This window comes from Dama dama, chromosome 22 (assembly GCF_033118175.1).
Source record: "Dama dama isolate Ldn47 chromosome 22, ASM3311817v1, whole genome shotgun sequence".
Taxonomy (NCBI): domain Eukaryota; kingdom Metazoa; phylum Chordata; class Mammalia; order Artiodactyla; family Cervidae; genus Dama; species Dama dama.
Window position 1 is genome coordinate 34,666,003 of NC_083702.1, and position 920,306 is coordinate 35,586,308.

At 40.4% G+C, this 920,306-nt stretch overlaps 4 protein-coding genes and 1 pseudogene across 7 annotated transcripts; 3 read left to right on the forward strand and 2 right to left on the reverse strand.

Annotated features, from left to right (window-relative positions):
• Positions 1-36,356: 36,356 nt before the first annotated feature.
• Positions 36,357-519,723, reverse strand: LMNTD1 (lamin tail domain containing 1). 3 transcript variants are annotated; one of them, XM_061125158.1, is made up of 15 exons: positions 519,420-519,723; positions 510,503-510,575; positions 501,004-501,100; positions 394,568-394,650; positions 220,092-220,193; positions 113,012-113,072; positions 104,368-104,486; positions 98,020-98,255; positions 94,132-94,324; positions 71,867-72,053; positions 70,728-70,847; positions 56,806-57,020; positions 55,676-55,841; positions 44,271-44,334; positions 36,357-38,016 (listed from the first exon to the last, which is right to left on the reverse strand). In XM_061125158.1, the coding sequence occupies exons 7-14, from the start codon at positions 104,427-104,429 to the stop codon at positions 44,293-44,295; spliced, it is 1,221 nt and encodes a 406-aa protein (XP_060981141.1). In that variant the 5' UTR covers positions 104,430-104,486; positions 113,012-113,072; positions 220,092-220,193; positions 394,568-394,650; positions 501,004-501,100; positions 510,503-510,575; positions 519,420-519,723; the 3' UTR covers positions 36,357-38,016; positions 44,271-44,292. The 3 variants fall into 3 exon arrangements, with proteins under 3 accessions (XP_060981141.1, XP_060981139.1, XP_060981140.1); XM_061125156.1 differs by lacking the exons at positions 44,271-44,334; positions 501,004-501,100; positions 510,503-510,575; XM_061125157.1 differs by lacking the exons at positions 44,271-44,334; positions 394,568-394,650; positions 501,004-501,100.
• Positions 519,724-520,482: 759 nt separating this feature from the next.
• RASSF8 (Ras association domain family member 8) lies at positions 520,483-650,415 on the forward strand. 2 transcript variants are annotated; one of them, XM_061125155.1, is made up of 6 exons: positions 520,483-520,501; positions 560,455-560,550; positions 629,001-629,206; positions 642,047-642,936; positions 645,522-645,666; positions 646,291-650,415. In XM_061125155.1, exons 3-6 carry the CDS (start codon positions 629,104-629,106, stop codon positions 646,410-646,412), a joined length of 1,260 nt encoding a protein of 419 aa, XP_060981138.1. In that variant the 5' UTR covers positions 520,483-520,501; positions 560,455-560,550; positions 629,001-629,103; the 3' UTR covers positions 646,413-650,415. The 2 variants fall into 2 exon arrangements, with proteins under 2 accessions (XP_060981138.1, XP_060981137.1); XM_061125154.1 differs by lacking the exon at positions 520,483-520,501 and having other exon boundaries at positions 560,358-560,550.
• LOC133043307 (small ribosomal subunit protein uS13-like) lies at positions 607,315-607,904 on the forward strand (annotated as a pseudogene).
• A 44,828-nt stretch (positions 650,416-695,243) lies between the features above and the next one.
• On the reverse strand, positions 695,244-700,404 carry BHLHE41 (basic helix-loop-helix family member e41). Its single transcript, XM_061125160.1, has 5 exons — positions 699,544-700,404; positions 699,342-699,405; positions 698,910-699,017; positions 698,472-698,583; positions 695,244-698,000 (listed from the first exon to the last, which is right to left on the reverse strand). Exons 1-5 carry the CDS (start codon positions 699,930-699,932, stop codon positions 696,883-696,885), a joined length of 1,791 nt encoding a protein of 596 aa, XP_060981143.1. The 5' UTR covers positions 699,933-700,404; the 3' UTR covers positions 695,244-696,882.
• Positions 700,405-793,740: 93,336 nt separating this feature from the next.
• On the forward strand, positions 793,741-837,066 carry SSPN (sarcospan). The gene is made up of 3 exons (XM_061125161.1): positions 793,741-794,019; positions 826,239-826,325; positions 832,754-837,066. The coding sequence occupies exons 1-3, from the start codon at positions 793,741-793,743 to the stop codon at positions 833,117-833,119; spliced, it is 732 nt and encodes a 243-aa protein (XP_060981144.1). The 3' UTR covers positions 833,120-837,066.
• Positions 837,067-920,306: the final 83,240 nt, after the last annotated feature.

Below are 920,306 nucleotides of genomic sequence, written 5' to 3' on the forward strand. Positions count from 1 at the left end.
CAGAGGAACCTGGAGGGTCTCAGTACATGGAGTCTGAGACCCGGCTGAGAACTGAACATGCACGCAGAGCCAAGGTTTGGAACCTGAAGTCTAACCACTATGTGATAACAGATGACTCTGAGAGTAAACCTGCTGAAGTTTCGTTCTGAGTTCTAATTTCCATCACTGGAAAGGGCTGCCTGGAACGATGTGTTGAGAAGACTTCTGGGGCTGTGTCTGGGTTTAGAGGGGAAAAGGGCCATAATGTATGAACAATGGCTCCTTTCTGTGAAAGGAAAGAGTGATTGCCCATTTGCATCTTTGCCTAATGGGTTTTAGTTATGCTAGAATTATTTCCTTTCAAAGGAATAAAATTCTAGAGATAAAAATTCTGTAAATGACTAGAGTTTACTTACAACTGTTGCTTCCACTTCTGCAGGAGGGAGATGAGAGAGCAGTGGTTAGGGTGATTTCAGGCTTTTGAATTCACACTTTTGGTCTACCACTTTCCTAGCACTGATAAGCTCCCTCTCTCCGTTCAGATGAGTCATTTGAAGAACTCTCTCTTTATATTTGTTTTAAGAATTGCCTCTTTCATTCTGTCTGTCCTCAGTTTGAATAAAAACAGAAGTCAATGGAAAGCACAAAGAGTTTGGAGACAGGAGAGAAGGATGGGGGAAGGGATAGTTAGGGAATAGGGGATGGACGTGTACACACTTAAAATGGATAACCACCAAGGACCTACTGTTTCGCACCGGGAACTCTGCTCAATGTTCTGTGGCATCCTGGATGGAAGGGGAGCCTGGGGGAGAGTGGTTACATGTTTATGTATGTCTGAGTCACTCTGCTGTGCACCTAAAACTATCACAACATTGTTAATGGGCTATACTCCAATATAAAGTAGAAGTTTAAAAAGTATCCTTCTGAATATAATCTCTCTCACCCCTAAGAAAAGGAGTTTGAAGACAGAGTTATGGGCTTATATTTCTTGCTCCCATCTAATTAACTGTTTCCTGTGTAGTATTTACTAAACCCTCTTTAGCCTCTCCTTTCTCATCTATAAAATAATTCTTACTTAAATTGTTGTGACGATTAAGTCAGATCCTTATAGGATCCTTATACAAGTGCCTTTTAGGCAAACAATGAATGCTCTTCCTTCTATCAGTCTCTCGTATTCATCAATACATTGCATCCTTTTATATTCTTTTTCTCTTTATTTCTGACAGAGGCCATTTACTAAAATGTTTACTAGCTTAAAATTTTAGTTTTCTTGCTTTTTGGCTATGTAGAAATATCCTTATCAAGCTTCAGGTATGGATGTTTCAGCAATTAACACTCAGATAAAGACCTGACTAGTCCTTGGTGTCTACATAAAACTGTATAATGGGTTATCTTCGTGCTTGCTTGTTCAAGAGTTATAAGAATTATGGAATGCCTGCTCTCTTTTATGTTGCTAGTGCCACCATTTTTTTAGATTGCTCAAGGCAGAAATTTAAGGGTCATCACATTCATCTTCTTTATTATTACTCATCTATTTTTGGTTTCACTGGGTCTTTGCTGCACGTGGGCTTTCTCTAGTTGCAGAGAAAAGGGGCTGCTCTCTAGTTGTGGTGCTCGGGCTTCTCATTGCAGCGGCTTCTCTTGCTGCAGTGCATGGGCTCTAGGGCATGCAGGCTGCAGTAGTTGTGGCGTGTGTGCTCAGTAGTTGCAGCTCCTGGGCTCTAGAGCACAGGTTTATTAGTTGTGGCAAATGGGGTTGGTTGCTCCGAGGCATGTGAGATCTTCCCGTTCCAAGGATCACATCGGTGTCCCCTACATTACAAGGCAATTCTTAACCAGCAAAACCCTTTATCTGTTTTTGTTTGGGATGACTGCTACTGCTCAATAATCTCTCCTTCAGCAGTATCTGATCTGATGTTAATCTCATCTGGGCAGGAGAGAGTTTGGACACCTTTAAAAAGCACTACTTGAGGGGCTAGCTCTTGGCTGCCATCTTGGAACTTGACTTTGGAATGCTCCCTACACTGACAAGGCTGTTTTGCCCACCTGGGCTCTGACCCTGCTATACCAGCTTGCCTGGATTAACTGTACAGACGGTGTGTCCATGGTGAACACCTGCTTTCCTACTGGGAGTCTGGAATTTTGGTAGTTGTGGCTTGTCACACAGGCAGAGAGTGCCCACATGACCAGCTTCCAATGAAAACCCTGGACTTTGAGTCTTAAGCAGGTTTGTCTGGGAAGAAACACTGATTTCTGTTTAAGTGTTCTGTGTGACCCTCCAACTCTCCCCTCTTCAGCCCCAAAGGGAGAACTTTGGAAGCCTGTGTCTGAATTCCTCCAGACTCCACCTTCTGTGTCTTTCCCCCTTGCTGGGCCTGCTGTGTATTATTGTGCTGTAATAAGTGACAGCTATGATTACACCACCTCTCTGGTAATGAGCCCTTCTCCATGTGGGTGGTCCTGGGACACCGGAAATACCATCCATTGTATTTTTCGTGTCTTAAAAGTTTTGAGTCTTTTTCGTGCCATCCACATCTCCTTTTAACAAGCTAAATCTTTTCTCTACCTTCTTGAACATTTGGAATATATTTATTATAATTGTTTTAATGTTCATGTCTGCAAATTTTATTGTCTGTGTCATTTCTGGGACTCTTTCCCTTGGATGATTGTTTTTTCCTCCTCATCAGGGGCTGTATTTTCCCACCTTTTGGCATACTTATTGGGTTTTTATTGGATGCCGGATATGGCAAATTTTTCTTGTTGCTTATTGGATATTGCAGTACCACTTTAAATATTCTTAAAGGTCCCCCCTGCAGTTAGGTTGCTTGAAAATAGTTTGATACTTTTGAGGATCTTTTTGAGCCTTGTTAGGCAGAACCAGAGCAGCGTTTAGGCTCACTCCTAGGTGCTACTCTTCTGCTGTCTTCTCTGTCTGATGCCTTGCATATTAGGGCATTTGTCCACTCTGGCTGGTGGGAACACAAAGCCCTTCTAGTCCTGTGTGAGTCCCAGGGATGGTCCTGCCAGTTTCTTGAGGTGGTCCTTTCTTTTTTCAAAAAATTACTTATTTATTTCTGGCTCTGCTGGGTCTTCACTGCTGCACAGGCTTTTCTCTAGTTGTGGTGTGAGGGCTTCTCATTGCAGTGGCTTTTCTGGTTATGGTGCACAGGCTCTAAAGCCCTCAGGCTTCAGTATTTGTGGTACATGGGCTTAGTTGCTCTGAAGCCTGAGGGATCTTCCTGACCCAGGAATCAAACCTGGGTCTCCTGCATCTCAGGCGGATTCTTAACCATCTGAGCCACCAGGGAAGCCCCTACATTGATATAAGACTTTATAATTTATGTGCTTTCCATATGTGTCCGTATATAGTCCTAACATTTTTTATTCTCCCAAATCATTGCTTAGGTTTAATATAAAGCAAACAAAATTCCCAAGAATCTTACAAAAGAAGAAAAAGAGTAAAACAAGCATTTGGAGATTTGAGAGAAGAGCTTTGCTTTTATGGAAGGCTTTTGATCATCACACTCTATTTCTGGCTTTAAAGAAGTGCATCCAGGCTTGCATGATAGACTTTGTCTCTCAAGTTTTTAACCTGCTCTTCACCTAGTTGTGTATGCCAAAAGCTGTCTTCACAGACTCCTCTTTGTACTCACCTTCTGTGATGTAAGGCCTAAAATTAATATTATGTTGCTACTTTGACAGCTGATAAATTGGGGAGGGCCTTGAGTGGCCTAATGCATGTCCCCGTCTTCACTCTGCTCTCGTGGATAATGCCCCCTAGCCAAAAAACCTTCTTTATCAAGGGACCAGGCACAGTTTCTGCTTATTCTTGATGAGTTGTAATTTCCTGACAGCCTGTGGGATTATTAAACAACAAACCAATCGCATCCTCCTGTGGGAACCGGGGGGCTCCCTGTCCTCTTGATACTGCAAAGCCTGCCTCCCACAGCCCCTGATGGTGGTTCACTGTGCCCCCGACTGCAACATCCACGTGGCCTGTGTGGGTACTATCTTCTCCCTGGAGCTGTGAGTGTAGAAAGTGAAAGTGTTAGTCACTAAGTCTTGTCCGACTCTTTGCAAACACTGGGACTGTAGCTCGCCAGGATCCTCTGTCCTTGGAATTCTCCAGGCAAGAATACTGGAGTGGGTAGCCATGCTCTTCTCCAGGGGATCTTCCTGACACAGGGATCAAATCCGGGCCTCCTGCATTGCAGGCAGAATCTTTACTGTCTGAGCTGTATGTGACTAGTAAACTGCCATTCATCCCATCTGTCCAGGGTTGGTTGTCATGAGACTGGCTATCGTCTCAGAACCCTGGGACAGGAACCTCTCCCTGGACAGTGGGGTGGACGGGAGGTGACTAAAATGCTGTCCATTTGGCCATTTGTATTGTGTCTGCTCCCCTTCCAGTGCCCGTGGAGAAATGTGAGGGCTAGTGCTTCCAGGTTTACTTCATTGAACAAAGCGATGAGTTAAAGACTCAGAGGGGAGGAAAGGGCAGAGAGAAAGAAAGCATTTTGAGAGTGTGCTTGTTAATCCTTTGAAAACTCTGGGAGTTTAAAGACACAGGTTCCCAGAAGAGGTCAGGAGGGGGAACAAAGGAATCAACCATGGCTTCTTCTGCTCTGGCCCAGCATGAGCCCTCCCACCTGCTGGGAGAGGGTAACACAGAGTGTGGCAGAGCAGGGTGTTCTTTCTCTTTTCTTCCCTTCATCATCCTCACCCCTGATGGGAAGGAAGCTTTTAATCTGATTACATATACAAGTTATGCTGTGAGAAGTGGTCAGTACTAGGAAGAGGAAGGTTTGCCTGTCTAATAACCTCTTTGGTCAAGGATTCCATTGGAAAGTTGGGAAGCCAGTTACATCCCAATATGGAACCAGGAGCAATGGTTGAGTTGGCTCTGAAGATGTGGTGGATGGGAAAGAGTCAGAGCCTTTGAGTGGGAAAAGAGATAGAAAAGGAAAAGATCCCAATAAAGTGTCTGTTTTGTTGGAACTGACATATTTCAGGATATAAATTATAATTTCCACCAAATTTTTAAATAGCGAGAATATAATTAAATGATAAAAAGAGAAATATGTGATGTAGTCCTGACTATAGTTTATGTTTCCTGAAAATTCCTACTGTTACATTTATTAAATTGAGTAAGTTGGGGATCCAAAAGTTAATTTGAGTTAAAAGGGAAAATTTGTGGAATCTGGATATTCTTCATAAGCAGTTGATTTAAAAATCTTTATTCTAGCTGGTGACTGGTGTGGTTGTTTTAGTTGGTAAAGATCTCTTTCCACATTGACTGAGTCAGAATGGTCTCTCCTAAGAGAGTGAGACAAAGAACCCCACTAAAATGCATCAAACAGTCTGTGAACAGCACAAATGATAGGAAGGAGACTTTTAATCTGATTACATATCCAAGTTATGCTGTGAGAAGTGGTCAGTACTAGGAAGAGGAAGGTTTGCCTGTCTAATAACCTCTTTGGTCAAAGATTAGACCCACAGTTAGAATAGTGCTCTATTTTAAGTACTTGTTTACATGCGTTATCTCCTTTAATCCCCCAAACAGCCCTACAAGGTAGGTGCTAACACTGACTGTGTGGCTTCTGGCAAGTTACTTACCCTTTCTGGGTCCCATCTGTAAAATGAATGAGACCACAATACCTATTTCATAGAGCTGTTGTGAAGATGAAGATAGGATCAATGTAAAGCTGTCATGCATAGTCAGGGACATAAAAGTGGAAGTGTTACTCGCTTATTCATGTCCAACTCTTTGTGATCCCATGGACTGCAACCTGCCAGCCTCCTCTGTCCGTGGGAGTCTCCAGGCAGGAACTGGAGTGGGTTGCCATTTCCTCCCGACCCAGGGATCGAACCCGCCTCTCCCGTGTCTCCTGGTGGATTCTTAACCACTGTGCCACCTGGGAAGCCCCTCAATGTAAAGCACTCAGCCCGATTCCCAGAGTACGTTAACTGTGCAGGTGAGCAGACTGTGCCCCTCCAAAATAAGCCTCTTTGGTATAAGATTATTTTGAAAAACTGCAGACACAGGAGAAACTCTGAAAACAGAGGAGAAGGGAAATTTACATTAAAAGGGGGCCTGTGCCAGGAAGAGAGCTACCATCAGAGCATAACGGCACAGCCTTTGCTCAACAAACTTTCGCCCTCCTTCTCTTTGAAGTCCTAGTTCCCTATGCTTTTCCTAGCTCAGGATGGTATTTAAGCCTCAATTTCTGGCCACTTTTGGTATCTCACATCTACGTAGGGCTCTTGTATGTATATACTTAAAAATATTTTTTCTGTTGATCCGTCTTTTATTATGGAGGATGTCAACCAAAGATTGGAGAAAAGTAGAGACAAAATGATGTTGTCTCCCCATAACTGCTAACGAATCTGTTGTTTAAAAGCTATGCTATTTTTATTCCTGACTGTCCAAGGGAAATGTTTACAGACTGTGGGTGTTACACATACTTGAAATTTTCAAAGCACTCAGAACATTAAACATTCCATCACCGGGCCATCATTTGAGTGCAAGCCCTGGTTGGTGCAGGAGGCAGGCGTGCATAGCCAGACAGACGCTCACACCACCACGTGTCTGCAACACTAGCCAAGATGTGGACTGTGGGGCCAGAGTGCTTCGATTCGAATGTCAGTCCTGGCATTTAGCAGCCGCGCAAACTTGGACATTTAGTTACCCTCGGGGCACCTCAGTTTGTCATCTCTAAAATGGGGAGAACAGCAGCACTGGCCTCACAGGGTTGTCATGAGGAGTAAGGAAGATGGCACAGGTGAAGGGTGCTGGGCATGTAGTGAGCAGTCGTGAATGGAGCTATGACACGTTGGTGAACTGCATTTGAATAGAGGACTGCTTGATGCAGATCCTAATACAAAATGCTGTGTGCTTAGTCGCTCAGTCACGTCCGACTCTTTGCGACCCCATGGACTGTAGCCCACCAGGCTTCTCTGTCCATGGGGATTCTCCAGGCAGAACTATTGGAGTGGGTTGCCATGCTCCACCCCACCCCACCCCTGCCAGGGGATCTTTGCAACCCAGGGATCGAACCCAGTTCTCCTGCATTGCGGGCAGATTCTTTATTGTCTGAACCACCAGAGAAGCCCAAGAATACTGGAGTGGGTAGTCTATCCCTTCTCCAGGGGAGTCTTCCCAACCCAGGAATCAAACCAGAGTCTCTTGCATTGCAGGTGGATTCTTTACCAGCTGAGCTACTATGGAAGCCCAATACAAAATGCTAATCATGTGTTAATAAGGTGTTAACTAGGAGTTCCCACCCTTGTCCTGTGGACAGTCTCTGAAAAGAATGATTTTGGATGTTTTAACAACTAACATGTATTTAGTACTATTTGCAGGACACTGTGCTGAACATTTTGCCTGATTTAATTTGATTTTATCTCCAGTAATGCCATAAGATAGGCACTGTTGTTCTTCCCATTTTACAGATGAGGAAACAGAGGCCCAGAGAGGTAAAACACACATTGTTCCAAGCAGTTGGCAGGACTGATGTTGAAGGGCCACGTGGATGTGGCCTGAGATACTAATCTCGGTTCACCATTGCATTCACATGCTGAAGGCTAGGTTGTGGATCAGGCAGGAGGCAGCTGTCTGGTCTGGGAGGGGTGGGAGGCACCCTAAACCTTTGCAAATTCATGTACCTGCTCACAGAGCGGGGGAGGCTATGTCGTGGCGGAGAGAGTCATGGGGCACATTCCTTACGCTTCACGAAGAAGCCACCGGCACAAGAGGCCACCTCATTCCTGGGCCTGGTAGTGGGGGAGACGGGTTCCTGGCATCCCTGTGAACTATTCAAAGCAAGAGAGGGACTGAGCTGGCTTCATGCAGAGACATGCCTCTTAGGACAACACTGAGGTGAGGTGGAGATGGCTCCTTTCTGCCCAGAAATATCCATCCTGACCACCTATCTGAAAACCCCTCTGTTTCCAGAAGGCCCTGTTTACAAAGGGAAGGATATAGGGAACATGTTACCTGTCTTCAGGTAATACCAATCAGTTCACCCCTTTATGTGTATTTAATGTCCTCCAGTGGAGCAAAAGAGGGAAAAAGAATAGAAAACTGAATGGTGAGTGGCTGGGGTGGGAGAAGGGGTTGGGATAGGGAAGAGAGGGGTTCTGAGGGGAAAGTTGTTTGGGCACCAAAGCCAGTTCTGCCTGCTCCCAAATTCTGTTAAGCCAGCCTTCAATGTCATTCAGGAAGACCTCAGACGAGCCTTTGACATGGATGCTGGATCATGCTGACCCTTAGGAGAAAGCAGACAGGAACTTTGTCTCTTTCATCTCTAAGAACACTTTCCTTTCTATTCAGCAGCTGCCTTATTGCAATTTAAGTTCCCATCAGTCAAGTAGACATTAAGTGGCTTCTTATATAAATACTTACAGGGCTCTGACTTTGCAAAGGTCTCTGAAAAGCATTCTATTTCTTATAAGTTCTTTGAAGTTTTCTTTTGGCTCCAGCAAGTGTGTACAGATATATACAGAGATGAAAATCGTTCCTGTGCCAATGAACTCCGCAACCACGAAGTGATGTAAAAGGCAACATGCTCACCATTTCCTGCTGGAGCAGGCCCCAGAAGTCACCTCCAGGTAACACACTGGGGATGTTGCTTTTGCTGTTAACTATCGTCCACATTTAGAATAGAAATTTCAAGAATTAAAAAAACATTTAAGAGTTTATGATAGTCAATTTGAAGGATATGGATAAATGTGAAGGAAATAAAAATCACTTGTAATTAATTACAATACTGAGACAACTTCCACTGACAATTTTTTTTTTTTTTTTTGGCCTTGCTGGGTCTTTGTTGTAGCAAAGGGCTCTTAGTTGTAGCATGTGGGCTTTCTCTAGTTGCCACACACAGGCTCTAGAGTGCACAGACTCAATAGTTGCAGGGCACAGGTTTAGTTGTTTCACAGTAGATGGGATCTTAGTTCCCCAGCCAGGGATCTCACCCATTCCCCATACATTGGGAGTGTGGATTCTTAACCTCTGGACCACCAGGACAGTGTCTCCACTGATAATTTCTGTTTAGAATGTATCTGTATCTCTATCTTTGTCTCTACCGATCAACAATCTGTATTGGTTTTGAGGTACTAACCAATTTTTATTGTAAATTTAATAAAATTTATAACACATATAATAAAAGTGTAATACATTGTTGTTCAGTTGCCAAGTCGTGTCCAGCTCTTCGTGACCCCCTGAACTGCAGTATGCTAGACTTACCTGTCCCTCGCCATCTCTTGGAGTTTGCCCAAGTTCATGGCCACTGAATCAGTGATGCCATCCAACCATCTCATCCTCTATGGCCCTCTTCTCCATCTGCCTTCAGTCTTTCTCAGCATCAGGGTCTTTTCCAATGAGTCAGCTGTTTGTATCAGGTGGCCAAAGTATTGAAGCTTCAGCATCAGTCCTTCCAATGAGTATTCAGTGTTGATTTCCTTTAAGATTGACTGATTTGGTCTTGCTGTAATACAGACAGAAAAATGCACAAATTATAAGTGTACTTTTGTCCAAATCCATGTCTTTTTACAAGCTGAACATGTGAAAGTTGCTCAGTGGTCTGACTCTTTGCAACCCCATGAACTGTACAGTCTATGGAATTCTCCAGGCCAAAATACTGGAGTGGGTAGTCTTTTCCTTCTCCAGGCTCCCAATCCAGGGATCAAACCCAGGTCTCCCACACTGCAGGAGGATTCTTTACTAACTGAACTATCAGGGTAACCCAAGCTGAACATACCTGGTGCCTAACAGGCAGCTGAAGAAATGGATATTTCATGAACTGGTGTCCATGCCCTCTGCATTTACCTGTACCCCCTGAGGCCCTTTCTCTACCTCAAATAGCTGGAGTTTTCCAACTTCATGTCTTGGGAAAAGGAGGTCTCAGCAGATCACAGAGAAAAGGAACATGATTTTTTGGCAGAGATCCAAGAAGATGACAAGAGACTCAGAACTTGAATCAATTTGAGGTGACTTTTCTAACCATAAGCCTAGATAAAAGATTCTTGAATGGGGGAAGAAGAGAGAAGAAAGTAATCAAATTGAGCAAAGACATTGGTGGGTCTCTTAGAAGACACCTTGGTCTGAAGTGCAGAAACTCTATCAGAGAAACTGTGGGTAGAAACTTGGATCCACAAGGAAGGTTTCTGGATCTAAGAGTGTCTTGCTTTCAGTACAGTGAAAATGTGAACCCTCATTCAACTCAACTAAAGTAGTCCCCATGCTCCACCTGTCAGCCTAGCCTCACAAGTGCTAATGTGCACATCTCAGACATACAGGTGGTTCTGGTACTGATGGTCCTTGGTCCTCACTTCCAAAAACATGGGTGTAGGTTTTTGTCTAGGCCACGACCATGATTCCCAGATTGTCTGTGTATTAGAACCACCTATAGATCTTGTTAAATATACAGATTCCCAGGATCCACTACTGAATTTGATCAGGCCTGGGAATCTGAGTATTAATCAGCTCTCACAGGGATTATTATGCAATCAGTCTGGCATCCACTGGAGGATTAAATTTGAGAAATGTTCTTCCAGTGGCCTGAGAACTATACTTTATGAGGACAAAGATTCAGTGCAGTGGTACCCAGTGACCCAGTGGAGCCCATTTAGAGGCTGTTGATGGGAGGGGAGCAGCTCAGGGGGTAAGGCTCCTCTCTTGCCCTTCTTTCAAGCAGACAGGACCCTTCTACCTAAATGGACTTGCATAAAAGATTCCAAGGTCAAGAAGGGTTTGCAAACCACTCTCAATTCCATAGTATCAGCCATTATCAAAAATATCTTTGGCTCTGTCATTTATTTTATAAGCAGAGGAATTTATCTAAGGATAAGGGTACCACTGGGAAGAACTTTACAGGCCAAAATCCTCAGCCCCTGAAGAAGGGTTTTTGCAGCTGTGACACTGTTGCTCTCTGCCGTCTAGCATCATGCCTGCATTTGCAGGCCTCCTGAGGCTCCTGAGAGATGCTGCCACGGATTAGCTTATGCCCTTCTGACTTGAGAGTCCTCTGGGCCTGGCTTGGAGGTGTTTGGAGCTCTGTTCTCAATTATTAAAAGTATAGCGAAAGTGCAGAGAACATTTACAATAGTAATAAAGATAATAATAAAAGAACTTTAAAAGTCAGGGCTATAGCAGACAAATTAGTTTCACATGCTCATCCAATGATGAGCCATTGATCAGTCATATCTAGAATATGTACTACTGAAGCCATGCAAGTGACCTGGAAAATCTTTTGGTTTAGGACTGCGGCTCAGTTATTAATAGATGAAAGTTATTAATAGATGAATGGAAACTCCCTGTCTGCCACTGGAAGCAATGTAAAAAAAAAAAAAAATGGAAAAAGAACTATAATGGAAAGAAACCTAGAATTTTGAGTTTCCCCCCAATAATTCAAATACGATCCTGGAGGAGAAATTAGAGAAAATACAAAAGGAATGCATAGGACTGGGTGATTTCCATTCAAAAATGGAACTATCAAGGAGAAACAAAGATAGAGAAAAGATGATCCATCATGTCACTCAAAATCCTGATGCTGGCTGGAGGGTAAGATAGCGGACGTTCTGACTTCTCAGCTGGATTTGGGAAGCAAGGATGGGAAAATCAAATCAGGTGGTGTTTATTTCAACTTGGTTTTATCAAAGTAAACTTCTTATTGAAGTATATCTCGTTGTTGTTGTCAAGTCCGAATCTTCTTGACCCCGTGGACTGCAGCACGCCAGGCTTCCCTGTCCTTCACGTGAACATCTGCTGGAGCTTGCTCAAACTCACATCCGTTGAGTCAGTGATGCCATCCAACCATCTCCTCTGTCGTCCCCTTCTCCTCCTGCCTTCAAGCTTTCTTTTCTAATGAGTTGGCTCTTCGCATCAGATGGCAAAAGTATTGAGCTTCAGCATCAGTCCTGCCAATGAATATTCTGGGTTAATTTCCTTTAGGATTGACTGGTTTGATCTCCTTGCAGTCCAAGAGACTCTCAAGAGTCTTTTCCAGCGCCACAATTAAAAAACATCAGTTCTCTGGTGCTCAGCCTTGTTCATGCTCCAACTCTCACACTCACACATGACTACTGGAAAAACCATAGCCTTGACTAGATGGACATTTGTTGGCAAAGTAATGTCTCTGTTTGTAATATGCTGTCTAGGTTTGTCATAGCTTTTCTTCCAAGCAGCAGGCGCCTTTTAATTTCATGGCTGCAGTCACTATCTGAAGTGATTTTATTTTGCATACATGAAAGTAAAAGCTCATAAATTTATAGTTAGTTCAGTTTTACAAAGTGAACTTAGCCTTTACATAAGGTGTGTGTTCTAGATGAAGAGATAGAACGTTAGCAGTTTCACTGATACTCCATCCTACTTTCTCCCAATTACTGGCTCCCACAAAGGAAACCACTATCCTAACTACTAACTGGGGTGATTTGTTTTCCTTTTATTTGAACTTTCCGTAAATGGGCTCATACAGTCTTTATTCTTTTGTATCTGGCTTCTTTTGGGCTTCCATGGTGGCACAAACGGTAAAGAATCTGCCTGCAATGCAGGAGACCCGGGTTCATCCCTGAGTCGGGAAGATCTGGAGAAAGGGATGGCAACCCACTCCAGTATTCTTGCTTGGAGAATTCTGTGAACAGAGGAGCCTGGCGGGCTATAGTCCACAGGGTCGCAAAGAGTCAGATATGACTGAAGAACTAACTTTCTTTTCTTCTGCGCTGCACTTGTTTGTGAGTTCATCTACACTGTTTCTGTAGCTGCTCATTTTTATTACTATGTCGTGCATGTTTCACCCTAAGAACATACTGCAGACTCTCTGTTCTGCTGTCAGACCGTTTACATTATTTTCAACTCTTTGCTCTTATAAACAGTGCCTCTGTGAATTATTTGGGTGCTTTAAAAATACTTTTATCTTTTATATTACTACAAAAAGTTCAACTCCTTTTATTTCAGAAGAACGAAGTAGTCTCTGAGGACTAAGAGTTACACTTCAGCACTACCTTGTTATTTTCAAATAGCAATAAAATATTAATGTACATATTGTCAGTGGTACTCATTGAAATCATCTCTTTTACTTTTTTGAATGGTCAGAGAAAACTGTAAACACATGATTGAAAGATTGAGAAAGTGTTAAATATCAAGAAAATAACATTTATGGATGAGGTTCCCTTGGTTGCCTGGAGAAGGAAATGGCAACCCACTCCAGTATTCTTGCCAGGAAAATCCCCTGGACGGAAAAGCCAAGTGGGCTACAGTCCATGGGGTTGCAAAGAGTTGGACATGAGCACGCATGCATGCTCCTTTGGTTGAGAAGAGAACTTTCTTTATTTAAGGTTTTTTATTGTTAGTTTCAGGTATACAGTAAAGTTATTCAGTTATTCATATGTATAAAGTGTATATATATTCTTTTTTATATTCTCTTCCATTATGGGTGATTACAGGATACTAAGTATGGTTCCCTGAGCTATACAGTAGGTCCTTATTAGTTATCTATTTTATATAGAGTAGTATGTACATTTTAATCCCCAATTCCTAATGTATCCATCTCCTCCTTCCCTTTTGGTAATCATAAGTTTGTTTTCTATGTCTGTGAGTCTCTTTCTGTTTTGTAAATAAATTCATTTGTATCCTTTTTTCTAGATTCCACATATAAGTGTTTTCATATGACATTTGTCTTTGCCTGGCTTACTTCACTTAGTATGAAAATCTCTAGGTCCATTCATGTTGCTGCAAATGGTATTATTTCATTCTTTTTATGGCTGAGTAATAGTCCATCATATATATGTACCACATTTTCTTTATCCATTCATCTGTCAATGGACACTTAGGTTGAGAAGAGAAATCCATAATGTAGTTTTCTATATTTCCTGTATTTCATTATAGTCCATAATCAGGGTGATCTTTTTATGATAGAACATCCTTAAACCAATTCATGATATTTTGTAAACTTCAATTAAAGGTTCAACTTGAAACTGCTGTTTACCCATGTATGTGTTCTAATTCTGGTGTTGTCCTCGGGAAGGCATGGTGGGTGGGGTGGATGGGTACTACCTCACTGATGTTTTCTCTGCATTTTCTGAAACATCCATGTTATCTCCTGTTGTTGATGTTTAGTTGCTCAGTTGTGTCCGACTCTTTGCCACCCCATGGACTGCAGCACGCCAGGTTTCCTGTCCTTTACTATCTCCTGGAATTAGCTCAAATTCATGTCCATTGAGACAGTGATGCCATCCAACCATCTCATCCTCTGTTACCCCCTTCTCCTCCTGCCCTCAATCCTTCCCAGCATGAGGGTCTTTTCCAATGAGATGGCTCTTCATATCAGGCGGCCAAAGTATTGGAGCTTCAGTTCGGATCAAGTTCAGTTCCACATGACAAAATAACAGTATGAAACAAGACAAAATAACAGGGACTTAAATTCGATATGGTTTATTTCTGTCTTCAGCAGTCCAGGTTCATCAGTGATCCAAGATTTTGTTTCCTTTATCTGTCACCCTAAGCACATGACTTCCATTCTTATGCTCACTCCATGGTTCATTATGGTTGCTAGTGATCCAGCTGATAGCATGACTATGTTTATAACATAGAAGCAGGAGAGAAGGAAGAGAAGAGAAGGTAAGGAGGGGACACAGTGTGGGGAGGGGGAGAAAGAAAGAGATGAAAGGCATGCCCTCGGTCTAGAAATAGTTCCTGAAAGTCACAAGCACTTCTGTTACATTCTCAAAGCCAGAATGTTATTGGGAAGTACCACCCTTTAGATGGTCATATTGCTGCCTCGTATAAATTGGGGCTGTGATAAGGAAGAGGAGAAACAAGGATGTTGGGTAGAGGTAGCCATTTAAAGTGTTTGCCACAACTTTCAAGATCTTAGGCAAATGCTGGGTTTGCTGAAAGGTCATGCAGCAATGTGGTAGATGGCAGAGGAGGGCATGGGGACCCTAAAGATAAAACTGCAGCCCAGGAATGCTGGCATCTGACCTGCCTGATTCAGCATAGGTAACTCCAGCTTCCTCTCTTGGGAGCACTTTATTTAGCAGCATGTTTTTGCAAAATATAAAAGATGAAGAAAGGAAAAATAAGTCCTTGACATTCATTAAGAGCATGAAGAGAAAGTGTGTTTGGTTTGTTGGCTCATTTTATTTTTGCCAGAGAGGCAAAGAAAGGAAGATGACAGAGCCTCCTCTGGTGATCTTCATGGATAAAGGAAAGAAAGTCTGGTAAAGTTCTTCTAAGTGTGGTCCTGCCTGAAAAGTAGGAGGATGAACTGATTACATTTTAATAGATTAAAAAAATAAGTAATAATAGAAAATGAACAAAAGTGTAAATAGCTCTTATCGGATTTACTTTATATTTGTATGTGTGTGTGCATGCTCAGTGATGTCTGACTCTTTGCAACTCCATGGACTGTAGCCTGCCAGGCTCCATGGAGTGTTCCAGATAAGAATACTGGAGTGGGTTGCCATGCCATCCTCCAGGGGATCTTCCCAACCCAGGGATTGAACCCATGTGTCTTATGTCTTCTACATTGGGAGGAGGGTTCTATACCAGTGAGACACCTGGGAAGCCTCCTGCTTTATACTTACCAAATGACTGTTCTTTAACTATGGCATAGTTAATAACTTCAACTATTACAGCATATAGCGTTCTCACATTTTTAAAACTTAAAAAAGTTTTCAGAACATTCACATATTTTTGAAAGACAGTGCTCAGGTTCTAAGCCTTGTTTGTAAAGTAACTTGGATTCTGTGCTATTATCCTTTGAATCTCTTTGGTGTGTTTGTAATAATAATAATGGCAACAACAACAGTAATAAGAGTAATCTCAAAAACCAGGACAGATAATTACTCACCCAGCTTGTGGTTAGGCAGGATCCCATTCCATATCCCACTGAATTTTTAATGAAATGCACCATAGTTTTGAGGGAAGATACTCACTTCAGTGAAAAATGGCTAAACAGTTGCACGTGCTCTCCTTTTGTGAGGTTTGCACCCAAAATAAGTTGACTAAAAAGAGAAACCTAAGGCAAATAATTGTATTCATTTGACAACACTATCAGCTTGTCTTTCTCTGGAGTTTGGAAGGCCAATGTGGCCCAACTCTTCATTTCATCAAGTATCTATCACACATCAATTGTATACACTATTACAAAGTTTTGTATCCTTCCTACATATAAACGTAATACTTACACAAGCATGGTGTAGTGGGGAGGTTGCCGGAATAGGCCTTATGCACCTGAGTTTTCTCGCTTTGCTACTAACGAGTCGGGGGTGGACCAGATGAGTAAGAAGCATACGAAAAGCAGAGAAACCTCTCTACTGATCTCCATGTGTCAGACGCGGTGCTAAATTCTTCACATTCTTTCTCAAGTAATTTATTCCATTAGCTCGACAGCTCTGTGAGGTGGCTGTTTACTCCCTTCATTTTAGAGGTAAGGAGGCCAAGGAATAAAGAGGTTAAAGACTGGCCCAAGGTCACATGGGTGCTGGGGGCTGACCTGGTAGAACAGAGAGGTCCAGACCCAATATTTCTAGAGTTTCTCCTTGTTTCGACCCTCCTGGATTCTATATTTTACTTGACTTTGTTTTTGCGTGCATGCTCAGTCATTTCTGACTCTCTGCAACTCCATGGACTGTAGCTCACCAGGCTCCTCTATCCGTGGAACTTTCCAGGCAAGAATACTGGAGTGGGCTGCCGTTTCTTTCTCCAGGGGATCTTCCCAGCCCAGGGATTGAACCCACGTCTCCTGCATTGGCAGGCAGATTCTTTACAGCTGAGTCAATGGGAAAGCCCCATATATTTTACTTACATGAATATTAAAACCAAATTGGAAAGTCATCTGTGAGCATGGTGGGCCGCATTCCTGACTGAAAGCAGGAAACACACCCCTGGATGGCTGAGGAATGGAATATGATTGTCAGTGTCATTTATAGGACTGAGTCACAGAAATGATATTTTGGGGGAATCTCTCGGGATGCTCAGGGCTGATCTAACAAGTAGCTGAGATGTAGCTGCTACCAGCAGCCAGGCTTATTTGGTGTCATTGCTACTGTACCAGCCTGAGTGTCTGAGTCAGTGTAACTGATGAGTCCTCTGCCCAGACCCTTGGAGTCCATGGAAGGGCTTCAGAGGATTCATTAACCTCTTGAAATCAGGTGAAAATTTTGTATGTAGGTGATAGGAACATATTTTCTGAGGGGAAATTCATAGTTTTCCTATGGAGAAACACTACCTTTGGTTTTTTCCCAGAGGTTTGGCATCAAAGAGAAAGCTAGATGGTAAAGATATCTTGAAGGCAAAGAGGAGACAAAAGTTTACGTTAGTGCATGAAGGAGCCTGGCACGTTTTAGATCTCAGAGAAAGGAGGCAACAGAGGGGGAGAGACTGAGGAGGTAGGGAAGAGTGACTCATGGAGCTTTGTTCTAATGGGGATGGGCGAGGACAAAACTGTGACTACAGGTTATGGAAGAAAGCAGCGGGGGCAGCTCTTTGTCCAGAGTGGAGAGGGGCAGATGGGGAAGACAGAGAACAATGAGTTGGAAGGAAGAAAATTGAAAGATAAGTTACCTGTTAATTTGAGAGGTCAGGGATAAGACTAGGGGTGGGAGAAAAGTAGATTAATGCATCCTCAGTTACTAAGTCGTGTCTGACTCTTTTGTAGCTTCATTGACTGTAGCCCACAAGGCTCCTCTGTCCATGGGATTCTCCAGGCAAGAATACTGGAGTGGGTTGCCATTTCCTCCTCTGGGGGAATCTTCCTCACCCAGGGTTCAAACCTGCATCTCTTTTGTCTCCTGCATCGGCAGACAGGTCCTTTACCACTAGCGCCACCTGGGATGGGAGAAAAGTAGATTAAGTTTGGAAAATCTGCCTCAGGGGATGCAACCAGCAGGAGGCCCAGCTAGGATGGAAAAACATGGATTTGTTTTGGAGCCAATGAATATAGTCATGAGATTTCCCGTCCTTCTGGGCAGCACCAGATTAAAGAGTTGCTGCCCTGCCTTGTTCACAGCTAACTCTACCCACTCAGCCGCCATGTACAGTTGTATAGCTTGTGCACTGCACAACTGGCGAAGATGTGCTCCCACTGTGGATGCAGTGTGTGTGCTTTATCCTGGCATTCTGGCAGATGGCAGTAAAACATCTTGTTCTCACAAAATCAATGTGCTACAAGATTCTAGCAGATGAAAGCAAAGCGTCTAGAAGAAGGGGAGCCTTTTTCAAATTGGACAGAGAGATGCTGTCTGGTTTGCAACAGCTCTGAGTAGGGGTAGGAAATAATATGATGGGTGGTAAGATGTAAGTCGAAAAATGTCAGGCTTCTATGTGCCGAGCAGACCTGTGCTCTTCTGCCTCAGCTAATGCAGAATTGTCCCACTCTGCGCTGCTCTTTCCTAAATACTGTGGATTGCGGGAAACAAGTCTCATTCTCCCTTCCTCCTGAAATCCCCTCCTGTGTTCAATGCCTCATCTTCTCTGCTGAAGTCTGTTTCCAAGCACCTTGTCTTCAACTCACAAGGCACTATGTTTTATTACTATATTTTATTATTGTATTTTTTGTGTTACTATAGTATCAGATGCATTTTTCTTCATAGTCCCTAAATGATTTGAAATCCAAAAATAATGACTGCGTTACAGTTGAGCCACTAAGACACCATATCGGTCCGTCATGGGCTAGAGAGCAACCTGTCTTCCTTGTTGCCTGAAGCTATGAGGCTTGTGGCACTCTTTACTTTTTATTTTTATTTATTTATTTAAAAACAAAGTAGCTTTTATTCTTGATTTGCATTGGGTATTTATAACAAATGAGTTGTGTTTCCCAGGTATGCGTTATTAGACAGGAGAAAGTAACTGATATTAACCAACTTTCAGGCTTCAGTAGCTTTTTCTTGTTGCTTGTCAGTTTAATTTTTTTTTAAAGTGTAAGTAGTTCACGCCAAATGGAAAACAAGAGGAATAACACACAAAATCCCTTAAGCCTTCAAAACTAAGTGAAAAACAACTAACCCATTTATCCTAGATTCCTTTAGACATTTGCAATAAACATGGAAGAGTGTCCTTGTGACATTCTTTAAAATCAGGAATCCTTAAGCAAGGTCCCTTATTCAATAAGGCTCCCCCTTACCTCTCTGGTCTGACTTTCTTCTGCTCCCCTCCATGTTCTCCAGTCCAGTCGTGCTTCCCTCCCGTTGCTCACACACACCAGACCCACCCCCACCCCGAACCCTGCTCACTGTCCTCCTGATGCAATTCCTCCACGTCTCCACTTGGCTTGTTCCTCATCTTCCTCCGTATCAGCTGACATGTCACCTTCTTAGGGACTCCTTCCCTGTCTAAGCTATTTAAAATTTCAGTAAACCCACTCTAGCCTTCCCTTCTTACCCTCCCCTGTTCTGTTTCCCAGCATAGCAGCATCTTCTAACAGGCTGCATTGCTGTACTTACTTATTTCGTTCATTGTTCGTCTCCCATCACTGAAATATAAGCTCTGTGAAGGCAGATAACTTGTCTGTTTCTCACCCCTACCCCAGTCCAGGACACCCCGAAGCAAGGTGAACGGTCGGGGAGAGCAGAGCTGGCACTCAGTCATTGTTGAAAACATTGCTTGCAAATAGTTTCATATATTACTTTTTAAAGTTATACATACAGTGACCAAAGTATATTATAAATCAAAAATTGGTCTGGCATTTGTGAATCACTTCCAGACTTTTTTGCAACCTGGGATGTAGAGTTTGGGCACTGATGGTATATAAATATACATATATATATATATATATTTTTTTTTTTTTAGAAACGTTGATGATTCAAAGACAATAGAATAGTGATTTGAAATCAGGTTGGCTCTGTAAAATCTAGAACTTACCATGGCTAAATTGTGCCTGGATAGACAATAGATAAATTCCAGTAGAAATCCTTTAAACCCTCAAAGGGTACCTGGTATAACTGTTTTGACAGTACAGATATTCTTCAGCAGCCCAAGACTTCTTTCAATCCCAAACTTAAGTAACCACCTAGTTTACTTAACAAGTTAGGTCAGTGGATACGTTCTTCAGTCACCAGCATATACTAACACAATATTTCTTCTTCTGATATACATATATATATATATATTATATGTATGTTCTGATATATATGCTCTACTGTATAGATATGATTGAAAATAAATTCTTCTAGGTTCCATTTAAAGGCTTCGAGTCAAGCAATACTTTGTTTTTTTGAAACTCAAATCTTCAGCAGGAATTTCCTGGAGGTCCAGTGGTTAAGAGTTTGATGGATTCTTACTGCCAAGGATCTGGGTTCAATACCTGGTTGGGGAACTAAGATCCTACAAGCTGTGCAGTGCAGCCAAAAAACAAAACAAAAACAAACAAAAGAAACACCTCTTCTACAGTATTTTTCTTTGGGCTAATGGAACAAAACTAATTGTAAATGACTAGATGGAAGTGAAGTAATTTGAAAAACAGTTCAGAATAAGGTTAAGAGTAAAATGGAGGCAAAAACAAATAACAGCAATGAAGAATTCCACATTCTCTAAACTTCAAGTTATAAAATGGCTGTTGTCAGCAGTACACATTTGAATTATGAGTTAAAGTGATTAACTGGCTGAGTCTGATTAGAATCAAGAGGAGATAAGCATATTGGGACCTAATAACACTGCATATTGAGCCCAGAATCACTTCAGCCTCAACAGCCTCCACCATGTTTAATTGTACACTTCCCACTAATTATACTTTTTACAGTTGTTAGGGATCATTAATCTTGAATTTCTAACACAATCTACTTTCATGAAGAAAAAAAGTTACACCCCAGGACTTAACACAAATCTAACTACCTCAATAAGGAATTGTCATACTTAACCGTTGACTTGTTATGCTTTTTGAGAATGATCCAGGGTTGTCTCTTTTCCTATGGACAAAACCAGTTACATTTTGGATTGGTCATTTGCTAATGTTCCCAAGTGAGATTCAGTAATGAAATTCAAGAAGTGAAGACAAGGGGCTCCTCCTAAAATGAAGAAACAGGAAGTAAGGTGGAATCGATCATGTTTCCATGTTTTTCAGAAGATGTACTTTTCCGTGTCTCCAGAGCAAGGGCAACACGTTCTCTGAAGTCCTGTCCTCCCAGCGCTGGTGACTATGTTTGTGTTCAGCCCCCTCACTTGAAAAGGCACAGGCTTAGGAAACAGCTGCTCACAATTAAATTAATTATCATTTGTCAACAGTGTTCTGAGCTCAGAAATTCTGTGTTCACAGAAGAAAACGCTGCCAGGCCACGGTGCTCTTCTGAACGTGCTTGTGCCTACATCACCCATCTAGTCTGGGAAGGTAGCTTTAGGGTTTTCAAAGTAGTGACAATGTCTTTGCAAAATTATTGTCACACAATCCACTAATCTTTTTCTCTTAAATTTAGAGTGCTTGTTCATCGTTTGAGATTTTTTTTCCATTGGATTTTGACATACATTTGAAAATGAAAGACTAACAGCAGAGAATAAATGGGTATAAGAAATATCAGTGGTATATATATATGTCAATCCCAGTCTCTCAATTCATCTCACTCCCCCTTCCCTCCTTGGCATCCATACATTTATCCTCTATATCTGTGTTTTGCAAATAAGATCATCTGTGCCATTTTTCTAGATTTCACATGTGTGCATTAATATATATTTGTTTTTCTCTTTCTGACTTACTTCACTGTCTATGGCAGTCTCTGGGTCCATCCATGTCTCCACAAGTGACCCAGTTTTGTTTATTTTGGGGAGATTGACACATATACACTATCGATACTATGTATAAAATAGATAACTAGTGAGAATCTAACTGTATAGCTCAGGGAACCCTACTCAGGGCTCTGTGGTGACCTAAAGGAAATCCAAAAAAGAGGGAATATATCTATATGCATAGCTGGTTGACTTTGTCATACAGTAGAAACTAACATAGCATTGTAAAACAACCATACTCCAATAAGAATTTTAAAAAGAAATATCAGTATGGTTCTCTAAGAATGAACAGTTAATGAATAAAGCTGATATTCCTTGGTAGTAACCCCACAAAACATATGAATTAGAATTCTAACCATTCCACCCTTGGTTAAAACGTTTCTTTGCTGACATAAATAATTTGAAGCACTAAGACTTGGAGTACCCAGAGCTTTAATTGTACTGACTAACCTTAAGGATGGTGTCTGTTCATGTAAAGCAAAGTTCAGTCAGGAAGGGGATTAAATTCAAACTTGCCAGGTAATCATTGAGAAAAAAGCAAGTGTTTCTAAGTTACCTGGATAGTTACTTGTGAGCTTTTTCTTCCAGTTTTTTTTTCTTCCATTTTTGAATTTGAGAATGGGAGAGTCATTTAGAAAATGTTCATGTTTTATCCAATTAGAGTTTTCAATTAAACTCTTCTATTTTATTTTATTTTAGCATTTTTGGATACCCCCTCAAAACCCAATATGTAGAAAAGCAATATGCATGAATATGATCTTTCTTTCTTTTTTTTTTTTTTTAAGAAACACTTTATTTTATTTATTTACTTTTGGTTATGCTGGGTCTTTGTGCTACACGTAGGCTTTCTCCAGTTGCAGAGAGCACAGGCTACTCTCCACTGCGGTGCCCAGGCTCTAGGCTCACTGGCTTCAGTGGTTGTAGCCCTCGGGCTCTACAGTTGCCGGCTCAGTAGTTGTGGCGCATAAGCTTAGTTGCTCCGTGGCACGTGGCATCTCCCCAGACCGGGAATCGAACCCATGTCCCTGCATTGGCAGGCAGAGTCTTTACCACTGGACCACCAGGGAAGTCCCTGAGTATGTTTCTTGAAGCATTGTTTATAATAGGAAGCCTTTGGAAATAGTAAGTGAATAGGTAAATAAATCAGGAAATTTGACCCAATGATCATCTTAACTAGTTTTTGAAGACTATGAAGCAACATGTACCATGCCTATAATAAAATTACATAAGAAAGTCCAGTGATATTACTGAAAAACAAAAAGAAGAAAAAAAACCGGGATATAAAGATTGTATGTACTGACTTTAAGTGTACCTATTTCTATGGCTTTCAAAATCTTTATGATGTGGTTAAACATTTATTATTTTAATTCAAGTAATATATTAGGCTTATTTTCACACCAAAGAGAGCCTGTGAAAACTTTGCTGATAAAATCTAAAGGAAACTGAAAAGTTTAGTTTAAAAAAAAACTATGGATGCATGAGACAAGTGCTCGGGCCTGGTGCACTGGGAAGATCTAGAGGGATCGGGTAGAGAGGGAGGTGGGAGGGGGGATCTGGATGGGGAATACTTGTAAATCCATGGCTGATTCATGTCAATGTATGACAAAACCCACTACAATATTGTAAAGTAATTAGCCTCCAACTAATAAAAATAAATGAAAAAAAAAAAACAAAAATTATTTGAGTTTAAATAAAAACCAGCTGAGCATATCTCCTTTGAGCTTCCTGAACCCCTCCCCATTTGTTCAATATTTGAAGATTTTGAATAAGCCTGTAATGTGTAATTTATTCCTCTGTAACACAATCCCATATCTTTTCTAATCTCTCCTTCTTAAAAAGATAGCAAAAAATAAGCAAATAAACCCAAAGTTAGCAAAGAAACACCAGATAATGATGGACATCTATAGTGGTTTTTGTTAGTTGCAAAAGAGCTAGCAAAATCTCCATTTGGCAAATTCAAAGAGCATTTACGTATGTTCGTAAAATGTTCCTGATATAAGTGAAGTTTAAACTGTAATACTTCTTTCAGGGACATAATTTCTAAAACATGACAATTACAGTTCTTAACAAAGTGTATGTTCTTTAGTTGCTAATAAACAAAAGTAACACATTTATTATCTAGATGGAGTGGATAAATTCACAAAATTTAAAAATGAAGCATTTACAAAGGTATGCGGAAAAAAACCTTGTTTTATGGGGTTAAGGAAGGGAACTAGAAATCTGAAAATTATTTTTAAGTTTTTGTGAATAGCTTCAGTTTGGAAGTAAAGCCTTTCCTTTCTCGTTATTCTTGCCTTATTAAACTATTTGATTTTTTTGTACTTCTTAGGGGGTACAATGGATAAAAATCCACCTACCAATGCAGCGGACATGGGTTTGATCCCTGATCTGGGAAGATCGCACATGCCAGGGAGCAACTGAACCTATGTGCCATAATTCCTGAGCCTGCAAGCTGCAGCTACTGAAGCCCTTGCCCCCAGAGCCCAAGCACCACAAGAGAAGCCACCGCATCGAGGAGCCCGAGGGCTGCAATGAAGAGTAGCATCCACTCATCTCAACAAGAGAAAGTCGACATGCAGAACGAAGACTCAGCACAGCCAAAAATAATAAATAAATAAAAAGTTTTTTAAAAATTTGCCTTTTTCGGGGTGAGGTGATGAGGGGAGATATAGGGCATCCTCATACTCTGAGCCAGCAGTTCTAGTTGAATACAGAACTTAATGAACAAGCATTTGTGAAGTTTATATGATCATAGAAATGTATGGAGTTCTCTAATTTAGTACTTCTCTAAGTTCAATGTGCATACTAACCACCGAAGGATGGAATTGGAATGTCGATTCTAACCCAATTGGTCTAGGGTGGATTCTAAGGTGATGGATTTCTAATAAGCTCCCAGGTGATTCAGTGCAACTGCTCTAGAGATAAAGCTTTGACTAGCATTTTCAGTTGTGTCTGACTCTATGTGACCCTATGCACTGTGGCCCACCAGCCTCCTCTGTCCATGGTATTTCCCAGGCAAGAATACTGCAGTGGATTGCCATGCCCTCCTCCAGGGAATGTTCCTGACGCAGGGATTGAACCTGTGTCTCTTTTGTCTCCTGCACTGGCAGGTGGATTCTTCATCACTAGCGCCACCTGGAAAGCCCACGCACTACACAGCACGAGAAAGCAACATTGCATGCTGCTGTCAAAGTGAAGTAGACAGTTGTCAGAAGTAATCCCTCATGCACTCAGCCAGGTGTAAGGAAAGCAGCCGCAGCCAAACTCCAGCCCATTTTGGTGTGGGGAGCCCATGTTGCCTGAGGATAAAATGAAATCTTAAAGTATCTAGTTCAGTGGCTGGTAACCAAGTGTGTGCTCAATAGCTGTATTTTTCTCTTCTCTTTATAAAAATTATTACCAAATGAAACTGTTAGGGAGCACAACCAAATAACATTTCAGCATTTTATACTGATAAAATCCTATGCTGATTAGAGAACTGTGTGCAGAAGACTACATAATGAATTTGAAACTACTGTTGCTTTTGGAAGATGATTGGCTTTAACAAAACGAGCTGGAAAGGGTAACTTTCCATAAAAGGAGTAAGAATGACGTTAACTGTGGAGGTGGTAGGGTGGGTGGAGACTAGGAAACTAAGGACGTGGGGCTAAGAAGCGGGGCTGATGGAGCAGTATGCTTTTATGAGGGGAATGGCCTTGAGAAGTTCCCAGGGATGGTGCGACATTGTGATTTACAATAAGAAATGTATATTCGGTTTTCTGCCTGTTCGTGGTGGGGCTTCCCAGGTGGCTCAGTTGGTAAAGAAACTGCCTGTTAATGCAGGAGACATAAGAGATGAGGGTTCGATCCCTGGGTCAGGAAGATCCCTGGAGGAGGAAATGGCACCCTACTCCAGTAATCTTGCCTGGGAAATCCCATGGACAGAGGAGCCTGGTGGGCTATAGTCCATAGGGTTGCAAAGAGTCAGATATGACTGAAGTGAATTAGCACGCATAATAAACCAGTGAGTAAAATGAGATCCAGAGAGTAAAGTGTTTCTCTGAGTTCTGTGAGCCACTCTGGCAAATTAATCTATCCAAGGAGGAGAACCTACGATCTATAGCCGGTTCTTCAGGAGCCCATGTGACAACCTGGACTTGGGATGGGTGTCTGAAGTGGTAATGAGGGTGAGCATTGTATAGGACTGAGCCCTTAACCTGTGGCATCTGATGCTCCCTCCAGGTAGTCAGGTAGTCAGAACTGAGTTAAATTGTTGGACAACCAGCTGTTGTCTGAGAATTTCTTGGTGTAGGGGAAAAAATTCACATGTTGTAATTGGGTACAGAGTATAGGAATGCGCAAAAGACTTCAGAACAGAATGTTAGACATTCAGCTCTGTTATTTGCTTTGCAATAGGCTCACACAAACCCTCTGTACTGGTCTGATGCACTATATGCTGTATACATCATATAGCCCTGAGTAGGAAGCAATTTGGGATGGGAAGGATTCCGGTGGTGTCCAGCCTGATGGTTGTGTTCAGATTGTGGGAAAAAACAGCACATGCAGAAGGCAAGAGCAGAACAGCCCATGTTGAATTCAGAAGGAAGTCATTCGTGACCATGGGAAACTTAACCTCTTGACAACCCCAGCAATACAGGAGAGATGGGGGCTTCACATGATGATGGGGGGCAGAATAATGAATCTTTGAGAACATTTTTAGGGAGATGACTACATAAAAATAAGGTGCTAATTGAGACAGTAATGTGTACATAGACATAGAAGGGAGAGACTAGAAATCAACTAGAAGACTTCATACATTTTAGATTTCACTTGAGGTTTCAGACGATAGGTGAGTAAGAGCCAGTGTATCTCTTGAACTGTAATGAGTTTTATTTTCGCTGTGGATTTTCAGTTTGGCAAAATGAATAGGGCATGTTTAGAAAAGCTTATTGTGTGCGTGCTCAGTCGTATCTGACTCTTTCAGACCCTATGGACTGTGCCCACGAGGTTCCTCTGCCCATGGGATTTCCAAGGCTAGAATACTGGGGTGGGTTGCCATTTCTTCCTCCAGAGGGTCTTCCCAACCCAAAGATCAAACCTGTAGCTCCTGCATCTCCTGCACTGGCAGGCGGGTTCTTTACAGCCAAGCCACCTAGGAAGCCCCCAGGAAAGCATATTGATCAATCTTGATAGGACATTGTCAAAAGTCTTTTTAAAATTAGAGTATCTTCCCATCCCCCATGAAGTTTTTACCTGGAAATTTTATAAAACATTGGTAGAAGAGCTCAAGACAACTTTTCAATTTAGGCTCACACCTCCATTCTTTTCTCTTAATAAGATACCCTCCTCATTTCCTGAGACAGCTCTCTGAACATGGCAATTTGCCGATAGCATATTTTCATAAGGAAGGTTGGATCTATTAGCCAGGGAATATGAGCTACATTGTATAGACTGATATTGCCTTAACACCAAATTTCTAGGGTCGGGAAGGGGGAACGATCACACAGACCATGGCTGCCTCTGAGTATCTGTATGTTTTGTTCTAACAGCATATAATGGTGAAAAGCATTTTAAGAGGACCATGATGACTGTAAAGACAGACCTTTACTCTGAACCCAAAGTATTTGCACAAATTGTGTGCCTAACACACAGTGAGGCCAAACAAACTGAAATGCTGGAGTTTGGAGCAAAGAAAGGTTTAATGTAGGGCCACGCAGGGAGAAGGGCTTCCCTGGTAGCTCAGTCGGTAAAGAATCTGCCTACAGTGCGGGAGACCCAGGTTCGATTCCTGGGTTGGGAAGATCCCCTGGGGAAGGAAATGGAAAACCATTCAAGTATCCTTGCCTGGAGAATCCCATGGATCGAGAAGCCTTGTGGGCTGCAGTCTAATGGTTGCAAATCGGGCACAACTGAGCGACCAACACTGAGGAACTGAGGATGCACGGAGATAGGTGTGTGCGTGTGTTTTCAGTCGTGTCCAGCTCTTTGTGATCACACTGACTGTAGCCCACCAGACTCCTCTGTCTGTGGAATTTTCTAGACAAGAATTGCCATTTCCTTCTCTAGGGGATCTTCACAACCCAGGGATCGAACTGAAGTCTCCTGCATTGGCAGGCAGATTCTTTACCACCTGAGCCACGGGGGAAGCCTCATACCCTCAGAAGACCAAAGGGTTTCGGCGAAGCATTTTTAAAAGCCAGGTGATGGAAGTGGGAGGGGGTGGTCGCACCTTGTGATCAGTTTGTGCACAGTTCTCGGATTGGCTGATGGTTAGGTAACAGGGTAGTGTCACAGGGGTTAACTTTTTCAGTCCTTTGGTTCCTAGAGGCCTGGGGCCATGTGCTCATAGTCATCAAGTAATTAATGTAAGGCAAGCAGAAGTAATGCCATGGCAGGCAGCTTAGATTAGGAGTAGGCCTTCCTACTTCTGGGTGGTAAGATTATCAGGCCACCTGGATCAGCTTTCGCTTAACACTGACCGCTGTTTGCCAATTAGGAACGGAGCAGAAACCCCCGAGAAAGTCCCGCGCGTGTGAAAGTTTTGAGTGTGTTTGACCAATGAAATTGCTTTGCAAGCTTGTAACCAATCTGCTTAAACCAACTACCAATGGCATGTGCTCACCCTATAAATTTGTGTAACAGCTTGGGCTCGGGGCTCTCTGACCCCGCACCACTGTGTTGGATGCGGCAGGAGCCCTGACTCTAGTCAGCAATAAACTTCCCTTTTCGCGAGCTGCATTGTCTTGGAGGCCTTCTCTCTTCCCACTCGGGGATTCGGACATGGGGCATAACATGAACATCTTCCATTTGGTGGGGGATTTTCGCATCTGTAAAACAACTCAGGAAATGTGCATCATATACTGCCATCAAGGTACCTACCTCAGAGAGGAGCTAAAGCAGAGGGTATGGAGGAAGAGTCTGTCCCAGGAAGGCACCACGGGGTCCTGTGTGTATGTGTTAGTGGCTGAGTTGTGTCCAACTCTTTGTGACCCCATGGACTGTAGCTCCTCTGTCCATAGAATTCTCTAGGCAAGAATACTAGAGTAGGTTGCCATTTCCTTCTCCAGGAGATCTTCCCAGCCCAGGGATGGATCCTGGTCTCCTGCACTGCAGGCAGATTCTTTAGCGTCTGAGCCACCAGGAAAGTTTGGTGGGTCCTGCTCAGTCGTCAAAACTTGGAATAATCAATCACCATATTTGCGCTATGGTTTTTATCAACTGTGTATGTATAGCTAGAAATTCTCTGATCTATATTTTCTTTTAAAGCAACTCTTATAAAATCCAAATTTGGAAAAGTTGAGGTTTCTTTGAAAAATAACCACTGTATTATAGTGGGATAAATTCTCTGTCACTAGCCAGTGTACTGCCAGATTCTAAAGGAGAATCTGGAATTACTATTTCCCTTCTATAACACACGAGAGCAAGTTCAAACACTTGGCCCCAGAACACAACACTCATGATTTGGCTCAATCTACTTTTCTAGCCCCATTTCCTTGTTCCTTCTTTTATTCTGTCTTCTACGCACACACTAATATGAATGACCATTTCTCAGAGCCGCCCACCCAGTGACTTCTATTTATTTGCCACATGTGCTGATCAGCTTTTCTCCATTTGCTTGAAGCATCTTCGCTTGTTTCTTAAAATCAGCTCCATGGCACCTATTTGGAACTCTCCATGTTCCAGAAAGCACATGTAATTTTATATTTAGCTTTATTGTAGTATTTCTTTGATTCTTTATTCTAGGATTCTTTACTTTATTAAAAGTATCTTTCCCACTGGTCTATGACTCCCATAAAAGAATAAATCATGTATTTTGAAAAAATCCCAGTGCCTAGCATATAGTAGATGCTCAGAATAACTAGTGATTAAGAATGCATGACAGGGAAAAAACAAGCTTGCAAAATACAGACTCAACAGACAACTACAAGCCCTTTAAGATATATCTCCAGCTAATCCACCTAGATTTCAGGGATTAAAGGAAGAGGGGAAAACATTAAGGGATTCTTGAATGGTGGTGCAAGAAATTAAAGAGATAGTTTATAATCTCTGGAGCAATTATTGCTTCAGGACAATACTTCAAAGAGATTTCCCTTGTTTCAGTTAAATTGACAACATACCCCAGTAAAGGTATTGTTGTTGTTTAGTTGCTTAGCTGTGTCCAACTCTTTGCGACCCCATGGACTGTAGCCCACCAGGCTCCTCTGTCCATGCGGATTCTCCAAGCAAGAATACTAGAGTCGATTTCTTTCTCCTTCTCTAAGAGATCTTTCCCACCCAGGGACCAAACCTGCCTCCTGCATTGGCAGGTGGTTTCTTTACCACCGTGCCATCTGGGAAGCCCCTAAATAAAGGTAAGGTCACACAGTTTCTTGCCTATTTTGTGGTGATTCTTTGAAACATCAGGATTTGCTAGCTGAACTTGGGGATGTACTTAAGTTTCCAAGATTGGGATAGACCTGCCCAGGTAAGATTATAAGGGCAAGATCAAGTTAAGAAGAAGTATGCTTTTGTTTGGATGATTTATACATAGTGGTGATTTTAAAATAGGGTCTCCTATGGAGAAGTGGTGTCTATGTCTCCTCCCCTTGAGCATGGGCTCTGTAACTGCTTGACTGACAGTTGAACATGGCAAAGTGCATGTTCTGCATCCAGACCTTGAGGAATGGGGAGCTTTTACTTCCTGTTTCTGAGGACATTCACTCTTGGAACCTGAGTAAGTTGTGTGAGGGGAAGTCCAAACTGCCGTGGAGAGAACAGTCTGTACTAGTTTGCCTGCCACGTGAACGAACCATCTTGGGAGCAGGTGTCTTCCCCGGCTACACCCATCCTGAATGCCTTGTGGTTTCCCTGTTTTCAGCAGAGCAAGAAGTATGAGACTTGAGCTTAAAAAGCAGTTCCTATGGTACTTCTGCTCATGGTTACAATGTTCCTCCTTCTAGACCTAAAATTATTATTCATTGACTAATATAAAATCTAATGTGTAATGCAGGCAGAAAGTAGTATTACTCACCTTTGCAATCTGTTGATATCAAGGCAAAATTTGGCTGCCTGGCAATTCTATTGGCCTCTTACTTAGAGAAACCTTTCCCCCTCTTTCTAGGACCACAATGCGGACAGAAACTCAGCCCATTTAAAACAGATGATTATGTTTTCAGATAATCCCAAAGGTTTTACACTGTTCATACTGTGGTAAAACATAAGCAAAAGGCTTATATGAAATTTCATGGCATTCAACATGCTGAGGGCTTCCCACGTGGTGCAGTTGTAAAGAATCAGCCTGCCAATGCAGAAGACACAAGAGATGCAGGTTCTATCCTTGGGTCGGGAAGATCCCCTGGAGAAGGAAATAGCTACCTCCTCCAGTACTCTTCTCTGGAAAATTCCTTGGACAGAGAAGCCCGGCAGGTTACAGTTCGTGGGGTTTCAAAGAGTCGGACATGACTGAGCAACTGAGCACGCACAGCAGAGCATGCTGAAATTGTCTTTAGCCTAAGAAAAATAAAATCTCGGTATTAGGAAAATAAAACTCCTCTAAAAATAAAATTCTTTCTGGAGTTATTTCTCCACTGATCTCCAGTAGCATATTGGGCACCTACCGACCTGGGGAGTTCATCTTTCAGTGTCCTATCTTTTTGCCTTTTCATACTGTTCATGGGGTTCTCGAGGCAAGAATACTGAAGTGGTTTGCCATTCCCTTCTCCAGTGGACCACATTCTGTCAGACCTCTCCACCATGACCCGTCCGTCATGGGTGGACCCACACGGCATGGCTTAGTTTCATTGAGTTAGACAAGACTGTGGTCCTGTGATCAGATTGGCTAGTTGTCTGTGATTGTGGTTTCAGCCTGTCTGCCCCCTGATGCCCTCTCTTAGTGCCCACCATCTTACTTGGGTTCTTCACCTTGGACGTGGGGTATCTCCACTCCTGTGCCGGCTACTGGATCCAATATGCTACTGGAGATCAGTGGAGAAATAACTCCAGAAAGAATGAAGGGATGGAGCCAAAGCAAAAAGAACACCCAGTTGTGGATGTGACTGGTGATAGAAGCAAGGTCCGATACTGTAAAGACTAATATTGCATACGAACCTGCAATGTTAGGTCCATGAATCAAGGCAAATTGGAAGTGGTCAAACAGGAGATGGCAAGAGTGAATGTCGACATTCTAGCAATCAGTGAACTATAATGGACTGGAATGGGTGAATTTAACTCAGTTCAGTTCAGTTCAGTCCCTCAGTTGTGTCCGACTCTTCGCAAACCCATGAATCGCAGCATGCCAGTCCTCCCTGTCCAAATGACCATTATATCTACTACTGTGGGCAGGAATCCCCTAGAAGAAATGGAGTAGCTATCATAGTCAACAAAAGAGTATGAAATGCAGTACTTGGATACAATCTCAAAAATGACAGAATGATCTCTGTTCATTTCCAAGGCAAACCATTCAATATCACAGTAAGCAAGTAACCCTGACCAGTAACGCTGAAGAAGCTGATGTTGGATGCTTCTATGAAGACCTACCAGACCTTTTAGAACTAACACCGGAAAAAGATGTCTTTTTCTTTATAGGGGACTGGAATGCAAAAGTAGGAAGTCAAGAAATACCTGGAGTAACAGGCAAATTTGGCCTTGAAGTACAGGATGAAGCAGGGAAAAGGTTAATAAACTTTTGCCAAGAGAAAGCACTGGTCATAGAAAACACCCTCTTCCAACAACACAAGAGAAGACTCTATACATGGAAGTCACCAGATGGCCAACACTGAAATCAGATTGATTATATTCTTTGCAGCCAAATATGGAGAAGCTCTTAGAGTCAGCAAAAACAAGACTGGGAGCCGACTGTGGCTCAGATCATGAATTCCTTATTGCCAAATTCAGACTTAAACAGAAGAAAGTGGGGAAAACCACTAGGCCATTCAGGTATAACCTAAATAAAATCCCTTATGATTATACAGTGGAAGTGAGAAATAGATTTAAGGGACTAGATCTGATAGACAGAGTGCCTGATGAACTATGGACGGAGGTTCATGACATTGTACAGGAGACAGGGATCAAGACCATCTCCAAGAAAAAGAAATGTAAAAAAAGCAAAATGGTTGTCTGAGGAGGCCTTACAAATAGCTGTGAAAAGAAATGTGAAAAGCAAAGGCGAAAAGGGAAGATATACCCATTTGAATGCACAGTTCCAAAGAAGAGATAAGAAAGCCTTCTTTAGTGACCAATGCAAAGAAATAGAGGAAAACAACAGAATGAGAATGACTAGAGATCTCTTCAAGAAAATTAGAGATACCAAGGGAACATTTCATGCAAAGATGGGCTCGATAAAGGACAGAAATGGTATGGACCTAACAGAAGCAGAAGATACTAAGAGGTGGCAAGAATACACAGAAGAACTGTACAGAAAAGACACTCACACCCATAATCACAATGGTGTGATCACTCCCCTAGAGCAAGACATCCTGGAATGTGAAGTCAGGTGGGCCTTAGAAAGCATCACTATGAACAAAGCTAGTGAAGGTGATGGAATTCCAGTTGAGCTATTTCAGATCCTAAAAGATGATGCTGTGAAAGTGCTGCACTCAATATGCCAGCAAATTTGGAAAACTCAGCAGTGGCCACAGGACTGGAAAAGGTCAGTTTTCATTTCCATCCCTAAGAAAGGCAATGCCAAAGAATGCTCAAACTACTGCACAATTGCACTCATCTCACACACTAGTAATGTTCAAAATTCTCCAAGCCAGGCTTCAGCAATGTGTGAACCATGAACTTCCAGATGTTCAAGCTGGTTTTATAAAAGGCAGAGGAACCAGAGAACAAATTGCCAACATCCACTGGATCATTGAAAAAGCAAGAGAGTTACAGAAAAACATCTATTTCTGCTTTATTGACTATGCCAAAGCCTTTGACTGTGTGGATCACAATAAACTGTGGAAAATTCTTCAAGAGATGGGAATACCAGACCACCTGACCTGCCTCTTGAGAAACCTATATGCAGGTCAGGAAGCAACAGTTAGAAATGGACATGGAACAACAGACTGGTTCCAAATAGGAAAAGGAGTATGTTAAGGCTGTATATTGTCACCCTGCTTATTTAACTTATATGCAGAGTACATCATGAGAAACGCTGGGCTGGAAGAAGCACAAGCTGGAATTAACCTCAAATACGCAGATGACCTTTTGGCAGAAAGTGAAGAACTAAAGAACCTCTTGATGAAAGTGAAAGAGGAGAGTGAAAAAGTTGGCTTAAAGCTCAACATTCAGAAAACTAAGATTATGGCATCCAGTCCCATCACTTCATGGCAAATAGATGGGGAAACAGTGGAAACAGTGGCTGACTTTATTTTTTTGGGCTCCAAAATCACTGCAGATGGTGATTGCAGCCATGAAATTAAAAGACGCTTGCTCCTTGGAAAGAAAGTTACGAGCAACCTAGACAGCATATTAAAAAGCAGAGACATTAATTTGCCAACAAAGGTCCGTCTAGTCAAGGCTATGGTTTTTCCAGTAGTCATGTATGGATGTGAGAGTTGGACTATAAAGAAAGCTGAGCACCAAAGAATTGATGCTTTTGAACTGTGGTGTTGGAGAAGACACTTGAGAGTCCCTTGGACTACAAGGAGATCCAATCAGTCCATCCTAAAGGAGATCAGTTCTGGTTGTTCATTAGAAGGACTGATGCTGAAACTGAAACTCCAAAGTTTTGGCCACCTGATGCAAAGAGCTGACTCATTTGAAAAGACCCTGATGCTAGGAAAGATTGAGGGCAGGAGGAGAAGGGGACGACAGTGGATGAGATGGTTGGATGGCATCACTGTCTCAATGGACATGAGCTTGGGGAAATTCCGGGAGTTAGTGATGGACAGGGAGGTGGCAAAGAGTCAGACATGACTGAGCAACTGAACTGAACTGAAAAATAAAATTTCTATTTGCATCTGTTTTGTCTTATAATGTACTCAAAAAAAAATATGGCTATGTTCTGGATATGATATCTGGATATGTTAGATATATTTCAAGTGAGTATTTTTGTAAACATAATTGAGTGGTAACCATTTATATTATTTGAGCACAAAGTTGTATTGTTACCACGCATTTTAAAACTTAACTCAGATGGCTAGATTCTAACGAATGCCTTCTCTACTTGGATTTGGGATTAAGTGCCAAGAGTAGGAGTTTACCCCCCGAGAACTCTAGCCCTGATACTGATCTGAAAAATTGGATTCCTCTACAAGGCTCATTGGCAATTAACCAAAAACACTTCATCACAAGAACAATTTATCCTTTCATAATTTCTTTGACTATTTCGTGCCAAAATCATAAAGTGTGTGTGTGTGTATAACAGAGAGAGAGGAAAAGTACTGGGATAGGGCTTAAAATATTCACCTATTTTTGTGGCATATTCAGCAGAAGGTAAAGTTTGGGGTTTATTTTCATTGTAATTCATGTAGTTCATCCATCTGTAGGTAAATTTGTTTCCCTAAACAGTGAATATTATTTAACAATATTTATTATTCTGATACTTCATAAAATAATCCTCACACAACTATAAGATGGTTATAAGCAGAGTGCTGCACCCAACTCGCAGAAGCAACAATGAAGTGGCAAAGTTCTGGGACTGTAAGATAAAGCTTGCTGCTGAAGCCTAAAGGATCAGTCTTAAATCTTTCATTCAAGAAATGCAGGAAAACAAAATGCTCCAACCCCATATTCTTTCTTTGTAATCCCTGAATAGTCTTGCCTGAATAGTTTTAACATTTAGGCAGTTAATGATTTATATCAGCATAGGAGATTTATTTATATCACTCGATCTTCCTCTTTCTATACCATTTCTAGAGAGAGACTGACTGTCCTTGTGCAGGAAGATGGTTTAGGCTTGTGCTAGAAAACTCCGTGGGTGATGTCACTGACAAGAAATCTACCACACTGAGTATTTATTTCTCTTTTTTCTTGCAAGGGCAAAAGGTTATACACTTTCTGAGACTGTGCTTCGTAAAAATAATCAGTACTTAAATGCACTGTATTTTTGACCACCCAGAGAGGAAGTGCTCTTATAGAAGAGCTCAGAGGAGATGTTGTTATTGATGAAGTGTCAATGGATAGGATATGAATCAGATGAAATTCTCCTGAAGATACACAGTCTTCAAGTATAAGGAAGACTATTTGAGCTAAAATATGTTTCGAATTAGGAAACCTCTGCTCACATGAGGGATATAATTGGAAACACCTGAGGCTAACATGCTGTTTCTTTCATGTGTTTCTTTCACAAATCTTTGAGGGGAGGAGGTTGGGAGGGACGCCTGCACGGGTGAGATGGTTTCCTGGCTTCAGTTCCCAGAGTCCTTTGGGTTGGATGTTTATACTCCCAATGTGAACATGATAATCACACATGGAGTCAGCTGGAAGAGATTATGAACCATGAAACAAGTTAACTTTGATTGTACACCCTTAGATGCTCTTACTGTCTCCTCACAACACAATGGCTACCCCGTTTCTATGGTAACTATGAAAAAGATAGAAGAGCCTACACAATTCAGCCAACGTGTGATTCAAACATCACACTTCACGGTTCAAAGTGGCATAAAGTGTTACTGAGAGTTGTCTGAAAATGTACAAGTCTACTCCTAAGTGTCTAAAGACTAAGGAAATGATGTAATCGGTGTGGCCTAGTGACTAGAAAACATTTATGCTGCATCATTATGCTGGGGTTGATGTGAACTCCTTTTATCTCAAACCAAAAAGTTTATGACAGATTATTGTCAAGTGGTATAAGTCTTCTCAAATGCTTTAGAATTGGAATATGCCTTTTTTCCCATCTTGGAAATATTGATCAGATTTTATTAGAGTTTTATTTGTTTGTTTACCATTTTAACTATTTTAAGCATACAAATCAGCAGCATTAAGTACATTCACAATATTGTGCAACTATCATTACTGTTTCCAGAACTTTTTCATTATCTTGAACAGAGATTTTGTGCCGCTTAAACAACAACTCCTCATTCTCCCCTTGACCTGGCCCCTGGTAAGCACTATTGTACTTTCCATTTCTATGAATTTGCCTATTCTCAGTACCTCAGACAAATGCCCTTTTGTGTCTGGCTTATTTCATTTAGCATAATATTTTCAAGGTTTAACCATCTTGTAGCATATATTAACATTTATTTTTTTTAATGGATGAATAACATTCTGTTATGTGTAGATACCACATTTTAAGAATCCATTCATCTGTTGATGAATGCTTTGATTGTTTTCACCTTTTATTACTTATGGATAGTCTGCTATTAATACTGGTATACAAGTATATGTTTGAGTCCCTTGGCATGTGACTTTTAAAAAATAAAGTATTTTTAGCCCTTGATATTTGGATATAATAAGCAAAACTCAGTGGTCACCACTAATGAGTTTGGGGGTTATTTTACATTTCTTTATTTTTTTCAGAGTATATTTGGGGAAAATCTTCACTTTTCTTGCTCCTTCTCACATTTCAAGAGTGCATATGCCCCATCTTCTGCATGTGTTACATAAATAAACAAAAATTAAAATAAATTGAGCTGGGCTATGAGGCATAGATAGGATTTGTTCTCAGAAACAGAAGCAATCATACCTTCTGCCTGTCAACATTAAAAATGAACAAGTTCATTAGTTTTTCAACTTGTATACTCTTGATGAGTATAGAATAAGATTGCTAAAGAATAAGAAGTGAGAATTGTGTAAAAAAAAAAAAAAGTAGCTCCATCAGATTACTTAATAAAAACTCTCTTGGTATTTCCTATCTATGGAATTTTGTACCTAGTGTCACAAGGTGGAAGAGGTTATTTTGACTGAATCTGAGTTACATGCAGGCAGGTTTAAAAACTCCCAACTAGTTATCCCATAGAAACTTCCTCTATTACTTCTAGACATTAATTAGAAAGCCAGATTAACACATGCTTTAGGGAGACAGATTCCAAGTGTAGAGAATCAGACAGACCACAAGATTTGGAATTCCTAAAACATGTGTTTTTGGAAAATGCATCTGCAGAATTGGTAGAAGTGGTTGACCTAACATCTGGGCAGGGTATAAAAGACTGAAATTAATGAATGGGAAACTTCATGTTCATAAAATGAAGACTGTGATGGTTTTGCTTTTGACCAGTATTTTTCTTTGTAACAGGCTGGACAGCAAATGTTTCAACTTGTGCACAAACTCTTATCTCCCTTCTTTAACAAATGGTATCAGGAAAGTCCTGAGGAATTATCTTTTCTAAAAGAAACCATGTTCTTGCTTGCTGCTGGCTTCCTTTCCTTTCCTGTGTGGAAGGCAGGCTGCATCATGTCAGGCATCCTTGTGTTGTTCTCCAGACTAGAATATCATCGTCCTGAACAAAACATAAAATGGCAATGCATGGTGAAATAAAATACAGACTGTAAACATGTTGAAATTGTCAGAGCAATATAAAGTAGAAATGATCAAGTTCTTCACATTCCTCTTAAATGAAGACATAGAAATAGCAGATCTAGAACAGACTCATGGATGGGAGACAATAACAGGAAGAAGTTATTTGCTGATGCCTTACCTTTTGCCAGGGTAAAAGGATTATTCACTTTTCTCTCGTTCTAACTCAACTTGGTAATTTGTGTGCTTATTCAGGTTACAGTTCTTTTTTTTTTTTTTTTTTTTTTCAGGTTACAGTTCTTATGCTGAGTCATGACTCCTAAGCAGTGTGGCTATTTCACTACCTGATCATGGATACTATTTCCTTCTGGTCTTAACTATGAAGATCCCAATGATTCTGAGACAACCATCTTAATGACTCATTTCTAAACTTTCACCCCTCCATTTCCTTCTTAGTGGTACTTAAGTAGTATCTGATTAGCTTTTCAACCAAATAGCTAAGATATGCCCCAGATTTACAACATACCAGGTAACACACATAGAAAAGAAGAGAAAGTTTTGTTTCTCTGTTGTAACTGCTTGGGTCTACTCTAGGAGTCTTAGCAGGGGACTTCTCAGTCTGAGATGTTTATATTCTCCCTCCTCTGAGGAAATGGAGCTGAAGACATCTCACCTACATGTAGTTTCCTCTAACCTATGGAGCCTACCAGGCTCCTCCATCTATGGGATTTTCCAGGCAAGAATACCGGAGTGGGTTGCCATTTCCTTCTCCAGGAGATCTTCCCGACCCAGGGATTGAACCCGGGTCTCCCGCACTGCAGGCAGACGCTTTACCTCCTGAGCCACCAGGGAAGTCCCTAAAGGTTTACGTGGAGAAGAGTCTAAATTGTAGGTGGTTTTACTCCTGTCATACAACGTTGCTGTGGCACAGGAAGGTGTGGCTGGGAACACAGAGAACAGGGTAGCCGACAGACTTGAAAGAAAGGAGGTTATGAGAAACAAATATCATCGAAATTTCAACTGACTGAAGAATTTTGCAAACAGTCCACCTTGAGCACTGAGAGGAGAGAGACATAGATGGAAGAAATATACAACAAAATCTACACAGGAAACGCTGACATCAGAAAATTTAATCACTAGACTTTCAAAACTCCTTTCATAAATGGCAAGGACCTAATAGAATCAGAAGAGATTAAGACAAGGTGGAAAGAATACACAGAAGAACTGTACAAAAAAGCCCTTAATGACCCAGATAACCAGGATGTTGTGGTCACTCACCTAGAGCCAGATATCCTGGAGTGTGAAGTCAAGTGGGCCTTAGGAAGCATTACTATGAACAAAGATAGTGGAGGTGATACTATTCCAGCTGAGCTATTGCAAATCCTAAAAGATGATGCTATGAAAGTGCTGCACTCAACATGTCAGCAAATTTGGAAAACTCAGCAGTGGCCACAAGACTGGAAAAGGTCAGTTTTATTCCAATCCCAAAGAAAGGAAATGCCAAAGAATGTTCAAATTACTGTACAATTGCACTCATTTTACATGCTTCCAAGATTATGCTCAAAATCCTTCAAGCTGGGCTTCAGTGAGAACTTCCAGAGGTACAAGCTGGATTTAGAAAAGGCACAGGAAAAATAGATCAAATTGCCAACATATGGTGGATCATAGAAAAAGCAAGGGAATTCCAAAAAAATCTACTTCTGCTTCACTGACTACACTAAAGCCTTTGACTGCACGGATCACAACAAACTGTGAAATATTCTTAAAGAGATGGGAATATCAGATCACATTCCCTGCCTCCCTGCCTCCTTCTTATTTGTAGGGCAAGAAGCAAGAGTTAAAATTGGACATGAAACGATGGACTGATTCAACGTTGGGGAAGGAGTATGTCAAGGCTATACATTGTCACCCTGCTTATTTAACTTATACGCAGGGTACATTATATGAAATACTGGGCTGGATGACTCACAAGCTGGAATCAAGATTGCTGGGAGAAATATGAACAACCTCAGATATGCAGATGATACCACTTTAGTGGCAGAAAGTGAAGAAGAACTAAAGAGTTTCTTGATGACGGTCAAAGAGGAGAGTGGAAAAAGCTGACTTACAACTCAACATTCAAAAAATGAAGATCACAGCATCCAGTCCTATCGCTTCATGGCAAATAGATGGGAAAAAATTAGCAACAGTGTCAGATTTCATTTTCTTGGGCTCCAAAGTCTATGTGGACAGTGACTGCAACCACATAATTAAAACTCACTTGCTCCTTGGAAGAATAGCTATGACAAACCTAGACAATGCACAGTATAGTAAAAAAACAGAGATATCACTTTGCCAACAAAGGTCCGAATGGTCAAAGCTATGGTTTTTCCAGTAGTCAAGTATGGATGTGAGAGCTGGACCATAAAGAAGGTTGAGTGCCAAAGAATCGATGCTTTCAAACTGTGTTGCTGGAGAAGACTCTTGAGAGTCCCTCGGACAGCAAGTAGATCAAACCACTCAGTCCTAAAGGAAATAAACTCTGAATATTCATTGGAAGGACTGGTGCTGAAGCTAAAGCTCCAATACTTTGGCTACACGATGCAAAGAGCCAACTCATTGGAAAAGACCCTAATGCTGGGAAAGATTGAGTGTAGGAGGAGAAGGGGATGATAGAGGATGAGATGGTTGGATGGCATCACTGACTTAACGGACATGAATTTTAGTAAACTCCAGGAGATGGTGAAGGACAGGGAAACCTGGTGTGCTGCAGTTCATGGGGTCATAAAGAGTTGAACAGGATTGAGGGACTAACATACACATTCACAAGTTCTTGTCAGGGTCCCAAGGAAGATTCAGAGGAGGACAAGAAGGACATCCCATATTTGAGCTGTCCAGTTTGGGCCATTTAGAACAGTAAGTGGTGTGTGAACACAGACCCGTTCATGGAAGGGCTCTATCAGTACTACTTTTTAGGAGCCCTAATACAACAGCGCCTTACAAGTGTAAGAGCTTCAGCCAATTACGAACTTAGCATCCCATGTTTGCAATTTTGCTGCTCTCCTCCCAGGTCCTAAGCAATTGCATACTCTCTCCCTCTTTCTTTTTGCAATGGCGTACTCTTGAGGAACAGTACTGATGAAATGTAACAAGTTCCACTTCTGCCCTTGATCTGTCTTCCTTCTTCTTTCTCCATCCTAGATTCCTCAGTGTCTCATGGCAAGTCTGAGAGTTCATGGGGCAGGTGGCAGACAGAGACATGACTTGGTCTTGCCAAAGTTCTCTACTCTAACCTGTGAGGACTTCTATTTCTGCAGTCTTCTGTGGCATCATCCATCTGCCTGGCCCATTAGTCAGACAGTAGAACTCGCACACATTCCTTGCAAAGAACTGAGCAAAGAGCTTCTGGGAGCTGTGACTCCAAGTGCAAGGCATGGTTTTATTCAGTTGTAGCATAGAATTGTGGTTAGCGTAAAAATGTAATTAGCAGTCAGAGGTGCTGGAGATTGAACTTTGATTTTCTGTGTTTGTAACTGACACTCTTCAGTTAGCAGTTTTGGAAATAAGACTTGAATCTTTTTTGGTGTAAGGAGATGTCTTAAGAGCCCCATGGTAGCAAACTGCTTTTTTTCATGTGAATGAAGATGTCTTTTTCTAGCCCTACTTCTAAATGTGGGATGTTTTTGCCTTTCAGAGAAGTGGGTGGGGTGCAATCAGACAAAGACAATCTTCATGCTTGTTAGTAGAGTGATGTGGAAGAGCACTGGCATTAGGCTAAGATTTTAGTCTTCGCTCTGCCACTTACTATCTTAGTGACTTTAGGAAAGTCACTGAATCACTGAGCTGAAGTTTCTACAACCATAAAATGGAGATAATATCAGCCCTACATATATCTCATAGGTTCAAGCAAGATAATGTGAAAACCTTGAAATCCTATACAGATGTGTAACAATATAAGTCACCAAGGAATGATCATGAATACCAGTGGGAATTGAATGATGACTTTGAACAGTTTTCCAAGAACAGACACACCAGATATGACTGCAATACAGAAGACATTCACTGACAGATGAAGTAAAATTTTGCTCCCACTAAAAGCTTCAGAAAATATTCTGAGAGCACATTAATGATCCATCCTAAAGATGTCACCAGCTGGGGATGGAGGCTCTGAGAAAACAAAAGAAAGGCATCTCAAGAAAATTAGGACTTTTTAAAACAGAGTAGGTACAAAAAAACTCAGAACTACCAAAGAATTTCCCACAGAGAGGCTCAGAGAACAGATCTGTGACCATGGCAATTAAGCAGAATGACTGAAGAAGACCAACAAAGGTTAAAAACTTCTGCCAAAATTATGTTATTCAATATCCCTTGAGAGGATTTAGAACAGTTTTTTTCCAACCAAAACCGACTAGAACAAAGTCCTGTTTTTGTTTTTAATATAATGTCCCTATTCCAACTCATCTGCACTTTCAGTATCCAGTGCAATTCCCTTCTGGTTACAGAAAGTGAAGGGTAATTGAAGTATAGAAGTGCTGGTTGCTAATGTCTGTGGCAGATTTCAGATCCCATCCTCTGCATTTCAATGACCCCCCCCGCCCCTGCTCAGGGCTATGCCAACTGGAAGAAATGGATCCCAGTGTAGATAAAACTCTAGAAGACTTCTGGGAGCAGAGATTATATCAGTGGGGGCCAAGGCTGGATTCTCCAGTTCTTTGCAATGCAAAAAATCCTTAGTTTCGGCCTTGTGCTTGATTACTAGGTGAATTTTGGTAAACTTGTCTCCACAGACTTCCGTTTCTTTCACTCTAGAATGAAGTAGCTAAAATAAATTCTTTTACAGTCCTAATGTTTTACGAGACGTGTCTGAGAAGACAACTTCCCAGAAGAATAGGAAGAGGCAGCCATCATGTTTTCAAGAGGTTGGAAGCTCAAGGATAACGAGGCTATAGAAATGGAAAGAGTGGACTTGTGTAAGAATAAGTAACATTCAGAAAAATAAACGATCAGGAAAAACTGAGGCAGAGACAAACTGGAAGAAACTAGAATAGCTAAACAACAAGAGAAAACTTGACAGGTTGGTACATAGACGTGGGTGGCTAGTGGGACCATGAAAGGCCAGTAGGCTGTGTAGGGTAGTAATGTTAAGTCATTTTTGTCAGCAGAGTCTAGAATATTAGCAAGTTAGGGATCCAGTGCCTGTAGCTTTATTCTGGAATCAAGGAGTAAACCTAAAGCTTCATCAGAAAAATAGATCAATAAGACATATAAGTAGATCAGTCATGGACTAGGGCAACAAAGGATGTCAACTAAAGAAGGATACTGATCAAAAAGATTCCTTGACCCAAAACTGCCTTGTCATCAGCTCTTTGGACAAGAGTTTAAACACAACCACTTACAAAAAAGAAAGCCACTGTAGATATCACTTAGATGTAGATATCAGCATGAAAAAGATGAGGCAATGTAGGAAGTGACTGGTTAAACAATGCAAAGTCATTTATCAACTAAATAGCAGAGGCCAGAGCTCGTACTATTTCATCACCATTTAAAAGATACACAACTACACAGCTTCCACAGTCTCCTTAACCAGAATGACTTTGTTATACGATTAATACTTTGTTGCTCATAGGAATTAAAGTGTACTGGTATTGGTACAAAATGGTTTTTAAAGTTTGGAAAGAACTTTATTCTCTCTTTAGCAATGAATGAGAATGGAGGTTTCTCCTCATCTTTGCCAACATTGGCTGTTATTATTTTTTTTAATGTTTGCGTTTTTAAATTTTTTTGAATTTATTTTTATTTGGAGGACAATTGCTTTACAAGTGTTGGTTTCTTCCGTACAACATGGATCAGTCATAAGCATACATATATTCTCTCCCTCTTGAAGCTCCCTCCCACCCCCACCTCCATCCCACCCCTCTAGGTTGTCACAGAGCATTTCTGTAAGTACTCTAACTGACTGAATTTCAGTCACTCTTACTTACCCATCAACAAGGCTAGGATGAAGATATAAAAGGTAGGATATGAAGGCAAAAAGTAAAGATGTGCTATTTCTTTGTTTCCCATTCTTAGAAAGTTTATCATACAACAGAGATGACAAAAATTGATGGCCCCAAAAGCAGCATAAATATTTAACAGAAAATTAATCACTATAGGATATATGAAAAAATTCCATCATCCGATGGCTTCTAAAGATATATCTACAAATTATTTTAGTTTTTCTGCAAAGAAGGCAAATTTGCAATATCTCTATATACTCACCTTTAAATGTTGAATTTACTGCCTATTGCTTTTGTAACTCAGACATCCTGTTTTTTCTTGATCGCTGCAAACCCAAAAAAGGGGTGAAGGTTAGGCAGATGGGCAAGATCCTATATGCCGAGCATTATTTTTTCCACACTAAAATAAACCCTGGAATAAACTAACAACCAAAGGATTACCTTTCATTTGAAGAAAAAAATCTAAGGTATAAGGGCAATATTTAATAGTAACTTGAATCAAAGGGTTTAAGTACCACTGGAAAAGTATTATTTGATCGGTAAGTCCAAACTTTGAGTCATTTTAAAAGGGAACATGAATTTCAAGATATAATTAAAACTTTGAGAGAAGAAATATCTGGAAGATGTATTTTTAAAAACTGAGGTTGCAGAATAATTTTACCAGCCTGTAAAATTCCTCAAATGCTTTCTACAATTCCAGCAGCCACAATGATGCAGTAGCCAGTGAAGGGAGGTTCAGGAATAAGGTTGAATCAGGGGGGAGTTATTAATACAAGGAGATGTGTGGACAGAAGCAGACACTGCCTAGCTTGCCAATTTAGGTGGCTCTACTCTGGTAATGAATGAGTTGACTATTCATCACCAGGGTAGAGTGGTGGTCTCCCTCACTTCCATCTATTTGGGCAGGGACTGAAAGTCACTTTGCTGAAATATAATTCCTACATAGAAAAAACCAGGTGTATCAAACTGAAATAGTGCTGGATGGATGATCCCAAGTACAGATTACTTCTAGCCCAGAGATGGAATATTGTTTTATTCTTGTAAAACAAGAGAGGAAAGAAAAATAATATTTTAGGTGCAGATAACAATGCACTCCTCCAGAAAAGAACACTCTAGGGAAGCTCCTCAGTCATGCCTATCTCTTTTCTATCTCTGTGAGTTCAGAAGAACTGTCAAGTGAATTGCTAGTATTTGATAGCGCACGAGCGCGGCCGAGAGGAGCTACCCCACGTCCAAGGTAAGGAGCAGGGGCTGCGCTTTGCTGGAGCAGCCGTGAAGAGCTACCCCACGTCCAAGGTAAGAGAAACCCAAGTAAGATGGCAGGAGCTGAGAGAGGGCATCAGGGGGCAGACAGACTGAAACCACAATCACAGACAACTAGCCAATCTGATCACAGGAACACAGCCTCGTCTAACTCAATGAAACTAAGCCATGCCGTGTGGGTCCACCCATGACGGACGGGTCATGGTGGAGAGGTCTGATAGAATGTGGTCCACTGGAGAAGGGAATGGCAAACCACTTCAGTATTCTTGCCTTGAGAACCCCATGAACAGTATGAAAAGGCAAAAAGGTAGGACACTGAAAGATGAACTCCCCAGGTCGGTAGGTGCCCAATATGCTACTGGAGATCAGTGGAGAAATAACTCCAGAAAGAATGAAGGGATGGAGCCAAAGCAAAAACAACACCCAGTTGTGGATGCAACTGGTGATAGAAGCAAGGTTTGATGCTGTAAAGAGCAATATTGCATAGGAACCTGGAATGTTAGGTCTGTGAATCATGGCAAATTGGAAGTGGTCAAACAGGAGATGGCAAGAGTGAACATCGACAGTCTAGGCCAATACTTTGGCCACCTGATGCAGAGAGCTGACTCATTGGAAAAGACCCTGATGCTGGGAAAGATTGAGGGCAGGAGGAGAAGGGGACGACAGAGGATGAGATGGTTAGATGGCATCATAAACACAATGGACATGGGTTTAGGTGGACTCCAGGAGTTGGTGATGGACAGGGAGGCCTGGCATGCTGTGGTTCATGGGGCTGCAAAGAGTTGGACACGACTGAGTGACTGAACTGAACTAAACTGATTACAAAGTGTGAAAATGTGATGTGCAAGAAAGAGAACAAAAACGCAGGGTGTCGCTGGTTAACACAGTGATTCTCTTAGCCACTAATAGGTTTCTAAATCTAATGAATCAGGATGCTGTTTGGCACATCACAGTGTTAACTTTCTGAACAGTGAGTTATGGACCTGGAATATAAACAGGCTTCTAAGATATTTTCCTTACACAGGCAATGGTTTAGACAGAACAATCTAGCCATCACTTTTCATCTTCTGGAGCAATTTGTTGGCATGAAACACTCTTGTAAATATTTTGTGTGTCCTTCAAGAATAAGGAGCCTGAAGATTAAGGTTTTGAACTGCACCCCCAAAACTTGTTCTTCAGCAGAGTATTGTATTTTAAAGCTCCAAACACTCACAGAAAATTCCCATCTATAACTTCTTGAATTTTAATGATAGTATTATCACTGGTAGCGCTTCCCTTTCAGGGTGTGATGGTGGTAATTTCTTGGGTTATTTGAGCCTGAAATATTTAGCACCTAGTAACTTTAATCTGAATATTTTGACTTCCAAAAACAGTATTTTTACTTTTGTGAAGCAAGGGATCACTAATGATGTATTTTCATAAATTAGATTATAATCTTTCATAACTTTAAAATACTTCTGTTTTATAATGTTGAAATGTTTTGAAATAAAAGATCTAGTCATGAAGTTACCCAATCATTCTATCATTAGGGCTAATATCTTGGAATTCTTTATATGGTCATTAAAGAAACCTTTATTTCAGCTGTAAGAAGAGATGCATAAATGGTTCTCTCCTTTATATTTTTTAAAAGAAACTCCTACAGAAGACATAGTGATATTACAATCTGAATCTTCTGAAATCAAGCAACAGAAGAGAAAAATCATTACTTTGAAATATATGATTTAATATAATTTTCCTTATAAGAGTTCCTCCTTTTCTTGATGCTATTATTCAATAATAAAAAATGAACAGAAACCTTTGGCATTTTGTAATGTTCTTACAAGCAATTATTTTCTACTCAGTCTGACTGTAAAAGGTCCAACTAATTGGCCTTCTATATTCCACATGACAGTCAAGTTTTGTTTTAAAATTTCTGTGTATCAATTATAGTAATACTGTTGGCTAATACTGCCATCTGTCAATATGTATACACACACACATATATATATGTGTATATATTAAAATATATAAATACTTAATATAATATATAATAACATATAATAATATAATGTTTATTTAATATTTGATGTTTATATATCATATATAAAATATATATAAATATATTATCATATATATATGATATTAACTGAAAATATGGCCATTCATAGAAAAGTGACATTTGACATTCTAAATTCTTAATCTGATAAATGTAAATAATGCAATACAGGTCTAAACAGGAGTAAACAGAACAGACACTAATATGAAGGATGCATTTTTCCCTTTGTTACCATTATGGATTGGAAGTATATTCTTATGGGAGAAAAGCACTTTGATCTCAGGACAGATAAAGCTGAATTTATTGAACTGTAATGAGTCAGAAATGGCCCACAGTTGAAACTAAAGTATAGAGCTTACACTGATGAAAATTTAACTGTTTCATTCCTGCATAATCTATGTTCTGGTTTCATCTGTTTTTTAATAGATTGATTTTTAAAGTGTGGCTTTGCAAGCCTCAGAAATCAAGGAAGACTACTGTCATTCTTACTATAATAATGGGCTTCCTTGGTGGCTCAGTGGCAAAGAATCCACCTGCAATGCAGGAGACGAAAGTTCAGTCCCTGGGTTGGGAAGATCACCTGAGAAGGAAATGGCAACCCTCTCCAGTGTTCTCGCCTGGGAAACCCCATGGACAGAGGAGCCTGCTGGGCCACAGTCCATGGGGTTGCCAAAGAGTAGGGCACAACTTAGCAACAAAACAACACCATAACAACATTGGTATGGAAGATGGTAGCAGCCGTCGAGTCACCAATTAAAATGAATGCACTGCAAGGTGCAACATGGATCACAAATGGTAGGTAAATGTATTAGTGTGCAAATAAAGTGCCTCAGACAGTGCACACACCCACACTGTTAGCTTGCAGCAGTGTCTGCAGGATATTCTCTTCCAACTAGTTTCTGCCACTTGAGTCAACAGGAGAAAGTTGATAAAGTTGTCCATAGTGTGTTGGCTCTTCTCAGCAAGATGAACACACACACTTGGTCTGGGAACAATGCAGCAGCACGGTACAAACACATGTGCTTTGTTGAAGGGCCTTTAGCCTTTCCAAGAGTGACTCTTCTATGCTGTAGTCAGTGCTCCGACAGCTCCAAGTGCATACTACATGCTATCAAAACTGTTTTACTTGTTTTATTTTTTTCAAACTCTTATTGTGGATAATTCCACACATGCAGGAAATATGAAGGAATAACACAACCACATCTGCATACCTGTCACCCAGATTCAGTAATTAATAGTTTGGCACATTTGCATTAGCTATCCATGCTTAGGTCACACCAAACCATTAGGAATCTAGCAAAGATTTGGTATTTGATCTAAGAACAATCAATATGACTGCAACACAATAAACACACCTAAGGAAAGAACAAAGATTTGTCAAATCTAATATTCATTCTATATTCAAATTTACCTAATTGTCTTAAAACGTGTTGTCTAGCTGAGAATTTTGCTTTGCTTCCTTTCTGGCCAATAGTCTATTAAGTAAAACTAAATGGTAGTGACCCCATGTGGGCATCAGGTTCAGACGTAATAATGGCCTACACAAGATGGTCTCTCTCTCACTTCGTCTGGAGATGTGCCAACAGGCGTTTAGGATGGTGCTTCCATCCTCAGCACATGGCTTCATCCCTAGGTTGAAATAAGGCAGCTCCAGTCTGTAATCGTGGTACGGAGGTGACACAGAGGAGCCCACTGTCCAAGACCGTGATCCAGAGGCTGTGTACACAACTTCTGCTCACGTTCCATCATACAGAATGTAGACACATTGTCCTGCCTAGATGCAGAGACTGAGAAAAACAGGCTTTATTCTTGGTGACCATGAGTTTAGGTTTCCCTGGACCTATGGGTCTCGTGTCTAAAGGAACAATGGTTTAGGGGCAGTAATTAGCTGTCTCTGCCATGAGTGTTTCTGGAAATAACTGAGCTCTGATGAACTATCATAAGACTAATACATTGCAATACATTGATATGCTTAGATATGCTTCAGGTAAGACTATTTTTCTCTTACATTAAATATGCCTCATATTATTACTATTCAAAGTGAATATTGCTTTGAATATTTATTAATATTCATTTTGAATATTAATAAATGGTCTATAATTTTAGGTTTTCTTTCTCCTTCCTTGACAAGATATAAGCTGTCAGTGTTCGTTACTGTAACTATGCTTCCTTTCCTTTCTAATATTCCTTTTTTGGTTATCAAGCTTCTAAAAATAAAGTTTTATTTAAGGATAACTTACATGCAAAAAAGTTCACAAGTCATAACTGTACAGCATGATAAAAACAGTGATTCATGTAAACGCCACTCAGATCAAGAAATGGAACATTGTTAGTATTCTAGAAGCAGTTTTGTTTAAGTGCCAAGTACTATTTCCTTCTTTCTTCCAGAGATAATGTTATTATGAGCTTTAACACCATGGTTTAATTTTCACGTTTTTGAATTTTATATAAATGAAATCATATTATGTGTATTCCTTTCAGACTGGCATATTTTGTTCAATATCATGCTTATATGATTCATTGGTATTATTGCATATAACAATAGTTCATTTTCATTGCTGATGGGATTGTATTAATATATCCTAATTAATCCATGATATTGTTAATGAACAACTGTATTGCTTCTCAGTTCAGTTCAGTCACTCAGTCGTGTCCGATTCTTTGCGACCCCATGGACTGCAGCACGCCAAGCTTCCTTGTCCATCACCAACTCCCAGAGCTTGCTCCAACTCCTGTCCATTGAGTCCGTGATGCCATCCAACCATCTCATCCTCTGTTGTCCCCTTCTCCTCCTTCCTTCAATCTTTCCCAGCATTAGGGTCTTTTCCAATGATCCAGTTCTTCACATCAGGTGGCCAAAGTATGGGAGTTTCAGCTTCAGCATCAGTCATTCCAATGAATATTCATGACCGATTTCCTTTAGGATTGACTGGTTTGATCTCCAAGTATCACTCCTAATTTTTGGCTATTACAAAAAGAGTTGCTGTGATCATTATCGTCTTTGTCATTTGGTCCACATGTGTGTCTATTTGTTAGGCATATATGATTCCTGGGACTAAAACTGATGAATTATGGGATATTTGTTAATCAATTTTTCTTGCCTTATTTCACTCATACTTCTAGTACAATGCTGAGTGGGAATTGTCATAAACAGAATTCTTGTCTTGAGCTGGATCTCAAGGGGAAAACTTCAATTACTTTACCATTTAGTATGATAGCTTACATTAGGAATTTTGCAGACATAAAGGAAATTATAATTGAATTTCATCTATTGAGATGGTTATAATTTTCTTTTTTATTTTGTTAATTAATTTTCAAAGTTTGAATCAACTTTGCATTCTTGAAATAAACTTTGTTTGTGATATATTATCCCCACATAACCCACATATCAAAGATAATCACTTTGAAAATTAGGTTATATTTTGAACTGAATGATAATGAAAGTGTGGCATACGTCATTCCAGAAACACAAAATTTCATATACAATTCTTTCAGTGTTTATCCTAAATCCCAACATGCATAAATGGTTTACTAAAGTCTAATATAAATGGATATTTTTACAATTTATTGAACAAATCATGACATTTGGAGTACTTTAACTCCATTTTCTCCCCTCCTAATTTTTGTACTATTGATGTTGTTATTTGGGTTAAGTAGTATCCCTCCAAATGTATATGTATATGTATATGTCCTAACCTTTTGATTGAAGTCGTGAATGTAACTTAATTTGGAAATTGAGTCTTTGCAGATGTAATCAAGTTAAGATGAATTTCTAGTAGATTAGAGTGGGCCCGAATCCAATGACTGGTGTCCTTATAAGAAGAAGAAAATATGGATACAGATGCACAGATTGTGGAAAGATGGAGGCAGGGGTTAGAGTGATGCAATCCACGAGACAAGGAACACCAAGGAATGCTGACAACCAGCAGAAGGTAGGAAGAGGCAAGGAAGGATAACCCCTTAAGGCCTTCAGAGAGTGTGTGACCCTGCTGACAACCTGATTTCAGACTTTTAGGCTCCAGAACAGTGAGAGAATAGATTTGTTTTAGGCCACCAAGTTTGTAGTATTTTGTTACAGTAGCCTTGGGAAACTAAGACAGCTGTTATGTATTTAAGTTCTCCCTCTATTTTAACCCCTACAAGAAGACAATATTAGTATAATCCTGTGTAGTGAACATTCATTTATGTTGACCCATGTTTTGACTCTGTATTTTTTTCACTTCTTCCAACATCTCTGTGCATCCTTCTAGGATCATTCTCTTTCAAGCTGAAGTATTTTCTTAATGTCGTCTGTGGTTGATGAATTCTCTCAGTTTTTGTTGGCCTGAGAATGTCTTTGTTCCATCTCATATTTTGAGGTTGATTTTTAATTGGTATAGAACTCTAGGATAATGGTTCTTTAAAAATTTTTTTAACATTTTATATTGGAGTATAGAGATTAATAATGTTGTAATAGTTTCAGGTGCAGAGCAGAGTAACTCAGCCATACATTCACATGTATCTTTCTATTTGAGGACAGTAGTTCTTTTAGCACATTAGCACACTGAAGATATCATTCCCTAGTCTTCAGATTTCCTGTATTTGGTTTTCTAAAGTTTTATTATAATATAGAGCTACCTTTGAATTTGTGCTGCTTAGAAGTTATTTTTTTGTGATTCTGTGGCTTGATGTCTTTCATCAGGTTTTGAGACTTTTGTCATTATTTCTTTAAATACAACTCTTGCCCCAGTCTTACTCTCCTGTCCTTTTTGGACTCAAATGACAACTTTTGTCCCGTCTGTTTTTCAAACCTGCTTTGTTCTTCTTTTCCTTATTCTTCCTCCTCTATTCTTTCCTTCCTCCCTTCTTTCCTCCTAGATTTTGGAATATTTTCCACTCCACTTCATTTTCAACACTGCTTCTAAAACTCTCTTTTAAAATGCAGATAAAATTCTAAAAGGTGCGTCTTTAAAAACCTTCAGTGTCACCTGCTCTGTCCTTCATCAACATGCATTAAACAATTACTGTATGTCATGTGCTGTATTTAGTGCTATTTATGTAAATTAAAATATTTCAATTATACAATATAGTTTGTGAATTAATATATTTGCAATTTTCTCAACTGAAGTCAAAGAAAACCTCTTAAAATTCTGATGTATATCTGTTAATAGCGAAAATTTAATGAATAGAAAATTTTAAAGGTATGTAATGAACAGAGGCCCTGAAAGCACTAAAGCAATTGTCTTTTAAAATGATCATTACATGGGACTTCCCTGGGGGCCCAGTGGTTAAGAATCCACCTGCCAGCACAGGGGACACAGGTTTGAACCCTGATCTGGAAAGATCCCACATGTTGCAGAACAGCTAAGCCTGTACGCCACAACTACTTTGCCTCTGTTCTAGGGCCCGTGAGTTGCAACTGTTGAGCCTATGCACCCTAATGTCCATACTCTGCAACAAGAGACGCCACTGCAGGGAGAGAAGCCACACAATGAGACCTCACACTGCCACAAAAAGTAGCCTCCACTGGCCACAACTAGAAAACACCCCAGTGCAGCAACGAAGACCCAGCACAGTAAAAAATATAAGTATATAAATAAAACTTAAAAACTATCACTTTATAATATACAAATACAGTGCAATTTATGTTAAACAAAAAATTTACTGAATAATCAATGTAAGTTGCCATCACTATAGAAAGGTGTATCAAGAAAATCTGAAGTCAAATTTCTTTGGTAAACAAGTTGTTCAGAATAAGTGAAGGCTATCATTACTTGGAGAAAAACATGAAGGTACTTCTTAAAATCTCAAGTCTAAGTCATAAAGTACTAAATATGTGTGTCTATAAAATATATATGTATATTAAATGTGTGTGTGTGTGTGTATATATATATATATATATATATATATATATGTATATAAACTTATTGATGAAAGAGCTTTTTAAATTTCAGATCCAAGTCTCATACTTTATAGTTGAAGCAACTCAGGCACAAAGACATAGGATATTTACTTTTATGAAATGGAATATATTCAGGAATTTACAGAATTTCCATCATTCCACTTCTAAAAGGCATTATTTTGGGGGGGGGGGGATGCTATTTCAAATATGTGTTAGCACACTAGCATGGTGGTTTTCATACTGAGTGTACAGAATCCCGTGATTCCAAGTAAGTGCCTCAGAGGTCACACGGAAGGAGGAGAGAAGAAAATGGGTGGGACTTCCTGGTGGTCCAGAGGATAAGAATCCACCTGCCAATGCAGGGGACATGGGTTCAATCCCTGGTCCAGGAAGATCTGACATGCCACAGGGCAACTAAGCCCATGCGCCACAACTACTGAGCCCAAGCACCCTAGAGCCTGAGCTCTGCACCAAGAGAAGCCATTGCAATGACAAGCCCGAGCGCAACAATAAGAGAGTTGCCCCCATTCACTGAAACTAGAGAAAGCCCGTGCATGGCAGCTAAGACCCAGCACAGCCAAATATTAATATAAATAAATAAATAAAAGAAGAAGATAGCCGTAGTGGGTAGTGGGAATCACTCTTCTTCAACTTGGATGGGTTTGTTTTCATCCATTTCATATACTGGGATTCTGCCCAAGATTTCACTTAAAAAAGCACCTTTCTGCTTAAATATGTTTGTAAATGATTATAACTTCTCCAGGATTTAGTTGCTATATGAAAGCTTAGGATCTGGCACCTTATCTAATCAGTTCTTAATTATTTGGGAGCCTCTGGTGAACCTTGTGAACTTTCTTGCCAGAAAACATCACATTTGCTTACATTTTGTTTTGTTTTTTTCCCTCCAAGTTTAACAGATTCGTGGACTTCCTGAAGTCCATGAACAGATCCTGGGCTAATAACAGCAACTCTAAAAGCTTTACCTAAAGAACTTATATAAGAAATTTCTGGCTGAAAAAAGAGTAAGAATTTAGGACTAATATTAGAATGTGTTCAGAAAAACTGGATTTTTTTAGCACAGCTTAACTTATAGGACCCATTTATCCTGTCTCAGTCAGTTCAGTCGCTCAGGTGTGTCTGACTTTTTGCGACCCCATGAAGTGCAGCACGCCAGGCCTCTCTGTCCATCACCAACTCCCGGAGTCCACCCAAACCCATGTCCATCGAGTCGGTGATGCCATCCAACCATCTCTGTCATCCCCTTCTCCTCCTGCCCTCAATCTTTCCCAGCATCAGGGTCTTTTCAAATGAGTCAGCTCTTTGCATCAGGTGGCCAAAGTACTGGAGTTTCAGCTTCAGCATCAGTTCTTCCAATGAACACCCAGGACTGATCTCTTTTAGGATAGACTAGTTGGATCTCCTTGCAGTCCAAGGGACTCTCAAGAGTCTTCTCCAGCACCACAGTTCAAAAGCATCAATTCTTCTGCACTCAGCTTTCTTCACAGTCCAACTCTCACATCCATACATGACTCCTGGAAAAACCATAGCTTTGACTAGACGGACCTTTGTTGGCAAAGTAATGTCTCTGCTTTTTAATATGCTATCTAGGTTGGTCATAACTTTCCTTCCAAGGAGTAAGTGTTTTTTAATTTCATGGCTGCAATCACCATCTGCAGTGCTTTTGGAGCCCAGAAGAATAAAGTCAGCCACTGTTTCCACTGTTTCCCCATCTATTTGCCATGAAGTGATGGGACCGGATGCCATGATCTTAGTTTTCTGAATGTTGAGCTTTAAGCCAACTTTTTCACTCTCCTCTTTCACTTTCATCAAGAGGCTCTTTAGCTCTTCTTCACTTTCTGCCATAAGGGTGGTGTCTTCTGAATATCTGAGGTTATTGATATTTATCCTGTCTAATGAGAAACAAAATATACTTTCGACCACACTTAAATAATCCTATGTCCTCTTGTCGTTCATGATATTCTTTTGATGATGCATTCAGACACCTGAGGCAAAGAGCCAACTCAATGAAAAAGTCCCTGATGCTGGGAGAGATTGAAGGCCAAAGGAGAAGGGGTCAGCAGAAGATGAGATGGATAGATAGCACTACCCACTCATTGGACATGAATCTGAGCAAATTGCAGGAGATGATGAAGGAGAGGGAAGCCTGGCATGCTGCAGTCCATGAGGTCTCAAAGAGTCAGACACGACTTAGCAACTGAACAACAACAATGATGACTCAGAAACTGTGCTAGAGCAGAAGTATGAGGTTGGCAAAAGTTTGTTTGGGTTTTTCCACACCATCGCATGGAAAACCCGAATGGACGTAAGTCAACAAGCTCATGGTACTGACTTTAGAGGCCCTCTATTCTTGAGGATATGAATAGTTTTTAACACTTAAGAGACTTTTACTACTTGACCACATTTTTACTAGTTCTGCACACACACACACATCACTTACTCTCCACTGGAATATATCCCTTTGACCTACCTGGACTGGATCCGTCCGGGTTGACCTGGGCTGTCTGTTTAAGCAGTGTTCAGCCACGGAGGTGTTGTGAGCATTGGTCAGGGCACAGTAGGGGTGTGCAGGGACATTAGGACTGTGGCACCATGGGCTGCGAGTGGGGAAAAGGCTTGGTGGGATTTCTTTTTCTCTGTAAAAGAAAAATTGAGCCCAAATTGAACTCTAAAGCCACTTCATCCAGTGGTGTGAGTAATGAAGGCTCCATTAGAGTGAAAGCATGTTCCAAGACCAGAGAGCATGACTTTTCCAGTCTTGTGGGCAGCACTGTTATTACGTCAGCAGCATGTGACTACATATAAATAACATAAGTCCTGTACTTTCAGCCACAGCCAGCTCTTGATCCAAGATGAAAGTTCTAGATGATGCAAATCCTCCTCCACCTAAGCACTATGAAAAGCATGATGACTTCCTCTCTGCACTGCTCCTTGGCCTTACCGCTAACAGCAGGGCTGTTATGAAATGAAACAACCAGAGGGGGGTCTTAATATCAACTAGGAAATTGCCAGCCTTTATTTTCTCATGAGTGTGTCTCTGCTTGCTCTGTGTTTTTGTGTTTCAAAACATAAAAGCTATTCTGGTTTTTATGGTCCCATTCAAAATAGGAGGGTTTTTTTTTTTTTTCTTTATCGATTTATCTGTTCATCACATTGTCACCCAGTCATTCCCACCTGTTCAACCCTTAATTGTGAGAAGGACTCAATTTAAAAAACAAAAATCACGCAGACTTCCCTGGTGGCTCAGTGGTAATGAATCTGCCTCCCAATCCAAGAGACACGGATGCGATCCCTGATCTGGCAAGATGCCCCATGCCAAGGAGCAATTAAGCCTGTGTGCCACAACTATTGAGCCTGTGCTCTCGAGCCTGGGAACAGAAAATACTGAGGCCATGTGCTGCAGCTACTGAAGCCCACGTGCCCTAGAACCCGTGTTGCAGAACCCATGCTCTGCAACAAGAGCAGCCACCACCATGAGAAGCCTGCGCACCACCACTAAGGAGTAGCCCCCCTCCCCACAGCTAGAGAAAAGCCTGAACTGCAACAGTGACCCAGCACAGCCAAAAATGCAATAAAAAAAAAAAAAAGAGCAACTTTTACCTCTTAAGAGAAGCTTGAACTTGTTCCACCTGGCATTTTGAGGACTCTCTCTTACACTGATCTCGTTTTTCTTTAGTTGTAGTTGCAACTGCTGGCCAGCGAAACATGTGCCTTTGAGGTGTTGTACTTATTACTGAGCATCTGTCAAATTCGATGTCAGTCTCTAATTTCTCCCACGCTTGCTTCCAGTGAATGGGAGTGTACCAGGCAACAGCCTAACAAAAACGATTCATTAATATTAAATACTATTAGAGTTAGGTTTTTTAAATGACATAGGCTTATTGCGGGCTTCCCAGATAGCTCAGTTGGTAAAGAATCTGCCTGCAATGCAGGAGACCCTGGTTTGATTCCTGGGTTGGGAAGATCCCCTGGAGAAGGGAAAGGCTACCCACTCCAGTATTCTGGCCTGGAGAATTCCATGGACTGTATAGTACATGGGGTCGCAAAGAGGTGGATACGACTGAGCGACTTTCACTTCCCTTCAGACTTATTGCAATAAAATTTTAGTCAAACTGTAATGTCATTTATGTACTGTGAAATGATTAGTGAAACACACAATGAGGCTATAGTGAGACATCCTGCCTTAGTTTCCAACTCTGAAAATTTCAAGCTGCATCTCCTCAGGCAGGTTAGTCACTTACTCCTTTGGAATGTGTCCTCATACGTAAAATGGGGAAGGTGGTGGCTATATGTCGGCATTATGAGATTCAGTTAAGCTACTGAATTTCATAATTAAAAGGAACTGTGCAAAAATATTAATAAGTTAAATTTTAATAGTTAATATGTTTTGCATATTATATATTTATATGATTTATATATAAATTAAATATAATATAAATATTAAATATAAATATATATATTAAATATGGGGCTTCCCTGGTGGCTCAGTGGTAGAGAATCCATCTGCAAGGCAGGAGATACAGGTTCAGTCCCTGGGTTGGCAAGATCCCCTGGAGAAGGAAGTGGCAACCCACCCTAGCATTCTTGCCTGGAGAATCCCATGGACAGAGGAGCCAGGAAGGCTAGAGTCCATGGGGTCGTAAAAGCATCAGACATGACTCAGTGACTGAACCTCAACAATATTAAATATATTATATGTTAAATTAGTATAAATATAAAATACATATTAGAAAATATAAATATGGGCTTCCCTAGTGGCTCAGATGGTAAAGAATCCACCTTAGATGGTAAAGAATCTTCCTACAATTCAGGGTTTCATCTTCAAACCTGGATTTGACCCCTGGAGAAACTCCCTTGGAGAATGGAATGGCTACTCATTCTAGTATTCTTGCCTGGAGAATTCCATGAACAGAGGAGCCTGGAGGGCTATAGTCTATAGAGTCACAGAGAGTCAGATACAACTGAGTGACTAGCATATACACACACAAACATATATAAATATATACACACATTATTTGAGATGGGAAAATGGGTGTTAAAACTAAAGACATGAAGAGGAAACCACGTTCTCCAAGCTAGAATACTAGGTGGGCAGTTTGTTTCAGTTTCCTGACTATGTGGCATGTATACAACATATATGTGCAAAAATCATTCAGAAAAATCATGTGTAGGGACTGATAATTATGTCTTGTTCAACAGAGAAAGTTAAGCACTGCAGTGTACCCAAATGATCTACTTGTTCTTGTGATCTGTTTTTAGTTTATAAAATTATAGAGGCTTGGATTGATGTATCCATCAAAAAACCCTGTTTGCCTTGATAAGTTAAACACACATAAAGACAACATGGCAAGTTCAGCTAGGCAAAGAAAGAGAAAGATGAAAGATTTTTTTAAAAAATTTAATTTCATAGATCACAGCAGGAAACCCCACTTTTGGTTCAGGTCATCAGTTAGGGATTCTCCTCTTTTGCAGCTCAAATAGATATTTTTGTGGAAAATATGTTAATCATCTTTTGAGTGAAATCTCTCTCAATTAGATTGTACGCCTTTCCTAGCCAAGAGCAATATTTTATTTCTTCCTGTATTATAAGGGACTTAAAAATATCTACTGATAATGACAATGATAATTTGATCAAATAAATGATATATTTTGATCTCACTTCTGAAATGTTGACCATATGAACCTTGTGGGCTATTTTTAGTACCTAACAGAAAAATTTTTGGAGTTGGAATGTCTGGTTTTATTTTACTTTTGCCATTTTGCCAGTCATGTGACCTTGGGAAAGCCATTTAACCTTCCAAGCCCCATTTTCTTCCTTTGTAAAATGCTTAAATAATCTGAGAATCAAAGGAGATAATGCACATATAAACAGCCCTTCATGAGTTGCTACAGCACCGGAATTCGCTGCTCCATATTTTCTCTGAGAACAATGTATTGGGAAAATTCGAGGCATTCAGTCATATGAGATACCTATTAAATGTTTGACATGTAATGTAGAGGCTACAAATCATATAGGATAACAATGTGGTTGGTGAAAAAAATCTAGCCTTGTTTAAAAATCAATAGCCTCATAGAATCATAGTGATTGTACTATATAACCTTACATAAACTCATGACAGAGCAGGACTAAATCTACCTTTATATTACACCAGAATGGTTTGTATCTGATTGAATATTAACCATTGCCCAAGTTACTGATGAGACAAAAAGTAGTCTGTCATACTATATTTTAGGTTTCTATTTTTAGAGTTGGATAGGACTTAGTAACTGAACAATGATATAACCTCTCTTTGCCACACTTTTTAAAAAAAATTATTTTTCAAGTCCAGACTCAGGACCTATTCTAATCTATGTCATTGTCTACTATTGTTTTAGTCAGATTTTAGGTTCCGTAACTTTCCCCACAAGATATGAATTATTTTCAACACACAAGTTATATCAACAGAACGCAATTCCAGGATTGCAAAGAAAGCTTGGATCTGTCTGTTTTTCAGCATGTCTATGGGAATGTAGCAACCTATCATTTCAAGGAAAATTTGTCTGGCAACTGCAGATAGTGAGATCCAGTATCACTGGGGTGAGAACAGGAATTAATTGTTTAAAAAAAAAGGGGAGAATTTTGTGCTTATATTAGGGTTTTTAGATTGACAATGTCACACCTCAGTGTATTTAATGGAAATATTTTCTATTTGAATTAAACAATGCTGATTGCTTTACCATGGGGTAGAAATTCCAATAGGATGTGACCTTAAAAAAAGGCTGAGCTGAAGCCTGAAGGGTGAGTAGGAATTAATAGGTAAGTAGAGGAAGAAAGAAAGAGTCTATGGAGAGGCAAAAGCATGTGCAAAGGCCCCATGGCTTGAGGGAGCAATTAAGTACTGGAAAATAAGAGAGGTCACAGGGAGGTGTAAGTTAGGGAGGAGGAAAGGGGCAATACACTATGATTCAAGTCAACTGGGTGAACTTCTCTCATCTGCAGACTCAAAACAAGTGCTTTATGCTCCCTAATGTTTCTCTTGATGCTCTCCTTTACAGGGTTGAATCTCTAATCTGAGTTGCCACACTCTACACCAACTTCTACTAAAGCATTGCTTCACAGTAATGCAATTATTTATTGTTACATATCAATTTTTACTACCAGACTCATGAGTTTTCTGAGGACAAGAATCATGCAACAATTACGTTTGTTTCCCAGCTTCTAGCACAAAGCTTGGCAGATAATAAATACATGTAAACATTTCCTGTATGAATCCACCAGTTTCACTCTTACACTAGCAGACAAAATTACTTGTGTTTACATCACCCTGAAGAAATTGTCTGAACCTATATGTGCCAAGTAGATCAAACCAATCAGTAAAAGGAAAACTCAAAATGCCAAGTGTAATTCAGTGGCAAGGAGGGACAGTTCACTAAAATGTGCCTTCCAGGAGCTCAGGGACCTTGTCTGTCTGGTTCAATACCCAGTGCCTGGGATACTGTACACAGAAACTGTCTGACTCTTTGTGACCCCGTGGACTGTAGTCCGCCAGGCTTCTCTCTCCACGGGATTCTCCAGGCAAGAATACTGGAGTGGGTTGTCATGTCCTCCTCCAGGGGATCTTCCCGGCCCAGAGATCAAACCCACGTCTCCCGCATTGCAGGCAGATTCTTTACCGTCTTGAGCTACCAGGGAAGCCCAAAGTGTTTGCATAATGGCTAAATGGGTGGATAAATGCGGTGAAAGGTCTGAAACAAGAATGCCTTAATCCTAACCTGAGTTCTGCTAATGATTGCTTATGAGGCTAAGTAAATAACTTAGATTACATAACCTTATTTTCTCTGTCAGTGACAACTACTGGAAGTATTATAGAATTCACTTTGTGCCCATAGAAATATGAGACAATAAGTGAGTAAAGCCTGCAAATTACGTCTAAAGAGTGTTCACTCCATCTAACGCTAACTCTGTGTTCTCACAGAAAGACATTAAATGGCTCTTAATTAATTAGCAAGATCTACCCTGAAGGGATTTATTTAACTTATATGCAGAGTACATCATGAGAAACGCTGGGCTGGAAGAAGCACAAGCTGGAATCAAGATAGCTGGGAGAAATATCAATAACCTCAGATATGCAGATGACACCACACTTTTGGCAGAAAGTGAAGATGAACTAAAAAGCCTCTTGATGAAAGTAAAAGAGGAGAGTGAAAAAGTTGGCTTAAAATTCAACATTCAGAAAACTAAGATCATGGCATCTGGTCCCATCCCTTCATGGCAAATAGATGGGGAAACAGTGACTGACTTTATTTTTCTGGGCTCTAAAAGCACTGCAGATGGTGATTGCAGCCATGAAATTAAAAGGTGCTTACTCATTGGTAGAAAAGCTCTGACCAACCCAGACAGCATATTAAAAAGCAGAGACATTACTTTGCCAACAAAGGTCTGTCTAGTCAAAGCTCTGGTTTTTCCAGTGGTCATGTATGGATGTGAGAGTTGGACTGTGAAGAAAGCTGAGCACCAAAGAATTGATGCTTTTGAATTATGGTGTTGGAGAAGACTCTTGGGAGTCCCTTGGACTGCAAGGAGATCCAACCAGTCCATTCTAAAGGATATCAGTCCTGTTCATTGGAAGGACAGATGCTGAAGCTGAAACTCCAGTACTTTGGCCACCTCATGCGAAGAGTTGATTCATTGGAAAAGACCCTGATGCTGGGAGGGATTGGGGGCAGGAGGAGAAGGGGACAACAGAGGATGAGATAGCTGGATGGCATCACCGACTCGATGGGGATGAGTCTGAGTAAACTCCGGGAGTTGGTGATGGACAGGGAGGCCTGGCATGCTGCGATTCATGGGGTCTCAAAGAATCAGACACGACTGAGCGACTGAACTGAACCGAACTGAACCCTGAAGGGATAATCAGGTATAATGCAGCAAGAAAGAAACTCAGAAATAGGGGGGAGGAGCCAAGATGGCGGAGGAGTAGGACGGGGAGACCACTTTCTCTCCTACAAATTCATCAAAAGAATAACTGAACGCAGAGCAAACTTCGCAAAACAACTTCTGATCACTAGCTGAGGTCATCAGGCGCCCAGAAAAGCAGCCCATTGTCTTCGAAAGGAGGTAGGACAAAATATAAAAGATAAAAAGTGAGACAAAAGAGCTAAGGACGGAGATCCGTCCCGGGAGCTCTTAGGCGGCATAGCTTGGGGTAGGGTCCGGGCCTGAGTGCCCTGAGGACAATCGGAGGGAGCTTCTAGGAGTTGCCAACTTGAACTGTGGGAGACCAAAGGAGAGAGAGAAAATTAGCCGGCCCGAACACACTCCCGGCTGTTCGCAGAACAAAGAGACCAAGAGGGTCCAGAGAGGAGCTCGCAGGCTGCGGACCGGCCCAGCCCCGCCGGAGGCAGGAGGCAGGGGGGAGGGGAAGGTCGCGGCGAGACACAGGGCGCAGGCACCCGACCGGCGCGGGCGGGGACTGGGGCTGGGGACGCGGAGGGCAGAAGGCGCGCGCACCCGACTGGCGCCAGCGGAAACTGAGACTGGGTCCGCGGAGGGGAGGGGGCGCGCCACACCTGGGGAGAGTGCGCCCACCAAGCCCCTGGCTGCCTGGACCGCTCTGACGGGGAAGGCACAGAGAGCAGGCGCAGCTTTCCCCTCCGCGCTTTTGTGGAACACCCGAGGGCTGGAACCTCGCGCAGCGCGGGGCGCGCTCCATATAGAACAGTCGGGAGCCTGAGCAGCGCAGAGGAGAGAGCAGCGTCAGCCCCTCCTGGCAGCCCCAGCCCATCCCCGCGGCGCAAGCCCCGCGGCGCAAGCCCCTCCCCCAGAGCGACGGAACTAGCTACCTGAATAAGAGTCCACCTCCGCCCGCCTGTGTCACGGCGGAAATGAGGCTCTGAAGAGACCGGCAAACAGAAGCCAAATAAACAAAGGGAACCGCTTCAGAAGGGACTGGTGCAACAGATTAAAATCCCTCTAGGAAACATTGTCTACACCAGAGGAGCCTGTAGATATCGAGAAGCGTAAGCTGGAACGAGGAGCTATCTGAAACTGAGCCGAACCCACACTGACCGCAACAGCTCCAGAGAAACTCCTAGATATAATTTTACTTTTTTCTCTTTTTTTTATTTTTTTTTTATTTTTTTCTTTTTTTCTTTTTTATTTTTTCTCTTTTATTTTCCTTTAAAATCCCCTATTACTCCCCCATTACTCCTTAACTTTCATTTCCATAGACTTTTACGATTTTTTAATTAGGGGAAAAAAAAAAATATTTTTTTTTCCTTTTTTTTTTTTTTTCTTTTTTTTCTTTTTCTTTCTTTTTTTTCTTTCCTTTCTCTCTTCTATTTTCTATTTTTCTTTTTATCTTATTTCTTTTAAAGTCCTCTAGTACTCCTCTACTACTCCTTAATTTTCATTTTCAATACACTATAACCTTACAAAAAAAAAAAGAAGTAGAGAAGCCCTATTTTTAAACCGAAGATTATTCTCTCCCAATCTTGACTCTCTGTTTTCTACCTCAGAACACCTCTATTTCCTCCTTTCCCCTTCTCTTCCCAATCCAATTCTGTAAATCTTTGTAGGTGACTGGGCTACGGAGAACACTCTGGGAACAGACAGCTGTGTAGATCTGTCTCTCTCCTCTTGAGTCCCCCTTTTTCTCCTCCTGTTCATCTCTATCTCCCTCCTCCCTCTCCTCTTCTTCATGTGACTCTGTGAACCTCTCTGGGTGTCCCTAACGGGGGAGAATCTTTTAGCCATTAACCTAGAAGTTTTCTTATCAGGGCTACATAGTTGGAGAAGTCCTGAGACTACAGGAAGAATAAAACAGAAATCCAGAGGCAGGAGACTTAAGCCCAAAACCTGAGAACACCAGAAAACTCCTGACTACAAGGAACTTTAAGTAATAAGTGACTGTCCAAAAGCCTCCATACCTACACTGAAACCAACCACCACACAAGAGCCAATAAGTTTCAGAGCAAGACATACCACGCAAATTCTCCAGCAACGCAGGAACATAGCCCTGAACATCAACATACAGGCTGCCCAAGGTCACACCTAACACATAGACCCATCTCAAAACTCATTACTGGGCACTCCATTGCTCTCCAAAGAGTAGAAATCAAGTTCCACGCACCAGAACACTGATGCAAGCTTCCCTAACCAGGAAACCTTGACAAGCCAATCGTCTAACCCCACCCACTGGGTTAATCCTCCACAACAAAAAGGAACCACAGACCTCCAGAATACAGAAAGCCCACTCCAGATACAGCAATCTAAACAAGATGAAAAGGCAAAGAAATACCCAACAGGTAAAGGAACATGAAAAATGCCCACCAAGTCAAACAAAAGAGGAGGAGATAGGGAATCTACCTGAAAAAGAATTTAGAATAATGATAATAAAAATGATCCAAAATCTTGAAAACAAAATGGAATTACAGATAAATAGCCTGGAAACAAAGATTGAAAAGATTCAAGAACTGTTTAATAAAGACCTAGAAGAAATAAAAAAGAGTCAATTACAAATGAATAATGCAATGAATGAGATCAAAAACACTTTGGAGGGAACCAAGAGTAGAATAACGGAGGCAGAAGATAGGATAAGTGAGGTAGAAGATAAAATGGTGGAAATAAATGAAGCAGAGAGGAAAAAAGAAAAAAGGATCAAAAGAAATGAGGACAACCTCAGGGACCTCTGGGACACTGTGAAACGCCCCAACATTTGAATCATAGGAGTTCCAGAAGAAGAAGACAAAAAGAAGGGCCATGAGAAAATACTCGAGGAAATAATAGCTGAAAACTTCCCTAAAATGGGGAAGGAAATAGCCACCCAAATCCAAGAAACCCAGAGAGTCCCAAACAGGATAAACCCAAGGCGAAACACCCCAAGACACATATTAATCAAATTAACAAAGATCAAACACAAAGAACAAATATTAAAAGCAGCAAGGGAAAAACAACAAATAACACACAAAGGGATTCCCATAAGGATAACAGCTGATCTATCAATAGAAACCCTCCAGGCCAGAAGGGAATGGCAGGACGTACTGAAAGTAATGAAAGAGAATAACCTACAACCTAGATTACTGTATCCAGCAAGGATCTCATTCAGATATGAAGGAGAATTCAAAAGCTTTACAGATAAGCAAAAGCTGAGAGAATTCAGCACCACCAAACCAGCTCTTCAACAAATGCTAAAGGATCTTCTCTAGACAGGAAATGCAGAAAGGTTTTATAAATGTGAACCCAAAACAACAAAGTAAATGGCAACGGGACCACACCTATCAATAATTACCCTAAATGTAAATGGGTTGAATGCCCCAACCAAAAGACAAAGATTGGCTGAATGGATACAAAAACAAGACCCCTATATATGCTGTCTACAAGAGACCCACCTCAAAACAAGAGACACATACAGACTAAAAGTGAAGGGCTGGAAAAAAATATTTCATGCAAACGGAGACCAAAAGAAAGCAGGAGTCGCAATACTCATATCAGATAAAATAGACTTTCAAATAAAGGAAGTGAAAAGAGACAAAGAAGGACACTACATAATGATCAAAGGATCAATCAAAAAAGAAGATATAACAATTATAAATATATATGCACCCAACATAGGAGCACCGCAATATGTACGGCAAACGCTAACAAGTATGAAAGAGGAAATTAATAGTAACACAATAATAGTGGGAGACTTTAATACCCCACTCACAACTATGGATAGATCAACTAAACAGAAAATTAACAAGGAAACACAAACCTTAAATGACACAATGGACCAGCTAGACCTAATTGATATCTATAGGACATTTCACCCCAAAACAATCAACTTCACCTTTTTCTCAAGTGCACACGGAACATTCTCCAGAATAGATCACATCCTGGGCCATAAATCTGGTCTTGGAAAATTCAAAAAAATTGAAATCATTCCAGTCATCTTTTCTGACCACAGTGCAGTAAGATTAGATCTCAATTACAGGGAAAAAATTGTTAAAACTTCAAACATATGGAGGCTAAATAACACGCTTCTGAATAACCAACAAATCATAGAAGAAATCAAAAAAGAAATCAAAATATGTATAGAAATGAATGAAAATGAAAACACAACAACCCAAAACCTATGGGACACTGTAAAAGCAGCGCTAAGGGGAAGGTTCATAGCATTACAGGCTTACATCAAGAAACAGGAAAAAAACCAATTAAATAACCTAACTCTACACCTAAAGCAATTAGAGAAGGAAGAAATGAAGAACCCCAGAGTTAGCAGAAGGAAAGAAATCTTAAAAATCAGGGCAGAAATAAATGCAAAAGAAACTAAAGAGACCATAGCAAAAATCAAAAAAGCTAAAAGCTGGTTTTTTGAAAAAATAAACAAAATTGACAAACCATTAGCAAGACTCATTAAGAAACAAAGAGAGAAAAACCAAATTAACAAAATTAGAAATGAAAATGGAGAGATCACAACAGACAACACTGAAATACAAAGGATCATAAGAGACTACTACCAGCAGCTCTATGCCAATAAAATGGACAACTTGGATGAAATGGACAAATTCTTAGAAAAGTATAACTTTCCAAAACTGAACCAGGAAGAAATAGAAGATCTTAAGAGACCCATCACAAGCAAGGAAATTGAAACTGTAATCAAAAATCTTCCAGCAAACAAAAGCCCAGGACCAGATGGCTTCACAGCTGAATTCTACCAAAAATTTAGAGAAGAGCTAACACCTATCTTACTCAAACTCTTCCAGAAAATTACAGATGAAGGTAAGCTTCCAAACTCATTCTATGAGGCCACCATCACCCTAATTCCAAAACCAGACAAAGATGCCACAAAAAAAGAAAACTACAGGCCAATATCACTGATGAACATAGATGCAAAAATCCTTAACAAAATTCTAGCAAACAGAATCCAACAACATATTAAAAAAATCATACACCATGACCAAGTGGGCTTTATCCCAGGAATGCAAGGATTCTTTAATATCCGCAAATCAATCAATGTCATACACCACATTAACAAATTGAAAGATAAAAACCATATGATTATCTCAATAGATGCAGAGAAAGCCTTTGACAAAATTCAACACTCATTTATGATTAAAACTCTCCAAAAAGCAGGAATAGAAGGAACATACCTCAACATAATAAAAGCTATATATGACAAACCCACAGCAAGCATCACCCTCAATGGTGAAAAATTGAAGGCATTTCCCCTGAAATCAGGAACAAGACAAGGGTGCCCACTCTCACCACTACTATTCAACATAGTGTTGGAAGTGCTGGCCACAGCAATCAGAGCAGAAAAAGAAGTAAAAGGAATCCAGATAGGAAAAGAAGAAGTAAAACTCTCACTGTTTGCAGATGACATGATCCTCTACATAGAAAACCCTAAAGATTCTACCAGAAAATTACTAGAGCTAATCAATGAATATAGTAAAGTTGCAGGATATAAAATTAACACACAGAAATCCCTTGCATTCCTATATACTAACAATGAAAAAACAGACAGAGAAATTAAGGAAACAATACCATTCACCATTGCAACAAAAAGAATAAAATACTTAGGAGTATATCTACCTAAAGAAACAAAGGACCTATACATAGAAAACTATAAAACACTGATGAAAGAAATCAAAGAGGACACAAACAGATGGAGAAACATACCGTGCTCATGGATTGGAAGAATTAATATTGTCAAAATGGCTATTCTACCCAAAGCAGTCTATAGATTCAATGCAATCCCTATCAAGCTACCAACGGTATTTTTCACAGAACTAGACCAAAGAATTTCACAATTTGTATGGAAATACAAAAAACCTCGAATAGCCAAAGTAATCTTGAGAAAGAAGAATGGAGCTGGAGGAATCAACCTGCCTGACTTCAGACTCTACTACAAAGCCACAGTCATCAAGACAGTATGGTACTGGCACAAAGACAGAAATATAGATCAATGGAACAGAATAGAAAGCCCAGAGATAAATCCACGAACCTATGGACACCTTATCTTCGACAAAGGAGGCAAGGATATACAATGGAAAAAAGACAACCTCTTTAACAAGTGGTGCTGGGAAAACTGGTCAACCACTTGTAAAAGAATGAAACTAGAACACTTTCTAACACCATACACAAAAATAAACTCAAAATGGATTAAAGATCTAAATGTAAGACCAGAAACTATAAAACTCCTAGAGGAGAACATAGGCAAAACACTCTCCGACATAAATCAAAGCAAGATCCTCTATGACCCACCTCCCAGAATATTGGAAATAAAAGCAAAACTAAACAAATGGGACCTAATGAAACTTAAAAGCTTTTGCACTACAAAGGAAACTATAAGTAAGGTGAAAAGACAGCCCTCAGATTGGGAGAAAATAATAGCAAATGAAGAAACAGACAAAGGATTAATCTCAAAAATATACAAGCAACTCCTGCAGCTCAATTCCAGAAAAATAAATGACCCAATCAAAAAATGGGCCAAAGAACTAAACAGACATTTCTCCAAAGAAGACATACAGATGGCTAACAAACACATGAAAAGATGCTCAACATCACTCATTATTAGAGAAATGCAAATCAAAACCACAATGAGGTACCATTACACGCCAGTCAGGATGGCCGCTATCCAAAAGTCTACAAGCAATAAATGCTGGAGAGGGTGTGGAGAAAAGGGAACCCTCTTACACTGTTGGTGGGAATGCAAACTAGTACAGCCGCTATGGAAAACAGTGTGGAGATTTCTTAAAAAACTGGACATAGAACTGCCATATGACCCAGCAATCCCACTTCTGGGCATACACACTGAGGAAACCAGATCTGAAAGAGACACGTGCACCCCAATGTTCATCGCAGCACTGTTTATAATAGCCAGGACATGGAAGCAACCTAGATGCCCATCAGCAGATGAATGGATAAGGAAGCTGTGGTACATATACACCATGGAATATTACTCAGCCATTAAAAAGAATTCATTCGAACCAGTCCTAATGAGATGGATGAAGCTGGAGCCCATTATACAGAGTGAAGTAAGCCAGAAAGATAAAGAACATTACAGCATACTGACACATGTATATGGAATTTAGAAAGGTGATAACGATAACCCTATATGCAGAACAGAAAAAGAGACACAGAAATACAGAACAGACTTTTGAACTTTGTGGGAGAATGTGAGGGTGGGATATTTCAAAAGAACAGCATGTATACTATCTATGGTGAAACAGATCACCAGCCCAGGTGGGATGCACGAGACAAGTGCTCCGGCCTGGTGTACTGGGAAGACCCAGAGGAATCGGGTGGAGAGGGAGGTGGGAGGGGGGATCGGGATTGGGAATACATGTAAATCCATGGCTGATTCATATCAATGTATGACAAAACCCACTGGAAAAAAAAATAATAATAATAATAAAAATTTAAAAAAAAAAAAAAAAAAAAAAGAAACTCAGAAATAGACTTTGATCAATATATTGTGTGAACTAGTAATTATAGGACATAGTAACTTAGGCTTGGGGTAAGAAAAGGTAGAGATTAAAAAATCTAAAGAATGGCTTTGAGAAAGGAGTAAATTTTTTGTTCTGAAAAAGGATACCTTTATACTTTACTGGCATGTTTTGGGGTATATATTTAGGCTAATATTATACCAAAAAAGGCAGAGTGAAAGTATAAAATTGCAGAATATTGGTAATGAGTTATACAGAGTTATTTCTCTTTTTTTTATTTTTTAATTGAAGGATAATTGCTTTACAGAATTTTGCTTTCTGTCAAACCTCAACATGAATCAGCCATAGGTATACATATATCCCCTCCCTCCTAAATCATAAGAGTTATTTCTAGTAGACTTAATTTTACAGTGAATAAAGTATAATGTGTGTGGGCTTAGTCACTCAGGCATGACCAACTCCTTGCTACCCAGTGGTCTTCTGTGCCCATGGGATTTTCCAAGCAAGAATACTGGGAGTGGGTTGCCATTTCCTCCTCCAGCAGATCTTCTCCACCCAGGGACTGAATTAGCATCTCTTGCGTCTCCTGCATTGTCAGGCAGATCGTTTACCAATAGCGCCACCTGGGAAGCCCGAATAAAGTATATAGTCTCTACAAGTTAGAGCCTATAGTCCTCTGAGAATAGGAATCTTGACCTGTATTATATTCCCAACATTTATCACACTTATCACAGCCCTATTCCCAGGGCTCAACAAGCAATTGAGAAATGAAGAAACTAATAGAAAAAAGCCCACATGTAGTTCCTTCCTTTCTCATCCTTCTCTTCAGGAGAAGGCTAAATGTCATAAATAAAATCCATGCTTGATTCTGAAACTTGAAGTTGCTTCTAGAAATACAGGATATCAAAATTATCTTTGCCAAACTATAAGCACCTCTTTGGCACTGAAGAGAGGCTGCTACTGATTTGCCTGGCATGTTATGACAGTTAGTGATGGTTCTTTCCAAGCTTTTAAGGATGAAAAACTCATTGAGCGAGCTAAGAGGGGAAAGGGGGACACAAGCAGAGCTATCCGTTCTTATTAAAAACTATGATTAAGGACTGGACACTGACTTCACCATTAGGTTTGCACAGGATTGTTGTACAGTTTGGTGCTGTGTTAAACCTGTCTTGTTCCTTCCAAAGAAAATCAGATGGCGACTGATGCTTTACTTCAGATGCTGCTGTCCAGACCTGTAAGAAAAGATTTTGTTAATGACAATTGCCAGTGGAGTTCAATGTAGTTTTATAACTGTAAGAGTTATTGCAACACATCTTTTAAACAGGTGAGCCTTTTTTTTTTTAGGATTAAAAAAAATCTTTATTGAATTTGGCATGATGTTGCTTCTGTTTCATGTTTTGGTTTTTTGGCTTCAAGGTACGTGGGATCTTAGCTTCCCGATGAGGGATTGAACCCACACCCCCTGCATCGGAAGGTGAAGTCTTAACTACTAGACCTCCAGGGAAGTCTCAGAGGTCTTTAAAATATACTGACATCCAAATCAGTCAATTCTAAGGGAAATCAGCCCTGAGTACTTGTTGGAAAGAGTGATGCTGAAGCTGAATTTCCAATACTTTGGCCACCTGATGCGAAGAGCCGACTCATTGAAAAAGACCCTGATGCTGGGGGAAGACTGAAGGCGAAAGGAAAAGGGGCTGGCAGAGAATGAGATGGTTGGATGGCATCACTGATTCAATGGACACAAACTTGGGCGAACTCCGGGAAATAGTGAGGGGCAGGGAGGCCTGGTGTGCTGCAGTCCATGGGGTCACAAAGAGTCAGACATGACTTAAGACTGAACAACAACAATAATCTGTAATGTCAAGTTGTATAACTGCAAAGCTAGTGTATGTAGTTTAGAGGGATGCCTGAGAAAGAGGGAGGAGCTCTTTAGCATCACCTAAGCAAACCTTCTCTTTCCTTTCTTTTAAAGACTATGCTGCTTAGTTTTAAGAACTTAGATATTTCATTTTGATAGTTACAGCATAAAAATACAAAGTATTGCACACCAAATTGAAGAAAGCTACAGAAATTTAATTATGAGAATTTATTTTCAGAGATGGACAAAGTGACACAATTAACTAAAAACAACCCAAAAGTCATAGTTAACAGAGAGATCAAAGAAACCACCAGTGCTAAGCCACAGTCTGACTGGGGATATGAAGTTTTTCCTGCACAATTCTAGTTCATAGTATTTATATATTATACTCACTGTTACTGTGGAATTGGCCTGCATTATGATATCAGGAAGGAATCGGTAGAGAGAGACTGCTCGTCCATCCACATTTTGTCGGAGCGTATGATTTCCAATTTCCAGCTCTTTGTCAGGGGAAGAGTTAATGAGCTTCACGAATAAACCCTTGACATTCACCTCAGCTATTTTAATGTCTCCAAGAGCACTAGCAAATGAAATGCAAAGATTATAAATTGCATTCAGAGGAGCGGGTCTTGAGCTCACTTTAAGGACAGAAAAATAAATATGCTTTGGAAGTTGTTGCTGAGCGGTGTATTCTGTTGGACAAATTCCATGTAGAAATAGTGTATTCAGTGCCCTAAGCAAATGGTGTGATTTCTTAGTTCTCCACGTTTATCTGTGGAAAAGAATCATTTTTACATAAAATACTTAAAGAAAAGTTTAAAAACTACTTCAGGTATCAAGGTAAAGATGGCACTGTTGGTGTTTAGTTGCTAAGTCGTGTCCAACTCTTTCTGGACATGGATGGATGTAGCCCATGGGATTCTTCTGTCCCACCATCTTTGTCCATGGGATTTTTCAGGCAAGAATACTAGAGTGGGTTGCTATTTCCTTCTCCAAAGGATCTTCCTGACCCAGGGTCGAACCTGTGTCTCCTGCATTGCAAGGCAGATTCTTAACCACTGGACCACCAGGGAAGCCCTAAAGATGTCATGCTGTACCATGCTAAGTTGTGTCAGTCATGCCTGACTATGTGATGCTATGGACTGTAGCCCGCCAGGCTTCTCTGTCCATGGGACTCTCCAGGCAAGAATACTGAAGTGGGTTGCCATGTCCTCCTCCAGGAGATCTTCCTGACCCAGGGATCGAACCTGCATCTCATTAAGTCTCCTTCATTGGCAGATAGGTTCTTGATCATTAGCGCTACCTACGAAGTCCAAAGATGCCATAGGGAGGTGTAATTATTATTATTTAAATTTCTTACTGTTCTTCACAAAACCACTGAGACATAAAACTCTCAGGTAGGTCAAGAGGAAAGTTAAACTATTTTATTTCTGATAAAGTTACTGTGAACATGAATAGCAACTATGTGCTTAAAAGAATTCTGTAAACTTAAAACAATATATAAATATAAGATGGTATTTTTTCTAATACATGTTGAGATCTTAGCATGTACCAGGGACCAGGCTAACCATTTTTATATAAGCATTTTTCAAAAGTGTGGGTCACAGCCTATTAGTACATCATGAATTTCCTTTGGTGGGTGAGGGTCATCATTTTTAAAATGAAACCAATAATATGAACCATACTTATGACATTCCAGGGACTTTTAAAATATTATATTTCTATATAGCTATAATTTCATTCCCATAATTCCAAAATCCAAAGCTATCTGAAAAACCAAAAGCTTTCTTCAAAAAAAAAAAAGCCAAAAAAATATTTAAAGCAAAATTTGACTGAATTCCTTTAATGGCAGAATCTGATCTGAAACTGAGGCAAGGTTAGTTATAGTCTTCATTCATGGTTTGTGTGACTGCTCATCAGTTTGACTGTGGAAAGATTACTGCTTGATTTTGGATATTTCTCTCAGCCCTCTTGGGGGGTTATGTCATATGTGTTCTAGTCACTATATTACTTTCTTAAAGTCCTCCAAATTCTGACTTTGGAAACATGTAAGTCTCCAAGTATTTTGGTGAAGGTATTGTGGACTGGTACTTACTCATTTAATTGTCACAATAAGGCTACATATTTCTTATTGAAGATGACTGTCAAAAATTTGAGAAATACTGCAATCTCATTTAATTCTCACAACAACCCAGTGAGACAGGTGCTATTTTTAATGCCACTTTATGGATAAGGAAGGGACTTCCCAGGCGGCATTAGTGGTAAAGAACCTGCCTGCCAATGCAGGAGACATATAAGAGACGTGGGTTCAATCCATTGGTTGGGAAGATTCTCTGGAGGAGGAAATGGCAACCCACTCCAGTATTCTTGCCTGGAGAATCCCATGGACAGGGGAGCCTGGTGGGCTATATAGTCCAAAGGGTTGAAAAAAGTCGGACATGACTGAAGTGACTTAGCATGCACGCACATAGATAAGCAAACAGATTTAGAGACATCAATTACCATGTCTAAGGTCATTCAATAAATGTTAGTGCCCGTTCTTCTTTTTCAGCTAGTACATTCTCAGAGAGGTTTGGTCAAATCATTCAAAATTTTCAAATCTTGCATACAACGTGGTGGTTGAGTGCTGTTGGAACACACACACTCACACAGACACACACAGAGCACAGACGCTGACACCAGATGAATCAGTGGTCTCCAACCACACCTGGCTCCTTAGTCACTGGCAGCAAATTGTGATCGTGAACTGAGCCACTCATTCTGTCATTCCTTCAACAACGTTCAAATCCCGGCCTCTTGTCTCCAGCTTTACTGTCAGAAAATGATCTAAGAAGATAGGGCCGTCAGAGAGAAGTGTGTTTTCCCGCTTTCCCCTTAGAAACAGGTTCACTCCTGCCCACAGTGACCGCTTCCTCCCAGCCACCTCTTCAGTGCAGGAGGGACCCTTCTCCATCGGAAGTGAAACTTGGCTTGCTGTCTCCTCCGGCTGCTTTGGTGTTTCCGTCCCATTCCTTCTCTTCCTTTGACACTAACCTCTCCCTCAAACTGGCTCTCTCCCCCCAAATATGTACATATCTGCCAAGTGCTACACCATTCAACGCAGAAAAACACAATTCTCACCATCCTCTTCCACTTCACACTGCCATCACAACCCAGCTTTAGGAAAGACGACGTCACGAATTCATCTCTTATTCACTTCCTCAACCCACAACAGTGTATTTCTGCCTTAGAACAAGATGATCAATGCCTTCTCAGTTGGTGAACTAAGTGGTAACTTTTCAGTCTGTCTTTTTTAAAATTGAGGTATAATTCACATATAACATTATATTAGTTTTGGGTATACAACATGATGCAATATTTGTACATGAAGCAAAATGATCATGATAAGTCTAGTTAATGTTGATCATCATATATAGCTACAATTCTGTTTCTTGTGATGAAAACTTTTAAGATCTACTCTCTTAAAAACTTTTGATACAATACAGTGTTACTGAATATTGACTATTGTCACCATGCTGTACATTATATTCCCATGACTTGTTTTATGAATGGAAATTTGTGGCCCTCCTTTCCCCATTTTGTCACCCCCTACTCCTGCTTTTGGCAACCCATCTATTCTCTGTATCTATCAGTTCTTTTTTTTTTTTAGGTTTCATTGGTAAGTGAGATCATATGGTATTTGTCTTTCTCTGGCTTATTCTACTTAGCATAATGCCCACAAGACCCATCCATGTTGTTGCAAATGGCAAAATTTAATTTTTTAATAGCTGAATAATATTGCATTTTATATTTATACCACATTTTATTTACTCATTCATTTCATTTATTTTATTTACTACTACTACTACTGATTCATTTTATTCACTCATTTATTTACTCATCCATTGACGGAGACTTAAGTTGTTTCTAGTATCCTGGCTATTGTAAACAATGCTGCAATGAACATGGTGGTGCATATACCTTCTTGAATTAGAGGTTTTGCTTTCTTTGGATAAATATACAAAAGGGGAACCGTTGGATTATATGATAGTTCTGTTTTTAATTTTTTGAGGGACTTCCACACTGTTTCCTATGGTGGTTAAATTTACATTCCCACCAACTCAATCTCTGTCTTAATGTCTCTGTGCTATTTGCCTCTGCCAGATTGTCTCTATTCGCCATGTTTCCCCAAGGTCACTATTTTCCTTCTACCTGCCTGGTTGTTCCTTTTTAGTCTCTTTTTCAGATTTCTCTTCCTTCACCCATCTCTCAGATGTTAACCCCTGGTTAACATCTGATCCTCTTATTCCATCACACCCTATACAAGAGATATCACCCATGAACAGGGCTTTCAGTAATGGTAACACACTGATGACTGCTAAATCTAAATCTTCTGCTGAGCTTCATATCCACAGAAACAATTGACCCCAAAGAAGAGAAGACACCAAAGGAACCTCTGAACCAACATGCCCCAGACTGAACTCATCATTTTAGAAAAGTAGGAACCCTAATCCAGTGAGTTTCATCATTATTCATCCCATTGGCCATGCCTGAGACTTCTATTACTCCCCTGGTCTCTTATCCTCCTTGCCTTATCTGTGACAACATTCTGTTAGTATTATTCTTTAGTATCTTCTCTATATATTTCCTTTTTTCCATCCTCACTGCTGCTGTCCTTATTATGTTCTCATCACTTGCTGTGTCATATTGTAATGACGTCCTAACTGGTTTCTCCAGTCTTGCTCCCATCCCTCCTAACCATTCACATTTTGTTTCCAGAGCAATCTTTGTACAAGAATAAATCCTTCAAAGTCTGACCATTTCTTTCTAGGGAAAACACCAGTGTTACAGCATGGAAATAAGGTCCTAAGTAATCTATTAGCCTCTTTAATTTCTTTTTTCCTTATTTCCTATTTTGCTTAAACCGTAACCCCAAGAATTTCTCACAAGACTTGTAATAATTTATGTCATTGCATGCTTACCCATTGCCTATGCGTGTCTATTCCCTCTTCTTGTTCCCCAACACTTAAAATTTTCAGATTTCTTAATACTTTCAGTATCATGGGCACAAAATATCTCATTATTATTTTAAATTGATTTCCCCTGATGGAAATCAATTGAATTCAGTTGAATAAGCTACTTATTGGCTACTCAGTTTTCTTCTGAAAATTGTCTTTTCATAAAATTTTGTCCATTTCAATAGAGATGTTTTCTATTTTTATGATTGATTTATAGCACAGTGTTTAAGTATACACACATTTTCAGAAGAGCTGTGTGGTAATAATTGTGTATTATCCACGTTAAGTTGCTATGTTGGTAATAATTTGTTATGACAGCAAAAGAAAACTAACATACACTTACGAATTTTAAAATCATTGTGCTAAGGCTTGCAAGTTTTGGTCCCAAAACCCTCACTAGAGATTTATTTTAGTGTCTTCTGTTTTGTATTTTTCTGTTGATAAACCAACAATCAACTTTTTTTGTTACTCCTTTGAAGATAAGGGTCCTTTTCCTCTGACTCTCTAAGATTTTCCTTACTTCTTCTGAGAAGTTTTTATACAATATACCTAGGGTTAATCTACCCCCCACTGCCACCCTCCCCCCCCATCTTTTCTCTTGCTAGGAGTAGGCAGTGCTGCTTATATCTGTGGCTTGATGCTTTTCATTTCAGGGCAAATTCTCTGCTGTACTTCCACCAGTACTATTCTACCTCAATCTCTCCTTAATGACTTCAATTGCAAGAATTTAGATTTTTTAAAGTGTTGGCCTAACTTGTTATGCTTGGTTTTATTTTTTCTGTTTTTTTCCCCTAATCTCTTTGTTCTCTATAATTCAGTCTGGATGTTTTTTTCTGAGAATGTTTCAGTTCAATATTTCTGTTGCATCAAATATATGGTTAAACTCATATACTTTTAAAATAGTAATTTGTTATTGGATTTATTTTATTTCTAGAATTTCCTATTGATTCTTTAATTTTAGTTTCCAATTCTATGCTACAAATGTCTATCTTGCCACTTAATTTCTTGACTATTTTAGTCAATGTTATTTAAAAATCCCTATCAGATAACCATAGTATCTGGATCACCTAGGCCTGTTTTTTTCTGTTCATTTTTAATCTTAACTTTGGGTCAAGTTTTACCACTTGTATATCTTGTTATGTTTGACTTAGTGCCTAGTATCAATATAATACATTGAACTTTGCAGAGGTAATATAAAGCTATGTATAATGTTTTCTCAGTCCACAGAGGATTTACTTTAGCTTCTGGCAGCCATCGACATTGGGGGGAAATTGCTTTAACCCAATCAGGGTGTAAAATAATTTGACACTAAGCGTTGGCCCAAATTAGCAGTAATGTTAGTCGCTCAGTCCAATTCTTTGTGACCCCACGGACTGTAGCCTGCCAGGTTCCTCTGTCCATGGAATTCTCCAGGCAAGAATTCTGGAGTGGATTGCTATTTTCTTCTCCAGGGGATCTTCCTCACCCAGGGATCAAACCCGCATCTCTTGCATTGCAGGCAGACTCTTTACTGTCTAAGCCACCAGAGAAGTCCAAATATAATGTAAGCGCTACATAAATAGTTGAAGATGAACAGCAAATTCAAGTTTTGATTTTTGGAATTTCATGGAATTTTTTTCAAATATTTTCCATATGAAGGGTCAGCTATACTTTCTTCTCTCCAAATATCAAATTCCTAGCAAATATATAATACTATACACAGTTTCAAATTAAACTAAATTAGGGTGGGCTTTTTTTTGTTTGATTTTGCTTTAATCTGTGATGTAACATACTGCCATGAGTCTTTGGATGTGGCATTTAACCAAACAGGCTGAATATGGTCACTCTCTGTGTGAAAGGTGTAAATACATAAGGTGACAACATTTTTGTGTACTATTTTTAAAACATGATAAATGGCATTATCAACATTACTCATAATTTAAATATTATGTATACATTAGAGATCATCTACATATCAGCAATTATGTAAGAGGAACATTAGAAAATAAAAACTTTATAGTGTTCTTATGCAGTGCTTCAGCAATTGAATGTTTTATCTGAAGAGTCTATGATATAAAAATTAGAATCAAAGTTTAACTTTTTGAATGCATGGGTTGTAACCCATGGATATGAGGAGTATATTGTTTGGTCAGGGTCTTATTAGTTTAAGCAGCAAAAAATTTAAGAACCAAAATATGCCACCATTAAAAAATACTAAATCTGAAAATAATGTAGCTAAAAGTTAAATCATTCTGTCCAGTAAGTTCCAAAAAATTCACACATTTCAAACATTAAGGCAACTTTTCCCCAAACAAATAGTACTTTATAAAAATATATGTCACTTCAAAACATTATATACATAGTGACAATAAATTTAGCTAGTTGTAATCTTTAATGCATTAATAAAAAGTCACATATTACAAAGAATTTACACTAGGTGCTTGCATGTATGTGCAGGTGGAATTAGAGTTTTAAGGACAGGTTTCACTGAGTGAAGTGAACGTCCTTCTTTAGTGAGTTCTCGTGTCACACACATAACGTGGCAGTGGGATCGCTTCTTCCCGCTTCTCTACAACATTGGAACTGCACTTCTTCAGGTGGTCAGCCATGTCTTTTGAATATAACCTTACTATTGGATGTACTTTTGAAGTTATAACTGAAAATCTGGGATGAGCCTGCTTCTTGACGGGCCCTGAAATTCAGTTTTTAATTCATCCAGTCTTGTGAGACTGCCAAAGTCTCTGATTAAATCCTCAGCCTCTTGGTGGTGGTAAGTTAGTCACTAAGTTGTGTCCAACTCTTGCGACCCCAGGGACTGTAGCCTGCCAGATTCCTCTGTCTCTGGGTTTTCCCAGGCAAGAATACTGGAGTGGGTAGACATTTCCTTTTCCAGGGGATCTTCCGAACCCAGGGATTGAACCTGCGTCTCCTGCATTGCAGGTAAACTCTTTACTGCTGAACCACCAGGAAAGCTAGTGAGACTGCCAAAATCTGATTAAATTCTCAGCCTCTTAGCTGCTGCTTTCAAATCAACAATTGTTTTGAGGAGAAAAGTGGCTCCAAATGTCAGGCTATCACTCTGAGTTCCCTCTCCTAGAACAGGGCTTGTGAGAATAAAGGATGATTTATGTGAGAATAAATGAGAATAAATTAAGATCTATGAAATCTTAATCTACACTAACAAACTGCTTTCAGCAGTCTCATTGTATACGCATACTACATTGTACAAGGATGCCTATTTTGTAGAGGTTCATTTGTGAGCAATTTATATACCAGTTCTTTTCTTTTGCATTAGCATGATGGTTCTTACTAAGTTGTATATATAACATTTTTACGGTGCTTTGATAGCCCTTGAATTTCTCAATGTCATCCTCATTCTAGTGCTATTGAATTCTCTGTGGGATGTTTTCATTTCTTGACAGAATTCCTTTTTGTTTCTCATACTTGCCTTTTCTGCCTGGGACGATGAGCAGTAGGTTGAGTTTTTCTTTTAAACAGATGAGACCCTAGGATATCTCAGTTATCCCTTTGGTGTCTGTATGTATTTGGATATGTATAGTTGCTTTTCAAAAATGTTCTATTATCCAAGTGAAATGTTTATTCAGTGATGCTAAATTTTTATTTTATGTATATAAGTAGAATAGATTAGCTTGTCTGAAAGAAAAAATACTATTGTCCATATCAGGGCTAGTAATTTCATTTGCCTTCCTTTTGATATAATGCCAAAAGTTACAGAAAAATACTTCACACAATACAAGGAAATTCACAGAGCCAGGGCTGTTAATCTGCCTTCACACAGCCTTTTATAGTTATCTTTCTTCTTCCCTGTAAGCTCTCCCATTATTTCTTTAGTAGGAAAATTACTTGAAACCTCTGCTTATAAGTTGAGTGAGACGGGCTGAGTGTAGAGTGATATACTAAACATTTTGTCCATAGCCTTTGCATGGTCTTGATTTATAGATATTGAAAAGACAAATGGCCATTTTATGTTTTAAATGATATTTTAAATGTTAAATGTTTTCTTGTTTTATGTTTTAAATGATAATTTTCCATTACTTAAGCTCTTATGTTTTAAATGATAATTTTTCATTATTTAAGCTCTTATTTCTCTACTTGTAGGAGGAATTTCTCTAATTTCTCTACTTGTTCTCCATGCTACTTATCTGCCTCTAGGGTTTTGCTACTCTAAAGTTTACTAAACTTATCTTTGGCATTTCGGTTCCTCCAATATGCATGTATCTAACATTATCCAAGAAGATTGACACCTGTGTTTATAGCTGCCATTAACAAAAGGAAAGACGAAGACCGCATGATCACACTTTTTACGTCAGATGCAGAAAAAAAATTTTTGACAAAATTCAACATCTTTTCACTATAAAAACTCAAAATATAGGTAAAGAAGAAACATACCTCAGCATAATAAAGGTCATATTTGAAAACACCTCAGCTAACACAATCAAGGAGATAAAACTTACTTTAAGATCCAGAACAAAGCAAGGACACCCATTCTCAACACTGCTCTTCAAGATAGCACTGGGAGTCTTACCCAAAGCATTCAGGCAAGAAAAAGAAATAAAAGGTGTCAAATCATAAAGGAAAAAGTAAATCATCTCTGTTTGCAGATGACATGATTTTATAAGTAAAAAACCCTAAGAACATCACAAAACAAATTCATTAAATTTGTAGGATATAAAAATCAACATACAAAAATCAGTGATGATTCTGGACACTAACTAACCAAAAGGGAAATTAAGAAAACAATCCCATTTACTTGGGCCAAAGAATTAAACAGACATTTCTCCAAAGAAGACATACAGATGGCTAACAAACACATGAAAAGATGCTCAACATCACTCATTATCAGAGAAATGAAAATCAAAACCACAGTGAGGTACCATCTCACACCGGTCAGAGTGACTGCTATCAAAAAATGTCTACAAACAATAAATGCTGGAGAGGGTGCAGAGGAAAGGGAACCCTCTTACACTGTTAGTGGGAATGCAAACTAGTACAGTCACTATGGAAAACAGTGTGGAGATTCCTTAAAAAACTGGAAGAACTCCCATACAATCCAGCAATCCCACTGCTGGGCATACACACCAAGGAAACCAGAATTGAAAGAGACACGTGTACCCCAGTGTTCATCACAGCACTGTTTACAATAGCCAGGACATGGAAGCAACCTAGATGCCCATTGGCAGATGAATGGATAAGAAAGCTGTGGTACATATACACAATGGAATATTACTCAGCTATTAAAAAGAATGGCTTTGAATCAGTTTTAATGAGGTGGATGAAACTGGAGCCTATTATACAGAGCAAAGTAAGCCAGAAAGAAAACACCAATACAGTATATTAACGCATATATATGGAATTTAGAAAGATGGTAATGATGACCCTATATATGAGACAGTGAAAGAGACACAGATGTAAAGAACTCCGTGGAGAAGGTGAGCTGAACTCCATGGGAGAAGGTGAGGGTGGGATGATTTGAGAGAATAGCATTGAAACATGTATATTACCATATGTGAAATAGATCGCAGGCCCAGGTTCAATGCATAAGACAGGGCACTCAGGGCCAGTGTCCTGGGATGACCCTGAGGGATGGGATGTGGAGGGAGGTGGGAGGGGGGTTCTGGATGGGGGACACACATACACCCATGGCTGATTCATGTCAATGTATGGCAAAAACCACAGCAATATTGTAAAATAATTAGCCTCCAATTAAAATAATTAATTAAAAAAATCCCATGTACCTTAGCAATGAGAGAACAAAATACTTAGGTATTAAGTTAACCCAAAAATGAAAGACATATACCGAAAACCATAAAACACTGATGAAGGAAATTTAAAAAGACACAAGAAAATGGAAAAAATATTCTTCCATGTTCATGGATTAGAAGAAGTAATGTCAAAGTGCTCATACTAACCAAATCAATGCAGTCCCTATCAAAATATCAATGACATTTTTAAACAGAAGCTGTAAAAACAATCCTAAAATTTATGTGAAACTACAAAAGACTCCAAATAGCCAAAGTATCCTGGAGCAAGGACAAAGCTGGAGATATCACACTTCTTGACTTCAAATTATATTTTATAAAGCTTAAGTAACTAAAACAATATGGTACTAGAATAAAGAAAGACATATAGACCAGTGGAACAGAATAGAGAACCCAGAAATGAACCCATATATTTATGGTCAACTGCTGTTCAACAAGAGGGCCAAAAGCAAGGATAGTCTCTTCAAAAAATGCTGAAAAAGTGGATATCCACATGCAAAAGAATTAACTGCACCTCTATCCCACACTATACACAAAAGTCAACTCAAAATGGGTTAAAGACTTAATAAGACTTTAAACCATAAAACTTCTATAAGAAAAAATAGGGGAAAACCTTCTTGACATCAGTCTCGACAATAATTTCTTACTGTCAAGAACTCTGACATTCTTTGATGTCTTAGGTAAGATACCAAAGCACAGGCAACAAAAGCAATTACAGAAAAGTGGATTGCTGGGAGAAATACAAATAACCTCAGATATGCAGATGACCCCACTCTTATGGCAGAAAGTGAAGAGGAACTAAAGAGTCTCTTGATGAAAGTGAAAGAGGAGAGTGAAAAAGTTGGCTTAAAACTCAACATTTAGAAAACTAAGATCATGGCATCTGGTCCCATCACTTCATGGCAAATAGATGGGGAAACGATGGAAACAATGAGAGACTTTATTATCTTGGGCTCCAAAATCACTGCAGATGGTGAGTGTAGCCATGAAATTAAAAGACCCTTGCTCCTTGGAAGAAAAGCTATGAACAACCTAGATGGCACATTAAAAAGCAGAGACATTACTTTACCAACAAAGGTCCATCTAGTCAAATCTATGGTTTTTCCAGTAGTCATGTTTGAATGTGAGAGTTGAACTATAAAGAAAGCTGAATGCTGAAGAATTGATGCTTTTGAACTGTGGTGTTGGAGAAGACTCTTGAGAATCCCTTGGACTGAAAGGAGATCTAAGCAGTCAATCCTAAAGGAAATCAGTCCTGAATATTCATTGGAAGGACTGTTGCTGAAGCTGAAACTCCAATACTTTAGCCACCTGATGCAAAGAACCTTCTCATTTGAAAAGGCCCTAATGCTGGGAAAGATTGAAGGCAGGAGGAGAAGGGGATGACAGAGGAGGAGACAGTTGGATGGCATCACCGACTCAACGGACATGAGTTTGAGTAGGCTCCAGGAGTTGGTGATGGACAGGGAGGCCTGGCGTGCTGCAGTCCAATGGGTCGCAAAGAGTCGGACATGACTGAGCAACTGAACTGAATCTGAGGATTATTTCAAACTAAAAAGCTTCTGTATAGCAAAGGAAACAATCAACAAAATGAAAAGGCAACCTACAAAATGGGAAAAATATTTGCAAATCATATGTGTGATAAGGGGTTAATATCAAAACTACATAAGGAACTCACACAACTCAATAGCAAAAAATGAGATAATCCAATTAAAAAAATGAAAAATACCTGAATAGACATTTTTCCAAAGTAGATGTATGAGTGGTCAACAGGTACATGAAAATGTGCTCAACATCACTAATCGCCAGGGAAACACAAATCAAAACAACAAAGAGATATCACTTCATACCTGTAAGAATGGCTGTTATCAAAGAGACAACAAATAATAAGTGTTGGCAAAGATGTAGAGAAAAGGGAACCTTGTGGTCTGTTGCTGGGAATGTAAATTGATGCAAAGCTATGAAAGCACTATAGAGGTTCTTCAAAAAATGAAAAATAGAACTACCATATGATCTAGCAATCTCACCTTTAGGTATTTATTTGAAGGAAATAAAATGACCATTTGCTGAGTTATCTGCAACATCATGTTCATTACAGCATTATTCACAAATAGATAAGGCACAGTAACAAACAAATTGTCCATAGACAGATGAATGGATAAAGTGAATATGGTATACGTTTTATAAATGCAGTTGATCATGAACAGTGCAGGAGTTAGGGATGTTGACCCCCACAACAGTGGAAAGTCAGCATATAACTTTACAGTCAAGTCTCCATATCTGTGATTTCACATCCATAGATTCAACCAACCACGAATCATGTAGTAGTAGAGTATTAATTGAAAAAAATCCACCTATAAGTGAACCCATGTTGTTCAAGGGTCAATTGTTTGTATATGTATCTCTCTCTCTGTCTCTCTCTATATATATATTTTATGTATATACACACACACACATCTATATATGTGCTCAGTTGCTCAGTCATGTCTGACTCTGTGATCCCATGGACTGTAACCCACCAGGCTCTTCTGTCTATAAGATTTTCCAGGCAAGAATATTGGAATGGGTTGCCATTTCCTCCTCCACGGGATTGATCTTCATGACCCAGGGATCAAACCCACATCTCTTGCATACCATGCATTGGCAGGCAGATTCTTTACCACTTGACCCATCTGGGAAATCCATATCTATATGTATAAGGGAGCATTATTCAGCTATAATAAAAAGGACAACCTGCCATTTGTAATAACACAGATGGATATTAAACACATTTATGCCTAGTGAAATAAATCAGAGAAGGACAAACACGTATAGTCTCACTTATATGTGTAGTTTTAAAAAAATGAACTCATAGAAACAGAAATTAGAGCAGTGTTTGCCAGGGAATAGATGTTAAGGAAAATGGGGGGCAATATTGGTAATGGGAATCCAAACTTCGGTTACAAGATGAATAATTTCTGGGAATCTTATGTATAGCATGGTGACTATAGTTAAAAATATATTGCTATATACTTGAAGACAGTGGATCTTAAAAAAAAAAATGTTCTCACCAGAAAAAAAAGGTAATTGTGTGAACGATGTGTTAACTAATCTTTTTATGATAATTATTTCACAATACATATGGGTATCAAGTCATCATCGTGTAAGCTTACAAAATGCTATTTGTCAATTATTTCTCAATTAAAAAAACCCAAAAGATAAAAAAAAATCAAGCTGTAGATCTTAAATAATGCATTTTTGTGGAAAGTATCTCAATAAAACTGTTTTAAAAAACTGAAAGAAGAAATCATGACGAGCAGACCCATAATATAAAAAATATTAAAGGAAGTTCTTTTCAGGTACTAGGATAATTATAATGGATGGAAATATAATTTATAGAGCTCCTCCTGAAAAACTGTCAAGTAAACAAATAAAAAGAAATAAAAAGCAAAGAAAAGCAGTGAAAACACATAGGGGTAAATATATAAGATATTTTTCTTATCATTAAATTTCATTTAATAATTTAAGGATTTACAACATATGTAGAAGTAAAATATATGACAGCAAAAACACAATGACTGGGAGAAGACATGAAATTATAGTATTTCAAGGCTCTTAACTATTTGAGAAGTGGTAAAAGATAACATGAAAGTATTCTGCCATAGGCTCGAGATGTATCCTGTAAACCTGGAAGGAACTTCTAAATAACAGTTGTAGTAAATCAGTCAACAATGGAGACAAAATGGAATTAATAATAATAATTAATTCCGAAGAAAACAGAGAAAAAAAGAAAACGAGAACACAGAATAGTTGTAACAAATCAAAAACAAATAACTAATAACAGACATTATCAACTACATTAATAATTACTTTAAATGTGAATAGTTTAAAGGCCCAAATTAAAACACTGAGATTGTCAGAAGGTAAAAAAGCAAGCCTATTACATGCTACTTATAAAATGTAACATTAGATATAAAGAGACAAATAGACTAAAACTAAAAGGATAAAAAAATAACCATGTTAATACCAGTACTGGCATGGCTATATTTATATCAGACATAGCAGATTTCTGAGCAAAGAATAATGCCAGGGATAAAGGTTATTTCATAATGGACATCTGTTCATCAAGAGGAAGTAACAATCCTAAATGCTTATGCACCTAAAAACAGAGCTTCAAAATACATGAAGCTAAAATAGAGAGGACTGCAAAGAGAAATCAACAAATCCACAATTATAGTTGGAAATGTTAACACCTTTTTCTCAATAACTGATGGACATAAAATCAATAACATCCAAAAAAAAAGACAAAAAGCACCATCAGCCAATTGGACCTGATCAATATTTATGAAACACTTCACTGAACATCAGAATATACATTCTTTAGAACATTTATCAGTATAGACAATATCCTGCTAAAAAGTAAGTCTCAATACTTTTAAAACTGTATGACTCAAGTCATACAAATTATGTTCTTTGACCAGTATGAAACTGAAATAGAGATCAATAGCAAAAGATATCTGGGACTTCTCTGGTGATCCAGTGATTAAGGATCCGTCTCCCAATGTAGGGAATCCTTTGACCCCTGGTCTGGGAACAGTCCACACGCCATAGGGCAACTAGGCCGATGTGCCCCAACTGCTAAGCCTGCACTCCAGAGCCCGTGAGCTGCAACAAGAGCAGCCGCCACAATGAGAAGCCTGTGCACCACAGCAGAGTGTCCCCCGCTCACCACAGCTAGAGAAAGCCCGAGTGATGCAATGAAGACTGAGCGCAGCCAATAGTAATAATAATTAACCAATTAATTTTAAAGGCGATCTGGAAAATCATTAGAAATGGAAAATCTGTAAAATTATTGGGGAACTAAATAATGCACTTCTAAATACTCAAGGAACAGAGAAGACATAAAAATGGAAACTAGCAAGTATGTTGATGCCATCAGTAGGCACTGAATCTTGGGCAGACAGGCCCTGGAAGAGGACTCAATCTCGCTATGCAGAGACAATAAGGAGAGCCTGAAGTGTGGTCTGGGTGGAGTGGTGGGGGCCACCGTCAGCACAGTCAGGAGTATGCAGCAGCTCTCCTAGTGAGAGTGTCCTGGCTCTGCCTACCCCACACTGCAGCTTAGCACTAGATCTAGGGCAGACAGGTCCTGGAAGAAGATGCCACAGAAGCAGCCCAAATCTCAGCAGCTGAACCACCTCAACTTCAGTGGCTACAATACCTCAAGCCCCAAACCCAGGCAACTCCGCATCACAGCTTTGCACTGGATCTGGGACAAACAAAACAGAAAGGTACATGACCTTGGGGTTGCTTCTGAGCAGAACGGCAGACACCTACACAGGCAGTTCAAAGGTCCTCTGTGACTGCACAGACCTTACCTGCTTCAGCAATTACCTCCTTTGGGGCAGGGCATGCACTCAAGGGCAACAGAGGCTGACACTCAGGGCTTCTGCTCCAGCAACTGAGGAGTCTGCCTTGCTTCCGATAGAGTGTACCGCAACAGCCACGGAGCAGAGCAGCAAGCCCTGCTCCACAACCTGCACAGACTCTGGGCACTGTAACACCAACCACACGCCTATCACAGGGATAATGGCCAGCATACCCTTAGAAAACATACGCAGGTGTCCATGGCAAAAGCAGTCATCACACCGAGAACACTGGATGCAGTCTAAACAGGAATGTCCCCACACAAAAACACCTCTTCAAGACTACATTAGATAGCTATTTTTCCTGAATTCATAGAGACAGAGAAAGTTGAGTGAAATGAAAAGGCAGAAGAGTTAATCCCAGTTAAAAGAACAAAAAGCCTCTGCAAGAAGAATGAAACAGAGTTCACCAGTCTACTAGACTCCCAAGTTCAGAAAAGGTGATAATAAAAATGGTGAGTTAAGAAAGATTATTGATAGAAATGCAGATCACAGAAACAAGAAATTAGAAATGATAAAGATGAACTAATCAAAAATAGAGAATCCAATTGCTGAGATGAAAACCAATCTAGAAGCAATGAGTAGCCAATTAAATAACACAGAAGAACAAATAAGTGATCTGAAAAGTAGAATAATGGAAATCAACCAATCAGAACAACAGACAGAAACAAAAGAAAAAGAAGAAGAAGAAAAGAAAGCAACAGATCTATTGGATAATATAAAATAAAACATGTGAGCCTATATATAAGAGGGGTTCCAGAAGCAGGAGAGAGAGACAAGGGGATCAAAAAGGTATTTGAAGAAAATTTGGCTGAAAACTTCCCAAACTTAAAGCAAGAAGATCTCCAGGCACAGGAAGCACAGAGTCCCAAACAAGGTGAAACCAAACACTCACATCAAGACATGTCGTAATTAAAATGACAAAAGTTAACAATAAAGAGAGGATTCTAAAAGCAGCAAGAGAAAAACAAAAAGTCAGTTCACAAGGGAACCCCTAAAAGGCTATCAACTGGTTTCTCTGCAGAAAGTTTACAGACCAGAAATGAGTGGCACGCTATATTCAAAGTCCTGAAAGGAAAAAAAAACTTAAAATCTAGGATACTCTGCCCAGTATGATTATCATTTAGAATAGAAAGAGAGAGAAAAAATTTCTCAGACAAGCAAAAAGAATTCAGCAGTAGTTCAAAATTAGGAAAGGAGTATGTCAAGGCTTTATATTGTCATCTTGCTTATTTAACATATGCAGAGTATATCATGAGAAATGCCAGGCTGGATGAATCACAAGCTGGAATCAAAGTTGCTGGGACAAATATCAATAACCTCAGATATGCAGATGATACCACTCTAATGGCAGAAAGTGAAGAGAAACTAAAGAGTCTCTTAATGAGGGTGAAAGGGGAAAGTGAAAAAACTGGATTGAAACCCAACAATCAAAAAAACCAAGATCATAGCATCTGATCTCATAACTTCATGGCAAATTGATGAGGAAAAAATGGAAATAGTGACAGATTTTATTTTCTTGGACTCCAAATCACTGCAGACAGTGACTACAGCCATGAAATTAAAAGACTCTTGCCCCTTAAGGAAAGCTATGACATACCTAGATGGCATGTTAAAAAGCAGAGACATCACTTTGCTGACAAAGGTCCATATAGTCAAAGCTATGGTTTTCCCACCAGTCATGTACAGATGTGAGATCTGAACCACAAAGAAGTCTGAGTGCCAAAGAATTGATTATTTTGAATTGTGGTGCTGTAGAAGACTCTTGAGAGCAAGGAGATCAAACCAGTCACTTCTAAAGGAAATCGACCCTGAATATTCATTGGAAAAATTGATGCTGAAGCTGAAGCTCCAATACTTTGACCACCTGATGTTAAGTGCCAAATCATTGGAAATGACCCTGATGCTGGGAAAGATTGAGGGTAGGAGGAAAAGGGGGTGACAGAGAATGAGATGGTTGGATGGCATCATCAACACAATGGACATGAGTTTGAACAAACTCTAGGAGATAGTGAAGGGTAGGGAAGCCTGGTGTGGTGCAGTCCACAGGGTCGCAAAGAGTCAGATAAGACTTAGCGACTAAACAACAACAAACCTACCCTAAAAGAGGTACTGAAATCTCTTCTCTAAATTGAAAAGAAAGAATAATCTATAGGAAAGGGGAAAAAAAATCACAATAGGAAAGGCAAATATATAGAAGGATTGAAAATCACTTAAATAAGTTAGTATGTAGATTTTAAAAAATTGAAAAAATTGTAAAAGTGATTATAACCATAATAAACAATAAAAGGATAAGCAAGAAAATGTAAAATAGGACATTATCATCACAAAATGTCAAGACAACCTACAGACTGGGAGAAAATATTTGCAAACAATGCTACCAACAAAGGATTAATTTCCAAAATATACAAACAGTTTATACTGCTTAATAACAAAAAAAAACCCAACCCAATAAAAAAAATGGGCAGAAGATATAAATTGATATTTCTCCAAACAAGACATAGAAGGAACATGTCTCAACATAATTAAAGCTACCCATAGCCAAATAATATACAATGGTGAAAAGCTAAAAGCCTTCCTGCTAAATTCAGAAACAAGACAAGGATTCCAACTCTCACTACTTCTATTCAATATAGAATTAGAAGTCCTCGCCATAGCAATCAGAAAAGAAAAAGAAATAGAAGATATCCACATTGGAAGGGAAGAAGGTAAAACTGTCAGTTTTGCAGATGTTGTGATACTCTATATGGAGAGCCCTAAAGTCTCCACACAAAAACTATTAGAACTCATAACTGATTTCAGCAAGGTAGCAGGATGCAAGATTAATATATAGAAATTTCTTCAATTTTTATACACTAATAATGAAATATTAGAAAGAAAATTTTTTTTAAAATCCTCAAAAACAACCCTCAAATCTCATCAAAAAGAATAAAATACCTAGGAGTAAACTTAACCAAGGAGGTGAAAGATTTCTATGCTAAAAACAACACACTGACAAAGGAAAATAAAAATGATTCAAAGAAATGGAAAGATATCTCGTGCTATTGGATTAGAAGAATATTATTAAAATGGCCCTACTACCCAAAGCAAACTACAGATTTAATGCAATCTCTATCAAAATAGCCATGGCATTTTTTTCAGAACTAGAACAAATAATCCTAAAATTTATATGGAACTTCCAAAACAAGAGTAAGAAACCAAAACCAGAATTACCAAAGCAGACCTGAGGGAAAAAGAACAAAGTTGGCAGTTTCACTCTTCCAGACTTGGGCTATACTACAAAGCTACAGTGGGCTTCCCAGAAGGCAGAGTGGTAAAGAATCTGTCTGTCAGTGCAGGAGACACAGGAGATCTGGGTTTGATCCCTGGGTCTGGAAGATCCATTGGAGGAGGAAATGGCAACCCACTCCAGTATTCTTGCCTGGAGAATCCCATGGCCAGAGGAACCTGGCCGGCTACAGTCCATGGGGTTGCAAAGAGTTGGAATTGACTAAGCAACTGAGCATGCATGCACAAAGCTATAGTAATCAAAATAGTGTCGTATTGGCACAAAAACAGACATATGGATAGAGAGCCGAGAAATAAACCCATACACCTAACATCAATTGATGTATGACACAGGATGTAAGAATATACAATGGAGAAAATACCATTTCTTAAACGAATGATGTTTGGAAAGCTGGATAGCTAAAGCTGGGTGTAATCAATGAAATTAGAATATTTCCTCACATCGTATGCAAAAGTAAACTCAAAATTGTTTGAAGACCTAAATGTAAGATATGACACCATATAGCTCCTTCTTCTTGTTCAGTTGCTAAGTAATGTCTGACTCTTTGTGAACCCATGGACTGCAGCATGCCATGCTCCTCTGTCCTCCACTATCTCTTGGAGTTTGCTCAAATTCATGTCCTTTGAGTCAGTGATGCTATCTAACCCTTTCATCCTCTGCCACACCTCCTACTCTTAATTTTCCCTAGCATTAGGGTCTTTTCCAATGAGTCAGCTCTTTGCATCAGGTGACCAAAGTATTGGAACTGTGGCTTCAGCATCAATCTCTCTAATGACTATTCAGGGTAGACTTCCTTCAGGATTGACTGGTTTGATGTCCTTTTGGTCCAAGGGGCTCTTCAAGAGTCTTCTCCAGCACCAGAATTCAAAAGCATCAGTTCTTCAGGGCTCAGCTTTCTTTATGGTCCAACTCTCACATCTGTACATGGCTACTGGAAAAACCATAGTTTTGACTAGAGAGACATTTGTCGGCAAAGTGATGTTTCTGCTTTTAAATACATTGTCTAGGTTTGTCATAGCTTTCCTTCCAAGGAGTAAGCCTCTTTTAATTTAATGGCTACAGTCACCATGCAGTGATTTTGGAGCTCAAGAAAATAAAATCTGTCACTGCTTCCACTTTTTCTTTTCCCTTCTATTTGTCATGAAGTGATGGGACCAGAAGCCATAATCTTTGTTTCTTTAATGTTGAGTTTCAAGCCAGCTTTTTCACTCTCCTCTTTCACCCTCTTCAAAAGGTTCTTTAGTTCCTCTACACTTTCTGCCATTAGAGTGGTATCATCTGTATATTATCATCTGTATATCTGAGGTTACTGAGATTTCTCCTGGAAATCTTGATGCCAGCTTGTAAGTCATCCTGCCAGCATTTCACATGATGTACTGTGCATATAAGTTAAATAAACAGAGTGACAATATAGAGCCTTGACATACTCTTTTCCCAATCTGGAACAAGTCTGCTCCATGTCCAGTTCTAACTGTTGCTCCTTGACCTGCATACAGATTTTCTCAGGAGACAGGTAAGGTAGTCTCATATTCCCATATCTTTAAGAATTTTCCACAGTTTGTTATGATCCACACAGTCAAAGGCTTTAGTGTAGTCAATGAAGCAGAAATAGATGTTTTTCTAGAATTCCCTTGCTTTCCCTATGGTCCAACTAATGTTGGCAATTTGATCTCTGGTTCCTCCACCTTTTCTAAACCCAGCTTGCACATATCAAAGTTCACATACTGCTGAAGCCTAGCTTGAAGGATTTTGACCAAAACCTTACTAGCACATCATTCAGACAGATTTAGAATCTTTTTTTCATCTATCTTGAGTTGAAAAGAGGGAGAAAAGTGGACGTATAACTCACTTGTAAAAAATATCCACTTGTTGAAGAGTGTCTTTTCTTCACTGTATATTCTTACTTCCTGTGTCATAATATTAATTGGTAATAGGTGTGTGGATTTGTTTCTGAGCTCTCTATCCTGTTATATTGATCTTTATGTCTAGTTTTGGGCCAATACCACACCATTTTTTTTTACTGTAGCTTTGTGCATGCATGGTCAGTTGCTCAGTGATGTCTGACTGTTTGCAACCCTATGGCCCATAGTCTGTCAAACTTCTCTGTCCATGGGATTCTCCAGGCAAGAATACTGGAATGGATTGCCATTTCCTCCTAGAAGAGAACATAAGCACAACATAATTTAACATAAATTGTAGAAATATTTTTCTAAATCAATCTCCCAAGGCAAAAAGAAAAGGAAAAATTAAAAAACGGAACCTAATCAAACTTAAAAGCTCTTGCCCAGCAAAGGAAACTATCAACAAAATGAAAAGATATCTATGGAATAGGAGAAAACATTTTCAAATGATGCAAGCGGCAAGGGGTTAATATCCAAAATACACAAACAGCTCATACAACTTAATAGCAAAAAAAAAAAAAAAAGAAAAGTATCCAACATAGGTAAAGATCTAAATAGACGTTTCTCCAAAGAAGACACACAGTCACATGAAAAGATGCTTAACACTCCTAATTAATAGAGAAATGCAAATTCAGAACCACAATGAGGAATTACCTCATACCTATCAGAATGGCCGTTGTTAAAAAGTCCACAAATAATGTGATGTACACCGGAAACTAGCACAACACTGTAAATCAACTATTCTTCTATAAGTTTTTAAAAAATATATGTTTATTACTAAAAATTCACAATTTAATCTGTGGCTCATGCAACAAGAAAAATAGGGTGAAGTAAATGCATAAATGAGTCATCTTTTATTTTGATTCTAACATCAACTTTCTTTCTGACCAATTCTTTTTTCTGTAAATACTAACAATCATAAAAATGGATATTTTTATAAGTGAGTTATAGGTCCACCTTTCTCCCTCTGTCTTGAACTCAAAGCAGATTGAAAAAACATTCTAAATCCATCTGAATGATTTGCCAATAATAAAAAGGTTCTTATATAGAGTTAACTTTATTGGTAAGACTTATATAGTGCTGTTTTCTCTGGCATCTTAGAAGAATTAACATTCCTTGTTTGGTTCCCTAGAAAGTTGCATTTGTCCCTTGTAATTGCCCAGAATATTAAATAGCTATATTTTAATGGATTGCTTAGGGTTTGTAGAAGAGACCATGGATCTAACAACAGATTAGATCTTTATTGCCTGCTAATTTATTACTCCTACTCCAATAGAAGACATAAATAGTTCAAATAGAGTATATACCTGGATCTAGATTGTCCCACTTCTTCAAGAATCATAGAGAAGTGCTTCCAAGTTTTCTCGTGGAATGAGTGCACAAGTTTCCTTGTATCACCAAACAAAGACAGGAAATAATCTTCCCCTTCCCCAATCACAGCTGGCTCACCAGCAAGGACTGGAATAGTGTGTTTCTTTGGAATTTTGCCGATGTTGAGTCCTTTCAAAGAAAGCAAATATAGAGAAGTATATAAAAGAGTAAAAGGACCCAAAGCTACTATCTTTATTCCTTGCTTCTATACAAAACAATATTCTTTATACACTTTACTGTCACAGTCAAACTCAATGAGGATAGTTAGAAACTTTAAACCAAAGTCTGTAAAATAACCAGTAACTGATTATTTTTAGTGACACTCAGTTCCTAAAGATTATTTCAGTTATCTGAAAACTATCAATCACCAGCATAATTATAATTTAATTAAGTTGTAGTAGAAGCAATGTAAGTTTTTGAGTAGGTAAAACATTTGAGTCTCTCAAATTTGGATATGTACAGTTTATTCTATTTTATATTAGCTCTTCTCCCCATTGCTATGCATAAATTAAAGTCTCAAATGAGTTCTTTCTTACCAATGGTGTACCTTTTGCCAGGCAGACTTAAATTTCCTCTAATCAACTGAAATACTTTATTGGGAAGATAAAGTAATGCTTAATCAGATTCTAATGTTCTCTTGGAAATTTATTCTTTTAAAATTCTCAATACTAAGATTCATACATAAAATACGTTTCATTATTTTGCATAGAAGGAATCATGCTGGATAAATCTAGTTGTGTATCTGCAGAGAAAAACATTACAGAGAGACATCATGATGAAATAGAGCACTGTGTCTTAGATTTAGACACACTTGTATCCCAGCTTTGTCACTTACTGATTTAAACCAAATGATTTAAACCTTCTAATTCTCAGTTTTCCTGAAAATAAAATAAAGATAATACTACCTTGTGTGAGGCAATGTGAGGATTGCAGATAATATAGATGAGTGTCTAGCATTTAGCAAGTACTCAATAAATGATAGCTATTGTTGTAGCACAAGGACTTTGGCTAACGTGACCCTGGGTCCAAAATCATCAAAGGATTAAGACAATCTAGAGTGTGCTTTATCTTCTTGTGTCTTTAACAAAAGCAAACCAAGGCGAAATATGAAAAAAATAAAAACACATTCCTTAGAGGATTTTGCTTAGAAGAAATACTTGGAATAAATTAGTTCATTCCCATTCAAGTGATTATTTGCTAAATCTTTAAATTCCTTTGAAGAAAGAGACTATTTAGCATTGTTAACAGCTCATCTTGAGGGATGAAAATCTTTGTACTCTGGAAGGGAAGAAGACACATGGATCTTGGGTTCCAGTTATTATCTCATCTAGAAATGAAATGAACCAAATGCAAAACAAGTCTTGGGAGACTCAGATACCTATCTGCAGAATCAAGATCTACAGTAACTGAAGGAAAAGACTCTATCCCAGCACCACGCTCATCTTGCAAGGGGAAACCAGTTTATTTTTCCCTCCATACTAAGAGCTTCCACAGTTCAACCCAGATAGAGAACATACACAATGATATGGCGCCAAAGGATGAGCAATATTACCTCCTTAGATAAAAAATGTGTATTTTTACTTTTAAGCATATAGATACTGGTCATTGCTCAAGGTCAGTGTGAACTCAGGAGGCTGCTTTGAAAAATGTACCTTAAGCATACAAACAATGAAGCATAGGGAATACGGCAATAATGGCAGAAGGTCAAAATCTTGTATGACACTGTGTCAAAATCTTAGGAAGGTATCAGGAACACAGTGAAATATAGAGGTTGTAGATGTGCACAGAATGGGAGGGGGAAATGAAGACATCAAGTAGTCATGGGTGTATTTGTGCTAACAATTTTGAAATTTGTTAGTTGCGGTAATACAAACCTCAAATCTAGCCTATTCTATGAGAAGGTACAGGTACGTTCAGACGCACAACTAACTTTATTGAGCACACTTATTATGTGCTAGGTGATTTTCATAAATATCTCATTTAATACTTAGAATAGCCCTTGAAGTTGATATTTTAATCTACATTTTGTAGTTATGGAAAATGAGACTCAGAGATACCAAATATCTAAACTAATGTCTCATGTAAAGATTAAGCACATTCTCATTCAAGTGGGAATGAACTAATTTAATTCCAAAGGTTTCATGTTGTAGGCTTGAACCAAGGTTCTCTGTTTCCAAAGATAGTGGTCTTTCATTAAACAATGAAAACTCAAAGTTCTCCAAACACAGTGAGGAACATACACCTCATAGTGTGAACACTACTGAGTGCATTGTGGCAACTGTCAAAACTTTACTGTCATTTCCCTTGTTTCCAAATGATTGTTTCTCCCTTTCTCTCCACCATTTTATTATGTACTTTGTATTTCTCTTATCTGTCTTTCCTTCCATAAGCCATAGTCTAAGCACAATATGGACAATATTGTTAATCTTTCTGGTGGCATTCACAGGAAAGGCAGTTAATGTCATACTACAAAACTTTCAGTTAGCCAGCAATTCTGGATCATCTAATTGGTCAACTCATGAACCATTATGACAACATAAGATATTCTAATCATAGAGATGATGTATTTGGCCACATATATTTACGTGACCCGAACATGACTCCCAGTGCTAGACTCAATGGTGAGTATAGTTAAATTATTCTGCATATGGCATTAAGAAATGAGTATACTGGAGACATTCTGGAAAATTCTTAAAGAAATGGGAACACCAGACCACATGACCTGCCTCTTGAGAAATCTGTATGCAGGTCAGGAAGCAACAGTTAGAACTGGACATGGAACAACAGACTGGTTCCAAATAGGAAAAGGAGTACGTCAAGGCTGTATATTGTCACCCTGCTTATTTAACTTATATGCAGAGTACATCATGAGAAATGCTGGGCTGGAGAAAGCACAACTGGAATCAAGATTGCCAGGAGAAATATCGATAACCTCAGATATGCAGATGACACCACCCTTATAGCAGAAAGTGAAGAGGAACTGAACAGCCTCTTGATGAAAGTGAAAGAGGAGAGTGAAAAAGTTGGCTTAAAACTCAACATTCAGAAAACCAAGATCATGGCATCTGGTTCCATCACTTTATGGCAAATAGATGGGGAAACAGTGGAAACAGTGACAGACTTGATTTTGGGGGGCTCCAAAATCACTGCAGATGGTGACTACAGCCATGAAATTAAAAGATGCTTGCTCCTTGGGAGAAAAGCTATGAACAACCTAGACAGCATATTAAAAAGCAGAGACATTACTTTGTCAACAAAGGTCCGTCTAGTCAAAGCTACGGTTTTTCCAGTAGTCATGTATGGATGTGAGAGTAGGACTATAAAGAAAGCTGAGCACCAAATAATTGATGCTTTTGAACTGTGGTGTTGGACAAGACTCTTGAAAGTCCCTTGGACAGCAAGGTGATCCAACCAGTCCATCCTAAAGGAAATCAGTCCTGAATATTCATTGGAAGGACTGATGCTGAAGCTGAAACTCCAATCCTTTGACCATCTGATGGGAAGAACTGACTCATTTGCAAAGACCCTAATTCTGGGAAAGGTTGAAGGCAGGAAGAGAAGAGGACGACAGAGGATGAGATGGCTGGATGGCATCACTAACTCGATGGACATGAGTTTGAGTAAACTCCGGGAGTTGGTGATGGACAGGGAGGTCTGGCGTGTTGCAGTCCATTGGGTTGCAAAGAGTCAGACACGACTGATAGACTGAACTGAACTGACTGATACTGAAGACAAATAATAACACATCATTCTGATTTCGAGGCATATAATGACTCAAACTATATGCTTTAAAAATACTCTTAAAAAGTTTGTGTTTTGCTTACCCAAGCTGTTTTCTGAGCGGGAATGGGTCACTAGAGCAGGTTTAAGAGACTTTGGTCCAATTGTTGATATAGTTGCTCCACTAACTTGAGGGCTAGACAGACAGTAACTGAGAGGAATTTCATCAGATAATGACCGTGAATATGGCAGCGTCGTGCTATCTGAATCTGTCGGCGTTTGAAAGAAATGTACTAAAGACGGCAGTTTCTTTGGGAAATGGTCCTGTGAGTCTTCTATTCTGTGTACAAAAATGAGTATAACAAACAAAGTGAGACAGTCAAAATGATAGACTATGAACACAAGAAGCATTAACTGCCATTATTACTCAAGAGTTTGCTTTTCAAAGGTATTATGCATCTAACAGAAGAGCATTTTATATTTTTAGTTTTAACAGTCTGATTAAAACACTTCAGTATCAAGTCAAGCTTTTCTTTTTTCTATTTAAAAATCAATAAACTCCTATTTCAGATAGTTTTACAAAAGTGTAAAACCTGAAAGAAGACAATAAAAATTATTACAATCCCACCAACTAAAATTTTTACCATTTCCTTCCAGTCTTTTTATTTTTTTTTTTTAAAGTTTAAATTGAAATACAATTGATTTCCAATATTATATTAGTTTCAGATGTAAAACTTAGTGATTCAATATTTTTTTCCTTCCAGGACTTTTTTTTTCTTTCACTCAAAATTGAGACTCTACAAACCATTTATATCCCACTTTTCAGTTCAGATAAGTCGCTCAGTCGTGTCCAACTCTTTGCCACCCCATGGACTGCAGAACGCCAGGCTTCCCTCTCTATCACCAACTCCTAGAGATTGCTCAAACTCATGTCCATCAAGTCACTGATGCCATCCAACTGTCTTATCCTCTGTCGTCCTCTTCTCCTCATGACTACAATCTTTCCCAGCATCAGGGTCTTTTCCATTGAGTCAGTTCTTCCCATCAGGTGGCCAATATTGGAGCTTCTGCTTCAGCATCAGTCCTTCCAATGAATTCAGGACTGATTTCCTTTAGGATTGACTGCTTGGATCTCCTTGCAGTCCAAGGGACTTTCAAGAGTCTTCTCCAACACCACAGTTCAAAAGCATCAATTCTTCAGTGCTCATCTTTCTTTATAGTCCAACTGTCACATCTATACATGACTACTGGAAAAACCGTAGCTTTGACTAGACAGACCTTTGTTGGCAAAGTAATGTCTCTGCTTTTTAATATGCTGTCTAGGTTGTTCATAGCTTTTCTCCCAAGGAGTAAACATCTTTTAATTTCATGGCTGTAGTCACCATCTGCAGTGATTTTGGAGCCCCCCAAAATCAAGTCTGTCACTGTTTCCACTGTTTCCCCATCTATTTGCCATAAAGTGATGGAACCAGATGCCATGATCTTGGTTTTCTGAATGTTGAGTTTTAAGCCAACTTTTTCACTCTCCTCTTTCACTTTCATCAAGAGGCTGTTCAGTTCCTCTTCACTTTCTGCTATAAGGGTGGTGTCATCTGCATATCTGAGGTTTTGATATTTCTCCTGGCCATCTTGACTCCAGCTTGTGCTTTATCCAGCCTGGCACTTTGCATGATGTACTCTGCATAAAAGTTAAATAAGCAGGGTGACAATATACAGCCTTGACATACTACTCCTTTCCGAATGTAGAACCAGTCGGTTGTTCAATGTCCAGTTCTAGCTGTTGCTTCTTGACCTGCATACAGGTTTCTTAGGAGACAGGTAAGGTGGTATGGTATTGCCATCTCTTGAAGAATTTTCAGTTTGTGTGGTCCACACAGTCAAAGGTTTTGGCATAGCCAATAAAGCAGAAGTAGATATTTTTCTGGTTACTCTCTTGCTTTTTCGATGATCCAGTGGATATTGGCAATTTGATCTCTGGTTCCTCTGCCTTTTCTAAATCCAGCTTGAACATCTGGAATTTCTCAGTTCACATACTGTTGAAGCCTTGTTTGGAGACATTTGAGCATTACTTTCCTAGCATGTGACATGAGTGTAATTGTGTGGTAGTTTGAGCATTCTTTGGCATTGCCTTTCTTTGGGATTGGAATGAAAACTGATCTTTTCCAGTCCTTTGGCCACTGCTGCATTTTCCAAATTTGCCTGCATATTGAGTGCAGCACTTAAACAGCATCATCTTTTAGAATTAGAAACAGTTCAGCTGAAATTCCATTACCTCCACTAGCTTTCTTTGTAGTGATATTTCCTAAGGCCCACCTGACTGGACTCCAGGATGTCTGGCTGTAGGTGAGTGATCACACCATAGTGGTTGTCTGGGTCCTGAAGATCTTTTTTGTATAGTTCTTCTGTGTATTCCTACCACCTCTTCTTAATCTCTTCTGTTTCTATTAGGTCCATACAGTTTCTGTCCTTTATTGTGCCCATCTTGCATGAAATGTTCCCTTGGTAGCTCTAATTTTCTTGAAACTATCTCTAGTCTTTTCCATTCTATTGTTTTTCTTTGTTTCTTTGCATTGATCACTGAGGAAGGCTTTCTTATCTCTCCTTGCTATTCTCCGGAACTCTGCATTAAGATGGGTATATCTTTCCTTTTTTCCTCTGCCTTTAGCTTCTCTTCTTTTCTCAGCTATTTGTAAGGCCTCCTCAGACTACTATTTTGCCTTTTTGCATTTCTTTTTCTTGGGGATGGTCTTGATCACTGCCTTCTGTACAATGTCATGAACCTTCATCCATAGTTCTTCAGGCACTCTATCAGATCGAATCCCTTGAATCTATTTGTCACTTCCACTGTATAATCATAAGGGATTTGATTTAGGTCATACCTGAATGGTCTAGTGGCTTTCCCTACTTTTTTCAATTTAATTCTGAATTTGGCAATAAAGGGTTCATGATCTGAGCCACAGTCAACTCCCGGTCTTTTTTTTTTTTTTTGCTGACTATTAAGAGCTTCTCCATCTTTGGCTGCAAAGAATATAATCAATCTGATTTTGGTATTAACCATCTGGTGATGTTCATATGTAGAGTTGTCTCTTGTGTTGTTAGAAGAGGGTGTTTGCTATGCCAGGGCATTCTCTTGGTAAAACTCGATTAGCCTTTGCCCTGCTTATTTTGCACTCCAATGCCAAACTTGCCTGTTTTCAAGGTATCTCTTGACTTCCTACTTTTGCATTCTAGTCCCCTATGATGAAAAGGACATCTTTTTTCGGTGTTAGTTCTAGTAGGTCTTGTAGGTCATCATAGAACGGTTCAACTTCAGCTTCTTCGGCATTAGTGGTTTGGGCATAGACTTGGATTACTGTGATATGGAATGGTTTGTCTTGGAAACAAACAGAGATCATTCTGTCATTTCTGAGATTGCACCCAAGTACTGCATTTTGGACTCTTGTTGACTATGAGGGCTACTCCATTACTTCTAAGGGATTCCTGCCCACAGTGGTAGATATAATGGTCATCTGAATTAAATTCACCCATCCCACTTTCATCACCTATTATATCTACCCTTTCCATTAACATGAAAAAACAGGATTATAATTTCTGTTAATATATCATTGTTTACTATACCTTCTCCCTTTAATTTCTCCTGTTGTTCAATTGTCTTGCATTTATAAAGATTCTACAGTTAATGTATGCTTTCAAATACATGCTACAAATTAATAACTACAAATACAGCTCACATATGTACATGTGTGTGTATTTGTGTATGTGTGCATGTGGATGCTGAAGGGAATAGCACAAAAGAGAGAAGAAAGACTTACTTTTCAGGCATCATTTTTGTACATAAATCTTACTATGAATAAAGAGTTTTTTTCTTTTTTATAAATACAAAGGTATAGTATGCATTGATTTAAACAAAGTCCCTAAACCACAATACAGATATTTTATGAGTAAAACAATATTTTCATGGAGTAGGTCATGAAAAGGCTTATGACAACTACATTTTATGACTCACATTGAGGGTCTTCTCAGTAATCTCAGAGCAATCCATATGCCTGTGAATGTGTATGTTTTTAATGCAAGGTCCTGGAGTCTCATCCTTTAGCTCTGAAAAACCAGATTCATGGCCAGCCTAAGCACCCCCTTCCTGGGGGCTACATGTCTATAAGTTATGAGCCAAGTGTTTTGCCTCTACACACCATCTCTATTTTGATCTTGTATTCCAGTGTTCCCATAATGCTATTTGAGCCAGTCCTGTTTTGTTTTTGTTTTTTCCAAATCTTTCCGTAAGGGAAGAAAGGCCTGAAACTTCCTAATCTGCCATCTTTCTGGTGTTACTCTCAATCTCTTTGTTTACCAAGAGGTAGTCTCAACTGTTTTATTCCATAATTGGTAAGTTCCTTCATCAGAATATAAGTTCCTTATATATCTGGAGAGCTCTCTACTCAAAATCAGACTTCTCTAAGTGTCCCTCTCACAAGGCACAGATATCTCAGGCAACTTTAAAAAATAATTAAATGGCAGTGGCAGCTGCATTATTAAGTTGCTTCAGTTGTGTCCAACTCTGTGTGACCCTATGGACTGTAGCCTGCCAGGCTCCTCTGTCCACCAGATTGTCTATGCAGGAATACTGGAGTGGGTTGCCATGCCCTTCTCCAGGGGATCTTCCCAACCCAGGGATCGAACCCGTGTGTCTTGTGTCTCCTATATCGGCAGGTGGGTTCTTTACCACTAGTGACACCTGGAAAGCCTACATTATTATTCTGCAGTACTTAAAAAGCTTCAGTACATGCCACTCTACTGACTTCCCAACCACTCATCTTTCATCAAAGAAGCTCCAACCCATGAAGATACCCTCTTGAGTATGACAGGGGTGGTAATGAAAAGGAGACTACAGAGGTCTATTGTCAAATCGCAAACATTTCATCTCTGTCTAAAATGAGACAGATCATATGACATAATTTTTCCCTGACACTGTCTAGAATAAGCAGGAAAAGGACCTTTATCTTTCAAAGTTCCTTACATCTGGGTTTCATTAAAGACAACTGACTATATCTTTTCAGCATGTTCATTTTATAAGCTCCGATTTTTTTTTCCTTCCTTTGGTAAAACAATTGCATTTCCAAATAAATTTAATTCCATGAAAGATTCCCAATGAGCTTTTGCAAATATTGTGATCAAAGAAATCTATTTGGTCTAGGGCCACAGGGGGGTTCTTATTTTTGTAGCTGAACAAGAAGTCTCTAATGGCAGCATGCACTATTGGAAAAGCTAAAACATTTCAGGAAGAGATGAGCATGGGGCAGCCCACTGTTTGAACCCTGCCCTCACAGACCTATTAGACTCCTTTTGGAAGATGAGAGATTTTCTTCCTGGTGCTTGGTTAGGTTTCCCTTTCTCATGTGGAATTTTCCAAGCCCTTACTTGGTATATTGCTTCCTCTGTAACTAGTTAACACTAAAGCAGAGGTAGTTATAAATATTCAATTCCAGCATTTCAATGTTATTTCAATGCAGCATTGGTCATATTGACAAGTTATTAATATTTCTCAGATGACCTCTAAGAATAAATATTTTTAAAATGGACTTGAACTGATCAGTAAACATAGGATATCCAGGTCCAAAGTAACATTGGCTTTAAATTGTGTATAGTCAATATTAAAGATCATTTTAAAAATTTTAATTGGAGGATAATAGCTTTACAATATTATGTTAGTTTCTGCCATACATCATCCTGATTCAGCCATAGATATACATGTGTCCCCTCCCTCCCAGCTCTCCAGGTTGTCACAGAGCACCAGCTTTGAGCTCCCAGTGTCATGCAGCAAATTCCCACTGGCTATCTGTTTTACATATGGTAATCTACGTGTTTCCGTGTTACTCTTTCAATTCTTCCCTCCCTCTCCTTCCCCCACTGTGTCCACAAGACTGGTCTCTATGTCTGTGTCTCCATTGCTGCCCTGAAAATAGATTCATCAGTACCATCTTTCTAGATTCCATATATATGCATTAATATACGGTTGTTTTTCTTAAAGATAATTTTTTAACAAAACATTGGAAAACAAATGCTGATGCTTTAGAGGATAAAATGATTTACATTAGTAGTAAAAACAGAGTTGTCATTTTAACATCCTCCTAGACATTTCCTAAACCAAAATTCTCCAGCAGTTCTCTGTTAGTAAAGCAGTTTTAAAGAAACTGTCTGCCAATTACTTTAACATGTTTAGATATGAGTTTTGGAAACTCTACCAGGTCTGATATGATGGAGATCTGTCTAGGTGAATTTTTCTATTACTCAGGGACTAAACATTACAAAACAGTGGTTGAGGAAACTGTCATATGTTATCATTAATTTTAAGAAATTTGTAGACTCGATTCTAGTTCTATTTTATAAGCCGTTTTGAAAGAAATAGTTCAAATGTTCCATCCTTATCCTCTGAAATTCATGTGTGACTTTCTTACTGTGCTTGAGTCTCCTTCTTATCTTCTAGCTCATGGGCTCCACTCTGCAGGACTGCTGACATTTCCTGAATGGTTTCTGCGTCTCTCAAACTGGCTGGAAGACAAGAATCTTTTCTTTTCTGGAAAAATAAATTATGGCATTAGGCAATGAAGAGAACTGAGATTCAAGGCAGATTTTCTTTTTCAAGTGACCTCACTTGTTAATCTAAATACCTTAAAGCACTCTCCAGACATTGTGATTTCTTCACCAAGCTGATGCCAGGATTCTAATGTGAATGTGTAAGTACCGACACAGCCAATACTGATACTGGCTAAGATTGTTAAACAAATCACGATGAAGGTGCGTAGCACTCACTGGAAGCAACACAAGACACAGGGCGGTAACCCAGCAAAGCTACCTTTATGCTTACAACTTTCCCATCTGGCCGGCACTGCCTGTTGGAACACTATGAGGTAACGTCTCCATAGTTACAAAGTTCCAGCCTCTGAACAATTACTGTGTTGATACTGCACCTGCTATGCAGTTTGCACACATCGAATAACGTAACTTGCTTTTAAGAGAGCCATTTCTCCTACCAGGCACATTTTGTCATCAAAATGACTGTTATCCTATTTTGAATTTCTGAGGGTTAAAGCTAGTATGCAAATTTGGGGGCACTCACTCACTGTTCTGGGGGTGGGGGGCGTTGGTTCATTTGTTTTGACAAATGTTTTTTGAAGACATGGCAACGACTAGGCAGCACAAACAGAAAACTTGTATATTTTGAGGCAAAAAGAAACCTATTGGTAGAAATAATGAAACCAAAGCCAGGAGTTCTAAATTCTTCTCCTAGTTATTCCAGCAATATGACTTAGAAGAGATCACTTAGTTACGATTCTACCTTGAGTAAAAAGATACACATTTAATGTGTCATAATAATAATGGCATGGGGATACAATTAACACACATGAAAGTACATAATTGTGCATAATAATAAGATATATTAATGATGATTACTGGATGAGTAAGTTCATTCAATAGATATTTAAACAAGCATTTACTATTACCAGGAACCATCAAGGTACTATGAACAAACAATTCCTGCCTCAAGGAATAATGATAAAATATCTTCTAATTTAGATTAGAAAATGACTTCCATCTTGGAATGATGCACAGTATTTAAATATCAGTACAAAGGATAATGAGGAAAGTAACTTAATAAAAGAAAAAGGCAAGAAGTATATCACATAATGATACAAGTAAATTTGAGGAGAGCATACATTTGACTATATTTTCTTCATCTCAGAGATGAAGGGAAATTCCTTATTAGACTTATAGGCCAATTATATCAGCACAAAGAGATTTATAAATTTATGTTTATGTTCAGAAAAGAATTTAAATGAATTTATTATTTTTTGCCACCATCCCAGTTTCTTTACATCTTCCTATGGGGATGGTTTCCTAGCTATGAAACAATTTTATACTTGAACTACATATATTCCCAGGATGTCATTATGATATCATTTGTTTTATCAGAAAACATATTCACATTTTCCAATACTGTTTGGAGAAACAAAATTCTGCCAATGGAGAAAAATGTTGAAAAGCTTTAAAATTGTGAAGGAAAAATAATTTATAATTATCTGAGTCTAAAGCCCAACTCCATATTACATATAAGTGACAAATATTTGTACATTTTAATATATACCAAATTTTCCAGGAAGTAATTATGCACTATTTACATTGAGGGAAGATTATAGATTGGTTTGTTCAGACCTTTTCCAAAAGTTGTTCATCAGTTGGAAAAATTACATCCTCTAAAGCAATACCACTTGGTGTGTTCATGTGATATAACTTATCTGACATAGGTAATAATGGTAGCAACAACAATAACAAAATCAACATGAATCTGATGAATCTTCTAATTTACATAAAATACAGAGAACAGAAGAGCACGTTAGCTAATAGATCAAGATATTTAAAAAACAACCTGTGTAATTTGTGAATATAACTTTTATCTGAATTCAAGTAAACTAAAAAATGCAAAAGACATTGGAAATTTAAGTACACTGGATATTATTAAAATATTAAGGAGTAACTGTTAAATATTTAAGGTGTATTATGGTATTATGTAGAGAAGAAAAATGGCAAACCATTCTAGTATTTGCCTGGGGAATCCCATGGATAGAAGAGCCTGATGGGCTACATTCCATAGGGTTGCAAAAGAGTCAGACATGACAGCAACAAAACAACCAACAATGGTATTATGACTGTATTTTTTTTTAAAAATTCCTTGTTTAGAGATACATCCTGAAACATTGTAGATAAAATGATATGATGTCTAAATTTGCTTCAAAATAATGCAGAAAACTAAGATCATGGCATCTGGTCCCATCACTTCATGGCAAATAGATGGGGAAACAATGGAAACAGTGGCTGACTTTATTTTAGGGGGCTCCAAAATCACTGCAGATGGTGATTGCAGCCATGAAATTTAAAGACGCTTACTCCTTGGAAGGAAAGTTATGACCAGCCTGGGCAGCATACTAAAAAGCAGAGACATTACTTTGCCAACAAAGGTCCATCTAGTCAAGGCTATGGTTTTTCCAGTGGTCATGTATGGAGGTGAGAGTTGGACAATAAAGAAAGCTGAGCGAGGAAGAATTGATGCTTTTGAACTGTGGTGTTGGAGAAGACTCTTGAGAGTCCCTTGGACTGCAAGGAGATCCAACCAGTCCATCCTAAAAGAGATTAGTCCTAGGTGTTCATTGGAGGGACTGATGTTAAAGCTGAAACTCCAATACTTTTGTTGTCTACCTGATGCGAAGAGCTGACTCATTGGAGGGGACCCTGATGCTGGGAAAGACTGAGGGCAGGAGGAGAGGGGGATGAGAGAGGATGAGATGGTTGGATGGCATCACCGACTTGATGGACATGGGTTTGGGTGGACTCTGGGAGTTGGTGATGGACAGGGAGGCCTGGCGTGCTACGGTTCATGGGGTCTCAAAGAGTCGGACACGACTAAGCAACTGAACTGAACTGAACTGATCTGAATGCAGAAAGTAGGGAGTGGATGGAGTAGTGGATGAAAAAGATGGACAGTGACTTGTAATTGTTGAAGCTAGGTAATGGGTACACGGAGGTTTGTTATACATTTTGTTTATTTTTTCTATAAATTTTGAAATTCTCTGTAGTGAAAAGGGAGGGTCATTTGGGGATGTGTAGATGCTGCATTCATTGGAAGGACTGATACTGAAGCTTTGGTCACCTGATGTGAACAGCTGACTCATTGGGAAAGTCCCTGATGTTGGGAAAGATTGAGGGTGAAAGGAGAGGAGGGTGTCAGAGGATGAGATGGCTGGATAGCATCACCGATGCAATGGACATGAACTTGGGCAAACTTCGGGAGAGAGTGAAGGACAGGAAAGCTTGGCGTGCCGCAGTCCATGGAGTCGCAGAGTCGGACACGACTGGGCAACTGAACAATAACGACAGACTCTACACTGATAACATCATCATCATGGCTGTCTCTAATTCAGGAAGGACAGAGTGAAGTTAGAGCTGAAAGGGAAAAGCAAAAACACTGTTTATGAGGTTCACCAGCCCCACACAGGTCCTTTCACCACAGCTCTGGAAGATGGGAGTCTCCCCATTTGAGGAAATGGCAGTCCAGAGAGATGAAAACCTCTTCCAAGGTTATATGGCCACTGGATGGCTGAGTCAGGATTTGGTCTCACATCCATTTCTAACAAAATCCCCTTCACTCTACTCCCTGTTTCTCTGCTGTAATTACTCTCCAATAGCTTCCTAACTCCTTCCATGGTAACTGCCTAACTACTTCTCTGCCCCTGAACCAGCTCAGTCCTGATCTTTCTCTTTGCTATGGTCTCAGATCACTCTCTCCCATCGTCCAGACTCTGTGTCATTTCTGTTTGGCCATATCCTCTATTGGGAAGACACCAAAATTTTGCCTGAGAAATTGAAAGAGTATATATAGGGCAAAATAAGATGATGATAACTGAGTTTTATATTGTGAGCTTTTACCTTGATTAAGAAAAAAAATGCCATATCCTGTAATCTAAAAAAAAAAAATAGGCAAAACATTATATGTCCATAATTTTTTAAAAGTTGAAAGACACAAAGAACTGGCTTTATGCACTCTGGTCTTCTGTTTCCCCATATGGAGAACATTTGCACAGTAGGAGATTTTGATTAAATCAGTAATATAAATAAAATGTCTTGTGTGAATGAAGGTAGTATATATAAAGAGAATTTTCTTCCTCTCTCAGGCCATGGATGGAAATTTCTAAATTGAGTATCATATAATTGAAGATTACAATTTAAAACATGATTTTGCTCCACTATCTATGATTCAAAGAATTTGTATACATAGGGATACACTTTCACATTTGCACTCATGGTACAAATTCCTACTGTAAAGCATCCTGCTAGTCTAAGAATGTGCTGTGTTGCTTCATTTCCTTCACACAGATCCACACGTAAATAACACAGCCTTGAACAGAGATGCTATTATTTCACCTTGAAGTTAGGGTCATGTGAAGGTCCTCCTGGAGGTGTTCACAGGAGAGGACAGGCCAGTTACTGGGAGGTTCAAGTTGCAGATATTTTGCTCTGAATACCTTCATGGCCCTTCCCAATCACAGAATTCTATTGCCAAACAAAACTAAGAACTCAGATTTGTTTACACGATACTAAATGTCAAACAATGGCTTGAATCCTCAAACATTCATATCAGGTTCAGCAACAGTTCATAAATAGCTACATAGATACATGAAATTACATGTAAAATAAATAAGTACATGTACTGAGGCTCAGCCTTTATCCATGAATCATTTCTATCCATGTTCTTGGGAGGAATAAAATATCTATTCTGAGACAGAGCATCTCAGACTTGTTCAGAAGGGCAGAGATCCAGAACATATGTTCTTATTTGCAGAACAACATTTTCTTTGTTAAATATTTTCAAAAATACAAATCAATACATTTTTACTTCCTCTACACACTAGTTATATATATATTTTACTAGCAAAAAGAAATGCACCTATATTATTTAGATACCATATAAACTCACAACTACCAGCTCACACATCTTAAAATGTATCACCCAACAAAGTGTTCAGCCAAGAACAAATGATTGGTTTTGAGATTTCCTCTTCATAGGAATTTGCAATTTCATTTTCTTCTCTCATCTACTGGCAACCTTAAGCAGGAAAGTGGTGTCTGGAGACAAGGACTTGTAAAAAATGACTGGAGAAAAAATCTGAATTGAGAATATGTGATCCATTAACATTTTTCCTTTGCAAACAGGGTAAAGGCAATCATTCAGTATCACAGTCAAACGCTTGCTCTCTACAGCTATGGAAAACTAGTGCCCCTTGCGAACAAGTGTGAGTAGCCATGGATTAAAGGACTATGAAAGAGAGTTATCAGAAACCTGAATATGGGCTCTGCCCATGGTGTTAGGCACAAATATAAGATTGAATGGAGCCTCTCCCAACTCAGTGTGGAAGCACACCCAGGCAAGAAGGGGCTTCAATCCTGCCTCACCCCTTCCTGCTTGGTTAGGGCACACGTAACAAATTTTATCTGTGGTAGCTACTCTCAGCATTATTCATCATTGATGGTAATGATGGCAATAGGTGGCAATAAGGGGTACAGTTCACTAAGGATGGATAAGTTACTCTTGAGAAATCCCGTGAGAATCCTAGATACATAAATGAAGGTGCTTTCATTATTCTCCTGACAATCTGAAGTATTTTCATTGTCATTAAATTGCAAAGTTGTGTCCGACTCTTTGTGACCCCGTGGACTGCAGCATGCCAGGCTCCTCTGTCCTCTATCTCCCAGAGTTTGCTATTGAGCCGGTGATACTATCTAACCATTTAATTTGAAGTATAAACAAATGTAAAATTAAATGTAAGCTATTTAGCAGCTTTTCTCCTCATGTGCTAATGAGACAGGAGAAGAAATTGAGAGGCTCCTAAAGGATATAAGAACCCTGAGGTTTGCATTATGTCTTTTGCAAGAGAAGGACACTTCTGACCTTCACTACGAGCAGAAAAGAAATTACTGGGGTGGATAATACTGTGTTTGGAGCTATCCTGTGTCATTTGTTTGAGACCCCGTATATCAGAAAGAGGGAAGAAAGCAGACATCTGAGATGGAATGAGAAAATTCCTGCAGTGTTAGGAAACAGAACTCCCTGAAGACCTTTGGTAATGTGTAGATTAGTCTGCAGAAGAAAGACAAGCTGGACATTTTCACATGCTGGAAATTTTCTTTGGCTTTTCTATTATTCTCAGTTTTTTGGTTACTGGTCTGTGTTCATGTTTGTTTCTCTGTTAATTTTCGGAGTGAAAACTTTTACAAGTCAGAGCCATAATTAATACTGAATACTACTGCTAGCTATCATTTAACATGTATTTCCTATTTGTGTTACATATATTATAGGCTTACCAGGTGGCACAGTGGTAAAGAATCTGCCTGCCGATGAAGGAGACTCAGGAGATGGGGGTTTGATCCCTAGGTGAGGAAGATCCCCTGGAGGAGGAAATGGTAACCCACTCCAGTATTCTTGCCAGGAAAATCCCACGGACAGAGAAGCCTGGCAGGGCTATAGTCCATGGGATCACAAAGAGTCAGACAAAACTAAGCATGCACACATGCATGCACTCTAGGTATATTATTTCATTGCATCCTTTTAAGGATGTATTATTATCCATCTTTCACAGATGAGGAAACCGACAGTCAGAGCAGTCAGGTAACTGCCCAGAGCCACACAGCAGAACCAAGGCCAGAGTTCAGGTCTATCTGAATATAGGGACTGCATTTTTCATCATTACACTTCTTCTTTCCCTGAAAAATATTGAGCACCACTGTTTACAAGACAGTTGGACAGATACTTTATAATATAAATGGATGACAGACATGTTCCTTGCTCTTCTGGAATTTATTCTTTTGATGGGACAATAGTATCTGTGAATATGAAAAAAAATAATGCATTACAGACTGTGATAAAAATCAAAGGATAGTTCTGTTAAGAGCTAGAAGAACTCAGGGAAGAATTAGTAGGAAAGCCTTCACAGAAGAGATGGGATATGCAGTATGTGTGGACCTCAAAGGATAGATAGGATTTTGAAAATCGGAGAACAGGAAGGGAGATATTATTTTATTCTTTCATGCATGCATTCACTCAACAGAGACAGTAATTATTTGTTGTGACTCGACAGTATTGAATGTACTTTTCCTGCGAGCATTCAAATCCGGGATACGCATGGTTTAGGAATATTAATGGCTGAGGCTGAGAGATGACCTGAGTGTGCAGTGGTAGGTAGAGTCAGATGCATAGTGGAGACCAGATCAGAGAGGGCTGTGAACCCAGGCCAAGGAGAAGAATATACTCTCAGTATGCACTACATGGGCTTCCTTGGTGGCTCAGTGGTAAATAATCCACCTGCCAATGCAGGAGATGTAGGAGATGATGGTTTGCTCCCTGGGTCAGGAAGATCCCCCAGAGAAGGAAATGGCAACCCACTCCAGTATTCTTGCCTGGAGAATCCCATGGACAGAGGAGCCTGCTGGGCTACAGTCCAAGGGGGTCACAAAAGAGTTGGACATGCCTTAAGGACTAAACAACAACAAAGTCAATAATTAGATTGATTACAGAATATTTCCTTGGTTGACATCACTGACTCGATGGACATGAGTTTGGACAAGCTCTGGGAGTTGGTGATGGACAGGGAGGCCAGGCATGCTACAGCACACGAGGTCACAAAGAGTTGGACACAACTGAGGGACTGAACTGAACTGAACAGGATATTTCAGGAGTTTCTTGCTTCTATTTGTATGTAAGAGTATGAGTGTTTTTCTTTTTCTTTTTTGGATTCATAGACGTACTTTACTCCAGGTCAAATTTCTTTGCTGAATTTATGTATTACAAGTATATTCTCTCAGATTATAATTTATATTTTCACTCTCTGAAAGATGCATTTTATGAGTAGAATATATTTGTCTATCCTTGTGCCATTACCACACTGTCTTAATCAAGGTAACTTTGTAGTATACTTCGTGGTGTTGTTTTAGTCGCTAAGTTGTGTCCTACTCTTTGAGACCCCCAGGGACTGTAGCCTGCCAGGTTCCTCTGTCCATGGGATTTCCTAGGAAAGAACACTGGAGTGGGTTACCATTTCCTTCTCCAGGGGATCTCTCCTCATCCCCTGCATCAGCAGGCAGATTCTTTACCACTGAGCCACTTGCAAAGCCCCAGTATTGTACACAGGTCTTTAAAAAAAAAAAATTAATAGTATCATGACCATTCTAGATTCTTTGATTTCCATGTGAATTTTTAGAATAATCTTGTCAATTATGGGCTTCCCTTGTGGCTCAGCTGGTAAAGAATCCTCCTGCAATGCGGGAGACCTGGGTTTGTTCCCTGGGTTGGGAAGATCCCTGGAGAAGGGAAAGGCTCTCCACTCCAGTATTCTGGCCTGGAGAATTCCATGGACTGTATAGTCCATGGAGTCACAAAGAGTCGGACACAACTGAGTGACTTTCACTTTCACTTTGTCAATTGTGAAAATACCAGCTTAGACTTTGTTTGGGATTGCACTGACTGTACAGATCAATTTGGAAAGAATGGATTACCTGTAACTTTCCTTTCTGATAATAGTCTTGTCAGGTTTTGGTATGAAGATTATGCTGGTCTCTGAAATAAAAGCAAAAATAAACAAATGGAACTTAATTAAACTTTAAACTTTTACTCAGCAAAAGAAACCATGAACAAAATGAAAATACAACCTATAGAATGGGAGAAAATATTCACAAATGACAATGAACGAAGTGTTAATATCTGAAAATATATAAACAGCTCATACAACTCAAAATCAAAAAACAAGTAACCCAATAAAAATGGGCAGAAGACCTGAATAGATATTTTCCCAAAGAATACATACAGATGGCTAACAGGCACATGAAAAGATGCTCAATACTGCTGATTATTAGAGAGATGTAAATCAAATCAACAATGAGCTATTGTATCACACCTATCAGAATGACTATCATTAAAAAGTTTACAGACAACAAATGTTGGGAAGGTTGTGGGGGGAAAAGGGAACACCTGTACGCTGTTGGTGGGGAATGTAAATTGGTACAGTCACTGCGGAAAACCACATGGAGGGTTCTCAAAAAACTAAAACTAGAACTATCAGATGATCCAGCAATTCCACTCCTGGGTGTGTATCTGGAAAGGATGAAAACACTGGTTTTTAAGAATACATGCATCCCAATATTCCTAGCAGCACTATTTACAGTAGCCAATATATGGAAGTAACTCAAGTGTCCAAGAATGGATGAAAGGATAAAGAAGATGTATTTTATACACACACACACACACACACACACACACAATAGAATGTTACTCAGCCATAAATGAGCTTCCCTCATAGCTCAGTCAGTAAAGAATCCACCTGCAATGCAGAAGTCTGTGTGCAATGCAGGAAACCTGGGTTTGATCCCTGAGTTGGGAAACAATATTACCTATATGTGGAATCTAAAAAATAATACAAATGAATGTATGTAGCAAAACAGAAACAGACTCACTGATTCAGAAAACAAACTAATGGTTACCAGTGGGAAAGAGGGAGGGGCAAGTTAGGGGAATGGGGTTAAAAGATAAAATAAATAAGCATCAATAATACATTGTACTACACAGGGAATTATAGCCATTACCTTGTCCAAAAAAGAAAAGAAAGATTATGTTGGTCTCATAAAACAAGTTGGTAAATTTTTTCTCTTTTTCCAGTGCTCAGGATTGGCATTATGATTTCCTTATGTCCTGTGTGGAATGTATTTGTGAAATATTTTGGTTCTGGACTTTACTTTCTGGGCAGTAATAGTTATAGGGTTGATTATATTTTCTATTTCTTCTTCATTAATTTCTGGTAAGCTGTGTTTTTCTACAGTCTCTTTGATGTTGGTGGAATCCATGATGTTATCTCCTTTTCATTATTGATACTGGTTATTTGGCTCTTCTACTTATTTTTCCCTTCATTAATTTGCTCAGTCTTTTTAAAGAACCAAGCACTGGCTTTTGATCCTCTTTATTATACATTTTTAAACCTTCTTTGGGTTCAGTTTGCTACTATTTTTGTGAATACTTGAGATAGATAGTTAGATAATTACATCATATTTTTATTTTCTAATATAGGCAGAACTTTATTCCATAAATGTTACTACTCAGTCTTTTCATTATCACTTATTTAAATATGTATTTTTAATTTACATAGTTTTTTAGATAGCTCTTGCTTAATTTCCAAACATATAAAGATTTTCAAGTTATTTTTTTCTTAGTGATTTTTAATTAAATCCCTCTGTGGCCAGAGTTCATACTCTGAATAATTTATTTGAAATTTTATTACCTCATGACAAGCATATGGTCCATTTTTTAAACATTTTTTATTGCTTTTGAAGAGAGTGCATATTCTGAATTTGTTGAGTATAGGGTTTTATATGTCTCAACTAAAGTAACAGCAATATTTGTGTTATTTTTAGCCTCACTGATTTTTTTCCTACTTATAAAAATTACAGTGAAGAGTCATCATTTTTTGCACATTTTGTCTCTATTTTACATTCCTACCAACAATGTGAAAGGATTCCCTTTCCCCAACATCTTCACCAACACTTGTTATTGTTTGTCTTTTTGACAAAAACTGTGTCCAGGTGTGAAGTGATATCTCATTGTGGTTTTGATTTGCATTTCTCCGATGGATTAATGATGAGCATCTTTTCACATACCTCTTGGCCATCTGTATGTCTTCTTTGGGAAAATGTTTATTCAGGTCCTTTGCTCATTTTTAATTTTTTTTTACTAGATTATATCTATATATGTGTGTGTATGTATTGGAGAAAGAAAATTAGTCATTCAGTTGTGTCCGCCTCTTTGTGACCCCATGGACTATAGCCCGCCAGGTTCCTCTGTACATGGGATTCTCCAGACAAGAATACTGGAGTGGATAGCCATTCCTTTCTCCAGGGGATCTTCCTGACCAAGGGATTGAACCCAACTCTCCTGCATTGCAGGCAGACTCTTTACCAGGGAAGCAAACAGCAACCCACTCCAGTATTCTTGCTCGGAAAATCCCATGGAGAGAGGAGCCTGGTGGCCTACAGTCCATAGCGTCACAAAAGAGTCAGACACAAGTCAGCAAATAAATAACAATCATATATATCTTTCCCTACTGAGTAGCGTAAGTTCCTTATACCTATTATTTCTTAGTGTTAGGCACCTGTCTTGTTTCCTCATATTTCTGAGTACTCTTGATTAACAATTATAGTTTATGAAAAAATTATAGATCTAATTTAGGCCTAAGATGATATATTCCTTTAATGTGGCTGGGGACACAGAAAGTCCATATTAACTTAATTAATTCAATTAGGATTTAGGACAGTTTGGAGCTGGGTTTCTGTTTCAGTGAAGGCCAGTCTCTGTCTGGTCTGTTCTTACACCTAGGTTGGACCTTCAAGGTTCCAACAAGAATCTGGAGGGAGATGTTACTAGATATTCTCTTTGTTGGGCCTTGAACTCTAACTTCTGTCCTCTGTATCCATAAATCTGTAAAATCTCTGTTTATTCTCTCAACCATTTCTTCCTAAAATAACCTGACAAACTTAGGCCAAATCTGACTTTACAGATTGGTTATCCTTCTGGGTCTTTTCATTCTTCTGGATCTTAGAAACACAGCGCTTGACTGACTTGATAGCATTTTGGTGCCTTTAGTTCTATTACATTTCCCCAGCTTTTCTATTTGTTTTCAGTAGGAGAATTAGTCCAAATTACCTGGGCAGCCCTTACTAAATCCTGATTCTCATACTGTTTAAATAAAATATTTGTATATCTTTTGGCTCAACTCTTTACAATATATATTGGAGTCAACAAAAGATATATTCCCTTTGGTATTGTGCTTAGACAAAAGAACTGGTCTTATAGCTTATAGGTTCCATGACAAATTCAGGATGAGATTAAATTTACTTTGCCACTTGGAAATTTTTATTTGGCCTTATTATCTAGTTTTTTTTTTTAAGCTACTTCACTCTTTCTGCTTTCAGAGAGCATGTTATGCAAATTTAATTAGAAAATGCCTGTGAAAGTTCTTTGTAAATATTTAAAGAAAAATGCAAATCAAAACCACAATGAGGTACCATTACACACCAGTCAGGATGGCTGCTATCCAAAAGTCTACAAGCAATAAATGCTGGAGAGGGTGTGGAGAAAAGGGAACCCTCTTACACTGTTGGTGGAAATGCAAACTAGTACAGCCGCTATGGAAAACAGTGTGGAGATTTCTTAAAAAACTGGAAATAGAACTGCCATATGACCCAGCAATCCCACTTCTGGGCATACACACTGAGGAAACCAGATCTGAAAGAGACACGTGCACCCCAATGTTCATCGCAGCACTGTTTATAATAGCCAGGACATGGAAGCAACCTAGATGCCCATCAGCAGATGAATGGATAAGGAAGCTGTGGTACATATACACCATGGAATATTACTCAGCCATTAAAAAGAATTCATTTGAACCAGTCCTAATGAGATGGATGAAGCTGGAGCCCCTTATACAGAGTGAAGTAAGCCAGAAAGATAAAGAACATTACAGCATACTGACACATGTATATGGAATTTAGAAAGGTGATAACGATAACCCTATATGCAGAACAGAAAAAGAGACACAGAAATACAGAACAGACTTTTGAACTTTGTGGGAGAATGTGAGGGTGGGATATTTCAAAAGAACAGCATGTATACTATCTATGGTGAAACAGATCGCCAGCCCAGGTGGGATGCATGAGACAAGTGCTCGGGCCTGGTGCACTGGGAAGACCCAGAGGAATCGGGTGGAGAGGGAGGTGGGAGGGGGGATCGGGATTGGGAATACCTGTAAATCCATGGCTGATTCATGTCAATGTATGACAAAACCCACTGGAAAAAATAAAATAATAATAATAAAAATAAATAAATAAATAAATAAATAAAAAAGAAAAATGCATGTATAAGGTGGTATTACTATTCTAGAGTCATAATCATTTATCTTGTAAAAACCTTGTGCACATAGATTAGCAGCACATCTGAGAAGGTCTTGGTGAACTATTCTCTGCAGAAGTGTTGCGCTTCATTGAATGATGACAACTGATTCAATCAGACCTCCTCCTGGGAAGAAGGATCACAAAGTAAAAAAAGCATAATGTTCATCTGCATGTGAAACAAGTATGATTAAGTAACTTGTCAAAATCATACACGTTATGCTCCATGGGAAAGGTAAAGCTAGTACGCAGCAGCATAAACTGAACCCAGGACCCTATGACTCTGACCCCACGGCTGAAAATAGAAGCAATAAGACACTGAAGATTAGGGAAAATTCTTTTCAAAGACAACACTTCAAAGATTTGAAAATCAAAATGAAAAACTTCTCTCAACTCTTGAGTTTCTATGCTCAGAGTTCCTTTCCTGCCTCTCCTTCCCTCCTTCCTTCCTTCCACAGCCAAGTATCTCTGAGGGGAAAAAACTATATTGCTTTCATTTCCTTACTGCTCACTCATGTTACATCCACTGTGGTATGATTTGTTCACTCATGCATAAATCATGCTTGCTCTTAGGGGTCACAATGACCTCCAGGTAGACCATCTAATGGTTTTATTCCTTCTCTGTTTCTGTACGACATCTGTCATTCTCTCCTGTCCTCCTTCTCTCCAAATTCTTGTGCAACTCCCCTTCCTCCTCTTTTTCTCCACCTTCAGAGGATCCCTTTGCATCAGTCCTTGGATCCTCCCTCTGTTTGCTTTTTCCCTTTCCTATTTCCTTCAACAATTTCACTTAAAAAAAACAAACAAACAAACAAAAACTTGCAACCATTGTATCTGTTGAGGGGCTTCCCGGGTAGTGCAGTGGTAAAGAATCTGCCTGCCAATGCAGAAGATGCAAAAGACTCAGGCTCAATCCCTGGGTCAGGAAGATCCCCTGGAGGAGGAAATGGCAACCTGCTCCAGTATTCTTGCCTGGAAAAATTAGACAGAGGATCCTGGCAAGCTACAGCGCAGGGAGTCTCAAAGAGCTGGACACGACTGAGCACACACACACATTGTATCTTCACGACTTTAAAATCTCTTGTTTATGCTCTCCTCTTAAACTAATTGAGTGATTTCAACCGCCTACTGATGGTTTCAGATTTTTCCAACCCTACTCAAGCTACCCATAATTGTTCTAGAATTAATGAGGTCTTCCCTGGTGGTCCAGTGGTCAAGAATCTGCCTTGCAATGCAGGGGACACAGATTTGATCCCTAGTCTGGGAATACCCCACGTGCCATGGGACAACTAAGCCTAAGTGCCACAATTGCCAAGCCTGTGCTCTGGAGCCTGGGAGCCACAAGTATTGAAGCCACGCACCCAGAGCCCACACTGCAACAAAACAAGCCACCACGAGACGTCTGCACACCTTGACTAGAGAGTATCCCCCGCTCTCCACAACCAGAGAAGGCCCATGCACAGCAACAAAGACCCAAACAAAGCACAGTCAAAATATATATATATATATATATATATATATATTTAGAATAAACGAGAACTCAGGCTGGCAGTAGATATCAGTTACCTTCTCTGTAAACAAACATGGACTAGAAGTAATGTAATTCTTTGACTTCTTCATGCTTCATGTAAGGGTGCTTTGAAATTAACAGATCCCTAGAGCAGTGTAGAGCATACCATTTCAGTCTTCCACTGAAAGACCACAAAGCTCCAGCCAGAAAACTCTTTGGCTGATCCTTCCACCTAAGTCTCTGATGCCCAATTGTTATGCCAGTTTGTCCAATGATAGAATGGGGATTAAAAGTCAACTTCGCACCCTAGGAAACTGGTAACTAGCAGAGGGGGCAGAACTGGTTCCGATCAATGCTTTTAGCACGTTGTGCTGTACTGTGCTCAGTCGCTCAGCCGTGTCTGACTCTTTGCAACCCCACGGACTGTAGCCCACCAGGCTCCTCTGTCCATGGGGATTTGCCAGGTGAGAACACTGAAGTGGGTTGCCATGCCCTCCTCCAGGGGATCTTCCCAACCCAGGGATCAAACCCAGGTCTCCCACATTGCGGGTGGATTCTTTACCATCTGAGCTGCCAGGGAATCCCAAGAACACTGGAGTGGGTAGCCTATCCCTTCTCCAGGGGATCTTCCTGATCCAGGAATTGAACCAGGGCTTCCTGCATTACAGGCAGATTTTTTTTACCAGCTGAGCTACCAGAGAAGCCCCCTTTTGCATAAATCAGTCTTTTTCTTTGTGGTTCAGATTTGCTCTCAGTCTCTCTCATTGGGCACTGAAAGGTCTTCCTTGATGAGAATGAGTCTCCCTGTACTTCATGAGTCACCAAGGTCCACGTATGAGGACCACTTTTTGTATATTATGGTACCTCACTGAACCACATTTGAGTCTGAAGCACTCTGGTCTAAGATGATCCCTCCATGGGCACTAGCCTTACCATTGATTACATCCTACAATTGCTTGGCCCTTTCTCCTAACTCTTACTCTGCTGGCACAGACAGTATTGGGATACTTGTAATTAAGCTCATTAGGACAGGACCTTAATGTCCCATATTCTCTTGTGCTCACTATTTCTTCTAGTATTACTTTCTCCTAGACACTTAATCCCCGGATCACTGCCCCATGCTTGACAACTATTCCTCCACTGGTAGGGACTTCCCTGGTGACTCAGACGGTAAAGTGTCTGCCTACAATGCAGGAGAACCAGGTTCAATCCCTGGGTTGGGAAGATCTCCTGGAGAAGGAAATGGCTACCCATTCCAGTATTCTTGCCTGGAAAATCCCATCGATGGAGGAGCCTGGTAGGCTACAGTCCATGGGCTCGCAAAGAGTCAGACACAACTGAGCTACTTCACTTTCACTTTCCTCCTTTGTTAGAACTTCAGTAAACCAGGCTATTTTATTCTATCTCCATGACAACTCTCATTGATTCCTTCATTATCTAGCTAAAACAAAACACTCAGTTTTATCTCTCTTATCACTTGCCTTTACGCTTCCAATGATCTGTGTAGTATCTGTGCATGTGCCCCTGGCTTTCCCACATCCTTGCCTTCCTTCTGACTATTCCCACTGATAAGCATTAGCCTTCCCAACAAGGTTTATGCCTCTAAAAACCTATTCAGTTTTCAAAACCAGTTTTCTCAGCTGTAAAATGGAATTTACATTGATTTCATAGAGGACTACATAAAATAATGTAACTAAAGGAGGAGGCGGCATGGCAAAGAGGAGGGCTTGGCAACCCATTCCAGTATCCTTGCCTGGAAAATCCCATGGCCAGAGGAGCCTGGAGGGCTATAGTCCATGAGGTCACAAAGAGTCAGACACGACTGAGTGACTAAGTGCACAAAGCATTTTAAATGATAATCCTTATTACTTTCCCCCTTAATATTATAACTCATATCATCCATAAAGTATTTTTTGATTCTCCCAGACTAGAAATGATTTCTTTCTCTCCTGAATATCATGGGATAGCTTTTCCATTCCTTTCCCCTGGTTTTATCACTTTCTACATTACATTACATTACAGTTATTTAGCGCATGCCTTACCCAATCATAACAGACTCAAAGCTCCCTTAAGTCAGGGGCCATTTCTTGGGCATCTTTTTTCCTTCCCCAGTGCATAGAATAGATAACCTTATAAATATTTGCAAAAGCAAATGAACAGATTCACCATAGTGGTAATTATAGCATTACAACAATATTTACTCAAAAATTATATCTTGATGAAATTACAAATGAACAAATCCCATTATATCCACAAATTGCACAGTGAATCATTCATCTGGAGGGTGATTACCTGGCTCTTTTTGAGAAGTCTGGCAGGCTCTGAAAGACAAGTGAAGACCTGAAGAAGGCAGTGTTGCTACTCAGAAGTAAGAAACTGGGAAGAATGCTTGTCCCTAGAGACAATCATTTTCAATTCAAGTAAGAAACTGGGAAGAAATGCTTCTCCCTGGAGACAAGCATTTTTAATTCCATTATGGAATTTCTAAAATTCTTTTGGCTATAAGATAAGCCATTATTTTATCAACTACCAAGAAAAATGTCTAGGATAGGAAATCTAATAAGAGACCCTGGCATAAAGCTGGAATTCCCAAGGGACAATTTCATTTTTCAACCTCAGCCCTGGTAGGAGAGAGAAAGAAAACTCCTCCCTGAGATTCTGAACAATAACCTTTACTCACATAGGTATGAGATCTGCATTCACACCACCAGGGCATTGCAAACAACTCAGGGAGATAATCTAATTTAAAACGGTCTCAGGTCGGTAGTGACCCTAGTGGAAATACATGCTCATATAAGAAATTCAATCCAGGCAACATCAATCCTGTAAATTGCCATTGATCACAGGATGCATCTCAGTTTCAGAGGTGTTAAATTGTAAAAAAAATAATCTTAGAATTGCTGTAATACATTGTTTCCACTATGTATTGAGAAGCTCTGTAAAAAACTTAATGAGGGAGATAAAAAGTAAAAACAAACCTCTCTTTCTTTGACCTTTTGACTGGGACCAGTTGCTTCTCTTCCAGAGACCCGTTAGGAAGTACCCTTGCATTCAGAAAATAGATTCTAAGAGCGTAGGGCATTTGAGGGTCTGTGCTGGTCTCCCCATCCTGTCTTAATGGAGCCCATGTAGGAGACTATCTGGGATCAGAGAGGAGATGGCGAGAACCCATTCTCTAGTCCCAGTAGACTGACTCCTTCTACCTGCTAGTGCCTCAGCTTCACCCCCGAGAGGCTTCTTGCAGTGCTCACCTTCCTGATTATACACCTGCTTGGTTGTCTTCCTTTCCCACCTCACAGAGCACAGCAGGAAGCAGGTCATCCGTGCAACATATTACATCACAGAGCACGCCTTTGTATGTGTGTACACATATACACACACACAGACTGGGAAGATTAGCTGATCACTTTTACACTACTGTGGACAAACCTAAATTCCTAAAACATGACATTTCCTTCAATGGGAGTTTAAATGCCACCAGAGAGGAGGAGGAAAAGTGGTCCCGGTACATGGAAAGGCAGGTTTGAGTGAAACGCTACACTAGTGCCTTTGGGCAAGCAGATTTAGCTTGAGGACAGGTGCGCCATGGTTAGGAAGCCGTGACACTGGTAGGTGAGACTATGCCCAAAACAAACTACTCAACTCCGTAGTTTTTTTTCCCTTAGGGAAGCTCATGAGGATTGGTCACCAAATACAAATAGGATATGCTTTCAGTGCGACTTAAGATACCGATCATACAATGTATTACATGTGTATGTGAATCGCTTTAATGCAAAACCATATAAGCGAGAAAGTTGTTTAATATTCTAATGAAGACTCACCACCATTGGTGTAGACTAGAATCAATTCAGAGTATGCACCAATATTGAGGAGTCGCCCCAGCTGTCATTTGCTGAGTCAGTACTAAGGTTTTATGTGCAGCCTGTTACTATATGACAGCATGAAATCTTGGAATTCACTAGAGCAAAGTAATAAAAATGCTCTTCGAAGATTTGTCTCAGGAATATTTGCTAATCAAACTCACCCATAGTCAATCAAGATCTACCCTTGGGCTTATTAGCTCAATGAAATATCCAAATAAGCCAAACTTTGTTTTTGAGTATGTTTGATATTTATAAATTATATGTGATATATAAGTTGACTCAAACCATAAACTAACTAAAATAAATTTTTCTCTTAAAGAAGCAACAATGATATATCTTAGTTTCAAAGTGTCTCCTCTTTAGGAATTGTCTATGAAGTTATTGTCTATGAAGTTAAAAATGTACGTATGCATGAAAGTGAAGTGAAAGTGTTAGTCACTCAGTTGTGTCCAACTCTTCATGATCCCCATGGAGTGGATAATCATTCCCTTTTCTGGGAGATCTTCCCAACCCAGGGATCAAATCCGGGTCTCCCGCATTGCAGGCAGATTCTTTACCGTTTGAGGCACCAGGGAAACCCCATATATATGCATATGCAAACATATATTTGGATATCCATATATATGGTATAGAATAGGTACTGTTCATCATCCATAGGTTTGGTCCCTGGGTCAGGAAGATCCCCTGGAGAAGGAAATGGCAACCCACTCCAGTATTCTTGCCTTGAGAATCCCATGGACAGAGGAGCCTGGTGGGCTACAGTCCATGGAGTGGGAAAGAGTCAGACACGACTGAGTGACTGACACTTAATAGAGATAAACTAAAGGCCCAACACTTTTTCTCACCAAAATAGAAATTATTATTGTTTTACCCCTAAAGCATCTGGTTTTAAAACATCTTAATCCATTTTCTTTTAAACATTATTTTACGATTCTTATTATTATTTCATTTATTTTTATTTTTTGGCTGAGCTGTGCAGCATGTGGGCTTTTCATTCCCCAGCCAGGGATGGAACCTGCACCTCCTGCATTGGAAGGCAAAATCTTAACCACTGGCCCAGCAGGGAAGTCCCCTTAAGGGAGACATCTCTTTTGCTGATGAAATATGACGAGTAACTAGTTAATGCAGCTGATAAACAAACTGTCAAGATTGGTGATGTAATCATAGTTGTTTTATTTATCTGGCCCTCTGAACCTGTTAGAACTAGGAAAGGTGATTCTGAGACAAAGCAATGTTGAATACCTCTAAGTCACGAAATTTAATAGAAAAAAATAATTGTTTCAAACTCTTTTGATTAAACTCTTTTAATATTATCCTAGGAATTTACTTTTTAACATGGAAAATTGATGGATAGAAATAATTGATGTTAAAAGAGTTAAATCTAGGTTAGAAAATATATTTACTCTTATATCCGAAAACCTCTTTCCCTATTCTGCTTCTATCCCTCCTTGTCCATGTGAAAATATAAAAATCCTGGTACCATGGGGCCCATACCCAAGAAGTGTGAAATGCTTCCTTACTGAGGAATAAGAAGATTATGTGAAAATACTTATGATTATGCTACCAATCTTGACAGTTGACTAACCAACAGAACTATCTAATTGCTCCTCATATTTCATCAGCAAAAGAGATGCCACCATTGGAAATGGATTCAGATTTTTAAAACTAGATGCTTTAGGGGTTAAAAAAATAGTTCCTGTTTTGACTAAGAAAAAGCTGTCCTGGTCCTCTAATTTATCCCTAGTACATTAATAGCAGCCATATGATCAGCATAATCAGAAATGGCTTCTAAAACCCTTGGAATTGCCTGCCTAAGTGATGACAGTGATCAATGTCTTTTGTTATGTTAATTAGGTGACTTTTGGACCCATCTAAGGATGGGGGCTGGTTGCCAGGGGAATCAACCATGTTAATTATCAGGTTAGAACTTTCATTTCCACCCCACAGACCTCTGGGTAGGTGGGAGGGGCTGGAGATTGAGTTAAGGCCAATGATTTAATCAATTGTGCCTAGACAATGAAGGCTCTATAAAAACCCAAAAGGTGAGAGTTTGCAAATACTTGATTTTGCCTGTTTCCTCTATTAGACAGTAAGCTCTATAAGGGTAAGACTCTTTTTCTATTTTTTTTGAAAACGTATTTAATGGAGAAAACAGAAAACTTTCCCCTTAAGGTCAGATCTTCATACAAGAAGGATGTCCACTCTTTCCACTTCTATTCAACATTGTCGAAGGGCAATCAGGCAAGCAAAAGAAATAAAATCAAAAGCAACCAAACCGGAAATGAAATAAAACTATCTCTGTTAGCAAATGACATGATCTTTTATGTGGAAAATCCTAAAGAATCTGCTAAAAAAATTATTAGAGTAAACAAGTTCAGCAAGGTTGCAAAATACAAATCAATATACAAAAGTCATTCTTATTTTTATATACTTGTATAAGCAAAGAATAGCAAGGAGAGATAAGAAATCCTTCCTCAGCGATCAATGCAAAGAAGTAGAGGAAAACAACAGAATGGGAAAGACTAGAGATCTCTTCAAGAAAGTTAGAGATACCAAGGGAACATTTCAGGCAAAGATGGGTTCGATAAAGGAAAGAAATGGTATGGACCTAACAGAAGCAGAAGAGGTGGCAAGAATATTAAGAAGAGGTGGCAAGAATCCACAGAAGAACTGTACAAAAAGATCTCCATGACCCAGATAATCACGATGGTGTGATCACTCACCTAGAGCCAGACATCCTGGAATGTGAAGTTAAGTGGGCCTTAGGAAGTATCACTACGAACAAAGCTAGTGGAGGTGATGGACCAGTTGAGCTATTTCAAATCCTGAAAGATGATGCTGTGAAAGTGCTGCACTCAATATGCCAGCAAATTTGGAAAACTCAGAAGTGGCCACAGGACTGGAAAAGGTCAGTTTTCATTCCAATCCCAAAGAAAGGCAATGCCAAAGAATGCTGAAACTATTGCACAATTGCACTCATCTCACACACTAGTAAAGTAATGCTCAAAATTCTCCAAGCTAGGCTTCAGCAATACGTGAACTGTGAACTTCCAGATGTTCAAGCTGATTTTAGAAAAGGCAGAGGAACCAGAGATCAAATTGCCAACATCCGCTGGATCATTGAAAAAGCAAGAGAGTTCCAGAAAAAAACATCCATTTCTGCTTTATTGACTATGCCAAAGCCTTTGACTGTGTGGATCACAATAAACTGTGGAAAATTTGAAAGAGATGGAAATACCAGACCACCTTACCTGCCTCTTGAGAAACCTGTATGCAGGTCAAGAAGCAACAGTTAGAAATGGACATGGAACAAAAGACTGGTTCCAAATAGGAAAAGGAGTACGTCAAGGCTGTATATTGTCACCCTGCTTGTTTAACTTATATGCAGAGTACATCATGAGAAATGCTGGGCTGGAGGAAGCACAAGCTGGAATCAAGATTGCCAGGAGAGAAATATCAATAACCTCAGATATGCAGATGACACCACCCTTATGGCAGAAAGTGAAGAGGAACTAAAAAGCCTCTTGATGAAAGTGAAAGAGGAGAGTGAAAAAGTTGGCTTAAAGCTCAACATTCAGAAAACTAAGATCATGGCATGTGGTCCCAGCACTTCATGGGAAATAGATGGGTAGACAGTGGAAACAGTGGCTGACTTTATTTTTGGGGGCAGATGGTGATTGCAGCCATGAAATTAAAAGACACTTGCTCCTTGGAAGGAAAGTTATGACCATCATAGACAGCATATTGAAAAGCAGAGACATTACTTTGCCAACAAAGGTCTGTCTAGTCAAGGCTATGGTTTTTCCAGTGGTCATGTATGGATGTGAGAGTTGGAGTATAAAGAGAGCTGAGTGCCGAAGAATTGATGCTTTCGAAGTGTGGTGTTGGAAACGACTCTTGGGAGTCCCTTGGACTGCAAGGAGATCCAATCAGTCTATCCTAAAGGATATCAGTCCTGGGTGTTCATTGGAAGGACAGATGCTGAAGCTGAAACTCCAATCCTTTGGCCACCTGATGCGAAGAGCTGACTCATTGGAAAAGACCCTGATGCTAGGAAAGATTGAGCACAGGAGGAGAAAGGGACGACAGAGGATGAGATGGTTGGATGGCATCACCGACTCAATGGACATGGGTTTGGGTGGTCTCCATGATTTGGTAATGGATAGGGGCGCTGGCGTGCTGTGGTTCATGGGGTCACACAGAGTCATACATGACTGAGCTACTGAACTGAACTGAACAATAAGTAGAAAGACATTTTATGTTTATAGATTGGAAGACTTAACACTGTTATAATGACTTTACTTCTGTAACTGATCTAAAAATTAGTGAAATCTCTATCAGAATCCTATCAGACTTCTTTGTCGAAATTGACATGCTGATCCTAAAATTCATTTGGAAACCCAAAGGATCCAGAATAACTAAAACATCTTTTATTAATATAAGATGAACTAAGTTGAAGGACTCACACTTCCTGATTTTAAAAACTTATCATAAAGCCACAGTGGTCAAGGCAGTATGCTACTGGCATAAGGATGAATATATAATAGATCAATAATAGAATTGAGAGTCCAGAAATACACTCTCACATTTATGATCAACTGACTTTTTACAGGATGCTAAAACCATTCAAGGGCTTCCCTGTTATCTCAGTGGTAAAGAATCTGCCTGCCAATGCAGGAGACTCAGGTTTGATACCAGGGTCACGAAGATCCCTTGGAGAAGGAAACAGCAACCCACTCCAATATTCTTGCCTGGGAAATCCCATGGACAGAGAAGCCTGGAGGGCTATAGTCCACAGGGTTGCAAAAGAGTTGACACGACTTAGTGACTAAACAACAAAACCATTCAATGAGGGAAAGAATAATCTTTTCAACAAATAGTAATGGGACGACTGGACATGTGCATGCAGCTGGACCCCTACTTCACACCATATACAAAAATCAGTTCAAACTGATCAAAAGTCTAAATGTTAAGAGCTAAAACTATAACACTCTTGGAAGAAAACAAAAGAGTAAATCTGCGTGACTTTGAACTTGGAAACAAATTATTAGCTAGGACAAAAAAGATATGAGCAACAAGAGAAGAAATAAATGGGAATTCAATAAAATTAAAAACTTTTGTACAACAAAGGGCATCACCAAGAAAATGATAAAATCCATAGAATGGCAGGAAATATCTGCAAATCATCCATCTGATAAGGGACTATCTAGACTATGTGAAAGAACCCTTACAACTCAATAATAAAAAGATAAAAAAACTCATTAAAAAACTGGCAAAGGATCAGAATAGGCATTTCCCCAAAAAATATACACAAGAGGCCAATAAGCACATGAAATGATGCTTGACATAGTCATTAGGGAAATGCCAATCAATACCATTTGTCTAGAATGGCTATTATCAAAAAGATAGATAGTAAGTGTTGGTGAGAATGTAGACAAATCAGAATTCTCAAATATTTGGCAGGAATGTAAAATGGTACAGCTACTTTGGAAAACAGTTTGGCAGTTGCTCAAAAAGTTAAACATAGAGTTAAAATTAGACCCAGCAATTCCACTCAGTGTTAAAAGCCTAAGAGAATGAAAACATATGTTAACCCCAAAACTTGTACACAAATGTTCACCATATATCTATAGACACAGAAGCTAGGTTAGTGTTTGCCTCGGGCTGAGGAGAAAAGACGTTATAGCTAAGGGGTGTGGAGATTCTTTTGAGAATGATTCAAATGATCTAGAATTAATTATTAGGATTGTTGCACAACTCTATGATCATACTAAAAACCATTAAATAGCACACTCTGAATGAGTGATGTATATAAATTAGCTCTGAATAAAGCTGTTACTTAACAATAATACAATAACAACTGAATACCCAGAGCTCTTAATGCAGCCTAGTGGCTGACACAAAACACAACTGATAATGTTAAGCGAATGTTTTCAACATATTGACTTAGAATCCTCAAGCAATGCTCATTAGATTCTCATTTTCATACCGAACATGGAAAATACCTTCTTTGCAGTAATCTTCAAATTTTAACATATGCGGGTCAACTAAGGAGCAGATTCCTGCTTCAGCACTAGAAATAATTTTCAGAAGGTTTGGAACAAGGCTCAAAGACCCGCAGTTTTAATAATAGCTCTTCTAAAGTGCTATGCAAACACTACTTTTAAAAAACTGCAGCATTATCCAAAGGCAGAGGCTTTGTTGTCTGGATAAGCTATTAAGAAGTTAGAATTATTTAAACTTCTTTTCTCCTTGGCACTGGGTCAGGGGACAGGCACAGAAAACCTTTTTATATCTGATCCACGTGGGTTGAAATACATCACATAGGTTAAAAAACATCAGTCTTTATGCATGCAAGAAATAATAGGTAGCTTAGTTGCCCGAAATTGGTGATCCATTTTAATTTTTTGGCTTCTTCATGAACTAATGGATTCATTAAACACACATAACACACACACACACACACACACACACACACACACACACACACACACACACCCAGTCTAGCTAGAGAAAGGTGGAATACTCAAAATTAAAATTAAAATTTCACTGGTTCTTCGTAAATTATTTCTGAAAAGTAGAAAAATATTTCTCATAAAACCACATAGCTGAAAATAATTTTTTTTCTTGAATACAGTAACATAAATCTGGTATTTAAATAAGTGAATGTCGCTGAAATTTTTTTTTTTCTTAAATACAGTAACATAAATCTAGTAATCTATATAAATCTAGTGAATGTGAAAGTCGCTCAGTCATGTCCGAGAAATCTCCAGGCCAAAATACTGGAGTGGGTAGCCTTTCCCTTCTCCAGGGGTCTTCCCAACCCAGGGATCAAACTCAGGTCTCCTGTATTGCAGGCAGATTCTTTATCGGCTGAGCCACAAGGGAAGCCATATAAGACTGCATCAATATTCTATAAGCACAGTTATGTGAGAAAGCATATCTGTATTTGATTTACATAATTATTTTATAGTATTTGTTAATTATAGTATTTTAGAGTTAGAAGATACTTCGAAATGCTGAACTTGAAATGTATAACAATTCCACACCTGAAAAACTTTGGAACATAATATGTAATGTTATTTAAATAATATAACAAAATATTTAAAAATATCCTTGGTTCATATAGGAACACAGATCTATTTTTATCCTTTTTAATCCCTTTCTCCAATTTGTCACTGAGTCCTGTAAAGTTTGTGCCTTTGTTAGGAATGTGACTCAGACGATAAAGAATTCTCCTGCAATTCAGGAGATCCGGGTTCAATCCCTGGGTTGGGAAGATCCCCTGAAGAAGGAAATGGCAACCCACTCCAGTATTCTTTCCTGGAGAATTACATGGACAGAAGAGTCTGGCAGCCTACCGTCCATGGGGTTGCAAAGAGTTAGACATGACTGAGCAACTAACACTTATAAAGTTTCATTCTTACATTATAAGAATGTGCTCTAGATTTACTATATTTTTTTCATTCCCAATGATTGAATGCAAATATTTTGCCCACATTAACTCAAGTTTGGTTAGGTGAACCAGTCTCTGCCAGCAGAGGAAGCAGCAATGCAGAGATCTGAGGCAGCGGCATGTCTGGCAAGAGGCTGTTGAGGCTGGGACAGAGACAGCAGAGGCAGGAAAAGGGCTAGAGAGTGATGCGGGAGGTCAGATCCTCAGGGGCTGATCAGTCATTGAGCTGAGGACTGAGAGGATCTGACTTCTGTTTTTATTTTTCTTTTTTTATTTTTTTCAGTGGGTTTTGTCATACATTGATATGAATCAGCCATAGAGTTACACGTATTCCCCATCCCGATCCCCGCTCCCACCTCCCTCTCCACCCGATTCCCCCGAGTCCTCCCAGTGCACCAGGCTGGAGCACTTGTCTCATGCATCCCACCTGGGCTGGTGATCTGTTTCACCATAGATAGTATACATGCTATTCTTTTGAAATATCCCACCCTCACATTCTCCCACAGAGTTCAAAAGTCTGTTCTGTGTCTCTTTTTCTGTTTTGCATATAGGGTTATCGTTACCATCTTTCTAAATTCCATATATATGTGATAGTATGCTGTAATGTTCTTTATCTTTCTGGCTTACTTCACTCTGTGTAAGGGGCTCCAGCTTCATCCATCTCATTAGGACTGGTTCAAATGAATTCTTTTTAACGGCTGGGTAATATTCCATGGTGTATATGTACCACAGCTTCCTTATCCATTCATCTGTTTTTAAAAAGCCACTTTGGCTTCTGTATTGAAAATACCTTGAAGGAGAGCAAGAAGCAGAGAAATCAGGGGAGGTGATCAATGCCATCATCCAAAGAGAGCTGACAGGGCTGGGCACCACCATGGGCAAAGAAGGGCGATGAGAAGGGTCAGGTTCTGGGTATATTCTGAAGGAAATGCTGGTAGAATTTGATGGTAGATTAGAAGTGAGGAGTGAGAGGTGAGAAGACAAGATGACTTCAGGGATTTAGGAATTAAGCTACTAGTTTACTGATAGGTAGATGAATGAAACATAGATATATGGATGGATAGATAGATATTGGGTTGGCCAAAGCATTCATTTTGAAAACAAATCATAGGATGCTATGGAAAAACCCAAATGAACTCTTTGGCCAATCCAACAGGTAAGATAGATATAGACAGGATAGGTAACCTATCTCATATATGTGACATAGTGATGATTTTTCTCACTTAAAGAGTTACTGAAACAATTAGAAATTATTGGTGAGAGAGAGGCCAACTGGTTTACCCAAGATCACCTTGCTAGGTAGGGACAAACTTGGCCTTGAGTATGACTCAGTGGTTATACTGAGCCTATTCTCTTTGCCCTATAGCACTATGGTTCCTGCACACATCTCCAGTTCTTGGTCAGCAAAAGTCATAACACAGTGTTTTGGATTTTGAGAATTCACAGATTTTATATAATTCAAGATATTTTATAGACCTAATTAGGAGTGCAGTGTTTCAGTGGTATCAGCTGTAACTCCAGTTCCCACATTCTGCAAATGGATCTACATGGAATGCTCTGACAAAGAGTAAAGATATTTGCACTTTAAGGTCTGGTTTTCGAATGCAAAGAATAATTCATTAAAAAATACAAGAGACAGGGTTGAAGATTATTTGGTTACTAGAGGGATAGAAAACTGTGGCATCAAAGTTGATTATATCATCATAGTTTCATTATCATTTGTTTTCTTTCAGCTACTTAGAAAATGTATGTTTTCTTTGTAGACAGGGGTCTAATACTTATTCAGTAAAAAATATTTTTCTTTGGCTGTGGAATGTAAATTTGGTGTGAGAGATGAGTTCGAAAATATTATACTTATATCAGATTTCCAAACTTTTTTGTATCAAAAGAAATACTAGTTGAAACACTTTCCAAGTAAAAGGGATTATACCTGCTGAAAGCACCACTGGCTCTCATTTAAATTGCTGAGTTTTTAAAAAAACAGTCTGACCTTGAGGACAGCTGCCAGTTGGCATAGAACACAATGAAGATGAGAAGAGAAACACCAGCCAAAGCCAACACCTGAGTCTACCAGTTGTGTCCTGCGGACTCTTTCACATCTCCATAAAGAATTTGGGGTCTTGGATTTGAATATTCCTTTCAAAAGGCTCGTTCTCAGCAAACTCCCTGCTAGTCTAGATTCATTGGCATTTTACAAAGCTTCGTAGAGTCCTTCGATCCTGTTGTTAAGACTTGCAAAGCACTGTGGACTCAGGGTGCAATCTTCAGCTGAATTTGGATATAGGAAATTAGCAATTACAAAGTGTTCTTTCTGCCAAAAATCACATGCTGTGGCCATTATTTTGCTCTGTGATGAAACAAGTCATTTTAATCCTTTGTAGTAGGTGGAACAATGATACTTGACCAACCAAAAGGGGAAATTCTTAACTCAAGGGAGATATTTTCAACTACCACATGTAGATTTATGTACATAATAGGAAAAGTAATCTTGCTCTCACCAAGTAAAACCTTTTAAAATGATCTTGAAGTGAAATTTCACAAAACCACCCCCACTTTAATGAGAGACTTTGTAAATTTGCCAAAGTTTAATGCCATCTGACCACACAAAACTGGGTTTCCAACAGCCAAGTTGAAAAGAGATATGAAGCAATTACACAGGAAATTGTGTTTGCTTGGACTTAAAGATATAACCTCTTTACTTTTCTCCATTGGCACAGAATGCATGAGCTGAAGTGATGCAAAGTTTTGCATTTCATCCTAATGGTTAGCACAGGTGATTGGTCTGGTTGGTGAATCAAATAGTTCTACAGCTGATGAGAACTTAGACATTATCTGGTGGAAATTTCCTATTTTATCAAAGTGAAGTCGCTCAGTCATGTCTGACTCTTTGTGACCCCATGGACTGTAGCCCACCAGGCTCCTCCATCCATGGGATTTTCCAGGCAAGAGTACTGGAGTGGGTTGCCATTGCCTTCTCCAGGGATTCTTCCTGACTCAGGGATTGAACCCGGGTCTCCTGCATTGTGGGCAGATGCTTTACCATCTGAGCCACCAGGGAAGCCTTTTTATAGATGAGAAAATTAAGGTTCAGAGGATGAAATCACTTGCCCACAGTTGTTCTTCTAGTTGGTGACAGTCAGGTCTGGAAGTTTTCTATTCCACTGTCTTGGCTAGAAGGAAATGCCCAGCATCCTATGTTATTTGGATATTTGTATCTCTCCTTCTGCTTTTAAGTCAAATCCAAACTATTTTGCCTTTTCCCCTTCATTTTGTTTTTTCTTTCTATCTGCTTTGTGAGAGTGAAAATTCCCCATGGTGAGACTTCTATCTATTTAGTCCCTCAAGCCAGAAATCAAGAGCCATCAACCCACCCCCTAGATCACCATCTCTTAAGCCATCTGCTTCCCAGACGGCTCTTAGATCTTGCCTTCACACTTCATCCTCGCAAACATAATCCCTACTATTCCTTACTACAATACTGCAGTAGTCTGCAGTAGTTATTGCTCCCCTCTTGTTTCCAATATTTTGTTTCTCAGTGGCAAAAACTGCCAGTTGCCTGCACTTCCATTTTCTCTGCTACACTTCCCTGTTTTACCTTGCAGTGGTTACAACCATGTGACTAAGTTCTGGCCAATGGGAGGTAAGTAGAAGAGTCATGTGACAGTTCCTGGGAATCTTCTTAAAAGGACTGTTGATGGACATACTTTGGCCTCTTTTACTGTGTCCCTATTGAAGTTTACCGCCTGAAATGAGGATACTGCCATCTTGGGCATTAGATTGGGACCACTCATGAGAGCAGCAATGTAAGAAGACACTGAGTCTTTGACACCCGGAGCCTTTGATGCCATATTAGACCTTGGACTGGGTCTCTCTCTGGACATGACTTTTAAAAAAGATTTTACTGGAGTACAGTTGATTTATAATGTTGTGTTTGTTTCAGGTGGACAAAGCTTTTTAAAGTAGTGTTATTTTGGGTTACTATCAATCAAGTCAACCCTAATACTCACCATACAGCTGACCTCCTAAATTCCACAAAATCTTAAAGGTAATATTCCTGAAACATAGATTTGATCATGTCCCATACTTACACGGGCTCCCATATCTACTTTTAAAATGATAGTCATTTAAGTTCAAAGACATTCTAAAACATCTATGTTTTTACTCCCCTCCTCCATTTTTGTGTTTTTGACATCATATTTATCCCTATCCCTTAACTATTTATTGTAGTTATAATTGATATTACAATTTTTGCCTTTTAATCTTCATGTTAGCTTATTTAAGTGATTGATCCACAACCTTTAGTGTATATTTGCCTTTACTAGTGGGATTTTTCTCTTTCCTATAAATTCTTACTTCATATTGTAGCCTTTTCTTTTCCACTTAGACTTCCACTTTCAACACTTCTTGTAGGGTGGTGTAGTTTTCTTGAATTCTTTTAGTTTTTGCTTTTCTGAGAAGTTCCTTATCTCGTCTTCAATTCTGAATGATAATCTTGCTGGGTAAAGTATCCTAGATTGTAGGTTTTTCCCTTTGTACTTTAAATATATCATGCCACTCCTTTCTGGCCTGCAAATGTTTCTGTAGAAAAATCAGCTGATAGCATTATGGTGGTTCCCTTGTATGTGACCCTTTGTTTTTATCTTTCTGTCTTTAGAATTATGTGTCTTGGTAACTTTTGCTGTTTTACTTTTACATTGGTATAGGCTTCTGGGGGTTCATCTTGTTGGGACACTCTCTGCTTCCTGTACCTGCAGGTATATTTCCTTCTTCAGGTATGGGAAATTTTCAGCTACAATTTCATCAAATATATTTTCTACCCTTTTCTCTCTCTCTCTTCTTCTGAGATCTCTACAGTGTGAATGTTAGTATACTTGATATTGTCTCTGAAACTGTGTTCATTTAAAAGTTATTTTTCTTTTTGCTTTTCTGTTTGGGTGATTTCCATTAGTTCTATCTTCCAGATCACTTATGCATTCTTTTGTATCCCTTGCTGCTGCTGCTAAGTCGCTTCAGTCGTGTCCGACTCTGTGTGACCCCATAGACGGCCCTGCTGTTAATTCCTTCTTTTTCATTCAGTTATTGTATTCATCAGCTCTGAGTGGTTTTTTAATACCCTTTGGTTCCTTGTTAAAATTCTATGTTTATCTATTCTTTTCACAAGTTCAGTTAACATTTTTATTACTAATGCCTGGAACTCTTTATCTGGTAAATTATTTATCTTTGTTCTGTTAGGTTTTTTCCCAGAGGTTTTTCTTGTTCTTTCATTTGAAACAAATTCCTGTCTTATTTTGTTAACCTTGTCTCTATGTACATGCTCAGTTACTTTAGTCATGTCTGACTCTGCGACGCTATGGACTATAGCCTGCCAGGCTCCTCTGTCCATGGAATTCTCTAGGCAAGAATACTGGAGTGGTTGTCATGTCCTCCTCCAGGGGATCTTCCTGACACAGGAATTGAACTCCCATCTCCTGTATCTCCTGCATTGCAGGTGGATTCTTTAATGCTGAGCTACCAGGGGAGCCCCTTGTCTCTCTGAAATTGGATTAAATAGTTATCTATCCAGGTCTTGAAGGCGTTTCCTTGTATGGGAGCATCCTTATGCAGTCTTCATGTGCCCCGTGACTTTGGTGGAGCGCTGGATCTGAAGTGAGTATGAGCCCCGCCTTCCCTGAGGTGTGATGACAGCTCTTACCTTGGTCGTAGGTGGGGCTGAAAATGGAGAGGCTGGAGCCAGAGCCATGTGTGATCTGGGGCTTCTCCTATGCACAGCGCTGTCACCATCCTACCTGGGCTGCGCTTGGGTCCTAAGATGCTAGATCAGAAGCCTCGAGGTTCTGGTCTGAGCTGGTTTTGTTCCCTCTAAATGTGCACTCTCCCATCTCCTGGCAATAGCACCTTCAACTCAGTGGGGAACAGTGCTAGAAGAAGTGGGCCAGAGTGGGCACCCAGTGTCAGCCAGGGTACACACTGGGATGGTCCCAGAACGCCAGCCTGACCTGCAGACTGATCCAGATCCACTGCCTCCAAGAGCACCAGCAATGGCCACCCATACCCCACACAGATGCAGTACTGGGTCCCAGCTGCCTCTGTCCCCCCACCCTAAGTGTGAACTCTCTTTGGTACGGCAGCCTTCTTCCTGGTGAGGGTATGTGCTGGAGCTAGAGGGGCTGGGGCATGCATTGGAGGGTTGGGGGGTGGGAATTGGCCAGAGCCCTGGGCAGTTTCAATCTGCTTCTCCCACATTGCGCAGGGAAGTAAGCAAATGTGTGCACACTCTTCATGAATGGAGCCTTGGTTTCCTACAGCCCTCCTGTAAGTCCCAGTGGTTTTTAAACCAAATAAGGGGACTCATTTTCCTCGTGTTGGATCCCAGGGCAGGGCCCCCAATACGTGGTTTGGATCCCTCAATCCCTAGGGAGGATCTCTGAGCCTGTGTAATTCCACTCTTCTGTGTAGGCCCTGCCCTGGTGGTTGCTCCTTCCCTTCTTACCTGGCTCTGGGTAGATCTTTCTTTACAGTCTTAATTGTAGATGAGTCTTTCTGCCAGTCTCCAGTTTGTTTTCAGTGAGAATTGCTTCACATGTATGTTAGGGGAAACACATTGAAACTGCCCACTCTAGTCAGACACCATAGTAACCATTTGCATGAGTTATTTTATGACACAAGGTCCTGGTAAGGAATACAGAATTAATAGGCCACCACCAACCAGAAGAGTTTGGGAAAGGTCAAAAGATGATGCCACATGCCCTACCATCTCCCAGAATCCTTCTCACTGGCAACCATCTTGGTTGAGCAATGGGTGCGTCACTAGGAAGACCCCTGAGTCAGAATGACTGGCCTAAAACACCCGGAAACTAATCCCATCACCATAAAACTGAGACTGTGAGCCACATGATGGAGCAGTTCTCCTGGGTTCCCTGACCCTCCTGGCCTCTGCCCGGGTGCCCTTTCCCAATAAAGTCTCTTGCTTAGTCAGCACATGTGTCTCCTCGGACAATTCATTTCCCAGTGTTAGACAACAGCCCACTCTCAGGCCCTGGAAGGGGTCTTCCGTCCTGCAACATGTAGACGTAAATTTGATGTGTGCACTGGGGAAGGTGAGCTCAGCATCCCTCTCGTCCACCATCTTGATCTCCTCCCTGCATATCCTGGAGACATTTATTTCTTTTTCTCTTTTTTTTTATTAGTTGGAGGCTAATCACTTCACATCATTTCAGTGGGTTTTGTCATATATTGACATGAATCAGCCATGGATCTACACGTATTCCCCATCCCGATCCCCGCTCCCACCTCCCTCTCCACTTGATTCCTCTCGGTCCTCCCAGTGCACCAGGCCGGAGCACTTGTCTCATGCATCCCACCTGGGCTGGCGATCTGTTTCACCATAGATAGTATACATGCTGTTCTTTTGAAATATCCCACCCTCACATTCTCCCACAGAGTTCAAAAGTCTGTTCTGTATTTCTGTGTCTCTTTTTCTGTTTTGCATATAGGGTTATCGTTATCACCTTTCTAAATTCCATATATATGTGTTAGTATGCTGTAATGTTCTTTATCTTTCTGGCTTACTTCACTCTGTATAATGGGCTCCAGCTTCATCCATCTCATTAGGACTGGTTCAAATGAATTCTTTTTAATGGCTGAGTAATATTCCATGGTGTATATGTACCACAGCTTCCTTATCCATTCATCTGCTGATGGGCATCTAGGTTGCTTCCATGTCCTGGCTATTATAAACAGTGCTGCGATGAACATTGGGGTGCACGTGTCTCTTTCAGATCTGGTTTCCTCAGTGTGTATGCCCAGAAGTGGGAGTGCTGGGTCATATGGCAGTTCTATTTCCAGTTTTTAAGAAATCTCCACACTGTTTTCCATAGCGGCTGTACTAGTTTGCATTCCCACCAACAGTGTAAGAGGGTTCCCTTTTCTCCACACCCTCTCCAGCATTTATTGCTTGTAGACTTTTGGATAGCAGCCATCCTGACAGGCGTGTAATGGTACCTCATTGTGGTTTTGATTTGCATTTCTCTAATAATGAGTGATGTTGTGCATCTTTTCATGTGTTTGTTAGCCATCTGTATGTCTTCTTTGGAGAAATGTCTGTTTAGTTCTTTGGCCCATTTTTTGATCGGGTCATTTATTTTTCTGGAATTGAGCTGCAGGAGTTGCTTGTATATTTTTGAGATTAATCCTTTGTCTGTTTCTTCATTTGCTATTATTTTCTCCCAATCTGAGGGCTGTCTTTTCACCTTACTTATAGTTTCCTTTGTAGTGCAAAAGCTTTTAAGTTTCATTAGGTCCCATTTGTTTAGTTTTGCTTTTATTTCCAATATTCTGGGAGGTGGGTCATAGAGGATCTTGCTGCGATTTATGCCGGAGAGTGTTTTGCCTATGTTCTCCTCTAGGAGTTTTATAGTTTCTGGTCTTACATTTAGATCTTTAATCCATTTTGAGTTTATTTTGGTGTATGGTGTTAGAAAGTGTTCTAGTTTCATTCTTTTACAAGTGGTTGACCAGTTTTCCCAGCACCACTTGTTAAAGAGGTTGTCTTTTTCCCATTGTATATCCTTGCCTCCTTTGTCGAAGATAAGGTGTCCATAGGTTTGTGGATTTATCTCTGGGCTTTCTATTCTGTTCCATTGATCTATATTTCTGCCTTTGTGCCAGTACCATACTGTCTTGATGACTGTGGCTTTGTAGTAGAGTCTGAAGTCAGGCAGGTTGATTCCTCCAGTTCCATTCTTCTTTCTCAAGATTACTTTGGCTATTCGAGGTTTTTTGTATTTCCATACAAATTGTGAAATTCTTTGGTCTAGTTCTGTGAAAAATACCGTTGGTAGCTTGATAGGGATTGCATTGAATCTATAGATTGCTTTGGGTAGAATAGCCATTTTGACAATATTGATTCTTCCAGTCCATGAACACGGTATGTTTCTCCATCTGTTTGTGTCCTCTTTGATTTCTTTCATCAGTGTTTTATAGATTTCTATGTATAGGTCTTTTGTTTCTTTAGGTAGATATACTCCTAAGTATTTTATTCTTTTTGTTGCAATGGTGAATGGTATTGTTTCCTTAATTTCTCTTTCTGTTTTTTCATTGTTAGTATATAGGAATGCAAGGGATTTCTGTGTGTTAATTTTATATCCTGCAACTTTACTATATTCATTGATTAGCTCTAGTAATTTTCTGGTAGAGTCTTTAGGATTTTCTATGTAGAGGATCATGTCATCTGCAAACAGTGAGAGTTTCACTTCTTCTTTTCCTATCTGGATTCCTTTTACTTCTTTTTCTGCTCTGATTGCTGTGGCCAAAACTTCCAACACTATGTTGAATAGTAGTGGTGAGAGTGGGCACCCTTGTCTTGTTCCTGATTTCAGGGGAAATGCTTTCAATTTTTCACCATTGAGGGTGATGCTTGCTGTGGGTCTGTCATATATAGCTTTTATTATGTTGAGGTATGTTCCTTCTATTCCTGCTTTTTGGAGAGTTTTAACCATAAATGAGTGTTGAATTTTGTCAAAGGCTTTCTCTGCATCTACTGAGATAATCATATGGTTTTTATCTTTCAATTTGTTAATGTGGTGTATGACATTGATTGATTTGTGGATATTAAAGAATCCTTGCATTCCTGGGATAAAGCCCACTTGGTCATGGTGTATGATTTTTTTAATATGTTGTTGGATTCTGTTTGCTAGAATTTTGTTAAGGATTTTTGCATCTATGTTCATCAGTGATATTGGCCTGTAGTTTTCTTTTTTTGTGGCATCTTTGTCTGGTTTTGGAATTAGGGTGATGGTGGCCTCATAGAATGAGTTTGGAAGCTTACCTTCATCTGTAATTTTCTGGAAGAGTTTGAGTAAGATAGGTGTTAGCTCTTCTCTAAATTTTTGGTAGAATTCAGCTGTGAAGCCATCTGGTCCTGGGCTTTTGTTTGCTGGAAGATTTTTGATTACAGTTTCAATTTCCTTGCTTGTGATGGGTCTCTTAAGATCTTCTATTTCTTCCTGGTTCAGTTTTGGAAAGTTATACTTTTCTAAGAATTTGTCCATTTCATCCAAGTTGTCCATTTTATTGGCATAGAGCTGCTGGTAGTAGTCTCTTATGATCCTTTGTATTTCAGTGTTGTCTGTTGTGATCTCTCCATTTTCATTTCTAATTTTGTTAATTTGGTTCTTCTCTCTTTGTTTCTTAATGAGTCTTGCTAATGGTTTGTCAATTTTGTTTATTTTTTCAAAAAACCAGCTTTTAGCTTTTTTGATTTTTGCTATGGTCTCTTTAGTTTCTTTTGCATTTATTTCTGCCCTGATTTTTAAGATTTCTTTCCTTCTGCTAACCCTGGGGTTCTTCATTTCTTCCTTCTCTAATTGCTTTAGGTGTAGAGTTAGGTTATTTATTTGGTTTTTTTCTTGTTTCTTGATGTAAGCCTGTAATGCTATGAACCTTCCCCTTAGCACTGCTTTTACAGTGTCCCATAGGTTTTGGGTTGTTGTGTTTTCATTTTCATTCATTTCTATACATATTTTGATTTCTTTTTTGATTTCTTCTATGATTTGTTGGTTATTCAGAAACGTGTTATTTAGCCTCCATATGTTTGAAGTTTTAACAGTTTTTTTTCCTGTAATTGAGATCTAATCTTACTGCACTATGGTCAGAAAAGATGACTGGAATGATTTCAATTTTTTTGAATTTTCCAAGACCAGATTTATGGCCCAGGATGTGATCTATTCTGGAGAAGGTTCCGTGTGCACTTGAGAAAAAGGTGAAGTTGATTGTTTTGGGGTGAAATGTCCTATAGATATCAATTAGGTCTAGCTGGTCCATTGTGTCATTTAAGGTTTGTGTTTCCTTGTTAATTTTCTGTTTAGTTGATCTATCCATAGTTGTGAGTGGGGTATTAAAGTCTCCCACTATTATTGTGTTACTATTAATTTCCTCTTTCATACTCGTTAGTGTTTGCCGTACATATTGCGGTGCTCCTATGTTGGGTGCATATATATTTATAATTGTTATATCTTCTTCTTCGATTGATCCTTTGATCATTATGTAGTGTCCTTCTTTGTCTCTTTTCACATCCTTTATTTGAAAGTCTATTTTATCTGATATGAGTATTGCTACTCCTGCTTTCTTTTGGTCTCCGTTTGCATGAAATATTTTTTTCCAGCCCTTCACTTTTAGTCTGTATGTGTCTCTTGTTTTGAGGTGGGTCTCTTGTAGACAGCATATATAGGGGTCTTGTTTTTGTATTCATTCAGCTAATCTTTGTCTTTTGGTTGGGGCATTCAACCCATTTACATTTAGGGTAATTATTGATAGGTGTGGTCCTGTTGCCATTTACTTTGTTGTTTTGGGTTCACGTTTATACCGTACCTTTCTGCATTTCCTGTCTAGAGAAGATCCTTTAGCATTTGTTGAAGAGCTGGTTTGGTGGTGCTGAATTCTCTCAGCTTTTGCTTATCTGTAAAGCTTTTGAATTCTCCTTCATATTTGAATGAGATCCTTGCTGGATACAGTAATCTAGGTTGTAGGTTATTCTCTTTAATTACTTTCAGAACGTCCTGCCATTCCCTTCTGGCCTGGAGGGTTTCTATTGATAGATCAGCTGTTATCCTTATGGGAATCCCTTTGTGTGTTATTTGTTGTTTCTCCCTTGCTGCTTTTAAGATTTGTTCTTTGTGTTTGATCTCTGTTAATTTGATTAATATGTGTCTTGGGGTGTTTTGCCTTGGGTTTATCCTGTTTGGGACTCTCTGGGTTTCTTGGACTTGGGTGGCTATTTCCTTCCCCATTTTAGGGAAGTTTTCAGCTATTATCTCCTCGAGTATTTTCTCATGGCCTTTCTTTTTGTCTTCTTCTTCTGGAACTCCTATGATTCGAATGTTGGGGCGTTTCACAGTGTCCCAGAGGTCCCTGAGGTTGTCCTCATTTCTTTTGATCCTTTTTTCTTTTTTCCTCTCTGCTTCATTTATTTCCACCATTTTATCTTCTACCTCACTTATCCTATCTTCTGCCTCCGTTATTCTACTCTTGGTTCCCTCCAAAGTGTTTTTGATCTCATTCATTGCATTATTCATTTTTAATTGACTCTTTTTTATTTCTTCTAGGTCTTTATTAAACATTTCTTGTATCTTTTCAATCTTTGTTTCCAGGCTATTTATCTGTAACTCCATTTTGTTTTCAAGACTTTGGATCATTTTTATTATCATTATTCTAAATTCTTTTTCAGGTAGATTCCCTATCTCCTCCTCTTTTGTTTGACTTGGTGGGCATTTTTCATGTTCCTTTACCTGTTGGGTATTTCTTTGCCTTTTCATCTTGTTTAGATTGCTGTGTCTGGAGTGGGGTTTCTGTATTCTGGAGGTCTGTGGTTCCTTTTTATTGTGGAGGATTAACCCAGTGGGTGGGGTTAGACGATTGGCTTGTCAAGGTCATTTATTTCTTGACATAGGTTGTACTTAGATGAATATTTCCCTGAAATTGTTTATTAAATTGTCCATAAATGTTTTGTGGAGTTTTGTTTATGTATATTTCACAATTAAAAGGGGAGAAGGCCTGCATGTTAATAAATGAAAATGAAACATTCCAATAGGAAAGTGGGCAAAAAATCAGAACTGAGTAGTCATTAAACATTAAAAATATTCTCAACACCATTAGTAATCAGGGAGATACAAATTAAAAATGCAATGAGATACCACTTAAGACCCACCAAATATGTTTTAAAAGTATGATAATATCAACTCTTGGTGAGACTATGGAAGAACAGAAACTTCTATAAGCTATGGAAACCAAACTGAAAAAACAACTGGGGCATTATCTAGCAGAGCTAACACACGTATGCCCACAACCCAGCAGTTACTGTCCAGGCTACATACATAAAAAGAAAGTGAAAGTGAAAGTCGCTCAGTTGTGTCTGACTCTTTGCGACCCCATGGACTATACAGTCCATAGAATTCTCCAGGCCAGAATACTGGAGTAGGGAGCCTTTCCTGTCTCCAAGAGATCTTCCCAACCCAGAAATCAAACCAAGGTCGATCAGGGAAGCCCGGATACATACATAAGGATGTTCATAGCAACATCATTTATAACAGCAAAATTTTGGAAACAATTCAAGTATTGATCAATAGGAGAAAGAATAACATTTCTATTTATTTAACAGTCAGAAATAGATTAACATAGATGTGTACACATGCATGGCTTCCCAGGTGGTGCTAGTGGTAAAGAATCTGCCTACTAATGCAGGAGAGGCAAGAAATGCAGGTTCAATCCCTGGATGGGAAGATCACCTGGAGTAGGAAGCGGCAACCCACTCCAGGATTCTTGTCTGGGAAATCCCATGGACAGAGAAGCCTGGCAGGCTACGGTCCATGGGGCCACAAAGAGTTGGATGTGACTGAGCACACACACATCTACATGAATGAATCTTACAACCATGTTAAGGAAATCAAGTCAACAGAAAAAAAGTATTATATTTTTATTATAAAATTAAAAACTCACAAAATTACATACATTCATGTTAGAGATACATACATAAGGGGTCAAATTGCAAAGAAAAGCAAGGAACTGATAAACACCAAACTAGGGTAATGGTTGAGAGTGCCTATTGGGGGCTGGTATTAAAATTGGACACGCAGGTGACTATAAGACATTGTTAACACTATTTGTTCCTATTTCTCAAGCTGGGTGGTACAGAGAAGTTCATTCATTATACTTATTTTTAAATTACATCTATTTTACATATGTTTTTTATTATATTACATATTTCATTTTATAAGTTATTCACATTAAAAATAAAGAATCTTATTATTGTTTTGATGTCCCAGGTACCAGACAAGTTTCCAGGAAGGGATTATGAGGTTTACAATCTTTATGGCAAGACTATTTCACTTGGAATAATTATATTAAAAAAATGCTTTCTAGTTTACCAGTTAGACTTAGGAGAGTGTAGATTGCACAAAGAATTAATCAGTGTGCAGATAACCCACGCCCACGTACCCTATGAGTCCTTGCACTGGCAGAAGTGTTTTATACCAAAGCTGAGCCCAAATTGGCTAACCATTATCCTACACGCATTATTCCAGAGAACTCACACATTTGTGGGGATTAAAGCCCAAGAGAAGATTCAATTCCCCTGCAAAACAAGGCTAATGCTTTGGAAGCGCAAGATACAAGTTTATGAGAAAAGAAAATCAATACTTAATCATCAGCCCTCATGTTCTACTCTTGCTGAAAACCATTCTTTTCTGAATAGTCCATCAACACTTTAATGCCTATGCCATAATGTTAGAAAGCATGTTTTAGGCAATAATGTCAGAGTTTGATTATTTTTAACCATGTTTCTTTTATAACCTAGAAATGTAATTAATTAATAATATCAGAAAAAGCAGGGAGGGGGTCATATTAAATTTTAAAATCTTTTAGTCTCATTGTCAAGTTACCAGAAAAGTATGAGATCACATTTGTAACTGGGCAGCATGACTCTCATTGCAACTTGTTAATCCTTAATTTTTCTTTCTTTAGAGCATGTATCCAGGTGAAAAGAAAAAACTTGCAACCATCTTGTTGACTGTTTTTGGGCTGTATTATTCTGACTTTCTCCTGTTCAGGCTGAAAGGGAGGAGAAGTCAGAAGATGGAGGGGCAAGCAGCAGAAAGCATAAGCCATTGCTTCCATGTCCTGGCAATTGCAAACAGTGCTGCAACAAACACTGGGGTGCATGTATCCTTTGTGATCATATTTTTTTCTCTGGATATGGGCCCAGGCGTGGGATTGCAGGAATAATGTCATTTGCAGCAACACAGATGGACCTAGAGGGTGTCATACTGAATGAAGTAAATCAGAGAAATATCGTATGACATCCCTTACATGTGAAATCTAAACATAATGAATGAAATTATTTACAAAACAGAAAGAGACTCACAGACTTAAAAAATGACCTTATGGCTGCTGGGGAAAAGGGACAGTTAGGGACTTTGGGAAGGTCGTGTACACATTGCTATATTTCAAATGGATAACCAACAAGGACCCATTGTGTAGCACAGGGAACTCTGCTCAATTTCATGTGGCAGCCTGGATGCGGGGCTTTGGGGGAGAATGGATACATGTATGTATATAGTAAGCCCCTTCGCTGTTCATCTGAAACTACCACAACACTGTTAATTGGCTATACCCCAATACAAAGTCTGAAGAAATAAAAGAAAGTCTAGGCTGTGCTTTGAGGAAAACCTCTGAGTTTTGTGAATGCCAGAGGTGCCCTTGTGGTTAGGGAGTCACGGGACTTTCTCTTCTTTTCATCATCGCCTCTGCCGCAGACTTACATGGAAAAGCTTCCTCTCAAACTTTTCTAAGGGGCTTTTAATGACTGAGGGCGTCCCTCGTGGCTCAGATGGTAAAAGAGTGTGCCTGCACTGTGGGAGACCCAGGTTTGATCCCTGGGTTGGGAAGATCCCCTGGAGAAGGAAATGGCAACCCACTCCAGCATTCTTGCCTGGAAAATCCCACGGACATAGAAGCCTGGCAGGCTTCAGTTCATGCAGTCACAGAGTCGGACATGACAGAGAGACTTCACTTTAATGACTGACAGTCAAAAAAATGCTGAAGACTGTTTCCTGAGAAGGACTGAAAGTAAAAGAGACTTCTGACCTGATCAAACTACCTCACTAGACTTCCATATACTGGGATTTTCCTGGAGGTGGGAGTCATGCCTTCCAACTAATTTGGCTTTTAACCTCCCTAATTTGAGTCACTGAGAGGTGCACACAGATGGGAAGAGAAAAGAGGAGGAGAAGAGTTGAGACAAAAAAACCTCAGGCTTCATTTTCTAAGTTGCTCTGAGTTTTTTTTTTTCCTTGTTTTATCTAACCTAGTCTGAGAGCCCATCTTCTGAAATTTGGACAACACAAGTTTCCATAGATGTGCACTGAGAAACATCTGGGCTCTTGGCAGCAATTTGCCAAGCACAAGTCAGTAACAGTGGTTGCTGCCATAAAGAGCAGGAAGAAATGGTAGAGATAAATGAGTGGTAAATGTTTCTGATAGATCACAATAAGATGTTCCCTTTCTTAAGTCTTGCCAGAGTTCCCTGTTTACCTTTTGGATGTTCTTAATTATACAACCTTTAACTTTGTGGAGCTCTGATTTAGTGTCACTTAATTTCATAAAACTGTAACCAGATGTGCAGTTCTTTTAATGTTCACAGTTCTATCAGGAACATGTGTTGAATGTCTCAATAGAAAGGTTGCAAAAGTTCTTGAAAAATAAACTTACCTACTTTTCAAAATCAGATTTTATAAACTTTCTATAACACCAGCATGACATCAGCATATCTGACTCTTAACTCTCACAGTCAATATGGGCACAGAGAGGTCTTTTGTACATTTGTTATATAAGTCCTAAAACTAGATTCATACATTTTTTTTAAGTTGAAAGGCTCCTTAGAGATGATTTAGTCTAGTCTTTTAATTCTAAAGAAACAATAAATGTGTGTTGAATGACTAAGAAAGGAATTCTATTCCAGTAAGGTTTATAGAGGACATAAAGGTAATCCCTGCCCCATGAAATTGATATCCCAATAGGCAAAAGGAGAAATATACACAAATAACATGAGCAAGAATATTAAAGTGTCCCAAATGGATACATGAAGCACTGAAGTTTTGGAGTAGAAGAACAACTCAAAAATTCATGGTGGGGTCTGAGGTTGGAAGAGAGAAATTTTCTTTAAAAATATAAAATAAGATTTGGCCCTTGAGACCTAATCAAACTTACAAGCTTTTGCACAGCAAACAAAGCCAAAATAAATGAAAAGACAACCTACAAAATGGGAGAAAATATTTGCAAATGATGTGACAGATAAGGGCTTAATCTCTAAAATGCACAAACAGCTCATACAACTCAAAAACAACAAAACAACTCAATCCAAAAAATGCGCAGAGAAGACCTTAATAGACATTTCTCCAAAGAAGACATACAGATGGTCAGTAGGCAACATGAAAAGATGATCAATATCACTAATTATCAGACAAATGCAAATCAAAACTACAATGAGGTACCACCTCACACCAGTCAGAATGGCCATGATCAAAAGTCTACAGATAACAAATGCTGGAGAGGGTGTGGAGAAAAGGGAACCCTCCTACACTGTTAGTGGGAATGTAATTGGTGCAGCCAATGTGGAAAATAGCGTGGAGGTTCCTCAGAAAACTAAAAATAGAATTGCCATATGATCCATTAATTCTACTCTCAGGCATATATCCAGACAAAACTATAATTCAAAAATATATATGCACCTCTGTGTTAACAGCAGCATTATTCACAATAGCCAAAACATGGAAACAACCTAAATGTCCATCACAGATGAATGGATAAAGAAGATGTGATAGACAGATACAATGGACTATTACTCAGCCATAAAAAAGAATGGAATACTGGCATTTGCAGCAACATGGATGCAACCGGAAATTATACTAAGTGAAGTAAGTCAGAAAAAGACAAATACCATATGATATCAATAATATGTAGAATCTAAAATATTACACAAATGAGCCTATCTATGAACCAGCAACGGACTTATAGACAGAACAGACTTGTGGCTGGCAAGAATGAGGAAGGTTGGGGAGGTAAGAACTGCAAGTTGGGATTAGCAGATATAAACTATGATATATATATAGGATGGATAAACAGCAAGGTCCTACTGTATAGCACAGGGAACTATATTCAATATAATGTTGGCACAACACTATAAACCCTTCAGGGGTCACAACCATGTCATGGCGAAGGGTTTGCATAACTCAATGAAGCTCTATATGCCATGCTGTTCAGGGCCACCCAAGATGGACAGGCTCAGATCATGAGCTCCTTATTGCAAAATTCAGACTTAAAGCGAAGAAAGTAGGGAAAACCACTAGACCATTCAGTGTGTTAGTCACTCAGTCATGTCCAACTCTTTTTGACCCCATGGACTGTAGCCTTCCAGGCTCCTCTGTTCATGGAATTCTCCAGGCAAGAACACTGGAGTGGGTTGCCATTTCCTTCCCCAGGGGATCTTCCCACCCCAGGGATCAAACCCGGGTCTCCCACATTGCAGGCAGATTCTTTACCGTCTGAGCCAGGGAAGCCCTAAATCAAATACCTTAGGATTATACAGTAGAGGTGATGAATAGATTCAAGGGATTAGATCTGGTAGACACAGCACCTGCAGAACTATGGACAGAGGTTTGTAACATTGTACAGGAGGCACTGACCAAAATCATCCCAAAGAAAAAGAAATGCAAGAAGGCAAAGAGGTTGTCTGAGGAGGCTTTACAATTAGATGAGGAAAGAGAGAAGCGAAAGGCAAGAGAGATGGAGGAAGACACACTCAACCGAATGCCGAGTTTCAGAGAACAGCAAGGTGAGATAAGAGGATCCACTTAGATGATCAAGGCAAAGAAATAGAGGAAAACAACAAAACGGGAAACACTGAAGATCTCTTCAAGAAAATTGGAGGTATCAAGGGAACACCATGCAAGGATGGGTGCAATAAAAGACAGAAATGATAAGGACCTAACAGAAGCAGAAGAGACTATGAAGAGGTGGCACAGAATACAGAGAATTATACAAAAAGGATCTTAAAGACCCAGGTAACCATGATGGTGCAGTCACTCACCTAAAACCGGACATCCTGGAGTGTGAAGTCAAGTGGGCCTTAGAAAGCATTAGTATGAACAAAGCTAGAGGAGGTGACAGAATTCCAGCTGAGCTATTTAAACTCCTAAAAGATGATGCTGTTAAAGTGCTGCACTCAACATGTCAGCAAATTTGGAAAACTCAGCAGTGGCCACAGTAAAAGGTCACATTTCATTCCAATCCAAAAGAAGGGCAATGCCAAAAAAATGTTCAAACTACTGTAAAATTGCACTCATTTCACACGCTAGCAAGGTTATGCTCAAAATCCTTCATGCTGGGCTTCAGTAGTATATGAACTGAGAACTTCCAGATGTACAAGTTGGGTTTCAAAGAGGGAGAGGAACAAGAAATCAAATCGCCAACATTCCTTAGATTGTGGAGAAAGCAAAGGAGTTTCAGAAAAACATCTACTTCTGCTTCATTGACTACATTAAATCTCTGACTGTGTGGATCACAACAAGCTGTGGAAAATTCTTAAAGAGATGGAAATACTAGACCACCTTACCTGTCTCCTGAGAAACCTGTATGTGGGTCAAGAAGAAACAGTTAGAACTAGACATAGGACAATGGACTGGTTCAAAATTGGGAAAGGAGTATGACAAGGCCATATACTATCATCCTGCTAACTTAACATCTATGCAGAGTACATCATGCAAAATGCTAGGATGGATGAATCACAAGCTAGAATCAAGATTGAGGGAAAAAATATCAACAACCTCAGATATGCAGATGATATCACTTTAATGGCAGAAAGTGAAGAGGAACTAAAGAGCTTCTTGATGAAGGTGAAAGAGGAGAGCAGAAAAAGCTGGCTTATAACTCAACATTCAAAAAACTAAGATTATGGCATCCAGTCCCATCACTTCATGCTAAATAAAAGGGGAAAATGGAAGCAGTGACTGATTTTATATTCTTGGGCTCCAAAATCACTGTGGATGGTGACTGCAGCCATGAAGTTTAAAGACTCTTGCTCCTTGGAAGAAAAGCTATGACAAACCTAGACAGCAGAGATATCACTTTGTATAGTCAAAACTATGGATTTTCCAGTAGTCATGTACAGATGTGAGAGCTGGACCATAAAGAAGGTTGAGCACCAAAGAATTGATGCTTTTGATGCTTTTGAATTGTGCTGCTGGAGAAGACTCTTGAGAGTTCCTTGGACTGCAAAAAGATCAAACCAGTCAATCCTAAAGGAAGTCAACCCTGAATATTTATTGGAAGAACTGAAGCTCCAATACTTTGGCCACCTGATGTGAAGAGCCGACTCATTCGAAAAGACTCTGATGCTGGGAAATACTGAAGACAAAAGGAGGAGGCAGAGGATGAGATGGCAGCATCTCTGACTCAATAGACATGAATCTGCGCAAATGCTGGGAGACAGTGGAGGACAGAGGACCGTGTTGTGCTACAGTCCATTAGTTCACAGGAGCTGGACACAACTGAGCAACTCAACAACAACAGAAACATTATAAATCAACTATACTTTGATACCGAAATGGAAGATTTGGCCCTTCAAAAGTTGGTAAGATTTTGACAGGAAAAAGTATAAGTCAAGGAAATTGCAGCTAGGCAATAACAAAGACATGCATGAAAACTGAGAGAGAAAGCTCTGAAAATGAGTTGGTCTTTCTTACTAGACTAAGAAAGAGCTATGCAACCAAATAATTGCCTGACTGAAAAGAATTGCATTCTTGATTCAATTCTTTAACATTCTTGCAAATACATCGTTTAAATGGCAACCTCTGAGAGCAGAATCTGCTGCCTCTTGAGAGTTCCTACCCCAACTTTATTTACTTCTATTTTCCCTTTATTGAGCTAAAATCATTTTTCTTATGACTTGAATCTGTTTGCTCAAGTTCTATGTCTTATGGCCACACAGAACAAAAGCCCTTTTCCAACGTCTTTTTTTTTTTTCCCAATTGTGGTCCTTATGGCCAAAATACCTCCAATTTTTAAAACCATTCATTCTATGATATGGTCATTCATCATTCCCCATCCTGGTCACTGAATGCTGACTGAACTCAGTGCTCCTGATATCCCCTTTAGGGGAAACACTTCCGTAGGACACAATTCTGAAGACATTATGTGCAGAGAAGCAGTTTACTACCCCTCTTACTCTTTTCATAGACATCCTCATGTAACTGATGCAGATTAAGGCCCCCTTCATTTAGACTTAATGTAGGAGGCAATGCAAGGCCTCGATGGCTTTTGAGCACAGGCTGTCAGCGGCTACAGACGCATTAGTGAAAGACAGACTGGAGGCTAGAAAGAGGGAGATAATTAGGAAATAGGGTATTGGTCTGGGCTTTGTCAGTGGCTCAGCAGTAAAGAATCCACTTGCAATGCAGGAGCCATAGGAGATGTGGGTTTGATCCCTAGGTTGAGAAGATCCCCTGGAAGAGGGCATGGCCACCCACTCCAGTATTCTTGCTTGGAGAATCCCATGTACAGAGGAGCCTGGCAGGCTACAGTCAGTAGAGTTGCAAAGAGTCAGACACAAGTGAAGTGACATCACACACGCATGCAAAGTGATGTTCCAGGAAAAAGGCAGTGAGAGGCTGGTTTAGAGCGGTGATCGTGCAGATGGTGTGTGATGGGAAGGGCACAGAGATGCAGATGCCTCATTAGATGGCATCTCATTAGATGGGAGAAGGAGAAGCCACAGAATTTCCAAGGCTTTTCATTTGGACTGGGAAAATAGTGGTTTCATTCATCAGACATTCACGAGAAAATCTCAAGGCACAATCAACCGCAAGGGAAAATGTTGGGTTCGGTTTTGGACATGTAGAGTTTGAGGTGGCACCAGAGGCTAAGAATGAAGGAAAACTGGGGAGCTTTCTTCCCTTAACAGTTGAGACGGTGGGAGTGGGTAAGACCCTTAAAGCAGTGTCTTTAAAGAGAGAAGAGGACCTTGAGACACACCTACTTTCAGGGGTTTACAGGAATCAGAGGCTGCAGAGGAGAATGAAGAGAACTCGTACAATCCAGGGTAGGGATATAAAGGGAGGGATCAAGCTTTTGTTTGTTTTCAAATTTTTATTGGAGTAAGTTGATTTATAATGTGTTAGTTTCCGCTTTATAGCAAAGTGAATCAGTTATAAATATTCACTCTCTTTTAGATTTTTTTTCCCATATAGGCCATTATAGAATATTGAGTAGAGCTCCCTGTGTTATACAGTAGGTCCTTATTAGTCATTTATTTTATATATCATAGTGTGGCTATGTTAATCCCAATCTCCCAATTTATCCCTCCCCTTGCTCTTAGTCCCTGGTAACCATAAATTTGTTTTTAACATATAGGAAAAAGAGTACGTCAAGGCTGTATATTGTTACCCTGCTTATTTAAGTTATATGCAGAATACATCATGAGAAATGCTGGGCTGGATGAATTGCAAGCTGGAATCAAGATTGCCAGGAGAAATATCAATAACCTCAGATGCGCAGATGACACCACCCTTATGGCAGAGAGTGAAGAGGAACTAAAAAGTCTCTTGATGAAAGTGAAAGAGGAGAGTGGAAAAAGTTGCCTTAAAGCACAACATTCAGGAAACTAAGATCATGGCATCTGGTCCCATCACTTCATGGCAAATAGACGGGTAAACAGTGGAAACAGTGACAGACTTTATTTTGGGGGGCTCCAAAATCACTGCAGATGGTGGCTATAGCCATGAAATTAAAAGATGTTTACTCCTTGGAAGGAAAGTTATGACCAACCTAGACAGCATATTAAAAAACAGAGACATTACTTTGCCAACAAAGGTCTGTCTAGTCAAAGCTATGGTTTTTCCAGGAGTCATGTATGGATGTGAGAGTTGGACTATAAAGAAAACTGAGTGCTGAAGAATTGATGTTTTTGAACTGTGGTGTTGGAGAAGACTTTTGAGAGTCCCTTGGACAGCAAGGAGATCCAATTAGTCCATCCTAAAGGAAATCAGTTCTGAATGTTTAATGGAAGGACTGATGTTGAAGCTGAAACTCCAATACTTTGGCCACCTGATGCGAAGAGCTGACTCCTTAGAAAAGACCCTGATGCTGGGAAAGATTGAAGGTGGGAGGAGAAGGGGACGACAGAGGATGAGATGGTTGTATGGCATCACTGACTCAAAGGACATGAGATTCTTTAAACTCTGGGAGTTGGTGATGGACAAGGAGGCCTGGCGTGCTGCAGTCCATGGGGTCACAAAGAGTCAGACATGACTGAGCGACTGAACTGAACTGAACTAAAAAAAAAATCAAAGTTTTTTTAGAAAATCATCAAATGTCAGGGAAGTCAGGGAGAATAAATACTGAGAGAAAGCTATCCCACTTGGTGATTAAGAATACTTATTATTAAAGGGTAATTTTAGTGGCATATCAGAGAGCAATTACCTAAGATGTTGGGCTATGAGTAGGTCATGAGGAAAGGGAGACCACAAAAATTAATGACATAAAGAAAACTGCCACTCAAGTGAAGGAGAAGATTAATAAGATCAAAGGAACCTGTTTGATCATTATGATGGGGGTGGGAGGGGGGTGTTGGTTTTATTAAGGATGGGGACACCTGAGCACAGGCAGTTAAAGGACAGAGTAAAGAGGGAGGGGTGAGAAGAAGAGGGAAGCACACTGTGGAATCCTTGACTCTCTAGGTGAGTTGAGATAGTTAAGTACATCCTATCCATAGTCTAGTCAAATATAATGGTTTAGTGCTAGCATTCAAGTATTCAACTTAAGAACATTTGCAGTATATTACTGTAAAGAAAAAAAGTAAAAGTGAAGTCCTGTCCCATTCTTTGCGAGGCCGTGGACTGTAACCTACCAGGCACCTCTGTCCATGGGATTTTCCAGGCAAGAGTACTGGAGTGGGTTGCAATTTCCTTCTCCAAAAGAACAGAAGTTTAATTTAAAAAAAAACTCCCAAAATATGATTGTGAAATAGACCACTGCCTTTCCTGCCTCTCTTTCTGTGTCTTCCTGTCCATCTTGATCTATCTCCCAGACAAGTGATTTGACAAGCCAAGTTAACTTCATATTGACCATGAAATTATTTCATACAGGCAGGTAAGTTAAGTAAAATGAGAACATTTTCAGTGCTGAATCCTAGGTCCTGAGAGAGTAAGAGCTTTACATCAAATATGATACTAGAATGGGACTCATTTTGTGTTAAACTGGTTTCTTATTTAAATAGTTCTTTATAAATTTATGTTTCATTTGCTCACCATTTTGGCTGCGTCCCTTTATTGTGTGTGGCAGATTAAAGAGTAAAGGTTTATCAGTCAAAGATACTTTTCCTTGAAACAGCAAAACTTCAGGGGTAGAATGTGCCTATTAAACCTACTTTACCATTTAACCTTTAACATAATTGGACCTATTCAAAGGGTTTTTTGTGAGTTCAATGAGATAGAGCTTTTCTTTCTACTGCTAACTGCAGAAATAAGAAAAATGCCACAGCATTTGATAGAGATTCAGCAAAGTTAACATTTTTAAGGGAAACTCAAATGTTCCTTGTTAACATAAATGAATAAACTGTCTGAAAAAGCATGTCATTCCCTATAATTAATCACCTCTATCTGAGGTTGCTAACACACATGCACACATACACACACACACTTCATAATGTCAGGTAGTGGTAAGGACTATGAAGAAAATAAATAAGGCAGGTTAAAAAGATGACATCACTGATACTATTTTAGATAGTGTGGTTAGTGAAGGACTAAGAAAGAAATATTTAAGGAAAGACTTGGATGAATCAAGGCTTCCCTGCTAGCTCAGCTGGTAAAGAATCTGCCTGCATGTGTGGGAGACCTGAGTTCAATCCCTGGGTTGGGAAGTTCTCATGGAGAACGGAATGGCTACCCACTCCAATATTCTGGCCTGGAGAATTCCATGGACAGAGGAGCCTGGCAGGCTGCAGTCCATGGAGTCGCAAAAAGTCAAATACAACTGAGCGACTTTCACTTTTTGGATGAATCATACCCAGTATTTCTTGAGCACTTACTATGTGTCAGACATTTGTACTAGGCTCTATATCATTGAATGTTTATCATTATTTGCTTTACAAAAGAGGAAACTGAGGCTCAGGGAGGATAAATAACTTGCCCAGTAACTTACACATTCTAGTAAGACTCACAAGCTCTGGCTGAGACTTGCTTTCCCCCTTGCTGCTATTAATGTTACTATTAACTTTAATATTAACATTAATGTTAATGGATGAATAATGGCCTGAAATTAATATTAACATTACTATTAATATTAAAGAAGAGGCCCTGTTGGGTAGAGGGTTTTCCCTTATTTATTTTTAATGAGTAGTACCTAGGGAAGAAGTGAATTTTACAGAATTCCAGCGTCCCTGTGCAATCTTGGGTATCATCTGCCTCTTGATCGGAGGCAACATCAAGTCCAGACACTTCACTGATACTAGTCAAATCCAGAAGGCAGCATCTTAGTAGGCAAGAAAGGATGAGACCTCATGAACCAGTGGAGGGGATGGTCTTTATTAGGGGAGAGGATCATGCATCCATGGTAGTGAAGGAAGGTGGGTGGGTATATTGGCATGGATGCAGGCAGCGGGTAGAGGTGGTGTTGGGAGCCTGCAGATGTTTTCTTCTGGTGACGTTTACTTTCTCAAAGAGTTAAAATAGGAAGGGTGATTTTAAAGTATCAGTAAAGTATGAATTGATGTTTATTTCCTTTAGTGATAAGGTAATTCTTCCTAGTGTAAAACACTTCACTTAACAGAAAATTACTGTAAGGGGAGATAGACAAGAAGAACATCAACTGCAATGCCAAGTGATAAACAGCTAAGTAATACTAGTCTCAGTAGAGAAAGTGTGAGCCCAGAGAAGCAAGTAATATACTCTTCTTGAGTGACTGAAAGAAAATTTTAAAGAGTAAGGGACATCTGAAGCAGCACTGGAAGGATCTAATGGTAATAGACAGACTCTGGCCTAAGTATTGACTTAGCCAAAAAGTTTGTTCAGTTTTAAGTAAAAAATAAGACATTTTTTTTTCAATTTCACCAAGAACTTTATTGAACAATGCATTCACTAACCAAATGAACTTCTTGGCCAACCCAATATTTCTATTCAAACTGATCCTAGGAGAGGTAGGTATTATTCCTGCTCCCATGTTACAGGTCAAGGGATTGATGTACCCACGCACACAGCTTATGTGTGCAACATTGACACACACTTGCCTGGTCTGACTCCAGAGACTGCTCTCCCAATCATTTCCCCAATGTTAACTTTTCTAGACAAATTGTGCTCAGACGATCAGTCGTGTTTGACTCTTTATGATCACATGGACTGTAGCCCATCAGGTTCCTCTGCCAGTGGGATTCTCCTGGCAACAGTACTGGAGTGGGTTGCCATTTCCTCCTACTCCAGGGCAATCTTCCCAACACAGGGATCGAACCTGCATCTCTTGTGTCTCCTGCATTGGCAGGCAGATTCTTCATCACTAGTACCATAACAAGAACAGCCTTCTCAATCTCCTGTTTATCCCTCGGTGGTTGTTTATGCATTAGTTAACCATAGAATTTTACTGGAGATGAACATTTTGATTGATTTCAACCAAGTGTGCCTATTAGGGTTGCCAAGGGAGCTCCTAGAAAATTCCGGGTCCCAGGATGTACCTTTGGGAATTCTGACTTAATTGGTCTCTATTCGGGCTCAGGGATCAGTGTTTTTAAGACTCATTCCCCGGGCGACTCTAATGTGCAGCTGGGACTTAGAGTCACTGACATAAATGAATGAAAAGGGTTCTGAGGGGCAGATTAAAGAATTTGATACTTGCAGTACCGTCACTTTGGCTGGTTAAGAATTTTCTCCCTTCAAGTGGAAATGCTCTAAGAGGTTGGAGCACCCTGTTAAGTCTCTAAAAAGATCTTAGTAGGAGTGATTTTATCAACTTTCCTTTCTCCTTGTTGAGGAGATCTTCAGGAAGGGCCAACAGTAGAATCGAAGAAACCAAGGCTGACTAGAAAGTCAATGATTTGCTCTGTCAGTAAAATCATTTGATATCAATTTGAATATTTGTCAATGTAATTTAATAATTGACTCCAAGACCAAGTCAGCTGCTAAAATGATCAAAAGATACCTAAATAAATTGTAGGTTCATACTTTGGTCAGTAAAGTATAAAGATGGCCAGGTTATGAGTTTTGCGAAAGCAGGTGATCTGTCTTTCTATATCTACAGTACCTAGCATGGTATTATTACACTTAAAACCTAGCAGCCATTCATTACACACCTGTTGAATAAGTGAAATTCATCACCTATCTTCATCACTGTGAAATGATTTGCCCCAGAAGAGAGGTTTGATGATTGAGCCACAGTCTTTGCCACACTATTTTAAGAACATTCTATAACTTGCTCCAATTTATTGATCCATTTCTGTATTCAGTGACATTTGGATTGTTCCCAGTTTTTCCTCTTAAAAAGAATACAAAAAACACCTTTGCATATATTTGCCTGTAGTTCACACAGCTGTCTCTCCAGAATATATCCAAAAAAGTAGAATTGCTGGGTTGGTGATATGTGCTTAGTAACCTTTTATACATTATCAACTAGGTTTCCAACTATATACTACAATTAATACACAAAATGAAAAATATGAACAGAAGATTATCAATTTGACTTAAAGTATAAAAATTCTAAATTGTAAAATAAACACAGAACAAATCAATGGCTTTCTAGTCAGCCTTGGCTTCTTTGATTCTACTGCTGGCCTTACCTGAAGATCTACTCATGAGGTGAAAGGAAAGTTGATAAAATCACTCCCACTTAGATCTTTTTAGAGGCTTAACATGTGGCTCCAACCTCTTAAGAGCATTTCCATTTTAAGGGAGAAAATTCTTAACCCAAAGTAATTGCACTGCAAGTATTAAAATTCTTTTATCCCTCCTCAGAACTCTTCTTTCATTTAAGTTGGTAATTCTCAGCCCCATTTGCACATTAGAATCACCTTTTCACTTCTTTCCAGTGCAAGTAAAATATATAATAAATAAACTCAAAGTTCTGAGTCCCCCTTTTGTAATCAGCTTATAAAATAGCTAATGGAGACTACCACTCTGACTCCACCCCACCCCATTATGTCTGTCTTTGCCAGAGAAGCTGTTTAGGAGAATATTCCCATCTCCAGATGGTTCTTCCGGGCAGCCTGGCTGATGGTAGTCAGGCTGAGATCCAGGAAAGAATGATCTAAGGCTGCAGGTGCTCCTTCTGCTGTTTTTTCCAAAGCAAACTTCCAGCCCTCGGCGGGTGGGGCAGAGCCTTTTTGAAGCATTCACTGTAAGATTTTTCTACTAACATGTAAATTCTGGCAGTAATCGAATAACTCAAAGTGGAAGTCTCTGACCCTTCTCAGGGAATCCTTTGAACTCTCTATCTCCAAAAGTTTTAGCTTTTAAATACTCAAGAGATGTGAAATGCATATAGTGATGACCATGTGTAGTTTATGATGCAAACTCGACTTGAAATTTGGGTGTGCCATGTTGAGAAAAAGGAAGAAAAGCTTGGTTATTGCCATAGCTTACATTCAGGTTTTTTTTTCATTTATTTTTATTAGTTGGAGGCTAATCACTTTACAATATTGTAGTGGTTTTTGCCATACATTGACATGAATCAGCCATGGATTTACATGTGTTCCCCATCCCGATCCCTCCTCCCACCTCCCTCCCCATCCCATCCCTCTGGGTCTTCCCAGTGCACCAGGCCCGAGCACTTGTCTCATGCATCCAACCTGGGCTGGTGATCTGTTTCACCCTTGATAGTATACTTGCTTCAATGCTGTTCTCTCTGAACATCCCACCCTCACCTTCTCCCACAGAGTCCAAAAGTCTGTTCTGTGCATCTGTGTCTCTTTTTCTGTTTTGCATATAGGGTTATTGTTACCATCTTTTTAAATTCCATATATATGCGTTAGTATACTGTATTGGTCTTTATCTTTCTGGCTTACTTCACTCTGTATAATGGGCTCCAGTTTCATCCATCTCATTAGAACTGATTCAAATGAATTCTTTTTAATGGCTGAGTAATATTCCATTGTGTATATGTACCACAGCTTCCTTATCCATTCGTCTGCTGATGGGCATCTAGGTTGCTTCCATGTCCTGGCAATTATAAACAGTGCTGCAATGAACATTGGGGTGCACGTGTCTCTTTCAGATCTGGTTTCCTCGGTGTGTATGCCCAGAAGTGGGATTGCTGGGTCATATGGCAGTTCTATTTCCAGTTTTTTAAGGAATCTCCACACTGTTCTCCATAGCGGCTATACTAGTTTGCATTCCCACCAGTTTTGATGGAGTTTCCTTTCCAGAGGAAACTGTATGTTCTCATATATGATTGTATTTTAGATGGAATACCAATACCTATGGGCTTCCCTGGTGGCTCAAATGGTAGAATCTGCCTGCAATGCGGGAGACCGGGGTTCGATCCCTGGGTTAGGAAGATCCCCTGGAGTACAAAATGGCAAGCCACTCCAGTATGCTTAGCTGGAGATTCTGTGGACAGGGGAGCCTGTGGGTTTTCCTACTATTAAACTTCCGGCTGCACCAGGGCTTCTCCGCAGCATGCAGGCTTTTTCTAGTTGTGGAGCATGGGCTTTAGAGTGTGAGGGCTCAGTAGTTGGCATGTGAGGTCTTACTTCCCTGACCAGGGGTTGAACCTGCATCCTCTGCATTGCAGGGTAGATTCTTTTTTTTTTTTTTTCATTTATTTTTATTAGTTGGAGGCTAATTACTTCACAACATTGCAGTGGGTTTTGTCATACATTGACATGAATCAGCCATGGAGTTACATGTATTCCCCATCCCGATCCCCCCTCCCACCTCCCTCTCCACCCGATTCCTCTGGGTCTTCCCAGTGCACCAGGCCCGCAGGGTAGATTCTTAACCACTAGATCACAAAGGAAGTCACCCATTCAATTTTTTAAAAGGGCATTTCAGAAAAAACAAACAAACAAAAAACAGCAGACAGGCCTTTTTAATGTTAAGAAGAACTTTAACATCTTTTCTTCAATTCTATGAACTCAATTCCAACATTCACAGTTAGCAAAATAAATGCAATCGGTCTGTTTTGTTGTTGTTTCTCTAAAGCATAAGATACATGCTATCTTATACAATGCACCTTTTCCAAGTAAAAGTTTCTTTTTCTTCAACATGATAGGAGAAAAGCTCCTAGCTTTTCCTGCCACAGCAAAACAAAAACTGTTGAAACTGTTCCCCAACTTGTTCATCTTAATGGGCTCCGGGGACATGCCAGCTTCTCATAGAGCAGGTCATTAAATTTGACTTTTCTCTCCCTGTCTTTTCTCTGAACTGACATCTCTTCTTGTGTTGAACACAAAAGTCTAAAAGTCAGCATTGCAGCTTCAGGCACCAGGTCACCTTGTTCTTCGCACAAAACCCTGAGTGTATTGTATTCATCTGTAAAACCAGTACTGTCTGATGCCATGTCTTCATTTGTTCTCAGTTCAGTTCAGTCGCTCAGTCGTGTCTGACTCTTTGCGACCCCATGGACTGCAGCCAGGCCTCCCTGTCCAGCACCAACTCCTGGAGTTTACTCAAACCCATGTCCATTGAGTCAGTGATGCCATCCAACCATCGCATCCTCTGTCATCCCCTTCTCCTCCCGCCTTCAATCTTTCCCAGCATCAGGGTCTTTTCCAAGGAGTCAATTGTTCCCATCAGGTAGTTAAAGTACTGGAGTTTCAGCTTCAGCATCAGTACTTCCAATGAACACCCAGGACTGATCTCCTTTAGGATGGATGGGTTGGATCGCCTTACTCTCTAAGGGACTCTCAAGAGTCTTCTCCAACATCACAGTTCAGTAGTATCAATTCTGTGGCGCTCAGCTTTCTTTATAGTCCAACTCTCACATCCATATATGACTACTGGAAAAACCATAGCTTAGACTAGATGGACCTTTGTTGGCAAAGTAATGTCTCTGGTTTTTAATATGCTGCCTAGGTTTGTCATAACTTTTCTTCCAAGGAGCAAGTGTCTTTTAATTTCACGGCTGCAGTCACCATTTGCAGTGATTTTGGAGCTCAAAAAAATAAAGTCTCTTACTGTTTCCACTGTTTCCCCATCTATTTCTCATGAAGTGATGGGACCAGATGCCATGATCTTAGTTTTATGAATGTTGAACTTTAGGCCAACTTTTTCACTCTCCTCTTTCACTTTCATCAAGAGACTCTTTAGTTCTTCTTCACTCTCCTCTTTCACTTTCATCAAGAGGCTCTTTAGTTCTTATTCACTTTCTGCCATAAGGGTGGTGTCATCTGCATATCTGAGGTTATTGATATTTCTCCCAGCTATCTTGATTCCAGCTTGTGCTTCATCCAGGCTGGTATTTCTCATGATATGCTCTGCATATAACTTAAATAAGCAGGGTGACAATATACAGCCTTGACATACTCCTTTCCCAGTTTGGAACCAGTCCGTTGTTCCATGTCCAGGTCTAACTGTTGCTTCCTGACCTGCATACAGATTTCTCAGGAGGCAGGTCAGGTGGTCTGGTATTCCCATCTCTTGAAGAATTTTCCAGAGTTTGCTGTGGTCCACACAGTCAAAGGCTTTAGTGTAGTCAATGAAGCAGAACTTTTCCAGTCCTGTGGACTTTTCCAGTCCTGTGGCCACTGCTGAGTTTTCCAAATTTGCTTGCATATTGAGTGTAGCACTTTCACAGCATCATCTTTTAGGATCTGAAATAGCTCAACTGGAAAATTTACTGAATCCTTGCCTTGTGTTAAGTGTTTTATGTGCACCATGTCATGTGATTCTCCCCAGTGCTGTGCAATAGGTATTTCACCCCTGCTAGGCCACAGGACTGGAAAAGGTCACTTTTCATTCCAATCCCAAGAAAGACAATGCCAAAGAATGCGCACACTACCACACAATTGCACTCATCTCACACGCTAGCAAAGTAATGCTCAAAATTCTCCAAGCCAGGCTTCAACAGTACATGAACTTAGAACTTTCAGATATTCAAGCTGGATTTAGAAAAGGCAGAGGAACAAAAGAGCAAATTGCCAATATCCATTGGATCATCGAAAAAGCAAGAGAAAATTCCAGAAAAACATCTACTTCTGCTTCACTGACTACACTAAAGCCTTTGACTGTGTGGACCACAACAAACTCTGGAAAATTCTTCAAGAGATGGGAATACCAGACCACCTGACCTGCCTCCTGAGAAATCTGTATGCAGGTCAGGAAGCAACAGTTAGACCTGGACATGGAAAAACAGACTGGTTCCAAATTGGGAAAGCAGTACGTCAAGGCTGTATATTGTCACCCTGCTTATTTAACTTATATGCAGAGTACATCATGAGAAACGCTGGGCTGGATGAAGCACAAGCTGGAATCAAGATTGCAGGGAGAAATATCAATAACCTCAGATATGCAGATGACACCACCCTTATGGCAGAAAGCTGAAAACTAAAGAGCCTCTTGATGGAAGTGAAACAGGAGAGTGAAAAAGCTGACTTATAACTCAACAGTCAGAAAACTAAGGTCATGGCATCCTGTCTCATCACTTCAAGGCAAACAGATGGGGAAACAGTAAGAGACTTTATTTTTTTGAGCTCCAAAATCACTGCAGATGGTGACTGCAGCCATGAAATTAAAAGACGCTTGTTCCTTGGAAGAAAAGGTATGACAAAACTAGACAGCCTATTAAAAAGCAGAGACATTACTTTGCCTACAAAGGTCTGTACAGTCAAAGGTATGGTTTTACCAGTAGTCATGTTTGGATGTGAGAAATGGATAGTAAAAAAGGCTGAGCATCGAAGAATTGATGTTTTTGAACTGTGGTGTTGGAGAAGACTCTTGAGAGCCCCTTGGACTGCAAGGAGATCAGACCCGTCAATCCTAAAGGAAATCAACCCTGAATGTTCATTGGTAGGACTGATGCTAAAGCTGAAGCTCTAGTTCTTAGGCCACCTGATGCGAAGAGCTGAGTCATTAGAAAAGACCTTGATGCTGGGAAAGATTGAAGGCGGGAGAAAGGGATGACAGAGGATGAGATGGTTGGATGGCATCATTGACTTGATGGATTTGAGTTTGAGCAACCTCCAGGAGTTGTTGATGGACAGGGAAGCCTGGCATGCTGCAGTTCATGGGGTCGCAAAGAGTTGGACATGACTGAGGCACTGAACTGAAACTTGAAACTAAAGACAGATGGAGAGAAACTGAGGCAGGAGATAGACGGGCCCCAGGCTGAGCAGCTGGAGTTTGTACCCCATGGACACAAACTCCACAATAGCAGGAGTGAGAGAGGAGCTGAGCCCTGCTCAGAAAAAAGACCTCATATTCCTCATTCCCGAAGTCAAGGAGATCTTCCTGACTAAATATGTGCCGAAAGTTTCTTTGGAGGTCAAAAAGGGAGGGGCATCACCTCATAGTAAGTGATGTCAACCTACCCACAGGCCTCTACACTAGAATTCATCTTGGCTAAGAGCTGTGTGCACATATGGGAGGACCTTGAGATATACCAAATACAGACTCAGAACCAGGCAAAGCAAGATGACCAGTCAAAGGAAACCTGGAAAAAATGCCCCATAAAATGATTCAAACTGCCAGTAAGGCACGACTCTCTCTGAGCCTGCCCGTGTGTCTATCCTCACGTACTGTACTCTTTTTCCTTCTGGTTAACACTTTATTTATTTTACTACTTACCGTCTCTAAGTAGAAATTCACTTCTACACAGCTGACGGGCCAGGGCCTTATCACTGGCTCCTGGCCCCCGGCAGGGCAGGGATCCAGTGGTTAGGATTCAGCGCTGTCACTGCCTCTGCCTGACTTCAGTCTCTGGCTGGGAACTGAAACCCTGCCTCAAGCTGCTGCAGGCCAAGGTCCCCTGAGATCAAAACTGAAGTATCAGAGGCTTAAGTAACTTTTCAAGAGAGTCAGATAAGTGGCAGGGAGACTCAAAGCTGGGTGAGCTGGCATCAGAGTTGGGCTCCTAGCACTCCTGGGCTGCCACTGTCTGCATCTTCCATCCACGCCCTGCTGAACCCCACCTCCAGAAGAGCAGGTCTCCTCTGGCTTCTTCCCTGAAGTATTCCAAGGGCCTCGAGCAATGCGTGACACGTAATGAACACACAACGAATATTTCTTACCTGAATATATCTCCTTTGTTCATTTTCTCTTTCACTTACTCATTCATTTGTTCAATCAAAAAATGTTGATTGAGCCCCTAACTCCCAAGCACCCTAGAGCCGGTGTTCCACAACAAGAGAAGACACTGCAATGAGAAGCCAGTACACTGAGACTAGAGAGCAGCCTGGCTCTCCACAGCTAGAGAATGAAGACCCAGCACAGCCAAAAATAAACAAACAGATAAAATTATTGGAAAAAAAAGAGACGGCATTCTTTTTTTTTTTTTTTGGTCATTCTGGGTCTCCTGGTGGCGCATGGGCTTCTCTCTAGTCGCAAGACAGGGCTTAGTTGCTCCAAGGCATCTGGGATTTCAGTTTCCCAACCAGGGATCAAACCTGTGCCCCATGTATTAGAAGGTGGATTCTTAACCACTGGACCACCAGTCAAGTCCCAAGATTACATTCTTGACAGAGAAGACTGACTAATAAATAGTTACTATCAGGTAAGGAGTTGTTGTGATGGAAAAGAGCACGGGAGAGAGGCTAGAAAATGACAGAAGAGTGCTATTTTAGCAAAGGTAGGTGTGGAAGGCTTGTCTAAAAGGCAGACACTTGTGCAGACACCTGAAGGAGGGAAGGAAGTGAGTTATTTGCTTATCTAGGTAAAGAGGGCCAAAGAGAAGAAAGAGCAATTGCAAAGGCCATGGGGTGGAAGCATGTTGGGAGTGTTCCAGGGGCAACTGGGGGCTGGTGTGGATGGTTCTAGTGGACAAAGAGGAAGGGAGTAAGACAGTCAGAGAAGTGGAGAAGGAAGGGACAGACTTATAGGCCATGGAGAGAACTTTACCCTTTACACTGAGTGAGATGGGAAACTAATAGATGATTGTAACAGAGAATTGATGGGATTTACTTCTTTAGTAAAAGAATCTCCCTGTGGGAGAACTATAAGAGGGCACACATGGAAGCAGATGGACAGGTCAGGGGCTCTTCCAATAGTTCTGGCCAGAGGTGATGGTAGGTTAGACCAGCATAGCAGTGATGGGGGTGATGAGAAATACTTAAATTCTAAATATCTTTCAAAGATGGTATGATTTGTTGATGGAGTGAAATGGGAAATGAAAGGAAGAGGAACAGCCCCAAGGTTTTAGACATTTGAAGGAGGGCATTTACTGAATTGGGAAGGCTCTGCGAGAACTAGGCTTGGGATTGGAGGAAAATCAAGAACTTGGATTTTGAACATTTTTTTCTCGCCATCTGGGACTGCTTTGTACGGTGAGAGTATTCAAGAACAATTATATAAGACAGCAACCCTGAGAACCATGAGACCTGAGGCCCCTGAGGCCCCTGAGAATGTAAAGATGATTTATGTGAACTTCATCAGGCAAAGTGCCCCAGAGATTAAAAATTACGGAAATTAGATGGTGTATTTGAGATGAATCCTTCTCAATTAGTAGATTTGTTTTAACAAATCTAAACAAATCTAAGTAGTCAACAATAAGGAACAACAACAGAAGCAAGGGGATCCAAAATGGAATACAGCTTTTCTGGTAGCAGCTTTGAAAGTGAGGAAGGCTCACAGGCGGCTCAGTGGTAAAGAATCTGCCATCAATGTAGGAGACGGGGGTTCAGTCCCTAGGTCGGGAAGATCCTCTGGAGAAGGAAATGGCAACCCACTGCAGTATTCTTGCCTGGGAAATCCCATGGACAGAGGAGCCTGGCAGGCTACAGTTCGCAAAGGGGTCGCAAAGAGTCGGACATGACTGAGCATACAAGACAGCAACCCAGAGACCCGAAAATCGAAACACTCTTAGGGTCTGCCGAGCAGACACCTATCTATATGACATGGCCAAGTATAAAACAGCGAAGCAGGGGTGAGGCCAGTGAACTGGAGTGCATGCATGACCACAGGCAGTGACATAAAATAAAAAGTTGTGCTGGCCCATGTTGCCCTTGACCTTGAGTTTGCGAATCCCGCAAAATGATCAGACACCACTGGCTTTCATCCACATCTTTCTTAGTTAATACTGATATGTACCTTTTGTTAAACTGGGCACGTAGCTGAATTTGTATGATAGAAACTGCACATTCTGCTTTCATTCATCAACGAATGTTGTTATTCTTACAACAAATATTTGTTAAACCCTCACTCTGTCAGTCACAGTTCTAGAAAAGGCATGACAGCAAATGGGTAGTGCTAAATAACACTTAAACAGATTATGTTACTGCCTCAGATAATCAAAGATAACCACTGACAATCTCAGCTATGGAAAAAAAAAAAAACACTATACAACTGAAACAAACAGAGCATTACAAATCAACCATACTCCAATAAAAAATTTAAAAAGAAAACAAAAACCCAGAAGAAAACATAAAGACACTAAAAGTTATTCTGAGTAGTTAAATAGATGTTTGAAGTTGGGCATTTGTGCATTGAAGTTTATATGCTTAATTCAGAAGACTTTTTTTTCAGGACCCAATTCTTACTTTACACAAGATTTTAACAAACCTAAACATCTGTTTTTGTAGCCCCAAACAGACAAATCAGAAATAAGTTGCGACAAGGGAGGAGCAGTAACAGAGGTGGTCACACAGAGAAGGGTTAGATGTAGTAAGAAATACCACTGCACTGCTGAGGAGGAAAAAATACAAAATTTAAATAAACACGATTTTTTTTTAAAAGACTGTGTAAGTCTGGGTAGACTTCATATGTTTGGTATGGACAAGAAGTCTGTTAAAGCTTAACAAACCTAAAGGCCTCACTATTTTAAAGCACAATACAGTCAGAAATGGTCATTTAGTAAGGTTTATATTAAACTCATGAAATTAAAAGACACTTGTTCCTTGAAAGAAAAGCTATGACAGACCTAGAGAGCATATTAAAAAGCAGAGACATTACTTTGCCTACAAAGGTCTGTATAGTCAAAGGTATGGTTTTACCAGTAGTCATGAACAGATTAAGATTTGGACCATAAAGAAGGCTGAGTGCTGTAGAATTGATGCTTTTAAATTGTGGTGGTGCTGGAGAAGACTCGAGAGTCCCTTGAATTGCAAGGGTATCAAACTAGTCAATCCTAAAGGAAAACAACCCTTAATGTCCACAGGAAGGACTGATGCTGAAGCCCCAATACTTTGACCACATGATGCAAAGAGCTGACTCATTAGAAAAGACCCTGATGCTGGGAAAGATTGAAGGCAGAGGGAGAAGGGGATGACAGAGGATGAGATGGTTGGATGGCCTCATGGACTCAATGGACATGAGTTTGAGCAAACTCTGGGAGATGGTGAAGGACAGGGAGGACTGGCGTGCTGCAGTCTATGGGGTCACAAAGAATAAGACATGACTTAGCGACTGAATCACAACATTAAACTCATATGCTCTGCCTTAAAAAATTAGGAAACATACAATCCACATAAAAGATTTCTCTGGAAATATTGAATGTACACATTTAGAAGGATTTGTTTCAGGTATTTGGAAAATCTATCAAAGTGAAATGCCTCATTCTCTAATAATGCTGTGTTTCTGCTCTGACCCAGTCCTCTGGCCTGTGTGCCCCACACACACAACCACATACTTGGTGAACAGACACTAAAAACACACCCCAGACATGCTTTGCTATTTTTAGCAACTGCCCCAGACCCTCCCACATCACTTGCCCCTTTTCTCCCATCCAATTCCATTCCAGCGTGCAGCCAGTGTCTGTTCCAAAGCTCTGGCCTGCCTTTTGCTGCCTGCACTCACAAGTGGACCTGATGACAAAATTTAGCTTCCCTGAATCCAACCTTCGGAATTTCCTGGAAAATAGCTGCATGTATGCACATCAGCTATCCATGAGTTCTCATTAGGCCTTTGCACCTCAGAGCCCACGCTAGCTTTAGGCGGAACTTGACCTGGACTTGAATTGGCCGCCCTCAGAGCTCACCATGACTGTTCTTATATTCAACATGAACTGAAAAATACCTTTTTTATATAAAAAGGACACAACCAGCACAACATCAATAAGGATGCAATTTGAGTTGTTCCTGAGTCAGTGATTTTTCTTTTTAGAAGTGGTTAACTCACAGAATCATAAATCTTTGTTGTTGTTGTTCAGCCGCTAAGTTGTATCTGACCCTTTGTGATGTGACCCCGTGAACTGCAGCACACCAGGCTTCCCTGTCCTTCACTATCTCCTGGAGTTTCCTCAAACTCACATCTCAAACTCATAAATCTTAAGGCTTAAGTTATCCTTAAAGTCTGCTATCAATCTTAACCTGAATACTGTCTGCAAAACTACCAAACTCAGTTTACATGGGATTCCCTGGTTTTCAGAAATTTTCAGAAAACAAGGAAGAGGTACTCAGTCCATAGTTGTGACACAGATGAAAGCTAAGAGAAAAAAAAGGGTTAATGTAAGGATTAAACCAGTGACCTTGGCTTGTTTAAAGTAGAAAAAAGAGCTATCTAGCCACAGTTAGAGAGTCTGTGAAAAACCCAAACACATCCATTAAGTTTTACAAGTTTTTAATAATGTTAATTTTTGCATAAGGTAAAGGAGGATTAAATGACCATTATTTGCATTATTCAGATGTTCTTTAATTTAAAACTAAATTACATTTAACCACATGACCTGGGTTTCAAAACACATAAAGACCACAAACTCACTTTTATAAAACAAGTTGTGTATATAGCACAGGGAACTCTACTCAATACACTGTAGTAGCCTATATAGGAAAATAATCTAAAAATAAGAGTAGATATATGTATGTGTATAATGATTCACTTTGCTGTATATCTGACACTAACACAACACTGTAAATCAACTACACTATAATAAAAATTTAAAATAAAAATAAAAAATTAAAAAAAAAAAAACAAGTTATCTATAACCTCTGACTGAAGGCAAATAAAATGGCAAACATCCCGGCATCCACACATTGCCCTTGCAATTGAACCTTTTATTCTTCTATTAAAATTTTCAGGTGCTATGGAAAAACTGAGTTCTGTAGACCAAAAGTAAATATGTAATAGCATTACAATAGCCACAAAAGATCTGAGTGTTGGGCACATGCATATGCGCGTGCACACACACACACCCAGAACAAGAGTGCCAATGAACATATGCCTGCAGCTAAGTTTGTTTCATTTACACTGCTCCTCATTTTTTCCTAGCCAGTTGAGCATAATGTTAGCATGAGGAGCTCTTTGAATAATAGCATATCTGATTTCACAGTAACTCTCAACCAATAGCTTTCAAAGCTGCCTGGCTCCAATTTTCAACTTTTAGGCCCCTGAACCATTTTACCTTTGGGGCACAACTCAGTAATACAAAGTATCAAAATAATGAGACTTGAATAATAATAAAGAACAAAATGAGCTCTAGAGGCCTGGGAGAACGTTCTGGTTCAAGCATCACCAATCACATTCCTACTACTGGGAACCCCACTTAGGTCTCTGCTTCTCTACTGATAATATTAGGGAAGTCACTGAACAATTTCTGTGAAATGGACCCCATAGTCTGGTCTGCTGTCTCTGAGGGATTCTAGATCCTTCTCTGCCTCTTCCAGGTCGGGTCTCTTCAGCTCCTGTTATTCTTTTAAACCCACTCTTTTCAGACCTCTATGCTTACTCCTTACCTTCCCATCATCATCTGAGCAGTGAACTTGGTCCAGAAAGACTTTTTCTGCTGATGCCAGAGTGCGGCCTGATCCTTGCTCTCACCACCAAGACGGCCCAGGTGATGGCCCAGAGAAACTCGAGCCTGGGTAGTGATCCTGTCTCCCCCTAGTGGTGGCCTCCAACAGCTTGAGCTGTGTACAGAACTTGTTTCTAAAGTTACAGTCTTAAAGAGTCTGTGGATTTAAAACGAATAATTCAGTCCTCTTCACAAATTGGTTATTCTAAGTGCTGGTTATAGAGGTGTGTTAAATTTGTTAAAGTTAATAGACCTGAATACTCATGATATTTTTTGTACATATGCTTCAACAATTAAAAAAAAAATTTTTTTTATACAGTTTTTAAAGGTTACTTTCCATTTCCAGTCATTTCAAAGTATTGGCTATATACCCCATGTTGTACAATACATCCCTGAGCCTATCTTATACCTAAAGTTTGTACCTCCCTCTCCCTCACCCCTATATTACCCTTCCCCACTGGTGATCACTAGTTTGTTCTCTATGTCTATGAGTCTGCTTCTTTCTTGTTATATTCATTAGTTTGTTGTATTTTTTAGCTTCCATAGATAAATGATGTCATGTAGTATTTGTTTTTCTCTGTTTGACTTAATTCACTTAGTGTAAGGCTGTCCAAATCCAACCATTTTGCTGCAAATGGCAAAAGTTTGTTCTTTTTTTATTGCTGAGTAATATTCCTGTGTGTATGTGTGTGTGTGCACACACACGTGTGTGCACACACATGCATATCACATCTTTTTATCCATTCATCTGTTGATGGACACTTAGGTTGCTTCTGTATCTTGACCATTGTAAATAATGCTGCTATCAACACTGGGGTGCAGTCAACAAATATTTTTAAGTTAAGTGAACAGATGATGATTTTTAAAACTCTGCCATGTCAATAATATTTTCCCCTAATGTAAACAAGTAAAACTCTACTTCCAGAGGAGCAGAAATTGTAACAAGATTCATGTTCTGTGAACATGTATTAAGTACAATTTGATCAATATAGCTAGTGATTCTCCAGGCTGAATTTCCTAACAGCAGTTACTGGAACCTAAGAGCTTTGTCCTTTCCCACTAAAAGTGAACATACTGGTTAAAGGATAGAGCACAATAGAGATTAGAAACATTGTTCTATAGTTCTATACTCTTTAAACATGCATTGCACTGTCACTATTTCTCCCTGTTTGTTCCCAGGCTAAGAGTGTTAAGTAGATGGTAGAACTTCCAACAGAATATTCATAAAAAAATTGCTCCCACCCAACCCAAAACCTCAAAAATATTCTCAGTGAGCTTGAACATCCCTTGAGAATACATCAAACAATGGCTTTTCTTGATTAAAGAGATTTGTTTTATGATTCTTTTAAAGGAGGCCTTTAAATTCAGTCATTTGAGAAAAAGTTTGATGCAGTTTTGCACTCAATTTATAGATTAGCAGTAAATCTGTAAGTCTAGTAAAGAACATTTTACAATTAAAAAAAAAAGGATCTATTCTACAGAACCGAAATCCTGTGCCCAGAAAACACTCCCATGCTACCTTTTTTCCTTTCTCTGAACTGATACTACAAAGGGAATTTTACATGCTAATGAGAAGGTCAGATGAAATCTCTTTGGCAGTGGAATCTATCCCTTTCAAGGGCCAGATTCTTTCTCTGTAACTACTGCTTATAACTGACAATAGCTTATTGTTCAACTTCTTGTTGAGTGATGGAGATGTGCCTGAGAAAGGCATTCGGTGGAGGGAGGGAGGGATAGAGGGAAGGAGGTGTGTTCTTTTTTCTTTCTTTCTTTTTTTTAAAGTGAAATAGCTTTGAAAAACTCTAAGTGCAGACACTGTTGTTAAAAGGAACAGTTCCAACTCTCATGATGGCTTTTTCCCTCAAAGAACTGTGTGTAATCATTAATCAGTGCTTTCCACGGGTCATTATATGTCACAGAGAAATGTTAGTGCTTTGAACGTCCTTCAGGAGCTGGGGAGAAAAACAACCTAGAAAAAAGCATTGGAGAGAATCGCACTTTATAAATTTCAATTAGTGAAAATATTTTTTGGAAAGAGACCCTCTCATATCACACACAGTTCATTCAATCAAGTTTTCCAGATTCTTTCTGAAATTGTGGATAATTTCTCTCATTTGGAATCACAAAACGACAAATGCTTCATAAATTATCTAAATGTGTGTATGTTTATTCCACAGTGCATATGGTAATAACTATGTTTTGTTGCATATATTCATGAACATGAATTAAATTAACTTGGGGAAAACATCTTGCTTGCAGCCAATTCTTGTCTTTAAAAGGTAAAGGATGTTATAAAAGGTAAAATTCAAATATAACAATTGAATTGCTTATATTATTTTTGATAAAACTTGGACAGCAAGGAGATCAAACCAGTTAATCCTAAAGGAAATCAATCCTGAATATTCATTGGAAGGACTGATGTTGAAGCTGAAGCTTCAGTCCTTTGGTCACCTGGTGGGAAGAGCCGACTCATTGGAAAAGACCCTGATGCTGGGAAAGATTGAAGGCAGGAGGAGAAGGGGACAAGAGAGGATGAGATGGTTGGATGGCATCACTGACTCAATGGACATGAGTTTGAGCAAGCTCCAGGAGATGGTGGAGGACAGGGAAACCTGGTTTGCTGCAGTCCAGGGGGTCACAAAGAGTTGGACATGACTGAGCAACTGAACAACAACAAGTCAGTTTTGATAAAAACTAATTTTGAGTTTTCAAAATTCCCCAATTTAAAATTTTTATCTATGGCTTAGAATCCACAAATAATATTTTTATTTTTGTTTAGTCATTAAAGTCTAATGTTCTAAAACAGGAGTCTGGAGACCTGTTTCTAGCTCTGTCACACCATGGTCATAAGACCTTCATTATGATTTTACAATCCACGCCATAGGTTCTTCATGCACAAAGACTAAAGCTTCTTCCAAACACTAAAATTGTACGATTCTGAAAAGTTGCTCCTCTCCCCACATTCCCCTGCGCCAAGATGTTTATGCACCAATTGCCATAACCTGGGCAGTGTTACCTGTCAAGAGGAAAACTGCAGATGTGATAAAAGTTAAAAATCTTGAAATGAGATTATCCTAGGTTATCCAGGTGGGCCTAACATAATTGCAAAGTTCCTTTAAAAAAGGATACAGGAGAAGTCAGAGTCAGAGAGACGGCTTTGTGACAATGAAGGCAAAGATCTGATTTTGTGGACCCAAGCTAAGGAATGCCAGCCCCTTCCAGAACCTGGAAGAGGCAAGGAATGGATTTTTCCCTTGAGCCTCAAGAAGGAACCAGTCCTGCCAACACCTTGGCTTAGCTTAGTGAGACTGATTTCAGACATCTGGCCTCCAGAACTGTAGGAGAATATATTTGCATTGTTTCATGCTGCTAAGTTAGTGGTAATTTGTCACAGCAGCTATAGGAAATGAATGCTCCATATTAGGGAGAAGGACTTCTCACTGGTGCTGTGAGGAACTCTGTGAACCCTCTCCTCAGTGAAAAAATCATACCTAATGAAAATTATACAAACAACAATCATCTAAAGCCTCTGAAAACTGTCCCAAGGATATGCAGAAAATGGAGAGATAGTTATTTAAGAAAATAACTAGATACTAACTAGTTATTTATAGTATTATAGTTATTACTAGTTATAACTAGTATTTAAGAAAATACTAGATGTCATGAAGAATATCAAGACTTCAGCATTCAACTTACAACTTCCTACCTGTCCCCCAGTTCAATGTAATGGAAGATTTATTCTGAGTGGGTGTGGCCAAGAAGGACGTTGTCTTTCTTTCTTCAGACTGGGCCAGTCAGGAAAAATCAGGTAAGAGTATTTTAAAAAGGCATTCCAATTGTAAAGAAAGAAGTAAAACTACCTCTGTTTGAAAATAACATGATCCTGTATACAGAAGATGCTAAGGAATCTACTAAAAACCTGTTAGAACTAATAAATGAGTTTAGTGAAGTGGCAGGGTACATGCTCAATATATGTAAATCAATTGTATTTCTATCCAATAGTACTTAACAATTGTAATTCTATCCATCAGCAATATATAATCCAAAATCAAAATTAAGAAAAAAATTCTATTTACAGTGGTATCAAAAAGAATAAAATATTTACGAATAAATTTAGCAAAAGAAATGCAAAACGTGTACTCAGAAAACTAAACACTGTTGAAAGAAAGATCTAAATAAATGAAAGAGGAAGACATTTTATGCTCATGGATTGGAAGATTCAATTGTTAAGATGACAGTATACCCCAAATTGATCTACAGATTCAACGCAATCTTATGAAAATCTCATCTACCTTTCTTTTTTTTTGCAGAGATTGGGAAGTTGATCTTAAAATTTACATTAAATACAGCCTGTATTCATACAAAGAATACATAAAGAACTCTTGCAACTCAACAATGAAAAGACAAATAATCCAATTTTACAATGGGCAAAGTTTTTGAGCAGACATTTCTCTTTTAAACCTCTTTTTTGTTGGCTTTTGGCTGTGCTGTGTGGCATGAGGAATCTTAGTTCCCTGACCAGCGATCAAACCCATGCCCTCTGCAGTGGATGTGCAAAGCCTTAACCACTGGACCATCAGGGAAGCCCCTGAACAGACATTTATCCAAAGACAATATACAAATAGCCATCGAGCATATGAAAAGATGCTCAACATCATTAGTCATCAGAGAAATAAAAATCAAATCCATGATGAGATACTATTTCACACATTAGGATGGCTTTAATAAAAAGAGACAACAATAAATCTTGGTAAGTATGTGGGCAAATTGTAAGCCACATACATTTTTTGCGAGAATGTAAAATGGTGCTACTACTTTGGAAAAAGGCAGTTTCTGAAAGTGTTAAATATAGAGTTACCTTCTGACTCACCAATTCCATTCCTAGATATATACCCAAGAGATATAAAAACATATATCCACACAAAAACTTGTACATATATATCTATAGAAACATTGTTTGTAATAACCAAAAAATGGAAACAATCCAAGCGTCCATCAGCTGATGAATGAATAAACAGAATGTAGTACATCCATACAGTGGAATATTATTGAGCAGTACAAAGAAATTAAGAACTGATAATACTACAATATAGAGGAATCTTGAAAACATTATGCTAAGTGAAAGAAGTCAGCCACAAAGACCACAAATTATAAGCTTCCTCTATATGAAATAACCAGGATATGACAATCTATAGAGACAGAAGATAGGTTAGTGGTTGATCCAAGCTGGGGGACAAGGGAGGGGAATGAGAAGTGACTGCTAATGGGTATAGTGCTTCTTTTGGGGGTGATTGAATGTTTTTTTAAATTTAAAGTGTATTTTAGTTTTCTGTTCATTTACTCATACTGAAAACATTTATGAGACACCAGGAAGTGCTCAGTACTGAAAAGTTAAACAAAAAATACTTTCTGCACCTACTACTAAGCCTGGCATATACTATGTGCTTAAAAATAAGTTTTGAATGGATTAATAGATGCATAGAATAGGTCTGGCAAGTAGAAGTGTTCTATTTGTATTTATTTTTATAAAACTTTATTAAAGTATCAGAAATGGGATTTTACCAAGAACAGGTAACATTTATATCCTAATTTCCTTTCTTTTACAAGTTAGGTGTTATAAACTAGTAGGTGGACTGCAAAAACCAATAGCAATAACAAAATTATTGGCCGATGTAGTAAGCTAGGTACAACGAAAATGTTCTGGGGCTTATTGTCAGGAAAAAATGGGTTCAAATATTGTCTCTGGCACTCACTACCAATGTGACCTAACACAAATTATTTAAATCTTAATTACCTCATCAATTAAAGGGGAATAATAATAATATACTCCCTACCTGGTAAGGTTATTATTATAGGCATATTTCAGAGATACTGTGAGTTTGGTTCCAGACCACCACAATAAAGGGAATATCACAACAGAGTGACTCACAAGATGTTTGTTTTCCCAGTGCATATAAAAGTTCCATTTACCCTGAACTGTAATCTAGTAAGTGTTCAATAAACTTGAAAAAAGTATACACACCTCAATTTTTAAAATATTTTATTGTTAAAAAATGCTAACTATCATCTGAGCCTTCAGCAAATTGTAATCTTTTCCATGGTGGAGGATCTTGCCAGGATTTTGATGGCTCCTGATTTAATCAGAATGGTGTTTACAGAAGGCTGGGGTGACTGGCAATTTCCTCATGTAAGACAACAATGAAATTTGCTGCAGCAATTTTTGACTCAGCAATAATTGACTCTTCCTTTCCAGAACCATTTCTCTGTACCAGGCAATGCTGTTTGATAGCATTTTGCTCACAGTAGGACTTCTTTCAAAACTAAAATCAATCCTGTCAAACAGCCTTAGCAACTAGGTTTACTTAATATTCTAAATCCTTTGTTGCCATTTCAACAATCTTCACACCATCTTCACCAAGAATAAATTCTATGGCAAAAAAAAAAAAAAAAAAATACTTTCTTTGCTTATCAATTTAGAAGCAACTCCTCATCTGCTCAAGTTTTATCATAAAATTGCAGCAATTCAGTCACATCTTCAGGCTCCACTTCTAATTCTAGTTATTTTGCTGTTTCCATCACACTTGTAGTTACTTCCTCTACTGAAATCTTGAAACCAGCAGTCATTCATGAAGTTTAGAAACAACTTCTTTGAAACTCCTGCTAATATTGGCATTTTACTTCTTCCCATGAATCACAAATGTTCTTAATGGCATCTAGAATCTTTCCAGAAGGTTTCCAATTTACTTTGTTCAGATCCATCAGAGGACTCACTATCTATGGCAGCTATAGATTTATGAAATGCATTTTGTAAATCATAAGACTTGAAAGTAAAAATTACTCCTTAATCCATGGGCAGCAAAATGGGTATTATGTTATAAGGCAGGAAAATTACATGGATCCCATCACACATCTTTGTCAGATCTCCTGGGTGACCACATGTGCTGTCAGTGAGTGGTAATATTTTAAAAGGAATCTTTTTCTCCAGGCAGTAGGTCTCAACAGTGAGCTTAAAATATTCAGTAACCCATGTTGTGAACAGATGTGCCATAATCCAAGCTTTGTGGTTCCACTAATAGAGCACAGGAAAAGTAGAGGTCTCATAATTCGGAAGGGCCCTCAGATTTTCAAAATAGTGAACATTACCGAAGTTTGATCCTTGGGTCAGGAAGATTCCCTGGAGAAGGGAATGGCTACCCACTCCAGTATTCTTCACTTCAGTATTCCAGTATTCTTCTCAGTAATTCTCTACTTCTGGAGAATTCAATGGACAGAGGAGGCTGGTAGGCTATCGTCCATAGGGTTGCACAGAGTCTGAAAAGAATATAATCATCTGATTTCGGTCTTGATCATCCGGTGATGTCCATGTGTAGAGTCTTCTCTTGTGTTGCTGGAAGAGGGTGTTTGCTATGACCAGTGTGTTCCCTTGGCAAAACTCTGTTAGCCTTTGCCCTGCTTCATTTTGTTACTCCAGGTTTCTCTTGACTTCCTACTTTTGCATTCCAGTCCCCTATGATGAAAAGGACATCTTTTTTGGGTGTTAGTTCTAGAAGGTCTTAGGTCTTCATAGAACCAATCAACTTTAGCTTCTTCAGCATTACTGGTTGGGGCATAGTCTTGGATTACTGTGATACTGAATGGCTTGCCTTGGAAATGAACAGAGATCATTCTGTCATTTTTGAGACTGCACCCAAATATTGCATTTCAGACTCTTTTGTTGACTATGAGGGCTATTCCATTTCTCCTAAAGGATTCTTGCCCACAGTAGTAGATATAATGGTCATCTGAATTAAATTTGCCCATTCCAGTCCATTTTAGTTCACTGACTCCTAAAATGTCAGTGTTCACTCTTGCCACCTCCTGTTTGGCCACTTCCAATTTACCTTGATTCATGGACATAATGTTCCAAGTTCCTGCTCGATATTGTTCTTTAGAGCACTGGACTTTACTTCCATCACCAGTCACATCCACAACTGGGCATTGTTTTTGCTTTGGCTCCGTCTCTTCATTCTTTCTGGAGTTATTTCTCCATTGATCTCCAGTAGCATACTGGGGACCTACTGACCTGGGGAGTTCAACTATTTAGTGTCATTACTATTCACAATTACCTCCATGTTATAGGCTGAAAATCTGTGTCCTCCTCAAATTCTTACATTGAACACCCACCATGATCGTGTTGAAGGTGGTGCCTTTGGGAGGTAATTAGGGTTAGATCAGGTCTTGGAGCCCCCATGATGGAATTAGTGTCCCCAGAAAGGGATAAGGAGACCAAGGGTCTCTCACTCCACCACGTGAGGAAACAGGGAGAAGGCAGTTGTCTTGAATCAGGAGTAGGGCCCTAACCAAGAACTGATCACGCTGGCATCCTGATCCTGGACTTGCAGGCGTCCAGAACAGTAAGAAAATGTTTTGTTGTTTCAGCCACCCAAGCCATAACATTCTGTTATCACAGTCTAAATGGACTAAGACACCTCATCTCTTTTTGGCCATCTCTGCTGACAGGTGCCAGGGAATTCATATTAGCTCTATTTTCCAAATATAACTTTTTTCTTTAAAAAAATACATAAACAACAAAACTATCTTTTATCTCCTTTCCTCTCCTCACTTTGGAAAAGAAAAGCATTGAGGAACTGTTTCTCAGGAATTTCTATTTTGAGACAGAGCTCCCCTAGCTGGTGTTAATGGACTAATTTCACTCTGGTGCCATATCTGGATTAATTTCCATCTGAGCTCAATTACAGTCAATTGAAATTATATATATATACTGCCTGCAAATCAACCTCTCAGGACTGTATTTTCAAGTATACTATTTGGTCCGGTCATGTTTATCACATATTTTCAATATTGGAGGCCAGTAGACTTTCAGTGATTCAGCAAATATGCCAAGCACTTTTTTAGGGACTGGAAATATCACACAAAATAAGAGCCTTGAAGAATATTCTCTCAAGAATAAGTTTCTCAAGGATCTCATATTCTAAGATAAGTGGAAAAGACAGAAAATAAACAAGAATATAGACATATAAAAATAGCAGTTTTAGATTGTGATAAGAGATAAACAGTAAATGAGTCACAGTGAAATAAGCAAGGGAAGAGTTTTTAAAGCAGATGATATTTAAGTCACTCATGATAAGAAAAAGCAAGATATACAAAGAACTGGAGGAACCAGGCAGGGCTCAGACTCTGAAAGCTTGGTGTGCTGGAAAAATAGGAGCATGATGAATACACAAAGAATGGCATGAAATGAAAAACATAAGCAAGGGTCTGATTGTAGAGGGCCTTAGAGAACATGGGATAAACAGGGAAGAGATAGGACCTGATTTACATATTTATTTATTTCATAGCTAGGAAAATGTTCCTGAAGGCTCTGTAGCAACTTTCCTTTCAATTCATTGGCCAGAATTATATCACATGCACTTTTTGAAACTGAAGTATGGTTGAATGTGTTGACAATTTCCCTGGTAGCTCAGTTGGTAAAGAATCCATCTGCAACGCGGGAGAACTGGGTTTGATCCCTGGGTTGCAAAGATCCCCTGGAGAAGAAATGGTAATTCACTCCAGTATTCTTGCCTGGAGAACTCCATGGACAGAGGAGCCTAGTGGGCTACAGTCCATGGAGTCACAAAGAGCTGGACACAACTAAGTGACTAACTTTCACTTTGATTGTGTTAGTCTCTGTTATACAGCAAATAACTGAAAATATATATATATATATATATATATATATATATATATATATCGGATTCGTTTCCATTTTGTTGCTGTTCAATCGCTAAGTCATTTCTAACTCTTTACAACCCCATGAACGGCAGCATGCCAGGCTTCGCTGTCCTTCACTATCTCCGAGAGCTTGTTTAAGTGATTCACCATTGCATCAGTGATGTTATCTAGCCATCTTATCCCTCATCTCCTCCTGCCCTCAATCTTTCCCAGCATTAGGGTCTTTTCCAGTGAGCAGGTTCTTCCCATCAGGTGGCCAAAGCATTGGAGCTTCAGCTTCAGCATCAGTCCTTCCAATGAATATTCAAGACTGATTTCCTATAAGGATTGACTGCTTGGATCTCCTTGCAGTCCAACGGACTCTCAAGAGTCTTCTCCGACACCACAGTTCAAAAAGTATCAATTCTTCAGTGCTAAGCCTTCTTTACAGTCCAACTCTCACATCCGTACATGACTACTGGAAAAACGATAGCTTTGACTAGACGGACCTTTGTTGGCAAAGTGATGTCTCTGCTTTTTAATAGACTGTTCAGGTGTGTCATAATTTTTCTTCCAAGGAACAAGTGTCTTTTAAGTTTGTGGCTTCAGTCACCATCCACAGTGATTTGGAGCCCAAGAAAACAAAATCTGTCACTGTTTCCATTTTTTCCCCATTCATTTTAGTTTATAAGATATTAAAGATATAAAATATTTCCCTGTGCTATGTAGCAAATTCTTGTTGCTTATCTACTTTATGTATAGTTTGTATCTGTTAATCCCGTACTCCTATTTTTCCACCCTTCTTTCCCCTTTGGCAACTGTAAATTTGTTTTCTATGTCTGTGAGTTTGTTTCTGTTTTGTAAATAAGTTCATTTGTATTATTTTTTAGATGCTGCATAAGTGATACCGTACGATATTTGTCTTTTTCTGTTTGAGTTACTTCACTTCGTATAATCTCTAGGTCGATCTATGTTGCTGCAAATGGCAGTGTTTAATTTTTTATGGCTGAATAATATTTCTTATATATATATACATACATATGTATATGTATCTTCAACTGTTAATGGACACTTAGGTTGCTTCAGTGTCTTGATTATTGTAAATAGTGCTGCCAGGAACATAGAGGTGCATGTACCATTTTGAATTAGAGTTTTCTTCTGAAAGAAAACTTTGAAACTTTTTTTCTAAAGAAAAAAGTTATATTTGGAAAATAGAGCTAATATGAATTCCCTGGCACCTGTCAGCAGAGATAGCCAAAAAGAGATGAGGTGTCTTAGTCCATTTAGACTGTGATAACAGAATGTTATGGCTTGGGTGGCTGAAACAGCTAAACATTTTCTTACTGTTCTGGACGCCTGCAAGTCCAGGATCAGGATGCCAGCATGATCAGTTCTTGGTTAGGGCCCTACTCCTGATTCAAGACAACTGCCTTCTCCCTGTTTCCTGAATGTATGTTCTGAGTGTATGTTCAGGAGTGAGACTAGGCTGCAGCATTTGGTAGCTCTATAATAAGTTTCCCCTGGATGCCTAATCATCCCTGGGTATGGTCCACCTGGAAACCACATAAACTCGAGGTTTCTGATGGCAAGGAAGAAGGGATGAATGACTGTTGGATAGACTTTTGATGGAAAGTATCACACAAAACCTATGCTGTGCAAGTCAAGGTGACAAGTAGTCAGTTGGTTACACAAATCTGGATTTCAGGGAAGGGTGTTAGATGGTTGGCAGATGAAGTCTTCTACAAATGGCTGATATTTAATGTTATGGATTGGATGAGATCACCTGGGAAAAGTGTTTATATACTTAAAAGACAGTCCAGTATTATGTTCTGGCGTATCCCAATATTCAGGTAAAGGAGAAGAAGTGAAGAAAGGATAGGCCAGACCTAGTTGCAGGACAGTATTTGTCTTAAGAGCCAAAAGAGAAGTTTTCCAAAAAGGAGTTGGGCAGTTGGATCAGATGTTGCTGAGAGGAGAGTACATTGAGAGCATAAGAAGCACACACAGGATCTAGTAATAAGGAGATCGTTGGTGCCCCGACAAGAGCTGACTCAGTGACTGCTTAAGCAGAAGCTTGATAGAGTAACCAAAGAATGAATGAGAGCTGGGGAAGTATTTTGAGAAAATTTGCTGTGAAAAGCACAGAAAAATATGATGGAGGGAATCAACAAGGGAAGGTTTGGGTTATTATACTTTGGGATATTACAGAATTTGTTTGTATGCTGCCTAGAATGATCTGCTGCAGAGAAAGACATTGATGGTATGGAGTAGAACAAAATATAAGAGCAAAATCCTTGGAAAGGTGAGAGTGGTGGGATCAGAGTATTAGTGGAAGGATCAAACTCTGATAGGAAAAGATACTTTTATTAAAAAAAAAAAAAAAAGGAACACAGAAAGAATATGGGCACAGAGACTGAAAGGTGTGTAGATTTAATAAGATGCAGACATTCCTGTAACATGGCTTAGATTTTTTTCAGTTAAGCATGAGTCTAAGTCATCAGCTAAGAATGAGCTGGGAGACAGTGTGGGAGGTTTGAGGAGAGAGGAAATATGAAATAGTTATTTCAAAGACTCCAAAGGGAACTTTATTAGGGAAAGGTAGTGAGGCCCTTTGGCAGTAATGCGGGCACATCTGAGGTTTGGAATCACAAATTTAAAGTGCAAACAACAGACAACTGTGATACAATCTCCAGTAGGTAGAGGCATAGAGAAGATGGCTAGTAGACTCTTGTAGGATTGGGGTCTAGGCAGGCAAGTACAGGAAGAGTGGGGCCTATACTTGAATTTAGCAAGTTTTAAAGAAAATTATTTTGATAATAGGTTGTGAATTGTAAGTTGGATATACAGAGAAGCCAAGACAGTAGTGAAAACTGTGAAAAAGTGGCAGCATCAGTGGACTGGAAGCTTTGATAAAATTAAGGAATAAATTGCAATAAAACCTCTAGAGTAAGGGAGTTGAAGGACTAGGGGCTGTGACCATTAGAACAAGTTCCCACTTTCAAGAGCTAGACTGCTCATACATGATTACTTTGCATTTACTACAACTTTTTCAAAAAGACCAAGTACCTGCCGAGCCTGGCCTTTGCTAGTAAAGGGTACAATTATATGTGACTGAGAAGCAGCCATGTGATTAGGGAGCTGTAGTGTGCTAATTCAGCAATGACACAGTAAAATAGACCACATAGCATGAGATCTGAACAATAGGATACCATCACAGGATAATGCAAAGAGCTTGGGCTTGAAGTCAGAGCAACCTGATTCAGATCCTGATTGTGGCATTTATCTAGGAGCGTATTTCTTAACCACTTTGAATGCTAAATTATCCTTTTAAACTGGGGTATGGTTACCCAGGGGTTATTATGCACCTGAAGAAAGATAATGCATGTAAAGTGCCTAGACATAATAGGTTCTCAGTAAATATTAACTACTGGAAAATAAAGAGCCATGTTCCCACTGCTGCATGGGAGTCTGGGATCCATTTAGGAAGCTGGTGCTCTTAGAGTAGGCAGTGAAGGGATGTGTCAACCAGAAAAAAGGGAAAGGATTCTCCTTATAGGGTTATGAGTTAGAGTAAAATCTGGCTTTGTTATGTTGGGATTTTATATAATACTATAATACTTTTGATGACATGAATGAAGGTCTAATTCTTGGCTAGTCATATTTAGAGATCAGAAATGAAACCAAGGTACCTGGATTAATGTTTTTCTTTTTCAGTTCATTTCAGTTCTCTCACTGTCGTGTTTGACTCTTTGCGACCCCATGGACTGCAGCAGGCTAGGCCCCCCTGTCCATCACCAACTCCCAGAGATTACTCAAACTCATGTCCATTGAGTCGGTGATGCCATCCAACCATCTCATCCTTTGTAGTCCCCTTCTCCTCTTGCCTTCAGTCTTTCCCAGCATCAGGGTCTTTTCAAATGAGTCAGCTCTTCGCATCAGGTGGCCAAAGTATTGGAGTTTCAGCTTCAGCATCAGTCCTTCCAATGGACATTCAGGACTGATTTCCCTTAGGAGGGACTGGTTGGATCTCCTTGCAGTCCAAGGGACTCTCAAGAGTCTTCTCCAACACCACAGTTCAAAAGCATCAATTCTTCAGTGCTCAGCTTTCTTTATAGTCTAACTCTCACATCCATACATGACTACTGGAAAAACCATAGCCTTGACTAGACAGACCTTTGTTGGCAAAGCAATGTCTCTGCTTTTTAATATGCTAAGTTGGTCATAACTTTCCTTCCAAGGAGTAAATGTCTTTTAATTTCATGGCTGCAGCCACCATCTGCAATGATTTTGGAGCCCCTCCAAAAAAATACAGTCTGCCACTGTATCCATTGTTTCCCCATCTATTTGCCATGAAGTGACGGGACTAGATGCCATAATCTTAGTTTTCTGAATGTTGAGTTTTAAGTCAGCTTTTTCACTCTCCTCTTTCACTTTCATCAAGAGGCTCTTTAGTTCTTCTTCACTTTCTGCCATAAGGGTGGTGTCATCTGCATATCTGAGGTTATTGATATTTCTCCCAGCAATCTCAATTTCAGTGTGCTTCATCCAGCCCAGCATTTCTCATGATGTACTCTGCATATAAATTAAACAAGCAGGGTGACAATATACAGCTTTGATGTACTCCTTTTCCTATTTGGAACCAGTCTGTTGTTCCATGTCCAGTTCTAACGGGAACTGGGCATTTTTGTTTTAGTAAATGATAAATCCAAAACTAGGAGACATAGTGGTGGTTTTCTAGATGGTGCACGGTGGCAGACCTATCTCAGCCTAGCAGGAGCATGCAGTTATTCCCAGAGAGTCAATGGCAATTACAGGTCAGTATTTGTAAATCGGTCCCAAAACCATCCTAGCCTCTACCTCCCTCTCAATTCCCTCTGATTTCACAGCCCTTTTCTGATGCTCTGAATTCTACCTTCCCTAGTTCATCTTGTTTTATAGCATCTAATCTCCCTTTTAAATGGTCTTTTGCTTTTCTGTTAATGGACCACCAGTACTCGACTTGGCCCAGGATCTCTTTTTTTTTTGTTTTAACTTGAGATTTTCTCAAAGCTCTTTAGAGGGGCCTCCCAGGTAGCTCAAGTGGTAAAGAATCTGCCTGCAATGTAGGAGACTCTGGTTCAATCCCTGGGTTGGGAAGACTCCCTGGAGGAGGAAATGGCAGCCCACTCCAGTATTCCTGCCTGGAAAATCCCACAGACAGGAGAGCCTGGTGGGCTACAGTCCAAGGGGTCACAGAGAGTCAGGCACGATTTACCGACTGAGTACAGCTCCTTATGGAGGCAGCCGGGCTGGAACCGACAGTGTCTGCTACCCACTGTGTCAACCCAAAGTCCTGATTTTTCAATACTCTCTGGCTTTAACTATTACAGGAGGAAAAGTAGACTGGAAATATGCAGCAAGGAAGTGTCACCCATACATCAGAGAGAGAGAGAAATCACTTCTAACTGAACAGATGGCCAAAACAAAATTCCAATTGTAATGAGTTGAAAAATTTTTCAAATGTGATGTCCCAGTGGCCTTAGAAAATCTCTAAAAAGTAGGTGGGATCTACTGGGTCTCAGAAAGTTTACATGCAATCTAGCTTTTCTCTAGAAACTTTGCTTTCAGATTAAGTGTTTACATTTTGGTCTTTAAACTTCATAATTCATTAATATAAAAACTTCATACCATGTATATATCACATATGAGAGGTGGCTGATTCATACATATGCATGTATGTATGCTCAGTTGTGTCCGACTCTTTGTGACCCCATGGACTGTAGCCCACCAGGCTCCTCTGTCCATGGGATTCTCCAGGCCAGAATACTGGAGTGGGTTGCCATGCCCTTCTCCAGGGACCTTCCTGACCCAGGGATCAAACCTAGGTCTCCTGTCTGTCCTCAATTGTAGGCAAATTCTTTACTGCTTGAGCCATCTGGGAAGTCCCTTTAAAATGGTAGAATAGGGCTTCGATGCCTTTATGTTGAACAGATCGGCCATTCCATAATGTGGTGTTCCAAAAAACAATAATTTCTTGTAGAATTTTTTACAAACCAACACACCCAATTTTTAGAACAAGTAACTTTATTAGTAAAAAAACAAACAAACAAACAAAAAAAACTACCTGTGATTAAATCTATGACACAGGGGTTGTGTCTGTCTTGGTCACTCTTTTATCCCTAGTATGTTGCCTCATTTCCAGCACTAACCAGTTGAATAAATATTTCAGTCATTCAGTTTTATCATCCACTGAGTTCCCAGCATTAGCTACCCAAAAAAGCATTTATCATAATTTTTAAATGAATTTATTTCATTTAAAATCTTGAAACTGGGTTGACCGTCTCCAGTTGACCAAAATGGTTCCTCTTGACTAAGAGTCTGTGAAAACAGTCAATTTCATTGCAACTGACAGAAAAAAATTTGAAAATTGATAAAAGTAGAGTTTTTAATACAAATTTGAGTACATTTTTTTACCTTTCCTTTTTTTTTTTTTTTTTTGCCTATTCTGTTCCTGTTGTTGAGTCTTTAAGTCCTGTCTAATTCTACAGAACCTGGCTGATTCTAGCAGCCCACCAGGTTCCTCTGTCCATATAATTTCACAGCAACAATACTGGAGTGTGTTGCCATTTCCTTCTCGAGGGGATCTTCTTGACCCAGGCACTGAACTGGTTGCAGGTAGATTCGCATTGCAGGTAGATTCTTTACCGCTAAGCCACCAGGGAAGTCCATTACTATCATCACTAGCAAAGGATTGTTTAGTCATTCAAGATAGAAAATGTAGTTTTTAAAATACAGAGCTATTTTCACTATAAAAGTAACGTGTTTATGTTAGAGAAAATTTGCAGAATACTGATAAGCCAAAAGGAATGATCACCTAAAAGTCCACTCTGTGAGACACTTCCGTTCATGTTTTCCTGCGTCTTTCCTGTTTTTACTCTATGTGTGTGCTTAGTCGCTCAGTCGTGTCCGACTCTTTGCAACCCCATGAATTGCAGCCCGCTAGGCGCCTCTGCCCATGGGGATTCTCCAGACAAGAAGACTGGAGTGAGTTGCCGTGCCCTCCTCCAGGGGATCTTCCCAACCCAGGGATCGAACCCAGGTCTCCCATATTGCAGGCTGATTCTTTACCATCTGAGCCACCAGGGAAGCCCTTTTTACTTTATACATGCATGTTTATTTCCACAATCCTGGGATCATACTATGTATCTGTTAAATTTTTTTTCATCTCACAATAGAGTGCGTTATGTTTTGCTCAAAAATAGCCTTTTAATTCATGCCATTTTCATTATCTTAGAAGTTTCATTAACACATTTATGAATACTGTTCTTTCCTATCAGCGGTGATGACAAATATGACCATTTTCTAAAGTGTCAGGTGTTAATAGCATAGCAAGGCAATGAGGTAAGGCAGTTAACTGCCCAATGGAAAAAATCCAGCAGCCATTTCCCATTTAGTGTGGCGAGTCTGGACTCTGGAAACGCCAGTGCTGCCTGCTCTAGCTGACGGTTGAAAATACCTTCCCCCAGTCTTTCTCCTGTTTTACTCAGATCTAGCAGTCTGGCATACACAATCATAGGAACAGCTCGAGCAGCCAAATTTCCTTAGCTCCACATCAATGAAAGGACAGAATGGCTGGCCTGATGCGCCTGCTCTGGGAAGCAACGTGGAGCGCCCAGCATGAGTAGGACATTCTCCTAGCTCACCCGGAAAGGCAGTCACCTTAAAAGGAAGTCAGCCTGTGAGTTTATTGCTCTCATGCCCTGGCAAGACTCTAACAAGTTTTATAGGTTTTATGGGATCTTATCTGCTTGATAACCCAGTTTAATCATACAGAAAATTTATTTTTAAATATTTTACCTTATTTGAATTAGCCTGTAAACAAAGGACTTTTCACAATTATTTTCCTAAGTAAATTCTTTCCACATTACATATTAGTACAATGAGAACAATGGTCACTGTAATGATATGCATGCATGCCATGGGAATTATTCTTTTTCTCTAATAATGCGTGCTACATCTACTGATTTATCATTTCATATAACAAATATGTACCAGGCACTGTGCTGAGTGCTGGGGAAATCTTAGAAGGAACTCAGCAGCCTGTCTCAAGGACCTCATGTACTAGAACTGTGCTGTCCAGTAATGTAGGCATTACCCACATGTGGGTATTTAAATTAAAAATTTTAATTAATCAAAATTAAATCAAATTGAAACCTCGGTTTCTCAATCATACTAACCATACTTCAAGTATTTAATGGCAGCGTGTAGTTAGTGGTTACCATACTGACGGCACAGATATAGAAATTTCTCTTATTGTATAAAGTTCCATTGTACATAACAGTGGAGACACTAAGAGAATATCAAAGCTGTTTCTGAACCTATCACATTGGATCCATTTTTCAAAACATTTTGATGCCTCTTCATGTACTGGTTTTGTAATTACAGAAACAATCTGTAAGGAAGCTTAAAGAGAGATTTAGGAAGAGGGTGATGATGAGCATATATTCATTGTTCAGGCAATTTATAAAATAATTCATATGGACTACTTTCAGCTAACATTTCAAAGTACAGTATATACTTACAGCTTATTCATGATAGTGAATACAATTCATATTTCAAATAATCTTACTGATGATTTTGAACTTCAGGGGTTAATTTCTTATCATAAATAATTAAATCATCATTGTTGTAACTGCACAATGTAGCTGAAAATGAGTTTTTTTTTTTTAACCTAGGAGCAGGAGTGTCCACCCTGCAATTTTCTTGTTCACTTGCATTTGCATATTATCTCCTATCCACCATTTGTTTGCAGGTCTCTTTTTAAGCCATGTGTCTGTTTTGTGAGGGTAAGCTTTGTCATGCTAAATAATGTGATTTATAACTTCAATTAAGTAGGCACAGATCAGGTGCAACATTTTACAATCTGCCTTCATGGAAGAACCAGGGTGAGCACTGCAGTCAACCATCAACTCCTGCTCTTTCTCCGGCTGTCTCACACTTGACTGTCCTAACATGGATCACATGAGACTATGAGTGTAAACATTTAGCAAATGTTAGGAAAGCATATTCCCTTTCTTTTTTTGATAAATAAAAATATAAATACTAGCTCTAACATTTTCTTCCCCCAGCCCTCATCTCTTGGGGTGTAAAACCCTGTTTTGGAGGTCAATCATTTAGATTGTGGTAGGATATTATCAATCTTGTCCTGTGATTTATGGATGATATTTTATTGGGATCAGCCACATCTAAAATTATGTTTATTTCTAACTTAATTTACCCCCTCAAAAATTTACAGCAGCCAAATAAAAATTTATATGGTAGCAAAATCTTTTTAAACACACAAAATAGCATACCTGGGGTCTTGTATACTTGGGCTACAAATTTGGTCATTATCTTCCTAGTGGTCAGTGTGAGTCAGGAAGTATGAACCTCAGTGGGATGATCTCCATACAAATGGACAAATGTAGGCTTAGGAATGTTTAAACCATTTGTCCAGGTTTTTCTAGCTAGTCAGTGACAGACCAGAATGTGAATACAGTTTGATTTAATCCCAAAGCTATTTCTTTTGAAATAAAGGTAGTTATAAATATTTTCTCCCATTCTCTGGGTTATTTTTTCACTTTGTTTATGGTTTCTTCTGATGTGCAAAGGCTTTTGAGTTTAATTAGGTCTCATTTGTTTATTTTTGTTTTTATTTCCATTACTCTAGGAGACAGAATAAAAATGATATTGTGGTGATTTATGTCAAAGATTGTTCTTGTCTTCCTCTAAGAGTTTCATAGTATTAGGTCTTACATCTAGGTTTTTAATATATTTTGAGTTTATTTTTGTGTATGGTATTAAAGAATGTGCTTATTTCATTCTTTTTTTAAAATCTAGTTTTTAAGAGGGGCTAATACTACTTGGGTTTCCCACGTGGCACAGTGGTAAAGAATCTGTCTGCCAATGCAGGAGATGCACAAGAGACATGGGTTTGATTCCTAGGTTGGAAAGATCCCCTGGAGTAAGAAAGGGCAACCCACTCCAATATTCCTGCCTAAAAAATTCCATGGACAGAGGAGCCTGGCGGGCTATGGCGTCACAGAGTCAAGTGTTGGACATGACTGAGCACACACATACACTATATTATTACCATGCAAATTCTTAAAAAGATTAAATTAGATGGTGTATTAGTTTCTGAGTAGTTCACAGGCATACAATCTGCTGTGCTGTGGTGTCCAACTACTGTGACCCCATGGACTGTAGCCCACCAGGTTCCTCTGTCCATGGGATTTTTCAGACGAGAATACTGGAGTGGGTTGTCATTTTCTCCTCTTGGGGATATTCCCAACCCAGAGATCGAACCCACATCTCCTGTGTCTCCTGCATTGCAGGTGGATTCTTTACCCACTGAGCCTTACAATCTGAAAGCTAGATCAAAAATCAAGATGTCACCAGGGTTGCTTCCTTCTGAGTGTTCTGAGGGACAATCTGTTTGTTCTATGCCTGTCTTGGCTCCTGGTGACAGCCACAAGCCTTGGTGTTTTTGGCTGACAGATCATCCTTCTATTCCCTGCCTGTGTCCTCACACTGGGATCTTCCTGTGTATCTGTGTCTCTTCTCATCTTCTTATATTAATATAAACACTTATGCAGACACACGTTGAATTCATATATATATCTACTAGTCCAGTAACTAATGACACCTGGGACATCCAAATATGGTCACATTCTGAGGTACTGGGGTTGAAAGTGAAAGTTGCTCAGTCGTGTGCGATCCCATGGACTATACAATCCATGGAATTCTCCAGGCTTGAATGCTGGAGTGGGTAGCCGTTCCCTTTTCCAGGGGATCTTCCTGACCCAGGAATCAAACAGGGGTCTCCTGAACTGCAGGCAGATTCTTTACCAGCTGAGCTACAGGGATGCCCCAACTGGGGTTGGGACTTCATATCGCTTCAGAGATCACAATTCAACCCATCACAGTTGATGTATGTAAAATCCCTCCACGACAGCTGGCCAATAGTGAGTTTCTTTTACTCTCCATTAGACTGAACTTCTGAAGAATAACAATTTTGTCTTATTCCTCTTTGTGGTCTCAGTACCTTGCACACTCATACATAGTAGATGTTTATTAATGTTTTTGGTAAATGATCAGCCCCAAACTACATGGTGGTCTAGATGGTGCCTGATGGCAGACCTACTCCAGCCCAGCAGGTGGAGGGTAGCTATTCCCAGACAGTCTGTGGCAATTAGGGGTCAGTGTTTGTACAATAAATGGGTTCTGAAACCATCCTTGTCTTAATCTCCCTCTCAGCTCCCTCTGATCTCACAGCCCTCTCCTGTTGCTCTGAATTCTAATTTGCCTCTAACTTATCATTTGATTGTGCTACCTTCTTCAGTTAATCTTGTTTTACAGCATCTAAACTCCCTTTTAAATTGTCTTCTGCTCTCCCGTTGATGGACTGCCAGTACCTGACCTGGCCCTGGAATCTCTTTTGTTTTAACTTGAGATTTTCTCAAAGCTCCTTAGAAGAGCAGCTAGGCTGGGACTGACGGTGTTTGCTACTCACAAGTGTTAATCTGAAGGCCTGGCTTTTCAATACTCCCTGACTTTGACTATTACTGGAGGAAAAAGTAGACTGAACATATGCATCAGGGAAACATATTTCAGAGAAATATCACCATAAGCAAATCCTCTCAGTTTATATACTATAATACAAACTGATGTGAGTGAAAAGTTAGAATTAAAGAGTAGTCTATTCAATTCTACACTTCCATTATTTTTAGGTAAAAATAACCACCAAAGCCAGGTTAAACTAGTAGATAATATCTTACAATGAATAAAGATTGTTTGTAAATAGCAAAACTAACAGTCTCCTGGCTATATTTATCTATAAATGGATAATACTTACAGATGATTATATTATACAGGTAAAAAACTTCTCATTATAGCTTATCACACTTACCTAAAACACTTCTTTTCTATCCGTGTAACTAATTAAATCCTTAGTTTGTGAAAATGAAAATGAAAATAACTATTGAATTACTCATTTTCCTTTAAAAGAAATGTGAACAAATACAAAATTCAGTTGGAAAAGGATACTCTATATAGGCGGAAAAAAAATCAACTAATTAAAATGATGGTTTTCCAACATAAGTCTGTTTACTTCTGCACCATATTGTCATGATTTGGATGAAATGATTTTTAAATTCTTGAAAAATCCCTTCCTAAGTGTGTATGGCCTCCCCTTTTCCACGCAATCAAGTATCTCATAAACTAGGTTCTTATCCTAGTGTGGTAACAAATTTTCAGGGAGAAATAGACCTTGGCAAGTCACTTGGTCTTTCATGGATCTCTTTTTGCTTGCCAGTGTAGTAAGGATACTGGAATATATTACATTTTTAGGGGTCTTCCAGCTTTACAATTTTCAGATTCTATGGGTAGAGAAGTAGTTTTGAATTATACTATCCATCTTTTTACAGAAAGCTCTTTTTAAGCTTTATGATGCTTTGTTGTTCAGTTGCTCAGTCTTGCCCGACTCTTTACAATACCATGGACTACAGCACACCAGGCTCTCCTGTCCTTCAGCCTCCTGGAGCTTGTTCAAACTAATGTCCATTGAATCAGTGATGCCATCCAACCATCTCATCCTCTGTTGTCGTGTTCTCCTCCTGCCCTCAATCTTTCCCAGCATCAGGGTCTTTCCTAATTAGTTGGCTCTTCGTATCAGGTGGCCAAAGTATTGGAGCTTCAGCTTCAGCATCAGTCCTTCCAATGAATATTCTGGATCTATATCCTTTAGAACTGACTGGTTTGATCTCCTTGTAGTCCAATGGACTCTCAAGAGTCTTCTCCAACACCACAGTTCAAAAGCATCAATTCTTTGGCTCTCAGCCTTCTTTATGGTCCAACTCTCACACCCATACATGACTACTGGAAAAACCATAGCTTTGACTAGACGGACCTTTGTTGGCAAAGTAATGTCTCTGTTTTAATGTGCTATCTAGGTTTGTCATAGCTTTTCTTCCAAGGAGCAAGCGTCTTTTAATTTTATGGCTGCAGTCACCGTTTGCAGTAATTTTGGAGCCCAAGAAAATAAAGTCTGTCACTGTTTCCACTGTTTCCCCATCTATTTGCCATGAAGTGATGGGAACGAATGCCATGATCTTAGTTTTCTGAATGTTGAGCTTTAAGCCAACTTTTTCACTCTCCTCTTTCACTTTCATCAAGAGACTCTTTAGTTCCTCTTCGATTTCTGCCATGAGAGTGGTGTCATCTGCATTTCTGAGGTTATAGATATTTCTGCCGGCAAGATTCCAGCTTGTGCTTCATCCAGCCTGGCATTTTGCGTGATGTACTCTGCCTGTAAGTTAAATAAGCAGGGTAACAATATACAGCCTTGACTTAGTCCTTTCCCAATTTTGAAGTAGTTTGCTACTCTATGTTCAGTTCTAACTGTTGCTTCTTGACCTGCATACAGTTTCTCAGGAGGCAGGTAAGGTGGTCTGGTATTCCTATCTCTTTTAGAATTTTCCAGTTTGTTGTGATCTACACAAAGGCTTTGGCATAGTCAATAAAGCAGAAGTAGATGTTTCTCTGGAACTCTCTTTCTTTTTCAATGATCCAATGGATGCTGGCAATTTGATCTCTGGTTCCTCTGTGTTTTCTAAATCCAGCTTGAACATCTTTTATTTGCCAAGAAATCAAGTATTTATTCAAAAATAATAGAAAATCCAATCTACAAATCAACTTCTACAAATAACAGAAAAGCATGCTGGACATAGATCATGATAAGGTTTCTGCATGGTACTTATATAATCACACACAGATTTCTTAACTAAATGAGGTCACTCAGGTTATGCTGTGATTTTCAATATTAAGTGAGCAAAGGGCACATTCTGTGAATTTCCAGGGTTGATTCTGCACAAGTAGTCATTTTGCATATACAGCAAGCTGTATATGCAAAGGGCAAAAATCCATTCACCAAAGTCACCTTTACAAATTTTTAGAAATGTGTAAGTTTCAGCAATGCTTACAGTATACTAGATTGATTAGATTTTGTTAAAAGACACTTTGAAATTGCACTTAATTTTGAACTAAGTGCAAATCTACAAAGCAATGGATGAGGCTGAGCATACCTTTTCTGTGATTGTTAGGGGAAGCACACTGATTGAAACCGCCCACTCTGGCCAGGCACCATAGTAACCATTTGCATGAGCTGTTTTATGACAGCAGGTCCTGGTAAAGAACAGGGAACTAATAAGCCTCCACCAACCAGAAGAGTTAGGTAAAGTCAAAAGGAGACACCACCTGTCTGACCACCTCCCAGAATCCTTCTCTCTGGCATCATCTTGGCTGAACAAGACGTGCACTACCAGGAAGGAGTCTGAGCCAGAATGATTGGCTAAAGACAACCCAGAAACTAATCCCATCACCATAAAACCCGAGACTGAGAGCCATGTGGCAGAGCAGTTCTCCTGGGTTCCCTCACCCTCCTGCTCTCCACCCGGGCGCCCTTTCCCAATAAAATCCCTTGCTTTGTCAGTACATGTGTCTCCTTGGACAATTCACTTCCGAGTGTTAGACAAGAGCACAGTTTTGGGCCCTGGAAGGGGTCCCCCTTCCTGCAAGATGATGATTGCATCAGGTGTCTTAGACAAAGCTGCAAAGGGGGTCATTAGCTCCTAAAGGAGCAATTAGGTAAAAGTGTGGCAATATGCCAAATGTATAATGTATGATGCTTCTGGAAGGGTTTCACTCTGAAAAATGGGTCACAATAATAACAGATGTTTCTTAAAGGGACACTAACACAAGTCAATCTTTCTATTTTTCTTTGTTCGTGTATATCTAAAGCCCATTTCCTATTGGTTGTTATATTGACCAATTTAGAGATTATCATTAGATTATTAATTACATGTTATATCTTGCTTCAGAAACACAAATGTTTAGTGCTGATGGAAATATAAGATTACAGAATTTTCTAATTTTATGACCCGAATTCCCTGTATTGTCTTTTTCTTTAAGGCAGCCTTCCCAATACAATATAAAAAGTACTAAGGTCTTTAACTCTTTATACATACAAGAACACTCCTATCACCTGATAAGCATGGAGAACACTTCAAAGTTACTAGTCATCTCATCAAGCCAGAAAGACAGCATTCCAGACTGGAGATTGCCTTCTAGAGGGACTTAAAAGTGTGTGAGGCACAGGGAGCTCAACCCCGTGATCTGTGACAAGCTAGAGGGATGGGAGGGAGGTTCAAGAGGGAGGGGGACATATATATATGCTTGTGACTGATTTGTGTTGTTCTATGGCAGAAACCAACACAACATTGTAAAGCAATTATTCTCCAATTAAAAATAAAGTTAAAAATAAATCAATAAAATAATTAAGGAGATGACATGTGGTGAGAAAATTGGTAGTGAAAACTTGCAACTGATCTTAGAATATTATCTTTGAAAAAAAGAAGAAAATCATCAGAGACTAAGAAAAAAGCAGATATTCTCAAGATGCCATCACAAACAGAAGACAAAGTGCCTGGGGTGAGGGGAGCTACTGCGCCTGGAAGGGAGGGCAGGTGTGAGTGGAACCGGTTGTGGGAGAGCTGGGGCAACAGTTCAGCACAGGAGATGCTCTCGGTCATGCTCTTTTTCCTTCCTTTGGGAGAAAATATGAAAAGTGAAGAAAGAGGGGATAAGAAACTGCTATGTATTGAGCTGGACACCCTGTAAAATACTTTATAGAAATTTCATCATTTGGTCATCACAAGGCCCCAGAGATATGTGCGTGCTCAGTTGCATATTCATATCTGACTCTTATTGACTTCATGGACTGTAGCCCACCAGACTCCTCTTTTTCAGGCAATAATACTGGAGTGGGTTGCCATTTCCTTCTTAAGAAGATCTTTCCAATGGAGGGATCGAACCTGCATCTCCAGAGTCTCCTGCATTGGCAGGTGGATTTTTTACCACTGTGCCGCCTAAGCGATACGTGGTAGTCCTCATTTTACAAATGCCTTCGACAATTCATCTATTTATTTCATGTCTAGATAAGTAATTGATCTAGTTACATGCCAGTCTGTTAACAAGCGACACCTACAGACTCTTAGGCCCCAAGGCCACGTTCATTGTCCATTTCACCACACTGTCTCCCAGAGAAAAAGGCTGAGGAGTCTGTGTACAGACTCTGCAATGTTGTATGATATCACTGTTGAGCGTGTGTGTGTGTGTGTGTGCGTGTGTGTGTGTGCACACTTAGTCGCTCAGTCATGTCTGACTCTGCGACTCCATGGACTATAGCCCGCCAGGCTCCTTTGTTCATGGAATTCTCCAGGCAAAAATACCGAAGTGGGTTGACATTTCCTTCTCCAGGGGATCTTCCCCACCCAGAGAGTGAATCTTGGTTTCCTGCACTGAAGGTGGATTGTTTATCACTGAGCCACCAGGTAAGCCCTATCACTTTTATATAGACTCTAAAAAATAATACAAATGAATGTATATGCAAAACAGAAACAGTCTCACAGATATAGAAAACAAACTAGTGGTTACCAAATGGGAGAGAGAAGTGGGGAAGGGCAGTTTAGGGGTAGGGAATTTAGAGACACAAACTATTATATAAAATAGATAAGCGACAAAGATGTAGCACAGGGAATTACAGTTATTACCTTGTAGTAATTTTTAGTGGCGTATAAGCTGTAATCATACTGAATCACTATGCCTGAAACTAATATAATGCTGTAGACCAACTATACTTTAATTAAATTTCTTAAATTAAAAACAAAGAAATGGAGGATGAGATGGACAGTGGCTTACTTTTGTTCCAGCATTAAGAGGACATGAAGTTGTAGGTTTAAGAAGAATAGAGACAATTTCATCTGTGATATACAAATTAGCCTATAATGAAGCTTTATTTAATATAGCTCTTACTGACTAGCTGTGGCTGAATAAAATTTAGGTGATCAACTCTTACTGGCTTAAATATACTTTGTCTTTATGTCTGCTTAATTGTCTGCCAGTACCATTCCTGACACTGTTTCTCTATCCCTCTTTCTGTCAGTAGTTAGAAATGCACCATAACACTACATAAAGAAACTTTCTGTTGATATTTTTTGTAAGTCCATTTTAAAGCCATTGACTATCACCCATGGTGGCTCAGACAGTAAAGAGCCTTCCTGGAATGTGGGAGACCCAGATTCGATTCCCGGGTTAGGAAGATCCCCTGAGGAAGGAAATGGCTACCCACTCCAGTATTCTTGCCTGGAAAATTCCATGGACAGAGGAGCCTGGAGGTCTATAGTACATGGAGTTGCAAAGAGTCAGACACGACTAAGCGACTAACACCACCACCCAATTTGTTTGTCTTAGCTCAGTTCATTTTCATTGAGTTTCTTTGAGAGAACACAGTTTATAAGGCACACAATAATTGGGCAAATCAAATCAATGGCAACAAATATCTATCGAGCATGAATATCCTTGATGCAGTTTGAGCAGACTCACCTGGTTATGTGAAGATAATGGAGTAAACCAGGACGCTGATTGGTAAGTAAAGCATCACTAAGAACAGGAATGACCTGAAAAGACCGTCTGTCCTGCCAGGACCTAATTATTTACAGGAGAGGAGCACCAGGTCCAGGGAGCTGGACAAGCAGGAGAGAACTGGCAAGGACTCCAGCCAGCGAAGGGCAGCATAAGATCTAGACAGATTAGAGTTCTAACAGGCAGAAGGGTGTGTGCTCTTACCCTGCACACAGATGCGTGAATGTATGCTGGGACCTCGATGGCAAACGCCAGTAGGCAAGAAGAGGCAACAAGAACTCCAGCTCTGAAAACTGAACCAGCGATGGCTCTGACCTCCCAGAAAGTAGCCAATAGCCTGGATATGTTTGAAAAGTGAGTGTGAAAATGATACAGAGGAGCTTACTTGCAAAGTAGAAATAGATAGACATAGAAGACAAATACCAGACCACCTGAGAAATCTATATGCAGATCAAGAAGCACAGTTAGAACTGGACATGGAACAACAGACTGGTTCCAAATTGGGGAAGGAGTGCATCAAGGCTGCATTGTGTCACCCTGCTTATTTAACTTATATGCAAAGTACATCATGTACAATGCCAGGCTGGATGAAGCACAAGCTGGAATCAAGATTGCTGGGAGAAATATCAATAATCTCAGATATGCAGATAACATCACACTTATGGCAGAAAGCAAAGAAGAACTAAAGAGCCTCTTGATGAAAGTGAAAGAGGAGAGTGAAAAAGTTGACTTAAAACTCAACATTCAGAAAACCAAGATCATGGCTTCTGGCCCATCATTTCATGGCAAATAGATGGGGAAGAAATGGAAACAGTGACAGACTTTATTTTCTTGGGCTCCAAAATGAATGCAGATGGTAACTGCACCCATGAAATTAAAAGACACTTGCTCCTTGGAAGAAAACTTATGACCAACCTAGACAGCATATTAAAAAGCAGAGACAATATTTTGTTAACAAAGGTCCGTCTAGTCAAAGCAATTGTTTTTTCATTGGTCATGTATGGATGTGAGAGTTGGACTATGAAGAAAGCTGAGCGCCAAAGAATTGATGCTTTTGAACTGTGGTGTTGTAAAAGACTCTTGAGATTCTCTTGGACAGCAAGGAGATCCAATCAGTCCACCCTAAAGGAGATCAATCCTAAATATTCATTGGAAGGACTGATGCTGAAGCTGAAGCTCCAATACTTTGGCCACCTGATGAGAAGAACTCATTGGGAGTTCGTGATGGACAGGGAAGCCTGGCGTGCTGCAGTCCATGGGGTCACAAAGAGTTGGACATGACTGAGTGAACTGAACTGAGAGGACAAATGACCCTGGAGGAAGGCATAACAGCCCACTCCAGTATTCTTGCCTGGAGAATCCCCATGAACAGAGGAGCCTGGTGGGCTATAGTTCATGAGGTTGCAGAGTCTGACAAGACTGAGTGACTAGCCACAGCACAGCACAGAGGACAATGAGTGGATAGCAAGAGGGGAAGAGGAAGGATGGAATGAATTGGGAGATTGGTGCTGACATATATACACTGCTTCTGCTGCTAAGTCACTTCAGTCATGTCCGACCCTGTGCGAACCCATAGATGGCAGCCCACCAGTCTCCCCCGTCCCTGGGATTCTCAAGGCAAGAACACTGGAGTGGGTTGCCATTTCCTTCACCAATGTGTGAAAGTGAAAAGTGTAAGTGAAGTCGCTCAGTCATGTCCGACTCGTAGTGACCCTATGGACTGCACCCTACCAGGCTCCTCCATCCATGGGATTTTCCAGGCAAGAGTACTGGAGTGGGGTGCCATTGCCTGCTCCAATATATACACTACTATTTATAAAATAGATAACTAATGAGAATCTACTGTATAGTACAGAAACTCTAAAAAAAAAAAAGTGAGTGTGTCCCCACATCAAGTTCTAGTACAGCATAGGTAGATACCCACTGGAGCACAGAAGCAAGAAGAAGCAAGACTCCAGGGAGTGGGACTCCTGAATTCATGGCTCCACCATGAATTCAGTCTGTTGAATTCAGACTGTTGAAAGACTGGAGACAATGCAACAGGGTTGAGTAAAATCAGCTGAGCTGAGGGTAAGGAAGGATGTGCTGTGCGCTCAGTCATGTCCAACTCTTTGTGACCCCATGGACTGTGGACCTCCAGGCTCCTCTGTTCATGGAATTTTCCAGGCAAGAATACTGGAGTGGGTTGCCATTTCCTCCTTCCTGACCCAGGGATGGAAGGTGCATCTCTTGAGTCTCCTGCATTGGCAGGAGGATTCTTTACCACTAGCGCCACCTGGGGAGCCCTATTAGGGCATAAAGTGAAAAAGAAAGTGAAAGTGAAGTCGCTCAGCCTACCAGGCTCCTCTGTCCATGGGATTTTTCCAGGCAAGAATACTGGAGTGTGTTGCCATTTCCTTCTCCATGAGGTCTTCCCGACCCAGGTATTGAACCTGGGTCTCCTGCATTGTAGGCAGACGCTTTACTGTCTGAGTCACCAAGGAAGTCCCTATTAGGGCATAAATAGTCATCTAGAAGGGGCTGGAATGGCACAGGTCAAGTATTGACTATCCCCAGGTTTTGACATCTCTTGTCCAGCACATTTGCCGGACTGACTCAAGGCCTCATTGGCTGAGGTTGGGCTGGGAGGATCAGGAGAGAGCAAAATTCCCCAGCTTCTTTCTGTTCTGGCTTGATGGGCATTGGTCCTTGGCCAGACCACACCTCCGGGGGACATGCTTCCCTGGGAAACAGCGGAGGGGGTGCTGAGGAATGTGGAGGAGCACAGAGGCAAATAGCTTCTGCCTGATTTCACGCTTCCTGTTATGTGTGGGTCAGCAAGAACAACAGCCTGCGGGCAGATCCGACCAGGACAGGGACACCCACAGAGTTACCGGGATCGGGGAGTGTGAAAGCTTCCTTAGCTCCAGGGCCTACGCAGAGTTGGGAGAGGCCATGCCAGGTCAGTGACCATGGCACCTGGTGCTGAGATCACCTTTCAAGGTGACCCTTTAAAGCCTGGGGTCATGAAACCAAATTAGGGTGGGACACTGGTGATGCCAGCTCACCAGCCGGGTAGTGGCCCCTGAAGAACGTGCTAAGCAGGATTTTCCTGTATTCCTCATTCCAGCCCTTTCTTGGGGCTTGCTGAGCACTGGTTGGTCTATCTCTGCCTGATTGTTACTTACACAAGGTTCTGGAAGTTATTTTAAAACATTTTAGCTTACCTTGGGTTGGCCAAACAGTTTGTTTGGATGATGTTATAGGAAAACCCAAATGAACTTTTCAGTCGACTCAACATGTATTTTTATCGCTACCAAAAAGCTTTTTTGGTAAGCAATAACCATTAAATATTAAATATGTTTAAGTTAAATGTTTTCTGAGTGTCTACTGTGTACAGATCACTCACTGTCAAAGAAAAGAAAGACTTTAACCTGCTCACCCACATATATTTTCAATTAACCACATGTGAACGTCTATATCATCCCTCTCTCTGCCCATTATATCCCTTCTCCCCACATGAATAGGCTCCTGGGGAGATTTGAAAAAACTAGCCATTTTGACCAGCCTGAAATTTAAAACAAAATTTTTAATTAAAAAAAGAAAATCAATCTGGACAGGTGTGGGGCTTTTGCAAAGCAAATTCTTATTTTCAGAGATCTCTTTGCTTTTATTTGCCAAGTAGCCCTAAGAATGTCAGGATTTGGAGAGAAACCTAGGCTGGTCTGTAAGCATTTCAGGGAGTCTCTGTATTTTCTAGGAAATCTCAACAGGAGAATCCTTCCTCGGACTGAGAGGAGCTGCTATTATCATAGTCATATGAAGGTTTTTTCTCCCCAAATTTTCTTCTTCACCCCATCACCACCACTAGCCTTCACCACACACACACACACACACACACACCCCTGACAAGAGAGCAGATTTTATTCAAATATAAGGCCAAAGTGGGGGGTTTCCCTGGTGGCTCAGTGGTATAAAATTTGCCTGCCAATGCAGGAGACTTGGTTTTGATACCTGGGTTGGAAAGATTCCTTTGGGGAGGAAATGGCAACCCACTCCAGTATTCTTGCCTGCAGAATTCCATGGACAGAGGAGCCTGGTGGGCTACAGTTCACAGGACTGTAAGAATCAAACATGTCTTAGCAGCTAAACAACAACAGGCAAAATGACTCATCTACTTATATCTAATCAAATAGAATCGCAGGCAAGGATGTAAGAAAACAACTTAAGAAATGATGCAGCGTGTCATGATGACCCAACCAAAATAATCTAAACTGGTCAAGTGTGGAAGGCAGACAAGTATTTCAAAAGTCAAAGTAAAACCTTGATTTCTGAGGGCTGAATGGCAACTAAAGGAAACAGCTGAGCCTTGGTCTGGTTTGTGGAACGCGAATAAATAGAAAAGAAAGGCAAAAGAGCCCATATTCAGGCAAGGCTGTAAATTAAGAAAAAGAAAAAGAACTTGAAAGAGGCAGATCAATGCTGTGAACCTGTAGCAAGCACAGGGCAATGCTGAGATGGTGTAAGTTATAGTTTACACAATCTCCACAATCTGTGCATTTCAAAATAAATTAATGAATATAGAAAGGAAAATGAGAATGTGTTGATTTTATTGATATACTGCAATTAAAATCAGTCTCCAAATCTGAAAAAAAAAAATCATCATCAGGCTCATTAGCTTATTAACATTTTGACTTTGAGTAGAAATAATCTTTCAGAGGGAACATGTCATAATATCCCCTATGCACACGTGGGTTCTGCCATTAATTAACTGACTGTCAGCATCTTCCAAAGGATTGCTGCCGCGTGCCTCGGTACAGGCTGTTCTGTTGGAAGAAAGGGGCGGAACCACGGTGTTCCACCACCCAGAACATGTGCTAATGGCGCCCCTATTACAATATCCTCTGAATTGGAAAGGACCAAAAATGCCTCTTGTGAAGAGAATTAATGGGGGTACATGTAAGATTGCGAGTGAAAAAGAGAGGCCTGGGCACAAAGCCCAGAGACAGACAAGCTCCTACATAAATAGCTTTTCCCTAAGCTTTCATCAGAGGTGCAGCAGGTCTCAACTTTATCAACTGTTCACCTTGATAAGATTCTCAAAGGCCCCTCACACAACACAGTCGTGTTCCAGTTGGGAGAGCAAGATTCATCCTGATGGTCTGAAGACTAACAAGTGCTTGAAGCAAAACAAAGCAAACAAACAAAACCAATCAACCAAACAAACAAAAAACAAAACTTTAGAGGAGGAAGAGTACAGCTTTCAACACTCACAAATGCAACTGCAAGTTTCTAGACTCAGTATTTCCCAAGAGTTCTGTTGTGAATGCTCTGTTTTGCTCAACCCTGTCTACCGCTGTAAAACAAACATTTCTATGTTGCTGCATACAGGATATACTAAACATCTCAGAATTATTTACAAAGCATCTCAGAATATGGTCTTCAATCCAGGTAAAGAAAGCAAACAATTTTTTTTTCATTTATTTTTATTAGTTGGGGGCTAATTACTTTACAACATTGTAGTGGTTTTTGCCATACGTTGACATGAATCAGCCATGGATTTACATGTGTTCCCCATCCTGATCCCCTCTCCCGCCTCCCTCTCCATCCCATCCCTCTGCGTCTTCCCAGTGCACCAGCCCTGAGCACTTGTCTCATGCATCCAACCTGGGCTGGTGATCTGTTTCACCCTTGATAGTATACTTGTTTCAATGCTATTCTCTCAGAACATCCCACCCTCGCCTTCTCCCACAGAGTCCAAAATTCTGTTCTGTACATCTGTGTCTCTTTTTCTGTTTTGAATATAGGGTTATCGTTACCATCTTTTAAAATTCCATATATAGAAAGCAAGCAATTATAATCCATGCTGAGCACTGATCATCCAAAAAGCAGTTAAGTGTGCTTACTGCAATCACTGATGTTGTTTTATGGCCACATAAAAATACAGTGCCTACGTGTTATCTGGCAAAGTTGCCAAGTTGGTGAAAGGTCCTTTATGAGACAATAAAGAATAAATACAATCAGATAAGAACACAGCAATTGCCACACTGGGTGGTCCAGTATTCCTGAAGTTCTCTTATCTGTTGCCAGCACAACCTCAGCAGGAGAGGGAGGGCTTGGTTGTCCTTCCGCAACTGCATGGCTTGCCCAGTTCTTCATCCCAAGGCGCAAACTCTGTTTTTTATAGGCTCCTTAGCAGAGTGTAGACTCCAAACCTTTCAGCATTACTTTGTTGCTAGAAATGACTGCTTTTCGCAAAACTGTTCAAATTCTTTCAAAATCCAGGTATATTTTCTCCTGTTTGTTCAGTTGCTAAGTTGTGTCCAACTATTTGCCACCCCATGGACTGCAGCATGCCACATTTCCCTGTCCTTCACTATCTCCCAGAGTTTGCTCAAACTCATGTCCATTAAGTTGATGATGCTATCTAATCATCTCGTCCTCTGACATCTCCTTCTCCTCCTGCCCTCAATCTTTCCCAGCATCAGGGTCTTTTCCAAAGAGTCAGGTCTTCACATCAGGTGTCCAAAGTATCAGAACTTCGGCTTCAGCATCAGTCCTTTCAATGAATACTCGGGGTGGAATATTCAGGGTAAAATCTTTTAGGATTGACGGGTTTGATCTCCTTGCAGTCCAAGGGACTCTCAAGAATCTTGAGTTCCACAAAAAAACTTGCTATGTAAAATGGTAAGCCAGACAATGAAAAGTTTTAAGTCTTCTCTCTCTCTCTCTCTTTTTTTTTTTTTTGGTAAGAAACTACATAAAAATATCCTAAAAGGCATTTTTTAGAGCAATAAAGCATACTTGTGGGAGGGAGATTTAGGAGGGAGAGGACATACATATACCTATGGCCAATTCATGTTGCTATTAATACATCAACAGAAACCAACACAATATTGTAAAGCAATTATCTTCCAATTAAAAATAATTTCTTTTTTTTAAATCATACTTGGAAAACTTTAAAGGAATTTACTCAAGAGGGATAAAATATACAGTCCTAAGAGAATTGAAGATCTCAAATTTGGGGCTTTCACTAGCAGTATTTGAGCTTGAAATACTTTAAGCTCTAGAACTGAGTCTGTCTCACTTTTCTCAGCAATGATCCCAGTACCTAACAAACAGAGGGTCCTATTCAATCTGTATTTGCTTTTAAAAAATGACTGATACATTAGTACATTCATGTGTAATAGCTACATCTATCAGGCCTAGTTGTACATGCATTAAAATATTATGGTTTTCTGGAAGCTTTTAGTTTTTTTCAGTATTTCCCTCTTCCTTCAAAAATTTTCCTATTACTGTCTTAATATGCTTAATATTTCTTGGTGGTTTCTATTACTATCTGATATTATGTTTTGGTTTATCTGTTTGGTTTTGGCCTGTTTTCCCCCACAAGAAAGTGAGCCCATGGTGGGAATAATTTTGTCTGTTTGTTCAAACATCATGTCCAGTCCTGAAATGGTACCTGGTAGGTATTAGATTTGTGCAAACATAATTGCGATTTTGGACCATGACTTTTAAATCATTATATCTGGCTCAAACACATCTTTATTAATCAAAATAGGGACCATTACAATCAACACAGTTTTGCCAACAAGAAACAAGTTTGCTCATTCTTATAGTGTAAAAATCCATGCCTCAGGAACTCTCGGAAAGCATTTTCTGCCTCCTACTGGTTGTGGAAGCGTTTTCCCTGCCTAAAGTTGTTGAGATGCTTGAGGAAGTGGTAGTCAGTTGATGAGAAGTCAGGTGAATATGGAGGATGAGGCAAAACTTCGTAGCCCAATTCGTTCAACTTACGAAGTGTTGGTTGTACAACGTTCAGTTGGGCTTTGTCGTGGAGAAGAATTGGGCCCTTTCTGTTGATCAATGCTGGCTTCAGGTGTTGCAGTTTTCACTGCATCTCATCGATTTGCTGAGCATACTTCTCAGATGCATTGGTTTCACCGGGATTCAGAAAGCTATAGTGGATCAGATGGGCAGCAGACCACCAGACAATGACTATGTCCTTTTTTTCATGCAAGTTTGGCTTTAGGAAGTGCATTGGAGCTTCTTCTCAGCCCAACCACTGAGCTGAGTTGGTCACTGCCAGTTGTCATATAAGATCCATTTTCTTCACATCACAATCCAATAGAGAAATGGTTTGTTGTTGTTGCATAGAATAAGAGAAGATGACACTTCAAAATGACAATTTTTTTGATTTGTGGTCAACTCACAAGACACACACTTATGGAGCTTTTTCACCTTTCCAATTTGGTTCATGCCAAATGACTGTAGAATGGTTGATGTTGAGTTCTTCAGCAACGTCTTGTGTAGTTGTAAAAGGATCAGTTTCAATGATGGCTCTCAGATGGTTGTTGCCAACTTCCAATGACCAGCCACTGTGCTCCTCATCATCAAGGCTCTTGTCTCCTTTGCAAAACTTCTTGAACCACCATTGCACTGTATGTTTGTTAGCAGTCCCTGGGTCAAATGTGTTTTTGATGTTGTGAGTTGTCTTTGCTGCTTTACAACCCATTTTGAACTTGAATAAGAAAATCGCTTGAATTGCTTTTTGTCTAATATCATTTCCACAGTCTCAAATACATATAAAATACACAGCATGTAATAAGTCATTAGAAAAAAAAAAAACATAAAGCAAGAAATGTGCGTTAAAATTATATATAGTGAAAGTATTAGCCACTCAGTCATGTCTGACTTTTTATGATCCCACGGACTGCAGCTCACTAGGCTCCTCTAGTCCGTGGAATTCTCAATATTGGAGCGGGTAGCCATTCCCATCTCCAGGGGATCTTACCAACCCAGAGATCGAATCTGGGTCTCCCACATTGCAAGCAGATTCTTTACCACCTGAGCCACCAAGGAAGCCCATGATGTATAGCATAACCACATTTATTTAAGAATGTATTCCAATATCAAATGGCAAAGGTCAACAGTGAAAAACCTCAATTACTTTTGCACCAGCCTGATAGTATGCATTGAAAAAGCACTTGTTGACTGGTGAGAAAATGGATTTTCATACACATGTTGCCACTGACCCAGTATTTCCCACCAGAGACAGGGAAACAAGGCCAAGTGAAGGGACTCAGAGTCCAGTCAGGATAGCCAAGAGGTCACTGCCCAGCCACCAGCAGGTCGCAGATAGCAAATTCTGTGGCTTGAGCCTAGCTTCCTTAGTTAGTACCCCTGCCAAAATTCCTTTTGCAATGTGGCTCTTATTACTCTGTGTGTATTCTGACCATTCAAGAACATAAAGACATTAAATTCTAAATTTTACTCATTTATTTTGGGCTATACTGGGTCTTCTTTGCTATGTGAGGGCTTTCACTAGCTGTGGCAAGCTAGGGCTGCCCTCTAGTTGCTTCTCGTTAAGACGGCTTCTCTAGTTACTGCGCATGGGCTCTAGAGCACCCGGGCTTCAGTAGTTGTGACAAGTGGGCTCAGTTGCCCTGCAGCATGTGGAATCTTCCTGGACCTGATCAAATCCATGTCCCCTGAATTGGCAGGTGGATTCTTAACCACTGGACCAATAGGGAAGTTCAACACATTGATGATTTTTTATTTTAAAATAAAATAATACTAATAAAGTGTTCTATTTCCTTCTGCTCAATAAGCAGGCAGGCCAGAGAAACTCCAGTCTTTCGGACTGACAACTTGTTGCCATGGTAACAATAACAAGTTTGATTTCTTAGGGAAGGTGAAAAACAATTTTCAGTTGTTCTATTTAGAGAATAGCTTTTGTTTTTTATTTTTCCACTTATTTGGGTACAGAAAAAAAGAGGCTCTCTTACCCTTTAAAAATTTAGTGATCAATCATTATAATTGTTTGATGTTTAATTTTCCGACAAAGACTTCAGACAATGTAATATTTCTCAGCAAGTGGAAGATAGAGCATCACCTTTATTCTATGTGATCAGCTTTATTTCCATTTTACAGATGAGTAAAGAGAAGCATCACAATACAGGTAATCTATCTCAGCTCAAAATGAAAATGACTGACCCACATGATTAGAATTGTAAGCAAAGTAGATCCAGTTAGAATCCAAAGATGATATTAAAACTCTGAAAATGCTGTCCTTTTCTTCTTCTCCATTTGGTTTGGTTTTCCAGTGACTCTATAAAATAGGGAGATTTAACACAGACACCTATTGGTGAGATGAATGACAAATGGAGAGTTGGAAGTGATTAAAGAGAGGGTGAACATTCATCAGTGATTGAGGTAAACTGGATTATTTTAGATTAGATACTGTTTTGGGAAGCTACCTATAAACCTTTTATGGTGGGGAAAGGGTGGCGGGGGCAGTTTCTGGAACATATTCTGTACTCCAGGATGAAGAGGTATTCTAATGAGTGGGTTTTTTTCAATATATGTATGATGTAGGACATAGCACAAAAGAATACTAAAATTGCTTTTTAAAACTATTTATTTATTTGGCTGCATCAGGTCTTCGTTGCAGCAGGCAGGAATCTTTCCTTGAGGTGTGCAGGCGCAGTGGCTGCACCCCAGGATTTAGTTCCTCTGTGGCAAGTGAGATCTTAGTTCCCCAACCAGGGATCGAACCAGGGTCCCTTGTGCTGCAGAGCAGATTCTCTACCACCGGATGGTCAGGGGAGTCCCCATAAAACTGCTTTTTTAGTGAATGAATTTGAATAATACTGACTTTTATTATCACAACCTAACACTTATGATTTTTCTTCTTTCAGGTTCAATCTGCTTTTCCTGATATGTTTTACAGTTTTGGGGGGTATTGATCATGCCTTCTTCTTTATTTGTAGGAAATAGTCAAGAAATGCTTCTCACTTTATCACTTTCTCTAATAAATATGAAAGTAATCAAAATGTTTCATTTTTCTTGAAAAAGAATGTTTATTGAAAGACTATTAGTTCCACTGTGAAAATAATACATGTTCATTTTAGAGAAAGGGGAAATAACACAAAATAAAATTAAAATTTGTTATTTCCCAACCTGGAAATAGCTTACACTAATAATATTTAGTAAATTTAATTTACTTATTTCTTCTTGATGTATATAAAATATGCCTTTTAAAAAAACCTTAACCATAATTGCCATCTTGCTTTGTATCCAGCTTCACTCATTTGACAAAAGTTAAATGAGGTACATTTAGGTACAATTAGCACAGTATAAAAGCAAGGAAGGAAAGTAGAACACCTTATATTTTAGAATGAATCACAAACATGTGTGATGTTCTTTCTAAAATGTATTTTTAATACCACTCAGCTATTATTAAATTCTAATGCAATAATCAGAAATGCCTGAAGCCCTGCTCTGAAGCACAAAAAGGACCTTCAGGTGTTGGTAAGCATTTTCACATTCTATCCCGCTCTTCTTCCCACTTCAATTGCAGCTTGTCCTCTGTCAAGGAGGCCCACGTACAAGGAAGTGGCACAGAGCCGCTCAACTCCTGCCATCACTTCCTTTCATCCCAAGACACAGCTGTCTGCTGTATCTCCAATAAGACGCTGCTTCTCAGCTTCTTTCAGTCCTTCAACGCATCCCAGTACAGAACTCCCATCGGAATGACGAACATCGCCAATGCAACAGCTCTCTCTCATATAGCCACATCTTCTCTTTCACTGTATTAGTTTTCAGGACTCATTTCATTGCATGCTTTTTTGACTTGGTTTATTTATTTGTTCTATATTTACAGCAAAAGCTTTGATATGCTTTAATGTAATGAAATGATTGAATCATTCCATATAAGCTATTTTTAAAAATCTTCAGTTCATAATAGAAGGTAACATTTTATTGCATTACTTTATTTCTAAAAAAAAAAATTCAGTTTTCCAACAAATCAATAATAATAATAAATGAAATAGGGACTTCCCTGGTGGCCCAGTGGTTAAGAATCCACCTTCCAATTCCCTGGTTAGGGAACTAAGATACCACATGCTGTGGGGCAACTAAGCCTGTCGGCTGCAACTACTGAACCTCTGCACCACCACTAGGAAAGAAGCCTCCATGCTCAGCAAAGGATACTCTGTAGGCAGCTAAGACCCATTGCAGCCAAAATAAATAAATAAAAATTTTTAAAAAGGAATAGAAGTTAGTGGCTTAAAAATAAAAGAGCTGGTTTTTGTTGTTGTTGTTGTCGTCGTTCTTAGCACTTTTAAATTTCATATCAATTTAGCATATAAAACAGAAAGTGAAACATTTGATTTTATTGTTGGTTCACCAACCATCCATGCATGCCAGGTACTGCCCCAGGTGGTTTCAGAGGCACAGAAAGCCACACATCCTGGGGAAACTCTCCAGTCCCAGACAAACCAGGAAGGCTGGTCATCCTGAGTCTTGTTCCGTAAGATACATTATATTTATCAGCCTACATACGTTCATGATGCTGGAGGTATTTTCTAGGGAGTGAAAAATAGTTTAAACAAATCAAACTTTTACCCATATTATAGTCCAATTCCTGCCAAGCATAACAATAGACAATTGTGATCATTCTGGGAGATGTTTTCAGCCCTCTACATATCTTAACAAGAATATGTGATCTGGAAGGTGAAAGTTGCTCAGTCGAGTCCGACTCTTTGTGATCACCTGGACTATACAGTCCATGAACTTCTCCAGGCCAGAATACTGGAGTGGGTAGCCTTTCCCTTCTCCAGGGGATCTTCCCAACCCAGGGATCCAACCCAGGTCTCCGGCACGCCAGGCAAATTCTTTACCAGCTGAGCCACCAGGGACGCCCAAGAATACTGGAGTGGGTAGCCTATCCTTTCTCCAGCAGATCTTCCCCACCCAGAAATTCAACCGGGGTCTCCTTCATTGCAGGTGGATTCTTCACCAGCTGAGCTACCAGGGAAGCTCATACTGTTTGTTAATTGCCCAAAAGTTCATATGTTGATGCATGCATACAACAATGATTTGATAAAATTGCACCGATTCCATTTTCCACTGTTCTCTTGTTTCTGGTGACTGTTAGTTCTACTAAACAGAACCAAAACCCCAACAGTTCCAAATTTTATGTCTTTCAGATGTGACGTCTTCCCCCAAATCTTTAGCACTGGAGTCTCTAGTAAAGCTTTAACATTTCCTATAGTTCTCCAAAGCTGCTTCTCTGCACCATTGCGAGGCATCCAACGAGAAGCCTGAGAAAGAGCACTGTATTTGGTGGAGCCACACCTGTGAACATCTGCCATTCTTCTGCCTATTGGTGGAAAACAACGTACCCCTGGAAGGCTCCTTCTCTCTCACTTCTTTAGCAGATTTTGCTAGCAATCTGTCCTTAAGCTCACTGACCTGGGTTCTCTATTTCTAACAGAGTGCAATATGGAGGCTGCCCCTTAATTCATCCTGGTGTTGAAGACTTTGAGTCACATACTTGTCAACATCTTGATGTGCAATCATATTTTGTTAATATGAAAATTCATTACTGTTCTCACACAGGGCACAGAAACATTTCATAACAGCAGGGAAAAGGGGTTTTATGAATTATGAAAAAAAATACTGAGATTTCTTTCTCAGCTTGTACTAGTTTATAACTTGGACCCAGGAAACTCCAATGCTAATGCTCATTGCTTGAGCATCTGGAAAATGCACTCTCACTGATTTTGGTAACTTCACCCATATCCTATAAGGCATGGCAGTTTCAAAACTCCAAATTTAATTTCATTCGTAGGTTTGGAAGGCACTGTGACAGTTTTTATCCTGATAAAAATATCAAAGACCAAGCTTTTTTTTAAACTTACTAGATACAGTTTTGAATTTAAATAGAGACCATGATTTGAGTGGTGACTAACATAATTATTGTGGGACCATATTTATTTTTAGAAAATACTTCAAGAGAAAACCAAAGACACTTTGGAATTAATTAGGTACCACAGATTAAAGAGGTGTAATTTTAATGCATCAATCTAAAGAAGATAAACGGAACGTTGTTTTGAAATATTATTTTTTAAAATGTAGAACTCTCAAAAACCATCAGAGACACATTGTAAATAATTAGATTCCTTAAAATCTGTCAGTTTATAAATATTATGTGAGGATTATGTTGGCTTCATATGGTTCTTTGAGGATTTGAATTTTCTCTGTAATATTGGTGGTAGGTTCATAAATAAGGATTATATATCATATCAAGTTGTAATAAGAAAGGCAATGTGGCCTCATATTTCATCTTTTGGACTTTTCTAATCAGTTAAATACAGGTATAAGATTTAGTTCTGCCTCTTACTAACTGGGCCACTTTGGACAAATTACCAAATCTCTTTAAGCCTTGGTATTTCACATCTGTAAAACGGGGCTGCTCTCATGAGAATTAGATGAAATAATGTACAAAAAGCATATAACACAATGCCTGGCATCTATTAAGCACTCAGTAAATGATAGACACTGTTACTAGGTTCATTAATCATCAGAGATACTGGGATGCACAAGGAAAGCAACACTTTGTCTCTCCCAAGAATGTCCTCCCCAACTTATGATGGCGGACAGCCCAACCAGAGTTCCAGGAACATACCAAATGTATTTTTATCCAAGAAACCTTCCCTGATTCCCTCAGATATATATGAACATTAACTCTTTTATATATCCTTATCAGTAGCCTAAAGTAAAATCCCCAAATACACAGAGGCATTGATATTTATAGTTCTTTGTGTTCTTACCACTTTGTGGGTAGGGGTTCTGTTTTCCTCATCTTAGTGTTCCTCATCCTCTAAGCTCCTAATGTCTAAGAGAGATGAATGTAGACAACTAGAAGTCCAAGTAGCATAAATGTGCAGAGAAAGTAGCGTAAACAAAGCTGTCAATGTTCAGAGGAGGGAGGTGATAAGAAAATATCTGTCTGGAGGAAGTCACTTTTAAGTGGGACAAAAAGGCTTAAGAGAATTTCAAAGAAGAAAAATAGAGAGAAGGCAACTTGATGAAGAAACAAGTGAACCACAAAGAGTAAGTCAGTTTGATCAGAGCAAGTTGAGTATGTGATGGGCAGGAGGTCATCCCCAAAGAGAGATGCAGTCTGATTGCAGAAAACCCTAAAGGGCAAGCAAAGGAGGCTGCATTTTGTTTTGGGGTCAATGAGGAGTTGTCAAAGCTTGGGGACCAGGAAGTGACGGAGAAGAGATGCCAGCTGCTCACATTGTGACCTTCCAACTCTGTACTCATTAACACTTGCATAAACTTGCTAAGTATCTTCAAATTATCTGTCCCATTTCTGTGTCTTCAAGACACAGTTATGCTGCATACTAAGTCTTGAAAGTATGTAGAGCTAGCAGTCAACCACAGCTCTTGTTTCTGCAATAGAAAGTAAATTTCTGTTTTGTTTAAGAGCAGAGGTTTGGGAGGTAAAATGTCATGGATTCAAATCTTAGCTCTGTCAGTTATGAAAGAATGATGTCAAGAAATTACTTAACCACTCGAAGGCATAGTTTCCTCACCTCTAGATTAAATAGTTATATTAACTCACAGAAGTTAAATGCCACACAGGTAAAGAACTTAAGAGAGACTGCAGAAACTGCTCATATGACTCTACGATTCATCACTCCTCTATCTCATCTCTCTGGTTCTTTAAATCCCTGGTTTTCTTTGGCTCCAGCTTTTGATGCTATTTCCAGTTCCCCACCATGTTTGACAATACGATAGGGCTCCCTCCTCCAGTATCAGGGACATCGCAAGTATCCACTTCAAAGGGCTTAAGCCTAACAGTATAATAAAATGACTGTTAAAGAGATAAGGACTGGGTTAAGGAGCAAAGGATGGTGGGACACCAATGAAGGAGAAATCACAATCACTTTTAAAGTAGAAGAAAGACTAAAAAAACTAAAAATAGAGCTAACTTATGATCCAGCAATTCCACTCCTGGGCATATATCTGGAGAAAATCATAATTCAAAAAGATACATGCACCCCAGTGTTCACTGCAGCACTGTTTATAATAACCAGGCCATGGAAGCAACCCAAATATCCATCAACAGAAGGATGACAAAGAAGATTTGGCATATCTTTATATAAAGAAGATATATATATATATATATCAATATATATATCATATTATATTACATTGTATATTATAGATGGTGTGTGTGTATGTGTTAGTTGCTCAGTCGTGTCTGATTCTTCATGACTCCATGGACTGTAACCAACCAGGTTCCTCTGTCCATGGAAATCTCCAGGCAAGAATACTGGAGTGGGTTGCTACTCCCTTCCCAGGGGATCTTCCCAACCTAGGGATTGAACCCCAGTCTCCCGCATTGCAGGCAGATACTTTACTGTCTGAGCCACCAGGGAAACCCAAATACATACACCCATATAATGGAATATTAATAAAGGTCCATTTAGTCAAAGCTATGGTTTTTCTAATAGTCATGTACAGATGTGAGAGTTGGACTATAGAGAAAGCTGAGCACTGAAGAATTGATGCTTTTGAACTGTGTTGTTGGAGAAGACTCTTGAGAGTCTCTTGGACAGCAAGGAGATCCAATCAGTCCATCCTAAAGGAAATCAATCCTGAATATTCATTGGAAGGACTGACACTGAAGCTGAAACTCCAATCCTTTGGCCACCTGATGCTAAGAATTGACTCACTGGAAAAGACTCTGATGCTGGGAAAGATTGAAGGTGGGAGGAGAAGGGGACGAAAGAGGATGAGATGGTTGGATGGCATCACCAACTCAATAGACATGAGTTTGAGTAAGCTCCGGAAGTTTTTGATGGACAGGGCAGCCTGGTGTGCTGCAGTCCATGGTGTTGTAAAGAGTTGGACACAATTGAGCAACTGAACTGAACTGGATTTCCCAGGTGGTGCTAGGGGTAAAGAACCCACATGACAATGCAGGAGACATAAGAGATGTGGGTTCGAGCCTTGGGTCCAGAAGATTCCCTGGAGGGGGGCAGTGCCAACCCACTCCAGTATTCTTGCCTGGAGAATCCCACCGACAGAAGATCCTGGCGGTCACACAGAGACGGACAGGACTGAAGTGACTTAGCATACAATGGAATATTACTCGGGCATAAAAAAGAATGACATAATTCCATTTGCAGCAATATGGATGGATCTCGAGATTGTTAGTGAAGTAAGTCAGACAGAGAAAGATAAATATACAGTATCACTTATATGTGGAATCTAAAAAAAAAAAAAAACTTGGTACAAAAGAACATATTTACAAAACACAAATAGAGTCACAGACATGGAAAACAACTTTATGGTCAGCAGGGAGGGAGAGGACAGAATTGGGAGATCGGGATTGACACATAAACACTGCTATATATAAAATAAGGCCCTACTGTACAGCACAGGGACCTCTGATCAGTACTCTGTGATGACCTATATGGGAAGAGCATCTAAAAGGAGCGGATACATGTATATGTCAAACTGACTCACTCTGTCGCAAGGCAAAAACTACCACCACATTGTAAATCAGCTACTGTGTTCAGTCGCTCATTCGTGTCCGACTCTTTGTGACCCCATAGACTGCAGCATGCCCGGCTTCCCTGTCCTTCACCATCTCCTGGAGTTTGCACAAAATCAACTATACTCCAATAAAAAGCAATCAAAAAATAAAACACATGGCAAATCTTAAAACAATTTTTTAATTAAAAAAAAAAAAAAAAACCAAAGTAGAAGAGGGACAAAGGTGTTGTGGCCTGAGGGGACTCCAGAACAACAGTGGGGCAGGGAGGGAGCAGTGTGTGTGCAAGAGAATCACCCAACCTCTTTCCCTTCTTTCCCTCCAATGCCTTGCCAGTGCCTTCCACTGGCTGAACCCAGTTCAGAGCAAAACAGTAACAGAACCCGGTGATACAGTCGACAGAGGCCGGTTTTCTGGGACACAAGCAAGGCAGAGAAGATCAGAAAACAGATGGTGCAATGGGGCCGGGGCAAAATGTGTTGTTGTTTTCTGAATAAGGGGTATAAGTATGTAAGGAATGGAAACATCTGAATGGAACGGTATCACTGTCTCCATGACAGATTGAGGAACGGAAGCTCAGAGAGATAATCTTGCCGAGGTCGTCAGCCCGAAAAAGGAACCGATTTGGAGCCCTTAATGGAGCTTCTGGTCTACCTTGCTTCCCACTGCACTGCATGGCTCCACTCAGAGTGACGGTGAAATGATCCCAGTCTCCCCTAAGCAGTTTCTGCCCTGAGATAAACCAAGGGTGTGAAACCTTGTTCCTTACCCCTCCTGCATTTCCCTACATTCTTGGTCTGAATCCATTCACTGTGGTTTTCCAAACAATCTTTCAGAGAGGGGTTTCTTAAATTGCCAATAACTTTGAAAGGTATTGACAATAGGAAATTGGATTCTCTCCTTTTTGGGGAGAAGGAAGATTAGATCTAAGATATAAAGACATCTGAAAGAAAGAAAAACAAAGAGATAGAAAAGGAAGGAAGGAAAGAAAGGAAGGAAGGAAGGGAAGAAAAAGGGAGAGGGGGGCAGGAAGAGGGACTGGGAGAGAAAGAATCTCAGCATAAACAGTTTGGGTAGCATGACCGGTAACAACTAAAAACTGGAGACTAACCAAATGCCTGTCCACAACTGAAGAATGTAAAAACAAATTGTGGAAATCCACATAATGAAATATAACACAGGGAGGGAACTAAAACTGCACTCAACAAAGGGAATGAAATTCAAAGATGTAGTATTGAAAGGAGGAAGCCAGAGACCATTTGTACGATTTCAAAAGCAGGCAAAAATAACCTATGGTGTTAGAAGATAGGATCATGGTTATTTTAGCGTCTAGGAAATGCAAAGGGGTTTCTGTGTTGTTAATCATTTTCTGGGTTTTGTCTATTTGCTTGTTTTTGTATATTTGTTTGATCTGGGTGGTGGTTGTAGAGGTGTATTCATTTTGTGAAAGTTCACTGAGCTGCCCCTTAGATCTGTGTCCTTTTCTACATGCACAGACACACAATTTCAGGTAGCCAGTTGCATTAGTCAGTTATGAAGCAGTAAAAATCAATCTTTCAAAATTTCTGTGGCTTTCAACACAAACAGTTTTCTCTTTGTGGTATGCACAGTTCTAAGACTGTCGCCATGGTCTGTATCCCTTGGTGTTATTCCTGTGATGATGTTACCTTACATGGCAAAGGGATTCTGCAGGTCCCGCTGGGCCCCTTGCCCTCTGGTCCAGCCCGCATGTGTGCGCCTGTCTGCCTGTCCTGTCCTGGCACGGGCTCTTCCTGCCCAGCTCCTTCCCACGCTGCCTAGGGTCCCCAGGAGCGCCATGGGGACCCCCTTATGGAGCCAGCAGTGCACGGGCTCAAGTCCTGCTATCTTCCTCGGCACCTCCTCTTTATGAATCAGTTGACTTTAAGATAAGATTATCAAGGCAGACCTAATCTATTTGTTGCTCTTGTTCAGTTGCTCAGTCGTGTCCGACTCTTTGCAACATTATGGACTGCAGTGCGCCAGGCTTCCCTGTCCTTCACCATCTCCTGGAGCTTGCTCAAATCATGTCCATTGGGTCAGTGATGCCATCTAACCATTTTGTTCTCTGTCATCCCCTTCTCCTTCTGCCTTCAATCTTCCAAGGCATCAGGGTCTTTTCTAATCAGTCAGCTCTTCGCATCAGGTGGCCAAAGTATTGGAGCTTCAGCTTCAACATCAGTCCTTCCAATATATTCAGGGTTGATTTCCTTTAGGATTGACTGGTTTGATCCCCTTAACTACGTGAACCCTTTAAAAGCAGAGTGTTTTCTGGTCAGAGACTTGCCGGGGTGTAGATTCAATGTGCCATTACTGGCCCGAGGACGAAAGATGCCATACCAAAAAGGCCTGAGGAGAGCCCTTAGGAACTGAGGCCAAGCCCTGGCCCATAGCCAGTAAGAAAACAGAACCTAAGTCCTATGATCATAAGGAGACAAGTTTGCCAATAACCAGTGAGCTTTGAAGAGAACGACAAATCCTAAATGAGAATAGCAGCTGACGCCTTGATCTCAGCCCAGTGAGATGATGAGCAGGGTATCCAGGAGCACCGTGCCCACACATCTGACCTGTAGAAACTGGGAGATGATACATTGTGATTTTAGGGTGCTAAGTTTGTGTTAATTTGTTTGCAGCAACAGAAAACGAGTACACACTTACTCATATTTTGGCAGCTCTGTGCTGGCAGCTCCTAGAAACCGCTTGGCTCTGCTCCAGGTGCCTTCACATTCTGGGACCCATATTGAAGAAGGTTCTCTATTTGGAACATTCATAAGACAGAGGGAGAACAGCAAGCAAGGTAGACAGAAACCCACAACACCTCTTAAAGTATGTAGTGTTCATCTTATCTGTTCACATTCCAGTGGTCAAAGCAGGCCACATGGCCAGACCCAAAGGCAATGGGACAGGATGTATAATCTTCTTATAGGAAAGGTGAGATTGAATAATACTGAAAAACCATGCAATCTATCACCATGGAATGTTAGAACTGTGGCCTAATTGGAAACAGCAGAGTCTACGGGGTCAGAAAGGCCCCATGTGAATCTTGGTACTACCACCTTACTGACTGCGTGACCATGAAGTTAGGACATTTCTCTGAGCCTTGGTCTCTTAAATGGCAAACACCTATATCCTACAGGATTGTTGTGAATGCTAAATGTACCAGTATGTTTCCTGATATATACTCTAACACGTGTTGATAAATATTAGCCTCGGCCTCTTACCTTGGGGATTAACCAGAATATAATTCTTCCAAGGGGAGAAATCAGGGAAAGAAAACCATATCTAAACCCACCTCTTTTCCCACATTTTCCTAATAAACTAATTCAGAGTCCAAAATGTATAATTCCTTTATACACTGTATCTTTTGACTGTTGTAGTAACAAATGGCTTGGGCTTCCTTGATAGCTCAGATGGTAAAGAATCTGCCAGAAATGTGGGACACCTGGGTTCAATCCCTGGGTCAGGAAGATCCCCTGGAAAAGGGAATGGCTACCCACTGCATTTTGTATTTTCAAGAGTTGCCAGTATTCTTGCCTGGAGCATTCCATGGACAGAAGAGCTGGTGGCTAAATTCCATTTGAAAAGAGTTGGACACAACTGAGCGACTAATGCTTTCTTCACTTTTCATTTATTTTTTTAAGTAACAAATGGCTTAGAGTAAAGGGAATATAATATTGCTCTTCTGAATGGGATTGTTGAATGCAATCAACATGTGAGGTTGGATTACTTTATAATTACCTTTCTAAATCGATGATTCACTTTAACACCTAATTTTGGCTTATGAATATGTTGTTATAAAGCCATAGTTACTACTGTTGGAAAACTGGCAACTGAGTCAATAATATTTTGTCCTCAGAATGTTTAGATTTTTCTTTTTAATTTGTCTAGGTGGTTTTCAATATATTTCAAGTTTCTAGTTCACAAATACCTCTTTTAAAGTAACTATTATTAATTATTTTTAAGCCCCAATCCATTATTTAGGGTTTTAACTCTTTTTTAATCACATAAAAAATAACAATCTATCTCTTTCTTTCTTATACACACACACACACAAAGAAGTTAGTACACTTTCTTCAGCAGAAGGAAAGAGTCAAGTCACTCAAAAACTTTTCAGATGGGGATTTCCCTGATTGTCCAGTGGTTAGGAATCCACCTACAAATGCAGGGGACATGAGTTTGATCCCTGATCAGGGAACTAGATCCCACATGGGGTGAATCAACTGGGCCCATGTGCCACAGCTTCTGAGCTGCACTCTGAAGCCCACAAGCTGCAACTACTGAAGCCTGCATGCCCAAAAGCCAACACTCTGCAACAAAAGAGGCCACCACAAAGAGAAGCCTGTGACCTGCAACCAGAGAGGAGCCCCTGCTCACCACAACCAGAGGAAGTCAGTGCAGAGCAATGAAGATCCAGTGCAGCCAAAAATAAATAAATAAATAAACTTATCAGATGAAGATAACTACAGTCAATGTTTTGGTGTGTAGTCTTCCAATCTTTCTTCCTGAATAGATAATATAGGACTGCATGTGTGTGTGTATACACACACACACACACACACACACACACACATATAGCATATGTTTATATTTCTGTATGTTTACATATATTTTTCAAAAATGGAGCTATATATTATACTTATTTTTAACCTACTTTTTCATGTAGTTTTATACATATATACCATGGCTACAGTCCATAGGGTGGCAAAGAGTCAGACAAGACTGAAGCAACTTAGCGCGCGCACACACACACACACACACACACACACATAACATTACTTTAATAATTTCATTTAATGATTTTATGTGTATTTTTCAGCTAGTATCTTACGATTGAATATTTAGGTTATTTGTTAATTTTCTATTATTTACTCTGAAAGTGAGTTTCCACTAGCCCATATACATGAATTAGAGGAAGCCAGGGCAAAGGGTTGTTGACCAGAACACCCATCAATTTTAGCCCTGCTGATCGGAGCCCATATATGGCAAGTCTGCTCTTAAATTTACAAATATATACTGGAAATGTTTTTTAAAAAAATCAAAACAATAAACAGAATCCCCCTTAGATTGGATGAGGCTTTTCTTGAAATTTCAGCCATTTTGTATTATCAACAGTTGCCAGACAGAGACTTCCTTGGTGGTTGAATGGTTAAGAACCCACCTTGCAAAAAAAAAAACAAACCAAGAACCCACCTTCCAATGCAGGCGACACGGGTTTGATCCCTGGTCAGGGAACAGAGATCCCGTATGCCACAGAGCCACAGCCCACGAGCCACAACCAGAGAGTCCGTACACCACAGCAAAAGATCCTGAGTGATGCAACTACAATTTCCCATGCCACAACTAAGACCCAATGCAGCCAAATAAATAAATTAATAGAGTTGCCAGATGGCAGATAAGAGGACCAACATCTTGGTTTATTATCTGCATTTTCCATGAGTTGTCCTTATTGAGCTGTTAATTTCTCCATGAAAGGGAATCAAAAATGATTAAAGTGCTATGATTTTAGGTCAGAGATGAATTTAGTGCCCCACATCCACTGTCATCTCAAAGATGCCCATGATTAAAGCACTCAGGTGATGTCTTTCCTTATTTATTGAAAACAAAAATGGAAAAAGAGAGCCTTGTGTTCTGATTCTTTTTTTGCTTCAGATCAAGAAAATAATTGCTTTTAAGTCCCTAAAAGAACTTGTAGTAATGACTCTTGAAAGCCCTGAATGGAGCCATTGTTATAGAAACATGACTGCCTTTATGGGTGAAACAATTACATTTTTATACCACATGGAATTAAATGGAAGTTTCTACCCGCCTCTGTTAAGAGCCCCCTTTGGAGAGACTGGGAGCCAATAAGCCAGGAGCTGGTGGACACTGACCTCTAGCCAGCCCGCCTGGTCCCAGCCTTCCGTTGTCTCTTCCTGGGCTCCAACTAGAGCTCTTCTGATGAATGCACTATTGTTGGTCTCTTCAGAGAGGAGCTGTGAAAGGAAATGGAAGATTATTGGTAAGTGGGTAGGAGAATGTTCCAACAGAAGAATGAAATGAAGTAATTAGCTTCCTTCTCTATATAAGCACCAGCCTTGCTGCCAAATCTTCAGGCTGTAGCGAGTGAGGAAAACAATGACATTCCTGATGCAGGGAGAGTCACCTGCAGCCATTGGCCAATCACAGGTAAGGCCACTCTCTTCTTTACCCTAGGGACAAGGGCAGGTATGTTACTGTTAGTTGCTCAGTCAAGTCCAGCTCTTTGTGACCCCATGTACCTTAACCCGCCAGGCTCCTCTGTTCATGGGATTCTTGAGTCAAGAATACTGGAGTGGATTGCCATTTCCTTCTCCAAGAATGGCTCCCATTTTAAAAGGTTTTAATAAGATGAGAACTATCCTAGGATAAATTTGCAGCCATCCCACCCCAGGGTGACATATATATATATATGCTTTTTAATTCCATCACAGTTTATCACAGGATATTGAATATCGTTCCTTGTGCTATTCAGTAGGACCTTGAGGTTTATCCATTCTATTTATAATAGCTTACATCTGCTAACCCCAGCTTCCCAGTCCATCACTTTCCCTCCCCCCTCCCCTTTGGCAGCCACAAGTCTGTTCTCTATATCTACGAGTCTGTTTCTTTCTTGTGATAGATTTATTTGTGCCATGCTTTAGAATTAAAATGGGAACCATTCTTGAATGGAAGGACTATGTAAAATGACAAGCCCTAAAGGGAATAATTCTTTTTATCATGATATGACCTTTTAAAGGGCTTCTCTATGGCTCAGCTGGAAAGAACCCACCTGTCAATGCAGGAGACATCAGAGACGCAGGTTCCATCCCTGGGTCGAGAAGATACCGGGGAGAAGGGAATGGCTACCCACTTCAGTATTCTTGCCTGGAGAATTTCATGGACAGAGGAGCCTGGCAGGCTACAGTCCATGGGGTTGCAGAGTCAGACACAACTGAACAACTAACACTTACTTACTTGGTTTAACAGGCAAGGAATTTTAAAAAGTTATACACACTTATGTTAGATATTATATTTTAACCTAAGACATATATGAGCACTTCAGCAATTGTATAATAGAATAAAATGCCAAGGCCCTTCCTCTGAGTGCCTGCTAATTAGAGTTGTATCATTTTTCTTATAAGAGCAACATCAAACTTCTGTTTCTTTAAATTGCAGCAAAAAGTAATTTGAGCGCAGAATCTTAAAGATATGTTTACAAACTTTTCCCAATCATGTCTGGTTCACCTTTCCTATACTGATTTGGATTATAATATTTTCAGGCCACTCACTCTCACCAAGTCTTTCCAAAGAATCTCAACTTAATTTTCATAGGAACAACTCTCTTTTACACTCAAGGTTTCATTGGTTTACATAATATATAATTAAATGCTGTAACATAATGAACAGTACAAGTGCATTGATTGGCTTGCTGATAAAATACAACTGTTTCTTGGTAAAGATACAACGGAATTGATGGGACCAGGGCAATTCAATGTACCAGACCTCTACTAATCTCCAATGATGAGTGTGAATGAAGATTGGGAAATGTTGTTAATGAGGTGATTTGGCTATTTGGGAATTGGATAATGTGAGCTAGAGCAACAGTAGGGCTTTCCAGGAGGTGCTAACGGTAAAGAACCCGCCTGCCAATGCAGAAGCTGCAGGAGACTGGGTTCAGTCCCTGGGTTGAGAAGATCCTCTGGAGGAGAGCATGGCAACCCACTCCAGTATTCTTGCTTGGAGAATCCCATGGACAGAGCAGCCTGGCGGGCTACAGTCCATAGGGTCACAGAGTCGGACACAACTGAAGCGACTTAGCACTCGCCCAGAGCAAGAGTAGTGGAAAAAGACAGGAGAGGACAAATTGAAATGACAGAAACTTTGGAAATAAATAGGCTTGAGTTCAAATTCTGACTTCATTGCTTAGCTGTGAACCTCAAAGTTTCTGCTTACTTACACGTAAAACAAGAATAATGTGGTACAGTGAAAGATTGGGAAAACACAGCTAATGTACTTAGCAGTGTGCCTAACCCAAGTAAGTAATCAATATAATATTATCATTAGAATTTTATGTTGAATTGAGGAAATTGAAGATTCAAAGATGATTCCCTATTGTCTACCCTGCCTAAATAAATGATAATAAGATAAAAAAGATAACACCACTAACTGAAATAGGAAAACCAAGAGGAGAAATAAGAGAAGAACTGAACATATTTTCAGGCTGAGGGGAGGGAATCAGTAGCAAGAGAAATTTTTTTTTTTTTAATTAGAAATCAAATGTGGTTTTCTCTATTGTATGAGATTGTGGGTGGTTTTTGCACTCATCTTTGTTCCTTTCTGTATCTTCCAAATTTTCTACATTGAGTGTATAAATACTGGGCTCAAAAAAAGAAAAAGAAAAACATCATTTCCTTCAACATGAGATGTGAAATGGGGGTAGCCTATGAGACAATGCTCCAGGAAAAGTGGAATGGGGTGGGATGGGAACACAGAGGGAGAAAAAATGCTTGGAAAGGAGAGAGAGAGATTTCTTCCACCGAGGCAAGAAAGAAAAGAGAATGAATGAAGGTTCAGAGAAGTTCTAAACTGGGGGTAAGAAAATTTGAGGAAAATCACATCCTTTGGCTTTTATATTTTTAAGTAAATTAAGAGCCAAGGTAGTTTGCTAAAACTGAGGAGGGAAAAAAGAACCAGACATATGGAAAAAGTATCTGCTGCATATTTCAGGAAACCCTAACTCAGTGCTCTATAGTGACCTTAATGGGAAGGAAATCCAGAAAAAGGGTGGGGGGTATATGTTACATAAAGCTAGTTCACTTTGCTGTGCAGTAGAAACTAACACATTACAATGAGACAAAGCAACTATACTCCAATAAAAACTAAATGTAAGAAATAAATAAAAATACTGACAGCCATTGAACTTAAATAGGAAGGCAAGTGACAGGTGGGAAAGATATGTTGTAAGGAGGCTTGGGACCTAGGAGACCGAGGCGGCCAAGTTTGGGATTCTTGAAAAGCCTATTTTCAACAGGAACTAATATGTATCTTGTGGTTGCCATGGAGCTGAATAGAATAAGGAGGTCAAAAGATATTAATAATAATGTTTATAGTACATATTATTTATAGTATAATTAGGATAATATACTATTTATGCTATTGTATGCTTTTCCTTTAATACATTTATATTTCTAAAGGGCTTTTAATGACATTACTGAAACTACAATAAACTACAATAAAGAAATATGGAAAGAGTAAAAATGTTTTTAAAACTTAATATGAGGAACAGAAAAAGATTTAATTTGAAATTGATACAATATTCCCGAAGAGCCAGGAGGCCCAGCTGAGGTTGGAGAACATGCGTGCGTAGTGGTCAGTGGCTGAGTTATCTCTGTGGCTGCAGTTGACCATCTGGAAAGGGGAGTGGCAGGTAGAACTGGCCGGGCAGATGGGGCCAGAGAAGTGGGTGCGGACATTTAGGAGAACCCTTACCCTCCCCAGTCTGCCCTTCCTCCTCATCTGTCACAGACAATGACTACCATGTCTTCTGTTGCTCCTCTCAGAAACCCTGGAATCATGCTAGCCTTCTCCTTCAGGAACCCCCACCTAAACAGTCCCCAGGTTCCGCCCATTCTGTCTCCTAACACTTCACCCACCTTCACTGTCACCACGGGTGCAGAGGCTGCTGTCCTCTCGCCCCGTTGCCTCGGCCTCTAACTGCTTGGCCATGTCTGCTCCTGCTTCTGCTCAGTTCCATTCTTCACACTGTTCCGGTCTTTAAAAATCACGTCAGGAACTGTGTCACCCTTTCAAGACCCACAAAAAGCTTCTGGTTTCCCTTAGAATAAGGACCAAAGTTCCCAATATAGCTTGCCAGGTCCTCATGGTCTGGCTCTTATGATATCCCAGATTCACCTGGCAGAGACCGGCCCCCACAACCCTGCTCTCTATTCTCTGGGCACAGGGGCCTTCTCTTTGCTCCTCAAAGACACAGAGACAAAAAGTGACCCACAGAGATAGAGATGGGGGTGGAGTCTCATATGATCAGATGCTATGGACTTCCTAAGGAAGAGAGAAATAAATTGTGGAGCTTCCCAGGTGGCTCCGTGGTAAAGAATGTGCTTGCCAATGCTGGAGACACAAGAGACCCAGGTCAGTCCCCTGGTTGGGAAGATCCCTTGAAGTAGGAAGTGGCAACCCATTCCAGTATTTTTGCCTGGGAAATCCCATGGACAGAGGAGGCTGGTGGGCGACAGTCCATGGGGCCACAGAGTCAGACATGACTGAGTGACTAAGTACATAGCACAAATTAAAATTTAAAAACAAAGACTGAGCACTGACTCAAAGGGGTGAAATGATTTAAACTAGAGAGGAAATGGTGCTATATATTGATTGGCTTTCCCTTATACCCTCCACCCTGGATGCCCAGTGCTTAACGGGGCTTGTGGGGAAGCTTAGATCTGTTTTAGGGAATAACACCCATACCATTTACAGACACAAGTTCCTCCAAGACAGTTGTCCCTGAGCATGTTCCCTGGATGTCCCAAAGGCATTTCCACCCCAACAACCCCTTCTCTGCATCTACCCTCCACCCCATCCATCTCCAGAGGCTACACCTGTACCTAGTACTACTGACCTGACCCTCCAGTCCTCTTTCAACCAGGCTCTCAGCTCATCTGGATGTGGCATCTGCCCCCAGCCTAATTCCACCCCCCACCAGTCTGCCCTCCCATCCATTCTCCTCTCAGATACTGGGCTGGTCCTTCTAAAATATCAATTTGACCATGTTGCTCTCAGGATGAAAAAAGAAAAAAAAAACAAAGAAGAGGAAGTAGTAGAATGTAAGAAAAAATGTTGACATTGCTCCCAAAGAGTAGGGAGGGAAAAAGGGATGACCTCTGAAAGTACTGTGATTCCAGTAGGGTGATCAGAGGAAAGCCAAATTTTAGTTGGTTGTACTCTTAGTTTTTCGTTCATTTAATTAGATAATATCATAAGTTCAATATTTCTCTAAATACCTGTGAAAGGTCTGAGTCCCTGAAGATTATGCGTACCTGTTAGTACTAAAGGGCAGACTCTTTCTAAAATGAGCCACAGATTTCCGCAAAGCTTAATTTACCTTCCACAAAAAAAAAAAAAAAAAAATGTCAGAAAAGAAAAATCTCAGACCTTTTGTTTCACAAGAGTAGTATGACACTGAGGATGGTCACTGAAGGAAAAAAATCTCTTGAAAATTGGTTGAAACTCAGTAATGACTTCAAGTAAGATCACCAAATATGTGGAAGTGACATTCTCACATTTCCACACCTGGTGGGTGACTCAGCCCTTGTTTAGCAGGGCCATAGGGACAAATCACTGCAGACTCAATATCACAGTATACAAGCTGGATGATCAGAGTCCTCTTTTCTAGTGGGCGTGTGTGCATGCATACTCTGTTGCTTCAGGTGTGTCTCTTTGCAACCCTATGGATTTTAGCCCACCAGTCTCCTCTGTCCATGGGATTCTCCGGGCAAGAACACTAGAGTGGGTTGCCATGCCCTCTTCCAGGGGATCTTCCCAACCCAGGGATCGAAACCAGTCTCCTGTACTGCAGGAGGATTCTTTACTGCTGAGCCCCCTGCGAAGCCCTTTCTAGGGGGCAAAAGGCTTAAAAGAACTGTGCTTCAAACAGCATGTTTGTTTAGCAAAGAGCCTTATTTGCAGGGACCATAGGAAGGGAGCCTCTTTCTAATTTCTTCATGTAAATGCCAAAGCACTTTTCAAATGTTATGAGAGCATCCACTTGAACTGCTGTATTTGGACAAGTGAATGGTGGTTTTCAAGTAACTCCTCAAATCATGCCCCCAGACCTGGTCAATAAAGGCATTCAGGAATTGTCTAGAGCCTCAAGCTGCACATATCATTTGTCTAAGCGGATGCCTGACATTCTAGCCTGAGCCTAAACTAGGGTTCAGACGTTCTGGATGTGTAAAAAGTGATACCCAGAAGCATCCTTTGGAGAACTCAGACCTGTATTATTTTTAACAAAAAAATTTAATTGAAGTATAGTTGGCATACAATGTTATATTCGTTTCAAGTGCACATGTAGTGATTCAAGATTTATATACTTTACAAATTGATCACAATGGTAAGTGCAATCTGTCACCACACAAAGTTATTACAATAGTATTGACTATATTCCCTTTGCTGTATATTATATCCCTATGACTTACTTATTTTATAACTAGAAGTTTGTACCTCTTGATTCCCCTCACCTAATTCTGCCCAACCCCGGATCCCTTCCCCTCTGGTGATCACCAATTTGTTCTCTGTATATATGAGCCTGTTTCTAGTTTGCTGGTTGGTTTTGTTTCTTAGATTCTACCTTCTAGTGAAATCGTATGGTACTTGTCTTTCTCTGACTTATTTCATTTAGCATAATACCCTCTAGAACACTCATGTTATTGCAAATGGCAAGATTTCATTCTTCTTATGACTGAGTAACATTCATATATATATACTCAATCTTTTTTATCCATTCATCCACTGATGAATACTTCGGTTGCTTCCATACCTTGCTTGTTGCCAATAATGCTGCAGTGAACACAGAGATGTATGTATTAATATCTTTTTAATCAGTGTTTTCATTTTCTTTGGATAAATACCCAGTAGTGAAATTGCTGTATTATGTGCAAGTTTTATTTTTTAACTTTTTGGAGACTCCTCCATACTGTTTCCAGAAACACATCTGCAGGTAGAATATAGGAATGGTTCTCAGTGCAGTTCGGTAGCTGTCTTGTACTCACCATCACGAATCACAACTGGATGAAGGAGAGAGAGGAGCTGGACATGTGATTTGGCTTTTAAGACACGTGACCCAAAGAGTTGAGGGGACATCCCCTGTCCTCTCACTCCAGACCTCCATTCATCGTTAGTGCTGCAGGAGAACTTTAATGGCATCTTCCCGTGTGAGATGGATGACTAGAGCCATGAAAAGCCACACGTGATCGCAAGAGGGAACTTGCTCATGATAGACTGTGAGCAATCCTTATAGAGGGTCATTCTGCAGGGAGAATAAAATCTAAAATAATCCATAATTTCTGGCCTGGCTGGCTGATTGGTGGTATCACTTCCTAAAGTAGAGAATAAAAGAGAAGGAGATGATGGCCAACTCAGGGTTTAGAGATGTTGAGTTTAAGACAACTACGAAATTTCCAGGGAAAGGTGTAAAAACAGCTTTAGAGAGAGTCTCGGGTAGAACTATAAATTTAGTGTCATAAGTTTAGAGATGTCAGTTAAGGTAATGGTTGTTGAGGAGATGGTCTAGAGAAAGTACATGAGGAGAGCAAAAAAGGCCGCAAAACCCTAAGACTGTCCACATTAAAAGGAGCAGCAAAAAGTGAGCTTAATAGAGTGATAATTAAATAGCTGGGTAAGCCTACCTAGGGATGTAAGAAGATCTGGGAAAGTTGCTCCTCAAGAAAGTCAACTTATCATCTCAGTTCAGTCAGTTCAGTCGCTCAGTTGTGTCCGACTCTTTGCGACCCCATGAATTGCAGCACGCCAGGCCTCCCTGTCCATCACCAGCTCCCGACGTTTACTCAGACTCATGCCCATCGAGTCGGTGATGCCATCCAGCCATCTCATCCTCTGTCAACCCCTTCTCCTCCTGCCCCCAATCCCTCCCAGCATCAGGGTCTTTTCCAATGAGTGAACTACATAGTTGTTTTTGGAAAATTACACCACTTCTTTGTTTCTAGATCTTTCCTTTCAGACAAACTGACTATAGAGTATTAAATCTGAAACTGGACACTCAAGTCAAAGAATAGTTGTTAGGACTTTAAGGATATAAATAAGGATATAAACCTCAGCAGTAAAGACTCCACCTGCCAATGCAGGAGACAGTTTGATCTCTGGGTCAGGAAAATCCCCTGGAGAAGGAAATGGCAGCCCACTCCAGTATTATTGCCTGGGAAATCCCATGAACAGAGGAGCCTGGTGGGCTACTGTCCATGGTTGCAAAGAGTCAGACATGACTTAGCAACTGAAAAATGAATACAACAAATAAACCTTACATAAATTAGGATATATTTAAGGATATAAACCAGTTAAGCCAGGAAATAATAAACAGTCATTAGCAGAAGCATAGCAGTGTTAAGTCCTAGAAATTTTCTTTTAAAAAATTGATTGTCCAGAGCCACATTAATTGGTGCTTAAAAGTGATTAATCTCTTTATTTCCCCTCCAGTCATTTGAAACCTTCTATAAGATGCCCTAGTGGAAAAAGTGTAATATTTCAATGGAGACTTTACAAGGGCGTTACTTTTGCAAGGTTTTAGAGTGCGACGGCATAGGTCTCAGCATCATAATTCAACAACCAGCCTCCTGCAAATCAGACGTTTTTATGCAGGTTCAGAAGCTATGCAGGACCGTGAACTCCAATACTGAAATTTCAGAGAGCAACTCTTTCATTTTCTTTTAACTGGAAAATAAACAGACTGCTATCTTCTTTATAAAGGAAATGAGTCCTGCCGCTGCTTAGTTGCTCAGTCATGTCTGACTCTTTGTGACCCTATGGACTATAGCCCACCAGGCTCCTCTGTCCATGGGATTCTCCAGACAAAGATACTGGAGTGGGTTGCTATTCCCTCCTCCAGGGGAGCTTTCCAACCTAGGAACAGAACCCATGTCTCTTGTCTTCTGCAGTGGCAGACAGATTCTTTACCATTAGCGCCACCTGGGAAGCCCGCTAGAGGCTGCAGCAAGCCTGAAACTGCTTTCTGCCTCCCAGGTGGATTCTGACCGCCCTGGAATTGGCACAGGTCTCCCTGGGTCAGGCCGACATCACTAAAGGCGCCAGTATCAGATTAATTACACTGCCCTCTGATCTGACTTGCTAAGAATAAAAATTTGATGGGTCCCTGATGAATCTCAAACTATATGATTAATATCTAACGTGTGAGAACGCTTCACTCTACATCAAAACTGTATCATCAATTATCCATGTGAACCCTTGATGAAGAGAATGAACTTTTAAAACATGTTCAGATTGCATGGATGTGGTGCCTGAGTATTTACCTTTGCAAGTAATCATTTTTCAGTAAATGTAGCTTCACCACTTGTCCAGGTTTACCCAAGACTCTTCCAGTTTTAGACTGAGAACCCTGCAAATTGAGATGGTTGTTCACCCTAGGAAAATGAATCAATCTCTCTTGTTGGTCTTATTCTGAAAAGTGAGAAAGGACCCAATTATAACTATATATAAAAATACAACCTGATGATTCTATTTTTAATTGCAGCCTCTTCTTGCTTACTTAGCATACTGTGGCTATACTTCCAGCTAAATAGGATCCTTTCCACATAAATCTTTCCCCCTTTTAAAGGACTTTTTCCATGCCTTACGTGACACTTTCTGTTCCTAAGACCATAATTAATACCGCCTTCTAGATTGTAGCAGATCATTCTGACCCAGACAGTGACCCTAGCTCCACAGGAAGTCTTTTATTCAAGCCTAGCAGTTGTCCTGGTTTTCTCATTGCTTTGACTGCTGCATTGCAGAGTCACATTTCTCCATCCTACAGTGAGTGTTTTAAGTGTTTGAACCAGGAAGGGAATAGAAACTCAAATGTTAGGTTAAGCTACATAAATAGGTGTTTTTTTTTTCTATTTAGCAGTCCCTAGCATCTAAATTCGGAGAAGGCAATGGCACCCCACTCCAGTACTCTTGCCTGGAAAATCCCATGGCCGGAGGAGCCTGGTGGGCTGCAGTCCATGGGGTCACACAGAGTCGGACACGACTGAGTGACTTAGCAGCAGCAGCAGCATCTAAATTTGCTAAGTATACACTGTGAATCTCCAAAGAAATCAAATACATTCAGTGTTTCACAAACATATTTGATCACGGATGTCACTTGAATAGTTTGTAGAATTCATATCTGGCTGTAGAAAGTTTGAGAAGCACTAGTATATGTGGAAAAGCACAGACTTTGCTGCCATAGAGCTCTGGGTTCAAATCTTAGATCCAATGCTTTTTAGTTACATGCCTCATTCACTTAACCTATCAGTAAATTCTTTCTTTAATTAAGTTTCCAAGTTATTATAGAAAAAAAAAAAGGATGTAAAGGAGGGAGGACATTTAAAGGCAACTTCTGTTTCCTCTTTTGTATATCAGGTACCTACCTACTGGGGCTCCTGTAAGGAGTTATAAGCTTGTGTATGAAAGGCACCTGCCACACATACTACCTCAGAAGTTGATGGTGTAAATGTAACATGAATATCTTATCCCAGTGACTATAGGTTCATGAGACACTAATGGACCAAAGCTAAAACAAAGAGCAGAAGTGCTGCTTTTTCTGCTCTTTGAGAGCAGAATTCTGTCACTTCAGAATTCCATTCCTTTGAGGCTTGACATTTTTATCATCTTACTGTTAACAAATAACCCTTAGCAGACATTGCTTAAAAGATAATGGAAGCAAGTGCCATACTATTTTGATTAATGTAGCTTTATAGTATAGCCTGAATTCAGGGAGCCTGATTCCTCCAATTTTTTTTCTTTCTCAGGATTGCTTTGGTTATTTGGGTTTTTGACTTTCCATACAAATTAAAAAATTTTTTTGTTCCAGTTCTGTGAAAATAGGCATTTGTAATTTGGTAGAGATTGCACTGAATCTATAGATTACTTTGAGTATTGTCATTTTCACAATACTGATCCTTCCAATCCAAGAACATGGTATATCTCTCCATCTATTTGCATCAACTTTTATTTCTTTCATCAGTATCTTATAGCTTCTGAAGTACAGGTCTTTTGCCTCCTTAGGTAGGTTTATTCCTAGGTATTTTATTCTTATTGATGTGATGGTAAATGGGATTGTTTCCTTAATTTCTCTTTCTGACCTTTCATTGTTAGTGTATAGGAATGCAAGAGATTTCTGTGTATTAATTTTGTATCCAGTAATTTTACCAAACTTATTGATGAGTTCTAGCAGTTTTCTGGTAGCATCTTTAGGATTTTCCATGTATAGTATCATGTCATCTGCAAATAAAGTGACAGTTTTACATCTTCTTTTCCAATTTGAATTCTATTATTTCTTTTCTTCTCTGATTGCTGTGGCTGGGACTTCCAAAACTATGTTGAATAACAGCGGCAACAGCAGACATCCTTGTCTTGTTCCTGATCTTAGAGGAAATGCTTTCAGCCTTTCACTGTTGAGAATGATGTTAGCTGTGGGTTTGTAAAATATAGTCTTAATATGTTGAATAATTTCTCTCTATATAGATCAATGGAACCAGATAGAAAGCCCAGAAATAGACCCACACACTTATGGTCAATTAAGCTACAACAGAAGAGGCAAGAATATACAATGGAGAAAAGACAGTCTTCTCAATAAGTGGTGATGGGAAAACTGGACAGTTACATGTGAAAAAAATGAAATGAGAACATTCTCTAACACCATCCACAAAATAAACTCAAAATAGATGAAAAAGCTAAATGTAAGGCCAGACACTATAAAAACTCTTAGAGGAAAACACTGGAAGAACACTTTTGATATAAATTGCAGCAGTATCTTTTTCATTTTTTATTTTCTTTTGAATTTTTTCTTTTATATTGGGGCATAACCTATTAACAATGTTGTGATAGTTTCTGGTGAAGAGAAGGGACTCACCCATACACAAACATGTATCCATTCTCCCCCAAGTCCCTTCCCATCCAGGCTACTACATAACATTGAGCAGAGTTCCACGTGCTATACAATAGGTCCTTGTTGGTTATCCATTTTAAATATAGTGGTGTGTGTACATGACCATCCCAAACTCCCTAACTATCCCTTCCCCCAGCAACCATAAGTTCGTTTTCTAAGTTTGTGAGCCTTTCTGTTTTGTAAATAAGTTCATTTGTATCATTTCTTTTCAGATTCCACATATAAGGGATGTCATACAATATTTCTCCTCTGTCTGACTTACTTCACTCAGTATGACATTCTCTAGGTCCATCTATGTTGTTGCAAATGGCATTATTTCCTACTTTTTAATGGCTGAGTAATATTCCATATATGTACCACATCTTTTTTATCCATTCCTCTGTTGATGGACATTTAGGTTGCTTCCATGTCTTGGTTATTGTAAATAGTGCTGCAATGAATACTGGGGTGCATATATCCTTTCAGATCATGTTATTCTCCAGATATATGCCTAGAACTGGGAATGCAAGGTCATATGATAGCTCTGTGTTTAGTTTTTAAGGAGCCTCCATATATTCTCCATAGTGGCTGTACAAATTTTCATTCCCACCAACAATGTAGGAGGGTTCCCTTCTCTCCACACTCTCTCCACCATTTATTTTTTGTGGATTTTTTTTTTTTTTATGATAGCCATTCTGGCTGGTATGATGTGATATCTAATTGTAGTTTTGATTTGCATTTCTCTAATAATTAGTGATGTTGTACATGTTTTCATGTGCCTATTGGTCATCTGTACATCTTTGGAAAAATACCTATTCAAGTCTTCTGCCCATTTGTTGACTGGGTTGTTTGTTTTGATGCTGTTAAACATCATGAACTGTTTGTAAATTTTGGAGACTAATACCTTGTTGGTCATATCACTTGCAGATGTTTTCTCCCAATCTGTGGGTTGTCTTTTCATTTTGTTTATTGTTTCCTTTGCTGTGCAAAAGCTTTTGAGTTTAAGTAGGTCCCATTTATTTTTGTTTTTATTTCCATCATTCATAGCAGTATCTTTTTTGATCCACCTCCTAGAGTAATGAAAATAGAAACAAAAATAAACAAATGGGACCTAATTAAACTTAAAAGCTTTTACACAACAAAGGAAACCATAAACAAAATGAAAAGACAACCCACAGAATGGGAGAAAAATTTGCAAACAAGGGACTGACAAGGGATTACTCTCCAAAATATATAAACAGCTCATGGAGCTCTAGGTTATGAAAGCAAACAATCCAATCAAAAAATAGGCAGAAGATCTAAATAGACATTTCTCCAAAGAAGACATACAGATGGCCAAAAAGCACATGAAAAGATGCTCAACATCACTAATTATCAGAGAAATGCAAATCAAAACTACTGTGAGCTATGACCTCACACTGATCAGAATGACCATCCTCAAAAAATCTATAAACAATAAATGCTGGAGATGGTGTGGGAAAAAAGTAACCCTCCTACATTGTTGGTGGGAATGTAAATTGGTACAGCCAATATGGTAAACAGTATGGACTTAGTACGGAGTTTCCTTAAAAAAATAAAAATAGAGGTACCATATGATCCAGCATTCCTATTCCTGGGCATGTCTCTGGACAAAATCATAATTCAAAAAGATACACGCATTTCAAGGTTCATTGCAGGACTATTTACAATAGCTAATGAAAGGAAGCAACCTAAATGTCTATCAACAGAGGAACGGATAAAGAAGATGTGGTACATATATACAATAAAATATTACTCAGCCACTAGAAAATGAAATAATGCCACTTACAGCAACATGGATAGGCCTAGAGATTATCATACTGAAGTATGTCAGACAGAGAAAGAAAAATATCATATGATATCACTCATAATGAAATCTAATTTTAAAAATAATATAAATGAACTTACCTTTAAAACAGAAAGACTCAGAGATTTTGAAAACACACTTAAGGTTACCAAACAGGAAAAGTGTATGTAGGGTGGGGGGAAGGGAAGGGCTAAATTAGGAGCTTGGGATTAAAATATACACACTACTATATAAAAAGTAGATAACCAACAGGGACCTACTGTATAGCACAGGGAACTATACTCAATATTTTGTAATAACCTATATGGGAAAAGAATCTGAAAAAGAATGACTATATATGTACATGTATAATTGAATCACTTTGCTGTACCCTTGAAACTAACACAACATTGTAAATCAACTATACTCCAATAAAATTTTTTTAAAAAGATAATGCCATGGATTTACATGTATTCCCCATCCCGATCCCCCTCCCACCTCCCTCTCCACCCGATTAAAAAAAAAAAAAGAAAAGATAATGCCAGAAAAAACAATTAGGTGGAAAGAGAAGGGAAACAAAGAATGTTTTCTTCCCCTATTTGGTGCTCCATAAGGCATATTAGCATAGTAAAGTGTCCTCTTGGTGGACAGGAAAGACAAAAAGGTCACGAAGAAGGTGGAAAGAACAGGTCAGAAGGCATTAAAGATACAATTCACACCCTTCACATTCAACTAATAGTAAGATATGAGACAACTGGAAGCCCAATTGTTATATTTCAGAGACAAGTGTTCTACTAGAGAAAGAACAGTTTAATTTCACAGACTAGATGTGTTCCAGAAAAACTGAGCTTCAGACAAATTTATGAAGTACATTTCCCCACAGACTTCCCTTAAAAGAGCAGAGATACACTTCCTGGGAGAAGGACTAGACCAACACATAGCCTTGTTGTTGTTCAGTTGCTAGATCCAGTCTGACTCTGCAACTCCATGAACTATAGCACGCCAGGCTTCCCTGTCCTTCACTGTTTCCTGGAGTTTGCGCTAACTCGTGTCCATTGAGTCGGTGACACTATCTAAACATCTCATCCTTCTCCTTCTACTCTCAGTCTTTTCTAGCGGCAGGGTCTTTTCCAATGAGTCGGCTCTTTGCATCAGGTGGCCAAAGTACTGGAGCTTCAGCTTCAGCATCAGTCCTTCCAGTGAATATTCAAGGTTGATTTCCTTTAGGATTGACTGGTTTGATTTCCTTGCTATCCAAGGGACCTTCAGGAGTCTTCTCCGGCAGAATTCAAAAGCATCAGTTCTTTAGCACTCAGCCTTCTTTATGGTCCAACTTCCACATCCGTATATGACTACTGGAAAAATCACAGCTTTGACTATATGGACCTTGGTCCATAGAGTCCCACTAGCATGTCATTAAGTTATAATGAAAAGAATCCCCGATTTTCTTCTACTGTGCTATGTAAAGAATGACTTTCCACTCACCAAGTTTCAGTTTTCTCTTGAAAAGAGGGATAATAATAACATTATCCCTTCCTAAGTTGATTGTGAGAATCAAATTAAGCAAGTTATGTGAAAAATCTTGTAGACTTACCACCCTGAGGACAGGAGCCATGCCCGTCTTGCTCATCATGGTATTTCCAGCATGATCTCAGGGTCTGGCAGGTATATGGCTGGCACCCTATAGACTAATGCTGAATGAGTAAATTAATAGCTTATAACTCAAAAGCCCTGAGCAAATTCTTGTTTGATGTTTGTTCATTTCTTTGTATATCGTAGGAGCAGTTCATTGTAGTGTTCTAAGACTTTGATTTCATTGCATTTACTGTCAATTCCATCCTATGCAAGAAAGAATTTTCAGATAGAAAAAACTATATATAGTTTTCTCTGCCTATATATAGGCAGAGAAAAAACTAGAAATGATGTCATATAGGCAGTCCTTCCCAAGGAAGAGACATTAGCATCGTTAATCTTTCCAAAAATAATATCATCATTTATTGAGTACTTACTGTTCCATGTGCTTACATGTAATAACATCAGATCATCATAAGTCCCTTTGCTACAACTATTTCTATTACATGATACAGATGAAAAACCTGAGGTGTAGAATGGTTATATAACTTCCAGAAGATCATGCAGCCAGCACTGGAGCCAGGCTGACTGGTTCCACAGTCCCGACATTGTCTTTCTTTTTCACTAGAGAAAACATCATAAACCAGCACTGGTCTGAAGTCTGGAGAACCACTGACTGATTTTATTTGATGATTCTTTTTGCTATACTAGCCTTCCCTCTGAAGTCGCAGACCCCAGGAATTTCATCCACATCTTGGGATAAGAATGATGACTAATTCTGATCAGAAGATAATAATGTGGAAAAAGAAAAAATAAACACTGGTGGGCTTCTATTTGTAAAAAGAGGAGAAAATCAGAAAGACATACCATATGTGAGGAAAATCTATTCTATTACAGGGGCAATGTATCAGGAGCAGCTAGTAAAATTTTTAAAAGCTGAGTCAGCGAATTCAGATACTAAATAACTTGGGGTGGCGTGAATGTGTGCTCAGTCATATCTGACTCTTTGGATCCTGTAGACTGTAGCCGCCAGGCTCCTCTGTTGATGGGATTTTCCATGCAAGAATACTGGAGTGGGTTGCCATTTCCTCCTCCAGGGGATCTTCCTGACCCAGGGGTGGAACCCATGTCTCTTATGTCTCATGCATTACAGGCAAATTCTTTACCACTTGAGCTATCAGGGAAGCCCACAAAGTTGTGGACAACCCAACAAAGGTTACCTTCTTTCATCTCTAAGAGTGAATTGAGCCAAGATCATCAGTAGAGCCGCACTAAATAGAGCTGAGACTATAAAAGAGACTGAACACTGCATACTTGGGGCCCTGCCTCCAAGTTCATGAACCAATCAGTGCAGAAAGTGTGAAAGTGTTAGTCACTCAGTCATGTCCAACTTTTTGCGAACCCATGGATGGTGGCCTACCAGGCTCCTCTGTCCATGGAATTCTCCAGACAAGAATACTGGAGTGAGTAGCCATTCATTCCCTTCTCCAGGGGATCTTCCCAATCCAGGGATTGAACCCAGGTCTTCCACACTAGAGGCAGATTGTTTACCATCTGAGCCACCAGGGAAGCCCAATCTGTGCAGAGGTGGGTGTCACCAGTGAGGAGCAATGAGGGTTTCAGAAGCACACAGTTCCGCTCTGATGGCTGGGTCCTTGCTCGGCTCTGACCATAGCAGCATGAGCGGCAGACTACAAGGCTGAATGAGGACAAGGGAATTTGTTTCTCTGCTTCTGACATGGAGCAAGACCCTGTGGTTCTTCCCCCTCCCCATGCCCTCAGCCTGCCTTTCACCTGTGGAAAAACCTTAGCCAAAAAATAAGTTTAATCAGAGAAGTGAGAACATGCAGAAACAAAGGAAAACAATCCAAGGAGACTAAATAATAATAGTTTAGCCATTAAGCATAGTGCCTTTTGTTCCCTCTCAAGGGTTATAAATAACATTCTGAACAGTATCTTTTGAACTGTCTTATAGATACTGAAACTCCCACCAGGTGGAAGTGGTTAACTGCAAGATGACCAGACTATAGCCATGACATAAGCTGCCACAGTTCTGAGAATGAACTGGCCTCAAGGAAACAGGAACAAACCGACCCTAGAACTGAAGATCACTCCACTTAAAACAATCAAGATGACACTGATCAGACCACTGAGGACCAGATTGCAGATGACTGCCAGAGCTGACTGTGCTGCGCCTGCAAGGAGGCCCCTCCCTCCGCCTATAAAATCTCTTGCTCACTGATTGTCAGCGGGGGGAAAGTCAGTCTTTGCAGATGTCTGCCTCACCCCTCCCCACCCCTACTGCTGCCAGCATCCAAAATAAAGCAAACTTTCCTTTCCACCAACCGTGTCCCTTTATTGACTTTTAAGTGGTGAGCAGCTGGACTCTACTTTCCATTACACTTCCTCTGAGTGCCCACTGGCTGCTTCCTACTCCTCTGAGTGTCTCCCCAGCAATGCTTTTTTTTTTCTGTTTTTTCATCCAAAGCAGTTGCAGTCACAATTGGCTGCAGTTCTCAGATTCCATCCCCACCTCCCCAGGACCAACTTGAACACCACCCCTCAGAATTACCAGCACCAGCCAGTAGTGTTCCCTGCTCAGAGGACTGGTTCAACTGGCCAGGGCCTCTAGTCTGAGCTTTTATGTTCTGATAATGCCAACTCCCATCTTTGTTTCTGCAGTCTGGGAGTGGCGGCTGCTGCCTGCAGTTACCTCTGGCTTCTCCTTTGCATTTTCAGTCTTCCGATATCCATCTGGTCAAATTCTTCGTTAAAACATCTGGTGTGGCTTCTGGTTTCCTGGCTGGACCTTGGTAGAAGAGTATCCACATCCATCTCTTCTTCCTCTTCTTAGCCCTCACCTGTCACTTGATACTTGCATATTTACATTACTGTTGAGAGGGGGGTTTTTTGGTTTGCTTTGTTAATGTGTGTGTTCTGGTTTACCACTTAGATTTTAAAAAAAACTTTGGGAAGGATGGGAAAATTTTACAGAGTTTAGTTTCAGAAAGATGTAGATTTAAGATTTGGTTTTGCCACTTCCCAAAGAAGTGATTTTGAGCAAATTATTCCACAATTCTGTATGCCACTTTCTCATCTATCAAATAGTAACAACAATGACTGCCTCATTTAATGCTGAGAGGATAATAGTTATTATATATATATATATATATGTATACACATACATCAGTTCAGTTCAGTCGCTCAGTCGTGCCCGACTCTTTGCAGCCCCATGGACTGCAGCATATCAGGCCTCCCTGTCCATCACCAACTCCCGGAGTTTACTCAAACTCATGTCCATTGAGTCGGTGATGACATCCAGTCATCTCATCCTCTGTCATCCCCTTCTCCTCTTGACTTCAATCGTTCTCAGCATCAGTGTCTTTTCCAATGAGTCAGCTCTTCACATCAGGTGGCCAAAGGATTGGAGTTTCAGCTTCAACATCAGTCCTTCCAATGAACACCCAGGACTGACCTCCTTTAGGATGGACTGGTTGGATCTCCTTGCAGTCCAGGGGACTCTCAAGAGTCTTCTTCAACACCACACTTCAAAGCATCAATTTTTTGGAGCTCAGCTTTCTTTATAGTCCAACTCTCACATCCATGCATGACTACTGGAAGAACCATAGCTTTGACTAGATGGACCTTTGTTGGCAAAGTAATGTCTCTGCTTTTTAATATGTTGTCTAGGTTGGTGATAACTTTACTTCCAGTGAGTGTCTTTTAATTTCATGGCTGCAGTCACCATCTGCAGTGATTTTGGAGCCCCCCAAAATAAAATCTGACACTGTTTCCACTGTCTCCCCATCTATTTGCCATGAACTGATGGGACCACATGCCATGATCTTAGTTTTCTGAATGTTGAGCTTTAGGCCAACTTTTTCACTCTCCTCTTTCACTTTCATTGAGAAGCTCTTTAGTTCTTCTTAGCTTTCTGCCATAAGGGTGGTGTCATCTACATATCTGAGGTTATTGATATTTCTCCTGGCAATTTTGATTCCAGCTTGTGCTTCATACAGCCCAGCATTTCTCATGATGTACTGTGCATATAAGCTAAATAAGAAGGGTGACAAGATACAGCCTTGACATACTCCTTTTCCTATTTGGAACTACTCTGTTGTTCCATGTCCAGTTCTAACTGTAGCTTCCTGACCTGCATATGGATTTCTCAAGAGGCAGGTCAGGTGGTCTGGTATTCACATCTCTTTCAGAATTTTCCACAGTTTATTGTGATCTACACAGTCGAAGGCTTTGGCATAGTCAATAAAGCAGAAATAGATGTTTTTCTTGAACTCTCTTGCTTTTTCGATGACCAGCGGATGTTGGCAATTTGATCTCTGGTTCCTCTGCCTTTTCTAAATCCAGCTTGAACATCTGGAAGTTCATGGTTCAAGTATTGCTGAAGTCTGGCTTCGAGAATTTTGAGCATCACTTTACTAGTGTGCGAGATGAGTACAACTGTGCAGTAGTTTGAGCATTCTTTGGCATTGCCTTTCTTAGGGATGGGAATGAAAACTGACCTTTTCCAGACCTGTGGCCACTGCTGAGTTTTCCATATTTGCTGGCATATTGAGTGCAGCATGTTCACAGCATCATCTTTTAGGATTTGAAATAGCTCAACTGGAATTCCATCACCTTCACTAGCTTTGTTCATAGTGATGCTTCCTAAGGCCCACTTGATTTCACATTCCAGGATGTCTGGCTCTAGGCGAGTGATCATACCATCATGATTATCTGGGTCATGAAGATTTTTTTTTGTATAGGTCTGTGTATTCTTACCACCTCTTCTCAACATCTTCTGCTTCTGTTAGGTCCATACCATTTCTGTCCTTCATTGAGCCCATCTTTGCATGAAATATTCCCTTGGTATCTCTAATTTTCTTGAAGAGATCTCTAGTCTTCCCCATTCTATCTTTTTCCTCTATTTCTTTGCGCTGGTCACTGAGCAAGGCTTTCTTATCTCTCCTTGCTATTCTTTGGAATTCTGCATTCAAATGGATATATCTTTCCTTTTCTCCTTTGCTTTTCGCTTCTCTTCTTTTCACGGCTATTTGTAAGGCCTACTCAGACAGCCATTCTGCTTTTTTCCATTTCTTTTTCTTGGGGTTGGTCTTGCTCCCTGTCTTCTGTATTATGTCACTAATCTCCTCCATCCATAGTTCATCAGGCACTCTATCGGATCTAGTCCCTTAAATCTATTTCTCACTTCCACTGTATAATCATTAGAGATTTTATTTAGGTCATAGTGGTTTTCCACTATGAAAGGTCTAGTGGTTTTCCCTACTTTCTTCAATTTAAGTCTGAATTTGGCAATAAGGAGTTCATGATCTGAGCCACAGTCAGCTCCTGGTCTTGTTTTTGCTGGCTGTATAGAGCTTCTCCATCTTTGGCTGCAAAGAATATAATCAATTTGATTTCAGTATAGTTATTTTGTCCAACTCTTTGCCACCCCATGGACTATAGCCTGCCAGGCTCCTCTGTCCATGAGATTCTCTAGGCAAGAAAGCTGGAGTGGGTTGCCATGCCTGCCTCTAGGGGATCTTCCTGACCCAGGGATGGAACCCGCATCGCTTATGTCTCCTACATTAGCAGCCAGGTTGTTTACCACTAGTGCCACCTGGGAAGCCTGTGTATACATATGTGTATATGTGTGTGTACATGCATGTATACATATCTATATATGTGCATATGTATGTGTGCTTAGTCGCTCAGTCCTGTCCAACTCTTTGCAACTCTATGGACTGCAGCCCGTCAGGCTCCTCTGTCCATGGGGATTCTCCAGGCAAGAATACTGGAGTGGGTTGCCATGCCCTCCTCCAGGGGATCTTCCCAACCCAGGGATTGAGCCCAGGTGTCCTGCATTGCAGGCGGATTCTTTACTGACTGAGACACCAGGAAAGCCCAAGAATACTGGAGTGGGTAGCCTATCCTTTTTCCACAGGATCTTCCCAACCCAGGAATTGAACCTGGGTCTCCTACGTTGCAGGCGGATTCTTTACCTGCTGAGTTACCAGGGAAGCCCGTGTAAATGTATATATACATACACATATATGTATATACATGTGTATATATGTACACACACACAAGATGGGGTTTCTCTGATGATTCAGTGATAAACAATCCGCCTGCCAATACAGGAGATGCAGGAGACTCGGGTTTGCTCCCTGGGTTGCGAAGATCCCCTGGAGGAGGAAATGGCAACCCATTCAGTATTCCTGCCTGATAAAGGAACTGCAGACTATAATCCAAAGGGTCACAAGTTGGATATGACTGAGCGACTGGGCACGTGTATACACATAATGACTTAATAAAGGCACTTATATATAAAGACAGTCAACAAATCACTCTTTATTCTTGGGGTGTTTGTGCCTAATTACCTAGGACACTGGCTTTTACATGGTAGGCACTAATATATACTTGGTGGTGGTGATGATAATTTAAAGTTTGTGTGTATGTGTATTTGTATCACAGTATCTGACACTGCCTTGCACACAGTAGTTCTCAATGAATATTTGTAGTCAAATGATGTAAGACTGTACAAATAGGATTAACAGCCCATAACAGGTTACTATCTATTTGTTGTGTACATTTACTAAAAAATAGACTGCTGCTCTGTCTGCAAAGAATTCCAGAGCCCACTGTTTGGCAGAAGGTCTGTCTTACCTCTGTGGGTATATTATACATGTACCACATACTGATACAGTGTGTTTGACACAAGAAGTCTATTATCTGTTCAAATGCCCCTTCTATTAGGTAAGAAACAAAACTCTTCTGGATGATCTTCCTTGAACCAAAAAAAAAGCCTGTGACTTTCATTACGAACTCTTATTTTTCAATGAAAACGGCAAACGGACCCCACCAACAGTTCACAGGAACCTAGAATAGCCCAGGGGACAGAGCACATGATTTGCTAGTGATGCAGCAGAATGTGAATCCCTGCAGCACCTCTGACTGTCCTTGAACATTCAGAAGGTGTCTAATCACAAGGAAGGAATAATAGAGACCAGGGCACTCGGGAGGGAGCACCAGTGAACTCCGGCAGGTTCTGCTGGACTCTGGGGAGTGGAAAAATATTTTATCATCACTGCAGTGCACTCGCCTTAGATAAGGTCCATCACACATGAAAAATGAAAGCAGTTAGAATCCATGTGGGATTTGAGGAAAGCTTTCTTACCTGTTTCAGTCTTTAGAATATGTTTATACTAAACAACACCAACAACAAATATTGAACATATTTATTTGTGTTAATATACATTTATTTATCCAACTTGGGCTTCCAGGGTGGCTCAGCGGGTAAAGAATTTGCTTGTAATGCAGGAGACTCAGGAGACACTAGGTTCAATCCCTGGTTTGTGAAGATTCCCTGGGGGAGGAAATGGCAACCCACTCCAGTATTCTTGCCTGGAGAATTCAATGGACAGAGGAGCCTGGTGGGCTACAGTCCATGGGGTCCCAAAAGAGTCAGACACGACTGAAGATGCTTTCACTTTTCAAGCTCTTTAAGAGATATTGGACAATCAGGGCTTTCTGGTTGTTATTGAAGGAAAGGTATGCTGTCAAAATGGACCAATTCAGGGAAGCACTGTCCATTTGTGATATCTGAAAATAAGTAATGAATGAATCAGGAGGTTAACTCTGCTGGTGTCAGAATTCTGGCCTCCTGACTGGTCAGGTCAATCAGGGCTGTGTGCCTTGAGCAGAGCAGTTCTGAAGCTTTAGTACACATCAGAGTTACCTAGGGGGCTTGGCTAGACAAGATCAAGGGGCCCCACTCACAGATGGAGCCAGTAAGATTGATTGTTGATTGATTTAAAGGAATTGGCTGATGTGATCATGGAGGCTGAGTCCCAAGATCTGCAATCAGCAAGTTGGAGACCCAGGAGAACTGATGGTGTAAGTTCTAGCCCAAAGGCCAGCATAATTCAGATAGTTACATGCACCTCAATGTTCACTGCAGCACTATTTATAATAGTCAAGGCATGGAAGCAGCCTAAACATCCATCAACAGAGGAATGGATACAGGAGATGTGGTACACATATGCAGTGGAATACGACTCAGCCATTAAAAACAGTGAAATAACGCCATTCTCAGCAACATGGATGGCCCTAGAGATCATCATACTGAGTTCAGTAAGTCAGACAGAGAAGGGCCAATATTATACAATACTGCTTATATGTGGAATCTTTAAAATGGATACAAATGAACTTATTTACAAAACAAAATAGAGTCACAGAGGGAGAAAACAATCTTATAGTTATGAGGGGGGTGAAGAGGAGAGGGACAAACTGGGAGAATTTGGGATTGACATATATATACTACTATATATAAAATAAATAACTAAACGAGCCTACTGTATAGCACAGAGACTCTACTCAATACTCTGTAAGGACCTATATGGGAAAAGAGTCTAAAAAAGAGTGGATATGTGTACATTTAACTGATTCAGTTTGCTGTACAAAAGAAGGTAACACAACATTGTAAATCAACTATACTCCAATAAAATTTTTTTAAAAAGGCCAGCAAACTTGAGACCCAGGAAGAGCTGATTTTTAAGTTTAATTTCAAATTCAGGAGAAGCCCAATAATACCCCAGCTCACATAGTCGGGCAGGAGGAGCCCCTCTTACGCAGCCTTTTTGTCCTACTGATGTCTTCAATCCATGGCTCCAGGCCCACACACATCAAGGAGGGCTATCTCCTTTACTCCCTCCACTCATTCAAATGTTAATTTCATCCAGACACACCCTCACCGACACATCCAGAATACCGTTTGGCCAAACATTCAGGCTCCCAGTGGCCCAGTCAAGTTAACACATGAAATCAGTCATCACACCAAACGATGCTGCTGCTGATGGTCCACGGTCCACACTCCAAGGACCACTCCTATAACATAAACTGATTCAGGAATGATGAAGCCAGAGCTGGAACAAACTCAATAAAAAGTATATTGAGTGAGTTGAACAGTAAGTAATGAGTTTGTAAAAGAAGGAAAGAAAGGATGGAGGGAGGGAGCAAGGACCTCTCTGTATAAAAACCTCAACTGGACATTAAGTTCTTGTCTGATTGGACTTCACTTCTCAGCTCCAGGGTGTGGCTCAGATCCTCTCAGGTTTTTATAGCTTCATATTCCTAAATTCATTTCTAGTTTAAAGTGGAAGTAATGCTTAAGGGTTGTTTAAAACAAATTATCTACTCAAACAATGACAGCGTTTTTTTTGCAAGTTGGTCATGTGTCAGGTACCATATAGCATTCTCTCACTCAATCCTCACAATAACTTAATCCTCACTGTATTTCTAGTCTGCAGATGAAGGAAGTGAATTCATGAACTGAGGAAGTAGCTGAGCTGGGATTCCAATCCAGGTTCCTCTGACTTCACAAACCCTCCCCCTTACACTATACTGTACCACAAACATTGACGAGACATCCAATTTATACGCAAGTCACCACGCTATGGGGGAAATCTCAAAGCTAGTGAGAACCAGGATTTTAGTTTTTAAAAGTACTTAAAGAAATTTGGAATAGAGGACTGGTCAAAATGTTACTAGAATGTGGCATTAAAGATTAAGACACAATGGATCATGGTTTGGGGGCTCCCTGGTGGCTAAGTGGTAAAGAATCCAACTGCCAATGCAGGAGATGTGGGTTCAGTTCCTGGGCTGGAAAGATCCCCTGGAGGAGGGCAGGGCAACCCACTCCAGTATTCTTGCCCAGAAAATTCCATGGACAGAGGAGCTTGACAGGCTACAGTTCCTGGGGTCGCAAAAGAGTCAGATGTGACTTAGTGACTAAAACGACATCAATTGTGGTTTTAAAAGTGTCAAATTTGCAACGATTGTCTGGGTTTGGCACAGTTGGTAAAGAATCTGCCTGCCAATGCAGGAGACACAAGAAACGCGGGTTCGATTCCTGGGTCAGGAAGATTTTCTGGAGTAGGAAATGGCAACCCACTCCAGCTTTCTTGCCTAGAAAATTCCATGCACAGAGGAGCGTTGCAGGCTACAGTCCATGGGGTCACAAAGAGTGTTTACAACCTTACAGGACTGAATAAGTCAGTATAAGGAAAGCATTTACATAGTGTTCTTCATGGGGCACTTGGTGTATGAGAGCTTGTTAATATCACTGTTATCTCCAGCACCTAGCTCCATGCCTGACACATGGAAGACTACATAAGTTTAGAATGAATTCAAAGAACCCATGTTCTCTAGAGACTATAGCAGTTATCCATATAGCAATGATTTGATGTTGTTGTTTGGTCACGAAGTTATGTTCGACCTTCTGGAAACTCACCATCAGCCTTTGGACATCTCCTTCCTTTTCTCAAGGTACCAGTTTTAATAACATTTATTACCACCTCTCAAAGTGTCTGCCTATTGCTGGTTCACTGATATATTAATAAGGCTTTAATGTGCTACATAACACAGAATAAGAAAATCAGACAAAACCCTGAAATGCACCTTAAATGCCTGACAGTTTTTAGTTCTGACAACTGATGACAATTGAGACTTGACGAGATTTAAAATAAAAAAGAAAACCTTTAACCAAGAGGAACTTTTGAATTTGCCTTTTGGTTAATTTCCTATCTATAACTCACAGGCGATGACCTCCTGTTTTGTTTATCAAGTCAACTGAATAAAAAAATCCCTGAAAATGCAAACGACCCATACTTTACTTAAAAAAATGGAACGTGGCCAAAAGAACTCAGAACATGGTATAATGAGTGCTGTGGTTTGTTCTTTGACATTTAAAACTATACCTGAGCTCTTTAGCACGTGGATACTTAATATTCAACAACACTCTGAAATTTCCAGAGCTGCGGCCTGCTTCAGCACTTTAATTCCTAGGATATGCCAGGTTGCACATTAGCATTTAAATAGACATCCCAGTCCTGCAGAAACCTAAGATATATGCCACATTGTAATAAGGCTCAGTTAGTGCAGGGGCTGAGGAGTTTCTTCGCCTCTTTGAATGTTCCAAGTTCTTTTTCAACTTGTGCCTTTGTGGATTCCGGATGATCCTCTATCTGCAAGATTTATAACCAACCGCTTTGATGTTGAACAGATGTATGGTGTCAACATTCTGCAATTCAAGAAAATACTCTTTCTCCTTTAGGATGTAATGTTGTGTTTTTATCTCTGCTGAATGCTCACTATTATGTCACGAAGCAATTTTCACAGTTCCCTGGGTTTGTGTTCGAGAGGAAAAGTTTTAATCAGTCTTTATTCCAAGTTGAAACTTGATTCGGTATAATATCCCTTACTTCACTAAACCACCAAGCTGAGTCAAAACTGGTTCACTCTTCATACACACAACTGCTTTCATGTCACAGCAGGAAATCCACAAAGTTCTAACTATCAGAGTGCTTTTATTTGGATGTGATTTGTTGTTTAGCCACTAAGTCATGTCTGACTCTTTGTGACCCCATGGACTGTAGCCCACCAGGTTCCTCCGTCCATGGGATTTCCCAGGCAAGAATACTAGAGTGGGTTGACAGTTCCTTCTCCAGGGGATCTTTTTGACTCAAGTATCGAACCTATATCTCCTGCATTGGCAGGTGGCTTCTGTATCACACTGAGCCACCCAGGAAGCCCTTGGATATGACTCAGGTCAGTTCAGTTCAGTCACTCAGTCGTGTCCAACTCTTTGCGACTCCACGGACTGCAGCACGCAGGCCTCCCTGTCCATCACCAACTCCCAGAGATTACTCAAACTCATGTCCATTGAGTCAGCGATACCATCCAACCATCTCATCCTCTGTCATACCCTTCTCCACCCACCTTCAATCTTTCCCAGCATCACACTCTTTTCAAATGAGTCAGCTCTTTGCATCAGGTGGCCAAAGTACTGAAGTTTCAGCTTCAGCATCAGTCCTTCCAATGAATATTCAGGACTGATCAATTCTTTGGTGCTCAGCTTTCTTTAGAGTCCAACTGTCACATCCATACATGACCACTGGAAAAACCATATCCTTGACTAGACAGACCTTTCTTTATAGTCCAACTGTCACATCCATACATGACCACTGGAAAAACCATATCCTTGACTAGACAGACCTTTGTTGACAAAGTAATGTCTCTGCTTTTTAATATGTTGTCTAGGTTGGTCATAACTTTCCTTCCAAGGAGCAACCACCTTTTAATTTCATGGCTGCAATCACCATTTGCAGTGATTTTGGAGCCCCAAAAATAAAGTCTGCCACTGAATCCACTGTTTCCCCATCTATTTGCCGTGAAGTGATGGGATCAGATGTCTTGATCCTAGTTTTCTGAATGTTGAACTTTAAGCCAACTTTTTCATTCTCCTCTTTCACTTTCATCAAGAGGCTCTTTAGTTCTTCTTCACTTTCTTCCATAAGGGTGGTATCATCTGCATATCTGAGGTTATTGCTATTTCTGCCAGCAATCTTGTTCCAGCTTGTGCTTCTTCCAGTCCAGTGTTTCTCATGATGTACTCTGCATATAAGTTGGATATAACTACCCATCTACTAAAACTCAGACTGACTACACAACTTAAATCACATGTTTCTCTAAGAGTCAGTCAATCCTTTGACCTTGAGTGTGAGAAGCCTGGTAGGCTACAGTCCATAGGGTTGAAAAGAGCTGGACATGACTGAAGTGACTTAGCATGCACGCACTTGATAAAGGTAGGTCTTATCAATATTCCTGGACAAAGTTTTATACTGCCTTGTCAGTATAACAATGGATACAAGGCATAAAGCTGGGGGCTTGTGTCAGACAAGTGTGCAATTGTACCATTTTGCACTAAACATCTCACCAATGAGCATTTTCATGGCATCACCTAGGGCTGAGTTGTTCCATATAGTAGCCATCTGTCACATGTGGCCACTTAAATTAAGGTAATTTAATTAAAAATTCATTGCCTCAATGGCACTGACCACTTTTCTCATGCTCAACAGCCACACAAGCTATTGAATTGGACAGTGTAGCTATAGAATATTTCCATCACTGGAGAAACTTCTGTGGGATAGCACTTGATCTAGAATCTTAGGATTTAAAGAATCTCAAAAAGAGCAACCAACTATCCTGGTTTCCAGAGAATTTAGGGATTCCTGGGTTTGAGGACTTTTAGTGTTAAAACTTGGATAGTCCCTGGGAAATTGAGACAGCTCATCACCCTAAGAAGTCGGGTAGTCCAATCATATATCTACTGCACTTATTTCTTCTACAACATTCTTTTTTATTTTTATTTAGTTGTGCAGTCTCTTCATTGTGGCTCACATGCTTTCTCTACGTGCCCTGCAGCATGTGAGTTCTTAGTTCCCTGACCAGGGAGCCAACCAGTGTCCCCTGGATCAGCAGGCGGATTCTTAACCACTGGACCACTAGGAAGTCCCTTCTGCAACTTTCTTCACTCTGGACATTGCTGAGCCTGCCAGCTAAGTGATGTTAATCACTGATGTGGCTGAAGCAGGCAGTATTTGGGGAACTGGAGTAGATTAAGCTAAAAAAAAAAATAAATGAGAACTGTTTCAGATTTCCTCCAAGAGGTAGGAAGTTCACAAGAGCAAGGTAGACCGTTTAAGCAACTACATTGAAATGATCCCACCCACTGAAACAGCCCATTTCATAAGCAGCCTGCAAAATCAATGAGAAGTCTGTCATCAAAGGCACTTGTCAGAAATGACTGTGATATTTACCTGTAAATCAGGGTCCTGCGTCATTAACAGGACTCTGTTGAATTATTTTTACCCCAAACAAACATATATTTTGATGTCATTGAATTTAAAGAACTGAATGAAGCTGTAGAGATCTTCTAGTCCAGCTTCAGTTTTTCAGAGGAGAGAACTGATGCCCAAAGGACCTAAACGTGAGAGAAAACCTCTATTGCCTTCCAGAAAGCAAGGGCAAAGGCACATACCAGTTTAAATTCTTGCAAAAGAAATTAATGGCATTAAATTAATAACTGAGCATTACATTTTTCTTACTTCTCTATTATTTATTTTTGCTTTAGTTCAGTTCAGTCGCTCAGTCGTGTCTGACTCTTTGCGACCCCATGAACCACAGCATGCCAGGCCTCCCTGTCCATCACCAACTCCCAGAGAATACTCAAACCCATGTCCATTGAGTCAGTGATGCTATCCAACCATCTTATCCTCTGTCATCCCCTTCTCCTCCTGCCCTCAATCTTTCCCAGCATCAGAGTCTTTTCAAATGAATCCACTCTTCCCATCAGGTGGCCAAGTATTGGAGTTTCAGCTTCAACATCAGTCCTTCCAATGAACGCCCAGGACTGATCTCCTTTAGGATGGACTGGTTGGATCTCCTTGCAGTCCAAGGGACTCTTAAGAATCTTCTCCAACACCACAGTTCAAAAGCATCAATTTTTCGGCACTCAGCTTTCTTTATAGTCCAACTCTCACATCCATACATGACCATGGGAAAAGCCATAGCCTTGACTAGATGGACCTTTGTTGACAAAGTAATGTCTCTGCTTTTTAATATGTTGTCTAGGTCGGTCATAACTTTCCTTCCAAGGAGCAAGAATCTTTTAATTTCATGGCTGCAATCACCATCTGCAGTGCTTTTGGAGCCCAGAAAAATAAAGTCAGCCACTGTTTCCACTGTTTCCCCATCCATTTGCCATGAAGTGATGGAACCGGATGTCATGATCTTAGTTTTCTGAATGTTGAGCTTTAAGCCAACTTGTTCACTCTCCTCTTTCACTTTCGTCAAGAGGCTCTATAGTTCTTCACTTTCTGCCATAAGGGTGGTGTCATCTGCATATCTGAGGTTATTGATATTTCTCCCAGTAATCTTGATTCCAGGTTGTGCTTCCTCCAGCCCAGCATTTCTTATGATGTACTCTGCATATAAGTTTTTGCTTAGTACTGGTAAAAACTATTTTACTTGATATTATGTTTGAAGTATCTTCCTACTGAGAAAATTTTTAGTAAACACTGAATTAGTAAATATTGGGTGACAAGCATTCAGAATTGACAGAAGATATGGGTTGGGAATGGGTTAATGTCATCACATAGCAGAAGGAAGTTGGAACTATTCCAGTCTTACTTTGCTTTGTCTTCTGCAGCCAAGCTAGTGAGCCAACATTGTAGTGGGGGAGTGAAACCCAAGTTAGGCAAGAAAATTGGAAGAGAAATCCAGGGCCCCTTAAACTTGGTAAAAATCCAGGCTCCAGACAGAGATAGATCTATAGTTTCAAATCTGATTCCTAAACTGTGTGAACTTGAGAAAGTATTTCACCTCTTATTCCTCAGCAAGGTCATCTATAAAATGGGGATTAAAATAGAAACTATCCCATAATTTTAATAATATCCCATAGTTAGATAATATGTATAAACTTCTTAGAACAATGCCTGACCTGCTTAATACTCAATAACTGCTACTACTTATTATCATTATTATCACTAAATTATAAAAATGATTTTAGGTCTCCAGATCTAGATGAATTATATACCAGGGTAATGAACAGCTGGGCTTCCCCAGTAGCTCAGCTGGTGAAGAATCTTCCTGCAATGCAGGAGATCCTGGTTTGATTCCTGGGTCAGGAATATCCCCCTGGAGAAGGGATAGGATACCCACCCCAGTATTCTTGGCTTCCCTGGTGGCTCAGACTGTAAAGAATCTGCCTGCAATGTGGGAGACCTGGGTTCAATCCCTGGGTTGGGAAGATCCGCTGGAGGAGGGCATGGCAACCCACTCCATTATTCTTACCTGGAGAATCCCTATGGACAGAGGAGCCTGGGGGGCTACAGTCCATGGGGTCACAAAGAGTGACACGACTGAGCGACCAAGCACAGCACAGTGAACAACTTGCAGAAATATTTGGTGAATGATGAATACGCAAAATACACTGAAGCCTGGAATCTAGTTTATGACTATTGCCTTGATCAACATAACACACCTGCACTCAGACACTTACTAAAGCAATGTTGCACAGATGTCAGTCATTGGATTGTCAACTGTATTAGTTTCCTACTTCTGCTATCATAAATTGTCATAGACTTAATGGCTTAAAAGAAAAGGAATTTATTCTCTTACATTTCTGCAGGTCAGAAGTCTAAGTGAGTCTTATGGGATTAAAATCAGGGTGTTGGCTGGAATGATTCCCTCTTGGAGTTTCAGGGGAGAATTCACTCCTTGTCTTTCTTGGCTTCTAGAGGCCACCAGTGTTCCTTGGCTGCTGGCCCTTTCCTCCCATCACTCTAACCTCTTGCTGACCTTGCCACACCTATTTCTTTGTCTTTGACCTTTCTGCCTCCCTTTTAGAAAATCCTTGTGATTACAACATTAGACCCATCCAGATAATCCAGGATAATCTCTCCATCTCAAGATCTCTAACTTAATCATATCTGCAAAGTCCTTTTTACCACATAAGGTAACATTCAGATTCTGGGATTTGTATGTGGACATTTGGGGGGGCCCATTATCCAGCCTACCACATCATCTTTACCATTAGATTTTTTCCATGTCTGCTTACCAACATAATATTACTTGATATTTGTCTTAAAATTTTGTTTTACTTAACCTTATCAGTAAACTCAAGGCTTTGCTAGATTAGTTATACTTTTTCTAAAATATATTAGAATAACATTTCAATGATTAAAATAAAATTTTGTTTATTTTCTAATATTGTCTTGGGTTTTGAGTGATATACGTATTGTATTTCAGGAAACTGATTATAAATTCTGCCATAAATTGACCTCTATTAGGGATTGGCCAATGATCTTCCCACAGTCTCAGGTAATTGGGAACATCTAGCTTAGTCTAATAAGCAAGCTTATTATCATTTTTAAATTCTTTGAGTTCTGTCTCAATACTATTTTAGAATATATGAGTCATATTATTAAAGCCAGATATAGAAATTATTTGACTGAGATACAGTTAGTGTCCAGTCTTCTATGCTAGGGAAGGTCATTTTGTGAAAACATAATTGGGGATATGACCCATTAAAGTAGAGTGTTACGCATCCAGGGAACTTGGCAGAACATGTGCATGCTCAGTCATGTCTGACTCTTTGTGATCCTATGGACTGTAGCCCACCAGGCTCCTCTGTCCATGGGATTCTCCAGGCAAGAATGCTGGAGCGGGTTGCAATTTCCTCCTTCCAGGGATCTTCCTGACCCAGGGATCGAACCTCCATCTTCTGCATTGCAGGTGGTTTCTTCACCAACTGAGCCACCAATGAAAACAGATAACCAACAAGGACCTATCATATAGCACATGGAAGTGAAAATGCAAGTTGCTCAGTCATGTCTGACTCTTTGCAACCCCATGGACTGTAGCCTGCCAGGCTCTTCTGTCCATGGAATTCTCCAGGCCAGAATACTAGAGTGAGTAGCCATTCTCTTCTCCAGGAGATCTTCTCAATCCAGGATCGAACCCAGGTCTCCCTCATTGCAGGCAGATTCTTTACTGTCTGAGCCGCCAGAGAAGCTCATGGAACTCTGTTCAATGTTATGTGGCAGCCTTCACTGTTCACCTGTATCTATCACAACATTGTTAATTGACTATACTGCAATATAAAAGGCTGGAGGAGGAAACGGCAACCCACTCCAGTATTCTTGCCTGGAGAATCCCATGGCCAGAGGAATCTAGGAGGCTACAATCCATGGGGTCACAAAGAGTTGGACGTGATTGAGCAACTAACACACACAATATAAAAGAAAAAGTTCAAATTAAAAAAAAAACATATGTTAACAGAAAAAAATAAATAAAAATTAATTTTTCTTATAAAAATAGATTTTTTTAAAAAAGTGTAGCCTAATGTATTTTACTGCCTAAGCCATAACAATGTCAGCTTTAAGGAGTAAATGAAACAAGGTGAAATTCATCACTGGGACCTTGGCAGTAAGACTTCTTTGCTCTTGACTTACGAAGTATGTTGATTTGAGGACTATTTGTTTTACTTCATACTGTGTATCCAGTCTTGTTTCAGTAAAAATAAAAAAATACTGCTGTGACAGAAATTGTAATTAGGTGCATTTGAATAATTTATATGAAACTAATTCCTGAATCCTGGATTATATTTAAAATTTTTTAAATGTATTTATTTTTGGCTGTGTTGGGTTTTCACTGCTGCTCACAGGCTTTTCCTGGTGGTGGCAATTGGAGGCTACTCTCTAGCTGTGGTGTGCGCGTTTTTCACCATGGTGGCTCGTCTTGTTGCAGAACACGGTCTAGAGTGTGGGCTCAGTACTTGTGGTACATGGGCTTAGTTGCCCCACAGCATGCGGAATCTTCCCAAACCAGGAACTGAACCCAAGTTCCCTGAATTGGCAGGTAGATTCTTAACCACTGGATCACCAGGAATGTCCTATATTTAAAATTTTAAGAAAATATTGTAGTGGACATGAGAACATGCCTCACATACCTCTAACCAGAGAACTTGATCAAGGGCTCCAGCTATGACACTCTCAGATCCATCCCTGGGCTTGCACTGGGGCCAGGCTTCTCATGGGTTCCTTCCAATAAGGACTGAGCACTGCAGGACTTCTGAGACAGGCCATTCCTGGGAGGGCAGGACTCCTCTGGTGTCCAGTTATGGCTTCAAGACTCCCTGAGGACCTTGCTGAACCTTCTTAGATCACACGATAGTTTCAGATCTTTCCATCCAACCTTCCTTCCCTCTGTTTGTTCACTATCCTTGCACTGTGATCAAAAGAATCTCTCGGCCTTCTCTGTCTCCCTTTTCTCTCAAAGCCATTTCCCTAATTACATTTTGTGTGTGTGTGTGTTTAATCCCATCTTGGCATCTAAATTTGGGAGGACCTGTTTTAACAAGTATTTTGTAACTTTCCAACCACTAAAATAATCAGAACTTTTTTTCTGAAGGCTGATATGCATCTAATTTATCGAGTGGTTGTTTCATGTTGTTTGGCTGCATATTCAAAAGGAGAGGATTTTCAACCTGGGGTTGTTCTGCTTTTTGAAGTACTTAGTTAGAGGTTCCACGGTAGAACAAATAGTTAGGATCTATCAGCACATCAATGTGGTACAGGTAGATCCAAGCCATCAATAGACCACTGACTGATAGAATGATGAATGATGAAATAGACTTCAGTAGTTATTATGGGCTTTTGTGATGAGACAGAGTAGAGAGAAAGAGTTATAATAGTGCTCAGGTGTGAAGTAATTGAGACTAGATCTTGCTGACAATTCATTTAAGATAGTACATGGGAAAACCAAATGACTGCACTGGAAGGGTAAAACCTGGCAGAGAAATGGCATAATAGAATAGTTGGCCTGAGGTTTCCTTTTGAAAAGATGAAGCGTTTCTACATAACACCCAACTTCAAGAAGATACAATACAATTAAGGTTCAGTCAGTTCAGTTCAGTCACTCAGTCGTGTCCAACTCTCTGCAACCCCATGAATCGCAGCACACCAGGCCTTCCTGTCCATCACCAACTCCCGGAGTTTACTCAGACTCATGTCTATCGAGTCGGTGATGCCATCCAGCCATCTCATCCTCTGTCATCCCCTTCTCCTCCTGCCCCCAATCCCTCCCAGCATCAGAGTCTTTTCCAACGAGTCAACTCTTCGCCTGAGGTGGCCAAAGTATTGGAGTTTCAGCTTCAGCATCAGTCCTTCCAATGAACACCCAGGGCTGATCTCCTTTAGGATGGACTGGTTGGATCTCCTTGCATTCCAAGAGACTCTCAAGAGTCTTCTCCAACACCACACTTCAAAAGCATCAATTCTTCGGTGCTCAGCTTTCTTCACAGTCCAACTCTCACATCCATATAAGACCACTGGAAAAACCATAGCCTTGACTAGACAGATCTTTGTTGGCAAAGTAATGTCTCTGCTTTTTAATATGCTATCTAGGTTGGTCATAACTTTCCCTCCAAGGACTAAGCATCTTTTAATTTCATGGCTGCAATCACCATCTGCATGCTTCAGACCTTTAAGTAAGGATCACTTTCATGTGTTATCCCATTTTGAGTGACAGAAATTTCATCTCCATGCCTTAAACTCTGGTGGGGCTTTAGGTTGTGACAAGGGAGTATTCTCCCATGATATAAACCTTAAATTCATGCCGCCTTTTGAAATTCCAATTTTATAATTCTAATTTCAATCATGATTTTTAACATATACATACACATAAGCAGATGGCTGACAACTGTACAAAGTTTTAAGAAAAGATGAACACTGTCCACTGAACAACTTACCCTGGGGCACTCACCACTGAAGTGTAGCCGCAAACAAGGAAAGTGACTTGGTGGCCAGAGATGGCAGGATGTGGGATCCAGCTAATGGCAGTGCCCACTGCCCAACTTCAGCTACCAATTATCAGTCCAGATTGTCACCAGTGTTTCTGATTGACTGGCTATAAATTGGAGGTTCCACAAAACCAACCATGCCCTCTCCTCAACCCCACACTGATTTGATATGATAACTTGCTACAGTGCCTCACTGTCATCCTTCAGTTGTTCAGCGACTCTTTGCGACCCCATGAATTGCAGCACTTCAGGCTTCCCTGACCTTCACCATATCCCAGAGTTTGCTCAAACTCATGTCCATGCAGTGATGCTATCTAACCATCTCGTCCTCTGCTGTCCCCTTCTCCTCCTGCCTTCAATCTTTCCCAGCATCAGGGTCTTTTCAACAGTTTACGTACTAGATTACTAATTTATTACAAAAAGATACAAGGAAAGCATTCCAGGTTGGAGAGAACATGTGAAAAGGAACTGCTAAGAAGAAAAGGATGCCTTTGAGGAACTGCAAGAAGGGGAAAGTTATCAGCAGTTGAGGAGCATGAAATAGGACTTGAGAGGTGGGCAGAGGCCAGATTAGACAGGAGCTTGAAGGAAATAGTACACATTTGGTTTTTATCCTATGGGCAAGATTTAAAGCAGAGTAACAATGTAAAATAAGTTTTGCTTTAAAAAAACCATTGACTATTGTCTAGAGCAGCCCCATAGGGCACTCAGATTTTCTATTGGTTATGTTTTTAAGTAAAAAAAAATACATATCAAATTAATTTTATTGATATACTTTGTTTAACTCAACATATCCAAACTACCTGATCATTATCATGTTGTTGTTCAGTCACCCAGTCGTGTCTGACTCTTTGTGACCTCATGGACTGCAGCGCATCAGGTCTCCCTATCCCTCACCATCTCCTGAAGCTTGCCCAAGTTCATGTCCATTGCATAGGTATGCCATCCAGCCATCTCATCCTCTGACGCCCTCTTCTCCTTTTGCTTTCACGCTTTCCCAGTATCAGGGTCTTTTCCAATGAGTTGGCTCCTCACATCAGGTGACTAAAATACTGGAGCTTCAGCTTCAGCATAAGTCCCTCCAATGAGTATTCAGGGTTGACTTCCCTTAAGATTGACTGGTTTGATCTCCCTGCTGTTGAAAGGACTCTCAGAAGTCTTCTCCAGCACCACAATTCAAAGACATCAATTCTTTAGCACTCTGCCTTCTTTATGGTCCAGCTCTCACAACCATATGTGACCACTGGGAAGACCATAGCCTTGACTATATGTCTGGATAGGGATTTGATTCCTCTAGGGATTGAATATAAAAATCTGCATGTGCATGTCTACTGCTGCAGACCAGTCAACAGCTCTAGGGATAGATCTGAAGTTAGAGCAACTGTTAGTCACTCAGTCACTTCAGGATCTTTGTGACTCTGTGGACTGCAGCCCACCAGGCTCCTTTGTCCATGGGATTCTCCAGGCAAGAATATTGGAGTGGGTTGCTGTGCCCTCCTCCAGGGGATCTTCCCAACCCAAGGATCGAACCCAGGTCTCCTGCATTGCAGGTGAATTTTTTTACCGTCTGAGCCACCAAGGAAGCCCAATCATTATCATAAGCAATGTTTAAAAAAAAAACAAAACTGTTGACATCTCACATTTTTTCCCCATACTAAGTCTTTGAAATTCAGTGTGTGTTTTAAACTTACAAATATCTCGATTCAAACAAGCAGCATTTCCGGTGCTCTGTAGCCACACGTGGTTGGGTGGCCACCATACAGACAGTGCAGCACTAGAGAACAAATCAGAGGGGCTGCAGTGGAAGCAACAGCCCAGCTTGGAGGCTACTGCAAAAGTCCAGTGAGACAAGCACTGCTCAGATTAGGACAGAAACAACAGAGATGGCAGAAAATGATTTGAGATCAGTCTCAAACTTGAGACTGATTTGAGATCAGTCTGGAAGGAGTTAAGAGAAGTAGACATGAAAGAATGTGAGGGAAAGCCTTAGAAGGTGAAATACAACCAGAAATAAGCCCTAGGATAATTCTAAGACTGTTCCTAATTAATGCTTTGATGTTGAATTTCCTCTTGTAGAAGGGCCTTAGCAGGATATATTTTCACTGTCACTTTTGATTATATTATTTTCCTTTTTATATCTACTTTCATTTTTGATCAACTGCTTTGGTCTGCTTCAAAATTCCTATTGCATCTTCTGTTTACCTGTTTATTTAATTCAATTTGATTTAACAAATTATTTGAGTGACTAACTTGTGCAAGGCTTTGTGCTGAACATAGAGAAGATAAAGAAAACAAGGAAGGATGTCTATATAAAGAAGAGCTTCCCTGGTGGCTTAGACGGTAAAGAATCTGCCTGCAATGCAGGAGACCCTATCCCTGGGTCTGGAAGATTCTCCAGAGAAGGGAATGGCTACCCATTCCAGTATTCTTGCTGGAGAATTCCATGGACAGAGGAACATAGTCGACTTACAGTCCATGGGGTTGCAAAGAGTTGGACACGACTGAGCAACTAACACTCTCACTTTTCTATAGTAAGAAGCTAAGTATGATATATGAAACCTAAAGCATTTATTCTTGTTGTCCCAGTTGTCTTGGTTGTTTAACAACACAGCATATCCTAGTTTCATCCAGCACAGTCTCAGAGGGTTGTGTATACCCCTAAATTTGGCAGAGTGTCTGATCATTCAGTCAGGGTCAGTCAGAATGAAAAAACTCATTCTACGGATTTTGAATAAAACATGGTTTAACAGTTGGGAATTAAAGATTTACCAAACCATTCCAAAGGCTAAGAGAGCAAAGGTCAGGAAAGCCCCTGCAAGCTTTCAGGAAATTTACAAGTACAAAAATAATCAGGAAAGCTGCTTCCTGGATCTCAGCTGTTTCAGCAATAAAATGATTCTTAGGATGTCTTTTGAAAACCACTGGCAACACCCATTGTGACCCATCCACCAACCTTCACTTGCCTGTCTGTGGCTGCTGCTGTAGAATAATGGATTTCCTCTTTAGCTTGGGATTCTGGGAAATGTAGTTCCAGGGTTCCTCCCCTGGGATGCAAGGAAAATACAGGAAAGGGGTGGACATGAAGATGAGATATACAACCAGGCATGGGTAGAGTGTGCCTGTAGTTTGTTCTGGGGTAAAAATTGTACATCTGTAAACCTCAAATACTGTTTCAATTTTGTGCTGCCAAATACATTTTCAACTAAATTTCTAACATTTAAATCTTGAATTATATTTTTCTCCAAAATAAAAAAATACCTTAAGGTATTTTCAAATAACTAAACCCTTAAAAAAGTATTCAGAGATTAAATATACAAATAGGAAACAGCCAGAAAACCGTATATAAAAACAGAACTTTGGGCCACAATCTGCAGCAAGCTGCCTAGGAAACCAAACCCTTTATGTATAATAAACAACCCAAGAAGCCAGCCAGCTATAAGTTAGACGTGAGAAAATCAGATTGCTATCTCTAGTGGCAATTCAGAAAACGAAACAGTAACTTCTGTAACAGTCAGGCCACTTGGCCCCAAATGGCCAGGGTTTGATTAATAACTGACAGCTTCCCTCATTTTTGTGCCCATTCCCAACTTAGTACCAACCAGGGACAATTAAGGGTACACCCCTCCTCAATCACATAAGATGCCCCATTTCTAGCTAGCCTGCCTACAGTTTCTCCATGCCAATAGCACTCAATCATGGCATACCTGCAGCCTTTTCTTTTTTCCACTATGAAGCTTTCCCACTTTGGTTTTCTCATTTGATTGGTTTTTTTTTCCTCCCACAGTACTAATCAAGGTAGGATGTGATCTAAGAAGAAATGGTATTCTATGAGGTGAATACCATATAAATTTCTAGGCACCAATTCTCTCCTAAGTAGCAGGCAGTATTGTACAATGGATAAGTGGTTGAATTCTGGAATCAGAAAACCAGACTTTAAATCCTACCATTTTCACAGTCTAGGTGTGCTATCCAGATTAACTATTTGCTTAACCTTGATAGCTTCGGTTTTCTCATCAATTATGTGCTCAGTTGCTCAGCATGTGTTTGGCCCCATGAACTGTAGCCCACCGGGCTCTTCTGTCCATGGAATTTTTCAGGCAAGATTATTGGAGCAGGTTGTTTTTTCCTACTCCAGGGGATCTTTCTGAGCCAGGGATCAAACCAGCGTCTCTTATGTCTCCTGCATTGGCAGGAGGGTTCTTTACCACTAGTGCCAACTGGGAAGCCCTTTTCTTATCAACAAAGTGGCTGAAATAATGGTGTCTATTATTTAGGGTTGTTGGCTGGATTGAATCAGGTTATGGCTGTAAACTGCATTATTTAATTTAGTATTATCATTGTCTTCTCTTTCCAAGCTCATGACCTCCATTTTGGTCCACATATAAATTACCTCTTACTTCATCATCCTTCCTTCAGCTCACTGAACATAAGCAACCAAATAAATCTTCCTCAACTGTTACCATCTCATTCCCTTACTCAAAAATTCTCAGGGCCATTAAAGAAATCTATAACCTACCTCTCCACAAGTTCTCATACTCTCTTGTACAAGAATGACCTTCTGCTGTAGCCAAATGTGTATATCCATTTGTCTAGAGACATCCCCCAAAGCCCTCCACTCAAGACCATTTTCCCTCCCACTGTTCATATTTGGAGTATACCATACCTCCTTTCTCAATGTCTGAATCCTATATTTCATTTATGGTCTAGCTCAAATCCTCTCACCCCATTAAACCTTATCACACCACTGCATTCTACAGCAATTTCTTTCTCTCTAGAGTCCTAAAATTTTACTAAGCTCACTAAATTATATCCTGATTTGCAATAAATATGTCTTTTCATAAATTTGTATCAAAACCTAAGGGAGATGATAATATTCCTGAAGGCAGGGCCAATAGTTTATTCTTTCTGGTGTATTGCCATATACCCACACATAATAATAATAATTGCTATTCAAGACTAATTATGTTTCTGTTGCCTTGCCAAACACTTCATTTTATCTGATTTATTTCTCTCCAGAGCTCTTGAGGGAGGGGTTATAATTAGCCATTTATCAGGTGAGAGAATTTGAACATAGAGAAGTTGAATTATTTGCCCAAGGTCACAGAAATAGTAATGATGAATCTGAACCACCTAGGAATCTGTGACTCCACATCTTATGCAATTAATTAACATTCTGTGGATTGACTAAACATACTGCTTTATGAGATCCTGCCAGATAATGTATATAAATTTCCTCTCTTTATTGCCAGTGTCTCCTTGGGAAACCCAAATACAGGGTTCACTTTAGAGGTTGTGTATTTCTACAATGGAATCAATTTCCAGAGACATTTCTCTTAAACTTGTAAATAGAAGTCTTGAAATAATCAGAAAAATATAAGAGAGCACATTTACTTAGCCATGTAAGTTGTTCAGAATTAAGATGCTGGAGAAGACATCATGTCAGGTTTGTGATTTTTTCATGTATGCCATTCATTCCTATTTTGAGCAGGATGTCATTCATTGCTAGATTTTAGGATATAACTCTCAGGTTCCAGCTAAGAAGAGGAATAGCTTTTATTCACAGCATTTCAAAAATACATGAGTATCAAAACTAACATAAAATTTTTAGTATTGAATATACTATGACATTAGTGTGAAAGAGGGTGTTTTTGGCTTTTTGGTTTTTCACTTGTCTTTCTCAATAATCATTCATTTTCAAAATGGTTCGGGAAAGTAGGAAGATGGTAGAGTTAGAAAGAAAAAAAAAACCTTGTCCAGAGTATCTTACAGTATGAATTCTTCAATCAGAGAAGCACATGGACTCTCGAGAGTCTTACTGAATATTAAAAACACCACTTATATTTTAAAACTTGATCCTTCAAGGATGTTAAACTGACCTAGCTCTTTCTGCAATCCATGGTGAGGTAACTTGGGAAAATCCAATCCTGAAAAAAATTCTAACCCAAAGAGTGTAAAGTTAAACAAGGATCTTTCTCAAAATACACTTAAAGTATAAAGATGCCATGTCTTTATTCTTGTTTATTCTATAAAAATACAAATGTATAGGAAGGAAATGATAATTTCAATCAACATTCACTGGTAATTAAAAGCAACTGTAGTCCTTGGGCTGTTTCTTTCCAATCTGATCCAGTGATCAGAAGGAATTGGAAATGATTACATTTTAACTAGAAACACATTTCTGTCCAGAACTGAGCTCTGAAGCATGAAAAAGACACAGTGGTGGCCCCTGTTTGTGTTTCCATCTGGGGCTCTAATTTGAACTTCAGTGCTTATTCTCTCAGACTTCTGGCTGTGCAAAGATCCAGAAAGTCGAAGCCAGCATATTATTTTACCCTGTTTCATGCAAAAAATAAAATAAAATTCCACCAGTTACCATGTTTGCCTTTTGTGGAATGGCTCTATTTAAGTCGATTATAGGTTAAACAAGAGCATTTGTAAAATTCACAGCTCAGAGTTAATCTGGCTATATCCCAGGGCACCCAATCTGAAAAGTAAGTGATTGCAAGCCCTCTTGGGAAGGAAGTTAGCAAAGGCCTATAATGCAAAACAGTCTGGAACGATTACATTTAGCTTGGTTTTCAAATTAAGAAATTCATTCCATGGTTGGTTTTTCATTTGAAAGCCTTCTTCAAGTCCCATTAAAAATGCTCATCTATTTCTGATACTCAGTTAGTGCATCCAAATGATATCATCATTAGTGATAAGGGGAAAAACAGTGAACGCTGTAGTGCCTCTCGCCAGGAATTATTTGGTCATGGAAAGTACCTGAGGTGCTTGCAGTTGCTATGACATCACAACTCTGGACTGGGAATTCTGTTTTCTGTGGCCAGAAGGGACCAGTGGATTCACAGAAGTCTTGATGGGGGAAAAGAGGATGGCCTGTGGCCCTTAAAGAACTTGGCAACTTACTGTATTTGATATTAAATGTACATCCTTTTCTTTTCTTAGTTTAAATGCACCAAGGGCTTCCCTAGTAGCTTAGTGGGTAAAGAACCTGCCTGCAATGCAGGAGATACAGGAGAGGTGGGTTCGATCCCTGGGTTGGGACGATGCCCAGGAGGAGGAAATAGCAACCCACTCCAGTATTCTTGCCTGAAAAATCCCATGGACAGAGGAGCCTGATGGGCTACAGGCCATGGGGCTGTGAAGAGTCAAATAAGACTGAGTGACTAAGCATGCAAATACACAAGAGTCTTTTTGATCCATGAATCTCAGATCCTCATTCTTAAACTGAGACTCTAATAGCTATTTAGAATATTTTATAAAAAAAATTTCAAAGGATGTGATGTCACTCTCAGGGCATTTAAGATTTCTTCCTGAGGTATGAAAGCTTAATGCCTATTAAAATAATGAGTATGAAGCAATCCCACTCCTGGGCATACACACCGAGGAAACTAGATTTGAAAGAGACACATGCACCCCAATGTTCATCGCAGCACTGTTTATAATAGCCAGGACATGGAAGCAACCTAGATGCCCATCAGCAGACGAATGGATAAGGAAGACCATGGAATATTACTCAGCCATTAAAAAGAATTCATTTGAATCCGTTCTAATGAGATGGATGAAACTGGAGCCCATTATACAGAGTGAAGTAAGCCAGAAAGATAAAGACCAATACAGTGTACTAACGCATATATATGGAATTTTAAAAGATGGTAACGATAACCCAATATGCAAAATAGAAAAAGAGACACAGATGTACAGAACAGACTTTTGGACTCTGTGGGAGAAGGCGAGGGTGGGATGTTCTGAGAGAACAGCATCGAAACAAGTATACATCAAGGGTGAAACAGATCACCAGCCCAGGTTGGATGCATGAGACAAGTGCTCGGGGCTGGTGCACTGGGAAGACCCAGAGGGATGGGATGGGGAGGGAGGTGGGAGGGGGGATCAGGATGGGGAACACATGTAAATCCATGGCTGATTCATGTCAACGTATGGCAAAAACCACTACCATATTGTAAAGTAATTAGCCTCCAACTAATAAAAATAAATGAAAAAAATAAATAAATAAAATAAAATAATGAGTATGAGCCACCTAGCTCTATCCATGATCATCCGGTGTCTTTATTACCAAAACACTTTCCTCAGGAAGATAAAGGGGAGAAATGCTCTAACAGGAAAAGCAGATTATGATTCACGGGAACAAGCTGACGCTCTCTGATGGCATACTCTTGTCATTCATTTCATTTCACAAATGTCTGTATAATGTTTGCTTCCTATGTTCCATGTGCTGTTCTCAGCACTTGACAGATATTAATACATTTAATGTCATGTCTCATGTCAACACGATGTAGGTGGTGTAGGTATAGTTATTAACTCCACTTTACAGATAATGAGACTGACAGACAGGTTAAATAACTTGCCTACGATCAGACAATTGTGGAGCCAAGATTTTGAAGCCTTGCCGTTATGTTTATTCAAAACGCTCATGGTGTGAACAAGCACACAGCCCACACAGACCATCAATAAAAGCTGTTCTGTGCTATGGTCTTTGAGAGCGAGGAGTAAAGTCGTTTTGTATGTGGTTGTATAAATTTTATAGCTTAGAGGTGGTTTTTCATGTTTGTCATGTTAAAGGACAAAACTTTCTAATGCTGCCATAAAAAGATTGTAGCTACAAATGATAAGAAAAATGTACATAAGTCAGATGTTGTTTCTGTACAGCTTTTCTTATTGGCATGTAGAGGTTAGATCTTTAAAATATAGTGCTAAAATGAAAAATAGAAAAATAAGTTGTGTATATATTGTAATATATCACATTTATGCAAATTAAACATATGCAACATGAAACCATAATATGTGTTTACAAGTACACATGCAAAAAAAAAAAAGAAAAGATATCTGGCAAACATTAGAAGAGTTCAAAGAAAACAGGACCAGAGCTTTACAGGGACCATTAATCATGAACTGAGGCTGGTATTTAACTTAACCCTCTGATTCCAAGACTGAAGCTGAGAGAAAGAATCCATCTAAATATTTATCCATGCATATACAGAATTCATTTATCTAGGCAGTCATTCACGCCAACAAGGGAAAGTGAGAAAGTTTTCTGTGTTACTGATTAGATTATTAAATCATTTTATTATGTAACAATTATATAATTAAGGATCCTAAAGAGTTGATGGCCTAAGAAGATGTTTATATCAATTTGTGTCTATCGTTTGAGTTGCAAACTGAACAACATTCTAACTTAAAGGAAGAGCTACAAACCATCATTTTATCAAAAAATGAATAAAGTGGGCTCATCACTTCAAGGAAAATAACTGACATTTGGTAACAATGATAAAATTTAAGCTTTCAAATAATAATTTGAATAATATCAGTTACTTTCCTTGAAGTGACAGGTCCACTTTATTCATTTTTTGATTAAAAAAACAAATGGTTTGTAGATATTCCTTTAGGTAAAAAATGTTGTTCTGTCTGCAACTCAAACAACGGCTTTTCCTATAGACAACCATTATATTTTGGTATGCAGAAGTAGTGCTTAATGTGTACACTCTATTTGAAAGACATGCACTCAAGGGCTCAGATTTAATAAATTTTCACTGCTTCATCAAGGACATGGTAAGACTTGCACCTTTTTAAACTGAGTGCATGGCAATGAAGAACACGATGTCTGGGGCTCCCTACTTGATTTCTGCAAAGGCATCAGCAGACATCCCTACCACTGGAGCAGATGTTAACACAGTGAATAGAGAATGACATCTTAGCACCATTACAAAAAGAATTTCAATGTCACAGGGTCCCCAGAGGTCCACAGACCACACTAGTCAAACTTAGCCCCTCAAGAATTCACGTGCCAAACATTTCTTAAAATAACTAATGAAAAGTGAATCAGGCACTTCCTGAGCCTCAAATAAGAATAAATCGGGAGATTTCAGGGCCATCAGTCCCTTAATTAATCTTATGTGCCTAAGTGATATCTGGAGCATCAATTTTTTAAAAAGTCAAACACTTAAGGAAATTTTCAAACTTTCTTAATTTCCTATTCTTAAAGAAGTTCACAGCTTCCCCAATGAGACTGTCAGTTAAATCATGGAACAAGTCTTTTTCTTTATGGCTGAGTCAGAAGGCAGTTCTAAGGCTGTTTCAGACCTGAGGTGAGTCACTGATCAATACTTAATCAGCCCACAGACTACAATTTACTCAGTCAGTTTTGAGGGAGTCTTCCATCCAACTCTGGTTCCCAGATTGTCCCTACTACATTAAAATCCACAGAAACACTGCCAGAAGTGTTCTAGTTCTTGCCCTAGAGGCAGACTCTCAGGCTCCTGAAATTGATATTTGGAGGATAGTTTCAGTTTCTGCACCCGTCTCCCCACCACACCCCCCTTTATTTCTGTAGTTAAGGAGTGTGCTCTTTTAATATCAGCCAAGTAAGGGAACAAGTGCCTTACAATACATAATAATTCATCGAAAGCATGAGTAAATCATAAATCCCACTTCCTTCAGTTAGTGAACATTTCCTGACAGCCTCGTGGAGACACTGGACTGCATGCAGAAAATTAGAAGCAAGAATAGTAGTGACAATTATGGAGGAGTCCCTTGGACAGCAAGGAGATAAAACTAGTCAATCCTAAAGGCAATCAACCCTGAATATTCATTGGAAGTTCTTAGCCTCCATAAACCGAAAACATGTTTGAGAGGAACAGCTCAGACCCACATGAAAAGGGCAATGCTCCGATGCTTTGGCCACATGATGCGAACAGCTGACTCACTGGAAGAGACTCTGATGCTGAGAAAGATTGAAGGCAGAAGGAGAAGAGGGCAACAGAGGATGAGATAGTTGGATGGCATCACCGATTCAGTGGACATAAACTTTGGTAAACTCTGGGAGATGGTGAGGGACAGGGAAGGCTGGTATGCTGCAGTCCATGGAGTCATGAAGGGTTGAATACAACTTGGCAATTGAACAACAATAAGCCGCTGAAAAGTCAAATGACTGTTTCCAGGTCAGCACTGTTCCTATAACTCCACACACTCATGGCTGCATGGCTTTACACTCAATTGTCCTCCAGCCTGGAAACTTCTTCCCTCAGCTTTTTAAACTTAATGCATCTTTCTACTCAAATGTTACCTTAGCAGGGAGACTTCATTCTATCAAAAACCACTACAATATTGTAAAGTAATTAGCCTCCAACTAACAAAAATAAATGGAAAAAAAAGGAAAATAAAATAAAATAAAATAGCTCCTCCTCACCTTCTGTTTCTTATCATGTTTTATTTTTCTCCACAGGGACTACCACCACATGATATGTTACATGTTTGTCTAATACTATCTCTTTGCTCCATTTGAATATAAGTTCTCAAGATCAAGGACTTACTCATTATTTACTGCTGTATCTCAAAACTTAGAAGTTCCTGGTACCTACTAGGACATATTAAATATTTGCTGATTGAATGAACAAATAGATGAATACTATAGCAGCTCACTCCTTGGAAGGAAAGCTATGACAAACCTATACAGCATATTAAAAAGCAGAGACATCACTTTGCCAACAAATGTCTATACTGTCAAAGCTATGGGTTTTCCAGTAGTCATGTGCGGATGTGAGAGTTGGTCCATAAAGAAGGGTGAGTGCTGAAGAATTGATGCTTTTGAATTGTGGTGCTGGAGAAAACTCTTGAGGGTCCCTTGGACTGCAAGGGGATCAAACCAGTCAACCCTAAAGAAAATCAAACCTGGATATTCATTGGAAGGACTGTTGCTGAAGCTGAAGCTCCAATAGTTTGGCCACCTGATGTGAAGAGCTGACTCATTAGAAAAGACCCTGATGTTGGTAAAGACTGAAGGCAAAAGGAGAAGGGTGGGCAGACGATGAGTTGGTTAGATAGCATCACGGACTCAATAGACATGAATCTGAGCAAACTGCAGGAGATAATGGAGGACAGAGGAGACTTGTGCACTGCAGTCCGTGGGGTCATGTAGAGCCAGACACAACTTGGCGACTGAACAACAACAGCAGCTCAGAGCAGGAAGAGGAGATGAGAGGCACTAACCAGGTGGTAAGGTTATTTCATGGGTTGAAGTTTGAGCTGCATCTTGAAGGGCGTCTCTCGTCTGTTGGGTCAATGAACAAAGAGGCCTACTTGTCTTACAGGACTCAAGGGAGATGCCATCTCCTCAACAAGCCTTGTTGGGGCCTCCAGAACTGGATGAGCTGCTACTGCTTTTATATCCCCTAATTCTCCATGCTCTCACTGGAGTAGAATTCACTCCAGTGGATCTTATTTCCTCCCTACTTGTCTGGCTGCTCCAGTAGGATATTTGCTCTGGGGTGATAAAGGCAGTATCTTATCTTATTCCTAATTGCATATCCAGCCGTATCACAGATCCTGCTACCCCATAAATACTCATTGACTGTGTTATTTGATGAACTAGGCAGAAAGCTCACAGAGAGGAGTGAAAAGCAGGTATGGACCAAATCACAAGGATTTGTAGAGCTATGAAACGGAGTTTGGGTTTTGATCAGGGAGATGCTGTGATAATCTATCATCTTAGTTTAGCAAGGCCACAGGAACATGTGTGCATAGTGAAACAAGTGAAAAAAAAAATCCAGTCAGAGACAAATTGTAACCATACTGCAATGATCTAGGCACAAGATAATGAAGCCCTGGACCAGGCCTGGTGGCAGTGGGAATGGTCATGAAGAAATAGATGTAGCCAAGGTCCTGATGACTGATTTGATGTTCAGAGTAACCATAGGTGGTGGCATGTTCTAAGCTTGGGTGACTATGAAAGGGTGATGCAATCACTGTATCTTATATTTCAACTCTTAATCTTAAGGCTCTTAAGAAAAGAAAATTTGGCAAAGTTTTCCCTGTAATGGCACAATTTCTTTGTCTTAGGCATACTTAATACTAGAATCTGTCAGAATTCATTTATGTGGCCTATACCCTAATACTAAGCTTTTAGACAAAACTTTAAAATTCTAAGACTAAATTTCTCTCCTGATTGCTGTCAGTTATTTATCAAATGAAATTAACTCCGGGAGATGACAGAATTCAGGGCTTTAAGAAACCTCAGGCAGATAAAGCTAACAGGATCTTATCCCTCCTCATGACAATGACTAAGGCAGAATTTGGCCTCAGTGAGTCACAGGCCAGGAGGAGGTGGGTGAGTAGAGGAGATGGGAGCACGGGTACTAGTTTTTTTCCTCTTTCTGCCTTAGAGGTCAGCTCTGGTGCCTTCCCTTTTATAAATCAGAAAGTTGCAGTAAGGTGGAAAAGAATGACAAGCTACCTAAAAATCAGCTGCATCCAAATTTCATGGACTTGGGTGAGGAAGAAGAGTTTTCCTAGAGAAGAATGAGCCTGCTATTAGCCAGAGAAAGTAGATGCTGGGTACACTGAGATGGCAGCCATCCACTCAACCTCGTTCCAGTCAAAGTGGATTTTCTCTAAGGAAACATGCTGATTGAAGTTGAAATTGGGAGACTTGGATTGACACACACACACTATTTATACTATGTATAAAACAGATAAATAATGAGGACCTACTGTACAGCCCAGGGAGCTCTGCTGAATGCATTGTGATGTTCTGAATGGGGAGCAAGTCCAAAAGGGAGGGGAAAATAGCCATCCACTCCAGTATTCTTGCCTGGAGAATCCCATGGACAGAGGAGCCTGGCAGGCTACAAGTCCATGGGCTGCAAAGAGTCAGACACGACTGAGTGCATAATGTACATGTATGTGTATGGCTGATTCATTTTTCTGTGCGGTAGGAACTAACACAGTAGAAACTAATACAACATTGCAAAGCAACTATTGTTATTGTTGTTGAGTCACTCAGTCATGTCCAACTCTTTCTGACCTCATGGACTGCAGCATGCCAGGCTTCCCTGTCCATCACCATCCCCCAGAGCTTGTTCAAACTCATGTCCATTGAGTTCGTGATGCCATCCAACTATCTCATCCTCTGTCATCCCCTTCTCCTCCTGCCTTCAATCTTTCCCAGCATCAGGGTCTTTTCTAATCAGTCGACTCTTTCCATCAGGTGGCCAAATTATTGGAACTTCAGCTTCAGCATCAGCCCTTCCAATGAATATTCAGGATTGATTTCCTTTAGGATTGACCGGTTTGATCTCCTTGCTGTCCAAGGGACTCTCAAGAGTCTTCTCCGACACCACAATTCAAAAGCATCAATTCTTCGGGGCTCAGCTTTCTTTATAGGTCCAACTCTCACATCCAAACACAACTACTGGAAAAACCATAGCTTTGACTAGACAGACCTTTGTAGGCAAAGTAATGTCTCTGCTTTTTAATATGCTATCTAGGTTTGTCATAGATTTTCTTCCAAGGAGTAAGCGTCTTTTAATTTCATGGCTACAGTCACCATCTGCAGTGATTTTGGAGCCCAAGAAAATAAAGTCTGTCACTGTTTCATTGTTTCTCCATCTATTTGTCATGAAGTGATGGGACCAGATGTCATGATCTTAATTTTTTGAATGTTGAGTTTTAAGCCAGCTTTTGCACTTTCCGCCTGTTCCTAAATTGGAGAAACTATATTCCAATAAAAATTAATTTTAGAAAAAGAAAAAAAGAGACTGGACCTGGAATGTGCTCAGGAAATGAGGCAGTTAGAAAGACTCTGTTCCACCTCTCTTCTTTCTTTGCTTCTCTCTGCATATCCTTTCCGTTCTTTCTGAAAGATTTCTTCAGCTTCAGCATAGATTTTGCTTTGTCCTGACTTTAACTTGTCAGGACCCTGGCTCTGTGTAATACCATCTCTTACTATTCTCCTTCAGTTTCTGCTAATTGCCTCTTTCTCTTCAGTTCCTAGTTTCAAATTCCAAAGGAAGGAAACTTGCTAAGGTCATTCATGTCAAAGGTGATACACTGTACACTAGCCATTGCTATCTATGGATTTCCTACTAGTCCAGTGCTAATTCTTATTCCAACCAGCCTAGTGAGAGTAGGGGGAAATTTTTTTCTTAATCCCCTTGGCCACACCATAAGTAGCAAAATTTCCTTTAACAGAGGCTGTTGGAAGGACAGTTTTTGTTAAATAATCTCTCACAAGTAAAGAACCAAGTGTGATATCAAGTACATTCTCCTATTACCTTATACTTTCTCACTCTCCAAATTAATGACTTCACCCCTTCTAATACCCTCTCACCACCCACTCTCACTGCATTCTTCCCTAGAACATATGTGAAATAAAAAGGTACTACTTTATTTTCTTTTCCCTAAATCCACCAGCCTTTGGTCCTATCCAAGGCTGTACCCACCGCTTGTGCTTTGAATCCCACCCTACTTCCCTTCCCAAGAATTTCCCTCCCATTATTATCAGTTTTCTAAAATATATTGTATATGTCATTATGTATCTATTATCAGTGTTTTCCCACTTATGTCTCCCCACTAGAAAATAGGCTCCTTGAGACAAGAATGCCATCTACTATTTAACACTATTTCCAACACCTGAATTACTTAATCTCAATTAATTTTGTGGTTTGTTTGACTAATTTGAGTATAGTCATGATCAATAAATAGTACTACTCTTTCTTGTATTCCCTTTAACTTCATTCAGTGTTTACTAGGGAATAATTTCTGTTTATAGAAACTTTCCATAAACAAAATACAGAGACAAATCTATTCAGTAAAAAAGAATCGTTACGTTGTTGGTCTTGAAGATCAGTAACAAGCTGATGTGCACGTGTTTTCCAAAAAGATGAATGTGTTTTCCTGATGTATTTTTTGAGACTCATTTAGCTTAATCAATCACTACCTTCAAATTGATGTGCTTTGTATTATGCACATAGAAGAAATAAGCGCTTTACTCTCAGGGAGCTTATAATCTAGTAGGATGACCACAGTTTCATGTACAAGAATGCTTATCACACTTTGGTTTATAAAAAGAAATGTTTGAGATAATCCTTTCAAATGTCTGCATCAAAATATGGGTCAAATAAATTGTATTTGTAAAGAAGGCTATTTATTGCAACATTTCTGTAATAGGAAAAGATCAGGAAGAACCCAAACTGTGTTCTATTGTGCACTGGTTGAATGAACTAAGGTCACACCAACAAAATGAGTACTATGCAGTTGTGATCACAAAGATACATCGTTAAAGGAGAAAAGTGGTGTGTATAGTATATGCATACTATGCCATCTTATAGCTAAGAAAGAGAAGCAATACAAACACACACACATACACTTTTTTATTTTAGAAATGCTAAGATAAACCAAAAGCTAGTAACAATGTTTCCTGGAGAAGGAAATGGCAACCCACTCCAGTACTCTTGCCTAGAAAATTCCATGGAAGGAGGAGCCTGGTGGGCTGCAGTCCATGGAGTTGCAAAGAGTTGGACACAACTGAGCAACTTCACTTCACTTTAATAACAATGTTTACCTTTAGTGAGAATGGGAATTGGGTAAGGGAATACAGATGGAAGTTAGATTTTCAAAATGTTTTGCAGATTTTACTTTGGAAACATATAAATGCTTTATAACATTCTAAAAAATAAGAACTTAAAAAATCAACTCCCAAAGTTAGAAAGCTAAAAGAAAAAAATATTTTTTGAGTTTGTCACTTAACCACTCAGGGAAGAGTTATTTCAAAGTGACTTTAAAACAGTAATTTTGCTTTAAAACAGCAAAATGTATCTCCAGTGGGATATATTCTGTGTGCTTAGTCGCTCAGTTCATGTCCAGCTGTTTGTGATTCCCATGGATGATAGCCCACCAGGCTCCTCTGTCCATGGGATTCTCCAGGAAAGAATACTGGAGTGAGCTGCCATGCCCTCCTCCAGGGGCTCGTCCCAAACCAGGGATGGAACCCAGGTCTCCTGCATTGCAGGTGGATTCTTTACTGTCTGAGCCACCAGGGAAGTCCTAAGGACAAAATAAATGCCAAAAAAAAAAAAAAAAAAAATTCTCCCCAACAACCACAGCTCTTTTTAACAACCATACAGTTAGAATTAATATATTCTTCTTCTGAAATTTTTATTTTGTTGTTTAGTCGCTAAGTCGTGTCTGATTCTTTTGGGACCCCATGGACTGTACCCACCAGGCTCCTCTGTCCATGGATTTCCCAGGCAAGAATACTAGAGTGGGTTGCCATTTCCTTCTCCAGGGTATACTGCCAAACCAGGGATCGAACCCGTGTCTCAGCACTGGCAGACGGATTGTTTACCACGAGTCATCAGGGAAGCCCTCAAAATTTTTATAAGACAAAGCAAATACATCATTACATTATTCTTTTAGAAACCAAGTTTTTCAGTGAAAGAGAAAAAAAGATACAACTACAAATTGAATAGGTAAAAACTCAGTAATCAGAATTTGAATTGAAAATATTAGCATAAATTTCTCAACTCTTTTTCTAGCTTTGACCTACTGAAAAGGTCCAGGAACAAAAATGACCCAGTAACTACATTGGTATTCTAAATACCATTCTCTGTGAAAAGGCAAACTGAAGATGATCCGAGATCTAGGTCAGAAATGTTCAAAATGAACATGGATCACCTGGTTGAACCAGAAAGTCCTGAAAAACACCCAAGATCTAATTTGAAGATGTTCTCACTGCTCACAGACAGAATAATTTAAACAGAAATGAATAACAACAACAGTAGACTGAAACATAATAAATATGTTTTAAGACCATTTGTTTACAAGAATACTTAGAAGTCCACTGGTGAACATTGCCCAATGTTAAGGAATTAGCTTAGTATTCTGAAAACTGATGAAGGAAAGAACCAAGAATTTATATGTTTTTCCTATACTCTGGGGATGGGAAGATATCCTGGAGAAGGGAATGGCAACCCATTCCAGTATTCTTGCTTGAAAATCCCATGGACAGGAGCCTGGTAGGCTACAGCCCATAGGGTCACAAAGAGTTGGACATGACTGAGCAACTAATACACACACACATACTTTAAGGTAACCACATAGTTGATGTAGGAAAGCTATCTTTTATAGAAGAATTTTAGTTAATAAGTGAAGAATAAATTATAGAATTAGATTATCTCAATTTTGCAATCCTTAATGGAATAATTGGTTTAGGTGGTAATCATAAATGGCTATTAAGATTGTTAGGTGAAATGCTGATGTTAATTTGACATTCAATAGGACTAAGGTATATTTTTCAATTTGTCAAATATCTGTCACTGTATAATGAGGAAAATTTTGATTTTTGTCTACAATCATAACAATAGGACATCTTTTTCTAAACTAAAATCAACCCCCCTAAAATCTGCTAATCTTGTTTTCTACAGTGAGCCGGTCATCCATCCTGTGCCTGAGTTGACGAAGGTTTATAACAGTTTGGCCATTCCCCAATCAAACAGCCTGATGTCACCATCTTGAATCATGAGTATATCACAGTTATAGCTATAAGAATAAAATGCTGCAAAAGAATGAATGCATTGCATCAACTGGACTTAATTAACACAAACTTTAAATGGTTCCACATTTCTATGAAGCAGAAAATTAAAGACAACACTTAACAAATGAAAAATGAAGCAGCAGCGGTATGTCACCACTAACCAATTATAACAGTTCAGAGCATCTCCTGAAAATTGTATATCATGTCCAAATGAAGGCACAGATATAAATGTGTTTAAATAAGATAGAATATGCTTAAATATGTTCATGTGTGTTGTCATAATAAAGGCAGCATCACAGAGTCCCTGAAAGTTCTGCCACAGACTATGCTGAAAAACTCCTTCCTGGAAAGGCAATGCTCCTATGTTACTTTACAGACAACACAGTGATACAGTTAATAATACAGGTTCAAGGATCTGACTTTTGGGTTCAGTTACCAACTTCACCATGAACTGGGCAGTCCTCAGTCTTAGTATGACATTAAACAGCACTTTCTTTCCAGGTTTTCATGAAGAATTTTGGATGCAGTTCTTAAGGAATAAATTATGCATGGTGCCTCTTGCCTAGTTACCAAAGGGAAATATCCACATCACTCTGACATTTAAAATCACTGTACCTGGATTGAACCTCTTCTTGCTAATGCAACATTTGGGCTCTGGGGTAAAGACTGCTCACTGTCTACTTTGTCACCTCATTGATTCCTTTATACATGATAGTCAGGCACACTGTCACCTGGAGTAGAAAACTATACCTACCAACACACTTTGCTGCTGGGAGCAGCCATATGCCAATATTCTAGCCAATGAGAATCAACTAGAAGTGATGTGTGGACCTTCCAAGAAATTTTCTGGAAGGAAGTGAATTTGCTCTTCCTCCTTTTCCTCCATTCTACCTCCTGGAATGTGGGCGTGATGGCTGACACTATAGCAACTCACCTGAACAACAAGGCCATGCATGGAGGATGCCAGGATAGTTTATCAGAAGGAACCCAAAACTGGAAGGAACCCAAAACTGTAATGCTGGAGTTGCCTCAGCAGCCCTGGACTTCTTACTTCCAGATCTTTCCATGTGGGAGATAAATTTCCAGCTGATTTTAACAAAGCTTTTGTTTTGATTTGTTTCATTACTATTGTTGTTCTGTTCTGTTTGTTACATACAGACAATCAAGTCTTTTAGATATGGTCAGAGACAACAAACATTGGCTGAAAAATACATTCTTGTGTCAGTATCTGTGCCAATCCACATGCAGGTGAGAGGCATAATACAGATCTTGCAGATGCTTGAGATTGTGGACAGATTAAGAAAACATAGAGATCAGGTAAAGGAGCAAAGGTACACAATCATGTGCTCAGTACATGGATCATGTGAATCAATGTATGACTACAACCTGTAATTAACATATTATGGAATAAACAGTACACAAAAATTCTTAGGGAACTTGAGACAAAAGAATTAAATAAAATGAGAAGAAAAGACATTTAGAGATATTGTTGATGGCTCTGGGGCATGATGAGAGGAAAAATTTATGCAGTTCTTGGGGCTTGAGAATGAGCCAAAGTATTTTGGCAGCATAGCACTGTAGTCAGTAATCTGTAACAAGTGAGAGAGCCTCTACACCAAAATTGTTCCTAGAATGAATCCACTCTGAATTTAATAAGGAAAAAGCTCCTATCCATATGGAGAATTATTCATTTAACAGCAGCCTTTTAAGTTTTGTTTGTTTCACTGGTTATGGGTCAATGCATACACACTATTCTAAGAAATTGTTGGTTGCTCCTTTTGTAATAGCAAATGCAAATTCAATGCAATCCGCACTAAAAATGCGGTCAGTCTGGCTGACCTGGATTGCCTCTTAGCAGCTGACTGATGGGTCGCACGTTGTGCTCTGTGTAACAGCGAGAGCATGCTAAAACGCTTGCCTTTGCTTTGTGGCTGACCCACTTCTTCAATAGATAGATCTTTAATTGTGCAACATATCTTATATATGCAACCCCTTGCTATTTTCCAGTTATACTCCAAAGCTAGAAATAACCTTCAGCATTCATCTGGTGCAGCAACCTGGTTTAGGTAGATGCCAAATTGAAAATAACTAGGTCTGGTGATTATCTACAAAGCTTTAAGAGAAAATTCCCCTACTGCAGACCCTGTAACTAACTCAGCAGTCCACTGACTATGTTATCACCAAGTTTGCAATAAATTCTTCCTTACACAAAACAAAAAATACCAGTTATTTTAATGTACTCCTTTCCCCTTGTTTGGTCTTTTGTGGACAAAAGGAATAGCTGATCTGAATCTTTATGAAAAGCTCTTCCTATTCTTAAAAACAAACCAAGTCATTCTTGACCTTCTTAAAGCTAAACAGTTTCAAATCTCTCAATTTTTTTCATATAATATTTGCATATTTGTGATTCTCTTCTTTGCATCAGTTCCAGTTCCCCCGCATTCTTCCGAAGGTCTGATGACCCACACTGGACATATTGATCTGATAATGTCTGAGCAATATGAAGTATGAAGGAAACATAAATTTCCATATATAACTCATAAATTCATATATCCTGGTATCATTTTTTCAATCCTAGCACACACATATGCACACAAACACACACACACCATATGGCTGATGATGTAGTCAAATTCCTTCTCTATTATACTTCTATCTGAATGAGGCTCCCTGACCCATATCTTTGTGTCTTAGATCCTTATCAGGGATCTCAGCATACAACTGAGACATCATTCCCTTTAACCTCCATTCTTTTATATATGAGTATCTGGTCTGTTGTAACAAAGTTGTGAGCAGTAGCTATGGCTTAGAAGGAGTCATATCCAGTGTGGAAGTTATTTTCAGGGAAAGATAAGAAACACATACTGCAAAACTGACTCCAGGAAAGGTCTGGCAGAACTCTACATGATGATCTCCAGGTTTCGTGTACCAGGCACAGGGCTCACCTTGCTGGCAGATATTTTACTCCATGTTACAGATGAGGAAAATGAGTCACAAAGAAATAACTTCTTCAAACTATGTGACCTAGAACTACGTGAACTTCCATGACTACAGAAGACAGGATCTTAACCCATGATCGTCTCACTCCGAGACTTGTACTCTTGACCATTTCATTAAAGTTTCTACAAATAAGGATATGTCTAAAGAAAAGAGAACTTAGGTGAGACCTCTCATACTAAAGTAATTGAGAAAAGCTAGAAAATCCAGCAGAACCAAGCAGTGGTAATTCTTTAGTCAATACAAGAGCTTCTGTAGAGGGCTTACCCTTAGCTTAAAAACGGCTTTAGTATGAGTTCCAGAAGAATGATGTTCAGAGGCCACTTGATTACTGTTTCATTGGTGATAGAAACTGGTTTTTCAACATGAGAGTTGAAATGCTTTTGTAACTACATATGGATATGCACTAAAGGACTAGCCTAGGATTTAGGCAGGAGTAGGGTATTAGTGCTGTATAATAACAAATGGCAGATGCAGTTTCAAGCACTAGTTTCAAAAAAAGCCAATATGTGGAGAGCCATCAAGGACCTACTGTTTAGCACAGGGGACTCTGCTCAATGTTAGGAGGCAGCCTGGATGGGAGGGGAGCTTGGGGGAGAATGGATACATGTCTATGGATGGCTGAATCCCTCTGCTGTCCACCTGAAACTCACAATATTGTTAATCAGCTACACTTCAATACAAAATAAGAAGTTGTTTTTTTTTTTTTTTTTAAAAGCCAATGCAAATGAATTTTCTTCATATACCTATACAAAGCCTATCTGAGATTTTACCTTTTTAAAGATCCCCAGATGGTTTGGCAAAGGAGAAATTGTATAAGAAAAAGTATGCGAACAAGTGAGACCAGATGTTAACAGCAAGTTAGGGCTGTCAGACTTCCCAAGAAAACACAAGATGCCCAGTTAAATTTGAGTTTCAGATAGACAACAAATAAATTTTTAGCATAAGCATGTCCCAAATACCGCATGCATACACATATTAAAAATTATTCATCATTTATCTGAAACTCAGTTTTAACTTGGAGTCCTGCATTTTACCTGGTAACTCTATAGTAGATAAATCCAGACAGGGGTATATGAGTGTTCACTGTTCTTTATTCAACTTTTCTGTGAGGTTGAAATTTTTTAATTAAAAATACTGAGTGCTTTCCAAATACTTATTTATTTAATTATATGGTCAGGTTTCTTCATATTAGTTTAAAACTTGTTCTATAGAAGAGAGATTGACTTGCATTGTATAACTGTATTTACTGCCTAAAGACATCAGAAGAGGTGAACGAGGAATAAAATTGGCCAAAGGCACTCACTCAGTTACATAGCAAATGGTTTGAACTGGGAAGGCTCTTTGTCCCCAGGAGCTCAAGAGAACTCTCTTTCCTTGTCCAGAAACAGTAGGCAGCTTGGGGACACCAACGGGGAAGACGTCACCAAATCCCTCCCAGATTAAGAGACACCCATAGCCTGACTTGGGGACACCTCATCACCCCTTTAGGTGGCACCAACCGGGATGATTGAGAACACATTAGCACCAAGATAAACCAAGCAGATCAAAATAAGGCTCTGAAAATTAAACTGCATTATAATCACAAACATATAAAAGTAGACCAAGTGCTAAACCTAAATAAGCCTGCTAAAATAAAATATTTAAATAAGAATCCAGAGTCTCCTAACATAAAAGACAAAATGCCCAGGATACAACATAAAAAAAAAAACCCAACTGTCATACCAAGAACCAAGAATATCAGAACTTGGATGAGGAAAGACAATTGACTGACACCAACTTTGACAGGAATCAGATGTTAGAATTATGTGATAAGGCTTTAAAGCAGCCATAATAAAAATGCTTCAACAATCCAGTACATATCCTCTTGAAACAAATGAAAAAATAGAAAATCTCAACAAAGAGATAATGTCAGTTCTCTTCAGAAATGTGTTGAGTGTATTACTATATTGAATAGCATATTATTCAGTGGATAATGTAGATTTCTCCAAAGCAAAATCTTTGCAGTAAATGTAACAGTAAACATAGTCAAAGTAGGGGCTTCCCTGGTGGCTCAGTTGGTAGGAAATTTGCGCAATTCCTCCTGCAATGCAGGAGACCTGGGTTCAATCCCTGAGATGGGAAGATCCCCTAGGAAAGGGAATGGCAACCCACTCTAGTATTCTTGCCTGGAAAATTCCATGGACAGAGGAGCCCTGTCCATGAGGTCACAAAGAGGAGGACAAGACTGAGTGACTAACACACACACACACACACACACATACCACAGTCTAGGTAATGTGACATAGATAGCTTAATCAAGTACAATCAATGTCCAGAATAAAAGAAATAATGTTTGAAGGGTCAAGAAAGGCATACCAGCCATCTGTACTTTTTTAAAATTCCTGTTTTTAAAGTACCAGTGTTGGAAAAAGAGGAGTAACTTCAAAGTTATACTAATGTAAGCAACTTGATTCCTACTTGTCTTAAGGGCATTGTCAAGAATTTAGCAAAAAGATCAAATGTCCGGCAAGTCTCTAATAAACAGGAGCAAGGCTATCCAGCTACTGCTCTACAATGGAACTGAAGCATTGCAGAGGCATGTAAATGGTTCCCTGAGCTATTTTGTGCAGGCTTATGCCTACTGGAAGCAAAATGCTATAAAGACAGCATAGACACAGTGTCTAGGTCCCCATCCGGTAAGAAGACCTGTGCAAGGAGAGTTGTGCTCAGGCTCAGTCACTCAGCCATGTTCGACTCTTTGCGACCTCATGAACTATAGCCCACCAGGCTCCTCTGTCCATGGAACTTTTCAGGCAAGAATACTGGAGTAGGTTGTCATTTCGTCCTCCAGGGCATCTTCTCTGCCTAGGGATCAAACTCATGTCTCCTGTGGCTCCTGCATTGGCGGGCAGATTCTTTACCACTGAGCCACCTGGAAAGCCCCATTTGGTCATTATAGGAATAATTAAAACAGATATTTCCACTCTGGAAGTTTTCTGAGCCCTACTAGATGTTAGAATACCAATAATTATTATACAAGTTTATCATGTACTTATTATGTACCAGACACTGTGATAAACCTTTATTTATGTTATCTAATTAATGCATATAGCAACTCTCACGGTATTATTATCCCAATTTTATATATAAGGCCAGAAGGCTCGCTTAAGAAAACTCTCACGGTTGCATATAGCAACTCTCAAGTATTATTATTCCAAATTTTATATATGAGGCCAGAAAACTTGATTAAGAAAACCCTAACTTCTTACTGAATCCAACTTCCTATTACTGCATCTCTTCAGCTAAACACGATTCCATTTTAAATTCATGATAGTGAACTTTAAGGGATTTCTTGATGTGCCAGCATTCATATTACATTTCTTTAGGTCATTAACTTTTACACCAGTAGGCAACTATTCACAACTTCGCCTAAAATTGCCAATCCCTCTCTCATATCCTTTCTCTCAGTCGATTACTCTACCTTCTGTTCTACTGAGAAAACAGTCAGAAGAGAAATTCTGAACCTTCACACTCTACGTTCTCTCTTGTCACTACAGATGAACTGTGTGCTCTGTGTTCCTGTCTCAGGCAACCTTTCTTGTGCCTCAGACCCCACCCTCTCCTACTCCAGGGCATCCTTCATCAAGTCTCCCGTTTCTCGTCTGCATTATTACTTTTTCTTTTCACTGAAACATACCTATCAGCATGAAAACTTGCTGTTATTCTCCCACCTCAATAAAACAAAATAAATGATCACAAAAGTAAAATTTCTCTTCCCTCCCTAGCCACTAACTCTATATTGTTCCCTTTATAGCAAAATTCATTTGTCTAAATTCAAAATTCATTTGTCTCTCTGGGGCTTCCTAGGTGGCACTAGTGGTAAAGAATCCACCTGCCAATGCAAGAGATGGGTTGGGAAGATCTCCTGGAGTAGGACCTGGCAACCCACTCCAGTGGTCTTGCCTGGGAAATCCCATGGTCAGAGGAGACTGGCAGGCTACAGTCCATGGGACCACAAAGAGTCGGACACGGCTGAGCCACTGAGCACAGAGCTCTCTCAAGTTCTTCGCAGTCTCTTTAAAACACACTCTACACAGATCTTGCTACCCTGCCCCTAGGTAAGCTATTCTTGCCAAGGTCACCAATGACCTCCACATTGCTAAATTCAATGGTCAATTCTTAGTCCTGTTCGCACCTGACTTTTCAGCAGCATTTGACACAGTGAATCACTCTCCCTCGTTGGTATACATTCCTCCGTTGGCTTCCTGTGGATCTCCTCCTACCTCGCTAGCTGCTCCTTCTGCTTTTCTGGTTCCCCATCATCTGTCCAACTTCTTAACATTAGAGTGCCCGAGACTCAGGTCTCAGTCCTCTTTTCTCCATCTTCTTTCACTCCCTCAGCAATCTCATCTCCTGGTTCTAGCTATCTTTTTTCTGCTAATGACTTTCAAATTCTTATCTCTAGCCTATGTTACCCTCCTGAACTCCAGACTCAAATAACCAACTGCCTACTCTCTTTCTCCCTTTGAGATCTCCGAGTTAGTATGTACAAAATCAAATTTCTGATCTTCTTCCCATATCGGCCACAGTTCTGGCAAGAAACAGGTTCTTGTTTAGTTGGTAAGTTGTGTCTGACCCTTTTGCGACCCCATGGACTGTAGCCCGCCAGGCTCCTCTGTCCATAGAATTTCCCAGGCAAGAATACTGGAGTGGCTTGCCATTTCCTTCTCCAAGGGATCTTCCTTCCTCAGGGACTGAACCCACATCTGCTACATTGGCAGGCAGACTCATTACCATTGAGCTGCCAGGGAAACCCCAGAACAGGCAACACACTTAATTTTGGTAATTTGAGACCATTTTAATAAAGGAGCTGTTTACAGGATGTAGGGAAGCCACAAAATATAGCACAATACTCCAGTGCAACAAAGGCAGTATTGTCCCATCAACTCCAAAGGGTAAAGAAATGAAGGGAGGAAGCAGTGGTCACTGGGGTGCAGAGGGAGAGGAAGAGAGACAGAAATAGAGAGACAGGTAGAAGGTCAGCTGACAGGAGCTGTGACCCTCGGTGGAGGCGTATGTGTTTAAAGTAACTCCTCCGACCCTTAAATCTCTTAGTATTCCCAATTAACTGAACATACCTGGAAAGCCAGAGTGCAGTGCTGAGGAGCTCTGTAGAAGTCAGTCTCGTGGGGCACAGAACAAAATGAAGAAGGCTAGACAGTGAATCTAACAGGGGCAAATAAAAAGATATCCTGCCCGCTTCCAAAGCAACTCCACCTAGGGTCTTCCGCTCTATCAACTGATGGAAAAGCCCTCCTGCCTTTTGCTCCAAGAAAAAACAAGGAGTCATCTTTGATTCTCTCACTTTGAATCTACCAGGAGCCAATCTATCAGCCAATCTATCTCATTGGCTCTACTGTCCAAATGTATTCAGACTCTGACCACTTTTCACCACTTCCTCTGATAGTACTTTTGTAGAGTCAGCATCATCTGGTGCCATTTACAAGCAACAGCTCTACTTCCACCCTTGACTCTATATGAAAATTTTAAATACTTTATTGAGTAAGTTAATATATCTATCTAGGAATTTATCCACTTCATCTAAGTTGTCTAATTTATTTGAATATAATTGTCCACAGTATTCCTGTATAATTGTTCTACTATTTTAAGGTTGGTAGAAATATTCCCTTTTGTCATTTCTGATTCCAGTGATTTAAGTCTTCTCTCTCTACGTTTTTTCCCTCTTGGTCAATCTAGCAACAGGTTTGTTGATTTTATTAACCTTTTCAAAGAATTAGCTTTTGTTTTCATTGACTTTCTGCACTTTCTCCATTATTTACTTCATTAATTTTCTTGATTATTTCCTTTCTTCTGCTTTCTTTAGGTTTTGTTTGATCTTTTGCCAGTGTATTAGGTAGAAGTATAGGTTATTGATTTGAAATTTCTTTATTAAAAAATATAGACTTTATAGCTATAATTTTCCTTTAAGCACTGTTTTAGCTGCATAAAGTTTTGGTATGTTGTGTCTTCATTTTCATTTTCACTTCACTTTCACCCAAAGTATTTTATAATTTCTTCTTGATTTCTTCTTCAACCAGTTAGTTAGTTGGGAATGTGTTGTTTAATTTCCACATATTTGAGTATTTCCCAAATTTCTTTCTGTTATTGGTTTCTAGTTCCACTGTGGTCAGAGAACATATTTTGTGTTCTTTTATTATTTTTATCCTGTAAAATTTATTGAGGTTTGTTTTATGACTAGTATATGGTCTATCTTGGAGAATATTCCACGCACACTTGAGAAAAGTACATATTCTACTGCTGTTGAGTGAAATGTTCTATTTATGTCTGCTAGGTGCAGTCGGTTTATAATGTTGTTCAAGTCTTCTGTTTCCTTGTTCATCATTTTCCTTGTTGCTCTATCCATTATTGAAAGAGGGCTGTTGGAGTTTCCAACTAGTATTGTTGAATTGCCTTTTCAGCTTTTGCACTGCATGTATTTTAGCACTCTGTTGTTAAGTGCATACATGTTTATAATTGTTATATCTTCCTCACTGACTTTTACCATTACACAGTGTCCTTCTTTAATAACATTTTCTGTTTTGAAGTATATTTTGACTGACACTCCAGATTTCTTGTCATTGATGTTTGCGTGATTATCTTTTTTCACACTTTTACTTTCAATCTATTGTATTTTTTAATCTAAAATTTTTTAATCTATTCTTATAGACAGAATATAGCTGTATCTAGTTTGTTTTTACCAAATCTGACAATCTCTGCCTTTTGATAGGACTTTTAAATCCACTGCCATTTAATGTAATTACTACTATAGTCAGATTTACCTCTGCCACTTAACTTTTTGTTATCTATATTATGTCTTTTTGTTGTTGCCATTACTGTATTCCTACTTTACTGCTTTCATTTGTCTTAAGTGAATATTTTCTAAAATATCATTTTAATTTCTTTCATGATTTTTATTACTGTATTTTTTAGTTATTGACTTCGTGGTTGTTCTGGGACTTACCTTATTAGAACTAGTTTGAGATTTACACTAATTTAATTTCAATGAACTATGGAAACATTACTTCTATTAAATCTGTTCCCTTTCTCCCTTTTTGGTGATATTATTGTTATACTAATTGCACCTATAAATGTTACAAATCCAAAATTACATTGTCATAATTATTACCTTATGCAATTTAGTCTTTTAAAGAAGCTGAGAGGGAAAAATAAGAGTAGCAAATGTACACTTTTATCTTTAGTTTTATTAATCTTCTTATTTATTGTCACCAGATCACTCCATTTTTTCCTATAAATTTGAGTTAGCATATAAAGGCATTTCCTTAGCTCAATATATCTTTGCTGTGCGGTGCTATGCTGTGCTTAGTCACTCGGTCATGTCCAACTCTTTGCAACCCTACAGACTGTAGCCCGCCAGGCTCTTCTATCCATGAGATTTTCCAGGCAAGAATACTAGAGTGGGTTGCCATTCCCTTCTCCTGGGGATCTTCCCAACCCAGGGACTGAACTCAGGTATCCCAAGTGGCAGGCAGAATCTTTACCATCTAAGCCACCAGGGAAGCCCCAATACATCTTCGTTCCTACTCAATTCTTTTTTCTATTATTGGCAATTATATTCCATTTTCATATGTTACAGGGCCCCAAATACATTATGTACATATTATTTTACATGATTACTTTTAAAATCAGTTCATAGAAGGATAGAAATATGCACGTACACTGTTTTTTATAATTATATTAACTATCTTTCTCAGTGATCTTTGCTTTTTCATGTGGATTCCAATTAATATCTAGGGCCACTTGCTTTCTTCCTGAAGAACTTCCTTTAAATATTTCTTCTAAAGCAAAGCTGCTAGTAGTAAATTCACTCAGACTTTATCTGGGAATGTCTTTATGTCTTTATTTCACCTTCATTCCAAAAAATAGTTTTGCTAGATACAGGATTCTTGATTTTTTTTTCCCCCATTGAGTACTTGCCTCCATTGTTTCTAAGTTAGCTGTTAATCTCATTGCAATTCCTTTGTAAGTGACTAGTCACTTTTCTCTTGCTGATTTCAAGTTTTTCTCCTTGTCTTGGGATTTTAGACATGTGTTTACTTGTATATTTTTTGTGTTTATCCTACTTGGAAATCATTAAGCTTCTTGGATGTATAAATTCATGTTCTAAAATAAGTTTCACTAGTTTTCAGCTGTGATTTCTTCAAATGATTTCCTTCTTTCTCTCTCTCCTCTTCTACTGGTATTCCCATTACAACTCTGTTGGTGCAATGAATGCTGCCCCTCATTTCTCGGAGACCCACAGGTACTCCAAGATGACAGTGGTTTTGGCAGGGCTCTTTCTGATTGTCTTTCCTTGACCACACCTAGTTGTCAAGTGCCACTAATTGCAGACTGATTGCTTTACTGTTTTCAACAGTGCATTGGCACATAAATTACTACAGAGACTAAGCCAATCCAAATTTGACTCCTTGAAAGGCATAGTTCCCAAAGTCAACACGTGAGTTTTTAACTGACTCTAGGAAGGCTTTTCCTAGCCATGTCTTTCCCCATATCTTTCTGGAAAGCTACCTGGCCTATAGTTTAGCCTTTACTTCCAAAGAATCTGTCAATCTGACCTTTTACCGAGACTTCCACTGTTTTTGAGAGTGACCTTAGTCTTGAACGGTTGCAAATGAAGTCTTTGGGGAGGAATTTCAAACTCTCTGTTGTATGGCTTGCTCTTCCTCTTAGGCAAAAATCTCTTAGCCATGTCATTGATGTTATGGATGGGGACAATGGTACCCTTCTCTCTGAATGACATTCCACTTCAGGAGCTGAGCATTCAGTGGTTGGAAAATCAGCAGCCCCAGGTCTCATTGGCTTGCCTCCCTCAGCATAGAACTCCTACCCTCACAAGCCAAGGAAAGAGCAATTAGGGCTCTAGTATTCTCATTGGTGCCAAGGCCACATTATAGCCTCCATCCCATGAGTGGTGGTTAGACAGAAGGAGCCTCCAATTCCCAACCACACGCACCAAGAATTTAGCTTCACCAGTAGGTGACTAAAGGCAAGATGCACAGTATTTACATATTACCTTTCCCCAGAAGGTAGTCCTTCCAACCAGGGGCTTGGCAGAGAGAACCTATGTTCACGGCTGTACAATTTTGGAGCACAGTTTCCGTATCACTGAGCTGGGAGGGAACTCAGGGTTCTTGGCTCAAATACCACAACTTATAGGTTTTACCAAGTTTCAGTAGATTTCTTGAATAAATGTTTCTTTATCTGTTGTATGCTCTCTGGGCCATTTCCTGAGACCTTAAATGGTTGATTTTAAAAAGTAATTTTTCCGAGTCCAAAAAGCAATTTCTTTCTGTCTGGGTCTCCTTTTCTGCCCTACACATAGGATCAGTGGGAGAGAGAGAGAATGGGATGATTTGAGAGAATAACACTGAAACATATACATTACCACATGTGAAATAAATAGCCAATGGGAGTCTGATGTATGATGCAGGGCACCCAAAGCCTATGCTCTGTGACAACCTTGGAGGGATGGGGTAGAGAGGGAGGTGGAGGGAGGGTTCAGGAGGGTGGGGATTTATGCATGTCTATTCAATTCATGTTGATGGATGACAAAAACTATCACAATATTGCAAAGTAATTATCTGACAATTAAAAAAAAGAAAAAAACTATTAAAAGGTAATAGATCAAAAGTAACAATAATAATTTTTACCTGTTTCTGTGGGCAGGGGATCTGTGGAGCTCCTCCCACTGTCATGCCAGAAGTGGAACTCTCTTCCAGAGTAAGCTTTTAGAACAGAAGTCAGACCATACTATTCCTCTGAGAATCCTCCAAAGGCCTTCCATCCTCCCTTAGAAGAAAAGCCAAAGTCCCTACAATGGCCCATCAGACCCTGTGACCTGCCTCCCTCTTCCAAACTCTCTGACTTCATTTTGTACTTTGCTCTCCCCCTGTTCACATTGCTCTAGCTACTCTTGCCTCCTTGCTGTCATCGAACACATCAGCAAACTTCTGCTACCAGACTTCGCACTTGCTGTTCCATCTTCCCAGACACTCTCCCTCTAGATATCCACAAGGCCAATCCCCTCATTTCCTTCAGGCAATTACTCATATAATCACCTTCTCAATGAAAGCTACCTTGCTTACTCTATTTAATATTAAAAAAACACTCCTGATCCTTTCAGCATCCCCAAACCCCTTACTGAAAAAAATAGGTACATGTTTAACTTTTAATGTGTTATACAATATGCTAATAAATTAAGTTTATTGTATTGTTTTTATTGTTAGTCTCCTTCAGTAGCAGTGTTAGCATCAAGAAGGCACAGATATTTCTCTCTTTTATTCACTAGAACCTTCCAATCATCTAAAACATCTAGTGCCTATTACTAGCAAGTACGGAATAAATATTTGTTAAACAAGTGTTGATTTTATGAAATAGGAGAGTCAGGATTTGATCAAGAGATTACGCTTTTAATCACGAACCTACGCTAGGATCACTTTCAGCTATTTAAATAAAACTCATGGGCTGAAACAATATTACACAAATGTGCATCGGCCGAGTGAGTTCTTTACTGTTGATTTTAAAGATGCTTGGAGAGCTTCAGGTGACTGATGTCACTGGCAGGCATCTCTGCAGAAATACAAACCATACTGTCTAGGAAATAAAGAGGAGAGAAGTTGGGGGCAAACTTTAGATTCAACTAACAGAATGATCATCTATATAACCATGGAAGATGAGACTTTAATCTATTTTGCTTCTTAGTTGATTTTTACTTGGTGTTTGAATTTGTTCTCAAAGAACTTTTTAGTAATAAATTCAGATACCAAATTGTTAACAAGGCTTCCAGTTGATACGGATTCATTTGGACAGCTTTTTATAAACCATAGCCATTTGTTAGTTTAAAATTTCATGGCAGAGCTCATTATAAGAAAGCATAAACTGAGATCCAGTACTGGACCTGGGAATGGAAAGGAAGGTCGGCATTTGTTTTATGCAAGTGGACCTTACTCTGGATGTCTGCTAAAATAAAACTCATGAGTTGAACTCACATTTTTACAAATATTTGCCAGCATAATAAGTTCTTGCAGCAAAAAGAAGTATAATTTTCCAGGTCATCTCTGAAAAGAAAAATATAAACTCTGCCCTCAGGGTCTCTCCTTTTTGTTTCTCAAATATTATGATCTGTATTTCTGCAAAGATGCCTGCCAATGACTTCAGTCACCTGAAATTCTCTAAGCACTTTGAAAATGAGCACAAAAGAACTCATTTGGGGGCATATGACAATCCACTTTCTTCCTTCTTGGTTGGACAGCTTGTGTCTCTGTCTAAAGCTTCTCTGCCCATTTCCCTCTATCTCTGAAGCATAGACCTTTGTGAACCTCTGTGTCCTTGAGAATTCTACTTTCCTAGCGATTTGTACAAATTCTGATAGCTATTCTTCACATTGCCTAAAGATACCAGCCAGGTGCATTAACCTTTACTGTTTATAGCCTTTCAGCCTAGATCTGTGTTCCTCAACCCCGGCTGCATATTAGAATAACCTAGAGATTTTTTTTTTTTTAATGCTAATACCCAGATTCCACCCTTAGGTTCTGACTCAGCTGATTGTAATGGAGAGTGGTACTGTTACAGTTTAAAAACTTCTTGGCAGATTTTAAGTTCAGCCAGAAATGAAACCCATTAAGTCTAAGAAATTTAGCCTTCCTGGGTCCTAAGGGACTAAAATATTGGAAATTACCTTTATCTTTCATATTTATACCTTATCTTAGTATAACTTAAATTTTTAGTATAACTTGATTTAATAATTTTCATTTTGAAGTCATTAATGGCATGGCTGCAGTCTGCCAGACACTAAATTTTCCTAGTGATAAGGAGTTGAACATACCTCCCACCCACCCTCATGTAGCTTTGGGTATAATTATAATGTAAAGGACAAGATGGACTCCGAACAAGAAATCACAAGTGCAGTACATAGAGTGATCACAGTAGTCACCGACTCCTTAGGAAAGATGATTGCTCCTCACTCCATCCCTGGAAACTGGGTGTAACAAGAGATGTATTTGATAAGTGTATATTGGGTATCTGAGTGATGTTAAAACACAGAGCTATTGAGTGGAATATTTTAAAATGTATTTCATTTAATAAACTCCCTCTTTCAATGAAAATACATTAGCAAAGATTCTTGCACACCTTGGTGTGAATTGCTTTAATGAGACCTTCAGTTCTTCTCATCAGTCATCTACTTACTCAAGCGCTGACTTGTATAAAAGGGATGGTGGGACATCTGACTCCCTTAGAGATATTCGCCTTTAGGGATCTGTGGATTAATAGAGATCAAGAAATGTCTGGAAGGTAAAGTAAAAGAAGTAGAAGGTGAGAGGGGAGTTTTCTCCAGGCGTGTCCCTCTGTGCAGTCCTTGATTTGCCAAACTTAGAGTCTCTGCACTGTCACTTAGAATGTTCTCATCTCTATCCTTGTGTGACTGGTCCTACTTTTCATTCAGATCTCAGCTGAAGCTGTTGTTGTTTAGTCACTCAGTCATGCCTGACTCTTTGAGACCCTATCAACTGTAGCATGCCAATCTCCTCTGTCCATGGGATTTTCCAGGCAAGAATACTGCAGCGAGTTGCCATTTCCTTCTCTACTCAGCTTAAGTATCACTGTATAAAAATGTAGCTGGAATTTGTTTTGATTAGGCATGGTAAGAATTGCAGACATAGAAATGATTACTATGAGGAAAGAAGGTTTTTATACTCGGAGGACCCTAGAAACAATGCGTAGCACACAGGACCACATGGGGAAGCACTGAGATTGGTCAGGAAACAGAAAGGACAAGAGGAAAGCATGGTCCGGAGCCTTTACTGCGGTTTTCATGGGGAGGAATAAGCAAAGCAGTATAAGCCCCCGAGTAAGTTTAGGATAGGATAGTTTGAACAATTGTCCTAGTAGTCTGGTATCAGTCTTGGGTAATTTGGGGAAAGGAATAGTGTCCTGCACTGCAGAAGCCTGATGAGAGGAGGTGATGGAGGCATGAACTCAGGTTTTCACAACAAAGCATGCCCCCTGGGGAATCATCTGCTCTCTGCAGGATTAGCTCAGGATGGGGCAGCCTCTCCAGGATTAGCAAGGCCCCAAGAGCACATCATAAAACACAGAAAATGGAAACATGAATATCCTAATCACCTCCTCAAAGAGGCCTTCCCTGATCTCCCAAGGTAAAGCGATTAGCAGACACATTCTATCTCAGCACTCCACTTTAATTCCCCAAAATACTCCGTCTCTGATATTTTTCTATTTCGATAATGGCTTGTTTACTCTCTTCTCCCACTGTAAGGATAAAAACTTATCTTGCTTATTTATTTACCTTCAGTATTTAAATCAGGAATACATGTAACTATTCAATAAATATTTGTTGAATTAAATGCATGCTTTCCTTTCTTCTACTTCATCTCATTACAGGTGCTGTGAGAATCAGCACAAAGTTTAACGCTGTAACCATGGATTTTTCTCTTTCTAAAACCTTCAGAACGTTGTTCCTAGAAAACCACAAAGGTCAGTTGCGTAAGAACATGAGGAGAGGAAATGGGACAGAAAGGTTCTCAGCTCACAGAGTCCTATGAGTCCGCTGACGATAAAGGAAAAGAGGGCTGGTGACAGGAGGAAGGTAGGCAGCCTGTGCAGTATCACTTGAAATTTTTTATTTGGAGTTTAACTTCATCCATTCTTGTTTATGCAAAAACTCCATACTCCTTACCTACATGTCATGAAATAAAATATTCTCTAATTTCTCTAGAAAGGAACAACATTAAGTCTTTTCTCTATACACTCTGTGCCGAGTCTGGAAGAATACTGTTGGGGTCTCACATCTGAAGAAAGAAATGGAAGAGCTAAGGTAGTCCAAGGAAGCACAGAACGTATTCAAAGACATTTAGACACTTGTACATGTCAAAAGATGGAGCCTATTATATCGAGTGAAGTAAATCAGAAAGAGAAAAACAAATATGGTTTATTAATGCATATAAATGGAATCTAGAAAGATGGTACTGACGAACTTATTTGCAGGGTAGCAATGGAGATGGGGACATACAGAATAGATTTGTGGACACAGGAGGGGAAGGAGAGTATGGGACGAATGGAGAGAGTGGCATGGAAACATATACATTACCATGTGTAAAATACCCAATGGGAATCTGCTCTGTGACAATCTAGAGGGGTGGGATGGGGTGGGAGGTGGGAGGGAGGTTCAGAGAAATGAGACATACGTATACTTATGGCTGATTCATGATGATGTATGGCAGAAATCAACACAATATTGTAAAGCAATTATCCTTCAATTAAAAATAAAATAAATTTTTGAAAAAATGGTCAATAAATGGACTCAATATGAAAAATTTGAGGCTTCTGAGTTTTACTTCCTCCACATAGGACTTTCAACATATATATCTAATGAGTGATTATGAGAGAAGGAAAACAGATCTGACCAGCAGAAAATCCCTATGGAGTTAAATGCCTTCAACTTAGTTAAAGATTATTAGGATTAATGCCGTGAAACACACTGGTTCAGTTTCTCTTATTTGTTTTCAGTGGTAAAGAAGTTGATGATTAAGAAATCCCAGAACTTGTTTAAGGCTTTCAGCACATTCATGGTTAATCTTAGAATAACATAAAAAAAAATGATATTAATCAGTGACTTTACATTCTGCAGCTAGAGAAATAGGTTGAAATTCCCTGGGGACTGAAGGAAGTATAGTTATGGTTGATACGTTTAGCTCAGTTTAGATTTTCTTTTAAATGATTGGCTGCATAACAAATGTCCACAAAAATGAGAGCTAAACAATAGTTTTACAAACATCAGTAATACAAAGAGACTAAAGGGGAGAAAAAAGAGAAGCCTCAGTTTATAAACACAGCCAGCCCAGATGAATGGCCTCAAAGGGACTCACTCTAGTCAAGATATACAGATCTGCTCCTAACAGAACCCAGAGATGTCGGGCACAGGCCTCTGATGCATGAGCTGGCGCGTCTTTATTTGCATATAACATACATAAATAACCAGCAGTGCAGGGAAGAGATAGGGGGACAAATGGAAACACGACATTCAAAGGGCATATTCATCTAGTTAAAAACTAGTTGGATCACAACCAGATTCACAACACATACAAAGATTCATCTGTTTGTCCTGGGGCCTGAATCTAAAACAAAAGCCATGTACAGTCCTCAGCTGACTGATGCAGCCCACGGAAAACAACTTGCAGATCGCTTGTGTCACTTGTGTGACATTCTTTGATCACTTGTGTGGCTCTCAGAGAATAGAACTGATGCAGGTCAGGTTGATTCAGCTAACGTTAGGAAGCATACGTTATCATAACATTAACTGTGCCATAGTATATAAAGAATGAACTAGACATGGTATTGTTAAAAGACTTTACTTACCCTTTACAGGGGATGGGAGACAGATGGATAGTGAAATTCTATATAAAGTGACAAGTTAAGAGATTCAGGTTTGTACAAAATGCTGGGGAGCCCAGGAGTGAAACAGAGAAGCAGAGAGAAGGTTCCCTAGTAGTCAGCTGCAAGGAGCAGAAATTCAGTCCGAGACACCTTAATTTTCTGTGCCCACCTTGACGGTGGGGAAAGTGTGAGGAAATTGGTTAGTTCACTCTGTGCTTGGCTTTTTTGTTGGCATCTTGCTCAGTAACCTGGTGCTGGACAGCCTACTTAATGACTAACTCAGAAATTCCATGGAAAGTCACTCCTAGAAACTTCTCAGAACTCCATGCAGGATCTGCCATGGGGCTACACAGCACTTTTCCCCCATCCACATTTCAGGGGAGTCGTTGGTTGGGGCCCTGCCTCCAGCTGCTCTTAACAAGAGACTGGGCTCTGGCATTTCTTGCATTGTCAGGCAGATTCTTTACCACTGAGCCACCAGAGAAGCCACTGGCATTTCTATTAGGCAGGCAAGTGAGAAGTTTTCTTTGTTTATCAAAATCAAACAGGGTCAAGGTTTTTTGTTTTGTTTTTGAATATGTATGTATTCATTTATTTGGCTGTGCTGGATCTTAGTTGTGGCATGGAGTATCTAATTCTCTGACCAGGGATGGAACCTGGACCTCTTGCATTGGGAGCATGGAGTCTTAGCCACTGGACCACCAGGGAAGTCCCAGGGTCAAGGTTTCATAACAACATTTATTCACTCAAAGTTCAACTAACATTAATTGAGTCAAGTCTTGGGTGAGCCAATTCTGGCATGGTGGCGGGTGGTGGGGGGGGGCAAGTTTCCCCACAATAGACAAACAAGCAATTCTCAGTGAGTGTCTTACAATTCAACTCAATTCTGACACTGGCTTCTTGGAGGTAGTGTCAGATTCCCCAGCTTAAGGGTTCAATCCTATAAAACCGCTCCCCCCAAACAACTATAGAACAGGGCTCCCAATGACCCCCTTCTTCGAGTTCCATTGATTTGCTAGGGCAGATCACAGAACTCAGAGAAACATATTACTTCCTAGATTACGGTTTTATTATAAAAGCATACAACTCATGAACAATCCAGATGGGAGAGACCCCCAGGGCAAGGTATGTGGGAAGGAGTGTGGAGCGTCTACTCCCTTCTCCCAATTCTCTACATGTTCACCAACCCAGAAACTCTCAGAACTCTCTTCTTTTGGAGTTTCTTGGAGGCTTCAAGAAGGGGATGACAGGACTAGATGGTTGGATGGCATCACTGACTTGATGGACATGAGTCTGAGCAAGCTCTGGGAGTTGGTGATAAACAGGGAAGCCTGGCGTGCTGCAGTCTATGGGGTCGCAAAGAGTCGGACATGACTTAGTGACTGAACAGAACTGAATTGGAGGTTTCATTCCATAAGTCATGATTGATTAGATCATTGGCCATTGGTGATTGAACTCAAATCTCCAGTACTTCCTTCCTCCCCCATGATCAAGGGGTGGGGCTGAAAGGTCCAACCCTCTAATCACATGATTAGCTCCCCTGGCAACCAGCCCTCATCCTCAGGTGCTTTGCAGAGTTCACTCAGTACCATAACAAAAGATAATTGTTATTGCTCTCAACACTTAGGAAATTTCAATGGCTTTAGAAGCCCTATGCCAAAGCCTGGACAAAGACCAAATATGTATCTCTTATTATAAATCACAATATCACAGAGGTAGATACAGTGCACACAGGACACAAGTTCTGTCCTCTGGGGAGGACTTGGATGGAGGCAGTCTTGCTCGGTGGTTCAGGTTAGACACTGGAACCAGACTGTCTAGGCCTGAATTCCGGTTCCCTCTCTGTAACGTTAGTCCAGTTACTTTATTTCTCTTAATCTCAGTTTCTTTTTTAAAAAATTAGAAGTTTAATAAAATGGGAATGATAATAGTGCCTATCTCATAAGATGACTATAAAGATTTTTAAGTTAATCAAAGTAGAGCACTTAAAAGAAGGTTAAGCTGGACAAAGCCCACCGGGATCCCTGTGGAAAAATAAGATGGAATGTGGGTGATTAGACAAGGTCTTATCTCTTCTTCTGTGTTTTCCTGTAGGGGGCTGAGTGCAGAGATCTTGTACCTAACAGAGTGGATTGGAACAGCATAGAACTGCTGTCCCCAACACACTGACTTCAAGCCACATGGAGGCAGCAGGCCATGTGCAGAGATATTGCACCCAGTACTTGGATCTGGGGTGCCATGAGTAGTATGTCTGTGCAGGATGGGGGAGAATCCCACCCCTCCCTCTGCAGACAGGAACCCTATAAAGCAGCCTTGCCTATGGCCTTTCAGGGGGCATGTGGTCTAGAGCCTGAGCTTGAACCTCTCCATTTTTTGATTGAGGAATAAAGCTTTCCTTTGCTTCTGAACTGAAATCAGTCTGATTCTATTGGCGCCTGTGATACTGGGCACTGGGACCCTTACAGGGGACTGACTCCAGAGGATTGGTAACAATAGCAAGTCTATTGATTATTATTACTATTATCATGGAGTTTGAAAGAAAGGTTAGCAATCAAATCAGCAGAATAGTTTTAAATAGTGATAAGTACTGTGAAGGAAATAAAACAGGATTTTGACAAAGAAAGTGATGGTGAAAGTTAAGTCAGACTGTATCATCAAAGAAGATCTCTTAAAAAGGTGATGTTGAAGCTGAGTCAAGCAGACCTGGGGAACAGCATTCCAGTCAGAAGGATCTGCAAGAACAAAGACCTAACAACAGGGGCAGAATGGTGCTTGGGATATTCTACAAAGAGAATGTAAGAAGTGTGGCTAATCTAGAGAAAGATTGAAAGATGCTGAAGTCAAAGAAATAGGGTGAGGCCAGATCACAAAAGTCTGTTAACGACTAGAAATAGATTAGTTTCTCTCAGTGAACGGACCTTACACAGAGCATGGCTCCACAAGGCGTGCATATAGGTACTGCATAAGTGAGGTTAGAGGCTCTGTTCTGTTTTCCCAAATCCCAGGTGCAGGAGAGGAGGGATAATCCCCAGCCAATCCCCAGCATCCCCAATGGGTGCAGCTTCTCACCACTCTAGGTGAGATACAAGTGGACAGGGAGCAAAGAGAGGTTGTGATGGTAGTTGGAGATCAGATCCTCTCTTATTTGAAGAGTCAGAGTCCATATTCCCTGAGGGGGTCTATGTACAACAGCCTTGGAGAGTAACTGGTGGCCTCAGGCTGCGCTCCAGAGATGGCGGAGTCCCTCTGCAAAAAAGGCGGGGTTTGGACAGAGCTGCCTACCTACAAGTAACTCAAGGATTCTTTTTAAATACAGCAAAAAAGCTAATCAAACTAGATATTAACTTCAGTATTACAATCAAATTTCTTCAAGCTCTGTGTTTAAGGCTTATGAAATTTAATTAATTTAGGGGGTGACCTCATCACCAAAAGATTTATTACGAAGTAGTATTTGGGTGAAGATGCTCAGGTGCCATAGGTAGAATAATCATATAATTCATCATCTAAGGACACTTTTGAGAGAGAAAGGAGATGCTATTAATAAAAATCCTTGAACAATAGTTATAAGTCAAGATTTTCTTGAGCAAATTAGGACCTACTAAGAAAGTATGGGGGCTTCCCAGGTGGTGCTGGGCTTCCCTGGTGGCCAAGAAGGTAAAGCATCTCTGCCTGCAATGCGGGAGACCAGGGTTCGATCTCTGGGTGAGGAAGATCCCCTGAAGAAGGAAATGGCAACCCACTCCAGTACTATTGTCTGGAAAATCCCATGGATGGAGGAGCCTGGTAGGCTACAGTCCATGGGGTTGCAAAGAATTGGACATGACTAAGAGCAAAGAGTTGGACACGACTAAGGGACTTCACTTTCACTTTTCCTTTCCCAGGTGGTGCTAGTGGTAAAGAATCCACCTCCCAATGCAGAAGATGTAAGAGAAACAGGTTCAAACTCTGGGTCAGGAAGATCCTCTGGAAGAGGGCGTGGAAACCCGTTCCAGTATTCTTGCCTGGAGAATCCCATGGACAGAGGAGCCTGGTGGGCTACAGTCCATAGCATCACAATGACTCAGACATAGCTGAAGGAACTTAGCACCAGCACAAGAAATTATGTACCCCTTTCTGAGATAAAGACCCAGGGAAGAACTTGAGATTTATTTCAATGAGGTAGGAAGTCATCAGTGGGTTGAATCAGGAGAAATTACACAGTCTGATTTATATATATATATATTTTTAAAAGATCACTCTGGCTTCTGTGTGGCAACTGGATTGTAGGGGCATAAGAAAAAGCAGGAACTTCCTAAGTTTTCCCAGTGGTCTAGGTAAGAGGTAATAGAGGCTTGAACTGGGGTGAAGGAGGGAAGATGGAGAGAACTATAATAAATACATAGGAGGTGGCGCTGACAGAGTTGACTGATGGATTGCAGTTTGGGGATGGGGAAGGCCAGAGTCCAATAACCTGAGCCATTGAGCAGCTGAAGCTGCCATTTACTGAGATGAGAGTTTTCTTTATGGATCAGCAAAAAGGTATGCAATGCCTTTAGCTTGATCAGGTGCAAGTAAATAACAATAATAGCAGCAATAATAATGGAAACTTAATTGTTTATGATATGTCAAATACTGTTCTAGCACCTTACATGTACGAATTACCTAACAGTGTATAAGGTAGGTATTATTTCCAATATTTTAGAAATGAATGCACAGAGAGATTAAGTAACTTAAGTCACACAGCCAGCTGGTGGCAGAGTTTGGGTTGGATTTTTCTGATTTGGGAGCTCTGGTTCCAGACTCTGCCTCTTAACCCCATGTCATACTGCCTATCTGGCTGACTCCATGATCTTTAATTTTAATCATTTGTCTCCTTTGTTGCATGCTATTGGAAACAAGGGTCTCAGGTGATTGAATAAGTTGGCTCATGTTAAAATAGTCACTGCGTTTGGAACACACATCCCTCTTCCCTAAAGAAGCTCAGGAAAGGGAACCACTGAAATCAGAGGGTCCCCACTCATCCTATATGGATGTACTTCCATCCCATGTGGACTGTAATTCCAAGGGGTAAAGGAATATTAATCCTGTGTCAACTGCATTTTATCAACTAGGAGGAGGCATGTGATCCCTCTTCACCTTTTTTTTTTTTTTTTTTTTAACTTATTTGAAGTAATGGGAAGCATCATGCATTAATTATCTGGGAGGCAGCTCTGTAGTTTAGCAGGCCATTCTGGGGGCAGATTCCTGGGTTCAGATACTAGCTTACCACATGTCAGGTGACTCTGGTATATTTCTTGACCCCATTTATGTCTCAGCTTACTCATTAGCAGTAAAGTGGGTCACTATGCCAGAGGCCGGCCAGTTTCTCTCCAAACACAAATCCCTTTTCTCCTGGTCACAGAGTTAGGCTATATTCCCAGCCTCTCTTGCAGTTGAGTGTGACCAGATGGTGCTGACCACTAGGATAAAGACAGAAGTGCTGGATGCCACCTTCAGGTCTGGCCCACATAAACCATCCAAGTAACACTCCATGCTCTCTGTTTTTTTCTAGGTCCAACCACCAGATCTAACAGAGGATTCCCCAGCCACAGGCAATGACAGAACTACAGACTAGAAGGTTTCTGAGCCTCTGAATGACCTTGCAGAAGTTCTACTGCCAGGCAGGACCAATGACTTCGAACTTTGGGTAAACCAGAAATAGATGTTTATTGTGTTAAATCAGTGTTGGAGGTTGCTTATTAAAGCAGCTTGAATTATCCCAAGTAGGAGAAACACCTATCTCATGGGTTACTTCAAGCACTAAAATATCTATAAAGGGTTGATGCAAATGTGCTATCAGAAAATAAATAAATAAATGTGCTCTCAGAACACAGAAGAAAAACTATCTCCATGGGACTTTTTGGTCTAGTGGTTAAGACTTCCCCTTCCAAGCAGAGAGTGACAATTTGATCCCTGGCCTGGGAGTTAAGATCTCACATGCCTCATGGCCAAAAACATAATATGTAAGAAATATTGTAACAAATTCAATAAATGTTCTAAAAAATGGTCTATGTACCCCCACAAAATTCTTTTAAAAAAAAAAAAGACTATCCCCATTATTCTCTTTTTTAAAATCCTTTGTTATAGCTAAAGGGCAATGTGGACCTCACGGGAAATCACGGTTCTCCACGTCAAGCATTGTATTGTGATTGCCAACACAACCTATTTGTAAACAAAAATGGGTGTAAGTAGTTGATATAAAATGAGGAACATAGCATGAAGGAAGAGCAAACGTGACCTGGGGTCAAAACTCTGTGCTCCAACGCTCGTCTTGCCCTTCATCCTTCCCAGGGTCCCCACAATCTTGGCTGCAGTCATAGAAATAGGATCTCCCAAAGTGACTGAAGAGCCTTGCTGAAGATTTAAACCAAAGGGATTATTACAACCCACTGTCTTTCTTTGGGGTAGATTCAGGCTCATGGGTGGTACATTGTGACTCCTAAAACAAGAGGGCATAGAAAGGACTTTAAAAGTTAGAAAATTGATTACATTATATAGAATCAGAGATGCATGCTTAGAAATGGAAATTATTCTTGAGGGATGGATGCTTAGATTAGATTTGCCTTTGAAAATCTTTTATTATGGCTATAAAGTCCCAGAAAAATTTCAGAGATTCACGAGAACCTTCAGCAAGTGGTCAGTTAGAATTCTACCCAATAGAAAGATTTTGAATGAAAGGAAGACCAGTGACTTCATAGCAGACTTGTATACTTACTTCTTTCTATACACCCTGCCAAGTGTTCTCTAGACTAATGCTGCTAAATAAATCTCTTAAAACTTGATTTTATTTTTTTCAAGCTCACCTTCACGCTCTTAAGATGTTGTGCTCCGTCATCATCACTCACCAACTTGTATCTCTAATGGTATCACAAATCTTATTTTATGAGGTAGCAGTGTCAGCAGATATACTGCTTGGGTGACATAAAGAATACTTCATAGCCTTGTAGATAAATAAGCCTATAGGTTCACAGATAGATAATCATATACCACAGAAACCTCTCATCATTGGAAATTTTCCAATGTACCAAAATGTATCTAAAGTAGGAAACATCCAGAGGAAAAGCCCATTATAGAGGCTCAAAACTATTCTACAAATAGAATCCCAAGGAAGCCATGGTCATATGGCTCAGGCCCAGATGATTGTTACATTCAGAAAATTATATTTCAGATAGGACGTCCAATGTTTATACATACATTTTAACATCTTTAAAGAGGATAAAAATAAAACTCATTAAAATTCTCTCTTCCCTTAGGGTTTTTTTTTGGGGGGGGGGGTAAGTTTGGCCAAAATGTTTGCTCTGGTTTTTCATAACATGTTATGGGAAAACCTGAACTAATATTTTGGCCAACCCAATATAATACCTCAAGCCTCTGGAAGCCTTCCACTTTCCTTCTCCAGAAGAATTGATTATGTTTCTACACTATTCCTTCCAAAAGTTCATCATTTCTTCCCAGAGCCCTTAACAATGGATATGGCTTGTCTATAGACCCCTGGAGGCTTCCCAGGTGGCTCAGTGGGTGAAAGGATCCACCTGCAATGCAGAAGACCTCGGTTCAATCCCTGGGTTGGGAAGATCCCCTGGAGGAGGGCAGGGCAACCCACTCCAGTAATCTTGCCTGGAGAATCCCATGGACAGAAGAGCCTGGCAGGCTACAATCCATAGGGTCACAAAGAGTCAGACATAACTGAAAGGATTGAGCACACATGCACGCCTGCATGCACATAGAACCCAGGACATGAGAGCTCTTCTCTGCTTTTCTTTTCTGTCAAAAACCCATTGGCTTTGCTTTTGGCCTCATCTTCATTCCATCATGAAAGTCCAAAGATTGGCCTGGCATTGGTGGAGCCTTCCTTCATTTGCTGGAAGGATAAGGAACTGAGCTAACCAAGCCAGAGCCATCCTCCTAAGTTAACTCCTTTTGTCCCATCACACCCATCAGGTATAAAGCAGTCAAGCAATGCCCTAAATGTGTACATATTGCCTGGACAGGCTCCCTTGTAAAGAGCATCCTAATTCAAAATCAATGCTTTGTAGAAAATGCAGACAACCATTTGCCTCTGGTAAATAATTCAGGAAAGTCTGACTTGATAGCACCATCTCTCAAAAGGCTTTGCCCAGCTGAGCTTTACGTAACATAAAAAAAGTCCCCGTCTGTTGCCTAGTAAAAGAAGAATAGCTTATTCTCCTCCTGGGACTAAATTAAAAGATGAGGCCATTTCATCATATTTAGCAGCACTCCTATAATGCACAAAAGCTTCTGCAGCGCTGATTGAAAGGGGAAGCTATCATCTGGCTGGTAGAAAAGATCTTGTAACTAAAACAAAAACAGTCTCACCCTTGACTAAACATTTACTGTTAACAATCTGTCTTCTGTATGTGCCTGGGAAAACAACAGTCCCAAACACACACACAGAAACACAAATGTTCTATTCATAATAAATCTGCTCTAAGAACAACTACCTAAGATTTTTTTCCCCCACATTTTAAGCTAAATGCTTCATAAATGAACTTTGGGAGACAAATGCGTCTCCTCCAGTACTGGAGGTCCACAGGCCACTTACACTGCTGGCTTTCAAAGGGAGAAAAGAAAAAAGAAGGGTGATTTTCTTAGCCCTCATTATGCTCATTATGCTGTGTGTTATTTCCACAAGTAGGCTGCATAAATTCAAAACTATCTGTCTAGGATTTTCATCCTAGGCTTCAACTAAGAGAAGGACATTGGTCTGATGTGCCTTGCGTGTGTGTAAGAACCTTACTGTGGACAACGAATCTCTTTGTACCTTGATTTTTAAAAACTCAACCAAGTTCATCCAACAACTTCTCTTTGGATTTTAAGTCTTATTTATGTGAGATCCAAATGTTGGGTAACCATGGATAAAAAAAGACTTCTGTCTTCCTTGTGACAGTATAAAGAAATACTTCTTTGAACAACAGATAAAACATTTTTTGTTTACTTCTTAAGCTGTTAAAAGAAGAAATTCCATTCTAAACTACGCAAGGACCTCTTCTATAGCACAGGGAACTCTGCTCAATGTTATGTGGCAGCCTGGATGGGAGGGGAGTTTGGGGGAGAATGGATACATGTACATAGATGTACAGCTGAGTCCCTTCGCTGTCCACCTGAAACTATCATACGACATTGTTAATAGGCTATACCCCATTAAAAAATAAAAAGTCAACAAAAATGTTATTATTACTCACGTAATGTTATATGTCAACTGTATCTCAATAAAGCTGGAAAAATGTTAATACTTTTGCTATTTAAGAAATTGTGATTATAAATTATAATTATTTCACTTTAAATCTTTCTTACACATTGTTAAAGTGCTTTCTTTGTGAAACAAATTAGGAAAGAAACAGAAAAGACTGTGATAAACCCATTTTAAGAATATTGCTCTAATTTTCTTATTTTCCAGTAACTTAAGACAATATTCTATATCTCATTTCTCTTAATATTAACTATTTTTATATAAAATGGGGAAGTTGTTTGTTACAGGCATAAAAGAAAAATCTAATATTTTATACTTAATAATTTCATAATTTTGAGGTTTGCTATTCTGTAACCTTCTATTTCATGTACCATTTAAAATTTCTGGCCATTTTTTTGTGAGTCTTATAAATCACATTATCTGATTTATTTTTGCTTCTTAGAAAGGAGGGCTTTTCCCATTTAGCTTGTTATATATTGCCCTAGCATGGCAAAATCACACTCCCAGATATTTAATAAAATTATCTGAAGATAAATCACAAACCATATATGTTGCTCATGTTGAAATGAGAAGACTAGAGGAATAAAATTGGGTTATCCCTCCAGTCCTATATTTGGACTGAACTAGGCATCCAATAGAATAGTGGAGACAATCTGGAGCCTCGCACGCAAAGAAGAGAGAGGTTTGGAAGGAATCCCAAAGGGAAATGACAAACATGTTTAATTATTGGAAAATGAATCAGATAGGGAAAACAACTGCTCTTGCTTAAAGCAGAAAAGAGTTTGTTCACACATGGTTCCCAAGTAAACGAAGGGCAGTTATCAAGAGGAAGATAATGATTCATTCTCCTCTCCTCTCTCTCTCGAAAAGACTCAAGAAAATATTTACAGAAAATAACTGTATAGATAAATGTTATTCAAGTGTTTTCATGAAAGGCTGAGTCAGGTAAGATTTTTCATTAACTTTTTTTTTTCCAAGAAATGAAAAATTTTTTTTCACGCTTTAAAAAAAATTTTTATTTTATATTGGAGCATAGCTGATTAACAATGTTGGGTTACTTGTAGGTATACAGTAAAGTGATTCAGTTACACATATACAAGTATCTATTCTTTTTAAAGTCTTTCCCCACTTAGGTTATTACAGAATACTGAGTAGAATTCCCTGTGCTATACAGTAGTAGAACTACACAGTAGTTCTTGTTGGTGTGTACATGTCAACCTCAAACTACCAATTTATCCCTCCATCACCCAACCCCATCCTTTCCCTTTGGTAACCGTAAGTTCATTCTCTAAGTCTGTGAGTGTTTTTGTTTTGTAAATACGTTCATTTGTATCATTTTTCTTAGATTTTGCGTATAAGTGTCAGTCATGTGTCAGTCATGTCCCACTCTTTGTGACCCCATGGACTGTAGCCCACCAAGCTCCTCAGCCTATGAAATTCCCCAGGCAAGAATACCGGAGTGGGTGGCCATCTCCTTCTCCAGGCAATCTTCCCGATTTAGGGATCAGACCCAGGTCTCCTGCATTGCAGGCAGATTCTTTACCAACTGAGGTATGAGGAAAGCCCAACATTACTCCTCAATTCAACAGAAATACTGTTAGACCTCTCACTGAGACTTAGGCTTTGTTTTGTACCTACCATCCAAAAGTTTCCAGAATAAATGCTTAGTTTTTTAAAGCCATTTTTTAACTGAAATATAGTTAATGTACAATGTTGTACATTAGTTTCAGGTATAGCAAAGTGATTCATAGATCTTTTTCATATTCTTTTCCATTATAAGAGATTACAAGATATTAAATATAGTCCCCTGTACTGTACAGTAGGTCTTTGCTGGTTACCTATGTTAAATATAGTAGAGTGTCTAAGTTAAGTTAATATATATACAAACTTCCTATTGCCTGAGGAGCTCTGAGCCTGCATCATGTCCTCTGTGGAGTTAGGAGGACTATGGCTTCTACTCGTTTCCTTGATTTGGATGTGTTCTAGGCAAGACAGTGTTGATAGGATGTAGTTGTTTTAAATTTTTGTGCAGTGGCTAAAAGAACACTAAAGAGGAATTGGTAGGTACTGTGAATTATTTCTGGGGACTGAATGTTGGGCAATTCAAGTGCAAACAAATGAACTTGAAACTGATTGTTCTGTTCATTTGTGTGGAATTGAAATACAGCTTTTCTATGATGGGGCTGTCATTCATTCCTGGCTTATCTATAAACCAAAGCATCAGTTAATTTCTACTGAACTTCATTTGGAGTGTATGGTTCTCAGTGTCTAATCTGATGGGTCCTCTAACAACGGTGAAAGGCTTAATAGCTTAATCATATCCCCACCTACTCAACAGTGGTTCTTGATACTATACAGATACTGGGCTATGCCCACATCAGAGAATGCTGATCCATATCTTTTTATGGGTCACACAGTTACTCTCTTCCAAGGAATTTGACACTTCCTTTCCTCTGTGAACTTGAGAAGCTTATGCTCTTGGACGCCCAGCAGCAACACAGAAGTAACCCAGTTTAATGATGTCACATGGCATTTTGTTTTTATATATTTACATTATATTTAATTAATTTTAATCTATTGTAATCCCCTTCATGATGCCTTTCAAAAGAAGCCATTCATGTTTTTACTTTCAACATTGCTACAAATCCATGAATAAAATTTGACATATTTTATTAAGAAAAATGAGCTTGGTTTTTAAAGGCAAGTTTATCTATATTTGGAAAAAGAAAGAGAAAATTTTAAATCAAAGGAGAATAAACTTGGTCCATATCACTCTCTGTTCTCTTGTTCCTACTCATCTCTGATGTGACTTAATTAATTGGATTAAGGTACATGTATTTTCTGAGCCTTGGGCATTGAATATTATGTATAAGTTTAATAAAAATAAGCAGTCTTCACAGACTTAGAAAACAAAATCATGGTTACCAAGGTGAAAGGATGGGGGAAAGGACAAATTAGGAATTTGGGATTAACAAATAAACAATACTATTTATAAAATAGATAACCAATAAGGACCTTCTGTATAACACAGGGAAATATCTTGTCATAATCTATAATAGAAAAGAATCTGAAACTATATATATATATATATATATATATATATATATATATATATATATACACACACACACAGTATTTATATATAGATAAACATAAATGAGTCATTTTGTTGTACACCTGAAACTAATACAACATTGTAAATAAACTACACTTCAATTTTTAAAAAAGATTACTGTCTTTGAACTCCACCTAAAGCCAGACACCTTGGAGTGTGAAGTCAAGTGGGCCTTAGGAAGCATCACTGTGAACAAAGCTAGTGGAGGTGATGGAATTCCAGCTGAGCTATTTCAAATCCTGAAATATGATGCTGTTAAAGTGCTACACTCACTATGTCAGCAAATTTGGAAAACTCAGTAGTGGCCACAGGACTGGAAAAAGTCAGTTTTCATTGCAATCCAAAAGAAGGACAATGCCAAAGAATGTTCAAATTACTACACGATTGAACTCATCTCACACACTAACAAAACTCTCCAAGCTAGGCTTCAACAGTACATGAACCAAGAACTTCCAACACGTTATGAAGAAATCAAAAGGGAAATCAAAAAATTTCTAGAAACAAATGACAATGAAAACATGACAACTCAAAACCTATGGGATGCAGCAAAAGCAGTTCTAAGAGGGAAGTTTATAGCAACACAATCCTACCTCAAGAAACAAAAAAAAAAACATCGAATAGACAACCTAACTTTATGCCTAAAACAACTGGAAAAAGAAGAAAAACCCCCAAAACCAGTAGAAGGAAATAAATCACAATGATCCAAGCATAAATAAATGAAAAAGAAATGAAAGAAACAATAGTAAATATTAATAAAACTAAAAGCTGGTTCTTTGAGAAGATAAACAAAGTTGACAAAACTTTAGCCAGATTCATCAAGGAAAAAAGAGAGAATCAAATCAACAAAATTAGAAATGAAAAAGGAGAGGTTACAACAGACAATACAAAAATACAAAGGATTATAAGACACTATTATGAACAACTATATGGCAATAAAATAGATAACCTGGAAGAAATGGACAGATTCTTAGAAAAGTTCAATTTTCCAAGACAACCAGGAAGAAATAGAAATGACAAACAACCCAGTTACAAACACTGAAACTGAAGCTGTGATCAAAAATCTCCCAAAAAACAAAAGCCCAGGACCAGATGGCTTCACAAGAATTCTATCAAACATTTAGAGAAGAGCTAATGCCTCTGCTTCTAAAACTCTCAAAAAATTACAGAGGAATGCACACTTCCAAACTCATTCTACAAGGCCACCATCACCCTGATACCAAAACCAGACAAAGACAACACAAAGAAAAGAAAACTACAGGCTATTATCACTGATGAACATAGATGTAAAAACCCTCAACAAAATTTTAACAAACAAAATTCAGCAACACATCAAAAAGCTCACACACCATGATCAAGTTGGGTTTATTCCAGGGATGCAACGATTCTTCAATATATGCAAATCAATCAATGTGATACACCATATTAACAAATTGGAAGTTAAAAACCATATGATAATCTCAATAGATGCAGAAAAAGCCTTTGACAAAATTCAGCACCCATTTATGATTAAAACTCTTCAAAAAGTGGCCATAGAAGGAATCTGCCTCAACATAGTAAAGGCCATATAGGATAAGCCTCAGCAAACATTATTCTCAATGGAGAGAAAGCAAAAAAACTGAAAGTATCCCTTCTAAGATCAGGAACAAGACAAGGGTGTCCACTTTCACTACTATTATTCAACATAATTTTGGAAGTCTTAGCTACAGCAATCAGAGAAGAAAGAGAAATAAAAGGAATCCAGATCAGAAAACAAGTAAAGCTCTCACCATTTGCAGATGACATGATACTGTACATGGAAAACCCTACAGATACTATCAGAAAATTATTAGATCTAATCAGTGGATTTAGCAAAGTTGCAGGATACAATATCAATACACAGAAATCAATTGGATTTCTATATACCATACTAACAATGAAAAATCAGAAAGAGAAATTAAGGAATCAATCCCATTCACCATTGGAACAAAAAGAATTAAATATCTAGGAATAAATATCTAGGAATAAACTTACCTAAGGAGACAAAAGAACTGTACACAGAAAATTATAAGACACAAATGAAAGAAATCAAAGATGACATAAACAGATGGAGAGATATTCCTTGTTCCTGGGTAGGAAGAATCAATATTTTGAAAATAACTATACTACCAAATGCAATCTACAGATTCAATGTGATCCCTATCAAATTACCAATGGCATTTTTCACAGAATGAGAACAAAAAAATTTCATAATGCATATGGAAACACAAAAGGCCCCAAATAGCCAAAGCAGTCTTGAGAAAGAAGAATGGAGCTGGAGGAATCAACCTTCCTGACTTCAGATTATACTACAAAACTACAGTCATCAAGACAGTATGGTACTGGCACAAAAACAGAAATGTTGATCAATGGAACAAGATAGAAAGCCCAGAAGTAAACCTATGCACCTATGGGTACCTTATTCTTGACAAAGGAGGCAAGAATATACAATGGGGCAAAGACAGCCTCTTCAATCAATGGTGTTGGGCAAACTGGACAGCTACATGTAAAAGAATGAAGTTAGAACACTTCCTAACACCACACACAAGGATAAACTCAAAATGGATTAAAGACCTAGATGTAAGACCAGAAACCATAAAACTCTTAGAGGAAAACAAAGGCAGAACACTTGATGACATAAATCAAAGCAAGATCCTCTATAACCCACCTCCTAGAGGAATGGAAATAAAAACAGAATTAAACAAGTGGGACCTGATTAAACTTAAAAGCTTTTGCACAGTAAAGGTAACTATAAGCAAGGTGAAAACAGAACCCTCAGAATGGGAGAAAATAATAGCAAACGAAACAACTGACAAAGAATTAATTTCCAAAATATACAAGCAGCTCATACAACTCAATGCCAGAAAAGCAAACAACCCGATCAAAAAGTGGGAAAAGACCTAAGCAGACATTTCATCAAAGGAGACATACAGATGGCTAACAAACACATGAAAAGACGCTCGACATCACTCATTACCAAAATGAAATCAATGTAAATCAAAAGTACAATGAGATATCACCTCACACCAGTCAGAATCAGTTCAGTTTAGTTCAGTTCTTCAGTCGTGTCTGACTCTTTGTGACCCCATGGACTGCAGCACGCCAGGCCTCCCTGTCTATGACCAACTCCTGGAGTTTACTCACTCATGTCCATTGAGTTGGTGATGCCATCCAACCATCTCATCTTCTGTCATCCCCTTCTCCCACTTTCAATCTGTCCTGGCATCAGGGTCCTTTCAAATGAGTCAGTTCTTCCCACCAGGTGGCCAAAGTATTGGAGTTTCAGCTTCAGCATCAGTTCTTCCAATGAATATTCAGGACTGATTTCTTTTAGGATGGAATGGTTGGATCTCCTTGCAGTCCAAGGGACTCTCAAGAGTCTTCTCCAACACCGAACTTCAAAAGCATCAATTCTTCAGCGCTCAGCTTTCTTCACAGTCCAACTCTCACATCCATACATGACTCCTGGAAAAACCACAGCCTTGACTAGATGGACCTTTGTTGACAAAGTAATGTCTCTGCTTTTTAATATGCTGTCTAGGTTGGTCATAACTTTCCTTCCAAGGACTAAGCATCTTTTAATTTCATGGCTGCAGTCACCATCTGCAGTGATTTTGGGGCCCCCCAAAATCAAGTCTGTCACTGTTTCCACTGTTTCCCCATCTGTTTGCCATGAAGTAATGGGAGCAGATGACATGATCTTAGTTTTCTGAATGTTGAGCTCTAAGCCAACTTTTTCACTCTCCTCTTTCACTTTCATCAAGAGGCTCTTTAGTTCTTCTTCACTTTCTGCCATAAGGGTGGTGTCATCTGCATATCTGAGGTTATTGATATTTCTCCCGGCAATCTTGACTCCAGCTTGTGCTTTCTCCAGCCCAGGATTTCTCATGATGTACTCTGCATATAAGTTAAATAAGCAGAGTGACAATATATAGCCTTGACGTACTCCTTTTCCTATTTGGAACCAGTCTGTTGTTCCATGCCCAATTCTAACTAATTCTTCCTGACGTGCATACAGATTTCTCAAGAGGCAGATCAGGTGGTCTGGTATTCCCATCTATTTAGGAATTTTCCACAATTTGTGGTGATCCCCACAGTCAAAGGCTTTGTCATAGTCAATAAAGCAGAAATAGATGTTTTTTTGGAACTCTCTTGCTTTTTCAATAATCCAAAAGATGCTTGCAATTTCCTCTCTGGTCAGAAGGGCCATCATCAAAAAGTCTACAAACAATAAATGCTGGAGAGGGTGTGGAGAAAAGGGAGTACTCTTGCACTCTTGGTGGGAATATAAACTGATACAGCCACTATGGAAGATGGTATGGAGATTCTTTAAAAACTAGGAATAAAACCACCATATAATCCAGCAATCCTACTCCTACCCATTTACCCTGAGGAAACCAAAATTGAAAAAGACACATGTATCCCATTGTTCATTGCAGTGCTATTTACAATAGCTAGAACATAGAAGCAACCTAGATGTCCATTGACAGATGAAGGGATAAAGAAATTGTGGTACATATACACAAAGGAATATTACTCAACCATAAAAAGGAATGCATTTGGGTCACTTTTAATGAGGTGGCTGAACCTAGAACCTATAATACAGAATTAACTAAGTCAGAAAGAGAAAGATAAATATTATATTTTCGTGCATATATACAGAATCTAGAAAAATGGTACTGAAGAATTTATTTACAGGGCAACAGTGAAGAAACAGACATAGGGAACAGACTTATGGACAGGGGAGAGGGGAGGAGAGGGTGAGATGTATGGAAAGAGTAACACTGAAACTTACATTATGTTATATAAAATAGATAGCCACTAGGAATTTGCTGTATGGCTCAGGAAACTCAAACAGGGACTCTGTATCAACCTAGAGGAGTGGGATGGGGAGGGAGGTGGGAGGGAGGTTCAAGACGTAGGGGATATATGTATACCTATGGCTGAATCATGTTGAGGTTTGACAGAAAACAACAAAATTCTGTCAGGTAATTATCCTTCAATAAAAAAATAAATTTTTAAAAATTAAAAAACAAAAAGATAAAGATCATGGCATCTGGTCCCATCACTTCATGGCAAATAGACAGGTAAACAATGGAAACAGTGAGAGACTTTATGTTCTTGGGCTCTAAAATCACTGCAGATGGTGATTGCAGCCTTGAAATTAAAAAATGCTTGTGCCTCAGCACTGTTTATTATAGCCAGGACATGGAAGCAACCTAGATGCCCATCAGCAAATGAATGGATAAGGAAGCTATGGTACATATACACCATGGAATATTACTCAGCCGTTAAAAAGAATTCATTTGAATCAGTTCTAATGAGATGGATGAAACTGGAGCCCATTATACAGAGTGAAGTAAGCCAGAAAGATAAAGAACATTATAGCATACTAACACATATATATGGAATTTAGAAAGATGGTAATGATAACCCTATATGCAAAACAGAAAAAGAGACACAGAAGTACAGAACAGACTTTTGAACTCTGTGGGAGAAGGCGAGGGTGGGATGTTTCGAAAGAACAGCATGTATATTATCTATAATGAAACAGATCACCAGCCTAGGTGGGATGCATGAGACAAGTGCTCAGGCCTGGTGCACTGGGAAGACCCAGAGGAATCGGGTGGAGAGGGAGGTGGGAGGGGGGATTGGGATGGGGAATACATGTAACTCCAGGGCTGATAGATGTCAATGCATGACAAAACCCACTGAAAAAAATAAAATAAAATAAAAAATGCTTGCGCTTTAGAAGAAAAGCTATGACAAACCTAAACAGCTTATTAAAAAGCAGAGACATTACTCTGCTGACAAAGGTTTTTCCAATAGTCACATATGGATGTGAGAGTTGGACCACAAGATTGAGTATCGAAGAACTGATACTTTTGAACTGTGGTGTTGGAGAAGACTCCTGAGAGTCCCCTGGCCAGCAGTGAGATCAAACAAGTCAATCCTAAAGGAAATCAACCCTGAATATTCATTGGAGGTACTGATGATGAGGCTGAAGCTCTAATACTTTGATCACCTGATATGACGAGCTCACTCATTGGAAAAGACCCTGATGCTGGAAAAGATTGAAAGCAGGAGGAGAAGGGGATGACAGAGGATGAGGTGGTTGGATGGCATCACCGACTCAACATACACGAGTTTCAGCAAGCTCCAGGAAATGCTGACAGACAGGCAAGCTATTGTGACTTCATGGGGTCGCAAAGAGACTGACACAACTGAACAACTGAATAAAAACAACAATTTTACTAGGGTTTTTAACCACTAAACGCATTTTTTTTAGCTGAAATAAAGTGAGAATTGTTCAATCCGTTAAAAAATAAATATGCAGTCTGATTTTATTTATGTTGTCTCTTTGAGTACATAGCTATTTATTAATAATTTTTAAACAACTTGAACTTTATAGAAAAATTACAGAAATTGTATAAAAACTTTTCTTTTTTAAATTAAATTAAATTTATCTATTTTTGCTGTACCCCTCAACATGTGAGATCTTAGCTCCTCAACCTGGGATGAACTCATGCCCCCTGCTGTGGAATCATAGATCACCCTGGGAAGTCCCCAAAACTTTTATTTTTCTGAACTAATTCAACAGTTAGCTGCTGATATGATGTATGATAATCCCCAATACGTTATTGGGGATTTCCTCAAGTAAGGTTATTCTCGCATACATAGTCAAAATAAACCATCAAAGTAAGGAAATTAACACTGATGCATTCATTACTAACAATAAGTCCCCAGACCCCACTGGCGTTTTACAAATTGTTCCAATAATTTCTTTTAAAGAAGGATCCAGTCCAGAATTACATGCTGCATTTATTTGCTGTGGCATCTAGGAAGTTCCTCAGTCTTTCCTGGACTTTCATAATCTTGACAATTTTGAAGATTCTAGGTGGTCAGTTATTTTGTAGAATGCTCCTGTTTGGGTTTATTCAAGGCTTCCTCCTGGTTAGATTTTGATTCTTTGGCAGTAACATCAAGGAAGTGACGTGTTCTTCTCACTGCATCCCATCCATTTCTACTTGTCCCATCACTGGAGGGCTTCCATGGTAACTCAGCTGGTAAAGAATCTGCCTGCAAAGTAGGAGACCCCGGTTCAATTCCTGGGTCGGGGAGATCTGCTGGAGAAGGGATAGGCTACCCACTCCAGTTTTCTTGGGCTTCCTTGGTGGCTCAGCTGGTAAAGAATCTGCCTGCAATGTGGGAGACCTGGATTCAATCCCTGGGTTGGGAAGATCCCCTGGAGAAGGGAACAGCTACCCACTCCAGTATTCTGGCCTGGAAAATTCCATGGACTGAATAGTCCCTGTGGTTGCAAAGAGTTGGACACAACTGAGTGACTTTCACTTTCATCACTGATGATATGAAATCACTCCATTAAGGTGTCTGCTGGAATTCTCCTCTGTGAAGCTACTTTTTCCCTTTGAAATTAATAAGCAGTTTGTGGGAAAGTACTTTGAAACTCTATAAATATCACATTTGGCATCAAACTATCAACTTTTTCATTGATTTATATCGGTACAGACTCATGGATTCATATTTTATTCATCAGTTTTAATCCATTATTATAAATATTTATTCTGCTGCTCAAATTGTCAAGGTTTGGCCAGGGAGCCCCTTCAATCTGGTCTCTATGTCTTTTTTTATTTTTCAATATGATTTTTTTTTAAAGAGTTTCACAGCCAAATTGATGGAAAGGTATGGGAATTTCCCATAAACTCCCTGCGCCCACACATGCACAGTCTCCTCCATTTTCAACACCCCTCCCCCAGAGTACATGACCCTATTATTACTCATGTACATCTTTGTTTCTGGTACACAAACATGTGTTAGACTTATTTAACACTTTTCCTGCCCTGAACCCAGGATCAGGCATTTTTTTCAAGAAGTCCTGGTTCTTTTTAGCAGAGAATGGTACTTAGAAACAGAGATATCTGTGCTAGGCATGCTCCTTATTAATCCATACACATGTATTTACTCCTGTATCTAGCTCCATACTTTGAAAGGCTTGAGTTCAAACAGCTATTTCCAATTCCAGTCCAATACCACAGACTTCTTCTAGTTTTCTCTTTTCATCTTTATTCTCCTTCGCTGACAGTCTGGAACTTAGCTGCCATTATCTTTTGTACAGTTCTTCTTTCTTATTGGTACAAATAAATTTGCATATTTCTTATTGATCACCAGTGTGTAGCCAATCTGCCATGATTACCACTGCCTCCCTCTTCTACTGGCATAGATGTTCTTCACCCAAAAACTCCAGGCCAGGCTGCCACCCCATGTAGATCCCTCCTCTCCATTTGGGCTGTGACACCACGCTCTAGCCATTCTGGTACCACCTTCCCACCCCAACTCCCAGAAGGCTACTTTGCTCAGCCCAATTTAATGCGATGTGGACAGAACTGTTCAGGAAGAGGGAGAAAGTGAATGCACGGTCCCTGAACATTTGCATCAAGCTATGCAATTCTTTTTACTTGTGGGTTTATTGAAAAATAATTAGTTCTAAGATAATTCATCATAAACTACAATAATTTATATTAGGCTCAGAGAAAGAGAAACTGATATCATTCTCCATTTTCTAACTGCAACTGGTAAAAATGTCCACTGGCTCTCTTAACTTTTCCTATGAAAAGAATCCTTAAAACCACTCAGCAAGACAATTCATTCAGAATACCAGTGATTCTTAAACTTTGATCCTCTCAATAGCTTTACAAGTGAGGTACTGATATTTTAATTTGTAAAATGAGTAAACTCAGAAGGATTAAATGACTTTCCCATAGTCTTGGCATTCAAGAATCTAAATTCAAGTCTTTTGACTTCTCAATTCAGTGATTTACTGTCCAAGAAGACTGTTACCTTCCCAATGATAATTCTAGAATAATTGAAGGAGGGAAAGGATTTAAATTGTAATACTATAATAGAACCTCCAGAGTTTTTAAAATCTTCTGCACCATTGTATTTTCTTCTAATATAAATAACCTAAGTGACATTTACCAAGAACTATTTTATATTCCAATACCCTCATAAGCTCTAGCTATTTTTCTTAGTTCTCATATCCTTAGCTCGCATGTCCTATTTCCTAGAATGGGAAGCCCAGTCACATAGGTTAAATGATTTGCTCAAGTTCACAGAGAGTTCTCAGCAGTCATACCTTCTAACTGCCAGGTCCACGCCCTCATAATCTAAAGTGACTTTGCTTAGAAGTGAAAGAAAATTCCTACGTATTTCTTCATGTACACCTCAACCTCTAGGTTATTTATTTCACCCCACATGGCTTCCAGTACTTTGTTCTGTCAGCCTGAAGAAACTCTTAATCTCTGATGGCCATACAGTCAAGAGGACAGAAACCACATCTACTCCAGTGTGCTATTTTGGTTCCACTTGAGTGGTGAGATCTTGCAAAGGTTGTCACTGTTGCGATCCTTACTTTTTGATAACTCACTTTTAACACAAAATAATTCATGTAAAAAATAAAACAAACCTCACCCTGGTATTGAGGTCAAGCAGTGGGAATTACATTTTATTCTCTCTGAAACACTGATCACTTAAAAATCAGTAAACAATAAGAAAGTGACACTGGTCACTTCATGTCAGAGAAATGATAAGCTTTATAGGACATTTCAATTGGTGCTGTTGTCGTTGTTCAGTTGCTAAATTGTGTCTGACTCTTTGTGATCCCATGGACTGCAGCACACCAGGTTCCCTGTCCTTCACTATCTCCCAGAATTTGCTCAAACTCGTATCTATTGAGTTGGTGAGGTCATCCAATTATCTCTTCCTCTGTCACCCCCTACTCCTTCTGCCCTCAACCTTTCCCAGCATCCAATCAATCAGTGGTTCTCTTTTACTTGATTTGTACAAATTTTATTTAATTTGTTTAAATGTAGAGGAATTTAATATTTCCATAGCTCAAAGGAGCAAAAAGGGCATTTTGTGGGTTCTGAGGTATGGTGACGTATGAGATGGGAGATGCAAAAAGCTAATGATAATTTTTTATTTGATTGGGGGAATCAGGATGTAAACATCTTTTGGTTGATCTATCAATCAACTGTTTAGTTCACACAGATATACAAACATGCAAATATTCACATACAAGGGTTAGTTCCAGACATGTGCTGACATATAACAGTTGGAAAATGCAAAACAAATCTCTCATTTTTAACACTACAATTTAAAACTCAGTGAAGATGCTGTTTAAGTTGGTCTGTATCTAGTATCTACATTATGCTTTATTCCAAATGTCTAATATTAAGAGGTCTGTTATTCTAATGTTAATGATAGGAAAAGTTTTGAGACTGGGCACCAAGTGCTAAGTGCATTTTACATATGTTCTCTTTCATAGGAGATAACTTTCATAGGAGATAAGGACTGCTATTATCCTTGGCATTTATTCAGCAGGGGAAACTGAAGCTTGAAGAGATTAAAGACCCAAGGTCACAGAGCCAACATGTGTGTAACTTAGATTCAAATGCAAGTCCTCTGACCTCTCAGTTGATTTTTCTCTGCTGTGCCATGCTGCCCTAGCAGAACTGAGCTTCTGTTTTAACACCGAACAACCTGATTCCATTCTGGTTAGCCAAATGCCAAATGTCTTCCCGTTTCTAAGTGGAATAACTTTTACTCTGTATTTTCTAGGGAAGGAATGATGGTGTTGAGGAGAGGGAACTCTGCCTTCTGATAAACTGTTGAGAAATTTTCCAGATCATGTCATGGAAATACAACTTAACCTTAGACCCAAGACAAGTAGGTGAGTCAAGATGGATGTCCTCTAGAAGGAAAGTGTCAGACAAATATTTCGTCCCTTTAATATAGTCATTGTCCTTTATAGCTCCTCTGACATCAACAGCAGAACAATTATGTCAGCCAAACAGATACAATGGCAAAGCTCACCATGTGCTAGCTTTCTCTAGACACTAAAATGCACATCAAAGTCAGTTTTGAAGTTCAGAGGGGAGGAAGTCATAAAGACAGTCTGAGGGTCTCTAAACCTGTGAAGGGTGCTATTTCCTTGGCAGTATTACTAGGTTTTGAGAGGAGAGAATAAAGTGAGAAATTATTGAGAAAACTGAATACTTAAGCTTGACTGGATCATACCAAAAAATAGCAAACTCCATGAAGACAGCTAGGGTCTAGAACTTTGGTGTTTGTAATATCTGCCTAAAGCCTTGTTCATGAGGGAGACCTGGGTTCGATCACTGGGTTGGGAAGATCCCCTGGAGGAGGGCATGGCCACCCGCTCCAATATTCTTGCCTGGAGAATCCCATGGACAGAGGAGCCTGGCGGGCTGCAGTCCACGGTATCACAAAGAGTTGGACACGACTGAGTGACTAAACACAGCACAGCAAAGCCTTGTTCAGAGTAGGTACTGTATAAATGATAAATTATCCACATGCCAATCATATTTATTAATACTGATCTGCTGAACATTTGATGGAGCACCTACTACATGCTTCTATTCTAAGTGCTAGAGATATACAAGTAAATGAACCAGAATCCCAGCTTATACAAAATAGACAAATCAGTCTAAATATATGTTAGGTAGCATAAGTACTAACAAGAAAAATAAAACAGAGCAAGAAGGAAGATAAAGAAGAATAACACAATAAGGTGCTATATAAAGATTAAAGTATGATCAAAAAAGATCACAGTCTTGTGATCTCTCACAGACTTGTGATTGCCCTAGAGGTGGGTAGAGTGGAGAAGCATTGGATTGGGAGTTTGGGATTAGCAGATGCAAACTATTGTATATAGGATGGATAAACAACAAGGTCCTACTGATAACTATATTCATAATAAACCATAATGGAAAAGGAAAAAAAAAGAATTTCCAAAGAAAATTTAGTGTCCACATTAAGATATACTGTGTCAAATATACACTGGGTTTTGAAGATTCAGCACCAAAAGCTGAAATGTCTCATTAATAATTTTTAATGAGTACATGTTTAAATGATACTATTTTGGCTACATTGGGTCAATGAAATGTTATTAAAATTTTTTAAAAGACATCTCTACTAAGGGGCATTTAAATAAAGAAGTTTAAAGAAATTGAGGGAATCAAAGTGTAGATATGGAATAATAATCTAAACTAATCAGTTAATAATTTTAATTTTCTAATCCCAATGCTTCCAACTCCCACTTGCTTGAAAGTGCAGTCTCCCTCCTAGAAATATCTAAGAATCACCAGGTACATTGTCATGTCTTCTTGAATAAGACCTGGTAATTGGTTTAATAATGTGCTACATACGTGTAATCACATGTTATCATTTCTGATATTAACTAGTGAGTACACATCCTTTTCTGCCTGTTGGTCAATTTCCTGAGAGGTAAATGGGATGAGACTTTCCCATTTCCTACAAGAAAGGGAGTTTCTATACTATTGCACATAATTAAAATGAAATTTGAAGCTTATAGTTATAGTAATAACTGGAACTGTTTCAAGCTGCCCTTAATAAGGTACTATAGAAGTTATAAGCCATATATGTAAGCCTGTGGAAAATTCAAGTATGGGCAGCATTCATTGACTACCACTGACTAGACTAACTCACAATCAACTGTGCTGATTCTCACCACAACTTCACTCTGCGGGTCAGAAGTACAGTGCTGTAGGTGTAAGAGAAACAGCTGTTCACCCGGCCATCAAGGGAGTGGCTGACCTGAAGAATCAGTGAACAAGCAGTCAAAGTCTTCATAACTTTTCCAGTATTCATGGGTATGAGCAATCTATGACTCAAACCTAGCCAACATTTATTTAGCACTTTCTGCAAGACACCTAAACTAGTGATATAAAGGGTTTGTAATTTTAAAGTATAAAACTTCTTATCTCATTGGACCTCTAGCTGCAGCTACTGTCCTTTCACAGAGCTTATTCATGTCATGGATTTCAGAGTGCAAATGTAATGCAAGTGTTGTTTGAATTACGTAAACAGTTGTATTTATAAATCTGGAATGTGGTTGAGACACAGTTGGCCCTTAATAGACTAATTCCCAATTCTCTTCTTTACTCAAATGTCAAACGTTTCCACATTATACTCAATCTATATGAAATGTTATGTTCAACAGCTCCCCACCCCAAGTGGCTTGTTCTTAAGTGCCAGATGTAAATGCATTCAGCTATAAGAGGATATTTAAAAGTCAGTATAGAAATTAGCACCCGAGATAATTTTGTTCATTTATTTAACTGTTCCAGAAGGACTCTGATCATCTAGGAAGAATTTACTAGAATGTACTGGATTGGCACACATTATCAGCAATTCATCTCAATGTTTCTCATCTTCAGATGATGAACAGATGAGGACAACATTTAAATTTAAAAGCTCTCTCATTTCAATAGTGAGAGGACATGGTTTCCAGGCATTGCCTAGCTGTGGAAAGGTATTTCTGAAGACAAGAGAGCCTAGGTAATATTTCAAAGCATGGTGATAGAGAGCGGTTTCTGGAGAGGAAAAATGCCACAAGGAAGGCTCAGGTGAAGCAGAGACAACACTGCTCTGGTGGGTACATTCTATGTAACCCTGCTATGGCGGTTACACTAACATTCTATGGTTACTCATTGGCTCCGCCTTAATCATGGGTCATTCCAGGGGGTCAAAACCTTGCGTCTGCCTTGTGACAAAACAGGGATATTGTGATAAGAAAAATTCATTTTAAAAGTATCTTCTTAGGTGATTATAAATCCAGAAACATTGACTCCAGAAATTATTTTGCAACAGTCATAATTCAGATCCCCTTTCCCCTTAAATTGTAGCTAAAAGCATTTATCATGCCACTTTTAAAATTCTGACAAAGAAAAAGTGCACATTAACTATAGAGTAAAGATTTTCTAGCACACTAACATGTGAGGGTCTCAGCTTCAAGCAGCACATAAAAATGATATATCAAGACTTTGAATATATAGATGATGCTAGTAAACCATCAGTGGGAAACAGGTTTTGACTTATTTTTATTTGGTCACATTGAGATGCACTATGGTATCTTTCCCATCCTTTCTGTGGGACCAGTGTGACATATTGGGCTTAATTAGGAAAAGCATATATTATACTTGCTTCTATGAACCAAGCCTCATCACATACGCTCCAATGGAATGCTAGTGGTAGGCTGTTAAAATTCACTGGTAAGGAGGAAAATTTATTAGCAGACGTCTAATAAAGTGTCAAGGGTGATGATGTCTTTAAAATGAAAACAAATTGGGCTTTCTCAACATTTAAAATCTCAGCTCTACTATTTACTAGCTGTATGGGCTTGTACAAACTATTTCAAGTTCTGTTTTATCTACAATTTTAGTTCATGGTATTTATTTCTCATTGTGCTTGAGTTAATGTGAACTGAACACAGTGCCCCAAACAGGAAACCCTCAGTAAATGGTTAAGTTCCTCTTCCACTGAGGACCTAGTTGTTATAATATTTCTAGAAATTGTTAACTCAGAATTCCATGTCCAATCAAGACGGAGGGAAAGGATAAGGATTTACCCTCCGACTTAAAACAACTGTGAAGATGGGCAAAATATCTGAAACAACAGGACATCAGGCGACAAAGAACAATGACCTTGTAAGAAGGAAAGCAAGTCAAGTCAGGCAGTGTGCCTGCTACAGCCTACTGCTTGGAGAGCATCTTCTGACTAGTAGCACAGAGGAGAACGGAGGCCATCTGGCAGTTTCCCTGAATAAGCAGACAGAGCCAGGAACTTGGGAAAGTCAAGGTGGCTACCGTTCTCAGGGCACAGTACAGAAGAGGAGAGGGCTGCATAAAGACAGAACTCAAAAGAACTACAGTCCCTCTCAAGAATTCAGTTGAGTATTGATTAGGTGTAAGTCTGAGGAAAGTATCCACACTGGGTAAAGACCCAGTAGAAATTATTAGAAGAACAATAACTGAAGCTCAGATAGGGCCAGGAAACAGGCTCTAATCCCCAAAGCCAAAACGGAAAACCCATGAGACATAAATTAGAACATTAATATGAGTTTTCCCTCAACAGTGGGGGAAAATAATTAGCCCTAGATTAAAAACCAAACTGACTCAGAGATAACACAGGTGGTAGAACTGGTAGACAAAGGCAATAAACCAATAATTACTATTATATCTCAAATGTTCAAAAAGCTAGCAGAAAAATTGACATACTAAGTAAAGACAAGGAAAATATAAAAATGACAGAAATTGAACTTTTAGAGATGAAATCTATAATGCTGAAGTAAAAAATACACTGAGATTAAAAACAGCTTAGACATTTCAGAAGAAAAGTTCAGTGTCCTTGAAGTCATAGCCATAAATACCATCCAAAATGAAACACCGATAGAAAAATAAAGCCATCAATGAACTATGGCATTCTTTCAAGTAGCCAAATATATGTATAATTAGAGTCCTCAATGAAGTGGGAGACAAATATTTGAAGAAATAATTATCAAATTTTTCCAAAGATGATAAAAATGATCAACATACAAATTTAAAAGCTCCAAAAATCTCCTAGCATAATTAACAAGATTACCAAAGTACATCTTAACAAAATTCCTTAAGACAAAATTAAAGAGTAAAATTTAAAAGTCACATGGCGGGGAGGTGGAGTGGGTGATATGATACATACAGAGGAACAATGAGAAAAGTGACAGATTTCTCACTGAAACAATGCAAGCTATAAGGAACTGAAACAACATCTTTAAAGGACTAAATGAAAGAAAAAAAAACAGTTGTCACACATAACTTTTCACAATGAAAATATCTTAAAGATGAAATTCATACTTTTTCATACAAATAAAAGAAAAAATAATAATCAGATACCACCATAACTGTAAAATGTGTTAAACTAAGTCCTTCAAGCAGAATGAAATGATATTTGATAAAAACTTGGACCTGCAAAAAAGAATAAAGAAGACCAGAAATGGTAAGTAACTACCCTGATAAATATTTTTTAAAGGATATATTATTTAAATCATTTTAAAAGTTAACAGTTGAATCAGAAATATTAATAAGACATTGTGGTGATTATAACATATATAGAGTAAAATGTATGACAACAACACAACGACTGGGAGGGGACGGATGGAGGTATGTTTTAGAAGGATGTTATACTTGAAGTATTCAAGTCTTGGAGTTAAACTGTGATAAGTTAAAGATGAATGCTATAAATCCTAAAGCAGCAACTAAACTATTGCAAAAAGTTAGCTATAGCTAATACACTAACAAAGCAGATGATGTGAAATCACAAAACAAAACAGCTCAATCTAAAACTATTGGTGAGAAAGAGAGAAAATAGAATAAATATATAGGTTAAATAGAAAATAAATAGCATGATAGGTTAAAATAATCACATTGAATGTAAAAGATCTGAAGACATTAATTAAAGGCAGAGCTCGTTAGACTGGGTAAAATAAAGCCAAGTATATAGTTCGGTATGAAAGCTACAAATAAGTTAAATGTAAAGGATACAAAACTAGGTAGCCTGCCAGTGTGAATCAGAAAGCTGGAGTGACTGCATTAATATCAGAGCAAACAAGATTACCATGGATAGAGAAGCATTTCATAATGATAAAGGGGTCAATCCATCAAGAGGCCTAATAATCCTTAACATTTAGACACCTAGCAATGGAGCTTCAGCACCTGTGAAGCAAAATGGATATAACTTAAAGGAGAAATAAACAAATCTACAAGGACAGCCTGATATCATTTATTATCGCTTGAGTTTTCTGTGGGCTAAATAGGTGGGAAACTGATTTTTTAAATTAATTACTTGTTTATTAGTTTTGATTGCACGGGGTCTTCACTGCTGCACATGAGCTTTCTCGAGCTGCGTGAGCGGGGGCTACTCTGTCGTGGTGCGAGAGCCTCTCACTGCTGTGGCTTCTCTAGTTACGGAGCACAGGCCCCAGGCCCACAGACATCAGCAGTTACAGCACGCAGGCTCAGGAGCTGTGGTGTGCAAGCTTAACTGCTCCATGCTACGTGGATCTTCCCAGGCCCGGGATCAAACCCACGTCCCCTGCATCGGCAAGCAGATTCTCATTCACTGTACCACCAGGGAAGTCCTGGGCAACTGATTTTTAACAAATGTGTAAAGGCAATCCAGTGGAGAAAGGGGAGCATCTGAAATGAATGATGGGGACACAACTGAACACCCACATGTGAAACCCAAAATCAAACGAAAACTCCCATCCATTCCTTACAAGTCAATAAATACAAAACCAGAATCACAATTCATCAAAGGAAAAACAAGTTGATAGATAAGACATCACCAAAATTAAAAGCTTCCACTCTTTGAAAGACACTGTTAAGAGAGAATGAAAAGATAAATCACAGACTGAGTGAAAATATCTTTACTTCACGTATCTAACAAAAAACTCATATCCCAAATATATAAGGAACTTTCTAAACTCTATAGTAAGAAAACAACACAATTTTTTTCCAATGGGAAAAAGATTTGAAGCCTTTCATCAGAGATCTACAAAATGGCCAATAAGCACATGAAAAAATGCTCAGTGTCTTTATCCATTAAGGAATGTAAATATAAAAAAATCAGATACTACTACACATCTATTAAAATGGTTAAAATTAGCAAGTCTGAGCATCCCAAGTACTGACAAAGAATTTGTATACCTTGCTTATGGGACTATAACATGGTTCAATGACTTTGAGAAACAATTCAAGAATTAAGCATGAACCTACTATATAATTCAGGTTTTCCATTTCTATGCATTAAGGGAAAAGAAAATATATGTCTATACAAAGACTTGAACACAAATGTGCATAGCAACTTTACTATAATAGCCAAATACCAGAAATAATCCAAATGCTCACTAACTGATCAATGGATTAAAAAATACTGGAGTAGCCATGAAATAAAATACATTCAATAATGAACAAAACAAACTATACATGCAACAACATGGATGAATCTCAAAATATTTATGCTGGGTGAAAAAAGCCAGAAAAAAAGGAAGGGTAACATACTATGTCTGTCAGTTTGGACCACATAATGAATAGCCATGGTCCGTGTAGCTTAAGCAGCAAACATTTATTTTTCCCAGCTCTGGAGGCTACGAAGTCCAACATCAAGTCACAGGGATGGTTGCATTCTGGAGAGGTCCCTCTTCCTTCTTCACAGCAGAAGACTTCTCGCTTTGTACTCATATGGTAGAAGGAGTTAGGGATTTCTCTGTGGCCTCTTTTATAAGGCGCTAATATTCACCAGGGCTCTACCCACATGTCTAAATACCCGCCAAAGGTCTCATCTCCTAATGCCATCATCTTTGGGGGACAGGATTTCAAGATATAAACGTGGCATGGAGCTGGGGTGCATGAACATTCAATAGCATATTTTAAGTTTACTTTAATACAGCTGTAAAAATTAGTTGGGCCCAATTTATTTAAAATAAAGCATTCCATAAGTGCCTTATGAGGACTTTGGTTAAGTATGTTCTTCAGAACTAACACCCCTTGGATTTAATAGGTTTTACTATTAAATTGTGTGTGTGCTCAGTTACTCAGTCCTGTCCACTCTTTGGGACCCTCTGTACTCTAACCCACCAGGCTCCTCTGTTCATGGGATTTCCCAGGCAAGAATACTGGAGTGGGTTGCCATTTCTTCCTTCAGGGGATAGTACCAACCCAGGGATGAATTTCTGCTTTATTGACTATGCCAAAGCCATTGACTGTGTGAATCACAATAAACTGTGGAAAATTCTGAAAGAGATGGGCATACCAGACCACCTGACCTGCCTCCTGAGAAATCTGTATGCAGGTCAGGAAGAAACAGTTAGAATTGGACATGGAACAACAGACTGGTTCCAAATAGGAAAAGGAGTACGTCAAGGCTGTATATTGTCACTCTGCTTGTTTAACTTATATGCAGAGTACATCATGAGAAATGTTGGGCTGGATGAAGCACAAACTGGAATCAAGATTGCTGGGAGAAATATCAATAACCTCAGATATGCAGATGACACACGCTTATGGCAGAAAGTGAAGAGGAACTAAAGAGCCTCTTGAAAGTGAAAGAGAGAGTGAAAAAATTGGCTTAGAGCTCAACATTTAGAAAACTAAGATCATGGCATCTGGTCCCATCACTTCACGGCAAATAGATGGGGAAACAATGGAAACAGTGTCAGACTATTTTTGGGGGCTCCAAAATCACTGCAGATGGTGACTTCCGCCATGAAATTAAAAGATGCTTACTCCTTGGAAGGAAAGTTATGACCAACCTAGACAGCATATTAAAAAGCAGAGACATTACTTTGTGAACAAAGTTCTGTCTAGTCAAGGCTATGGTTTCTCCAGTGGTCATGTACGGATGTGAGATTTGGACTGTGAAGAAAGCTGAGCGCCGAAGAATTGATGCTTTTGAAGTGTGGTGTTGGAGAAGACTCTTGAGAGTCCCTTGGACTGCAAGGAGATCCAACCAGTCCATCCTAAAGGAGATCAGTCCTGGGTGTTCTTTGGAAGGACTGATGCTGAAGCTGAAACTCCAATACTTTGGCCACCTCATGCAAAGAGTTGACTCATTGGAAAAGACCCTGAGGCTGGGAGGGATTGGGGGCAGGAGGAGAAGGGGACAACAGAGGATGAGATGGTTGGATGGCATCACCGACTCGATGGACATGAGTTTGGGTAAACTCTGGGAGTTGGTGATCGACAGGGAGGCCTGGTGTGCTGCGATTCATGGGGTTGCAAACAGTCAGACACAACCGAGCGACTGAACTGAACTGAACAATTGAAAAAGTTTGAACTAAACACAGCTAATTGATTTCTTTTGGGTGGGATTTCTGGGAGATTTTATTATGTAAATATGCATTGTGACTTTCCAATAGAGGAAAGGATTTATTTTTCCAATGTTTCCCTTTCCAATTTACTTCCCTAAATAATTTGACCATAGAAACTTTCTTCCAAGACCATCTTGTAGGATTAACACTCTTTAGGCTTTTAATTCGGAAATGCTGGCATAAAAACATTGTGATGATTCAAATACAATTACTGTAGTAAGAACTCAAACTCTTTTCTCATGAACTATTACAATTTATGATTAGACAATATGACTCTCAATAAATTCAAACATTAGAGCAGATTTTAAAAAGACTCTTAAAAACTTGTTTGCTAATTGAACAGTTAATTGCCTCCAAGGGAGGCTATACATGAGATCCTTTTATTTATTTTTAATTAATACTTTATTTTTTAAAGCAGTTTTAGGTTTTTAGAAAATCTAGATGAAAAGTACAGAAAGTTTCCATATCTCCCCATCCTTTTTCAGACTTCCCCTGTTATTAACATATTGCATTGTGTGTTAATTTGTTATAACTCATGAACTAATACTAATACATTACTATCAACTAAAGTACATATATTATGTTAGGATTCACTCTTTGTGTTGTGACTTTCCCTGGTAGCTCAGCTGGTAAAGAATTTGCCTGCAATACAGGAGACCCTCATTCAATTCCTGGGATGGGAAGATCCACTGGAAAGGGGATAGGCTGCCCACTCCAGTATTCTTAGGCTTCCCTGGTGGCTCAGCTGGTAAAGAATCTGCCTGCAATGTGGGAGACCTGGATTCAATCCCTGGGCTGGGAATATCCCCTGGAGAAGGGAATGGCTACCCACTCCAGTATTCTTGCATGGAGAATTCCATGGACGTGGGAGCCTGGCGGGCTATAGTCCATGGGGTCACAAAGAGCTGGACATGATAAAGTGACTTTCACTTTGAGTTGTACATTCCACGTGTTTGGACAAATGTATAAGGACATGTGTCCACCATTTACAGTATCATATAGAAGAGTTTCACTGCCCTAAAAATCCCCTGTGTCCTACCTACTCATCTCACCCTTTCCCCATCCCTGCCAAGCATGCATTTTTTTCAGTCTGTAGAGTTTTGCCATTCCCAGAATGTCATGTTTAGAATCACACATTTAGTAAGCTTTTTCGATTGATTTCTTTCACTTAACAATATGCATTTAGGTTTCCTCCATGTCTTTTCATGACTTAATAGCTCTTTTCTTTTTACTGCTAATGGTATTCCATTGTATGGATGTGCTACAATTTGTTTATCCATCCATTTATTGAAGCTTATCTTGGTAACTTTCAAGTGTTAGCAATCATGGATAAAACTGTGATAGAACTGCTAGGTTTTTGTGTGTACAGGTCTTTAATTCATTTGGGTAATTACCAAGGAGTACGATTGCTAGATCTTATGATAAGAGTGCAAGTTCAGTTTTCTAAGAAACCGACATTTTGTCTTCCAAAGTGTCTGTACCATTTTGTATTCCCGTCAGCAATGAATGAGAGTTCTTACATCATGTCCTCATTAGCATTTGGTGCTGTCAGTATTCTGGATTTTGGCCATTCTAATAGGTGTATATACTAGTATCTCATTGTTATTTTAATTTGCATTTCCCTGATAACCTATGATGTGGGGCATATTTTCATAGGCTACTTTGCCATCTATATTTTCTTTGGTTTCTTCAGATCTTTTGCCCGTCTTTGAATCTGGTTGTTTTCTTATTTCTTATAATGAATTTTAAGATTTCTTTGCATATTTTGGATACCAGTCCTTTATCAGGCGTGTGTTTTGCCAATTTTTTTTAAGCTGTAATGACTTGTCTTTTCATTCTCAGTGTCTTTCACAAAATGGAAGTTTTTTTTTTTTTAATGAAGTCCAACTTGTCAATTTTTTTCTTTCACAAATTGTGCCTTTTGTGTTGTATCTAAAAGGTCATCGCCAGATCAAGGTCATCTATATTTTTTTTTCTATGCTATCTTCAAGGAGTTTTATAGTTTTGTGTTTTAACATTTAGGTCTAAGATCCATTTTGAGTCAGGTTTTGTGAAAGATGTAAGGTCTGTGTTGAGTTCCACTCCTTTGCACATAGATAGTCAGTTATTCCAGTACCATTTATTTAGAAAGCTATCTTTGTTATAATGTATTGTCTTTGCTCCTTTGTCAAAGAAAATTGAAAGTGTTAGTCACTCAGTTGTGTCTGCTCTTTTCGATCCCATGGACTGTAGCCCATCAGGTTCCTCTGTCCATGGAATTCTACAGGGAATAATACTGGAGTGGGTAGCCATTCCCTTCTCCAGGGGATCTTCCTGATCTAGGGACTGAATCAGGATATCCTACATTGCAGGCAGTTTCTTTATTTTCTGAGCCACCAGGGAAGCCCTTGTCAAAGGTCAGTTGGTGATATTTGTGTGGGTCTCTTTATAGGCTCTCTCCTCTGTTCCATTGGTCTATTTGTCTATGCTTTCATCAATACCATATTATCTTGATTATTATTCAGTTCAGTTCAGTCACTCAGTCATGTCCGACTCTTTGCAACCCCATGAACCGCAGCACACCAGGCCTCCCTGTCCATCACCAACTCCTGGAGTCCACCCAAACCCATGTCCATTGAGTCAGTGATGCCATTCACCCATCTCATCCTCTGTCATCCCCTTCTCCTCCTGCCTTCAATCTTTCCCAGCATCAGGGTCTTTTCAAATGAGTCAGCTCTTTGCATCAGGTAGCCAAAGTATTGGATGTTCAGCTTCAGCATCAGTCTTTCCAATGAACATTCAGGACTGATTTCTTTAGGATGGACTGGTTGGATCTCCTTGCAGTCCAAGGGACTCTCAAGAGCCTTCTCCAATGCCACAGTTCAAAAGCATCAATTCTTCAGCGCTCAGCTTTCTTTATAGTCCAACTCTCACATCCATACATGACTCCTGGAAAAACCATAGCCTTGACTAGACGGACCTTTGTTGACAAAGTAGTGTCTCTGCTTTTCAATACGCTGTCTAGGTTGGTCATAACTTTCCTTCTAAGGAGTAAGCGTCTTTTAATTTCATGGCTTGCAGTCACTATCTGCAGTGATTTTGGAGCCCAGAAAAATAAAGTCTGACACTGTTTCCACTGTTTCCCCATCTGTTTGCCATGAAGTGATGGGACCAGATGCCATGATCTTAGTTTTCTGAATGTTGAGCTCTAAGCCAACTTTTTCACTCTCCTCTTTCACTTTCATCAAGAGGCTCTTCAGTTCTTCTTCACTTTCTGCTATAAGGGTAGTGTCATGTGTATATCCGAGGTTATTGATATTTCTCCTGGCAATCTTGATTCCAGCTTGTGCTTCATCCAGTCCAGTGTTTCTCATGATGTACTCTGCATATAAGTTGAATAAGCAGGGTGACAATATACAGTCTTGACATACTCCTTTTCCTATTTGGAACCAGTCTGTTGTTCCATGTCCAGTTCTAACTGTTTTTTCCTGACCAGCATACAGGTTTCTCAAGAGGCAGGTCAGGTGATCTGGTATTCACATCTCTTTCAGAATTTTCCACAGTTTATTGTGATCCACACAGTCAAAGGCTTTGATTACTGTAACTTTATATTAAATTTTGAAGTCAGGTAGTGTCAGTCCCCTAACTCTGTTCCTCTCTAATATTCTGTTGGCTACTCTGGGTCTTTTGCCTTTCTGTATTAAATTTAGAGTAAGTTGGCCAATATTTACAAAGTAACCTTCTAAGATTTTGAGTGGGATTTCATTGAACTTATAGATCAAGTTGGAAAGCACTGATTACCTTACGATATTGAGTCTTTATTCATAAATTTCTTTAATTAATAAAACTAAAAGTCATAACTTCCTTCTTATAGCTTTTATCATCTTAGGTTCCCTCTTTCTTTCTCCTAAGACCATTTATTATGTCCTTTTTTCCCCCTAATTTGCCTTTCTGCACTATAAAACATGATTTCTGCCCAGAGCTTATAACCTAGAGAAATAAGAAACTCAGAGATAAGATGGAAAGGAATGTTGTGGAGTGAAAAACATGCCCTTCATCATCTATACAAAGTCTTAGCACCATGCACAGTGCTTTGCCAAGGCACTTCATCAATATTAGTTAAATATGACTTGCAAATATAGAATCTTAAACATCTATCAGTAGTAAAGTAGTAGAGTCAATTTTGACATGAATAGAACGTCTTTGAATTAGTCTTCTCTCTAGGTATGTTTAGATTATTGACAATTCCATATACATCTATTTCTGCAAGTATTAATACAAAGTATGCTATTATATGGGCTTTCCTGATGGCTCAACGATAAAGAACCAGCCTGCCAATGCAGGAGACATAAGAGACGCAGGTTCCATCCCTGGGTTGGGAAGATCTCCATCAGGAGGACACGGCAACCCACTCCAGTATTCTTGCCTGGAGAATCCCATGGACAGAGGAGCATGGCGGGTTACAGTTCACAGAGTTGCACAGAGTCAGACATGACTGAAGCGACTTAGCGCAAATGCTATTATATGGGCTTCCCTGGTAGCTCAAATGGTAAAGAGTCTGCCTGAAGTGCAGGAGAACCAGGTTCGATTCCTGGGTGAGAAGAACCCCTGGAGAAGGGAATGGCTACCCACTCTAGTATTCTTGCCTGGAAAATTCCATGGACAGAGGAGCTTGGTGGGCTACACTCCATGGGGTCACAAAGAGTCCGACATGACTGAGCAACTAACACTTTCACTTTTCATTTTTTTCATGCTATTGTATGTTCCATCAAAAATACAAATATTCTTTCTAAAATACATCTACCCTTAAACATAGCAATCAACAGCAAAAATATATTCCACGAGGCACATGTCTCCACATATTTCGATTCATGAGATTATCATTCACAACATGTATGATATTTTGACAACAGCACTACACTCTGATATCTGTCTGTGGATCTATGACTCAAAGATTAGATTTTCTTACCAAAGGAGTTTTTGATGAGATCTCTTAAAATAATTTTCTCATTTTGACTAATTATTTTTCTCTGTAGTGTACTGGGAATCCACTGTTTTCTCCAATTGTTAAAATTGGGCTGGCATTAATTATTTTTCTCTGTAATGTACTGGGAATACACTGTATTCTCCTACTGAGTCTTAAAATTGGGCTGGCCAAGAAAACAAACTTGCAAAAGATCTTGAAGAAAATTTGGAAGTAGGGAGGAAGGTGCAAAACAGAAAAGGGCTTGCCAGCACTGAAAAAATTATGCCAGCCTTTTAGCAGGCATATATATTGAGTTAATAACAATAGTACTATTTTACAATTATAAACTTCGTTTTCCAAAGCACTTTCACAGATGTAATCTTGCCTAATCATCACATGAAACCCATTAAGGAGAGAAAAAATGGCTTGCCCAAGATGAAAGCAGCAGGATGCTACCTCAAAACCAATTCTCATCGCTTTCTGTTTTGTTTTGTTTTGTTTTTACCATTTTTGAGCTTTCAAGTGATTTTGTCATCACAAAATTATACATCTAGTAGATGAGAAATATATTTTAAGGTTCTAGATGAAAATCTTAATTTTGAAATTTTTCTTGTATTATTTCATCTCCTCTGGCAAAAAGGAAAGCTATGCTTTTATTTTCTCAATTTTGTTAGCAACCAAACTTCTTACAACTTCAAAGCAACAAAGTTTCATTGGCCATTCTATGCAGTGAAATAGATGGGGACTTGCTTTTCCATTTTTGATAAAAATGAGACATATATATAAGAAATTTTATGGTCTCTAGAAGAAAACTTCTATTTTTCCTGTACTATCTGTGCTCTCATGACCCTCAACTCTATGCCAATCTTCAATGCTAGAATGAATTGGAATTCAAAATTATGGGAGATCCCAAATACAAGGAATGAAATGAGCTACTTCTCATCTAAAATACATATGTTTGTATGTGTGTGAGTGTATGACTGTGTAGTCCTTAAATTCTAATACAGAAAAACCTATGCTTTAATGCAGAGCAGAAAAAGCCTAGTTATATATCAACTCTTCAAAATTAAAGTGAATTATAAAAATAAAAAGATTGAGTAATTGAAGAAATAGTTAGATACCAGTTTTAAGATTTTGCAGTTGACTTGATTTATATATTCTAAATTATGTAACTTAAAAAATTGCTCTCTTTTGACAAAGTATTATAATAATAGCATACTAGTTTTTAGAGAATTGGGTGCTAGTCCTGGATCCATTGCTAATAATCCAGTATCTCGCAGTCTTGGCATCCTCACTGGCAAAATGGCAGGTTCATCTCTAATTTTTTGCCACTCTAAATTCCTTCCCAAGCTCCTCTGGCCACTGACAGAAGTGTGTCTGGTGCCCAAGGAACTTCATCAGTGTGGCGCTTATCCTTTAATACCACAATGAAATCGTGAGTTGTGTGTAAAATAACATCCTATGAAACAGAGAATACTTGGTCTTTTATGATTACATATCAACAGTACAAAAAAGTACAGAAAGGTAAGTGACATTTTCTTATGAAGAATGTTCGTTTCCATCTTTTTACAGTCATTAGAATGTCGAAATGCTTTCAATACATCTATGTGAATGGGCACATCCCATCTAGAGATTTATCTTACAGTTGATGTTTTCATTGAAGGATTTCAATTCTGGTTGCTTCTTTTAATCAATTTCTTAATGCTGCATATTTTACTGAGAAATGTTTTGAAATAATGAGACATATGATATCAAACATCTGAATTGCACTTAAGTTTATAATGCAGTTTTTACATAGTTCATCTTGTTTAATTCAATTATAGCAAAACTGAGTCAGGAGTCACATACAGAGCATCACTGCCTTCTCCTGCCTCTGCAGAGACTGAGAAAATACTATTCATGGACTTTGGGTATTTCTGGTAAACAGAAGTTATAAAATGAATGATCCTTTGTTTCTGGGAACTACATTTCAGACACACACAGAGAGGCAACTAACTCATGCATTGAAGAAAACAGGACATCAAATGTCCAGGATGAAGTTCAGTGTAAGAGGGAAAACTCATGAAACTTGAATCATAAATGTGTTGAATCGTTTAAGATTTTTCCGGGAAAAATGGTAACCAATTTTCATAATAATTTATATAGCATTATTTGGGGTGCCATCAGTTCAATATCTTAACTTTAACACTAGAGAATTTAAATATACTTTTAAGGGAAATATATAACACATGTTCAGAGAAGTACACGTCATAAGTACACAGCCTGATGAGCTTGACACCCCAGAAGAGCCCTCCATGCCCCGTCCTAGTCCCTAGCCCTCCAAGGCAATCAGTATTCTGGCTTTGTTTTTGAATTTTATGTAAATGGAATCATACTGCAAGTACTTCTTCTGCCCAACATAAGTTTCTGAACTTCAAGCATATGGTTTTGTGTAGCAGTGGTTTCTGAAATCTCACTGCTGTGTGGTATCCAATTACATAAATACATTTCAATTTACTTACCCATCCCAATGTTGGTAGACATTTGGATAGTTACTAGTTTCTAGCTATTATGAATAGTGCTGTTATGAACATGCTTATGCATGGTTTTTGATGAACACAGCTACATATTATGTAACCCTTGCTATGTCAGTGAGTATGCATATATTCAGCTTTGTATGCATACTAAGGTGCTTCATTTGTGTCCAATTCTGTGTGACCAAGTGGACTACAGCCCTCCAGGCTCCTCTGTCCAGAGGGATTCTCCAGGCAAGAATACTGGAGTAGGTTACCATGCCCTTGGATCTTCCTGACCCAGGATCAAACCCATGTCTCTTATGTCTCCTGCATTGGAAGACAGGTTCTTTACCACTAGTGCCACCTGGGAAGCCCATATTCAGCTTTAGCAGACACTGAAAAATGATTTTCGGAAGTGATCATGTCAATTTATACTCCCATCAGCAGCATACAAGAGTCCCAGTTATTCCTCACCCCAGCCTTCCCAGGTGGCGCTAGTGGTAAAGAATCTGCCTGCCAAAGCAGGAGACACAGGAGACTCGGGGTTCAGTCCCTGGGTGGAGAAGATCCCCTGGGGGAGGGCATGGCAACCAACTCCAATATTCTTGCCTGGAGAATCCCATGAACAGAGGAGCCTGGTGGACTTCAATCCATGGGGCCGCGAAGAGTCGGTTATGACTGAGCAACTGAACACACAGCCCAGCACCTGGTATTACTAAAGCACTTAATAACATGTTTATTTTTCTTGTACGCCTATAGTTAGAAAAGCAAGTGATTTTGAAACAGTGAGCTTTTATATATTAAGAAAGAAAAAAATTTGATTAACCTTTGCAATAAAGTTAGATATGCTCTATCTGCCTGAAAGTCTTGAGAAAACTTTAAGACACAAAACATATGGGCTTACTTTATGTTGTTTGTATAACAAAGCACTGAGTGACATAATTACTTTAATCTATGAGTCAGAATCAATTTGTGATTTTCAGTCGAAGAGACTTGATCGAGTTTGGAAGATGCGTGAGTTCAGTAACATGAGGAAAGTCTGGGTTTTTTGGAGCTGGTGGGGAGTTATGTAACTTCCTTGGACTAGCTGTATGGACCCTGGGGAGAATCCATTTTAAGACACTTAGGGTTTCTATGCAGTTTATAAGATGAAAATAAGTTGGGCAATATTAGCGTAAAGAACACTCAAACACCGATTGCTTGTAACCCCAGATGCCACAATTCTTTCGCACTTTCCTATCAATGAGCCAAACAATGTAAATTACAAGAGAAATCAGTAAAACCAAAGGTGCATTCACAACTCAAGTCATATTTTGGTTTAGAGGAAAAAAACGGAAAAATTATGGTTCATCTTCATGTTTTAAAGTTAGAAATGAGGAAAAGCTTTAGTTGATGTAAGAAATGTTTCTCCCTCAGCTGAAATGGAAGTCTCAGAGCTGTGAAAATCTAAAGCACTGTGTAACAGCGATGGTGGTAGGAAAACTCATTCCTGTAAGTACCTTCTAACAAACTGGCATCTCCAGTTTCCCCCCTTCCCTTACTGTCAGTTAATCTCTTATTGCCTTACATTTGGATTGTTACCAACATCAATGTTTCTCTCTTAGCTTTTACTATTAAATTTCTCTTCTAAAAAAAAAAAACAACGCAATGGCATGCCCATTTATTGTGCCATCTAGAAGTCACCAAACTTAATTTAGTCATGATTCCCTTTATTCAAAAATATTTGTTGATCCCTATATAGAAAGCTACCAGAAGGAGTCTGAGGATAATAATATATGGAATCACTAATGTAATCTGATGAATAAATATTTTAAAGACCTGGCATAAAATTTAAATGAAATTTAAATTTATAAGATAGTCCTTCCTAAATACCTCTAATTTTTAAACTGTATTTCTCTCTAGTGGAAAAAGTTGTGGAATACATATGATTTCTGAATTTCTTAATTCAGTGAAGATTCAGCGACACCATTAAGAAAATTTGTTTCCTCCCTGTGTTTAGGTGAAATGACTCATTCATATCAGGATTACCTTTAGAGGAGACTGTAAATTCCTAGTGGGAATGAAGCTTTCTTTTTACTAAGCATCTCACAATACCCAACAAAATACACATATAAAAAGTTACATGATGATAATCATCTGATTGTTAAGAAATAAACTTCAAAATATAATGATGGGGCTTCCCTGGTGGCTCGGTGATAAAGAACAAACCCACATGCCAATGCAGGAGACACAGGTTTTATCCCTGATTCGGGAAGATCCTGTATTGCCACAGAGCAACTAAGCGTGTGAGCCACAACCACTGAGCCTGTGCTCTAGAGCCCAGGAGCTTCAACTATTGAGACCATGCGCTGCAACTACTGAAGCCTGTATGCCCTAGAACCCATGTTCTGCAACAAGAGAAGCCACTGCAATGAGAAACAATTGCAACACAACTAGTGAGTAGCCCCTCACTCTCCGCAACTAGAGAAAGCCTGCAGGCAGCAACGAAGACCCAGCACAGCCAAAAATAAATAAATGAATATTTTTAAAATCTATCTTAAAAAAAAAAAGTTAGTCTTATAATTGGAGTTGAAACAAAACTTTGTGGAAGTTCAGAGAAGGGAACTACTGTTTGAGCAGATGTTCTTCAACCTTCCGACACTCTGCTTAGTGTTCCTCTGTGATACTGCACCCGTCAGCTCTGGTTTATCAGGGAAGAATGATTAAAATAAAGCTCCTTCCTGAAATTAGGGTCTGGGGACCACACAGAGGTCGTCTGTCCCATGGCAAAGACTGGGCCTTGAAGCCACAGCTCTTTTACCAAATTGTGCAATCAGGGTTATTTTAATGATTAATGACACTATTCCTATCTCCATCGAAGACAGATAAAAGGAAGTAGATTTTAAACTGCAAGAGGAATGATTAGGTGCACAAGTGAAAAAAAGAAAAAAGTCCTGATATTAGTAATGACAGAAGTAATCATAATTTATTGAGTACCTGCTGTTGCCCAGGTACCATTAAGCATTTTCTAAGACTTATTTTAATACCCATAAAACCCGACATGGGTATTTCCTCCATTTTTCAGATAAAGGCATGAAAGCTCGCCATGGTAACAAGCTCCTTTAAGCTCAAGCAATTAATCGGTGGCTTTAATCACACTTGCCGCCAAGCTGACATGACTCAAAAAGTCACATTCTTTTTATCACAGGACATTTCTCAAGCTGTGGATTTTGGAACACTAGCTTTATGAAAACAATGAGTTACAGTGTTTGAAATAAATGCTTGGGAAATACCGAGTTAAAGTTAAAGCAAGTTTCTTTACTACCAACTTGGTCAGTTGGTAAAGAATCTGCCTGCAGTGCAGGAGATCCCAGTTTGATTCCTGGGTCGGGAAAATGCGCTGGAGAAGGGATAGGCTACCCACTCCAGTATTCCTGGATTTCTCTTGTGACTCAGCTGGGAAAGAATCCGCCTGCAGTGGGGGAGACCTGAGTTCGATCCCTGGGTTGGGAAGATCCCCTGGAGAAGGGAAAGGCTACCCACTCCAGTATTCTGGCCTGGAGAATTCCATGGACTACAGTCCACTGTGTCAAAAGAGTTGGACACGATTGAGCGACTTTCACTTTCACTGGTCAAATGCACTGGTCATGCCCACCATGAATCCCCAGCAAAGGGATCTAGGGTCTAAGTGTCCAGCGGTTTCCAAACATGTTTTATCACAGAACTCCTTTATTTCTGGTATAACAGGAATCTCCAAGAATTCATATTGTATGGGACAGAACTAAGGAAAATCTGTACTACACTTATCTACTTCAAAGTCTCCAGTAGAGACTTTTAAAAGATGTCACAGAGACAGAAGAGTTTGAATCAAAAACTCGACTTCCTTCATCTCTAATGGTGGTCACGCAGTCCTGATCTGTCTGTGCTGTGAACACCGGGTGGGTGACCAATTCCACCTTCACACCGTTCCTAATGGGCTGAAAATTCTCCACTTTCTGACATATCTCCTTTCTCCTCCAAGTGACTCTGTGAGGTCAAGTCTCGCCACCAAAGAACAGTAAAACAAGTCTTTCACTGCAGCTGGGTGTGGTCACCATATATCTCTCATATTTATTATGTCGTTCATTGCCAGCATTCACGGACTGAAGGTTATAGTCTGTAGCGATCCAATTTCTGATGCGGTTTGGCATGAAGCATCTGGAAGCAGGTTAGAGCTTCCTCATCTGCACCTCATCCAAGGGTACCGCAAACGAGTCCAGTCCAGTTTTGCAGCACCCCAGGCCCTCCTGCCCTGTGATATTTCTCACGCTCCAGTCTTTGTATGGATGGCAGAAGACACACTGCAGTTGCTACAGAGATAGGAAGCAATGCTCACCACACCTACGCAAGGGTTCTCTGAAGCTGCTTCGTGATGCAAAACAGCAGCCTTCAAAGGAGTGCTGACAGGAACGTCAGGCACACCCTGATGCCTAAGGATTAGTGCAGCTTGTGTTTCAAAATGGACATGGTTTGTGCATGGTTTCAACCCTAGCATCACCAGGCTAAAGATGACTCCTCTCTGCACCAGAAAAACTTTCTCCCTGGTGATAAAGCATGACCCCCTATCAATATGGTCTTTTAAAAAAATTGCATATGTTTCTTCTCCCTGCATTGATATAAGTAGAAGAAGAAGAAAACAAGAAATATCGTATGGAAATAACTGACATATTCTATTAGTTCTTTGAATGTCTGAATCCTGTAAGCATATAAACTTAATCCTACACTGAGGGCAGGAATTGTGTCTCATTTATTTCTCTAATCCACAGAGGTCCTAGCAGTGATCTACACTTAGTCAGTAAGTCAGTTCAGTTGCTCAGTCATGTCTGACTCGTTGTGACCCCATGAATCACAGCACGCCAGGTCTCTCTGTCCATCACCAACTCCCGGAGTTTACTCAAACTCATGCCCATCGAGTCGGTGATGCCATCCAGCCATCTCATCCTCTGTCGTCCCCTTCTCCTCCTGCCCCCAATCCCTCCCAGCATCAGGGTCTTTTTCAGTGAGTCAACTCTTCACATGAGGTAGCCAAAGTACTGGAGTTTCAGCTTCAGCATCAGTCCTTCCAATGAACACCCAGGACTGATCTCCTTTACGATGGACTTGTTGAATCTCCTTGCAGTCCAAGGGAATCTCAAGAGTCTTCTCCAACACCACACTTCAAAAGCATCAATTTTTCGTCACTCAGCTTTCTTCACAGTCCAACTCTCACATCCATACATGACCACTGGAAAAACCATAGCCTTGACTAGACAGACCTTTGTTGGCAAAGTAATGTCTCTGCTTTTGAATATGCTGTCTAGGTTGGTCATAACTTTCCTTCCAAGGAGTAAGTATCTTTTAATTTCATGGCGGAAGTCACCATCTGCAGTGATTTTGGAGCCCCCAAAAATAAAGTCTGACACTGTTTCCACTGTCTCCCAATCTATTTCCCATGAGGTGATGGGACCAGATGCCATGATCTTAGTACACTTAGTAGACACTCAGAAATAGCAAAATGAATTAATGAATTAGTTTATTCTAATTACTTGATTAGAAAAAAAAAAAGTAGAAAAAATCATGGTTTAAGAAACAAACTCTCACCATTTCACTGAGACCTCTTCTTGGATAAAATTCAGGGATGCCTGTAGGATCATTAGTTCCTGGGAAATGTAAAATCCCATTGAGGATTTTCAGTAGGAATGTAGTAAAAGTGACTGTCCCTTAAATACAGAATCTGCCCAAATTATCCTACAACTATATTCTCCTTCTCAGAACTAAACACGTAATGAAACTACCTTATATTCACGATTACTTAGAAATAAGTAGAGAAAAAAATCACTTGTGCACACAGTGTATAATTCCAAATATACTTACATGAGAATCTGAAAGGTGTTTCCAATTACTGTTAAGCAGTATGTCTGACTTAGGTATTCACGCTAGTTCAAGTGTAGCTGAGACCATGGCATGTTAGGTTGGCAACGACCATAGTGATCTGCTAAAAAGCCTTACCTGTCATCTAATAAATAAGAGAATTGAAATCCAAGGGATACAATAACATTGCCTAACCTGGCCCAGCATGTTACTGGCAAAGTCCAGGATTAGAACCCAAGATTCCCAGTTCCCAGCCCAATACCCCAAATTGCTCCTCTCCAGAGTTGATCTTTTAGCTTTTCCATACTAAATCAATTCCAGGCCTGTGGATCAGGGAGTCTCTCCCAGTGGTTCAGAGAATCAGCCTCATCAGAAATAAGGTTGTTTGCTCGTTTCTTGAAAACACATTTTTTGGCATCATCTTTTCCTAGGGCTTTGGCTTAAAATTTTATTTTCCTAATGGAGATCTTATTTGTGTTAACATATTTTGAGAGCTAAGCAGTGTCATAGCTGTGCCTTGAGCAAGGCATTAAAAGGAAGATCTGTCTGATAACCACATGTGGACAAGATGCAGAGTAGTAGATTTAATAGTGGATTAATCCCTCAAGAATCTCACATGAAGTTCACCAGCCTTTTCTTCTGTTATTTAGTAAACTCATTCAATTAGCTATAATCACTTATAGGACATATCCTTTATTGTGTTAGCATCATGAAATTTCTCAAACAGGCAATCCTGGTGAAAGAACAATCCAATCCTATGGTTAACCAAATTAGACTTTCTGAAAATACAGAACAATGAAGTCATAGATAGAAGGAAAACAAAACAGGAAAAAAACAAAAAACAAGCACTTGGCCCAGGATCTGGACGTCAGCTATAACTCTCTCCTTAAAAATGGTTCACTTGGCAGCAACTTAACTAGTGCAATAACTTAGAAAGAATAGTAAATCGGTGCATAATGGGAACTTTAGGTATAAAATACCTTTTAGACAGGATTTGCTTATTTTATTTATGTGTATTTGCTTTGTTTATTTTTGTCACAAAATGTAGCAAGTATTTTTTTCAAGTTTTGTTGAATAAAAAAAGCCCTAAAACAATCTCAATAACATCCACTCCTTAGTGAAGAAAAAACCTTTTTCTTAAATTATAGCGTCTCCTGGCAGGACAGAGATGAGTTCTATTTCTCCAGGGATTTTTTCCCAGTTTTCCAGACTTGAAGGAATCAACAGATGGGGAAGGAAAAAGAAGTACATGGCAGAAGTCCCTGTGTCACACTGGGTCGGCGTGGACTGCCCTAGAGTCCCTTCTGTCTGGGACAGGAGGAGGGTGAGGCTGGCTGATGCAGAGGGACAGGTCTGCTCTCTGTCTGGCCACTTAATGTCAGCGGGCAGGGACAGGATTCCACCAGTCAGCAGCTTATCAGCCCCAGTACTCTCGGGAAAGTGCACCACTGAAGGATGGGCCCTATGGGGGCAGGACTTCATCAGCTCAACCATCTGAGTTCTGCTTCCTATTATAACTCCTTTTCACAGGAGAAATGATTTCCTAGTGGTCGGGCAGGTTCAAATTTATTGCTTTACTTGCTGGCTATTGGATTAAGGAGAAAAATTCACCACCAGAATTCCTTAGCAACGCTGAAAGGTCATTTGTCTCCTCAAATTCTGTCCTTTCATTGCACTCTTTCTATCTCAAATTTCTCTAATGGTTCCTTAATAATTCTAGCATTTGGTCTCAGCAGCCTTCTCTGCATGAAACACCTGTTTGGGCAAAGTTCAAAACGCCTCTGTATTCACTAAAAACTATCTGTTTGAGGGCGTGCATTTCTAATAATTCTAAAGTTCTTATTTCCATTGTCAGCATATCCACATTCAAGCTATTGTAAAACACACATACACATTTTAAGTATCTAGACACTCAAGGGCTATTTTGAGGAAATTCACCCACAGATCTACACAAATGTCACTGAAGCAGAAGAATACTGTTTCAGTAATAAAGGATATGCGTTACTGACATCAAGTTTTTCAAAGAATAATGCTTATTTTGATTACTATCCATAATAATTGGATAGTATTATGATTTTTAGCTACAAAAGGCTACATTAATTTAAAAATCTGGTTCTAAGCAAGTCAGTATTTTAGTTGCATAACAGATTATATGTATTCAGATAAATTTATTACTGTTTAATTTCTAGAAACTCCAGTACATATATGATATTCTTATTCTCCTTATTATTAATAATATGCCTAGTCTGACTTTTTGACTCAAATATACCTCTCATGATTTATGGCTATTCACACATTTTAACTCATTTTGAGGCACTGTGGTCAGTTCCATAATGTAGAGGATACCGGTCCTTTGAGTCACCATGGCATAAAGTGAACAGATTATGACCTGCAACTGGACAGGTTGGATGGACTTTAAGGCAAGGGTCCTCCTCTGGCCCCTACTCAGGCCCAGCACCCTGTGAGGGTCCTTGACCAGATGCCATCCGCCCAATAAACTGCAGATGCCAGCATGTGGCACAAGTATTTGGCAACATTGCAAATGAAAGGCAGCAAAGCACAGTGGAAGGTGGCTTTGGCTTCAGACAGATTGGGTTTAAATCCTGCTCTGACACTTAATCTGTGAAATAACCTTGGGCAGCTTATTTTACAGGTCTCTGACTTCCAGAGAGAAAATTAATCATAAAGAATTACAGTTGGGCTTTAATATGGTTGGCCGTCGAGAGTAGTGGTTAAAGGCATAGCTGTCTAAGTTTCATCCTGCACTGCCCATTTTCTAGTTGCTCAACCTTGGGCAAGCTCACATAAATCATGCTACGTCTTTGTCTCTTTACCTGCACATGGGGGTAATGATTGTAACTCTCATAGGGTTCTGGAAGGATTAAATTTTTTAAATAAATGAAAAAACATCTTTCACAATACTTGGCATGCGGTAAGCACTCAATATTAGCCATTTATTTTTATGAAGTGGATCTCAAATTCCTAGCATTAGTGGGTATGCCATCCTCTAGTCCAGTGTCTCTTGCACCCACGCTTCTGTCCGTGCCTTCTGTTCTCCGTGTTCTAAGACCACGAGGCCATAATTGGGAGAAGGAAAGTAACTGCAGAGCTAGTGAAAGGAGCTTACATTTAGAAAATTTCCTTGAAAATATAGTCTGTTGTTCAATTTAGTAGTTCTTAGTTTAAAGCTCTTAAAACAATATCTTTGAAATATCTAATCCTTAAGCCAGATATGATGAAGAAAAAGCATACATCACTTGTCCTCTTCGCTGAAACATCTATGTTTATTTTTTTAGTGAAATAGTTGTAGCTGATGTAAACACTTAGCAATCAAGACGCTTCTGAAGTGTTTTCCTATTTTCATTAAATATCATTTATCCCAAAAAGGAATGCTTTATGCTTTCAGCATTACTTTTAGAATGATACATATTTATGACATAACATACTACTTTTAGAACTTTTTTGCATTTAAGTTTCTAAAAAATATTTACATAAATTTTCCTCAAGCATTTGTGTAATTCTCTCAAGTATACTCTTTGATGATTTTACATATACATGTTCCTTTCATCTCTTAATAGCAGATTTGTTTATCTCCTCATTCAATCAGAATATTTTAGATGAATACTGAAATAATTATTGGCTTTTAAAAAATCATGTAATCATAGCTGGGTATGGATGTAAATGATATACATACTTTATTAGTTTTAAAATATACTCATTCTTTACACCAAATTTAAAACAGGTGGATTTTTAAATTACTCTTGATATATACTTTACATTTATAAATAAAGGTGGCTTAACCCTGCTACCATCTAAAGAAAGCTCATTTATAATTTATAAACTTTGTTTATAATTTATAAACTTTGAAAATGTAGAGGACTCTTCTATTTACTACTGGTACATAACTTATGTGTAGATTATCTGTGTATATGTGTACATATATGTCAAAATATTAAATATAAATATATAGTATTATGTGTTAAATTAGCAGCAGTATATGCTATTAATGTAGTCAAGTTACCACCTTGCATTCTCTAATCATTTTTTTCTATCCTATCCCTTCTCCTGCCATCACTACTGGTCATGATCGTTATACCATCCATACCAATAATTATGCAATAATTATGATGGAAGATGCAATAATTATGATGGAAGATGCCAAAGGATTCTGTTTCTGTGCTCTGCATCCCTTCTTTTTATTAAAAAAAAAAATATTTTACTTATTTGGCTGTGTCAGGCCTTAGCTTTGACACAAGGGATCTAGTTCCCTGATCAGGGATCGAACCCAGACCCCCTGCATTGGGAGAGTGGAGACTTAGCCACTGGACCACCATGAAGTGAAAGAAAGTGAAAGTCACTCAGTCATGTCCGACTCTTTGCAACCCCATGGACTTATACAATCCATGGAATTCTTCAGGCCAGAATACTGGAGTGGGAGGCCTTTCCCTTTTCCAGGGGGTCTTCCCAACCCAGGAATCGAACCCAGGTCTCCCATGTTGCAGGCGGATTCTTTACCAACTGAGCTATCAGGGAAGCCCCAGGACCATCAGCAAAGTCCCCTGTATTCCTTCTCATGGTATCTCCATCCTCCCCCAGCTTCCACCCCATCCCAACACACCCACATGGGCCATGCACTCTTGTGTGCACGCACACACACACGTACACACAAACACACGATGATACTTGATCATCAAGTCCATGCCTACAATGAAAGCTGCCTTATTTAAAATTTTATGTTATTTTCTTATGTTCACTTGGCTCATGGTACTTCTCAGGTCTACTATATCCTTCTGTTTTTCTATATATTCATTCTATTAATTTTTGGGAGTCTGATATTGAAACTCCAACTAAAAATTTTAATTTATCTACTTAAAAAAATAATTATATTAATAGTAAATAGTGGAGCTATATGTAACTTTATTCTGCATTTTCCAAGTCTCCTGTAAATGTATTATCATATTTTCATAACTTAAAAAATAACTTTTTAATATTATTTTCCATTGTATCAGTATTTGTACATAGGTAAATTATACATACATAATAAAAATAAACATTAATTTGCATATGCATCTATATCTTTTGGTATACCATATAAAATTCTGTAATTATATATATGACCACACATAGTTTGTTTTTTTCTTTTTGGTCAAAGAGTGATTCTTCCTTTCAGTTGTTAGTATGCTGCACAGAGGGAGCTAAATACTCTTTTCCCAGTGACTTCACAGCTTGGGAAGACAAATGATGCCTTTTACAGACATCTCCTTTCTGTATGCAGTATTTCTCGGCCGTGACTCGGAGCAGGTGAGAGTTGCAAACAGGGGGACGGCACATACTGTCTCGAGTATTTCTTTACGTGTGCAGCTGCAGCTGCAGATGTTAGGTTTGAAGAGGTTTTTCTACACTGCATTTAGATTGTCAAAAGAAGTCAGAGTTAATAAACACGGGCTGTGAGAAAAATAGTAATTTTTTTAAAACACAAGTACAAAGACCCTTTTAAGTTTCTGGCTCAGTACCTAGCACATATAGTGGGCACTCAAAATATATAGATTACATGACTGATTGAATGAATGAATATAGTACTATCTTGGTTCAAGTAAAAATGAAAACTGGGGAGGAAGAAACTTCTCTTCATTTCCAGAAATGCATCACTATGAATGTTGAAGACAGAGACGAGAACCTGGTGGCCCAGAACACATGTGCTGTTTCCCACTCATGCAAAGAAGAAACTTAACAAGTTTTCCATTAGAGAATCAGAGTCATCATCTGCTTACAGAATCCTAGACATGGATGGAGATCAAACAAAGAAGTTGAAGAGAGGTCAGTTAGTCAAACGTATTCATATTTCTAATCAATAAGCTTGTGAAACAATGAAAACCTTGTTCTCCCCTGTGGCCTCAGTTAACCCATGAATAAAGCTCCAGACTCAACAGAAAGTTTGTGAAAAACAGTCTCATAATGACCGTCTGGTATTACCTAGGTCTACTGATCATTGTAAGGGCTTCCCTGGTGGCTCAGTGGTAAAGAATTCACTGCCAACGCAGGAAACTCGGGTTCAATCCCTGAGTCAGGAAGAACCCTGGGAGAAGGAAATGACAACCCACTCCAGTGTTCTTGAAGGAGAAATCCCATGGACAGAGAAGCCTGGTGGGCTACAGTTCATGGGGTCTCAAAAGAGTCAGACATGACTGGGTGACTAAAGAGCAACTGATCATAGTGCAGCTACATTTTATTAATGGCTGCTTAGGGTAAATGACAGACTAAAGACCAATAAAAACGTCTTCCATGCACTGAGTCAACATTCTACACACTCCCTAAGATTTTAATGCTTGTACTGAAAATAAATGGGCTTGGAGGCTTGGCCACTGTCACCTTTGAAGAAAAAGTCACCAGCAATCTAACCTTCTTCACAGTCTTTCTGGACATGGGTGACCACTTTAGGAAGAGCCCTACAAAGGATGCTCAGTGTACAACTGACCAGGCTCTTCTTTGGAAAAGAGAAATCCAGCTGACCTTCCTGATCTCCCCTGACGCAGCATTTGCTCAGACCGATGCATCTGCATACAGTCCATGCTGCCTAATTCTTTCTAACTTAGTAACAAAAACATGGCAAGATGGGATATAGACCATGTTTCATGCATTTTAATGTCCTAATATTTGTGAACTTGGAATGAAATGTAAAATATACCCAATTTGAGCAGCCTAGCATGCTGCCTGCCTGGGCATCTGTTCATTTCTAGCTTTCTACTTCTTAGTCATTTCACTTCTGCTTTTAATTGTAACTGCCACTTTTATGCTGATGGCACAAATCCTCAGGCTCTTTTTAATGACACTTGCAGTCCTGCTCCTGACCGCTGTCTCATCTAAAGTGATGGCTTAATCTCAATTGCTTTTAAATTTATGTTTATACACAAGAAGTGTTTTCTTGGATAAGAGAGTTCCATTTTTTTAAAAAAAAAAGTTTTATTTCTTGTTTAATTTGTCACATTGGCTGACCAGGTCCAGAGGTTGGTCTCCAGGACTGAATAATTTTTCACTCATGTCTTATTCTCTCCACATTCCATCACAGCTAAAGCCTTCAATCACATTATCCTGTTGCACATCATGACTTTGCTTGCACATTGCCACCTACTCTACTTAATTAAATAATTTGTTGACACACTCAGATTTCTGTTTACTCTAGCCCAGGCATTCCAGCCAAGATAATTATATCTAGGGCTTCAGGATCTGCCTGTGGGAAAATGTTGAAGTAGGGAAAATTTTTCTTTGAACTTCCTCCCAAATGACTTATCAGCTCTATTTCCTTTTTTTTCTTTTCTCTATTTCATTTCCTTCCCCTCAGTTTGTGAAGTGATCATCTGTTCTGGATATTCTCATCCATTCTTGATTTTAAATATTCTTCCTCGTTGTCCTTAAGCCTAGTTATACGTTCATTATCCTGATCTGGTTAAAAAATATAAAGGAATTAGCTAAACTCCAATCCTACGATTCCCACTAAAATAATATTAAGTAAGAAGCCTGTTGGTTCTTGAGTTAAGAACCAACTTAACTTAAGTTAGTTCAAGACTGTTGAAGATAAAGTACTTATTGAGTGTCATGGGTACTCAATGCCCCATGGCAGGTGTTAGGGGTATGAACGGGAATAAAACACTAGTCCTTGAATTCCCAAGGCATGAAGTCTAGTAAAGAAAACAGACATAGACATAGAAAATCATAATGTCTTATGATGAGTTTCACAACAATTTTGGATCATATGGATCTAAGGAATACAGATAATGGGCAATGACTCTGAGCCACCCTCAGTTGATCTATATATTCTATGTTTTCTTTCTGAAATAGATGTTGTTTTTTTTCTGGTTTTTGATTAATGGTAATTCCTAGCAGTTATTGAGAAAATACCATGTGATATTTAAGGAAAGCTCTGAATATATTACATATATTAACGCATCTAATTTCTCATTAAGGCTTCCAGTAAGTTGACTCTTATATCCTCATTTTATAGATGATAAAAACAAGGCACAGAAAGATTAAATTACCTATGTAAAGCCCCACAGACAGTAAGTGTTAAAGGTATCATTTAAATCCAGTGATTTTGGTGGGTCATTTTGGCTCTAGAGCAGCATGGTCCAAAAGAAGTTTCTATGGTGATCAAAATGTTCTATAACCTGTGCTTTCCAACACAGCAGCCACTAGTCACATGTGGCTATTAATTTTTAATTTTAATAGGCACAGCTCATGACCACCAGACTCTGCTCCTTTACAAGGCAAGGTGATGGGGAAATGGAAAAGAGGGACCTGTCTGAACAAAGACATCTGGGGTGATCTTCCATCAGAGATGTTGATAGTTTAATAGGCTGCTCTAGAAAATACTTCAAGACCTGCAGGAATAAATGCTCTGAAGGTGGAATAATTAGTATGAACTTGCAATTTAAAGGGTAGTGCCTCCTACCAGTAACCTCTCATCAAGACACCTCCAACTACTAACAGAAGGTACCAGTTACCTTCAGCCTCGCTCCTTCTAACACTCAGGAGAAAGGATGGTGGACTTCAGAAGACCTTGAATGGAATATAAGGGCTGACTTTTGAGTACTGAATTCCCAGACAATCAAAGACAAACCAAAATATAAGTTTGACAAGGAGAGAGAGAAGAAAGGTTCCTGACATGGGAGTAATAATAATATTGACAACAACAATAGTAGCACTTATTGAATATATTCTATAAGTCTAGCAGGGAGCTTTGATGCATTTTATATCTGATATCATCCTTACAACATGGTAAGGTTGGAACTAATTTTTCTCTTTCTCATAGAACTATTTTTTTAAAATTTTATTGGAGTATATTTTATTTACAATGTTGTGTTATTATCAGGTATACTGCAAAGTGAATCAGTTAAACATATATATATATATATATATATATATATATATATATATATATATATATATATATATATATATATCCCCTTTTTTTAAAAAAGATTCCTTTCCCATATAGGTCATTACAGAGCGTGTGCGTATATATATATATATATACAAATATATATATATATGTCAATCCCAATTTGCCCCTCCCCTCCCCTTTTACCCCAGTAACTGTAGGCTTGTTTTCTATATCTGCAACTCTATTTCTGTTCTACAAATAAGTTCATCTGTCCCATTTTTTAGACCCTACATATAAGCCATATCATGTGATACTTGTCTTTCCTTTCTGACTTACTTCACTCAGTATGATAATCTCTGGGTCCATCCACGTTGCTGCAAATGGCATTATTTTGTCCTTTTTTTATGACTGAGTATTATTCCATTGTATATATGTATGACATCTCCTTTATTCATTCCTCTGTCAATGGATATTTTAGGTTGCTCCCATGTTTTGGTTATCATAAATAGCACTGCAATGAACACTGGAGTGCATGTATCTTTTTGAATTATTGTTTTCTCGTGATATATGCCCAGGAGTAAGATTGCTGTATTGTATAGTAGCTCTAGTTTTAGTTTTTTAAGGAACCTCCAGACTGTTCTCCCTAGTGGGTGCACCAGTTTACATTCCCACCAACAATCTAGGAAGGTTCTCTTCTTTCCACACCCTCTGCAGCATTTATTATCTGTAGAGTTTTTGATGATGGCCATTCTGACTAAGGTGGGACTTTGTTTTGCAAATGGAAACATAAACAGGGAGATTACAAAGTTTGTCCAAGATCATATATCATATAAGTTGCAGAATCAGGGTTTGAAGTCCTACTGTCTGGATCCAAAGCCTATGCTTTTTCCTCTAAATTACCTTCCTGCTAATACCTCCTCACAATGCAGGCCATGCTGCCTCTCTGCTGCCTCAAGAGCAAATGCCGGCATCTCAAGGTGTCTCCCCATCAGGGTTCATGATGCCCGGGGGTCTTTCCACCAGGCAGGGCAGCAGGAGTGGCCAATCTGTGGTGTTTGCTCAGGGGAACACACAGAGTGTGAGACCTCCAGATACTCTGGGATAGTGCGGCATGCCAGGTCCCTGACCACCTTGTAACTCTCCTTTGGAAATCACTGACATCACGCAGGCCTTATCTTTGAACCACTTATTAAAAATCCACAATTGGGACTCCCTGGTGGTCCAGTGGCTAAGACTCCAGGCTCCCTGTGCAGGGGGGCTGGGTTCGATCCCTGGTCAAGAAACTAGATCCCACATGCCACAACTAAAAGTCTCATGTCCCCCAGCTAAGACTCGGTGCAGACAAATAAACAAATAGCATTAAAAAAAAAAAACCCACAATTATTGAGCAACAGAAAAGAAGATTGAGGTGAGACTAATTAGAGGAGGAAAATCATTTTCTCTTGAGGATGGTAATCAGCTGTTTTCTGTTTAACATGACTAAACAGAGGCAATGACTATAAAGGTTCTCCTGCAGTGTCGAGGGTAAACACGAGAAACACCTTCCTGACAGTGAAGGCAGGTTGTCAGTGATTTCCGAGCATGACTGTCATTCTGGAGTCTCTTCTTCTTGAGAGAAAATAATAATAATCACAGAAGCCAATAAAATATTTGAGAGATAATGTGAATTATCAAGAGGCTACACTTAGGTTCTAGAACCTCGGCATGTGTAGAAAATTTCCTACTTTCCTTTAAGTTGTAGGATGACTGTATCTGGAGCACCTTGAAGAGTGTCTGGATTGATACCTTAGGTGGTTTCGGATGGTAAGGAATGGACCTATAACTTCTCAAGATAGTTGTGCCTCCAAGAAGAACTGACTCCTGTGGTTAGTTCAGATTGAAAAAAATTAAGGTATGAAAACAGGCCTCTCTTTTCCATGTCTTCATTTTTCAGTGTTTCCTAAGACTTCTGTTACTGTTTATGGGTAGGAAGGACACATTTAACTTAACCAAAGAAGTATTGAAATCTTACAGTAACAGAAGAAAAAGACAAAACCCCTGAAAAACATGAATGATTAAATATAAATTTTGTAGACTATTTTTCTGAGTTTGTATGTGTGTGTCTCTGTGTGTGTCAGAGAGAGAGAGAGAACTTTTTCTTAAAAGTATTTATTCTAGCCTAATAGTTTGATTTGAGATACACTCCAGTACAGTTCTGCAGTGGGTGGACAAAATACATACCTGACAGACACAGAAGATGGAAAAAGGTTGCCTTGCTTGAGTACCTGAGAAGAGGAAAGACAGCTAATTCCGAAGTCCCCACAGAACTAAGTTTTTATCCCCCAGTTTGTGTGCCCACTTTGAATTTATATAAATTTATTTAATATCATGTCTCTATTCTTCTTTTTCTTAAAACATTTCAAAACACTACAATAATTTTTTTTAGATTTCAGCCCACAAAGTAATTCAGGTATTTGTTTTCTTCCACATGAAATGCACTGTACTAAAGGGACACTTCACTCTAGATATGGCCTAAAAATATTAACCCTGGGGAAGCCATTTAACCTCTTTTCATCTCTGTATTCAGTTGGCCAAGAGAAGACTATGTCATGACTCTCAAATGGTTACAGGGCCAAGCAAATAACTTGAATAAATAAACTTGAGGCCAAGATGCTCATTTGCATATTAACCAAAAGGCACATTCTTCTCTTCCACAAAGAAACCTGTTTGTTTTTTTTAAACACAGTGCCCCCTCAGATTATATCCTATTTTCCTATTTTTGATAAAGACAGAAATATCTTTCTTCTTGACTCCACAACAAGAAAACAATAATACAAACACAATGATCAAGGTCAACAGACTGCTGTCTACAATATCGCCAGCCCGTCGGAGACTGCCAGATTCAGCCACATCTACAGAAGCATCTGCTACCCACTGTGGCTGGTAACTTCTATGCAGGAATGCAGGCCCAGTGATGCTTAATATTCCAATTTTTCAAGAGAAGCCTAACATTTACATTTTTTATTTGAAACACACTCAAAAATTTTGACGACCAATTCAAAAAATTAGAACTCAGGACTTCCCTGGTGGTCCAGTGGCTAAGAATCTGCCTTCCAATGCAGCAGAATGGGGTCTGATCCCTGGTTGGGGAACTAAGAGCCCACCTGCCACAGGGCAACAAAGCCTGCGCACTGTGACAAGAGAAAACCTGTGTGTCCCAAGGAAGACCCAGTATGTTCAAACATAAAAATAAATACATAAATAAAACAGAGACACCATTATTTAAAAAAAAAAAACTATAAGAACTCAACTAGGGTCATCACTTTGGAGAAAAAACAACACACAGTCAGGACCATCGGTGGCCTGGAAGCTGTCAGTTTAAGACTTTCAGACAAGTTGATTGCTAAGGTTTTCTCCCTACTCAAATAGTTTTGTGATATTCATTGGGAGATCCTGAAGTTTGGATCACAGTGGCATGAATCCAATTCAAATCACAGCTGCAGCTGCCAGAGAGAGTCTCAATGTTACCTGCAACCCGAAAAAAAGAATTGCCTAAGAGAAGCCATTCATTACATTTAATAGAGTACCTGGTAACAAGAAGCTCAGAGGCAGTTCATTAAACTGTAATAGAAATATGTATGTTTAGGTGCTAGTTATAATTCTCTTGAGACCTATGGAATAATAGACCATTGATATTTGATGGCATTCGGCTCCCCAGATGGTTCAACGGTAAAGAATCCACCCATCAATGCAGGAGACGCAGGTTCGTTCCCTGGATCAGGAAGATCCCCTGGCGGAGGAAATGGCAACCTGCTCCAGTATTCTTGCCTGGAGAATTCCATGGACAGAGAATCCTGGTGGGTTACAGTCCACGGGGTCGCAAAGAGTCAGACATGCCTGAGTGATTGAGTACACGACTGAGCACACATATTTGATATAATTAATATTGACCGCAAGTTATATAAGTTTCTGAAATGGAAATATCAATTTGGTATAGTATTGAACAAATTTTTACATCACCAGCACCCACAAAACCCAATGTCAGAAAGAAAGCACAAATTATGTCCTTGAGTGCACTCCCTGGGCCATATTGGTACTTCACTGAACCCATTACTAGTCCCAGCGGTCCTGAAAACACATGGTTTCCATTGTGATACATGCATCCACTATGTCAGCTTAAGGACCTCAAAGTGAGTAATGGTATCTAAGAACAGTAGTTCCAGAGAACATGAACTGACTTCTTGGTATGCCACTTCTTTGTTGTGTATGCTTGGACGAAATACTTAAAGTTTCTGGACTCATTTTTCCATCTGCAAATAGGGGTTTTTGTAAGGATTAATTAAAACATTATTTATAAAAGGCTGACATAAGGTAGATATACTCATTGAAGTAAAACAGTATGAGCAACCAATTGGTTTTACTGAGCAGATTCCAGAATATCTAGGACAAGGTTTCTCATGAGAATATCCTAACACACTGGGGAGTTGTGCCAGTAGTGGGAAAAGACAGGAGTTAGAGCGTGGGTGTTGGAAATAACATGTAGCCCAAAGCTTATCTTATTTCTATAGCAGCGGACTCACCCTAGGGGTGTTAGACATAGGAACATATACTCTAATAATAAAAGACACTGAGAAAATACAAGGATGCTTTTCACATTTTGAGAAACAAATTCCTTTATTATTTGAGCACTTTGTTGTATTTAGATCATTATCAGAGTTCAACTTAAAAAATGGCCCACTTTATCACATTATCAGAGCAGAAATTCAAGCAAAATTGATCAAGCAAAGGAGCAGGGCTGCAAACGCATGCTATCCAAGCTCAGAATGTGCCAAGAATTCAATTTGGTTTATGAAAACATCAGAGACTGTCTCTGTCACAGCCGCCCTGACCTCATGAGACACTCATCACACACAAGGCCATGAAATTACCCCAGGTGGCCAGCTTCTAGGCTTCCACAACCCTTTAAATTGTAGGTAAAACAAAACACAAGAGTATTTATCAAGAGTTGAATTGAAGGCTCAGGGAAAACTTTTGGTTGATGGATGCCTGTGATTTTTTTTTTTTTTTTTTTTTTTCTTTTTTTGGCAGCAGGAGGAGAGAGGGTCCTTTCAAAATAGGCAGTAATTTAAAACTTCTGATATTCCAACTTAGTGTTAATATCTTGGACTTTGGGTAGGTTCCCTCCCAGTACTTATTTTTTATTCTTCTAGGACTTGCATCTAACCTTTGGCCCAGTTTGCAATCTCTTCCACCTAAAAGATAGTGCACAGATTGCCTGAGATATAGAATAACAGCTGTGTTTTTTCTGGCAGTTCAAACACTTTGAATATAGGTCTTGGCAGTTGAAGTGCTAGCCTGAAAACTCTGCACTGAAGTTCTTTGAGAATTTATCAATTTGCGTTTAGGGACTTTTCAAATGGAAAAATGAAGTTCTTCATGTTTTCACAGGCAGTTCCAAATTCCAAATTGTGTCAAGGGTAAAATGTTTCTGTGTTTGAAAGGCCAAGGCAGACTTACGTAACCCAGAAGAGGACAATATAATGCTACCCCAGAAACAAATTATAGAGCTTTAAAAATGTGCTATTCCATAACTTGATGCAATAGGAAGTGGTTCTTTCTCATCCCTTAAGCGAACTGAATTTGGTTTTCATAATAAACCCATAAGGCCTAGAGAATTAGAAATTCAAATCATTTTCATAAATAAAGAAGGTTTTGTTTTATATTTTCCATATTTGGAAAGCCATCTCTCTGAGGAGTTTTGCCAGTGGCATGCTCTATGGGTTTTTCCAAGTTGCCACTGGTAATTGTGATCTTTGTACTTTTTTTCTTCTCTTTTTTAAAACAGTTGGGACTTCAGAGTCTTCATCTGGCTCCCACATAGGTTTGCAGAATTGGTTAGCAAGATATTTCTCCAGACCAGGTTCTTCTTACTAGTCCATCTTTCACTCATGGTTTAAGTTATGGAATGAGAGGTAGACTAACTACTTGACAGTAAAGGATATGTACAGAAAAGTGTAGGGTACATTATAATTGTTAAGAAGTATGTGGAAGGTTTTCTGTTCCACTAAGGGCTTATGTCCTGGAGTTTATGTGCAAGGAAGAGTTTCTGTTGTTGTTCAGTCTCTCAGACAGGGCTGACTCTTTGCAACCCCATGGGCTGCAGCATGCCAGGCTTCCCTGTCTTTCACCATTTCCCGGAGCTTCTACAAACCTTTGTAGAGTTTCTACAAAGACAATAGGCTGGCTAAACCAGCAACTCCAAGGACAACAACACCAAGTCCTTGACCGGTTTGGAACTAAGGGACTCAATAGGTAAATTTGACATAAAGAATTGAGGAGAGATGAAAATGGGGATGGCATGTATCACATAGCCCTGGCCCGGTGGCCTGTAACTCCAAAGCCCATGGTTCTTCCAAAACATCGTGCTGCATTCTGTCTGTGACTGTTTCCATTTGGGAACCCAGCAACTATGATTTCCAACCATAGATATACAGAATGGAATATCTGCAAGCTGTGAGCTTGGTGAGGAATGGTGGTGAGTGAAAAGCACTATTCATCTTTAAAAGAATTTGATAAGACAACTATTCTTGCAGTTTGTGTGCCAAGATATTTTTGAAAGCTAAAGTTTGTAATAGAAACTCTGGTACACACCCTAAACCACCACATAAAAAGCAGAGGATGTTATAAGAAAGAATTTAAGAGGAAAATAATAATGGACTGGCACTCAAAGTCTTCCAGAAGTTTCTTTCACCCATAGCAGGATAAAACAGTAAAAATGAGTAACCAAATACTTTGTTCTAAGGGTGGGACAAACTATTTTTTTTTTAAAAAAACATAAAAGAGTCTGAAGTCAGGCAGGTTGATTCCTCCAGTTCCATTCTTCTTTCTCAAGATTACTTTGGCTATTCGAGGTTTATTGTATTTCCATACAAATTGTGAAATTCTTTGGTCTAGTTCTGTGAAAAATACCGTTGGTAGCTTGATAGGGATTGCATTGAATCTATAGATTGCTTTGGGTAGAATAGCCATTTTGACAATATTGATTCTTCCAATCCATGAACACGGTATGTTTCTCCATCTGTTCGTGTCCTCTTTGATTTCTTTCATCAGTGTTTTATAGTTTTCTATGTATAGGTCTTTCATTTCTTTAGGTAGATATACTCCTAAGTATTCTATTCTTTTTGTTGCAATGGTGAATGGTATTGTTTCCTTAATTTCTCTTTCTGTTTTTTCATTGTTAGTATATAGGAATGCAAGGGATTTCTGTGTGTTAATTTTATATCCTGCAACTTTACTATATTCATTGATTAGCTCTAGTAATTTTCTGGTAGAGTCTTTAGGGTTTTCTATGTAGAGGATCATGTCATCTGCAAACAGAGAGAGTTTCACTTCTTCTTTTCCTATCTGGATTCCTTTTACTTCTTTTTCTGCTCTGATTGCTGTGGCCAGAACTTCCAACACTATGTTGAATAGTAGTGGTGAGAGTGGGCACCCTTGTCTTGTTCCTGATTTCAGGGGAAATGCTTTCAATTTTTCACCATTGAGGGTGATGCTTGCTGTGGGTTTGTCATATATAGCTTTTATTATGTTGAGGTATGTTCCTTCTATTCCTGCTTTCTGGAGAGTTTTAATCATAAATGAGTGTTGAATTTTGTTAAAGGCTTTCTCTGCATCTATTGAGATAATCATATGGTTTTTATCTTTCAATTTGTTAATGTGGTGTAATACATTGACTGATTTGTGGATATTAAAGAATCCTTGCATTCCTGGGATAAAGCCCACTTGGTCATGGTGTATGATTTTTTTAATATGTTGTTGGATTCTGTTTGCTAGAATTTTGTTAGGGATTTTTGCATCTATGTTCATCAGTGATATTGGCCTGTAGTTTTCTTTTTTTGTGGCATCTTTGTCTGGTTTTGGAATTAGGGTGATGGTGGTCTCATAGAATGAAGAATGGAACTGGAGGAATCAACCTGCCTGACTTCAGACTCTACTACAAAGCCACAGTCATCAAGACAGTATGGTACTGGCACAAAGACAGAAATATAGATCAATGGAACAGAATAGAAAGCCCAGAGATAAATCCACGAACCTATGGACACCTTATCTTCGACAAAGGAGGCAAGGATATACAGTGGAAAAAAGACAACCTCTTTAACAAGTGGTGCTGGGAAAACTGGTCAACCACTTGTAAAAGAATGAAACTAGAACACTTTCTAACACCATACACAAAAATAAACTCAAAATGGATTAAAGATCTAAATGTAAGACCAGAAACTATAAAACTCCTAGAGGAGAACATAGGCAAAACACTCTCCGGCATAAATCGCAGCAAGATCCTCTATGACCCACCTCCCAGAACATTGGAAACAAAAGCAAAAATAAACAAATGGGACCTAATGAAACTTAAAAGCTTTTGCACAACAAAGGAAACTATAAGTAAGGTGAAAAGACAGCCCTCAGATTGGGAGAAAATAATAGCAAATGAAGAAACAGACAAAGGATTAATCTCAAAAATATACAAGCAACTCCTGCAGCTCAATTCCAGAAAAATAAATGACCCAATCAAAAAATGGGCCAAAGAACTAAACAGACATTTCTCCAAAGAAGACATACAGGTGGCTAACAAACACATGAAAAGATGCTCAACATCACTCATTATTAGAGAAATGCAAATCAAAACCACAATGAGGTACCATTACACGCCAATTGGGATGGCTGCTATCCAAAAGTCTACAAGCAATAAATGCTGGAGAGGGTGTGGAGAAAAGGGAACCCTCTTACACTGTTGGTGGGAATGCAAACTAGTACAGCCGCTATGGAAAACAGTGTGGAGATTTCTTAAAAAGCTGGAAATAGAACTGCCATATGACCCAGCAATCCCACTTCTGGGCATACACACTGAGGAAACCAGATCTGAAAGAGACACGTGCACCCCAATGTTCACTGCAGCACTGTTTATAATAGCCAGGACATGGAAGCAACCTAGATGCCCATCAGCAGATGAATGGATAAGGAAGCTGTGGTACATATACACCATGGAATATTACTCAGCCATTAAAAAGAATTCATTTGAATCAGTCCTAATGAGATGGATGAAACTGGAGCCCATTATACAGAGTGAAGTAAGCCAGAAAGATAAAGAACATTACAGCATACTAACACATAAATATGGAATTTAGAAGGATAGTAATGATAACCCTATACGCAAAACAGAAAAAGAGACACAGAAGTACAGAACAGACTTTTGAACTCTGTTGGAGAAGGTGAGGGTGGGATGTTTCGAAAGAACAGCGTGTATATTATCTATAGTGAAACAGATCACCAGCCCAGGTGGGATGCATGAGACAAGTGCTCGGGCCTGGTGCACTGGGAAGACCCAGAGGAATCAGGTGGAGAGGGAGGCGGGAGGGGGGATCGGGATGGGGAATACATGTAAATCCATGGCTAATTCATGTCAATGTATGACAAAACCCACTGCAATGTTGTGAAGTAATTAGCCTCCAACTAATTAAAAAAATAGAAACAAATAAAGGTCCATCTAGTCAAAGCTATAGTTTTTCCAGTAGTCATGTATGGATGTGAGAGTTGGACCATAAAGAAAGCTGAGCACCGAAGAATTGATGCTTTTGAGCTGTGATGTTGGAGAAGACTCTTGACAGTCCCTTGGACAGCAAGGAGATCAAACCATTCAATTCTAAAAGAAATTAGTCCTTAATGCTCATTGGAAGGACTGATGCTGAAGCTGAAGCTCCAATACTTTGGCCACTTGATGCAAAGAACTGACTCACTGGAAAAGACCCTGACTCTGGGAAAGATTGAAGGCAGAAGGAGAAGGGGACAAAGAGGATGAGATGGTTGGATGGCATCACTGAATCGATGGACATGACTTTAAGCAAGCCCTGGGAGTTAGTGGTGGATAGGGAAACCTGGTGTGCTGCAGTCCATGGGACTGCAAAGAGTCGGACACGACTGAGTGACTGAACTGAACTGAACTGAATATATTAATAGGAAGCGCTGGAGCAAGCAGAGTTTTCTCCGGTAATATCTAGAACTCAGTTTTGAGGATAGGCATGTTGAGGTATTTGCATGATATCCAAGTAGAGATGCCCAGTAGATAATCAAATTCATGAGAACAAAATTTAGAAGAGTGCCTGGACTGGAGATAGAAGTTGAGCGTCTAACTCAACAGAGAAATTGGTTGCATCCCAAACATGTGAGGAGGCTATAATTGGAACAGAACATTTCTTTCTTTCCATTTCCATGACACTTGGTGTGCCACATTTGCTAAGCATTAGCTGATGATGATGACAACTTCCTGGTGTCAGACTAGTCCTCAAGTTGAAGCGCCGAACTGCACTGACAGGGCCTGGCCCCGTGCAATTTCCAAATTGCTTGGCAGCTGAAAGAGGTGAAAAACTCATTACCAAGCCATCTGTCCTGAGATTCTGCCCTGATTTCTAGGCCAGAAAAATCTGAATAATTTCAAGAAATTTAAATAGCACACACAGATCAGTAAATTCCTTCCCTATCAGCTCTATACCCTAGTTTCTTGGTCATTAGCAGAAACCTCAGAAAGCTGAGAAAGGTGGCAGTATTGGCAAGTAGATTGTTGTTGTTTGGTCGCTAAGTTGTGTCTGACTCTTTTGTGACCCTATGGACTGTAGCCCACCAGGCTCCTCTGTCCATAGGATTCTCCAGAAAAGAATACTGGAATGGATTGCCATTTCCTTCTCCAGGGGATCTTTCTGATCCAGGGACCGAACCCAAGTCTCCTGCTTGGCAGGAAGATTCTTTACCACTGAGCTACCTGGGAAGTCCATATTAACAAGCTGATACCCTAAATGCAAGACATTTTTCAATGAAAACATAATTGAACAGAGAATCAGGTATTTCCAATTGAGTACACTGCATTTTTATTGCTAATGTTGTTTTCTTCCCCTCTTTCTCTATGATGTTTAGGCCTATATTAAGGTGGATGTGTGTGTGTGCTCAGTCAATTCCGACTCTTTCTGACCCCACAGACTATAGCCCACCAGGCTGCTCTGTCCATGGGATTCTCCAGGCAAGAATGCTGGAGTGGGTTGCCATTTCCTCCTCCAGGGAGTCTTTCTGATCCAGAGGTCAAACCTGCAACTCCTGCATCTTCTGCATTGCAGGCAGATTCTTTATTGCTGAGCCAACAGGAAGCCCAATATTAAGGTATTCTTGTTCAGTTCAGTTCAGTTCAGTTGCTCAGTCATGTGCAACTCTTTGCAACCCGATGAACCGCGGCACGTCAGGCCTCCCTGTCTATCACCAACTCCCAGAGTTTACCCAAACTCAAGTCCATTAAGTCGGTGATGCAATCCAACCATCCCATCCTCTGTCATCCCCTTCTCCTCCCGCCTTCAATCTTTCCCAGCATCAGAGTCTTTTCCAATGAGTCAGCACTTTGCATCAGGTGGCCAAAGTACTGGAGTTTCAGCTTCAACATCAGTCCTTCCAATGAACACCCAGGACTCATCTCCTTTAGGATGGACTGGTTGGATCTCCTTGCAGTCCAAGAGACTCTCAACAGTCTTCTCCAACACCACACTTCAAAAGCATCAATTCTTTGGTGCTCAGCTTTCTTTATGGTCCAACTCTCACATCCATACATGACCACTGGAAAAACCATAGCCTTGACTAGACAGACCTTTGTCCATAAAATTGAAACACACTAGTAGCAATGAAACTAATGGAATGGTCACTGTGAATCTCTTCCCTGTTGCAGAGAAACTACCCTGAATCCAAATCTTTACCTCCAACTTGTCTACAGTCCTTTTCTCCTCTTTTCTTTCCATTCCTGATTTCTCTCCCTCTTCCCTTTCTTTCTTTCGTTCCTGGGGTAAAAAAAGAGCATGGCATATTGAGTCAGATAGAACTGGGTTTGGGTCAGATTTCTACCTTATTTTTATTGAAGGCTCTGAACCCATTTCTTACAGTGTTACTATCAGGGATAGATGAGAACATATATATAAAATTCACTGCATAAAGATGGCTTAGAATAGCTACTCCAAAAACATAGCTTATATTCTATTTCATTTTCCTCCATTAGAAAGAATGTTGGGCCTTAGTGTAATAAGACCCATTAAACAGGGTTACATTTGATTCAGTGAGTGATGAAAGAGAAAACTGAAGGGTAACAGGCTCAGAAATGAATGAAAAATAATGATTTATAGACAGTAAGTGATACAGCAATCACAACAAACTGTGGAAAATTCTTAAAGAGATGGGAATACCAGATCACCTTACCTGCCTCCTGAGAAACCTGTATGCAGGTCAGGAAGCAACAGTTAGAACTGGACATGGAACAATAGACTGGTTCCAAATCAGGAAAGAGGTATGTCAAGGCTGTATGTTGTCACCCTGCTTATTTAACTTATATGTAGAGTACACCATGTGAAATGCCAGATTGGATGAAGCAGAAGCTGGAATCAAGATTGCCAGGAGAAATATCAATAACCTCAGATATGCAGATGACACCACCCTTATGGCCGAAAGCAAACAAGAACTAAAGAGCCTCTTGATGAAAGTGAAAGAGGAGAGTGAAAGAGCTGGCTTAAAACTCAACATTTAAAAAACAAAGATCATGGCATCTGGTCCCATCACTTCATCGCATACAGATGGGGAAACAATGGAAACCGCGACAGACTTTAATTTCTTGGGCTCAAAATCACTGCAGATGGTGACTGTAGCCATGAAATTAAAAGATGCATGCTCCTTGGAAGAAAAGCATATTAACAAGCAGAGACATTACTTTGCCAACAAAGATCCCTCTATTCAAAGCTATGGTTTTTCCAGTAGTCAGGTATGGATATGAGAGTTGGACCATAAAGAAAGCTGAGCACCAAAGAATTGATGCTTTTGAAGTGTGGCACTGGAGAAGACTCTTGAGAGTCCCTTGGACTGCAAGAAGATCAAACCAGTCAATCCTAAGGAAAATAAACCCTGAATAAACCCTGAGTGAGTACTGAAAGGACTGATGCTAAAGCTGAAGCTCCAACACTTTGGCCACCTGATGCAAAGAACTGACTCACTGGAAAAGACCCTGATGCTGGGAAAGACTGAAGGCATGAGGAGAAGGGGAAGAAAAGGATGAGATGGTTGGATGCCATCACCGACTCAATGGACATGAGTTTGAGCACGTTCCAGGAGCTGGTGAAGGACAGAGAAGCCTGGCATGCTGCAGTCCATGGGGTTGCAAAAAGTCAGCCATGACTAAGCAACTGAACTGAACTCAACTGGTGATACAGCTGCTCTTTCAAGAAGTAAGAGGGTATAGGGATGTAGGAACAATAGTATGACTGAGAATCAGAGTCAAGGAAGCATGTCTGTGGGTAGTGGTTGGCTGTATTTTTAGGGTAGAAGCTTTTTATTATTATAATTTATTTATTTTTGGCTGTCCTGGGTCTTCATTGTTGCACACGAGCTTTCTCGAGTTGTGGCAAGTGGGGGCTACTCTTCATTGCAGTGCATGGGTTTCTCATTGTGGTGGTTTCTCCTATTGTAGAGCACAGGTTCAGTAGTTGTGTCACACAGGCTTAGTTGCCCCTCAGCATATGGGATCTTCCTCGACCAGGGATCAAACCTGTGTACCCTGCATTGGCAGATGGATTAACCACTGGATCACTAGGGAAGTCCTAGGGTGGAGGTTTAAGTGTCCCCATAACAATGAAAGAAAGAGACTGATGGAGAGGTAGAATATAGATGCTCAACATCACTCATTATCAGAGAAATGCAAATCAAAACCACAATGAGGTACCATTACACGCCAATTGGGATGGCTGCTATCCAAAAGCCTACAAGCAATAAATGCTGGAGAGGGTGTGGAGAAAAGGGAACCCTCTTACACTGTTGGTGGGAATGCAAACTAGTATAGCCGCTATGGAAAACAGTGTGGAGATTTCTTAAAAAGCTGGAAATAGAACGGCCATATGACCCAGCAATCCCACTTCTGGGCATACACACCGAGGAAACCAGATCTGAAAGAGACACGTGCACCCCAATGTTCACTGCAGCACTGTTTATAATAGCCAGGACATGGAAGCAACCTAGATGCCCATCAGCAGACGAATGGATAAGGAAGCTGTGGTACATATATACCATGGAATATTACTCAGCCATTAAAAAGAATTCATTTGAATCAGTTCTAATGAGATGGATGAAACTGGAGCCCATTATACAGAGTGAAGTAAGCCAGAAAGATGAAGACCATTACAGTATACTAACACATAAATATGGAATTTAGAAAGATGGTAATGATAACCCTATATGCAAAACAGAAAAAGAGACACAGATGTACAGAACAGACTTTTGGACTCTGTGGGAGAAGGCGAGGGTGGGATGTTTTGAGAGAACAGCATCGAAACATGTATATTATCTATAGTGAAACAGATCACCAGCCCAGGTTGGATGCATGAGACAAGTGCTCGGGGCTGGTGCACCGGGAAGACCCAGAGGGATCGGGTGGAGAGGGAGGTGGGAGAGGGGATCGGGATGGGGAATACATGTAAATCCATGGCTAATTCATGTCAATGTATGACAAAACCCACTACAATATTGTAAAGTAATTAGCCTCCAACTAATAAAAATAAATGAAAAAAAAAAGTGAGAAGGACTAATAATAGAGAAAATACCTCCAGGAAATAGAAGCATTGGTAAAAGCTACTGTAGTTATCAAAACAAATTACCAAGTGAACACAAATCCCTTATGCGCAGTTCAAGCCGGATCTTTGGAAACCTGGGCTCACTTCAACCTAGCATTTCAATAGACAGTTATTACAGGCCAGCAGTGCCAAGGACTCCATTGTGCATGACTGAGGAGTACTGCAGGAGGCTCCTAGCTGCAGCTGCCTCTCCCTTCTTTCTGAAATGGCAATTACTCATCATATGTCAAGTGATTAATAGCTATATAGCTTCTTAAGATCCAATCTGTGGGAAGGGCAGATTTCAGTTTGAGAACTCCATCATTTACTATCTGTATAAACTCGGGAAAGTTTTTAGATTTCTCTGAGCCTTAGTTTCTTGAACCCTAAGACCAAAACAATGGTTCCTATGTAATAGATTTGAAGATAATGTACACCAAGTAATTAACAGTAACTCAGCTGGTAAAGAATCTGCCTGCAATGAAGGAGACCCTAGTTTGATTCCTGGGTCAGGAAGATCCCCTGGAGAAGGGAAAGGCTACCCACTCCAGTATTCCTGGGCTTCCCTTGTGGCTCAGCTGGTAAAGAATCCGCCTGCAATGCAGGAGACCTGGGTTTGATCTCTGGGTCAGGAAGATCCCCTGGAGAAGGGAAAGGCTACCCACTCCAGTATTCTGGCCTGGAAAATCCCATAGACTGTATGGACATGTCCATGGACATGGGGTCACAAAGAGTTGGACACAACTGAGTGACCTTCACTTTCACTTTCAGCATGTCTGTTTGTGTGTGTGTGCATGCACGTGCACGTTCAGTCTTTGCAACCTCATGAGCTGTAGCCTGCCAGGCTTCTCTGTCCATGGGATTTTCCAGGCAAGAACACTGAGTGGGCTGCTACTTCCTCCTCCAGGGGATCTTTCTGACCCAGGGATTGAACCTGTGTGTCCTCCATTGTAGGCGGATTCTTTGCCACTGAGCCACCTGGGAAGCCCAGTAATTGGCTTACTGGAAACAATTTCCATTGTGGGGTGTTAGAATACTGTAATTTGCCTATTTGCTTACTTTTGAGCAATTTTTTTTTTTCTTTTCATAATCACTGATATGATCCTACAGTGGTCAAATGAAGAGACCATCACAAAATTCTGAATGACTTGAACCAGTAGAACTGTGACATTCCCCCAAAGAAGTCTAACCTCTTGTGACACAGACATGTGTGACACAAAAATTATCCATGGTGTCCAGCTTCAAGAAGAGAACGGAAGACACATTTTCACTTAAATTTTCAGATGCTGAAGACATTAGCTTCAGGAACCTTCTCTAAGACATTGGCATCTATTTACTTATTTTCTTCAGGTTTAAATCTGTTTGATCCTTTCCCAATGTGATGGCAATTATGATACTGACAAAACCATGAAATATGGAAATTTGGACGTTAAAAAAAGTTTCATTCTATTTCACCTATGATATTATTATAATTATCATTATAATGGTAAAGAACTCACCTGCTAATGCAGGAGCTATAAGAGATGTGGGTCTGATCCCTGGGTGGGGAAGATCCCCTGCAGAAGGGCATGGTAACCCACTCCAGTATTCTTGCTTGGAGAACTTCATGGACAGAGAAGCCTGGGGGGCTAAAGCCCAAGGGTTGCTCAGAGTCAGACGTGATTGAAACAATTTAGCACATAGCACAGTAAATACTGTATTTAGCCAGGGGGTTTTGACTAGACCAATACATTAAGAATACATTTTAAATTAATTTACTCATTTATTTATTTGGTTGCGTCAGGAATTTGTTGCAGCACGGAGGATCTTTGTGGGATCTTCTCAATGTGGTGCACAGACTCTCTAGTTGTGGTGTGCAGACTCAGCTGCTCCGCAGCAACGTGGGATTTTAGTTCACCAACCAGGGATTGAACCTGTGTCCCCTGCATTGCAAGGCCGATTCTCTACACTGGGCCACCAGGGAAGTCCCAAGGATACATTTTTCATGCAACATACTGAGAATGTCTAAGATTTAATTTATAAATGTCCCAGTTTTTGTACTGTCATTCCTTAATCCAGAATTCATATTCTACCAGAAAAGGCGGAACGTAACCTATAATCCCTATCTGTGGGTAATTAAATTGAATAGTAAAGAAATATGAGGTACCTTAAAGTAACAGGGCAAAGGGAGAGATCAGCAAAGTCCAAATAGGATGACTCTTTGATACAGCAGAGAAACACTTGTCAAACTTTCATGAGCCTAGAGGTCAACTGGAGACCTTGTTCAAATGCATATTCTGATTCAGTAAACCTAAAGAAGGGATCTGAGGTTTTGCATCTCTAACAGACCTCCAGGTACCAAGGATGCTACTGACTCCCACCACACTTAACGTAGGGAGGAAGAATCCAGAACTTAGTAATGAGCAGGGAGGGACCATGGCATTTACCCTCTAACTCAGCATCACAGAAAACATCTGAAAGCTCAATCACCAGCTACCTGCTGTTTGGAGCCCCTCACCTTCCAACAAAACAGCTCTCTGATACTTTGATGCTAAAAACCAACTTATACTTATCCATGAGCAGAAGGCATAAACTCTGGAAACATTTTTATTCTAGAAACCTGATGGACATTGATCAAGCAGCTAGAGAAGTAACCAAAAGAAAGTAATATCGCTTGTTGAGGTGAATTGAGCAAAGAAAAGACCAGGTACCTAACCAACTGTCTATCGGAACTTGGCCATTTCATACACCTGAAACTAATACAATGTCATGTGCCAATTATATCTCAGTAATAAACAGCTGGGCCATTCCTGCACATATGCCAATGGTGAGTCCCAAGATAAATCCTTTGGGAAAATGATAACAAATCTTTCTTTTGAAATTTTTTTCTGATGAGCCTATCTGTATGAAACAGTTCCTCTCTGCTTTCTCTAGTATAAAACAAATTCAGATTCACATTCAATTTCAATAGATTTTGATTCTGTAGTAAGCAATTATTTTAGAAGAAAGCACATGAGGAATATCTTTGACTATATGAACACCTTAAAGAGGTGGTATGCCCTAATTACTTGTAGAATTATTGGCTTCTCTGAACACAAGAATTATAGTGGAAACCAATACCCTGGTTTATCTCTTTTTAACAGTGTCTATTGTTCTCAGAATTTTTTCCTAAAAGCAGTCACCTCCCCGCCCCCCCCCCCCCCCCCCCACTTAGGCAATGAAGGCAGACTAGCAGCCCCCAACTGCATTCAGTGTGGTCAGAGGGAGCACACATCCTCTGATGACCTCAGGAAGGATTATCAAAGGTGTACTGTGAATGAAGATGTTTACTCAGCAGTGAGCTAGCACACATATTTAGGCATTTTATCTTTAACAGCTACAGAGAATGTCAGAAGCCTCATTTCCTGGCTAGACGATAAGCATCCTGTCCCAAGCGTGGACAAATACACAGCACATCATTTCAACTGCGGCATGAGCGATGGCTCTAAGTATGACAGCTGACAGCTTCACTAAACCATTATTCTTGGAAACAAGGCATGTATACACTCAGAGAAGAAAATTTTGCGAGCTAGGTGTTTACATCTGTATTTGCCACCTGGGGAGAAGAGCAGATTTACTTTCAGAACAAGTGTAAGTAGAGAAGTCTTTTCAATTTTACAATGGAGTGGCCGATGCTTTTGTTTCTTTCAAGTCATTTGTTTCGTTTTCTGGGTATCTTCATGTAAAACGAGACTCTCGAAAGGCTTTTGCAAATTTATCTTCTTAAACTGTAACCATCCTCTGGGCTAAAGAGTTGTTGCAACTGCTTCAGAAATGGAAGTCCTGACTTATATCCATGGGTGCTGTATTTTTGAAGGCACTGCAGCACAGTGGCACCTACGTCTACTTGTCTTCGTCCCGCTGATAAGCAGCAAAGCACCCGGGGGGAGAGGCAGGGTCCGGCTGTCTCTGAGAAGCTGGAGTTACGGTTCCCTGTGAGAGACATTCATCCTGTCACCAACGCGATGCCTTACTGAGACCTCCCAGGCAAAAATAAGATCTTTACTTGAGCTGGGAATGCAGGGAATGGAGAAGTATAGAGCGACGACTTTCAATATTCCAGCTCTGTCTGTGAAAACGACTCCCTGTCTGCAGGTAACCTTGGTCAGGCTCAGTCACTTAGGAATTGATCCACCTTCCCTGTCAATCAAGTGAACAACCACTTTTTAAGATACCGATGGACACAGACAAAGACAGCAAATTAACTTGAAACAGATATATCGGTTGAACCACCACTGATGACATTTGGATAGGGAACAAAATACTAAATTATAAGCACATTCTCCTTTATATTTTTATTTAAATACTATCCTTCTGATTTTTTTAAATTGGAGTACAATTTCTTTACAATGTTAAGTTTCTGTAGTAAAACAGCATGGATCAGCTATATGTATACATACATCCCCTCCCTCTTAAGCCTCCCTCCTACCCCCCATCTCACCCATCCCGGTCACCAGAGAACACCCAGCTAGCTGAACACCCCATGCATACAGCAAGTTCCCACTAGCTAGCTATTTTATACACAGCAGTGTATATATGTCAATGCTACTCTCCAGTTGGTCTCATCCTCTCCTTCTTTCACTGTGTTCACAATATACAAGCAGCTCATGCAGCTCAATATCAAAAAAACAAACAACTCAATCAAAAAAATGGGTAGAAGACCTAAACAGACACTTCTCCAAGGACAATATACAGATGACCATCAAACACATGAAAAGATGCTGAACCTTGCTCGTTATTACAGAAATGCAAATCCATACTACAAGGAGGTATCACCTCACACCAGTCACAATGGTCATCACCCAAAAATCTCCAAAAAAATAATTGCTGGAGAGGATGTGGCGAAAAGGGAACCCTTTTTCACTGTTGGTGGGAATGTAAATTGATACAAACACTATGGAGAACAGTAAGGAGGATCCTTAAAAAATTAAAAATAAAACTACCATATGACCCAGCAATCCTATTCCTGGGCATACATCCTGAGAAACCATAATACAAAAAGACACACCAATGTTCACTGCAGCACTGCTTACAAGACAGGACATGTCAATGTCCACTGACAGATGAATGGACAAAGAAGTTGTGGTACATATATACAATGGAACACTAATTGACCATAAAAAAGAATGAAATTGGGTCATTTGTAGTGATGCAGATGAACCTAGAGTCTGTCATACAAAGTAAAGTAAGTCAGAAAGAGAAAAATAAATATTGTATACTAGTGCATATATATGGAATCTAGGAAGATGGTACTGATGAACCTATTTGCAGGGAGGAACAAAGATGCAGATGTAGAGAACATCTGCCTTTAAAAAAAAAAAAAAGTGGCAAGTTTTGAAACAAATAGCCAATTTTAATTGATAATGATTTACTATATCATGTAGCTTTTCCTAGGATATGGCTATTAAATTAAAACTCACAGTTGCACAATCACCTTTTCTTCATTACTCTCCAATAGTCTTACAAGGATTTCTGACTTCCCAACTAGATTATATTTGGGCAGCAGTAATGTCATTTTGTTCATGACTTAGGGTTAATCACAAGCGCTCAGTGCTATCCATGAGCTCAACATGAATAGAGAGCTGGGGAAGGATTGTAGTCCAGCTTCCAAGAAATCCTCCTCGTGGTCTTGTGCCATTATCTAGCTCCCTAATCACTCTACTCCTTACTGCTCACCATGGCTCAGCTGGATCAAACTAGGAGCTTAATGGGGACTCGGGGTGAGAAGGAGAAGGTGAGGACACTTTGTACCCTTGCCTTACCTTATGGATGCTGGCCCTGGTGTTGTATCACCAACTCATTTGCCCTGCTGCTCTTAGCTCTGAGATCTAGGTTACAGTAACCTTCCCTGGAGTTTAAATTTCTGCTCCTTTATTTTCATAAAACTGAATTATCTCTGCATAGTGATTCTTGGTACAGCCATTTATTTTGTAATTATGGTATCACTAATCATTACTATTTACTGAGAATGTATTAAATAATTAGTGCTCTAAGTAGACTATCTAATTAAATCTACTCAAAACCCCTATGTGATAGGTATAGTCCCAAGAGGGACTTAAGGAAATTGAAGCCCAGAGATCTTATCTAACTTCATATAACTTCTAAGAGGAGGAGGGAGTATTTGAAACTGGGTATGTCTGACTACAAAGTCTGTGCTCTTGATGTGGGAGTCATGAATATCTGCCACTTATTCTCATCTTGGAAAATAGGGCATCTCTGTGTTTGTTAGATTGTATGCTTCTGAATAAACTGCAGACAAACTGAGGTAGAGGAATCAATAGAGCTGTCGTTTGTTCCAGGGACAGCTAAAATACTACTATTTAAAAAAAATTGTTCATAGATTCAGGGAGAAAAAAGGCTCATATATGTAATAACCAAAAAAGAAAAAAAGAGAGGCAACCGAATATCAATTAAGAGATAAATGAATAAGTAGATAGGGTAGAGCCATGTGATAGAATATTATATAAGAGTGAAAATTACTGAAGTATAACTACATGTAACAATGTGAATGAATCTCAGGGATTAAAGGATAAACCAAAAAAAAAAAAAAGCTACTGCATAAAAGCACGCAGTATGAGATTCCATTTATAAAGTGCTTTGACATGCAAGACTAAATGATGTAACATGACTTCCCTGGCGGTACACTGGGTAACAATTCACCTGCCAATACAAAGTACATGGATTCGATCCTTGATCTGGGAAGATTCCACATGCAGTGGAGCAATTAAGCCCTCGCGCTGCAACTCCTCAGCTCACATGACACAGATACTGAAGCCCAAGCACCCTAGAGCCTGTGCTCAGCAACAAGAGAAGCCACGGCAATAAGCCCATGCACCACAGCGAGAGTGGCCCCTGCTCACTGCAACTAGGGAAAGCCCACTGGCAGCAGAGAAGACCCAGTGCAACAAAAAATAAAAATGAATGAATGAATTAATGAATTAAAAATAAATAAATGCTATAACCAGAGAATAATAACACAAAATTCAAGTCAGGGCAGGGATGGACTGTGAAGACAGAAGTGGAAAAATGCGATCGTAGAAGGACTTTCAGAAAACGACAAAGTTCAATCAAGTGTTCTTAAACTTGGTGATGGGTATCCAGGGAACACTGCATAACTATACTTTTAAAATTTTTGTGTGTTTTTTTAATTTTAGCAAAATATATGAAATACAGAATTGGCTATTTTAACAATTTTTTAAGTATAGAGTTCAGTGGCATTAAGCATATTCACATTGTGTGACCATCATCACCAGATAAGAACTATTTTGTTAATAAAATATTAGATTAAAAGAGTTCGTAGCCATAGCTGCTGATACTTATATAAACTTCACATATACCTTTGGCAGATTTTACATGACTGTAAGAAAATGTCTCTTATTTTGCAGTGAGAAATTTGATTTTTGTTGCTGAGAAAATACTTTGGGTTAATCTGAAGGAAATTAATATATTAATAATATGTGGAGGAAGGTTGAAATGTTTTATCTGAAATAAATAAAAAGAAGCAACATATCTTCAATGGGATCCAAAGGCTCGGTTCTATCTGCTACGTGTTGGGTCGATCATAAAGCAAATTTTAAGTCAAATAGTCTTTTTATTGCATTAATTAACTTTCATCTCTCTTTCTAATTATTATATTGCCCAGTATTAAAAAAAAAAAAGTATGACAGTTGCATCAGTATACTTTCAAATACACAAAGTTAGAAATGGCAAGTCACTGTTTTATTAATGTTTTCCATAATTCCAGCTGTCCATGTGTTAAGTGAACAGCAAAGATAAATAGCAGTTATATCCCATTTCCCATGGAGCTATATCCTATTTTCTATCAGCTCACACTTTTGAGTACTATTGATTTCAAGTTTTTCTCCAATGCTAGCATTTCAGACTGAAGTTTAGCAATCTCTTGCTGCAGTTATTCATTTGCTCCCTGTGCCTGCTGCAGCATGACTTGATCATTGTTTAAATGCATTTGTAATTTCAGAAACTGAAAGCAGAAAAAAAAAAAAAAAGGGAGTGGGGCTGTTTTAGGCAAGAATTCTGTTTTATAATAAAAGAAGTCATTGAAAGCTGATTATGTAACAAATCCATCAAGGCTGCAAAATTCCACCAGAGAATGAAGCATGATGGGAATTTTCAAGTCAGATATAATTTCTTTTCTGCCTGCAGGAGTTCTTTGTTAAAAAGCAATATATTAACTCATTAAAAAAAAAAATCTGGCAAGACTTCAAAAAAAGTAGCTTAATCTGCTACATTTTATGACATTTTATAGCCAATTCGTGTTTTAACAAGTTCATTCATTTAATCATTACAATAGATTATCTGATACATTCCTCTTTCATAAACTAGATTTTCCCTCATGAAGTATAGTTTGTTTAGATTTTCTTTAGAGCTCAATTTCTTTATAGGATAATTCATAAATATTCACATTGTACAATTTTGTGTTACACATTTATTATAAAAGGCTTAGCCAACAATGTACCATGAATAATAATGACGGCACACTTTGCTGGTTCTGCTGCTTGAGGATTTTAATTAACAGCAAGCACATGGCACTTACAAGGCAGCATACAGATGATTTGTGAGGAACGACAGGGTGAAGTAAATTAAAATTGTAAATAACTGTTTCATCGTCTAAAGACCTGTTTCACTGAATTCTGAGAGGCAGAGGGGTCCAGTGGAATTATTTGGATGATACAGCCAGATTTCTGTTTTCTCAGTTGTAAGCCGTAAATGAAAATATCATCAACTAACTTAATTGCACAAAGAAATGAAACACCAGGTATACTATCTAAATCTAGTTATAATTTGTTGGGAGCATTCACTTAAGCATTTTCTGGAAATTCATTTGTAGGGAAACATATAGACCTGATTTGATAATGCTATACACATTGCTGATTGATTAAGTTTCTATAAATCTCTGAAATATTTTCTTTTAAAAAGTAACAGGTAATGGGAGTACATGTAATGCACATATCCATAGTATACATTACAATAAACTATGCATAGAGATGTCTCTCCTCCTCCCCACCCAAGTTCCTGATGCCTTCTCAGTCAGTGAGATCTAGCCAACAAACTGTATTGTTCACATATTCCTGGCTAAAGAGTATTAGTTCACCATACTGCAAATATCCTCAACCAAAGAGTACTCAACACCATTTTCCTGAGTTGCGTGGATTCTAAAACATGTATTGTTTGCTAGGCAATGGCTGTTCTTTCCTTTGCTTGTTTTCTTTGCAAAGGTTACTTGCAATATTTATTGAATATTTCCTGTAGTAGAATGAATACCACTCTGCTGCTACTAAGTCACGTCAGTCGTGTTCGACTCCGTGTGATCCCATAGACAGCAGCCCACCAGGCTCCCCCGTCCCTGGGATTCTCCAGGCAAGAACACTGGAGTGGGTTGCCATTTCCTTCTCCAATGTGCAAAAGTGAAAAGTGAAAGTGAAGTCGCTCAGTCGTGTCCAACTCTTAGCGACCCCATGGACCACAGCCTACCAGGCTCCTCCATCCATGGGATTTTCCAGGCAAGAGTACTGGAGTGGGGTGCCATTGCCTTCTCCCAGAATGAATACCACTCTAGACCAAAGCAAATGTTTCACTCAGTTCAGCACTTATGCTGCTATCAGAATACCTTGCTATTCCACTATTTATTGTGTGTTATGGTAAACACTGTTGACCCATAACATCTGACAAAAGTCAAAATGTGTGCAAGCAATACTTACATCTGAAAAGGGTGGTAAGGGGATAAGTGAACAATAAATGAACCATAAGGTATCTTAATAAAATGACTTAGGAATCAGAGAATAAAAATCATTAAGCACTTATTTATTGTTAAAGGTCCTATGACCTTCATAGGACTTCCCTGGTGGCTCAGACTGTTAAGAATCTGCCTGCAATGCAGGAGACCTGGGTTCGATCCCTGGGTCGGGAAGATCCCCTGGAGAAGGGAATGGAAATCCACTCCAGTATTCTTGCCTGGAGAATCCCATGGACAGAGGAACCTGGCAGGCTATAGTCCCTGGGGTCGCAAAGAGTTGGACATGACTGAGCAACTTTCACTTTCACTTGACTGTCATAAACATCACTGCAAGTGGGAGGGCTGATCAGCAAAGAGGGATTATTGATTGTCTGGAGAGCATCTCCTTAAGGCTACAGCCTGTGAGCACATGTAGAAATGATCCTGCCATTTCTGGGAACATCGCCTGAATTAAACCAGGTGTGCTATATCCCAAACTTTCTGGAGACATAGTCTCTCTCAGAAAGTAATTTAAAAGATATGTCTTTTTCATGCGACAAAATGTGTTCGGGAAACTGGCTGAATCACATGAGACGCCTCACTGGGTAAAAAGGTGAACCACATCAGGTGAAAGTACAAGAGTAAAAAGGGTGAACATATGTCAAGAGAGAGAAACCAAATGATAAGCTGATATAAGAAAAGGAAGTTTTGTATATCTACTTAGGGTAAAATTCTATGAAAAACCCAGAAGAGTCGCTTATGCCTTTTTTTCCAAATTCTTTTTTTATTGATTTATAATATTGTGTCAGTTTCAGGTATATAGTGAAGTGAATCTTTACACACACGCACGCACACACACACACACACATACATACATAAATATATATGTATATATTTGTCTCAGGGCTTTCCTGGTGGCTCAGCTATGAAGAATCTGCCTGAAATGCAGAAGACACAGGTTCAATTCCTGGGTCAGGAAGATGCCCTGGAGAAGGAAACGGCAACTCACTCCAGGATTCTTGTCTGGGAAATTTCAAGGACAGAGGAGCCTGGTGGACTACAGTCCATGGGTCATAAAGGAGTTGGAAACGACTTAGTGACTAAATAGGAAAAACAAAATGCCTCCACTTTTTTTTTTACTTAACAGATCCTTTTTCCACATTGGCCATTAAAGAGTATTCAGTAGAGTTCCTTGTGCTATACAGTAGGTCCTTATTACTTATTTTCCCCGAATTCTTAACAGTGATGTATCTTTTACTAGGTTCACTTTACATAAAATGGGTGCATGGCAATCAATCATGACCCTGCCTCCAAAGACATTTAATTTTCATACTTTCTACAAAAGATTTTCCCTTTTCATTTCTACCTCTCACAAGTTGGAAAGAAAATATGTGACTCTTCCACACTCTTCTTCCCTAATCACATCTTTCCTACATACACATATATTTGGGGGGAAGAAAAAGAAAAACTTAATAAATAAGAAAATCCTTTTGGCAGCAAATAAGACAGACTATTTAACTTCCCTCAATCATTTTACCTGCTTCTAGTGAATCTGCAGAGGCTTGAGGGCTGCAGTTGTGGAAGAGCCAGAGGAAGAGTGAAGGACCTCAGGGAAATGACACATTGATTCTATAAGCAGTGACCAGGCTCACTGACCAAAGCTGGACAGACTACACTCACTAAGATGCAGCCCCAGTGTCATGGAACTTTCATTCTAAAGGCAGAAAAGCTAACAAACAAACAAACAAACAGTAATAAAATAATTACAAAATTGAAAATGTTATGAAAGAAACAAACAAGGGCAGAAAGGTAATAATGGCTGATGTATATTGGGGGTGGACACCCACTTAAGTTAGAATATATGCATGATCAGTAGTGTCCAACTCTTTGTGACCCCATTGACTGTAGCCAGACAGGATCCTTCATCCATGGGATTCTCCAGGCAATAATACTGGAATGGGTTGCCATTTCCTTCTTCAGGGGATCTTTCTGACCCAGGGACCAAACCTGAAACTCCTGCATTGGCAGGTGGATTTTTATCACCAAGTCACCAGGGAAGACCCACTTGAGGTAGAATTGTTCAGTTGCTCAGTCATATCCGACTCTTTGCAATCGAATGGACAATAGCATGCCAGGCTTTCCTGTCCTTCACCATCTCCTGGAGTTTGCTCAAACTCATCTTCATTGAGTCAGTGATACCATCCAACCATCTCATCCTTTGACATCCCCTGCTTATCCTGCCCTCAATCTTTCCCAGCCTCAGGGTCTTTTCTAATGAGTCAGCTCTTCGCATCAGGTGGCCAAAGTATTGGAGCTTCCGCTTCAGCATCAGTCCTTCCAATGAATATTCAGGACTGACTTTCTTTAGGATTGACTAGTTTGATCTCCTTGGAGTTCAAGGGACTCTCAAGAGTCTCCTCCAACACCACAGTTCAAAGGCATCAATTCGTTGGTGCTCAGCCTTTTTTGTTGTCCAGCTCTCACATCTGTACATGACTACTGGAAAAACCAAAGCTTTGACTATACAGACCTTTGTTGGCAAAGTAATGTGTCTTCTCTTTAATATGCTTTCTAGGTTTGCCATTGCTTTTCTTTCAAGCAGCATACGTCTTTTAATTTCATGGCTGAAGTCACCATCCACAATGATTTTGGAGCCCACAAAAAATAAAGTCTATCATGATTTCCATTGTTTCCCCATCTGTTTGCCATGAAGTGATGGGACTGGATGCCATGAACTTTGTTTGTTGAATGTTGACTTTTAAGCCAGGTTTTTCACTCTCTTCTTTCACCTTCATCAAGAGGCTCTTTAATTCCTCTTCAGTTTCTTTAGTTTCTGACTCTTTCTGGTGTTATCTGCATATCTGAGGTTATTAGTATATCTCTTGGCAATCTTGATTCCAGCTTGTGATTCATCCAGCCAAGCATTTTGCATGATGTATTCTGCATAGCAATTAAAAAGTAGGGTGACAATATACAACTTTGATGTACTCCTTTCCCAATCTGGAACCAGTCCATTGTTCCATGTCCGGTTCTAACTGCTGCTTCTTGACCTGCATACAGGAGGCAGTTAAGGTGGTCTGGTATTCCCATCTCCTGAAGAATTTTCCACAGTTTGTTGTAATCCACACAGTCAAAGGGTTTAGTGTAGTCAATGAAACAGAAGTAGATATTTTTCTAGAATTCTCTAGCTTTTTTTTATGATCCAACAGATATTCGCAATTTGATCTCTGATTCCTCTGTCTTTTCTAAATCTAGATTGTACATCTGGAAGTTCTTTTCACATACTGTTGAAGACTAGGTTGAAGGATTTTGAGCATTATGTTGCTAGCATGTGAAATGAGTGTAACTGTGCAGTAGTTTGAACATTCTTTGGCATTGCCCTTCTTTGGGATTGGAATGAAAACTGACCTTTTCCAGTCCTGTGACCGCTGCTGAGTTTTCCAAAGTTGCTGGCATATTGAGTGCAGCACTTTCATAGCATCATCTTTTAGGATTTGAAATAGCTCCACTGGAATTCTATCACCTCCACTAGCTTTGTTCATAGTGATGCTTTCTAAGGCCCACTTGATTCACATTGCAGGATATCTGGCTCTAGGTAAGTGATCACACCATCGTGGTTATCTGGGTCATGAAGATCTTTTTTGAATAGTTCCTCTGTATATTCTTGCCACCTCTTCTTAATACCTTCTGCTTCTGCTAGGTCCATACTGTTTCTGTCCTTTATTGTGTCCATCTTTGCATGAAATGTTCCCTTGGTATCTCTAATTCTCTTAAAGAGACCTCTAGTCTTTCCCATTATATTGTTTTCCTCTATTTCTTGGCATTGTTCACTTAAAAAGGCTTTCTTATCTCTCCTTCCTTTCTCTGGAACTCTGCATTCAGAAAGGTATATCTTTCCTTTTCTCCTTTGCTTTTCACTTCTTTTCTCAGCTATTTGTAAGCCCTCCTCAGACAACCATTTTGCCTTTTTGAATTTCTTTTTCTTGGGGATGGTTTTGATCACTGCCTCCTGTACAATTTACAAACCTCCATTTGTATTATTTCAGGCACTCTGTCTATCAGATCTAATCCCTTGAATCTGTCACTTCCACCGTATAATCATAAAGGATTTAATTTAGGTCATACCTGAATGGCCCAGTGGTTTTCCCTACTTTCTTCAGTATACGTCTGAATTTGGCAATAAAAAGTTCATGATCTGACTAATCTTGTTTTTGCTGGCTGTATAGAGCTTCTCCATCTTTGGCTGCAAAGAATATAATCAGTCTGAACATGGTATTGATCATCTGGTGATGTCCACGTGTAGAGTCATCTCTTGTGTTGTTGGAAAAGGGTGTTTGCTATGACCAGTGTGTTTTCTTGGCAAAACTCTGATAGCCTTTGCCCTGCTTCATTTTTTACTCCAAGGTCAAACTTGCCTGTTACTCCAGGTATCTCTTAACTTCCTATTTTTGCATTCCAGTCCCCTATGATGAAAAGGACATTTTTTTGTGTGGGTTAGTTCTAGAGGGTCTTGTAGGTTATCACAGAACAATTCAACTGCAACATTCAACTTCAGCATTAGTGGTTGGGGCATAGACCCAGATTACCGTGATATTGAATGTTTTGCCTTGGAAATGAACCAAGATAATTCTGTCGTTTTTGAGACTTCACCAAGTACTACACTTCAGACTCTTTTGTTGACTATGATGGCCACTCCATTTCTTCTAAGGGATTCTTGCCCACAATAGTAAATATAATAGCCATCTGAATTTAATTCACCCATTCCTGTCTATTTTAGTTGACTGATTCCTAAAATGTCAGTGTTCACTCTTGCCATCTCCTGTTTGATCACTTCCAATTTACCTTGCTTTATGGACCTAACATCCCAGGTTCCTATGGAATGTTGTTCTTCTTTACAGCATCGGACTTTACTTTTACCACCGGACACATCCACAGCTGGGCGTTGTTTTCACTTTGACTCAGCCTGTTCACTCCTGGAGTTATTTCTCCGCTCTTCTCCAGTAGCATACTGGACACTTAACAACCTAGGGGTTCATCTTTCAGTGTCATATCTTTTTGCCTTTTCATATTGCTCATGGGGTTCTCAAGGTAAGAATTCTGAAGTGGTTTGCCATTCCCTTCTCCAGTGGACCACATTTTGTCAGAACTCTCCACTATGACCTGTCTGTCTTGGGTGGCACTGCATGGCATGGTTCATAGTTTCATTGAGTTAGGCAAGGCTGTGGTCCATGTGATCAGTTTGGTTAGTTTTTAGGTCGAAACCCCAGTGTCTGGCTCCACTTCTGCAAAGGTCACTCTGGTTGACTTACAGAGAACAGATTGAAGGAGGACTAGAGCAAAAGTGGAGCCCCAGTTGCAAGAGCCCTGGTAAGAGAAATGGGCAGCTGGACTAAGATGGGGCAGAGGAGATGGACAAAAGTGAAGAAATGCGGCTTGCTAGCAGAGGAGGTGCCGGAAGTCAAGAAAAAGGAAGAATCCACAATGAATCTCATGTTCCAATGCTGAATGTCTAGGTGGTCAATAATGGCATGCATTAACACGAATAAGACAAGAGACTGTGAACAGACTTGAGGGAAGAACAGAGTGGCTGAAATAAAAAAATGCCTGTTTAATGCACATTTTATGAATTGACTAGGATTTACTCTATCAGAAGTGGCAATGAGCCAAGATCTACCTACAAATAGCCTTATTGCTGATCCTGTTTGAACTATGAAACATCTGCTATATTAATTGAAGGGATTACAAAACTAAATGTTGTAATTATTCCTCCCAACCTGGTGTAACAGTAACCATGTGTGAACTATAATGAGTCTCACTTAATGCACAGCATATTCTGAGCTTCTCAGAGGCAAGTACTGAATATGTGTGGAAGACTTATTAATTTAGTATCCAGGAATGTGTTGTTAGATGTGGTAGTGTTAAACATAAGGGTATAAGTCTAAAATAGCAGCATATACTATTTACAACCACCAAGACATGGAAGCAACTTAAATGTCCCTTGACAGAGGAATGGATAAAGATGGATTTACCCATAAAGATGGATAAAGATGTAGTACTTAAATAAAGTGGAATATTATTCAGTCATTAAAAAGAATGAAACAATGCCATTTGCAGCCACTCTCTAGAGAGTGTCATACTGCGTGCAGTAAGTTAGACAGAGAAGGAGAAATATCATATTCCTTATATGTGGAATCTAAAAAGAAATGATACAAATGAACTTATTTACAAAACAGCAACAGAAAGAGACTGACAGACTTAGAAACTGAATGTACTGGTGGGAAGGGACAGTTAGGGAGTTTGGGATAGACATGCACAGACTGCTATATTTAAAATGGATAATCCTCAAGGAGCTACTGTATAGCACATGGAACTCTGTTCACTGTTATGTGGCAGCCTGGATGGGGGGAGAATGGATGCATGTATATGTATGGCTGCTTTCTTTCACTGTTCACCTGAAACTATCACAACACCATTAATGGGCTACACTGCAATACAAAATAAAACACTCAAAAAAAGAGAGAAACATGTTCATACTATGGGGAAAAAAATAGTAGCATATGAACATGTGTTCTTCCTACCCAGGAACATGGAAGATGTCTCCATCTGTTTATGTCATCTTTGATTTCTTTCACTCAGTTCAGTTCAGTCGCTCAGTCGTGTCCGACTCTGCGACCCCATGAACCGCAGCATGCCAGGCCTCGCTGTCCATCACCAACTCCCGGAGTCCACCCAAACCCATGTCCACTGAATCAGTGATGCCATCCAACCATCTCATCCTCTGTCGTCCCCTTCTCTTCCTGCCTTCAATCTTTCCCAGCATCAGGGTCTTTTCCAATGAGTCAGCTCTTTGCATCAGGTGGCCAAAGGATTGGAGCTTCAACTTCAAAATCAGTCCTTCCAATGAACACCCAGGACTCATCTACTTTAGGATGGACTGGTTGGATCTCCTTGCAGTCCAAGGGACTCTCAACAGTCTTCTCCAACATCACACTTCAAAAGCATCAATTCTTTGGTGCTCAGCTTTCTTTATGGTCCAACTCTCACATCCATACATGACCACTGGAAAAACCATAGCCTTGGCTAGACAGACCTTTGTTGACAAAGTAATGCCTCTGCTTTTCAATATGCTGTCTAGGTTGGTCATAACTTTCCTTCCATGGAGTAAGCATCTTTTAATCTCATGGCTGCAATCACCACCTGCAGTGATTTTGGAGCCCAAAAAAATAAAGTCTGCCACTGCTTCCACTGTTTCCCCACCTGTTTGCCATGAAGTGATGGGACTGGAAGCCATGATCTTAGTTTTCTGAATGTTGATCTTTAAGCCAACTTTTTCACTCTCCTCTTTCACTTTCATCAAGAGGTTTTCTAGTTCTTCTTCACTTTCTGCCATAAGGGTGGTGTCATCTGCATGTCTGAGGCTATTGATATTTCTCTCCTGGCAATCTTGATTCCAGCTTGTGCTTCTTCCAGCCCAGCGTTTCTCATGATGTACTCTGCATATAAGTTAAATAAGCAGGGTGACAATATACAACTTTGACATACTCCTTTTCCTATTTGGAACCAGTCTGTTGTTCCATGTCCAGTTCTAACTGTTGCTTCCTGACCTGCATACAGGTTTCTCAAGAGGCAGGTCAGTTGTTCTGGTATTCCCATCTCTTTCAGAATTTTCCACAGTTTATTGTGATCCACACAGTCAAAGGCTTTGGCATAGTCAATAAAACAGAAATAGATGTTTTTTGGAACTCTCTTGCTTTTTCAATGATCCAGCAGATGTTGGCAATTTGATCTCTGGTTCCTCTGCCTATTCTAAAACCAGCTTGAACATCTGGAAGTTCACAGTTCACATATTGCTGAAGCCTGTCTTGGAGAATTTTGAGCATGACTTTACTAGTGTGTGAGATGAGTGCAATTGTGCAGTAGTTTGAGCATTCTTTGGCATTGCCTTTCTTTGGGGTTGAAATGGAAACTGACCTTTTCCAGTCCTGTGGCCTAGCTGGGGTGAAATACCTGTTGCACAGTGCTGTAGAGAATCACATGACACGGTGCACATAAAACACTTAACACGAGGCAAAGATTCAGTAAACTTTCTGGTTGAGCTATTTCAAATCCTAGTTTGTCCCTTCATTTGCACAGTATTTCTCTGCCTTTTCATTATTTTTTTTTTAAACTTATTTGCTTGAGTTCTCCTTTTGCCAGGCTTCTAGGTTGAATTCTTTCTTCCTTTTGATTTCTGCCCTCCTAAGGTTGGTGTGGTGGTTTGTGTAAGCTTCACATAGGGTGAGATTGTGCTGAGTTTTTTTGTTTTGTTTTGTTTTTTCTCTGATGGGCAAAGCTGAATGAGGTGGTAATCCTGTCTGCTGATGATTGGGTTTGTATTTTTGTTTTTTTTTGTTATATGGATGAGGCGTCCTGCACAGGGTGCTACTGGTGGTTGGGTGATGCCACATCTTGTATTCAAGTGGTTTCCTTTGTGTGAGTTCTCACTATTTGATACTCACTAGGACTAGTTCTCTGGTTGTCTAGGGTCTTGGAGTCAGTGCTCCCACTCCAAAGGCTCAGGGCTTGATCTCGAGTTTTATGTGGTTCTGTATATTCTTTTTCGCTGATCAGGTACTCCTGTTCGCTCTCAGCTGGTGTTCTGCATGCACTTCTTTGTCTGAAGATGTATTCCTGATATATCCGAGGAGAAGGATGTCCTCCACATCTACCTACTCCTCTCTTGTTCACAACATGTAACTCTTTGTGTCTGGATTCTTTGATTTAGTGTAGTGTTTTAGGGGTTCATCAACACTGTAGCATGTATCAACACCTTGTTCTGTTTTTAAATTACTTTTTATTGGGGTACACTTGCTTTACAATGTTGTAATACTTTGTTCCTTTTAATGGCTGAATAATACTGTTCATGTATATCCTTAACTTATTTGATGAGAGTGGACAGAGAGTGAGTGTTTTTCACATTTTAGCTATTGTGAATGTGCTTCTATGCACATCCATTGTGTACAAGTGTTTTTTAGTACCTGTTTTTCAGTTATTTAGGGTATATACTCAGGAGTGTAATTGTTAGATCATATGATAATTCTGTGTTTAACTTTTTGAAAAACAACAAATTGCTTTCCACAGTGGCTGTACCCATTTTATACTGCCACCAGCAGTGTACAAGGTTTCCAATTTCCCCATATCCTTGCCAAGATTTGTTCTCTGTTTTTGTGGGTTTGGGAGGTGTGTTTTGGTTTTTCTTTTAGGCTATGAAGTGTGGTATGTGGGATCTTAATTCCCCAACCAGGGCCCAGACTCGTGCCCCTTGAATTCAGAGTATGGAGTCTTAACCACTAGCCACAAGGGTTTGTTTTCAAATAAATAATCATCCTACTGGGTGTAAAGTGGTATCTCTGTGGTTGAGTTTCATTTCCTTAATGCCTAATTATATTAAGCATCTGTCACGTACATATTAGCCATCCATCTTCATCAGAGTAATGTCTAGTCAAGTGCACAGTACATGCTTTAATTGGGTTGTCTCTTTGTTGTTGTTATGGGTTTTTTGGTATACTCTAAATACTATACTTTTATCACATATATGACTTGCAAATACTTTCTCTCACGGTGTAGGGTGTCTTATCACTTTCTTGATAATGTCCTTTGATGAACAAATGATTTAAATTTTGATGAAGTACAATTTACGTATCCTTCTTCTGCTTTTAGAATCATATCTCAGAATGCATTGCCAAATCCAAACTCACAAAGATTTAAGGGCTATATTTTCTTCTAAGAGTTTTGTGGATCTAAATCTTATATATTAAGTTGACATTTCATTTTACATCAATTTTTGTATATGGTGTGAGGTAGGGGTACAGCTTCATTCTTCTGCATGTGGATATCTAGTTTATCTCAACCCCAATTGTTGAAGACACTATTCTTTTCTCACTGGATTGTCTTGGACCCCTTGTCAAAAATAATTGACCATAGATGTGTATGTTTATTTCTAGATTCTCAATTCTAATCCATTGGTCTATAGAATGTCCATCCCTATGCCAAGACTCAAACTCTCACTTCTAGAAGTGGAGGTGGGTAAGGGCAGAGCAAAGTTCATACTAAAACTACACATAGATGAAAAACACAGTTGCTACCATTGAGGAGTTCACAACCTAAATCAGGGATGTCTAATTCCTTGAAATTATACCAAAAATTCCTGAAGGTACAGATCACATTTATCTATGGAGAAAGATAAGCCATCAGCTAAGTCCCTCCTGGGTTCCTGAACCTCAGACTGTATGAGATAATAGATGTTTGTTGTTCCAAGTGACAAGTATGGGAGTTCTTATGCAAGGACAGACAACAATATGGATGGTAAATAAATATTAAACAGCAATTATCCTCCAATTTAAAATAAATTTAAAGAATAATACAAGAAAAAAACCACATCACTAAAAATAAGCACCCTCTCCATGGGTGCTCCCATGTATAGAAGAAAGACAATGGTTGGCCTTGAGGTCAGGAACCTGGGTTCTAGGTGAGCCCCATCAATTTTTTTGTGAAATGGAAATAAAAATTCATGAAGGTGCAGATCATATTTATCCATAGTTTTCCTTAAATCCCCAAAAGTTTGTATAACATACACAAAAAATTAGAATTAATTATGAGGATAACTGTTCTCAATTCTAGATATTTATTAGAATCTCTTGGGAAGCTTTTAAAAGCTAATGACTTGGGGGACATATACCTAGAGATTCTGATTTAATTGGATGGGAGTGGGACCCATATATGAATATTTTGCAAAAGCACCTAAGTAATTATAATTTATGGCCAGTGTTGAAGACCCCTAGTCTAAAAGGAGAATCATCATTATATATAACAATGTAGGTTATTACATATTATGTAAATAACTGCAATATAGTATGATAAATGCTAAATACAGAAATTTACAGTAACTGTTCTCTTTTCCCCTAAGATCTCACAAATTACAATTGGGAAATTTCTGATACAAAGACTGTGAAAAAATTTAATAGAACTTTTAACCCAAATCCCTGTATCTTTATTTTTCTCTGTTTCTGCAAGTTGCCATCAAATGTCTTGGCACTGAGCCAAGTATGACTGCAACTATATGAGAAAGCCTGAGCCAAGGCCATCAGCTAAGCCCTTCCTGGGTGCCTGAACCTCAGAAACTGTGTGAGACAATAGATGTTTGTTGTTGCAAGTGACAAAGTTTGGAGATTGGTATGCAGCAATAGATATTACAGATGGTAAATAAACATTAAAGCACATTATTAAAAATACACATCCTCTCCCTGGGTGCTCCTGTGTGCAGAAGAAAGACAACAGCTGACCTTGGGGTCAGGAACACAATTTAGTTCCATCACTTATTCTGTGAAATGGGCAAAAAATGTTTGTGTCCTTGGCCAAAACTGCATCACACATCCATAGCTACATCAACCATGACTCATCCCTTTTGGTTCAGTTGGGGTTGCTCATGAAGTGCATGACTGACAAGAGGAAAGTTGAAACATACGCAACATCATACTTGAAGAAAAATTAAATGTTTGTGGAGTAAGTGACAGAAACCATCTCCTGACATCACAGGGTAACACAATGACCTTGAACAAACAGCCTCTCTAAACTTTCTCTGATGGGTCAGCAGTAAAAAAATATGCCTGCAATGCAGGAGATTCAGGAGACCTGGGTTGGGAAGATCCCCTGGAGGAGGAAATGGGAAAAACCATGGACAGAAGAACCTAGCGGATTACAGTCCATAGGATTGCAAAGAATCAGACATGACTGAGTGACTGGAAGGCTTTCCAAAACAGAAACAGCTGATGACTGGAGTACTTACATTGGTATAAGGAAAGCAAGGAAAATAATTTTTGTATTTACAAAAATTAAATTTTAAAAATGTTAACACCAGAAGACTTATTCATATGTTTCCTATGTTTTCACCAGTGGAATGTTCTTCTGATCATGTAGTAGAAAAGAATAGGTTGTCAAACCTCGAATGGTGTACAAAACTAAGTTTATAAAACAGAATTATACAACTTCCAAAAAAAAGTCATGTGACAAAGCAGGTACGGAAAGGTAATCCTAACAATGTACACTCCAAAATATTCTCTGTTTGTCATGTATAATTTAGACTAGAAGCTTTGGCCACCCCTAGTGTAACCATCTCGGAGAAGGCAATGACACCCCACTCCAGTACTCTTGCCTGGAAAATCCCACGGACGGAGGAGCCTGGTAGGCTGGTGTCCATGAGGTCACTAAGAGTCAGACACGACTGATCAACTTCACTTTCACTTTTCACTTTCATGCATTGGAGAAGGAAATGGCAACCCACTCCAGAGTTCTTGCCTGGAGAATCCCAGGGATGGGGGAGCCTGGTGGGCTGCCGTCTATAGGGGTGCACAGAGTCGGACACGACTGAAGCGACTTAGCAGCAGCAGCAGCAGCAGCAGTGTGACCATCTATGGCAACAGTAGGAATGAAACACAATATAAATGTGATGGCAGGTACTATGGTGGAAATTAATAGTATCCAAAATATCTTCTAATCAGCAAAAAATCAAGATATACTTTTCAGAAGTTGAAAAGTTGTAATTCAGAAGTTTAATTGGGAGCTTTTTGATTCCTATTCAATGGATAACATGATACAAATAGAGAATGATTTTCTTATGCCAACAAATAGGCACCAAAGAAAAGGAAACAGTGACAAAATTCTTATTTTCTTCAGCATATGAACAAATAGTGAACCAGCAGAGGAAAGTTCCCTATCGATAGGAAATTGAAACTGAAAGCAAATTATAGGAGAGTTTTATCAGACACTTAAAATCTTCCATTTCTATAGATTCCCACCGAAGTTTGCTGAATAAGTACTTGGGACCCATATTTTTAAAAATAGCATTTTTTTCTATACCACAAATGATTTTCCATCAATCTTTTTTCCAAAGGTAGTGAAAAGTTACTAGATTTCTCTGCCCCTTGATAACTACATTATATAAAATGGACTAAGAAAACAGCAATAACAATAACCATTTATGGGCTTTGTGTATAGCAATGGGAAAGAGATCACTGGGATGGTATTATTTTACAGCTCCTCTTAGATATTTGATAGTCCCACAGGCAATGTACAATGGAAGCAAGAGTTTGTTTTAACCTTTTATAAAAGCTTCTCCCCTGGGTCCCGGTTTGGATATTCAAATTAGTGTTCACACTTGAAATCACACAATATGGGCAGGGAGGGTTATGGGGAATACTCGTAGAGTAGGTGAAACTCTTCCAAGTATCAAGATATCACAGGACTAGATTGTGGAGGTTTTGATTTTTAATTTGGCTGTGGCACACAGCACATGCTATGTGGGATCTTAGTTCCCTGGCCAGGGATCAAACCTGCGGCCCCTCCATTGGAAGGCCAAAGTTTTAATCACTGCATTGCCAATGGGAGTCCCTCTGGAGGTTTTTAATTCTAAGTTCTATATTTTTAATTCTAAATTTTTTTAAATTATTTATTTATTTTGGGGTACACTGGGTCTTTGTTGCTGTGTGCGGGCTTTCTCTAGTTGCTGCAAGCAGGGGCTACTCTCTGCTGTGGTGAGCAGGTTTTCACTGCAGTGGCCTCTCTTGTAGCGGAGCACAGGCTCTAGGGTTCGAGGGCTTCAGTATTTGCAGCATGTGGGTGGGCTCAGTAGTTGTGACTCATGGGCTTAGTTGTTCTGCAGTATGTGGGATCTTCCCAGACCAGGGATGGGACTCACATTCCCTGCATTGGCAGGCAGATTCTTCCACTGTACCACCAGGGAAGTCCTAATTCCAAGTTTTTAATTCTATGGTGTCTTGGTAGGCAAAACTTGAATGATACACTTGGGTTAGTTTAGGATAAACTTTTCATGTAAAGACTACCAGGTTTTCTGTTGCACAATATGTCCTGATTGTTTCTCTGTCTAAATATAAGTATAAACATAAAGATATTTCATTTTACTTTTAGTTTTAAGACTGCTTGAGTTAGAATCCTCAACTTACCACCCATCACCCAACCATCTCATTCCTCACTGAAGTAGCATGGCTTTGCATGCTTGTTTGCCCTCTGTAAATGGGGGTGCTAACAATATCTATAGGTTTTTCTGGTGGCTCAGTGGTAAACAATTTGCCTGCTAATGAAGGAGACTTGGGTTTAATCCCTGAATCATTTTTGGGTATGACTCAGCAACAAAAAAAATAACAACAATAGCTCCCTTACACCTGAGGTTCCTGTGGGGATTAAATAATAGCATGTATGTGAAGCACCTAGGACAATGCCTGGCACAAATAGCATTCATATTTCTAAGAAAAAAAAATGAAAACATACTCATTATTTCCTCATCTCTCTTTTGGGCAAAAGCTACTGTTTTGGGGGGCTTTTTGGTTGTTTTTTTTTGGTTTTTTGTTTTGTTTTTACTGGATTGCTGCTATGATTCCTAACCTTGGCATGGACAGTTTATTTACCTGAACAGGGGGAGTTTATGGATTTACATGGCTCTGATCCTTTCATCCACAGGCTCTGGTTTACAGTTCAACTTACCATAAAAATGACTCAAAACCACTGCCATCCAATTGCCCTGGATGCTTCTACAAAATGGCTTAGTTTGCTGTGTCCAGCTCATGGAGAACAGATATGAAAGTGAAAAAGTAACACCATAACAGTTTCCTTTAATTAGCACCTTTGTGAGTAAACTGAAGAAGAGAGAACCATTCTAGAAAACCAAATTATCCTCCCATCTGCAGGCAAATCTTCCAGCTCCTCGGATGAGTCACCAGGAGTGGAGATGACTCCTTCCAGCCTCCTCTGTGAATAAATGGGGCCTTTAGTCTTGGGGCTATAAATCTGGCCATTTTTAAGAGCACTTTAACCATTCTCCATTTTCTAAAAGCTGATGTTTTCATACACTCTTTATCTTTCTTTTCCTCTTCCCCTTTGTCAACACAAAGTGAGACAACTCTGCTCTTCATGTTGTCACTGATTCAGCAATTCCTTTGTTTTTTATGAGCTCCTATCAGGAACTCATAAAAATATTACCAAATTAAGAACTAACTATGTAACCTCTAGGGAAAAAAAGAAAGGGAAGTGAGGGGAGGGAGAAAACCTTGTTTGATCATAAGGAATTACCAGCCAATATCAAATGCTACGAAACGATGACTTTTGTTGTTTTAACATGAAACCAAATATTCATTTGAGAATATGTTTTTCTGCTTCTCATTCAGCATTCCCTGCTAGGATTAATTTTAATATCATGAGAGCATGCCCCAGCATCTCAAGTACATCATCTGCATACTATAATTTCTATATGATAAAGATTTATAACAATTTGAATCCCAGGAGTTGAAAATAAATATAGCATTATCACTGAATTGCAGTATTTTTCTCTCTTTATAAAGATGAATTTATTCTTGAAATAAATTTATTCTAACCCAGTCTGACCTATTTAGGCACTCTTACAGAGATCAAATTGCCAACATCCAATGGATCACTGAAAAAGCAAGAAAGTTCCAGAAAAACATCTATTTCTGCTTTATTGACTATACCAAAGCCTTCAACTGTATGGATCACAATAAACTGTGGGAAATTCTGAAAGAGATGGGCATACCAGACCACCTGACCTGCCTCTTGAGAAACCTGTATGCAGGTCAGGAAGCAATAGTTAGAAGTGGACATGGAACAACAGACTGATTCCAAATAGGAAAAGGAGTACATCAAGGTTGTATATCGTCACCCTGCTTATTTAACTTATATGCAGAGTGCATGAGAAACACTGGGCTGGAGGAAGCACAAGCTGGAATCAAGATTGCCGGGAGAAATATCAATAACCTCAGATGTGCAGATGACACCACCCTTATGGCAGAAAGTGAAGAAGAACTAAAGAGCCTCTTGATGAAAGTGAAGGAGGAGAGTGAAAAAGTTGGCTTAAAGCTCAACATTCAGAAACCAAGATCATGGCATCCAGTCCCATCACTTCATGGAAGATAGATGGGGAAACAGTGGCTGACTTTATTGTTCTGGGCTCCAAAATCACTGCAGATGGTGATTGCAGCCATGAGATTAAAAGACTCTTACTCCTTGGAAGGAAAGTTATGACCAACCTAGACAACATATTGAAAAGCAGAGACATTACTTTGCCAACAAAGATCTGTCTAATCAAGGCTACGGTTTTTCAGGTAGTCATGTATGGATGAGAGAGTTGGACTGTAAAGAAAGCTGAGTGCCGAAAAATTGATGCTTTTGAAGTGTGGTGTTGGAGAAGATTCTTGAGAGTCCCTTGGACTGCAAGGAGATCCAACCAGTCCATCCTAAAGATCAGTCCTGGGTGTTCATTGGAAGGACTGACGTTGAAGCTGAAACTCCAATACTTTGGCCACCTGATTCGAAGAGCTGACTCATTGGAAAAGACCCTGATGCTGGGAAAGATTGAGGGCAGGAGGAGAAGGGGACGACAGAGGATGAGATGGTTGGATGGCATCACCGACTCAATGGACATGGGTTTGGGTAGACTCTGGCAGTTGGTGATGGACAGGAAGGCCTGGCATGCCGCGGTTCCTGGGGTCGAAAAGAGTCGGACACGATGGAGCGGCTGAACTGAACTGAACTGAACAGATTCTGAGAACTGAAGAAAACTCAAGGGGTTCTCTAGTCTAAGCCAGACCACTGGTGGAATCTATCAGGTAGAGTGGTTTTAAACCTCACCTTATGATTCCCCAAGGAAATAAATTTTGTAACACCTCCCACAAATTTCTTCCACAGCTTTGACTATACAGGGTGTGACCCTAGAGTAATGAAACAAAACATATTTCCATAAACCATTGAAAATTTTTCATTTCTTAGTCATATTTCACAAAGGGGATTTCTCACATCATGAGACTAACATTTTATTTTTTGCATAATTTTATTAGTACAAGTTGTTAGCAGGAAATTTTTAATTAGTTCACCATATTTTTTTAGCCTCTTTCTTATTTTCTTTTGCCTTTAGTGCCTTTTAACAAATGATGTGTTGCTGTTTGCTGCTGTTTAGTTGCTAAGTCATGTCCAACTCTTTATGACCCCATGGACTGTAGCCTGCCAGTCCTGCCACTCAAAAAAAAATTTGAGTTAAGTGATTAATAAACCAAACTGCCTTTATGATGATCTTGATCATCACAGATAACATTGCTGTCTACAGTGTCCTGTAAAAGGCATCCCTATTCATTATCTGATGAACAACAACAACAAAAGGCACACACAGACACACACAGGTGATTGGTTCAAGGTCGAACACTAACCAAATCAATCCTTTTAGAAATTAAGTACAAATGCTCGTTTATGAAAGCCTGTAAGTTTTTATAGCTTATAAGATGAACATTCACTTTCAAAAGGGCTCATAAATGTTTTTGTTTCACAAAGAATGTTTATCTTCCTGGGTTTCTTTCATATGCTCCCAAAGAGCAATGTGGTGTTGCACAGTGGTTACTTTTTAATACCTACTATTTACCATATACTGTGTTCAAGGATGAGAACACAAAGAGGCGAAAACCAGGCCCACACCTGGTGGAGCCTGCAGTCCTGCAGGAACTTCTAGCACAAAGCACAGCGTTTCCACATCAGCCTCTACTGGAGGACAGGAGGCCGGAGAGATGTGCGATCAGGGAGGACTTCCTGGAAGAGCTGCTGTACCTAGCACAGTTTCTAATTTAATTTTTAAGAAAAGAATCTGTATAAAAGAAAATTTAAAAATAGTGTTTATCACAGGGAATCTAGGAAGATAAATACTGGAGGATGCGAGTAAGGGGGAGGCAAGATATTATTCAACTGTGTGACAAAAGGGGAAGATTTCCTCTTTAAAATGCTTAAGCAGAGGGACTTCCTTGGTGGTCCAGTGGTTAATATGCCATGCTTCCAATACAGGGACTGCAGGTTCAATCCTACATGGGGAACTAAGATCCCACATGCCACGCAGTGAGGCCAAATTAAAATAATAACAATAATAAAATGCTTAAGCAGAGTTGGTGAACATCCACAGGCCTGCTTCTAAGATTCCGACAAAAATTCGAATGTGTGGGGCTTTTTCCTTACACCAAGCAATTCTCTGACACAAGCCAGGTGTCCCTACAACTCCACTCAATTCTGACACTATCTACCTGGAGGTAGTCCATCAGATTCTACAAGTTAAAGTCCCACAAGACAGCCCCACCCATCCCACCCCACACACTTAACATGCAAATTTCTAGTTCAAGTTGTCACTTGTGATTCAACTGACCAAATATATGTAGATTATAGGTTTCCACCACCCCCTCCAGGGGTTTGATTAATTTGCTGAAGTTGCTCATACATTTCAGAAAAAAAATTTTTCCTTCTGTTTATCAGTTGACCATAAAAAGATAAAACTCAGGGATAGCCAGATAGGAGAGGTGAGTAGGACAAAGTAAGTGGGGATGGGCACCAAGCTTCCATCCTCTCTGAGATAGCCACAGCTCTGGAGAAAGGGGGTCTAGAGGGCAACCCTGGGTCTATAGAATCTACAGATGGTTGTTCCATAACAAACTTCCCTCTTCCAGCATTTGGGAAATCAGCTTCTAAAGACTCTCAAATTTTGATGCATTAAAGAATAAGTGGGGCTGGGACTTCCCTGGTGGCCCACTGGTTAAGAATCCTCTTTCCAATGCAGTGGCTATGATTGCATCCCTGGTTGGGGAACTAAGATCCCACATGCTGCAAGCCATGGCCAAAAAAACAAAAACAAAACAGAATGAGTGGGGTCTCTGACTTTTGTGTTTGGAACTATTTTTCCCTATGAGATTCTCACAGAAATGTCCAACTAATGTAAGGAGCCTTGATCAACAGATTGATTTGATTTTGGTCTCTTTAGGTGCCATGCACACGCTGTATAAGAAACTGGAGATGCTTTATATATTTTATAATATATAAAATATATTTTACATATTATGTAAAATAATACTTATAAAGCACACCCATAATTGGTGTGTGTGCACTGTGTGTTCAATTGTATCTGACTCTTTGTGACTCCATGGAGTGTAACCCACCATGGTTCCTCTGTCCATGGGATTCTCCAGACAAGAATACTGGAGTGGGTTGCTATTTCCTTCTCCACCATAATTGGTAAAAGCTTCTAAACACAGCAGACATTGTCCTTGCCTGCCTTTACTCTTTGATTTCTCAACGTGCTTGGGCCTTTTCCAACTGCTGATATCTGCATCTCTGGCCTAAGGACTGAGGCCCAAGAGGCCCATATCCCTAGCAGAATGGAAGGACCAGAAATGAACAACCTCCAAAGCAGACCTCAACCATGTCCCAGCTCCCTGCCTCTCGGACAGGGTAATTCTGAAGCATGTGTTTTATACTACTCACTAGGATTTACCGAGAGAAGTAAGCAGTAGTCATTCACTCAGTAGCTGACTCAATAATATACCTTCGATGGGCTGCTTTACTTTCCCTGCATCATTTCTCTGCTCCCCTAGGGGTGTCTCCTGCACCTCACAAACTGCACTCAAATACTTATCTCAGGGTCTGCTTCCAAGAGACCAAATCAGGAGGACATGACTCAGTAAGTATGATGATATTTTCAAGTATTTTATAAATACACAAAATATACAACCAAAATTGCAAAGATAAGGAAATGAGTAAAAAAGGCCATTTTAACAACTGTGTTTTTTTTTTTTTAAACATATGAGCAAATAGACATTTGTTCAATTGCCTAATTTTGGTCCCAGAAGCATAATGTAGTTTTCACACGCTTGGAGGAAACCACAGTAGGCTGTCAACAAGGAAGGACAGGTCACTCATCAGTCTGTGTGCAAGGCCAGAGAATGGTACAGATGGAGAGGGAGGCGTCAGATGGAAGCCAGAAGAAAGGTGCTGCTTTCTTATAAATATATAAATGGAAAAGCATGCATACTGAAAAACTTAAAACTCCACATTCAAAAAACTGAGATTGTGGCATCTGGTCTCATCACTTCATGGCAAATACATGGGGAAAAAGTGGAAACAGTGACAGCTTTTATTTTCTTGGGCTCCAAAATCACTGTGGATGGTGAGTATAGCCATGAAATTAAAAGACTGTTGCTCCTTGGGAGAAAAGCTATGACAAACCTAGACAGAATATTAAAAAGCAGAGACAACCCTTTGCTGACCAAGGTCTGTATAGTCCAAGTTATGGTTTTTCCAGTAGTCATATACAGATGTGAGAGTTGGACCATAAAGAAGGCTGAGCGCCAAAGAATTAATTCTTTGAATTATGGTGCCGGAGAAGATTCTTGAAAGTCCCTTGGACTGCAAGGAGATCAAACCAGTCAATCCTAAGGAAAATCAACCCTGAATATTCATTGGAAGGACTGATGTTGAAGCTGAAGCTCTAATTCTTTGGCGACCTGATTCGAAGAGCTGACTTATTGGAAAAGACCTTAATGCTGGGAAAAATTGAGGACAGGAGAAGGGGGCGACAGAGGGTGAGATGGGTGGATGGCATCACTGACTCAATGGACATGAGTTTGAGCAAATTCTGGAAATGTTGAAGGACAGGGAAGCTTGGCATGCTGCAGTCCACGGGGTCACAAAGAGTCGGACATGACTTAGTGATTGAATAACAACGATACTGAAAAATACTGGGGGATTACAAACCTACTGACCTTCAAGCTGACTGATCAGAACAGAAGAGTGAATAAATCATGACATGCTGATGTGCTACAACTGGCTTGGACCAGCTCAGGAGAGCCTGAGAGCTGACTGTTAATTTCAGGAATTTTGCAAGGCAGATGACGTCATGCTGTAGCTTGAAATAGACCATGGTGGGAGTATTTACATCACAGAAATGGGCAAAAGCTATAAATCAGGCTTCCTTTTCCCCTCAAGAACCAGTTGTTAAACATTTACCAGCATGCCATTGAATCCTGACATTGTCACTATTCACATGTTTGTTTATTAGTCAGCCTGACTCCAATAAGGAAACCAAGGACTCAGAACAGAGTAAGAGTCACATCCTTGGTGCCCTGTAAAATCATAAGAGATCTGTAAGAGACAACGGAAGATACTGCCTAGATAATTGGTCTTTATATTGGACTTTGCAAATTCTTAAAGAGTTTTTATACACAAATAATTTTAAGTTCAATTCCTGGTCGGGGAGCTAAGATCCCGCATGCCACAGGGTGTGGCCAAAAATTTTAAAAATAAACACAACATTGTAAATCAACTATACTTCAATTAAAAATAAAAAAGGAAATAAAAAGAAACTTCTCTTTAAAAAAGGTGGTATTTTAGCCCATAATTTTTCTGAATTCAGAACAATTGAGGAAATGTATCAGAGACACTGATTCTTTTTATCATAGTTGGAGTGCTTTGCAGGACTACCAAAAATTTTAAGATACTTTGAAAAACCCCCATGGCTATAAATTTTACATGCCTTCTTTGCTGTTCAGTGTGCTTTATTTTGTAAAGTAATTAAAATATTAAAATGTATTTCATCAAACTATATTGTGAAATATTTATCCAACTACAATCAATCCTCATTTTGTTTTACAAGATGTTCAATACTTTCTATCTCCTAGTAACAAAAAAAAAATTTAAACATAATTAAAAAATTTATAGATCTCAATTATAAAATGACTGAAAGGTATATAGTTTTTGTTTTTTTTTTAACTTTCTTTAGTCAGGAGCAAAGAAGTCTGGCACTGTGGCCTGAGGTTACTCTCACAGTCCTTACCATTAGACTGGAGAGTGAATATTTCTGGACGAGGATTAGACACTAGTAAGCAAACCCATACAGAATATCCAAAAGTAAAGAAGAGAAAAAAGAATCCCTTTGAACAATTTAGTGACTCACTGCAAATGTGTCATTAAAGTTGTTGTTTAACAAAATACCTTCACTGAAAAGTCAAAGCATCCGTCGCTCAGCCGTGTCTCTTTGCGACCCCATGGACTGTAACCTGCCAGGCTCCTCTGTCCACGGGATTCTCCAGGCAACAATACTGGAGTGGGTTGCCATTCCCTCTCCAGAAGATCTTCCTGACCCAGGGATTGAACCTGGGTCTCCTGCACTGTAGGCAGGTTTTTTACCATCTGAGCCACTAGGGAAAGCTCTGATGTGTATGTGGGGGCGGGGGGGGGGGGGGGGGGGGGTAGGGGGGTGGAGGGGAAGTCTATGGAAAAGGAATCTAGAAAGCAATAGTTTTAAAACATGCTGAACTTCTCTGAAAATGATTATATATGTGTATATATATACACATATATAAAAGTCAAAAACTGACTTGTTTCATTTTGCTTAAGAAGATCTTGAGCAGAAAAAAAATAAAAACCTCTGATATCCATGAACAGTCATTAATCCGCAGCCTACAGCGTACCTCATGGCTTTGTTCTTTCAAGTATACCCCAAAGTCAGCTTTTCTTAGATCCTGTGATCTAAGTGTGCTTGATGTGAGCTCTCCTATGGAGTCATACCGGATAGTAAATGTCTGCATTATTAATAGTATCAAAGCAATAAATGTGTTCCTGACATCGGCTAAACCTGGATATTTACAAGGCACCTGCACGGCCTCTAAGGCTGCTGGCAGAATATGTCAAATTGTTTCTTCTAAAAGCATCCACTAAAAATAACCCTTTTTTTCTTCTTTATTAGGAATTCCAGAAGTTATGGTCTCCTATAAAATCAAAAGCATGTGGGAGTAAAATTTATACCCTTCCAGAAAGTTCCTTCGAGCATTCAAGGTGATGTATTTGTGACCCTTCATACAGGGATGGCAGCAGCCGTCTATGTTGATTGTTTCAATAAAACTCTCAATTTAAAGGTCACTTATTTGGCAACTTGACAATTACATTTAGCCAGGTTGGAAGTAGGAGGTGGGATAAAATTTCCTTGATTAAGAAAAGAGAAAAAGTATTTTTTTTAATAAAAAAAAGTAGGCAATCTCAGTGGCAACAGTTTGTCCAAATAACTACAGACATTGCCTTAGTCTCTTGGCATCAAACAGTATAAAGAATGGCAAGAAATAAACTCCTTCTGCTTTAGTGAAAAGAATCTATAACTATTCTGTTTTCTAGAAATGAGAGGAATAATCTATCCTACCAGTTCATCTATTTTCATGCCTAGGAAAACTTGTTTAAAAATTCTTTTCTCTTGCAAATGTATTCAGTAGTATTGATTTAGCCACTGCTTCTAACATCCAGGGCATGAAATCAACAGATAACTTATGTGCATGAAGGGAAATGAAAGACTTAGAAAATAATGCCTGTTAAAATACTTTTTTTAAAAAGTCAAAGGGAAGACATTTCTGAGAGCAAAGGAAGGGGAGTAAAAATGAAAGATTTTGCTGATGAAAGGAACTATGCATGTTCAATCTATGCACCAAACTATGCGTGTTCAAACTATGCATCAAACATGCATCAAACTATGCATGTTCAGTTCAAAGAAAAGACACTTAAATGGCAATTATGAAAGGGAGCAGCCACTGGTTTTGGTTATTAGGCAAGGATTAGACGTAGCACAACAGATTGAAGAACACCCTCTCCACTCAGATGCCATTAAGGGCAGCTTCTCAAATTCATTACTGAAGTTTCAACAACCCTCCACTTGGGAGAAGCCAAGAAAGAGCTATACTGCCTGCCTCCCTCCCGCCATCTATTTCTTCTCCTTTTCTTTCTCTCCCTCCCTTGTTGGAAGCACTCACTTTGCTTGATGCACCGTATTCTTGACGCTCCAGAGTCTGCCCAGTCAGATCAGCTCCAGTTTACTGAAGAACCTCCATTTGCTCTGTGTGGAAACAAAGAATTTCTTCCAATAAGCAACGGCCTCCAAACATTTCTGTCAATGCTCTCCTTTCCCCCTTGCTTATCAACTCCCTTAAAAATGCTTTCAGCTCTTTTACTTATTAGAATAGTCTAATCCCAGTGTTTAGGATGTAGTAGGGACTTCCGTGGTGGTCCAGTGGTTAGAAGCCCACTTGCCAACGCAGGGGACAAAGGTTTGATCCCTGGTTTGGAAAGATTCCACGTGTCGAGGAACAACTAAACTGAAGCATCTAACAACTAAACTGAAGCAGTAGAAGCATCGCAACTACTGAAGCCTGCGTGCTTTACAGCCCAAGCTCCTCAACAAGAGAAGCCACTGCAATGAGAAGCTCGTGTACCACAACTTGAGAGCAGCCCCCACTTGCCACAATTAAAGAAAGCCCGTGCACAGCAAGGAAGACCCAGGGAAGAAAGAAAGGAAGGAAGGAAAGCAAGGGGAAAAAAAGAAATAATGAAAGAAAGAAAGATGCAGTGCTACTGGTTTGAAAACCCCAGCGTTGCTGGATTCAAGTATTGCTCCTTTCGCCTCCTTAGCCCCGCTGGGCTGTCTGCACAGGACCGTTTGTGGTGGGAATGGTGGTGGGTCCCAGGGACATGGGAGTCTCTCACCTGAGCAGGACTCCCTGCCCTCCTCTTCTCCACGCTGTCTCCCCCAGAGACGGAGTCCCGAGAAAATGAAGAAGTGGGCCTCCGGACTTGCCCCCTGACTGAGTCAGACTGTTGTGGCTGCTGTTCCTCTGGCCCAGAATGACTGGCTTTGGCGTCACCTGTGTGTCAGGGAGTCAAACATTGACCTGGAAACACACGGGGTTTTCTGCAAGGCCAACCCTTCCATGGCAAGTTTTCTAGATTTGGAAGGAGACCACTCACTCACTCTCAGCTCCCTCCATGGGCCATCAGCGCCCCAGCCTCTTGCTTCAGAGAACTCCTCTTTCAGAAAAGAACCCAGCCGACTCTGACTCAGTTCACATCTCCTCCTCATCCCAGATGTTGGGAGCGCCAGTGTGTCTGGGAGACCTGCTGTCCCAGCCTCTCTTTGCTGACCTTTCTCCAGGTCCCCAGAGCGCTAAGCTCAGCAGGCCCAAAGGGTCTCAAATTTCAAAGGAGAGATCCTTACTCTTACTCCTCCCTGAGGAGGGGGTGGGGGGTGGAGGGGGTGCTGGAGAGAGCAGAAGAGTTCAGGTACCTCTTCCCCTCCCCTCCCCACCCCCACTCCACCACCCCACCCCACTCCACCACCCCCACCTTTACCCCATCCACCCCCACCTTCTCTCCACCCTCATTCCACCTACCCCTATCCCCACCTCTGCAAACTTTCTTGGCAACGATCTTGGGATCTCCCTTCCCTGTCTCTCGGGAGGTGATAATGTGTATTTGCAGAAATAATAACTTTTCTGCACAAGCATAACACCCTTTTTAAGACAGCATTTTATCTCCTCGTCCCCCCATGTTAACTTGGGGGTCTTAGCTGGGGGCAGGAGAGAGTAGGGAAGGTGGTTGGTTACCGGCTGCTTCTCAGCCCTGCCTCCTCTCACTCCACCCTGGAGGTGGTAGCTGGCCCTCCTGCTGCTGTCACTGTAAATGCAGAATGTGAAGTACCTGGTGCCTTTAATCCCCCCCATGATGCAACAGGAAAAATCCCATTTCACACCCTGCTCCATGTGAACTGATCTGGACCAGCCACTGAGGCAGCCCCCTGCCCTTCCATCCACTTAAGAGACAGTCCTGGCCACTTGCTCCTGCCTCGCTGGATGCTCAGTCCTCTTGACTGATATTTGGCAGCGGTCAGGCAATTCCCTGATCCTCATCAGCCCCAGACTAACACCTGGGACACAGTACATTTCCCTACGTCATCACAGGGACCAAAACTCCTCATTCACTCAGACGCTCTGATATCATCAAAATATACAACAACCTGAGTGAGAGGAACAGACCAAGGAGCAAAAGGTCTGCTGACAGCTCAGCGTCTCTGAGGATCCCTCCCCCACTGCACGTATCCCAGCTCCCCCACCCCAGCGACAGCCTCCTCTGTGGACCCATTTTCCTCCTGCAAATCAGAATGCTCTGAAACTATTCCCCATCCTTGCCCAACCTCAAGGGAAAGGGATCCCCCAGCTGATGACTATGCTCCTGCTAACTCACTTCAGTCGTGTCCGTCTCTGTGACCCCATGGACTGCAGCCCACCAGGCTCCTCTGTCCATGGGATTCTCCAGGCAAGAATACTCGAGTGGGGTGCCATGCCCTCCTCCAGGGGAGTCTCCCTGACCCAGGAATCCAATTTGTGTCTCCTGCGTTGCAGGTGGATTCTTTACCACTGAGCCAGCAAGGAAGCCCTGCCGATGGTTACTTCCACCTAAAAGGCATATGCTTTTCTCCAGGGGATAGATTTCTTTTGATTTTACTGTCAGATGATCTACATCTCATTTCCTCAAGGCAGAAGTCCACAGAATTCAGCAGCATCGTTCTAAACTGCACCAGAGTTATACATGTAGAACTACGGTTGTCATAGAAATAAGAACATGTGCATTAATGCCAAGCAACCTACGGCAAATTGCAGACAACTGCCCAAGGCCCTGTGTTTTGGGAACCACATAAAACACTGAGGCTTGGGTAATTATTGGAAGAAAAGCAACGGCTGGTTAGTTGGTGGGGGGCAAAATACAAACATCTTGATCACATAAGCAATCTGTCATTTCTAACAGTATCACCAAGGAAATGGGGTAAGGTTACCTCTTCCTCAAACATACTCTCCAGAGGGTCAGCCTGTGACTTCTTTTCCTGCAATGTTTATAGTAACATTGACTTTAGTGGTTTTATTACCGAGATTCCACCTGTTCCAAAATGTAGACAGAGGAAAGAAAGCAGATGAAGGGATAGATCTGTATGAAGTGATTTCACAAGGCTGAGTTTACGGAGCTGTTATAAACGAGCTTCTGAGTGGCTATGACTCCAGAATTTTTTTCAAATCTCTGAATTTACAGACAAGAAGTTTACTTTCCCAGGACCAGAGATATACAATTAGAAATGAAAGTAAATGACAAAACATTTTCTCAAAATTTATGTTGTGAATGAATAAAGGGAGAAATAGAACTGCCTGGGAAACGTATTGCATGGTTCTACCATCTTTTTAATTATCACAAATATAATATTACCCCATTTCTCAACTATATTCTTAGGTACAAGTACACTGAAGGTTTCTAACTTTGATTTCTTAATTTACCTGTCTTGATAGCCAATTGAGAATGTTATAAATCACTGTGTTATACAGAGATAATCTCTACTTTGGTTTCCTGGTGGCATAAACGAGTTAAAAGAGTCTTTTCATAATTGAGTATATCAATAACTTCTTGGAATAAGCTGCCCTTCAGAAAGACATTTAGAGAGAAAATAACAATCTTATTCCCTAGGAATTTAAAGAAAAACTTTGGGTGGGTCACTTTGCCTTCCTCAGTCTTAATGTTATCATTTGTATAATGGAGATAACCATGACAATGATGATACTTTATTGTAACCTAAAGGACTATTACAATAACTGCTACAGAACACTTTACAAACTATAAAATCTGATAACAGACATTAGTTATCTTCAAAATCCTGCTATAAGGCTCTATTCTCTCTATAAAGACCTATATTACAACTAATGATTATCGGCTAGGTGTGTATGTCCAAAGATATAACTTTGTGTACAGAATGCCATACATCTATCAGGATCATTTCTAAATGCAGCTCCTAAATCAGTGCTATATTTGAAAGTGCTTGGCACATTTTAACTAAGTTAATCACCATCCAGCATCAGAGGGCCCTGTAATTCTCCTGCTGCCTGGCCATTGCTAACTGGAAGCTAAAACTTAAAATGCTAAGCTGCAAGAGCCATCCCAGGAATTAACAATATGCTCCAGGCACACACTGCTGGTGCCTTTTCCAGAGAAGCAGGAAGTGAAAATAACAACAAAACCTGCTCCATGGGGAGCCTTTACCACTGCTGGGCAGAGTGCTGAAGTCTTTCCACACAGTTTATTTACCCTTAACTCTCATGACAGCCCTAGGAGGTAAGCATTGTGTTCCCTATTTTTGAGATGAGAAGAATCTAATTTTCTGATAAGATAAGGAACTCATGGCTCCACCTTGGTTCTTAGCCAGTAGAGGGGGGTTGTGTCCTTCCACGCACACTTAAGGGTAACACTGACATTAGCTTATCAGGCCCGAAGATTGCTGCTTGGACTCTTGCCTCTTTTCATACTCAGGACGAGGAGAGAAGGAAGATAAAACATAAAGCAGGTCATTTTGCTTCTGTTCATGTTTTTAAAAGGCTTTACAGTCCCAGTTCTGAAGGGAAGGTGGGACATCCTTCTAGAATTAGCTGGATTTGCCTCTCCTTGTACCCTGTGGCAGCTCCCTCATGAATATATACGCAGCACAAGCTCTCCAGAACATCTGTCCAAGAGGAACAGTAGCGAGCGCTGCACCCCAGGTACCTTTTCAGAATCTGCCTGATTTTAAGACTGAGAGTTTTTTTTTTTTTTTCCCCATCTGCAGCAGCCCAATCTTAACAACCTGTAATGAATCTGCTTTTTTTTTTTTTTTTTTTAACATTTTATCCCTGTATTAGAAAAGACCCTGATGCTGGGAAAGATTGAAGGTAGGAGGAGAAAGGTATGATAGAGGACAAGGTGGTTGGATGGCATCACCAACTCAATGGACATGAGTTTGAGCAAGCTCTGGGAGATGGTGAAGGACAGGGAAGCCTGGTGTTCTGCAGTCCATGGGGTCACAAAGAGTCGGATATGCCTGAGTGACCAAACCACAACCACAACAACAAAATGAAAGTTTCTAGGAGTGAGTGACAGTTGAGGCAAAGTTGTACCATCTGGGTGATTTCCCTGCACAGGGGAGCAGGTGAACCTGACTTCAGCAGCCAAATCCTACATCAGCTGATTCCCAATTAAGTGCAGCCTCATTCATTCCAGGCTGTCAGAGAGCTGCACACTGAAGCCGAATCATACTCCTGTGCCCAACTAAGTAGAATGAATGCTGATGAAGAAATGTCAGGGAGGATGAAGCCACAGGATCATGGAAATTTAGAATGAAAGCTTAGATGAGGTTCATTTATTCCATCATTCAGCCAGGAGTCCCATTTGTCTAGACATAACAGATAACACATTTATCTACTGCTGGGTGACAAATTGCCAAAAACTAGCAAAGTAAAGCAACATTCTTTTATCAGCATGCAGTTCTGTAAGGTGAAAGTCTCAAGGTTTTGGCTGGGTTCTCTGCTTAGGGTCCCACAAGGCCAAAGTCAAAGTGTCAGCTGGGAGGAGCTCTTATACAGATACTCCAGCGAGGACTCTGTTCACAAATACATTCAGACCATGGGCAGAACTCAGCACCTTGTTACCAAGTGCAGAGGCCTCCATCTTATGGCTGGCTGTTTAGCCCAGGCTGCTCTCAGCTTCTCGAGACCACCTACATTCCTCATCACATGACCCCTCCATTGTGGAGCCAGCATTAGTATATGAAATCCTTCTCCTGCCTTGAAACTCATCAGCAAGACAAAGCTCTCTGCTTTTAAGGGTTCCAGCGATTAGATTAGGCCTACCTGGATAACCTCTCTTTCTAAAGGTTAACTGCCATACAAAACACCACTTTCACAGGTTCCAGAGACTTGGGGGCATGGAATCTTGGGGGACCAATTTAAGCCTCTGTCCACCACACTTGAAAGTGAAAGTGTTAGTTGCTCAGTTGTGCCTGACTCTGCGACCCCATGGACTGTAGCTCCCCAAGTTCCTCTGTCAGTGGATTTCTCTAGGCAAGAATACTGGAGTAGATTGCCATTCCCTTCTCCAGGGGTTCTTCCCAACCTAGGGATCGAACCCAGGTCTCCTGCATTGGAGGCAGATTTTTTACCATCTGAACGACCAGGGCGGCCACAGTTAGCAAGTAGAATTAATAAAAATATTGTTAGGTTTATCATATTCTTGAAAGATAAACATATTGTAAGCACAGGGAGAAGCAGTTAGAAATAATATTGAGAACCAAGTCTAAATTTCTAGCCATGAAATTTTTCAAAGTTTAAATGGCATACTCTTAACACTCCAAGGAAGTATCTTAAAGAAACCAAGAAACCAAGCGATGCACATTGTTCTTCCATTGACATATGATAAAAATCAATCACTTATTATTTATTTTACTCAATTGCTTACTTGTGTCTGCTTTATGTTTGGGTCAATCTTATCTCTCCTAGATTCTGTACCCTTGCAGGTGATCAAAAAGGTACCAACAAGTGTTAAAGTGCTTTATAAACTATTTGCCCAGGGATGATGGTGATCATGGTATTGCGGTGTTCTAGACAGATATCCTAAACCAATTTAATTCCTATATGTTGCCCAAATGCCCAAACCTATGAAGTTATCAAAGATGAGCCCAGGTTTATGATTGGTAAATTGCCAGCCATGCTGTTAGAAGCTGAGAAGTTAACAGGAGAATTCTGAGGTGCCTTTTTCTGTATGACTGGAACAAAAGTTGTTTATAGCTAGCTTCCTGGTGAGTACAGTCCCTGGTTCCTGTAGATTCAAGCCCATTTCTGAAGCCAGTATCAGGAAGTGATTTTTTTTGTTTGTTTGTTTTTCTTTTCTGGTTAGTAAAAAAAACAGGTTTTGATTAGTAATTGCTAAATTCATGCAAGTATAATAAAGTTTTCTTCCTGTATTCAATTTTTTAAAACTGTTACCTATCTTGGTTTCCTAAGCTGAGACACAGACTTGTGAAATTCCATGCTTTTTTGTTTAATGTGGAATCTTTGCCAAAGCAGAAAACTTTGCTTCAGAAATAAATTTTGGGAATCTACATGAAAGCATGATCTTTTAATTTTAAAAAATAAAGAATATTCGAAGTATTCTTGGCCACAGGCTGAAAATCGTCTTATCACCATTTAAAATATTTTGTTTCTTTTCCATTTACATCATCAGGGAAGTTCTCCTTCATTCCAGATAACAAAAGTGAAGCAGTATGACAGTAGACAGAACCATTTCCTCCTAATATTTCCAAGATCATCAAAATAAACTTGGAGAGCAGGCAGGTGGAAGCCCTTCGGGGGGTGGAAGTGAAGGGTTTCATTCACCAGCAAAGTCATTACCAGACCTTTGCCCTGGACTTCACCCTGCAGAAGCCCTGTCAGATCTTTCTCTCACCTACTGGATCCAAAATAAAGCTTTGTAGCCAAAACATTCAGTGACAGATGGCTCATTTCATTGCTGTAATGCTAGCTACCCTTGGGGTCTCTGAGGGGATGATTTCAGGAATAGAAAGCATGGCAAATACAGGAGTGGATGTATAACAGAATCTAACACAAGCAGTGTTTCTCCAGTCACTGAGAGAATCAAGACCTTTCCTCCTAAATTCTTTACATCAAACAACAAGGCACGGTCCTTCTCTCTCTCCAAATTGTAATTAGTGCATAGTCTGAGGCATGGGTCCAATCCCCCCTCAGACCCTACCAACTTGGTGATTTTGCCAGCTATTTTATTTCCTCGTAACTAAAATGGGCATCATAAGAACATTTACCATTAGGACTTAACTAAGCGCCCAGGCTAAGTTAACTAAGCTTAGGTTTAGTTTAAGCCCAAGCACTCAGAAATGATAACTGTCCATATTTTCACTCCAGGATTTGATTAACTTGGTCTTTTCAGAAAGGAACAATACATAAGAAAACATAAAGCAAGCTGCATAACAAAGGAAACTACCAAAAGGAAGTGATCTTTTGTTAAAACTCCTAATTCAGATAGGACTTACACAAAGTTAGGTAAAAGCCAGCATTTTATCATGTTATTATGGAATCGGGGCAGCTTCTCACTGAAACAGGCCTTAAGAAGCAATTGCTTATCCTTTTCAGAGTTGAGATCTCTAAAGCTAAGGAAGATTGTGACTTACTCCGAGTTGAGCTCTCCTGATAAAATTTTCACATTATTATCAAAACTGCTTCTAAATTTCACTTTTTGTTTGCTTCTCTTTTTGAGAAAACATATGGATTTTTTTTTTTTTCTATCACATGCACTTACAAAGTTATAACTCATGACGATCCTGCAGTTTGTTTTGCTTTTCCTGATTTGGCACAGCCTAATCTTTTCCCAAGAGGCCTGCATGTGTGCTGCTGTTTTCCAGTTTGTCTTGGCATCACTGCTTCACCTTTTGGCAACAACTTCAATATAGTTTTATCACCATTATCTGAACAGTACCGCCCCATCTGCATATGCTTCACAACTGTCCCCCTCTGCTCCATCCTCTGCCTGGCTCAGCCTCCCACTACATTACCCATCCATCTGTTCCTAAAGAATGAGGGAGTGATGCTGCTTCACTCAGCGGGGCTTTTGAGAATCCTGACCTTCTTTAGGGGTTAGTCACTGTGTATCATTGGGTTCCTAACTTCCTTTCTTCAAAATTCTTTTCTGGGGGCTTCCCTGGTGGTCCAGTGGCTAAGACTCAGCACTCCCAAAGCAGGGGGCCTAGGTTTAAATGCTGTTTAGGGAACTAGATCCCACGGACCACAACTAAGAGTTCACACGCCGCAACTAAGAACCCATACAGCCGCATAAATAAATAAATATAAAATTGATTTTTAAAAAATTCTTTCCCAACTGAAAACCGCATGAAATTAACCAGGTTCTGAGAAATGCTGGACTGGATGCAAAACAAGTTGGAATCATGATTGCCGGGAGAAATATCAATAACCTCAGAATCAATACCTCAGATGATACCACCTTTATGGCAGAAAGTGAAAAAGAACTAAAGAGCCTCTTGATGAAAGTGAAAGTGATTTTAGGCTCCAAAATCACTGCAGATGGTGATTGCAGCCATGAAATTAAAAGACACTTACTCCTTGGAAGAAAAGTTATCAGCAACCTGGACAGCATATTAAAAAGCAGAGACATTGCTTTGCCAACAAAGGTCCGTCTAGTCAAAGCTATGGTTTTTCCAGTAGTCATGTACGAATCAAAGAGTTGGACTATAAAGAAAGCTGAGTGCCAAAGAATCCATGCTTTTGAACTGAGGTGCTGGAGAAGAGTCTTGAGAGTTCCTTGAACAGCAAGGAGATCCAACCAGTCCATCCTAAAGGAGATTGGTCCTGAATATTCATTGGAAGGACTGATGCTGAAGCTGAAACTCCAATCCTTTGGCCACCTGATGCGAAGAAGTGACTCATTTGAAAAGACCCCAGTGCTGGGAAAGATTGAAGGCAGGAGGAGAAGGGGACAACAGAAGATGAGATAGTTGGATGGCATCACCGACTCAATGGACGTGAGTTTGAGTAAACTCTGGGAGTTGGTGATGGACAGGGAGGCCTGGCGTGCTGCAGTCCATGGGGTTGCAAAGAGTCAGACACGACTGAGTGTCTGAACTGAACTGATGGTTTCTAGAATACCTTCAAAGAGGCTCTTACTAGGACTAATTTAGGCTGAATGGCATTTACTCTCTGGGTGCCAGAATCTTTATATACATTACTTTTAATTTAACAATAATCCTATGTGTTAATAAGCACTGTTACCCCCACCTTATCATTATGGGAATTTAAGTAACTCCCCAAGAGCCAGTAGTGGCAGTAAATGGCTGCCTTTCCCACCAAGCCAAGATGCCCAAAAGGGACTTTTGAAGGGCAGTTTTTCTCAAATATTTGTACGTATGAAAGTTATCTGGCATGTTTATTAAAAGTGTATACCACAGAGTCCATCCCCTAAATTCCAGGCTCCCTCAGCCAGATTTCTGATTCAGGGCGTGGACCCAGGCTCTGCCTTTCAACAGGCTCTCTGCGAGACGGATGCAGGCGATCAGCACAGCACACCCAGCTCAGGAGAGATGCGGCCTGGCTCTGCCTTCCCAGCTATGTCCCAGCTCCAGACCAAGCACCCCTTAAAGCCATTAATTAAAGAAGTACTGAGATTCACGTTTATAAGAAAACTTAAGCTGTGTGGGGTTTTCCAGAATTCAGATTTTATTGGGAGGCAGAATTCTAGCCTGGGGATCAACAGAACTGTTTCTTTGGTCTCTTTCCTTGGCTGACTTCTTGTATGTCATTGGATCAAATAACTTACCCTCATTGTGTCTCATTCAAGTCCTCTGCAGATGGAATGGGAAAGCAGATGTCCACTACTTATCACAGAAGACCACTAAAGAGGAAAACTGTGACCATGGCAGAAGCATGAAAAGTTCCAGGCACAGACTGTGGTGTGAGTCCTCAAGATAAATTACCCCATTACAAGAAGGGCATGTTGATTTTTATCATGGTTACCATTTACTTGACAAAACCACCATTTGGTTGGCATCTGTGAGACTGGAGTGTAGGGGCTTGTAATGCACAGGTTTTGTGTTCTTGGAAAAGTTATGTCTTAGTCTATGTACCTCATTTTCTTCATGTGTGAAATGGGAGTAAAAGTATTATTAATCTCAAGAAGTATTGAGTTCAGTCACTCCATGCTTCACATAAATGAGCTTTGACAAATTGCTCAGCCCAGATATTTTTATTCTCAAGAGCTTGGCTTCAAACTATTGATAATATCAGCATATTCATTCTCAAGTCCCTGCTGTATGCTATGAGATACAAGGTCTTACAGAAAACAAGTAGCTAAGACACACTTACATGATACCTGATGCAACTGACTTGGGGGGATTTTCACAATGTATTTCCGGGGTAAAGCCCCTTAATTAAAAAAAAAAAAAAAAGTGTCTATAATATGACCCTAGATTTTGAAAACAATGTCAAAGCAATGACTGACTCCTCCATATTTTGATATCATACATGACAAACACACAAATAAACATATTTACAAAATATTCAATATATGATTTACTAAGTGTATATATATAATTAACATAAGTTGTTTTGGAGAGAGAATAAAGAAATGATAAAAGAAGGAAGACATGGATAAAACACAAATAAATAATAAAAGTTTTAAAAAATATACAGATGATTTTAAAAAGGATATGTGATAGAACCTTATTTAAATAAATTTGCATCTATATGTGTATATGTGTGTATGTGTGAACTGCATAAAAACATAGTCAAAAATACTATCAGTGGCTATCTCAAGGTATTGAAATGCAAAATAAATTCTCTTCAGTGATCTTTTTCAGTATTGCAAGACTGTTTCTTATAATGGCAAAAGTTATTTATGATAACTGAAAACATGGGGCTGTGTCAAGATATTTATTACCGCATATGATTTACTGTTTTATTTTGCTTTTTTAAAATTGCCCCTAAAAGGTATGGATTACTTTGAAATGAAAAAAATTATATTCTTTAAAGCAGTGTTCTTAGTAATATTAAAATGTAGTGGAACAAAGATATTCTCAATAGAAACCGAAGTTGCTTCAATTACCCAAATAAAGCAGGCTGCACAATGAACTTGTTTTGCCAGAAGAAACTCAAGTTACTGAATTCTCCTTTCTTTCTTTTCCTTCTGTAAATGTTTTCAGTGAAGTAAATTTTGGATTTGTCGAATGAATCTAGGTTTTTTAAAAAAATTTTATTGTATGGTTTTACTTATGTTTCCCCAACTTACTATTCTTTTCTATGGCTCATCATGTCCAAAACTGAACTCATCAGTTTCTTCTGCCTCAGCTGACTTCTCTTCTTGTCTCTGTAGCAGGTAGCGACCCTGGATCTTCCCTGTAGTTCACAGGTCCTCTGCAGTCAATGAGTCAGTCATTTCTGTAGACACTACATCCTGATATCAGATCACTCCCTATCACATCTCTTGCCCTTAGCCATTATCCTCACTGGTCCTGCCTAAATTGCAGCTGTTAGCTTTAAATCAGTTCCTGGTCTCCACTTGGAAATTGTGATCAAGCAGGAGAATGTCTAAACTTCTCTACATGCTACCTAAAGAAAAGTAGACACTGTCCACCTATCTTCACTTCTTTCCAGGAAACCATCTTCCCAAAACATGCTGCCTTGGGGATTGTGGGTCACAATGCTCTCATTCCCCGTGATGTCACAAGCCAGGTGACAGCTTCATCCCCCTAAACTCAATGCCCGGTTCAGAGAGAGGCATCTGATAAGCAGAGAGTCATCCATTCTGTCCCAGAATTCTTCTGCTAGAGTGAGAAGAAAAACTCTCTCCTGCTTTTGGTGGGTCAGAGATTAATTTAGCAAACTCCTCTGAAGACTTATTTTCTTGAAACTTTCTAGGAGTTCAAATAGTGTAGACACAGTGTAAGTCATTTCTTTTGGTTGTCCTATAAATAGGCACATATTTTCACCCAGTTTGGGAACCAATTCTGATTTTAGAAAGGGCACCAGGTTAGTAGTGATTTATGATGATTTTTACTTTATTTTTAGTGTGGTGGTTCCAAAAAAGGGAAGCTATTAATTCTAATTTCTAATTTCAGCTGGGCTATAAATGTCTTCATTTTTTTCACATTCTGCATTGTAGGATTGCCATAGTAATTGTTTATTTTTGTTCTAACTTTTTATAGATAGATATCATGCATTAAAAGTACACAAAGTGCATATCTCAATAAATTTTCAAGACTGAAAACAACTTTGTAACTGTATATTTTACGCACATAAATAAAATTTAATGTGTCTAAAGTCAAGGTCATGTTCTCATTTTTCTCAACAGGCAACTCAAATCCCATGTGCAGAAGTAATGCCCAATGTTGATGTCACTGTCCTTCACCTATCAGACAAAAGATTTTATACTTAAAAGTCACCAGGTAGAAAGGCTACTCCAGCATATGTATTTAACAATGCTTACATCAATATGGAATGATTCTCCAATGCTTTGGGGTACTATTATTATCTCAGTTTTGTAGATCAGGAAACTGGTGGACAGAGACTTAACAAGTGACTGAGATCAAACAGTAAGTGGAAGAGAGCAGGACCACAAAACAAAGCTCAATTTCCCCAGAATTATTTAAATCATAATTCCTCCACTAGGATGATTACCACTTTCACTGAGACTGAGAAAAAACTTAACAATTTTTCTTAAGACCAAGAAAAAGAATCCACTTTCCTTCAGTAAATGTTAGCAGTGATTCAACCTTGGAGGAGGAAAACAGTTGAGGGAACTTGAATAGCATTTAAAATCCTTCAAAGAAGATACACAAGAGCGTGTGTTAGAAATTACAGACTTACTTTTCATTTGTGGGCATCTTTCTGCATTTCTGACTGCATCCAGATCCCTCTGTAGCACCAACTTCTTTCCTATTGTTGTTGGTATGGAATCTCAGAGATCCTTAACTTGGGAGCTCTTCCTGATTGGTAAGATGGTGATTCTGAGTGGACAGCCTGCTTCTCATCTCGCTAAATGCCTGACATTTAATCATAGAAGGATGGATGAGAAAGATCTTCCTTGAGGCCACTGAGAAAATCCCAGCCAAAAAGCCTACAAACTCCCATTTACTTCAACTGCTTAAGGTAAAGAAATTCTTCAGATTCCTTGGACATGTTAAAAAAAAAATTCCAAGACTATTTACTTTGATACATAGTTTGAAAAGCTATAGATACTGCTAAGACATCTATGCGAAACAGATTTATGTTCTGATTCTGATTTGATTGTGACTATTTCTGTTAAAAAACAAAAAGCAAACAGTAACCATCAGGGATTTAGTACCTGCCTTTCTTTGATTACGTTTTTACTCAATACAGCTAGGATGAAGACAAAAATTTGGTGAGACTTTAAATACAGATAAAGTGAAGAAAATAACATACACACTAAATTGCTGTCTCTGCCACAGAATATTCTAAGGCGTACAGTAGAATCAATCTATCTTGAGTCTGAACTAGTACAGACTATACATGAAGACTGAGTATATTATAGATCTATAGACAAGGGAGATAAGATAGAGTAAAAGAATGATTTTGAAGTTCCCTTTTAATTAGTTAATGCATCACTGTAACTTTAAAAGCAAAAATAAATCTAAACAACTTACCATCTTTCTAAAGTAACTTTTTCATGAGTAGCAATTGCAGTTGTAAAAGACTATGATATACAATTTGTATCAGGGAGAAACATGGTCTTAACCTTTAAGAAGTTATCTCTTGCTCTTTCTATGCCAAAATAACTCTCTTAATAAATGTCTTTCAAATCAAGTGGTAGCAACCACAGAAACTATGCCTGCCTGCATTTGCTTTATGAACTTGATCTGAAGAACGATGATGGTATAATTCCATTACCCTGTAAATCATCACTTTCTTCACTGATCTCCTCTTATTTTCATATATTGGTGGGATCTAGCTAGCTGAGAAGGGTCCTGGAGGCATCACCTTCACCCCTGCCTGCCCCAACTCTTTGCATCCTGCATCCTCATGACTTCATGATACTCCAGACCTCCTCTTGCTGGAATCACAAGATCATACTGATTGGTTTCTATGCAGTTACAAGCAAGAGGTGTCTTAAAATGCAGTTTATCCTCCCTCCTTCACTGATGGTGGGAATATAAGTTGGTACAACCACTATGAAGAACGTTATGGAGGTTCCTTAAGAAACAAAAAATAGAGCTACCACATGATCCAGCAATCCCACTTCTGGGCAATATCCAGGAAAAACCATGCTTCTAAAGGACACATGCATGCTGGTGTTCACTGTAGCACTGTTTATAGTAGCCAAGACATGGAAGCAACCTGAATGTCCATCAACAGATACACGGATAAAGTAGATGTGGTACAAATATATAATGGACTACTACTCAGCCATTAAAAAGAGTAAAATAATGCCATTTGCAGCAACATAGATGAACCTGGAGATTATCATACTAAGTGAAATAAGTCAGACAGAGAAAGACAAATATCATATGATATCACTTAATGTAGAATCTAAAAATCAATGATACAAGTAAACTTATTTACAAAACAGAAACAGACTCACAGATTTAGAGAATGAACTTGTGGTTACCAGGGATGAAGTGTGGGCAGGAGGGATAGACTGAGAGTTTGGGATTGACATGTACACACTGCTATTTTCAATATAACCAACAAGGACTTGCCATATAGCACAGGGTACTCTGTTTAATATTCTGTGATAACCTAAATGGGAAAAGAATTTGAAAAAGAACAGATACATGCATATGTGTAACTGAATCATGTTGCTGTATACTTGAAACTAACACAACATTGTCAATCAACTATACGCCAACATAAAATTTAAAATTTTTAAATAAAATCAATGTAGTTTTTCTTGATCTATAGTAAGTTTAATATTATCACAAATATACACTAACATCATCTTTCTAAACTAGCGCATCAGCTAAATTCCTCACCATGCCAAGAATTGAGTTAACATTTGGTTAGGCAGTGTGAACTATAATACAAAGTTACCATCATCAAAACATTATGGTACTGGCACAAAAACAGATACACGGATCAATGGAACAGAACAGAGAGCTGAGAAATGAATCCACACTTTTACAGTCAATTGATTTGTGACAAAGGAGCTAAGAATACCCACTGGGAAAAAATACAGTCTCTTCAAAACATGATGTTGTGAAAACTGGACAGCTACGTGCAAAAAAAAATGAAACTGGATTTCATTCTTAGACCACATACAAAAATAAACTCAAAATAGATTTAAGAGTGAAATGTTAGACCTGAAATCACAAAACTTCTAGCAAACGTAGGCACTAATCTCTCTGATACTGGACTTAGCAATTTTTTACTTTTTTTATGTCTCTTCAGGCAAGAGAAACAAAAGTGAAATTAAGCAAATGAGACTACATAAAACTAAAAGCTTTCACATCAGCAAAGAAACAAGCAACAAAACAAAAGGCAATCTACTGAACAGGAGAATATTTGCAAATGATGCATCCAGTAAGGGACTGATATCCAAAATATACAGAGGGCTCATATACCTCAATACTGAAAGAAAAAAAAAAATCTGATTTTTAAATGGTCACAGGGACTTTCCTGGTGATCCAGTGGTTGGGAATCCGTCTTCCAATGAAGGGGACATGGGTTCAATCCCTGGTCAGGGAACTAAGATCCCACGTGCTGCAGGGCAACTAAGCCCACAGGTCATAACTAGACAGCTTGTGTGCCACAACTAAGATCCAACAGAGTCACAAATAAATAAAAATGAGCACAGGACCTGAACAGACATTTTCCCAAGGAAAATACACCAATGGCCAAAAGACATATGAAAATGTGCTCAGTGTCACTAAACATTAGGGAAATGAAAATCAAAATGAGATACCACCTCACACCTATCATGGTGGCGATTATCAAAGAGACAAGAGACAAGGAGTGTTGGTGAAAGATGTAGAGAAAACGGACCTCTCACCCACTGTTGTTAGGAATGTAAATTGATGCAGTCACTATGGATCACCTGGGCCTCCTGCATTGGGAGCAGAGTCAGTTACTGTACCACCAGGGAAGTCCCCTCATTTCTGGTTTTAATAATACTTATACAATTAGGAATAGAAAAAAAAGGTGTTCTTAACTTGAAGTCTTGGTTAAGAATGCTCCAGGGACTTCTCTGGTTGGGGAATGAAGATCCCATATGCTGCAGGGCAGCTAAAGCCCATGCAGGTCAACTACTGAGCCCTTGTGCTGCAAGTAAGACTGGATGAAGCCAAAATAAATATTTTTTTAAAAAGAATACTCCAGTGGACACTAACAGAAAACTCTATGACTGGTGGCTCCTGTCAGTCAGTTCAGTCGCTCAGTCGTGTCCGACTCTTTGCGACCCCATGAACCACAGCACGCCAGGCCTCTCTGTCCATCACCAACTCCCGGAGTCTACCCAAACCCATGTCCGTTGAGTCGGTGACGCCATCCAACCATCTCATCCACTGTCGTCCCCTTCTCCTCCTGCCTTGACTCTTTCCCAGCATCAGGGTCTTTTCAAATGAGTCAGCTCTTCGCATCAGGTGGCCAAAGGACTGGAGTTTCAGCTTCAACATCAGTCCTTCCAATGAACACTCAGGACTCATCTCCTTTAGGATGGACTGGTTGGATCTCCTTGCAGTCCAAGGGACTCTCAAGAGTCTTCTCCAACACCACACTTCAAAAGCATCAATTCTTCGGCGCTCAGCTTTCTTTATAGTCCAACTCTCACATCCATACATGACTACTGGAAAAACCATAGCCTTGACTAGACGGACCCTTGTTGGCAAAGTAATGTTTCTGCTTTTTAATACGCTATCTAGGTTGGTCATAACTTTCCTTCCAAGGAGTAAGTCGTCTTTTAATTTCATGGGTGCAGTCACCATCTGCAGTGATTTTGGAGCCCAAAAAAATAAAGTCTGCCACTGTTTCCACTGTTTTCCCATCTATTTGCCATGAAGTGATGGGACCGGATGCCATGATCTTAGCTTTCTGAATGTTGAGCTTTAAGCCAACTTTTTCCACTCTCCTCTTTCACTTTCATCAACAGTCTCTTTAGTTCTTCTTCACTTTCTACCCAAAGGGTGGTGTCATCTGCATATCTGTGGTTATTGATATTTCTCCTAGCAATCTTGATTCCAGCTTGTGCTTCATCCAGCCCAGCATTTCTCATGAGGTACTCTGCATATAAGTTAAATAAGCAGGGTGACACTATACAGCCTTGACGTACTCCTTTTCCTATTTGGAAGCAGTCTGTTGTTCCATGCCCAGTTCTAACTGTTGCTTCCTGACCTGCATACAGATTTCTCGAGAGGCAGGTCAGGAGGTCTGGTATTCCCATTTCTTTCAGAATTTTCCACAGTTTATTGTGATCCACACAGTCAAAGGCTGTGGCATAGTCAATAAAGCAGAAATAGATGTTTTTCTGGAACTCTCTTGCTTTTTCGCTGATCCAGCGGATGTTGGCAATTTGATCTCTGGTTCCTCTGCCTTTTCTAAATCCAGCTTGAACACCTGAAAGTTCACAGTTCACATATTGCTGAAGCCTGGCTTGGAGAATTTTGAGCATTAATTTACTAGCATCTGAGATGAGTGCAATTGTGTGGTAGTTTGAGCATTATTTGCCATTGCCTTTCTTTGGGATTGGAATGAAAACTGACCTTTTCCAGGCCTGTGGCCATTGCTGAGTTTTCCAAATTTGCTGGCATTTTGAGTGCAGCATGTTCACAGCATCATCTTTTAGGATTTGAAATAGCTCAACTGGAATTCCATCACCTCCACTAGCTTTGTTCGTAGTGATGCTTCCTAAGGCCCATTTGACTTTACACTCCAGGATGCCTGGCTCTAGGGGAGTGATCACACCATCTTGATTATCTGGGTCATGAAGATCTTTTTTGTACAGTTCTTCTGTGTATTCTTGCCACCTATTCTTAATATCTTCTGCTTCTGTTAGGTCCATACCATTTCTGTCCTTCATTGAACTCATCTTTGCATGAAATGTTCCCTTGGTATCTCTAATTTTCTTGAAGAGATATCTAGCCTTTCCCATTCTATTATGTTCCTCTATTTCTTTGCACTGATCACTGAGGAAGGCTTTCTTATCTCTCCTTGCTATTCGTTGGAACTCTGCATTCAAATGGGTATATCTTTCCTTTTCTCCTTTGCTTTTTGCTTCTCTTCACAGCTATTTGCAAGGCCTCCTCAGACAGTCATTTTGCCTTTTTCTCATTTCTTTTTCTTGGGGATGGTCTTGATCCCTGACTCCTGTACAATGTCACGAACCTCCATCCATAGTTCATCAGGCACTCTGTCTATCAGATCTAGTCCCTTAAGTCTATTTCTCACTTCCACTGTATAATCATAAGGGATTTGATTTAGGTCATACCTGCATAGTCTAGTGGTTTTCCCCACTTTCTTCAATTTAAGTCTGCATTTGGCAATAACGAGTTCATGATCTGAGCCACCATCAGCTCCCGGTCCTATTTTTGCTGACCGTATGGAGCTACTCCATCTTTGGCTGCAAATAATGTAATCAATCTGATTTCAGTGTTGGCCATCTGGTGATGTCCATGGGTAGAGTCTTCTCTTGTGTTGTTGGAAGAGGGTGTTTGCTATGACCAATGCGTTCTCTTGGCAAAGCTCTATTAGGACTGTACAGTCCATGGAATTCTCCAGGCCAGAATACTGGAGTGGGTAGCCTTTCCCTTCTCCAGGGGATCTTCCCAACCGAGGGATCGAACCCAGGTCTCCTGCATTGTGGGCAGATTCTTTACCAGCTGAGCCACAAGGGAAGCCCAATGGTGGTTTAAGCTATATTAATTTTTTTGATTTATAAGAATTTCATAAGCACACAGTCTCAGAACTGGGCTAGTGAGTAAAAAATATAACCTGGGATTCATCTCATTCCATCCTTGTGTTCTGACCATGCTTCGCAGCCAGCTCTTCATTGTCATGCTGGTTGCCTATTATCAGGAGGGCTGCCACAGATTTAAGATTGGATGCAAGGCAAGGAGAATTCTTAACTAGCTCTGCACTCACATACGCACTGACACCTAACTGTTAAGAGCAGTGGTCCCCAAACTTTTAGGCATCAGGGACTGGTTTCGTGAGAGACAATTTTTCAACGGATTGTGGTGGCAGGGGATGGTTCAGATGGTAATGTGAGCTCTGGGGAGCAGAAGATGACTCTTCACACTCACCTGCCATTTACCTTCTGCCACGGAGCCCTCTTCCTAACAGGCCATAGACCAGGGGCTGGGGATCCCTGCTTAAGAGGATTCAAACGTTCTCTCTCTTAAGATGTCCACAGACTTCCCCTTAACAGAGGAAGTAACTGGCTCTCCCAGCACCCATAGTTAGAGGTCACAGAATCTCTGGGGTTAGCCCACTAGCAGTCTCTGTTACTCTGATGAAAACCATCTATCAGAAACCAACAACAAATGTCACAACATGGCGAGGCACATGAAGGATTCTAATTAAAGCTCAGAACATGAAAAGTCAGCTTGTTCACAGCTATGTTAGATGTTTTTACAGATGCCCTAGCCAATGATCATAAGCCAAGAAAGCCAAAGAGAGTCAATTAAAAATTTTAGATTTAAAATGGAATAAAATTTAAATTCAGTTCTTCAGTATCATTAGCAATATTCCAAGTGCCCAGTGACCTCATGTAGCTAGTGGCTACCATATTTGGACTATGCAGAGAACATTTCCATCATCTTCAAAAGTTTGATTTGACATTGCTGCAGTTTAGAGGTAAAGTTGTCAGTTCTCATCAACTTTTAAAATGTGAATATTAGTTGAACGTACAACTGTACTGCTGACAATAATCTATTCAGTCAAAATATACAAATGCACAAAACTGTATGTATATATAAAACTGCAATATGATGAGCAGGACTCCAAAACTGGAAGTGACACAAGCATCCATCAATAGAGGGGGAATTGAATACATTGTAATACATTCAAATTACAACATATTATGCAGATATTTGAATGAATGATACAGATCTATATATATTCACAAGGAAGGGTGCTTGGCATATATTGTTGAGTGAATCAAGCAAGTTATGCACATACACTATGATCCCATTTTGATTTTAAGTATATTATTTGTAAATTTGTACAAAATTGCATACATATATGTGCACATGTTTCAGGCCCAGGAGGAAGTGAGTGAGATGCCTACAGCACAAAACTCTCTGTATCTGTGTAAATTATACATCCTAGATGCCTCACTTGCCTACCCTAGTCCTGGCCCTGATATGTTCACATGTATATAGAAAAGTCTTTGAGAATAAACACACATGCACAAAGGGGTATTTTCATCTTAACCTGTTTTACTTCTATGTTATTTTTTAAAAGAAGGATGTGACCTGAAGCCAGCTGTTCATTGAAGCCTCTACCTAAGGGAACAGTGGGCATGACAACAGCAGCAAACAATCCGCTCTAACCTGGAGCCCCGTACAGACTGTGTGTGCCTGTCCAGTCGCTGTCATGCCCGACTCTTTGCAACCCCGTGGAAGGTAGCACACCAGGCTCCTCTGTCCTCCACTATTTCCTGGGGTTTGCTCAAATTCACGTTCATTGAGTCAGTGACGCTATCTAACCATCTCATCCTCTGCCACACCCTTCTCCTTTTGCCTTCAGACTAGCAACATGTTAATATTTGACTTGGTTTTCTTGATGAGTTTCACATAATTTCTGAAGATTTTCATTTGACCCCCTTAAACAGAGGAAATGCTACCAGCACTTTTAGTATATAAATAATCATATTTGCTTCTACTTGTATTATTTCATATCATATTCTCAATGCTTATTAGTAATAGCTCTTCCAGACCACAGTTTCTGTATAATTATCATGTAATCAGCTGAGCAAAATTTTAATGACTTTCTAACAACATGGAATGTGGTCAATCATTTGCCAAACTGTTACAGTAGCTCAAATCACTGGTTTATGAACAACAATGATGTTAATCATGGAGTTTACAATACGAATTGGGTAACTTCAGCCTTTTTGACTCAACATCTATCTATATGTTCTTCTGATCAGTGTTCATATCTCTGCTGTGTTTTTTCAGTTTTAGAACTTTCAATGATTATTTCAATGAGACTGGATAACTGTATATTTTTCAGGAGAGCTTACTTGCTATAACCCATTACCTTTTGTAATCAGAGCTAACAATGGGCTTAGCTTTGTTTTAGTATGTATACTTTTCACAAAAGATAGATGTGTAGGAAGTGTGCCTGGTCTTGATACAAATAATGACTTGATACAATCCTCTTGCTATTTATATATTATCATCATGTGATGTGAAATATTTCCACTGTGTTCTGTTGTTTTTTTCAAAGATGGGATGAATAGTTCCTTTTCTGTTTTGAAACTTTTCAAATATTCCCATAAAAAGTCCAACTCACATTCAGATTCACAATTATAAATCAGTTAGTGACTAAAATAAATTTTAAGACATATTTCAAAGTACTGATCATCTGGGTTTTATTATTCCCAAGTGTAATTTTTAAAGACAAACTCAGGGTCCTCAAATCCTCTGCCAGGCCAGCATGCCATGGCAGTCAATCTGCAAAAGAGTGAAGACTATCTAAGTCAGTCATCTGTTTAGGCTCCATGAGCCCCACTTTTCCCCAATGACTAGATCAACTTTGGTGATGGTGAAATACTGAGAGTTGCTTAGGAATTAAAGTTAATTTATAATTAAGTGTAATTTTAGCCAAAGTTTGACTTCAATAGGGTTAGCACTTATTATTTCTTTAAAGAGTAAACAAACTAAATATGTTAACATTACATAAAGTGACTCACGTTTTTGGATGCATACCTGTTTGTAAATTTTATCTACATTTCCTAGTTGAAGGAAGAGTGAAGTCGCTTTTAAGGAAAAGGAATTAACTGAGTTTTACATAGTAGACACATTCTATTTCACTCCTGAAGTTCCTTTTGGCCAGATTAGATTGCAATGAAAAATAGTATTGACTTGGTTCCTAATAGTCAAAGTTGCCCTTGAAAAACAGAAATCTTTTAAGATCAATACTCTGGCCACTGGATGTGAAGAGCTCACTCACTGGAAAACACCCTGATGATGGGAAAGATTGAGGGCAGGAAGAGAAGGGGGCAAAGGAGGATGAGGTGATTGGATGGCATCTTTGACTCAATAGACGTGAGTTTGAACAAACTCAGAGAGATAGTGGAGAGGGAACAGTCATGGGGTCACACGGACAGGACTGAGCGACTGAACAACTCCTTCAGCAACACAGTGCTCATTTTCATTTTTATAATCACAGGGAAGCACTTGCCAATAATCTTTATTGAATATTTTCGATGTTTCCTTCTGGACCTCAGTTTTATTACAAATTTAAAAATTAGAAAGTTGAAAGAAGTAATCAAGATAGTCCTAACATTCTATAAACCTACCTAAAACTTGAAATGGTCTAATAAAATATATTCTCACTTTGTGTGCTATTTGATGTGCATAGATTTTTTTCTTTTAAAATTTCTGCCTGGTTATTACATTTCTCTGACACTGTTAAACCACCGTTGTGGCAGAAAGTGAAGAGGAACTAAAAAGCCTCGTGATGAAAGTGAAAGAGGAGAGTGAAAAAGTTGGCTTAAAGCTCAACATTCAGAAAACTAAGATCATGGCATCCGGTCCCATCACTTCATGGAAAATAGATGGGGAAACAGTGAATTCAGTGGCAGACTTTATTTTTTGGGGCTCCAAAATCACTGCAGATGGTGATTGCAGCCATGAAATTAAAAGACGCTTACTTCTTGGAAGGAAAGTTATGACCAACCTAGATAGCATATTAAAAAGCAGAGACATTACTTTGCCAACAAAGATCTGTCTAGTCAAGGCTATGGTTTTTCCAGTGGTCATGTATGGATGTGAGAGTTGGACTGTGAAGAAAACTGAGCACCAAAGAATTGATGCTTTTGAAGTGTGGTGTTGGAGAAGACTCTTGAGAGTCCCTTGGACTGCAAGGAGATCCAACCAACCAATCCATCCTAAAGGAGATCAGTCCTGGGTGTTCATTGGAAGGACTGATGTTGAAGCTGAAACTCCAATACTTTGGCCACTACCTCATACAAAGAATTGACTCATTGGAAAAGACCCTGATGCTGGGAGGGACTGGGGGCAGGAGGAGAAGGGCACGACAGAGGATGAGATGGCTGGATGGCATCACCGACTCGATGGACATGAATTTGGGTAAACTCCGGGAGTTGGTGATGGACAGGGAGGCCTGGCGTGCTGCAATTCATGGGGTCGCAAAGAGTCGGACACGACTGAGCGACTGAACTGAACTGACACTATTAAAATAGCTACTTACTGTTACCACTATCTGAATTAGGTGTATTAGTAAGATAGCTTATTTGTAAGGAACAGAATATCGTATTAATTGGTTTAAGCAAAAGCAAAGATGATGATTCACATACCTAGGATATTCAAGGATTTTGGGTAGAGTAAGATTCAAACATCTTTAGGTATTGACCTCTCTCCACATCTAAGCTCTTCTTTGTTTTTGGATCAATTTTCTTTGTTCTTTGTTTTGCATTTATTTCATGTGTAACATTAACAATGATTATTAGTTTCACTCATCTTTACATCCTGTGAACTCAGCAACTCTACTCTTGTAGAAGTGTGTTCTTTCCTGTCAGCTCCTGAAGCCCTGAGATGGACTCTAACTGTCCTGAGTTGGGTCACATAGTCAACAGGAACCATTTCCAGTGGTCAAGAGGATTTGTATTCTCATTGACCAGATCTGGATCATGTACCCCATCCCTGATGTCAAATATATTGTTGTTGTTTTTGTTGCTCAGGGCCCAACTCTTCGTGACCCCATGGACTGCAGCACGCCAGGTTCCTCTGTCCTTCACCATGTCCCTGAGTCTGCTCATATTCATGTCCACTGAGTTGGTGATGCCATCTAACCATTTCATCCTCTGGTGCCCTCTTTTCTTTCTGCATTCAATCTTTCTCAGCATCAAGGTCTTTTCCAATGAGTCGGCTCTTCGCATCAGATGGCCAAAGTATTGGAACTTCAGCTTCAGCATCAGTCATTCCAATGAATATTCAGGGATGATTTCCTTTAGGATTGACTGGTTGGATCTCCTTGCTGTCTAGGAACATCCTCCAGTACCACAATTCAAAAGCATCAGTTCTTCGGCACTCAGCCTTCTTTAAAGTCCAACTCTCACATCTGTACAAACATATAGTCACCTGATTGAAACCATGTGGACTCCGAGTGGAGGGCTGACCCCCAAAAGGACAGGTGTGTTATATTTAAGGAGAAGTAATACTGAGCAAGCAAAATCACCAGGTGTCTACTGTGCTGACTCCTGATAGCATTCCATCAGCCTGAGTCTCTAAACAATACACTCCACGTTCAATCTATTTGTGCAGCTGTTAATGCAGTTGAGTCCAAAACATTGACTTCATGGCACTGACTTGATATTTTCCATAGTATAACACACTACATGCAGTGATGGAACATTAACAAAACAAGTAGAGAATTTAATATGATAATAAATAGATCAGCAAATGTGATTCTGTTGTTCACTTTCCAGGTTCTAAGATTCGAGGCCCAGTAAATTTTCTACTCATTCTCAACTTGCTTTATTACTAACTTTTTCAAAGGACAAAAACTATTTAATACTCTTGTTACCATATTCTCTTCAAGGATCTTCCTGGAATCCCCTGACACCATCTGTGTGTGGGCTCAGTCACTCAGTCATGCCTGCCTCTTTGTGACCCCATGGACTGTAGCCCACCAGGCTCCTCTGTCCATGGAATTATCCAGGCAAGAACACTGGAGTGGGTTGCCGTAGCATCTATATACTTATAAAAAACTCTTTACATTACTATCAACTAAAGAGCCTCATATAAGGCTCAAGACTCAGCAGGTAGAATTTCACGTGCTTTGCATTTCTTTACAGACTGATTTGGGGCAACTGGCCCTTCTACGTAAAGTGTTCCATCACTGCATGTAATGCTTTTAAAATATTTGAAATTCTCAATAAGAAAAACAAACTTAGCACCCGACTCAAAGGCATACTTTCCTAGGCATTTTAATTGTATATAACTGATCATCCTCATGATTTACCCAAAATATTTGTACTATAAGTTCTCTCTCTTTAGAGAACTCTTCACCTAAGTGGGTCTCCTCAGACAAGATCTACTGCACTTGAGGTGAACAGTATCATTTCAGATGTAAATGAGGACAGACTGGTGTCTAATGTGACTCACAGAGCCAGTTATTCTGAGCCTGCAAATAGTTTTGTGTTGATTAATTAATACTGGATACCTTTCTGCTGTTAGTGGACTAATTCACTAGGTTTTTCATCATAAACAACAATTAACACTTTTTTCCCCTTATTTTTCTAAAGAGCATGACTGATTTCTCCCGGCAGTGAACCAGGTTCTGAGCGGATGACTGTTTGCTTCTTAGGATAAGTCACGCAAAGGCTTTCAATAAGTCAATGATTCTGATTTGAAAAATCTATAGTGCTGGATAAAAGTCAGTTACCTGCTTTTAAGGGAACTATAAGGTACTTTTACGGGAGCAACAATAACAGCCACCACTTGGTTTTAAATACATATTTTTTAAAAAATATTTGGTTATAAAGACTGTAGGGAGACCTGATCTACAGATTAGGGAGAAGCCTCCTGGGGTCTTCTAAAGAGAGAAATCCTAGCAGAAGTGTTCAGCTCCACTGCAAGAGGTAAAGTCTAAAGGTAATAGCTGGAAAGCAGCCATGACCCTCTAGCCAGGGGGAACAGAAGGAAATGGTTGAGGGGGAGACTAAAGTACCGTTGGACTACTCTTTGAGCAAAACCACAGGCTGTGGGCAGCAGGGCAATGGTTTGATTTTTCCAGCCTATCTCTAGTTTTACCCTTTGGTGCAATTTTCCTAGATTCCACATATCCTGGGTGTGGTATCCAGGGTCAGAATGACCGATCCACGTAGTGAAGAGTAAGAAAGGGCAGAAGTGTTCCATGTTGCAGGCTGGATAGACAGGATCTAACTCCAGTGGATAGCAGCCCAGAGTGTGATCTGGGAATCCATCCACAGTGACACGATGCAGCAGCAAATATTAAGGTAATGCTTTTGAGATGGACAGAAGGGCCAGACCAACCTCAGCTCCAAGGATGGCTTTAAGACTCACTAGCTGAGTGATTAGGAAAGTGGCCTTACATTGCCATGCCCCTCTTTCCTCATGAAGAAAGCTGAGATATTAATAGTATCTATCAATATCTTGTAGCAGTATTGTGAGATCCTGGAGTATAACTGTCGGCAGGCAGATGGCTCAGATGGTAAAGATGCAATGCAGGAGACCCGGATTTGATCCCTGGGTTGGGAAAATCCCCTGAAAAAGGGAATGGCTACCCACTCCAGTATTCTTGCCTAGAAAATCCCAAGGACAGAGGAGCATGGCAGGCTACAGTCCATGGCGTTGTAAAGAGTTAAGTATTCAGTCTAGAGTAGGAGTAGAACAGTGGCCCAGAGGGCTGACTGTGATGTTGGGAAAGCTAACTGACGGCGGAGGGGAGGAGCAGGATAAGGAAATGGAGTGTCCCTTTACTGGAGTAAGCCACACTGTCACAATCGTCAGGGACCAGGCATCTGTCCACACCCACACTGGGCAGCCTGGTAGCCATCTTCCTAAAAATGGAATATGTGGTCGCAGTACCAGATACCACCAAACCGACTTCAAGAGTCCTTCAGCAAAATTTAACCATAGATTAAAACATAAAATAAGTAAGCTTTCTGGTTGGAAAATAATTTCCCTAAATCATCTGGTCTGTCTCTCTTTCACTAGGCAGAGTTCAATTCAAAGACCTCAAAATATATATAACACAAGTTTAATTTCAAGTATTTATAAAGAAATTATCTTCACAACCTCTCTTGACAAATTATTTCAGTGGACCACAACATTTACCTCAAAAAGATATTTTAAAAAATCAGATTGGGTATACAGTGACCAGGGTGGGCCTTCCCCAATGGCTCAGACAGTAAAGAATCTGCCTGCAGCGCAGGAAATCCGGGTTCAATCCATGGGTCAGGAAGATCCCCTGGAGAAAAGAATGGCAACCCACTCCAGTAATCTTGCCTGGAGAATTCCATGGACAAAGGAGCCTGGCAGGCTATAGTCCAAAGTGTTGCAAAGAGTCAGACATAAGAATAGTGACCATTTCCAGTGGGTCTGATCTTATCCTTTCCAGTTCTATCTTTTCTGAAGAGTTTACTTCCAGATCAGTGAACTGAATCCTCAGTGGGAAAAAAATGTATAGTAATATGAGAAGTTAAAGAGGTTCCATATAACACATATTTAGAGCATTCAGATTCAAAACCATGGACGTGAATTTGTTTCAACTTTCCACTACAGTTCAGACTTACTCTCATAAAAGACAGCCTCCAGTAATTCCCTTCATAGCAGGCTTCGTTTCCTTGTCCTCAGCCTGCTGCACATTGAACTCACCCAGAGAGCATGTTAAAAAATTCTGATGCTGAGGCCCCACCTTCAGAAATTCTGGGATGACAAGCCACTGTTTGCTCCCCAAAGTTCTCAGGTGATTCTAGCAGTGTTGAGAGCTCTGTGGAATGATCGATGCAAAAGCAGGAAGCACTTTTCTCTCTTTCCTTTGTTCTGAAGTTTCCCAACTTAGCCATTTTTTTAAAAGATTATCATATGAACATGATCTCTTTAATTAAGATGACTGCATAATCAATCTGTCTTTTCTTTTGAGTGATTTAGAGAGAAATGATACAGTAGCTCCTACAGTTACTATGAAACAGTCTCATAAATTGTATTTTTAAATTACTAAAACTATGTTCACCAGCCAATGAACTTTTTTCCCCCATAAACCAAGCAGATAAGAATTTCTATAAAAGTAATTAACAAGCCTTTTCACCTTCCATAGAGATATGTCTTCTCTATTTCTAACAATATTACCACCAGGCTCCTAGGCATTCATGCCTGGAACCTTGCATCTCTACTATAATGCCTTGTAGTGGGCAAAAGAAAAAAAAAAAAGGAGCTCTGTTTATTTTCAATTTATAAATAAAATATCCCATTTGGTGGTGGGGGTTTGGATTCACAATGACTTTCACCTGTGATCCTCTTTGTGAACCTCTGTCCCTGCTGTTTCTGGGACTGTCTGGGTTTCTGCTGCTCCACACTGGTCCCTGGCCCTTCATTTAATAAATATTCCTGAGGCACTTCATACGTGCCAGGCACTATTTAAGACTGTGGGCCTGTGGCAGTAAGCAAGGCAGGCCAGAAGAGCCAGTTCTCTTGCGATGATTACATTCCAGCAGGAGAAACGGAGAACAGAGAACAAATAACTAAGAAAATGATTAACCTATTTCCAGGGCAGGAGTAGAGACACAGATGTAGAGAATGGCCTGTGGACACGGCGGGGGGACGGGGGCGGGGGGCGGGGATGAATTGGGAGGTTGCAATTGACACATACATGCCACCATGTGTAAAACAGACAGCTAACGGGTAGCTGCCGTATACCACAGGGAGCTCACCTCGGTGCTCCGTGATGACCTAGAGGGGTGGGAAGCGGGTGGCGGGAAGTGGGAGGGAGATTCAAGAGGGAGGGGATACATGTATACACGTGTCTGATTCACTTCATGGTGCAGCGGAGACTAACACAACGTTGCAGAGCAACTATACTCCAATTAAAAAAGAAAGGAACGAAAATGTACTCCGCGCAGTCCAGAGAATGCAGCATATTGCAATCTCAGGCTCCATGGAACACATTTGGGAAATTCTGGTCTACTGTGTGCATCTAAGAAAAGTTTCCCCCTCCCTGGTTATCACACACTCTAGAATGATTGAGTTTTCTTCCAAGAAAACTCATTTCCTCTTACCACCAAACTCCTATAGAATTAGGTCTAGCTTAGCAATTAGCAATTTCCAGAATTTCATCTATTGAAAGCTCATTCTAAGTATTTTGTCTTGAAAGTCAGTAGAGGAATGTTGAAAAGGGCATGGCCATAAAATTTCAAATGAATTTACTCTTGCTATGTGACTCCTAATATGTTTATTTTTTTTCCCCCTCTGGTTTCTTTGTCATTTTCTATTGGCCTTGACTCTAAATTCGTATTTTAGTTCTTAGACTGACCAAAGATGAGATTTTCCAGCTCCTTGCAATAACCTGGTTATTCTTTCTCTTAACTCAGCTCCTGAATTCAGTTTCCCCCCAGGGCCAATTTCACTTCACCTTTTTAAAGTTGTTTTTGACAGGTCTGGTGATTCCTCAGTATCAGGACTAAGCCAAAATATATGCCACTTTTTTGCCAATGCAGGGGACATGGATTCAATTGCTGGTCCCGGAAGATTCCGCATGATGCAGAGCAACTAAGTCCGTGTGCCACAACTGCTGAGCCCATGCTCCACAAGAGAAACCACAGCAATGAGAAGTCTGCACCACAACGAAGGGTAGTCCCCACTTGCTACAACTAGAGAAAGCCCGCACGCAGCAATGAAGACCCAGTGCAGTCAAACATAAATTAATTAAGTTAAAATATATATAGGTATGCCACTTTCAACTCTTTTGGCATAGTAATTATTCATTTATTAACATTTAACAATTAACATTCATCAGTTAAACATTAACTGACCATATACTGGGATCTTAGATCCACATGATGCACAAGGGTTACAAAGATTAACAAGACATGGCTCCTCTTCTAAAGTTTTCCTAGGAAAAAGTCGGATATTTAAGCCAACAAAGGATAAGGTCTGTGGTCAGTTGGTTAAACAGAAACTATTAATCACAACACATAAAAATCACAACACATAGAAAAATGAAGTGCATAATTATAACTTAGACCTTTAAACTATATTCATTCACCAAACTTTAAGATAGAGCATCAAGTCCTTTCGTGTGACTGCTGAACGGAATTTTGCATTGTCTTTCCTGTGGAGCCATAACACATAATCTATCATTTCTAGTTTCAGTTTATTTAAAATAGAGTAAAAATATAACAATACTGTAGAAGTACTGGAGTCCCTAAAACCATGTAGAGTTTGTGATCTTTTTCCCCCAGTCTCTTACAGCTGTCTTGCTCATATCTATTCTAACAGCACTTGTTTTAGCATCTTATTTTTATAGTCTTTCCAAAGCATTCAGATAAGTTAACAAGAAATAATAACTCTTTTACTCCACACTTAATATCTCATCAGTTTAGTATTTAATTAAATTACATGTCTTAAAATATCAAGTACAATGGACATGATCAGGTTTGAATACACACACAACTGAGTCTTGGTAAGTACACACCCTACAAGGAGGGAGACAAAGGCATGAGGAAAGAAACAGGGATTCCCAGCTGGGAGCATCCACAGCCCCCTGCGGCACCTAACAGTGCATTTTACACAAAGCAGGAAATTCTCTGGTTAATATGGTAAACTGCTTAAGAGGCCTCCTCATATTACATTATTGCAATACAATATAAATGGTTTAATAAAGTCTTATGCAATATGTTGTTTTACCTTAAAAGAATCCTTCCCTGTTACCAAGCATAAATGATAATTTGTATTTTTTTTGTTTTCAGGGATGTCTTTTATTATTTTAACTTACCTTTGGAATAAGCACTTCAAAGTTTCTAACATAAAACAAACAGTGAAAATTATCTGTGCTATCCCTTTTCCTCAGTCACCAACCTCCAGGAAATGGAGGGAACGATGCCACCAGTTCCTCCTGTGTCCTCACAGAGGTTTTGGAAATAAGTATAAAAAGGCATCCAACACATAATCATGCAGTTTATTTTCTTCTTTATAAAAATACAAAATGCTAGCATATTAGTTCCGCCACTTCTGGGATGAGTTTTGACATTTTGCTTCATCCTCTGGGAGTCAGAATTTTCATCAAGCGGGTCAAGAACTTGTCAGATGCTCTGTATTCAGCACACCAAGGCTTCCAGCAGATGGCCAGAATATATTCCCATTACTACTATATATCTTGATTCTCTGCTAGTTGTGTAAAATATATTAAGAATACATCATCTGTTTCCTCTCTAAAGTCAGTTCAACATCATTTCTGTCCCTTTTATCCATTTAAAAGGCATGTATTTTATGGATTTCCTTAAAGTTGCATCTTCTTGACATACTGTACTATTATACTTTCCTTCCTATCAGATTTTTAGTAATTATTTATTCGGTGCATGAGATGAACTGTTTCATAAAAATACTTCCAACAAGTCTTAGTACTTCTCATTAGCTTATATATGTGTATACATTTTTCAATGGTGCATTCATTTCATTTACAACCTATATGCTTTACATATGCTTTGGTATTTGAATTTCTAAGTAATATTTCCAGTCTCCTCTCATTATTTTCCCATGTGAATCACTGAGAAACTCTTTCAGTCCTGTTTTTCTTTCTGTATACTATCTTTTCTCCTACAAAGAAATCAGCATCAAGGTTTTATCTGGGAGTTTATTCTGCTTTCTCTATATTTTCTACATAGAGCCCTCTTGAACAGGTCAGCTAACCTCTGGGAAAACATGTTTCTTCTTCCCCATTTTGCAATATGCACCTCACTCTAGCCAAGAGCCTATCTTTCCAGGATATTAAATCATGGTCCAAGTATCTAAGCCCATTTTATCAACAGTAATTGCATTGTCAGTAGTTCTCTTCCCAGAGATCCCTCTATCTTTCACATGTCCTACCCCAGTGAAAAAGAAACATTGGAAACATGACTTTTGCTCCACTAGTTTTCTGCCTAAAAATTCACAGTCCCTAAAAGTGTTTCCCACTTCTTTTGCTGGTATCTTTTTTCTCTTCTACGATGAATGATTTGCTAACTTGCCAGCTTTGTTAACTAACTCATTAATTTTTCCAACAGATACGTATTTAGGACCCAAGGGCTGAGTTGTTAAAATTTAACTTATTAAATTCTATAGTAATTTATTACTGCATGGCCATAGTATCTATAATTTTAATTGGTAAGTATTATATAAAAATCTGTTACAAAAGATACGGCCGACAGGCACAGGAAAAGTTGCTCAACATTACAAAAATGAAAATCAAATCAAAACTATAGACTGGTACCACCTCACACTGGGCAGGATGGTCATCATCAAAAAGTCTACGAGAAATAAACACTGCAGAGGGTATGGAGGAAAGGGAACCTGCTAACACTGTTGCTGGGAATGTGGATTGGTACAGCAGCTATGGAAAACAGTATGAAGATTACCCCAGAAAGCTAAAAATAGAGCTACCATATGATCCAGCAATCTCACTCCTGCGTATATATCTGGAAAAGATGAAAATTCTAATTCAAAAAGATACATACACCACAATGTTCGTGGCAGCACTCTTCATAATAGCTAAGACATAGAAGCAACCTAAGTAACAGATGAATAGATAAAGAAGATGTGATATCCATACACAGTGGAATATGACTCAGCATAAAAAAGAATGAAATCTTGTCATTTGCTGCAACATGGAGACCTAAAGATGATCACACTATGTGAAGCAGTCTGATAGAGAAAGAAGGACAAGTATCATGATATTGCTCATATCATCATCACATCATGTAGTCACTCAGTCATGTCTGACCCTTTATGGTCAGACCACAATGGTCTGCCAGGCTCCTCTGTCCATGGGATTCTCCAGGCAAGAATACTGGAGTGGGTTGCCAGTTCCTTCTCCAGGGGATCTTCCCAATGCAGGGGTCAAAGCCAGGTTTTCCACACTGCAGGCAGATTCTTTACCATCTGAGCTATCACTTACATGTGGAATGTAAAAAAAACAAAACAAAACAAAAAAGAACTTATTTACAAAACAGAAATAGACTCACAAATGTGGAAAACAAAATTATGGTTACCTAAGGGAAGGGAAAGGAGGGATAAATTAGGAATTGAGAGTTAACAGATACACACTGCAACATATAAAATAAACAACAAGGATTTACTGTATAGTATAGGTAATTACATTAAATATTTTATAATAACCTATAAGGGCTTTCCAGGTGGTACTAGTGGTAAAGAACCTGCCTGCCAATGCAGGAGACTCAAGAGATGTGGGTTCAATCCTTGGATCAGGAAGATCCCCTAGAGGGGGGCATGGCAACCCATTCTAGTAGTCTTGCCTAGAGAATCCCATGGACAGAGGGGCCTGGTGGGCTACAGTCTACAGGGTCACAAAGAGTCAGACAGGACTGAAGCAACTTAGCATGCACGCACACATATATATACAGAGAGAAAAACATTAGTGATAGAAACAGAGTAACAATAATAACAGAAAAATAATAGAGCAATAGAAAAAAACATATTGTAATGAAACACAAAGTTGTTTTTCAAGGCAAGAAGGCCAGCTCCAGAACACTTTGCCATTTATGACCCTAGTGTTCTTTCCAAGTTTGGTTTTTTTTTTTTTTTTTTTGGTCAATATCCCACCAGATTCTCCTTGGGAATAAGATAAAGACTAAAATAAAAAGTCATCTCCAACTGAGTTGACCAAATCTTTGTACCCATTCTCTAATTTAACATATGATCTACAACTTCCAATTGCTGCTATGATGATTACCTAGCAATCACCTACTTTAGCTGGATTTGTACACTGAATATTTATGAATGCCAAAGGAATAAGTGGGAAAACATGACAAATGATTTCTTATTGCTATAACACACTATGCATTTACCCTATAACTTAGCTGCAAAAGTTATTAGTTGTTTAGCATTAAGGAAGTTTACTGGGTCCCCAATATGTCACTCTACTATCTGGAAGTACTAATATTCTCTTTTCAAATATTTTAACACACGGACTTCCCTGCTGGTCCAGTGGTTAAGAATTCACCTTCCAATACAGGGGATGTGGGTTCAGTCCATGATTGGGGAGCTAAGACCCCACATGCTTCGGGGCAACTAAACTCGCAAGACACAACTACTGAGTCTGAATGCTGCAACTAGAGAAAGCCCATGCAACCAAAAATAAAGTAAATAAATTTAAAAATTTAATACAAATATGGAGTGTCCTAATTCATGAAGATGAAAAATTATAGAAAATGAAAGATAAGAAATTTTGGAAATTCCAACACAGATACCAAAAAACCATATACGGGAAAAGGAATTAAGGCCAAGCAGAATTGCAAAATGTTGTGTTGAAAGTAAACATTTCTCAGTTCCATGACAGAAACTTACCCATTGGTAAAGTGGTATGAACAAAGTTTCCTTTAGCTCAGTTCTGACTCTACAGAATTGCCAGGGGTATGACAGAAAGCTAAGTTTTCAGATTTCTTCCACTTCCCTCATTTTCAAGGCCAAACAAGACCTGTTGAATCTTTTGGTCTCACACCATTTCTCCCCCATGCTCATTTACAGAATGGAAATTAGAAAAGACATTTTAATACAAGTAGCATGGGCTTTAGAGTACCATGATTTTTAGTTTAAAATTTTATCTCCAGTACTTAGGTCAGCACCTGACCCACGGTAGCTGGTCAAATCTTTGTTAAATTAAATAAATGCATTCTGTTATCCGTACCCAGCTCCATTTAACTGTCACAGACTTTATCAGAAGAAGTACTTTCTCATATCTCCTTTGCAAATCTACTGAAAGATCTTCAATCAATGTAGCAATAGCTGTGAGAGGGGCAAATCTCCCTCTAGTCTGATCTATCAAGGGGCCACTATGATACCTTCATATTTGGAATTTTAAAGAAAAAAACTACATTCAAATGTAGATTAACAGATCTATCTATGAATTACAAAAATCTTCATTTGAAACACTAACAATGATGATATTAATAGTAAAAGCAGTCATAACTTGCAAGTTCTGCTTCAATATTCTGATTTATATTAAGTAGCTAATGAACTCTGGGCAAGGGAGAGTGCTTACACACTTTCTTTTGCCTCACATAACTTCGGTCAGTTATGGGCATCTCTATTCCATTTCTCTTTATAACTCAGGACAGAGGTCATTTCTAAATTACATACCAATTTTCCCTCTTTACTTTCTTCAAGGTAATTTCTTTGTCTCCTTCAGTGATCATTTATTTATCATTTGCTGTATGTTAGCTCTTGGAAATACAAAGGCAAATAAAACTTAGACTCTCCCTTCAAATAGTACATAAACCACTGGAGTAGATCAGCAGTTATATAATTACAAAATGTATTGTAGTTAGAGTTGGACTATAAAGAAAGCTGAGCACCGAAGAATTGATGCTTTTGAACTGTGGTGTTAGAGAAGACTCGAGAGTCCCTTGGACTGCAAGGAGATCCAACCAGTCCATCCTAAGGCAGATCAGTCCTGGGTGTTCATTGGAAGGACTGATGTTGAAGCTGAAACTCCAATACTGATGCAAAGAGCTGACTCATTGGAAAAGACCCTGATCCTGGGAAAGATTGAAGGCAGGAGGAGAAGGGGATGACAGAGGATGAGATGGTTGGATGGCATCACCGACTCAATGGACATGGGTTTGGGTGGACTCCGGCAGTCGGTGATGGGCAGAGAGGCCTGGCATGCTGTGGTTCATGGGGTCGCAAAGAGTCGGACACGACTGAGCGACTGAACTGAACTGAACTGTGGTTGCATACGGGAAAGGTAGGTAACCCCGACTTCCCAAAAAGAGACACCACATGGACTGAGTCTTAAATTACAAGTAGAAGTAAACGAAGGAAGTAGCATGTGAAAAGGTATGGGATGAAGGTAAACCATACCATATTCAGGAAGCTTTCGGTAGTTCTTTAAAGATAACATCGAGAGTGTGAGACTAGATAAGAGGTATGCAGGACTAGATAAGATCATTAAGCCTCTCTGCCATCCTAAAAAGTTTAACCTGAATCCTCTACATAGCTATTGAAAAATTTTAGTTGAGAATAACATTTCCATAATAGAAAAAGTTCTGTGGTGACACAGTTGAAAGTATACTAAGGCAGAGCAAGGATGCAGGCAGAAAGGCAGGTTAGGGGAAGCCATTGTCGTACTTTTAGAAAAGGAATGACATCTGAACTCTGGTATTGACAGAAGGGAAGTTTAGCCCAAAGTTCGCTAACCAGTTAGGAGGAGATTATCACAATCCTCCAGGGAAGAAATGATGTTGTCCTGAACCAAGTTGGGGCAGCAGAGATGAAAAAAATAAAGATGGACTTAAGAGATTTGATCTCTCTTAATTGAGACACAAGATGCCAATTGCTTTGAATTTCTCCTTAGAATCTAAGTATACATGAATAAAACATTTTGGCTTTCTTCTTTCATGGACTGGATAAAAATCGTCTGTTATTTTCATCTGAGGTTATTTGAGATTAAGATCTAAATATAAATACATTTCTAAAGATACCTTCTATCAGCTCTTCCCTGGAAGTACGGTGACATAAAGGAATTCAATAGTCAATCAGAACCCTAGTGAGTTGGCTTCTTAAATGGATGAAAGCAGCTGATAAAGGAAAGAGTTTAAAGAGTAATCCTATGAAAATGTAAGTTACATCATCTTACCCTCACTTAAGGTCTTTCAGTGTCTTTCTATCTGACTCTGAGTAAAAGTAAGCCTTTATGAGGACCCACAGGCCCTACAAGAGCAGGTTCCCAACTCTCTGACCTCAATTCTTCAAGTCCTTTTACCTCCTTCATTTCGGGGCAGTGATGCTGGCCTCCTCACTGTTCATAGGTCTTCAAACGCACTAGCAAATTGAGCCCTTGCTTCTCTTGTTTTCCAGTTTTCCTCCTAGCTTGCTCCCTCAGTTCCTTCAGGTCTTTTCCTTTCCTTACCACTTTATTTAAAAATAAAATATCCCTACTGTTCACTAAACTAATATCACTAAACACTGTTCAATTTACATGTCTGATAACACTCAACACAATCTAATACTTTTATTTTACTTATCACTTAATGTTTATCTTCCACTTACCCACAACTAGAAAGTTGGTTCCTTGTGGGCACGGATTTTTAATGTTTTCCTGTCTCTCCAGTGCTCAGACAGTACTAGGCACATGGTAAAAACTGAATGAATAATAAACTGTTGGTCCAGCATGACTGTCAACCATGCCATTCTGAAGACCTAAAAGACTGACCACCAAAATCATTACTGTGGAAGGAACCCTGCAATTATTGTTTTTTTCCATCAGGAAGTCACTAGCAAAGTCAGATACATTCTGAACTGTTTCCATCAACACAGAAGTTGGTATAAGGCACTATAATTAGGACTTCGATCACAACATTAATAATTAATTTATAGGCTGATTCAAATTGTTGTAGAGCAGAAACCAATATAATCTTGCAAAGCAATTATCCTCCAATTAAAAACAAAATTTTAAAAATACTTATACACAGTTTTCACTTGACATTTAATGACTATACAACTGTGTTAAATTCTTTAATATAAAATCTGCACTTTTTCATGATTGTACCTTTCTATTCTATCTGATAACAAAACATTCATTACTTATTACTACTGAGAAAGGGTTTATCTTAAAAATCATTTCATTGCCTTCAGTCTTGTAGTTAAGACATCTTAGGATCTTCAGTTTACTTCAGTTCAGTCGCTCAGTTGTGTCCGACTCTTTGAGACCCCATGGACTGCACCATGCCAGGCCTCCCTGTCCATCACCAACTCCTGAAGTTTACTCAAACTCATGTCCTTTGAATCGATGATGCCATCCAACTATCTCAACCTCTGTCATCCCCTTCTCCTCCTGCCTTCAATCTTTCCCAGCATCAGGGTCTTTTCAAATGAGTCAGCTTGTCGAATCAGGTGGCCAAAGTATTGGAGTTTCAGCTTCAATATCAGTCCTTCCAATGAATATTCAGGACTGATTTCCTTTAGGATGGACTAGTTGGATCTCCCTGCAGTCCAAGGGACTCTCAAGAGTCTTCTCCAACACCACAGTTCAAAAGCATCAATTCTTCTGCACTCAGCCTTCTTTATAGTTCAACTCACATCCATACATGACTACTGGAAAAACCATAGCCTTGACTAGATGGACCTTTGTTGGCAAGGTAATGTCTCTGCTTTTTAATATGCTATCTAGGTTAGTCATAACTTTTTTCCCAAGGAGTAAGCGTCTTTTTATTTCATGGCTGCAGTCACCATCTGCAGTGATTTTGGAGCCCCCAGAAATAAAGTCTGTCACTGTTTCCACTGTTTCTCCATCTATTTGCCATGAAGTGATGGGAGCAGATGCCATGATCTTTCTTTTCTGAATGTTCAGCTTTAAGCCAACTTTTTCACTCTCCACTTTCACCTTCATTAAGAGGCTCTTTAGTTCTTCTTCACTTTTTGCCATAAGGGTGGTGTCATCTGCATATCTGAGGTTATTGATATTTCTCCCAGCAATCTTGATTCCAGCTTACGCTTCATCCAGCCCAGCGTTTCTCATGATGTACTCTGCATTTAAGTTAAATAAGCAGGGTGAAAATATACAGCCTTGATGTACTCCTTTCTTGATTTGTAACCAATCTGTTGTTCCACGTCCAGTTCTAACTGTTGCTTCCTGACCTGCATACAGATTTCTCAAGAGGCAGGTCAGGTGGTCTGGCATCCCCATCTCTTTAAGAATTTTCCACAGTTTTTTGTGATCCACACAGTCAAAGGCTGTGGCATAGTCAATAAAGCAGAAATAGCTGTTTTTCAAAATGTGGTCCACTGCAGAAGGGAATGGTAAACCACTTCAGTATTCCTGCCCTGAGAACCCCATGAACAGTATAAAAAGTGTCTTGTCTTGGAGGTGACCAAATCAGTTGAAGCAATCATTACAATTAACAAAACTAAATTATTGGACTGGACTAAATTAAGACCATTCTTTAATGATCTTAATTTTTGGAAGGTTTTTATTGCTCTTTCATTTGGTAATCATAAATTACTGTCATTGTAAAAAGAAATATACATGTAGATAAGAGTTTAAAAGAAAAAGAATAAGTTTACCTTTACCTTTCTTCTTAATTCCATGGCCCACCCCAGAAGTTAATACATATTAGCAGTCTGGTGCGTATTTTTCTATGTTTCTTTCTATGCATTTATACAAATATTCACATCCACAGTTTTAGTTTTGGGAGATTCAAATATATATCTTTATTTCTCTCTCTTTCCTCCCTTCTTTTTCTTTCTCTTTCTCTCTTTCTTTGTTTCAAATGCTTTCTTTACCTAACAATGTGTTTTGGGCATTTTTCCACATCAGCGCATACTGAGTTCAGCAATCACATGTCTAGGTTTATCCCACTGTCCTGGGTTAACTATTAATAGTGCCCTTTTTCACTGTCAAAAGTAGCCTAGTTTGGATGATAAATTATATGGGCCTAATAAAAAGCTCCCTGGTTAATGAATTCATAGCAGTCTACAAAACCATCATTTTTGTCATTACTACCCTATAAATGAACATTTAAATATCACTCTTTATGGTATTATGAACAAGGTTGCAGTGAACACTCAGACACAGATATCTTAGTGCATGTATATGAACATTTCTATATGATAAATTGTTTTAAGTCCAATAGTGAGATTAAAGGGGATATACATTTGTTTTTTTTAATTGAGGTATAGCTGCTTTTGCTGTACAATGGAATTAATCAGCTACATGTATACATTTTTAATATACTGTCAAAAAGTATATTTTTAGAAATAAAAATATATACTATTTTATACTTCCATCAACAGCATCCATGTATCTATGCTGTCACCAACCAACTCTGAATATTTACCCTATTTTGGCCAATTCAGTGAGCAATATATCATATCTCATTCACTACAGTCGATTACAGTTGAGGTTCAATTTTTTTCAGGCTCTTTCATATTTTGCCAAATTTTCAATTGGGTTATTTTTTCTCTTATTAATTTATAAATTTTATTTTATATTAAGTGTGATATAAAATATAAGTTGTAAATATATTCATTTGTTTCCCAGTAGCCTGGATATATTCCTTATTTCCTATAGCTATAACCAACAATACTTTGATTCTCAAAAGTGGTTAAAACACATATAACAAAACATACTGTTAAACTTTCTTATCTCCCAAAGTTAAAAGTTTATATACATATATATAAAATATATATGGTGTGATCACCCACCTAGAGCCAAACATCCTGGAATGTGAAGTCAAGTGCTCACTATGAACAAAGTTAGTGGAGGTGATGGAATTCCAGTTGAGCTATTTCAAATTCTAAAAGCTGATGCTGTGAAAGTGCTGTGCTCAATATGCCAGCAAATTTGGAAATCTCAGCTGTGGCCACAGGACTGGAAAAGGTCAGTTTTCATTCCAATCCCAAAAAAAGGCAATGCAGAAGAATGTTCAAACGACCACACAATTGCACTTCATCTCACACACTAGCAAAGTAACGCTCAAACTTCTCCAAGCCAGGCTTCAACAGTCCCCTTGAACTTCCAGATGTTTAAGCTGGATTTAGAAAAGGCAGAGGAACCAGAGATCAAATTACCAACAACCACTGGATCGTAGGAAAAGCAAGAGTTCCAGAAAAACATCTACTTCTGCTTTATTGCCTACGCCAAAGCCTTTGACTGTGTAGACGGCAATAAACTGGAAAATTTTTAAAGAAATGGGAATACCAGACCACCTTACCTGCCTCCTGAGAAATCTGTATTCAGGTTAAGAAGCAACAGTTAGAACTAGACATGGAACAACAGACTGGTTTCAAATCGAGAAAGGAATACGTCAAGGCTGTATATTGTCACCCTATTTATTTAACTTATATGCAGAGTACATCATGCGAAATGCCAGACTACATGAAGCACAAGCTGGAATCAAGATTGCTGGGAGAAATATCAATAACCTCAGATAACGCAGATAACACCACACTTATGGCAGAAAGCGAGAAAAACTAAAGAGCCTCTTAATGAAAGTGAAAGAGGAGAGTGAAAAAGTTGACTTATAACTCAACATTCAGAAAACTAAGATCATGGCATCCGGTCCCACGACTTCATAGCAAATAGATGGGGAAACAATGGAAACAGTGACAGACTTTATTTTGGGGGGCTCCAAAATCACTGCAGGTGGTGACTGCAGCCATGAAATTAAAAGATGCTTGCTCCTTGGAAGAAAAGTTATGACCAACCTAGACAGCATATTAAAAAGCAGAGACATTATTTTGCCAACAAAGGGCCTTCTAGTCAAAGCTATGGTTTTTCCAGTAGTCATGTATGGATGTGAGAGCTGGACTACAAAGAAAGCTGAGCGCCGAAGAATTGATGCTTTTGAACTGTGGTGTTGGAGAAGACTCTTGAGAGTCCCTTGGACTGCAAGGAGATCAAACCAGTCAATCCTAAAGGAAATCGGCCTTGAATATTCATTGGAAGGACTGATGCTGAAGCTAAAACTCCAATACTTGGCCACCTGATGCAAAGAATTGACTCACTGGAAAAGACCCTGATGCTGGGAAAGATCGAAGGCAGGAAGAGAAGGGGACGACTGAGGATGAGATGGTTGGATGGCATCACTGACTTGACGGACATGAGTTTGAACAAGCTCCGGGAGCTGGTGATGGACAGGGAAGCCTGACGTGCTGCATCTATGGGGTCGCAAAGAGTCGGAGACAACTAAGCAACTGAACTGAACTGAACATAAAAGAATACTTAAATATATATATATATATATATATATACACACATATATACACACAAACACACATATGTACACTTTATGTATACCTAATGAGCTTCCTAGTGGCTCAGATGGTAAAGAATCTGCTTGCAATGCAGGGGACCCAGGTTCAATTCGTGGGTCAGGAAGATCCCCTGGAGAGAGAATTGCTACCCACTCCTGAAGAATTCCTTGGACAGAGGATCGTAGTGGGTTGCAAAGAGTTGGACACGACTGAGTGACTGACTCTTTTCATATATATCCAACCATATACAAGTATTGTGAACTATGGACAGGTGTGGTCTTCCACTGAATATGTCGTGAGTTATTTTATTTATATACATTATTTCTACAAATTTTATATTAATTCCTTGTTTTTATAAAAATAAATACCTTTTTTTACAACTGTGAATGCAATAAACACATATGTATTAAATGTAAATCACTCTAGCTTCTACATATAAAATCTCATCTCGTTGTAGGAAGCAAAACTTAATCAGATTCTTTTGCATTTTTCATGCTTTGACTACATCTCCTAATTTTATGTTCATCAAATTTCATCAGGGTTGAGTTAACCTTCATCTTTAGGTCACAATGGATTGCACTGTATGTCATCTTAGCACAGAATTGACAACTGAAGTGTTACGAATCAATTTTCTCAATAATTTATAAAGAAATGGAGGGTCTCCTCACCAGGAGAAAATGTTTGATTATCTTCAGAGAAACAGAAAAACAAGCATGCAAATAACAAGGATTTATATAAATAAATGAATAAATAAGCAAACAAATAGATAAATACATATATTTATGTATATAATATGTGAATAAATACTCTTAAAATTTTGCAGGCAAAAGATTTCCCTCAAACATTTTCTCAAATGAATACACACTGTTTGCATATTGGTTGTCAAATAACCTTTCATTTGTGTTTGTATGAAAAAGCTATTTAATAAGGTATTGTCTTCTCTCTAAATAAACACACTGTTAATTAATTAACAAAAATTAAATATAAATATAGATGTCAAAAGTAGCAGGCCTTCTGATTAACATAGTATTTAAACTTTATATATAATAGACTTTTTGTTTCATCAGAATCCCACTGCAAGTAACAACAGGCATTAAATGTGGATTTCAGTATTTTTATCATACTCTGATTTATGTCTAACAAGGCCTTATCATTTCCACACACACCACCCATTTTAACAAGTGACACAAAAGGAAAATCTGGGCTGTTCAAATGATACCACACCACAGCAACTGGAACAATTGATCTCTCCCTATTTAGGGTCAGTTTAATCAGCTGTGGTAAATAACTGAACTGGAACTTGGGGGCCTAATTTATCTCTGTATACAGGCACATTCTCTAGACTTCCAAATTATTAGATAAAAATTCTTTTTACAGTAATTCTGTCCCTTTGTCCACTCTGCATAAAAATCACCTGCACCAATTTGTGACATTTTTCATATTCTCCAGATTGTCCACAGGGTTTCACTAATGATGGTCAAATGTGAGGAATAAACCTTGGTTTTCCTGCCATTTGACTCTGTGCAATTGTTATAATTCCCTTGGCTCTGATTCAAATTATAATTGCTACATTAGACGAGATTGGAAAGGAAGTATCTTGTTGGCTCATTCCTCTGAGTATTTCAAAGCATTGTCATCATAGCAGAGCATTAATGGTAATCAAAGTTCACCTCTAAAGGGCTTGAGTGAAAATTTTTTAAAAGCAAAAGATCTCTTTTTCCATCCCTTAGCATATTGACACCTTAGTCACATCCAATTCCACCCAAACCCCATTTTGATAGACGTCAGCTTGTGTTTTCTTCCAGATTTGGTCATTATTTCCAGGACGCAGTTCTCACAAAATAAATCATTCACATAATTTAAAACTAGATATTGATTTGAAGGTTTTTTAATAGTCTGCAATTAAGGTGAAGATCTGGCATCTTTGATTGATTTTCTCCATCACCACTTATTAATAGTTGTATATTGAAATTGGAATCAGTAGATTGAATAAGGTTTTTCTTGTGCCATCTGCTGATACTCAATGAGGACATGTTCTAATGCTGCCCTCCATTTCTGACAGTGAATGGGCCTGTGAATCATTTAAACAAATCAGCTCACTATTGCTGCCCACAGTGAATCCACGAGAGAGATCTGGAGCTGGAGAACACTGAATTAAAGTTCAGTTCTACCACTTATTAATTATGTGACCTAGGCAAATTGTCTCTACTCGCCAAGTCTCATAAAATGAAGATCATAATACTTACCTCATTAAGTTGGTATGAGAATAAAATGTTAAAGGTTCAGCAGCATGACTGACACTTTTTAAGCATTCAAAAAGGTGATGTTATGATTGTTCTACCTTTCTTTTGGTGGATTATTTTATAATCAATGATGCTAATCCTTCATATTATTTAAAATCTTAGTAGATATTTAACTATTGTACCAATTTGCATCTTTAAAATGAGGAAATTTTAAAGATGTCTAGGGTATCTTTTGAAATGAGTATTTTTACATATTGCTAGTAAAAGTACATGTGGGTATGTTCCTTCTGGAAAATAATCTGGTAAAGACAGCAAAAATTTTAAATACGTTCACATATTTCAGGTTGGTTATTTCCTTTCCTGTTCATCTATCCTAAGGTTCTAGTCATAAAGATGTTCACTGGAAAATTATTTATAATACAAAAGTTATAATACATTTACATGTTCACCAGTTATGAGTTATGGCTCAAAGATAGGAACAAAAAGGAGGTCAACTAAAACTCCTGACATTATATGTAAAATAAATGTAAGAGATTCTAGGGGCTTCCCTGGTGGTCCAGAATTCACCTGCCAATGCAGAAAATACCAGTTTGATCCCTGGTCAGGGAAGACCCCACCTGCCGTGGAAAAACTAAGTCCATGAGCCACAAATACTGAAGCCATACTCCAGAGCCCTCAAGCCACAACTACTGAGCCTGCATATCCTAAAGCACACGCTCCACCAAAGAGAGTAGCCCCCACTCTCTGCAGTCCATGCACAGCAATGAAGAACCAGTGCAGCCAAAAATAAATAAACAATTAAAAAAAAAAAGAAGACTTTGACAGGTAGAGAGAAGGTAGAGAGCTCAGGACCTGGGGAAAGACACTGAACTGACTCCCCTGGATTTTCTTTTTGCGGGAGAAGCAGTCACCCATAAGAGCCAATGAGCACAGACAAGGGGAAAAACAGCCCCAAGGCAAGTGAATTCTCTCTAACCAAAGGACTGGGAAAGGACTAACCAAGGAAGACAGAGAACGTTTAGACAATAACTGCCCCTACCCCAATCCACTCTTAGCCTAAGGGAGAGGGGTACCTCATTCCTGCTCCCCACTTGGTCTCCGCCATTGGTGCTAAGCAGGGGGTGGCTTCCAAATGTCTCCACTGATACCACCCCAAAGATGAGAGAAAAATGTACAGCCCACTCACAGCACTGTCAGCAAAGGCCGAGAGGGGACTAGAGACCTTGCTGGCCCATAACAGGCCACCCTCTCCCTTAGTGCAGTCAGGAATTTCACTCCAGCCTGACAGTAACATCGCTTCTCACTCACAGTGTCAGTAGAGATCACAGGGGGAGCCTGAACTGTGAACCTCACCTGGTGGTAACGCAGCACCCCTTTATCTCCCCGTATGTATGATATGTGGACTGCCACCCTCACTTAGCGGTAGCAGGGCATTCTTCCCTCAAAGCTGTGCTGGTGGAGACCAGGCGGGGAGCAGCAATGAGGCACCCGACTCCCTCTGGCCAGGGTGATGTCACTGGTGGCCTCGTGGGGAGCCTGACTCCTCTGCCTGCTTATCAGCTATAGGACTGCTCCTGCCCACTCTGTCCCTCAGGGGTCAATAGAGGCCAAGTGGGCACCCAGACTTCTCCCACCACCTGGCAGTGAGGAGGCAGCCTCCCACCAACTTCCCCTCTGGAAAAGTGTCAGAGAAAGTCTCCTAAACCAGAAGATTTAAATGAGATCCAGAGTTTCATAACACAACACTGTAAATGTCTAGTATACAACTGAATATCACTCATCATACAAGAAGCAGCAAAATCAAAACTTGAAGGAGAAAAAACAATGTTCATCTGTTTAGATGCCAACACTGAAATAATACAGATGTTGGATAATCTGACAGAGACTTTCTGGCAGCCATCATAAAAATACTTTTAACAGTTGTGAACTCGCTTGAAACAAATGAAAACAGAAAGCTGTAGTTTTTATAAGGATGACATAAATTAGAAACAAATAGAAATTTCAGGATTGAGGAATACAGTAACCAAAAAAAGAAAAAAAAAACTTAATGGATATGCTCAACAAGAGAATGGGGAGGACAGAGAAAATAATCAGTAAACTTGAAGACAGAACAATAGAAATAAGCCAATCAGAACAGAGAGAAAATGGACTAGAAAAAAAAGGGTGCGGGGTGGGGGGAACAGAGTCTGTGGGACTATAGCGAAAGTCCTAACATTTGTGTCACTGGAGTTTCAGAAGAACAGGAGAAAGAAGCAGGGCTTAAAAAGCATCTTTAGATAATGGCTGAAAATTTCCCGAATTTGGAACAACGCATACATGTTGAAGACACTAAGCAAGCTCCAAATAGAAACTCAAAAGAATTCTACAGTAACACACATCACGGTCAAACTTCTGAAAACCAAAAGCGAAGAAAACATTCTTAAGAGCAGCAAGAGACAAATGATGCCTTACCTAGAGGGGAAAAACAATTAAACAACAGAGAATTTCTTATCAGAAGCCACGAGGGCTTGCAGAAGGTGACACAACATTTTTCAGGTGCTGAAGGTAAACATCTGGCAACCTAGAATTCTATATCCAGTGAAAGTATATCCCTTGGTAATGAAGAGGAAATCAACACATTACAAAACAAAGAGAACCTGTCATCAACAGATTTCCTCTAAAAGGATGACTAAAGGAAGTTCCCGAAACAGAAAGTAAATCATAAAAGAAGCAATCTTGAAATATCAGTGTATACTTTTGTGTTCTGTCTACATTTTCCCCATGAGTATGAATAATTTAACCAAAAAACTGTTAAAATGTTAATAACAAAAACTACAGCACTTGTTTTTCTTTTATTAATTCTGTTAGTAGCAAATTAATTTGTTTATTAAAGTACTCATTTGCACATTTTCTTCTGGTTTTTTTTTTTCTGTGTATTTATCTTCCATCTCTTTAACCTGGCAACAGGAGTCTCATGACCAATATTCAATTTTTTGTTTCTTTCTCATCTCTCATACAGCACCTGCTAAAGTCATTTGTACCCAGTAAATAATAAAAACGTTGCTAAATTATTAGATAGCTGACTCTAGTACATTGGGATTTTAGAGATAGGAATAAACACAGTCATTTCAGAATAGCAATTCAGGACTTCCTCGGGGGTCCAATGGTTAAGAATCCACCTGTCAATACAGGGGACACAGGTTTGATCCCTGGTCCGGGAAGATCGCACATGCAGCGGAGCAACTAAGTCTGCGCTCCAAAGCCTGTGAGCAGCAACCAGAGAGCAGCCCCTGCTTGTAGCAAATAGAGAAGCCCAAAACAGCAATAAAGACTGAGTGCAGCCAAAAATAAATTAAAAAAAAAAAAAAGGACAGCAATTCAATATTAATCTGGGAGAAGGAAAAATTAGACTGAAAATAATCATAATGGTAAAAATCACTAACATTATTGAGCATTTACTCTATGTCAGGCATGGTTCCAAGAACTTTATGTTTTTAACTTCATTAAATCATCCCCCAAATCCTAAGAGATAAGTTCTATTGTTACCCTCTTTTTATAGATTATTAAACAGAGGGTTACAGAGTTTAAGCAACTTGCCCAAATTCACAAAGCTAATAAAATATCAGACAAAGATTTAAATCCAGGTTTGTTTGACTCTAGAGACTGAACTTTAAACTGTAAAGCTATATATCTTCAATTGACCAAAAATATACTGTCTTTGTGGAGTAGGAAATGGCAACCCATTCCAGTATTCTTGCCTGGAAAATTCCCTGGACAGAGGAGCTTGACAGACTACAGTCCACGGGGTCGCAAAGAGCTGGACATGACTGAGCATGCATGCATACATGCATACTATCTCTGAAAATCATCCAGTTCAATCAATTCCCTCCTTCCTGGAATAAAGCTGATTAAAGACTTAGAGCAGTTGATGACTTACAAAACAAGAAGCATTTTGTTCCTCTTTTTTGCAAATGAAAAACAAAGTATTTTGGAGAGATGCTTTTCCTAAGCTTCATTACTTTGGTGACTTTGGACCAGGAAAGACAACTCCAACCATTCCAATCTTTTACATAAATTTAGCACCTCACTGAGTCACACTGGTCCCTCCTAAAGAGTGACTCCAATATTAGCATTACAGTTCTGGAACTTCTCAGATCAGCATGGACTATACTTAGAGTTCCACTCTGCTTTCTCTTTTTAAAAAATATTTATTTGGCTGCACAAGGCTTCCCTTGTGACTTAGCTGGTAAAGAATCCACCTCTAATGCGGGAGACATGGACTTGATCCCTGGGTTGGGAAGATCCCCTGGCGAAGGGAAAAGCTACCCACTCAAGTATTCTGGGCCTGGAGAATTCCATGGGCTGTATGGGGTCACAAAGAGTCAGCCATGACTAAGTGACCTACAAACAAAAATCCAGGTTTTAGTTGTGGTGCATGGGATCTTCAATCTTCATTGGGGCATGCGGGATCTTTCAGTTGCAGCAATCAAACTCTTAGTTGCAGCATCAGGGATCTAGTTCCCTGACCATGGATGGAACCTGGGCCCCTGTATTGACAGCACCAGGGAAGTCCCAATTCTCCTTTCTCTTAACGGAGTCTTTGACTTGGTGATTCAATTTAGATTCAAACACACAAGATATGTTGAGTCCTCTGGCCCTATATGCTAATACCTTTGATAAAAGACATTTCACCTGCCTGCCATCTCTCCTCCCTCTCTCTCTCTCTCTCTCTCTCTCTGTCACACACACACACATACACACACAGCCAGGGAGGAGGGTCTGACAAGAAAAGCAGGCTATGCCAAAGGAAGCAAGCAACATGTACTTCCCTCCAGGTCATATTCCTAGAGATTCAGGCCTTATTTAACAAGCAGAAGTCTTAGATGGGCTTCCCAGGTGGCTTAGCAGGAGTCTACCTGCAATGCAGGAGATGCAAGAGATGCAGGGTCGATCCCTGGGTCGGGAAGATCGCCTGGAGGAGGGCATGGCAACCTACTCCAGTAATCTTGCCTGGAGAATCCCATAGACAGGGGAGCTTGACAGGCTACAGTCCATGGGGTCGCAAAGAGTCCGACATGACTGAAGTGACTGAGCAGCCATCCAAATCTCAGAAGAACCTGAGAGAATTTCCAGACCTCTGCCAAGGGAGTTCAAGGAAATCGTGGAACAAAAAGGAGTCTTCAAAACTCCATGTTGATAAAATTCTGCATATTTATCTGAGAAAAGAATCTCCAGAGAAATTACTCTTAAACTTTTCTGTGTCACTCATTTCAAGGTCTGATAACGTATTTTGCAGAAATGAATAGTCCAAAGGAAGGCAGTTTCCAATCAACAAAATCAAACCAAGATACTGGGTGGGGTGGGGGTGGAATAAAATGTAGGATTTTGTTGACAGTGTTGAAGAAGGAAGAGGAGAAGGAGGAGACACAAGAAAGGAAAGGAGAGAGGAGAAAACTATTTAACCTGGTGAGGAGGACATGAATTTTTGTCAAAAATAATTTTATTGTTGAAATTTCATTAATTTCATTAATTCCATTCATGTCTGTAGCACACTAGAATAGTCTCCCTTTCCCTTTTTTGCTCAATTATTTTCTTCCAACTCTGAATCTCACGGCTTCCTTCAGACTTCAATGATCAGGGCTTTCCTTCACTGCGATATACATTTACACTCTATATGTATGGCCTTTGCCTCTTCTTGCCTAAACTCCAGTGGCTGCTCACTGCCCAGTCCATCCTCTGCCCCAGGCCCACCACGCTGCCCACCTGCTGAGCTTGGCTGCCTCTGGTGCGGCTCTTGTGGCTCCGCTCACCGGGCTCACACTCACACGTTATCGAGTCCAAATCTGCCTGGCAGATAAGGCCTTCCATCTGGCTTTATCACATGCTTCCAACCAACCTTATTTTTCAGTTCTTGGCTTATTAATAAAGCCCTGATGGCAAGCAAGTGATGATGCCCATTGAGTCCCAACGGCAAGTATGCATATCTTGCTATCAGGAGAGTTGTAAAGGAAACAGCAGACGCAGCCCCTCCCCTGAGCAACTCAAAGCCAAATGAAGACAAAATTAACTCCAGAAACGAACTTAGGAGTTATATTTAAGATGCACTTGCACTTATTCATACACTTGCTACAGAGGGTCTGAAGAAGAGCAGGAGCCAAAACACATAAAGCATTGATGCGGTGACATGAGAAGCATTTATATGTACACACTGCGTACAGGTAATACTTCATTAAGCTCTATAACTAAATGAATGGGGGATTGAGATTTTCCAAATATATCTTTATTCATTTATAAACTTCTTTTACTCAGGGCTGGACAAATTTACCCTCTTCTTTAAGGAACGGGTTTGGGTAGACAGGAGACATAAGGTTTTGATCATGCTGAAACAGGTTATTTGCTGTTACAGAGTTAGTCTGCAATTTCTAAACAGACTATCAACATTATGCGGTGGGGAGAGGCCAATTAAGCTGACACTGGCTTGAGTCTTGAGAGAACTCAGTCACCAAAGGCCTTGTCAGATCTGTTATTGACCGAGTCAGTCAAAGAAGTTCTCTCTGATGAACGAAAATAGGCACTTTTTCACAACAATCATTACTTAAAGATGCAAATGCTGTGTGAAATATAGTACCTAAACTCCTGTGATTTAATACTACCTATCTCCATAGTGAGTGTTCAAAAGGATGAATCAATAGATCCTCCAGTAGAACAAGCTTAATTGCCTTTAAAAATCTAGGGGCTTTTTTAACTATGTGAATTAAAATCAAAATTGAGAAATAAAAATTATAGCTTCTATCTCTGTAGGGTTAACAGTAAACCACCAAAGAATGTACTCATAGCCAACAAATTTTCATTGGTTTGTATAAACATTATCTCTGATACAAAAATGAATAATTCAAGAAAGGAAATATAGACTTGTTTCATATTCAAATGTTGATATATGCTTGTGACATTAAGAAACTGACTATAGGTTTGACTTATTTTGCACTGATAATGAAATTTTTAAATCCTGTGACAATATAACTTACCCTCTCCCATAAATATTAGACTCTTCTATTTTGGAGCTAAAGCAAGAAAGAATCTCTGCTTTTTATTTGCTTAGTTGTTTTCTACCTAACTTTAAACAAGTTTAAATATTTTTAAATTTAAAAAATATTTTTAAAGATTTAAATTTTTATTGTTATTTAGATTTTTTAAAAAAAACATTGAACATTATCTTCACATTATCTTATATTCATTTTTTAAAAGAAGGCATTTTCTACTCTTATAACATGAGCATATCTAACAAGTTAGCAAAGAGAGTTGTTCTTATAACTTAAGATAGCAATAGTGTTGACTGAATTTCATCTTTCTTATCACAAATACTTCTGACAGGTCGTGTGGTTTTAATTTATAGTTTGCTCTGTCTGGACCTACAGATCACTATGACTTAAAAGTATGGATACATGGAAATATTTTCTGGATGTTTCCAGGTATAATTACCAAGAGTAGTAGACAAAGCACATCAATCAGTAACATCACACAGTTTTAGTGACCATCTCTTGAGACACTGATCACATTCTTCTTGGTGTTGCCATTGTTTTGGTTAAACAAAGGCAGATTGTGCCCCTTTCATCTTTCTATCCTCCTCAGTGCCTAGCTATGTACACTGTAGATGCTCACTAAATATTTGTTAAATTTCTGGTCAAAGAAATAAATGACTGAAGCCATATTTCTATCCAGAAAAGAGTAGAACAAACCCACCAATATGCCCTTCCTGCATGAAATGAAGAAAAAGATTCTGAAGGAAGTAGTTTTTGTCTCGAATGGCTAACCAAAGTCCTTGTCAATTAACTTGATTCTCAAAATCACAAACTGAAAAGAGAAGAAAATCTGAGTGTGCCTCTTAAATTTCTTACAGCTTTCTATTGTCCTGGTGAAGAATGAATGACTTATAAAGTTTGGAGGATTTTCAGAGTTAAGAGTCTTTGGAAGAGTCGTTTTGTTTAAGCATTGAAGTACATTCTCTAATCCCTTCTTTACACACACACACACACACATACGCTTTATCTGAAGAAGTCTGGAAGTACCTCCTAATTTCAGTTCAGTTCACTCAGTTGTGTCTGACTCTTTGTGATCCCATGAACTGCAGCACACCAGGCTTCCCTGTCCATCACCAACTCCCAAAGCTTGCTCAAACTCATGTCCATTGAGTCAGTGATGCCATTCAACCATCTCATCTTCTGTCATCCCCTTTTCCTCCTGTCTTCAATCTTTCCCAGCATCGGGGTCTTTTCCAATGAGTCAGTTCTTAGCATCAGGTGGCCAAAGTATTGTAGCTTCAGCATCAGCAGCAGTCCTTCCAATGAATATTCAGTACTGATTTCCTTTAGGATTGACTGGTTTGATCTCCTTGCAGTCCAGGAGACTCTCAAGAGTCTTCTCCAACATCACAGTTCAAAAGCATCAATTCTTCGGTGCTCAGCTTTTTTTATAGTCCAATTCTCATATCCATACATGACTACTGGAAAAACCATAGCTTTGACTAGACAGACCTTTGTCAGCAAAGTAATGTCTCTGCTTTTTAATATGCTATCTAGGTTGGTCATAGCTTTTCTTCCAAGGAGCAAGTGTCTTTTAATTTCATGGCTGTAGTCACCATCTGCAGTGATTTTGGAGCCCCCCAAAATAAAGTCTGTCACCATTTCCATTGTTTCCCCATCTATTTGTCATGAAGTGATAGGACCGGATGCCATTAACTTAGTTTTCTGAATGTTGAGTTTTAAGCCAACTTTTTCACTCTCCTCTTTCACTTTCATCAAGAGGCTCTTCAGTTCTTTTTCGCTTTCTGCCATAAGGGTGGTTTCATCTGCATATCTGAGGTTATTGATATTTCTCCCAGCAATCCTGATTCCAGCTTGTGCTTCATGTAGTCTGGCATTTCGCATGATGCACTCCGCACATAAGTTAAATAAGCAGGGTGACAATATACAGCCTTGACGTACTCCTTTCCCAATCTGGAACCAGTCTATTGTTCCATGCCCTAATTTCAGCCTAGCCTTTAAATGTTAATGCTTCTTAGGGTCTGGTCTTTGACCCAACTCCCTCCATCCTCTTCATGTTCTCATTAAAGCCCTCAATGACCTGAGTGGTCAATGTCCCTCCAGCCTCATCCTCCACCATTCCCCTCCTCATAATATATACTCAGGGTTCATAGATATTCATAGCTCTCCAGTAAGCACATCCTATTCTGCATCTCTTCTCCTTTGTCCATGTTATTCTTTCCTCCTGAATTGCCTTCGAACCTTCCCAGACTCACCTCTTTTCCTTTTCCCCACTTTAAACTTCCTTAGCCTGCAATCCCCTTTTCACACTTTAAGCATAGTTAAGGCATTATCATCATTCAACAGCACCCATCTACCCATCACTGCAGTAACCACAGCATCCTCTTCTGGAGTCCTAGAGCATCCTGAGAACAACTCCATTATCGTCTTTGCCATATTTTTGAAAGTGTCCATTTTACGTTCCTGTCTCATCCATTAGACCTTGATTAACTTGGATGAAGAAACTGTATCTTCTTCTTGGTATCTCCAGCACCTCATTTGATGCCAGCTCCTATAGATCTTCGGTAACTATGTGCTGAACTGATCTGAACTGAAATAAACTAAACTGATGATGGGGAAAATTGGCTTTCTCTTTCCTTTTTAAACACTCTTTTCCCTTTTATAATCTGCTTCTTTAAGACTTAAGACCTTCCTGAAGAGGTAAGAATTAGATAAAATGTCCTATAGAGGTTTGATATCTCTCTAAATCTAGTTTTTTTAATTCTCAAAACCATTTTGGACTAGTCAAATGATTCTTGGTATCAGTAACTGGAAAAAAAAAAAAGCTTTCCAATTTTTTAACACTAAACACATGAGGAATATATTGGAAAACACCAGAGAATATGGGCTGGGTGGGTGGACTCAGCACGTCCTTAGTACTCTGACTCCTGGGGAAGCTTCCTAGTAAGGGCACTCACTATCCTATCAGTTCTAGAGAAAATATTTCTGAGCTTTTAGTTAACTGAATGGAACAAGGTGTCACATTATTGCGGGAAATGGGAGAATGCCACCACCAGATTTTTTCAGGACCATCTTATGTGAAATGTGTGATGAGAATTCATCTTTTGAAGCCCACAGATGCCTCTGCCATCATGACTTTTAGTGTTGTTTTTTTTTTTTAATATTTTTAATTCATTTATTTATTTGGCTGTGTCAGGCATGTAGGATCTTTTGATGTGGCACATGGACTCTCTGTGGCAGGGGGGCTCCAGAGCGTACTGGCTTCAATAGTTGTGACACATAAGCTTAGCTGCTCTGAAGCATGTGGGATCTCAGTTCCATGACCAGGGACAGAACCCATGGTGTGGTCTCCTGCATTGTAAGGCAGATTGTTTACCACTGGGCTACCAGGGAAGTTCCTGCCATCAAGCCTTTTTAGAACACCCCCAAATCCATTGCTGGTAACATCAAAGGAATTAATAAATGGTGGAGACTGTTTACCATTTACTTGATGGCTCCAGGGAAGGATTTCTGCTTTTTAAAAAAAAAATGAAAAGAAGAAAAGATAAAGAAGTTGTAGGAAGAAGAGATCATTGTTGGCACTCCAGGTTTTTAAAAGTTGCATATGGTCTCACTGATGCAAATAAAATAATTCCAGGCAAGGCAGTCTTTTATGTAGAGACCAGTGTTGGTCTTCTGAAGCTTCTAGATAATCCATGCAAACCCAAATGAACCCATGTACAAGGTAGCTGGTAAACTGAGCACTGTGCCATGCATTCCAAGCAAGGAATGTAATGTCTAATGAAACTTGGCTCAAATATTTCTACATGGAATATTTTATTGGGTATGATATTTATACACACACTGGTGAAAAATCTTCTCTTTCAGCTTTCCATTGACCTTTCCAGATAATATAATCTCTGAAAGATACTGATTTTTTTTTTAATATGGTGGTAGAAAAAAGGCATTCTGCTTTCACTTCAAGCTCCAGTGTGTGTGTGTGTGTGTGTGTGTGTGTGTGTGTTAGTTGTTTAGTTGTGTCCAACTCTTTGTGACCCCATGGACTGCCACCCACCAGGCTCCTCTGTCCATGGAATTCTCCAGGCAAGAATAGCGATTCCCTTCTCCAGAGGATCTTCCTGACCCAGGGATAGATCTCAAGTCTCCTGCACTGGCAGGCAGATTCTTTACCGTCTGAGCCACCAGGGAAGCCCATTACAAAACCAAAATTAACCTCCTCCCTAATTCAAAGGAAGAGCCCTAGACTAAGTACAAATCCATAGCTTGTCAACACAACCAGTTCACAAAATCAGCTCATCCTTTTCTGAATTCTTTTCTTACTGTCAGCGGAAAGTGTAATGCACTGAGCTATATAAATACGCTTCCACCAATGTGTTAATGAATTAATGACTTGAGAAATACATATTTAAGCTTCATATGAGTGGGAGTGATTCAGAGTTTGAAATATCTTATTGAAACATTTGGCTATAAAAATATAACAGAAAATATTTACTATGAGAACATATTTCTCATCATCTTGTGAATACTTTGGTATTAGAAAGTCTAAAAATTCCTAATCTCTTTTGCTTTCTCACCAAAACCTTATGGTTAGCAGACTTTTTAAGATAGCACAAAAAAAGCTTTCACTACACTTATGGCAAAAGTCAAACAGCTTATCTATTTCAAAAGATATTGGTGTAGTAACATACACACAAAACCTCTTTGTCTATTTCCAAAAATCAAAATTTTATGAAAGAAAAATTTCAGGATCTTGAAAATTAGTTAATGCACTTATTACAAAAATTCCAAGTGTACAAATGTTCAAAAGGGAAATATTTTCAATATAGCTAAGAAGTAGCTTTCCAATAATGTTGAAGATTCAAGATTATTGCCATATTTGCAATCCTGGCAACAAAAGAAGACTTGCATATTTAATCCACTAGCTTTCATGTCTCCCTGAATATCAAGGAGATTAAAGGAGATTAAATTCATTTACATCAGACTATGGCGTTAATGTTGAAGAATTTATTAGCCCCTTTCCAGCATTGTGTTAGAAGTACTTACTTTCTTTCTTCTTAGATGTTCTAGGATTTAACCTTATGAGTGCCAGGAAGATTCAACGGACTCTCAGTGTAAAATCACCAATCTCAGGCCTAGAACCTTGCAACAGGATTTGTTGTATGTTGTTCTGGGCACCGGCTATGCTGATAGTTGCAGGGGCAATGTCTTCTATTTACCTAGGAGTGGTGAACTGCATTAGGTCTGAGTAAATAACAGCTAAGGTCTAATAGCCACTGCATTCAAAACATTTATTGTATGAAGGTCTTGTATTGCATTGTATGTGCTTGACTGGCTCAGGTATGCTTATTATAACAAACCAAGAAAAAGATTTAGATGGTGTCTAGCACAAAACCACTATGGCAATTGAAAGATCTGCAGTCTTTCTGTATTCTAAAGATCACTACCCACCTCCTGGACCATCTTTTTTGTTCTAAGAAGGATGACCACGTTAAGATCAAAGTTCCAGGCCTATAAAATGGATAATGTAAAAGACAGGTTTCCATGTCTGTCTATCAGTTCTACTGTCTCAGAGAAATGATTTCATGACTGATTCTCTGACTCAGTGTAGCTTTCTATTTTTCCCTCTAAAGAATTCTACCAGATTGTACATTAAGTTTTCAGTATGTTTGTTTTTCACAGTTTCATTTCACAGATTCATTTTACATTTAAATTCCTATCATAGTTGCATCCCTTCGTTGCTGGTGGGCACTACGTAACACAGGCCTTTCATCACTCCACAGAACGGTCTTCTTTGAAGGGAGGTCCCACTCATTCTAAAGGAGGAGTTTTAATGACAAGGCTAATTCCAAAGCAAGGATTTAAAGACTTGCAAATGACCAGTAAGAATCTGAAAAACATATCCTATTTACAGTTAGGGCTGCAGAGATAGCAATTTGGTGTCTATTTCTATCTACTTTTTATGATAAAGAAAACACAAATATAAATCAGCCCTTTGTTTAAGAAAAACAGTAGCTGTCTACAATTAAGGACCACATGTTTTCATTCAAACCTGAAAAATCTAGATTTATAACTTCTTTATTAAAAATTCCAACTTTGGCTAACATCCCCTTTTTAAAAAAATTTCTTCACTTAACTGGTACAATTTTAGACCAGTTAGTTTTTGCGCAGTTTGCTGCAAATGTTCAAAAGCAGCAGTAACATCTTCTCTCTTAAAACAAAGGACTTGGTTCAGGTCTTTCATCAAATCTTTTTTTTTTTTTTTCCTTTATTTTTTATTAGTTGGAGGCTAATTACTTTACAATGTTGTAGTGGTTTTTGCCATACTTTGACATGAATCAGCCATGGATTTACATGTGTTCCCCATCCCGATCCCCCCTCCCACCTCCCTCTCCATCCCATCCCTCTGGATCATCCCAGTGCACCAGCCCTGAGCGCTTGTCTCATGCATCCAACCTGGACCGGCGATCTGTTTCACACTTGATAATATACATGTTTCAATGCTATTCTCTCAGATCATCCCACCCTCGCCTTCTCCCATAGAGTCCAAAAGTCTGTTCTATACACCTGTGTCTCTTTTTCTGTCTTGCATATAGGGTTATCGTTACCATCTTTCTAAATTCCATATATATGCGTTAGTATACTGTATTGGTGTTTATCTTTTTGAATCTATTTATCCAAATGTATCGGTCCATATTCTGGTCTCTAAATGCACTTGGTTCTAAGTCACTCATAGTTCTGACATATTAATGTTTGCATATTAGATCATTCTGCTGGGCTGTTAAAAATATATCTTCAGTGAAATGAAACTAGATGATTTCTAATCTTTTATGTTCAAACTTTTTATGTCTTAGAATTTTCCAAGGAAATTGGTATCATTTTCAATGGGAGTGCATTTCATGGCTTATGGGCCTAAAGATTTGGAGTTCTCTCTTAATGATTTCTGCAGGAATAACTGAGGCCTTTTGCTGTCATATACACAGGAAACACAGTTGGTTTTGGGGACAGGAGAGAGAACAAGTCGGAGGTACTCACCATCTGAAAGAGAAATACTAGCAATGTGGTAAGAAGCAGAAACTTTCTAGTTTTCTGTTGCTATTAAGCCAAAAGTGATATGAACTGATCAAGGCAGCAAATCTCGCTCAATACAGCATGAACATGGGGACTCAAGAAATAAAAAGCTGGAGAAAGAAGGAGTCTTCCTAACAAGGTTGCAGTGTGATGAGATATCACCATTTTCAAAAGAAGCTGAACTTCCAAAGAAACACATGGGCCCACCAGTGTTCTCATGGGACGTTTTGGGAAAGAAGGAAAAAGAAAAATGGCAATATTCTAGCAATGTTATATACTCAGGAGATTCAACTGAACAGAAGGATGATGGAGAGAGTAGAGGTTTTCATATCTACCTTTATTAGCTTAAGAAATTTAACTTTTAGATTCATTATCCATGGTTATGTATTTTCACCATAAATATAAATATATTTATGCTATTATAAATATGACATTATAAGTATATAAATATATGAGAGATACTTTATTATATATTACAAATATACAAGAGATACATTCTCCCAGATGTACATCATACTCTTAATGGTGACTACTTCTCAGGAGTGATATAGTGGTGAATTGGTTGGGGGAGGACTTCCACTTCTTAATTCGTATGCCGTGCCTGGCTCAGTAGCTCAGATATGTCAGACTCTTGGTGACCCCATGGACCACTGCCTGCCAGGCTCCTCTGTCCATAGGATTTCTCAGGCAAGAATACTGGAGTGGGTTACCATTTCCTACTTCAGAAAATTTTCCTGACCCAGAAATCGAACCCATGTCTCTTGCATCTCCTTCATTGGGAGGCAATATTCTTTACCACTGTGCCACCTGAGAAGCCTTTTACTTTGTATAATTCTGTACTATTTAATTTTTTATGTGTGTGTATTATGTGCAGTCAAATATATACCTGTTTCCCTTGTAATTCATACAAAAAACTATAATATACCCTGTAATTAAAAAAAAAAAAAAAAACAACCTGCCCTGATCATGCATGCTAAGAATTATTTTATGCTGAGCAAGATCCTTGTGGTAAGCTTAATAACTAAAACCTCTTAACATTTAGTTATGTAGTGAGTTTTTCTCTACCACAAATACTTTTAAAGGAAAATTCTAACATAATATGGACAGGTAACACATTGTTTTTAATGTTACTACCCTTTTTTTACGGAATAAAAATGCAAAAAAAAAAAAAAATGCAGCACGCCACTTGACCCAATCACTGCCTGCCAGGGACTACAAGATCACAACATTGGGTTTACCTGTTTCCCCAGGAGCGTGCCATGGGCAGGAACCTCAGGGACTTCTTTTTCACTTTCCACATTTGCATTTCCCAGTGGAACACGAGTGACAAAAACTACATTCAAGAGGGCACAGAGCCTAAAGGACTTACAACCTATCTTACTCAAAGTACAGCAAGAGCTGGGGATTAGAACTGGCATGACCAATCACTTCTATCTTGGCACCACCATCTAAATTCTAACACCCCAAAAAAATCATCATCATCATATCTTCCATTTTGGTGTCAGCCATACCGTAAGTCACTTCCTATACTTGTCATATACCTTGTGTCTAAAAGCAGGACTTCCTTGGCAGTCCAATGGTTAAGATGCGGGCGCTTTCAATGGGCCCCAGTTCAATCCCTGATCGGGGAACTAAGATCCTGCAAGCCTTGTAGTACAATCAACAAAAACAACACAAAATGTTGCAGATTAAATTCTCCTGGAGACAGACCCTAAAACAGAAGACTATGCATTGAGTGTTACGAGGTGTGTTCTTAGGGTTAATATTTGTACAACTGTTAAGGAAGAAGGATAGGGCAGAGGGAGCAGTTGAGCTGTAATGAAGTCCCAACAGAGCCTCACCCAGTGCTACAGCTGGGATGGCCCTGCAAAGCTGTGCCGAGGTGAAGCAAGGTCCCTCCTGCCAACCAGTATTTAGATGTAGGCAGGGGCAGCACCTTGAATAAAGTCGCTGTTTCTGGCCCAGCGCAGTGACCAGAGAGAGCTACTCACTCAGCTGTGAGAAGTCAGCATTACATTCCCAGCCATGGAAGAGTGAATGCTCCTACCCTGGAGGGTGGATGGAGCAGTTCTCCACCAGGGCACTAAATACCTAAATATCAGCCTCTTTCTACCATAGAATGTTGGTACTTAACCTGCGAGACTGATAAACTGGCACTTATTAACTGATATTTGTTCTGTCTGGCTCGCTTGTACACTCTTAATGTGCCACCATGCATAAATATTCTCCAGTTCATTCATTAATTAATTTAACTTCATTCAATTCAAAAACTATAGGGTGAGTACCTGCAATATGCCAAACACTGCTTAGATCTGGCGATAAGAACAGATAAGGCAAAGTGCAGAAGAATGATAATCATGTTATAAAACATTTACTGAGCATTTGCCTTGAGGCAGGCTCTGCGCATCTGTGTTTAATTTTCTAACAACTTTGTAAATTAGTTTCTATTTTGATTTCTGTTTTGCTAGTTGAGGAGACTCAAAAATGCAGGAGTTTAGTAAACTTTTCCAAGGTCACTCAGCTATTAATAATAAGGTGTGGCACAGGGTTTGAGCCCAAGCAGAATAATTCCAGAGTCCCTGGTCTTTCCCTGAGGGAAACAGTAACACAGAAAGACAGTCTCAGTATGAAGTGATAAGAGCTGAATGGTAACAGAGGAAGACAATCTCTGGTATAAAGTGATACCAGCTGAGGAAGAATGTCAGGCAAGAGTGTGCAGGAGAAAGCGGTCCAGCCTGAAGGGGTGGAGAAAACGTCCTGAAAGAAGATTTGAGTTATGATTAAGATCATCAGGGCGAATAAGAGTTAAAGAGCTTTCGAGGCAGACAGACTACCACAAACAAAACAAAGAGCTAAGGTGGAACTACAAGTAGTCCAAGGTTACTAGAGCATAAACAAGCAAAGCAGGGAGTGCCTGGAGGTGAAATGGAGAAGGAGCTGGGGCCGGGTCAAGGTGAGCCTGCTTGAGCTCTGCTCAGGAATGTCTGCTTAAGCCTAGAGGACAGAAAACCATTCAACAGCTTAAAATAAGGAAGGACAAGGTGGGGTCTGTGCTTCACAACAGAGGGGAGCACAACATCTGTGCCCCTCATAGGGGAGGGCTTAGGGTGCATGCCATACTGAGAACTCAAGAATTAGCTGCGGAGGAGGGAGGAGAGAGAAAGCACAGATGGCTGGAAGCTGACTGATTGCTTGGTGGTGCTGCTGACTCACAGGATGAATCTAGAAGGAGCCTTTGGTGTGGAGGGGGAGGGGTGCACAGTGATGAGGAAGGCTAGAGGGCAGATGTTTAACGCAGGTTAGCACTGGTGATTAAGGGAGTTATGCAACACATATATATGTCCCGTGGGCAGTTGTGAAATCATGCAACTTGGAAACTTAGATTGCATCTTGAACTCATGTTTTTTCTTTTTTTTTGGACTTCCCTGGTGGCTCAGATGGTAAAGTGTCTGCCTACAAATGCGGGGGACCTGGGTTTAATCCCTGGGTCAGGAAGATCCCCTGGAGAAGGAAATGGCAATCCACTCCAGTATTCTTGCCTGGAAAATCCCATAGACAGAAGAGCCTGGTAGGCTACAGTCCATGGGGTTGCAAAGAGTCAGACACAACTGAGCGACCTCACTTTCCTTCTTTCTATTTCAAATCCTAAAAGATGATGCTGTTAAAGTGCCACACTTGGTATGTCAGCAGATTTGGAAAACTCAGCAGTAGCCACAAGACTGGAAAAAGGTCAGTTTGCATTCCAATCCCAAAGAAGGGCAATGCCAAAGAATGTCCAAACTACAGTACAACTGTTCATTTCTCATGCTAGCATCTCATGCTCAAAATCCTTCATGCTAGGATTCAGCACTACATGAACCAAGAAATTCCACATGCACAAGCTGGATTTAGAAAAGGCAGAGGAACCAGAGATCAAATTGCCAACATCCGTTGGATCAAAGAGAAAGTAATAATTCCAGAAAAACATCTACCTCTGCTCAGGGACTACACTAAAGCCTTTGACTGTGTAGATCACAACAAACTATGAAAAATTCTTAAAGAGATGAATCTCTTAAAGAGATGGGAATATCAGACCATATTACCTGCCTCTTGAGAAACCTATATGAAGGTCAAGAAGCAACAGTTAGAAACAGACATGGAGCAAAAGACTGGTTCAAAACAGGGAAAGGAGTACATTAAGGCTATATATTGTCACCCTGCTTATTTAACTTATATGCAGAGGACATCATGGGAAATACTGGGTTGGATGAAGCACAAGCTGGAATCAAGATTGCTGGGAGAAACAACCTCGCAAATGCAGATGATATCACTCTAATGGCAGAAAGGGAAGAGGATCTGAAGAGCCTCTTGATGAAGGTGAAAGAGGAGAGTGAAAAAGCTGGCTTAAAATTCAACATTCAAAAAACTAAAATCATAGCATCTGGTCCCATCATTTCATGGCAAATAGATGGGGGTGAAAGTGGAAACAGTGACAAGTTTTACCTTCTTGGGCTCCAAAATCACTGTGGATAGTGACTGCAGCCATGAAATTAAGACGCTTGCTCCTTTGAAGAAAACCTACAACAAACCTAGACAGCATATTAAAAAGCAGAGACATCACTTTGCTGACAAAGATCTGTTTAGTCAAAACTATGGTTTTTCCAGTAATCATATATGGATATGAGAGCTGGACCATAAAGAAGGATGAGCACTGAAGAACTGATGTTTTCAAACTGTGTGCTGGAGAAGACTCTTGAGAGCCCCTTGGACAGCAAGGAGAGCAAACCAGTCAATCCTAAAGGAAATCAATTCTGGATATTCATTGGAGGACTGATGCTGAAGCTGAAACTCTAATACTTCCACCACCTGATGTGAAGAGCTGACTCACTGGAAAAGAGCCTGATGCTGGGAAAGACTGAGGGCAGGAGAAGGGGGTGACAGAGGATGAGATGGTTGGATGGCATTACCGACTCAGTGGACATGAGTTTGAGCAAGCTCTGGGAGATGCTGAAGGACAGGGAAGCCCGATGTGCTGCAATCCGTGGGGTTGCAGAGAGTTGCACACATCTGAGTGACTGAACAACAACAACGCTCAGGTTCTTCATGTCTCATTGCAGAAAGAAACTCAGTGAGACAAAGTGTTACGTAAGAAGTAGATTCATTTAGAGAGAAACACTCTACAGACTGAGTGGGGGCCGTCTCAGAAGGCGAGAACAGCACCATGGTGTCGGGTTGTCAGTTTTTATATGGCTGGGTAATTTCATAGGCTAATGAGTGGGAGGAATATTCCCGCTATTTTGGGCAAGGGCCAGGGAACTTCCAGGAATTGGACCACCACCCACCTTTCGGCCTCTGATGCTTGGTTTTGGAAGTGTCATGAAGCCTGTGGGTGTGTCATTTAGTAGGCTAATGTGTTACAGTAAGCAATAAGGGAGTGTATACTGAGGCTCAAGGTCTAGAAGAAGCTGACTTGTCTGCCATCTTGGACCTATTTGGTTCTAATCAGCTTACGTTGTGTCCTTGGGCTATGTCATTCTTTTAAAGGGTGTGTATGGCCCTTATGGCAGAAAGTGAAGAAGAACTAAAAAGCTTCTTGATGAAAGTGAAAGAGGAGAGTGAAAAAGTTGGCTTAAAGCTCAACATTCAGAAAACTAAGATCATGGCATCCAGTCCCATCACTTCATGGCAAATAGATGGGGAAACAGTGGAAACAGTGACTGACTTTATTTTTCTGGGCTCCAAAATCACTGCAGATGGTGATTGCAGCCATGAAATTAAAAGACACTTACTCCTTGGAAGGAAAGTTATGACCAACCTAGATAGCATATTAAAAAGCAGAGACATTACTTTGCCAACAAAGGTCCGTCTAGTCAAAGCTATGGTTTTTCCAGGAGTCATGTATGGATGTGAGAGTTGGACTGTGAAGAAAGCTGAGCGCCGAAGAATTGATGCTTTTGAAGTGTGGTGTTGGAGAAGACTCAATCTTGAGAGTCCTTTGGACCACAAGGAGATCCAACCAGTCCATCCTAAAGGAGATCAGTCCTGGGGGTTCATTGGAAGGACTGATGCTGAAGCTGAAACTCCAATACTTTGGCCACCTCATGCGAAGAGTTGACTCATTGGAAAAGACCCTGATGCTGGGAGAGATTGGGGGCAGGAGGAGAAGGGGACAACAGAGGATGAGATGGCTGGATGACATCACCGACTCGATGGACATGGGTTTGAGTAAACTCCGGGAGTTGGTGATGGACAGGGAGGCCTGGCGTGCTGCGATTCATGGGGTCACAAAGAGTCGGACACAACCAAGCGACTGAACTGAACTGAACTGATGGCCGCTACCCTGCTTCCCTCCTGTTTCAGGTGGATATTCAAGTCTGAAGTGCAGATGAGAGGTGGGGGCTGGGTGTGGTTGGGAGACATATTAGAAAGTCAGTGTGGTGAAAACTGCAATGGTAGGGGACTTCCTTGGGCTTCCCAGGTGGTGCTAGTGGTAAAGAACCCTACCTGCCAATGAAGGAGACATGAGACATAGGTTCGATCCCTGGAAAGAGCCCCTGGAAGAGGAAATGGCATCCCACTCCAGTATTCTTGCCTGGAGAATCCCATCGACAGAGGAGCCTGGTAGGCTAAAGTCCACAGGGTCTCAAAAAGTCAGACAGAACTGAAGCGACTTACCACAAGCATAGGGGACTTCCCTGGTGGTCCAGTGATTAAGACTCTGAGTTTCTGATGAAGGGGGTAAGGGTTTGACCCCTTGAGGAACTAAAATCCCACATGGCAAAACAAAACAAATCCTGCAGAGCTGAAATGACACTGTGGACGTTTTCTACACCAAGCATGGGAAAAAAAGGATAGAGGTGGACCAAGGTTCAAACGTTGGAGAAGGTCAAGCAGAGAAGAGTTTACAAAGGACAAAGAAGTAGAGATGGCAGAGGACTGCCCAGTGTCAGACAGAGAGGGAGAGAACACTTGGTTTGCAATCAAGAGAGTAGTCCCAGAGTCAAAGGCATTGGGGTAAATCAGGTAAGTCAAGTACTGCAAAGTGTGTATGGAGTCTGGCAATATGCCAGTCACACTGACTTTTCCAAAAGTGCCTGTAGGAAGCAGAGATGGTAGAACTGAATTGCGTACCCCCAAGCTGGGAAGGTGAATGGGAAGTAAAGGGTGGGGATAGCTACATGGTGTTGAAAACTCATTCAAGAAGGATGAAGGGAAATGAGTGCAAGATGGGAGCTACAGAGGACCCAGTGTAAGAAGGTTGGTACTTTTTTTTTTTTTTAAACATTTCCCAGAAAACTAATATATGTCAGACACTAGGAGGATATTTTATCTTGAGATCTGACCCCTGCCTTCAAGGGACTCATAATCCAGTGAAGGAGACAGAAACATGAACAGCCACAGTAAAATGTGATGACAGTGGTGACAGAAGTATGACTGAAGAACCAGGGGAAGAGGGAGGAGAAAGCCCCTGTCTTTGCTTAAAGGTAAGGAAGTAGGTGAATTAGCCGAAGCCCAGCAGATGATCAGCAGAAAACAGAACATCTGTGGGGCAGCAAACATGAGTGCATGCTCAGTCATGTTTGACTCTTTGGCGACCCTATGGGCCACAGCCTGCCAGAGTCCTCTGACCAGGTATTTCCCAGGCAAGAATACTGGAATGGTTTCCATTTCCTCCTCCAGGGGATCTTCCCAACTCAGGGATCGAATCCACATCTCTTGCATCTCCTGCAATAGCAGGCAGTTTCTTTACCACTGCACCACCTGGGGAAGGAAGGGACAGCATGGTACAATGCAAAAGAGGGGTGCATTTGCTGAAATGAATGTTTGGTGTGGCTGACTCCAGGAGAATGGTGGAGGCAAGAGATGACAGTAGGAACGTGACAGTGAGTTCCCCTTACCGAGGGCTTTGTTTGCTGTGTTAAAGAATTTGAACTTTTTCTAAGTAATGATGGAGAATTGATGCTTTCAAAGTATGGTGTTGGAAAAGACTCTTGAGAGTGCCTTGGACAGCAAGGAGATCCAACCAGTCCACCCTAAAGGAAATCAGTCCTGAATATTCATTGGAAGGACTGATACTGAAGCTGAAACTCTAATTCTTTGGCCACCTGATGCAAAGAACTGACTCATTGGAAAAGATCCTGATGCTGGGAAAGAATGAAGGCAGGAGGAGAAGGGGAAGACAGAGGATGAGAGGTTTGGATGGTATCACCGACTCGATAGACACGAGTTTGAGCAAGCTCCAGGGGTTGGTGATGGACAGGGAGGCCCGGCGTGCTGTGCAGTCCATGGGGTCTCAAAGAGTTGGACATGACTGAGGGACTGAACTGAACTGAGGACATACTTCTCCTTTTTTACAGTAACCGTCAGACTAATCCCGTTATCTTAAGATGTTGTGGGAGTCAGTCTGGTAAGACCTTTCTATTGTTAGTAACCAACTGAAAAATTATATAAGGCCTTGATAAGACTAGCAAGTGGGGCACTCTCTGCCCCCTTCTGATGACTATGTCAGAAGCTTTCTCTGTTCCTTTTTCACTGTAATAAAACTATGCTACATAAAAGCTCTAAGGAATCAAGCCTCATCTCTGGTCCAGAAGCTAAATTCTCTTCTTCAGAGGCCACAAATCTGACACCATTCACCATAAGCTATCACCATAAGAATACTTATGTGGGGTCAGGGAGAAGAAACAGTAAACAATCATTCAAGATTTCTGAATTGGTGGCTGAAGAGGTATAGAACCTGTAACAAGAAAGTTTTAACATTTATAAAATATAATGAGCTTAATTCTGAGATGCCTGTGTGATATCCAAAGAGCACAAATATCCAAGTACTGGGTGCCTTGTGCATGTGTTCAGTGTGGGATGAGGGTGGAGTTCAGAGACAGATCTTCAACAAATGGTAGTTACAGCAGGGGAATGAACAAAGAGAGAAGAGAAGGGACTCAGGGCAGAACCCTGAAGAATCCACATGTAAGAGGTTGCCACGGGAATGTTTGCATCAGCTTTTGTGGGGGAAATGGGGGGAGAAAAGGCCAGGGACAAGTATAAAGTTTACTAAGTGGCACTGAGCCTGGTCTACAATGGAAAACTTACTTTTGCAGGAGTTCTATCCACAGGGCCACATGAGTTTCTATAGCAACATAAGTTGACCCAAAAGAGTGGGTGAACCGAACCCTGATGGGGAGTCATCAGCCAGGAGCAAGCAACGTCAAGAGATTTGAGGGTCCTAGTGAGTAAACAGTTGAGTCTAAATTGCATAAAGAAGGATGTCAAAACTGGAGAAATTGAGTATTCTTTGAATTCAATAGCCAACACAGCGATAGTGTAAAATGAATTATTGCTCCACTAAATTATCATTTTTTTAGCAAATTTTTTTTTCTTTCTTTAGCAAATTTAAAGTAAATGTTTTGCAACTCAGGAGAAAACAAAAGATGCTCTTTGGTCCCAGGTAAAGAAATAAGAACCCAGTGAAATTTTATAACTTTCTTACCTTTACCAGGAATAAGAATATAGAACTAATCTTTTTTTGCTTTTTACTTAAAAAAAAATTTTTTTTTTCACTGCTCTGCGTCTTCGTTGCTGTGCATGAGATTTCTCTAGTTGCAGCGAGCGGAGGCTACTCTTCGCTGCAGTGTGCAGGTTTCTCCCCTGCGGTGGCTTCTCTTATTCTGCAACACGGGCTCTAGGCATACGGCATCAGTAGTCATGGTGCATGGGCTTACCTCTCTCCTGTGAGATCTTCCTGGACCAGGGAATGAACCCATGTCTCCTGCACTGGCAAGCAGATGTTCAACTACTGGACCATCAGGGAAGTCCAAGCCTATCTTCTTAGTGCCTTCTAAAAGAAAGCCTTGGAGTGGGGTTGGGATGCAGGAAGATCTATCTAATAAAATTCTTACATTCACTGCATACAGATCTTGGTTTGTACTCCACAGATTTATAACATCTCTAACTTCAAATGGTTGAGGAATGCAGTTGGCGAAAGAGTGATATTTGTAACATCAAGATAAGAGAAACCAGAAACCCATGAGTTTCAGAAAGACAAAAATGAGTCATGTCCCTCTTTACTTCTGATAATTTGTTTGAAATTTCACAATTTTTTTTTTTTTTTTTTTTTTGTTTCACAAGAAAGTGACATTAATGGGGGATCTGGAGTATCCCCAAGTTGTAATTTGAAATACTTATTTAGAACCCACCAATTAATTCTAATAACTATGTTACAACATGGAAAATGCTTATATTATCATGTTGAATTAAAAGGATAGGCAATCATCTGTAAGCTATAGTTGCAACTATGTAAACCATGTGGAACTAAAACATGAGTTGTGTAGACAGTGGAAATGTGAAGATTCTCCCCCTCTATTTTCTAATATGTAATTATTCTTTCAGCAGAAAACAAAATCCATATGTGCTTCACACAGCTAAGAAATACGTAAAGCACATTCAATAAAATAGAATGGGCTTCTCTGATAGCTCAGTTGGTAAAGAATCTGCCTGTAATGCAGGAGACTCTGGTTCGATTCCTGGGTCAAGAAGAACTGCTGGAGAAGGGATAGGCTATGCACTCCAGTATTCTTGGGCTTCCCTTGTGGTTCAGCTGGTTAAGAATCCGCCTGCAATGTGGGAGACCTGGGTTCAATCCCTGGGTTGGGAAGAACCCCTGGAGAAGGAAAAGTCTACCCACTACAGTATTCTGGCCTGGAGAATTCCAAAGGGGTTGCAAAAAGTCAGACATGACTGAGCAAATTTTGTTTTTTTCACTTTCTGCTCACTTTCGCTTTTCATTCAATAGATATGATTCTACTCCATGGGAGCCTATAAATCTTTTCCACTCTGAAGACCTTCAGCTCTGTGTATTTCGAAAACCAGGGCCTGAAGCTTTTCCCTCACTTGCTGGAACAGCTAAGCCTCTAGAGTCTTAAATCCTATGTTCAACATGCAGACCACAGCTGCCTCTCTTTCTAGCTCCTATATGCCTGTCATTCCCATGACACTTATTCTTTCAACTTCATCAAAATCTCCAGTTCCTTACAGTCTCAACATGACATCTTCAAATCCCTGACTCATCATTTCCATCTAGGATAACTGATATAAAACCTCTTTACATATCTCCTTGTCTAAATTCCAAAGTACTCTTATTCTCCCCTACCCCCAGATGCACTGGGAGAACATCTCATCTTGTAGACATACTAAGAGATTAAACCCTAATCAGGAGGCAACTTTGATCATTACTTAGAGATTAGTAACTGCCGATCTCATATCCGTCTTCCTTCCTAATATTAATAGAATCTAATTCTTTTCAGCATGACAATGTGCAGCACCAAAGATTACACTTCTCAGATTCCCTTACAAATAGAGGTCACCAATGAGAGATGTGCAGTAGTCATCTGGGGAGAGGTCCCAGAAATATTGTTAAATGGAGGCGAACTCATCTGGATGGTTTGTTTCCTATTGTCCTTTCTCCGCTTTTCCTCTTCATGACTGAGATATATAATGACTGGAACTTCAGCAGCAATTTTAACACCATGAGGAAACCTTTAAAAAGTCTCTGTATGCTAAAGATAATGGAACAGAAACCCAGCAAGAGCCTGAGGGCACTGACAATATTGAATATTTACTATATAGCCCTAGACTTCCTGCTTGCAGACTTTTTTTAGGTTTTTTTTTTTTTTTTGGTAAAGGAAAATAAACATTTGTCTTTTAAAAGTCATTATTATCACATAATTGCTACTAGTGATTTGGCAGTTTCTAATAGACACAACTGCTTCAGTCATTCATTTTCTACCATTTGTTTGCTGACTGCCTGTTCTGAGTTTAGCATCATTTAAGAAGTTTGGGTAAAAACATAAAAAGTATAAGAATAGTTTTAGAGTACAAATAAATTCCCTATTTCTTCTATTTAAGGGAAGACAGATCTTAAAAATCAAGATGAACTTCATGGCAAACTATATTTTTCAAACACTAAAAACTGTAGGCAATAAGCACTGTGCATTATCAAAGACAGCAGAGGGGGTGAGTGGAATACAGTGACTGAGAAAGAAGGTGATTAGGTGATAGTACTTGAAAGAAAGGGGAAGGTGGGGGTGATGGGATAGAGTCACACCGTTTCTTCTTAGGCAGGAAGGAAAATCATGAGCAATGGATCAGAAAGTGAAAGTCACTCAGTCGTGTCCAACTCTTGGCTATACAGTCCACAAATTCTCCAGGCCAGAATACTGGAGTGGATAGCCATTCCCTTCTCCAGGGGATCTTCCCAACCAAGGAATCGAACCAGGTCTCCTGTGCTGCAGGCAGATTCTTTACCAGCTGAGCCACCAGGAAAGCCCAAGAATACTGAAGTGGGTAGCCTATACCTTCTCCAGCGGGTCTTCTGGACCCAGGAATCAAACCACAGTCTCCTGCATTGCAGGCAGATTCTTTACCAGCTGAGCTACCAGGGAAGGGAAATAAGCATAATTTCAGGAGGTACTAAGGACCATAGTCTGGCTATATTCATTCTGCTGGGAGCCCTCAGATAAAACAGCCAGCCTCTCTGTTCTAGAGCATTCCCTTTTGCAAAACTACACATTGATAACATGCTTAGAAGCTGTGGGGCGAACTCCATATAACACCGTCAGTGCCACAGGGTTTTTATTATTGTACTACACTAACCTTTCTTCACAAGGTTGCTATAAAATTAACAACTCTATATGGAATTAATATTTCACAGTCCTGGGACTTCCCTGGTGGTCCAGTGGTAAAGAATCCACCTTTCAATGCCGGGCATGTGGGTTCAATTCCAGGTGAGGGAACTAAGACCCCACAGGTTGCAGGGCAACTAAGCCTGTGTGTGAGAAGACTGTGTGCCTCAACAAAGGGCCCCCAGGCCACAGTGAAGACCCAGAACAGTCCCCAAAAATTATTTTCAGAGCCCTCTGTCTTCATGACCTAAAGCTCTCTGCTAAGGCCTATGGGGGTCTGTGCTGAACAAAATCGCTCTTCAGGGTGTACTTTATGGGGTCTTCCCTGACATGGTGAGAACTGCCTATGGCATCCTTGCTCAGCGTGTGTGTCTTACTGTGTTTCTGTCCTGTTATGCTGTGCTGGCTAATATATCACGTTGTCACTAAAGATTTTGCTGTAATCTTTTACCAAACAACATCATAAGCCCAATGCACTCATCTTTCTCATGGTCACAATTCAGAAAGCTACACTACTTTTAAGTCATTCAAGTTACCTGTAGGCAGTATTTAACCATCTGTGTACCACTGATGTAAGACAGTACTAAAACTGACTACAGTAAGAACTGGTAAGAGTTCTGCTTCCTCCTTTTCCCTCTAGTACGGATCCTAACACATTTCTAAGTCTTCAGTCAACTGACCCTGCTCCTCAGTTCTTTCTTTTCTCATGACTCAGTTCCTGTCCCTTCAAGTTTTTAATAATATTAAATGGTATTTCTCAGATTTCTTCTACAGCCATTGAGTATTTCAGCATAAGGGCTAATCTTTCAGTAACTCAATGCGTTTAGTAAAAGCCTTAACCTGCACAAACACTTAACCTGCTCTAATTTGACAACCTTACTTCTTTCTCTAAAACCTGGTACTGTTTAAGGAAAAAGTATCACGGGTTAAGGGCTGAGCACGTAGGAGACCAGACTCCTGTGGAAGAGGCTCTTTGGAAGGCTCTTGGGAGATGGGAGATAACAGCTTTGTACCCATTCTGAGTCCAAGGTAAGGACTAAAGTGCATCACAGTGACTTTATCTTTCTTTTTTGGGGTGGGGGGGGCTCCTGACCTGGGAGCAAGTGGCAAAGATTAGGGCCCTTCTCTCTAACTGGAAGGCACTAAAGCCAATCATTTTCACCACGAGGCATAATCACTTAGGTAATGGCATTCTCTTCAGAAGGCTTCCCAAGTGACTCAGCAGTAAAGAATCCGCCTGCAATACAGGAGACATGGGTTCGATCCCTGAGTCAGGAAGATACCGTGGAGAAGGAAATGGAATCCTACTTCAGTATTTTTGCCTGGGAAATCCCATGGACAGAGAAGCCTGGCAGGCTATAGTCCATGGGGTCAAAAAAGAGCTGGACACTATAACAACAATTCTCTGCAGATGTCTGGCCCGATGGGTCTTAAGTCCTCGGATAAGTTTACCAGCTTCAGTATTAAATAGCATGGGAAAATGCTGTAAACAACATTTAAAGGCAAACTCTTTTGAGTTTGGATTACAACATTATACCATTGTATACTGTGTATTCCTATTCAAGTTCCTGCCACAGATGAACAGTTAACTATTCTATTGTAATGGAAGCCTGGACCAGCTGTGAGAGGAAAATTCACCACCTTCTACTAGGAAGATTAGAGGCTGTTACTAGCAAGGCAAAAACCAGTTATTAAAGTTTTCTGGGTAAATAAAGACTTTGTGTTACTGGGGATGGGTAAGCAATTAGCGCCTGCCATCACACACAGGATACAAAGAGTGGATTGGAGAAGGTGGGCAGGAGCCTAAGTACAGTCCTAGTCATTCATACCTAAACTTACTGCTTGCCTTTCATCTTGCTAACTACTCACCCAAGACACCCCAGATGAGACACAAGGAGAGCTGATGTGAGTTCAGGATTTGCACAACGTGCTTCTATCCCTTAATGGCTATGGATCATGAGCAATTCACATAAACTCTTTGGGCAACAATTTCTCAGTGTGGAAAACAGTGTGATTAACACCTACTGTGCAGGGTTATATGGGATAGTTAGCAATGTGGGTGTGCATGGGTTCAGTTGCGTCCGACTCTGAGTGACCCTTTGGATTGCAGCCCATCAGGATCCTCCACCCATGGGATTTTTCAGGTAAGATAATGGAATGGGTTGCCATGTCCTCCTCCAGGGGATCTTACTGACGCAGGGGTTGAATCCATGACTCCTTGCACTGCAGGTGGATTCTTTACCACTGAGCCACTTGGGAAGCCCTAGTTAGCAATAATATATGAATACACAAAGTGAAAATCACTCAGTTGTGTCCGACTCTTTGCGACCCCATGGACTATACAGTCCATGGAGTCCTCCAGGCCAGAATACTGGAGTGGGTAGCCTTTCCTTTCTCCAGAGGATCTTCCCAACCCAGGGATTGAACCCAGGTCTCCTACATTGCAGGCAGATTCTTTACCAGCTGAGCCCCGGGGAAGCCCTTAATTCACAAAGTATATGGCATGTAGGTGCCTTTCAATACATGATAAACATTGCTATAAATATATAACAAACCTCCATGTTTTCCCCAAAACACACACACACACACACACACATACACACACCCCAAGGGTAGGGAGAGAAGAGAAGGGAGAGAAGAGAGCAATAATTCTACACTGTTGCGAAAGGAGAAACCTATTGAAACATATTTTTGTTACTTTATCATTTCAGCATTTCAGGTTTAATATAGAACTTACCTGAGCTATGGCTTTTATACTGAGTCAGCTTCCACTTAGATGGATATATTACTTTAATTTCCCAGAGAACAGGCAAGAAATTTTCTTCCAGGGAAAGGAGTGGGAGAGACTGCCCATCAGTCATCCCCTTCCGGAGAGACTGACAAAGTCTGAGTCTTCCCGACCTCTTTTTCTGACCTTTGGTAATCCAGCCCAGCATGGAAAGAAATGGGAGTGGGAGATAGCATCATCTCCCTCATTCCTGCTCACCACCCCCCATCATAGACACACATCATTCTCCAGAACATGATCTACCTTCTGGAGGCAGAGGAACACTAGTAGAGAACTCCTTTCTACAAGTACTATAGTCAACACCTGCCATTTCGCTATGACTCATAGCATCAGAGTGGCTGCAGATGCCCCTGCAGGCTGCGTCCCTGTTCCCTCTGCTGCTGGGACTGCTATCTGCTGATGCCTCACAGTCGGCCTCCTCCCCAGGGACTGCTCTCAGTCAAAGAGGGCTGCCCTGCTCTCCCTGGGCAGCCTGCATTCAGGGAATCCTTGAGAGAGGGGTACGTACAAAGGCCCAGCACCATCACCTGAATTCAGAAAGAAGACTTCAGCTCCTGAACTTCACTGGAGATCTGCTGAGGCCTCGGTGACAACTGCCTCACAGCCCAGGTCTGTCCCTCTCAGGGATGTTGACTCTTCCCTGTTCCCTCAGCCCCTCACAGGGGCTCCTCAGAGCTCTCACCAATTACATAATTGCCTGCACGCAAATCTCCATCTCAGACCCTAAGTAAGATCAGTCTACAAACGGCCTACAAATGGTATACAGTCTACAAATCAGTCTACAAACGGCCTTTGACAGTGAAGGATAGAATCTTGTAGGACCATCCTGCTGGCTAGGCTCCTGACAAGCCACTAATCCTGTGCCCAGCCACTTAGTGAGAACCCGGGAGAGTGCAGAGAGGCAAGTTCAGAGTACCTGCCCACCACGGGCTGGCTGGAAACTGCAGACACACAGCCTGGGGGAGGAGATAAGCGCCTGGGTTCTAGAGCCAAATGCCTGGGTGGAGTCCTACCTCTTTGCCACTTGCTTGGTTGTATGACCTTGAGCAAATTCCTTAATCTTTGTGTGATTTAAATATATAATAGTACCTATAAATTGAATATATAATAGTATCTACCTCATACATATATATTTATTTATATTATACATAACTAACTGTGGTGCTGGAGAAGACTCTTGAGAGTCCCTTGGACAGCAAGGAGATCCAACCAGTCAATCCTAAAGGAAATCAGTCCTGAATATTCATTGGAAGGACTGATGCTGAAGCTAAAACTCCAATACTTTGGTCACCTGATGCAAAGCACTGACTCATTGGAAAAGACCCTGATGTTGGGAAAGACTGAAGGCAGGAGGAGAAGGGGGCAACAGAGGATGAGATGGTTGGATGGCATCGCTGACTCAATGGACATGAGTTTGAGCAAACTCCAGGAGATGGTGAAGGACAGGGAAGCCTGGAGTGCTGCAGTCCAAGGGGTCACAAAGAATCAAGACACGACTTAGTGACTAAACAAAATACATATATAGATATAGATATACATACATACAAACATACATATGTCAAATAGCACCTACCTTACAAAGTTGTTTAGAAGGATTAGCTGAGCCAACATGTGTAAAGAGCTTAAGTTAGTCCTGGAACGCGATATATATTCAGTAAATGCTAGTTGTCATAAAATATTTGGATAATCCATGTGTATATCTCTATTTAGGAACACCCAGGTTACCAAAGCACTTGCACATTTCTATCTCCATCCTTCAAAACAGTAAATTTCTTGAGAGCAAAGATAATGTATTTAAAGATTAATACTAATACACACATTCATACCTTTATACATGTTTATGTATATGTAAATGCACATGTTTATATGCAGAGTATGTGTAAGTATCAAACTACCTAAAACACTGCTTTTTTGGGGGTTTTTTTTTGCTTGTTTTTAATTTTATTTTGGCTGCTCTGGGTCTTCATCACAGCGTGTGGGCTCGGTAGTTGAAGCACCGGGGCTTAGCTGGCCCTGGTCTTAGCATCTGGATCTTAGTTCCCTGACCAGAGATTGAACCTGTGTCCCTAGCTTGGAGAGCAGATTTCTTAACTACTGGACCACCAAAGAAGTTCAGAACTCTACTAGTTTTATGCTTTGGATGCCACAGAGAGAGAATCTGAGATTGTAATGGCCCTGGGCAGAGAAACAGAAAGGAAGAAAGCACAGCTCCATCAAGCTCTCCAGGGGTCCACAGTGTCCTGCCAGGCTCTGATCCCTCACTTTGAGAAGGCTTCTCTCTAGTGAATAAAGAATCCATTAGAGGACAGCACCCTCGGGACAACACCCTTGGTCTTGGCCTGAACAGCTCTCACCCACATCTGAAGATGTACCATGGAGACAAAGGGTTTTTCTGCTTAGTTGGTGCCTGGAACTGTGATGGTTAATAACCCTTTGATTTGCAGGGTAGTGACTCTGACATGTTATATTCATGAAAAGATTGAAACAGAGATGATGATGCCCGTGGGTGTCAAGATTTAATCTTTCTTAATATTAAATTCACTTAGAAATACCCTGAAGTCAACAGGTTGGTGAGTGCGACCCTGAGTTCACAGAAAGTTCTTTAGCCAAAGAGTTTCTAAAAATGTTAATCCATTCTAAAAATAGGAAAACCCCACTAAACATGGCATCCTTATTTGGTGACATTTTCTAACCAGTTAGGGAAACATTACAGTAGCATCACAAAAATTCTAAGTTGGAGAAGACGGCAGAAGATAATGTAGTTTAACCTCTTTTATAAATGAAAAAAAAAAAGACTTGGAAAGATTACATGACTTGTTCGAGGTCACACAGATTTTTTTTAAATGTTTTATGAAGTTTTGAAGATCAAGCAAAAACTAGATAAATATTTAAATACTTAACCACCATGTGTATCTTAAGTGATGCAACTGAAGGTGGAGCCATAGAGTCCAAGGGGAATCTGAGTTTATATTGGTGCTGCAGCAGGCGAAAGCAAAACCCACTCCTGCTTTTGAGACAATGGTGGGCCACCTGCCAAGGGCTGCGTGCTGTGAGCCTCTGGACTACGCGTGCATAGCAAGCAGAGGGCAATAATCAATTGCCAGTCATTGTCCACTTCAAACAATTCAGAATCCAAGCAGAGGCTAGTCGAAAACTGGCTTAAGAAATAACAATGGTATAAGTGTTGTTATCAAATACAAGGAACAATAACAATAATGAACATTAGCAGGATGCTTTACAGATTACAAAGTATTTTCAAAAACAAGTCTTTCCATCTTCAGGATAGAAAAGCACCAGACAAGAAGCCTTGCTGCCGTTCTGTAAGGACCACATAAACTTAGGACACTGGACTAAATACAGCCTATCAGTCAGCTCCAAGTAAAACTATATTAAATTGAATCAAACACATGCGGGGAAAAAAGTAGCCTTGTTGTTGTTATTATTACTACTACTACCTACAAACCAAAAGACTTAGGTTGGTTTAGAGAACTCCTGCCACTCATCTGAACCAGGACTCAAGTGCAGTTGCCACTCCAAGCCCTGGAAACACACCCCTATTCAAAGATGCTGATCCTAGACAGTTTCATGCTCTCAGCGGAGCTCCTACATCGCAAACAACTGAGAATGAAGGTTAAAAGTGGAGTCAGAAACATGAACCACTTACTTCATTACAGAAGATTCTCTCTCTGCCCAGAGCAAGGATATTCAATATGTAAAGTGTGTTTGGGACTTCCCTGGTGGCACAGTGGGAAAGAATCTGCCTGCCAATGCAGGAGACACGGGTTCGATCCCTGCTCAGGAAGATTCCACATGCTGCAGAACTAAGCCCGTGTGCCATAACTACTGAGCCTGTGGGCTGCAACTACTGAAGCCTACGTGCCTACAGCCCATGCTCTACAACAAGAAAAGCCACTACTGTGAGAAGCCTGTGACCAGAACTAGAGAGCAGCCCCCACTCACCACAACCAGAGAAAAGCCCCTGCAGCACCGGCGGCCTAGTGCAGCCAAAAATATATAAATAAGTCATAAATAAATATAGCAGCATGTCATGTAAAAAAAATTTTTTTTTGTGAAAACACTTAATTCTTAACTAAAAAAATAAAACAAAATGTGTGTGAAGGACCAAATCTGTGATTCTTCGGTGACTATCTGATTTAAGCCACTGAACTATTAATAGAGCGCACTTAGTGTGGATCTACGGAAATGTTCTGCTCTTGTACTTAATAAATTCACCCTTTGTTTTCCATGAGACCAAAACCACTCAGACCCTTTTCTCAAGAGCTTTTCGGAACTAAGTGGCACACAGACTTCTTCAGTACATAGAAATGAAGGGATTCAGAGTAAGGGGTAGGGCAACTGAATAAAGATCCTCTTAGAATTCTGAGTAGGAAAATGGAGGAATTTTATCATCTGTAATTGCTTTCATGATTCAATCTCCTTCAGCCCTATCTAACCCCCTGAACATTCACTATTTTTACTGCCTGACCTAAGCACAGATGTATCTGAGGAAGCAGCCATAATGGCGTTGGTCGAGTGTTTTTTTAAAATAACCTCATAAATGGAGGCTGCTGGGAAGAAAGGGCTGAAATGAAGACCATTATGTTCACCCAAATGGTGTACTGAGGTGTATAAGGGCTAAACCGATGAAAAACGATGGCTGTCATACTCCGCAAGGAAAATGTGGTTAAATATTCTTCAATATTCTACTTCAGTTTTCGTGAACAAGCAAAGCCTTTCTTGTTTCTTAAATTGCGTTATTAGAGCCCAACCAAAAGTGAGGCTCAAACCTAAATTTGTTAATAGGACATACTCAGAGCTTAAATGTGTGTATATGATTTGGGAAAGCATATATTGGTTACTGCTAGGTGGATCTCACATTTGTTCCAGTTTGATTTGCGAGAAGCTATTCTTAAATTGTCCTACTTATTAGCTATTCTGATCTCGAGGGTGCCCATTTATGGAATGCCAGAGGGGAGCATAACACCAGGAGCAGATTTTTCTTAAAGCAAAGTGGGATATCTGCATGAACTTTTTAAACAGAACTTTGAATGCACGCCAATCTGGAACACATAATTATTTCATGCTGACTGACATCAAGAAGAAGTAAACATGTGACTACAGACACAGATGTAATTACAAATTACAACCTGTGCTTCTCACTGCCATCTACTCAAAGATACTCTGCTGGATTTCTTAAAACGATGACTCCTTTTTTTTCTGCAGTTTAATGAAATTTTGACTATAACGTAACACTATGCCATTTCTTGGAGAAAGGCATGGCCACCCACTCCAGTATTCTTACCTGGAGAATCCCACGGACAGAGGAGCCTGGCGGCCTATAGTCCATGGGGTTGCAAAGAGTCAGAAACGACTAAAGTGACTGAGCATACATGCAAGCCATTTCCAGGCAATTTAGGACGCCTGGTGACATTGGTTAGAACTTGAACATTTTTAATGACATTAAAATATTTTCACAAACACACCCATTTTTTTCTTCCCTTTTCTATTTATTTAATTTTCCTTTTAAAATCAGGGAAATAGGAATAGTTTACAGTAACTCCTGAATTCCTTTTTAGAAGTGTGGCTACATATTAAAGCTCATTGTTTGATAAATATAGTTTGAAACATTTTTATGTAAATGAATGATAATCTATGTTTGTTAGAAAGAAATTCATTTGCCACTTTCCTGTCCATTAACTCAGCCTCAGATATTGTTTTAGATTTTCCCTTTGCAGTTGGCATCTTTCCACCTAGAAAAATACCATATCATTTGTGAATCTGAAGTTTTCATTCATTTATAAAAATTTTAAATAAACTCAATTCTAGTACTGATCCCAGGTAACCTATTTTATTTAGAAAATAGTTACGCTTTTGTTTTAGGTCTCCAAGCTAGTCATTTATCCATGACAGAATTTGTTCTTCAATCAACTGATAACTTAAAAATCTCCTCGAAAAGCTTTGCCCTGACCAAATGCCTGTTGTCTTCTTAGAGGAAAATAAATCTTTCCCCTAACAAATTATGTTTCATGGCATTTAATCAATCTCTACTTAATCTTGGTTTCCAACTGTATTCCAGGTACAGAAACGAAACTGTAGTTTCAATTTCAGTAACCCTTCCAATGAATAGAGGCCATTTTGGAAATTCATCAAGAATGTCCTAGCATGGCACTACAATTGAGAAAACTTTTCTTACTTTTTTCCCATGTCCACTAATCCTTACACTTTAACACCCAAATTAAATTTTATCTCCTCTGTGAAGTCTTCCATGATTCATCCTATTCCTATTTGAGAATTAATTCATCCTGCTTGCATGACCAAAACCAAGTACATTTGAGAGTCAGTGACTAGAAACACTTTATTCTTAGACTCAAGAGGGATAGAAAATTGATTGGATGGGCTCATAGAGAAATTTTGTGAGGACAGGCAGAATAGCAAGAGAGTTTTTGTTGAACAGCCTCAACCACCTCATTTCAAAGTGGCTCTGGAATCAAACAAATCTAGGACAGGCTCAGCTAAATGAATACAAATTTCGTTACTTCTACACATACAGGAAAATTCACATACTCTATTCCTCCTTGAGTGAGCTTTGCTGGTTTGCATCTCTTTAGGAATTTGTCAATTTCATGTGTTGCTCATAATACACCCTTATCATCTGTTAAATGTTGGGGACTGATAAAAAACAAATTAAGGACAGACTCAATGAATGTGTAACAACACAATATAATTTGTTGGATTTGTAGTAAGGCTCCCTTCTTCACTTGTGATATTGGTCATTAGTGTTTTCTTTCTTCCTTTTCTCAAGTCTCAGTTCAGTTCAGTTCAGTTCGATCACTTAGTCATGTCTGACTCTTTGCGACCCCATGGACAGAGGCACACCAGCTTCCCGGTCCATCACCAACTCCCGGAGTTTACTCAAACTCATGTCCATTGAGTTGGTGATGCCATCCAACCATCTCATCCTCTGTCGTCCCCTTCTCCTCCTGCCTTCAATCTTTCTCAGCATCAGGGCCTTTTCCAAAGAGTCAGTTCTTTACCTTACTTCACTTTGCATCAGGTGGCCAAAGTACTGGAGATTCAGCTTCAGCATCAGTCCTTCCAATGAATATTCAGGATTGATCTCCTTTAGGATTGACTGTTTGGATCTCCTTGCAGCCCAAGGGACTCTCAAGAGTCTCAACACCCAACACCATAGTTCAAAAGCATCAGTTCTTCAGCTGTCAGCTTTCTTTTTAGTCCAGCTCTCACATCCATACAAGACTACTGGAAAAACCATAGCTTTGACTAGACAGACCTTTGTTGACAAAGTAATGTCTCTGCTTTTTAATATGCTGTCTAGGTTGGTCATAGCTTTTCTTCCAAGGAGCAAGTGTCTTTTAATTTCATGGCTGCAATCACCATCTGCAGTGATTTTGGAGCCCCCAAAAGTAAAGTCTATCACCGTTTCCACTGTTTTCCCATCTATTTGTCATGAAGTGATGGGACCGGATGCCATTATCTTAGTTTTCTGAATGTTGAGTTTTAAGCCAACTTTTTCACTCTCCTCTTTCACTTTCATCAAAAGGCCCTTTAGTTCTTTGCTTTCTGCCATAAGAGTGATGTCATCTGAGTATCTGAAGTTATTGATATTTCTCCTGACAATCTTGATTCCAGTTTGTGCTTCATCCAGCCTGGCGTTTTGCACGATGTGCTCTGCATATAAGTTAAATAAGCTGGGTGACGATATACAGCCCTGACATACTCCTTCGTCAATTTGGAACCAGTCTGTTGTTCCATGTCCAGTTCTACTGCTGCTTCTTGACCTGCATACAGATTTCTCAAGAGGCAGATAAGGTGGTCTGATATTCCCATCTCTTTCAGAATTCTCCAGAGTTTGTTGTGATCCACACAGTCAAAGGTTTTGGCATAGTCAATAAAGCAGAAGTAGATGTTTTTCTGCAATTCTCTTGCTTTTTTGATGATCCAGTCGATGTTGGCAATTTGATCTCTGGTTCCTCTGCCTTTCCTAAATCCAACTTGAACATCTGGAAGTTCATAGTTCACATATTGCTGAAGCCTGGCTTGGAGAATTTTGAGCATTACTTTACTAGCGTGTGAGATGAGTGCAATTATGCAGTAGTTTGAGCATTCTTTAGCATTGCCTTTTTTTGGGATTGGAATGAAAACTGACCTTTTCCAGTCCTGTGGCCACTGCTGAGTTTTCCAAATTTGCTGGCATATTGAGTGCAGCACTTTCACAGCATCATCTTTTAGGTTTTAAAATAGCTCAACTGTAATTCCATCACCTCCACTAGCTTTATAGTGATACTTCCTAAGGCCCACTTGACTTTGCATTCCAGGATGTCTGGTTCCAGGTGACTGATCACACCATCCTGGTTATCTGGGTCATGAAGATCTTTTTTGTATAGTTCTTCTATGTATGGCTACCACGTCTTCTTAATATCTTCTGCTTCTGTTAGGTCCATACCATTTCTGTCCTTTATTGTGCCCATCTTTGCAAGAAATGTTCCCTTGTTGCTCTAATTTTCTTGACGAGATCTCTAGTCTTTCCCAATCTATTGTATAAACTTGAAAACACTTTATCTAGACTTGCTGAAAAAACTTTCTCAAGTCTAGATAAAGTGTTTTCAAGTTTATTCATCTTTTCAAATAACCAGTTTTTAATTTAATTGATTTTCTCTATTGTCTTTCTGTTTACTTTTTCACTGATTTCTACTGAACACCATTATTCCCATCCTTCTGCTTATTTTGAGTTAAATTTGTTTCTCTTTTTCTAGTTCTTCTTTTTCTTCTGAGATCCTTCTTTTGAGACCTTTCTTCATGTCTAATCATTTAATGTTATAAATTTGTTTCTAAAACTACCTTAACTGTATCCCACAAGTTTTTGTACGTTGTACGTTCATTTTCTCTCTGTTCAAAATATTTTCTAAACTTTTTTTGTGATTTCTTCTTTTATCCATAGATTGAGAATGTATCATTTGAGGATATTTGGGGGTTTTCCAGATAACTTTGTAACTGATGCATTGTGCAGTTCCTGCTTGCTATCTGGTCCTGAGTTTGAAGACATGACTTATCTCACTCTCTAGTTTATCTCGATGACTTCCTGGTACCATTTGATCCCTGAAATGTGCCCCCCCCCCCAACCAGCTTTATGCCCCTCCCTCTTGCCCTTCTCTAGTCTCCATGGGGCTCATCTAGATGTGTCTGACTTCTTATCATCTACATAAATGTCACAGGAGATCAAATGTGGATCAATTAAAAGACTACCAAAGTGCAGTAAGGGTCTGGAAAAGATTAAATAATGCACAGAATAAATTTCTCAAGAAATATTCATTAACTGAGAAATAGGGCACTAAAAATGTATAATGGGGTTTTACTCAAACTTGAGAAATAACAGGGTTGACAAGATCAAAGTAAACAGGACTTTCAGTAGTTAATAAGACCCTCCTTGGACATAATTTCACAATTCTAAATTCTTCCAAAATTATCTTCCTATTTTTACCTTTCATTTCTTAGTACAGATATCAAATGATTCATGTGAATTATATATTCTATTTGATACCAGAGTCACAACAGAGAATATTATCAGTCTGTAAATACTGTTGGGAATCTCTTACACCTGGAGTATAATCCAGCCCTGGAAATATTAGATCAATGTTTCACCACGTATACTGGAAAATCTGGCCAAGGGACCTAAACTATAGATTGTAAGATTGTGTTGGTTTCCATTGCTATGACTAAGGTCAGTGCTCAGAGTCACAACAGAGAATATTGTCATTCTTCATCAACAATTATACTCACACCTGTGACTGGCAATTCCCCTAACTTCCAGATAATATCAATTTATCATTTACAATTATAACCAGTACAACCCAAACTATTTCCCAACTTTTCAAAACTTACATTCATGTTACAGATGTGAGAATTATAGCAAGGAGAGTTGTTTTTTTTTTTTTTTTAATTTAAAAAACTTATTATTTTTACAGATACATACTGAAATATCTGCCCACAAAATATCTTTATAAAAACATAAATTTAACTACTTTTTTATGAAAGAAAATATACTGAATATACTGGAAAAATTTCAATTAATCTCAAATGAAGAGTTGTTGTGCAATCAATCAGTTGTGTCTGATGCTTTGCAACCCCATTGGACTCTTTGCAACCCTATTGGACTGCAGCATGCCAGGCTTCCCTTTCCTTCACCATCTCCCAGAGCTTGCTCAAACTCATGTTCATCAAGTCAGTGATGCCATCCAACCATCTCACCCTCTGTCATTGCTTTCTTCTTCTGCCTTCAATCTTTCCCAGCATCAGGGTCTTTACCAATGAGTTGGTTCTTCACATCAGGTGGCCAAAGTACTGGAGTTTTAGCTTTAGTATCTGCCCTTCCACTGAATATTTAGAACTGATTTCCTTTAGGATTGACTGGTTTGGTCTCCTTGCTGTCCAAGGGACTCTCAAGAGTCTTCTCCAGCACCAAAGTTTGAAGTCATCAATTCTTCAGCGCTCAGTTTCTTTTTATTGTCCAGCTCTCACATCCATACATGACTACTGGAAAAACCATAGCTTTGACTAGATGGACCTTTGTAGGCAAAGTAACGTCTCTGCTTTTTAATACACTGTCTAGGTTTGTCATTGCTTTTCTTTCAAGGAGAAAGCATCTTTTAATTTCATGGCTTCAGTCACTGTCCACAGTGCTTTTGGAGCTCAAGAAAATAAAGTCTGTCACTGTTTCCACTGTTTCCCCATTTATTTGTCATGAAGTGATGGGACTGGATGCCATGATCTTCGTTTTTTGAATGGTGAGTTTGAAGTCGGCTTTTCCACTCTCCTCTTCCGCCATCTTGCTTCTCCATCTTTGGCTGCAAAGAATATAATCCATCTTATTTCGGTACTAATCATCTGGTGATGTCCATGTATACGGTCATCTCTTGTGTTGTTGGAAGAAGCTGTTTGCTATGACCAGCCATTCTCTTCACAAAACTCTGTTTTAGCCTGTGTCCTGCTTCATTTTGTAGCCAAGTGCCTGTTATTCCAGGTATCTCTTGACTTCCTACTTTTGCATTCCAGTTCCCTATGATGAAAAGGATATCTTTTTTGGTGTGAGTTATAGAAGGTCTTGCAGGTGTTCACTGAAGCATTCAACTTCAGCTTCTTCGGCTTTAGTGGTTGGGGCATAGACTTGGATTACTGTGATATTGAATTGTTTGCCCTGGGAATGAACCCAGATCATTCTGTCATTTTTGAGACTGCACCCAAGTACTGCATTTTGACTCTTTTGTTGACTATGAAGGTTATGTGATAGTATTTGTTAATATATCTGTACATGTGGAAGAACAGTTTAAACATATAGGATCTCATTTCTATGTCCTCTTTGTATAAAGTCTCCAGACAGACATCTCATACAATGATGAACAAACTAATGCATAAAAACTCCTCAGAATTTGAGGAAAGTCATGATTGATCTTCATGGAAGCCAGGCCCTATAAAATATATCCTTTTCATGGCATCTGGAGCAAATCACCAACAAACAAGGGAAATGTTTAAACAGGCAATTTAAAAACCCTGAGGATGTCCTTCATCCGATTATACACAAAGCTGGGGCTTGTAATCCTTAGGGTGGTCTCCTCAGTGCGTTCTAACTCATAATTCCCCTTCTAAGACAGCCTGTAAGAAGAAAAACTAGACCAGCCCTGATTAATAAGTTGCTTCTGTAAGCACAGATGGAAAGGGTAACTTCTGAGCTGAATTTTTTCTCTATTCAGAAAGTACAGGGCTTTATTCATTTATAAAAGTGATATCTATATTACTGTGTATCTATTAACATAAACACATCTCCAACTGTATTTATGGAGGTTAAACTAGCATAGTTCACTAGATGCAAAATTTGTTGAAAAGAACTACAAAGATGTCATGCTTCCATTAATACTTTTGTGGTAATTGATTTTTTAAATAGGCAACTTAATCTCTGAGGCTGCTACAGGTCACCAATATAATTTGCCTTTTTGGATTAGCACTGTGACACTATCTGGTCTCTGTAACGGAAAGAGGATAGATTACTCTAATGCTAAAAGTCTTTGGATATAAGATTTTTTAATGTTTTATAATCACAAAATAGGACTGAGAGATAAAATCAAGATTCCATTTTATAATCAAAATGACTTGGGAAACTTGGTCAAAACCAGAAAAAGTATGAGGCAAAGCAAAAGGAAAAAAGAAAACAAATGGAAGGCTAAGGACTGAGGTTTTATCATGCAGGAAGGAAAGAAGAAAAAGATAAAAAAGACAGTCCTATAATCAAAACTTGTACTTACTTATTATCACCATGTCAGAGAGATTGAATTTAAAAAAAAATATCTTGCCATCTGTCCCCACTCTGTGCTGCTGCTGCTCTGAGGAAAAAATAAATACTTTCTGGGTTGATCCCGAGACTACTGGGCTTACTATTAGTAATATCCTCACTAATGTGCCTTAATCAACCCTTCTGCAGTCTAAAAATATAAACAAAAATTTGATGATGGGTTGTGAATTGACCAGGAGCTTTGATCTCATGCCTACTAGCATTTGGCTTTCTTATTACTGCTGTTGCTTTGTTTGGTCTGGTCCCATTCTACAACTCTTAAAAGCTAGAACTCCAGTTCAATCTCAATAGCAACTAAATAATTCTGAACACTATGCTATCCCAGATTTTAAAGTGAAACCTGAAGTATCACTTAGAACAAATGGCTGGGGAAGAAAACAACTATAAAGTTTGTTTTGTTTGACAGTGACTGACAATATTATTGTCTACACGTGTATGTCTGCAAACACTGTTGTGCATCTCTTTCCTCTGGAGTATAATTCAGCCCTGGAAACAAGAGAATGATGTGTCACCATGGATACTGAAAAATCTGGCCAAGGGACCTAAACTGTAGATTGTAAGATAGTGTTGGTATCTACTGCTGTGGCTGAAGTCAGAGCTCTGTCTTTCTCGTTAGGAAGAGCATCCCAGGGAAGGTGCCCAGTGCTACTGGAGATCCCCATGCCTGTGGGTCCTGCTCTCACCCTTGACCTACCTTGGCTCCACAGGCTCTCCTGAGGTCTTGAGCCCACAGGCTCTGCTGTTCACCCACCCCGGAATTCCATGGTACCACCAAGAGCACCAACTATTTGTCTCTGGGATGCTTACACATGGCCTCTGGAGATTTACTAGTTTCTCTGATTCCCAGGTGAATCCACCTGCCAAAGCAGGAGACACAAGTTCAATCCCTGGGTCAGGAAGATGATCTGGAGAAGGGACTAGCAATCCACTCAAGTATTCTTGTCTGGGAAATTCCATGGACAGAGAAGCCTGGTGGGCTACAGTTCATGCGGTCGCAAGGAGTTGGACACAATTAGGTGACTGAGCAGGCTCGCATGCACCCTTTATCTCAACCAAGTGTGCAAAATCTCTTGTTTGTTTTAGCCGAAATAAAATGTATGATCCATAAAATTAAGAGGGAAACAATGAATTTTTTAAATTAAAACCAAAATTCAAGTTCTTGTTTTACCTTTAACACATTAGAGACCTTAAGTAGTTACCTGACTTTTCATTATTCATTCAACCAGCATTTGCTGAGGGTCTACTGTACCCAACATGCTTAGGCAACAGGCATGCAAAGAAAAAGGGGAAACAATTCTTGTTGTCAAGGAGCCCACAATGGAAGAGAGGAGATGGACACAGATGCCAGTGTTCACAATTCTGGGTGACAAAGATCATGGTAGGAAGAAACAAAGGAGAAGGAGGGTCATCTCACCCAGACTAGGAAGGTCAGAGTGGGCTTCCAAGAGGAGTCAATCTGAAGTGAGGCCTGGAGGATGAGTGGAAGACGTCCAGTCCAAGGGAGGAGGAGGGGAGAGGAGGATACAAACAGAGGAAAGAGTGATATGATAATGGACTTGAAAAGAAGAAAAGGTTATCTTGGCATGCTACTTGACTCAGCGTGAAAAACTGTCATAATAATATAAATGCCATTAGTTAGCTTTTAAAGCCAAACTGTAGATAAAAGTATTGTCAATGATTTCAACATAAAATAGTTAATAACATTTAAGTATTAGCACTATCTAGCCAAATAAAAGACAATTATTACATCTACCCTGGGTGTGTTAGTCACTCAGTCAAGTGACCCCATGGACTGTAGCCGACCAGGCTCCTCTGTCCATGGAATTCTCCTGGCAGGAACACTGGACTGGGTAGCCATTCCTTTCTCCAGGTGATCTTCCTGACCCAAGCATCGAACCTGGGTCTCCCACATTGCAGGCAGATTCTTTACCATCTGAGTCATCAGGGAAGCCCCAAGAATACTGGAGTGGATAGTCATTCCCTTCTTCAGGGGATCTTCCTGACCCAGGAATCGAACCTCCATGACCTAGTAATTCCACTGCTGGATATCTACCCAAGACAAAAGAAAATGCAGGTCCTCAGATTAAAATAAAGATGCTCTTAGCAGATTTATTCATATTAGCCCAAACTGGAAATAACACAGATGTCTACTAACAGTGCAACAGATAAACAGAGCGTATGCATGCATACTGAGTCGTTTCAGTTGTGTCCGACTCTCTGCAACCCCATGGACTGTAGCACGCCAGGCTCCTCTGTCCATGGGATTTTCCAGGCAAGAATAGGAATACTGGAGCGGGTTGTCATGCCCTTCTCCAGGGGATCTTACTAGCCCAGGACTGAAACCACGGCTCTTATGTCTCTTGCATTGCAGGCAGATTCTTTACCCACTGAGCTACCTGGGAAGCCCCCAAAACAGAGTGTATAAATTGTATATAGAAACAGAGTGTATATCTTTATACAATTCAGTGATTTTCAGTGGCTAAAAGAATAACTACTGATACATGCAACTACTAGATGAATTTCATAGACATTATACTAAGAGAAAGAAACCAGACACAGACACTAAAAACAGCAATGTGATTATATTTATGTAATTCCTAGAAGAGGAAAATCTACTCCATTATGGAAAAGGTCAGAAAAACTGTTGCCTCTGGAAGGGGCAGACGGCAGACTAGGAATGAGTGCAGAGATCATTTCTCAGGTGATGGAAAAGCTAGAGATGTAGGTTACACAGGTGTAGACACTGGCTAAAATTCACTGAATTGCACATATAAGGTTTATGGCTTTCACTGTATGCTTCTGATCTAAAAACGTAAAACAAACATTAATTAGTAGCTTTGCTTTTTTTCCAGTGGTATAAATTAGCCATTCTGAGACTTGTTCCTGCATATTCTAGGCTTGAGCAAAATGCTAGGCTTTTGGAAATAATGGGAGCCAGGTTTCTTGTTATCGAGGAATGGGATAACTAATACAGAAAGTAAGGAAATTAGAACTCGGCTGTGCAACAGAGCAGGGACTACCCACATATGGCTTTTGGACCCCTCACATGCGGCTGGATCAAATTGAGGACATGCTGTAAATATCAAATGCACACTTGTTTAGGAAGACTTACCACAAGAGGGAAAAAAATACAATATCTCACTAATAACTTTTTATACTGATTGTATGTTGCAAAGGATACATTGTGTTAAATAGATATATTATTAAAATAGATTTCAATTGTTTCCTTTTTTACTTTTTTAAACACGGCAACTATAAAGTTTAAAATTACATATCTACCTATCTTTTTCCCTCTGAAATGGCCTGGAAATAACAGCATACCAGTAGCAATAAGCACATTTAACACTCAGATCTTGGTGTCATTCTCTATTAAAAGGAAATATAGCTGCCTGGAGAAAGGGTTGATTTCACAACTGAGGCAGAGTAAGTGTAAGATGAGCTTAGAACATCTTATTTCACAAAAAAGTAAAGGATTGTTCAAAAAATAATGGGGTATAAAACTTCCCTGGTGGTACAGGGGATAAGAATCTGCCTTGCAATGCCGTGGACAACAGTTCAGTCTCTGGTCCATGAAGATGCCACATGCTGTGGGGCAACTAAGCCTGAGTACTGTAACTATTGAGCCCACACGCTAGGACCCGAGAGCCACAACTAACGCCCCCTGTGCCACAAATACTGAGCCTGCGCGCTGCGATTACTAAAACCCAGGTAACCAGAGAAGCAACCACAGTGAGAAACCTGTACACCACAGCTGGGAAGTGGCCCCTGTTCTCCACAACTAGAGAGACCCGGCACACAGGGACGAAGACCCAGCACAACCACAAATAAACAAATCAATAAAAAATAATGGGGTACGTCAAAGTGACACTGACGAATTACTGGAGGCTCCCCCAGCCAAATCTAGGATAATCTGAGCATCAGAATGCATGACGATAGTAGTAGATTATAACCTATTTAATAAAATAAGAATCTATGAGTCCATATCCAATGAAATAAATAAGAAGGGATCATGCTTCCTTATAGTAGAATATCAGCTAATAAAGGAAAACAATAATTGAGACAAAAGATCATCAATGGATACTAAAGCTAGTTGGGTAAAAGTTTTAGGAGAAATGGCACTATTTACCTATTTTCAAAGTGACTCGCCATATATAAATTACAAAAACTATATAGATATCTAGTTTAGAAGGATCAATTATAAACTTACAACTGAAAAAATTACCAAGGTAAGCCAGAATTAATTATGCAGTCTTGCTGCCTTTGAGTTTTTAAATATCACCAAGAGATGAACACTACCCCTCTACCCCAAATCTGACGAAGGAAAATTAACCTCATCTAAGTGTGGTTTACGAATCACTATCAGTGTCATCTGAATTCTTTTTACAAAACCTTTATAAGATATAAAAGGCAGAAAGCCTTCACAACCCAAGGAAGATGGCAACAACAGGAGCAATTAAAAATATTATTTACAGAACTAATTAGCAAATTTAATAAGGATGTAAGTGAGAAAAAGAATATATGAAATTACACTGTCATTTTTATAGTTATATTTGTTATTGTCATTCTTTAAAATGATATAATTTAAATAGTATCAGATATCTTTTATAAATCTTGCACTGACATTTTTAAAACACTTCATGTAATTTTAAAAACAAAAATAATTACAATGGTAAAAAACTTCAGTGACAGGTCAAACACTAGGAAATTACCTATAACATTAAATATTTTGGGGTTTCTTTTTTTTTTTTTTTTGGCTACGCACTGCGGCTTGTGGGATCTTAGTTCCCAAACCAGAACTTCAACCCAGGCACCAGCAGTGAAAGCGCCAAGTCCTAACGACTGGACAGCCAGGGAATTCCCCTAGATATTCTATTCTTAAACAGACTATTTAACAAAAAAGCGAAGTTTATTGCCCAGTTAAATAATTTTGATTGTTAAAAAAAACAATAATGTCTTAATTACACATGTTTCATAGTCAGAACAATTTAAATCAAGTAACGAGTAGGCACAAACCATGATGCTATGCTATGCTAAGCTGCTTGAGTCATGTTTGACTCTTTGCCGCCCTATGGACTGTAGTCTGCCAGGCTCCTCTGTCCATGGGATTCTCCAGGCAAGAATACTGGAGTGGGTTGTCATGGGGATCTTTCCTACTAGGAATCAAACTCGGGGCTCTTGCATTGCAAGCAGACTCTTTACTGCTGAGACATCATAGATGCCCACACAAAGGATATCTAGCCTCAAAATTAAAAATTCAATCATATGTCGACAGCTGTATAAACAGAAGAAGATAAGGTGACTTGTTAATCTGTTTCTTTGATTATTTATAACATCTTTGGGGCGTGGCCAAGATGGCAGAGTAGGAAGACCCTTGAGCCCAGCTCCGCTCATGGCACACCAAAATCACAACTACTTATAGAGAAACAGCCTATGAGAATGACCTAAAGACTAGCAAAAGACTTTCCACAGCTGAAGACAAAAAGAAGGGGCTACAACGAGACCGACAGGCATGGCCAAGGCACCACATGCTCAAGAACAACAAACACCCCCAGTGACCCTAAATGAAAGAATACCACAACTGCAGAGGTCTTCCCCAAAGGGTGAAGAGTCTGAGCCCCATATCGGGCTCCCAGACCCAGGGGTCTTGCACCAGGAAGATGAGCCCCCAGAACAACTGGCTTTGAAGATCAGTGGGGCCTTTAGGAAACAGGCTCCACTTTTAAAAGACCCAAAAAATTTTCACACGCTCTAAGTACAAGCAAAGAGGTAGTAGTTTGAAAGTAGCTGGGGTTAGACCCACTTGATGATCTTTGAGAGCCTGCCAGAGAGGGAGAAGGCAACTGGGATGCCTGCTGAGGACAGAAAGTCTGATGGCGGCCAATTCTGGAGTTCGATCTATCTTGATGACACCAGCACTGGCAGGCACCATTTTGGAATTGTCCCTCTGATCTAATTAGTATTGGAGCTCACCCTGCCAACCAGTGGGCCCACAGAAGTCAAGCAGCCAGCAGCCTGGGGACCCAGCTCTGCCTACCAGTGAGCCCACAGCCACAGCAAGAGACAGAACCTCAGATCTAACTGAGCCAAAGGCAAACCCACTGACCAGCATGCTCACGGAAACTGACCCCACACAACAGATAAGCCCTTGCAGCTCACACAGAGGACACTCCTGAAAGCTTATCATTACGGTGACCACAGGAAAGCATGCGGACGGGCCCCACAGGACACCTCCTACATAAGGCCACTCCTCCAATTATCAGGAGACATAACCACCCACCTAGAAATAAACACACAAAAATAAACACAAAGGATTACACAAGATGAGGAGACAGAAGAATATGTTCCAAACAAAGGAATAAGACAAAAACATCAGAAAAAGAACTAAACGAAGTGGAGATATGCAATCTATCTGCTTCATTAAAGATGGTCGTGATTAAAGATGCTCACCAAAGTCAGGAGAAGAATGGATGAACACAGTGTGAGAACTTAAACAAAGAGTTAGGAAACATAAACTAGCACCAAACAGAGCTGAAGATTACAATAACTGAAATAAAAAAATACACCAGAAGGAAGCCACAGTAGACACATGATACAGAAGAACGGGTCAACACACACACAGAAGAGTGGAAACCACCCAGGTGAGCCCCATTTAAGAGACCTCTGGAACAACCTCAAGCATACCAACATTCACATTATGGGGGTCCCAGAAGGTGGTGGGGTGGTAAAGAATCTGCCTGCCAATGCAGGAGACGCAAGAGACATGGGTTCAATCCCTGGGCTGGGAAGACCCCCTAGAGAAGGAAATGGCAACTCATTCCAGTATGCTTGTCTGGAAATTTCCACAGACCCAACATGGGAGGCTACAGTCCACGGAGTCACAAACAATCAGACATGGCTGAGCGACGAAGCACAAATGAGGCAGAAAACATACCTGAATAAATAATAGATGAAAACTTCCCTAACTTGGAAACAGATATTCAGGTTCAAGAAGGAGAGAGTCCCCAACAAGATAAATCCAAAGAGGTCTAATCCAAGACACATTAAAGTTAAAATGACAAAAATTAAATATAGAGAATCTTAAAAGTAGCAAGAGAAAAGAAATCAGTTATATACAAGGAAATTCCCATAAGGCTATTGGCTGATTTTTCAACAGAAACTGCAAGCCAGAGAGAGTGGCAGGATAGCTTCAAAGCAATGAAAGGAAAAACCTAAAACCAATAATATTTTACCTGGCAAGGTTATTATTCAGATGTAAAAGAGAAATAAATAATTTTATAGACAAGCAAAAGATAAAAGACTTCATCACTAAACTGTTCTTACCTGAAATGTTTAAAAGGACTTTTCTAAGCAGAAAAGAAAAGGTTAAAACTAGAAATATGGAAATTATGCAAGGCAAAATCTCACCAGTAAAGGTAAATATATAGTAAAGATAGCAAGTCAACCATGTATAGAGCTAGCATGAAGGTTCAAAAACAAAAATGTGTCTTAAATGACATTTTAGACTGAGATAAAATTAATATATACAGAATATTCCACCCCAAAACAGCAGAATACACATTTTTTTAGAGTACGTTGAACATTCCTCAGAATAGATGACATGGTAGCTACAAAAAAAAGTTTCAAGAACTATAAAACTGCCATCATATCAAGCATCTTTTCCACCACAAAGGCATGAAACTAAAAATCAACTATAAGGGAAAAAGCTGCAAAAAACATAAACACACAGAGTATAAACAATATGCTTACTAAACAGCCAAAAGGTAACCGACAAAGTCAAAAGGAAACAAAAAATACTTGGAGAAAAATGAAAATGGATACACACTGATCCAAAATCTGTGTGTGTGTGTGTGTGTGTGTGTGTGTGTGTTAGTTGCTTAGTCATGTCCAACTCTTTGCAACCCCATGGACTGTGGCCCACCAGGCTCCTCTGTCCATGGAATTCTCCAGGCAAGAATACTGGAATAGGTAGTCATTTCCTTCTCCAGGGGATCTTCCTGACCCAGGGATCAAACCCAGATCTCCTGCATTGCAGGCAGATTCATAACCGTACAAGCCACTATGGGATGGTGCAAAAACAGTTTTAAGAGGAAAGTTTACAATAATACAAGCCTACTTCAGGAAACAAGAAAAAATCTCATATAGACAATCTAACCTTAAACCTAAAGGAATTAGTAAAAGAAAAACAAAGAAACCCCAAATTTAGTAGAAGGAAAGAAATCATAAAGATCAGAGCAGAAATAAATGAAATAAGAGACTGAAAAAACAATATAAAAAAAAATCAATGAAACTAAGACCTGGTTCTTTGAAAAATAACCAAAGTTAATAAAATTTCAGTCAGACTCAATTAGAAAAAAAGTCAGAGGGTCCAAATAGATCAAATCAGAAATGAAAGAGAACTTACAGCTGACACCAGAGAAATACAAAGACTCATAAGAGATTATTATAAACAATTAAACACAACATACTGGACAACCTGGAAGAAATGGATAAATTCCTAGAAACATAATCTCCCAAGACTGACTTAGGAAAAAAAGAGAAAATATGAAAAGACCAATTACCAGCAACAAAACTGAATCAGTGATTAAAAAATAAAAACAAAAAAACTCCCCCCAAAACGTAAAGTTCGGGGCCAGATGGCTTTGCAGATGAGTTTACCAAGCATATAAAGATGAGCTCATACCTTTCCTTCTCAAACTATTCCAAAAGAAACTGGAGAGAAAGGATTATTTCCCAACTCATTCTATGAGGCCAGTGTTACCCTGAGGCCAAAACAAGACAAAGACACCACAGAAAGGAAAGAAAGAGAAAGAAAACTATAAGCCAGTATCACTGATGATCACAGAAGCAAAAATCCTCAACAAAATACTAGCAAAGAGAATTCAGCAGTATATTAAAATGATCATAAACCATGATCAAGTGGGATTTATCCCAGGGGTACTAGGATGCACAATATCCCACAAATCAATCTATAAAAATCATATGATTATCTCAATGCATGCATACTCAAGTCACTGCAGTTATGTCTGACTCTTTGCAACCCCATGGATTGTAGCCTGCCAGGCTCCCCCATCCAAGGGATTTTCTTAGCAAGAATCCTGGAGTAGGTTGCCATTTTCTTCTCCAGGGGATCTTCCTGACCTACGGATCGAACCTGTGTGTCTTGCATTACAGGCAGATTCTCTACCCATAGGTTGTCTATGACAAACCTACCACCACATTCAAAGATGAAAAGCTGAAAGCATTTCCTCTAAGATCAAGAATAAGACAGAGATGTCCATTCTCACCAAGTTTATTCAACATAACATTGGAAGTCCTAGCCAAAGCAATTATACAAGAAAAAGATATAAAGGGAATCCAAATTGGAAAGGAAGAAGTAAAACTGTCACTGTTTATAGATGACACGATACTATATACAGAAAATTCTCAAGATGCCACCAAAAAAACTAGAATTCATCAATGAGTTCAGTACAGTTACAGGATATAAAATTAATATTCAGTGTTTCTATACAATGATAATGAACTATTGAAAAGAGAAATTAAGAAATCAATCTCAGGCTTCCATGGTGGCTCAGTGGTAAAAAATCCGCCTGCCAATACAGGAGACACAGGTTCAATCCCTGATCCAGGAAGATTCCACGTGCCATGAAGTAACTAAGCTCATTCGCCATAACTATTGAGTCTGCACTTTATAGCCTGGGAGCTGCAATTATTGAGCCCACACGCTGCAGCTACTGAAGTCCATATGCCCTAGGGCCCATATGTGTTAGTCACTCAGTCGTGTCCAACTCTTTGTGACCCCGCCAAGCTCCTGCGTCTATGGAATTCTCCAGGCAAGAATACTGGAGTGGACTTCCATTTCCTTCTCCCTATGGGCCATGCTCTGCAATAAAAGTAGCCACCATAATGAGAAGCCCACACACCACAACTAGAGAGTAGCCCCCACTCATCATAACTAGAGAAAAGCCCACACAGCAGTGAAGACCCAGCACATATAAAAATAAATAAAATTATTAAAAAAGAAAACAATCTCATTTATTTACAATTTCATTGAAAAGAAATATACCTAGGAATAAATATACTTAGCAATAAATCTAACCAAGGATGTAAAAGACTTGTACGCTGATAACTATTAGACATTGATGAAAGTGATGAGAATACAAATGGAAAGACATACTGTGTTCGTGGACTGGAGGAATTAATATTGTTAAGATGACTATACTACCCAAGGTAACCTACAGAGTCAACGTAATCCCAACGGCATTTTTCACAGAACTAGGATGAATGATTCTGAAATTTGTGTGGAAACACAAAAGATCTCTAATGGCCAAAGCAACCTTGAGATCAAAAATGATGCTGGAGGCATCACAATCCTTGATTACACATTGATTTGTCTCCTCAGGCAAGCAAAATAAAAGCAAAACTAAACAAATGAGGTAACATCAAACTAAAACCTTCCAAATAGCGAAAAGAACTGTCAATAAAAAGAAAATGCAGCCTATTTGAATAGAAGAAGATAATTGCAACTGACATGTGATCACGGGTAATATCTGGAATATACAACAAACTTACACAACTCAACATCAAACAAACCTACAACTTGATTCAAAAATGGGCAGAGGACCTGAATAGACATTTCCCCAAAAAGTACATGCAGATGGCCAACAAAAACATGAAAAGATACTCAGCATCTCAAATTATCAGGGGAAGGCAAATGAAAACCACAGCGAGATACCACCTTACACCTCTAAGAATGGCTATTATCAAAAAGATAACAAGTAAGTGTTGGTGAGGATATGGTGAAAAAGGAACCCTGTGCATTGTTGGTGGGACTGTAAATGGACTCAGACACTATGAAAACAGTATGGTGCTTCTTCAAAAAAATTGAAAAGAGAACTACCATTTGATCAAGTAATTTCACTTCTGGGTATTTTTTACAAAACAAAAACATATATTCCAAAAGATATATGCACCCAATGTTCGTGGCAGAATTATTTAAAATAGCCAAAATATGGAAGCAACCTAAGTTTTCATTGATGGATGAATGAATAAAGATGTGATTTACATATACAAAGACACACACACACATATGTATACCGGAATATTGCTCAGCCATTAAAAATGAAATCTTGCCATGTACAACAACATAAATGAATCTAGAGGGCATTTAGCTAATTGAAACCAATCAGACAGGCAAAGACAAATGCTGCACGACCTCACTTACATGTAGATTCTAAAAAACAAAACAAACAAAATGAAATGAAAACAGGCTCATCAATACTGAGAACAAATGGATGGTTGCTAGATTAGAGGTGTGTAGAAGGTTGGGTGAAATAGGTAAAGGAAAGTAAAAGGCACAGATCTCTAATTACGAAGTTTATAACCCACAGGGATATTAACATACAACATAAGGTTATGGTCAACAATACTGTGGAAACTCTTAATTGGGACACAAGGTTACTAGACTTATTGTGGCGTTCATTTTGTAATATACATGCAAAAGCCAAGTAACAATATAATATACCTGAAACTAACACAACATCTTAAATCAACTTTATTTCAATATTTTTAAAAAGATAACTTCCCTTTCAAAAAAATTTAGCTGCTTACAATAGAAGGCATACAGAATCTGTGCTCAAAATGAAATACAAAAACTTTCCATGTTAAATCTGTGGCAGGTTCAGACATGAAGATGAAGATGCCTGCTTTCCAGAGTTTTCTGAAAAAGCAAAAGAATGTCCATGGAATTGAAAACCAAGTATCCACTGTAATAGTTGACTTCAAGGGAGCTTACGAAGACAAAAGGAAGCTTCTTTAAGAAAGGGTTAAGCGCTATTATCAGGAATGAGGATCAGGCTATAGGGATACAATTTTAATAAATAAATGGCAAGAAAAACTGGCAGAGACTATGCACCTCTGAACTTCAAATTAATATCTGCCATAAGCATCAAAAGAGTCCCAAATTCTTCACTGTCCAAAACCTCTTGGCCGTCACTAAAACACCTCATGGGGACTGTGAAGTAATATATGTCACAGATTCTGCAACCCTGAGAAGACCAAGAAACAATAGATCATCCTGATCTTTAGGCAAATATGGCATCATCTGAAAGAAGAACATAATCAGATTTATTTGGTTGTCAAACCCTTCAGAGCTGCAAATAATTTACTGTGCTTTATTAAATTTATTTCCTGCATATTTTGAAAAGAAGAGAATAGTACACTTTGTGTGTGCGTTTATGTGTGCACTCACACACTCACATCTGTGTCTTTGTGGAAAACAGCAAAGGTTGTTTGCTAAAGTAAGCATAAAAGACTTTTTAGCAAAATCAACTGAATACATCTAAGTGACTATTTTAAAAGTATGATCATCCTTTTAAAAATTGTTTTTAACAGTTTAAAACATTTTTGTAAAAGAAAGAAAATTCAGACCAAGTGGGGAAAAGATAATGTAAACAAGCCAACTCTGAGAACCATCAGAGTTGTCATGATTGTTTCAAATCTGCAATGAGTTTCCTCAAAGCGAGGACAAGGGGCACACTAAATTATAAAGCTTTGTTACTGGAATAAGGAAATATTCTAAGTCTTAAAAAAAGGGAAGGCTAAAAAAAAAAAATAAAATAAAAAAAAAATAAATAAAAGGGAAGGCTTTCCTTGATTGTAAATGGGAAAGATAGCCCTCATATGGAGCAGACGATGCTATATAATGTAATATGGTATAAACTATCTTCAACTGGATTTTTATTGCTAACATCAAATGACTATCTAAAGCAGGGGTCCCCAAACCCCAGGCCACAGACTGGTACCCATCTGCACAGCAGGAGGTGAGTGAGACAAGTGTCACCTGTATTTCCAGCTGCTCCTCAACACTCACATTATTGCCTGAGCTCATTATATATCACAATATAATAATAACAGAAATAAAGTACACAATAAATGTAATGCACTTGAGTCATCCCAAAACCATCAGCCTCCTCCCACACCCCCACATCCATGGAAAAATTGCCTCCCACGAAACTGGTCCCTGGTACCAAAAAGGTTGAGACTGCTGGTCTCAAGCAATGCTGCTTCATGAAGGCACTTCTGGAAGGGTTAAGGCCTCCTTACTAAGCACACTGCCCTCCCGTGCTCTGCAAATACCACTGTTCTCTGGAGAACACATATGATCACTATGGTATGCCTAAGTGAATGTATTTTCCCACCTGATTCTATCCTGTCATATAAACATAGTCAGTGGGATCAAATGACCACAAAATCCACTGATTCATTATCTGCATGGACATAGGAATAAAGGCTCTGAAAGTTGTCAAGGATTTTAGAGGACTCTTGGTCCAATGATAAATTACAGCAGTAAATGTCACAAAAGGCATCCCTGACAATCGGTATAGGAACTTGGCATGCATACCATCATGGACAGTTGGATCACTCTCTCATAAGGCCATCTGCTCATGGTTGCAGACAGTTGTTTTATTATGTTATGCTGAAAACTACTGGACTGTATTCCCACCAGCTTTTAAAGTCTGTCCTTCAGATCAACTGAGCAGCCCTCAAATATCAGAAGACACTTTGCTTTACCACTTCAATCTTGACTTCCCTAAGCCAGACATCTTCAGTTTATGCTGTTCATCTATTTAAAATGATGATGAGGATAATAAAATTACCTTTTTTCTTTTATTTTGGCCACGCCATGAGTGGCATTCAGGATCTCAGTTCCATGACTAGGGATTGAATCCGAGACCCTATGCAGTGAAAGCACAGAATCTTAGCCACTCTTATAGGGACCGCCAAGGAAGTCTCTAAAATTACTTTAAAAGTCACGTAACACTTCAAATTTTTTTCAGTGCTTTGTATACATGTTCTCATTTTATCTTTATGATATATCTCTGAACACTACAATAGGTATTTTAATCATGAGAAAACTAACCAGCCCCTAGATCATACCACTGGTTTATGGCAGAATGTAGACTAGAAGCTTGCTCTCTTCATTTTCTTCCTATCTCTGTTTTTAAATGAGCATTTATAAACTACAGTGAACACTTGCACTAACTTCAGTGAATATTTAGGAGAAGGAAATTTTGAAGTCATTTTACTAATATTAAGAAAATAATCAGGAAGACACATTTATGGTAATTAATGGTTTTTTCAGTAGTCACGTATGGATGTGATCTATAAAGAAGGCTGAGCACTAAAGAATTGATGCTTTCAAACTGTGGGCCTGGAGAAGACTCTTGAGAGCTCCTTGGACAAGGAGATCAAATCAGTCAATCCTAAAGAAAATCAACCCTGAATATTCATTGTAAGGACACATGCTGAAGCCGAAGCTCCACTACTCTGGCCACCTGATGTGAAGAGCCAACTCATCTGAAAACACCCTGATGCTGGGAGAGATTGAGGGCATGAGGAGAAGTGGGTAACAGAGGATGAGATGGTTGGATGGCATCACCGACTGTATAGTCGGTGTTTGAGCAAACTCTGAGAGATAGTGAAGGACAGGGAAGCCTGGCGTGCTGCAGTCCATGAAGTCGCAAAGAGTCAGACACAACTTAGCAACTGAACAACAATACTTGCAAATTTACAATTTTTCCAAGTGTTGAGAATTTTTATATAGGTGGTTGAAACTTCTAGAAGAGATATTAAAAGTTTTCTTTTGTTTTTAGCTAAAATTTTGATAAAACTATAGGTCTAACTTCAAGTTCACGTTTAAATTCTCTTATCCCCACTATAAGATAATAAACTAATAAAAACCTTCTGGCTTGTCAAATAAATCTAGACATCTGAGAGAACTTTAAAAAAAATGTGTGCAGGTTCTAGGACTATCTGTACTTCAGTTAGTTCAGACAACATTTTCCCACTGTTTTTCCCTACATCCATCTTCAGCCATTCAATTACTGAGTTCTTGCGCAGCTTCTGATTTCTCTTTTGTGTTCCTAGCAAGAACTGTCAAAATTCAAACATTTACCCTGAAACAGCAACAACAAAAATCCACCAAATACATAAAACTTCACCCACTGGGGTAAAATCCTTAAGGGTCTTAGAACTACATAAGGTACTCAATGAGATACACAGAAGCAGCAGCAGTTACTGGCATACAATTAATATATCAGCTTTAAAATGTGCCTCCAGGGGCACATTTCAACAAAGTCCAACTTAACTCTCACTGTGCCCAGGAAGTGCTCTACTGAGCAGGAAAAGTCAGGTGGTGAGAGCCCTCTCTGAGGGTCAGCCTGCCCTCATCCATTGGATGTGGACATGTGCACCACTGCAAGGACTTCTGGAGAGCAAGCTGACTCTGTAGTGAGGGGACAGAAGGGGACCGAAGGGGAACGAAGAGGTACTCCACTTCTCCAGGCAACAGAGCACACACCTCTGAAGATGTGATGAGCTGGGGCTTGCGGCAGATTGTACTACTGGAAATATTAGCCTGATTGCACTTTGTTTGAGTAGAGTAGGTCTGCTCTTTAGTTTCTTTTTTCCTTCCCAAATGTGTCCAAAAGTCAATTTGAGCCATTTTCCTAAGGAGCAAACTAATAGCCATCGGTATATTGAAAACAAAAATTAGTCAAAATGGCCACAATCAGAGAGGAGTAGATTAGGAAGATGTGCATGAAATTTAGATTAACCAGCCTCAGGATACTGACTCAGCCACCAGTCAGGTGTATTTCCAGTGTTCAGCCTTGCAGCCAGTCACCAGTGGTTGGGCAGCAGTAATTTAGGTTATCAAGCTACCAAAATATGGAATTGGTTCCTTCACCTTACATCTTCCTAGGATTCTTTACTAAGAATCCTAGCTTTTACTTCGGAGTAGGCAATGGCAACCCACTCCAATACTCTTGCCTGGAAAATCCCATGGACGGAGGAGCCTGGTAGGCTGCAGTCCATGGGGTCACTAAGAATCGGACACGACTGAGCGATTTCACGTTCACTTTTCACTTTCATGCATTGGAGAAGGGAACGGCAACCCACTCCAGTGTTCTTGCCTGGGGAATCTCAGGGACGGGGGAGCCTGGTAGGCTGCAGTCCATGGGGTCGCACAGAGTCGGACACAACTGATGTGACTTAGCAGCAGCAGCAGCTTTTATTTTCCTTAAAGTTTTTTTTATGTAGATCATTCTTAAAGTCCTTATTAAACATGTTAAAATATTGCTTCTGTTTAATATTTCACTTTTTTGGGCCATGAAGCATGTGAGATCTTAGCTCCCCAACCAGGAATCGAACCTGCACCCCCTACATTGGAAGGCAAAGTCTTAACCACTGGGCTGCCAGAGAAGTCCCAAGAATCCCAGCTTTTAAAAATATCATTCCTGACTCCCCAGTCTTTGCTGTGCTTTCTTTCTAGAGGCCAATAAAATCATTGAAATAGAGCAGGCTTTACAGGAAACAGTCTGCTTTTGTCCTAGATACTCCTACCTATAGGGAGAGGATGATTATTCCAGGCTCCTCATGTTTTTCCTTGCATCTAGAGAGACCTCAGTTCATGTAACATTTCTAGCTTCCTTACTCTTTTACCAATCTGTCTCAGAGAATGAACAACAAATTACTGAATGATAAATTTGAGAAAAGTATATAGGGCCTGCAAAAGCACGGCCACTGTCAAGCTCTCTTTCCTTGGGGAATGGCTCCAGTAATGCACATATATGCACATCTTGTCCTCCATGTTGGAAGTTTTACAAGGGGAGGCCCCCACGGGAGGAGACGTGTCCATCTGGCCTGGCCCAGTAGACTGGTCTGCCAATTTCTGAGCTATAGCATTAAGAAGCCCACAGTTGCTGCAGTTCTAACCCCACATTATCCCTCCCAGCCTTAATCAGTAATAAGTACGGTATTCTGATCTCCATCTGTCTTTCTCCTTGTCTATCTCTTAAGTGGCTTAGAACTCAGGACCACTTTTTAACTATGCTGACCTCACAAAGCTATTTTACTATCGTCATTCTTATCCACTCATGTGAACATCTTGTGCCTCTTCTGAATGTTACTATTTTGACTACCTGGCAGAAATGTGAAGGTAAAGAGTCTAGCACAGAGCCTGTCATTCAATTAAAGTTTACTTTGCTTTTAATTTTATTTTAGTCATCACCCCATTGTCTTAATTCCATCTTCCCTTTAATTTCCTCCAATAAATTGGCTTCTTCTTATCTCTCATCATAGTCATCGACACTTTTTTTATTAGTGTTGGTTTTTAATAAACGTTTGGCTACAAAAGGTCCTCATTGCTGCACGTGGGCTTTCTTTAGTGCAAGCGAGGCAAGTGGGGGTTACTCTAGTTGCGGAACATGGGCTTCTCATTGCCATGGTATCTCTTGTTGTGGAATACAGGCTCTAGGTGTGCAGGCTTCCACAGTCGTGGCGTGCAGGCCCAGTTGCCCTGTGGCATGTGGCATCTTCCCAGACCAGGGACAGAACCCATACATCAGCTCAGTTGGTAAAGAATCTGCCTGCAATGCAGGCGACTCAGGTTTGATCCCTGGGTCAGGAAGATCCCTGGGTCAGGAAGATCCCCTAGAGAAGGAAATGGCAACCCACACCAGTATTCTTGCATGGAGAATCTCATGGACAGAGAAGCCTAGCAGGCTACAGTCCATGGGGTCGTAAGAGTTGGACATGACTTAGCAACTAAACCACTACCACCCTATACTAGTGGGCAGATTCTTAACTACTTGACCACCAATGAAGTCCTTCAAAGCTTTCTTATTAAACCTTTCTGTCTCCAGACACTGCCCTAAATCAACCTAAATTTGGTTCTTAAAGTGAACGAGCAGCATCTACATCTTTGGAGAATTTGGTAGAAAGGAAACTCTCAGGCCAGATCAACTGAGTCAGAAACTCCTGGGGTGGGGCCTAGAGACTTGTGTTTTTATAAGCCCTCCAGGTAATTCTGATGCACGGTCAACCTTGAGAAACAAAGGCCTAAGTCATTCAGTTTCCCTTCAGTTCCATGATTTGTCTCTGCCCAGATACTTTTCTTTTTGTACTTTAGTCTCTTTATGATTACCATTTTGTTTGGTATCATTATCAATTGTTTCATACCTGAAAGCCTTAATTACCAACCCCTCATCTCCATCACAAAAAGGGTAAAAAAGTGTTTTTGGCCCTCAGATGGTTTATAATTAGTATCTACAGGTCTCTTTTATACAGATTTTTTTTTTTCCCACTCCAAATTATTATACATAACTCACTGAAAATTTGGGCAACTCAGTTTGTATTAATTTAGTTTACCAAGTATCCATTTTCAAAACCACTGGATAATATAAACCTACTCACAAATCTGCGAGTCTTTGCTCTGTGTTTTGTTTTTAATGTGTAAATAGAAAATCTCCTGCTAGAGGAAACTACAGGTAGCACTGAAAAATAAACTGGTTTTCACAGCACCAGTTTACCAACAACCTGAAAAGCACCAAGCAATTCAATTATCCCAAAATTGTCATCCAATTTGCTTCTCTGTGGGAGAGCTAGTATTCTCATGTCATGAAGACCAAGAAATTATTTGCTTTCTGGAATATGTGAATATTTTCCTTCCTACTACTGCTGAATTTCTGAAAAAATATCTGGGGATAAGGAGGATGGGATGGGGATTGGGACCAGGGGTAAGGGGAGAAGAGAGAAAACAGGAGCTGAGGAAAAAAAAAATAAAATGAAAGAAAGATTTTTTAAAATTTCTAATGAGGCCCAAATATCACTATTTAATGAATAAGCTTTAAAAGTATCCTTTAGTAACTTTTAGTTAAGTCTAGGTACTTCAAATAATTAAATGGTTCAGATATTTATTAAGTTCCTTCCTAACATTCCTCTACTATTTAGGCAAATTAATTTTCAATCAACAAAATCTGTAGACATTCATGAGTCTATAATAAATTAGTGTTAATGAGCAACATTTTGGGGAAATATCACTCTTTCTCTCATGCCTTTCATTTACAAGGCATTTCGAAGGGAAGCAAGTCATTCATTTAAATTGTAATGAAAAAGCATTTAGTATTTATTAGTGTGTAGGAGTCTTGTTCTCAAGAGAGTATTTCACAGCTATTATTCATTCAATCTCAGTTTCCCTAGGAGGGAGGGAGAGGGTGCCCAGTGAGCTAAAGTCCATGAGTTGAGTCATTGTTCAGCTCCATTCCAAAGGACTACTCAGTTTCAACCAAACCCCTGAGGTTCAAGTTAAGATTCTCTGGCTAAGGCTATTCTCTGTGATCTAGTCCCACTAGCAACAGCTCAGACATCACTTATCCATGGACAGAAAAACTGCCTGTGGAACAAATGCTTTCCAGGGTAAAGCAGACATTCCTAGAGTTGCATCTTCAGATTTCTTCTGAGATTCCCACAGTCCCCATAATAGCCAGATCTTACGCCTTAGTCTCAATATTACAAGATCTTTAATTTGGTTATGGTGAATGAGAGAAGTCCTTTCTGATTTCATCTTCGTTGATTTCTATCTTTTGTCCTTGCTTTATCCTATAGAAAAGACACCTTGGTCTCATTTCTTTCTTAAGCCTTCTTTCTAATCCTAGCTGATCAAGTTCGTTCTGGTTTCCCTTGCTTTACCAATCAATCTGGACACGAGACAAGTGACTTCAACACTGCCTTCTTGAACACCTATTCCACTCCTTTTCTTGAATCTTCCATGTTAATTTCGGCCTCTGATCCTTTCAACTCCATTTCTTACACTTAAGTACAAAACTTTTAGGAAAGACTTCAAAACCATTTCAAATATGGTCCAAAATAAAAAAGCAATAAATAAATTATCCACCTTGAAGAATATTAATGTTAACGTTAGTATTATTTTAAAAAAATAAAAATGGAAAAGTCATTCTTAGCTCTTAACAAAACAGGCAGCAGGCTGGACGTGGTTCTCTGGTTGGCTGACCCATCCCAGGGCCATCACCACAGTCACGTGTTCCTCAGCCCTTTATTCCTCCCTCCCCATTGTGATACTCTTTCCTCTTAAAAGCTGTCTTTATGTTTGTTTTAAATGAAGAGTTGTTTGCCACGTTATTTCCTGAAGATAGAGACTTCCTCTAGATGGGGCTTAGGAAAAAAAATATATTAATACAGTCTTCCCATTTGCAGATAAGGAAGTTGAGGCCCAGTTTGGATCTATCAAAGAGCTGAGTAGCATTAAAGCCAGCATTTGAAGATTCTTTACACTAAGACTCTAGAGGAACTGTCACACAGCAGTCAATTACTATAATATAGTTTATATTGTAATATATATGTAATATTTTTTATTTTTTATTTTTTTATAATATATATGTAACATTTTTAAGCACAGAAACCAAGACACAAAATTTAATCAAGGTTCTTTTCAGACCTGTGATCCATATTATACTGGCTCCCTCTGATATAAGCATGTTCTCTCATCAGTCTGATGGCCGGTTACGATACTTCCACTTTGCTTAGTCAGGCAGCTAGGGATTGGTAAAAGAAGGGAAACAATGTTTATTATAGCAAAGATCTACAGATGTTGGTATAAGGTTGAAGTAAAAATCTTCATATGTATAAAGAAGATCTAGATAATAGCTACCATGATCTTTTACTGGCAGACAGAGTTAAAATCCAGTACAGTAAGTCCCCCACACGAGAACCTTCAAGTTGTGAACTTTCAAGATGAGAACATGCATCTGGTTCCATCAACATCAGGCATGAGGAAAGCTGCAGCTGGCCCTCTGTCTCCTATTGGTGATGATCCTTCAGCTCTTCCATCTCCCACCCCTTCTCTCTCCTCCACCTTTTCACTTGATGTCAACCCTTGAATGCCATCTGTTGTACTGGACTACTGCACTTTTCAAGGTATTATACTGTAAGACTAACAATGTTTGATTTTTTGTGCTTCTTTTTTGTTTATTATTTGTGTGAAAAGTATTATAAACCTATTACAGGACAATACTGAGTAGCCAATTGTATTAGTTGGGTACTAGGCTAACTTTGCTGGACTTACAAATTGCCCTTAAAAACATACTCTCAGAATGAAATTCGTTCATATGTAGGGGACTTAATGGATTGTATTCTTTTTTAAGTAAGATGAATTTACTACTAGTTAAAATATGTCAGGAGAGAACGAAATATTTTCCTGACGCACCTTACCTGCCTCCTGAGAAATTTGTATGCAGGTCAAGAAGCAACAGTTAGAACCAGACATGGAACATTGGACTGGTTCCAAATCGGAAAAGGAGTACATCAAGTTTGCATATTGTCACCCTGCTTATTTAACTTATATTCAGAGTACATGATGAGAAACACTGGGCTGGATGAAGCACAAGCTGGAATCAAGATTGCTGGGAGAAATATCAATAACCTCAGATATGCAGATGACACCACCCTTATGGCAGAAAGCAAAAAGGAACTAAAGAGTTTTTTGATGAAGGCGAAAGCAGAGAGTGAAAAGCTGGCTTAAAACTCAACATTCAAAACTCAATATTCAAGGCATCCAGTCCCATCACTTCATGATAGACAGATGGGGAAACAATGGAAAAAGTGACAGACTTAATTTTCTTGGGCTCCAAAATCACTGCAAATGGTGACTGCAATCATGAAATTAAAAGATGCTTGCTCCTTGGAAGAAAAGTTATGACAAACCTAGACAGCATATTAAAAAGCAGAGACATTACTTTGCCAACAAAGGTCCATCTAGTCAAAGCTATGGTTTTTCCAGTAGTAATGCATGGATGTGAGAGTTGGACCATAAAGAAAGCTAAGCGCCAAAACATTGATGTTTTTGAACTGTGGTGTTGGAGAAGACTCTTGAGAGTCCCTTGGACTGCACGGAGATCAAACCAGTCAATTCTCAAGGAAATCAACCCTGAATATTCATTGGAAGGACTGATGCTGAAGCTGAAGCTCCAATACTTTGGCCACCTGATGCAAAGAACTAACTCACTGAAAAGACCCTGATGCTGGAAAAGACTGAAGACAGGAGGAGAAGGGGACAACAGAGGATGAGATGGTTGGATGGCATCACCAACTCGATGAACATGAGTTTGAGTAGGCTCCGGGAGCTGGTGATGGACAGGGAGGCCTGGATGCTGCAGTCCATGGGATCACAAAGAGTCAGACACGACTGAGTGACTGAACTGAACTGAATGCCTATTTCATCCTCTTAAAAGTTCTGTCTCAGAATTTACCCAGAGTTCTGAGTTCCATGAAAAATACAGTAATATTCACTAGTGCTTCCCTTGTGACTTGGTGATAAAGAATCTGCCCACCGATACCAGAGACATGGATTTGATCCCTGGGTTGGGAAGATCCCCTGAAGAAGGAAATTGCAACCCATTCCAGTACTCTTGCCTGGAGAATCCCATGGACAGAGAAGCCTGGTGAGCTATACAGTCCATGGGGTTGCAAAAGAGTTGGAGGTGACTTAGCGACTGAATAACAGCAACATTAATTTCATAGATTCTTCTGTAACCCCATTTCCTACTTCTCCAATTTTAAGATTTGAGGAATGAATTCATCCCTATTTCATTCAAGGCCTACATGTTTGCTCTTTAGCCATGGGCCAATCTGGCACTTTTTAACTTTCATACTTTATATTATTTTGTTAGTATCTATTCTAACGGATACTAAAGGAAGAAGCATACAAAAAGCCTTAATTATAAATGTTATTTTACTTTGCGAGGAAAACAAAGCAAATCAACAAATTATATAAACAAAAATATTCAGCGAAGAAGTACCATTAGATATGACACCAATGGTGGGATAAAAACAAACCATGAATATGTGTGTGATTCTGCCCTCATTCCAATTTGTAATTTTTCTTTTTTGAAATTCAATGATGTTAACCTTGCTTTATGCTTCTTTCATTATTGTGTTATAAAGTGACCCTTGAAGAATTTTGTTTCTTGAGACCGCATTTGATCATAAGCAGAATTTGGCCCTAATTAAAATAGGATTATCATGGGATACTATATCAAAGAAATGTGCTTCTGAGGTGGGTATTCTTTTACCTATTTTCCTTTAATGGATATAATGAAGGCCAGAACATATTACCCTTTTCAAATAACAACTCTTTGGAAAATATGTCTGGCCTTGGTAAACAGATTTTTATGTTCGAATGGAAGATTAAATGAGCCTTACTCTTTGGAAAATATGTCTGGCTTTGGCAAACAGATTTTTATGTTTGAATGGAAGATTAAATTAACCTTATCCATTTCTTAATGTATAGAGAAAACTCCTAAGAGAAACAAAGACGAATGTCTATAGAGTTTTGTTTTCTGAGGAAAATGACTCTGTGTTTATATAGTTTGATTATTCAGTATACTGAGGTTAAATACTTTACAATAGGACATCTTGTAAAATAATTTTTGTAGCAATTTTATGGAGTAGGCTAAACTGCTATTAAGAAAAGAGCCCCTAAGTACAGCGGCTCGAAGAACAATGAAGTTCATTTGTCTCCCAGTTAACGGGGCAAGATGCGTGCCCCAGCTTGGTGGCAGCTCTGCGTCAGTCACTGGAGACCCAGGCAGGCAACAATTCTGCCCTCCGCAGCTGGCGTGCAGGGCTGTTCAGGTCTAGCTGGTCAAGTAGGGGAAAGAGAGAGAGTCTCCGGCCAGGGAGATCCACTGAAGCAGATGAGGCAAAAGTTCTTCAAACCGCTTGGACTCACATTCCACTGGCAAGCATCCAGTCCCACGGCCACACCTGGCTCCATGGCACACTGGAAAATCATGGCAGTCTCTCTATGAGGCCCGGAAGGAAGAGAGGACAAACAGAAATAGCGGACAACTGCAGTCTCCACATTCTCTAATTATGAGAAATTCACAAATCACCAACCACATGCATTGCAAAGGTCTCTAGAATGCTACCTAAAACAATAAAATGTAAGAAACCAACAGGTTCAGTTTTTTCTACTAGGAAAATAGTCAACAAGGTAAAAACTAACGCAGGTCTCTTTGATTTTATGTCACCACATCAAAAAGATTTTTTTTTTTTTATACCAAACACATAAAGGAAATACCCCACTTAAAATAAATCATGTTCTAAAAGCTGGGAATTTGTTTTCCCATAGAAACAATGTTCTAGAAATGGCCAGGTTCCAAAATTATTTCAAAAGGGCTCATTTACCTCCTGTGGTACATCTGCAATGAAAAGTACTGGAACACAATACTGTACTGCAGCACTCAAGATGTGAGCCAGAAATAATTTTTAAAAATATTTTCAGTAAGGAAATTAAGTTTAATTAGAGAAGGATGTGGTGGGGGGAGTGGGAAATGAATATTAATACTTTTAATATAAAGTCAAAGTGAACTCTCAGAAGTATTCTGGTGGTGGTTCTTTAATTTAAAAACACACCAAAATGTGCAGTCCTCTTTCGAGATTAATCATAAGCAAAACAAATATGCTCACCAGCCATGCATTACAGGTAGATTTTTAGAATAACATGGGAGGGAGAATATAATGAACAGGGGTATACGAGGAGAGGAGTCAATAAGGTAACCAGAAAAGAGAACGGAAGGGAGGAAAAATCTCCTGTGCTCAAGCCTCTAGTGTACAAGGCGTGAATAAAGAGATGAGCAGAAGGAAAGTCACAGCTGAGTGTGGATGAAAGGAACCAAGATGGACACAGGCATCCATCTAGGGGGAAGCATGGGAACAATGAGGATTGAGTTTTCCCTGAACCCATCTCCAGGACATTGATTACTGCCTGCCATGAGGGTCTCAGACTGGTAAAGGCAGCATGCACGTGACCACAGGGAGAGAAAGAATGTTCACGATCTAAGAGGAATTTAGGGAGTGACTGACTTCTATTCCATTTCACTCTAATTGGCACAAGGAAAATTTGTGGTTTAAAATTAAGAAAAGGAAAACATATCAAAATCCAAATTAGAGGACTCCCCTGGTGGTTCAGTGGTTGAGAATCTGCCTTCCAGTGCAGGGGATGTGGATTCAATCCCTGGTCAGGGAACTAAAATCCCACACGCTACAACAAAGACTTTGCATGTCGCCAACTAAGCCCCTGTGCCATATGGAAGAGGTCCTTGAGACCCAACAAAGACCCAGCACAGCCAAAAAAAAAGTCAACCAGAAGAACCTTGATGGCAGAAAAGATACACCTGAACGGGGCCCCTATGAAGGTAATTCTTGGCATCTTTCAAGTACACATGTTTTTTTTCTTTCTAGCTGTTTTATTTCAGTACAACTTAATAGTTCCTTAATATGACAGGACTTCTGAAGATGCTTGATCTTGAGTAAAAAGGCAATTTTGAGCAGCCTGATCCAGAGTTAAGTCTTGTGTCTTAAATACAGTGGAAAGCTGTTCCCCACGAGTGTGGCTGACTGCTCACAGCCCATTGATTGCAGAACTCACCAAGGGATGTGGTTTCTCTCGCTTGACAACTGCACGTACTATAATGAGAAAGACATGACATTGGGCTCCTCCAAAATTGCCTCGAATTGCTTTCTGAGCAGTACTTGGTCTAACAGTGGCACTGGCCACAAAGAACCATCACCACGGGTATCACCAGCCTACCCAGCCTTTTTGAATACTGAACATGAAACAGAGATTTCTTTAACTTCTGAAAATGAAAGCACCTTTTGAAAATAAATATAAATTCTCAAATTGGCTGCAAACTATTGAATCAAAAGCTCTTTGTGGTTTCAGAGACTATTAAGACAACCCCAAACCTGTCAGCACAATTTCACTCACAAATTTCTCTTATCCTGGTTTATTGCTGCATTGACTATTTTGCAGAGAGATACAAGTTTATGACACAAGGAATAGAAATGGTGTGTAGCTTAATAAATACAAATGTTTGTCTGCATCCCATCTTGAGTCTTAACTCTGAGTCTAATTTGCTGCATTATTTTGAGCAGTCCCCAGACATCTCTGGCTCTGACTCCTCAACCAGCAATCAAAGATTCTGGATGAGATGAGCCTAAGACCCCATCCAGCTCAACTGACAGGCAGTAATTCAAGTTTTCTCAGCTTCAGTTTGGCCGTGACAGGGGACTTGACTGGTTTACAGAGAGATTCAGCAACCAGTTCAGCCAAATCACCTGGCTTACCAGTATTTTTTATTTGAAGTAATAACTTCTGAGTGAGGATGTTTATCAGCAGAATGGACCCAAAAAACCAAACAAACAGCTGTGTGAAGAAACTGTTCTGTCTCATATTTGCCCACCTGATACTAGTGCTCGTTTCTGAATCTTCACCAGGGCATTCCTCTCCCCGTTCCTAACTAAGAGGCTGGGTTTCTGTCTTACACTTGACTCAGTGTCCCACCATGAGATAGAAGGGAAAGCATCTCACTAAAACATCAGGCCTTTGATCTGAAACTTCTGATGTCTATAGTAAGAGTAAGGATAAAGGCTACCTTGAACTGGGGCCCACTCTAGGTCAGATCACATTATTTGGTAAATATTCATTATCATCATCTCTTTTTATACATGCAGATATGGAGACCCAGACGGATAAACAGCCTGAAGTCAGCCCTATCAGCCCTATTCTAGATGCTAATCCACTCACTTCAGGGTTGCCTGGAGGCATCTACAGGGCTCTGTTCTCAAGAGTGGGGCAAGAATGGCCAGGAGGGTGAAGAAAGGTTAAAAACTGACAACCAGCATTAGAAGACTTCAATATACTTCATTCTCAAATAGTCTATGGCTTTTGCTAATTGTCCCTGCTCAGGCTCAGGACTCTGAAGGGAGTTCTAAAAAAATGCATTAATTTGCTTTTCATTTACCTAACAAAAAGACTCACGCAAGCACCTCTTCTGTGCGTAGTAACTACTGAACTGGCTGCTGGAGAGCAGGTCTGAAAGAAGAGAACACTCCAAGATGCTGTCCACACCCTGGGAGGATTATATTCCAGTCCTAGAAACCTTTCAAACCTCCTTTAAACCTATGTTACTTCCCAATGCATCTTCTCTTCTGCCCATGTTACTTTCTGCCCATACTAAGAAGTTAGGGTATCACCACAGTGTACTTTCTCTCAGTTTTAGAAACTTGAATTTTATTTATTTATGTGAATTCTTCACTATCTCTAAAATATATCCTAAGGATGTCCTTTGAGTGCTCACATAAACTATTCGTTACATGTAAAGCAGTTCTTACCCCAGATCACTACCTCCCTTTTCTAACTCCAGACTACTGGAAAGGCAGAAGTTAAAATGACCTGCCATGGGGTCTCTATCAGTTTCCTTTTTCTGCAGAGCACCCAGGTCTAGGGATTGATTGCAAGGCCTGGAATTTTAGCTCCCATGTTTCAGTCTGTCTTGCTTGTCTTGCTTTTTTAAACTTAACTTGTTCCTAATAATTCCTTTATATCCCTTTATTTGAGGCTACAAAAAATGGCCAGAGAGGACTAGACTCCTTACCTACACAAGACCCCTAGAGTTACAGTCATGATTATTCTTTTATTATATTACAGGAGAAGGGAAATTGACATGCTATTCATCTCTGATTAATTCCTGACACTTGGTTCTAATAAACAGAGTTTCTGTTTTAACCAGCACTTCCCTAGGAAACAGCAGGTGCTAAAATTAAAACACAGAACCAAAAAATATCTCTGCCCTGAGGGAAATAAAAAGATCTCTTCTTGACTTACTCTCTGAAGCTGTCCAGGGCTGAATTGATTATCTACTTCCATCTAGAATCACTAGAGTATTATGCAGTTTTTCCTGCAGCTTGACATGCTGTCACGGACCCCTATTAGTACATGGATGTCCCAGTTTTGAGGGCAGCAAGAAACATGAGGCTATTTCTTCATAAGGTATCCAGTCTTTGTACACTTACTTGTTATAAAGCTCTGGTGGCCCATATTCCTTAGAGGATGATGACTGTTTTGGAAACCAATGCTCAGAAATCAATATACAAATTGAATGCTAGGAGTGAAGTCACAGAATAAGGTAAATAAATAAATAAATAACAGAGTTATTTTCACTGAGTATTACGTTCCTGGTGCAAATGAAGCTTAACTCATTTTTCTTTTTTCTGGATTTCTTTCTTTTTTTTTTTAATTGTAGTGGTTTTTGCCATACATTGACATGAATCAGCCTTTTTTCTGGATTTCTTAATCTGATTTCTGAGCTGCTCTTTGGGTCATTATTAGAAGCTGAAGCAAGCCTTCTAGGTCTCTTCTCTTTCAATGGCACTAATTATTTTAATTTCTGATTCATATGCTCAAAATGTTAGAGCTAGATATGACATTTAAGGTAATTCTATAAGCCCTTGCTGTGAAAAGAATGCGGACCCACCTGTATATCTGGTCCACTTGGAATAAACACAGGTGGAGGGTATTCAGGGAACAGTGGAAGAGGAAAGGGGATTCCCATCAGGCAGCCAGCTCTATCAGTCAATGCTGAAGTCAAAGAACCCCTGTCAGGCCACGCTGCCACCACACAGAGGTGCAGTAAGGCAAATGGGCATGCCCAGGGTCACGAAGCCAATTAAGCAGAAGAACTAGCACTCACTGGGTTATTTACCAGGATGGTCTCTTATCTGGTAAAAGACATGTAAGACCAGGAATGTCCTTGAAAATGCACATCATTGTCTTAGTCATAGTTCACTTGTGGGTTATATGCCTGATTTGCTTGTAAATTGACTTGGAAACTTATCAATCACTCTAAAACAGTAGGTTAATGTATTTTGCTGGGTGAGCAGTCCACGGTGAGAAAGCTTTGATGCTGCTGGGACTGCCCAATCCTCACTCTCTACCCCCTCAGCCTCAGCACACTTGGGGGACCGGGTGAAAGGGATCTACCTAACCCAGACCTCAATTTACAATTCTAGTCTAATCTCTGCACCCTGAACCCATGCCAACTGTATGCTTCATTCTCTCAGCACTTTTTAAGTCTTGCCTCACTCATTAACCACATATCATACTGGGAAAGAGTGTAGATTTTGAAACCAGACTTCCTGGATCTGAATCTCAGCTGTGCCACATCTAATGATGGACTATGATTTGGCTTCCTAATCTATAAAATGGGTATGATAATATGATACGGGTTGTTATATTTTAAAATTTATTATGTTAGAGGTATTTAGAAGAGTAATAAAACGTCAAGACATCACTTTGTTGACAAAGTTCCATCTAGTCAAAGCAATGGCTTTTCCAGTACTCATGTATGAATGTGAAAGCTGGACCATAAAGAAGACTGAGTGCCGAAGAACTGATGCTTTTGAACTGTGCTGTTGGAGAAGACTCTTGATAGTCCCTTGGACTGCAAGGAGATCAAACCAGTCAATCCAAAAGGAAATCAACCCTGAATATTCATTGGAAGGACTGATGCTGAAGCTGACTGGACTGGAGGACTGGAGCTGAAACCAATACTTTGGCCACCTGATGCAAAGAGCTGACTCATTTGAAAAGACCCTGATGCTGGGAAAGAGGGAGAGCAGGAGGAGAAGGGGACGACAGAGGATGAGATGCCTGGATGGCACACCCACTCAATGGACATGAGTCTGAGCAAACTCCAGGAGTTGGCAATGGTCAGAGAGGCCTGGCGTGCTGCAGCCCATGGGGTCGCAAAGAGTCGAACATGACTGAGCAGCTGAACTGAACCGAAAGTATATTCTCACCTATAAGCCTGCAGATGATAATCATAATAGCAACAACAACACTTACTTATCAAGCAATGTACTAAATGCTTTACACACATTATTCCAGTTAATCACAGTAACTCTTTACATGCTACCAATATTATCCTCTTCTCCCCTACCCCTTATTTTTTTGCAGATAAGAAACCTAAGGTCTCAAGTAGTAAGAAGCATAGTCAGGACCCGAACCAAGATCTGTCTCGATATCCTCCCAATCTTTCTGAGAAAAGAGCTTTAGAGTTCTCTTAAAGTTCTTTTATTTCAACAGACTGCCTTACCTCCCATGCAGGTCAGGAAGACTGGGATCCCCACCCAGGGTGATGAGCAGCAGCAGAAAGCGAAGGGTCTCTCCTGGAAAGTGTGAGGAATAAGACGATGACACCATTACTGTCTTAACCAGCCACCCCGCTGGGTCACATGGCACCTACATGGGCTGTACTGCTAAGGGCACCCCAACTCCTTACTCATTTGAGAACCATATCTGGAAATATTCTGGTTCCAGCCAGGGAGGTACTATTCGTAATCGCAACGTCAGTAGTTCTTGGAGTCATTTATTTCTATCCCAGCCTGTAGGGTAAAGGGAACATCTCTTTCATTCCCTGATTAGGGAAAAAATTATGGTTTTCCTCCCTTCCTTCATAGCCTATAATAGCCTGTATCTTACACTCTTGCCCCATACTCATCTATTCATCTGTGTCAAAAATGTACCTTCCTTTAGTCTAATATGGAGCCTTCAATGGAAGGCTTGGGGCTGAAGGGCCAGGGGAGGAAGAGAAGGGAAGTCTCTGTGTTTGCTAGAGGAACTCGTGAACTGCCTTGTAGCCGCCCCTGTACACCCACCCACACCTGTATCTCCTGGGGGGGGCGGGCTCTCCATCTGCCTCCCTCACTCCCCCCAGGACCACAGAGCCTTTCCTCAGCACCTCCCAGCATAGCCTTGGGGTGCTCCCCTGAAATGCAGCCTTACAGCACAGCCTCTGCTTTTCTCAAAGACCAACCATAGTACCCACACTGGGCGTGGCTCATGGAGCTAAACTGAGAAAGGGGAACAGCCTGGGATGGATAAATATTCAAACTACTGTACAATTGTGCTCATTTCACGTGCTAGCGAGGTAATGCTCAAAATCTTTCAAGTTAGGCTTCAACAGTATGTGAACTGAGAACTTCCAGATGTACAAGCTGGATTTAGAAAAGGCAGAGGAACCAAAAGGCAGAGTTCAAATTGGCAACATCCGTTGACTCATAGAAAAAGCAAGAGAATTTCATAAAAATATCTACTTCTGCTTCATTGACTATGTTAAAGCCTTTGACTGTGTGGATCATAACAGACTATGCAAGATTCTTCAAGAGATGGCAATACCAGACCACCTTACCTGCCTCCTGAGAAATCTGTATGCAGGTCAAGAAGCAACAGTTAGAAATGGACATGGAACAACAGACTGGTTCCAATTGGGAAAGGAGTATGTCAAGGCTGTATATTGTCACCCTGCTTATTTAACTTACATGCAGAGTACATTATGAGAAATGCTGGACTGGATGAAGCACAAGCCGAATCAAGAGCGCAAGAAGAAATATCAACAACCTCAGATATGCAGATAACACCACCCTAATGGCAGAAAGTGAAGAGGAACTAAAGAGTTTTTTTATAAAAGTGAAAGAGGAGAGTGAAAAAGCTGGCTTCAAACTCAACATTCAAAAAACGAAGATCATGGCATCCGGTCCCATCACTTCATGGCAAATAGATGGGGAAAATATGGAAACAGTGAGAGATTATTTTCTTGGGCTCCAAAATCACTGTTGACAGTGACTGTAGTCCTGAAATTAAAACACTTCCTCCTTGGAAGAAAAGTTCTGACAAATCTAGACAGTGTATTAAAAAGTAGAGACATCTCTTTGCCAATGAAAGTCCATCTAATCAAAGCTATAGTTTTTTCCAGTAGTCATGTACAGGTGTGAGAGCTGGACCATAAAGGAGGCGTAAAGCTGAAGAACAGATGCTTTCAAACTGTGGTGCTGAGAAGACTCTGGAGCGTCCCTTGGACTGCATGGGGATCAAACCAGTCAGCCCTAAAGGAAATCAATCCTGAATATTCACTGAAAGGACTGATGCTGAAGCTGAAGCTCCAATACTTTGGTCACCTGATGTGAAGAGCTGACTCACTGGAAAAGACTCTGATGCTGGGAAAGACTGAAGACAGGAGAAGGGGACGGCAGAGGATGAGATGGTTGGACATGAGTTTCAGCAAACTCTGGGAGACAGGGAAGGACAGAGGAGCCTGGCATGCTGCAATCCCTGGGGTCACAAAGAGTGGGACATGACTTAGTGACTGAGAAATTAAAAATCTCCCCATGTCCACCACCATATTTAGCTGACAAAGTATTACAGGATGTCAGAGAAGCTGAAGTTGAATGTTTATTATATCAAGAGTGGTGGGGGAAAAGGGATAAGAATCTGAAAAGGAACATATAACTGAATCACTTGGCTGTAAACCCATAACTAACACAAGACTACAAATCAACTATAATTTAAAAAAGAGCAGTGGGAAAGCCATTTGAAGAAAGGCAAGTACAGCTCCTGTGGCCAGGGAAGATAGAAACCCTGGTGTGCAGCTCAGGGATTGACAGAAGAAAGATAAATAGGCAAGTACCGTTTCTAGGGGCAGTGGAAGAAAGGGGGAGCTTGGCAAGTGGGCCTCAGACATAAGCCTTAACCCAAGGTGCCCTGTCCCATCCCAGCCTGTCTGGAGCTATCCTACATTTCCCTAACATCCTTTGCTCCTTTCCTTGCTGGGCACTTCACCTCAGTCCCTGCAGCTTCCACCACCCACCCCTGCTTAGCACGACATGCAGGCGAGGAGGGAGGGAGTTTCCAAGCCTGTGCTGGAAGAGGGGAGGGCTCCTCCCAACTCCAAGCTGTGCTCTGAACATACCTTCCTTTATTTTTCATTTTTTAATTTTTTATTAGTTGGAGGCTAATTCACAACATTTCAGTGGGTTTTGTCATACATTGATATGAATCAGCCATAGAGTTACACGCATTCCCCAGCCCGATCCCCCCTCCCACCTTCCTCTCCACCCGATTCCTCTGGGTCTTCCCAGTGCACCAGGCCCGAGCACTTGTCTCATGCATCCCACCTGGGCTGGTGATCTGTTTCACCATAGATAATATACATGCTGTTCTTTCGAAACATCCCACCCTCACCTTCTCCCACAGAGTTCAAAAGTCTGTTCTGTACTTCTGTGTCTCTTTTTCTGTTTTGCATATAGGGTTATCGTTACCATCTTTCTAAATTCCATATATATGTGTTAGTATGCTGTAATGTTCTTTATCTTTCTGGCTTACTTCACTCTGTATAATGGGCTCCAGTTTCATCCATCTCATTAGAACTGATTCAAATGAATTCTTTTTAACGGCTGAGTGATATTCCATGGTGTATATGTACCACAGCTTCCTTATCCATTCGTCTGCTGATGGGCATCTAGCATACCTTCCTTTAGAAACATGCTCACACGTGGGACTTGGCCTCTGAGGAACTTTTTAGTAGTATGCTTCAGTTGTTACACGATCAGTAAGGGTTGGTGTAGGGCTCTGATTTCTTAATGGGTACTGCTGGTACCGTTCTCAGATCCCTTTTTCGGGCTGTGAGTCGGTTACTAAACGCAGGTGCCTCCCTCTCAGAGAATCCTCTTTGCCCTTGGGGAATAGGAAGTGCCATGCCTTAGGTGTTACCACCAACCCACAGCCAATGAGTGACTGATAATAGGGGCGTAAAAGGCCAGTCTCTTTGCCCCAAGGGACCAACTCTGCAACCGAGTTCCTGCTCTAGACTTCCCCATAGGATCTTTATCCCCCTTGGCCCTATACTACATCCCTCCGTCCCCTTCTTCTGAAGCACAGAATCCCTGCTTCAGGCTCCACTTTCAGAGAACCTGACCTAAGATACATGCTCATCGCGTGTTTACTAGAGGTACTTTATTGTCACCATAGCAATACATCTCTGGGGAGACCAAGGGTGAGAAGAAGAACATATTGACAGGACCCTAACCAAACTGGGACATATAATCCAACTCAGTGTATAATATTCCAGTTGTCATTGGTCAGTTACTAAGTCCTGTCTGACTCTTTGCCACCCCATAGACTGCAGCACGCCAGGCTCCTCTGTCTTCCATTATCTCCCAGAGTTTGCTCAAATTCATGGCCATTGAGTCGGTGATGCCATCCAACCATCTCATCCTCTCTCTGCTGTTCCCTATTCCCGGGCCTACACCTAATATCTGCTAACATTAACAGTCCACCTTCTACCAAATTTGAAATGAAGATTTATTTTGTTCATATTCTAATTTTTCTCTTCTTACAGAAGATGGATTATTGTACTTGTTAAAAGAATTGGATGTGCAGCATTTATTATTAATCAATACATGTTACAGTTCTTTCAAATGTTGCTAAATGATTCTAAATTATTTTAAAATAATTATTCTTACTATGATCATATAAATCTCACATTTTAAATTTGTTGTTGGGTTGTTTCCTTTCCAGGAACTATAAACTCTATTATTGTCTATGACCGGGTCCTTGATAAGGAGGCTCTGGTTAAACCAGTAGTGTTATAAACAGATCAGATTTCCAGTTTGCAATTAATAAAAATATATAATTGAATACATGAAGGCAAAGCAGAAGATAATTTAATCTTTCTGCTATAGTTCAGAGTCATATGGGATCATCATTATAAATCCCAATTATAGCACTGGAGACATGGAGGGAGTTGGTGAGTGGCATTCAGGCTGAAAGAATGCTAGACAGTTCAGATTTTACTGCACATATTTACAAAGGTACAACTTCATAACATCAGGCACCGCATTCACTGTTTTTCCCCAATATTCTAATCCCAGTATAGGCTCTTGTTGAGCTATTCTCAGTTGACTAAATCCACTCTTCTAGCCTATAATTAAAAAATAAGAAAACTTTCATGGGATTATCCTCTCAAAAACTTCTACCTAAATAAGAAACCAATCACATTTAAAATCCTATTTCTAAATATATTTGCATTTATTCCTTTTGATATACCCTGTTATAATTTCCTTTTATAGTTTATGCTTTTTCTTTTCATACTGCTTTTCACTGTCTAATAAAATATATTGATCGTCATCCTTCTGCCCCAACAAATTATTAGAGGGTCTTTTAAGGAGCTGTTTATGATTTGGTATCTAAATGTTTTATTATTTTTTTAAACAAGAAACTATCATTAAATTCAAAATTCTTATAGATCTGAGAATTGTTGGTTGTTTCTAAAAAGGCCCTTTATGTTGATCAAATAAATCACAATAATTATAGACCTTTGCTGTGTTTCAGTATGTGTACAAGATTTTCATTAGGAATGGTAAAGAAAACCACATTTAATTGCTTTCGACACACATACTGAAGAGGAGAGATTTTTTTTTTTCCTTCTAAACTTGTCAGTAACAGTGACTAAATGCAGGCTTGGTAAGTGTCTGAAAAACTCTAAATGATCCCATTTATATAAATTTTAGTAGATGACCTCAGGCTTCTAGGTAGCCTTGATGTCACAAGACTGGAGTTGTAACTCCAGCTATTACATCTGTGTTTTAGGCAAGAATAGTGCTTGAGTCAGCCCTGCTCATAAATGAGGACACACAAATGAGTTTTCCTGGAAGGCCCATACAACACCTTCCGTCCACAGGGCCAAAACTTAGTAACCTCTATCTGCAAGGAAGGCTGTGAGAGAGAACTTCTCACTGAGCACAAAATCAGGTTTCTATTTCTAAGAAAAATGTGGAGAAAGAGAATAGGATAGTCAACAAGCATTATTTGCCTCTTTTCCTCTTTTAGCACCGCTTTTCTCAGAAGGACTATGAGCTCACAGAATGCTGAGATTATGTTATGCCAATTTGTATAAGCTCAGAACCTAGCACAATACCATATTTATTATGTTTTTGTTATGTTTATTAATTAAGGAAATGGAACTCTCTGCTCATTATGCATTAGAAAGATGATCCAAGGCAAATATAACATGAGCAGGTGACATGAGTTTACTGCATTTATACTGTCATTCATTCATTTCACTGTTATTTCAACTCATATTAATTGAGCTCCCAGTCTGAGCCAGGCCTGTGTCATGCACAGGGGATACACAGAAAAATACAAGACAGCCCCTGGCTTTAAGAAGGGGGTGGGGGAGCAAGGTTGGGGAGTAGAGGGAAGCTCCACTGGTAAACAAGCAACTTCAGGGTCACATGGTAAGAGAACCTAGTGGTCCTGAGCCACTGGTTGAGATTCAGTTCAGTTCAGTTCAGTCGCTCAGTCGTGTCCGACTCTTTCCGACCCCATGAATCGCAGCACGCCAGGCCCCCCCTGTCCATCACCAACTCCTGGAGTTTACTCAAACTCATGCCCATCAAGTTGGTGATGCCATCCAGCCATCTCATCCTCTGTCGTCCCCTTCTCCTCCTGCTCCCAACCCCTCCCAGCATCAGGGTCTTTTCCAATGAGTCAACTCTTCGAATGAGGTGGCCAAAGTACTGGAGTTTCAGCTTCAGCATCAGTCCTTCCAATGATTAGGCAGCTGTAAAGTACTCTGGGTAAAACACAGAGAGTGGAATGAAGGAGGGGAAAAGAAGGAAAAACAGTGGAGTTTGATAATAATGAAATGTCTAAGTTATATTCATAAGTCCACAATTTACTCCTTCCAGCACACTATACCTTCTTCTCGACAAAAATGTTTGTTTCTCCCTTGGGACTTCCTCCCGACACATGGCTCTTAATGGATCTGACCCACTGACACGCTTCTTCTGGCCTAAGCCATAGACACGACTGTGTTTCATGGGCCTTATCTGAGCACAGTACAACTGTCTTCCCAGCATCCCATCTTACAAGGTGGTGTTCCCTGGTGGGCCAGTTTAGGAAATGCTGGCCTAGATACATATTTCTCTAGCTTAGCCATATGATTCCATAGACATAATAAAAAGAGTTGCCAGGGATTTCCAGAGAAAGGAATTTGTTTCCCTGAACTGCACATGTGAACTTAGGGTGTTACTACCTTGGGTTTCAGTTACACGGGTCACCAGAAGCAAAGAGGTTTCACTGGACTAATGAGGCACCATTTTAGCAATCACACAGTCAAAAAAGTTATTCAGATGATAGCTTCACTAGTAATGAAGACAGTATCTTTTCTTTCTGCAAATAACTCAATTCAGTTCATGACATATATGGCTAGAAATGTACCTATATCAATTCCTACTTTCTTTGCTGAGCCCAGAGAAAGAGATGTCTTCCTAACCGTGAAGCAGAAGTCACAAAAGAGAGATTTGAAGATTCTATGCTGTGGCCTTGAAGATGGGGAAAGAGACCATAAGCCAAGAGATGGAGAAACTACAAGTGGCAAGTAAGTGGATTCTCCCCTAGAGCTTCCATGACAAACAGCAGCCCACATTTTGATTTTTGGATTTCAGGCCTCTGGAGCTGTAATAACACATTCTTATAGCCTCTAAGTTTGCAGTAACTTGTTTACAATTAGCAGCAGGAAACTAATAATACATACAACATATCTCTAGGTGCCGTCAACTATTTCATTCTCACTGATTCAGGAAAGAGGAGACATATGTCTCTCTCCCTTGGGACTCTCCTCTTTTCAGAATCCACCCTCTCAGATTCTTCTCTTGAAAATAAAATCTGACTGTGTCACGGGGCTTTAAGTGCATGAACACTCACTTATTCCAGTTAGGTTACTTTCAGGGAATATAATTAGAGACCAGAAATAAGGGTTGTTTACAAATCCTGCCAAGGACATTTGGTGTGATCTCAGGAAGGCTTAACAGGGATGTGATTTACAGCTAAGAAAGCTCAAAACAAATTATACTATAGGCTGAACAAAGAATGAATTAACCACATGGGGCTAAGGTAGGGAAGAGACGTCTAGGTTTATCCAGGCTGGACAGAGGTAAGTTCACTGGCATCTGTAGCCACCAAGAGGAAACATATGCACATGAGGACACCTCACCAGGTTCCTGGATCCTAGTAAGTGCTTCTCTTAAATAGTGGACACAGTTACTCCATCGTAATAAATTTCATCTTGATTTACATGCTGGTCCTATGAAAGGTGGTTGTCATGAGTCAGTCAACTTGTTCACCTCTGAACGAATGATAAAATCGAGGTCAGCACCCTCCTGGTAACCAACAGAAACAAGACTAAGGTTCTTCTGCTTGGAAAGATCTGGAGCCCAGGTTCAACAATAACCACACCCCATACTGTTATCACTCATCCCTGTTTCAGGACCTCCATAAAAGAAGGATGACTATTCCAGCAAAACAAGGGAGGCAGGTTCTACAAAAGGAGGTGGGGTCAACACCGGCAAATGCCACATGGGGGCTGAATTTTTCCATCACATTTGGCAATCAGGCGGTGACTGATGTCATTCAGCAGAGTGAAAGGTTGACAAGGGAATGAAAGCTTAAGAAATGTTAACATTAAGGCTGGAAAACTCCTCTGAGAAGAGGATCCAATGCCCTCCATCTTTTCAAAAGTTCCCCTGGGTTTTACACTTGAATCACAGAGAACTCTTCTTGTCCCCAAATCCTCCAACTGTTGACTAGCCAAATTTGAGTCTTACCATCTCTCTCCTTAGTTCACCTCCGAGGCAGAGGAACTAATGAGCTGTGCAAGAGCTAAAGGTCAAAAAAACAAGAGGAAGAAACAAAAAGTCTACCAACCCAAACTCCAAACAAGTCAAGCCCTGAGTAAGGTGAGCGGTCACAAGCTGTGCTTCAAATGTAATTATCCCGGTTTCAATGATTAAAAAACCAACAACAACAACCAAAAAAAAAAAAAACGAGTGTCTGGACAATCAAAAGGGACACTTTATCTTCGGAATGCTTCCTTGCGTCTCATTCATCTATCCTCATACCATCTCCCTCCAAACTGAAAGCCCTTCCTGAGTTGTGGGCTTGTGTGACTACAAGTCTAAACCAAAGACCGAATTTTGTCCGTGAGTAGAGTAACCGCATGCCAAAGAAAAGAGGTGGAACAGTGAAAACGATACACACATGTGCGTTTCCAAATAAAAGCACCGCTCTCCTTCCTCGAGGATGTGCTCTATTCAAAGGTAGATGTGTGCAGGGGCTGGGGTGGGGGAGCGGTTTTCTGAATCTGAGCGCAGCTCTTTCTAAACTTGGTTACTCACGTCTGATTCATTCGCTGTGTTTTTCGTCTCCTGTCTCTGTCATTGCCTGCTGCTGAGAAGGGGGTCGCTGAATCACTGCCACTCCAGATGAAAAGCAATTCAGACCATCAGTCCTGGGGGAATGGAAGGGCCCTTTTTTTTTTTCCTCCTTTCTTTTTTCTTTTTTTAACAGAGTCTGCAGAAAAAGCCTCCTACTTTCCGGGGTGACCGAAGAGGGCAGTTTTACAAGTCTCAGCCCCGGGCGATGGAATATTTTGCTCCGTGAGAGTCAGCGAGGCACCGTGTCTGGCTCTCGGGTCCACCGGGCCTCGGTGGGCGGGGGTGCGTCGCGGGCCGGGTGGCGCGGGGGCCGAGCCGGCGAAGGGGGCGGGGGCCCGAGCGGCCGGGCCGCGCTCCCCGCCGCTTTAAAAGATCCCACAATGCAGCGCTGGCGTCCCAGTTCCGTTACAATGTCTCTCCCGGCGCCGGCGAACCGGCGAGGCGCGGGCGGGGGGGCCGGGGAGCGGCGGCTGTAACCCGAGCGCCCGGCCGAGGGGGGCGCCCCCGCGCCGCCGCTCTCGCGCGCTCAGCCCGCGGCCCGGCGAAGGGGCGGAGCCGCCGGCCGCCCGGCCCGGCCCGGCCCCCAGCCCGGCCCCCCGCCCAGAGGCACCGGCCGCGGGAGCGAGCCGGCCGCCGAGTCCGCCGCCCGCGCTCGTCCGGCGCCCCGCTCCGCGCCCGGCGCCCAGCAGCTCGCCGATCCTCACCGGCCCGCCCGCTCGCGGCCATCTGCGCGGCGCTGGGAGCAGCTCCCGCCGGCGGCGCCGCGGCTGCCCGAGCGGTCGCACAGCCCGGCACCCCCGCCCGGGGCGTCCGCGCTCACCTAGCGCCGGCCCGGAGGTGCGCGGAGAGGGAGCGCCGCGGAGCCGGGGCCTCCCGCCGGTGCGGGGCGCGCGGCCGGCGGAGCGCCGGGGAGCGAGGCGCGCGGGGCTGCGCGGCCGGGGACCGGCGCTGGGCGGCCGCTGGGCTCCGGCCGCCGCCGCGTCCCCAGCGCCCCAGCCGGCCCCGCGGGGCGGCCTGCGGGGGCGGCGCAGTTGCGAAACTGAGTAAGTATTAACTTTACTGGGCGGCCGCGATCTCTGGGCAGCGTCCGGGGACCCCTCCCTCCTCCTCCCGGAGCCTCTGGGCTCTCCCTTCCCCGCCCCTCTCTCCTCACCTCGGGTTTCCTCGCCGGATCAGCTCCAGCCCCGCCGCCGCCGCGGGCTCCGGCTTCCTCCGGTTCACCTTTTGCCTGCTGCCTCCCCCTTTCCTCGTTCTCCCTGCCGCAGACCCGCGCCTTGACCAAGACAACGAGCTTGTTCCCAGCCTCTCTGTTTCCTCCCAGTGTCCTTGGCCGGGGAGTTTAGAGGCCACTTTTGTTGGGAAGGGAAACGTATGTCTGGCTTCTTTAATATTTTTCTCTCTGAATGGAAATCGGATGTTCGCTTGCCCAGCGTCGGCTTGATGAACGCTTATTTCTTTCCTCTGAAACGATGATTGGTTTACAGGTTTTTAAATGTTTGAACGATGAACCATCCTCTGTTCCTATTCCCGCTTGGCCGCCAACCCGTCTGGGGAGGGGAGTCCAGATGAGGGGACTTTCAGAGTAATTCCGTTTTTCAAGCTAGCAACTTTGAGAGGATTCGTCGCGGAAAGCTTAGTAAGATTGAACCTGAAGGGACGTGAGCCTTGAATGTGAGGTCCACGGGTGGCACAGCGTCTTACAAGCCGAGTAAGCACCGTGTTACTCCTAATCGAGTATTGCGTTGTTATTTAAGCATCCTAGAGCCGCCTGGGGTTGGTAGACCACTACTTTCTCAGCATCAAACGGCATCTTGAGCAGTGCAAGCGTCGGATGTAATTGTCCACTGATCTTTAGGCATTCAGACGGGAGGTAGATGCAGGGCACGTTTCATAGCTGACTTAAACCCGTCAGGTTAGCGCAGTCAGTAAATGGAAGCATTGCATTTTTGTTTTTTGGGTTTTTTTTTTTTTAATCCTCCAGCCTGGTCACAGCGAGGACGAACATTTATGGATTTTCCAGTATAATGTGGCTCAGCAGTTCTTCGTTAGATCTGTTTTGTCTGCAGGAAGCCCTTTTAAATATGTATAAATCTCTAAATTTTGTGTCGATTGGATTAACCACCCATTCTGGTAGGAGGCCCAGGTAGTCTTTTATTTTTGCTTTTTATTTTCTTTTTTCTTCAGTCTTTCATGTCTGGGCTGCCAGGAGTTGGCAGTCATGTTGTGAAGGAACAGAAAAATGGGAAGCTTTCTTGATGGATTTTCAGCATCCCATCCTTTGCCTGGGCGAGGCAGCAGTGAATGCCAGCTAGCCCTCTGCGGGGAAGTGCTGAATGGAACCGGGGTATCAGGAGGCAGGACAGAGCAGAGCTCTGTAGTTTAGGAGGGTGGTCTGTGTGAGATGTTAACTTCTCTCCGGCATATTAATTGGACTTTTAATCCTGTTTATCCCCATGGGGAACTGTCCCCAAACCATAAAGATTACATGTGACCATCCCCCACTTAAAGAAGACCAAATGGTAAAAACGTTCCCAAAATCTCCCCTTCCTCATTTTCTCTCCTTTTAAGAGTCTCAAACTGGTGCTCTCAATAAGAGACACAGTTGGCAGTAATGCTTTGAATTCTTTCCAGGTTCGTTGATGATGTCTAATTTGGGGGCTTCAGTAGCTAAGGGGGACATCCGAGAGGGAGGAAATCATGAGACTGTGCAGAGAGGCAAGGCATTACAGTTTGCTGAAGTGTCAGCATGCTGCAGGGAAAAGCAGTTAAAAAGAAGGGAAAATGTTTAGATGGCTTTTAGGGTGCATGTTTTCCTGAATTTGGCATTTGGTTGAGATATTTGGGAATTGCAGATTTTAGACTATAAGGTTGTGGTATCATTTCTTTTTGCCTAAAATTTTGTTTTTATTAAGGTTTCGATTTTTTAATGTGACTCTCAATGCTTAGCCTTTGTAGCCTCTGTACTGGGTGGCTTGTGTTAATTTTTGACTTGAATGCCTTGGCCATTTTGAGCTGTGATAAGGGTTTGAGAGTTTCTTCCTCATTAATTGGTCTCTTTTATGTTGATACAGGTAATGACTTGAGAGTAAAAATATTGTTTGTTATTGAATATTACTACTCTTTTCATTATGGTTGATTCCTAGGATAATGACTTGGCTTGTTTATTGTACGGCATTAAGATCCCAGATATCTTACTAGTGTTTTAAACATTGCAAAAATCTTTGCAGGTAGAAATGGAGCGGGGATGAGAGTGAGACAGGAGAGCATTGTGTCGCGTAACTCTGAGGATATGGATTTTAAAACTAACATATCACCTGTTTACTCTCCTTGAATGCTAGCTTGCTCCAACCCTAAATAGATTTCAAAATTCAGAGTGCAGAGGTAGTTTCCAAGAGCTCCCTATAGTGGAAAGAATGCTTATCCCACAGCCAGCCAGCCAGACTCAGGTGGTAAGTGTGAGTTTGTTACTCCCAGCTGAGTGAGCTTGGCCGAGCTGCTTCCACATTTGTGAGCTACAGTTTGCTTTCTGTAAAATGGGAATATTATTAGTAAAAGTGATGCCCGACACATCTTAGCCAATAAATGGCAGCATCTGCAACTTCTCAAAAACCAAACTCACGATTACTCCACTTTTCAGACTGTTCCTCCTGTTTTTCATCTCATCTACCTAATGAGTGGCTCAGGCTGGAGTCATCTTCCCCTAGGTCTTCTGTTCTGTCACCCCCACCTAGCCAGTTTGTCACAGAGTCCTGTCTACTTTTTCTGGCATAATCTCTTTGAAACCTGATTTTCAGTCTCCACTGGGCTCCCATCTTAGTTCAAGCCACCATCCTCATTCCCCACTTCAGAGACCTGCCACTCACGCTCTGCCCTCCTTCCAGCCCTTCTTACCACCAGCAGCCAGAAAGGGAAAAAAGAAGTCACTTGCTGTTTAAAGTCTTCAGAGCTCTTCTTCTTGGGATAAAATAGAAAATCTACAAGGTCCTGTATGGTTTGGCCGCGTCCCCAATCGTCATCTCTGGTCAGACACAGGATCCAATTCTACAGCCAACTCAGCTAGGGCTACTGCTGGTGGTCTGTTTCAGGATCACCCCCTCGAGGAATTTCTCATCCTCTGTGCTGGTTCTGATATCCTCTATAAAGGTCTTCTCTGAGAAGGCCACTCTTAAAGTCTTGCAACTTAGAACCTCTTGTCTCCCTCATAGAGTTAGCTTTTCCTCCTTAATGCTTACCACAATTTTTAATTATTATTTGTCTCATGCTTCTCTCATGCCTTTGAGAGCAGAAATAATGCCTGGTTTATTCACTAGTCTATAGATATCAGTGCTTCTTGTGTGTATAGTAAATGCTTAATAAATATTATTGTAATGAATAAGATAGTAATACAAGTTGTGATTTGTATATTGATTGCCTTCTTTATCATTGTTAAACCCACTTCTCCTAACACAAAAGCCAGGCTTGGTTATCTCCTACATTCCTTCTTTGCTGGTTTTATGTATATCATGAAATCACCTTTGCACATATCAGGTAAAATGAATACATTGAGGCTCTGTGGAAAATTCATAAATAAACTGAGACACCTTTTAATTAGCGTTACTCTTGTGATTTTCTGTAGATAATCCTTTTTTCTAAGTACATCATTAAAGGGATTAGGTTTTTTTTTCTCTCAGTAATCCTGTGCTGATGAAAAAAACCTTACCATGTCATATTACTTTGCATGTCATGTGATAACATGTTAGTCAGCAGCTGTGGATTGCACGGTGATCGAATTCAAAGGAAGGAAGGACAAATTGGTAGAAAAAGGAAAGTTATAGACCTGAAGATGGCCAGTACTGTCCAGCTGTAACTTGTATAAATAACTAGGTGTCGCTTGGCCATTTAGTTAAGGGAGAGAGGTAGTTGCTTAAAAATGGGAGCCACCTAGAGGTATGAAGTTCTTTCTCCCCTCTCTAAAGCATTCCTTATTCTAGCCAAAAAAGTCTCATGACTTTCCAAGGCCAAGGAGGGCTTAAAGCTTTGAGTGTTTTTGTCATGTGGTTGCTTTTTACAAAATATTCACTTGATGCCCTATGACTCTGAAGTATTTATGTCTTTATTAATGTTTCTGGCCTCTACTTCTTGCATAATCACCCCCATGTTCTTTTGACTTTAGTTTTCTAGGACTTTGATTTCCTTTTAGAACTTAGCCCTCACACCCTCAGCGTGTAGTAATTCCAGTTCTTTCCCAATTTTGTATCTGGTAGGTCACCAAGTTTGCAGGGGACTTAGGAGTTGATTGTATGATTTATTTCTTTGCTCTCAACCTCTAGTTTTCCCCCAAATATCCTGTGTCTTTGTGGTTTGAACCCTGAGCTTTTGCCACCTAAAAGCTGGATGCCCTCAGGTGGGGAGAGTAGAACAAGGGAGATTAAAGCATTTTGAGCCTCCTGTTATGTGCCAAGCTCTGGGTTAGGTGCTCTTACAGAAGAGGAATGGGTAGTTTACCTGGTCAACATCATGAAAAGAAATCTTCAGCTTTTCATACATGGGCTTCACTCAAGGAGATTGTTCCTGTCATTCCCTCATTTTCCCATCTTTTATTTCCTAGTCAGGAAGGCATGACAAGTAGAAATGCCCTCTCTAGCCAGACCCTTTTCCTCACCTTGATCCTTATTTAGACCTGCTTTTCCTTGTATAAAAATGCTGGGAGTGGGGCTGAAGAGGGGTGCACAATGTGACATGCCTTTGTGGGGAGGCTCTGTGCCCCAGGATGCTCGCACCCTGTGTGTGTGTGTGTCGTGTGCACACACTCTGTCGTGTCTGACTCTTTGCGACCCCATGGATTGGTAGCCTGCCAGGCTCCTCTGTCCATGACATTTTTCAGGCAAGAAGACCGGAGTGGGTTGCCATTCCCTTCCTCAGGGGATCTTCCTGACCCAGGGGTTGAACCTGCGGATCCTGCATTAGCGGAGGATTCTTCACCATTCACACCACCTGACCTACAGCCACCCTGTGCTGGAGAAGAAAGTTACTTGTTGAAGCCCTTGTGTATACATGTTTGCTGGCTACTCTGCATGACCTTGGAGCCCAGAAGAAGTCATGCAGAGTAGCCAGTAAACATGACTTTATTTTTCTGGGCTACAAAATCACTGCAGATGGTGATGCAGCCATGAAATTAAAAGACGCTTACTCCTTGGAAGGAAAGCTATGACCAACCTAGGCAGCATATTAAAAAGCAGAAACATTACTTTGCCAACAAAGGTCCATCTAGTCAAGGCTGTGGTTTTTCCAGTGGTCATGTATGGATGTGAGAGTTGGACTATAAAGAAAGCTGAGCACTGAAGAATTGATGCTTTTGAACTGTGGTGTTGGAGAAGACTCTTGAGAGTCCCTTGGACTGCAAGGAGATCCAACCAGTCCATTGTAAAGGAGATCAGTCCTGGGTGTTCATTGGAAGGACTGATGCTGAAGCTGAAACTCCAATCCTTTGGCCACCTCATGCGAAGAGTTGACTCGTTGGAAAAGACCCTGATACTGGGAAAGATTGAGGACAGGAGGAGAAGGGGATGACAGGATAAGAGGGTTGGGATGGCATCACTGTCTCAATGGACGTGGGTTTGGGTGGACTCCGGGAGTTGGTGATGGACAGGGAGTCCTGGTGTGCTGCGGTTCATGGTATCACAAAGAGGTGGACACGACTGAGCAACTGAACTGAACTGATCTGAACTGCATGACCTTGAAGTTGCCGAAGGTGTTTTAGCACCAAAGCATTTATTGCCTATTTATTTCACAGCCTTGCTATAGGATTTAGAAGACTTATTTTTGGCAATTTTATTTTTTTTTGGTCACATTCAGATATATCACAGATCTCACTACATTTAACTCCGGTGCTGTCCAAGTTTTATGCATGAAGAAAGGCATTTTCTCATTCAGAAGTATATGTTTTATTCTTTGTTTTGATAAGAAATCAGATAAAAATACAGGTTTTAACAAGAGGAGAGTTGTGATAGTTTTCCATGAGGTTTTATTCATGTGGGCAATATATTTTGTCACTCTCGTTTACTGTCATTGGCTTCTGAGTGCTAAATCATGTTCATCTTTTAATAATAGTAGTTTTAATATTGGAAAATCAAAAATCACTTAAGATTACATTATTCTTCTAGATATGTTTATACTTCGAAAAAGTTAGGGGGACTTCCCTGATGGGCGTGGTTAATGCACCTTCCAATACATAAGGGTTTGATCCGTGGTCAGGGAACTAAGTAAGATGCCATAGGGCAGCTCCTCATGTTACATTCTACTGAGTTATGACATACAGTGCATGTTGGAAAGAGTACGACTTCAGTTAAAAGCCAGGCTGGACCTGGGTAGCCTTAGAAAAGTTATGATGCTGGCCCAGCCTCATGTCTCCCAGTCTTTAAATAGGGCTGCTGATTTGTCACTCAGGGCTGGTTTGGAATAAGACCTATGTCTGTGTGTATGTGGAAGTGAGAGGATGTGAAGTGTCTCAGTGAGGAGTTGGCGCCTTTCTCTTCACCTCACTCTGCTGAACTCGAGGTCTGGACAGGCCTCGGGGCTCTTTGGAGAGGCCTAGTTCTAAGTCCTCTGCAGCCTGTCCAGATCGATGTCAGGGAGCACCCCAGTTAGAGAGAACACTGTCGGTGTCAGTCATCCAGGGTGGGAGTAGAAAGTTTGCTAGTTGATGTGGGCGGCCCTCCCCACCCCCACAGTCTGGAGGCAGCCATCCCCACAGCCTTCTCCTTTGGTAACCCTTCCTCTCATTGAATTTCTTTTTCTTTCTTTCTTTTTTTTTTTAATATTTATTTATTTGGCTGTGCCAGGTCTTAGTTGTGGTGTGTGGGATCTAGTTCCCTGACCTGGGATTGAACCCCGGCCCTGTATTGGGAGCGCAGAGTCTTAGCCGCTGGACCACCAGGGACGTCCCTCATTAAATTTCTATCTCACTTTTCCTCGGCTCCTTATCCTCAGCCTGGAAAGAACATGCCCAAGTCTCTCTTGACTTTCCTGCTTCTTCTGTCTCCTTTCACAGCCTGCTTCTTACAGGAGTTGTCTGTGCTTACTACTTCTGCTACATTACCTGCCAGCTCACTCTCCAAAGGTGCCGTTTCTTAGAAACATTTTTTGCCACAGGCACCAATATCCTAGTTGGCAGAATCAATGGGAGCTTTTCAATATGAAAACCCCAATATGACCAAAGCTCTCTGTAGCGTGTTTATACTATTGAACTCTCTCTCTGTGCTTCGAAATTTCTCCTTGGCTTCCTTATCACCGCTTGCTCTTTGTTCATTCAGGTATTCATTCATTCAAAAATAAACAGCATGCCCTTCCATGTGTGGAGCTGTGACAGAGCACAAAACACACGGACTCCTGTTTTCATGAAGAGCGTACTCTACTAGGGGGCATTAGATAATAAATGAATGAGTAATTGTACACTCATTTTTTATAATGATAAATGTTTTGGAGGAAAAAATATAGGAAGGTGGAGGAATTGAGAATACTAGGGTGGGAGCGGAGATGTAATCTGGTATTGGATGGGCAGGAAGTCCTTACTGAGGAGAGCACATTTGAGTAGAGACAGTAATGAAGTGGAGGTGCCAACCCTGTAGCTGTCTGGAGGAAGACACTCTCCAGGTTGCGGGGACAGTGAGTGCAGAGACCCTGGAGCAGGCACCTATGGGGTGTGCCCATCAGAGTAGCCAGACCAGTTGTAGGAGATGAAGGAAAAGAGGTAGTGGGGACCCCTGTTCTAGGGCTTTATTGGCTGTAACATGGATTTTGGTTTTTACTCTTGAGGGAGAAGACATTTGAGGTTCTTGAACAGAGGAATGAATGAATTGGAGAGTAACATGGAGTAGTCGGCAAGAGCATGAACTCTGGGGCTGGCTGTCTGGGTTGAAATCCCAGCCCTGCATGTACTGGCTCTGTGACCTTGGAGTAGTCCGGTAATTTCTGCACCTCACTGGTAGAGTTGGATTAGGAGTGATACCTATCTCCCAGTGTTCTAAGTATTCAGAGAGTTAATGCTTGTAAAGAACAGAGCATGGCAGATCGTAAACTTTGTAAAGGGTTAGTTGCTCAGTCGTGTCCGACTCTTTGTAACCCTGTGGATTGTATCCTCTGTCCATGGATTTCTCCAGACAAGAATACTGGAGTAGGTAGCCATTCCCTTCTCCAGGGCATTGTCCCAACCCAGGGATTGAACCCCCAGGTCTATTGCATTGCAGGCAGATTCTTTACCATCTGAGTCACCAGGGAAGCCCCAAACATTACAAAAGTACTTATTAAATAAAATATTAATACTGAAATAAGGTTCACTTTGCTGTCTTGTAAAAAGGGCTTGTCGAGGGAAATTAAGAACAGAAGCAGAACACAACTAGAGAGTCCGTACACTGCAGCAAAAGGTCCCACACAGCCAAATAAATGAGTAGATAAATATTCTTTAAAAAAGAGTAGAAGCGGGAAGCCAAAATGTGGAAACTGCCTAAGTGCTCATCAGTGGATGAATGGATAAAGGAAATGTGGTGTCCATATACAGTGAAATATTATTCTGCCAGGAAAAAGGAGATTCCATCATTTGCCACAACGTGCATGGACCTTGAGAGCATTATGCTAAGTGAAATAAGTTAGAGTGAGACAAATACTATATGATCTCAATCTCACTTATATGTGTAGTCTTTTACAATTGCACAAATCAGGGGTGGGAATGGGGGGGGCATGAAATGGGTGAAGGGGGTCACACAGTACAAACTTACAGTTCTAAGTCCCGAGGGAAGTCATATACAGCATGATGACTTAATAAAAAGGAGAAAAAAAGAATGGAAGCAGGAAGAGCAATGAGGAAATGACTGCAGTAATTCACGCAAGGGATGGAGTAGATGAGGTGCTAGTGGTGTCAATGGAGAGAAGGGTCACACAGTGGTGTGTTTGGAAATGGGGATGACCTGTTGGCTGGGGGGTGAGGTGAGATCTGCTTTTCCTTCCTCTGTAATCTTTCAGACTAAATGTTCTTTTCTTTTTCCTCTCCTTTTTGACCAGAAGCTCCTAAACACAGATACCATTTGGAGATACATGGGGCATCTTTTTCTTGTCCCAGAGTCCAGGTTACAGGTATTTCTGACGTGTAGTGGGCAGAACCTGGGCCAGGTGGTGAAGACATGTCCCTTGTATTTTGCTAGTAGCCTTCTGGTTGAGAAAGGCTGCTTGAGACCTCCTTCCTACCTTCCCTCCCTGCCCCCCACACCCATGATTTCTTGAACTTCAGTTCTGTGTGGACAGCAGGGGGCCTCTGAGTCACCTGGAATATTTTTTTCAAAATGCTGTTTGTTTCTGTACTGTGACTTGCAGACCCCTCTCCGCAAAACACACAGCAGCCCCTCGGGATCAGCATGCCGCTTGACTTCTTCCATGATGCTTGACCTGGGTTTGTGGCACCATCATCCACCTTGTTCCTAATCTTGCCTTTCCTTTACCGCCTCACCTTGACTAATTCATCTAGTCCTGATGCACCCTTCTGGATAGCTCAGGAAATCATTTCCATTTTTCCATCATTCACTACCCTAATTTAGCATCTCTCATTTGGACTGCTGCCACGTCACTGGTCTCCCTGCCTGAGACCCATTTTCTGCGTTTCACCAGAGCTTTTAGATACATGGATCTCACTGACTTGCTAAAAACCCCACTCCATCATTGCCTGCAGGCTTGAGTTCGGACTCTTTTGCAGCCCACAGGACCTGTGAAATCGCCGCTGGTCTCCCACCCTGCCTCCCGGCTTGGCTGCCCTCCAGCTTTACCCTGTCATCTGGACGAGCCAGAACTGAATTAACACGCTGTTTCATGCACTGATGCTGAAACATCTAAACGTGCTGTTTGATCACATGAAAAAACTGGTCCAACCTTTCCCTTCCCTACCAAAATACCCTTCAACCTGGCTAACCTCTGTTCCTGAAGGAGGTGCTCACTCCCTCAGGAGTCCGTCTTGCCTTCCTTCTCTACCACATGCATGTATATTTCTCTCCTTCCTTTGCATGGTAATTTCAGAGGCTCTCTACTTCAAACAGCTGAGCTTCTGAGGGGCTCATTTGTTCACAGGTTCAAAGTGACTAAGAAGACTCTAAGCTTGCAGTCTCCTGATCCGGTTCAAGGAGTGTAAGTTGGCTCTTTGAAGCTTTATAGCCCTCTCTGCCCTTGCTGCTGGATGTTCTGTGTGGCATCTCTTTCTGAAGTGGAGCGGCTTTGTCCACATTAAAACTCTCCTGAGGCAGGTGGCTCCTCCTTGGTCTCTTCGAAGCCCTTTAGTAGCCCTTGGATTCCAAGGTCACTCATCACCTCCTGATTTGCAAGAGCCTCAGTGGCTCAGCCGTGTGTGCTCAGCCTTTCTGTTCCCGAGCAATTTTCTGGCCTCTTGAACTAACATTGGGCCAAGTTTCCACCTTTGGTTCTGATCATCCTGTTGTGTTCAGGATGGAGAAGCTTCTGAAGTTCTTTGGTTAGTTATGACTGCTAGGTTATAATAGGTGTAAGTTAACTTTTTTCACCCTCGCCCCATTCATCCTTTGCTCTTCAGGCTTCTTCCCAATCTTCATTCCATTTTTTCCCTACTCAGCTATTTTTATTAGCTCTCCTTTTGTGTTTGTCGTATTTGCGTCTATTTTTTATTAGCACTTTAAAGTGTTGTACTTTTTACATTATCAGATATGATGGGATTAATAGTATCTGTAAAAGTATTTAAAGTGTATTTTAAACACAGCAAGCATCTTTGTTCACAAACAGGCATGAAGGTCCCCATCCAGGCCGAGTCGGAGCTTGGCTCTGGGGCCCGTATTTGTTCCCATTTGTACAGTTGTGATTTGGAAGCTCAGGAGGAGTTGGGGGTTTGTTTCATGTTACCTTTCCTACTAGACTACGGTTTCCTGAATGCAAGATCTATATTTAATGCTCCACCAACTGTAAACTCTTTGATGGGAGGAACTTGTTTGATTCTCATTAGATCCTTAGGACTTGGATCAACACACTAACAACAACACTGTTAGTTGTTGGATGAATTCTGGCTAACATTTATCCCCTCAAGACGAACGGTGTTAAAGTGCCTCTTAAGTATTTAGCTGTGCAGACTCAACGAAGAGTTGGAATATAGCTAACTGAATCATTCATTTTACATGAATGATTGAGATGATAACTGAAATCTAGGTTTGCAGGAATGAAGGTTTTCTTTGACTTATGGAAACACTTCAACAAATAGTAAGCACTTACTGTGTTCAGAGGGAAGGTTCCTATGGAGGTTGCAAGGAAGGGTAATGTGGGTCTGTTGTTTGGGGAAGCTTATTATGAACAATGAGGGTATGATAAGTGATTACATGTGGCAGAATATGCTGTAAGATAAATATTATAAATATATTCCTAAAGGAGAGCAGGAGAGTGCCTAAATGACTTAAAGGGTAAAGGTATTCACTACAGCAGTATCTGTAATAGTAAACATTGGAAACATCTAAATGGTTGATAGCAGGGCACTGATCCAGGCACCAGAGAGACTGTCACACAGCCATTAAAAGTGTTTATGAAGCATTTATAGTAATTGGGGTAAGTGCATATGCTTTTTGTTACTGAAATGACAGAATATAAAGTTTTATATACAGTGTGATCATAATTTAACAATGGAAAAAGAAGCACCAGGAAGAAAAACACCAAAATATAAACATTTTGTCTGATTTCAAGTATATTATACGTGTGTATGTATGTTTGTACATGTATAGTGGTGTATACATATGCATACATATCATAAATTAAGCTTCATTGAGTGTTCACACATGAACATACTCATGCAACAAGTGCCCAGAGGAAGAAATAGGATGTTACCCTCATTCCCACAAACCCCTGTGTGCTCCTGACTTCTAATGGCATTCTGTAGTTCTGAGTATTTTTTGTTGCTTATATAAATGGAATCGGACAACATGTACTCTTTAATGTCTGGTTTCTCACACTCAGCATTGTGTGATTCATCCACATTGGGTATGATTGTAGATTGTTTATTCTTATTATTAGGGATGACTTTTTAAAACTATTTATTTATTTTTGGTTTTGCTGGTCTTCATTGCTGCATGTGGGCTTTCAGTAGTGGCAGAGAACGGGGACTACTTCTCTTGTTGCAGAGCGCGGGCTCTAGTGCCTGGGCTTCAGTAGCTTCCACTTGCAGGCTCTAGAGCTCAGACTCAGTAGTTGCTCTGCAGCATGGGGAATCTTCCCGGCTCAGGGATCGAACCCGTGTCCCCTGCATTAGCAGGCAGATTCTTATCCATGGTACCACCAGGGAAGTCCTTTATGGGTGACTTTTAATCTTAACACTTTCATCTTTTATCTATGTTTTCCAGAATTTTCTATAATGAGCATGTATCTTACAATCAGAAAAAGCATTTTTTTTAATGAGCTGATTATAATGTGAATCCCATAAAGTCCATGGTGATTTGGTCTTCAGGTTATCTTTCTCCATGGTATTTACATTAAAAGGGAAGGCTAAGATTTTAGTCTCGCCCACAACACAGGCAGGGAACTTCTATTGGTATGTGTGCCTCAGGAATATTGCGGGTTTAGTTCCAGACCACTGCAGTAAAGCAAAGTCATATGAAGTTTTTGGTTTCCCAGTGCTTTTAAGGTTGTGTTTACACTATACCATAGTCTATTAAGTATGCAATAGCATATGTCTAAAATGGCAAATGTACATAATTTTAAAATATTTTATTGCTAAAAAATGTTAAGTATCATATGCACCCTCAACAAGTATATTTTTGCTAGTAGAGGGTCTTACTTCATTGTTGATGGCTACTGACTGATGAGTGTGATGATTATTGAGGTTAAGTTAGCTGTGGCAATTTGTTAAAATAAGACAACAGTGGAGTTTGCTTCATTCATTGACTGTTCCTTTCACAAACAAGTTTTCTGTAACATGCAGTGCTGTTTGTTAGCATTTTACCCACAGCAGAGCTTCTTTCGAAATTGGGGTCATTCCTCTCAAACCCTGCCACTGCTTTGTCTACTAAGTTGATACACTAATCTAAATCCTCTGTTGTCATTTCAACTGTCTTCACCAGGAGTAGATTGAGATTTAATTTCAAGAAGCCACTTTCTTTGCTGTCCTTAAGAAGCAACTCCTCACCCATTCAAGTTTGGTCATGAGATTGCAGCAGTTCAGTTACATTTTGGGCTCCACTTCTAATTTGAGTTCTCTTGCTGTTTCTACCACATCTGCAGTTATTTCTTCCACTGGAGTTTTGAATCCCTCTAAGTCATTTATGAGGATTGGAACCAACTGCTTCCAGACTCCTGTTTTGAATGGATGTTTTGACCTCTTGCCATGAATCATGAATGTTCGTAATGGCATCCAGAATTGTGATTCCTTTCCATAAAGTTTTCCGTTTATTTTTCCCAAGTTCATCAGAGGAGTCACTACCTGTGGGTGCCATAGCCATATGAAATGTATTTCTTAAATCATGGGACTTTGAAACCAAAATTAGCCCTTGATCCATGAGCTGCAGAATGGGTTGTATTAGCAGTCTTGAAAACAACATTAATCTCATTATACATCTTCATCAGAGGTCTTAGGTGACCATGTGCACTGTCAGTGAATAGTAATATTTTTAAAGTAATCTTTTTTCCCCCCTTGTGCTCAAGAATAGGCTGAAAATATTTAGCAGACCATGTTGTAAACAGATGTGCTATCATCCAAACTTTGTTGTTCCCTTTATAGAGCACAGGCAGAGTGGATTTAGTGTTAATTCTGAAGGGCCCTAGAATTTTCACAACACTGAAGGATCACTGTCTTCAGTATAAAGTCACCAGCTGTGTTAGCCCCTAACAGAATAGTCAGCTTGTCCTTCAAAGCTTTGAAGCCAGGCATTGACTTCTCCTCTCTAGCTATGAAAGTCCTAGGTGGTGTCTTTTTCTAACAGAAGGCTGCTTCATCCACGCTGAAAATCGGTTGTTTAGTGTACTCACTTTCATGAATCGTCTGAGCTAGATCTTCTGGATTACTTGCTGCAGCTTCTACATCAGCGCTTGCTGCTTCACCGTGTACTTTCATGTTACAGAGACGCCTTCTTCCCTTAAGCCTCATGAACCAACCTCTGCTAGCTTCAAACTTTTCTTCTGCAGATTCCTCACCTCTCTCAGCTTTTACTGAATTGGAGAGAGTGAGGGCTTTGACCTGGAATAGGCGTTGGCTTAAGGGAATGTTGTGGCTGGCTTGATCTTCTAAGCAGACTGTTAAAACTTCATATCAGCAATAAGGCTGTTTCACTTTCTTATTTCTCTGTTCACTGGAGTAGCACTTTTAATTTCGTTCAAGAACTCTTTGCATTCACAACTTGGCTTACCCTTTGGCCCAAGAGGCCTAGTTTTTGACCTGCCTCTGCTTTCAACATGCCTTCTTTACTGAGCTTAATCATTTCTAACTTTGGATTTAAAGTAAGAGACATGCAGTTCTTCCTTTCTTATAAACACTTCAGGGCCACTGTATAGTTATTAACTGACTTAATTTTAATATTGTTGTGTCCCAGGAAATAAGGAGGGCCAAGGAGAGAGAGGAGGAGGGCATGGCAGCCCACCCCAGTATTCTTGCCTGGAGAATCCCCATTGGCAGAGGAGCCTGGAGGGCTGCAGCCCATAGGGTCACACAGAGTCGGACACATCTGAGCAACTTAGCACGCACTCAAGGAGAGATAAATAAACAGGGAAAAGGCCAGTGCATGGAGCAGTCAGAACACACACGTTTATCGATTAGGTTCTCCTAAGAGCAGGGTTCATGGTGCCGCAAAGTAATTACAGTAGTAACATCAGAGATCACTAATCACAGATCACTGTGGCAAGTATAATGGTGAAAATGTTTGAAATATTGTGAAAAATACATAAAAATGACATAGAAACAATGCTGTGGAAAATGCTATTAGAAAAACGGTGCCCATAGGCTTGCTAAACACAGGATTGCCCCATGCCTTCAATTTGTAAAAAATGCACTATCTCTAGCTCAGTGAAGTGAAGGGCAATAAGATGAAGTGTGCCTGTATTATGTTTTCTAGCTCTGAGAGTCCTCAAATCACTAGCAATTTTAATTATTTGAGATCTTTTCAAATAGAATGGGGCTTCAAGGGCCAGCCTGGAACCCTATTCATGGGTAGTATGGTTCCTGTGGGCTCGTGCTAAGTCGCTTCAGTCATATCCAGCTCTTTGCGACGCTATGAACAGTAGCTTCCCAGGGCTCCTCTGTCCATGGGATTATCCAGGCAAGAATACTGAAGTGGGTTGCCATGCCCTCCTTTAGGGGATCTTATGACCCAAGGATGGAACATGCATCTCTGACATCTCCTGCATTGTCAGGCGGGTTCTTTACCATTAGCACCACCTGGGATTTCTATGGGTGTGGTACTTGGGTCTGGTAAAAACTGTTGGGGATGCAATCTAGCTTGTCAGCCTCTTCCAAGGAAAGCAGTGGCTGAGCAGCTCACCCTGAACCCGTTGTAGAGCTTAGGGGTGTGTGTGTGTGTGTGTGTGTGTGTGTGTGTCTGTGCGTGCACGCATGCGTGCACACACACTCAGTCACTCAGTCCTGTCTGACTGTTTGCGACCCTAAAGACTGTAGTCTGCCGGGCTCCTCTGTCCATGGGATTTCCCAGGCAAGAATAATGGAGTGGGCTGCCATTTCCTTCTCCAGGGCATCTTCCCGACCCAGGGATCAAACCCAAGTCTCCCATTTTGGCAGGCGGATTCTTTGCCACTGCCCCACCTAGTAAACACTGAAGATTAGCTATTTGTAGGTAAACGAGGTTTAGTTCAGTTCAGTTCAGTGGCTCAGTCATGTCCGACTCTTTGCGACCCCATGGGCTACAGCACACCAGGCCTCCCTGTCCACCAACTCCCACAGTCTACTCAAACTCATGTCCATTGAGTCGGTGATGCCATCCAACCATCTCATCCTCTGTCATCCGCTTCTCCTCCCGCCTTCAATCTTTACCAGTGTCAGGGTCTTTTCAAATGAGTCAGTTATTCGCATCAGGTGGCCAAAGGATTGGAGTTTCAGCTTCCGCATCGGTCCTTACAATGAATGTAAACAAGGTTGGTAGTTTGTAAAGCACCTTTACTCATTGTTGATCCCTTCAGACAGCATCTCTTGAGGGCCTGTGGGCTGGATATGCAAAAGTGAAAAAGAACCAGCCTTTGAGCTCCTTTTTAATCTGGGCTGGGTCTTTGAAGAAGTCATTTTTGGAAGGTGATAATGATGAAGTGGAGGTGTAGGATCCTGGGGGAGGGGCTGGAAGTGAGTACTACTGGAAAGGTGGTCCTTAGTCTATCTGAGGAAATCAGGGGGAGGTTTAAAAGGAAAGTTCACTCTCTGAGTGAACTGAGACTTGAGGATGAAAAGGCTTTTTCTCCAGTGTGTATTCCATACAGATAAAACAGTAGGTACAAAAGTACAGTGTGGGAGGGGGAATGTCGCCTGTTGGAGAACTGCAGCTAATCTTGGTGTCACTAAGGTTAAATGGGCATCGTGGAGTGGGGAATGGCAGGAGCTCAGCATGGGAGTCACTGATCCTCCCTAGGGGAAAGGATATCACCTTGTCCTGAAGTTTGCTTAGTTTTTTGTTGATGACAGTGTTAGTTATGAGAAACACAATTTTTCCAACTCTGTCCTGAATTAAGAGTTCTACCTCTTCAGATTTTATATTGGGAAATGTTACGATTGTTTCAGAATTAGCCAGGATTCTGTGCCTTCCAGTTCAGTGTATTGAGGTCACCTTTTATTCAGCCGACAAGCATTCATGAAACATACGTGAAGTCCAAGGAATTCTCTTTGCTGTGGATGGTAATACAGAGACAGGAAATGGCTTCTGCCTTTCAGGAAGCTTACAGTTAACAAAGCAAACTTGAACTTTCAAAAGCCTCCTTATGGAAATAAAGATAATAGCAAAAGCAAAGAGGAAGGGCTTGTTCCTTACAACCATGGAAAGCAGAGAAATCTATTTAGAAGACGGTTCACTCTGAGGATTGAAGGACCAAAAGAAATGTGACAGGTGGACAGTGGTGTTAGGTGGGCCCAGGGCTGGAAAGAGGAGCTCGGTGGAGGCCAGCCCGGGATCGTAGGTATGTAGAGTTCCTTTGGGACATAGCACAGTGTCTAGAATCACTCAGTCTGGGGGTGTTGTTGGAAGTAAAGAGAAACAGGGCTGAAATGTGGCTGAGCCCCGACAGTGAGTATCTTACCTGCTGCACTGAGGAATTTAGACTTTATTCCAAGCTTTTGTGAACAAGTTTTCTACGGGTCTCCTCGCCATCCCAGGCCATCACTGTCTCTAGTGTCCTCTCTGCTGTGTTGAAAACAATACACCTTGGGACTTCCCTGATGGTCCAGTGGTTTAAGACTCCCCGGGCTTCCACTAGAGAGGAAAGAGAAGTGAAAGTGTAGTCGCTAAGCTGTGTCCAACTTTCTGCTACTCCACGGATGGTAGCCGCCAGGCTCCTCTATCCATGGGATTTTCCAGACAAGAATACTGGAGTGGGTTGCCAAGCCCTCCTCTAAGGGATCTTCCCAACCCAGGGATCGAAGCCAGGTCTCCCACATCATAGGCAGATTCTTTACTGTCTGAGACACCAGGGGAGCCCCCCACTACAGGGGGACGTGGGTTCAATCACTGGTCAGGGAACTGAGATCCCACATGCTGCAGGCTGTGGCCAAAAGAGAGAGAAAAAAAAAAAAGAAAAACCAGTTCACCTTATCGTGACTCCACATGACCGGGACTCTCCTGGTTTTGCACAGATTAGCAGGAAAGTTTTGATTTGGGGTTTAGAATCTTAAGGATGTTTCCCTGGTCGAAGCTTAATCCCTCAGTGTTGATTCTCCTCACTTTAGATTGTTTTCAGAACACAATTCAGTTTTTCTCTTTCTGTTTTTTTCACCCATGACGCACTTGTCAGTCCCTTTAAGGGTCCTGGTTCTGGCAGTCATGTGTCTCTGGGGGATGTAATCTGCATCTCCCCTGTTGAGTGTGGCCTATTTTTCTCTTTTTTAAATAAAAAATTATTTATTTATTCTTGGCTGTGCTGGGTCTTCGTTTCGGCGCAGGCTTTCGCTAGCTGTTGCCAGCAGAGGCTACGCTTCGCTGTGGTGCGTGGGCTTCTCGTTGCGGTGGCTGATCTCAGGCACTAGCCAAGAGGGCTCAGTAGTTGTGGCGCACAGGCTTCGTTGTTCCACGGTGTGTGGAGTCTTCCCGGACCAGGGATTGATCCCGTGTCCCCTGCATTGGCAGGCGGATTCTTATCCACTGTGATCCACTGTACCACCAGGGAAGTCCCACAATTCAGTTTTTCAACCATTTTTGTGTTCATTATATAATCTGACTGTTAACAGTTACTGGAAATAGATCAGATAATTTACAGTCAGAGAAATCACTTCCAGAAGCCTAAATGAGTAGCCCAAGATGGTTCAGCTAGGAGAATTTGAGGACAGATTAGAAATAGCAACGTCAGGACCCTCTTTGGTCCAGGGTTCCTTCCATGAAGTCCTTATACCATGGCCTTCCATTCCACTGATTCCGACTGCTGATAAATGCATGCCTGCCCTGTTATGACATCGACAAGATGTTTACGTGGGTTCATCCCCGTTGGGTGTGACTTAAGTATTTTGAAATGGCTGAGATTATGGGTTACATCCATAATCATTACACAGATAGACATTGACTGGCTTATATGGGAGTTTGCCCATAGCCATCTTATTATTTTTTCTCTAAGGAACAGCCTAACTTCTTAGGAAGCATTTATCATTCAACTGACATTTTTTTTTTTCTGGAAATAATCAGCTCAAATCATCAGAATTTTTATTCTTAACTTCATACAGTTAGCAGGAAAATTGTCTTTCCATCTTCCAGATGTTTAGCAAGCTAAGACAGTTAAGTGTGTACTACTTTTGTGACTCATTTTTAAGCAATAGGACTTGCCAAGTTAAGTACACAATTTAAAATACTTGTAAGAAAAAAAAAACTGAGAAACTTGCTCTATAAATATGCTCTTTGATTTTGTCCAGAGCAAGAGTCGGCCCTTTGAAAGTCACTATTGAGAACAACTAGGCTATGAGGTGGCTATAAGTAAGGGAGAAGATACTGGCTTTTATAATTAAGAACTACTGACATCAAGTACTAACCTGTAGGATTCCTATAGAGGTGTGGTGGTGACTCTGGGAGAGGCTTGGGAGATCGTTTTACCATATTCTCTTTCAGAAGAGCAGCCCCTGGAGAATAGAAGGGAGGGGTCACATAGCGGTTGATGAGGGACTCGAATGAGCCACATTTCTCTGTTCAGATCCTCAAGTGCTCTCTCTCCCTGACTTGGTCCTTCTTGTCTCTGAAGGAAGTGTGGGAAATGGAGGCATTTCCTCGACTGATAACAAAGGCACCGAAGAGAGAATAGATAAAAGTAAGTACTTGTTTATCAGCACTGAGCGAATGCAGTTTGATGGCATTATACTAACGACAGTAAATTTTAGGCCTGTCTCGGAAATGAAGATGGAACTCTTCATAGGCTAATATACTATTTTAAAAAATAAAAGAGACTCTAGTCAAGTATGCAGAGGCTTCTGAGCCTCCAATAGAGGGAGCCGATCTGGAACACTTTGTAAAATTCTAAGGTCAAATCAAGTTATTTTTAAGCTCCTAAATGACTGGGGTAATACCTAAATATAATACTCATATATATCTGGAAGCCAGACTGGCCAGCCTCTCCTGTTTAGTAAGAATACCTGCAGTGGCAGTCACAAAACCTCCAAACTCCCTCATTCCTATCTTTATTTATTTAATATTACATTAATTACACACTACTATGTATATAATTTATTAATAATGATATTAGTTGTGTTAATAGATGATAAATATTGTTTCACTCGCAGTCCAGAATGTTTTAGATTTTAGACAGAAACCTGCACGTGTGCATGTATTTTGGTGGGGAGCCAATTCGAAAGCCGTGGGCTGAGAACCTTAAAAAACAGGCACGTGGATAAAATCCATATCCAGGAAAGAGGCAGGGCAACAGCTAGGCCCGCGTCCCTCAGTTTCCAAGGGCAGTCAGTGAAGTCATGACTACTGCACCAATGGTGGTGCCTTGCGGTTCTCAGGTCGCTCTCACACCTTTTAAATTATTTGATTATCACAGCAAACGTGTGCGAATGGTAGGCTTAAACATCACTTGACATTCTCCATGTCAAGTTCAGTCATAGAAAGACCACATCGTCTAATATAACAGGTATCCAGAACATTCTTCCACAGTCACATTGGTCTTGGCCAACTTCTGGGTGTCTTTTTGGAGAGAGTCAGTACATGAGGGTGTCTGCGAAAGAAGCCTGAAGCAGCAGGGCTTCTCTGTTCTCTTACAACCTCACAGTCAGGTTAAAAGCAAGTTTCAACTCAACTACTACACACGCAGACTTTTAAGCTTTGAGCTTTGTGTCTTTAGATGTTCTGGTATACCTTTTGAGAAATGCTTACTCAAAACAGACAACAGCGTGGCAGAGAAGGTTCTTGGTCTTTTAGTTACCACCAGAGATTTAGGCTTTATTAGATGATCTTACCCTGTTCATTCAAGGGTAGAAGTGTCTTTGAAACACTTTAGCAAGCTCACTTACTAGAATTATCTAATTTCACCAATGTGATCCTGTTTCTAACACTCATGATACTAATTAGCAAGCTGCTTCTTCCACCGAAGAAAATCCACCCAGTAGGTAATGAGCTAAGTGTCCCCAAAGCATTTGTCTGTTGTAACACCCTCTGGAGTGTGGGCCCCCCCGCCCGTGGACAATGCACTCCTTCTCCCATCAGCCTCAGCACTGTCACAGACTAGCACAGGCTGTTTCTGCTGAAATGCTTCCAAAAGTATATTACAGATGTTGAAACTCATCTCGGCTGTTGCGATATCTTGGAAGGTTACATTATTATTTGTGTATTCCGTTTAATAAAAAAGAGAGGTGTGCTTATTAGCAATCACATTAGTTTGATTAGAGAATAGTCTCAACAAAATGTGGAAAGTGGGTTTTGCCCAAAATAAGGTAACATAGGTAGGACATGTGTGTATTACCTGCTTAATGTCTGTTTGCATTATACCAACTTTAGACAGCCTAAAGACTGAGTGAGTCTCAGGTGTAATTTTCTAAGAAAAAATAAGGGCTAAAGAGTTAAACATTTCTAGCTGAGGTAAAGTTAAGGTTTTGACACCCACTCATACATACAAACACTTTAAACAAGCTACAGCCTGGTGAATGCTATGTGCAAATATTTACACATTCGAGTATGTGGTAGATGCAGTTTGGTAGTTAAACTTGATATACGTGATTTGGGGAGAGAGGTTGGATGCTTTACCTGTAGAATAGATGTGAGGCAATGGCATGCATACATTTTTTTTTCTAAGTCTTAATTTAAATTTAACCTATATGTCACTATATTCTATTGCTATCCCCCAAAGGAAAAATATATTGAATTTTCCACTCTACTTACCAACATGTGGCAGTAGTAGATGAAGAACAGTGACTAGATAAGCTTGTGCTGGAAGCTGGTGAAGAGGAGAGTCAGCTGCGGGGAGCACTCACACTGGTTCGGGCAGGAAGGTAAATTAGAGAGAAAGACTGAGAGAAGCGCCCTCCCAAACGTGAAGGAGACGGCCTCATGAACAAAGAACTAGCCAGCTGCATTGAGGCTGAAGGTGGAAGCCAAGTAGGGTATGGACTTCACTTCTGGCGATGAGGAGAGCCTTTGCGGTCGTCTCCAGAAGAGTGAGGTAGCACTGAGTTGAGGAGTCTGAGGAAATGTAGGCTGATTTGTAAATGATGAGAGTCATTTAATGTATAATGTATCTGAGCACTTGTAATGTGCCAGGTCCTAAGCACTTTGTATGCATTAATTCATTTAAATCTCAAAACCACCTCCGAGAGTCTCTACTTTTTCCCCTCACCTTTTACTCTATGCAAAAACTGATGCACAGAATAATTGGCCCAAATTTGCAGGGGTGGAAGAGTGGGGCAGAAGAGCTCAGGTTCTAACTCGGGCGTGGCTCCACCACTGTGGACTTCAGCTGCCATTTCATCCTGAAGCTTCACTGCAGATGAGAGGCTGGTGCTCCTGTATTCTTTGTCCTGAGTTGAGTGATGGCGACAGAGACAGCGCCTTGAGGAAATCTCACAAGGCTTGAGGATGGTTCAGCAGTTTCCACTGCTGAGGTGGAGTCAGGACTCTGGGAGGCAGGGGCCAGCTCTCATTGTAGGAGATGGGAGAGGAGAATCAGGAAAGGCCTCTTGGAGAAGACCCTTAAACTGAGGTTCACAGTGGCAAACCTCAGAGTGTTGATTTGAAACATCACATGTGAGAAACTGGGTTTCATCCTTAGGTCTACTTCTTTATGTTTTTATCAGATTTTCTAAGTACCCTTCTCTCATGGTTAAAAACTGACTCAAGCAAACATGCCATGTCTTTATAAAAGCCTGCAGTGAGTTTGTCCTAATGAGGTTTTGAACCCACAAATGTGGACATTTTGTTGTTATTTGTTTTGGCTAGGTGCGTCAGTGTGCCCTATTACTCATAATTACATGTGACTTTCTCTCTAGAGAAAGAAAAACCAAAGACTTCCCTCGCATGTTCTATTTGAAGAAAAAAGCACATACATACATGCAGTAAAGTGGTCAGTTTTTTTGGTTAAAAAGATGGAGTAACCATTATGCTTTCTATGGAGCCTTTACTCTTCTTCTGTAATCATTTCTGTGCTTTCCCTAAAAGCACCTTACAAGAAATATAATTGTTGCCTAAATGAGGAGAATGGGGAAATTAGCACAAAACAGTTCTGGAAATTTCTCCAGCCCTTCTGAGTGAATGTCCCTCTGGGTCATAGGTGCCTGCTCTCCACTATGTTTTTATGTGATGCAGCTGAATTTATTGTTTCTTATTTATGTAATAGTTTTGTTATCTAGTCTTTAAAAGCAAGCAAATTATAACTTTTTCAAACCCAATAAATTCCATAAAACAGGGTTTTTTGTGGGGTTTCTTTTTTTTTTTTTTTTAATTTTTTTTATTTTTTTACTAAAGTATAGTTGACTTATCCAAAAGTTATTTTATTCCAGTGGCTCACTCTTGGTTTTGCTTGAGGGTTTATTGACCTAAATAATAGTAAGACACATGAACTAAGTAGTTACCATATGTTCAGGGCTGTGGTAAGTTCTTCACTCACATTTTCATTTATCTTCACAATTTCTGTGAGGTAAATTTGCTCATTTAACAAATGAGAAAATAGCCTTGGAGAGATTTCTTCGACAGAAAGTTAAGTGCCCGCTGGGGAAGCTGGTCTGCTAGAATGAGGTTGGCGTGTGGAGAAGCAGAGAGCTGTGGAGGAGCCTGCGCGGAGCAAGGATGCGGCCTGGGGCGGTGCTGGAGGCTCTGGGCGCACGGTGCCCTGGTCTTGCATGAGTGAGCCTGCTCATCTGTGGGGGTGCGTGTTTATTTACAAGCCCTTTATGGCAGAGTTTGCACTCATTGCAGCAGGCAGGGAGATGGCATGAAGGGAAAAGTGGCTTTGGTATAAAGATGAGTGGTGAGGACTGTGGCAAATTAGAGAGCACGGAATCACCTAAGGGGGCGAGGGGGGCAGTCCCTGCTCAGCTCCAGCTGATCTCTGCCCTTGGGACACATGGGTGGACCAGGGTTTGACAAATCTTCAAGATTTTTTTTCAGAGAAGTCATATGTTTGGAATTTGGGGGTAACTTCCATTCTTAAAAAAGAAAACCGCTTTCTTTGGTCAAACAAAATCCCAGGTAATGGAAGGTGGGTTTGTGCTTTGAAAACTTTAACAGTGTCCCCCTGTTAGCTGGTGAGAGTGGAGCTGGGGCAGCACTAAGGTCCTAGGCTTGGGAGAGAGGACCTGAGGAGCCTCTGCTGGGGGATGGAAATGTTGGACTGTCAGGATAGTCTCATTTCAAGAATAATTAAAATCAAGCTAATTTTTTTTTTTCAAGTCATGGAATGAGATTTTAATTCAGTGATTTTTTTTTTTTTTTTTAAGATAAATTCCTTTAAAACCTTCATCTAACTCTGGGAGAAGGCGAGGGTGGGATGTTTCGAGAGAACAGCATCGAAACATGTATATTATCAAGTGTGCAACAGACCACCAGCCCAGGTTGGATGCATGAGACAAGTGCTCGGGGCTGGTGCACTGGGAAGACCCAGAGGGATCGGGTAGAGAGGTACGTGGGAGGGGGGAGCGGGATGGGGAATACATGTAAATCCATGGCTGATTCATGTCAATGTATGGCAAAAACCACTACAATATTGTAAAGTAATTAGCCTCCAACTGATAAAAATAAATGGAAAAAAAAAAATAACAAACAGAAACAGACTGACAGACTTAGAGAACAAACGTGTGGTTTCCAGCGAGGGAAGAATGGGGAAAGAGACAGTAAGGAAGCTTGGGATCAACACGTCCACACTACTGTATTTAAAATGGAAAACCAGCAAGACCCTACTGTATGGCACATGGAACTCTGCTCAGTGCTGTGTGTAGCCTGAATGTGGTGGGAGTTTGGGGGAGAATGAATGCATGTATATGTATGGCTGAACCCCTTTGCTGACCACCGGAAGCTATCATATCATTGGTAATCAGCTACACTCCAATATAAAATCAAAAGTTTTCTTTAAAAGAAAAAAAAAACTTTCATCTTAAGAATGAAGGATATCAAACTGCCAGCCTTAACAAACAATATATTAAATATAATATTGAGGAGTGTTAAAGGACATTGTTAGCATATTATCCTGCAAATTTAGATTTTGTCCAGTAGAAAATAAGCAATGGATGAGTGCTTTTTATGGGTTTATAGGCAGTATAAGGAAATACTGAGGCAATTGTTTTATTAAAAAAGGAAAGACATATATTGTTAGGGTGAATTCTCTCCTGATCTGCTGGGTCAGGCCTGCTTCACTTTTCTTACTTTGGCATAGAAGATGAACTTTTGTCCTGAATGATAAATTACATGGTCACCCTACGTAACATTAATGTGTTTTTTAGTTGCTGATCTCTTTCCCATAGAGGTGGAATGAGGCAGGCATGCTGGATGGCTGTGCTGCTTCTTGTAAAATTAATCATTGAAACAAAGGCGTGTTCACCTCAGAGTGACTCTCAGCCTTTCCTGAAGGATCTTGCTGTTACTGTCAGAGTTTTACTTGTCTGCACCACTTAAAAGGTGATTGATGATTTCTACCTTATAGTTTTCAAAGGCATCCTTCTTGTTAACTTTAACCTACTCTCCTACTTTCACGTCTGTATCACATTTAACTTGTGGTATGTGATGGACGCATAGCAATCCCCATGTCAAGGGTCTCTATTAAAACTTCTTTATAATCATCCTTAAATGGCACTGGGGTAAAGATAATAAAACACTGATTTCAATGATAGAAAAGCACATTTCTAGGCAAACATCTTGTATAATATTGGAGGTATTGGGTGCTACTTTCTGGATATATCAGTTGTTTTCAGAAATTATTTTCATAGTGAATTATATACTGAATGATATGATAGTCCACGTCTTTTTCAACTTGGGATTAATCTATAGGCATGTGTTAATCAAGTTTGTGAATGGAAAAGTCTGAGGACGTAGATAAAAATCTAAAAATGACAGATTGAGAATTTGACTGAAACACTAAAAGACACTAAGTTTAATGGGTCAGGATATGACTTTCTCCATTTAGATTCAAAATAATAACAGTTACGCAAGTACAGAAATGAGGAAACTCAACACTGTTCATGAAAAAGACCTGATGGTTTTAGTTGAACAAGTTTAGTACAAGCTGATAGGAAATACTGTTTGTTTAAGAAGTTAGCCCAAACTTGCATTTCTGTTTGTATTTGAGACTGTATACTCTATTCTTCCACCACAAACTAAAAATAAAAATGCTAGATAAATTTCATAAATATGGCTATAAAATTGTTGAGAAAGGAACATTGGACTGAAAGTGAAAGTGAGAACCCAGAGAGGTGAGTGGACATTCAGTGTGAGAGCGCTTGCCAAATCCAGCAAATGTATGCTTTGATTTCCTCGGCCTCCTGTTGCTTTGGAGACAGGAGACAAAGCCCAGAGTCTGTGCTAGGGGAAAGTGTTTGATATGAGATGTCTCCACAGAAATCTGGGACCACCTCCCTGAAGGCTACTTCCATAGTGCAGTGTTGAACAAGAAACACAGCTTTCCCCCTGACCTCCTCCCAGCCCCTTAGCAACTCGAAGGGAAACTGCCTATCTAATATTTTATAACCAGTAACCAGTATCCATGCAGATTTACAGTCCTAATTTGGATCTATTCAGGTGAGCCCCCAAAGAGGGAAATATAAACAGTTGTGAACAGTGGTTCCAGCATAGTAGCTCAAGGCAGAAGGCACAGGGTCTTTCTGGAGGAATCTTTCTTCAACCTAGGCTTCAAAGAGTTCAAAAAAATGTAACCACAAGAAACCTTAACTGACAGTCAAAAACTTTGAAACAGACAAGTAAAGCAAAGTGTCACCAATAGAACCAGCCAAAATAGCAGGAACAGAATTAGACATGTAGTGATTCCAGATATAGTTGTCAGACAGCGTAAAATAGCTTTGTACTGGAGAAAGGAGGTTAAAAATGCGAGTAAATAGCAAATGAATGTAACCATGACAGAGGAGGTCTGGAAATTAAATAAAGCTTTGAGAAATTAAATATATATTTGGAATTTAAAAATCAAACAGGCTTAAAGGTAAATTTGACATAGGCAAAGAGAGTTAATCAACTAGAAGGTGGTTCTGAGCCTTCTGACTGTGACCCATAGTAAGGCACTCATTTACTGACATGTGTGGACATAGATACATGTATGTCATTTAAGCCAACGTTTTGAGAAACTGATCATATCCTTCTAAGGGTAGTGTTCTTTGCTGTTTTCCTTTCTAATCTGCACTTTTCCATTAAAAAAAAAAAAGTTGGATTTTATCTAGGAAATTTTACAAATCACAATGGTCATTACCACAGTTTTGAGGAAAACTGATTTTAATGAAGTTGAAAACATGGATATTGCTATGGCCACCACTGTTCACAGCACTTTCCGTGGCCCACCACAGAACACCTGGAAGAAAACAAAAGATCGGTGTATCAAACATAGCTGTGGTGTAGTTTATCCAGTGAGCCGCTGTAGGATGGAGTGGTCCTGAAGCTGATGAACAGCCAGTAGAGCGTGGCCCCACTCAGTCAGAAGGGATGCTGCCCAGAAACAGCTAGCCTCAGCCCACACCTGTGCATGTCGGCTGCTTTCCCAGCTTTGAAAATGAATGGATCACTGATTCATGTATCAACATAATGTTGAGCAGAAAAAGCATATTGCAAAGATCATATGTGGTCTGATTCTACTTAGATGAGGTTCGGAGATTTGAGCACACCAAACAGTAGGTCTTAGGGATGCAGTAGTTTAGGGATACAGAGGTGTGATTTGACTATTTTTAAAAGACAAAAATAAACACAGAATTTAGGAGAGTTATTGCCTACTAGTGGAGGATAAGGGGAATGTATAAGGAAGAGTCAAGAGGAGCTTCAGAGGTTTTAGTACTCTACTTTTTCTTTGTAAAATTGGTTATGGGTACACAAATGTTTGCTCCCTTGAAATTCTTTGTTGTTGTTCAGTCGCTGAGTCATGTCTGACTCTGACCCCATGGGCTGCAGCACGCCAGGCTTCCCTGTCCTTCACTATCTCCTGAAGTTTGCTCAGATTCATGTCCATTGAGTCAGTGATGCTATCTAACCATCTCATTCTTTATATTTTGTACGTATTTAACATTTAATGAAAATAATTTAACTCGAAAAAGCCAAGGAGGGATCAACACAGGTAATAAATCTTCTGTGCAAATCAGGCCATTTGGGAGCCAAGTTTTCTGAACATTAACGAGCTGGAATGTGTCCAGAGGAAAACATCCAGGGTGGTGATGCCGGCCTGCTTGTGAGCCTTTCATTTTTCAGATGCACGTCATGTAGATTCTGAGTGTGGGGTGTTGATTTCCCCCAGTCTGTTGGCTGGTAGAAGTAGGAGCGAACTCTCAGGTAAACTCTGAGGGTAACGTGCCTTTGCTGCACTGTACAGAAAGATGTTCTAAAAAACATCCCACAGTTGTTCTGTGGTTTGCTAAAGGTTTTTTTTTTTTTTTTTTCTTTTTCTGTCCAATGCTATAACCGTGGGCCTGTGGCATGTTGTAATAGTATACCAGCCAACAGCTCAGAAACGAGGCATCTTTTGTTGCTGGCTTCAGACAAGTCCTCTGCTGTCCATAGCTCCCAGGGCATCTCTAGATTCAGGTTGTGTCCATCACAGGGGCGTACACATTGGGTAGTTTCATCTGGTGCTTTTGGAGGGAAAGGCAGTCTCCGTCCTATGATTGCTCTTTGGCTGTGCAGGGAGCCAGCATGACCAGGGCCTCAGCTAGATGTAAACATGGAGGGCTGGGCCGAGGGTGGCTTCCGTCTAGGTAGTGATTACATGAGGTGAAGAAGTGAATTAGCAATGATTGGGTATCTGCAGTGTGCCAGCTATTGTTGGGCATGACTTTGAAGACTTCATTTTTTAAAGCAGTTTTAGATTTACAGTAAGATCAAGGGGGAGGTACAGAGATTTCCTGTTTACCCCCACCCCCTCACACACATAGCTTATCCCATCATCCACATCCCTCTACCAGAGTGGCACATTTTGTTACAGCTGACTAGCCTACAGTAACACGTCTTTGTGGTCGAAAGCCCATAGTTTACATTACTGTTCACTCTTGGTTTTGTACATTCTGTGTGTTTGGACAAATGTATCCTAATGACATACGAATAATGATATGTATCCACCATTATAACCTCATGCTGAGTATTTTCACTGCCCTGAAAATCCTCTGTGCTCTGCCCATTCATCTCACCCTCTCTCCTAACCACTGGCAACCCCTAGTCTTTTTACTGTCTCCATGGTTTTGCCTATTCCTAAATGTCATATCATTGGAATTGTAGTGTGCAGCCTCTTCAGATTGGCTCTTTCACTTAGTAACAGGCGTTTATGTTTCCTCTATGTCTTTTCAGCGCTTGTTAGCTCATTTCTTTTTAATCCTAAGTAATATTCCATTGTGTGGATGTGGCACAGTTTATTTATCCATTCATCTGCTGGAGGACATCTTGGGTACTTTCAAGTTTTGGCAGTTATGAATAAAGCTGCTGCAAATACCCATGTGCAAGTGTTTTGTGCACATAGTTTTTAACTCGTTTGGGTCAGTACCAAGAACAGTTGCAGAATTGTATGGTAAGGGTTTGTTTAGTTTAATAAGAAAACCACCAAACCGCCTTCTGAAGTGACCGTGTCATCTTGCATTCCCACCAGCAGTGAATGAGTTCCTGTTGCTCCACAGTCTCACCAGCCTCTGGTGATGTCTGTTCCAGATTTGGGCCATTCTAGTAAGCGTATAGTTGATCTCATTGTGTTCATTTGCATTTCCCTGATGACATACAGTGTAGAGCAGAAGTCTCCAACCTTTTTGGCACCAGGGACTGGTTTTGTAAAAGATAGTTTTTCCACAGACTGGGACAGGTGTCGGGGGGATGGTTTCCAGATGATTCTCATAAGGAGTGGGCAACCTAGATCCCTCACACACAGAGTTCACAGAAAGATTCGAGCTCCTATGAGAATGTAATGCTGTGCAGAACCAGAGGCAGAGCTCAGGTGGTAATGCAGGTGATGGGGATTGGCTGGAAATACAGATGAAGCTTTGCTTGCTCAGTTCAGTTCACACAGTCATGTCTGACTCTTTGCAACCCCACAGACTGCAGCACACCAGGCTTCCCTGTCCATCGCCAACTTCTGGAGCCTACTCAAACTCTGCCCAAACTCAAACTCTGAGTCAGTGATGCCATCCAACCATCTCATCCTCTGTCGTCTCCTTCTTCTCCCACCTTCAATCTTTCCCAGCATCAGGGTCTTTTCAAATGAGTCAGTTCTTCGCATCAGATGGCCAGAGTATTGGAGTTTCAGCTTCAGCATCAGTCCTTCCAATGAATTCTTCAGGATTGATCTCCTTTAGGATTGACTGGTTGGATATCCTTGCCCAAGGGGCTCTCAAGAGTCTTCTCCAACACCACAGTTCAAGAGCATCAATTCTTCAGCATTCAGCTTTCTTTATAGTCCAACTCTCACATCCATACATGACTACTGGAAAAACCATAGTCTTGACTAGATGGACCTTTGTTGGCAAAGTAATGTCTCTGCTTCTTAATGTGCTGTCTAGCATATAACTTTTCTGCCAAGGAGCAAAGTGAAAGAAAGAAAGTGAAGTCGCTCAGTCGTGTCCAACTCTTTGCGACCCCGTGGACAGTAGCCTGCATCAGGCTCCTCCATCCGTGGGATTTTCTAGGCAAGAGTACTGTAGCAGTACTGCCATTTCCTTCTGCAGGGAATCTTCCCAACCCAGGGATCGAACCCAGGTCTCCGGCATTGTAGACAGACACTTTACCGTCTGAGCCACCAGGGAAGTCCAAGGAGCAAGCGTCTTTTAATTTCATGGCTGCAGTCACCATCTGCAGTGATTTTGGAGCCCCCCAAAATAAAGTCTCTCACTGTTTCCACTGTTTCCCTATCTATTTGCCATGAAGTGATGGGACCAGATGCCATGATCTTAATTTTTTCAATATTGAGTTTTAAGTCAAGTTTTCCACTCTCCTCTTTCACTTTCATCAAGAGGCTCTTTGGTTCTTCATCACTTTCTACCACTTACCTCCTGCTTTGCAACCCAGTTCCTAACAGACGATGAACTGGTACCAATCTAGGGGCTGGGGACCCCTGGTGTAGAGCATCTTTTCATATATTGGTTAGTCATTTTCACATGAAAATATTCTGTTTCAATGGGGAGAAAGTGGTGGTCTTACCTCATCTTACTGATGTGAAAGTTAGGGAGGGATGGCTGATATCAGTCATCTGGGGGAGAGAAGGCCTTCCAGTCAGGAGAGCCAGCTGCCGGGTTCCCTGCCAGAGGCTGTGTTTGGGGGAGCTTCAGAACACGGACTGCAGTAGCAGGACTGGGCACCTGCTGACTGCTGTTTGCTAGCGGGCGGCAGAGGTGGGGGTGTTGTTGTGCACGGCGGCAGGGGGCTGGGTTGTAAGCTATCTAACCACCCCATGTCTCTTACCTCATCAGAAAATCAGGGATTAGGAAAGGAAATGGCAACCCACTCCAGTATTCTTGTCTGGAGAATCCCATGGATAGAGGAGCCTGGTGGGCTACAGTCCATGGCATCGCAAAGAGTTGGACACAACTTAGCAACTGACCATCAGCATACAATCAGGCAGATTGTGATTTGGGGAAATAGTTCTGGATGGAAATGTGGCATAAAATGGAGAGTGAAGTGACCTAGCAATACAGAATATAGAGTTTTGTAAGAAATTAAAATTTGTGTATAGAATAATAGTTGCAAATATTCAAACAATAAAGTCTGTGGCTAAAGGAAAATAAAAGAAAATGAGATATTCTTATGAATTAATGAAAATAAATGAAGTAATATGCATAAAGTACTTAGAACAGTGGCTTCACACAGAAGAAAGAGGCTGTAAACTGCAATGTTGAGAGAAACCGCAGAAGAAGCAGACAGTTCTCCTGGTCTCTGGCCTGAGGCAAGCCTGCCCTCAGTCTGAAAGGGCTGAGATACTTGCATCTAGTCTGGTTTCCCCAGCATCCCAATCTGGGTTCTCCCTGCACCAGGAAGGTGGCATGGCCTTGATGATTGACATCCATCAGCTTCTCCTCCTCCAGGATCCTGTGGTCTTCCAGTGCCAGAGGGATGTTACCAGTGAACAGACACTCAGCTGCACTCATTCCCCAGAGCTGGCCCTGCAGATGAGACCCTGAGGCCCAGGGAGGTTCTGACTGTTCCAAAGTCACTTCAGCAGAGCTTAGGGGAGGGTGTGGGCTGTGCTGCCTCTAGGACGTGCAGAGGACAAGGCCAGTTTCCTCTTTGGAGCCCTGACTTCATATGGTGCATGTGACCTTGCGCTTCTTGGGTCAGCAGGGCCATCGGGACTCCTGGATTCCATGTGCCCTTTGGGGCCTTTGGAGATGCAGACTGCACAGCATACCAGGGCAGCTTGCCTTTTAGGGGAGCCCCTCTGCCCTCCTAACCCAGTTTCTTTCTAAAGTGTGTGGAGATGAGATATCCATTGGCTAATTCTCTGAGTTCCCCTCGTGTCTGACCTGTGGTCATTGGTTTCTCACAACTCTGATGAAGTTCTCTACGACTTGCTGCTGCTTCTGTTGGCTTTAATAATTTCCCCTTCTTTATCCTCGTTCCCCGCTTGTAGCCCTTGTGTGTTTCTGCCGTTTTCCCGCACCTGGGAGTTCATCACTACACAGTGAGTTGGTATGAACTGGAACAAGGTCTGAGTTGAATCCATCATAGGTGCTATGATCTGTGCAGTCTCCCCTCTCAGCTTTCTTTTAATTAGCCTGGAGCCAAAGTGGACATTATTAACACAGCACTATAGTCATTACCGTGTGCTCTCAGCAAGGGGAGAGAGTACGTCAGAGGTGGACCACAAACTGTGGGAGATGGTAATTCTAAAAGAGATCTAAGGATGTCCCTTCTTTAAGACATTCAGGCAAGAAATGATAAGGTTTCAGAAAGAGGTAAAGTGTAATCCACACAAGCGCCTGGCATAAGTAGTGTTTAAACATAAAGATATTCTCTTCTTCAGCCTAAGGTATCCTTATTGCTTATACTTTTCTTTGTATTGAAATGACATTTATTCAGGATTAATGTAATTTTGAAACAGTGCAATTTAGGAAATTAGGTAATTGTTTAAAGTGTACTTGAACATGCCAACACACTATAGTAATTTTCAATTTTAGTAGTAGAATATTCTTTGCTCTTTATTATTTTTGTTTTTTTTTAACACAGGCTAAAAATTTTCTACCGTCCCTTATTTTAAATGAAGAATGAAAATCATTGTCACTTGAAATTAATTCACATTATTTAAAAAAGAAATCCCTCCTATTTAGTCACTAAGTCATGTCCGACTCTTTGCGACCCCATAGACTGTAGCCCGCCAGGCTCCTCTGTCCATGGGATTCTCCAGGCAAGAATACTGGTATGGGGTTGCCATTTTCTCCTCCAGGAGATCTTTTCAAACCCACATCTCCTGTGGCTCCTCCATTGGCAGGCAAATTCTTTACCACTGAACCACCTAGGTAGGGGCTCTTTAAAATTAGTTCTCTTGAGACCATTAGGGAAAAAATTGGGAGAAAAGTTTAAAACATCCATGCAAACAACCTTCTAGTCAGAGCTGTCAGGTCTTTGAAAACAACCTTGGGGTTTTTCCTGTTGGCTGGTAGCAGAATTGAACAGATGGTTAATTGATAGCAATCCAGCTGAATAATGAAATCTGATAAGCTAAGAAGAGGTCAACTAGATCAATCTGTAGTATTTAGGAAAATTTCCAGGGTGATTGGGGAGTGGCAGTTGAAATCAGTATTTGAGCTTTCACTTATATTAATGCAAAAATAAAGCCACAAGTTTGTTAGTTAAAAATCATTTTCTTTCAGTTAAAAAAATTACCCTCCTACAGTCTCCCCCACCAGTCCTTCCTTGTAGGGAGAAAAGGAAAACAGAAATTTGTCAGCTGGCTGCCTGCATTTGCCACCTCAGGAAATAGCATGTCAAATTCCTGCTTTATCTAGACCCTCCTCCTGGCCTGCCCTCCATCCTCGTTTATTGAGTGTGCTAGATTTGGTGCTAGGTGCTGGAACTATAAAGAAGAAACGAGACAGAATTCCATGATGCAGGAGGGGCGGAGGTCTGACAAATAACACAACAGACTGTGGAAGCTGCCAAAGAATCTTTTCATTGTGTTCAGAGAAATTGTTATCTGCTGATAACAATTCACAACTTTATCAGGTGTTTGGTTTTTTTTTAACCTTTGTAGTTTACTTCATTTAAATTAAAGGCCAGTTAATTTCTTTGAGTTTGTCCCAGTCTTGGAGGAGTATAGGGGTTCAGAGGGGTATAGCAATTCCACCTAAATTATTCTGAAAATCACTGTGCCTTACCGGAGCCTTGCGCTTTCTAAGCAGTGGCAAAGACAGCTTTATGATATGTCCTTTGCCGAAGGAGCCTGTTTCTGCTTCCTTTTCTATTCTTCAGGTCTTTATCCTTCCTAAGTTTCTCTCCCATTTGTTTCCTGTTAAAACATTAACCCAGCCACACGTTCTGCCCTAATCACTGGGCCACACCAGCTGTCCTGCTGTTCTCAGCGCTTGCTTGATGTCTTCTTTGGTGTGTCGCAGTGTCACGTTTTTCTGGTAAGTGTTCTTTCAGGAAACACAGCTTCTATTAGCATGGTTATGTTCGTCCTTTCATCTGGATGCATTTAACAGTGTTCTTGGTTTGGGGCCAACTCAAGCTGGAGTAAAGGATCTTCAGGAAAGACACCTAGATAATTTGAGACTGCTTTCACCAAACTCTGCAATTGATCTTCTGAAAATAACTCTTCGACAGTACATGAGCTGTGAACTTCCAGATGTTCAACCTGAATTTAGAAAAGGCAGAGGAACCAGAGATTAAATTGCCAACATCCCTTGTGGGTGTGCCTTAGTCACTCAGTCTTGTCTGACTCTTTGCAACCCTATGGATCATTGAAAAAGCAAGAGAGTTCCAGAAAAACATCTACTTCTGCTTTATTGACTTCGCCAAAGCCTTTGTGTGGATCACAACAAACTGTGGAAAAATTCTTCAAGAAATGGGAATACCAGACCACCTTACCTGCCTCCTGAGAAATCTGTATACAGGTCAAGAAGCAACAGTTAGAACCGGACATAGAACAATGGACTGCTTCCAAATTGAGGAAGGAGTACGTCAAGGCTGTATATTGTCACCCTGCTTTTTTAATTTATATGCAGAGTACATCATGCGAAATGCCGCGCTGGAGGAAGCACAAGCTGGAATCAAGATTGCTGGGAGAAATATCAATAACCTCAGACATGCAGATGACACCACCCTCATGACAGAAAGCAAAAAAGAACCAAAGAGTCTCTTGATGAAAGTAAAAGAAGAGAGTGAAAAGGTTGGCTTGAAACTCAACATTCAAAAAACTAAGCTTGTGGCATCTGGTCTCATCACTTCATGGCAAATAGATGGGGGAACAGTGGAAACAGAGACTATATTATTGGGCTCCAAAATCACTGCAGATGGTGACTGCCACCATGAAATTAAAAGATGCTTGCTCCTTGGAAGAGAAGTTGCAACCAACCTAGACAGCATATTAAAAAGCAGAGGCATTACTTTGCCAACAAAGGTCCATCTAGTCAAAGCTATGGTTTTTCCAGTAGTCATGTATGGATATGAGAGTTAGACTGTAAAGAAAGCTAAGTGCCGAAGAATTGATGCTTTTGAACTGTGATGTTGGAGAAGGCTCTTGAGAGTCCCTTGGACTGCAAGGAGATCAAACAAGTCAATCATGAAGGAAATCAGTCCTGAATATTCATTGGAAAGACTGTTGCTGAAGCTGAAGCTTCAACCCTTTGGCCATGTGATGAAGAACTGACTCATTGGAAAATGAGAAATGCTGGGAAAGATTGAAGGCAGGAGGAGAAGGAGACAACAGAGGAAAAGGTGGTTGGATGGCATCACTGACTCAATGGACATGAGTTTGAGCAAGCTTCGGGAGTTGGTGATGGACAGGGAAGCCTGCCGTGCTACAGCCCGCGGGGTCACAAAGAGTCCGGCACAGCCGAGCAAACTGAACTATTACTTGGGCTTCCGGGTGGCCCAAGTGGTAAAGAACCCACCTACCAAGGCAGGAGCCACAGGATACATGGGCTCAACCACTTAAAAGGCATTAACTGGGTTCACATCAAGTTTTCTAATCTTTGTGAACCTCAGCTTTGTCATCTAGGGACTTCAAACATGTTAATATGAAAAAGCTAAGAAAATTTACATCCATAATACAAGTAAAAAGACTTATTTCACAAAAACTCCCTGAATATCTCCCTGGATATGAACTCTACTGTAGGCTTTTTTTTTTTTTTTTAGAAATCTCTTTAATGCTTCCAAAACATTTATTTGGTGGTATTATTACTACATATTGGGTTGGCCAACCCAGTATTACTTACATCTCACAGAACAGCACAGTTGATAGAATAAAATTCATTTGTTAATTTACCTTCATAATTTCTTTACTGTCTTTTTTTTTTTTTTTTTTTTCACCATCCGAGCCACCAAGGAAGCCCCAAGAATACTGGAGTGGGTTGTTAACCCCTTCTCCAGGGGATCTTCCCGACCCAGGGATTGAACCTGGGTCTCCTGCATTACAGGCAGATTCTTTACATCTGAGCCACCAGGAAAGCCCGTTCTACTGTTCTTTAAATATAGTAAGGAGTTAGTGAATGTTTATTAAAATTGAATAATTATTTTTGTTGTTACTACCATTGCCCTCTGCTTTACAAACTAATATAGCTGATGGCCTCATAATGGATTCATTTCTGTAGAAAATTTCTGTTACTGTTTCTGTAGTCATGTTATTGTTTTAATATTTCATATAGAATATGTAGAACCCAAGATATATTTCTTACTACCTTTGCATGTTGCTCTCAGCAGAGCTGATGATTCAGAGATGTGGGACATCTGTGAGTTTTGGTATCAAAAAAGGGAAAAAAAAAAACCCTGAATGTTCCTATCTTTCTTTTCTTAGAAATAATTAGGAATTTAGAATTTCTGATTTTCATATTTGTGGTTTTATTTTGTGAAAACAAAGGGATAGCACTTATGAAAATGTGCTGTCACATTTTATTTACAGTTGAATATTTACATTTGAATGTTTAGATAGTTTTTTCATTTCAATAAGAAGGAATGTGCTTTTTGAACTTTCTGGCATCTTGGAGAGTAGAGAGTAGCTTCCTTTAGGCTTTTTCTTATATCACCTGTGAGACTTGAATAGGCAGAGCAATAAGCTCTTTTCTGATCTCTACAGTGATAGAAATGCCCCTATTGTCCATTTATTATCCATCCTGGTGGACCTAGTTTGGAGGAAGAGAGTATATCCAACAATTAATCAGCAGTTGTGCAGAGACATCTATTAATACAAGTAAATGAAGGGCCTGCCTTCTTGAAAAAATTTAAAAAAAAATTTTCTTTTTTCATTTTCTGCATTCTAATGAAAAAAAAAAAAAGGCAACACCTCTTAGAAACTGGAATTTACTTTGCTCTTGAGTTATCCTTAATCATCCTGTTTTGCTTGGACTCAGTATATAAGAACTGCAATATTCTGATGCGTGCATGCACAGTCACTCAGTCGTGTCTGACTCTTTGCAACCCCATGGGCTGCAGCCCACCAGTCTTCTCTGTCCATGGCATTATCTTGGCAAGAAAACTGGAGTGGCTTGCCATTTACTACTGCAGGCAATCTTCCTGATCCAGGGGTTGCAGCTCATGTGACTTCTGCATTGACAGGCAGATTCTTTATGCTGAGCCACCTAGAAAGCCCATAATATCCTGATACTGTGTTCATTTACATCAACAACTTATGTTTGCATTCTTATGAGTAATTTAAATAAAGGCTGTTTGGGCAACAGTATCTATTGCTGCACAACAAGTTGCCACAAACTTAGGGACTTAAGCATTTTATCTCATCTAGTTTCTTTGTATTAGGAAGTCAGGAAAGTCCTAGATGGGCAGCTCTGGCTCAGGATGTTTCATGAGGTTGGAGCCCAGATTTCCTTCTGTGCTGTAAGTGGTCCACAGGAAGGCTTGACTGGAACTAGAAGATCTTCTGCCAAGGTGGTTTCCTCACAGGCCTGGCAAACTTCATCTGGTTTTTGGCAGGAAGCCAGTCATGTACAGATGTGAGAGTTGGACCATAAAGAAGGCTGAGCACAGAAGAACTGATGCTTTCGAACTCTGGTGCTGGAGAAGACTCTTGAGAGTCCCTTCAACTGCAAGGAGATCAAACCAGTCAATCCTAAAGGAAATCAACCCTGAGTGTTCATTAGAAGGACTGACAGAGAAGCTGAAGCTTCAACCATTTGGCCACCTGATGCGAAGAGCTGACTCATTGGAAGAGACCCTCATGCTGGGAAAGATTGAAGGCAGAAGGAGAAGGGAGAGCAGAGGGTGAGATGGTTAGATAGCATGATGGACTCAGTGGACATGGATCTGAGCAAACTCTGGGAGACAGTGAAGGACAGGGAAGGCTGGTGTGCTGCAGTCCATAGGGTCACAGAGTTGGACACTACTTAGCGACTAAACAACAACAAATGTCAATTTTAGAAACTACTTTTCAGGTACCCGCTTCCCAATTCCAAAAGACCTGCTTAAAAGCAAAGCTAAAAAGAGTGATGAGGCTTTAAAGAAAAGAAGATGGATGGGGAAAGAAATTCTGAATTAGATAAATAAGAGTCCCTTTGCCAGCCAAACTACATATAGATAGCTTCTAGGTCCAAGGTGGAAATCAGGGTGATTAGTCTATTTTACCTCTTCCGCGTGGCTCTGAATTCGCCACCCAGTTCTCTGCCAGCCCTTTCTCCCAGCAGGGTGGACCCTTCCTTGCTTTTTGGACAATGTCACACTCCGTGGACAGGCTCTTTTACCAAAGGGATGTTAGCTTCAAATCTGTGTCTGTTTTGTAGCTTCTTGAGGAGGTAGGTACATCTTGTTGAAGCCAGAAGGCTCTAACCTATCTGATAGAAGATGATGAAATAGGAATTCTATGGTATCTAGTTGGCTTAAAACCTGTTCATTTTCATTAGAAAATATTTTACTGTGAGTGCTACTCTTTCCTTTAAAACTTAGAAGCATGCAGTAATGCACCTCTGCGCTTGGAGCTGTAACCATGGAAAAAGTAACCTGAAAATGAAGGGCACTTTTACAGCGGCTATTGACTTATATGAAGTACTTGACTAGTAACCAGATTTGGAAGCAATGTCTCCACACAGGGGTGTAGAAGGTGAACAGGGAGAACCCAGTGCTCTCTGGAAGAGGGAGGTTTGGACTAATTTTCCCTTTCTCAGTTGCATTTGGAATATATATATTTTCTGATAGCTTGCCTCAGATTTGGGGTTTGCCAGATAGTTCTATACTGTTTCTGATTTGATACTTTATGTCATAGCTAAGACTAAGGACTATCCACTTTTGGGGCTGGTATTTCCTATTCATAATAAAAGTAGTTGGGTGTTTTGGTATATCTTTAAAAAAGTATCGTTAATGGAACATGTTCTTGTTACTAAAGTCAACCTTTCTATAAATAAACACAGAAGCGTCTGCAAAGGGCATAGTCTGAATGTGGCAGACATAAGAAGTGCGTCAATTCCCGTCTTGTGGCCAAGATTTCTTTCTTCGGCTTTCTTTATAACTAATGTCATGGCAGAGTTTCACATTCTCACAGTATTAGGCAAGTGAATGGTCAAAAAACTGATGCCAAGTTACCCTGTTTCTTAGGTTAGCCAATGGTTGTCATTTGTACTCACCAAGGAAGAATGCGGCATGTTTTTGTTTTTATTTTTTAAAGACTGAAAACCCCGAGTTCTCCCCTTCAGCTTCATTTTTAGACCCTGTCTTTAGGCAACTTTCCAAATGTCTAACTGCTAAAACTGCTTTCAAGAAATTATTGTGGTATTTCAGAGAACTTTGGTCAGGAGAAAAAGAAGGCACAACATCTTTCCTAGAACACCATGGGCCCATCAAATGACCTTTTAGGGAAACAACAACGCAAGTTCCTCTGTCAAAGGCACGCTAATTGAAACCAAACCAATCTACCCCACAAGCACTGCAGTCAGATGACCAGAGGGGAGGGCCCACGAGGGGAGGGAACATTCTCTTTGGAAAAAACCATTTGAAGCTAGAAGCTTGTGTATTTTTCTCTTTCATTAAAAGTTAAAACGGGAATGATTTAGCATGTCTGAGATAAAAGTTAGCCAGGATTGTAAGAACACCGTGTACCTTTTCAGGTGCCTGTGTGGCTCCTCCTGGAATACCTGCCTGGTGCTCCGCCCTCCTCAAGACTACCTCACTCTGCTCCCAGCTGCGGACTCCAGCCGGAGAAGGTGAGTCGGCCTGCTTGTACTCCATTCCTGCAGCCTACAAGGCTACTAGTTCTGGTGGCTTTTTAAAGAATAATTTTCAAAGTTTTGAGAGACTTTCAGGGCTTGTGTTCACTAGCAAATCATCATTTGTAAACCCTTTATTTATATAAGTACGAGGCGTGGTTAGCAATAGTATCTTTTGTCTCACTGCATTATAAATTCTAGATTCAAACTTGGAGTCTGAGGCATAATTTTGCAAACTGGTGTATCACCATTCTTGGGCTTCCTGAGCACTATTCTATTAATGCCTTAAACTTCGCAGTTTCTTTTAAAACAGAGAAGTAATTTCTAACAGCTGACGATTAGAAGATCTTGGTAAGTCTGAAATAGATCCTATAGTTTGAGTTTCCATCTGAATGTAGTAGTGTCAATAATTGGCTTCATTAAATAACGGGGCACAAAAGCCCCTGAGGTGGGAATATTCAACTCTTTCCCACTTGCTTTTTGTATGCTCAATGTGTATGGTCTCTTCTCTCTTGAACGTTAAGGTGACTTATTGGTCTCAAGAGGGGAAATAATTTGACCTTGTTTGTAGTCAGTGAATCACTTACAATAAACTGTTCGCATTTTACAGGTGAATAAACTCTTTAAGGGCACCAACCAGCATGGTGTCATATAAATTCCTTAGTCCCTCATTTACAAAAGTTATGTGCTTGCATTTTTGCCTAGATGATGAGTTTTGAAGGTCTCCTGTAAATTAATTTACCCTTAGAGCCCTCTAGTAATTGCTAGGCTGTGGAAGGAGTGGATTTCTAAAACCACAAGTTCACATCTGCACCGGTTCAGTTCTCTTGTGGACTCCACTGCATTGCTCTGGCATTAGCCAAAACCATGACTAGAAGGCTCCAAGTGTTGAGAATGAAGGATAGTCTGGTTGTAATAAGGTAAATTCATTATATTCATGTGAGCACTGAAAAATGTTGAGCCCTGCAATTTGTAATACAGTCTAAAGAAAAAAACCAAGAGACACAGATGTAAAGAACAGACTTTTGGACTCTGTGGGAGAAGGCGAGGGTGGGATGATTTGAGAGAATAGCATTGAAACATGTATATTATCATATGTGAAATAGATCGCCAGGCCAGGTTCGATGCATGAGACAGGGTGCTCAGGGCTGGTGCACTGGGATGACCCTGAGGGATGGGATGGGGAGGGAGGTGGGAGGGGGGTTCAGGATGGGGAATACATGTAAATCCATGGCTGATTCATGTCAATGTACGGCAAAAACCACTACAATATTGTAAAGTAATTAGCCTCCAATTAAAATTTAAAAAAATAAAAATAAAGCATATGCAGTGGGCATGATAAAAAAGTAAAAAAGAAAAAAATTTAAAAAGCATAAGGAAGAATTGTATTGTATTATGTAGCTCCATTGACTAAAGTTCTCTCCATGATTGTAGCATCACTTAAATTTTAGTTTTAGCTCCTATTATTGATGGAACTGTTCTACAGGTCTTTCTCTTACACATTCACTATTTTCTATACAGGAGGATTGATGGTTAAGTTACACCATGAAGGAACTGTGCTTCAGGTTTAACATTTAAGGATTGTATGTATACATTTGGATTTGAATGCTTCAATTATTTTGTTTCTCTTGAACACTAGTACTTATTTATTAATACAAATAGGACAGAGATGTCTGAGTTGCTTGGCATTTACTGCTGAAGTGTTCAGTTTTTACTGTTTCTTCTCAAATGCTCAGTAACAGTCTTTGATTCTTGACTTCAAGAGCAAAGAGACCCCTTTAGCATTTAGCATACTTCTCTGTTTTTCTTTTTTAAATGAAGTTTTGTTTGAATTAACAAAACATTTTTGCCCATGCCAAATACTGAGCCAGCTTACTCACACAAACAGAATATGTGAGTTTCCTAGCCTTCTCAAATGAAGCATGCCATTTTAGTCATGTTAACTTTGATGAGCAGCAAAATCAACTTTGAAATTCTTAGTATTGCTATATTGTAAAACTACCTCTTTATTTTTTTTTTAATGCAGCTACTTTAAATTTTTACTGACTTAAAAATCAGAATAACTCTACTAAATCACATTTCTCCATCACAATGCAATTTCTCCCAAGCCATTATTCTCTTAGAGAATAATTCACAGTGTTATTTATCAAAAGGCATCTTTGTTAGTTTTATAAAGTTGAGGCTGTGTGAGAGCTAACTATAAAGCCCATGTTTTGTGTAAAAGATTAGGTAAAACCAAGTTTAGATTTTACAGATTGCTTATTTATGCTTCTCTTTCTGTTCTAAATAGCACTGTAGTATTCCCCCACCCTCCTTTTCTGGTGCTTTCCTGTAAAAAGCATTAGTGAGGGGAAAATAATGGTAAACAAGGCTTAGCTCTATAATCTTCTTTCAAAACTGCCTTGCAAGTAATTTCCCATAGTTTCTGTAGTGAAGCATATGGTGGTAATACACCCTGTACCTCTGGTAATGGGGAGCAGTTTCAGAGTACTCTCTGCATTTTATGTTTGAAGCTTTGTATGTACGTTTTCAGGTTAGGTGTTCTATCCCCTGTAGATTTAATGGAATTTATTTTTATATGCTTAGTTTTAATGGTTTAGATGGGGGCATTTTTGTTAAAACTTGTAAAGAGATGTTTTTTGTTGTTATAGATTGATCCATGCAGGCTTCAGGAGGCTTGAAATGGTCTTGTGGTGAAATCAACTTGATAGAAGAAGGGGGAATATTTTCTGTAATTTAAGTTGTCATAGTAACCTGCATCAAGGCCTGGAATCCAGGCCTGAAGAATTTCAGTGACAATAAACATTCCAGTTGCATTCATCATCAATCTTTTTTCTCTAAGAGAAAGGAGCCGTCTATTGTGACCTAATTATTTCATTTCTGTTTTTAGAAAACTGGTTAGCAGCTTGCATTTTTTAGCACTTCGAAACTTCCCTGATAGGGTAAAAATGAAAAATGTAGCTGTTTGTATTGGAAGTTGATATTTTTCTTATAATGTATCTCAGGCTATTTCAGATGGCAAGACAGATTCAGTATAATGGTTACTTATTGAAATATGAAAGAAACAGGATTTGCTGAGGATTTGAAGAGGTTGCCACACACATTTATTAACATGCAAGTCTTAAACAGTATTAGAATCTGGTTTTCATGAGGCTGTGATTTGGGAATGTTATGAATTTCTTAATATCAGTTGTTAATATTTTATGGCATCTTGGACTGTGGTCTTAAGCATGAATATATTTTAATAAAGAGGATGAAGGTCATTTTTATTAGCAGATTAGGTTTACTTTGAGAAATTTGTATCTAGATATTATGTTTAGATCTGTTATCTTTTACAAGGAATAGTACGATATTTCCAATGAGAAAGTGTTTTTTAGGGTTTGCTTTTTTCTTGCCTTCTGCAAGATACTGATTGCTAACCAAGATTATTTGGAGTTAAAAGTATTCTGAAGCAAGAAATCTTAGAAATAGTGAGGTAAGGATGTGTGTGTCCATTCAACTTAGGAAACATGGAAAATAAATTGGAAGAGTTTATGGTTAGTCTGATTTCACAAATATATACACAATGAGCAGTTATGGGATGTAACTGTGTTATCTAAATGAAAAGTAGTAATGCTTTTTGTATGTACTTCTCCACATATGTTTGAGAATCTTAATCAAATGGATGATTGTTTAAAAAACATAAATCAATAAAATTGGAATTTTAAAATATAGAAAGGTAGATTGAGAAAACCTAGTCAATAATTTACTGGGAAAATGTGAAGCAAGATAAAATCACCCCTTATCTCACTGTTGAGAGATATTTCAGCTCTTTCTATTGTCTGGGAAGTAGCTATAATTTTATAAACAAAATTGGAATCAAGCTGTTAATAGCCAGAATACCAGTAATGGTGAAACACAGTGTTTTTCTCCTATTAGAATAAGCAGCAAACTAGCTGTCAACACTACTGCCTAAAATATCTTTGAAGTACCTAATCAATATATTAAGAAAAAAGAGAGAAAACGGTTGGAAAGGAGGATAAAATTATTTGTAGATAATGAAAAAAAATCACAATCAACTAAAATCAGTAGACTGTAGTAAAGTTCCAATGCAAATAATGGAAATATCATGATCTATATAGTAATAATAACCTGTTCCAAAATGTGAGAAAAAAGGAACCCATTCCTAGTAGCAACAAAAATTGTGCTGAGGATTAAACTTTGTGAGAACTGAAAGTGGCATGTAGGAAGGAAACCATTAACCTTCTTTCAGGTTGCAGAGACTCCCTATGGAAGACAATTCATTAATTATTTTCCATCTCTTTACATCGATTTGTAAGTTTAATATAATCTAATCAAAATATCAGCAGGAATTTTTTACAGGTCAGTGATTCCGAATTTCATATGTATAAAATCAATAAGAACCGAGAAATATTTATATAAAGAATAATGAAGGCAAACTCAGTTCAGTTCAGTTCAGTTCAGTTCAGTTCAGCCACTTAGTCATGTGCAACCCCGTGAACCGCAGCACGCCAGGCCTCCCTGTCCATCACCAACTCCCAGAGTCCACCCAAACCCATGTCCATCGAGTCGATGATGCCATCCAACCGTCTCATCCTCTGTCGTCCCCTTCCTCTCCTGCCCTCAGTCTGTCCCAGCATCAGGGTCTTTTCACATGAGTCAGCTCTTCGCATCAGGTGGCCAAAGGATTGGAGTTTCAGCTTCAACATCAGTCCTTCCAACGAACACCCAGGACTGAGCTGCTTTAGGATGGACTGGTTGGATCTCCCTACAGTCCAAGGGACTCAAGAGTCTTCTCCAGCAACACAGTTCAAAAGCATCAATTCTTTAGCGCTCAGCTTTCTTTATAGTCCAACTCTCACATCCATACATGGCTACTGGAAAAACCATAGCCTTGACTGGACGGACCTTTGTGGACAAAGTAATGTCTCTGCTTTTTAATAAATAGTGATTCAAAAATAGCGTAAAGTAGAACAATACTTGAAACAAAATAGACAATCCAGAAGAATGTTATATTGATTAAAAATAGCAACTAACAAATATAAAAATGTAGTGATGAATACACTAGAAGAGAATGTTCAGAAATAACTTACTTGGGATTTAGAGAAAGATAAACTAAAATACAGATATAAAGATTTTAAAAGAGAATGATTTATATATGTAGTTACATTAAAAATAATTAAAATTTGCATATGTCAACTCATAAAAAGTATTCTGTGTGTGTGTGTGTGTGTGTGTGAATATTATTACATATATATTTTTAGAGTTAATACCCATATGTAAAGAACTCCTTCAAGTCAGTAAGAAAATAAATGCCCAGTTAAAAATTAGTTCATAGGAACTTCCCTGGTGGTCCAGTAGTTAGGAGTTCACCTGCCGGTGCAGGGGACATGAGTTTGGGTTCATCCCTGGTCTGGGAACTGAGGTCGCACATATGCATCACAGCTGCTGAGCCAGCTCTGCTGGCACAAGAGCTCATGTGCCAAAACAAGGACCCAGCGCAGCCAAAAATAAATAGTTTTGAAAAAATTAGTTTGTAGCTCTGTTTTTAGTTTTTTAGGGAACCTCCATACTGTTCTCCATAGTCACTATGCAGTTTACATTCCCACAAACAGTGTAGGAGGGTTCCCTTTTCTCCACATCCTCTCAAGCATTTACTATAGACTTTCTGATGTTGGCCATTCAGACTGGGGTGAGGTAATATCTCATTGTAGTTTTGATTTGCATTTCTCTAATAATCAGCAATGTTGAGCATCTTTTCTTGTGCCTCTTGGCCCCCTGTATGTCTTTGGAGTTTGAGATTGACATGTACACGTTACTATATTTAAAATAGATAACCAGCAAGAACCTCTTGTATAATTCTGCTCAGTATTCTGTAACAACCTAAAGAAAACTTAAACTGTATTAAATAGTTCCTAGTGCACAGTTAAAACAAGAATACAAACAGGTATAGACCTAAAGGTTTGTTCAACTTTAATGTCATGTGGTATGAGCGACCTGTATGCAAAATGTAACATAAGCAGACACATGTAATTCCTAATGTTGGCACTGGGAGAAATAAGAAAGATCAAAGTGCTCATGTAATGCAGCTAGAAGATAGACTAGAATCTCTTTGTCTACCTACCTACCTTGTTTATCTGTAGATAGTTTATTACAGGTTCTCTAAAACAAATATATTTGTATTCAGAAATTTGAAAATAGAATTTTTTTTTTTAAAGTTTGACCATGACTGTGACCATGTCTGAGATTCACCCTATGCCTTATTGAAAAGAAAATTTTACCATAAAGACATATTTCTTAAGATGGACTCTACACGGAATCAGGCATTGAAGGGATCGTCAGTCTCTGGGCAGGGCTGAACAGTCTGCATTCCCAGGCTGCCATTTATGTTAGACTGTGGCATGTACCTGTGTATCTGGGATTGTGCTTCCCCGAAGTGGGACCCAGCATCCCTGGGAATGATAAAGAGCAGTGGGCCCCTGTGTTTAAATCTTCTCCCTTTCCCTGTGCCTGTGATATCAAGTGTCACGGCAGTCTAAATGGTACAGGATTGATTGCCAATGACATTGAATCAAACTTAGTAAAATCTATATAGATTGAGTGAGAGAATTTGGATGTTTATTTTAATTTCATAGATACTTTGATTTATGATGTATTTCTGCCCCACTGCCCATTGACTCCACTTTGTTTACAGTGACTATACCTGAGCAAGAAATGTAAGGAATTTTTAGGAAATATACCTATTCTAATCTAGTCTTCATAAACAAGGTTGTCCTAACCAGTCTCCCTTCTGGCCCCAGTTCCTCCTTTTCACAGAGATGCTGTCCCCTCTCAATGCTGAAGTATTAACCTTGTTAATTTACTTGTGCTATTTTTCCTGAATACAACTCTTAACGATGATATATTTTCCAGTAACGCTGATAGATTTGAGGGCACCACAGCCCCTTTGTGACTAAAGATTAACTTCTATATTGAAAGAAATTGCTAACTTACAGTAATTCAGTAAGTACAAAATGTATAGAAAGGGATAAAATGCAAAATAAGATTACCTCCTTTCATTTTTCATCTTTTAACTAAAAGTAACCACTGTTAACAGTTTCTTGGGTATCTTTGTATGCCAGGAACATGTATTTGTATCTTTTTTTAAATTATATAACAGTTGCTGCATCTGCACACACATGGACGTGTGTGTGTGTGTGTGTGTGTGTGTATTACACAAGATTCTTTAGAAGTTGACTCCTTTTATCACCAGAATAATCTTAAAGGCAAATATGATTATCAGATTACACATTGAATATTACAGTGAATATTGCTGGTTTGCATTCTTCCGTTTGGCTGAGTTTGTGAAAATGAGATTAGTATGTAATTATGTGAGACTGACCGCCTCTCCTCCTGATTGCACCAGTGACTTTAGTCTTAGTAGAGTCGTTGTCTGTGACCTGGTTTCTATCCCAGTGAATTGAGACAGTGCCTCCATCTACCTGAATCCACCATTCAGTCTAGGTACCATTCAGTTCGCTGTGTGATCTGGAATCCTCTAGCTGCAGTTTTCTCATTTGATGTTGGGTAAGAGTAAGTTACATATGTAAAGGAGTTTGTATGTGAAAAATTCAATAAATGATAAGTCATCATTTTTATCAAAATGGTGCTGTTCTCCCCAAATGCTTCAGTCTCGCTTCAGACAAGACTAGATATATTTTTATTTAGGTAGATTTTCTTTCTTTTATGCTTAAGGAGACTATATAATTGTTCAAACCAGACACTTTAGAGAGTGAAAGTGAAGTGAAAGTGTTAGTCGCTCAGTCCTGTCTGACTTTTTGTGATCCATAGACTCTAACCTGCTGGGCTCCTCTGTCCATGGAATTCTCCAGGCAAGAATGCTGGAGCGGGTAGCCATTCCCTTCTCCAGGGTATCTTCCTGACCCAGGGATTGAACCCCGGTCTCCTGCATTGTAGGTACATTCTTTACTCTCTGAACCATGGTGCTATTGATAATTATGCTGGGATACTAATGTAAACCCTGGCTATTCCAGGCAAACCTGGATGAGTGGTCCTCCCAGGTGGATATACGTCCCTCGTACCTGATTTGTGGTGCAGGATCAGAGAACTTGGGCCATTCATTGTCCATTGAGTGAGATGGGGGCACATGGGACAAGTGAGGTTGCTTTCACCTTCAGGGCTTATCAGAAATCATTAAACCATTAAATTGAGGTTAACAATAGCTGTTTTACATGGTGGCTATAAAGATGAGATGAAACTGTGATCTCATAAAGCATGGAGTGGACATCTGGTCATTGCACACCTCCGACATTCCCTCTCCATCTCTGTGGATTAGTTTAGTGGCTCTGGCGGCTAAGTTTTGTGCATAGATGTTTCTGCCTGTGCTATGTACTTACTTCTCCTACTTCCTTTCTGTACCTTTTGACCGGACATCGTAGGTGGTAATCCTAACTAACTGCACGCACGTTTCTACAGTTTACAGCGGGAGTTTAGTCTTGTTGTTGTTCAGTTGCCAAGTCGTGTCCGACCCTTTGTGACCCCATGGACCGCAGCACGCCAGGCCTCCCTGTGCCTCACTATCTCCTGGAGTTTGCCCAAGTTCAAGCACTTTTTGACCCCGAAAGGCATGAGTTGTAGTTTTCAGTAACCACACCCACTTTCCCTGTGAAGTGTCTGTGGTATTCTTTTGTGTGTGTGTGTACTTACTATTTTTTGGATGAATCATAATCTAAACAGGGGAATCTTTTTTTTTTTTTTTTGTAAATGTCTGGTAAGTATGAATGTTTATATGCATTTAATAGACTGTGTGAATCAAAGGCACTTGATTTAAATGTCAGTTGTAGAGATGTATCTCTTCCCTGGGAAAAAAAATCTGCTAGCTGAACCTTAAATTGATAGGATAATTGGTAGTATATATACCAAATTTGATTTTCTTTTTTTTTAATATTTATTTATTTATTTGGCTGTATCAGGTCTTAGTTGTGGCACGCGGAATCTTAGTTGTGATGTGCTGACTTCTCTGGTTGCAGCACATGGGCTTCTCTGATTGCAGTGAAAGGGCTGAGTTGCCCCTTGGTATGTGGGATCTCAGTTCCCCGACCAGCCATCAAACCTGCATTCCCTGCATTGGTGGTGAATTCTTAATCACTGAATCACCAGGGAAGTCCCAACACAAAACTGGAGGAAATAGTAGACTTCCAAGTTTGGATCTTTTGTAAAATGATCGAAGCCTTTCACCATTATCTTCCATAGCTGTTCTCTTCATCAGCAATTCTGTTGGACATGATACAGCCCAGTCTTTTGACTCACAGAGCGTCTGCTAGGGGTTAGATAGGTGAGTGGTTATGGTCATGTTATAAATTATGCATTAGTGAAATGAGAGGGAGAATGGATACATGCATATGTATGGCTGGGTCCCTTGGCTGCTCTCCTCAAACTGTCACAGCCTTGTCAATCAACCATGATAGTGATAGTGTTAGTCACTCAGCCGTGTCTGACTCTTTGCCACCCCATGAACTGTAGCCCACCAGGCTTCTCTGTCCTTGGAATTCTCCAGGCAAGAATACAGGAGTGGGTGGCCATTTCCTTCTCCAGGGGATCTTCCCAACCCATGGATCAAACCCAGGTCTCCTGCAGTGAAGGCAAATTCTTTACCATCTGAGCGACTGTCCATACCCCAATACAAAAAAGTTTAAGAAGAAAAATAGTGGAATGAAGGAGGTGTTGTGGATGCCCATGGGGAGCACTGCAGCTGCAGAGGTTAAGGGGGACTGATTGTGGAGGTCATTTGAGCTGACTGTTTAAAGGTGAGTTGGTCTGCAAGGAGGCAGGAGAAGGCCTTCTCGAATAGCCTGGCAAATAGCATATACAGAACCTAGAAAGGCACATAAGGAGCATGATGTGTTTGGGGATAAACAAGTACATCTTGGTGTGAAGATGAATATGGATGAGAAGCAGATGACTGATTTTTAAAAACAGTATTCTTTTTCTAGTTGGATAGAAACAAGCTTTCCTTTTAGAGGCTTTGGGCTTTATGGTAATTGAATGGATCAAAATGATATGTAAGTAAATAAAGTTCTAGTTGGAGGATAAGTAGAAATATTGATGGTTTGGAGTAACCTAAACTTCAGATATCTCTGTAAGGAAAAAATTTGTTCACGCTTTTCATTCTTGATAATTCATTATAGTCTCAAGAAATTAAATATTTAACATATGTTTGTTCTTCAGAAGGAGATTGCTACTTTAAAATGTTCTTACTTTAAAAAATAAGTATAAACAGATAACACTGAAAGCTATACTATTTCTCGCCAGTTGATTTAATGTTCCATTCACTTTAATACTTTCTCCTGTGAGCTGCTCCAGCCACTGGACAATGTTACTGTACAGATTCTTTGCAAATTTTGCCTTGTCAGAATGAGGACTGTGTGAGGGATGAAATCATTAAAGATTGCTTTTTTTTTTTTTTAAAGACAACAAATAATGCCTTTCAGAAAAATAAGCTGATATTAATTGCCATTTCTACTCTGTTTTGCTTCCAAGGGTCATTTGAATGTATACCCGCAATCTTTTCATTATATCAAGAAGTAGAAATATAAATAGTAACTTTTACTATTAACCTAGTAATAGTATTTCTTTAACATCTGAGCCACTAGAGAAGCCCCAATTAAGGGAAAACATATTTAATTAGAATTTGAAAAAAGTATTGTCCCAGTCTTAAAAAACCTGTGTCACAGACAGCAGTGCCTTTTACAGTATTTGAGTTTCCTATCAGCGTACCTGTTAGTAGCCTGTACTTCATCACTGCTGTAGTCGTGATATAGGTGTCAGTGTTACAGTTAGTCATAGTCATCCTTCAGTACCCATGGAGGGTTGGTTCCAGGACCCACCACAGATACCAAAATCTGAGGTTGCTGAAGTCCCATGGCTGTGTCTCTGCATCCACAGATTCAACCAGCCGTGGATCATGTAGTACTGTAGTATTTATTGAATAAAAATCCGTCTGTAAGTGGACCCACACAGTTCAAACTCAGGTTATTCAAGGGTCAGCTGTACTTCAGGTGTCTTGTTATTTACAAATTTAAGTTCATGTCTCATTTTTTTTCTTTTATTTCTCTTATTTCTGGCTTCTATGTTGAGAATTATCAGTTTGAAGGTGAAAGAAGTGCAGGGAGAAGCAGTGAGACTCATTAGGAGGCAGTTGGAGTAATTCAGGTGGAGAGTATGGTAGGGTGGATAGACTCATAGCCAACAGGACCTTCTGACAGATTGGGTAGTGGGTAATGAGAGAGAGGAATCAGTATTAACTGTAGGCATTTTGGCCTAAGCACCTAAAAGGATGCATTCTGGATGGTTTGAACTGAGGTGAAAGAGTGTGGGTGCAACAGATTAGGGAGGTAAGATCAAGAGTTCCTTTTGAACATGTGTCCCCGAGAGCTCACTGCAGCACTGTTTATAATAGCTAGGACATGGACGCGACCTCAATATCCATTGACAGACGAATGGATAAAGAAGCTATGGTATATATGTGTGTGCGCACACACATACACAATGGAATATTACTCAGTCATAAAAAGGAACACATTTGAGTCAGTACTAATGAAGTGGATGAACCTAGAGCCTATTATACAGAGTGAAGTAAGTCAGAAAGAGAAAAACAAATATTGTATGTTAACACATACACGTGGAATCTAGAAAGATGGTACTGATGAGGCTGTTTGCAGGGCAGCAGTAGAGATGCAGACACAGAGAGCAGACTTAGGGACATGGGGTGGGGGTGGGAAGGAGAGGGTGGAATTAATGGAGAGAGTAGCATGGAAACATATGCAGTAACCTCTGTAAAATAGACACCCAGTGGGAATATGCTGTGTGATTCAGGGAACCCACACCAGGGTTCTGTGACCACCTAGAGGGGTGGGATGGCGGAGGAGGTGGAGGGATGCTCAGGAGGGAGGGGGCACATGTGTACCTGTGACTGATCCATGTTGATGTATGGCAGAAACCAACACAGTATTGTGATTACCCTTCAATTAAAAATAAGAAAGAAAAAGAGTTCCTTTTGTGGGTGGTTGAGTTCAAGTTGTCTACACCCAAGTGCCAGTGTTGAGTTGGCATCTGAATTTGAGGCTGAAGTCAGAGAGAGATCTGAGCTAAAAATACAAATGTGGGAATTGTCAGGTATATGACATTTCAAGTTATAAGTTGAATGATATCATCAAAGGTATGAATATGGAGAGTAAAGAGGAGAGGACCAAGAGTAGATCTGGGACCCTCAGGCATTAAGAAAGCATCCTGGCAGCCAAAGGAGAAAGTGTGTCAGGAAGGCAGAGGGGTAAAGTGACTCCATATTTAGCAATATTAGAGTGGTTTGTGGCCTTGATGAAGGGGATTTGGTGGAGTGATGGGGGAAAGAGCCTGACAGGAATGAGCTCAATAGAGGGTGGGAGGGAACAAGAAATGAAGGATAACTGGTAGGGAAGGTGGGATCAGAAGAAAGCTCTGTGTCTGTGTGTGTGTGTGGCTGTGTTGGGTCTTGTGGCACACAGGCTCTTCACTGCGGCGTGCAGGCTCAGTAGTTGTGGCTCACAATCTTAGTTGCCCTGCAGCATGTGAGATTTGCCAACCAGGGATCAAACCCATGTCCCCTGCATTGGAAGGCAGATTCTTAACCACTGGACCACTAGGGAAGTCCCTGTTTATGTTTTTTGTTTTTGCTGTTTTTAAGATGACTAAGACAGCTACTGACTTATTTTATTCCCTGATCCAGTGTAAAAATCCGTGGACAGAGAGCAGTGATGTTGGAGCAGATGTGCATGGGCTGGCGTCCTGGTTCTCCACGGGGCTCCTGAGGCTGCAGCGCTCATTCTTTAGGCAGCTGATGTCCTGTAACCCAGGAAGAGCTAACCAATACCTAATAGGTTTTGAGGCCCTCAGGCCAGAGGCATTCTCACTCTAAATGCCTAAATACTCTGGTATTTCTTTTTTGTTTAGGAAAGTTGGTCAGCCACCAACCAAGAGCTTAGATTTTAGCCAGAAATTAAATTAGAAATCATTGGAAAAATTAGAAGTGAAGATAGAACCAGTTGGTTCCCCTTAGGCGATGACTTGAGAGCAGGTAAAGTTTTTCCTTCCTGTCCACTAGAACCATCTTAACCATTTTGACTTGCAGGCAGAATGGTGCAGGGCCTTTAGAATAAGAAAAGCAAGACACCTCGGAGTGCATGGAGTATGAGGAGGCACTCGCTCTGAGTCATGCAGGTAGTGTTGGCGCTTGACAGTGAAGCTCCCGTACATTTTGGGCTGTGCTTGCCACCCCCGACTTACCTGAAAAGGGGCTGTGATTTGTTTAGGGGCAGTAGGAAAGCTCTTCGGACTTCCCAGGTGGCTCAGCCATAAAGGATCTGCCTGCAACGCAGGAGACCCAGGTCCTAGGGAAGGAAATGTCAACTCACTCCAGTATTGTTGCTTTGGAAATTCCATAAACAAAGGAGCCTGTAAGGCTACAGTCAGTAGAGTCACAAGAGTCGGACACCACTGAGTGACTAAACAAGCTTTCTGTAAGGCAACTAAACAGCCACCCCCAGGAAGGCTCTTTGCCCTGTTCTCTCTTCTCATATCACCAACTGGAAATGAATTTAATGTACTTACTTTCTCTCTGTGTGCATGCTCAGTTGTGTGTTCTTTGCAACCCTGTGGACTGTAGCCCGCCAGGCTCCTCTGTCCATGGAATTTTCCAGACAAGAATACTGGAGTGGGTTGCCATTTCCTGCTTCAGGAGATCTTCCTGACCCAGGGATCATACCTGCATTGCCTGCATCAGCAGGCAGGTTCTTTACACTGGGCCATCTGGGAAGCTTTAGTGCTTTACCCTTTCTACCTTCATATATGGTTGACTTCAGCCACTGGAGCCAACTTGAAGAGGACTTGATGAAAAAGAGTGCTCTGGGCTGCAAAAGTTTATTGTGATGGCACAGCAGGAGTTGGTTGATCAGGGCTTTTGGACGAACAAAGGGCAACATGAGGAGCTGTTGGATCCCTACAAGGAGAGGGTATGGGGAACTGGGAGTAGAAGGGAGACTGGTTAGGATCAAACCTGTTTATGAAGACTAGATTAGTCAGGTGTTTCCCAGATGAGCAATATTATTTTTAATAGTGGTAATTACTTTTCTCAGCCCTTGCTTTCTCTTCACCTCCTATCCCTCAAGCACCTGAGTCAAATGTGATGACATGATTAATTAATTAATAAATGGAGATTGGCCCATGAACTTCCATTTAAATCTAGTATCTTTAAATCTTTTGTTTCATATGTGTAAGAATAGTAGGCCTTTAGGAGATGCTTTTTTAAAAAGTATATATTCTGCTTAATTATTTATTATTTTATTAGGCGGTAGAGTATTAGTTCAGGGTTTGATCTCTGGTTGCCGGCTGCCTGGATTCAGGTCTTGGCTTTTCCCCTAATAAGGTACGTGATCTTGGGCAAGTTTTATAACTTCTCTGTGCCATGGTTTCCTCTTCTAAAAAGTAGGGACAATAATAGTACTAGTCTCTTAAGATTATTATGAGAATTAAATTTTTACATCCAGAGCACTTAGAATAGTGCCTGGCATAAGGCAAATATTTAATAAATGTTAATACTGTAACAAAAGCTGTCAGGCATTTAATATTTTTAAAGTGAGAAAACCAAATCTCCACTTCTTCCCCAAATAGCATTATAACTGGCAATGAATGCTTGAGTGTTGGCTGTGTGAACTATAGTTATTTAGCCTTTTTTCAGTGGCTGTGAACAGCTTCTTGTATTTCTGAAGATGGAGGAATAGGAGTCATCTTCTCATCTGGCCTCATGTCTGTATATCACCTTTGACACCTAAACATAACTGTGCTCATGTGAGAGTGAGTTGGATTTTTAAAAACTGGTGGAGATTGTGATTAATATCTTGATTTTTTTTCTTAGGCCTTCAGTATCCATGATCTTTCATGTCATGTGAGTTTGTCCATCTTCCTGCTTTGCCCCTCCACCCAAATCTGTAGAATCAAAATAAAGGAAACTGTATCTCCAGAATTTTAAAAAAGATGAGATTTCCATGCAGTCAGTGGCCTGTTATCCACTGGGTCTGTGTTGGCATGGACTCGTCCTCAGGGAGCTTGGCAGTTCTGCCCAGTAATAAGGGCAGAGTTCTCCTTGTGTGGTGTGCCCAGGGACCACCCTCCCAGCTTCCAGATTTGTTCCCAGCAACCCAAGTCTGTTTTATAAATCCATGGTAAGATGTGGCTTCTCTAGCAATAGCCACCTGGCGTGTCAGCACTTCAGTGTTCATATAACACTTCTAAGTAGATGAGTCTAGTTTGACACTCAGAGCAAACAAAGGAGAGAAATAGTCTTATCAGTATTCTACAGAAGGAAAAATAAGAATCCATGGGTTTAAGGATGTTCAGGGTTAGACAGTAAAATAAGCAGTGAAGCCCCAGGTCTGCTGACTCTTTAAATCCTATGCCCTTCCATTTTCCTGCTGTCCAGTCAGATTCACTCGGGCTCAGTAAAATCATGTAATAGTACCAGATGTCAAAGCCAATCCTATTAATTAGAAATCATAATCATGGAGTTAGAATTTCAAGTAATGCTATTATATTTGATACTGTTTTTAACTGTTGAAAGCTGCTTTTTATAATAAAAGGACCTAGTTTCCTTTTAGCAATATTGTTCATTCACATATAGCATAAGAATTTTCTAACCAGCTTTAAATTTTTAGAAGTCCTTTTTTCATTTTATGTATATATATATGTATATAGATATATACTCTTTGTCTTTAAAGTGGATTTCATGTTGACTGAAGTTTGTTGTCTTTCACTGTAGCTGGTATTGAGCAGGCCTAGATTAAGACTCTGAAATTCTTAGAAAAGTGTAATTACCAGTTCTTATCCTCTACTGGTAGGTAGGTGAGTGGTCCCAAGAAGGGTGAAATGGTTCTATTTTTGTAACCATTATTTTCCTAAGCCTCATTCTGAGTAAAAGGCACATTTCTGTATTGCGTGGACAAACCACAGACCCGTAGTGTTGGTTTGAGGTATATAAAAGGGTGGCCCTGGCCGTTTACTGCTTCGTGGAGTTGTGCTTGTGTGCCTGGCATAAGCTGCCAGTGCCTCTGCTCAGCAGATCCAGCCGCAGCTGCCGGTGCCATAGGTCCAGTGACTTGCTGAGTGCGAGCTTAGTCACCTCTGCAGCAGATTTGGGCAGAGGCCTGCCTATTCCAAGATCACATTCACTGATCAGTCACTAGTGAGCTCTGAAAGACTCAAACTCCTCCAGTAATACTAATAGCAGCTATTTTTAAAGTCATTACTACATGCCAGGTTATATTTAAGTCTTCACAGTTATTGTAACTTAGCTCTGACAAATGTAAGGATTATTATTCCCATTTTGGAGAAGGAAATGGCAACCTACACCAGTATTCTTGCCTGGAAAATCCCATGGACAGAGGAACTTGGTGGGCTATAGTCCATTTGGTCACAAAATAGTCAGACACAACTTAGTGATGAAACAACAACAATTCCCATTTTAGAGCCAAGGAAGCTAGTAATTTGTCTAAGGTAATATACCTAATGAGTGGAGAGGTCAGCATTTGAACCCAGGGCTGTCTGAGCACTAAAATGTGTCCCTAACTAGCAGCTTCCATAGGAGGGATGGTGAAATATGTCGTGTGTATATGCTGTCTGTCCATGTGTGTGCTCAATCATGTCCTACTCTTTGTGGCCCCATGGACTGTAACCCACCAGGCTCCTTTCCCTGGAATTCAACACACCAGTGGGTGTGTTGAAATTGGGCTGATTTGCTTTGGGGAAGTAATATAGTAAATAATTGCTGTATTTTATCAGAAGAACAAACATGCAGTATTTTTCTATAGAAGTCTTGGTTTAAGTAGACAATTAAATTTCAGTTCAGTCGCTCTTTGCGACCCCATGGACTGCAGCACACCAGGCCTCCCTGTCCATCCCCAACTCCCGGAGCCTGCTCACACTCATGTCCATTGAGTCAGTGATGCCATCCAACCATCTCATCCTCTGTCGTCCCCTTCTCCTCCTGCCTTCAATCTTTCCCAGCATCAAGGTCTTTTCTAACGAATCAGTTCTTCGAATCAGGTGGCTAAAGCTTCAACTTTAGTCAGCTTCAGCATCAGTCCTTCCAGTGAATATTCAGGACTGATTTCCTTTACGATTGGCTAGTTTGATCTCTTTGCAGTCCAAGGGACTCTCAAGAGTCTTCTCCAACACCACAGTTCAAAAGCATCAATTCTTCGGTGCTCAGCTTTCTTTATAGTCCAACTCTCACATCCATACATGACTACTGGAAAAGCCATAGCTTTGACTAGATGGACCTTTGTTGGCAAAATAATGTCTCTGCTTTTTAATATGCTGTCTAGGTTGTTCATAGCTTTTCTTCCAAGGAGCAAGTGTCTTTTAATTTCATGGCGGCAGTCACCATCTACAGTGTTTTTGGAGCACAAAAATTAAAGTCTGTCAGTATTTCCACTGTTTCCCCATCTATTTGCCATGAAGTGATGAGACAGGATGCCATGATCTTAGTTTTTCGGATGCTGAGTTTCAAGCCAACTTTTCCACGCTCCTCTTTCACTTTCATCAAGAAGCTCTTCAGTTCCTCTTCAACAATTACATTTAATACAGGTTAAATTCCACTTAAATAACATAAAATGATCTCCATGTCAAAAAAAAATTGAAGACAAGTTGATTACTGATTTATGTATATTTATTTGAAATTTTTCTCATAGATACTTGAAATTAATGAACAAATTTTGACAATGCTCATGGACTTTTTAATGAAATTAGATTTTATTTTTTTATAATTAGATTTTTATTTTTTTATAATCAGCAGAAACTGGCTGTGGAATCCTTAATAAATTTTAATCATATATGAAAATACTAATCCTTTAAGAATTGAATTTAAAATTGTGTTACTGTTAAAACTGTGGAAATTATTAGGATTACAGCTTTTAGTCAGTCCTTTTTCCTTTTGACCGTAGCCACTACTTCAACTAAAGATAGTGGTTTTGGGTTTTTTTTAATTCCACAAATGGTCAGATAGACATTCTCCTGCTCCTCTCCCTTTTTAACTTTTTTTAAATTAATTTTTTTTTTTTTTTTTTTTTTTTTTTTGGCTGCTGGGTCTTCATTGCTGCGCTCAGGCTTTCTCTAGTTGTGGTGAGCTGGGGCTGTTCTTTAGTTGCAGTGGGCAGGCTTCTCATTGTGGCTTCTCTTGTTGCAGAGCTCTGATTCTAGGCACACAGGCTTCAATAGTTGTAGCTCATGGACTCTAGAACACAGACTCAGCGGGCTCAGTAGCTGTGGCACACAGGCTTAGTTGCTGCCAGGCATGTGGGATCTTCCCGATCCAGGGATCAAACCCATGTTCCCTGTATTGGCAGGTGGATTCTTAACCACTGGACCGCCTGGAAAGCCCCTCTTCTGACTCCTTGGTATAAAGGGGCTGCTTCCACTGCAGGATTATTGAAGAGCATCCTGGCACAGGATTCAGTGTCAGAATTCTTGAGCCAAAGATCAGTAACACCTGCAATATTCAATTGTCATTCCTGTCTGCTGCTTAGTGTTCAAATTTCTAGAAAATTCATTCTTTTCTCCTGAAATCTGAGATATAAACTGAGAAATAGAAAACATATCAAAATATGTTTTGATAGGTAGGCAATTCAATCAATAAAGAGATTGAGGGTGAGATTTAATCCAAATTAATGTGTAATGTAGGGCTTCCTCTAGCTCTGCTGGTAAAGAATCCGCCTGCAGTGCAGGAGACCCTGCTTTGATTCCTGGGTCGAGAAGTTCCCTGAAGAAGGTCATGGCAACCCACTCCAGTATTCTTGGGCCTACCTGATGGCTTAGATGGTAAAGTATCCACCTGCAATGCAGGAGACTTGGGTTTGATCCCTGGGTTCAGAAGATTCCCCTGGAAGAATGTGTAAGGTCATGGAAAATTGCTTGTCTTTTGTGGGTGTCTTTTACCCTAAGTAACTTTAAGTACTTTAAGTTACTTATCTCAATTTGCAAAGAAATGAAATAACTGGTTAGTAGTATTTCTTCAGTTACTCTGCTTGTTCTCAGTAATACCATTTCTATTTCTTCTTTATTGATAAGGTTCTAGCTATTCATACTTTTAAAACAGAAGATAATACTTCTCTGTAAAGACTGTGACCACAGACCCCACTAACTCTAACTAATGGTTACTTTGAAGTGCTGGTGGCCAGTTGAAGTTTATAATTTGTTACCAAATTACTATTATCTTTATTTTTATCCTGTATTTTGCCTGTCAGGCAGTCATGCTGTCCAAAATTGTAGAGTCAAAACCTTCAACTGAAGAGTTTGTTTAACTAGAGACAGGAAGAGCCTATTTACCCTTGAAACACATGGGAAATTCATTCATTTTCTTTTGTTTTAAACTCTTAAAAGCCTGGAAGTTATTACGGGCTATCTGGGGGTTTGGATAGTTGGTTGATTGGTATTTTTTGTTTTGTTTTTTGATTTTGTGACACCCTTTTTCTGATGTCTAACCAGTGCTTTTTCCTTGCTTGATTTATAGTGTTCCTTTAGATAAAGAATTAACTTCTCACTAGTTTTAACATCTTTCAATAACCTTGGACCATAGCTTGTGTGTCCAGGATTTTTCATGTAATGTTACTTCAATTAATTTGCATATTCTTGCTGCCTGTTTTACAATCACAGGGTGGGTGGGTGGTGACAAAGGAGGGCTTTTTTTTTTTTTTTTTCTTTTTGAGTAAAGCACTATTTATTACCTTTAGAAGAATATCCAACCTCAAAAACACAATCACCAAACCCTGGGGAGTGGATTCCGTGTGATTTTGTTCCTGAGCTGGTATGTCAGTAAGACTTACAGGGAGCACAGGGATGAACATGCACAAGGCAATGAAAGGATTCTGGGTATTCTGAGACAAAAAAGGCGATCAGTGAAAACCAATTTTAAAAGATTGGCATCACCGATCTTGCGTGGTGCATTGAGTATGGTACCTCCTTTGCTGACATAGTCAGTTTTGAAGCAAGGCTTGAAGTTTGGGATTTCTGATCATTGACTTCAGAGTTGCTTACTTGACTTAAAATCTCCTGATTCCTGTATCTTGGTGTTTTCACTGGTAAATCTTGCTCTTCTTCCATCAGGACCAATACTTCTTTGTTACGCTTATGTGACTGGATTGCAAATGTCTCTCATCAGTCTTCAGAGTCCAGAGGCTGCAGAGTAGAACATGGGAACCAGTTCAAACACATAGGAGTACCACGTGGCTCAGGGCTTTTTTAATGTATTAATATTTCATCGAGGTAGAAGTGATATATAACAAATTCGTTTTGGGTGTACAACATAAGGATTTGGTATTGTGAAGCAGTCACTGCAGTAAGTTAACACCATCTCCTTACAAGATGTGTTTTTTCTTAAAATGAGGACTTTGTGTGTGTGTGTGTTTTTCCTTGCAATAACAGTTTTTACGATTTCTCTTAGCAACTTTCAAATACAGTCTTACTAACTATAGTCACTGTGTGTGTGTGTATTAGTCACTCAGTTGTATCTGATTCTTTGTGACCCCATGAAATTGTAGCCCTCCAGGCTCCTCTGTTCATGGGATTCTCCAGGCAAGAATACTGGAATGGGTTGCCATGACCTTCTCAAGGGGATCTTCCCGACCCAGGGATCAAACCTGGGTCTCCTCCATTGCAGGCAGATTCTTTACCCTCTGAGCTACCAGTTATATCCCCGTGCTTACCTATTTTATAACTGGAAGCTTGTACCTTTTGACTCCCTTAACCCAGTTTGCCCACCCGGTCCATCCTGCCTCTGGCAACCACCACTCTGTATCTGTAAACTTGAGGTTTTGTTGTTGTTGTTTTAGATTCCACATAGAAATGAGATCACATGATATTTACATACTCTTTATTTATCCATAATGGACATTTAGATTGTTTCCATTTCTTAGCTATTGTAAGTAATGCTACCCTGAACATAAGGGTGCATGTATTATTTTCTTTTGAGAATCACAGTATTTAATACATGTGCATTATATATACAAATCAATTTGAGTATTTGTTTGTTTTGTTAAAGTTATGAATAAATATGATGTTGAACCTCTCTTGAAAATGAGAGAAAATTAGCTGGTGAGTTTATTTAATACATACTCTTAATATACCTGTTTTATAAACCCTTTAATTATTTTAAAGCATTTTCTAAATTAAAAATATCTGGAATAAAAACTGTTAGATTGTCCAAGTTTATCTTAATATATCTATAAGAGATATGTTTTCCAGCATAAATAAAATTGTTTCACATTAATCTAACAAACTACTGTTTTCACATTTGTTACACACTTACAAAAATGCATGAGTTTTTACTCCCAAAAGAATTTTCTCATTGCCAGAAATTATTGACAATTTTTAAAATTTATCTATTTTATTGAAGGATACTTGCTTTACCATATTGCATTGGTTTTTGCCATACATCAGCATGAATCGGCCGTGTGTACACATATGTCCCCTCCCTCTTGAACCCCCCTCCCACTCCATCCCACCCCTCTAGGTTGTCTCAGAGCATCAGATTTGAGTCCCTGCATTATACAGCAAATTTCCACTGACTATCTAAGATAGATATTTTTGAGTTAGTGTGTTATTTCTTTTTTTGGATAAATATCCAGAAGTGGAATTGCTGGATTGTATATACTTATATTTTTAATTTTCTAAGGGACTTCTGTTCTCCACCAAGTTCACATTTCCACCTGCAGTGTACCAGGGTTCCTTTTTCTCCATATCCTCTCCAACACTTGTTATTTGTTGCCCTTCTATAATATTCATTTTGACAAGTGTAAGGTGATACCTCATTGTGATTTCCATTTGTATTTTCCTAATGATTAGTGCTGTTGAGCATCTTTTCACATGCCTGTTGACCATCTGCATATCTTCTTTGGCAAAATGCTTATTCAGGTCCTCTGCCCATTTTTTAATCTGGTTGCTTGGCTTTGGGGGTTTTTTTGTTTATTTTTTATATTGAGTTGTATGAGTTCTTTATATACTTTGGGTATCAACACCTAATTGAACATAGAGATTGCAAATATTTTCTCACATTCAACATGTTGCCTTTTAATTTTCTTGAGTTTCCTTTGTTGTGCAGGAACTTTTTAGTTTGATGTAATCTCAAACTTGTTTATTTTTGCTATTATTGCTTCTGGTTTTTGGAGTCAGATTCAAAAAATCTTATCAAAACTACTCTCAGGGAACTTACTGCCTGTCTTTTCTTCTAGTAATTATTTGTCTTCAGGTCTTTCATTAAAGTCTTTAATCCACTTTTAGTTAATTTTTGTGTATAATATAAAATAGTAACTTAGTTTTATTCTTTCACATGTGTCTGTCCAGTTTCCCCAAAACTGTTTTTTGAAAAGCCTATCTTGTTTCCGTTATATCTTCTTGGCTCCTTCATCATAAATGAATTGACCATATATGCAAGGGTTTATTTCTGGGCTTTCCCTTCTGTTTCATTGACTTATGTTATCTGTTTTTAGTCGAGTAACACACTGTTTTGTTTACTATAGCTTTATAGTATAGTTTGAAATCAGGAAGTGTGACACCTCCAGCTTTGTTCTTTCTCAAGAATGCTTTGACTATATAAGGTGTTCTATGATTCCATACAAATTTTAGGATTGTGTAATTCTATTTCTATGAAAAATACCACTGAGATTTTGATAAGGATTGCATTGAATCTGTAAATCACTAGTAGTATGGAAATTTTAACAGTGCTAATTCTTCCAACCCAGGAGCACAGAATTTCTTTTCATTTAGTGTGTGTTCTTCATATTGCACCAGTGTCATATTACTGCCTTGGCAAAATTTATTTCTATTTTATTTTGATGTGGTTGTAATTGGATTGTTTTCTTAATTTATCATTTTGCAGGACACTGAGTTATTATTCTTTTAAAGAAATGTTTGGATTAGTTTTTAAAATGCACTATCTAGATTGTAATACCATATTTTAAATTGTGATCTTTTAGGTAATTCTCTCATGAAAAAGAATTTAATTTTCTGGATATCCATTGTTTGATGCTGATTTTTAGGTTGTGTCTCTAGGGGTTATAGTTTAAAAGTTATAACTTTATGGCATTTGTCTAAGAGGTAACAGGAAAAGTATAAAAATATCATTTGGTATATATCACAAGTATATTCATGTGGTAAAAGACTGAATATTACTTTATATGGAAAAAGAAATAAGTTAAGGATCTCAAAATGTTATCCTGGATTAACTAGATGAGCCCTCATGCAGTCATATCTATCCTCGAAAGAGAGAGGCAGAGAGAATTTTTGAGGCCAAAGATGATGAGTCAGTGGGAGGCAGAGACAATAGTGATGTGGTCACAAGCCAAGGAATGCCTGAGCCACTGGAGATTTGAAGAAGGAATCTTAGAACTTCTCTTAGTACCTTGGGAGGGACCTGGCTCTTCTGATACTTTGATTTTGGTTCAAAATCAAAACTGATTTTGGACTTCTGATCCCTAGAACTGTAAGAGAAAATTCTTTGTTTATCACTTTGTGCATGGACTGAATGTTTGTTTCCCCCTAAAATTCATGTGTTGTGGTCTTACCCCGTTGTGATGGTATTTGGAGGTGAGACCTTCAGGAGGTAATCAGGCTTAGACGAGGTCATGAGGTCATGAGGATACAGCTCCTGTGATGGATTTCATGCCCATATAAGAAGAGACTAGAGAGCTAGTTCTCTTTCCATCATGTGAGGATACAACAAGAAGGTAGCTGTCTAAAGGCCAGAAAGTGGGCTCTCATTAGACAGCAGATCTGCTGGCATCTTCATCTTGAACCTCTCAGCCTCCAGATCTGTGAGAGATAACTGTTGTTTAAGTTATCAAGTCTATATATTTTGTTCCAGCAGCCTGAACTAAGATACTCAGTAATGACACAAATACAATAATACAATGTAGATATAAGGTAAATCATAGGAGAAAATATTTTACAAAGAGAATGACAACTTTTTTTTTTTTGAGAATGACAATTACTTTTTAAAAGAGAGTATTGTATTTAGTGATAGTGAGGAGATAATAAGACAAGCATTTTCATACGCTTCAAAATAGAACAAGATTATAGAGCTATTAGAAACTGTTTTCAAAGAGTATTTCAGGTCAAAATATGACTACCACATAATCCTAAGTAAAAACAATTTTTTTTTTTTTTACATTATGAACCAAATTTTAAGTATCTAGTTAATTTATTCCATAGGAAAAGAAATGTGAAGTAAAAAGCAACCTATGGAGCAAATCTGCCTTTATTTAATCCTTGCATTTCCACTTCTTAGCTGTGCAGTCTGGGCAAAGTACTGCAGATTCCCGGGCTTCTGTTTCCATCTACATAAAGCATGATAAAACAGCCTATGCACCTTATAGAGGACTAAATGTGCTGGTATTTTCTCAGTGCTCAGAACAGTGACTAGCATACTCATAAGTGTGCAATGCAGTGTTTTCATTTGTGTATAATACAGATTGGAATAAAAAATTTTTAATCTAGGAGAGTTCTTTACCTGATTACTTCAAAATTCATTTCCTTCTTCCTGCATTTGAAACATAGATACTGAAGAAAAGCTCCACCTCCACAATAGCAGACCTGCCCCACAGCAGAATACAAACATAACTGATAGAAACTATTAAAAAAATTAAAAAGCCACTGGGTATTGCCCCACAGGTATGTACCAAATGAAGAAAGATTTATTCAAGAAAATCTGCTCACACATGGTAAAAACAACCAACATGGCAGCCGAGTCATGACCTACTCCTACCCTGATGCCCTCAACTCAGCATTACAATATCTCCACTCTCAACTGGTGTGGCCAAGAAGACAGACTTCCTCTTCTTTCATCTCCCATGAAAGGATACCATGTTTTACCAGGAGGGTAGGCTGCCAGCATTTCTCACCCCCTCCAATGTCAAGTTACAGAGGCTGGATTCCTGGTAAGTGCAGCCAAGAGGTCAGGAGCTCCCTTCCTTCACCCAGCTCCTACTGACAGAATGAAGACGCCACTGCAGGGGTGCAAGCCTAGAATACTAGGGCCCCACGTGCCCTCACTCGCTCTTGCTTGCTGGTCAGAAGTTCCACACTGGGAGAGGCAGGCCAAGGAGACCAGAGCTACTGCCTGCACTCAGCCCTTGGAGCAGTGGCTCAGAGATTTTGCCTAGGGGAAGAGACAGTCCATAAGAACAGAGAGCTTCAAAGCTCTTTCCACAGGAACTGATTTTATTTGAAACAGAGTGTGGGGAAGTTCAAGTTTCAGGATACTCTCAAAAACAATGGAAATCTCTAAAGTAAGCAAATGAAAGAAGGCTGGTAGACCCTTTTAGTAAGCAAAATGTTAAACCATAGGCCAGTTTCACAAAAGAGAACCTAGGAAAGAGCTAAGAAAAGCCTTCCTGAAGTCGGAACAAACCTCAAAGACTAGCTGAAAAAACTGCCACTGCCCACACTGAACTGCATCAGACTATGAAACAATTTATGCCCCTTGGCATTGTTTGCAACAATAGAGCAGTGAGTCAGCAATTCTGTAAGCCCAAAACCTAGGCAGACACCTTAAGTGAGGGTAGGGTGGGGGTGCAGGTCACTGGTAACAGAAATTGCTTGTGAGAGGACTCAGGTGTTGAATTTAACAGAAAAAACCTCAAAGCAGCTGTTGTAAAGATGTTCAAATAACCAAAGGAAACTATGCTTAATGAAGTAAAGGAAGCCATGATGACAGCTTCTCATCACATTGAGAGAATAAAGAAATTATCAATATGGAACCTGTAAAAGAGAGCCAAATAGAAATTCGAAAGTACAAGAAAAAGTACAGTAACCAAAATGAAAAAAAATTCATTAGAGGGGCTCAGCAGTTGGTTTGCACTGGCTAAAGAAACTAATGAACTCAAAGATGGATTGACAGGAGGCCATGCAATACAAAAAAAAAGAATAAAAAATGAAGAAAAATGGACAGCACCTCAGAGAATGGTACCACTAGGGCTACTGACATAGGTGTAATGGGAGTACTAGAAGGAGAGAAGAAAGAGAAAAGAGCAAGGGAAAAATGGAATAAATAATAGCTGAAAATATCCCAAATTTGATAAGAAACATTAATCTATACATCCAAAGAGCTTGATGAACTCCAACAAGGATATGGATATCTTTTTGTATGAACAAAAAGGTTCATACTCAGGCACATCATTATAAAATGCAGAAAAACAAAGAGAAAATCTATTATAAAAGCAGCAAAAAGAAGAAACAACCAGTCACTTAGAATGGAATCCCAATAAAATTAATAGCTGACTTCTCATCAGAAACAACAGGGGTCAGAAAGATGATAAAAAATTGTCAATTAACAGTCTTCTGTCCTATAAAACTGCCTTTCAGAAATAAAGTCAAAATGACATTTCCAGATTAACAAACTTTAAGAGAATTTTTGCTTACAGATTCACCTTGCAAGTAATCCTAAAGGAAGTTCTTTTTTTAAAAAATAGTAATAACATGGGATTTATACTCAACAAACTTAAATATACAATACAGTATTGCTAACTATACTGTTTTTTGCTAACTATATATATATTGCTAATATATAATATATATATAATATATATATATTGCTAACTATAATACATAACACACTGTTATATATTACATCACTAGATCTTTTTCATTTTGCTTGACTGAAATTTTATACCTATTAAACAGCAACTCCCCATTGCCCCACACCACATCCCCTGGCAGCCACCATTCTACTTTCTGCTTCTATTTGACTGCTTTGCATTCCTCATATAAGGAGAATCTTGCAGAATTTGTCCTTCTGTGACTGCCTCATTTCACTTAATAATGTGCTCCAGCTTCATATGTGTTGTAACTATGACAGGATTTCTTTCTTTTCTTTTTTGTGATCGAATATTTGGTTGCATGTGTATACAACATTTTCTTTATGCATCCATCCATTGATGGACATTTAGATTATTTCCAACTCTTAGCTACTGTGAATAATGTTGCAGTGGACGTAGGTGTATAAATCTCTCTTTGGGATCCTGATTTCCAGTTATTTTGTATAAATACTCAGAAGTGAGATTGCTGGTTCATATGGCAGTTCTATTTTTAATTTTTGAAGGAAATTCCATACTGTTTCAAAGAGCCTGCACCATTTCATGATCATGCACCTGCCAACAGTAGACAAAGGTTGCAGTTTCTCCACATCCTCACCAGCACTTTGTTTTTGTTTTAGTAATCACTGTCCTAACAGGTGTGAGCCAGTGTTTTACTCTGTTTTTGATATTTGTTTCCTTGATGATTAGTGATGAGCACCTGTGGACCATATGTTTGTCACCTTTGGAAAAATATTATCTATTCAAAGCTTTTGCCTAGTTTTAACTTAGGTTATTTGGTTGTTTTTGGTTTTGTTTGTTCATTTTTGCTGAGTTGTGGTCTAGGCTATGGTTTTTCCAGTGGTCATGTATGGATGGGAGAGTTGGACTATGAAGAAAGCTGAGTGCCGAAAAATTGATGCTTTTGAACTGTAGTGTTGGAGAAGACTCTTGAGAGTCCCTTGGACTGCAAGGAGATCCAACCAGTCCATCGTAAAGGAGATCAGTCCTGGGTGTTCATTGGAAGGACTGATGCTGAAGCGGAAACTCCAGTACTTTGGCCACCTCATGCAAAGAGTTGACTCATTGGAAAAAGCCCTGATGCTGGGAGGGATTGGGGGCAGGAGAAGGGGACGACAGAGGATGAGATGGTCGGATGGCATCACCGACTCGATGGCATGGGTTTGGGTAGACTCCGGGAGTTGGTGATGGACAGGGAGGCCTGGCGTGCTGAGATTCATGGGGTCGCAAAGAGTCGGACATGACTGAGCGACTGGACTGAACTGAACTGAAGAGCTCCTTGTAAATTATGGACATTAAAATCTTACCACATATGTTTTGCAAGTATTGCAAATGTTTTCCCATTTTGTAGGTTGCCTTTTCACTTTGTTAACTTCCTTTATTGTACAGAGCTTTTTAGTTTTTTGTCCTCCCACTAGTCTATTTTTGCTTTTGTTGCCTGTGATTTTGGTGCCATATCCAAGAAATTGTTGCCAAGCCTAATGTCATGAAGCTTCCAGTATGTTACCCTCTGAGAATTTTACAGTTTCAGGTCTTACATTTAAGTCTTTAATCCATTTTGAGTTGATTTTTGTGAATTTTGTGAGGTGAGAGTCCAATTTCATTTATTTACTTGTGGATATATTGTATATTTTTAAAATCACAAAGTGTGATGCCACCAGCTTTATTCTTTTTTCTCAAGGTTTTTTTTGAGGGGGGACTATTTGTGGTTATTTGCAATTCCATATGAATTTTAAAATTGTTTTCTCCATTTCTGTAAAAAATGTCATCGAAATTTTGATAGGGATTGCATTGAACCTACAGATTACTTTTGATAGATTGGACATTTCAACAGTACTAACCTATCTGTACCTGAGCATGGAGTCTTTCCATTTGTGTACTCTTTAATTTCTTTCATCCAAGTCTTGCTTTCAGTTTACAAGTCTTCCACCTGCTTGGTTAACTTAATTCCTAAGTATTTCATTCTTTAATGCTATTGTAAATGGGATTGTTTTCTTAATTTCTTTTAATGGATGTTTTGTCAATAGTGTATAAATATCTGATTTTTGTGTGTTGGTTTTGTATCCTGCTTTGCTGAATTTGTTAGTTGTAACATTTTGTGTGTGTGTGGATGCATTTCTACATATAAGGTAGTAACAAATGCAGACAGATAATTTTACTTCTTTCTTCCTCATTTGGATACCTTTTCTTTCTTTTTCTTGCCTAATTGCTCTGGCTAGGAATTCCAGTACTATGTTGAATAGAAGTGGCAGGAGTGAGAATCCTTGCCTTATTCTCAATCTTAGAACAAAAGCTTTCAACTTTTCACTTTTGAAGATGATGATAGTTGGTGGCTTTTCATATGTGGCCTTTATAAGTTGAGTTAATTTTCTGTATTCCTCATCTGTTGAGAGTATTTATTATGAAAAGGCATTGAATTTTGTCAGATGCTTTTTTACATTGATGAGATCATGTGATTTTTATCCTTCACTCGGATATGTGGGATGTTGTATTAATTGGTTTTTGTATTTTGAATCATCCTTGTATCCCAGGGGTAGATTGCACTTGGTCATAGTATATGATCCTTTTAATGTTTTTGAATTTAGATTGCCTGTATATTATTTAGGATTTTTGCATCTATATTCTTCAGGATATTGACCTATAATTTTCTTATACTATGCTTGTCTGGCTTTGGTATCAGAGTAATTCTGGCCTCAAAATATAGATATTTATTGCTGTAAACAATCCCCTTAGTACTAAGTTTGTTGGTCCATAAATTTTGATTCGTTGTGTTTTCTATTTTGTCTCAAGATATTTTCTAATTTCCCTTTTGCTTTTTGACCCACTGGTTGCTCAAGAATATTCTGTTTAACTCCTGCATATTTCAGCCTTAAATTTGATAAAACTTTTTGGTTATTTAATATTTGATCTATCCTGGACAGTGTTTTATGTACACTTGAGAAGAATATATATTCTACTGTTGTTGAGTGGAACGTTCTCTGTATATATATGTCTTTAGATCCATTTGGTCTGTGGTGTTGTCCAAATCCTTTGTTTCCTAGTCTACTCCGAATGATCCATCCATTGTTTAAAGTGGGGTATGGCTGTTCCCTGTCATTATTGTATTGCTGTTTGTGTTTCTCTTCAGTTCTGTCAGTGTTTGCTTCATATATTTAGATATTATGATTTTGAGTGCATGTATATTTATAATTGTTGTGTCTTCCTGGGGAATTTTACCCATTATCATTATCTCATGACACTGACTCTAAAAATATTGACAGATGATTAGACATGTAATATGTAAAATACTTGTCATATTTTATTATTTACTGCCTAACCCACGTTTACAATTAACCAGCCAATTACCATTCTCAAATATAGGTAAGAGGCTTCTGCTATGAAGCTCTGGCTTTGGAGCTAAGAACTTCCTGGAAACTGGGTTTGAAAGTTGTTAAGTCATTAATAAAATTAAACATCTTAAGCATCTATTGTGTGTTTGGCCTGTCAGTATGTAGCTAGTCATTGATACCATGACAATGACTTCGGTCACTCAGGGAGAGGGTATAAATGAGTGGCATAGAGGATAGAGCCAGAAATTCACTAGTTAGCATCAGCCTGAAAAAGAACAGCCCACAATGATGACTAGTGGAGAATGACCATATGGATAGAAGAAGCTATGAAAAGTAGGATATAAAAAATCAGGAAAGAGTGTTTGCAAAAGAATGGTCAGCAGCACCAATGCTGTAGAGGCACCAAAGAAGATACAAGAGTAACTTGAGCATGAAGATGTGGGCCACCGAGCATGAGATTCTTGGGAAACTTGTTGGGAATATTTCACTGGTAAATGGAGGACAGGTTATAATGAATTCTGTGAGATGGATGGAATGAATTATAATTGTAGAAACTTGAACCATGTATAAATTTGATATTTTGCATATTTGAAAATATGTTTCACTCATAACTTCATTCTCTTCTACCATATTCTGTGGGATTATAGGTGATTTTATTATCTGGAGCCTTCCTTCTGTTTTTGGAATTTTCTGTAATGAAGGTATTTTGCCTTTGTAGTTGAGAAAGAAAGTGTCTAAAAGATATAATGTATCCAGAATGTTTCCAAAGGATACAACAATGTGCAGTAGCCTTATCTATCAATATGTTGGAATACAAAAAAATGTTTTCTAAACAAGTATTTCACAAATTGCTAAAACTTTCTGGGCTACAAAAGAACCTTTTCTTTGGAATTTCCTTTAATTTTACATGGAATAAGAAAAATTGTGTTTTGGAAAGTTCTGAAGCCTTGAGTAATCATAAGGGTCTCTGCTGAATCGTCTTTTGGCTTCTATAACCCACACACATGGAATCACTAACCTGTTCTAACCCTTGAATTTTACTTCTCCTTGTAGTTGTAGCAGAGTGACAGCAAATAGAGAGAATAGGTCCCTCACTTACCTAATGGGATTGAAAAAAAGAGATTGAAACTTTTGATCATCACTTCCTTTCTTGCATTATATATGAGTGTGGTGAGTGGGAAAGTGTTTACCTACCATGTGTTTAGTGCAAGACACTGTGATGAAGTCAGGATCTTTTTCTCTCCAATTTGTTTGTAAATATATATGTATATGTATATGTGTGTGTGTGTGTATGCATATATATATATATATGTGTGTGTGTGTGTTTATAGACCCTGAAGGAGCCCTGGCTAATTTCCTTTTTCCTGAAAGCTAGATTTGGTAGATAAAATGTAGCTTTGACATGCAAAACTAAATTTTAAAAGCAACATAAATCTTTACGGCAGCCTCTGGTGGCTCAGATGGTAAAGCATCTGCCTACAATATGGGAGACCTGGGTTCAGTCCCTGGGTCAGGAAGATCCTCTGGAGAAGGAAGTGGCAGCCCACTCCAGTACTCTTGCCTGGAAAATCCCGTGGACTGAGGAGCCTAGTAGGCTATAGTTCATGGGGTCTCAAAGAGTCAGACATGACTGATTGACTAAACTTTAGTTGAAAATGTCCAGGAGTGGTCATTTTTATAATACAGAGTAGAAAGTCTTGAAGCCTGGTTCATCCAGTTCCCTCCATTCTCCCTCACTAGCATGGTAGCCATTCGACAAATATTACTTCTGCCAAGAAACTGCATCCCAGCATCCATCCGTCATCACTGCTTAACTCAGCTGTTTATCATGTCAGCCTCTGAGGCTGTTCTCACTTCTCTTCTCCAATACCTGCATTTCTGCATTAAGGAGTAAAGTGGTGGTAGGGTGCGGGGGAGTCATCCTCATATGGTTAGGCTAGGGAGAGAAGAATGTTGCAAACGTTTATTTTTTTAATTGTATCCTTACAACAATAAACTGTGGAAAATTCTGAAAGAGATGGGAATACCAGACCACCTGACCTGCCTCTTGAGAAACCTGTATGCAGGTCAGGAAGCAACAGTTAGAACTGGACATGGAGCAACAGACTGGTTCCAAATCAGGAAAGGAGTACGTCAAGGCTGTATATTGTCACCCTGCTTATTTAACTTATATGCAGATACATCATGAGAAACGCCGGGCTGGAAGAAGCACAAGCTGGAATCAAGATTGCCGGAAGAAATATCAATAACCTCAGATATGCAGATGACACCACCCTTATGGCAGAAAGTGAAGAGGAACTAAAAAGCCTCTTGATGAAAGTGAAAGAGGAGAGTGAAAAAGTTGACTTAAAGCTTAACATTCAGAAAGCTAAGATCATGGCATCCAGTCCCATCACTTCATGGCAAATAGATGGGGTGTTCAAACAGTGGAAACAGTGTCAGACTTTATTTTTTGGGTACTCCAAAATCACTGCAGATAGTGACTGGAGCCATGAAATTAAAAGACACTTACTCCTTGGAAGGAAAGTTATGATCAACCTAGATAGCATATTAAAAAGCAGAGACAATACTTGGCCAACAAAGGTCCGTCTGGTCAAGGCTATGGTTTTTCCAGTGGTCATGTATGGATGTGAGAGTTGGACTGTGAAGAAAGCTGAGCGCTGAAAAATTGATGCTTTTGAACTGTGGTGTTGGAGAAGACTCTTGAGAGTCCCTTGGACTGCAAGGAGATCCAACCAGTCCATCCTAAAGGAGATCAGTCCTGGGTGTTCATTGGAAGGACTAATGCTGAAGCTGAACCTCCAGTACTTTGGCCACCTCATGTGAAGAGTTGACTCATTGGAAAAGACCCTGAGGCTGGGAGGGATTGGGGGCAGGAGGAGAAGGGGACGACAGAGGATGAGATGGTTGGATTGCATCACCGACTCGATGGACATGGGTTTGGGTAAACTCCGGGAGTTGGTGATGGACAGGGAGGCCTGGCGTGCTGGGATTCATGGGGTCACAAAGAGTCAGACACGACTGAGCGACTGAACTGAACTGAACAAATACACAAGTGCTTATCTTTGTGTTTGTTTTTTATCTCTCTGGTGAAGGGTGACATCTGGTGGCTGAAACAATAAGCCCCAATTCAAGAGATATAAAGCTTGAGGTATCTCATTTCTGCTGAAATTGTGTGCATATGTTCATGGTTGTCTTTTTTTTTTTTTTTTTTTGCAATGTCCCATGTACTCATTCTAAGTAAACCAGTGTCTTTGCCACCATGTTTAAATGCTGCCTCTTTTGTTACTCATCACCTATGTTCTTTATTCATGCTTGGCCTTAATTCAAGATCCAAAATATTTCCTTAACAGAATGTTTCTTAACAAGACTGTCTTCTTGATAATCTTTTATGTAATTAAAACCTAAAATTTTTCTATTAGTTTTAAGTTCTTAATTGTTAGTGATCATTCTAATAGAAAAACAATTTTACCTAATGGTTAAAGAAACTATCCACTGAAATTATGCTGTATGATTTATACTCCTAGCTTCTATTTATCCTTGAATCAACTCTCTATCCAATATTTAATTGGGTTGCTTCCTCAGAGATACTTATCCTTAACTTGTTTAGTCCAACAGTAAATGGCAACCAGAATATCAGTTTTATTTTCCAGTAGTTTTCATTGGTTTGGTTATTTTGCCTCACTTTGTTTAAAAAAAAAAAGGATTTGGGGCAACAAAAGCATATAACTTAAATATAAAAATTATTTTAAAATAAAAATGTGGCCAAAAGAGATAAAGGTATCTTTTTCTTAGAGTACAGATTGTTCTATTGTATCCCTAAATTTTCTCATTTATTTTTTAATAGGCAGTTGATAAATGTTATAGTGATCAATATAGTTACAATTAATGATAAGATAATTTTTGGTAGTTTTTCCCCATGATGAAAAAGAATGCTTCATAATCACAAGAAAATAAAAGGCAGTTTTGTTCAGGAGCCATGGTTTTCAGAATTTAGACCTACGTTCTTTCTCATGCCTTATAATCCTGAGTAGTGGGATTTTAAGAAGCAGAAGTGAATCCATTCCACATAATTATGCTTGCTTTGAAAGAACTTTCTGTGAGGCGAGGCTCTGTAGGATGACTTTTTAAAGCTTCTTGTCTGGAGAAGATGGATTTTATAATCCAGTATTGAATTTTTGCCTGTCACACACAGAATTATCAGCCTGTTATGTTCAGCAGAACTGTTACTCACCCCACAGGCATTTTTGCCGAGGTGTTTGGGGCTTCCCTGGTGGCGCAGACAGTAAAGAATCTGACTGCAGTGCGGGAGACCTGGGTTTGATTCCTGGGTCAGAAAGATGCCCTGGAAAAGGAAATGGCAACCCACTCCAGTATTCTTGCCTGGAGAATTCCATGGACAGAGGATCCTGGCAGGTTACAGTCCATGGGGTTACAAAGAGTTGGACCCAACTGAGCAACTAACACTTGGTGTGATACAGTAATTTGCATATTACTCTAAATATAGTAGAAAAGTATATTCTAGTGGGTAATATTTAACCTCTTTTGTAAATCAAGTAGGTATCTTTGAACTTCTCTTTTTTCCCAGAATTAGATTTTTATAGATAAGCAACTTCAATGTAACATCTAAAACAGTTAAGACTCAAAAAGAGTTTTTTTAACATATAGTTTACCAACAACTAGTTTTCAAGGTCAGTTGTGTATCACAAAATATCAAAACTATGGCGCAAAGAAAGCAATTAAGTCAAAAGCCAGACAATGCTTAATTACTTACTACATTTCTTGAACCATTAACCACTATTCTATTGATAATCTGGGCTTCCCTCATAGCTAGCTCAGTTGGTAAAGAATCCGCCTGCAATGCAGGAGACCCTGATTTGATTCCTTGGTTGGGAAGATCCCCTGGAGAAGGGATAGGCTACACACTCCAGTATTCTTGGGCTTCCCTGGTGGCTCAGCTGGTAAAGAGTCTGCCCGCAGTGCGGGAGACCTGGGTTCAATCCGGGGGTTGGGAAGATCCCTGGAGAAGGGAAAGGCTACCCACTCTCGTATTCTGGCCTGGAAAATTCCATGGACTGTATAGTCCATGGGGTTGTGAAGAGTCGGACACAACTGAGCAACTTTCAGTTTCACTTTTATTGATAATCTAAGACATCTTAATCTCTCAGATACACATGATATACTATTTTAATATATTAGTTTCTAGAGAAACAGTATTTCAATGTCATATAGTAATAAAGCAATATAGAAACGGTGTAATTGTTACAGAAAGAATGTACTAATTACTCAATATCTGCAAATATGTTTTACAGAGTATCAGTACCATGAAGATGATCTGTAAAGTACAAACAAATATACTATAGCATATATAGAAACATACATCCAGTTACTGTGTTTACAGAATTTTAAAATGAAACATGATAATATTTTAATCAGTATTGTTTCCTATCCTTATCAAAAATATTCACAGTTGAAACATTATTAGAAAATAATGTAAATATAAAGAGGGGGAAAAGTAGTTTATTTGCTACCATACCTCTTATGGCTATACTTTACATCATCGAGGTTATTTATCTTCCTTTTTATCATCTAGTTGGAGCCTACAAACTCTTTCTGTGGAGTGCCAAGCAGTAACTATTTTAGGCTTTCCTGGCCATGTGGTAAAACCACTCAGTTCCTACCTTGTAGCACATGGCAGCCATAAACAGTAGTAGGTAAATTAATGAACATGACTCTGTTTCAGAAAAACTTTATTTACAGAAACAAGCAGCAGGCCATACATAGCTTACTAATAATCCCTTGCAATATGATCATAGAGATAGCAGGTTGAAGCAGTATAAATATCTGACTTCTGACCAGCTTGGCTACTGCTGCTTTTACCATCAGTAAAGATTCTTTACAGTGATACAGTGCCTGACAAATCAATGCAGTAGGGTTTCCCAAACAGTGGATTTACTTGCAGACTTTTTTCCTTCTATTTTTTGAGGTATTTGGAAGTTTACGATATTTTGCCACTCCATAAATGGAGCATTTTGCAATGGCAGGATCTCTTTCATATTATTTTGCCAGCATTATAATCTTCCTACCTCAGGTGTAGGTTTGGGGAGTTTCACTGTGCTAGATTTCTGGGTTACTTTGATTTTGCCAACTGCTAAACCTTTAAGATGTCAACACTACAGGGTGCTAGATTTGGTTAGGTTTTTTCCTTTTCAGTTGTATCACTTGAGTTTTCAGAGTATGCTTTGGCTCTGTGTTACCCTTGGGATCCATCCTTCCTCATCAAGATGCTATGAAGTTAATATAGAGTTCTTGAGCTGGATTACCCACCTTTTCTTAAACCTCTGTCATTGTGCTTAGGAGAGGTGTGCATGTGTGCTAGGTCTTGTCTGACTCTGTGACCCTGTGGGCTGCTCCACTGTCCATGGGATTTTCCGGGCAGGAATACTGGAGTTGGCGGCCATTTCCTTCCCCAGGGGATCTTCCCTTGACTCAGGAATCAAACCCTTGTCTCCTGTATTGACAGGCAGGTTCTTTACCACTGGGCCACCAGGGAAGCTTAATAGAGATACAGACCAGATTTGAGCCAGGCTGAGGGAAGTGTACAGTTTGGTAGCAGTGGGCCAGGTGGACAGTAGAAAGGCATAGCAGTTATAATAAACTGAGATAATAAAAGTTTTGAACTATTAGCAGTGAAAATGTCAATCAATTGATTGAGAAATTTCAAAATAAAGTATTGGAAAACAAATGTCTGCTTCTAAAGGTGCCTTTTAAGTCTGGATAATCAGAGTTCAGGTAGGAGAGCTTGAGAAAAGAGGGTTTAATAAATATTTCAGTAAAAATTTACATGTAAAATTACAGCTGTCCCCATCATTATTAAAAATATTTTTTATTTAAAGAAATTCAACAAATAAATGAAAAATGCTTTAATGGTTTGATCTGACCTATATTTTACTTATAAATATGTTACAGATAAATGTACCAAAATATCTTGTTTCTCATCATCATATACTATTTTGATGCAGTATATATCTGTGTGTGTTTAGTTTAAATTTATATGCATGATACAGCAGCCTACAGCACATAAAGGAAACTTCCCATATCCCAGGAGAGCAAGTAACTAAATTATGGCCTTGGGAAACTTGAAAATTTTATATCTGGAAAACTTTTGGATTAGGAATTTTTCCACTGAGCTTGCTTCACTGAAAATATCTTTCCTCTCCGTTTGTAGCACTTTCTTTTAGTTCACTTCATCCATTTTTTTCTTGTGATGATTTACTAATTTATTTTCACATATAAAACTTCTAAATGTCTTATGGAAAACGTGTGGAAATATTTTGCTTGTTGTTGCTGCATTTTTCCTAAAAGGAAGTGGGAGAAATTTGAGTCATTAGCATACAACAATTCTACTGTGTCTGCATGCTTTTAGATTCACAGCAGGTTGTTCAAAATCATCTAGGTAAGGAACCTTGGAATGTTTATTCAAAACAAACTTCTGGCACTGTTTGTATAGAGAAGTATATCCCAAAGTCAAGTCCAAGGACTCATGGGAAATCATCAGGGCTTAGTCAAAAGTTCCCTTGGGATAGATGACTTTTTAGAAAGACGAACGATAAAAAAGAATTTGGAAATTGCTTCACTGGTATGAAGCAAAGAATTTTGAAAATATTTTCTGGCAGTTTTTATATTTACCTGTGTTTTTAATCCATAAAACACATGAATTTTTAATCCAGAGGAATCTCCAAATCTATTAAAAGGGTCTACAAAGATTTCATTAGTATGTGCAATGCCAGTTTCTTTACCACTCTTTGATTATTTAAAACAGGATTAGTAATATGAATATCAGCTGAGAGATTCTGATGATGTTTGAAATGCCAAGATTGTCCACATAATTAAATGGCATATGTACACACTTTGGCTGTATTCCAAACCCAGGGATTACGTGCCTACATTAATCCCATGTGTCTACAAAAGCTGTTAGGGTAAACATCTGGAATCTTTTACTACCAAAACTAAAATGTTAAAACCTAGTCAGTCAAAAGAGCTTCTTACCCACAGATGTCCTACAGAGAGCAATTTTTGTGTGTAATCTTATTTTAAAGCAGATGTGTTAGGAACTAAATATATCAGATGCTTCAGCCACCCTTGAAACGTGACTTTTTCTTTAAGGTAAAAATAAGGACAGGTTAAATGTTGCTGAAGAGTTCAGTTCAACCCCAAATGTTCTATAATGAGACAGACGGGATCAGTTGGAGATCAAATTCTTACTAAAACTGTGTGGCTCAGTTCCCAGGTGGCTACAGAATCTATTGGAACTCCTTTGATCAAAAGAATTTGGTATCTACTCACATAAATACTGAAGCTTAAGTAAAACTTGTGATCTTTCAGGTTGCAACAGAAAAACCACAAATTATTTATATCACTTTTTGGTTTTACAACATAAAACAGCAAGAATAGTGAGCTTTCCCATATTTTTTCCACTATGTTCCTAAGGTATGCTTTTAGTAAGTTATTATCTCACTCTTTCATCCTAAAGCATATTAAAATTTTTCAGAATACGAATGGTTTCTCTAGAAAAATCACATTATCCAGATTCTTATTTTAGAGGGAAAATGAATGACATGAAGGGTTGTTGGTTTTCTTATGATAGATATAATATGAAAGTTAATATTCCCATCCTCACAGAAATAAACTTAAAGAGTCATTAAGTATTGTTTTGTTTAAGCATATTTCTTTGTGGAGGTGAAAACTGTTTCTTTGCCTTTAATATGCAAACCTGCCTGGCCCATGAGGTGTTTGCAACCGTCCAGGTAAAGATTAACCACAAGGACTAGAGTCAGACTCAGTTCAAGTCCCAGCTCCAGGTACTAGCTGTATTGTATCAAGTTAATTAACCTTTTGGAATGCAGAGTTCCAAAGAATAGCAAGGAGAGCTAAGAAAGCCTTCCTCAGTGATCAATGCAAAGAAATAGAGGAAGACAATAGACAGGGAAAGACTAGAGATCTCTTCAAGAAAATTAGAGATACCAAGGGAACATTTCATGGAAAGATGGGCTCTTTAAAGGACAGAAATGGTATGGACCTGACAGAAGCAGAAGATATTAAGAAGAGGTGGCAAGCTTACACAGAAGAACTGTACAAAGAAGATCTTCACGACCCAGTTAATCACGATGGTATGATCACTCACCTAGAGCCAGACATGCTGGAATGTGAAGTCAAGTGAGCCTTAGGAAGCATCACTACGAACAAAGCTAGTGGAGGTGATGGAATTCCAGTTGAGCTATTTTAAATCCTGAAAGATGCTGCTGTGAAAGTGCTGCACTCAATATGTCAGCAAATTTGGAAAACTCAGCAGTGGCCACAGGACAGGAAAAGGTCAGTTTTCATTCCAATGCCAAAGAAAGGCAATGCCGAAGAATGCTCAAATGATCAGACAGTTGCACTCATCTCACACACTAGTAAAGTAATGCTCAAAATTCTCCAAGCCAGGCTTCAGCAATACGTGAACTGTGAACTTCCAGATGTTCAAGCTGGTTTTAGAAAAGGCAGAGGAACCAAAGATCAAATTGCCAATATCTGCTGAATCATCAAAAAAGCAAGAGTGTTCCAGAAAAACATCTATTTCTGCTTTATTGACTATGCCACAGCCTTTGACTGTGTGGATCACAATCAACTGTGGAAAATTCTTAGAGATGGGAATACCAGACCACCTGACCTGCCTCTTGAGAAACCTGTATGCAGGTCAGAAAGCAACAGTTAGAACAGGACATGGAACAACAGACTGGTTCCAAATAGGAAAAGGAGTACATCAAGGCTGTATATTGTCACCCTGCTTATTTAACTTACATGCAGAGTACCTCATGAGAAACGCTGGGCTGGATGAAGCACAAGCTGGAATCAAGATTGCCGGGAGAAATATCAATAACCTCAGATAATGCAGATGACACCACCCTTATGGCAGAAAGTGAAGAGGAACTAAAGGGCCTCTTGATGAAAGTGAGAGGAGAGTGAAAAAGTTGGCTTAAAGCTCAACACTCAGAAAACTAAGATCATGGCATCCAGTCCCATCACTTCATAGCAAATAGATGGGAAACAGTGGAAACAGTGTCAGACTTTATTTTTGGGGGCTCCAATTTCACTGCAGATGGTGATTGCAGCCATGAAATTAAAAGACACTTACTCCTTGGAAGGAAAGTTATGACCAACCTAGACAGCATATTAAAAAGCAGAGACATTACTTTGCCAGCAAACGTCCATCTAGTCAAGGCTATGGTTTTTCGAGTGGTCATGAATGGAAGAGTTGGACTGTGAAGAAAGCTGAACACAGAAGAATTGATGCTTTTGAACTGTGGTGTTGGAGAAGACTCTTGAGAGTCCCTTGGACTGCAAGGAGATCCAATCAGTCCATCCTAAAGGAGATCAGTCCTGGGTGTTCTTTGGAAGGACTGATGCTGAAGCTGAACCTCCAATACTTTGGCCACCTGATGCAAAGAGCTGACTCATTTGAAAAGACCCTGATACTGGGAAAGATTGAGGACAGGAGGAGAAGGGGACGACAGAGGATGAGATGGTTGGATGGCATCACCAACTCAATGGACATGGGTTTGGGTAGGCTCCTGGAGTTGGTGATGGACAGGGAGGCCTGGCATGCTGCAGTTCATGGGATTGTAAAGAGTTGGACACAACTGAGCGACTGAGCTGAACTGAATTAACCTTTCAAAGCCTCTACATTCTCACTTGTAAAATGAGCACGATAATAGCATTTCCTCAGTGGTTCTGAGTTCACAAGTGTCCTGGCATAGAGCAAGCTCTTGCCATCTGCTGGTGCCTCCTTACTACCACCACCTCATCAAGCAGGACCAGTAGGTACCTGGGGCTCACCTGGTGAAGTAGATAGGAAGGAAGAAGATGTTCCAAGCAGAGAATATTATACATGGTGGGACAGGGAGATTTGGTTGCCTCACAAAGAGAAAGTGTAGTTGAGGAAGGGGCTGGAGTGACATGGACAATGGTAGGAACGTGGACTTTATCCTAAACGTCAGTGAGGAACATTCATGGATTTGAGCATAAGAGGCCTAGGTGTATATTAAGAGTGAATGAATGAAGGAATCAATGAGGAAATGAACTAGGATGCTTTGGGATGCATTTTTTCTGAGAAAAAGCTAAAACGAGCTTGTCATGGTATCTTTTTTTTTTTTTTTTTTTTTGGCTGCACTGCACAGCTGCAGGGTCTTACTTACCTGACCAGGGATCAAACCCAGGATAGTATGCACAGAGTCTTAACCATTGGACCACCAGGGGAGTCTAGTGTCTGCTAGTTAGGCTGAGTTTGAACACTTATGATTAGAGGAATGAGGCATAGATGGCTTTATATATTCATCTTTTCAGTATTTCCTGTTTTTTCCCCCCTTCAATGAACATTTCTTTTGTTGTTGTTGTTAAAGAAATGTTAAATGTATGAAAAAACCTCTTTTACAACCCAGGTGATTTATTCTTAGCCAACTGTGAAAATAGGATTGGACTGTCATTAAACCATACAATTTATTAAGCAAGAGTAAAACTGGCAGACAGTCATGCCCACGCAAGAAGGGTCATTGCTTTGGTACAGCCAAGAGAAGTTCATTAACCTTACCTCTGAGAGTTAATAATTTTTATCAGTGGTATTGAACAATTGGGAAAATTCCCATTAAAGTTTATAGGGAAACACTGGAGTTATGTTCATGAATCTCAAAGACAGGATGAAGTTCATAGCGACTAATACACATAGAAGTTAAAACCAAACTGTTTCAATACAGAGAAGGTAAGAACAGTCTACAACAGACCAATTAAAACAACTCTAGCTTCTTGGTGAATCTGCTGTGTGGTTTTTAGTTAGATGGACTTTTAAAACAGTTCTTAATCCAGTATCACAAATTTTAATGGGTGTATTACATAGAAAAGATGTAATAAGTAATTTGCTGTATTTGAACCATGTCTCACCCTTATTTGACTTCACCTCCCCTTCCCCTCTGCTTTTTAATAAAGTTACAGGAAGTTGTGCAAAGTTTTCTGAATTTGAAGTGCAGACAGTAAATGCTGGAGGACCTGGCATTAGTTAGCCTATCAGAAAAAAATCATGAGTAATCTTCTAAGAGGATTGTTTGATCATTCCCACTCAAAAGTTTTACTTTTTGAAGTGGTAAGAGTGATGAATCCTAGGTAAGCATAGGGCTATTCCTTCCTGCCTCAGTGGACACATCTCCCATCCCCCTGCCTCAGCCCTTGGCCACTGTATTCATGGAAGCTGAGTATCCTGTCCTCGTGGTGTCAGAGCTGGAAAACAGATAGAGAAACCCGGACCCAGATGATCTCCAGGTCCTTTCAAGTGCAAGAGGTCCACATCCTTTTAAATGTGTGTAATTACTGCTAAAGAACGACCATAGTAAGCGAGATGCGTGTGCATGCATACTTAGTTGTGTCCGACTCTTTGCGACCCCTTGGACTATAGCTCACCAGGCTCCCCTGTCCATAAGATTTCCAAGGCAAGAATACTGGAGTGAGTAGCCACTTCCTTCTGCAAGGGATCTTCCCGACCCAGGGATCGAACCTGCGGCCCTGCCTCGGCAAGTGGATTCTTTACCACAGAGCCACCTGGGAAGCCCCAGGTAGGTGGAGACTGCCTAAAACAGAAGGTGGAGAACAGTTGTGCCTGGTGATGTAGCGTGTGTGTTTCAGTGAGCTCTGAATATCACTCTGGAGTAGAGCATATTAAAACCGACTAGTCAGGGAATAATGAAAAACAGTAGCCTAGCACTGTTGGGCCACCAGGGAAGCCCGTGTTTTCCTCAGAGTTTGTTAAATTCTCTTCTTTTCATTGGCAGGAAGGAAAAATAGGAAGCAAAGAAAGGCGAGAAACCATCTCAGCCTCTCAATTTAATATGGAGACCAAAATGTTCAGACAGTTGGTGCTGCTTTGTATATCTACATTTAACTTGGGTTATGTGAGGTGTCTTCAAAGGTTTCTGTGGTTTCCATGATATTCCTTCTTGTTTGTGTACCCACATTTTGACAAGAGTTAGAAACAACTGTCTTAATGAATTTTTAGTTCATTGGTGATAGAAACCATCTGAATATTCTTTGTAAATCATACCTCTGTGCAGCGCATGTTGGGGCCATCTATGACTCACTGTATAGATTCATCTCAAACCTTTTGACAAGGACTTCTCTTTTCTGAAGTGGAAAATTGTAACTGGGGAATAAATAGAAAATTATTTAGCAAAGATTAATGTCTTATTTTTTTATTAGACAACCAGCAGTCAGGTTAGCGTTGAACTGATAAGTTTAGCACAGTAAATGCAGGTAATTATTTTCAAAAGCGAATCTGTTTCAGCATCGACAGCCTTGCATGGGCAGTGGACCGCCCTGACTACTTCAGTGGGCTTCTCTACAACTTGCGGTGGTTGGTGGGGGTGGGAGGGAGCAGGGAGGTGTGCATGTACATGTCCATGAACGCAGACTGAGAGAGGGAAGCTGCATGCAGAGAAAGAGCTTCAGAAGAGTGGTCGTGTCCTAAAATCAAAAGCTAGCTCTAAAGGTCACCACTTTCCCAAGAGTCAGAGACTAAAGGAAAGTAATGGCCCAGCCAACCTCAATGAAAATTAAACCAGGCCCAACTCAATTCTTGACCTGAACTTGAGTGCCTGTGATGTGTGTATACTTAGGATCTCACTTGCTCTTTGGGATATTGTCTTTCTAACCTACATGTCTCCACCGTCACTTAACATACCAAGCCTGTGATTGTCTGTAAACAAGCCATACATAGTATTATATATGTGCTTGAGATGAACTCATGCCACATAATAAAAGTTTGCTGTCTGAATAATGTCTTCTCTACTGTTACACTTTTAGAGTGAAGCTTTTTTTCAGGATCAAAGTCTCAAAGGAGAGCTTCCTAACCCTTTTGGAAAGAGACCATTTTTTAAAAAGCAATGAAGACCACAAAGACAAATAAGCTAAAATATGTGGTTTTGACAGTTTCCTGAAAGCATTTACATTCTCCTTCAATTTTGAGCAGCCCAGATGCTGCATAATTACTTATGTGTTTTTTATACTTTGTGTTTAGAACTCCAGCTTCTGAGGCATGTTGGAGAGCTCAAAACTATAGAACCAGATACTTTTTTAAATATGTCTTCAACATACACTTTCATCATTGTTACCCAGGGCATGTTGGGGGGGAGAAAAATTACTTGTATAACCTACTCTTTAATTCCCAAAATTAATTTGGGAAAATAATTTAAAATGCTTTCTTCTTCAAAAGTTTTTGCTTTTTTTTTTTTTTTCTTTAAGCCCATTTAACAGGGAACATATTTAATTTGCTTCATTTCCAAGCAGATATAATTAGTGCTCAGTGAAGCCTCATCTCCCAGCACACAAAACTAGGACATTGCTTTGTCTCTTGCTGGTTTTATTTAATTTGACTTCAGTGTCTTCACAATGAATTTATTGACCTGATAAATTACTCCTTTGTTTTCAGAGACAAACCTTTCCTATCACTCAGGTCTCTGTTAGTTTTTTCTACTTAGAGATTTGTGGAACATTCACAGATGTTCATTCTTCCTATATGATTGTAGGTCTTCTTTTTTTCCATAGAAAATATTTATATTCTTCCAGTGTGTTTTGAGTTGTCTTTTCTTTTAAAAACTACGTTAATGGCACTTGGAGCGTGATGTATTGGAATCACAGGACTGGGAGGAACATCATAGGATTTCCTCATGACTGAGCTAGAAACAGGATCCAAGGCTGTGGGTTACCTGTGAGGTTCCTCCGCCAGTGAAATTGAGCCTACTGCTCAGGATCAGGCTCCAAAGGTCAGGAAGGGGACTTTCATAGCCTTTTCCAGAAGAATTAGCTTTGCTAAGTAGGCAGGTCAATCTCTGTTCCTTGGTTTTGTAGGCAGGTGTAAGTGGCCTTTTGATTCATCTGCTTATAGTTCCCTTGTGATAAATTGGGGGAGATGATAGGGGTCTGAATGGCGAGTTTTATGGTACATTCTATTAGGGCTGGCAGTTAGAGAACTGAAGATTAGAAACCTGAGTTCTTACTAAAACTCTTGAGCAGTTTAGTTAACCAGCTGTTTTGATGTGTTTTGTTTTGTTTTTGGTGGTAGGAGGGGGTGTTAACAAAGTCATCGTGATAACTGCCTTGCCTAACTTTATAAATGATCTAACACTATCAACACTATTCGAATCTTTTCAGGGTAAAAAAAGTATTATCTTGAGGTTTAATGATTCCCACACTGTGGTCAGTCGTTTAAAACATCATGGTCTGTAAACAGCAGTAGTAATTAATGATTTCCATGTCATCTGCTCCCGATTTTTTCTACTAGTATGATTTCGTGTCAGTGCTCTTAGCCTGTTACCTTCAAAGTAATCTTCCTGTGGCCTGAGAATTGAAAGGGTGCCTTTTGCTTTTACTTGCTGTTTAGTTCTTGAGTGGATTTATTTAGATAAAAGATTATACGTGCTCAGTTGTGTCTGCCTGCACCCCTACGAACTGCAGCCCGCCAGGCCCCTCTGAGAGTGGGATCTTCCAGGCAAGAATACTGGAGTCGGTTGCCGTTTTCCTCCTTTCCTTCAGGGGACCTTCCTGCCCCAGGGAGCGAATCCGTGTCTCCTGCATCCCTTGCATTGGCAGGTGGATTCTTTACCACTAAACCACCTGGGAAAAAACTATAACTACTGGCTTAATTTAGAGAAATCAACTAATTTGCCTAGATTTAATGAGTAACTATAAAAAGAAAAAAGAATATTTGTTATTTGTGTCTTTTCTGTATAACCACATGTTGCTGAATGTCTGATCCCGATGGTACCATGATTAACAAAAAGCATGGGAATCACATTGTATGTTTAAAATAATTTTATTTCATTGACTTTGATTATTCTCTCCACAAATTTGTGTTGGATTCATTTAAACAGTGGCCTTTTTGTTTTGTTTTTGGTAATAGTCACATTGTTTTTGTGTTTTTAGTTAATTTTGAATAATAACTTTAAACATATTAGTATTCTTACCTTTTTTTCAGCATTAAATGACATTTATTGTTCCATACATCTTGAGACTCAAAAAGGAATGCTAAATAGACAAGCAAAACTCTAAAACAATGAAGAGAGAGCTCACTTCTTTCCTAAGTGATTGGTACAGAAAACATGTGGTCATACAAAAGCAAAGGGGAAAGGACAGAAAGGAAAGGTCTCCAGCTGAGGGTCTATACAAGTAAGGGATATTTTCAAGCCAAAGATGGAATATTTAAAGACAGTACATTTTTTTTAATGTCAAATAACCCCATTTATGAATAGTATTCTTACTTTTTAAAAAGGAATTTAGCACATTGTTTCTCTCCATAATGTAAGATTTATGGTTCAGTAGCTAAGCACACCGGAGAAGGCAGTGGCACCCCACTCCTGGAAATGGCAATGGCACCCCACACCTTGCCTGGAAAATCCCATGGACGGAGGAGCCTGGTGGGCTGCAGTCCATGGGGTCGCTAAGAGTCGGACACGACTGAGCGACTTCACTTTCACTTTTCACTTTCATGCATTGGAGAAGGAAATGGCAACCCACTCCAGTGTTCTTGCCTGGAGAATCCCAGGGACGGGGGAGCCTGGTGGGCTGCCGTCTGTGGGGTCGCACAGAGTCGGACACGACTGAAGCGACTTAGCAGCAGCAGCAGCTAAGCACAAATGATTGGATAAAAAATTAGCAGCGGCAGCTCTTCCACTGGAGGCCTACATGCCGCCTCTGGGGCCGCCGCCATGTCTCTAGTAATCCCTGAGAAGTTCCAGCACATCTTGCGAGTACTCAACACCAACATCGATGGGCGGCGGGAAATTGCCTTTGCCATCACTGCAATTAAGGGTGTGGGGCGAGGATACGCTCATGTGGTGTTGAGGAAGGCGGACATCGACCTCACCAAGAGGGCAGGAGAGCTCACCGAGGATGAGGTGGAACGTGTGGTCACCATTATGCAGAATCCACGCCAATACAAGATCCCAGACTGGTTCTTAAATAGACAGAAGGATGTGAAGGACGGAAAATACAGCCAGGTCCTGGCCAACGGTCTAGACAACAAACTCCGTGAAGACCTGGAGCGACTGAAGAAGATTCGGGCCCACAGGGGGCTGCGCCACTTCTGGGGACTTCGCCTCAGAGGCCAGCGCACCAAGACCATAGGCCGAGCGGTCGCACTGTGGGTGTGTCCAAGAAGAAACGATGTGTGGGCCTTGTGTTAATAGTTTATGCAGTTAAAAAAAAAAAACTTAGCAGCTTCATTCTCTTAATCATTTTGCCACTATTAGGTAAATTTTGAACAGTGGGAAAATTTTCAAAAGGAGTCCAAATTTAGACTTCTACTAGCGCTTCAGCACCTACTAGTGCTGAAGACACCTCTTGACAGTGAAATCATCTGTCCTGTGTTACAAGGCAGAAACCTCCTTAGTCCCCTCCCCACCCCCTCCCCCCCAACCCCCGCCATCTGAGAGGAAACTCCTTAGCTCTTGAATCAATCCTTGATGCCCCTTTTATTAATGAGGTAACTGCTGACTCTTTATTGGACTTTGACTTTTCATTGTTTTCTGAGCACCAAATATATAGAACTAACAAGTGTATTTTATTTCATTTTTTAGACCATGATTAGCATAGTTTTATTCTGTATGATTTTTTCATAGTTATTGAAATTCATAGTTATTTCATATATTATAGAAATTTCATATTATTGCAAAATTTAATAATCTATCTTCTCTCCTGAATATATTGTTATCCATCACATTGAACACAAGCCATGAGTTTTTTTACATTAGTTTTCATATATACAGCTTTTAGAATATTTCATTGTTTAATTTATTCTTTAGAGAGTCATACAGTTGCTTCTTTGGGAATTCAGATTAATATTATGGATTTGTGGAAATTTAAGTAATCAGAACTGCATAAATCTCCTGGCTTTGACTTTGGGTGATTATATAATTTGAACAGTTATCTACTGGGTAATTCATTAATTAATGAGCATGCAGTGTGTTTACAGGATTAATAGTTTTGAAGAAGGGGGTATCCTGACTTCTAGTTTAAGCTATAAACAGAGTGTGTATATGTGTACATGGGCACTTGTGTGAATGTATGTGCATATGAATAATATAGATACATGTATATATACATAAATATATACACATACATACGTGTGTGTATACACATGTATGAATTCTCCAGACAAGAATACTGGAGTGGGTTGCCATTTCCTTCTCCAGGGGATCTTCCCAACCCAGGGATCGATCCCAGGTCTCCCGCACTGCAGGCATACTCTTTACCAACTGAGCCACCAGGGAAAGCGTCATACACATACACATGTGTTAAAATATAAATTGCTAGATCTAAAATACTAATTGTCTAGGTCAGTCTTAAAGTGAAAGTATAGGACAACCCAATATAAATGTGTACAGTAATTCTAAAGAGAAGCTGTTTAAGGGATAATTAGCATATACATGAGTGAGTTTTATAGCCTTATGTCTCCTCTCTGATGCTTCAGTGTGTTGGATCTGTCTTCTCAGCATGAGGTACAAATTTGTAGTTTTGTTGGATGCTCTAGAAAATACTTATTGCTCTTACAAATTCAAAATACCTAAAACATAATTAACTTTTCAGTTATGGCAGAATCACACTAAGATAATGAATTGCTAACTTTGCGGGTGTTTTGGCATTTTTAGAGTCTAGTTTTAAAAATGAGTTGAGGTATATGTTAATTCTATCCTGAAATAATCTTAAGTCAGAAAGGTCTGTTTGTCTTTTCCCTACCTAAAGAAGCTAAACATAGAAATTCAAGAACTTGCTGACTGAGAAAACAAATAATGTATTTGAAGGAACAGTTGGGTAAAGAGCATGTGTTGTATTTACTCTCTATTTTCCAGACTATGAAATGGGAAAGGATATTAACCACAGCCTGTCTATGGGTTTATTTATCTCCATAATCTTAAGTTATTCAGATAGGTAGTTCATAAACCAGAATCTGAAAATGGCTTGAAAAGTCTGTGCTGTTTACTTTTATCAGTTCCTTTGTTTTGATTTCATTAGATTCCTTACATTCTTTTTCTTAAAAACCCTCTTAGTTTGTAGGGTGGTGCTTGTGTTTCTTCTTGACTGGTGACATTTGGCCTATTTTGATTAATTTGTTTTTAGAGAGGGAGAAGCTTTGCTTATGTGATAAGGTGTTGAGAAAGAGCCGTGTCAGGAGAATTTTATCCTACGTTGATTTTTTTTGCCATTTCTGAACAACATTAGACATTTTTTGCAATTATTTTTCTGTCTACTCTTTCATAAGTGTGATTTACTTGCACATTTTGTTTCACTAATTATTTTAAAATTAATATTGCTAAAATTATTTAAATGAAATGTTTTATTTGGGAGTTCCCTGGTGGCCTAGTGGTTAGGATTCTGGGCTTTGACTGCATGGACCAGATTCAATCCATGGTTAGGGAATTGAGATCCTGCAAGCCACATGGCACACTCCTGCCCCCCAAAATGTATATATATATGTTTTATTTGAGATCACATGGAAGCCACAAATTGTAGGATAAAACAATAGTTTTCCTTCTCTAGGTATTGACTTGGGATATATTTAAGAACTTTACAATATGGTGTAATATTCACAGTAGCATCTTTAATGATAAGATTTAACATTTATTCCATCAATAATGCAATGTTTTACTGTCCTTAAGATACTCGAATGCCAGTTTTGTCCCCTCTAGGTTCACACTGACACTTTCTCACTAGTACTGTGCTTTTTTCCCCTCAGTTAGCACCCATGTTACTCTGCAAACACATGGTGCGTCCTGTATGTGTCAGCCACTGTTCTGGAGTGTTCAGGAGGTAGAATGAGAATCAGAGGAGTAAGCAGATAAGCACTTTGAGAGCTGCCGTGGTAAAACCAAGACAGCACTTCGGAAGCACAGGGGAGAGTAGCCACCTCCAGTTCAGAACAGGAGCCAAAAGACTGGGGAATGATGCCCGGAAGGAGGTTGCAGTGAACTTGAAGGATGTGCAGGAATCAGAAGTGTTTTCCAGTGAAGGAGAACAGTAGATGCAGGGTAAAGATGCTTGAGAGAATGATATATTCAAAGAACTGGAATATCTTGGAGCTGGGAGAGTTGCAATGTAATTAAGTGGTGGTACATCAATGACCAGAGGGCAGCAGGAGCTATCAAAGGACTCTGAGCAGGAATATAGAATCAAATTTGTGTTTAAGAAAGACCTTCTGTAGCAATAATGTATAAAATGAATGTGTAGAGAGGGAGATGGGAGAGAGGGCAGAGGGATCAATTGGCAGGCCATCACAGGTTGGAGCAACTCCACTCCAAGCCAGGTGGCCTCGTTTGTAATAACCAAAAATTGTAAACAACCATGCTGTCCATCAACAGAAGATAGCTGAATAAATCGTGGTTTATTTGTACAATGGGAAATCCTACTGCAATGAGAAAGAATGAAGTACCTGCTATGAACAGCAATGTGGATGAAGCCCAGCAAACATACCATTACCAAAGAAACCAGGCACCACTTCATTAGATAGACCCCATTTATGCAGAATCCAAAACCAGGCAAAACTAGTCTGTGATAAGAGGCCCCTTCAGGGAGGGGTCAGGATTAGGAGAAGGCTTCTTCTTGATCTTGGAAGTGATTAGACATGAGTGTGTTTGCTGTGTGAAAATTTATCACACGCAAATTGCTGAATTTTTCTGTAGTATGTTTTACTTTAATTAAAATGTTTCTTCAAAAATCAGCTTTTCTCAACTGCTAGGCACGTACATTACCCCAGGACCATTCCCAACCCCCTTCTATCTAGTGAAAGTGAAAATGTTAGTTACCTAGTTGTGTCTGACTCTGTGACCCCATGGACTGTAGCCCACCACGCTCCTCTGTCCATGGAATTCTCCAGGAATTCTTCAATTTGTGTTTCTTACAAGTTGAATATTTATAGCAACCCTTCATCGAGTAAGTCTGTTGGCACTATTTTTCCAACAGCATCTGTGTCACATTTTGGTAATTCTCACAATATTTTAAACTTTCATACTATTATTGTATTTGTTATGGTGGTCAGTGATTTTTGATGTTGCTATTGCAAAGAGACTCAGATGGTGGTTAAAGTATTCTTTAAGGAAGGTATGTATGTACATTGTTTTTTTAGACAGAATGCTACCACACACTTAATAGACTTTGGCATAACATTTATATTTTCTGGGAAAGCAGAAAATAATTTGTGAGCCTCACTTAATCGCTGCTGCTGCTGCTAAGTCGCTTCAGTCGTGTCCGACTCTGTGTGACCCCATAGACAGCAGACCAGCAGGCTCCCCCGTCCCTGGGATTCTCCAGGCAAGAACACTGGAGTGGGTTGCCATTTCCTTCTCCAATGCAGGAAAGTGAAAAGTGAAAGTGAAGTCGCTCAGTTGTGTTCAACTCGTAGCGACCCCATGGACTGCAGCCCACCAGGCTCTTCCATCCATGGGATTTTCCAGGCAAGAGTACTGGAGTGGGGTGCCATTGCCTTGTCTATCACTTTACTGCTATAATCACTTTATTGCAGTGGTCTAGAACCAAACCTTCAATGTCTCCAAACTATGCCTGTACTTTAAAATATCCCCAAAAGATGTACCTATTTTTGTACATCATCTAGGGATTTTATTACTTAATCAACTTATATTTTCTTCAGGAAATACATAGAATAAGCAAAATAGTTTTTGCTTAAAAGTTAAACTTTTAACTTAAAGTTTAAACTTAAAGGTTAAACTACCTTTTCAAATTGTTTGAGTGGATACTTTTAAAATTTTCTTTCTGTGATTTGATATAGCTCTAGTTTAACAAAGATTCTTAGAGATCACGCCTGTTTAGTTTTGCAAAATATAATTTCTGCCTTCCATACTTTTAAAGCATTTGTACTTTTATCAACTGGTCCCGGGAGAAGAAGGCCTGGGAAGGCCAGGGAGCCATGGGTAGCATGAGACCGTGACCACCTGTGTGGTGTGAAGGGGTGTTGGAAACAGAGACCAATGCACAGAAGCAAACAAACCAGCCCAGGTCAGGGCCTCCAACGGCCTCTGCCACCGCCCTCTTTGTAAGCCAGTTCCTGCTGCCAGTGGAGCGCCACTGGGGGATCTGAGCGGGCGTGTAAAGTCAAATTTGTATTTAAGAAAGACAGTTGTTACCCTTGCTCTACTGTGTTAATTAAATCTTAAAATTGAAGTTGTAAAGTTTTATAGTCTAATAACCACTTTGACAGTCAGTCAAAGAAAGGTGCTCACCTTTTCCTTAATTTTATATGCTTATTTTATTACTATTTCCTCCTCAGGTTATCTTATTTTGGCCTGGAAATGTTCATATACTAATTTAGCTTAGAAATACATACCTGAAAGGAGCATGTTTGATATATAGTGGTAGTGATGGTGGTTTATTCACTAGGTTGTCTGACTCTAGCAACCCCATGGACTGTAGCCCACCAGGTTCCTCTGTCCATGGGAATTCCCAGGCAAGAATATTGAAATGAGTTGCCATTTCCTTCTAGGCAATCTTCTGACCCAGGGATGCAACCCCTGTCTCCTGCATTGCAGGTGGATTCTTTACCACTGAACCGGAAGGGAAGCCCATGTTCAGTATATAGAGTTTGTCTATTTAAGTCACCATTGTAACTGTGTAGGACTTCCCTGGTGGCTCAGAGGGGAAAGCGTCTGCCTGCAATCAGGAGACCTGGGTTCGATCTCTGGGCAGAGAAGATACCCTGGAGAAGGAAATGGCAACCTACTCCAGTATTCTTGCCTGGAAAAACCCCATGGATGGAGAAGCCTGGTGGGCTACAGTCCATGGAGTCGCAAAGAGTCGGGCATGACTGAGCGACTTCACTTTTGTAACTGTTAGTCAAAAAGTGTTTTGTCGAAAAGTTTATGCACTTAATTCATCATAGCTGTAAAAATGGGCTTGTTTGTCAGAATTAATGGACTCGATGTTTGTGATATTAAGAGAGAAATCTATAGATGAAAAATACATTAACTTTTATCTTATATTAAGTAAAACTATGGGTTTCATTGTGGAATGTCATTAATGCTAAATTCAGAAAACAGATTCCCTTTACTTGAGTGGAGGCTATAAAGTATTGAACATGATTTAATATCATGTAAATGGATGAAAACCAACAATGAAGTAGCCCATATCTCTTTGGGTATGGAGAAGAAAAATAACTCTTCCTTGCACATGGCTTGTTGTAGTGGAAAGAACATAGACTCCAGAAGTCTGAAAGCATTTGGATTCAGACACCGCTCTGTCCCTGCTTTACTGCGACGAGGGTGACTGGCAGGAACCTCAGGGATCACGTATTCCTTACTAAGTCTGATTGGATCATTGAACATCAGCTCCGTGCTTCTTCTCAATTCTGTGGCAGTAATTAGGCTGAGTATGTTATTCACCCTAGCGGTGTTAGTGGCGCAAGTCGTAAAGAACTTGCCTCCTTATGTGCAGGAGACATAAGAGATGGAGGTGTGTTCTTTGGGTCGGGAAGATCGCCTGGAGACAAAAATGGCAACCCACTCCAGTTTTCTTGCCTGGAGAATCCCATGGACAGAAGAGCCTGCCAAGCTACAGTCCATAGGTCATAAATAGTTGGACACAACTGAAGTGACTTAGCACACATACACTCAAGTCATTCAGCCTAGTGGTATTAGAATTAATAACTCCCATGGTCCTATCTACCTGAATGCTTTCTCTTCTGAGCCAGGACTGATGATTACAAATGTCCTGGCAAGCTTTACTAGTAACTTTATTTCATCAGTATGAATAGATTTTTTTTGTCTTTCAAAATACTTCAAGTAGAAACTGGGAAGACAATCACATGTAGAATAGTTAAGTAAAAAACCTTGACGAATACACTCATTTGGTCACCAAAATATAAAAAGCCGAAAATAATATTGCATTTGATACTTTGAAAACAGCAATATTCTATTCCAATGACAAACCCAAAGCAGATCCCAACTAAGAGTTAAAGCTCTTCTATTCATACAAGCAGCCCTTAGACAGGAATCATACATATTTTTATCCAGAATGGTCTCGCCTCCCCATCCTTACTTTTCTTTTTATTTTGTAACTTTTATGGAAATTATTCCATGTGTTTATGTGTTTTCCATAAATAAATTTTTGTTCAGAATGCCACTAAGCACCCACAATCAACCTCAGACAGTATCTAAATCATTTTTATACAAGTGGGAATAGCCCAATGAGGGGTCTCAGGTTAAGTGAGAGGCGTGGGTGGGTTACTAATCGACATGGAATGATTTTGTCGTTTGATCAGCACAGTGACATTACTGAAGGCACTTTGAAAGTTGGCCCCACCCAATAACCAACCCTTGGGATGCCAACCTCATGGTCCTAGAATCCTTTCTCGAAGGTGTGCATGAAGCACGAAGACTCACCAGAAGGGTGAGGAAAGGCCCTGTCCTTGACCTGGGTTGGGTGCCGACCAGAGACAGCTATGTCCTTGTACAGCCAGTGGGAACACAACGTGTCCGGGCATGGCCGTCCCCCACAGCTGTCCCCCAGGGCACACGGGAGGTGGTTGTGGTGGGAGATGGGTTTGGGAGAAACTGACTTGGATGAGGGGCGCACAGCACCCCCTGGAGGGACAGAGTCAGGGAGTTGACCCTTAACCACTGAGCCACCGCAGCCTCCAAATCACCACCCTGGGTCATCACCCTATCTCTGCTCTCCTCCTGGGCCTCCTCGCACTGGGGGTGGGAGGCCTGGGTGTCTTCCTGCTACTCATTGTTGTAGAAGTGCGTGGTGGCTCGCACTGGGAAACTGGCTGACGCCTTCTCCCCGGGACTCTGCAAATACTCTTGACACTTAGAAATGGGTAGCTGCAGTCTTTCAGGATGCTGAAACCCCAAGGCCCCTTCAACCCAAAGGTTTGTTCTTCACCCCCTGGCTCAGGCTCGCTTCCAGTTCTGGTGGGTTCAGCATCCTGAGGCGTCAGGATCCAGAGTCTCCATGCAGACGGCTCTCGGGCCCGCGCGGGGGCAGTGGTCCCCGGGCACCATCCCTGGCGCAGTGACAGAAACAGCCCTGTGCCTCCCGGGCGCTGACAGCCTCCTCAGATGGATCTCTTCTGACCTCTGAGCACGCACCCTTCCAGCAGCCGCAGTGATTGGCCATGCCTTTAACTGCCCAGCTGAGGGCGCTCCAGGATAAATAAATTTTTTAGTAGTTAGGAGTATTATCAGATAAGGATCTGCCACTTGCTGGTTTAGTGACTCTGGCCTAGTTACTGATTCCTCTATGCCTCAGTTTCCTCACTTGTTTCATAATAATTCATGTCACATAGATGAGTATCAAAAGGATTAAATAAAATTTTATATACACACGTTTATCACATATATGATACATGTAAATATATACACACTTAACTTTGCATCTCTCACATAGTAAGAGTTCGGTAAGTGTTAGCTGTTTATTATTGTTGCTAGACTAAGTAACAAGGACATGCTTTCATTTGAAGTGTTTGGTTTACAATTGAGGTACCTTGATATATATGCACTTTGGTATCTATTTAAGGAGAAACAGCATGAATCTGGGCTTCCCTGGTAGCTCAGCTGGTAAAGAATCCGCCTGCAATGCAGGAGACCCCGGTTTGATTCCTGGGTTGAGAAGTTCCCCTGGAGGAAGGGCATGGCAACCCACTCCAGTATTCTTGCCTGGAGAATCCCCATTGTCAGAGGAGCCTGGCGGGCTACAGTCCATGGGGTCACAAAAAGTCAGATACGGCTGAGCGGCTAAGCACAGCACACAGCACAAATCTATTTGTGCTTCAACCTGTCTTAAAATATCACCAACTTTTCAGTGACTGTTTTAGTAGAAATACATTATACCATTATTTCTCACTGCCTGTTTTCTAATGAAGTTAAAGGAGAGCCATGAAATAGCATATGTAATAAAAAGCATGATTTAACTGATGCCAGAATTCAGGGTTTTCATATTAAGACTTGGAGAGTGTGATATCTTTCCTGGTCCTGAGAGCTCCAACAGAAATTAAACTGTCACATGTGTAGAGGTGGCTCTACACACATCCCTGAAGCTATCTCTAAAGCATCACGGGGTAGACTGGGATATCTACAGAAGGTATAACTGTAAAACAGATGACTTTTTAAATTCTTTTAATTTTATTTTTAATTGGAGGATAATTACCATATTGTGATGGTTTCTGCTATACTTCAACATTAAACAGCCACAGACGTACACTTGTCCCTTCCCTCTTAAACCTTCCCCCACCTCCCCCCCTCCCACCCCTCTAGGTTGTCATCGAGCACTGGCTTGGGTTCCCTGCATCATACGGCAGATTCCCACTGACTGTCTCTTCTACATAGGGCAGTGCATATGTTTCAATATATTGATTCTTTACTGTCCGAGCCACCAGTCCTAGCTATTGTAAATAGCACTGCAGTGAACATTGGGGTGGGTACATTTGTCTTTTTCAATTACAGTTTCCTGAGGGTGTATGCCCAGTGGTGGAATTGCTAGGTCATATGGTAGTTTTATTCCTAGTTTTTTTAAGGAATCTCCATACTGTTCTCCATAGTGGCTGTACCAATTTGCATTCCCACCAACAGTGCAAGAGGGTTCCCTTTTCTCTATACCCTCTACAGCATTTGTTGTTTGTAGACTTTTTGATGATGGCCATTCTGACCGGTATGAGATGATACCTCATTGTATTTTTGATTTGCATTTCTCTAATGAGCGGTGTTCAGCATCTTTTCACGTTGTTTATTAGCCATCTCAAAACAGATGACTTTATGTTCCTTTTTTTCAATAATACGGCAGCACAAAGTGGAACCCAGTGGTATCTTATTTTTGTATTTTTAGATTTTTTAACCAGTAGAATCAAGTTGTAAGGTCACCCACTATCCCACCTTCCATGAACATTTAAGAAAATTGGCAAAAACAAGCCACATACAGTTTTTTCATGCTAATTTTCTTACGTCAGTGGCAACCCCCATTTTATGCTCCAACTGTTTTCATTAGAGTTCTTAACAGGAGCAGCTCCCTCAACATCTTCTATCCTGGGCACTTAATTTATCTCAATATGTGTTAAGTTTAATTATTTAATTTCAGTTTTCAGAATAATCTAAATTGATATTACTCCAGAGATTGGCTAATGCCTGTCCATGTGACCTTGATCAAATGATAAAGTTTGGCCAGACCTCAGCCTTCTGTGTTCAGTGAACTGATTATACTAGTTGTTGGACAGCAGATTGCTGGCTCTGAAAAGCAAGATATCTGTACATCTGGTTTCAGTGAACTATCTGAAGTGAGTGCCCTTATGTGTCTGGAGAAAGCACCATCATGTGGCCATCCCTCCCTGGCATGTCTAGGTGTACGAAATCTACAGCTTCCTTCCTCACCCTGTAGAGCCAGATTATTTTTGAGTGACATTGGTAGGCTTGTGACTTAAAAGGGGAAATATGGCAAGGCTGGGACAACAGAAAAAGAGAAGAAGGATGCATGTGTTGAGGTTAGTAGCATTCATGCAGAATGGTGGCGTCCAGATGAAGTTGGCTCAGGGTTACTACCACTTGGAAGATTTCAACCATCAGGAATTGGCTTACAGTCAGGGCTGTAGAGGGTCTTGGAGGCCCTGACCTAGACTGAATTGTCCATTTTTGTGTGTTGGTCTTGGTTCACTTCCATCACTTTGATGACATGCCTTCATACTAGCCAAGTGGCCTTTGTCTCATGCCACCCATAGCTCCCTGGCTTCTCCACGCCTTGTTCTCCTGTGACTTTTCTCAAGATACGAAGTTCCAGGTTAAATTCCAAAGCAGAACACTTCCCTTATGAGTATTCTGTTAGCCAGAAGTCAAAGAATTCAAGCTAATAAACATGTCTTTGTGTTTCCTTGGGGTATCAGAATGATTTTACAAATGGTAACCATTTTGAGAGGATTAGGGAATAAATTACTTTTTGGTGATGTCAGTATATTAGACTGATAAAAGGAGTTATTTAGAAGAGCTTGCTTTTGAGATGAACTTTGGTTACTGGAGAAACATCTGTTCTCGAAAATGGATAATTAAAGATTTTGCTTTTTCTTAAATTATAATTATTACATAGAAATCCTGTATTTCTCAATCAGAGCTTCAATTCACAGGTCAAAATCTACCCGAATTGTTAGTTCATATGTGAGTACTGTCCTGGCAAAGTACTGTACTCCTAAAAAATTTTTGGTAACTGCTATTGGTTTACACCTCTCTCTGTGGGAGAAGTCTCCGTTTCAAAATCATAGATGTGGGTTTAACCTTAAATTTGATTCAGAAAAATATAGTTGTCAATAAGGTATCTAGAAATGAGCTTTCAATAAGAAACTCAAAATTTCATGCTAAAGAAAAAACTTAAGTTGCTAGATACGTTTATTTTTAAAATTTATTTTTTAAAAAAGATAGTTCTTAGTAGAAGGATCAGTATTTTCATATCAATGACTTTAGTTTTTTTTAAGGCATTCTATTTCTCACAAATGTCACTTGAGAAATTATGCATCTTGGTTGAAGTGATATACTCAGGATTTAAATCTCAGTGTGCTATCACCCTGATCAATGTTCCCTTGAAAAAAGTGGCTTATTCCAGGAAGTAGTTTTTAATAGTGTGAATTTAAGGAAATGCCAGAAATATCTAAGAAGCTTTGCTTTATATTTAAAGCAAGGGTTAAAAATCATCACAAACAGGCAAGCATATTTTATTTAGGGACTCTGTAAAATAAATGTTAACATAATTTTCTAAAACTGGAGGAATAATTTGTTGGCACTGAAAAATAAATGTGATGAAACACTTATTTTGCTAAAATGCACATTTATTTATCATAGGTTCTCTGAACTAAAACTGTAGTCTCTTAGCATGGTTTATTAATAGTTGATTTGCCTCCTCTTTCTCTTGGAATGGCAGATTTGTACCTACTGTCCCATTGTTGTTTATTACTAGAAGTAAATTTCCAAGAGATGACAGATGAGATTTCTTAGTGTAATTTAGGATATTTTAAGAGCATTTATTTGGGTACAGTGAATCCTTTTAAAGAGACTAGCCTTATTCATTTCTGGGTTTCTTTATTCACCCCGGTTGTGAATATATGTCCCCAAATTACTAGGTTTATGACCTCAAGAGAGTTAGTTATTTAAGCTTTCTGAGACTCAGTTTTTTCACCTTTAAAATAAGGTGAGTGGTACTGATCTCGGTGAACTGTGCTGTGAGGAATAAATGAAGGATGATACACTGAGCCTGGAAGATGGTTAATACTCACGCCACTCCTTGCCATGGTTGCAGAGTGGTCACATGCACATGTCATGTTTGGGAAGTATTAGGTCATTGCATGTGTTTGAATGCTGTGACCTGAGGATGATGAGTAATAGAGGAAAGAGTATGGGTTTATTGGATTCAATAGTTAATGCACATGTAGTACTTAGCATTATGAACTTTTAAAAACATACTATTAAAGAAAAATTCTATGGTTTAGACAGATGTCTGAAAAGAAACAATATAAAGCCCATCTTTAGAAGAGATGGCTTCATTGTTGTGGCAATGAAGACTTTTTTTAATAAGCAGAAGAGAAAGCAAGGGTTCTATTCAATTTTCTCATTTGTCCTTTATTGTTCCTACAAGTAAAACTTCCAACAGTGTACCCATCACCACTTGTAAGTGCCTCAAAATACATTAAAGTGCAGGCAGAAATCTTATTCTTGTACATAGGCATAGTTTCTAAAAGCTAGTAGTTTGCATACTGTAGTATAGAGAAGACTTTTTACAGGCATTGTGGCCACTTCCACTGCTCACCTTCCCCCCATCCCCTATGCTAAGTCACTGAGTAAGTTTAAAAGGGTTTGACTAGTTTCTCTACCATGGGGTATCAGAATCTTTGTCTCCCACAGATGACATGTTATGAAAAGTTTCCCAAAATTACTGAACTGGAATACTTTATTTCCCATGGTGCTTCTCTCAGGACTGCCATTCTCAAGAATTCATTTTCAGTTCAGTTCAGTTCAGTTGCTCAGTCATGACCAACTCTTTGCGACCCCATGGACTGTAGCACACCAGGCTTCCCTGTCCATCACCAACTCCTGGAGCCTACTCAGAACTCCAGCTCTAACTCACACTCCTACTCAGATGTCCATCGCATTGGTGATGCCATCCAACCATCTCATCCTCTGTCGTCCCCTTCTTCTCCTGCCTTCAGTCTTGCCCAGCATCAGGGTCTTTTTCAGTGAGTAAGTTCTTTGCATCAGGTAGCCAAAGAATTGGAGTTTCAGCTTCAACATCAGTCCTTCCAATGAATATTCAGGACTGATTTCCTTTAGGATTTGACTGGTTGGTTCTCCTTGCAATCCAAGGGACTCTCAAGAGTCTTCTCCAACACCACAGTTAAAAGCATCAATTCTTCAGTGTTCAGCTTTTTTCATAGTCCAACTCTCACATCCATACATGACTACTGGAAAACCATAGCTTTGACTAGACAGACCTTTGCTGGTTAAGTAATGTCTCTGCTGCTTTTTTTTAACTGGGGGCTAATTACTTTACAATATTGTAGTGGTTTTGCCATACTCTGCTTTTTATTATTCTGTCTAGGTTGGTCATAGCTTTTCTTCCAAGGAGCAAGCATCTTTTAATTTCATGGCTGCAGTCACCATCTGCAATGATTTTGGAGCCCCCCAAAAATAAAGTCTGTCTCTGTATCCATTGTTTCCCCATCTATTTGCCATGAAGTAATAGGACCAGATGCCATGATCTTAGTTTTCTGAATGTTGAGTTTCAAGCCAACTTTTTCACTCTCTTCTTTCACTTTCATTAAGAGGCTCTTTAGTTCTTCTTTGCTTTCTTCCATAAGAGTGATGTCATCTGTGTATCTGAGGTTATTGATATTTCTCCTGGCAATCTTGATTCCAGCTTGTGCTTCATCCAGAATTCATTTTGGGAGACGCCTATTTATGTTATAAGATCATCTTCCTTAGCACCACTCTTGACCTTGTGCACCTTTTTATAACAACCCAGTTTCTGTGACACTATTTGCAGAACTGCCTTACAGTGAAGTAATGGTTTGATTAAGGTAGCCTTTGACTGGCACCTGAGGCAGCTCTCCAAAGACTGTTACCTCTGTCTGCCACATCTGGTTTCTCATCACCTTCCTTTTCTCTAATGTGTTTTCACTGTCTCTCTTCTCCTCTCACGTATGCTTCATCCTGTCTTACTCTCCAGGTTGTTTTTCTCTTCATTTCTTTTCCCATTTCTGCAGACAGTAGGTACCTATTGACATTTTTTACATCAGTAATATTTGAACATTAAGAAGTTAATACTTTTTTAGTTGGTAGCAGTTATTTTGTATGGTTTCATTGAATTCTCACATCAAATTAGTTTTAGAATGGGCTAATATGAACTCCTTTTAGTTATTTTTTTTTTTACACAAAGGAGAATTTTAGTATCTGGTTATTAGTAGTTTTTTTTTTTTTTTTTTTTTTTTTTTTAGTAGTAGTTCTTATAAGTACTATTCAGAATATATATTGTGTTCATTGTGCTGAATCTCTTTCTCTGTGATGCAGAAAGAGCTAGGGGCTAGCATCCAATTTGACTTAACTAAAGTAACTAGTTTGATCATGAAAATTGTGTTATAACCCAGTTTTATCTGTATACTATTTTTACACAGAATTCTTTGATACGCAGTAATGTCAGATCTTGAACAAAGCTAGCAACAAAAGAAATGTTAAAGTTGGCAGTAAGCTAGTGTATGCTTGTGTGCAGTGTCCAGCGAGTGATGAGATTTGCTCAACAGTTTGATGGTTGCTATCATCACAAGGAAGTTATACCATTTAGAGATACGCCATCAGTTCTCGTCATTTGCAAGAGCCTTTGGTCACAACAGTTTCATCAACTGATAGTATATCACATTGTTTTATGTGTTTTTCCATTTAAAGACACTTTATTTATTATATGTCATTGATTCACCAACATTGAATTCACAGTCAACCGCACTACAATACATGCCTGAACAAAGCTTACCTAACAACGTGTATTGTTCTCTAGGTCACGTCAGAGCCTTCGTGCCCTTAGGAGCCCTCTTAGACAGCACTTCAGCACAGTGCGTGGGGACTTTCTTAAACAGTGAAGTCACCACCAGAAACTACAAAAATGCAAAATATGACCCTATATAGACTGAGAAAAGGACATTTGTTGACAGAATGGAAGCTGAAATAAGACAGCACTGATTTTGCCCAACCTCAGTGGTGAACGCATAGGCCAGGCAACTCCAATTTTTCACCTCCTTATACGTGTCTGTGAGTGACCATGAAAGTACCACAAGTGTGGATTTGTGGGTTACAAATAAATTTTAGTGAGTGGGTGAATTCACAAATAAGGAATCCACAAATGAGGATTGAATGTAATTGCTTTATTGTAGCACTGGTCTTGGGGGAATATGTCTCCACAAATTTCGGTGCTTAATTCCAATAGACACTTTTAAAATTGAAGTATATTTGATGTACAATACTGTGTTTGTTTCAGGAGCACAGCAAAGTGATTCAGGTTTTTTTTCTTTTTTTTTTTTCAGATTATATTCCATTATAGATCTAGGTGGTGCTAGTGGTAAAGAACCTGCCTGCCAATGCAGGAGACATAAGAAACACAAGTTGGATCCCTGGGTTGGGAAGATCCCTTGGAGGAGGGCATGGCAACCCACTCCAGCATTCTTGCCTGGAGAATCCCATGCACAGAGGAGCCTGGTGGGCTACGGTCCATAGGGTCACATTGAAACGACTTAGCACACACACATAGGTCATTACAAAATACTGAATATAATTCCTTGTTCTATACAGTAAATCCTTGTTACTTATCTATTTTATTTATAGCAGTTTGTATCTGTTAATCCCTAATTCCTAATAAATAGTCCTAATTTCTCCCTCCCTCCCTCCCTTCTCTGGTAACCATAAGTTTGTTTTCTGTGTCTGTAAGTCAGTTCCTATTTTGTATGTAGATTTATTTGCATTATTTTTTAGATTCCACTATAAGTGATACCATACAATTATTTGTCTTTGTCTGACTTCACTGAGAATAATATTTTCTAGGTCCATCTATGTTGCTGCAAATGACAATATTTCACTCTTTTGTTTGTGGCTGAGTAATACGCTATTGTATATATGTATACCACATCTTCTTAAGCCAGTTGTCTGTTGATGGGCATTTGAGTTGTTTCTGTGTATTGGTTATTATAAATACTGCTGCTATGAACATTTGGGTGTATAAACATACAAAGAAAACATATGTATCTTTCCAGATTAGAGTGTTCATTTTTTTTCCAGATATATACCCAGGAGTGGAGTGGTAGCTCTAGTTTTTCTATGGAATCTCTATTATTTTCCATAGTAACTGCACCAATTTACATTCCCAACAGTGTTAGACTTCCCTGGAGGCTCAGATGGTAAAGAATCTGCCTGCAGTGCAGGAGACCCAGTAGGAACCCTGGGTCAGGAAGATCCCCTGGGGAAGAGACTGGCTACCCACTCCATTAATCCTGCCTGGAGTATTCCGTAGACAAAGAAGCCTGGCAGGCTACAGTCCATGGGGTCGCAAAAGAGTCGGACGTGACTGAGTGACTAACACTATTACTACATCTACTACACCAGCAGTGTAAGAGGGTTCCCTTTTTGCACACACTCTCCAGCATTTACTGTTTACAGAATTTTTGATGCTAGCTATTCTGACTGGTGTGAGGTGATACCCTGTTGTGATTTTTATTTGCATTTCTCTAATAATCAGCAGTGTTGAGCGTCTTCTGCTTGCCTGTTGGCCAACTGTTTGTCTTCTTTGGAGAAATGTCTGTTTAGGTCTTCTGCCCATTTTCTAATTGGGTTGATGTTTTTTATATTGAGTTGTACAAACTATTTGTACATTTTGGAAGTTAACGCCTTGTCTGTTGCATCGTTTGCAAGTATTTTCTACCAATCTGTAGGTTGTGTTTTTGTTTTGTTGATGGTTTCCTTTGCTGTGCAGAAACTTTAATTGTTGTTCAGTCACTAAGTTACATCCTACTCTTTGTCATCCCAGGGACTGTAGCCTACCAGGCTCCTCTGTCCATGGGGTTTTTCCAGGCAAGAATACTGAGTAGGGTTGCCATTGCAGTTTGCTTCTCCAGTGGTATCTTCCCAGACCAGGGATCAAACCCGCGGCTCCTGCATTGGCAGGCAAATTCTTTACGAGTGAGCCACCAACCTAGCCCATTAAGTTTGATTCAGTTCAGTTCAGTCACTCGGTCGTGTCTGTCCCACTTATTTTTGCTTTTATTTCTTTTGCCTTGGCAGACTGATCTAAGAAAACATTGCTACAATTTGTCCCAGAGAATGTTTTGCTTATGTTCTCTCCTAGGAATTTAATGGTGTCATGTCTTAAATTTATAATTAAACCAATTTGAGTGTAGTTTTGTATATGGTGTAAGGGAATGTTCTAATTTCTTTGATTAATATGTAGCTGTCTGGCTTTCCCAACACTACTTGTTGAAGAGACTGTCTTTTCTCCATTGTATATTCTTGCCTTCTTTGTCATAGATTAGTTGACTGTAAGTGCATGGGTTCAATCAACTTTTAAGATAATAAATGCTTCTTAGCCAAAAGAATACTTGCTCCCCCGTTGTAAGTTACTGAATAAACCTAGTTCTTCATTATAAAACTTATTTAAATAATAGTGGTTTGAATATAGAAGCCTCACAATGAAAACAGTAACAACTATGCAGTAGAACCTTACTTCTACCTACATCATTGTTTCCATGGAAAAAATGCATTCCAAATTCCAATTAAGATGCTATGGTCCTTCTGCTTCCTGAGTTTTTAGTTCCAATGATGACCAATCCACCACACGCACCTACAGTGTAGGACTTCCATTTTCCCCTCTAGTCTAGTTCTGGGAGCAGAGCTTAAGAGTTGAACTCAGAGGGTATAAAGGAAAGAACAGGGTTGCAGCTTTTAAAAGAGAGTACTTGGGGCTTCTGCTGGGAAGATATTTTTCAAATGACTCTCATGAGTAACCCTGATCATAAGGAAAGGAAGGGATGATTGTCAGTATAGCTCCAAACTTGACAAAAGCAAAGTGATCCCCCTGCAACAGAATTTTGGACCATGTGGTTCTTTGATCTGATCCACAAGGGCGTTTCCTACCCTTCTTAAGAATCTGAAAGATATTAGTGGTGTTAAAAACGCAGATGCTGATCTTCGCAATAATGAACTGTGGTAGGACGTCTCTGATCAAGAGGATCAATACCCTAAAGTTTATATTAACTAAGCAGTATTATGTATGCCCTGTGTTTTCCCACAGCATTACCATACTCTGTGATATTTAACAGATGTATATGTTTTATGTTCATTTGTATTCAGTTAATGATTAAAAATTCAAGGTGAAAAGGTAATAATGCAGATAGGAAAATATGTGATGGTATGCTAAAACCTTTATGGAACTTAATAATGAGCCTCAGAGGTTTCTTTTAAATGACAGGCTTCCTGGGGTGGGAGAGGAGGATTTTTAATGAGATCTGCTGTCTTTCTTGTTAGTGTTCCCAAGTTTACTCTTTTTAAAAATAATTGTTTGCTCTTATAATGTTTAAAATTTTAGTACTTTAAAGGTTTATTTCCATTTACAGTTATTGCAAAATATCGGCTATATTCCCAGTGTTGTACAATACATCCTTGAGCCCGTCTTACGTCCAATAGTTTGTACCAACCACTCCCCCCTCTGTATTGTCCCCCGCAACTAGTTCCCTAGTTTGTTCTCTGTGTCTTCCTTTTTTTTTATATTCACTAGTTTATTGTATTTTTTTTTTTAGATTCCACATGTAAGTGATATATAGTATTTGTCTTTCTCTGACTTACTTCACTTAGCATAGCAAGTTTGTCCATGTTGCTGCAAAAGGCAGAATTTCATTATTTTTAATGGCTGAGTAGTTTCCACTGGATATATATACCACATCTTCTTTATCCATTTATCTGTTGATGGACACTTAGGTTGCTTCCTTATCTTGGCTATTGTAAATAATGCTGCTGTATACATTGGGGTGCATATATCTTTCCAAATTAGCATTTTTGTTTTTTTCAGATATATACCCAGAAGTGGAATTGCTGGGTCATATAGTAGTTCTATGTTTAGTTTTTTTTGAGAAACCTCCATACTGTTTTTCCACAGTAGCTGCACCAGTTTACATTCCCACCAACAGTGTATGAGGGTTCCCTTTTCTCTGCATCCTGGCCAACATTTGCCATTTGTGTTCTTTTTAATAATAGCCATTCGGACAGGTATGAGGTGATATCTTCTTGTGATTTTTGATTAGCATTTTCCTGATGATTAGTGATGTTGAGCATCTTTTCATGTGCCTACTGGACATCTGCATTTCCTCTTTGGAAAAATGTGTATTCGATTCTTCTATTTTTTTAAATTGAAGTGTTTGTTTTTTTGATGTTGAGTTGTATGAACTATTTATATATGTTGGATATTAATCTTTTACCAGCCATATTATTTGTAAAGATTTTCTCCCATTCAGTAAGTTTTCTTTTTGTTTTGTTAATGGTTTCCTTTGCTGGGCAAAAGCTTTTAATTAGGTCCAAGCTTAATCTTTAAATGAAACATAAGGGACTAGGTATTAAATACATTTTATTTCAGCTTTAAAAATTAAGCTGTTTTTTATTTTTTAATAAAATAATTTAAATAGATTAATGTAATACAATATATTAGTGTTTGACTACTTTTCATCTTAATTTATCCCCAAAACAAATAGTACCTATTCTATTTTTAGGAAATAGAGTGCCTACCAGAGAAGGAAATCAATCTTATTTAAGTCAGAACTCTTAGGTTTCCTTTCTGTAAGTGGTCTCCAAATAGATTAGGGATAAGCTAAGCTAAGCTAAGTCACTTCAGTTGTGTCCGACCCTGTGCGACCCCACAGAAAACCTCTTGTTTGAAACCTGGTCTGTACAGCAGCCTGTATAATGCTCCAGAAAGTCTAGCTGCAGAGGAACTTTTCAGGCCTTATCTGCTGGATTCTTACATTCCCTTGGCTTTGGAACCCTATTTCCCCAGAAATTTCAACATCTTACATTCCTTTGTACGTGAGGGGACACAGCTATGGGAATCAGCTTGTTGTGGGCAAATGGCCCTTTCTCTGGGCAGGAAAGGGATTTGTGAAGCCACCTTGGCTGCAGTGGAGACACAGAGCTGAAGCAGCATCCTGGGAACCTCAGGTCTTTCTTCCCCTTGTTTTCAGGACAACAGAAAATATTTTGTACCTTCTCTAGAAAAAGCATAGGTTTATACTCCTTCATTTCACATGTGTTCTGACTCTACTCGGGTGACCAGGTGACCTAGAACTGTCTTAGGTCCTATAAGAGAATGTGCAAGGACTAAGTTAATATTTTGTAGGAAAAGTTTTATTGTTTTTTAAACAAGTTTTTTTGATAAGTAATTAATCCTGAAATGCCAGTGCCATTGTAAACCATTAAACAAATTTAAATGTTTTCTTTAATTAAATCAATCTTTATTACATCTCATAAACTTTAACATTCTTTTTTAAAAACAGCAAAGAAATAGGAAGATGACAGGACAGTGGGCAAACAAATTGTAGACTGACTAAGGATTTTTATTAAACACAGGGACAGTTGACTTTTTAAAAACCCATAGGAAAAAGAATTGCATGTGATTGATTTTTAGTAGGGTAGTAATAACTTTCTAATCAACAGAAGAAATCGAGGCATTTGATTTGACCGTATGAGAATGTAAATTTTTCTGTTTCACTTTATTTATGCAGCTAAATAAAATATCAAACACTGGGGAAACACAACAAGAAAAACAAGAAGAAGGTTGAGGTTTACATTATTGGAATAACTCTTTAATTTAAGGCAATTATCTAACTCTTATTAAATAAGTAGGAAGAGGACAAGTAGCTCATACAGGGTAAAGTTCAGTCAAAGAAGGATTACATAACCTTAGGAGGATATCTTTACAAATGTTGGCAAGGCTGCAGAAGCTGGTTCAGTTATTTATGATTTCTAAAATGACCAGAAAAAAACTTTTTTATTTTTCTTAACCTCAGAAATTATCCTAATGAAATATTTTTTTAAATTAATAGTTTGTAAGTTGAGCAAAAGGGCTTAGGCAAGGAAGTATGGTTTCTTATAGTCAATGGAGAGTGATGTTCTGAGTAATGTTCTAATTGTGAAGATAGCATGTCATGAAACGTGGCCATAGTTGTATTTACACTGCTCAATTCAGTTCAGTTCTGTGAATAAGTAAGCCCATGGTCATTAATGGTGGTAGGACTGTGCTGTATTAAAATTTGTTTTGGTAGCATTTACTGATTAGAAGAAATATTAAGATTTGTTTTCTTAACAGTGTTTTTTCCTCTTTTTAGCTGACTACACAGTCTCTGCCTTTTCCGTGTTTTCGTGGCCAGAGACATGACCTGACACCTTGATGACCAGTCTCAGGGCCCTCGGGTGACTGGCTGGGGCACCATGGAACTTAAAGTATGGGTGGACGGAGTTCAGAGGATTGTTTGTGGGGTCACCGAGGTCACAACTTGCCAGGAGGTTGTCATAGCCTTAGCTCAAGCAATAGGTAAGTGAACTCTCAGGGTGTCTGAGACAGACAGTTTATACCTGTGCTCTCTGGTGCTGTTTCTTTTCGTTTGTTTTAAGCATAGGAGTTGTGTGGGTTTTGTTCCTTTGGTTCCATAATACATCTCTTAGGTGCACTTTTAACTTATTGCTGTCCCCCACGCCCAGCTTAGGTCAATCTGTGAAGACACTTTTCTCTGCCTCTCCTAGATTTTACTGATCTGGAGTCTAGAGTCTGCACTGCCTTTTCTTCTCCTGATGTTTATCCTAAACAACAGTTTATGGAACTGAAAATGTTTTCTTGAGCCAAAACATGACTTTCAAGTTCCCAGACCCTTCATTAGGGAAAATCCAATTTACTTATTATTCTGAATACTTTTAGAAAAGAAAATACAACAAATTAAATGACATATTTCTTCCTGAAAAAAGTACAGAAAGATAGCATGCACTTTTTAAATTTTACACAGTGAAGGTGAAGTTGTCAAATCCATGCTTGCTGGGTCCATCTTATCCACTTTTCTTCTTATTTATTCTCAATTCATCTTTATCATATTTTATATATATTTTTTAGTTGCTGTAATTCCTTTTGGAACATGATGAGCAGATAAACACCTATACCAGTAAAGCCAGTGATGTGGGCTAAAGTTTGTATTTGTGTCTTAAATCCATCACTTAGCAAACATGTAGAGTTGACCCTTGAACAGCACAGGTTTTAACTGTGAGGTTCACTTACATGTGATTTTTTTCCCAATAGTAAATCCTGCTCACAATTCAAGGTTAGTTGAATCCATGAATGTGGAGGATCTGCAGATAGAGGGGCCAGCTGACTGTAAGTTACATGCAGATTTTCAGCTGCGTGAAGAGTTGGTGCCCCAACCCCTGCATTGTTCTCCTTGCTAAGTGTCATGCTAGTTTTTACTGGAAGCATGTCGCGCTAGCTCAGGCTGAAGACAAGTCACTGTTGCTCTCGCACCTTTGCATCTGGTAGAGGTCACTATAGCCCAGCATTGTGGCAGATGCACTTAGAAGTTGTCAGTGTCCCTGTGCAAAGACAGAGGCTTCCCTTTAATGCTGCCGCCTTTTGATTTTTCCTGAAACACTGTATAGCACACTCATATATTAAAACAATGCTGAGAGTGCTAGGCTTTCACATCCCTTGAAATTTTCTTATATTTGGCACTATTATTATGTTTGTGGACATAAATTTAGTTATTAGAGAGCAGGAAATTAAGGCATTTAATTTTATCTCATATTCTTTCAACTTAGTCATCACCCCCTTTAAAAGCCTCACATAATTTATTTGGAATAAATGTTTAGTATTATTGGTTTATTATCTTTCTTAGTGAAAACTAGAATTAGCAAGTATCAAATCTAACTTTTGTTATATTTGAGAATCAAGCCAGGGACAGTGGTTAAAAAACAAGGACAAGTAGTTTTTAGAAAAGTCAGAGTCGTTGAAGACTGTAATAAGCTGCCTTTGTTCAAATGGTAACCATGTTCTCTACACAGAATTTCAAGGGGAAACTGTCCAGATGTACCAGGTGTGTGTGTATCTGTTTGGACTAAAAGGATACTTGTTTGTGGACAAGCTAAAAAGAAGCTTTAATTGAACCTATCCCCCAGTTTTGCTTTCTCAGTAACTCAGTCCAGAACTGTTTTGAAAAGTTGACAACTTGAGTACAAGATGCTTTATGACATTTTTCCATACCTGGCTAAGCAACTCTTTTTCTGATTCATAAATACTTCATTAAATTTAGAATTCACCTGAGAAATGATTCAACTGTTGATCCCCGCTTCTGTTGTGCCATGAGATTTTCTCAGCCTCATGTTCAGTATGCTTCTGATACACACTTATATATTTATCTCCCTTGTCATGAGAGTTATTGATACTCCAAGTCTAAACATTAAATGAAAATGTTACTGTATTTTGACCTTATTTCTACTGTAAAAAATAATAGAGGACTTACTAATTAGGGAAATTTCAGCTATAACAAACACCTGGAGAAATCTCTGTGGCTTCACTTAGTAAAAGTTTAGTTACACTAATAGCAGCATATGGACTGAGCAATGTTTCTGAAAATGGACTGAGAGATGTTTCTAAAAAATTTACAGTGAAGCAACCTATAGAATAGCTTCTTGGGTTTAGGTCCACTTATTTGCCTCATATAGGGGCACTATACATATGATTAGGGATTATTGAGTTTTTCTGGATAGTTAAAATTGCTTTCAGGAAACCATCAGGATATAAAAACATGTACACAAGTTGGCAGTCTGCAAATATATATGACAGCTAACAGTTTCTGACTGAATGTTGTTAATACTGATCAATCAAATTAAGTTAGAAAAGAACTTAAGACAAATCATAATTTGATAAAAGATTTTTTTTAATATTTATTTGGCTGCATCAGGTCTTGGTTGCTGCAGGCAGGATCTTTCTTTGCAGCGTGCAGGCTCCAAGTGCAAGACTTCAATAGTTGGAATGCATTGGCTTAGTTGCCCCATAGCACATGGGCTTCTAGTTCCCTGACCAGGGATCGAACCCATGGCCCCTGCATTGGAAGGCAAACTCCCAACCACTGGACCACTAGAAAAGTCCCTTGATAAAAGATTTTTAAATGTTATCTACTAGTGTAGATGAAAATCTTTTCTACTCTGATATTTGACTGCTTGACATGTTATCCTTTGGGTGGTAGAAATCAAACACTTTCTAAAATTATAAGACAGTAACTAAAAGTAAAACCAGGATGATACACTTAATTGGCGTGAAGTGATTAAACTGCCCAGCAGGAGTGCACTGTGTTTGGTCACTGTACACCCTGGGCTTTCTGAAACATTCCCAGTTATAAATATTCAACCTTGGTTTTCCCATAAACTATCCCTGAAATGCCATTATTTCAGAGTTCAGACTGCTTCTCAAAATTACATGAAACAGAAAACTTTTGATGACTCATCTGTCTCAAGTTATAGTTGAGAAAATGCATTTGCTTTGATAAAATCACAAACAAAAAAATATGAAAAGAAGATACTTCTGCCCTCAAGTAGCTTAGAACTTAAAGTACAGCTTACAAAAGATTAGAGAGGAAGAGAAGAGGAAGAAACCAAGGAGACGAAGGGAAAGGTTTTCTGATTCATACTGCTTTGTTGCCTGGTGCCAGTGAAAGTACTGAAGATTCAGAGTTTTTCTCTGTTCCCACTTCTTGTCCTCATATCTTTTTCATCTGGGGACAGTGAAAGTGAAAGTTTGCTCAGTCATGTCTGACTCTGTGACCCCGTGGACGATACAGTCCATGGGATTCTCCAGGCCAGAGTACTGGAGTGGGTAGGCTTTCCCTTCTCCACGGGATCTTCCCAACTCAGGGATTGAACCCAGGTCTCCCACATTGCAGGCAGATTCTTTACCAGCTGAGCCACAAGAGAAGCCCTTGTGGGCTAGAGCTGGCATTTAATAGAAACAATTGATTGGAGCTGGGGCCCAAGGTGGCATGGACTGTTCTAAGAAGCCACGTTTCTTACAGTTTGCCCCAACAGAATCAGTTCTCAAACAAACACATGTTATACTGAACTCTGGTTTTACTATTTGTTAATATTTCTTTCTCTTCTCTGAAAGTTCCTTCATAGTGTGGAGGTCCTGCTTGTTTTTCTTATACCATTGCCTTTCCTGAAGCAGGTGCTCGATAAAGCAGTTTCTGGAACAGCAGTGCCCCATAGACCTTTCTGCAAGGATGGTGATGTTTGTGCCTGTGTGTCCAGTGTGGTAGCCTTGAGCCACGTGTAGCTGTTACGTACTTGAAGTATGGCTAGTGTAACTGAGGAATTGAATGTTTAATTAAAGTTTAAATGTGTCTAGTGGCTACTAGCTATTGTAGTAATATGTCTGATTGCTATCTAGACTTAAAATGTCAAAACCCAAGCTTTGTGTCCCAGCTATTGCCCATCCTCAGATTTCCTCCTTCTCATCTCCACAAATAAGGACACTTGCTTTTTTTTTCCTAACAAAAAATTTTAATTGTAATATTAAAGGAGGAGCAAGGGGAAGAAAGAAAAACAGGAAGAAGTAAAGATAAAATGTGCCTCAGCAGGCAGGCCCTTCTATATCCCATCCCACCTCAGACTGCAGGCCCAGCCCCAAAGACCAGCAAGGGGCTCTCTGTGGAACTCCAGACAAGGTCTCACAGACCTGCTGCCTCATGACCTCCACTTCTTCCCCTGCCTTGCAGGTCCTGCCTTCACTGTGATGGGGCCAAAGGAGCCCAGGGGCCTCCTCAGTTCAGTTCAGTTCAATCGCTCAGGCGTGTCTGACTCTTTACGACCCCATGAACCACAGCATGCCAGGCCTCCCTGTCCATCACCAACTCCCAGAGTTTACCCAAACTCTTGTCCATTGAGTCGATGATGCCATTCAACCATCTCATCTTCTGTCGTCCCCTTCTTCTCCTGCCTTCAATCTTTCCCATCATCAGGGTCTTTTCAAATAAGTCAGCTCTTCGCATCAGGTGGCCAAAGGACTGGAGTTTCAGCTTCAACATCAGTCCTTCCAATGAACACCCAGGACTGATCTCCTGTAGGATGGACTGGTTGGATCTCCTTGCAGTCCAAGGGACTCTCAAGAGTCTTCTCCAACACCACAGTTCAAAAGCATCAATTCTTTGGCGCTCATCTTTCTTTATAGTCCAACTCTCACATCCATACATGACTACTGGAAGAACTGTAGCCTTGACTAGACGGACCTCTGTTGACAAATGTCTCTGCTTTTTAATATGCTATCTAGGTTGGTCATAACTTTCCTTCCAAGGAGTAAGCCTCTTTTAATTTCATGGCTGCAATCACCTCTGCAGTGATTTTGGAGCCCAGAAAAATAAAGTCTGACACTGTTTCCACTGTTCCCCCACATATTTGCCATGAAGTGGTGGGACTGGATGCCATGATCTTCATTTTCTGAATGTTGAGCTTTAAGCCAACTTTTTCATTCTCCTCTTTCACTTTCATCAAGAGGCTCTTTAGTTCCTCTTCACTTTCTGCCATAAGGGTGGTGTCACCTGCACATCTGAGGTTATTGATATTTCTCCCGGCAGTGTTGATTCCAGCTTGTGCTTCTTCCAGCCCAGCGTTTCTCATGATGTACTCTGCATATAAGTTAAATAAGCAGGGTGACAACATACAGCCTTGACGTACTCCTTTTCCTGTTTGGAACCAGTCTGTTGTTCCATGTCCAGTTCTAACTTGCTTCCTGACCTGCATACAAATTTCTCAAGAGGCAGGTCAGGTGATTTGGTATTCCCATCTCTAAGAATTTTCCACAGTTTTTTGTGATCCATACAGTCAAAGACTGGCATAGTCAATAAAGCAGAAATAGATGTTTTTCTGGAAATTTCTTGCTTTTTTAATGATCCAGCGAATGTTGGCAATTTGATCTCTGGCTCCTCTGCCTTTTCTAAAACCATCTTGAACATCTGGAAGTTCACAGTTCATATATTGCTGAGGTCAAAATGACCCCACCCGCACCTCAGAGATGAGGGTCTGAGCCCAGAATTGCAGACCAGTAACACTTGCTTTTAATTGATTAGATCTAAAATCTTTGTGTTATCTTTGATTCTTTTCCTGCTCTAATACATTACAATTAATCCATCAACAAGTCCTGCCCTTACTACTTCAGTGTATATCCAGAATCGTGTTGCTCCTCCCCATAGCCACTAATGCTTGATATAAGCCACCATCACGACTCACTCAGATTTTTGCAGTGGCCTTCCAGCTCATTTCCCTGTATCATTCTGATCCCCTCCAGCCTATTCTCAACAGATTTATTTTAAAGTAATACTTTGAAGATGCATATTATCATCAGTGTTCTGCTCAAAACCCCTTAATAGACACCAGAGTCACTCAGAAAATTTTAAAGTCCATGCACTCGTCTTCAGGGCCCTAGATAAATCCCTACTCTACCCACAATCTCACTTACTGTTGATTGCATTCCTCTTAAATATATCAGAGACATTTTTGCCTTAGTCTTTGTATCTGTTCTTCTTTCTGCTGAGAATACTGTGCACCCAGATATCTTCCAAATTGACTTCCTTGGCTCACTGCTTAAATGTCATCTTTTTAAAAATATTTTTTAGTAATTTTATTTACTTGTTTATTTTTGGCCAGCACTGGGTCTTTTTCTTTTAACTTTTTATTTTGTATTGGAATATAGCTCAGTTGGTAAAGAATCCACCTGCAATGCTGGAGACACCCCAGTTTGATCCCTGGGTTGGGACGATCCCCTGGAGAAGGGAAAGGCTCCACGCTCCAGTATTCTGGCCTAGAGAATTCCATGGACTGTATAGTCCATGGGATTGCAAAGGGTCGGACACAACTGAACGACTTTCACTTTCACAACTGATTAACGATGTTATGATAGTTTCCGGTGGACAGCAAAGGAACTCAGCCAAACATAGACATGTATCCATTCTCCCCCAAGCTCCCCTCCCATCCAGGCTGCCTCATAACATTGAGCAGAGTTCCTGTGCTATACAGTAGGTCCTTGTTGGTTATTTTAAATATAACAGTGTGTACAATTGTATCATTTCTTTTTAGATTCCACATATAAGGGTTGTCATAGGATATTTCTCCTTCTCTGACTTACTTCTTTCAGTATGACGATCTCTAGTATATCCATGTTGCTGCAAGTGGCATTATTTCATTTTAATGGCTGAGTAATATTCCTTTATATGTACGTACCACATCTTCCTTACCCATTCCTCTATCAGTGGACATTTAGGTTGCTTCCTTGTCTTGTCTAATGGAAACAGTGCTGCAGTGAACACTGGGGTGCCTGTATCCTCTTAGATCATGTTTTTCTCCAGATACATGCCAAGGAGTGGGATTGCAAGGCCATATGGTAGCTCTATGTTTAGTTTTTTAAGGAACCTCCGTACTGTTCTCCATAATGTCAGTACCAATTTACATACCCACCACCAGGGTAGGAGGGTTCCCTTCTTTCTACACCCTCTCCATCTGTTATTGTTTGTGGATTTTTCGATGATAGTTATTCTGACTGGTGTGAAGTGATACCTCCTTGTAATTTTGATTTGCATTTCTCTAATCATTAGCCATATCAAACATCTTTCGTGTACCTGTTGGCCATTGGTTTGAGTTCTTTGGAGAAATGTCCGTTTAGATCTTCTGCCCACTTGTTGACTGGGTTGTTTGTTTTGATGCTGTTGAGCATCATGAGCTGTTCGTAAATTTTGGAGACTAATCCCTTCTTGGTCACGTCATGTGCAAATATATTCTCCCAATCTGTGGGTTGCTTTTCATTTTGTTTCTATTTCATTTGCTGTGCAAAAGCTTTTAAGTTAGGTCTCTTAAATGCCGTCTTATCCCAGAGCCCCTCCCTGGCTGGCCATCCATGCACACCTGCGCACACATATCCACACCCATGTGCATACTCCCCATCTGCCGCACTCCGTTTTTCTCTATTGTACCCCGATACATTACCTATAGGCCACAATCCATTATTCACATTTTTAAAACCTAAAAAATTCTGAAACCCTAAAGTTTAACCATAGTTAGTTTGTTAGCCATACCTGTGTATCTTGAACTCATTTGGGAGTAAAACCTGATCTGATTTGATACGAAGCTGAGGCTGTTTTTAATCTATATTTATTCAATTTGGCATGAAATTGATATATTTTACTTTAGAATTTTCAATATGTTTGACTGTGGACTTGCAGCATAGCACTCTGCTACCTTTCTGTCATCCAAAAAATTCTTAATTTTTGGCATATCTGACCTTAAAGCTGTTGGATAATGGACAGTAACCTACATTCATTCATCCACGTGCTGTGTATTGCCTGCCACTGGTTATTCCTTATTGCCGTAGCTTAAAACCGTGTCTAGCATGTAGTAGACGCTCACACGTACTTGTGAACAAATGAATGAATTTTTTAAAGTTTCTGTGAACTTGGTTGAAATTGGTGCAGGCTGACCTGTACAGTACAGACTGAACTTGGGGACCATCTAATGTCCTATTCATCTGTAAGATTATATGATCCGTTAGAAGATAAAGAAAATAATATATAATCACATTTAACTCTTAATTTCATATATAAATGATCAATTTTAGAAAATTATGAATTGGTTAATTTTATATCTGCTTACATATTATAGACTGTTCTGAAGTTTAGCAAAACACAGGGAAGGTAAAAGAATCACTGATGACCTTGCTTCTGAGAGTAAACGTCACAAGCAGTGCTTTGTATGCACCTACAGATGAGCTTTAAAAAAAAAAATTCACTCTCCATAAAGCTTCATAGTTAGTCTCACTTTTCACTACTGAATTGGGAATTAAATTTTCCACATCATTTAATCCTCACAACAGTCTTATGAGAAGAGCCCTGTTATGACCCCTATTTTGGAGGTGATGGAGCAAGGCACAGAGATGTTAAATGACTTGCCCAAACTCCTGTAGCTGGTAAGGAGCATCCTGGGATTCAAACCAGAAGTCTGGTTCAAGAACCCTGCTGTTAACTACTGTTATGCTGCATTCTTTATCTCCTCTATAATCCCAGTGGACAACTGTTAGAAAATATAGTTACCGACTGAATCACACTGGAGCGAAAACTAAAAATCCTTAGTAGTAAAATATATGGCTTTTTTATAACCAAGATCATCTTTTACAATTTTTATATTTATAGCAATAGTATAGTGTATCAGCCATAATTCTAAGTGTCTTCTATATTTTCCACATCCCTAAAAGATTTTAACAAATGTGAACACATGTGATTCACAACATGCATCAGTCAGGATGGGTAAGATTATGCTGCATTAAAAAACAATCCCCCAAAACTTAGTGGTTTATATTGATGTGTTAGCTATTATTTTGGTTAATACTATTTATGTAAAGTAACCAGCACAAAGCCTAGCATATAGGGGACATACTCAATGCTAATCATTATGAAATCAATAAATGTTCATTATTTTTAATGGTAGTAAATTTGTAATAAAATCCTAAGTAAGTGCTAAATTAATATGCAGTAATTCTGTGATTATGTGATAGTCTCATCAACACACTGGGAAGATATACTGTGAATGATTTAACAATGTGTTGAATGCACAGCTAGCTGATAGGTTATACCGTGTCACTGTCATCATGAGATAAATACTCTATGGTAAGTTATCTTAATAGCTACATGCAGGACCTACAGAAAATTCACTGACAAATTTGTAGAATACTTGTATATCATCAGGAAATGTATATAATTCACCTTCCAGTGCAGGAGACTCAGGTTTGATTCCTGGGTCAGGAAGATCCCCCTGAGAAGCAACCCACTCCAGTTTTCTTGCCTGGGAAATCCCATGGGGTTGCCATTCCCTTCTCCAGAGTATCTTCCCAACCCAGGGATTGAACCTAGGTCTCCGGCATTGCAGGCAGATTCTATACCAGCTGAGCCACCAGGGAAGAGACCTCTGTGTGTGTGTGTGTGTGTGTGTGTGTGTGTGTGTGTGTGTGTGTGTGTGTGTGTGTGTGTGTGTATTTATATATTATGATACAATGTAAGTTCTGTTACAGAGCAATGTTTATTGTAAGAATTCTAAGTCATTATGGAATGGATTAATTAGGTTCACTAACTAATTCCAAAATGTTTGTAACTCAAGGGGCAAAGTATTGTCAGAAAAACTGAGTCGGACAGGATATATTTTTCACCACAGATAAAGAATAATAAGTCAGATATTAACTGAAATTACTTATAATATGTCCAGAAACAGGAGGATATGTTAGCATTAAATTCATAAGAAATCAGTACCAGCTCTCTGTCATGTTCTTTTGAAGAACATACATTATTCATCTTTGGAGTAAGGAGAATTTGATACTGGAGGAAAAAATCAAATGTCAGTTAAAACTAAAATTTCTGCAGAGCATTCATAATCAGGGTGTTTAATTGAATATATTCTCATGGCCCGACACTATTTCTGATAAATGTTTGTTCAGTATATATTTGTTGAACAAATAATAAGATGTGACACACTTAAATGGTGATTTTACTTTTGGTCTCTAAAGAGAAATTGCCTAAAATTGTTTCTAAAACAACAGTTGCCACTCTTTTTAAATGGTTGAAATAAGGGCATAATGCTTCTGGATGACTCATACTTGAATGTTTTAGTATATATTTGGGTATATATTTCTAAAACTTCATATTACTCCATAAGTCATGTATTCCACTTTAAATTAGGTGAAAGTCATCTGTTACTTCATTTTAATGTCACTCATACAGTGAGATTCCAGTAATGCACTAAAATCTCTTTGTGATGTTCCTCATTATATGAAGTTAATGATTCTTGGGATTATACTCAATTGCCTCAACTCTTCTAAAGTGTAGCCAGTATTTTATTTATCATAACAGATTATGGCATTCAGACCCAGGTAGCCAAAAGTTTTAAACTACAAATGCCACAGATAGATATTCCTTTTTATTTGTCTTAGGCTACATCCAGATAGTATACAAGGTAGAACTAAATGTATCCATTTAATAAACTGCACTAAAAGGAGTTCGGCAGGAAGAACTGGAATCTGTCTAAATGAAGTATTCAGATTCTGTAAGACCTTGCCAAGTATAGGTATTAAAAACAATGATTATGGGATTTAACTCTTATGTAAACTATCTAAAACCCAATTTCTATAATAAAATCAAAGTATGAATTAATCAAAGTATAATTCATATACCTCTTAAAAAGCTTTTTTATGTTGCTGGATGTATTTTTTTTTTTTTTTTTTTTTTTTTTGCCTAAGTGCACTAAATACGTGTTATTTAACAAAAAGGAAAAGCTGGCAGTAAAAGCAATTCTAAATAATCTACCAAGGCATTCTCATGGAATAGCAGTACCATTAAGCATTGGAAGAACCAGCTTTATATATAATTACAACTCAGTTACAGGCCTTAAAAATTTTAATTTCATTCATACAGTGTAATTACTCAGTTTTCTTTTTAAAGACGCTTCATGGCCTGGTAGGATTAGGGAACATTCTACTGGCCTTGTCTAACCCTTCATATAAACTGGTGAGGACACGGGGTCCAGGTGGCAGGAGAGAAATCCTAAAAGTCGCTGATGGACACCAGAGCCAGGAACACAAAGTGCTGTGATCTTTGAAGCAGTGTATACATGTGGAACGAGTTTAACCTTGAAGATTGGTCATGTGTTTTTTCTGGGGGTAATTACAGTCATTTATAACCTGAAAATCTTAAGAACATTTTTATTCCAGAAAGCCAAATCCAGGGTGCTAAGACATTTCAGTCTCCTTGTTGGCCCAGGTATTTCCATAATAGTAACAACTAATGGCACTAGTGATAAAGAATCCACCTGCCAATGCAGGAGGCACAAGAGACTTGGGTTCCATCCCTGGGTTGGGGAGATCCCCTGGAGTAGGAAATGCAACCTGCTCCAGTATTCTTGCCTGGAAAGTCCCATGGATAGAGGAACCTGGCGGGCTACAGTCCGTGGGGTTGCAAAGAGTCAGACACGGCTGAGTGACTAACACACTGACTCAGAACCTGTGAGATGCTACTGCCCTCCCCCATTGTAGAAGTGGATGATGCTGCCCATCCACTCAGTAATCTACCCAAAATTAAAACTCCAGAAGACACAGAAAGTTAATCTGTAGCTGTATGTGCTAGTATTAGAATTGCTAGATGGCAGGGTGAGGTTTTTGGTAATGATATTAACTGTTGATGGATGCTTTTTTAAGTTGAGCCATCATTGATGTGTAGGGGCCTCCCTGGCGGCTCGGGGAGACCCGGGCTCGACCCCGGGTCGGGGAGATCCCCTGGAGGAGGGAAGGGCCACCCGCTCCAGTGTCTGGGCTGGGGAATCCCACGGACAGAGGGGCCTGGCGGGCTGCAGTCCATGGGGTCGCACAGAGTCAGACAGGACTGTGCAACTTTCACTTTCATTGACATATAACATTAGTTTCAGATGTCTAATGGACACTTCACAAATTAATATCTATCTGACCCTCACGTCTTAAATGGAAATATTTAGGAAGTGTACTCAAACTAATGACATAAAGTTTTCTGAATCTTTATCTTCCATAATTACTGTTATATTCAGTATATTTTAATATAAATATAATTTTATTCTATTTTTGTTCTTTAATAGTATTTTTGCCTTGTTAAATTTTTTTAAAGACTCTGTGAAGTTATTATTTATCAAAAGTGAACAGGACTTCTCTTCAGGTCCCACTTTTTATTTGAAATTGTTTTGAAGGGTTGTTTTCATTGAGGTGGTTTTTTAATTTGCCACAGGTGTGCAGGAAGGTGGGGCAGAGGAAGGCCTGTCCAGCGCCCGTTCGCTGAGCAGCAGGCCCTCCACGGGCTCCATGTCTCCCTTCAGGAGGAGAAACAGGGGCTCCAGCTTCCCAAGTCCTGACGTGCAGGGACACCAGCGGGATTCACCAAGTAGACGTTTGCTCGAGGTCTGAAGTCCTGCCTGGTTCCTGGGACCAGGTCCTGGCTTCCAGCAGGACTCTCTAGTGCCCCCCTTAGTCTCAGTGGGAGGTCTTGCCCCAAACGAGGTCTGGGCAGTCAGACATTTGGCAGGAAGATAGGTTAAGATTCTCATTGAGGTTTAAAGTCTAGAGATGATTTTCTAAAGCCAGTCTGAAGGGTATATACAACTCACATCCCATATTTTATGTGTTACATATCTTAAGGAGTTCAGTATCTTCAAGTGAAACTTTCAAAGGCATCATAGACTGGAATGAGATGCTTATTGAGAAGACACAGTTATCCAATAGGTCCTCTGTTTGGAGGCATTATTTTAGCTATTACATATCCCATCTTGAAAATTTATTTTTGTCTTTTTTATCTAGGTCGAACTGGAAGGTACACTCTTATAGAAAAATGGAGAGATACTGAAAGGCACTTAGCACCTCATGAAAATCCTATCATATCCTTAAACAAATGGGGGCAGTATGCTAGCGATGTACAGCTGATCTTACGTCGCACGGGGCCATCTCTCAGTGAGCGACCCACGTCGGATAGCGTGGCTCGAATTCCTGAAAGAACTTTGTACAGGCAGAGTTTGCCCCCCTTAGCTAAACTGAGGCCTCAGATTGACAAAACAATCAAAAGGAGAGAACCTAAAAGGAAATCATTAACATTTACAGGAGGTGCCAAAGGATTAATGGACATTTTTGGAAAAGGTAAAGAAACTGAATTTAAGCAAAAGGTGCTGAATAACTGCAAAACAACAGCAGATGAGTTGAAGAAGCTGATCCGTTTGCAGACAGAGAAGCTCCAATCCATTGAGAAAGAGCTAGAATCAAATGAAATAGAAATACGATTTTGGGAGCAAAAATATAATTCTAACCTTGAAGAGGAAATTGTCCGCCTGGAGCAAAAGATCAAAAGAAATGATGTAGAAATTGAAGAGGAAGAGTTTTGGGAAAATGAATTACAGATTGAACAGGAAAATGAAAAACAGCTGAAAGATCAACTTCAAGAAATAAGACAGAAAATAACAGAATGTGAAAGCAAGTTAAAGGACTATTTGGCTCAAATTCAGACTATGGAAAGTGGTCTTGAAGCAGAAAAATTGCAACGGGAAGTCCAAGAGGCACAAGTAAATGAAGAAGAGGTTAAAGGCAAGATCGGTAAGGTCAGAGGGGAAATTGACATCCAAGGCCAGCAGAGTCTAAGGCTTGAAAATGGTATTAAAGCTGTGGAGAGATCTCTTGGCCAAGCCACCAAACGATTACAGGTAAGAGCATTTTTATAAAAAGGATGTTTCCTCTGTTTAAAAGAATTAATATCTTTTGGCATCTTCTTTAATGATTATTCATTTCCCCTTACATTTAGAGTTAGAAACCTAACTTGGTTTATAAGTTTCTTAGAATTTCTATGACTTAGGACAACACTAAGTAAGGTAGGAGGCTAAAACAAAGATGAGAGCTGGAGCCATAGGTCCTTTTCCATGAAAGCAGCTTTCTTACTGCGGCAGCGGCAGCACTAGGTAATTGGAGACAGGTGATGAGAATCTCAGAGCAGGAGTGGACACTAATATGAGGCAGTGAATCTGACCTCCTTTTAACTGTAGGGAAACCAAAGCTGAAAGAGATCGCCGAGAAGGCATTCACAAAGGTTGTGTGGCTAGCTGACTGTAATCGCCTTCCTTTGTTGCTAACCACGTCCTCTCTCCTCTCCAGAGGGGCAGGTTCCTCCCTGACGTTTTCCCATCTCTAAACCACACACAGGAACATTTGTATTTCACACTCAGACCATGATCACTCAGCTTATATTTTATTTCTTGGATGCCCATTCTTGGAAAGACAATGTGGTAGTAAATGTTATGGGAGTTGCAAAGAGGTATCAGTTTCTAACAGCTGAAATGAGGAGACACAATTGATTATAAAATCGTTACTTAACATTTTTCTAATGATTTTTTGTTTTTGGATGTGGACCATTTTTTATGTCCTTATTGAGTTTGTTACACTATTGCTTCTGTTTTATTTATTTACTTGTTTTTAGTGTTTTGCTCACGAGGCATACCAGGGATAGAAATCACACTTAACCACTGCACCTCCAGGGAAGTCCCTGGCTACTTATGTTTAAACTGAAGTTAAATAATATTCAATAAAGGTGTTTACAAATATTAAATAAAGTTAAATTTCTGTTTTAGTCATATCTGGCCACATTTCAAGTGCTCAGTAGCACATATGTTCAGGGGCTAATATATTGGACAGTGCTGGTTTAGAAGCTCTGTAATGATGGATCAGAGAGTGAACCATGAGGCTTCACGGCACAGTGGTTAGAAATTCAGATTGTATGTAGTAATAGCATCTCCAAATAGCGTCCGTGCACATTGGAGTTTGAGAAGAGATGCTTTAGAGGAGGAACAGTTCCACAAGCAGAGAAAGCTGAGGTTTCAGGAAAAATTGGTAAGATTTCCTATCGCTGCCACTCATTACGGTGAGAGGTAGAACTACCAGCAAATATTGGAAAATGAGGAATTTCTCGGTAACAGGAGGTTGTTAACCTGTGACTGGTCAGTATTATATTGTTCTGTTCAGTTGCTCAGTCCTGTTTGACTCTTTCTCAACCCCCTGGGCTGCAGCACGCCAGGCTTCCCCGTCCTTCACCCTCTCCCGGCGTTTGCTCAAACTCACGTCCATTGAGTCAGTGATGCCTCTGTCAACCCTTTATTTAGACACTTAAGGGTACATTTAGAAATGATATTGCCTTGATATTACACCCTAACTTATGAAAATTGTTATTAGTAAACCCCACTTCCTGTGAAAAGTATCTGATAATCAAATTACTCAGATATCTCCAAGTACCCGCTACACTCAAAGTAGCAAAAAACAACCATTCCTTTCTCTTTTCTCTTCCCTACCCTTACCAGGCCCTTCAGACACACCCAGCTTAGATGAGGCCCTGCTGCCTTTTCTTACAGAGCCCTAAGAGAGAAAGAAGAAAGTTCATTTGAATAACAGGATGCTTCTCCTTGCTTTTGGAGCTTTCTGGCCATCCAAACTCGGCCTCCTTACTTTAGAGCTCTTCAGTTCACAGACCTGCTTGTCAAGGATTTAAAAACCCCATAGTGGGAATCTTGCTCTCCTCCTGCTCTAACATAAATCTCAGTAAAGCATTTCATGAAAACTTAAAAACAGTTTAAAAAAAAAGCAAGGAGCCCGAATCTCATGAACCAAATGACTATTAATTTTGCTGTGTATTATGAAGTAGTGGGTTCCCTGGTGGCTCAGTCGGTACAGAGTCTGCCTGCAATGCAGGACACCCGGGCTCAACCCCTGGGTCAGGAAGATCCCCTGGAGAAGGAAATGGCAACCCATTCTGGTATTCTTGCCTGGAGAATTCCATGGACAGAGGAGCCTGATGGGCTACAGACCATGGGGTCACAAAGAGTCAGACACAGCTGATTGACTAACACTTATTATGAAGTAGATAATGGGGAAGTATCGTTATGAAGAGCTTAGCAAGATTGCTGTAAACACCGGGATAGATGGAATCCAGTATTTTGTTCATGAAAGTCTATAGACATAGATTTATTTCATCAGGTACATAGTGTACTCCTAGCAGAGGAAGGCATGACATTTAAAAGCACAAACTGAAGAAGCTGTTGTCTTTTATTTGCCTATTTTTTGGCCCATGCCACTGAGTGAGCTTAACCTCCTCAGCCCAGTTGATATAAACCGGGTTTGTTGCAAGCACTCTTGAGAAAGTGAGCATCCCACATTTAACCCCACAGCAGGTGGGCAGTGACCAGGATGTCTGGAGCTGGCCAGTAGTGAATCCTCAAATTTTAGAAAAAATTTAACTTCTGTCTAGGACAAAGAACAAGAATTGGAGCAGTTGACCAAAGAGCTGCGGCAAGTCAACCTCCAGCAGTTTATCCAGCAGACAGGGACGAAAGTCACCGTTCTGCCAGCGGAACCCATTGAAGTGGAGGCCTTGCATGCAGACATAGAAAGGGGTAAGATTTGAGAAACCATTTTTAAAAAACTTTATTTTCACTGTTAACTTTGAATAAACTACTTACATTTGGTTGCAACATTCTCCTACTACTCAAAGCTGATTCTTGGGTCACTTAAAGAAATTTTTTCTGGGAAGAATCAATAATATTTACGTTATTTATTTGCTTAGATGGGCAGATATCCTATCATTAATTTTAAACTGTTTCCTTGCAAACTTTTCCTGAAATATGTGTGAATTATAGTCTATTAAATTGAGTGTTAACTTCTCTCTGTTCCTAAGGCCCCTTCTTCCGCTCCTAAAAGCCTTCGTTATTAATTTGTGCTAGTATTTAAAAGACAGTTCTAAATCTGCCTATGCATATGATATGAACAACCCAGAAGGAGAGGCACAGTGCTCACCTTTTTTAAAAGATCATGAACTCCTCAGATGACTGGAAACTATTTTATCAACTGAGAGGGTCAAGCAGACTCAGCCTGTCCTCTCACCCAGAACCTATGGGGGTACAGTCGTTACTCTGTATCATCTGGCTCTTGAGAACAGGGAAAGTTCTAATTTCTCATGTCAGTGAGTACTCCAGGTCACTGGTGCAAACATCAAACGACTTTCTCTGTTTCTTATTTAGAGGCACCATTCCAGTCCGGGTCTCTGAAGCGGCCTGGCTCCTCTCGGCAGCTCCCCAGTAACCTGCGTATTCTACAGAATCCTATCTCGTCCGGTTTTAATCCTGAAGGCATATATGTATAACGCTACCTGTCTTCAGGGTAGAGATCCAGTAAAGGTACCAAGGACAGTGAAGATTCCTTCCTTGATTTTGTGCCAATGATGAACGGAGGATCTGTTTCACAAGCCACCGTATCTTTTTTCTGTCCTAAGTTGCATACCACTTGGAGCCATACCCTCTGCACTGATGCTAAAGAACAAAGAAACTGTTTCCACACATCCACAGTGTTGACGTTTTTGTCCAGCAGCTGTCATGCCAAGCCTTCATTTTTATTTGTAGCATTTTGAGAGCATTAGGGAAGTATTATACAGTGTGCATACGTAAATAAAACCGTGACTTAAGAGTGAAGAGAAATATGTGACTGACTCAGTTTATTTATTCCATGTAATCAGTTAATGAGTGAATGTTGATGTGTTAATATTTTTTATTAATACTTATCCTGTGACTGAATTACATTACATATCGTGTGATAATGACTTCGTGTGCATGTCGCCAGACTCCACGCATTGCTGACTTACAGCTCCACAAGTCATAGGGCGCTCTGCCATTGTGAACCCATCCTAGCCACTGCTTAATTAGGTGAGAGAATTCAGGTTTTCTTTTTAATCTGAAGCTTAATCTTTCCTTTACAGTATTTCCAGCACAGGAATGACCACATACAAAAACGGAAATATTTTCATGAAGTCAATTTTATATATATGTTTAAAATGTTTGCAGTGCTTCAGACACTGTTGAACAAAAATACACTTGTTGAATATCTATCCAAACAGGCATGGGGTTTCCCGTAACATGATGTGTTTTGTTTCTGCCCTGCCTTTTATTTTAGTCTCATGGATCCTCAGTGTTGCCATAATAGACAAATTAGAGATGTCTGAGGATATTTTCAGGAAGGTTGCTTTAAGTGATATATTTTTTAAAATAACCCACTTTGTATGTATGGTTATTGCTGAAAGCACCCTGGATAAGCTATTGCTTGCACATAATTTACTGTGTACATTATAAACAATTGCAATTTCTCCAGTCATTTAGACAGAAAGTAGATTGGAGTTAGGTACTTTTTACTAAGGAAATAAAGTTAAATTCAGTTGTTTGTTTTCATTAATTTTCAGTTCAACTTTTACAGGACATGAAGCTCCCTCTGTGCATATATTTTCTTATTTATAAAACCAAAAATGAGTCAACACCCCTCCCATGAGTACTGACCTGAGATGCACCAGATTATCTGGATGGATGTGGTCAGATACCTAGCCATTTTTACATTCCCTCTGATCAGAATTTGGTACAATATAATTTAGACTTTATTCTAAAATTTAAAATAGTTTTTAATTCTGAGGAAAACATATTGTCTGTATTATTGACATGCAACAGAATAAAAGTGGGTTAGTATATTAATGCCATGGTAACAATAAAAAGATGTAAGTTATACGCTATGCATGAGGGCAACTTTGGATGTTTTAAACATATTTGACTTATTTTTGGTTTAATGAATGCTAAGAATGCTGCTATATTTAGGTTTCCAATGAAAATTTTTAAGAATGGCTATGACAATGTATAGAAGCTTCTAGAGAACTGAAAGTAATAATGCATAGTTGCCTTTTCTAGTCCAGCTAAATGGCAGACCTCAACTAAAGATATTTTCTTTGGGTTCTTAGAATTACCAAGTTGACCTTGCCATTATACTGTTTTGCAAAAAAAACTTGATAAATCAATGATTCTTACCTAATAACCACAACCTATACACATTTGCTCTCAGTTTGTAATAGTTATTTCATATCTATATATATTTAAAAATTAGAATTAAAAAATCAAAATAATTTGTAGATTTTTCTGATAATAATGGTTTATGTATGCCCGATATATGCCTTATTTTTAAAAGGTTCCATTCTATACTGGGTCATTTTGTTATTGTTGTTCAGAGAATTGAGATCTTATTCACAAAGAAAAACAATTTTTGTAAATTGATTACATTCTGTTTAAATCAAAACGTTAAACTGAAGACATATTAGATTTTGCAGTTTTTCATTGCAAAGATACCTGGGCATACCATGAAAAACACAAAGTCAGGATCCAACTCAATTGTTGTCAGTAATTATCAGTATTAACCTAATAACTTTTAAAAAAGGCTGGCCGGATCCTGACAGTTCATCTGAATTTTCAAGCTGCCAAATTATCTTCACAGACCTAATTACAGATAGAAATACTATTTCCTTGATAAGAAGATTATATAAATGTGAATTTGATTGATACAACGAGCAGCTGTACTTTTTAACCAGTTATATGACTTCTGGAAGTACATCTCTAAGAAATCTTTTCTAAGTCTTTTTTTAAAATAGAGGAAAGAAAACTCATCTCCCTAAAACATCTTAAAAATATCTTAGTCTGTTTCTGATCATTTTTATCTATTGTAAATACAATGAGTTAGATTAAGTACCACATCTTTGGATATATTTCAGAGTGGGGAAGTGGGCACTGGTATGCAAAAATACTAAATAGAAAATTTTGCATCTGGGGGAATATTCAGTTTCTGAATACTAAGTTAGATTATAAGTTGTTTAAATTATTGTTACACTGAAGGTTGTTTAATTGTGATTTTCTACAGGTATTAAATACATTAGAAGATTTTTTTTTTTCCTTACCAAGGGATGATTTGAAATAGTATTAGTATATTTGACCCTTTGGAGTGTTTGTCATCCTCAGAGAATGATCCGTAGTGTGTTGCCTCAGTCCTTTTTTTTTTTTTTTTCCTGATGAAATATTTTGGTTAGCTTTTTTTTTTTTTTTTTTACTGATGCATGGGGAATTTATATGTGAGATTTTGGTTGGTGTTAATAGGAGTTACCTAAATAATTAATTCCCTCAGCCATCACTGAGCTAGTCATCAATTTCTGTAGTTCAAATTAATTGTAGATGAAAGCTAAAACAAGACTAAGACAGTAAAAACATAGAACTTATGCTGTGAAATGTGAATATTAACAGTGTTTAAGAAGAACAAAAAAGCACTCGCTTCCAGAATATAAATACATTTTTTACCTGCACTAAGAGAATATTTTCTTTGTGAATAAGAGCAAAGTGGCCTTTCAAGAAAAGAAACTTCATTTAAATCCACTTCTGTGAACACCTTTCCAAGTTAGAACTATAATAACAGATTGAGGAAATAACATGGAAAAGGCAAAAAAAACCTCTTGACTTCAGGTGTGCAAAGGGCATGAGCAGATGGACGGTTCCCTGTGTACATTGCCTTTGAAAAATTGGGCCTTAATTTATATGTAAATAACAGTTCTGTGTTCACATCCCTCTTCTACCTAAAGTTGTCTTTATTAGTCCATATTGTATTAAAATTTAGCTCATTAAGTCTTACTTTTATATTATGTCAATTTTGGGGTTTTTTTTTAAGTTGCATGTTTATGCTATTTGCTACAGTGTTTTTCAGTTTGGGTTGAAGGCCATCAGCTGTATGGAGAAGACAAAACAATCACTATTTATTCAGTATTGCTGCTTTACATTTCCAGAATAAGCTTTCGATGCCAGGACAGTGACTGCTTGAAAGCTGCAGGAGCTCTATTCCAATGCATTTTATATATTTTTAGAAACCAAATAAATGCAGATAACTATTTAGTATACTAATTATATTAAACCAGCAGAAATATAAAGGCAATAAAGTATATACATATATATATGGGGGGAGGGGAAAGGTTAAAAAAATAGGTTTACAGCCAGACACAGTGATAAGCCCTAAATGTATTTCTCAATCTGTCTTTCTTTATTGACCCGAAGAGGATTTGAGTTGCTGCAGCTTTAAACAGAAAATTGCCATGTTCACCTACTATGAACCCCTAAGTATGCTTTTAGTACTGCTTTGCTTATGTACAAGTAAAATACCTGTAATCTGTATTATATGTAATTATTTCTTTTCTTTTGACTGTCATTTCAAAATGTATATTTTCTGATTATTATCATGAGCTGTAAAACAAAGGATCAATATCTGATATTCTCCCAAATAATAAATTTTCAGGATTCACTGGGGCATTACAATTGCTGGCTTGTTTCTTTAATATTTTAAAATATAATTTTATTTCCTTTAAAAAGATGCCCAAGAGAAAAGGTCTGCCTAGCAGTGACACAGAATTCCATTTTTCTAAAAGTAATGTTAATTATTATAGTTAAGGCATTACCTGTTGCTGCCAAGACAACTGCTTCATCTAAATGAAACTGAATTAAACTAATATGCCTCACTTTTATTTCAAAAGTAAAAGAAAAATTATTACTGTAGCTCTGTATTCCCAGGTCTCTTTAAAACCACCAGTGAAAGGAAGAGAAAGAACAATTCAGGACTTCCCACCTGGCCTGCCGGGCACAGTAGGAGGTGTGTTCCACCATCCCGGAACTTTACATAACTCATAAGTAGTTCACAGGGCTCTTGAATTTAGTCCTTCCAGATACCGAGGTACTTTCCTGTATTCCATGATAAAGCTGCGTAATCAGTTTACACAATAACCAGCTTCTACATCTTAACCACCTTTTTCTTTTGTTGACTGTGCTGCCTGGCCTGGGGGATCCTAGGTCACCCCTGCGTCCTGCTCAGCCGTATCTGATCCGTGTGTGCATGTGTGCTCAGCCGGGTCCGACCCCTGGTTTAGCACAGAGCCTTAACCATTGGGCTGCCAGGAAAGTCCCAGTCACTCACTTACTAATGTGCAAGTGATACCTGTGCGTGCTCAGTCGTGTTCACCTCTTTGTGGCCCCATGGACTGTAGGCCACCAGGCTCCTCTGTCCATGGGATTCTCCAGTTGCCATTTCCTCCTCCAGGAGATCTTCCCTACCCAGGGATTCAACATGCATCTGTTGCATCTCCTGCACTGGCAGGAAGATTCTTACTGGTGCCACCTGGGTAGTAATATGGAAGTATATAAATGATCTTTATTATTTTTTATAAGTAGAAGTTAGATCTTGATCATGAAATTATATGTATGAATAATGGTATGTTATAAAAGCAAAGAGAAACGAGACATAGTAATTCAAAGTGTAAATTATTCTATGTCTTAGTTTGGAGGGCTTTTAGAATTTTAATTTCCATCCTGTCTTCCTTACCTGCTGCCCACTCCACGTGTCTGTGCTGCCTCCCTAAGGAAGGACCAGCAGAGTTCAATAAAACGGACATAAACATGCTGGGCGCATGCATGCTTTCTGCAGACATTCAGAGAGCCTCTGCTGTTGGCCAGACACTGGACTGAAGTTAATATGATCTGTTTTGCACCTCAAGGAGGTTTATAGTCTAATGACCACCACTAAAGGAGGGCTTCACCCCAACCCAGGTTATTGGCAAGCCCCAGAGGGGAGAATGTAAACTGGAGAGGGCCACCCGCACAGACTAGAAGATATAACGAAGAAAAGGCTGGGAAGGCTAAGAGAGAAGGTAGGAATCCATCCTGAAGGGCCTGGGTTGCCCTGAAAGTTTAGACTTTATCCTTAGGGCCACGGAGGAGTCTTAAGCGTGGAAATGAAGTGATCGGATTAGCACATTAGAGAGATCTTTCTGACTGGCATCACGGAAAACTGCCACAAAGGTCAAGACTAGAGGCAAGAGGGACCACTTATGAGCTCTGCAGGTGTCCAGGATACTGAACTAAGAAGGCTGTTAGGGTGAATTCAGTAACAAGTTTTATTGAGCACCTACTATGCATCAAGAAAAGAGAACCAAACAGATCATAAACATCTGAAGTAGACAGTAGCAAAGGATATGATGTTTAAATGGTGGAGGAGGGGAAAAAGAATCCAAGAAACCCCAGGTGTTTGACAGCTGTTCACATCCTTTAATGAAAAGGTGGAAATGGTATTGTGGGTCTCAATGATGAGTAGTCCGGGTGCTCTGTTCTGTTTGCTGAAGGGGAAAGCTTGGGACAGGAGGAACGGAAGGGAGAGAATAAAGACAGAGAATATGTATTTGAGAGATGGGCTTTCAGTGAGCCCTTCCCAGTACACATCCCCTGCAGTCTTTCCCGTGAGAATGATGAGGTTTGGGGGAAAAGCTCCTTGCAGCACCAAATTTAACCATCCCAGTCTCTTCCTCTGGAATGTTGAAGTCCTGTTTTCCCAAATTTATACTTCACTTTGTGTTCTACATTCACCACTTTGATCTGCCATGAGTACATGCCCAAGATGATAGAAAGGTCTGACTGGTCTAGAATGAAAAGAAGCAAAGAGAAGATGGGCAATACAAACTCACCTCTGTTTGTGCGAAGTCAATATTTACAAGTTTCTTGCACCCGCTGGTGAAAAATAAGTGAATTGGGATTTTGTTGTTTGGTTGTCATGTCGTGTCCAGCTCTTGGCAACCCCAGGGATTGCAGCACACCAGCCTTCCCTGTCCCTTCACCATTTCCCAGTGTTTGCTCAAACTCATGTCCATTGAATCAGTGATGCCATCCAACCATCTCATCCTCTGTCTCCCTCTTCTGCCTTCAGTCTTTCCCAGCATCAGGGTGCTTCCCAATCAATCAGTTCTCATCAGGTGGCCAAAGTATTGGAGCTTCCACATCAGTCCTTCCAAAGACTATTCAGGGTTGATTTCCTTTAGGATTGACTGGTTTGATTGCTGCTGTCCAAGGGACACTCAAGAGTCTTCTCCAGCACCACAGTTCAAAAGCATCAATTCTGTGCTCTGCCTTCTTTATGGTCCAGCTCTAACATCCATACATGGCTACTGGAAAGACCATAGCCTTGACTAGACAGACCTTTGTCGGGAAAGTGATGTCTGCTTTTTAACACACTGTCTAGGTTTGTCGTAGCTTTCCTGCCAAGAAGCAATCATTCTCTAATTTCATGGCTGCAGTCACCATCCGCACTGATTTTAGAGCCCAAGGAGAGGAAACCTGTCGCTGCTTCCACCTTTTCCCCCTTCTATTTGCCGTGAAGTGATGGGACCGGATGCCATGATCTTAGTTCTTTTCATATTGAGTTTTAAGCCGGCTTTTTCACTCTCCTTCACCCTCATCAAGAGGCTCTTTAGTTCCTCTTTGCTTTCTGCCATTAGAGTGGTATCATCCACATATCTGAGGTTGTTGATACTTCTCCCGGCAATCTTAATTCCAGCTTCTAGTTCATCCAGCTCAGCATTTTGCATAATTTGCTCTGCGTATAGGTTAAATAAACAGGTTGACTGACAATAAACAGCCTTATCATACTCCTTTCTCAATCCTGAGCCAGTCAGTTGTTCCACACAGGGTTCTAACTGTTGCTTCTTGACCCGCATACCAGTTTCTCAGGAGACAGGTAAGATGGTCTGGTATTCCCACCTCTTTAAGAGTTTTCCACAGTTTGTTTTGATCCACACAGCCAAAGGCTTTAGCATAGTCAATGAAACAGGGGTAGATGTTTTTCTGGAATTCTCTTGCTTTCTCTGTGATCCTGTGGATGTTGGCAATTTGATCTCTGGTTCCTTTGCCTTTTCTAAACCCAGCTTGAACACCTGGAAGTTCTTGATTCACATAATGCTGAAGCCTAGCTTGGAGGATTTTGAATATAACCTTACTATAAGAGATCTCTAGTCTATTCTTGCATGGGAGATGAGTGCAACTGTCTGGTGTTTGAAACATTCTTTAGTACTACCCTTCCTGGGAACTGGGATGAGGACTGACCTTTTCAATCCTGTGGCCACTGCTGGGTTTTCCAAATTTGCAGACATATTGAGTGCAGCACTTTAATATCATCATCTTTTAGGGTTTGAAATAGCTCTGCTGGAATTCCATCACCTCCACTAGCTTTGTTGACAGGAATGCTTCCTAATGCCCACTTGACTTCACACTCCCGAATGTCTCGCTCTGAGTGAGCCACCATGGTTATCTGGGTCATTAAGATCTTTCTTGTACTAGTTCTGTGTATTCTTGCCATCTCTTCTTGATCTCTTCTATTAAGTCTTTACCATCTCTGTTTTTTATTGTGCCCGTCTTTAGATGAAATGTTCCTTTGATATTTCCAATTTTCTTGACGAGATCTCTCGTCTTACCCTTTCTGTTGTTTTCCTTGTTTCCTTGGAACTCTTAGTAATAAATGCTGGTTTTAAATAATAAAGCAAGTCATAGACACTTTAAGCAAAGAACACATGAGCTACATGCTGTACTGCCACAAACAGCACACAGGAGGCTGGGGAGAGCAGGGGTGAGCAGTATATACCAGGAACGCCCCACTCCGCCCAGAGGGGCAGTCACAGCACTGCCCGGCTGCTTCCACACTATCCCCACCAAACACAGCTTGCATCAGAACCCCCAAGGACTAGACCCACCCGGGCCATCTCGACAGGCTAAAAAGGTCTCCTTTTTATTGAGCCTAACTAGATTTCCTTGCTGTTTCCAACTTTCCTTAAGACCCAGACAGAAGAAACAATTTCTCACCAATATGACAGCATTTCAGATGTTTGAGGGCTTTGCAGTAGCAGTAGAGAATCCACCTGCCAACCATCACCTGCAGGAGATGTGGGTCTGATCCCCGGGCCAGGAAGGTCCTCAGAGAAGGAAATGTCAACCCATTCCAGTATCCTTGTCCTATGGACAGAGGAGCCTGGCGGGCTGTAAGTCAGGTTTGCACAGAGTCACACATGACTGAGCAACTGAGCACACACACGTATTTGAAGGCATCTCTTATGCCCTCAAGTGCTCTCTTTCCCAAACTTTAAGTAGTATGTTTTCCAGTCTCCACACTTGAAAGTGGCAGAGGACTGATCACAAAACTGTCTGTGATCTGACCAGGTCAGCATGGAGGAACTTGACTCATGGTTATGCAGCCTAAAACCCAACTGGGTGGGTGGTTAGGTTTTAGTGAACCTTGTCTCATTATTGAATCATGGAGCTGAAAGTTGGCTAAAATCCTGGTTTTTGGTTTTTTTACATTTTCTGCTGCTAGCCAAGGCTTTCCTGATTTGTATGTGTGTGGAATTGAATCTGGGGAAGCATGTGCAGAATCTTAATTTATCAGAATACTTATCATCCCTAAACACTCCGGAAAGTAATAAATCCCAGGAGGAATACGTGAACTTTTGTCAAATTAATAACAAGGTTACTTTTTTGGAGGGCAGAGTACTGCTGGAGCACATCGGAGGTGAGCAGAAAGCAGGAACAAACTCCATCAAGGAGGGAGCACAGGCTCTGGAAGAACTAGTAGGCTTTCATCAGTCATTTTTTTTTTTTTTTTTTGAAGGTTAATTATTTTACAATATTGCGTTTGTTTCTGCCATACATCAACATGAATTAGCCATAGGTATACATATGTCCCCTCCCTCTTGAACCTGCCTTCCACTTCCCACCCCATCCCACCCCTCTAGGTTGTCAAAGAGCACCAGTTTTACTTCCCTGAGTCACAGCAAATTCCCACTGGCTATCTATTTTACATATGGTAGTATACATGTTTCCATGCCACTCTCTCCATTTGTCCCACCCTTTCCTTCCTCCCCCTCCCCACCCTCCGTGTCCACACGCCTCTTTATGTCTGCATCTCCATTGCTGCCTTAAAATAGGTTCTTCAGTACCGTCTTTCTAGATTCCATAGGTCAGTTCAGTCGCTCAGTCATGTCTGACTCTGCAATTCCATGGACTGCAGCTTCCCTGACCTTCACCAACTCCCGGAGCTTGCTCAAATTCATGTCCATCGAGTCAGTGATGCCATCCAACCATCTCATCCTCTGTCGTCCCCTTCTCCTCCTGCCTTCAATCTTTCCCAGCATCAGGGTCTTTTCCAATGAGTCAGTTCTTCGCATCAGGTGGCCAAAGTATTGGAGTTTCAGCTTCAACGTCAGTCTTTCCAATGAATACTCAGGACTGATTTCCTTTAGGATTGACTGGTTTGATCTCCTTGCAGTCCAAGGGACTCTCAAGAGTCTTCTCTTCTTCATTCAGTCTTCTGAATGTTGAGTTTTAAGCTGGCTTTTTCACTTTCCTCTTTCACTTTCATCAAGAGGCTCTTTAGTTCTTCTTCACTTTCTGCCATAAGGGTGGTGTCATCTGTATATCTGAGGTTGTTGATATTTCTCCCAGCAATCTTGATTCCAGCTTGTACTTTATCCAGCCCAGCATTTTGCATGATGTACTCTGCATATAAGTTAAATAAGCAGAGTGACAATATACAGCCTTGATGTACTTCTTTGCCGATTTGGAACCAGTCTGTTGTTCTATGTCCAGTTCTAACAGTTGCTTCTTGAACTACATACAGATTTCTCAGGAGGCAGGTAAAGTGGTCTGGTTTTCCCATGTCTTTAAGAGTTTTCTGCAGTTTGTTGTGATCCACACATTGAAAGGCTTTGGCATAGTCAGTTAAGCAGAAGTAGATGTTTTTCTGGAACTCTCTTGCTTTTTCAATGATCCAACAGATGTTGGCAATTTGATCTCTGGTTCCTCTGCCTTTTCTAATCCAGCTTGAACATATGGAAGGTCACAGTTCACATACTATTGAAGTTTGGCTTGGAAAATTTTGAGCATTACTTTGCTAGTGTATGAGATGAGTACAATTGTGCAGTAGTTTGAGCACTCCTTGGCATTGCCTTTCTTTGGGATTGGAATGAAAATGTATTATGTCTGATATAGCCCATGATAAAACCCCAGGTGGATGTAAATGAAAAATCTATAGACTCTGCGGAGCAAGGACAGTTATGAAGAGATTGTCCAAATGATGGCACAGCAAAAATTTCAGGACCTGGCATTTGGGTTAAGATCAGGTTGACCCATAAAATTAACCATCAGAGTACATGTGTATATTTAGATTATAATACATATAATATCAGCCAAATAAAACCCTTTCTTCTTACTGAATACCAACATGTACAAACTCTCCAGTATGGGTCTCCAGTAAACCACTGGAATCAGTATTGCTATTTGACTATATTTCTCTTGCCAAGAGCTCTGGCATCAAATAAATGTATAGGATTTAAAGAAAACAGTGGATCAACCCTTTGCACAGTCCTTCCTAAGCAAACACTCATGAAACTTCATGTCGAGCAACCAAATGGATGTTTAGGCAAACTTGAAAATCTGCTGGCTAGAAACCAGTTCACATAAAACCATAAGTCTCTTGTTTCCTTGACTGTTTCTTATTTTATGACATACGCAAATGAAGAGAGAATGCTTCTAAACCAGATTTTCACTACTTTTCTTTTTTTCTTGCCTCAAAGTTATATCCTTGATTCTTCCAAATCAGCAAACATTGGCATGCCCTTCAGATCCATTCAGGGCACTTGTATGATGATGGACATCATTCTGGAATTCTACCACTTTGAGATATCTGTCATGGGGGTGGGATCCACCAGCAAAGGAGCTACTGAGACAATGGTGCGTCTACATTTGTACTTTTCCTGTTGAGATGCTGGTAGGATCTGCATTGACGTATCCAGACATGACGTATCAAGGCAAACAGATGGGGAAAAAACGGGAACAGTGACAGACTATTTTCTTGGGATTCAAATCACTGTGGACAGTGACTGCAGCCATGAAATTAAAAGACACTTGCTCCTTGGAAGAAAAGCTATGACAAACCTAGACAGCATATTAAAAAGCAGGGATATTACTTTGCCAGCAAAGGTCTGTATAGTCAAAACTATGGTTTTTCCAGTGGTCATGTAGAGATGTGAGAGTTGGACCATAAAGAAGGCTGAGTGCTGAAGAATTAATGCTTTTGAACTGTGGTGGTGGAGAAGACTCTTTTCCCTTGAACAGCAAGGAGATCAAATGAGTCAATCCTAAAGGAAATCAATCCTGAATATTCATTGGAAGGACTGGTGCTGAAGCTGAAGCTCCAATACTTTGGCCACCTGATGCAAAGAACCAACTCACTAAAGGAGAGCCGACTCTGAAAAAGACCCTGTTGCTGGGAAAGACTGAGGGCAGGAGAAGAGGGCAACAAAAGATGAGATGGTTGGATCGCATCATCAAGTCAACGGACATGAGTTTGAGCAAACTCCAGGAGATGGCGAAGGTCAGGGAGGCCTGGCGTGCTGCAGTCTATGGGGTCACAAAGAGTCAGACACAGCTGAGTGACTAAACAACAACAAAATCCAGCCAGCATTTGAATATGCAGGTCTGAAGCCTGAGCAGGAAACAAAGCTGAAGATGGACTTACAGAAACTATCCACACCAAGACAACAGTTGAAAATGCAAGAAAACACCCCTTCAAAAAAAAAAAAATACAAATATATGTTAATGAAAGAAGAGGTAAGTCTTCTTAGGGAGAAATATACATATTTGCTACTCAACATGATCAGAGGACCAAAAGTCTCGGGGACAGCCAGGAACTGTCTAGAAATGTAGTCTAACCACACTCCAGACTTCGTGAGTTAGAATTTGTATGTTAATGCAGATAACATGATATTCACATGCATGCTCACCTTGGGGGAGTCCTGGAATTCACCCAGGAGAGGGCCAAGGGCAGGAGTTGAGGAATCATCTGCATTTATGAAGCTGATGGACACCAGAGACTTGAAAGAGAGACCAGGAGGAATCGGAAGCTGAAAAGTCATCGTCTAAGGGCAGATGATAGAATGCAGGTCTAAACAAATTACCCCTGGGTAACAAGATGATAGGAGGACAAATTTTTTAAATTAATTTTATTGGAGTGTAGGTGCTTTCCAATGCTGTGTTAGCTTTACTGCATAGCAAAGTGAACCAGTTCTACGTGCACATATAGCCTCTTTTTTGGACTTCCTTGCCGTTTAGGTCGCACAGAGCCCTGAGTGGAGTTCTGGGCTGTACCGTCTGTTCTCATTAGTTATCTACTTTATACATAGAATCAATGGTGCTGATATGTCAGTCCCAACCGTGAGGATGCGTTTAACCAATGCCTTTTAGTTTTTAGTGTCTTTTGTCTGTAGCAACTCCAGATTTTCTAGAGAATACCAACAGTATCATCTTTCTCTGCTCTTCTGGCGTCCATGCTCAGTTAGTTAGTTAGTGTTAGTCAGTCGTGTCTGACTCTTCGCGACCCCATGGACAGTAGCCCACCAGGCTCCTCTGTCCATAGGATTCTCCAGGCAAGAGTCCATGTTCAGAAGGGATGGAAATATCACCAAGAATCCAAATATCTGAGCCCTTCTTACCTCCTAAGATGGCAAATTGCTTTTTGTATGCGGGTGAATTAGGGTAGGTGAAGTGAATTTTGAGATGGGAGTAAACTGCCCTACAAATAATCTTGATGATTTAAAGCTAACAGGCCAACCTAGATGTCCATTGACAGATGAATGGATAAAGAAGTTGTGGTACATATACACAATGGAATATTACTCAGCCATAAACAAGAATGAATTTGAGTCAGTTGTAGTGAGGTGGATGAATATACAGTGATGTAAGTCAGAAAGACAAAAATGTTGTATATTAATGCATATCTATGGAAAAGTGGTACTGCTGAACCTATTTGCAGGGAAGGAATGGAGATGCAGATGTAGAGAATGGACTTGTGGCCACAGAGGGAAGGAGAGAGTGGGATGAATGGAGAGTGGCACTGACTACTATCGTGTGTAAAATCCCATGTAAAATAGCTAGTGGGAAGTTGCTAAATAACACAGGGACTCTGGTACTCTGTGATGACTGAGTTGCGTTGTTGTATGGCAGAAACCAACAAACCCATTGTAATGCAATTTTCCTCCACTTAAAAAATAAAAATTAAAAAACTGAGATGCTTGACATTTTAAGATACATGATATGCTGACAAGTATTTGGAAAAGATTAAGAAATTGTTTTAAAAATACCTTCAAAATAATGTAGTATTTCATACATGAAAAAAAAAATGTGATTTGAACTGCAAGTTACTGCATCGCTTATAAAGTATTTTTTAATCATTAAAGAAATAAATAAAGCTAGCAGGACAACAAAAGGCAATAGACTGGATTGGGCCTGAGAAGTGAGGGTTGAACAGGGAGGAATAACCAACACATGGAGGGAAACAGGATCAGCCAAGTTGCAGAGGGTGTGAGGCCTGTGGGCTCTCGGGACACCCGCACAGGCTTCCGCAGGGCGGGGGATGCGCCAGACTGAGCCTGGCTGAAGCCGGAGGCGCGTGTGGCTCATGGGGAGACGGGGAGGGCAGAGCTGTGGGTTCAGTCTGCTGCCTTCCAGGGCTTCTCCCCCACTGGGGGCTGAGGACCAGGCCCCTCACCTCTTCTCTTCAACTCTATAGATCCCGGACTCCTTGTGCTATCCAGAGAGGTGGAGAAGCGGAGGGGAAGGAAAATACCAAAAACTGACCAATATAGCAAGAACAAATCTGATATTTATTTAACTTTTAGTGTTGTGAAGAAATTCATGCTGTTTCATTGCATTTACCCTCTATGCCACCAGGGGCTTCCCAGAGGGTGCTAATGGTAAAGAACCTGCCTGCAAAATACCGGAGACCTAAGAGATAACAGGTACGATCCTTGGGTCAGGAAGATCCCCTGAGGAAGGAAATGGCAAGCCACTCCAGTATTCTTGCCTGGAGAATCCCACGGATGGAGGAGCCTGGTGGGCTACAGTCCACGGGGTCACACAGAGTCAGACAAGACTAAAGTGATTTAGCATGCACTATTATCACCAGAGTTGCTTTTTTTTTTTTCTGATAGACTTTATTGGAAGCAGTTTCTCACCGGTTAAAAGTCATGAACTCCTAACACCTAGGATGAGGACCCCGTCTCCTCACTCAGTGTGGTTGGACAGACCCTCCTCTGGCTAAACTTTACCATTCCCAAATCCTCACTGCACGGTGTCCTTGGATATCAGGTTGGCCATTGTGCTTACAGAGTGACCCCGCAGGAAGAGGGCCCTCTGTCTCCAGGTCTTCAGTCCTCATACCTGCCTTCCTGGCTGTAGATAAAGAAGTTCACCTAACATACTTCCTTTCTTCTCACGTCATCAGTTAGGTTCATAAGCTAATAGCATCCTTTACTTCCAATCAGAGAAGTTATACTTAGATAGTGGTTTGTCTGATTATGTGATATCTCTCTCCTATGTATCATTTGGGCTTCTCTGGGGACTCAGCAGTAAAGAAGCTGCCTGCAAGGCAGGAGATGCAAGAGATTAGGGTTTGATCCCTGGGTCAGGAAGATCCCTTGGAAAAGGAAATGGCAACCCACTCCATTATTCTTGCCTGGGACATCCCATGGACAGAGGAACCTGACGGGCTAGAGTCCATGGGGTCACAGAGAGAGAGTCTAACACGACTAAGCACACACACATAGATCATTTAATGTCTATCTTACTACCCTGTAAGCACCAAAAGGGCAGGGACCGTGACCAGCACCAATCACAGTCACTGCCATTTGATATGCAATCAATATTAAAGAAATAGAGGAAAACAACAGAATGGGAAAGACTAGAGATGTCTTCAAGAAAATTAGAGATATCAAAGGAACATTTGATGCAAAGATGGGCATGATAAATGACAGAAATGGTATGGACCTAACAGAAGCAGAAGCTATTAAGAAGATGTGGCAAGAATAGACAGAAGAACTATATAAAAAAGATCTTAATGACCCAGATAACCATGATGTGTGATCACTTACCTAGAGCCAGACATCCTGAAGTGCAAAGTTAAGTGGGCCTTAGGAAGCATCACTACAGTTAGTGGAGATGATGGAATTCCAGTTGAGCTATTTCAAATCCTAAAAGATGACGCTGTGAAAGTGCTGCACTCAATATGCCAGCAGATTTGGAAAACTCAGCAGTGGCCACAGGACTGGAAAAGGTCAGTTCTCATTCCAGTCCTAAAAAAGTTCAGTTCAGTCGTGTCCTACTCTTTGCGACCCCATGAATCGCAGCACACCAGGCCTCCCTGTCCATCACCAACTCCCAGAGTCTACCCAAACCCATGTCCATCGAGTCAGTGATGCCATCCAGCCATCTCATCCTCTGTTGTCCCCTTCTCCTCCTGCCCCCAATCCCTCCCAGCCTCAGGGTCTTTTCCAATGAGTCAATTCTTCACATGAGGTGGCCAAAGTATTGGAGTTTATTCAACATCAGTCCTTCTAATGAACACCCAGGACTGACCTGCTTTAGGATGGACTGGTTGTATGTCTTTGCAGTCCAAGGGACTCTCAAGAGTCTTCTCCAACACCACAGTTCAAAAGCATCAGTTCTTCTGCCCTCAGCTTTCTTTATGGTCCAACTCTCCCATCCATACATGACTACTGGAAAAACCATAGCCTTGACTAGACGGACCTTTGTTGGCAAAGTAATGTCTCTGCTTTTTAATATGCTATCTAGGTTGGTCATAACTTTCCTTCCAAGGAGTAAGCTTCTTTTAATTTCATGGCTGCAATCACCATCTGCAGTGATTCTGGAACCCCCAAAAATAGTCTGACACTGTTTCCACTGTTTCCCCATCTATTTGCCATGAAGTGATGGGACCAGATGCCATGATCTTAGTTTTCTGAATATTGAGCTTTAAGCCAACTTTTTCACTCTCCTCTTTCACTTTCATCAAGAGGCTCTTTAGTTCTTCTTCACTTTCTGCCATAAGGGTGGTGTCATCTGCATATCTGAGGTTATTGGTATTTCTCCCGGCAATCTTGATTCTAGCTTGTACTTCATCCAGCCCAGCGTTTCTCATGATGTACTCTGCGTGTAAGTTAAATAAGCAGGGTGACACTATACAGCCTTGACGTACTGCTTTCCCAGTTTGGAACCAGTCTGTTGTTCCATGTCCAGTTCTAACTGTTGCTTCCTGACCTGCATACAGGTTTCTCAAGAGACAGGTCAGTTGTTCTGGTATTCCTATCTCTTTCAGAATTTTCCACAATTTATTGTGATCCACACAGTCAAAGGCTTTGACATAGTCAATAAAGCAGAAATAGATGTTTTCTGGAACTCTCTTGCTTTTGCTATGATCCAGCGGATGATGGAAAAATAAAAAAGAAATCCTAAAAAAAGGCAATGCCAAATAATGTTCAAAGTACCACACAGTTGCACTCACTTCACAAGCTAGCAAAATAATGCTGAAAATTCTCCAAGCTAGGTTTCAACAGTATGTGAACCATGTGAACTTCCAGATGTTCAAGCTGGATTTAGAAAAGGCAGAGGAACCAGAGGTCAAATTGCCAACATCCTTTGGATCATAGAAAAAGCGAGAGAATTCCAGAAGAACATCTACTTCTGCTTCATTAACTGCACTAAAGCCTTTGACTGTGTTGATCACAACAAACTGTGGAAAACTCTTAAAGAGATGGGAATACCAGATCACCTTATCTTCAGTTCAGTTCAGTTCAGTTCAGCTGCTCAGTCATGTCTGACTCTTTGCGACCCCATGAATCGAAGCATGCCAGGCCTCCCTGTCCATCACCAACTCCCGGAGTTTACCCAAACTCATGTCCATCGAGTCGGTGATGCCATCCAGCCATCTCATCCTTCACCTTATCTTACCTCCTGAGAAATCTGTATGCAGGTCAAGAAGCAACAGTTAGAACTGGACATGGAACAATAGACTGGTTCCAAATCGGGAAAGCAGTACGTCAAGGCTGTATATTGTCACCCTGCTTATTTAACTTATATGCAGAATACATCATGAGACATGATGGCTGGATGAAGTACAAGCTGGAATCAAGATTGCCGGGAGAAACATCAATAACCTCAGATATGCAGATGACACCACCCTTATGGCAGAAAGTGAAGAGGAATTAAAGAGCCTCATGATGAAAGTGAAAGAGGAGAGTGAAAAGCTGACTTAAAACTCAACATTCAAAAAACTAAGATCATAACATCTGGTCCATCACTTCAAGGCAAATAGATGGGGAAACAATGGAAACAGTGACAGACTTTATTTTATTGGGCTCCAAAATCACTGCAGGTGGTGACTGCAGCCATGAAATTAAAAGATGCTTGCTCCTTGGGAAAAGTTATGACTAACCTAGACAGCATATTAAAAAGCAGAGACATTACTTTGCCAACAAAGGTCCGTCTAGTCAAAGCCATGGTTTTTCCAATAGTCATATATGGATGTGAGAGTTGGACCATAAAGAAGGCTGAGAGCTGAAGAACTAATGCTTTTGAAGTGTGGTATTGGAGAAGACTCTTGAGAGTCCCCTGGACTGCAAGGAGATCAAACGAGTCAATCCAAAAGGAAATAAGTACTGAATATTCATTGGAAGAACTGATGCTGAAGCTCCAATACTTTGATCACCTGATCCGAAGAGCCAACTCATTATAAAAGACCCTGATGCTGGGAAAGATTGAAGGCAGGAGAAGGGGACAACGGAGGACAAGATGGTTGGATGGCATCACCGACTCGACAGACATGAGTCTGAGCAAGCTCCAGTAGATGGTAAAGACAGGGAAGCCTGTTGTGCTGCAGTCCATGGGGCTGCAAAGAGTTGGACATGACTGAGTGACTGAGCAACAACAACAATTTAATGGAATGAAAAGAATGAATTTCACCTTGCATATGAGAAGAAGACTTATTAGCCATGTCATATCACTAACAAGTGAGACCCAGAAATACGGATCTGTTCTCACTGGCTCCATCACCTACCTGTCCTCCATGCCAGGAGCCTCCTTGCCTTCCTCTAGACTTCAGTCTCCTGGTGGTCACACTGGTGCTAGACCAGGTGGTGAGGGGGATGCAGGTACAGAGGTGGTTCCGGACTGGTCCTTTCTCAGGTGCCTTTCCTCTGCTTGTTCACCCATGGTCAGTATATACTTTATGAATACTAACTTGACATCTACCCTAAGAAGTCTGTTTGCAGAAGGTCTTAGCATCTGGCCCAGTGGCCTTAACCCTCATGTAGAAGATCGTATTGAGGAATCCCAAACCGTGACCTCTCACCTCTCCTGCACCTTCAACTATATCATGGACTTGTCGACTCAGGGGCGGAAGGGAGCACAAGGGAAAGGTGAGAATTGTGTTTTATTCAGTGGACTTTCTGAGGACTAAAGCCCGAGAGGCAGCCTCTCAGATAGTTCTGAGGGACTGCTCCGAAGAGGTAAGGGAGGAGCTAGGATGTATAGTTTTTGCAACAAAAGCTCAGGCAGTTAGAACATCAAAAGATTACTGTTAATTAAAGAAAACCAGATACCTCAAGTTAGTGAATTTAGTACTTTTCTCTGTGTGGGAAGCTGCAAGAGTTTGAGAGCACTGAAATCACTTCTTTGATATGCACCTTAACTACTTAGGGCCAAACTCCTGGGTTTTCCCATTCTGAATCCCCTGGGGTACATAATTGTGGACAGCTGCAGTATGGCTTGATCTTCTGATATGGCAAGCAACATTCTTCAACTGCAGACTCCAGTACACAAACACTGGGGTAAACATATGGTACTTGTGTTTTTCCCAGTGAGCAGGATCACCTCTCATTCCTAATGCAGTAATTCCGTCTCTGTCCCAGATACCTGGGTTATGTAACCTGAGGCTAGTCCTTGATCCACCAAGCCAAGCTCGAGATCCATTCCCAAAGCCCAGGTGTCCGCTGCCTCAATTTTCTTTCTCTTGCCCAGAGCTACATTCCTCAACATGTCCACTCCATCTGCTACATCTGCTTACCTCCCTCTTTCTGTCTTCCATGCCCATGGCTCCCTCTTATTAAAGTATTTCTTGGGAGTTTGAGATTAGCAGATACAAATTATTACATATAGAATGGATAAACAACAAAGTCCTTCTGTAGAGCACAGGGAATTATATTCAATATCCTGGGGTAAACCACAGCAGAAAAAAATATAGGAAAAAATGTATACAGCTATATAACTGAATCACTTTGTGGTACAGCAGAAATTAACATTGTAAATCCTCTATATTTCAATAAATAAAATATTTCTCCAAAACTCCATTAGGCTTAATATCCCTATGAAAAATAAGATAAACACATTCTTGCCTAAATGGAAATTAGTTTAACTACCTTTTTTCATCATATAATGTCATTGAAGCAAATTCTCGAACTCTGAATGACTCGAAGTACTTTTCAATGATCCTGTTACTTGTTTGTTCTGTTTATCACAGCTCGGAGAAAATGCATTCTCTACAGACTTCCCTCTACCTCTGTTGACCATTTATTGGATTTTTTAAAAAGCCTGTCTTTCTCCAAACCAGCCTGTAGCACCGAGAACGTGTGAAGAAAGAGTGAGGACGTTTGCCCGCGTGGAGCACGAAGGTCAAGCCGGAAGTGCTTCAGTTGCCCCTGGAGCGTGATTATGAATCAAAGCCTGATTGAAGGCTCCCACCTTGACAGGGGATGCAGTGAGCTACAGCCACGCTCCCCCTGCCTGGTCCCCGGCGCCCTCTGCAGGAGGACTCTGTCTTGGCTTCATTGTAGCCAAAACTCCCTCTTAAGTTCAGTTCCTGGAGTCTTTACAAAGCCGGAAGCCTGATCTTGTGACGCTGTTACCTGCTAATTGCCCGCCCCCCCACCGCAAATTCCCATCTGTTTAAAACTGGTGATTTGTTTCCACGCTAGTAAACTTCACTAAAAAATTTCTGTCTACACAGAAACTCTGGTGTGTGGCCGACTTTCAAATATGGGTGGAAATTCTGACATGGATATCCATGTTCTGATTTTATTTTTAAAATCCCTTGGCATATAAAAATAATTACCTTGTTTTCCCTTTGTTCTAGATCTTTAACCTAAGTCTATATTTCATTTGATCTTCCATATTGGAGAGAAAGTATTTGGAGCAGGCTGAGCTGAAGAGTAGAAAGTGTTATGGTGAGAGAGAAATTAGGCTCTAAGCCTCATCTTCTGCAATTTACTGTGATGCCTTGAAAAGCCACCTCACTCCTGTGGGCTTTGGTGTTATCTTCTGTAAAATTAAAGGACATACCCACATGATTCCCTAAGATTCCTTCCAGCTCTGAGAATTAGTCACCTTATGCTTACTCCTGGGTCACCTTCTCTGTCAATATTTATCACTTTTTTAAAAGTCCTATAAAATCATTTTTATCGCCTACCTTGTGTTTTGTGCTATTTACTGGTCATATTTATGAATCTGTTGCATTTGCTGTACTCTCTTAAACAGAGGTCAATGATCATACATGTAAATTTCTCAAGAAAAAGCGATGACATAGTCATTTTGATCATGTTTTTAAATTTTTAAAAAAAAATTTCTTTCTTTCTCCATCCTCTTTCCAATTATGTATTACATAGATATTTCTTTACTCTGTAGATTCTTTAGCATCCAGCATCAGACTCTGAAGAGATAATAGTTAATGATCATTTATCAACCAACAATAAAAACATTTACTGAGCACCTACTATGAGTCAGATATTCTGCCAGGTCCTATGAATACAAAGACAGACTAACCCTGGACCCTGTAAACTAAGGCTAAGAAGAATTTTCCTGTACTGTTTAGAAGTTAATGTGTTGCTGCCTGCTCCTCATTATTCTTGCTTTATCCCCAAACTGATTTCAAAGGTAAGACACTGGATCTCCAGTCCCTAATATGGACAGATAATCTGAGGCAGAGGAATACGATCTTCATACATAAAATATGGCTTCTCCTATATACATGTGGCAAATGAAAATTCTTACATGATTGCCTCAGCTTCTTGATCTATAAAATGAAGTTTTGTGTGTGGACTTATGGCAGGTATTCTAAGATTCTACATGATTCTAAGATTCATTCTAATTCTTATAGATCTGTAGTTTGGACTTATAGGTCAGTATACAATGCTTTTAATAATTGATAAGAAACAAGACTTTACTTCTTCATAAAGTAGCAAAATGCTTTATAAACTAGAAGAAATGAAGCCAAATCTATAGACTTATTTTGTAGGAAAATCAAATACATATCTATAGCAGTTGACTAATTGGTCAAGATCACAATATCAGTGGAATAAAAGCTTCATTAAAACAGAGGCACGTGCATTCAAAAACAAATCTCATATCGGTCTGATTGTGAAGATCATCATCATTTTTTTTTAAAAAAGTAGAGATGAACAAAGTTGAAAGACTCCATGGCCAAAATGCCTAAAGTACAAGAGATGTTCAAGGAAGTCCTTCAGGCAGAAAGAAAATGATATCAGTTGGAAATATGGATCTACCCAAAGGAGTAAAGAGATCTGCATGGAACAAATTTCATTTGCTCATATTTCAGCCTCTACCAGATGAAAGGCAGCAAATGAAGAAATGGTAGAAACATATCAAAGGTCTGGTAAACACATAAGTTGATCATTTGCAGAAGAAACAGCTGATAACTCTACATCCAGGGAAGAAAAGAGGGAAAAAAATTTCTTGGAGGAGGAAAAGACAGAAGAAATAATTTTAAAATCCTAACAGGCTAACGCCAATTAGGGCTGGACATTAAGAAAAAAATCAAACCACATTCAAGATATGCTTGAAAAGGGTGGGAAACCAAGCTATGCCTTTAAGAGATTTTTTGTTTAAACTGAGTAAGCTAAAATTTCATTACGAGACTAGTAAAAAATTTAAAACTGGCCTTACACTGTTTCTTTGTAATTTTGTGGCTGCTGTTTTGATTTCCAAACCAGATGGGTCTTGGAAGGCAGGAATTCTGCCTTCTACCTCCAGACTCCCTCACTACCAGCACAGACTCTAAGCCTGGGACTCACAGAACAAGTGCACTGTGATTGAATCCTTGATAAATTAATTGCATAAATTTTCAACTAAAATTTGGTCCAGATACCAGGCCTATTTAGTCACACCTTGAAAGTTTAAGCTGAAGGAACACTAGTACTAGTCTCTTCTTAAATATTATGAAGTTGAAAATTTTAATTTAAGTTTGCCTCTTGTCACATAATTATGCTGAGGTGTCAGAAAATCTTTTCTGGTTTCTTTAAAGCAAATATCTTTCTAGTCTTTTAGACAGAGATCCCCCAACCTCCAGGATCTAACGCCTGATGATCTGAGGTGGAGCTGATGTAATAATCATACAAATAAAGTGCACAATAAATGTAATGCTCTTGAATCATCCCGAAACCATCCCCCACCCCCATTTCGAGGAAAAATTGTCTCCCACGAAACCGGTCCCTGTTGCTAAAAAGGTTGTGTGTGTGTTAGTCAGTCAGTCATGTCCAACTCTTTGTGACCCCATGGACTGTAGCCTGCCAGGCTCCTCTGTCCATGGGATTCTCCAGGCAAGAACACTGGAGTGGGTTGCCATTTCCTTCTTCAGGGGATCTTCCTGACCCAGGTCTCCTGCAATTCAGGCAGACTCTTTACTGTCTAAAGGTTGGGAACTGCTGTTTTAGAATATGCCCCATTAGATGTAGTAAACATGCCCTCACCATTCCTACAATAATGATCTTTATTCTCACCTCAAAATGATGGCGCTGAATGAAACCCCCCTCCCCCAGGTAGGACCCAAGCATGAGGCTCAAGTCACAGAATGTCACTTCAGCTGCCCCTGCCTGCAAGTAACTGTTGACTGGTGATTTTACATGAAGGAAAGTGCCTCCATATTCCCCCAAAGACCCTGAATTACACACTCCCATTCAGGACTGATGAAGTCCGAACATGCAAAATAGATTTGGCATGTACATTTGTGGAACCGATGAAACGTACACAAGGCCAGAGCCACGGGCCCTCAGTCTGTACAGGCCCTGAAATTGGGGGGCCTTCCCCGTGCGTGGACTGATGCTCTGCTGTAACTATCATGAAATTCTTGATAGTTTTATTTTTGACTTTGTGATTTTTAAGTGAAGTCAAGTGGGAGAGTGGAGTGAGCACGTGAGCAGAAGAGATACACAAGACACGCATGTCCATCGTTCCTTGGCTCCTCAGCTGCAAACGGCATTCTCCATGTCCCATGAGCGCAGAAACCCAGTGGGCCCACAATGCCAAGGAGTTCAGCAACATTTGAGGCTAATTTACAACCCAACTGTCTACATTGATGATTGAGTCAGTGGGAGCACTGAGAACATTCTCTCCTTTGGAATCATAACTTGCTTTCAACTCAAATAGAAGACAGTGGTGTTTTAAGAAACACAAAATGACTAAGAAACCCTATCATATTCTTTCCCCCTCCTGTTATCTATCCAAGCATTTATGCTGTATGTTTTGACATAGAAGAAAAGGGGAAAACATTGGGCAACTCACAGTCCCTTTTCCTTTCCACCCTTACTTACTCATCAGTAAGCCAAAGGTAGAGAATGTTGGTTGAATGCGCATGAATCAGGAAGTGAAATTAAAAAAAATAGTTGAAGTACTTTTATTTAGCATTTCCATTGTTCTGGGAAGAACAAAATACATAAGTGTGTATGAGCTACAAAATATGAATTGTGTAGTTTCAATAATTTCACAGTCTGAGTTACATTTGTGCTTAATAGAATTATATTTATTCTTATATTTGCACTTTTCTGTTCTTAAGGATTTGCACAGAGTGAAGTAGGCAAAACTTGTCCAGGGCCTGTAACACTTTAAATGTTGTCAGAGCTCATGTGGGGCACAAGATAAGGGGCATAATATATTGCACAATATAAGAATGAAAGACAAAATTCATTCAAGTAATAAAATTTTGTTTTTAATTTTTACATTATTTACATTAAAATAGCAAGTGAAATCACCATAACAAGTTAAGGGAGAGGTTGAAGTAGAAAAGAAAAAAGATTTTAATATATATTTTAGTACTTTTAATGGTACTCTTGTCCTGTTTTTTTAAACAAATGATCTCACATTTTCATTTAGCAGTGGACTTTGCACATTAGGTGTGCAGCCCTGAAATGGAAAAAGCAGAAAATGATATGAGAACATCGAATTTGAAGCAATGACAGGAAAACATTTATACGACTTTTTCTTCAAACAATTACAAGTAAGTGTTATAGCTACTCATTCTAAGAGAATGATACACTTTTAAAAGTTCTGAATTATCTGCATCACTTAAACACAGCACCTTTCTTTGTTTCCCATGCATCTGGCAGTGGGCTACTGGAGATGCCTGCAGTAACAAGAAGTCCTACACTAGGGGGCAGCAGCTACCCTTCATCAACCTTCTGGGGCTCCAACGCGGCAGGATTAAGAGTCCTTGAAGAGACCGGCAGAAAGTCTACCTAAGAAGTTTGCTGTTTATTTTAATTTGCCTTGCTGTATTGTTTTTGAAAGTATATGGGCCTCTTACCCCCAAAGACTTAAAGTGTTTCTTTGTCAGAAAAGAAATAAGTAGTAAACATATTTTATTTGCTCACACTCTGTGACTCATTTCTAAAGTGACAAAGTAATACAGTCTGAAAGATGGTTTTCAACTGTTTCTCTGTAAAACCTGGTAGCCATTGGTCATTTTTATCTCCCATGCATTTGATCAAAGGGAACAACTCATTTCACTGAGGCCACTTAGCAGCTGTCAGGCAATAATTTTGTAATTCACGAAGGGTGTGCAGATTTCAGACAGTACTGCCAAGACTGCCAAGGATTAGTAACCATTACAAAGTCCGCACTCAGTCACTCAACTTGGCTTGAAGCACTGAAGAATCAGAGTGTCCTAAAAAAAAAAAAAAAAGAAAAAAGAATCAGAGTGTCCTAAACAGAAACAAGAATCCACAAGTCCATATTTTTAAAGGAAATAGTTTACAAAACTGACTTTATTTGCCCAGATATGGAAAGCTATCCAGTTACCATGAAGTGGGCATAGCATTGCCCTACAGATGAGTTGGCTCAAACATAGCAGCATCATATTCAATTGCTCCAACAAGATTTCCCAAGTGAAAACTAGATTGAAAGTTCAGTGAAACAATATAATAAGAACCGTTGCTGGATATTCCACACTCTTTGGAAAGACTTTGTAAAAAAAAAAAAAAAAAAATCTCAGGTTATCACCAATGTCCAGGGAGGTGCTTCTCAACAAAGGCAGTTCTACCCACGAGGGGCATTGGGAGATCTGCAGGGTATTCCTGGTGGCATCAGTGATTAGAGGCACCACCACTACGTTACACAGTGGAGAGCAGGGATGGTAAACCTCCTACAATGTACAGGGGAGCCACAGACAATGAAAAAGTATCATCACGTGTGCCTCACAGCTTTTAATGCCCTGCCTTAAATTTACCAGGGCATCCCCGGTGGCTCAGATGGTAAAGACTCAAGGAGACCCAGGTTCAATCCCTGGGTTGGGAAGATCCCCTGGAGAAGGAAATGGCTACCCACTCCAGTACTCTTGCCTGGAGAATTCCAAGGACAGAGGAACTTGGTGGGCTATGGTCCATGGGATTGCAAAGAGGTGGACATGACTGAAGTGACTAACACTTAAGTTGACCAGTGGAAAGCTTGTGAATAATCTTTTGATCCTGGAAATGAAGTCTATTTTATGTATAAGCACAAATCATTTCTAGTGTGTTTTTAATAAAATTGAGCGTTCCAAGAATATAACTACTAGGTTCATCGAGGGAAACTTGTGCTTTAGTTTTTCCAAACTTTACCAGTCATGAAGTATCTCTGAAGATCATGTCACCAGCAGCATCTCCGCTTGTGGTACTGAGTTATCAGCAGAACACACTGGCAACAGTTTGTGTCAGTAACTTTTGATTTATGGTAATTCTGTGTGTACATTTAAATACAGTGAGTTCCCTATGTATGAACCTTCAAGTTGTAAACTTTCAAAAATGCGAGCATATTATAAACCTATTTACCTAGGCTAAATTTGTTGGACTTATGAACAAATTGGACCTATGAATATGTTTTTGGTATGGAACCTATTAGTATGTAGGAGACATACTGCCTCTCAGTCTTCATTCAAGATGTCAAATACAAGAGAATCAACTTGAAGATTTTCCTACATCTCTTAAATTCCACATATTATCAGTGTAAGCATATGACTACACTGTGTTTTATAGTAGAGTTATATCTATGTATTTTCATATATATTAATATATTTTTTCCAGTTATTTCTTCTTTATATTACAGGGAAAATATTACATATTTTTAGATTATGTGTATTATAAATTATATTTTCTATGGATTTTGTTTCAGGGTAGTAAGGGAAGATACCAAAATATTTATTATATAAAGGGGGCTTTTCGGAGAAGGCAATGGCACCCCACTCCAGTACTCTTGCCTGGAAAATCCCATGGACGGAGGAGCCTGGTAGGCTGCAGTCCACGGGGTTGCAAAGAGTCAGACATGACTGAGTGACTTCACTTTCACTTTTCACCTTTATGCATTGGAGAAGGAAATGGCAACCCACTCCAGTGTTCTTGCCTGGAGAATCCCAGGGATGGGGTCTCACAGAGTCGGACACGACTGAAGTGACTTAGCAGTAGCAGTAGTTGGGTCTGATAGGTTTGAGATCCAAGGTTCTAAGGGTGTAGCTACCTCACCCTCATCCCTGCCCCCTGCCCCACCATACTCTTGATGTTTGCATAGAAGGGAATAGTAATTAACAAGAAATGGTTAGTAGCTAGTCCATGAACAAATTTTTCTTCTGATTAATAGTTTTTTAAACAGTTATAAATTGAGCATTCTCATACTATATGGGTATAAATATAGAATTGTGAAAAGTACATAATAATTAATGTCATTCATTAAGTATTATTAAGTGCCTCCTCTTGAGAGTCCCTTGAACTGCAAGGAGATCCAACCAGTCCATCCTAAAGGAGACCAGTCTTGGGTGTTCATTGGAAGGACTGATGTTGAAGCTGAAGCTCCAATACTTTGGCCACCTGATGCGGAGAGCTGACTCATTTGAAAAGACCCTGATGCTGGGAAAGATTGAGGTCAGGAGAAGAAGGGGATGACAGAGGATGAGATGGTTGGATGGCATCACCGACTCGATGGACATGGGTTTGGGTAAACTCTGGGAGTTGGTGATGGACAGGGAGGCCTGGCGTGCTGCGGTTCATGGGGTCGCAAAGAGTCAGACATGACTGAGGGACTGAACTGAACTGAACTGAAGTGCCTACTAGGTGTAAGACATTTTGCAGTTAAACAGATAAGTGTCTAAATAGCAACAAAATTATTGTTACCATAAAGAAAATCTCATTCTGGAAAAATGAAATAAAAAAATATGGATTTAATTTAAGGCTATTTACTATACATGACAAAACAATTGACTGGGTGAAATTTTCATCTGGATATTTTGGGAGCATTTAATTTGTGAAAAAAGTGAAAGCATTAGTTGCTTAGTTGTGTCTGATTCTTTGTCTGTAGCCCTCTAAGCTCCTCTGTCCATGGAATTCTCCAGGCAAGAATACTGGAGTGGTTTGCCATTCCCTTCTCCAGAGGATCTTCCCGACCCAGGGACTGAACCCAGGTCTCCTGCATTGCTGGCAGACTCTTTCCATCTGAGCCACCAGGGAAGCCCTAGTGACTGCATAAAATTTTCGTCTGGATATTTTGGAAGCATGTAATTAGAATCCTATCCATATCAGGCAGGTTAGGTCCCAGTAAACCGAAAGCAGAGTAGATATGCAAAAAAATAAGATGAAAGTAAGATTTCACATTAGGGGGATAAAGCAATTTTTAAGAAAATAACTCAGTAATAAAATGATACATTTTCTTGGACACAAATACGTATTACTTAGAGTCAGAATTACATGACTGTAAAATTAGTCTAGTTTTTTAAGTTCTTTTATATGACTATTTGGAATCAAATTCTTTATAGTAAATTTGGTGATAGAAAGAAGCAGTCTTCAGCAATTATTAGGGACAAATTAAACATTACTATGGAAATTTGTTTTTCTTTCCTCTGACTGGTTGCTAAAATCAGGTATGGACTAGCAAAGGGCAAAACAAGCCTGGGGAGGGTGGCTGTGTGACTAAAGCAAGTTGCTTAATCTCTCAGTGCCTGGGTTTCCTTATCTGTTAGCTCCTACCTCATACATTTCATAAATTAGTACATGCCATGTGCTTAGCACAGTACCCAGCAGTATATATAGTAAGGGGCACGTAGCAAATAGCCACTGTCGTATCCCTTTTCCACGCCAGAAATACAAAGACTGTTCATGGGGACAATCACCTAACTCAGGAAGGGCCATCTTTTTTTTTTTTTTTTTTAAGCATTAACTATGCTACAAGGATATAGGGCATTACACATTCTATTTTTTTAACTTTTTAAGCTTTTTACTTTATATTGGAAAACAGCCAATTAACACCATTGTGATAGTTTCACCTGGACAGCAAAGGGACTCAACCACACATAAACATGTATCCATTCTCCCCCAAACTCTCCTCCATCCAGACTGAGAAAAGACCATCCTGACCCGACTGGACTCACGTGAGTTCCTTAGCAGTTCAGGGCTCCAGACATGAGATCTGTCTGGATGCACTTCAGGGTAGTTGACAGCCTGGGACTCCTGGGATGTTCTGACTAAGCAGATATTCAGTTTTGTGCTGGTTAGAAATATGGAAGGTTTGTGTGGATTTTAGATAAAGGAGTTTGTTACCCAGCAACAGACAGAAGTTCTTGAAGAAATTCTGAGTTATCTCGTATCTCATTCGTGAAGCAGCTTCCTGTTCAGTAGCTATTGACTCTGACCACAGTGAACCCAAGAGCTCACGGTCCTCTGACCTAGAAAAACCCCTCACATGAGAACTGATTAGATGGTGAGACACAAAGATAACTAGTTTTACAACCTACGGAGAGGTTGAAGATCAGTCTCATTGTCTGGGGAGCACGAGGAGCAGGGCCACCACCCCTCACTGCCCCCCACAGGGGCAAGCGTGGGAATAAGCTGCAGAGCCTCTGCAGCTCCGAGGCCCCAGAAAGCGCCGACCTAGCTGGGGTATGCTGATCCCTCATCCCAAGCAGAGACCACACCTATCTCCCTTCCTTCCTGAGCTTCCACAGCATGGCCAGGGGACTCACCCAGAAAGCAATGAAAATACAGCAAGTCTAAGATGACGTCGTTTAACCCTTATAGCTATTTTTAGCTCATTAAAATCTTCCTTTTTACAGGCAAGGAAACATAGATTTAAAGAAGTAACACGTAAGGTCATAAAGCAGATAAGTGAGACTGAAACTAGGCTGTCTCACTTCAGAGTCCATGCTCTTGACCTCTGTGCTAGACTGCCTCCTAAGAACCAACTACAGCTAACGTTTGTTTAGCATCTGAACATCCATGAAGCTCCAAACACTCAAGGATCTTATACCATCACCGTTTCTTTACATCGGTAAGGAAATGGACAGAAGGATGTGTGAGCAATTTCCCCAAGTTTATGCAATTAGACAGTGGAGCCAGGATCTGCACCCCAGGCGTTTTGAATCTCAGCAGAATTTACAATTGGAATGCTCAAATGGAACAGGGTGAGCTATGCTGAGCACCCAGCTTAAAGGGAAAGAGTGCTGAGGCCAAGACCTTCGCCTATTTTTGCCTTTGCTTTGCCTGTCCAGACAACACTTTTACACGGATAGAATTACCCGATGATAACCTGTATCCTGGTTACTGCATTTGTCCAGTCTAGATATACTACAGTGATATGTAGGATTTGTATAATCTAGAAATGTCTTGTCTATTGAAGATGGGTATTGCAGAGCACACCTTGAGATTTAAGCAATATCCTTAAAGTAATAGGTCAGGAGTATTCCACTCCACATGTAAATCCTTCCAGCTTTGGTGAGCAAGTACTGTCTGTCTAAGCCAAAGCCTTTGACTGTGTGGATCACAATAAACTGTGGAAGATTCTGAAAGAGATGGGAATACCAGACCACCTGACCTGTCTCCTGAGAAATCTGTATGCAGGTCAGGAAGCAACAGTTAGAACTGGACATGGAACAACAGACTGGTTCCAAATAGGAAAAGGAGTACATCAAGGCTGTATATTGTCACCCTGCTTATTTAACTTATATGCAGGGTACATCATGAGAAACGCTGGGCTGGATGAAGCACAAATTAGAATCAAGATTGCCGGGAGAAATATCAATAACCTCAGATATGCAGATGACACCACCCTTATGGCAGAAAGTGAAGAAGAACTAAAGAGCCTCTTGATGAAAGTGAAGGAGGAGAGTGAAAAAATTGGCTTAAAGCTCAACACTCAGAAAACGAAGATCATGGCATCTGGTCCCATCACTTCATAGCAAATAGATGGGGAAACAGTGGCTGACTTTATTTTGGGGGGGTTCCAAAATCACTGCAGATGGCGACTGCAGCAATGATATTAAAAGACGCTTACTCTTTGGGAGGAAAGTTATGACCAACCTAGATAGCATATTAAAAAGCAGAGACATTACTTTGTCAACAAAGGTCCATCTAGTCAAGGCTATAGTTTTTCCAATAGTCATGTACGGATGAGAGAGTTGGACCATAAAGAAAGCTGAGGGCAGAAGAACTGATGCTTTTGAACTGTGGTGTTGAAGAAGACTCTTGAGAGCCCCTTGGACTGCAAGGAGATCCAACCAGTCCATCCTAAAGGAGATCAGTCCTGGGTGTTCATTGGAAGGACTGATGTTGCAGCTGAAACTCCAATCCTTTGGCCACCTGATGGGAAGAACTGACTCATTTGAAAAGACCCTGATGCTGGGAAAGATTGAAGGTGGGAGGAGAAGGGGACAACAGAGGATGAGATGGTTGGACCACATCACTGACTCAATGGACATGAGTTTGAGTAAACTCTGGGAGTTGGTGATGGACAGGGAGGCCTGGTGTGCTGCAGTCCATGGGGTCACAAAGAGTCAGACATGACTGAGCAACTGAACTGAACTGAACTGAACTGTCTGTCTAAGATGCCAAGACTCAGAAAGAGATCACCAGATGACAACCTTCCAACCCCCTTGAAGACAAAAGCTCTCTAAAATTTTCAAGCTCATTCCACCACTGTGATCTAATAACCTATTACTTACTGTGGATTTCAGAAGACCTGACAAGGGAAGAGTAGTTAAATCTATAGGGGATTGCTGAGCATGAGAAAGGAAATAGAAATAACAATCTTGGTTATAGTTGAAGCCCCCAAGCTGGTCTTGAGCCTCTGTGGTGCCTGTCTCATAACACTGGCAAGCATTACCAGGAGGTTTTGTGAGCTCAGTGATGTCTGCGATCACAAGGACCTTAGCGTCTAAATGTAAAAGAGAGTTATGAACATCAGTAACCTCATACCCATTTCACGTTTCCCCTCCCTCCCCGGGAAAACTATGTTTTTCAGCTATAAAACATGATATAGTGTTTCGCCAGTTTATCTCTTTAGGCTCAGTTGTAAAGTTTACTTAATGTTATCTCAAGTAACATAGGTGCTCAGTTGTGTCTGTCTCTTTTGCAACCTCATGGACTGTAGCCCACCAGGCTCTTCTGTCAGTGGAATTTTCCAGGCAAGCATACTGATGTGGGTTGCCATTTCCTACTTCAGGGGATCTTCCTGACCCAGGGATCAAACTCATGTCTCCTATGGCTCCTGCACTGTCAAGGAGATTCTTTACCACTGAGCCACCTAGGAAGCCCTAGTTAATTTATCAATGATCAATTTATAATAAATGTAGAATATACTATTCTCACAAGATAAAACTTTCTCAAAAATATCTTCAGCCCATGAAGTAAAAAGTAATGCAATGCTTTTCTCAACTACATAATAAATTATCAATACTGCCAAATTTTACCTATTTCCAATATTAGAGATATTAAACTTTTAGAAGGTCCATTGATTTTATGGGTGAATGGATGCACTAACTAATTTTTAAAATATGTACTTAATGCTAGGCATGGTGTTAGGTACTGGGGCTATCCAAATTAATAATTAACCAAAACCCAACAGCCTACCTGGTCAATATAATCAGTATAACTTCATGAGCAGCAGCAAGAAAAGTAAGTCCACTGGAAGTATTCTAAGTGAGGACATTTGAGGAAAATTCCAAAATAGAATTTAGGAGACATTATTTTTGTCCTATTCTGGCTCAGTTACTTTGCTGTCTGTGTGAGCCAGAGAGCATGCATTCTCCCTCTGTGAGAGGAAAGGGGTGACAAGCACTTCAAATCAGCTACGTGTTTTTTGGGCAGAACCCATCAATGGTAAGACAAAACATTTACAGTTTACTGTAAACCTAGATCCAAACTGAAGGAAAAAGATTCCTGAAATATAACCTTGAATTCTTGATAACAGTACTTTGGAGCTTGATAGATGTAAAGATGAGCAATTCAGGAGTTTCTTAGCAGTCCAGTGGTTAGGATTCCACACTTTCATTGCCAAGGGAAGGGTTCAATCCCTAGTTGAGGAACTAAGATTCCCATAAGCCACGTGACACCATAAAAAAAAAAATTCCCAGGATTAAGAATCACTCACTACTATATATAAAATAGATAACCAACAAAGACCTACTGTAAAGCACAGAGAACTATGCTCAATATTCTGTAATGACCTACATGGGAAAAGAATCTAAAAAATAATGAATTTATGTATAACTGAATCATTTTGTTGTACACCTGAAACTAACACATATTGTAAATTAACTATGCCTGCGTGCTAAGTCACTTTAATTGCATCTGACTCTTTGCGACCCTATAGACTGTAGCCCACCAGGCTCCCCTTTCCACGGGATTCTCCAGGCAAGAATACTGGAGAGGTTTGCCATTCCCCCACCTCCAGGGGATCTTCCTGATCCAGAGACTGAACCCATGTCTATGGCTTTGCAGTCAGAGTCTTTACCACTGAGCCACCAGGGAAGCCCAAAACTGTGTGTGTGTGTGTATAGGCATGCACGCGCATGTGTCAGTCACTCAGCTGTGTCCAACTCTTTCCGACACATGGACTGTAGCCCGCCAAGCTCTTCTGCCCATGGGATTTCCCGGGCAAGAATACTGGAGTAGGTTTCCATTTCCTTCTCCAGGAGATCTTCCTGACCCAGGGATCGAACCTGGGTCTCCTGCTTTGCAGACAGACTCTTTACCATAAATCAACTATTTTCCAATAAAATTGAAAAAATAATAAAGATGGGCAATTCACCTTTACCTCTGCCGAAATATCTATTCCCAACAGCCAGAAAGAAAAATGACTAAAACCACAAATGTGGGGAGGGGAGCTGAGTATTAAACTTCCAGATGTCTTGCAGGCTGATGCTAAATCCTGTGGGGAGAGCCAGCGCATCTCGGTCCTTACCACAGCCAACTTTCCAGGAAAGGAGTCCTAGTCTCCACGGGCAGGTGGAGAGTTTACTGACATGACAAGCCGACTCAACAGCTTGACATCCAGTCCTTTGAAACTGGACAATCTGGGTGCAAGCCAGGTCAGCTGTAAGAAGGTAGTCCTTCATCGACAGGTAACACAGAGGTCTCACAGTGAGGGAGATCCAAACTACCATTCTGCAGAGTGGGGCTGGGTAGGAGGACTGTGGCCAGAGCACCTAATTTCTCAACGTCATGAATTTCTCAGGACTCTAGAACTAGGATGGGGTTGATAAACACAGATATATCATCCTTATTTCTCTGGAGACAGATGCTATTTAAATTAGGTAAACATAAATGATATGGCTAATATTTATCTATTTGAAAATGTATTTAAGGGAACGTGTATTTAAGCATCCCCTTTAGTTCTTAATTTGGGTTGTGAATTTTGAGTTAAGAAAATCTGCTCATCACATAGTGTCAGTGGGTACTTATTATCCACATGACTTACAGGTGGTGATGTCAACCCTGATCTCTGAGTGAAGGTGGTACTTCCCAGGGTTCTTCACTATAAATTTCTACTTATTCTTTCCATACTAACTTTGGATGTGAAGCCTGATCCCAGTCTACACTCATGCGGGATGTTTTGTTTACTATTTATTTTGAAAACACTTCAAACTTCCAGAAAAGTTAACAAAAACAGCATGATGAATTCCCATATATCTTCGTCTAGTTTCTCCCTGAGAGCATCTTCCATACATGCTTTATCAGTCTCTCTCACTTCCTCTACAAATCTGGTATTAATACTATTTGTATTGTTATTGTTTTGAGTAAACCGTTTCAGAGTAAGTTGTAGACAGCTTTGTCCCAAATACTTCCACATGTATATCCCAAGAATAAGGAGTTCTTTCATAGCCACACTACAGTGATCAATTCCAGGAAATTTTACATAAATACAATACTATCATCAAATACTATATATTTCAGCATTTCTGCTTTTGTCTATGGTGGAGGATCTGGTACTAACCTTCTCACCTTAACCATAAAATTAGACAAAAAGTCTAAGCAAGTGTTTTCAGACATTGGAGAAGCAACAACACAGGGTAGAGCGGGCAGAGAATCAATCCCTGAAGGCAGGGAAACCTAAGAGGGGAGCCTCATGACTCCCGGCTGTCTGCCTGGGGAAATTCACCTGCTCGCAGTGTAGCGATCAGGAATCTAAGCTGAGAGCAGCCGTCCCTCTGAGTTGAGGAGGAGGAGATGGGGCCTCGGGCAGCTGAAGCACTGGAATCTACAAGGCAGGGCCTCAGAGGCAGGAGCTGTGCAGTTTATATAAATGCCATCATGAGTTCACACTGATCCTTCTAACTCTAATCTAGTATCACAAGGCTTTCCCTAGTCTTCTAGTCCATACTTCCGGCACTCTTTTAGAAACCCAGAGCAGACTGGTAAGCTGGGTCACCATTCTCATTGTCAAGTCTTTCAGCTGAAGAAGAGCTTGTCAGGGATGACGTGACAAAAGGAGGGACCAGGAGCAGCCATCACTTGTGTGAACCCCTGAGGACAAATGATAGAAAACACAAAAAGTAATGGATTTGGGGACAGAGGGGGCCCCAAACATAAGTAGAAATTTAGAGGGTATACTCTACCTTCTAGAGTGCCAATTAGATATTATCTAACTGAAATTTCGAGTTATTTAGGGGTAGTGTATTTTTTATTTACCTCAATAATTATTTCACCGCAGCATCTTCATTTCTGAACTCTTTCTTTTGATTCATTTCTCTGTTCTCTAAGTGTCGATCTTTCAGTAATTTTTTGCTGAAAAAGGGGTTCATGGATTTGGTTTCCCTTTATTCAATGATTTTCAGTCTGAGTTGCGTTTTGTAATGACCTTGGCAGTTTCTTAAAAACTGTTGGCTTCTGGTCATCCTCTCAGACCAATTCAGTCAAGTTCTCTGAGCATATGATTCATGCAACAGAGGTTTTTAAGAAATTCCTCAAGTGGTTCTAATTTGCAAACAAATACTCCCAATTTCAAAAAAAATTTACATAAATAGGCTTTCTTAGGAAAAAGAAAAACAAAGGACCAAAGAAAATTGCAAGCAAAAACAAATAAAATAAAATAAAAAAAAAGAAAAAAAAAAAAAGAAAATTGCAAGCAAAGTTCAAAGAAACAGCCTAGGAGTAACCCGAAAATCTGGTCAAGCACAGATTCTGATTCAACAGCTATGGAATGGCAACTGAAATCCTGCTTCTCTAATAAGCTTCCCCCAAATGCCAATGCTGCTGGTTCATGCACCACACTTCTGGGTAACGAGGCTACTCCTCTGTCCTCTGCAGTGAATGTTGCTGTGGAAGAATCTGGAGCTACCTGAACTTTTCCTCTTTTTCCCCTTTTGGGTAGCTTGATTCTCATTCCTAGATATTGATAAGATTCTCTTCTTTGAAATTCAGGTTTAGTTAGGTTACGGGTATTAACAAAGAACAGAATGAAGATTCCCACTTTGATATGACATTTGCTTCTAAATTTTTTTTCTGGTGCCCAAATGCGTAACAGTTTTAGCTCTTGATGAAGACGGTCCATAGGATAGGCATGATACCTGGTCAGCAGAGTGGCTTAGACTCCTGTCTCCTCTTTTGTACATTCATTCTTAAAATAAAATGCCATCACTTGAGGGAATTGGAGTGAGTCTGTTCCTTGCAAACAAAAGAAATTAATTAAAACATTAGAAACCATAGATTAAAAAATACACAATATGAAAATCAAGATAAGACAGAAAGCTGTGTCAAAAAAACATGAATGCAAAAAAAAAAAAGTACTTACAGTGATGACTGGCAGATAGTAAGGGGCAGACATTTTCTTAATTTCAATGTGCTTCTTACAAATAATTATTTGAACTAGACTGATTGACAGATAATAAATAAGAGAAAATGTAGAAAATTACAGAGCCAAAAAGGAAGGGAAGAGAGAATACAGATTAAAATGTGATCCTAAAAGATTCTGGAAGACTTAAAACCAATTAAAAGCTGGAAACTGAGAAATAAGAAACTCTTCAAGGAAAAACAAGGTGAAATCTTAAACCAGGAGAATTATAAAAACTTACAAAACAGAAAGTACAACATGGACTATAAAATAAGCTGAATAAAGATGAGAACAAGAAAGTAAAATTTGCAAGGATACCAGAGGGTTAACTATTAAAATTAAAATAAGAATGAAAGTTAGTTAAGAAATAATCTTAAACAGATGAAAATCAAAATAAAAAAGGTTGAAGGTGAACAGGGTAATAAGGAAGATATAAAATAGAATATGAGAGTAGGATTAAAGATAAATATAATTAATTTATACAGACTTTAAAATACCATCAAAATATATTTTTTAAAGGTTTAAAAGTTGAAGGAAAAGAAATAGAAAAATGTCTCAAAACATACAAGAAGAAAGAAGGCTTAGTGCTTTTATAGTCTTTCTCCAGGGGACAATCTGGTAACTCAGCAGTGGTGTCCTTAGGTGGAACCCAAGGGGACAGAGAGCAATGTGACACCTTGGACATGGAGGCTTCCCCATTGCTCTCCTCAGCAAGTGCCAGAAGCCAGCCTCACCAGCAGTAATCAGAGAAGACAAATAGGAGGTATTAATACGGCAGACTCACAGCTGGACGGCACCGCCCTGACCCAGGAGGAACTCCCCAGCCTGCCAGCCACATTCATGCCTGGATTATCTCCTCCAAATTTAGCCCACACTCAAGAGTCAGGGGAAACTACTGTCTCTGCATCAATACCCACAAAGCATCAGGTGTCAACAGTTGTCTTACGTATCTAGACAATTTTTTTAGGAACTGGGTTATAGCTCCCAGATTTTAAAAAGAAAGGTGGAGGTGGGGGCGTTTTACTCTCCATTATTCTTGCCTGGAGAATTCCATGGACAGAGGGGCCTGGCAGGCTGCGGTCAATGGGGTTGCAAAGAGTCGGACACAACGGAGAGACTAACACTTTCACACTTTGATAAATGTTTATTAGGCTTCTTGCCTGTCCCTGACAGTGTACTAGACTCCAGGAATACAATGATGAATGAATAACAGAACTCCTTTAACAGAAATCTGGACTCACCGTGTGGGAAGCAGAGTGGTGGTTTACCAGTCATCAGTGACACAAATTGAAAGGGTGGCTCTGAACAGAAGGGTGACTTTTCCCTCTGTAGTGGAAGGAAGGAAAATGCAGGTGTGGGAGGAGGTAGGTAGGAAGGGTGAGAGCTGGGACAATGATGCCTTATGATTTGAAGTAGGAGTTTCCTGAGACTGGGAAGATTCGCAGAGGACTTGAGGTAAGTGGGACAGAGGTCTGAGACAGAGGAGGGTCATAAAGGAAATCTGAGAAGGGGCTAAGGACAAGTCAACAGTCATAGCAGCGAGGGCCAAGAGAGGCTGGAGATGGTGCCAATCTGAGCAGGAGCAATGTTTGGGTGCCAGGGTGTGGAAGACACACCCAGTTAATTACAACACAATGTGAACAATCCCAGGGTGACAGGGTAATTTATTGAGACATTATCAATGTCTGTTCTCACTGCATTTTTCCCTTCACCCATTTTCAAGAAAAACTTCAGGGCTACTTGTATCAGGGAAGTTTGGGGTTAAATGCTTGAAGAAAACCTCTCGTCATGCCTTCCTCCCACCCCACTCCCACCCTCCTTTAAAGCAGAGGTCTCAGAGTGACTTCCCCAGGCTAATACTTTTGACACACATGCTTCATTTATAAGGAATAGTGTTTTGAGGTTTTTAAAAATAGTTGCCAACATTCTAGGAGTAGATTTCACATTAAAATCTAGACTTCAGATTCTTCTGGAAAAGTCCAGTGACCTGGAAGTCCTGGGCGACCTTTTCACCTGGCTATGATTAGTTGGAGTCTTGTCTGCCTCTCTTACGGGGGTACAACCTCCAGTTCACCGTGGCCCCTGTCATTCTCCATGGTCTTATTCTCAGCCAACATCACTTACTGAGGTTAACTGCCTGGTTCCTATAACCCTCTCCAAAGTTGGAGATTACCTTAAGGGTAGAGGCAGAAGCAATAAGGCATTGGGGTCACAGGTCTACGGTTCTTCTGAAGTGGCAAAGGCCCAAGTAGGAATGGGGACTCAATGCCCCTAAGGTCTGGATTCCCAGCCTCAGCAAAGACTATACCAAAACTGACAGTCTTGGACACTGACAAGTATCTCAGACAGCATGAGGATGAAGAGGTCCTTTCCTTCTTATCCTGGAGTCCCAAGTACTTGTCAAGTCCTAAGGAGCGTGGAAGTGGGACGGCCCACAGTGACTGAGGTTTCTTCCCACCGGCCCTTGGGAAGGTGGCTTGAAGTTAGACTTAATGAGAGAAATAAGGACATCATTTCTTGCACCCACATGCTTCTGCAGTGAGTTTAAACAGCCAAGTGGAGATTTAAAGAAAGGGCTAGGAGAACACAAAGCAAAGGAATGAGTGAGGTTCCCTTTTGATTCAGATAGTTCTGGAAGTTTTGACAGAGGAGATGTAATTTGGGCTGAGTTTTGACGCATGAGTAGGAGACTTCCAAATAAGGTTATTTCACCCAGACAAACATTTGAGAGTATAAAGCATATTAAAGAACTTGTGGTAGTTCAGTGCAACTAGGGCAACTGATGCCCATCGTCTGGTTGGGGGCAATAGGAGAAGGGGCAGAGTCAAGGGAATTGAAACTAGAAGGGACATTGAAGTTTTCATGACATCTTCAAGTAATGGCTTGTCTCTATTCTTTCGTGCGCTGTTGATATTGAAAGAGTTAACAGCTGGCAGTGTGGTCAATGCATGGGAAAGAAAGACTGCGAAAAGGGCACTGAGCAGGTTCTTGCAATAATCCAGATGTGAGACGATAATACTTGGAACTAGGACAATGATTGTGGAAATGGAGAGGAGAGTTTGGATTTCATCAGCCATTTATTGAGTGCTTACTATATGCCAGGCATTGTGCTAGATGCTGAGCATACACTGACAAATACTGACTGACTCTCCCCATGAAGAAGCTCATTGCCTAAGGGACAAAGGTTATCACACCTGGCAGAGCCAATGAAGAATAGAAGCATTTGGGACCTTCAAGCCCTATGCACTGTAAATTCCATCATGGGTTGAAGTCTGAGGGTCCCACTCAGTTCCACACAGGCTCAGTAGCCATCTGAGAGCTGAGATAGAATCTTTGAAACCTACTTCTTCTACAGGTTACCTCAGGGGATGGGGAAATGATCAGTCTAATTTTTAATTTCAAAGCAGGTATTTCAGTTTAGTGAACAATTTCTTTTAACCATAACTTGTAATCATTTGGACTAAGATGGAAATGATATTAATTCGATTGTTAGGGGAAATCTATTAGTGCTTAAATATCATATCTATAATTTTATTGCAACAATAAAATTCAATCAGCCTCCAAATCACTCCCAAGTCGTTTCCCATTTGCAGGTATCGGGAGTTAACTGCCTTTGACTCCTTATCACTTACTGTGTCACCCAGGTGCTCAATAAGTATTAAGGAAATGAACTTTAACATGCAAGGGTTGCTTTGAGAGGTGTGTTCTGTTGTCTTTAGTGAGGTAATCAAGCTGAAATGCTTGTCAGAGATGTTCATTCATTCATCCAGCAAATGTTTATCGAAGATCAATACATGTTAAGTAAAAAAAAAAAAAATACATAAAAGGCAAATAGGACTTCTCTGGTGGCGCAGTGGATAAGAATCCACCTGCCAACGCAAGGGACTCTGGTAGATCCCTGGGGTCTGGGCGGATTCCACTTGCTGCCAAAGGGCAAAGCCCCTGCACTCCATAACTACTGAAGCCTGTGTGTCCTAGGGCCAGCAAGCCGCAACTACTGAGCCTATGTGCTCCAACTACTGAAGCCTGTGCACCTAGAGTCCAGTGATCTAGGAGAAGCCATCACAATAAGAAGGCCATGCACCACAATGACAAGTAGCCCCTGATCACTGCAACTAAAGAAAGCCGGCTTGCAGCATCAAACAACCAAAACAGATTTAAAAAAAAAAAAAAAAAGCAAATAAATATTTACTTATTGCCAGGTACCATTCCTGGCATTAGACAAAGAGCTGTGAACAAAATAAAGTCCACGTTCATCCCAATGAGACAAGCAATAAACCAATTATATGTCTGTGTATTCATACAAATCTGTGCATACATGATGTCTGGGTGATTCCTGCTATGAAGAAAAAAGAGCAAAAATAAAATGATAGAGAAGTGGCATTTTATATATTGCCTACAGGCTGCTCAGGGGGAACCTCTCTGAAGAAGCTGGCATTTGAGCAAAGACCTAAGAAATGGTGGGGGTGTGGTTGGAATCAGCTATCCCCCTTCTGGGGATTGAGTGTGGCAGGCAGATGGATGAGCAAGTGCACACATTCTAGGAAAGGATCAAGCTTGTCCTGTTGGAAGAGCAGCAGGGAGGCTAGTAGGCTCCAAGAGGTGAGCGAAGGGAGAGGGGAGGGGAACTGATGCCTTTTGCCTGGCATCTTCCTAAGCACCAACTGAAAAAAATCCAGTGCAGGGAGAGGTATGATCTCTAGAGGCCATAAATAATAATTGGTTGGCAAATGCCTGGGAACTTGCAAGGCTTTATTGCAAGTTTTGAGCACCATGATGGGTGATGAATACGTCTATATGGGTCACTGCTGTATAGCCAATGCTTGGCATATAGTAAGAGCTTGATAGATATTTGTTGACTGTTCAAAATCTACCTTTGCTTTTTCAACTTTCAGAGTATTACTGATAACTAAGCTGTCTCCTACAAACACTCTGGGTGGTACACAAGTGTTATTCAAACTCAACCTGCAAGACATTATGCATACATATTATTAGCAGGCAAACAACCATGAATTCGTTTTGTGCTTTGGGAATGTCTGTTTGCTCACAGCAGTCTGCCTCCAGGGTGGCACTCAGCGTGCCCTTTACTCTGGAGTTTACAACCACTCTAGCACGTCTTAGCAAATACTGGCACCTGACTTGTCCAAATATTATTGGCAACCCCCGAGCTCACTTTCCATCACATGACCCGAACCAAATCTGCAAAGGGGTAGTGAGGCTTCTCTATCTTTGTAACACTGCCGTGTGCACCCGCCTGGCCAAAAGGCCTCACGAACTCCACATTCCTTCAGAGGAATTACTCACTTTAGATCCTTTATAAACATGCACGTTTCCAGACGTGTTACAAAATCAAGTTACTGCGATCACTTCAAAAAGCCCAAGTGTGAGAGTTGCTCATTTTTCCTAACAGAAAGAGTTTCTAAATAATTTTTGAAAATATAAAACCCATCCCCCAGCCCCTGAATAATTTCCTCCACTTTACTGCACCCTGCAGAATCCTTTAGGGCCATAGACTCACTCCTTTTACCTTTACACCTTGCCTGGAAAGTCCCAATATATTTATCACAAATAAATCCCCTACTGATTAATTAGTGAGAATTCAATTTGCAAAACTGATACCAATGAGAGACGCTACCCCAAAAGCCGCCCCCCCTAACCTTGCCCCCGGCCACTGCCAGAGGTTTCTCCAGCAAGACGTGCTCAGGTCAGGCCAGGGTCTGGCCCGCGTCCCGGCGCCGCCGGGTGTGTCACAGGGTGTTACCCCCCACCCCCCAGCTTGTCACTTCCCCCGGCTGCGGCCAGCCTGGGCATGAAGTTCCCGCCCCCAGGCCCTCCAGGGCGGCTGTCGACCTTCCTCTAACCCGCGCCCGGCAGGGCTGCTCGGAAACTGCTGTGTCAGAATGGTTCGAGGAGCGCGGAGTCACAGCCAGCTTTAATTCGGGAGGAATGACTACCGCGGGCCGGCCCGCTAGGACTCGGAGAAGCAGGGTGCGGCGCAGCTGTCGGGAGGGTGCGTCCCAGTCCCCGCCCGACCGCCTCGCCCAACCCTCTGCTCGGCCCTCCGCCCGACCGCCCTCCAATCCGCCCCAACCCCCAGCCGGCTCCCTCGAGTCCGTTTCTTGGCGAGGGGGCGGGGGTCGGAGGGGGTCGGCGGGAACGGGGGGGGGGGGGGCAGCGCGCAGGCGCAGAAGGCAGCGCGCCGGAGTCTCCAGGTCCCCGCCCCGCCCCCTCTCACGTGCCGCGCAGCGTGCGCCGCGGCATGTGCGGGTGCACGTGACAGCGCCGCGTCCGGCCCGGGCTCCCTCACCCGGCTCGGCTGTACTTTGAACCCGGGCGTGGGAGGGGGGAGAGGAGGGGGAGGGGGCCCGGAGGAAGGAAAGCCGGGCGGGGACGGGAGGGGGAGGCCGGCCTCCGGGAGGATGATATCATCGGCCGATTTATCGCTAGGCAACCTAAGAATGCGTCTCTCTTTCCAATCCTAGAGCTCCTTGAAGATCTGCAGGCTGATGACGTTATTCCCCTCTTGCTTTAACTCCCCCCACCACGCCGCGCTCGAACGGCGATTTCGGAGCTAGGGTTGGTTTTCCAGTTTTTAAATGAGTACGTTTCAAACACAGGGCTCAGAAATAGATCCATTATCGCGCCCACTTGTGTCTGCAGAGCTTGCCAGGATGGCTAGTCGGGTTTCTTCACCAGTTTGGTCTCATGCGGACCGCACAGCTACGTTATAGCTGTGCAGATAAGCCCCGTAACACATATATACTCGAAAACAAAACTCCGCTTAAACCACCGAAAGAGAAGCCGGTGTCTTTAAAATCCCCTGTCAGAGGGATTTTTATAATTACTCGAAGTAACTGAGGTCTTTAAGAAATTTAATCCAAACTGCAGTCCCCCTGTCAAAACTAGCTTTTGAAACACTGCTTGAACCTGTAAAGCCGCATATGAAAGCGAAGTTTTACAGAGTTCCGTGGTGGATACTCAGCATGCATTCCCAAATGTAAGAGACTTCAAAATGAAACCGTAAAGTTGTGAAGTGAAGTGAAAGTCGCTCAGTCGTGTCTGACTCTTTGTGACCCCACGGACTATAAAGTCCATGGAATTCTCCAGGCCAGAATACTGGAGTGGGTAGCCTTTTCCTTCTCCAGGGGTTTTTCCCAACCCAGGGATCGATCTCAGGTCTCCCGCATTGCAGGTGGATTCTTTACCAGCTGAGCCACAAGGGAAGCCTTGTAAAGTTGACAACACCCTAAAAATACCCCATATAAAAACTGTAGCAAATCACCCTCTTTTCTACTTCCTCAATTCTAAAGGTTCTCTCGGTCCAGATGCTTGGCTTAGCTTGATCCCTTCTTTCATGGAGAAACTTTAGAATCACTAGGTACAGAGGGGTAGAGACAGAGGTGGTAAACTCACCAGATTATATGGGGACTTCCAAACCAAGGAGAAAACCTTTCTGGATGTCTCCAAAGTGAGTAGACAGCAAAATTGTATGGTTCTTTGTAGGGTACGTTGAAAATTGTTATTCCAGAATCTCGCCATCATAATTATTTCATGCTCTATGACATAATTTGAAAAGGCTATCTATCACTGCGCTAATCTTCCCTTGTTCACCAAAAACATACAGTCTGCTTCTTATGACCTCAGATGGACTGGCTTACCTCGTTTAAAGAGAAAACCTCAGCCTATCGCCCTCCTAATTACTATACTATAGGATAATGGTATAAAGAACAGTGGACTTAAAACCAAAAAATCTGGTTCTAGTCTTGGTTCTGCTACTTACTGAGCTACCTGACCTCGGATTAGTTGGCTGCTTCAGCTTTGTCCCAGAGGTTTGGAAAAACAGGCTTTAGGATTCTTGCTTCCCTCTAGGGTTCCTTTCTCTCATTTCCCCTTTGGGTACTGAGTGAGCACTTGGATAATCTTGCCCCTACCTGTAGGGGAAGAAGTCATCCTTAGTTTCTTTTGAAGACTGATGGGTGAGGTGAGACAGAGCTGCTTGCCAGGTACTATTTTTTCCCCCTTTACTTCATTAGATATTATCAAGTTATGAATACTATTCTTTGCAGTAGGAAATATCATGACCCTGCCTCAATCCCACCTTATGGCCCAGATCCTCAGGAGGAGAGGATGGGGAGAATCAGTATGGCAGTCAAGTTAGAAAGAGACTTGAGACATTAGGAATTACTTACTCAGACCTCAAGGCAAATACTCTTTGGAGACGGACTTAACTCTTCTATTCCTTCTGTAAAACAGAGCTACCTCTTAAGGTCTTCTCTGGTCCACCCAGATGAAGTTAGCAACCTTCACCCCCAAGTATTATAATCACAGCTACAGAGCACTTACTATGTTGCATTGTAATTTATTTTAGTGTAGGTCTGTCACCCCTAGTAGACTTTGAGATTCTGAGATCATTAATCTTTGATTTTCCAGCTCTTACTACAGCACCTCACACACGGTAGGAGAAAAACAAATGCCCATAACCCCTATTTCTTGAATATGTAGGCTCAAGGAAAAAGGAGTCTCTTGCAATCCACACACAAGAAGTCTGGAACCTCTCAGGGCTCTCCAATGGGCATGTCTAAATTCAGAGGCCGTATCAGGGCCTACATGTCTTCCCTGTCAGTTCCCAGGGTGCTTTATCTGGACCTGCCAACCAAGATATCCAAAACCCAGAGGCAGAGGAGATGGTACACCAGAAGCAGGGTCCAGAGTCATCCATGAATCAAGATGCAGGATCAGTTTTCACTGAAGGCCATTAGTCCCCTATTCCTATCAACCCAAGAGAAAGAGTATTCATCAAATCAAATAATTGCCTTCTGGCATTGGAATTTATTTTGTAGTAACTGTAAAATAAAACCATTTTTCTGTAATAAAATGATTAAATATAAAGTGTTTGAAGGCTTTTGCATAAGTGTTTCTGATATGGAATATTGCTGAGAATGTGAAAGTTAAAGGAAGAAAATAAGTTGGCAAGATCAACATGTCATTGATTCTACAAGCTCACAGAATTTAGAGAAGCGCCCCTCAGTACTCTGTTAGAACGTATTTATTCTCATTTTATAGGCGTTTCAAAATGTGGGGTTTTGGTTAAATGGTTTCCCAGGCTACAGTAATTCAGAAGTAGCAAATTAGATAAGATTTGGAGGCAAAGGCTCTGACACATCAAGAAGTGAAGTTGGTAGCCTGACCCTGAGTAAAGAGACTGAAATAAAAGCAGATATAAGGACTCAAAAAGGAATTTAGTACAGTTTCCAGTCTTCCCAGATGATATTTGTAGTGCAAAAGTGATGTCTGTAACGATGACCCTGAATTATTGAGAAAGGTTAACTACAGATAAGGTATTTCTTTCTAAGATACGTGTAACATATTTTACTAAGCTTTTCACTGAAATACTAAAGAAAAAATAAAGAAAAAATAGACAATGTTGGCACCTGAACATAGAAGCTTCTGTTTTCTCAACCATTGTTTCATGGGGCACATATCATTCCCTGAAGTCACATAAATGGACATCACTTAGTTCAAGATTTTAAAACATCAACTTTTACAAAGGTTTAGTTTTACATTTGTTCAGAGTTTTCAATATGGAATCACTGAACAAGTGCAAGAAACCTAATTTTAAGACAAATGTCCAATTCCTTTCCTGGAGCATTTTTTTAAAAATTATGTGCTGCACATTTTTTTTTAAGTATAAATCCCATCCTAATCATAGAAAATATATGATAATTTTCCATGTCACTCCCTTATTAAGTTCTATGAAAAACTGGAACTTACACTGGGCTTACGTATGCACTGTATGGGGAGTTACGCATCCTCATGGGGGCTTCCCAGGTGACCCCAGTGGTAAAGTATCTGCCTCCCAATGCAGGCAATGCAAGAGATGTGGGTTTGACCCCTGGGTCAAGAAGATCCTCTGGAAAAGGAAATGGCAACCCACTCCAGTATTCTTGCAGCGAGACTCCCATGGACAGAGGAGCCTGGTGGGCTACAGTCCATGGGGTCACAAAGAATCGGACATGACTGAAGTGACTTCACACACATATGCACTGTATACCCAGTTGGCCTTATTTAAAACAGCACAGTTAGAACAATGGGTAGGCCTAAATACTGATCTGCGGGTCTAATAGGTTAAGAATTTTTGTTGAATGAAAAGCATCAGATTGTTCTCTGAAGTAAAATACTATTATCACAATAATATAGCCAACTTTGGGCATTATAATGGGCTTAATTTGTTCATGAGGGCTCTGTTCATTTCTGTCTAAAGTAAAAAGTTCTACCTAGTCTGTACAGCCTTGTCTTCCCAGAATCTCTGCTGGAGTTCACCTCTCATGAAGAGGTTCAGAGTTGAACTGTGACGTGGGCAGGAACAGCCTGAGGCTCGACATACTTTTGAACAAACCTCAGGTAATGGGCAATAACAAATGTTGTGGACTGTATGGTTAGTAACAGAGAAGAAAAGGAGAAATAGTTTTCACAATGATAGAAACTAAAATTCCAGCCATACTTTAAAGAGCTATTAAACTGTAGTTCCTAGTGCCTAATAAATATGCCTAGTCCTTTGGGGTAGGAAAGGATTTTTATCAGTCCAATATGAACTTTGCTAAGAGCTCTGTGTATATAAAATTAATTGGTATAATACTATATGTGTAAAAACATTATTGACCTAAGATTCGTATTTGTGATACATTGAAAAATCACGTATACTACAAAGGATCTAGGCTAAACTTCACAGCAATAGGCATAGAATCCTCTTCAGCAAATTATAATGACTTGTCTTTTGGTTCATTAAAATAAATCAATGACTAAAATAAAAATTTTCAGATGCAGTATAGATAATATTATTTTGCAACTCTATCCTCAGCAACTTATTACCATGCTAGTATAAAGGCATTTGAACTAAAAAACTACTCTCTAAAATCTGACCCAACCCTAAGGTTTTTTATTACACCAAAACTATACAAATGCTAAAACATTTTATTATCCTGACTTACTTTGCATCTCTTTTGGCTATAAAATGTATTATTACAACATGTCATTAACATGTAGCTCAAAATATTCAAAATGCTATTTTTTCCTTTATTTTGGCTTTGAATATTTTTTTAAAGTTCAATAAGCTAAAATGCTCAAAAATCCTATGTACTTTTGCAATGTTAATATTTGTTTCCTTTGTTCCTGTGACTTATTTGAATGCTGCCCAATCAAATTTGGCTTATTTGGTTGAAGATGCTGCAGTGGGAAGTAGTTCACTGACTGGGAAATACAACACATCTGGCCTCTAGTGCTTGCTCTGGGTAGCTGTGTGACCTTGGGCAGATATCTGATCTCTCTGGGCTTCATTTCTATTTAAAATGCCGGGGGCTGGACAGCTGTTCTCTGAGCTTCCTTCCGGCTCCACTTTCTATGACTTGCAGTTTGGTTGCCATAAAGTCAGCAGAGGGAGCACTTTTTCTACATCTCATAAATTTTGACTATTATTTCAAAACCTCTAAGAAATAAAGAGGTTTGTGAACATTATTGAAACTAAATATTGACAATCCTTCACACATTTGGTATCAAATCACAAATCTGATTGTAAACTTGAGAAAAGTCTAGCATTATTTCTTACTTGAATTCCATAATAAAGTCCCACAAGAGACTTACTTTATAAAGCTTAAGAAGCTAAAATATACCGAGATATTAGTGGTACAGTATTTATATGGGACCCAGTGAAAGAGAAACACCACGCCATATATCAGAGGCTATCTGGTGTCAAAGATGAAAAGGGAAACACCCCTCAATCATGAAGGTATTAGAAAACTGGGCGTGACATAAACAAACTAGGTGAGTGATTGGTAGGTTTTTCTTTTGCACTTTCCTTGTAAATACATTGGGAACAAGCAAGTAGATACAGCTAGAACCTGGAGGCTTGCAAGACATTTGAAATGTGTGATAGCAAGCCAAAGACAAAGTTGGGTATTTGAGAACCTAAATGACCTTCATCCCTGTATTCTTAGATATCTTACAACTAATCAAGCATCCCTTATGCCTTTTTAATTATTAGACGATCTCATAACATACATATATTAAAGTTTTTATTCCTTAGTAAGAATTTTAAAATCACAAAATAGCGTGGCAATATTTATTTTCGGTAATAGAATTTATGGAGTGCTGAAAATACTAGAATATAAAGATGATTTCTAGTTTTATCTTCACATACTAAACTTTTCTAAACCAGCTGGTTTCTTGCAGACAGTATTTATTTTTTTTAATAATTTAAGACAGCATAAGCTTGTACCAAGCATAAGCATTGTAACAAAAGTGCAACTTTTCAGCAAGTCCTCCCCCAAAGATATTTTAACTCAAAATATCGTTAGCACGTATTTTCTCCCTACAAAAATAGCATGTCAGAACATCATTAATTGGATGTATTAACAACTATGTACATAAGAGCCACCTTGTAGGCTAAGAGTTTAACGTTGTTTAAACACAGCGTTTGAGGCAAACAGTAGCAACAGCAGCAGCAAATGCACCAAACGGACTGAACGACCCAGATATTTTCTTCACTCATAGTCAGACTGTTGTGTCTCACCCCTTACATAACATTCAAGTGAGATTTCTCACAGTGCTACCTTGGCAACACACTAAAAATATCTAGACAAGGTCTTGGTTTAAGCCTTATTAAAAAAGCTTTCTTTGTGATTATCTAGTATCTGGTTTGGTCTCCAGAAAATACATAGACTTGGAGACAGGAAGGCCTCACAGGGCTCCATTCCACATGTTTACAGCATTTCCAAAGGAAGCTGTCCATGCCTTCCTCCTCCACTTTTGTGAATTAACAGAATATACGATAAATCAGTTTGGACTTTTTAAAGTTCAGTGCACATTCTTTTTTGTTTTAACAGGAAGATGATACAAACTTAGAAACGATGGATTAAATAATGACAGGGTAAGAACAGAGGCACTCAATTCCACATATATATGTATATATATATGAAATTAAGATGAGTTAATTGATTCACGGTCAATTTCTCAATAAAGTGCTAGCAAATGTACTGAGAATGACTCTGGCCTTCCTCATCCATCTCTTTCCCTGACTTAGTTCCGACCATGGCCCAACTCCGCATCTCTTTTAAACGAGTGCAAGTACTAAGAGACACCACTCAGACCACTTCAGAATGGGTTGCAACGCGAGCGCCTGCACTCTCCCCTCTTCCTCTTTGACAAATGCACGCCTTTAAAAAAGCTGAACATTATAAAATACTGAAGAGTAAGTCGAATTCGAAAAGGTCCTCCTTCTGCCTGTGGAAAGCCTCCTAAAGCAGGCAGGACAGCTCTGAGACGCAGGCAGAGACCAGCTACCTGGGGTTCCACGTTACCTTCTCCTACCCTGGTTCAGAGAGCAGACCGTTCTCACTTCCTCGAGAATTCGGTTCTGTATTTTAAAAGAGAATGGAACGTGGCCTAAAAGAAGGCCAAACTTATTATGGGGAGTTCTTCAAAGAAAGAAAAGAATCGGTATCTATGAGGTTCTTTGACAGCTGTGGGGGGGGGGAAAAAGGGATGTAGGTGTGTGAGGATAGCGGGCGGTGAGGGGTGAGCAAAACAGGAACTCCACATGTACACAAAACACCTGTGTTGTTGTTTTTTTTTAAAGCCTGTCGTGCATCTCTTACACTTCCTCCCTTAAAAACGTTAAGGGTGTTTTAACTTATTAATATGATTATTCCGCGTGACCCCTGGTCCCCTCTTCAGTGGAGCACGGATTCAGAGGGTTTCCTTTGCAGGCTGCGAGGGATCTTCCTGAGCGGAGCTCTCCGGGTTCCCGGGCTCGCGAGCGCCGGCGAAGGGCAGGTGGGTGCGGCCGTGCGGGTGCGCGGGGTGCAGGGCCCCAGGGGGCGCCACTTCGTGCGGCAGGAGGGTCGCGGCTGCGGCGGCCGCCGCCGCCTTCTCGGGAGGGGGCGACAACACGGAGGACAGGCAGGGGAAGGCGGCGGCGGCGGCGGCGGCCGCGGCGGCAGCGGCGGCGGCGGCCGGAGCGGGGATGCCGGGGTACAGCAGTGGGAACGGGGCGGCGGCCGCCGCCGGGTACAGGTACTTCTCCAGGCCGCTCTTGTCCAGGAAGGGCTGCACGTAGGCGGCGGCCGCCGAAGGCGAGAGGAAGTAGAACGGCAGGCAGAAGGGGGCCGCGGCGGCCGCGGGCTGCGCGAAGGGCGCGCCCCCGCCTCCGCCGAACGCCACCAGCGAGCTGAGCAGGGCGGCGTCGGGTCTCAGCAGTGCGGCCGCGGCGGCCGGGTCGGGCCCCAGGAGCGCGGCCGCCGCCGCCGCCGCGCCGCCCCCCGGGCCGCCACCGCCGCCGCCGCCACGGGTATCCAGCCTCATCCTCTTGGGCGCCGGCGAGTCCTCCCCGAGGGGCTCCTGCTTGATGGTGACGCGGCTCGCCCCCGCGCCTTTGCCCTTCTCGCGGTCCGGCCGGGCCTCGGCCTCGCCACCGTAGCCGCTGTCGGTGTCCGTGTCGTTCTCGGCGGCGGCGATCTCGGCGCTGGGCTGAGTCCGCTGGATGACCGGCACGCAGTGGGCGAGGGGCTCCAGCTTCTGCCCCGCGCGCTCCAGGCAGGGGGCGGCCCCGGAGCCGGCGGGGGCGGCGGCCGTGGGCGCGCCGGTGCCTTTGCTCAGAGGAACCTGTTGAGTCAACAGCTGCGGGGTGGGCAAGAACTGGGTGGCCACGGCGTGCAAGTGGTTGATCAGCTGGACACACCGCGGCTCCCTGGGCGTCCAGCTCTCAAACCGGGCGAGGTATTGCAAGACTTCTTTGGCGCATGTTTGAAATCCCGAGTGGAACGCATCCAAGTCGGACTGAATGGGCGATTTCAGAGATCTCTCCCCTAGGATGAGGAAGGGGTGGGGGGCGGGGGAAGGGAACAGAGGAATGAAGGCAAGAAGAAAAATATCGACGTTGAAACATCTGCTTATCACGTGGGCCCTGCACTGACTAAAGTGATCTCGGTTTTTCCTCTGTATCCGAACGATATTATTCACCGGTTGCCGAGGGGTGGGAGGAGTAGGGGTGGCGGGGGTGGGGAAGCAGGGGGGCGCTCTAGTCCCAGCTGAGAAACCAAAGTGGAGAGGGCGCAACCACCACTTTATGTAAAAATTTGATTCCTCCGAATTCTGCTGGAAGCCTCTAGGATGCGTCGGGAAGTGGGCACTTTCCAATGAAGGGAAAGTGTAAGCAATTTAACAAATGAAAGTGAGCCCTGGGAAGGAGGTGGAGGTGGGGGAAGAATCCTAACACTGCTCTTCTGTGGGTTGCCCTGCTTCATCGGGGGTTGCCCTGCCTCCCTAAACTGACTTACCATTCTGTAAAGCAATTATCTTCTGATGTTGCTGCTCCGTTAAGGCTGTCAAAGCTTTTAAGTGTTTCAAAGTTAATTCCAGGACTACCGCTTTCTCCAGATGCCCCAGAGTCTGCAATGATGCAAAAAAGAAGGGGGCACTTGGTTACTTAAAAACATACATTTGGCTTGGCTTGCTCTCCATTCGGCACAGCAACTTAAGAAAATACTTGAAAGAAGTACTATTCCTATACTTCTTGAGTTTTCCACCATACAGGTTATAAATGATTTCTTGCCTTCAGTTGTGAACACCTACTCTTGAGTTTGCAGGAAACTCTACACTATAGCACAAGTTGTAAGGCATGTGATATTTACATTTATTCTTATATCTCTTGGGAGTGGAACCAGGCTATTAACACGACCCCGGAGAACAGCAAAGAATAAAAATGTGCGTCTTACTGTCAACTTTAGATGTTCAGGCAGTAAGTCTTTCAGCTGAGCAATGCATTCATTAATTCGGTCTCTTCTTTTCTTTTCTATTAATCTGTGCGGTAATTTGTAGGTATCCTACAAATATGAGTCATGGAGGAGAAAAAACGATAAGCTAAATATTCACTTACTGGATATAAAAATACTGCCGCCCCCCCCCCCAAATACTATGTGAGAAACTATGCCCAAGACACCTCTTTCCTCTGGGCTGTTCTGAAATGCAATTTAAATTCAGGTATGATGTTTAACCTCCCCCTGAGAATATCCAACAAACCACTTAAAATTCACAGTTAGGGAAGCTCAAAGGCTGGAATATATTTGCGGGCAGAGCTTCCCTGTGAAATCAATGGCCCTAATTAACTACCCAGGCAGGTTATGGGGAACATCGGAAACTACACTTACCTTGCTATCGTCTCGCTTCATGCTCCTTTTGGGCTTACACATATACAAAGAGGGATAATCCAGTCTGCAAAACAGAAATCAGCATCAGGCACCCATTCGGGGAGGGGCTCTGCCCTCGCCCGCTTCATACCACTTTCTGGAGGAGGGAAAAAATATCAAACTGAAGCCTAGACAGATATTCGCAAGGGTGCGTGCACCTTACCCTATAAAATCTCTATGTTCCAGTAACTGTCTCTCTTGCAAATGAGGAATTCCTTCGTCCATGTTCAACCGCTGTCCGTTTCCTCTGTTTCGATTTTTGGGGTTTATAATCTGTGGGACGGTAGCTTTGGGAGATCTTGGGGGATCTGTAGGTCTCCAGTCTCTCTCTTTCTCTCTCTCCCTCTTCAGTGCAGTGTTGAAAGTGTGAAGCAGTTGGTCCCCCCCCTCCCGCCGCGCTTGCTCTCTCGCACACACACGCACACACACGCACGCACACTCGCGCCGGCCCCACTGCGCTGGGAGTTTGCTCTCACTCCGGGCAGTGTTTGGCCACAGGGCACGCGCGTCGCCGGCCAGACCAGCACCCAGCTCACGTGCGGAACGTACCATCCGCGGTCCAGCCCGGAGGGGGGCGGGGGAGGAGGGGCCGGGCCGGGAGGGGGCGCAGGGAGCGGGCTGCGAGGGGAGGCGACCGGCGGGAGGGGGCGGGGACACCTGATCAGGGCCACCGGAAAGGCAAAACAACTCCAGCCAAGCTCTTCATCTTCCCGAGGGCGGTGCAGTCAGCTGGGGAGTGGGAGGGGGCGCCCGGGGTGCGGGGCCGCCGGGGCTTCCTCGCCTCGGAAGTGCGACTCCCTCCACCCGTCCGTCATGACGGTTCAGGAACGTGAACGTGGCTCTTTGCCTTTCCACCGACTGTGCTGTTGGTTTGGACCAGAGAAAGGAAAGAGAAAGAGAATTCGCGGTGGGTCAACTTCAGCCCCAGAGGACAATTTGGAAACTTGTTTGCTCACCGCTGGGCGGCCTGGGTGGGGGGGGAACCCCTTGTAGCCCTGATTGGAGGTTGTCCCGAAAAGGGACAATTTGAAATCCGCTCCCTGAAGGATATAAGATAAATGCAACTGGAGCCACTAGGACAGAATGTCGCAACCCCAGTGTCTTTCGGCCACACGGTGTCCCTGGGCCACCCAAACTTCCCGCAGCCGCCGGAATTGCGGTGCCACTAGTCACAGCCGCAGATGACGACGTTCGGGGCCTCAGGCGCTCCCGGAGGGACGCGGCGGGGAGGGAGGGGAGAGGATGGGGTGGCAAGAGAGGGGCGACGGCGGAGAAGCAATGCAGCAGTATCGTTCGCGGGCTCAACTCCGCCGCCCCTCCGCGTCTCGGGTGGCGCTGCGTGCTTTCCCCGCCCCATCCCCCCGCGTGTGATAAGCGACGCCGGGAGTGTGCAGAGCCCACGTTTACTACCGCTGGCACCTCCAAAGCCTCCCTCCTTAATCCTGTCTCCAACGGGTACCAGCACAGGGCCAGCAACGTGATCCGACCTGCCGCGGCTGCCACATCACTGCGCGGGGAACCCGTGCGCGCGCGCGCTCGCCCTGCAGCCGCGGCGCTCGGCGCGGGGAAAGCACAGGCGAGCGGAGCAGGGCTACCTTTCCCTAGAGCCATCCCGGGAGCATGACTCACTGCTAGTGAGAGTTACCCGGAGGTGCCCGCATTTGCGCAGCGGAGGGCTAGGGACCTTGGAGACCAAGCGTGGGGAAGAGCTTTCTGCGGGACCCCCAGGTCTCTGGCCCCGCTGCCGCCACTCGCGTCTGCCAGGGCAAGGATGGAGAGAAGATATGTTAATCTGTATCAAGTAGATCGATTTCAAACCCAACGTCTTTCCTTCCTTCATTCTCCCGGGTGATCCCCGAAACATTCGTTATTGCCAGTGGCACGTGAATCAAGGGGCGAAGTACGCCGAAATGCACGCGCACTCGGGCGCAGCAGGGACCGGGGCCGTCGCTACGTGTCCCCCGGCCCGCCCCGCCGAGCGCGGGTTCCGGGGACTAGTCTGGGTCGCGGGAAGCGGCGGCCGGGAGGAGGTCACGTGTCTGCGGGAGTCGCGTCTCCTCCCCGCCTCCGGGAACCGCCGGGGCTGCGGCCGTGTTGCTGCAGTCTCCCGGGTCCTGGGCGGAGACGCGCCGCGTCTGGCTTCGTGACTCCGGCGGCGGCGGCGGCGGCGGCGGCCCAGGTTCACCCCGGCGTGAGCAGACGCTCGCGGCCCGTCCGCTCCGTTTGCCCAGAGGGCCCTCTAAGGTCTCTCGACTTCCTCCAAGAGGGAGGCGTATTTTGCACCAAACAGGCAATTTAATGATGATAATACTTTAAAAGTATTTGTTAAATACTGATCGTATTTTTTATACCTAGAGCCAGCCTCTCGTTTCCAAGTGATTGGGTGATTAATTTCCTTTGGTGGGAAGGACAAATGGTAGGTCTAAAAGCGGCATACCCCTGCGGTACTGTATCGTTTTGTCCTCTTGTTCTAAATAACACCCCCCCCCCCCCAAAAAAAAAGAAGGAGGGGCGAGGAATGTTTCAAAGTGAATAATTTTAAAAGATGAAATACCACCACCCCTTATAGGTTTCTGACGGTTGGGAGAAGAAATAGGGTGTAAATATTTGCTCTAGAGCTAATTTTTCACTTGAAAAGAATGGTTGGAGTATTTAGGGAAAACGTAGTGAAGACTGCGTCTTGGCCTTAAGGGTAGAGCTTACCAGACGCAAGGCAGACGCCGACCAGGACAAACCTTAGGGAGCTAGTCCGGGGCAGACTCTAAGGCAATAGGAAGAATTGGGAAGGAACTCTGGCCGATCAGAGGTGTGTTAATTTTGGCTGTAAACTTCCCCTAATTCAAAGACAGAGAGGCCTTGCTGAAAAATGAAGCCTTCCTGTCACCACTTTCATCTCCCTCTCTTCCCTATCTCTTCTGTTCCAACATTTCTGTTTTCTCTTTCACTCCTTTATTTTTCTGATAGCTCAGGCTCTAAGTGGAGTCTTCTCATTTTTGGTCTCTTTTGTTACTCTCATTCCTCCATTTCTTCCTTTTTCATGCCCACCTTTTTACTCGTTTCCTTTTTACTTCTTTTTTTCCCCCCTCACCTTGTATTTTTCTCTTCTTACCTTTCCCCTCATTAAATGTCTGCTTTAGTCTTTCCCTGTAACTTTTGCTGTCTTATTTCCTTTTTGTCTTTTAAAATTTCTCACCTCACTCTTCTTGCTTTTTCACTCCCCTTAAACTCAAAATCCTGCTCCTTTTCTTTCACAGACTTTTGCCTATTGGAACATCAAGCATCATTTAATGCCTCTGAATGTCACTTTGCTGCAAGGAGGGTGTAACAATAGCTACAAATATATAGCACTTACAATTAGAGTACTGGGCACCATTCTAAAGGGCTTTTAATGTAGTAACTCATGTAAGGTAGATAGTATTATTGTCTCCTCTCCTCAGATGAGAAAACAGACACATAGGGAGATAACATATGCTCATGGTGCCGGAGCTAGGATTTAAGCACAGACATTGGGCTCCAATGTCTGCGTCCTTCACTGTTACCCCTCGATGTGAACAGTGAGGACAAGATCTAGATGTTAACTAGTGGTTTCAGGGATATTTCTTAATTTACATTAAGAGGGAGGGTGCACATTTGTTATTGTTGTGTGTGTGTAGAAGAGAGATGGGAAAGGGAGAGACATTAGTATTGGAGCCCATGGTAGAGAAAGTAAAAGGTATGAAAAAAAAAGGAAGGGTGGCAGTCTTTAATCAGTAAGTGATTTCATTGGCATCTAGCCCCAAACGTATTGATTTAAACCCAAATATCTTAATTAATTGTCATAATTTGTTATAATTTCATACCGATGGACAGAGTAAAAGTACAGTTTAGAAAAAGGCTAATTGTGTCCAGCTGTATACTTCTGCTGAGCAAACTAAGCCAAACTCTAATGTGATATCTCAGGTTAGTGATAGGGACTTACCTGTGGTGAAGTTAGAAAAGGAAAAAAACTCCCCTAACAAAGGAACAGAAGACTAGAATGCCCTCTTTGGATATGTTTAAAAATAGGTTGAGTCTTATCTTTTGAGGAAGGTTTAATACTGTCCTGCTGAAAGCCAAGAAGCTACAAGATGAGCTCAAAGCCCCTTTGAGCCTATAATTAAAGAGTTTTGTGCTGCTTTGCTTTCAATTAAAGATACCCATCTTTCTCCTTTTAATGGTGGAGGGAGGGGGTGCTGCTGCTATTGCTTTTTTTGGTTAAGTAGGGAAATCACTTAAAATCATTTGGGACTCTAATTAAAGAGAACACTACTGCAGGTCCCACCCCTCTCCTGTCACCCCGGCCTAATTATTCTAAGCCCAACACTCATTATAGTCACCTTGTGACTTTGGAAGGCCTTATGGTGTTTGCATGGAGAAGGCAATGGCACCCCACTCCAGTACTCTTGCCTGGAAAATCCCATGGATGGAAGAGCCTCGTGGTCTGCAGTCCATGGGGTCACTAAGAGTCAGACACGACTGAGTGACTTCATTTTCACTTTTCACTTTCATGCATTGGAGAAGGAAATGGCAACCCACTCCAGTGTTCTTGTCTGGAGAATCCCAGGGACGGGGGAGCCTGGTGGGCTGCCGTCTCTCGGGTCGCACAGAGTCGGACACGACTGAAGCGACTTAGCAGCAGCAGCAGCATGGTGTTTGCAAAGTCTTAAATTTCCAACAGAAAGTGAACTCTCCAGAGAGGGTTAGAGTTTCTGTGGAGAAGAGGTGTCCTATCTTTTCAGGATTCTACAAGCTTTGCCAGCCTCCTGGAGCGGTGACTGCGGTGTTTGGGACAAACTACCCCTGCATCTCTAATGGCCTTTAAGGCCCCAGATCTGCCCAGGGGTGTGGAGCCTCCTGCCTGTCCTGCCGTAGAGGTGTGCAGAGGCCTTTCTTAATCACCTCCTTTTGGGTAGTGGACAAGAATTTGGTCATTCTATATCATTTTACATCAAAAAATACCTTCATCAATCAGTTTAAGAAAATAGAAAAAGTTTAGGGTTGATGCTAAAATCAAAGTGGAGGCCACGAGGGCCATGGACTAGAGGGAGATGATCGATCAGGGATGTGTGAAGCCCCTGCTTCACATGCTCTGCATGCACACTGCTCTCAGGGGAGAAAGGTTAGTGTTGGCAGGCACATCACAGGAAGAAGACACACCACCTCACAGGAGCATCTTAGGAGGAAAAAACCCCACTGCTATTCACCAGAAGCCAAATATGACTTCACATCATTGATAACGCTCTTTGCTGAAGGCACCAGGTTTAAGATCCCAGAATAGAAGGCTGGGTTTTCTAGCTGCATCTTCAGCAGTTAGCACAAGTGTCTCTCTTTAATTCGTAAAAGAACTTCAGTCTTTCTGTAGGCTACAAATTAATGTGTCTTTGTGGTTGTAAACATACACATGAATCACATTTTATGTATGCAGCACCACTCAAGAAGTTTATATACTTACTAGACTTTGCTTAGCACCATGGAGCAGGTAATATTAAATATAGGAAATGAATTTTATTACTACTGAAATTATCTGCAGAATTAATGAAATTGTTGAAATGATTATATGAAATTATTTTGTGCTTCTCACAAACATTCATGCACGTGGGCCTGAATTTAACATATGCTCAATGTTCCTGGAGTTCTTACATACAAAAGACAACTAGAGGAGAGCCAAGCCTAAGACCACTGTGGGGGGATCCCCCTGGCTCTTCTCTCCTTAAGTATCTGCCTGGTTCCTCCCATGCCCAGGGGCTTCTCATACTAATAGAGACTGGAAAAGTAGAGTGAGAAGCAGATGACACATCCATAAGAATTTTCACAAAGTGATCACTGCCGTTTCTGGGTTCTCAGTCCAGCTAGGTAGTGCAAATAAGAAAAGCTGCATGAGGAGGGGACTTTTTAACTCCTGTGTTTCTTTTGTCACTGTTGGTGAAAATCCTTAGAAATTCTTAAAGAGATATATGTTTGTGCTATTGTGTGAAGCACAATAGGAATAAGATATACTAAATAGCCACTTATTTCACCTGTTCATTAAGAGCATGGTTCTTGACTCAGTCTTCACATGGTGTCCGCCCAATGCAGAGAGCTATCTATAATAGAATCTGGCACTTTTATAAACGCAACAAAAGACTAGATTTAACCTCCACTTAGAATTATTGGTATAAATTTTATTCAATAGTTAAAGCAAGAATTCATATATAATTATGAAAAAGATCATATGTTTCCGATATTAATTTATAGTTCTCATGCACAAGGAAAATAATGGCAACCTAAGCTAGGTGTGAGTACCAGTTAAGAACTGCATTTAAGCCAAAATAATAGCAGCTTAAACAAATGAGGAATTTCGTTCCCAATCCCTTAAAAGAAGTGTGGGAGAAAGGAGTCCAGGGGTAATGTGAAGTAGTAATGGTACCATCACTGTCACAGACTTATGTTCCATTCTACACCATCTTCAAGATTGCCTCATCGTCATAAGACGGATGCTGGAGCTCCTGCAGGAAAGGATGAAAGGGTGTTTACTAGCTGAGTCTCCTTTAAAGAGCTTTTCTTATAAGCTCCACCCATTGATTTCTGCTTTGTGCAATGCTATCACAAGGAACTAGAAATACAGTTTTCTATTTAAGGCTCCCTCCAAAATGTAGGGAGTTCTTTAGTAAAGAGGGAGTAGAGAAGATATTCAGTTGGCACTAGCCATCTCTGTGGTGCTAACAACGAAAGGAAGTGGCTTGCTCGGGTCCTTTTCATTTTTTCATCAGTGGGCCTTTTTTTCTCTCCACCATGCCATGTGTTGGCAATGTCCCTTTATTGTATAAGGTACGTAAAACCAATTTCAGAAAAATTTCAGTCTTTCCATATGCAGTTGCACATACTTAACTAACTCCTTAAGCACATGGTCTTTAACATCTGTATTTTTAAGTTCTATTAATTGCAGAACTCTGCTTTTCTAGGGAGGGAATTTAAAGTGTTTGCTCTACTTCCTTTAGAATGCAAATTGCAGCTGCAGTGTTTTCTGAAAAACAATTGTCTTCCTTTTAATGTAGTTGCATCTGTCCTCTTGCTCTGCCTTCTGCCCCAGGCATTTGAATTGAAGAGAGACTGAGTGACTGAACAAAAACTTCCAGCAGAAATTCACCTTCTGATAGTTCCCACCTGAAGGGAGCTAGGACTTTGCTCTTTCGTCTATTTGGAGCCAAGTTGATATAGGATACTTTATATCAGGAAATTAGGAGAAGAACTTTGTGACTGCATTGAGTTTTGGAGCAGATGAGGGAGGCAAGAAGAGGTAGGTGAATGTAATAAGACGGGAGCAAGCAGGGCTTGTCTCTGAGACTGGAATCGGGAGGTGAATTCTGGAAGAGAATGAAGCTTTGGAACATTTTAGTGGACAGTTATTAAGGCAGGTGTCTTACAAACATTATTTAGATCTCTCCATTTTTTGAATGAGGCACCACTAACTCCACTTTATAGCTGGACAAACTCAGATTTAGAGACTTTAGGTAACTTGCAAAGCCAGACAGCAGGGAACCCGGGTCCTGACGTGTGCTCCTGGTGGTGTCTCCAGCAGGGGTCTAGTGCTCTTAGGGAAACCTTCTCCCTTCAGCCCTCAGGGGAATCCCCAGTCAAGACTTTCGCCTCCTTTGGTAAAGCCAGCTACTCCAGGCTTTGGGAGCCATCCCCAGAGGCTGTTTCGAGGAGTTATTGAGAAACAAAGACGATGGTGAGAGGAGCCATTCTTGATCCCATTCTAATTGTGGAGTGATATTCCTGATATGGGTGTTCCTGAGTGGGAATTTTGAGTGTTTCCTCACAGATGGACACATGGATAAACATTGCGGTTAGCCCACTGGATGAAGCTGCCCAGCATCTTGAAATCTGCCATTCTATCTTCATCTGCTAAATTGATATTTATTGTGCACTGTGAGGAGCATTAGGGATTCAGTAAGGAACCTTGTCTCAACAACCTTACAATTTAATGGATCATAATTTCTCAAAGGGGAGCTGTCACTGAGGAAGCTGAGTAGTTATCCTAAAGCCTTCTCATGTTCCAAAGTCTATACTCAGACACCTCCTTTGCAGTGCATTTGAGATACATTTACAGCTATGCTTCTCCAGAAAGCACTTTAGAAGTCATTCCAGAAGGTGTAGTCAGTGATCTTTGTCTATGGGTAAGCCTTCTCCTCCTGTAAACAGAATATCCCTCAATGGGAAGATGGACAAGGAAAATACTATCTGCCCTGCTCCCACAAGCTGCCGAGACCATCATTACCCTCCCCTGGTGGACCCTGACTTCTTGATACTGGTGGGAATGCCCCCTTCAACACCCACCGTCTCCAAGCATCTACAACTTTATATGCTCTTCATCTGCTCTGTCTTTGATTCCGCCATCTCCGGTGACCTGTGTTGTGATCTTCTCATAGCTTAGTGTTTGAGCTTTCTCCCTTTGATATTTGAATCTAAACTTTGCCCTGTGGCTTATGAATCGGCTTGCCTCCTTAGTGCTCCGTATCCTTTGTAGTCTCCAGTACGAAGCTCCTGCTCATCCTTGTCACTCAGCCCTCACCCTGGCCCCACATGCTTGGTTGCTGCCCCTTCTTTTAGGGGGAGGTTTGGGCAGATCTTGGCTTAACTGGCTTCCTCTGCTCCGCAACAAGTTGGAGCAGTTTTGAAAAAGATGGTAAGCCATTACAATGGCCCTTAGCATCAGGGTGTAGATTTTCCCATCCTGTAAAAGGGCACATCTTCCTCACCACCTGTCTGTGGACTTCCTCACTTCTTTGGCTTCAGTCTGGAAAGGAGTCTGGGAAGGGCTGGCCACTTGGGGCAGCCTGCTGTCCGTACCCCTTTGGCTGCATGGACTAGATGGCAAATTTAACAAGATTGCTTGAACATAAAGCCAAAAACTTGGTGGTGATTTTCGACCGCTTCTTCTCCCCTAGTCCCCTCATTCAATTAATAACAATGTCCTGCAAATGCCACTTCTTAAATCCACGTTAAGTCCATCCTAATTTTTTTTTTTTTTTTTCCTATCCTCACTGCCTATACCGGAGATCAAGCCCTCATAATTTCTTACTCCCAGTACTGCAAATACTTCTTAACTGACTTTAACAGTTGACGTTGAGTGAGGAAAACAGAAACTCTATATATCTCAAGTAGGAAGGATTTAACGTAGGAGATTGGAAGCATACATAATTTTGGATATATAAGCTGGGACAATCGAGGTTAGGAATAATAGCTACCAACCTTAAGGGAATCTTGACCATTTGAAATTTCAGGAAAGCCTGAATGCCTTTGGGCTCAGCAGTCTGCCTTGCTGAAGAGGCTGACTTGCAGGGGCTTGCCTGGAAGCGAATATGAACCTCCTCTCTGCTGACGTGGCTGGAGAAACATAGTGTATCTCTTCCACTTTCCTCCTCTTGCACAAGGGCCTCTCATCAGTATCATCTAAACTGAAACCCTGTGGGCACGGGAGAGTGTAAAACATCATTCCCACCTGTCATGAGCGCCTGGGGAGAAGGCTGTGGATCTGGGGTAGAGTTGACAGCAGAGAGCTCACGCCCATATCCACCGTGTAGGACTGCCTTCTGCCTCCACCACACCCAATTCAGTTCTACACGATGACCAGAGCGATCTTTCTGTTCGTGTCAGTCCCTTGATTAAAACCTTTTGTTTCCCATTTCCACCAGATTAAAATAAAAATAAGAAATTCTTCAGTGGCCTGAGAAACACTGTCTATGACTTGGCCCCTGCCAGCGTCCTCCTCCGTGCAGCTCTCATTTCTCTCTCTCTCTTTCCAGCATGCCGGCTTCCCTTTAATCTTTCTTTTTTAAATGTACCCTGACCTTTCAGGTCCTTCACTAATATTGTCCCAACTTCCCCACAGATTGAAATGCCTTTTCCCCACATCCTGAACTCCCTTCAACTCTTGTTCTCCCTAGTCATCTTTCAGGGGTCATGTGAACTGAAGCCTTGTTCCAGGAAAAGTCATAACCCAGCCACCTAGCATTTGAAGGGGCCTCATAGGTACAGGTCTGGAGAAGGCAATGGCACCCCACTCCAGTACTCTTGCCTGGAAAATCCCAAGGATGGAGGAGCCTGGTAGGCTGCAGTCCACGGGGTCGTGAAGAGTCAGACACGACTGAGCGACTTCACTTTCACTTTTCACTTTCATGCATTGGAGAAGGAAATGGCAACCCACCCCAGTGTTCTTGCCTGGAGAATCCCAGGGACGGGGGAGCCTGGTGGGCTGCCGTCTATGGGGTCGCACAGAGTCGGACACAACTGAAGCGACTTAGCAGCAGCAGCAGCATAGGTACAGGAGGTAGGAGATGTAGCATTGGCTCCTACCCTCCCATCCTCCTCCTGGCACCTCCACATATGATCTGGCTCTGATGAGCAGAAGCACTGGGCACTTCTGCATGTTTCTTTCTTGGCCTCACCAGGTATATGAAGATCAGAATTGTAAATGCTTCTAAGATAGCAGGAACCACAGGAGCCCCGCAGGGTCTCTACTGGAGGCGTAGGCAATTTTGTTGGGACCTAGGGTCTGGGCCTCGGGAATGGCCATTGGTCACCGTGCCAGGGTGGACGTGTTCTGTGCCCAGAAGGCAGTCAACTCTGCCAGCATGCTTCTTACCAGTCTTGGTGAGTTGGTGTTCTCACTCACAGAATTGTACTTCCTTTTGCAGTGTGCATAGGCAAGGTGGAACCTTCAGGGTCTGAAACTAGCCCAACTGAATTCCACTGGTCCTCTAGAGACTGTGGGCTGGTGATGTGACATCCAGGGCCTGGCTCTCTGAGGCCAGCAGTGGGGTGGGGGTGCTGTGTTTGGAATGGAAGGCTGTGTTTACAGGTCTGCTGGGCAGAGTGGATCACAGGAGGGGGTCATAGGGCAGTGCCAGCGAGCTCGGTTACCAGGAGTGCAGCAAGAAACAAGCCCTGTGCCAGGGTGTAGGAGTCAGTCCTCGGGCTGCGGAACGAAGTGGGAGGGTTGGGAGCCAGTGAAGCCAGCCCATCAGAATGCCAAACTGGTCGGCATAGAGGAGACAAGGAGTGAGGCAACAGGGCACACAAAAGAGAGCTGGAGTGAGATTCGGGAGGCAGGAACCAGGCTGGCAGCTGACTGCTGCTTGCTGCGGGGCGTTTTCCAGTGGGGAGAACCACCTCCACCCTCACCCCCAAACCAACTTTGCATTCACTCCTGGCACTCACATTTGCAGAAACACAGAGGCCCTGTTTCCTAATATATTCAGACAGACAGCATTGATTTTCCTGATCATGAGGTTGCAAATTAAAGGCTACACATATCAAACCCAGGTCCTTGGTGATCCAGTTCATACAATTCTGAGCCTATTGTGATTTTAGACAGTAATGCTAATGATTTTTCTGGAACCTATTTTTTTTTTTTTTAATGTTTTAGAAATTCTGCCTCAGACATAGGTAATGAAAAAGACACATCGCATATTTCTCTCCTGTTTCATATTATTTCACATTCCTGCTTATGGTGGCAGAACGCTGTGGGCTCTGGCTTTAAGACCAAGAGACTTGCAGTCAAGTATTGTTTTCCCTTGTCCAGCTGACCTTGGGAAAGTTATTCATGTGTCAGTTTTCTCAAATGTAACACAGAGGTACTGGTGCCTCCTACCTCTACCTGGTTTTTGTGCAGGTTGGCGACAATGCGTGGAGAACCCTCAACCTACTGGGTAAGCAGTTATTCAGTCACTCAGTTGTGTCTGACTCTTTGTGACCCCATGGACTGCAGCACACCAGGCTTCCCTGTCCTTCACTATCTCCCAGAATTTGCGCAAACTCATGTCCATTGAGTCAGTGATGCCATCTCATCCTCCATCGTTTCCTTCTCATCCTGCCTTCAGCCTTTCCCAGCATCAGGGTCTTTTCCCGTGAGTTGGCTGTTCAAATCAGGTGACCAAAGAAGTGAGCAGTAAATGACAGCTATTATTGTCCTCCTTTAGCTGCCAGGTTAAAATTATGGGTATCATAGAGTATGGTTTGAAAATAATTGATAGATTTAAGTAACATATTTTAAGTTCAAGAGGTAAACCTATTGCTTTCAGTTATTCTTTCCTGTACTAATAAGTGAGTAACAGTAAAATAGAAGGCCAGACCTGTCTCTGTGATTTTCCACTAATGAGGTGTAATTCTATTTCATGTCCTGGTTGAAAATGGGCAGCACTCACCACAACCATATGATTTTGAATCATACTCTTCATCAGAAAGCTCTTCTGAGAAGTCACACAGCTCCACATTTTTGCATGAGTGTGGGGAGACACTGTCAGCCCATGCTTTGTCTTAATTAAAGTCTTCTTCAGGTCTTCAATGAATGACATGACTGAATTCAGTTTCAAGGTAGATTTTTTTTTAAAAATTATTTATTTATTTTGGCTGCTCTGGGTCTTTGTTGCCACACCAGGGCTTTCTCTAGTTGCGGCGGGCTGGGGCTACTCTCTCGTTGTGGTGCTCAGGCTTCTTATTCTGGTGGCTTTCTTGTTGTGGAGCATGGGCTCTAGGCACATGGACTTCAGGAGTTGCCACGCACGGGCTCAGTAGTTGTGGTATAGGGCTTGGTTACCCCGGGGCATGTGGGATTTTCCTGGACCAGGGACCGAACTGCAAAGTAAATTCTTAACCGCTGGACCACCAGGGAAGCCCCTCAGTATCAAGTCTTGTCACCTGGCCATAGAATATGCATGGGCTGATTTCTGCTTTATGCCGTCTACTCTGATAATCACAGCCAGCACTTTCATAGCGGTTATTTGGGGTCATGCCCTGTTTCAGGGTTTTACAAATGTTCATTTATTTGACTGCTAAGTGGTCCTTTGAGATGGAAACTGTGATGAAGCCATTCAGAAAAGAGGGAAACTGAGGCACAAGAAGCACTAATCTGCCCATGTCACACAGCCCGTAAGGGGCAGAGCCAGGGTTCCATAGTCAGTGCCCACAATCCCCTGTTTTATTGCCTCTCTGCACAATGGCCTCTCCAATATCCAGGGGAAAATGAAACATTTCTACTCACCATCCGTGACTTTTGTTTAGAGAAGAGAGGTTCATGGTGCCAGAAGGAACTTGGGCTTGGGAACCTGAAATTCTGAACACAAAGTTAAACTTTGCCTTGTTTGTCTGAAGTCAAGGTATTGAGCTTCTGCAAACCCCAGTATCCTCACTGTTTATATAGTAAAGATATTATATCCCTGTTATGAGGGTGACAAATACTTTGTGTGATACATAGAAGGATGCATGCCCAAGAAAAATGTCCTGACGTTGTTTACTAAATATCTAAATGTATCCAAATGCTGAATTATTGGTGGTTTCTTTCCTCCTGAATATTAAATTCTTGACTTCTTTTAACTTCTCAGCTTAGAAAAATAGGGGAAAACTTGATCACTCAGTTAATAATGAAGCGCGTCTATGTGGAAAGCATTTTCTTCATCAGTGCTTCAGCAGAACTTTCTGTGATGATGGAAATGTTCTATAATCTGTGCTGCCCAGAATGGTGGCCACTAGCCTCGTGTGGTTATTGAGCTTTTGGAATGTGATTAGTTTAACTAAGACACTAAGATTTAACTAAGATTTTCAAATTTTACTTAATTTTAATGAATTAAAATTTGAGTTTAAATAGCCACATGTGCTTAGTGGATAATTGTATTGCTCAGTGAAAGTGTAGATGGTTTAATCAGGTCCAAATGGCTCACAAGCAGATGATTCTTTCAAAAAAAGTCAAGTCAGTTTCTCAGTCTGTTCTTTTTCTAAGGTATCTAAGACCTCTGTGTGGGAAAGAAAAAATATCAATTATCAAGCACAAATTCAAGCAAATAAAGAGAAGCTATGGCCCTCAGCCTCTGGGTTTTATGATATTTGACAGATCCATTTTAATTTTACTGGAATCCAAATGACATGCTCATCAATATTTTGATCATGAATTTGCTGTGAATATTTTAGTTGCTTCCCATAAATAGATAGTAATGTAATAATTTTAATACTGCATGTAATACCATATGCCTATTGGATTTATATGTAAGAAGTAGGATGCTGGTAAACCATTAACTAGTTCTCTGGGGAAAATATGTGCATGTATGTTTGTGTGTATGTATATAGTTCAGTATACTTTTTACTATTTTAAAGGATATGTAGCAAAGTACACATTTACACATAACAATAAAATTACACTATCTTCTAAACTCCATGTAGTCAATGGATTCTCACTGAATGCTTTTATTGGTTTTTTTGCCAAACTCTTTATCCCTTGCCAACCTATGGTTGCAATTAATTTACAAGTGTAATTCCTACATCAATGTTGGTTTATTTTTTTATTTGTTACGTTATGAGTTGCTATGTTAATGTTCTGTAATATTACGTTCATAACTAAAGGTGAAAGTGAAGACATCTGTTAGAACCTCACTCACTCATCAACGATATGAGCAACTTCTTTATTAAACCAGATAATTTCCACATTCTGGAAAAAAATTTCCTGAATTTTTTGTGCTATTCACAATATGATGACTATAGGCATGACACATTTAGTCTGCATGATTAACATTTTCTCTATCACTTTTCTGAGTCTAAGAGTTAACAAAATAGTAAACCAAGCCCTAATCTGTAGTGCTTGCCAATTTCCACGGCATACACACTCCCACCATCACCGATTTTAAGCTACTGATGCAACATCACTGAACACGGAGTTGGGAAGCTACAATAGACATAATTAATCTCAAGAGCACAGAGAATAGAAAAATGTAGTAAACCAATTAGGATGTGATGAGTTTTGAGTATTTATTATTTTTGTTGTTAATATGATTTATTTAGTTTCTGTTTATATAATTTAATTTCTAATAATATCTAGCCCAGAATTAGTCTTGTATTCATCAGCATTTCATTGAGGGGCTGCTCTTTGCCAAGACTAAGTGCTAGGACTATAAATATGAACAGAGCCTGCCCAAAACACATGCTTGCTCTCTCTCTACCTACTTTTTCTCCCTGGATGATCTCATCTAGGCTTATGGCTTTAATATCGTCTTTACCTTGATGACTTCCAAATTTATGTTTCCACCTTCATTCTCACGGCAAGCTCCAGACTCATAAATCCAGCTGCCTAATTGATGACTCCCCTTGGATATCTTAAACTAGTTGTCTTAAACTTGATTGTTTCAGTCTGATACATCTTAATGTCCACCTTCTGCCCCAAAGCCACTCTTCTGTTTTTCACAATTCTCAAAGACACTACAGTACAAATTTACTATGCAAATTTGAACCCCAAATTTAAGACATATCCTTGGTCCTCCACTCTCATTGCTGTCTGCATCCAGTCCAATAGCAAGTTCTGTTCTAAAATGTTTCCTGAATGTGGACAGTTGTCACCATCTTCAGTGCTACCAGCCTGGTCTCATCCCTCGGGACTAGGAAGAGACTCTCATTTGATCTTCTTTCTCCACTTTTCCCTCATCTAAATTTACACAAAGTATGAAGAATTAACTCTTAAAATATAACCCAACTCATGTCACCTTTTTTTTTTTTTTTTTTGCATAAAATCTCTCCATTGGTTATTTATTATAATTCAAGTCCATAATTCTTTCTGTGTCTGTGGTAGGCAGAGTCATGGGTCCCCAAAGATGTCTGTGTCCTAGTCCTTGGAGACTGGGAATCCATATTTCCTTACATGACAAAAAGAACTCTGCAGATGTAACTAAATTAAGGACCTTGCAATAGGAAGATGATCCACATGGGCTCAGTGTAATCACAAGGGTCCTTAAAAGTGGGAAAAGGCAGTAGAAGAGAATCAAAGGAATTATGTGACTATGGATCGATCAGGGAGATGCAACATTGTTGGTTTTGAAGACGGGGGAAGGAGGGCAAGATCCAAGGAATACGGCAGCTTCTAGAAGCTGGAAACTGCAAGGTAATGGCTTTTTCTAGATCCTCCAGAAAAGAGTGCTGCCTGCCAACAGCTTTATGTTAACCCAGTGAAAATCCTGTCAGCCTTCTAAGTGACAGGACGGCAGATAAGTGTGCTTTACTTCAGCTGTTAAATTTGTGACAGTTGTTAGGTACAACAGCCACAGAAAAGTAACACGACGTCCTACAAGACCCTAAGAGATCTCTGTGATCGCACCTGGTCGCATCTTCTGCATGTGTTCACCATGCTCTATAGCCACCTGCACTTCCATCTTGTCGACATAACAAGCGGATCCTTCCTTAAGGCTTTTGTACAGACGTGACTTTGCCTGTGACTTTCTTCCCCAAATCTTCGCGCAGCTGGCTCTCCATCATTTGGATTTTCAAAACCTCCTCAAAAAGGCACCATCCCCCGGTTACTTTTCAATCTGTATTTTTTTTAACTTTTAGTTGGAGAATAATCGCCTTACAATGTTTTGTTGATTTCTGCCATACACAATGTGAATCAGCAGTAAGTGCACATATGTCCCCTCCTTCTTGACCCTCCCTCCCACTCCCACTTCATCCCACCCGTCTAAGTTGTCACAGAGTACCAGTTTGAGCTCCCTGTGTAATATAGCAACTTTCCACTAGCCGTCTATCTTACATACGGTAATGGATATGTTTCAAGGCTACTCTTTCTATTTGTCCCACCCTCTCCTTTCCCAAGTTCATCCACGTTTGTTCTCCACGTCTGCATCTGCATTTTATTTTCTCTATAGCCTTAATCAGGGTTCGAAATTGTCTTAATAATATGTTTGTTGTCTTTGTAACCCCTTACCAGACACATCATTAAAATAGAAACTTCACGAAATCAGAAATCTAAGGTAACATGTTCACACAGTAAGCACTCAGTGAATATTTGTTGAAAAATATGAATGAAAACAGGCATCTTGCCCCAGGATGCACACAATCGATGGACAAGATGAATGAAGCAGCATAATAAGTGCTATGAAAGGGGTTCATATGGGGTGTTCTAGGGATCTATAGGAAAAGTACCTTGGCAGGCTTTCCAGAGGAATGACTACTGGGAAGAATCTTGACACAAAATAGGAAAGTGAAGCCAGGTTAAAGAAAAAAAGAGCAGGTGGATTTTCAGGCAGAGGAGGTTGGTGGGGCAAGGGCACAGTCGTGTGAAATAGAAAGGTATTAATGGCATTGCAGGTGGTTTGGTTACCTGGGAGTCTAAAGTGAAATGTAAGAAAATGCCTCATCACGGATGACTTTGTATGACCTACAGAAGGATTTTAAATTTGTCCAGGTGGCAGTTAGGGGTCCTTGAAGGGCTATAAGCTGTGTCACTTTTGCATTGTAAAAAATTTATTTTGATGATATTCTGGAGAATAGATTGAAGGGGAGGGATGTTGAAGTAGGATATTAGTTGGGTGGATATGGCCATTGTCAAGATAAAAGACACTAAGGAAGTAGCAATGAAGATAGAGAATGAGAGAATGATAGGGAGAAATAGTTTAGAAGTAGATTTTGTGGGATTGAAGACCAATTTATTGCATTGAATAAGGGAGAAGAAGGATTAGGAATGACTCTCAGGGCTTTGGCTTGGGTGGCTGGGCAGAGTGATACCACCAACAAGAATAGAGAATACAGGAGGAGAATGTGAGACAGATTTCACTATGACATGTTTGAGGTGTCAAGAGAGTGGAGGAGACACCTGAGAGACCCTTGGGAAATTGGATCTGAAGCTTGTGGGAAGGACCGGGCGTGAGGTTTACATTTGAGAGTCAATGGCATACACGATGTGAGTGGCTGAGAGGGTTCCACAGACACAGAGACTAGAAGAGAAGTGGGTCAAGCGTGGAACGCTGTCAAATAGCAATTTTTATGCATTGGATGGAAGAAGATTAACCCAAAAATGGGGCCAACGTGGAATAGTCAGAGAGGAAGGAAAAGAATCAGGAATAAACTCTCTTGCCCAGAGGTACCTGGCTTCTTCAAAAGCACCTGTGATTTAGCACCTGTTTCAAACACTGCCTCTTTCAGGTCATCTCAGATAAATGCCATCACTTTTCATCGAATTATTACCACTCCTCACCTGTGCCAACTTTATGGTGATTGTTATACTGTATTTTTTTTTTTTTTTTGTACTTTGGTCTAATTATCTCCCTCCTAGCTTGTAAATTTCTTGAAAGCAGAGACAATGATTTACTTAGTTTTCATGTCTTGCAGTTCTCAGTAAAATATCTCACACATATCATGCTTATGACAAATATGACCACTGAATGTACCACATATTTTGGAGACCAACATTTATTCACATTTTACATAAACAGTAATCATTTGAGTAAATATAGGTGATACCAAACAGCTAAGCCAAGTATTTCTTCAAGATGACTGGAGTGTATCATGTTGAGATACTTGATCATTATGAGTTCCCATGTAGTCATAATAGAGAATTATTTACTGAATGCTTCCTGTCACAGATATTCTACAAGACCTTTATACATATGGTTTCTTTTAATCTTCACGATAACCTACAGGGTTGGTATTATTATTATTCCCATTCACAGGTGGAGGATAGGAATCTCAGAAAAGTTGAGTAACTTGCTCAGGACCACACAGTCAATGAAAGACTAAGATTTAAAGCTGGCAGCCTGTCTCCAGAGCTCCTATTTCTCTAGTGCCTTTCAGGGGACATTGTAGGCAATCTTGAGTCAAGGCAAGTAGAATCCAAAAGGGGGTATTCAGAGACCTACAAAAGGATTTTGTAATTAATTGCCCATTAGCAGATATGCATTTTGAATGGTTAGAAATAAAAATATGATACATTTGCATGTGAAACAAATAGTTGCATTTCTTTGGTGAAACAAAAGACTTGCTGATTGAAACAAATACTAGAATAAGATCAATTCGTTTAGTTAGAGATGTAGGATACAGAATTTTGGCATAGTATACAAGAGCACAAAAATCAAATCCTGGCCAAATACTCTAAGGTAGGAACAAGTGAATCTTATGGAGTGAAAGACCTAAAGAGAGTTTAATACCCAAAGTAGATGAGCTTTAAGAGAGATTGTTACTTCAGCCTTAGTAGTAGTAGCCAGTCCTCCTGGTTCTTTACTGTTTAACAGTAAGTTAACAGTTGGGGAATAGTCTTTGTTCCCACTGGCCTGTTGAAATTGTAATCTATAAGTTGTGCTTTCTCAGACTTTGAGCCTCTCAAGCAGAGCTCCTTTCCCCATTATTCTGTAACAAATACAAAAGAAGATCTGTCAATGGGCAGGACACAACCTGTAGCAATTTTGCAATGAGGCAGGTACAAACTATCGGAGGTAGGGGCTCTGCCATTTTTGTTCGCCACTGACCTTCAAGACAGATCCTGAAGTCAGCGAATATTTGTTGAAAGAATGGTTTTATAGAATGGGATAACTGTCTGACAGGTGAAACGGATTATATACTAAATCTTTCCATTTCAAAGTCTGTGATTATATTATTCACAGTCTAAAATCCTATTGAAAAATTAGGAGTTGGTCACCTTTTTTCTCTGCCAAACTAGTACAAACTATTATTTTCAGTTTACTTTTCCAGATTCTTCAACATAATGATAAATTTGCTAGTATGTAAGTACTTCTATAGCCCCATATAGTATATTTTCAACTATTATTTCAATTAATTCAACAACAGAGCAAATTTAAATGATTGACTCCTTTATTATATGTTGGAGCAAGAAAGAATTCTAATACTGTCAAACCCACCCACTCAAATCCATGGTCTATGAATTGTATATATCTGTGTTTTTGCCAGTTATTACGAAAAACTAGAATTGACATGTCTGTCAAACTCCTGTCACATCTATATTTGTGTAATCAGAATATCTCAGACTTCACTGGTCAGATAACACCATTGTATTCTTTAGGATTCATCCCACTGCAAGTGGCTGAAACCAGATTCAAACTTGCCAAAGCTGCGAGGGAGATGAATGGTGACTGGAACCAGCTGAGCAGAGGGCAAGGGTACAGAACTACAGATGCGAACATCACTAGGTGTCCTTCCCTGCAGCTCTCATCTGAGTTCTCTCGGCAAATTAGCTTTATCATCTCAAGCCAGTTTCTTCCCCAGGCTAAACCAGAGGTGGGGGTTGGGGGTTGGGGGTTGGGGTGGGGGCGGGGCTGCGGCTTTAAGACACATCTTCACAGATTTGTAATCAGAGAGAAGGATTAACCCTTCCAGTTTTAGCTCAAGGATTCTGACTGGCTCCTCTTGGAAGTTGATCATCTGTATGTCCTAGGAGGACTGGGAAGGGGCTCCGATCCTCAGTGACAGGTCTGCCCTTAGGTTGGGAGTGAGGTGGGATCTATATCAAAGGGGTGGGGGCACAGGGCAGCAAAAACAGTGGTGTCCCCTGCACCTGGGACATCAGCATTCATTCCCCAATGGCTGTGGGCTCCCACATTGGGGACAGCAGGGAATTCTGATGTGTACAGAGCCTCTGTCCACTAATACTTCTGGGACTCCTCAGAATGCCTTCAAGTATCCAAGACTCAATCTCAGCTTTCACTCCCTGTTGCTCCCACAGTCCTAGACATGTTCCTGACGCTCTTCATAGAGGCATGGGGCCAGAGCCTTGGGTTGGGTACTGGTGGAGATGACTGCCTACTCCACGGGATAGAATTGGAATGCTGCCCGGTGTCCTTCCACCGAGAGTCTGCAATTCTCATGCTTGCCTTGAGATAGTTGCTTCTAAATAATGTTCCTCTTCCAGAGATGTAATATACTTTGGTGTATGTGCTTGGGTGGACAGAGGTATGATTGCATTAGTTACCTTTGCTCTTAGGGTGAGTTTTGGAGCACCCTCAGTCTCATCCTCATTCTGACCTCTGTTGGGACCATTTCAGGTTAAGAGGTGTAAGGAAGCTTTATGCTGTTGAATTGTATCCCCCAGGAGTGATTCTTTGATATCAGTTGATTTAATTATCTGCATACTTTCTTAAAATGCAAATTCATCTTAACTTTAGTAGTAATAGGAACCCGACACCCTCCACACACAACTATTAACCTTTTAAACCATGCAGAGAGTGAGTTAAGGGAAACTTACTGTTAATAAATTTTTTAAATGACAGTTTTATTGAGGTATAATTCACATACTACAAAATCCACCTATTTAAAGTGCATAATGGGGCTCCCCAGGTAGCGCCAGTGGTGAAGAACCTGCCTGCCAATGCAGGAGACATAAAAGATGCGGGTTTGATCCCTGGATTGGGAAGATCCCCTAGAGGAGGAGGGCATGGCAACCCACTCCAGTATTCTTGCCTGGAGAATCCCATGGACAGAGGAGCCTGGCAGGGTCGTGCAGAGTCGGACATGACTGAAGCGGCTTAGCATATATGCACGCAAAATGTACTAGTTTTTAGTATATTCGCAGAGTTGTGCAGCCTTTATCACCATCAACCTGAGACCATTTTCATCACCCCCCAAATAACCCCTTATTCTTTATCAGTCACTCCCTATTCCCCCCCCCTCCCCCCCCGAGCCCTGTGCAACCATCCATGTACTTTGTCTTCATGGATTTGCCTGTTCTGGATCTCATACAAATGGAATCATATAACTTGTTGTCCTTTGTCACTGGCTTCTTTCACTTAGGCAATGTTTTCAAGGTTCCTTGATGTTGTACCACGTATCAGTTCTTTATTCCCTTTTATGGATGAATAACATTCCATCTTATGGATATGGGGCTTCCCTGGTAGCTCAGACAGTAAAGAATCCAATGCAGGAGACCTGGGTTCGATCCCTGTGTCTGGAAGATCCCCTGGAAAAGGAAATGGCAACCCACTCCAGTATTCTTGCCTGGAAATCCCATGGACAGAGGAAACTGGCAGGCTACAGTCCATGGGGTTGCAAAGATATACCACACTTTATTTATCAGTTGATGGACATTTAGGCTAGTTCCACTTTTAGTTATTATGAATAATCTGCTGTAAACACTCATGTACAGGTTTTTGTGGAGACACATGCTTTCAGTTCTCTTGGGTATGGAACTAGGAGTTGAATTGCTGGATCATACAGTAACTGAACAGGCAGACGGGTTTCCAAAGTGGCTGCATCGTTCACACCCACTAGAAGTATAGGAAGATATGAATTTCTCCACATTGTAAGTAATAGATGGCATGACAGATGTCAAAGTGAGGCATGTGAAATCATGATCTCCCTTACTTACTGGCAATAAGCGCAAATAGCTTAAAATTTTTAAGATTTGTTTTATTCAACCTAAGAAGTAGTGTTTAGAATACATATCTACTTTGTATCTAAGAGAACTTTTTGGAGTTTAGAATACATCTTAATGTTTATATAATGAAGTAAAAGCTTCATAAATAGAAATGGCCAAGAGATTATAAAATAATTAGTACATTTATTTTGTGATTTGGAATTCTATTATGTGAATTTCTGTTAAGGGAGGGACTCAGAGATCTTGCCTATGGATAAAGACCTGTGAATTAACACAGTCCACTTTTCAAGGACCTGTGTGATCCAGCCCTGGCTCCTTTTCCATTCTCCTACCACGCTTCTCCACGGCTTTGTGTATCTCAACCTTACTTTGAGGAGTCACCTAGCTTCTTCCTCAGATTCTAATAGGTGGCATGGCCCAAGTTAATGCTATTGTGGAGTAAATAAAGTAGGATACTGCCTAGTTTGTATTTTTGTTTTGGGCACTGCTGGTAGGAAACCCTAACTGATCTGAATAAAACCGAGGCAGTTGAACGCTCTAGTTCTATTTTGTAGGATAAATAAGTGAACACTGTAGGCTTGTGTGATGATAACATATAGACCAACTTGATGTGCAGCTTTGGGTGGATATAAGTAAAAATTTGAGGGGTTGGAACAAGTCAGAATTCCTCTGCTTCAGGTTTTATGATTTTTGCATCTTGTATTCTATAATATTTTCATTCAATTCCATCTTGTTTCATCATGCTTTCTAAAACTATGTCTACATTAAGTGAACACCATGAGCTCAAAGGATTGTAACATGGTGAATTTTTCTTTTTAAAAAAGCTTTCTTTATCTTATGAGATTCTCTCAGTGGTGCTCTTAAGCGACATTTCCATTCAGAAATGTCTTAAAAATAAATGAAGACTTTCCAGAATCATAGTGGACAAAACACTCTGTCTGCCCTATCACTACTGGCTAATCTTAGTGCAATTACCATTCTCATCTGTATTGTTACATACTCAGACCTACTGGGTGATCTAGGCAAATTCCCGGATTTTTTTTTAATCAAAAATTCCCTTTGTCCCCCATCAAGCATTATTCCTGTTTAAGGTTTGCAATTAGAAAAGCATCAAACGATCTTGTATTTTAAAGTAATGGTAGATTTTCCTTTTGAAACATTTATCTATTGTGGAGAAGCACTTAGTATAAATTGATGAATGTAGGGCTTACTCCCTTTACTTGGTGTATAAAAACTATTTTTAAATTGGCTTAGATGTGATGCAGTTTATAAATTCCACCTCAAAAGTGCTGTGTCTATTTGCTTGTGTTGCTGGATTTGTAAGCATCCATGAAAGTTTACTCATTTGTAGCTCTCAGGATTGGAAATCTTAATACTTACTACTTTTTATACATTTACCATATGTGGTAATTAGTGACCAAATTGGTGATTGAGAGGCACTGGGACAACAGGGATTTTTAAAAAATCATGAAAGAAAGAACAAATTTTGTCCCTAATGATTTCAATATTTAATTCATTTTATTTTAGCATAAAAAATTGGCCTCAGAGAAGCCAAACATCAGACTTGAAGCCCAGCTTCATCTTTGTCTAGCTCTGATCATGGCAAGGTATCTCACCTCTCACAGCCTCCTTTTCCTCATCTCTCTCTCATTGATAACACATATAGCTCATAAGTTTCTTGTGAGAATTAAGCAAACCAATGCATATACTTATCTGGCACATAATTTGTCTTCAGTACGTGTTGCCTCCTGCTATTGTCAACAACAGCAATGGCACCAATACTACTGCTTTGGAAATATGTGTTATTCTATGTGGGACCTGTGTTGTAATCTTTATTAATCAAGTAATGTCATACCCGATGACTCAATTACTACACATTTTATTATGTAGGTAATATATGTAGCTATGCACGCATGTATAAACATGTATGCTCACACACACACAAGTCCATACACACTGCACCTGACGTTTTTTTAATTTATTTTTAATTGGGGGAAATTGCTTCACAATGGTGTGTTGTTTTCCGCCATATGACAATACAAATCAACCATAACTGTACATATATGACCTCCCTCTTGAGCTTCCCTCTCGTCCCCCCATCCCGCCGCTCTAGGTCATCTCCCTGTGTTATATAGCAACTTCTCACCAGCCATCGATTTGACACATGATCGTCGACGCTACTTTCTCTGCTTGTCTCACTCTCTCCTTCCCCCATTGTGTCCACAAGTCTGCACCTGAAGTTTTTAAGGAGAGGTCCTAGAATTTAAATCCTCCTATGTTGGGATACATATATTCTCAAGGTCAATACTATCTCATGTCTTCTCAAATGCAGGAAGAAACATGGGCACATAACTATGCTATACGGTGCACTGTCTCAAATTTGAAGATAATTCCGGCTGACTGAACACCATCTTAACCTAGGGCACCCATGGTTTATAGCTCCCTCTTGATTGTGTCAGGAGGGCTCAAGGCCAGGCTTGCATTAGCCTGAATGAAGAAAGAAAGCACTGTGCAGAGATCAAAAAGTGGATTTGACACTGGGGCAGCACAAGGGTGCTGTGATTGTCCTACCCGTAGTCTCACACATTCCACTTCATACAAAGCGCTGTGGCAACATCTCACAGCTAAATATTCTAACCCCGAACAGCGCATTTCAGTGAAAGTTTTTTTTTTAATGTCTATGTGACAGTCGCCCCCAAAAGGCACCCTCACAGTTGAGTCTATTAACCAGTTATAGTTTTACTTATTAACGCTGTAAAACTGATTTTAAGCTAATTATTTTATCTTCCCAGGAATGACTAAGTTGTTTCTTTGTCCTATGCATAAAGTTTAAATATGCTTCATAAAGAGCTGTTTATAAGTGTTCTTGTTTAAAAAAAAAGTCAAGAGAAAAGCTACATATTTTCTTTTTGTGCAAATCCCTGTACATTTTTAATTTGGGGAGTCATCAAAATTATTATAACCTACTTACCTACTGAAAAAAAAGTCTCAAGGGAGATTCTTGAGACCCTGAGCCGAGGACATTTTGTAATAAATGAGCATAAGGCCCAGAGCTGTGAATGCGAGTGGATTTTGGAAGGAAGCATGGGCTTTGTGTCCTCAGACCCTTCTTAAAACCTGGAAAGAGAGGCATCGTTGGGATTTGTGATGTGTTCTGCATGGGGATAGTTTTGCCTCTGGGAAAGTCAGAGCCAGGCCAAAATCACCCCTGGGATTTGAAGTCTGAAGTCTCTTGTTTGGCTCTGTTACTAGAGGACTCAAGAATGCTATTCATCGGCCAGGGTGAACAGTGGTTAAGAAATGATTTGCTGTAGCAATCATTCCCACAATTTGTGAAGATACAGAAATTCATCTTCATTGTGTTTCAGGCCCTGGAAAGACAAATCTTGGTGGGGTTTTCGGGTGGGACTTAGAAATAAAGGGGCCAGTATATATTTTAAAATCTCCAGGACTGTTCTTTCTCTCAGAGAACTTTCAAGCGCCTGTTTGTTTTTTGAACAGGTCTGTTGAATAAAACAATTGTACTGTAATGCCAGCACGAGATCAGCTTTTGTTAGAATACCCAAATAAAACCATCAAACATTACCAAATCCTTTTGGAGGTGTTAGAAGAAAGCCCAGAGAGAAAGTGAAGGGAAAAAAAGTTCATTCTGGGATATTTAGATTTGTATTTACATTATTTTCCTATTTAGATCTCTTCTTGACTGTGAAAAAATAGTCACATTACATTGTGTTAATTTTTTTCTTGCTGTTACCCAGCGTGACTGCTTCTTAAAATCCTCAACTGAGTCTCTGAACTTCTGTTTGGAGAAGTTTATATTACTCCAGTATTCTTGCCTGGAGAATCCCAGGGATGGAGGAGCCTGGTGGGCTGCCATCTATGGGGTCACACAGAGTTGGACACAACTGAAGCGACTTAGCAGGAGCATATTATATATATATATAAAATAAAGTTTATACTTTTCATATAAGCTTTCACTGTCACATTTAGAAAAGTCAACACATATTTATTAAATGCCTGGTGTGTACTGGAGTTGTTCAAAGTTCTCAGGCTACATTGGTGAACAGACAAATCTCCCTGCTCTCATGGACCTGGCAATTTAGCTTACACAGAGCATCTAACATATCTATGAATAACAAGATCCAGACTTTAGCTTGCTTAAAGGGTCCATGTGGCCCAAAGGGGTTTATTACAAATTGCTTGCAGTGTGACTGCAAATTCATTAACATATTATACTCAAACATGAATAAAATACATATTTTTAAAAATTTTGTCCATATCTGATCTAATCTTCCTTATGTACCCTGCAGGGAAGAAAATAAAAACAAAACAGCTAGATGTTTTCTCATCCAAAGCAACAATGTATTGCTTTTGGGTAATACTTAGTCTCTGGATTGAAAGAAGTGCTGCATCAGGTACTTCTGTATGCTGAAAGACCATTTTCTCAATATTTTGTGCTATTCATAATTCAATGACTCTAGACACAACACACTCGTCTAATTGGCCTGGTTTACATTTCCCCTGTCATTTTTGTAAGACTAAACAATCAACAGAACAATAAGTCAAGCCTTGATTATAGCATTTACAGTTTCTATGGGGTAAATACTCTGATCGTGGCTGATTTCAACACCCAGGACTGATCTCCTTTAGGATGGAATGGTTGGATCTCCTTGCAGTCCAAGGGGCTCTCAAGAGTCTTCTCCAACACCACAGTTCAAAAGCATCAATTCTTCGGTGCTCAGCTTTCTTTATAGTCCAACTCTCACATCCATACATGACCACTGGAAAAACCATAGCCTTGACTAGATGGATCTTTGTTGACAAAGTAATGTCTCTGCTTTTTAATATGCTATCTAGGTTGGTCATAACTTTCCTCCCAAGGAGTAAGCGTCTTTTAATTTCATGGCTGCAATCACCATCTGCAGTGATTTTGGAGCCCAGAAAAATAAAGTCAACCATTGTTTCCACTGTTTCCCCATCTATTTTGCCATGAAGTGATGGGACTGGATGGCATGATCTTAATTTTCTGAATGTTGAGCTTTAAGCCAACTTTTTCATTCTCCTCTTTCACTTTCATCAAGAGGTTTTTTTAGTTCTTCGCTTTCTGCTATAAGCGTGGTGTCATCTGAATATCTGAGGTTATTGATATTTCTCCTGGAAATCTTGATTCCAGCTTGTGCTTCATCCAGCCCAGTGATTCTCATGATGTACTCTGCATATAAGTTAAATAAGCAGGGTGACAATATACAGCCTTGATGTACTCCTTTTCCTATTTGGAACCAGTCTGTTGTTCCATGTCCAGCTCTAACTGTTGCTTCCTGATCTGCATACAGGTTTCTCAAGAGGCAGGTCAGGTTGTCTGGTATTCCCATCTCTTTCAGAATTTTCCACAGTCTATCGTGATCCACACAGTCAAAGGCTTTGGCATAGTCAATAAAGCAGAAATAAATGTTTTTCTGGAACTCTCTTGCTTTTTCGATGATCCAATGGATGTTGGCAATTTGATCTCTGGCTCCTTTGCCTTTTCTAAAACCAGCTTGAACATCTGGAATTTCACGGTTCACATATTGCTGAAGTTGGCATGGAGAATTTTGAGCATTACTTTACTAGCGTGTGAGGCGAGTGCAATTGTGTGGTAGTTTGAGCATTCTTTGGCATTGCCTTTCTTAGGGATTGGAATGAAAACTGACCTTTTCCAGTCTTGTGGCCACTGCAGAGTTTTCCAAATGTGCTAGCATATTGAGTGCAGCACTTTCACAGCATCATCTTTCAGGGATTTGAAATAACTTAACTGGAATTTCATCACCTCCACTAGCTTTGTTTGTAGTGATGCTTCCTAAGGCCCATTTGACTTCACATTCCAGGATGTCTGGCTCTAGCTGAGTGATCACACCATCGTGATTATCTGGGTCATGAAGATCTTTTTTTGTACAGTTCTTCTGTATATTCTTGCCACCTCTTCTAATATCTTCTGCTTCGGTTAGGTCCCTACCGTTTCTGTCCTGTATCAAGCCCATCTTTGCGTGAAATGTTCCCTTGGTATCTCTAATTTTCTTGAAGAGATCTCTAGTTTTCCCATTCTGTTGTTTTCCTCTATTTCTTTGCATTGATCGCTGAGGAAGGCTTTCTTATGTCTCCTTGCTATTCTTTGGAACTCTGCATTCAAATGGGAATATCTTTCCTTTCCTCCTTTGCTTTTCACTTCTCTTCTTTTCACAGCTATTTGTAAGGCCTCCTCAGACAGCCATTTTGCTTTTTTGCATTTCTTTTCCATGGGGATGGTCTTGATTCCTGTCTCCTGTACAGTATCACAGAACCCCCATCCATAGTTCATCAGGTACTCTGTCTATCAGATCTAGTCCCTTAAATCTATTTCTCACTTCCACTGTAAATAGCAGGGTGGGAACACAGATCCACCCATCAATAGAAAATTGGACTAAAGATTTACTGAGCATGCCCCCACCCATCAGAACAAGACCCAGTTTCCCCCACAGTCAGTCTCTCCCATCAGGAAGCTTCCATAAGCCTCTTATCCTTCTCCATCTGAGGGCAGACAGACTGAAAACCATAATCACAGAAAACTAACCAATCTAATCATATGGACCACAGCCTTGTCTAACTCAATGAAACTATGAGCCATGCCCTGTAGGAACACCCAAGATGGATGCGTCATGGTGGAAAGTTCTGACAAAATGTGATCCACAGGAGAAGGAAATGGCAAACCACTTCATTATTCTTGCCTTGAGAACCCCGTGAACACTTTGAAAAGTTAACCCTGTATTTCCCAAGAATTTGTAGGCCCCTCCTGAAGCAGTTGCCGTGCAAGACAAAACCACTTCTCCTCAGGACTCACCCCTCCGTCCCCACTTTGCTTTTAGACAGACAACTAGACTCAAACCCCAGCAGACCCCAAGAAGTGAGTAGAGAGTTTACAGACCCACAAGGAAGCACACTGCAGTCCAAAAGATCTGCTTGAGTTTGCTAATTTACACAGATTAAAAAGACAAGCAATATGTGCTGGAATGGATACTAAGAATGTGGGATAAAGGAGAAAGGAACATAAGGTTGCATGAAACCAAATTGACTGATATGGATTGCTAAGCAGAGACTCTGCATTTAATGTTGTAGCTCAGAGACTTAGAAAGTTTGCTTGGTTGGCTGAAACATAGATCAAAGGTAGCCCAAGGGGATGAATTGAAAATGCCCAACTTGCCTTTGTTTAAAGTATAGGAAAGGATTGAATGGCTTAGGGAGACAGGAATGTTACCGTGGATTTGTCATTTAAGACCTTCTCACTTGTCCTGGGAGAATCCAGAGGACATACCTTTCACTAATGCTGTGAAAAATCAATTTGGGAGGGGGACCCTGACATCCTTAAAGAGTCCTTTGATTGCTCTCTGCAGGCCAGTCCTCACAGTGAGAACTGTAATCACTGAATTGGGAAACCTAAATGCAATCGGAGTTATTGGATCAAAGGCAGCTGGGGCCAATTGGTGGCACTCATCACCAATGGCAAGGTGAGCATGGTCACTGTGATGAGCAGTAGAATCAAAGCAGCAATCAGAATAGACTGACTCATGCAGACCTCTGGAGTTGGCTATGATGTTGATCATGGTGCTTCTAGAAATCAAGTAGATAGGATGCTTACTAAATTCTTTCCTTTATAAGCAGGAATGTTCTAGGCCAAGTGAAGTCTAACCTGAACAGGGTCATGGCCCTTTAACTAAATCCCAGACTTGAGCCAGTTTACAGACCCAAAGCCTCTTGAATGAAGGGGAGGCTGGGTTCCCTTGAGGAATGCTGTTAACTGGGTATTTCTGTCCCACTGAAATCTGTAGTTCAGTTCAGTTCAGTTGCTCAGTCGTGTCCGACTCTTTGCAACCCCAGAAACCGCAGCCTCCCTGTCCATCACCAACTCCTGGAATCTACCCAAAGTCATGTCCATTGACTCGGTATGCCATCCAGCCATCTCATCCTCTGTCGTCCCCTCCTCCTCCTGCCCCCAATCCCTCCCAACATCAGGGTCTTTGCCAATGAGTCAACTCTTCGCATGAGGTGACCAAAGTATTGGAGTTTCAGCTTCAGCATCAGAACTTCCAATGAACACCCAGGACTGATCTCCTTTAGGATGGAATGGTTGGATCTCCTTGCAGTCCAAGGGACTCTCAAGAGTCTTCTCCAACACCACAGTTCAAAAGCATCAATTCTTCAGCGCTCAGATTTCTTCACAGTCCAACTCTCACATCCATACATGACCACTGGAAAAACCATAGCCTTGACTAGTTGGACCTTTGTTGGCAAAGTAATGTCTCTGCTTTTTAATATGCTATCTAGGTTGGTCATAACTTTCCTCCCAAGGAGTAAGCGTCTTTTAATTTCATGGCTGCAATCACCATCTGCAGTGATTTTGGAGCCCAGGAAAATAAAGTCTGACACTGTTTCCACTGTTTCCCCATCTATTTCCCATGAAGTGATGGGACCAGATGCCATGATCTTAGTTTTCTGAATGTTGAGCTTTAAGCCAACCTTTTCACTCTGCTCTTTCACTTTCATCAAGAGGCTCTTTAGTTCTTCACTTTCTGCCATAACGGTGGTGTCATCTACATATCTGAGGTTATTGGTATTTCTCCCAGAAATCTTGATTCCAGCTTGTGCTTCATCCAGTCCAGCGTTTCTCATGATGTACTCTGCATATAAGTTAAATAAGCAGGGTGACAATATACAGCCTTGATGTACCCCTTTTCCTATTTGGAACCAGTCTGTTGTTCCATGTCCTGTTCTAACTGTTGCTTCCTGACCTGCATATAAGTTTCTCAAGAGGCAGATCAGGTGGTCTGGCATTCCCATGTCTTTTAGAATTTTCCACCATTTATGGTGATCCACACTGTCAAAGGCTTTGGCATAGTCAATAAAGCAGAAATAGATGTTTTTTCTGGAACTGTTTTGCTTTTTCAATGATCCAGCGGATGTTGGCAATTTGATCTCTGGTTCTTCTGCCTTTTCTAAAACCAGCTTGAACATCTGGAAGTTCTCGGTTCCCATATGTTGGTGCCTAATCTCTAACGTAATGGTATTTTGAGATGGGGCCTTTGGGAAATAATTAGCCTCCATGCATGGGATTCGTGTCCTTATAAGATGAGATATAAGATAGTTTATGTGGATCTGTATCACCTCTTTCTTCTACAAGGTATAACGTTGATCTATTAAATTGAGGACTTTATGTTGGTTGAACCTATTGAGAAAGAAGTAGCAACTACTCTGGACTTATCAGTAATGATGTTTGCATGCCAGAGGGTGGGAAATCTGACAAAATTTCAGACAAAAATAAATCTGACAAAAATTCAGACATCTTCTACCTCAGTGAGATTTCCAGGGATCTGGTGAGATGGGGCGTGTAGGGAGATTTTTTCTAAGGTGAAGGATAAATTGTTGCACCCAGGCCCTCCTACCATCAAGAAAGAGGCATTGCACTAGTGAGTCTCTCTGGATTTGGGGGGCAACATAGTCCTCATTTGGGGTGTGTTACTGTGGCCCATTTACTGAGTGATCTGAAAGAAAGTGAAAGTGAAAGTCACTCAGTCGTGTCCAACTCTTGGCGACCCCATGGACTATTCAGTCCATGGAATTCTCCAGGCCAGAATACTGGAGTGGGTAGCTTTCCCTTCTCCAGGGGATCTTCCCAATCCAGGGATCTAACAGCTGCGAGTTTTGACGGGACCCAGAACAAGAGAAGACTCTGCCACAGATCCGGGCTGTTGTGCAAGCTGCTCTGTCACTTGGGCCATGTGACCCAGGAGATCTAGTGGTCTTTCAGGTGTCAGAGGCAGAGAGGGATGCTGTTGGAGCATTTGGCAGCCTCTGTAGGAGTGGCTCAGATGGTAAAGAATCTGCCCACAATGTGGGAGACCCAGATTCAATCCCTCGGTCGGGAAGATCCACCGGAGAAGGGCATGGCAGCCCCCTCCAGTATTCTTGCCTGGAGAATTCCATGGATAGGAAAGCCTGGCAGCTACAGTCCATGGGATCACAACGGCTCATATGTGACTTTCGCTTTCACATAGGAGAATCACAGTGTGGGCCCTTACATCTTTAGAACAAAGCCTTTCCACTCTCTGTAGATAATTACTCTCCTTTTGAGAAACAGGTTTTGACCTGCTACTGGGTCTTAGTAGAGACTGAACAGTTAACCATGGGCCACCAAATTACCAGGCAACCTGAGCTGCCCATCATGAACTGGGTGCTGTCTGACCCACCAAGCCGTAAAATCAGACATGCACAGCAGCACTGCATCCCCATTTGGAAGGTTAGTATCTCTGATCAGGCCTGAGCAGGCTCTGGAGATATCAATAAGTTGCATGAAGAAGTGGCCCAACTGCCCGTGGTCCCCATTCCTGCTTCACTGGCTTCTCTTTCCCAGACTGTATGTGAGACCTGATGGGGCCTTCCTGAAAATCAGTTCATAGAGGAAGAGAGATGACGCAGGCCTGGTGTATAGATGGTTTTGCATGTTATGCAGCCAGAACCCAAAGGTGGGTAGCTGGGGCACTACAGCTCCTTTCTGGGCCATCCCTGAAGGAGAGTGGTGATGGGAAATCTTCTCAGGGAGCAGAACTTTGAGCAGTGCTCCTAGCTGTTCACTTTGCTTGGTGCTTACTGAAGGCAAGGGGAATATGGAGTGGGTAATGGAAGAAGGTAGTAGTTATAAATACCCTGTGGCCAGTCACAGAAATGAGGACTGTGTTATAAAGAGCATTTCCTCCTTAATTAGTTATGAATACGTGTGTGTATCAAATATCTTTATTTCCTTCTCATTTCCTTTTCATATAACATAAGATATATTGATTTTATATCATAGTCTTTTTAAGTGTTGTTAATTTATGTCATAGAATTTCACTTATGAGAAATCAAAGAGAAGAGTCAACAATACTCAGAACTTCACATCTTCGGAGGAGGAAGAGATTAGGATGTCATAGGTTGCATGCAGGATAAGTAGATCATGTTAGGTGGAGTTATGACTTCATTATTTTCTATATTTGGAGTTTAAGTATGGCTTAATGTGTATGTGTGTCCTTAGTTACACAGTTGTGTCCAACTCTTTGTGAACCCATTACTCTAGCCCGCCAGGTTCTTCTGTCCATGGGGATTCTCCAGGCAAGAATACTGGAGTGGATTGCCTTGCCCTCCTCCAGGGGATCTTCCCAAGCCAGGGATCGAACCCAGGTCTCCCACATTGCAGGTGGATTCTTTACCAGATGGCTCTTTACAGAGCCACCAGGGAAGCCCATACATGAATCAATACCTTGTAATAAATCTTTTTATCATCTGTCTGTTTGTCTATCTATCTATCTCCTATATTGTTCTTGTTTCTTTAGAGAACTCTAACTAATATAATGTCCTAGGAGAGTCTTCCCTGATGATTTTATCTAAAGTAGCCCCCACTCCCCATGTTACCACTGTCTGTCTTGTTACCTTATTCCCATGAACTCATGCAAATTACTTAGCCTTTTTTATGTCTCAACTTTGCAGTATGTTAAATGGGAGGACCTTGAGAACACCATGAATAGTATGAAAAAGCAAAATGATAGGATACTGAAAGAGGAACTCCCCAGGTCGGTAGGTGCCCAATATGCTACTGGAGATCAATGGAGAAATAACTCCAGAAAGAATGAAGAGATGTAGCCAAAGCAAAGACAATACCCAGTTGTGGATGGACTGGTGATAGAAGCAAGGTCCGATGCTGTAAAGAGCAATATTGCGTAGGAACCTGGAATGTTAGGTCCATGAATCAAGGCAAATTGGAAGTGGTCAAACAGGAGATGGCAAGAGTGAACATCAACATTCTAGGAATCAGCTAACTAAAATGGATTGGAATGGGTGAATTTAACTCAGATGACCATTATATCTACCAGTGTGGGCAGGAATCCCTTAGAAGAAATAGAGTAGCTATCATGGTCAACAAAACAGTCCGAAATGCAGTACTTGGATGCAATCTCAAAAATGACAGAATGATCTCTGTTCGTTTCCAAGGCAAACCATTCAACATCACGGTAATCCAAGCCTGTTCCCCAACCAGTAATGCTGAAGAAGCTGAAGTTGAACGGTTCTATGAAGACCTACAAGACCTTTTAGAACTAACACCCAAAAAGATGTCCTTTTCATTATAGGGGACTGGAATGCAAAAGTAGGAAGTCAAGAAACACCTGGAGTAACAGGCAAATTTGGCCTTGGAGTACGGAAAGAAGCAGGGCAAAGGCTAATAGAGATTTGCCAAGAGAACGCACTGGTCATAGCAAACATCCTCTTCCAACAACACAAGAGAAGACTCTACACATGGACATCACCAATGGTCAACACTGAAATCAGATTGATTATATTCTTTGCAGCCAAAGATGGAGAAACTATACAGTCAGCAAAAACAAGACTGGGAGCTGACTATGGCTCAGATCATGAACTCTTTATTGCCAAATTCAGGCTTAAATTGAAGAAAGTAGGGAAAACAACTAGACCATTCAGGTATGACCTAAATCAAGTCCCTTATGATTATCAATGGAAGTGAGAAATAGATTTAAGGGACTAGATCTGATAGACAGAGTGCCTGATGAACTATGGACAGAGGTTCGTAACATTGTACAAGAGATAGGGATCAAGACCATCCCCATGGAAAAGAAATGCAAAAAAGCAAAATGGCTGTCTGAGGAGGCCTTACAAATAGCTGTGAAAAGAAGAGAAGTGAAAAGCAAAGGAGGAAAGGAAAGATATTCCCATTTGAATGCAGAGTTCCAAAGAATAGCAAGGAGACATAAGAAAGCCTTCCTCAGCGATCAATGCAAAGAAATAGAGGAAAACAACAGAATGGGAAAACTAGAGATCTCTTCAAGAAAATTAGAGATACCAAGGGAACATTTCACGCAAAGATGGGCTTGATACAGGACAGAAATGGTAGGGACCTAACCGAAGCAGAAGATATTAGAAGAGGTGGCAAGAATATACAGAAGAACTGTACAAAAAAAGATCTTCATGACCCAGATAATCACGATGGTGTGATCACTCAGCTAGAGCCAGACATCCTGGAATGTGAAGTCAAATGGGCCTTAGGAAGCATCACTACAAACAAAGCTAGTGGAGGTGATGAAATTCCAGTTAAGTTATTTCAAATCCCTGAAAGATGATGCTGTGAAAGTGCTGCACTCAATATGCTAGCACATTTGGAAAACTCTGCAGTGGCCACAAGACTGGAAAAGGTCAGTTTTCATTCCAATCCCTAAGAAAGGCAATGCCAAAGAATGCTCAAACTACCACACAATTGCACTCGCCTCACACGCTAGTAAAGTAATGCTCAAAATTCTCCATGCCAACTTCAGCAATATGTGAACCGTGAAATTCCAGATGTTCAAGCTGGTTTTAGAAAAGGCAAAGGAGCCAGAGATCAAATTGCCAACATCCATTGGATCATCGAAAAAGCAAGAGAGTTCCAGAAAAACATTTATTTCTGCTTAATTGACTATGCCAAAGCCTCCAACTGTGTGGATCACGATAGACTGTGAAAAATTCTGAAAGAGATGGGAATACCAGACCACCTGACCTGCCTCTTGAGAAACCTGTATGCAGGTCAGGAAGCAATAGTTAGAACTGGACATGGAACAACAGACTGGTTCCAAATAGGAAAAGGAGTACATCAAGGCTGTATATTGTCACCCTGCTTATTTAACTTATATGTAGAGTACATCTTGAGAAGTGCTGGGTTGGAAGAAGCACAAGCTGGAATCAAGATTGCTGGGAGAAATATCAATAACCTCAGATATGTAGATAACACCACCCTTATGGCAGAAAGTGAAGAGGAACTAAAACACCTCTTGATGAAAGTGAAAGAGGAGAGTTAAAAGTTGGCTTGAAGTTCAACATTCAGAAAACGAAGATCATGGTATCTGGTCCCATCACTTCACGGGAAATAGATGGGGAAACAGTGGAAACAGTGTCAGACTTTATTTTCCTGGGCTCCAGAATCACTGCAGATGGTGATTGCAGCCATGAAATTAAAAGATGCTTACTCCTTGGGAGGAAAGTTATGACCAACCTAGATAGCATATTAAAAAGCAGAGACATTACTTTGCCAACAAAGGTCCGTCTAGTCAAGGCTATGGTTTTTCCAGTGGTCATGTATGGATGTGAGAGTTGGACTGTGAAGAAAGCTGAGCGCTGAAGAATTGATGCATTTGAACTGTGGTGTTGGAGAAGACTCTTGAGAGTCCCTTGGACTGCAAGGAGATCCAACCAGTCCATCCTAAAGGAGATCAGTCCTGGGTGTTCATTGGAAGGACTGATGCTGAAGCTGAAACTCTAGTACTTTGGTCACCTCATGTGAAGAGTTGACTCACTGGAAAAGACCCTGATGCTGGGAGGGATTGGGGGCAGGAGGAGGAGGGGACGACAGAGGATGAGATGGCTGGATGGCATCACTGACTCGATGGACATGAGTTTGGGTAAACTCCAGGAGTTGGTGATTGACAGGGAGGCCTGATGTGCTGCGATTCATGGGGTCGCAAACAGTCAGACACGACTGAGCGACTGAACTGAACTGAAATGGGAGGAACTGTAATGTTTTGCTCAGTGGGCATTAAACTCTGAGTTTTCTAATCTGTAAAATAAGAATAAAAATGGTACTTAGGAGAATTAATTGAGAAAGAGTAAGGAAACATTTTAGCTCAGAATGTGGTACCTAGTATGAGTTCAGTGACTAGATGCTAGAGTGTTGTTTGTTTGCATATTATCAGCAAGCAGATTAAAGAGCAGGAGAGTGTCTAGAGCACAGTAGAACTGGAACCAGTATCACAGAGTCATAGCAAGTCCTGGGCCTTAGGAAGAAGTGAAGTTTGGGCCTGGAGGTTGGGCACCATGATTGTAAGTGTGTAATGAGATGGTTGCTCATGACAGTAGAATGATAGAGGAATAAATCAGGAATAAATCAGTTTTCATAGATGGAAAATTTTATTAGGAATGATATCTGGATATTTATCAAAATATTGGAGAATCTCTGTTCTTCACTTCTGAATACCTGTTTTTTAGAGAAAAAAGCAAAACCATGTTCTAAGACCATTGAAGCAGAACAACTTGGCTGTGGGCTCATTTTTAACAAATAACGGTTCATCATAAGAGGCCAGGTCATTGGGTAACCTCTGTTCTTTCTTATATTGGGTAGGTCAAATAATAGAGAGAGAATCGTGAATTAAAGTTACCAGTTCAGATTGACCAGGGAGAGGTGAATCATCAGATAAGTGGAGAAAAAGGAGAAATAATTGTGAACGGGGAAGAGAGGGCCACAGATCTAGGGAATAGGAGCAGGTGTCTGAAATAGAAGGGGATGGTTTGGGGTAGAGAAAAAAATGAGAGATAAACAAGCCTTAACAATGTAAAAATGACCCAGACTTTATCCCTAAATGGCTATAGCATACAACTTTAAGACCTCAAAGGAAAAATACCTTAACGTTTAAGAAAGTATCTCCTGGCCCATCAGTAATAGACTGATGCCCCTTAAATGGCTTTGAAATAGGTGTGTAGGCGAGCGTGGTTTGGCAGAAAGGGGAAGAGTTAATCTATAAGAGGAAATCTGAGGTTAGGAGAACATGAAAGTGGATCATTCATGATGAATGTAAAGGAAAGAGCAAGATTTAATAATGAATCAGGGGGACAAAGATCTTCCCAAGCCAGGGATTGAACCCAGGTCTCCCAATTTGCAGGCAGATTCTTTACCAGCTGAGCCACCAGGGAAGCTGGACAGAGATTAGCACCAACAATAGGAACCATGTACTTAATGACATGTGAAGCCCACCATGGCAAGCTCTTTATATGTACCGCCACATTGATTGACAGCCACCCGTAAGATGAGTCCTTGGTTAACCCCACTTAACAGGATAACTTGGTAACTTTGTGGAGATGAGTCTTGGAGGCAGGAGATCTGAGTTTCACATCTAGGCTCTCTGAGACAATGACTCGGGTGCTTAACCATTCTGCCCAGCTGAGAGAAGATGATGAAGCTCCAGAAAGGACCTAGAAAGGGAAATACAAAGAACTTTGATGTTAAAGAGTTTTAAAATGAAAGTAAGACACAGCAAAGAGGAAAATGTTTCTAAAGGAGTAAAGGAATTCATATTTACTGATCATCTTGCAAACTCAGGAGCACGTATATAATGTCCCTTCATCACCCAAGAACTCTTGAAATAGACGTGATTTCCGTTCACACAGATGAGATCTAAGTGCAGAAGTCACCGTTGATCACTGAGTTCGTAAATACCAGAGCCAGGATTAGAACCGCTGTTGGCTGCATTAGAAAGCCCACAGTATTTCCATTTGAACAGCTGCCTTGGGAAAGGAAGTGCTGAGGCTGGGTGTGAGAGAGCAGAAATGGCATCTCCTTCGAATGGTGGGGCAAACATGCAAATAAAGCATGACTAGAAAGACAAAAAAAAAAGGAAATGAGAAAGGGAGGACCACAAGGTGATAATTAGGCTCACACCACCTGTTTTTTCCTTTGGCCAAAGAGGTCTCTCTTCAAGGCTCTGAGTGACAAACAAAGCAACCGAGTGGCTCAGAAAGGCCAACATGGGTCATCACATGAGATGTTCAGAGATGCTAAACATGTGATTTCAAGAACCCCCAAACGGCGACAAGAAAGAGATCTCAGACAATTGACATACTGCTGCTGACTGCAACAGATATGTCACAGAAAACAGTCATTTAAAAAATGGATAAACAGGAGCTCAGGAAGATGCATTCTCTAGAGGTGTTTGGCAGGAAGTGTGGTTACTGTGTAGATAGGATCAGGAGCCACATAGCTGTGGACGAAAAACAAGCGTGCAAAGCTGGTGGGTTAGGTTTAATTATCACCACTTTGCATAGAAGGAAACTGTGGCCCATAGAGTTTGTGGACTTGCCCGTAGTGCCTAAGTTTTAGACTCTAGGTGTCAGACCCTAAATCAAGTGTGATTAGTACATGAACCAGTTGTCATGTAAAGCAATGTGTTTCTAATGGTGAATTTGGAGATTCAGATTATGGGGGAAATATTTTTCAGCTGAGCTCTTTACTTTGTGCCGTACACATAGCACTTTTTAAAAACTTATCTAGTTTTTAATAAAAGCAACTTTGGTTTCTAGATGAAAATGACATTCAGTTCAGTCTTGTTCATGCTGTGTTTGGTTGGGGTAGTATTTCCCAGGTGCAGATGCATATAGAACCTTAACCCTGTATGGACTAATAATTAACAAAGGTGGACGCTGACTTCACAAAGTGATTGGAGATTTGACAGCAGATTGTTTTGTTTGCAGCCGTCCAGGATACAGTTATCCTCTGGAAAGCAATTCTTTGATGGCCAGCTAAAGGTCATTCACAGATGTAAACTGACAGCTGGGAAATGCACACCACAGCCACCCTCCAACCCCCACCCGTCGTCCTGACGCTGAAGTCTTTGTTTCACTCTTAAACTTGTCTGAGTACAATGGACTGAATTAACTCTGACCCATTCAGAATAGAATCAACTCATTTCAGCCCACAAAACTTTATGTTGGATATACTCACAATTACCAATGCATGCTGACACTCTTGGACTGTTCAGAGAACCAATTTTGTTCTTCTTTAAGGAAGTCAGAGAAAATGCCCATCTCTCTTTTCCCAATTCCTGTACTAGGATGAGTAGAAGACACTAGAAATTACGGTCCAAGTGATTTTAAAGTTTTCTGTTGAATGTCTTTAGACACTTTGTGGTTATATTCTGCATCCCTGCTTCATTCCATTTGGATAAAATAAATATTCCCTGGTATCAGTAAGACTAAGTGGCTCATTAACAGCATGGCAACCCCAAAGTAGAGGATGAAAATCAATGCCTTGGCCACTGTCCAGGCTCTTCATGAAGAATCAGCTATTTCCTGGGTCCAGATGGGTGATGTGCTTGATAATTCTCCTCTTGACATGGTTTGTTCAGGATTCAAAATATTTTTTACAAGAAGAAGCACACAGATCTCATTATCTACCTTCTGAGCTGTGATAAAGGGGTACTTTATCTTTTTTCTTTGCTCAAAATCTCAAATCCAAGGCAATTAGAATTGGAGAAGAAGTTTTGTCTTAGATGGTAGAAAACTTGTTTGTTTTAACATAACAGAAGACAGAAGTGGGATATTAATCATTGTAGCTTGATGAGAGAGATGATCGCTAGAATCTTAACTGCTAACCCCTGTTCGCTATTCAGTCTCATCCCCACCTCGCTGTATTTCCTCCTTCCCTCCCTCACTTTTGTCATTTCTTTTCTTCTTTCTTTTTTGCTCTTTCCCTCCTTTCCTTCCTCCCTCTCTCCTTCTTCCCATCTTCCCTCTTCCTTTCCTTCCTCAAACTCTTTCTTCCTTCCTTTTGTTTTTAATTATTCTGTATTTGTGGGGCTTCCCAGGTGGTGCTAGTGGTAAAGAATCTGTCTGCCAGTGCAGGAGATGCAGGAGATGTGAGTTTGATCCCTGGGTCAGGAAGATCCCCTGGAGGAGGAAATGACAACCCACTCCAATATTCTTGCCTGGAGAATCCCATGGAGAGAGGAGCCTGGTGGGCTATGGTCTATGGGGTCGCAAAGAGTTGGACATGACTGAGCGACTGAGCGTCTGTATTTGTACATCCTGACCTACTTCCTGTTCTAGACCTCCTCTTCCCCATATAGGAGCCTACCCTGTCCCGGTTGTCTAAACAGACACAGAACCTTTCTGGCCACATCTAACATCCCTGGGCAACTAACTGGCCGGGAATGGAGACAGCTTAATGGCTTAGTTGTAGCGCCTGTAAGCCCTGAATGACAGACACCTACACACAGACCGGCAGGAAGTCCCTCTGACAATGCTCATTGACTCTAACAGGCGCTAGCAATTCTTTCTGTAACCAGAAGAGGCAGATGAGGTCCTCGCCGAGAGAAGTTGGATGGTAGGTTGCTAAACATGTAGAGCAGAGAAGCCCAGAAGGAAGGGCTGCTCCCAAAGAAGACTACTAGGATCTCATTTAGTTGTTCTGTCTAGGACACTCTGATTTGCCCACTGTCACATAGTGGCCCTTTAAAGCCAGGTACTGTGAGTCCTAGTTGAATGCTGTTGAAAGATTGTTCTCCTACCATGGACCTGACATTGACTACCCTGTCCTCCCAATATAGTGTACACATGGACACTCGTTTTATATTTCTAATTCCCCCTGCCCCTTCATGTTTTTTTTTTATACTTTCAAGTTTATACTTTATTTTTATTTCCAATTTGAAGTCAATTTACTCTGTTTGCAGACCCAACTAATCACCGCCATCTAAACACAAATGACATCATTGTGTTAGGTGGTATGAGAAGTTACCCTGCTATTCCACAGTTACTGTCAGAGCAAGCCCATCTTTACATCAAGTGCTGTCAGTTGTTTTGAGAATTTATGCCAGCAGCAGCATTCAACATAAACATACCGTGGTTTGTCTCCTTGATAAGAGAAAAGGATGTGTGAGTTTTTTCTGTGTAAGTACAGCTTGTCAGTGGCAGCTCTTTCACCATTTTTCTTGCTTCTTTATAACCTGCTTGGTTCCTCCCCAGTTATTAGCGTTACTGTGGCCCTCCTGGTCAGAGCCACTGCAATCTCTGGTCTTTGTTTATTATTTTTGGGTGTGCTGGGTCTTCGTTGCTGTGAAGGCTGTTTAGTTGTGGAGCTGGGGGACTGCTCTCTAGCTGTGGTGCATGGGCTTCTCAATGCAGTGGCTTCTCTTGTGAGCAAGGGTCTAGGACACACAGGCTTCTACAGTTGCCTCACATGGGCTCAGTAGTGGCGGCTCCCAGGCTCAGGAGCACAGGCTCTGAAGTTGTGGCACACGGGCCTCGGTGCTGCACGGCCTGCAGGATCCTCCTGGATCAGGGATTGAACCCCATGTCTCCTGCACTGACAGGTAGACGCTCCACCACTGAGCCGCCAGGGAAGCCCCCCATCTGTAGTCTTACGGCAAGAGCCTCGGGAAGATCTCTCTGCTTCTGCTGTTCCCGTCTGCAGCCTATTCCCAACACAACAGTCTGAGAGAGCATTTTAAAATAAAGTCATATCCCATCACTCTTCTGCTTAAACCCTTGCTATGGCTCTTGTTTCATTCGCAGTAAAATTCAGAGTATTTTAGCAAGGTCTACAGAGCCCTTCATGTTCTGTTTTCACCCTTCTTAACTTCAGTCTCTTCCCTCACTCCCAACCACGTGGCTTCCACGCTGTTCCTGGAACCTATCAAGGGCTTTGGGCCTTAGAACCCTTGCATTTGCTCCCATCATCCTTGGAACAGTCTTCCCCAATGACCGCATCAGGCTCACTCCCTGTCTTCTGTAAGTCTTTGATCAAATCTTTGTTCTCAGTGAGGCCTGCCCTGACCACTCTCAATCTGCGGCTCATTGTGCACCCCTGTGCTCCTAATCCTGTACCCGAGCGGGTATGGGGCCTTCCTGGGACAGACTGCTCCCCCAAATCTTCTGCTTTAGCTTCTCTCTGAAGTATGTAGATAACAGTGTCTGATGCACATTTCCTGTGTTTTTCTACAAATGCTAAAACCACCACCAAATGGAAGAAATTAACTACTTGATGCCAATGTGAACATAGCCCCCAGACTGACTGGCACCTAGGGATGAATAATGTTAACCCCTGTGACACCACCTTGTTACCTCACTGTCAGCCAGTTAGAGAACCGTGCATGAGCTGATCACATGCCCTGGGACTCCCTCTCCCTCACCTGGCTTTTAAAAATATTTTGATGAAATCCATCAGGGAGTTTGAGAGTTTTGAGCACTAGGTATCTGGACTCTGGGCTTACCTGATGGCTCAGTGGTAAAGAATCTGCCTGCAATGCAGGACACCCCAGTTTGACCCCTGAATTGTGAAGATGCCCTGGAGAAGGGAATGGCTACCCACTCCAGTATTCTTGCCTGGAGAATTCCATGGACAGAGAAGCCCAGTGGGCTACAGTCCATAGAGTCGCAAAGAGTCAGACATGAGTGAGCAACTGTCACCTTCACCTTTGGACTTCTTCCTTGGTGCCCTATAATAAATGCTGCACTTTCTTTTACCACAACCTGGTGTCGGTAGACTGGCTTTATTGTGCACGGGCAAGTGAACCAAAATTTGGTTCTGCAACAGCTGCCCTTAACCTGCTCTATTTTTTCTTTTCTTTCTTGCCTTAAAATACTTTATGATTTACTTACATTTTATGTTTATTTATGGGGCTTCCCTGGTAGCTCAGACAGTAAAGAATCTGCCTACAATGAGGGAGACCCAGGTTCGACCCCTGGGTTGGGAAGATCCTGGAGAAGGGAATGGCAACCCACTCCACTATTCTTGCCTGGAGAATTCCATGGGCAGAGGAGTCTGGTGGGCTACAGTCCCATGGGGTTACAAAGAGTCAGACATGATTGAGTGACTAACACTTTCACTTATGTTTATTACTTGTTTTTACTGTCCCTCTAACAGCATGTAAACTCCACAAAGGCAAGGATCTGTATTTTGTTCAAGTACCTAAACAATATTTGGCATGTAGAAGGCAATGGCGACCCACTCCAGTACTCTTGCCTGGAAAATCCCATGGACAGAGGAGCCTGGTGGGCTGCAGTCCATGGGGTCATGAAGAGTCAGACACGACTGAGTGACTTTACTTTCACTTTTCACTTTCATGCTTTTGAGAAGGGAATGGCAACCCACTCCAGTGTTCTTGCCTGGAGTATCCCAGGGATGGGGGAGCCTGGTGGGCTGCTGTCTATGGGGGTCACACAGAGTCGGACACGACTGAAGTGACTTAGCAGCAGCAGTACCCCAGTACATATTGTTGAATGAGTGAGTGAACAAGCAAATATTTGTGGTACGTGTCAGTTTGTTTGAACCTTTATCCTTCTTTTGTGTGACATGTCACTGGTCAGTCCTTTTAGTCATCACCTCATTTGCCTTTTGGGTACCTGTTGCTATCTCATTTGATCATCTTGCATGCAATGGTATCAAATCCTCCCTTTTTTGTTTTAACTTGAGAAAAATCACTTCCACATTTACCCATGTAATTGTGCTCTCTGTTGTTCATCCAGGTCGGTAAGACTGCAAGAGAGCCTCTCAGCCAGTCCTACTTTTAGACAAATGAAAATCCAATGAGTTTGCTGTTATCAGTTGACTGTTGCAGCTGAGTTCTTCCTGCTGTTAAACTTATGGCTCTCTTGCTTTAACTGAAGCCCTGAATTTCTCCTTTATTCTCTTTAAACCTGGATAACTAGTCACCAGACATATCTTCCCACGAAGCCCTCCATGTAGCTGTAGAAAATAAATCTAACCCTCGGCCTTCTAGTCTATAAACCAATATCATTAATCTTTCTCCAAGAGACGTAATTTTTTTCTGAAAAGATGCCACTTTAAAAAATGTATTTCACAGCAATTTACTGATTGCATCAGTTGACTAAAGTTCAGACTTTAGTGGGGAGCAAGAATGGCCTTTATGAGGAAACCACATAAACTTGTCTTAAAAGAGTTTTGCTTGGTTTAAACACTAAAATGTTCATGATAGGAAAAATCCCATTAAGGTACAACTTCAAAATGACCTGAAAGCTTGGGAAGATGAGTTAGTATGTTATCTGATAACAAATTATATTTGTTATCACCCAAATGAAGTCGATAATTGGGTCGGAGGAAGTTTAACTAGAGTGGACAAGAAAGGTTAGATATAGAGGATTAATCAGAACCAAACATTGTATGTTTCAATATATGTGTGTGTGGGGGGGGGGCAGGGTGGAGTGACAGAGAGAGTGCTAACCAACAGAACAAAAAGCATGAGGCCTGGGACTTCAGAATGAAGAATACAAATATGGCCATGGCATCACAGCATGAAGAAATTGAAAGCAGTGTTTTCTTTCTCTCTTTCTTTCTTTTTTTAAAATTGAGGTATAATATTATAAATACAACATTATATTAGTTTCAGGTGTACAACATAACAATTTGTATACATTATGAAGTAATCATAAGTCTAATCTCCTGCTGTCACCATACAAAGTTACAAAATATATAATGCAATATTATTGACTATAGGCAGCATACTGTACATTATATCCTGACTTACTTTTTCTTTTTTTGACTTACTTTTTCTTAATGACTGAAAGTTTGTTTCTCTTGACCCCCTCCCCCAATTTTGCCCACCATCCAAACTTCCTCCCTCTGACAACTACCAATCTTTTCTCCATGCCTATGAGTCTGATTTTGACTGTTTTGTGTTTTTAGATTTCACATATAAGTGAAATCATACAGTATTTGTCTTTCATTGTCTGACAGTGTAATGCCCTCAAGGTCCATCATCCATGTTGTTGGAAATGTCAAGATTTCATTCTTTTTTTAGGACTGAGTAATATTTAATTGTATATTTTGTTACTGAGTTGTATGAGTTCTTTATATATTTTGGATATTCACCCCTTATCACATATATGATTTGTAATATTCTCTCTCTATGTGTGTGTTTATTTATAAAGTCCATTTGGTCTAATGTATTATTTAAGGCCAATTTTTCCTTACTGATTTTCTGTTTGGATGGTCTATCTATTGATGTAAGTGGAGTACTGAAGGCCCCTACTTTGTCTGGGAAATCCCACAGACAGAGGGGCCTGACAGGCTACAGTCCCTGGGGTCACAAAAGAGTCAGACGTGGCTTAGTGACTAAACAACAATGACAGCAACATATACTACTACTATATTTTTGTAAATCTCTTTTTAAAGGTCTGTTCATATTTCCTTTACATGTTTAGGTGATTTTATGTTGGGTGCATAAATATTTACAAATGTTATATCCATCTTGTTGGATTGACCTTTTATCATTTATATAGTGTTCATCTTTGTCTTTTATTATGATTTTTGTTTTAAAGTCTATTTTGTCAGATGTAAGTATAGCTACTCCAGCTTTATTTGGTTTCCTTTTGCATGAAACATGTCTTTCCATCTCTTCACTTTCCTCATGTGTGTTTTCTTACATTTGAACTGAAACTCTTTAGGCAGCATATTTTTATCCATACATCTATTCTATGTCTTTTGAGATGATCCTAAAAGATGATTCTGTGAAAGTGCTGCACTCAATATGCTAGCAAATTTGGAAAACGCAGCAGTGGTCACAGGAGTGGAAAAGGTCAGTTTTCATGCCAATCCCAAAGAAAGGCAATGCCAAAGAATGCTCAAAGTACCACACAGTTGCACTCCTCTCACATGCTAGTAAAGTAATGCTCAAAATTCTCCAAGCCAGGCTTCAGCAATATGTGAGCCGTGAATTTCTGGATGTTCAAGCTGGTTTTAGAAAAGGGAAAGGAGCCAGAGATCAAATTGCCAATATCCACTGAATCATCGAAAAAGCAAGAGAGTTCCAGAAAAACATCTATTTCTGCTTAATTGACTATGCCAAAGCTTTTGACTGTGTTGACCCAACAAACTGTGAAAATTCTGAAAGAGATGGGAATGCCAGACCACCTGACCTGCCTCTTGAGGACCTGCCTCTGTATGCAGGTCAGGAAGCAACAGTTAGAACTGGACATGGAACAACAGACTGGTTCCAAATCGGGAAATGAATATTTCAAGGCTGTATATTGTCACCCTGCTTATTTAACTTACATGCAGGGTACGTCATGTGAAATGCCAGTCTGGATGAAGCACAAGCTGGAATCAAGATTTCCAGGAGAAATATCAATAACCTCAGATATGCAGATGACACCACCCTTATGGCAGAAAGCAAAGAAGAACTAAAGAGCCTCTTGATGAAAGTGAAAGAAGAGAGTGAAAAAGTTGGCTAAAACTCAACATTCAGAAAACTAAGATTGTGGCATCTGGTCCCATCAGTTCATGGCAAATAGATGGGGAAACAATGGAAACAGTGAGAGATTTTATTTTTGGGGGCTCCAAAATCACTGCAGATGGTGACTGCAGCCATGAAATTAAAAGACACTTGCTCCTTGGAAGAAAAGCTATGACCAACCTAGAGAGCATATTAAAAAGCAGAGACATTACTTTACCAACAAAGGTCCTTCCAGTCAAATCTATGGTTGTTCCAATAATCATGTATGGATATGAGAGCTGGACCATAAAGAAAGCTGAGCACTGCAAATCAATCAATGTGATATACCACATTAACAAATTGAAAGATTAAAACCATACGATTATCTCAATAGATACAGAGAAAGCCTTTGACAAAATTCAACATCCATTTATGATAAAAACCCTCCAGAAATCAGGCATAGAAGGAACATACCTCAACATAATAAAAGCCATATATGATAAACCCACAGCAAATATTATCCTCAATGGTGAAAAATTGAAAGCCTTTCCCCTAAATTCAGGAACAAGATAAGGATGCCCACTCTCACCACTGCTATTCAACGTAGTTTTGGAAGTTTTAGCCACAGCAATCAGAGAAAAAAAGAAATAAAAGGAATCCAGATTAGAAAAGAAGATGTAAATCTCTCACTGTTTGCAGATGACATGATCCTCTACATAGAAAACCCTAAAGACTCCACCAGAAAATTACTAGAGCTAATCAATGAATATAGTAAAGTTGAAGGATATAAAATTAACCCACAGAAATCCCTTGCATTCCTATACACTAACAATGGGAAAACAGAAAGAGAATTTAAAGAAATAATTCCATTCACCATTGCAATGAAATGAATAAAATACTTAGGAATAAAGCTACCTAAAGAAACAAAAGACCTATATATAGAAAACTATAAAACACTGATGAAAGAAATCAAAGATGACACAAATAGATGGAGAAATATATCATGTTTATGGATCAGAAGAATCAATATTGTGAAAATGAGTATACTAGCCAAAGCAATCTATAGATTCAATGCAACCCCTGTCAAGCTACCAATGGTATTTTTCAGAGAACTAGAACAAATAATTTCACAATTTGTATGGAAATACAAAAAACCTCGAATAGCCAAAGCAATCTTGAGAAAGAAGACTGAACTGGAGGAATCAACCTGCCTGACTTCAGACTATACTACAAAGCTACAGTCATCAAGACAGTATGGTATGGTCACAAAAACAGACATATACACCACTGGAACAAGATCAAAAGCCCAGAGATAAATCCACGCATCTGTGGACATCTTATCTTTGACAAAGGAGGCAAGAATATACAATGGAGAAAGGACAACCTCTTTAACAAGTGGTGCTGGGAAAATTGGTCAACTATTTGTAAAAGAATGAAACTAGAACACTTTCTAACACCATACACAAAAATAAACTCAAAATAGATTAAAGATCTACATACAGATGACTAACAAACACATGAAAAGATGCTCAACATCACTCATTATCAGAGAAATGCAAATCAAAACCACAATGAGGTACCATCTCACGCCAGTCAGAATGGCTGCTATCAAAAAGTCTATAAACAATAAATGCTGGAGAGGGTGCAGAGAAAAAGGAACCCTCTTACACTGTTGGTGGGAATGCAAACTAGTACAGCCACTATGGAGAACAGTGTGGAGATTCCTTAAAAAACTGGGAATAGAACCTCCATACGACCCAGCAATCCCACTGCTGGGCATACGCACCAAGGAAACCAGAATTGAAAGAGACACATGTACTGCAATATTCATTGCAGCACTGTTTACAATAGCCAGGACATGGAAGCAACCTAGATGTACATCAGCAGACGAATGGATAAGAAAGCTGTGGTACATATACACAATGGAATATTACTCAGCTATTAAAAAGAATGCATTTGAATCAGTTCTAATGAGGTAGATGAAACTGGAGCCTATTATACAGAGCGAAGTAAGTCAGAAAGAAAAACACCAATATACAGTATATTAACGCATATATATGGAATTTAGAAAGATGATAATGAAGACCCTATATGCGAGACAGCAAAAAAGACACAGATGTATAGAACAGACTTTTGGACTCTGTGGGAGAAGGCGAGGGTGGGATGATTTGAGAGAATAGCACTGAAACATGTATATTATCATATGTGAAATAGATTGCCAGTGCAGGTTCAATGCATGAGACAGGGTGCCCAGGGCTGGTGCACTGGGATGACCCAGAGGAATGGGAAGGGAGGGGAGGTGGGAGGGGGATTCAGGATGGAGAACACATGTACACCCATGGCTGATTCATGTGAATGTATGGCAAAAACCACCACAATATTGTAAAGTAATTAGCCTCCAATTAAAATAAATAAATAAAAAAAAATAGAAAAGGAAAGCTGAGCACTGAAGAATTGATGCTTTTGAACTGTGGTGTTGGAGAAGACTCTTGAGAATATCCCTTGGACTGCAAGGAGATACAACCATTCCATTCTAAAGGAAATCAGTCCTGAATATTCACTGGAAGGACTGATGCTGAAGCTGAAACTCCAATCCTTTGGCCACCTGATGAGAAGAACCAGCTCATTGGAAAAGACCCTAATGTTGGGAAAGATTGAAGGCAGGAGGAGAAGGGGAGGACAGAGGATGAGATCATTGGATGGCACCACCGATGCAGTGGATGTGAGTTTGAGTAGGCTCTAAGAGTTGGTGGTGGACAGGGAAGCCTGGTGTGCTGCAGTCCATGGGGTTGCAAAGAGTCAGACATGACTGAGCGACTGAACTGACTGATTCTATGTCTTTTGAGAATTTAATCTGTTTACATTTAAAATAATTATAGGTAGGTGCATACTTATTACTGTTTACATAAAGTAACTATAGATAGTTATATATTTGTTACCATTTTGTTCATTGTTTTTGGGTTGTTTTACAGTTCCTCTATGTGTCTTTCTTCTTCTCTTGTTCTCTTTCCTTTGATTTGATGATTTTCTTTAGTGTTATGTTTAGATTCCATTCTCATTTTCTTTTTTTGTATCTTCTAGGTTTTTGCTTTATGATTATCAAAAGGTATATATGTGTGTGTGTGTGTGTATTATTTTAGTTTAAGTCGAAATTGTTACATGTGAATGCATTCTAAAACTACGTTTTTACTCCTTTTACCACATATTACAAGTTTTTGATGTCACATTTTGCATCTTTTTTATTTTGTGGATCCTTTAACTATTGTAATTATGGTTTTGTTTTGTTTTGTTTTGTTTTTTTTACTACTTTTGCCTTTTTAGTTCAGTTCATCCGCTCAGTCATGTCTGACTCTTTGCAACCCCATAAACTGCAGCACACCAGGCATCCCTGTCCATCACCAACTTCCGGAGCTTGCTCAAACTCATATACATTGAGTCTTTGATGCCATCCAACCATCTCATCCTCTGTCGTCCCCTTTTCCTCCTGCCTTCAATCTTTCCCAGCATCAGGGTCTTTTCCAGTGAGTCAGTTCTTTGAATCAGGTGGCCAAAGGATTGGAGTTTCAGCTTCAACATCAGTCCTTCCAATGAATATTCAGGACTGATTTCCTTTAGGGTGAACTGGTTGAATCTCCTTGCAGTCCAAGAGACTCTCAGGAGTCTTCTCCAACACCACAGTTCAAAAGCATCAGTTCTTTGGTACTCAGCTTTCTTTAGGGCCCAACTCTCATATCCATACATGACTACTGGAAAAGCCATAGCTTTGACTAGACAGACCTTTGTCAGCAAAGTAATGTCTCTGCTTTTTAATATGCTGTGTAGGTTGGTCACAGCTTTTCTTCCAAGGAGCAAACATCTTTTAATTTTATGGCTGCAGTCACCATCTCCAGTGATTTTGGAGCCCAAGAAAATAAAGTCTGACACTGTTTTCATTGTTTCCCCATCTATTTGCCATGTGGTGATGGGACCACATACCATGATCTTAGTTTTTTGAATGTTGAGTTTTAAGCCAGCTTTTTCACTCTCCTCTTTCAGTTTCATCAAGAAGCTCTTTAGTTCCTTTTCACTTTCTGCCCTAAGGTGATGTCATCTGCATATATGAGGTTATTGTATTTCTCCAAGCAATTTTGATTCCAGCTTGTGTTTCACCCAGCCCTGCATTTCACATGAGGTACTAAGCTTCCTGAATTTGATGTGAATATCTGTTTCCTTCTCCAGGTTAAGGAAGTTTATAGCCATTATTTCTTCAAATAGCTTTTCTGTCCCTTTTCTCTCTCTTCTCTTTCTGGGATCCTGTGATACAAATATTATTCCACTTGATGTTTCATATAAGTTAAATGAACAATATGACAATATACTTTTGTCTTTTAACCTTCATATTCTACAAGTGATTAGTCCACTACCTTTACCATACACTTACTTTTACTAATGAGATTTTTTCCTTTCATGTGTTTTCTTGTTACTAACTAGTGCCCTTTCTTTTCAGCTTAAGGAAGTTCCTTTAATATTTCTTGTAAGACCAGTTTAGTGCTGGTGATTTCCTTTAGTTTTTGCTTAACTGTACGACTCTTTTATTTCTCCTTCAGTTCTCAGTGATAACCTTGTTGCTAGGTAGAGTGTTCTTGGTTGGAAGTTTTTTGCTTTCAGCACTTTGAATATATCATGTCACTCCCTTCTGGTATGCAAAGTCTCTGCTGAAAAATCTGCCACTGGTCTTATAGGGGTTCCCTTGTATATAACAAGTTGTTTTTTCTTGCTGCTTTTAGGATACTCTCTTTTAACTTTTGGCATTTTAACTGTAATATGTCTTGATGAGGATCTCTTTGTGTTCAACTTATTCGGTACTCTGTGAGCTTTCTGAATCTGATCTGAATATCTGTTTCCTTCTCCAGGTTAAGGAAGTTTATAACCATTATTTCTTCAAATAGCTTTTCTGTCCCTTTTCTCTCTCTTCTCTTTATGAGATCCTGTAATACAAATATTATTCTGTTTGATGTTGTCCCATAGATCCCTTAAGCTATCTTAATTTTAATAAATCCTTTTTCTTCTTGGTGCTCTGTTTGGATGAGTTCCACTGCCCTGTCTTTCAGATCTCTAATCCTTTCTCCAATTTCATCTAGTCTTCTGTTGAGCCCTCACCTCTATTTTTCAGTTCAGTTATTATATTCGTTAGCTCTATGACTTCTGTTTGGTACTTTCTTATATTTCTGTCTCTTTATTGAAGTTCTGTGATCATCCACTCTTCTCCTGAGATTGGGAAGTTATCTTAGTGACCATTACTTTGAACCCTTTATGAGGTAAATTAGTTATCTCTGTTTCACTAAGCTTCTGGTTCCCCCCCCCCCCCCCGCCCTGGGATTTTGTCTTATTCTCTCCTTTGGTACACAGTCTCCTGCTACTTCATTTTTCTTGACTCTCTGTGTTTGTTTCTACGTATAACATGAAATAACTACCTCTTCCAGTCTTGAAGGAGTGGTCATAGGAACACTGGGGTTGCATTTTAGTCTACTGTCTGTGAAGTGCCCTGGGTGAGGCAGCCTGCCAAGACTTGTCTCTCTGATTGTTTCAGTCCCGTGGGGCCCTGAAATGCAAATTCCCTGACCACCAATGCCAAAATGTGTCCCCTATATGCACTGCACTCCTGCTGGGTTTGGCAGGGTGGGGTTGTGAGGGAGTATCAGCCTGGGCCAAGCCTACCTGCTAAGTTTGGTAGGACAAGAAAAGCAGTTTTTCTTGAGTGAGGGCAGATTTAGACTTGAATGTACTGACAGTAAAATGCAGGGAGTCTAGTGAGACACACTAGACTTAAAAAGGCAATCAATACCTTTTCTATGACATGATGTAATCAGTTGTTAAGATAATACGAAATGACTCTAAAGTCCTCAGCCAGCGCAAGAGAAGTAGGTGAATGTGGAACACAAGAATAAGTGAGAAAACTTTTCTATTCATAGTGATAAAGCTTGAATGTAAGTGGAAGGGCTTCGCTGGTGGCTCAGACAATAAAGAATCTGCCTGCAATGCAGGAGACCTGGGTTTGATCCCTGTGCTGGGAAGATCCCCTGGAGAAGGGAATGCAACCCACTCCAGTATTCTTGCATGGAGAATTCCACAGACAGAGGAGCCTGGAGGGCTACAGTCCATGGGGTCACAAAGAGTCAAACACAACTGAGTGACTAACACTTACTTACTTACAAGTGGGAACCTCTGTTACTCCAGGAAAGATTTATATTTCTTTAGGCACAGATACATTATGTATCATATGGCATATCTTAAAGCATTAAACATCAATACCATTGTGCCTAACATAGAGCAAAAAATATAATGGAACTCCAGTGTGCTAAGTACTAAGGCCACCAGGATGAACAAAAATAGTTCCTGCTTTCAAGAAGCTTAGAGGACAGAGGAAATTCTGTCCATACTGTGTATCTTTTGAGCAATTGTTTTAATGAAGTGTTGTTTCAAAAGAAATAAAAAGCAGAAGTGGATTGCCTGCATGAATGTATCATAGCTACTCTTAATTCTCAGGTCTGTACAAAGCCCAGTAAGCAGATCACTCAGCTGAAAGTTACAGCAGCACCACATACCAAGGGTAGATACCTGAAGTACAAACAGTGACTAAAAAAGAATTGATCACCCTCTAGAATAATGTTTTTCAAAGCCTTGTTCAGAGACAAACCTGCATATAAATTATGTTTCAAACTTGTTTAAAATACAGATTCTTGAGATTCCTTCTCAAGAGCTTACTATATCATATTTGCAGTGTTGAGTGCTGGAGTCTTTGTTTTAAAGAATCTCTAGGTAGTTCTCAGGCACTGTTTCAGAGTCATGCTGTTTGGGTTTAACACAGAATGATTTTTACGCATCTGAACCTATGACAGGATGACAAACATCAAAATATCCTAAATTTATATTAGCTTATCTCCTAATGAGACTCTATTATTGATTTTTCAATATGAGCTTCATTGTCAAATATGAGCCCAAGATTTTTTTCTATCATATGGAGACCTAACCAGTTCTTTTCCTATATTGCTTTTGTATTCTTGGTTCACTTTTATTTCCCTGATGGTATATCTTTTTATATTTGTTCCTATTAGAGTTCACCCTGTTAAATGTCCCTATTAAGTTTCATCATTTTGATATTTAAAAATCTAATCAAAGCTATTTTGAATTTATCTCTTTCTCTATAGTATTTTTCAACAGTTCAATATAAGTTAGAACTAGTGACATATTTACTAAGCCCACATTTGATTTCTTCTTTTATTTGTAAAGATGCAGATGGGCAAACCCCCTCCTAACTCTTCTCTTTAAACTGATTTTTGTGGAATATCACTTTACCCATTAGTGGTCCTCAACCATGAGCAACTTTGGCCTTAACTTTCATGTCATTCCCATAAAGATAAATGACTGTTTTCTTTGTACAGAGTTTATTGCCTGGTTTATACAAACATCCCATACAAAAATACTTAGAGAATGGTGGGGTTGGGGTGGGGGTAGTGGTGGTTATAGGAAGAAGAGTTCTTGAATGAGTATATTTATTTGAAAGGTTATTAACTTCTAGTTGGAATAAGAATAAAGGTTTATACCATCTTCATATTTTAAAATTAAGAATAACTGAGAAAAGCTCTAGAAGATAAGTCACCATAAATCTTGAGCCCCAAATAGCATCTATAGAAAGCTGGAGAGAGAAAGGATTTCCTCTTTGTAAAGAGTTCACTGTCTTTCTTGGTCTGACCCAGTCCTTTGGCCTTTAGGACATCTTATAAATCTGCCCCTTCTAGATTTTGAGAAGAGTGGCTGTCAAGCTGGTATTTTAATGCACCATGTTTTAACTACTGCTGCTTTGTTATATGCATTTAATTGAATATTTATAATTTTGTCCTTATGGCCTGAAGCAATCAACTGGGATACAACTTTAATAAATTGAAAGAATTTTTTTAAATGTACAGGAATGAATGGGACTAATTGCCGTTTTGCCTCACACAGTGTAATGTAAGCAGTAGATGGTTAATAAATATTAATTTATGACCACAACAGTTAGCCCTAGAGGCAGGGAACATGGTTTCCCTTTTCTCTGAGTCACCATGCAATCAGAGAAAAGGTACTTTTATACTTCAATTTCACAACCCACAAAAGGAAATAGTTCTTATTCATCATTATCAATGCAGGATAGAAAAAGAAATGCAAAGGGATTAAGTTAATAATTGCCTTTGTGTTTTAAGATGGCAGCTGGCCAGATGTTCTCAGACTCAACTGAAGAATTAGAATGAAATGTGTTGGAACTGGGAAGATTAAGGTTAAATGATTAAATTCTGTAATGCTCCTGCTGGACACCTTTTAACTGGGCTTTCTTGCTTCAGATGGCCACTGCAGAAGGTTGGATCAGATGATCTCATACAATCTCATTACTCTAAGTCAGTTTCAGGAAACTGTTATGTTTTAGAGGTAACAAACTGCAATAGGAGCTCTTTTGCACAGTCTCTTAATAATTATGTACTCTAGGATAAAAACATTGATTATTTAAATACCTAAACTTAGAAATTTAACGACCAAGAAATATGGTTGAAAGAAGCTGTCAAAATTACCAGCAAGGCCCTGGCTGATTGTGTATTCTTTGATTCAGGAATCCTTAGACTCTAGAGCAAACTATAGGCCATCTGGTCATAGGCCTGCCACCTATTTTTGTACAGCTTGTGAACTAAGAATGGTTTTCACTTGATTAGAGCAAATTTTTAAAAGACTAATATTTAAAGACCCATTAAAAGCTAAATATATTTAAATTTCATTGCACATGTATAAAGTTTTCTCTGAACACAGATATGCTAATTCATTTACATATTATTTGTGACTGCTTTTGCATTACATCAGCAGAGCTGAGTGGCTGAGACAGAGACCATATGGCCTGCAAAGCCAAACAGATTTATATCTGGCCCTTTACAAGAACAGTTTTCCTATTCCTGATCTAGTGAATCTATCCAGAAGAATAGAATATGCTTGTCATCATAGTGTTACACAGAAAAATTGGGAAAAATTGTAAAGGTTCCCCAAGTATGTAAGAATTATTAAGTAAGCTGTATCATATCCACTCAATGGAATGTTTCAAAGCCATGAAAAAAGAAGACAGTGACAATTTAACAATCAATTCAGTTCAGTCCAGTCGCTCAGTCATTTCCGACTCTTTGCAACCCCATGGACTGCAGCATGCCAGGCCTCCCTGTTCATCACCAACTCCCGGAGTTTACTCAAACCCATGTGCATTGAGTCGGTGATGCCATCCAACCATGTCATCCTCTGTTGTCCCCTTCTCCTCCCACCTTCAATCTTCCCCAGCATCAGGGGCTTTTCTAATAAGTCAATTCTTCGCATCAGGTGGCCAAAGTATTGGGAGTTTCAGCTTCAGCATCATTAACAATATTGAAAAATAAAATGGTTATATTAAGTAAAGTGGAAAAAATCAGACCACCAAGTTGTTTAATGACACAATTATAGCCTTTCATCATTCAATTAATTTGGTTATCCAACACCCCAAACTGGTGCTCTGTGACAATCTAGAGAGGTGGGATGGGGAGGGAGGTGGGAGGGATTCAAGAGGGAGGGGATATAAGTATACCTATGGCTGATTCATGTTGATGTATGACAGAAACTATCACAGTATTGTGAAGTAATTATCCTCTAATTAAAAAATTAGTTTAGTTATCCAGCAAACATTTATTGGAGTCTAGAATATTATTGATATACACATGAGAGGAAAAAAAACCTGGAAACATTTATACACAGTGACTCGGAAAACGTTTTGGATTTTGTTGATTTTTTTTCTCATCTCTTTTTACTTTTTTGTATGATGTTTATGTTACTTACATATTAAAAACCTGGTGGAAAAAGATTGGAAAAAGCATCAGAATGCACAAAAGGACAGTGAACAGCTCTCTATTAGACTGAAACTGCCTGGTGGGGTTTGCAGAGGACCCTTGACTTTGGTATCTGTGGCTTGTTCTGCTCCAGCAACTTCTCAGTCTTTATCTCCTCAGCATATTTCTCTCTATAAAAGGAAAAAAACAGACTTTCTTTTAAAAAATCTTCTCTGCTTTCCACCCACACCAACCCAAGGAGACAATAGGCATGAAAGACTTTCCCTCCATTCAGAAAAGATAGATAAGCTTATTTACCAATTGTTGTACCATGTGAGGAAACTTTGAGTTTTTCTCTGAAGATATTTAATGGTATTCTGTGTTCCCAGGAGGTGGTAGGTGTAAAGAACCTGCATGCTAGTTTTTGCAAAAGATGTAAGAGAAGCAGGTTTGATCCCTGGGTCAGCAAGATCCCCTGGAGGAGGGCATGGGTATCCATTCCAGTATTCTCTCCTGAAGAATCCCATGGACAGAGGAGCCTGGTGGGCTACAGTTCATAGGGTCTTAAAAAGTCGGACACGGCTGAAGTCATTTAGCACGCACCTTCACAATGATCTAAGGACTCACACAGGAGCAAGGTGAAGTGGGAGTTTTTCTGAAGTAAAAGTGGTTCTGGAGCTTAGATACCAAACACCTAGCTCCTTCTTCTCCTTCCCCAGTGAGGAAATGGCCATTAATTGCAGTCCTTAAGGTAATAGTATCATCACTCCTTAATATTGCTGGTTCAATATTTTGAGACAGTAAGAATGAAAATAAATAGCAAAGAAATCATTCATAGGATTAAATTTGTGACTGACACAAAACGCTGAAAGAAGGGGCACTAAGAAATTATTCTGCGCATAAGGCATCCACAGAAAGATGAAGAAAAGAAGCTCAAAAAGTGCCAGAATGACGCAAAGAAGGAAGGATCTATCTGACCCAGTATTTCGAGGCAGTTGTGGACCACCCAGTGGGAGTAGGTGGCAAGCACAGATGGTTCCTCCCCATGAATGAAATCATACTGACCTTGCAGTCGATCCTCTCTTTACCTCTGGATACAGTTCTTATGCTGGTCCGAGTCATCTATGGGGACTTTGGAAAGTGGAATTAAATCTAATCTAACCTCAGAGGAAGGTGGCATCAAACTGCCATGGCTGTGATTCAGACATGAGGACATGGTGACGGTAGCAAAGAAGAACAAAAGGAAACAGGAGACACATTTCAAAGGCTTAGTGATTGATTAGATATAGAGCTCTCCATAGAAGTTTCCTTGAGGACAGTGTTTGTGCCCTAGACAAGCCACAGTGGCTAACATGGGACCTGCCATTCAAATGTGGTTTGAATGAAATGGGCTGAAGATGATTGTCAGGCTGGGAGAAATGTGGTACCATTAACAAGATTAAAAGATAAAGAAAGAAAGCTAGATTTACTTTAAGGTTTATTTATTTATTTCTTTTTTAAAAATTATTTTTAGCTGCAGTGGGTCTTTGTTGCTGCTTGGGCTTTTCTCTAGGGGCTCCTCTCTAGTTGTGGTGCACAGGCTTCTCATTGCGGTGGCTTCTCTTGTTGCCCAGCACGGGCTTTAGAGCATGAGGGCTTCACTAGTTGTGGCTCTCAGGCTCTAGAGCACAGGCTCAGTAGTTGTGGTGAATGGGCTTAGTTGCTCCTCTGTGTGTGGGATCCTCCCGGACCAGGGATTGAACTCGCATCTCTTGCATTGGCAGGTGGATTCTTTATAACGGAGCCACCAAGGAAGCCCTAAATTTTTTAAAAAGAAAGATTCTGAGCATAGTTTTGGAAAAATAATATAATGGTGGATTATCCAACATGAAATATCTTGTTAGCTGGTTGGAATTATGGAATTCTAGGGGAACTTTTGAAAACTATTTCTATAGTCAGGAAGCATTTCTTTAGTATTGAAACTCCCAAAGAATTGATTCTGCTTTCTACTAACAATTTTGGCTCTTTTTTTTTCAGTCTTTCACAAGTAGTTGGAAGGGTTTCAGTTAATGTGCAAATTAATGTTGTCCAGTAATATTGCTTGAGGATGAGATGCTTAGATGGCATCACTGACTCAACGGACATAAGTTTGAGCAAGCTTGGGGAGTTGGTGATGGACAGGGAAGCCTGGCATGCTGAGGTCCATGGGGTCGCAATGAGTTGGACATGACTGAGTGACTGAATTGAACTGAACTGGATAATATTGCCTGGATTCTGAGTAATGACAATCAGTCATGATGGGGGATGTTTTTGAAATATATTTATTAGGTTTTCTCATATAGTTTTCTCTTTCTTCCAGAGCATCCATTTGCCTTGAGAGAATTTAGGAATGTTATAGAAGGAATGAATACAAAGGGCTTTTGTGGAGTTAGTATTTATCCTCAGACATTAAAATATGATTTTCAAAATGACGATAGTCATTTAGCTAGATTTCTCCCAGAAAGAAAGATTTTTCTAAATTTCTTTAACTATAAAGACTAAGCCATGATAATTTAAATAGTAGATTTTCTTCCATAATTCAGAGAGGAGAGCTCTTAGCCCTTAAGAGAGTTAAGATATGAAGGTGGCTGACTGAGGAGAAAAAGGGATATGACACAGAGGAAGCAGAAAAATTGAATCCTGTGCCTTCTGGTCCAAGGGAAGGAAGACAAGAATTTTGAGGAGGTCAGATAAACAACCCCTCACTCCTACCTCCCATGTGAAACTGAAAGCTCAGTTAGTAAGGTTTTAGAAACATCAGATAGGTATGTGGAAGCTGAGGGCATTTGGACTGATGTCTTACTTTTATGAGGCTAGTGTTGTAGGAGAAGTTGTGGCTCTGAGGAAAAGCTCCAGGCTTTGGCTTTATACACATCCAAGAAGGCATGGGAGAAGAAAATGGCAACCCACTGCAATAATCTTGCCTGGAGAATCTCATGGACAGAGGAGCCTGGTGGGCTACAATCCACGGGGTCGCAAAGAGTCAGACATGACTAAGCGACTTCAGATAAGTTAAGATGGCATGAAGAAGATGACATCAGGGTAGAGGACAACACAGTTCAAGAGGTGAGCAACTGGTTCCTCCTGCTCACATATGTGCCCTTAAAGGGGCCCCTCCCGGAAAGGTGCCAGGGGTGCAGAAAGAGTCTGTAGACCAGCAGAGGCTCAGGTATGGAGAAAGGAGACTGAAGAGTTGAAGACTTAGAGGCAAGTGACCTGAATCACAGATTCTAATGTTGGACATTAGGCTTTCAGTTTCAAAAGCTAGACAATAAGTGACAAGGTTCTACTATGTTGCACAGAGAACTATATTCAACATCCTATAATGGAAAAGAGTGTGTGTGTGTGTGTGTGTGTGTATAACAATCATTTTACTGTACATAAGAAATTAACACAACATTGTAAGTCAACTATTTTGTTGTTGTTCAGTCACTAAGTTGTGTCTGAGTCTTTGCAACTCCATGGGCTGCAGGACGCCAGGCTCCTCTGTCCTCCACTATCTCCCAGAGTTTGCTCAAATTCATCAGAGTAGGTGATGCTATCTAATCATCTCATTCTTTTCCGTCCCCTCTCCTCCTGCCCTCAGTCTTTCCCAGCATCAGTTCAGTTCAGTTCAGTTCAGTCGCTCAGTCGTGTCTGATTCTTTGCGACCCCATGGACTGCTGCACACCAGGCCTCTTCAAAATGTGCGGAATTATTTTCCAACTGCTCTGAGTAAGAACTGTTCTAAGCCATTATCAGACCATCTTCCTCCAGCGACATTAAAGCCGACTTCGAATATAGAGCTAATTTAAGAGTCTTTATGTATTTACTGAGATCCAAACAAGTGGATTGATTATCACTATTGAAATCCTTTCAAAGTAACAAAGCACTGTGAAAAATCTATATACCCATTTCTGAATTGTATGCTTCACCTCTTCTTCTCTAATTATCTATTGTCATTACTCTAATTTTTCCCTGTGATCTGTGATTTGCTAATTCCAAGTATGTTAGAGGAAATTTGCTTCGGTTCAGAATCTGACATTTTATATTTTGAAATTCATTGAATAAGTAGTTATTGAGCAAGTCCCTCTTCCGAGTGAGATATTACCTCCCATTTTGGTCTCACTTATTAGTCAAAGGTCAGAGATGGAGAGACACAGCTTTGTCCATTCGGTTACAAAAGTAATAGTAAATGTAAAAGTGCTCGTCATTTGTCAAGCATTATCAAAACTACAATGAGGTATCACCTCACATGGGTCAGAATGGCCATAATCACAAAATCTACAAATAATAACTGCTGGACTGGGTGTGGAGAAAAGGGAACCCTTTCGCACTGTTGATGGGAATGTAAATTGATACAGCCACTGAGGAGAACGGTATGGAGATTCCCTAAAAAACTAAAAATTGAACTACCACATGACCAAGCAATCCCACTACTGGGTGTATGTCATGAGAAAACCATAATTCAAAAGATACATGCACCTTAATGTTCATTGCAGCAGTATTTACAATAGGCAGGACAAGAAAACAACATAAATGTCCATCAACAGAGGAATAGATAAAGAAGACGTGGAACGTATATACAATGGAATATTAACTCAGACATAAAAGGAATGAAATTGGTTCATTTGTAGAGACTTGGATGGACCTAGAGATTGTCATGCAGAGTGAAATAAGTCAGAAAGAAAGAAACAAATATTGTATATTAACACGTATATGTGGAATCTGAAAAAATTGGTATAGACAATCTTATTTACAAAGCAGAAATAGGGATACAGACATAGAAAACAAGTGTATGGATACCAAGGGGGGAAAGCCAGTGGTATGAATTGAGAGATTGGGACTGATATATATACACTATTGATGCTATGTATAAAACAGATAACTAATGAAGTCCGACTGTATAGCACAGGGAACTCTATTCAATGCTCTATGAACTAAATGGAAAGGAAATCCAAAAAAGTAGGGATATACTGATTCACTTTGCTGTACAGTAGAAATTAGCATTGTGAAGCAACTATATTCTAATAGTAATAAAAAATAATTATCTTATATAAATTATCACATTTCACCATCCCAGTAACTTTACAAGTCTGGACTATCTTTATCCTTATTTTATAGATGAGGAAACTGAGATGTAGTATCTTGCTCTAGGCCTTTGACTGTGGTGACCACAACAAACTGTGGAAAATTCTTAAAGAGATAGGAATACCAGACCACCTTACCTGCCTCTTGAGAAATCTGTATGCAGGTCAAGAAGCAACCGTTAAAACTGGACATGAAACAACGGACTGGTTCCAAATTGGGAAAGGAGTACATCAAGGCTGTATATTGTCACCCTGCTTATTTAACTTCTATGCAGAGTAGTACATCATGCGAAATGCTGGACTGGAGGAAGCACAAGCTGGAATCAAGATTTCCAGGAGAGATATCAATAACCTCAGATACACAGATGATACCACCCATATGGCAGAAAACAAAAAGGAACTAAAGAGCCTCTTGATGAAAGTGAAAGAGGAGAGTGAAAAAGCTAGCTTAAAACTCAACATTAAAAAAATTAAGATCATGGCATCTGGTCCCATCACTTCATGGCAAATAGATGGGGAAACAATGGAAACAGTGACAGACTTTATTTTCTGGGTTCCAAAATCACTGCAGATGGTGATTGCAGCCATGAAATCAAAAGATGCTTGCTCCTTGGAAGAAAAGCTATGATCAACCTAGACAGCATATTAAAAAGCAGAGACACTACTTTGCTGTCCGTCTAGTCAAAGCTATGGTTTTTCCAGTAGTCATGTATGGATGTGAGAGTTGGATCATAAAGAAAACTGAGCACCAAAGAATTGATGCTTTTGAACTGTGGTGTTGGAGAAGACTCTTGAGAGTCCCTTGGACAGCAAGGAGATCCAACCAATCCATCCTAAAGGAAGTCAGTCCTGAACATTCATTGGGTGGACTGATGCTGATGCTGAAGCTCCAATCCTTTGGCCACCTGATTCAAAGAACTGACTCATTTGAAAAGACCCTGATGCTTGGAACGATTGAAGGCAAGAGGAGAAGGGGATGACAGAGGATGAGATAGTTGGATGGCATCACGGACTCTATGGATATGGATTTGAGCAAGCCCCGGGAGTTGGTGATAGACACGGAGGCCTGGTGTGCTACAGTCCATTTAGTCACAGAATCGGACACAACTGAACGACTGAACTGAACTAACTGATCTTGCTCAAAAGTCAGACTGCTAGTAAGTGGCAGAGGTGCAAACAAAACCCATTCATTTTTAACTTGCTAGCTTTTCTTAACAATGCCTCTATACTCTAGCTTGGTTGCCCCATTTCTATACTGGAGCTGTGTGTGTGTGTGTGTGTGTGTATATTCAGTCGTGTCCAACTCTTTGTGACCCCCTGGACTGTAGCCCACCAGGCTTCTCTGCCCATGGAATTTTCTAGGCCAGAATACTGTAGTGGGTTGCCATTTCCTATTCCAGGGAGTCTTCCTGACCCAGGGATCCAACCCGTGTCTCTTTCACTGGCAGATGGACTGTTTATCACTAGCGCCATCTGGGAAGCCCACTGGAGCACTGGAGCTCACTCTGTTGTATTGTGGTCCATTGTGTTGAGCTTTGTTTATTTGATGTATCCCACAGTGATTATTTCCTAGTATATATCCCTGTATTAGGCACTATGTTGGGGCTGAACCACAGAGGAGTTCACAGGTTAGTAGAGCACATGGATTTGTCAACAACTATTATACAAACATCAGGACTGAATTGAAGTTCAAGGAATGAACTGTGGGGGTGACAGTGACGGTGAGTGAATTCTTCCTGGGGAGACCATGGAAAGGTTCCTGAAAAAGTGGAATCTAAAGTAGAGTCTGGAGTCCCCTGGAGGTCCCTGATGCCCTTTCAGGGGAGTTATAAAGTCAAAACTATTTTCTTAATGATACTAAGATATTATTTGCCCTTCTTATGTGTACAGTGAAGGCTTCCCAGAGCTTACTTGATGTGTGCTCTCACAATACAAGGAGTACAGAGCAGTTATGAGAACCCAGCTGTCTTCCATCAACCCAGAGATTTACAAATGTTTAAAACAATGTCCCTGTTTTCACTCTTTTCTTGCTTTGGGAATTATACTTATTAAAATATTTAGGTTAGTACATGAATTTTTATTTTGTCTTTAAATGCATTTATGAATAAATATTTTTTTTATTTTTTTATTTTTTATTTTTTTTTAATTTTTATTATTATTATTTTTTTTTCCAGTGGGTTTTGTCATACATTGATATGAATCAGCCATGGATTTACATGTATTCCCAATCCCGATCCCCCCTCCCACCTCCCTCTCCACCCGATTCCTCTGGGTCTTCCCAGTGCACCAGGCCGGAGCACTTGTCTCGTGCATCCCACCTGGGCTGGTGATCTGTTTCACCATAGATAGTATACATGCTGTTCTTTTGAAATATCCCACCCTCACATTCTCCCACAAAGTTCAAAAGTCTGTTCTGTATTTCTGTGTCTCTTTTTCTGTTCTGCATATAGGGTTATCGTTATCACCTTTCTAAATTCCATATACATGTGTCAGTATGCTGTAATGTTCTTTATCTTTCTGGCTTACTTCACTCTGTATAATGGGCTCCAGCTTCATCCATCTCATTAGGACTGGTTCAAATGAATTCTTTTTAATGGCTGAGTAATATTCCATGGTGTATATGTACCACAGCTTCCTTATCCATTCATCTGCTGATGGGCATCTAGGTTGCTTCCATGTCCTGGCTATTATAAACAGTGCTGCGATGAACATTGGGGTGCACGTGTCTCTTTCAGATCTGGTTTCCTCAGTGTGTATGCCCAGAAGTGGGATTGCTGGGTCTATGGCAGTTCTATTTCCAGTTTTTTAAGAAATCTCCACACTGTTTTCCATAGCGGCTGTACTAGTTTGCATTCCCACCAACAGTGTAAGAGGGTTCCCTTTTCTCCACACCCTCTCCAGCATTTATTGCAAGATCCTCTATGACCCACCTCCCAGAATATTGGAAATAAAAGCAAAACTAAACAAATGGGACCTAATGAAACTTAAAAGCTTTTGCACTACAAAGGAAACTATAAGTAAGGTGAAAAGACAGCCCTCAGATTGGGAGAAAATAATAGCAAATGAAGAAACAGACAAAGGATTAATCTCAAAAATATACAAGCAACTCCTGCAGCTCAATTCCAGAAAAATAAATGACCCAATCAAAAAATGGGCCAAAGAACTAAACAGACATTTCTCCAAAGAAGACATACAGATGGCTAACAAACACATGAAAAGATGCTCAACATCACTCATTATTAGAGAAATGCAAATCAAAACCACAATGAGGTACCATTACACGCCAGTCAGGATGGCTGCTATCCAAAAGTCTACAAGCAATAAATGAATAAATATTTTTAAAGATCTCCGTTTGAACTGTTGATACAGTAAACATCCATAGGTGTGATCCACTTAAATAAAATGTCTTTGGGCTTCTTAATAATTTTTAAGAATATAAAAGAATCGGAAACCAAACTTCCGAGGACCGCTGGTACAGAAGAAAGAATACTGAAGTTGGCATCAGAGGGCTCCAGCTCAGGCTTTGCCTGTGCCAGCTCTCACCTCTGTGCATGGGGGAACCATCTAAAGGTACCAAATCTTGGTTCTCCCCAATATAAGAAAGCAGCACCTCCTTGCCCCCTAGGTGTAGATCAAACAAGATACTGCCCCAAGGTGTAGATCAAGTGAAATTGCTCCAAGTCACAAGAGTCATTCATAGTATTTGATGGGCAATAGATCCTGCTTATTTCAGTGCTTATTTTCGGTGCTTAATTCATATTACACTCACTTTAGAATTTTAAAAATTCTAAAATAACTCAAGAACATGGTAAGAAAATCCAAATATTCCAGAAGGCTTTTGGGTGGGAAAAATATCTCCTGGTCTTCAGTCCATCACTTCCACTCTCCAGAGGTAAATATCTTCTCTTATCCATAGCTTTTTTCAGTTCCAGGTGTAATTCCTATCACAGCTCTAAATAACAGGCTTACCCCTCTACTTTGACTGGAAATTTTACGCAGTGTCTAAAAGGTCCCTGCTGTGAAAGATGGGGAAACAGCTCAGTGTATTTATCCCTAAAGAGATGCTAATATATCTTTTTAAATAAGAAAATTAGAACTCTACTTGCTGCCCCACCACCTCTTTTACCTTTTTTATTACATTATGGTTTTAGACCATCTCTTGTCGCTACCCTAATGATGAAGAAGATTCAAAGCTGATAGCATTTTTATCCTGTATCAAGTTATTTTTCCTATATTATATCTACAGATTGATTGAAATATCACTGAATGGCTGAAGATCTGGAGAAAATTTCCAGCCTGAAAGTCAAATGTGTTTTCAGCATATACTCAAAAATACCCTGATTTTTGATCATTGATTACATTAATATTATCACTAAATACAAGGAATCTACTTCCTCTACAGAGATCTTTCTCATTTTCTCTCTGAATCATCTGACCTCTTGTTTCAATCCACTGTTTTGATGACTTCAACTTCTTATTTATGGATGCAGTCTTCATTGATAGCCTGAGAAGACTCATTAAAAATGTTAACTAGTTCTCTTCTGTATCCCCAATTCTCTATGTTCCTTTTGAGGGTCATTCGTTTTGATCGTTCTGTTTTGGGGAGGCAGGATAGAATGACTGGCAGGCTTCTAGTGTATTCTAACTTCCAGAATTGGGGAAGTTTACTCCGGGGCATGACCTGCTAGCTGGAAATCTCAGCTATTTCATTTAGAAAAAGTGTGGAGGTAAATGTCAGGGTGGTCTGGAAGGGTGGTCTGGAAGTTCAGCACTGAAAAGCAAAGGTGGGAGATGGGGATGACAGATGCCATTGTTCTCTAAAGAGCCTTTTAATTAAATCCTAAATTTTCAGGCCCACCTCTGACCTTTGCCCTCTGTTCCTGCAGATCTGGAACCCAGAGCCTCCCTAAGGCTCTCCTCAGGACCCTATCTCTGCACCCCTTCTTTTAGGGGATAATCAGGAATGCTTCTCCTGTCAACGTGCTCCCTTCCTCTTCCCAATGTCCAGATGGTTTTTGATTTCCTTTAAATGCTGATGACTTCTTCCCTTTCCTTTCTCTGTACTCTTGTAAGCTTATGCCATTCTTCTCCCCTCCCCTCTCCTTCCTCTTCTACCTTGTCTTTCTCTTCCTCCTCCTCCTTCTTTTCCTTCTTTATGGCCATTTAAATAGGGTCTTGGGAAAGAGGATAGGCAGATACACATGCTCAATCATTATCTTATATCCCAAGCCTATGGTATTTTTCTTAAAAAGCTATTTTAAGGATTGATGGACCAGTCATTATATCTTCAAATTTTATGTTTCAAGAAATTTGAAGGCTAAATCCCAGTACATTAAAATATATTGCCCTGATCATTTTTCTTATTTCTTTTTGTTATTCTGTTGACTGTGGCCCATGCATGTGGGTGATTAAGCTTAAATAATGTCTTTGAGGATGAATGAAGAAATGGAGATTTATTTAATATCATAAAACTGATAGACAAGGAAAGATTCATTTGCAACCATTTAAAAAACTCAGATGAAATATGTGGTACATGTGATTCCTGTATTAAATTCATAAATTTCTTTTAGTGGAATATCCTAAGACATGGAAAGCAGAGCTCTCATGGTTAAAAGTATCCTAGGGAGGAAGTGGCCAGTATTTCATTGGTCACCAAGAAAACAAATACACCTTGTTTACAACCTAGTAAAGATGAAGTAAAAATAAATCAGGAGACTTCCTCATCGTAGCCACAAAAAATGTTATACAGTTGAAGGCCAAATACACTTGCAGGGCATCATCACTAACTTATTTACATATCTGATCTTTAAATACTATCTTGGTTGAATATTGATTTTTCTTCAGGCTCAATTTGGACCACTAATACTGACCACATCTGAGTTTTTTCATTTTTAACAACTTTATTGAAGTTTAATCGACATGTAATAAATTACACATATTTAAAAAGTACAATTTAATAAATTTTGACCTATATATGCACCCATAAAATCATCACCACAATCAAGATAATGAACAAATCCATCACCCTCCAAAAGTTTTGTAATCCATCCCTCCTTGTCCTCCCCATCTCCCTTACCATGTCCAGGATACCACTGATTAGCTTTCTGTCACTGTAGATAAGTTTGGATTTTCTAGGTTTTCATAGCACTATATGTACTTTTTCTGTCTGGCTTTCTTCTCTTGGAATAATTATTTTTAATTCTTCAATGTGGTTGTTTACACATTAGGGCTACTACAAATATGGGTGCTGTGAACATTTGTGTACACATCTTTGTGTGGACATAAGCTTTCATTTTTCTTAGGCTGGTTCACATGTATACTTAACTTTTAAAGAAACTATCAAACTCTTTTCCATAGCGCTTGTACTATTTTGCATGCCTACCAGTAGTGAATGAAAGTTCCAGTTTCCCCACATTTCTATCAACACTTGGAATGTGCAGTCTTTTAAATTTAGCCATTCTAATGAGTGTGCAGTGATATCTGCATTTAATCTGCATTTCCATAATTATTAATGCTTTACATCTTTTCAGGTACTCATTAGCCATCCATATACTTCTTCTGTGAAGTGTCTATCCAAATCTTTTGCCCATTTTTTTATTGAATTATTTGTTTTTTGTTACTGAATTTGAGAGTTCTTTATTTATTTTGGGTATGTCTTTTGTCTGTGTGGTGTGCAAATATTTTCTCCCAATCTATGGTTTGTCTTCTCTTTCTCTTACCACCTAGAAATTTTTTTTGCAGTCTTTAAGGAAATTTTCATTTTTAAACAATGATGATAATCATATCTAGACAATCACACCTAGTTCACTTTCTTAGCTATACAGAAGATCCAAGGTGATACTTCATTCTTTCAAACCTACATTTCAGAGACAGTTTACTAGAGCTGTTAGTTACTATGGGTAGTATAATTTTATGTAATAAATAAATGTTGTTTCTTAAAATTAAAAAAATTACAAAGCCATATTTTCATGGTTTTAAAGGAGAGTATATTCTAAGTATAGAATTTTGAACTTCTTAAACTACAAAAAGTTTCAGATCTAAGAATTCTTTTTGCTTTGTTGGTCTCTTTCTCTGTTTTCATTTAGATATTTTAACTTGAATTGTTCCAATAAATAATTTATTCAGTCTCTCCATCTTTCATCCTTTTTATAGATAGAAGACTGATAATCATTAAATTGGCTATAGACTATGTGAATCACATTCAGTAACAAATAAAAGGGAGACCATGAATGATGGCCCTACCCCTTAATAATACAAGGCTTTCTGTATTCTTAAAGTGGTATAAAAATTTGGATATCTTTAATCCTGGAATTTAGACAAACTTTAGACAAGGATGTTAAAGCAGTATATTTTAAAGTCAGCCTCCTTAGACTTGGTTACATCCCTTTCTGTAGGCAATGGGAAGCTGAACATTACTGAAAAACTCTTCTCAGAAACTTCTATTAAAAAAATCTTCTTTATCACTTCTATTGTTATATTCTTGGTGCTTGTTCAGAGTAAAAGTACACATTCCTTCAAAAGTAATTGAAGTTGTTGGGCCTTCCCTGGTGGTCCAGTGGTTAAAACTCCAGACATCCTATGTGATGTGGTCAAAAAAACAGAGTAATTGAAGTTGCATGATCTGCATATTCTTTGGAAGTAACTTAATCCTCTACTATAGAAACATCATCCCCACCTTTCTTAAGCCAGATACTTGGGCACCATTTTCTTTCCACCCTCATCCCCAGTTCTCTACCATGTCCAAGTCCCTATTGTCTCTCATCTGGGTCCTTACAGCAGCCTCCCTTTTGATGTCCCTGCCTCCATTCTTTTCCTACCTTAGTCCATAATCCACGCTGCAGTCCAGTGATGCTTTCAAAATATAAATCTAAACATATTATTACTCTCCTGCTCAAATCTTGGCCATAGTTTTCTATTATCTTAAGCATAAAGTCCAATTTTTCTTAGTATGACTTTGCCAGGCTGTTCATGTTGAACTTTATTCTTGAGGAAATGAGAATAGAAGGACAGATGGAGATAGAATCACAAGAAGTTCAAAATATAAAATTAGCAAATCTCAGTGCCGAATAGATAGAGGGTCGTGGCAAGAATTCAATGAGGTGATTTAAGTAAAAGGGCTTTGTGAAACAGAAAACAGTATTTTAAGGCTGTTATCATATTAGTATTATTCCTTTCCATCTCTCAGTACACCGCTGGCATTACTGAATATCAGAATTTCACTGTTGAGTGGCTTGCTATTCCAGCCTAGACTTGTGAAACCCTGGCATAGGGGGTTGGTTGCTGCATGGCTCTGAACTCAGATAAAAACTGTACCACTGGGGACCTTTGTTTGCATGCACAGTCCTTAGAGGTGCTCGGCTTTGAGCAGTCAAGCTGCCTTGTGGCCACTCAGTCAGGATCATCCCGGGGAGGGACTGTGGAGGTAACGGAAGCCTGCCAGGGATCAGCACCACCTATTGCTTCACCTACCATAAAGAACACCTTTTTACTTCTTAGGCTCACCTGGAAGGACCAACTGGGTTCCTTGGGTGCCAGAAATCTTGAGGTCAGTTCAGTTCAGTTCAGTCGCTCAGTCGTGTCCGACTCTTTGCGACCCCATGAAGCGCACCATGTCAGGCCTCTCTGTCCATCACCAACTCCTGGAGTTTACCCAAACTCATGTCCATTGAGTCAGTGATGCCATCCAGCCATCTCATCCTCTGTCGTCCCCTTCTCCTCCCACCCCCAATCCCTCCCAGCATCAGGGTCTTTTCTAATGAGTGAACTCTTCGCATGAGGTGGCCAAAGTACTGGAGTTTCAGCTTCAGCATCAGTCCTTCCAATGAACACCCAGGACTGACCTGCTTTAGGATGGACTGGTTGGATCTCCTTGCAGTCCAAGGGACTCTCAAGAGTCTTCTCCAACACCACAGTTCAAAAGCATCAATTCTTCGGTGCTCAGCTTTCTTCACTGTCCAACTCTCACATCCATACATGACCACTGGAAAAACCATAGCCTTGACAAGACGGACATTTGTTGGCAAAGTAATGTCTCTGCTTTTCAATATGCTATCTAGGTTGGTCATAACTTTCCTTCCAAGGAGTAAGCGTCTTTTAATTTCATGGCTGCAATCACCATCTGCAGTGATTTTGAGGTAAATCTTGAGGTAATTGGGTTCTAATAATAAATCCTTTGGTTACTAGCAACAGAAATCCTAGAAACTGGAAACCAGAAAAATCAGGAACTGGAGTTAGTATCTCTCAGTCTTAAGTAATACATAGTCTCTCTCTCATTTGTTTCTGACTATATGCCCACTCTTCTGTGGCAACCAGCTCCTTACTTCAGTAAGTGTACAAGACCCAACATGACCTCATCCAATTCTCTATCTACCATGTGCATCAGGATTGGCTGTCTCTGACATCCACTAACAACAGGACTCGCTGCTCAGTTCCCAAGTCAAGACTGTTCAGAGGATTCTGATTAGTCCATATTGTCATTTGAATAAGGCCCCAAGTCTCAGTTCACTGTTGGCCTGTGGATCAAATCTCCTGTGTCAGCTATCTAACAGTTATCTAATTACTTGAGGCCATGAAGTGCAAGGTCACATTCTTTGATGTGGGTGGCTCAGACAGTATGAAGACATACAAGACCTTCTAGAACTCACACCCCCAAAAGATGGGCCTTTTCATTATAGGGGACTGGAATGCAAAAGTAGGAAGTCAAGAAATACCTGGAGTAACAGGCAAATATGTCCTTGGAGTACAGAATGAAGCAGGGCAAAGGCTAATAGAATTTTGCTAAGAGAACACACCGGTCACAGCAAACACCCTCTTCCAAAAACACAAGAGAGGACTCTACACATGGTCATCACCAGATGGTCAGTACCAAAATTAGATTGATTATATTCTTTGCAGCCAAAGATGGAGAAACTCTATACAGTCAGCAAAAAAAAAAAAAGATCGGGAGCTGACTGTGGCTCAGATCATGAACTCCTTATTGCCAAATTCAGATTTAAGTTGAAGAAAGTAGGGAAAACCACTAAACCATTCAGGTATGACCTAAATCCAGTTCCTTACGATTATACAGTGGAAGTGACAAATAGATTTAAGGGATTAGATCCTGAAGAACTATGGACAGAGGTTAATGACACTGTACAGGAGGCAGGGATCAAGGCCATCCCCAAGAAAAAGAAATGTGAAAAGGCAAAATGGTTGTCTGAGGAGGCCTTACAAATAGTTGTGAATAGAAGAGAAGTGAAAGGCAAAGGAGAAAAGGAAAGATATGCCCATTTGAATGCAGAATTCCAAAGAATAGCAAGGAGAGATAAGAAAGTCTTCCTCAGAGATCAGTGTGAAGAAATAGAGGAAAACAATAGAATGGGAAAGTCTAGAGATCTCTTCAAGAAAATTAGAGATACCAAGAGAACATTTCATGCAAAGATGGGCTCAATAAAGGACAGAAATGGTATGGACCTAAGAGAAGCAGAAAATATTAAGAAAAGGTGGCAAGAATACACAGAAGAACTATACAAAAAAGATCTTTACAATCCAGATAATCACGGTGGTCTGATCACAACCTAGAGCCAGACATCCTAGAATGTGAAGTCAAGTAGGCCTTAGGAAGCCTCACTATGCACAAAGCTAGTGGAGGTGATGGAATTCCAGTTGAGCTATTTCCAATCCTGAAAGATGATGCTGTGAAAGTGCTGCACTCAATATGCCAGCAAATTTGGAAAACTCAGCAGTGGTCACAGGACTGGAAAAGGTCAGTTTTCATTCCAATCCCAAAGAAAGGCAATCCTAAAGAATGCTCAAACTACTGCAAAATTGCACTCATCTCACACGCTAGTAAAGTAATGCTCAAAATTCTCCAAGCCAGGCTTCAGCAATAGGTGAACCGTGAAATTCCAGATGTTCAAGCTGGTTTTAGAAAAGGGAGCAGAGCCAGAGATCAAATTGCCAATATCCACTGGATCATCGAAAAAGCAAGAGAGTTCCAGAAAAACATCTATTTCTGCTTTATTGATTATGCCAAAGCCTTTGACTGTGTTGACCCAACAAACCGTGGAAAATTCTGAAAGAGATGGGAATATCAGACCACCTGACCTGCCTCTTGAGGACCTGCCTCTGTATGTAGGTCAGGAAGCAACATTTAGAACTGGACATGGAACAACAGACTGGTTCCAAATAAGGAAAGGAGTATGTCAAGGCTGTATATCGTCACCCTACTTATTTAACTTATATGCAGAGTATATCATGAGAAACACTGGGCTGGATGAAGCACAAGATGAAATCAAGATTGCTGGGAGAAATATCAATAACCCCAGATATGCAGATGACACCACCCTTATGGCAGAAAGCAAAGAAGAACTAAAGAGCCTCTTGATGAAAGTGGAAGAGGAGGGTGAAAAAGTTGGGTTAAAACTCAATATTCAGAAAACTAAGATCATAGCATCTGGTCCAATCACTTCATGGCAAATAGATGGGGAAACAGTGAGAGACTTTATTTTTTGGACTCCAAAATCACTGCAGATGGTGACTGCAGTCATGAAATTAAAAGATGCTTACTTCTTGGAAGAAAAGTTATGATCAACCTAGACAGCATATTAAAAAGCAGAGACACTATTTTGCTGACAAAGGTCCATCTAGTCAAAGCTATGGTTTTTCCAGTAGTCATGTATGGATGGGAGAGTTGAACTATAAAGAAAGCTGAGTGCTGAAGAATTGATGCTTTTGAACTGTGGTGTTGGAGAAGACTCTTGAGAGTCCCTTGGACTGCAAGGATATCCAACCAGTCCATCCTAAACTAAATCAGTCCTGAATATTCATTGGAAGGACTGACATTGAAGCTGAAACTCCAATCCTTTGGCCACCTGATGGGAAGAACTGACTCACTTGAAAAGACCCTGATGCTGGGAAAGATTGTCAGGGAATGTTTGATGGGAGGATTCCTACGTGCTGTCTCTCATGAGTCCTTTGTCCCTCTTCAAGCAGAACAGCACGCTGCTCCCAGGGACTGAGGTCATTGTGTGAGGCAGGCTTGGGTCTCCTTTAGTAAACATTCTCTTTAGGACAAAACTGCTTAGTCTCGTTCCCCTTTCTTGAGATATAGATTGTGTCCTGACCTTGTGACTAATATTACCCCTTGTTCCCTTGGTAACGGTTGCTGTACGTTTGGTTTTCTGATCTCTATCATTCCCGAAAGAAGTTTCTTGTACCACAGCCTATATATACTCATAGGAAAATCATTAAAGCACCTTTGCTCCACCAGAGCGTAGGTCTCCGGGTCTTTTTTGTCTCTCTCTCTCTTTCTCTCTTTCACTTTCTTATCGTCGACTCCATACCACAAGGTTCCTGTCCATTAAAGGACCCCAACAAAGATTGAAGGCGGGAGGAGAAGGAGATGACAGGATGGCATCACCAACACAATGGACATGAGTTTGAGTAAACTCTGGAAGTTGGTGATGGACAGGGAGGCCTGGAGTGCTGCAGTCCATGGGGTTGCAAAGAGTTGGAGAGGACTGAGCGAGTAAACTGAACTGAACCATTTTCTTCTCCAGGGGATTTTTCCAACCCAGGGATTGAACTAAAGTCCCCTTCATTGTAGGCAGAGTCTTGACCATCTGAGCCATTAGGGAAGTCCCTCAGTTAAGAGCATGGTAAATATTTATTTGGCACTTGCTATAGGCTGGGCCGTGTGCTGGGACTGCAGCAATAAACATGTAAGTGCTCAGACACTCGTAGGCTGACAGCAGAGGAAGAATCACGACAGGACACAAAGGACTAACCGTGACAGGGGGACTTTCACAGGAGAAGCATGGGTGCTCTGCAAAAGGGCTTGAAGGGGGGAGCTGAGCAAGCCTGTGAGGTCCAGGCAGGCTTCCTGGGAGATGGCTAGTGGGGTAGGACAGAGAAGAGTGTTCCGGGCATGGAGAAGAGAGTGTTCAAAAGCCCAGCAACAAGAAGGGAGCAGATCTTGAGGGAGGGAAGGAGTCTCACGTGCCTGGAGAGGAGACAGAGAGGAGAAGGTGAGGGCAGAGTAAGCAGCAAGGGAGTCCGGCTAAGAGGTTTGCACTTTTCTGCAGAGGCTAATGGGAAGGGGTGGAAGAGATTAAACTCGTCACTTATGGACTGGCTTTCATGCATACTGATGGATGACTTTCTCCTCTTTTGCTGGGTGTAGAAGCCAGGCACTAGGACATGGGGTGGGGAAGGGAGGTTGGGAACACGGTCCCATCAGGACACAGGAGGATTCAAAAGTCATGCAGGTCCATGTCAAGAGAAATCCCCTCTACTTCACAGTTTCACCTGGGGACTCTGTGTTCCTTAATCCATCACTGATCAACAAAAGCTCTGCCTGGGCTTTGTATTCAGTTTCTCATGACTGTAACCATAACAGCATCAGAAACACTGGCTGTACTGGTTTTAGTTCCAAATGCCTTCTAAGGGGCCTTGCAAAATGGCATTAGCAAACTGTGAAAGTCATCAAGCACAAACAAACTCAAGTTCATGCCTCAGTTTAAGGCTACCTGTTGAAAGCGGCAACAGAACCAATCTGTTTTCAGCTGTGTGCACTCTGTGTGTGTCACACACACACACACACACACACACACACACACACACAGAGAGAGTGCTGCAGTCTCTTTGCTCAGGGCAGCACTTGGGTAATTGGAACCTTCAGAGAGTTGGATCCTGGGTTTAGCCAGGTTCTTTTATTTTTTTTCTTTCAGTGCCATAGTCAAATATTTACTTCAGACGCTGTCTTTTTGTATGAAGAGACTCAGCTGGTCCTGATGTGAAGAAGCGTGCCCCGTGTGGCACTTTTGTTGGCACAGCAAAGGCCAGCGCCCCCTGACTGTTCTGTGCTCTCCCACAAGTTCTGTCGGAACTACAGTACTTTGGCAAGTAGTTGAAAAACTTTGGCTGTAGTTGAAAAAAAGTTAGTGAATTTATATTCCATCTTTTTTCTCCACTTCTGCTCCTGGAGGTGTGAACAAATAATGAAACTGCTAAAAAGGAAAGGCAGCTTGCAAGAGGGAGGCCACACAGTTGGCCCTTGAAAATTCAGCATCTCGACCATTAGCCGAGAACCTGAGTTGGAGGTGCTGAATATTCATTCACACGATCGTGCACTGAGCAGTGAACTTTCTTTTCTTGACACAGTGAACAGTGTCCCGACACCTTTAGACACTAGGATGCTGGCAGAACCTCGTCAGAGGTGACAGGAAGGGAAGGGACTTTTTACTTCACCTCCCACACTAGCTCAGAAAGCCCCACCGTCACACGATCTGCCAGACATATATACTCTCAGGCTGCAAAATATAAACTTCACCGAGTTTAAGAAATTTGATTTCTTCCATTTAACTGTTCCCTGGGTGTTCTGAGCCCAATAGCATATTTTTCCCAAATCTGAACTTTAACTTTCAAGTTCCTGGTTTAATAACGAAACAATTTGAGTCCCGAGAGATATTCCGGGGTGAAAGAAGCATTACTTTAAGATACAAGAAAACTTGAAAGGTGCTGGAGATCTTTTCAGAGGAATGGAGAGGAAATTAGATTTTTTTTTTTGTCTTTTCATTTTCTCCTAATCATACAGTGTCTCCCATAAGTAAGGGACTCAAATGCTGAGTTCAGCTCCAAGCTAAACATCTATCAAGGATTGTTTGCACGTGTAGAGCATCCTGAGGGCAAGAATAAAAGTGGAAAGATATGCAGCAGAATTTATAGGTCTGGACAGAAGAATTAAAATTATCTAAGGGGGAAATGGGTTTTCCCCAGTGGCTCAGTGGTAAAGAAGCTGCCTGCAATGCAGGGGACCCAGGTTCTATCCCTAGGTCAGGAAGATCCCTGGAGATGGAAATCGCCACCCACTCCAGTATTCTTGCCTAGGAAATCCCATGTCAAGTCCATGACAAGGGGGCTGGTGAGTTATCGTCCATGTGATCCCAAAAGAGTCAGACACGGCTTAGTGACTAAACAACAACAACAAGGGAGAAATAAGCCCTTCTGTCTGCCAGTTCATTCAGATGTTCACACTGATACACCCTCCATAATCCTTGCTGGTTTGGCTGTGCTCCAGAGAAGATACTGTTTGAGAATGAGAAGCAAGCTTGACAAAACCAGAATGTTCTCTACAATGCACAGAATCTCATACAAATTTTACTTTTGCTTAAAAGGGATCTATTTTCTTTCTTGAAACTCCAGTACTTTGGCCACCTCATGCGAAGAGTTGACTCACTGGAAAAGACCCTGATGCTGGGAGGGATTGGGGGCAGGAGGAGAAGGGGACAACAGAGGATGAGATGGCTGGATGGCATCACCAACTCGATGGACATGAGTTTGAGTAAACTCCGGGAGTTGGTGATGGACAGGGAAGCCTGGTGTGCTGCGATTCATGGGGTCGCAAAGAGTCAGACACGACTGAGCGACTGAACTAAACTGACTGATTTTCTTTCTTGGGCTTCCTAGGTGGTGCAGTGGTAAAGAATCTGCCTGACAATGCAGGAGATGCAAGAGACTCGGTTCGATCCCTGGGTTGAGAAGATCCCCTGGAGTAGGAAATGGCAGCCCACTCCAGTATTCTTGCCTGGAGAATCCCATGGGCAGAGGAGCCAGGAGGGCTACAGTCCATGGGGTCACAAAAAATTGGACATTACTGAGCATACACATATTTTTTTTCTCTCATTTTGGTCATATCAGTACAAAACTATGATATCTGTGAAAATCTTTTTCTTTTCTTAGAGTTTAATACTCATTTCCCCCTTTATATCTAAAGAAGCTGTTCTCGGTATAGTTGAAGCATTTTATCCATTTCTTTGCTTATCCAAATTCTGTGTTATCTTCTATTTGAAGAAATGATCGCAGCAAAAATTATGTTGTTAAATAAAAGTTATTATTTAAGACCAAAGTTCTACTCCAACTTTCTTATTGATGAAGGGAGATTGGTCAACAATGGTAGCCTTCTTGTGATACCTTTTTCTTATAATTTTTCCCCCAAAGGTGGCTTATAAAAGGGGTGTGGTGAGAATGAATAGAAAAAAAAAAAACAAGTTTCTCTTGATTCAACAGGACAGTTTACACAAGGCAATTAGGTAGGCAATCTGGCAATCATATCTAAAAATGTATAGTTGTGAAAACAGAGACACCCATTAATTACAGATCAAAGTTTAGCTATCTTTTTAAAATTATTATTTGTAGAGTGATCTGAGCCAAATTTGTCCCGTGAGATACTGGCCTGATGGAAATTAGTAACTAAACATGGCACATTGATGCTCCTCATTGGAACACCTATAAGTGAGAGGTACGCCGTGCAACTTAGAAATCAAAGACTGAGCTTTAAGAAACCAGAATTTACAGGTAGAGATCAATTTGTTTCTTTCGAAGTAGTCACTTTGGAAGGTGTTCCACTCACATGGTGTTACTGTTACTCTAAGTAGTTTTGTTAATTATAGAATTGCTTTTAAGCTCTTTGTGGCACATTATTTTAAATAATCTCTGTGGAAGCTAACAGTATTTTGGAAGGATGGATTTATCTTTTGGGACAATCAACACTTGTCGGAGATGAGTAAAGCTTGTGGCCGGTTGAGGGGAATGGAGCACTGAGAATGTGCCCTTCTGATTTTGAGACACAACACTGCCATTGACTAGTAGTGAGTCTGTGGGCAAATGTCACAGCTAACCTGAGGCCCTCAGTGAAAATGAGGAAGCAGAATCATTCATCCATTCACTCACTCACTCACTCACTTGTTCATTCAATAGAAGCTAAGCCAGCATTCACTATGCGGAGCAGATAACGGGAGGGGAGGGATAACCTGACTTTACATTTCTGTCCCAAGTTAGCAATCAGTCTTTAATAGAATAAAATTAGCAGGCTAGGTTTACACAAGCCTTAAGTAATACGGATGATTATTGGTTGGCTCTTCAATCATCTTTTTACTAAATTTCCCAAAGAAAAGTTCCAAATGTTTGAGCAATTAGAGCTTTACTAAGTAAAAGTTTATCTTCTTTTCATTAACAAAGTTGGAGGACCTGGGTCATTTCAGATGCATTAGTTGGTGCCTGGATTGATTGATAAATTTCATTTGGGATAATGGCCTACAACCCCAGCTATCCATCAAGATTATCTATAGAACCTCTGAAAAGTGCAGACGCTGTATGTCAACCCACTTCCTGAATTAGAATCTCTAGAGGAAGGTCTTGGTCACAAACATTAAAAAAAAATATTATGAGTGATTCTGATACACAGTCAAGGATAAGAACCACTGGCTTTACTATAATCCCTCATACTTTCAGAAATTTTTGCTTTTATCTTAGTATATTATACCTATCTTTTCTTTTAAAAATATAACCTTAGCAGAATTTCATTATTGAAATGAAATCCAATTAATATATGAAGATTCAATCCAGAGAGAATTTCTTTATCTACCATGTGTAATGTCTTTTTAACTGAGCATCTGTTATGTACCCAATTCTCCATTATTTAGGTGACTCTAAAATAAATTTAAGACTCAGTCTCTACTGAGGTGAGATTCTTTTGAAAACTAAGGGTATAGGGGGGTGTTTGGTTTGGTGTGTGTTTTGTTTTGGTTACATCATAATGTAATGTGCTCATTCGTGAACAATAGAAAAATAGGAAGAAGAGGAAAACATCATGCATGTCCCACTGCCCCCAAGCAACCGCTTTGAGCATCTTGATGAATTTTTTTCTAGGTGCTAGTTTCATTCTTATTAAATCTCAAGCAGCTTCCTTCAATAAGCATTTCATATGCTTTCTCAGCTCTCTCTAAACAGGATGCACAAGAAGATTATTTTGATTTAAAATATGGATTGTTTAGGCATCATGGACTCGATGGACATGGGTTTGGGCAAACTCTGGGAGTTGGTGATGGACAGGGAGGCCTGGCGTGCTGCGGTTCATGGGGTCGCAAAGAGTCGGACACGACTGAGCGATTGAACTGAAGACTTTTAGGAACAGAAAAAAAAAAACAAACGCATGATATTGAAAAGAATGCCCCTTCCCAAAACCTGCATGATGTATTACATGTTTAGTACAGATGGCTTAGGGATAAAAAATATGACTAAGTGAAAAATAGATGCTGAAGAAAGTTGCAAATGATTGACAGGCATGGGGTTCATGAACTCCAGCAAGACCTTGGTTCTTCAGTACTCAGGAGAGCTGACAGAGGGCTGTCTGAGGGCCCAGCCATAAGGTTGAGGGGCTTCTCAGGTGGCACTAGTGATAAATAACCTTTTTGCCAAAGCAGGAGACATAAGAGACCGGGGTTCAATCCCTGGGTCAGGAAGATCCCCGGAGAAGGGAATGGCCACCCACTCCTGTATTCTTGCCTGGAGAATCCCATGGACAGAGGAGCCTGGCGCAAAAAGTCAGACACAACTGAAATGACTTAGCATGCATGCACACATTGAATCAATCAGCTCCGCCCACCGTGTTCTGGTCTGATTACATCTTCACTATCCTGAAGTAGAGGACCACCAAACTGAAACCTGGAAGGTTTGTCTTCAAGGACCAGGCATAAGGAAGAAGCTGTTCACTGGGTGCCATGATGCAGTAAGTCTGAACCAGTAGGTCCAACATCTCACATCCAAGAGTCACCCCATAGATAAAAATCCACAAGGTTGAATGATCCCTCTGCTCTGCCACACATTTCCCAGGTACACAGGCTGTGTGCCTTAGATTGTGATGCGCTCTAGTAAAGTCACTGTGCCCTTATGCCTTTCTATACCTTACACAGACTTCTGTCCATGCACATGTAACACTTTATTGCACTTCTCTGTTGATGTGTTTGTCTCCCTCCAGTTGAATGTGAGCTCCCTGAGAGCAGGAACCTGCTGCCTTTTTATCATCAGTGCCTGCTGGTTGACTTGGCCATATTAAGTAGTCAATAAATGTTTACTGAATGAACTCAAGAAGGAACATTATACATTGCTCACTCTTGAGAAAGAAGTACCAAGAAGAAATAAAATTATAAAGTTACAGTTGATCTTTGAAAAAGGAATGTTTCTTATTGCCTTAGGTGATGGTTAGAGTGTTGAGTTAGCTTGGAGTGTGTTCTGGGCAGGTTTTCAGAGTGGTACTTAATCACAAGCATGCATACTCAGTTGTGTCTGACTCTTTGCGACCCCATGGACTGTTTCCCACCAGGATCCTCTGTCCATGGGATTTTCCAGGCAAGAATTTTGGAGTGGTTTGTCATTTCCTCCTCCAGGGGATCTTCCTGACCCAGGGATCGGGTGCAACCCAAATGGACTAACTACCTAGACTCCACCCAAAATATAACTAAATCAGACATTCAAAACAAAAACATGTCTTTAATATTCTATAGGTGATTCCCACCAACATCTCTGGCTTAAAAGCAGTGCATACAAGTATCTGTTAACCTAGTACTTAATTTTATGATTTAGGCTAATAAAAGAGCAACAAAAATTCCAAGTATAATTAGCTAGTTGAGCATAATACTCAAACAAATACACCTAAGCTAAAGGTGGTGTAGATTATAAAATAGCACTTGGCATTTCCTCATCTGCCACATTGCAAATTTATTGTAAATAGACACTTTATAAAATATCTATCCTGCCCTACAAAGGCTTCATATCTCCTGTATAATTTATATCTTCTGATATAATTTGACAGAGAAAACCCCACCCCAATATTTTAACATTCCTGTCTTTGGAAATGAACTCACTGCTCACTTGTTACTCCTGTGTGTTTTTATTAGGTGACTGCAGGTCTGGTGTTGCTGAGGTGAGGATGCTCACAGCAGAGCTGAGATTCACCTGGGGGGTGCATTATTCAGGGTACCTTCAGTTTTGAGGGATAAAAATAATTAAGCAAAAGGAATATTTGTTCTCTTGTTTGCTTATTTAACCATTCAGCAAATACTGATTGAGTCCCTTGTGCAGGTCAAGAGTGATGGTGCAGTGTGAGCAAGACCACCTCCTGCCTTGGGATGTCGGAATATCAATGAGCTGTTTTCATACAATTGTTTTCTGAGGCTCAAATGTCAACAAACCTCTCTACTCTTCACCCCCTCCACAAACCCCCCAATCTTTTTGACTCTTCTAGGCTCTGTTCCTCTTTGCTCATTGGCCTTATTCTCACCTGTCATAGGAATAACCCCTCCAGGTTATGGGAAAGAAACCCTACAATTGGCAGTCTTCCTTCTGAAAGAAGAGAGGACCATACCCCATCCCAGCATCCTTATATCTCATGCCAGTGGAAGAATTCTGATTCACCCTGCATTGAATTAGTCCTTCATGTGTCTGGCCCTTAGATACAGGGCAGGGGGGCAGGGGTACTACAATTGTCCAGACCGTGTCCAAAGGCCCACTCTTGTGATCATGGGGTGGGCAGCAGTTGGCATGGGTAAGGAGTCATTTCCCCCAACATAAAGACATATATTAGGCCAAAATCATTGACAAAGACTATACCATGTATGCTCTTGTAGGGAATATAACGCTTGAGAAATGTGAACTTTCTTATTGTCAAGATTTCACTAATCGAGCTTAATGTGAGATGATCAAAACCTTGTTTTTGAAGTATCAGCAATATCAGTAATTCTGTGAAATCATCTGAAATCATTTGGGGAAATCAAGTGAGAATATCCTATTTATGTTGATTTTACCTTCACAAGGGGCATAGCAAAAGATTATAAATAAAATGGCAATCCTTTTCTGATTGGCTGGGGTGGATGACAGACCAGCATTTCAGTTTGGTCACTTCCTTGAAAGGCTTCCCAGGTGGCTCAGTGCTACAGAATCCACCTGCCAATATAGGAGATGAGGGTTCAGTCCCTGAGTTGGGAAGAGCCAACTGGAGGATGAAATGGCAACCCACTCCAGTATTCTTGTCTGGAGAATCCCATGGACAGAGGAGCCTGGCGGGCTTCAGTCCACAGGGTCACAAAAGAGTTGGATGGGACTTAGCAACTGAGCACATACACGTCCCTGAAGCAGGGGTGGGGTCAAAGCTCAGATGAGGGGGCACTCTAAAGAAATAGAACACTAGAAGAAAGGGGGATCACTCATCTTTCCCTAGAGGTCATTCTGGAAAAGGGACTGAGTAGAGAGTGTGGTGATGAGGAAAAATAAAATTACATTGTGAAGCAAATCTCTAATTCAGTAGTTGAAATTTCAGAGGTATCAGATACTGGGTACAAGAGAACAATGGGGAGGGTTAAACATTCTGTGGGGAGTGTAGCAGGAGAAACAAGGACAGACTTACCAAAGAGCAAAGGAAGATAACGCAGAGGAAAGAAAAGTGAATTAGAAAAGAGAGTGGGGCTAGGATAATAGCTAACAACTGCTGATTAGTTATCCATGTCAGGAAACATCCTCTGTGTTTGCATGAACTATTGTGTTTACACTACATAGTATAAATGAGGTAAGTACTTTTAGTATTCGCATTTCATAGATAGGAAATTGAGGCCTAGAGAGGTGAAGGAACACACAGCTGGTAAGAATTAGAGCCTCGGTTGGAATTCAGGCTGTCTGAGTCCAGTGTTTGCACTCATTGCCACATAAATATGAGAGAGAATTCATAGAGGAATGGTAGGGGGAAAAGGACAGACTACAAAGATTTGTCTTAGGGCCAAAAATGTCTTTAGAGAGAGTGATGACTGGATATAGAACCAAATGCAGGGAGTTGTGAAGTCTATTGGAACTGCATATTATAAAAGTGAAAAAGGATGTCAGTCTGGCTTAAAGTCAGACAGTGACTCAGTTACTCTAAAGAGGAAGATTAGCAGTCAAAGTGAAAATCATACAGTTTGTTTATAACACATAGGATATTTCAAATGACTTCATGGTGTTTTTAATGTTATTATTTAGAAAACCTGATTAGAATTCATCCAAACTGTCTTGGTTGAGTTATTCCTAATGACAACTCTTAAAAGAAAAATGGACAAAATATGAAGGTCAAGGATTTTAAAGATGTATTTTATATATAAAAAATATCTGAATCCAGATGAATCTTGTGTGAAAGTTGTATGACTATTTAAGATCTATAAATATTTATTAAAACCATACAGTGTTCTTGGCACCGAGCTGGGTATGTGGAAACAATAGAGACTAAAAAGCAAGATACCTGCCCTCACCACACTCTATACCGCTTCTGTTCTTACTACCCTGGGACTTGGCAGAAATATCTATGCACAAAGCATTTATGCTCTTGTGATTTATAACAAAAGATATATATTTGGTCTTCATCACTGTTTCTGGCACAGAGCTCCTAAAATCCCTGAAATTTCCTAAGTGAGAAAGCGACAGAGTTGTGTTCTGTTATGTTAATGAGATGACTTTTGGAATACACCTAAATCGTGTCCAACTCTTTGCGACCCCGTGGACTGTAGACCGCCAGGCTCCTCTGTCCATGGGATTCTCCAGGCAAGAGTACTGGAGTGGGTTGCCATTTCCTTCTCCAAAAGTTGTGGGCTGGTTACCAGGAGAACCAGTCATGTATTCAGTTCAGTTCAGTTCAGTCGCTAAGTCCTGTCTCCCAAAGCTTACCCAAACTCATGTCCATCGAGTCAGTGATGCCATCCAATCATCTCATCCTCTGTCATCCCCTTCTCCTCCCACCTTTAATCTTTCCCAGCATAAGGGTCTTTTCAAATGAGTCAGTTCTTTGCATCAGGTGGCCAAGGATTGGAGTTTCAGCTTCAGCATCAGTCCTTCCAATGAATATTCAAGACTGATTTCCTTTAGGATGAATTTGTTGGATCTCCTTGCAGTCCAAGGGACTCTCAAGAGTCTTCTCCAATACCAAAGTAAAAGCATCAATTCTTCGGCGCTCAGCGTTCTTTACAGTCCAACTCTCCCATCCATACATGACTACTGGAAAAACCATAGCTTTGACTAGATGGACCTTTGTTGGTAAAGTAATGTCTCTGCTTTAAATATGCTGTCTAGGTTGGTCATAACTTTCCTTCCAAGGAGCAAGCATCTTTTAATTTCATGGCTGCAGTCACCATCTGCAGTGATTTTGGAGCCCAAAAAAATGAAGCCTCTCACTGTTTCCATTGTTTCCCCATCTATTTGCCATGGAGTGATGGGACCAGATGCCATGATCTTAGTTTTCTGAATGTTGAGCTTTAAGCCAACTTTTTCACTCTCCTCTTTCACTTTCATCAAGAGGCTCTTTAGTTCTTCTTTGCTTTCTGCCATAAGGGTGGTGTCATCTGCATATCTGGGGTTATTGATATTTCTCCTGGCAACCTTGATTCCTGCTTGTGTTTCATCCAACCCAGCATTTCACATGATATACTCTGCATATAAGTTAAATAAGTAGGGTGACAATATATAGCTTTGACATACTCCTTTCCTGATTTGGAACCAGTCTGTTGTTCCATGTCCAGTTCTAACTGTTGCTTCTTGACCTGCAAAAAGATTTCTCAAGTGGCAGGTAAGGTGGTCTGGTACTCCCATCTCTTTCAGAATTTTCCACAGTCTATTGTGATCCACACAGTCAAAGGCTTTGGCATAGTCAATAAAACAGAAATAGATGTTTTTCTGGAACTCTCTTGCTTTTTCTACGATCCAAAGGATGTTGGCAATTTGGTTCCTCTGCCTTTTCTAAATCCAGCTTGAACATCTGGAAGTTCACTTTTCACGTACTGTTGAAGCCTGGCTTGGGGAATTTTGAGCATTACTTTGCTAGTGTGTGAGATGAGTGCAATTTTGCAGTCATTTGAACATTTTTTGGTATTGCCTTTCTTTGGGATTGGAATGAAAACTGACCTTTTCCAGTCCTGTGGCCACTGCTGAGTTTTCCAAATTTGCTGGCATATTGAGTGTAGCACTTTCACAGCATCATCTTTCACAGCCATATGATTAGAGAGTTGGAATTCTCAGCCCCAACCCCAAGATCCCCAGGGAAGACAGCCCCGCCCCCTGCACCTCCCCCTCCCACCATGGAAGTTGAACCAATCACCAGTGTGCTTAGTCACTCAGTCTTGTTGGACTCTTTGCATCCTCATGGACTGTAGCCCACCAGGCTCCTCTGTCCGTGGGTATTCTTCAGGCAAGAATACTGGAGTGGGTTGCCATGCCTTCCTCCAGGGACTCCCCAACCCAGGGATCAAACCCAGGTCTCCCACATCACAGGCGGATTCTATGCTGTCTGAGCCACCAGCCACTGATTTAATCAATCATGCCTATGTCACTGGGGCTTTCCTGGCGGAAGACTCCATAAAAAATCAAACAAAAAAGAAAAGAATTGGGAGAGTGTCCAGGTTGGTGAACCAGAACACTTCCACGCGCCACACTGAATGGCCCCAAACTCCAGGAGGACAGAAGCTCCTTTGTCAGGAACCTGACTCTATCTCTTCATCTGGCTATTGATTTGTGTCTGTTAATATCCTTTGTAATAAACAGCAATTTAGTGAGTAAACTCGTTTCCTGAGTTCTAAATTCATGGACCCCAAGGAAGGAGTTGTGGAAGCCTCTGATTTATCATCAGTGGGTCAGAAGTACAGATTACCATCTCCACTTTGAATTTGCATATGAAGTGGGGGCAGTCTTGTGGGACCACCCTAACCTGTAGACTCTGATGGCATACCTGGGTAAACAGTGTCAGAATTGAGTTGAATTGTGGGACAGCCAGCTGGTATTAGAGAACTGCTTGGTGGGAAAACCCACACAGTAGAATTGAGAGCATAGCCCTAAATATGTATGTTTAACATATATGTGAGCATATTTAATATATATGTTAGCACACATTTGCTTTTTCCATGCATGACTGCCTGTGTGTGCAATGTATTAATGCCAGTTCTCAATAAAAACAATAAAAATCCATCAAGATATGTACCGTAAAACTTCATCAAGATAAACACAGTAATTTTGTTCAATTTTTTGTGTGTACCAATCAAATCTCAATAAAGCTGAAAAAAACTCCACATCATTCAGCTAAAATATAAGTGGCAAGAGCAGTGGAGTTAGAGCTTAGGACTTATAGCCTTCAAAGGGGATAGCAAGAGTCGGGGGGAGATAAATTAGGAGTTTGGGATTAACATATACACACTGTGCTGTGCTTATTTGCTCAGTCATGTCCAACTCTTTGTGAGCCCATGGACTCCCTGCCAGACTCCCCTGTCCATGGGGATTCTCTAGGCAAGAATACTGGAGTGGGTTGCCATACCCTCCTCCAGGGGATCTTCCTGACCTAGGGATCAAACCCAGGTCACCCTCATTGCAGGCAGATTCTTTACCATCTGAGCCCCCAGGGACACCCAAGAATACTGGAGTGGGTAGCCTATCGCTTCTCAAGGGGAACTTCCTGTCCCAGGGATTGAACTGGGGCCTCACAAATTGCAGCAGAATTCTTACCAGCTGAGCTATCTGGGAAGCGCTATATATACACTACTATATATAAAACAGACGAACAGCAAGGACCTACTCTATAGCACAGTGAACTATATTCAATATCCTGTAATAATCTTTAATGGAAAAGAATCTGCAAAAATATTATATATGTATATTATATATATATGAATCACTTTGCTGCATACCTGAAACTAACACAACATTGTAAACTAATTATAATTTTTAAGAATGGTTTAAAAAATGTAGCCTTGAACAAGTCACTTAACCCCTGAAGAAATTTCAACTTCATAGGGTTTTGGTTAGATTTAGAGTAATCATTTGAGTACTTTGCAACCTATAAAATATATGTAAGTATGTGTGTACATATATCCCAGACCTCAATATTATTGTACTTTACAGAAAACGATGGGTTTTGTTCTTTCAGAGGAATATTTCAGAAAATAATGTAGTTCCATTTGAACTTATCCATGAGATACAGCAGTAAAATGTGCTATGGGTTGGCTTTGGAAGTAGAATGGCTCTGTATCATTTAGAAGAATATTGAGACTATATTCATTGTCTACATATTCTAGACAAGGCCAGAAGATAGAAATTCCATCAACTGCCTTCCTCCCACACCTGCTTACTAACCTGTGTTTTATCTAATCTTACATTCTTTCCTTCTATCTCAGCCTGTGAAGGGACTTTCCTTTTGACTGATTCTCTCACCTCAAGGAACTTATCTAATCAATTGTCGATAAAAAGAGAGGCAGACTTTGCCTCAACTTTAAATTATCCCCTTTGCTACAGCGTTTCCTCTTTGTTTCCCTTCATGTGTATGTGTTAAGTCGCTTCAGTCATATCTGACTCTTTGCGACCTTATGGACCGTCCTGTCCATGGGATTCTCCAGGCAAGAATATGGGTTGCCGCCCTCCTCCAGGAGATCTTTCTGACCCAGGGATTGAACTCACCTCTCTTACGTCCCCTGCCTTGGCAGACTGGTTCTTTACCACTAGCACCACCTGGGAAGCCCATGTACATATATCCCCTCTCTTTTGGATTTCCTTCCCATCTAGGTCACCACAGAGCACTGAGTAGAGTTCCCTTGCTAATTCAGCAGGTTCTCATTATGAATACTCTTCGATTCTTTCATGCTCTTTCTTTGAATAGACAGATCTTAATTCTTTTCCCCTTAAATGTGATCTGGATTGAATGAATCCCTTTTAAAGAAAAGAAAGTGGCTCAGTTATTGCTAAGTGACTTCTGAGGCTGCGTCATAAAAACGATAGCTTTTGTCTTGTTCTTTCAACCTCTGAATCTCTTGTTCTTGTTGAAGACAGCCGCCATGTTTTGAGGACACTCAACCAACCCTGCGGAATGGCCGATGCAGGAAGAGGCCTCATGCAAAGGAGCCAACCTGCATCCAGATGAAGGGGCCACCTTGAAAATAAATCTTTGTGCCTCAGTCAATACTTCCAATAGTTCCAGGCCCCAGTCTTTAAGTCTTTCAGCTGAGACCGCAGAAAATGTGAAAAACAAACAATCCCCGCTATACCCTATTTGAATATTTAACCCACAAGAACTATTGTTATCCCAAACTAGTAAGTTTTAAGTTTTGGGTGATTTATTATACAGCAATAGAACAATCAGAATGGCATGGGAAAAATGAATTTAGTAAGATAATTCAGATTAAAAATCTTTACTTTTTCTATTGTTAACCACCAATGGATATGCTTTATTTTTCTGGGCTCCAAAATCACTGCAGATGGTGATTGCAGCCATGAAATTAAAAGACGCTTACTCCTTGGAAGGAAAGTTATGACCAACCTAGATAGCATATTAAAAAGCAGAGACATTACTTTGCCAACAAAGGTCTGTCTAGTCAAGGCTGTGGTTTTTCCAGTGGTCATGTATGGATGTGAGAGTTGGATTATAAAGAAAGCTGAGCACAGAAGAATTGATGTTTTTGAACTGTGGTGTTGGAGAAGACTCTTGAGAGTCCCTTGGACTGCAAGGAGATCCAACAAGTCCATCCTAAAGGAAATCAGTCCTGGGTGTTCATTGGAAGGACTGATGTTGAAGCTCCAATACTTTGGCCACCTGATGGGAAGAGCTGACTTGTTTGGAAAGACCTTGATGCTGGGAAAGATTGAGGGCAGGAGGAGAAGGGTATGACAGAGGATGAGATGGCTGGATGGCATCACTGACTTGATGGACATGGGTCTGGGTGGACTCTGGGAGTTGGTGATGGACACGGAGGCCTGGCGTGCTGCGGTTCATGGGGTCTCAAAGAGTTAGACATGACTGAGCGACTGAACTGAACTGAACTGAAAGGATATACAATCACTTCCCATATTTATCCTTTTATTACATTTCAAAAATTGAGATATCATTACATATAATAATATGCATAGATCTTAAGTGTTGTTCAGTGAGTTTTCCACAGTTGTTAACACCCATGTAACTACTACCCAAACCAGGATATAAAAGACTTCCAGCACCCCCGAGCATCCCCTCCTGTTCCTTTCTGATCAATTCTCTCATCCCAACTCCACAAATACTTTTAAAATGCAATTATCATAGATTTTGCCTTTTTAATTTTTATATAAATGGAATTATGCTGTGTATATTCTTCTCTGTCTAGTTTCTTTCACTCAGCAAACTCTTAGTGAGGTTCATTCAAGTCACTGCCTGTATCAGTGGCTCATTCCTTCTTATTAGCAAGTAGTATTCATGGTATGATTGCACCACAATTTGCCCATTCTTCTCCCTGTATTTCTTAATTATAATACATAGTTATCTCTGCCTTATATGCAGTGGACACATCAAAATTGTATAGACAAAGATATTTATAAAATTACATGCAGAATAATTTGGTATTATAAATAATATCATACAAAGAGGTGCATACATTAGAAAAGAATTGATAGTTATCACTATCAATTCTTTACAGAATAAGAAAGTTATAAGCCTCCTGTGTACCACAGACAGTACACTGCATATATGATGTTTAACGTGAGAACACAAATTGCAAAGATCATAAATGGGTCGATTCTTTAGAGAAAAATTGAGCCAGAAGATATCATTAATGATATATAAATGAAGAAAACACAAAAAAAGGAGATTTTATTTGTTGTGTGCATACACACATCGCAATATCTTGTGTCATTTTAGCTGAGACAGAGAAGTCAATGGTGCTTTGAATCATAAAGGGGCTCTCAATTGGTCTCTGTAGAATATCTGATACTTCTTTAAATCAAATCTAATTGAACATTTAAAATAGAGTTCATTACATACTAAAGAAACTTGACACAGACCTTGAAACTGTAATAATTTCTCCTATGAAACCTTTTGTTCTTGGTGAATCTAAGATCATGTTGATTTGGATTATTTCTAGTTGTATTAATATTTCCTAAGGACTTCCTGGAATGACATTAATTTTCCCCCAGTTCTGAAATCCTGAAGCATAAATATGTCTAAATAATATTGAAATACAGCAAACAGAAATACTAAGCTTATTTTTGTTATTTTCCCCAGAGGATCAAAATAATCTCAAGCCTTATATTACCTACCCTCCTACAATTTCTAATTTACAGTCTCTGTCAGTTTTGAATAATGGAAGCAGCCAATAGAGTATCTGAAGACAATTTCTACTTTGCCTTTTTTTCCCAGTAATATAAAAATCTGAAGAGGTTATTGCTTAACCTATAAAACAGAGACATTATAATTTATGAATACTAAAAAAATCCTGTTCATTTCTGTTAAACTATATGATGAACTGGAAATGGTGATTTTTCTCATGGGAAGGACATATTAAAGGAAGAGCTTTCTTGTTGTTGTCTTTAAAGACCCTTTGATCCAATTGTAGCCTTGACTGCTCTCTATAACTTTTATTGTTGTTGTTTAGTCACTAAGTCATGACTCTTTGTAACCCTATGGACTGTACCCTGCCAGGCTACTCTATCCATGGGATTTCCCAGGCAAGAACACTGGAGTGGGTTGCCATTGCCTTGTTCAGGGGATCTTCCTGACCCAGGGATCAAATCTGTCTCCTGCACTGGAAGTGGATTCTTTCCTACTGAGCCACCAGGGAAGCCACTAACTTTCTGACAACTTTTCTCAACTTCTTCTTTGTTTCTTCCATGTGACATCAATGAAGTGAAAATATCATCCTCATCACTACTCCCTTGTGGCATTGCCAAAGACCAGGCCCCCTTTGGACACAGATTCGAGAATTCGGTTGAGAATCTGAGCAAGGGTAAGGCTCCCCATGCTACTGCCACCTTCCTCCACTGGAAGGTGAAAATTGAAGTTGGCAGTTATAATCAGACTAGAAGGATTGCAATTTATCTGGGCTGTTGTTCACTGCTACTGGTTTTGTTGTTCACTGCTACTGGTTTCACTTGTAACTTGTCTCAGCTAGGCAATTAAAAGTAATCCTTCATTATAATAATTTATGTGCCACCGTAAGCTACACTAGTTCTGAAACTCAGAAGGCCAACCTGCAGGAATATCCCATTATTTTGTTTACCTATTCCAATTTAAGGTATTGAGGAAAAGGCTAAGAATATTCTTAACTAACTGATAACCCAGCAGAATGGTCAGCAAATAAAGCTTGTATCCAGCTATAAGTCAGTAATAAACATAAGAGTCTCAATCAACTATCACATATATTATGGCGGTGGATCAACATATTTTTTGTAATGTACTCAAGTACTCTTAGGTTCAAGGCTAATAGTGAATCCTGTGACAGATAAAATACTACCTGTGATCATTAAGGGCTCCTGAGAGTCCCTTGGACAGCAAGGAGATCAAACAAGTCAATCTTAAGGGAACTCAACCCTGAATTCTCACTGGAAGGACTGATGCTGAAGCTGAAACTCTAGTATTTTGGTCATCTGATATGAACAGCTGACTCATTGGGAAAGTCCCTGATGCTGGGAAAGATTGAGGGCAGAAGGAGAAGAGGGCCCATCAGAGGACAAGATGGCTGGATGGCATCACCAAAGCATTGGACATGAACTTGGGCAAACTTTGGGAGATGGTGAGGGAAAGAGAGGCCTAGTGTGTTGCAGTCCATGGGGTCACAAAGAGTCAGGCACAACTGGGCGACAAACAGCAATGATCATTAAATTGTTTCACATCACAAATGATTTAAACAGTTCTCCCACTTGTTTGTTTACAGGCAGTAATGAATAAAACAGATACTCTACAAGGGTTCATATTTGGTTCCCCTCACTCATCCCTAACTAGATGTGTCACTCAATAATCTGGTTAGTGAATAACTGATACTCAACTTTTTCATCTTTAAAAGAAGAAGCTATAACTACAAGGTGTTTGTAAGGAGTAATAGTCAGGAAATAAAGTAGCTAGCATGTGCTTGTTACAGAATAGATACTCAGTAACTGGTAGCTAGATCATGCTTAAGAACAAATAATTAATTCCAGGTAGTCAGTTAGTTTCCTTAAAATGTTTTTCTGGGTTTATGTAGAAAAACTTGGTCATTTGGGTTGTTCTCAATCAGGCACAAGTCACGTGGGTACCTCGGTGTGGCAAGAGCTTTCATTTGTTCTCACTAAAAATCTAACGGCATAAGGGCCCCAAAGTTGACAGCGACCTTTCCTCTGTCCCATTGCTCCTCTTGTGAGAGTGAGTGCTGCTTCTATTGCTTCTAGGTGGAGCACTGGGATATGCAGTTTGGTTTCTGCTTTTTAAGTTAATGCATTTGTTCCACAGATCATATTTTTCTCACTGATCCAGAAGCACTTGTGTGTCCCTAAGTCGAGTCCAGTTCTTTACGACCCCAGGGACTGAAGCCCCTCAGGCTCCTCTGTCCATGGGATTTTCCAGGCAAGAATACTGGAGTGGGTTGCCACCTCCTCCTCCAGGGGATCTTCCAGACCCAGGGACTGAACCCACGCCTCCTGCATTGCAGGTGGGTTCTCTTACCACTGAGCCATCTGGGAAGCCTGATCCAGAAAGAAGGTATAAGGAAAACACTGCAGTTCATAGAATAAGAACATATTTAATACCTTCAAAGGTACCCAAGGAAGAGCTGATGACGATTAGTTTCTTATTTGAAAACAAAGCAAGGAGTTAGATCTTTCTTTCAATTAGCTGATAGCAAACAATCTAGGAGTAGCCTTTATCCTGGCATCCTAGCAACATCACTTATTTTTTAAATAAAGCTCTCTGAACGCTAAAATGACCATGCCAAAGTAGATATAAATACTCCAAAGTGATGGGATCATTTCTTAGTGGTTTTACTGAAGTTTGCTCTAAGTGCTACTGAGGAGAGCTATGTGGGAATAAGAATAAATGGTTTTATTGATTTGTTTGGTGACTTAAGGCAGGGACCAAATCTACCTTGAGCATCCTTCTTTTCTAGCACACTGTAGGTGAGTTAAACATTTCTCAAATGTGGACAGAGTTATTAAATCCTCTAGCTTCAAGGTGTATAATAATCCCCCTAGGCACCGTTGGTTGTGGAGATTCCCAAAGACTGGCGGGGGACTTTGCATAAACGATTAAAGGGGCTTTTAAAAACAAAGACACGTGAGAGAGTTCCCAATTAGCCGAGGATCTCTATAAACAGTCATTTCAAAAGCAAATACCTCAATGGGAAAATGCCTTGATTTGTCAGCGGGATCGCAGAACTTTAAAAAGAGCCCAGGCCTTGGTTGGAAAATAGGGAACAACTTAACTTCTGGAAACGACTCCACAGCTTGGAGCCTAGCAACGCCTCTTTTGGATTAAATTGTCTACTAATTAAACTCAAGTGATTTAAACATTCATCACCTTGCATTGCACTTCTCAGAAAACAAAAACAAAAGCAAAAAAATCCTGGGGTTTGAAGTGGGGAAAACAGACACCGCACACACACGCGCAGATGCACGCACACCCCCCACGTGCGCACACATACCCACGCACGCGCGCGCACACGCAGCCTGTCCAAAGAGCGCGGGGTTTGGGAGGCGCCGGGCCACCCTGCCGGAGTCTGCACCCTGCCGGAGTCTGCGGGCGCTGCGTCCTGCCCGGCGCGTTGGCAGTTGGCGACCCCCCTCGACTCCCCCTCCGCCGCGGGCTCCCCGTGGCCTTCGGAGGCTCGGCCAGTGGCTCCAAATGTTTTCCATATTTGTTCAGCCTCCGTAACTCGCCGAGCCCGGCCGGCGCGACCCGCCCCCGCCGCCGCCGCCCCCGCAGCCGCCATGGGCAGGGAGCGGCCCGGCCGCGGCGCGCGGAGCCAAGGGGGACCGCCAGCCGCCGACGCCGCGGGGCCCGACGACATGGGGCCGAAGAGGGGCGCGGGGGCCCCCAAGGAGAGCGGGGAGGAGGAGGCCCGGACGTGCTGCGGCTGCCGGTTCCCGCTGCTGCTCGCGCTGCTGCAGCTGGCGCTGGGCATCGCCGTGACCGTGGTGGGCTTCCTCATGGCCGGCATCAGCTCCTCCCTGCTAGTCAGAGACACTCCATTTTGGGCTGGGATCATTGTAAGCATCGAGTCTGTTTTGCCTGAGCGCGTTTGCCAGACAGGAATGCCACGCCGCATGGTCGAGTTACCACTAACCCACCTGCATGCGCCCTTCCCCGGCAACAAGCCTCTAACTCGCGCCCGCTCAGGGACCGATGCCCGCCGGACCGGGTCTGCCCGGGCCCGGTGCGGCGGGGCTCCTGTCCTTGTCCTGCTTGCGGCTCCGAACGCCTCCGACACTCCTGACCCTCGGGCGCTGGAGCTGGGGAGGCGAGGCCCAGGCTGCTCATTCTGGTCACGTTGAACATTCTCAGTAACAACAGCAGATCCACGTCGGCTCTTTCCTTCCCCTAGCCCCGCGGACCCCACCCTCCTCCCTCCAGGACTAGCAAAAAAGTGAATAAGTTCATCTTGTGAAAGCAAGTTGGGAAAAATCCTGTGCTTGGAGTGGCCCCATTGGGTAGAGTTGATTTTATTTTTTAAATCGAAGGTTCCATTAGGAAGCTTTAGAAAACAGTGGTGGAAAGCAGGAAATGCGAATACAGCAAGCACAGCCTTAATCCACTGGAGTCTAAAGTGGGATAAACCCAGGGCGCTGGCCGAGGCGGGAGTCTATTTGGGACCCAGCTAATGGATGTACTGTTCCAGGCAGAACCCCGCTCAGCTGTTGTGTTTGCACACAGCATCCTTAAGCTTAATTAAACGTTTTCTCTGATACGAAACGGGTGCCATTTATTGAGCACCTACTTGGGCCTGTCCTGCTAGAGGCCCTACATATTATTTCTAATCCTCACATCAGTCTATGGGATAGTTCTTATCCTTCCATTTCTCAACTGAGAGAACCAAGGTCATGAGTTGGCAAATCAGCCAAGTTGATACCTCTTTGCTCCAGAATACATTTGTGCTTTCCTCACTAAGCCACGCCACTCCTACATTTAGTTTGTAATTTTAATTTTATATGATATTGCCTCGGAGTCACTAAAATCTCTTCCACCTGCATCATTTCATTTGGTCTATGGAACAACGCTTTGAGGTGGGAACTGTCATTCATCTGTGGACATGAGGAAACAGGCTAAGAGAAGTTAAATGACGTTCTCAAAGTCCAGAGGTGAGGTATGGGAGAGCCAGGAGGGACCAGGATCCGCATTTCTGGCTCCCGGTCTCACGTGGCATCCTCACCGTAATTACTGACCAGAAGAACCCTAACTCACAAAACAACCCTCAAAATAATTTTCTATCAGGGACAGATGTTAAAAACACCTGATTAAATATGCATTGATGCCGGTATTTTCTAATTAAGAGTATTTGAACTCGCAAATTCTTGCAGAGTAATTTAAAACTTTTAATTTGTGTACTCAGAAGTCCCATGAAATTATCATGATTGGAGTTTTCTAAATCAAGTGATTTTAAAAATAGCTTTTCACTAAGATACACTGGGTATTTTAGTCACTTCAGTGACTGTCAACAGACTCTGAGGGAAAATATGTCCGTTCTTTAAGGCTAGGCGAATTCATAGAAGAAAAGAATGAAACTTCTCATATGGTGGTGGTTTTGAATATTATTTGCAAATGTGTTTTCTATCCATTCTTTACTCCAACTTTAAAAAAGTCCAGTACCAAAAAAGCAGATTAGCTGGGAAAAAATTGTCTTAATGTTCAAGACTGTAGCGTACAAACCTTGCAACTGAAATTTTATGAGCGCCTGGTAGGAGCATCACATGTTCCTAGTTGCCCAGGAAGTTCCTTGGGTGTATTGCAAAGAGCGTTGTCTATAGCCAGTTCTGTTTTTTCTTTCTTTCCAATTTTCCAGGTTATGATCTGGGATTCACTTGACGTTTTCTCGTAGTGATATCTGTGCTGATGATATCTGTAGCCTTCTCTTTGAACGGAGAGCATATGTAGAGCAGAGCAGTTAGTGGAGATGGCCTGAGACAAGTGAGGAGGGACCCTAGGAGCCTGGCGAGGAAAAATTCAACCCAGCTGGGCCAAGGCTGCAGGCAACGTGTCCCTGTCTCCCACAGACACCATGCTTTTTGTCCTTGTCAGGCTGTCTGTGGTTGGTCCCAGGGCGCTCTTCCAAGTTTTCAGGAAGAGAAAAGGCAAGGAGGCAGGATGGTAAAGTACAGAAGCAGAACTCTGCCTGGAGACGAACCCGGCCCCCCATCTCTCACCATTATTTGCTGAATAACTCTTAAGTGAATAACTCAGTTAAGGCAAGTTCCTTTAACTTCTCCAGGCTTCTGTGTCTTCATTGATGAAATCCAAATGTTAATAATATTAATTCCTACCTCTGAGGGTTGTCCTGAGGAATAGATAAGTGAATACATGTTCTTACACCTGGAGTCCTGACTTGGGGTACACACGTTCAGTGAGTGTGTGCTTTTTATTATCGAAGCGTGGAGCAGTCACTGGTAGCAGCACTCTTGGAAGTAGCAGTAGCTCTGTTTTATCTCTTAATCATGAAGAACAGTCACTTTGGACTTGCTCCATTTCCAAGACCAGTTTGAACCCTAAAGGAGGTATCAGCTCGGCCATCTCACCTTTCTCTGATCTCAGCCAAGTTACTGTTAGCAGTCTTAGCGGTATTAGTTGAGTCTGGTACTTTCTGAATGACACCACTGAGCGACTAAACTGAAAAACTGAAAATACTTTGTGAATCTCTCTGGAAGTTTCTAAAAACTAATTTGGGGGGCGGGGGAAAAGGGCCTCCTCAGGGTCATTTTTTCCTTGGGACAGGGAGTGATTCTGGCCTGGTATATCTGCCAGGGAATACTGGAAAGTTTGCCCTGTTTAGCAGACATGCTAGACCAAAGTACAGGTCAACACTCCCTGGAAATAGGGCAGAGTCAAACCTGCTTCTGGAATGTATGCTGAATTCAAGCAGGGCATCTAGGCTGAGGCACCCTCCCCATCCACAGCTTGACCTGCTTCACTCCTCTATTTCTGTTTGTATTGGTTGCCTCTGACCATGATACTTCCTTCATTTTACAAGGCTTGCTATCCCATTACTTTGGGGTTTGGGTGTCACCATTCCCATGATAGAATCTAGGTATACGGATAAATTCATTTAAGCAACTTCTTCGTGACCAGTATCTGGGTGACTTGAGGTATATGCAGTGAAATTCTAGTTATAAAAAAAAAAGACATTGGTGTTCTCTGATCCGAGATTTATGTCGAGGAATTTTAGAAAAACAACTTATTTCTTTCTTACCTCTCACTCTCCATCAGAGAGATGACTGAAGTCTTTTTACTTCAATTACAAAAGATTCTCATAAAGGAAAGAAAAAGAATGGAGCTACTGTGGAGGCTATGTAACCTGTAAGAGTCCCATTCTTCTCTTAAATTTTTTTCTACATAGCTTGAGGGTTGCAAGTCACTTCACAGGGACAGTGCAAAGTGAACCAGGGTCTTTGAGGATGCACTTGGCTAGGGGATAGGGATCCTAGGAAACACAAGTTTGCGTGGCATTTTATTCTATTAATGGCTTGAATAGGCATTCGAGTTTGTCGTCATTCCAGAATTATTCTTGATGAAAAGCTGTGTGTGGATTGAAGAAGTCTGAGAACATTGGGGCCTTTACTTCCATTTTACTTAAATTAATACGATTTTGGTTTAGGTGAAGCCTAACATGTTTGAATCTTGGCTTATTTTTCTTCACTCAGTAACATTTGTTGGGGATGTCTGCCCAGCTAGGTATTGGTTTAAAAATAATGAATCATATACTAGAAGGAGATCTCCAGAGATCCTGATGGACATGTGGCCTTATCATATCTGACAGTAATGAATACTTCCGATTAAAAAATTTAACCTACGCAAATATTTTCAAAGTCCATTTACCTTTCAGAGTATTTCACTTACAGTGATTTATTTGCTTTGGCATCTTTACTCTGAAGTCAATTTAAGAGCAAACTCTTGCTTCTGATCCCAATGGGGATGTTTAGTATTTGTTAGTCTCTTGGCCCTTGTAGGGAATATTCCCATGAAAAGTGGGAATTTATTTGCCTTATTGTGGTTTTAGTTTTCTTCACTCTTGTTCCATTGCTCACATACCCCACCTCCCACCCCTGTCTACCTGGAATAAAATCCCTGAGATCTGTACTACATGAATCACTTTAGAAAGTTTAAGAAAAGGGCTTTTAGGGAAGAATGTTGTTTTTCTTTAATATCATTCATAAAACATGAATTATAATAATTAAGACTCCTGCTGCTGGTGCTAAGTTACTTCAGTTGTGTCTGACTCTGTGCGACCCCATAGACGGCAGCACACCAGGCTCCCCCGTCCCTGGGATTCTCCAGGCAAGAACACTGGAGTGGGTTGCCATTTCCTTCTCCAGGGGATCTTCCTGACCCAGGGATCGAACCTGTGTCTCTTGTGTCTCCTACATTGGCAGGTGGATTCTTTACCACTGTGCCACCTGGGAAGCCCTGCATAGGCTTTGGGGATGATCAAATAAAAAGTAAAGCAGGTAATTCTCTTTAAGTGTATTAGGCGTCCATGGGGCCCTTATGTATTCTGACACATGACGATATCCTGGAATTGAACTGTATTCCATACTTATTATTAGAGTTTCTGTTTGAACTTGTATATATCCACTTTAAACTATGTTTAAAAAAATGACTTACAGATGTATTTTCCAAAATAGGGAATTTTAAGTTTATTGATAATGCTGAAAAACACTGAGAGGTAATAATAAGGAGTGTGTAATTACTCTGTTTTGGGCTCTTGAGTTTCAAAAATATTCAGAGTATGTTAACTTAGCATTTTTGAGATATTTTATTTCAGGTTATAAGATGACTGCGGGATTTAGAAAAGAGACAAGAAGTCACATGATATATTTTGCATTCCCCTAATTTGAATAAATTAGGACAAATTGGGATTGATGTGGCTGAATGGTAGATGTCAGTATTTGCAACCTTACCTTTTTCCAAAGAGAGCAGTAGTATAGGTTTTCCTAATATTTGGTCTAATAGTTTCATAGATTGCCATTATGATGTCTACTTTCAATTTGGTCTGAGGAAATGGATGTTTTCTAGACTTTTTCTTGCAATTAGCCTTGCCCATGACATTTCTACTAAGGGTGTTCTTTACCTGGGTCCACTTGCCTGTATTGCACCCTGGAGGACTGCCGTCAACATTAAAGGATACACACAAAGGTATCTGAAGGATTCAGTGTGCATGCTTCTGTGTTACTGTAGAATAAGGGTGGAATCCACTCGTTACACTGTAATTAGACACCATTTCGCTGCAAAGCATAGTTCACTTTTAGGACTTAGGTCCTGGCAAACCAGAGAAATGTTGCTCGAAAGAGCCCATCAAAATCCAGAGTTGGATGAGACCTTGTGATGATTTAACCGTCTAGTTACTACTTGCTGTAAATATTCAAGTCTAGGTTTAATACAATGACTTTATAAGCTGAAGGGGGACTTCTTTTAGAATATGGATGTTGGGAACAGTATTTGCAACTGTATGAAAGCATATCTTAGAGGCATGTCCTCCTTCACGTGGTTTGGATGCTGCCTCGGATCCCAGCGTATGAGATAAAACTCGGCAGGAGTAGCAGTCAGAAGCCTGAGCAAGGCAACTCACTTGATCACCCCGATAGATTTTAAAATTTATATGTGTGAACTTACACGTACAGCAATAACTAAAATACATTTTCCTTTCTGTCTTAGTCTGCCCCAGCACGGTGGGGTTCTGGTGAGGAGCTCTCTTCCTAGCTTGCAGATGGCCTCTTTCTTGCTATGTGCTCATGTGGTCCTTCCTTGATGCAAGTATGAAGAGAGAACAGAGGATCTTTCTCTTCCTCTTCTTCTAAGATCACCAGTCCTGTAGGATTAGGACCTCACCTTATAACTTCTTCTACCCTAATTACCTCCTAAAAGCCCTATCTCCAAATACAGTCACATTGAGGATTAAGGCTTAAACATAGGAATTGGGTGGAGGGGGGCATAATTCAATCCATAGCCCTTTCAGTGAGGAATATCCACTTGTACAGCCACCTCAGTGACTCATAAATGTGTTTTCTCATCTTTTTCATGAAGATCCCATGGCTTTCATGGAATATCTAGAAGTTTGAATATTGTGAGCCTGTAAGCTGACACTTGGCAGTCTGAGGTGGCATGACTGAGGTTCATGCCAGTAGTGAAACGTATGGAGGAAGGTATTTTCAAGGCATTTTACTAGTTGGTTTTTTTTTGTGTGTGTGTGTGTCAAATTTCAGTAAAAATAAAAATCAAGTAGATTAAGGTGGTACATAAAATTCTAAGGGTAGCTTAGGCATTTCATTTGTCCCCTCAGTTCTTTAAAGCTTAGTACTCACCGTTTAGTAAATTTCCGACTTTTCTTATTGGAGTGAGTCACTCTCAGGATCTAGCTACATGACACCCTGACTTCTGAGGCAAGGAAATGAGGACGGCAGACTGAGCCCGGCCTTGGGGGTATGCTCAGGTTTTCAGCAATTGGATGAGCCCTCTGGCCTCTGGGAGCAGTGATCTCAGGCTTGGTCTTTCCAGAATTCAGGGAAGCCAGCTCTTTTCCCCGAATAATATACAGCTGATACTTTTTAATATGCAGCTGATGGTTTCTTTATAATAATGCAGCTGATGCTTTCATTTTATGATGATGATTTTGAAAATTAGGTGAACAGTCTTTGTTCTGAGGAATGGGTCAAAATAAAACCCGAGGGGTGCTCCCACCTGGGGCCTCATGCTGTCACAAGCCTCCAGCCCGCAGCCCCTGGTGGACCCCCGCTTTGGTCTGCCATCAGGGCTTCTCCCCAGTTCCCCAGTGGTAAAGAATCCACCTGTGATCCAGGAAACACAAGAGATGTGAGTTCGATCCCTGGGTAGGGAAGATCCCCTGGAGGAGGGCAGGGCAACTCTCTCCAGTATTCTTGCCTGGAGAATCCCATGGACAGAGGAGCCTGGTGGGCTACAGTTCATAGGGTCTCAGAGAGTTGCCCAAGACTGAAGTGACTGAACATTCACGCACAGGGCTTCTCATCTGATCCTGTTTGTCCAGCTTAGAAATCCTGAACTGTGCTGCACAAACCCCAACCATCCCGGAGAGAAAGACTAGAGGAGTGACTAAAACCATCTGATACGCCACCTTTTGGTCCAATCCCAGTCCAAAATGAGCAGTCAACACAGGCAGGGCCGTGGTTCCAGTGGATGCTCTCTGATCTAAGATTGTAGAGCCACATCCACAGCCTAACACAGTCATGAATCTGAGTGTCTCAATGCTGTCTTTCCTGCGCTCTGACATGAGGCTAAGTGGCTGTGAGAAAGCAAATGGTTTGTTCACAAATCGCATTCCCACATTCTGCTGAAGAAGCTCGCTGGGCCTGCTTCTGTTGTTGCAGAAATGAGCAACTTCTCCCTGGCTGGGAGAGGCTGTGGAAACCTCAAGGAGGCTCTTTTAGCGGCATCCCACTCAACTGTTGTTTTGAAAGTGTTTGATTCGGCATTCACTGTAACAAGCCATTAAAATCCCTTTAAGATAGATTGTCATCAAGGCCTCTCTCTTGTGTAGAAGATAATGACAGGTGACAAGAAAAAAAAAAAAAAGGGAATCGCTAATGTGTTAGCTAGACCCTGACTAGGGAATGGATTTTTGCTTTATTACTAAGGGAGAAAATAACACTTACCAGCTTCCTTCTAAAGTATCAGGTGTGGCACACATATCAGGCTGTTAGCCATGCCATTTAGCTCTGCCAGGAAAAGTATGAAGGAGGCATTTTCTCAGATAAGGGAAATAGCGTTTCAGCCTTCATCCTTTCTGGTGGAGGGTGGAGGATGCAGGGAGAAGAACCCAGGAAGAAAATCCCTTCTGTCTCAGTGGAGGGGTGTAACATCGGAGGCAGTGAAAGGGCAAGCTAGGTTTCTGTAAGGTGGACACTTCATAATTGAAGCAAAATAACTTCTCCATGACTGCCTACAAATGAAAGGCAGAATTTGACCATTTTAGTGTACACGTTCCACGTTCAGAAAGTTTGTGCATGTCTGTCATGCGCCTGCCTACTCAGCTGCTGAAACAGACGGATCAAACCACTCAGGCTGGCTTTGTCATATCACCTTTCATGAATAAGTTGTCTGGGATGCCTATGATGAGAGGGTTTCAGAGTTAAGGGCCCTGAGACCAAGCAAAAAATTTTAAAATGGACATAAGGTAACGGTAACTATTGTGTTCGAGAACCCTCGGTAAACAATTCTCATTCAGTCACCAAGTCTAGTGCGTCACGAATTTTTCCACCTGGAGACCTCCCTGAAGGCTGGCTCCCCCTTCTCCCTATCCTCACACACACATCACAAAAAGCTCAGTGTCTTGCTAACCCATGTTGCCATGGAAGGGAAGAGAGGAAACGCGGGAGAGGCTACAGGCTGCCTGGGGACACTGACCTCTTCATGATGAAGAGGACAAAACACATTTTAAAGAAGTAATGTTACTATATATTACTTGGTGTTCCATTAGATCCTGTTTTGTTGTTGTCGTTGTTTTGGTAAAAATTACTCTTCATTAGAAAAGCCACCTGATAATGTTTTTTAAAGGCTGTACAGGATGGTTCTCTCATTTATGCTCCAGTTATGATTGTATTGATTTACTGTATAATTCCTATATACTGGACCATTTCATCAAATTTCACTTATTGTGCTGTTTCAGAGAGATGGGCCCAGGAGTATTAATGTAGAATTATCTGTGCAATCATTTCTCAAGTGGGACCTAATTTGAGAACCTACTTAATTATGCCTGTATCATAAAATACAGCCAAACTGTACACCTCTGCATGTGTGTGCAAGTCACTTCAGTCATGTCCCATTCTTTGCAACCCTATGGACCATAGCCTGCCAGGCTCCTCTGTCCATGGGATTCTCTAGGCAAGAATACTGGAGTAGATTGCCATGCCCTCCCTCAGGGCATCTTCCCAACCCAGGGATTGAACCCATGTCTCTGATGTCTCCTGCATTGGCAGATGGGTTCTTTACCACTAATACCATCTGGGAAGCCTCTCTCTACCTCTGGAGTAGGCTAAATCCACATTTATAAGATTACTTTCGCTTCTGAGGACTTGAAAAATCCCAAAGTGGAACAAATGAGCTGTGCTTAATTTTTCCCACAAATATGTAGCACTTCTAACCCTTGTGTTAATTCATGAGAAATGCTGAAACACAATTTTAGTTTCTCTTATATTCTTTGAAATAGATTACTTTGCAAAAGTATGTATTTGTAGAACCTATTGATGATTAGCTTCTGGTAAGTCACCACCAGAGTGAGGTAGGTGGTTGAAAAGCAACAGAACAGAAGCCTATAAAAAAAAAAGATTGCTGTTTAGTTGCTAAGTCATGTCCGACTCTTTTACGACTCCATGGACTGTATCCTGCCAGGCTTCTCTGTCCCTGGGATTCTTCAGGCAAGAATACTGGAGTGGGTTTCCATGCCCCCCTCCAGGGGATCTTTTCCACCCAGGAATTGAACCTGCATCTCCTGCATTGCAGTTGGGTTCTGTACCACTAAGGCACCTAGGAAGCCCTAAAGAAAGATTACTGACTTGTAAAACAGAAACCTTTCACGTTTAGCCATTCTCGCTGTGTCTTTCCATATGCCATACACGTTGCCACCAGGAGCTGTGTATGGGGGAATACACACACACATGCACATGCACACACACATACAATCAACTGCAGTAAGTTTAGAAACCACGTGTTTGACAAAAGTGCCACAGAGGGAGGTGTGATTAATCCTGTCTGAGAAGAATCAAAAAAGACAAGGAGAGGGGCCTGAGATTGCAAGAGGGGCTCTAGTTTTGGAATAAAACAAGTGTGGGTACAATCCCAGCTCTACCATGTTCAAATAAATTTAGGCTATTTTTATTTTTGTGTGGGTTTGAACAAGTATGGCCAGTTCTATACAATCCTATGATTTTAACTGTGAAAAGGTGTAACTGTATAATAGCATGCATGTATGTATGATAAGTCACTTCAGTCATGTCAGACTCTTTGCAACGCTATGGACTGTAGCCTACCAGGCTCCTCTGTCCATGGGATCCTCCAGGCAAGAATACTGGAATGGGTTACCATGCCCTCCTCCAGGGGATATTTCCAACCCAGGGATCAAACTCTCATCACTTTACGGCTCCTGCTTTGGCCAGAGGGCTGTTTACCACTAGCACCACCTGGGAATCCCATATAATAACATAGACAAAATAATAAAGCAACTTCCTATCGATTCCTCAAGTTTTAATATTTTGTCATAATTATTTTCATTTTGTTAAGAAAGAAAACACAGCAATACATTGAAGTTGCCTCTTTCCTTTCTTAATCATACTCTCCTATCTCACCCTCCTTCTCCAGAGGTATCTACTGATTATATCTTGAATTTGGTATTTATCATGCCTATGCATGTTTTCATACTTGTTAATGTATAGATTCATAATCAACAATTATTTTCTGTTTTAAATTTTATATAGATGGTAGCAAAATATCATTTTTCAACATTGTTTTTGAGATTTATTTATAATAACTCATGGATATCATTCATTCATTTTTGCTATATTTCATTATGCAAGTATGCAGCAATTAATTTACTCATTTTCCTGTTAATGAAAATTTAGGTTGCTTTCAAAAGAGAATTTTTTCCTTGCAATTACACACAGTGAAATAGTGGACATTCTGTTCCTTGGCTCTTTACACATACATTTCAAAGTTTTTAAAGAATATTCCTATTATTGTATCTTCAGATACAGACATTTTCCACTTTTTAAATATTGCCAAATCAGTACTGCAAACCCGAAGTTGTGTAGATTTACACTCCCAGTAAGTCAGAAGTTCCACCCACTGTTCTATATACATGCCAACTTTTGTTACCTTCAGACAATTTTAACTTAAAAAAAAAAACTTTTATTTTTTAATTAACAAATTTTAGTGCAGTTTTTAAAAGTTTCTTTCCATTTGCAGTTACTAAAAAATATTGGCTATATTGCTCAGGTTGTGCAACATCCTTGAGCCTATTGTACATCCAATATTTTGTGCTTCTCATTCCCCCTTTATTTGTTTTTCTCTTTCTGACTTACTTCACTCCATATAATAGGCTCTAGGTTCATCCACCTGATTAGAAATGACTCAAATATATTCCTTTTTATGGCTGAGTAATATTCGATTGTATATGTGTACCGTTGCTTCTTTCTTTATTCATCTGTCAATGGACGTTTAAGTTGCTCCCATGTCCTAGCTTTTGTAAATGGTGCTGCAGTGAACATTGCCCCTCTTCTTATATTGCTCCTCCCTGAACTCTGATAAACACTAGGTTGTTCTATGAGTGTGCTTCTTTTTTGTTATATACATTAGTTTGTTGTATTTGTTAGATTCCACATAAAAGCAATATCATACCGTATTTGTCCTTTGTCTTTTTCTGTTTGACTTATTTCACTTTGCATAATGTTGTTCGAGTTCATTTATTTGGTTGCAAGTGACAAAATTTCATTATTTTTTATGGCCAAGTAGCAGATAATTTTAGTTTTTGCCTATCTTATTAGTGTGCAATAATATCTTATTTTAATTTATATTTTTCTGATTACTACTGGAGTTGAACATATATGTTTATTGACTGCTTAATTATGTTTTCTACACTTTATTTATTCAATGAATATTTTCTGTGAGTTGTTTTTCTCTTACTTATTGTTTTATAAGATTTATTATCATTGTGACTTAGCGTTTGTGGTTTTAGGTGCTGCAAATATCTTCTCCTAGTTGGTATCATCTCTTTTACTTTTGTTTATGATGGTTTTGTTGTGGAAAATACTTAATTTTAATGCATTTACATATATTAAGCTTTTTATGGTATATGCTTTGATATATTTTAAATATATATATTTTAAATCTCCCCCTACTTCAAGATCAAAAAGGTATTTTACTCTAGTGTTTTCTGAAAATATTGAAGGTGTGCTTTTGTGTTTCTGTCTTTAAGTGATCTAACTTTTTGCATGTGGATGCGAGGTAGTGTTCATATTTTATTTTTGGAGTGTTAATTATCTTAGTACCATCAATAATCAGTCCTGTCACACTGATCTGCAATTTCCATTTATCATCTACCAAGTTTCCATATTAGATTTGAGGAGTGCATCTATGATTCTCTTCAATCTCGTCGTTTTATTTGTCTGTCACTGTGTTGATATCACACTATCTAAATTGAAGTATCACCATAATGCATCTTGTTGTAAAGATGATGGCATAAGCAAATCCACCTCTTCCCTGCATGTTTTTTCAGTCACTCAGAAGTGTTCAACTCTATGTGACCCCATAAACTATAGCCCATCAGGCTCCTCTCTCCATGGGAATCCCCGGGCAAGAATACTGGAGTGGGTTGCCATTTCCTACAACAGGGGACCTTGTTGACACAGGGATCGAACGTGTGTCTCTTGTGTTTCCTGAATTGGCAGGCAAATTCTTTACCACTGCACCGCTTGGGAATCCCTACCCCTTATTCTCCTTCAAAATTGTCCTGAGTCTTAGCTATATTTTCTTCTGTGTATATTTTAGATTTGGCTTCTCATGTTCCAAGAAAAATACTTTTGTATTTTCATTCAGTTTGTACTTTCTGTGTGAGCAAAGAATATCTCACCATTTATTTGAATTTTCTCTAATATCCTTTTTGGTTATCTTTTGATTATTAATTTCAAATTAACTGCTTTGTGCTCAGTTCATGTGTTTTTCGTACTATCAATCCTTTGACGTGTGAGACTTACTTTGTGATCTAGTATGTGACTAGTTTTTTAAATAAATGTTCCATTTAGCTTGGAAAAAATGTGAATTCTCTCATTTTGAAATTAGGGTTCTGTATTTAATTTAACAATCAAGCTATTCAATCATGTTGTTTAATTTTCTACATCTTTACTAATATTTTTCAGCTTGATATGAATATCACACTGAGGGATATGTATTCAAATTTCCCAACGTTAGATGAATATGTTTCTCCTCATTTTCCCATTTTCATTAAACATTTTTAGTCTACTTAATAACTACATACAAGATAGTGATTATAAAATATTTCACTAGTCTGAGGTTAACAGCTTTTTTTCCCATTAAAAAATATACCACTTCATTGTCTTCTGACTTCAGTTATTGCTGCTGCACAGTTTGGTATAGAATTGTTTTTCCTTTATAGATAACATGCCCCTTTCTTCTGGTTGCTTTTCTGATTTTCTCTCTTTGGGGTTTTGTAGTTTAACTACAATATGCCTATCTATGGGTTCTATTGTGTGTTTCCTGAATCTAAGATTTTTGTGTCTTTCATCAGCTAAAAAAATTGAGCCATTATTTATTTTTTCCAAATATTATCTCCCTCTTCTCTTTAGTCACTTTGCTGGAAATGCTGTTAGATGTATTTGGACATTCTTGTTTTATTTTCCATATTTCTCAATCTCTCTGTTAAGATTCATCTCCCTGTATCCTCTGTGCCATGTTTTGGCACATATTTTGTCATATTTCATATCTATTCTCTAGTTCAATATTCCCCTTTTCAGTTGAATTTAATCTGCCTCTTACTTTTCCAGGAGCTTTTAATTCCAATGATTTTATTTTTCATTTCTAGAGCTCCTATTTTGCTTTTATTGATTTTTTAATATGTTCCTGGAATTTTCAAAAGTGCTCTGTTGTTTATTTGTATTTTCAATTCCTTCTTTTACATCTGTTTATTTTGAATGTACTTTGAAAAATGTTTATTTATTCAAATATGTTCACAGTAGATGGTTATGTAAAAAATAGTTACAAATCACATATATAATATAAAATTATTTTGTAAACCAATAGTATAGTTATATAGTGAATGTACTTTTTTATAGGCTCTATTTGTTAGTTCTGCTATTTGAAATTCATGTGGCTTTAATTTTGAGAAAGAGGAAAAGAGAGAGGAGAGAAAGAGAATGTGTGTGTGTGTGCATACATACACATTTATATGTGTGTGGTTGCTGGCCTTTACTAATGAATTGGTTCTTCATATGTTTGGTGTAAGTGGTCTATGAGTTCATTGTCTAAGAGGCTTTATATGTGATAATTTGGTGTGGTATAACCTTTCCAGACAGTTTGCCTTGCCAAGTGTCCCAATGGTATCATGATCCAAGAACTGCCTTTTTAAAAAAAATTTACCTATTTATGGTGGAAAATTTTCAAGCATACTCAGAAGTAGATAAAATAGTATAATAAATTCCTGTGATTCCATCATCCAGTTTTAGTAATTATTACAAGATGATCAATGTTGCTTTATTTGCCTATTCTGGCACTTTCTCCACACTGACACATCACACACTGGATTATTTTGAAGTAAATCTTGGATATTATGTAATTTCATCCATAAATAGTCCAGTAAGTCAAAAGATGAAGACTAAAAACTAATCAAAATAGCAGTCATACCTAACAAGTTAACAAGATGAAATTGGAGTTTGAACATTCATGATTAACTCATGAATATTTCTTCACAGTTTGTTGAAATCAGGATCCCGACAAAATTCATGAATAGCAATTGGTTCATATATTTTTTACGTCCCCTTTACTCAAAGATTTACCTTTTCTCTCTCCTTTGTCTTCTCTCTTTGCCTTTTTCCTTCTTCCTTCTCTCCCTCTCTCTCCCTCTTAACAATTTATTTGTTGAAAAAGAAAACATTTTTTTTTCAGGATCACTTTCATGTTACTTTCTACTTTCTCACCTTCATGGGTTCCAGGACTGTGCAAGTATTAAAATCCCTCAAATCTCTACACCACACCATCAACTGAGACAAAACAATTTTCTTGATGAATTTCAGTGCTACTGGGTTAATTGTTTTGTAGTCCTATAAGGGTGTAGCCATTTAGGGGCCTACGTTTATGCCATGGTCTTAGTTCCATTTGTTAGCCTATAGAAGCTCAATGCATTTGAAAGTGTTTTATAGAGAGAAGTTTCTTATCATTTTATCCTTAATACTATGTAAAAGTGAAACCTCTTAATGCTTTAAAATTTTTTTCTTCGGATTTTTTTTGCAAGTTTCTTAACCTGAGTTACAATATTCTATTAAATGGGGTAATTTTTTTTCTTATTACCTTGTTTGGGGGAATAAAAGAGCTAAAGTATACAAAGTGGGCAATGAGTATAGAGAATCTTTGAACAGAGTTTGAAGAATGAATATACTAGATTCAAAATGATTGAAGGAGGAGTACTATACCAGGATGATAAAGAAGTAACTTTATTGCTCCACAGTTTTGCTGTTCATGCTTACTCAATCTTTTTTTAAAAGGTTTTAATGTCATTTACAGACTTTGTTTATTTTTGGCTGTGTTGGGTCTTGTTGCAGCATACAGGAGCTGCTCTGTAGTTGTGGCATGTGGGCTCAGAAGCACGTGAGCTCAGTAGTTGCAATGTGTGGGCCTCTCTAGTTGCAGCTTATGGGCTTTGTTGTCCCACAACATGTGGGATCTAGTTCCTTGACCAAGGATCCAACTCCAATCCTCTGCATGGGAGTGCAGAGTCTTGGACACTGGACCACCAGGGAAGTCCTCTGTGCTTATTCAGTTTTTTGAGGGTGTAATTGCAAAGCTCTCAGCAGTTCCTATAAAAGATGTATCTTGGCATAGATGTGAAAATCTGCATTGCAATATTAAAATAGGACCCAAACTAAATGGACTCCACTTGAATGTCTGCTTGACAAGTCATGCACAGGATAGTTGTCGGATTTTCCTCTCAGTTTTCTGTAAGTGATTTGATGAAACAGTTGTGAGATTCTTTGGTTTAAAATTATGAGCTAATTTGCAGTCATTTGCAAGCAAGGTTTTTGAAACTTAGAAATTGTAGCAGCTTTGTTCTGACACATCTCTTGCAGATCTCCCTAGCTTTCCAACCTTATTTTGGCAGGAACATCAAGGAAAGCACACTATATCCATAGGATTTGGAGGATTCAGGCTCCCTTCATCCAGCTGCTGGTCACAGGTTCCAACTTATCTTTATCAGTCCCATCAGGATAGTTTTCTAACATCTTCTAAAGCAACATAGGAGATATAAGCAAACATCTGCACAGCAGAATGTGTGTTAAGAAATAGGGTAGTCACCTAACAAGCACATTGTCCTCTCCACTTTTCCTGTGTTGATTCAACAGATCTGGCTAAACTCCACAGCAGTGCAAAGTAGAATGCAACATTGGTTAAAATTTTTTTCTAAACACGTGTATAAAGTCTACCTATCATGAATTATACATATATATAATCTTTCTGTATATAAGAGATTTATAAAGATATATAGCTATATTAATATCAAAATAAACAGATATAGATATAAAATTCTGGTTATTGGATAGCTTCAAATCATGATAAAACCCATTACTTGGAATTAGAAAGGATATATTTTACCAAACAAAGGACTTCAGTCTGGTATGTGCTTCTTCACACTTCATATTTCTTGGCCAGGCAATCAGATTTTTTATCACAACAAATCAGTTGAATCCACTCTCAATGCTGGTAATGGCAAGAGCAATAATTTCCTGAAGAATTGTCTCATAAATTCTTAGAAATTTTACTTCTACAATTTATTTTCCAAAGTGATCTAGATTAAAGAAAGTTCTAGGTGATGATAGACCTGCTGTTTTCAATTTATTAGCACATAAATCATTCATTTTGCTTCGATTGGAATGTCTTTGCAAACTCATAGATGAAAAGTCCACAGAATTACAGCAATTCAGACATACATCTGTCAGGTAACAACTCCTCAGGCAAGAAGACAATGATAGTAACAAAGGGAAAGAAAAAGACTGAGATGTTACAGGTGAGCTCAGCTTAGGTGTGGTTCAGCAAGTGTCTTCTCTCTTTAGGCTCTGCAAAGAAATAATTTTCTCTGAGAGAATTCATCATCTAGAATTACCTCTTTGCTGAGAAATTTTGACCTGGATCTTTATCAGCTTCTTGTAAAAATAATCTTACTTGCAAACTAAAGATTACAAATTGTTCCCTCCAAGAAATACGTAGAAATGCACAGATGGGGATGTGTGTCATAACCCAAACTCTTCCTGAGCAAGGTGGAACTTAATCCTTAGATGAAGAGAGTATTTCTGTTCTACATCTCTTCATTGGCAACTTTTACTGTAATGGAAAAATGAAAATAACAAGAGCAGAGCAATGAAGTTCTGGGGTTGTAGATTCCTAAGGCAAGTGGAAAGGCATTGAGTATCTTCCTAATATATGTAAGCCAAATAAAACACTCCTTAGCAAAACTTACTAGCTATAAAAAGTTGTTGCTCAGTTCAGTTCAGTCACTCAGTCATGTCCGACTCTTTGCAACCCCATGAACCGTAGCATGCCAGGCCTCCCTGTCCATTACTAACTCCCAGAGTCCACCCAAACCCATGTCCATTGAGACAGTGATGCCATCCAACCATCTACCCCTCTGTCGTCCCCTTCTTCTCCTGCCCTCAATCTTTCCCAGCATCAGGGTCTTTTCAAATGAGTCAGCTCTCCGCATCAGGTGGCCAAAGTATTGGAGTTTCAGTTTCAACATCAGTCCCTCCAATGAACACCCAGGACTGATCTCCTTTAGGATGGACTGGTTGGATCTCCTTGCAGCCCAAGGGACTCTCAAGAGTCTTTTCCAACACCACAGTTCAAAAACATCAATTCTTCAGTGCTCAACTTTCTTAATAGTCCAACTCTCACATCCATACATGACCACTGGAAAAACCATAGCCTTGACTAGATGGACCTTTGTTGGCAAAGTAATGTCTCTGCTTTTTAATATGCTGTCTAGGTTGGTCATAACTTTCCTTCCAAGGAGTAAGCGTCTTTTAATTTCATGGCTGCAATCACCATCCGCAGTAATTTTGGAGCCCAGAAAAATAAAGTCAGCACAGTTGTTGCTAGCTATAGCTTTATTTGTAGTAGAAAAGAAGCTGCCATTTTGTGTGCTAAATTGCTTCAGTCCTGTCTGACTCTTTGCAACCCCGTGGACCACAGCCTGCCAGGCTCCTCTGTCCATGGGTTTCCCAGGCAAGAATACTGGAGTACCCTCCTCCAGGGATCTTCCCAATCCAGAGATCGAACACAGGTCTCTTATGTCTCCTGCATTGGCAGGCAAATTCTTTACCTCTAGCGCCACCAGCTTAGTTTAATAAAAACCAATAAATTTTTTTTTCAAAATTATAATTAGTGTGCTATGTTTTAATGCTTATACAGTTATATTTGTAGTGTTTAGAGACAGATAGTTACAGTTTGCCCCCTCATCGTTTTTTATTCTTGTTGAAATTTTTAAATTGAAGTATAGGTGATTGATTATATGTTATAGGTGTAAAATATAGTGATTCATAATTTTTAAAGGTTATACTCCATTTATGATTATTATAAAATATTGGCTATATTTCATGTATTATACAATATATCCTTGTATGTTATTTTATACAAAATTGTATGTACATTTTAATCTCCTACCCCTATATTGCCCTCTCCCCATCTCACCACTGGTAACCAGTAGTTTGTTCTCTATATCTGTAGGTTTGCTTCCTTTTGTTGTGTTCACTCATTTATTGTATTTAGATTCCACATATAAGTGCTTATAGTATTTGTCTTTCTCTGTCTGACTTAATTCACTTAGTATAATACCCTCCAAGTCTATCCATATTACTGCAAATGGCAAAATTTCATTCTTTTTTATGGCTGAGTAGTATTCCATTATATATGTATATATGATATATATATATCACATCTTCATATATAGATCATATATGTCACTATCTTATATGTCACATATATCATATATATATCACATCTGCTTTATCCATTTATCTGTTGATGGACACTTAGGTTGCTTCCATGTCTTGCCTGTTTTGAAAATATTGCTGCTACAAACATTGGGGTTCATGTATCTTTTCAAATTATGTTTTTCTTTTTTTCATGTGTATATACCTGGGAGTGGAATTGCTTTATCATATGGTAGTTCTATTTTTGGGAAACTACAAACTGTTTTCTGTGATGACTGCGTCAATTTACATTTCCACCAACAGTGTAGGAGAGTTCCCTTTTGTCCATATCTTTGCTAACATTTGTTATCTGTGTTCTCTTTGACGACAACCATTCTGACAGGTGTGAGGTGATACATCATTGTGGTTTTGATTTGCATTCCCCTGATGACTAGCCACAGTGAGCATCTTTTAATGTGCCTGTTGGCCATCTGCATTTCCCTCTTTGGAAAAATGTCTATTTAGGTCTTCTGCCCATTTTTAAATTTTTTTTTTTAATGTTAAGTTGTATGAGCTGTTTATACATTTTGGATATTATCCCCTTATTGGTCATATCATTTGCAAGTATTTTCTCCCATTAAGCAGGTTGCCTTTTCATTTTGTCAATGGTTTCCTTGCTGTGCAAACGTTTTTAAGTTTGATTAAGTGCCATTTGTTTATGTTTGCTTTTATTTTTTTTGCTTTAGGAGACAGATCCAAAAAAATATTGCTATGATTTATGTCAAAGAGTGTTCTGCCTATGTTTTCCTCTAGGAGTTTTATGGTTTCTGGTCTACATTTAGGTCTTTAATCCATTTTCAGTTTATTTTTGTATGCAGTGTTAGAGGGTATTCTAATTTGATTCTTTTACATGGAGCTGTCCAGTTTTCCTGGCACCACTTATTGAAGAGACTGTCTTTTCTCCACTGTATATTCTTGCCTCTGTTGTAGATTAATTGACCATAAGTATGTTCTCCTTTCATCCTGATGTTCAATTCTGCCATAAATTCTGGTTAATTTGGAACCTTTACTTTTACATGCCTATCACTTTTTGAACTTCCTATTAATATCTGCACACTAAGTTTGGCTGAAACAATTTTGCTTTTTAAAAAAAGCAACATTAATTTTGGATCTGTTATGGATAGAAAATATTTTTAACTGCATGGCATTTTTTTTTCAGAAATTAAATGCTTATCTTTGTAAAACTATAATAGTGTAATCAGAGAAACATATACAGCTCGGCATGGTTACCAGGATTGGCACTTCCTGAGTAGTACATAATAAATATTTAGATTTGTAGCACAAGAGAAAAGAAATAGAGAAAGAGGTCTTATAATTCTTAGGTGTTTGCAAGCTATTTAGGTCACATTATTAGATTTTTGAAAAGCAGGTCTTTGCTATGAAAGCAAAAGTAGCCCAAATCTCTCAATGAATGGATTCATTTATTCATTTATGTATTTGACAAACAAGTATTGACTGCTTCGTGTGTGCTGGTACTGTAATAAACCTTTTACACATGCTGTCTTATATAATCTTCACAGCAATTTATGAAGTAGGTACTGTGGTTATCATCCCAAGATGATGCAACTGAGGCTCAAAGAGGTTACCTTGTCTGAGGCTGAAAGCTAAAAAGTGATGGAGGTGGCTCCTGAATCCCGATCTGTCAGATCCAGAGCTAAGATATACTGACCCAAGTTTCTGCCATTTAGATGCAGCCCATTTTGCTCTAAACCTTTGTGTAGTTATCCTCTGTTGTCCATTTTCTGGGAGCCTGTGAGGTCTTAGCTAACTTAGAGTGGATACATTTTCTTGGAATAATAATCAATGAGATTCTCATAAGAAACAACCTAGAGTCTACCATCTTTTCTTAAGGAATTGCTGGGTATTACCAATTCATTTTTAGGGAGAACATATCACTTTAAGGATTTATTTATTGCTGATTACTATATGTCATGTTTGTGTGAAAAAGAAGCCATGATGTTAAGTGCTATGCTTTCCATAGCTCTTCTCAATGACTGACACATTACATTTCTTTAAAAAATATATATTTATTTATTTGGCTGCACCAGATCTTATTTGCGGCATATAGAATCTTTAGTTGTGGCATGTGGGATATACTTCCCTGATCAGGGATTGACCCCTGTCCCCCTGCATTGGGAGCACAGAGTCTCAGCCACTGGACCATCAGGGAAGCCCCAACACATTATATTTGTATTTAATTCACTTGTTAAGGTCTGCCTCTCCACTTTAAAGCATTGACTCTATCAAAGCAGCAATTTTTGCCTCTTCTCTTAACTCTCCAGAGCCTCTGGAGCCTCTAGTATCTCCAGAACCTCAAAGACTTTCTAGCACATGGTAGATACACAGTGAACACTTATTAAATGAGGAGAATGAGATTATTTCTAAGATGTGATAGAGGGCTACATTTATTTATATCATTCATTTCAGCTCAAATTTCAGAGTAAGTTGCACTGGCACAGTTTGAGGTCATATGAGATGGAAAAAATAATACCTACTACCCTTCTGGGCACATTATTTATGATCCTTAAATTACAAAGTAAGTTTTATTTTCTCTGTTTTATACATGATGAGATTGAGTCTCAACGACGGTGTCCCCATCCCCCAGCTTAGACAGAGTCTGGAGCTCAAAGACTGATCTTTACACAATGCCTCAGGAGCAGGGCTTCCTGCCCTCGCACAAGGAGAGGAGGAGATGATGGAATGTTTTCTAAATCTCTGCACCTCTCCTTCTCTTATAGGGCTGTCTAGAGTCCTCCAGAGAGAGGCAGCCAGGATGTGTAATGGTTAAGAGTCAGGCTCTGTACTCCTGACCACATACAGCCTTGAGCTCTGTATTTGCTATATGACCTTGAGCATAAAACCGTTCTGAACTTTAGTTTCCTCATCTATAAAAATGGGGTAATAACAGCAACTACCTCAAGGATATTTTACGAAGACCAAAGAGGATAATTTATGAAGAGTTCTTAGTTTAATGCCTGGCACATAAAACTGCTAAACATTAGCATTAAAATGTCAAACAATCTAGACTTGTTAATTAGTTTTTCTTACATAAAGATTGCACGAAGTATCCACTGGTGCTAATAAAAAATAGTGTGATATTTGTAACCAAGACAGTACATGTGTTTTCAGATCTAAACCTGCTTAAATTGGTAATACATTTCTGACCCCTGAAATATACTCTAAATTTGGCTTACTGTAATGTATGAGTGACTCTAATTGCAATAATAATTATGGTAGTAACCACTAGAAGTTATTATCCATTTGTTAAGATATTATCCTAGGCCCCTTACTTACATTATCATTAATTCTTTAATTGATCATCAAAAGAAGGCAGTACTGTTTCCATCTCACAGATAACAAAACCAAGGCTAAGAAGCTGTAATCTTGTCCAAGATCTTGTAGGTGCAAAGTGGTAAGGTCAAGATTCAGACTCTAAAGTCCATGTTTGTTCCACTATGCAGCACTGTCTCCTTGATTATAGTTCTAGACTTGATTTTAACAAAACTAAAGAAGCAGTAATCACTTGTTGAATGAACTGTAACTTGATGTTCCATGCTTTGGAGTTATTTTTACCTTTCTCATCTCATCTGATTAGAGTAGTTTTTAGTCCTTTTATCTTGTTTTTACCTTAAAATACAATTTAAAATAATAATAATAACAAATGTGGAGAGCGGATAACTTCATCATTCCACCATATTTACAGCCTATCTGATTAACAGAAAACACTTTGTTGTCTTTAAAAACTAAGGCACAGCAGGAAAAAAAAATCACAGTTGATTCAATGTTCCTTATGTTATGGAACTCATGAGAGTTTTTTAATTAATTAGTTAATTAATTAATTTTTGGCTACACCGGGTCTTTGTTGCTGTGCATGGGCTTTAGTGGCCAGAAGCAGGGGCTTACTCTCTAGTTGCAGTGCATGGGCTTCTCATTTTGGTGGCGGCTTTTATTGCGGGGCACAGATTGTAGGTGCCTAGGCTTCAGTAGTTATGGCCTCAGTAGTTGTGGCTCATGGGGTCTAGAGCTTGGGCTCAGTAGTTGTGGCACACAGGCTTAGTTGTCCCTCGGCATGTGGGATCTTCCCAGATCTGGGATGGAACTCGGGTCCTGTGCATTGTCAGGCAGATTCCTAACTACTGGACCACCAGGGAAGTTCTAGCATGAGAGGTTTTGATGAGCGGTCAGGAAATAACAGTTTAAATGAGTTGCTGTGGGCTGCTCATTCTTACACTGGATCTATCCTGGTCAAATGACATTCTCCATGGCAATTAATTTTCCCATGCCTCAATTTCTGTGCAAAGTAGAGATTAAACTGTAAATTTCTAAAAAAAAAAAAAAAAAACAAAGACCCTATCTTACTCTTCTTCCTAGTGCCTACCACAATAAAGCTGCTGAGCTCAACTCAGTTGGGGATTGATGCCTATACTGGCATGGTCATGAATAACAAGAGCTCCGAGATTCTACTGCCCCAATTCTTACTCCATTTTCACAAATTAGGAAATGAGTTCTAGGGTTGCTCGCTGGCTTATTCCCCTGCACCTTTATACTGATTCTGTAGGCTAGTTTCAGTGATTCCAAACAACTAATAAGAAGTAATGTATCAAACTTTACTCTTTGTTGTTGCTGTTCAGTCGCTCAGTCGTGTCTGACTCTGTGAACCCATGGACTGCAGCACGCCAGGCTTCCCTGTCCTTCACCGTCTTCTAGAGCTTGCTCAAACTCATGTCCATTGAGTCGGTGATGCCATCCAACCATCTCATCCTCTGTCGTCCCCTTCTCCTCCTGCCCTCAATCTTTCCCAGCATCAGTGTCTTTTCCAGTGAGTCGGCTTTTTGCATCAGGTGCCAAACTTTGCTCTTTAGTTACAAACTAATCCCACTTGGTAACCAGATGCTTCCAAAGAGGAGGCATACAATGCGGTAGGGAGTGCAGGATGCTCTAGGGCACCTCTGATGGACAGTGTGGTAGAGGTGTAGGGTGCGCTAGGGTACGGCTGATGGGCTAGTGAAAACTGATTGTGTACATCTCTTCCCAACACTGTGCTCAGTGACTTCACATTGGTAGCTTTAAATCAGCACTGGTGTTTCCACCATGGAAATTAGCAAATGCTGCAAATAGCAGCTCCCACCCCTGCCGCTGGTGATCGTTGACCAGCACCCTGCTAGAAAGATGGTCCAGTGCTGGATGTTTGCTTTGCCCTGGCTTGGAGTGTCATAGGCAGTGCCTGTCAACAGAAGCAGAGTGCCACATCACACGGTGATGATTTAGAGATGCTCCCCAACCATCGACTACACACACTAAGGCTACAGGCTCTAGAATGAGGTCATATTCAAGTAGTAATGAAGACAAAGCGTTTTCCCCTCCAATTTTAAGGAATTTTGCTACAATAGCCATGACTGAATTTATTTATGGGGAAACTATTGTTACATCTCATTACTACTGGTAATGAACAACTCTTCTGTAGGAAACTCCACAAGCCAGTGTATCACTTCTAACCCCTAACCATTCAGATAAACCCCATACTGGGCATCAACATTTAGAAGAGTACATTTTTAGCTTAGACTAGTGGTTCTCAGGGCTTCCCTGGTGGCGCAGCAGTAAAGAATCCTCCTGCAATGCAGGAGATGGGGTTTCGATCCCTGGGTTGGAAAGATCCCCTGGAGGAGGGCGTGGCAACCCATTCCAGTATTCTTCCCTAGAGAATCCCATGGACAGAGGAGCCTGGTGGGCTCCAGTCCATTGGGTTGCAAAGAGTCGGACACGACTGAAGTGACTTAGCAGGCAGGCAGTGGTTCTCAAAGTGTGGTCTTATTTGTTAGAAATGCAAGTTTTTGGTCTCTGCCCCAGACCTATTGGATCAGAAATTCTGGAGATAAAGGAATTTTCACCAAGTCCTCCAAGTAACTCTTAACCACTAGCTTAGACTTGTGGTTACCTCTTACCAGAGGCAGTTGCAATGAGAATCTAGTAAAAATGCTTAAGCTCTGCTAAAATATTCTATCCCATTATTCTGAAATCTTGATCCAAAAGACATCTTTTAATAGATTCTCATGACATGTCCTCTTGTATATTATTTAAGTCTCTAATAAGCTATGTATTCATAAGCAATTCTTTTGAGACTGCTTCATTTGACAGATTGCAATATATCTATCATTTGTTGCAAATTATTTCTGATACACTACCTTAAATTCTACTAAATAGGTGAAAATCCATAGAAATTCTCTTAAGAAATATCCAGAGAAACATTTATAGTTCTGTGCCATCTCTTGTTGATCATTTTGGCTGTGCAAACATGAGAAGAGAGTTCATTTTGTTACTCTATTGACTGAATTAAAGTACTTTAAATACAAGGGTGAACGTTGATTAACTTACAGAAATAGAATCACATTTCAGGTACACAAATGAAAGGGGGGATGAAAGGAGAGAAACCTTGAAAGGAATTTGACAGGGGAGGTTATATTCCCCAGATAGCCCTGTCAGCCAGCTCTGTCGACAACAAAAAGAAGAAAACAAATAAATTGGAGGTTGTGTGAATGTCACAAGACCAGAATATAAATATGACATGGAGCGAAGTAAATACCAATAATTCACATTCTCACAAAATGTTTTAGGGTGATACCTTCCTGCTATGCCAAAATGAAAAGGAAAAGAAATAATATGTAGGTAAATCTGCAAGACCCTGGGTGCAGCTTTCACTCTTTATTCATAATAAGCCAACTCAAAACGCACTACTGCAGGTACAACAGGCCAAATAACACAAACAAAGACCAAGAGTGACAAGACTCAGGACATGGATTTAAGATTCAGAGGACATTTCAACTCTGCTTAACTTTCTAACTCACAAGAGACGATGCAGTCTTCACTCTGAGCAGACAAAGAAGCTCTTTAGAATGTGAAATTCAGGACTTAGGTTTTCTCCTCTTGCTGAACAGACTGCAGAAACACGCATCCAAGAAAAGGTTTTAAATGATGGCTTTTTTCTTTATTCATTACGAAGGTCTTTCAAGCTTTTCCTGTCAACGTAATTATCCATATGTATTTGAACTAGACCTTAACAAGCTCTTCGAGGCTAACCCCTCAGCACTAGTTTTGTCATTGTCACCCAGGTCCTGTCTGATTTTGTTCAGTGATGCCACCTGTCTGCTCCTGGTCCAATGGATGCCTTCTTGAAAATCTTACATAACTGCCTTTTTCCTGTTCCATGGGCTTCACCATATCTAATGGAAGCCTTGCCCAGAATCCAAGAATGTTGTTCCAGAGAGGCCTGGCGAGTGTCACTGCTCATGAACAAGAACTCGCCCTTCCCCGCCTTGGGAAGCCAGAACACCCTGTCTTCCTGGCATGCCCAGGTCCTGCCAGCTCAGGAAACAAGACCCTTGGTCTGGTATGAGAAATCTGCTTTGCTCCCTGTGGTCATAAAGCCTTCAGCTTTAACTATTCAATAAATCCTAAAGGAAATCAACCCTGAATATTCACTGGAAGGACTGATGCTGAAGCTGAAGCTCCAATACTTTGGCCACCTGATGCGGAGAACTAACTCATTGGAAAAGACCCTGATGCTGGGAAAGATTGAAGCTAAAAGGAGAAGAGGGTGGTGGGGTATAAGATGGTTAGATAGCATCACTGACTCATGGACATGAATCTAAGCAAACTCCAGGAGATGGTGAAGGACTGGGAAGCCTGGAGTACTGCAGTCTATGGGGTCACAAAGAGTCGGACATGACTTGGCGACTGAACAACAACAATTCAATAAATACTACTTTTCTATAAGGTGCTTGCATTCTAAATTCCAGTGAACTCTCTGATAAAGAAGTATTGTTGTCTATGACTGATTCATACTGATGTTTGGTAGAAACCAACATAATACTGTGAAGCAATTATCCTTAAATTAAAAATTAATAAATTTAAAAGCAAGTTACAAAAGCATACTATAGTACGGTAAGACTTACACAAATTTAAGAAGTAATATGATACTATGTTTTGTTATGGAGATGTATGTAATTAAGGGTAATGGGAAAAATTATTAGGAAAGTTGCAGATCAACCTCAGGATAGTGTTCATCTTGGGGACTGGGAGGGTAATAATGGTTTCAATTGTATCTATAATATTTTGTGTTTTAACATTTATCTAAAACAATTTGGACAAACATTAAAAAAAAAAAGAAGTATTGTTCTAATATGCAGAGCTGTAGGTGAGAAAATGAACTCCCTCACTCTCCTTCCAGAGCCAATTGAGCCAAGAAGTTAAAATATGTTGGACTGATCCAGGCTTTATAGCAAATAACCTATACTAGGACATAGAAGCTGAAACTTTCAAAAATCCAAAAGGATGATCATTTTCATAGTATTTAGACATGTCATGGGGTACAACCAAAGTTATAAGAAGTGTATTTGAGGTGCTTTCTGTTCAAACTATCCAAAGGTTCTTCATAACTGGGTAACTTCTTTGACTCTTTTTTGTTTTCCCTAGACTGTCTCTGGGTGAAACAGCATTTCTGACGGTTCCCATTGCCTCAAGGGCTTATCTTCAGCTCAGACCTCTTTCCTGAGTTCTAGGCCCATGTGACTGACCTTTGAGTTCACATGGGCTTCACTGGTTTCAGTTCCCACTCTGCTTTTCCTCTTATTAAACGTGACTTATTAAATGTGAACTCCATCCACCTGGCAGCTCATGCCAGTAACTGAGCACCTCACGGATCCCTCCCTCTCCTTCAGCCCTCACATCTAATTAGTTCTCAGAGCCCTAAATTCTGCTTCCTTCACAACTCTCAGACACACCTACTGTCTCTCAGTTACCTGAACTCGGGCACGCTGCATTGCTCTGTGGATGAGAACAACTTTCTAGCTGGTCTTCCTCCCCTAATCCATTCTTCACAGCCAGAAAGACTATTCTAAAAGGCAAAGTCAATCACGTAACTCCTTTGCTTCAAATGTCCTAGACTGAAATAAGAGTCCTTTGTGACCTACTTCCTGTCCATCTCTGCAAGCTCATCTTTTGCTTTTTCTTCTTCCATCCTCTGCACCGGAATTACAGAGTCCTCAACTGTTTACTCTGCATTTCTCCATGCTTTTGTACCTGCTAGTACTCTCTCTACCCTTCCTCACATCCTTTTGCTTGATTTCTGCTTACCTTTTAAAATCCATCTTCCAGGAAGTTTCTTCAAGTTACTTTCAGATTAATCACCCCTTCTGTGTATTACAGCAGACACGGTCTAGTACTTACATGGTATTGTAACTTCACTCTCTTTCCCCACTGGACTGAGAGCTCCTTGAAGGCTGAAACCTTTTTTAACCACCCAGTTCCTGGAGATGTTGAACAAAGTCTGGCCTCAAAAAAATACTTCTATCAAATGACTAAATGAAATACTCTAGAGTGAGGGTATATGTTCCCGTGCTACTTCTGGCTGGAAACCAGTTAAATTAAGGCTTCACACAAGTAGATATTCCTGAAGTCAAAAAAATTGTGCAAGGAAGGCAGAGTTAGATTTTTAAGATACTGGTCAGTTAGGCTTGATTGTTGGAACGTGTCTCTCCTAAAGACAAAGGGGAGAGTCTTGGCAGTTGCCAGCTTCCCAGCAGCCGCTAGGGACAAAAGCAGTTACGTGGGACAGAGCCTGACTCTGTGAACTGTGGACAGATGTTAACAAAGGAGCCCAGACATGTGCTTAGGGCCTGACAGTCCCCACGGAAGCAAGCTTAAATGTCTCCATTGGGCCTGTGGCCAATAAACAAAAAAAGGGCTTTCTCCCATTGTTTCAGTTCTGTAGATTCTTAATTTGAAAAATACATAGTAAGCCCCTATGCTGCTGCTGCTGCTAAGTCGCTTAAGTTGTGTCCAACTCTGTGCGACCCCATAGACAGCAGCCCACCAGGCTCCGCCGTCCCTGGGATTCTCCAGGCAAGAACACTGGAGTGGGTTGCCATTTCCTTCTCCTTATCAAATTTACACTTCAATTAGATATATTTATATATTTTTAAAATTTATTTATTTTTAATGGAAGGATAATTGCTTTATAATATTGGTTTGATTTCTGCCATACATCAACATGAATTAGCCATAGATGTACATATGTTCCCTCTCTCTTGAACCTGCCTCCCTAGACATATTTTTAAAACAAACTTTGAAAAAGAACTTCATGCCTCACTTGAAAATACAGCCACATTGTGGACTACACGAATAATTTCTGTATCATTACCTCCACATTTGTCAGTGCTCTGCTGAAAAGCTGCCTTTCTCGGTTCTATCTGCTTTATTTTCTACCCAAACCTCTCCAACCCACACTCTGTCTCTCCACCAGAAATGTCATCTATGTTCTTTAACCATCAGCCTGTCCTAATGGCAGAAAACCCTGAAAACAGCTTGTACTCAAAGAAGGCTTGGCTTTGGCTTCACAGCCCGGTGGAAACCTGACCGACTCTCAACTTGGGGACCTGTGAGGGTGCAAGATACTTACTGATTTTGTAATCAAAGGGAGAATGGAATAGAGGTGCTACTTTAAAATGCTATGTGGGCTTTGTAAATAAATAGATCTACTGCTCTAGCAGAGATGGTCTGAGTTTCAAAGCTGGCCCTGGTGGGTAGGAGTTATGATATCGCCAAACCAGCCATTTGATGACTTGCTGGGCAACTCTCAGCCACACTTCCAGCTTTGTCTCTAGGAACACTGTGCTTATCGGAAAATGCAGTTTGGTTGCTTATGTTTTCCATCCTAAAGTAGAACTTAGCAACATTTTAAGGTTTCCAAAGTTGAGCGTGAATAGGTATGCTTTGATTAGAAACTCTGAATCAGAGTTTAGGAAACTCTAATGCACTAAAAAGGAAATCAGATCAAGTATGTTTTATGTCAGGAAGCCCAGGTGGCACAGTGGTAAAGAACCTGCTGCCAATGTAGGAGACACAAGAGATGTGGGTTCGATCCCTAAATTGGGAAGAGCCCCTGGAGTAGGAAATGGCAACCCACTCCAGTCTTCTTGCCTGGAAAATTATATGGACAGTGGAGCCTGGCTGGTCCATGGAGTCGCAAAGAGTCGGACACAGCTGAGCACTATCCACACACACATGTTTAATGTGCCACATCCTCTTTATCCACTCATCTGTTGATGGGCACTAAGGTTGCTTCCATGTCTTGGCCACTGTAAACAGTGCTGCTATGAACTCTGGAGTTCATACCTTTTCAAATTAGTCTCTTCTTGAGAACATTATTCAGCCATAGAAACAAATAGTGCCATTTGCAACAACATGGATGGACCTAGAGATTATCACATTAAGTGAAGTCAGAAAAAGCAAAATATCATATGATAGCACTTATATATGGGCTCTTAAGAGATGATATAAATGACCTTATTTACAAATCAGAAATAAACTCACAGACATAGAAAACAAACTTATAGTTACCAGAGGGGACAGTGGGGGTGGAGGGGGAGATAAATTCGGAGTTTGGGATTAGCAGATACAAACTACTATATATAAAATAGATAAACAATAAAGACCTACTGCATAGCACAGGGAACTATATACAGTGTCTTGTAATAACATATAATGGAAAAGAACCTTGAAAAGAAATATATATATATATAGTGAAAGTGTTACTTGCTCAGTCATGTCTGACTCTTTGTGACCCCTTGAATGGTGGCCTGCCAGGCTTCTTTGCTCATGGGATTTTCCAGGCAAGAATACTGGAGTGGGTTGCCATTTCCTTCTCCAGGGGATCTTCCTGACCCAGGGATTGTACCTGGGTCTCCTGCATTGCAGGCACATTCTTTACTGTCTGAGGAAGGAGATAAATTAGGAGTTTTGGATTAGCAGATAAATACTATATATAAAATAGGTAAACAAGGACCCACTGTATAGCACAAAGAACTATATTCAATGTCTTATAATAACCTATGATAGAAAAGAACCTAAGAAAGAAATATATATATGTGTGTGTGTGTGTTACACCTGAAGCTAACACAACATTATAAATTAACTGTCCTTTGATTTTAAAAATTGTTTTAAACATTGATTATGTTTTATAAGCTGCCATGTCTCTTGCACCCTTCTTTCTGTCAGCTGCAGCCCTGCTTTTTCCATCGCTGACACTCAAGAGCTTGAAGATAGCTATTTCTCCCATTCCACTGTCCACCCAATAGTCAAGATGTATAGATTTTACTTTCACTTCACCTTTCCTCTCACCTCTTTCTCTGACTTTGTCCACCACCCACTGGATGGATTAATCCTGCTTTTAGATTAGTAAAACAAGATTCTGACGTTTTCACCACCAAACCACCCAACACCCACTGCTCATTTTCCTGAAACAGGTCTTGAGAAATGTCATTCTCCTGATCAAAAGTGCTCAAGGGAGTCCCACTCTTTCCTAAATCAGTTCTACCTTCCCAGATTTTCCACCTACCTTTCCTGCTCTACATTTTGTTATTTCCACTGTGGATATATGTCTACCCGTCTTTCCACACACACTCCTGCATCTGTGCTTTCTTGCCTGGAAAATTATATGGACAGTGGAGCCTGGCTGGTCCGTGGAGTCGCAAAGAGTCGGACACAACTGAGCACTATCCACACACATGTTTATGACTTCACTTAATGTGATAAGCTCTAGGTCCATGCTCATGGGATTTTGCAAGCAAGAATACTGGAGTGGGTTGCCATTTCCTTCTCCAGGGGATCTTCCTGACCCAGGGATTGCACTTGGGTCTCCTGCATTGCAGGCAGATTCTTTACTGTCTGAGGAGGGAGATAAATTAGAAGTTTGGGATTAGCAGATAAATACTATATATAAAATAGGTAAACAACACGGACCTACTGTATAGCACAAAGAACGATATCTGTGCTGTTGCCCATACTGTTTCACCCAAGCTACCTGATTTGAGGGCTGGTTCCAGCATTTACTAGCTTTGTGCTTCTGTTTCCTTGGTTATAATACAGGGATCATAATAGCACCTACTTCATAGGGTTTTGTCCTGATTACATGAAGAAATCCACACAAAACTCTTAGAAGAGCCCCAGCCATAAAGTAAGTATCCAGTGACCGTTAGTGATCATTACTATTATCATCATCTCTTTCAAGAACCATTTCAAATCCACCTCTTTAGTAAAGGCTTTTTTAATTGCCCAACTCAATGTTGTTTTTTTCCTCTTTTTGTACTTCTCTGAATAGCATTTGACACAGAATGCCCTGCCTTAGAATAGTGTGTGCACTTATTGTGGCCTGGCCTGGACTATACAGTTCCCAAGGTTGAGGAAGTTTTGTTCATCATCGTATGCATTGAAGGACCTTGCATAGCTCCTGGCACATCAAAAGGACTTAATAAATACTGGCTAAATTGAAATAAATTGACATTCCTATTTTGAATACGCCATTCCACAAGCTGAGGAAAAATATCCCATAAAGATAAGCAAATGAAATGAACACCTTGATAACAAGCATGTTACTGGTGAAAGACACAGAGATTGATGTCATTAGAAAGCTTGCCCTGATAACATCCTTTCATCCTTGTTCTTGGTTGCAGGTCTGCTTAGTGGCCTATCTCGGTTTGTTTATGCTTTGCGTCTCCTATCAAGTTGACGAACGGACATGTATCCAGTTTGCCATGAAAGTAAGTTGTCATTTTTCTTTCTCTTTTATCGTCACATAGAAAAAAACATGAGAACAAAAGCAAGGAGGACTTTTTAAGGGGTTGCGTATCTGATTATTCTAGAAATTGGATTTTTAGGCAGGCCAAAAAATGTTTTAGGAGGACATTCATCCAGTCCCCGGAGGTAATGCAGATTTTTCTTTTTTTTTGGTAAGTCTTAATTTCCATGAACTGGATTTGCACGGAGCACATGAAGTCTGTCCTCCAATGCCCTTAAAAGGAATATCGAAAATTCGTCAGCTCAACAAAACACTTGGCTAAGGAAAAGATGTCTTAGATCAGTGCCCGCTTTCCCATTTGGGTTTTTTTTTTTCTTTTTTTTTTTTTTTTTTTAGAATGCTTTAATAATGAAGCAGTCTAAGTGCATTTCCCCTTGTAGGTGGGATCACTGAGACAGAGGAAAGTATATGGGGTGCACCCAAATGATCTGTGCCAAGAGTCTGAGGGCAAAGGTGGGAGACTGGGATATGCTTGGTGTAGCAAATGTGTGTGTCTTTCCTGTGTGTGTCTTTTTCCTGTTAGAGACGGTGCATTTGGTTGGAGCCAGTTCAAGTACACTGCACAGTAGAATCTGCTCCAAAGGGAAACACAGACACACCCTTTCAGAGTTTAGGGAGATAAACACCCCACTCAGCCATCAGAGTTAGTAGAAATTCAATTCCTACATTCTCTTTCAACTCCTGCAGCAGAGAACAAAAAGCTTTCTGTAATGGTGGTGGTGGTTGTTTTTCTTTGGGGGGGGGGGGGTCCACTCACATTGTTTACTTTTCTTCTACAAGAAAACGCATAAAAATTGGATACATTTTTGTTCACTAAAATAAGAAAGCATAAGGCATAAGAGTAAGTTAACTATATCATTTGAAAATTACAAAAATGAAGAAAATAATATGTCAGTATATTCTAGTATATTGACATAAAAAACAATGTGCTGCTACATACATATATGTATACATATTTAAGTCACACTGTAAAAGAGTAACTAGTGAAGAAATATTCAAATTATTTTGACTAGCAAAAAACCTGGCTACACAAAATATATGGTATGATCATACAAAAATAAAAAAATAGCTCTCATGTACAGAGCAAAAAATAGTTTCTTTGAGTGGTGGGTTTATAGATACATTTTGGTAGGTGTTTTCTTCAATTTTGAGGTGTTCTCCTATAGTTAGATGTAACTTTTCTAGTTTAAAAATTGAATGGATGCTATTTTAAAAATTGATAGAATTTTGGTGGATATGCCTTACATGGAAATTTTACTTTTTCTGTCTGAGGGTGTTCCTTAAAGAAGGCCAGACTAAGCAGACATCATCCCTGTTTACTTTTTGAGTAGAAGTCTGAATAAACTACAAGGCTTAGTAATGGTTTTTTTTCAAAGCCAGAAAGCCTAGTAAAAAATGATATGTTAAACCATGTGAATGTCACTCATCAGGTTAAAAGGGCTCTAAACTAGGTTCATCAATTTCTGTGAAACACCGTCATCTCCCTCTCCCCCATGATCCCAGGAGACAGTAGAGGCAACAGCATCATTTTCACAGAGGCCCCTAAAGCCTAAATGTCTTCACTTAAGGGGTAAGGACAAATAAATAAAAAAGGCATTGCTAGTGTCTGCCAGGTTGAGAAGTCCCCACTAGGAAGATCTCATTAGCTATCTTTTTTTTCCCACCTGTGACAGACATTGACAAATACAGAGACACTTTCTCTTCTCCTGAATGTGACCTTTAGTGATGCTAGTTTTCAGCTCTCTAAGATGCCCGCTATATTATCTTCAGGTCGAAAGTGAGCTTCAGTCAATCTCCCGGTTTTCCAAAGTCAAGACAGATTACAGCCACACTACCCTGGGCTTCTCACATTGTTTAGAGGAGAGGGGATGAAACGCACCTTCCTGCGGTGTTTCTCACTAGCAAAACCATTTTAGTGATTGATATCCTGGCCACACTTTGGAGAGAATTTATTTCCTTGTGTTGAACGCTCAGATAGGCAGCATAAGCCATCCTCCGAGGGTGATGAAAGCGCCTCTGTGCAGCGCGCGCGCGCGCACACACACACACACCCACACCCACACCCACCCACACACACACACACACACACCCCTCCCCTTTTCCTTACAGACAATAGCCACGGCAGCTTGTCTTTTCATCTCAAGCTAGCACAATCTTTTCCGGTGGCCCTTTGGCAGGCCCTGTGAGCATCCTTCCATTCTTCTCCCTGGACTCTGCTCCTGGGCTTGGGGGGCCATCCGGCCATGGATTGGGCTTCCTGCCTATTCTCGTGGCTCTATTTTCTCGGGGCTCACCTTGATGGTTTTCAGAATCGTGTCCAGTTCATGTGCTTGCGGAAACACTAGGGAGGCACATTTCCCCACGAGGGTATTGGAGGCGCAATGGCCCGGTACCCACCGCCCTCCGGGAGGCCCCCGGGCTGCCGCCGTTTCCCCCTGCTCATCGAGGAGCAGAGGGGCCTTACCCTGCCTGCCACCCGGAAGATACTTAAATTGAAGCCGAACCGCCCTCCTCCCGAAGTAACTGAACTCTGAAGCGGCGGCCGGTACCAATTAGAGGCGGCGAGCGCGGGGCCGCGGTTACATAAGTGCGGGGGGCGCCCGCCTCCGCCCGCTGTCCTGCGCCGGCCGCCGGCGTGTCCCCCGCAAGACAGATGCGGCCGGAGCCGCGCTGCTAGCAAGATATATTTGCTGGCATTCCCAAGGTCATCGTAAACACTTTCATTGATAGTTTATTTGTGCCTTGTAGGTAAAACCAGCCACTTGATTTTAAATTACAGATTCTGACCCAGAAGCTTGTTGCTGTCGGCTGAGTTGAAAGCCGCGAAGGAAAAATGCTATAGCGCTGCAGAAGTGGCCCATAGGCTTTGGCCGATCAAGTCTATATTTATGTCTTGAAATGGAGAAGAAACTTGATGCTGTGGCTCACTCTTGTTTACTTGGCCCAATGCTTTTCTGCAGTGGGAGAAGCAGAATCACCATGTGTGAGCTAGTGCACCAATGAAAATGTATTCTTATTTAAAGGAGCGGAGGGGCATGGCTTTCATTGGTGCTCTTGAGGCTTTTAGCATATTTAAGATACTCGGTTCAGTTCAGTTCAGTTCTCGGTTAAAACTGAGTAATCTCTCCGTATTTGTGTAAATATTTACATCTTTTATACAAGCCAAGTATGTGTTGTTACTCTCACATGACATAGAAGACAAAGTCAGTAGGATTGATATCCTAAAAGTCCTGAGAACAGGCAGCTCTTTCCACTCTACTAATGTGTTTATTTCACACATACTTAAATAGTGCTACTGCGTACCAGTCACTGTTCTAAGCCCTGTACATATATCAACTCTTTGGATCCTTAGAGTAATGCTGTGAAGCCAGTGTTAGATGAAGAAGCAGAAGGACACATGGGATTGATTAATTTGCCCAAGGTTCATAGTTAAGGGGGGAGAACCCGGATTCTAACCCAGGCTGTCTGGCTCCCCAGCACATGCCTGTAATCCTCATCCAGCCCTGCTGCGCACTTGCTAAATGTCTTGGCAAACCTTTTGATCTTTAGGCCAAGAAGTTCTCTTTTAAAAAGAGACAAAACTCTCATTTCAGCAAATGGATTTTCATAATGGTTATGAGAACATTTTTTTTTTTTTGCAACAATTTGACTAACAGATCAAGAATAAGGGATTATTGTCATTGTTTCAAGATAATGCATCAGTGGATGCTCTAGAAATTCTCTAAGGATATACATGTGTGTGTGTGTGGGGGGGGGGGGTGTTTTGACAAGACTTCCTTAGTGCCATCCATTGATGACAATAAAATGTGTAAAGAATATTCTAGTTGGGGCCTTTCTAAAGAAGCAGATGACTCTCAGGTGGGAAATTATTCCTTTAATTTAAGCCTTCTCTGCTGGTAGAGTCTTTGCTGTATCCATGTTCTCAGAGCCATTTGTTCCCAGTCCCCTGCGTCTGCCCTGGAGACGCAGCTTCCAGTGGCACGCATGCGCCACAAGGCCAGCACAAGTTAGTCTGGTCCTTGGCATCAAGGGTTTGAAGTCAGTTGTCAAGCCTGAATATTTCAAAACAACCCAAAATGTTTCAGATATTCTGCCTCAATGACCCCACAAAATAAATCCATACTTTTTAACCTATTTTTGTAGAAAATATGCCCACTGAAAGTTTGGGGGACAGGCAGAACCAAGGCCATGCATTCAATATTACAAATCAGATAGTTCCTCTTAATTTTTATTAAAATAGTGCCACTGTGTGTGTTTGTGGTTCCCTTCCTCCAAGAGAGATTAAACATGTTGTGCATAGGTTATCCTTGTTCTGTCCCTGAGATAGAGGTTTCCATAAACTGTGTCACATGTGAAGAAACGTGGGTTATATGTGACAATCCTTCATATGATTTGAAAATGAAAAAGGGACTGTGTGTTTAAGATGTTTTTGTTGAGAAGATCCAAAGAACCCCTGCATTATTTGCTCCTGCAGCCACGTGAAGTCCACATGGCTTTAACCGGGGTCTTTTCTCTTCTTGTGTCTGCAGTGAAGCATCCAGGTAAACCAGATCCATGCACAGAGCCCCAACACATACACACACACACACACCCAACACCACATACCCCACTCAAGAAAGAAAAAATAAAATTTGAAGTATTCTATATTTAAGACTTGAAATTGTCCCTGTGTGGAAAATCACTTATCTATAGGACTTATGTGCATGTATTTTATAATCTTACGTGTATGTTTTTATTTTGAGTTGCATTTACTTGGAGGTGGGGGGAGGGTATAATCTTTTCAGAGCAATTTTTTAATTGGAGGATAATTGCTTTACAATGTTGTGTTGGTTTCTGCCATACAATGGAAATCAATCACTTTATATATATATATACATACATATATATACTCTTGCCTGGAGAATTCCATGGACAGAGGAGCCTGGCGGGCTACACAGTCCATGGGGTCACAAAGAGTCGGACACGACTGAGCAACTAACACTTTCAAAGATATATATATATGTGTGTATATAAATCCCCCCTCCCTCTTGAGATTCCCTCCCCCTCCTTCAGATCAACTTTAATCTGAACCTGGACTGGATGTGCCTGATCTTCTTTTGAGGAGTTCACATTCACCAGAACTGCTCTATGAGCACCTTTTGACTATAGGTGTGTAACTCTTACACTAAGAACTTAGTTCAGTACACCAGTGCCAATAGCAGGGGACTCTGTTCCTTATCTAGATCTTCAGTAGGCTGGACCATTAAGAGGAAGGATTCCAGTAGGGAAGTCCAATCACAAGAAGATTTCTTGTTCTATAAAATGATTTATATAGCAGTCACGTCAACAATCATTCACAATTTCATGATCAAAATATTTCAGCTTTAGGGTAAATGTCTGAGTTGTCCAGGGATTCCATGGTTCTTTAATAGCAGAGTTAGAACTTTCACCAGACTTTTCAATTCCAAGGCTAACATGCAGGCTAATGGTGTTTAGAACCTTGGTGACCAAGGGACCATTTACAGCTTATTTTTCTGCTCAGAAACTACATGGTTATAGATGGTCTTGAGATGAGATTTACAGATGATGAAGCCAACATTGAGTAACCTACTTTCTGGAGCTTTATTTTTTTTTTCTCTTAGCAACATCTGATTGGGGATCTTGGCATTCCTGGACATAGTTTGGCAACCACTCCATTAAGCATGCTTCCTAGGTGACCTAGTGGTAAAGAACCCGCTTGCCAGTGCAGGAGATGTAAGAGACCCGATTCAATCCCTGGGTCGGGCAGATCTCCTGGAGAAGGAAATGGCAACCCACTCCAGTATTCTAGCCTGGAGAATCCCATGGACAGAGGAGTCTGGCGGGCTACAGTCCATGGGGTCACAAAGAGTCAGACATGACTGAAGTAACTTAGCACACACACAAGCTACTGAACATAGTTTCTTGTTTTTTTTATTAACACATGTTGCTAGTTGACCAATCATTGCCAGTTTTGGCCAATACAGTGTTTACATCGCAGAAACTTGTTCTCCACTTCTAATGTTGTTGTAGTCTTTATATCAGCAATCATTAAGGTCAAAACAAGCATAGACTGTCCTTCAGGGATGGCTCTTGTGTTTGGGATTCATCTAAGCTGCCTGCTACACCCACACACAAACATCCCCAGATCAAGCTCAAACTGTTGGCCCGACTCATGAAAGCACCCTCCATCTGTACGACAAATGAAAAAACCATCAGAGTTCCAGGAAGACTCACTAACAGTCCATAAGGGCCATTGTCACGTCTTGGGCACCACGTTTCTGAGGACAGAGGGGGAGCTTCCTAGGGGAGAAGAAGTCTCCTGTGTTAGCTTTGGCGGTAGTCGTCCCGCACCCTCTGTAACTGGAAAGCCTTTCTTCTGCTTTCTTGCAGCTCCTGTACTTCGTCCTGAGCGCCCTTGGCCTGATGGTCTGCGTGTTGGCCGTGGCGTTCGCCGCTCACCACTATGCCCAGCTCGCACAGTTTGCCTGCGGACCGGCATTCGACTCTTGCCAGTGCAGACTGCCCTCCTCCGAGCCCCTCAGCAGGACCTTTGTGTACCGGGGTGTGACCGACTGTACCAGCATCACTGGCACCTTCAAACTGTTCCTCCTCATCCAGATGATTCTGAACTTGGTCTGTGGCTTGGTGTGCTTGTTGGCCTGCTTTGTGATGTGGAAACACAGGTACCAGGTCTTTTATGTGGGTGTCAGGATGTGCTCCGGGACAGCTTCCGAAGGTCAGCAGCAAAAGGTCTAACATTCTTGCTCAAAGGTGGAAGAGAAAACAGCAGCCTGACTGAGATTTTTTTTTTTTTTAAAGAAGAGAAAGAAAAGGAAGGAAGAAAAACTTTTGACAGTAATCAGTATTCACCATTCTAAATGAATATTTTTCTATTTTTCAGGAAATGAAAGAGCATTTTTTTCAGGTTTCCATAGTATTTTTTAAAATAAATTCTTAAGATTTAAATTGACTTTGAGATGTTTAAAAAAAAAAAAAAAACCCACAGAACAGAGAGAGAAAGGTATAGATCTACCTTTAGAGTCTGGAGTCTATTCTTAATACTCTTGTGTCTATTACTTATATAATCTTCTTTACTGTTAGTCCAGCTTGATTAGGACAGTTTCAGGCCAACTTGCTAAATTTTCTAGAATCTTCCTCCAGCCCCTCACCCTTCCTGCCATGATTGTCACTACACTTCAGAGGAAGGCAGGAGGCAGGACCTAGGGGAGAACTGAACAGCCAGGCTGACTCTCTCTGTTCTATTTTCCCTGGTAGAGATGTCTCCAAGGCATGAAAACAGCCTGAAAGAGCAGAGTAGAAAAGGAAGAGACTTTGTAAAAAGGCTAAATAATTACAAACACCTGGGCTGGGGCGGCCTTTCTCCTCCGCTCCCTCAGTTTGGGTCTGTAAGCAGATCACTTAGTGAATGCTTTGGATGATTGTCGGCTTCTCAGTAATTGAAAGTTGGTGGTAGCTATATTCTTAATGGGGCTTCCCTGATGTAGAAGGCTTAAAAATAATTACATTATGCTTCTATTCTGTCATCTAAAACAAATCATTAAAACTAATTTCTAGCTAATTGTTAATTATAACGATGCTCAGAAGTCTATTTAATGAGCTCTGGCTGTACTTACGTAGCACCATCGGTATTAGGAGAAATTACTCATGAGAGAGGAGGCTCAATGATTCTTCCTTCTGAAAGCCAAGCTTTGCAAGGGAGAGAAAAAAATTTTTTTTATTAATAGCTCAGGTTAAAAATACTCATTTAAATAAAAACAAGAGCATTTGTAATGGGGAATGTTTATACAAATAGCACATTTGTGATGTTTTATAAAGTTTCTCTCTTGGCAGCTAAGTACTTTTGAGGAAGATTAGGTAATGCTGATGTGCTCCATTCACGAAACTCTATTTGATATGTAATCCTATTGTTGATTTGTATGCACAAACAACTAGAGCCTTAAACTAATATTTTGAGGTCCTTGTTTGAACACTGGGCCATTGACTTGGAGGGTAGTTTTTGGTTTTGTTTTGTTTTGAAGTGACTTAAGAGTACAAGGACACTCTGGTTGGAGACTTTCCTCCCTAATTATTGTTCTCATTGAATTTGGAACAATATCAATGTTTTAAGGAAGGAGCGCAGATGCAAATTCATGTAGCATAAGTGTTCCCAAGAACTTTCTCTATTAGGCTGTTTTGTTGAAAGCAGAAACTCAAGATAATAATTGAGCTTAATTTGCTTCCTTCTCCACATTGCCTACAGATATATTTTACTAATAATTAAATCCTACCCTTAAAAAATAATTTCCGTTGTTTGCCTTAAAAGGCATTTGAATAATTCCACTGATTGTGACAGAAGTGTCAATCATTACATACTATAAATATAAAAAAAACCCGGGAAATATTAAGTTAGTTGGAGGATTGTAAATACAGATTATGCCCTCCAGATAAAACACTTGATTAACAGATGTTAAAACCTTTTTATGTATTGAACTTGTTTTAAAAATGCATACTAGCTCCTACATACTAGCTCAGGCCAAAAATGCACATTTGGGGGCTTAGTGGATGACTCAAGAGCAGAGGTTTAACCGTGCACAAAAATTACATCACCGCAACACCAAGCCTCTTGGTGACAACCTGAAAAATACTTTGTGCCCTGTTTTTAAAAAATTCCAATAACTGAGTCCATTTTTTATTTTGATAGTTTCCTACAAAAAAAATGACTGATACTCTTTGGTCTCTTTTTTAAAGAGTAAGAAACCAGTACTTTAATGCTAATTACTGTGAATAAGGCACCCTTGGAAGCACACTCTGAATACCTTAAAAACTTTTTTATGGCAAACACTACAAATTTTTCTATCAGAAAATCAAATCCTACACAACACTAAGGTGCTCCATGCTTTACAAGCAACTCACTGGGTATTTCAAATGGTAGAATAACTCTAGGTTATGTGCTTCCTTTTTTAAAAATAATGCAGCCAGTAAGAACTGACATAATGATAAACTTGATAATAATCAGGAGACATATATATATGTATATATGATGTAGGGCTTCCCAGGTGGTTCAGTGGTAAAGAATCTGCATGCCAATTCAGGAGACACAGGAGACGTAGGTTCAGTCCCAGGGTTGGGAAGATTCTTTGGAGAAGGAAATGGTAACCCACTCCAGTATTCTTGCCTGGAGAATTCCATGGATAGAGGAGCCTGGCGGGCTATAGTCCATGGGATCACAAAGAGTCAGACATGACTGAGTGACTGATCACACACACATATATGTTGTATATATAATGAGGGTTTTGCTATTGTATGACTGAGTCATTCTGAAATCCCTAAAGAAAGAAAAAAAATTGTTAAGTGAAAGAATAAAAAATAAAACGAAAAAAATGAAAAAGGAAAGAAAGGGAAGATTTCTATGCTGCAAACTCACTGTGTATTGATACATGTGAGAATTGTGTTGCATGAATAACAAACTGCTTTGGGCTGAACTTGAAGTATTTTGAGGTTGTGTTTTGCAAATATTGAAGTTACAGTAATGGCAACAGAAAAGGAACAGATACAGAGCTTTACACTTAGCAAAATGTTACATTTAAAATCTGACAAGGAGCCAAGATGGTGACTGTCTCTTCTAAACCATGAAACAGTAAGATTTGCGCAATCCTCCTCTTCTCCCACCTCCTTCAGGAGAATTAAATGAATCAAGACTTTGAAAAGAGGGGGAACAGCCAGGACTTGGCAGCACTTGAAATAGGAGGAATACAGCAGCCTCAATGTGCAGACTTTGTAACCAAGCCCACCCGAGATCGGTCTGTGCTTTCACGTGACCACCATCTGTGCCTCCCTCGCTCCATCCAAATTTGTGTAGGCAGCTCCTTGGAGCCATTCCTAAAAATATAGCTACACCAGGCCCTGGAAACTGTAGTCAAGTAACAGGCCTAAGTTTTTTCCCTCCTCAAGTTAAACCTCCATTAGATCTCTTTTGAAGGACCTTTCAGCTGCAGGCATCAGTGTGTTCTGACAGCGAGACACGTTATGTGTGTGTTTTCTATTTGTATCCAGGACATCAGGATCTGTTCATCTTCTTGTACTTCCTCTCTTGCACGCAGTATATCTGGACTATGTTTATAGATCTGTTTAGAAAAGGGTGGGATAGAGGATAACCAAGGGAGTTTCCGAGGGGCAGAGATGAATCAGTTAATGATAATCAGAAATGAACTTAAAAGTTGGCTTGAAAAACCAATCACATCCTATCATGACACATACCTTTACATTTTCTAGCTCCTGTCGCTAAACTGTTGCTGTGTGGCCGTACATTTCTATAAATCCTGCTGACTCAGTTCTCACTGTACTCAAAAAAACTCGATCGTGTGTTTAGATGTACGTGTATTCAGGGTAGTGTTACAAAGTGCGGATGGCCACATATACTGACTCACAGTGGAAACATTCATTTGGAGAAAGCCTCAGTGGCTCAGCCTGTGAAATGAGCCTGTGATTGGTTCTTCTAATTGTCTAGTATTTTATTATCTCAAAGAATTAGTCCCTTTGAAAACATTGGTCTGTACTTTGGTGCTGTGGTTTTGTTCTTCTGGCATTGAGGGTATAGTGATTAGAAAACAAAGTGTATCTTACATGTTTGAGGTGGTTGTTTTTGAGAGGGTGTGTATAATGTAGATTTTCTTTGTTAATAAAATTTTCATAATCTCTGAAAATGCTGTGTTTGAATGTGTTTTAAAGTGATGGTACGTTGCACATGAACTAGTCTACATAAAATCTCTCAACTTAGTGTTTACATAAAAAATCTGGGTTTAAAAGAGTAGACAAGCACCAATATGAATTTTGACTCCAGTGTTCTTTTGGTACACTACATCCACTGTCAAAGTTGAGGTTGTAAATTCTCTCCAGGCAAAGGGAGTTGAAAAAATTTTTTTGCAAAAGATACTTGGAATGCTGATCTTCATTTATACATATAAATGTTAAGTAACACGCATGCTCAGTTGTGTCCAACTCTTCCGACCCCATGAGCTATAGCCTGTCAGGCTCCTGTAACTATGGGATTTTCCATCAAGAATACTGCAATGGGTTGCAGTTTCTTCCTCCAGAGGATCATCCTGACCCAGGGGTCGAACCCACATCTGCATTGGCAGGCAGATTCTTTATCACTGAGTCATGTAGGAAGCTCCAAGTTTGGCCTAAAAGAATGGGATACATGTTGAGTATTATATGCTCAATCATATTCAACACTGAATTATACATAAAAACAGACAGCCTATTCCATTTCAAACCTGAAAACAAGGGTTCCTTCTTACCAACTCAGAGGCAATTTAAATAGTTGATTAAACTGTAAAATGCTAGTTCAGCTTGTAGAATGCCAGAGGAAAGGGGTAACAGTTAGGACACATGCTCTAAGCTGGACTTACTATCCTTAGTCCTAAGACTGCAAGTCCTAGGGTTAGGAATCTGACTGTCACTTTCTGGCTGTGTGACTTTGGACAAACGGTTTAATTTTGTTTCTTCACCTATAAAGTGGAGAAAAACATAACTGCCTCACAGAGTCATGGGAAAGGTTAGATGAAATAGCACTTTGCAAAGTGGCTCATAGAAGGGGCTTGGTTAATATTTGGTTTCCTCCTTCCTTGCATGCATGCATGCTAAGTCATTTCAGTCATATCCAACTCTTTGCAACCCCATCGATTGTACCATCCCAGGTGGCACTAGTGGTAAAGAACCTGCCTGATAATGAGGAGACGTAAGAGATGTGTTTGATCCGTGGGTCAGGAAGATTCCCTGGAGGAGGAAATGGCAACACACTCCAGTGTTCTTGCCTGGAAAATCCCATGGACAGAGGCGCCTGATGGACTGCAGTCCATAGGGCATCAAAGAGTCAGACACGACTGGGGCACTTAGCATGCACTACTGTAGCCTGCCTGGCTTCTTTGTTCATGGCATTTTCCAGGCGTGAATACTGGAATGGGTTGCCAGTTCCTCCTACAGGGTATCTTCCTAACTCAGGGATGGAGCCTGTATCTCTTACGTCTCCTGCATTGGCAGGTGGGTTCTTTAGCACTAGTTCGTTAACACTTCCTTTTAATAAGCCAGGAACAATACCAAATGGGCCTCAAACAGAAATTCTGCTTTTAAAATAAGACAGTACCAGTTCTTACTCATGATGTGCATGGAATCATTTGCTGGTGGGATCCCTATTTGTTGGTTTACACACCTGGATATGTCATCTTCTCTCAACTCTTCTCTCTGGCAGAAGTAGAAACTGAGATATTTCTCCTGATTTTCATAGCCTTTGGAATTTTATGTAACAGAAGCATGTTTAACCCCAACTCTTAAAGTGTAACTTTATCAAGCATTGGTATTATACATTATCACTCTACTGCTTATTAGGTGGTAACATACAATCCCTCATTTATTTAAAAACCAACCGTCGAACACCTTTAATATGCTTGATTCTGTGGATTGCTGATTCTCATTCAAGGATCATAAAAGGTTTTATTTTTGTGTACAGTCAGAAAATACCAGAGAATCTCCAGGCTGGATAGGAAAACATTCATATAAATCTTTATACTTGTGGTGAATTTAATTATTAAAACCCTACAGCCAAAAATCTACTTTTTCCCTTGATAGAGTCTATTTATCTTTGTACTTCAGGACAAATTATTATAAATTGTTTTTTTACTTGACAGATTCATGTTTTATAAGTTAGTGTTTATGAAATACAGGACTAATGTCAGTTACTGCACATTGAAAATTCAGATTGTAAGTGAATGAAAATAAAACTAATGTGTGGGGATGCCAACTTGGAGACAATATTTCATTCTCCTATTTCTTTCTAACACATACACACACACAAACATGTTTATTCAGGTTTCCCTGGTAGCTCAGCTAGTAAAGAATCTGCCTGCAATGCAGGAAACCCCAGTTCAATTCCTGGGTAGGGAAGATCCCCTGGAGAAGGGATAGCTGTCCACTCTAGTATTCTTGGGCTTCCCTGGTGGCTGACAGTAAAGGATCTGCCTGCGATGAGGGAGACCTGGGTTCGGAAGATCCCCTGGTGGAGGGCATGGCTACCCACTCCAGTATTCTTGCCTGGAGAGTTCCACGGACAAAGAAGCCTGGCGGGCTACAGTCCATGGGGTTGCAAAGAGTTGGACATGACTGAACAACTAAGCAGGCAGCTGAGCATGTTTATTGATTCTTCCCAAAGCCTGGGTTCTTAGAGGAAGTCTTTTTCTGTTTGGAAAGGTCATTAGAAAGATCCTTTAATCAAAGAGATGAGGGATATACACTCAGGTTTATTTTGGGGGAAAAGCAGATACTAGGGCAATAATTCAAATTATTGAATTATTTCAATTCAATTGAATTGATTTCAACTGAGAATGAAGCCTTTTGATTAACAAGACCCTCTAACTTGGGCAAGGGAGGAAGATGGGATGACTTGTGGGACTTGGGCTGGTCCTTCCTCTTCCACATGAGTCCTGCTGGAGAGGGAGGTAGGGGTCCCCGAGATGCTGCTGCCAGGAGTTTCAGAGGAGGCTTGGACAGTGCCCGGAGAGGGGCTGAACAGTTAGAGGCCAAGGGCACTTTGGGGTCTCTGAACCCTGACACATGGGAGACACCTCTTTCTGGGTGGGTTGCTCTGTCTACTCTGACTTTCTACTCAGACCCTTTTCCCCAGAAACTTAGTGTATTGTCTTCCCATCCAGGTGTGCTTGTAGAGAGCAAGAGGATTACTCTCGAGGTCCAAAGAAGCAATGGCTCTTGTGACCAGAGAAGATGACTGTAATCTTACGATTCGTCTCCCAATATCTTCCCAGCTGCTGCTGCTGCTAAGTTGCTTCAGTCATGTCTAACTCTTTGTGACCCTATGGACCCTATGTGACCCTATGTGACCCTATGGAGCCTACCAGGCTCCTCAGTCCATGGGATTCTCCAGGCAAGAATACTGGAGCGGGTTGCTATGCTCTCCTCCAAAGGATCTTCCTGACCCAGGGATCGAACCCACATATCTTATGTCTCTTGCATTGGCAGACGGGTTCTTAACCATTAGCGTCACCTGGGAAGCCCACATCTTCCAAGGCCCATGTTTAACAGACGGTTAGTACCTAGGGAGGATGTGAAAGTGGTGTGTCAGCAGAGTGAACTGTCAGTAGTAGAGGAACCAGAGTCTGAACATTATGGGATTAAAGTTCTCACCAGCCTCAGTGGATTATGTTTACTTCTCTTTCCCTCAGGATAGAATTCACATATTCTTACAAAGTAGGCAATGTTCCCTCAGATACTTTTATGGGCAAGAGTGGATTTCCGATTTTTTATTACATTTTTTTCTTAGATTGCAATAAAAGTGACCAAAGAATGGTTATACAAGTGAAAGGAGAGAGCACATTTATGTATTTTACTATAGAGAAGTTTACACTGTGGACATTGAGCTTGGCTATGTATCCAGCAGCTGGGAGCGTGTCCTTGGACAGACGTAGCGAGGAGAGACATCTTGAGTGTATCTGGGCCCTGGATGAGGGGGCTGTGAGAAAGAAGCTGGGTTCCACTTGGCCCAGCTTGGCTTAGAGTAAGAGCAGCCATCCTGGCACAACCCTAACAGTGCCAGATTTTGAAGATTTTGAAGTTGACCTGACAACTCTAGGTCAAATGTCCAAGAAGATCACCTCTACTTCTGAGATGTATATCTCTCTCCTGGGCTCTCTACTCTTTCAGAGAAGAGACAGCTCCCCACCCCCATCCCATTCCACAGCCAAACCTGCCCCTCCTTCGTGTCCTGGCCCATGCCCATGAGGCTCAACTAAGGTGTTGTTCACTCTGGTGCAGGGTGCAGGGTTGGGTCAAGACCTTGAATACAGCTGTTGTTCAGTGACCCCATAGACTGCAGTTCACCAGACTTCCCTATCCTTCACCATCTTCCAGAGTTTGCTCAAACTCAAGCCCATTGAGTCAGTGATGCCATCTGATCATCCCATCCTCTGTCGCCCCCTTCTCCTGCCCTACATCTTTCCCAGCATCAGGGTCTTTCCCAATGAGTTGACTCTTGACATCAGGCGACCAGAGTAATGGAGCTTCAGTTTCAGCAACAGTCCTTCCAATGAATATTAAGGGTTGATATTCAGGTTTGATTTCCTTTAAACACAGAGATGCCTGAAAGTATGGTTTTCATTTTCACAGGCCATTTCTAAAGATCAGAAAATGTCTCAGGTCCAGAGAAAGGGGGCATGATGCCAAAGAGGGGAGACCAGCCTGGTTGGCCTTCCAACCCAACCCTGTGGGCAGCCACCTACTCTGTCTGGGCAGAGGAAGCAGAGCTTCAGAGCTTGCGGGACGTGGAGAACATTTGCCCTGGGCCCTGACTCCGGCTGTGGCTTGGGAACCCGCGTAGGTTTGTGGAGGCTGTGGCTGCCGGTTACAGCTGAGCAAACGCCAACTCAGACTCGTGGAAGGGAAGCATGCAGAGTCTGTGGGAAGGGCTCTCTCCTCCCACCATCTCAGAGGGCTCTTTATTGTGGAAGACAGAATGGGGAGGCAAAGGGAAGAATCCATGCGGAACCTCGCTGCCCCCAGTGCCAGGCTCCCTGAGCATTGCCTGTGACAACTCACCAAGGTTGACTGCCTTCTCTCAGACCCCGGGCTCCTCTATTCATCCCACACAGAACACCCTCGGAGCCTGGCTTGGCTTCACCCTGATGCCCAGGGGAGAACGTGTCAGGCAATAAGCAGGAAAAAAATGCTCATGTCTTATTGAAAAAGGCCCAAATTGTAACTTAACAGGATGATCTTCTTTCTAATTTTTTATTTCCAAAATGTGCTTTCCCCCCAGAGTCCTTGAGCACAGACCTGTGGTTTTCTCTCTTGGGTTTTACGGCCTTTCTGCCTCAAGCCAAGAGACTTGGCTCCACTCCCCCTGAGTCAGAGTCTCGGCTGGTAGCTGAACCCAGGAAGCTCTGGCCCCACGTCTCTCCCTGGAACCACCAGACCACACAGCCTCCTGGGCTCAATCCTTTGGCTGGGTGTCTTGCCTCCTCTTTGTTTGGAGAGAGATGTCTTACGTAACCACACAACCTACTAAATGCTCCATTGTGTTCCACTTGGGAGAGCTCAAAATAACCCATTCGTGACTTATGACTTATCACAAAGATGGAATCTATTACCCACCTAGCCACAGCCCCCAAGGAGTGAGCCTCACCTATCTTACTCAGATCAACGATCCCAATTCCAACAAGACTTAACACCTGTGGTCTTTGGGGAATTATAAGTTCAGAACACGGTGCAGGAAATACAAAGCCTGGTTCATCTATAGGTCACGGCGTTTTGCTCAAACAGCACAAGAAAGTCATTTGTAATTCAAGATTGAGACAGGCATAAACAACTCCATCGGATGATTCTCCTACTAATCTGATTTTGATAAACAACTGATGAAAATGGAAGGTGTGTGCATCTGGTCACCAGTGGAGAGATACCCAGGCAGTGAAATCAGTTGGTCTTATCTCACTGAGCCGGATTTATTTCAAGGCTCCTGTTAATAGCCCACGATGCCAAGAACTGTGATCACTGCCCCAGACTGGAGAACCCTCTGAGCAGAAATGACAGAAACCCATTGGTAAGGTCTTCTCCATCTTTATTGTCTATGAATCCCTGATTAGCCCTGTTGGGAATTAGTTTAAGCTGGTATGTCTAGAAAAAAAAACCTCCTTGGATTCACTTAAAAATGAGAAGAATCTCTGCAGGGTGTTGCCAAGGAGCTTTTGCTATATAAGGCAGGGGTGTAGACCAGGACAAATAAAACACTCTGCATTAGGTGACATCTGGTTCTGCTGCCAGAGCCGCCCGGGGAAGAGGTGCTGGAGAGAGAGAAGGGACAGCCTGCTTCAGCCTGCTCGTTCTTCCCTATGGACCTCTTCTTCTTCCAAGGATCCCTCAAGGCTCTTACTCATCTCTTCTGCAGCAGACGTTTTCTCGCCTGAGACGAATATGTGATTAGTTTCAGTTGGAGGTACATTTCTGTCCCTGCTTGGTGACATGGGAGCCCTCAGCGAAGCTTTCAGAAGGGACCCTCCCTAAACTTGGTGACATAAAGCCAACTCCAACAGCCTCCTGAAGTGTTCCCCGGCAGCCTGGAGAGAAGAGGTGAGGGGCTGCCTCCCCCTGTGCCTGCTACCCTCTGCCATTTACTTGAGGTCTTTGTACCGGATACCAGTCCACCAAGTGCAGTATCTGTGTGTCTCTGGACAGCAGCAACCAAACTAAGTGTGCAAGAAACTGTGCTGTGCCAAGTCTCGTGTGCAAATGTGCCTCCGTGTGCGTGCTAAGTCACTTCAGTCGTGTCCAGCTCTTTGCGACCCTATGAACTGTGCCTCACTAGGTTTCTCTGTCCATGGGATTCTCAAGCAAGAATAGTAGAGTGGGTTGCCATGCCCTCCTCCAGGGGATCTTCCTGACACAAGGATCAAACCCGCATCTCTTATGTTTCCTAAATTGGCAGGCAGGTTCTTTACCACTAATGCCACCTGAGAAGCCCAAATATCCCTCCAGGTCTCATCATATCAGCTCAGTTAGAAAAAGCTGGGAGCAGAACAGGGCTTCCATTCTGGCTTCACAAGAGTGATTTTACAAGGATCTGTGAGCCCCTACAAGAACCGGGAGCTACACGTCTGCATTACAAACTTTAGGGCACGTAATTTGAAAATCGCAACCAACCTTGAAATAATAAGAAAAAAAGTTTAGCTTCTTGTGGTTTCCAATTTCCAGGAGACAAAGCGGAGTTCAAGTCTACCTTAACTGAGAACATCATATTGTTTCTGTTTTATTTGAATACAACTTGCAGCCAGAAGTGGATGAGGGCTACTTGTACTGTAAGAACAACTAAAAAGGCAACTCATTATAGCTAATGGAAGTGTCATTATAAATCCATTTTCTTTTCTAATGCTAACTTGCTGCCTAGGAAGGAATGAAAATACTTATTAGAATGGCATTCCCAACTGTTAATGTGCAAGATATGGAATATGGGAGAGATTACCAAGGGCAATTGTAGAATCCCCATCTTTCCAGAATATTAAATAATCTTATCTGAATTATAAGAAAAAAATTCTTTCAACTGTAAATCATGGGAATTTACCAAACCAACAGATTTCTAATGTTGTGACTGTCCCTTTTTATTTGTCTCCTGTTCTCTTCTATCACTAAAAATACTTCCAGCTTGGGGTATTTTGGAGACAGAGTCAAAAGTAGGGAAGTTAAGGAACAGTAGATAGGAGTGGATTTGAAATATAAAATTATTATTTTAAGGTAACAATAAAAATAAAACTTAATGAAAAAAATTCTTAAGCTTGGACTACATATTTTAAGTATATGCATTAAAGTAATATGCAAAACACAGTCCTGTTTGAGTAGATTTGAGAAATCCCAGAAAGCTATTTTAAGGACCCTTTGAATTCAGTGTTTATATACATTTGAGAGGCCATATATGTGTGCGTGTATATGCATATGTATATATATAATGTATACGTACCATTATATATATAATGGTCATTAAATTCATGGTTCTAAAATTAGGCTGCCTGGGTTTGATTTCCAGTGTGTGGCCTTGGGCAAGCCAAATACCCTTGCTGTGCCTCTCTGACTGTTTCCTCATCTGAAGGGTAATTATAAGGTTTTTGTGAAGACTAAACCAATGAGTAAATGAACAAATGATTGTCTGTAATAGGTTCAGAATGGTGCCTATGGTCAATGCTATGTAACTGATGATGATAAAGTTGGTGAGTGTGTGCATGTGCGCTAAGTTGCTTCAGTCATGTCTGATTTTTTGCAACCCTATGGACTGTAGCCCACCAGGCTCCTCTGTCTATGGGATTCTCCAGGCAAGAATACTGGAGTGGGTTGCCATGCCCTCTTCCAGGGGATCTTCCCAATCCAGGGATCAAAACTGCATCTCTTATATCTTCTGCATTGGCAGGAGGGATCTTTATCACTAGTGCCATCTGGGAAACCCATTGATGAGTATAAACTACAAGAAACTGAAATTTAGGGAAAAGTCAGGAAACCAGGAAAACGGTGGTAGCACTTGTAATTCTTATAACAAATCATAGTGTAGCAACACAGATATTAATAATTTCTGTCCTCTGGAGCATAAGTACAAAACAATGATCCCTCTGCCCCTTGCAAACATTGGAAATGCAATTCAGATGATGAGAGTTGGATCATAAAGAAGGCTGAGCACTGAAGAACTGATGCTTTTGAACTGTGGTGCTGAAGAAGATTCTTGAGAGTCCCTTGGACAGCAAGGAGATCAAACTAGTCAATCCTAAAGGAAATCAATCCTGAATATTCATCGGAAGGACTGATGCTAAAGCTGAAGTGCCGATACTCTGGCCACCTGATGCAAAGAGCCAACTCATTGGAAAAGACCCTGATGCTAGGAAAGATGGAGAGCAGGAGGAGAAGGGGACGACAGATGATGAAATGGTTGTATGGCATCATGGACTCAATGGGCATGAGTCTGAGCAAACTCTGGGAGATGGTGAAGGACAGGGAAGCCTGGCATGCTGCAGTTCATAGGGTCACAAAGAGTCAGACACGACTTAGCGACTGAACAACAATAATAATACTCTTGGAGCCTAAGTACGAAACAGTGATCCCTCTGCCCCTTACAAACATTGGAAGTGCAATTCAGATGATATTGTTGTGTTTATTTCCCAGCCACGATCTCTACTCAGGGCTTTGCAGTCCTGGCATGTGGGAAGCCTGAGGCTCACTGACCTGGGAAATGACGCACCAGGGCCAGAGAAAGATTTTTAGAGCCCAGAGCCACCCCATGGGCCACTCCTCTATTCCTATAGATATAGAGGACTCCAGGTTATTTTAAAAAAAAAGCCTCATGTAGGCTTTGAGGGAGTAAAAGAGTCACAAAGACCTTCCAATCATGGGCAGTACACACTGGGAAGGGAAACCACCATTTCTGCTTTGGAGACTCTGGATGGTTTATGAACTAAGTGTTTGCACAGTTACGTGTGACTTCTTTCTTCTTTCAAACCCAGCTGGAAGAACTGCTTTCTTCCTCCCCATCCATCAGCTCTGAGCCAGTGCCCAGCACCAGGCTCCACACAGGGACAAGACCTTGGCAAAGCCCTAGGAGGGACCTCTGTGTTACAGTAAGATGGCTCAAAGCAAATGGATCTTTGAACTTTTTGGATCCATGTCTAGATAGCCAAGGTCAGCCCTAGAAGCCAAGAGATAAAATCTGTAGAGGACTTTTTCAAAGCTGTTCTTACCAGGCCATGTTGCTGGCCGCAGAGGCCCCATGGGCAGGTGCCAGATTGGACTTAAGATGCAAGCCTCCTTGCAGGCTTATAAATGGGCTTATGAATGCAGAGTTCTATAAATCGACATCTTGGGTTCTTTGAAGAGCTGAGACAGATGAGATTTATTTTCATAGCATGCTTATGCATTAAAAATAGGAATTAAATACAGACAAGAAGAGAACTAGTTGATTAGGGGGCAGTTCCTTCCTTTTCTTTAGGAGGAATGTACTGAGATCTCATCTGACCACCAGCAGACATTCCAAGCCACACCCATGACTCTGAATAACTGTAGAAATAGGGCATAGCCAGGACTACCCCTTGGAGAAGGAAATAGCAACCCACTCCGGTATTCTTGCCTGGAGAATCCCATGGACAGAGGAGCCTGGCAGGCTCCAGTCCATGGGGTCACAAGAGTCCCATATGACTTAGTGACTAAACCACCAGCACCCAGGACTAACCCTGACTCTAAACCACCTCACCTTCTACCCCAAGTTCACTCTCTTTCCACGCTTTCTTTTCACGTAGAGGAAGACGCACAATGGGGTGGGGCTAAGAGTGGGGACAGGATATGTGCCCGCAGAGCTTTGACTGTGTATTTTGTATTCTTTCCTCCAAAAGCAGTTCTGGAGGAAAAAGACTTGGAAGGTCAGGGTTTTTTTTTCACACTATGTTCTATGGAAACCTAGGATTTGCTGAAGGTTGGTGTATTCTTTCGCGAGAGTAGATTTCAGGTGGTTTTGTTGTTGTTGTTGTTTTAATGAAATTATCAGATTAAAAAAAAATTTTTTTTAGAAATAGTATTTCTGTTCTCTGACCCCCCAGATTATACTCTCTTCCACACTCTACAACCTTGCATTTTTTTCCAAGTACAGTCAGGGCCCTTGACACAAATCCAAAAGGAGAAATGTTTGTCTGCTCTCAGGTTTTAACTATAGAGTCTTGTTATTTACAGGAACAGTTATTCAGTACACTTGTTTTACTGTAATAAGGAAAAAAACATGAAAAGGGAAAAGAAAATGTTTTACAATTTCTGTAGTTCACTCCCAAATCTTTCTCCTTAGCATTTGCTTCTTTATCTTAACATCATTGCATTTTAGCTGGAAGGAAGCCTCTTGTCCAACTCGTTTCCTTTAACAGAAAACCAAGCTGAGGCCACGTGAGGGTAAGTGACTTGCTCAAGTTTACTCAACTCAACTTCTCTATCCTTTCTCTACTTAACTTGTCTTTGGCGTAAGTTCTTTCTGTTTTGTTTTTTTACTCTATGCCTTATTTCACTGTTTGATTGGAATCTGCAATGACATACTTTCTGACTTCAACAAATTGGAAATCCCCACTCCGTATTCTCAAGGAGAGTAAGGGTGGTTTTGTATTTTTCCGGAACAAGGTGAAAACCCCACATTCATTTTGCTAATATATTCCAGGATATTTCTTCTACACTTTTTTTGGTAGAATAAAAAAAAAATGAATAAAATAAAAGTTACTCATGTGCTCCCAACCTCAGTGACCCCGAATAAGCAGAGGAAAGGAAAGAGTGATTCAGGGGAACCCAAGAACCTGCTTGAAGAGGAGCAGCTCTAAGTGGCTGGGGAACACAGAGGGGCAGAATAAATAGCCCCTGGACAATGTGCATTTGGCGCTGATGAGATGACCCTGGGGACTGGAATCCTCCAGGAGCTGCTGTTGGCCTCACTTAAAGACACAGACTCCAGAACCTGTCGGATTGCTAAGGGTCCAAGTCTAGATTTTGCTGCTATTTATCAGGTCATATGGTTTAGTCGCTAAGCCATGTCTGACACTTTTACCGCCCCATGGACTGTAGTCCACAAGGCTCCTCTATCCATGGAAATTCCTAGGCGAGAATCCTGGAGGGGGTCGCCATTTCCTTCTCCAGGGGATCTTCCTTAGTGACTAAACAACAGCAACAACCAACTACAGATTCTTAGGAAAAATTCCTCAACTACTCTATACCTACGTCCCTTCACCCATAAACTTAAAAGAGCACTTACCTCACAGAGTTGTTGTGAAGATTGTAAGAGTTTGTATCTGTAATGTGCTGGAAACAGTGCCTAGAACATTCTAAAGGATCAATCTGTGCTAATTATTCTCATTACCTGTAATGAACCCTGTTTCCCAGCCCAACTTTAAATCTGGAAATATAAGCCAAAGATGGAAGAAGAAGGGAACTGTTTTATCCTGTTCAACCAGACGCTCAGGAAAACAACACAGTGATATCTTGACTGGACAAGAGGAACCCTTTCTCCTGACCCTACACCCAACTTTAAACCATCAAGGCACACTTGTTCACAATTAACATTCAAAATAGAGAACAGTTTCCAAAACATGCTTTCTTAGAGAATTTCCTGGTAGACTTCAAACTTTTAGATGAAAGTCTGGCCTCTGGTTAATATAACAAGCCTCTGTGTATCTAATATACACTGGGTTTTCTCAGTGTGATATGAGAATTACAACAGGAATGACAGTCACACCGCCCTCAAGTCTTCCTATTCGGGGTTACTGCTCCAAATGCTGGGCTTCCTTTGTGGTTCACGTGGTGAAGAATCTGCCTGCAGTGTGGGAGACCCAGGTTTGATCCCTGGGTGGGGAAGAGCCCTGGAAAAGGGAATGACAACCCACTGTGCCTTTCTTGCATGGAGAATTCCATGGACAGAATTCTCCTGGTGGGCTACAGTCCGTGGGGGTCACAAAGAGTTGGATACAACTGAATGACGAACAGTAAGCTCCAAATGCTCCTTGTCAATAAGCAGTAGTTATTTCTTCCCAGTCATCTTCCTGTCACTTTGGTGATTCCCTTTTCAAACCTGGGCTTATCCTCTGCGGAGCTACATCCTGATACTTCTAAAGAGCACCAGGATTTCAGAGCCAGCCCTTTTAGATGCATGAAGAGGTCTGGTATGCAAATAATGAGATATTTCTCCCCTTCATCAAGTCATCACTCTTTCTAGTATTGTGTTAGTTTTTTGCCTTTAGAAGGGTTGTTGTCGATCTCTCAGGAAGTATAACATAACACAAAAAAGTCAGGAGAGGAGCTAAAGAAAATTTCCAGTGACCGTTAATGGGCCTGACAGCAGCAGATTCTGAAGGCCATCTTATGCTAGGAAGAAAAACAGTGATCTAGGAATCTCTGTGATGCTCATGGAACCATGCTGCAGGAGAAACGTCTACTGCTTCTGCTATTTCATCTTTGTCTTGTGTACAACCACCAGTGCAAATAGGCGACACCCACAATGACTGGGTAAGCTGGTGAACTGCATAACTCTTTCCAAAGCGGTCAGGATTGTCCTTCCCCACTGCATTTGACAGATAAATCAAACATGCAACTTAAAGCCAGAACACATCAGACTTTGGAGTTAGTAGGTAAAACAGAAACAGGCACCATCATCGGTCAAAGCCACCAAAACAGAAACATGGCTCACCTGTTCAACATGAAACAAGGACCGGTTCCTGCTTATCTCCTGTTGAGCAAGTGAATAATGTGAAATCAGCCATGGGGAAGCCTGCCACGGTCTCAGAACAGGCTCCTCTGCTCTGTGTGGTGCCCTTGGCAACACAACAGAAGGCTGGGGGGAGCTGGGAGAGGCCTGACCGAGGACAAGGAAAGAATGGCATGAAATATGATGCAGCTGCTGAACTTTCTTTTCATTAACTTTAAATTATATCAATTTCTAGACTTTTGGATACCAACTGAAAGGAGAAACAAAACACCGAAGAGACAAGCTGACTGCTTGTAACCTAACTCAAATTGAGTGATAATGAAAGTGATTCAGCCTGGTGCAGAAAGACAGGACCACCACTATCCCTGCTTCTCACCTTTCAATTTTATTTAGCTAGAAGTTTCCATTTCCGCTCTCCTCCTCCGAGACAAGAAGAACACAGCTCCAGAAGGAGGCAGTCCCCACAGCTGGCTCTTCTGCCCAGCCTTACCCTTACCTGGAGTAACTCAGCCAGGCAACCCCTTTGCAGTGAGGCAGAGGGGCAGGGAGCTTGTAACATGGCTGTGTGAGTGCGTGTCATCATTTCAGCTTGCCTATTCACGCTGTCCCAAAGCTCATCTACCAGACATGGCCAATAGTGCCTGGATCATTAAATTATTTTTGTACTCCATTGTCCAAGCATCTTTTAGGGAAGAGGTGACTAGGAAGCTGTTTCTTGGCTATACTAAGCCAGCCAAGATTGGGGTGGATGGATGGGAATGTGGTAGGTGGAAGATCTCTCTTGCCAGATCCCCAAGTGTTCAAGGTATTAGCCCTTCAAGCCCTTAACTGATCTTAGCTCTGAGGTGCCTTTTATTATAACTGAATCCACAGATCTTTGAATGCTCTGAGCTTTTCCAGAACAATTATGCCTCTTGTTTGTTGTTTAGTGGCTCAGTCGTGTCCAAGTCTTTGCAACCTCATGGGCTGTAGCCCACCAGGCTCCTCTGTCGATGGGATTTTCCAGGCAAGAATCCTGGAGTGGATTGCCATTTCCTCCTTTAGGGGATCTTCCGGACCGAGGGGTCAAATCTGAGTCTCCTGCCACGTCTCCTGCATTGCAGGCAGATTCTTTACTGCTGAGCCACTGGGGTGGGGGGTGGGAGAAACAAGAGCAAGAGGAAAAGGAAATGTAAAAGATTTAACACTCCTAATACATGTTTATTGAATACTTACTTTGTGTTAGTCATCATTCTAGGAGCAGGTTGTATAGAGAGTAACAAAACTTACATTCATGCAGGAGAAACAGACAATGAAATATAAGCAAATAAAAGCATTTTAGATAGCAGTAAGTATTATGAAGAGCAGAGTCTTTTGGGAGAGAGGGAAGGGGCAGGGCAACATTGAGATAATAATGGAAGACCTCTTTTGGGACATACCATTTGATCTGGGACCTTAGTAATGAGAAGAAATAAGCCATGCAATGATTTTTTTGAGGGAAAGCATTCCAGGCAGGAGGAACGGCAAGAGTTCATATCCAACAGTGAGGTTAGGCAATCAGAGAAAGAAGATGAAGGAATCTTGATCAGAATGCCGTCCGGGCAGGCTGCTACCAGATAGGCGTGAGGAGGTAAGTTGAGGTCAGCTCCCAGTGGGATCTGACCAGGGAAAAGAGTTTGGGAGATACTGGAGTGTTTGTAAGCAGTGCAGTCATAGGAAGTCTGCCTCTATTTCTCATTCCCACACATGACATATGTACACACACACACACACACACACACACACACATAAGGAAGATACATAGAGTAGAAACAGAGCTTGAGTTATGAATATACTTTTTATAATTGCATGTTACTTTAGATTTGATATTTAGAAGCTTGAACTCTTTCTCGGAAAGGCAAGAAGAAGGGCTGTGTTTCAAAATAAGGCAAATGTTTCCTTGAAGCCCTTTTATAAAATTAATACCTGAAATGGAATAGCACCATCCACACACAAGTCATGGGGGACATTAATCTTTCAAAGCCAACTGTTAAGATATTTTGTTATGGCTAGAACAGGGACTCAACAGGGAAGAGAAAGCTAGATGGCTTTCTCACTAAGTCCCCAGGGCTTACATATCCATTAAGAGAAGGCACGACTTGGTTTAAGAAACCAGTAACCAGTAATTTACAAGTGGCGTGGTTTATCCATATTTGCAGAGAGTACCAGGTCTCCCTCTGAGATCCAGACGAGAACCTTCAGTTTTACTCACTTGTTTAACCACAATGGTTTCTCTTTGTTCCAGGACATTGGCACCAAGCTGGAAGATCCAGTCAATGAAAGGACTTGAACAAGTAAATGTTTTGGGGTGTTGACCTATGAAACACCTTTAAATACTCCTTTTTCTATGTCCCTTTCTTTCTTTTCTTTATTTCCTTCCTCCTTCCTTCCTTTCTTTATTTTCTTTCAAAACTTTTAATGAAAGGAAAATCTGACAGAAAAGGGAGATGATTTTTATTATGAACTGTGATTGTCTAATAAAGCTAAAATTACATAATGCTATTCTTGTAAAAGGATGAAGTTTTAAACACCTAGTGATTAGAGGCATTTTTCAGACTACAGGTAAACAGAGACTCCATATCCACAGAATTTCTTGTTGTCTAAAGCAAATATGTACAAAAGTCAAACACATACCTTTTTATAAAACAAAGTTAACATTTGAAGAAAGACTATGATGGACTTGAGCAATGTAGTTATTAACAAAGAATAAATGAAGACATGAATTTCATGTAGATATATTTTTATTCAGTTCATTATATTAATCCTTTGCCAACTTACAGACATTAATGAAATACAAAATATTTTAAATGAGTAAAAAGAAGTTGAACATTATATAAGATAGGGAGAGTATAAAGAGTAGGAGAAGCTACTCTAATTAAGCAAAATGCTTAACTCTAAAAAATGTGGACACTTTCTGCCATCACATATACTTCAATTTCACAGTGGTGCACTCAGTAGCTCAGTTGTGTCCAACTCTTCGCCACCTCATGGACTATAGCCTGTCAGGCTCCTCTGTCCATGGTATTTTCCCAGCAAGGATAGTGAAGTGGGTTGCCATTTCCTCCTCCATTTCACAGTGATTCTGAGCCCTAAATAACAGATTTTTAAATTTCATTTTCACCTCAAAGATAGTTCCTTCATTTAAACAGACATTGGAAGTTAACTCAATGACTAAAAATATAAAGAACTGAAGTTTGGGAGATGGATCACTGGCCCCCAGTAGATATCCATTTTCTAATCCCCAAATCCCATGAATGCTATTTTACATGGCAAAAAAGGATTTTGCAAATGTGATTAAGTGAGGAACCTTGAGTGATCATCCTGGATTATCTGGATAGGCCCTAAACATAATCACATGCATTCCTATAAGAGACAGGAGAAGGACATTTGACACAGAGGAGGAGAAGACAGTATGAGCACTGAGTCAGCAGTTGGTGTGATGTGGCAACAAGCTAAGGGGTGCTGGCAGCCATTGAAGCTGAAAGAGGCAAGGAATGGGCTCTTCCTGACAACCTCTGGAGAGGGGCAGCTCTGTCAATACCTTGGTTTTGGTTTGGAGAAACTGACTCAGCAACCACAGGAAGCCAATATAAAAACGGCATTCTGAATTCATACTCACTGGCATCTTAAAGGGCTTCCCTGGTGGCTCAGAGGTTAAAGCGCCCACCTGCAATGCGGGAGACCTGGGTTCAGTTCCTGGGTCGGGAAGATTCCCTGGAGAAGGAAATGGCAATCCACTCCAGTATTCTTACCTGGAGAATCCCATGGACAGCGGAGCCTGGTGGGCTACAGTCCATGGGGTTGCAAAGAGTCGGACATGACTGAGTGACTGCCAGACCAGGCCAGGCATCTTAAAAGGAGTAAAAATAGCTGTTGGGGGCAGGAGAATTTTTTTTTAATGAGACAGCATTGAAAATTATTTGATTTCTATATCAGAGGAGTAAAGCACAGTACCTATTTTATTGTTTAGTACACATGACTTCTTCAAAGAAAAGTGGATAAATATCTAGGTCATATTGATTGGTGCAATTTTAGTACTAAGCATGTGGAAAGCACTGATTCTTCACTTGTTGAAAAAACTATAAACTTAAACATTTTTATATCAATACAATACATGCACATAATAAAAAATGGTGCAAAGTTTAGGCTGAAAGCTAATTTTCTTCCTTGAGAAATTAAAAGGATTAAAAGGGAATTTTATGAATAACTGTATGCCCATAATTTTAACAACTTAGGTTAAATGGACAAATTTTGAGAAAGTTCCAGATTACCAAAACTGACTCAGGAAGAGATAGAAAATTGAAATAGATCTATAATAAATAAAAAAAACTAAATTAGTAATTAAAAATCTTCCCACAAAGACAAACTCAAGTCCAGAGGGTTTCACTGGTGAATTCTATCTAATATTTACAAAAGTAATACAATCCTTCACAAAATCTTCCAGAAAGTAGAAGTGGGAACACTATCCAACTCATTTTATGAGGCCAGTATTACTCTGATACCAAAGTCAAACAAATACCTCACAAGAAAAGAAAACTACAGACCAATAACCTTCATAATTATGGACACGATAATAATTAAGACAATTTTAGTGTAATTGAATCCAGCGACATAAAAAATGAAGACAAGGTAAGATTTATCACAAGAATGCAAAGTTGGTTCAAGATCTGAAAATCAACTTAAAATATGAAGAACAAGCACCACATGATCATCTCAATAGAAGCAGTAAAAGCATTTGACAAAACATCACAGTCATTCATAATTAAAAATTTAACCACACAAATAATAGAAGGGAATTTCTCCAACCTGTGAACGTAGTGATGCTTTCTCAATACTCTAAATTTGCTGCAAGTCATTTAATTGTGTAATTACAATAGATAAGTTCTATTACACAAAAATTATATTTCAGTGTAGCCATTATTAAGAAAATGCCTATAGTGTTTAATTCTCATCAGTAGAAGATGCTATAAGCAAGAAGTTTACCTTTACTATGTTCTCTTTGGAGCACAGCTCATTAAGATTGCTCAATCATTAGTGGTTTACTCAATTGAGATTTAAAAAACTAACCATATTCCATGGACTATACAACCTAAAGCCTAGCATTTAAGTTATTACATGTCTTCACTATAACTCATTCTATCTACTCAAAACAGGTTCTTGTACCCATTTCTCATTTCTGACCCTTTTCTGATTCTGAACTCTTCATCCACTAGTTGGTACTTTTGGCACTTGTAGCTTCATTGCTAATCAAAAGACCTCAGGGTAGTTTGAGATAGACAAATGCATTATGTAACCAGGCCATTTGTTAGTGGGATATTCACAAGCTGAAGAGAGCCTTTATCAGATGTACTTAGACAACTTTAACACACACTCATGGAATACATCTTTTTCTTTTCTTTAGCACAAGTGGAATATGAAGGATTTCAGGTTTCAAAATGTTTCCAAAATATGGGTTCCTTGGGCTATATGCACATGAAAGCTGATCTCATGAGGGAGCAAGTGAGCAGCTGCACTAGAAATAAGGCTTCATTTGTTAATTCTTCAGCCAATATGTATTGAACAACTGCTCTGTGCCAAGCTCTGTTCTAGGTATTGGAGTCACAGCTGTATTCAAAAGTTCCTGCCCTCATGGGGTCTGCAGTTGCGGGAGAGATAATCACAAAACAAATAATTGTTGATGTTTGGTCTGTTAGGACTTTGGGAAAACTTGCAAAGCAGGAAAAGGAGAAATTTGAATGATAGAAGTGGCAGTTACCATTGTATGTGGAGTGGAGGCCCAAAGCTTTTCTAACAAGATGAGGTTTAGTACAAATGCTATATTAAAACGCAGGCATTGGGTCAGGTGGACTTCCCAGGTGGCTTGTTGGTAAAGAATCCACCTACCAATGCAAGAGATTCAGGTTCAGTCCCTGGCTCAGGAAGATCCTCTGGAGAAGGAAATTCCAGTTTTCTTGCCTGGAGAATCCCATGAACAGAGGAGCCTGGCTGGCTATAGTCTATGGGGTCGCAGAGAGTCGGACATGACTGAGGGACTAAATAGCAGCAACATCTGTAGGAAGCAAGGGAGGGGATCATGCAGCTCCTTTGGGAAAAAGCAACCCAGGCAGAGAGAAAACACAGTGCAGAAAGGATTGTAGGCAGGAGCACTCTCAGTATATTCATTTAAGAGGAAGAAGGGCATGTGAGTGGGTGTGGCAAGGAGTGGAGAGGGTACATGGTGGAGATTAGTTCAGAGGCATAGACTTGGTGTGGCTTGTAGAGCATGAAGGGCCTTGTGATTTCACTCTAAATGAAGCCTTTTGAGCAAAGAAGTGATACAATCTGACTTCTGTTTTAACAAGATTACTCTGGTTGCTGTGTTAAGGCTGACTGCAGTAGGACAGAGGTAGAAGCTGGGGGACAGAAGCTGGGATTATTGCAATAATCCAGGCAAGAGGTGATGGTGGCTTAGATCAGGGTGTAAGCAATGGGACAGACAAGAAGACACCATGCTTTATACATTTTATTTCTAAAGAAGAGCCGACATGATTAGCTAATGATTGGATAATTGGTGTGAGAGAAGGAGATGAGCCAAAGATGACAATTTATTTTAATTATTTAACAGAAATTTGAAAGTGTGAAACTGTTAGTTGCTCAGTCATGTCTGATTCTTTGCGACCCCATGGACTGTAGTCTGCCAGGCTCCTCTGCCCATGGGATTCTCCAGGCAAGAACACTGGAGTGGGTTGCAATTTTCTTCTCCAGGGGATCTTCCCTACCCAGGGATCGATCCCCAGTCTCCTGTATTGCACACAGATTCTTTAACATCTGAGCCACTAGGGATAAAGAGCGTGAGAAAAAGAGAAGAGCCAAAGATGATTTATTTTAATTATTTAAGAGAAGTTTATATAGTGCTAATTATATACAAGGCACTGTTCCAAGTTCTTGACAAATATTGACTCATTTAATCTACGCAATAGGCCCATGAGATAGGTACTATTTTTGTCTTCTTTTTCCTTTCCTGTCTTCAAGGTTTTGGCTCTGAGAAGTTGGAAGGATAAAGCTGACATCTACTGAGAGAGGGAAGGCTATATGAAGAGCAGGTTCAAGGTGATGTGTTAAGGTCGAAAAGACTGAAATAACTGTGTGAAGATGCCAAGCAGGTGGTTGGTTATGCAAGACTGGAATTCAGGAGAGTGATCTGGTTTGGAGATACACATGCAGTGAAAAGATGTTATTTAAAAACAGGAAAATAGATGACATCTCTAGGAGAGTAGAGATTCAGCAGAGGGTGAAGCACCACACTTGGGCCATCCAATATTGATGAGGACATGAAGATGAGGTATCAAAGAAGACAGGCAATGGCCAAGGAGCTTGGCATCCTGGCAGCCAAGAGAAGAAAGTGAAGGAGAAGAGGGTGAGCAACTATGTTCAATGCCTCAGCTTCATCCAGGAAGAGAGAGCTCAGAATTTATTGGTTACTTTGAAAAGAACTATTTCACTGAGTGGTAGGGATGAAAGTTGGTGTGCCAATGAGGTCAAGAGAAAAGAAGAGGAAGAAATGATGATTAAAGAGAACTCTTTTGAGGCATTTTCTATAAAGAGGAATAGAGAAATATGGCAATATAGTATAGGTAAGGTCAACAGAGGGTGTCTTGTTTTTTGTGGTTGTCATTTTCTTTTGTTTTAAAGATGGATGAAATTGCAGCAGAGTTGTATGCAGATGGAAATGGTCCAGTAGAAAAGGAAAGAAATGTTGATACAGGAGAGGAGGTTAAATTATGTTAGTGAGCTGATGAAAGAGGATGATAAAGTATGGGGCTTCTACTTCAACGGAAGCAGAGACCATTCGTCTTTGGTAAATGGAGGGAAGGCAGGATATATGGTGATAGATGCAGTCATGTGGAGAGTTGGGGGTTGACATTTGTGGCCGTTCTCATCTGATTGCTTCTCTTTTTCTCACTGAAACAGGGAAAAAGTCATAAGCCAAAAGAGATCAGAAGAAGTATTGGAGTTTTGAGGAGAACACAGCTGTGGCAAGATCATCTAGGAAAATGAGGACTATTATCCAAAACATTAGCTCAACCACAGGTCAGCCCATGATTACAGTCCCATTATTGGGGTCTAGAAAAGTCTGATTTTCAAGTGGACTCTATTAAAATGCAGATACTTAGAAGCCCAAGCGCTGTCCAGCAGGCTTTCCCTTGTAACACATTCACATCAGAAAATGTCTGAGTTGTCAGATTGCTGGAACTAAGACCCTCAGGGCATGATGCTTTTGCTCTCTTTTTCCTGGGCAATCTACATTTTACTTCTTTTTTTTTTCAAGAAAAGTAAGTTGTTAGTGTAGAACTGAGTGTAATTCATTTGAAAAGCTTTGCAAGATTTGATATAATTAAATCCATATATAAGAAAAAAAAAATTCCTCAACCAACTTGTCCCATTTCCTCCCTTATAAAAATGTAACACAAGTCCAGGCTCTTGGTAGGAATCAGAGTAGAGTAAGGAAAGACTTGATTTGTTTTTCGAATGGAGGAAAGTGGCTTCCTACAGGAATTAATATTATTATTCCAGATCAATAATATTACTTAACAACTGTGGGGACCTTCTCTGTGTCTGTCAAACCTAAGTATATATCATTTAGGTAATATGTGTGTGTGTGTGTGTGTGTGTGCACACGTGTGTGCTAAACCACTTCAGTCGTGTCCAACTCTATGACGCTATGGACTATAGCTTGCCAGGCTCCTCTGTCCATGAGATTCTCCAGGGAAGACTACTAGAGTGGGTTGCTATGTCCCGCTCCAAGGGATCCTCCCAACCCAGGGATAAAACCTGCATCTCATATCACCCCCTGCATTGGCAGGCAGGTTCTTAACCACTAGCTTTACCACCTGGGAAGCCCCATTTAGTTAATATCCCCTCCCAGATTAATAAACACTGAGCAGGAACATACTGAGTTTTCCGATTCTGTACAACTATGATCTAATAAGTTTCCATAGAATTCTTTTCAAAAAATGCACAGATTGGTCTACAGATAAGATGGCAAGAGAATGTTGTTAGTTAAGACCCAGAGGCTCTGGTATATCCTTTAAGCTTGAGTTAGCATTCCAGTTCTACTACACCTTAACTCTGTGATGCTGAGGAAGCCTCTGATCTTCACTGAGCCAGCCTATCTTTTGTAAATCATGGGCTACTGATAAAAGTTGCTACAAAATTAAATGAAGCAACCTGTTCAAGTAAATGTGCAATACAGTGTCTGGCACACAAATGGCTACTACTATTTGTGTTCCAGAAAAACATCTATTTCTGCTTTATTGACTATGCCAAAGCTTTTGACTGTGTGGATCACAACAAACTGTGGAAAATTCTGAAAGAGATGGGAATACCAGACCACTTGACCTGCCTCTTGAGAAACCTGTATGCAGGTCAGGAAGCAACAGTTAGAACTGGACATGGAACAACAGACTGGTTCCAAATCGGGAAAGGAGTACGTCAAGGCTGTATATTGTCACCCTGCTTATTTAACTTATATGCAGAGTACATCATGAGAAACGCTGGGCTGGAGGAAGCACAAGCTGGAATCAAGATTGCCAGGAGAAATATCAATAACCTCATACAAAGATGACACCACCCTTATGGCAGAAAGTGAAGAAGAACTAAAGAACCTCTCAATGAAAGTGAAAGAGGAGAGTGAAAAATGTTGACTTAAAGCTCAGCATTCAGAAAACTAAGATCATGGCATCTGGTCCCATCACTTCATGGGAAATAGATGGGAAAACAGTGGAAACAGTGGCTAACTTTATTTTGGGGGCTCCAAAATCACTGCAGATGGTGACTGCAGCCATGAAATTAAAAGACGCTTACTGCTTAGAAGGAAAGTTATGATCAACCTAGACAGCATATTGAAAAGCAGAGACATTACTTTGTCAGCAAAGGTCCATCTGGTCAAGGCTATGGTTTTTCCAGTGGTCATATATGGATGTGAGAGTTGGACTATAAAGAAAGCTGAGCGCGGAAGAATTGATGCTTTTGAACTGTGGTGTTGGAGAAGACTCTTGAGAGTCCCTTGGACTGCAAGGAGATCCAACCAGTCCATCCTAAAGGAGATCAGTCCTGGGTGTTCATTGGAAGGACTAATGTTAAAGCTGAAACTCCAATACTTTGGCCACCTGATGCGGAGAGCTGACTCATTTGAAAAGACCCTGATGCTGGGAAAGATTGAGGGCAGGAGGAGAAGGGGACAACAGATGATGAGATGGTTGGATGGCATCACCGACTCAAAGGACATGGGTTTGGGTAAACTCTGGGAGTTGGTGATGGACAGGGAGGCCTGGCGTGCTGCGGTTCATGGGATCGCAAAGAGTCGGATACAACTGATCGACTGAACTGACTGATTGTTTGTGTGTTGCTAGACACTTAAGGCAGTATTTTCCCTTGTACCTGAAGGAACATCTATAGCAGAAGTCCACAACCTTTTCTGCACCAGAGACTGGTTTTGTGGAAGACAATTTTTCATAGACCAGAGAGTAGGGAGTGGTTTGGGGATGATTCAAATGTAATACAATTACCGTACACTTTATTTCTAATCTAATGATGCCACCGCTCTGAAAGGAGGTATCTTCCCCACAGTCCAAAGTTTGGGGAGTCTTGTCTACAGGATTTTTGTTTACACTCAATCCAAAGATGCACATACCCCTAAACAGAGGTAAGTAAATGGAGAAGAGTTGGGAAAGTAGGGAATGTACAGGCTGTTTCTTCCTTTTTTCTTAGAAACATCTTTATTATGAGTGTTCTTCTTTTAAGGGATTGATCTGGGACTAGACCTTGCTTTTCAAAAAATTAAGGTATAATTGACACATTATATTAGTTTTACATGCATAATGTAATAACTCAATATATGTACATATTGCAAAATGATGATTGCTGTAAGTCTAGTTAACATCCATCACCACACAAAGTTAAAAAAGCTTTTTTCTAGTGATGAGAACTTTCAGAATCTACTCTCTTAAGAACTACAAACATACCACACAGTATTATTGACCATAGTTACCACGCTGTGTATCACATCCCCGGAGCTTATTTACTTATTTATCTTATAACTGGAAATTTGTAGCTTTTAACCACATTCATTTTACTCATGCTCCACCTCTGACAACCACCAATCTGTTCTTTGAATCCATGATTTATTATCTGTACTATTTTTTTTTTAAGATTCCACACATACGTGAGATCATTCAGTATTTGTCTTTCTTTGTCTGACTTATTTCACTTAGCATAATACCCTCAAGGTCCATCCATGTCGTTGCAAATGGCAGGATTTCCTTCTTTTGTTACGGCTGAATGATGCTCCATTTTGTGTGTGTGTGTGTGTGTGCACATGTGTGTATCTCACATTACTTTATCCATTCATCCATCAATGAACACTTAAGGTGTTTTCCATATCTTGGCCATTGTAAATAATGCTGCAGTGAACATGGGGGTGCACATATCTTTTTGGGCTGGAGTTTTCATTTCCTTTGGATAAGTCGAATTGTTAGATCATATGATAGGTCTTGCCTGGAGAACCCCATGGACAGAGGTGCCTGGAGTGCTACAGCCCAGGGGTTGTGAAGAGTCAGACACAATTGAGCAACTAAGCATAGCACATGGTAGCTCTGGGATTCCCAGGTGGCTTAATAATGAACCCACCTGCCAGTGCAGGAGATGCAGGAGACCAGGGCTCAATCCCTGGGTTGAGAAGAGGCGCAGGGGGAAGAAATGATAACCCACTCCAGTATTCTTGCCTGGAGAATCCCATGGCCAGAGGAGCCTGGCAAGCTACAGTCCATGGGGTTGCAAAGAGTTGGACACAACTGAGTGACTGAGCACATATGCATGGTAGGTCTATTTTTAATTTTTTGAGGAAATAGGCTATCCAGGCTATGTTTTTAATTGTCTCCTTGGTAATATAAACATGTCATGGACTGCTGTGTATATTTTCATCTTTAGCTTGCTTAAGATTCTGAGAATTTTTAGCCAAACTGAAGGGGACATCTTCATTTTACCAGGATATTTGAGAAATTCCAGAAGGGTGGTGACGATATGTCTAACTGAACACAGTGGGGCTACTTAATAACTCATTAAATAAAGAATAGCAATCTAACAAAAATGTGTGAATTTCCTGAGCAGTTGAGTTTCAAAGGACTGTGGCCACAGTCTCCATCTCACACTGGTCTGGCCCTGGGAAGTGAGTGGGTGTGCTGGCTGCTGGCCGTGAACCTGGATTTAATGATATCCTCCAACACTGCATCCTTTGCTGATATAGCTGTTTGAATCTTGCAGCTGTTGTGTGTATTTTCTTGTATATTACAGTTTAAAATGAAGACAGTAGGATAGAGTCTTTGCGGCCACACATGGAGCACCACATGCAACGTGTCCTCAAGCTGGGATGCTTAGGGAATAAGAAAGCCAAGGTCCTGTGTTCCACAAAAGCCTGTCCTGTGACCTCTGTGCATCCATCAGCCCAGATTACAGACAGTCTGGCCTGTGGAAAAGGCTAGGGCCCCAGGACAGTCCTACTAGACAAAATCCAGGTTGAGAGCTCAAACTGTTACCCAATAACCTGCCCAGGTGGGAGAGAGTCAGTCTGTGCCGGACACTCTAGTCTACAGGTCACAGCCACATCTTTTACAACCAGCTGGAGTGTGGGGCCACTTCCATGCTTGTCACCAGGCCCTTTTTTCTGGAAGATATCTATTGATTCCTTTTCCATTCCTCCAGAAGCTAGGCTGTAGCACTCTGTGAAATTTACAAGATTATGCTGTTCAAAGGTTTTTAAAGCATCTTTATTTAGCTGTAGAATGTCATCTCCCAACAAAACGTCACACAAAAGTCCAATATTTGAAACAGTTAATGCAGGAAGTATCTGGCTTGAAGTGGAAGGAGATGGTCTCTACTTGTCCCATCACACACACACACACACACACACACACACACACACTCTCTCTCTCTCTCTCTCTCTCTCTCTCCTTGAGGCATCTCTAAAAGAATTCCTAGGACTTGAAGCATAGAAGTTTGAAAATCCCTGATGGTCTTAATTTCTCATTTTACAGATGAGATAAGACATCTAGATCTGCCCTGTCCAATGTGTGGTAGGGTCCACAATGTTCCAGTGTGGTCCACTAGGAATGTGTAGCCACAGAGCATTTGAAATGGCTAGTCTGGACCTAAGATACTGTAAGTGCAACACACACACTCAATGTCAAACATTCGGTACCAAGACCAAAGAATATAAAATATCTCATTGATACAGTTTTGAAACTGACAGTCCATTGGTATTATATTTTAGACAGATTAGGTCCAATAAAATATACTAAAATCCATCTCACTTGTTTCATTTTACTTTTCTTTTTTAACATGACTACTAGAAAATTCAAAATTATACAAGTGGTTCTCTCTCATGGCTTACATTATATCTATTGGAGAGCACTGATCCAGATTGTTCTGCCCAGATCATTGGAGGCAGGTTGGGACTTGATGTCCTAACCATTCTCACATTACTCATTTACCTGGAGACACAGTCAATAGATAAACACTTAACATGACATCCCTGGGCAGTTTCAGTTAATATGATGGGATAAGAGAGAACTTGCAGTGGTGGGATAGGATTAGGCCCACAGGTTGCCTTCCCAGGCACATATATTTATCTGGCCTCTAAGAGGCAAGATACCCAGGGAAGGAGCATTGATTTAGAAACAAGAAGGCCTGAGTCTTAGACCCTTTGATGATGATGCTCCCTTTTTGTGTAGGTCATCAGACTTCTAGATCTAATTTTCCTTATCTATAAAGTGATAGAGTAAGTTCTCAAGGCTCAAAGTCTTCTTCATTCCCTGGAATTCTGTGATTTACTGTTTATGTATTCACTTATATTCTTCATTGCCAGAAAAAGCTTTTTGATGAGGTGTTCCTGCATCTATTTCTCTTCCCTTTCTGTTTTACTCCTCCTGAAAGTGAACTTCAGCCAAGAGAAGTGGGTTGAGCAGGGAAGTGAGCTCTAAATCACTTACTTTTACCCTTAACCCTGAGAGCAATGAAAGAGCTGTTGTGCCCTTAACCTCTGTCACAGAGAGCAGGACCTGAAGGAGGAAAGGGCAAGGAATGGATGAAGGGGAAGGGGAGGTGAAAGGATAGGGGAAATAAGAATAGGAAGAAGCAGGTGAAGCAGAAAAAGAAATCTTCACACACCCGTGTGTTCATAGCAGCACTATCCACAATAGCCAAAATGTAGAAACAACCAAAATGTCCATCAACAGTCGAGTGGATAAAGATGTGACACAAATATTTAATTAAAAACTACTCAGCCATAAAAAAGAATGAAATAATGCCTCTTGCAGCAACATGGTTGGACTTAGAGATTACCATAGTAAGCAAAGTAAGTCAGAAAGAGAAAGACAAATACTAGATGATAGTACTTATATATAGAACCTAAAACATGACACAAATGAACTTAACTACAAAACAGAAACCAACTCACAGACATAGAGAACGGATTTGTGTTTGCCAAGGTGAGGGAGAAGGAAGGGGCGGATTGGGAATTTGGGACCAGCAGATGCAAGCTATTATATGGAGAATGGATAAACAAGGTCCTAGGATAGGAACTATATTCAATATCCTGTAATAAACTCTGAGTGTGTGTGTGTGTGTGTGTGTGTGTGTGTGTGTGTGTGTGCCGTGCGCATGGGTACACACTCTCAGTTGTGTCTAGCTCTTTGCAACCCCATTGACTGTAACCCGCAAGTCTCCTCTGTCCATGAGTTTTCCCAGGCTAGAATACTGCAGTGGGTTGCCATTTCTTCTTCCAAGGGATCTTCCTGATCCAGAGATCAAACCTGGGTCTTCGCACCTCCTGCATCGGCAGGTGGATTCTTTATCACTGTGCCACCTGGGAAGTGTAATAAACCATAATGGAAAACATTTTGTTTAAAGAAATACATATCTGAAGTATTAATTAGCCTTCTATCTGGACTCCTTGGTTTACTGACTCCAAGAAAGCAGGGACTGTGTCCAATTTTTTTTTTGAGGGGGGAGGTGTTTGTCTTATACAATACCTCAGCACACTGCTATTTGCTGGACGAGAACCATGAAGTAATCTCTTCGTGTGGCTCACTGAGTGTTTTATAGCCGCTTTTTATGTCTGGCGCATCTAATGAAAGTAGATGAAGCACATAGGTACGCAGGGCAGGAGAAGTCAAATTAAGCAACACTTTGATTAAACTTTTTCCCCTCCTTCCAAGCTCCTAGGAAGCAGAAAACACCCAGACATTGTTTTAAGTCAGGGAATTTCCAGCTTTGCAACTGAACTCCCTGGCGCAGGGCCAGGTCTGCCATCAGCGCGTGGGAGAGAGCGGCATTCTCAGGGCTGGGTTGGAAGTTCCAAGTTTACGGGACATTTATTTCAGGATTTAGCTCTTACCTATGGGTCCAGGAAAAGGGATTTTTCCTCAGAAATGCACTTTGTCTCTGAATCGCAGCGCGTGCTACGACATTAATTTATGCCCTGTTTTCTTCTTAACGCTTCTCTAAATTCCGTCTCAAAGAAAATGATGAGGCCGGAAGCTTCTCTTAGGTCCCACCCACACTTGCCCGCCCTGAGGGAAGAGCAGTGTGAGGGGAAGTGGCTCTGAGGAACGGTCCTGAGATGCGGGCCTGTGGCGGCCAATCGTCCTTGTCCTCACATAGGCGTGGGCAGTGCGGATGGGGAAGGATGGGGGCGGCCTTGAAAGGCAGCTAGAACCTTCCCGCACACCTTTCCTGCACACTCCAGGGGCACTCACAGTGGAGGTTAGCTTTGCCGGGAGCCAGACAGCATTTAATTAAAATAGACTTTTAAAAAAAGAAGTAAAGGGAAAAAGGCAAAACCAGAATATTTCATTAAAATATCAGATTTAGGGAAAGGTTAGAAAAGATTAAAACTGAAGTAATTGAGATGGTGGTGGTGGGAGGGGTGGGGAGGGACCCAATCATTAATCCTTCAGAGCTTTTATCCTGTTCATGTTGATGTCCAAACCCTGCCTCACAGGAGAAAGAAAACAAAACTAAGCCCTAGCAAAGCTAATAGCCTTCTATCTAATGCTGTGTATCAGGCTTCCTTCCTGAAGTCCCCCAAAGACCCTCTCAGCCAAAACCTCGGACTAGTTTCCCTTGATACACATGAGGCACATGTATAAACCATTCCTTTGGCAGGTTCTTAACTGAGAAGGGACCACTGAGGGCCTGACTGGGCTCCAGGAAAAGGGATTGTCAAGAGGTTCTGGACAAGAATGTCCCTGGGTTGAGCACACTGTTGAGAAAGTGCTTGTTACAACATCCTGGAGAAGAAGGCCCATAGAACTGCATTTCCTTACTGGGTCTCTGCATCCTTCTCTTCATCAGGAAATAGTAACCTTCGGAATTTTTCTTAAAATCTCAGGAACCCAGTCTCCAAGATCCATTTGTACTCAGGACTGTAATAGGGGGAGGAAGGCCTCTCTCTCTGCGTGCCTTAGCTTTTCTTCCGAGAACCACCCATAGAAGGGACAGGTTTTGAGTTCTAAAGAAAAGTCAAGGTCTGCCTGCAATGCTAGAAACCGGAGTTTGATCCCTGGACTGGGAAGATCCCCTGGAGAAGGGAGTACCCACTCCAGTATTCTTGCCTGGAGAATCCCATGGACAGAGGAGCCTGGTGGGCTACCGTCCATGGGGTCACAAAGAGTTGGACATAACTGACACTTTCACCAGATTTAGGGCAGTTGCAGGGCCACCATGTGTGTTAGTCTGCTAGGGCTGGCACAAGAAAGTTTCACAGGCTGGGTGGCTTAAACAGCAGAAATGTATCATCTTGCAGTTCTAGAAGTCGAAAGTTCAAGATGAAGGTGTTGGCAGGGTAGATGTCTCTCCTTGGCCTGTAGATGGTTATCTCTCCCTGTGTCTTCACATGGTCTCCCTGCTGCCTGTCTGTGCCCTGGTCATCTCTTCATTTAAGGAGACTGGTGGTATAAGAGGGGCGCCCACCCATGACCTCAATTTAACTGAATTATCTCTTTCAAGCCCCCGTCTCAAGTACAGTCACATCCTGTGATACTGGGTTGGGGTTGGGGTGTAGGTTAGAACTTCAACAGATCAGTTTGGTGCTGGGAAGGAGGACACATAACTCAGCTATGACATCATGTCTGTGACTTTCAGGAAGGCTGGGAACTCCAGACAGCCCCCCTACTCATGGCCATACACAAATTTAGATAACTCAACAGTGCCCTTCCATTTCTTACAAAGTATTCCAGTTTTACCCATCTTTCTGAGCTCATTAGGCCAGTCTTCTCCAGGATCTCATTTCTTCTAGTGTCGGGGATGTTTCCTGGAACATTCCCCTTGAGGATGGCCGCCTTGCCAAGATAGAGGCCACTGTGTTCCCTTACCCACTGCTCCTCCCCTGCAGACCCTTCCCAGTTCTGCTCAAGCAGACCACCAGGCTCAGTTAAGGAGAGCTGTGGTCTTGCCCAAAAAGCCAGGTATATACACCCACTCCCCCAAGCCCCTTGGGGATACATTTGAAAAGACAGTGTTCCCTTCATCAGCTGGTACTTCCTGTGGTGTCCATAAGCAGGCCTTCAGTGCATGAAGCAGGTTCCAGAAATGGAGTTCAGAATCTGGTTTGCTTCCCACCACTCCTCAAAAAGTGACGCTCTAGGCATGCATGCTGGGAAGGAAGACAGGGTTAGTGAGCCCAGCAAAGATGCATCTAAGGCCTCAGTTTCTTTCCTAGAGCAATTTAAAATCACTTCTCCTCTCCCTGAACCAGAAAAAACAACTGTTTCCTATACTCTGGGCTCTGCAATTCAACTCTATTTTCTATGATCACAGTGCTGAGTTTATTACACAGAAACAGCCCTCACGAATCGTCTCCCTCAGATGGATCATTCCTGGGTGGTCCTTCTTGGGTGGGTTCCCCAGGCACAGGAATCCCATACCACGCCTCCTCCTCTGCTCAGCGTGCTGGGCAGATTGTACCTCAGGAAGCTCAGCTCCAGCTTGTCAAGAGATAAGATCAGAGACACTGCAGAAGGGCCCTGTTTTAACAAGGCCGAAAATACCGGGCTATTCCAACCATCAAGCCTACTGTGCAAAAACCAGCCCCCGCAACACACTCTGGCTTTGGGGGCCCTCTCCCGGAGAGGTTCCTCCCCTCGTAAAGATGGATATCACCGGGTGAGGAAAGAGTCACGTTGCTCCCAGCCAAGCTTCCAGTCAGAAGGGCTTCACTTTCAATTACCCAAGAGCAGCTGTAGACTGCTGCTTATGTAACCACCCCGTGCCTCCTTCTTAGGAGCAGGACGTGGAACCATTTGGTGTTTGCTGAATAATGAGTCATGGTCAGATTTAGGGAGTAGAAACAGTGGATTTCTCCCCTGCATTGCTTCATCTGGAACTTCTAGTAAAGGATGTTAAGCTGTGAGTCAGTGGCTGGTGGGGTCAGCCCTGGGAAGGGAAAGTACCACAGAGGGCCCTGAAATGAGCCCCCACCAGACTTTCATGCTGAACTGCTGAAGGGACTTCAGAAGCTGGGCACTCTGTGAGGAGAGTCACTGTTTATTTAGGCCTGTGGCTGACCTGACAGGGGCTTTCCTATCTTGGAAAGGCTGCAGTTGCAGCTTTCTTCCAGGCCCTAGACACAAGGCTCCAAAATGAACAGAGTTTTCTCCAAACTTCATCTGAACCCCAAGAAATGAGACAAATCTGAGAGGTGGGAACTGAGAAACTAACAAGTTTGCTTTCATCCAGAAAGAGGAAAGAAATTAAGATATGCTATTGTTTATCACATTCTGAGGTAAAACAAACAAAGCCCCAAGGAAAAGAAAGTAAGCTCTGTAAGAAAATGGACCAAATATTATTTGTCCCTTTGCATATTTCTAAGAAATTCAGTCACACTTGTAGATTTTCACATTATGAAATTATTTCTCATGACCCCCACCCCCCTTCCTTGCCCCCCAGAGATGCTTTTTCAACATGCCCAGGAAGAGCTTTATTGTGCTTTGTCACAGGCTTTATTGTGCTTTGTTAGCAAGTCATAGAGCTTCCCCGCTGGCTCAGAAGGTAAAGAATATGCCTGCAATGCAGGAGACCAGGGTTCGATCCCTGGGTCTGGAAGATCCCCTGGAGAAGGAAATGGCAACCCACTCCAGTATTCTTGACTGAAGAATCCCATGGACAGAGGAGCCCGAAGGGCTACAGTCCATGGGTTCACAAAGAGTCAGACGCTACTGAGCGACTAACACTTTCACTTCAGCCAGTCACACCCTAAATCTGTATGCTTGTACAAGGGCTCGCTCTCTCTCAGAGTCAGTGTGTCTACCTTACTTTGCAGAGGTGTGGCAGAAGTTTCAGGGAGTCTGTCTTGATGAATGATGTAGGGAAATTTGCCTCAATGCACAAAGCTTTGAGCTCTGCCCTCATGGGCACAGAGGTCAAGGTCAAAGTGCCTCAGCTTGAATCCCAGCACTGCTACCCACCGCCAGCTAAGTGACTTTGATGTGCCATTAGCTTCTCTGCTTGGTTCCCTCATCTGTAAAATGGAGTCAGTGAGAGTCTGCACCTTATAGGTTTATGAGGTCTAAGGCACTGTAAATGGTTTTTGAACATTCAGTAGTGATAAGGACAGTGATATTAACATTACCAGTATTATCATTGTTGTTTTGTTCCTCTCTAGTGACTTCTACCCCCAAACATAAGTAGAACAGCAGGAGTAGGCCTTATGGTGAAGCAGATCCAGCCTTTGTACAATGAGTACAATTTTTCTCTAGTATTTTTGTCTGTAAAATGGGGGAAATGTTGCAAATTTATAGTGGAGATTCAATAGAATAAAGGATAGAAAGTTTTTTAGTTTTGGAAAGTACTCAGTCCATGGTAGCTATTTTGGTTATTATTATGAGTTCATGAACCTGAATTTCTGCTCAAATAAGTTCCAGATTGCTTTATCCCCTGTAACAAAATGAAGTTCCAAGACCAGATCACAGGCCTCCCTTTAGAGTATTTCTATGTATATTTATGATAAAAATTTTCCAAGGGGAGGCAAACTCGTAGAATTCTAATGTAACACAGAGGTCATAAGGGACCAATCTGATGTCTGGTTGAGGAAAAAAAGGGATGAGGGACAAGGCAATTAGATTCTTTAAGAAGGGCTCTCAGCTGAGTTATATTGATTGCTTTCTTGGTTTGATTTACTTCATGGTATTTTGACCACAGGAAGCAGATGACACACCTCCTCTGTAGGTGTCATCTGTAGCCTCTCCAAGTGCTGTAGGATGGAGTGGGGGGAGGGCAGCCACATAACCATCACCACCATCATCGTCACCCCCCTGCCATACAGCTCCCACATTTAGGGAGCTCTGACTATATGTCAGGCACAGCACAAAGAATTTTATCTCAACTTTATTCTTAACATGACCCTGCTGTTTTAATATTATTATCTCCATCTAAAGGACAAGAAAACAGTGTTCCTGAGAAACTTGCAACCTGCCCATGACCCCACAGCTGTAAGTGGTATAGCTGGGGGTGGAATCTAGGATTCTGATTCTGGAAGCATCATCTATTAATACCAGGCTGTATTGCCATTACTACTGGGTGTGTGGCGTGGGGCCAGGGTAGGGTGGGGGGTGGGGTGTGGGTGGCTACCTGGAACACCCTCTGCAGCCGTGACATATAAATCACCTGTCCTCATGTCTCTGTTGAGCAGGAAAGGTGACCTGCTGTCCAGGAAAGCTCATGGCCAGTCTGTGTTTCAGGGGGCACTGCAGCCATTGCCGACAGGCTTCAAGAGGCCATTGCTATCCTTGGTGTAACTGAGACGAACTTGACCAAAAATGATCCAGTTCCACGGGAGAATGAGATTCCCCACAGCACTGCCAAGTCATTCTGCAGAAACAGCGGTAGAGGGAGGGGGACCACCCCCTGTCCTTTGGGGTGGTGGCCTCACACAAGAATGACCCCCACCCCCCAGTGTCTTCATGCAGCTATCAGAGCCCTTTGAGAAGGGCAGAGCTGATGGCTTGGACGAGTCTCTTTTCTTGAAACAACGCTAATTTGTCCAGTTTTTTGTGGCTTTCTTATGTGGAACAACATTAGCTCATCCAAGCTTGTGGTTTATTTGAAAACGAAATTCCGGTAAATCTTTCGCACCATCTGGCAGTGTGGTGATTGGCCACGACTTAGGAACAAGCCACGGAGCACACAAGAAAACAAAGCGAAGAAAACCCACCCCAAACAGAGAGGCTTTCTGTAATCTCTGCACCAAAACAACCCCACCAGGCTCTCAGGACGGGGCTGCCCTATGAGCAAAGCTATAACCTGTCACTCTCCGGGTGGGAACGGCTTCTTCCTGATCGCTGAGGCTCAGTGGAATTTCTCAGCCTCAGTTTTAGCCAAGGCCTTGCATTCTTTCTATAGATTAGAAGGGGCCCTCTGAGATCACATACAGAGGATCTAGAAACCAACATGAGTGATCAGGAGAAAAGGGAAATTCAGCCATCAGTGGTTGACCTTTGGAGTACAGAAAAATGAGTAGGCCTAGGTCCCTGAGGGATGTAAAAGATTCTATTCTTATTTATGTGTCTGCCACACCCACCAGTCCTGTCCCCACCTTCATTATACATACAACAAACGTTTCCCCAGCACTGACTATGTGCCTCAAACTGCCTCTGTCACAAGAGACCACATTGTGAACTAGACAGACATGATCCTGCCTTTAAAGAGCTTAGCATCTAGTAGGAGAGAAGGATTAGAAAACACATCATTTAAAGTAATACTTTCAAATATACTAATTGCTATGCAGGGGACAAAACAGGGGCTGAGAAGGAGAATCAGTGTAGGAGGTTGGGGGATCGGGACCATTTTTAGATGGGTTTGCTCGGGGAGGGCTCTCAGAGGAGGTGACATTTAAGCTGAGACTCTTATGATGAGATGTTGCTGGTCAGGCAAGGTGTGGGAAAGCAGAGAGTGCTAGAGGAACTGAAGGACCTGAGAAGACAGGCAAGTAGAAGGGACTCATAAAACAGACCAAGAAGCCATTTCCCCCTTTTGCACAAGTGCCAGGCCGGAAGGCATGATCTAGTTTACATGGAAGAAGAGTATTTTTGTCATTCAGGAGAATGGATCGTAGGAGGACAAGAATGGGAGCAGAAAAACAAGAAGTTATTTCAGTTGTCCAGGCGAGCAGTGATGGTGGCTTGGGCCAAATAGAAGGCAATGGAAAGAGAAACAAGAAAGAGATCAGAGGTAGAACCAGTACAATTTTCCAATGGATTTGACACTGGAGGGGAAAGGGGGAGATTCAGTAAGGATGCTCCCAGGTCTTTAGCTTGAGCTACTGGGTGGATAGTGACACCAATTAGTGAAATGTAAAAGCACAATGGGAGCACCATTATTGGTGGGAGGGATCAAGAAATCTATCTTAACCTTGCTAAGTTTGAGACATCTGACATATTTAACTTGAAATACCAAATAGAGATTCTAGAGTTCAGCAAAGAAAAAATATAAATTAAGATGTCATTAGCATGAAGTTGGTATAACTCATGGGGAATGATGAACCAACTTAGTAGATGGGGAATAGAAAATTATCCCAGAAAAGAATATTTAGGGATTCCTTCTGCCCTGGCCTGCACAGGCCGCTGGGCAGAAACACAGACAGAGGCTCTACAACCACATCAGAAGGGGCCTTGTGTACATGTGTGTGGAGATCCCAGCCACTTGTGTACAACTCACAGTCTCTACCACTAGTCCACTTACTTTCCACTAGTCAGGGATGAACTTGGGGAAAAGGCTCTAGGCAGGCCCTGAAAATGGGCCTTGAGCTGTTTGGAAGGAATTCCAGGGTCCTGGAGAGTGGTCAGAAGGGAAGCATGTGTGGTGGGTGGGACCTGTGGACACTCATTCATCTGGATAAGGGTCAGAACAGGGACCACTAAAGCACAGGATACAGGGCAGGGCCCAGATGCCAGATCTAAGGCTGGTTCTGTGCATGTTATGCTCCTAGGGTCATCAAGGCCATTTCTCCAGGCAGCTAATGTAATAGCCCTGGGAAGGGAACCTGCATAACTCACTCTGCATAACCCCTGGACTACTTCTGTGGCTTTTGCCACACAGCCTCCCACCTTGACCCACACTGACCTTGTCACAGTAGCAGTGGGCAGCCTTCTAAACTTGTCAAGACTTCTATTGGTGGAAAGGAGTGAAATGATGAAGATGAAGATTCTAAAATGAAGGCGTGGGTGAAAGGGAAGCAAGGCAGCTACAGAGCCTGACCTCAGCCAGGTGGATCACCAGCCCAATGCACACGGTCCAGGACATGCACTGGACACTGAAGCATCAAGCATGGTCCAATGAGATAGTAGGAAGAGACCATCCTTCAGGTTGTGCCCACTATGGGAGTTCCAAGCCCTGAGTGACACTCAGGGAGCTGAAGAGCAGCATGGTTTCTGTTGGACTGTCCACTCCAGTCCCAGATCCAGCAAAGTGTTGACTGGCCAAAGAACAGAATTCATCCAATGCCCTTGGACCCCAAGGACTGGGAGTTAGCAAGAGCCAGCTTTCTAACTGTGAGCCTTAGGACTGTATTACCTTTTTAGTGGGTTATGAAGGTGCTGGGCAAGACAATTCATTCTACTCTGTGAACTGGGTCAACGTTTTGGGAGAGGCGGGGTGCCAAGGATGAGACGCATTTGCTCATTTACAGCATGTCACCCACTCACACCTCCAATATTGAGACCACTGACATCATGAGTTAATTTTCTGCTTCATAATAGAAGGCTAAGCCACCTACCTTTGACCTAGTTGGCTCAAGTCAAGACAGGGTTGCAGGCTCAGCCCATCAGCTTTCAGTTTTCAAACACTCAAGAACTGGCAGCCCTCCCACCAACTCGAGGACTGGTGACCAGGTCTTATTTGATGTCTAAATAATGAAATCCTTAGCGTTCCTCATCTAACTGAGCAAATTCCCAAGGGGCAGATGTCACACACAATAGGGCTATAAAAATAATACAACTGCCTAACTCGTTTTTTTTTTTTTTCGTCTTCATAGCAACCCTAGTCTCCCTGTAAGGCTGTCAGGGAAAGGCCCTGAGAACCAGTAACAATATGTCTCATTCCAAAGCCCAAGGGTGGCACATTTTCTGGCCTTGGGCAAGTCATCCAATATATCTGCTCCTTTCCAAAATGTGAAACAACCCAAAAGGGAGCAGGGAGAATTCAATAGTTGAGTAGAAAGGTTTGAGCAACGTGGTTTCATCAGTGTGATAATGACCTCTTTCTCTTTACAAGACTTTGGCTCCTGTTCTCACTTCACTTTTGATAGTCAAGTGTATTTGCAAGTAAATGCGAACTCTTATTAGCAATCTGCAGAGCTTTCTAAAAGCCTCTGGTTTCTAGCTTCCAGAGAAAATGTCAGGGACCCTTTAGAGTGTTACTTAGAATGGCTTTCAATAAGACTCAAGTCAAGACCATTTTGGAGCAAATTTTATGTGGAAATGGAAATTTTTTATATTCCTTCTTTAAATTAAAGCAACTCAAAATTTGTTTCTTCGTATTGTGGCCTTGAACTTGATATGTTCAGTTACCTCAAAAGATTGACTCATAGTCTAGTGCATGGCTCTGTGTGTGTCACATTTAAATGCTTAACAAATGTTTCTGGCCAGAAAGATGGAGGCATGGATGACTAAATCTTGATTAGTCAAAAGTCACCTACCTTTAAGTTTCACTCTCACTCTGGAATTCTCAAGATTTGGTGTTTAGATTCCTCAACATCAGGTACCTGGTGTTAACTTCCAGGCTCTTACTTCAGCAGAGTTCAAGTTTCGCTTGGATTGAGGTGAAACCAAAAACAGATTCACTACGCTTCTTTGCAGCTGTGGGAAAACACTAAAAAGTACAGTTTGTATAGGGAAAAAAAAGTACAGTTTGTGTATGGGTTTGACTTACAGAAATAGAAACTAAGTCTTGGAGACATTGAGCATGTAGTATGGTCTTATCCCTTAGTAACCACTTGTGGTTTAAGCACATTGAAAATCCCCCACCCCAAACTGTAGTCGGCCATCTTGCTCACACTTCTCTAAATGCTCCTAGATTCTCTATACCAGGACAGGAGTTCTATGCCATTCCCAATATCTTCACAAGATCAATTTATCAGATTTGCTTCTGAGAGTCTGAATACAATCAGGCCCAGAGAAGAGACTAGTTCAACCTTAGTGGTCACCAGCCTGTACAGCAGCCCAGACCAGTCACTTCCTAATAGAAGCTAGGGATGATCCAGAAGATTCCATGTGGGTTCATGGGTACCATTTCCCCATTCCACCATGAGGTCTAATGAACCTCTGATGGACTAAGTATCTAACGTAAGACAGACTGAAGAACTTCCTAAGGAGACTGTTGAAATTTAATACCAGACTAAGTTTATTGTGTTAGTTGCTCGGTCGTTTCCAACTCTTTGCAGCCCCAAGGACTGCAGCCCACCAGTCTTCGGTCCAGTGGAATTCTCCAGGCAAGAATACTGGAATGGGTAGCCGTGCCCTTCTCCAAGGGATCTTCCTGACCCAGGGATTGAACCCAGTCTCCTGCATTGCAGGCAGATTCTTTACCATCTGAGCCACTAGGGAAAGCCATAAAAATGGGCAGCACGTGTGCTCAGTCACATCCAGCTCTTTGTGACCCCATGGACAGAAGAGCCCACCAGGCTCTTCTCCAGCATTTGCAGGCAAATTCTGAGCCATTAGGGAAGTTTACTGTAGTGTCTAAAAGCCTCACTACTCAAAGTGTGGGCCCCAAATCAAAAGCTACACCTGGGAACTCATTAGAAGTGTAGAACCCAGGACCTGCTCCAGACCTTATGAATTCTGAATTCTTAAGCAGATCCCTAGATGATTCATTGGGATGCACATAAAAGTTTGAGATGCACTGGTCTAAAGTACAGAATCTTTCTCTATCCCTTCCTCATTGTCCAATAAGTTCAACTGGAGCAGCTATAGCACAATATGAAAATACTTTTCCCCCTATACATCTCAGTGTACCCTAGGTAAATTTGTGACCCTACTACAGTTGAATAGAGGCAAAGAGCAAACTGCAGAGAAAAGTGGGAGCTTCTGCCAATTCTCTGAGTAAAAAGGAGCAGGCAATTGGGTATCAGCTCACATGTCACTTCTCTCTGTTGACAGCTGCTGTCTTGAGTGCTGTGTGGAGGATTCTGAGTCACCCTAAAGGTCAGCGGGAAGGAAAGCCATGCCACATTAGCTATGACTGTCCTGGCTGAGCGATGGGAGAGTACCAGACCACCTTCCCAAGTTTGTCAGCTCTGAGGTAGGAGATGTGCTGAGAAGGACCAACTGGGAAAGAGCCTTCGAGCTCATCTCTCAAAAGCTGCAGCTGGGAAAATTTTAAGTTCTTTCTGACTTTTTTCTTTCTGTGCTTGCGTGGCTTGTGGGATCTTAGCTTCTAACCTGGCCCTTGCAAATGAAAGCTCAGAGTCCTAACCACTGGACCTCCAGGGAACTCACACTTTATGCTTAAAGAAAATGTGTCAGTGAATGACATGGGCATGTAGCAAGTCTACCTCACCAAAGAAGAGGCCCTGAGCATTTTGGGATCCCAGTCATTTTGACTTTGTTCCCCTTAAGATGCAAGTGGCCAAGAAAAAGTGTTTTGCTAAGCATAGCATCAGAAGAACAAATCATCAGGGCCAGACTTGGTCCTTGTTTGTGGAAATGTTGCTTGCTTAAGTTTTAGAAGCACTGGTTATGTATGATTTAGGTTTCATGAATTTTACCAGAAAAAAATGTTTCTGCCTTTTTGTGTGTGAACTGTATTATTTAAAAGAAATTCCATATTTAAGATGTTAAAGATCAGACATCGTATTTCCTTCCCTTCTTTATGGCATTATGGTAGGAGCACTGGACTGGGAGTTGAGAAGATGTGGGTTTCAACTCTGATCCTCTTTCATACTAGCTATGTCTGCTGCTGCTGCTGCTGCTAAGTTGCTTCAATCCTGTCCAACTCTGTGCGACCCCATGGACAGCAACCCACAAGGCTCCTCTGACCACAGGATTCTCCAGGCAAGAATACTGGAGTGGGCTGCCATTTCCTTCTCCAGCTATGTCTACACTTAAGTTAATAAATCTCTCTAAGCCTAGTTTCATTGGTGACTGGTACATACTAAGCAATCAATAACTTTCTTTAAAGAAATCAATCCAAGCTTCCACGATAAATTTTATTTCATTTGAATACATATTTTTGTTAATACAGAGACTCTTTGATCTGTGAAATTTTCAGGGCATCTGACAGATGCTGGGGGTGGAGGAGGATAAATCTTTGCAGCTAAAATTCATTCCTCTTTTGATTTAATGGCACAGACCTCCCTGGAAGCAAGAGATCAGGACAGAAGACCACCCCTTCTAGAGGTCCCTGATTCCCTAAATAAATGTGGTCAGGTTGAAGAATATTGATAGAAGCAAAATCACAACAAGAATTTGCTATAGCCTGTGTCTCCCAAAAGCCTAAAAATAAACAGACTAAAACAGACTACTTCAGCTGGCTACCGGCTGTGCTACATCCTCCCGGGGCACAGTGCCCGTGGCTCAGGGGCTAGTCCCAGAAGTCCCCAGACAGACCACTTACTTCCTTATTTCCAGGGACCCATTCTAAAGTCATTCACAAGCAGTTGCATTTGCTGGGGATCTTCAGCAGCAACAATGATCCCACCCAGAACAGCCAGAGAACTGTAAGCTCATTGTCCGGGCCCACCACTTCCGGTGGGCGGGCGGAGAGCAGGAGCAGGCTGAGGTCCGCGACCCTTTCCCAGGTGCCTGCTGGACTTGGAGGCTGAAAGCGGGGACGGCCACGATCTCCTGCTGCTGGTGATTCGTAGGGTATCCGGGTGGAGGGTCCACCTCTGACAACCAGTGGGAGCAGACTGCATATGGATCCAAGAGCCTCTGCTGGCATGTGAGAACCACATGAGGCTGGGAAGTCGCAGAGGTAGCTGGGGGGTGGCGGGGATGTGTGATGGTGGTGATGTGAGTTCTCACAGCCCAGACCATCCTGGTGTGGAACTCACCGCGTCTTCTTGCTTTTCTTGCCCTCAGAGGCCTTTGTCCATTTCTCCATCAGCCTGCTTAGGACACCTGGGCTTCTCAGATGGCTCAGGCGGTAAAGAATCCACGTGGGTTCGATCCCTGGGTCAGGAAGATCCCCTGGAGAAGGAAATAGCAACCCACTCCAGTATTGTTGCCTGGAAAATCCCACGGACGGGGAGCCTGCCAGGCTGTAGTCCATGAGGTCGCAGAGTTGGACACAACTGAGCACGCATGCGCAGCTTGCCTTCGACCTGCTCCGGCTGCATTCCCCATTTTACTTTCACAGGTATCCTGAATCTCTAACTCTTTGGGGCTTCCCCAGTGGCTCAGCAGTAAATAATCCATCTGTCATGCAGGAGAAGCAGGAGATGGGGGATTGATCCCCGGGTGGGGGAGATCCCCTGGAGGAGGGCATGGCAACCCATTCCAGTGTTCTTGCTAGGAGAATCCCATAAACAGCGGAGTCTGGCAGGCTGTGGCTCATGGGGTGGCAAAGGGTGAGACACGACTGAAGCGACTAAGCATTTTTGTACCTTCTCCACGGACATACCAAAAGAATCCCATACCTTCTAGAAGGATGTAGCCGCTTCCACCCCCCACAGAAAATCTACTCAGGCCAGGTCGCCTGGCATCTTATTGCCTATGAAGTTGTGTGAGGCTTGGGCCCCCTGCCTTAAGTATTAGACTCTTATTAGACTACAGGAAAATTGAGTAGCAGCTCTTTGGCTTTTTCCCCTGAGACAGTCTCCAGTGGGATTTGATCTGTTTCCTTCTCTCCTTTCTCCTTGCCACAAAATGCCTTGCTCAGGATACTTGGCACCAGAAACTCATCACATGCCAACCAGAAACTGATGTGCCCCTTTTCCTCGGGGATCAGGATGCTTTACATCATCCAAGGCAGAGTGGCCTCCGTCTCCACATTGTCTGAGGGGTTTCCTCCCTTTAACACATGAAAGTGTTAAATCACTGTTGTGCCCTTTCTTCTGCTCCATCCTTCTCCCAGGGAAGGAAACTGCAAGTTCTCTCCTCATGTGATTTCCAGTCATGAACAAAATCCTGAAGTCAACACTGGTTTATTAGAGCCTCTGTCTGGGTGTCTTTTTTCCCTATCTGCCTGGCTGGACATCACCACAGCAGGAGACTGGAGCTGCCGCTCCGGTCCCAGCATGGGCGCCACACATGCCCGGAAGCATGAGACGCAACATTAACCTTTTAGGGGATTTTCCAGAGCAAATGAGACCATCCATGGTATGCTCTTTACGTCTCTTCTTCTTCACTCCTCCTTTTCGAAACAGCTATTTGGAATGGACAGAAGAAAACAGAAGTCAGAGAATGGTCTATGCATCCTTTCCTGAGCTATGATTAAGGTGGAAGCTCATTTGTCATCCCGAGCACTGGTGTAATCAAGCATATGACAGAGTGAGATTTTTGACCATTTTTATCAGTTTTGGAACTGCAGCTCTTCCGTGGCCAAATTTCCCTTCATGTCTCAGATTTCCAAGCGTAGAATAACATTTCCCGCACAGACAGGCCGTGCCTCTGCTCTTCTGCCTTGGCTGACCACTGTTCACTGTAGCTGCATGCAAGGGGGAGGAGTGGATGCCTTCCAGCTTGCTGGGGTTTGGAACGGCACCTCTCTCCCCAGAGAAGGGATTCTCTGTGGGGGCTGAGTTGGCAGCGCTCAAGCTTGCCTTGCGGTCGGCACGTAGGCCATCAGAAATCATCGGAGTGTCAACCTGCCAAGCTGAGGCCATCCTGGGGCAGAAGGATTTATTGCTAACAGAAGAAACGAAAAGAAGCCATCTCCCTAACACTGCTCTCCAGGCCACTGTCATAGTAAGGGACTCCACTGTTGCCCCCGTCAGTTCAATATCTAATTCATCATGCCTATGTTTCTCCCCAGCCGTTCAGGCCTGTCTGCCATGAGGAACAGGTGCCAAATCAGAGTGTGGAATTTTCCCAGCAGGCCCCAGGGTGTGTTGCTGCCAAGGCAACTGTGGTAGGCTTGAGGAATAGCAAGTGAACCACAAATCCAGAAAAGGAAGGTGAGGCTGCCTTTTTGGCATGGGCTGAGTCAGGTACAGGCCGTCCCTTGAGGAAACATGTGGGCTATGAAGACCCCCCTGCCCAGTGCCAAGGCCGGACAAGGCCAGGGCGGGCCAAGCTGGACCCCACAGAGCAGCTTCCCAGAACTGGGTTAATCGGACCAGGTGAGGACAACAGAGAGTGGCCGCCCATGAAGGTCACAGCAGGCTCTGCCCAGGAGGAGTAGCAGAAAGCAGTGGGTTGCTGGGAAGTCCTGAGACCTGTGTTCAGTGAGCAAAAGCAGCACTGAGTGAGCATCTGGAGTAAGGTCTGGAGCTAAGCGGGTGCCAGGGAAGAAGCAGAGCTGTGTGTCACACAGGGGCAGGGCTGGCCTCCAGACAGGATTGGGCGCGTTCAGAGTGGCATGGCCATAGATGTAGGCTTGGCCTTCAGAAGAGAGGAACAAAGGCAGTGATGTCCAAGGAGGTGAGGTCAAAAGTCCAAGCCAAGTGAGTAAAAACAGAGTAGCAAGCTCTTTGGGGCCAATCGGGTGCAAATATGGATTGGCATTCTCTGATAGAGCCTGGCTCTCCTCATCCTCGTGATGGCAACTCCACCTGTGATCAACACGGCGTGCAGCCTACCTAGACAGACCGGAGAGTTGTACCCAGGACTGCTCACCTGCCTTCACTTGTTCTGGCTCTGCAACCTTGGCTGCAATTCTGAGACCACATCCAAGGTGAGTGGGAGTGACTGATGAGGTGTGATGTCTGCTGTGGAAACAGGAGGAGAGACTGAAGGCACAGTGGTCATGGCCATGGTTTTCCTTCCTGAGTTTTTGCTTCATTAACTTTATGAATGGAAACAATGACATTTCATTTTCTTGGGCTCCAAAATCACTGCAGAAGGTGACTGCAGCCATGAAATTAAAAGACATTTGCTCCTTGGAAGAAAAGCTATGACAAAGATAAGCTAGACAGCATATTAAAAAGCAGAGACATCCCTTTGCCGACAAAGCCCATGTAGTCAAAACTATGGTTTTTCCAGTAGTCATGTGTGGATGTGACAGTTGGACAATAAAGAAGGTTGAGCACCAAAGAACTGATGCTTTCAAACTGCGGTGCTGGAGAAGACTCTTAAGAATCCCTTGGACAGCAAGGAGATCAAACCAGTCAATCTTAAAGGAAATCAACCTTGAATATTCATTGGAAGGACTGATGCTGCAGTTGAAGCTCCAATACTTTGGCCACCTGATGCTTCCCTGGAGTTGGTGAAGGACTGGGAAACCTGGCATGCTGCAGTCCATGGGGTCACAAAGAGTCGGACACGACTGAGTGACTGAACTGAACTGAACTCCGAAGAGCTGACTTCGCTGGAAAAGACCCTGATGCTGGGAAAGATTGAGGGCAGGAAGAGAAGGGGGCGAGAGAGGATGCAATAGTTGGATGGCATCATCAACGCAATGGACATGAGTTTGAGCAAACACTCCGGGAGACAGTGAAGGACAAGGAAGCCCGGTATGCTGCAGTTCACGGGGTTGCAAAGAGTCAGACATGACTGAGCAACTGAACAACAACAACAACTTTATGAAGACAAACAAATGTTTTGTTGAGAATGACTGAGCCCACAATTTGAAATGAGAACCATAATTTTACATTATGCTTTACATTCATTTAAACAAAATTGTCCACAGCAAATTAAGGACATGGAATGAGATTTGACATGAAACTCCAGGCCTTCATCACTAAACAAATAAACAATATCAATGTATTTGATTATTTTGTTCTCATCAAATTTTGATTCATCTAGTTCATTGTTCCTCTTCTATGTACACATTTATTGGATAGGATTAAGATTTTTCTGGTTTGAAGTCTGAATTGAAAGTCCCACTGGACTGAAACATTGATTCCCTGACACTCCCTATATTCCAACATTGAACATCACTGGCAGAAAAACTTGACATTCTCTTTTCTAAACACTATAGAGTGGGCATAGAAGGGTTGTTCTACCCAATGACCTCTTAGGGGGGTGGAACAAAGCTATTTCCTCCTACTTTTTAAATGAGCAGAGCTAAGAATGTCTAATATTTATATAGGGTTTAAAATCTTAGAGTTTGTGCTGGCAGTCTGATAAGAAAAGTAAACAAACATTGAGTAACCAGGTATCAAGCACTATGCCGGAGCTTTTTCCTATAGATTGTGTGATTAAATCTTTAGAACAACCCAGAAAGGAGTCTTTGCTTCCATTGTTATATAGAAGTATAGGACAGTTCAGATAGATTGAATGCTACAGACTAATAACTGGTAGACCTGACGTTTGAATCTGATTGTAAACCCCATGGTGCTGCTGGATTCTATTCTCTTGATGGTGATTATTTTGAACTACTTGTTTCTTAAAACACTTTATGCTATAGCTTTACAGCTTGACACATTAGCTGCATTCACAATTAGATAAATAAACTGACTAGTCAGTTTGGAAAAGAGCTTGATGTTCTGTCTTCCCAGTATTATAGTTATTATTGTTTAATATTGTATCTATAACTTAAATGGTGCAGCTATTTCAACAATATTTTGATTCGGAGGCAGATTATTCTGTAAAGTTTATGGTATGTGATAAAAGGCAAAAAAGTACAACCTGAGCTGACCTCATTGATTCTTCCATTTTCACTTGTATGTTTTTAAAGTTTTCAGATAGTCCACGGGCATCATAATTCTTGACTAGAAACTGGGCTCATTTTCCTCTATCGTTTCTTTTCTGTGTTCACCTGCCCATTCTCTCTCAACTCTCCTACAGATCTCCTGATTCGGGGATTTCAGCTCTATAAGAAACTACATTTTAAAGCATGAATCGTTCTAATATGACTGAGGGAAAGATGTCTGAGGTATATGAAAGTATGGGGACAAAGAAAGTGTTGGCCTGTGTCAAAACTGATTGTAGAGCGATGCTCAAAGCCCAGACCTGCCCACAGGAAACCTGGCTATTGCAGCAAAGAAGAAACAGAGAGGCAGCATTTGAGTCTGAAAACAGAGAAAATCAGAGGCTCTCAGGACAGAACCTTTAGGGAGTATAAACTCTTGAATAACAACAAAGAACTACTTGGGATACAGGTGCTGTTTTTATCACTTAATTCTACTGAAAGTATGGATTTGAGATGAAAGAGAAAGAGCTAAGAGATCAATGACTGCCTGTCCAGAGAGTGTTGATAACCTGGATTTAGATTTGGGGCCCACTGGCTTAAGATACTGGAATACTGGTTCTTGGCCACAAGTGGTTCACTTTTCACAGGCACAGAAATAATATGTCTGCCTAGAGGCTAGACTGACAGACCCAGAAGGCTTTTAACTCACTATAGTGGGTGAAGGAGGAAAGCAATCAGATAAACCTGGGAAAACAGTTACCATGGAGAGGGGCAGGTAGGAGCATGGAAAGAAGAAATCGAGAAGGAGAAGGCATGGTGAGTCATACCTGTGATGGAGAGCAGCCTTCAATATCAGTGCTCCGAGAGTGGGGAATTCACAAGGGGAGCTGGAGGTGATGATGAAGGGATCTGGTCCTCTGTCACAAAGTTCTGAGGAAACTTCAAGGGCACAGCTTAGGTGGGGAATAAGGCAAGATGCCAGGAGGCAGAGAGGCAGAAACAGTTTGAGAATTTGATCCCAGAATAGGTTGCAGTGACTGGGTACAGGAAGTAGGCTAAATCCATGCTTTAGAAAAACATGTTTATTAAGGTGTACCTTACCCTTAAATTTTAAGAGATATAATACCTTGCTTAGGGAGCTCAACCTAGTGCTCTGTGACAATACAAAGGGGTGAAATGTGGTGGGAGGTGGGAGAGATGTTCAAGAGGGAGGGGATATATGTACACCTATGGCTGATTGATGTTGATGTATGGCAGAAACCAACACAACATTGTAAAGCAATTATTCTTCAATTAAAAATTTAAAAAATACCTTGTTTAAAAAAATCAAGAAGAAGAAGGCTGGATCTTTTTCAAGTTGCCAAGGGTTATTCAGACTAATGTATGTACTTAGGAGGTGACAAGTGAAGGTTGGGCTTGTTATGAGGCCTATGACTAGGCCAAAAGTACATCTTTGGACTTAATTTCATACATATTAATAAAACTGGATAGAATTTCTTACTGACATATTTATTTATTCAACAAATATGAATTGGGTGCCTATTTTGTCAGGGTGCTGGGGATAGAGCACTGAATGAAAGAGATGAGAGCCATTCAATGGTGGAGCCTAACTAAAAAATTAGAGGGAACGAGACAAAATATAAACAGGATAGCAATTCTATTAATGAGTATTGTACATAGTGATTTGTCCTATGAGAAAAAAGGTGATAAGATTGAGAGACTGCCAGTAGAGATGTAGAGAGGTGGGCAGTCAACATGAAAAGGGAGATGGTCAGGGTAGCATTTCTGAGGATTTACTATTTGAATGAAGTCCTAAATTATGAGTTGGATTCACAGTGTGAGGGAATAGAGACTGAATAATCTAAGCCAAGGAAACCGCATTCACCGTTGCTCTAAGGGAGAACCCCACCTGGAAAAGTTTCAAACAGAAAATAAGCCAGAGTAGCTGGAGGATTGTAAATGAGGGGAAGGTAGGAAGAAATGAGGTTGGAAAAGTACACAGGGCCTCATCATGCAGATATTTGAGAGTAATGGTGAGGAATTTGGATTTTTTTCTAAGTATAATAGGAAGCCATTGTATCTCTACAAGACTTTCAGTGGATTTCTGAGCAGACATTTTGCAGGTCAGAAGACAGTTGGGTGACATACTCAAAATATTGAAAGAACAACAAATTGTGAACCAGGAATACTATACTTGGTTGGATGGCATCACCAACTCAATGGACATGAGTTTGAGTAAGCTCTGGGAGTTGGTGATGGACAGGGAAGCCTGGAGGGCTTCAGTCTATGGAGTCTCAAAGACTCAGACATGACTGAGCGACTGAACTGAACTGAACTAATACTATACTTGGCAAAGTTGTTCTGCAGAAATGAAGAAAAAATAACAATTTTCTGAAACACACAAATAGTGAGGGAGTTCATCACCATTAGACCTGCCTTACAAAAAAAATGCTAAGGGCATTTGTCAAGCTGAAATTAAACGATGCTATTTAACATCATAAAAACATACATGTGTACAACTCACCAGTGAATATAAATAGATTGTCAGAGATTTTCTAGTATTGTAATGGTGATATGCAAATCACTTCAATTTTAATTTAAAAATTAAAAAGAGACATATTGAAATAAATACAACTACAATAATTAGTTAGTGGATACACAATATAGAAATGATTTCAATTGTAACATCAGTAACCTAAAATGTGAGGGGAAAAAAAGTAGAAGTATAGGGTTTCAACATGCTGTCAAAGTTAGGTTGTTTTCAGCTTAAAATAGGATGTCATAACTGAGATATTTGACATAAGTTTCACCATACCCAAAAAGGAAAAGCCTGTAGTAGATACACAAAGGATTAAGATAAGGACATCCAAACATGTTGCCACAAAAAGTCACCAAATCATAAAGGAAGAGAGCAAAAAAGAAGAAAGTAACAAAGGAACTACAAAACAGTCAGAAAACAATGAACAAAATGGCAATAAAACAATGAACAAAATGGCAATAGTAAGTCATTCAGTCCAGTTCATTTCAGTCGCTCAGTCATGTCTGACTCTTTGCAACCCCATGAAGTGCAGCACGCCAGGCCTCCCTGTCCATCACCAACTCCTGGGGTCTACCCAAATCCATGTCCATTGCATTGGTGATGCCATCCAACCATTTCATCCTCTGTCGCCCCCTTTTCCCCCAGCCCTCAATCTTTCCCAGCATCTGGGTCTTTTCAAATGAGTAAGCTCTCTGCATCAGGTGGCCAAAATATTGGAGTTTCAGCTTCAACATCAGTCCCTTCAATGAACACCCAGGACTGATCTCCTTTAGGATGGACTTGTTGGATCTCCTTGCAGTCCAAGGGACTCTCAAGAGTCTTCTCCAACACCACAGTTCAAAAGCATCAATTCTTCAGTGCCCAGCTTTCTTTATAGTCCAACTCTCACATCCACACATGACCACTGGAAAAACCATAGCCTTGACTAGACGGACCTTTGTTGGCAAAGAAATGTCTCTGCTTTTTAATGTGCTGTCTAGGTTAGTCATAACTTTCCTTCCAAGAAGCAAGTGTCTTTTAATTTCATGGCTGCTGTCACCATCTGCAGTGATTTTGGAGCCCAGAAAAATAAAGTCAGCCACTGTTTCCACTGTTTTCCCCATCTATTTGCCATGAAGTGATGGGACCAGATGCCATGATCTTAATTTTCTGAATGTTAAGCTTTAAGTCAACTTTCTCACTCTCCTCTTTCACTTTCATCAAGAGGCTCTTTAGTTCTTCTTCACTTTCTTTCATAAGGGTGGTGTCATCTGCATATCCTATAAATAATTACTTTAATGTAAATCAGTTAAATTACCTGATCAAAAGACATCAGTGACAGAATGAATAAGAAGGAAGCAGAAAACTACAAGATACAACAATATGCTGCCTACACTTTAGCCTTAAAGACACATATGGACTGAAATTTAAGGAATGAGAAAGATATTCCAAGAAAATGATAACCAAAGGAAAGCAGAGGTAGCAGAGGTATCATTCCTGTATCAGTCAAAATAGATTTTAAGCTAAAAATTGTCATGAGAGACAAGGGTCATTATATTATGATTTAGGGGTCAATTCATCAATAAGATACAACAATTGCAAATCTGTGTTGAGCACCTAAATATATAAAGCAAATACTAACAGAACTGAAAGGATAAATAAATGACAACGCAATAATAGTTGGTGATTTTACTACCCCATTCTCAACAATGGACAGCTCATTCCTACTGAGAGTAAATGAGGAAGCAGTGGATTTGAATCACATTAGAGACCAAATGTACCTAATAGACAAACAGAATATTCCACAAAACAGCAGTAAAACACACATAGAACATTTTGTAGGGTAGATCATATTTGGGACCACAAAACAAGTCTCAAAAATTCAAGATGACTTGGATGGATTTATGGGAGACAGATTTTCACAAGTATAAAAATCTTTGTATCATATATTACCTACATACCAGATAGCATCAACCACAAACAAAGCATAAAATATCAAGTAGACAGAATAACTTAGCTAGCTGACATCAGCAAACCACTGTCATCAGTCACTCCAGTGCTGGCACAATGAATGCTGCGTATGAATGGGGTACCATCATAGCATGGTTGGAGGCTATTCATGGGCTCAGTAACATGGACTTCCAATCACCAAGGCTGATATAGCTATTCCTACCACCAAATGTCCAGTCTGCTGCCAACAGAAACCAATTATAAGGCCCTGATATGATCTCAGCCCTCAAGGAATCAACCAGACACTTGATGGCAAGCTGATTGCATTGGACCCTTTCCACCTGAAAAGAGCACGGCATATATTCTGGGTGTGGTTTTATTCTTCCCATGGCTTCAGCCTGCACTGCTATCAAAAAGTTTATAGAGTGTTTGATTCATTGAATTGGGATCTTGTATAGCAACACACTGGATCTACAAACTCACTTTATATCAGTGGTTCTCAAAGTGTGGTTCCTGGACCAATAGCATCATCATCTACTGGAAAGATATTAGAAATGCAAATTTCTGGATCCCACCCAAGAATTTTCATAAGACTGTGGTAGGGCCCAGAAGTCTGTGTTTTAACAAGCCCTTCAAATGATTCTAATGCACACTAATGTTTGAGAACTACATTTTTTATAGCAAAGAATATGTGACATTGGACATTTGACTATAACATCTACTGGTTGTATCACATACTGTGCCACCAAGAAGAAATGGCCTTTTGAATGTGCTTGCTTGTAGAAACCACAGTGTAGATATGTCATCCTCTGAGGTAGAGGGTATACCCTCAGTCTTTCTCAATCAGAATGCCATGAGAGATTTAAGCCACACCCTGAATTATTGGAGGGACTATTTTCTCAATATTCACAAGGCTGATCCACAGCTAATAAATACTATTCTAGACTCTTAGGAGGAAAGTTGATTCATTGTATATAATGGATATGTTATAGCATTAAGGCTTGATTATCATGGAGAATCCTTGTTAAGAATAGCTGCCATAAATCAATGACCATTATACTGTGCTGTGCCTCCAACAGATAAAATAAATCTGTCTAGAAAATAAGAGGAGGATTGGGAGTGGTCCTTCTTACATCATCAGTGACCCATTCGGGAAATGTGTGCTCCTTGTCCTTACAGCTCTGGACTCTGTGAGTCTAGAGGCCCTAGTTCCCAGAAGATGTGCTTCAACACAAAGAAAGAGTAACCTATGAAAGGGAAAAACATGTTATCTGGAAAAGAGTGGATTCAACTTAGGAGAGGGTGAAGATTTAGAATAGTAACTATACAACCTACATTGAAAACAACCTGTAAAGTTTGGAACAGCAGGATTGGGTACTTAGGAGACAGGTATCCAAACTCAATAATGTAGATACTATAGGTGCTATGTGATGTGATGGAGCACCCAGAAAGAATTGAGAATATGCAGATGCAAATTATGAAAGTAAAAATTTTTTAAATTTCAGCTAACAGTAGGGAAATATGTGTGTGTGTATATATATATATATAACAACTCAGGTAGAAATAAGTACCTGAGAAATAAGTATGAAGGGAAAAGAGAGTTGCTGATAGCATGTCCTCCTAGCTGAGTTATCTAGGGAAGACCCAAATAAAGACATGAATAAAATGAAGGAATAAGTCATGAAGTTAAGAGAGTCAGGGGGAGAAGCATTCAAGGTAACAACAAATACAAATGAACAGAAAGGGCATTAGGATATAGGTCAGTGGAAAGGAGGAGGAGTGGATATTGAGTATTTGTGGGGTAAAGAGATGTGTGAAAAAAAGTCAGCTAGGAGAGTGACAAATCTACTGCTATAAAAATGATGTGGTGTGCCAGGCAGTGTTGTGTGCCCATCTGAGGTCTGTGGTCATGAATTTAAGTGAGACTACTCAGTTCAGCATGATCCTGTGATTTCTTTCCAGCAGTGTTAAAACTTAAGGATGTAGGCACAATATAGAATGTAATCAGAATCAGAATTTAACTAGGTGAGTATGATACACAAAAAAGAGGAAGAGATCTGAGATGTTTGTTCAGTTATTTTAATGATGGAATTTAAGCTCAATAAGGAGTGAAATGGGGCTTTCCTGGCAGCTCAGTGGTAAAGAACCCACCTGCCAAAGCAGGAGATGCAGGTTCAGTCCCTGGGTCAGGAAGATCCCCTGGAGAAGGAAATGGCAACCTACTCCAGTATTCTTGCCTGGAAAATCCCATGGACAGAGGAACCTGGCGGGCTACAGTCCATGAGGTTGCAAAGAGTTAGACATGATTTGATGACTAAAAAACAATAACAAAAGAGGGATGTGGGGACATGAAGGGGGGATGATGGATAGTGAAACTTTTCCAAGTTCAATAGACTAAAAAAAAAACAAGGTCTAACCCAGTAGAAGGGGATGCAGTTTAGCTGCCTGTCAAGAAGTGTACATCTCCATAAAAGTGTAGGTAAGTAAGTAAGTAAAGTCGCTCAGTGTGTCCGACTCTTTGCGACCCCATGGACTGTAGCTTACCAGGCTTCTCCCATGGGATTTTCCAGGCAAGAGTGCTGGAGTGGGTTGCCATTTCCTTCTCCATAGAAACATATAAATTTGAGGGTGAGAACATTAGACAGGAATATGGGTGGTTTCAGGAAGGAGAACACACATGGGGCCAGCTGGCAGAGGGGATAATTTCCTGACCCAGATCTCAACATGGCTCAGAAGCCTACTCTAACCAAGAGGGCACCTGCAGAGAGTCTCACTTGGCTAAAAGTAGAGCATCTGACAAATTCCTGTTTTACTCTACTGACAGAGTCATCAATCAGTAAGTGGAGGGAGAGACAGGAAGAGCTCCTACTTTAACAAGGAAGAATGTCTTGGCAAAAGTGCAGTTGATGGGAATTTAGAGAGAAAGTGGTCTGATTCCCTTAACTGTTCTAGATGAGCACAGTTCTCCTGGTTCATGAGATCACCGAATTCAATATTGGTGACTTTTTGTGGAATTGTGAAAAAATAAAATAATGTTGGCAATAGGTAAAAGGTTCTGCCTACCTTCTTTCTCTGCAAAATAGCTGAAGGATTATTGGAGAAAAGGATAATTAGATGTAAAAATAAGTAGTTTCTGACCTTACCCAAAGGATGAAGATTAATCAGAAGATATTTTTGATGACACCTGACAGAAAGCAGGGGTGAAGAGTTAATATAAAGAAGCTTCCCAGGTGACACTAGTGTTAAAGAACCTGCCTGGCAATGCAGGAGACACAAGAGACGTGGGTTCGATCCCTGGGTCTGGGAGATCCTCTGGAGTAGGAAATGGCAACTCACTCCAGTATTCTTGCCTGGAAAATTCCATGAACAGAAAAGCCTGGCAGGCTATAGTCCATGGGGTCGCACAGGGTCGAACTTAAGCGATGCAAGCAAGCAAAAGCCCAACCGTAAATGGCCCCCAAATGTTGTTATAGTGAGCTAAATCTACTAATGCCAATAAATTGGTTTTAAAAAGTTGTCTTTTAATTCTATACTTATATGGACTAGCTTCACTACAATGGTGGTGGTGGTTTAGTCATTAAGTTGTGTCCAACTCTTGTGACCCCATAGACTGTATAGCCCTCCAGTCTCCTCTGTCTACGGAATTCTCCAGGCAAGAATACTGGAGTGGGTTGCCATTCTCTTCTCCAGGGGATCTTCCCCATCCAGGGATCGAACCTGAGTCTACTGCATTGCAAGCAGATTCTTTACCACTGAGCCACCAGGGAAGCCCCAGCTTCAAGTTATTTCTAATCCTAAAGCAACTTTGTAGTGGAATACTTACTGTTGTGGTAACTGAAATTAAATAAAGTAATTGACTTTCCTGAAGTCTCTTAGGATATGATAGAGCCAAGATTCAAATCAGGTCAGTCTCTCTACAAAGGTCCTTCCTTGATGTCACTTGCATCTGAAAAACAACTCCACTTAAAGTGTTTGCGAGAGAGCTTTGTAATGAAGACAGTGCGTTTAGTCGACAATGGCCCATTTAGAGTGATTCCTGGTGGCTAAACTGTAAAGAATCCACTTGCAATGCTGGAGTCTTGGGTTTGATTCCTCAGTTGAGAAGATCCCTGGGAGGAGGAAATAGCAACCCACTCCAGTATTCTTGCCTGGGAAATCCCATGGACAGAGGAGCCTGGTGGGCTACAGTCCATGGGGTCTCAAAGACTGGGACTCGACTCAACGACTAAACAACAACAGCCCACTTAGAACCAACAGCGTGGTACAGTGATCACAAAAACTAAAATGGTTTTAGTTCACACCAACAGAGTGTGAGAATCTTGAATAGTAACCATGTGTCTCAGCTATAACTACACTGTGGTGTCCAACTGTGAGTACCATCCTTGAAAAAGAGATATAGACAAATGGGATTATATTTGTAAAGGAATGATCAATTTAATGGAAACTCAAAACCATGTTGAAAGCTCAATGAAGAAACTCAGCCCTTAGAGAATACCTAGAGGTGATATGATGTTTCCTGAAACACTTGCTGTGCTCCTTTGTGGAAGAGAAAACAGGCTTATTCTATATGACATCCAAGCGATAGAACAAGAGCTAATTGATACTAAGACTCAGAGATTCAAATAGAATAGGGGAGGGCTTCCCTGTTGGTCCAGTGGTTAAGAATCTACCTTGCAATGCAGGGAACATGGGTTCCATCCCTGATCTGGAAAGATCCTACATGCCACGGAGCAACTAAGCTCATGCAACCACAACTACTAAGCCTGCGCTTTACAGCCCATGCTCTGCAACAAGAGAAGCCACTGCAATGAGAGGACTGCACCACAACTAGAGAGTGGCCCCCCACCTCGCTCACTGCAACTCGAGAAAGCCCACATGCAGCAGTGAAGACCCAGTGCAGCCAAAAATAATTAAAAATAAATAAAAATATACTTAAAAATAGGGGCTATCTGAAAAATATATTAAGTTTCTCATCCTGGTACATTTGTCAACTACTAAGCACAGATGTCATGGAAGTACTTCAAGCTTTGAATGGGTGATTGTGTTACATGATTTCTATATTCCTCTCAAACTGTAAAGTTATATGATTCCATGAATTCTCTCTTTTTTTTTTTAAAGTCAATTTTCTTTATACACACAACTATATGGTACTATAATACATAAATGCTATTATGTCATACTTGCTGTTTTTTAAAAAAGTAAAGTCCAACATGCTTCTTTTCCTTTTTCAAACTTAGATTTTCCCCTCTTATTCTCCCTATTCCACTCAGTCCAGCAGCTTTGCACCCCTGAGGGTTCAAACCTCAGCTCTGCCATGTACTGTGTATCCTTGGACAAGTTACTCAATTTCTCTGTAGTAGTAACTGGTTTGTAGCTTTATTACGAGGATTGATAAGTTAATACACGTGAAGCACTAGAACCATGCCTAGCATTTAGGAAGCACCAGATAAACCAGAGCCATTGTTATTCCTCATGTTATTCCATCCATGTCAACCGGCAGAGACCTAATTGACTGTAATGGCTGCAAAATATTCTATAATTTACTCAGTTCCTCTTCTTTTGATGAGTATTCTCTTTTTTTCCAGTTTTCCCTCATACAAATAGCATTGCAATATTTATGTATGTGTACTTAAGTCTTTTGTATTGCTGCTTTTACTTCTATGAGTTTAAAACAGGAACAGATTGCTGGATTAAAGGATATGTGTATTTTTAATTGCAAGAGATGCTGCCATTTTCCCCTCACGAATAAAACTTTAAGTCTTCATATTTCTTCCAGTAATGTATGAGTACATTTTCCCCTACATTCCCAATGACAATAGGTAGTAGAGTTCTTTTTTACTTTTGCCAAATTAATAGATACTAGTAATGTGATATTTCATAGTTTTCTTTAATTTGAACTCCCATCATCTTAAGGAATTCAAGCACCCTTTCATGTTGGTTAGCCATCTACTCATTTTTCTACTGAGTTTCTTGTATCTTTCTTGTCAATTTCCAAGAGCTCTTTGTATAGCAAAGATATTAACTCCTATGTGATTTCCCTTAAAACAACCTTGGTTCTAACCATGGGCACAACCCTATTTGGCTCACTTCTGCACTGTCCTTTTTACCTGAATCTTCCTCCTCTCCTTCTCTCTTGAGTACCTGGGATGGAGATTGGTCTGTGAAGAAGTAAAGCATCCCAGAAGAACACAGTGGGGCTCCATGGCAAAAGACACATTACCCTAGAGCTCATGAGAGAGAAGAAACAAGGATTAAATGATGGGACAAGCAGGATGAGAGATTAATCCGAAGAAGCTGAAGACACAGGATCAAAGTCAGAATCTCAGAGCCATGAGTGTGGAGCCAGAGAAATGAGACCAAAGTGTGGGAAGGTCAGGGTGAGGGGGCAGTGGGGTGGGGTGAGCCATTTGCTTAAAACACCCATTAAAGTTTGAAACTGTTTTTTATGGACCAGCAGGAGTATAATGCGGTGGTGGGTGGACCCAGCTTCAAATGCTCAGGCAGGCACAGACAATTTGCTTGTTCAGAAATCTTTATTGTAGCCTCGGTGCCTAAATATCAGAGTCCCTGGTACTTTAATTTGATCTTCAAGGTCTTCTAAAGTCTGATCTGACCTTTCCTTTCTCACTTTGCACCCTCTGTTCCTTTATTGCTCCTCAAATTCCTTTCATCTGCTGGTTTTTGCCTGGAATGTCTTTCTCTGGCCTCTCCTGTACAAATTCGATTCCTTTTCAAAGATTCTATTTCTCTGAATGCTGTCCTGACCACTCTGGCCTGATGTGAACTCTCTCCCTGCTGAACTCCCGCAGTAATTATTATCTGCCCACGCATTTGACAATTGATCATTGTCTCCTTGAGATCCCTTTGGAAACAAATTCCCCACCAAGCCAGCTTAAGCAATAAGGAAATTTATTATCTCATGTAGCAGGAAGCCTTGAGTTAGGAGAGGCTCCAAGGTTGATTCAGGGACTCACATGCATCATTGGAGATGCAAATTTTCTCCACAGTGCCATCCCATGTCTGGTTTCTTCTTCGTGGTCACAAGAGGGCTATCAAATGCGACTAGGGCTATGCTCTATTTTGTTCACTTCTAGTGACAGAGAGTAGGAACCCTCTCCTCAAGCAGTAACTATTTTCCTCCAATCAGCTTGAGCCAGCATTAGTCACATGTCCACTGCTGGACCAATAAGAGTAGCACAGGGAATGTCATGTGTTAATTGTCTTTACTAATCAGAATCTAAGGGCTTCCCGGGTGGCTCAGCTGTAAGAAATCCACCTGCAATGTGGAGGATGCAGGTTCGATCCCTAAGTCAGGAAGATTCCCCAGGAGAAGGAAATGGCAACCCACTCCAGTATTCTTGCCTGGAAAATCCCATGGACAGAGGAGCCTGGAGGGCTACAGTCCATGGGGTCACAAAGAGTCAGACACAAGTTAGCGACTAAGCAACAACAACAATTAGGATCTAAACCTGCTCTGGGAGAGAGTCATCTTCCCCTCTGGCACCAGGAAGGGTGAATACTTGAATACAGTTGAGCTGCAGATAGAAATCCAGAAGTGGGGAGATGAATGCTACATAGTCATAGGCTGTCCTGTGACCATGTTCAGGATCTTAAATTAACTATTTATCCCTTTTATTGTCACTTTTCCATAGTTTTGATGTCTTCTCTCCCCAAGTAGATGGCAAACATTTTGAGAGAAAGCCTCTACCTTCCATCCTGTAACCCTCAAATGACATTTTTGTAGATGTCAGTAAGTATTGTTTAGATTTGACTTCTCTTAGAGTCACCTAACGTTCTCTAACCCATGAGCACAGAAGATGCAATGGAAGCTTCTAAGCTTCAAATGATAAACATAAAAATAAAAAGCTTTGGCAACTCCAAACTCAAAGCTGGAGATCTGTTTGGGCTCCTTCTCCACCTCTGCCTCAGGATTACATGTGTATTAGCATCAAACTCTGATCAAAAAAGTAAACCAAGGAAAGAGAAAGTTCTGTAATGCAATAGATCTTTTTATCTTTGATACTTGCATCTGAGTACAATCCACTGCTGAGGATTATGGAATTCCTCTAAGTGACAAAGCATTCATTTTATTGTATTCCTTTTTTTAATATAATTTAATTTATTTATCTATTTTTGAATGTGCTGGGTCTTTGTTGCTGCTTGGGCTTTTCTCTAGCTGCGGAGAGCAGGGGCTACTCTCTAGTTGTGGTGCCAAGGCTTCCCATTGCAGTTGTTTCTCTTGTTGTGGAGCATGGGCTCTAGGGTGAGCAGGCTTCAGTAGTCCTGGTGTGTGGGCTCCCAGGCTCCAGAGCACAGGCTCAGTAGTTGTGGCACATGGGCTTAGTTGCTCTGAGGCAAGTAGGATCCTCCTGGATCAGGGATAGAACCTGTGTCTCCTGCATTGGCAGGTGGATTCTTTACCACTGAACCATCAGGGAAGCCCCTATTGTATTTCTTTTAGGAAAGACAGTAATCACAAGATTGATATTTAAGATATTTCATTCATTCATTTAACTTATTTTTTGAATATTTATTACCAAGCTTTGTACTAGGCCCAGGAAATAGAAAGTTAGATAAGAAATCATTGCTGCCTTTGACTTGCTCATTCATAGATATGCTATTACTTCTTCAAATGTGGTATTTTGTGCAGTCACTGGGTTTAGACTTCACACCATCACCTGGAGTGTCTGCTCTAGAAGTCCATGTTTCGCTGTGGACATTTTGCTAATTTTGGTGGGAAGAAGAAGTACAGTTTCAGCCTCTGTTCAAAGTCTAGCCTAAGGTGATTCACTTAGCTCAGCATCTACATCACTAAAATAGGAATTAATACTACTAGCCTACTTCTGGTACAAGCTATAAAACCCATTACCCACATGTGAGGCATAATTCTGACAGCCTGAGCTGGAGAATATCATTAGCTAAAAAGTATAGTGAGATGGGGTGAGGTGGTTGTTACGAGATTTCTGAATGAGTCAGGACTCTGGTGCTAAACATATTAATGAGTCATTTTCCTTGCCTAGCAGACACTGTGGCAGAAAGTGAAAGAAGAAGCCATTCAATGTCTGTTCTTTAAAAAAAATGTGTTCTGACCCTCTCTCCACCAAAGGAGTTTTCGACATATTTTCACATTTTAGACCTAATACTTGTCACCAAAACATTCTTCTGTTTCCTCTCAGTTTGGAAACAGCAATTGAGGACTTGCCTCCAGGAATGGGGAAACCGGCTTTCATCTCCTTTCAAGGGTTTTGGATAATAAATCCTAGGGGCCAGACATATCATCCATTACTGTGCCTTGTGCAGCACCTAAGATTCAAATCTGATGATTCCAGCCTTTACTGAAACCTTCTTCGTGACAAGGATGATGACAACTTGTTGACCGCACATTCACCTACTTCTAGGACTTTATGGGCACTCATTTCCACTGCATACCGGTTTCTACCTGTGTAGCTTTATCCTGAGTCTCTTAATGAGAAATCTCCCAACCAAGATCTCAAATTAGTCCTTTCATTTCTTGATTGCAACCTTCTCATCTAGTCTCTCTTCCACTCACTCACAAGAAATAAAAGTCCTCTTCTACCCTTATGCTAGCTTCAAGTACTTATTATTCTTTCTGCAACACCAGCACCTTCCAATTCCTCCTGATGCTTCATTCAGCTTCAGCTCATAGTCAACTATTATAACATTGTCCCTTCCATACTAGACTCCTCTATCTATTTGGCATTTTGCCAAATCCATCATGCCAACCCCAAACTCTAGTCTGCCCTCACTATGTACTCTGGAGCTGCCCTTGTCCATCAGAGACTGTGGAATAAAGATTCAAAATCTTATGGGATTTGTCTTCAAGTTTACACTAGAAATTTCACCTGACCTGCAGAGCAATTTAGAAATTCTGTCAGAAGACTTCAAACATTCCTCCCAGTCAGTATTTTCAAATGCCCCATCTTCTTTAATCTTCAGCCATGCTGTCCTTGACCTTCACAAATTAATTTGCCTTCTTAATTTATAGAAAATACTGATGCCGTTTCATAACTTTTCACCTTCTTCCTTCTCTCTCTCTCCGTCTGTGTGAATATCTGAATAAACATATCTCTCTATCTACCTCTCATTCTCTCTGTCCATCTATCTAAAATTCCTTAGGGTATCCATCTCGGCTCAGGCCTTGTGGTAGCCTTGGAGATACATTGTCCAGATTCCCCCTGAAGGAATGACTTGCTGCCCAGCTGTGGGCAATATGATCTGTAACAATTCTGTGTCAGCTTCTTCAGGGTCTACTTCAGCTGCCAGAGTTGCTTTGCCTGATCTCACATTCTTATAAGAGTGGTCCACATCTATGATTGAGGAAAGCAAAAACAAAGTCCAATCTATTTCGCCACCTCCCACCCTCCATTGCAGGATGCTACTGCTGCTGCTAAGTTGCTTCAGTCATGTCTGACTTTGTGCGACCCCATAGACGGCAACCCACCAGGCTCCCCCGTCCCTGGGACGTCTCCAGGCAAGAACATTGGAATGGGTTGCCATTTCCTTCTCCAATGAATGAAAGTGAAAAAAGAAAAGTGAAGTCGCCCAGTCGTGTCCGACTCTTCGCGACCCCATGGACTGCAGCCTACCAGGCTCCTCCGTCCATGGGACTTTCCAGGCAAGAGTACTGGAGTGGGGTGCCATTGCCTCCTCCACACTGTAGGATGACTGATGAGCAATCTTAGCTCTTGGGCTTTCCATCACATTCAAATTTCTCTATCTGATCTTGCTTCTTCATCCATCCTTTATAGGTCTTCATCTCTAGTAAATACATTAGCTCCAAACTCTGTCTCAGTATCTCCTTCTGGAGAAGCCCATCTAGGAGTGGTCCTATAAAACAGGCAGAAATTAGATTTTGACTCCTGGCTGGCAGTGAGGAGACCATTGCTGGTGGAAGGTGAATCATAGAGAGCCCCTGGCACAAGGTGGTGATGATACAAGCCTATGTTCTAATCCCTCTGATGACTCCACTACAACCTCTACCTTGATATCACTAGATGGATATTTAAGAAGTTGATGACTGTTTGTTCCTTGATACTAACTAGCTATCCCTGCAAGATGGTGTGTGTGTGGGGGGGGGGGGCGGGGGGGGCGGGTGGGTGGTCCAGGTGCTTTGTCTAAGTCATGTTAAACTTAACAATTTTTAATGAATTTAGTAGACTGTTGGTCAAGAAACTATCAACAATTGGTTTGTTTGAAAGATGGATGAGCCTCTTAAAAAATAAATCAGTCTTGGCAAGACAAGCTTATAAAATGTTGTCTAGAGGACTGGGTCAACATTATAGGAGAGAGGCAATTTTGAGTTCAGCCAAGTCTCTGCTGCTGAAATCATGTAATACCTATTTGTCCCTCCTCTATCTTATCTTTAGTCCTCTCCAAACCATTTATGATTATATCATGGCCATGGGGAAAGACCATGGTATAAATAAATAATATTTATCTTATAATGGTATAATATTATACTATATTTTTTAGTTTAAGAATCTACTTGATGTCTAGAGAGATCAGAGTGGAAGACAACAACAGATACCAAGTTTATTCATTTCCTTTCAGAGAAATTAACTCATTAGAGCAAAGAAGGTCTTTTTGTCTGCCATGGGGTAGTAGTCAAGGGGTCATACTAGAACTGAGACTTTCAAGGCATAAAGCCAAGGAAACCCTGTGCCTTTGTATTCTTAAGATGTAACTCCTGCTGCACCAGCCCACACTTTTGAGACTTGAGAGGTGTTCTGTGTGGACTACCTTATTTCACTATCATATTTTAACACCTGTTTCATAGGCCTTCATTGGCAACTCTACCCTGAAATCTCATTTCCTCTTTTAAAACTCCGAACATATTCAGAGTCTGTCTTTGGTTCAGGTTCTCCAAAGAAACAGAACCAATAGGATGTATATATAATACACACTCTATAATATATAGATTATAAGAAACTGGCTCAGACAATTATGGAGGCTGGCAAGTACAAAGACATGTAGTTAGCAAGCTGAAGACCCAGGAGAGTATTTGGTTTCATTCCAGTCTAGAAGCCAGGAGATTACAGACCCAGCAAGAACCCATGTTTCAGTTAGAGTCAGAAAAAAGTTGATGTTACTATTTGAAGGCCCATGGATAGGAAGAATTCTTTCTTGTTCAGGGGAAGGTCAATCTTTTTGTTCTATTCAGGCTTTCAATGGATTGAACAAGGCCTGTCTACATCAGGAAGGGCAATCTACTTTATACAAACTAAAGTAAAGTAGATTTTTAATTGTTAAATGTAAATGACAACCAAAACACCCCCATGAAAATACCCAGAATAATGTTTGACCAAATATATGGTCATTCCATGGGCTAGTGAAGTTGATACATTAAAATTAACCATCACTGGCTGTGCCAATAATGTTGGCCCTGAATCACTGTTTTATATCTATATATGGCTTACTTACTGAAGAATATGGGCCCTAAGTTTGAACTATCTATATAGTATTCAGCAGAATGCTAGGTCCATTGTGATCTGAAAAAAAAAAAAATCCTTTGAAACAATAAATGATTTAAGACAAGGGCTGCATGTAAAATGAGAAACCACTGACTTGGTGATCTTGCATTCTGCTTCTTTCTACTTTCTTGCTTTTCTCCCTCCCAGGGCAACCAGTCAACATAACATAACCCACTCTGGTTGCCCTAGTGTGAAACCTCAGTCAAAAGGTGAAACCCCACCCAAGAGATGAAAACCACTTTGGGAAATACCTTACATCTTTGATATTTTTTCTTCATTCTTTGATATGACTTTTTTCCCCTGCTCAAAAGTGACTGTCTAGCAGTGCATTCCTATAAGGTCTTTGCTAGGAAACAGGAAAATCTGAAAAGCTACCTTGCAATAAGTTGCTAATGGCCCATGGTAGCTTAATAGAACCCTTTGGTTTCAATAGCAACCTTGAATATGCAACTCATTTAGATAAAATTTACTCTATTGAGTATTTTTCCTGTTAGATAACACAGGGCCTTGTCTTAGATGTTCCCATTAAATCATATCATTTAATGACTATAATAGCTATGAAAGATAGCATCCCTACTTTAAAAAGAAAAAACCAGAGCCTCGGAAAAAGTAATTTATTTGCTGAAAGTCGAAGAAAGCTGAACTGAAGCCCAAGGGAAGTATCCTGTCCACTCACTAATTGAGGGCTTTCAGCATCTGAGTAAGTGTGACTTTTCTAAGCAGTGGAACTTGTGGCAATCCTTACACTGTTTGTTCTTAGGCTCTCTGTGTAATAACAACACCTAGGTGAATACCATGCTTTTGTCTAACACAAAAGAGACAGAAGATTGCTTTTCTATGTGTTTCTACATTATTTGTGAAACTGCCATTCACTTATATTTTCAAATAAATGCAAACAAAACCTGTAGTTACTTTATTTTCCTATAGCTTCAGTCACAGGGAATAGACTCAGGAAGCAGCATGGGTTCCAAATTCCCTCCTTTGAGGGAATCAATGGGCATAAGAAAAAGAAAACTACATAAGCAATTCCTTTTCACGACTGTACATGAATGACAACATATATACATCAGGTGGATACTATTGTGCTATCTTCTGCTTTGAAAAATGATTAATCAGTATCTCTGATTCTTTTACTAAAACTCAGATTTCTTGGATTAAGATAAGTTGCTTTTTAGTTAAGTTTTTGAAAGAAAGTTTTTTTGCTGGCGTGCTTTGTCTATTGCTCATTAGCATATAGAACCTGATCAACTGTAAACCTTAGCCTATTTACAGTGTTAAAAATAAATGGATACTTTTTCCTAATTTCATACAAAATATCAATCTTATTAGCCATTAAAAAATTGATAAATTGAAGTTTATAAAGTTAAAAGGTGCTTTCCAAAGAAAGAAAATAAAAAGTAAGCTGGGAAAGATATTTTCAATACATGTATCTAGAAAATAACTTGAATCCAGAATAGCAAAATTCTTATAACTCAAGAGTAAGAAGTGACACAAATAAATATGGGTGAGATGGGAACAGAAAGTTCACAGAAAAACAATCTCTAAGAGAGAGTTATAGATAGCAGCGTAAGAAGTTCTGAAGTCCCTCCTCCTGTGGACACAACAAATCTACATAATGAATGACATATAGAATAATTCCCTCTGAAAACTGAAAAATCTTCACAACAAAGGGGAAAGGGACAGTGCTGAGACAGATAGGAGAAGCAGAGATACAGAGATGTGGTCATGCCAAGGAAAAAGACCACACCACAGCTGCAGTGATCCACAATCAGAAGCATTATAAAGGTAGAGATCTTTCCCCAAAGAATGAGAGATGAGATTTCCACATCTGGTGCCCCAACCCTTAAACCCTGCCCAGGGGAGATGAGACCCCAAGACACCTGGTGTTGAGAATACATCTAAGGAACACTATAGACCTAGAGAGTACAGAAAAACCCACTGGCAAAGTCTTGTGCGCAGGTTCACTTGGCCTGAAAATCAGCACAAAAATACCAGATTGAAACTCTCATGGACAATAGGTGAAGGAGATGCATGTACTTATCCTGAAGCATCTGCTAGAGAGGCAGGGACCAGTTTGGATGCTCTTTGAAGACTGAGACCCTAGACAGAATCATTTTTGTGTCCTCAGTCTACCTTGCTAATACTGGTGCTGGCGGGCACCACTTTGAAATTTCCCATCTAACCTGTGAGTTTCAGTGGGCATACACGAACCCTGCACATGAGCTGGGCCTCACAGCAGGCTGGGCAATAACCCTGCCCTCCGGCACCTAGCAACCACTATGGCCAGGTCCTGTAGCCATCTGAAGGTCGACCTGACACACCAGCCTAGAGCCGCTGCCACATCTAGTCTTGTTGGCACTCTGAGGGCCAGCTCCGCCCCCCAGCACACTTTAGTAGTGGCCATGGCCCTGCCATAACGAGACAATGTATGCAGTATACACAGGGGATATCTTCTGAACACCTGGCCCTGGTAGTCAGAAGGGACTGTGCTTCTGAGCACCCCAAGACATCTCCTAAATAAGATCACTCCATCAAGATTGGGAGAGGTAGATGATTTACCTAATACATAGAAACAGACATAGAGAATTAGGCAAAATGAGGAGGCAGAGGAAAATATTCTAATTAAAAGTCCAAACCTCAGAAAAAGAACTAAAGAAAATGAGATAAGTGGTCTACCTGATAGAGTTAAAAATAATGGTCATAAAGATGTTCACTCAACTTGGTAGAAAAGTGTATGAAAACAGTGAGAACTTCCAAAAAATGATAGAAAATGTAAGAAAATACCAAACAGAAGTTATAACAGAACTGAAGAGTACACTAGAGGGATTCAAGAGCAGATTAGATGAGGCAGAAAAAAGAATGAGTGAGCTGAAAGAAAAAGCAATGAAACTTAGAATGGCAAAATTAAAAAGAAAAAGTGAAAATACCTTAAGAGATATTTGGGGCAACATTAAGTGAAATAACTCTCATATTACAAGAGTCCCAGAAGAAGATGAGAGCCAGAAAGGTCCAGAAAACTTTTTTGAACACTGGCTGAAAATTCCTCCTAATCTGGGGAGGCAGAAATCCAGGTCCAGGAAGTCCAAAGATTTATAAAAAGGTGAAGTCAAAGAGACACACATCAAGACACATTATAATTAAAATGGTAAAAGTTAAGGATAAAGAAAGAATTGTAAAAGTAGCAAGAAAAATAGCAGCAACTCATAACATACAAGAGAAACTGCAAAAGTCTACCAGATTTTCCAGCAGGAACCTCATAGGCCAGAATGGAATAGAAAGACTATTCAAAGCGCTGAAAGAAATACAATTTCCAAAGAATTCCCTACCCAACAAAGTTATCATTTAGAATGGAAGGAAAGAATGAGAATTTCCCAGATAAGCAAAAGTTAAAGGAGTTCACCAACACTAAACCAGCCCTGTAAAAAATGTTAAAAGGACTTCTTTAAAATGAAAAGAAATGACATTAATTAATATTAAGAAAACCTGCAAAAGTAAAAAATCTCACAGTCTGTACAGATGTTGAACTATAATGTCATACATCTGAAAGTTATAATAATTTTTTAAAAGATCTATAAATGGCCAAAAAGTACACGAGAAAGTACTTACCAGTAGTCATTGGGATATGAAAATTAATACCACAATAATATCTCAAACCATTAGAATGGCTAAAATTTGAAGAATTAAAAATTCTAAGTGTTAGTGAAAATGTAGAACAACAGGAACTCTTGGTAGCTGGAGTGAAAAAAATGTTACGGCAACTTGGAAAAAAGTTTGACAGTTTCTTATTTAAACATAAACTTAGGAAACCATCCAGAAATTTCACTCCTAGGTATCTATTCAAGAGAAACAAAGTGCATGTCTGTAAAAGGTTTGTGTTGAAATAATCACAGCAGATTTATTTGTAAAAGCTTGGAGAACAACCCAAATTTCCATCTACAATAAAATGAGTAAATATATTTAAGCATATTCACAAAATAGAATCTTAGCAATAGAAAGGAACAAACTGATACAGACAACATGAATAAATTTCAAATACATTAAGTGACATCATCCAGGTACAAAAGATTATATACTGTCTGATTCCATTTCTATGAAGTTGTAGAATTGGCAAGATTGAATATATGGTGGTAGAAATCACATCAGTGATTGTCAGAGAGTCATGAGGAGGGGAGAGGAGATTGTAAAGTAGCACAAGTGAATTTTCTGACTGGGCAGGTTGTTACATGACGTATATATTTATAAAAAGTTATCAAATTGTATACATATATGTGAACACTAATATACAACTTATGATAAATTTGTTTTTAAGTGGATAGGCACAATATTAAGTATTTGCTATATGTATATGACTTTAATCAGAAATACATATAAAAATTTATGTTCAAAGACTGTCAGTTTCATAGAGATTGTCATAGTGGATCAAATATCAAGACCCAAATATATAACTGCCTATATGAAGCCCATGTTAAATATAAGAACACATGTAGATTAAAAGTAAATGGATGGACAAAGATAGACCATGCCAACACTAATTAAAAAAAAAGAAAGTGGGAATAGCTGTACTAATTTCTGACAAAACATACTTAAGAATAGAAAGGTTATCAAGGATAAAGACATTACATAATGATATTAGGTATCAGTTCTTCAAGAATAACAACTCTTAATGTGTTCAGTGTCCAACAACAGAGCACCAAAATATGTGAGGCAAAAGTCTAATAGAACTGCAAGGAGAAAGATGAATCCACATCCCCCAAGGCTCAGCGGGTAAAGAATTCACATGCAATGCAAGAGACACGGGAGATGCAGGTTCAATCCTTGAGTCAGGAAGATCCCCTGGAGAAGGAAATGGCAACCCGCTCCAGTATTCTTACCTGGAAAACCCCTGAACAGAAGAGACGGGCAGGCTAATGTCCAAAGGGTCGCAAAATAGTTGGTCATGACTAAGCACGCAGGCACGGCACTAATATAGTTGGAGACCTCAAGAATTCTGTATCAGAAATGGACAGATCTAGCCAGAAAATTGGTAAGAATATTCTCAAACTCAAAAACATCATCAGTCAACTGGATATAATGGACTCTGTAGACTACTTCTACAGAAGTTTGAGCAAGCTCTGGGAGTTGGTGATGGGCAGGGAAGCCTGTCATGGTGCAGTCCATGGGGTCGCAAAGAGTCAGACACGACTGAGCGACTGAACTGAACTGGACTATAGACTACTTCATCCAATGACAGCAGAATACACATTCTTCTCAAGTTCACATGCAACATTGACTAAGATAGACTACATTCTGGGACATAAACCACACCTTAACAAATTTACAAGATTAGAAATCGTACAAGTCTGTTCTCAGACCGCAACAGAATTAAAACTAGAAATCAATAACTGAAAAATAACTGAAAACCCCAAAATACCCCCAAATGATTAAACAACACATTTCTAAATAACACATGGGTCAAAGAAGAATTCTCAAGGGAATTTCTAAAATATTTTTAACTAAATGAAAGTGAAACCTCAGTTTATCAAAATTTGTGGAAGGTAGTGAAAGTGGTACTTAGGATGAAATTTATAGCATTGAATGAAAAATATAGCAAAGAAGAAATATATAATTATATAATATATAAAATAATATAAATATTTCTTTATGGTAAAGAAGAAATATCTAAAATCAACCATCTAGGATTACATCTTAAGAAGCCTGGAAAAGAGCAAATTAAATCCAAAGAAACAGAAGAAAAGAAATGGTCAAGAGTGAAGCAAAAACCAATAAAATTGAAAAGAGGGACTCAATAAAGAAAAACAATGAAATCAAAAGCTGGTTCTTTGGAAAGATCACTAAAATCAATAACTCTGTAGCTAGACTAACTGAGAAAAAAAAGGAGAAGACACAAATTACTCATAACAGAAATGAAAAAAAGGATGTCACCATGATCTCATGGACCTTAAAAGGGTTAATTAAGGAATACAATGGGAAAAAAAAAGAATACCACGAACAATTCTATGACCACAAGTTTGATAACCTAGATGAAATGGACCAATTCCTTGAACTTTACAATATGCCAAAACACAAAAGAAGGAACAGACAATCTGAATAGGCTTATATCTACTATAAATATTAAATAGGTATTTTTTCACTTTCTATTGCCCCTTGTGCAGTTGGTGTCCACACCTAGGGGAACATCTGGGCTTTGACACCTCCTGTCTATGGCTAAGTATCAGAACAAAATACAATGACCATGGGGAGCCCTGGATTCATAGGCACCATTTCAGGGAGTAATCCAAGGACGGCAAAACAATGAAAGCAAAGAACCGTCTTGTATCAGATGCAGTCATCTCCCATACTGGTCTAATCACCTGTGAATTCTTAGTCTTACTAGGTTTGTTGATGACTGGTCACCTGAATTGAATTCACCTAAATGGGTGAAGGATCAAGTAGACAATTGACCTTCATCTTAGGGCCAATCTGTGTCACCAGAGTTTTTCTTACGTTGATAAGGATGTTCTGGTACCTTACCAGGCAGCTTGGGTTTTATGTATGAGTCATAATGAATCAGAATTTTTGTTTTGATCCAGTTCAGCAGTTATCTCTCTGAGAGGCTCAGGTGGACACTTGGAGCCACCCAGCACACAGTTAGATTGCGAATTATGTCGTAGAGGGAGAACTCTGCAAATCATTCTCTGACTGGTTCCACAAAGGGCGAGGAAAACAGGACTGTGCAGAATTTACTGTCACCAATTAGCAAAGTCACGGGGCTAAGCCAGTCATTCCAAAACTGAATATCCACCAACTCAAAGGCAAGCGGCCTTTTAATTATTGGGGAATAATGGGCCTCAGGGAAGCGAGTGCTCTCAACCTTGTGATCTGAGCAAGGTTCAGGAGCTGGAACGGTTTTGGCTGAGTCACCGCTGGCTGCATGACCCCACACACATCACCTGACCCCCACATGCTTCGGCTGGCCCGGCTGCAGAGATGAGTAAATGCGGCCCGGAAGGCCCCAGCGCGAGAGACGGCCTTCTGCACACAACTGCCTGGGGCAGCTTCAAGGGGTGCAGGTTAGATCTGTTAGGAGGATCCTAAGAGGGACTCTCAGAGGAGCCTCATTCTAAAAGCCATCTCTGGAAAGGGGACCCTTGCCTACCCTGTGGGAGGGAGAATATACTGGCCAAAACTTCACATATTTTGAACATAAGATTTTCCTTCAATGATATTTATTCTTAGAAAATCATCAGTATTGTACACAAACATTAATGTTCAACAGTGTTCATCACAGCATTGTCTTTAATGATGGAGAACTGGAAATTATCTAAATGTTAAACTGCAAAGCATTAATCAATAAAATAGAGGACCTCTGCATTTTGGAATAGTGGACAGCTATTCAAAAAATCACTATAGCAGAATAATTAATAATTTCCCAGCAGACGTGGGAAAATGTCCACAATAGTAAGTAGAAAAGGATTATAAAACAAGGTGAGAATAATCCAACTTATTTAAAACTATATATACTCCCATGCATATAATAAATAGCTGGAAGGATATACACTAAACTGTTAAGAGTTTACTTTCTGGGCCTTAGAATTGTGAATCCTTTTTTTATTCATGATGTTTCCTGAAGCTCCAAATTTTCACAATGAACATGTGTTCTTTTTGCCGTAAACATCAAGTTTCTGTTAACTGGGACTCTCGTGTATGAGCCCAACCTGCATACATACCTATGGAGCAAATGAATACAGTGACATGTCTGTGAACTAAGGCTTGAGCAATTCCAGCCCTGGAGGCTCTCCGGCCGGGGAACAGAGTGGGGTTTTTATTTGAGAAGCCTGAGCCTGGAAGAATGATGACTCTGTGGGTGGTTTCATAGATCCTCAATGCACGTGGCTTCCAGACCTGACTCTGCCCTAAAATTCTGGCTTGCTGACCAAAACTGAATAGTGAGTTTGCCTAGGCTGTTAATTACCCTGCATAAGCCTGGGGTTTACTCTGTATATATTTAATATCTATTAAGCAACACTTGATCCTGCTCACCAGGAAGTATGTTCCAAAGGAAACCTTTCTTTTAAAGTTAAGCAAACATCCTTGGTCAGGGGCCTTAACAGCTGGGAATCACGCAGTTAACTTCTTAAGCATCAAGTCTGTGTGAACATCCTGAGTCACAATTCCACGGTTGACTGGATGGTAATCTCACTGTGATGCACCCTGCGTGGGAACAAAACTTTTCAAATGGCACATCTTCCTTTGAGGAGAAAGCTGTATCCATCATAACTCATACTGGGAAGAAAATAGGCAATTTATGGGACAATAAAATCCCATCACGCATAGAGCTTTCAAGATAATATTCTGAAGCAACACAGTCATTCTTAATTCCCTTTACCAAAGCCGAGAGGCTGGGGTAGTAGATCTCAGAATTCCTGGTATCTGGCTTGGGATGGCTTGCTTAGGGCCACAGTGAACACGTGTCTTCCCTAAGCAAATTTTTTTAAAAATTTATATTTTATTTAATTTATTTTTTTATATTTTATTTTTAACTGCAGGATAATTACTTTATACTATTGTGATGATTTTTGCCATACATTAACATGACTCGGCCATAGGTATACATATGTCCTCTTCCTCTTGTACGCCCCTTCCACCTCCCTCCCTCTCCCACTCATCTAGGTTGTCACAGAGCACCGGCTTTGGGTTTCCTGTGTCATATAGTAAACTCCCAGTGGCTATCTATTTTACATCTGGTAATGTGTGTGTTTCAATGCTATTCTTTCAAATCATCCCACTCTCTCCTGGCCCCCTTGTGTCTAAAAGTCTGTTCTTTATGTCTGTGTTTGCTTTACTGCCTTGCACGTAGGATCATTTGTATTATCTTGCTAGATTCCATATATATGCCTTAATATATGATATTTTTCTTTCTCTTTCTGACTTACTCTGCTCTGTATATTAGGCTCTAGGTTCATCCACCTCATTAGAATTGACTCAAATGCGTTCGTTTTTTTACCTGAGCAATATTCCATTGTATGTGTGTACCACAGCTTCTCTATCCATTCATCTGTTGATGGACATCTAGATTGCTTCAATGTCCTAGCTATTGTAAATAGTGTTGCAATGAACATTGGGGTACATGTGTCTTTTTCAATTATGATTTCCTCAGGACATATGCCCAGTAGTGGGATTGCTGGGTCATATGGCAGTTTTATTCCTAGTTTTTAGGAATCTCCGTACTGTTCTCTGTAGTGGCTGTATAAATTTGCATTCTTACCAACAAAGTAAGACGGTTCCCTTTTCTCCACACCCTCTCTAGCATTTGTTGTTTGTAGACTTTTTGGTGATGGCCCTTCTGACCTGTGTGAGATGATACCTCATTATAGTTTTGATTTGCATATCTCTAATAATGAGTGATGTTGAGCATATTTTTATGTGTTTATTAGCCATCTGCAAGTCTTCTTTGGCAAAATGTCTGTTTAGATCTTCTGTCTTAGTTTTGATCGAGTTGCTTGTTTTTCTGGTATTGAGCCGCTTGTATATTTTGGACATTAATGCTTTGTCAGTTGCTTCATTTGTTATTGTTTTCTCCCATTCTGAGGATTGTCTTTTCACCTTGCATATAGTTTCCTTTGTTGCAAAAAAGCTTTTAAGTTCAATTAGGTTCCACAAATCAAGCCTTGGTAAATTTTAGAAACCTGAAATCATTTCAAACATCTTTTTTGATCACAATGCTGTAAGATATCAGCTGCAGGAAAAAAATTGTGAAAAACATCAACACATGGAGGCTAAATAATACACTTCTGAATAACCAATAGATCAAAAGAAATAAAAAAGAAAATAAAAATATGCACAGAAACAATTGACAATGAAAACACAGCTCAAAGCCTAAGGGATGCAGTAAAAGCAGTGCTACGGAGGGAAGTTTATAGCAATACAGCCTACCTTAAGAAACAAGGGAAACATCAAATAAACAACCTAACCTTACATCTAAAGCAACTAGAAAGATAATAACAACAACAAAAACACACCAAAGTTAGTAGAAGGGAAGAAATCATTAAGATCAGAGCAGAAATAAATAAAAAATAAATGAAGGCAGCTATAGCAAAGATCAATAAAACTAAAAGCTGGTTCTTTGAGAAGATAAAATTGACAAACCATTAGCCAGACTCATCAAGGAAAAAAAGGAGAAGATGAAAATCAGTAAAATTAGAAATTAAAAAGGAGAAATTACAATAGATAACACAGAATTACCAAGAATCATAAGACACACTATGAGCAACTATATGTCAATAAAATGAACAACTTGGAAGAAATGGACAAATTCTTAGAAAATATAACCTTCCTAAACTGATAAGAACAGACCAATCACAAGCATGGAAATTGAAATTGTAATAAAAAATCTTCCAACAAAAGCCCAGGGCCAGATGGCGTCATAGATTAATTCTACCAAAATTTTTTTAGATTTTTTTGATGTGGATGACTTTAGAAGTCTTCATTGAATTTGTTAGGGCTTCCCCAATGGCTCAGCAGGTAAAGAATCTGTCTGCAATGCAGGAGACACAGGAGATGCGGGTTCAATCCCTGGATTGGGAAGATTCCCTGGAGAAGGAAATGGCAACCCACTCCAGTGTTCTTGCCTGGGAAATCCCTTGGAGCCTGGCAGCCTACAGTCCATGGAGTCACAAAGAGTCGGACAAGACTGAAATGACTGAACACATTGAATTTATTACAATATTGTTTCTATTTTATGTTTTGGCTTTTTCACCTTGAGGCATGTGGTATCTTAGCCCCCCAGTCAGGGATTGAACCTGTACCCCTGCACTGGAAGCATAAAGTCTTAACCACTGGTCTGCCAGGGAAGTCCTTGCTAAGTAGATTCGTTGAAGATGGCCCAGGGGTATGCCCAGCAAAAAGGGAAGGCAGTCAGAAGTATATTTTAAAATCATTCTGGATAAATCGAGTCTTCCCTGGTGGCTCAGTCAGTAAAGAATCAGCCTGCAAGGCAGACTTGGGTTTGATTCTTGGGTCTGGAAGATCCCCTGGGGGAGGACATGGTAACCCAGTTCAGTATTCTTGCCTGGAAAATCTCTTGGACAGAGGAACCTGGAGGGCTACAGTCCATGGAGGTCACAAAGAGTCGGACATGACTGAACAACTGAGCATGCAAGCACGCACGGATAAATCACTGTACGAAATAAGAATAATATTATCTCCATTTCACATAAAAGAAATCAAAGAATCAACCAGAATCCTAATTTATTTAGTATCTACTTTGTGTCAGGTACTGGTTTAGGCACTGGGGAAACAGCAGTGAACATACTAGGTGAAATTCTTGCCCTCAGAAAATTTACATTTTATTGAGAGGAAACATTAAACAGATGGATAATATATTGAATGAAAACTGATATGAAGAAAAATAAAGCAGGGGACTTCCCTGGTGGTCCAATTGTGCCTGCTGATGCAGGGGACACAGATTCCATCCCTGGTCTGGGAACTAAGCCAGTGCATCATAACTACCAAGCCTGTGCTCTAAGGCCCAAGAGCCACAACTACTGAAGCCTATGCACCCTAGAGCCTGTGCTCCTCAGCAAGAGAAGCCACTGCAATGAGAAGCCCACGCACCACAACTAGAGAAAGTCCATGCACAGCAACAACCTAGCGCAACCATAAATAAATAAATAAAATGTTTTTAAAACAGAAAAATAAGGCAGGGAAAGGGAGAGAGATTGGGGGAGTTGCAATTCTACATTGAGCACTACCAAGGGGAGCTTTCTCTGATAAGCTGACATTTGAGGAGAGACACAAAGGCAAGAAACACATGAATCCTTGCAGGATGAATGTTTGAAGAAACGAAAGTGAAAGGTCAAGGGGTGAGAACTTCATGATGTGTTAGAGGATCAGCAAGGAGGACAATGTAGCTGAAAGCCATGGTAAGACTCTGGCCTTTGCTCTGAATACTATGAGAAGTCACTGGTGAAAGTTCCCAGTGGAGGAGTGTCAGACTGTCACTTACCTGCATGTGAAGGGTGGGCATGGTCATGGATAAGAGCAGGATAACCAATTAGGACGTCATTACCATCATCATGGTGATCATGATTTGGACCAGGTTTGAAAGAATGCAGATGTAAAAAGTGGAGCAATTTCAAAGGAATCTATAAAAGGACCGGTTGATTGCAGGTGGGAGGTGAGAGGAAAAGATGAACAAAGATTGGGTCAAGCAACTAGAGCAATGAAGTTATTTTCTGAGATTAAGAATGGGGTGGGAGGAATTCACAGTTAAGGTTTGGATATACAGTCAATTCTGCTTATTCACAATAGTTATATTCTACAAAGTCACCATGAACCCTGAATTAATGAATACTGAACCTTTGCACCTAGGGGAAATATAGGGATAACTTCCAGGGGTCCCCTGATAACAATGTTTTTGTCAGCTGATCAACACATGACCTTCTCTTATGTATGCTTCTGTTTAAAGATATATTACTTAATATGTGTTGTTTACTCACCGTCATTGAACTCATTGCCAACAGCATGATAACTCATTCTTGAGTGAGGCTTATGTAACACATGTAGTTTCTCCATAAGGCACATCACAGCCTTTTTGCACTGAGAAATGCTAGACAGTGCTTCAGCACAATGCTTAGAAATCATTTTAAACAGTGAAATCACAAGGAAAGTACACAAATTTTTTAAATGTTGTATTAAAGAGATTACTAGAGGATGCTTATTTACATTATGGGAGCTGATGCAAGAAGGCAAAGTGCTGCCTTGTTTGACCTTAGTTGGAATGTGCATGTTGAATTACTCAAATTTTTGCAGCTTTGCACATGTCTGCAAATGATTGAGAAGACACCATGGGTATTGATTTGGGGGGTCACGGACACATGTCAGCAAATAGACAAATTCTCAAATAATGAGGACTGACTGCATTAAGATTAAGAGGCCTATTATTCATCCAAGTGAAGAGATGAAAAAAGAGTCGGATTCTGGGGAATTCCAGGGGAAACATTGGGGCAGGAGGTACTGACTTGAGAGCCATCGTCATGTATTTATATATGTAGCTTTCATGAGACTGAATGAAATCATCAAGGGAGCATAGAAAAAAGGACAGAAAAGTTCCAGAGACTAACCCCTGGGACAGTCCAGTGAGGAAGTGTCTATAAAGGGGACGAAGGAAGAGTGGCCAGTGGAGAAAGAAAAGAAACAAGAAAGAGTTGTGTTTCAGAATGAGGGAATCCAGGATGAGTCAAATGCTGCTGAAGTGTTGTGTCCCACACGAGGACCTCTAGAACTGACCTTCAGACTAGGCAAGATGGAGTTCACTCGTGATTCTGATGAAAAATTTCATTAGAATAGTAGAGAAAAGAAATAAGGTTTAAACTGGAGAAGGATGTAAGATCAAGGATTCTTTTTCAAGGGAGATATTACAGTAGAATGTGTACACTGAGGGGAATCAACCAATGGAGAGGGAATGGTCAATCAGAAAATAAGAGAAGGGACAATCCCATGCAGTCCTCTCTGTAACTGTAGTAACTCATTTAATGTCACATTAATTGTATGTGGTCAGTACTATTATTATCTTCAGCTACAGATGAGAAAAATGAGGTACAGGAAGGCCAGTTACTTGTTCATGGTCACACAGTGAGTAAGAGGCAAAAGGAGAATGCCAACCAGGGCCTTCTAGAATGGTGCATGTGCCTGCTCAGTCATGTCCAACTCTTGGTGATGCCATGGACTATAGCCGGCCAGGATCCTCTGTCCATGGGGTTTCCCAGGCAAGAATACTGGAGTGGGCTGCCATGCCTTCCTCCAGGGGATCTTCCCAACTCAGGGACTGAAACTGCATCTCCTATGGCTCTTGCATTGGAAGGTGGACCCTTCTAGAATGGGGGCCCATGCTTTTAGCCTCTGTGCAACTTTAGACTTCAATCAGTTCACATACACTGATTACACATATCAAGCAGGCACCAAACAAAGCTGAATGCAGAGAGGAAGGAGTGAAATCTCCGCTCAGCGCTCTTTTGGAAACATCACACTTTGTCCTCACAGGTGAGCTAGGAAAATGCTGCTGTGGCAGTTTGGGGGAAACCCATGAAGTCTGGGTCACTGCTCATACTTGATGCTTCTGGAATGTGTCTCACCTTGCAGCACATGGGAAATCAAATTCATTCCTTGGGGTCATTCCCAAGTCAAGAATTTAATTAATCTTCTCATAAACTCCTCCAACTCTTACCTTGGTCCCATATGAGAGATTTCTGAGAAAATTGCTCAGCTTTCCCCCAAATGTATGCAGCTTGGCATCCCTCGGACCCTGTCTACTGCCGTTAAATAAATCACTTGTTGCTAAACAGAGCAATTTATTCCCCGGACAGCTACATGGCCCTCTTGGTTTATTTTAAAATATATCAACTAACTTGCCACAACTGCCATTGCTTTTAATGTGTCTGACACATCCAATTTCGATAGCTCAATGAAAATGTCCTGTAATAAAACAGAGAGAGGCAGAGAGAGACGGCGAGGAGTTGGTGTATAGACACAACCTTGAAAAGTGAGCAATGAAAAGGCTTGTTCAGGTGGGATTCAGGAAAAGGTCTTCCTGCCAATAGCATGAGGAATTAATTTGATTACACAGAAATATCTCTTTTTATAGGCTTCCCTGGTGACTCAGATGGTAAAGAGTCTGCCTGTAATTTGGGAGATCCAGGTTCAATCCGTGGGTTGCGAAGATCCTCTGGAGAAGGGAATGGCAACCCACTCCAGTATTCTTGCCTGGAGAATTCCATGGACTGAGGAGCCAGGCAGGCTACAGTTCACGGGGTCACAAAGGGTCAAGCACGACTGAGCCAGTGATGCACATACACACCTCTTATCATATATTCTCTTTACAACACGAATTCTCCCACACATGTTATTTTAGCTAATGGAATCTACCCTCTCTCCCAAGCTTTTTCACAAGAAGTAACACCTTTCTGACTAATATTAATTTTTCTTTGAAAATAAATTTATTTATTGGTTGCACTGGGTCTTCATTGTGCTCAGACATTCTCTAGTTGTGGCCTACTCTAGCTGTGATGCAGGGACTTCTTGTGATGGCTTCTCTTGTTCCTGAGCACATGCTCTAGGGCATGCTGGCCCAGTAGTTGTGGTACACAAGCTTAATTGCTCCTGGGCATGTGGAATCTTCCCAGACCAGGAATGGAACCCGTGTCCCCTGCATTGGCAGGTGGATTCTCAACCACTGAAACACCAGGGATGTCCCTTTAATTTTTCATTTCTGTGAAAATAGTTACTCAGAAATGTAATCATGTTATTTAACAAAGTAAAGACTTTAAGAATGTTATCCATACAAATGAATAAATCCAGTGATTTGGTGCAGCCATACACCAGGCATTATGATGAACATCAGAATCACAAGACTTTAACAAGATTGGGTATGATCTCCACGGCTTTGCAGTCTTGTGAGGATTGTCTCTCTCCAGGCAAAGGTAGAAGGAGGTGGTTCAGTTGTAGCTCCACTACTAACTATGTGATAACTAATACAATGGACTTTGATTCCTCAAAATTGGAAGGATATTAAATATTATCTTGGAAGAATATTAAGTACCTACCCTTAGGATTATTGGGGATGCCATATGTTAAAGTATTGTAAAACGATGTAACTCGATTCTACTTAACTGAACTCAAAATACACTCAATTAATTCCTCTCTATTTGTTGTTTGGTCACTCAGTCATATCTGACTCTTTGTGACCCTATGGACTGCAGCATGCCAAGCTTCCCTGTCCTTCACTATCTCCTTGAGTTTGCTCAAACTCATGTCCATTGAGTCAACGATGCCATCCACACATCTCATCCTCTGTTGCCCTCTTCTCCTCTTGCCCTCAATCTTTCTCAGCATGAGGGTCTTTTCCAGTGAATCGGCTCTTTGAATCAGGTGGCCAAAGTATTGGAGCTTCAGCATCAGTCCTTCCAGTGAATTTTCAGTGTTGATTTCCCTTCAGATTGACTGGTTTGATTTCCTTGCTGTCCAAGGGACTCTCAAGAGTCTTCTCTAGCACCATAGTTTGAAAGCATCAGTTCTTTGGTGCTCAGCCTTCTTTATGGTCCAGCTCTCACATCCGTACATGACTACTGGCAAAACCATAGTTTTGACTATCTGGACCTTTGTCATCAAAGTGATGTCTCTGTTTTTAAATATGCTGTCTAGGTTTATCTATAGCATTGAGGACACTGATTCAGTTTCCATCTATAACCTGTTACTAATGTTTTTATAGGGAAACTATCTAGCATTGAAAATAAGGTGTTAGGTCACAATGATGATATTATTTTACCTCAACAATGATAGAGTCTACTATAATATTTATCCAGATGCCTGGTAGATTCCTCACATTCAATAGATCACAAATATGCCCACTGTGAAGAATTTTCTCTCTCCACTAATGGATGTCTACCCTCTCTCCCAAATTAGAATCTTAAGATAATCCTCAACAACTAGCCTGCTATTGATCTAAGATCCTCGACCTCTACCTCGCTGGTGTCTCTTGGGTCTGTCCATGCTTCTCTGTAGAACACCAGTGCCCTGGCACAGGCTGGTCCTTGGGTGATCTTTGCAACAATCCAGCTGAACTGGCCTTCCTGTTGATAACTTCCTCCTCTCCAATCCAGCCCTCACTCTGCCTCTAATTACTTTTTTAAAACTAAACACAATCACATTCTGCTTCCTATATTAAAGCTTCCACTGGCTCTTTCCCCCTTGCTCCTTAGGATAATAACATGGACAAGTTCATGGCCTGGCTCTTAGTTCTCCTGTAGGACACAACAGCCACTGTGACTTTGGCCATTCTGTAAATATGGTTCCTTTTTCTTGTCTCTCTTTGTTTGCCTTCAGTGTTCCTGACACTTCAAATGCCTCTTCTTCCTGAGCCTTTCCTTGGCCACTTTTAACTTCCCATTCAATTCTTCAATGTTATTTCATCTGTGCAACCTCCCCCCCTACATTGGATGTGGCACCTTCCATAATTCAATGACAGAATTTACTACTGTGTGTTGAAGTACACATTGGCCCTTCTCACTCTGGAAATGCAAGCTCCTGAAGTATAGTGGTAATATTTTATTTGTCTCTGTTATTTCCAGTACCCAGATCAGTGCCTGGAACAGTGTGTGACTTTGACAGATGTTTGATGGATAGATAAATGTAGGAAAAGGCAGAGCTTGTCTTCATTTTCTCCCATCCCTCAGGCATTTGTCCTGCATCTCCATCTTCTGAGAACTGCCAAGCTTTCCTCCCACCTCTGTCTCTACTTTTCTTTAATTATTTAACAACACTGCCTGATTCCCATCTCTTCTCCAGCATGACTTGTCCTACACCTTTTGTTTGTTTTTCAGTGCGTGGGATAGCACATGGGTTGAGGATGGATTTTAGAGTCAGATAGTGTTGGTTCAGATTGTACAAGTTGTAGGACTTTGGGCAAGTTGCTTAATTTCCCCATGCTTCAGTTTTCTCATTTTTAAGCTCGAGGTAATTGTAATACATCACAGGGTTACAGAAGAATTAAATGAGTTAAAACATATGTGCAACATGTATTGTTGCTTGGTGCACATTCAAGGAATGCTGGCTGGTACTAGTAGTAGTCAGGTGTGAGTGCTCCAAATGTGGACTCCTCTTTTTTCTCCTCCAAGCTCCTTCTTCTGGGCTCCATAGTCCACCTCTCTCAGCCACTCCTTTTCCTGAGTTCTTTTTTACAGAGCATGTTCTACTTTATCCCTCATCCTCTATACATAGAATAATTATTTTTTTAATTAAAATTGTTTTTTACAATTTAAATTTTGCTTTTATATTTATATTTATTTTTATTTATTTTTTAACAATTATTTTTAAATATGTGACTATTGTGTAATAGTTTCAGATAGACAGTAACTCTGGACAAGTAGGAATGGACCTGCATTTCACAAAATCAGCTCCTGCACTGTGCTGGATTGGCTGCCCTTATATTCATTCACTGAGCCAGCTCGGGGTCTTTAAAGGTGACCCTAAAGGGCTTCCCAGGTGCCTCAGATGGTAAAGAATCTGCCTGTGATGTGGGAGACCCAGGTTTGATCCCTGGGTCAGGAATATCCCCTGGAGAAGGGAATGGCAACTCACTCTAGTATTCTTGCCTGGAGAATTCCATGGCCAGAGGAGACTGGTGGACTACATGCAGTCCATGGGATGGCAAAGTCCATGGGACATGACTGAGCAACTAACACTAGGGGAAGAAGATTGTGGGGGCATGGACAAAGTCAGTCTCAACCTTGTAGTATAATACATCCAATATTTGTACACTTGTCTATATGCATCTCCACACACAGTACTGCTAGATTATTTTAAGGCATATACTACAAGGTACAGGTCAAACCAATAAAACAATGTTGAAATTACTGAAAAGCAGGTGAATTGTCATGTGTTGTGATTCTTGAAGCCAGAAAACTGGGCTCTGCAATTATGAAGTGAGTTTGAACTGGTGATAGTAGTATGCTTATCATTTAAAATTTCCTGAGTTTATACTTGTCTGTAATGCTTTATGTGACCAAACAAAGGAAGGATTTGGGGAATGATGGGAGTGAGAGGTTGGGGTTGGCAGAGGTAAGCTTTTATATACAGGGTGGAAAAACAACAAGGTCCTACTCTATAGCACAGAGAAGTGTATTAAATGTCCTATGATAAATCATAATGAAAAAGAATATTAGGAAAAGAATATATATATATATATATATGTATGTATATGTATAACTGAATCACCCTACTGTACTAAAGAAATTAACACAACATTATACATCAACTACCCTTCAATAAAAAAATTCAGTTGTAGAGAAGGCTCTTCTGCCACTTCCTTTTTAGTTTAGCATTCAGTTACATCTCTACCGTGTGAAGTGAAGTGAAGTTGCTCAGTCGTGTCCAACTCTTTGTGATCACATGGTCTGTCACCTACCAGGCTCGTCGATCCATGGGATCTTCCAGGCAAGAGTACTGGAGTGGGGTGCCATTGCCTTCTCCGCACCATTTCCTGGAGCTTGCTCAAACTCATGTCCATTGAGTCAGTGAGTCATTCAACCATCTTGTCTTCTGTCACCCCCTTCTCCTCCTGCCTTCAGTCTTTTCCAGCTTCAGGGTCTTTTCCAATGAGGACTCTTCACATCAGATGGTCAAAGTGTTGCTGCCTTCCTAGGATCCTTCAGTCAGCAATGCTGGAGGAAGTTCCTTGTGGAACGGAGTTCCTTGTGGTAGAAGAAGACCATTTTCTTCATTCCCACTTCATTTATCTTGCTTGAGCAGGTTGCTATGCATGCTGGCAGCCCAAACTGTGGTACCTAGCTAGCACTTTTCATAGAAAATCTGCTTCCCTTCTACACTGATTCTTGATTCTAGATTCTCTAGATGCAGCACATTTATTATTCATTCAGTATATGTAAGCATTATTCCCAGAAACCTTCATGTCCAGGGTCCCAACAGTTTTCCTCCATTGTGTGTTGTTCAGTAGCTCAATCGTGTCCAACTCTTTGCAACTCCATGGACTCCATCGTGTAGGTATGCCAAGATGAACCTTGCTTCTCACCTGCCTCATTCCACTTTCTGTAGGAAAATTTACACAGGAAATTTATCTCTAGAGGTAGAAGATTGGATGGGGACGGAAGGGAAAAGGGGAAGTGTGATGCAGGGACTGATGGACTCAGAGCATAGTTCTCATGTAAAAGGAGATGGCCACCTATTTTTTTTTTTTTTTTGGGAAGAAAGCAGCCCATATCTTGGGTAAGGGATAAATTGTGAGAGTGACTCAAAGTTTTCTCCTAGTTTCTTTTCTTTTTTTTTCCTACAAAAAAATTGTTTATTTAAGGCTATGCTGGATCTTCATGGCTGCATTCAGGTTCTCTGTAGTTGTGGTGATTAGGGGCTGTTCTTCCTCGTGGTGCGCAGCCTTCTTATTGTGCTGGCTTCTTTTTTTTTGCGGAGCCCTGCCTCTAGGCCTGGGGGCTCAGTAGCTGTGGTGCTCGGGCTTAGGTGCTCCATGGCATGTAGGATCTTCCCAGACCAGGGATCAAATCCATGTCCCCTGCATTGGCAGATAGATTCTTAATCACTGGACCACCAAGGAAATCCTCCCCTAGCTTCTTACCTGAGACTGTCCACAAATTAATTCTGAGAATGGAATGTCAAGGGAGTGGCCCCAATGTAGTTAGAAAAATTCCTTTAACTCTTAAATAGACTTTGCTTTAATAATTATATTACCTAGTTTATGTGTGATGATGGAATTTTGCTTCTATATTGTATTATTAGGTATGGTATTACCTAATATGCTTAGAATAGAAACTTAGGAGAAGGTTATGAGGCTCTGACAGTCTACTAATATATTTGATAGGAAATTTCATATATTTTTGAAACTCCTCCCTTGATTTCTGAAACATCATTCTTTTTTGTTCTCACATTAGCTCTCTGATTTTTCTTTCT

Bases quoted from the DNA above. Each gene is read 5' to 3' on its own strand.
- LMNTD1 (XM_061125156.1), bottom strand. From the start codon at position 104,429: ATGTCAGCAGTCCTGCAGAGTGGAGCCCATGAGCTAGAAGATAAGAAG. The intron at 70,848-71,866 runs GTGAGTATAATA...CTTTTCTTACAG, and splicing joins AGGCCAATTCCACAGTAACA to GTCTGGACAGCAGCATCTGA. The intron at 38,017-55,675 runs GTAGGTCAAAGG...TGTTTTGTTCAG, and splicing joins CCCGGACGGATCCAGTCCAG to GACGATGATATTCTAGTCTG.
- RASSF8 (XM_061125155.1), top strand. From the start codon at position 629,104: ATGGAACTTAAAGTATGGGTGGACGGAGTTCAGAGGATTGTTTGTGGG. The intron at 629,207-642,046 runs GTAAGTGAACTC...TTTTTTATCTAG, and splicing joins AGCCTTAGCTCAAGCAATAG to GTCGAACTGGAAGGTACACT. The intron at 645,667-646,290 runs GTAAGATTTGAG...TTTCTTATTTAG, and splicing joins GCATGCAGACATAGAAAGGG to AGGCACCATTCCAGTCCGGG.
- BHLHE41 (XM_061125160.1), bottom strand. From the start codon at position 699,932: ATGGTACGTTCCGCACGTGAGCTGGGTGCTGGTCTGGCCGGCGACGCG. The intron at 699,018-699,341 runs GTAAGTGTAGTT...TCATATTTGTAG, and splicing joins TGAAGCGAGACGATAGCAAG to GATACCTACAAATTACCGCA. The intron at 698,001-698,471 runs GTAAGTCAGTTT...TCCTCATCCTAG, and splicing joins GATAATTGCTTTACAGAATG to GGGAGAGATCTCTGAAATCG.
- SSPN (XM_061125161.1), top strand. From the start codon at position 793,741: ATGGGCAGGGAGCGGCCCGGCCGCGGCGCGCGGAGCCAAGGGGGACCG. The intron at 794,020-826,238 runs GTAAGCATCGAG...TCTTGGTTGCAG, and splicing joins CATTTTGGGCTGGGATCATT to GTCTGCTTAGTGGCCTATCT. The intron at 826,326-832,753 runs GTAAGTTGTCAT...GCTTTCTTGCAG, and splicing joins GTATCCAGTTTGCCATGAAA to CTCCTGTACTTCGTCCTGAG.